The sequence below is a fragment of the Meleagris gallopavo genome, chromosome 5 (genome assembly GCF_905368555.1).
Source record: "Meleagris gallopavo chromosome 5, MGAL_WU_HG_1.1, whole genome shotgun sequence".
Classification (NCBI taxonomy): domain Eukaryota; kingdom Metazoa; phylum Chordata; class Aves; order Galliformes; family Phasianidae; genus Meleagris; species Meleagris gallopavo.
In genome coordinates this window covers 28,371,816-29,525,248 of record NC_139408.1, presented here as the reverse complement: position 1 = coordinate 29,525,248, position 1,153,433 = coordinate 28,371,816, and the positions used below count along the sequence as shown (strand labels likewise).

At 38.4% G+C, this 1,153,433-nt stretch overlaps 20 protein-coding genes, 6 long non-coding RNA genes and 1 other non-coding gene across 78 annotated transcripts; 15 read left to right on the top strand and 12 right to left on the bottom strand.

The window, feature by feature from the left end:
• Positions 1-10,744: 10,744 nt before the first annotated feature.
• On the bottom strand, positions 10,745-20,837 carry LOC146544303 (uncharacterized). The gene is made up of 2 exons (XR_014883584.1): positions 18,923-20,837; positions 10,745-18,818 (listed from the first exon to the last, which is right to left on the bottom strand). It is a non-coding gene; the product is annotated as an uncharacterized LOC146544303 (long non-coding RNA).
• A 51,240-nt stretch (positions 20,838-72,077) lies between these two features.
• LOC104911169 (uncharacterized) lies at positions 72,078-79,698 on the top strand. The gene is made up of 5 exons (XR_793686.4): positions 72,078-72,214; positions 73,118-73,274; positions 74,613-74,765; positions 77,374-77,473; positions 79,513-79,698. It is a non-coding gene; the product is annotated as an uncharacterized LOC104911169 (long non-coding RNA).
• Positions 79,699-200,709: 121,011 nt separating this feature from the next.
• Positions 200,710-208,484, top strand: LOC146544302 (syncytin-A-like). Its single transcript, XM_085225040.1, has one exon. It carries the CDS (start codon positions 204,593-204,595, stop codon positions 205,556-205,558), a length of 966 nt encoding a protein of 321 aa, XP_085081166.1. The 5' UTR covers positions 200,710-204,592; the 3' UTR covers positions 205,559-208,484.
• Positions 208,485-308,344: 99,860 nt separating this feature from the next.
• Positions 308,345-309,492, top strand: LOC104911170 (uncharacterized). The gene is made up of 3 exons (XR_793688.4): positions 308,345-308,506; positions 308,607-308,838; positions 309,175-309,492. It is a non-coding gene; the product is annotated as an uncharacterized LOC104911170 (long non-coding RNA).
• A 1,574-nt stretch (positions 309,493-311,066) lies between these two features.
• On the top strand, positions 311,067-326,609 carry THBS1 (thrombospondin 1). The gene is made up of 22 exons (XM_010711620.3): positions 311,067-311,198; positions 311,297-311,390; positions 311,891-312,468; positions 313,004-313,079; positions 313,327-313,523; positions 313,706-313,831; positions 315,337-315,430; positions 316,317-316,490; positions 316,862-317,038; positions 317,375-317,548; positions 317,721-317,848; positions 317,960-318,112; positions 318,604-318,822; positions 319,358-319,465; positions 319,782-319,941; positions 320,329-320,447; positions 321,654-321,888; positions 322,233-322,460; positions 322,600-322,871; positions 323,248-323,345; positions 323,451-323,590; positions 324,275-326,609. The coding sequence occupies exons 2-22, from the start codon at positions 311,312-311,314 to the stop codon at positions 324,280-324,282; spliced, it is 3,543 nt and encodes a 1,180-aa protein (XP_010709922.1). The 5' UTR covers positions 311,067-311,198; positions 311,297-311,311; the 3' UTR covers positions 324,283-326,609.
• A 5,366-nt stretch (positions 326,610-331,975) lies between these two features.
• Positions 331,976-405,849, bottom strand: FSIP1 (fibrous sheath interacting protein 1). The gene is given in 14 exon segments (XM_085225041.1): positions 331,976-333,624; positions 334,784-335,093; positions 335,095-335,331; positions 381,979-382,116; positions 387,872-388,036; positions 393,633-393,740; positions 394,486-394,595; positions 396,567-396,665; positions 400,630-400,714; positions 401,295-401,467; positions 402,721-402,819; positions 403,792-403,864; positions 405,217-405,355; positions 405,613-405,849. Coding segments are annotated over 13 exon segments (1,737 nt in total). The 5' UTR covers positions 405,343-405,355; positions 405,613-405,849; the 3' UTR covers positions 331,976-333,610.
• A 4,418-nt stretch (positions 405,850-410,267) lies between these two features.
• GPR176 (G protein-coupled receptor 176) lies at positions 410,268-442,040 on the bottom strand. Of its 4 annotated transcripts, none has more exons than XM_085225033.1 (3): positions 441,782-442,040; positions 414,172-414,424; positions 410,268-413,190 (listed from the first exon to the last, which is right to left on the bottom strand). In XM_085225033.1, exons 1-3 carry the CDS (start codon positions 442,002-442,004, stop codon positions 412,083-412,085), a joined length of 1,584 nt encoding a protein of 527 aa, XP_085081159.1. In that variant the 5' UTR covers positions 442,005-442,040; the 3' UTR covers positions 410,268-412,082. The 4 variants fall into 4 exon arrangements, with proteins under 4 accessions (XP_085081159.1, XP_085081161.1, XP_085081163.1 ...); XM_085225035.1 differs by lacking the exon at positions 441,782-442,040 and adding an exon at positions 438,183-441,568; XM_085225037.1 differs by lacking the exon at positions 441,782-442,040 and adding an exon at positions 437,724-437,887.
• A 1,276-nt stretch (positions 442,041-443,316) lies between these two features.
• Positions 443,317-476,042, top strand: EIF2AK4 (eukaryotic translation initiation factor 2 alpha kinase 4). Of its 6 annotated transcripts, none has more exons than XM_085225031.1 (39): positions 443,317-443,594; positions 445,144-445,259; positions 446,418-446,520; positions 447,446-447,619; positions 448,472-448,552; positions 449,066-449,214; positions 450,571-450,686; positions 451,378-451,535; positions 451,950-452,485; positions 452,832-452,941; positions 453,442-453,599; positions 453,947-454,359; positions 455,076-455,145; positions 456,194-456,277; positions 457,229-457,351; positions 457,832-457,936; positions 458,070-458,127; positions 458,878-458,957; positions 459,612-459,713; positions 460,254-460,304; positions 461,340-461,576; positions 462,105-462,180; positions 463,406-463,527; positions 464,623-464,672; positions 464,763-464,931; positions 465,414-465,530; positions 466,219-466,284; positions 466,827-466,997; positions 467,540-467,674; positions 467,825-467,932; positions 468,600-468,728; positions 469,701-469,787; positions 470,275-470,387; positions 471,911-471,969; positions 472,525-472,622; positions 473,261-473,329; positions 473,893-473,937; positions 475,025-475,149; positions 475,256-476,042. In XM_085225031.1, exons 1-39 carry the CDS (start codon positions 443,442-443,444, stop codon positions 475,311-475,313), a joined length of 4,974 nt encoding a protein of 1,657 aa, XP_085081157.1. In that variant the 5' UTR covers positions 443,317-443,441; the 3' UTR covers positions 475,314-476,042. The 6 variants fall into 6 exon arrangements, 5 of the variants coding, with proteins under 5 accessions (XP_085081157.1, XP_085081154.1, XP_085081155.1 ...); XM_085225028.1 differs by having other exon boundaries at positions 443,325-443,594; positions 475,597-476,042; XM_085225030.1 differs by lacking the exon at positions 443,317-443,594 and having other exon boundaries at positions 446,386-446,520.
• A 314-nt stretch (positions 476,043-476,356) lies between these two features.
• On the bottom strand, positions 476,357-503,702 carry SRP14 (signal recognition particle 14). Of its 2 annotated transcripts, XM_085225038.1 has the most exons (6): positions 503,297-503,686; positions 480,438-482,032; positions 480,128-480,200; positions 479,263-479,375; positions 478,102-478,134; positions 476,357-477,784 (listed from the first exon to the last, which is right to left on the bottom strand). In XM_085225038.1, exons 2-6 carry the CDS (start codon positions 480,459-480,461, stop codon positions 477,695-477,697), a joined length of 333 nt encoding a protein of 110 aa, XP_085081164.1. In that variant the 5' UTR covers positions 480,462-482,032; positions 503,297-503,686; the 3' UTR covers positions 476,357-477,694. The 2 variants fall into 2 exon arrangements, with proteins under 2 accessions (XP_085081164.1, XP_085081165.1); XM_085225039.1 differs by lacking the exons at positions 476,357-477,784; positions 478,102-478,134 and adding an exon at positions 477,804-478,064 and having other exon boundaries at positions 503,297-503,702.
• LOC116216723 (U6atac minor spliceosomal RNA) lies at positions 498,830-498,940 on the top strand. The gene has a single exon (XR_004160040.2). It is a non-coding gene; the product is annotated as a U6atac minor spliceosomal RNA (small nuclear RNA).
• A 28,510-nt stretch (positions 503,703-532,212) lies between the features above and the next one.
• On the bottom strand, positions 532,213-555,538 carry BMF (Bcl2 modifying factor). 7 transcript variants are annotated; one of them, XM_085225024.1, is made up of 5 exons: positions 555,382-555,538; positions 553,936-554,100; positions 552,891-552,986; positions 551,545-551,708; positions 532,213-538,453 (listed from the first exon to the last, which is right to left on the bottom strand). In XM_085225024.1, exons 3-5 carry the CDS (start codon positions 552,979-552,981, stop codon positions 538,352-538,354), a joined length of 357 nt encoding a protein of 118 aa, XP_085081150.1. In that variant the 5' UTR covers positions 552,982-552,986; positions 553,936-554,100; positions 555,382-555,538; the 3' UTR covers positions 532,213-538,351. The 7 variants fall into 7 exon arrangements, with proteins under 7 accessions (XP_085081150.1, XP_085081147.1, XP_085081149.1 ...); XM_085225021.1 differs by having other exon boundaries at positions 552,666-552,986; positions 555,382-555,537; XM_085225023.1 differs by lacking the exon at positions 555,382-555,538 and adding an exon at positions 554,718-555,357 and having other exon boundaries at positions 552,666-552,986.
• A 31,870-nt stretch (positions 555,539-587,408) lies between these two features.
• LOC104911140 (uncharacterized) lies at positions 587,409-629,673 on the top strand. 6 transcript variants are annotated; one of them, XR_014883578.1, is made up of 6 exons: positions 587,412-587,750; positions 589,047-589,168; positions 611,833-611,996; positions 613,761-613,877; positions 615,961-621,495; positions 626,073-629,673. It is a non-coding gene; the product is annotated as an uncharacterized LOC104911140 (long non-coding RNA). The 6 variants fall into 6 exon arrangements; XR_014883574.1 differs by having other exon boundaries at positions 587,409-587,750; positions 613,686-613,877; positions 615,961-629,673; XR_014883573.1 differs by having other exon boundaries at positions 587,411-587,750; positions 615,961-629,673.
• A 2,277-nt stretch (positions 629,674-631,950) lies between these two features.
• Positions 631,951-894,461, top strand: GPHN (gephyrin). Of its 14 annotated transcripts, none has more exons than XM_085225007.1 (26): positions 631,951-632,073; positions 711,013-711,091; positions 739,421-739,478; positions 763,502-763,594; positions 772,314-772,352; positions 786,255-786,349; positions 790,167-790,233; positions 796,828-797,100; positions 798,176-798,283; positions 805,280-805,414; positions 818,464-818,520; positions 843,686-843,728; positions 848,673-848,810; positions 854,150-854,242; positions 856,268-856,323; positions 861,614-861,733; positions 866,286-866,344; positions 866,571-866,724; positions 867,837-867,958; positions 876,172-876,243; positions 886,635-886,722; positions 889,102-889,175; positions 889,615-889,679; positions 890,847-890,950; positions 892,192-892,288; positions 893,455-894,461. In XM_085225007.1, the coding sequence occupies exons 1-26, from the start codon at positions 632,010-632,012 to the stop codon at positions 893,586-893,588; spliced, it is 2,487 nt and encodes an 828-aa protein (XP_085081133.1). In that variant the 5' UTR covers positions 631,951-632,009; the 3' UTR covers positions 893,589-894,461. The 14 variants fall into 14 exon arrangements, 13 of the variants coding, with proteins under 13 accessions (XP_085081133.1, XP_085081134.1, XP_085081137.1 ...); XM_085225017.1 differs by lacking the exon at positions 772,314-772,352 and adding an exon at positions 681,857-681,905 and having other exon boundaries at positions 631,978-632,073; XM_085225008.1 differs by lacking the exon at positions 772,314-772,352.
• Positions 633,105-661,350, bottom strand: LOC146544300 (uncharacterized). The gene is made up of 3 exons (XR_014883572.1): positions 661,276-661,350; positions 635,031-635,325; positions 633,105-634,461 (listed from the first exon to the last, which is right to left on the bottom strand). It is a non-coding gene; the product is annotated as an uncharacterized LOC146544300 (long non-coding RNA).
• A 7,223-nt stretch (positions 894,462-901,684) lies between the features above and the next one.
• Positions 901,685-910,474, top strand: GARIN2 (golgi associated RAB2 interactor family member 2). The gene is made up of 8 exons (XM_085223812.1): positions 901,685-901,794; positions 903,745-903,789; positions 904,524-904,663; positions 906,096-906,292; positions 906,821-907,085; positions 907,730-907,965; positions 908,447-908,493; positions 910,306-910,474. The coding sequence occupies exons 3-8, from the start codon at positions 904,559-904,561 to the stop codon at positions 910,362-910,364; spliced, it is 909 nt and encodes a 302-aa protein (XP_085079938.1). The 5' UTR covers positions 901,685-901,794; positions 903,745-903,789; positions 904,524-904,558; the 3' UTR covers positions 910,365-910,474.
• Positions 910,475-919,978: 9,504 nt separating this feature from the next.
• Positions 919,979-972,438, top strand: PALS1 (protein associated with LIN7 1, MAGUK p55 family member). The gene is given in 15 exon segments (XM_085225005.1): positions 919,979-920,179; positions 945,686-946,199; positions 950,855-951,063; positions 956,428-956,505; positions 957,021-957,086; positions 957,088-957,168; positions 957,790-957,951; positions 960,797-960,874; positions 961,754-961,937; positions 963,554-963,625; positions 964,082-964,153; positions 964,401-964,568; positions 965,238-965,440; positions 966,529-966,639; positions 969,345-972,438. Coding segments are annotated over 14 exon segments (2,028 nt in total). The 5' UTR covers positions 919,979-920,179; positions 945,686-945,832; the 3' UTR covers positions 969,522-972,438.
• A 920-nt stretch (positions 972,439-973,358) lies between these two features.
• On the bottom strand, positions 973,359-981,283 carry ATP6V1D (ATPase H+ transporting V1 subunit D). Its single transcript, XM_010711552.4, has 9 exons — positions 981,125-981,283; positions 979,191-979,308; positions 978,663-978,742; positions 977,332-977,399; positions 976,474-976,518; positions 975,891-975,994; positions 975,396-975,462; positions 974,735-974,813; positions 973,359-974,149 (listed from the first exon to the last, which is right to left on the bottom strand). Exons 1-9 carry the CDS (start codon positions 981,163-981,165, stop codon positions 974,008-974,010), a joined length of 744 nt encoding a protein of 247 aa, XP_010709854.1. The 5' UTR covers positions 981,166-981,283; the 3' UTR covers positions 973,359-974,007.
• On the top strand, positions 981,271-990,775 carry EIF2S1 (eukaryotic translation initiation factor 2 subunit alpha). Its single transcript, XM_085224990.1, has 8 exons — positions 981,271-981,410; positions 983,285-983,526; positions 984,434-984,513; positions 985,313-985,464; positions 986,857-986,963; positions 988,836-988,933; positions 989,783-989,926; positions 990,263-990,775. Exons 2-8 carry the CDS (start codon positions 983,286-983,288, stop codon positions 990,386-990,388), a joined length of 948 nt encoding a protein of 315 aa, XP_085081116.1. The 5' UTR covers positions 981,271-981,410; position 983,285; the 3' UTR covers positions 990,389-990,775.
• On the bottom strand, positions 985,458-995,592 carry LOC146544299 (uncharacterized). 2 transcript variants are annotated; one of them, XR_014883570.1, is made up of 3 exons: positions 994,275-995,592; positions 993,891-994,166; positions 985,458-986,052 (listed from the first exon to the last, which is right to left on the bottom strand). It is a non-coding gene; the product is annotated as an uncharacterized LOC146544299 (long non-coding RNA). The 2 variants fall into 2 exon arrangements; XR_014883569.1 differs by lacking the exon at positions 985,458-986,052 and having other exon boundaries at positions 992,633-994,166; positions 994,275-995,534.
• Positions 995,593-995,595: 3 nt separating this feature from the next.
• On the top strand, positions 995,596-1,004,604 carry PLEK2 (pleckstrin 2). Of its 2 annotated transcripts, XM_010711550.4 has the most exons (9): positions 995,602-995,791; positions 997,885-998,049; positions 999,008-999,189; positions 999,909-1,000,000; positions 1,000,314-1,000,501; positions 1,000,869-1,000,970; positions 1,001,881-1,001,964; positions 1,003,255-1,003,333; positions 1,003,941-1,004,604. In XM_010711550.4, the coding sequence occupies exons 1-9, from the start codon at positions 995,741-995,743 to the stop codon at positions 1,004,066-1,004,068; spliced, it is 1,071 nt and encodes a 356-aa protein (XP_010709852.1). In that variant the 5' UTR covers positions 995,602-995,740; the 3' UTR covers positions 1,004,069-1,004,604. The 2 variants fall into 2 exon arrangements, with proteins under 2 accessions (XP_085081114.1, XP_010709852.1); XM_085224988.1 differs by lacking the exons at positions 1,003,255-1,003,333; positions 1,003,941-1,004,604 and adding an exon at positions 1,002,067-1,003,248 and having other exon boundaries at positions 995,596-995,791.
• Positions 1,004,135-1,010,396, bottom strand: LOC100550133 (galectin-related protein A-like). 10 transcript variants are annotated; one of them, XM_085225004.1, is made up of 6 exons: positions 1,010,106-1,010,245; positions 1,009,781-1,009,802; positions 1,008,729-1,008,805; positions 1,007,140-1,007,228; positions 1,006,239-1,006,413; positions 1,004,135-1,005,881 (listed from the first exon to the last, which is right to left on the bottom strand). In XM_085225004.1, exons 3-6 carry the CDS (start codon positions 1,008,753-1,008,755, stop codon positions 1,005,738-1,005,740), a joined length of 435 nt encoding a protein of 144 aa, XP_085081130.1. In that variant the 5' UTR covers positions 1,008,756-1,008,805; positions 1,009,781-1,009,802; positions 1,010,106-1,010,245; the 3' UTR covers positions 1,004,135-1,005,737. The 10 variants fall into 10 exon arrangements, with proteins under 10 accessions (XP_085081130.1, XP_085081123.1, XP_085081124.1 ...); XM_085224997.1 differs by lacking the exon at positions 1,010,106-1,010,245 and adding an exon at positions 1,009,896-1,010,097; XM_085224998.1 differs by lacking the exon at positions 1,010,106-1,010,245 and adding an exon at positions 1,009,922-1,010,097.
• On the top strand, positions 1,010,346-1,054,642 carry ZFYVE26 (zinc finger FYVE-type containing 26). Of its 6 annotated transcripts, XM_010711549.4 has the most exons (42): positions 1,010,346-1,010,461; positions 1,010,651-1,010,852; positions 1,011,721-1,011,799; positions 1,012,625-1,012,714; positions 1,013,314-1,013,863; positions 1,014,845-1,014,975; positions 1,015,777-1,015,941; positions 1,017,120-1,017,208; positions 1,017,502-1,017,662; positions 1,021,093-1,021,275; positions 1,021,840-1,022,493; positions 1,023,598-1,023,687; positions 1,024,405-1,024,473; positions 1,024,910-1,025,061; positions 1,025,273-1,025,471; positions 1,025,826-1,026,089; positions 1,026,238-1,026,357; positions 1,026,648-1,026,812; positions 1,028,226-1,028,453; positions 1,029,846-1,029,951; positions 1,030,587-1,031,326; positions 1,031,925-1,032,121; positions 1,033,017-1,033,121; positions 1,033,698-1,033,820; positions 1,034,554-1,034,730; positions 1,035,855-1,036,101; positions 1,036,982-1,037,080; positions 1,038,082-1,038,236; positions 1,038,851-1,039,020; positions 1,040,206-1,040,234; positions 1,041,512-1,041,633; positions 1,041,725-1,041,945; positions 1,042,543-1,042,690; positions 1,043,761-1,043,970; positions 1,044,780-1,044,998; positions 1,046,825-1,047,022; positions 1,047,328-1,047,530; positions 1,048,517-1,048,658; positions 1,049,193-1,049,252; positions 1,050,028-1,050,210; positions 1,051,181-1,051,225; positions 1,052,236-1,054,642. In XM_010711549.4, the coding sequence occupies exons 2-42, from the start codon at positions 1,010,662-1,010,664 to the stop codon at positions 1,052,443-1,052,445; spliced, it is 7,689 nt and encodes a 2,562-aa protein (XP_010709851.2). In that variant the 5' UTR covers positions 1,010,346-1,010,461; positions 1,010,651-1,010,661; the 3' UTR covers positions 1,052,446-1,054,642. The 6 variants fall into 6 exon arrangements, with proteins under 6 accessions (XP_010709851.2, XP_085081110.1, XP_085081107.1 ...); XM_085224984.1 differs by lacking the exon at positions 1,011,721-1,011,799; XM_085224981.1 differs by lacking the exon at positions 1,010,346-1,010,461 and having other exon boundaries at positions 1,010,624-1,010,852; positions 1,021,096-1,021,275.
• A 736-nt stretch (positions 1,054,643-1,055,378) lies between these two features.
• On the bottom strand, positions 1,055,379-1,062,600 carry LOC100540846 (retinol dehydrogenase 12-like). The gene is made up of 7 exons (XM_085224987.1): positions 1,062,421-1,062,600; positions 1,061,886-1,062,004; positions 1,060,863-1,061,018; positions 1,060,141-1,060,245; positions 1,059,728-1,059,937; positions 1,058,714-1,058,903; positions 1,055,379-1,056,795 (listed from the first exon to the last, which is right to left on the bottom strand). The coding sequence occupies exons 1-7, from the start codon at positions 1,062,516-1,062,518 to the stop codon at positions 1,056,693-1,056,695; spliced, it is 981 nt and encodes a 326-aa protein (XP_085081113.1). The 5' UTR covers positions 1,062,519-1,062,600; the 3' UTR covers positions 1,055,379-1,056,692.
• A 111-nt stretch (positions 1,062,601-1,062,711) lies between these two features.
• VTI1B (vesicle transport through interaction with t-SNAREs 1B) lies at positions 1,062,712-1,069,852 on the top strand. Of its 2 annotated transcripts, none has more exons than XM_085224992.1 (6): positions 1,062,712-1,062,955; positions 1,065,094-1,065,152; positions 1,066,604-1,066,795; positions 1,067,264-1,067,437; positions 1,068,374-1,068,435; positions 1,069,501-1,069,852. In XM_085224992.1, exons 1-6 carry the CDS (start codon positions 1,062,841-1,062,843, stop codon positions 1,069,595-1,069,597), a joined length of 699 nt encoding a protein of 232 aa, XP_085081118.1. In that variant the 5' UTR covers positions 1,062,712-1,062,840; the 3' UTR covers positions 1,069,598-1,069,852. The 2 variants fall into 2 exon arrangements, with proteins under 2 accessions (XP_085081118.1, XP_085081119.1); XM_085224993.1 differs by lacking the exon at positions 1,062,712-1,062,955 and adding an exon at positions 1,063,005-1,063,297.
• Positions 1,069,853-1,069,860: 8 nt separating this feature from the next.
• Positions 1,069,861-1,087,874, bottom strand: ARG2 (arginase 2). Its single transcript, XM_085224989.1, has 8 exons — positions 1,087,707-1,087,874; positions 1,087,557-1,087,629; positions 1,075,237-1,075,414; positions 1,074,212-1,074,371; positions 1,072,455-1,072,549; positions 1,072,218-1,072,322; positions 1,071,428-1,071,564; positions 1,069,861-1,070,194 (listed from the first exon to the last, which is right to left on the bottom strand). Exons 1-8 carry the CDS (start codon positions 1,087,821-1,087,823, stop codon positions 1,069,989-1,069,991), a joined length of 1,071 nt encoding a protein of 356 aa, XP_085081115.1. The 5' UTR covers positions 1,087,824-1,087,874; the 3' UTR covers positions 1,069,861-1,069,988.
• Positions 1,087,875-1,088,674: 800 nt separating this feature from the next.
• PIGH (phosphatidylinositol glycan anchor biosynthesis class H) lies at positions 1,088,675-1,100,932 on the top strand. 2 transcript variants are annotated; one of them, XM_085224995.1, is made up of 4 exons: positions 1,088,675-1,088,913; positions 1,090,290-1,090,499; positions 1,091,624-1,091,707; positions 1,100,508-1,100,932. In XM_085224995.1, the coding sequence occupies exons 1-4, from the start codon at positions 1,088,737-1,088,739 to the stop codon at positions 1,100,529-1,100,531; spliced, it is 495 nt and encodes a 164-aa protein (XP_085081121.1). In that variant the 5' UTR covers positions 1,088,675-1,088,736; the 3' UTR covers positions 1,100,532-1,100,932. The 2 variants fall into 2 exon arrangements, with proteins under 2 accessions (XP_085081121.1, XP_085081120.1); XM_085224994.1 differs by lacking the exon at positions 1,100,508-1,100,932 and adding an exon at positions 1,093,769-1,094,270 and having other exon boundaries at positions 1,088,676-1,088,913.
• On the bottom strand, positions 1,097,050-1,150,859 carry PLEKHH1 (pleckstrin homology, MyTH4 and FERM domain containing H1). Its single transcript, XM_085224986.1, is given in 30 exon segments — positions 1,097,050-1,100,129; positions 1,100,458-1,100,604; positions 1,101,129-1,101,215; positions 1,102,686-1,102,815; positions 1,103,522-1,103,621; positions 1,103,624-1,103,663; positions 1,104,817-1,104,958; positions 1,106,770-1,106,870; positions 1,108,687-1,108,842; positions 1,109,216-1,109,393; positions 1,111,207-1,111,304; positions 1,111,537-1,111,713; positions 1,112,467-1,112,579; positions 1,113,616-1,113,724; positions 1,113,849-1,114,028; positions 1,115,010-1,115,090; positions 1,115,772-1,115,933; positions 1,117,144-1,117,230; positions 1,118,831-1,118,941; positions 1,119,884-1,120,023; positions 1,121,198-1,121,349; positions 1,121,730-1,121,796; positions 1,122,476-1,122,554; positions 1,124,941-1,125,947; positions 1,129,226-1,129,307; positions 1,131,161-1,131,244; positions 1,134,371-1,134,520; positions 1,137,346-1,137,408; positions 1,142,901-1,143,076; positions 1,150,226-1,150,859. Coding segments are annotated over 29 exon segments (4,326 nt in total). The 5' UTR covers positions 1,143,027-1,143,076; positions 1,150,226-1,150,859; the 3' UTR covers positions 1,097,050-1,099,952.
• Positions 1,150,860-1,153,433: the final 2,574 nt, after the last annotated feature.

The following is a 1,153,433-nucleotide window of genomic DNA, read 5'->3' as shown; positions in this document are numbered from 1 at the left end:
GTAAATGTCACTGCATATATTGCCCATTAATAGATGGATTGCTAAATGCTTCCCTGTGGCTGAGTAATGCTCAAATTCAGAGGATTTCTGAATGCTATTTGTGAAAGTCAGTTTCTAAACCAACTGAACTGCATTATTTGCCATTGCTTTGCCATTTGTAATTAGTTATACTGTGTTATCACATAGCAAAGAAATCACTACAGATTCTTATAGTGTAATGTAGTCAATAATAATGCCAGAAATAAAATGAAACTTCTGTTATAAATTGACTTAAACTTGGAGTGGCTGTTTTTGTTAATCCACAGTTTCAATCTCTGGTGTATGGCACAAGATTGCTTTAACTTCACATGAGCAACATGAAATGACTGCTATTAGTTATTGTATGAGAAACCATATCACTGTCATAAAGATCTCTTAAACTCTTTGATTTACATGTCATTTCTGTAGGACAGTATGCTTGCTGCTGCCGGAAATGTGCTTTATATGATGCTTGTATATCCATTTATGAATGATTATTTTGCTTAAATGTACATCAAAGGGATCTGTGTCACTGATGATATGTAGGGCACTTCTTTACTGCATGGAAGGAAGAAGCTGGCCAACTGTCTCCCATTAGAAAGCTATTTTCTGACCATAAATTGCACCAAATAAGCACACTTTTACCAATGGGGCTTGGAAAATTTCTAATGTCTACCAAAGCAACTTGTACAAAAACCTGTTAGTCTTTCTAGCAGAGATATTTCTATCTTGCTATCTGTCCCCTTTCAGTTAGATTATTGAAAGCATTTTATTAAACATGCAGATATTCATAAAATCAAAACACAAACATGCAAAGAATACATGATTTTCCTTATTTCTTTTTGCATGGACAAACCTTAGAGTATTCCAGTCCAAGCAGGCCTCTGTAATTTATAGTGATCTGTGAGAATACTCCACTTTTCTTTATTTTCTAGACCATTGAAAGTCATAGTATTAGTTATAAAAACAAGTATTTTCTGTTTACAATGTCTTTATTCCTGTGTTGCTGTTGAAAACGTGCAGCTATATTTTCATCTGATTGTTCATGACTAGAAGACTAATAAATCTTGAAATTATCTTGCAGTAATTCAGAAAGATGGCTTTTCAGGCTAAAGAAACAAGTTTCTTCTTTGTGAAGTCTCTACAGAACATGCAACTGACCTGTGCTTGCCTGAATGCATTCCATAAATCTCTTTAATTTGCTTACTTAGTTTGATGAAAAACTATCTCAGTTTTTGCACGAATGAGATTGCAGGGGGTGAAAATTTGCCTTGCACTGAATGTGAATTCAGAAGAGTCTAATATTGTGATTCTTCTATGCTCACAACATTTTGTTGCCATATGAAAAAATAGTGACTTATGCTTGGGTGCGAAACTTGTCTGTGTCAGTCTAAGTCAGAACAGCCTCAGCTGTGTGTCTGTATTTTGGTCTTACTTGCAAAAGAAGCCTCTGCACACCACACAAAGCTCCTCTGTCTACAGACTGAGTAACAGCTATATGATACTCCCAGACATACCTTTCCTAGCCACATGACTTATTGCCATTCCAAGTACTGAAAGACTGTATATTTCTCTTTCCTGTTATTATAAATTCCATGCAAAAACTAAACGTCAAAAATACAGCCAGGTATTTGCCAAAGGCTTGCATCCAGAAGAGTGAGATTTTTCTGGGATCTCTTCTGGCAGATTAGACATCTTCAAGCACTCAGATGGCCCTTGGGAGACTTGCACTCAAAATGGGGGTGCAAGAAAATGTTTTTATGGGCTTAAGAGGCAATGGCCTGAAGTGGCCCCTGAAAATCAACATAAGTATGAAAAACGTTTTGGTTGCATGAGCAGAGTGCAAGGATGAGTTGTGTGGAAAGGCAAGGTGAAGAGGAATGTGGCAGATGGAGAACAGCAGGAGCAGTGTGAGGGAAGCAGAGAGGAAAGCCCAGGATGGGAGCCGGGTGCAGTGAGCTACAGGAGTGAGAGAGATGGAGAGAGCTGTGTAGAATTCATGGCAGAATCTCAGGTAGGGTTTTGGTTTAAGGAAAGCAAGCTGGCAAACTACCGGACAGGGGTGACAGTAAAGAACAAATAATATTTCAAAAGACTCCCTCACACAGATTTGCTGTAAGAAAAACAATGAGATTCTGGAGACGAGTAATCAAATCTTATGAAGAGAAGACAAAATCCCTAGAAGCTTGTAGGACAAAGCTAGCATGGAAGGACTGAAAACAATATCCAAAGTACAGGGGAATAATGGTAATTTTTGCTTTTCTCAAAGGTAGAGAATTCTCCAAGACTGTTTTCATTCCTGGCATTAGGCCAAAGAATGGGATTTAGCTGTCCCAGAGCAGCGACAAGCTGTATACAAAATTGTTATAGCTGCACTAATTAGGGACATCCTCCCCTGGTGCTCATTGCCTCCTTCTTACGCCCCACCTGGGACTCAGCCTAACCCTCCTGAGAGCAGACAAGTTAGCTGCAGTTTTTAAGCTGAGGTAATTCCTGCTTCTACTTGATGCTCCTCTATCTCTTCCTCTTGCTATGGTGGTACTTTAATTCTGTTTGGAATTCTACCTAGTGCTAGGCATTGCAAGCAATATTCTTGGTAAATGGTAGAATTAAAACAAACAAACTAAAACAATCATGTAACAAGTAAGGAGCTAGCAGCCATTTGAAACTGTTGTTTCAGACGCATCTGTGTTGAGGAAGGCTCAAAAGGTGCTTCAGAGGCAGTCTATATTTTACTTGCCTGCAATGTCTTATGAGAACTGATAGTATTTTTAAGACAGACTTTGTCTTTTAGAGCTAAAATGCCTTCGTTTCATTGTTTTAGTTAAACACAGCACTTTGTGATTCGGCTTCATTGCTACTATGGCAGGTTGTGGTAGCCTTACTGCCCAATATATTTTCATTGTTTTTTGTTAAGTTCTGTGTTCAGACATTATCCCTTGAACTTTGAAGAAAATTAAGTGTGCTTTTTCTAAAAATAAATGAATGAAACAATATCACTTTAGGTCTGTACAAAATATGGAAAAGTTACTGCTATGAGATAATCTGTCCTCAGTATTTAAAAATGTATGTCCAAAAGATGATTTCTGTTGTTATTTATCTTACAGATCAGTGTTTGAAATTTTGAGCATACAACATTTGCGGTGAATGATTCCCCTTGATCTCATTCTCATAGGATGAAATCCTCCCTTTTATTGACTTGAAGGAGAAGGAAAATTAACTACAATGGAGCAATGGTCACTATTCAAATTTGCTTAGTCATTTATTGGACAGGATGCAATTCTCTGAAATGCTCTTTGCTCTTATTTATTTGCCTAGTATACCTTTGTTCTGTGGTGGCCTAGAATTATGCATAACCAAATCCATTGCATTTTTCATCTCACTCAAAAAGCAGCTAATGCTTTTATGCACTGTGTGGTTTTGTAAATAATGACAAGCCTTTCCCTATTGAAAAAAACAACCTGCTATAATTAACGTATTCAAAGAATATACTTGAGAAATTTAATTCCTCAGTGACAAGCCATTAGCATGTGTGGTCATCTGTATCTGAGTGAAAACAAACTAGGAGATATTGCACAGGAGAGAACAGAAAAGGTGAGGCAATAGTAAAAGTCCTTCATGATGCTTATGGTTGCCTTCAGTAGACCTGTTCTGTAATTTATAACTAAATACACAAAAGGAGAATTAAAACTAGGGACACTAATTGGACTGTGGAAGAACAAGGCCTTATTAGCTGTCCCCATGGAAGTAGAAAATATAGTAGTCATGGCTTATAGTTTGGTTTTCATCTGTAGATGAATAGAGGTTGTATGTTATCCTAAATTCCCAGCCAGCATTTTGATTTAAACTATGTCTATAGCCAGTGACTGGCTTGAAACACTAACTGAACTCCAAGCTGCCAGCATCCACTAACACAGCCCCCCTTCTCTAGGACTAAAATGTGTTCTGAGAGATTGGATCAGAAGGAAGGCAGCTTGACTGTCTGAGATCTTCCTTTTTTAGCACAGATGGAAAGGCTGTTCAACATACTTAAGAGAGGACAAAGAGGGAGAAAGTAATGGTAAGGAAAATAAAGATGTTTGTTATACCAGAACATCTGAACAGCATCTGGTGGCGTGAAGATGCTTCTCGTGAGTTGCAAAGGCAAGCAATGTCGTTTTAATCCCTATGCATTTCAACAATCCTGCCCTTTGGCATCCTTCCATATCCATGTAATTGGACAAAAGAAAATGCATATTCTTTCTTTGTCCACGAGAACATTACTGCTTGGAAAGCATTTCTGTATTTACAGGGGTTAAACTAGAACTTAGAGGCCAAGAGACAATGGCTGTACCTTAAAGTGTCTTTTTTATTTTAGTAATGGCCGAAAAATACATTTATTTTACTGCAGTTGCTAAGCTAGTGATTCAGACCAGATGTCTTTTAGCAAGAATGTTACCAGTTTCCCAACAACACAATATTTTGAGTAGATTGCCTATGAAAGCTTAGTGTGACATATGCTATGGCAACTCCATATTTGTTTACAGGAAATTATACTCCAAACAGCATTTTGTGTCACTGATTTTGATGGACAGTGAAACTGCAAAGACTTCACTATTCAAAACACCAAAAGCAACCTCACTGACTGTGGGGCAGAACACTTTTGTACAGGTGCAAGCATTCCTGTGGGAGACATGCATTTCTTGTCTGGTTTGTCTCTTTTGTTAGCACTTTGAGATCAGAGATACTGCAAATAATTTCTACGTAAGTTAGGCTCTCTAGATTAGCATGTTCGTGCGGGCTATGCAGGCACATACTGAGTGCACACAACTACACTGATGAATGTGCAAAATTAGCAAAATATTAAGAGTACAGAACCTCTTTCTTCAGGGTTTTTGAGAACTGTGGAATCATAGAAATGCTGGAGTTAGAGAAAACCTTAAAGATCATCCAGTTCCAACCTTCCTGTCATGGGCAGGGCTGCTACCCACCAGATCAGGCTGTCCAGGGGCCCCATCCAACCTGGCCTTGAATGCCTCCAGGGATGGGGCATTGACAGCTTTTCTGGGCAACCTTTTCCAATGCCTCACCACCCTCTGACCACGGACAGACTGTTTCTCTCTTCTTTGAAAGGGATGTAGGGAACTAATATAGGTGTCTATATACAATAGGCTTCAAGTGTATTTCAGTAGGATGTGGGCATTTAAATTTTCTTCCTCAGAGACCATGATTCATATGAGCCAGGATTTATTTATACAGACAATAGGCAGATGCGCAGTCATTATATACCCTTAAAGCCTCAAATTTCTTCTCTGAGTTACAATTACTGGTTTAAGAAAGGGTGAGATATTAGTAACCGTCATAAGCACTCTGTTTAGAAATATTTTGTTTATTTCAATCACAAATTGGCGGAGATGTCTTTGCTATGTAGCAAGCCAGAAATAATTGTGGGCAAGGAAAACAACATGTAAATGAAGTTATTTCCCGCTTCATTATGTTTCAGCATCAAATTCAGCAATGCTCTTGGCAGGTTACTGAGTCTTCTAGCAGAGAACATGTAGGTGCAGTTAATCACGAAATCATGAGCCCTCTTTCAATCACCTGTTTACATTCACACTATGGAGACACCATATGCATATTGTATTCAGCTCTTGCTCCTCCACAACGCAGTTGCTGAGTTTAAGGCATTAGAACAGAGTTCTAATTTCAGCCATCTGTTTTTATCAAACTCATTTTCTTAAGGACTTTCTTGTGTTGACAAATTTTTTTTGAGAATGGATCCTCTTCCATCATCCCTTTTCTGCCTTTTTTCCATTTCTTTAGATTCAGAAGAGGGCATTTGTCACTTACCCAAGCAGGTCTCTGTGAATATTTTGACTTAATATGAGAAGAATGGTATGTGCTATCACCAGTCACAGTTTCATCTAGCTCTAGGAAGTAAATAGCAGTCTGAAGGCCTGATTTGATATGACTTGGGGTAGTTGCATAATTTTAAGTGGCACTGCTTTGATTTATAGTAATGGTTGTCATTGTATTGCATTGGAAGATTAACATATCTCCTGCATATACTATATTTTCCCGCATATAACATTTATGATTGCCCTGTGTTCATTATTACTGAAAGGGAGTGGTAATATGAAATCAGACCTTCTAAGGAGGCTGAGGCTATTTTGCCAAGATCAACACCATATACCAGCTTTTACTTCAGGATGTAGTCTGTTAAATATCTAGCAGATTTGTTTTTCATCAAAATAGAGTTAATATATTATATGTGGCCCTTTAAAGGCTACATGGTTTCTGAAAAGGGCTCTTTGGGGATCAAATTGCATTCATTGCAGAACTTGATATGGAGATGGTGAAGCTTATTAAAGAGCTTTATGGCATATAGTCAATGCCACTACTACCACAAGTCTACAATTTTTTTCCAAATTGCAATTCCAGGCATATTTTGGTTTCTTCTGAGCAAAAACAAGTGACACTGTAGGAAACTATAGGCTAAGAAAAGAAGGAAATGGAATGTGTTTCTCCATTTGACTAAGTCCTGCTAACTTGCAATAATATATTGAGTCTCACTGCAAAAAACCATGCAAATGCCATACCAAAACACAGTATTAGGCATAGGCCACCCAGTTTCAAAAAAAGATTCAAATTCCAGTGATTTTGGTCTGTAGCCCTTTGACTTCTTTTGATTAATCTCTGCATTCAGAATGGTCTTTTTGTTTGAACTTTTTTTTTCTTACAATTATTATGTTTAATATGATGTTCTAAATGATGTACTTAATCACAGTACATTGTAATAAATACTGAAGTTTAAGCACTGGAATTGGAATCTAAGGAGAATTCAAGAATGAAAGATGTGGTTTCCAAATGTGTCACTATTTATAAAAACATAAAGAATTAAATACAATTTCCAAAATTCTCAGGAAACTACAGTTTTGCTTTTGGGTGTGCACAGAACCATTTCAATTTTGGATTTTCTGTGCATTTCAACATCTATTACAAATGTATTGACAGGCAAGTATTTCATAGCTGCTATTATATAAGTTGCTATATTCAGATGATTTTTGTTTTAGCTGCAAATTACAGTGCTTATTCACCATGGAAATAACTGAGTGAAGGTAAATGACAATGATAAATGCTAAATGACAATGATGAATTTGAGAAAATGACAGAAAAATAGAATTTTTGGAAAAAACTGTTTGTTTCCTTGTTTCGTGTTTCTTTACCTGTATAGTAAAATGGTGAAGAAGAGTTGTGGAGGACTGCTGTAGAGGGTATGTATAAGAGCTGCCATTAGTTATCAGAGGATCTCTAGAACAGGCATGTGATACTGAGAAATGCAATGTAATATTCAGAATTGTCTTTTCCTATGCATGCAAATTTGCTTTATATTTCTGAAATTCTGATTGGTGAAGTTATGTTATTTTTACCTTGGGTGTGCTGTTACAGAAAGCAAGAAAGAAATTATGAAGTCTCATTTGAGAATTTGCTGCAAGCTGTGAAAGCTGAATGCCCAGACCTTGAGTGAGAATAGTGGTTCCCACTGTTGGAAAGCATAGTTTAGGATTCAAGTCATTTTGTTTGCTTAAGACTATCTGTCAGGTTACAGTAATAATGTTGCTGAGAATCAAGAAGATAGATAGTATAGTTTATTTTTTATATTTTATTGGCTATGGGAAACTGGACAGGTTTAAATATGAATTTTGAAACTAGAGGGTATTTTTGTCTTTTACTAGGATCTTGTATTTGCTTACATCATGCAAAGAAAGAAAATGAAATTAAAAAAAAAAAAAAGAGTGGTAAGAAAGACCATAAGTTCAGGATTTTGGCTGTTCTGCTGGATGTTCTAGGACATGAAGCTAAACTTCTATGTAACGAGCAAGTAAATGAACATATAAAAATACTCTTTATGCTAGCAAAAGAATTTATGCCTCCTCCAATATTTTTGCTAGGATTCATATTTATTGATATTACTAACAATGTAAACAGCAAGAAGAAAGTTAGAAATTTAGAAAACCTGACTTTGACTCTGATTCTCTTAGGTGCCATACAAACACATGGTACAAGACAGCCCTTCCATCAAGGAATTTAGAATCTTCAGTCAGGAGTTTTATTAAGACCCACCATTTCTGAGACAGAGAGGCAGCCAGCACTGTGACTACGAATCTAAACACAGAATGCTTTATGAATAACTTCATTGAGAGCAGTGCTCCTGAATGTGCAACATGATGTTGAAAATTTAAACAAGGAAAAAAAAGGAGAGGAAATTATAAACTACTTGCATGTTTTAGCCATGGTCCCAGTCCAAATTCAGGGAGGAATAAAAGGTGAAGGTGAAAGGTTAAAGACATTAAAAGCTTTTGAGTAAAGTGATAAGAAATGAATGAGAAAAGACATGAGAAGGGTGAGGGTGGAAGGGAATTCTAAGGGGAAAGGACAAGAGCGACTGCGTGTTCTAAGTTCTACACTAATTTTCTGTGGCATTAAGCAGACAGGGCACTTGCATAGCGTCATCCAAATTAGAAAAAAGGTCTTTGTTGTTTTAAACATGAAAATTTATAATCTCATCAATATGCTTAAGTCAGAGTTGTTAGAAAAATATCCATCTTTCCATTATGAAGGTTTCTAATGCAAGGATGCTTCTTGTTTCACACTATAATGAATACTAGCCTAGCCCTGTAACTGTGTAAGACAAATAGAACTTTACTGGGAAACAGAACAGAGGTTTTGGTTTTCAATTTTAGCACAGTAGTTTTTTTGAATCCATTGCTATTTGACAGTTATTTTCTAGAGGAAATACTTATTTTCTTTCCCATGAAAAATATTTTCCACCATAGAACTTTTGAAAAGAATTTTTCTCCAACAGTATCTTGAGTATTTGAACATACTATCATAGCGGTACACATTCGTTTCATATTTTTAGTGTTTTTCCTTCACAACTAGATGAGGAATGATGGTAAAGAAATAAAAAGACTGTGAACATGCATGTGGGACATATGTAAGAACTTACTTTTTGGAGCAGGATTCTGTGGCAAAAACATAGGTTTTTTTGACATACTGTCTAATTACAGCCTTCCCGCACATTTGAGCTTTTCTGTGCCTAAAAATATATCTAAGAGCAAGACAACCAGAGCAGTCATGTATTCATAAGGCAATTGGATGGGCAGGCAGTATGGGAGAGAGCTAGAGAAGTCCAGGTAGATGGCTAAGGGGTAGGCAGAAGTATAGTCTATCATTCCTTATGCTTGTTGTTGATCGTGTTTAAATGTCATTTTTCCTTACGTTAGACCCTCAGATTTTCCTTTTCTTCTTATTAACTTTGATAGTCATCTCACCTTTGCTTCATTCTCTTGCCTTAATATTCCTGCAAGACACTGCAGTGCAAGGCAAAAGAGATCAGTGGTGCTCTGGTCTCAGTGCACAGTGGATAAGAAAGAAAAGAGAACCAGCATCATCCAGATTTTACAAGATCAGCCATGTTAACACATAGCTCCTTCAAATGTCTTCAACTTACCCAGGTCATATTCTTTTGAGGACAAAAATGCACTAAGCTTAATTTGTAGGGGAGTCTTGAATTATCGTTTTATTTCTGGCATCAAAATATTTTCTGACTGTCTCTTTTTCTTAACTATTAAATGAATAGAACAATGAGAACAACATGTTTTTAGAAAATCATTAACAAAATGCTTCACTCGGCTGTGGGACTGGCCAACAAACACTTATGAAACCTAAATTCATGCAAAGTTCTTAATTTAGAATGCTTTTGTGGAAATCTGTCTAAAGTTTGGGAAAATGAGAAGATGAACACTGATTTTTATGACAGGAAAGTGAAGAAAATAGATGAGATCTGGGTTTCTATTTTTTCTCTTAATTTGAATGAATATCTAGATAGGATATGGGGCAGCAACACAGAAGAGGCTCAGCTAACTTGGCATGTAAAAAAAATTTAGCATAATTGGCCTACTATTCTTCACATTTAGATAAAATCATGTCATACTCTACCTCAATCCCAGATTCAATGATACCAGAGAAAGTCATTGCAACTCTCCTTCAAGAAATACTCCATCTCCTCTACAGTAGAGAAAAACCAAATTTCTTTGTAGGTCTCTTATGGCAGGCAATGGGAAACAGAAGACTGATTTGGCCTGTGCCCATCTAAAAGATGAGATATTGGCCTTAAGAAGCAATGTAAGGCATTAACTGATGACATCTGTAGTGTCACTGGGGACAGTTCAGAGTGACTCTGCATCAAATATGCATGCAATGTAGAGATCCCCTTTACACCTGTAAAACATGCCTGTCATGCACATCTGGTAGTTTTAACTGATCTGATAGTAGGCCTGTAGCCCCAAAAGGTGCATCTTTCCAAGTTCGTAATTTCTAAATTCAATCCACGTTTTCATCTCAGGCAATTTGTAATAGAAACAACCTTACCAGTAAATCCATTGTAGCTGGTAAAACAGGGAAATGAATTTTTTGGAGGAACCGGCACTACTGCAAATAACTGGCACTGACTTCTGTGCGTTGTTTGTTTCTTGTGTGGGAAAACAAGGCCTTGGGGTATATAGTGCTTACCCAAGTCATTGCTACGCTCTGTTGTTTTCTCAAGTTTGCCATCTCCCTCTTTAACTATCCAACCACTATGATTTTTGTTTTATTAATGCTGGCTGGATATTCTTAGATTCAAGTCATTCTGCAAATGAAAGAAGCCCATAAGTATCTCCAGACAGAAACAGAAGCCGTTGAATTTGAAATAAATATGTTTAAGCACACATATATACATAAACACACCATTCAACTTACATTGTTTGCTATATTATTCTAAATCAATAAAAGTACAATGGTTCATTATACATTTACAAGTTCATTTACAAATCTAATATAAACATGATCCTAATCTAGAGGACTGTATGATGCAAAATATAGCAGTAGATGACAAAGAGGAGAGGAAAGAAGATGGGTGTTGGAAATAAGACTGTCAGATTCTCCACAGATTATATGAATAAAATAACTAAATTAATGAACAAAGGAAAAGCAGGTTGATTAATCTTTACTCCTGTGATGAGGATTTGAGACTAAGCCAAGAAAAGCAGCCATAATACAAAGCTCTGATTAGGTTTTCTAGATGAGAAAGGATGTTTAGGTGCAGTTTTAATTATGATTGTGAATGAGAGGCATCAAAAAGTAGCTTTAAAATGCAAGATGTGATGAGTAGGAAACATTTTCCATATTATTTATGAACAGAGTCTAATATTACATTCATTAAAGTTTATCCATTTTCATTTTGTTACTGAATGATGTGTTTTTTTCTGCATACTATGAATACCTTTTCAAATATTCATTGAGTTGTTATTTTAAACTCTCTTATTCAAGGAAAGAACAGCATATTAAAAGCAATTGGTCAGGATGAACTTGTTTTCTGGTGATGAAGAAATATAGCTTACCTGAATTTAATGTTTGAAAACTTACTTCTGGAAGAGAAAGCTTACATATATATAGATAACTAATACAGATCTACATACAGCTTAGGCATTAAAGAACTTTAAAAAAAAATAAAAATAAAAATGTAGATTTCTTCAGGATCAGTGGATGCCAAGTTCTCCATTTACCCCTTGGTCATTTTAAATTATTATTTCTGTAAAATATGTGAATACTTCAGTCCTATATGTGCAATCATATACAGTGCAAGCCTATCTATTTGCCACTAAGATTTGGTTACTTTAATTTGACTTCTTTGACCTCAGTAGCCCTGATGTAAATCTTTTCAACAGCTTGCTCTCCTTCAGCTGCTGGAGATTCTGCAAGGCCTTATCACTGCTCTCTTTGTATTTACTCTGAGGAAAGCTGCAGCAGCATTGACACCACGTAGCTAGGAAAACATCTGCATGTGCATTACATTTGCTTTCTTGCGTTCAGCTCAGCTAATGAGCTGGCTGCTTCCATGTAAATCAAGTCAACCCTAAACAGTTAATGCTTTCATCAAGTAAGCAGCGCTCTGGAGTCTCTTTGAAGGTGGGGCCACATTCATTTCAGTGGCTGAAAGTTGCCCATATAAACACCCCATCTCAAAGATGTTGTTCTGTTTTTCAGACAGGCTTACAGTTGTTGAGAGGAAATATGCCACTGTGCCAGATACCAGAAGCCAGACCAATTTACTTTGAATTTGGGAAAGGAGGGGGGGAAGAAAGAAAACACCCAACAAAAATCCCATGAGTGGTTTTGGAGACATTAACAAAACAGAAAGCATTAAAAGCTGAGATCACATCTGGGATTTATCACTGTGTTTTGATAAACCTTTGGGTTTAGCCAGCACTCTGTCCTGCACTAAGGGATTCAGGGAAATTACAGCACACATGTTCTCAACGGAGTTTGTCAGATCAACTTTATACTTGAGTGTTTTAATTACCCACGTAGACAAGCGAGGAGTTCAGAGAAAGGTGACATTTTTTTGTTCGGAAAGTTAGGCATGAGAAGTATTGCTAGCGAGTGTAATTAGGAGAATGGCAACTGTTAATTGGTTGAATCTTTATTTAAAAACAACTTCCGGATCTTCTCATAGAGCAATAAATCCAAACTAATTAATATCAAGTTAATATGTTGGCTTATTGCATGTAAAGAATAGGTGCAAAAAGAGAATATTTTAATAATTTCTTTGTCTTGAGTTAGGTGTTCAGGGCCTACTAGAAATATTTTTTTTCTTTGGTTCAGATAATTTATTGAAGATATTGAGCAGTACTTAGCAAAGATCTAAGACTGCTCAAAACCTTGTTAGAAATATCTTAATTGGAGGAAGAGTGCTTAAAGTGTAATGTGAGGTCTATCAATTAACTAGTTCTACACTGATCTGATATGTGCTTTGTTGATTTTGAATTCTTCTCAGAAAAATTAAATATTACATCAGACTAGTGATCTCTGATGCCACATTTGTCATCTCAGATCAAACTGTAGGTCCTGTTTTATGCAGATTTATAGTAATTAGCATCAACTGTGCTACTGACTTTTCCATTTTTTACCTATGCAGTACCTATCTCATAGTATGACACACTATTAGGAATATCTAAGAATATCGATGATGTCAAACATAGGTTTTCCCCTAGGGCTTCCATTCAAAAGAAGCTTTTTTTCTTAAAACTTTTTGTTTGGTTGGTTTGGTGGTTTTGTTGTTTTGGGTTTTTTTGTTTGTTTGGTTGGTTGGTTGGTTTTGTTTTGTTTTTGTTTGTTTTAATTTTTTTATTGTTTGTTTTCTTGGTTTGATGTTTTCTGTTGTTAGTTTTTAAGAATAGCTGGGTGGAGGGGGAAGTAGCTAATGTGGTAATGTATCCAGTTAAATTGCAGTTTTGTTGGCATGTAATATTCTCTATGTTTACTTATGGTCCTGTTACCTATGCATGTTCCATTATGGCCTACTTTGCTTTTCTAAGTAAAAGAGCATTCATGACTAAATCAGAAAGGTGTTAAACTACCACATATTCTCAAAGAACTGAAAAACAACAAGCGTAAACACAGGCTCTTTGTAAACTCAGATACCGTGGAGTCAGCTGCCTCTTGTGGGCCTGGCAACAGCAAGGGTAGGTGACAGGCTACAATGAAATGCTAAAACAGCCTGTAAGGGGTTCTTAAGGACAGAGGATACATTTTATTTAAAGAAAGTATCATTGTATCTCCTGCCAAATTGAGGTAATTTCCTTCCCCTTTCTATACTTCCCAGGTTTCCAGATTTATAATTTTTATGGCATTTGCCAAAGCTTACCTGAAGAAAGCATTACTCAAAGTCTAAAGGAAATATTTTTGTTCAGAATCCAGACCTATAAAGAATAACTACTGTATGTTTTTTAAAAAACGTTATTTTACTACTAATTATGCACATAAGCCGAATAAATAGACCACTGTTGCTGTGTTGAATAGAAAATTCACACATTGCTGCTTGCAGCAATGCACCAGCATTGCCTTCTCTATTGCTAACCAATTAAGGGATTTCTTACTGTGTAAAGTTGTTTCTCTTTTCTTGGAAGCCAGTGCGGATTGTATGAAACAGAACATACATACAATCCCATTGACTGGGAGAAATACTATTTTCAGTATGTTTCAGTTAGTTACTCAAGAGCTCAGCTATTTCTTGCTAGGAATAAAGGGGCTTTAGTTTAATTGAATTTACTTAAAATTTATAATTCAGTGCCCCCAGAAAGATTGTTGGCAACACTGATACTCATAAATGATTTCAAAGAAAAAAAGGCCCAAAATTTGTCTAGCGTGGGCTAGATTCACAAGGGCAGGTATGTGTGTAATTTAGAAGTAAAGTGCCTCTTTCAGACATAAAACTCTCATGCAACTGCTTCTTAGATCTATAGGAGCATAGATTCTCCCAGCACCTACCTTGCCATTGATAAAGCCTATTTTCAGTTGCTGTATCTGCTGCAGAGCTCTGTGACACCCAGCAGCACCAACTGGGAACTTTAGCACACCCATCCTTCTGAGCACCCCAGCTTCCCACAGATCACCTGTGGGCACCCGTTTCTCCTACTGAGTATGCAAACAGCTTTGGCATTTGAATTCTTCTGGGTGGTTAGACAAATACTGGTGAGTGAATCAAGCCCTTTTAAAAATGTCTTGATATTCCCAAAGGAGTGGACACCTTTTATGGTGCTGTACCGTTCAGATAATCTTTTCTAGCCAGCATAAATGCATGCAGTGCAGACTGAGGGACACAAGAAGATAGGCTAAGACCTCACAAAGTCCCTGTCCCTCACTGTGAAAAATGTAGACTGCATTAGGGTCTGATATTCCTGGAGGTTTATGAGGACTTTTGGGTGGTCCTATGTGGAGCCAGGAGTTGGACTCACTTATCCTTATGGGTCTCTTTCAATTCAGATTAGTCTATGATTTTTTAAAGTAACATCTGCATTGCAACAGTCACCAAATTCCTTTTTTTAATCCTATTAAAATAGGTTGTTGTCATGGTGGTGTGGGTCTTTTTTGTTTTGTTTTGTTTTGTTCTGCTGTTGTATGCTCTTTTCTCCTTTTTTTTTTTTTTTTTTTTAAGAAAAGAAGTATGACCTCTGCTTTTCTTTCTGTTTCAATTCAGGGTTAGTAGCCAGCAGATTCTTCAACTATGTCCTGATTTCCAGATTTGTATTTACAGAAAAGCACACATGCTCCCATCTATCATCTCTTTTCTGAGTATGCAATTTTATCCAAGAATATTTCATGGCAAATTACAAATCCAGATGAGTCACTGATTTCAACAGTGACCCGAATCTGCCCATTTTATGTGTAAGAATTTTTTGTACAAATATTTTTCTTGGTTTCATTAATTCCCAAAGCAAGGATTCCTCCTGCTCAATGTGTTGAGGGCCTTGAACAGGTGGACTGCCTGTTGCCTTTGGCTGGGTTTTGAGGTGAGTGTCAACAATGCTATGGGCATGGACAAATTATGTCACTGAATCAGATACTGCCGCCTGTCCTCCTGAGTATTTTGAGTGATCTTTATAGTGTAGAAAGTCCAAAAGTGCACCTATACCCAACAGAGAATTCTGGACTTGGTGTTTTCCTGATGCTGTTGTGTATGTTTTGAGTCCTGCATCTGCATTTTGGGAAAGGTTTTTGGTTCCAGTGTTTAAGTGTCCAAGGTATCTTAGGCTGGCATCTCTCGGTTCTGTACTGTTAATGGTATGTAGTCTGAGACAAAGGTGTTTCCTTCTGAATTTGTTGGTAGTTTTTTTTGTTTGTTTGTTTTTGTTGTTGGTTTGTTGTTGTTGTTGTTGTTGTTTTTGTCTGGATAGGCTGGATTTATGGGCTGAAGCCAATGGGATTAGCTTCAGCAAGAACAAGTGCTGGGTCTTGCACTTTGGTAACAACAACCCCATGCAGTGCTACAGGCTTGGGGACAGAATGGCTGGAAAGCTGCATGGAGGAAAAGGATCTGGGGGTACTAGTCAACAGCCAGCTGAACACAAGCCAGCAATGCATTGTGTGCACAAGTAGCCAAAAAAGACAACAGCATGCTGGCTTGTATCAGAAACAGTGTAGTCAGAAGCATGAAGGAGATGATCATCCCTTTGTACTTGGCACTGGTGAGGCAGCACCTTGAGTTCTGTGTCTAGTTTTGTGCCTCTCACTACAGGAAAGACATTGAGTCCAAGGAAGGGCAACAAAACTGTGGAAGGTTTGGAGCACAAGTCTTATGGGGAACATTTGATGGAACTGGAGAAGAGGAGGATCAGGGGAGACCTTATTGCTCTCTTCAACAACATGAAAGGAGGTTGGAGGTGGAGTTTGGCCTGGGAAAAGTCCCGGGTAAAGGCGATAGGATGAGAGTTAACGGTCTCAAATTGCTCTAAGAAAGGCTCAGGTTGTATTTTAGGTAAAAATGCTGCTCAGAAAGAGTGGTAAAGCATTGGAACAAGGGAGATCGTTTAGTCTCCATCCATGGAGGATTTCAAGAACAGGGTAGATGTGGCACTTTTAAATTTAGTGGGCATGGTGATGGATGGACTTAGATGATCTTAAGGGTCTTTCCCAACCTTTATGTGATTCTATAAAATTTCTTCTGTATGCCAAAATGTTGATGCTTTCAAAAAAGATAGTGTAAGAATCATTGGACAAACCTTATAAAGTGTGTTCCATAATGGTTTAGAGAAATGTCGTTTGTTTAATTAGATGATCATTTCTTTGTTGAAATCCTGTGCCTTTGTTCCAGAACAAATGATTATTTCTTGCTATAACATGATGGTCTATCAATGGAAATGATTTCAGTCCTGTAGCAAGAAGTTATATGTTCTTTTTGACCAGCTAATACAGTAAGATCTTTTATTTTCATTTGTTTTTCCAGACTGAATATTTTTCTGAAAAAAAAAAAAAAAGAAAATCTTGTCTTACAAATCCTATTAAGAAAATACAGAAAAATACCAAAAAGGTAGATTAAAAATGCAAAATAATTTAAAATATAAATAAATAAATAAATTTTAAATATAAATATATTTAAAAATATAAACCTTGGATTCTATTGAATTATTTTTAAACAGGGAATTTTCTGTACATCATTTTGAGGTGCCCTCCCCCCCGCTTTTATGTAAAGAATTAATAACAAATATCGAGGATACTGTTTCCTATTCATCCGTAGGAGAGAATGAGTCTGAACTGCAGAGTTAACTGCTGTTATCCTTAAGCACATCCAGTACTTTACTTTATAAAATTTAATGCATGTTTGTTGCTACTTCTTAAGTGAAACACCTGCTACAGCTAATGAAATCAATGTGTTTAGGACATTAAAAGTGTTAGAAATTATACAATTGATGTATAAGTCATAAATTGTGTAATTGCATACATCACTAGTAAGAGCTGAAATTGGAGGGAGTGTATAATACGTCCTGCAAACAGTTCCTTGTGAGCATTGTGATAAACTTGAAACCATTTGCCTTTACTGAACAATGGGTCCTAGGTTTGTGAGTTTTGTAGCTGGAGATTGTGCTTTTCATGGTGCAAGTACGTGGCACATCGCCATTCTCACAAAGTACTATTTCAAAGAAAAACTTGCACCTTTTTGAATGGCTTACTAGTTGAGTTACAAAGATTAACTTATTTCTCATTGCTAAAAGTAAAATTTCAGGCTACGGCTGGGGCCTCCTGTTGAGACTCTTGAGAGGGATCTACCACAGTTGCTATTTACTAGTATTCTTAACAGGAGAGTACTTAAAGAAGGCATGTTATTATTTAAGAGTATAGATATATGGTTATTAATGTATGGATAATTTCACCCATTCATGGAACTTAAAGAATCCAGTGAGCAATATTATTAATTTGCTTTGAATTATACACAATTTGCTTTGAATTATACACAAAAGATAGCACTCTGCCTCACATAAAAATACAGTAACATAAAGCAGTTTGCCAGAATTTAAAGTAGAGGTCATAAAATATAGAGATCACGTAATTTGTTTCTTTCCTTTGCTTCTTCTATTCTATTCTTTTCTTTAAAAAAGCAAGATGGTCACGTCTAGTAACTTTGAGCCAAACTTTCTGTCTTTGCTTCCCTGTGAAAAAAGTCATTAAATGATCTGTGAACTGTAGCAATTGTTTTTTGAATACAGATTGTTAGATCTGTCAAAGGAAGACACTTCATGTGTCCTGTTTATTTCAGCAAAGTTGACATGGAGACTTAGCTGGCAATTAAATTCATTTTATACTGAAAATCAAATGCTTCTCTAATTTCAAACTGCTTGTACCATCTTTGTGATGATTTCTACTAGTATGGGACCCAAGTCTACCCTGTACTGAAGATTAATACAATTCACACTCCTGACAGAATCCATTAGATTGTAAAAGCTTTTGCTTAATGACAGTGAGGTATATTGAATGATTCCATGCCTTCGTCCACTATTTTCTTCTTTTCGAGTCAAATTTGATTCTGTCATTACAGTGCCGGCTTTTGTCAGTGACAACGATGTTGACTGCTCCTTGGAAACTTCTGAATTTTCACTTGATTTTTTCCTTGAGTGAAGATGACTTTGTGAATTCTGAGGATTTTAGACTGCAAAGGGTTGATGCTTGTTTTTTTCTTAGTAGAACATGGACTTTTCAAATTTAGCACAGCATGAGAATGACCAAAAGTTTTAATGGTAGATTAGCTCAGTCAAGGTTCTATGTGATGTGACTGATGACTGTGTTGCAGAAAGGATAATCACTGCTAGAACTTGTTGACATCCTTCTTTCTCATCTCAGAAGAGGACAAAGACTAGTGGTCAAAGACAGGCCAAAGTCTGAAGACTGTGCTAATATCTTGCATAGTTCACAGGTATTGACCTTTGTAGCTGGTAAGCTGAGATCTAAAGACACAAAAGATCTATCATTATGATCTGAGTCATTGTCAATGTTGATCATACAGAGAGGGAAGAAAGGGAAAAGGATCAGAGGCTTCAGAGTTACTTACCTTAAACTTGCTTCATAATATGCTTACTGAATTTGTTTCAGCGTTTGTCTCTCCTTGAATCACACTGAGTAAGTTCCAGAGAATCCTGATAAGAAAGTATTTTACAATATGTATGTGGAAGATGTTTAGCTTTCATTTAAAATATACTTATTTTCAAAAGAAGTTACCTTGTACCATTAAAACGTTCTTATTTTGCCATCACTGAAAGTGCTACATCCTAGAGAGTGTGAACTGCTTCAGTTCCAATGGCAACATTCCTGTTGATTTTGGAGGTTTGGAATAAGACTTCTTATCTTACCATGTTTGCTCAAATTTATATTTTATTTTGATATTAGTCATCCTTTAATATAAAAATGAAATAAATACTGTATAATTTTAAACACTTTGAAATCAATGCAGGGAAAAAAAGATGAGTGATTCTCCTTGTATGAATCCAGAACAGGTTTCTAGATGTATCACAAGCTTGATTTATTAGGATATGGAGGAGAAGCATATTTCCTTATTATGCACATTCAACTACATTCAATATATTCAAGTTACAGGTAATGGAATACTCTGAAGGGTAAGATGCACTTCATAATGACCAGACATTCTAAAGCTTATGTTTATCACAAATCAGAAAAATCATGGCATGGATATTAAGTGGGAATAGGTATGATATCCTTTTTACATATTGCTCACATTTTTCTGAGACTGGACTTAGTCATTTCAACCACTGTAACTAAATGTTCTGAGGTTGCATTGATTAAAAAGGACAGTCAATTTTGTTAAAGAGTAAAAATATCTATGTTCAGTTTCAAAGTGCCTCCTTTGACAAGCAACTTAATCCTACCCCTAAAAGGGTCTCACATTCTCAATAGCTTTCAAATGTTAAATACATAGGTGTATGGGAACTGTTGATCACGGCCTGAACCTCTGATTGATCACCTGAGGCGAGCAATGAGTCAGCCACAGGAAGGGGTGGAGCCTGGCTCCACCTCTCCTAGATCCCATTTATGTGCTGACTGCCACTGAGGAAAGATCTCTTTCTGGAGATTGCTCTTTGTGGAGTTTATTGTGAGCCTACAACATTGGTGAGCGTTTTTCATTTATTGTCTTTCCACCACGATGGCCTATTTAGCCTAACCTCTGTACACTTATTGATTGTACACCTATTGATTGTACAGTAGGTAATAAAACTATTGCAATTACTGCAGAATGTAGGCTTCAATGAGTGTAATGCTTCTGACTGCAAGTGTACTTTCCTATCAGCACTCAGTATGGCTTTCTGCATGCTAGGTTTACTGGACTGACATTTCAAGTGACAATTTTTATCCTCTATTACACTTTGATTTAGCTGAAGAAAAATACTAACTGACTGTGTGAGGACTTTACATTAAAAACACAAAAGAAAAAAAAAAATAATAATGTGCTTCTGACCATTGTTTGTGCAGCTCAGCAATACCATGCTAATACCATTAACTCTTTTCTTGAAAAATTTCATGAAAGAAACAGGTCTGCCTATCTATATATTAATACGAAAGTACTGTATATATGCCCAAGAATAACAGAAAGTTCTTAAAATATTGAAGGAACTGCACAGAAGTTTGGGCAAATGATGAACAATGGAGGAAGTGGTTTATTCTGGTGACTTCAGGTAAAAGAAAATTTCAGTAAACTAGCATAGTGAGAGTTTGAAAAATACACAGGTTGTATACACAAATACATCCACAGATGCATGTCAGTGAAGAGATACTGAAAACTGATGTGTTTTTAACCTTCTTCCATTCCATCCCAGTGGTTTTGCTTTCTATAAGACATGTTTGTGCATCTCTCTGGAGGAGAGATATTATGCTGAAAGGACACCTCTCTAGCTATGTCTGAGGGAAAAGAAACCAGAACACACTTCAAAAACATACTGAATAGATTAGCCATATGGTTTCACTACATTTCATTTGTTTTCACAGATGGAAAACAAAAATGTTCTTTTACAGGCCAGTGTTCAGCTCCAAGGTTTAGAGACCTTAAGTATAGAAATATCAAGACATGGATATGTCTGGGGAGCTGGGCAGAATCATCATAACGTGCTAGTTCACTGTAATGCACTTGGCATTTATACCTATTATTAATTTCCGTTCTCTGGTCTACCTTGTGTGTAATAGTTTTTTTCCAAGATAAGGTGCTCTGTCTCTGATTCATAGCATTCAACATAGTTTTCAATGAATATCAGAAATCCTTGATTTCTAAAATTCACTGAGTACTAAATGCAACTTCTTGAAAGATAAATCTTACCAGGACTATAAGGTTCTTCCATGAGTTCAGGGTTTCTGAAAGAACCACATACAAGTCAGGGTGGTACTAGAAGTGTAGCCTGAATTTAGGCTGCGGTTTTCATTTGTGTCCCTGGGCTGTAAAGACTTTTTTTTTTTTTTCTTTAAACACTAAAAAGGAAAAAAAGGGGCCTTGCTGCAGTTCTGCTGTTAGCTTGAGGTGATGTTGCATCCAGGCACTGTAAGGCCCTATACTACAGCATGCATCTGAAGCTTTCTAGGGACCACAAACAAAGTGCTGAAAATTGCAGGCAGAAATCATAGGGCAAAATATTTCGCGTTATTTTCATTTCAATTGTTTAGCAGCCCATTAAACAGGGCAGTTTTCACCTATTTCCTAACGGACGCAGGCTTCCTTATGGTTATTAATTATGAAAGCATCTATTAAAGCTAATATCTAGCAGTCTCAATACAGACCAATGAAAAAAAAAATGACAATAAAAATATAACTGTAATTCCATCCCTAGATCATACCTATTTGAAATCTTAGATTTTTTTTTCAAATTATTTAATATAATTATGTAAATAGTAGATTTGCCTTAATAGTTGTCATTTTATACTGTCTGTAAACAGCTCAAATTTTATGAAGAATATTATCAAATATGTTTTTGGAATGATACCTGATTTCAGCTTTCTAATTAAACACTGTGTTTGTTATTCAAAAATCAGACTGTTGTGATTGTAAATGTATGAAATTACATATATTTATATTCTCACAGGTGTAAGTAAAACAGTGCCCATACCCTCCTACTAAGCTTCTGAACAGGGCTTGATCACCAGGAGAAGCAGTTACTTTGGACAATTTCAATCCTGCAAAATTAAGACTTATAAAGTCTCTCATTTTTTTTCCCTCAGAAATTGGGCGCTTTGTATGTTTTGCTTTGTAAATTGACTGGTATCAGAATTAGTTCAGATAGCTTTAATTTCTGTTTAAATAATGCATAAAGGTGTTATTTAAAAGTTGTGAGTGGTTTATTTGTAAACTACTTCTTCTAAACAAATCTCTGAAATGATCAATCAACCACTGTATATTGCCAGAAGTCTCACAATTCAGTACTCCAACAACACTTCATTTATACAGAGCTCTTCTGTGCTCTATAGGTAACAGTGCCTGAGGAGATACATTAAGGGAAACAGAAGGCTCCTCTTCCTCATCTCTAACGTGTTTGGCTGCAGACACCACTAGGTAAGATGCTTTAAAATGGTATTACACAGTGTGGCAGTTGTGTATTTTTATGTAAGATTGTTTATTTTTGTAGCCTAAAGGAAAGGAGGTAAAGGTTTCCTGTATTCCTTAAATACAGCTAGGTCACTGGATTGTATAACCTTGTGGTTGTCAGAGGAAATTCCATGTAACTTTATGTGATTATTAGACTCTGTCTCTCAGCTTGTTTTCATCATCTCATGAAAGGCTCTTAGGAGAGAAGTGAAAGGTTAAATGGAAGTTAGAGCTCAGTCCTAGCGATGTGCAGAGTGCTTCGCATTTTCCCCCTTCCATCCAAAGTAGTTAATGGAAGGTAAAGTTCAGCTTTTCACAGCAGGTGTTTGCACTCCAAGGATCAGTAGTGTCTGCACAAGGAACATTTCACTCCACTGCTGGTGATCTTCTTGAAATGGTGAAAAGACATTATTAAATACAGTCTAGTGATCTTTGGAGGTACACTAAAAATTAGATGAAAGACCTCCATTGAACATGTGCTGAGAGAGATGGTTTTGGCAATAACAAGTGTTCCCTCCTCTAAATAACTATAAATCAAAATGCCATCAGAACACATCAGAATATGTCTTGTATATCAAGATATACAAGGAGAGCTACATCTAGGTAGAAGCACCCATGAATAATAAAAATCAGTGCAAACAAGGATCTGGTGTTAGTCTTTGAAAATGAGTATTATCTCCTACACACCACCTGAAATCTAATTTAGGTAAAGGCTATTCTGTATTCATAAGTACATAAGGCAAAATTGGAATAGACACAATGTTCTTCATGCCTCTTTCTACCCGTGGTTGGTGCTGCAGTTTTTAACTTGTTAGTTTTATAGTGGAGCAAATGTTAGGATGCTCTCTATAGATGTTACATTGATACTTTAGAGGAAATTTCCATTCTACTGAACTCAGAGTAAGTTCTGCCATAAAAATGTAGTCTACATTTCATTTGGAATGTTCTAAACTTTTTAATATTGCCTTACAGTCTATAAATAAGAGCAAATAGAAAAATCAAAAGTCTTTGTTGTGCACTTAATCTATTTCCAGTACTGCCATAAAATGACTTAGATGAGCATTAAATGAAATATTTTATAGGTGCTCTACATTCTGATGATTCAAAGTCAATCTGTTTCATTATTTCAAAGTATCTATAATTTACTTATTTTTGGTGTTTAGAATCTTTTTTTTTTAAATCAAAATAGTAAATTTACCACACATGACAGGAATTATAAGCAGTGTTTTCCCTTTGAAAAAAATACACAGCTGATAGAATTGTGTACATATGATGAACTTTATCCAACTGTCCACTGCTGAGATCGTACACTTGTTGCTAACATTCCTGCTGGTGTGATCATTAGACATTCAATTAGTCCATAAATTTTATATTATTATTCTGTTCCAAGTGATGAAAAAACAGAAATTGTTCAAATTCTTCAAAGACCAGAAAACACAGAGCAGGTGAACTGAACTCACTGTAAGTAAGGAATATTTAAAATGAAAGTCCATCACAAAACAACAACAAAAAAAACCTGTAGAAAATTATATGATCAATATTTTATACTGGATTTTATAAAATTTAGGAGCCTTAATTCAGGGTTTCTGAGAAATTTAAATCTTATATGTTGTTCAAACATGGAAGGTGTCTCCTGCTTATCTGTAAAGTTTTGTAACATTAGCCAAAAACTCTCTAATAATTGACATTACATAACCAAAATGTACGACTGTGAAAGAAGATCAACACTGTCTCTCCTTACAAGGCAAAAATAGTCTTTACTGAAAATACACTGAAATTATACACTAAAGGATCTTGTAGCTGAGATTTCACTTCAAAACATATCTGTACAGAGTACATTATACTTAGTGAAGTGACTTGAAAAAAGTATGCTATGGTTACCATTAAATGTTGCCTTTTGCCAGCAATGACCACATGAAGCATCTGAGATCACAACTGTTTTCCCTGCAATTACAACAGGACATGTATTTGTGGTAATTTTGAAGTTACCAATGAGACTGTTTCTTGTGTGTGATTTCTGTGGTACTTGGACACATAAACTGTAAATAACAAAACAAAACAGGAATTGTGCTTAAGATTTGAGTGAAATATATATATATATATTTTTTTTTTCAACATATATGTTTTGGTTATATATATACAACCAAAAATCTAATTTGTACACTTAAGAAATCACTAACGAAAAAAATATGGAGAAGAAATATTTACTTTCAGCTATTATTTAACTTCGCCTAAATTGAAATGGATATATCCTAACAATGGAAATCCAAGAGTAAAATTATGGAAAACGCTAGCAGATAAGCTGCATGTTTTACAATCCCCTTAGATATTTCCAGGATTCTTGTGCATTGTGTTAAAAGAAAAAATCCCTCCTTTGGTAAAAGTGTGTCAAGACCAGTAGAAGTATACCCAGTATCTGTAGAGTGTGCCCACTCTTTCTCCAAGAGGGAAGTGACTCTGTTCCCTCATATTTAACTGATTTTTGTGTGTGTCAGCAAAGACTTGTGCTTTTAGTAGCTGCATTTGAATGAGGAACAGCTCTTCTCTCTGCATGAATTTCTTTGACTGAAAATATTGCTTTAGGCAAAAAGCCACTCTTTCCAGGTTACACTCTCATAAGGAAATGAAAAACAGCTCATGTTGTAATAAGAACAGGTTTCTGATGTTTTCGTCTTTTCGTGTCCCAGAAATACCAAGAAATCAGTCTCTTCAAGGGTAGGTACAGATTCAAAAAACAGGGAAAAATATTTAGTCCAAGGGGGAGTAAAGCTTCATTCAATCTCCGCCAATTTTACAGTTCCTCAGTCTTTCTTCTTATCTCCCTTGATTTACCAGTGGTTTCAGATGATTGTCTAAGATTTATTTCCCACCAGCACAAAGTTAACAGATGCACCATGGCAAATTGTCTGTCCCAGTCACGCCAACAGATGCAATGCAATTTTGTTCTGACTTGACCTTAAGTATTGCATTAAAAAAAAAAAAAAAAAAAGGCTGTATAAAAACATGAGAAGCAATTACCACATCATGTAAAAATGGCACAGAGCAACCTGGGGGCTAAATGTATTGAACTTGCACAGAACAAAAAACTATGTGACTACCAAATTGCACATCCAGTCTAAACATTTTGACTGCTATAGAAATTACTGTTCCAAATCTTTCCTTTTTTTATATAGAAAATTCCTACCACAAAAATAGTTGTTTGGGTAAATAACTACATAGATTTTCTGAGCTTAGTTGAATGCTGTACTGACTTTGCTTCTGATGAGACACAAACATACACAGTGGTATAATTAAATATACACAGTAGTGCTTGTTGCACTAGATGTTACTGTTCTAACCATGTATGCTCAAAGAGCCAGCACACCGCTGCTGAGACACGACAAAGCTGGGAGCTGAAGCTGTGCAGAGAACTATCACTTCCAGCTCCGTGCTGTGGTTAGGAATGCTGTGTTTCACTAAGCCTCCTCATCAGACATTTTTAAGATCTCACGTAAGGATTTTAAAAATACATGTCACTCCAGGAAGATTTTATGACTGAAATGACTTTGAAAGAAGTCTGACAATTTTACTAGCTTGCATTCTGAAATGTTGGCTCTTTCTAAAGTTTGGCCATTTCTAGTAGGAGTGTTAGAACAGATGAACAAATTGTATAGAGAAAGAGTACTGCTCAGCTATGACTCACTTATGAAGATTTCTTCATTTCATATCCTGGGGGTGTGCACTAGTGTCTCTTACTCTAGCTGGCCACAGAATTTTATACAAATATAAATGAAAATAGCCTGGAAGCTGTATGGGTTAATGATTCATATTAGCTGGCAGATCTCCACTGAATGTAAGACCTCCAGACAACTCTTGTTCAAACTAATAACAGAACTGTAACTGCTGTAAAATATCAGATTTATTGCCACCAATAGATTTATTATTCTTGTATGCTGAAGCTTTCTATTTATCTCCCAGCAGGATAAAATACATAAGAATGAAATAACCACTCCCTTAGCTCTAGTGCCAAGAACTATAATGTGTAGGTCCAGCCACATGGCACCCTGCCTTTCTACAGGTCTGTTGAATTATTTTACACCATACATTACCTTTACTGAAGATTAGCTGCATGGGTGTCATTAATTTCACATAGCTTTAGACTTAGGAGTCCAACCCATGTACAATACTAATCAAGATTTGTACTGCTCTTAGGAAATTAAACACAGAGGGAAAATCATTGGTTTTAAAGTCAAACTTCTATATTGAAAATGAACTTTGAAAAAAAACATTGTGTGTTGTAAATGTACATTTCAATGGTTTACATACAATATTTTCTTAGTATGTTTGTCAGAATCATTATCCCAAACTGGACTGATCCATTGCTTTCTTTCAAGTGAAAGTATGTTTCTTATAATAAAAAATGAGTGCGCTGTATGTGCTTCTTAGTAAAACAGATTAGAGATGTGAGGAGAATATAAAAGCACGTTGAATTAAAATAAAGTTTGGACAAGCGTGTTAAGTACAAACCAAGCCATGGCATCAGTACAATGATGGATAAATGCTAATGATTAAAGAAATACTGTGTGCTCTGGAAAAGTATACTTATTCTCTCTGTTATTTAAAAAACATATTTCAAAATTTTTTTAAAAAAATTTCTTGGATGTGAAAGGTCAAACTTTGGTACTTAGCCCAGCAAAGTAGGCAGTAAAGCTCAAAGTACTTCTGGCCCTTAGGACTGTCTGCAAACAGGATGAACTCCCTCTCTGAGTAGCCAGTGCTATGAAGGGAACCTCTCATTTTTGCCAAGAGCTTCTGTGTGGTTCTTGCTGTAAACAGAAACAATTTTGTTTGCAACACGGTTCTTCTAAAACAGAACATTGGGCATCATTTTTGATGTCTGCTGTCCAGCAAAGTTGCCTCTAGAATTGCACTGGAGCACAACAGTCATCTAAGATTGTGTTTTGTATTCTTTGTGTTTTGTGGACATCTAATACAGTTGCTTTGCCATCCAATCATCTTCTGTAAATTTCAGTGATGTTTTTTATGGCCTTTAGCAAAAGTGGTAGTTTGAAAAGAATGTAAATGTACCTTCCAAACATAAAATGTCATAATCAAAAACTTGAGTACATTGGTTTATTGTATGTTTTTTTCTTTAAGACTTATTTAAACCACTACTACTGATGTTTGGTCAGAAAAAAATAGCTAACTGCAATGCTACTTTTTTATTTTCAAGGAAGTCTGGTTTTATATAAAGATGATAAACACACATCTGGGCCTTCACTTATGAGTAATTTAATGTAACCAGAGTGACTGCTGCCCTGAAAAGCAGTCTGAGAAATATTGTGTCAAAACCTGTGGTTTGTCTTATGAAGAATACATTACCTTACCATCTAAATCCAAAGCCACATTTTGAGTCTTTTTCTATTCATGTGTTCTGTCTGACATTATATATACATTGCTTTACACATCTTAAATCAGAATTGTATGGTTGATGTGAAGCTAAAATTACAGTCTACTGTTTGTAGACTCCACAATATATTCCATACTACCTTACAAATGGAGTTACGTTCTACCAGTTCAAAGAAAATTTCTAGCATAAGTCATGTCCTCCTTCTCTTGCTGTACGCTATTATCAGTCACTGAAAGATGCTTCTTCTCACTATTACCTATTAAGTGCTGAATCTGTCTCACATAGTTCCTATGGGCATGCAGCGTTTCCTTTTGGATCCTCTGAGATCTTCATGGTGAGCTAGTGGTAATGTTGTTATCTGGTGTTGACCTTTATGGTCAAAGAATGTCGGTCCAACCAGGTTTGTTCTGGCACTTTTCTTGTTCTCAATAGTGCCTGTCTGTGCAGCCCAGGGCAGATTAGGGGAGAGATGCCCAGTAAAGTACCGGAGCAACATGGTCAATGATTTCACAGCTGGCAATTTGCTGAATGTAATGCTGAAAGGGGATTTGATTCATTCAGCCTATCAGATTAAGAAATTTTTATACATAGTGCATATGAAATGGGAATATTTTCAGTGTGCTACAGTGTGAGTAGCCTTTATCTTTACTAAGCCCTATATAGCACGTATCAATAGAAGGTAAATAGAGTAAATTGCTTAAATAGAGTAAATTGCTTCCAGTTTTCTAATTGCTACTGCTACTCAATCTCGATCTGAATATAAAGTCATAACCAGTTCTTGGCATGAAATTCTCCCAAACTTGGTAGTTTTAATACCTGAATTTTTGTGAGACTTGTTCTTATATACCTAAACTTTAAACATTAATTAGCTAAACTAGCCAGACCTATGTCTGCTAGCAGGCAGTGCCAGAAAATGCAAACTACACTGCTCATTTGTTAATGTTCAGAAGTGTAAGCCTTCAATTAGAGAGTAATAAGCTGTTACCTTATGTAAGACATCTTTAAATACTTGGTGTTTACAACATAGTACTTGTACATATTTATGTAACTAAGGGTTTATTAGATATATGCATCTTATAGCAGGCACTCTTGTAGGTTAATATGGTAGAAGTAAAAAGGAACTGAACAGTGTGTTCTTATTTCAAATGACAATAACAGATTCAGATTTCAGGATTATGGACTACATTCTTAAAAATACTGATAGTCATTCTGAACAACCATCTTGCTAAAAGATGTGGCTAATGAGCACCAATAAGCAAGAAAAGAATTGTAAGAAGCCAAAATTAGTCGTTTTACTTTTGCTCCAGTGAAAAAATGTAACTGTAGCAGAAAGGCTTTTGGGGGCTGATTTTAGCTTATGATTTTCATTTCTCACTTCCCATTGGCATCCCTGTGAGTACAGAGAGCCCTGAAAGACCTAAAAGTGGGTTGTAGGGGCCTCTGTAGTATTTCTGGGTTTCCACAAATACTAGATCTTTGCCTCGCAGCTTGATTTAAATGGAGAAAAACATGATCTCTTTGCAGTTGGGTAGAGGTGCTTTTGATACAACAAACAACTCCTTTGTTTAATTCAGCCACAAAAAGACTCAAATTATGCTCATCAGAAGTCAAAATTCTTTAATAATGTGTGTTGGAAAGTGATAGAAAATGTTTATATTGTGTATTTTGCTTTATAGTTCTTACTAATTGCATTTTTGCAGACTTAATTGTGGACTTCACTAATGCAACTCCTGCCACCACATGTATCTGTGGGTATTTTGAGAGCGTGAATTTTTTTTGACAATAACAATTCAAAAATCATTTGAAAGGTTAGGTTCCTGCAAAAGACTTCATCTTAAAAACAGCCTTGAAAGAAGAAAAAATAACATCACCTCTCAGCAATAATTCCTGTTTTAAAATACAAGCCATTTCTAGTCAATGAGTGCAGAAGAAAATTATAACTTTTAACTATTTTAACTAGTCATTCCTTCCTGCCTTCTTTCCTTCCTTTCTCATATTTTGGAAACCAACTAGCATTCTTCCTTAGAAAAATTACCTAAAATCTGTTCTTGGCTAGCCATTGTGTGTGCCGAGGTTTTGATACTGAGAGCAAGTTAATGGCCAAATTACAAACCCTTCAGAATTAGAATTCAGAAGACAAACATTAACAGACCCTTAACTGCAGTAGCACAAACCAAGATGCTATAAATTATGGGGTGGTGGTGTTAAAAGCATTGGCTTTCTGGTATCTGGCACCCAAAACCTGTTCATTGGGGTATATATCAGGCTGCAGAGAGGTTGCCACTTGGCCAGTGTTCAGCTGGCAAAGCTGGTTTTGTTAAGTTTAGGCCAATCGATGGCTCAGGCCTGCAACCAAGTATTTTGTTGTTGTGCCATAAGAAATATTTACCCTTCTCTGTTTTCTTTCTCTTTCCTACAGTCAATCATTCTCCTACCTAGGATTTCTATGTGAAACAATACTTGCCAAGTTTTGAAGCTGTATGTACGAATAATTCTGGCACATTATTTTAATGAGCTAATTTCTGTCTTTATAAACATACATGCAGTCAGGATAGTTTCATCTATTTTCTCATAGATCATAGGCACATACTTGAGGTATGCCTTCCTTTGCAAGAGCACATGCGTTTCTAGCCGGGCTTGAAAGCAAGCTTTGGTTTTGCAGCCTTCATTAAGCTGAAATAGTCAGTAAAAAGTATTTTGTATCTCCTCTCTATACTAAGAGCTACAGTGTAACAAACTCTGTGCCTTGTACAACTGACCTAGCTCAGAAATTTATCATCACTGTTCCCACACTGTTTCTGGCTATGAGAGTAGCAAAGCTTTTGAATGCAGTCAGTTAAGACATGCACTCTGCTTTTAGAATTTGCCTTCTAAAAGAGCAAGCTAGCGGCCTCCCTTCTAAGTTTAGCTCTGCTCAACTGAACTCGTGCAAACTCTCAGATACCCTACTTGTATGCTGGATGAAAAATGACTTGCTTCTTTGCGTGAGACTGTGAAGACTGAGCTGTCCTTAAAGGATGTGAATTGCACAAAAAGATGATATGTTGCATTGAATGAGAGCAGAAGATCTTCCTGCTTATCTAGAATGCCTTCTCCAAGTATAAAGTGTTTTGACAACATCCGTTTTTAATTAATCTTTAGGCAATGGGCAGTTGAAACAGGATTGCTAAATATATAAAATGATTGTCTGCATATTGAATTGAAATGCATGGTCTTGTTTGCAAGTATGTTGGGCAAAATAGATTGGAGTATGGAATAACATTTGTTTTTTTTTTAAAGAGGTTTATATTGATTGTCTCACTGTATAACTAAGATACTTGTTAGCTTCCTTAAAACTGGACTAGCTCTTAGGTAAGACTGAAGACTACATTTCACAAGATTAGGCTTCATTATGCATGCATCGTGGGCTTCAAGCAGATGCACGTTTGCTCTGTGGAAGGATGGAAATGTCTACTATAAAAGCAGCACAATAAATATTTAGACCAAGCCAATTAATATTCTGTACGATTATACTGAAAAGAAAAAATTAAAGAATAACCACTCCATTAATTTGAAGGCAAACTGCATGTTATAGTAGAGCTAACAAATCTGAATGCTCAAAAACATTAATCCCCTTTCATCATGCCACATTTAATCCTAGGATGCAGTTTTGATAAGACAAGTTACTTGTTCACAAATGTTGAGAGAGAATTTGAGTCCACTGTGTGCAAAAAATCTGATTTGTTTACTTATAAAACCACGTTGATTTGATATTCAGTGAAATCAGATGTATTGTCAGTTAGCAGAGTTATACATAAAGGATGCATCAAAACTGGTGAAAAGTCCAGTTACTGAAAGGGCAACAAGTTTCACTGGAGAGCAGCACTGAAGAGTTGAGGACAGTAATTCCTTGAACTGCCTGAAAGTTATCTTCTAGAGCACTCGGAGACTGCATCCATACAAACAGTAGACTGGTGGAAAGCCCTGTTCCCAGAATAGCCTGGGTCCTCAATTTGAGGGCTAGTAAAGGCCAGCCACAAAGAACTAAGTGTGATAAGCAGTTGCTCTCCTTATATTCCCATGGGAAACTGTAGAAGTAGTTGGTCAGATCTAATTCCTCATTCTGCCACATAACAGATTGTTTCCTATTGTTTTTTACAAAGTTAGTGGGGTGCAGAATTAAATCCTTTGTCTTTCATTAGGGGAAACTTAAAGCTAAATATTTGTATAAGAATAATGTGGGAACATACAGGATAGCCTCAGTGAAACACTATAAACAGGGAAAGTGGAAAAATTTAATAATGACCATTGTACACAATATTTTCATATCTATATTCACGGGTAAGTAACCAGTGCTACTTGATGAAGTACAGCAAAACAAATTCAGACTGCTTATAAGGAAAACATTACTTAATTGCAACTATTTATTAGATTATGGAATAGCTTCCCAAGGGGAAAACAGGAAGCTTATTGTCTGAGTCATTCTAAAAGAGCTTCCATAAAACACTGGAAAATGTAGTTAAGAAACAACAACATTTTGACAGAAGATGGAGCATACTGCTTAACACATCTCTCTTTGCTCATATCTGTGATTCTGTAATTGTGAGCCAGATCCTAGTCTGAAAGTTAACATCCTCAGTGATAAAGACCTCAGTCTGCTTATGGTTTAGAACTCAGGATACACGCACACAGGTTGCATCTTTCACAATAAAGCCAAAAGCCAAGTTTGTGTCTTAAGAGTCTGACCAATTTTTCAGATTCTCTGCTACAGATATATTTTGCAAAATTTTAAGAACCTGAATTGAGCCAAACGTGAGTTGAGCATGAAGAGTGAGTTTGTATGAATTCAGGTGAATACTAAATTTTTAAAAAGGGATATAGCCTGATTTGACAGTACCAACTGAGTTCTACTTTTAACCTTTGGTTTTGTTCAAAGTCAGCAGAAGGGGATAAAAATATAGATGCACCAGAACTAGAACACAGATAAAAATTCTTGAGAAGAAAATATCAGATGTACCCATTAAGTGTATATAAACAGTGCCTTAGTTCCTTCTTACCAGTAATTACCAACGTGGTGATTAAAAAAAAACAAAAATGCAGAGAACTAAAACATAAAACAAAACTCAAAAAGAAAACTCACAAAGAGTTCATAAAGTCATGTTAGCTTTGTTATTTTTGCTGTCTACATCACTTCTCTCTATCTGCTCTTTTTCTGGTTATGTTAGCAGCAGAAAGAACCAAACTTGAACAAAATAACTGTCATTTATTAAAACACAGAATTTCAGAAATCTCTGAAGGGATTGTGTCCAAAAAATATCCAGACCAGATTTCAGAAAACTAAATTGCCTAATACTTCATAATCATAACAGGACTACAAATCATTCCAGAAACTTCAACAGTGAGATAAAATTACACCTTCTTCCAAACGGTAACAGTTGAACTTAATATATTAATTGAAGGAAAGACAACAGAAAAATGACAATCGAGAGGAGACAAAAGAAATTCGTGAGGAAAACGTTTCTCTCTTTCCTTGTGATAGGTTGAGTACTTAACATGATTTCTTTTTAACTCTTCAGGCATTACATACGCATCATTATAGAGGATTTTGGAGGTGGGTTTTTCTTTTGTTTTGTTTTGTTTTTCATTAGTGCTTGGCTAAAACTGTAGAAAAACCCAGATAAAAATCTGGAGATGTTTTTGTTTTGTTTTAAAGACGCAGAATATATTTTTCTCCCTATGTTTGTAAGCAAATCTTATGTTGGTAGTAAAAGTCCACAGGCTCTTTTAGAATCAAAACATTTTGAAAACAACTATTTTTCAGTTTCTTTGATCTTTTCTGTTTAATACTTGAAGCTCAGAACTGCCTAGAAGTTAATACTGGTGATGATATCTGCAATAGATTACAGGTGTATTTGAAGTTAAAAAAGTTTACTTTGTTTTTCCATCTTTGTTTACTTTGTTTGTTCATTTTGTCAAGGTAACTAAAATTAAAGTAAACTAACTTGATTATTACACTTTGCTATAAGGAAGGCACATCTTGCTGTGAACCAGAAAAGCATTTCAGAGTAATAAAATCGATATATATGTAATATATAAAGGAGTTTCTGTTCAGGGAAAAGGAGAAAAATGTAGTAAGAATTCTGTTGCAGTGCGCAACTTAAATTTACGCTTGGAAGCAGTGAGCACCATCTCAAAACGGGAGTGTTAACATGTACTTCACATTGTTGATAATTTGTCAGGAACACAGACTAAAATTTCAGGAAATCTCAAGCTTCCTTTCTGATCTGTAATATTTCTGCCAATTTCTTCACAGACAAGAAAAAGCTATTCAAAATAAAAATGAGTGAGAACACTATGCAAAAAGTAATTTTATCTTTGAACAGAAGGCAGAAACATACACAGCTATGGTGATTACACTTAAAAAGCTAAACATAACAGAATTGGAATAAGATTGAAAACAAATGCTTTCAGCAACTTTTCCTAGGCAGGGCTGTCTTTTCTCCAGATTTCTTTAATTTCCCTTTTGCAGAGCTTCTTTTTACTGTCCAACAACTTATCTAATAATGAGAAAACAAATACTGTTCCTTAAAAAATATGACCACGTGCTTCCCTCATGGCTTTATATATAAATTAAAAAAAAAAAAAACAAAAAAAAACAACCCTCTTTCTCATGCATGGAAGTAAAGCATTGCTTTCCTGTACCCTATTAATCTAGGAAATTGTGGCTATCAGCTCTCTTTTTCTGGATCCACCTAGTCTTGCAGTAGCAGCTGATGAGCTAGTAATTAGCTTGACTTTAAATCTGTGATGCTAGAGTTAAAATTAAAGACGACTTCTATAATCAAAAACTGAGAGCAGTATATAACTGGCTCCTACTAAAATATTACATTTTACTGTTGAAGTGTGTGGCTGGTAACAGTACTGCACAAGGTTTATTTTAAGGGTGAGATGTTCCTGCTATGGGATTATAGGAGCCCAAGAAAACATACATGAAAAATTTATATTCTATGTGAAGCATGGAAGTTCACTAGGCAATAAAACTGGACTTTCAATAGCATGAGAACACTTTTTGTTTTATGTTCTTTGTCATCTCTTCTTCAATTTCAAAAGAAACATTTCAAGAAAAGCCCTGTTAATGCTTATATTGTTTCAATTTTAATAGGAACCTAAATAGAGGAAAGATAAAATATTATGTAAGATTTCTGAATCCTGGAGGGAAAGAAAAAAAAAAGTGTTTGGATTAGATGAAGGTAGGAGCTTGGCAGGATAGATTGCAGAGCCTATTCACCAATACTTAAAACACATGCATGGTTGATTGTGGTCTCTATTGAATGTATATGCTGATAGTTTATTATGAAAATAGACAGTGTGGTTGTTTATAATTATGATAATCTCTATTTTAAGAGCTCTAACAATGTTTTAAGAACTAAACAGATTTATAAAAGAAGTTGTTCCTCTCTTCTGAACAGTTTACAATTCCAGCATGAATTAAAGTCAATAAGTTTATTTCATACCAGCTGGATTGACTGTTCTGTTACATTAGATGTTACTCAGAAAGTAAAGATTTATTTATGTATCTATTTATTTATTTTTTTTAATGTTGAGGTGTAAGCACTCTAAGCCTCACTTAAAGATAGCCTGTTAAGTACTCTGCTGAATAGTAGTGCCTACATGCTAAAATAGGCCTTCATATTCAACCTTTATTTGGTTTATTGCAGAAGAAATCTGAATTAGGAAAACATGATGGCTTCAGGACTGGATTTTGAACTGGTAATTAAAATACTTGAATGGCTTTATGTAGTTTCCTAAAACTTAGATTTTAAAACAACCTATTTAAATTTTCGAATATACTTTATTTAGATATTTAAGATAAATTCTCCCAAGAGCTTAGTCTTTTATTAGATAGATAACATACATATTATTAGAAATAATATTTAAATTACATGCATTTTTATATGCCTGATTTGAATTTGAAAAGAGAACAGGCATTAGGAATAGTATACACCTACAGCCAACAGCTAAGGCTCTTAGAGCAATCATTTGGTCCACCAGAAATGCTTTACTACAAACAGGGCTACTTTGTATCTGTGGGAAGGAAGCGGACATACTGAAAAATACACAAACGCTGAACAGCATCTTCTTTGTATACTTTTGCTTAAACAAGCTAAAAACTCAACAATATGCACAACAAAGAGGCTTTGAGGACAAGTAATAAAGTGTAGTCCAACCTTGGAATAAGTAATTTGGAATAAGTAATTTGCAATTTTTAGTATCTTAAACCTTAGTCAGCTGAATGTTGGATGAGAGTATGTAGCATATAAGGTATCGTAACGATGTGTGGAGAATGAAAATTATTTAAGCACAGCAGCCAGAAGCTCCCCCAGACAAGTCTACTGCCTTTTATGTACTACATGGTGGAAAGAAGACTTTGCACTCAAAAATAAGATCAGAGATGTCAAGTACATACAGATAAATGGGGCAGAAAAGTAAGTATTGCATGACTATGGGAGTCAGGATGATATAGTCATCTCCTTTAGGCTATAAAGAGTCAGTATAGTTAGTCTATGAAACACAGGAGGCAAACATATCTTTAACACATCCTAAGAGTAGTCTATCCAGAGGAACTTATGCCTGAAGACACAACATTGCTACTTGGACAAATTCTGGTCATGGGCTATGCCTCAAGATAGACCTGAGAGCACTTCATTTACCTGTTTTTGAATGTGTTGGTGGCTGAAAGTACATAAAATAGTTTCTGAACTATGACTAACTGGAAGAACATCCATTTACTAAGTGAATCTAGAATGAGAAGTCTGAGTACCCTTCAAATAGTTAACACAATTGGGAAGTGCTTTCCTTTCGGACATATTTATCATGCAAATGCTATAAACAGCATAGGATTTAGAAAGACATGAAAAAAGGCCCATGATATAGTTGTGCTACAATAACATTGATTTATCTAAAACAGAACGGTGTGTTTTTTGGTGCAGGCAGCCAGGCAACTTGCTGCCAGGTTTCCATAATCTCCTAGGATAAAATGACAATCATTTAAGAGCTGGAATCCTCAATATCATAACTAATAAGGAGCGACAGAATGTGGAGGGGGAGTAGATCCACAAAATTCACCTGTGTAAATGGGGAAGCTTCTGTGCACTCCAGCTCATACAGTTGAACTAAACTGGCTCTTTGTTTGGTTTTGACATGGTGCCTACTAGCATGACCTTAGGGAATGTTTTTGCTATCACGAGCATAAAAGCACCCAACCAAAAATATAATGAATGTCTGCAATTTATACATAATCCACACATTTGTATATGTATGTGGATATATCTTATTTTTGTGACTAAGTCACAGGCATGAATGCACACGTGTGTGCAGGCATATATGCAGTTTTGATTTTCTGTTTATGGAAAAAGTCACTGTAAGAGAGTTTTATTAACAGATACTGAAATGTGGACCTCTCAGATATTCATACAAGTGTTTCAGTTCATTTGTACTCAGTGAGACATTCAGAATATAGGAATCTATCACAATGACATACTGAGCCTTAAGGATAATATTCTTTCTTATTTAAAAATCTTATTCTGCCTACTGATTTGGTAACATTTAGCGTAACAAAACGGTGATAACTGTCATAAGCTCTGAGCTTAGGATCTACTTTTTAACACCCATATAACACTTGCTTTTCTCCTCTGATTTTCTATAACCAGAAATTTGTTCTATTGTGAAAGCAGAAAGAGAAATGGTGAAACTCTCAGTAAGAATTTCTGAATAATTTACGCTGTGATTTGTAGGAATGGTATGAGGAAAAATCAAGAGCCAGTTCCAGCAGAGACAATGGGGCCCTCTATTGCATGCTAGAATCATAAGCAATAAGTAATCTTGCTTTTCTGATCATAGAATTGTTAAGGTTGGAAAAGACCTCTAAGATCAACTAGTCCAGTTACTCATCACCGCTGTAATAAGTAGACTACATACCTCAGTGCCCCATCTAAATCTATTCACAAGAACTTTAGAGCTGAAAAATGAGAAATCCTTCTATGCCAAATGGAATGAGTAAGTAGCAGAAAACTATGATAAAGCTGAAGTCGTGAAGCACATTACCAGAGTGGGTCACTGACAGTGATGCAGAGGAGGCATCCACAAAAACATGCATGCCAAAGGAAAAAATGCTAGCAAATAAAGTGAGAACCAAACCATTGTCTTTTATAGCCGAAAAAAGTGGATGCGCCGTGAGATCCTAGGTTCTAGGTCGATGTGGAAGCAACAAGTTACATTGCTGACTTTGCCCATTCAGAGGAGATAGAAAACTGACAATCTGTCTCTTGTGGCTTTCAAGGTATCCAAGGAATGTTTTGTAACAGCAGAGTATTTAATCCTTGTTTGCCTTATGAATTCCAGTTCTGCTCATTGCATTTAGCATACTTAAATGGCTTACATATTTTCAATTGGAGAAAATTATTACTCACTTCCTTCTCTTAATTAAATTAAAGAATTTTCCTATTGTGGAAAGCCTACTTGGTAAGATTTTTTTTGCACCAAAAGTGACAGTGTTTCACACAAATGTGAGTTACTTCAAAATGCTTTAGAATCTTTTTGGATTATAGCTCCACATAGACAAAAAAAATTAAAAGAAAAGATCCAGTTTAAAGCATTAATGCTGACTGCATTTTCAGAGCTTCAAGCAGTCACAAATTGACCTGCGTTTATTATCTAGCAATTTCTGAGGAACCCATTGCATATTTTATTCTAATGCTTGGCTGTTTTTTTCATTAAGTTATTTGCTCCTACTGCCTTTGGATCATATACAGTAACCTCAGAATTTTGTTGTGGTCTTGTTCCCTTCCTCTGGTCATTCAGTTTCAGAGCCACATTTCCAGATATTTCCATTATTGCCTCACCTCAGGTATTAATAATAAACTTATCAGTACAACTTTGATAGAATGGCATTTTAAAATTGATGTAATCTGGAAAATGCGTGCACTGATAACGTATATTGGTAGTATATACAAAGGACTTATTTGAATCCCAAACTGGGCTTATTCGACTAGTGATGAGCAGATGGCTTGGAAAGAATCCAGGACCACCCAAACTGACTGTCTCAGTCTGCTACATTAACATCAGGTATTTTTAAGTCAATTTTGCCACAAGTGATATTAGACCACAAATATTAGATATTAGAATACAAACTGACTATCTCAGTCTGCTACACTAACATTAGGTATTTTTAAGTCATTTTTGCCACAAGTGATATTAGAACACAACAGCTTGCTTGATTTTTGCAATGTTATATATATTTTAAAAAATACATCATAAGAGTTTTATCAGAAGTGGGCATTGAAACAATCAGAAACCTCTTTATGTGGTATTATGTTCAGATCACCATTGGTTACTGTCAAGAGAGTTTTCACATTCAGTAGGTAGACTTCTACTGCTCACACTAATTCAGAAAACCTGATTAAAGCAGTAGGCTATCATTACATTTGTGCAGTGGTATTTCAGGCATGAATTTTACATCTACTTATTGAATGCTGAAATGCATTTATATTCAACAGATTTGGATTTCCATCCAGTTTTTTTTGCAGAGAAATATAAACTAGCTGAGCCAAACTCTTCCTACAACATAGCCTGCCCAAAAGGTCCTTTGCCAGTCTTACATTGTCTCTGTCTCATTGTCCCATTTCCCAATTTCTTCTACTCTGACACCACTCTTGTTTCTCATAGTTATCCTTCCCAGTTTCATCCTTCTGATCATTATACATCTTTTTCATTTTGGTTCTTCTCTTCCTTGTCAGATCTTTCCCATTTTGAACATAACAAAGAACTTTACTTTGAGGATGACAAAGCACTGAAACAAAATGTTCATAGAGGTTGTGGACTATGCTCTGGAGATATTAAAAATCTGCCCGGACAGTTTCCTGTGCAACCTACTCTAAGGAATCTGCTTTAGTAGGGGGATTGGACATGATCTCCAGAGGACCCTTCCAACCCTTTTGATTTGGTGATTTTGAGATTCCCTGGTAGACTGGGAGAGGAGAAGAGGCCATCTTCTTTTTCTCTTCGTTTGTCAAGACTCTGAAGGCACTGATGGACTTATTTGTCCCTGGGGTTCCCTGACACTTGACCATGTCAGCCCCAAGGCCATCAGGCCTGCCTAGTGAGGCTGCAGCAAGGCTGGGCTCCAACTCATCAGGCCATACCATACCTGACCATGAGCCCTACAGAGCTGAGCCCACCTGTGGGCCCACAACCTAGCCTCAGCCTTCCCTGTCCCCAGGGAGATGCTTGGTGACCCTGGCTTCTCTGTTCCTGGTAAGAGTGATGGGACAGGCCCCTGACCCTACTGGTCCCCTGCTCCAGGGAGCTGCTAGTGAATTTTATGCAGATATTTAGGAAATATTTATCACTTAGTGAATATCTATTACAGTTTTCATGTATAAATTGTGTATTCTGTTTCCCATTTGAAGTTCTGGTGGGTCTTGCAGTTAGGAGAGGGACATCCTACACCAAAGCCTGGGGGCACTTCATCATCTTAAAGAATAAAGGCATTTATCATTGTGCACAGAAAAAGCTGCTTCTTTCCTGCCCCTCCCTACTCATTTGCTCTTAGAAATTGCTGAGTTGTTTTGACTGAAAATTCCCCAAATAGCTCAAATAGCAGGTAACTGTGTGGAAGGTTTCTAACTAAAAGTAGAAAAAAATCTGAACTGAAAGTTAAAATTTGGCAAAGTTATAGCAAATTACATACAACTGGAAAGAGTCAAAGCAGCTTTAAGAATATAGGTGGTGCTCCCTGCCACACCTATAATTCATGCAGCTTATTTTTCTTAAGCTAAATTCATCCATTGACAAATTTATGAGCTGCTGAGTGTTGTGTTGTGTCTGGGATTCAGAGTACTTTGAATTAACACAGGAGAGCCTCTTTTACACTGAGCATGAAACATATTTGAAATGCTGGCTAGAACTCATTTTCAAAAAATTGTTTAAAACAATATAGCCCCCTAAACACTGGCTAAGTGTACTCAGGCTCACCTCACTCCCTTTGTAGAAAGCATCTCAAACATTTTGCTCATATCATAGCATGTTTATGATGTTCAGAAGTAAAGAAAATTAGGTATTTTTTTCTCTGCTTGGAAAAAAAACACAGGGTGTTGTGTTGAGGTTTGAAACTTTAGATTTTCTGAGAATTATTTGTGTTCCAGTGATTTGCCACAGCCACAGAACCAGCAGAATGGAAATTAATGCTATGCAGCTTCCTTTGTTTCACTCTCTAATCCCTGGGTAGCATGAAACTTTACTTCCCTTTCTTTCTCAGCCCATGGATCCTTTCCCTCTAAATTGTCTATTGTATCATTTACTTTTCTGAGAACTAGCATAACTTGAATTTTGGTGGATTGATCTTCCATGTCTCCTGTGAAAGTATCTGCAGTGTCTTTGTGGAACACGTTAGTGAAAAACCTCTTTGTCTTAGGCTGATTAGCCCAAATAAGTTGTGTCCATGCTTGCTGAAGGGAAGCACGTGTAGACAGACTGACTGCTGTTATGTTGCATAACTCTTTCGACAGAATGACACATAGCTGTTTAAAATTGACACAGACTCCCCAAGTTCTATTCAACCTGCCTCCAGCTCCTTCAAAACCTGGATATGGCCTCAACAGCTGTTTTCCTGCAGGATCAGGTGTGCATGGGTGGGTGGTTTTTGAAGTCTGGTACTTGCCCACGAAGGGAAAAGAATATTCTAACATGAAGCCCTAGCATGTCCATGCTGTTTCTAGGCATTGATGGTGGTCCAGCACTCTAATTTCTTTGAGAAATCTTGTCTGCAAAGTAACTCACACAAATTCTGCAGATTCTCAGTTGACTAAATTCACTGTTGTCAAAACCACTTTTACTCAGTTAATGGTGCCCAGAATCTGGCCCATTATGTCTAAATGACTAAAACCTGTAAACAGTGAAAGGGAAAGGTAATAAACCGTTGAAGTCTAATGAAAGCAGCACGAGGGAGCATTAGGATCTTCCATAAACACTGAGCAACTGAAGAGGCAGTGGAAGGGATTAGTTTGTGTAGCAAAGCAGTTTTGCCTGAGGTATGCCAGATGTCTGAACTGCAGCAGAGGACAAAGAACAACATTCAGGACTTACTGGGTTACTGAGAATATCCTTCAGATTTGGCTGCCTGCCATGCTGGTTTGTACACTGAAGAGTAGATATGATGCCCTAGGTGTGTTCAGAGCCATCTTCCAGACAATGTCAAATCAAAGTGAATTGTTATTGTTATCTGAGACTAAAATCCTTCCTCTAGGAAATACTGCAGTTTCTTTTTCCTTATGAGGAAAGCTGTTTCCTCTGGTAGAAATGTACTAATTTGGTACAGTGATTCGGATACAAAAACATTTAATATCTGCCACAATCTTGACTTTGGCGGTTTCAGTCTTCTCTCCGTGCTCATCATATGTAACAAATTATATTTTAACAGCCTTGGTTAGCAGTATGCTACACAGGAACAATACTGTACAAGAGATTCAAGAAAGATCTTTAGAAAACATGGTTGAATTATGTAACTGATATAAAATAGTAAACTGAGAACACTAGCTGGTGAAAACAGCAGCACTTTTTCAATTGAATGAAATTTAGCTGACAATCGCTGATGTGGACTAGTTCCACCCACCTCCCTCCCCCCTTCCCCTTTTTTTTTAAATTCATTAAGAGATGTAAGCTTGCCACTGTTTCTTCACAGTAATAGGCTACTTCACAAAACAAATACCAAAAAAGGAAACACAGAAATGAAAGACATCCTTGGCTTTTTAGTTGTTGATAAAACTGTGCTTTAAAAATGGGCTGTTAAACACTATTGTGAAAAAAGGTAGATAATATGGTTTTGTTTGTTACATAAAACAGAGTGAAGCAGTTGCAGCTCTTAACTGTCTATAAAAGGCCAAAGCTAATTCTGACTTCACCTGGAAGAATTCATAATGAACAGAGTAGTATGCAGAGAATTTCTGTTTGTATCTGAGGAATGCATAACTGGAAATAATGTGAGCAGTTCCTTGACAGTTCATATTATACTTAGAAAATATGATAATAATTTCTAGTCTCTTCAACCTGGCTTTTATAAAAACTTCTTGAATGCTTCAAACAGAAACATGTTTAGGAACCAAATATTTTTTCAGTTGTACTGTTTGTGCAAATTGATTTACTATCATAATCTTATTCATGAATTTCACATTGCCAATTTTTATTTATTTTTATAGTCCACCAATTTTTGAAGCATTTCCTTGGACAAAGGAAAAAAAAAAAATCAAACATTTGCAAGTGGGTATCAATTTTCATTCCCAGCCTGAAAGTTGCTTTCATTTGAGTATTTATTCTCTGTTACTTGTAGCCTTGATGATTTCATGGCGAATAAAAACAAAAGCAACTTCAGTTATCTTGCTGCATTTTGATGAACATGAAACATGCAAATATTCACATATGTGAATTTTGCAGGAATCCAACTTTCCTGTCAGGAGAGCTTACCTGTAAGCTTGTATGATTATGCCTTTGGAAGAATGGAGAGAGAGCAAATATTCTGACTTCATTGGGACTAAGTCTATCAACACTGAGACAAATTAGAAGCCTGTACTGCAATGGCTGGTATAAATTTTTTGCTGAATTAACCTGAAAATCACTTCCCAGCAGTGATACAGCTTATCTAGCTTTAGTTCAATGTCAATATCCAACAACAACAAAAAGATGTAAATCTGTTTATTCAAATAAATCATACTCGGAGAAAGGATACTGCTTTAGCAAACAGCATACACAGTCTTTACATCTGTCCTTAAAATGATTAACTTTTGCTGCACCGTGGGATGACTTTTCTTAGTCATATTTTAAAATAGTTTTAAATTTGGTCTTAAAAGTCCTAGTTTGGTTTCATTTCTCAGCTTTTGGTTGGCAAATGTGCATGAAGCATCTACAGTCTTTTCCCCTTCTGAGAAATGAGTTCCTACTCTTTCTTCTTACTGCCCTTTCATTGGGACCCTGCTATTATCATTCCTATCATATTGACAATATTTCCTCCAGTTGATTAGTGAGGATATTCCAGATAGCTCACCAAGGACTTGCTGATTAGAGATGTGTTTTAAAAAATTCTTCTGCTTGCTGTTAAATCAAAGGCTATTTCTAGAAACACCAGAGCAATAGGTGACATTTTAAGACATTGAGGCAGACTGTGGCTACGGACGCTATTTCCCACTAAGCAGAGATATTTCTGGGAAATGACATGTATCTGGCAAGTTCTTCTGAGAAGAACTTGCAAACTGGATCTGCATTCCAAGCTTACATTGAGAGGTACCTGTCAGGGTCCTGAATCTGGATGCTGTTCGAATTCTGCAAGCTTTCATGGTGCTCTGACTCAGTAAAGTAGGTTCCAAATAGAGGAGGCTGAGTAATTTCTCTTTATATCATGAGCTTTCTACTGTTAACATCTGTGTAAATCTGTAATTGATCCAATTATAATATGATTTACATTTGCTCTTGGACAGAATCACCTTTTGCTGTTGCTGATACTACCATATGCCCAAGATGCCCATTTTCTTATATCTTGGCTTCTTTTTTTTTTTTTTTTCTGCAGGCATCTAATGCTCTAATTTTATGCCTAATCATTTCAAGCTTGGTATACTTGGTTTTGTTTTGGCTTTTAGCAGGGAAAGCTAGCTTGCTTTTCTAGCATCATCAGAAGTTTGTCTCTAACACAGCACAATGAAGAGAAGAAAAAGTGTTACTACTTAGAAACAAGCTTGTTGGAAAAATTTAGGATAGTTCAAGCTTGTGTTGAACTGCACCATTCTTATATTTCATGGGAACTGTCCTAGGGTTACTTTCAACTACTCCATTATTAAACATTGCCAAAACCCCATTTTAACTGAAGTATGAAATAAGAAACTCTGTAAAACAAGGACTGTGTGTAGTCCCATATCAGTAATAATATTTATCTGATTTACTCCAAATTTATTTACATGCTTTATTCCGGGATTCAGTCACCAGCATCTCAAGTATGCTTGATTTATCACTGTGTATCATCCAGGTCTAAAGTATATTTTTCATTAAACCATTGCAGTTGGGCTGGTAGAAATTTGTACAGTGGATAGTATTTCCTTCCTCGGTTGCATATTAGCTCACTCTCTAGTAAAGCCAGAATAGAATTATGAAAAATTGTAAATATAATGCTGGGAAAGACACTTAGGAGAGTATCTCTAGCAACTTACTACAAATTACTCATTATAGTAACTTTTTCATTAATAACATATTAATAATGTATTAAACTCTCCTCTCATGTTTTAAGATAGTTTATTTTTGGTGTAACTCCTTCTGATTTACAATAAGCTGAATCAAAATCAGATCCAGAATCACATAAATTCCTACCCCATGGCCTGTAATAAAGAAGGTAAGAGCAAGACTTTATTGTTTGCAATTCAGAAACACGAGAGGGATTCATATGACAGACAGTTTAGAAGTTCATGAGAGAAGGCTGTTTTCAACTCTTTTTCAACTCTTTTGCCAAAGTGCAATTAAAACGAGCCATTTCCTGAATTATAGTTCATTCAGCTGTGCTCTTTGGACAGAGTGGTTTGAGAGGCCTATTGAAATAATTTACACAACTCCTTGTGTTGTTTTTACTTCCAGCTAGAAGGTAATACTTTTGTGGTACCCCTGAACTGAGCTTACAGTACAGGTCAGTCAGGTTTAAAATAATTGTCAATTGCCTGTGTGAATTAAAAGAATTTGGCCAAACTTGCTGCTAAACTAAGGCAACCTGAAGCTGCTTGCTGATAAAGCATACACAAACTTAACTGAAAGGAAAATTTGGCTTATGATTAATAAAAGCTCTGAATGAACTAATATGTATTTTGAAGTAAGTGAAAATGAAAGATAGCTTTTCCCAAAAGTATGTTTCTTCCAGACAAACTCAGGTACAACCTTGCTCCTCAAATAAATCAAGAGAAAGCTAGAAGTTCATACTTTTTGGTTTTCTAGAGTTAGCCCAGATCAGACTCAGAGGGCTGAGTCAGGTAGTGGTTGGGATGCGTGTACCTCATGGGAGGTCAGCATTAGACCTCTGAGAAGATCTGTCATGCATAAGTCTACATCCACTGTTTAATGCACTAAGATATAAAATGGTCCCCAGATAGAATCAGGCAGAAAACCAGCAGTCATTATCACTTTCCATGCAGTAAGGAACAGTGGAGGGCTTTGTATATTGCCGTGAATGATCTGGCAGGAGTTGCAGATATGACTGCATTGGTAATGCATCTAGGTCTGTTGAGCTCAGCCAAGCTGAACTTCATCTCTCCCAATCTCCAGTAGCATTTCAGTAAATAGTATTTTTCAATACGTACTGAAACTTTGCCAACTATTCTGAAGCAGATTGACTCATATCCCATGTAAAAGACACACTGGTTAGACCCACTCTGGATTTCTATGGCATGGAACAGTGCCACTCATTGCTGGGACTTGACTGTAACTGTCTGACTCTACAGGAGAATGTGAAACACTCTCATATAAATAACCAAAAGATACATTTTAGGGCTTGTATCTCTAAAGTAGAAGGCTTGCTAGGAAACAGAATTAAAGGATGGAGAGAGTTAGGTCTGGACTGGAAGGAAGGAAAAAATAAAGAGATTTTTTTTTGGAAAACTGTAACTTTCTGAAACTTCTGAGGTTTTCCATTACAAGGATGTCTATTTGCACATAATAAATCTAATTTTTTTTTTTTTTGAATGGATCCCTGTGGATTGATTTTGGTAAAGTAATAATAAATGATAAGCATTCAACATTCTAATGTTTGATTAATCATATCTGTCACATCCAAAGTGTAGGATGGAAGTTTGAGCAGTTTGTTTTTTTGAAGAAACCGTATCAGTCTATATGTTAGCCAGCATATATAAATAACATGGTATTTGGGTGGTACTTCAGTACAACCAATAAATAAAACAAAAGGTCTATCTGTGTTCATAATCAAGTGATGCATTTCATTTATTCTGTTTGACCTGTAATAAGTTAAAACACAGTTCAAATCTCTGAAAAAGTGAATTTTCTTCCAGATGTTGCACTATATTTTTATTACCTAGTTGGATATAGGTGTTTGTTTGTTTTTTTTTCCTTCTATTTCAGTAATATCTGATTACTTATCTGTCTTAGGATCAGCTGAACAAAACTTACTGTTCTTGAGTTCCCAGACACGAGGTAATCCCAGCCATTCCTTACACTTGCTTGGAAGTGAACAACAACAACAAAAAAAGATGGTATTGCCAGGAAATAAATATTTGATGTATTAAATTGGATCTCTTATATAAAGAAGGCTTAACTAATCTTTTTCTGGGTGTGTAATATGGCAGTGTCTCTTTCCTCTTAGGGTGGCATTTGTAAACCACTTAACATTAAGAAGAAATTTTTTCTGAATCAGTCTTGAAAAGCTATACCATATTAGCACTCTATGAGATATATGTGAAATCTAATAATTCCAAGGTATTTTTGTAACAAGGATAAGCAGAATTTGAGAAAAGGTGTCCCTGAATGAATAAATTCATTTTTTTCATTTTAAACATAATATTTGTACAATCCTATTTTGAAATGTTTTGGATGGTGCAAAAGATACAGATTACTCTTCATCTTATATCCTGATCTTAAAAGTCACCTCCTACCTGCCATTTTTGTTCATACGTTACTCCAAAAGTAATCCCTCTTGTTTATTTCCATGGAAACTTCCACAGCTTCAAGGAGCATGATAACACTACTGGTTAGAGTAAATTCTCAGCTACAAAACTATTTCTCAACACAGTCACCACTATTAGCTATGCATTTTTGCCAGTGATGAACAAGATCCTGCATTCCATGCTCATAAAAATGTGCATCAGTAGAGGTGACCCAATGTTCTCACTGCTGGAACACACCACCCACAGCCTCACTGTGGGTGTTCACATCCACTGTTCGGTCTCCATAACATTCAGCAAGTGTCCATGAATGTCAATGGGTGCCATTTTTTTCTGCATGGAGGAATTCAGTTCCACACTTCATCCACACTTCCAAATTTTAGACGCCATTTTGTCAGACTGCCCCTCTGCTGCCATCTGTCGCACAGCAGCAAAGTGCAATGGAATATTGGTAGGAAGGTTCAGCCTCTTCTGCCATACACCAACATCCAAGTCTGACGTCATGAACCAACGTAATAAAACAAGAGGTATTACTTTGCATACGCAAACCCTGTGGAAGATTACATCTCAAGTTTCTGACAGTTTTTCTACTGAATAGCATAGCAAGTCATAATTAGGAAGTTGTGCTTCCGTCCTGTCAAGGATTTTGCTTTTCTTTGTTGCTTTCCACAGCTGAATGTTATAAAGTCTCTGAAGTCTTAAAGGTTATGGTTAAGACTTTGTTATTTGCACTCACATATTTATAGAACAAGTATTGCAACATACCACAACAGAAGAGCAAATGCTATGCCTTTCATGCTGATGACACAAATGCCTCAATATGGTGTAGCACCTAGTTTTGAAAAAGTCTCTTGATGACAATAAGAAAAACTTGATGTAAGATCTAGCACAGAAGTTGCATGATCTTTGGCCTTTTTGTGGTATGTGACAATTATAGAATATGTTGCCAAGGAAACTCCATGGTGGAATAAGGTTCCAAGTTATCTGTTGTGTTTCTGACCTTCAAGCATAGTTCTGCACATGCTTCAGATAAAGACACTCCCATTTAGGATGATGAAAATACTTGGAGTTAGCTATCATTTGAAAGCTGCATTGTGTCATGCAAGCCTATTAAGCTTTATTCTATAACATAAGTAAGTGATGTGAGCTGACAGATTGCACTGTAGTCTTATCTGAATTATCCATGTAGCTGAGGAAAAAGAAAACAAGGCCTATTAAGTAATTCCAATATGAATACTGTTGGATACAGCTTTGCCTGACACAGCTGGGAAATGTTCAAGACTATTATTAAGGCTGCCAAAGGCTGAGTATTCCATTAGTGATAAATCAAGTATGAGTTCTTGTTTTTCAGTTCATTGTTACATTTCTTAGACTATACTCTGCTTCCAAATGATTGATCATACAAGGAAAATATTGTGAAGGCATTTAAGTAAGAATAGAAATAAGACACTTGCTTTCTATTTCTCAACAGGGACAAGGAACTTTACTATCTGTAAGCACCTCACACAGACATTTACTTGTTGTCACATTATCTATCGTATCATAATACCTAAGTAGACAATAATAAACAAAAGCCACATGTATAAATCTAATCCTAAATCGGCAGCATAATTCTGGAAGCTCCTGTTGTGACAGCCAAACAGTATCTTCTATTGCATGTCTTCCTAGTATATTTAAACTTGCTGAAAAAAAGGGAAGAGAATGTACAAGTCTCATCATCTCTCTGTCTTGTTTTTTAATTGAAAGAGGCAAAGAAATGCAGAACTGAACTGCCCTTATTCTGTTAGCTAATTCTTTCTCTTCACATGTCCATACTTGGGAGAAAGGCTTGAAGTAGTTTTGAGCTTCTTTAGGCAAAAGGTTAGAATTTGACACTCCTTGTTGTCCAAAAATAAAAAAGGAAAAATAAAAGAAAGATTTATTATGTTTTGAATCTGCTACTGGGTGTATTATTGCTGGATTTTTTTTTCTTTCCAATCAAAGTCCAAAGGATTTTTATTTTTGTGTGGCTCACCACAAAATGTAATATTTTTTATTTTCTTTACAGAACAGGAACACAAAAGTGGTTCAATTTTAGAAACTTTTTGGTCAAAAATAGGTATGTCCCAACCCCTTCTCTCTTCACGGTATGTGAAGTCTGGTCAAAGTATAATATTTTTGCCTACTGTTAGTTAGATTAAATTTCCCAGGGCAGACAGAGTGTTGGAAGCCAGAAAATGAGTATCCTCCTGCTGCTTCATAAACAATATCACACCTAGCTGGGGAAGACAGAGCTTTATAGGAATCTTGTTTTTAATGGTGTGTCCTTATTTCCCCTGCTTTATTTCTTTCATTGCTATTATTACTAAAACAATTATATGGGCTTTTAGAGTGACCATGTTATAATGCAGCTATGGTCAGACTGTGCATGCATAAAAAACTGGTGCAGAAAACATCAGGTGGAGTGAGATCAGTTTAAAACAAGTAAAAGAAAAAAAAACCTGGAATGTTAACCTTGGTAACAAATCATCAGCTATCCCTAAAAAGCCTTTGTCTGGATTTAGAAAGAAAAAAAATGTAGGTTTTCTGTCTTTTCCAAAATTAGCAAGTTGCAGTTTCTGATTTTCAGACCAGTTCCATGAAGGCTGTGTATAGGACAGCATTCAGCTTGGAAGGGGGAATAGGAACTGACACAAAGTACTCAGGTATCCAAAAGCTGTGGCTAATTCAAAAGATGGGAAAACAACCTGTCACCTGGAGCAGGCATTTCTTTGTGCACAGTGACGTGATAGATGTGGTAAGAAATGGTATCTCACATCTCTCTGATGTTGACTTGAGCCTGAAAGAAAACAGCTAGCCTGGTACTGTACAACTGCTAATGCCACTATATTAATAACTGACATTTAAAGTCCTTGGTTTTCAAAGTATCTGTGGGGATGGTGGGGGGGGCTTTGTACACAATTGTTACTATACTGAGTGTCTAATGTAGTTATATGATGAAATACATGAAGATATGATGAAATGAAGGATGTAGTTCATTTCTGAAACAATCGTTTTATGAATTTACTGAATATGTGTTGAAGAACCTATAGGGACTGCTGTGAAAGTAAGTTTCCACTAAGAAAAGAAACGAAAGTACTACCCTGACTAAATCCTCATTTGAACAGCACCATTTATTTCAGAAACAAGCACACAAACATTTGCAGATCCTAAACTTGCTAGAACATTAGGTAATCTTCTAGATACTTATCCTCATTGCTTTAAGATATAAATCTTAATTTTCTAGCTCTGTTTCAAGTCAATACATCTTTATTATCTACCCTGGAGGACCTCAAAATACAGAAAATCACACTCTATGACTGTGCACTTCTTTGATTGGATATCACATCATTGGTCCTGAGTTTCTACCTCTGTTCTTCTGTAATTTCTTTATTCTTTCTTTATCCTTTAATTTTTTGTAACTCTATTTTGGAGAGGGCTTGATTTTGATGGCAAAAGTGTTAGCTATTTATCTAGATTCATTCATGTATATATTCCAGAAATCCATATAGCATTGTTTAAGGTATCCTTGAATGGAAAATTTTAAATAGGTAAAAGTATAATAAAGCATTCTCCACTACCTCCTCAGGCAGCCAACTTATCAAACTACACTGAATCCAGCAGCAGAAGACTTTAATGATCATTAAGTCAAATTGTGCCATTGCATTAGAACTAAGGAAAGAATTTAGGATCTGCAAGGCAGTAAGTCTCCATAGTTATTCTCAGTTCTTTTCTATGCTTCAGAGATTACAATGTAAAGGCTATAACCAGGGAGCTTGCCTCCTTACTCTGAATAAAACAATGACATGGAGGGAGGAGATCCAGGCTTAAGGGGCTGATTCATTCCACATAAACAGAGGAGCAAGTATGGATTTCTATATTCCAGATGAGCAGAGTAATCTCAGAGATATTTGCCTGGTTCATGATGGTAAACAAAACTCCACATAAATAATAGCTAAGCAAGTTTCCAGTATCTCAGATCTGGCACATGCTTTTTCAGGAGGTTGATAATTTGGCATTCACTGATTATGCTAGTTATATATTGTTCTCACTTTGCTATCTATTGTTGAACACCAGCAGGAATACAGTTTCATAAAAACTTTACTTGTTTATTGTTTTGGATGCAAATAGGGAGTGGCAGAAAAGCAGAATCAATGGTGCTGGTCATGGCACCTATTTCAACAGATTGCCAAAAGCAAAGGGGTTGATTCAGAGCATGACTTCACTAGTGCTGCTGTAATGAAAATATATCCCTTGCAAGTGTGACTACTTTACAACATGAGAGCAGATCTGTAAAATTCAAGTGATGCTAGTACCCTATTAAGGACAGAACTTATGCTATTTTCTGGAAAGGAAAACATTAGGTAGCCTCATTTTGCATAACTCAAGAATATAGCTAGGGCACATTCTCCTAAGCCTGATGTCACGTTGTTGGGACTCAGCACATATCTTCTACTTGTGTTTCTCTTAACTATGCCTGTTCTTTTCTTCTATGCTTTGCACAAGCACATTTTTCTTTTCAAAAAAAACCCCTCAGCCTAGCTTTTCTTAGCTGCTGCAGCTGTGCAGCATCACCTTAACTTCAACAGAGTCTTCTGAATCCATGGGAGAAACGGTAATTTGCTTCTTGACCAACTGAGAATATGCTGAACTGGCATCAATTTAAGATGTACTCTGCAGCTTCCTCTTGTCCCTCAAATTGCTATCAACTGGACAGGCCCTTTTCGCTAGAAAGCTGTGACAAATACCATTGCTTAGTGCAACTCAGGGAGAGCACAGCTGTTCCGCATTTGTCTGAAAACCTTTTCCAGCAAGTCACAGAAAGTTTTGTGCTGAACTGAATTCCAGTCTTAATAAACAAGTTAAATAAAATCTCCTAGAAGTGCCTTCCTATCTTCATGCATACTCACTTGTATCCAAATATTTTCCCTAATCATGCTCCGCTCAATGCAAAACAGTAACGTAAATATGTTCTTCTATAGCAGGCAGCCTGTACTTGAAATTATTCATATGTCTTTGAAAGTTATATTAGTTATGATCTTTGAGTTAGTGGCACCTGGAAAAAAGAAAAGAAAAGAATGACAAGGCTATTTGGGTAGTTACTGTTTACCGAGTGCTTTGCACATGATAAATTTGTTACTGGGAAACATTAATGTGGGTCATCTGTTCTGCTTGTTTGCTTATTCCACAGTAAACATGAAAAACTTTACCCGTCTGTGAAAGAGAAAAGAAGAACTGCATGTTTATCCTTTAATGTCACATGGAGAAATCATGTGGAGAGCATTAACACATTTTATGTGTTCTTATTTGTATTTAAAAGCACCAAGATAGGAAGTGTTCCAAAATTCTGGCCAATAAACTTTTATTTTTGAACATTACATAAATATAATTGCACAACAAAATTTCTGGTTTCAAAATTCATTTATTTAAGCTCACATAGAATTTTTCACAAACCAAGTTGCCATTAAATATCTCTCTGTCAGAGATGATAGCCTCAATAATCCTTGCTTCCTTGAATTAGATACTTGCTTGAAAAGGAATCATTTATTTTCTAGACTTGGTGCACATTCTGATGTCTACACAGTAGGAAATTCCAGCATTTGATTCCTTGATTTCAGTCCCTATCAGACTGCGTAAGTAACTGAATTACAGTTCATTTTTCTGCTTGTGATGGGACACTCCAAAATGGGTACGCAGAAATAACCACATCTTGTCATTTGTTTTAAAAAAAAAAAAAGAAATGACATACTTCAACACTGAAGAATGAAACTATTTTTATTTAGTTTGTTGAATTGATGAGAAAAAAATCTTTCTTATTTTCACATTGAGACGTGTTTTCCTAGAATTGTAAAGCATCTCCTGCGTACACAGATTACCTCCCAAGAATGGATTTTCTTCCCATGGACCTTCACATACATTAATCCATTCAGCCAAATGATTGCACCATATTATGCAAGGACTTGGCTAGAGCAATGTTTCACACTGTGAAGTAGGTATAGGAGCCTGAACTCTCTTTAAACAGTGTATCACATGCTGAAGTAAGGCCTTAAGATTTTTAATCTTCTCTATGTTTTTGCTGCTGTTGTTTTTAGTATTTTCTTGTTTTTAAATTCAAAAATAGTCACAAGGGGGTTCGCTTCTTTCTTTCTGCCTACACTTCTGCCTGCTCCTTTTGTTATTTCTATATATAACTGAAACTGAAGTATTGTTGGTGAATATAACTGTTTGGCTTCCTCTGTTACCCACCAGATGTTTCAGCTGTTAAAATTCTCACTGAGTCTTGCATTTTGTCATAATACATCATGACAATTGTTTTAACATTCACTGCAAAAATGGCATTGTCTGCCATGACCTACCAAGATATCCGGTTCCTCCTGTACCACAGTATGCTTCAGTCTCAGTACTCTTCAGTGTACTACTGCTTTCAGTGCTGTATCCTGTTAACCTGGGATATGGTGGAAAAAACAGGATGGAGTCTTCCCACAGTGTTGTGTCTCCTTTTTGCCTCTGGAGCCCTATGTCTAGATTGTCTATAGATTTGCCCCTAGATATCACAACATCCAGTAGTTAATTCACGGATGCAGTCATGATGACCAAGCATAACATGATGTTCACATTTAGCCAAATATTTCCTGTTGCCAAGACCTACAGGCACAATATTAATGTGCAATGCTGCAGTAATCATTAGACTTATTAGATTCTGCCATACACATTTGTAATACGGTAACACACTTAGCATACTTGGAATTCAGAAACCACACAGATGCAGAAAATTTTACAGAGCATATATGAGGCAGTTTAGAATTACTGCAAAAAAGTTCCAGCATGTGGAGAAAGGCAGATTGTCTAATTCTGAACAGCACTTATGAATAAAGTCATACAGAACTTGGGTACATGTATTGAAGAAAATTTTAGCAGTGGTCTTTCAAGGACTAGTTACAACTGAAATGTGATTAAATCTGACAAACACAGGCTTCTATGTGTACTCGAGATCTAGGCAACTGATGTCCATGAAATCAAGAATCTGTTCTATGATAAAATTAAGGTTTTTTTAAACTGTGTGCTCTGTTCCATGTTGAAGAAACATTATTATTTTTCTACAAACAATCTAAAAGGAAGACTCTTATGCAGAGCATGCTGCTAGGGATGTAGTGGTCCAAAGTTCAGACAATTTTTGACAATACTTCCTCAGCAACTAGTATTATATTAAGTTACTCATTTACCTTTCTTTCTTTGATTAAAAAGATCCACTGAATATTTTTATTACCAGTGTCATTTATTCTGATTAATCAGTAAATCTGACATCTCAACTATATCTGCTGAAAGAGTATGAAAGAATATAGCAATGAGCAATTGCAGAAACCGCCTGGTAAACAAGCTCTAAAACACAAACAAAACATTATCCAAATATTGAAGCCAAAGAAAAAGTTAAAGAAAAGACAGAGCACAATTCAGCTGTCACTAGAGGAGGAAAAGTTCTTCTGGATTGCTGTTATAGCAATCAGGTGGCAAGTTTAGCTGGGCTGTGTTTTTCTTATTATTAAATCACAAGCCTAAAAATATCAGGTCAGTGTCACAAATAGAGCTGGGCAGGCTATTTTTAAGGAAAATTTATTTAACAAAACCTTTGTACAGTGTGACTGACCCTCTAAGTCCAATGACTGCTCTATTGTCTTTGGCAGGATCCCAGAAAGGGAAGGACTAAGGAGGTGATAGAAAATGTCTGGAGCTCTCAGAAGTACTCTTTCAGATCTAGTGATCAGTAGCAGAGGAAGAGCTGAAAAAGGCTATTTTTGAGCTTAGTCAGGCAACATGAGATTGAGAACAAAGAAAAACTGTGATGGAAGCAGCGGTGCAAAGGACTTCTGAGGTGGAGAAATGTGTAACAGGAGGCATTAGAAAAAGCTTGCTACAAAGCGGGGTAAATAGCAGAGTAGGTGAAATCTGAGGAACTGAAAAGAGGATAGTCAAGCTGTTCAATGGGTGACAGGTGAAATAGGCAATGGGCATAGAAGCCTCCTGGGGAGGACTCTACAGGTCTTCAATGTGGCGTTGTGCTCCTGTGCCTGGTGTATGTGCAGCAAGGATTGCATTTGTCCAGGCCTTTCATCTCATTCCTTGCCAGAGGTCTTGTGCATTCTACCAAACCTCCATTCAAAGAGGTCTCTCAATTTGTAGCAGATAAATTGGATAAGGATCCCGTCTACAGGCTGCCTTTGAGATTTTCTGCCTAGCCACAGCTGTTCTGCACATGCAGGCCATGACCAAAGTCAGAGCATAGTATGGCCTAGCCTCTAGGCATGCCAGTGGGTCTGAGCTTTGCATCCTCATCCCAGCACATCTGCTGCTGCACCCAATGGCTGTGCACAGACAGATGATCTGGAGGCTATCCCAGCTGGAGGGCTCAGAAGCCCCCCTTGTTATCCTTAGCCTTGCAAAGAGGTTTGCATAAGCTGAGCTCAGGCTGATCTTAGTTTTATCCATTGTGTAATGCTTAAAATGTTTTTGAATGATCGGGAATCATTTGTTGATGCTTCACTGTCCACTGAAAGACTGCTCTTTGTAACTGTGCTGTAATTGTACTTATCCAGGCATAGTGTCTGCGCCTTCGCTGTGAGAATAGTAGACCAATAGTGCTTGGTGGATATTGAATGATTCTTGTGGAAAACACATGCTTCCCATGAACAGACTTCTGGATACAACTTCTGGTGCAAGCATATTTGTGACAGGTAAATGAAATCTGGCACCACTTTTATTAGACCCACTGCAGAAATGTGCAGCCTTACATTCAAGTACTTTCATGTTCTATACTGTTTGTTAACTATAATAGTGGAGGTACCGTAAAGTCCCATGAATATTGCTTATTCAAGACCTACAATATTTGCTAGGCAGACAAATGATAAGCAGACACTACTTGTAATTAATGCAGAAGAGAAACCCTTGCTTCTCATCTGCTCTTTTACATTTTTTTAATGCTCACTGGGACCATTCAATTATTTTATCTGCTCTTGTTCATGATACAGACCAAAGCATTTCATACAGGTATTTTCATAGAGGAGAAGTCTTAACTGCTTTAAGAAAATATACACAGAAAATTAGTAATTTTTCTAAGCTTTTAGGTAACTGTGGGTAGGTGGCCACTTTATCTTCCTGAAGCGCACACTGACAGTTTATGTCATGTTTTTATACTGTATCTTGAGAAGAGATAGATGGGTTTCAAATAAAAATAAAAAAGCAAATCAAAGGAAAACAAAAGAAGCTCAACTTAGGGAGACTGTCAGTGGAAAGTACATGTGTTTAAGTTCTGTAGTGTTTATTTCTCTAGAAAATTTTATTTCTCTTACCCAAAGGAGATAAGGAGGGAACAAAAAGATCATGGAATTTGAAAGGAAAGGCTGCCCCAAAATAGATGTTAATTCTCAAGAATAGTAGAGTTGTCATAATACTGCAACATTCCTCTATAATTTGAATGTGATGATATTTTAGAACATAGACATATTAGTCTGCAAGTTGGGGCCTGTGACTGAACCTCATCTGGAGCAATTTGATCGCAGAGCAGAAGTGGTATCCAGAGTTGTGGAGTGAATACACATTATTTAACTACATCAGTGCAAGATGCAGAATCTGCGCTAACCCTGGCAGAGAAGAACACCCAATAAGAGCTATGCAAGTTCACAGAAAAGCAGATAAGGAGTATTTACTAGTCCTGCCCTTCTGAAAGGATAATAGCTTCTGTTAGCGGAGCAGAAGAGGCATCCACGAGAGTAGCTAGATTTCTCAGACATAGTACAATATCCAACTTCACTCTAGAGTTGTAGAATCTTGAAAACTTCTGTGCATGCATAAATTCTCAGCAGCCCTTTGAATTTGTTTCTTTTTGTAAAGGAATGCAGACTATGGTTTCCGAGATTTCCGTACAAATCCCTCAAAATCTGAAATAGAGTGAATTCCAAATCCTATTCTCTTTCAGAACTTCTGTATAAAAGATGAACTATGTTGCATTCTATAATCTGAATTGTAAGGCTGGATCCTTGATAAGCACATCATGGATACCCCTGAAAAATAGTGGTGAAAACATTTATAAATTAGAATTTGAAGATTTCTATTGCAGCATCAGAATTGCTCTCCTGTTTACAACCCGTCAGAATTTTCATCTTGGGCACATATGCCAGTTACATAGCCAGGGTACTGCCGAGCCAAAGCCGAACATCACAAGTCTGCTATTCGTCTCTTCCCCTCCTCGCAAGGGCTAACCTTTTTCATAGAATCATAGAATCGTAAGGTTGGAAATGACCTGCAAGATCATCTAGTCCAACCATCCTCCCATTACCATTTCTACAGGTTGATCTTATACCACTCTTTTGAATCATTGTCTCATGACTCTGCAGTTGTGGGACTGACGTGGTCCAGATAGCCTTAGAAATCCCAGTGATTTGTTACCACTTCTGCCATCTTCCCGTCTTCATTTTCAATCTGAAAGGGAAGTATCTCCCCTTGTCATAAACCAATGCCAGCCTTCAGTACCTCAGAACTTCTTCCTTATTGGCTTCTACGCAGTATATGAATACAAAGCATACTGAACATGTATTTTCTATGCAAGAACATTATTTCAGATGACTCTTTGGCAAAGAAAATGTTTCAGAATTGGAAAAAACAGACTAGCTTGTAATTGCTGCCAAAAGCACCAAATCTTTTTTGAGGGCAGACACTTTGGATGCTTCAGCTGACAGAAAACCACTGAGGGATATTTTTCAAAATATAAAGTACTGTCCTTTTGAAAATGCCCAGTTATTTGGAAGAATGTAAAGTATATTCACAGGATACTGGAATACAGCCACCTGACACTGCTTCAGTAGGAAAAGTTCTTGCAAATCAAAATTGGACTTTGGATTTTAATAGTACTAATAAAAAGGACTGAAGGAAACTCTTGCATTTGAGTAGGAGTTTATTTCTGGTGTACTTGGTAGCTGAAAATAGAATTTTCTATACATAGGAACCACATTTTGCCTCTGGTGTGGGTGTTTCTGTCTGGCTGGACTTGGAAGAGGCTACTGGTAACAGATGTACTATCAGTTCTGCACTCCAGGCAATCCATACTTGCATCCTTTTGGAAGTTTAATGATGAGCTGAATGTTGAGCTCATAGTCTGAAAAATAAGTTCAGACAAAATAAAACACCTATTTGTCCTATGTAGACATTCCCTGAATTCCCTGAATTGCATTTGGAATGTGCCATCCTTGCTGACTGTCAGCTCCTGGGGCTTACAGAAATGTTAGTGAATGAATTACATAAAAGTCTATCCTTTCTCACTTTTTGTTGTGTGTTTTTATTCATGCTTTTTTTTTCATTGCACTCTCTGTGACAAAAGTTTAAACACACTTGGGGAGAGGGATAGCAATGTAGGCCGCTGGACTACTGGACCAAAACAGTAAGGATCATGTTCAGTGTTGTCTGCCTGGTTCTGTCGAGCTGCCTTATAAATTACCATTACACAACTCTGCAACATGAGCTATAAAAATAAGTATTGAGAAATGAATAGGTTAGAGAATGAGAGTGATTTCATTCTCTAGTGACTTCAAAACCACAATTGTTCCCCTCTTTCTTCCTCTCCCCCCAGAAGCAGAAATGAAATTACGTCATTTTACCTAGCTTTATGTCGGATTTTCCATAATTCACTCATAGACTAAAGAGTTCAAGCAGTTCAAGAGTAACTTATTCTACATTTCTTTATTCTTTTTTCTACTGTATTGAAATGCAGCCATTCATGGTATATTGGATTCTTGATGTTTTTTCATCATAATGAAAGAACTTAGGGTTTTTAGACATATGTCTTTGAAAGAGGATTATATCAAGAGCTTTTTGGACTGTAGTCTGACCTCGCAGGAGATAGAATATATATATTAACATCAGTACTGCCTTATTGGTATAAACAGCTTGTCACAGTCAAGGACTCGCTCACTAGTCAGAAAATGGTTTTGGAACTCAAGCTGTTGACAGCTAGAGGTGATAAATAATTTTAAAAAAAAAGTCTGTAAAGCTATGGTGCATAATATGAAACTAAGAAACTATTACTGGTTTCATAAATGGAAGAAAAGAATGCTCTTAAATTTTGAGATCCATAAGGCTGTGAATAGTTTCTTCAAGAAATGACCATGTGAATTAAGCCTCTCCAAACATTCAAAGCACTGAAAATCTGTTGAATGCTTTGTATGTTGTAAGCTTTGAAAATGAACACTATAATAACACGAAACATACTTCTTTCTGTTCAGATGTAGCTACCGTTTACGTAGGGAGGCTGACAGTGTGATCGTAGAGGCCCTTGCGCTAAGTTACACAGCTAGCCTTCACCCTATGCCGTGTAGCTCCAGCATAGATCAGTACAGCTTGTGCAACGGGTTAATGGTAGCTTAATCTTAGTAGAAAACACTGCCTAGCTATTCTTTTATTGAATTATTCTTTTATGTCTTGTCCTAGTGTGTATTCAGTGATTTTTTTTCAAATACTGTTTACCCACTGGAAGTATGAATATCATTACCAAAGAGAGGCCTGTTGTACTCCATCCCTGGGCAGCAACTAGGACAGCCTAGTTACAACAAGTAACAATCTAGTAACAATCTAGTCTTGAAATGCTTGCTTCTGTTCTTGGATGGAGTTTTGTAAAACAACAGCATATCAGAAACCTGCTTCAGAACATTGTTAATTACTCCTATACAAAGCGTTACGCTAGCTGAGCTATGTTTCCCTTAGCTTACTCTTTATGGTACCGTGATTCCTGTCTGTTCAGTTCTGGCTATTTTGGTTTGGCTTGGATGGCTCTGTCAGGGTCAGATGTTTCAGACCAGGCCCAATCCAATCACTCATGGAGATGCAGGTCAGATCCAGAGCAGAGTCACATTTCTTTCCCCAATGGCCCTGAGTAGTGAGTTGGTGCTTCCCAAGCTTGTGTCAGCCTTAGACTCAGAGAGGTCACCAGAGCAGTCAGGGCAGTCAGGCTGGGCTCAAGGGGAGTTCAGACCTGCAGAGGACATGACAGTGTCCTGTGCTGGCCACAGGAGAACAGGAGGGTTCAGCTCACTGAGCACTGCACTGAAGCCAGATAACTCAGTGATGCTTCTTTGGGCTTTTTCTCTAATGGAAAGTGAAAGATGAGCTCTTTCAGAGTTCGATTACAGGAATAACTGTCTAATCCTTTTATTCTGGCTCATACTTATGAGTGACCTATCAGTCTCCACTATTTTGGGAGCCTGACAATATATGTATCCCCAAAAAATCTCTTTGCTGAATGACTAATGGAGACAGGTTCCTAACTGGCATTCTGGATCATCTTGCTATGGCCAAGCATCTAATTATTCAGCTGTTGAAATATCTGAGCTGGATGTGTCTTTAGCCAGTTACTGATAAAATCAGGAATCAAACCCAGGAATCCTAGTTCACAGATATTTTTCCTGTAACAATCAGAAAACACACTGTGCTTTTCTACCTCTAGGTATTTTCCATGATTTCAGTTTCCTTCCAAAACTCAGACCTACAGCTGCCCGTAAAATTTGACTTTCAGATAGACATGGGAAATTCTGATATAAATAAAGAAACACAGGTTTTATCAAATGACTTTTTTTTTAATTTCATAAGGTATAAATTGTAATGAGCCAAGAGGAGATAATAATACCCCTTGTTTGATTTGCTCTTTTTGTGCCCTTAATCTGTTCACTTGCTGCAGTTCTCCGAGAATTTTATTACCAAATTAGATGCATATCATTATAAGGCATCTTAGACATGCATACTCCTGAGCAGCCACATAGTCAATATGTTTTTTTGTTTGTTTTCTTGCTTTTTAAGATTCAAACACACACACACACACACAAAAAAAAAAAAAAAAAAAAATTGCCATGACTGAAGGTATGGATCCAGTGAAAGATTGTCCTCCATAAAACATTTTCAGATACCTGGAGTCATATCTATATTGGGATTTGTGCTAGGAACTGTTTATAAGTTTTGTGTGATATAGTTAGTGCCCTCTGATTTCTCTTGTCGTTTTTCACCATTTCTCTCTTCGCGTTCAGGCCTTCTCAGCGTGACTAGTGTTGACTACTGCACCCAGATCCTCCCCAACCTTCTCTGCACTGAAGAATGGTAGTTTGTTCTAGACATGTTAATCTTTCAAAGACGAAAAACGGGAGTAATACTTCAGGATTTTTATATTTTTAATTTAGTTCCTTTTCCCAAGCTTTGTCTTCATTTGTCAAGGCACCTGATGGCAGCCCAGAGAGCTTTTGGATTACTGCCTATCATTTTCTCTTGGCAGTAGTTGTTGTAAACCTATCAGCTTTATCTTTCACTGCCTGGGTTGGGCCCTCAGCTTTTTCCAGGGGAGTGTAGTGATTCCTAACCTCAGTGATGAGCCAGATAAATTGGTTCAGGTGCCATGTATAGCAGCTAGCAGCCCATTTGCTCCTTGTGGAATGTGGCTCTCATCACATCTGGCCAGCAATTATGCGGTTTTCTCTAGCTATCCAGGCTTTCTGTCTTTAGGAGTGTTTTTGCAAGACCTTTTTTAATCTGGATGTTCATCCATTTAACTACCACCTTCTGTTATGAATAACATTACTCAACATGGGATTGATTTTGTATGTGTGTGTGTGTACGTAATGTCTTATGAATATTACTAGTAGTTAGTTACAATAAGGTCAAGATAAGAGAGGATCCTTGTAAACCTCTTGTCTTGGTTTTCCAGTTTGAGAAATGGACTAAAAAAAGCACTTGTTGCACAGATGCTTTTATGTGTTGGTACATTGAACAATGAAGCAGCTTTTTCCTTCTTCATTCCTTACGTATCTATATTGCAAGCTTGTATCTGATTTAATCTCCCTATTTAACTTGTGGTTTACTGATTAGTTTTTAGAATTGTCTTCTATTTTCTCATGAATTACAAAGAGTAACTTCTGTGTGAATTCATGTGGTGGCACACCAGAGAAATAGATGGTAGATCTGGAAAGTCTCACTGCACATACTTGTTATCCTTCAGTGCCTGGGACTCTTTCTTCAGGACAAAATGGAAATGGAAAGCATAGATCTAAAAGGAGGAAAACAGCATAGTACATATTCTGGCAGAGTGATAGATACTACATGTAACTTTAAAAAGCATAACATTCTAGCCTTGTTTTTTGGAAGTCGGGATTAATTTCTCAGTATATTTTCCAATGACATTATTTAATTCCTGCTTTGGTAAACAGGATTCTTGACAAGGCATTCTTTGAATAATTAGAAAGAAAATGGTCAACTATCCAAAAGAAATCCAAGATAGGATGCAATATTTACCAGCCTCGGAGTTTTTTCTGGAAGACATTAACTTATTTAGTAAATACATCTGAAAGCATAAAACAACTTTTTAGGACACGTTTTCACTTAGAATGCTGCTTGCATCCATCATCTAGCTTGAATTTGAATGCTGCAAAACATGTATGAGAATTTTAGTCACCATCCATCCTGTATAATGACAGATCTTGCATGTGAAAAGATTATTGTCACAACTGTGCCCCAACTACATTTAAAAAAGCTTCCAGGGAACTGATTTTTTTCTATGTTCCATAAATAAGATATATTAGATACATATCTGTACAAAAACCTCACAAATTTTCTGAGAAAAGCTCTATAAGATATGGATTAAGACACTAGTAAAAAGAATAGTAGCTGGACCTATGGAGAACAGAATGTGCAGCTTTACAGGAGTTTTGGACTGTTTGTATCTCAGGACTTGAGTATGCAAGGTGTCTACTTGAGTACATGTTCAACAATATGAGTACATTCTCTTTTATGAAGTTAAACACTTCCATCTTCTAGATTCAACTGCTAGTGAAGCTGATGTTAAATAAATAAGATCCATAGTTGCATGCAGTGAACAAATCTGATAATCCACTGTTAATAATTGAAGAGGAGAAACTCTGAGAGATAAAAAAGCGAAGCCTCTTAGACATGAGATCTGACTTGGAAATGACGACTTAAAGTCATCTTTGTAAAGGTAGCTGGTTGTTTTTGAGATGGTGAAGGAACACAATCGCTCCTGGAACAGGGCAGTGTTCTTGTAGGAGTCAGGCAAAGCTCTTCTTCCCTCAAGAGCTGGCTAACATACCTTTTTCATCAGTAAAGTTGCATGCTGTTCTAAGTATTCCTACATGTTTCAGAAGAATTTAATTTGAAGAAATATTAAATGACGCATAATACATTTTCTTGGGCAATTCAGTTAGTGTCTAGAAAGAAGAAAAGCTAATCCAAAACCTCAGAAAAAAACCAACAAAGGCATTACTGAAGCCCACTCTTACTAGTTGGCTCCATTTCCCATAGTCATGGATGTGTTTGCACTGACAGTACAAGTTTGTCACTAGGCTGTCAGAATCTTCTTATATTTCATCCCAAGTGTGAGGCCAGCTGCTTCTGTCTACCTTCATTGGAGGATCTTTTGATAATACATTCCTGCATACCAAGACAGAGAGTGTGCATTTCCTACTCATACCACATGTTTCATTATTGTGAAGCAAAGAGAAACCAGCCAGTTACATAGCTTCCTTTAATTATTCTAGTGATGTTTGCGAACTGTTTCCTGCAGTCTATGAATACTTTATATATTTATATTATATATATTTATAAATATATACATTTATATATTTAAAAAATAAAGTAATATCTCTACTGAACTGGAGACTTTGTCCATTCTTAATAAGTCTGGGAGCTTTCCCATTCTCCTAAAGTGTCAGAGCTCTCTGCAGAATTGGTGCATACATGCCAGGAGGCTGGAACATCACAACAGTTCTTGAAGGAACAACGAACAGGAACTGCAAAGTGCACGGTCTCTGCAGAGAGAGGGCGAGAATCTGAACTGCTCTGGCACTCTGAATGCTCTGTTTCAGCAAAGTACTGAAACTAATACGTGACTTCAATTGCATAAATGCTTTGCCGAAATCAGCAAGATCATGAATGTGCCAGAAATTAAGGGCATACTTAAGTGCTTCAGCAGACTGGTGTTTTGTTGAATTAGGCTATTCTAGTGGAGATACTGAACGTGTAATTTCACAGTTCTCCCACTTCCAGCATCTTAAGCTTTTTACCATGAACTCTGAGGTTTAGATGATGAAAATCATCTAAATACCTGAACCATCTAAATGTCATATCTGTGAACAAAAATTTTATCTCATAAATCTTTATCTAAGAACTAATACAAATGGGCGACTATTTTCATGGTAGAAAATGCTTTATTTAACACAGGCTTCAGATGCATGTTGGATTCTGAGCCTGTAAAGAACAGGCCCTTTTATTTTGTATTTGTAATAATGTTTTTCACACTTGACTTCTCACATTGAAGTCTGAAAAAAATGGTTAGTTGAAAAAAGCCCTATAATCTTGAATGGTTATCTGATTAGTTGATGGAAATTCATCAACATTTAATAATTTAATATCATCCTGTTCTTCCAGGATGAGCATTTCTATAATAAAGAGCACGTTTACTAGGATTTAAATGCACCAATTTGGTACAACCTTCTTTTGGAGTGAATAGATATTATAGGCAATGTGCTCATAAGTAAGTTTGTATACTCTTCAGTTTACTGTGGTGATCCTTTTCATATATTTTCTTTTTTTTTTTCTTTTTTTTTTCTGTATTCACCACACTTTACAAAATTCATTTTGAGATCCTGCACATCACTTTGCACCATAAAATCTGATCTTGTTTTGAAGCATGCACTTTAAGCTTCTAACATGGGTATTTTTTGACACAAATTGCAAACAGATACGTGATCTTTTCACTGTGTATTGACCTTTTTCTTCATCACTTCCTTTCTTTTTATCAAGTCTAAATGAGAAAAAAGAAGAGGTTCACAAGGCAGCTTCCATCTCTCTAACCCCTGGATTCATCAGCTAAAATGTGAGGAAGACCTGGGCAAAACATGAAGTATTTCTTCAGTTAATTACTGATTTATTTTCTGCAATTAATACAGATTATTACTTAAACAACTTTGAGAAAAGGAAGTGAGGACAACTTCTTGGCCATAAATATCAGAGCTCTGCCAATTTATTTAAGGAGGTCAAATGACCTGACAACTTGCCTGCACTCTCATCTGGTAAAATAATAAGGAGGCTTAAGAATTCCCGTATAGCCTTCCAATTTAACCATGCTAAGGAATTTCTTAAAAAGAAATGTGGTATGGGGGGGAAACAAAATACAAACCTAAAAAGACAACAATGAATTTTTTTTTTTTTTTTTTGTCTCTTCTAAAAGAACAGCTGTAATATATTACTGCATATTGTCCTCAACTCTGTTTCTTCTTGGCATAGATAAGTTTCCAACCAGCTAATTAGAAAGATTTTCCATCTTAAGCTTTTCCTTGATACAGTTTTTATATGATCATGTCGTTTAATCAGTTTCTTACAGGCGTGGGAATGCTGGAAAGCAATGCTTTATTATATAAGTAATTGTGTTGTTGTTTTGGTTGTTTTTGTTCCCATTTAGTTTTGAAAATACCCCACATAAATATCTTGGTAGCTTTTTGCAAACCTTCACAATAGGCCTGATCTGTTGCAGTCAGTGCGAGTCTTTCCACTGACATCAATGGGCAGTGGATCAAGGCTCATTTATGTACTACTTCAAGTTGTGTTTTCCTGTTGAGATTTAGTAAAGTTGACAGAGATAACTCTTGCATTTTTATAATTCTACACAGGTGGTAACTTTTGTGTTCACAAAGTATCTTCTGGTCCAGCAAGTTTTACCAGCTGTTTCCAGGCCCAGTAGAAGGATGTGTATTTGTACTGTGTGGACATGGATTGGGCATCTGTGCTGGCGCAGTGTTGGGCAAGGACCACCAAAGCTCAGAGACTTCTGATGTAAAAGCTACCATGCAACTTCTGTGTGCTCCTCTGAGTCCTCACACTTTTCCCACCTCACCTCCATAGAGCTAACAGTAACACTCATAGGCACTGCTTGATCTGACCATTTTTTAATATTTTTTTTTCCCAAATTAGTCCCCTGTAACAGAAAGAGTGGAAAAGTGTTTTTTTTTTGTTTTTTTTTTGTTATAGATTTTTAGTTCATTAGATCTTCTAATGTCTCCTGGTAAAGGGTGTTCTGCCCTTTGTAAAGCCTGCAACTTGCCAAAGCTACTCATCCTAATTGTCTGTTCTGGAGTAATCGTGGATTTAATAAGGAAAAGCCAAGTGGCTGACAACAGCTTGAACAGGAGAACAATGAAGTTCCTGCCGTGGAGGCTGGTTCATATGTAGAACTAGAAAAGGGATGGTAGGGAAAAGAAAGCAGCATGGGGAGCTCCAGAAAAGTATAGAACAGTCCTTTGCCTAGAGTCACTGGACTGGCACTGGAGTGGGTTTGCCTGCTTACCTCTCTTCAACTTTAAATCACTTCAGTAATTCAGTGATCAGAAGAAAAAAAAAGAGCATCAGGGATGTCAGAAGTAGGAGCTGGGCCAGCCTTGCTGCTTCTCTTTGAATAGCAGGGATAGGACAGCAGTGAGCAAAGATCTGTATGGGTCATTTGGTCTTCCTGTAAACAACAGCAACCTTTTTCACAGACAAACGTTGCTGTACATCACATTTGGTTGTCTCTATATAAAGAACAAAATACCACTTTCATCAGTTCCCCATCAGAATACAGTAATGAAATGCCCAGCTGCAGATATAGCAAAATCCATTCCAGTTCTGCTAAGTTATTGTCTGTCTCATCTTTAGCAGATGGCTGGACGATGATGTCTGTAGTAATAAAAATATTATAAAAAAAAAACACAAAACTGCCAGCTGAATTGGAAAACTGAGTAATTTCTATTTTTATAATGTGGTACCGAAGCCATTATTTCTGAAGCCAGTAATGGCCATACTCAGTAACAGCCATGTGAGAGCATTTAGCAGTAAGAAGCTCTATTGCAGTGCTCCATTCCCAGTCTTCTGTAAAAAGAGGGGACTCAAAACATAAGCAGAACGGGCAGAAAAAATCTGGCCAAAGCCTGTACTGCCTTCATATGTCACTTGGAAGAGCAATGATAGCTGTAACACTCTGGGAGCAGCAAGAGCCATTTCTCCTCCCTGATGTAGAATATCTAAGGCTTGATGCAGTGCTGTTTGCACAAGGCAAGCACATTTTATAGCCAAGCATTGCCTGGCACCACCATGTTTACAGCCAGTGAGATGGCTCTGGGGGCAATTCCTACCACGGCCATGCCTTGGAGTCTTCAGCCGCACTCGGGGTTTTCCCCTGACTCCCCGATACATGCTGTTTTTCTCACTGTGGTACATGGAGACATAATGTCAAAAATAAGCACGGCTGTTTTACAGTTAAATTGTTAAGTAAAATTGCTCATAAATCTTCTATAAGTCCTATGTTCTGGATTTATATAATAAAAGTTGAACAGATTTTGAAAGTTTTGAACAGATGATGCTGTATGAGTGCCCACTGGATAATTATCTTAATATTCTTTACCCTGCATAGATTTTTAAATGACAGAAGATCCTTTGGAACTAATTCATTCACTCACATGAGTGATACTGGGATCAAATCATTCCCTCATGGAAAGTGACATTATGACACTTTGTTGTTGAGGTGCATTGTTTGGATCATATCGGCAACTTCTGTGAAATTTTAAACTATTTAAAACACAGATTAAGACTTCTGAAAATGACAGGTGATTTTCATAGCTGTGGGCTAATAACCCAGTTTTTTAAATTCCTGATTTTCAGGAAATACTAAGAGTTCTTCTCAAACTCAGACTCTGCCAGAGGGTTCTGGGTCAGTTTGGCCCAGTTCCGTGGCTAATGGGGTGGGGGGACACATGGGCCTAAAAAGAAAAAAAGTGGCAATAAGCTAAGGGAGAAAAACTAATTTACTAAATATGATATCAGAATGCAAGATAACACAATATAATACAACAACAATAATTTGAATTGAAGCTAATAAATCAAATAAAATGAGAGAGAGAGCATCCAAAACAGAAGGCCTTAATCTAATGATGAAGGCAAGATGGCTAGGGAGCACACACTGCAGTGATGAGCAGTAAAAGAAGGGGCAGTCTCGTGACTTGCAGTGAAAATCTTCTGGATTATGTGGCTCTTCTCTTCTGAGAATCAGGTCCCTGGAAAAATCGACAATCCACAAAACAGGAGCATTAACTCTTTAACTCTGAGCACTCTACATGATAAGGAATACCAATAACAAAAATCATAAAACCATGGCAGACTGCATGAAGGCATCTTGGCTGTCCCATGCAATCCCACTGTCAATACAGTGATCTTTAGAGCATACAAACAGCTTATCAGCTCTGTTACATGTATTCCAGTCATAATGTTATAAATAAATGTGCCAAAGATTATCCTGAGATTTGGATATTGCTTTTCTTTTAGAAAGGAGTTTGTTTTGCTATGAAATAGTATCAGTTCTGTTGTCCAGGGAAGGGAAATGAAGCTGGTGGAGGGCCTGGAGCATAAGTCTTATGAGGAGTGGCTGATGGAACTGGAATTGTTCAATTTCGGGGAGAGGAGGCTCAGGGGGGGAGACCTTCTAGTTCTACAGTGACCTGAAAGGAGGTTGTGGCAAGGTGGAGGTCAACCTCTTTTCCCAGCTAACTACCAGTAAGATGAGAGGGAACAGCCTCAAGCTGCACCAGGAGACCTTCAGATTGGATATTAAGAGAAATTTGTCCTCTGAAAGAGTGGTCAGGCACTGCAACATGACCAGGGAGGCTGTAGAGTCACTGGCCCTGGAGGTGCTCAAGAAACATATTGATGTAGTACATAGGGACATGGTTTAATGGGCAGTATTGGTGGTAGGTGAATGATTGGGCTAGGTGATCTTACAAGTCTTTTCTGTTAAAACAACAGTTTTGCTTGCTCCATGGAAAATGTTTCATTTGCATAGTATCTCAAATGTTAAGTTTATCTTAATTATCATTCCCTACTGTTATCAAAGAGAACAACCTCTGGTCTTGTCCCATCTTTTTATTCCAAGTTCCATTCAGCGAGGGGACAGGAATAAATGCAATATATCATCCTGTGGTAGTGTGTTAGGCTATTAAAATTTGTCATGCACTAATTAATGCTTGTTTATTCCAGCCTGCAAATTAATTAGTGCATTTATTTTTTGAAAGAAGGAAAATGCAAAACAATTTATGTTATCTCTTATACTTAATTTGAAAAAGGTATGCTTTTCTGGGAGGTTGGTAGAAAATTTGTTTGTTTGTTTTTCTGTTTATTATCCATATCATCCATATTTGTTCTGATTCATGTACTGAGTAACCTTGTCCCCTTGCCATCTGTTACACAAATAGGAAATTCTATTTGCCCACTTTATAAAGTGTTTTAGAACTGCCAAAGAAAAGCTTGATGGAAGTGAAAGTACTTGCTTTACCATTATCTCCAAGATAAAATAAAAATTACCTGTGCGTGGTTTTGTTCATTATGCATTATTTTTAAATTTGAAATTTCTTTAGATATTTCACATGTGTTTGGGCCTTTGTTTTATCTACAAAATAATTAACTCTTGAAATGAAATACTCTCTCTCTGACTCCAGCAGCTTATCAATAAAGGACTTCCTGAGCTATCTGTGGTATCTACACATTTAATAACAATTTATTCCATTAAATTCTCCATTTTCCTCTCCATCTCAGTGAAGTTTCAAACAGGATGCATGCAGGCCCACAGCTGATAGACTAGTATACTGAAGAAGTACCTGATGCTGCTTGCTTTTGACCTGCCACCCACTAGGTTGATTCATGGTCTGTATTTCTTATATTTGAATAGATGATGAATAGACCACATTTCATTATTCATTATTCAGTAAAGCTCTGTCATATTTCACTTCAGCTGGGTCCTTCCCAGGCAGGAGAGATCTAGCTTTTGTAACTCAGCTGTTCCATGTATGTGCTAGCATTACTACTGCCCTGCTCTCCCATCTCCACTGTACCTTTCCTTAAGACTGAGGACTCAGTTCCGCATAGGATTCAGGATGCAGTATGTATTTACACTGTGGAAAACTCTGTGCATTGTTTACTCTGTATTTCCTACCTAATCATTCCTAGAATTTTATTTGCTTCTGCAATTACTAATGAGTAGTTAGTTCTTCTATCTTCCAGACTTTTCTGGAGCATCTCAGAGACTCTATATTTTCCCCCTTCATGTGTGAATAACCACATACTCTTACCTAATTTGATTCTGACTATTTTCTATTTCTGACTATTTCTATTTATTTACTATTTTCTTCTGATATCTTCTATTTTTTGCATTGGCGAAATCTGCAGAAATAGTAGTAGACATCAAAAAATACATTCCATTCATTCTTTTTCTTTTTCTTTTTAATTGCTTTTCTTCAGAACAAAGCGAAACTAATAGATTCCACAAAGAACTTATGGTCAAAGTGTGAGTAATTTTTAGAAATCTTTTTAGTATATTTTTGACGAGTCATTTTAGGAACATTTTTATGCGTCTTATAAAAGTAGCACGAAGCAATATTGGAAGCAAGTCATCTCCATGCTCCTTATTAGAATCCCTCAGACAGGTATAGAATAGAGCGCATGCTGATGTATTAAATTAACAGCTCTAAGGCAAGAAGATTTGTTTGTGAGCTTTAAAGGGTTAAAAGGGACATCACTGAGAGAGAATCCACCCGAACATGGCTGGGCCTGGCACAGAACCACTCCACATTGGTTGGACTAATGTTAAAATTTCTAGCTTGCAAGTAATTGACTTTTACTAGAAATCTCTTGGTCATTATTTTGCCTTAATTCTAGTTTTTTTTGAAGTAGCAACATTAGAGTGCAGTCAGGTAATCTCCCCATGCTATGCAAACTCAAAGCAGGTTATATTTTCTGAAACGAAGCCTAATCCTTGGTACTAATTTTTCACTTCTAAATTCCTACGTATTTTTCCATTATTTGTTAGAACAGATCATTAACTAAAGTCATTTCCCATAAAGGGAAAGGACTAAACTGACAATCTCTTGCAACACTGTAGGATGTAGTTTTCATTTTGAACAGTCAAACATAGCGCACAGTCTCTTTCCTCCCGACACCTTGTAGGAAGGAGATATCCTGGGCTGGTGCATACTTGCTATTCTACCTCTGAGGGGAGCCATTATCCAACAGTTCTGATTAATGCCATGGAGACCATATCTTTCTAATCTTTGAGGCATTGCATGAGCCTCATTCTACTTTTTCTTATGTGACATGAGTCAGAAGTATGTCTACAGAAGACCACGCCCCATTTCGATAGAACATGAAAGAGTATCTTTGTAGTACTTCTGTTTTCAGTATGGCACAAGGAAGAAAAATAGTGAAATGAATTTGCACATGAGAAATAACATATAATTATTTTTTATTTTAAATACCTGTTTGTCTGTAATTTGGTTAATTCCAGAGACAAGATATTCTCAACTATGCCAAAGGTTGATAATATATAACGGAATAAATATAGATTATTAATGTTGATTTCAACATCTGTTTTAATGGTAAATTCTCCACTCATCTGAACTTAAGAACACGTTCTGAAATTTGAAATTTCATTTTCAGCTGAAATTCTGAATGACAAGCATCATTTCTAAGACCACAGTTTCACTTAGAGAAGTGGAGCGGAGTTGGAGGAGGAGATGGAGGAAGAGAGATTAAACAAATGGAGCAAACAGATGGAGAAATGGAATAGAATCATTGCTGGTAAGTTGTGCCTGGGTTTGACAAAGAAAGCATACAATGACTTCATGTACTTTGCATTACTCTTTAGCCCTCCTAAATTTGGTTTACAACTGTTCGTAAGTGCAGAATTGTCCTAATATACTCTTAGGAATATAGTTTATTTTTTGATGAAGCCAGATGGAATAGAATCACAGAATTACAAAGGTTGGAAAAGACCATCCAGTCCAACCATCCACCTACCACCAATATTTCCCCACTAAACCATGTCCTTTAGCACAACATCTAAATGTTTCTTGAGCACCTCCAGGAACAGTGACTCAGTTACATCCTTGGGCAGATATAGGACTGAGAAAATGTTATTCTTAATTACATTATTCTGAGAAGCCCCTAAAAACCTCAACAAAGAGTGGCAAATTATGCAGCTCAAGGTCTTACACAAGTCCCAGGGTCAGAAATTAGTGAAAGCTTTTCCTGTACTTTGAACATGTGCTTATGGCATAGATATTTACTTCAAACACACACTAAGTATGTTTCATTGCTTGTAGTAAAGTCTAGGTTGTACAAGAAAAAAAAATACTTAAAACACTTTATATACTTGAAATACACTAGGTTTTTCTTGATGATTTCTACTTAATCCCTGTATTTGTTTGTATTTTTATTTTACAACTCCTAGAGGAAAACTGACTGAAAAGTTAACTTTCAACAAAATCTTCAAAGTCTCTAAACAAAGTCAAAGCAAGCAGTCTCATCTTCCTTGGGTTTAGATCCAGCCTGACCAAGTTCAATAAGTATGACAATACCAAAAAGTGCTTGGAGAAAACCCAGCGTCAACTTTAACTAAAATTAAGAAAAAATTCAGGGCAAGGCCAAAAACATGAATGAAGTAGCTGCTGTAGTTGGTACTTTTTTTTTTTTTTTTTTCAGCAGTGTTCTCAGAGCAGACCACGGGTTTCAAGCTCTTGTCTTCTATTCTGAGACTTAACAATGATACAAACTGTAGAGTTTTGCAAGGAACAGAGGTACATGTAGATTGGAATTTGGACTGAGACCTACTAGATCATTTCATGCAGACAAGGGAAGGGTAAGGGAAGGGTAAGGGAAGGGTAAGGGAAGGGTAAGGGAAGGGTAAGGGAAGGGTAAGGGAAGGGTAAGGGAAGGGTAAGGGAAGGGAAGGGAAGGGAAGGGAAGGGAAGGGAAGGGAAGGGAAGGGAAGGGAAGGAAGGGAAGGGAAGGGAAGGGAAGGGAAGGGAAGGGAAGGGAAGGGAAGGGAAGGGAAGGGAAGGGAAGGGAAGGGAAGGGAAGGGAAGGGAAGGGAAGGGAAGGGAAGGAAAGGAAAGGAAGGAAAGGAAAGGAAAGGAAAGGAAAGGAAAGGAAAGGAAAGGAAAGGAAAGGAAAGGAAAGGAAAGGAAAGGAAAGGAAAGGAAAGGAAAGGAAAGGAAAGGAAAGGAAAGGAAAGGAAAGGAAAGGAAAGGAAAGGAAAGGAAAGGAGAAAAAGAAAAAAAAAGAAATAGAATCCCCAAAACCCAATCATATGATAACTTCTGGCTGAACTCCTGCCCAATTTGAACTGGAGTCAAAACTTACTTTAGTTAAGCTAAATCTCCCTCAGCCCCAGCTTTCAAATAAAATAGTTGTTTTTGTTTTGCTTTTTTTCCAATTAAATGAACAAAGCTCCTTGGGATGTCTTTAAACATCATTCTACTGATTCACTCCAAAATAATAGTAAGTGACTTAGACAAATGATCTGAGCAACTGACTCCTTGGATGGAGAGAGTGAGTAAGAAATATACTCTGTCCCTTGGCTGTTGTTCACTGCTTTATCATTTCTTCACTTACATCCCACCAAATGTGTTGATTATTGCTTTGGACTCTATATTTAATAAACTGGATTAATCTTGCCCTGGAAAACAAATGAGCAGTCTGGCTTATCTGCTTTTATCCTGGCATAACAAGACATTTTTTCTAATCAGCTGATTTGGAGAGAAGTTTGCCATGTTGAAAGTGGAGAGAAGTTTCATTCAAATTGAGTTGAACTGCCTGCTGCTTACAGCTATACAGCTCTTTGCTGACAGCTCATGCACTTAGAATTTGGGCAAGATTTGCACAGCCCTGAACCAAAATAACATATTACAGTAGTTTTTTGAGTTCTTGAAAGGCATGATGATGACCTAAGATGAGCATTTAGTCCAAACCTAAAGATCTGTTCCAATATATTCCAGTCAATGCTTACCTTGGGATTTCAGATTAAAGGCATGAGTTCAAAATGTGCTTTTATTTATGAACACTGGGTGGGAGATACAAAGAGAGCAGAATAACCTTCTAGTCTATAGGGATAAATATCTTTGAGGTTCTGGGAGAACCCTGATGGCTTTCTCAAATAACTGTTTCTGTACCCGCAAATCTATATTTTTCCTCACAGGTGCCGTGCCATGACACGTCGAAGGGATATGCTAAATATCAAGAGATCCTGAAATTTAACTTGTAATAAACTAGATACATGACAGCTTTAAATTCCAGCCAAAACATACTGGCATTTACCAAATTTGAAGATGAAGACAGTGCACTTCAGACTGTAAGTTAATTTTTTGTTTTGGAATGATGAAGATTTTACTGTAAGTACCAGTCACATGCTTGCAAATTGCATAACAAAGCTTTTATTATTCACTTTTTTTTTTCTTTTTTTTTTTTTTTTAAGCATGGAAATTGAAGCTGAGATGCTCTTTCAATTCTTAAATGTTGAGTTAGTTAATGGTTTGGACCATTTTGGAGAGGAACAGATGGTATGGATTTATTTGGTTCCTACTGAAGGGTGCTCCTGGCAGCTGCTGAGGTGGGAAGAAAACAAATGAAGCTTGAAATGGAGGAATAGCTTAAGCCTAAATTTGTTACAATTACCTTGTTGTTTCTTCTCCTGGCTAACTAAAAGACTTACAAAAGTTGCACATCTGCATGAAGCATATATTTATACCAGTTTGGGTTGTAAATTGCTACCATCCCAATCCATGAAGCAGAAAGACAGAAACATTTAAAAATGTCACTTAACAATTTAACAAATTATTCCATTTTTAAGAGTCCAAAAGGATGGGAGCAAAATCTAAAGCTACCTGCAGGGACCAAGCCAACAGTTCTTGACCAAGCCAAACAGTTTTCTATCAAATTGGAAATATGTAAGCTATCTTGTGTATCACTGTGCTCAACCTACTGGCACACTATTTATTACTTTAGTACAGGCATACAAAAGCCTCTCCAGTAAACAACCCAGGTATTGTTTCCTCCAGTCTCTTATTCTTTTTGTTACTTTTTCTTCATTCCTTTCTATTTGATCATTAAAAGCAAAAGAGAAGAAATAAAAATACAAAATAAAATGGAAGCAGGAAGGTGAGAAAGGGAAAACACAAAAATTACTAACTAACCTAAAACATGAAAAATATGTGGTTTCAGTACCTTTAAGATTTTTCCAATTTCTCATTGAGATGTCAAAAAAAAAAAAGCAGAGTAAATATGAAGTTTTTTGAATTTTTCTTGAAACATACTTACCATTTTTCACCCAGCACTGCTGCCAACTTTCTGACTGTGTAGTACAAATAGCTTTTCAGCTACTCCTACAATGGCGCATTCAGAAAAAGATGCATGTGCTAATGGCACCTGCACAGCCACTCATTTATGGCAGTAAAGGAGCAAGTGGACATGCCAATCAGATAATATATGCAGTCTGGATAGCTACACACCTAACTCCCTGCCTGTGTGTGGTAGTGTAGCTAACTGAAGGTCCTGGGGTGACATGGAGGCAGATATATTCTCCATTTCATACGTAGCAGGAAAATGCTTTTGCAATAGCAATATTCAATTTACATTATCAGTATAGTATAAAAGAAGCTCTTACCTTTTTGAAGTGCAGCATTAAAAAATAAAAAACAATTAGGACCAGTATGTTTCTTAGCATCAAGTGCAGCTCATTCTTTTTCTAAAACAAATTTCTAAAAATCTCTTTATATACATAGTCATCTACTTCCATTAAAAAATATTTTGTGTATGTATGCATACATAAATATGATTTATCCATATGTGTGTAAATATGCACATGTGAATGTCTGATATTTCCTTAATACAAGCAGATGACCACAAAGAAAGCGTTCATCTCTGATACTGAAAATATTAAGGCATAGGGGATATTGGCTAGACACATAGATGTGAAGTAATTCTTGCCACCAGTTTTTCTAATGAAGTCCATCTGCAAAAAACTTTATTTTAGTTCCAGAAAAGATTTCAAACTGCTTTTAATCCAGCTGAACTTTTGAGGGATTAGCTATTATGTTCTCATTACTCCTTTCTCTGACAAATGATTGTCAGGAGCAATTGAGTAAGTTCACCAAACAGAGTATTTCATTTCTGAAATGAAAATTAAAAAAAAAAAAAAAAAAAAAAAAAAAAAATCCACTAATACCACACACACACACACAAAAATGCAAATTAAAACAACCCCACCAGTCTTCTACTTCACTATAAATTCAGTTTTAAATAATCTTATTGATTGTAAAAATTTTACCTAGTATTAATCATTTAACATGGTGTAGGGCTTTCAGCTATTTGAGTTTGCCACTTCTTTTTCCCACTCGTCTGAAAAAATATCTGGAGGAATCCAAAATATATTTGAGGTGCTTCTGATTCATTTAGTATTATCCTTAAGGAATTTACTTCATTATTTTTGTTTTGCGGGGGAAAAAATGTGTGTGCATTTTCATTCAGACTTTAGGGAAATCTAACTTTTCAAATTGAAAGTAAGTTTCTAAATTCTCTAGAATTGTGTTGATAAAAGGTAATACCCTTGTACTGATTCACTGTACACAAAGTGTCATTGCAGTTCATTGTGTAGGTAATGCGAGAGTACCAACTGACAGCGCATGCGGCTTTTGCTGGGTGACAAAACTGCTGTTTCTCAATTTTGTGTAATTGAAAGAGGTGATACAGGAATATCTAGCCAGAGATACAGTGCCCCTTCATTCAGTTTGTGCTCACTTTCAGGCAGGTGGTCTAGGTAAATGTTTATTATAGTCCCTTTTGGATTAACATCCAGGAATTCTAGCTACCAGCACTAGAATATTAGTTATAGTCTTACAGTGCATTTCTAACTCATTCAGCATTAAAGAAAATAAAACAGCCTTGATGTTTTTTCTATGTAGGGTAATTTTGTCATCTAATGGAAAATGGAACATCCAACTGAAGTTAAAATGAAGATACTCGAACTGAAGATTCTTCTACAAGACTGAACACTCAAAATCGGTACGTTGATTTTATCATTACTGCAATCCCCTGGTAGGTTGTCCCTGATCATGCTTGTGGAATGAGCAAGAGGGAACAGAAGAACACCTGGCTTGATCCACTCTGCAGACCCAAAAATAATCTCTGCAATTTTCTCAGGGGTGTCTGTGCTGCGTTCTGCCCAGTGTGCCTTTGAATAGTGTCTAATCCACAGTGCTCTGTGGTCTCTCTTCTCTCCTTCTGCTCTTATCCACTTAGAAAGAGATTTCTAATAACAAATCAAGAATAGACACATTTCTTGTAGGAATCAGAAAAATAAAAGAGGATGTGACAGATGAGGCAAGTAAGTACTGCCACAGCCCAGATCAACATCCGTATTTCTGCGGGCTGTGCAGAGGCTGGGAGTGGCTGTATAGAACAACTGCTGACAAAAGAGCACTGGGTGCATGTTCATACTAGATGCAGCCAGCAAGGCATCGGGTGGCAGGTCCTGCTGTATTAGGTTTCATATATGTGACTGTTTGCTTGGCAGATGCAGCCTGTCTGGAAGCCTTGAATTTGGCATTTTGGTGGCAGTGGAGGAGCAGAATCCTTATATAAGAGTGAGAATTCAGACATTAGAGGGAAGCAAAGAAGGATTATAGTGTGTTTCTACTATCAAAGAGAGGCCTGCAGCAACTCTGGTACTTTCCACTCTCACTGTGGGTTAAAGGAGGCTCTGTTTCCTTCAGACCTGTCCCCAGGCACAGGACTGTATGGAAGCTCATGTCCTGGCAGGAAGGACACGTGCTATGCTCGCCGAGGTTTGCATGTGTTATGGCATTTTTGAACAGTATGTGAGAATATGGGAACTGTTGGGCACAGCGGTGCAAAGCCTGTCTCTTGTCTTATGGGATATGCACTGGCAGACCTGGGAAATTCCTGGGGATCATCCACACTGGTGAGCATGCAGAAAAAGAGGTTTCCTGCCTGGGATTTCAGCTAGAGCATGGTGCTGTGTGCAGAAAGAACCGGACACTGTGTGCATTGTCAGAGAATTTGGCCTCGGGGGAGCTAACAGGGATGCTGTGACAGGACACTGTGCACACAATGACTTATATTTCCAATCAGGATTAATAATTGTTCAGGCCATCAAACATAAATAGCTGGTGTTTAGACAAATGAATTTTATATCAAGCTTTCGGTCATAGGTATTCACGCACTGCCACATCAACTGAAAGCAGGATGAGGGCCATCAAAGAAGCACTGGTTTATGGGCAGTCTGACCTGATGGGTCCTGGGAAAAGTGTAGGTTTCAGTGCTGAGTACACAGATCAGCCAGGCTAAGCCTGCATGGGAAAGGAATGGTCAGAATATGTTGCTCATCATTATGGCATGAGAGGAGTCAGTTTAAAGTTTGTGTATGAACACACTCAGAGATATGTATACTCTTCTGTGTTTTGTGTTGGCCTGTTTACTGCCATGTTTACTAGTTGTATGAGCAACACCATACCTCAAAGTGGTTGGTCCCACTGCTGTTACCAAAGCAGTAACAACCAAATGCAGAATTTTGTTTCTGTGGGGGAGATGGATGCCATGGCGACAGAAATCACAGACCTAAAAGCCAATGAATAAGGCAATGGAGAGTTTACTGGCTCCAACAACCCTCCTCTCTGGTAAGCTGAGCTCTCGGTCCAGAGGTCTGACATTTATTTTCCTTTGCCTGCTCTGAGTCACACAGATTCTTTCTCTCTGTGATTAGGTGGGAAGCACACTGCCTGGCCTGGCATGACACTTGTACAGGTGGCACCTCTTACTTCATGTTGTTGATATTCACATTGGCTTCAGAAGAACATCTGGCAAAAGCCACCAAATACTTACCTCAATATAGAGAATTGGAGGCAAAATGTATGAGATATGCTAAAACACATATAGTAAATTACAGATGTACAGATGCCTGTTTGGAAAACTAAATATAAGTTCATTCATGCAATTGACCTTAGAGAAAAGTTCAATGAAATTTGAATTAATCTCTCAGCCTGGTACTTGAGGACAATGTTTTGCTCCTGTTCTAATTTCAGACACTGACCGGATGGAATTTCAAAGGTGTACTTGCAAAAAAAGAATCTCTTTTCAGAAAGATGTTACAACAGTGTAACGCACTTGTACAACATTACAAAGTGGACATGTCTTCGTGCCCACTGGAGTTGCAGGTAAGGAACAAAACGCTGTGAGAAAATTTGGCCCTAAAATGTATATTATACCTCTGGCTTTTAGAATCCCATGGGATTAAATCTTAAATATTTCAGTACTTCTCTTTTAAGGATGAAGTTTAGCATTTTTGTTACAGTTCTAAGCAAATTACAAATGGTTGTGATGAGATTTTCAAACTCCTGATTTTTAGAGTAACAAAGCCACGAGCAGTATGAGAAATAAATTGCCTCCACCAGACTCTCCCATTTGGTAAAAAGTGTGCCAGAGCTCAGAGAGGCTCCCAATACTGCAAAAGCTAAACAAGTCACAACTGTAGGCAAAACACTTGTGCATCTGCAGCACAGGAGAGGCACTGTCATCTGACTTGGAAGAAAAGCAAGAGGAAAGCACTGCTGACTCACGGGGACAGGTGGAGGAACAAAAGCAGTGGCTTTGGCTTAATCACAGAATTGACTGGAAAGGAAAATTTTTATTGCCAAGGGATTAGTTCCATCATCAAATATCTTGCTCTTGACTAAGAAAATGAATATTTCTCTTTGATGTTCCACTGACTTATCAGCATGCAAGTATTTTTCTACTACTGGCACAGTTAGGAGAACCATCTTAGTAGGCCTGACCCAAATGTCACTGCAGTCAACCGGATAGGAAAAAAGTCACTGGAGTGCTCTCCTACTGAAATACACAGCATTTGTTACTGATCTGTGTTATGACTCAGACTAATGGCTAAGAAAAGGCTCAATTTCTTATTGCTCCTTTATTTATTTTTCGAAAACATTAAAACATAGTCTTTCTTCAACATTTTGAGTTAGAAAGCTTTTGTTTCCTTCAAGCTGGAACTTTTTAAAATTTTGAAATCTTAGCAAATTTAGGCATAAAGTGATTAAAGACAGATCAGCATTGTCAAAAGATATTACAAAATTATAGAAACGAAATGTTCCAGCTGACCTCAGCTCACATTTTTCAGATTTTCAATTTGTGGAAATTATTAACATTTTTGTCTTTCATCCTAAGCAGAGAGGGGAAAAAAAACGCCAGCAGCTCAGATCTGCTTTAGCAGTAGCAGAATGGAGTTTCCCATTCTCCTTCAGTCCTACTTAGTTGCTCTGTTTTGAAGTTATTTGCTGTGGGCCATTTATTCCTGTAATTTATGAAGGCTTTCTAATAGAAGAGATGTAATGAAGCAATGGAAGTGGCGAAGTACTTCCTGACTATGAAGACCAAAGCCGCTCATAATTTGTGCCGCCCTTGCTGCTTCGCTTCTACTCTGTTTACTCCCCAAACTGGCATTACTTCTTGTATTTTTATTGGGCAGACAAGCAAAGCACCTTGCTGATACGCAAGCTTCTGTCACACTCAGAGTCCTTAATAAGGTCTGGTTAAACTTCCTGCAGACTAAGTTTCAAAACATAATATTTTTAAATGCAATTAAAAATCTTAATAGATTTTGCAAAAAGCTAATCCAGAAGAAAGAAGATTCTTCTTTGAGAACTTGCAAATAATGGAGAAAATTCTGACCACAATGTCTCTGAAGCTCTCCCCAGAGTCAAAACGGAATTTATATTGCTGTGCTGCCTTTTTAGTCTTGCCACTTTTTAGCACTTTTAGTTCTAGAAGCAAAGTCTAAATATATGAGCAAAAGTTTCTGATGCACTTAGAAGCAGATTGTTCAGCCTATGATGTTTATGAACTGCAGGCCAGTACTGTTCTTTCAAACCTCTGCATTGCTAAGGTTTCCAGGAAGTTGCTCATTGCTATGCCCTATCTTATCAAAAAGCTTTATATGTCCCAGTGAGGCCAGTTACCATTCCTTGCTAGTAGAATTTATCCATCTTCCTTTTTAAGGGCCTCTGTCACAGTAACAAGTATAATGCTTGCTCCAAATGGAAGCTGTGACCAGCTGAAGACAATTCTCAGCTCAGAAGTCACAAATTTACCTTGTCAACCAAAGAATCATATTAAGACAAGATTAAGTGAGTAAAAATTTACATTCAATAGAGTATAAATGCAGCAGCCAGGAACTACAGCTTTTGACATTCAAACTGATGTTCAGTTAGCATGTCACTAAAATACAGTAGTTATTCCCCACTTCCAGAGAAGCAAAGTTTTCTGTGTAGATTACCTCAGTAATCACTATCACTGTTATAGCACAATCACTAGTGCTATAATTCTCAGCGTGAACATGGGTACTAGTATGGGAAGTCATAGCTGAGGTGGAAACAGATGCCTAGTCCTCCTGTAACCAGACCCATACTTATACATATACTTAATGTATATACTTATACATATTTCGACACCACAGAACCTCAGTAGCTACCTAACCCAGGCACATTTCAACTGTTAATCATTAATTGTACATTATTGAATATATCAAACTGTGATTAGGGATTTGCAAGGGTCAGAAAATTGTCATGTGGTTAAGTAAGTATCCTTAAATGTTTATGCACTGAAAAAGATGTAAAACATAGCTATACATTTTTTACCACAAACATAGAGCTGTTTGTGGGGAAAAAATCAGGTTTTGGTTGGTTATCACAATTGAATCTGCAAACACTGGCTAGAAATAGAAAATAACAACTTACTGCCACTCTCTCCTTTTTCCTCATAAATCTGAATACTATATCCTGTAAGTGAGTAATTACAGACTGCAGAACTAAAGGGGACATGAATTTCACAAGTTCTCTACATAGAATATTTTGGCTCCAAATTAAAGTCAAGAACAGCTATTCTGTTCTTATTCTTCAAATAATCACCCAAACTTATCCTTATGCTAAAAAATGCTCTTTCAGGTTACCAGAATCTAAACACAGTCCAATTTCTATCAGGCCATACTTAGTTCTCATTTATTTTTGGTTTGAAACTATTCCCATAAACATACAAAATTTTCATAAATTTTTTTTCATTACGTTTGACTTCTAGCTGTTAAATTAATTCTCTTGAATTTTTATTGTATGCTTGAGAGTTATTTATTCACAAACAATCCTCAGGCTAATTTCATGTACCTTTCTCATCAAGTATTAATATCTCCTTCTGTCATTGTGACCATATGAAACAAACTCATCCCCACTTTGCTGTAGCAGTCACCATCTTGCCTAGTGCATCATTGCTACTAAAGGGATAAATCTGGTGTCTTGGCAGTAAGTTTAAACATGGTTTGGCAAGTACGTCCAGGCTTTGATGCTGTGAGTTGTCCTTTCCAAGCAAGAGTTTCTGGGTGGTATTTTAAAGTCATGCTGTCTGTTGCTGTTTTCCTGGATATGATAACACTGCAACGTGTCTGTTTTTGAAGAGGCCTTGCTTTATGAATGCTGCACATTTACTGATCTCTTCTTATGACCTTTTTTCCCACCCCAAAGTGGAAATGACAACAAATGAGCTCATACCGCAAAGGCGCAAGTGCCTCAAGGTGCCTCAGAGCGCAGCCAGGCCAGGGAGCATGAGTTGAATCTGCAGTAGGGAACAGTTGAACCTAATAGCTGACCCCTGGCCTTTGGCTCCTTTACTGTTGAGGCCCAGAAAAAGACATTTCCACCCACTCAGCTGAAGAGTCAGGTGTGAAACTGCATAATTTGCTGGTTTTTAAGGAAAACTACCAATAGAAGCAAGAGGGTAGTGCTCTCTCAGTATACAGCATCCACAGCCACACAGCTCACTGCTCCCCAAAGGCACACGGTACGGTTTCAGTTCAGCTCAGCACATTCAGGGCATCTGTCTTTGGGAGGAGGGTGGAGGAGGAAGGTGAGACACCCTGGGGTGTTCTCTTCCTCCAGGCACCTCAGGGCCTCTGTGGGCATTTGGACTCCCTCTCTCCAATGCCACTTGGTACTCAATGGTGCAACACAGTCCCTGCTGTGGTCAGTGAGTAGGAGGCTGAAGTAAAATAGAAAAGATGCACTGATTCCATCTATTGATGTATGCTAAAGTGGAGGGATGGCTGAAATAGAACCTGCTCCAGTACTCAGACTTGCTGCACTTCAAGAAATCCCACTCCTTCTGATACAACTTTCACTTTCAGCATGACAAATTTGGTTAGCTAGTCCTCAGTGGAAACTTTACTTTGCACAGCAGTTACAGTCATGAATCTCAAACCAAAGAAAGAGAAGGAGAGATAAAGTATTCATGTGGGGCCTTCAAGGAGTCAAAATAATAGCACTTCAAAAAAACCCAAACTCATTCTTCAGTCATTTCCAATTTAAATCTTCAGGTTTAACTTTAAAAGCATTTCACTGGATATTTTCAATATTCAACAGCAAGGCATAAATTTTCATAAAAATCTACAAAGAAAAAAGTAATATGGAAGCAAAGAAACATCAATCTTCTGGTCAGTTAAAATATGCTATTTTTATGCTGTGAAACTGTGGAAGGTAAGATGCAGCCTCACTTTAGTAACATGCTGATAATGTATGTTTATGTTTTAAAAAAGCACAAAGCACAAATATTAGTTTCAAAGACTAGATGCTTTCTCCCTTTCTGTACTGAGTTTGTGCTTATATCTTGTATAATGATGTCTTATGAGTAATTTTCACATACCATTTTTAAATGTACATTCAACTACAGTTATTGAAGGGGGGGAGAAATAAAGGTTTCCATGCAAAATTTAGAAGCATTTCATCAAGATTTATATAAGAGACCAAATCATGCCAGGATCCATCAACTGGAATCTTCAAGAAATTCTTGGATAACTCTTTTCCCCATTTTTGCTACCACCACTGATGAGCAACTTGGTTTTCCTTTAAAAAATTCATTCCTTACTCTGCCAAAAGAGTCTTGGCAAGCATTTTTTACATGAAACAGACAGTCTGTAATTAAATGCTTGTAGATGGCTGAACACAATGAATTATGAATGCTCTGGGACATATAAACATCCTACAACAAGAATTTCATCTATAATCTGAGTGAACAAAATGAATGAATTCTAAGCAGAACTTAATAAAGTCTGTAAGACAACACAGCAACACTTCTCTCCCATTAAAATTGTACTGTGAGAGTACTATACTTCTGCCATACTTTTAAAAAACTGTGGAGATCACAAAAAAAAAGGTAGATTTTTCATATTTTACTCCAGAGAAAAGAGCCAATGCACCCCAAAGCACAGCTCAGGCAAAAGAACAAACATGAAACCTGTAGAAATTAAAAATAATTCTTCTGGTGGCAGGATCTGAATTTTTTGCTTTCTTCCCTGAAATAATCCAATCCTTCCTTTCTGCAGATCTTGTATCAGCAGGCTTATAGTAAGGTTGATCAGCTGTTAACTTTTAAATTGTGATTTTGACTTGTGCACCACTTTGCAGCAACAGATGAAAGATACAGAGTATTCTTCCACTGCTTGCCTAAGAAGTGGAGTGAAGCACTCATGGAGTCCATGGTGTGTTAATAGGGACTGGTAGCCTCAGTGAATTACTTCCCATTGTGAAGGTGTATCTGCCCAAGTGCAACTTTCCCAGTTTCCAAATGGCTTTCCATTATCTCGAGCTCTAATGGAATACTTTGTGTAATCTATATGTGTAAGCCTACATGGTCTAGTGCTAGGTATGGAGGTTGGTGGCCTTGAATGCAGCAGGAGAGCTGGAGCTTGATGATCCTTGAGGTTTCTTCCAACACAAACTATTCTATGATTCTATGATTCTATGATAAAAGTAAACATAATGCACCTGAATTGCCACTCCCAAGAAAAGCAATATGACTCCAGCTTACGGGCATACACCCGCTCATGTGAGAGCATGTTTAAAACAGGTTGGAAAATGTTGAATATTTGGTTTTGATTGAAAAAAAATATTTTGACATTTTGAAACTGATTTTTTTCTAAACGTGTTGGTCTTTGGATGAAAATAGTTTTAAAAATATCAGCTTCTTTCCCTATGAAGGAAATTTCATCTGTCAACTGGCTGTACTATCCAAAACTAGTCAAAGGCAGGAATAAGTAGAAAACACATGTCCTAAATAGGTACGTCTCTGTCTATTGCTGAGCCCAAGTTTAGCTCAAATGGAATCGTTTGGATTGGGTTGCTTGTCTTTTTTTAATGGCCTAATTTTGTAGCGGTAGCCATGACTATCATAACAACTAAAACAAGAAAAACATGGAATTGGACTTAGAATTAATACATTTTGTCTGCCTGTGAAGAAGTCCAACTCAAACCTCTTGCTCCTAAACACAAGGGCATGGGCACGGAACAGAGCTGGCAGCTCTTTAAAGACACCATTCTGAGAGCGCAACAGATCTCCATCCCCAGCAGAAGAAGTTGAACAGGGAAGGCAGGCGACCACTGTGGCTGTGCAAGGACCTGCAGTTTAAACTGAGGGAAAAGAGGGAAATGTACAGGAAGTGGAAGCAGGGTGTAGCGTGGGAGGGATACAGGGCTGTTGTCCGTGTGTGTAGAGATAGGATTAGGAAAGCCAAGGCACAGATGGAGCTGAACTTGAAGAGGGATGTGAAAGATAACAAGAAGAGGTTCTACAGGTACAAAGGCAGGAGGAGACAGGCCAAGGAGAGTGTTCCCCCTCTGATGAAAGGTAATGGGGAGCTGGCTTCCTCAGACATAGAAAAAGCTGAGGTACTCAATGAATGCTCTGCCTCAGTCTTCATGGGTGGTCAGGCTTCCCATGTCTTCCAGGACCATGAGCCTCTAGGTGAGGGTGTGGGGAGTAGTTTCTGTCCCACTGTAACAATGGAACAAGTCCAAGTCTTCCTTATGAAATTGAACATATATAAGTCCATGGGGCCAGATGATATCCATCCTAGGATTCTGAAAGAGATGGCTGATGTGGTTGCCAAGCCCCTCTCCATCATATTTGAAAAATCATGGCTGTCTGGTGAAGTCCCCCATGACTGGAAAGAAGGAAACGTTACTCCCGTTTTTAAGAAAGGGGGAAAGGAAGACCTGGGGAACTAAAGGCCAGTGAGCCTCACCTCTGTGCCTGGGAAGATCATGGAGCAGATCCTATTAGAAACTATTTTAAGGCACATACAAGATAAAGAGGTGATATGGGACAGCCAGCACGGCTTCACCAAGGGCGGATCTTGCCTGACCAATCTAATGGCCTTTTATGATGGAGTGACAGCTTCGGTGGATGGGGGAAGGACAATGAATGTCATCTACCTGGACTCCTGCAAAGCCTTTGACTTGGTCCCTCACCATATCCTTCTCTCTAAATTGGAGAGGTGTGGATTTGAAGGATGGACTGTTTGATGGACGAGGAATTGGCTGGCTGGACGCAGCCAAAGCGTTGTGATCAATGGTTCTGTGTCAGGGTGGAAGCCGCTCACAAGCGGTGTCCCGTAGGGGTCGGTCTTGGAATCGGTGCTCTTCCACATATTCATCAATGGCATAGATGATGGCATCGAGTGGAGCCTCAGCAAGTTTGCAAATGACATCAAGCTGAGTGGTGCAGTCAATACACTGGAAGGAAGGGAAGGCATCCAGAGGGACCTGGACAGGCTGGAGAAGTGGGCCTATGAAAGCCTAATGAGGTCCAATAAGGCCAAGTGCAGGGTGCTGCATTTGGGTTGGGGCAATCCCAGGTATTTATACAAACTGAGGGAAGATCTCCTTGGGAGCAGCCCTGCAGAGAAGGACTTGGGGTTCTGGTGGACATGACCCAGCAGTGTGTGCTTACAGCCTGGAAGGCCAACTGTGTTCTGGGCTGTATTAAAAAAGGGGCGGCCAGCAAGGAGAAGAAGATGATTGTCCCCTCTACATGGCTCTTGTGAGGCCCCATCTGAAGTACTGCGTCCAGGCCTGGGGCCCCCAGTACAGGAAGGATGTGAAGGTCTTGGGTCCAGAGGAGTGCCACTAAGATGATCAGAGGGCTGGAGCACCTCTCCTATGAGGAAAGGTTGAGGGAACTGGGACTATTTAGCTTGGAGAAGAGAAGGCTCCAGGGAGACGTCACTGTGGCCTTCCAATACTTGAAGGGAGCATACAAACAGGAGGGGGAATGGTTGTTTACAAGGGTAGATAGTGATAGGACAAGAGGGAATAGTTTTAAACTGAGACAGGGAAGGTTTAGGTTAGATATTAGGAGGAAGTTTTTCGCACAAAGGGTGGTGATACACTAGAACAGGTTGCCCAAGGAGGCTGTGGATGCCGCATCCCTGGAGGCATTCAAGGTTGGGCTGGATGTGGCTCTGGGCAGCCTAGTCTAGTGATTGGCGACCCTGCACATAGCAGAGGGGTTAAACTAGATGATCACCATAGTCCTTTTCAACCCAGGCCATTCTATGATTCTATGACATGCTAATTTTTTAGATTTGACTGAGGATTCACAGCTTCTAATGTAAATTTATCTCTGCTACCATTAATTATATCAGATACAGTTATGACAAATGATCTGTAGGCTTACATATTTCCCTAACAGGTTCTATACCACCTTGGAATTATTCAGTTACAAAGAGAGAGAAAGAAAGTGTTTTTATGCCAAAGTTGTCCTCCATAATTTTGGGAGCACATGGGATTTTGGCCTGGCAGGTCAGGCTGCTCTGATTTCTGAGGTTCCTACATTAGGAGGTGTAGTAAAAATGCTAAGTCACAGCCTGAAACAGTGATTGACCACCTGGTAGGAAGGCAGGGGAGCTCAGCTACATGCAATGCACCTGAGTGACTGGGAGGGTTGCAGCTACGATCCACACCTTCCCGGACCTCATTTGAGGGTTGGCAGTAGAGGCAAAGGCTGGAGATCCCTGCCTACTGGAGGCTTTCTAAAGGTGAGCAGTTTTTCTTCTTTTGTTTTTGTGTCCCTAACTGCTGCAACTGAACTTGCTCTCATTTGCTGCAGCCTAGGATAGTGTTACTCTGCTATTATTGTTATACTTTCCATCACATTATAGCATTACAGGAGTGATAAGTGGTAGTTGCTCAGTCAGAAAGAGGCCTGCTCATCGTTTCAATCTAGTGGCAATAGGTTCCCTGGAGTGTCTCCCTTCTTCCACACATGCCTTTCTCTATTATATTCCTAATGCTAGAACCTGTAAAATGTCCTGCATGAATTCTGCTATCAGCATCTCTGTTCAGTAGCTACAACAGAGGACTTCTCTTCCAGCCATATACAGATATTCATATTCCCTGTTTCTTAATATATTGAAAAGTAAAGGTATTTGACTCAGCATCCTGACTGATTTTTCATTACCTTAACAAAACACTTTTTCTGCCTAATAAGTAAAGACTGAGATAATGTGAAGGACAACCTGCAGAAGAGAGAAGGCATGGCATGACCACAAGTGCCTGTGAAAGGAAACTTGCTAATATTTATTGCCCCCTTTCTAAAGGGTTAGTCTTTGAAGCTGGGTACGCACCTAGCTTCAAAATTCCCCACCACTGCAAAAGACCATCTATTTAGAAAGGGGCTAATCTCACATCTCATTCCTCTCCCTCAGGGTCTTTTCCTAGGTAGTCTGTGGTTACCTCTATTGGTGTTAAATTAATCCCTTCACCTCTCTTTGTTAGGCCTTTCTGTGTTCTTTCACTTAAAATTGAAGTACCTTTGAATAAAGCTTTCTTGTTTTACAGTAATGTTGGTGTTAGGACTGGGGAAATACTTTAGGCACAAGATTATTGCCAACAGTCCTTATTTTCTGAAAGAAAAGTAGGATGTTTCTTGGCGACATCATCTGTGAGAAATAGGATCCTCCCAAACATTTGGGAAAAATCCCTACTGCCAGCTCCCACACATCACATTATTTTTCCCTTGATATTATGTTGTCTCTTAAAACAATAACTTATGTGAAGATGTAGAAACCAACTGAATCAATTGCAAACTTTACTTATATGCTCATCATCTGGAGTGAGAGCCACATCACTATCATGGCGTCAGGAAGCTAGAGGCACATGTGTAGGTCCCTCTTACAGGGTCCTACAGTAATCCAGGTATCAAACATGTATGTAATAGCCTGGTATTGCTAGTTTATTGCTATCTGTGAAAAGCTGTAGGAAGACGATTTGTTACTTTTGGGATGTTGTGCTTCAGGTAACAAATCTCAGTCAGACTGAGAGTGTTCATGATTCAGATAAAAATGTGGGATGAAAATAGCTGTCTTTACCATTAGCATGTTCTGCCTGTAGTACAATACAGAGCTGAATGTGGAGTTACAAGACCTTGTTTAAAGAAAAAAACTGTTATGCAATGTTTCTGGACATACTGTTTGATCCTGTTTGTTTGTTTTGTTTTTTTTTTTAACTCTGTGCATGAGTCATTTCTTTGTCTCCAGTGAACAGCAAATTGGATCATGACTTTGAATCTTGAAACAGGTTAACTAAGTGTGAGGGAGTGAGATGATGGGCTCAGACACAGCACAGCCTATTCCCCCCAGCTCTCTCCCCTCCAGCTCAAAAACAGCTTAACACCAAAAAAAAAAAAAAAAAAAAAAAAAAGTGCCTGAGATGGCAGGGAGCAGAAAGACCTGATTTTCATTGAAATCACTTTCAAAGCAGAATTTGAAGGAAAAAATGGAAACTAAGTATTTGGAAGAGGGGCAAGTTGTTTTTTTTTTTTTTTTCTGCTATCCAAATTGGAAATTGGGAGAAATGGAGCTTGAACTTCTTGTTGAAAATGCATCTTTTGTGAGGGTGTATGGGGTTGCTGAATCACGGCCTGAACCTCTGATTGATCACCTGAGGCGAGCAATGAGTCAGCCACAGGAGCACAGGTAAAGGCAAATCACCTGTGCTGCAGGAAGGGGTGGAGCCTGGCTCCACCTCTCCTAGAGCCATTTAAGAGCTGACTGCCAGTGGGGAAAGATCTCTCTGGAGATCCACTCCACTCGAGTTTTCTACGTGAGCCCAGGATATGGGTGAGTGTACCTATCGTTTCTGTCTTCTGCTTTGGTGTAATAACATCATAGCCAAGCTCTCTGTTATACCTCAACATCTGTATATTTGTTAATTGTACACTGCTATACCATAACATCAGTATATTCATTAATTGTACAGAGGGATAAGAAAGAATTGTAAGGGACAAATTGGAGATGTGATAGATTGCTTGTGGTTGTGACTCTTCAGCAGAGAAAAGGAAAGGATGTTTTTAATTTCAGCTTTATGGAAAAATCTCATAAAAGAAAGAAAAGAGTGGTAAACATGAGCATGACTCAGGGGATTTAAAATGTAATGCAAACCTAAAAATGTGACCAGTGACAACCAGGCAAACTAAATATAAGTAGTCATGAGAAGCTGGCCTGATGTAAATGGCCTTAGGAATTTGAAGGAGAAAAGTACAGTACATTTGAGGTGTTGAACCTAAGTCTTAAATAAATGTTTGAAACACTCTCAGGATTGGATATTTCTATTACTATTTTTACAAATTTCCTTTCCAGAAGAGTCTGTTCTGGACAACACATCTGACCTCCTGCATTACTCAGGTCATCTGGTTTCTCCCAGCCATTTCTTTATCAAGCCCAAAACCCCGCAGCTGAATGAGAGAGCCTTTCAAAGGGCAGAATGTCTTGCATAGTAGATTCCAGCTGATGGTTCACAGAGCTCTAGCCAGTTGCATTTTTCCATTAAAACATTCATCCTGTTTCTACATTGAACCTCGTAGCTTTCAACTTCTAGCTACTGGGCCTTCATGTGTCTTTGATTACCAGATTTAAGTGCTCTAAGTATCAGTTATTAACTTTTTTTTGTGTGTTATTCCCAGCTCTCTACATTCCATCCATAGGGTATAAATGTCAATGCAGACAGGATTATGAGAGGAGAAACCTCCTCTGTTAACACAGATGTTGCTCACTGCTTGCAACTTTTCAAAATCTGGTCCAACAGACAAAGTAAGCTGAAGAAGATGATGGTTTAAAGTATAAAACTGTAGCAAATGCAAATATTTTCCCTACTTAAGTAGGACACTAGTAAAAATCATCAATGTTTCTGAGGCTAAAAAGATCTTTCCTAAATACTTATCAACGCAGAGCTGAGTGAAATTATTTAAAACCATTAGTCAACCAGGCAGGAAACTTTATTTCACTGACCGATGTACCGTGCTCCTATCCACTTTCATATTGTGGAAAAAAAAAAAAAACCTCAACTTTTAAAAATAAGTGAGAGAAGGCAAGATTATCCAAGTCAAAACACTTTGTTTTCAGACTTACTTAAAAACTTAATGGTAAGTGTATTTGGTGTGAGTTTGTATTCTAACTTATTTTACACAGTATCAGAATATTCTCATGAAACCACAAGTTAGCCTATCAAATTGTAGCACAAAATAACTTAAGATTCCTGTCGAGCTCATTTAAAAGTATTTCTTTTCTGTTCTTTGTGTAAGATTCCCATTTTTACCTGTCTGAAACTGAATATGAAAAATTTCATATTACCTGTGGTTTACATTATTATTAAAGTAGCACCAGATTTGAGAATAAGCCCACTTTTAAGATGTACATTAAAGAATGTACCGCACATTAAAGAATTGCTATTGCACATTCTCCCTCTGTGCAGCATTATAGTTCTCCTGCCTGTATTATAAACCTCCTTTTCCAGATTCCTGTTAGGAAGACAGCTCACAACTGACAGGCTATTTTCATCTTGCTATGTAGAAAAGTCTAGTTTTAGTATAAAATAATTACCACAAGCTTATTAGTGTGCCTGGCTCAGCCACTGCAGCCTGGACAGATGTCTAATAACATGTGCCCACATTCTTTGGCAAGTTTTTATACAGCCACAGATGAGTCTGGAAAAAAAACCATAGCAATGAATTCCTGCAGCTGGATAAAAATTAAAAACAATACTTTCAGAAGAAGACACAACATGAGGTGTGTGTAAATTCTTTTTTTCTTATCTTCACTACTGATAGTGTTATCTAGATCTAAGAATAAGAGTCTCTGAAGTGTTTCGCACTCCTGAAGGGGGGGTTAGCTTTGAAGTTTCTTCTCATTCCTAAATAGGATTTCTGCTCCGTGGAGTTCTTTATTGGAAGTTGCATCCTGCAGCAGCTTTTCATTATTCACCCCTCAGTACCCCCTGCAAGACCTTCCCATCTCAGCATGCTCCCTATTGTCCATTTTCCCATAGAATGCAAAGTAGGACAGGAAGAAAGCCATCCACAACTGAAGGTAATCTGTCCAAGTTCTGCGCCAGTAACATCACACTGATCAGTGGGCGCATTGCTCTCTAGAGGATACAGGATGACAGGAAAAGCGTAGTAATGCTTTTTGCATCCCTGGCTTATGGGTCCTTTATTGATTATGGCTACAAATATAGCTGATGTATTATGTAGTTTGTTTACAGTGTTATCTGCTTGCCTGCCAGTCACCAATTTTCTCTGCTAACATCTTCTGCTGTTCTTGGACTTAGAAGAGTCTATAGGCATTCCATGTTTAGATAGCTGCACCTTTATTGCTGTTAAAAACCAAGTAGGACCTATTTCAAGAAGCCATTCTGGTGACAAAGTTACAGCTTTTGGAATGGTTGTTTTTCTGAACCTAGCATCAAGAGCCATCACAGTTTTGATGAACTTGCCCAGGTTCCTCCTCTGGTATGAGCAAGCTCAGAATGAGAGAATTAATGTCTACTTTCTTTCTTTGGGTCTTTCTGCAAAGAAATCCTGGAAAGCAGTAGATTGTTTGCTTTCTACCTTCTATAGTGCACGTTGTAAGCAAAAAAAAAAAAAAAAGTATTAAAACACAAGATCTCCCTTACCAAGTTTTCCTTTCTTTGTCATGCAAATAGCTGAAAGGCTTTCAGTCCTGTTTCTCCTTTTAAAGCCTTTCTGGTCCAGTGAATCTGAATTTGGTTTATTCCACTACTGCATTTTGGATATTTACTAAACCTTTGTATACGCTCAGCCAGACCAGGGATCTTTCTGTTGGTTGTTTGAGGAATAACTGCTACCTCTTTATTTCATTTGCCGCCTTTAGGAGGGGAAATTAAATTTGTGTTTGTCCCGGCTGGATTAACTGATTGGTCTAAACAGCCTGGTTGGAAGCTGTCAGCTGAAATCCAGTTCAGAAGCTACAGTTCACTGCTCATAGAGATAGCACTCTCTTCTGGCAGTGTTTTGTCATCATCTTATTGTTGGGGTGGGGGTGGAACCCTCATATTCTTGTTGCCTATTTTTTTTCCTTCTTATAGACAGAATTTGTGGGAAAGGTGACATAATTCTTTTAATTATTATTCTAAATCATGCTAACAGCTTCTTTTCCAGTCAGACAGTAAACAAACCTATTTTCTAGTGTCTCCTTTTGGGGTATTTTCTCATTCTGATTCTGTTTTCCAAACCAGGAGGAGGATGATGTGAATCCTTCAGCTCTTAGTGATGCCTGGTAAATGCCCACTAGAGGTCTTTTTTCCCTTTTTCAGTTCTCTATGCCTTACGTATGATTCTCTCATTCAGGTCAGAAGTGAGCTTGAATGTATTCACCTTAGAAGCACTGCTGATGAAAGCTTTGTTGAAACTTATGCTCTTTAAAACAGCTTGATTTTGATGAAACAAGATGTTTTAATGAAATTTTAATTCATTGACAGCACTTTCAAATGTTTAAATAGCAAACCAAATTATCTGGCTTCAGAAAACGTTTGGCAGAGAGACCAAATATTTTTAGTGCCACCTGAAATACTTTAATAAAAAGTAGAGCAACAAGGATAGTAGTTGATAAGCTCAGATTTGGAATTATTCCCAACGCTTTCCAATAAGGAAGCCTCAAGTTTTTGGAACACTATGTAGCTTATAAGCAATCACTGGATGTTCTGTTGGGTTTCATTTAATCCCTGGCTGTATGAGTTCCTCTCCATTTAGTATAAATACAGAGCAAAAACAAGCAAGGGATGTGCTATGAATACCAAGTTAATCCAAGGGTTTTATTTTTATCTTGTTTTCACTCTCTTTTTCTTAGATATATGCATTGTCTCAGCTTAGACAAGTGAGTACTTCAGTGAGAGGGCCTTCCTTTTGTTAATGGTTGGTATATGTCCTGTATATCCATTTGTGAAAAATACTATAGCATCTCATACATAAATACAAAGAGAAAAAAATATAGCAAACAAAATTATGTCATTTGCTCTCTTTTTCCCTAGTTAAAACATGAATAGTACTTCAGGAGTACCTAGGAATTCCAGATCTTAGCCTCTGGGCCTGTTGTGTTATACCTTAAAAAAAATATACAATAAAAATCTGTTTCAGAACTTAGGGGTGGATGCAAGGGAAGCCAATTTATCTGGGAATTTATTGAGTTACAAGAACAGTAAGACAAATTAATCTGTTCTTACACCACTGTGTGTTTTATCTGTCTTTTAGATTACAGTTCCTAAATACTTCATGCTATAGCAAGAAGCTCAATGCTACAAAGCTAAATTTCTTCAAATGTATTTGAATTGTTTCCCAGTGCTGTCACTGTAAAACTTACATTTAATTCTCATAGCATTTTTTAAGTATAGGTTATCACTATGTCTCTTCTAAGGTCCTTATCAAGACAAATAACCTCACTTTATCAGCTATGCGTAGGAATGTGAAGGAAATGCATCACATTAATGATACATTTTATAGGTAACTTACAAAATCTTTGCATACTGTATAAAACTCCTGGCTTTCTGTTAGTTAACATGTAAAGAAGGCTGGATGCTCTGAATGTAAACCATTGTTTGGGGAAAATAGCGGTAGAACATTTCTTGGAGGAAAAAAAATAGTATTTGCGCCATATCATCCAATATGAGATAGCCAGTGCTGGAAGAGTTTGTTTTCTACCACTCATTTTGATTTTGATGTTTCTCGTACCTGTCAATATTGTCCATGCTTAGGCACAATGTAGGTATGACTGTATGTAGGACAAAGTATCCTGACTGTTCCACATAATGCAACATAATTCATAGTCTCAGGGATCTCGCAACAGGCAATTTGAAGGGTGTGTGTGTGTACATATACGTATTCTAGATTGGATGTAAATTCTAGTTGTTACTGAAGACAGTCCTAAGAAACAAATACCTGGAAGCGGACAGAGGAAATGGTATGACCTCTGACTGGCTGTCAATAACTGGCTGTCAAATGTACTGTTGATAATAACTTTGTGTACATTTGATATGCAGAGAACTACAGAGTGGCTTGGATTGGAAGGGATCATCTAGTTCCAGCCCCGTGCTATAAGTGGGGATGCCTCCCTTTAGACCAGGTTGCTCAAAGCCCCATCCAGCCTGGGCTTGAATGCTTCCAGGGAGGAGACATCATAACCTCACTGGACAACCTGTTCCAGTGTCTCCGTACCTTTACAGTAAAGAATTTCTTCCTAATATCTAGTCCAAACCTACCTTTTTCCAGTTTAAAAAATTCCAGAGCATCCCCTTGCCCTGATGTTACCTGCCCTTTGTATTTTCCTGTTTTTTTTTTTTCCTGAGATATTTCTCCCTCTTGAAGAAATATTCATGAGTGACTGAAAAGTCTTGTTTTCTAAGCTGAAAGAATACATCTTTATGACTTCTCAGAAATTTAGTGCAAGCTGTATTTCTACAGAGATGTATAGATAATGCTATAAGATCAGGGCTTATTTTACTTTTCCAATTCCATTTGTTTAGTCAGTTTTGTAAATATACAGCAGTCAGAAAAGGATTCAAATTACTACATGACAAGAATCATAACGTTAGTCACAGAGAATTTTGTTAGCTGAGAAAAATAAAGTGTATTGCCAATCTATAAGATTCTTGACAAAAGCTTAGAAAAAGTAATGCTGAAATTTTAAAAATAAATTTCATGTTAATTGGATATTTTTTTCCTTAATTATAAATAAATAAATAGGGAAAAGGCTCCACTCTGCCTGCAGGAGGTAGCTACCAAATTTGGTCACTGGATGCATATAATTACATCATTAGGAATCCATAACGTGAGACCTCAGAGTGTTCCAGGGGCAGAAGAGCACCGGGTTCAATCCGGGTGTTGTCCATATATGGCTGCAAAGGACAGCTGGCATCTGTGCAGATGTAGCACAGCCGTCAGCACAGAACTGGGACAAAACAGAGCCACGACAGCATGCTCCTGCCAGCAGCCTTCTTCTGGGAATTTCAGGAATGCCCTCAGCACTTATTCAGCAGGAAGCTATCAGTTAAAGGCATACAGCCACAATACTGTGCATTTCTTTACTTGGGTCCCTTTGAAACAGATGTTACTTAGTTATGTGGGTAGATGATGATGTGTTTTCAGTAGTATTAAATCTTTTAAATAAGATCTGCTCTTTACTGTCTATTTTTAGCGCCACTGTTTACATACAAACTAGTGTTGCCTTTTACTCCCCTCTTAGTGGATATCTATTTCTGAAATAAACATAATACATTTGAATCTACTGATAGTCATGATGAATAACCATTTCTTAAAGTCATGAGGAATGCCAAATTAGAATGATAAGAAGTGCTTCTGAGAGCAATTCACAGTGTATTCAGAATGTAAATATGATTTGACAGATAATGGAAAAAAATGAATCTTTACCTTTGACTTGAACAAATGTTTATATTTGTGAATGGATAGATTACTTTACCAAGAGATGATGTAAGACTTCAAGGCCATTTGTGCCTGAAGAATCATAAATTATGAGTGTCCTACAAAAGCACATTCCTTAGGGCTTGCAGGTGATGAGTGCTTTAGCCTAAAAGATTGGATACTCATCTTATTAAATGGTACTGATTACATGCTAAAATTAAACAAGTCCCAAAAATGCTCTGAAAAGTTGCTATCTTGCAAGCTCAAACATTTGCAACATCTTGAAGTGGACCACATAAGTACATCAAAGACTCAGTGAGAACTGGATAAGCTACTGATCCAACCCAGGTTTTCTGAAGGGTTTAGTTGTTTCCTGAATAAAAAAAATAAAATAAAAAAAAATGAGGGTATTATTAAGAGCATATTCAGAGTTTAAGTGGTCCCACAGAAATCCCATGCACCTTTACACAGGATTACTTGCTACATATGTAAATGTGTGCAGGTGTATATGTGAGCATTTTCTGTGTGCACACAACTTGCTAAAAGTAGATAAATCACATTTTAGAGGCTTTTTTAAACTACGGAAGCAGTATATAGCATTCTTTGCTTGTACAATCTAACATCTCACCTAGGGTTAAAACTTCTATGCATATCCAGATACCTAAATAATAGCTTTATTTTAACTGGTCTGGTACTCTGCCAGCTCCTCATACTTCAACTGGGAGACAGATATTTTACAGATTAGTCAAAAGGTGTTTGTGGAAATATAAATAAAAAAAATCCATTTGAGGACCAAAGTTTGCAAAAGGCTTTTGGTCTGTAGCATCACAGTAAAACACAATATATGTAAACATATGTATTGACTGTAAGGATCATTTGCTTTAAAGATTTCTTTCTTTCAAAAGAGATCTGTTATAGCACTGATTTCTGTACAGCCATTGGTTTGACGAAATTGTCTATTAAATTGTCTATTACTTGGGGGATGAAAGTATGTATTTCACCATTTTACTTCCTCCAGAAGTTTCTTACCAGCGTTTCTAATTACACTGGGTTTCCTCTGGTACAGTAGGACAGCAGGCCATGAATGACAGAAACCCCTCGAATTGAAGCACAGAAATAATCAAATGCTCCTTTGTTTTTGCCTAGTTCAACAGACCATCAAGATGCACTGGGGAACTGGCATTTCTGTCAACTTCACTATGAGAATAAAATCCAGGATACATCACCTTTGCCTTCTCTGTTTCCATTGGTAGAGATTTATGCAGCTCATCATTTGATAACGGAATGGTGAAGAGTTAATACACCATTCTTTCATAGAATAGCCTCAAGTGTTTTTCATTTTCTGGTTTGGAAACTCACAGAAAGATTACCACTGGCATGTTATTAAAAAGACTGATATATCTTTGAAGTAGACTGCTGCCTCTGTCATCATCTTTTACCAAACAATGGTGCAAACCCTGATTAAATGCATTTCATGATTTATTTTTTTTTAAATAACTTCACTTTTAGCATAGGAAAAAAAAGACTGAAAGGTAATGATTTGAAAACAAAATATCAAATACTATTTTGTAGGAACTGTATGGCAACTAATGGAACATGCTAGCTCTACAGGAAACAAAAGAATGCACTAAACTGTCATCACTACCTGTGTTCATTCTTGATAAACAGGGAGACATTATTGTAAAGTTCAGTAAGTTCAATGTATAGTCTTATTGAATGAAGTGAAACAGGCACAAGGACTGCTGCTTCACTTTACATTTTCTTATGATGGCAAGTCATGAGGATTTGCTATTGCAAATCCAGCCATCTGCTTACAATCTGTAAATAGAGTTCTCTGCATGTGTCTGCACTGACATGAACATGTATAAAGTAACTTAAACTTCTCTTTCTCTTCAGTCAGTTGCTCCCGGCTACTGATCAATGCAAGATATTAGTTCTAAGTATTGGTAGGGAGTGTTATTGGCTATGTTACAGACAAAGAGCCATTAAGGAGCAGGCCAAAGGAAATGCAGAATGCTGATGCATCCACCCATGTACTAACTGTGTGATTGCACAAGATCCCAGAATTTCTTTTGGGTTGCTTTGTCTACATGCCCATTCAACTTGCACTCTTCCAACGTGGCCCAGGTGTATTGACAATAAACAAAGAGGAATCCAGGAGCTCCGGAAGTTTTTATACCAGCTAACAGAAATAAAATAATTTGGGTAGGACAGTAAGTTTTTCATTGTTTAGGAATGTTTGGGATGCAGCAGTAATCCTGATGATCTTAGACAGTGGCATGGAATAGTCATTTGTTATAGGCCTTTTATAAATTTGGCTGTTTCTTTTCACATAGTTAAAGGCAAAAACAAAAAGGTCTGGAACACAGATTTGTAAAATGGGTATAGCCTTTAACCATTGGTTAGGTACAACACTGCAAGAGGATAATAAACTATAAAACATACGCTTTTATATGAGACATTACTCTAGAAATTGTCAGGGTTGTCTAGATCTGAAATTTAATCAAGCTTTTTCCTTCTATCTGCTCAAAAACTGCAAAATATGAGAAGGATTCAAGGATAAAGGGAAGCCAAGGAAGTTTATCTTGAATTTTTCATACATTTCTCCTTTATTCTAGGAAATTAAGGTATAAATCAAGATAAATGAACAGTAAACAACATCTAATAAGAACACCTACCTACCTCCATCTGCTTTCAATATTAAAATGACTTTTATATAAACATCCACTGACTTCTTTACTGAATGGAGGATAGTTGTTAAAATAAGAAATATTAAAACACTATTTTAGAGGATTAATAGACACATCTTTAGAACACCAGGTCAAATATTCTGAGTAGATTTGGAGTAGGTGATGATCCCATTCATGTGTCATACTTGGAAGAGATGAAATATACACAGTACTTTTTATAGGTGAGCTCAGAAGCAACATTTCTCAAATTTGACATTACATGGATTTCCAAAAGAGCTGAATGATACTTTAGTCTGTCTTACTTTGTTTTACTTTACAAAACAGTATGCACATCAGAAGAGATCTGCTGTTCTTCGTGACTGTACTGCAAATTGCATGAAGGGGGCACATTCTCTGCCTCTTTTCCTATCTTTTATCAAAGAATTATATATTGTTTTAGTGGTGCCTATTTAATGAACTCTTGCAGTACCTTCCTTCGTCCCCCTGTAAGGTTAAATACGGAGTGGGACATACTTGTTCTCATAAAGCAGAAACTCAGCTCTTCCAAAAATTTGTAATGTAAGAAAAAAAAAATTCTTCCTTTTACTGTGGTTTGTTGAAGCTTGTTTTCTTTCATGTTTTATAATAAGCCATGGCATTTAACGATGCCTTCAATAAACATCACTAACATTTTTTTCCTCTCTAGATGCCAATGATTAATCTTTTCTATGTTTTCAAAGAATTTGTTTAATGCCACAACCACAACTACAGCTTCCCACAAAAACAATTTCTAGCTAAACCCTCCATTTACTCCAGTATTTATTCAATCAACAGAAGTCATCTATTGTCTTACAAGCAACAAAGGGAGCACATTCATCAATTAATGGATATATTTAGATATCTTTCTTTATATCTTCACCTCCTTTTCTTTGGTTAGGAAGGATAAAAATGATTCTTAAGTTCCAGCAATAGAAGCTGAAAACAGTTTCTTCAGATGACACACACTGCTCCTTTTTAAAAATAGGTTGGTAACATGGGCCAGACATGCCACGCAGAGTGGTGCAGTTAGACCACAGTCAAGGCCATGCTGTGCTCTTGTTTTCACAGTTAGAAAGCAGGGTTTGTCAAGGCAGGAATAACTATTATGGATGCTTTCAGGTCAAATGTACCACCTGTTTGTGGGTGAAGGCCTATACTTAAGTGACAGGGTATTGCCATTTGCACACTTCTTATATTTAAGTGTAATTTACCATGGTAAGCAGGTGGTGCGCTTTGGAAAAACAAAATATCGTGCTTCTTCAGAGCATCCCTGACCTTTTCAGCCAGCCTTCCTATTGAAGCTATGACAAACACTAAAGATGTCTTCCCCACCTGACATCGCTGCTACAGTGCCTCTTCCATAAGGAATTTCTTCACAGTGGAAGCATTCCTGTTTGTTCCAGTAGATCTGGTTAATGACAGAAATGAATCTTTTCCAACCTCGTTTCCTAAATGCATGAGTGCAGAGGGAGGAATTTAAACACAAACCAGAGCCATTGACTATTCATCAGGGAAACATTTCATATACACAGTGGGGATTCCTTTACCAAGCTTGTACTTGAATTGTATATTCAATTTACGTTGTGCAGAGCTCACTTCCCAAGTATTGTACAGCTTAATGTCCTTTCTCTGACCTTATTTTTCCTTTGGGATATAGCAGAAGAGTAAATAAAAGCTTCTCATCTCTCATATTGACTGGATCTGACTGCTTCCTTTATGGCAGGGCTAAGAAATCTAAAGCTCATCAGTTCTGACTTTATGCTAATTACCACATAATTTTTTTGGATATTAAAGTTAGACATCATGAAGTAGTTGGAAAAACATATGGCCTGCTAATGGTGTTTGCAAGGTTTCTCTCATCCTCAAGAAAGAAAAAGGTATTCATACATGCTCTATGGCAACTTATAAAAAGAATTCACAAAATGTGCATACGAGCAAAGCCAGGATGAGGCCCTGACATGCTGGGCACTAAGTCCTCAGCCAGATAAAATTTCCACTGGCTTTCATGAATTGAAAGAACATCTGCAGTGCCAATTTATAATCTCAGCTGCATCAGTTCACGCTCCTAAAATTACTTTCAGCTACCGCTAGAATTATTACTAATTTCAAGTAATAAGGACACATTTCAGGCATTTGATTTCAAACTGTTTCAGTAACAGTACTTTAAAATAATGAGACTCTGATCCAAAAGAAGTGGAGAGCAAGAGACTTAATAGAATTTTCACTTATTTTCACCAGGCTTAGCAGCAAGTAAATTCTGAGCTCAACTCTCAAGCAGAGAATAGTTCTGCTTTGTATTGATGGACAGTGGAACCTGTTCATTTCCTTGTATGCCTCCTTATGGCCAGAAATTCATTGTCTAAAAACATGACCATGGAAAAAATTTATAAATGTTCCAGTGAATGCAGGCCTCCTTTTTAAATCAGGAATTTACTCCACTGACAAAGTCTCTGCATTATGTAATTAAATCAGATTACAACTGGTACATTACCTTTATGTTAACCTGAATAGTAATATTACTTTAATCTTTTAATTCAGCAGTGTTCAGATTTTGCCTTGCTTTGCAGGACTTTTCATCTAAGAAACTACAGCAAGGAATTTGTCAGGGTCTGGGAGAGGAAGGCAAAAGAAGTTAATGTTGAAATGCAAATTATTATAACTGAAAGGATGTGCTTCATCTTCACTTAATCTCTGTGATTTATATCCTTAAAGTAGAAAAGGAGTAGCTGAAAATAATATGTTACAATAAAACCCAGTAACTCTGTCTCTTTCATATTCTCAAGTCTTTGTTGTTTTGTTTGGAGACTGGTACATGGAATTTTATCTATAAATCAAGCTCTTGGAAATAAACTTGCTGAAATCACAATCAGAATCAAATATTTATGTGATGATTTTTGTGAGAAGTTCAGTAAATATGTTGTCATCAGATAAATTCTCAAGAAAACATCTCAGATTCTTTTTTCCTCAACTTGGAAAAACATGATTCAGTCATGTACAAGAAAATTATGCTTAACAAAACAGCTGCCTGAGCAGGCCTGCACAGCAGCACCTCCACCTCACTGCCCAGTTTTTTTTTCCAATTGTCATGGTTTTCCTGTATTCTTTTGACATTTCCAACAGCTGACACTTGGACACTCACAGACCTCCTCTGCTGTCCATCCCCAAACTGATCCCATTTGCTCCATTTCCCTTTTGTTGTTGGTCTCTCTTCCCTGTGCTTTGAGCCATTTAAGACTGATGGTTTCTCATTCTTCATCTTAATCACCTTGCCTCCTAGCAGAGAAAATACAGATCCTATACCCATACTCTTCTTTATCTCACCTTGTTCACACTCATGCTTTTTACGTTAACTTTAATGTTAAGTTCAGCAAATCCATATAAGAGAGGTGCAGGCAACTGCATCATGTTTATTGTCCTTGTGCTCCCATTGGTTATTTCACAAACTCACTCCTTTGAGAGTCAGAAGCTTTTTAATTTCCCGTCTAAGTTCCCATTTTATTCTTCATATTGTATGTCTGTTTTTTTCTTACTGAGACTTATTCTGAATAAAATTCAAGAAAAAAAATTTCAGGTCTTCACCTTTGTTTCACTAAATTCAAGAAAATGTGTAATTTTCTTCCAGTCCTCTTATTTTCCCCAAACAAGGGGGATGAGAACTGTATACTTTTTTTTTCATTATTTCATTTTTTTCACATTTTTTTCTACCAGTACTGATTACGAAGGCATTAATACATTCTGCTGAAAATACCTCTCCTACTACATCCTCAGATTGCCTAGACATTTGATTTTTATTTTTTTTTTTCCCCCGTCTTCTGGAGATTTAGTCATCCACTGATCTATTAATACAAATAATTTTTTTCAACATCTTGAGTTTGCTTGAACTTTATCCCAGACTAATTGTTTAGGTATTTCAATGTAGGCTACAGCAGTTCAGCTTACGTTTATTTATTTTTAACTAGTAGGCCTTGTATGGGAAAGCTGAGGGCCTGTTGCTTTCTGTTAGTCATAAGATCCATGTGGATTTTATTAATAAACTGCTGTTGAAGCCATAAGAAGAAAAAAAACACAGACAATATTAAATCATTAATTCCTCTCACCAAACAGAACTACTAGTTCTCCTTGTTAGCAGTTGAGTAGTTGTTTTGTAACTTCAGCTATCAGTTACTGATAACAATGTAGTAACAAACAGTTCTGCCAATCATTGAGGTTTCCTTCAGAAGTCCCTACGGACTCAGCCTAGCTAAACCACGGTAAAAAGTTTTCCATTTTTTTTCTCTGACATTTGTAAATTCTTATGTATGGAATTTTATGGATTTTTAACATATAAAAGAAACCAACTGCACATTCGTGAAAGAGTATAAAGGAGTCTTAAGATTTTGTTCATTTGAAATATATAGAAAGTTATAGTATTAGTCCTGTGTTAGTTTCCATGAGAAACACATTACAACACTTCACATAACTCTCCAGTCTGCTGAGATTTAGAGTGTCATTCCATTCAGTGTCTTTGTTGACATAAATAATAATAAAAAATCATCACAAGATAAACCCTTGTAAACACGTGCTGTACTTTGGATTCCAATTAAGAACAACAAAGACATCAACACAGCTGTAATATGTCACTTCACAAGTAGGCCCATGGAGTCCCTTTTAGATGAGTCAATGAATAGGTAATGCTTGAATGTTTCATCACAGGTTGAGAAGCTGTGACAAACAAAATCAATTGCATAAGGAAAGAAAAATTCTACATTACAGGAGTTAGTATAAAAATACATTCCGTGTTCCCTTATTCCCCAGTGCAGGGATAGCTAACTTTCTAGCAGGAAAGGTTGACTCATCCTGTTTTAAGTGAACTAAACTTTGTTTTGGAGAAATTTGTCTTGTAATTGTTTGTCTTCTTATTTTTTTCATGTCATATATTTTTCCAGTTTGATTGGCTCTTGAGCTGACATTTTGGTGATATTTAGGGAGCAACTTATAGCGCTTGCAACTTTAGCAAAGGATATAAGATTAATAACTTTCTTTATGCCACATTTTTGATCTTAGTGCTATGGCAAGTTGAAACACTGTCTCAGGAAAATGAAAGTGATGTGTGCAGAGTATTATTGGAGTATATGTTTTGAGATCCAAACCTAAGAAAAACTTTAAGAAATATAAAATAGTATATTTACATTTCAGGAACTCATCAGATTTAGAAACGCATCTCACAATTTACAGTCAGTATTGATAGAATCATTCTCACAGTTGGATAAATTGAATTTAATATTTCCAAACAAAAGGATAACATATAGAGAAGGAAAAAAAAAAAAAAAAAAAAAAAAAAATCAGTTTTTTAGGTTAAAGCAACAAATGCAAAATGCCTGCTTACTTCTTGAGAAGCCTATTTTCCCCAGGTATTAGCACTTTTTTTTTTTTTTTTTTTTTTCATCTACTTCCCTACAGTAATAAAAAACCTACCATAACATGACGGAGAACACAGTAATAACATCAGAATAGCAAAGTCTGAAGCAGTAGCAAGCAAGAACTTGCTCAAATAGCTACAGACAAAGAAACAAAAGAATCTACTTACCTTCAGAAAAACTCAGGTACACAGGAATCTCCACTAAGATACCTCCACTTCCAACCCTTAAATGAGGTCTTAAATGAGAAGAATCCTGGCTCCAGCCCTTCTAGTCAGTCAGGTGCATTGCATGCAGCTGAGCTGCCCTGGGTTAGCCCTACCTTCCCACCAGGTGCTCAATCACTCTTTAAAGCTGCAACTTAGAATTTCTGCTATGCCTACAACTATAAGTTCTTTTACTTGGGTTCAAGCTTAGAACTGAAGAAAAGCACTACTGAAAAAGTGACTGAAAAAACATACCACAATTGCTTGTAGTTTGAGTGTTCAGAATTCCCACTTAGATTTTTTAAAATAAGCAATCACAATATAAAACAATAAAGAGAACAATAAAAATTGCTCTATTTCTGAAAAAATTAATTTGAGTTTTGCCTTAAAGAAACTTATTTCTATTCCACAATATGTAATAAGGAGAAAATCCATACAGGAGAGAGAAACAGCCAAAATGAGGTGCAAATGGGCACAGACTGATTTACTCTCAGCAATGTTTTATGTGGGATTTAAGCAAATCCTCATAGAAAGTATATGGAGAGACTTTGCTCAGTTGGACTTAGATATGCCCCCTCAACACAATACTGGTAGGAGGCAAGTTTACACTGCTATTGCCATGTGCTCTTCCTGCTATGTGCAGAAAGGATTTCTGAGGTTTTTTGGACATGTTTAACCAGCACTGCATTTAGTTTAAAACAAAATGATTATTTTAAAATAGAAAGTTAATTTGTATTAAAAAAAGGCAGAATCTGACATATATTTTGAAATCTCACTGTTGAAATGTCCTTAAGTATTTTCATAATATTTCATCGCCACTACCTCTAACTTGCATTTTTCCTTTGTGGAGGGAGAATTCCTAGCACTATGGTTCAAAATACTACCAGCCTAGAGGATGAGAAAAATTATGAAGAGGAGATGTGTCTAATATAGCTTAGTCAAACATAATTTCTTATTTACTTACGTATTTATTTATTCATTATGATTTCATAGAAACTGCATCAAATTCTTCCTAGTATCCACATAAAATTGGGAATTTTAAAGTTTAGAATAGGCCTAAAGAAATGCACAGCTTTCTGCTTTCCTCTATCTGGAATCAAATGCTTGAGTACCAGGCACACGAAATGACCAATGTTAATTTCAGTATGTAAGGAAAAGGAAAGAAATATCTTTCAAGTACGTTATTTTTTATCCTTCTGTTTCTGTTCATGGCTGATCTTTAAGACAAGCATTTAAAAAACTTAGAAAGTAAAGAGTTTCAAGGAGATAATTCCCTGACCAAAGAGCAGGCATACAACAAAAAGAATGTAGTGGATCTTATTTATCAGCAGCTCAGTGTTTTAAGCTTATGCTACCCGTCAGCCTGTGAAATATAAGACAACGTGTTAGTTTCCAGTACATTTTGAGCGTAAACTCAGTGACGTCAAAGATAGAACACATTTTATAAGTGAAGTAAACAAACTCATTCTAAGGCAAAAAGATATTTAGCAGTTATACAAATGTCATATTATTGGCCATTGTTTCAGGAGAGTGTCTGGGGGGTCTGAGCGCCACTTTGGCAAAGGCCTTGCCTGGAGGGCTTGCTGCCAAGTGCAGCTGTGCAGTGACAAGACTGGAATGTCCTCTGAGTAAGGCTGGCTGCAAAGCTCTGAGGACTGGAGGAGTGGGAGGTTCTCAAATAGCTTGAGAAATATGAAAGCCTCATTCAAAGAATAAAAAAAAAGTCATTAAAACTTAGTCATGTAACAAAGAAACATGAAAATAACTTTGTAACAATGCTGCTGTTCATCACCCTAGAAAAACAAATTTTGCATGTGTTCAATATACTTCCGCAAAGATTGAGTTTTTCCAATGGGGTTTGCGAGAGTGGGTTTCAAATAGCATATCACAATCCAGTATATGAAGGATTCTAATCTATCAGGATTCTGATCTTTCCATAATAAACTCTAACTTCATATTCCTACAGAGTGTAACTAAGTATTCCAGCTTCCTTCCCATCTGGAATGCATGCTTTCCATATGTTACAGAAGCGTTACTGTTTCGCATGCTCTTTAGGCTCAATAAGAAGAGTCACTGATTGACCAGGGAGTACTTATCTTTACTTCTGAGGTATCTAAAAGCAACTTCTGTACTTACATCCTGGTTTGTTGCTTTGAAACCTGGTAAAATAACATGTATTCCAGCCAAAAGTTACGTTCAGAAAGAGAATTGTATCTGTACTGCAAAGTCTTCTTGAAGAGAGGCAACACAATAAAGGAGAGTATATTTGCCTGCAGTCTTCCAACAATGCCTATTTTTAGCTGTATCCTACATATTTTATTTAAGATAGGAAGGAAGCAACTGCAGGCTCTGAACAGACGTTATTGATGCCACCATGGTAGGAAATGATTCTGGGAACAAGAATGTTTCTGAATACCCCCAGCTGAGGTGCAGCAGAGTGGAGTAAAGCTGTTGCTATTGTTTAGATACATACAGAAAATCAGTAACATATAGCAAAGTACATCTCCAACTAGCAGATGGTATGAAAAGTGGTATATATGATAGCTTTGTTGAATAAGCAAAATAAATTTGCATGATTTCTCATATTCCCTTGGTAGGAATCTCGTAAGTCCTTTTACATGTGAAGATAGGCTAATATTTGGTGCTGCATGTTAGGCTTCAGAGAAATACAAAGATAATATACTAAGTAACAAAGGTCCTGATAACAGAAAAATCTAAGGTGTGTCACTCTTCAATCAGACCAGGTAAAGTCAGGAACAAAAGCACTTACATACAAACCGAAGCTCAAATGACAACATTTGAAACTATTAATTACAACTGTTTAGTTCTTGTTGAGTTTCCTCCTATAGCATCATTGATCTGTTCTACCAATCTGAATTGAATTGTAAGGCTTTTCTTTAACATTTGATTGAATGATTAAAAAAAACCCAAACCACCATTATTCTATAAAGGTATGTTCCTTGATGTCCTCCAAGACTTTGTGTTTCATTTTAAAGACTTTGCAGTTGCACGAGTTAGAGTGCAATCAATCCCTCGGGGATTGTAACCAGCCTCAGCACAGTCACCTCCACAGTGGCCACCAACCAAAGCTGTCACTGCTCTATCTACACCATTTTCTGTCCCAGCTCCCCACAAACAGTAAATAAACAGATAAGAGATGTGGCTTCTTTCTTAGAACTGCAATACTGCTTAATTGCAGACTGCTTCTGCTTAGAGCTACTTGCACATATCATCTTACGGAAGTGTAGACTTCATTATTATATTGAAGAGAATCACAGTATTTCTGCTTACTTCCTCTGCCTACGATTCAACAGCAGATTGGAGGAAGATTATTGGCATCTTTTTGTGTAATAGCAGCCATCTGCAGGATCAAGCTAAAGGGTGTATAAAAGGTGTAGCTTTGTTCAGTACCATGGGAATAGCAGTACAAATGGCATAAGTTGACCTGAGCATTGAGAAATATGAATTGAATTCATGTCAATTAAATTACGCAGTAGCAATTCATTTCACATTGCCCACTGGAGGATGATAAATGAAAGTCTGACATGAAAATATATTAAAAGAATGTAGTAGTAATAGCTTATTACCTTGCTGACAGGATACTTACAACAAGTCACTTCTTATAAGGAGAGATAAGAATCTCTTGTTAGAAGTTCATATATTGAAGATGTCAAAAATCCCCTTCTGTCTATGTATTTCACACATGATCATTATTTTCTGAAGGCATTGAGAAATCAATGCATATAAATCTTTGTAACAAAGAACATCTTAAACCTTAAATGCAAGAAAATTCCAAGTTATAACACTGAATGCCACTAAATATTTAATACCTTCCTTTTTTATTTCTACAGCATCAGGGAATTCGTCATCTATTGAGTTCCAGCAGGTGTGTACTTCTAATAGTATCACTGTATTCAAACCATTGATCTCCCAGAGTGCTGAATACAACCTCATCAGGATTGCCACATTTTCAGCACCAACATCTCATGCAGGTGCTGCATATGGGAAGGATGTGGTCATAGTTTCAGCTCTGCAGAGAGCTGACTGACTTTCACATAGGATTTTGATATTTCGAAATCTGGGTTTGCTCCAGATTGGAACAAAAGCCAAGCATTTCATAATTATCTATGAAAGGCAGTAAAGTCTCAGTGTGGGAGCAGGTCATCTCCTAGGTTTCCCCAGAGCATCACTCCTGTGAGTGCTGAGATCTCTGGAGCCAGGATGGGAAGGGTACTGCCCTAGGAGGCTCTTCCTGCCTGACCTGCTCCAGAGCTGCACCACTGAACTGCTGGAGCTCCTGCCAGCAAGCAACTCCCAGGCTGCCTGGCATCCAGGAGAACCAGGAAAATCCCAGTGCTGCAGCAAAATGTTCCCATTTGTCTGAACTCGAAAATTCTTACCAGAAGAATTTTTGTCAGAACTTTTCTCGTTTGTTTCATTTGTAATGAAAGCTTTGTGGCTTTGATGTAGAGGAGATTATTTTGCTGTGTCTACTATGCTCCTGCATAACAGTAATAGTGCTGTGATTTGAGTATTGAAATCATAGAGGAGAGGATGGAAGGAAGGAGGTTGCTTGATCCCTCTCCATCTCAACTTCAAAGAATACAAAATACCCCAAAAATTTCCTTTTATTTTGGAATCCTTTTGCATACCTTAAATGAAGATAAAATTGTTTATAATACCTTCAACCCTGACACAAGATTCCAACAAGAAGCAGCACCAGAAACCATAGCGCTCTGCAGGAGGAACAGTTGAATCCCAGTGTTACCGAGTGCTTTCTGCAACACAGGGCACAAGTTCCTCTCTACTTGTAGCAATGGAGAGCTGTTTCAGTGTGCCACTCTGAAAGCAATGTCTCCTATTTATTTCCGTGGAAACTACAACAGATACAAAGAGCACAAAAACACCAACTAATAGAGCAAATTCTCAGCTACATAATGTTATTTTTCAGCATAGCCAGCACCATTAGATATGCATTTTCATCAGCAATGAACAAGAACCCGCATAGGGCAACAAAATGCAATGGAATATGGGCAGGAAAGGTTCATCTTTTGCCTTATCACCAAGACCTGCCTCTGTCACTGCGAGCCAACTTAATAAAGTAGGAGGCATTACTTTCGGAGCAGCCCTTTTAAGTAAAAACATCTGTGAAACTGGTTTTCATATCTTTACGAATTTCTAATGTTATTTTATCTTCATTGATTTTTAAGAGTGATGGTTACAAAGGCATATGTTTGTCCTCCTTCCAAATACAAGTTTGGGCTTTAGCACTATGCAGCTCTATTTAACCTTTTGTTTCATTGCTGCTGATACGTTGTCAAGAGAGAACAACGAAGCACATGGATCTTTAGGACACCCAGCAAAATTCTTCACAAACTGCTTAATGGGATTCTTTCTTTTTTGTTTTTGGTTAAAACATGAAAAATAGTGAGATGAAACTTTTAAAAATAGGAGATCAGATTTTTGATCAAATAAATGTGGGAGTAAAAAGTGTTTATTTCTCTTGAAATCTTTTGCCTTTTTACAGGAATACCATTTTTATTTTTAGTTTGAGACCTTTTGTTTATTTATTTTCCTCATCGAAAAGTCACATATTTTAATGGGCAAAAAAAAAAAAAAAAACAACACGAAACAAGCTTCTTTTGCTTTCTGTGCATAGCACTTATTCAAACTAATGTAAAGTCTTTGTAGTGTATAGTGCAGGTAAGATTTATGTTGGGAGCAAAACAGCCAGTCACAAACCAGGAAGTTCTAGGAGACACTGCATCAAAGGCACAATCATCCTCAATGCAGAGTGGAGAGAGACGTGCTCACCTGAACTGTTTCGCTGCTTACCTTGGTAAGTTATTGAATCAACGCTTGATGAGTTGGCCAATACATACAAGGTCATGATGATATCTCTGTATGGGATATGGTTGGGCAGTTGCAAAATACTGAGACAGATTAGTAAAAATAGTGTTGTAAATGCTTATATATGCTTGATCAGAACTTGCTTGGCCACGACCAGAATTCAGGATTCCTCACACCCATATACATATTTGGTGGCCTAGGACACATTTGTCTTTTGTCAGCAATCAGGGCTAACAAAAGAAAAAACTCGAACCCCACTTGAAAATCCAGGCTGAGAACAGAATAACCAGAACTGTTTGCCATAGTCATGTCAGAATATGGCAAAAGAAAACAGTGGCTTTCAAGTAAGGACCTAAATTTGATAGAGTTGCACTCCTGAAGCTGCACCAAAACCCAAGTTTTGCTTGTTTAGACACTCAGGTTGTAAGCAAACATTTATTACATGGTAGGGTGAGAACATGGCTAACAATAATTCAGCTCCTCTTCCATGTCATGTCAAACCACCTCATAGAGCATTGGAGTCTGTCTGGAGGTGGAGGAGATGATGATGGTGTGAGCTTGAGTTCTGGTGGAAAGAAAGGAAATCCCACTCTCTGCAATTCACCCAAACTTTAAGTTTTACTTTAAGTTTTACTTTAAGTTTTACTTAAAAAGAAGAGCCTTTTGCTCTTCTACACCATTCATAGACAGACATCTTTTAGTTTCACTATGAGTTTCTAGCACTTTATGTGTTTACCTTGCTGTTTTTCATTAACTTTTCCTGTTAGCTGCTTGAAGTGATCTGTAACCTCAAGAGTTGCTGCAGGATTAGTAACACAGCACACTACAGAAATTTACTGTAAAATCCTGTTAGGACCACTGGGAAAGGCCTTTTGTGAAAGGCATTTTGTACCCCCCTCTTCCCTCTCCCCCCCCCGCACCTCCCCTAGTGAAGTCAAAAGATAAGCAAAGCTTCTTGTCCCACTGGAATAACTGCTGGTTCCTGCTCATGGAGACTTCATAGGACTCCAAACCGCAGGGACGAGGGAGCTCAGGGACAACAGAAGTAAAGCAGTCCTGCTTACTAGACCAGTGATGTTTCCCTGTGAACCACATTACTTATACATTTTCTTCCACTCAAGATAATAGAATTGTATCGGAACTCTGAGATCATCTGAGCTAAAATGTGATAGATACAAATCCTAACAGAAGCCAGCACCTACAGAGCTGGCTTACGGTACTGTCTTCCCAGCAGGGGAATGGTGTCAAAGGAGAAACATGGTAGAAAGTAGGCTAAATATAATGCCTGAGTGTTGCTAAAATGATGAGACGCAGTTAGTCTCCTTTGGCTCATCATGTTTAATGTCAGTGAGAATAAGAGCGTAATAAAGATGATGTCAGGCTAACGTTAGAGCAAGTTTGTTCCCAGAGTTGTGATGACATGCACGGGGAATCCAGAACAGCAGTGAGTCATTCTGCTGAAAGAAAGTAATGATGAGAGAACTGGATAAAAGGAAAAATTCTATATAATTTCTTAGCAATGTTGAGTGGGAGGAAAAAGCTACCCCAGAGGATGAATCAAAGCAAACTCTAAAATGGAAAAATAAGAAATGTTTATTTACTGAAACTTGTCAAGATGAATTCCAGCTTGGCAAATATCCCCCTCCAAGTCCCCTAATACACAGGAGAAGAACACTTATCCTGTGATATATGGGTGGTGGGGAGAAAAAAATATATTAAAAAAACACGGAATAGAGATTTGAAGTACCACATACTGAAACCATTTTGGATTTGTACCAAAAATGGCTTTTTGGCTTCATGCTCTGAGGCCTGTATTAAGTAATGCAATCCTCCCCAACCTCCAGAAACCAAAAATCATTTGAAGACATTTAGGGGAACTTATGCAGATTTAAAATAACTGCACATTCACTGAATCATGCATACACTTATTTGTACATAGGCACTGTCAGGCTTCTTTGCCAGGATGGCTGCCAACTGTGCAGATCCAATTGTTTATCACTCTATCCAAATTATCTTTCTTCTATGGCCTTCTCTGTCCATTTTAACTCCTGTTTCTTATCGTCTTCTAAAATAAAGGGGTGACTGGGACCACTTTGCATTATCTTCAAGGCTACAAGCTCTGCAAAAGAGTATGCCTTGTAAATGTAATATAAAAATCTGTGAGCAGACCATGGAAAGCAGGTGTGTGTGTATATATATTTTTATATATGTATGTAACTGTAAACCATAGTCCTTCATCAAGGAAGTGAATGCACAATGGCTTTGCTATGTTTATCAGATGTTCAGATTCTTGGAAGTTTGCTTCCCTCTATAAACATTGCTGTTTATAAATAAAAATTTTCCTTGTGTAAAGTTGGCAATGAGGTACACATGATCAAATGAGGTTTCTTCTGCTTTCAATAACTATTGAAAACCAAACCAAACACAACAAAATAGCAGTCTTTCAATACTATAAATGACCAGAAACACGATAAACCTGTTGCATACTTGATGCTTCACTAGAATGGCCGCAGTTCATAGTTGTAAAATATGCAGATGGAATACGAATACAATAAAAAATGTCGCTGCCATGAATGCATTTTTGACTGTATATTAGACCGTCCCTTTATACATTTATTTTCTCAATCTTAATTGCTTATAGCTTAATTATAACTTCTGGATTTTAAACTCAGTTTCAAGATTTCAAAGATGAGCAAATCCAGGATGTTCAGCAAAATGCTGGAAATAAGGGCTTCACTGTGTATGCAGCACTTTGTTAGGGTATTTCATATAACTTTTGTATTCAGATTTCTTTTTCCTAGTGGTTGCAAGCACTACTACAACTGAAAGCATTGTAATAGAAAGTCACCTGACAGGTAATTGTACCAGAGATGAAAATTCTTATAATGAGCTAGAAATTACAATAACGTGATCATTTATGTGAACAGATAAATACTGCAAGAGAAATTTCAGCTTGCCTTAGAATTTGTTACATGAGATTATAACTACTGGTAAACAAACAAACAAATTGAGTAGCAATCAAAATCACTAAAGGCTTACTAGGTAAGAAAGTGCTGTTTTTCTCTATCTGGAAAAGAAAATGCCATCTGCTGAGAGCTTCAGAGATTGAGACAATCTAGGTACATCAGCAAAGCAAAGAGAAGTGTTTCTCTGAGTTGTTTGGAAATTAAGCACCTGCAATTTAATGCTGTCTGACATACTCAGATGCTCTGATAGGATCTTGTATTTTATTTGGCTTTTTAGCCGTGGACAATCTAGAATGCCTGAATAGCAGCTCTGTTCCTGCTCTAGCAATCCTTGTATGCTTTTTGAAAGGTTAGCATTTTAGAGGTCATGGATGAATAGGTTAATGAAATCTTTATTAAAAAAGGTTTTGTTTAAACTCCTATGCAGCTTTGGAAATTCTAGTCATGACAATACTCTTGCTCCTCTCTTCTGCAGGCCTTCTTGTTTAGCTTTGTTTTTTCTTATCTTGTGTGGATTAAATTACTTTTGTCTCCCTCACCAAGCCATGAATGTTACAGTTGAAAATATAAATTGAGAGTTTCTTATTTCTTTTTCATCTTGAGGCCCACATGAAAGAAGCATACTGTGACATGAAGCTGAGCAAATCAGAATCAAGTATCTGTACAGGTTGCTGGGGAAGGCATTCTCATCCAAATTAATTCTCGTTCCTCATCTTGCAGCTTACATCTGTTGAAATACGGTTTCTGTTATGGTTTTGGAATATTTCCATTTACTGTAAGTTTCAGACAGTATTGATGAGGTCATTGTTTACTTTGAATGGCTCTTTGATAGAAAAAAATAGAGCACAATGGTATGTTCAAGAAGCATGGTATGTAATAGATTATTAAATTAATCATAGGAGAGCTGCACTGAGAAGCAATCTTGGGCATAGCCAGAAGGGACAGCTGTCCTTCCATATGACAGTGGGTTCTCATGTAATTGCAACAGGTATGGCTTACTGATAGATAACAGCCATGGGAATTCTGCCTACCAAAGCTGCTGCACGCAGCTGTATAAACCAGATGAACAGACTCACAAACAATATAGCGTGAGTAAGGTGCACTATTCCTCACACACCTTTTTGTAGGATATTTCTCCAGCTATATTTGGGCAGCAAAAGACACACTCCTCCTACCAACTGAAATGGTTAAATCGCACAAGACCCATGCTTCCTTTATAGTACCCTGAGAAGACACTTGGACGACAGCCAAAAGCCTTATCTAGATGAGGTCATTATTAAATATTCAAGGTGAGACTTCAGAGTCAGTTTGCAGGTATGTGCTGTCACTGCAGGAGCCATTATGCTGTTTCCACAGCCCAGGCTTCTAAGGGCATGGAAACAGTGTAGTAACTGTTTCTACATGCAATACCCTCCAGCAGTCACACTGCTGTGGTGGGTCAGATAAACTAATAACTGACCTTTTTTTCTTTTTTTGCAGTTGTAGTTTAGCATATAGGTTTTGTTTCTTTAAAAAGTGTCAGAAATACTTGGGAACTTCATTCTCATGAAAGCAGAACCCACATATCATGATCAGATAACTATATCTGATATAGCCAATGGAAACAACTGAAGTACAAAGTCCTGCTGTACCATACTACTCTTACAAAGTGCAGATAGAAAAGGATATTCACGCACCAAGTATACATTATACAGCTTCTAATTAATTCAAATATTGTGAAATGCACAGTGAAAATCCCTTATCTTATACTCCAAAGCTTAATAACTTTTTATTTAAAGAGGGGCCTCAATTTTTGACGTAGCCTGGCTGCTGGTGATGAAATGGCCACACTTGACAAGCAAACCATCACACACAAAAAAAGAGAACAAGTTTTTCTTCACGAGGTTGGCAACTTGGGTCAAGTAAATGAACAAGAATCCTACAAGACACTCGCTTTTGAATTATATCTAAGTTATTATGTTATGGAAAAAAACAATTAAATATGTTTTCTCTATGTAGTATATTCTTCATGAACTGGTTTTGGTTTGTTAAAATATGTTCTATGAAAAATAATTTTTTAATTTGTCATTTTTGCTTACTGGAAGGTTTCATGCTTAACAGTGACATGTTAAGCATGTTAAATACATAAAAATTGAACTTTGTCTCCAATGCTTCTTTCAAAATGCTTTGTAAAAAATATCTGTTACTTACATGCCAGACTATTTCTGTCACTATATAAAGCATGCACATATAGTAACACCTCAGGCATTCTTTCAGTGGTAAGTTTCATGCTCTCCCCAGGATAGCCTGTGAAGTGCTGTACTTGGCAATCCTTCATAAAAATAATTTTCTTTATTTTTGTTTGAAAGATTAAAAACCCCACTGTAGCTCCAAATAATTAGCATTAGATCTCTGCATATTTGCTTCAAATAAGAAACTTAACTTTGGTTTTTAATGTAAATCATAAGTTATGGAAACACAGAAACACACTGTTAAAGCGTAGCTAAGAAAAGCATGTATTGAGGCAACCATTCTGGAAGAAGCATAAACAAGACAAGAATATTTACTATGAAACAAGGCCATCTATGAAACTGCACCTATTCTGGGGAACTGCAGACCATTAAGCATGCGTGGATTCCTGAAGTGGTTTAAAAGGAAGACTGATGGACCAGTTGGCACATACACAAGCACACCTGCACTGCAGTGTTTTAGAGGAAGTAGGATTATTTTTATAACTTGAAATTTTCAAGATATACATTTAAAGAACAGGGAACGTCCAAAGAAAAAAAATATCTTTGATTTCCTCCAAATAATATTATTAAATCCTCCCCATGAGCTTGTGTATGTGTGCATACACTGTCAGAGGCATATACAGTTATGCATACCAAAACATAAAAGGAAATATGATTTAAGCCAGAAAAAGCAAAGATTTTAAAATAGTGAATTAGATGAGAAAAATTATAAAAGGTAATGTATTTCAGGTGAGACAAATTCATTTTTAAGCCTTATGGAAGCAATCCACCTTTAATAATGATAGAGGAGCACATAGCTTTCTTCAAAAACTCATTCTGATTAATTTTTAAAAATGCATGAAATCTAAATGATTCTTGCTACTGAGCTCTCCCCTAGTCATAAGACAGGAAGAAAATTGGCATGCTTAAGCATAAATTTGGCTGGATTAGTAGGAAATCTACTGTAGTCATAAATGGAAAGTATTCAAACTAAAATGTCAGTAGTAGAGGATGACAGGAGTTAGTGTTAGAGGTCCAGATTTGAAGTATTTACACAAATACAATGTAGACAGCAATGTGGAACGCAAAGATTTCCAAGTTTGCAGATAGCACTTAATTAGCAGGTACTCCAAATAACGAAGGAATGTGCTGTGAGAAATCGAAGACTGGAATGGAAGAAAACTTTGAACTGTCAGGTGAGAGAAACTCTAATTACAGTGGAGATTTCAAAAGGCAACATACAGAACATCTTTAATGATAGACTTCTATGTAAGACCATTACAAGTTTCAGTAAGTCGTGCATACATAGTTGTTGCTGCTAGTTTTACTGTGACACTGTTTTGTTGTTTTATTTCTCAGAGGCTTTAGACTTCTTAGTCTAATGAGTGAGTCACAGAACTGCAGTCATTCCACGTCCATTGCAGGAGCTTTGGCTCAGATACACCAAAACACTTAGGCATTTACAAGGATTTTGACAAAAAACAAAGCCAAAATCACTATGCAACTAGTCCACAAAAAAGAATCTACCAATAAACTTCCCCATGGTGCCTGATGGTCTGCTTCTTTGTATGATCAGCACAGCCTTCACTTTGGCAGTAAGTTGATAGGTGGCTGTTATCTAAGTCTTGCACATAATGCTTAGACTCATGCTGACCCAAGGGGGCAGAAGGATGTTCCCATTTCCTCTTCATGCCACAGCTCAATCTTCCAGGTCAGCTAGATGGAATGCTCAGTTGACATAGGTGAGGAAATAGGTTCTTAATTCATCCAACGATATTCCTAACATGATACAAATGATGACTGTGCCAGCCCCATTATCGGGGCAGATCTCATTCAGGGTGGCCATTCCCTTGTCTAGCCAAATCTTAAAAATCTCCAGGGTTGGAGATGCCCACTTCTCCTTTGGGTGTCTGTTTCCGTACTGTACTACCTGCTTTATTAAAGCCTTTCTCCTTCTGGTCAGCCCGAACCTCTCAAGTTGCAGTTCGTGCCAACTTCCTCTTCTTACACTGACTACTCCTATTGAGAAGAGCTGGACATTTTCCCAACTCCCCTTCCAGTAGCATTAGGCTATGTTTATATGCCCCCTTGTTTAGCCAAGCAGGCCTTCTGCTGAAATTCCCCATCTCAATGCGCAACAGGATAGTTTGTTCATGAGCTCTTAAACAGTTTTCTCTAAAAATCAGCCAGCTCTGTTGGGCACCTTTTCCCCTTTATGGCCCTTGACCAGGTGATTCTGCCTAGCAGTTCTCCAAATAGTCCAGATCTGCTCTCCTACTCCACTGCCTCTTTTTCCAGCCTCCTCCAGATCCCAAGCTGTCATGTCACAGCCAACGATACCCCCTCTGCCTGCACTTATCTTCAGTTCTTTCACAGTGGCAGAACAGGTGCAGCATTACACCAGTTGATCCCTCTACAATTTGCACTGAAAAATTCTGGTTTGTAGTGAGAATAGTCTCCTTAGATTTGATCCCACATTCCTTAATCATGAGATGTGCCAGCAAGTTGGCTTCTACTTGATCTGCTGCTGAGAGAGCCAACTGGCTTTTCAGATAGGGGAATTCAGGCACTATTTTACATCTCCTCTGTATGGAGGGGTAAAACGATTCCAGCGGACTTTCTTACTAGATTTATGTTCAAATCTGAGCAGGTTTACAGAAGGTGGTATCAGTAGACCTGTGGTTACCACATTTTAAAATTACTGTAATATCCAAGACTTAAGGCATGAATGAGTATGTGACCAAAATTACTATTGGCACCTTTTATTTATTACTCTGTAATTGCAAAGAAAATTGTCTTCTCATGTCCTATCAGGTCCTTAAACATGGGCTCTAATGTCCTCAGACATTATTACTCAACACAGCATATTTTTGCTCTGAAAAGCATTACAACCCATAGAATCATAGAATGGCTTGGGTTGGAAGGTACCTTTAAAATCACCTAGTTCCAACTCCCCTGCTATGGGCAGGGACACCTCCCACTGGACCATCCCAAATATCATCCTCCAGTTGATAATGGCTGCCCTCATAGTAATTGTAAACAAAACCTCGTAAATTTCTGGGCAGTACACTTCAAAAAAATAATTGCAAATTCACAAGCTAAGCAAATTATCATCCTTTTAAGCTAACTCTCAGTTCTCACGCCCATATCTAAATCTCTTTACGTGTGCCAAATCTGAGATAATCTTTACTCTCCATCTTCACAACTGCAACTTTCACCCAGGCTCATTCTACCTGGTGAGTATGTCATCTTGCTGTTTTTGAAAATGCCCATAAGGTTATTGCAAAGTTATCCTTGTATCAATCTATGTTACTTCTATCATCCCCTTCAGCTCCATCCACTCTCTTCTATACCACACTAAACTGCTGTACTCTTCTGGGCCACCCTACTCAGATGGCAGTTTGGTAATACTGGGCTACTTACATGTTTAGCCCATTGTTTGCTCTATTAATCTGCAGTTTTCATCCCAGTCTCTTTTCTACAGGTTTATAGCTTTATGGCTCACAATTAGATGCAAAACTATCAGAGCTATAGGCTTTCTTCTTTTGTTTCACGTTTATGTAGTATCCAGTACAATACTTTCATGAGTAGGCATTTGTAAATTAGGAAAAATGTGTATCATGTAGTTTGTTTGTGCAAACATACCATTTGTGGCTATTTTGTTCTGGACGAATGGATCACTATAGAATTTGAAAAGTGATATTTGAATTGCCCTAGAATGTAGGAAACAGTAATACAACTCTGAAGTTGCAGCCTCCTTCAAGATCAGGCTCACTGCTCACATAAGCATAAATGGAGGTAACTGAGAAAAAACATTTCCTTTTTGGCATGAAATTGTCAGACTGTAGTGGTGCTAAGGGTGCTAAGTAGGTCTGGGCTAGCAAGTCAAATGGTAGATGCAAATATATCCACCTGTGGGACCTGCTTCCTCAGGAAGAGAGCAGTGTCCTTCATCTCCCATGTGCTTCATTCTCTTCCAAGCAAGCTAATCTGTAGATGTGCTGATGTCAAGCAGACAGATGAACCAAGTCCAGCAAATGAATACACAAAACAAACTTTCATCCAGCACTTTTGGCAGCAAGTCATTTGAGATTTGCAAGAGTTGCTGTTAACTCCTACCCTGAAAATTCTCACTGTTTCTGCAGGCTCGAACAGCTGATTTTGCCGGGTGAGGGCCAGGTCAAGTCCCGCTTCCAAGAGTGCTTAATTAGTCCTGCGAGGGTGAACCGTTACATCTGGTCACACCAAGGATGATCTCTGCCCTGCTGGGGCAAAGCCAGCTGAAGGAGCAGAGCTTGGGCTGCCTTTGACACTGCTTCAGGCAAGTGCCCATGGGTATGCCGGGGCATGACCTGGGCATTCCGTCCCCAAAGTTGCTATGGTGCCCTCTGGTCTGCTCTCCAGGCAGGATGTGCATTTCTTAGGGCCTGTCCAGGGCACTGTCCCAGTCTCTAGGACTCAGAATTTGAAAATCAATGGCTTTTGTGCTATTGGAGAACACTACATTGACTTGGATATCGCTATATTGTTGCTTTAAGGATGACTGAATAATTCCTTTTTTTTTTTTTTCCCCCTTTGTTTTATTGCCTCTTTCATTTTCATCTGGGTATGAAACCAACCACATTTCTGAAAACTTCAGAATGCTTCAGGGCAATGAATGAAAATGATTCCCAACTACAGACTGTTGCTCTGGTTAAAAGCATCTATTTGCATAAATAAATAAATACATAAATAAATAAGGTCTAGTTTGGAAATAAAGTCTATTTCTAAATCTTCACCACTCATATTGAAAAATATGAAACCTTTCTAATTTTCTGATTTATATTAATACATGGAAGCATATATATGCTCTCCCTCAATTCATAATGTTTCTATTAATACTTCTGATCTAAAATGTGTTCGTGGCTTTTACTTACAGATCAATAAAATTAACAAACAAGAATCAATGCTGGCTTACTGCGTTCTGAATGACAGTTAAAAACAATCTGAAATACACAAAATATCGTTGACCTTTCAGCAGTAAATCCAATAAAAGAGAAAGTGGGTCAATCTGAAGCCATTTAAGGCTCATCTTGAAGTTAATCAGGATGAGTAATATTTTCCTTAGTAATAGTAACTATTTTCCTGTTGATGGAACAATATTATTTTCATTTGTGTGTTCGATTACTGGTTGAAATGACTTAGGCTGATAGAAGCTCCAAAAATGACAGCTTTGCAAGTAAGTTCAAATTGGTAAACAGGAAAGGAAAACAAGGAAAAGGAGGAGAGACTAATAATACAGCCCTCTGTCTACTTGATCTATATAAATTTTCTTGATAAGAAATAGTTGCTTTGAGGGTCCTTACCCTAAGGCACAGATAAACTGGAGCTGTTTTTGCAGAGATCTCTGGCAGTCACAAATGGAACAAAAGGTCTTCAGCTGTCAGCAACATGATGTTTACAACAAGATAGAAAAGCACATTATTGGACAAGAATTTGTTGAACCAATTGCTTACATCTTTTCACCTGGCTGTCACTTTACTGTACAGACTATATTAAATAACACGCAGTCTTTCTTTCACAAATAAACAGATGTTTGCAGGTCTGATTAGGTCAGCTGATTATTGGATTATAATTAAACATTTGCTTTTTTTTTTTTTTCCCCCCCAATAATGGTTATCTAAGATCTGTCCAACTCATGAAAACTACTGCTGTGGTATGGACCAATACGTAATCAAAATAAATGAAAATGTAAAATATGGCTTAAATCCAGAAGAACCAAGGATCAGAAAATTTGTCATTCTCCCTTAATTACACTTCTCAAGTGCCTATGTTAGATAGACATAGAAAGATACAATTGGAAAACAGTATTCTGTGATGTAGCTCCAAGATTTAGCACACTAACAAAACATTTATCTTCTCAGTTTTATATTATTGTGCTCACCCGTGCAATAGAACTATAAATAACAAACATGAAAGTCTATTTCCTTCCTAGAAGGAACCTGTGAAAGGCTGAAGTACTATTAAAAATCTGTAAAATGGGAGCTTATAACAAAGCTTATGAGAACAAACAAAAAAATTGTTTTCCAGAATACTGCATCTGTGTTTTTTTAAAAACACAGCTATTTGAAGGTAGCATGGCTTTTCACTATCCCATCTTTTTTGCTAAATGGACCATTGCTCAGTCGTATAAAAATATGTTCATGTAGCATTATCAACAGTTAAATATATCTGACACCTCACATGCTACTTACATGCCACTATTTGATGCTTTACATACTGTTGCAAATGTTCACAATGAATAGAAACTAGAACCAAATATTAGTGAGGAAGGGTTTTTAAGTTGCACAAGGGCATTTTCATGTGTAAAGCTGATAGGTGCTACAATCAGCTTCCTGGAGACCAGGCCTGTGTCTGCTAAACAAGTTTCCAACAGATGTTGTTTTATGTTAGCTTAGTAGATACAGCTCTGCACTTGTTTATATTTGTGTAACTGTGGAAGACAGAACGATAGAGCCAATGCTGCTTAACCCATCCATTTTTCCTGTCTCTGTTGCCCTCTGCCTTCCCGACCATCTGATCAGGTCAAACATTTAACCTCGCAGTTCAGAGATCAGCTTTTTTAATCTTGCCCTCATTTGACCCATGTGAACAGTAAGACTCCCTTTCCAACAGTCTTTGCCCTAACCAACTCAGCTACAATGGCAACTAACTTGGCGAGGTTTAAAGCCACTCTGAACCTCCTCAGTGTCTGAGGAGTGCTAATAGCAGAACAGCTGTTTTCAAGAATCTCACACTTTGCGTTTCCTGTATTAAGAATTTTACTAATTTCTCCCTCATTGTTTGTTCTCATGTGATATAAGACGTAAACAGATCTACCAACCTCAAAAATGTGTTTTTCTTTCAAAGGAAGTAATTTCTTTGGGAAAAACAGTGTTTAGTTAAGATGTCTAAAAAAGTTTTGTTTTGATTTCTGCACAAAGGTCTAATTTGCTTTCTTCAGTTTCTAACATATGGTTTCAGCAGGATTTTGGACCAGATGGCCTCCAGGGTCTCTTCCAACCTAAACTATTCCATAAGTGTCTTCAGTTCTTGAGGTAAAAGTTGGGTTAGACTCTTGTGTTTTGGACTACTCAGTACAGCACAGACTGAAGCAACCAAATTCAGCAGCTCAATTGCATCAGCCCTTCCAGTTTCTCAGTGCAGTTCTAACCTACTGTATACAGAAGTGGTTTATAAATTATATATCTCGGTGCTTCTTGCTCTGTACAACCAGTGTGAATCCTTCCCACACTAACAAAGTGCTTCCTTCACCAGAGCAAGGCACTAGTTTGGGATAGGCAAATGCCCACCACTCTAAGGATAAAAAAACTGATTCACATCTGTAGCTTTTGCAATATGCTTCTGTCACGAGTAAGAAGATAAATTCTGGTATATTATCATCCAAGTGGGTTATGAAGGGAACATTATATAACTCAAAAGGAAAAACTCACAGTTTTCCAGTGAATTACAAAGTTTTGTTTTCCAGCTCTAGAAAGTCATGAGAGCATACTACTGGAAACAGCAGCATTCATCTACACTGCACTCTAAAATGCAGCATTAAAAATAATAAAACAGGTCCAAAGTAAAGAGACTGGGAATTGAAAGTGCTGAGGTCTCATTATATGCACTCTGAGTACCAGATCCTGGCTTGATCTACCACTAAAAGCCCAGCTAAGTGCAGGCTGATATCTTGATCAATACTGATGAGAGCCTTTCAGAACAGTGACTACAGAAGCTTAACAATCCTCTACTCAGCACATACAGACTGGGATTTTTCAAAATTTTGTTTTCTCTTGTAAGATTTTGTATTTATTCAAAATGCAGTCCCATATGAACAAGAGCACAGGCTGGATATCTTAGTCACCCCTGTCAAAATTTGTTTCTATTTCCAATCATTTAAAATTTCACCAAAAAAAAAGTAACCACCATATTTTGATATGGACAGAATGATGTATTCTCCCTTAATTTTGTTCTTGGAAGTAATCATTCTGACTGAAATTTTCCAAAAAGATTCAGTCTGAGGGTGATAATCAGTATGCAAAATTTCAAGCCAAATAGTTAAAGTTTGGAAAAGTTGCAAGCAACAGAAAAAAATGATTTTGTAATGGAACTTCTGCACAGTCCACTCTACCACACATACAAAAGGTACTTAAAATTTTATGGCTTTTCTGGAAATCACTAACATATTTTTTTCATTCTCTGAAAATAGCTTGGTACAAAAATTCTGGATTTCTTGTACTCACAAATATTTTGATGAGCACCATTAAATGCAGCACTGCAGCACTGAAAGCTTCAGTTTCCCCAAGGAAGAAGGAAACATGTTTTACAGAAATATGAAGATCTGGGATTGGGCATGTGCAAATGCACATATTCACATGACTGTTCACAACCCTTGCAATGAGGCAAATGTTTCCACTAAAGATGAAAATAATTTTAATGTAATTCCAGAAGCATTAAAGTTTTTAAAATTATTGCCAGAGACCACAGACACCACTGAGCTTTATTAACCTTTGTATACATCTAGAAGATGTTAGTGTGAAGCTTCATATTGCATCAACACTTATTTTCATAAATAGTGTTTAAAGATTACCAGTATTAGTTCTGAAATTATAATTTTTATGCATATATGTATGTAATTGCATATGTACATACACACACTGAACACGGCACAAAGTACACCGTGTCCATACTCATGTACTATTTTGCTGGGCAAATTCAACACATTTTTGTAAGACCATCCTTTCAGTGCTCTGAAAAGCACTTTGTTCCGGTCTAATGTCCCTCCTTTTCCTTATAAGTTGTTGAAATGTGATTTACTAGATTAACTTGTTACACTAGTGCTTAATCTAGTACTACTAGTTGTCTTTGCAAGTACTTTCAGTGCTTGTCAGCACAGTGACACACAGTTCAACTTCCAAAGACTTTCTGAAATCCATGCATTGTGCAATGTAACATAAATGAAGAAGAAGCTAATGGGAAGCATTTTCAAATTCTGTGAAAGAAAATCCATTTATGACCAAAAGCAATGGTCCCATATGAATTATTCAACTTGTGAACTATTCAGCAGATCACTCTGGAAGCAATGCCTCCTATTTATTTCTATGGGAATAACAACAGATATAAGGAGTACAATAGCACTATTTGATAAAGCTAATTATCAGCTACAAAACACTCTTTCAACACAGTCCCCAGCATTAGCTATGAATTTTCACCAGCGGTGAACAAGAGCCTGCATGCTGTGCTCATAAACTTCTACATCAGCGGAGGTGACCCGCTGTCTCTGCCACCACTGGTGAAATGCTCCACACACTGCTGCACTGTGCTCATGTCCACTGTTTGATCTCCACAAATGTTCATCAAGCACTGGTGAATGTCAATGGGTGCAATTTTTTCCACATGAAAGAATTCAGTACCACAGCTTTACTTCATACACACTTCCATATTTTAGACTGACATTTTGTCAGACTGCCCCTCTGCTGCCATCTGTCACACAGCAACAAAATATAATGGAATTGTGGTGGGAAGGTTCAGCCTCTGCTGCCATACTGCCAACATCGACCTCTTATGTCATGGGCTGACACCATAAAATAGGAGGCGTTATTTTCAGAGCAAGTCTCATACTTTGATCAAGAAGAACAATTAATACTGACAAAAAAAATTGTTTTCTCATTCTGTCCATAAGCTTCTTGTTCTCTTTGCCACAGAATCAGCTTCGCTGATGCCATGATCCCCGGTCCCAAAGCAACTGAACTGAGAAAGTCTGTTTGGTGTGCACAGGTCAGGTGGTCCAGAGACAAAGAGAGCTTTCACTTACTGGGCACAGGTAGTGTCAGGTTAAGTGAATTTATTCAGTGTTTCCACTAACAGATCATGGAGCTAGGCAATAAGAAATAAAAGGATATCTTATACACTATTTCTTATACTTAAAAATAGTTTAATTTATAAAGTGACTGAAGGTTATCAGAATCTATGGAGTAGTTCAAAGTGTTCCAAAATATTACTAGTTAAATAACGCAATGAAACAGGTAGCAGAAGCTAAACCCTCGAATGCTTTTCTACTGTTCTCACATCTCCTCTCCTGTTGTGGAGTATCTTTGACCCATTCTCTGCTCAAGCATGCCAGCTGGAAACCTTTCTCATGGCCTCATGACACAAAGCAACTGCTGAGCAGCAGTGTCTCTACCCACACTGGCAGCACCCCACCCAGACTGCCACTCTCAAGACTCGTAACGTTTAGAAAAGAAACAGAAAAGAAAGTCCTTTAACCTGGCTGCACTGCCAGGAATCAGCTAAAAAAATATTAGCAAAAATATTAGCATTTCTGTGTTAAAAATATTAGCAGTTCAGTCACTCACTTCACAGAAACATTCTGCCATAAATTTCATAATCTGAAAGAAAATGCTGGGGTATCCATACTATGTCAAAGAGGATCAGGCAAAAAACAATAGACTCTGAGGTTTAAGTTGTTTGTGGGGGAAATAAAAAGAATAGTGTCATCCAGGGGGCATTTTGCTACTTGCCTGTATGTCATCTCCTGCTTCAGCAGATGAGAAATGGAGCCTATTTAGACAAAAAGAAACAGAAACCGAAGTAGATGAAAGATTAACAATGCATGGTCTTAATTGCCTCCCACTCATAAGACTCTATTTATTGGCAGAAATATGTAAGAAAGAATGAATGCTATAGCATGTTGGTTGACTGAGGGGTACTGGTGGCTCTCACATCACACACGCACACAACCTTCCAGCAGAGAGCAGTGCGTACTGGAAGAATGATAGTTTGGGAGACAGTTGCAGCTGGGTCAAGGTCCCCCTGTACTTTACTTTGTAACTCACCAGGTTTACTCCTGCAGAGGGGGCAAATACAGGCCTTCCAAACAAATAAAGGACAAAACATCTCCTGTTCCTTCTAAGAAGGTGAACGTCCACAATCACTATTTTTTAATCCTGTCAGTGATTCAATGCACTAATATTCACTGCCATCAAAACTTGAATCAACTTTCAGGAAGTGTGAAAAACCTTACCAACAGATTACTGAAAATGGAAATTAAAATATGTCTTCAAAACACAGAGCAGTGCTGTGTTTGAGGTATCCGGTTTAGTTCCAATCACCCTGAACAGCATACTGCTAGCTAGAGCATGGCAGCTGTATAGTCAGGCAGGTTCCCACTCTTGGTCTAGCTTATTCTATCTAGGCAAGGTAATCTCAGAGCAGTATATCGTATTGTGGTGAAATGTGCTTTTCAGTGCCCTTGTAAAACTGCTTTTCTATTAAAATATATACATGTTTATCTATTCTCTCTCTACTAATTCAATGATGCATGAATTTGCAAAAGTCAAACTTAGATAAAAGTAGTAAAAAGTGATTATGGCAAGGCATTTTAGAATTTATAAAAAACAAGAAAGACAATGCAAGGCAAGGGAATTCCAGTTCAGAAGAGGATTGGAAGTTAATTGAGGGAATTATAAAGATTCCTCCTCCATTCAAGGAGAACATAGCTGTATTGAAAGAGGCTTGGAGCAGAATAGCACTTCCAAAAAAGTAGTATCTGCTTCTGCAACCTGGAAGCAAAGTTAGTCTGTAAGCAGAAATTTTTCTGTTAAGTATTCAGATCCAGTAGCAGTCCATTTCTGAGGCTTATTAGAGTTGGTGGTTATGATCTTCTCTTCTACAAAGACCTCAAATTTAATCTACTTCCAGGGCTATACACCCCAATATCAGATGTAGGATAAGGTAATTACTGAGGGCACAGAAATAGAAATAGAAAAATGGGGCAGTTTCCAAGGACTAAAGAGAGATCATCTTCTTTGGAAACAGCTTGCCATGTAGCAGTATGTCCTCTGAATCACCGCTAGGAAAAAAAATACTGTCTAATAAAATGATTATTCCTCTATGACTTCTCTTCTTAAGTATCTAAATATCCATCTTGTTTTACATAGCTCTCTTGGGAACAGGACAAGTTTACATATTAATGGTGTGCTTTCTGAAAAATTGATTTCATCATCACAATCACCGAAAACCTAATGAAAGAGCTGATTGTATTAGAGCTAACTTAGCATTTTTGCAGAAGTCTGTAAAAGCAAAGTCCCTGAACCCCCAGAAACTCTTGGCAGTTGTATGTTCTTTTGAAAGATCTGAACACGATAAACTTAGGGTTCAATTTGCAAATAGTTGCAAGAGAAATGAAAAATGAATCTATGTCTGAATATAGTGAGTGCCATTCTGTGAAACTGAGAAGGATAACACATGGTGAAGAAAAAGAAATTTGTGGTTGAGTTTTCTGCTCTGGATTGGTGTAATGGAAAATGCTATTCCCCAATCATCTTCCTGACTCCTATTTATTTCACAATGTCCTACTGCTTTCCAGTTCAGCTCATGCAGGCTTTCATGTTTCTGTTGAACAATTTCATAGACACTTCAGGCCAAAAAATTAGATCTACTTTTTTTTTTTTTTTTTAAATCATGTAGCCAAGCCTAGGCCAGACACTAAGCTGGATAAAACCACAAACTCTCAGTAGAGACAGTATCCCAGAAATTGCACTTCCTCTGTCTACTTAATAATCAGCAAAATGCCACATCTTTAGTCATGTTCCTTTCCTTTGATTTATTTTTCTAACAGTAAAATTCCAAAAACCCATATCCACCGGTTTTGTTCCTGAACAATGGAATTCTCATAATTCTCAGAAACATTGAGTTTGCTGGTGCTTGCTTGAAGCAATACTTTCTCAAACATCATAATTTCTGGACAAAATGGAATCAATATTTTCAGGGCAGCTGAAGGCGTTAAATGCCTCGAGGGCTGTATTTACTAAGAATCACAGAGAACAGCTTCAGTATTTGGCTGAACATTACACTATGCTCTGTATCATTAAAACTTTTTAGATTATGATCGTATATACAAATTTCTTCCTTGAGTTTTCAAAAAAGCTCCATAAGTTATCATTATAAGATATAGCCCAATTAAAGTTTTCTTTTTTAATCCAGTTGTCATCATAATAAATTTTCTACACACTAAGGAGGAAAAATAATTTCAGAAATATTCACCTCATATCAGGTCACATTTTCAGAAGATTGGAGTTAGCAACATTGTGATTTATACCACTTAGTGCCAATCTCCCTTTTCAAAATGTGTTCACTGTGTCTGTGGTCCTCTTTTTCCCAGAAAAAGCTCGTTTTGTGAGCTGAAGTGATTCAGTATGGAATAAACTGTCAGGGCTCCACAGCAGAAGAGTAAGGGGGGGCATGTAGAGTTTCTTGGGGCAAGAGAGATTAAAGGGAGATTAGAATAAGATGATATCCTCCTTCGAGGACTTTTCATACTTATTTTACAGCCTAGAATACCAGCACTGGCATTAATCAGAGATTATACATGACACTAACTTAGTAGAATGTCTTTTCCTAAGCAGGCTCAGAGGAGATTTAGCCTGAATCAGTGACTTCTGTAGGAGTGAGTGCACGTGTATGTGTGTATGTGAATAAGTCTATGTTTAGAGGTAATCTCAACTTTGATGAGATGAGGTTTCCCCAGTGTTGCTTGAACCTCATTTTGTTGCTTCATGAAGAATATCTATCACTAGTGCTGCTCACTTGATGGAATTTTTCAAGCAATAGAAGGACACAAAACATGCAGTAAGGTTGCTATCTAGCACCCTCTCCCTTCCCATCTCTCTTTCTCTCCCCACTTCTCATTCTTCTCTGTCATTTTGAAGGGAACATTTTCTTGCAGTGGCTCCAAGGAAAGCTGTCATCTGGAAAAACTTAACCATCAGATCTATCCTTACTACTACTGACAGAGTATTTTGACAAGTATTGAGCATGCAATTTGATCTGACAAGTTCAATATAGCTTGGTGCTGTAACTTGAGAACCAGAATTCTGCTCTATTTTCCCTTTACCTTTTCCGATATCATAATAGCAACAGTAACAGAATAAAAAGGAGTAAAAGGGAGCAAGTTACCAAAAACTATCCAGCACACAGGCATGTCTACTTTGCCAGTCAGCATTAAAAAATTACCCGCAAATGCTGTCACCATTGCTTCTGACTAGAACAAAACTAAAAGCTCTTGCATATGGTTTTTTTTAATCATATGCTTCTATTCTAAACAGCAATAATTGCACAGATATTCTCCATTCACTCCAGGGTGAGAGAGAGCAGTGCAGGACAAGTCCTGAAAGTCAGTAGTAAAATACCAACTTATTAGAAGATCATAGCGAAATTATAGCAGGAGCAGAATTTCTGCCTGAAGTTATGAAGGCTTGTATAGGGCAATGGTCTCATTATTATATTTCTTCGGAGACTAATCTGCATTCATTTTTGTAGTATGCTGGAGAGCTCAAAAACAGTTTTCTTGCCCAGACTGCTGGATGTTGAGCTTGTCTGATATAAAAACACTTCTAGTTCAGGCTAAAATAATTTTTCATTGAAGTTGAGATTGCCATCAAAGTAATATATGAATATTGCTTCTTATGCAAATGTTTCTTACAGGTTTGACACTCTCTCTTCATGAAATATTAAGCAGGATCAGCTACAAAGGGGCTACATTCCTTTTTTTTTTTGTGTGTGTGTGTGTGTGTGTGTGCATCAGATGGCAGGGTAAGGCTGGGAAGTATTGAAATCAAGTCATAAAAGCCAATTAGAAGATACAGGTACAGTTGACACAGTGTTTGCTCTTTATGTAGGCAGAGAAATGTAATAGCATCCATACAAGTTGAAATACCAGTTCCTCAGCTTAATGAAACACCTTCTGTACAGATGGACATTTTGCCTTTAATGGAAAAACAGTTTCTAATGACTTTTCTTACCAGACACAATTAAAATAGATAAAAGAAATAGCACCAAGAATATGGCATTGTTTCTTGTGATTACAGCTGGCTCCACCGATACTAAGGATGCAGGCAAAAATTTCCTCTGCTGTAGGAATCTTGAGAGCCAAGATTTAATTAAAAAGAACATGCCTGGGGATGCCTTTGCTTGTTTCTTTGCTTTCTGAAGAAGATCAGTATCTTCCCTCAACTAATTGCCTACAGGGATATTTATAATGAAGATAGCCTCCAGTTTCAAGATATATGTGCCTTTTCAGCCACAATGCACCAGAGCAGAAGGACTATTACTTCATCTGTTTTCCTACTCTTTTGAAAACACTTTTGGTTTTCATGTTGATAAGGACCTATGAGAGAAAAAATCAGTTTTAAGTGAGGGAAACTAAAGTGCTTTTGAAATGCATTTCCTATTTTAGACAGAAATGCATTCTGAATTGCCCATTAATGAAATCTGCTACATCATCATTATCTAAGATTTAACTGTTCTTTTAAACTTAAAAAAAAAAAAAAAAAGAAAGAAAAAGAGATCTTTTCTGTTTGGAGCTGAGTGTGATTAGCATGGGTTCTGCAGGCCATACTGCACATTTTCAGACACACATTTTTTGTGTGTAGTTTTGCCATACTTGAAAAGACCTAGGAGTAAGTTTTTACTACACATATATTTCAGACTTAGCATTAAACGGAATGTTTTAGAGTCTCCTTGCAAAATGCATTAATGCATTCAGCTGTGTCTGAAAGCTTTACGTATGTCTGCACAAGCAGATCATGATTTTGGAAGCTCCTAGATAAAACAGCCCTTATATGATCTCAGTGTACCTGAAGGAAGGAGGAAGCACACTACATAGAATCATTGAATCATTTATGTTGGAAGGAAATAACACTGTTTTGATCAAATAAATTAAACAACAGTAACAATGTTAACATTACAGAACTTGTCAGCATATAGTTTTCAGCAGAACAAAAGACCTGTTTTTTTCACTGTTACTGCAATGGAGAAGTTTGAGGGTGGGACATGGGATCTCAGTGCCTTACACACTCTTTCTGATATGTGAAATTCATAGAATTGATAGAAATTTACAATGGAAAGCCAATAGAAACCCAACTGTTTTCTATCACCAGTTAATCCCTATTAAACATGAAGAGAAGAAATTGTATAGGTTGTATCTGTGAAATGCCTCTAGAGAAGAACTCTGATCTTACTGATATCACTGCTGCAGTACACCCATTGTCTTTTGTAGTCATTTCTTTTCTTGTTTATGTTTAATCCCTTCCACAAACTGGAAAAAGAAATGGACTGAGCAGCCAGTAAGAGATGAGATGCACTGCTCTGCCTCTGTGTTCCTAATATAAACACAAAGTTATTACACAGGAAAATCAGGAAGGGATAGCTCTCTTTATCTTGTATGAATGAAACTTTTATTTAGGCTGATAAAAACACTGAATCAAACATGAAAGAAACTAGAGTCCCTAACCTGAGAAACAAACACTTCTGTCTTTACTGCTAGCAGACCTATGAGGATATTGGGCTTATGAGCTCAAAAAAGAACTCTTAAAACATGTCAAGAAAATCCCAGTATTTCCTGTTTCCTACCTCAAAGCTCTTCTACTGGGGATAACCATTGTCCCTAGTCGATTTCCTGATTTGACATAATCCAATTCCCCTGATCAACCCTAGCTGTCCTGTGAACTTACGGAGAAGGTCTCCTTCTGGAGTTCTCCTTTATTTGGTTCTTCATTTCTTTATTAAACTAAATTTTTTTACAGGTTTTCCCAACTTTTTGTACTACTCTCAGCGTTTAGTGAAGCAATGAAGCAGCCACTATCTTGACTCAAATCTTCTGAATATGTTGACTTGACAAATTAATGACAAGTGCACAATTCATCATCTCTTTGCCTCTTTTTCTCTTACAAAAGACTGTCAAATGGCTGACATTAGTTAAGGGCAGAGATGTGGATTTCTTCATCAACAATTCACATGTCCTAACTTTTCTCTTTAGTTAAGCAAAATATTAAAGTTCCTAAGCTGTTAAGAGTTGTCTTCAAAATCCTCCTACTCGAAGATAATTTCAACTGTCCAATTGAGATTTGGTATCCACTGTTTAAAGATTGCCTCACATAGTCTCATTTCAAGTTAAAAAAAAAAAAAAAAATTAAAAAAAGCCCTGCACAATTGATCCCAGAGTTGCTATATGCAACAGGGAAGTCAGTAGTGCATATAGTCTGTTCTCCAGGTGTGCTTAGTTTATCAAGTAAATATAAAAATGTTGTGCTTTAAGTCTGTTCTATATTTTCTGTGCTGTGAAAGATATTTTTTTTATTTCTGTGCTATTCTTAGAATATCTTTCATTTGTGCTATATGCACTGTGTTCACGATGAGTCTTTTAATTCCTCCATAGATCTCTGATATGAAACATTTAGGGAACTTTCACATAGTCAAGCTTTAATACGAAAAATGTAAATTATCCTTTTGCCGGAATCTTATTCTGGAACATGAAGGGATAGTTATGCAGAGGAGAAAAAGAGGTAGGCAATTACATATTGGAAAACAAAAAATATCTGTCCCTCCACAGTTTTATTGCTTAGCATGAAGTCATATACTTGGGATATCCCTTCAGTCAGTTCGGTTCAGCTGCCATGGCTGTGCCCCATCCCAGCTTCTGGTGCATCTCCAGCCTCCTTGCTGGCAAGGGAAGAAAGAAAAGACCTTGATGCTCTCTAAACACCATATAAATGCTTCTACAAGCAAGCCTCGTGACAGCAGGCTCTGGTTCACCTGGGGAAATATATCCAGCATGACATTTGTTGGAAAGGCAATGTTAAGAGGCACAAGCAATGTGGGAGACACTTGCAGTGTGCCAATTAAAGTTTTGTGGTGTTGATGTTGGACTAAACAGCTAGGGGGACCCATTGCTCAAAAAAGGAAAAATTAATACGAACACCTATGACTGCATCAGCTGCAGTGGCCATGACAGGCTGGAAGTTGAGATTCTGATGCAAAAAAGAACAGAAGTAGTTTCATGATAACTGACTTTATCTTCAGATAAGATAAAGATTTCCAGAAAAGCAAAGGGGTCTAGAAAAGCTGACTAGCTCTCAAAAAAAACCTTCTGAAATCACAAGAGTAATACATGCCATTTTGCAAGAAAGCCAGCAGGCATGGCGAGGAGGAACAAATACTCAACTGAATGAGGAAATGCCTGACTGAGCTCTGTTTTGGATACATGCAAGGCAAATAGCTCTAGCAAGGTTTTATAGATAGTCAGTCTTCCATATTTTCCGTGAAGACAGTTCTTAGAGATATAGATTGAATTGATCGACTACAGTGTTGATGGAAACTAGCCAGACGACCAGGCACCATGGATAGCCAGCTGAAGACGAGTCAGAATTGTTCCAAGCAGACCAACGACATCTTGGACTATACTTGCAAGAGGGTGTAACATCCAGGGAAAGTGATTATTCTCTTCTATGTTGCACTTGTAAAATTGTTTGAACTACTATGTCCAGCTTTGATCTCTGTTGAATATACTGAAGTCCAGTGGAAAACTACCAAGATTACAAGGGAATCTGTATAGTACAAGAGAAACAGAAATAAGTGTTCCTTAGAGAGGCTAATTGTTGTCTTCAACTAGCAGGAGAGGAGAAAATGTTATAGAGAAGATGTAACCAATTTTTTCCTCAGATATATATATATAGCAGAAAAATGACATGCAATGAAAACAAATGACAGCATGGGAAATTCTGTATATATACGAGAAAAAAAAAATCTTCCCAATCAAAGCAATACATCATTGAAAGAGGCTATTCAGAGAGCTTGTAGAATCTCCACCCTTGAACACATTAAAAGTTTAAATGTATGTGGCCCTGAACAACCTGCCTCAATAAGGCAAATGAGTTAAGATGTATTCTTTTCCTCTGCATCTCCTATGGACTGTAATAAGCTGCTCCCACTTTAATTGCTGGCTCCTGTGACTCTTATTTGGAGGGTGTGATATAGCTCTTATGCAGCAATGTAGATCTCTGTTTTTTTAACTCAAGCCTCCTCTAAGTTTCATAATACTGGAAATTTCTTAGAAACATTACAATACGTACCACAATCCAGGTATCCCTGGTGAAAATAATTAAGTCAATCCTACCGTATTATAGCCCAGGTACACGGATTGATGACACAAGGGCTGCAGAATCATACTCTTCGCTGTGATTTAATTATTAGCACCAGTGCTGAGATTTATCTGTGTGTTTGTGGCCATACACTCTATAGTAACCCACGTGTGGAGATTTAAAGCAGCCACAGTAGTGAAAATGGGAGGAAAAATAATTCCTTTCAGTTTAAAAACATAACTTGAGGGTAGTTGCTGTTAATTAAGAAATTGTTGTGGTTGTATCTGTGGTTTATCTTCTGTCTTTTGGTTAACAGAATCTACTTGCTACAAAGTCTTGGCAACCATAATCATGTTTTCAGTTATCTTTAGAGCATGAAGTACAACACATAAAATCAAGATTCTGGAAGTTTTATTCATTCTGAATAGAGTCTAAATAGAGAAAACAGAGTCAAAGTTATGCCTTGAGGAGTAAGCTACAGCTCAGTTTGAGAGAGTGGCAAAATAAGACTCAAGAAGACTTACTAAGTGAAAAAAGTAAACTCCTGGCAAATAAGCTTTACACTCTGAAAGTAACTTAACTACTGGCTATAGCCCATCACTTTTTGTGAAATGTAAACAGTTTGTTTGTGTTTTGATCCAGAACTTCTACTCTTTGCCAAAATGCTTTAAAATCAGTTTCACTCACTTCTGCATCATTAGATTACAAGACAGCAGAGGGAAGTACCTAAAGAAAAACACTACCTATCAAGAACTTATAGAACCAAAAATGAAACACTTATTTTCTTCTTCTTCTTCAAATATTTACTGCTTCTTACTCAGTGAATCATCTCCAAATATGAGCAAATTTACCTTCTGTAAGAATGCTTCACAAACAAAGCAAAATACTCTAGCAAGCATCTTTACAAAATAACTTTACTAACTAATTTGTTTTCTTGCTTGTGTGCACTGAATAATGCTCTGACTAGACTGATGGCTGTGTGCCATTCAGACATGTCAAGGCACTAAGACTGAAATAAATGATCTTAATAATTTCACCAAGTATCTTATGTTGCAGCATGATTGAAAACACTGGAAGTAGATTAATGAAAATTTTATCTAGATGTTTTAAAAATAATGGCAACAGAAACTAAGTAAAACAAAGGTTCCCTCTTAGAAAACTGCATTAACTCAACCTACATTACTACTGCTTATCTATTGCTGTTCTTAAGAAGATAACCAATAGTCCATAGCTATTTTTCCTGTAAGAATTAGTTGCATCCATATGCAAATCTTGTTCACAATCAGAGATATAAAGGTAAAATGTAATTCTTGATCTAATAGCTTTGTGTTGCTCCTTAGTCTGGCTAGTAGGAATAATGAAGCGTACCATACTGTTTTTGGCAATTGAATGTGAATGCAACTGTGAATCCCATGTGTATCTTCATATACAACTGGCCCATTACATATTAATAACACAAGATAGAAAGCCTGGCATTACCTAAATTTTACACAATTTGTGCTGAATTGAAATGTAGACTGTTGTCCCAAAAGACTTATACAGTTGCCAAGAATTCGAAATTTATACTGCAGCTATACTGTAGGCACAACTTTTGAATTCAGAATGTGACCAAAGGAATACAGGAGAGCAATACTAATTTAACATGTCCAAAATATACTGAAACATCAAAAAAGATGAAAATCAAAGGCTCAAATAGTACTTACTCTCTTCAATCTCTTCTTTCTTGTTCATTTGTTTGTGAGTTTTTAATGCTTTTGCTTCAGTTAACAGTGTAACTTTGTATAAGCTCATCCATCCTTTTTTACTTTGCTTAGTATCACAAGCAATTTTTTACTTGCTGAATCACAAGCAATGTAATAGCCTAACTCTCATTTAGTTTGGCTTGAATTAGTGACTTCAAAACAAATGCAGGAGGTACCAAGCAGAGAAAGCTAAGTCAAGCGATGTCCAGTCATTTGTTATTGTTTTAAAATGCATATTGTATTAGTATTTACATCTAGGCAAAATTAATTACTATTTTGTTTTGGTAGTTTGCTGTATTCACATTTACTGATGCAAATACTGGTAGCTTTGGAAGATCACAAAATCACGGAAATATTCCAGTTGAGAGGGACCTTAAAGAGGTCTGTGGAGGCAACTTCTGCACAAAGCAAGGTCTAGACTGAATTCAGGCCAGGTTGCTCAATTCCACAGCCTCTCTAGTTTACCAGGTCCAATCATGAACTATCCTCAAAGAGACAACTTTTCCTTATACGTAGTTTGAATTTGCCATTTCAATTTATTATCATTGTTTCTCATTCTTCTACTCTTCAGCTTACCTTTGTTCTGTCTTCACAATAACCTCCCTGTAAGCACTGGAAGGCTGCTGTTAAAAGCCATCTCTTTTCCAGACTGAACCAGCTTATTTCCCTCAGCCTCTCCACAAAGGGCAAATGCTCCATTCTCCAAAAATCTTGGTGGCTCTTTACTAAACTTGCTGCTGCTTACCATTGTCTTTCTTTTGTGAAGGCCCGTAAGTGAATGATCTGTTCCAGGTATGATCTAATGAGAGTTGACTAAAGGAGCATAATTAATTGCTGTGACTGTACGCTTATTGATACAACCCATTATGTGATTAGCCTTTAGACGACAAGCAGTACAAACCTCTTTCTCAAGGCTAAGTTCAGGTGAGTTGCCTAAATGCAGTTACATCATGTGAAATCTTTCTTGTGCATCTACCTGTTCTTTGGATAACCAGAAGGCATAAAAACTTTCTTCATGACACTACATTCCCTTTTTTCTTTTTCTTTAGTAAGAGTAAATGAAAACCTTTTCAAAGCTTGTATTCTAAGAAGTAACACTAATGTACCAAAATTAGTTATGCTATTGAGCATTCTCTTTTATTATTTTTTTTCTAATTAAAGCCTTAGTTTTCCAGATATGCTATGATACAAGTCATTAATAGATATAGACCTTACTCTGCTTGGCAAGGCTCAGAGTGTAAAGCTTATTAACTGTATTTTACACCTACAGTCTTGAAGTTTTGGCAGACAGTTTACAATGGGGAGATCCAAAAGTACAATTTCTGGCATTAGACAAGAGCATAGTGCAAAAGCTCAGATCCGCCAGCAAGCTGAAACACGGTCTATGAAGGATAACTTTGTAGTTTTTTTCTCACAATGTCCCATAAAGCACATGCCAACATATATGGAGCCAAATTCTGCTGTCAACCATATCAAAGTAAATCAGAAGTATTTCAGTGAAGTTCATTGAATTACGGTACATTCATGTTTATGTTCAGAAGAAAAACGCTCCTTCTAAAACAAACTGGTCACAGGTTGTTATGAACACAGCACATTCAAAGCCTGGAGATTTATCAAAAAGTTGTATCGTCCAGAGAGCTTTAAGAGGTCCTGGAGCCTAGACTGTAGATTATCAAGTTGCCATCTGTGAGGTAAAGCAGAACAATTATCTTCATTCAGAAATGTAGCCAGTCTTGGCTGTTAGATGATATATCTGAGCTTACACCTCTTATATAGGATCTGACATGTTAGGGGTTGGCTGTGAGCATCTGCAGACAGATACCAACAGCTACAGACCCAATTTTATTATGCACTATCTTCTCATATCATAACAACCTAGCATGTCCCTGAGCCCTAAATTCTCTCTTTTATCTGGAAATATATTGTCTCAACCAAGAATGTTCTAGTTTCATAGAATAAAATCATAGAATAATATGAGTTTGAAAGGACTCATAAGGCTCATCAAGTCTAGTTCCTGGTTCCACAAAGAACCACTCAAAAATCAGACTCGATGTCTGACAGCACTGTCCAGATGTTTCTTGAATTCTGGCAATCTAGGTGTTGTGACTGTTTCAGTGCCTGACCACCCTCTTGGTGGATAACTTTCTCCTGATTTTTTGAACCCTAGCTGTAAAATGTGAAGTAGAAGAAATGCTGTTAAGTTTATCACTCAGAGAAAGAAATAACCCTATGTTTCAAAAATGGATGAGGAACATCTGACTCAGCTGAGTGTTGCTGGCTTCCCTCTCCAGATTTGTTCTTTTTCCAGCCAAATCTGGCCCACCAGTATTCAGTCACCTCCATGACTGCTATCTCACCACTCAAGACTCCAAGTGAGCCTCTGTGCTGATCTACTGCACTCCTAGAAGTTCTTGTGTCTACTTGTGGTATTGGCTTCCTATTTTCTTTTCCTCTTGACACAAGGAAGTTGAGAGGCCTACCACACTGATCCCCTCACCCCAAAACATCCCCTATCCACCATCGTATATACAACATACATAGAAATCTGTCCACTTGTAACACCATGTCTCTTCTGATGGTGAGGTTTAGCAGTATACTGTCATTATGATTGTCATGAAGGTTTCACACCTGCAGAGGAGGACAGCAGGGGAATCATAGGCAGATGAGAAGACAAGTGTGTCATAAAGAAGCAGACTACTGCACCCTCCTGTTCCAGACACTTTGCACTTACTTCACTTTGTCCCAGATACCATTCACTGACTTGCAACTACCCAGGTGGCAAACACTGGAATCTTTTGCCCAAGGGCATCCAAGCCTACACTGCCTACATAGCACACTCATCACCAAACTGCAGGCTGGGTTGGGCTGAGGAATGGGAGGACTCTCCAAAACACTAATGAACTGCTTCTAAGCAGCCAAGAATGAAAAACTCACAATCCACTTCAGCTGCTGATGAGGATTGGAGTTTGGTTCCCCATCTTCAGCCCCTTAAAATTCATATGCATCTCTGATATTGAATATTCAAGCCTATCATCTAACCAGTGAGAAGGAAACAGAGCCCAGGGCTTTCTCTTAGACAAGTGGCCTATCCACCAGCCTACAGAAATAGGGATAACACTTTCTCTCTGTTTACATTGCTCTCTATCCAGTGGAAAGACCTCAACAGAAAGGGCAGAAAAAATGTATACAAAGCTGAGAATCTAGGTCTAAACAGAGCCGTAAAGACAGTTGCAAAAGTTTTCAAAGCCTAGACTTAAAAAGTCTAGGAGATTTTCCTCAAAAAATGGAGTCAGTGAGTCACTGAAGTAACATTTGTACTGAATAACCCAGGCAGACAAGCTGAGAAGAGATAAACAGGATTTTTTGCAGAAAAGGTGCTTAGTTCAAAACAGATAGCTAACCAAACACTGTAAGCCTTAGTCTTCTTACTCTGAAGTATGAAACAAATCATAAGTAAGAACCAAGCAATAGGAAAGTATGCAGGATGAGCAAATTAATTTGTATCTGATTTAATTAGAATTTGATGTCTCAGATATTTTAACTAAAAGCCAGACTTCAAAGTTTTTCTGAATAAAGCTCTGCTCTGTTTCTCTACTCACTGTGAGACAGTGTGGGACAGAGGTGAACAAGACAGAAAGAAACATAACCAAAGCTGCCTCTCTGCTCAGACACTGTGAATCAGGCACCCCAAAGTACCAGCATCTTAGGCTTAGCAAACTCAAGCCTTGTGGAGCATGTCCTACCAGACTGACAAGAGCCACAGGGTGGGAGAGGAGAGTGTATCACTGTACCCTGAACTCTCTGGCTCCCTTCAGCAGTTACCTTCCTGCAAGGAATAATTGGAAGAGATACACCACAGCATCTTAATACTGAGGCCTTGTATTTTCTGCAGTGCACTAACCACTGGGTTTTCACACAAAAGTAGTCACCACAGTTTCATATATGTTTGGGATCCATCTGTGACTGCTTTTGGCCCATCAGGCCTGTACTTCATCTCATCACCAAAAGAATCTGAACACAGGTCAGATGCTCAAGCACAAATAACTGAGTGAGAATCTAAGCTTTAAAAGTGTAACTCATCTTCATGAGAAGGACAACCAGAAACAACAGTTAGAAATTAGTAAAATAAGAGAAATAAATTTCATAAAGAAAAAAAATGGAATAGATTCCATTACCTAAAATAACTCAGTATGGATGCATTCCTTTGTAGTATATCCCATCTTGGAGATATTGTTAAGTTAATCTTACTGAATGACTCACTACTCTCATCCAAGCTGACATTTTTGTGGATCTTTCAGTTCTGATAGTCACAAGCAATAGAGTGTTTATGCTGTATCATATTAAGCTGGTTTCTCAGCGCTTCTCACTGATAGATCTATCAGCAACAAGGAATACTTTAAAAGAAAAAGCTGCTGCAGGAGGGGATGTTGTTGATAACTTCTCATTTGAGCAAAGGTGTTGAATTGGCCTGGAGACTACAACAAGAAGCAGTATTAAGAAAACTGCTTGACTTCTTAGGACAGCAGAAGCTGCACACTTGGCTGTTTGCACTAAAGGACCCGTGCACTATTCAAACTCTGATCCAAGACAAGTTCAGCTGAGGCAATTGCCATTAATTAACCACTGGCTGCTGTTAGACAGCTGAGCGCTTCTAAAACACTCAATCAAAACACTTCCCAGAGATGTGGGTCACCTTCTTCATCTCCCTGCTCTGACTCCAATCCTAACCACCCTGTGGGTGAAGTTTCTGCCCTCTTCATTGTGCTAACTCTGACTTGCTGGTGGACAAGCTCAGCTCACAAGGCTAGATGTAAAATATTCATTCACTTACTGAGTGTCTTTTGTCACTTCAGACATTGAACTAGCTTCTCACTGGGCAGCCAATGGATGCCACAACTGGCAGAAGTGAGAAGGTGTCCTGTGTGGCTGGAAGGAAGTACCAGTGGAGCAAAAGGAATAGGACAACAATCAGTGTTAGATAGACACAGTCAATTCAGATAAACAGCCCCCTTAGACACCTCTCATGGAAATAGCTAAATAAAGTGCATAGGAACAAACACCATGCCCCCAGACTTCATTCTACCTTTATGGGAGACAAAATTCCAAAAAAAAAAAAAAAAAAAAAGAAATCTCAATATGTTCAAGATGAAATAAAACCACTTAACAATGGCACAGTTAAGCGCAGTTGTTTTGGCTGGCTAGAAGTCTAGAAGTAACCCAATGAATTAGATAAGGCGACATTTACACTGTAAAAGCCTCTATTCAGTACAAAAGAATGCGACAGCAAGCTTCTGTCTGAGGCCAAAAAACTATGTGTAAAGCTCGTTTGAATACGAAGAGCCCTGTGTTATAAATGAGATCTGCAGAATGCAGCTCACAAGTGTCTTAAATCCTTGAGGTATCCAAAAGATCACTCTACACAGCAGCGGTGCTACAACATCAATAAGAGTCTGTACTGAACAGGAAAACCATCAGGATGACTCATGTCATTCTACACTAGATTTGCTATCTCCTGGAGAAGATAAAACCTTTTCAGGTAAATCGGTAAATCCACCAGGGTTTGTCTCAAATAACCTTTTTATTTTTATTTTTATTTTTTTTGCTTATTTCTTCTAGAAACCTGACCTCCATCCCTCCATCTGTTTCTGAAGGAACAAAAGTCTTGCAGAATTGAGTAGAAAATTTAGATTACATTTTAGGCAATGTTACCACATAAAACCCTGCTGAAGATTGTTCCACACTTGTAACAGTTTAAATAAATGGTTGCAAAATGAAAGAATGAAAGGGGTAGCAATGTAAATGCTTCTTATCCACAGGAATTTGTCACTGAGCAGACAGTTTAGGGATTTGCTAAGCAGAGACTTCATGTATGCAAAGTGTATTTCACTCTCCTCTCATTCTGGAAGGGAAGGTTGCCAGCCTATCTATTCATGCTCAGAGTCCTGGGGAGCATCTTTGACTCAGTTTGCTGCCAAGACACCATGCCCAATCTGTGTCTACATATAATTGTTTTTGCACAGCATCCATAAGGCTTTGACATTTTCATCATCCAGGTTCTTCTCATTTTCTGTTTAAAGGACAAAAATATTCTCTTTGTCATTCAAATTCCTCAATTTTCAACTGTGTGAAGCCTATTAAAACTTGAAAGGTTTTAAGATGCCAGTACAAAGGCACATTGATAGGACTGACAGTATGAGATTCAGTTACCTGAGCAGTGCCATTTCAGACATTGTACACTTTCCACTGCTATTCCAAGGGGTCCTAGAGTTCTCCCCTAAGTTTCCCAGCTCCGCCAGATCTGTACAATTATCCTGGATGGTGGAAGTCATCGTAAATGACACTCTACACTGTCGTTTAGGCAACTCTGTTTCTCTTATGTTGTATTGTTTCCTTTTATCACATTTCCTGCCTTTACCCACTATTGCAATAAATCAAATTAAGGAATAAAATGCAGCAGAAAATATCCCAGTGATCCATGAGAATTAAAAGTCCTGCACATTGATGCACACAAAAGAATGAGATGAAGGATGCTACTCAAAGTTTGATGCTCAAGCAAGATGGTTAAGTTGCTGTACCTGCAGGCAAGGGGTGGGACACACAACTCCTCATGGACAAGCAAGGTGTTACAAGAGAGCCTGAAAGTTTTGTGGCTGTAATCAGCTGCCTTTGTGTTGATAGGATGTTGGGGTACAATCTTCATATCATCTGTCACATTACTCCTCTAGTATCTAATATCACTAGGAATGCACCACAGATCACATTAGCACAACACTATGAATATTTGTCAGGAATTCCAGACTATATTGATTTTATGTGCATCCTGGTCGTGATCATTTCACACAAAACTTTTAAGTATTCAACTGACAGGAAAAAAATGCTATGTAAGTCTGTTTGAAGAAGAGTTTACAAAAAATAAAGCCTCTGAATGTGTAAATGTGGATTCAGAATTAATAACTGATATTAAGTTAATTCACCCATAATTCAGCCACAAATCATACAAACTTCACCTTTCTAAGCAAAGAAACTGAAAATGCATACTAACAAGACCAATAAAAGTGCACAGAAATTCACAGGTTTTTCACATAGCTTGTAATCAAATATCCTTTGAAGCCTAATTGCTGCATGTTTGATGTAGGCATTGATTTTGCTGAGATTGTATGTACAGCCAGTGCAAACAGTCCAACAATCCTGAGCCTTTATTTGGCTCCATAACCATTTTCCTTGATTCTTCTGCATTTATTGCTGGCAACATCATTCACAGAAGCCAAGGTATATTTCTTTGTTAGTTTTGTTCTTGATTTATGGGCCAGCTCTTTGATAGTAAAAAAAAAAAAAAAAAAAAAAAAAGTGTTTAAATTCATATGATGAAAGCAAACAGAATATTTGCAATTCTCTAAGTTATAATAATTCTAGCATTAAGACATCTTATGGTCTCAAAATGAACAAGTCTTTACTTACTTTCATTTCCTTTCTCTCTAAATATTCACAGTTTTGCTTCACTGCTGCTTCATTCATTTCATAGATATTTTTCATCTTTACTCACCAGAAAACATCAGTGGAGCCTTCCCAAAGGTCAGCCAAAGCGACAGATTTTGAAATAGATTTCCAACACTCTGCAGGAAAATGAGTACAAGACACACGTGAGAACATTGCAATATCCTTCCTGCATATTCCAAATTGCACTGCAAATGAGACAAACAGAATGTTTTAGTGTTTTTAAATGGAAAAAGATAATCCATTATAGTGCAAACAATTCTGGTAAGTACTAAAAATATTTTTCACAGAAATATAAGTAACATTAAAGGTATGCCACTGAAAAACAAAGATGACAAAAACTGCAGTGCTCACGAGACAGTTTTCTATGAGCAGCTACGTTTGCATATAGATCTGAAAAATACATTTATAGGTGCAATCCATTATCTTTTTATACTTCAAATTTTCTAATTTTCATGATTGATTAACATCAGCTAAGACTTTCCAAAGCTAAGACTGGATTTACAGATTAGGTTTATAGTAGTTGACAGTAAGGGGCAGAAGCAAAATCACGACTGATAATTTTTACATAATCAAGGTCACTTTTCATGTTTCTGAGATATTTTCATTTATAAATGGACACAACTATGCTTAGATATAGCATGAACTCTATAGTGCATAGAACACAATCTAAAAGAAAAACAGCTAGTGTTTTTTTATTGTCTTTTGCTCACAACCTTCCTTGAAAAAGTGCAATGACAGAACAAGTCTGACGATGAATTAGAAAGTGATCAACCTATCTGTCCATGCAAAGATACAAAAAATGCAAAATCTTGTTGCTTTACGCACAATGTTGTTACAATAAGTTGGCAAAACACCCCAAAGACCTCAGTCACAACAGCTGATGCTACTTTACAACATCAATAACCTGCCATAAATATACTAACAAATAACAATATTAGAAATAAGAATATGCATAAATAAGTCAGGATTTTCACTGCCTTGTTGCAGGTGCAAATACAGAAGTCTAGAGCTGTGAGACCAGCTGCCAGATCTGGTGGCTGAGCTGCAAACAGACTCCAGGTGGGTGCTCTGCCACCGGACTTGCAGGAATCCAGCTGCGACAGCTTTGCCCTCACAGCAGAGGAATTGGTTAGATTTAGAATGGCCCATAGGTCTCTCTTTCTTCTCATTAATACCATTTAAATACCAATGACAGAGGCTGTCTGTCTTTTGAATGGTAACCACGAGATACAACCAGAGAGGAGTCTATGTCAAAACTGTTTTGAAATATTCTTGACCTCTGAAAGTGAGACGCAAATTTAAACTGTGGTTGAAGCCACATCTGCTTAGCAAAAATTCTTGAAAGGAATAAGCGTTCTGTCTGAAGAAGCTATTTTTGGTTTCTGGTGAAAGCTATGACAGACTTTCTCAAATAAGTTTGTATCAGTTTAAAGCACACTTGGTCTCATTCCAAGGAAACTGTGGCAAATGTGGTGGGCTTCCTAGGAAAAGTATGATTCAGAAAAGGTTGCAAATGGTATGTGAATTTAACAACTGCTAGCAGCGTTGTCCCTCCTTAGTATGTCTCTACAGAATAAAGGCCTTTTGAAAAGTACGCAAGATCAGCTTCGATCCCATTAGTACAAGCAAGGATGTATTGTTATTAGGTAAGTTTTTTTAGGCATATGGTTAGCAAAGCTGATTATCCACTTCTACACAGGCAAAACACATTCCAACAATATAAAATTGTGACCAAGCAGCGTACAATCTGGCCAAACTACAACTACTCTTAAACTACTTCTGCTAAGATCCCACCGACATTAAAATTTACAATAAAATCAGGAAAAATATGCCTAAAAATCCTATCACCTTCTGTCTGTCACAGCATTTTCAGTGCTTTTTAAATGAAATAATATAATGATCCTACATCTGTGGATTTTGAGGACCTGAGAAAAAAAGTCAGAGCTATGGTTTGAATTACTTGATTTTCTTTGGTTATTTTATTATAGAATTCATTTCTTATATCCAAATAAAATTTAGTTTGGAAGAAATTCTCATAGTGCATGTGTATTAAACACTTGTTTGCCATAGATTTCCCAGGTGAACAGGTTGGAAAGATTGCAAGTGTATAAAAATAAAGTAAGTACTAACAAGATTTATAAATCACACATGTAAAATAGTTAAAATAGTTAAAAACATGTTAAAATAATTCATATGACAAAATTCTTTTTAAAACTCGTCCTATACATTAACATTTAATTTACAAGTTAACACAATTTTTTCTTCCCACATCTTTTAGCTGTAGAATAGTCCTGTTTCCTTTTCTTGGGTGGAAGAGATTCAAAGGCAAAGGAGTCTCATGAAAAGCCCTAAGTGTCTTTATTTGCCAAGAAAGAAGATGCACAGGGGAAGAGCCAGAAAGGTTGAGGACAGCAAAGACAGCCCAATGGCTGAGTTACATGCTCTCCAGGAAAACTGGATTCTGTCTCTAATTCTGCCAAAGAATTGCCAGGTAAAGTTTGCTAAGTACTAAGGCCCATGTGAGATGTTCCTGCTGACAATGAAATACCTGTGTCAGGCTCAGAGTTTTAGGTGAGAAAATCCATCCTAGGTCCCCCATTTTCCCACCATTCCCTGTAAAAATGGAAGCCAAAGCTTGGAGCAGGTGTTATACCACCAAACATGCAGAATGGAAATAATTTGTTAGGAAAAGCTGAAGAAAGGAATCTGTCTGAAATTCTTTCCTTTCTGGATAAGCTCCCTGAGATGAGAATTCAAAGCCCAGAACCATATATTCCATTGCTTAGTTTATCCAGCTCATTGTAGATGCCAGTTCTACATGGTAGTGCTCCTGTTCCCTGAAGTGACGACTAGAATAGTCACTCAAAACTCACATGTTTTATAGTCTTTTCTCAGCATGGTATGCTTCAAACATATATTAATTACTTAGGAGAGAACAGTCTACGCCTGGACTGAAAAATAAGTAGAAATTTTATAACCGATATATGCTTGGCTTGTCAGTCCCATCAATAAGATTTCTTCACTGTAACTCAGTTCCAACCTTCATTCGCTTTGCTCTTTACCTGCCACTTTCTTGGCATTATCTCAGTATCTTGCCTTGTCAACCTTAGGTTCCAGGTGCCATCTCAGTTCATTCCCAAATTCCATTCAATAATTCATAGGTTCAGATTTCTTGGCCAGCTAGCACACAGGCATCACTACCTGCTAAAACATCACCAGCCTCTGCTTCCAATGCATCTCTTAAGCTCCTTCAGGTTAGCTGTCCCTTCTCCTTCTAAAACAAACTTCTTCCTTCTCTACCACATCTGGGCAAAGTGAGAGGGATTTAAAAAAAGAGACCCTCTTAGTTCTCCTGAACAAATATTTCCTAAGTATTTTGATACATTGTGGGCATTTTTTGGTAATATTTTTAAAATTTTAGCAACCTGAAATTCCCCTTTTTTGTGGCTTTGAAGTATTTTTTTAGCTTATTTGTGTATATTTTGGAATGGGGGATATGGAAGGAGGAGAACATGTTAACATCTTCCCAGAAGTTTCTTTATCATTCTGAGCACAGAAGTGAGTCAAAGCCAGAAATAAATAGGAAATGAATACAATTCATGCTGCAACTTTTCTAAAATAAACATATCAAAACAATGAAATTCAATCCCTTCTGACAAGCTAAGTGTGTATTTCTTTGCTTATGGCTTTGAACAGTAGTTATTGTCAAGCAATCATAAAGTCAGCCTCCAAATGAGGCATACGGTGACAGAATTCAGGGAAATGAGTACCTGGGAAAATCCACATTTCTCAGTAATTACAGAGCATCACTAAACCTGTGGTGGCTGTCTAGTTTTCCATCATGAATGCAAAGAAATTATATTATATGGAGAAGGAAATTGTAATTATTTATGCTACACGTATTCAAAATTAACACGTAATGTGTTGCCTTGCTATGTATTTTTCACAACTCAAAGTTCATGGTGGAGAGCTCTTCCCAACATAAAATTTAAGTGTTCTACAGAAAGGAAGAAGTCAGTAAGGGCAGAGTAGCACTACACACAGCAGTAATTTTAAGAAACAAACATATGCCTCCTCTGCTATTTCACTTGCCTCAACTGCTTCCAAGTCAGGTTGAGGGAAACAGCCTGCAAGATAGGGCCTGCCCTCTATTGAACAGTATTTCTAGAGGCATGTCTTCCTTTCTCTTTCATCCTTCAATGACCTGAAACACACTGCAATAAAGTTTTGCTTCTGGGTGTTCATCTCAAATTGAGATTCTAGCATTAGTTTACACATCGCAAATGACATTACAGGAAATGTAAAACATTTCTGCAGTTTAATCTTTTAAGTGTTCTCAAAAGGAAAACAGTTCAATGGATATTTGATTAACATCTGGCATGTTTGATCTTTCTGAGAAATTGTCATGTGAAGCAATCTATTACAGAACCTTTTTACTTTTAATCTTACACTGATTACCTGCTATTGGGCACTCCTTGAAACAGAACATTAGAGTAGAGATCAAACAATGTTTTACATGTACAGAATTTGATAAATGAATTAATGCAGTTCTGTTATTCAACAGCAAAAAGTTGACTATTCACAAATGGAAGCAGAGTAGCAAAGAAATCTCAGTCAAATGAGATAAATTTTCAGTACAAATCTTGGGTGAAAACCATTTTCACCTGCTTCAGTGGCATTTACATTTCTATTTTATGACCTATTTACATAACACCGTCATTTCATAAGCTGTATGCTTTTTACTGCACTACTGAGTAATAAGCTAAACAGTTGTGACAGCACTGAATTATGCTTATAAACACTGAAGTGCAGCTACACATCAAAAGGAAGAAAATAAATGGTTAAACAATCTGAATAATTCAGGAAACAAATTTCTTTTGGATTGATTAGGTTAATGTGCTCATTTGAGAGAGATATATGCATAAGCACTGTGCAAATTATTGTTAGACTATATAACATGAAAGTAATTATCATACATGCACACACCAAGTAGTTTCATGTTTTCTTGAAAGTGATGCATCTTCTTATACAGCTAGACAAAGAGACAGATTTCAGGCTACTTGTGAGCGTCCAAATGACTAAATTTATGGTTATGATTATTCTAAGAAAAAATTTTCTATTTTTACCACAAGGAAGCATATTGACAAGCTTTTGCATTCTGTGGCTGATTACATAAGGGCTGCTCTAAAAGTAATGTCTCCTGTTTTATTATGTTGGCCCTCAACATCAGAGGTGGATGTTGGTGGTATGGCAGCAGAGGTTGAATCTTCCCACCAATATTCCATTGCATTTTGTTCCTGTGTGACCGACGGCAGCAGAGGAGCAGTCTGACAGAATGGCATCTGACATGGAAGTGCATGTGAAGCAAAGATGTGGCACTGAATTCCTCTGTGTGGAGAAAACAGCATCCACTGATATTCATCAATGTTTGGTGAACCTTTATGGAGACCAAAGAGCAAATGTGAACACAGTGAGGTGGTGGGTGGTGTGTTTCAGCAGTGGCAACAGAGATGTGAAAGACAAGCCACATTCTGGACAGCCATGCACAGCAGTCAGACCACAAAATCAAAGTCTTGATCAGCTCATCCATGAGAACTGTCAGATTACAACCAGAGAACTATGTATGGAGTTGAGTATCAGTTTCAGTGCATTGGAAATGATAGTGGCAACACTGGAGTATCACAAAGTTTGTACTAGGTGGGTTCCACAAATGCTCACACAGGAACAGAAAGAACATCATATGCAAGTTTGCCAGAATCTGTTGAATAAATATGAGGCTGAAAGTGACAAGTTCATTTGAAAGTGAAATCATTAACTCTGACCACTCATCACAACTTAGTCAGCTGATGGCTCAAACTTTCAGAGTCAGTCCAGAAAAGAAGAAAGCCTTTCTCTTGCAATATAACACCAGGCTCCATATCAGTTTGAAGACCATGGAACACATTACCCATCTTGGCTGGACTGTCCCACTAAACCCATTATACAGTCTGGATTTGGTGCCTTCTGATTTCTACCTGGTAATTATGCTGTCATAGCACCTGTGAAACAGTGGGTCACCTCAACTGATGCAGATTTTCATGAGCCTGGCATGCCAGCTCTTGATCTTTGGCTAATTGTGGTGACTATATTGAAAAATGGTATTTTGTAGCTGAGAATTTGCTTTATCAAACAGCGTTATTTGCTCTTTGTTGTAGTTTCCAAGGAAAAAATAGGAAGCATTAATTTCAGAGTGATATAGGCACATTAAATCAATGCAAAATCCATTAAATTTCCAGATCATCTTGTAATTGCAATAGCAAGAATGTCATCAATAAATATTCCAAGGAAATAAAATATGTTTTTAAAATGTATTCACACTCTCTTGAGGAATTATACTGCATCCCCGCATTGGAACTGGCACTATATGCATTCCTTAGTTATACTGGTAATTTCACTAGAGTGTATTTGGAATTGGCAAGCAATTACACTTGTAGGCACATCTCTGCATGTCATATGGTATTTCTGACAACAGAGCATTAAAAACAAAAAAAAAAAAAAAAAAAAAAACAAAAACAAAAACCAACCAAACAAAAAAAAACCCACATTGTTTTGTGGTCCCAATAAGGAATCTGTTATAATGCTTGAACTTTGTTACATCAAGTGGGCCAACAGTGTCTGTCGAGCGATGGCCAGACAATACAACAGACTTATTGATTTAGTGGACTCTCCTCATCCGGTATTTAATCTCCCAGTATACACTCCCTACACAGTAGTTGCTGCTGCTATTTAAACTGAGACTCTTTTGGTCGGAAAGTGGCACTTCTACCTGACATAAAAAGCAATCCTCCCTTCTGAATGAATTGGTAAGATCTGTGTTAAGTGAAAGCTTGTCTCATCTGACAGTTTCTTACTGAATATCTTGTCAGTACCTCCCAAAAAAACATAGAAAGACTTTGGCAAAGAAGTGAGACTGAGAAGGGAGTTCTTTGTTCCTTGAACTGCCATACAGTTGGACAGTGAAGATATAAAGACATCTGTGGTCACTGAAGGCTAGCATTTCCTCTGGCATTACTGGTTTGACAAATGAAGGGAAAACAAATACCCTGACCATAGGAACAGAATGGCAGAATCATTGCAAATCCAGAAGCAGATAACATTAATAAACAAGTGAAAGTAAGCTTTCAGTATTATCCAAAGCAGCATCCAACTGAGGATCTGGACCAAAACCTTCTCTGGAGATTTATGTAGGACAAAGAGCTTTTCTGTTCTTTCTTTGGGCACCTGATGCTAAATCCAGATGGCTGACTCCTGGTATTGGACAGAGTGACTGCCCACTCATTTGTTAAGAAAATATTTTCCCTCAGCCAAACGTAAGCCAATTTTGGTATTATTGAACACAGATCTAGGGAGCAAGCAGCCACAGTACTTTTTCAACTTATTCATCGAAGTGAATAAGTTAAGAAAATAAAGCCAGGAAATTTTCCTCTGTCTAATCAACAGACAGGCAAGATAGCCAAATGGTTTTAAATAAGATTAAATCTATTCCCATATTAAATAGTTAATTTCTTTTAAAGCTTTCCCTTTTTTTTTTCCTCTTCCCTCTGTTCTTTCTCCTTTCCTCTCTATTTTTTTCTGCATTAAGGAAACTGCATTGTCTGCACTTTTTATATAATGATGATGTGGAATTATTTTCGTTATCTGTATCACTCAAAACCAATCCTCCTCTAATTAAGAAAACACAGAATCACAGAATCACAGAATCACAGAATTGTAGGGGTTGGAAGGGACCTCTAGAGATCATCGAGTCCAACCCCCCTGCCAAAGCAGGTTCCCTACACCAGGTCGCACAGGTAGGCGTCCAGGCAAGACTTGAATATCTCCAGAGAAGGAGACTCCACAACCTCCCTGGGCAGCCTGTTCCAGTGCTCCGTCACCCTCACCGTGAAGAAGTTCTTACGCACATTCGTGCGAAACTTCCTGTGCTGCAGCTTATGTCCGTTTCCCCTCGTCCTGTCTCCACATACCACTGAAAAGAGACTGGCCTCACCACTATGGCCGCCACACCTCAGATATTTATAAACCTGGATCAGGTCCCCTCTCAGTCTTCTTTTCTCAAGGCTGAACAGACTCAGTTCACTTAGCCTTTCTTCATAGGGGAAAAAACAAGCAGTAGTGTTACATCATCCATTCTACTTTAAGTGGAATCCTGTAAAGTAACTGTAAGAAGATGTACTTTTTAATTTTGCACAAGACATAATGAAAAAAACAAAGACTGGATATAGCCTCCTCCCCTGAGTAATGCTTAGTTTATACATGACCAACACTGCCTAATCCTACATCCCACAGACTATCGGTTAAAAGGCTGAAAAGATGAAAGACCCCAGTTATGCAAAGCCAGAAAACTTAGGCAAGTAATGTGTATTAGGAAGAAAAATTCTGCCTTCGCTTCAAGTAAAGGTGGTGGGAATATACCCTGCTTCACCATCCTCCTCATTCAGCTTGTGAGACAAAGCTGCTTCCGCAGCACAGTGGGCTGGGTTTGACGTGTTGCAGCAGGCCCCACGCAGCTGCGAGGGTGAGGCGTGTCACTGGGACACAGCCGGCTCAGAGAGCTGTATGTCTAAGGCTCCCTACATCAGAGCACAGTGCTTTTGTGTACAGTTACCCACATCCTTCTACAGCCACTGCAAGGGTAGGAGACAGTAGGTAGCAGAATGAGAGGTTACTGCAAGAAGAATAAAGCAGAGTTGCAATTTACTACGTATAACCCAGCAGGCCCACTCGTTACATGTAATGTAATTTCTACAGCTTGAGAACCAGTACTTCCTGATTTAAACTTATGTCCTGCCAAAAACACCAATGATTTAACTATTTCAGAAAAATGAAAGACACTGTGCTATACCCTGAACTCAAAGCAGCTGGACATGGTTTCTTTAAAATAAAAAATAAAAAATAAAAAAACATTTCTTGTATTGTGCCTATTATGCTAGAATAAAATGGAGTAATGCAAGAGAACATATTTGGTTCTAAGCAAATATATTAAAAAAATACATCACATAATGTCAGTGGGAAGCTGCCATCCCTTGGTATTGGTTTGGTTTTGGGCTTGCTTCATCACCACATACACCTGATGACCAAGGCTCAGGGACAAGCCCGGCTACTACTTTTGGGCCTCGGCTGCTCCCTGGCTGGCAGCTGTGTGTCAGACCCTGCTTGGCCGACAGTTGTACTGCCTCCAGCCGCCCTTGGTATGCCAAAATGAATGGTGGAGATGTCCCTGGTTAGATCCCCACAGCATGAAAAAGCATGTGAAGCTTTGCAATTAACTTTAATCTCCCTTTGCATTGCTGCAAACAACAATTGCTGTGGAGATAAATGGATACAAAGAAGACGGATAGTATGTGCCAGCGAGAGGGACAGGCAAGAAATTCCCTACCGACTGCCTCTTTGCCTGCTGGTCTTCAGAAATACTTTAAATTGTATGTTTCAAATGGAGGTAAATACTGACATTTCAGTATGATATTTCATGATGACCAGAAGTGGCTTTTTTAAGCAGATAGTGGATGTGAAAACTGGCAATCCAGCTAAAACCTCAGAATCCTATGCCCTCATCAGCTGAACAGCTAAGCCAGGATATCCAGAATATTCAGAAAATATTTTTTTGCCAAAAAATCCTAAGTACTTATGCAATATTGTTACTAATGCTATGACTGCACTATGCTGTTAAGTTTGTACATCTGTAACTAAAGCCACTGTTACAGGTTGTTACTGGGCCACTGTCATCAAAGGAAATATGAAGACTTGAAAATTAATTCGAAATGAATTGATTCTTTTATTTGAAAACAAAATCCAAATCAAACATCCAAATGTTTGAGTCCCAGATATTTCCTAAGATACATTGCTTCCAAGTGTTGGAAGTTTCAATTAAAACTTAGTTTACAGGACGAACCCTGATTCTCAGAACTGCTGGCTATCACTGTACTCATTGATGGAGTAAAGAAAGTCTGAGAAATTATATGGATACAGAGTTTTTAAAAGTGCTATGATGAAAATGAATTTGTCAATTGACCATATTTGGGAATATTAAAAATGCCTAAGAATGTTAATAAAACTATTGGAATATTAAGTCAAAGCTAAAAAAATAAAAGAACATCCATTGGAATTAGTACTAAGAACCACACCAGGTGACTAACTTGGCACTTCAGCACCAGTTACAGCTATGCCACATTCTCCAAATTTTTTCTTTAAAATAAAAGGGCTTAGAACTATATGCTTCTGGGGATGTTTTTTCTTGTTGTTGTTGATTCTTTTTCACAGAAGGAATAATTTCTAAAATATACACCTAAGATCAGATAATGTTAACACAAATCATCTATGAAAAAATTATAAACAACCTGACCAGAACAACTCAATGGTAATTTCTTAAAGTGGCTGTCAGTATTCATTGGTTCCTTCCATTCTCTTCCTCACCAGCTCTGCTGTAGGCTGTCTCTGCAAGCACTGCAGGACTCTTTTGAGGACTATCAGTGTGTTGGGCTTGTCGCAGTCTCAGCAGACTGCTACCAAAACCCATACTGCCATTGGTGTGGCTCCCAAAGGATTTAAACACTTCAAATAATAAAGACCTTTACATGCTGTTTACATTAGCAGGTATCTGAGCATTTGGTTAAAAATTAAGACATTCTTGAGTCTCTAAAGTCAGTCCTATTAGCGCCATCAAATAGTTTCAGCCCTTTGCACTGCTACTGGGAGCTGCTTCTCTATCTGGACCCCACAGCCTCTGGCCTCCCTATTCTTTGCTCATTATTGAGTATTTTCTTGTCAGACAGCTCAACTGGAGGAGTCTCCATGACTTCCCTACTTTGGCTACCACCAGAATACAGCGTATCGGTTTTTGGTAGGTATTGAACCAGTGGTAAGACTAAACAGTTATGCTGCCAGCATATAAAATTACACTGTGGACTGGATCAATTTTGCTCACATTTTAAAGGACGAAAGTAAAACATTTGTTTCTACAGAACAAGAGATCATTGTTATTTCTTCCCTTCAAAAGATTAGAAATGTACAAACAAAAAATGGCAAAGTGAAAAAAAAATCAGAAGAATTGAAATAAAATATATTGGAACTATTTGTTTAACACACACACACAAAAGCTGAAATTTGTTCTTTTCTCCTTCTTTGTAAGGCAGCAAGATATTAAAAATGGGATTCCCTACACTACTGAACTTCAGTGTTTCCTACAGACCTAAGAGGCTACAGCACTATGAAGCAACAAGTCTATCAGAAGGGCTGTTTGCTCTTTGTTATGCCACCATTTGCACAGACCAAGGGGAATTAGGTGTAACTGTGGCTAGGTCTGCTTTGCTTGCCGTTAATTGTAAGTACCAGCAATATCAAACCCATGTAATCTATGGTAAGATACTGATCTTTCCCCTTTTCATCATCCTCAAAACACCTGTTTTGTGGCTATGCATTATCAAATACTCTCTAAGCATCACAAAATATAGATGCGAGTCATCACAATGGGGAAGAAAAAGGCAAACAATATACTATCCATTGTGGAAACTACATCACTCTTCTGGGCCTTTAAGACTAAAAGCTGCAGCTGTCATCCCCAGTTGTTGGCCCACTAATTTCATACCAATGCTTGGAAAGTGAGTCACAATTCACTTCCTCTTGTCCTGAGTGGAGACATGTTGCTCCCTGCCTACTGACTCTGTAAACATGGAATTATACAGAGGAATTCTCAGCCAAGAATCCTAAGATAACACTTGAAAAATAGTATGTATTTCAGTGCTATGGTTCTCCGGCACAGTGACTTCTTTCTTGTCCTACATTTGAAGGAATAGTTAATTAGGCTACTCTATCTTACTGGAAAATTTCAATCTTCTCCCTTACCCAACTCTATATTTCAGAAGAAAAAGAGAAACCACATCAAGAGATTTCATTTTTCCTTTCATAAACAAAATCAGATTACCAATAGCTCAGAAGTCTTGAAGAGAGGCATAGTGGCCCAGTGCGGCTTTCTGGTAGTTTTTTTTGCTGTTGGTTTTTTGTTTTTGTTTTGTTTTGTGATGCTGAGCTCCAGAGTAACACAATCTGCTTCAAGTTTATGCATAAAGACCAGTTTTTCTTTTGACCAATACTTCAGGGTACCAGGCTCACTGAAATAATATTTAAACAGTTGTCTAAGTCAAATGCTGATTCAGTGTTCCAGCGAAGTTTGCCATTGACAAAGCAGATAAATTTATTCTGGATAACCACCAGAAAGCACATAAGTATGGCCATTTTGCCCATACTAGAGAACTTCCCCGTGCTCCCAAATTCTTGGTTGGGGTACGCACTTTGACTGTATCCCAACCACATACAGGAGAAGAAGATATCCGTACCTTAGTGCCCATGAATGCACAATCTAAATATGCACCATGATACACTTGAGAGACTTCAAAGATACACAGGTACAAATCTATAGCTAGGCACGAATGTATTCCTTTTATCAGATCTACTTCAAGTTATAACCCTAAACAAATTTATATCAGAGATATCTTTAATCATTAATGACATTTTAACAATATTTATACAAAATTTTTAAAACGTTGTTTGGAACCTTCATTCTTTTTTCCTGTTCCACATTATACAGATTAAAAGCTGATTAAAATCTTTAGTTGAAAAAAAAGGTCATATAGAATTTTTTTGTTTGCTACTTGGCTTTCAGAGGGGAAAAAAGATAATATTAACTATTTTTTCTTTCTAAAAGAAATATATGTTCTAATTTTAAAGGTGATAAAATAGATTGAAAAGCATAATTGTATAAAGAGTTTTCTATAAGATTTTCTTTATTAATTTAACAATTTCAGTAATTATTTTTTAGGGATTTGGGCAACAAATCAGTAGAGTAGGACAAAAATATTATTTTTAGAGCTCACTTTTGTTACTCCACTATTTTGTTTTGAGTTCTTGAAATTGGAAAATATTCTTCTTCTCTTCCTGAGTTTTTAGACCAACCATAACACTTCTAAGTGGGTTTGACTTGTTAGAAGACAGCAAAAAAGAAGGGGAGTAGGGTTCTATTAACTTAGGAAGCTCCCTATCTGTAAGATCTTCAGCAAAGCATCAAAAGAAAGTCAGTAAACAGCAAGTAAACACTGTTCAAGATGAAAACATCTTGTCAGGAAAAAAAAAAAAAAAAAAAAGGAAGAAAGAAAGAAAAAGTCCAAAAAAGTGATATGAAAAAAAATCAGGCAGGTTAAAAAAAAAATAATATATTTCTTTCTGAAAAAGTTCTGCAATGGTCAGTCTGAAATATTTTCATATTCTACTAAAGGAAAGTCAAACTCTTTAAGTTTGAAGTGTTTTATATGGCATGAGAAGCAGTTTTCAAGCCAGTGCCAGATTTCTGTGTTTCCATTTTTCAAATTCAATCATTTGTGGAAAAAGGAAAATTGAATAAAAACATAATTCTCCAGTTGTTTATATGGAAATGGTGAGCTCTGTTATTAGTAACATAAATTGACTAATCAGTGTTCTGTGGCTGCATAAAATTACAATTTTTTTGGCTGAGCCTCTTTTTAGTTATAGGCACTGAAGAAAGCTTGATAATAGATGAATTAGTGTTTTACAAAACACTTCAGTAACGCAAAATCATTGAAGTGCACTGTTTTAATGTAATGATTGGGATTTCAATAAAGATCCCTGATATTTGAAACATTCTAGTGTGTGAAAATTGGATGAATATATATACAGCACACCCAGGTGCTAGAATGGGTGGCTGTTAAAGATCATTTTATTGACATAATCTGCAGAAAACCTTCAGCTCTAAGGTAAACATATTCCATGTTTATAGCTAGCATTCCTGAAATACATCACAGTTCAGAAGTGAGAACCTCTCTCATATCCTCTGTGTTTGCAGAAATGGCAAATATTGCTCTTATTTTCTTAACTAAGGAACAAATATCTCAAGAAAACAGAAAAGGCAATGTTGTCAACCTGTTTAACAGTGCAAAGCAATACATATTTTGAGCAAAATCACAACACAGCCTTGGAAGATAATTCTGCAAAACCTATAGGCTCTTCTTTTCATAATTAAGTAGTGATGTTGAAGAAAATTTGCTGCTGTCTTCCAGTAAACAGTCAAACTGGAAGAAGTTAAATACCAGTAGAGTTTTTCATTTTAGTTGTTACCATAAGCCAGACAATATATCTCCTCAAAATGAAATAGAAAAAAAGAGGGAAGGGAGCGTAGAAAGCTTTGCTTTTGTCATGACATAGGAAGAACCTAATTGATACCCAGCTAGCAAGCAGCGGTCACGGTGCTCTCAGATGGCAATACCATATTCTACACAATACACAGCTTTTGAGATGACCCTAAAAGAGTTGAAATAAGCTCTGATTATATTTAGAAAGCAGCTAATAATGCACACTTTAGATAGCCAGCTAATGATAAATCCAGGCATAAATGCATAAAGGCGTTTTTGGAGATCAGACATCCTGTCAGTTTGAAAATGTTCCACTCCATTCTAGAAAAAGGTTTACATATGTAATATTTAATGTTGATAATCATGATGTCTAAATTTATGGTATTATTATAAACCACATTTAGAATGCATTCTTTCACATGCAGTACTGAGGTTAGGTTGGACAATTATGGTATTCACACAATTGTGGTTTTGCCTGTGTTTATCGGCCTAAATTCAACACCACAAACATTTACTTCTTCAGATGAGGTGCTTGTCTGTAAAAAAGGCTGAGCTTTACTCTCGTTGAAGTTATACTAGCATTATTCCTTTCACACAATGTAACATATTTCTAATTTCTACTAGTGCAAGTGAAAGAAAACTCAAACCTTCTGTTTCAGTACAGACATTTAACAAAACTACTACTGCCTCTATCTATCTGGAAATTAATGATCTCATTGCAATTTGTACAGGAATGCTAGAGTAATATTGATGTTTTGATCTGGTTTTAACTACTTTTTTCAAAACATCGTTGAAATTAATATATCACAGGCAGTTTTGCTTAATTGAGGTTGAAGATGGTTTCAATTTCTTACAACCACAACTGTATCAAAAATCAGACTCCAGTTGCTGTTGTTTGTATTGCTCTAAAAATTACATTCAAATTAAATACACATTCTGAAAAGCCCAACAGGTTTATCTTTCACACAGCGCCTTCACAGAAAGCCATCAGAAGAACTGATTTTCAGGAACACTTTGTAAATGCTAGCAGTCAGCATGCATTGTGCCATCCAATATGCTTCATTTTGCAAGTATAAAGCAAACTCCAAAGTCTCGTCTCTCCAACAACAAAGTGTTAGTTTGATAGTGAGCTCCTAACATATGTATCCAACCTATAAAGGCCCAACTGAATATCTGTTTTGGTGGGTGCATAATTTTCATGAGGTCTTTCCCAGCTTACACTGTGACCACAGTGAAAATAAACTTCTAGAATAAAATGGTTCATCCTTTGAAAATACTTTCTGAAAAGCAAAAGGTAATTTTATTTTTAGGGACCCCTTGCATAAGAATTAAGGGGGGACCAGGAATAGGAAAACAATGAATGTAAAACAAACAAACAAAAAAAAACCACTTTCACAGCTCTTAGAGCTCTTCTGTGGCATTTGCTCAGCCTTTCAGGAATTAGTTTATACACACCTCCAGCACTACAAGCTTACACAGAGGACAATTACTTGGACAGATAATTTTGAAGCAAAGATTACTGTTTATTGACCCCATAACCAGGTGTAATCATTTTGTTGTACTATCCACCTTCTTTCCTGCTCAAACTGTGAGCTGCAGACTTGGAAGTTCTCGAAACAAAGAGAACTGGGAAACAACTGAGAGCTGGGATGTGGAAAGAAGGCAATTTTATTGAGATAATTTTCTCTTTCAAGTAGAAGAAAGCCCAAATTCAAGTCACTGTTAGCAGCAGCTTAGAGGTATATACAGAGGTATACTATCACTGAAAATAGAAAGACATTCTACACAACAAAATACTGTTTTACATTCTACACAACTAAATACTGTTTTTTCCATTTGTGCATATATTGTTTCACAGACTTATCTTTTATATACCTGACTTTTCCTAGAAGGATTCCAGTACAATCTAGAAAACATTCTCCCCACTTATACTACCATGACAGATGTTTTATCTAAAATCATAGAATCACAAGACCTTTTATCATAGAATCATAGAATCGCAAGGTTGGAAACGACCTATAAGATCATCTCGTCCAACCATCTTTTCATTACCACTGCTACCACAAGCTACTAAACCATATCTCGCAGTGTTCACGCCTTTTGAACACTTCCAGGGATGGCGACTCCACCACCTCCCTGGGCAGGCCATTCCACTGCCTGACCACTGTCTGAGAGAAAAAGTTTTTCCTCATGTCCAAACTAAACCTCCTCTGGCACAACTTGTGGCCATTTCCCCGGGTCCTGTTCATTGCCTGGGAGAAGAGGCCAAACCCCTCTTCACCACAACCTCAGGAAGTTGTAGAGTGCAATGAGGTCTCCCCTGAGCCTCCTCTTCTCCAGACTAAACAATCCCAGCTCCCTCAGCTGCTCCTCATAAGACTTGTGCTCCAGACCCCTCACCAGTTTTGTTGCCCTTCTCTGGACACGCTCCAGACATGTTATAGATGAGCCAAATGAGAGATGAGATCTCTGAAGGCATATAAGCAGCTCATCGCTATGGAATGGAATAGAAGCCAACTAATTTGACACTTCACCTCTAACAATAACAGCAGCCAATGAGCAGGCACATTCATGTACATGAATGTATATAAATTTGTTCTTCCTTGTTTTGACAAGATTTTAAAAATATACGCATTAAAAATAATCACAAAATTATGTCAGACTTTCTGTACTCCACTTTCAATATAGTGTGTTATTCACAGGTATTATACAGCAAATTTCATATTGACTAGGAATTTTTACTCCTAGGAATGTCTGAGCACAGCTGTATTGTAGTAAGTGTCTGAGAAGAATTGTATAAAACCTTTGCAAGGATGTGAATTCTGGAAATCTCTATAAATTCATTCATTTGCTCTATGTTTTAAAGAAAATATTCTTCTCTCCTTCCTACTCTCATGTATAGCAGATAAAAAACTTCCCACTTCCATGAGAAAAAATCTTCTTGTAGTTCCCTCTGTTCTCATCAAAAAGCTTAGCAAAAACATAAAAAATTAATAAAAGGGAAGAATGAGTACCTCAGTTATCCTGAAAGCAAGTCCAAAACTCCTACTCAGCATTTTTGTGTTGCCAAATTACAGCACTAAATGGGGTCATGGTGGAAATCTTTAAAAGCAAAAGGGTCAAGTTTTAGCTTGCGAGAAGAAGACGACAGGGAGGGAAAAGAGAGTGGTCAAAGAGCGGAAAGAACTCTAGTAATCCAGCAAAATAATCGAACTTACTGAAGAATGTGCACGAATCAGACTAAAGTATTCTTGTTCTCTAGCTCCCTTTTTTATGGTCTGATTTAATGCTTTGTTTAAATCAACCCTAATTAATAACTCTGACCTGAATTCTGATTAAGATTCTGTGTTTCAGAACATATAAAAAAAATTACCAGGAAATAATGAGAATGTGTATATTTTATATCATAATGGAAAAAAAAATAGTGAATGTCCACAGCCATCATTAACCTAGCTCTAAGCAACATGTATTGTCTCATAAGATTTTAGGTAGATTGTTACAGATATCCATAAAGTACCTCATTTAACTTTTCTCAGAGAATGAAATGTGATTTTCTACTCCACTGTCCAGAGAAGAAAGTATTAGACTTAATCTACAGAAATTTTGTCAAGGAAACTGAATACATGAAGACTAATTATGAGTTGAACTGTAATATTCCACTTTTCTTCCCGTTTATCCCATGACTAGTAACTTCAGCAATATCCTGTAATTAATATCTCTTTCTTTCCACAAATAGCATCCATCAGCAATATCCTGTAATTAATATCTCTTTCTTTCCACAAATAGCATCCAGACTTTTCTAACTGATTAGCACCATAATTCAGAGTATTTATTCTCAACTTGTAGATGATTTCAAATTTCTTCCTTCTACTGTGGACTGGGTTTCTATGCATTTAGTGTTTCAGTTTCTCTAGTGATTCTTTTTTTACTGTACCAGTGGATCTTCTCTAAAAACCTTGTTGCACTAATCCATTTACGATGGATACAGTGTTCATGTGATAAACTAGTCCTTTTTTACAGTCTTGCTACATGTAGCTCTATTGTTATCAGCTAGTGATTGTGGTCCATTCCTGAGAGTCTGTGAAGAAGGAAAAAGGAAATTTTGTTTTCAGGAAGTTTAAATTCTCTAATCATTTCCATGGAAAATCATCTCAAGGAGTGAGCATAAAAGATTCAAGAGGGAAATCATAAAAAGGCTGAAAACTAATGCCTAGGTAATGCTAGGTACCACGTGCAACATTTGGTATGTTTGTGGCAACTGACACAAGTGAAACCTCCATATCACAATGCTTGCCAGGCATTCCCCATACTCCTGAAGGATTTTGCACAAGCACATGCATATATACACACAAAAAAACAGAAATGGGAAAAGGTCACAGCAAGTAGGACAGCACAAACACGAGAGACCAGTGGTTAGCTGGAAACATTACTCCCTTGGGCCAGCTTCAGAAATTCCACAATGTTGGTGCAGAGCAGTGAGGGAGTCACCAGAGAGAGCATCAGGCAGAACATGGATCCTTCAAGCAAAATACAGTATGATAGCACACTTACCTTAAAAAACAGTTTAGAATGTCTCAGAGACTTTGCGTGGGTTTTGGATATATACTTGCTATGAACTTCACTTATTCTCAGTACGGTCAGCAGTTCAAAGAACTCCAGTTTTATTTTGGAGCATAACAAGTTCCATTCTTTCATTTACTGAAGTTGGCAAAAGCAGCCCATTAATACCTAAAGCATTATTATGTTATTTTAGTGAAAGGATTATTCAGAGGCCATAGAGGAGCAGTCTTCTGGCGTGCACCCAGTGTGCCCAGGCCAGGGAGTAGACGGCCCTGCCCCTGAAGACAGGCTTCTTTGAATTCCACAGTTTTTATACATTGTAGTATTTTTGCCACTGATGAACTAAAGCCAGAATTTATATTCTCTTTTCTGAAATGGTCATTAAAAAAAAAAAAAAAAAAAAAAAAGTCATTATCATATCCTTCAGAACACTTTTAAAGGATACTATTATTGTTTTTTGATATATTTGGGGTTGGAATTAGAGTCTTTAAAGTTACATCCAACCGAAGCCATTCTGTGATTCTATATCTTCATGCCAACTCTTTTTTTCCTGCTTCTTTTCTGCAAAAGTGCAACACAAAAGACTATTGAAGCTCTGTCTCTCCTTGCTTTTGGCTAGATGGGCAATAAGTATTCTGGATTTGGTCTAAATTAAATTTTTCCTGCATAGTAAGATGTAGGCTCTGATGCTAATTCTTTAACTGTTAAAGCACAAAACAGTTTATGCATGGAAGTCTTAGCATGTCTCACAAGAAGCTGGGTGCTTAAACTCAACCTGAATTGAAGTGCCTAGCAGATCTGAGGTGCTTGAAACGAGTGACACAGGAATCATTTCAGGAAGGCCTTCAAGTACTCTGCTGCCTCATCCTGCATAGCTGGAGGCTGCAGAGAGCGCCGAGCTCCACTTGTACTGTGAGGGGCAGCTCTGGGGTGTGTGCACTTCCCTGGGAAAAATCATCAGGTTCAAAATCAAGTTAGCCCCAACACCACTCTAGAAAGATGGTACTGTATATGAACAATAATTTTGGCTTTTATGCCACTCTGAGAGCTGACGTAAATCACAGTGTTGATGTTTGCAACGTGATCACAAGTCAGAGATTCTGTCTTTTATCTCACCCAGAAGAAGGCTGGAAATATAAGTCTGATGATTCTCATTTTTATTCATTCTCCATTTGTTGACTTCATCTTTCCCTGACATGTTAAAACACACAGATGAACACTGAGCAGATACAGAATATTACTTTCCTGTGGTCTAGAACTGAAACAGATTTTGATAAATTTGCAGCCACATTAGGCTCTTTTCTTGGTAAACTTGATTAAAGGGGCTTAACACCAATGGGAATCAAGTTAGCTGGTCCTCAAGTATGACAGATGTGAAAATGTGTAAAATTACAGTGACAGATAAAATAGATAAAAGCGGCATCCAAGAATGATAATGCAAATGCTTCATGTCTTGGTGGTATAAAATTGAAACACACAGCAGGCATGGTATAACAATCCAAAGCAAAAGGCTTCTGTTACGAATTCTCCATTACTGTAATGAAGTTACAGACATCTTAACTACCACTTTAAACCACAGAGCTGATTTGCAGTACTTGAGAAGGAGAACAAAAAAGTCGTGTTCTAATAACTAAACTAAGTACTTAAAAATAAATAAAAACAGAAACACAAAGCCACTTTCTGTGAGGTATTTGGCCCCTGAAGAAGAAAACTGGCTGGTTTTGTCTTTATTTTCTGGTTCTGCAGACTGTTCTCTGAAAAAAAAAATTGGTCTTGGAGCCCAAGAGCAAGTCATCTGCAAAGTTCATTTCAATGATGGAATGCAGTTGTTGTTCATTCACTTTTGTATATATTCTGCTTATCTTCACAAAGGTAAACATCTCTGGAATGTCAGAATTAAAATATCTACAATGTTATTTCTAGCCATTACTATCTACATATCTGAACATTTTGTTTTAGGTATGCTTCCATTTTCTAATGAAATCAGGAGTTTCTAAAATGAACATCATGTACATCAAAAGTGCTTAAGAGTAGTAATTTGAGGATTTTCATATTTGTGGAAGTACTGTGAAAAATTTATAGATTTCAACTACAAGACTTCTCCTTTAGTCTTCCTTTGTTCTAACTCTTAATATTTTTATATTTTTTTTTAATCTGAAATGCTCTTATATTACAACAATTTTTTTTTTTCTTGGACACTGTTACTACTGGAAAAGGCACAGGTTTAATTATCTCACTCTTAACAGTATTTTAGAGCTCAGGGTGCATAACAATCATTATTAAGCATACCTTTCAGTAAGTGAAAAATAGCTATGCAGTAACAGATTGCCTCCTCTCTGTCTCACCCCCCCCAAAACTCGGAAACTGATGAGTTTTGCAGATGACCTCCCTCCTTTAACCAGACATAATAGCTCACTTTTGTCAACTACATCTATGCACATTACTGAATGGATAACGACTGGATGAAACCAGTTGTGTCTGTCAGTCTCTTCCCTACCAGCTCTCCCACTTACTTTGACCATAAATGTATTAGTGTTATTGAAATAGGCAATCTGGCACACAGATTGCTCTTCTTTCTCTACTGAGAATAGTCACTGTTATAAGCTAGCAGCCATCAGAATCACAACAAAGAAAGGAAATGTCCTATCCCGTCCCCTCCTGGTTATCCACTGAAAGCAGATCTGATATAAGCTGATACTTTATCCTAAATTTCTAACACAGCTTTTTTACATTTTCCACTTAGAATATTAACAGGTTTTCTGTTTTAATGTAGGCGTCTCTCCAAGGATGCAGGAATGTGTACAACTATGTAGTTCACTGGTATTCTTCCAAGAAAACAGTAAATACCTTACACTATAAAATCTGCACAAATATGTTCACAAAATGTATGCTTATCTCTCCAATCAATGCAGTTTTGCTCAGTTGAAGGTGCCCTAAAGGTCTTTTACAAATTATTTCAAAGTGAAACAACCACAAAGAAAATTAGTTCCAAGCTTTGATCAGGTAACAGCCTCCACAGGTGTCAGCAGGACCAATATGCAATTGGTTTTGAACTAAGCTGTAGAGAGATCTAGACAAACTAAAGAGCTGGATGATCACTAACTGCATGAAGTTTAGTAAGAGCAAGAGCTGAATTCTGCACCTGGGAAGAAGTGACACTGGCTCTACATAGAGACTGGGGGATTAGATGCTGGATAGCAGCCTAGCTGAAAGGGAGCTGGGGATCATGGCCAACAGCATGAGTCAGCAGTGTGCCCAGACCGCCAGGAAGGCCAACCATATCTTGGTGTGCATCAAGCATGGGGTGCCAGTCAGTTGAGGGAGATTATTATCCTGCTCTACATCTCTAGTACTGTGTGCAGTTTTGGGCACCACAGTACAAAAAGGACATAAAACTATCAGTGCTCAAAAGAGGGCTACATAGATGGTGAAAGATCTAGCGGGGAAGATGTATGAGGAGCAGCTGAGGTTCTTTTGTTTGTTCAGCTTGGAGAAGAGAGACGTCACTGCAGCCCATGGCTTTCACATGAGGGAGAGTGGAGGGACAGGTGGTGAGGGTGACTGGGTGCTAGAACAGGGTCCTCAGCAAAGTGGAGATGGCACTGACCTGGCCAGAGTTTAAGAAGTCAGGACAATGCTCTCAGACATATGATCTGATGTTTGATATGGCACCAGGAGTTGGACTCAATGATCCTTATATGTCCCTTTCAACTTGGGATATTCTACAATTCTATGCCCTGTGCCTCACTGAGGATGTAAGGAAGCCTCAGATGACAAATACACAAGATTTTCTTTACCTGTAGGCATACACAAAACCTACAATATGTCATAGGAGAGAGAGCATATGAGAAGATGGCAATGCAACAGCTTTGCTGAGCCTGAGCAGAAGCACACACAATTCACCACAATGATTTTATACCATCAGGAAGCTATGAAACATGTGGGATCTCATATATCACTTTATCAAAGACTGAGGTACAATTTAAATAACACAAGCCTTTGAACCATTAAAGATATTTAGATGGAAAACTGACTATTTCAGATTTTTTTTTTTTTTCTGTTGGATTCTTTTTTGGAGTTTCTAAATGACAAGGAAGATTTTCTTTTAAATCTTCCTCATTTTGATAATAAATTTTGTTATCTGTTTTGGTTATTCAAGGCATATTTATTATTATAGTACCTCATTAGTCCCAATAACATCAGATTTTACTAATAACTCACTCAACAGAGTTGGCAGCAGGCAGAGAGGAATTCTGCTCAGATTTTAAAAACCATACCAAACTTCAGTTATGTGTAAATTAATTTGAGGATCTGAGATAAGCATTGTCCAAGACCACTGGGAGCAGGTTATGGAGTGTTGGAATTAGGATTTCTGAAGTCTAAGCTGATGACTGATAAATAGATCTTTTTTATCATCACCACAGTACTATCTGAAGGCAGCCCACTAGTTTTTGTGAAAATAGCTTGGTGTTGAGTTTGGTCAAACTCCAAGTGAACAGATGACAATTTCTCTTCTGAGTATATGAAATTGTTACCGTACAGCAGCAGCTCTCCAGCAACCAGCCAGTTGTGTTTCTTAGCCTCAGGTGAACATCAGGGAATTTCAGGTAGCTCACCTTCACATCATAGGAAGCATAAGCTACTTTAATTTTAGCTTAAAGTCTTCACACAGAAAGCCTTCTTTCTCAAGTAGATAACTACCTATAAATTCACAGCCCAGCTTACAGCTTAGTAACATACTCACATGGCCATAAACTTTGACTTTTGGGTTGCAGCATGCACATTTCAGGAACCCCCAGAGCACATGCCAGCCCTCTTTTGTGATTTCAGTGAGATGGAGAGATAACAGCTTGCTCTGTGGAGAATCACTTCACCCTCTCAGGTCAGAAGGAAAGATTCAAGTCCACAGAGAGGTGCCTGACTCCCAGTAGGGATTTATCCCTAGAGAGGAACCAAGCAGCTAAATACTTCTTTGTCAATTTAGACCTCAGCTACCAAATGGAGTCATTGTGGTCTACCTCCTAGCTTAAACAAACACCAACTGAAACTTGTCACACGTGGCACCTAATTTTGTCAAAGTCTGACTCAGAAGTACTCAGCCTTCACTTTATCAAAAAGGCTTTTGCCAGAAACAGCAGGTAAGAAATTGGAAGAAAATGAATCAGAATACCAGGATGGAAGTGGTGCTTTTTTTTTTTTTTTCTTTTTTCTTTTTTCTTTTTTTCCCCACAGTGAATTAATAATTGCTATTTTCAGAGCAGCTGGAATATTACCAAGGATAAAAGACCAACACAAAGACGGCTACAGAGAGACCTTCTTTCATAATGCTAGTAGGAGCAACCATCTAAAGGAAAGGCTAGATGCATTTACTGAATGTACTTTAGTAAGTTTAAATACAGAAACAGTGAAAGAACTTTTATAACAATTTATATGAGTTCAACAGTAATTGCATTTTAACAGCTGCTCCTGCTCCTCTGGGCCACTGCACTCTAATGGAGTCAGTTTTTCTGCTGAAAGAAATGTTTAAATTGTTCACGGAGTCCTTGAAAAGGTGTCAGTATGAGAAGCTGGAAATTTAGGATCTAACAACTTAAGCACTGGGAAAAATCATCACTGGTTTATGCTCCTCTGTGGAGATAAAAAATGAAAACTTAAATTCTGGCAGAATGAAGCTTTCTGTACAATCAGACACCTATTCAACATTAACAAATTAACATTTTGTTAATTAAACATTCACGAAATATCTAGTCTAATTGTTTTTGATGTAAACTCAACCTGATGGTACATGATGTTTTCACCATCTTTAGAGCCATAGGTCACAAATGATTAACAGTGACCTACATTTAGTGACCATACATAACAGTGACCTAGCATTACATTGTTTTCTAGAGTTTCTACATTGCTCACCAGTTAAATCCAGCCACTACCCTGGGGAGACGGACAGGATACGCTGTATTTTGGAGTGTTATGTGGTGAAGGAAAGGGACACGAATGCTTGTTTTATCTGAACCCTCTACAGAAATTTAAGTAAATAGTGTCCACGTTGGAATATGGCTCAGTTTTGGGAGCTCATATATGTGTTGTGAAAACAGCACCGTTTGCCTGTCACTTGCGTCTATTTGTCACACCTTACGCAAAGGCCTACCATAGTACATAGTATGCCAACAATGCACCCAAGTGATGGGTTTGCCCACAAAATGTGCCATGCAGAAAATTACTTCAGCATTACCTAGAGTCCTTGGACTTTCCTTTGCAAAGTTTCAGACAGTAAGTATTCATGAGTGTGTAAAGTTTCGAATGTTGACTGCTTAAAAGCAGTTAAAGAACACCTTGCCCACCACTTGACTGTGCCTGACACCCAGGAAGCTGTAAACATTGCTGCCCGTGTATGGTATTCCAATCAAAATAGAATGGAAAAGTGTAACCAGATTTTCAACCAGCATCGATCACCACTCACTCTAGAAACTGCTGGATGCTGGGTAGTCTGGGAAATCTGTTCACTGCATAGGTATCTGAAAGGGAACTTCTGGTACTCTTTGGAAAATCAGGTATTTATTATTATAATTATTATTTCCATTTCTGAAGCATGAGAAAATGGTCCATAAGTAATACGCCATACTGCTACACTTCTGGATGGTAATTAGTGCTGCATTAGTGCTCCATTGGAGTCTTTGTAAACTGAGTAGTCTTTGTAGGAAGATATCTGGTGATCCTTTCAGAAGGTTGAGGATTATTGTGAAAGAAAATTTAGCATGACAGTTTCACCACCAGAGAACACGAGGGGAGACAGATCATAAGCTAAAGAGAACTAAATTGCAAATCACTTTTTTGTTTGCTGGTGTGCTTTTGTTTTGCATGTACAGGGTATTTCCACAGAATGAATACCGTATGAGTTAGCCAGTCAGACCTGAGTAATCATTCCATTCATCTTATGAATTACCCAAAATGTTTTACTAGCGCATGCCATAACATCTTTTATCAGGAATAGTTTATAATTAATCACAAGAAATTGCAGATGTTTACTTTAAAATGCTGCTGGTGATTATTCTAGAAATGCAAACCTTAGTCATTCGGGCATCAGATGATTTATGATCATAAAGGAAAGAAAGGTTTTCTTCAACTAGGATGTGGAACAAACAGCTTCATATTTGATTCAATATACAATTTGAACCTTAAATACAAAAGGTAATGAAAGATTTTATACTTGAATTTAGACTAGAAATTTTCTTTCCAGAACCTATTTAATAAGTTATAACCCCCTAGTGATGTTGCAAGTTGATCTGATTCACTAAAGTATTGATGAGCAAGTATAGTCTGTATACTTGCTCACCTTCCTTCATTGCATAATTCTTCATTATGAGTAACTTTTAAAATTTTAAATTAACCACTGATAAAGTTCACAGCGCTTTCAGAATTTGAAGAAAAAAACTACCTATAAGCACGAGTTATTTAAAGCGTAGAATTAAACCAAGTGATTCTAAAAGAATATGTCAGTAATCACTTATAGGACTAGACAATATAGTGTCTCTGATTTGTAAGTAAAAAAAAATATTTAATCTCAACCATAACCAAAGCTACAAATTCTGAAAGAAAGAGTATCCAAACATATGTGAGGAGAACAAAACAGAATAAACTGAAATACTTACTCACAGAGGTAGACTAGCCAGACTTAATACAGACTCATTTAACATCACTTTCTAGACAAATAAGATGGACCATATATCTGTAGATTTCAATATAGCATCTCTTTAATATAGCATTGAAAATACCATTTTCTATTTGTTCAGGTGGAAAACTGGGTAATTAATTTTCTGGGCCAATGGAAAAGACAATCTCTCTTTAGGTTTAGATTTAATATTTAAAAAAAGCATTTGATGCAATTACATATTTAACCATCACTTTTCCAAATGAGTTGAAAAAATAACAATGCTAGTATTAAAAAAAATGGTGGTGGGAGGTAGAGGAGAACAGTGCAGGGCAGGTTCCTAAGGCAGCTCCTTGAGAACTATTTAAATACAGTATTTCATCTGTGATGATGGTGGAAAAAGTCTGGCATTGGGTTATGAGCCACTATAAATGTAGGAGGAGGATGGGTAGAGCCTCCAGAATGTACAACATCTGGGGACTGGAATAATAAAAATGAGATAAACTCAGTATCAAAAAATGTAAGGTCCCGGATTAAAGGAATTTATAAGCTAAAAAAAAAAAAAAAAAAAAAAAAAAGGTTGCTAATAACACAAGAGAACTATTCAACACAATAAATAAGACTATTAGTATGATATGAAGTGGAAAAGGTAAATCAGTCCTTATGTTTATTGGGGAACATGTTTCTAGAACATGTATCCTAAGGAGAGATTATAAGAGTGTGTATTGAATGAGGAATAGTTGTGTGGGACTCGGTGGGGCAAGATGAACACAAACACATGCAATGAGGCCAGTCTGAGAATACTGTCTTTTCTGAAAATACTGTCTTTTGATTCTATAACTACAAGAACTACACCGAAAGGCAAAGAGCTGCAAACTGTGATGAAATTGCCACAGAGGCAATAAAATACGTGGATACTCACAAAACTTTGATTTTCATATGTGTCTTGTATGAAAAACTGTGAAGATATACATTTGTTTTGAAACTTACAAATGTTGTAACCACACAAGCTTATGAAAAACATTTAATAGATCGATTTTGACCTAATAAAAGATAGAAAGATAATGTATCCTACAAAAAGCTCTAAGGCATCACACCAAATTAATTGTTTTTAATTCTTAAGAAAGGTCTTTCTCAATTCAAGCAGCACTAAAATTTGGATGTCTATTGATAGCTAACTAATGAGCTACTGTCATGACACTGGAAACACATTTTTGCTGTGACTAGCTTATTTTGCCCCATAACTAGGCACTGAGCATCTAAATGCCAATTCAGTGTCTCTTCAAAGAGTGGAAGAAGGTACTAATAAGTGACCAAGAGAAAAAGACAAAAAGGAAGTAGAAAGTTTGTGAATATGTCAGAAAGTGAGTTATTACTGATTTACAACTATTCATAAACTATGTCATACTGATTGATACCATGATTTTTCAATAGACTTTTGAATAGGCAAACTATTAATAAAGCCTTTGAAATAACAATTGGGCCAAAAAGCTGACTCAGGGACTTCATGAGAAAAGGTGGATTACTGATTTTATTTATCTTTCTGACGTCTTATTCTATGTATTTTAATGTCCTTTTTTTTTTTTTTTTTCCCACTATTCTTTGGAAGACTATCAGAAGTATGCTTAAAAGCTCCTAATACACAAATTAAATAAAGAAATCACAAAGTAAACACACAAGCATTTCAGAATCTGCACTCATATGAAATTAAAATGCTTACTATTGAGATTACCACTCAGTACTAATTTAATTGGAAGATGCAGCCCGATGAGATGTACAAAAACAAGAGACCTAAGAGAAGGCTTGAAATACCCACAGCAATTGTTTCTGGATTCTAGATATACAACACCTGTTTTTATACAAATATCACATTTTTTATTTTTCTTTCTCTAAATTTGTGGTTGCACAAAGGTTATAAAAACTGAACAGAAAGCAAACAAAACTTGTGAAGAAAGATTCTGAAATTTTTTGCTGTTTCCAATCTCTGACCATGTTTCTGGTCCTCCTTTCCCAATGCAGATCACCAAGCAGAGACTTGAAAATTGTCTGTTTCTCATCAAGCATGAAATATTTGAAGATATTTTTAGTAATTGCTATTTATTTATTTGCTCAGTTGAATTACTGAAAATAATTTTATAATCTGGTTTGAATTTTATGTTTTCAAGGAAAAGCGACTGATTCCTTCAGTTCTTGTATATTGCTTGTACTCTCTAAATATCAAGTAACCAAAAAACATGAATTCAGCTTTGCATTCAGTAGTAAAGTTACAAGGATTATGCTTGAATTCTTGATATGCAGCATAACACACAAAAAGAATATTATATTTTCAAGAAGATAGAAAGATGAGTTTCTTGAATAAACATATATCAGCATGTAAATAAAACTAAGAAAGCAGTACAGAGAACTTAGATAGGAAAGGCAAAATTTTGGAAGACAATAACATAAGAGAAATGTAACTTGTAGCAACTTAAGTCAGATTTTGTCACTACTTGGACAATTACTCTGTAATTAAGAAAAAAAAAAAAAGAATTATTTTCCCTGGAGAATTCACAGATTAACATTAGCATGCTGTAAAAGCTATACAGTGTCCTCCAAAATGGTGCAATACAATTCTAAGGATTTATAAAATTCAGTTTGAATAGGAACATTAATACATAAATACACTCAATATTTGGTATATCTATAAATAATATTTAATATATTAACATACAACAAATATTTATTAATATTCATTAACTTGATATAAATTCTAAAAGTATTTTTGCATTCTAAATTCCCAAGGAACTTGAAGAAATCATCAAGTATTTTTGATATATAAGCTTCTAAATCAGTGCACAGATGTGTGTAATCAATGTCAAGAGAAAACAACATCTCTTTTCCTACTGTTTTCTACCTTTGATGAAGGTGGTGTAGCTTCCTTTGCAAATGGAGTAGGACTTATGGATTGAACAGAAACACGGGGTAATTGTGGCACAAATCCTAGACATATGTGGATTACTGGAACCAAAGTATATCACTAAGGATCAGGTGTCAGTCCTGGATTAGTCTCTAGTCTGAAGCCTATCCCTTTTCAGGGACAATTCTAGCTAACAGTTAAAAGCAGACTTCACAAACAGTCTCTGCTATCTGCTCCTTCTCACTCCATACAAGATACGCTATTATCTACTGCAAGAAAGATTTTGAAAGGATTTTTTTTTTTTTCTGAAAATATGGTACATGTCTAACATAGCAGTGAATCATTTAAAAGAAAAAAATATTGTCTAGAAATTTCTTTTAAAACTTCATAGATATAAGCTAAGGCTAGTATTAAAGTACTTCAGAGCAAAACCCTTCAGATACCATTACTATAAAACCTTGTAAAAATTGTATCTCTTTTTTTCAGGTAAAGACAGTGTAGTGAAATAAAAAGCCAAACAGGTGAAGTCAAAAGGCCTACAAGCCATTCTTTCTAATACTTTAATGATCTAGCAGATGAGATGAGACATCAGGAATGAACAGATTGGAAAAAGGCCGCCTAAGACTGTAGACAGCATGAATTTGTCTCTTCAGCTAATGGTAGTGTCGTTCCAGGAGACTGTTTGTGCAGAGAAGCAGTGTAATTCTACCTCAGATAATTGCCATTCTACCATTTTTCTATTCACATTCCAGGACTGGTCACCAGGGCACAAGCTGTTCTTGGCTATGTGTTCCCATATCGTTGCATACTGACAAACATCAGTTCAGATTCATACAAGGAAATCTTTGTGGTTAGAACCTGAACCTCTGTGGATTAACCTACCACTGCATTTAAATCACTGAAAAATCAAAACCCTAGTCCTCATGCCTGTGGGAAGAGAATAACATACATCTTGATTTGGTTGCCTTTGTAATAATTATAATTCCTTGCGGGTTTACAAAGAAAAACAGTCACCTAATAAGACTGCAGATTAAAAGCAGAAGTCTATGCTAATTAGCTGGAAGAGCCAAATTCTAATTTCATTTTCAAATGCGCCTCATTTAATGACTTTAGAATACAGCTAAAAGTCTGACTCATCTCAACTAATTTAACCATCTCAATGTTAGGCATCTATTTTAACTAGACTCTAAAGTAAACAAAAAGAGAAAATGTAAAGGATCTTTTAAGATAGAATCTAAAATAGGTACAGTAAATTCTCTCTAGATGTGCATCTCTCTGGTAGCAAGTGTGTTTAGAAGGCTCAAAGGAATTGGTTGTCCTTTATTATATATTTACTCACTTACTCTGAAGCCAGGGTTTTACAGTCAGTAGAACAAGATAAGCATCTTCAGTGTATGATTCATCATACTTCTCTTCAGAATTTATTTTGGAATAGGATAAATCATTTCTGAAGTTGCCTCTGCATCTCTGCTGACTAAAAGAACCAAAGTGGAATAAACTCCCATTAAGAGTAGCTCAAACTATTTAGGATAAATCCCAGCTGCAAACATGTCCGTTGCAATTAGTTAAACACTTTTGAATTGTTTTTAGTCAAGCTGCAGTGTTCAGTTTGATCATTATTAATTAGCTGTGTTGGGAGATAATCCTAGAGGCATTACTGATTTAGAAGCTGAAAGTAACTTCTAAAAATTTTAAATGTGGAGTGTTTCATCTGTTTAAGTAAGACCATCATAAGCAACTGATTAAAACATCTGCTAGCATGCAATTATTAGTCTAAATAGAAGGCTGTGCTGCCATTCAGCAAGACTGGGCCAGGCTGGAGAGTTGGGTGGAGAGGAACTCTGTGACATTCAATGAGAGAAATTATAGTCTACACCTGGAGAGAAATAACTACAAGCATTAATACAGGTTAGGGGCTGACCTGCAGGCATGGAGCTCCAAGGAGAATGACCTGGGTGTCCTGGTGGACAAAGTTTGATCATGAGCCATCAGAGTGCCTTTGTGGCCAAAAAGGCCAATGGTATCCTGAGATGCATTAAAAACTGTGGCCAGCAGGTTAAGGAAGATTGTTTTCCCCCCACTTCTCTACCCTGATGAGACTACACCTGGAGTACTGCATTCAGTTCTGGGCTCCCCAGTTTAAGAAAGACAGGGACAGGGAACTAGAGAGAGTCCAGTGAAGGGCCACAAGGATGATAAAGAGTATTTCCCATATGAGACATCTGAGACTGTTCAGCTTGGGGGAGAGAAGACTGAGAGGAGATCTTCTCTGGAGTTTCCCTCTCTGGAGATATTCAAAACCCGTCTGGAAGCTTTGAAGCTTTCCTTTGTATCTACTCAAGGAAACCTACATTGGCAAGGGTGTGGGACTAGGTGATCTCCCTTCCAACTCCTACAATTCTTTGATTCTATGATTCTTTAAATTGAAATCCTGGAAAACATTCAGAATTTGTATTGTGATTACTTCACTGGCAGGTATAAGTTTCCACCAGTTCTATCAGAACAATCAAACTCCTGCTGTTTTTTCTGATGAATCATGACAATTCTGTGTCACAGCAGTAAATGGACGATACACAGGTTGAACTGCACCAACACACTGTTTTACTTTACCTTATAATTCAGTCACTTACTAGAACACCTTCTGTATATGTGAACAACTGATCTCCTTCAAAGACACTCAGTCTTTAATCTTAGCATGAATACTGAAGTTTACACAGATGACCAAGCTGAACATACAGTGTAAAACAGCTGCAAAGCTCATTTTGCTAAGAACAGAGGTAAAGGGGCACACACTGCTGCTACACTACACGCTTGCTTCTAAGAGAAATGACAATTTGTTCATGAACATAATAAAATGGAGTCAATATAACAAATGCAAATTTTATAGAGGATAATTTAACAGATACTTTTTTTTTTCACAGTTATTTTGTTCATCTGATCATTCTTATTTGGCTTTTTGTTGGTATGTTTCAAAGGAGTTTTTATTGTTGCATAATGACAGCTATGTGAAGAATGGTCACACATACCTAGGCAATGAAAAACTGAAAGGAAAGATGCAGATCATTTACCAAATACCTAGACTGTGAGTCAATATATTTTTGGATGCCTCAAGTTTTACCAGTGTGTGATGGAAATTACTAAAATTGAGGACAGCAAAGCTACTGCTGGTAAATTACGGTTTAGAATTAAACCGAATGATTCAAACCTTAAATTTAGCAAATCAGTAAAATGGAAAGAAAGCCTAAATAAATAAATACTTACATACATGCACACATTATAAAGAATTAAAGAGAGAAAGAATGAGTTTGAAAAGGTACTTTTCACAACAGTGAGATTTAAAAAAATAACAGGATCAGTAACCTTATGTTGTCAGAAATTGTCTAAAAGTCTATTTAGTGACTGAAGTGACTTGTCTAATTCATTCACCATTTTTATCACTTGACGTCTTATGCTGTGTTTCACAGCTGGAGAGTAAACATGCCAAAATTTGACACTCTAAGTAGTTCTGAATATATCTATGTCCCAAACATATTTTCTGAGCAAATTGCAAATTTGGCTTCTCTATTTAAGAAGATACCAAAGGGCATGTGGCTCGGCCAGTCTCCAAACTGGCTGTGATACCTAGGAGGAATTTACATCAAACTAATTCTTTCGTACGGTCAGCCGGCAATCTGAGAATGGTAGTAATATTTTTGGAGATCCTGGTTTTGATCCACTATAGAAAAAAAGTTAATGAGTTTAGCAGTGTTCTATCAAAAGCTGCTGGAAAGATATCAACAAACCAGTTCAGCATGGAAAAATTTTCTTGTTGGCTTAAACCTTTTAGCTACTCTTGAAAAAGAAAAGGTATATGACCGTTTATTTAAAATACAATGAATGTTGGTCTCAAGATTACTTCTTATAATTTAACATGCTTAATCATGTCTCTGATTAAAGAATGGATACTACTCTAAAGTAGTAACTATCACAGCTGAGGCCACATTTTATAGTAGGAAAGGGATTAATTTCCACAGAATATGTGTGAGGGCTCAGCTGCACGATTCTGCCTGAGCGTCTTCTCTTTCAAAATACCGACAGTTAAAAAAATAGGTTTAAAAAATGTGAAAAAAAAAAAGTAAAAAAAAAAAAAAAAAAAGCAAAACCAAAACTTTTTCAACATTCTCAAATAAAATTTGTTTGGTAAAATTTAATTACCTGTCCATTTAACATATTGTTCGAAAAAAAATCTATGGAAATTTGAAAAATAATAAGAAATCATAATGCATCTGAAAGATGCAGAATCATAGACCCTCAAGAATGAAATCTTTTGAATTGTCTGAAAATCATTTCATGGAAGTGGTCAAGAGGAAATAAGAAATCTGAAAAAAAGATTACACCAGAGATTTCTAGCAAGCAATGGAAGAGGGGAGTGTTAACAGTCTGTTGTCTATCAGTTTTTCCTTTAATATGAATGATCACTTAATATCATCTGTGAATATCTATTACCAAGTCTACATGAAGGTGTTTTACATATTTTGAGTTATTTGGTGTATTTTTTATTTTGAATCAGAAGAGGCCACATTAGTAGGGAACAACTGCCTGTATGTTCCAGTGACCCTCACTTTATTCAGTCCAACTGTACCTAAGCTAACTTAGGAATAGTGTCTGCCAGGCAACCTGATTTCCAAAATAATTTTTCTCTGCAATATGGGCTAGGCCAGAATGTGATGACACCAGCAGGTTCATGAAATGTCAGAAAGAATTAGTGAAAATAATACCAATATCGAAATATAATGCCTTGCATTCTTCACAAGCTAGTGGTGATTTTAAACCCAAAGCTATCACCCAGACCGCAGTCTGGGTATTGGGCTTTTCACCATTTAAGGCAGCATTCTAACTTGGGATTTCATATGCGATTCCCACAGAGGAAGTTTCAGAGCAGAAGCAATTTAACTCAATTTAGCAGACTTTTTCACTTCCATGAGGCTAACACTCATAGTATTTGTATGCATTGACTTAAGTCTTCCTTCTGACTTCCTAAAATAATTCACCAGAAGGTAAAAATGATGTAAACAACTAGGATTTTATTATTCCTCCTTTTAATTACTATCTTCGTGTGGCTTCTTCGTGTTTCAAATTTTCTGTTCTGAGCAGTAAAAAAAGTAATACCAGGAGATGACAGACTCGTGTACTGCAAGTGATTAGTTAGAATGCGTCGTTAACTGTTGTCAAATAATTTATTTTCTTTGTAAAATTCTGTCCAGTCTCATATATCTACTGGGAAAGAAGAAGAAAGTGAGAGAATGAGTGAATGAGTGAATAAACAAAAGAATGAATGATAGTTGCAAGTAGAAGACATCTGAGATGAAATTTTTTAGGGTAATTAGAGAATTTGATACCTGTGAGAAACAGGTCACATCAGGATTACCTACAGGTGGTTGACTTACTGTAGTGTATTTACACTATCAGCACTTCTCTAATATTACGGCGGATTTTCTGGGAGGAAAGCAATAAATTAAAAATTCCTACGTGAGACAAAAGAAACAGGACAATACACTTGTCAAATCAACACTCTGTTCATCTCATATGCTGAAGGCAATTATCTCTCTCTTTTCTGAATCTGCATGCCATCTGGAGTAGTGAACAGAGCAAAAAATGTATTTTCTATTCTATTATAGAGACACTATTCACATTGCTATAATGTATTCTCAACATTTTTCTTTTAAAGTTGCATACGGCAGTTAACTGTGAATATACTGACAGCAGATAAAAATGATAGTACACAAGTTTTTGTGGAGTACGATTAACTCTTCTTCATGTGGTTATGTAGTTATCATATGATTACATATAGAGTATGTAATAAAATAATTTAGGTTTAGTTAATAATGGCAGAGACATTTTGGCAAGATTTTGTTGTATTAGAAGTATAATAGATTTTTAGTTGGATATTTCTGATCATTCCTCCAATATATTTTATTCACTTAGAGCAGACTGGGCTTTTTTTTTTTTTTCTTAGCAGGGTTTTTTTAAGTACTCCATTCAATAATGTATTCCAGCTGCAGCACTAGCCTACAATTTTACACCTAGTTTATCATGAGAGCATATATTTTCTCACAGGGACTGCTCCAAACAGCAAACAAAGGCAGTATTTGTTAGTTATAATGTGAATACAATCTAATTAATCTACTGTATCATTGTCACATGCATTGATAATAATCTTTGTTTTTCTTATTTTATTTTGTTCGTACTATAAATTCACTAAATATAATGCAAAAAGATCTTAAGGGCACCATCAAAACAAAAACAAAACAAAAAAAGTATAAACAACAGTTTTTTAATACGCAAGACTAACATCCACTCCATGTATTGCCTACAGGGATGCTAGAGACACAGAGTGCAAAGGGAAATTTCAGGAATGGAATTTTGCCCTTTTAAGTCAGACACAGAAACAACCTTCTGGTCATGTACACATCTCTCAGAAAGACACTGGTGAACCAGCCGCTAGCCCAGAATTCCTAATACTCCATCCACGTGGCAGTAAAGCCTGAGGAAGCGTGTAGAGAATGTTCCTACATTTTACTGCAGGTACAGTCTGGTCACAGTTCACAAATCATCTGTGGACTGGGTGATCTTAGTAATCTTTTCCAGCCTTTATGATTCTATGATCCTCAGCACGGCTTCCACGACCACCCAGGAGCACTCCCAGTCTGGTGCCTGGTGCAGAAGCAGGATCCTGATATTCCAGGCAGCCTGTGCATGCAGCAAGGAATTGGCTCCTAGTCAGTAAGAGACAGGAAAAACACAGCCCAAGCTACAGGGAGATGGGTTTGCCTACTTGGTGATCCACATCTGTACCGCTATCCTGACAGTATCTCCCTACAAGTTTTTTTTAGCAATACTCATTCATTTCACAAAAAAATAATGCACATCCTTGCAAACCTGGCATTCCAAAAAATATTCACTAATATTCACCTGAAAAACAAATTAAGCTTGCTGCTGCCAGGGAAGATCTTCAATTGCATTGTGGAGTCTTATTCCCCTGTTACTTGTGCTCTACTTCTGTTCTGTTCCACACCTCTCTCTGGTCCTGCCCTTCAAACTTTCCTTCAGGCCTTTATCTCCAGGATAAAACTGTTTTCAAGGATAGTGATAGAAAATGAGGAGTCATTATCAAAGACTCACAACACTGCATGAGTAGAACAACAGTTCTGTCAGTTCTGTGCTGCATATAAAATAATTTGCATGTTCAAATGACATTGGAAAGTTTTGTATCAATCAAGTGGAATAGATACTAGTTCACTCACTAGTCAGCTTAGCATCTATATCCTAACTGGATAGAAAAATCTGCCTTCATCTCTCATACTTTCATTTCAGTATCTCAGGTTTACAGAGTCAAGTGAATAAACCAGGCATTTGCCATGTATCTTTCCATATTTGCAAAGACAGAAAGAAAGAAAGACCAAAAAAAAAGAAAAAAAAAAGAAAAAAAAAAGGATCAGAAAAGGATTTGACTATGATGATTTATGTGTGGTATTCCTCTGCTGAAGTTCAGAGATGAGAAAACTCTGCACCTCATTACAAAAGTAATGCCTACTAATAGATCTAAGAATTTTGATGACATTTCAGAGAAATATTAGAATCAGGAGCATCTTAAATCCATGCTTGAATGGCATTTTTTAAACTCGCATAGTTTAGATGTTTCTCCTGGCAACGCTTCCCCAGTGTCATTATCACTTACTAAAATTTGATACCATCTACAACCTGAGCCTGAATTCCTGACACACAGCACCAGAGATGCAAACACTATGCCAGACCAAAGAGTAGCGTGTTTTGACAATCATGTAGACAGACGTATTTCTTTTGCAATGAGGAACTCTCAGAAAATATGCAAATGCTGAGGCAGTTAAATTATGTGCAACTTATTCAGAGGGGAAATAGCTTAAACACACAGCCCTAAGCTACCGCAGTGTGTTTGGTTATGTATAGCCCTGTCAAAACAAAAAGCAAAACAAAAAAAATTCAGCTGCTTCTAAGAAATTCCACACTCATTTCTAACCTAAAGTCATATAACATCAGAATTGGATCCTCTCTGATCTCTAGCTAAGACCATGCAGGGAGGTAGCTGCATGAAAGACCTCACATGTTTCTTTAAGTAACAAAGAGACAATATTCTTTGAATCAGCATTCAACCCACTGCTGTTGAAATCTAAGCCTTTGGAGTGGCATAACTCCTGCTAGAACTCAAGTGTTGTCATAAAATACTATCCACAAATTTCCAGGGAACAGACTAGACTAGGGTTGCTAACTCCAGTATAAAGGTACCTGAATTTACTTTCTGTTCATTAAAATCTGTTAAGCTAAAGTTTCACCACAATTTTAACTAGTTATGATACATTCTTTCTTTCTTTCTTAGCCCAAACATTTTCCCTAAATTCTCAACTGAATTTTATCGTATATATGTGGTGACTGTTGTGAAAGTTAATTTTACACACATGGATAAAGAATGTGAAAGAGTTTATTTTAAAAAACTTTTAAAAGCTTTTAAAAAACAAAAGCCAGGTTGTTAGTACAGTAACTTCTTAGATCATATATATAATTGTGTTTTGTTTCATGTTCATAGCTACATAATGCTATACCATCCCTTCATATTAAGAAAAAATAACTGAACTGTAAACAACTTCACGTCACCTTCCCGTATTTTCTGCATTATGATTTGCTGTAGAAAGTCAAGAAAAATGAGAAAATACTAACTCTCACTTCACTGTGGCTAGGGATCATGTTTAGCCATAATTCGCTCCACTTTGCGTTTTATTCCTTGGACTACTTCTTGGGTTTTTTTCTTTCATTGTTCAACAGAACTATTAAATTTATGATGATTTTTATTCCTCCAGGTGGATTGAGAGTATAAAAGCAGTAAAGCTAAAAAGTTATACAAGATGAATGTCTAAAGGTAAGGCTGGTTCACACAGAGACTACAGATGACTTCATATAAGGAAGATAAAATAGAGAATCAGATAAGGAAAATATGAGGTAAAGGGAATTTAACAGGAATTTATGACATTATTTTTAATTACTTTTTTCACTGGGCATGGCTGTTAAAATTTTAAAATGCATCTTTCATAGTTTGTACTTAGCTGCTGTACTGAGTCAGAAGAAAAGCTATCCTATTCAATGTATTCTGGTAGCAACTAGAGATAGTAAATGTTAGGTAATAGACAAACCTGATAGTTTAGTAGAGGCAATGCTGCCACAGTTCCATGTCTTCTAGCCCTGATATCTCTTCCCCACTCAGCGTTTCCTTCTACAAAAGTTCTTCCATGATAATCTCTATTTTTTAAAAAAATTCTACCATTCTAGGTCTTTTTTTTAGCCTGCAAATAGTATTAAAAGTCTAGGTGAATGAAAAATCTGCACAGGATTAGAACGATGTTTCTATTAGATTTATTTTCCCTTCCAAAATTTCCAGTTATTTCTCTTAACACTGAGGAAAATTGAACAGTGAATACAGAAAACGAACCATAATATGCCAAATAAATTCCTCTCAAATGCTTTGTATCTCCAGAATGTAGTCACCAATTATTAGAACTGATGTGACCAAAAATGGAATGAGGGGGGAGTAAATAATTTTTCAGCAATTTATATTCAACAGAATTCCATAACCTGGAGAAAAAAAAAAAAATAAAAGCAAAAGCCCTAAATGTTTGCAATGTCATAATTACTAATTGAATTATTGAGTCTGTAAGTTCTGTTTTGCTCACAGGTGTAATTTAATGAGCGCTCTGAATGTCCAGCCATTTTAGAGTCATTCCAGCTTTAGGTTTTAGCATCTATATATCCATATCAAATTATTCAGTGTTATTTATTAATGTGACTTCTTTCTGTCTGGTATTGATTGTTCACAAATGCTTTGTGACTCACAGGACATACAGATCCAAACTACTACCAGCTCCCATTCCAGAATCCGATATACATTCCCTAAAACTATCAGATCACTTACAAAGAAATGTATAGTGCTCCAGCTGATGCCTAGTTCTCACCACAAAAAGTTTAACATATCAATGTGTCAAATGTTGTTTTGAGAAGCACTTAATATTTTCCATGCCTGTCAGTACCAGTTTTGTCTTTTCCTGCCATCATCTTTCTGTATGTATAAGACCCAGAATGCAGTGGGCTGGGGTTGGTTTTAGTTATAGGGAAAGGCCAAGGTAAGAAAAAGGAGCAATGGTTTGGTTGCCAAAACTTCCACATTAGATGGGGCCTCTTCAGTTCAGGTTTCTTAGCCATTTCTCAGCGATTCAGACTGGACACTCACTAATGGTTTAATGGCACAATCTGATGGAGCATCTCTTCTGTACGATTGCTAACACCTTGTTCTGAATCTCTTTCTATTCCTTGTCCAAGCTAACAAGCTTATTGAGGGAGACAAGGATAGCACAAAAGAAATGTTCTAGGGAAAAATGTGAGTGGTATGTCTTGTATTCACCTTGTGTTTGTAAGACACATTCACAATCCAAATCCTCCATCAAGTATTTTCATATTCCCTCTGAGTACCATGTACAACCTAGGGACAGAGGAATGCTTGTTGCCTCTCAAACTGCTCTAAAGACTTTTTGACATCTTCTCTATCTGTGGGACCAGTTATCAGAAAAATAATTTACTTAATTACCAAACTATTTAAAATAATTCCTCTAGGGATGAAAGTCCTGCATGAAACTCATGCTTTCTCATCCCTGCTTAGAAGATATCATTTACTATAGTTATTATCATATATTGAATCTAAACATCATAATGTCCATTCTTGTGGCTATCACATGAGCATATCACATTTTTTAAAGGAAATAGGATTAAGAAATTCTTGTAACAAGGTAACTACATTTTACCTTATGGAACATTTAATCTTCTATATAAGCCTCACAAAGAGTCACATGAATATTTAACTGCCTGAGCAGCAGAACAGCAAAAATCACAGCCTTAATTCTCACTGACCTATGTCTCAATGAGAATCTGAACATTACAAATGCAGCACAGAGCTTTAGCATATGCTTTTAGCATAACCTTTACATTCCTCCATATTCAGCACGGCAAGAAAGCAGAGATCGAACATGAACCATATGCTTGGGTACTACTGAAGTCAATCTATTCACACACAATCTTAGAGCTAATGTTCAAATGTTCCTGAAGATCCCCTAAGAACACCTCCAGTCTGTCTTCAATGTTCTTCCAGCTTTCAGAATTAAGGGAAATTATGCCCTTCTATTCATATTGTTATGTTGTGGATCAGGTAACAGAAGAAGGAATAATAAAGGCTCACTAATCATGTTGAGCCAGATGAGAAAGCATCTGACATAAATAAAAAGATGAAATGTTTTATTAATTCTGTGACACAAAATAGCATAGACTAGGAACTAAGCACTCCTCAACCACAGCCTGGCCTAACCAACTGAAAGTAGCAGTTCAATGCTTTAGATAACAAGTCACTGAGCACAGAAGAAACATTTTGAAAACGCTTTCAAATACATTTTTTCACTCTGAGGCAATAAATTTGTCTAAGTAAATTAGGCTAGAGGATAAGCAATCTGATCTCCTCAATGCATTCATTCTCTTGTGAAAATTAGTAAGCATCCCCTTACATTAAAGCATTGCAATTGTCCAATAGAACAGCATTTATCATAGCTTCAGTAAAAACCTCAACAGTCTGCACTGAAAAGTAAAACTCCAAAATGACTGGACAACTTTTGGCTCAAAATCCGTCAGATACAAGTGCAAGACAATTTTGTGATAATTAAAGGTTGGCCTTTATAATGACTATGACATGGTTACAAGATGTGGTTTATTTTGAATGAGGGTTCTGAAAGAACATGCATTATTTTTAGCTTAGTGAAAACTTAATTATCTCTAAAGAATAAGAATTCACTATCTCAGAGACTCTTAGAGTTATAAGTCATTAGCAGAAGAGGAAGTATGGAAAATACACAAAACAATTGTGTATAGAAGGCATAGTATATTCAAATAAGCATTTAAAGTACAGAATATTCAAATAAGCAGCATTACCAAAAAAAAAAAAAGCAAAACCAATGACATCCCACTACATCTGAGCAGATGTGGCAAACACAGTGAGTCAATCTTTGCAACCTTTGAAGTTTACATTAAGTTCTGTCACTCCAAACAACACAAAGGTATCCTACAATCAAGTGCCTAAATGCTGCATATGAAATAGAGATAGGATTTACAATTCTCAAACAATGCTGTCATAGATAATGCTCACTAACATTCCAAGATTTTACAAAACATTGCCACATCTAGGGTGGATCTCAGTTTCCAAAACATTCCAGAAGTGACAGATGCAGTTAATCAGAACCTGGCTGTTAAATATGTCCTGCTGATTTCTTTGGGTTTAAAATATTCACTGATAAAAGCAGGCATGTTATCTTTTCCAGAAGGTACAGGAAGTAAGGGTGAAGATACAAAATTCCTATGATGTTCAGTCAGAAGAAAATACTAGAGGTTTCAATTATGCATTTGTTGAAGGAGACAATTCTGCTTTTGGTTCATAATTATTTTATATAAGCCATATTTTTCTTGGACTGGTTTGAAAGCCTACTCTTAGAGCTGTGACTTTATTATGTTTATTACTTGCTTCACTTTCCTAGGAAGCCAAAGGGGAAAACAACAACTATCAAAGAGAACCAGGTTACAGATCTTTTCCAACTTTAATGATTCTATGATTCTAACTAATTTTATTTCCCAAAACTGGTAAGACTGAGAAATTACGTTGAGACTTAAAGACCACAGTGAGAAATACCTCTCTCTAGCTGATAAAGAAAAAGCCTTTGATACCCAGGCCTACCCAAATAGAGAGAGAGTGAGTTGTAGAAAAGTGGCTAAAGATCAGTCCAAACAAAGTGAAAGAGAGACTAATAGCTGGAAAATATCTACATTTAAATGACAGTTAGAAGTTACTGAAATTTGTGAAATGTACCTAACAGCTATGCTGGAATGATGTCTCACCAATCTTGTATCTACTAGCAAATTTCTTCTTTTCTTCTTGCACAGATTGGTTGAAGGATCTTTTAATTTCTGTAACTGGCAACCATTTAGTCTACAGTTCTCCTTATTTCTTGTTTCTTTCATATGGAGCATTAGCCTTGCACTGTTTGTTTCTTTAACAACATATGACTGTCTTTAGAGACCTGGTGGTTCTGCCTCTGCAAGTGAAGGGCTTTCAATTGCAGATCTATCTACTCTAGGCAGTTCTGCATAATCTTTAAATGCAACCCAGAAAACAGATTTTTTTTAAAGATACATTTTCGGATTGAATTGTTGATGCTTAGTAAATAGAATGTCTTTTTCTTGTTTTTAGATATGAGGTAACGTGTTAATTATTGAAAATTAAATAATATATCCTCATTTTTCCCTGACATACTTGTAATAGAAAATATAATAATTTGTAAACTGCAGTTTTAGGGCAAATACCTTGTAAAATGTATATGAAACTAATTGTCACTAATAAAAGATTGGAATTTTCCTAACAAATACATACCAGTCTCCAGGCCAAGTTCTGAAATTCTTACTCTTGTATTCACCAGAGATACAATGCATTCCTTCTGCTTTTGCATTTCCAAATGAAAAAAAAAAAAAAAAAAAAAAAAGGAATCAATTTCAACACATTATAACCATGGATGCATTGAAAAAGATTTTCAGAAAGAAAGAAAATAAAGAGATTTGCTTAGCTGGGAGCAACTGCCAAGAGAGGCATGGGAAACCTTAGAACATATCACATTCAAATGCACCTTCAAAGCAGCTAATTGAAATTTCATTAACTGGCCAAGATTTTGACGTTCTTTGCCTCAATCCAAAGTACTGATTGTAGTGTGCAACTTCTGTCAGAGATTTTAACAGGGAATGTCAATAATCTCTGTTTCAGACAGCGAAGTTCTTCACATTGAAAAAGCTTTCATTCATAAGATTTTTTTCAGACCATGATCTATGGAAAGCCATTTTCAACAATAAGTTTGAACTTATTATCTATCAGAGGGACACAAACAGGGTATCGTTTCAGCTCCACTTAAGAGCATAAAGATGTAACGTCTTGCATCATTTTTTTCTCATGGAGGAAAGCTCTTCTTAATGATAAAGAGACCTTGACACTAGAGACTTTTAAGCATCTATATCCACATGGGATTTGTGAAACCTATATAACATCCATTAAATTCAAAGCTTTTTGTCCATCACTATTGTAAAAAAATGTCTGTCAAAATCTAGTCATGTTTAATATTAAATAAATAATCTTCTAAACTAGATATTGCCTTTGTTTTACCTTTGAAATTAAAAAACAATTCCAGCAACTAAATGTTAATTTTATAACTTTGATTTTGTTTCTGAGTAGTACATGATATTACTTGCCTGGAAGTTGTTGACAGGTTTAAAGGATGTACTGTGCAATTATACCTCAGAATGAACCACAAGATTTGTGTGAAGTGTGCACATTCTTTGATAAAGATATCACAATGTGCCATGGCCAAATGTATTTCAAGACTCATTCACTTGACTTTGTATTACGTGACATTTTTCAAACAGTGTCATCAACAGATCAAAAAGAGAAGCTGCTGATTCTTGTCATCTGTACGGAAGTTGTAAAACTTGAGCTTTCCAGTTGACAGAAGTATCACAGATTGTACTTGTCTACTCTGCTGCACTGGATCTTATGAAAAATCTGAAAATCTAGCTTAAAATACTACCCTTTGAGAAGCCCTATGTGGTTTTAGACATTTTGTGTCACAAATACACTAAACTGAGATCACAACATAAACATATCTCTAGTACACTAACGTTTCTAGTGCTAACGTTCTTCTGACAGATAAAGTAGGAACACTAAATTCTGAAAAAAATTAATGCGTTATTTCTCTGCCAGTTTTTTTCTCCCTGCTTCTGGGGATAGTTACAGAACCATGCAGACTGTCGTTAGAATCAAATCCTAATGAACAACGTCACAACATCCAACACAGTGTTCCTATGCTCACATTATTCTTTTAATCATCCTAACTATACTCAGAACGTGTCTTCTTTAACATCTGCTAGGTATGCATTTGAAAAGAACCATTATTTTTAAATCAGTTTTCATTTCACAAGATGACAGTAGCGTTGCATAAAAGACTGACTACAAAACAATATTTTTTTCCAAATAATGTTCAGGTTAATGTTCTGGCTTCAATTTTGTAATCAGGAACATTTATTGGAAACTAATTTATTGGGAAACTAAAATATCCATTCTTATCAGAAAGCAAAAGCACATGATTTGCTAATGTACCTAATAAAAGTAGGATGTATTTTCTCATCTTACTGTAGTATACCTGAAATTAATGGTTTCACAATGGACTTAAAAGCTTATCCAAATAAATTAATTGACGGATAGTTTTCCCCAGGGAACCAATTCAAAAAAATAAAAAATTAAAACCAACTATAAATTGTAAATACAAAAAGAGAAGAAAGAAAAGTTTCTCAGATTTCTAAATGATTATGTAACAGTGGTTGCTTTGAGGAATGAGCAAAAAGAAATAGAAAAAGATGCCACCAGTATTTCTGCTTAGCTACCAGTCTTCACCTGTGCAATTTATCAATTTTGCAACATAGGATTTGATAGTATAATTCACTTCATTTCCAGTTTAAATTGTATCCCAGTTTATTATGACCCTTGCTCTGACCACTGTAAGAAAAGAAGAAAGAAATCAATCTCAAAATGTCAGCCACATAATTTCCCTATGAAAATACAGCAATACATACAAGAGAAAAAAAAGAAGAAAAAGAAAAAGAAGAAAGAAAAGGAAAAGAGAAAAAGGAAAAGGAAAAGGAAAAGAGAAAAAGGAAAAGGAAAAGAGCCTGCCTATGTTTTTTCCTAAGAATCTTGTTTTCACATCTACCAGGTAAATTTTTCAGAAAGAAAAGGGGACAAGAATTTTTTCATCTGAGCTTTTTCTTCTTTTCTTCTTCGAAATTTGCATTAAGATTGATAGTGTAACAGATTAAAGTATTCTTAAAATACATCCAAGTTTGAGAAAATTCCTTACGCAAGAAAAGCAGATCATTCTGAAACAACAGAAGGGCAATGAAACTATGGAAGAATGGAAGAGCACGAGAGCAGAGGCTTCATAACTTGGCAGTTACTACCTCTTCAGAACAGGCACTTTTTTTCAGAAAATAATTTTATTTTCAAAAGCCTCAGAAGGAGAAGTAGGAATAAAGGCAAATACATATATATGTATGCCTATAAGGCAAGGTGAGAAGTTGTTATCTGGATGACCAACCCCAATACTTATAACGTCACAAAATCAGTGCTTCCTAAATGCTTGTAGTATAACCTGGCAAAACACACAGAAGCCTGTTGAACAGCATCAAATAAAATACTAGAAATTAATATATAGCAATAATTAGGAACACTCACAGGAAATACTGGGTCTAAAACTTTCACCGTCTATTTCTAATTAATAGGCTGGAATGCCCTTTGCCACTGTTGATGGAGACACTATCACTATTAACTCATGAGGGTAAGATACGATATTAAAGGCAAACAGAATGCAATATTTCTGAAACAAGACACATCTATAGTAAATGAAACATTTGGTGGCTTATTTGTACAACTCCAGAATCAGGATCTAGGCACTGGTAGAAGTCCTTCAGTCAGATATGACAGATTAATTCCATGACAGTACTCACAACTGAAATGGGAATCATATAGAATATGATTGAGAAGTCTGTCTCCATAGTCTAACAGGAAATTAGTTGCACTAAACACCTATTTTAAGAAGCATAATATAAAATCATAATCATTTAAATTATTGACTGGAACTGGTTTGACTCCTTATAGAACGTACTGTTCTTTCTTCTTGAATTTGTTTTGACATAAAAACATGATCATCTTCAAAAATAAGGGAAACATTTGGTGCCAAGGAATGCTAAAGCAATTTTGGGGTGAATTCACAAGGAGTGAATTGTGATAAATATTCATAAAAGAATTTGCACTTCAAAATGATAGATTTAACATCCTAACATCTAAGATGAATAAATGAAGTTGCTTTTCCCTAGTTTCTTACAATTAAGATTTTAGTAAAAGGTTCCAATGGGTTGAATTTACATGCACATGCAATACAAAGTCTCTGAATCCTGAAGTTTTAAAAATTCTGTCTGCCAAGGCTCCTGCAATTTGAGATGAAATTGCAAACAGCTAAATGTGGCAGCTTTTCCTGTATTAAGCACTGAATTGAAAATCCATGGAATGTATCTTCTGCCAGCAAAGGTTCTCATGCTGTAACAATTGTTCATCATTATGGTGTTTTTCTGCCACTGATTTTGGCATATTTTTAAAAATTAATCTTTGGACAGATAGTTTCAACATATAACTCATTTAAAAAATGACTCTCCATTAATAAAACAATATTTAGATTCAAACTGTTTTAAATGTCTGCAAATTAAGCACAAAAACCTCTGGATAACGAATAAATACAGTGGAGGCGATAATAGAAGTTGTCTTGAATTCTACAATTTCAGAGTTAGAATCTCAAATAAAGGAAAACAGAATGGGATTATAAAACCTTAGTAGTGACTCAGATTTAATTAGGCTCAATTTTGTCTAAAGTTGAGCTGAATGGATAACAGGTTTAGACAAAATAATGCCCAAACTAACATTTTTTTTCCCTTTAAATAATTTTGATGAACTTCAAGCATCTCCAACCCTTGCTGAAAATACCAGGAGGAAAGGACATAATTATGAAATTTTCTAACAGGCTTAAATCATTATGAATCGGTATTGTAGGCAGTTCTAAGAAAGCTATTCTCTCAGGTACAATGCTTTTTTGTTTGGATTTATAGATACTTCCTAAAGAAAATTCCTACTTGTGTTATATTCAAACATACTTTAAATTACAGATCTGTGAAAAACTCACAATTTAATGTTTATATTGCATAAAGACTGTTCTACAGAATTCATATTTTACTAATACTGTTCACTGAAATATCTTCAGAACATATTTCTGTATCTTTCTTTCTACATAATGTGAGCTCTGAGATGCCAGTATTATCCCATAAAAACTGATGCATTTATGAAAAATGTCAGGATGTGCCAGGTGCTTGTCAGTTATTATCCTTTGTCAGCCTTGCTTGCCTTAATGAAAGAATGCATGTTCTACCTTTCATGTAATCTGCCCTGCTGCAGTTTGTTCAACGAAACCCTAAAACTCTGGAAGCCTAGAAGAAGCTGCAAGTAAAAACTGTAGTCAACCTATTATCTTTTTCTTAAAATTTTGAAAGTCAGACTATCCTGATTTCAGCATCTCAATTCACAGAGAAAATCAATAAAAAATGTTGCTGTTCAGATAGTTTTAATTAGTGGCAAACTGGCATTTGGACAGCGAAGACAAGAGGTAACATGAACTTTTAATGCACTTCAGCAAAAACAATCACTTCTAGAATGGAAAACCACTTCAATAATCTGATTCTATGTGACTTAGCCTTCTATTTTTAATACTATAATATACCAACCTTGATATTAGCTAAAGAAGAACTAAACACACCGCTTATGCCACCTTAATGGTCCAATAAATTTAACTTTGTTCCCAAATTTTCTGAAGAGGCAAAACCAAATGGTTTTAACAACTTCTCTATGCTGATTTCAATCAAAACTGACAGAAGGTAAAGATGCTGCATTTCTACAAGTTTCACAGAGGTAGGCTAATGGATAAAGAAAACAAATCTTATTAATGTATTATTACTTTGCACTGAAATCAAGGAATTCACATATGTCACAAATTAATAGTCTGCCACTCATGTAACATATTTCATCATCAGAGTTTTCAAAGTTGACAAGGGAACATTAAATATCTCATTGCTTAAATACATACAGTAAATATTGAATCTGAATTTACAAGAATATGAGATTATATTGAAAGTATCTGAAACACACAAGACAAAGGCCACTGAAACATTTTCCTCTTGTCTCAACAGGATTTTCCAAATTGTCCTCAATGTGGAATACAAAATATAATTCCATAAGCGGACTGGATCCAAAGCAGCTTCAAAAGCTGACCTTTTGATTCAATAAAAAGGGCAACAGACCAACCAAAGAATCATGAAAAAGAAGACCATAATGTCAATAGACAATACTATTTCCTTCCCCTGCAAAATTTTGAGGAAATATCTCCCAGACTTGAAAAACTAACTGTGGATTGATAGCATTGTGTGGGAAGAAAAGTTCATGGATCTACCCATAGAAAAACTTCACATATTTCTAGAGAAAACTTGATTGATTCTAGAACAGCACCTTAATTCACAAATCAAGCTCAAAATGCTGCTGAATACTATGGTTCTGTGTGAATGAGAATAACATGCACTATCCCTAACTAATATAGCATTTAAAATCCAAAGCTTAATTAGATCTTAGAAGTCAGGAAAAAACAGGCAGCTCTGATTTTAAAAATTAAATAGAATACCAGTTATGTTTATCTCCCTACTGATGATCTAACCCATACATAAGGAATAGATTCAGTATGAAAGTCTTCAGGGCCACAGCACAGGGGTGGAGAAGTGCTTCTGCTGTTCTCTAGCTGCTCAGATATCCTGACTGATATCACAAGACACAATCAAATTCCGCTGCTCTGCTCTGGCAGGTATGTCTGAGCTGATGGAGAATATTTCTGTTTTAGAACTATTCACACTAGAATTTAACAATGAAATTGCCTTTAATGATAATCATGTAAGTGCTATTAAAACAGCCAAAAGATGGATGGAATTCACAAACCACTGGGAGGTCTCCTTGTTTACAATCTCCTGGAAAACTGCATGTTCTCTGTATCCACCTCTAACTATTCTGTGTGACATGAATTCCTGTGGAACAGTGTATATTGCTACCAACTTGTACTGCTTGATATATTTATACCATGGCACTACATATGTAGGTTTAACACTACTGTGCATCCTGTAACATCTCGAGGTTGTGCATGTGCTTTTAAGGGTGAATTAATGCTCTCCTGACTTTGGCAATGATCAGAACTTGAGGCAGATTTCATAGCTACCATACCCCTAGTGATGGAACTGAAGAACAAAAACAAAAATAAAATTAAAAATTACTCACCTGTATCATTTTCCCATTCTATTTACTACAAGTAGGTCAGAGAAATTGAGATGTATTCTGTGTGCAAAAACAAACCAAAAGGTTCTACTTCCGTCTGAAGAGAAAAATAGATGATGCTCTGCAGCTGTTTCTGGATTTAGTATAAGACACTACAGCAAAATTTGAAAAAAAAAAATAAATGCCCACTTCAGATCAGACTTCCTTTCCTTTTAACCTATGTACAACACTAATCTGATTGAGCTGATTGAGAGCATGCAACAGTAATACTATCTTGGAACAATGCAAATAATTTTCAAATTATATTTCCCATCTTAAGGAAGAAATAAGTGAGAATAAGGAGAAAAGAAGCTTTTGGAAATTCCTCAATGTAACAATCTTTGTGCTCACATAACTTATAAAAATTCATACACGTAGTAATCATGAGTTTCTAAATGTCTGTCAACACAATAATGGTCTTAGAACATATTTTGCAGTCTGCTAATAAAATTGTTTAATAGCCCAGAAGGACTGTGCACTGTTCTGTGACATGGTGGAAAATAGGTAATGTTTAATATTCCTAATTTTTATAAGCCCTGTTACACTGAGGGTAGTAAAAGCATAACACAATATACTTTATAGGAACTGAATGGGCTACTGACTTGAAGGGGGAGGGGGAAGGAAATTAAATAAAAGAGACTAGTCATGTTCAGTTTCAAAATAATAAATTGAATCTGACAAAACAGCATAGAAGAGAATGGCTTAGGAGGACATTTTCCTGTCAAATGTACCGCTCCCTTTGTCTTGCATTATTCCTCCATTGGAAAGCAGTCCCAAGAGCATTTAACCTGGATTTGAGCCAGCTTCTCTAATGTATTTGCAGGGGAGTCAGGAATTATACCTAAATAGCCTAAATTTTATTCAGTTTCATACATTTTCGTTTGTTCAGTGATGTTTGAGGGACCTCTTTCACTATATCAGGTGAACATCACTGACCACAGCAGTGAAGCTGGACTTCCAGTGACCAATAACCTTTCAACATCTCTTTGAACCCAAACCAATGGAGAGGAGAGGATTAAGATTTTTAACTGCAACTGTAAAACAATGTAGACTAGCTTTAACTTTGTTTGCATTTCTACAGTGTTCTGTCTTTTTCATCTCTGTATATCTAATACATCATTTTTCCCGTGATCTGATCTAGAATCTTTTTGTTTTCCCCAAAAGAAGACTTAAGTTTTAGGAATAAAACCTGGTGTGCGCATTGCTTTTCAAAGATTTAATCATCCTACATGGTGATATCATGACTTTTGGACAGTAGACAGCATAAGTTTATAGTAATACACTTAACAGAAAAAGCATCTTTTACTCTACCCGTTCTTTGATGATAGTTTAAGATGGGGGCTCTGGAAATAAGATAAAAGTAGGTAAGAGTAAACATGAAAATAATTCCTCTATAGTGACACACTAAACAAGCAATTATATGATCACAGTGATTTTGTCACTACATTTTCTCTGTGCAAGTTTTCTGCTACTGAAAATTTAAAGTGATATGATATTCTCTGATTATAGTTAGAACAAGCAGGACTATTCATTTTAAGAGGAGACCAAGTCTGCATACTTTTAAAACTATGAAACATAAAATCCCTTTTTTTTTTTTAATACTCTGCAGTTTCACATTACAAATAAATAGTAGGCTGTTCTGGAACCTCATACGGTTGCAACAGGTTTAAACAGTTACATTGCACTTTGATTCTTAGTAAATACCCAGTGATCTAATTGTTGGCTGATACTAGTGTTTGATGAAAAGCAAGTGATTTTGTATTTTGATAGAATTTTCTTATATTTATATTACTTATGAGGTAACACTGCTAACATAGCTAACATTTGTTCACATTTATGACAAAATTTCCAACAGTCATTTCCAGTTTACTTAAATTTGGGGAGGGGGCAACAGCAAAGTGACCTATCACTGGTTGTCATTTACAAACGCCTCTATTTTAAGTTGGCTGCATAATCTGTGCACAAAAAAGCTGTTCCATTTGAGTGAGTGGAGTTGAACATTTAGAAAAACAGCCTTGGGAAGCAGGGCTTACATGTTTTGTTTCTTCTATTCCTTTTTCCCCTTATCTGCTAATTGGCTTGTTAAACAAATTTGCAATAGCTACTTATGGTGTGTTTTTTGGATCTGTTTTCTACCAGAATTGTCAGGGATTGTGCTCGAAATCTAGGAAATTTTTTATTCTTGAACACTCAAACTCTGATCCACTCTTCATCTCAGGTCTCCAAAAATGCAGAGATATGCATCTACCCACATTCGTGTGACAGTATATATGTAATGCCAATGAGACCTGTCTCACAACTATGGCGGAATATTTCTATGAACAAACATTTGAAGAATCAGAAATTATTTTGTAGCAATATGACCGGGATAAATATAAGTAATAATTATAAATATGTAGAAGATCTTTTCGCTTCTGTTTATCTAGTTATTGTTTACATGAAATCCTGTTACGGAATGCAATGAAGGTTGTCTAGAATTTTACATCCAGTTTAACTGAAATTGACATCCTTAAATACCAAATGACTGAACTTTAAAGAAATAATTTGTGGCAGGAAGAAAAATTGTTTCTTTATTTTGCCTTCTTATTATGTGATAGTATTCTATTCTGCATCTATTAATAATTAAACTCCTAGGGAGAAAAGATGAAAAAGCAGCATCAATTCACATTTGTCATATTCCTCTTTCTCCATGTTCAACACATCCATGGGTAGACTGAATACTAAAATGTAGAAAGTTTAGATCCGTATCCAAAACAACCTAATAACAACACAACCCTGAGGCTACATGAGAAAAAATGAAAAACTGGATGTTTGGGTTTTTTTAATCTAAAATTCTTTTTCATTCACATATTCTTTGCTAATTTATATTTCATAATAACCCTTGCCTTAGGAAATTGTGAAGTTCTGGCTTTTTGAACAAGCCCAGTCATTTTCATTTCCTCTTGTATTTCTCTGCAAATTCCCTTTATTCTCTTTTCTTTGCTAGAAATTTCTTTAGGATGAATTTTACACTGACAACTTGTTAAACTCTTGACCAAGGAGAAATTATATAATGTGATTTAATCTTAATACTGAACAAAGAAAATTCCACCATATCTACAAATTCTAAATATTTTCAAAAGATTCCTATAAAGCTAATTAGTTGTCTGGTAAGGGAAGTCCTCACAAGTTTCTTATGGATTTCTGAATACAAACCATACAGAATTTTGATGGATTTGATTTGACAAAAAAAACACCTTTATGAATTATACAAAAATGTTTCAGAATTTGAGTAAGTTTATATATTCAAAATACATTTTTATAAAGACTATTAAAAAGTTTGTGCCCTCGTTTCCCCTTACTGTTATCATCTCTGGAAAAAAAAATACACTGATCAACCTGGAATCTACACAATTTATTTTGCATCATTAAAAGTTCAAATGATATAATACACTTCAATCCTGTTCAGAAAGCTCTATTTTCCACTTTGGCAAGCACATCTATAATTAAACCCTGTGCAGTCTAATTCAACCTCTTGGATTCAGAGGCAGATGCATCAGAGAATGAAATATACATCACAGCTGACAAAAGTGCACACGAAGGATAATAGGATTGTTTTAATTGTTCGTGATGATTCCTCATAAATCTCCAAATATTACCACCAAATTATGTTTTGTAATAAAGCAACAATCTATTTCCATCTGAAAGAAAAACTGCTGCATTCACTTCAAAACTAGGAATACATACTTAATTTTTGGCCTTTTCACAAGAATACCTAAGCCTTTCATACCTAAGCCTTTCATTCAAATTTGTTTGAATGAGTTTTGGTGTATTTAAAGCTTTTGCTCGTTAAAAATTATTATTTCCAAAAGTCTTCATAATTCTTTGATTAACAGATAATTATGCGTTTTTCCACAGAATATGTATTAGAATAAATGTCTCTTTAATCTTCTTTAATTTGGGGCCTGAACATGCAACCTTGAATTTAGTTCAATTCATCTGAGGATTTTTTTTTACAGTTACTTAAATCATTGTTCTCACTACTCTCTGCATTTAATTTAAATTTCTCTCCTGACAGCACCATTAAAATTTGAATCTCCACTGAAATATGTGGTTTGTTTATACCATTATTGTTCCTTTATTGTTATTTATTTTTTAATTTTTACATTTCTGCAAATTTTCCAGGGTTCACCAGAGTTCTGTGGAGCAAACACAGCCTAGAAACAAAATGCTTTTCTTTGATAGCTTTCAGAGCTCGTTCTTAGTTACCAATTTGCCTAACGAGTCACATTCGGATACAGCCCAAATTTGTCAAAGGAGTCTCATACACCCAAGTTCCTGCTTGCATCATTCCTGCTAGTCAGGCAAATATTTATAGGCATATCAAAGGATATGGTAGATTACCAGAAAATACGGTGAACTCAGCTCATTTGAAGCTGAGCTGATCTCAAGCAAACAGCCATCAATATGAACGCATGAAAAGTGTAATTATGGGAACTGGAAAATTATGAACCCACCTGCTGGCCCCTCTAGCAACATCACATTACATCGCCATCTGTACATGTGTACTCTGAATTTGCTGTTGGTGAGGGATGGTTTAGAAGACTGCAGAATCCGTTTTAAACCATTATCCACAGGAACAGATACACATTTAAAAGGTTTCCTCCCACAGCATATTTGTGTTAAAAGTTGTCTCACGTGTGTTCCAGATTTTTTCTTTCAAAGGATTAGTTTTTATCAAACTCATTCCTTTTTATCTCAGTATTCTTATGTTTGAGGAAAATACCAATTTCTGCTAGTACTTAAAAAAAGAACAATGGACAACTACAGTAAGAAATAACAAGCAAACTGGGGAATATCATGCTGTCACAGCATAACTCTTATTCACTGTGCTCTGTTGTTGGATAGACAGCTCTTAAATGAAGTTAAAACAAACTGTCAGCAGTCCTTCCATCACTGAAATAGGAATAACACTGTTAAGCAATTGTAGCCTTATTTTCTGTAACATTCTCTCTCTACTCAACACAAATAGATCTTTTTCAGTTCATACTACCACTTGCAGTATTCCTCTGAAGCTTTAGTTAGAACCTGATTCATTCAAATTGCTAACAAATATTTACCTCTGAAATACACCTTTCTTTACATATATCAAACATTTCTGTAGTAGACATACATTTCCTTCTGTGCTTTAGCATTTATGAAATTAGATCCCAGAATTATAGATGTTTCTAAATTTAACTTAAACAGAAGACTTGCCAAGAACACAGTTCAGTTTCAGGGATGGAATTAACACGTCTTCACTTTTAATTATCCTTTATTATAGTTAAAAATATTGCAAACACACAAATGAAGCACTACATAATTTTCTGTTTGTTTCTTTATTTGCTTAATCCATTTTCTACCAAAATATAAGTGTGCATGTAGGGATAAGTTCTTTACAGAGAGAGTAGTGAGGAGCTGGAACAGGCTGCCAGAGACGTTGTGGATGCCCCGTCCTTGGAGGTGTTCAAGCCCAGATTGGATGGGGCCCTGGGCAGCCTGGTCTAGTATTAAATGGGGAGGTTGGTGGCCCTGCATGTGGTAGGGGGGGTTGGAGATTCATGATCCTTGATGTCCCTTCCAACCCTGGCCATTCTGTGATTCTGTTATACCACTATAGAAATAGCTGGAGATGTTCAAGTGATTGACATTCTCACTATCTTCACCTGCCCCTTGCTACTAAATTAATTTGACAAAAGATTTTCTATCAGTGTTTGCTATAGATTCACTAATGGAGCCTCCCCCCAGCAGTTTCTCGCATTGTGGCACTTGTAGCTTACCCAAAAACACCAGAGCTTCAGCAACTCTGAAGACACCGACAACATACAAAGATTAGATTTGTTGCCCAGACACAAACCGAGTAACAGTTAGTGCAACACTAACTCCCTCCTGCTTCTCTTTCAGTAATTCAATTTATGTATGAAGTTACACAGATCTTCCAAAAGGAATTTGAAAAAGAAATTCAAACTTCAGAATTTCATCTTTAAATTGTCACCTCAGGAAATGCCAACAAGAACTGTGGCCACTAACACGGGACGTTTCATCACATGAAGACAGGGTCAAGGGATAAGAAACAAACCATCCCTTGTCTTTGCTCTTGCCACACACATCACATCCAGGTGCTAATCTTGAGAGATACAATTGGACCTATTGGTCTATCCTCATGTGACTGCATGATACATTCTCAAGCTGAGATCTGGGGCTTTTTAATAGCCGGAGCTCACAGAGAGATCAGTCTTCCTCTGTTCACCCACATGCTGTGTGTGCAAGACATAACTTTTGAGAACTGTAAATATTTTCAGCTGGATCAACCATTTGAGCAGATATTTTTACCAATAAAAGAAAAAACAAATTTTGTCCTTTTGTTGCCTGTCAGGGGCTAATTAAGCAATTAAAAAACAGTAGGATGTGGTTTACTGACAAATTCTGTCATTGCTCTGCAGCACTGGCAACACATCTTATCACGGGCAGATGTCTCCTATGGAATTTGCTCTCTTATTTTTTGCCAAATCCCAGTTTTATTGACCTTCAGAACACAACATAAATCAGCACACACTGTTTTGTTTTCATCTGCAGCTATTTGGGAAGTTTTGTATTTCATCCCAAATCATCTGCAGCAGAGCTCTGTGATGCGTATTGATGTTCTTGCTCTATCACTTCTAACCTATTTCAAGCGTTTCTCAGAAGCAGCTGTCAAAGTAGTATCTGGTATAAAAGCAATGAAGCTTTTATAAATCTGATTTCTGCTACCAAGGTGTTGGGAAATGGCTGCGAGAGCAGGGCAGACATGAGGCTGTGTACGAGCATAACTAGTGCGGCAGCACAGGGTGCATTCTCATGAGAAAGCATTAGGAGTTAAGATAGGAGGCACAACATCCTTGGGCAGCCTGTAAACAGCAGGCCTTAAACAGCAGGCCTACATCCGCAGCTATGCTCTGTGGATATGTGGGGGGCTGATAAGCGGATGAGCTCAGTGGCAGGGGTGAATGCTGGCTGAGCATTGGTTAAAGCTAGGCAGCCCACCTAGACGCCCACCTTGTGCTCCAATAGTAGGTGAACACATGTGTAGTAGAATCATATATAAACTCTGTGTGTGCAGCAATAAGATGAAGCTTGATCACTCATATTGAGTACTGTCGTGCTTCCCCGCTTGAGAACAATCTGATTAGGACGCTATCCGCGGCAATTGGCGCCCGAACAGCGAAGGACCTGATGGAAGATTGATTTGGGAGCGGACGGACAAGCGCACCGGCATCGCAGCGGCCGAGCCGGGGGGCAGCATCGCCTAGACCGACCAAAAGGGGTCTGCACGGGATCCGGAGGGCACGGAACGGAGCTCCGATGACAGTGGACGCTGCGTGCGGTGAGACGCGGATTGCAGTGCACCATGGAAAGTGAGGTAGCCCTAGATTTTTTAAGATGCTTCTTAGAGAAGCGAGGGGTAGAGTCTGTGACTCTAAAGCAATTGCCTGGGTTGCTAGCCTATGGTAAAGGGGAAGAGTTCTTTGCTCGTTCTCAGGATATTCTAGGAGAGAAGGAATGGCACAAGTTAGGGGATGTCCTTTGGTATAAGGTAATTGATGACAACAAAGGGGCTAAAAAACTAATGAAGCCCTGGAGAGATGTGATAACTTGTATCAGGAGGTATAGGTTAGAACGGCAGGAAGCTGCCTCAGCTTTGCGCCAGTTAGAAAGTCTGCCCGAAGACGCTAGGCGCTTAAAGGTCGGGGGGGATTACGTTCCGATACCCTCCTCGGGAGGACCAGCTCCGCTCCGCACTTACGGCCTCTCGCAGGCAGGGGCTTCAGCGATCCCGTCTGCCTCCCCCAGGGACGATATAGAGGAAGAAAGTGAGGATGAGGGGCTGGAAAAACTGGATTGTGAGGTTAAAATATTAACAGAGCGGTTACGTAATCTGGAAATCTGTATGCGGGTCCTGTCCTACCGATAGCGCCTGTTGCTCCACCGACTCATCCGGCAGCGCCGCCCGACTGAACTGCGGAGAAATCGTTTCGCGCGCCCGCACCGCTCTGCCGGATGGGGGGTGAGCAGTCGGAACTATGGGGAATTCACTAACAAAGGAGCAGCAAGTAAATCTTGAAGCCTTACAGTTAGTTTTAACGTTTCAGAATCAGCCTGTATCTACCTCAGCATTAGTTACTTTTCTCAAATGGTTAAGCAAAAATGTCCCTGAATTTCTGAAAACTGCATTCTCTTTTTATGGTGAACTTTGGGACGAAATTGGTGCAAAACTCCGGGAGGCTTCTATTACTAAAGACAGAACGACTGCTAAACTTTTATCTGTTTGGCACCAGACAATGGAAGGGCTTAAACAAATTCGACAAGGAACACTTTCTTCCGACTATTCGCCATCGCCCTCCCTCCCACCCCCGCCGCTGCCCCTCCGTGCAGCGGACAGCCCTGGTCCGGATTCGATCAGCGGCTCCGACCCCGCCCCTGACCGTGGGGAAGAGAAACTCCGACCCCCCCCATCGCCGCTGCCCTCGGTTCCGCCTCCGGCGCTCATCCCGCTCCCGCCCTCCGCTCCGCCCCTGACGCTCGCCGCGGCGCTCCTACCCTCCGCCTCGCCGTGACGCTGATGTCCTCCGCTCCGCCCCTGACGCTCGCCGCGGCGCTCCTACCCTCCGCCCCGCCGTGACGCTAATGTCCTGCGCTCCGCCCCTGTCGCTCGCTGCGCCGCTCCCGCCTCTGACCCGCCGAGGAGCTTCATCAGTACCTGCTATAACCTTGCATCATTCAGATGATGACCCTATTTGAATTCCTGCTCGCAGTGTTCACCCTTGGCGCAGAAGCACTACCTGAACCACACCAAATCAACCCGCGGCAACACATGTGGGTCACCTGCGCTAAATCAGCAGGCCGGACCAACCTCTGCTTAGCGCTTGTTTCTGCCACTGATCCCTTCCAAACTTGTTTTGAAGGGATGCTGTTTCTCAATGATTCTAACTTTTCTGCTTACTCCACAGGACATGCATGACATCCACTCTAAACACACGGGTAGCTTTAGTTGTCCTTATACCAAGGGCTGTTGCTGGGAGTAGGTATTATAACTATTAGTATAGTATAGTTATTGGTACTGTAAAACGCTTACTTGAGGAAAAAAAAAGAAGGAAAAAAAAAAAAAAAAAAAAAAAAAAAAAAAGGGAAGAAAAAGATGTGAAACAATGAGAAAGTCTGAAACCAAGTTTGAAACGACCATGAACTCATAATGATTGGGATTGTGTGCTTCTTATTGCTTTGTAACTTGTTGTATTGCAAATAGCAACAGTAGTAATGGTGGTTGTGTGTTTTTTTAATTTTTATTTTAATAACAGATTGAATGTTATAGTAACAGGATTTAATGTTACCAATGCTGGAATCTATGGAAATAGCTATTTTAATGTATTAGTAGCACTAAGACAAAACCTGGAAAGGAATCCCAGGCAAAGGGATGGCCCTATATTATAGAATGATTAACTCTCTTTCATCCCACTAATCAGGAATTTAAAATATGATTATGCAGCACCTGAGACAAAGGCGCACGCTAAGAATGTTAACCTTGATAGTTTATTCTGCAAGCAGCTGTTCCATTTGGCCTCTGTATCACGCACTGGCCATGCAGATGCAGTGTACAAATGGAAAATACCCTTCGGACCCTGAGAAGAATAAAAGCAAGAGAGAATCTGGGGTGGGTGAGAGAGGAAAAGTGCACCTTGAAGCAGGGGACGCCCTGCTCGCACTGCCTATCGCATTCGCCACCACCATGTTTTTTATCTCTCTCTTTCGGCAGATTGTTGGTTCTCGAGGGTCTGTAAATAATAATGCCCATAGTTCTATCTGGCATGCAAAAGTTGCCCAACTATGAATTCTCTATTAGCTAGAGGTATAACCATGAGCATTCTAAAAGCATCTGTTGTACAAATCTTAGTGGTCTTTCAAAACCAATATATCAGAATACATTAAAGTTGAAGATCTCTTTCAAGGCAGTGAGAGATTAACACAGAACGTATCCCTCCAGGATTTATTTCCAGGTTGCAGAAAGTTGGGCTGCAGACCAAACACGTGTTTGTTCTTTTTAGCAGTTAAAGATTTCTTTTCTTGTCATGATATTATGTTTGCCTTGTTTCCTTTCTCACACTAACAGTATTGTCAATTGAGGCCTTGATTGAGTTATAATGATTGTATTATTAATATAATCAGTGTTCTATAGCATGGTAGAAGTTGTCGGTATCTTCAGTGACAATCTCAATGTACTGCGTCCCCTTCTAAAGGGCACCGATCCTGCCGCCTGCGTTTCGGTGACAACAGAGCAGCAGCATCTTACTGAAACTCTTGGGCATCTTATTGCGACACAGGCCATTGATCGCTGTGAGCCATCTCTCCCCATAGATATCACTATCCTAAGTGGCCACGGGCAACTGCTGGGTGCACTGACACAGTGCAAAAAGAAAAAGGGGGAGAGACCAGACATAAAGGTGCTGGAACGGCTGTTTATGAGCTTTTCAAGGATACGTAAGACATAATCTGTGTTTCCGTTAACAGCACTTCAGAACAAAGTGCATGCTTGATAGAATGACTAAGTGTCTCCTTGCCATGGGACCCCCAAGAGCTGGATCTCCTGGGTTCCCAGGCAATAGGAAATGCTTCAGCGGGATGGAATCAAACATGCTTTTGGTTCGGACGATCGCACCAGGCCCTTAGTGCTCAAGCAAGTATCCTTAAGCGACTGTGGGATTATGCGGATAACCCTTTTTTTCGACACAACAGGATGGACGGTGGTCTCCCCCCATAATGAACAGGAATTCTCGGTATGGGGGGCATATTGCGGTTACAGCAACCAAACCGGGGAAGGAGGTAACCTACGACCGTGGTATGGATATGGAGCAAGCTTTTCCGAAGACGATTCCCAACATGCGCTGTGGAATAATGACTCGGCTAAGGCCTTACCCCCGGGTGTATTTTTAATATGCGGTGACCGAACTTGGGCAGGCATTCCTGCCAATGTCCAAGGAGGACCTTGCTATCTTGGACAATTAGCACTGTTCGCTCCCCAACATCGTCAGTGGCTTAATGTCGCCTCTGGTCTGCATAAGGCCAGGCAACGGCGGAGTATACGCCGCCTGACACCAGATTGCAACGATAACGTTGATTTATGGTCAGCTACTGCCCGGGTGTTCGCTTCGGCTCTCACACCAGGCGTAGCTGCGGCCCGAGCGTTAAAACAGTTAGAAAACCTAGCATGTTGGTCAGCGAAACAGGCTAACGAGACCACCTTAGTTCTGACATCTATGTTATCTGATATGAATAGTCTTAGGCACGCTTTGCTACAAAATCGCGCGGCAATTGACTTTCTGCTTTTAGCACAAGGGCATGGCTGTGAGGACTTTGAGGGAATGTGTTGCTTTAACCTTTCGGACCATAGTCAGTCCATACATGAACAACTTCAATGGTTAAAGAGACATACGCAAAAGATTCAAATTGACAAAAACCCATTTGATGATTGGCTAAAATCCCTATTTGGAGGACTGTCCCCGTGGCTCACAGCATTAATCAAAGAAGGCTTGTGTTGGCTATTGCTTATTCTAGTTGTGCTTTTACACTTTTAGTATATAGTTGTATAATGAGGAGTATTGACAAAGTCACACAGAAAGTTATGCTCGTGCAAAAAGAAAAAGGGGGAATTGTTGGGAAATGGCTGCGAGAGCAGGGCAGACATGAGGCTGTGTACGAGCATAACTAGTGCGGCAGCACAGGGTGCATTCTCATGAGAAAGCATTAGGAGTTAAGATAGGAGGCACAACATCCTTGGGCAGCCTGTAAACAGCAGGCCTTAAACAGCAGGCCTACATCCGCAGCTATGCTCTGTGGATATGTGGGGGGCTGATAAGCGGATGAGCTCAGTGGCAGGGGTGAATGCTGGCTGAGCATTGGTTAAAGCTAGGCAGCCCACCTAGACGCCCACCTTGTGCTCCAATAGTAGGTGAACACATGTGTAGTAGAATCATATATAAACTCTGTGTGTGCAGCAATAAGATGAAGCTTGATCACTCATATTGAGTACTGTCGTGCTTCCCCGCTTGAGAACAATCTGATTAGGACGCTATCCGCGGCACCAAGGTAGCACCAAGTCCTTGAAACAAGATAAGAAGATATCCTTTGAATGTGAAATCATATATTGCACTTCTTGCTCTATGTAAAATTGTTTAATTACAAAACAGGAAAAATTTAACAACCAGAGGACACACACTATTGGACTATTAAAGCAAAAAGTATAATGTCTCTTACAAGGCATTTCCAACATGAAATATCTTATCTTAAAGGCAGCATTGTGTTTCCTTTATTTAGCTTTTATGGTGAGCAGTCCTGGACCACATTTCAGAAGAGATTGAATCTTTCAAAAAAAATCTGGTCACAAAGCTCAAATTAATCTTACTTTGTCTCTGTAAGACTGCCCTGAATAGCGTGCTACAAGAAAGACAAAAGATATCAAGGGCCTGGAGCACATCCAAACAAGGGCAACAAATCTGTGAAGGGTCTGGAGCACAGTTCTTATGAGGAGCAGCTGGGGAACAGCGATTGTTTAGTCTGAAGGAGAGGAGGCTCAGGGGAGACCTTATCGCTCTCTACAGATCCCTGCAAGGAGGTTGTGGTTGCTTCTCTCAGGTAACAGCAATAAGATCAGAGAGAATGACCTTAAGTTGTGCAGATTGGATATTTGGAAAAATTTCTTCTCAGAACGAGTGGTGAGGTATTGGAACAGGCTGCCAGGGAGGCGGTGGAATCATCATCCCTGGAGGTTTTCAAGAACAGGGTAGATGTGGCACTTAGGGACATGGTTTAGTGGGCATGGTGGTGATGGGTTGATGGACTAGATAATCTTACTGGTCTTTTCCACCTTAATGATTCCATGACTCATGATTCTCTGGGTGTTCCTGCTCGAGCAGGGGTGGAACCAGATGGACCCAGAAACCCCATGGCAGCCTCAGCCATCCTGTGGCTTCTTCAATCATGTGAGGAGGAATACCGTAGCAGTCTGTCTCCCTCACAGAATGCTGAGTTTGCTTTGCTCTGTCTCAGATAAAGCAGGGCAACATAATGTTGTCACACATACTGCAGAAACTTACACCATTCTGATGCTTCCAAATTTAAGCTTAAACCTGAAGCAATTTTCAATTGTGCAGTATTTGCCTACTGACTTCTTAAAAGATCCAATCAAAAAATTCAGTAACAAAATTGGCAAATATCATGAAAAGAACATTAAAAAAAAAAAAACATAAAGCTATATGTATATATGTATATGTAAAACAGATACTGATTGTATTATATTATTTTATGGTAGAAGAAATATAAACTTGTGCAACAGCATTTCCTAATGAGATCCTTATTTCCAGACAAAAAAGGTGGCCAACCTATTTCCAGAGGGAACAAATTAGGAACAAGGGGCAGCATCTGAGAGTAATAGAACAGAAAAAGGATCTGGAATTTCATGGGAGGTCTATGTAGAGAATTACAGAGTATCCCTGGAATGGGACATTGCAGTTGTAGAACAGTTTCCTTTTTTTTTTCCTAAACAAAAGACCTACAACTAGAAAATTATAGTGAGGGATGAACAAGATTACTCAAGCTAGAACTGAGGAAAACTGCGAAAAAGAATGAGAGAAAGGAAGCAGCTAAGTGCTGTTAATCAAGAAAGAAGGCCATGTAGAGACTGGTGCTGCAAAGAGCCTGCTGTTCTACCCTGACATCTCACCTAAATATGAAGAATGTTTGTTTTATACCAACCATTTGTAGTCACAAGAAAAAATTATATTAACAAAAAACAAAAACAAAAAACAAACAAACAAAAAAAAAAACCTGTTATTTGAACTTGAGGAGTTTTAGCAAGAGATATCAACATCAGTCTCCCACATGAGTCCTGAGCAATTTGTTTTCTGGGCATGCTGTTAGTTTTGCCATGAAATATTTTCAAGGATTTTAGTTTTGTATGTATGAAGCAACAAAAACATCCTGAAACTTATTTTCTTTTCCAGGAAATAGAACTCCTGTTTGGAAAGACAGCAGTACATATGCCTTATGAGCTGAAAATGACAATACAGATCCAAAGACAGAGCTCACAACAGCAAGTTTTTGCATATAATGCAGAATGAGATGCCTGAGATAGGCAGGAATGTCTGTCTAAAAAGAGTCTCTAATTATTAAAGTTTCAAAATAAAAGTGTAAGCCATACTGATCATACCTGTACATTTTTGTATGATTTTTTTTTTTTATTTCTAACTGCTAAAAAGCAAACTTGTGTATAAAATTTCAGTTATTTATGGAAATTTATTTAGTGTAAATTAAAAGCAAATTATGATGCTTTTAAACTGAAAACCTGATCAGATGTTTTACATCCAAAGCTGATATGTACTCTTTACTGTATTCTGACTTTACAGACTGAAAACTTCATACTCTTTATAGCCTAAAGGGAGGGATGTTTTCAAAGATGTGTAAGCCATTTGAAGGTTTGCAGTCAATAAAATTCCTATGACAAAAGTGGTACGTGCATGGGTGTAAAGAAGCATATCTCCTTCTCTACAACTTAGCCCCTGATAAAGACAAGCCAGACTCAGCACGTGTACACTAGCACTATGCTGCATTTGACCTAATATATCCTGCCAGCACAGACAAGCAGCCATGGTCCACAACACCCCAGGATGGTGGATGTTTGCTCAGCAGCAAGCACAGGCAGAGAAAACAAACTAGCTGCGTACATCTGTGTCAGCACATACAGTCAGCACTTCTGAAGATCCTAGCTGTCTTATACCACTCCCACTTTCAAAATGCACTCCTATGAGGTAGTTAAATGGCTCTCCAGGCTCCTATATGCCTGTTGTCAGCCTGAAGCTATTCCATAGGGATGAACTTACTGGACCTACCATCAGCAGGGAGGAGGCCAGTGGCAACTGCAGGTGGCCTATACTCAGCATTAGATCCACCCATCATATTCCAAGGTCTGGACAATACAAGACTTACAAGTGTTCAAAAGAATTCACAAAGGTTGTTTTAATAGCAATAAAAACTTGTAAAAAGAAGGAAAAAAAAAGCTGGCAAGTAACTTAGTTATTTACTATTTTATAAAATAGAAAACAGATAAAGCATACAGATAATTCAGGAAATATTTTTTTTTCACAAAAGGAATTTGTGAAAAATTGATACAAGATCTTCTCACAACTGCAGATCATGAAACACTGACTGAATTAGACAGATATTCACCCTCTGTTTGGATGGCTACTAAAAAGATGTAAATGAATGAAACCTTAAATAGAAGGTTTCTAATGCTTCAGTGCTTCTTTTTTTTTCCTACTCTGCACAAGAAAAAAAGCCCAGCTCTCTAATTAGAAAAAAAAAAAAAAAAAAAAAACAAGCAAACATAAAGCATTCATTTCTGTTAAATCTGTCTTCATTCAAAATCTAAGATGAAAGCACAAAGTGCCACAGTGTACACTGTCCTCAGATAAGGCTCAAAGTAGAAAGTACGCATGTTCTTGGTTGTGATTTTTTGGACCTATGCGTATACCACTCTATTACACAGACCAGCTCTCCCAGCTTATGGTTATTGTTCTGTGATAATATGATATGACAAGTCCAGATGCTTAAACTGTTGCAGCAATCAGAAGACTGAGAGAAATAAATTACTTTAAAGGACACACTTAATTCAATTTATAGTGCATTTGGCACTGTACGAGGTATGGAATTTCTAGCTGAGCATGACACAGAAACCATTGAATGCTCTAGGGAACTTTGCAAGTCAACTAGTGTAAGGCAGAGGACACTATAATAAATCTGGAATTCTTTATATCTGTTAATCAACAATCTCAGCATCGCATTGTTATCACACGTTGTATTACTCTAGATTTGCCTAGTCTTGAAATAATTCGCAAAAACTCTGTGAGAAATTCACCAGTGCTACGTAGACACAGTCTTTTTATTCCATTCTGAATTTCAAAGATGCATGTAACACGAACCTCGGAGAGTAATAATGTTGCTGCATAACCAAAGTCTTTCCTAATTATATATCATACATCTACTTCATGTTCAGCCATCTTTGATAATAAATCAGTGCGTGAAGACCATCCATTCATGTAACCACTGACTTACATTTATTTTATACTCCTGCGCATACTGAGACAAGAAGAAAGTAATTTAAGTTATTATTAAGGCTGTACAGCCATATATGTGAGCTGCTTATGTCTTCTCCTGATTAAGAGGAACTTTCAGTTCTGCGGCTAGGACATATAACTACGTCTACATGTATCTACATATACGTGTGTGTGTGTGTGTATTTCTATTCCAAAATCTATCAGAATTAAGTGTTTATTGAAATGCCTGATTCACATGCCTGCAAGAAAATGTGAAAGGAGTTTTATTTTTATGGCAATGTTTCTGCCAATGGTCATTTTCAGGATCTGCACTATTTTAGCTTCTTCATTCCCAATAGATAAAAGGTTTAGTTCCACTGTACAGTTGGAACAGTTAGCAGCACTATTCTACAGACATGTTTATATTATTGTTACATCTGGAGGGATAGATACTATCACAGAGTGAGACTAGACTTTTCCCTTACCTTCAGAACTGAAGAAACAGTTCCAGACTGTCTCCCTGCCCGTGTCTTTCCTCTGTGTGTGAAACAGCATTTCCTCCTGTAATTTAGCCTTCTCATTCACTAACTATAAAATACAAAAAAAGTTGCCCAGAGAGGTTGTGGAGTCTCTCCTATGAGGAGGAGGGCTACCAGATGAGCAAAATCCAGGAGCCTAATGGAATAAGGCACACAACAAGGACAAGATCATGGATAGGCAATGATTGTTTAAGAAGGTCTAACGGGGAGAAGGCTAAGAAGAACCCATAGTTACTTGAAGGGAGCTACAAAGATTACACGCTCTTTTTGCTAATGGCATCTGGTAAAACTCAAGAAAATAGGTACAAGGTGTGATTTAGGTGGCTCAGACTGGATAGTAGAAAAAACATCATTTTTACCAGTAAGGTAGTCACTGGAACAGTTAGCCAACAAGGTTAAGAAATCTTATATCTGAGAGGTTTTTCAAACTTCAGCAGATAAAACTATGACTGATCTGACTGCTTTGGCAATAGTACTGCTTCGTGGGGAAACCTTCTGTGGTCCTTTATAATAAGCATTTCTGTGATTCTGGCATAAATTTGCATGTTTCTTCTAGAAACGATATTTAAAATGTTTTTTCTTTGTCTTCCAGTAGAAAACTTTTCTATCCAAAACAGGTCAGTAAAGCACATCTAATCACTCAATTTCTCAGCCAAAGGAACGAGAACTGACTAATTTCTGCTAAATTAAAACGTCACCATTGTTTCCTTAGATAAAAATAGAAAAGAATTTTAACACTATTACTTTTTCTAGGTTTTTCAGAAAGCACTTACCATCACAACAAAATTAATTACAATTCAACATAGTTTTCCATGAACAGAAACAAACATTTTCCTACTGCACTCAAGTTTGCTTCCACTAATGTTCGCTGTGAAGAGTGTGTTTCTTTTTGCTGTTCTATTTTAGTAGTGATTGCTTCTGTACAGATGTGCTGGAAAATGCTTTTCCCTAGGGAAGCCAGCGTGATTTTTATACTAGGCAAAAATCAGACATCTTTAGGAAATAAGATCGGATAAATATGTGGGGATTACATTCTGTAAAAGGACAAGTCTGGAGCCCTTTTCCTGACCTTACATCAGCGACCTAATACTGCAAAGCAATCTACTAGCCATTTTAAGACAGCAAAGTAAGAGACTTATTCAAAGTAAGCCAGTAGTCCTGCCCTGAAAACAGTGTTTTCTCACAGATACATTTCCAAAACATTATTACATATGTACATAATGCTACTGCTACAGATCATGGACATATCTTTCAAAGTGGAGAAGCTCATGAGGTTGAAGTGACAGTCTTTCAGGTAGTTTGGTTTAGGAAGAGTATGCTACAGTCCACATAGGACAGACTGTATGAAGGAATCATAAGTGGCATATACTTAATGGAAGCAGCAGCTTTGAGAAAGTTACTAGTTTATCTGGTGGCCTAACTAGCTGATGCTTCTGGCATGGTATGTCCACTACACAGGAAATTCCAGTTCACTGAGGCCAATACCAATGTCACTTCTGTATCACGTGTAAGAAGAGCAACAGTTTTTATAAGGTTTTTTTTGCATAAAAGGAAAACAAGTCTACATATCAAATACCAGTATGGACAAATTGTACAAAAATTAAGGAAATAGGAGGGGAAAAAAAAGGCAAAACAATTTATTTTTTTTTAAACAAAAGCTGTACAGAACTCAGAAAAGCTCCAGAAAATGGACTTTAAGAACGTCCAAACTTATTAATCAAACAATTGAGCTGAAAGATAGGATAACAAACAAGGAACCCTACAAATTAAACAAATGTGAAAGCAGCTTTTAGGTAAAGTTTATTATTCTCTTGCATTTCAAAAATCTTCTGTACCTGGGATCAATATCAAAACAGTAAAATCTTCTTTTCAATCACTTTCTTGCTTAGCCTCCACTTTACAAGGAAAGGGACAGGACTGAGTGATGCACAGGGTGCTACTGTAAGACAGTGATGTTCCAGAAGTTATTCATAAGAACAAACTTACTCTAGCAGACTACGACTTATTTTTTTGCATATTCTAATTAGGCTCTAGTTTCCTGACACTGAACATGAGTTTCCATCCAGTAGTATCTGAAGATGTGCAGGCTCGTTAAATTCAGGTTGCCTTATCTTAGATGTTTGTTTACCTATACTGTACTAAAGGGCTAGATCCTCTAAGATGTTCAAGCACCAACGTGAAATTGATGGAATGTCAGTGTCCAAATATTTTTGTAGATTTTATTCTCGAGGCATTTCAAAAACATCTGTGTTTTCAGCAGTTATTTTACTCCCCATTTTTAGCCTATCAGTACTATTAGGCCATCCAAACATTTCTGTGAAGGAAAAAAAGCATCACAGCATTTTTATTTTTATTTTCAGCGCAACCTAGAGTTTTAATACTGCATTACCAGCAGTAAATTTCAGAACTTGTACTTTAGCTTTCATATTGAATTGACTTTTGTCATTCACTAATACTTCTTGTTATATTTATTTGAATGTATTTGAAAGAGCTTGGCCCCACCAACACCATTTACTGTCTGTGAAATGAGCGGGTGTGAGTATCCCAACTCCAAGATGGTACATGACAGGCGTTCAATTTGTGGCCTGTGGGCTGCATGCAGCCTGCCCCTCGCCCCATGCTGTAAAGGTGGCAGCTATTCCCAGCAGAGCAGCCCAGGCACACATCTACTGCCCACCAACAACCAAACCATCAGCGTGCTGTTAGAACTGAGTCGACTGAAACCAGGGCACAGGGAGGGCAGTGCTGTGCAGTGCTGCTTCATGTGATGGCAAATAATTGTATGCATTTTGATACAATGGCCAAACACAGTACTCTGAACAGCAAAGAATATGCAAGCCCTTGATTTCTGTTTTGATAAAGGAATTTGAAAACAGGTGTCAAAATTGAAAAAAAAAAAAAAAAAAAAAGAAAATCATCAATTTATGTTTCTGAGACCATTTCCAATTGATGTAAATTTTCAGTGCAAACTTGCAAATAGAAAGTATTAAGTATCTGATCGCAACTCTACTCCAAAATCTGATCGTGTCTCTTTCATAGAGACTAGACTTTTTCATAATCCCACTCTCAAAGAAAGAAATATCCTTCACATCACAATCACACCTTATTCATGCCATCACTTCTTGGCAGCATGCACATTTTGAAAAATAACTGTCAAGGAAAAAGTACAGGAAGAGTAAAATTTCATAAAAAAATCTCTGATAAACACCTGTAGAGCTCACTAAGAATTGCAACCACTGCCACTGAACCCAACTAATGCATTGGTTTAACAAAAACAGGGTCAAATATCCCAATAGGTTTATATTCTTGTTCCTTTTGTGTTTTGTTTTAGCATTTTAAGAAAAATATTAAAAATTAAGATGTTGTGTTACTTATATATTAACAATATCCTATATTTTACAATAGCTGCTCTGAAAGTAAGGTGAAAGTAATGCCTCCTGTTTAATTGTGCCGGCTTGTAATGTCAGAGGCAGATGGTGGTGGTATGGCAGTAGAGGTTGAACCTCCCCACCAATATTCCATGACGTGTTGTTGCCATGCAACAGATGGCAGCAGAGGGGCAGTCTGACAAAATGGTGTCTAAAATTTGGAAGTGTGGATGAAGTGTAGAACTGAATTCCTCCATGCAGAAAAAAATGGCACCCATTGACATTCATGGACACTTGCTGAATGTTATGGAGACCAAACAGTGGAAGTGAACACAGTGAGGCTGTGGGTGGTGTGTTCCAGCAGTGGGAACATTGGGTCACCTCTACTGATGCACGTTTTTATGAGCATAGAATGCAGGATCTTGTTCATCACTGGCAAAATGCATAGCTAATAGTGTTGAGAAATAGTTTTGTAGCTGAGAATTTGCACTATCAAGTAGTGTTATTGTACTCTTTGTATCTGTTATAGTTTCCATGGAAATAAATAGGATGCATTACATTCAGAGCAACTTGTGTTTGCAGCCCAAGGCAATTCCTATTCACTTAGTGCAGCCCAGTCAAACCAACAGGTTGGACACCCATGTTACATGAATTTCACCTGATTGCTACACAATGGCCTCTACATTTATTTGTAGAATGCAGTGTTCAATTGCATGAACATGTGCTGCACTGACTTACGCAAATAAGGAGGCAAAAGTTTCCTTTGCCTTTCCCAACAAGTCTGTATTTGCATGACAGTCTCACATCTGCATTTACACATAGCTCCCATTTGATAGGCTGGAATATCATGATTGGAAGGTGGGACTTTCTTATCCTTTCACTGGTTCCACCACAGTAGAACACTCTTAAAAACAGATCTGTAGGCACAACATCAGGTCTGTCCAGGACAGCTGAAGCAGGAATTACAAATTTAACAGTGAGATATACCTTGGGCTATTGGGTTCAGGGTCTTACTCAAGCGGATGTTGATAGGAAATGTGCCTATGTGGACTATGGAATTTTACTCACCATAAATTCAGGATTTCTTTAGTTGACAGGTAAAGATGTCTGACATTTTTTGGGTAATGACATTTCACTTGGCCTATGGAGTGCATGTCTAGAGCCATAAGTTCAATATGTTTGCCAGTCAGGCAGCTGAAAGAATCTCAGAATCCCATTCAGACAAGTACCTTTGAAGAAGACCTAACTGATTACAGCTTTCTTAAAGATTTCTCACACTTCATCTGCACCCTTTATCATCCCTTCAGCCAGAATAGAAAATGCTACACAAGAGGGAACAGTTTAAGACAAAAGTGCAGTAGCCCATTTCCTGTTCCTCTCCCATTATCTGTTACAGATTGGTCTTTACATCAAGTCCAAGACATCGATTTAGCCTCTTTTCACATCTGCTTAAGCCCACTGTGTAATTTTTTGGGGGAAAAACTTCAATAGCTACAACTGCTTCTTTTATTTGTGCGTGTGTGCTTGCTTTAAAAATCCAGCCGGATTTTTATTTCCTGGAATCTCTTGTGAGCACCAGAACTTCTTAAATACTTGCTTATTAAAAAGTGCTATCAATCACTACTACTAAAGGCTTTGTTATTTGCCAAAAAAATTCAAAACTGTGTGCTGGGTGGAAGAAATTTATGGGAAGATGGGAAATGATTAATAAAATACACAACATAAGGACATATGAACATAAGGAAAATATATTGCCAATATTCATCATGAAAACATTTGATCATTCTTCTGTGTTGTTTTTTTTTGTTGTTTGCTTTGTTGTTTTGTTGTTGTTGTTTTTTTTCCATGAGTCATAAACTTCCCTATCTTGAGGATTACCTTTATGGATTTTTTTTTTTAATTATTATTATTATTTTGGTTGGATACAATCACAGAGGATAATTTCGTAACAGATAAGGATATTATACCGAGTTTCCACTGACCATTGTTCAGTGAAGTCAATGGAAATACTTGGATAATGTAATCTAATTTTCCTTAATTGAGCAACCCCCACGTTTTGTATTACTTTTATAATATGAAAGTGTTTAGTCAATAGTTGGATAATGTTAGTTACAGATGTCTGGACAATAAATCTTATCTCAATATTTGGTGCTATCATGTGCAGTGTTGGAAAGTATCAGCTACGGAAAATATTGCAGTAGCAAATATTACTCCTAACTCCAAGTAGTAAACTTGACACTGGGATTGAAAACCTGGGGAAAAATATGTTAATTTAATAGCTTTTGATAATCTTCTAATATTGTTGCTCTCCTAAGACAACCAGGACTAGAATATTACTGAATGAAAGCTGAGATTCTCCAATACACAGAAGGTCTTGATGTGGTACTGCAGCTAACATCTGTTAGTAGGATGAGAAATGACGCAGAGTATATTCTAGGACAGAATCTTGAAATTAAACTGAAAAACAACTCCAGAACAAAATATACAGTCCACTAACAGTGGGACTGCAATCAAAGTCATCCGCAGAATTCAACAATCTGTCATCAGCTAGTTATGCCAGACTGCCTCCCAGCTTGCATTTGAATGTCACGAGTGGAAAAGAATCCATCCATTTGATTATATTTTTCATCTATTTCATTTGTATCTAGAAATGGAAAGTAAAAGATATGCAGGTCCATGCCAAGAGAAAAGTTCACTGTTTGAGATTCCAGGTAAGTGCTCTTACTTCCTCTCTTAGTTTGTCATCACTAGCTCAGACACAGACAAAAAAAGTAAAATATGGAAAGTACAGAAAATGAACAGTTTTTACTATCTTCTGGCAATGAACACTTTGCAAATAATCTTGGTTTACATCAATTGTCACATTGCTTACAGAATTTATGATAGAAAAGAACTCAAAACAACCCATAATGCGTAATTTGATGCCCATTTCCAGTAAAACTGAGAGATAATCATAACATTACTATGTGTGTCTCAGCATAACTAATTTTGGCTTGGACTACGACATAACTTCACTTAGACACATGGAAATAAATTGTGTGAGCAGCTGATAGACACTTCTGCCAACCTACCTCACGTGTACTCTGCAACAGATGTGTGATAACAGCTACTACAGTAAACACAAAGAGACATATCTATGACCTGCTATAAAAAGGCATTCAAGCCTGAAAGTGTAAGGCATGAATGTATTTCTTAGAATTTCTCTCCTAAGGAAAATTTGGCATGAAGAGTAAAAAGGAATTTCTATACAGGGATAGGTTTTAACAACAGACCTTAAAACACATATGACACTATTTACACCAGGACAACGTTGGTTCCTTGGCTCAAACTTTAACACACACCAGCAGAAAAAAATGTTACCTCCCTGACTACAGCGAGGTAATCAGGTATATATTTCCCCAATGTCAAGCAGGAAGTTTTCAGAAGTTGCCTTTTTTTTTTTTATTTTTTCTTAAACCTTTTTATCTTTTATGGTTAAGTCTAGAAAAAAAGTTTATGGGATAAACTCCAGGGATAATACCAAAATTTTGTTTGTTGCATCTAGGTTTCATAGAAAGAAGAACCCACACCCAAACTCTGAATTGAAATGAAGCATTTTAGAGTTAATTTTATTTTGTAACTGAAGAAAAACTGACAACCAAAGACAAATGTAATCCGTCTTCAATACTAACACTCCTGACTCCTTACCATGAAAAATCTACACTTCATAGCTTTTGAAATTCTAGCAAGCATGTGTGCGTGTAAACATACACAGACAGAACTCTGTGAATAAGCTGGAGGACAACAACATATTAAATCTGTCATCACAAACCATGCTAATTCATTCTTAATGCATCCATGACTAACAGAAGAAAAACAAGTCAAATCCCAGCTTGATTACACAATCAGCATTTCAGCCAGTGTTCTATAAAAAGGTGTCTTCAAAGATTGGACATATACACTAAATTTTTAGAGGAGGATCCTACATAAAAATATTGGTTTTGAAAAGACTTGTGGATCTTTTGAAATACACAAGTAAATTTTGAAATCCTCCAGATTGCTAGTTATCCAGGAAATATGAAACTGATGTGTTTGAAATAACAATGAGATCATCTTCTTTTTTATGATTCCATATAAATGCTTTTGAAGAAGAAAAAGTTTTATTATTTCTTTAAATAAGTATAAATAAGTATTGATAGAATAAGAACATGTTCATGTTAAAACACCTAAACATTCTGGGGTTTTTTGGGTTGCAGACACACATAAATTGCTTGCTAAACTTCAATAACAGCTTTTGCCATAACTAACTCAGATATCAATAGCTACAATGCAGACAAAAACTTAAGTCCACTGAATTCCATCTCTTGTTTCAGACAAAACTTATCAAATCAGAATTCATTTTTAAAATTAGAATAGACTATTTTAGAACCATTTAACAACTATGTGTTTGTTTTTTTTTTTTAATCAGATGTCTGCATAAACTAAAACCTGTGTTGCTAATGTCAAGGTCCTGTTAGCAAACTACCTTCCAAATTTCATAGTGCCCAAGAGTTGCAACACAACAAACATATTCAAACTTTGTCATGTGTGAAGTTGTGTCAATTAAAAGAAAGCTATTACAACAAACTGCCACCTATGATTCTTCTGTCATCCTGGGAGCTTTAAAGAAAATATTTCCCTGGAGAATCAGAGAAAGTGAAATAAATAGAAAAAAAGAGAAAAAGTCATGGAAATTGCCTTACACTTTGGTATTTTAAAGCCTGACAAGTCATATAGTTGATATGGCAGAATCTCTGCTGAACAACACTCAAAATGAATGAACAATCCCACCCAAAACTTTCCCCTGCTCTTTTGTTTTGAGAAAGTGCTGCTGATGAACAGTTGAACCAGCACACAGAATCAGAAGTCAAGGTAACAAATTCTGCCTTTGGTTTTATCATGTAATAGTGGTATAGCACCTGCTACTAACTAAAATTCTTCTAGTTACATTTTCATGTCTGTAAAGAGGAGGAATATATCTTACTCGCAGAGTGGTATCAGTTGCCACAACTAGATTCAAATTAGAGTCAGTGGAGCAGGATAGGAATAGTGCCCCTACTATTCATTTTAATGAGTAGAAAAAGAATTAAACTGGAATCTCATTACCACAGGACAATCTGGTGGTTTATTACACATAACTGGTAACAATGCAACATCTGAGGGATGCATGTGGATATCAGCGCATCTGTAAAAGTTCAGCAGGTTGGATCCTTTTTTCTTGGCAACACCTTTGAACAACTTTTATTGAATGCAATCTGCTTGGTTTGAGAAGGCTCTTTGTCAAGGCTGGGCTTCTGCATAATCCATTTTGGATCATATAGAATCCTCTCAAGATCAGCCTCTTCCCACTGTTATTTTGTTACTTAAGCATTGGATGTAACTGTGCAAAGGAAAATCCTTATTAACCAATACTGTTCATTGATTTGTTCTCACAGTTTCTCAATGACTTGATCCGGGGGAAGGAAAAAAAAAAACAAAAAGAAAAAAAGAAAGATCTTTCTTAGAACTGCTGAAGAGAAATGTAGGAATAAATTCTCACCAGTGCTTGTCAGTTTATGAAAAAAATTGTCAAGCTTGGTAAACTGCAACATCAGTAGTTACTCAACGCTAGGTTCATCAGAATATTTTACCCATAAAAACATGGCAATCAAAAACCATTTCCAGCACTTTGCCTCTCTCTCTCTAGCACTTTCTTTTCTTAGCTTAAAATGTTACTGTTCCTTTTGATTGCAACTCTTAAATTGTTCATTTCCAGGTCTGTAAAACACACATAAAAACACTTCCATGGTAAAATGTCCTGAGACCAGTGGTTACAACAATTTTAATATGGCCACTATTACTTTACTGCCTGTCTCACTACATCCTCCTATGTTCAGCCCATAAACAAACCTTGAAGAAATTTTAACTAGCATTTAAAATACACTCAATTGCTTTGCTAACAGACATATCCATCTGACGGGCATTAGAATGATTGGGTTTACCTACTGGCTCTTAAAATTCCTGTTTCAAACACAGCCTGTGAGCCTACAAAGCTCCATTGTTTGCTTCCTTATAGGTGATAATGAAGTTGGCACCTAGTTCCCACTGCTGAATGATTTCCGTGAGGCTTTGAAAAAGTTGTTTGCTACTACTAGTATTATATAACCATCTTAGTTTCAGCATTCATAAAAGCTTGTTCTTGCCAAATACTTTATCTCCAAGATTATATTAACTAAACATGAGTCGTGCTAGGTATCAGACGTGTGCACTTATACATTATACACCATAAGGGTTTTTCTAAAAATCAGTTAAATTTGTTAGTTAAGTGCATTGTTAATGCATCATCCTAAGACTTGGGTGACCCTTCTCTTACTGCTATGCAAGTGGCCTTGATGCACTTCTGCCTATACACAAGCAAACATTACAGTGGAATCTGAACTGAAGATCACAAGAAGACTGCATTACCAGATAGGAATCTTGCCTTGTCCAGACAACCATTAAATTAAGATTTAAAACTTGTATTATCCATGCTTAATAAGTCAAGATGCAAAGCACAGAGCATTTTGACCTGAGTCTAGCAAACTGGATCACATGCTCAATCTTAATTACATAAATAGTCCTACAGATATCAGCAGAGTTAAGTAGATGTGTTAAAGCTAAGTTTCATCAGTAACAGTCTTCAGCATTTTGCAAAATTCATTCACCAAAGAAAGATCTGAACATGGGGTTACAATTACCTTGACAAAATATGTATCTACTGTAAGAACAACAAAGCGTACAGAAGATAGAGTACTATTTTTATTTTAGTGGTTGAAAATTAGCATATTCTTTAAATGTAACTCAATCAGAACGGGTATATTCTGTCCAAGGAAAAAAGAGATGTGTCTCTCTGTGGTCACCAGAGTAAGAGTAAAAAGTATTCTAACAAACAACTTGAAACTACAGATGCATATGCACTACAAAATATCAGAAAGAGATCACAAACTTGCATTGTCTCTGTCACCTCAACAGACAGGAGCTGTGTTTGTGCCCCCAGCACACTGAACTGCAGCTATCACAATGTTCTGAACAATCACACTGATATTTTATCATTTTTTAAAATTATAAGATGGAAAAACTAATAAATGCAAAGCAGTTCCTCAGAAAACACTCACCCCCACACAAATCTTTGCCAGACATTTTTAGAGGAAATGACACAAACTATACCTTCAGCAACTTTTCATCTTTTAGGTCTGATGCAATATCTTACCAAAAAATAGGGATATCAAGAGGTTCTTTTAATCAAAAACTATCTGAGACCACAAGTAGCTTGCAATCCAGCATTCTCAAAAGGACTCTATTCTTCCATAGTCCTTTGTAGTTTATTTTAAAACAAAAATATTAAATGAGTCCCATATGTCAACTCCTACCTACCAGTCCTTAGAACAGGATTTAAAGCCTTTACAGCCAATAGTGCATCTCAGAACATCTGAAGTAGCCATTCACCTCATTTTTGCCTGAAAACACTGGCAAATCCCTTCTTGGCATGAAATTTACCCTCACAATTCCAGTCTTGTGATGTTGGCATTCCACAAATATTTTGGGTTGGGGAGTGGATACTTCCACTAGACATCTCCTCAAAATCAGCAATTAAACCAGTCACAGTGGTTGCCAATAGCATTCTGTTAACTAGCTTGGATTAGAAAGCATTTGCATGGGAACTGGAGGATTTGAGCTGAAATCACTCATGTCTGAATTCACTGCAAAGATTTGGATGATAGTCTCCTACCTCTAAGGTATCCTTTCAGTAGTCACTCAGCCAAGCCTCTTTCAGCCTCCACTGCTAAAGATCTTCTGATCTGCAAAGTAAAGTAATTAAATATTAGCCAGGGTAAGGAACAGAAGTCAGGCCACTTTTATTTGCAGACAAGTCTCTAATTAGGTTGAGAAGCCATTCCCTATGTTCGCTGAACACTGTTAATTGTTATATAAAATGCATGGCCTTCAATAACATGCATGAGATGCAAGCCACACTGTGTCAAAACGATGGGACTCCCTCAGCCAGGTCCTGGAGCACTGGCCAGGGAGGAGTTCTCCAGCTGACATCCAAGACAGGGGACAGTTCTGAGGAGCTGCACAAGAGCATGGATACAAAATAAAACAAAAGAGCAGAAACAGCAGATCAACAAGGAGAAGAGAGCAGCAGGCCAAAATCTACATGCACAAACCCAGGCTCCTGCATCATTCCTCACCTCAATGGAGGATTAAGTGTAATCCACAAGGAAAAGAAGTTGAAATTAGGAAAGGGAGAGGAAAGGTGTTAGGCTAAATTTGAGCCTGGAGAAGGAGCAAGAAAGGTAAATTTTTCAACCGGTATCTAATCTCTGCCAAGACTTGTATTTTTTTCTGTAAAGGAGAGTCATGTGTGTTTACTAGGTTGGTGCTGACAATTATAGCATGTTTTGTGCTCTATTGCAATCAGCATCTTTAAAACAAAAACAATGACAACAGAAAATGTAGCATATCAAAATAAAAAACAAATTCAGACAAACAGCTTTTTTATATTGCTAGGACAGTTTAAAGTCACTGAGGCCAAACAGCGTCCACCCCTGAGGTTTTGGCTCCAGAAAGTGAATAACTCCCCTTATGCAAATAAACAAACATCTATCTGTTCTTGCATCCATACCTCAAAAAAAAAAAAAAAAAAAAATCTGTAAATAGAGCAACTTAAAAGCTCCTGCTTTTAAGAAATACAGCATGAAGCTGTGAAAAGAAGCATACCATTCCACTGCTTGCAGTAATTTCAACGGCCTTGAGAAGCCCAGCTGTGTTATAATAAACAAACCAGATGAAATTTGTAATACCGAAACCTTACAAGTCCAATCTGACTGTGCAAACAGAAAGGCAGGCATACAGCTGTCCCTAACGCACGCTAAAAATTCTTGGTACCACAATGCAAATGATCTGCAATGATCTGCAATGAAAAAAATATCAGTACAAGCAATCCTCCAAGTCTTGCTTGAGATTTCCTTCTTTGCCTGACAAGCAGTCTTTCCTGCTTCTTGTGCTGTAATGAACACATTTTTGTAAGTCTGAAACAAGGATGAAAACAACTCTCTCTTACTAAGGATATTTTCGAGCAGTATTTCAGAAGTTGTATGCAAACATGGTACCAGCTGCTTCTGACAGAACTCAAATGCATTTGCAGCTAGATAGAAAAGCAGTCCTTTGATAGCTTCTAAGGAAAAATCACTTCAAACTTCGATGGAAGCAACAAGTTCAGTATTAGAATTTGAGCTGACGTTTTAATGAATGAAACACTTAGTCTTCAAAAAATTCCACACTTCTAATTTGCTAAGAAAACATTACTACACGTGAGGGGAGGGAATAACTGTCCTCAGAAAAAAATTCCTCACAGAATTTCTGCTTCACCCAGGGGATGATTTTAGCAATATATCATTTCCTCAAAAATCCACAGCACTTAATGACATTGTTTCCATATCTTTCTATATCTGCTTCAACAGACAGAGTTCTATACATCTACAGTCACCACTGCAAAGAAACACAGCTAATTAAAAATATACAGCCAAGGAGATTTTAAATAAAAATTAAAACATTTATATCACCATTGGAACTGTAAAGAAAATTAGATTTAGTCTTGTAAGACATAATTCCTATAGATGTCAGGAGGGTTCAAAAAACAGCATTAACATCTCCATTCTGAAAAATTATAGTTTTTGTCTTTATAGCAACAATTAGTTGACAATTCCACTTCACTCAGAATACGGAATTTTCTGGTCATGTAGAAGATCTGTACTGAAGATTCCTACTTCAGAATTCAATATTTCACATTTTTCTACTGCACCCATTTAACTGATGATAAGCTGTTACCCTATCCAGACAATTTTTTTTTTTCATTTCCTTATCTTCGAGTTCTCTCAAAGCATTTTAATAAGTTAGAAACAAAATTATACTGCTTTTGTAAGTTTTTAATTCTCTGATTAAGTGATTAATCCAGCTAGCCCTACTTCCAGTAGCGAGATGGTTCAGATTACCTGGTGAAACCCCATCAAGACTAAACTATTCTATGATTCAAAAATGTTGTCTACCCTGGATGAAACTGTGGATCTGAGACAAATTTCATTAAAATATTCTGTATCCACTCACAGTACATTTGAGTACAATTTATTATTATATCATAAAACACAGCAGATATTCACTTTGAAAACTAAACAGTACTTGCTACAGTAAATGCAAACAGCAGGTATGTTGCAGACAGTTGTGAAGAAAAGTTTTCTGGTGATTTAACTTGTATGTAACACTTTTTAACATTAATTAAATCACGTTCTTTACCAAATATTTATTTTCCCCATGATAATTCCTGAGAACACAACGTGCATGATACATATATATAAATATATATATGTATATATATTTATATATATATACACATTATATGCATATAATATATATACATATATAAAAATATATATACACACACATATATATAGGACTATTAAAAGAGTTTGTATCTCTGAAACTGATTCTTTCCTAGTGGAATTATTATTATTTTTTTTTTTTATTTATCTTGTAACTTCCTTTTCCTCCTATATAAAAACATGAGCATTTAAAATGTATAACGCATTTATACACAGTTACAGTGAAAAACTGGGCAACTTTCAACCATGATAAGTTTCTTCTGCAACTTCTTCAAAACTCCATCCAGTAAAATATAAGCTATTTGTTCTGTAACAGACAAGTATGATCATCACAAAGAATATTTAAAGAGGAGAAAGTGACCTAATATTGCAAGAGTAGTTTCACAAGGAGAAGAGTGTAGATTTGGCTCAAAAACAGAACTGACTTGACTACTTTAAGATGCTTCATAAATAAAATATTTTCATAACAAACATGTAAGGTTGCAACACCCAGAAAGTCCCAGAACTCCCAGGAAATTACTGCCCACGTCACAGCATGACTAAACTTTCTAAAAATGGTCTCAAAAGAATGAGGTTCAAAAGGACCAGGAAAAAAAAAAAAAAAAGTTTGGTCTTCCCTTTACAGTCTGTACAGATCTTCAGCAGATGCAAGCACTGTCTCTTATGTTCCACTCTCTCAAGACTACAGCTACATTATTCTTATGGCCTTCCAATATCCTGCCCTGCTCATAATCCTTGCACTGCACAACCTCAGGAAATCTCCGATCAATTCACCCAAACACACCCACTCTCACTCCCCCCTTCAACATTTTTCCTGATTCTTCTACCATGAAAGAACTCTTTTCCATGACCCAGCAGTCGGATTTAGAGGCAGACTGGTTTAAATCTAGAAGTGTTTATAAGAACAAGTAATGATCTTCATGTGCTCAAAAACAATCTTTTATAGTCTCTTAACCTTTTCCCAAAATTCTATAACGGGCTTCTACTCTGCAAGACGAATATAACACAGCCAAGACATGCTATTGATATTGCAAGCCAAAAACACAAGATTTTTAAAAATACAATTGCAATGACATTTTTTAAACGTTGATTTTAATCTGGTTAATAACGGAAGTTTAATCCTGAAGTGACGTGACTTACACAAAATCATGGGAAGCTTTCTTTCTTTCTGATGACATCGCAGCTTGTCTGAAAACCCCTGTCATTTGAAGAGCTTTATTTTGAGGATTTCTCACAAAGGACTAAAAGCAACTGTGGGAGGAAGAAGAGTCCTGATGTGAAAGCTATGCACTAGATCTTGGGAGAACTGAGACCACTTTCACAATTAAGCAGGTATGTGAACCTGCCATTTTTATGGATTGTCCCTCTCTACAATCTGTAGACTGAGGAAGATGACAGATCATGCACATCTCTCACCAGGTCTTTGAACTAGTGATCATCTTTTTATCATAGTACATAAAATACAAAAAGTACAATCTCAGTTGAGGACTCCAGGACCTAGAGAAAAATACAAACACTTCCATGACCCCATCACCCACATCCCTACGCCCTAAAGAAAAAAAAAAAAAAAAAAGAGACTATTAAGAGTTTTAGCCAAAGTGAACTCATGCATGATACCGTGATAGTCATCTAATGCATTAGATCAGAAAAACAAACTCTTTATGTACTCTTAGGACTGTCAGCATTGAAATTCCTGCAAATCGCATTCCCCAGCATTTCAAATTTCTTTAATTCTTTCTAGAATTTGACAAATGTTCAATAGTTTGTCTGAAAATTAACCATCCTGAAGCAAGCATCTGAATTAGATTCTCAGTCTGCACACAAAATTTCACTTAAATAAGACCTCTAAAAAAGTACTAATACTCCGAAGGCTGTAATTATTAAACATACTTTCTTGAAGACTCAGCCTGCACTGGGCATGCACAATTCCCACATGGAGCACTTATCTTCTAGCTGAATTATACCACAGGCCAGTATACTCTGTCTCAAGATTTAAGGTTTACTGCATTTCCCATGCTTGCAGTCAGTTACCACCGGGGTGTGGGGATAAAACTAAAAAGGCAACTAAATTTTTATAATACAGTGCTCAAATACTGCCAATCCTAAATTACTGAAACTTCATATCCCTTCTTCCTCTCAGATTTAAATTTGTTTCCCTGTTTTTTAAATCTTTTTTAGGATAAGAAGCGTGCCAAATTTCAGGAATGCAATGATTTCTCTTTCTGCTGAATACTGGGGGGGCAGGAGTAGAGATGTTAATGTAGTGTCAAAATTCACATTTATAGCAGAGTTGTGGTCCATCTTCAGTTACTGAGTGATTGTTGCCATTCCTTTAGTAACCCACTTTCTTCTTAATGCTATGCCATTAACATTCTGAAATATTAATTAGTGGCTTTGAGGTCATCTCCAATACCTCAACTATGTCAGGATTCTTCAAAATAAGGAGAGAAGAAACATGAATTTTGTAAGATCCTAGGATTAATTGCAGAAATAGATCTGTTTTGATGCAATCACATTAAAAAAAAAAATACCCAACCAGGTATTATATTATTCACACTCAAAAGGTCTAAATTGTTACCAAAAACGTCAGCAAAATGTACATGTATCCCTTGGGAAAGGAAGTTAGAGAGGTATCCTCTCTTGTAAAGAGACCATAATTACCTCCAGTTCAGTGTGTGATCTTCAGGACCGGTCTCATAAGCACAAACTACAATAGTCCGCTCTGAGGATGAGCGCCTAAGAGTCTCCTTCCAACAGACAGACCTCAGCAGCACCCCAAGGGAGGGAAAGGATCTCTCTGCAAATGATCCTTTGCTGCTGCTGCCAGCTCTGTACTCAACCATGCTAGAATAGCAACTCCTATGACTGCTTATATGCTCTGGATCTCAGGGGCTCATGTCTTTTCAAGGGTAGTGTACAGGACTTGCAATTTTCTTCCCAAATGAAAATATTTTAGAGAGAGATTCACAAAGATGACTCTCAAAGCAGTTCTGTACTTTGCTAATGTTACCTTTGATCTTGCATTCAGCCTGGGGATGTACAACGAAACCAAAGTTGAAATATCTATATACTGTAAGTTTATGGTATATACGTTACATAGATACTATACGCCTATTTTTGAGTCATTTAAGTAAAAATAAGACTTTTAATTTTTCTCCCCAATCTTTAATTAAAACACTTTAACAGATCATTCTCTATTATCTGAAACAGTAAATTGAACTATGACACTAAAAATATGTGAACCTACTTTAAACTTGAAGTAACATTTTCAGATGAATAACAAAATGAACTTATGATTTTTAAAATACATATTAAAAATATTTATTTATTTAAATGTATGCATATGCATGATGAAGATGCCATTATCACTTTCTGGTGATTATCCTGTCTGCAATTAGTTAAACTGTTTCCCGGAATTAGTTTCCCAGCAGACAACCAAAAATATACATGGATATTGAAGAAATATATATTCCTTCACGAAGAAAATTTTTACTCATATCCATTCTATTCACTTAGCCGCAGTTTATCTGATTTAATTTGGTGAGATCTAAAAATGATTTCACTCTCTAGTGTAATCTCAGCTGCTGAGTTACAGCCTAGATAGTCTTATGACATATTGAACCGCTGTAACACTACAGCAACTAAGTAGAGCTGTCTCTTTTGCTGTATTGCCATAAAGTTCTCTTTGGCAGAAATTCACGAGGATATTGGCAAAATTAAGCATTCATTCCATCATGAACATTGTAAGCGAATAGTATAGGATTAAAATTCTGCATAACTAAAAATGCATTAACTTGGTTTAAAAAACAATCACAACCCGGAAAAATTACTAATTGTAGTAACTTCTGACACCTGAAAACAAGTGGTTAGAACCGCAGATGGTGCTTTTAACAATAAAAAGGAAGAACCATTTCTGATCAGGAAGCTACAGAAGAAAGATTTTTGGCTTACTCAACCTATTAAAAAAAAAAAAGCACAACTGAACTCAACTCCAGGTGAGAAGGTAAGCCTGCATCTGGCTGATCATGAAAAGAATAAATGTTGAGCTCTTCCACCTACTTCCCAACACTTGCATAGCAGTGATAAAACTGTCCTGAGGTTCCCTAACAGCAAACTCCTCTCTATTCAGAAAAAACATGTACAGACGTGCTGTATTTTTAGCACAGACTTAATCCATTCTGTTTCACTTATGAATATTCTTATCAGAATGAAACTGTTTACAGTGCTTTGTTGACTCTGGATCCTGTTGAGATTGTATTTTAAACTATGTGAAGGACTTATGCTGTTGCTACAAACTAAGAGTTTACCCCCACCTCCACACACCTTACATTTAGATTTTTTTATTTTTTTATTTTTTATTTTTTTAAAACAAATGAAAGGATTCATTTGTAAAGGATTCATCAGCAGTTTGGGAGGAACTTCTTTCTTAACCACCGACTTAGCTCAAATTCTGGCAGGAGGATATAGCATCATATTTTTCAACCACTTTTTGTGGGACTACATGAAATACAAATTCTCCGGAGTGCACAGAAAACTGAAACACAGGTTATAAAGAGACAGGATGACCCAGTTCAGAATCCGTTGGGTATTTTGGATTATACCCAGGTGTTAAGCATAAAAGCAAGGCATACAGCTTTTTAGACAAATAACTGCAGGGAAGCTGCCAGGGGACAAGAATAAACATTTGTCTTCTTATAGAACTGGATCATGCATCAGGAGGACGAAAAGAGGTGGAGGAAGACTAGGATTCTCTTTACAATATTTTACATCATCAACAGAGTTATTTACTAAGGAACAGATCCACAACGGGGATTTATCATCACTGTCATAATATCTACCTTTCCATCACCTCAGGAATTTATAGCTATGAACAAGGCAATTCAGCTCATGTTTCAAGGCACTGCAGTCAAGCAACCAAAAAGGAGTTCCACAAAAGCAGCACATAGTTTAGAAAGCATTTCAACTAACAAGGAAATGCTTTGTTAAGCCACAACCCTTTTCCAGGATAGAGGCGTTTTTCTTTAAAAGAGGAGTGTGGTTACAATTTCCCAAAATTTTTCCTGGAATTCCAAGATTTTTTTCTTGGAATTAGCATGTAGTAACGGATCTTCACAACCCACAGCTAGAAGTGGCCAGGGGGTAGCATGGGAGATCTTTATTCAACTCCACAAAACTACGTCCAATTAAATGCTTGCAGTTAAGGTGTAAAAATTTGGCTTTCTTACAGAATGTGTTGTATAAATTGCAAAGTCACGATTATTCTCACAGTCCTGAATGAATTGGTCTGTTTTAGAAAGATCAACTGTTATTTGAACTGATGATACCATTTTTACAGTCCTTTATTTTATTTATTTATTTTTTCAAAGCAACCATATCTAAAGCCCATGAGATTTGACAAAACCAGTATAGCTGGTAACTTGACTGAATGTTGACAAAGTCACCATAGATTAACAGTCTTTAGTAAGTGCACTTCTTGGAAAAAGCATTTTTGACATTCTTTTCATCAGTGAATTTATGAATTGATACTCACAACAGGGTGATTCTGTACCAGGAGCAAGGATGTCACTCTCGGTTACAGCCAGAATCAGACATTCTCTCTCATGAGTAAATCAGATCAATTTAAGAATACATAGCCATCAAATACCTCATTACACAGCTCTTACTAATCACCCTCTCAAATTAAGACCTTAAATATCATGGCTAGACAGGTCATAGAATTACATTATGAAATAGCCAAAGACTTTTGCTCCTACTTCTGCATAGTCTGTGGAACTTCTACTGTGTACAATGAATCACTCCACTGGGAATTTGCAAGAAAATAAGATAAATCACTAAACAAGCTGTGCATAACTAGCTTGAGTGGCTAGAGTAATTATGTCCCGCCACTCAGCTACAGATTTCCTGAAGCACTTCCTTTTATCACAGTCAATGGAATTTGGCAGGGATCAAAATCAGGTCACCTCCAGCTATGCTAAGTCTGTCCAGCTCAAGCAGGCTGACGAATGAAGGCATTCAGGGAAACCACTTATGTCTCTCCCTAATCAGAAGAACAAACATCATATTGACCACCATTATTATTTCACAGACTGAGAGCATGATGATTCAGTAAATGACATATCATATACGCTGAACCTTTGGAGTATGTGTCAGCACAATGATAAAAAAGGATACCGTGGGGACACCTGAACACATATGCTTCAATAGCAGCTTTTCTTCAGCACTTCACCCTTATCCTCTCCACTAATATCAGCATCTACAAATGGTATCTATACAGGGAGATGTATTTGAAAAATATACCAAGATCACAACATGGCCATCACGAAGGAAAAGGAATGGAATTCATTCTCAGGGTTATTTAATGTTTCACACACTTCCCAAACTCAGAACTGCAGCTTGATTTAAGATAGTTCTGAGCTACGCCAAGTGTTACTAAGTCAGAGTTGGTGAGCTGGTAGGCAGTAAGTAAAATAATCCAAATCTAATCCCACAGAAAACACTGTGATCATATGTTCTAATTGTACACTTCAATCCATATGTCTATGTTCTGCTCCCCACCCTCTGCAATTTATCGTGTCTTCTTTGAAGCCTGAAAGAAAAACAAATAACTTTTAGAAATAAATTTTTTTCAGACTACTAATATGAGTAAGTCTTGCTGGAAATTCTTTTGGGTGTTTTACTATCACAATTGCGTTAAGGTCACATAACTAGGTATAATCTTAGAGCAGGTACATTCTGTTTCTGGAGACTTGTATATTGCAAAACAAAAGGGATAAAATCCAAGAAAGTACAATGCAACATTGCTGTTGAAGGTATCATATGTGAAGCAGAAAAGAAAACCATGCTTCAATCCTTTGGTATGGCAATCAGTTGTCCAGAATTCCTCTCCTGTCCCATCTTTTTAAGCAACTATTTCTTACATCCTCTCCTATGATCATGTTCCATGAATAAAGAAAGAAGAATTTAGAATAAATAAGCCTTTTTTACCAGTGTTCTGGCACTGTTATCTTCCCCATTCTTACCTTTATGCTGAAGTGGAAAAGAAGTCATATAATATCTTACCCCACTATATAGATTGTTCTAGATATTAAACTGCTTTTAAACTAGTAGAAACAAAACAATTTGTGCTCAGCAGTGCAATTGATGCTGCATTCACTAAGCCAGATCAATATTTCCTTGAAGTTTTCAAACAATGGTAAATGCTTCGTGCTTTGATGCATGAATATAAAAGCCAAGGTTTTTTCTCATTCTTGCAGTACTGTTTTATGTCTGTTTTCAGACAACCGGATCCCTCCCTTCATCAAGTATACATGATAAGAATTAATAGGGATTGAAATAAACTGTGGGGATTGGACAAATTCGTGCTGTGACTTTGTTTCATGAGCCAAGAATTAACAAAGAAGTATATTAGAAAAGAGTCATTAGAAGTGAGCAGTTTAGCTTCTATGTTTGACTCATTCCCAACAAAGCTGGATGCACATACATGCCAAGACTTCCTTAGAAAAAAAATAATGTATTTTGTGATTTATATTCTTCTGCGTGGAGACGCAAGCATTGGGAAACAGTTTAATCTCAAACAGATAGGTTTCCAGTACTTAGCTTATTAATTTAGGTTAGGTGAAAATACGCAGTTCAGAAAGCTGCTCTCACACAGCAATTAATGGGAAACAGGAACATAAGTACTCAAAGATTTAAGCAATTCCTCTTCTGCTAAAGCATGTGTGAGTTACGGTGTTGGAAGTATCTGTTTATTCAAATACAGCGTTTGGTAACCTTAGCAATACTCTTATTTATTTGATGCCCCACAAGTCAGCTCCTCAAGCTTGTGAACGTGAGTGTAGTTTCTTAAACAATAAAAGAATACAATCAAGAGAAACTGATCTATATTGCTAGGTCTTGATTGGTCCTACATGTGTTCAGTAAAGATCTTCAGTTTCTAAAATGCTGTTAATTTGAGATATTTCAGCAGTACTTAAAAACACAAAACAAAAACAAAACAAAAAGTGCTTAGAAACAGAGTTCATTAGTCTGGTTGCCTAACTGACTGATCTAGGAAATTCTAGCCAGATATTTATGGCTTACTGCCTCTTCCAAATTTTAAGAATTTTTAATCCTTTTTTAAATTACTCTATTAAGGGACAAAGCACTGCATTATGCTAGATACCTCATCAGCAGAAGACTGTTTTGGGAACTGCTAAATCTAAAACTGTTGCGTGGCACTTTGCCCTCGATCTGTATCAGAGAGCGAAGCATACACATCTGACCAAGTGGCCTGGCCATAAAACACTGAGCAAAATCTCAAAGACAGCTTTCATTAACTACAGTTGTTAAAGGCAGGGCGCCTGAAATTTCAAGCTCTTTTGAGACACCTCCTAAAGCACGTGAACACTGGTAATTCCAGAATTTTTGTTATCTTTCATCCATGTGTTTCAGGAAATAAAAATAACAAGCTGCTTTTTTTATGCCTGTTTTCCTAGTCAGGGAATTGTTCTGTCCCACCCTCACCTCACCAGAACTTCTGTGTTCTTCTAGGGTTTTGAAGCTTTCTCCCCTTTGTAAAAACAGATTCAGAACCTCCTTCAGTTTGAAAAACAGCAGTGCAAGAGAAGCACTTCCATTTCACTTGAAACAACTTCTGACATCAGTTAGCGACAGCTTGCAGAAAACTACTGTTCACATTTCTCTATGGAAATGCACATCTTAGTAGGCACATTCCCAGCGCTCTCTTCCTAACGATGGGAACATCTTCGTCCAGCGTGGGATTTTACATCACAATGAGTACAAGTCACTGTGTAACCCGTATCCAATTGGCAAAAAGGGTCAGCACTAAAATGGGCTGAAAAAGCCACAGAAATAATCTGGAAATGAGACTCAACTGATCTGCATGGTTCAAGAAGGAGATGGTATCTGACCTGAACAAGCTAAATAGAAGTGAACGAGCAAGGACCAGGACAAGAATAGAGGCTGGGGTTTAGCCATACATTCAAGTATGAAGAATGAGTAAAAAATAATCCTCTCATTAAATGAATGCTACTGTTTGCTGTTTTTTGTTTTGAATTTATACAGCAAATGAGGCCATTTCTAGAGAAAACAGTATTTGCAATTAAAAATAATATTCTTACGTCCACGCATAATGAGACAAATTGAATTCCAGCATTCCCTAGCTTTTGTAAATGTCATCACACTCCTTGAACATCAGATAATCTGCATACCTATATACATTTAATCTTAGATGAACAAGTACTTGCTAATGAGAATAAAGCAAAACACAAAGCTGAAATGTTAATCTTTTGAGGCCTTGAGACATTACAACAATATATTACCTTTACATTTTCCAGACACAAGATATAAAAAATTAAAAGAACAAATTATCCAAAGCAGCAAGATAATACACAATACCGAAACGGTTATGCTTCTTAGCAGATACTAAGATACATTCACAATATTTGGAGGAATAAATTGACCTCTATTTTCCAGAAAATACATAGCCTTGAACGATAGGTATTTGAGCTGCACACTCAAGCAATGTGATTTTAGTACATCAAGGACCTGCAGTGAGCTAGGAAAAAAAAATCTGGAATACTAGCACTTATTTTCCAAATAAAATTGTAATTTATTACTGAATAATATTTATTAGCTGGAGCCATTTTTAGTAGCAAACAGTTTATTTTAAGGAAGCACAACTGGATGTGCATCAAGAACAGTGAATGGTATGGCGTGTTACGTGAAGCATAGATGTGAAGCAAGGACTGGAGTCTGGTGTGGTAACAAGGCTATTGTTAACAAATGGCTATTCATACAGGTACCAGTAAAGACAACATAGCTTCCTCTATAGTAAACTTCAAGTCAGCTATACTAATGTCATCAACTTTGAGAAGAAAAGCCTTTTTTTGTTTAAAAAATAAATAAAAAAAATAAGCTATACTATAGCATATATAAAGCACAGTAGAAAATTTTGTAATGGAACTCCACATCCTCAACTCTGTTGTACCTGAGTATCCTTTTACCTCCAAAGCATGACCAAAAAAATTACACTTTCAAGATTTCTTTCACATTCTATGTCTTATAACACTCTCCACAGCTGTTTGGTCAGTGTCAGAAGATTTCACCTATAAAACATGAGTCTGAAGAGAGGCTGCTGAAATCCAATACAGTCTAGGGTTTTTACTTCTATGTTTACTTCTTGGGTTGTGACAGGCATCATCAATCACTGGTGCAAAAATGCATTTATTTGCGGCAAGAGAAGAGAAAAATCTTTCATTTCTACAAATAGATTCTCATACTCACTTTGGAAAGAAGTAGCTTAAATAACTGCTACCCTAGAAGTGAAAGAACCTTCTTTGCTACAGTTCCAAAGCTTTCCAATGATAATAATTTGATCCAAACTGATCTTCAGCCTAACTGAAGGAAATGTTTCTAGAAATATAAATATAAGAGGTCAAGAGAGGTCAAGAAAAATTAGTGACACTTTCTTTTTTTTTTTTGGGGGGGGGGGGGGGACACAGCCTAAACCTGGCTCCAGTTCCTACTCCAGTCTGCATTTTGCACAGTGAGCAGCATCACTGGTCTGTTAATGTGCTTACAGGTGCAAAATACTGATCGTGATTTCCCAAAGGAGCACAGCCATAAAAGCTGTGTAAACCAAATTAAAGAGAAGGCCTGAGGTGTTAGCAAGTCTGCACAAAGGCCTATAACCTTGTTCTGCAGAGCAGGGAAGGGACTTCCCATGAGCCATGCTGATACTTCCTCAGCTCTAAATGGACTCAAGGGTCCCCGCCCCTGAAGCAACAAGCAGCAAGAGCCCCATACTGCTTCACAACAGGGCTCACACTGAATAGTTTGTTTCTTCTTTACCACATGCCTCATAAATGCCCATTTCTCTTTATTACCTAATGAGAAAGACTAGATACTCAGGCAATGACGTCATCTGCTTTTCCATAGCAGTGTAATTTCTTCGAGCACACCAGCTGTATAAAGAAGGAATTGGTAACAAAGTTGACATGGATAGGACCTTTCCACATCAGCAGATACAAGTTAAGTATCCTCAGAGACCAAGATGTGTAGATTCATATTCTGCAACACTCAGTCATCCACTCGGATGTGGTTGATGTTGATTAGCTTAGCAAAGCAAGCTGAGAAAAGTTTTCTCCCCCATCTTCCAAGACTCAATGCAAGATACCTTTGTGCTCCTCCCAAGATAACATCACAGTTCCTGGATACTATTTTGAGCCTTAAATTCAGTCACATTTAGAAGTATTGGAAAGAAAAGGCTATCTCTTTTTTTCTTTTTTTCTTTTTTCCAACTTCTACACATCTTCCATGTAAAAAGCAGGCATTATTTTATTAAAAAAAGAACCCACATATCTTTATGAAGCAGTTTGGAGCTTTTAACTAAATCCAAAAAAGGTTGAAACACAGGTACTTGCAAATTTTGCACAATCGCTTTTCTCATGTGTGGTATCAAACAACAAAGCAACCTTACACTTTATGCAAAATATCATTCCAGCTGTGTAACTGAAGAAGCCATCTGAGTACTTTACCATAGAGAAAAGTGCCCCTATCTTCTCCTCTTATCGGCAGCTTTCAGGTTTCAAATCCCGAGAATTTTTCTGAAACAGTTGACAGGTTTTTTTGGACTCTGAAGCAAAAAAACAAATGCCACTTGTCCAGTGCTTTCCTGATGTAATTGTATTTGGATTTTTACTTTCACAATCTGGTTGCACTTAGTATTATTCTTCCTATTTCCAAATTTAGGTTTATGAAACTGATCTATCTCCAATAAGCCCTAGTGAAGATCTATCTTCACTGAAGCTCTACCAAGAATCCTGCAGGCTGGAACTTCCAGTGCTGCTAGAACTAAAGCCATCTTGCATATTATTCATTTCAGAAACCACAGCTTTTCATCATGTGCAAGTTGGAAAAACATGTTGAAAAACCATTCTGCAAATCAAGTTTACTGACAATTCATGATTTTGCCAGAAAGGGTTTTTTTAATCTTCTCTAGATGCACTGAGATTGAAACAAGATTTTACTGCATGGCTATCGGACATGAGAAGTCTACAGCCTATAGAGACATAGATATTGTTGCACATCAGCCAAATCCACATGTGGTAGTAACAGATACATGATAAATCAGAAGACTGTGTCACAAACTGATCTAGTTCATGGCTTTTACCACTTTATCCGCCTTCTGCCAACAAATCCATTTTCTCCCGGACTACTTGTGACATTCCAGTCCTCTGAGCACTTCTAAACAACCATTGTTTTCCAAACATCAGCATACCACAAAAATGCTTTCTACTTCTCCCCTAAATACAAAATTTCTTTCAGAAAATAATCCTGGCCTGATGTGCGCACTGAACATTATCCAGTCTTGCTGGATATCTGTGCAGAGATTTATGATGTCATTTTGTGATTTAAATTAAATTCTAGAAGTTTCATACTAGACAATAAAAACCTCAGAAAGCAATCAAGTCAGTTGAAAAAATTATGATTTTTTTTTAATAGAAAAGCTAGAAAAGCCTTATTTATTTTTTAAATTTAAATTATTTAGTGATAACATTTTAGTTCTTCTTTTGCTTCTAGTGGTCCTTAGGCTTAGACATTCAACTCCAGAACTTAGATATTGTAAGGTGCTTTTTTTTGGTTTAAGAATATATATAAACTTATACAAAGAATGAATGCCTCACTGAAGATGAAACAGAAGAATTTTGTCCAAGAGTTTTCAATTTTGCTTATATTTCCCTATCTTGTTCCCAACAAGGTATGCATTTTCATTTTTATTCAGATTCAAGTTCCTTTGAAATGAGTTGTGAGTTATTGTTTTCAGTAAAGAACAGTGTTTCCTCATTTTACACAAAAATACACTTGACAATTTTTTTCTTAAGTATGCTTTGTACATTATCAATATTTTTTATAGCCTCCATAAGCCTTTAGTAATATCTGTACTCAGATTCCTTTGGAACACTAGAGTGATACAAAGGCATTCATTTATCTTTGGCTCCAGTTTTTCAATCTGAGAGGAAAACTGCATTTTCTACTAGAGTTCAGTTCCATTAGAAAATTATGACAATGACTTCAAATAAAAACAAATTCTCCTAGGTTTCAGTGGGACCATTTTTCATCCAGGAGTTCCAGCCCATTAGAAAACAAACAGAATTAACAACAGTTTCAGTGACAAGCATTTTCCACAATTCTAATTAGCAGAGGATGTGGCAACTACTCAAGTTTTGCCTGATATATTATTACTTAATGCCTTGTAGTTCTGAACCCAATTCTAACCTAACTCAGTCTTGTTGAAAACATAGCTGTCATCAAATCACTTATAGAGAAGCTGCAAAGTAGATGTATTTATCTAACTGAAGAATAAAATAGATGTTTATTTCATTACATTTTTTTTTTTCTTCAAAGCAGGTATCCAACTAGGAATTCAGTCTAAGAAAAAGATGTAATAATTAGGAAAGTCGCATCTGCCAGTTTTATTGCATTTGTAATTGTAAAATAGCAGACAGTGGCACAAAGAAAGAACTGGGATTCATGAATGCTGTAAAGTGTTTTTAAAAAACCTAGATGCTAGAAGACCTCGTTGGCAACATTGTGAAGAAAAAAAAGAATGACTGAAGAACACTAGAAACGAACAATCACACTTTGCTGAGCAATTACTGTACACACTCAAATAAAACTATTGTGACCACTGTGTCCAGTTCTGGGCTCCACAGTTCAAAAAAAAAAACTGGGATCTCCTAGAAGGAGTCCAGAGGAGGGCCACAAAGAGGACAAGGAGCAATAGTCTAAAAACTTGAAACATAGAAAGTTCTATACTGATATGTGGAAGAAATTCTTTATGATAAGGGTGATGGAGCACTGGAGCAAGTTGCCCAGAGATCTCGTGGAGTCTCCTTTTACCTGGATGGATGTCCACCTGTGCAATCTACTGCAGGGTACCTGCTTTAGCAGACAGGGTGGACTCTATCTCTTGAAGTCCCTTCCAACCCCTGCAATTCTGTGATTCTGTGAAAACAATTTGTGTATGGCAAATACCTTTAGGTGTACCCCCTTAGGGAATCAATTGCTCTTTTTGTGCAAAATTGACAAAAGCATTCTTGGGTTTGTGGTCCTAAACATTATGACAACTCAACATCATGAATTTGACAACAATCAAACTCCTAGGCAAAACAGCTTGGGCACTTACTGGGCAACAAGACAAAATATTCTTTATTTCTTCCTAAGTATCACAAATAAAAACAATTTCAATAATTTCAAAATATACCATCAATAGAAGTACTAAAAAAGGACCATGATCTATACAAAATGTGCACAGCTAGAAGAGCACCCTTCAAAAACGGTCATTTTAGCACAGCAGAGTCCAGCAGTAGCACAGAAGGATATTAATCAGTTAATAAAGATGAAAATTAAAGGTAAAATACTCTAAAAATGTTGCAAGATGCCCTGAATAGGATTTCAGGTAATGAGAAGGGAAGGAGGAATATGAACCAGAAAGCATATGCATAAATAAAAATGCACAAATAAAAATGAATGAGAAACTTTTGCTCACTTTTTTTTTTTTTTAAACAAATGTCACTCTGAAAAGCAACCTATATAATCAAATTCCAATACATAAAGTCAAAATTAAAAAGAAAAACAGAGAATGCAACCCATTAAACAGGCTCATTTCTCTTCAACAGTTACAGGATAAGCAGCTAGACTTCCTGTTTCAGAGATCAATAATGGACTTCAGTTAACTTTAGAGCAGGTCCACTGAGCCTGATTCTGCAAGAAGCTGAAGAGCTATCCTTATTACTAAAATTATCAGGGGCTGCGCAGGCCTAAATCCTTCCTAATGGAACCCTAAGCCTTTTCCACATAGTTTGATCAGTTACTATGGGTGAAGGGGTTACATCATATTGTAAATGAATTAAATGCTTTAAATATTAAAAATGATAAGCCAGATACTCTAAAAAAATATTATTAAAGACAAGCCCTTATGTGGTATTAGTATATGAAAACAAACATGCATTTAAGAGCAGAGTACCCTCACAAGATTTAAAGATATCAATACAAAATAATGGATTAGGCCCTGAAGATCCTCCTCAGTTTGTCCTGAGGGAAAACTTTGAATGCATTTAATTACAAAATATTTAAAACCCACTGGAGAGTTTAAGGAATCAGATTAAAGCCTGGCACTAGAGTAAAGTAATATTTCAGTAAGTTTTAGTTTCATAAAAATTTGGAGTATGAGAACGAATGGAAAAGGTTCTCCATTTTGTTAAAAGCTTCTTTTCACAGTTGCTGACTTGCTTCTCCCTAACAGCTAGCTATCCATCCTTCTCTGCTGGTCCCCCACAAAATCACCTGGAGATAAGACTCACAGGTGAGGACAAACAAGTCACATACTCATCAGAGGAAAATAATTCTATTTTTATTAAGCCTATAGTTGTCATCATATCTGTACATTTCACTCATTAGGATGTTTGTCATCTATAGTAGTAATATACACTTACCTACATCTTATAGATGAAAAAGTGAAGCACAGAGACAAAACAGTAGTTGTTCAACTATTTGAATACTTTAAACAGCAAACTGGCATGCAGCTAGTATTGAAATCTGTCTCAAGGTGACACTCAAATGCTTCTGAACACTGCAAGGATAGAACTAGGCTTGCTTTGATAGTCTCATCTTTGAGAAAAATAAGAGACAAGCAAGGGATAGTGACAGATGGTGATGAAAGCTGATTTAATTTTCCACAAACAGGCACAATGTAGAATATGTTGTGTTCCTTCACTTATTTTCTAGTAGTAGCCAAATCAAGGCATGAATGTTGTCCTTTAAAAAAATAAAGGAAGAACTAAATCGTACGTAAATGCACTTTTAAAATTCACCTAATACCAGCAAAAAAATCTAGGAACATTCCTAGTGTTTTTCAGCAGAATAAACTACTCAAAAATATCCAGTAAACTAGTTCAGTAGACTTTCAAAACTTTCACACTCAACTTTTTGAGCAGAACTCAGAAGTGGGCCCTTGCAGCAAAGGCTATCAATGTATTTGGCTGCAATAGGAAAAGTAATTGCAGCAGGTCAAAGGAGCTCACCTCTCTCTTCTATTCAGCATTCCATTGCAGAATGCAAAGTCCAGTATAAGACGAACAAGGACACACTGGAGTGAGTCCAGCAAAGGGCCATGAAGATTACTGAGGGTCAGAATAATCTCTCATACAACGACAGGCTGAAAGAGCTGGGACAGCTCAGCCCGGAAAACAGCATGCTTAAATACCTGATGGGGGTGTCATGAGAACAGAACCATAGTGACAGGTCACAAATTGAAATACAGTAAGTTCCACTTAAGCATACGAGCAAGCTTTTTACTCTGATAGATTCCAAACACTTGAACAAGTTGTCTGGGAATAGATGGACTTTTCATCTTTGAAGATACAATCAAACCAGACACAACTCTGAGCATGCTGCTTGAATTCACCTCGCCTCAAGCAGCAGGGGCTGGACAACACAAATCTTCTAAGGTCCCTTCCAAACTCAGCCATGCTATGAATTTTCAGGAAAACAGTACTAGGGAAGCACCTGGGCCACTATGAATACTTAAATCATAGAATCATTAGGGTTGGAAAAGACCTATAAAATAGCCAGTCTACTATCCACTGCCAGCAACACTGCCCACTAAACCCTGTCCCTAAGTATTACATTTACCCTTTCGCTAAACCTCCAGAGACAGTGACTACACCACTTCCCTGGGCAACCTGTTCCAACATCTAACCACTCTGAGAAGAAGCTTCCTAATATCCAACCTGAAACTCTCTTGGCACAACTTGAGGCCTTTCTCTCTTATACTATCAATCTGTCAGTTCTTTGCTAAAAATTATTATCCTACATTAAATTAAATACTTAATCTCTAATTTACAACCCAAACCATATTAGCAAGCCCAAGTTTCTTCACTGCGGGGGCAGCTGGGCACTGGAACAGGCTCCCCAGGATAGTGGTAATAGCCACCACAATAGCCACCCTACAGGAGTTTAAGCAATATTTGGACAGTGAACTCAAAAATATAGTTTGAATTTTGGGTGGTCATGGATAGAGCTAGGTGTTGGATAAACTGACACTTGTGGGTTCCTCCAAACTCGAGATATTCTATGACTAAATTTAAAGTGTTTGGAGAAGATGGCTATTACTACAAATGGGAGTTGGTAAAGGGAAAACCTAGATAAAAGCCACTTATAAGAGAGGCATATACCTCTTTACTTCTAGTATGACTTATCTCATTTAGTGATCCAAGCTGGTTAAGGAAATCATACTGAAAAATTTCACTTGAAGTAGTGCTGACAAACTATTCTAATACAATACTATTGCCTAAGCAGCTGGTACTCTTTGTTCCCAAATGACCAGCCTATTAGATGCATCATTATACTCATGAGAGGTTACTTAAGGACAAAGCTAATACTAGAGGAAAGCTTAGGGTCATAACCTCAGTCAACTCCACAGTGAGAGCTTGCTAAGCATAAAAAACAATTGAAAAAAAAAAAATCAACAGGACTGAACAGACAGCAATGCAATTTTTGTAAATGTTTATAGGCATGTAGAATTTGAGAATTATAGTATCAATATATAGTACTGTAGGAAATAACTACTAAAGACATTAAAAATATTTAATTATGGATACACACAAATAAAGATTTCATTAGCCTTAAAAAGCACTGACACAAACTCTTGCTGCAGCAGCTTTACGTGAGCTACTTCTCATTATCCATAACATTTTTTTCCAAATACATCAAAGCTTAGGAGCTCTACACAGCAAGGGTACAGAAATGGCAAAGAAATTTAAAAAAAAAAAAAAAAAAAAAGACGTTAAGCGAAAAGTAAAGTTTAGTGTTTCAAGTTGAAATTCCTTTTGTCTGCTTAGCAATATACCTATTGTATAACTGATCACCATAAATTGACTCGAGTCAGTATTATCCTTCTCTTAGAATTACATTTCCTGATTTCAATCAGAATCCCTAATGTTTTTTAAATCTTTAGAGTTTTGGTTTAAAGAAAGGCAAACTGACTTTTTTTTTCTAGACAATACTTTCTTTAACTGAAAGCTTCTGCTATAATAATATCAGCTGTTGGGGATATATTCTAAAACTCACCTTGTGTCAACTTCACACATTTGTCTTTGTGGTAGAGGTGAGATAAATAAAACAGATAAAACGGATCTATATATCAATTACTCCCAAGATACTTTAGCAGGGCATTCCCTTACCTGCTGCACAAAACTGAAACAAATGAGCTCAGCTCACCAGAAAGAGCTGCCAAGTGGAAATAGATCCACCCAATTTTCTAAGTTAAAAAAATCAAAGCCATGTAGCTTATTTCCGCAGTTTGCAGAACTGCTAGAATGCCACATACCAGCATGTTTGAAAGCATTTCTGTGTGGAGATTGCATTGATTTAATCTTAGATTTGATATGATTTGGGAGTTAATCAGATTGTTGGTTCTGAGAAATAAATACACTTAATACCACCTGCTGAGCATAGTTCCATTTCATAGGACTAACCGTTTTTGCAGTATTAAGACTGATATTTTTGATGCTGCTGTTTCAGTGGTAACTGAAAAATGTATACCTACATCTTCGCACATTTCAACAGATCTGCACTCAACCTAAACTGGCCCAGGAACAAACTAATGAAGATCACACTATCGAGGAGATCTCCAAAGCAGCACTCTGCAAGAACTGTAGTAACACTGCTGTAGAAATGTCCAGAGAGGGTCACATTTGTCTCAAGAGGGCAAGACACTTATAGAAACACAGAATGCCGGGGATTGGAAGAGACCTTGAAAGATCATCTAGTCCTGTCCCTCTGCCAAAGGAGGAACACCTAGATTAGGTCACACAGGAATGCATCCAGGTGGGTTTTGAATGTCTCCAGAGCAGGAGACCCACCACCTCTCTGGGCAGCCTATTCCAGTGTTTTGTTACCCTAACCATGAAGAAGTTTTTTCTCATATTTACGTGGAACCTCCCATGTTCCAGCTTGCACCCATTGTTCCTTGTCCTATCACTGGATGTCACTGAAAAGAGCCCGGCTCCTTCATCCTGACACTCATGCTTTACATATTTATAAACATTAATTAGGTTACCTCTTTTCCAAGCTAAAGAGATCCAGCTCCCTCAGCCTTTCCTTGTAAAGACTCCCTTAATCATCATTGTGGCTCTGCACTGGACTCTCAAGCAGTTCCCTATCTTTTTTGAACTGAGGGCCCCAGATCTGGACACAATATTCCAGGTGCAGTCCCCCCAGGGCAGAGTAGAGGCGGGGGGAAGAGTACCTCTCTTCACCTACCAACCACACCCCTGCTAATACACCTCCATTTATTTATTTATTTATTTATTCAATTAAAGCCTCACAGTTTTTAGGGAAAATAAGCTTCGAATACTCAGGAGAGACTATCAGACTTATAGTAAGACTGGGTGCTTGTATTCACAAAAATAATCTTCAGCATAATAATTACAGACACCAAGACCCTTGCACTCTAACTTTAAAAAATAGCTCATTCATATTTGCTATTTAAAGTCATCAACATTTGATGGTAGAGGCTCTGAACACTGGAGTTCCCAAGCCCTAATGAACACGGGCACAAGGAAGGAAGCACAAAATAAAGATGGAGACTTGACTGTATAGACACCATTAACTCAGAGCTAAAGAACTCCAATGATATCACTAAAATCAATTTAAAGATCCTTTAAGAACAGATTACTTTCAACTGGATTAAATCTTTACTCATCTCCATAATTCTATTTGTATTCTGTAGTGCTAACACTACAGGAGGAAAAAAAAAAAAAAAAAAAAAACAGGACATCCCTGACATATAAGTAATTTATACACGGATAAAGGTACCAAACCTTAGATTCCTACTTTAGGATTTTCATAATCGCCTCGTGTTTTAAAATCCTAATTAAGAATGAAAGCAGTAAGGAAATAAGATCCAATAACAAAAGGATTTTTAAAATATTAAGACAAAAGAACTGCCACAAAACAAAAAACAGAATGGATATACATAAAACAAGAGCTCTTTTAAAAATATATCCCATTCAAGAGTTTTGCATTTCCTGAGCTGTATTTCTGTTTACAGCACTGAAAGTTCCCCCTTACTTTAAGTAAGGGTTCGATTAAGCTCTTAATCAGCAGCTCAGAGCCACATGAAAAATACCAGTGTGAGTTGGTTTTAAAAAGTATTTTTTATTGTGAAATGTTCCTTTGGATTTATAAAAGGAAAATGCTCTGAATTTTTTTCTTCTAAAAGAATAGGCTCCAGACATTTGGAAAGTATCTGCTCTGAGTCACAGGAACAGGAGTCTGCGAAGTACCCCTTTATGCAATCAAGCCACTCACCCTTCCAGCCCTGTATGCATGTCAGTACATCAGATGCACTATTTTGGGTGTTCCACAGGCACTCTGAGATCAGACTTAGTCTTGGCAAACTTTTCAAGTCATGTCTTGACCTGATCCAACACTTGAATCTCACAAAGCCAGAGCTTCTAAATGTTCCAGTGTCACTGAACAGGGATCCTAGCACAGAGTCAGACATATCAAAGAACTCTTTGACTGCTGAGTTATGAGGAGACTCCCTTCTTCTGAGCAAAGGGGCCAGGGAGAGAGACAACATATTTGCTGTGTGAGCTTTAGAAGTCGCATACTATTTGCAGAAGGGGTTATCTTGTGTCCACACTCTCTGATCTAAGCTAATGTTTGTTTACAGAGAATGCAAAGCAGGAGGGCTGGAGAGCAGGAATGTTTCACAGTATTACATGTGGTCTCCTCTATAAAGGGGTCTTTGATACAATCTTTTGGGGTGTGGAGGGAGCAGTCACCTGTAACAGCCACATCAGGAGATGCCTATTTACAGGAAAAAGTCTAACTCCTTTCACAGGATCTGAGTGATCATTTGGATGTATATTTTGCTTTCAATGCTTTCACAGAAAGAGGAAAATAAACCACAAGGTGTATTACAGCTCAGCTCAGCCATTTTTACAGCTGTTGAGCCCAATATCCAAATTCAAACACTCCAAATCATCAACTGGCTTAGTGACTCCTAAATAATTTTTTTGCTCACTACTATCTCACCTTAGGCAGTATCTAGAATTTTGGAGGTCATGTTTTTCAATGAAAAATTACCTTCTGTAATCACGAATAAGAAGATGTTAATGCTTAAATCAAATGCTTACTAGTGTATGACAACTAAAAAATAGAACTCCTTTCATTGTAATTTTAAGTTTCTTTAAGTTTCTATTTCCCAAATGTTTTACATTACTCCTTCCAGAAAGAAAAACTACGTACTGTTACTCTGACTCTTGTTAAAGTCTAACTGACAAAACAAATTCTCAAAATACTGACTACTGAGGCAACTGGAAAAAACTTTTGCATTGCTGAATTGCATCTAAAAAGACACACTGAGTTCCTCATATATTTATTACTTTTAGTTCCTCTACCTGATCTAGGAATTAGAAAAATCTGCATACTAAACAATTCAATCTCACATTAGCTAACAAACAATAGCAGAACAGATCCATACCCAATGAAATTTTTGGAGCAGGAGGAAAAGCCCTAGCCTACCTTCAGCTTTTGAGGTTCTGAGGTGTCTCCCAACCAGCCAGCAAATCTGTGACATGCATGGCTCATTCAATTTTTCACCTGCCACCGATAAAACTGAAACTATCCTTTGTCCCAGTTTGTCAGTGATCCTTTCCACCATAAACCGCAGCCAGAAGCACAGGCCCAGTCATGTAGTGGATGGATTAAGGCACCCCTATATATGGCCACTCATCCTACAACCTTGTAGATGGTTTGTGACACACCTCAAAACTGAGTACCATTTCACAGGCACTTGTGCTGTGTGAATCAGAACGTAAAGCTGTTCTGTTCATCTAATGCAAACCCAGGTTTGGTTTAGTGCAACACAAGTGATGCTTCTCACAGTATAATCTGCTATTCAAGTAAGAATAACCTTGTTAAAATAAGGCTGAGACTTGGTGCTTTCTGCAATAGACAAAAAAGCAAGTAGAGTGAAAGCATTTTTCTATGTTAATTTTCACAAGTTTGTCCCCAAAATATTCTGTGAGCATTTTTACCTACATTTAGATTACATTTTTCTATGTAGTAACGAAGGGTCAGCTTCCTGGGCTTTATTTTCAATAACGAAACAAAAGGCGCCTTACTTTCTAACTCTCTCTGCCTGAAAAATTCGCAAAAGCATCCTTGCTTATAAGAACACTGCTCCAAAACTAACCTACCTGAACTGCACTGATGTTTTTGTTTTATTTTTCTGGATGTGGTACAAAAAACTCACTCTCCTCATTTAAGTAGAGTAAGAGGGCTCTAAGTGTGATTTTGTAAAATTATGGTAAGTTGTGAAGAAGTTATCAAAACATTCCAAGTAACGTGAGGTATTCTGATAAAAACCCTCTAAAAGCCCATCTGCGAGGATTTACTCCATCTACAAAGTACTCTTCCAAGAACCAAGCAGGCACTGTGGCTGATCAGGGTCTAACCCAGCTGCAAGTCATAAAAAGGCTGAACATTCAGCCATACGCAGGAACACTTAATAGGAGGGCTGCTCCAAAAGTAACATCTATTTTATGATGTCAGAGGTGAATGTTGGTGGTACGGCAGTAGAGACTGAACCTTCCCAACAGTACGCTGTTATATTTTGTTGCTGTGTGACAGATGGCAGCAGAGGGGCAGTCTGACAAAATGGCGTCTGAAGCAAAGGTGTGGAACTCAATTCCCCGATATGGAAAAAATGGCACCCGTTCACCATTCATGGATGGTTGCTGAACATTTACAGAGACCCAACAGTGGATGTGAGCACAGTGAGGTGGCAGGTGGTGTGTTTTAGCAGTGGTGACAGCAACAGGGAAAACAAGCCACTTTCTGGACAGCCACACAGATTTTTATGAGCACATGTTTTTAATAGGTTCTTGTTCAGTGCTGGCAAAAATGCATAGCTAATGGTGCTATGTTGAAAAATAGTGTTTCGCAGCTGAGAATTTGCTCTATCAAGTAGTGTTTATTGAACTCTGTATCTGTTGTAGTTTCCATGGAAATAAATAGGAGACATTACTTTCAGAGCAACCTAGGTACACTACATGATCTCCAGGTATTCAAAGCAATGCCTCTGTGTCAGTCCCAGCTGGGGACTGCAGATCACACAGCAGCAAGGTGTACACTACAAATCAGCGCTGAGATGTACAGAAACTGCCTTCTCTCAAGACAGAGAGCTGAAGACCACCTCGTCTCTCAACCTACAGTCCCTGTAGCTTGAGGGCTGCTCAGAGCTATGCACATTCAGTCCAGCTTTTTAATCAAACCTCATCTGCAGATAATGCTAAAATTCAGACATGCTACTCAGCTTTTCCATCGGAAGAGGATGACTTCAGACTTTAGTATACTGGAGGAATTAAGAGGATAGCAAAAGAGCCATTCAGCTTTTCCCCTCTGTTTGGTACTAGTTGTTAGATAAATGAACAGACAGCTGATAATCTAGCAAAAATTCAACTGCAGTAACACAAAAAGGCAAGAAGAAAAAAAAGCGTTAGACACCATTCCTCATTAGCTCTCACAATTCTATTATGTACAACAAACCAGCATTTCTGATCTGCATGGCATGAGCACTCCCATAACATTCCGCACTTTGGAATTCTGTAGTATTTCTTAAGCAATAAATAGCATTAGCTGGCTGGAAGCCAACTCTGTTGCTTCTTTTCATCAGCTTTGCCAAGGACACCGCTAGCTTGTAATTGCTCATCAATTTCACACTGCAGTCTTGCTGACAAAGACTAACTCATGAGAGGCACTCTTACAGATTTATAGTTTCTCCAGCAGACACCTTGACTAGGGTAAGGTAAAAAATAAGCCCACTGCATTCTTTACGAAAGTAATTCCTGAGAATTCCTCTAACAGTACCAAAAGGCAGTTAAATCCTTCCTTAAACGCATCCAAATGAGTGACAGATATATTTGATTTTTAGAGGAAAAAACCAATGATATATTAATGTGTCCAGGAAAAATGTGTCTGTTATTGAAGTTTAAGGTCAATGATCTATATTTAGTTTATAGTTCCTTTCCATTTTCCAGTATCCTACTCATGAAAGATGCAGTGACATTCTAAGCAAAGAAAGACTTCCACTGGTAAGAAAGTATCATTTTACAGTAACATTTCAAAAAGAGTACATCTCAGTTCTGCAACACTAACTCTACCCAAACTGCCCCTATTCTTCTATGCAGCAATATTCCATTTCTGCACAAATAAGCAAAAAGTACACGTCATACAATTTCTATGACACAAAACACTTCTGAGCGAGGAGTTTAAGCCTTGAATGATACCATAAATGAAGTTTTTGCTTGATCCACACAGCTTCTGAGCACAGGCTACTTCTCCCATTACATTTGCATTCCTGCAAATCTTCTAAACATGAGACCTAGAGACATATTAACTCCAAAGAGCCTCCTATATGATCAATTCTTGGTTGTTGTTGTTGTTGTTTTCCCCCCTCTAGGTCACAAAAAAAAGTCTATGCAACTTCTGATGAAATAACTTTTTTTTTTTTTAAACTTACATTCACATTAGCTCTCACATTGGTTTTCACTTTTCTCTTTGGAAAAATTCCACAAGAGACCCTAGACTACAGCTCAGCAGTTTGAAAGGTAAGACACAAGTCAAATGAGCATAAACAAATAACTAGGAAAATACTCCAAATTCATTCTAAGTAATTGTTCTTCTATTGAAAACATCAGGGCTCAGCATAAGCAAATAAATTTTAGATATGCTAGGAGACCAAGCTGTACTTATGTAATTGATCCTGAGTCCATTCTGATAAGACATAAGTGAAAGCATCAGCAATGAGCTCAGGTGAATTTCATACCATTTCCAGGAACACATGGCGTTTCAAATCACTTGAAAAAAAATTATACCAAATTTGTGTTTTTTTTTTTTTTCCAAAACCATAGTACAATTTCCTTTCTGATATCAAGTTTTTGAAAACATTGTCATTGTAAATTCCCTGCTGCCCCCAGAATGCTACTTTTAAACATTACCTACTCAAAACCAATGAAGTGCTAACTCCTGAATTACTTATTGCAGGTGAATATAAACTTCGATCAAAATCTGGTATTAAAACTGATTCAAGATGTGTCACCTGCAAGAGCCGAAGTTCTCCTCAAGACACTGAAATGACTGAAACACCAACTGGACCCAATTTTGCTTATCCAAAGCTACTACATGAGATGAAAAACTCTTGAATTACGTAGCACCAGTAGCCCTGCAGACTTGTATTTGCAAAAGTGTAGCTTAGAAAACAAATACGTAAGGAAGGCATTTCATGCCATGTTCCTTCTCAAAAAGTTTTCATAAAGCCTTTCATACAGGCTGTAGATGAACATCTCCCTCAGAAGTTGCAAGAATCAAAGTTTTTAAGCTTACACATTAGTGCTTGTTCATTCAAGATGGCAGATATGGGGGTACCTTTAGCCCCACATAGATCAGCGTTGAAACATCACAGAATTGTAGGGGTTGGAAGGGACCTCTAGAGATCATGGAGACCAACCCCCCTGCTAAAGCAGGTTCCCTACACCAGGTCGCACAGGTAGGCACCCAGGCGAGACTTGAATATCTCCAGAGAAGGAGACTCTACAGCCTCCCTGGGCAGCCTGTTCCAGCGATGAAACATGAAAATGCTTTGTTCTTAAATCCATCATTTTACTTAGCAGTGTTGTTTTTTTTCTCCCCCCTTGTTTTGTTTTTGCTTTTGAAAACACTACACAAGACCTAGCTTTGTTTGGAAAGGAGAATAAAAGAGTGCCTTAAGTACCCTAAGCAAACTCTACAGGAAAAACTAATGAACAACTAAATAAAAGTGTAACTGTATCTGCTGTAAAGTGAATAACAATGTTTTCAGAATCAGATGTTGTAAGTAATTGAAGAATAACTGAATGAATACAGCCACACGAACCATTAATTACATTCAAAAGCAATGGAGAAAAAAAATCATTCACCAAATAAAAAAGTGACAAAAATACTGCTGATGTCTAAGAATATTAAGCCTGTTTTAAAGTAAAGGAATAGAGCACAGTTTAAAGATGCAACATTAATATGTAAAACACTGCATGAAGGAGAAGGAGAAGAGTAACAATTCTACTGATCATCTGTAAGAAGTATATTTTCAGAAGTTTATACAATTATCAGAAATGCACTAATGTATTATAAAGCCATTTTACACAGATTTGAAGATATTTTTAAACTTTCATTATACACTCTTTGTTCAGCTGAACAATTAGCTTGGATCGTACAAAAATCCCCATAACTAAAGTTTTTCAGAAATTTCCACCAATAGCAAACAGGCAGTAATCGCATATATATAGTGTAATCTTTTAAAGAAAAAATAGGACTTTATTTTTTCAAACCAAGTTTAAATATTTCTTCAGAAGGCTTAAGTGAGACTGAAAGATTCTGAGATTTATTTATCTAGTTAGTTCTTGATATCTAATGTCCATTCTATTTTTTAGATTTTCAAAATAGTTTCCATACAAAGTTGCCCAGATTCTCTGCAAAAGTTGACCTCTTTCCTGTTAAATACTTCAGTACAGAGCATTCCTGGAAAGGAGGAAACTGGAGTAAAAAAAAAAAAAAAAAAAAAAAAAAAAAAAAAAAAAAAAGAAAAACACTTAGTTTTCCTTAGATTCAAAGACTCTAGATCATACAGAAAGGAAAATCTGAGCTGCTCTTGAACTTTCTCAAGCCAATTTGTTCATACTGTCTTTGCACTTAAGTAGCAGCTTATACAGTTTTTGTAGAATATCTTTTTCCTTACTTCAATTCACAACTGATACAGGCAGATAGCCATAAAGTTATAACACAAGCTTAATATTAGCTCTCAGTATCTCACAAGAGTCAGATATCTTTAATGAATTCTTTTCAGTCTCCTGTTTAATTCTATTCGAGATCTGTAAATACATTTTCACAGCACGTAGCTGCGTGTTCTGAAGTTGTGATGTACTTCATGAAACTCAGATCAAACATGGTTTGATAGCACTAGAAATCAAAAATGGAAACGTAAATTCCTAATTAAAATTTTGAATTCATAGTGTGTATGTACTTTACAAGAAATCACAAAGACTGTGTGAATTAAAGCTTTTATTTCCTTTTCCCTCTCATTATCTTTCTCAGTGGTTTGTTAGCACAGTCTTAGCCTTTTCACTGAAATGCTCAATAATAGCTTCTCAGAAGGAAGAGCTGAAGACTCACAGACATTTTCCCAAGTCACAAGAATTAACTGCTACTGTAGCACCATAGGTCGAGGCTCAACAAGCAGATTGCAAGCCTGCCTTTTCAGACTGCGTAGATGAGACTCAAATTTAGCTTTTCTTTTTGGATGCTCCTTTTCCTGCTGCAGTATCTGGACCAAATTTCTTGTATTTCTATGTAGGAGCACAGCTCCTCTTGGCACCCCAAATGTTGGTACTGGACTGGATGTTCAAAGAAAGGGTTCCCCACACACATCACGCTATTGATGCTATGTGGAGTAAGTGGACTGCACTCATGACACGATGGCCTCTAATAAGAAACCCCAGCTATCCAGCAATCTTAGAAATGATGATTCTTTGCCTTTGGGTCAGCCAATGATAGAATATTACCAGAAAAGGAGGTGATGCATGCTGAAAATGCTTCACTATATAATCAACTACCAGAGAATTAGAAGAAATATGCCTTGTTCATTGATGGATCCTATCACATTTAGAAACCATTGACAGTGGAAGGTTGCTGTCTGGAGTTCTACACAAAAAGTTGCAGAAGTTACTGAAAGAGAAGGTGAATCAAGTCTATTTGCTGAAGTGAAGGCCATCCAACTGGTTTTAGATAACACTGAACAAGAGAAGTGGTCAGTGTCCAACCTCTATACTGACTCTCAAATGGTGACAAATGTCCTGCAGGGGTGGTTACAGCAATGAAAGCAAATCTGGCAGCACAGAGGTAAATACATGTGGGTTGCTTCACTATGGAAAGATATTGCTGCCCAAGTAGAGAGTATGGTTGCAAAAGCGTACCACATAGATGCCCAAATACTTAAGATTCTTGTCACTGAAGAAGATCAAAACAACCAGCAGGTGGATTGGGTTGCTAAGATTTAAGTGGCTTAGGTAGATCTGGACTGACAACATCATGCTGAATTACTTCTAGCTCAGTAGGCCCATGACACCTCAGGCCATCAAGGAAGGGATGCAGCACATAGATGTGCTCAGGATCAAGGGTGAAAACATGTAATCTTGATCATGGATACTATTGCACAGGTTAAACATGAAATAGAATATGCTACAATAAAACAAGCTAAGCAGATAAAGACTCTTTGATATGAAGAACGTTGGCTGAAACAAATACAGTGAGGTCTGGCTCTACCATAAGCCTGTCATTGCAAGCACCATGTGCTTACTATGGAGCAAGCAACCACCAGGTGGCTTGAAACATATCTTGTGCCACACACTACCACCTGAAACACCATCCTGGGCAAAAAGCAAGTCTTGTGGTGACATAGCACCCCAGAGAAAAAAAGATAGAAAGATCCGAGTTATTTCAAATTTAATTCAGAAGGTAATTCTCAGTCATATCTCCGACATCAGAAGAAATGAAGCAGTGTAAGGAACATTTTCAAAAGCTTAAAGCCAGCTCTCACAATCAAAGGTAAGTTGTATGTTTAGGAACTTCAAATCAAAAGCTTTTCCATCGTACTTTATTGCGCAATATTTGTTTAAAATACATTAGTTCCATCTGTAACATGCGCAGATGGTTCAGAAAGGACTATTCACGTTACTATTTAATCATGTTGATAGTTGCTTGGAGTAGCTTAAGCTGAGTTCAGAGAAAGTTTTTGCAGTTTTTGTTCAAAGTACAGAATGTACAGGGTAGATCAAGTTCTGATGTGTCATCCACCCTCCACACAACCCTTGGCCAAAAATAGGGAATGGCTTGTAAAGACACAGTTTCTGAATGACAACTTCAGTGAAAAATGCATGCACTTTCTTTAAGTCACAGAAAAACTATGAAGGAAATATAGCATGAAAGATCAAGTCAGTAAGTTCAAGGATCAGCAAAATGCTAAGTTACTTGTTTCTATGTAGTAATCATAAGACAGCTTATATACCAGGCCAAGTTTCTCATGAAGCCTGAGCCCAAAAGATTTTATATGAACACAGTACACCTCTTCTACTCCTATTATTTCTCGTTTCTAGACACACAAAGGCAGTAAGTTTACTGTCATACTACATTTAAGCCTCCTAACTTTTCTGAAGTAACTTTTCTTAGAAGAGATTCCCACTAGAATCTTGCTTGCTCACTCACTAGATAAAGTTATTGCAGCATGAAGGATAATTCAAAGGAACAATGCTTCAGACATTACTCAAAGCAGTCACAGGAGTAGCAACAAAACCCCTTACTGCAAACCTCTGGAGTTCAACTACTGCACTCACCAGTGCTCTGGTAAGCTGACATTATGAATAACATTACATAGCACTGCCTGAATTATGAAAACTGTAAACAGAGCAAGAGATGCTACTGCTCTGGCTATTAATTCATTCTGGGAATGAGACATGCTGAGAGACTGAGTACAATACCACAGATTACACTTTTTCCCCTTCCTGAACCAGATATACAGTGAATTTCAGTCATTAGAGCATCACAGTTCTTTCCAGTGTAGAAGTTTTGACTTTGGCAAAATGAAGTATGGCAGAGCACAGGCAGCAAAACAAAGGAGTTGGACCTTGATGTAGACACAACATCAAGAAAGGTGTGGGGAAATCTGATGTAAAGACATCATTAATGCTGAAAATTTCAGTTTCCACAAAAGAGAACTGCAAGCTTTAGAGGAATCACTATAGAGTGCAGATCAACTGTATAAGCCAAGGTGGACTCACTGCCTTCTACTTCTAACAGGATCAGAAAGCCAGATCAAACTTCACAATTAGTTCACTATAGGTCATTACATCTATGATTCACATGAAGAAACTCAGGAAAAGTTCAAGTATTTCCTCTACCTACTTATATTCTGAAAGAGTGAAACTTGTTTTCCATGATAAAAGGCAAAACAGTTCCCATGCCCTTTCTCCTGAACTATTCCTCAAGGTTTCTTACTCCTCCCTATTTTGCCTGTCAACATACTACTGAGCACATGGTTGGAACTCAGACTGTAAAAACATACTGCAGCAAGGGAAATTTCCCATCACCAATGACAGAAGTCGCTTTGACATACTACAGTAGGAAAAGTGAAAGAAATCAAGTAGAACAGGAGACTCCCGCATTAGCTTCCCTTCACAGGGGAACCTCTCTTCTCATATATTAATATTAAAAATATTTACTTATAGCAAAAAATAATCAAAAAGTGGTAGCACAAAGTGAGAATGGGCAAAGTTTCAACTTTAGATGAGGAATTCAAACCTCTCTTATCAAGACAGAAGAGGAAAAAGGACAAATGATCATCCAGCCCACTCATTCAACTCTCACGCTAGGCAGAAACTTCAGTGACAGCACATTTCTTAATATCCTTCCTCATGCACAGCTGGTTGGTTTGGCCCTCTGTAGAGAGTCTGATACAGAAGACAAGAAGCTTGTGATCAAGGTCCAGTCTTACCACCAAAGAAAAAAAAAAAAAAAAAAGAAGGTTGCTGGTTAAGATCCATGCCTCTAAACATAAGGGACATAGGCATATTACCTTCCTTTTGCAGAGTGGTATGCAAATAAGAAACCTTAAGTTTAAAAATAATAATCTGATAGGAAGATTAATTGTCCAGCTCCTTGAAAGAAAGCTAAAAAAAAGCTTTTTTTTTTTTTTTTTTTAAATTTCAGATGTATTGTCTGGGCTTTTTTCTCCCCTGAAATTCCTCTAAATACAGTCAGCAGCCAGATGATAAGATGATACAAAACAGATTAAGTAGTGCAGATTGATGCAGTATAGCTGTCAGCTGTAAAACTGTAGAACAGACATGGGAGCAGGCCTATCAACTCCATTACCCTAATCACTTTGGTTCAGTGCTGACTGTAAGGGGCTGGAATATAAAGGAAAACTTAACAGTCTAAATGAAGGAGAAACATCACCTAATGCCTCAGGCTGTACTCATTTACATTTCCAGAAACTTCAGCCAATGATCTTCAGAGTTCTGAAGCTGCTGTAGGGTCTGCCAAAATTACATCTACCCTACAAAAGCTGAAGGGCATTTGATCCTGCTAACATTGTCATAATTGGTTTGTTCAGACTTGTAGGTGAGTACAGCAGGGCTTTTAATGCATGACCTGCAATGAATTGTTAACATCTGTGCCATGTACAACTTGTAAAACATGAGCAGTAGCATCAATCCACCTAATATATTAGGATCTCAGATATATATGGATCTCAGATCTGAAACACTGCATCAGAAAGCTAGTAAGGTGCACCAGAGCAGGCTGCTGCTGTTACTCAGAAATACCAAATTTCCTCACACTGGTCATGCTGAGGAGCATTCTTTGCAGCACTCAGCCACTCCAGAAACTCCACATGAAGTACAATGCAAGCACGGGGTCAGAAGAGATGGATCATTACATTGAAGACTGCTTTGAAAACTGATTAGATAGAATATAAGCCTAAAAGGAAATAATTTCACATGTCTTTCTTATATTAAGACTTCTAATTTATGTCTTTGCTTTGCCTGTTCGTGAGTTATGGTAGAGACAGAAATAGCTTGGAGGAGGTCGTTTCATGGTGTAAACTGAGGTAGCATCACGAAAGACAATGCATTTATGACAATGTGTATTCTGGCCATCTTCAGTCAAGAGCACAATTCCTCAACTATTTAACTTGGATAATGTTTTAAGACTGCAGTTTTAATTTGATAGCACTGATATCCTGTTCATCTACAAGAGCCCATGTACTTTCTGCATAGATCTACTCAAAGTTTATTTTCACTTATATTAACAATTTTTGCAAAACACTTTCCTTTCATTGTTGTTGCAGAGTACAACGACTAAATTTGATTTTGTATTCACCCAGAAAGGGGAACAACCTGGGGACAGTATAAGAACAGAGACTTAAAAGATGATATACTCACCGCTTGCTACCTGAAAAACTAAAAACTTATAAAGCAGTGAAAGAGATTACACTTATATTTAATTCCCTTATACTAAAGATGACAAAGCAAAGGAACATTAGCATAAGACAGTGAATATTTACACTATCATTAAGTCATTAAAGTACAATTTTGCATCTATGTATGTATGCATGTATGTAGTGTTTGGTTTTTTTTACTCAACAGTAGTGAATAGAAACAAGCTAGTCTATTGCTAGCAAGTTATTGGAGTTTGAGTGAAATTAAAGAGATTTGTGATTTCCTCTAAATTGAAAGCAGCCAACATAAGATACCCAAAGAAAGTCGGAAGGTTCTTCTCTCCTCCTGCTTTATGCTTTTCAAACACCTATTCCATAAAAATCAGAAACTTATACAAAACTAGACAATAACAGCTTCCTACCCAGAGTGATATTTTTATCCATTGAAAAAGGCCACTTAGATAGTAGGCAACACATAACCTGCAAATAAAAATGGTTTAAATATCAATTCTGGCAAAATGAAGACTTGCATAATTAGCAGTACTTCAAATAAACATAACTCAGGCCTCTTACCACCAAAGCGTTCTTGCCACCATTACTCTTTTGAGAAGGCAGGACCATTTCACAACAACAGCATCCACCTTTACCCAAATCTCTGAAGACATAAAAACTAAATTCACAGAAAAAGAAAGGATAAACTAAGACCTAATTTCCAGAATTCTTTTGAACACTATAATTAGTGAACTCTTAGGGGAAATTTATCTGATTCATTAGGTTATTTGTAAAAGGACATGAAATATCTGAAATATGTCTTGCACATGCTAGGAGCTGTTTGATTCACTTACGCTGCTTTGTCATTCTTCACAGGCTCTTCTGGCCTCCTCACTGCCTCTATTGGTCAGAGGAGGCCCAGTACCACGCCATCTGCATGCCAGATTCCTCCAGCAACGCCAAACCACGCCGGGAAGGACAGACATTCCCCAGAGAGCGTGCTAAGGCACTGCTCCTCTAATGACTTCTAATGAGTTGCTTCTGGAATTTTAAACAAGTGAGTGAAATCAACATTGCTCACACAACTGAATTGTGAATAAAGAACATTTCGGTTCTGGGAAATGGCTATTTTACTTCTTAGTTAGGAAAGAAAAAAGGATGAGCTGGATATTTTGGAGAGAGTCTAGATAGTCAATCATAGCCTCAGATTACTACAGATCACAGAAGATTTACTGCTTTTATTAGTTCATCTCCCCTTTTTATTAGTTCATCTCCAACTCCAGCCACTGCTTAAAAAGGTTAATTCCCTAACTAATCATAAAATCATAGAATCCTGAGAGTTGAAAGGGACTTCTAAAGGTCATCTATAGTTCAACTCCACTGCAATGAACAGGGACATTCAACAGCTAGATCAGATAGCTCAGAGCCTGGTCCAGGCTGGCCTTGAAAGCCTCCAGGGACAGAGCACCCACAGCATCTCTGAGCAACCTGTACCAGTGCCTCACTACCCTCACCATAAAAGATTTTTTTCTTATATCCAACCTAAATCTACCCTCTTTAAGTTTGAAGCCATCTCCTCCCATCCTATCACAACAGAACCTGTTAAAGAGTGTGTCCCCTTCTCTTCTGTAGCTCCCTCTTAGATACTGAAAGGCCACTATCAGGTCATCTCAGAGCCTTCTCCAGGCTGAACAGCCAACTCTTTTAGCCTGAACCTACAGGAAAAGTGTTCCATCCCTTGAATGACTTTTGTGACCCTCACCAACAGGTCCATGTCACTTCTTCACTGAGCACTCCTCATCTGGACACAGTACTCCATGTAAGGCCTTACCAGAGTAGAGGGGCAGGATCACTTCCTTCAACCTGCTGGCCACACTTCTTTTGGTGCAGCCCAATAATATGGTTGACTTTATGGGCTGCGAGGGCACATTGCTGATCCATGCCCTGCTTCCCATCCACCAGTACCCCCACATCTTTTAAAGCAGAGCTGTGATCAATCCTTTCATCCCCCAGCATATATTGGTAGTAGAGGCTGCCTCAACCCAGGTGCAAAACCTTGCGCTTGGATTTGTTGAACCTCAAATTTCTTCTGGGCTCACTGCTCAAATCTGTCTAGGTTCCCCTGGATGGCATCCCATCTCTCAGGCACGTTGACTGTACCCCACAACTTGGTGTCACCTGCAGACTTGCTGAGAGTGCGCTCAACCCCACTGTCAATGTTTCTGATGAAGACTAAAGACTATCGGTCACAACACTGACTGCTGGGGGACACCATTTGTCACTATTTCCATGCAGACATTGAGCAATTGACCACCACTCTCTGGATTCGATCCTTCATCCATCGAACAGTCCATCCATGAAATCCATATCTTTCCAACTTGGACAGAACAATGATGTGGGATACCTTATCAAAGGCCCCACTGAAGTTGGGATAGAGGACACCATGGGCTCTTCCCCATGTCCTTTGATGTTGTTACAGAAGGCCATTAGGTTGATCAAGATAGAAGGCTGCTAGGCAGACCAAGATTTAAAAAAAAAAAAAAAAAAAAGATATTTCCAGTACACTAAGTTTCCTGTAGGTTATTACACGAATCTCAAGAATCTGTACCTTTGGAAATTTTCAGTAAATCTTACTGGCAGAAAATTAATCATTAAAATAAATATCTAAACACGTTACAACCAAATACAGCCAAAGGCAAGAGTCACCTCAAATATCATTTCAGACAGTCATAAAAACATTGATTGAATATGTTAGAATTGTTAGCAGCGAGAGAAATTACCAACAACCAAGCTTTGTGCTGTAAACCAGCAATTGAAGTAGTTCATAGAATTGGACTGAACACAGCAACTGTTGCAGCAAGAGCCCCTTTATTTGAATAAATATTACCACACAAGCAACTAACCATGCCTTCAAGAAGTCTTACAAAGGATTTTCTCATTTGGGAATATGACAGTCCTGAAGTATTGTGTATGCTGCCAGCATGATAGGTCCCTCTGCATCCTCCACTAGTTATGACTTAGAACTAAGCAAGGAGGCAAGAGAAGGAAAGGAACAGCTTCAAAAACATTAGTATGAAATGAACTCTTTTGATGAAGAAAGCAAAGCCCTCAAGAATGTGTTATTTACACCCAGATTTTTGTGCTCATTCACAGGTGAGGTCCAGGTCCTAAAGGCAATGATTAAGAACTTTCCACAGCTAAATCACACTGTCACAAGGAGTTGATCAATGATGACTTATGCATAAGGAATCTCAAGTACACATCTATATATAACATGGTATGATGCAATCAACATAGATGAGTCAACATACCAGCCTAAACCATGTACTGGGAAAGTTTTTCTTGTTCATTAATGACTAATAGTAGTCAAAAGCGTTGTGACAATCCACTGCCTTTTTTTTTTTTTTTTTTTTTTTTAAACAAAAAGGTATCCTGAGTTCATGCTCTCTGCACATTATTTTAGCCTCAGGTTTCTCAAGGTTCCTTCATTCACTACTCCCATTTAAAACCATACTTGTAATAATCCACACCCAGGAATTCTCTACATCATGTTATTGCATCTATCACTTAAAGAATATCCTACTAAAGAAACCTGATTCATCATAGCACAATCAAGCAACAGTTTAATAAACTGCCATGATCCTACTCATGGAATAGCTCCACATGAACAAAATTGCATGCAAGTCTAGTCAACAGATTACTTGATTTTGCTCATCACGGTAATTTCCTGAAATTCAGAATTTTATTCTGGAGAACAACAGGTATGCATACTCTAAGGTTCTAATTTTCAGTAGAAATGTAGCCCTCCATCTTCCCCATTTGAGAAACACGTTTTGCTGAAAATTAAGGCCGATACGGGAAACAACTTCAAATTGTAGAGTAAAAAATTTTACTTATACATCAGCTCAAGATGCTGCATGATTTTAACATGTGTACACTTAAGTTGTTCGAAGCATTGTTCAACAACATCAACTGAATTATAGTATAGGATGGTTGACTTCTTTTTCAAGAGAGCAGTTTCCTATCCAAGTTGTATTGTGAAATGTCCTTCAAACCATTAAATGATGTAGCTGCACTACCCAGAGAAGAACTAAACTATTTTGGCTCATTATCAGAATGGCAAGTAAGTCTGTATCTGACTTCCATTTAAATTACATTGAAAAGATAAAAATGAATTTGGGAATACCACCCAAACTGATTCAAACATAACTGAGCATAAGGAGAAGAATCATTTGAATCAGAGGTGCTTTGCTGAATCAGACCTTAATACAGAACAGTATACTATTCTACTACTACTGTAACAGTTCCTTAGTCTTCACACATGAACAGATGAGCACTTGCAGACCAAGCTTCAGCATTATGGCAGTACATACAAGATGGTGGGACAGAAAACAAGCACATAGTGCAGCCTCAGCACTGCAAAGTTTAGATATTTCCTTCAAACTGCAGAAATAGATCATTCTCTTCCACCAACTCCATTATGGAAACAGTAACCTCCAGCAGGAAATGGAAGCACTAGGGCAAACGATTTCCCCAACCACCGAAGAAAATTTTCTGCAGCTCATCTGTAACACACTTATCCCTGCGACACTTGGGGACATAAATATGACAGCAAAGTATTTCTACTGGTAGTCCATTCACTTGGCTTCATTAAAACAACACTTATATCCAGATGTGTTCACAATGAATAATTTCTTCTGTATAAAATTAAGTAATTCTTAATTTAATGTTAATGAAAGGTTCTAGACTACCAACGCTGCAGACAGAAAACCTTTCTAGTAATAAGAGAGAGCAATCACACAGGTTTGCTCCATGACATTTCATTGCATTTACATACAATACCTACTTCCAGCTGAGAATAGAGTTAGAGCTGAACACAGATCAGCTTATTAGCTCTGCCCTGGATGGATGGCGACAGGGAGGGGAAGAAAAAAATCTTTAAATCAAATCAGACTGCATTAAGACAAAATTTAACTAGTAACTTGGAAAACAACTCTTTACTGAAGAGAAAGTAAACACAGCTGCTACTTCTGAATGATAAGCAATTAAGTCATGACCAGTCCAGTTTCCCTTTGTTCCTTTAAGTTCCTCAGGCCCTAACCACTTCTGATCCAGAACAACAGCTGTAACACTGTATAGAAAAGCACTAATGCTCTAGGGAGATGTCCTGTTTGGAAGAAAACATATTTCTACAAAGCTAGCTTAAATAATCCTTTATATTTTTCTTCTGTTATCTCAGTACTGATGATTTACAGATTTCACAGGAAGCTTCCTATCAGCCAAGGCATGACTGCACTAGTAAAGAATCTCCATATTTCAGGGAAACATGTAGGCCAATTCTTTGCTGGACAACATACAGATGTAATCTGGGAATGCTCAAAGATTCAACATTAAGTTACGTTTCCTTTTTGTGGTATTTTTGTACAGATACTCCACTTTCACCGGAACCAAGGCCTTATATGTAGAAACTTCCTATGACGTGCAACACACTACCATACATGCTTTCCCTTTAACTCATCAATTTTTCCAGACTGCTCCCACTCTGATCAAAGGAACGTCACTATGCAAATTGCATTAATCCGTTCCAGCCCTTGAGATTGCACCAAAAGTCACACCTACAAAGGCTAATGCTTCAGAGTATAAAGTAGTGCAAATATTGCCATGGATTTAGGCCAGGAGAAAGGATTTAGAACAAAAGCTGACATCTTAATGATACTTTAAGTATACTGTCACAGAGTATACGTGTCCCTGGAGACTCTCTCTTGACTACACTACAGTGGAAATAACGAAGCAAGGAAGCTTGGGATAAATGACAAGTTACTCTAGAAGGGAACAAATGAAAAAATAACAATTACAGTCTGTAACAAGGAAAGCCTATAACATGGCTTATAACTTTCACTCTTCGCTCATTATTGCATTAAATCTTCAGGAAGGTTTTAAGGTGGATCCAGGGAATTACAAGCCTTTCAGCCTGACCTCAGTGCCTAGGAAGATTATGGAACAAATCATCTTGATTGCATGTGCAAGACAACCAGGGGAATTGTCAGTTCACAAAGCGCAGGTCCTGTCCAACCAAACTTGCCTCCTATGACTGGGTGGGATGAAGAAAGGCTGTTGACGTAGTCTACCTAGACTTAGGAAAAGCCTTTGACACTGTCTCTTAGCATATTCTCTGGAGAAGTTGGTAATACATGTACAGACACTCCTTGCCAGATAAAGAACTGTAAGGAGGCCCAGGCCTAGAGAGTGGTAGCGAATGGAATTAAATCCAGCTGGTAACCAGACAAGCGGTAATCCCCAGGGGTTTGTACTGAGGCCTGCCCTATTTAATATCTTTATTGATGACCTGGACAAGGAGATCGAGTGCACCCTCAGTAAATCCACAGATGACACCAAGTTGGGAGGAAGTGTCAGTCTGCCCAAACATAGGAAGGCCCTACAGAGGGATCTGGGCAGGCTGGATTGCTGGGCTGAAGCCAATGGAACAAAGTTCAGCAAGATTAAGTGCTGGGTCCTGCACTTTGGTCACAACAACCCCATGCAACGCTACAGGCTTGAGGAATAGTGGCTGGAAGACTGTACAGAGGAAAAGGACCTGAGGGCATTGGTCAATATCCAGCTGAACATGAGCCAGTGGGGTGCCCAGGTGGCCAATGACATCCCAGCTTGTATCAGAAACAGTGTAGCCAGAAGGAGCAGGGAGGTGATCATTGCTGTATTCAGCTCTGGCGAGGCGGCACTTTGCATATTGTTTCAGTTTTGGATCCCTCAGTACAAGAAAAGCACTGAGGATCACATCCAGAGAAGTGCAGCAAGGCCAATGAAGAGTTTGAAGCACAAGTCTTAAGAGGAGCAGCTAAGGGAACTGACATTGTTTAGTCTGGAGAAGAGGAGGTTCAAGGGAGACCTTACTGCCCTCTACAACTGCCTGAAAGAAAGTTGTTGCAAGATGGGGGGGGGGGGGGGGGGGGGTCAGCCTCTACTTCCAGGTAACTAGGATAAGAGGGAATGGCCTCAAATTGCACCAGTAGAGGTTTAGGTTAGACATCAGGAAAAAAATTCTCCAGAAGAGCAGTCAGGCACTGGAATAGGCTGCCCAGGGAGGTGGTTGTGTTGCCATCCGTGAAGATGTTTCAAGAAATGTGTGGAAGTTGTCCTAAGGAACATTGTTTAGTGGTAGTGGATATTGGTAGTAGGTGGATGGTTGGACTGGATGACTTCAGAGGCTTTTCCAACCTTAATGATTCTGTGACTCTATGATAAATATATCATAATATTCTGCTCTGATATATATTTATAAGGACATTCTAAATAACACCCTCGAATGTGATGCTATTTTAAGGCGGTTCAGAGACAGTCATCTCACAGACTAGTCATCTACTATGCTACTGTTACCTATTTCAAAAAACAAAGTAACCCCCATTACACTTCATCACAGTATACCACCACCATTTTTCAACGCAGCAGGGCAGAAAGGAACCAAGTAGTTACAGACTTCAAACCTATACTAACTCCGTGGAATTTTTAGAAAAATTAAAATATTGGGACTCTGAACACGTGAAAGATGCATACAGGCCAAAAAACATGACATGACAAATTCCAGTAGTGAACTAGACAACTGCAAGGACAGGTGGCAGCAGATGCAGCTACTTTAAACCAGTTTTGGATCACCCAAGAAAGGCAGAGGTCACAATCCAATAATAAAGAAGGAATTACTTACCCCTTTCTGAGTATCAGGGTTCACCAAACACTCTAAAGGAGGCGATTTCCTAGCAGAGATCGTTCTCTTGTGGCTGCTAGCCCTTAAATGAGGTTTGGGACCCAGGGTCCTCCCCTTCTGATCACACAAGTGAATTGCTTGCACCTGTGCTCTCAGGACCGGCTACACCCCTTCACCAGGTGCTTAATCACTGGTTCAAGCTGTGACCTAACAGTTCCCATACAACGAGCACAAAAGAAAGTCATCACTGGTTCCTCATAACATAAGCCTCTCAAATCAGTACCCAGATATTTAAAAATCCTCCTCCTTTCTTCTTTATAATCCAGGCAGAATTCTCACTTATTCTCCTGTCTCCTAGCTAGCTGTTTTCCTTTCCAGACTACCATATTTAACTGTCACAGGCTTTATTTAAATCACAGCATAGGGTACTGACAATTCTCAAATTAACAGATCAAGTAATTAGCCTTTCACAATTCAGCTTTGTCTAATGTATTAAAATCTGTCTTTGGTAATCCCATTTTTTCTCTCTTACGCCTTCCACTGGTTATTTAATCCCACATTAGCATACAAAACCAAAAGGTAGGTGGAATTTTCTAGCATTTTTGTCATTCTAAGGATGAACTGCTGCAGTTTCTCAAGCACAAGTAAATTGTGCTTGTGCAAACAAGAAGTAAATTGTGAAAACAATGCCCAAGGATTACTTCTGCAAAGCCACTGCAGCTTCATTTAGCAGGTCAGAGGACACTCCCTTCAGTTACAGACAGATACAGGAAGGGAGAAAGCTCAGCTTTGCCTTTTTTTCCTAAAAGTGGTGAAGGAGCAATCAATGCAACAAACCAACAACCCTCTATGTATGATCCTTAGACTTTAGGTGCAATGAAGGAAAAGTAAAGAAACTCCAATATAAAAACATGTTATTTTACTGCAAATGTAACTATTACTTAAGTAAGAATTATCAAATAATAAATAGTTATTCCTTATCACTGCTACAGTTCTCAGTGACTGTGCTGCTGGTTAAATTTCCTAAGTGGAAGAATCTCAGGGTGAAGTCTAGTTCAGTTTATCCTGTAACTTCAAAGAGAGGCAAAACAGCTGTTGCAGATTTAAGTTAATACTTCCACCATCGCTACAGTAGTCTGGTCTTATTACATATAATGATAGTATTAGGTTTATTTATTTTTAAACACAAGGGCAGAAGACCAAGGCAAAGCAATCAATAAGGTACAAATTTTGTTTATTGAAGCTTCCATAACTAAATCATATAAAATTCGATTCAAAGTTAAATAAATCTTATACCTGAACACCAGAACAAAACAAAATGCTGACCACAAATGAACTCAAAACAAGAGATCACAAATAAGCCATGGAGTAAAAGAGTAGGTAAAAAGGTAAAACTAATACTTGATTACTTTTTTCCCTGCTAATTTCTAAGCCAGTGTTAACAACAGTATGATTTCTCATTTTCATCACCTCCTTCATCTTCAAGATAAAGTATATTCTCACTCAGTCCTCTGACTAATGAGCAAAGCATTCCACTAGCGATGTGTCCAATACCTGAATTCTCAGCTGCACCTCCAAATTTGAGTAATAAGAAACTGAAGCCAGGGTTTACTTTCTCTTCACCTCTAGAATTTATCTCTGGACAATCTGCTACATGCAGTTTGACAATTTTTAAGCAGGTCACAGGAAATCAGGTTCACAGGAAACTCCATGATAAGTCAATTATTCAGAATGTTTTTTACTTTCATTTTTGCTAGTTTGTTTTGGAAAAATCTAAAAATTGAAGTTTCTTCATTTTTTGTTAACCATCAAGATTTTTTTTTAAAATAATGAAAGAATAGCAAATTCTGATAAGACTTCATATTTTAAACAAAAAGGAGAACAAACTCATTCTGGATTAAAACCATTTTATTCTAAAGGCTTTATAATAAAATTGTATCTCACCCACTGCCTATCAGCAGGTTCTATTCGAGATCTACCTAATCCTATATTTCAAAATTAAGATGACCTAACAATGTACGGCCAATTTGTACTACAGATAACTTGCTTCCTGCCTCTGCAAGTACTGGATTTTTGCAGTCTTTCCTGCACACTTGGAACTCACTAGATATATCACATTTGTTTTTACAACTCACAAAGCACTTACAAGAAAAAAACTAAGTCCCTGCTGCTTTGTCTTGCTCCTTTCTGCATCTACAATAAGAGATGCAACACAACTCTAGTAAGAGAAACTTTTGTTAAAAAGACATGAGAGAAGTTTCTCACATTTTTAATCAAGAAAGAAAAAACTAAGTTTGAGAAAAAGATCAGTATAGGACTGCTTCAGGGTCTATGGAATATGACAGGATATCTAGCATATATATAACAAGCTTGGATATGTAATCTATTGGTCCTTCAATTGCTCTTTTTAGCTATATAACATTCCTAACATATTTAAATACCAGTAAAACATGCAATGACTTTTCTTTTGCATCACAGAAATGTGTGCAGAGCTACTTTTCACGGTGCTATTTAGTACATTTTACTCTATTTAGTGAATCACATTTTCAAGGGTTTACATGAAATGACAACCTTCCATAAACCTTCAAGTGTCTATTTCCTGCACTGAGCATGCAGATACCTGAATTGTGAGAGTTCTGGAGGATGTAAACTGACAGAGTTCAAACCTTCAGAAATCAATTTGGAGAGAACATGAATACTTTTAGAGCAGCATTTAAGATTCCAGCCTATTAGAGAACATAAACACAGTATCCAACTACAAACCTTGTCAGGATTATGCAAAAGTGTGAAGAAACCTCTCTCACATGCATTTAAATTCCTTTTCCCTGGTTACCTAAATACACCAGATCTTCCTTTCATATATTAAAGAGGAGTAATATGCAGTCTACAGAAATTAAGAGCTGTGAAACCAGTGTCTTCACAAGTACTCTGGCAATACATTATCCAACACTTAACACTGCTTGCATTGCAAATCCAAACTTTTTTTCATTTACAACTGCTGCTATAAATTCAAGTAATCAACTCAATTTCTGCATGAATCCACAGGAAGTTCCAATTACGCTCTCCATCCTTATGGAATAGTTATAACTTTGTGTACAAGACAAACATATCAGTAAGTGACTGAGCAATACAGAATATATAAGTAGCTTCCCACTTCTCGTAAAACCAGCATGATCTACTTTTAGAGACTTGAAGTGGGTGTTGCAGGCAAGTAATGACTTCTGTTATTGAGCAGGAACAGAAGACCTGGATTTACTAATGGTGAATAATACCCGACCAATCTGATTAACTTTATGACTGGATTTGTGAATCATAGAATTACAGAGTTGTAGGGGCTGGAAGGGACCTCTAGAGATCACCGAGTCCAACCCCAAAAAAGGGTAAGGGATATCAGTAACCTCAAATCTTTTGGCACTCTCTCCCAGCATAGTTATACTCAAGAACAGATATTCCTGTCTGAATAGATAGACAGCTACATACAGGTGAACTGCAGGGGTCTATCGTGGGATCATTCTGTTAACACCTTCATCAACAACCTGCAGGATACAGTGCAAGTTTGCAAATAGCACCTAACCACCAATACTTGAGGGAACTGCTGTCATCCAGCAGCCTGAAGGAAACACCTAGCAGAAACACTATAAAATGTAAAGGCAAATGCAAGAACCTGCACTTGGGAAGGAAGTGACCTTGGTACTGATGCAGACTGGACTGACTGGCTGGGGTTCAGCACTGCTGAAAAGGACTCGAGTGGACACGGAGATCAGGCAGCATGTAAGCCAGCAGTGTGCCCTGCCAGCAGAGAAAACTCAACAACACCCTGGGCTGCATTCACAGAAGCATAGCCAGGAGGGTGAGGTAGATGACCAAATCCTCTACTCAGAGAACTTGTTAGACCACATATAGATCCTGCATCTGGGTCTGGGCCCCCCAGCATACAAAAGGGATGTCTAAACTGCAGTGAGTTCACCAGTCACCGAAATTGCTGGGGGAAGAAGCACCTGCCCTGTGAGGAAAGAATGTTTCAGGAGCTGCCCACCTGCTGGTACCTAACACAGGTACCATGAAGACAGAACCTGTCTCTTCACAGCACTGCATAGAGGGAGGAAAATACACAAGAAGTCTAATTTAAAATGAGAGTGAGAATATAAGGTAAGACATCTTCACTATGACGACAGGCAGGCAGGCAGCAGAGCAGGTTGTCCATAGACTGCCATGCTGTCTCAAGCCATGCAGTATTTCAAGATGAGATAAAAGCCTGAATTACCTGACCTCAAACAGACCTTGCTTTATGCAGCAGATTAGCTAAAGATTTTCCAGCATCTCTTCCAACTTGAGCTATTCTGTCAGTCTTACTTCATAGAATCATAGAATGGCCTGGGTTGAAAAGGATCTCAAGGACTATCTAGTTTCAACCACCCTGCCACGACTAGGGTCGCCAACTTCTTTCAGACCTCTTTCTCCCCCCCAGTTAGTTGACAAACAAAGAGGCTCAATTCTAAACAGGCATCACCGCCTTAAATAAAATGTAACCAAGGTCCAGAGATTTGCAGGTCAGGAAAACTGTTATTTCAGCTTCTTCACCAGTTACCGTTAGTAGTATTTTGTTGCTCCTTCTGACTAGTGGACTCAACCATCTCCATACAAGCTCTGGCTACTAGATCTCACTTTCTTACTAGGATTCGCCATTCACACATGGTTTTTGTTTATGAAAACATTAAAATTGTTGGGGTTTTTTTTGCTCTTCTTTTGCCGTAAGTCAACAATTGGTGTTTTCTTTCTCCAAGTCTAATTTCCTCTCTTATTTGGTGTTATTTACAAACTATGTCAATTTGGAGAAACTAGTACTAGACAGCTGCACCACTTAAAATTCCTTACAAACTGAAGCAGTTAGGGGAATGGGCTCGAAGATCTGCTAAAACAACAGTTAAATTGCATCTGTGCAATGGGATGGAAAAGAAAGAAGTCAGAAATACTACTAGCTACCTATACATAAATGCTAAAAAGAAAAATGAGAACCAGGTCCTCTCTCCAGGACCAGCAATACACCTCTGCTGTACAGAAGCCATTCTGCTCTTGACTACACAACTGAGGCAGACAAAATAGCTACAACAGCAAATTATATAGGAGAGTTATGGAAACACAGCTCAACTTAGTAACACTTGCCAAGCACATGAGAGTGCTAAGCTTTCACAAAATCAAACTGAGAAAAGACTTGCAATAAATACTCCAAAACAAAACGACATCAACAATTAACAGTGAGATTCACATTGGTCCTACAAAGAGTCACAAATATTCTTCATACTCTAAGAACCAGCTCCCATCACCCTGCTACACCATTGGGAATTCAGACTAAACAGGCATAGGCCCCAGTGCTTATTAGCACTATCTCACCCTTCTCTTCCAAAGCAACTTTCTTTCCCCAGCTCCCCCTGAGATCAAATTCAGACCAGGACTTCTCATCCCATACTCTCACCTGAAGAAACAAATACCAGCTGCTATTAGCCCTGTTGAAGCCCCCATGCAGAGTACATGACAACACCTGAACTGACTGTACCCACAGGGGTAACAGGTCAGGAGCTACTTCCCTCCTTGCTGCAGCAGCAAAACATGCGGCCTGCCATTACATCAGCTCAGAACATGAGGGGAAAATCTCATGGTTTTTCCTCAAAAGATAGGCTCTGTTCAGTCACTTGTGCTGACTGCAACTGCACGGATTCACTTTTATACACAAGGCCACCACAAGGGATGAGCAACAGTGATCCAACCACCTCACGGCTTTGTGCAAGCACTGCAACAGCTCTCCCACTCACCTCACAGCCTCAAAAGATAGTCTCCTGGAGACATCTGGCTGGGGCCTATTCTCCCTAACAAATGCCCTGACAACAAAGCAGAGCTATTCATCTAGTGCATTACATGGCCTGAATAGCTGCTGTGGAAACTTCTGGATTCAGCCCAGCCCTATTGAGTCTCTGCAAAATACTGCAACCAGGGACGCCGCCATGTGCATTTAGCTCATGCTGGTATCAACCCTCCTCTCCACTCAGCAGTCAGCAACACTGAAGCAAGTTCCATCTGGGAACCATGGCTGCTTTACAGGCAGTGCAAGATTTGCGCCACTTATTTTCACACCACGCAGATGAGCTAAAGAAGTCACCCCGTGACATGGACAACCAAGCTCCAGGGAAGCCTCAAGTCTGCTGTCCACATCCAGATCTAGAAAACAAGAGCCCCTAAAATTAGAAAGAAATTAAAACAATGTAGGCCCAAACTCAACCAAACATAGATACGTGAATGAGTAATCACATCAGAGATCAATACTATGAAAGCAAGGCACTCCATCCCAGCTAACCCTCCTCCCTTCCTCAGAAACGTCTCCCTTGAGCTCACCCTGAGAAAAGTCTCCTTGACACAGCCCATCCTGACAGGCAAGCAGGCAAAAAGGCACCCATCCTCCTCTTCAAGCATAATCACCTCTACCCCCAGGCCTCCCTCCTGCACTCCAGTAATGAGGACTAGCAGCTGCAGCTTGATGCTCAACCCTGCCCTTTGCCAGACTCTGCATGCACAACACCTGTGCAGTAGCCAGGCAGAGCTCATATGAAATTAACAGCAGTTAAATTCTATAATTTTAAGTGTCTTTTGTATAAAAAAGTAGCCTTGAATCCCTCCAAATATTCTCCTTGCTGTGATTTATCCTTATCATTTTGTATAATAAAATGAACACCGAGGCAACGTTTGTGCCAGCCACTCATGAATATACATAAAACAGAAATAAGAAATAGGAATAAACTGTTCTCAAAATCAAGGCTAGCAATTGCCATCTGTTCTGCATTCAATATCTTATTAAACAAATGGGAAGAATCCATTTTCACCAGTCCAGAATTGTAAAGAGGCCCTGGCAGAGATCTTGCTCTTGGAATACTAGGTATTTTTAACACTCATCAAGGTGGGGCTTTGCCACCTGGATTTATACTGTTTGCTGGCCGACTGTTACTATGTGTGCTACAGTGAAATATGCTTTTCTTACCAGATTACATGCAATTTTGCAACAGCACAGCGCAAGCTTAAGTAAAGGCACATAGAAGTAAACACCTCCTATAGATATGACCTCTCTTCTGAGTTCTTCCCATGCATATATTTTAGTATGGTTCCCCATAAACAGTGATAACATTTTAGTTTACTCCTAGAGAATTCTGAAAGACACTTTTACATTATAACAAGCGCTCAGAATCAAATCCCAGAGATCATTTGTTTCAGAAGTCACAGAAGGGACTACAGATACTAGTGTAAATCCCCGTGGTTTTACTGAATTATATAGAAAGCCTCTAGTCCCCAAGACATTATTCATAAAGCAGTCAGGACCACACAAAACAAGATGCAAGCTCACCATGCTGACAAAAATAACTTGAGAAAATGTGGGCACTCTGGCAGACCAGCATTGCCAAGGCTCTACCTGTTAGTCTTTTCTCCTTTGAACCATTTTTTCCCCTCTGCCACCTTTCTTTTAGTTCCCTTCTCTCTTTCTCATATGCTTTCTCATCTCTTTTCTACCAGCTGCTCTCTAATGAAAAATGACTCAAGGTGGGAATCCTGGATAATAGAGACACTTTTGATCTTTCCCTTACTATTTAATTGAACTACACAGACAGAAAAACCTTCTACTGCTACTCTTGGTAAAAGCTTGTGTAACTTTGCTTTGAAAAGAATGCTAGTATTCATTCGCTCCTTGTGCTTACTTTTATGTTCTGATTTGTACAATTCAGATTAACAGCTTGATCCTACTTTGTATGAACAGAAATAAGTTCAAAGTTTTCCTTCTATTTGTATTTCTTCTAGAAACATATTCTCATCACCTTTTTTCATATAAGCCCAGATATTTTACATTATTTTTATAAAGTAAAAATAAACAAACAAACAAAAAAAGCAAAAAAAAAAAAAAAAAAAAAAAAAACCCTTTTTGTTCAAGCCCACTAATTTAACGTAACATAAAATGGTTTCCTGGAATTCAAAACTCATCTTTCCTAGACATACAATGAAGCAATACTATGGATAACATGTGCTTCAATCTCTCATTCCGTTAATATTTTCAAAACAGTCTGGCAGCTGTGACTTACATGAGTAAACTTAAATGAAAACCATCATTTCTCTTTCATATTTCCCTTTACCCTTCTTTGGTCAATAGGGTACAGGCAAGACACATGCTGTAAATAGTAAAGCTCCATTCTACCTTACAGCTCTGCCAGTAAAACCTGTAACTCATAGGGAGAATGAGTAACAGCTGTAAACAACTTCTAAACAATCCATCAACTATGGGTGTCGCATAACTGAGTGATCACACAGCTGAAGCCTCTCTTCAGTACTGGACATGGCTTCATTCAACAGCTGCAAACAGTTAACAAATTAAAAAAAATCTGTCCGTAGTGAGCAGGCTAGTAGGAAAAAGAACTAAGATAAACTGTGTTAGATAATTCAGCTTGATGTTCTCATGACAATATCACAATAAGCAGAGCAGGATTCCCTGTCTGCTTACTCCCCTGTGATCCTACTTGTTCTTAACTAGTGGGAATTTAAGTTCTAAGTAATACCCAGTCACCAGTGATGCTTTTGCCACTATAGGTTCTCAGCTGGCAGAGGCTGGGATCAGAGGTAGGCCCAACTTGGAATGTTTGGCAAGAAGATTCAGCTCTTTTGTCTTCAACACATTCCTTTCTGCTAACACAGGTGGTTCAATGCAGCAACAGGCACACGTGTAAGGAGGAGATGTGTTGCAGGCTTGTGCAATCAAGCTGCTTCACACTCCAGGAAAATGTTGTCCATACTAGAGTAATAGCTTGGGTCAGGGAGCTCTTAAAACAGGGACAGTGTTTGTTACAGGTTTAATGAAACAACACAAGTAACGCCAGATTTCAGCATTTCTGAGAAGCCCATGTTATAGTAATATGTTGTATTGTTTGTAGCACTCAGTGTCATGCAACTCTGTTAAAGGAATACATCCATCAAGTACTGTAAGCAAGCTGAACAAATTTCCAATATCTGGTGCTAAATATTCAGTCCTAAGATATTATAGTGTTCAACATACATTTTGCGAATACATTTTGCATTATTCATGATTATGCCACAGGAAGCTTTGCTGTGATTTCATCAGGCTCCTTTATCAGACCACTCTTTATCCTTACTTTTTTAAATCAGTTCCGGTTCCAAATCCTTATCAAATTTGGAGATTATTTCCAGACAGAATCTCAAAACCTACAAAATAACTCATAATCAAATAAAAAACTATCCAGTAATTAGAGTTCTTCATACTAAATATCATCTCTTATAACAGTAATTTCCTAAAAACAGACTGCTGAACCTCCATCCATCCCTAAAGACTCAAAACAGGTTTTCTCTTGAGATGACAGTTTAAACTGTATATCACAGTAGTCAAAAGAAATACACAAAACCATTGGAGTCTTTTATACTCGATCCATGCTAAAAAATAAATAGTCAATCAAATACAGAAACTTTATAATTCTCAGCTGCATTATCATATACGTTTCATCACAATAACCCTTTCATTATTTATCATTTATTACAGCAAAAAGACAACAATATTTTCCAGTGAAAGTTTACAAATTTTGGAATGTTTTGGTTACATTTAGTTTTGTTAATTTTAGTAGTATCCTGGCCTATTACTTCTCAAAAATTGATTATTTTTCTTTTTCTTTTTTTTTCCACATGTAGCCAATGATAGCCCTCCTCTGCATAGAACAGAAGTCTCTGCACATGAAGGTTGGATTGATTCTGGACCAAGAATGATTGCCAGAACATTCAAGTTCATTTGCTATATCTGCTGAAATTCCCTTTAGCACATGGTTAAGATCACCTGCAAACTATCAACAAGGTACAGGAAGGTTCAATGTGAAAATAAGGCCCCTCTATGAGTGACACAAGCACACAAAATTTAGCAGTTAGAAGGAAAACAGACCAACAGTAATCTCAGGAGACAGAGCTGAAAATTGAATCCAGATCTCTTGGATTCTTTCCAGCATCTCATTCACTAGAACGTGTCACTTCCAACAGGCATGGATCAAGACGTGGTTAATGATCTACTAGCACAGGACTTGCTGGGCATCTGTGGAAGCAAGCATAAGGTTCAATGCTACACACCAAGAATTATGTTTATAATTTTGAGATTTAAACCAATTTATTGGTTTAACCTTGTCTCATGTTCATTATAGGTTGCTGGATGTTCACTGACTGTTTGCTATCAGTAGCCACACCTAACCAATAAACTTCAGAATGTACTGTAACCTGGCATTATCTTGGCCTATTTTTCTAGAGGAGGGACAGCTGAGTGATCCTGGTGTTATACTGTCTGTCTGCACTCACAACAGAAACTATGGATCCTCCTGATCTTTTTCAGCAAAGTTTGAAAGTGGAGTGGACATTTTAAAGACACTTCAACTTTTAAATAATTTATTTAAAAGGGTAGATGAGAAAGATTCAACTCTAAGAACTGGGTGAGACCAGCAAGCAGAACTCAGCTGTTGTGTATTCTGTTTGACAGCAGATAACAAGGCAGTCAGCAGAGGTCTAAGACCAAAATATTTAGCACATGTGCTGTCACTAGTGTATGGATGCTGTAAGGAATGCGGGAGAATCAAAGACTATTTTGGTATTCAGCATTAGGGCATAAGCATAAACTAAAAAACAAATCTACCTGAAGCCGTGCTTCCTTGATTTCACTGCTTGTACAGAGCTTTTGTATTCCTTTCATAGTGACAAGACTGCTTAGCAAATTTAGAGAGAAAAAAAGTGGAAGTTTCAACCTCAAAGACTTCCTAAGCTACAGCATCACAGATATTGCTGTCTAGTTTAGAATGAGATAAAAAATTAAATGTAAAAACTTGCTAGTGACAGCCACTAACTGTCTGTTATATCACTTCATTATGCTTCCTTTCTTCTCACCCTTCATTCTATTTTATATAAACAGCTCCAAAGCTTTCTCAAATTAAAGAAAATAAGTCAGCAAACATTTCACTTCTCCTTTTTATTCTGTATAAATAAACTTGTACATTAGCCACAGCAACTTTCAACTCTTTTGGCCTTCAGATAACTCCACCACTTTCCCCAGCACGTTCCAAAATGACTTTCACAATCAGACAGGAAAATGCCTTGAGATTACAAATGGGCAATTGAAGTAAAGCTTTGGTGCCCCTTAAAGCCACTGTCAGTGGTGAAGAACACTAGATTTTATTTTATTTTTCATCAGTTTCCAGGAAAAGAGAGAGTAGTATCTTAAAGGAGATTACGTGTCCAGTCTCACCTTTTTTACAAGCAGGACTTCCAGAAACTACAACAGGATAAGGTGCATAAGCATAGAACTGGGTCATTATGTATAACTCACACTATGTGCGATATTTTCTAATGAATCTCCTAAGAGATGGATACAGACCCATCTAGAAATGATGCTGCTTAAGTCTGCCCTTAGCTATCATTCCTCTCTTACCAGAGCAATGGCACTTTCAAAGCCTGTCATTTTTTCCACACCCCACAGACCCATATTAACTTCCTTAAATTGCAATAGTTGGGGATCTGCAGAGTTTGGGCAAAGCTAGTTTTTCTCCAGAGAATAATCTTTAAAGTTTTCACGGTTGCCTTTGTGTCCTGTATATGGGAGTATATATATATAAAGATACGGTTGTACAGTTGGTGCTCATGCAGAGCTCAAAGTGACATTGCAGGGACCATCACATAGAGTTCATGCAGAGGACCAGCTTGCTAAGCCAACAGAAAATGAGTAGTATCTTTCTTCTTTTATTTTTGGACAACAGCCAAAATAAAAATGTTGCTGCCGCTACTGTTTCATTTGATCTATTCAATACTATTTCAACATATAAAAATCTGGAATATTTTAACAGCTCTTCCAAAAGCAGCCTTATTTCTCACAGATGTGGCCAGTTAGTTTACCTAGTGCACACCTTCAAATATAGAAATGGCACAAATTCTGAAAACAATTTGTGGAGAAATCTCATGAATAAGCAGAAATACTTTAAATTTACAATCAGTATTCAGGTTTTGGTCTTGAATGAAACCAGCAGAGTTGTTAATGAAAACATTGGTTTTGATGGGAGAATGAATAGCTGTTGATATAAATAATGCATACGGCATACATTTAGCTTTCTCAGGGAGAAAATCAAGGGGACCACTAATGTTACCAAAAGCCTGACCTTTCTCAGCTTCCACTTATTGTCTTGACTGTATGGGTTTGCTAAATCTCCTGCCTGCATTTGAAATATTTGGCATCAGAGGTTTTTTCTCTGTTTTTTTCTCTTTTTTGTCTGTTGATTGATTTGAGGGATTTTTTTGTTCTAACTTCTCACTGCTATCCACCCCTTCTTACCTAGGCCACTCTGTTACTTTGTTTCAAATAATAAATACCTCATGTGAGTCTGGAAACTGCCTACTTGTAAGGAAGCTCTTAGTCTTTATCTCTTACACTCGCATGCCCCTCTGCTGACACTCAGCACTGTGCTCCGTCTTCCTAGGTAAGGCAGCAATGAAAGTGATGGTAAGAGAGTTAGGTGATGAAAAGATCCCAGCCAGCAGTTTGCAAGCATAGCTCCACGAAGGCTGGGCCCCTGCAGAGGGACATATCCTACCAAGATAGCGCTATCTCCAAGTGAAGGCAATTAGTCTAGGTTTGTCATCTGAGATACTTCCGTGTCAATGGGAAAAGGAAAGTCATCTTGGAGAGGTGCATCTGGCTGCCTATTTTAGATGCCTGCTGTAGGAGGATATCTCATCTGATTCTCCTCATGCACAGTGGATTTCTGGTGGAATGACGGCTAAAATTAGGCATTACTTGATTATAAACAGAACAAGTGGAAATTTCCACTCTCAAAAGAAGGAGAAGAATAAGCATTCCATGAAAAAAGCAGGTTGTGTTAGTATCATTCTCAAACTTAATGTCAGTAACAGCCTTCATATATCTAAACCTTCAGAGCTGGACTGAAGAGAAATTCAACAGCAGATTGACTGTTGTAGTCAACAGCTTTATGTCCAGGTGGAGGCTGGTGATAATTGGTGTCCCCTTGAGGTCTGTCTTGGGATCAGAGCTCTTGAACATATTTATCAATGAACTGGATAGCGGGATTGAGTGCACTCTCAGCAAGCTTGCTGATGACACTAAGCTAAGTGGTGCAGTTGACAAAATAAAAGGAAGGGGTGCCACCCAGAGGGACCTGGACAAGCTTGAAGAATGGGCCCAAAATAACTTAATATAATTCAAGATGTTGCACTTGCATCAAAGCAATCCGAGACAGGTGTACAGACTGGGAGAACTGAGAGCAGTCCTGTGGAAAAGGACAGAGCCAGCAGGTATGTGTTTGCAGCCCACAAGGCCAACTGCATCTTTGGCTGCACAAAAAGAGCGATGGTCAACAGAGAGAGGAAGGTGATTGTCTCTCTTTACTCTGCCCTCAGGAGCCCCACATGGAGTATTGTACCCACACCTGGGGACTTCAGCATAAGAACTGCTGAAGTATGTCCAGATGAGGCCATGAAGATCATCAGGGGGCATCTCTTGAGCATCTCTCCTATGATGAAAAGTTAAAGGAGCTGGATTTGTTCAGATTAGACAAGGCTCCGGGGAGATATCATTGCACCTTCCAGTACTTAAAGAGAGCTTAAAAAACATGAAGATGATACTAACATTTCACATAGTCTAATAGCAGTAAGACAAAGGTGAACAGTTTTAAGCTAGAAGAGGGGAGATAGGGATTAGATGTTACAGGGAAATTTTTCACTCACAGGGTGGTGAGGCACTGGCAGAGGCTGCCCAGAGAAGCTGTGGGTGCCCCATCCCTGGAGGTATCCAAGTCCAAGTTGGATGGGGCCCTGGGCAGCCTGATCTAATGAGTGGCAGCCTTACCCGTAGCAGGGAGGTTGGAACTGAATGACCTTTAAGGTCCATTCCAGCCCACGCCATTTTACGACTCTATGAACAATACATCCTTCATTGGAACTGCATGGGATGGATGTGCACACATTAAAACAAATTGAAAAAAACACATTGTCCATGGGAGCCATTAAAGCCATCTGCATAGGAAGCACACAAGGGAGCACATGGCACAGCAATCAAAGGAGGCTCCCAAAGAGCTGTATACATCTCACACAGCAGCACATGTGGCACAAACCACATGAAAGAGGCACAGCGTTCCTTGCTGCCAAAACTACCAAGACAAGCAGACGTGGAGCAAATGGGAGCAACAGTTTGGTCATAAGCACACACTGCAGATACACTGGTAAAAGGGGAATGTCTGAAGTGCAACAAGCAGACAGCAAATCATCACTGAGCTTTGAACACTGACAGAAATATCTATTACTCATTTTTGAGGCCTTCTGCTTGCTGATGTCTAAACTACGTGTGAGACCTTTGTGTTTGACTCCTTACTGGGTGCTCCAAGCGGTGCTTAACAAACCCAATGTGCTAAGGATGAGGCTTGGAAAACCAAACTGTCCATCAGTATTCCCTGAACTTTCAGTTTCAGATGGGCTGTAACGTTAGAAGCAATGCTTTCTTGCTAGCTTATTGCATCTAATGTTTCCATGTGAAACAAAAAGCCAAAGTAAGTCATGCTCGTGAAGGCCTAGGAAAAATGGAGTACTTTTGTCTTTTTCCGTTCTTTTTCTTGGCAGGGAACTGAATGTCAGTTCTTAATTTGAACATTATTTCATCTGATCCCACTCATCCGTCACAAAGTGCTTGCTGCTGTTACGGCTCTGGTGTTATCATGGAAGCAGAACTTGATACAAAGTCACCTTGACACAGAATTTGATAGGAACACCAGGCAGCCAGTGTTACAGTCACTGAAGTTCTAACAAGAACTTCTGAAATAAACTCAATAGTTTAACTAGTTGTTATTTTGAAGCTAGAGTAACTTTTTTCCAAAATCTTTAAGTACTTTAAGATTTGACATTAAAATCTGCATATAAATTGACACTAAGATGATCTGCCAAAATATCCAATTAAGTTCCATCAGAAATAAACCTGGAACATATGCTGACTGTAGTTAGAACATATCTTAACTATCTTATTTTGCAACAGCTTCTAATGCTGTCTTTTCACTCACTTGAATCTTATCAGAGTCACAGAATCATAGAATGGCCTGAGTTGAAAAGGATCTCAAAGATCATCTAGTTTCAACCCCCCTGTCATGGGCAGGATCGTCAACCACTAGACCAGGCTGCCCAGAGCCACATCCAGCCCTCCAGAGATGGGGCATCCACAACCTCCTTGGGCAACCTGTTCCAGTGTGTTACCAACCTCTGAGTGAAAAACTGCCTCCTAACATATAACCCAAATCTCCCCTATCTTAATTTAAAACCATTGTCCCTTGTCCTGTCACTATCCACCCCTGTAAACAGTCATTCCCCCTCCTATTCATACATTCCCTTAAAGTACTGGAAGGTCACAATGAGGTCTCCTTGGAGCCTTCCCTTCTCCAAGCTCATTTTAATTCTACATTCCTCTCCTAATTCTACATACTCACTGCAGAACAGAGCTCATTCTCAGAACTACTTCTGGAATGTCTCTGCCAAGATCTCACCAATGAGTTGAGAGCATGTCCTTAGTACATCCTTGTAGAAAGTCCCTCATAATTCACTTTGTTCAACAGTCAGTAAGAGAAAAATTCAATGTTCACTAACTTCTCATCTGAACCAGTTTTGTTTTGTGATATAACAGGGGACAGGAAATTATACCTTTACAAGTCATAAGAGAAATTTTAGGAACAACTGAACTTACGCTGTTGTTCTTAAGACACATCTCAGCAAAATAAGAGTTTAATTCTTGCTTTTCTGCAGAAGTTAATTTATGAGACAAGTTTTCCTCTTAAATAAGGCTTCAAAGAAACATTATTCTGCTCTGCTCAGTGGCATTTCTCCCTGTCTGTGCTATCTGCTCTTCCAGTCTTTGCATAGGTACCGGTGCACTTGATACCCAAAGGGAAGGATGTCTTCAAGCATAGCTAAAAGGTTGTACTGAAACTCTGAAGGCAGGTAGCATTCCAAACTGAATGTGGTGCTTAAATGTAGTAGAATGTAGGCCAGAATTTCTCTCCTTTTTTTTTAGATCAGAGAAGCAAGACATAATGTTTACTTTGGTTGCCCACCAAAGTGAACAAACACTGAAGTGTCTGTTTCTATTCCTTATGCAGACAGACAATCCTAAGTACATTCAGATATACCCCTTAACTACAGATCTCCACAGCTCCTGTGTAAAATTTTTACTCCTTGCTCCCTTGCTGTTTTTTTTCTAATACTAAGCCTGATGTGCCACAGTGACAGCAAGGTACCTCCCTCAGCATCCCAATGCTGCCTCTGTTTTGGATTCTAGGCACAGCCCTGGCTTCCCACTGGGATGGCTACTGTAAGGATTCCTCAGGTGAAAAAGAAAAGTCCTTTCTTTCTTTATTCATCACATAGAAGAGTTCCCTAAACAGAATCAAAAGTACCAGAATCAGTAAAAGCACATTAAAAAAAACTTTGGCTCTAAATATTTTCAATGCAAATAAGAACGAGTCATCGCATGAAAAACTAAGATGGCTTGTGGGGGAGGGATATCAAAGCAATACAGGTAGTGTATTTCATTGAATAAAATATCAAGTTTTCACCAGTTAGTTGTATAAACTGGTTTACAGTGTTTACAGTGTACATCTGTCCTTAGAAGTGAATGCGAATACCTGTCATGCCTTTACTGAGTAGTCTTGTTGTGGGAATTTATTGCCCTTTCTGCTTACCTTGCTAATTCTCAGAAATAGTAAAAAGTAATCAATAAACAATCTTCCTCACATCTTCGTAATCACAGTGTTAAACATATATTTAAGTACCTTATAGAACAAACCATATAGATAAAGCCTGTATGGGTCTGCCCAGCTCATTTCATTTTTTATATGTGTACTCCTTTTGGAGAAAGAGGATTTTTTCGGTAAGAACCTGGGCAGTTCCATGTCTGAATGACTTCCAGTAAATGTTTTTTCAAGTCTCAAAAATTAATAGATTTTTGTTAGGGGAAATATCTGCTTCTTCAATTAGCAGAAAATAACAACAAAACAACCAAAAAAAATCAAAAACCGTAAAATGAGCATGGTTCTCAGGTTCTCAAATGCGTGCATGACTAAGGTCAATGGGATAAGTATCATTAACATCTGAGTGGAACAGTAAAACAAAAAAGATCTTGTATACTCTGGATTGTGTACAAAGGAGAAGATTGTATACTGTACATAGTAGCTCAGTTTACACCATTTAACAACCTAACTTCAGTCCAGATACATCTTTCTAAAGAAGCTTTTTTACGAATTTTATTTAGATTTTTTAGTTCCAGATTCCCCTCATGCAACATCACCTGTCAGAAAGCCAAGCAAAATGAAAAGGCCAAACGAAAATATAATTCTAGAAGTAGCTACTCCATCTTCTTGCAAATTATGAGTGGATTAAGTACTGAATTAAATAAAAAGCAATTAATAAGAGCACGATGAAGGGGAATTATATACTGCTGAGAAATCTGACAGTAGTGGAAATTCCTGCTCAATGAGATGTTCCCTATCTTCATCACCCAAGAGAAGAGTTAAATTCTGGCCACTATAAACAGAATACTGAACTAAGATGTACCACACAGAACCACCACTTGTGTGCCTTTACAGCTCTCCCTTCACTCCTCCACTCATGGCAGCCAAATGCTGGAACCATATTTTTAAGGGGCTTTGAAAGTTCTCTGGACAAAATATTACATGGAGAAAATATTTCCTGGAGCAGTGCAATTTTTAAATTTTAGGTTGTTTTTGAAAACACTGCATAATGCTCGTGCTAGATTAAGAAAAATTTCAGTCATGCATCTACTTCCACAAGTCCTCTAATTTTTCACTCACCCCTTATATCAATGTAACTGATGTCAGTTTGTTCTTACTGGCCCACTTCTCCCACAGACTTAAGGAGTCATTTCTTTATGATTTATCTACCCCCAGTCTCGTCTCCCCAGTCAGTTCTTCTAGGTCTTCCCTCAATAAACTTAGGCAGGTCAGGCTGGTTTTGGCCAGAATGAGCCCACATCCTCTACGCCTTAGCTTTGACCTCTGTGAACAGCTCCAGAGCTGCTCCTGCATTCTCCTCCTCCTCCCTATTTACACATCTAATATGATGCCTTGACTGTGCTGTGGTAACACCCAGGCCCCATCAGAGCCCATAAAAAACCTGCAGAGTTATTGACCTTTGTAAGTGTGGAGGAGAGGCAAACATGGGCCAAGGATTCCTGACCCAAAAATTCAAGCCCAACCTCCCGTCTTGCATCATCCGACCTATAGAAATACCTCTTGCTCAATCTTGTCTTTAAAAATGAGTCCTGAATTGTCAGAAGAATATCTATTATGTCTGCAGCAGTATGTTGCATGTTGCTTTGAAGGACCAAAAATTTGAGCAAAATCTTTGGAAGACAAATATCCGCAAAACGCTAAAAATCTGCAATGAAACAATAATCATTTTCATTGTCAGAAGTTCCCTTTCATGAGACAAACAAGGAATCTCCTTTTAGTTTTTGCCATTGGCAATGAAAAAATAGCATTTTTGAAATAAATGTGCACAAAATGACCATGCTGTGGTCTGACCCAAAATCCAAGGCAAATTTGAATCTACATTTTTGAAAGACTTCCAGCTACATCTGAATTGGTATTCCTAAAATATCCAGTTTGTGAAGGAAAAAAAAAAAAACTGCCACAGTTTCAAAGGAAGTGCTGTGTGCATGATCTAGTTCTATAACACAAACATTTTTACAACAGCAATCACTGATGTTGGCCTAGCAGAGAAGAAATACTGTCAAGTTAGCAATCTTTATGACATCTCAGATTTGGCTAATATATTTTGGCAAATAAATTTTAGCTCATGGGCATGAGAACCCTATACAGAACTACTGGACATTCAATCACAGCTGGAAGAGAGAGAATACATTACTCATCTAATATCCATAAAATGTTCCCTTTCTTGTACATTTACTTAGCTGTACTACGCCAGGAAATTAGCCCTGTCTCACTGTCATCTGGTCAAGAATTCTCAATTAAGTGGAAATTTCAGTTGGGAAGCTTAAATTAAGTTTAACCAACTTTTTACATTATGAATATGTTATTATTGTTTGAGCAATATTAAATTTATATTTAGGTTCTGTTGATAAGGCAGAAACATGGTCTGTAAAACTTAGCATTTGTGGAGCTAAGAGGAGAGAAGGAGAGAAAAAGGGAAGGAGTTAGAAAATTAAAAGACAAAGGAGCAATAAAAAGAAGAAAAAGTGTAATGGGGAGAGCATTAATTTCACAGAAGAGTAAAGTATTTCAGACAGGGAAAGACTGAGAGGTTATTTACAACAATAAATTTTCATAGATAAGAAAAAAAGCCATGAGTCACAGTGACACAACATGATGGAATTTAATCCAGCTGTTTATGTCCTATGGCAACTCCAGATAAGTAATATCAAAAAAATAAATTTGGAAATCCAGATGGCAATAAATATTTTCCTCATCAATAAGGAACAGATGCCAAAAGCACTTTTAACATACAAAAATTATTATACTGAGATCCTATCCTCTGGCTAATACATGTTAAAGTGAAAAGCTGAAAAGTGAAATACATTCTTGGTTTCTTTTTTTAATTTACTTCACAATCTTCTCTTACTTTTTCCTATTTTTGTGTTATTGTGTTAATCCCCTCCTACAGACTGAGTAATGGGTGTAGGTATATCCTTCATTTTATAACAAATTTTAAAATCTAGTATAGGCCATAAAATGCTCTCTAAGAGCAATTACGGTTTTCTAGTTAACTGTCAGGAAACAAACACTACCTTTCTGTACCATTATAATTTTCTAGTATCATTCTGAATGCAAACACTTCACTGGACATTCTTTTAAATCACTTTGGAGCTCTCAAAACATCTGTCCAGAAAAGATAATTATCTTCAAACTTATGTGAGAAACCAAGGAAATACTTTCTGTTGCAAAAGCTGAAAAGTGCAAATTAATAGAAAAAGAAATGGCTGCCACTTAATCAAAATCAGAACTTACAGTTTTATAAAATTATATTTAATCAGCACTTTAAAAAAAAATTAAAAAAAACAGCCCGAACTAACAATGATGTTTTCCATTACAGGAAGGAGGAAAATTGCTTTCTTTATCAGATCCTACAAAAGTATCCACTCACATTTGCTTCTGAAATAGCCTTGGATATATGATTTCCTGCAATTATATTCAAGTATTTTTATTCTTGATTTTGCTTGGAGTGAAACTAAAGGACCATTAGCAATAATAAAAAGCTTTGGATATGCATATGCAAAAAAAGAGCACAAGATTACATAGCCAAGTCTAGATGTGTTGTTTCCTAATAGGTATTCAAATTCATAACCCTAACAGTGTTGACATTTTGGCAAGAGGTAGTTATGCATAAAAAATCAGTAGACTAGTAACTATTCTGTGGATGTGTCATGTTCATCCAGGCATGAAAATAAACTACTTCTAAAAAACCCTCACTTATTCATCGTGTTAATTCCTATCATAAGCCCTATTTTAAGGGACAAGCATACACCAACTGGCTACAAGGGGAAAAGTACTGGTATTCCTAAATCCAGGAGACATGGGAGATTTAGAAGCACCTGGTAGCTATAGCAAAGTATTACTGTGAAGAGCCACAAGACTTTCAGTGGAGGCTACCAAAGTTAGCTTGCCACACAAGTTGCAATGAAACCAGACACTTTATCACTCCCTGTGATAACAGGTTGGCATTTTCATCTGAAGACAGGTGAAATAATAAATCTCAAACAGAAAAACTTCATTTTCATATGGAACACTTGCTGAAACAATAAACCAAGCACAGAAATTTAATTGCAGGCTTGTCTCTTCCCACTGAAAAATTCTAAGGACAATACCTACCTTTGAATACATACATAATACTGAGAACTCACTAGTGGCAACAAGAAGCAGAGCATTACCACATTTCCTCTGACTCAAGCAGGTAAATCCTTCTGCCTTTGCTGCCATATAGCTAAGACATAAAAGTCAAGGAACGTGTCCTAGAGATGGACCACAGGGATGGCATTTCAGATCCCACTAAAGAACATGCCACTTACTAGTACTTATCAAGTCCTGGTCTTACTAGAAAAGAACATTAATAAATTAGTTTCTTGGGAAGTGCTCAAAGCTATCACAACTATTGTCTTTCTCTGTTATTCTGTGGTGGAAGTGTTGAGTGACAAAAAGAACTCCATATGATAGCTGAACTTGTGACAGCTCTTTAGATGACTTCCAGCAAACAGATTCAGCATTTAGGGTTTCAGATAAAAGCAAGATATCTTCTGCTGGTATAAATCCATACTGTTCTGCTGAGGTCATCTAAAACATGAGGATCTATGTACAAGACAATATTATTAAATATAGTATGATGAGGCTGTCACATTGATACTTTCTCTGTAGGGAAAAAAAAAAAAGCAATTTTAGTGAATGCTGAGCTATATAATCAACTTCATAAGAGGAAATATAAAGTATTTTCTAGGGAAAAAAATTCATAATATGACATTGCATTACTATAATTTCCTACTTTTCCCATCTGACTATTTTGTATCCAAAAGCTTTCCTTTGACACTGGAAAGCTATTTAATTGAATTAAGATGCATCTATTCCTTTTAAATTGGGATATATCTTTACTCTCAAATATAATGCTTTAAGATCAACAATTTGGATGTAACAAACTCTGTATGATGTCTCAGTGGTACTTCCTACAGTGCTTGCAAAGGGATTTTAAAGCATTCACCAAAATTACCCTGCTTTTTTTCTTTAGTAATTTTCCTTCCTACTGCAAATTTCTGCTTTTTTTAGATGGAAACTTTACTTGCCTAAGCATAGCAGATAGCAACTAACTCATATGTGCCAATGACAGCATGGTGTGCAAATCCTGCACACACACAGAAATCTAAGACAAAAATGATTGATGTGCATTTACTCACTGTCTTTCAAAACTTTTCTAAGAATACAAGCAACCAAAATGGTTTCTTAAGCCTCAACTTAATGCAAAATATACAACACAATGTAATTCCATTCTCAAAATGGTTGGATCAAGGAGATAAATACATAACTGAGAATAATATCTTTGTATTTTGTATAACATTATTATAAGATAGGTTCTGAGGGCTACAGTGTTAACCAGCCTTTCAACTGCAGCAGTTCAATGCTGCTGTGGTTTTCAGGCAGGTATAATAGAGCAGATGTTCTAGAAGCGTATGGGAGGCCTATGCATACACTGCAGCATTTCTTTGCTGGACTTAGATGGCTATCTGGAATATTTGGCAGCAAAGAAAGTATCATTTAGAGCCAGGTCACTGTAGTATGAGTGCAATTGGCTCCAGCCAGAAGGGAACTGTTCCAGTCCCTCTTCTTTTTAATTGTTTCCGACATCTCACAAAGGAAATAAAGCAACAGAGAAAAGCATTCTGCAACAACAACAAAAAAATCTGTTTATATTTCAAAATACCCTGAGGAGAAAGGGAGAGAAGATTTCTCACCTGTTGCTTATTACCAAGAAATGCAAATAAGTCAATAAAACCAGCCTCTGCAGTATTAATCTTTCCTTCTTTATGCCCCAAATGTGCACAAAGGCCCAGCACAAAGGACTGAACACATCACAAATGACTTGTTCATTGGGACAGATTGTGGACAGGCCCTATAGCATGAATTATGACAATTAATGTCCAATAAGGGGATATGGGTTACAATATTGCAAGAACATCAAACAAAAAGCCCATCAAATGCATACAATATATCAAAAGTATTGTAAGCAGTTTTAGAAACCAAAATATCTAAAATTATTAGCTAATATTAAATAACAAGGGACTACTTTTAACCTCTAGCTTTGAAACAGGGTCACTACTCTGAGGAATTTTAAGAGGTCAGTAAATGGTCCTTTTGTCAGTCTGGAGAGCATTACATTCTTTAGTACAGTCCTGTTTGTTTGTTTACCATTTTTAAGTGAAATAACTTTCTGATGCACAAATGCTTAAACTCATACTCCTGACCAGCTTGCTTCAATATTAGCCTTCCACAGCATCTGTATCAACCAAGGCACTGCCCCTATACACTGAAATGGGAACATATAGGGAAGAATTCAATTCAGCTAAAATGTAGGTGTCTGGACCATACTAGATTTCCATGTTAACCCTATAATCAATGGAAAAAAAACAAAACTCCTCAGCAAGCTAGTCCTTACAGACATCTTAGACACTTTTCTGTCAGAGATGAAACACTCAGCAGAAGTATCCATCTCTTTCTATTTTATCGAAGAGAAGCCCAGAAAATTTAGATTGTATGTCTAGCTTTTAGTTGTCTAAAATTAGACATGATGAGTCCCACTTACAGTGCAATACTGTCAATCTCGTAAAACACCAATAGAGTAATGCATTTTTCTGTTGGAAGACTTTTTCCAGAATCCAAACAACTTCCTCTCTGCAGCTATGAGCAGATGAGTACATTACCTAGAAAAAGTATTTTTAAAGAAACTGTTCTGTCCCAGATGGAGAGATGGTATCAGGGGTATTTAGTCTCTAAGTAATAAATTTTCTGCATCAAAGTCAGATCTCCATCTGACTAAAAACATCGGGACTGTGTGTCCAATAAAGAATCATTTTTATGATTTAAGCTTCATTTTTAGAGGATGTTTTCATGCTTCCACATGACTACCAAAATGAACTTGTCTGAACTCAATTTGATCTTTCATATTACTGCACTGAGACTCTTTAGTCTAAAGACTGCTCCTTTGTGCTAGTAGTGCTGTCCCTTTAGAAACTCCTGAAATATAGAAGGGTCATCATAACTTTGTAACATCCACTGGAGAAAACTGTATTTGTGCTTGTGCTCTTCCCCGAAAGGCATTGCTCCATCAGCAACCACAAATGTCTGTGCATTAACATCCATGAAATCCTTAACCTTTATGAGGCTGCAGATAATTATTGTTCTCCAGACACGGAGCTTTCTGCAGAAAATGCCCATTATTATTCAGATTTTTCTTCAGTTGTTTTCAGCCTTATGCTACTACAGTGGAAACTCTCATCTTTCTAAAAAATTCAAGGGAAGAAAAAAGGAGAGCAAATGTCACATATTTGCTATATCAACTCATAAAACCACAACACAGACAAGAAATGGGTTTAAGCCAAAAAGGCTGGAGCCACATCCCGATCTGAGCCCTCCTACAGAATAAGCAGACTGAGATCCTCTGTTCTGGTCTGGATTCAATTCTGCTGTAGATGGAAATCATTTATTCTGATTAAGAAAAGACTTCCCAGAAAAACACAACAATACTGAGTTCAAATTCACTATCTTTATGTGTCTCCAGCTCCATAGTACATCTAAGAACTTGCAAATCTGTGTTCCTCACAAGTAAGTCTCTGGGGCAGAAGGTGGGAACAGGTAGACTTCTCTGTGCAACTCATAAGCTATCCATTGAATTGACAGACCAGCTCATTTACACCACCTTTTGCACTGCCTCTGCTCTAACCTTTGTCTTCTTAGCCCTCTTCTGTGTCTGGTTTACAACTAGAGAGCTGGCTGATCATATGATAGTGCTGCTATGCTGACGTGACAGACTGAGTGTTCCTCCTTAAGCCAACCAGACTTTCGCTACAGTTGTATTTTGCCCCTCTAATATTTTGAATCTTGGGAAAACAGAAGGATTTGTATTAGTTGGTCAGTCTTCTATTTCATACACATGCTACAACTCCATGCAGTTCAGAATTACATCAACTCCTAGCAGATGGAGTCCATTCAGACGAGATATTTTTCACTAGTTTGACTTCTACCATTTGGTGATAAGAGATCTAACCCCTGGTAGGGGGGAAAGGAAATTTTTTCTTGAGCAAGTATTTACTGATATGCTACAATCAGCGTTGGTTCTACCACCACCTAACTTGTCAGTTATTTTATAATTTATTTGCAGAGCTTCATGCCTGTGAGTGGGAGTATTTCATTAATGTAGATCCAGACCTCTGGATCTCACTGGACCCCTTAAAACATCTTGCATCTCTGCAAAGAACACTCACTGAAAATCAAGATAAAACCAAGACTCTCCAGCATTATCTACAATCAAAAATTGAGTTATTTTAATATTCTATAAATTGGTGAATCACAATGTACTGGTTGGTTCCACAACTATTACATTAGGTAACACACAAAGCATCTCCTGCTTTCAATAAGTTACCAAGTCAGAGAAGACCAAATAGTCATATCATTCACCCTTTTGCCTCCACATTAAGCCTCCAAATTAAATCCATATGCAAAACTATAATATTGGTGGTGTATGTTTTACTCTCAACTGACTTGTCTGTAAGGAAAAATAAATCACTGGAAATTGCAAGAACCTAGCTTCACTACAACTGAAAAAGTACCTTGACACATTCATTTATTTGAACATCATCTCTTCAGAATAAATTCTAAGAAAATAGTACCGAAAACAATGAGTCATCTGATGCTATAGCCTGATTTAATGAAGCACATAGTGACAAATACAGACAACTACATCTGCACATGATTTTTCTATACAGCTGTGAAAATAATTATTACCTCTGAAATGATTATACCAGTCATACAAGTTGTTTGAGATTTCCTACATCTCTCCTGCTGGATTTATGTACCTTCTCCATTACTAACACACTGTGTGACAGACACTGGGATATCGCCAGTCATCCTCCTGCTTTAGACTAAGGATATAAACATAGGGAAGCCATAAAATAACCAGAAGTACTTTGCAGCAAATGGGCACTGCAGCAAGCAGATTTGTTCACTGATAACTTTTCCAGAGCTATGAGGCCTTACAAAAGATTTGGTAGCCTTAAGCACACCTAGGAATTTACTGGGTCAGAAAAGGGTTGGGATTTCTCCAAATTCCTCTGGGAAGTTTTCATGAGTCTCTTAATGTTGATTGTCCCTGAGCAAATCTGTAACATCATCTGCTTTCTTATGGTACTGCAGATATTCATGTCTTGGAAATGCAAACTGACACAAGGGATGAGGTTGAACTGCAAATTACAAAGCAGTTCATGGAAATATTTACATGCACTATTAATAATGATTAAAAAAAAAAAAAAGAATAAAAACAAGACACTACCAAGCCAAACTTTTCAACATAAAAACAAGCAACTAATATGGCAATTGGAATAATCCCAAATTACCCAAAACTTAGAATTAGTATTTTTATTTTCATCTTCTGCCATCCCCTAAAGCCCCTTAGCGCTTTAAAGTGCTGGAAGTCAAATACAGGTCTGATGGGAAGACCAACAAGCAGACTCTGGCTTTTGCTACACTGGCTCCTACCACATTCAAACCCAGTTTGCCCAGCCAGGGCTTTAGCAGTCTGCTGCTACATTTTTACTTCTCTAAGGACTCTGAATCACCCCTTGCTTTTGTGCACTCCTCCCACACACAAGGTCTCATATGAGGCAACATATCCTTCCTTGCAAAAAAGCCACACAAAGATTCCCTCGTGAGCATGTGTAATACTGCTGCTGAATTGGAGAAGGTTAGAATCCAGAGAACTAAGAGACCAAGCACAAAGCCAGCGTGGGAGCAAAGAGCAGAGCCTGGAATTGCAGTTCCACCAACCACTATACGGTAGCATGGGACCAGGTCAGCTGCCAGATTACCACAGCACTCTACAGATAATGGAATGCTAAGTAGGCAGACAGCCTCATTTTTTATTTTATGTTTGCTTTATGTTTTTCAGGGGAAAAAACAGTCAAGTTTAGCTCAGAATATGCTAGCTTTCCAATACCATTTACCACACTAATTTCAGTGATTCTTTGCTTGTTCAAAACAATTCTGGATCCCTTTGGAAAACAATTCTGAAATTATCTTTGGGTAGTCAGGAAGGTTTATGGATAGGTCTTTTCAATTTCTAAAAGTAATTTTGAGCATATCCACCAATTATGATAAAATAACTGTCAGTATTATCAACTTACACTTCTAATGTAGCACAAGTTCTTCTATCCCACCTGTATTTTTAAGAAATCCAGGGACTGATTCATTAAGCAGACAAGAATCTGTGGAAGATGGTAGCGCTACCTAACAATGCACAGTAACAGAATTTTCCATGACACAGTAGTACTGAAAAATAATTCATTCGACTGTGAATTAACATTTTGTAGGACTGTGCTCAGAAGTTAGTCACGGTAAACTACAGAAATAAACCACCAGAATTATTACCCACTTTTTATTAAATGCAGAGTATCATTTTTAAGAACTTGACAAATAATTGAGATCCCTTTTTTTGTACTAAGAGAAAAATGTGTTAGTTCTACAATAGGTATTATTATAAGACAGTGCCAGCTGATAGGGAGGCACTCTCTGGATTCTTGTTATTGTTATCTGAATCACTAATTGAATAGAAATTCATTAACTATTTTCAAGAAGAGCAAATTTGAAATTTTTTAGAATGCTTCCATTAAAACATACTGCATTCAAAAGCAAGGTGATGCCCAAGTATTTGGAGTTGCAGGCATGTCATAAAAATGGGCCTGAATTTTCATGTTATATAAACTTCATGTAAGTTTAAAAGTGACAGCAGAAGCAGAAAGGTCTGCATCTTGTTGGTACAGCAATTCATTTATGTGGACCTTTAAACAAAGTTCCCACATCTCTTCAAATGATACTTCAATTGGAGGAATATTTGATACTGCAACATTTAAGTAATCAGAGAAATTGTCTGTGAAAAGTAATTCTAAACAATTTGCTACTTTAATTTTGTGGGAAGCTTAGCTGGGAAGATTTTTGGCAAGCAGAAGAATTTTGAGGAGATCAGGGAAGGTTATTTTAGTCATCAGATTTGCAAAAATCTCCTGCATCAGGAAAGCTTAGTTTTGTTGTATTCATTTGCCTTGTCTCTACTCGAGAGAGCACAAAATTTCAAGGGCACCTGTTGAGCTTTGGGTAAGTTCCTGTCTGATTATTTATATGTATAAGTGCAGTATCCTAAAGGGGAGAAAACAAATAATTTCACCATTACAATGATATGTTGAAGGATTTTCTTGTGCCATGGTAACGGAAGAACGTCATGATCAAATAATTTCCATCTGTCATTTCTATGATTCTTGTATTTTCAGTGTGATGTAGTTCAAATGTTCCATTTTGCTGTCATGCAAACAACGTAACGCACAAGTTTTGTGGCTCTTCGCAGAGCAGATTCATGAAATTGTATTGAAGGTTTGCATTAATCCGTTCTGTTTGGAAAGGTCTTTTACATTACACAAAAATATGCCAGTTAAATATTTTATATAGATAGATAATTTATTTTTAATATTTAACTATATATATAGCAAGAGACTGCAGGAATATGACAATCTTTTTTCATAGATGTCAACAAAGACATCTCCTAAAATACACATTCAACTTCAACAAGCTAAACAGCTTGATATGGGGAGGAAATTAAATAACTTCAGCATCTCAAATACTGCCAAGATTATGCTTCTTCTAAGACTCACTCAGGAGTTCAAGTGCATTCAAGTTTTCAAACCTCACTGACAACCAGCAGTAACATCCTGTAAGCTTCTCAGTCCACTTTAAGTGTTGATAGAGAGAACGGAACATTTCAGGGTTTGAGCTTTTGCACCAGCATCTGACCGATCAGTGATAGTTTTGGTGTTTATTTAAAAGTAAGCAAATAAATACCATAGACTGGGAAGCAGAACAAACATTCTGAGTGAGTAATCTAACACAAAGACTACCACAGAAGGTGTGAAAATAAAATATGATAAACAACATTTTGGAGCAACGTGCTGATTATTTAAACTCAGCCACGGTTCAGCATAGACACCAGCTTACTGACAAATTGCAAGGTACTTCTCCTTGCTACATCTGGCTACATTTCACCAAGTAAAATATTTTTTAAAAATACTGTTTCACATACTTTAGCATATCTTCTTGTCCCTACACAACCTCAGCAAATAGATCACCAGTTTCTCCCAGCCCCTCTCTTCCTATGCATTTAAGTTTGTGTTTGTGAAAACTGACCTACTGAAGAGTAAGGAAAGGGAAGCTGTGAAAATGGGAGAAACACCTGAAGCTAGAAGGAGTCAGTTCCTGGCTCCTACACTGGGGTGTGGTGGGCATAGCTCACTCTGGCATCCTCTTGCCTGCATGTCAGGGGGCCATCAGGCATGCACACAGGATGCCATGTGCAGAAAGGTTTTTTTGTTTTTGTTTGGAAATCAAACTTTAACTTTGCTTTGACTTTGGTACTGACATAAAAAATTGGGACAAAGATGTGTTTGTGCAGACTACCCAGGCCGTATTTCATTTACTGAATGCACGCTGATCCCATTTTTCTCTTTTCCAGCTCCCCACAAGTTGATGTCAATTTTTATGAAGCAAGCAAAATTAGAACATTTCAGCAAAATAAAATATGTGCACTATTTGCTGATAATAAATGATGTTGATCTCACAGAGGGAAAGAGCAAATGAACAAGAATCAAGGCATTTACCAGTACGGAAAGAAGTGCAGGAGGAGACAGCTCTCTTGAAACTTTTGTGAAAATTTAACATCAAACTAAAGTTTGTTCTCAGATGTCATATTCTCTGACTTTTTAGTCATAGATACATGGGCAAAAGATATATCATCATTTTTCAGCTGCCAATTGCACTAAATCTCCGAGCTTTAGCTTGTTCTCAAAAAAGAGGCAAATGCTCTAAGATTTAGTAAACAACTAGCCTGCAAACTGAAAACGCCTCAAAGCTCTGCCTGCTAAATCCACTGACACAGGAGTAAAATTAATTTAAGACATCATCTCACAATTAGGTATTTTGGCCATGGGAGGATGGAGTTTTCAGTTTTGAGGTTTTCATCGTTTTCAGTTTCCCTTTCTTGGGCAATATGGAGTTCCTTAGCTGAGTTCCTTAGCTTTCATTGATGACATGAGCAATTGCAGTTCTACGGAATCTCCTTGACATAAAAAGGGAGACAGACGCTGCTTATGGCAAAAGGGATTTGGAGAAGTGGACAGACAGAAACAGTCCTGAACTTCAGAAAACGCTGAATCTGGATCTGACACTTCTGGACAAACAGTCCTGCTGTGCGTGTTGTAACAAATGGATAAGTGATTCAGCACAACATAGTAGCCTAAAACAAAGACTGCTGTTTCTCTGGCCAAGAAGTGGAGGGTCACACACGACCATGCAGAAGGGCAGAGTCCTGGCTAAAAGCTCATGGAAGTCAGTGGGAGGTTTCCTATGGCTCTGAGTAGCTCTGAAACAAATTCCTCTCCTTTCTTAAAATATCCTAACTAACCCTCCCTCCAAACTGGCATGTCAGCAAGGAGACATGTCAGAGTGGCCCAGGATATAAAAAGCTCCAGGAGTGCCCAGTCCCCTTACCCATCTCACTAAGCTTTTTTTTTTCAGTGTTGATTTTCTCCTGTTCTCCAGAGTCTTCCCCAGTAGTGTTATTACAACTTAAAACATTCTGGAATTCCAATCATTCCACATTTCTCCCTTGAGGACAACTAAAAACAAAAATATATTAATAAGATTCATAATCACATGAACTATGCAGAGGAAATTATGGGGAAAACTGTGACAGTGATGTAAAACCCACTATGTGAAAATCCGCTGGGTATGACTTTTAGAGTTTTCTATGAATACCCTGAAACCATTCTTTAAACTAATGCTTTTATCCAACAGCCACTCACATCTGGGCATTTTATAGGTCCATTATATGCCTTGCCAAGAATACTGTGGTCACCCTCGAGTCCGAACAGCCTCACAGAAAAAAATCCTCACTGGGACAAAATGAAGTAAGTTTGGTTTCTATGACATTTGGAAGGACAAGACTGTAACAAAATTCAATGTGTAGCTGACAACTGCCATCTACCATGCCAGGGTAGTGGCACAGTATCTGCATTTTCTCTTCCCAAGATGAAGAATATTAGCGATATGAGACTGCAAGTGGCAATTTTGAGGGTGAGGCTGTTTGTGAATTTAAACAATAAAATCTAACCATAAATCGGCTCAAAATCATAACTCTCAAAGGAAGCATTGAAGGACAATAGTAATGGGAGAGAGGAGATCCTGACAGTAGGCCTTTCACACATTCCTAGGTGCAGAACAATAAAGATGAAAAGCCACACTGAGTACAGGCAATGATTTGTCCAAAGGGTAAGTTTATACTGCAGCCAAGAAGAGAAATAGGATAAATGTGCCAAATACACTTTTGTATTTCCATAGCTGCTACCAGAACTTAAAACATAAGGCTCTCTCTCCATATTAAAACTGTGATGCAAGTTTTCTGCAGTGTCCTACAGGTTCATGGGCCCAGAAAGGCTGAAGAGAAGGGAGTTCAACAAAGCACGGAACTTTGCATTGACCTTTGTTGCTCTGAAAACCGTTTTTCTCCTTACCCAGGTCCATCACTGGAGAGTGAAACTTGAAGAGGTGTTTTCTTCTGCTCTTCAAAACCACTCTGACTGGACTTCGAGATGACTCCCAGTATCTGTCACCAATGGGGCACAGTCATTACCTCAGGCTGATCTTTTACAGAACTTGGTCTCTGCTGTTTTCTTGGCAGCCCTGCTCAATCTCTTTCCAGCTCAAATAATCTGCCAAGCAACATTTCACCACTGCCATTTCTTACTGCACACAAATAGTGTTTAGTTTTTGTGCCTACTGTGCATGTCAGGTCCTTGTGCTTGGGGAGACTTCTGTGGGAGTCAGTTCAGGCTCAGTGATTCTTGCAAGGTAAACAGGGCCACAGACTATATCCTAAAGAGTTCAGCTGGTCCAGAACCCCACTACTTCCACTATATCTTCAGAATGAAAATTAAAGGAGATGGTCAGGAGAAAAAATTAACACCTCATGAACATGCAGTGTGACATGGTGACACGCTGTGTGTGCATGTGATTGAGAGAATGCACATGTCCTGCAGAATTCTGGAAAAAAAGATTTATGGCAGCAGAAGGCTCACCATAAAATCTGTGAATACTGAAAACAAAATGAAAAGCCGTGGGACTGAATTTCACTTTTCTCTGGAAATCATCAGCCACGATATCTATGGCACCTCACCAAGAAAAGCTTTAGTTAATGCCTGGCATTTTGTGATCTTAATTCTTTAAACCTAATTTTGACCTGTATAAGATGCTGAATCAAAATTCCTTCTCTATATAAACAGCAAACACCTAGCTGAGGTTTCTTTGCTGGCCAGTTACAAAAGCTGCATATAATTTTCAGACACTTAGTGCATAAATACTCAGTTGGTTCAGAGTATGTCACATGGGCCCCTTCTGTAAATTCCAGTCTAGTAAGGAGATTAAGTCATCTCATCCTTTGAGTTATAGAAGACTAGAGCAACGCTTGCTGCTGTTAACTCATTAAGAAATTTCTGAGTTATTGAGAACATTGTTGCATGCAGACTTTTCAGGGCCCATATGATGACTAAATTGAAAGACGGCATTTTAACCACTGACTATCCCATAGTAAGGTCAAAAAGTACATGGCTAGAGGAAATAGTAAAATATATTTCTCTTTGTCACAACGAATGCTAAATTATACCATTTGAAATAATTACAAATGTCAGTGTGTATTTGTCAGTTTATGCATAGCTAAGCTAAGAAAGATTGATGATGCTATACAAAGCATTGCAAAGGCCTGTCTGCCTGGGGGACAGTATACCAATCTGATCATTTATATCCAGGACAAATGCCTAGATGAAAGTTTCTGTGATGATACAGAGAAGAGTAAACCTGGAATATACACAACACAGACTACAAAACAGAACCACACTTGGTTCTGAGGTAAAACCCTGGAGATTAAAAAGAACTATTTAAGCTGAATATTGTCAAAATGACAAACTGTCCAACAGTTGAAAATTAGAAGAAGGTTTCTAACCAAATTGAGATTTTGTAACTGGCTTTCCATTAGAGTAGTGGAGGCTTTCTAACTTTTCTTACTATAGAGCTTGAGAAATGACTTTATACAATCAAAGAATCGATCATACACTGGTTTAGGTTGGAAGGGACCTTTATGATCGTCTAGTTCCAACCCCCCTGCTTCAGGCAGGGACACTGCCTTCTAGACCAGGTTGCTCAAAGCTTATCTTGGTGCAACCCAGCATATGGTTGGCCTCTGGGCTGCAAGTGCACATTGCCAGATAGCTCATGTTGAGTCATCAACCAACACCCCCAAATCTTTCTCCTGAGAGCTGCTCTCAAGCCATTCTCCACCAACCTGTATCTGTGCATGGAATTGCCCTGACCCAGATGCAGGATCTTGCAATTGGCCTTGTTGAACTTCATGACATGGGCATGGGCCCACCTCTCAAGCCTGTCCAGGTCCCCCAGATAGCATCCCTTCCCTCTAGCACCACTCAGCTTTGTGTCATCTATAAACTTGCTGAGGGTGCACTCGATGCTACTGTCCATGCCACTTACAAAGATGTACGCTCCCAGCAATAGCCAGCAACTGGACTCCATCAGAATTTAATTCCAGACACACTTCTATTTAAGATACTGTAATGGAAATGCTAAGTAATGGCCTGAAGCAGTAATTGAGCACCTGGTGAGAAGTCAGAGCCAACCCAGGGGAGTTCAGATGCATACAATGTGTACAATGCATCTGAATGACTGGAAGGGGTGGAGCTAGGACCTTCCCAGACTTCATTTAAGGGTTGGTAGTGGAGGTAAGGGTATCTCACTGGAGATCCCTGCATACCTGAGTTTGCTACCCTGCTATTGTTGCTGTACTTTCCATCACATTATAATGTTAGAGGTACTCAAAACCACAGTAATCACACAAATTTGGAGCACAGGCCAACGCTATAACTTTCCTCTCCTGCATGGAAGTGCTTTCCCTTGTGTGTGTTCCCATTGAAAATAGTGTGACAGCTCTCCAAGCATAGCAGTCTTAAACACAAATAAATGAGGCAACATAGAACATGCAAACATTTGCCAAAACTATCTACTAGGGCTTCAGATCAAAAGTTTCCATCTCCAAACATACTTTTACTTTCTAAATGCTTTTGCAAGTCGATAGATAAAAGCTGTAAGTCACATTAGATCATCAATGCTGCAGCAAAATTCCACTTAAAACAAGGAAGGGCAGTGTTTGAAGGTAGTTTTCCAAAAGGATCAGGTTAAAAAATAGGAGGTTTCAGTTACACAAACTCTTTCTAAGGACTTCAAGTATTTTGAAGAATTTTATTCTTATAACCTTCCTTCATCTTACATGTTCCCATATGTCCCTTGAACGGATACCAACTTCTGACTGAAATTTGACTTCAAAACAGACTTTTATTCGCAAGAATACATTTGACTTAAAAACATGATATTATCCTGCTCAATTTACTAACAGCAACAAAACCCAATTAATGATTGAAACTGTGCCAAAATAAAAAGTAGTGTTTGTTTTGCAGAAAAACCTGTGAAAGGCTTCATAAAACTGCAGTCTTGCTTAAAACTAAAATTAAAAAATAGCAATTACATTTACCCCTCAAACAAATCAACAGCAATAGCATCATATGCTAAACCTGATCCCCAGAAAAAGGAGGAAAAAAAGACCACTGGAGGAAAAATAACTCATCGTTCTTTAGCAACACTCAACACTTCAGCAACAGTTTGTTCTGGTCACTGCAACACACAACTACTCTACTATTCACATGATATGACATATTCATATTGTCAGTGATACTCCTCCCATCTCAGAGGGATTCCTTGGTATTTCTTTCTCCATTCTTTTCAAAAACAAATATTTGCTCCCATTTGGCACCTCCTGAGTGCTGATCCCAAACACTTTTCTAGGAAAGTATGTTCTAGTGTATGTTCTTTTGTATGAACAACTTCTACGTTAATCTACTTTCTTTCCCCACATGACTGGATTAAAGTTTTATGGGGCCTAGGATAAAACCAAACAATAAGAATAATCTTACTGTCATTGTCACTAAGTTTCATAGTAATTCTGTTGTGTTTTTCATCGTTTATTTCATCCTTTTTCCTCCTCCCTTCTTTAGATGATTAATTTCTCTACTTGCTGTCCCTCAGTTTAAAGTCTTCCCTGCTGTTCACATGAAAGAGTGTAAGTTACTGACTGTTGAAAACTTGAGCTGAAGCACAGCCAGGTCAAGATGAGGTTATATAAAAGTCTAAAGGCAACTTTTTTAGGTCACATTCTCAGCAGCACGGATTCTGAAAGTTTCAGTAAGCACACTGCACTTAACGCTCTATTTGACAGTATTCATTCCACTAATAGTGTCCATAGACATTTTTTAACATGTATTTCTACCATGCACCTACAAGCACACCCTAAAGCACATACAGTACTTTTATCATTTCCAAGCTACTTACACAGCAAGGCACTTATTTCTTCTCATGCACAGAGAAGAAGAAACTTCAAAGTAGCTTTTTTTTCCCAAAATAATTTTAAAGCAAAACTGCAGGGTTATTTTTTATTTTGGATGTTTTTTGTTTTATTTTTTTGCTATATGGAGATGATCCAGTCTTTGAAATGATAGACAAAATGCCTTGTCATTCTAAATACTTTACACTGTGCATGTTTGTTTCCTTTTCTAGAACCATTTCATAGTCCAACTCTGACTGTGAGGAATCTCCAGTACACAAAAGGTGTTTACTTTGCTTCTTTTCCTATAAAATGACCTTCACAGTATTTTGGTTAAGTATTCTTATGACTAGAGATTCATCTGAATGTTTTAGACTTAAAACCCCTTGGGATCTCTTGGGAATGCGTTCTGTTTGGTTGCAAATTGTGAGAAAACGTGCATTTACGCATAGCTGTGAAAATTAAATAGAGCCTATGACTGTAGGCATAAATGGATCAGAGGAAATCAACAACGTAGCTCTGATAGTAGTTACAAAACAAATCTTTCAGAACAAGTTATATTTTCCATGTGCATTTCTTTACGTAATAAATATGCATACATACCACATGGCTACAGATATACCCATCATGAGACAAAAATGTGTGTTCATAAGAATATTACAGCATTTTAATGGGTTTACAAGGTCTCAACAGAGACTCCACTGAACACCATTCACTGTTCTGCATTAGCCTTTTCAGATCATTTGGTCTCACCATTGACTATATTTTTGCATTATATATCATATATCCAGCCATAGTCTAAAGTTTCAGTAATGAGTTCCATCTCCAGTCAAAAGTAAGCACCAGAGAACAAACTCTTAGTTTACCAAAAACTTGGAAAGAGAACGTAATCCAAAGCAGTGGGCTTTGGATTTCTTTGGTTTTTTTCCCTCTGGCTTCCATGGGCTACCTGACCTCAAATAATATCTCCCAACAAAGAAAAAATGAAAGCACAAAGGCAAATGCCTACTTTTTCATGGCAATCACACATTCTTATGCCTTCTTACTTTCTGTCTTCCAAAAGTTCTGACTAACCGTGACTTCATACTTGTTCATAGGTTGGTCATTCTGTAAAGAGTACTGCTGGCTAGAAATAAACATCTTGTAGATAGGCTGCTTCTAATATGTGGTGAACTGAAAAGCTACGTGCTGATTTATTAATCCCAGAAACTAAATATCTTCCTGATTTTAATCTTGTTATCTATTTTTAACTAAAAGCAGGAATACAGGAATACTCTCTTTATATCTCCTTGGGGATATATACTTTATTAAACACAATATGTACATGTTTCATCTGCATATGTTTCTGTAATTGAACAGAAAGCTGTACTTTAGTCCTGGTTTCTGGCTGTCGTTCGCATTCTGAAATATGTTCTAGCAGCTCTGGTTTTGTTGGAGCTGTATGTTAAATAACATTCTTCAGCACAGCAAGAAGCTGTTCAGAACCACAAAGCTAGTATTCTGTTTGCTGGCATTCTTAGCTCATGGACTATGTTCAGAGAAAGGGCCATAAGGGGCAAATATGTATGATGGAATTCACACAGTGCATACAGCTTTTTCTTGATAAGTAAATTCAGTGATGAGAGAGAAAAGCAAAAATTTAGAAATAAAAATGTTCAAGACATTTCAGATCAAGAGTGATTTTTTTTTTTTTAAATCTGTACATGCCTAAGAACGTGAGCAAGAATACTACATGCACATATATGCAAGCAACATTATGCTATCTCTAAGAGTATCTCTATATTGATGAATCAGCCCTCAAATATGCTTGGCACCATTCTGTGAAGGGAAGTTTCAGGCAAGTAAAAGCCCCTAAGAGAAAATTCCAGTTAGCATCTCCATATTGCAGCATTTATTGGTGCAAAAAATAAACTGCCAGTGTGAAGCACTACAATGCTTCATCTAGCCACCAGGGACAGAAGTGAAAAGCAAGATTTAGTATCTGTCTAAAGGGACAATGCAAATGGTCTTCTGCTAGCTCCACACACACACACTGAGCGAGCAAGACATGCACCAGCTGTGGTACAAAGACTGCAGTTAATAGGCATAGCTATAGGACGTATATTTTACTTCAGACACTTTGCCAAGACATAGGATAATGTACACTTGTAGATATAGATACTCAAAATACATTCCAGTATCTGCCTTGGCTTGATGCCTTCAGAAAGGTTCCTTCGGTCAGTATTTTCTGAACAGCCTTCAAGTTTGGATACCTTCACCTCTGCAGAAAATTAGACTTGCCAGCTTTGTCTGCTTTAGTTAAGGCTGGTTTGTGGAGATGCAAAGCTTGCACTGGCTCATTTTGAAACTGTTAATAGTACTAATAGCTCTAATTTTCATCCCCACAATTGAATAATACAACTCTTTACAAGTATTTAGAGAACATTCTTAGATACTTTTGTTGTAAATAAAGTAATACTGATAATAATTTCCAAAAGGATAAGCTCTTTTGACTTACTCTAGATAGGTTTATCAGATTCCTATTTGTCATATACATTGGTAAAATTGGCTAAAATTGAGCTCAGATCCAAAGAGCTCTGCCCTACCAGCAGTCTTGTAAGCAAAGTAACTAGGGGAAACTCATCACAATGAAGGCCCACTCATGTATCAAGAAGCAAGAAATCAAATACAAAGTGAAAACAACTGGCAAGGCAACAAAAAACATTGACAGGACTTGAGGCCTATATTAAATTGCAGATGGAATAGAGATCCATGATATGACACTGCTGCAAAACTGAGGTTAAATGAAAGAAAAAATAGGCCGCTTTTATGCCAGTGTATGCCATCGGGACTATTCTATACTAAAAAGTCATTATTTTTCTTCACTAAGTCTTATAAGGCTTCAACTGGAACATTGCATATAGTTCTGGTTACTGTGCTTTTTAAAACACTAGAGAAAAGCTGGACAAGGTCCAAAGAGAAGGATAAGGTTCAGAAAATATGACCGATGAAGAAATTGGGTTGTTTAGTCTAGCAGACCACAGAGAGACATGATAGCAGGCTTTCATGTGTAAAAGATTGCTTGTAAGGAAACAGCAACCAGCCTCAATGCCTGCTGAAGGACAGACAAGGAGAAATGAGTCCAACTTGCAAAAAAAATTAAATTGCATTATGGAAGCACCTTTACAAGTAGAGAGGTATAAGCAAACTGCATGTGAAGATTTACAACAACAGGTTGGGTGATTACCACTTAGGACAGGCTATTAGACTCAAACCTGGTTAATTGCAGAATACTGGATTAGAATGACATTCATCTGAGATCTCTGCCATTTTCTACTCCTTTTTCTTACATTACTGGTTCCATTCTAAAATACTTTCTACAGCACTTTTACACAACCAAGTAGTAATTTGTGTTTCTTTACTGCATATCTTTCCATCTCAGTTCTCTGCTCTGAGAACATAGCAATCCCAGTTCCTTTTCATAATGGCAACCTCATATATCCATCTATTCCCAATTCCCTGCTTACTTCACTTATATATTTGTCTAAGTAGAAGGAAGCAAACACTAGGGCTGATAGAGACTACTTGTAAGTAAAAACCACGGCTAGAGCAGCTGACTGGCCCTCTAGTAGCTGACTGCTTTACAGAATAACCTGTCTGTCACATCTGGAAATTTGAGTTGTCTCTCCTTATATAGCTGACAATTTTCATGAGACTCACAAAAACTTTCTTAACATTTCTATTCTTTGACAGATTTTTGTTTGACTCTTTGGAAACAGATTCAAAGTTATTAGGTGAGGAAAATGGTCTTCTATGCAGATATAGACCTATAGACATTCAGCATGATCACATATGCCTAATTTCCTTAGGAAATACTGCAAAAGAATTCTACCCCTACAAACTCAACTTTATTCAAATCAAGGATAAAATAATTTGGATGTCTACTTTCCTAGTACCTACTGCCTCTCCTTAACAAAGGGAAGCTATGAAATAATATGCTAGGCTACAAATTTAAGTCCCCAGTGTGTCCCACAGATGCTACCTGGAGGACTTTTCAATATTGAGTGGAAACGCACCTGCTTAGAGCATCACTTGTTCTTTAGTTCATCTTTTAAGACCAAGTCTTTAGCCTTCAAAAGGGCCGTTCAAATTTTTTCTCACCACAGCATAAACAGCTCAGTTTCTCTATTGTTACTGGGTGTCCTTTTTCAGATATTCTAAGTAGTTTTGTTTAAGTGAATATGGACATGGCTGAACTGTGGGAAAGATGACTTTTATTTCTGCAGTGGAGAGAGGAAGGTATGTGTTACACATCACAGTTATCTCCTGGATGACTCTCTCCAGAACGGCTTAAGCTACTCCACATGCTGTGCGATCATGCAACAACGCAGCATCAAACAAGGCAAATGCAACTTCCTCAAAACTTCCTCCCATTCCCAAAAGTAATTATGTGAAACAATTTGGCAGACAACTTTAAATTGCTATATGTATTATGCTACATGTGATCTGAATTTAGGAGATGTGAGTCACAGCAGGTTCACATAAATAGAGCAGTATAAGAACCTGAGCCTGAAGAAATTTATTCATGTGAGTCAGTCAACAGGGTTAATGACATATGAGTAAGTCTTTGCAAGATTCAACACTGCTGTTACAAGCTCTGGGATAAAGAAAAGGCCAAGCATAATCAGAAACTGGAAGAAACGTGCCTGTAACCACTATGCATGCACTATCTCATGTACGTAAACCACACAGCTACGGTTCCATTAAGTAGTTGTGTGCATGGGAGTTTAAACTGGGGTGTGTCAAGGCTTCTTAGTTGTAAACTTCATAGATTATTTTATATGCTCAAAATAATCTGTTGGCTAGACTTCTTACTTCCCAGCCCCCAAGGCACTGTTTGTAACAAAAGCCTGCAAATAACTACAGTGAGCAGTTTTGTTATTCAGTCTCTTTCCTCAACATGAGACAGAACTTCTTCCAGTCTTCCTAAAATGTCTGCTGTTACCCACACGTGTGCATCGTGTAACGGCTGTTTGTCAGACCCCTGCAGACACTTACGAGGAATAAGGGAATGACTAAAAGCTGGCACTGCTTATTTGCAACTCAGCAGTAAAGAGCAGCATTTGTCTTCATTATTTCATCTAGAGTAAGTCCATAGCACAGGTAAACTGTGACAAAGGATGCTCTATCAATCAGTTCTCATGAAAGGTGAAAAAGTAGACAGCTTCACCTATTGTGACAATGCAGAGGGGACTTAGGAAATTACAGCACAAGCTTTTTATTTCTCTATTTTAGTCCTTTCTAGGCACTTCATTTTAAGTAACTGGCTTTTAAGAAACTCTCAGGCACATCACTTCCTGATAGAAAACTACTGTTCCTTCCCAGGAGCAAATTACTGTTGATTCATCATTTCTGTTAGTTACTTTAAATGTTTTTTTCAAGTTGTGTAATGACAGCACAGTCTTTTTAATATGTTATAATATACATAATTCACTTTATCACATCACCGTCAGCAAGACCCAGCTGTGTGTTGCACAGATCCTTCAATGCCGTTTTCTCTGATGCTTAAATTATGCAATATTAAGTAAAGGCATTATGAGGAGCAGTGCTTTGAACCCATGATTAATTGATTGATTTTGCCTAATTAAAAGAAAAGCAGAGATAGACAGAGCATTGTCATTGGACAACATGGGAACATGTTATCGTAAACTGTATATGCTCTGTCTTGTGTATAATCAAGTTCAGACTGATTGTGTAACACAAGGTTAATGCTGGAGACGAGAGATGCTCCGATTGATAGGTGAACAATAACTGAAGTTTCTTCTTTCCTCTGTGACTACCTGGAAAGGAATATAAGCTCTGCAGCTGCTGTTTACCACACATAGAAACTCACTGGGTCACAGACTGCTGCCATGCAAATGAGCAGCTTTCAGTCACTTTATGGAATCAAAGATCCTATATGCAAATGTATAAACACATGTACTTATGCTCACCTCAACATCTGAAAACACACATCCACAAGTACGCTCTGAATTTTAACAAGAACTGAGGAAATTCTACCACGTGCTTGAATTTCAATACATGTTCTAATGATTCACTGGCTAAAAGTACTTTGCAAAGGCAGAGAATAGGTGCCTATATCTAAGGTTACCTTTGATCCATTGCTGACAAGGGCAGTGTATGAAGATGTCTTTTCACTGGGAATGCTGCTTTTTGTCCTCTTTATTTCTGCAGAGACAAAGGAAACCGAGCTGAAGTACAGTAACTGTTCTTGGTTTCAGGAATGGGGTAGTGGAGCAGTTTACACTTTGTACTATAAATTACAATTCCTAAAAAGCAATGCAAATTTCATCTAAGGAAAAAGGCTTAAAGACGATTGACTGGCTTTACTTCTTCTCAGGTAATGCAGCAGTACAATACTGTATGCCACTGCTGTACAAAAATCCTATCATTACAGTGTTCAATGCAAGTACTTCAAAGATAAAAATATCCAACCTGATTTTTGTACGCAGGCAGATGTGATGTGCATAGGAAATACGCCTACACACTAAGAGAACTTCTAAGCATGGTTTGCTTGTTGAGGTATTTTGGAAAATAAGCAATTTTTTTCACACTAGTTTTCATAGAGTGCCTCTTTCAGAGACATGAGATGAATTTGCCACAGAACAATGAGCTGGAGTCCACGTCACTGGGGAACGGTTATGTCCTGCCTTCAATACACACTCCTCCAACAAGTACCTACATCCTCCGGCCTCTAGCCATCGCTATCTTCCGACAGCACCAGGAATAGCAACAGAGTATAGCCACAGAGGGTCATAATTGGTGACATCTTCTTCAATCAACTTCAGGCACTGAATCCAAACTGCGAGTTGTTTCCGCAGTTTTGTTTAAGCTTAGGTTTGACCCTAAAACAAACAAGGTCTTCTGAAGACTCTTTAACAGAGGAAGGACATAACCAGCAACCCGAGTCTGTTTTCAGATGGGAAGTGCAATGAATCCCCCTGAAAGCAAGCCAAAGGAATTTTGCGCAGCATGAAAACTTTTTAGACCTTTGCTAAACTGTAGAATGATGATAGTAACAACCAAATTCATAATCTCTTTTGTGCTATTCCATTAAGTTCATTATTTCTATATTTAAATTTCTCTTCACATACTTTACATAATTATTAGAAATTATATTGTATATTTTTTAAAGCTTTTCTTCTGTGTGCCTGAAACAGAACAGATAAATTGCTGTGAATTATTTTAAAACCATGCATTTCAGTGGCATCATTCCACTGAACTTCCTCTGCCCTATTACCCCTAAATTACAGTTTCGGGACAGGTTATTAAGATTCTATTTTCTATATTAAGAACTTTAAATGAAAAAGTATATACTTCCTATATGCTAGGTGATAGCATTATAAAGAGATTCCAGACAAATCTTATCTAGAGAAAGGTTCATTTATAATACCAACTATACTTCTACATGGCTTACCTTGGATTGAGACCATACTTGAAACCACACTGGCTGATTATTTTCAACAAATTTGCACACTAAAATCAGAGCAGATATACTATTCACTTTCTTGCACTTTACTGTTATCCATATGGATGTGAAACACTGCAGTATAACATGGCAGCACACTCGGTTCTGACTTCAGCTGTTCTGCTGAGAAAGATGATGCTACAAGAAAGGAGCAAAGCAGTCCCAGCAAGAACAGAACATGAGCCACTGCAGGGCCCAGAAAAGCTGAAGATCCATCTCTACATTTCCCACTGCACTCCCACTGAAGTCTGTATTTTAGAAGAATCCATACCTCTATCAACACTCAGGTTCCAATTCTCTTCCTGAAAATCAATCTGTTCTTTCAAGTTGATAAAGAATTAATAAAACACTCCAGCATTTTTCACTTGAACAGCTATTACAGACTAAAACAAATTACTCTGTGTACAGCAATTGAAAAAGTCAAAGTAGTCCTGCAAGTATCACCAGTGAAATTAATGGTACTGCAAAAGAAATTAATTTTTCAAATTGTTAGAGTAACATGAATGCACCAACTCTGGCTGATTCAATGAATACTATGGAGTGAGACCACATTTAAAGAAGTGAAATCATTACCAATGTTCTCCTAAATACTTACTGTGGGGCTTTTACTTATTGCCAGCTACAGTTTTTGCAGTCTCAAACAAAGCAATACTAACAAGCTTTGGAGTTGTAAAATATTCCACAGTGAATATTAAATGGAAGAAAAAAGAGGACCTTGTACCCCAGAGAGATATGGTGAAAGGATGTGATTCCAAGACTCATGACAAGAAAGGGAACAGATTCATGACGTGAAAAATCCATGGAGCTGGTTCTGGTTTTAGCACACATTCTTAAGCACATTCAAATGACAGCAGGTAAATTCCCCTAGAACTGTTTCAACAAGTCAATCCTCCCTTCCCTAATGGAAATTCCAATATCAGTGGTAAGAATGTAAACTTGTATTATCAGCACAGAGGTCAACAGAACTAGGTTTAAACACTGTGACAAAAACTTGAACCTGGAAGTGTTGGACATGACAAAATTATGGGCCAGATTTCGACCTCAGTCATTGGGATGCGTTTCTGATTTATTCATATACTTCAAGTTTGATTTTCTAAAAACATTCTTTAAAATTAGAAAACAGGTTCAAATTAAAAAATTTGGATCTCAATTTGATTATTTTTCAAAGTCATGAGGAATTTTATGAGTTTTTCTGTTTGGGCTCTTGTATGGGGCTGCTGAATCACGGCCTGAACCTTTGATTGATCACCTGAGGCAAGCAATGAGTCAGCCATGGGAGCATAGGTGAAGGCAATTCACCTGTGCTGCAGGAAGGGGTGGAGCCTGGCTCCACCTCTCCTAGAGCCATTTAAGAGCTGACTGCCAGTGGGGAAGGATCTCTCTGGAGATCTGCTTCATCAGGAGTTAATCTCATGAGCCCAGGACAGGGTGAGTGACTTTCTCTCATTTCTCCAATATAAATTATATTAACTAAGCTCTTGGAGATATACACACTCACACACTATCTGTATATGCATTGATTATACAGCTCTGAATGGGAATTGCTCAGTCAGGGCCTGAACCAATGAATGAGCACCAAGTGAGAAGGCATGGCCAACCCAAGGAGCTCAGGTGCAAGCAATACACAAGCAAGAGTGACCAAAAGGGATGGAGCCTGGGCCCACCCCATCTCACCCTCATTGAAGTGTTAGCAGCCAAAAGAGCAACATCTCTCTTCAGAGACTGAGCTTTTTTCAAGTTGTTACCAGTCTTCAGAAAGGGTAAGTAACCTTCTATATTGCTTTCTAAACTAGATCTTAATGAATACCTTCATAGGCATGTTCCTGTTCTTGAAGAAGGCATTATCATTGCCTTCCATTGCACCATAGGCTCCAACGCTTTTTTAGGTATCAATCAGCATCTCATGCTTAGAATGCCCATTCACTGAGGGTACAAGATCTCATAGAGAATATTCTGACAAAAGATAGGAGGTTCATCCACGCACCTTTGGATGAAGTAAGAGATAGACATGGGATGTTCTTTTTCACTTTGAAGTGGGTGATTCTTGCCCCAACTTCCACACTTAATGTAAAAACAGTTTTGACATTCTCTTTCAGCTTTCAGCATGACCTCAGCTTGACTTACGGATGCACGAGGAAAAGCTTGATTAGAACCATCTGGATTCAGGGATGTGCTAATCATAGAATTATTATGATTGGAAAAGACTACTAAGATCTAGCTCAATTGCTAATTAATCACCACTATACCACTAAATCATGTCTTTCAGTGCAACATCTACCCTTTTCTTGAAAACCTCCAGGAACAGCTCCACCACCTCCCTAGGCAGCCTGTTCCAATGCCTCCACACTCCTTCCGAGAATAAGTTTTTCCTAATATCCAACCTGAACCTCCCCTGGAGCAACCTGAGGCTATTATTTTCCTTCCTACTGCTGTTATCTGAGAGAAGAGGCTGACCTCATTCTACTACAGCTTCCTTCCAGGCAGCTGCAGAGAGCAGTAAGGTCTTGATACAGTCCCTTTTACTTCTGTGCAACAGCGTACCTCAGGAAGCCACTGGCACATAGAGGGCTTAGTGAACTAAACACCAAGTGACGCTTAAACTTGTCCAAGCTGGGTCAGTGTCTCCCTCTTGCTCCCTTTCCTACTGATTTTTATACCTAGCAGGTTCTTCCTCATAGCCAGTATCTTTCCCTGTTTCTCGCTCTCTGCTTATTTTGTGGCACTTGAGGTTTTTCTTCAATGAATCACTTCATAACGAAAGGCCTGCTCCGGATGGTATGCTCTGTTTCCTAAGATAGCAGGGATGACACTCATTCTGGCTTCCCCCTAACGTACACAGTCCTGTAGCTAGCTTGTTCCTTAAGTCAAGAATTTCCCAAGGCATTTCCTGGGATGATCTGCAGAGCACTGGTGCCTCGTGCATCAGCCGGGCCAGCAGCCTGATGTGTTTCACACAGTGCGGCTCAGTTCAGAGCCCAGTCCAGCCAGGGTTTGGGGTTGCCAAGAGTGCTCCTATTTCCCCTCACTGCACATGCCATCAGCTGATGGACTCTTCTCATTCTCTGATGGCTTTCTGAAGGAGAAAATGCCAAACGCAAAAGAGCCAGGGAAGGCAGAGGAATTGCCTGTTATTCTGAATTTGATTACTTCAGAGCCATTTCATACACCCAAGTAACTTTTAGTCACATAGAGTGTGACATTATGTACAGAATCTGCCTCGCTCATTTTCAGGAGCTCTCTCCTTACCTGAAATCTGGTTACACGGGACATTCCTGGCCGGAGCAGTTATTCATTCTGTTCACTAATAACAGCCCGCTCCGGCAGCCGCAGCTCGGTGTTGCTCATTCCACACAAAGCTCCCCGCGATACGGGCACGGAGGGTCCCGACCCCCCGCCTTTCTCTCCGCGGTGTAGGGGCTGTGAGGGGAGAGCTGTCGGGGTTTACGCGCGGTCTCCGGACGCCGCGTGCTGGGGGAGGGGAGGAGCTGCTGCCACGAGGGTTGCGAGGCTCAGCCGACCCGCTGCGGCTCGTGCCCCGGGGGCTGCCGCGTGTCGGCATCGCGAGGCCAGGGCACCGCTATCCCCGCGGCACTGCTATCCCCGCGCTGGGACTCGCTCCTAAGCCGCTTCCAGTGCGGCCGACGCCTGGCCGCGTGCCCGGCCGCGCCGCGCTCCCGGGCGCCGGGGCCGAGGAACGGCGGCCGCCCCTTCGGGCGCCGGGACTCGCCATAAAAGGACAAGTGCCTCCGACGCCGCTCGCGGGGCGCCCCCAAGCGGCGCTTCCGGGAGGCCCGCGGCCACCGCTCGCTGCCCGGCGCGCGGCTCTGCACGCGGCTCCGCCCCCGACCCGCGGCGGTCACTCTGCGGAACGCCGACTCCGACCGTTGCGCGTATCGCGCACGCCTCCCGCTTCCTGCCCCGCCGCCGCCGATTGGCCCGCTGCGCGCCCAGGAATGCGAGCGACCCTTTAAAGGCGCGCGCGGAGCCCGGCGTCCGCAGAGCACTCGGCAGCGCCGAACACAGCCGCACAGCGCAGCGCTCCCTGCGCCGAGGTGCCGCCGCAGTCCTCGGAGGATATCGCTCGCCCGTAGCGGGAGCTGCCCGCCCGCTCTCCCTGCAGGTAAGTGCTGATGCAGTTCCCGCCGTTCCAGGGCACCCGTCCCGTCGCGCCGAGCCGCGGGGCAGCTCTGTGACCTTTTCCTTTGTGGCCGTTCCCAGGTCGGTCAGAGGCAGATGCTCGCCATGGGGCCAGCCGCTGGTCTCGTTCTCCTTCTCCTGGCGCTCGGCAGCCCGGAAGCCAAACGCACGGCAGGTAAGGGCCGGCGCGGGCGGGGTCGGCTGGAGCGCGCCTTGGGTGGGTATGGGGAGACGGCTCCGAGGGGCGGAACGCCGCGGCTCGGCGAACGAAAGACTTTAAGCAGAGCGGTAGTTAGTTACGGAACTTCGGCGTGGAATTCCCGCAGCATTCAAAAGCAGAAGCTCTCGAGAGCATCTCGCCAACCTGATGTCCCCGCAGGGGTTTGCTGTCCCGTTCCTTCTTCGGGCGGCTGCTGTGAGAGCCTTGCGCTACCTCGGTGTCAGTCAGCGGGTACCCGGCGCTCCTGTGCCTCCTGGCTCTTTCACAAGAATGTGCGCGGAGTGCCGCACGCAGCTCCCGCTGGGACTGCCGTGCCTTGAGAGCTGCTGCCTGTGCTCTGCGTATCTTGTAATGCCAGCATCGCTGGTCAGTGTGTTAAGCAGCCCTGAGAGATGTGTGGTTTTGCAGCCTTTTCTTCTCCATGGCTTACGATGGATACTCTGATCTCTCTGCAGAGTCCAGGGGTGATGATGACAACGTCTTTGATGTCTTTGAACACCTTAACTTGAATCGCAACGGAGCTGGGCGCCGGGCACCTGGGGTGCATCTGGTGAAGGGGCCGGAGTCCTCCAGCCCTGCTTACCGCATTGAAGATGCCAGTCGTATCCCTGCTGTCCCTGACTCCAAGTTCCAAGACTTGTTAGATATCATCCATGCTGAGAAGGGCTTCATCCTTCTGGCCACTCTCCGGCAAGCCAAGAAGAGCAGAGGCACACTGCTGTCTGTGGAACGGAAAGACGGCTCTGGTCATGTCTTCAGTCTAGTTTCAAATGGCAAGGCAGGCACCTTGGACCTGAGCCTCTCTGGTGATGGCAAGCAGCAGTTAGTGTCTGTAGAGGATGCTTTGTTAGCTACAGGACACTGGAAGAACATCACCTTGTTTGTGCAAGAAGACCGGGCTCAGCTTTATGTGGGGTGTGAGAAAATGGAGAATGCTGAACTGGACATTCCCATTCAAAAGATTTTCAGCAGGGGCCTGGCCAGCAGTGCCAGGCTTCGTATTGCCAAAGGGGGAGTCAATGACAACTTCCAGGTAAGATTTTTCCTTGCATTTTTGCGTATTATTTTCAGTCATATGCCTTGAAAGTACATTATTCAACCAATCTAAACAGTTAGAAAATTGTAGGAAACAGGGAGAAAAGATTCTGCTTCTGTATGCCTCATGTGGACCACCTCTAAATCTACTAAGCTCTATCAATGCAGCTTGAAGTGTGAAGCATTAGGTTTGTGGAGAGAACTTTATGCAACAGTAGGTCCCAGAGCTTCTGGACAGGTGGTTGTAGTTTGATTGCTCAACTTATTATACAAGACTGAGAAACTGATGCTTTTTTCCCTTCCTGCCTGGCGATTTGCCAGGTCTTTGTGGTCAAGACTGAGAATGTTAGGAAGCAGGGCTTGCTGTCACTCAGGAGAATAAATTAACATGTTTCACCTTGCCATCTGTCCGTTGTGAAATTACTTGTGATGAACTTAGGTGAACTTTATTGTCTACAGGCTCTCTCCCTGCAAGTTATCCTTCTTTCCCTTGCAGTTGTTGCAGGTAGCTGCAATTCTTTCTTTTTCCACAGGGACTGTTGCAGAACGTACGGTTCGTGTTTGGAACAACTCCGGAAACTATTCTGAGGAACAAAGGCTGCTCCAGCTGTAAGTCTGCAATCTTCTGAATCCAATGATCTATTAAGTAGAGGGTTCCTCAGTACGTTAGAAAGATAAACTGAAACAGAATTTAGAAGTATGCTGACATTCAAATCTACATTGCATAAGAAATAGTATTTTTTTGGAGATACTCTAGTGAATCTGGTGATAGCTGTATAACAGGTGCTACCCTGGAATTATAAATGTACACGGCAAAAAAAATGCATTTACTCATGTAAACTTTCTTGTTTCTTAGCTACTAGTGCAATCATTACTTTGGACAACCCCATAAATGGTTCCAGCCCAGCTATCCGCACCAACTACATTGGCCATAAAACAAAGGACATTCAAGCAGTCTGTGGCTTTTCCTGTGATGAACTAACTAACATGTTTGTAGAACTGCAAGGGCTACGGTCCATGGTTACAACACTTCAAGACAGAGTTCGCAAAGTGGTAAGTATTTGTTATATTCACAGTATGTCTTATCTGGCACTTAAAGAATTGTACGTTGTCCTTTGAGCTTGGATAAACAGTAATAACTTCACTTTTGCTATGAATTTGTGGAAGTGTTTTTTCTGTGTTAACTTCTAAGTATCTTCTCTCTGCTGCCCTCCCCCCCACACCTGCCATTTAAGACTGAAGAAAATGAACTGATTGCCAAAGTGGTCCAGATCACTCCTGGAGTATGCATTCATAATGGGATCTTGCACAAAAATAAGGAAGAGTGGACTATTGACAGCTGCACTGAATGTACTTGCCAGGTAAGATTCCTTGCATTCATAAGTTCTCTGTATATAAATTCATGACTTCAGATTCACAGATAATTCTAAATGATGGTCTTTGTTTGAACAAATCCTACACAGAATGGGGCCTATCATACCCAGAGAAGTATTCAGCTTGTCCTTTTTTTACCCTACTAAATCTCTTACATGAATACAACTTTTGTATAGTATTACTACAGCAGTAATTTAGAATTACACTGAGTGTCACTCTCATTCAGATGTTAAAAATGCATTTACTTTCAGAATTTTGGGAATGCTTCTGCTTTCTACGTTATTTATGTGTATGTCTACAAGTCAGTATTAAAAGAACAAACAGTATTAACCGTCGTCTTTCCTCCCCAAAATACTTTAAATGCACATTCTACCCTCAGTGAACCTCCTGCTTGCTTACTGGAAAAGAGATTCTAGTACTCAGTAAAGGCTCTTAAATACCTTTTTTCATTATATAATGAATGCTTCTAGCTATGTCCTGTAGGCTTTTAATAGATCACATGCAACAGAAACTTTTTTCCAGATTACAGTTGAGTTCTGTAAATCCCAGGGTATCCTGACAAGATATTTATTATTTGTTCTGCCTTAATACTTAAAGTATATATAAGCAAAGCGTTTCAGAGTATCAGTCTACCAAAGAGTGTCTGATCTTACTTGCCTCTGTTTAGAAACAGAGTCTGAGTATCTGTAGATGTGCAATACAGGGCAACTCACAAAAATCTGCATTTGCTTCTGTAGCTTTCTATCTCCAGTCTTGTGTGCAGCACATGATACTGTGACTTCTGCCTTTGCTCATCTTCCCACCAACCCTCTTATTTAGTGTTAGCTGTAACTGCCTTAATATAGTCATTTGCTTGGGGAAAAGGGGGAGCTTGTAACGATTATGACAAGGGCATTCTTCTGACAAAGCTGCTACCTTTAAGAAGCAAAACTACGGACTGCACTTTAGCTCTCATTGAGATTGGAGATGGGTGTTCTTGCCCTGCCTGCTTGGCTTAAAGATCAAAGACCTTTAAGTATAAGTTATAGATTGTATGGCTCCTCAGCCAAGTCTGCTAAACACATTTTATGTTCACCATGTAATTAGCTTAAATCCATATTAACAGAAAAGCTGCCTTCTTGGTTCTTTCCCTTGAAGTCTGAACTTATACTTTGGGAATTGTATAGGAATAGTTCTTTATTCAGTCCTTTAGTCTAGCTAGTTTCTAGTAGTCATTCTTGACCAATTTATTCAAAACAAAACTGCTTAACTGAGAAGGAAATAGTATGGATGGTAGGAATGAGGTGAAGATGGAGTAAGAATTGCTGGAAGGAACTACTCTTGAATTGTATCAGCTCTAAATACAAGGTTTTCTACTTTAGATGTGCTATGTGAACCTTTAAGTACTGCACAAAGGGCATCGTTATCATCTGACTTTATCAGCTGTGAGTTTAGACTCCAGAGTTATGCTTCATATCCTGCTTGCTTATTGAATTCTTTCAATTCTTTACAGAACTCTGCCACTATATGCCGGAAAGTGTCTTGCCCTCTCATGCCTTGTTCCAATGCCACTGTGCCTGATGGGGAGTGCTGCCCCCGATGCTGGCGTAAGTACTTAAAAATATCTTCGCACCTCTCTACAGCCAGTAGACATGCACTGCTCTATATATCTGTATAGAGGACAACCGGGTAGTCTGCATCTTTAAATTAAAATGCAAATATCTATCCTCTGCTAAATGGCTTATAGTAATAGAAACCTGTTCTATTAATTTCCACTTGCCTCTTACATAAGGAATTACTACTGTCCTATTGAAAATTACAATGCTTCAGAGCAGTTTTGGATGTCGCTGCATTTCTGTAGGGAAAGAAGGAGGTTAGGGATACATTGGATCAATATAATTAAGAGAAGTAAAATGGAGCTCTGAAATCCAAAGAATACAAATACAACACGTAAATACATGCAGGCAGAACAAGTTTTTGAGGTGTATTAAGTGCTCTAGTGTATTGTATTCACCAGTGAATATGTTTTAGTAGTGCATGCATTCCACATCTCAGCAAATTAAAATATATCAGCCAACAACATTGCTTCTCTTTATCTGCAGAGCAGCTATGAACCAAGCATATTTATAAAAATGTTTAAATGGGTTTCTGGACAATAATACTTCTAGTTATCAGTGCTAATTAAACTTGAGTTTTCTTAGAACCCTTGCTGACTGTGAACTAGTATAGTGTCTAACCTAAGTACTTCTGAATTCATTCTTATTATGTAAAGCCACCTGAAGTAACTTAGGTAATGCGTGTAAGAACTGAAACATTTGAGTTCTCGATCTCTACCTTGTACAAGAAAGGGAAATGCATGTAGATTTTGAGGGCAGTTGTGGAGTTTTTTTCTTATGGTAAAGAAAAAGCAGGGGAAGGGGTGGGGAAAGGAATACGGAGAATACATACTTGGCATCTTATTCAGGGCTATAACAGAGCTGTGCACCTTTACAGCTAGCGACTATGCAGATGATGGATGGTCTCCTTGGTCTGAATGGACTTCATGTTCAGTGACCTGTGGGAATGGAATTCAGCAGAGAGGGCGTTCCTGTGACAGCCTCAACAACCGCTGTGAAGGGTCTTCTGTGCAGACTCGGACTTGCCACCTTCAAGAGTGTGATAAGAGATGTAAGTATTTAATCCATTCATCCTGGTAATAAAACATGGGCCACTTTTATTGACTTACTATTAACAGCAAAGTTTATCCTGTTATTCTGTCACTGAACTGGAGTGCTGGCTTCTAGCTTTAAGGACTTATATTTAACAAGTAAAATAGAGAAGATAGTTGATCCAGTAAATAAACATGTTTGGATTGTGTTCCAGGTTAAAAATTGAAACCAGTTTAGGTGTACAGTTTCTCTAGCAATAGAACAACTTGATCTGTGATTGTATTAAGGCTCTCTAGTATAGAGAGTTTCTAGTACAATTCTATGTTCTAAGTGCTTTGAAGCTGAAGTCTGGTTTTCAAAAACTCTACTAATAGATATATCTTTCGGTAGTTAAACAAGATGGTGGTTGGAGCCACTGGTCACCGTGGTCATCATGTTCAGTCACCTGTGGTACAGGCATGATCACTAGAATTCGTCTCTGCAACTCTCCAGTACCACAGCTGAATGGCAAGCCTTGTGAGGGTGAAGCAAGAGAAACCAAGCCCTGCCAGAAAGATCCTTGCCCAAGTAAGTGTGTCCAGGTGCTAGCTACTATTCACTAGTTTAAACAATGAACTTCCCAAATAGGAAGCTGCCATATAATGGACTTCTAGTAGTCTTTCGTCTTTAAACTTTAGTACAGGCTTGGTAAAATCTCATAGTCTAGTTTTATAGAAAATGGTTTAATTTTGTTAGCAGTTGTGATCTGAGTTTTCTATGGAGCCTATTAATTATGGCCACCATTCTGTGAATTAGGTCAGAACAATGTCTCAAGTACTCTTGTTAGAGGAGGAACATTTTGAAAATGGTAATTCTTACTGAACTAGAATCCATACAAGTGCCTTAATTTCTACTTTTCTTTAGTTAACGGCAACTGGGGACCATGGTCTCCATGGGATGCTTGCACAGTGACATGTGGAGGAGGACTTCAGAAACGCAGCCGTCTCTGCAATAATCCCGAGCCTCAATATGGTGGGAAGACTTGTGTAGGTGAAGCTAAAGGAACTCAGGTCTGCAACAAACAGGACTGTCCAGTTGGTGAGTATTCCTTTTCCATAATCATCTAATGGCTGTGGTCAATCTTGACTATGCTGCTTAAAAAATATGGCCAAAGTCTTTGAAACCAAAGTGCTTAAACTTTGGACTAGCATATTGGCAAAACACAATATTGCAACAGCATCCCTCATTTAAACTCTCATTTGTTTCTCAGATGGGTGTCTGTCTAATCCCTGCTTTGCGGGAACTACGTGTACAAGCTCCCCTGATGGTTCTTGGAAGTGCGGTGCCTGTCCTGCTGGCTACCATGGCGATGGTATCCACTGCCAAGATATTGATGAGGTAGGAAGACTAGAAAAGTTTGTGACTTAAAAGGGAGAAGAAAATGGGAAGGGAAGCAAGACCAGTGCTTTAATACACTGTTTTCTTTTATCTTAAACTCTTGCATTTCAGTGCAAAGAAGTTCCTGATGCCTGCTTTGTCTTCAATGGAGAACACAGGTGTGAGAATACTGAACCTGGATACAACTGTCTGCCTTGTCCACCACGTTTCACTGGGTCACAGCCATTTGGTCGCAGTGTTGAGGATGCCATGGCAAACAAACAGGTATTGTCAACCTGAGAGCTGTGCTGGATTACCGAACCATACAAAGTTGCTTTCTGCAAACAGTGGAAAGCAACTATGCATTTCAGGGAAGATGGATTTGGTACATCATCTGTAATTCAAAACAGTAATTAATTAATGCTTCTCCTGTTGGATTGCTGTATGAATTATAAATATCCTTTCCAGCCATGGAGAATTCTGACACTGCACATAATTTTAGGAGAGTAATTTAAGTATTAATTTACAGTAGAGCAGTACCCACCTTGAAGGTGCATTGTTCCACTTGAACATAAGAGCTTTGAACAAGAGAAACAGTGCTAGGACAGGTACTGGAGTTACAAAGTGAAGAGAAAATAATATATTAGGCTTTTTCTTTCCCTATTGAAACATCCTTGATGAAAATAGGCATGTATTCTTTGCCTTGTTAGAATCTCTGGATAAAAATGTGTGATAAAAAGATTTTTCCAGTGGAGTTAATTTGCCTGGTCTTCTAGGTCTGCAAGCCACGTAATCCATGCACAGATGGAACACACGATTGCAACAAGAATGCCAAATGCAATTACCTTGGCCACTTCAGTGACCCGATGTATCGTTGTGAATGTAAACCAGGCTATGCTGGCAATGGCATAATCTGTGGAGAAGATACTGACTTGGATGGATGGCCAAATGAGAACCTTGTCTGTGTTGCCAATGCCACTTACCACTGTAAAAAAGTATGTTTATCTAATATTCCTATAGAAGCATTCATTTAGATGTGTTCTATAAAAATAATTTGGGTTTAAGGTATAAAGCTAGTATCTATTTAGTTAGAGCAATTAAACTACCCTCGATTTAAAACTAATAAAATATCTGTCTATTGTTAGGAGGTTCTTAATGTTGCTTTAATCATTCCTACAACATGGGGGGTGGGGTGGGGAAAGAAGTCTCGTACAATTATAGGTGTTATAAATATTCTAGGAGTAATCCAGTTCTATCACATATACCAGCTTTGATCTGATAAATATCTATATTGCGGGAAGAGCAGGAGAGTAAGACTAGCTAAATCTTGTATTTAAGTGATTTTGGTCTACGGCATTCAAATACATATCCTCACTACAATATGGTTAACTAAAATCAAGAGACTTCAATAAAATAACATGTAACTGATTTTGCTATTTTGATTTGTGCATAATGATTATATCTGCTAAACTCTCTCTATTGTGCTCAAGCCAGGAGTAAGTAAAAATATGTACTTTATCCATGCTATAGGATAACTGCCCCAATCTCCCCAACTCTGGGCAGGAAGACTATGATAAAGATGGGATTGGTGATGCCTGTGATAATGATGATGACGATGATGGTATTTCTGATGACCGGGTAAGACAACAGAAAAGAACAGCCTTTTAGAATGTAGCTCTCCTGTTCCTTCACATGAAATTGCTGGCACTAACAGCTACCCTAGAAACCTTCAGATGTTGTATGCAGACTAACCTTCTGCAGCTAGTGAGCTTGGAAAATGAATCTTCATTATTAGTCAACCATTCCCACACTCAAATAAGCAGTTGTGTGTTTTGAGATAAAAGCATTCCAGTTCTGTCTGCTTTCCCTTCTGCCTTTTGCTGTTCCATTCAGATCCTGCTCATGCTGCTGTATGTTTAATTAGACTGTTTTTAAATCAACTTTTCTCTTGCAGGACAACTGCCCATTCATCTACAACCCACAGCAGTATGACTATGACAGGGATGATGTTGGTGACCGTTGTGATAACTGCCCCTACAATCACAACCCTGATCAGATTGACACTGACAACAATGGAGAAGGAGATGCATGTGCAGTGGATATTGATGGAGATGGTAGGTGTCCTCTGATTACACATTTACACTGCTGATCAGATAGGCCAAATGTATACAATGATACCACGGGTTTCATACCAGAAATTTATATTTGAACACACAAGATCCCATCTCTGTTTTCAGGATATAAAGACTATTAAAGTAGCACTTGAAGCTAATAGAAATTCATTTCGAAAAATACTCATTTTGGTATAGTTAAATTTTAGCTTCAGTTCTTACAGGAAGTAAGAATAGAGGCTAGTAACTTAGTCAGGTTTCAATCAGGTGCCTTTCAAAAGGCTTACAAAATGTTATCAAGCATTATCAAAATGTGTGGTGACTTTGCATGATCTTTTGAAGCATTTGGATATTCTGACTTGCATTTACAAAATCATCTTAATGTTGCAGGGGTCCTCAATGAAAGGGACAACTGCCAATATGTCTACAATGTAGACCAGAGGGACACAGACTTGGACGGTGTTGGAGATCAGTGTGATAACTGTCCACTGGAACATAATCCTGACCAGGTAGAGTATTTCTGTTATACAAATAGAATATTGTTGTTCATGTATGCTACAATATGCAAGATATTATACCCAAGTATAACTTAAACTTGAGTTGACATGCTATGCTCATTAATTTGCCAAACAGTGTCAGTATTAGTCTATTAGTCCTTCACAGTTCAAACATTGGCAAGGTAATGTTCAGAAAATTAATTCTAGAGAGGATCCATGAGACTATCGCACATACAACTCTACTTTTGTCAGTTGTACCTGACCCTCACTGTAACAGTATAAAATACCTGGGAGCATTTTATGAAATCAAGATAGGAAGGGAATATATTTTCAGTAGTTTAATGTATATGTAGCCTATAACACATGCAGGATGTTAATAGTACAGAAATTCTTAATTATTCAAGGCTCTATAAATCACTATGAACTGCAGTGCTTGGCTGCTTCAAAGCTTCATTCTCCTCTTCCTAGAATAGAAGCAACAGCCCAGAGTCTTAAACATGCTTTCAGGACTTGCAGGATATACTACACACTAAATGTGCTAGAAACAATTAACTGATCAGATATTAAATACTACTTGCACTTCAATTTAAACATTCTCTTTATAATCTATATCCTTCAATCCAAACCAGTTACATTTTTTTATAAAAAAAGTTATATTTTTCTACCAGTAAAGGCATCACAACTTGTCTTTGCCCTAGGGAAAAGGAGTATGACACTCTTTAACCTTCCTCCGAAAATTTAGGAGGAATCCAGCCTCTCGTACAACTTACTAGTTCAAAATTCAAAGACAAAAGTAGATAAAGCTTGTGCTGGCCCACCAAGTACAAGGCTGTAAGATGAATTGATTCAGGAAGGTAACTGGAATGACTGAAGGATTAGAAAAGGGATTACAAGTCAGGAGAATTTAGTTTAGAACCATCATGTAGCCTAAAAGCAGTGTTACTTGAAGGATTTAAACTGAGACTATAAACCTTCTTACTCTTATTTGTCATTTTCTTAACTGCTTTCTCATCTCAGGGTGAAAGGTGACCTCTTGCTTTCTGCCCCACGATTTACAGACAATGTCAAGATCTTAACATTCTAAAATCTTAATACTTCTTTAATACTTATATTTTTAGCTCTCACTAAAGTAAAGAAATCCCAATTCTAGCTACTAAGGCTCATAATCCACATGCTTTACGTGGCTTTTAAAATGTTCTTTATTTTCCTTTTTTTTAGGAAGATACTGACTCTGACCGTATAGGTGATGAGTGTGACAACAACCAGGACATAGATGAAGATGGTCATCAAAATAATCTTGATAACTGCCCTTATGTGCCCAATGCCAATCAAGCTGATCATGACAAGGATGGAAAAGGTGATGCCTGTGACCATGATGATGACAATGATGGTATTCCTGATGACAAAGATAACTGCAGATTAGTTGCCAACCCGGATCAAGCGGATTCTGATGGTAAGATGACCCCAGTATCACAGTAACATTTCAAGAATATCTTGCAACTGTTTGACTTTTTTTTTTTTAATGCTATTTAGGGTTGGAAAAATTCAAAATAAAAAGATAATCTGCACTAATGTTAGTGTTCCTTGGGAGTAAAGAATAAAAAGACCACTTATTAAACTGTCTTCATACACTTAGCAATATCAGGCTGGAGCAAAAGGGACAGTTCTGTCTTCTGTAGTGTCTGCCAGCAGTACTTGGGCAGTCAGAGCTCTGCAGTAAGGTTTTCACCTTGACTTGAAACTGGTGGTTGTTTGCCAGCATAATGTCTGATTGCTCAGAATACTTCTGTCCTCCAGGTGATGGACGTGGAGATGCTTGCAAAGATGACTTTGACCAAGACAGTGTGCCAGACATTGATGACATCTGTCCCGAAAATGTGGAAATCAGTGAGACTGACTTCCGAAGGTTTCAAATGATTCCCTTGGATCCAAAAGGAACATCCCAAAATGATCCAAACTGGGTTGTACGTCACCAGGGTAAAGAACTGGTTCAGACAGTCAACTGTGACCCTGGCCTTGCAGTTGGTAAGGAGAACACTAACTTTTAGAGGCATTACAGTGTCTGAGGGCAGAGGTGGGATGGAAACTGAGAAATTGTTAAGAAATTGTTTAAAAGTCACATCAAAAGCAACATCTTAATATTCCCCTTCTAATGCCCACATAGGTTTTGATGAATTCAATGCTGTGGACTTCAGTGGCACCTTCTTTATCAATACAGAAAGGGATGATGATTATGCTGGCTTTGTATTTGCCTACCAATCTAGCAGTCGTTTTTACGTTGTCATGTGGAAGCAGATTACTCAGTCTTACTGGGACTCCACACCAACCAAAGCTCAAGGCTACTCAGGTCTCTCCATCAAGGTTGTGAATTCCACCACAGGTCCAGGAGAACACCTTCGTAATGCTCTGTGGCACACAGGAAACACACCTGGCCAGGTAAAGGTCACACTGATAACCGTTGCTTCTATACTGCTTAGTGCACTGTAAGGCATATTGTTTTTCCAAAAAATTAGTTATGCTCAGGAGTCTACATACTGCTCAAAATAGGATAGCTACCTTGGCAAAGACAAATAAGTGTAATTATTAATAGGCAGATAGGCTTCTCAGCAGCAGTAAATCAATTGTTTCTGGACTACAGGAGTAAATTTGTTTATATACTTAAAAGTTAATTTAGATACAGGTGATATCAAAAAACCCATTAGAGAGCCTAATGATGAACTTCAAGCATTTGCTACTCATAAAGAGACCTGCATATCAAAATAATGGTTATCTTATTTCAGACCCTCTGATTAACTGAACTATTCTTTTGTAGGTGAGAACTTTGTGGCATGACCCTCGTCACATAGGCTGGAAAGACTTCACTGCATACAGATGGCGCCTTAGCCATAGACCAAAGACTGGCTACATCAGGTGAGCATTATCCTTTTAAGTAATCGTCCCAAAGAAACCACATGTTTATAAAAATAAACCTAACAGTAGGTTCATTTCTGACAAGATTATATTATCTCTTTGTAGAGTTGTAATGTATGAAGGGAAGAAAATCATGGCAGACTCAGGACCAATCTATGATAAAACTTATGCTGGTGGTCGTCTAGGATTATTTGTTTTCTCTCAAGAAATGGTGTTCTTCTCAGATCTTAAATATGAATGCAGAGGTAAGGAAAACTTTTTATTGAAGAGGCCCTATGTAAAAGAATTGGTTCAAGAAAGCTGCTCTCAAGAAAAGTAGGACAGGTTTTTAAAAAGTAGCTAAGAGGGAAAGATCATCCATTACTTCACATGGCTTCATCTCAAGCATGTTTTACAGACAGAAATGGGACACCTTTTCAATTAAGCTATTCACAATCTAAAAATCTGAAAATACAAAATCTTAATACCTCTGTCTTGCTGGTTCAAAGTATCAAGAGTTCTTGTGTCTATGTTAAGATATAGTTCTTTTCTGGAACTGAAATCTGTAAAGAAGTTTTGTAGAATGAATCAATACAGATGACAAACTGCAAGGTGAAAATGGAAAATACCAGCAAGAATAGTGTCCAATATGCAAAAGACTGACTTAATAAAAATAAGCAAAGTACAGTCTACACAACCTTCTGATCTTGCAGTTCAGTGGTGATATGTGCATGTGACTAAATTCCAAGTTGACCTAGTTTGCTTCAAATTATGATGTTGTTAGGTAATGATTACATGCACTAGATTCTTCAATTTAAACTCCAGAAAGTGCTGAAGTACTTCATTCTTTAATTTCTAGACATGCTTGTAGGAAACATATGGATAACGTCTTAGACACAATCAATCATGCATAACAGAAATGCCTTACCTTAATTCTCTCTTTTTCACAGATCCATAATGCCAAGATTACTGGATTCAGAGACTATTTTAAAATGCTGGTATTGCACCTTCTGAAACATTTAGCCTTACAAATCCTGGGACCATTATATTATTCCTTCCTTTCTTCCTCCTGCATAAATGTGGACTCGAAACATTACCTGCCTCAAGAGAATGGTTTTGAGAGAATAGAAATGAAACTTGCATCTGACCTCTGAAATGGAAGGAAACAAATGTCTTGCAAATAAGAATTGTCTTCACTGAAAATGCACACTTCTTTCAGTCAGAAAGACATTTGTTTATTTATCACAGTGCATTGTCACTGCATCTAACTGGAGGTCCCATGGAGTAGCATTTTGTAAAAAGAACATCTCTGGATGTGCTGTGGACTACTTAAACTGAAGACCTTTCATTGTGTGGGGAAAGGGATTTTGGGTGGGAGGGTGAACTCTCAAATCTTTTCTTCATGGGGGGGTGGAGTTTTTTTAGTGGGGTTTCTGCTACCTTGGTTTACATCCACTTAACTTGCAGAAATTATCCTCTTGTATGTTGCATCTTTTAGATGAAAATAACCCTTGACTTTGTTGCGGTGAGCTAGATCAGCTATTCTATAACACAGGACAAAACAGATATCCTAAAACCCCTCTCTGTAAAGGGAGGGGGGGAAAGGAGGATGCAATTGGCACAGTGGATCACACCAGCGTTGGGAGGACTGGGATTTACAACAAGATTCTGTTTCCTGGTTAGATGCAGATCTTTCTTACCTTTTAAATGTTTTCTTTCAGCTGTGGTGCGAGAACACCACCATCTCAACTAGCACTGTGCTGTCCTTCAGGAAGAAACCAGCATGTGCTTCATATTTTTATGGTTAGCTTCATATTTTATGGTTAAAAAGGCACAAAATACAACAGTAATAAAAACATTCCTTTTCTACATGCCATGGATGCTTTAAGCCCCTCGCTTCAGAGGGGAGGGGAAGGGGCCTGTAGATAAAATACTGAAATTGTAAAATATTTATTTTTAACTATCCTTGATATTGTAATGACTGAGGAATTATTGATTTAAAAAAAAAAGAAAGAAATGCATCAAGACTATCCACCATTATTACAAGTCTTCATGACTGTAGGATTGTAAATACAGATTATTTATTAACTCTGTTCTATAGTGAAACTAGAGGATTTTTTGTTAAGTGAAATCTTGTCTGGAGCAGATATTGGTGATGTATTAGTTACAAAGAGCAATTTTCCCATAATGGCTTTGAGGCACAGGGAAAAGCAGCAGGGTGGGGAATGGAATGTTTGTTTTTCTCAGTCTGAGCTCAGCATTAGCTTTTCCTTTCTTTGTGCAAGGCAGTTGGTTGCCTGGCAGGCAACTGTTCTGCAGTATTAAAACTCAAGTCCTTTTAGATGGGAGCAGTTCCTGTCTTAGCCATAGAGCTAGGGCTGAGACAATGTCATTTAGCATTATAGCAGTTTAGTGCTGTGAAATGTCAGCAGTGCTTTACCACTGGTCAGCAGGACTGACTTTCAAGCAGAACAACCAACCTAGAGGAGGTGGCAGAAAGAGACACAGTGACTACAGTCAGTAATCATCCAGTCTTGCTATTTGTGTCACTGCGCACAAATTACTGGAACTAGCAGTGTGCAGCTACAAAAGAAGGAATCCTTCACAGCCTAGACAGAATTTCAGGAGCTCTTTGCAGAAAAGGGGGAGGGCTTGATGTACATGAACAGGGGCAGCATTCTTATACCTATATCATTTCTTTGTCTTTTCAAAAAAGGAAAAGAAACACGGTGAAAGTTTTACGTACAAATATTACCTCATTATTGTGTGACTGAGAGAAACCTTTGGATTAAGCAGAGTTCAAACGTCTACCAAACTTTAAAGCTACTGTAGTTCTGAAGAGTTAATGCTGTACATAGTCGAAAAATTCATTGCGGAAAAATATATTCCCAGTAAGGAAATAGCATTGGAAGAAAAATGTCAAATACGATTTATAATATTGTGTTATATTTTTTCTTGACATCTTGTATACCATTGCTTGTGTTTTTATAAATTATTTTTCTCATTGCCATTGTAATAGTTAATCACATAATTGTGTAGATATGCTATTTAAATAATTTATCATGAAATGCTACCTGTAGAGCTAGTATTTCTATTTTTATAAAATATTTGCACACTGAACTGAAGTTTTTTGCTTCCTTCTTCCCAATGTTTTTCCTAGTTTTATTTTCTAAGAACCTGCTTTTTTTGTAAACATTTTTAACCATTTTCCATTTTAAAGTTGTGTAAGATGTACAATAGAACTTCTTACAGAGAACAATAAATCACCATGGACATTTATATTTACACCTGTGTCACCTAGTTTTGTTCATGCTTTGTACTATTTCTGCAGCTCCCAGTTACGCTAATATATTGCTCTGTTACCCTTGTTAAATTGGGTTCAACTTAACACCTCAATAATCTTCCCCTAAAACTGCAACAAGATAGAGCATGCAGGATGTTTCAGCCCAGGCATAACAACTTGTCCACCTGAAAGTATTTTTGCATTTAAGGGGCAGTAGCTCAATTCAATTTTAAAGACATTATTGTGGACTCCTAAATATAGTCATAGCCACGGGGCCCTTGATAAAGCCACAAGGGAAAACAACCTCTGAGGGATTTTAATCATATACTCCTCCCTAGCCAGGCCTGCCTCATGCTTTTCTTACACATAAAAAGAGGCATCAGGATAAACAGCTGCAGATGCCTATCTGTTCAAGTCTCTTCCACCCAGACTACTGCTGTAGTAAAAAATCTGGTGATGTGGCATCATCTCAACTAGAAGCAGTACAACCAGCTTCCCAGTCCTTTCTTGCAGCAATGGTTTGTCTCATGAGCTCTCAAATAAAGCCATGAATTTTCCTGGGCTCAATTCTAATTGTATCCTTATCAGCAGCTTTTCAGTAAATATCTTGTCACTACATTTTATCTCTGTTATTCTTGGCAGCCAATTCCAATGACCTTCTCTCAACCTAAGCCAGCCTTTCATACTACTTATACTGTGTAAATGCTTGTAATAAATTAGTGTAGTGTCTGAACTGGAGATGATACATGCCTTAAGAAAGACATGCCCAATGTTTTGTGTTAACACATAGGTTAAGTGTGCCCACTTGTTGCTTGGGGAATGTGAATATAAGAGGCCACAAAAAGCTACAGCTGAGGCTAGGTAGAGCACTTGCCCAAGAAACAACTGACTAAGAACGTTTTGATGTTACAGTGAAGACTGTAATACAGTAATTAGCTGATTTTAAACCCAAATGCATTTCAGAAAGGAATTATGAGACTATAAAAAGAGAGCATCTTAATACATCCTTCATAAGGTGATACCTAGTTCTTTTCTCCACCTTTTCTAGAAGTGAAGGCATAGGGGCACAAAGATGTATGAAGAAGCAAAGGAAGAGAGCTGATTAAAGAGAAGTGTTCAGCAGGCAAAGGTCTTAAAGATCGATAAAATTTTCCACAGGAAACCCACAAAAATATACAAGTATCCCAGAGAAACTCCGATTTTCAAATCGATACAAATTCTAGGAAGTCACCATTTTTCTTTAATTTTTCCACATTCAAGTTCAAGAACTGCTTGATTAGGCAACACATATTAGAGCTGAACTGAGAACTGCTTACAGTGTCAGTCTGCCTGGATGACTCCACTCCCAGAGTGAAATGGAGAGGCAATTTCAGTGCTATTGTAAAATTAGGGTAGAATGCCTCAGGCAGTACCCTTCCCACCAAAGCTATGCATACCAAATACACAAAGCAAACAATAGGAAAATAATGGCATAGGATGGCATTTCCACAAGAAGACAGCAAAGACAGCACATTTTTAAGTAGGGGTGGGGAGGAATTTTAAATCCAGAATATTTAGTATTACTTGAAAAATGTTACAATTATTCATGTACTTTAGAACTCAAATTAATATAGACTCACAGTATCCCAGTTTGTTATTGGGGTTTTTTTTAAGCATAATAAATAAGGTACTGCAGATTCAATTGCAAGCAGCAAAGTATTTCACATAGACTTAAATGGCAGGAAGCCTTTTATTCTTAATACTGCACCTGGATTGCAGCCAATCCCTCAATTATAATTGGATAACTGTTGGTTATGGCTTTAGTAGTATTCAAGTGTTTCTGTTTTATTTATAAAGGAAACAGTTTTCCTGACCTCTATATCTAGCTACAAATAAAGAAAGCAATAATTTTGAAAATTTGAAAAAAAAAATAAAAAAAAAAAAAAACCACGTTATTTTTCCTAGGTCTCAAGAACTTTCATAATTTAACAAGTTCCCAGGCAGAAGCACCTTGTCTGCTGCACCCATCAAACAGCACGATGCCCAGAGGCAGGCAAGGCTCCTTCGTGGTAACCACGCAAGGAAGCACTGTTGGAAAGGTAAACTGGCTAACAGATTTTGCACCAAAAAAGCATAAGAGGGGGAACCTTGTTTAAAGCTGTGGTAAAGACAACTTTCTAAGAAGAGACACAAAGAGAAGGGAGAAAGAGTATCACTCTATAAAATAGAAAAACCATCCTTGAAATTCAACCTCGAAGATGGGAGGGAGAGCACACTCTGAAGACATGCAGCAGCCATCTTCTGCCTTGGAAAGAAACATCTGGCAGAATTCCTGCGGGGGCTTCTTCATCTCTTTTTTTTTTTCCCTTTAAGATGGAGTTGCGAGTTTTTTCACCCCTTGATAGAATTTCTTTAAATTAAACTGGAATTCTGGACATACAAGAATATTAATCATAATTTCACTCTTTTTAATCTTTTCCACCTATAGTCATCAATGATTTACTTTTCATCTAGAATTTTAGCGTGTCACTTCTCTTTGAAAACAGAAAAGATCCTCAACTGCTATGCATCTGCCTAACTAGACTGAACTTTTGATACTGAAATCAACACTATTGCTCTTTAAAGTCATCCTACTCAGATAGAGATATTTCTAATACATATATTGTATGTGTATGAGTCATGAAAACGAATTACCCTTATTTTTCTTCTTCAGAGGAAAACACTTTGGAGTTTGTTATTTAAAAGCACAAACCATGCAGAACTGAAACACATCACAGTACACAGCGTGCTGGCCACCAAAGCCACCAGCACTATGCATATGCATAATCCTGAGGAGATTCAGAAACAATGGGAGAATAGTTTGGCCCTATACCACTGAGTGAATCAAGACAAGCAACCAAAACTATCCTTTCACAGGTTTTTTCCCCACAAGTATTACATTTTTGGAATGAAATTTACCTTGTGCTGTAAAATCTCAGTAGGAAATAACAGAGTATAAAACAATACAAATCTGTGCACACAAAACTTATTCCTCAGAATAAAACAGGCCAAAAAGTCTGAAGGATAAGGTCAAAAATCATGAATTGTCCTGGGCTCAATTTTGCTTTGACCCTGGTATTGGTGCTGTTTCATCAATAATCTCACTGCTATATTTTATCTCTATTATATTATACTTCTTATCAGTTAACTTGCTTTGCCCAATAATTTTACTTTCTATAGTTTAACATAAAAATAGAAGGAAAAAAAAAAAAAAGAGTTGATATTTCATCTGTAACATCAAGCATGAAACCATCTTTCCAAAGAACTTATGTGCAATACAATGACAGGGCAACCAAGCACAGGTAAATAGGGAAATCTTACACCATCAATAAGTGTAATTGCAGAGTTCCTATCAGAATATAAACATCAGACATCATTCAGAATAATGTGCTCACCCTTGAAATGTCAGATGTGAACAGAATCTGTATTCATGGCTTCAAGGATACTGAAGTGACAATGCTCTTCCTTGAGGATGCTTGGAGAAGCTTTTTCGTAACAGTTACAGAGAGATTTAAGACAACAAAATATACACTAGAAAAGTAAGAACAAATTATTTCTCTTAACATATATTGTAGGTATTCTACATATAAAATTAAAACTGAACTTAGTTTTCCTCAAAAATTATCCTAGCCTTTTAATATTATTTTAAGGAGGATTCTATAAAACACTAACTCCATGTGAAAATATAACTGGATTGTGGTAAGTTTACACCCAAAGGACAACCCTGCTATCCACTACTGAAAAAAGTTTGCTGGTATTGTTTTGATTATATTTATGGTACAGAAAATAAGATTTGGCATAGGTAGGTTTAAAATTTTTAGCTATAAGAAATACATTTAGTTAAGTAAAATTGCAAAGCTCTATGAAATCTGCTTAAAGCAATCCTTCCATAAAGACCAACAGGACAATGCAGAATGCTCATTATCTATGTGCTTGTTGTTATTGCTGCAAAACAAGTGAAATCATTAGAAAGTAGAACAGTATATAGTACTTGGTAATCACAAAGTAAATTACATTTCTAGTTAAAAGAAAGTAGGTTAGATTCTGAATGAGCACTGATACAGGAGCACATATCCACTTAGACTGGCAAGTTTGCAAATGAGATTAAAATCTTGGCCAATATGTGCATTGATTTAAACATTTAGATTAACTCCAATAGGCCATAATGCAGCCATTGTATAGTTTATGTTGTATTCATAAATCTGTCCTTGCTGAATATAAAATGGCTAATATTGCAGCTTAGGAAGAATTTTTCCTTTCTGTCAGATGAGACCTCATCAACAGTACTTTTGCTAAAATATCTCCCCTCTCTCCTCCTCCAAAAAATACCTCTAAAATAGAACATTTAATATCTTATTATTCTAACGTAATAGAGCATAACATGAGAAACTAACCACCAGCGCACAATATGTATGTAGAACAAGAGAAATAGTAGTTAAGGAGTAGTCAAGCAAAATGTTGTAATGAGTTGTTGTTATTATCTCATACACAAATGAGCTGTACCACTCTCACCCCAGTTAGCCATTGCTGCAAGGCTTCATGTTCCAGTCACTGTTAGGCAAACTTCTGAATCCCTTCACTTTTAGTCACACCAAGCTTCCCAAAGTGGCTGTCGTCTTTCCCCACTTCCTTACTTTTCTGAATAAGGGGATATGCCTGTTTGCCACAGTTTCAACTCTACAGGACCACAGGACAAACATAGCTGAACAGACTGGTTCCAACCCTGACCCAGCAGAGGAGCTGTTCAAGTCCTTACCTATAGCCAAGGCAACATCCAGCAGATAGGCATTGGGCGCTTGTGTCGTTCACTCAGGCAGGGCTCACAGGCAGTAAACTGTACTGAGATCACTGAGACCAGGTTCAAGCTGACTTCATGCAAACAGTACATCGTGTGTAAGGAAAACATCAACAAGAACAAACGATTCTATACATTTTACACCTACCTACATATCTAGATAGACAGACACACAAAATCATATGTGCAACTATTATGCACATGTATAATTATTATACTCATGAATTTTAATGAAGTGCAAGATTAAATACTTTGAAATCAAACTGCAACAATATATAATAATAATTTTCTCTTAAGAATTGATTATGTCATGGAAAAGTTTTCAATGATGAGAATTCATTCCCTCTAGAGTGTCTGAAATGATAGTAAAATACTACTGGTGGAAGTATAATGGCACATTTGGAAAAGCTGTGTAATGAAGCACACGGTCACTTTCTCCTCAATTTTCTATCATCAGTCACATGTTGAATTGCTGAAAGCACAATATTATTCATAAGAGGAAGAAGCAATGAGCAAGATCTACTTAAAATTTCTTACCAAAAAAAAAAAGCATACTTAATGTTAATAATTATATTTTCCTTAAGATGTATATATGATGTATTACAGTAAACCTGTATCACAGACTATACTATTATAGAGACTGTGAAACCAAATTGTGATAGATCAGTTTTACACAAACACAATTATTTGCTTACACAGCATGAACCAGGTGCAGAAACCCAGACAACCCAACTATCTATAGAAGATTATTCATATATGGGTATAAATCTTTTAGAACTACTATTATAACAGAGCTCAACTATTATCTTTCTTAAAAACAAACCTGACGCATTTCATAATTTCATCTGAAAATGAATTTGCCTCAAATTGGACTCCATTGGGATCTCCATTTCTCAATACAATTAGCACATATAATCCTGTCTAAAATAATAATAAAAAGTTTACCTGCAGAATACACTAGGCAACTGTACTAACATGATAAGCATCACAACTTCTCTCTTATGGCCACGAATAACTGTATAAGATGGAACTGTGTTGCCCTTATCAAAAACAAATAACACAATTCTGTGGAAAGGCAGAACTCATGGTTTTTGTGGGGTTTTTTTTTTTGTTTGTTTGTTTTAATATACATTTCTTTTTAATTTACATTTCTTTAAGCAGTAAACTGAGAAAAATAGTAAGAATGGGCTGCTATTTAAATGTTAGTTTTGGATACATATTTTAGGGTTAGACTAAATATTAACTGAATATAATAAATCTGAACAAAATTTAAACTTACAGATAAGTGCAAAATATTTGGCAGTAACATAATAACAATTACAAAGCTATGGAGTGTGTTTTATTTTGCACTTACTTTCATTCTGCCAAAGACTACTCCTCTTCACACCATTTTAAAAATCAGACTCAGACACAATCACTCAATGTCTGATGAGTTAACAACATCTATAAGGAATTTTCCTTGGTTTCATTTTTAAGTTTTCATTGAAAATGAAAAGATTCAGAGAATTCTGAAATTATGAACAGGTAAGAAAAATGACTATATACCAAGGATGTTTATTAACCACACAGACTGAGATCTGTATGGTTGAAGATTATGCAGCCACTACAAAAATTGATAATTAAAACACCTTATTGCATTGCTCTGACATAGTGTATGATTATGATTCAAATATTTTTAAAGTCACTTTAAAGACTCTTAAACTTTCACAATGAGATACTCATGCAGAAAACTACTAATAGCACATGCTTTGCTGAAACCTCCTTTCCCTTTTGTGCAATAAAAGTACCTCATATTGACTATGTCTATAACAACAGCATAATCAGTTACCTACTCATTTCACTATACACTGGCTACAGTGCAGGACATTTTACTTGAATTAATATACTCCATCTAAAAAAAACCAGTGTAAGAAAGAAAGATGGCGGACAGCTCTGATTTGTTTCTGACTATACTACTTTTATTCAGTAGTGTAAGTGAAGAAGAACCTTAATTCATGTTAGAGCAGCAGGTTAAGCATGAGTTTTTCCTCACTACTGACTGCTTGAGAAACAAGATTGTATCTAGCCACTTCACTCCTGCATCAGATGAAGCTGCCCCTGGCACAGGTGCTTCTCTTTGATTCTCCAACCATCATAACCACCACCTGCCTGTCCTCTGGAGTAGGCCACCTTCTTCCCTGTCTCCACTCTTCAGATGCTTGCATCTGCATTAAGAGTGAGGTTAATATGCAATGTTAGCTGAAAACAACCATCCCAAAGAATTGCTTTTCTTTAAGTACTGTATTTTCTTTCTGTTGAAGCTATAGCCTAAATATCATTACAGACAAATATTGGGTAAATATAGCAGATGGGTCTGGAAACTAAGTAAGTCTGGCAGCACAAAATCAGCAATAACAAGTTTTCTTATTTCCTGATAGGTGGAATCACTTTTTGTAAAGATACTATCATTCCCCTCACTGTAGAAACTGTTGTGATAATAATTAGTAATAACACAGTTAAGAAGTATCAAGATGCTCTTCTAAACTTCCACTGAAAGGAAAAAAAAAAAAAAACTTTCCACAAATTCTGAAGATACCAGTACAACAAAGATCTATTCTGACAATTTATTAATTTAAAATACAATTAAACTGTAGATCAAAAACAACTTCATACTGTCACAATTTTATGAAAGAAATGGAAGATATGGTAGATGTACTCGCCTGAAATCTGGCTTATTTAAACAGTTTGTTTTCCAGAAAGAAAAGTGATCTTATGCTAAAATATAAACACAGATTTAGACTGCAGTATCAGGATACAACAAAGGATATAAAAATAGAGATGTATCCAAAATCTTCTTCACTGGATAGGGTGAACTTAATTTTTGCTAGAAAAACTCTATTCTTCCTTTGCCGAATTAAAAGTATTTTAAAAAATTATGTATTATTTACTCTTTTTGATATTTTCTATACATAAATTTTAAATAAATTTGTTATTTTTAATATAACTAAGTCATACTTGTTTCTATACTCCAGAGTTTACCTTATTAAAAACTGGGAGAATAATTTCTCTCCACAGAACAGTGAACATGATTTCCTACTACCAGGAAGACAAAAAGTGTAAGCATACCATTTTCCAGTTGAGAGAACTGATCACCATCATTACTGTATTTCATAGGAGTTCTAATCTCACAGCCAGTTACTGTGAGGGGAAGAATCTTGATAAACATTCTGTTATTTTGCATTTGTTATTTCTGGCGTTTTATAAAAGTACCTTCTTGCCCTACCATAATAGCCAATGCATATTGGTGCATACCTTTGGTGAGAACCTGCTTGTTTCTTTCATCACAATCAAAAGCCTATTCTAAAGGATTGTTAAGGGTCTCACCTCCTTTGGTTTTCAGTGGTATGCTGAGAATGTCAGGCCCTGTGGATGGCTCATTGTTCATGCTGATGCAGTATAATGGTTCACCCAAGAAAGAAGGTTTCTTCAGCCTTTCAGTGTTGAGTGCTCTTGACATAAAGTAACCTTCAGTAATAATCTTATCTCTCATCTTCTGTAAACCTTCTAGGTCATCAGGTTCCTCTGTTTGGGCCAGTGAATCCTTTGATAAGTGACTATCAGCCAATGCTTTGCCTATATAGTAGCTAGGGATTTCACTCTCAGCATTAACACATAAGCTTTTGTCTTCAAGTCCCAGCCTTTTCCAGAGCTGTTAACATCCCTACAATATGGTCTTCAACTAACATTTTGGAAAGAGTAGATGTGGAGTGAAGAATGGAGTCTTGACTTGTGTAACAAGGGGGACTTAATCCACAAGAAAGAGATTCCTGAGACTTTGGCATGGTAACGTTGCTTATTGTTCTCTGAGGCTGCATACATTCTTCCAGAAGGGTTTTAAGCTGCTCTTCAGAGAGGCCCGTTTTCTCTTCAGTCTGAAAAAAATAGAAAGAAAAAAAAAAACAAAAAACTTTCTTCTGTCAAAATGTTATTAATGAAAAGCAGCACCATAAACCAGTTTTAGATACAAAAGCACTGGCAGAAGTCTTAAGTTTATACCAATGTATTTTTAATTCAAACTGAATTTAAATATACATTTTCATAACTGCATAGCTTACATAGTATCTCCACTAGGTTCTAGATAGATTAGGTGTTGAAATTTAGGAAAGAGGCTTGATATCCAAAAGGCAGCAAGAGGCCCTTAATTTTGCCAAGAGTCTTCTGCAAGATATCACTGGTTTATTTTTTCATATATTTTTGTTTGTTATGTATACATGCAGACACACACTTGCATCTGTGAAAGCAAAACAACACATTGCTAATAGTCTAAAAAAAAAGTCATTGCTAAAAGACTATCAGTGCAGTACTGGACATTTCTGAAAGCTCAATATTGAAGGTTATGACTGATATTAGCTGGTATGGTGAAGAACAGGGAAGGACATTTTGTTTACCAAGTTTTGCAATGAAAGGTTCTAGCCTTTGAAATTCTTAATGCACCTTGGTAATAGAGAAGAAAAATACTACCTGACAATTTCAAGCTGATAATGAAAAGTCAAAATGTATTCTAGGTACACATATAATACATCTGCCCACAAAATATGTGATATACAAAATATAATTATACATTTATACGAAAATATTATAAACACATAGATTACTCCAAAAGCAATGCCTCCTATTTCCATGGAAAATACAACTGATCCAAAGAGCACAGCAACACTATTTATTTGAACAAATACTGAGCTACAAAATAATGTGTTTCAACATAGTCGCCACTGTTAGCTGATCTGTGAATTTGTGCAAATGTCAGTGGGTGCAATTTTTTCTGCATGGAGGAATTCAATTCCACGTATTTGCTTTATAAGCTTTATAAGCACTTCCTGACACCATTTTGTCAGATTGCCCCTTTGCTGCCATCTGTCACACACTAACAAAATGTAATGGAATACTGGGAGGAAGGTTCAGCCTCTTCTGCCGTACCACCACCATCTGCCTCTGACATCGTGGGCCAATATAATGAAATAGAAGGCATTATTTTCAGAGCAGCCCCTGTAATTTGCAATATCAAATGGAAAAGATGCTCTCTACAACCAAAAGCTTGGTTTTACCCAAAGTCCAAGAGATAGGCTCAGCTGACAATTTGATAATCTCCCTACAGCTGTCCTGGTCCATATCAAATAACAACTTTATTCATTTATGAGCACTACGCATAACTGGAACTGCTGTCATTTCAGAGGAAAGATCAGTATCAGATCTCTAGCTGAGTTTTCATCCTGAAGCTCTCTTATTCATATACATACATGGTATGACTCTGATCACAACCAGATGAGATCACAGCCTGAGTGGCACAATGGTGTGTGGATTATGTGTGAAAACTACTTGTTCATGAATGAGGGAAGATTTCTGCCTGGAAGAAAATACTATTTTTTCATTAAAGAAAGCGTTATGACAAAATGCATCAGAAAGACATTTCATTTTACTTTCAATCATCATAATGCATTAAAATGTACACACATTAGTGATATCTAAGAATGAGTACTATATATTAATTACTATACAGTTTAGGCACTGGTTTTTGTACTAACGTACTTCATGTGTTTTATAGATTTGTTCAACCTTTCTTTTTTTCCATTAGTCTTTTCCTATATAAAGCAATTCCATTCATAAAGTCAATTTGAGTTCACTTAAAAAACACAAGAGCACCGTATTAAAGAAACAGAGACATTAAGGACCTTTAAACAATAACAAAAAGCCTCAAAAGACCACTGTATGTAGCTAGCTCTATATAAAGCTCTATATAAATGAACATAAAATCAGGTAATCATACTGAGATTCAGTTAAACTTGATGTCAGTCAACATACTTTTGATAACTAAAATCAAACCACAACCTTTAGCAGTGAACGCTTTATCAGAAAAACAAAAGACCTTCAAACTCTTCTATTAAGCTTTAAATTTTAATCCTAGTGTAAAAAATACTAATGAAAAATAAATCAGAGAAGGAAAATCAAAACATGTGAAAAATCAGAAATTAAACGTGGAATTTTTAGAATATTTCACTGTCTATTAGCATGTTGAATGTCTTAGATTTCTTGAGGGAGTATTTTAACTTGCAGACAATGTATGTTTACAAACAGTTATTATTGGAATAGAATTTCTGTAAAAACAGATGCATTCACTCAGGTATAGAACCGCAGTATAAAGCACTACTGGAAGCACAGCTACATATAGGGTATTATCACACAACAGAATATTATGCTATGTAAACATAAATATAGTTATGTTATAGAATATTCTCACATCTGAAAACCCACATGAATTCCCACGTTTTTGAGTGAGTGGTTCTATACTAACATATTTCAAAGTTCTTGGCCAAGACCATTTGGAGTTAATTTTATGTTAATGGCCAGGCAATTCACTCACTGCAGAAATAAATTCTGCATCTAGTGAGAAAGAATAAGAATAGAATGAACATAGTTAGGGAGCTTGTCTTGTTCTACCTTTCTTTTATTATTTTTTTTCCCCTACTACCCCCAGCTCAGTTATCTATAATCATCTTTTCCTTGGACAAATTTCTTTCTCCTTTTTCCTTTCAGGAAAATGATTTGGCTTCTACCACCAATTAGTTCAGAGTTTACTTTGATTATTACCTAAAGGTTAGGTGGGGAGATTTAGTACCTAAGGCCAATGGAAAGGAAAATGAATTTAACAGCTATAGAGTGAAAAATATTCATAATCGTGTGGGAGTCTTCCTCCTGAGCAGCAGGCTTGCAGGCAAAGCAATATAAAAAACTATTTGTTTTTTGTTCTTTCTTTGTCTCTTCCTCTCTTCAGTTCATTATAAAAGACATATTTGCAAGAATGCTTGTTTAAGGAACGTATTTATTTTTTGTGAGGTATTAAAAAATAAATGAAGGTTTACTGTTTGCAATTTTCTCCTGCCAAAATCATTTTAGGGTTAAAGAAAAGCATGCAGCTGGAGAAAAAAATAGTTCTTAAATAGCCATGAGTAATTTACACACAAACCAACAGCAAGAAACTTATATTGAAATGATAACAGAAAGGCTGCTGTTGAAATCAGAAGAGTTCAGAGAAGCAAGTATGTCCCTAAGGAGAGACATCTCACTCTAAAAAGGTCTGTGTCCCTGCAACTAAATGAGCATCTTAATATATGTGATCTCATAATACTGTAACTGTATTAGGAGGCTGCAAAGTCCACATTTGTATACATTGTAAGTAATCCCTTCATTGTTCACTTTATTAGTTTAGATTCACAAGACTTGGGATCAGTAAAGCAGCCTTTGGGAGACAGTAGATTCCATTTCTCCCAAGCCTTCACTGCCCTTACTGTAAATAATCTACAACACCTATATAGAAAAAATACTTAAAGATATTCCTTTAAAAATAGAAGGACATAAAATTAATGTAATTCAAAATGCAGAAACAAGGGAAAATGAGCTATTAGGCCTGTTTCCCATTAGAAATTGGAAAACCTCTTAATTGTTCTGGCTAATTTTTAATAGGACACTGAGTCCTATTCATTTCCTAGGCTTTTTATTGTTAATGATCCAAAAAACTAGTTCCTAGGCAGGAGTTGAAGAGCCTGCTAATGACCTTTGCTGTTTATGTGAGGCTATTTTTTTCACACACTTGTGGCACCTCTCTGACTGAAGATTTCTTGTTCCTCACCGAATTCCTTGGTGACATGGGTCTGTGGAGAAAGCCTTACTGCATGTGGTAGGAATGCAAACTTGTAGGCAGCTGTGGACAGACCTGCTGTGACTATGGATTGCAAGTTCAAAGATTTAGGATTGTTTTCCACATTTGCACAGTAAGAGACAGACTAACACTAAAAAGCCTCATCAGATTTTACCATGAGGAGAAAAACAAATTTCAGGATATATAACCATAAAATGACACACAGTACAGAAAGCAACTAGAAAGGCAGGACTATTTAAGGACTTAGATAGCTGGCAGGTGTTTATTTTTTGTTGCTTTATCTGAAAGTATCTTAAACAACAGTTCTCCTGATACTTGCTTGAAACAATTCACTTTGATGCTCTAATTTGTTGATATGTTTATGGAAACATGAGACTGCAGCAATCACTTTTGAAGCAACCGCTCTTTTTCTGAGCGAAAGACTCCATGCTCTTTTCCTCCATCTGCTATCTTCTTCTGTTTTGTTACATGTTCCTTTCTCTTATTTTTTCCTATGTTCTACTTGTTTAATGGCAGAAGAAAAAGGTCTGGTAGTTCATTTTATATAACTGCAGCTAATGGAAGTCAGAAAGCAGATGGGACTGAAGTACTGAGGAAAGAAAACAGGGAAAGGAACACTAGAAGAAAAAAAAGGAAAAAAGTATAGAAGAGATTAGTGGGCATCTGTTAACATCCTTGACTAAAAAGTGAATTCAACTTGTAACATGAGACACCATAACCAAAACATAATATCCATTATCAGGTGCATGGATACAAAAAAATACCCCATGAAAAAACAAACAAACAAACAAAGCCTTAAAACACCATCAAAGATTTAGAAGAGAATATGAATTTCATTAATAAATGGGAAATGGGCAAAAAAATAAAGGACTTTTTCCCCCTTTCTCTAATAGAGAAATCATAATATTAAAAGCGGACATGAATTTACGCAACTTTCTTTAGACTGTCAGCAGACAACAAGGAAAGTGAGTGAAACTGTGGAGAGACACAGTAATTGCAGCTAATTTCTTTTTTTTTCTTTTTTCTTTTTTTAACATATAGCCCACAGGGCATAAATGTACGGATAATTATGACAAGTCCTTGCAGGCAAAAACAATTTAAACATGCATATTTTAGTCATTACAAAGAGGTATAATAGGTTTTTCTATTTTACCTTTCTTAATAATATCCAATTAATTGCTTGTGGCTAAAATGTGCAAATAGTGAGAAACTGCTTCAGCATCTATGCCACACTCTGCAGACTATAGAAATAGAAAGCAACTGGCTGCCAGAGGTAAATTTAAAGTAACTTTCACAATAATTTTCTTTTCATATGATAATATGGACACTAACTGATATAACTCACAGCTATGGAGTTTTCATGGTGTTAGCCTAGGATACAAAGGGGCCAAAATCTCTTCACTGACTGAATTTCTGCTTGGAAACATCTGAAAACGATTTCACAATTTTGAAAATTCCAGAATGCTTTATTTTGAATTGTTAGAGCAGCTAAGATGCACTTCCTACCCTTCATTCTCTGTAGCTTTCAAGTTTAGTTTCATTTCACTGTAGCTTTTGATTTACAGACTGTATAACACTTTCCAACTGCCTGCATACTAGCAGTGAAGTTCTCACACATGGGCACCAAAATCTGAATTGTACATCCTCAAAGTTTTAAGGAGGTTACTTCAGAAAATTCAATCTGAAATGTCACACAGGTCTAAAGTTCCTAAAATTCCTATTAAGTATCTATTTATTAATTAAAAATAAATATTTTAAGTTTTAAGAGACTACACATCTATTTTTCACAATTGCATGCATTTGAAGAAGACTTTTATTCTGAAGCTCACTTTCATAAACTTGTTAGACTCTAAACATTGAGGAGAATGGATTCAAACCTACACCAATAAAACATCAAATATGACTCCATTAGTTTGCTGGCTTTTTCTTTTGTTTTAGGAGTTGTTATAAGAACAATTTGAGTTATAAAAGAAAGCTCACTGAGTTTTGAACAATTGTTGCAGCAAAATAAAATATTTTACTATCCAATTAACTTAGAAACTGTATTACACAACAAAGCCAGTCATTCATAAATAACAAAGGAAATTCTGAATATATTCTATACGATAGCTAAAGACAAAAGTAATTAGAGAGTAACAAACATTTTAAGCTGTATTTTAATGAAATTAGATATATTTTTCCTATTTAACTAATCTTTTCCTAAAATACCTGAGAGTGAAACTATGACTAAATCCAGTGAAGTGTCACCCTCCTAAAACATGAACTGGAATACACTAAAAATAATTTTTAAAAAGATATTAAAACAAAAACATTTTTGCTGTCCAAGTTATAAAAGAGTCCAATCAGTGGTTGGGAAGAGTTACTATCTAAGCAACTAAGTCTGCTGAGTGAAATGAAAGAGGCAAAGATGTACTGACTTCAAGTAAAAGGCATACATTATTGAAAGATCAACAAACCCTAGTAGTCACTAAACAATAATAATCAGCCATTCTTTACCTAACATAATTAAACATAACTGAAGTGACTGAAAAGTTAAAGATTGAAGACTTAAGTAATATTGTAAAAAATATTGGTTTAAAACTATGATAAAAGTCTGTGATGTAACTTCAAAATTAATCTACTTCAAGGCTGTGCGCAGGTGTTTCACAAGAAGTCAGTTCTAACTTCAGATTAGTTCAACACTTAGCTCATATAGTTTACTGCATTTAAAAATAATAACAACAATAAAAAAAACATTGTGCTGCATCAGTCATTGCACTGTATTTTCTCTTATTCCTAAAATCTTCCTCAACCAATGGATAATTCCTTGTTTTTACAGTACTTGATTCCACATTCTTTCAAGTATTCTTAGATTAGAAATCAAATTTAATTTGAGCATATTGACTACATTTGTAAAAACATAGGATAAATTCCTGAACTGGCATTTACTATCAACTGGACTGAATAAGATTTTCATTTTATAGCCTCAACTAAAGAACCACAGAAACAGTTTCCTAAACATCTTGTTTTGTGTTTTTAATTGTTTGTTATTAAGCATTTAACACATTTCATTCCATAGAACTATCTTCCCTGCACGTTATTAAATTGTGGCTTTAATTTGCAGCAAATCCAGTAGAGCAGACAAAAATGCCTTGATGTGGTTGCAGCTGTTTTCTGTTAAAATATATAAGTTTTTTCTTTTTTTCCTCATGATGGCTTTTATTTTTCCCCAGTAAATAGATACAATGCAGCATAATGGTACCATGGCGTCTTACAATATCTATTTTAAAATTCTGCAACTTGGGATTTTAAGAATACTTACTGATCTATACCTTATTGGAGAAAAATATAAATAGGAAAAAAAAACAATAATATGGAGATCCGTTTCTTCATAACATAGATATTTCATTGCAAGTGTAATAAAAGTAATAAAAGTACCAGTAAAAGTAAAAAATCCCTCGAACCAATGAGGAAAACAAGGAAGCCACAAACATCTAAATAACTTATGTAGTTAAATGTAATTTAGTCTCACTGTAAACAGAAGGGCTGCGACCCAAAGAGCAGTAAGCCATGAAGACTCACCCAAAACAATCATAGACTAAAGCTTAAAAACAAATATAAAAATGCATTCTGTATTCTAGGAGTTCATATGTCATTATATTATCTAGAGAAACTCTAAAGCGAATCTTACTGTAATTGGCCCTGTGTATCACAGCACCTCAAAATTCTGACCTTTTCTATATGTCATACAAAGATATACTGTGAACCTGAACTGTGATATGTATTTTGGAGATGGAATTATTCTCTTATTTTCACCCACTAGTGGAAGTATACATGAAGAAAGCTCTGCTGTATATGGAATAACAAGATGCAGCAGTGTTTGTTAATAAATTAAGACAGGAACCTACCTAGCTAAGTTAAAGAAAAACAACAGTTTCTTTCACAAATGCGATTTTCTTACCATTTTTTTACTCTGGCTTAGTTTTCCTTGCCTTGTTGTAGTTCATCCCACAAAGTAAATAGAAAAGTGCATACAGTATTGCAAATATGGGATCGTAATTTACTATTTAGTCCCCTTTCATTTGGCAATAGAGTTCCCACTGACTGCTCACAGAACATTTCTGACCCCTTCACTTCACAACATGAATATCTGTGGGACATTATTTCTGAGGAACATCCTACCAAAAACCTGCCAAATTGTCACTGCTTTTTAGAGAAAAGTCATTGCATGAGTATAGATGAATGTGTAAGACTAGGGATAATTTTTCCACATCTCAGTCTCTGAGAGGTCAAAAGAAGAATCAATACAATTGGTTTACTTTTTATGTCTGGTGGGGTCTGTCACCACAGAGCACGTGAAAAGTTTCTATAGGAAATGTTAGGTTGCAGCTATGCTTGTCAATGTGAGCATATATCTTACACAGTGCTGAAAAAACATTCTTAAAGAGCATAATGAACAATCTTTTCCTTTCCTAAAGAATGGAAGAGGATTTTGAAGTGAGATACCTGCACCTGGCTCTTCTATTTCCATTCAGAACGGAAAGCCAAAAGACTTCAGGAAGAATGTGACGAACAATACTGCCCCAGTGAACAGATTACATTTGGTGCTTCAAGCCTGTCTGCACCTGTTCTTGACTGGGTGTAATCCTTCCAGTAAGTACAAGACTATGAGTTTAACCTTGAAGTATTTCAACACACTACGTCAGAAAATTTATGTTTACAACATAATAAAAAAGCTAAAACCAAGTTAAAGCAAGTATTGACCTATTAATATTCTTGATGTTTGACAGCTATTGAAAAAAAAAATCTGAAATGCAAAACAATTGCATTATTCATTTTTTGTCTAACTACAAAGATCACTCTTCTGTAGGTCTAGTTAAAGTAAACCTTAGTTTTAACTGTTACTAAAACTACAGCAAGTTTTCCTCCAGCTTCTACAACAGATGTAGTAAATGTGTGACTGTATCCATGACCATATTCCTACTGGAGTGATGAATTTCCTGTGCTACGGTAACTGATCTGCCTGAATTTTATGATCTTGCCTAACTAGAAATAGCACAAACATTGTATGACTGGGTAGAAGAGCCAGCCTCTTCCTTTTTTTTCCAAGGGAGAGAGGGAAAACTTCGCCGTCATTTCTGCCACTAAATTCATAACAGTTTTAAATTCTACAGGCCTTTGAAATAAAAACCACTTTAAGTATCTCCTCTTGTTCTTTTTCTCAGTCACAGGTCCTGTCTCACATCTCAGAACAAAGACATCTAGATAAGTACACGCTTATTATTATTACTTGCATTATCCTGGTTCCTATAATGAGAAGCATAGATCCATGTATCTACAGAGACAGAAGACCAGGCCTTTACAGAGCTATTAGGTCTGATTTGACTACAGAAGCTATGTGCCCAAAGATACACGATGCAACAACGCAGTATGCATGTTTCCTTCTCTCCTCCCTTTTCCTTTCCTCCACCATTCCTGGTAAACTCCTGAGTGGTTAAAAAAAAAAAAAAAAAACAGATGGCTGCACTATTGTAAAGGGCAGCAAGGACGGCATTCAACCACTACAGCAGGCAGGTCCCTGTAGTTCTCATTTCCAAGTGACAGGTGCTCAGGAAACCAAACAGCACTCGTGAGCATGTTCTAAGCACAGACATACCAACTCTCCTGCACCAGCAAAAAAAAAATTTTTGTTCATGTAGTAATCTAAAGACTTTTATGGTAAAAAGAAAGGTATTTTGAAAACTATCTAGATGATGCAAGACTATTTTAGTATTTGAATTTTTCAACCATTTTCTGACAGACATGCTCATGCAGAAAACAGATGTAATTCAGAAGAGTTGTGTAAACACTGTTTCTAAGAAATTATACTTCCAAGGAAATTAATACAACTCCAGAAACAATAAACAAGTTACCAAAAATTAAAATAGTACAGCTGTTTGTAGCTTCCAGGAAAGTCAATGTTTGTACAATTTGAAATATGTAATTGCCCTAGGAATACCTTCAGTGTCTTTTAAATTATTCCACTGATAATCATTTTAAGTCAGAATAATCTTGCTGACTTCATTAATGTATGTCACTGCACAAAAAGGTCTAATATTTCTCTTGGTAAAAGACACGAAAACACCAGAAGATTCATGTTTTTCAGAAAGAAAGTTGTGTCAATTTATCATGCATTTGGGATACAGGTGACTCCATTAGAGCTGCAATCTGTCTTTTGCCCGTGAAGTCAAAGTTCACATGTTACTCAAAAGATCTATAAGATTAATTTACAAAAAGTTTGTGTGATCACATTACAAGGTCAGTGGCTTAAACACAAAGCCCTGTTCTTGGAACTTTCTTCACTGCACACTGGAATTTTCTTTGTCCAGTTGGGTTGGCAAAAAAAAACCACATAAGATAAAGTTCACAGCTGTGTTTCTGATGAATTAATGATGACATTGTTGGTTTTAGAGGACACTACGCTACTCTCAGTTATGTGGAATCACAGCTACTGAAAAAGCAGGCAATGACACAATCAACTGTTTCGTGTGCATCTTCCAGGCACTTAAGCAGAAAGCTTATGAATAAGACAATTTATTCATAAGACTAATTTGGATATAGAGTTCATGTTGAAACACACAGCAAAAAGAGCAGATCACGTTTTGAAACAGAAGAGCAGGATCTAAGGCTAATTGATAAATACACAAGAGATCCTAACATCCTTAACCAGTAACATCCACTGCCTACTTTAGCATGTTTTTCTTTTAAACATACTACTATTTTTATCTTTTTCAGGAGTTTCAGTCTAGATGCGCAAATAATTCCAGTTAAACGTACCAAGATTCTGATTCAAACACAATTCATACGACAAGCTTCAACAAGAATAACAGATGCTCCTAGGAAAATACTCTAATAGCAGCAGTTTCTAGCCTTCTTATACTGCCAGACTAGCATCCTAGAAGTTCTGTACATCTGTTTTTTTATACTAAGGAAAATATTAAAAATATTAAAATATTAAAAATAAACACATGCTTAACATCTTGTTGCTAGAGACATGAAAATCTATAAAAATACTAAGACTGGATATAGCTGCAATCTGGAATGACAGTGCTCTGTATTAGTACAGTCACTGCAATCTGATAAGGTCTGTACTACCCAGAAGGTACAATTTATGAGCTGCATATTATTAGTGGTAAAATAACTGAATTTTAATTAGGAAAACCCATCATGATTATGAGTCACACAATGATACTCTATTCTTTTTGGAGACATCAAAAATCCACTCCTTCCAGAATTTTAAGAATGCATTGTTGTTGTTCTCACTAGTTTCCATGGCAGAAGTCACAACCAACTTGTTCTTGTCTTGTTGAGTCTCTTTACCTGTGCAATCCCATACAGCACTAAAAACCCCTTGAGACTGGAGTACTTTTAATGCACCAAATGCACTGTATGTTTTCCTTTACCACTGAAAGTACACTACTTAAGTAATTTACTACTGGTTTTGTGTGAGGCAAGGCCACCTTGCCTAGTGGGAGCAATACGCTTTAAGTCCTCATCCTAAAAAAATATAATAAAGATGGAGTTGGGAAGGAATAACAAGCGAAGGAACATAACATAGGAATTTTTGTATTTTATATTTAATTCACTCTTGAGAAAGCTAGTTGAGACACTTCAGACTCCCTGCTTAGAGCTGGATGTTCTAAGCACTCAATTATAACATCTTGCATCTTCTCAGGCTTTATCTCTTTAGCTCCCCCCCAAAAATTGACATTCATCATATAACATAGCCCAACTTCAATGATAGCCATGAACAGTACAGTACTGCACCGAATCTGTTCTACAACCTGTTGAGGATGGATGGCTTTTCTTAGAAGATGACAAATGTATTTTCAAGCAGTAAACTTAAAAGAACTACATTTACTTATCTTGCGACTAGGCAGGAGTTTGAACCATAAGAGATATGGAGCAATTAGAAGTCATCCTTCTTGCTTGAAACAAAAAACATTTTACTTGTGTCCAGCTTTACAAAATTTCTCTAGTTTTTTTTCTGAAAAAGGCAAAAGCATCTGCCTGGAGCCCACAAAAAAAAAAAAAAAAACCAACAACAACAAAAAACCCTTACATTCCAGAAAACCTGAGAGTCCAGACAGTTTTGTTTCTTGTTTGAGGTTTGCTTGAGTTTTTTTTTTTTTTTGGGGAGGGGGTATGGGGGGGTTGGATATTTTTCTTGTTGGGGATGTTAGATTTTTTATTTTTTTTCCTATCAGTTAGCTGTAGGCTGTTCCCAGCTTAGTAAAGTGGCTGCTCTGAATATTATTCTAAGCCACATAATCCTTCCCCTGAACTGCTGACAGAGAAAGCCCAGGAAGTAACATGCATTCATTCAAACTAGCTTTAATTGACTTGCCCAAGATGGGAGAGAACCACCCTGATGTTCTTAGGCTTACTTGGTAGAATTTCAAATATCAGAATCTTGTCAAAAAAGAAAAAAAGTGCTTCTCACTGCACAGATGTGGGTGGACTGAGGCTGCATGTGAGCAAGTATGTACGCATATACCCACTATGCACCCCACTGAAATAATTCTAATCATTTACTAGTTTATTTACAGAGACAGGAATAAGATGCACACAAAAACAGGACAAAATAATACAATATTACAAATAAATTAGTAGGTGGATGTGCATGATGCAAATTCCTATTCTGCAGAATTACGTAGTTAATTAAATAATAATTTTTAAAAATCCCAAAATTTGGCTCCAGGATACGCAGAGAAAATCTGGATCACTGTATCTCCCAAAACCACAAAATAGACTCATATGTTAATGGAAAAGAACCATATGGAAAAAAGAAATCCATCTTTTAACTACATCCAGGAATAATAATCAGGCTCAAAGAATCTTAATCATTTATATAACATGGAAGATTTATTTTTCTCATGACACAGGAAAAAAAAACTCATGCAGAAAACTTTAAAAGATTACTCTGGGAAATTTAAAAAAAAAAAAAAAAAGAGTGGTGGATATCAACTATGGCACTGATTAAACAAACATAATGAGAAGAACTGAAACAGCAGCTTCTCAAATGAAGTCTCTCAACTTCGGATGAGCCCTTATTGGCTTAGAGTTCTACCAGGAGGGAATCTCCTGGCTTGTGAACTGTCCCATGGACCAAGTACTTTACTGCCTGAGGAAACACATGCATATGGTTTCTGGGAGTTTACATCTGGTTATAGAGATATTATATAAAACCAAGCCTGCCTGAAGTTAGAACATTTGTAAAATGTGCCAACAGCTTCTACAATACAAACAGTTTAATAATCAGTAAATTAATGATCCATTTCACTCCATCTCTATTCCTAGCTCAAAAGTAAATTTTAAAAAACAAGTGGCTTCTCTGAAGCTCTTTACAATAGTAAGTTCTATCTACAGTTTCCATCATGCATGAAATAAAGACCAAAGATAGCAACTGATAAGAGGATAAACTATGTCTACCATTCCGTTTTCATTCCTGGCTTTTCTATTGAAATTCTTCTGCTCAGTTATTTACATAACTTCGCTTTACCTATCTGAAAAATGTAGCTACACAAAGGAGTAAATGGCTGAGTTAAGAAGTTTTGACAGGACAGCTCTGAATTCTTTGAAACTAAATATTATATGATAAGAAGAAAGAATACTTTAACAACCTATGTGATATTGTATACGGAGAACTAAGACTAACAAACTACTTTGCACAATGCTCTTTTTTTAATTCATAAAAGTGCTTGCAAAACTGAGGTTACTACAAAAAAATACAGTTTGAGAAAGGCAGGTACAAATAAAAGTCAAACAATGAAGAGAAAACCGCATTCTGTATTTCTCCCAGAAGCAGAAACTAGAAATAGTTGATTAAATATTACACTATTTGTGCGTTAAAACAAAAGGCTTTATTGAGAACCATATAATGGTAAGTTTGCTACAAAATAATGGAAAAGAAATTTCGATGAACTAAAAAAAGTGACAGCAAAAAAAGGAAGGAATATTAGGAATATTTAACTCAACTTCCTCAATTATTACTGCCTTCATAAATTATTTCATATAACTTAGGAGCATATACTATCATCTTCTCTTCACTTACCTCACACAAAGAAAGATAACATAAGCAAATGGAGTACAGCCTATTCACCCAGCACGCCTCTTCAAATCTCTGTGTATGCATTGTCATACTGTAATCACATCTAATTTATTAGTGCAGTTCAGTGAATCCTTTATTGTTATTTAATCCTGGCTGTTATGTCCTACAACTGCCCAACTATCTCCGCAGTCCCTATTGCACAGCAAGTCTGACACCATAGAAGTACAAAACTGTACTAAAAAAATGACAGATTATTAAGCATCCTAAAACCATTTCTAAATATGAATACCAAAGGTAGCTTTCTAAATGCCATTAGCTTGCACATTCTACAATATCAGCTAAACAGAACATAGTGTTTTGAATATATGAACAATTCAAGTTATAGCAAATACCATTAGATAACGCCACTGCATATCAATGTACCCTTTTTTCCTGCTTGCTTCATTATTCTGGTCATATAATGACACAAATTGAGCAGAGCCACACGCAACATCCAGATATGAGATTATATGCTAAGATTTTTTAAAAGTATTGAGAAAAATCAGAGTCTACTGAAGATAAACTGCAAAAGTTCTAAGAAAATTTCTTTGTCTTTCTAATTTTGGCTTGTTCAAAGGATTGTTTGAGTTCGAAGTACTTCAGAAACATCACAGAATGACACACTGTAGTTTGATCCTTCTGTTCATCCCCTCTTTTGACACAAGAAATTCCTGCAAAATAGTATTAAATACCCTTTTATATTTTCTTGCTCGCGAGAAATTTTCTTCTACAAAACACAAACATTTTAGAGTTTCTATATATCCTTTCATAATTTTGAGAAGGATATTTTCCTCAACATTCAATGCAGCTCTAAAATACGGATATTTTTAACTTCCACTGTAGTCCTTCCCTTCTTCCACTCAACCCTTAATTAAAAGCAGACCCTGTAAACCAAATCAAAGTCACATGAATTTTGGCAAGACAAACTTTTAAGCCACTGGATTGAACAATTTCACATACTTTGTCTCTAAGAAGCTATGTGGCCACTTTAGTCATTCCAAACTTTCTGTATCTGTTATTAAAATATGAGCGTGAGAAGATGAAACTAAGCTTACATGGACAAGCTTAATTCCATTGTTTTTTATTTTCACAGAATGTTAGTAATGTCTAGTTCAAATAAATCTCGTTTGGTCTATAAAACTTGTTTGGACTTTTACTGAAACCAAGACCTTAGATTAGGTTACCAAAGGCCACTTCTACTAAGTCTATTCCCAAATATCTCCAGCAGGGGAGATTTTTACCACTTATCTGGCCAATCTGTGTAGCTGATCTCCCAGCGTAGAGTTATTTTCATACCAATATAGGATTTCCAATGAAGGAATTCGTGCCTATTCCCTCTTGTCCTGTCACCATACATCCATGTGAAGGAAGTACATCCATCTTCCCCGTACCTATCTCTTGGGTATTGAAAGACTGTGATTAGATCCTCCCCAATCCTTCTCTTTTGTATGTTTAAGTAAATCAATTCCTTCAGCCTTTCTTCATTTACTATGTTCTTCAACCTGGCAGCCTTCTGCTAGACCCTCTCTACTTTTTCAATGCCTCTCTTGAACTGGAGGGAAGAAAATTGGAAACAGTATCCCACTTCTAGTCCAGCAAGTACCAGATGGAGCAAAATGTTTACACCTCTTTGTCTGTTGGCTGCTCTCTTGATGCTGCAGTCCCAGATGGTTTGACTTTGTTGCTGCAAGCACATATTGCTGATTCATGAAAAATCTACTAGTCTTTCAGTAGAACCAGCATCTCCAGTCTCTCAGAGCCCAGCCTCTGATTTAACTCCCTAAGCTAAATCTCTCAGAAATCCAATCTTCCAGCCTGCTGAGACCTCTTCATGGTAACTCTTCCTTTTGGCATATCTGCCTGCCATCAGAATTCAGCATCATCCACAAACTCACAAAACGAGGGTACATTCACTCACTTCCTCACGGTCACTTACAAAGTTATTAAATAGTAGCAGATCCTGCAACAGCTTCTTAGAAATACCATTCTTGAATGGCTGCCAATTTGATTTTGAGCCAGCAGTTACTGAATTTTAAGTACTACTTATTAGGTAGTTTAAGTAGTTTTACACTGCCTTGTGGTCAGTCTTTCCAGTCCATATCTTATCTGAGTGCTTAGTTTTGTCCACTACATACATTCTTAAATATCTGCAATCTTCTGAAGATGATAAAATATAAATGGTGCCCATAATTCAGAAGCACACTAAAGCCCAGCAACAAAGCTAAAACTAAGGAAACTTCATTGTTTTAGGTAGCCACTGAAATGTACACACAGAATAATTTTATCTTGAAGAATGCAGCATATTAGGTCAAAAACAATACACACCTAAACGACTTTTGTACCAGTTTCTTTTCTAATTTCTTGCCGGAAAAAGACAAAATATGAAAATAATCCTTGTGAAGTATGACTTGTGAGCTATTCCCACTAACTGCAATATGATTTGGGTAAATCTGCAATAAATTTGAAATACTTACAAAGAAGTATCTGAAATAAATTCATGCAACGTGAGGAATTTAACACTCCTAACCAACAAAAGATTTTAAAGCCCTTTCTTAAAGAAAACTAGAAAAATATGTGCCACCATCAATAAGCACAAGGAAGACTATCTCACGTTTTTTCTCCAAATATCAAGTTAGATAATTTTCCCTTTAACACACTCAGTATTTTATATCAGTTTAACATCACACTGTTCACAAACATTTACATCATTTTCTAGGGTTACTAAAGTAACTATATGCTTCAGAAAAAACACCACCACCACCAGGCAGACATCTTAAAGTGAACTGCAAGTACAAGAAAGAATGAACTTCTAGTACAACACTGCTTTGTATAAAAAAAACCCCTACTACATATATGCAAGTCCAGCACTGTGCTGGTCAACCTACACACAAACTACCTAAAAAACAGCTGTTAGAAGGAAAACCATAGCAACAGAGAATTCAGTCTGGGCTAGCTATCTCAGAATCTATTCTGGATCTCCAGAGCAGCATTTGCACTTCATGCTGAATCCATTCTAATTACAGCTCTGTGATCAGTACCAGTACCATCAGTGCAGTCTGAGTACTGCCCCAAGTTGCAGTCCTAATTCTGAACTGCAGAGTCAGAAATCGATTGATACAAATCAATATTCTGTGTCCCATTAATCCATACGGAAAGTTTGTAATCTTCACCTCCCCCTCACCCCCAGATGGTTTTAAGGGCAGCTGATTTACCAAGCACTTAGTGGATTTGTGCTAACTATCATGGCTATTCCAACAATGCACAGGCAAGTGACTAATGAGCTGCAACCTCTCCCAGTTTCTTTCGTCAACCACAAAGAAAAAGCCCCAGAATGAAAGCAAGGAAAAACTCCAGAGATTCTAGTGAAAAAGTCTAGACATAAGACATCTGCACAATAAAACTAAACTGATGCTTTCTATATCCCCTCATGAAAACCAAGTGAATGGTATAGCTCAAAGGTTATTTTAATCCTCTCAGCCTTGGCTGAAAGCTCTGATTTTATTCATGAAACTGTAAACTAATACTGCTACACAACAGACTTCTTCAAAGCATTGTCTCTGCTGCTTTTCTCCCTGTCTCCTTTATTAAATATTAGTATAAAAATGAAAAGTTTGTCTCACAGATTGCTAATTCTGTGAGTTTAATCTGACCATGAGAAATTTCCCCGAGGTTTGCCTGACTAAAAACAGTTCAGAAGTGAGTCTCCTAATCACTCCCACGACAGAAGCATCAGCTACCACTACTTGTTAGTACCCCTGTAACACGGATTCAAGGTCCTCATAGTGATTCTACTTTTTCAAATGCTAGGTTTTCATTTTCATTTCCTGCCCAGACAGCACACCTATTCTTAATCTCAATAGGTGGTTAATTAGAGGTGGAACACAATCTGCTTCCTGATGAGAAATTGCTGCAAGCTCTATTAATGCTGATATTGCAAACTTTTCTAAACAGTTAGGATCTTTGTTCTTTGAATGTACTCTGTCAGTAAGCATACTCATGAATATATGGTAATCTAATTCCCCTTATCACTTTCTCATTAATCAAAATGAAGACTGTATGAATATAGAAAGATAAATCAAAATTAATATTTAAATAAATGTACTTTATCATGTTCAAGATGGCTTAAAATTCAGTAGCTTTTTTTTTTTAAACATCAGCCTTTGCTTGACTTTGTGTGCCCTAAAACTCACATCACCTATAACTAACAAGACAAATGCCAAAACATTTAGAAAGACTAAATGATTGGAGTGATAGAAAAAACATACTAAAGTACATTGAATATGGATACTAAGAACCTGAGGATATCATCAGAGGGAATATTCAAATTTCAACATTTAATATTACATGAATGCAGCAGAAAAGAAACCTACCGAGAGATTTTTTTTATGGCAGAACCAGAAGCATCTTTGTTTCAGACACTGTACAGGAAATCTGATTATCTCCTATTTCATTATTTAGCTGGCTTTTTGAAGCAAAAACTGATCTTTGTCATACAGAGACATGGAAGCTCTATCATACCATATCTATTATATCTTATTTAGAATGAGACAAAGTTGGAGTTAAAATCATGATAGAGAGATCCCTCGGTATTTTGGGCATATAGGCTTTAGTTTTACCACTGTAACCAAATTCTAGTGTGGATAATATTCTATTTAAATTCTTCCCATAGTTTCCACTGGAGAAGATATTTGCTCTCATTTCCTGAAACAATGCTGCTGCTCTGCTCTATTAAAACAACTGCTATAACTCTGCTAACATCTGTGAAGGTTTATGTTTAGTGGTGGCTTTGTTTCAACTTTTAATGTGATAAAAGACAGTAAAAGTCATTTAAAAGTGCCATGCTCTAGTAGAACAGAAGTCAGTAGGGCTTAGAAGTCTTATTTTATGTAGGAGAGAAGATGCAAATCTTTATAGGTCAAATACCAATCAGCATATTAATTCACTATTGTGAGAAAAGCCATTCCTATCTAACTTACCTTCCATTTGCTAGAAGTATTTTCACTCCTTTAATGCCCAGCGTGACAGTCACTGTCTTTTGGGGCAACTAGCAAGTTTGATTCAAAATTAAATACAGGAAGAACTGATTACAGCAAGAGCATGTCCCACACTTTCAAACACCTGTACAATCTTCCACCTTTTTAAAAAACACCAGCATAAGCTAGCAGCTTTCCTCAGCTGCTACTTACTGAGAAATAAATTCATTAACATGTGAAGCTTGTTCTTCACAGATCACAAAATGAAGTACCATATTGAACTGACACCTCTAAATACAATTTCCCCTAAACGAAGGGGAAGAAATTTAGAATAATAGTAATTGTTTTTCGTTGAAAGGCAACAATCGCTTGTGAATTCAACGCTTCAACGTCTAGTGCAAAAGCTATATTGCAGCAATGAATTTCATACATAAGCTTGCCTTCCAAAAAGAAGGTAATTTGTCAAAACTGAAGTATTAAAAAAAATCTTCTAGAGTGGACAGTACCATAAATTGCTGCAATGCTCACTACTTACTTTAGACATACACGAACAACATAGAAAATTAAGAAATAATTTTAAACAGGATATTATGAAGTAATTATAGGCAGATAATTTAACATTTACCATAAGCAAAACTGATGTTAAAATTATTTTTATAACTTGTTAAACATCAATGAGAAGATACCTAACTTTCAGAAATAAGCTGAAGAAAACTGAATATTTAACAAACAGATTTTAAGATGACTTGTTTATTCACATTTCCAGATGATGTGAGCACATGGAGAATTCTAAAAGGCAAATCCTGGACACTTATGCAAGAGGTTGTTCAGTTCCTCACCTGTCATTTAACATGTAGTCACAGACCTAACCTCTTGCTTTGGACTTCAGCTTGGTCATGAGAGTAACTCTCAACTTCATCTAGTCTCTTCATCTAGTTAGAGCAGCTGGTCTGCCCCTCAAGGCATCCAGAAACATCACCTTTGTGCTTGCTGAAATGAGAATTATGACCAGGTTACTTAGTGTTATCCAGTCAGGTCCTGAAAGTTTCCATAGATGAAGACAGCAAAATCCTTCTGGCCAGGCTGTTTCGCTGCATTATTCCTCTCATGATGAAAAAGCTTTTTCTTTCATTTAGTCTGAATTTCATTTCATATAATGCCTGGGGTCATACCATGCACTGGTATGAAAAGCCTGGCTCCTCATAGGTGTTGGAATGTTGCTATTAGCTGTCTTTTCTCCAGGTTAAATTAAGTCCAATTCCCTCAGTCTCTCCTCACAGGGCACAATCTATCTCCCAACCAGTCTGATGCCTCTCCATTGTAGTTTATTGACATCTTTCCTAAAAAAGGGAATTCAAAACTGGACACAAACTCTAGATGTGTTTTGAGAAGTGTTCAGCAGAGCAATCTATCACTTCTCTCATCCTCCTGATTGTATTTCTGTGAATACAGACCAGGATGCTGTTGACCTGCTTTGCCCTCAATGTACCCTGCTGGGTTCTATGCATCTCAACTCAACTGCCCACCAGGATCTCCAGGTCTTTTTCAGTGGGGGCAGATTCACAGTCAGTACGTTTCCAGCCCTCAGTGTGTACTGTTGCCAGCAATTCTTTCCCAGACAATGGCCTGCTTTTGCCTTTTCTAAATTTCAGAATGTTCCTGTTGTTTCTTCAACCTTCAGAAGTCTTTTGGATGGCATCCCTACCTTCAAAACATATTGACTGCTACTCCCTTCTCTCCATTTCATATCTGCAAACTTGACAAAAGCACTTTGTAGTACTTTATAATTACCATGAACAAAAGTAGGTAACCTTTGTAAATAATTCTTATCAGTTTTATCCCACTCTGAAAGTTGTTATCAGAGCTAAGAAGCCTGTAACTTAGTAAAATCTACATAAAATTTTCCTAGACTATCAAGCATATGTCCATATCTCCTTCCATCTCCAATTAGTAGCCATATATTTCTTAATTTTCTGAAGTGATGGAATTTTATGCATTAACTAAGCTTTACAACCAGCTTAAACCAAGTATGTTATTATAACCAAAGAACCTGAAACATGCCTCCTCTGACTGGCTGGATTTCTGCCATTCATGCTTACTATATAACACAATAGCATTAATTGATGTCACACCAGAGGAATTTTCCTCCCCTGGTATCACATATTTTAGGCTAGCATTCAGGACAAACAAAAATTCAGTACCCAACCTCAGATTTGTGCTGAAATACACCGAAGAGAAGCAAAACAGTACTCTAAATTAAAGTAAGTTCTCTAAAATAAGTGCTTCTGTAATTCATACAATATTTCCCCACAATACAACATCAGAAGCAACAATGGCCCAAGTCTTTCTCACTGAAACAGAAATATCCACTGGACAGAAAAAATAATGTTTAGTGTATCGAGAGCAATAACGCAAGAAACAACAGGAGTTGAAGGATTAAAATCAGTCTGAATTTAGAGTGAAACAGAGAAGGATACTAAAAGAAAAACTTCAGACTTTTTTAAAAGAACATATCTTAAAGCATTATACTACAGTGGTCCACTGTGCTCCTCTTACTTCTTATTTCAGTATGAGGAAAAGAATCTCAACTGGTAAGTATTGTGATATTGCAATTCAACAGGGCATTGTTCACATTGTTTATTCATCTCTGCCACCTGGTTTTGAATCTAGTCTCTCTAATGGCAACTAAAAACTTACTGAATTTAAAAGCTTCTTACACTACAAATGTAATAAGTGTGCAAGGCCTCATTGGAACTTTAAATAACTAGGCATTTTTGCTATGTTTTAAAGGATCATGGAAACTGGCATCCTTGGATTTACCAAAGTGAAGTTTTTAAATTTCAAGAACTGGAGAAGTATTCCACTGTTCTCAGAAGTCTAGTAACAAACCAACCATATAGATAGGGGCCAGTATCCATTATAACCATCTATTTATTTTTATCTTAACACTTGTTACAAGATTCAGCAACTTCTATTTTTAAAACACTGATTTTTAATTTCAGGTCTTCATTTAATTTTCCCTTTTTTTCTTTAATCACACCCACAAATGTATTGTCATATATAATTTTAAATAAAAATCAAGTTTCCAGTGTCAATTATTATTACAAAAATCATCCAGCTGGATGGCAGTAAGAAATGTTGAGAGCGCAATACTTAAAGAAATCATTGCACAAAGCACCTTGTTTTCATAAAATAGACTTTGACCTTTTAGTTCTGTCTTGAGAGTAATCGAGTCTGTTCATTTGGTCTGGGTACAGACTGGCAAGTTGTTTCCCTACTACAGGTAGGGATAATAGGAAAAAAATTTCCCATTCTATTTCCTTCTTTGCAACAACAAGAAGAAAAAGAGCACTAAGGAGATTCTATACTTTGCTCACAAACGCTTACAATTAATATCTTCTCTATGAAGTTTCTACAGTAACTAGAAATCAGAATTTTCTTGAAGAAGACACAGAGGAGAAAGACGCTCTAAAACAGAATATGTAGGGGTGAAAGAGGTAAGCTAAATAAACTTAAGATGACAATAGAAAGTGCAAGACAGTGCTAATAAATGAAAAAAAAACTGTAAGAAATGAAGGGATGAGCGGGTTGCAAACATAATGGTTTTAGAACAGCTCAAGAGATCATTACTACAGTGAGTGTATAATCAATGAATATACAGATGGTATATATATATATCCAGGAGCTTGGCTAATATAATTTATATTGGAGTAATGAGAGAAAGACTCACCCTGTCCTGGGCTCACAAGATTAACTCCAATGGAACAGATCTCCCGAGAGATCCTTCCCCACTGGCAGTCAGCTCTTAAATGGCTCTAGGAGAGGTGGAGCCAGGCTCCACCCCTTCCTGCAGCACAGGTGATTTGCCTTCACCTGTGCTCCTGTGGCTGACTCATTGCTCGCCCCAGGTGATCAATCAGAGGTTCAGGCCATGATTCAGCAGCCCCCCCATACAAGTGAGCAAAGAAGGAAAAAAAAAACAGGAAATCACAATAGGCAATTAGAAGGTGAATATGGGAGATAGTGATATAGGCAATAGATTAGTTTGTTTAGCAATAAGGATCAGTATATTCGTTTAAGAACTATGTATTAGTTTAGTAAAAGGAATGAGTGCTAATTCTAAAACTTCTTATTTCAACTTTGCTTGGTGTGTGAACAGCCTTGTTTTCTCTTATTTCTGCTTCACAAGAAGTACTGGAGTCATAATAGACTATTTTCTCTTTTGCGCCCAACAGGTGCAAGGACATCTTCCTCAGATTTCACTTATATTGTTCTAGAAGTGCTCATTACGGCCTAACAAGCAATGGAAATTTGCCAAACTGGGGAAAAACAGCTAAAGGTCAGCCAAAAGTCTCTGTGATGAAACTGACGGTGGAAAAATGGGAATACAGTTGATGAGCATACAACCATCCTAAATGCAACTGCACATGCCCAGAGGGACGTCAGCATATATTAATGAGTTCTTGAAAAAGAATGAATATGTATACCAATGCACTGCATATGTCGTAACTGTTTAAATGTAGAACCTGAACTCAGAAGGAGCACATTTCTTTGTCAAGTAGGTAAACATCTTGAGGAATAAATGAATGCTGTTTTCTAACACCACACTGAGTAAGTTTTCTTCCTGTATTTCTTACTACTGTCATCCAAAATTAAACAGTATTCTAATTTGAGAAACAAAGAGGGGAAAACAAAATTCTATTTTCCACTTAAAGAAAACATACGTTTTGCCTCAACATTTCACTAAGAATCATGAATTGGAAGCCATCACTCTGCTAATCTTAACTGCCCTGCTACTTTACCACCTGAAATTACCCATGGGATAACACAAGAGGGAACTCTACAGTAAAAGCAGGGCATGACATGCCAAAAGCAAATAACAGACTTGTAGAAAGCTGAACTCTGGAAGCTCTGCATCCCTTTTCAATCTAGCTAGTAATTCAGTGCTTTTAACATGATAATGTTATATTCAATAATCAGAGTTAGTAGTATATTTATTATGGATTCCTATACAGCATAGCACTTACTAAGTGACTTCCAGCCACAAATGTCTCACAGTTGTGCCTAAAATGAGATCTAAAATGTTCAAGAAGTGTCTGCCTTCAGCCATGGCGAACTAGTCAATAAAAACCAGCCAAAAAAAAAAAAAAAATAGTGTTTATATTTTCTTTTGTACAAATAAGACACCATTCTCTCCAAAAGCTTCATTCTTTCTTGAAGGGCACCTGCACAGTATTATTTCTTCTGGACTTGACAACATGAATTTATTTTTTTAACAATTTGCCAGTAAGGTAATTTACTCATGGTATAAAGACAGTAATAAAATAGTAAAATAAACTTATTTCTCTAAAGGGATCAAAAAACCCCAAAACAAAATCCTTGGAAGCAATCAAAGGAGGATAAAGCAACTACAATGAAGAGACAAACTGCTAACTCTGTCTTGACTATAGGAGACCAGATGATTCAGTAAGTCAGTCCTAATACAATCATCATCATTAACAATTATATACAGAAACAACTCTAGAATCCAAATACTATATCCCTACACAAAGATATTTATTAAAACTAATCAGACATCCAAATTCCAATGACTTCAGCATGAGCTGCATGTTTCAATTCCTCTACTATCCTGTTATAAACAGTGCATGTATCTCACTATTCCTTCTTCAGTAATGACAAGTTTGACTTAATACTTATAAATGATGCAACATTAGGTATCGTCTTCCCATGTTTTTAATGCTGTTTGCAAAAATACCAACTTTCATTAAAAATAAGAACTTTCTTAGAAATATAAACAATAATGAAAGACAGAATTTTTACATGTTCAAATGTTATTAGAAACTTTATGCAATACCATGATCCTGTATTAGCACTTAACTCAGTTTACAAATAACAATATTGTACATATTGTACATTTTAAAACATTTGTTAGCTATATTTCCCAGAGATGTTTTTGAACCCTTTCATGTACTTAGCAGATCATTACTCCAACTTCTCCAACCCAGAGAGTTTTACAGTAAACATGACAAAATGACAGTATTCCTCCACCCATCCAAAACCTAAGCTACTTGTGAAGATATTCTTCTAAATTAAAAAAAAAAAAAAAAAATCCTTATGGACTGCATACTTATATGGTGTGCTTCCTAAGAATAGTCAACACCTCAACTTGTCTCTCTGATTTTTTGTCTCTATTTGTCACTAGAATTAAAAAAAAAAAAAAAAAGGGGGGGGTCAAAAGTTATGTATATAACATAAAAATTGTGTAGTGTTTGTAATGTTAATAAGATAAAAACTTATCATCTGCCATCATGTATTATGATTGAAAATTAAGAATTAAATTCATTATAAGTATTAATTGTAAAATTTTCAAATCCAGGGAACATAGTTATAGTTTTCATTTAAATCTTATTCAAAAGTTAGATAACTTTGAAAACATGAGAAAATATAAACTACAGGGTTATTGCTGTTTCACCACAGCATATTTGCTTCATGCTGAATAATGGCTTGAAGATATTTTAATGAATTACTTCCCTCAGCTTCATCTTACTGCTATATGTTCCTCTTAAAAGCTGGAAACTTGAAAATAATACCTACAAAACACTACTTGTGAAAAGCGTGTCAGGGGTTTTGTTGGGTAAAATGAATATAAACTGCCATCTCCTTAAAATAATTATACATCTTCTTCATAAGATATTACACTCATTTCTTATTTATATTACATATACTTATTTTATAATATATTACATATACTTATTTATATTTACATATTACCATATTTGCAGCTCACTGCTGTTTTTAGAAATGCCTCATATCTAAGTCACAAGAATAATGTACTTAAATCTCCTAAGAAAGTGATGACTCTACATCTTGCAATAATTTTCTGAGCATCAGCAGTTTTCCACTGTTATCAACATAAGCAAAATGGATTCAGTATAGCACTTCAGTTTTAACTTTCAACACATAACCGAACTTGTGCAAAATTTATGGCAAACTAAAGGGAAGCACATACACATTTAATGAATGCTAATAAACAGCAAGAAACATACAACACTGAAAATGCTAATAAACCTGCACTAAAAGATTTTAATTTATTACCTATATTTCTGCTTTTTAAAAGTATATTTTCCCAACAAAAGATTATGCTATATCTATTGTAGTTAAACCTGCAGCCATATATATTCCTCGTAGCTATGTAATTTAAGAAATAATATTAAATCTTTGCAGTAAATCACCTTCAATATTTTGCATGCCTTTGGTATTGAATTTTACATCTGCAGTTGGGGGGGGGAAAAGGCGATTGTCTTGCTATTACTCAGCAGGATACAGATTCCTTTTTGTAAGTGGAATTCCAGACATTCCATCTGTTTCCCATAAAAGTAGAAAATAGCTTGTCTCAAAGTACATCAGTAATGTTATATCTAAATAGCAAAGGTACAAACCACATGCAGCCAAAGAACACACCTACAGTCAAAAATAGTTTTTTTTATTTCTTATACAAGCTCAGAGTTGTTGCTTGTGCTTTTCTTGTTGCTTGTTGATAAAATAATTTATCAATTGCATGTCAGAAGACTGATATTTCTTGACTAGTAAAGAAATAAATTAAGCTTTTAGAAGTTGTATTTAAAAAGTGACTAGATTCAACAAACAACTTCAAAACAGAAACAAAGGAGAAGCTATCACGTTTCCACTGTTTCAAGTCAGCCATCTTAAGGGACTACAGCTTACAATATTTCATCTGGTCATGCAAAAATTCTTTCTATGTGACTAGAGTTGTGCACCTAATTGTTTATGTATACAGAATGGATATTTTCCTACTGTGAAAGCAAAAGTCCTCACTACAATGTTTTAATGTGGTAACTGTATATGCAAACATTAATTTGTATGTGAACATGACTGCACACAGCATGTCTGCTACGCACAATTGACTGAGCTGGTAGTGTTATGAAAATGTAGCCTTGGTTTCTGTTGACTGACTAGACAAGATAGCATTCTAAGCGTGCATACATATCTAAATGTACTCATACACGCATAAAGCTAATATAATGATAATTCAGAAATCCCCAAAAACTCAAAATTTAAACATAGGACTTTCATAATATTTCTGTCCAGTTTTTTAGTGTAAAAATAGCGGGCTCAGAATGAGGTTAGTGTCACAAAAAGGAATAAGAAATCAAAGTATTCTATTTACTATATGCACTCAGTATTACATTTTTCTCACAGAAGATGTTACCTATTCCAGTTTTCTTAACAAATCCCTGTAATGGCCTAAAACTTTCGCAGAATCGTTTAAAATTTTTGTTACTTAAAAATTTTCTCCTAAGCGTAAGCCACAGTAATTCATTGTTACTTCTCTATCATTTTCATAATTTTTAGCAATGCAAATTACAGGCTTAATCCTAAATACACAAAGAAAACCTTCAATTATAAATTCTTCATTAAATTCATATTTCTAGCATGGATCTGCAGGATTGGGTTTTAAAATATCAATATAAGAAGCAAAAAGAGAATGACAATCCTTAGAATACAAGCCCTGCTTTCTTTCTGCACTTTAACACTGTTAAGTATGTGCACATAATTAGGATACAAATAAAACAAAGATCATTTTACTGAGGGCTGCACTTCCATTTAGGTGGTAAATGCAATTACATCACAAAAACATCTGTGAAACAATCTACATTGCAGAAGCACCCAAACATACAAATACCAACTATGTGTTTTAAATTACTATTGTTTGTTATCAAGAAGGAAAATAAAACAGAGGAAAAAGTTCTCTATAAATATTATTATATGTCTCCCATATAAGGACAAAAGAGAACAGAGTAACATTTATCTGATGTATTACTCTTTGAAATCAAATAGGAATCCCTAACAATCACCTGACTGTTTAGTTTACTTGTTAGTGCAACAAAACCCCATTTTTTCCTGCAACATTTCCCTTTCTACCCAAGGCTTGCTATGAAGATATATGTCAATAAAACATAGGATGCCAAAAGCCAGAGATTAACTGTTGACAACTGAGAAACTCTTAGCCACACTATCATCCTACTTCTGCTGTTATAAACAGTAATATAAGAGACACACTTTCATGACTTTCATGCATCATTACCTTTTCCTCAGAAAGTGTGCCTAGGAGATTTCCTATTTTTTTCTATATATGAATGGCCCTAATAAATATTAGAAAGAAAGAAAATTTAAGATAACTAGAATGAAAAAAAAGTACTTATATCTTCAGCATAGTAACAGATTCAATTGTTTTGTGATGCATACCTAGTTTAAAAAAAAAATAAAATCAAATGCCTTGGTGCAATCTATCTCAAAACCATGTATATGCTATTTTCTATATTGAACAAAAATATTTGTAATGATTACATAAATGATTTAAACAGCATGTAAGTTAGCAGATTAGAGAAGTACAAGACCCAAGGCCACTGTTTCCATTGTTGCTAGTTTTCTATTCCAGAGTTCATTGAGAAGGCTACTCTGCTCAAATACAAAATATATATCAAGAAGATTTATAAACACTTTCAATAAATTTAATTTGATCTGGAATCTTTTCAGTCAAACAGATATTCAACTCTTTATTAATAACAACAATAACAAAATAACAAATAATAAAGGCCTAGATTTCCTAGTTTGAACACTTACTATAAACTGCTCCAAAACCCATGAATATTAGAGCTCATTAAACAATTAACTAGTTTAACTGATTTAAAGATTAGTATGCATAGTTGTGTAGTGACAGGACAAGGGGTAATGCTTTAAACTGAAAGAGGGTAGATTAAGATTACAAAGAAATTCTTCATTATGAAGGCAGTGAGGCACAGGTAGAGGCTGCCTAAAGAAGCTGTGGATGCCTTATCCCTGGAGGCATTTGAGGCTGGGTTGGATGGGGTCCTGAGGAGCCTGATGCAATAGGTAGCAACACTGCCCATGGCAGGATGGCTGGAACTATATGATCTTCAAGGAACCTTCCAAACCAAGTCATTCTATGATTGTCTAAATAAAACTCTTTTCAAAAGAAGCAGTAATTCTGAGTGAGTAATTTAGAAAGTTCTTAAAAAGTAGAAGCAGCAGGAGAATATCAGTCTTCCCCTTGTGCCTTCCCCCAAAGAGATATTCAGGATGATATTATTTTGAATTCTATGCCACAGGTAATATTTGATTCATTCAAGATTTAGACGGCAATAAATGGTAAAGGAAATTACCACATAAATGACATTCCTCAAAACTAGATGGGCCTGAGAATGAAGAGTTGTTATTTTATCCAAGCAATAATGCTCATCCTGTATTTAAAATGCAGAATGGTATGCTGTTCAAAATGAAAGGACAGCACTCTACTTCCTAGTTCTTCACAAAGTTGGTAATCTCAGTCTAACAGAATATTTTACATTATTAACTGTAGTAATGAGCATAGATTGTGATTGGCTTTAGCTTAAAACTGACTGAAACTTTTGCAGCTCCCTCGAATAGAGAAAGAATGAAACTGCATGAATTTTCATATACCTTTCAGGAAAACTGATGCCCCAGCACAAACACGTACTCATGGACAGCACCTGAGGATACATGCAGCCTATAGCGACAATAGGCTACATGAATTCTGTTCACTTACACTGTGTACTTGTTTAAGTAACATCAAGGTTTTCTACAATCATTGTTCTAGTTAGCAATAGAAAAAAAAAATATGAATACAGATGCTTACAAATGATCTTATTTAAGGATTCTCCCTCTCCAAACTTACCTAGCACCTCACTAATGCTCAGAGTAGACTAATATGCATAAGCAACTTTGCTCTCTATACACAGGTGTCATGTGAAGGAACTGGAAGTTCAAATAAGTCTGGGCTTCTGATAGAAACTTAAAATGTTGAGAGAGCATCAGCTTTCAAAAGTATGATTTCAGCAGTGAAAGAAATCTAGTTTCTTTTTATTTTAATTATTGTTTAATTATTTGCAGACTGCATTTTTTGTGCCAATGTAATGCTAGCTCACCAAGGTGAAATAAGCATATTAACTACTTTAACTCATTCTACACTAGATGGCTATGCTAGAATAATTCCAAGAACTTACCTTCTATTTCACTCCATATTCATGTTAAGTGTGATTTTAAAATGTTTTCTTTTGTCTCATAGGAACAAGTTAACAAGATTTTTTTTTTTTTTTCTGAAGAAGAAACTTCTGATAGTTTTCAGCTGTTGCTGACAACAGGCTGTTGTGCAGATGAAGCAAACTCATTTGCAGGGGGCATTCATTTCACAGGCTTGCCTAATGATTTATTAGACTGCACATTAAACACTGCCCTACAGACAATGTTTAGCCAGTTCAGCTGGACCTACCTTGTTCAAATTGCTATATTCAAAATTCAGCTTCCTTTACCATAAAAGCCACAGGAATAGATAGAAGTCTTGAAATTTGCATATTACTGTTCCTATAGTATATTGTTTCTTACCTGCTTCTTCCCACTTTTAAAACTCTTCTTAAAGCCATTGGCAGTTTTATTGTATTACAGAGCTCCAAGTCATTCCATCTTTACTTTGTATAGTTAGTGTCCTTTTGTCACATTTGATTACACTCAGAAAAGGAATGTAGGCTTTTTTTATGGCAGCAGGTTTTTTTTGTTTGTTTTTAGTAAAAAATGACATAGCAAATCTTACGGATGTATAAACATGAATAACGCAACTTTATTTTCATGAAAACATGAATAAACTGCTTTTCTGCATGAGATTCTGGTATATCATATCCAAATAGTTTAACACTACTTAATCTAAACTTAAAGTTTACATTGTTAGTCAGTTTGCACGTAATTTAGGAGATGTTTCAAAGAAGTTACTACTAGGCGCATCAGTTTGGAAGAAAAATTGAAATGGTAGTATTAAGAATAAGTTGAATTGGAAATCATTTACTTCATGCTGTGTTCTAGAAATAAAATGAGAGGAAAACATAAATAAAGATTAAAATTGCACGTGAAGATTTGTTGTCCTTATTTGGAAATTTGTTTTCAGCTATTTGCACACCCAACAGAATTTTAAAAAGTGACCAATATTGTTCCATGTTCAAAACTGACTAAGCATCAGAGGAACAGCATTGAAACACATGCATTAGACTTCCACATCTACTAGGAGGCACGGAGAGATGCACTGCCCTGCTCAGTTTCATTACACCACTCACACACGCTAAGGCACAAAGAGAAACACAACTGATGATAATATATAGAAAGCAAAAGCTTAGATACATCAGAGAAAGAAAAACAAGGTGTCAAGATAACTTTCCATATAATCCAGTCTCTGGAGTTAATGTAATTGGTTTTCGCAGCATCTTGGGTACTCAACAAATACTTGGTGCCACAGCATCAAGGACAGTAAGTATTGTATTTACAAGTATTTTTTGTAAAAGAATGATGAGTAGAAAGTAATGCATTAATAATATTTAACAGAAAAGGATAGAGGTGGAATGCAGTTTTTTGTTGTTTTTTTTTTTTTTTTTAAAGTTTGCCAATACTCAGGCAAATTTTTCCCCACAAAATGTTGCTTCTCATGGTTTTTTGGTTTTTGTTTTTGTTTTTGTTTTGGTTTGGTTTGTTTTTTTTAATTACTCTATGGGATTACAGAGAGGTCAAATGTGAAAGAGCAAGTAAGATTTAGCCTAATCATTTTATATCTGGCTAAAATCCAAGTAATAAGTAGTATAATAAAATTGATGGTTTGGATTTGTTTTATTGTATGTATTTACTTGTGAAGCAGGTTCCACAATGTATCAGATTTTAACAGTGACATATTTCTAATCACTAATGGAGGTCTTTCCATACTCTCAACACTGAGTAACTGTTTTCATTCATTATTAACAACACACAGACATTCCAAAAACAGCTGTTTAAGCATTTACTGAAAGGTCTAGGTATCAAAACTAAGCAGTAATTTCAGCATTAAATTTTGAAATGACTCTGATCAGGCAGAGCTATATGACCACTCATATCCTCTATAAATTCCTTAAAGATTAAGTGAGATTATGATATGTTCTAAGTGATTTAATCTCTTAAGAAAATGGAAATCCAAAACAGCCCCAAACAATTACATAGTAAGACTTACTGTATAAAGCAGACAGACATACAGAAAAGAACTATTTAAACAGTTTATCTAATTTTCTCCTCAGAAAGTTAAAAAAGACAGGATTCTCCAAAACAGAACAAGTCATCTATCATCTACTATCTGTCTGGTAGACTGGAGATGTTTGTTCTCATTGTTTAACTATATCAATATGCTCACAAAGATTGCCCTAATATTTAACAATTCAAATTCAAGCTATTAAAATAGTAGTTTATTGTTATGTAGCACCTTTGTTTCTAAAAGACATTGAAGATCTGCATGACACTATCTAAACTTACTGATTAAAAAAAAAAAAAAACAACAGTTCAGCAACTGGTAGCATAAGAAAGAGGGAGTAAGAAGGAGAACAAACAACTGGCTGAGAAAGGAATACCTGACATCAAAGAGGAGTTACAGTAAGAATGGTAAAATTAGCTGAGCTGAAATTGGTTCTGATGTTGGCGTTTACTCCTACTGTACTTAAATATAATTCCGATATTTAAACGTTATAAATGCTACGATTTCAATTCTGTTTCACTGTTTAACTTCCTAGTTCCATGTGAACAACATTAAAGGAAGTCCCACTCCACTAGTTAAAGAAAACCACCAAAACAAAGTTTCATTTGAAAAGCACCTTGAAAATAGAGAAGATAAGAAATTTAATTTGCAAATTTGCATATGCTGAAGGTATATAAATGTAGTAGCTTCAAATAATTTCTCTTTGGAGGTGAAAAGATAAGCATAAAATTAAAATCTCTTATTTTACTGTCTTCCTTATTAAAAAAAATCAGAACAGTTTTCCATGAAGCAGCAAACAGTTTTGTAGGTTCACCCTTTATCTAGACACAAAATACCATACTGAAGCATTAGATAATTAGCTGCATCTTAACACTGATGGCATGAACTGGTCTAGTTCTTTCCATGACATCAGATTTAAAGAATAATGTATTGAAAGATCATTATTGTCACCAGCTTTGTCAGCATTTCACTGGGAGACTCCAGTCATGTTTCTTCATGTCCACTGTATCACAAATGTCATACACAGTTCTCTAAAATACTCTGACTCTGCAATTCAATATGAGGAAAACCAACCAACCAAACAAAAACACAACACAATTATGTAATGCACTATTTCCCTTCAGGAGCTTCTACTTTGCAACATTATTTTTCTGATTTTGAAAAGTATCAGGTGTTCATCTTTATTTTTTTTGCTAACTTTCTGCTATGCAGTTACTTAACACATGGAAGAAAATGTCTACTTGGTCAACATTATCTGAGTAATTTGCATTTGGACTCTTGATGTAAAAATTTAAGGCTTCACAGTGATCAGAATCAAACTGAATTAAGAACAAGAAGAAACAAAAATAATTCCATCACACATTTCAGCTCACTATCATAGCTAGATTTTCCAAAGTAGTTTAATCCCATTAAATCTCAAAGTAAAGCCTGTTGTGACACAAAAGAAAAGTGCAAAGCTTCCAATTTAAGGACTACTTACAAATCATTAATTAAGAACACATATAATTTGAAGCATTAGAATGTATGCTGAAATATAATTAGTGTCTATGAATCAAACCTGGATGGATTAAACTAATTCCTGGAATGTTATTATGGAGAGTACCTTGTGGAGAAAGAATGATCCTTCTGTTTGCACAGCAACTAACCAGCTTCAATTTACTTTTAAATATGACTTGAATAAAGGCCCACCATTTCAAAATGTGGCCTCCTAAATATAATCAGCCCGAATTATGCCTGTTTCACACTGCACTACTTGCAACCTGGTTACAGGCAGCAGGGATAAGGCTGCACTCCGCTTATTTCACCGCTTAATTTTTATGGTAATTACCACACCACAGCCAGAATGGAGAGCATCTGCCAAAACTGAAGGCCCCACAATAATAAAACTGACATGTGCTGTGATATTGTTGAAGTGCTGACTAAGAAAGTTCTTTTATCTCCTCTTGAAGCTGTAAAATGGTATTCCTGTTATTACTAGCAGGGAATTTTAACAGCCTTGCATTTACAGCAATTATGTAATACATGCACGAAACAATAGAGTTTCACATCACTTAATAAATCCTTGAGCTCTCTTTGCTCCAGATTTCTCGCTGGCTGGATTTTATGGTCTGGTGGTTCTATCTGACCTTCAGAATACTGAAGTATACAAACTACAAAAGCACCAGAAAATTATTAGAAACAACTGGCTCTTCTCCATGTTAGATCTATTTAATGAAGAGAGCATGATGCGTAATCATGAAGGTTAATTAAAGATTTGCTCACTCACATCTCTGTAGCTAAATGTTGTTGTGAACGTCTGGCAATAAAACGAGAGATACAGACATGATTCTTCTTACCAATAACATTCTTTTATCAAGGAATCCTTGCTTAAAAATAATTGAAATTCTTATAATGTGTAATAAAAATAAAAATAAATGCAATTTATAATTTAGCCTTTTGTTAATTTTTATGAGCATAAAATACATAATTAACATTGGGAATTTAAATTTTATACATACATATATTTATATAAACTTTTCTTTGTATTACTTTTGTGTATACATAGCATATGCAGTGTATAGAAGTATGTACGTAAATATATACAAATATTTTGTATATAATATATATAGGCTAGTCGTGCAACAGAACTTACACCAAAAGATATATTTACATGGCATAAATCCCTCCCCCTCCTCTTCTTAAAATTTATTTGACAGATATATCCCTACAAAAACAACCAACACTGTTAAATTTCAGAAACTTGACAGTAAGTCATACGGTAAAGAATTCACTCATTTCAAGTTTATTATTATTATATAAGTTCATTTTTTAAAGGTTTCTTCTCTCAATGATATCTGAAAAGTCACAGCAATTAGGTGAAATCCCTGATGGCTGGAAAAAAGGCAACATCAGTCCATTTTTAAGAAGAGTACAAAGGATGAATCGGGGAACTACTGACCTGTCAACCTCACTTCTGTGCCAGGGAAGATCATGGAGCAGATCATCCTAAAAACTAGTGCTAAGGCACAAGGAAGAGAGGGAGATGATATGGGATAACCAGCATGGCTTTCACCTAAGGGGCAGGTTATGCCTGACAAACCTTGTAGCTTTTTATGATGGTGTAACTGCATCAGTGGACAAGGGAAGAACCACTGATGTAATCTATCTGGGATTCAGTAAGGCCTTTGACACATTTTCCCATAACATCCTCCTCTCTAAATTAGAAAGATACGGATTTGATGGGTGGTCTGTTCAATGGATGAGGAACTGGTTATGAGATAAAACCCAGACAGTGGTGGTCAATGGCTCGATGTCCTGATGGAGATCATTGATGACTGGTATCCCTCAGGGATCACCACTGTGACCAATGCTCTTGAATATCTTCATTAATGACGGCAATGGTGGGATCAGTGGACCCTCAGTAAGTTTGCAGATGACACCAAACTGGGGGATGCAGTCAACACACCTGAAAAATGGGATGTCATCCAGACAGATCTAGACAGACTCGCGACCAGGTGAACCTCATGAGATTCAACAAATCTAAGTGCAAGGTTTTGCATCTGGGTCATGGCAACCTCTACTAGGAGCACAATCTAGGAGATGAAAGGATTGAGCACAGCCCTGCTGAAAAGGACGTGGGGATACTGGTAGGTGGCAAGCTGAACATAAGCCATCAATGTGCCCTCACAGCCCAGAAAACCAACTATGTCCTGGGCTGCATCAAAAGTGTGGCCAGCAAGTGGAAGGAGTTGATTCTGTCCCTCTGCTCTGTGCTTGTGAGGCCAAACCTGGAGTATTACGTACAGATGTGGACTCCTCAGTACAGAAGAGACATGGACCTGTTAGAGTGCATCCAGAGGGCCATAAAAATGATCCAGTGGGATGGAACATCTCACCTGCGAGGTCAGGCTGAGTGAGCTGCAGCTGTTCAGTCTGGAGAAGAGAAGGCTCCAGGGAGATCTGAGAGCAGCCTTTCAATATCTAGAGGGGGCTATAAGAGAGAAAGTAACAGATTCTTCAGCAGGGTCTGTAGTGACAGGACAAAGGGAAATAGTTTCAAAGCAAAAGAGGGGAGCCTTAGATTGGATAGAAGGATGAAGTTTAGTTGTTTTACAGTAAGGGTGTTGAGACGCTGGAACAGGTTGCCTAGAGACATAGTGGATGCCCTGTCTTTCAAGATCAGGCAGGATGGGGCTTTGAGCAACCTGATCTAGCTGTAGATGTTTCTGTTCGCTGCAGAGGAGCTGGATTAGATGATCTTTCAGGATCCCTTCCAATTCAAACAATTCTATGATTCATATTAATAAAAGATATATCATTCTGAGAAAGTAACCAGAAATCATCATGGCCCTGTACTTCAAATAACTCTTACGCAAAAGCCTTCCTTTGCATATAATACCAAGAAAATCACTTTTTTTTGTTGTTTCTTTACTATTTTAAAACTTTTCAGTTGCTTATTGCTATCGCTCTGTGATAATTTCCCCAGTACTGCTTTTTAACTTTGTCCTTAAATAGTATTAAATAGTATTAACATCCCCAAATTCTAGTAATAATGACACTAGTCAGAACTGAAATTAGATTTGATTTTCCCAATCAATTATTTTCAGTGACAAATTAGTATAAGATACTGTATGAGAATGACAGTTCTAACAACAAACAACTTTACCTTCTCAATTGCACAGGTAGACCTGTTAAACATATGACAATATCAAAAACATGCAATATTTACATACAAATGATCTTACACTAGTGTAAGAATCTTTGGAATTTTTATTTGTGTTTGTTTGATAGAAAGTACACTATTAAAAAGAACTGCACTGGAAAATTCTTCTTCAATAAGATGATTGTATGAAATTTAGACAGTAATATATATATATGGCTTCAACAAAAAGAGTGAAATCCTGTAGACTGGTCCTCACAAAGCAGGTGATTCCTGCCCTTTCTTACTGAACTTCTGTAATGTTCAAACCAAGGGCATCATACAGGTACAAATGACTGATCATGTTTGTACATGTTAACCAGCTTTCATCTTTTTTCCAGGAACTAAGTAATACCTTTCTGTGATGTTTTTGGAAACACTACGAATTAAATACTCATTTTAGGGGAAAAAGCAAACACAAAAAAACAATCTCTTTAATATTCAATGCACATGCATATTTCTACTACAGAGTATTACATAACTTTGTAACAGGGCCTTATAGAAAATGAATTCACTCAGACAAACGTCTACAGCCTTTCAGCTCTAATCAAAGACTATCACAGCACACTCAGGAAAGACTACATGCCATTGATATCAACAACCAGATCCCACCAGAAAGGGATGAGGAGCTCCCTGAAATGTCAGAAAAAGAAGAAAACTGCACAAAGAATTTGGAGGTGCTCTAACAAATGAGTGGTCACAAAGGGTATACAAAAACAAACAAAAACAGTCTGTAAAGCCTGTGAAGATATAGTGCAAGCATTCCTGAAAGAATAATTTAAAAGTGTGTAACTTCCAACTTCATATGTGGAAGAAATTAATATAAACCTCTTCACTCCCAAATGTAGTTGACAGATTAGAAAAATAATAGTGTATCATATAAGGAAGTAGAGGAAAACATTTCTTATAAAGTTCAGGTTACTATCTTCAGTCTTCCAATACAACTTAGTGCAATTGGCTGTTTCTAGTTACTATATGAATAGGTGAAACTAAGGTAAGACACCATTAAGCAAGCATACATCCATAAATATGCAGTCCAGGAGAAGAAAAATAGTTATCACTATCACACAATACTATGTACCAATGTACATTTTATAATAATTGTAAGCAGAATAGTCCTGAAATTGACAAATACTGGGAGGAGGAGAAATAAAAGCAAAAACTAAATTAGACAGTGGAAATGAGTCAGATAAGAACTTACAACCCCACTGTTAAAAATTAAGGAGAATTGTGTGAAAGACCAGCATTTGTCACAAAGTAGGCATGCTGTACCTTTTAGGTAAATGCAACCAGTTTGCCTAATGACAATTACACTTGCCTTTCATAATTACTGAACTACATGCCAAAAAAGTGAGTTCTAAACTCAATCTACTTCCCCTCTTTATGAGCAGAGACTTCAATGGCAAGGGTATAAGCAAGACTGAACAAAAACTTCTCTTCACAACAGCCTCAAAGCTAAGTAAAATAAAACTCATGTTTTTTGGTATCTTGATCAAAGATAAGACTGCTATCTCCAAAACAGTTACTAGACCCTACACTGGTTATACACTTTGGATGAAAGTATTTCAAAATATATATAAAGAAAGTATACATAAGGCAGTGTTCATAATGCTACCTTTTCTTCCAGAGAACCATTTCGCCCACCACTGGACTACAGTGGGATAACCAGCATAGCTTTCTCTAAGGGCAGGTTCCTACTATCATCCTTCTAACTCACACTGGACCCTGAATTTTGTGTTCCCGGATGAGTATCTTAATTTCACTAAAGGAGATTATGTCCTTCCTCCCTTTGAACTTGTATGATATAAGAGTTGGGTCATCCTCTTGAGTGCAGGAGAAATCTACAGATAAAGGTGAAACAAAATTGTTGAAGAAAGACTATTCTTTCTTATTGCAGAGGGTGAAGCAGGCCAATAGAAACAAGGTTTCTTTCCTATCGAATTTAACGATACTAACTGGCAGCAAGTAATGAACAATCTCTGGATTTCCCAATAAACATGTGTAATAACAGGGAAACACCTTCTTTCCTCAAAAGGACACACTTAAAAGATTGAAAAACCTTATGCTGCAAATACCCATACATACCAGAGAAATTATTAAGCATTGCTTTAATACCACCACAGCCAGAAGCCACAGTCGTTACACTGAACTACTGTGCAAAGTGATATATGAACACAGGAAGAGAAAGGAGTAAAAATCCCAAACAAATCTGTATCCATACAAAAACGGGTACAGAATCATAGAATCACCAAGGTTGGAAAAGACCTCCAAGATCATCCAGTCCAACCATCCACCTACCATCAATATTTCCAGACTAAACCATGCCCCTCAGTACAATACCTAACATTTCTTGAACATTCCCAGGGACAGTGACACCACCACTTCCCTGGCCAGTCCATTCCAGCATCTAACTACTATTTTGGAGAAGTTTCGCCTACCATCCAAGCTGAATCTTCCCTGGCACAACTTGAGGCTATTCCCTGTAGTCCTATCACTAGTTATGTCAGAAGTAGACCAAAAAAGAAAAAGACAAGAAAGAAAAAATAGTAGAAAAAGACAAGAAAAAAACTCTACAGTCAACTCTACAGAATAAAATCAAATTATATGGAAGATATCGGAAAAGAGAATGGTCACAAATATAGAGGCTTGAGAGCAAAACAAAAGACTTCCTTTGTTCAAAAGCTGCTGAGAGAAGCATGGGAAAGGAGTTGCTTCTCATTTTTCTCCTACGCCTTCTGATGCAAACCATTAGTAGAATCTTCCTCAGTACAATTGGAAAATACATTCTGAGATGAAGAAGATCAGCACATCAAATTAATAGAGAATCTGACCATTATTTTAAAACTTATTATATTTACACAGGTCTCCCTGAGAGTATCAAATGCCACCAGTGATTTCTCATATACAATATCAAAGCATAACAAAAATTTCTGAGTGCCTTTGATGCAAGTTCACAACATCACTTACTTTTGCTTGGATGTAATTTAACTGGCACTAGCATTTAGTAATTATCCACATAAAATAGGAGCATGAGTAAAATTTTAACTGATTAATATTTTACTATAATTTGGTATTAAATAGCTATTTTATAGACAACATCTGTTGAATTTTATTAAGTTAATGTAATTTGTTTTCAAATCATCTGTAATTAACACTTCCAGCAGCTGCTTCATTCTTGCCAATAGTATTGTGGAAAAACACTCAATAAAGAGGAAATTTTAATAATGAGTGGAATATTTACATTTTATTACTGCACTATTTAACTTACTACTCTCTTCATGTGTGCAGTAATTGTTACATAAGGAACATTTAGTTTTCATGCTAATATTTTCTCCCAGATGAAAACAATGCTATTTATCATACTGAAAAAATCTCTTAGAATCACTTACTGAGAATGAAATCCTGTAAAATTTGAATGAATGAGTTCAGTTTGAAACTTGATGACAACTTGGGAAGCAACTTAAGCACTTGTTAGATATTTTCCAAAGGAATAATAAAAAAAAAATGATACATCTCAAACTTCAGAAAAGTGGTCCTTCTTCCTTTTATTTGGTGAAACAAAACATGCATTACTAGAATGACTTTGGAAAAAGTTCTACTTTTAGGGACAAACGTAAATTTATTAAGAAACTAGCCTATTACATGATACTGTGGGGTTTGCTCTTCATATGTGACTGCACAGCACCACAGGAAGAGCCTAGAAAGGCTCACAATATACAGAGTAGTCCTCCTCAGAAAAAGTAATATGTATAGCTATGGTCTTGTGTTCAAAAGTTTTGGCAATGAACTACTGGAAAAATACTGTGACAGAACACCATATTACAGGATTGCAGAATTGACAAATAGCTCTGCAAATAGATGGAAGGATTTTATCATGCCCACTTCTTCCCATTGAGTGGGAAAGAGGAAGAACAGTAGAAGCCAGAAACAAATAATTGATTTCATCTGGTATTTGTCTACTACGAAGATAGGATTAGGTACACTGAATTTAGCCAGCTGCAGAAGAAAAGCTTGCATAAAATTATATAAATAACCAAGATCTGTCACTATCCTGATGCACATTACACCACAAAATGTTTTTTAAGATATTTTCCAGCAACAAATATTAATGAATTTTATCCTGTGATTTCCTTCCTCGCAAATACGCATTATTCTGCATCACAAGTTAAGAATCATTCCTTCTGGATTAAGATCCTGCAGGCAATATTTCTTGAAGCCACTGACAATTAATTATATTTACTGTCTTTGCATTTTCATTCCACATCACCTATTACAATCCCTCACCTTCCTGCAAAGTTCAGTTACTCAGGAAACTTCCGATTATGTATAATTTTATTATTACATGTTATGAGAAAAGGTAGGAATAATTAACAATCACATACAGAATTTGGCCACCAATTTGTCTAAACTCGTGGAAAAAAAATTCTAGGCATACACAGGCATCTGATGATACTACATTTAAGACTGATCTAACCAAATTTAATTTGTGGCTTAAAAGGATTCACTGGAAATAAGCAAATTTTTTCTTTTTAAAATACCAGTTTCTCAGTTAACTAATGTTAATATGTACACAGGTGTGTATGTGTATATATTTATATAATAAAATATATAATATAATATTATATATATATTTATAATGCATTTATAAGATGTGTACATGTAATGTATTTGAAGGGTATTTAAATTTATATATTTAACAAAGACATCAGAACAATGTGTGCTGTTTGTTTTTGGCATCAAGGAATGAGCCAAAAACAAGACATTAAAATTAACATCCTATACTCAGCAAAGGTGAAATTATCTTAACAGCTTGCTTGGACACACATTTAAATCTATCTGCTACGAAGAAATTCAGCACCTCACCAAACATGCTACTAGATTATCACACATGGCCAACTAGCAGAAGCCCCAGTTGAAAAATAACTACATTTATTATTCTTTCTATATAAAATTCTTTTCATTAATGCTCAGCAACACGCATTTGGCAGCTGAACATTTTTTGAAGCAGCAGTTAACAATGCAATTCACCAAACAAAGATAAGCTCAATGGTTTCCAGGAAACTGAAAGATGAAAGAATGTGGAGAGAGTCAGCCATGGTTTCAAATGAAGAACAAGTGAACTAAGGTCAAACTAAAGCCTAAAAAGAAACTCAACAAGGGCCCAGAAACCACAGTACAGACACATTTCAGTTAGACCGAAATTTCACAATGCATTTCAAAAGTGCAGACAATACATTCTTTGGTATATTAATCCACTGGGGACAATTTTTACAAAGTAAAGGAGAAACTCTGATTGCAAAGCCCAAAGTTTCTTTACTTCAAGCATATACTTCAGTAGATTTTCTATAGCGTTGCTGTTTTTTGTAATGACTGTAGTCTTATCTTTGTAATTATTTCAGTCTTATCTTCCAGTCTTGCTTTGTGGACTCTGTCTTTACTGAAACCATTGAACAGTACATACAAGATAAAGGTGTAGTAGAGGGATCCATAAACATTATTTCAGAAGTCAGCATCTACTAAATAGCCTGCTCGAGAAATATTATGAATATATTCTTCCTCTATGAAGGAAAGGGCAGAGTAAATCTGCAGTTGTACAGACCCACTTGAATAATTCCTTCATACTACAGCAGTGGAAGTAATGCAGCATTCTACCCCCAAGACTCTCAACATTTTGCAAAGTTACCTACTGCAAGTTACTCCCTAATACATTCAATTAAATTCTGCTGTTCAATCTATCCATCCAAACAGAACACAAACAAAAATGAATTACCAGAGAGACTTTTTTTTAAAAATAAATCATTAAAACTCATCCCTCAGCAAATCTGTAAAAACCTGTATTTTAAAATCCAATAAAAATAAAGCCCAGTACAACCCTACATCCAGAATTAACATTTTGAACTTCTGACAAATTGCCTCCTCCGGTCTCAAGCATTTATTTCCAGTTTTACACAGCAAATTACAGTGGTTTAGAAAATAGCACAGAATTTTAAATGCATGAATTTTAAACAGACAATTTAATTAGCTAAGATATAAAATTAACTTGTCAAAAATGAGATATTTCCCACAATCTGTATTTCAGAACATAGAAATGACATTTTCGCCAGTACAGCATTCCCTAGAACCATGCCTAGACATTCCTCCACTGACATATAGTGAAGAGTGCCACCTATTGAATTGCAAATGTTATCTCCTGAAATAACTATTTTGGAAATATGCCAGCATCTTGCATCAGGAGATACCATTCTATTTCATCCAATTATCCTTAGCAATATCTGTATATAAGGCTACATAGTATTAAGTGCACAAACCAAAAAAAGTAGCACCTTCTGATATTACAGTCAATTGATTTAGATTTCTAAATACACAGCCTAGCCAAGGAAGAATGTTCACTATGTTGAAAATTTTGAAAGTAGACTGATAACAAAATATACTATTATAACCTGATCAAGTCTTGGAACAGACCCATTTATATTCAAAACATCTGAATGAGTCAGCAGTTCACTGCATTTCCCAGGCCTGCTGCAGACCAGCACAGTTCCCAGACGCACTTCCTCAGATTGTGTTTGCCTCATAGACAAGGTCAGTGGTGATAAAAAGTGATATAAAGGTCAATGACCAGGAAAAGATGACAACACACAGACTTATTTTATCTGCCTACCCATTAACCTACTCAGTATACTGAATTTCTACATAATTCTTCTAGTTATTTGCTTCACATTTTTTAGCTAACTGTAACACAGTAGAGCAGATAAAAAGAACATTAAAAGAAGTTCTACTATTGTTTCAGTATTTTGAGCAGAAAAGAGCTATATATATTGACTGTTGTGGCATACATGCAAATGAATGATCTCTAAACTGATCACTGACTGCCCCTTTGTTCGATATCTTATTCCCATACGCTGCAAGTATGTAAAAGAAACTGATGCCAGTAAGGATGTGTGTTAATTGGCTGCTTTATTTTTCTTCAATGCAAAGATCAGGATGGTTGTATCCATGTCAGCGTTACACCTGCTAGATGTCTAATCATATCAGGTGTGCAGTTCCAGTACAGCCAGCACTAACACTGTGCATATAAACAACAGCAAAAGTTCTTGCAACTGTAGCCATAGCACTATCAGTAAATGAGATTATACCACTGCAGTCATGCCGTTATCTGAACCCTAAAGCTTTTGATCTGCACTGGAGATTCCTTTAAGGGGGTAATAAAAGACAACAGAAATAATATTTATCCTAACTCTGACTACTGTAGAAGGTAAGCCCACTACTGAAGCCAAAGGTGGACTATATGGATTTTGGTCTGCAAAGAAGAAATTTATTTACACAATATACAGCCATTAAAAAACTACCTTTTTTCCTTTCAATGCAGTGATCATAAAAAATTACCACCTGTGAAATGTGTACAAAATCTTGATCCTTTCTCTTGTAGAATCAAAAAATCATCAGGTTAAGGAGAACATAAGGACATCTCTAGTCCAACCTCTTGCTCAAAGCAAGGTCAGCTCTGAGATCACTGAAATACTCAACAGTTTACTATTTTGCCCAGTCAAGTCTGCAATATTTTTTAAGGATGGTATGTCACAGCATCCCCAGACAACCTGCTTCCCATTCTCAATTCCCTCAGAGGTAGTTTTATTTTTCTTTAAATTCAATTGGAAACTCCTCATTTCAATTTATGAACAATGTTCTCTTGTTCTCCCATCAAGTAAATCAGTAAAGATACTACAGCCCTGTCCTGGATGCAATACTCCAAACAAAGTCTAAAGAGTAATGAGTAAACGAGTGTAATTGTCCCCTTAATCTTTTGACTATGCTCATGATGACACGGTCAAACAGTCTGTTACTCTTCATACCCACAAGGCATGCTGTTTGCTCACAGGTAGTCAATGCCAGGTCCCTTTCATCAGACTGCTCCCTGGCCAGTCAGGCTCCAGCTTATACTGTTGTCGAGTTATTCCTCTCTACCTTTGCCCTTGATGAATTTCTTAAGGATCCTGTCAGTCCTCTCTCCAGCCTGCAGTCCAGGCTATTGGCACTTCTACCCTCCAGTTTATCAAGTAAATCTAGTCACTGCATCACAGAAAGCAGTCAGTTTGATCAAGCATTACTTTTGGTAAATCCATGTTCACTGACCCCAGCCACCAACTTTTCCATGTGCATAGCTGTTTCATCTTAATTATAGGTACTGATACCTCTTGCTAATGTAGCAAAATATTCAGGGTATCTAGTAAAAATCCAGCTTTTTCAGGTTATTATGAAGATAGGCTAGGGGAGCTGAGTTTGCTCAGACAGGAGAAGAGAAGGCTGAGAGGAGACTTCATTGCGGACTTCCAGTATTTAAAAGGGGATTATAAACAGGAGGTGAATCAAGTTTTTATGAGGGTAGACAGCGATAGGAAAAGGGGGAATGATTTTAAGCACAAGGAAGGAAGGTTTAGATTGAATGTTAGGGGGAAGTTCTTTACAGAGAGACTGGTGAGGTGCTGGCACAGACCAGAGATGCTCCATCCCTGGAGGTGTTCAAGGTCAGGTTGGATGGGGCCCTGGGCAATCTGGTCTACTACCAGATCTAAAAGTTGGTGGCCCTACCTACAGCAGAGGGGTTGCAACTTGATGATCTTTGGGATCCCTTCCAACCCAAGCCATTCTATGATTCTATCCATGCTAGCTTTCATATCGCTTTGGTTTCTCACACACTGCTGAACTAGTTTGTCTTCCCCACATAGCGCCTGCTATGGAGAGGGGAAAGAAAAGCCCTCCTATCTCAAAGCAGAAACATAACACTAAGTAAAGATGTTCACAACTGAAAAACAATGCATGTGTGCCCAATTTTTGGTCATTAGTGGCAGTTCAATAATAAAGTTTTTTTGAGCTTTCCATTAAAGATCTCATGTAAGACAAGCCTTCAAAGTTTTGCACAAAGGTATATATATTAAAATAATGAAAAAAACCATGATCTGAAGACTTTCATTCTCTGCTCATAAAAAGATCTATAAAGGATCCAGCACATAAACAAATGCTAACACTGGTTTTCAGACCAAATGAAAGACGTTCCACCTTAGGATTTCATCTAGCTTTGAATAATTTATATATTTCCTCCCTAGTTATCTTCTCTACCAATTGCTTCATAGCTCTTTAAGATTAAACAGCACAGATCAAACAGCACACTTATAAAGTATATGTCAAAGAGGACTTAAAAAAAATAAATAAATAAAAAATCAAGTCCTTGAGGTTTCCCCGTGACTAGATTTTTTAGTTATACTTCCTTATTGTAACTTGAGTAATGTTATAAATTATACTCATTGAAAAGAATTGTAATATACTATTTGAATGAGGCACGTAGTTCTGCAAGTTTGGACTTGCCAATTTTGACTCTATGACTTAGGAATAAACAGAATTTCAGACTAAGAGGTTAATAATAGGACCTTCATATATTTTAAGTTGTATGTTCCACATTCACTTTTACTCAAAGTAGTAACAAAGATGAGATGTGATGTATTTGTTCTAAAACAGTAATGATTATATTTTAACCACCATTCTCCTTGCATGCTCATATTTTAATGACTCCTGCTTCTAAGAAATTCATGTATCAAATGAAAATTGAATACAAAAGTATACTAAATGAATTTAGTAGAACTAAATCACACAATATTTTCACCAGACCGGGTCCTCTAACAAATACTGAATTATACAACCCCTAAAAAAAAAAAATGCTTTAAAGATGTATTTGTACATGTTTGTTTATAAATGGTATCTCCTCCTCCAGACAAGAGGGCAGAATAATTTTTTTTTCACTTTGAAAGGCACTATTAAACAGAAATAGGCATTACAAGTGAAAAACAACTCCCATATTAGCCAAGTTTGACTTTTTGCATGTGTATTTCCCCAGGAACTCTTTCAGGAATTTACAAAAGGTTTCAAAATTGGATTTTGTTGTTAAGGTGTAAGGTATGATCAATTCCAAAGTTTTCAAGCTGGGAAAAAAAAAAAAAAAAAAAAAAAAAGAGACTTACAAAATTTCTCTCTAAAGATTTCAGCTGATGATCTATTTCTTTCAGACGGTTTTGTTGATCACGATATTCTTTATTGTCTCGTAGAACCTTTTCACCTGGAACTACTTCTAGGTTTCTGTTTGCATAAACCAGAGACTCCTGATAAAAAGAATAGGCAGAAATTAATTTTTTTTTTTTTTTTTGCTTCAAAGCCTGAAAAATGTTCATTTGATTTACATCAGCAAGACATGGAAATCTATAGAATAATGTATAAGTTTCAAGTTTGGCAAATGCATAATTTTTATTGCGCATATTTTCAAATCCAATAGCTAAATGTTAGGCTGGGCTTAATCCAGTAAAAAGCCTTCATCACATTCAAAGAGGAATTTCCTTGATGCTTAAATTCTATGAGAAATATAAAAATGCATTGAGAAGTAGAGGTTCAAAAGCTCACCCCCTGATAATGATACAGGGATCAGAATTAGGCCGTTGCTGACAACTCTCAGAAGAGAATGAAAGAATCAAAATTGAAATAGGCCTTGTTTCCTGCACATCATGCTAAATTAAAAAAATACTCTCAGTTCGAGTGCAAGTTAGATGTACTACTGTCATTATACTCTTGGGTTACACATTCTCATATCCCACAGTAGTTTTGGATCAGATTTTGCAATTAATAACAAAGCTGAATACATCAAAAGTTCAGTGTAGTACTATTACATGCAAGAACAGAACGAAATTCAGATTATTAAGAATGACAACTATTTGCCAAAAACAAATGGCAAAGTTACATTGCAGTTGGAAAAAAAGCTGGGCTTTCTGTTGCAAATCAAGGATCCTATATAAGAATCCAAGTAAGTTGAATAATAATAATAATAAAAAAAGCTGTTAGTCAATTCAATCCAAAGGAACATGAGCAATCATTTACAAAAAACATACTTTTCATTCTTTTTTTTTCCTTTTTCCAGAAGCAGTTTAATAAACACATACAAGGAAAACAATTCCGATAGCATGTCTAATTGGAAAGGAAAATGAACTTTGTAATTTCTCAACTGCAACATACAAAAAAATTTTAAGTATCTGAAAGCATTTCTTCTGAACATTAAAAAAAAACATGAGCTCTCAGACTTAAACTACTGTGCCTGAAAATAAAATTAACACAATGCAATCTTTATTTAATATTCAAATCAGTGACAGCTGGCTGTACCACAATCCCAGATTTTTCCTGTAAGAGACATAGATACAAGCAGCAGTACCTGATAGTGACTAGAATTCCTCTAAACTGAGCTCAAGTTTAATGTGGACCACCTAAAGCCAAAATCTGTTAATAATGAGTGAGTGTTTATAAAGTTTGGCTTCTTTAAAGAAAGAGATTATTAATTAAACTTGATGCCCAATTGCAAGAAAACTACATGACAGAACATAAAACAGAGGACTTATTTAAAGTTGTGTTAATTAACACATGAAACAAGAATAGGGTCTTTATAACCGCAATATAAACACAAAGTCAGCAAAGGGGCCCGAAACAAACACTCAGTTTCCCTCTAGTAAGATAGATTGCTTTTGTATGACTTTATTCTTCCAGGGATTTTAATACGAGTGAAATAATTCTTCAAACCATTGGGGACAAAGAGGAGGATGGAAGCTAATAACTAGAGGAAAACATAAAGCTGGAAAGCCTTGCACTATTTTTCTGAAATTTCTTTAAAGGTCAGAGTAAAAAAATATTTATAGAATGCATTTGAAGAAAATACAACACTAATAAAATATACTTTTCCCTGCAGTTTCAGGGAAGGAAATGGGAAGGAAAGATGGGGATGACACAAATTGAGAGTGTAAAATTAAGTAAAAATTATTCCAAATTTTTGAGAAGAGAGATTTGAGAACATTTTCACTGAATTCCGTTCTGAAAATGCAGTTGTTACAGCATATTCATCATTGAAAAGTAATCCTTTGTTAATAACAAACTATTTTTACAGTGATCTTGATGAAGTCTTCAGAAACTCATAACGAACAAAAAGTATAAGAAAGGCTGTTTCCAACACTAGCCTATCTCCAGCAAGACCCTACAAGGGATACATACACACTGGAAAAGAAATTATCACTATAGATTTGCTGTTTCTAAATGTTCTAGCCCAGACTGAAACAACTGTAGTTCATAGACCTACTTCCATGACAAAGACTGTACTTCAACACAGAGCAGTCTTTGAAAGATCTCTGTTCTAAAAACGTGTTCACTTGTGTTTTGAACAATGTATGCTTTTGCATCTACAATGGCTTCTGGCAGAGTCATAGTTGTCAGAAAAACATTTCAGTTGTTTGAATCTGCCACTTTCTGGTTTCATTTGATTCTTCCAGTTCTTGCATTAGATAAGATGGTAAACAACTGTCAGTATTTACTCTCTCTGACACCTAATGAAATCTACTGGTACCATGGAATCTTTTTGAGTCATAAAACAGATTGACATGTTTACCTGCTTCTAAATATGCCTTGAAGAAGAGAGAGCTGTAAAAGTCATCTGTTTTGATGAGGATGAGGCATGGAATGCATGCTATGAAGCAGGTCATTAATGAAAATATCAGTGTGAATTCAGAATCTTTCATTCTTTTGACTAATTATTTGAACTGTTGACTATAGTTTGGTGTGGTAATTGAAAAACAGAATATTTTTCTGACAAAAGGAAGCCAATCAGGTATGAAAGAACTCATCAAGACTGCAAAAACATGGAAGTAATTAACTTCATGAGGTAAAAATGAGCAGATCTTTAATCATAGCCTCCATTTCGTTCTATTTTCAGGTAGTTTTCCAGTTGTTCAAGTTGGTAACTGTATTTCTCATACTCAATTTTACACGTCATATTCTTTCATCCTACCATTTTCCTGTCTCTTCTAGAATTATGTTTAATTTAATTTGTTCTTCCAAAAAACACTGAGTAAGACAAAAGCATTTTTTTAATTTTTAATTAAGTTGGCACCAAAACAAAGAAATGTTTCAGAGAGAAATTAAGTTCTGATGAGAAACATCTCCATGTAAAAGAAAACGTTAGTCATGAAAAAGCATTCTGAATCCAGCTGTTTTGATTGCACAAAAAGATGAATCTGTATGCGTCTCTCTAACAGCTCAGCTATGGTACTGTACAATAATTAAATCCAGTTGTTAAAGATTTCAGAGTTGGAGAATATTTCCTATATCCTACCAATGCATCTATAAGCAGCAGGAAGTTTCTCTCCCACTGAGCCAATGGTGATTAAGTGCTTGCTCTTTGAAAGTTATATCTAATGAAATTCTTGGAAGAAAAGAATGTGCTTCTTTATGATATGCAATGCTTAAGTTAATTTCATTTCAATTACTTCTAAAATTCTAAACAAAAACATAAGCAGATGGTTACACATTAATATTTTTTTTCCCAATATTCCCCATCACTAGTACATTATATTCTACTTCACCACAGCAGATGAAAATTCCACCTCATGGAAATCAGAAGGAATTTCAGCACAGACTTATGGAAGAGTGATGCCACTGATACCAGTTTCTTCTTTTCCAAATGAGACTTATTTCCTGTAACAACTCTAGACGCATTCAGAAAAAGTTGCCAGCAGTACTGAAGTACAAAAAGATATCAAATCAGAGATGAAAAAGGCACTCTTGTATAGGCCCTGCTGAAGGTTAAAAAAAAAAAAAAAAAAGATAGAGAACTAAACAAAAATGCACTTTATCTTTAAGATAACATATACAAAAGACAATTTAACTATCTAGATGACATCTAGACAGCTGCAAAATAAGCCAAAAACGCCATGTTCAAGAGAAGAGTTAGCATGATAATGGGTATCATGAATATCATACTTGCATCAGCCTCCAAAAGACATTCACTACAAAGAACTCTCATTTTTCTCTATGGCCCACCTTCTTTCAGATATCAGAACTGATGCTTTAAGATTTGAAGTTGTTAAAAAAAAAAAAAAAAAAAAGCATGAAAACTTCTAGTTTATAACAATATTAGAGGATATCAATCATGATAATCACAGCTGTTTCACGAAGACCATGAGCACTAATGAGTTTAGAACACGTAAAAAAGTATGCCTTTTGAAAGGAAGCTCTCCAGATTCAAGTTAGTTGCTAATTTGTCAGCTACTGAGACATGTTACTCCCTGCTTTTTGAAAAAGCAACTGTTAAAGGGACTTGAAAACAAAAGAGGTTTAGAATGAATTCACATAAGCAAACCCAGAACTGAACTGGCCGTTACTGTTCCACATATGTACTGAAGTGATGGTATCAAGGTACAAATAACCACAATCAAGAATGTAGAACTAAAAGATCCAGTACAAAGCTTTCACACTAAGCAGCCAAGTTTCTGAAAGCTGACATAGCTATTTTCTCCTCCACTTACCTTCAAAAATGTTAGCAGCTGAAATTATATGTAGATATATACAAGCACAGTCATGTCACAGCGCAAGATACAATCAGGCTGCACCTATTAAATTAGGCATCATGAAGAACTCAGCATTGACTTTTCTAACGTGACATTGGCAATGAAACTATGGCACCCACCAGGCACCCAATTCTCTCCAGCAATAGCTATGAAGATGCAGAGAAGCAGCAATGCAAGTGTCTAGGGAATTTTGGTGTCAGCTGGAAAGGCATAATGTCATGACACTTATGGAATTAGACAACTGCAGACTGCTGTTTTGGATTTATGCAATTTGCATCCTTCTAAATCCAGTTTTAAATAGCTATAGTACCTATCAACTTCAACTTATGTTTCTTTTGTTTAACTTCTCAAACTTATAAATCCATCTATAAATAGTTCTGTTCTTTGGTAACTTTCATTAAAATGACTCACACATTGTAGTCTGAACAACAACAGCAAAAAGACAAACAATTTTGTTTCCCAGTTCTACAGTATATAAAAAAACTTCTGCAAAACAAAGTTGAAAGATAAGTGCTTTTTACCAAGTATGGGTAATTTAAGAAACTAACTGCCTTGTTTTGGTTGTTAATTCTGATACTATTCAAAAAGGTAGTGTACTCCTTTTAAGAAGTATATACATAAATGCAAGTTTCTCTATTCAAATACTTCAGAGTATGAAGAAAACAGTGCAATAACGATCACTCCGATCAAACGTTCCCAAACAAAGTACTCATTATCACAAGCAGTATCACCAATTTCAAGGTGCTGCCTCTTATCAGTAAGCACAAGATCCAGCAGTCTTTGTCGAGTTCAGGTCCGTGAACCTGAAGCAACCACGTGGGTAACAACTAAATTTGCGTGAGTGATTAACCACTAGAGGGAGTTGCTGTTTCATACATTAAATGCGAGGAGAAAAATGATCAGCTTCAAATGATGGCTCCTCTGGAACTCAGAACAACATAAAATACTGCTTCAGGTCAAATAAAACCTAAAGAAGGTCCACAAGTCAGTCAATACAAAACTGGCATTAAAATGTTAAAATTTTGTTTGTTCTGGCTATGAACTGTACATTTTAATAAAGTGAACAGGTTTTGTGCAAATAAGTACAAAACAGGAGTTACGGTTTTTTATGTAGTTATTTCCCCCATCATACACCATGGACAACACTCATAGAACAAGGGAAAATTGGGTCTTCTATGTACAAAATTTAAACAAACATTTCCCAAGGCTGAGACTTCTAAGTTTATTACTCTTGGAAAGGGAAAAAGACAAAATCCTTTAAAAAAAAGACCGTTTCAATCCATTTTCTACAGTCTTCAACACTGCTTATCAATAATTGTTTAATCTTTCAGTTCACTTTCGAAATCCTGAGATAAGAAGAAACCAAATTCTAATTCCCAGAGATGGACCTACTGGTCCTACAGTGGTCATTTTGCAGTTCAGAATATCCGAAATACCAATTTTTGCACATCAGATTTCTTAGTTAACGCTCTTTTCTGTAATATACCTGGTAAATCTGGCTTGGAGGATTTGAGCAAGAGCTGGAAATTGCAGAATAATCACCATTAGACAGTAGTATTTGAAGCTTCCTGTCTATCTCATTTAGGTGATGAAATTCCATCGGTTCAGGTGTGTACCCTTCTCCTGGTGCTAGCCAGCCACATACATCCTCCTGTTGAAAGATACAGAAAATATTTAATCCCCGTTCCCAAAGGAAACAGGCTTTAAAAGCAGTTACACATCAAGTGTATTTATTTTTCGAAAAAAAACCTGTATTAAAGGACAATGTGCAAGTTCTCATCTCATTATATAGCTGAATTCTGACAGCATTCTTCTACCAAGCATATCCTAAAGCAGATATTCACCAATTAGAAGTACACATTTCTTTATTTGTAAATATAGCTAAGCAGCAACTTAGGTGGACTTAAAGATATATATTTGATACATTTTATTTTTAGAAAGTACACTTATCTACATGCATTGTTCAAACTGCAAAAAAAAAAAAAAAAAAAAAGTCTTGTGTTAACCTAAACAGATTTCTACACTTAATATACTTTATAGGAATAAATCCAAAACCCACATCTTCACTGGCTAGCCACTTAGAATCCCTGAAATAAAAGTGCTTACAGGCAGGTGCCTTGCCTCTATACCAGCCAGTGACAATAAACAGACAGCTCCACAAGTTCCCACCCATTCTTTGAAGGTTATACAATTCTTTCGATCAAGGTCTCTCTACATACAAGAAAAGCACTTTGGATAACTAACCCCTTTACCTTAATGATGCATTTCACTGTATAGCATCTTATCTAGGTTACATGCCAGCAAGTTATCATAGCTTCCATCCATGGATACAGACTCCCCTCTTTTTGTGAACTCTGCATCTGTTGAGCCTAGGAGTCCCAGCTCCCTCTTTAAGGAATAAGAGTTTACCACAGCCTAACATACACATAGATCTTGCTCTCTGGTGCTGTACACAAGCAGCACTTTTTGACACCAACGACATGAATATCCATCTTGGAGATGGTGTACCCCTTTGCAAGATAGTGCAAAGGACAGAAATTCAGAGGAAATTGTTTGACAGAGGTAGATCCATCAATCCTAAGACTGAAAACACATAGAAAGTATGCAATTATCTCATGTTTTCAGAGCTAATACTGAAGCAGAAAAGCTCTCATAAACTGCACTAAAACTATCAGTAAACATCATCCTAAGACAATTCAGTTACGCCTTGTTTGCACAAAAAGTATTATTTTGGGAATACTTATTACAACTGAAGTTGGACAAGGAATGGAGAATTGACTACACAGCAAACAGTAAAATATATTTATGTATTAAAAAGACAAATGCAAGTCACAGGTATAAAATGAGAAGCTCTCAACTTCACTGAAAAACAGCATATTGGCAAGCTGCCCAATCAGTTTTCACCTCAAAAAGAAATTCTGGCATCAACCACAGACAGACATCCTTTCTATAAACAATCATATATCCATTTTACATGCCCAATCACACCTGCACAGCAACACATGCTAAAAATCATTCAGAAGTCCAAATAAAGTGGAACATAATACACTGCTCTCTATTATCCTCTGAAGGAGCTGGTAGCAACATACTACTGTGCAAGTAAAAGAAACACAATAAGCAGCTACAACTAAAAGCACAGCAACTTTCTATCTGACAAAAGATCAAGAAGAAACACACAGTCATGGAGTAACTGAAGTGAGAAAGGGCCTCTGGTTCCATTTGGCCCAACCCCTGCTCAAGCATTATCACCCAGAGCAGGGTGCCCAGAGCCATGTCCCAGAAGCTTTTGGAGATCTCCAAGGACAGACTTGTGCCAGTGGAAGAGAGAAAGCCTGAGAAATCTTAAAATTAAATTTGAAAAGGTTGATGCTATGGTAGAAACTACCTGGAGTCAAATCTCAAACCAAAGAAATGAAATGCAATGAGAGAGTTGCATCCCCAAAGAACAAAATAAGAAACCCACAGTAAAATCTGAGTTCCTACAGGAACTGCTCTGAGATCAGTAGCCATCACCCTTGTAGCGTATCCAGTACATTATCACAGAAACACTGGGAGAGGTAGAAAGCAGAATTCACTTCCTGAAAGTGAGTTACATAATTTCTCACACTTGATAGCAGTAACACCTGACTAATCAACACAAGTATGTGTTCCCAGTATAGACAGCTGTATACCATGAGTGAATTTGTCCCACTTAACCCAAACAAATGAGCACATATTCGTAGATACTGGTTATCCACTGCAACTTGGTACTCTTATCTCACACCCTGGGAAGTGGCTCTGCACAACAACTATTCATTGAGAATGACCCTAGCAAATTACATCTCTGTCCTGATTCCAAAGAATCATCAGTTACAACCTCACAAGAACAGAGCAGGGAAATGGGGGAAGTAGAGAGCATACTGTTGATTTCCTTTCTTTATCCTAACAGAAGAGGACCATCACCTTACTTCAAGACTTCAACATCTGTCTTGCAAAGGATTCATGTCCATTCTTCCTTTACAGCTTCCAGATTAGCCCTCTGACTATTTGAGCAGCTGCATCCACACACAAGAAGGAAATACCAGCTCCAAACTACAATACCACTACTGTGAGGTCATCCCTGGCCATCCTCATTACTCTAAATCATGCTGGCTACAAAAAAGAAAAAAAAAAAAGCACACCCCGAACACCTGTCATAAATTACCTCCATTTTGTCTTTGTGAAACAAAATCAAACAAAAGTAGAATGAGGTGCTAAACTAGTGTCATGTTAACCATCCTCTAATCAGTGCACACACATACGACTCGGCAGGAGACAGACACATGAACCCAGGTGCAATTTTGCTCAATGTCTATTTAGCATGTTCTCACACCCCCTCCTCGCAGTATCTAGTAGCCACTTCACTCCAGAGTAAAACAGACTTAAACATTCTCTCATGTTTTCAAGATGGTCAGCGATTTAACATTTGTCTTGGAAAATAAGCGTCCGTCCTGCCACTGTTTCCAACATCTTAACTCAGAATGTTTCTGTAACAGCAGTAGGCACTTAGTACTATGCAACATCTGAAACAAATTATACCCCTGCTGATTTAACAATTGTATTAGCATGAAAATGCACTTCTAAAATACTTCAAATATCCATAAAACACTTTTATTTAAGTAAGAAGTACTATTTGGATATTTGGCTTATTCATTTATACATGTCAGACTATGTTACCTAATCTGCATTATACTACACAGAAGAATTAATACAGCATGCCCAGCTCCGCACTGATTGACACCCTCCAAAATATTACTTTGGCTAATGCAGTTGGACCACCTTTTTAAAAGTCAGAATAAAGCAAGATAAAAGCGGCCATCAGTTGGACAGTTGCATTGCTGGGCCAGCCTGGAACAGTCTAAATTACTCATTAACTGATAAGTTTCTTGTGATCTTTGCTATAAAGCAACCACAAGAAATGACTCAGACATAACATAATTCAAATGTAGCAGAAAAAGAATCTCTCTCTAAACTAGCCAGGTTTCAAGAAGCTACGTATTATCCTTTCTTTTATTCTATTTTGGCAGTAAATTTAGAAGCTATTTTCTTCAAAGAGGTGATCTAGCGGTGACTAGACTAACCCACAAATTACCATTCCTGTTCTCGTCTGTTATATCAAGAACATACAGCAATAAGCGCCTTCTGCAGTGATCTACTTAATAACTGATGTAAGTAGTACAAGCTCTTTAGATCCATGTCCAAAGAACAGCGACATGTCCCAGATATGAACTCTGGATAAATGTCATATTTTGTCTTGGTGCCTTAAGATTTGGTGCACAAAAAAGGGCACACATTGCTAGCCAGAATTTGCACTATTTGGAACAAATACCTGTCTAATTTGTGACCAGCTTTAAGAAAAAGAAAACTCAATAACCACCTACTGTGAGAGAAGACTTCTGCAATCAGTAAAATAACAAATTCTTAATTAAAAAAAAGTAATCACGAAAAGCAATCACTGTTCTTTAAGTCAGAAAGCTCTAATGTTTACTAGCAGAAGCCTATAAGGATTATCACTTATTTAAATGACAACATTTATGAAATGAAAGATCAACTCTTTCAAAAAAAGAACAGAAGGGACAGTATTGTTAAACACCAACCTTTCCAACATGAGAACAAAAACAACCAAAACAAGGACAAATCAAAAACCCACTCTCTACCAATATTTTCTTCTTACTCAAAGGCTGGATGAAGTAGATTCAGTCAAAGATTTTGATCATGAGCTCACTCCCTTACCTCGTGTTCTGAAACAATAATTTCTAAAAATGGATTTTAGCCACGTTTTGGAAAAGAGTAATGAAGAACAGCACCTCTTCGATGTCTCGTGGCCTTATCAGAAAATAACATAAGAGTAAATTATGGAAAAATGGAATAACAACAAAATAAAATAAAATAATGACCTGCAAAAGAATTCACCCCAAATCATTTCAGTAATATAAACAGAAGCTTAACCTAAATTTTTTGTTGCTCTTTCTACACAAAGTTCTTATCTTTCTTCATAGGCGCAGTGATTCAGTGTACGCTTACATACTGTGACAAAATTCATAATGTATTAAGTACTCAAAGTACATAGGCTTTGAGCAACGTACTTTTAAAGGTAAAACAAATTTTAAAGCTCATATAATTTCTTTGAACAAATCGATTATTTTTCCAGCATTATTCCTTACTTATAAAAGTGCAGTTTTCTTTAAATATAATATCAAATTTGCATTGAGGATGATCATACTTGAAAATACTTCTCTTTCACATGTTTAATACCACATATATTTGAAAAATAGCACAGGTTTACAGCATGATTCGTTTTTCAAACAAAATTTTATGTTCCTACACTAGATGCATCATGAGAACTTCCGTAACACATGAAGGTCCCCAACAACTCTACCACTGTGATATTTACATCAGAGGAGTAAACAATAAAGACTGTCTACCAGTAATGAGGAGATCAAAAGACTATTTGATGTGCTCACATTACTGGGAGGCATTCTGTGGCACAGTCTCCTTGACACAGTGATGGCTAATCACAATCACACATTTTGTTATGCTTTATAAGGAAAAGCGTTTCTATTTCTGCACTTCAGCTTTTCCTATCTAGTGCAATATGCAGACATCCACTGCTTGCTCTGTAACATTGTTATAATATAAATGTCTTATATTAAGTAGGCTTCTGGCTTCTTTGTATACTTTTTAGACAGACTGATTTGGAAGTCACAGCCATCTTTCTAAAAGCAAACATAAGCATCCTGGAATTCATATCCCAAGAAAAATCTCTGATTTTTGCGGTTGTTTTATTTTTTTTAGTTTTTTTTTTGGAAGCAGTTGCTGAACCCCCTACCAGAGACTATACTGCTAAGCACTCGGGCTGAGATGCAGCAACTTGACACCTTACACATAAATTACTGTACATAAAAAATAGACCATGTTCTGTTCTGAGTGGGTTTCTATGGCTCCTTTCACCCACTTCTAACTTTTCCTGAAAGATCTGCTTGCTTATTTCAGGCCTGAGAAATTTCAAATAGTAGAAAGAAAACAAAAGAATAAACAAACAAACAAACAAACAAGCAAATAAAGACAATGAAAATTCCAATTTGCAAACAACCCAGGTGGGTTTTTTCAGTTCAGCTCTCATATATTTGTTAGTTACTTCAGAATAAGACTAAAGCAAAAATCAAATTTAGATTTACAGTAAAAATAAGCCAAATACAACCGGAAAGTATAAATTGCAGTTGTCATACCTCAAGATCTTGCAGTGGACTTTCATCTTCTGTATCTTTCAACAGTTCAATTAACCTTTTCCTTTCTCCTTCAAGCATAGGTACCTGTTTTCCTGAATCCTTTGCTAGCTGAAATGTTTACATATAGAAAGGGAAAAAAAAAAAAACACAAATAGTAAAACCTTTAAAACTCCAATAACTCACACAATGTTTTAAAACTCTATGGAATTAAAATCTGATTTTTTTTTTATCATAATACAAATTATCTCTCTGACAGACAATATATATATATTATATATATATATTATATAATCTTTGACATAAGATTATAGACATGGGCAGGAGGTAACGCTAGATTAAAAAAAACAAAAATCTATAGATACTTATCTTCAGGGCAAAGAAAGTTTTAAAGTCAAGGCCTCTATTTCTGACAGAAGTCAGCCTTCTTTAAGTTAAAAGTTCCATGTGTGCTGTACATAAATAACCTGCGTATCTATTCTTCATCTTCACATAAAGACAGCTTCCTGTAACTTAATTGTAGATGTATTTCAAGAAAGGAATTCTTAGGAAACTCCACAAAAGAAGCTATGCTGGGCACAAACAGAATAATTCAGTTTCCATTACTCTACAGTAAATACACAAAAGCAGTATTAGGCCTATTGTGAAAATATGAGCATGCAATATGAAAACTACCTTATAGGGTTTTCTGCCATAAGCAACAATTTTTAATAGTAATGTTATCTTCATGTACTTCTTTCTAAATAGCTACTAATATTCCCGATAAAGTAATCCAGTTGTCACCAGAAGTGCTTATATACTACTTATATACATTAACATTTAATGAAATATTATTGATTTTTCTTTTAAGGCTTACCTCTACATTCTTTTTAATGAAATGCTGACTGTTTTTACTTTTATTCTGTGTTGTTTTTTCTGCTTGATTCAGGAATTTGTTTGTTTCAATCTCACTTGGATAATCTGAAGCTGGAAGGAAAAAACTGCTAAGTTATAATTGTTCCTTTTCTCTTTCAATCAGAGTTAAAATAACATTAATTTAATTTACATTTTTAACCAGTTTGTAAAGTCAACAGACCTAAAATTTTAATAAGCTGTTTTCATAATCTACATAAACTATATAGCTATATTTAAAAGAGATAACAATCATCAAAGACGAGTCTAGTCTCGTCTTTTTAGGCTATTATTATCTGAGATCGTACAACACTGGGAAGGCTCAAAATACTTTAGGATTTCTAACCTCAAAAATGTTAAACATGGTGGTTATAAACGCCCTGGCATTCCTTCGAACTCTATCACTGTTCCAGTTTTATCATCAGTACAAAACCAGACAGTAACTTCTGGGAGACCACAGAACTATCCGGAGCCATAACAATTACATTTTTTTCAAATAGAACAGCTGAGGAGCAGATGATATATTTGATATTATTACAACACAACTTATAAAAAATTGTTTAAAAATAAAACTCATCATGGAATTGTACAGCTGTTAAACAAACAGCCACATACATTATTTGTAACAATTAAAATTAATGATGTTCTGACAACTTCTCATGTAGGTTTTTCTTTTCAACAATGGATTTCTATCATATAATCATGAGCACATACTATGTTATTCAGAGACTTGTACTAGTTCTAAGGCAGCAATTCTTTCACAACCACCAAATATTTATCACATTAAGTAACAAGACTAAGCAAACACAATCAAATTCTTAATCTCAAAAACTACTTGAAAAGTATGCACGGTACTTCTTGGGAAAGCAGAGGTATAAAAAATGGAGTGGACTATTTCATCAACAAAAATAACCTCAATTTAACATGCTGGATTATAAAAGATCATCAGATTCTAGCAGCTTATTCTTTTACACTTGACATAAGAAATAATTCTGCAGGCTGAGTAGACTGCAAACTCAAAGATATAAAAATGAATTCAGTGTGTTCTTTTACCGACTATGAACAAATCATAATAATAAATTATCAAGTAAACTCTAATGGATGATTAGTATGTGATATGATCAAGAAAATCCCGATGCAGTTCAAATGCACAATTGTTTACTTAAAGCAACCCAAAATATCTTTAATGTTACCACATAAGACCTATCAAGGAATTGGATCATATTAGAGCAGGAAAATTTAAAACGTAGTCAAATTCTACAAAGCATCCACACTTGTTAGATTCTGCTGCCAACAACAGTTCAACCTTGAGGAACATCTGTTTATTACATGTTTGTCATCTTTGTCACCAGTAAGATATGTCCCTTCTGTTTACATGCAATGGTAGATGACAAAGAAATAAGCAAAGCTGATAGCAATGGCAGCTGAAGCCATTCTTCTTATGCCAACACGAGAGAGAAGTTACTCAACCACACATATTTCAATTTCAAGTAGGGAAAGAACAGAGACACAAAAGCACAATTCTATTCATTTTTAAATATTGATCACCATAACCACTAGTGCCTGATACCTCTAAGCAGCGCATGAAAACAAGTAATAGCTAAATAATGAGCATAGATGTTTGATCTTTACCAGAAAGCACTTACTACAAAAAAGTTACAGAACAGCTGCAAATGTATACAAAAACAATTTTAGATGATTTCTTGAATGTAAGTTAATGAATGAACAATTACAGCAATTTAGATTAACAAAGACAAGTTTTTACAAATTTTCATTAAAAAATGTTACATTTTACAATGAATGTTGTACATCTATCAATTTACAATAAAAAAACATTATAACTGGGAAGTATTTTTTGTTTGTTTTTAGCATATTGAATAAAATGCTTGGACAACACCCAAAGAAGTTCTTCCATTTTGTCATTTGCCAAAAAAAAAAAAAAAAAAAAAAAAAGGATTATTGCCATTCTGCCTTCTGTTTAAGCCCAATTTCTGATTTTCTGCTCAGCTACAAAAGCATGTTGTATTCCCAGATAATAAAGCTTACCCTTATTATGCTGGGTTTTATGGAAGGCATAATCTTCTGGACTAATTTGTGAGTGAAATAGCAACACTTGTGTTTCATCCTGTTTAACATGAGAGGGATCTGCAAAGAAATGTTTCAGTAAAATTCAATTAAAGAAGACCTAGTTTCATACATATTGTGCTATAAAACCTCCTACATGATAGTGATATAATTTATCCAAGTGCATTTTTAACCACTACATTTTTCAAGAAATAAAAAAGGAAAAAAGGTGCAGTGTCTCATGAATAACAACATAATAGAATATATATGTTGTTTCATAAGTGTTGAGCTTTTAGCAGCTGATGAATATACATACAGAAGCACATACATGACAATTACATAATAGAAAATGCAGCCCAAGGCCATGATATTTCAAAGCCTCCACAGACACCATGTGGTTAGTCACAAAGAGGTTTAAATGAGAATAAAGTATCCAGATTTTCACAGCTGGTGTCTGCTTCTACATGAATTATTTGTCTTCCAAGTGGCTTAGGTCAGGGGTATAGTCTAGGAGTGTTCAAATACATCTTAGGCATGCAAGAGTTGTTTCAGTTACTCAAGGAAAAAAAAAATAAGTCATGGCACAAACATATATCAACTGGAAGCCTAAGTTAACAGTACTAAACTACAGTCTAAAAGTTTAGCACTTAAAGAAAAAGACTCATATTGAAAATAACCATAAATATCACATACGACAAATATGTTTCTCACAATGAAAAAAAAAACAAAAAACTGTAATAATGAAGTTTAATGAAATCTACAGACAGTAAGATTTTGTTACGCAGAGCACAAGGAATGAATGTAAGGCCAATTAATTCCCAATTTACATTTCTGTCATGAGTGTCTGTCAAGCTTATGCATCATAAGCAAGCTGGGACACAGTAGTTATTATTGATTTGGTACCCTAAAACTTGTGTTTGATTTTAGAGCCACATTAAAAGCAGAAATTAAATAGCTCCTCTATATAATATACATAATGTAGCTCTTTGACAAGTTTGCAAATCTAAAAGCAAAATATATGAATTGTATTCCATTTCAGTATCAACCAGGGCAACTGTCAGGGCTGGCAGTAATTGTTAAGCATTTAAGTAAATAAAGCCTGAAAAGTAAAGCATGCGCATGTTACAGAAAACCAAAGATAAAGATCAGACTGGAGGAAAAATATAAATTCAAACTAAGGAGAGCTTTGCAATTATGGTACACCAGATGCACAGGACACATATGATCTCACATTAGGAGTTACCTTTGATATAAGAGAGGAATTGAAGCATTTAACAGTTGGAGATCATTAAAAATAGTCTAGCTTTTCTGCTGTTTTTTGCTATATGCTGACATCTACTGGAGAGTTTTAAAATATCATCCTTAAATTCCATGTTTTTCCCTTAATGACCGAAATTTAGTAAAGAAATGTCCTGTAGTAGTTTGTTTTGACATGCTTTGACCACATATTACTACTGTTATGATACACACCCTTGCACATATATTAACAAGCTCAGATTATTGCTCAGCAATATCCACGCAGTCCTCTAATTCTTGTGTTCTGCCCAACATGAAAAAAAGAAAAAACAGTTCTGTTTCCTTTCAACCATTTCAGACCAGAAACCCTTATCTACCATGGTTCAGAGATGAAGATAGAGACAAAAAAAGTGTGGACAACTGACTTAACCCTGGCACCAAGAGAAGTACTCAAATAGCAAACTTTTGAAAACTGCTCTTAGGTAGTTTTGGCAAACACAAACGATCCGGTTTTGTTTCTCCCACCCCCCACTAAAGACATGGTGTGTAGGATGCCTACGGTTCATTCCAGCGCCTTCTCCAGTAAAAGTCCAGGCACAGAAATAAAATGGAAGACATCTTAACAGCCAATGGTTTTTGTTTGTTTATTTTATGTCCATTGGGCATTCTTGAAGAAAACTAGCGATAATTCAAAACATGCTTAGACCATTTGCTGTAGAATTTCAACAGAATCATGCTGTTTTGACTCAGTAAAATTTCTAAGTAGCATTTAACTTTTTCTTGCCTATTCCATCTATAGTTCCACATAGTATTCTCTAATTTTAATGTATTTTTTGTTATGCATCATATCATTTGTTTACCTTTTCCTGAGAGGAAGAACTCAATCCTTAGTCATTTGCCTACCTTTGATGCTGTCATGGAATTTTGTTAATGTTTAATTCTTACTTAAGATGGAAATGATTATATTAAGTCTATCTGCTGTAAGATAACAGACTAAAATGCAAACACTGATTCTTATCAGAGTGCTCATTTCCACTTTGAGTATTTTTGTCTTCATATCACTTTGAAACACAAAAATTATCTGACTTCCTGTTCTTTCCTTCCTGAAAATAGTTTGATAGCATGTCTAACATAGTTTCAATTTTCAAAACACCCATCTGTCCTGAACTTTCTTTCCTAGAATTTTCAAGGGAGAAGAAAAATAAAAGCAGATTAAGGTAGCTAATTTTATGGTTCATATTCCATCTTTAGAATCGTGCCTTATATTATTTGATGATCTTTTCTAGACAAATTCTCTGTCATGCTAAGAAAGTTAAGCTCTTGGAAGTGAATTTAACATAATCAGTACCAAAGCTAATTTAAATGAGTCATATTCCTTTTTCTACTCTTTAAACTACATTCCAAGAACCATGGCTATGCATGCCCATTCCTACAGTGTTTTAAAATACATACAAGGGATGTTCCAAAAATGGTCAGAGGCAGATATTAGTGGTATGGCAGTAGAAGTTGAACCTTCCCACCAATATTCTGCTTGGCAGCAGAGGGGCAATGGCATCTGACATGGAAGTGCATATGAAGAAAAGGGGTGGAGTTGATTCCCTCCGTGTAGAAAAAACTGCACCCACTGATATTCATTAACACTTGCTGCACACTTAAAGAGACCAAACAGGGAATGCCATCACAATAAGGCAGTGGGTGGTACCTTTCAGCAGTGGCAACAGCAACATGAAACACAAGCAATGTTCCATACAAGCATGAAGATCTTTACAAGCACAGCATGCAGGCTCTTGTTTATTGCTTATGAAAATGCAAAGCAAATGGTACTGACTATGTTAAAAAATACTGTTTTGTAGTTGAGAGTTTGATCTATCAGTGTTATTCCACTCCTTGTATCTACTGAAGTTTCCACGGAAATAAATAGGAGGCATTAGTCTTGGAGTGACTTACATAGTATCATCATTGGGTCCCATACTTTTGTTTCTTTTCTTAACAGTTTCTGAAAAGGTACAGGCTTTCCATACCTCCAGTACTGGCAAATCATCAGAACCTTACTATGGCATTTCTACTGCTTCCTTCTCATCATCTCTCTCACTCCTATATTTAAGTTTTCTCCAAAACACACTTGCCACTTATGTGGCAAGTCCACATCCTTAGAACTTCTAAGCAACTCTTTTAGGCTTAATATACATTAGGCCTGTATATATATAGACCTAATGTATATATATATTTTTACTGCCAGCCTGTCAAACTCCAAGCTAAGACCGCCTGTGGCCATCATCAGCAACGTCAAAACTGATCTTGTAAACAAATCAAATGATTTCACAGAATCATTGAATCACCAAGGTTGGAAAAGACCTACAAGATCATCCAGTCTAATCATCTACCTACTACCAATAGCTCTCACTAAACCACGTCCCTCAACACAACACTTAAATGTTCCTTCAACACAGCGAGGGTCAGTGACTCCACCACCTCCCTGGGCAGGGACTTACTTACTGCCCAGACATTCCAAAACAATTAAGACATCCAAGTTTTTCAACAGGTTTCCACTCTGTGTTTTTCTTATAAGTACTTTCATTATTTTAATGTACCAGTGTTCTCAGTCATACATCCTTGGCCACCAACTTGAAAAGCGTAAGCTTTACTTATTCTGGACTTCTATCTTTTCAGTCCCTTGATATACTTATAAAATATTTTATTCTAAAAGTTTTAAATCTTTTTTTTTTTTTTAATTGTACCCGACAAAAAAATGAACATTAATCAAAGTAAAGAATAATTAGCTCAGCGTATTTAAATCTTTCCTACTTACCAGTTGTATCCTGCCACAATGAGATCAAAGTTAAGAAGAGTTTTGTGTTTTCTATCTCCTCATGGATTCCCATGGTACAGACAGACTATTTAAAAGAAATAAAGCATAAATATAAAAGATACTAGCATATATATACTTCAAAGTTACAGCAAAATCTTCTGCTTACCAGGTCTAACAAATGTTAGGATCTATAAAAAATTTTTTTCTTAGGTTTTAACATCTACTTTTTGGTTTGTTTTAATATTGAGGCTATATGAACACCTCCTGAAGTTATGACAAAGGCATCATGAAATTTCAAGGCCTCTATTCTGCATTGTCTATTTCATGAAGACACATTCTACATAGTAAAGAACTTCCATAATGGATATACAGCTCTTCATCCAAATGCACTGGCACTATGAGATGCACTGAAACCAACCACAACCCTGTCTTTTTAGCAAATTACATTTACATCATGAAAAATATACAATATTTTAACTTCTGAGGAAATACTAAATGTCATGTTTTAAGGCTTAAACCGAGATTTAACTGCTGGAGGCTATGACAGCAAGGAATTTGTGCTGTGGTGTTCTCATGTCTTCGTCAAGGAAACATCTCTAGCTGCTCTAATAAGAGAAAGTACCAAAGCAGATTACCTAAGAACTAGAACATAGTATTATTCTAACCTTAACTTCTTCCCAGAGCTTTGCTCTCATTTCCTTGCCTTGTTTTTTAACTGCTCTCTCTTTAACATGTCTTTTTGCCAGTATTGTGTCAAGCTTATTCATTTTCCTTATAGCTGCTTGAATCTCAGGATCTCCTTCTGCCTCTTCAGAATCCAAAAACTTGGAAGAGTTTGCTGCAGGTTAGATTTTAAATTGTTAGCTTGATGTACTTCAACTTACAACAAACAAACAAAAACCCACAGTACAAATAGCTTGATAACAACTGTAGATGAAAGCTCAATTATTCTTAAGAAGAGAAAAACAAAGTCTTTGTAACAGATTACTAAATCAAACTCTTAGCTGTAGCAGCCGGATATGGGGTGGGGGAAGAATACCCCATTTTGGGCAACTAGTTTAAACTTCACTGAAGAGTGATTGTATATCCAAAGTATCAGCAATAGTGGCAGACAAAATAAGAGAACAACTCAAGTTTTTCTTTCATGACAGCTACTAAAATACACGCTGAAATGTCCTTCATTAAAGTAAATAATTATGGGGTTAAGAGAGACTCAGTAAAACCTCTTCTTCTAAATGTTATAGGAGATTTAATCTTGACTTATATCTCAAATAAAGCAGAATCTGTTACTGGTTCTAGACAATATTTCTTTGACAAGAAATGGTGAAACATTATAGAAATTATCATTATTTAATCAAAATGCATTTTTGTTTTGTCACTTTTTTTCTTAAACATGCAGATTTCTATTTCCGTTCATTTTTAGCCTTTCCTCTTCCTACAGCATCCTTGTACTCATCTCTCTTTTCTGGTAGAAAAGCTTCTGTAGAAGAGAACACATTTGTAGCACTGCTCCAATCCCACAGGCTTTCAAATCTGAGTCCTTGCATTCTTTTTTCTAATGTTTATAGGTCAAAAGCTTTAAATGGTGCATTTGACCCCAAACATTCACACTAACACATTAGTCTACTTCGTGGTACAAAAAAAAAAAAAAAAAAAAAAGATGAATGACATAATAAGGACTGAACTATACAGAACTAGCCAAGCTCCAGGGAGGTGCCTATGAGAACAGGTAATTAATCAACCACTTATTTCAACCAGACAGAATGCTGCAGATGGATTTGGAGCTAAATTACTAAGTGAAGGTTTGAAGCTGAATTCTACATGATTTCTGTTCTGAAGCAAAGACTATTATGTGAGATGACCAACACTGCTGGACTAGATAGAGCCACCACTGGATTCTAATTCCTTATTAGACTGATCAAATCTACATAGAACACAGACACTACCACATAGCCAAGTTAAATAACCTTTAAACAAATAATCTATAATCTCTTGAATGCGACAATGCATAAATATTTTCAAAGAATGTTCACATGAAAATTAACATAAAAGAAATTTATTGCACCACACACTTCATAAAGCAGAAAATACCTTCTTTTGCATTACTTATTTTTCCTTGGGAAGGTTCACAAAATACTGAAGTCTGTTTTTCAGCGCTATCATCTCCAGAATCTGAATTAGAGACATATCCTGAAAAACACAGGAGAAAGCCTTTCACAATTACATAGATGTGAAAGAAGCTTTTAAAGAGTGTTTGAAACACTAACAACTAAGGAAAAAAAAATTTTGTCAGTGTGGGATTACCACTGAGACTCTATGGTGAACCACTCTCTTAGGGGAAGAAAAAAAAAAAGAAAAAAAGTTACCTACTACTACACTTGAGCTCACGTTTAACCCAGGAGCAGAAAGCACAGAATATCTTTTGACGCCAATTATGTAATGAATCTAAGAATGAGAAGAATACTGAAATTCTTTTCTTCACATTGTGGCTTTCACTTCTCTATTTTTAAATAGTCTGAAGCTTTGAGTAGCATTTACATAATGCCAAAATAATTTTGCCCAAAGCACTTCTATAAGTGCTTTCATTAAAATATTGTATATTTATATTTTAATTATATTATTAGTACTTACATTTTTCAGTTGTTAACGCTGAAACTCTCAAAAATATTTTTTTTTTTTTATCGATGGACCATTATTAGAATATAAATTTTGTCACAAATTAACATTATCTTTGAAAAGTTGGATAAAAACACTTTATTGAAAATACTTTCTATCATGGCTTCATGGAACAAATGCATATGATTTCTCCCGATTTTTTAGGTCACCAACCAGGCGCAGGTCACAGTTTTAGATGCCACAAGGCATACGCGGTGTTATCACAGCTATTACCACTGTATTTCAAAGATGAGACTCAAAATAACGAAGTCAATGAATTTTGACACCATGACCCCGTTTCTCTTTTGGAATTTCACTTGTTTGCACACAATGCTCTCCAGCAATAGAATTTTACGCAAACCATAAATACATGGTACTTAGTCCAGTCACATCACAAAGAAATGATAGGCTTTCCCACACCAGACAACTCATTGGGATTCAGCACAAACTCCTGAAAAATGGTCATGCTCTCTACTTCCTTGATATCACAGTTCCCCCCACCATCACCTTTGTTTTCTTCTGGACAGCAGTCTTCCAAGTTTCTTTGATGACTAACACCCAAATTGACAGGTGAATCAACCTATGAAATACAAATCAATCGCTACCATAAACAGAAATCTTGGGGGGGAAGAGGGAGATAATCCCACTAATCACATATTATTACAAAGGCTAATAATGCTTCTACACAAGACTCAAAGTAGCGCTTAAACAAAAAATTCAGATCAGAGTTCTGCTTCTTAGATATCACACTAGTGAATTTGTTTTCTCAGGCTCAACATTTTACAGACTCTTGGACTAGGAAGGAACTCTGAGATGCATGCTAGTTCTGCTATGGCAGAGTACAGCCAACCAGTCTGTATATACAACAGCCTCACACATTTCCCAGCATTGTGGGCACTCTGCACCAGGCAGCATCTCCACCTCTTGCTCATACTATTGAGTTTTTTCTGCTCTTTGAAAGGCTGATATGCTTGTATCTAATTCATCAGTCTCAAGAGATGGCAATTTTCATGCAATTGGTTAGGATGCTTAGGTTAAGAACTTGGACTCAAAGTTACCTGATGAAAGTTACCTCAAAATCTGACTGTGAATCTACAAAAAATTATTTTAATGCATTTATGAAGCATCTAGGCATGATGCCTAGAGCAGATGAATGAAAGGAAGTACAACATTGTGGGATATAAACTTAAGTAAATCAACCTAAATCTCAAATTCTCAAGTCTCAGTCCCTACATCTTAAAAACTGCATCACATAAACCTATTCCCAAAATTAAATTAATCCCAGTTACCAGTTTCCTCAGAGGATGGACAAACATCTTACTTCTTATGGAATTTATTACAGTCCTGGCGTTGATCTACAGTTCTTGGAATATTATGATTTTTATTAAAAAACAAATAAAAAAACGCTTTAAATCGAATATATTTTGTAATCTGATTAAGTATATAGAATCATAGAATCACCAAGTTTGGAAAGGACCTTTAAGATCATCCAGTCCAACCATCCACCTATCACCAATATTTCCCACTAAGCCATGTCCATCAGTACAACACCTGAATGTTTCTTGGACACCTCCAGGACCAGTGACTCCACCACTTCCCTGGCAGCCCTTTCCAGTGGCGGACCACTCTTTCAGAGAATAAGTTTTCCTAATATTCAACCCAAATCTCCACTGGTGCAACTTGAGGGCATACAGTAGAATACAATCCAGTTCTCCAGACTGCAATGTTGAACAGACCTTTCTGCAGCCATCTTAATGACTTAGAAAAACCGAATGAAAGATCACCCCACGCACGCAGAAGGAGCAGCCCACACTCACAGCCCTTTGCACAGCCACAAACCCCAGAACTCTCTGCAAAGCTAGGAGAGCAGAATTTTGTTTCTTCAATGTTCTAACAAGAAAAAAGGAAGCAGCTAAAAGTAACAAGAATTACCTTTGGCAAAAAAGGTTCTGGTGCCAGTAACTCCACAGAGACACTTAAATGCCTGCAGCTGGGATAAGCTCTTGAGCTACATGCAGGCTGTGAAATTTTATCCGAGCTCCCCCTTGTCATATTCATTGGGACCTAAAACCTGAAGGGAAAAAACAGCAAACAAACAAAAACCAACCAACTGACGACACAAACAAAACAAAACCCACCACCTTCCAAGCTCACAGTCTATTAATAAAACAAGAACTCAAGCCCACTTCAGGTGTAGCTTGAACAGCTTTCAAAACAATTCAATGCTGAGAGATCTTTCTGTGCTCACGTTCGCTGCTCAAACACACAGCTTTTATGCAAGTACAAACGCAAAGCAGCAGGTCAATCAAAGAATCCAAAAGTGCTTACTGACTAAAACAGTCCCCGTCAAATTGCACACATCTCAAATGGAACCGCACAGCCCTGCTCACCAGAGCAGCGCCAGGCGCCGCCTGCAGCACCGCGCGCTGGGCGGCCGTTGGTGCGCGTGCTCCCCGCAGGGCGCGGGGCCGCCGGCGTTACCGGTGCCGCGGCTGCCGTTGCCATGGCGACGGCCTGCAGACACCGCGGTCGCGAGAGCTGCAGGCAGACGGCTTAGAGCAGGAGAGTTGCTTTTCCTTCTGGCAGCGTGTCCAGCCTGCACGATAGGTGGTGTGGTTGACCTGCACAGAACTGAATGGCTGCTTTAAATAAACTCATTAGAACTTAAAACTGACGCTGAGATCACTGTTATTTACGTGACTATTCACTGTTAGCAAGGAATTATAACTGGAGAGTGGCATTACCTAACGTTCTAATCCCATCCGACCTTTTTGTTTTCTACATTCAAATAGAACGTGAGGATTAATTGCAGTGCTGTGACCAACCTGTAATTCCCAAACTTCTCTTCTTACCTACAATGCCCAGGGAAAAAATAAATATTTCTAACGACTGTTGAAATTCCAGCAATAGTGCACCCCAGGGACAAGGACCCGAGAGCAGTCCAACGTATCAGAGCCCTCCAAGCACCAACACCGCTGCTTGCTGCAGCGCGTGCCATGCATTGCAACGAGCTCAGCAGGGCAGCAGTAGCAGATCAGGCCACAAGCTTTCAGTCCTCTTCTTACAGATGAGTTTCTGTAAAGATCATCAAATATTAAAGAACCTCAAATATTATTACAGGTGGCAGGTATATTCATAATGAAGCTTGAACTAGTGAAACAGAGAAAGTATGTAATTTTCTTTTTCACCATTTTGGGAGTATGTCAGTTTTGTTCCATGATAGAGACTTATCTGAAGAATGATGGAATTGAAGAGGGAGGGATAGGGGACAGACTCAACCAGAGAAAACTGTTTAAACAGAGCACAACAAGAAAAGCACTCCAAAATGTGCTTTTTAATCCTAAAGATAGATTACGGCATCATGAAAACACGTTTCAACAAGTTGTCTCGATTCTGAGAACACAGTCACCATAGTAACAGAATTCGTTTATCCTTTTCTCCCTAATCCAGTCAAGGAGAAACACAAATGAGGGCAAAATGCAGGAAACTTGTTCTCCATACCACTGCCTCCCTGCTATTCATACGTCTCTGCTGAACAGCATTTTGCTACACAAACAGGCAGCCAAAGCACAACCTTCATTCGCTTACAGGGAGAATGATAAATCACAACTTTATTTAACACTAACTAGTTACTGGTCTCTGATATTTTACATTTTCTTTACGCACTCACCTGAAGTAGCTTCTCTTTGCAACAGGCAAAATGTTTAAGATAGATTCTAACAGTTCCACTACTCAGATCAGGACAAACAAACATATTAACTCCCCATGTTAGGGGAACAGACAGGCTCCTTTCTTGTGAAAGACATACTACATTCTCCTGATTGGCTTGCGCCAAGTCAAGGGCAAAACATCAGGAATTCTAGGTTGTATTTTGACTCTTCCAGAAATCCCTTTGAGGACGATCAGCATACAGCATTACACCCCATCAATAGGAGCACTACAGTAGTATCCTGCCAGATGAGAAAGAAAGGCTGAACAGGAATGCTGAATCCAGAACTGATGGTAAAACTCCCGTGGTGCCTAATAAATCCAGATTTTCATTCTTTGATTTGCATTAGGAAAGATCCCGTCTTCCATTCTGCCATACCTTTTCTGGAAACCAGCAGAATACGGAAGCAAGAGTCCAGAGCAGTTTGCACTGCACCGTATTGGTGCAAGGGGCCTGAAGCAAGGACATCCTCCAAGTCCCTGAGGAGGGGATGTGATCGAGGCAAAACTTACAGGTCTTGGTTGCACAGAAAATGGAGGTACGGGAAAAAAAATCCTGCTTATAAGCACAATGGAATTTTTCAAGTAAGCCACCATCTTGGTGCATTAACTTTAGCCATAGTGATAGCACATTACAGCTATGTTGAGAAACCCTCGCCTTAGCAAACATATACTTAGGAATTGGATCTAACTTGATGTTTCTCCTGCTTTCTTCAAAGGAAGTCCACTTAAGGAACAAGAGAGCTGCTCTTATGTACACACAGACAAGCTTTCATTGGAGCTGGAAAATGCTTCTGCATCCCACTCTTTGTTGTCCCTAAAGAAAGCAAACAAGAATATGTCTCTGAGCACTCTTTGCTCCCTTTGGCTCAGCTGCTTAAAACCAGACACAGCACACAGGAAACCTCTGGCTGCTTCCTGCTGCTCCTGCTCTGTGGCCCTCCGGGGCTGGGGAGAAGTCAGCACTGCACCTGGAGTCCTGCAGCTTCCCACAGGATGTGCTTTGTCTTGTGTTCCTGAACTGTCCTTGAATAATGAATTACTGAAGACTGCACTCATTTTATGGTTGCCATTTGATAATTAAGGACCTTGTTATAACTCATTTAGAAATCCTGCTAATATCCCTACTTCTGCACAAAGAATGTCACTGCAAATAAAATAAGAAGAGGTTTTAGAAGAGATAAAAGTGTTCTAAAGTGTTTAAATGCAATGACTTCACCCACACTCTTTTCTATGAGGGGGGGCGGGGGGTGAGGGTAATCTTCTGTGTCCAGAAGAGAAAAACAAAAACAAACAAAACCACCTCATTAATTATCTCATATCAAATCCTCCACAGCTTAAAGTATGCCTACACAATAACTCAAGCAAGATAAGATGGCAGGGATTTTGCTTTTCTAAAGTTGACACCTGTTACCCAATCCTGCAACGCAAGGTCAGAAGGCAGGAATTCCGGCTGGGTTCTGCGGGACATGCAGTCGTCTCCAGAGCAGATTGGTTGGTTGGTTACCTTCACAACAGCCATGGGACCTGCTTGATTCTCAGCACTACTGAGCTGCGAGTTCTCTTAATTTTCCGTCCACTCTTTGCCATACAGCTCATTCATATGGGAATCTTTTCCCAGGAAACAGAAAGCAGAATTAGACTAGAGAAATCCAGACAGATTTTTCTGCAAAACGTTATCGATAGATATATTTTGAAGTACCTTTAAAAACAGAACAAATGCATTCATTAAATTACCAGAGTTTCATAACAATTAGATCTGTTGGTTGCTACAGTCCAGAATGCTTGGGGAGCTTCTAGAAAACTGCTTTTCTCTGCACATTTATCCCACTGTGCAAAATACAGTGTTGCAAAGTAGCCAACCAATACAGCATTATTTGGTGCTGAAAGACTGTTTTTTTCAATTTTTACATCAAGTTTATTTGAATTTAACAATATTTTTGAAACAGTACACTGACATTGTTCCCTTAAGTCTTCTCCTTCTAAAAGATTCCTTCATTTAATATGAGCTCTGTTTTCCATTTTTCATCTCCAAGTGACGGAAAAGTGATTTCTGTCTTTCCTTCAAGTTTATTCTCCAGAATTAAGATTTATCGTTTGAATCTATTTTCACACAAATTACCCTAGGCTTTCCTTTCTTCTATTCCAACAGCTTTGTTTGGTACTTCACTTTCTTTCACCAGTAATCAGGAGAGAAAAATGTATCTTAAAAACAACCATTACAACAGCTGCTTTTCTTTAATACAATAATAAAGAAGAAAACAAGTCTTGATGTTTTTTTTCTACTGAATACCAAAGAACATTTTGCCTGGTAGAAATTGTTGGAACAACAAGCCAACAGGCAGCAGCACAATCTCAAAGGTATCGCTGCCTTCAAGGAAATCAGACTGCACAAATGTTCTGTCTTGCATAAGGCATCTCCTGAATTACTTTTCTGATTACAGATCTCTACAGAAGTTGCATTATGAATTTCACAGATATTTTTTGTTCTATGCAAAGATGGGCTTTTATGTATTTTTTCCACTTCTCCTAAAAACTCATATGGATAAACTGACCAAAATAAAATCACATTACCTGTTATATTCCAAAATAATTTCTCAGGTATAAAAAAAAAAACACCTTAGTTAATTTCTGCTTAAAAAAGAAACAAACAAACAAAAAAAAACAGAAACAAAAAAACTTGCACACAGTTCTTCATACGTGTCCTGTTTGAAAGAAATTTTGTCTCAGAAATCCAAAATCAACACAAATATCTCACTTTCCAGATATAGAAGTAAATTCTATCCAATTTGGCTTTTCATATTTATCATCAGCATTTTGTTCAACACAAGAGTTGGAAGGACAATACTGAGTTTGTTTTCCTCAGGGGAAGTTTTGATCCAAGTAACCATTTACCCACATTCATCAATCACAGAGACTTTGATCAGTGTCTATGTATAAGTAGGTCGTAAATACTGAATTTATTCTAAATTCATAAGGACACTATCTCCTACCTTGCTTTTGATGTTTGAGGGATGTCTTTAATGGACTCTTTATTCTATATTCAGAAATATAATTTTTTTTTTTTAAACAGTTCTTAAAAAAAACTGTATGCTATGATCCTTTACTACCCCTGTCACAGAAGGAACAGCTTTTCCTGCATTATTTCTTCTGCCTGATCTATGTCAAGTCATCATCTGCTTAGCAGGGCAGCTTGGGTCCCACCACCCATCTGCACCATTGAAGACTGCTCTTCCGCACTGGGAAGTTCTTGAACAAACAAAAAGTCAAAACCATTTACACAGTAATTGAGATTTTTTATTTTTATTTTTTTAATTAAAACATTTGCTTTGTGTGTCTTATAGAAATCCATCACCTCAAAGCTAGCAGAAGCAGCTGACTTGCTCCTACTCTTCAAAGGAAGAATATGCACCTCTACAAATTCTGCCTTAGCACAATTTTTCCCACACTTCTAACAGTAATCAATTGGATTTGGCAAATTACTGTGAATTCAGCAAGACGATTCACCTTGTCCTTTCAAAAAGCATTCTTTAAAGAAAAATACTTTCCCAACAGGCAATAATGACAGGTAAAGATCCAGCATACACCAAAGGGCTACACTACAGAAGAATCATGAGGAGTGCTGGGTGTCACTTGTGTTTTTCAGTTTTTCTCACCCAGAGTCAACAGTGAATACAAATAAGAAAAGAAGGAACAACTACTTCCAACTGACCAAAGGATTACAGCTGGGGTGACAATAGTTTCCTAGTCATCTAACAGACAGGTACATTTGAAATTCGCACAGTACCGAGGAAATTATAAGCTTGGGAGGATGAGCTGCAGAAGGATGCAAACAGAGATTTCTCAAAGGACGGCTGGTGTGCTGAGACCAGGGACTGTTGACTCTGATTTGATAAAAAATTAGGCACCAGATTCAGAGGTCTCATGTTCAGACACAGATTGATTGAGTCTTTGAAACAAGTGGAATATGATACTGGTATTTATGTTGATGGAGGTAAAAGGAAAACCTCACTAACAATACTGAGCCACAGCATTAGCAAACCTTGCCTTTTGGGGTCCATAATCAGCTTCCTCACTCAACAATTCAGTACAAGTCTGTAAGCAATTCCAACTCTTTTCTTCCATTTGCTACCTTTCCCACAAAAAAAAAAAAAAGCTGAGTGAACCAATAGATAGGAGTGAATTTTAAGGGCAATCCTTTGCTTATATACACAATACTTACATAATACTGTTGGGACATTTGTATGTACCCTTTATCATAAGATCAAAACGTTACATTTATGCCCTTGGCATATACATTCTTGTTTACTGAGGTCAGGGTTTGTCTAGCATTGTCTCCAGTACAGTTTCTACTTAGAACTACAAGAACGTTTTTTAAAAAAGAAATCGATTTCTGAATCCGTCATCCTTGGGTTTGTGACACACAAGACAATTTTGGTATCCTTGGCTCTGCTAAAATTTTAAACACAGAAAATATTGGTTTAAGTTTTAAAAAGGTGTAGTTTAGCAGATACTTGCTAAATAACAAGAGTCCAGCAAGTTTTACTTTTAATACTGATTTCAGAAACTGGCTTAAAAGATATACTTTATAGTTCTCCTTACTTCATTAATGAAACGTGCAGAAGCTTGCTGTGTCTGCTAACGTGAGGTTAGATCTTACATCTTGCATCCTCTCATGCTCTCTATAGCCTTTCCTATTAAGCTTCTTCAATATCCAGTCCATCTTAATATAAGAAGGTTCCCAGCAAACTGACTGCCATATTTCCATACATCAGCCAGAAGTAAACTGTTCCCAAAGCTACATGTACTTTCTGAAAGCTCATCAGAAATGTATTATCATAGGTATTTCACAAATAAAAATAAGAATCATGATCTTTCAATATATTACTTTCACAAAACCATATAAATAAAGAACACCTGTATGCATGTTTCTCTGTTGTTTAATTATACTTGGCACACAAGCACACACACACACACACACACACACAAAAAAAAAATCAGCCTGTAACAGATTTCAGCACAGCAAAGATCCATGGGATCACACATAAATTTAGGTGACCTTTGTCGGTCACTTAAAGCTCTTATTCCTCCTAAGAATCCACCTTGGGAAAGATACTGACTTTATTATTTCTGCTAATTTTTCTTTCTGCTTTACACTTTGGCTGCTTTGTCTGGATTAGCTCTTCAGGGGTGTTCCCCAAAGGAGGCAGGAGTCGCTTCTTACTGTTCCGACTTTCTGACAGCCACTGTGGAGGCAGCTCAAAGGGTCCAAAGCCAAACTTCATGGAATACTTGTCATTTCCCATATCAGTTTCTGCAGGCACAGCTGGTGCCACCTGAGCTGCAGAGTCTGCAACTGTCTGTGGTATAAATTTGTGAATCGAAGTCTCTCCTATCTCTGAACTGGTGACAGGAATTTGTTTCTGCTGAAAGTCACTAGAGCCAACAGATTTGGTTTCATTCTCCTCATCTTCTGTTGGCTTGAAGATTTGTTGCTGCCCAATATGAAACATCTCCAGAAGCTGGCTCCCTGAACGGGCACTGGGCTCCAGATTAGCATCTGCAACACCACCTGAGCTGACAATGTTTCTCCTGCTGTACCTCTGGTGCAGCTGTACTATCATCCCAACTAAGCACTTTCGTACAGATTTGTTAACAGTTAAAAATAACAAAGGATTGGCTAACAAAGAGACCTTGGGCAACCAAACAGCAGTGAGAAGCAAAAAGACCGAAATATCTGAAACATTGAGTATGGTACGGTAAATCACCAGAGTCACATAGGGGATGCTGCAGAAAATAAATATCACAACCATAGAAAGCAGCATGGCATGAAGCTCAGCTTCTCGCTGGGAGGCATAAGGGATTGAAATTGTATTCTGAGGGGTCCTTAAGGCAGCTATGATGACTTTTTTCTTCTGGCTGGCACTCAGTGCCCTGCGAATAAGAATCATGAAGAGAAATACCACAGCCACCGGTACAATCACAGTGGTGATGTTATAGATGACAACGTAGATCAAGTGGCCAAGGGAGTAACTCCAGGATTCAGAGCAGGTGGACATGGCATAAATATCAGACACATTGGTCACAGCAAATACCGGAATGCTGGCCACTATTGCATGGGTCCAGATGTAGATAACCAGGTCTCGGGATTTTGCATCAGTTATTTTTCTTTCCAGAGGATATAAAACAGAGTAGTATCTGTTGGGGGGAAAAAAAAGTCAATTTTAGAGTGTGTGCTTTTGAGAAGTCTCTCACAAGCTGTCTGAGCAAAATGCCCCACATCCCTCATTAAGCTTCCAACTGATGGTCTCCTCATAAAAGAAAAACACAAGGGTCTTAGCTTTATGGACAGGTCTGTAGAAAAAACCTGAATATCTATATTTCAAGATTACAGAAATGGTAAAAAAAAAAATATTTTACGTTGATGTACGAACATTATTAAGAAAAATTAATGACATTATATTGCACATAATACAATTATACATTATAGAGAATGTACATTATAGAGAATGATACTATACTTATCAAGTCATTAACATTAGAGTTACTAGCTACAAAGTTTGTTTTATATAGCTAACATTTTGCAGTGACACGTTAACAGACTAACGATAATTTTATCTAACTGTATGTAAATCCCACTGCTTTAGTAGTATAAGCTTCATCACAACAGCATCCATCCTTCCTTAATAATACCTTACAGCCACTCTCAGGATGACAGAGCTGTGCATTTAGGTAGAATCAATGACAGCTAGCAACAATAAGCAAAATAAATACAACCCTAAGACTTAGGCAGTCCAAAGGCCCACTTCTGTTTTAGACTGATCTACATACAAAATTTCCCTGAATTAATTCTGGTTGTATTAATAGTGGCTTTTTAAAAAAATAATTTAAAAAAAAAAAAAAAAGGGTTTTAAATTTGAAACTGGACAACCTACCATAGGCATTGCTAAATTCTTTTAAGATGCAATGGCTTTCAACTCTCACAGTTAAACATGTGCACTTTTTCTATAGTCTGAAGTTGTCTGGCTTCAATTTCCATTACTGACCAAGAATTATTAACAGGAAAAAAAGAAGGGTTAGAAACTCTTTTGAAGATACATTTTTAGTCTCAAAGTACTTTATAGGGATGAAAAGCAAAGCTTATCAAGGATTATCATCCTGGAGAATTTAACCTCTTACCTGTCGAGAGCAATGGCTGGAAAACTAAGGATGGTCACTGAGCAGAAGACTTTGTGCAGAAACTTGGCAATTTTGCAGAAGAGCATCGTGTAGATCCACCAGCAGCAGTGTGGACTGGCACTAAGAACAATGTCAAAAGGCACGCAGACTAGGCTGGCACAAATACCCGAGCAGGCCAAATTCTTAATGAATCGGTTTGTTACGGATTTAAGTACTGATGTTCTGCAAGTTGACCACAGCACCATGATGTTACCTGCGGGCAGAGAGAGGAACGATAACAAAGCAAACAAACTCAGCCAAATGAAAAAGAAATCCATCCCTCCTCTCTCCCCCCCCAAAAAAATACCCAGTAATTTCAACAGACTTGAATGTTCCCACATAATGCAAATAAAATGCACTTGTTTGGAGTTTACTAGGAGTTAGGCCAACACACTGCTCAGACTAAAAAGTCTGGACAAGTGTTAGCAGCTCTGTATGCCAGGTAAGTGGAAGCAATAGCACCTCAGCTGCCTTCTCCTGGCTCCTACTAATTAACTCCAAAATTCTCTAATTCATTAACTGTGTAGGAAGGATATCCAAAACATGTTTTCAAATGCTTATGTTGACTCATGCATGAAATAAGCCATTCTGAGTATCCAAATACAGATAGCTGCTGAGTGTTCATTTTAATAAGTACTGCCATTATTTTTTTTTGAAGACAATAGACTCTAAGTAAACAGATATAAATACATGGTATTAATCTGTGTCTGTGTGGAATTTCCTTTTCATTCCACTGGCCAATGTAATGGCACACACAGACCTCTGGGAAGTCACATCCAGAAGAAATTCAATTTTTTTTCAAGAGATTCTGTATATACATTACAATGTGCCACTAAACAAATAGGACAAGGAAAAAAAAAAGCCTACACACAACTTCACTAAAGAACCCAGAGAATGCAATCTTTTGGATACTCCAGCCCTTCACATTTCTCTCATCTATGGAATGAAGGATAGAAAGAAACCAGCATTAGCTAAAATACTTATTCTCATATCATTGTATCTTAGTCTATCTGGCTCTCAGGGAGACATATCACAACTTAGAAACAAGTTTTCCACACTCCAAATGCACGCTATATGATCCTGTGGACTCCATATAAAAGGAGTCCCAGAGCCAGGGGTAGCTGAAATCAGGAACTTGTCTTCAGTGAGCTCAGCTCCCCAAGACAACACGCACAGTGCTGCACTGCACACTGCACCATAGCAGCAGGGTACCTTTTCTGCTTCTGCTCATGGGAGACATCCCTCGCCCTCATCTGTGCTAGCACTGGTAGGGAAGTTAAGAAGAGAGAAGGCAGCAAGCAGCACACAGCAGCTTGTGCCCTCATCCTCCTGGCACTTACCCTCCCCCCTCTTCCCAGGCACGGGGAGCACAGCAGCTGTGGTACTCAAGCAGGACAGACTCTGCCAGTGCAGCTGAGCAGGCACACAGATAACCTGGCTGCAGCTGTCCACCCACACTGCATAAACGTGGCTTAGTCTCACGCTTCAGCACTTACAAAGTAAATTTTTTAGTGCTCTCTTCAGACAGTCTCTACAGACTCAGCAGCAGGAAACACAGACTTTCAGCGCATGCTAAAACTGGAACGCAGCAGAAGAACGTGCAAGGCAACCACAATAAGTTAGAAGCACATATTTTTGAAGTTATATGCAGGTTATGTGTTTCTAAGCAAGTTGTTCCGTTGAAACTGAAAGCTGCCTAATGTTACAGCTAAACATTTCTCACATAAACATCAAAAAAGCAACAAAAAAATACACCAGCACAAAAATACTGCTCGATAGGACAGCCCCTTTTACACTACTGCAGCTGGACAACATCTAGAGTTGAGCTTCCTACTGGCAAGAAAAGTCATTCTCACTGCAGGCTGTATCAACAACTGCTTGTTGTTAACAATATATATTACTGACAATTGAAGCTCCTCTGAGTTGAAACATAATTGATTAATGAGACGACAGATTTGCTAGTGTTTCAATTGGGTAAACAATAAACAACATGAGAGAAAACATCTTATGCTACTAACTGAGATATGAAAAAGTAGCTGCAGCCTCCCACAAAGAACAGCAATACCATTCTTTGGCTTGATTTTTCTCTTTAATCAACTAAAAATAAATAATAATGAAGATTTTATTTGCAGAGTACAGCTTTCCTGTGGTTGCCCACAGAACAAAAATGCCAAGAAGAACATAATGTTCACATGGTCAACATATATATCAAAAAGAAACAAACAAAAACAAGTACGAAGAAATAACAGACAAATTTAGCTTCTTGGTAAAGTGGTACCATTTCAGTAAAAGCACGCAGAATTAGCACTGAACTCTACCTCGCAGACATGCTATTTAAATCTGCAGTATTTAAATGCCATTTGCAATTTTATTTTCCACATACTGTGTCATTCATCTTCTGCAAATTCCTTTTTGGTATCTGACAAAATATTGAGTTATGTATTTACCAGCAGATGTATTTTAAAGAATGAAATTCTCATCTGGTTTTGGCAGATGCTACAATAGATTCAAGAGGCAGTATTCAATCCATTGTACTTAATGCCTCCAAAGTTGCTATGAGATATTCAGTCAGTCGTATCCCTGGCTTTCAACAAGTATCTCTAACTCTCCAGTTATTCTAGAAGTATTTCTCACAGAGTAATAATATATTATTACAATGCAGTAGGGAAGGTGCTGTTTTTTTCTCCCCTCTTTTTTTTTTTTTTTTTAGATTAGCATCTTTCATCAATTGAACTGATTTTATAACCTTTTGTAACCTTACTTCCAAAGCAAGTTTCACCTTCATTAGGAATAAATGAAAAGTGGAAGGGGAAAAAAAAATAAATAAAAATCAGAGGGCTTTTAAATAATTCTTTGGAAGCTGCTAAAGAACACCCAAGCCACACTTCAGGATCGTAGAGAGAAGCCTGATTAAAGATTCTAGTTTTTCAACTGTTGTACTACTTTGACAAATTATGTCACAGTCACTTATACATCACAGAGCCACAAATCAATGAAATTGGCTCTGGTGCTCACTAATCCTAGATGGAAATGAAAAAATAAAGCATAAGACACAGTGTATCCAAGATGAGGAAGAGCTCTTCAGACAGAAAGAAATAGAGCTTGAAAAGGGAAAAAAAGGATAAGCAGTGCTCGCTGGGGACAATGGAAATTAATGAGTGAACATCCTCAGGGAAACAACTTCCTCCCCCCTTGCAGCTAGGAGTAATTTGCAAATTTATAAGCCACTCTGACCTGATGAACCACATCAGTTTTCTGTGTACTGACAGCCTTTCCTGCTACGGCTTTCAAATCAAGTGTTTCCCATCATGGATTTTCAAAGCCACCCACTCAAGAGAAAAAATTACACCAGAAACTTCATATAGAATCAAATATTAAGAAGCTTAAGAACAAAGCACATTCCATTTTGTTCTTCCTCACCTTTCAGAAGCCACTCCTTCCCGTGGAAAAGGATAACAGCCTTCCAGGCAACAAGGTAATTCAACAAGTATTACAGCAATTGTGCTTGGAATCTTCTCCCATTATGTAGACCCTGTTCTCTGTTATTTCTGGACAAGTCATTCACTGCTGAACCCATGAACGTCACCAATCTAATGATACCCTCCATGGGCTACAACCACATTAAGCAGTCCTCACAGTGGACAAAACTGCCATTTCTTATCAGGGGCTCTTCTCTGAGGTGTTTCTGCTGAAAAACTGGCCCAGGGCTACGTAATCTTGGATTCTAAACTCAAGAATACGTGGGATTATATTGGTCAGCTGGGAAGTCAGGGTGACTGAGCAATTGGAAAATGTAGCATGTTGCTATTTACTTGCAAGTCAATGCCAACTGGGACACGAGAAGCATTTATAAACCATCATGTGTGACAAAGCATACCCCATATTGGTTAAAAGAAAGAAGATCAAAAGTGTTTTTTTCATTCCCAAAGAAGTATCTTAGGTCTTTATAGCTTTATGGGCTACATTTACACTGAACTCCTAGTACATCTAGATGGCTAACAACCTTAGCAGTACACAGGCTGAAGGAGGAGGAGGGAAGCATACAGCTTCTCCGTGCCTCTGACAGTATCTCCAGATAAAGAAGAATAGGAAATAACTAACAGCAACCACTGCATGAGAAGCAGCTCTTTTCATGTTAGAAACTAACGTCCGTATAGAACCTGACAAACAAGATCATTTTATTCTCTTATAAATATTAATAATTTCATGAAAACCTCCATGCATTAATTATACCATATTCAGATTGAAAGGATGATTGTTTCTAGTCATCCCCTTCATTTTTTAATTGAGAAATATCACAACTAGACAGCCATGTAATATACACAACTTCACATAAGTATGGTGAGAAAATAAACTGAGGAATAGCCTGACACATTGTGCTGCCCAGACAACACCCAACCTTCATGGTGTTTTAAGTTCACCGTACTTACAAGGAGTAATGTTCTCGGAGTATTAACTGTTATCAGGGTGTGTGTTATTTGATTCAAAAGAGCAAAAAATTATTTTTTATTCCAGACTGCACCCTTTTCAGATTTCACTGCCAGATACAAAGTGTTGATTTAGGCATCAACAGCTGAAATAGTTTTGCAGTAATAGCTCTTAGGCGTAATTCATAAAAGGTAAGAGACTCTTAATAATACCTTTAAAAAGCAGAAGGATGATCCCCATGGAAACCAGAGTTTGTAATCCAAAACAAATCAATTTGACATGCAGCCATCCCAAAAAAAAAAAAAAAAAAAAGAAATATTGCTCTTTGCCAAATCAGAGAGCCCAGTCCATTAGCTGGGTATGAAAATCATCTCACATAATTAACATTCATCAGCACATAACTGAACCAAAACAAAGTCCACAACCCAACAAAACCCTCCTTCTCACAGCTTGTTCTCCTCTGTATGCCAATTTTCCCCTCCATCTACAGTGGGGTTCACAGGATCCACACATCCTTCCCATCACAGAGCCTCCTGAAGACCCTACTCACATTCAATGCAACATCACAGGAAAGGAGCTGGCAGCACTCTGTTAAAAGAAAAAAAAAAAAAAGAAAAAAGAAGCCAGCAAGCAACAAAAAAAGCTAGACACAGGGCTTCTGTCATTATAACCTTACCTTAAAAACAAAAGCAATCTATTCAAAGACTCAGTTTCTACCCACACATTTGAAGGGAAAAAGATTTTCTTGTTAAAAGACTAGGATAATTACAATATTAAATTTCAAAAATTTAATTTTTTGAGGTGTTTTGAGATAGGTGTTTTATGCAGAACTTTCTGCTAAAAGATAAGCATCACTCAAAAGGTAATTCCTTGGAAACATTCCTGGCAATCCAAGGTAAGCAGATATCAAATACCTTTCTTATGTCACATGTATGTTGCCTGCATACTTGTCCCATTGCAAACAGGGATGTTCCAGAATACATGTTGGCATTCACAGCATGAAGAAGTGCATTATTTTATTGCAAAGAGGTCATGGCTGGCACAGATGTTTGGAGATCATCTGGTCCAAATCCCCTAATCAAGCAAATCCAGATTCTCGTAATTCTTTACAGTTACTGCATACTTGTTTTCAAAAAGATATATACACAGACTGATACAATTACCTTTATACATGGAGGGAAAAAACACACACAAAGAATACTTCCTGAAAAAACATCAAAACTTTTCTCATGTTAGCTTCCTACACTTGAACACATGATACCAAGCTGTTTGTCCTACTTTACATCTGAAGTATTGACTTAAATGTATAACACAAAGAACAAGAAAACTGGATTGAAGATAAACCCAAACAAGTCAAGTTAGGAATCACAGTCAAACCCAGTTCTAGAGGAAAAAGACGCTCACAGAAATAGATTTTATACCATCAATTAACTGGGGCAATTATATAGAAACAACAGAAATTTTGCTTTAAGATTTGGGCTTTATTCTAATTGAAGCCTTTCACTAAACTTGATTAGCGAGCTGCACTGGGGGAGATGTGTCCAAAAGCGCATATACTTCCTGCAAAATAGAACTGCCTAACAGAATAAAAACATTTTTCTGAATACCTGAAGTCCAGCAGTCTCAAAAATCTTAAAATAAATTTATGTTTCAACACCCACTAAAGTCTCTGAAAAAAATAACATAAAACCTTATTTGGCTGTTTGGCTCTGCTTTTTTTTTTTTCCCACTGGCAGCAAATTACTTTTTAGATATCATACACTAAAGACCAAACAAAACCACATTTACTACAATTGCCTTTGTTTGTTGGCTCAACAGTTCATAACTCAAACATTCAGGTCTTAACACGGTACCACAAAAGTAGTCTGCAAAAACGAACTCAGGACTGATGGGAAGATGTAGTAAAGTTAGAAATCGTATCTCAAGAAATTTTAAACTGCTCTTACAGCAAACATTTGAAACATCAAAATGACTGAGGGAACTCATCATTACTACAAATGAATGTGTAACTTCCTAAAATCTTGTCTTGAGTATTTCATAGATTTATTATGTAATAGACACATTCTAAACGAACTACGTTATGCTTAAGATCTTGGACACCCACTATTTCTTTCAGATAAATACACCTAAGGGGAGACAATAAAGCACTACATTGGCAATTGCTCAATTCCTCAAACCCACTGCCACTTATTCCATCTCACATTTTGTACTTCTGTCTCATTAAGCGGACACAATTTCTAGGCAGGGAACAATCATTTTCTGCTTTTCAATAAACTACAATCCTTCAACAACTGCCATGATCATTTAAGCCAATCAAGGAAGTAACCAAACCCACTCATTCTGCTGAAGTACACTTGACCTGACTGAACTCCTCACCTCTGTTTTAAAACAGGTGGCCTCAAAGAACCTGAAACTCCTTGAGCTCCACAGAACAATGAAAGTTCAAAAAATATTGCTTCTGCAACCTCAGGACTTAGACTGTTCCCACATCAGGGAAATATGACAAATGTGTAGCACTGCCTTTGAAACCTAAGCAAGGAAATAAAAAAACTGAAAGAGAACACCCATATTTACTACTCTCATCATAACAAGAATATAAATCTTTTCAAGGTTATTAACTTCTTAAGTCATAGAGCCTAAGGGACTAACTTCTTTTTCATACTGCAAAAGTACAACCAACATTTTTTTAAAGCCAAGGACTTTGTGTGATGCCTACAGCAGACCCCATGATGCAGAGATTAATTATTTTACCTATTCTGAATTCATTTCCTTCTAGTTAGATAGAGGTAAAAATATTTTCTACCTAAAAGGAAATGATTCAGAAGAAGTAAAAACATTGGCCCCTGCACCACCACCAGAGTAAATTATTTGCAGAAGTAGTACTTGATCCACATGTCCTCTGGCAGCCTGGTATGACACCAAGCCTCTCTGCACCTGGCTTTGTCCTAGCTGCCCTCAGAGAGCCAATCCAATGATCTCACTGGAACAGTTTGCGTGCAGGGATGCAAGCGAAGCACGTAATTTTTCTAACTATCTGCCTGGTTTTCATCATCCTTAGTAGAAGAGGAAAAGCTTTTGTCCTTCTATTTTATGAAAAAACTCTGAAAGGGGCCATTCTGAACCTGCATGTCATGAAATAACTTCCCAGGTGAAGTGATGCCAAGTAACACAGCTGTGTATTTAGGCTTTGCCTGACTGCTGTGCTGAAACTAATTGTAAGCAGCAGCATTAACACAGGAACAAGTGCATTTAGGATTTGTTTTTAAACCATCACCTTACCCCCAGACAGCACTTGGTTTGCAGATAGCCTGTAGCCACTTCTGTTGGCAGTCATGCTATGAATGCTTTGCCACATCTCTTCAGATGCTCCTTTATCTGACTTTGCTCTCACACATCTGCAATGCATGTACAGAGATGCTGGCACTGTTGAGATGTGGTCACTAACAGGTGATTTTTCACACCACAGATGCTCTCAGTTCTGCCTCAGCTACAGAGCGAGCTCCAGTCCAGTATCTTCCAGAAGAAGGACATAGCAGACCCTGTCCTATCCAAGAAGCCTGCTAACATTAGATCCAAGAGGATCTTGCTTGTGAAGCTCTGGGAAACTTAAGTCTTACAGAGCAACTCCAGCACTTGACCTGTGCTGTAAGCTGCTGTAACATCCATAGCAGCAGGAACCACATCTTTATATCTTCCTCCCCAGACCCCGCAACCTGACATGCTGCATGTGACTTATTTCCTCCTCCCCTCACCCTCACATCTGTACAAAACATGACCAGACCAGAATACAACAGATGATGTCCAGCAGCATCCTACTTATGCTAAATAATTTTTTCTGTACTCAATACTTCTTCAGCTTTTCACCCAAGATATTTAAGACAAAACTGTAAAACAAATTAGTTTTTGTGTCATAATGTAGTACAGTGGCTATCTGAAATTCATATTTTCTAATAGCATACACATAACTGGGTAATTTGGCTAAATTGCTGGTTGGTTGGTCTTTCTTGGCTTACTTATCACAAAAAAAAAAAAGCATAGATATACACAATTTAAAATGAATGATACTTAACAGCAGAGCAAAATTTTAAAAGCCTGCAGTAATTACTGGTAGTTGGAAGTCGGACTTTATATTATCATTGGTAATTGAGGCTATCTTGCACTCTAAAAAGGAAGAAATATTCCCATATAATAGAACCAATTTCAGCTCCTAGGTAGCTGAAATTATAGTTTGTAGCTGAAAGACACCTTAGTAACGGCTATTTAATGGAGTAGAAATTATTTTGTCCTACCACACAGTCTTGGGAGTTTTTTTTTTTTTTTTCTTCTACAACCCGAAAATATCTGAGGTCATTTCTGCACCAGTTTGACTATACTTGCCACTCTCTGAAGCACTGAGTTAACAGAAGCAGAATTGTATTCTTTATACATCTCAGCCATGCAGCCATTCATCAAGTCAGCAGCTGGGCATATTTGCTCCTGATTCTTTATATACAAATGTTGTCAGACAAATTAACATACAAGGCCTGTGGCATTAATGTTATATTCAGAAACATGCACTTCTTCCTTTCCCCTCCATGGGTGATTGCAATTAGTAGCAGTCTCTGCTCTCCCCAGTCGTGTGAGGGGATTCAGAAGAAAGAAGATGGAAGATGATGGAAGAGCTGAGGACTCCAACACACATTTCTGAAAGACTAAGTTACAAACAGGAGAAAATCAGTCTGACCCTAAATCAAACACTACCAAAAAATTCACATGGACTTCCTCTATCTGGCTACCACAGCAAAGTATTGCACTGAAAAAATACCAATCTAGAGAGACCTTGGCCTTCCAAAGGGAAGAGATGTGTTCCCACAGAATAGCTTGGGAAAGGTAAGGTGCTTCACTGTGAAGATCACTGATGTTTCTGGCGTTACCAAAAGCAAGACGTTGGCTTTTAGGTTTTGTTTTCCTAAAAACTTATAAAGTCCTGAAATAAAATTTGTGATTCTGTTGATCAAAGGTTTCACTTACAAAAACAATTCTCATGTGGGACTCTCTCCACAATGACTCTTCATTTTTCTATATTCCCCCAATCGCAACAGAACTTTGCTATAAGATACACGTAGCAACTGCTCTCCAGACGTCTTCTTTCAAAGAATTCTCTTTTCCTTGCTCAAAATCATCCCAGTAGAGACATTAGGAACATTCAATGTCACGTATTGTTTGGAAAATCACTGGACTTAATGACAAAGCTCATTAAAAAAACAACATGCTAGTCACTGTATCATTGTCCTCTGCTTTCTAAATACTCAACTCACTTATCATTACAAAACAAAGTATATATTACTTATGTTCCAGTAAATGCCTTTCATATATATATATATTTTTAAGAAGATTATAATTTCACTTCTTCTCTTTTGCTTTGCAAAAAAAAAAATAAATAAATAAATCTTCAAAATGATTGGGAATGCTTACAGGATGCGTTTGTGTAATTACTCCTCTTTTGTACTGAATCATCCACTGTCAGCTAACAAAAATGTTTCAGATTTCTGTTTCTACCACATGGAAACAAACAAACAGAACATAAAAACAACTCAGCAATTTCTCTCGACTTCTACAGACAGGTAGCAACAGAAATAGATGCCAAAAATCAACATTCAAATTTCAGATCTTCTGCAAAGGAACAAAAAAGTGTCCACTTACAGACAAAAATCTTTCAGTAACAGTAACATGATTAGTTCTAGTAACTTAAAAAAGGAACATACACAGATTTTATACTGTTCCAAGTAAATTGGAAGACAAAATGAAGTTGGCCCATTTCAGTTGTCCCTGGAAAACTCCTATTGCAAATCTGAAAGGTCTTCTAAGAGCACAGGGAAAGAAAAAGTCCTTTTTAATTTATCCGCAGATGTTTGACATACTTCAAGTAGTGACTTATATACAAGAAAAATGTGTGGAATCCTTTCCTGAGCCATACAGGAGAGATTTGAGACATTTGCAGCAAAAATACTGATCAGTCTGAATGGAAAATGGGTGAAATAACTGCGAATGTGAAAGCAGCTGCAAGAATTCCCAAAATGATGAAATGAAGGAGGGGAAGTCACCTAGTCCAGGAATTACAGGGGCTGAAGCAACCAGGCTGAGGCAGAGGACACTCCTGTAAAAACTGCTGACTTCCAAATAGTTTAAAAGACTTACGCAAACAAAGGTCCAGAGGAGAGCCAAAGAGATGATCAGGGGGACTGGAGCACCTCCCCTACAAAGACAGGATGAGGGAGCTGGGCTCGTTCAGCCTGGAGAAAAGAAGGCTGCAGGGTGACCTCATTGCAGCCTTTCAATACCTAAAGGGAGTCTACAAACAGGAGGGGAATCAGCTCTTTGAAAGGGTTGATGACTGCAGGACAAGGGGAAATGGTTTTAAGTTGGGGGAGGAAAGATTTAGGTTGGATGTCAGGGGGAAATTCTTTACAGAGGGAGTGGTGAGGAGCTGGAACAGGCTGCCCAGAGTGGTTGTGGATGCCCCATCCCTGGAGGTGTTCAAGGCCAGATTGGATGGGGCCCTGGGCAGCCTGGTCTAGTATTAAATGGGGAGGTCGGTGGCCCTGCCTGTGGCAGGGGGGTTGGATAGTCATGATCCTTGAGGTCCCTTCCAACCCTGGCCATTCTGTGATTATACAACACCAATCCCAAAACACAGGAATGCACTGAAGTTTGTTCATGATTCACTGATAGGGATTGAATGAAGAAAGACAAGTGTAAGTGACACTGAACTTCTCACACACTGCTCTAGGATACAGATACACTTGTCCCACATCCAGCTCAGCCAAGAGGAGTTCACCCATAAGAGGAATCCAGGCTACGCTTACAAAGCATTCTAAAACAAAAATTGATTTTGTTTTAGAGAACCCCACTATTACGTGACAAGGGTGAGGGTTTTGTTTGTTTATGACCTCAACGCCATATTTTATAAAAGTCATTTTGTTTGCTTTTCACCTCAGGAGCCTTCATAAGGAGCCTTACCTTGCTTATATCCATAGGCCACAATGCTAACAACAAATCCAGGCAAACCAAACCAGTACTGCATCTTCTCTAAGTCTTTAGTCCATCTGACTTGTTGCAAATGAAAAACTAAGCTCTTTCTTATTCAATTGTTTTAGCTACCTTCCCAAAGAAACATCCAAAAGCTATCAAGAGATAAATCTTATTTTTTTTTTTCTTTTAACCACAGTATTATCTTGATGCAGACAAAATTGTAATTCCTTCTAAGCACAACTACGTGGGTTAGTTTACAAAGATTATTTGAATTTTTATATGGGTTTTATTCCTCTGATTACATTCAGCAATGACTATAGAAACAAGTTAATAATGTTTCTGTTAATAATAATAATTAGTAATGCATTTACAGTGCAAAATCATTCCACGGCTAATAAAACATTTGTATTGTTTGGATTTGAAACGCATCTGAGTTGTTTTTATTTAAATAAGAAGCTGGACATAAAACTATTGTTGGGGACAAGCAAATCTCATCAAATATATTAAATGAATGGGGGAAAAAAAATAGGCAAACAGTGCAGCATGTGGTGCACGCTTACTTAACAAAAAAAGCACCGACAAGTATGTCATCCAAGTGCCATTCAAGTCCCCAAAGCAAACCACTGCTGTAAGTGCACTAAGAATAAGCAAGGAAAGCACTTCAAATGCAAACTAATGAATATGTACACAAGTTATTTTCTTACATCAATTCAATCTGGATAGGGCATTGTATTAAAAAGGCAAATTAATGAAAAGGAGTTAGCAATTTTCCTTTTCCAAGAGACAATGTAAGAAGCCATTCAGGTGTTAAGGTGCCTATGCAAGCTTAAGTAATGCTTAATGGAGAGGCAATCAAACAGCAGCATAGAGGTTACCTCTGATTTTCCAGTGAGAGATCACAGATTGGTACTGCATTAAATAGTTTTGCTCCCAGATTCATACTGAGGAAATCCACATTAGAATCACTCTATAAGTTTTGCAGAGAAGTTAAGCATAAGCAAGCACAGGGCTTTACCAGAGTGCTGGTTGATTTAGACTACTAGTACAAACACAGGTGGACAAAAATAGAACTCATCTGCCCTGTGCAGAACTAAACCTGATGGGGGGTAAGAGCTGCAGAAAGTCCCTATTTGCCAGATTAACCTGCCAGAAACATCTAAAAACAATTTTCAAGAGAGAAAAGAAATTCAAAGACACTTTCATTCAATCTCAAAATTCTGAACTAGTGTCAGAACAGAGAAAAGTACAGGAGAACTCATAACTACGTCAATTTCATTGTTTATGTACACAGCAGAAAAAATAGTGCCCTGTGTTCCAAGATATCTTAAATAAGGATGTCTCTGTTTTCACAAATTAGCATAAAGATTTCTTCCTTCAAATTGTTAAAATGATGTTATTTTCTTAAAAAATAAAAATTTATAAAAAGAAAACCTAAGAAAAAATTATTATTGACAAATTGCAAAACTCCACTGCTCTCCTAGAAAAATATTCAAAACAGAGAACTGTACAAAACCCCTCTATCCTGTCCTGCCAATCCCCTAGCACCTATGGAGAAATCCAGGAAAGCTCCATATCCATGATACATTTGGATCTAAAACTGTAAGATTACCACAGATCATGATGCTGCTTTAAAAACTTTAGTTTTCCCTACATATGAGAGGTTCCTTCAGGAGATGTCTCTTCTCTAAAAACATACTACAAGATGAATTCAAAAGCAAAAGCAGCTTGAAATTAAAACAGCAGATGTTCTAGATTGAAAGGAAGAAAAAACAAAACCACAGCATTTTACTGTGAGTTTCCACTTGCCTCTAGAACCCATTCAATGTAATTTGAAAAATCAGCACTATAGTGACAAGAACAAAATAGTTCCATAAGAACTCACTAAGACATTAAATTCTCACTCATTCTACCCCCACTTGAGGAAGTAGCTCAGTTCCAGAGGCACCAGCACAGCCTGCACACTGAGGAGTTACAGGAGAGTGCCTGTAACTTAAGTGAAGCACAATGTACACTTCCCTGACTCCTACAGATTTATTTTAGTGATGATTACTCCTTTTGAGGTTCATGCTTCAAAGTGTCTCAGCAACAAATAAAACAAAAACTTCTAGTATTTGAAAGATGGAGAGGTTAATTTACCATTTCAAGCTTTACTGGTAAAATGTGCTAATGGAAAGATGTACTCATATCTACCATAGTTAGAGAGATACTTCATAAAGCATCTGGAGCATACACAACTGCAAAAAACATCTGCCATGTCTCACTAAAATATTAATGGCAGCCACGTAGCTGTAGCTTACGTGCTTTCAAAGCACTGCAGACAACGCATACTCCATCATTTTTATGGTCCATTACAAGCATCAGTGGAGGGTATTACTCTCTCGAGGCTCTATAGAACTTGAAAATGATAATCTGCAAAGAAAATGGAAATTAAAAACATATTTTAGACTGTCCAGCACTAAAAGAATTGTGGAATGACCCAAAGGACTATTCCCACTTCTTGGAAATGAGCAGACTTAATTGGGGAGCATTTGTGTCACTGTCGATGCCAGGCTGCCTAACTTAGGAATTAGCTGTAACATATTTGATTGATCTGTGTGGGGTTTTATCACTTTCAACCCTTTGGGTAATTCTGTCTGTGAGCCAGGGCCTCAACCCCACTGCCACAGACTCCCCTCTTGCCGCCACTTCACTCCTCCCATCCCCTCAGCACCATCAGCACCCCAGTGCTGCTCTTCGCGGCCTACCAGGAACCAGAAGGCATCACCCGTTTCAAAATGCTATTTCCTTCAAACACCCCACTTAGCACACACTGATAATACAATTACTAGACTCACACAACTTTGAGAAATACATTAAAAATACAACTCAGCGCAACTGACACTAAAATTATTCCCTTTAATGTTTGTTAATATATTAATGATAGGTAACTTTCTATCAACGTTATGTGTTGCTGGAAAACAGAACAAATGTTGAAGAAGAAAAACAAGCATCCTCCTCTTTACCCATGTAAATATTCTCAGGGTTATTTTTTGCTTGCAAGAATTCCTTGTCACATTTAAATATGATGTATTATGAAGAGTTTTCATGCTTCCTCAGTTATAACAGATATTAATGGGTAGCTCTCTTTCCCCCCTCCCCCAATGTAAGCTCTTTCCGTCAAGTGTTATGTCTGCAAACATTATTAATTTACCAATTATTTTTTGTTCTTACTTTTACACCATCTAGGCCATTTGTTTATTTTATTTATAATTTTTCACACATTTTTAATACATGTAAGTGTTTTAATATATTTTACAGAATTGTCTTGGAATTAGTCTACAGGTGCTTCATAGCTTTTCAGAGGATGACGCAGAAAAAAGGAAATCTCAATTTACTGTTTCAGGATAACAAAAAAACACATCTACATAAAGTAGCAATGAGGCAAAAATAGTACTGGAAAGAAGTAGCTTTCATTAAACCAACTGCAAAGTTGGGGAGGGAAAGAAAGAGCAGCTTTCCGGCAAAAGACAGCCCTGCCTGGTGCTGATAGCTGTTTGGTCCTCTTTTCTCTATTATTATATACAAGAGCTTTTTTTTAAAAACAAAACAAAACAGGTTTGCAGAACCCCAGCATATTTCTCACTGGAACGCAAGTAAACAAAATGAAAAATACAGTGGAATTTACGGCAGATGTGAAAAACAAATAATCTTTCAAGTTTGTGATACTACTGATTCTGTTACTGAGTCAGATGCTGCATTAATATTGTATTGTGTGCACAGTTCACTTCTTGTTTTGATGGAATAATGGTACTTAGCTATTTCCACAGGCAGTTTCTAAAACATTTACATAAAAACGTCTACTAAAAATTTAAAATTCAATTCTCTACTAGCCTCCATAAAACATCACACAGGCAGAGGGAAAGCTCCAAGGTAACAGCAATTTGCTTGGTACCAGCAGCAAGATTGTCTGGAGTCCTCTATTTTGCTTTTTGTGCTCAAAATTGATCTACATTTTTTAGATTTGTAGCAAAAAAAATTACATTAAATAAAAATAGGGGAGCATATGACTTATCTATCAAGGAAATCTCTCATTTATTTATTTAATAAAGAACCCTAGAAGGGCAGGCCAACATTTCTTACTGAGGAACCTTCTGGACACCCCAAAATTGATTAATTAACAAAAGGAAACTACCAAAGTTTGCTCTTTGGTTTTAAACTCATGGTTACAACTTCTATGTGCCATTTCTATTCTATTTTGAAACCACTTTGCTCTGGTCTTATAAATCCCTCACAAAAATCTCCCCAGGAAGAAACTAGGGCAACAAATATTCATTGGTAGGAAGGGTCAACCTCTACTGCCCTACCATCGACATCTATCTCTGACATCGTGAGCCAGCTTAACAAAATAGGAAGCATTACTTTCAAAGCAGCCCTTGTATATGGCACTTTCTAGTGTGTTTCTTGGGTGAGTATTGCTGCAGTGCAGGTCCCTAATTTAATACTCCCTGTTGACTGCTAACTCACTGCTAGCATATGTGACTGTTATTACATGCTCCTCCTGCAGTAGTTACAAGACTGAAAAGATAACTCTCACAAAATATCTGATCACACCCAGAAGGCTCAGCAATAGAACACAGTCAAAAGGTTAAAGGAAAAAGATGATGAGGGAAAATTCTCCAGTCTGATGACTTCCTTCTCCACAGATCAAACGCATTTTCTGCTACCCACTTCCATAACTATAACCAGATTTCAGTCTTTATTCCATTTCTTCACAGACCTTGCAAATGCCAGAAGAAAAAAAAAAAAAAAAAAGAGTGGTATTTTTTTTAATGCACACTCCTGAGATGGTCTCAGTTCGCAATCAGTCTTTTGGGAACCCCTGAGTAGCAGCGAATTGTATAAGAGAATCCCCAAGTTATGGCAGAATTATTCCACACAGCGAGTATCTGATTGATCAGAATAACTCAAGGCACTCAACAGCCACCAGGGATTTTCTAATTAAGACTCTTCCAACATAGCGAATCATTTTGCAAATCAAGAGTTATTTTAAAAATAGCTTAATTGAAGCATAGCATTGTGATGTTTTTTGTTTATTTTAAATAAGCTTATGAAAATTTGATTCTCAGAGCTTCCGAAGGTACAGCTTGGCCACTAAGGTGAGAGATGAGAAACAGGAGTACAAAGATTAGATCACAGGGCTTACCAGGTAGCCATATTACTTTGGAAAGACCCTAATTTTGCAAGAGCAGATAGTGGTTCTGCGGACATCAAACAAATCTATTAGAGCCCTCAAATAACAAGTACTAACTGAATTTTCCCTTCCAGAAGAAATAAGACCTAGATTTGCCAAGAAAATAAGACATCTCTGAATCTATGTGGTATCTGATCATTTTTATTGACACTGGCTTAAATGCATAAAAAGAAATTATTCATGGGATCCATAGCTGACTGCAGACATAGCTTTCAATGTTAGAGAAAAACAACTGAGAGAAAACGGGAATAGGAAAAACTCTCCCCTACGGGCAGTGGAAGAGGAAGCAATGGTGTCTCAGAACAAATGTCCTCACCTTAAAGTCCCTGGTACGTCAAGGTGGTGCTGCTGAAGAAGATGAGGCTGATGACAATTCCCATCATATTTTTCCTTAGCAAAAACAGTACTTTTCATTAAAATCCTCTCAAACCTCCTGTCCACCACTTACAACATGTTAAGGCTGCATGGAGCACACAGGATCAGTTGTGAGAGCTGAACACTCACTGTTTGCTAAGCTTTATGCACAAATATGATTAAGAGATGCCTACTAGATATTTAAACAGCCATTATGTACTTTTGTATTCACTAAGTCTTTGTTTTTCTCCCCAGTGCTAAAGTTCACAAAACAAGAAAGTAGGGGCCATCTTCCCACCGATGGCAATCGCTTCACAGGTCAACCTGCACTATCAGCCTTGGGGTTTGCAAGTGGGAGGCCGGAAAAACAGTGCAGAAATAAGCAACTTGAGAACACGAGAAAAGTACTAAGGGCAGCATAGGTGAAAGGAACAGAACTGGAAAGGCCAAAATTGCAAACAGAAGGCCACAATTACAAAGGCAATATGCCTTCCTAAGCTTGGGAAAATGGGCAATCAGATGGGCACAAAAAAATCGCAGCACACAATGGCAATATGCTTGTCTCCAGGGTGTGCCAGCTGAGATCAAGTGGCACACTGACACAGAACAGCTATACTCCATCACCAGGTGCAAGACCGTTTGCACACTACCTTCACCTCATTCTGAAAAGAGGTGCTGACACTGAATAAGTTAAGAGTGATCACTTAAAACAGATTTACATAAACAAGTGCAAGTTGCTTGCAATGGTAACCTGTTTTCAAATGGTAATATATAAATTAACTAGTATATTGTCTGAATAAGGGGAGAAACCAAGAGCTTGCTCTTAGAACGCATATTAGATACACGATCTCAACTATTACTCGGCTAAGCATGGCTTCATGTTCAGCCTGTTTTACCAGCCACGCAAATTGGCTAATGGCAGTGACTACACTGAAAAATAGGATTTTGTAGCTGAGAATTTGCCCTAACAATGTTATTGTGTTCCTAGTATCTGTTGCAGTTTCCATGGAAATAAATAGGAAGCACTACTTTTGAAGCAACCTACGTATCACTTCATCAGTGATACTAGGACACTTACAAAACTGTACGATGCAAAATGCTACCATCTTGGGTAGCTCTTTATACGGCATTACATGAATAAAAGACTACTTACAAGTGACACATATAAATACTAGGGACTCTAAAGCTCTATTTGCCATTTCTGTACATTTCCACATGTAACTTCTTTTTAGGCACTACCACAAAGAAATGTCTTTGACCTCATAATTTGCATTATTAGCTACAAAGCAATCAACTTATGACAGCTAGATTAGGGACAGTAAATATAAAGCATTCTGAGATAGCTGCTTACTCAAATGTGTCCACATTATGCTCTCACACATTACTGGAGAAACAGAATCTAAACTGTAGCTCAGCATTTTTTTCAGCTCCTTTAGAACCTGAAATGCAATTTACTTTCATAAATTACTGAAATAATCACAGCAGGTCTCCAGGGGCTGGTTCCACATGCAGCACTGGTCTTTGCTAATTGCATGGGTGCTTTAGTATCTCTTTTACACAGATTCCTCTTTTTTGCTGACCACAGAGGAGGTGGGAGGAGGAAAGGATACCTTTGCTATGTTTACATAACTCCTTTGCAGTCAGAAGATTCGTAGTATTACAACAAATTATTTCTTTTTTTTCAAATTAATTTGCAGGCAAGATCTTAGCCAAGTCTTGAATACTACAAGCATGAATACTACTGAACAGTTTGGGATAAAAATATGGGATAACACTTATAAATGAAGTAAAAGAACATTCTGTAATACACTCTTGAGATCTGCAGCTTTTTCTGTACATAATACAGTAATTCCAGCCTGTACAGGACGTTCCTTACAATGTTCCTTTTTCCTATTAACATATCAGCGTTTGGGTGAAGTGGGCAGAATAACGGCAGTGTCTTTTAAAATATGTGCTCCTAAAAGGAACGTGGGCATGCAAAAGAAGCGTAAGTGGCAACAACCCATTATAATTTTCTGATTACTGTCAATTATACAGACAAAGTACTGGCCACATGTGTCGCATCCCAGACTTAACCTTCACGAGAGGCAGTAATGCATCTGCAAAAACCAGGCTGCACCTAAACGAAACCCATCAAGCTGAAAATTGTAGGAGAGTATTCATATTAAAAACTGGGGAAAGCCAGAAGGCAAAAGAAACTCCTGATTCACAGTGATACAGTTTCAAAGGGGTTGTACCTCTGAAAAGGCAAACCAGGCTACCTTCTCCTGCTCTAGATACTTCTTAAAAATACAGATATTAAATGCAAAACAAAACAACAACAACAACAAAATCCTAGCTCCCTATTTTTCTACTTTTTCCAGTTAATTCAGGCAGTAGCACTAGAAAATTTTCAGTCCTCTTAGGACTTTCTTGTTTGTTCTACAGGATCAGAGAAATTATCTCGTTATGCCTTCAGCAATACAGATACACAACAAAAATAGAGCCTGCTGGAATCCAAATGTGAGCCAAGTGACAAAAGATGCATAGAGACAAATACAAGCAATGACAGGAGAAGCAAGATTGCTTCATATTCTTCCTTTTGAAGAAATTGTTGAGTTCGTGAATGGAATTGCTTTGGAATAAGTCAGGGGTCATAGAGTAGAAAAAAATAGACAAAATCCAGAGCTTCTATTCCCTCAAAATTAGTTTTTTCCCCCCCAACACATTTGGCAAAATACAAAGGCTGCATTTGTTAGGAAGTACAGACTATTCACAATAGAGAATGTAAATTGCAGTGATGAATACTACAAGTGACAAAACACTTAAAACAGCAGCAAGGCTCAGCAGTCTCCCTCAATGACAGCAAAGGACTATGAGCAGATAGTAAAACAACAAAAAGCATTCCCTGCCACCGCCATTTCAGCTTAACTTCTGCTTCTGTTAATACTGTAACTGCCATCTGCACTGCCTGGCTGATCTAATACCTTGTTATGAGAGGTTATATGTTCCTTTCCAGACTCTTTTCCAATTCTGAATATTCTCTTCATTGCAATATTTTTATGAAATCTGGCTGGTTCCAGGGCACAATTTCTTGATTCTGCTTCCAGCTACTAAATCCAAATCAAAGATGTTAAAAACGTAACAGCACTAATAGGAAAGAAAGAAACTGTACTGCTAAAGAGATAGCATTTGATCAGCAATGAGGTGGAAAGGGGTACAACACAATAATTGTTTCTCTGGTATTTCTGCTATTTACAAACATACCAGCTGGTTCTTGTCCACTCTCTCAACATTTTAAGAACTCCTTCCTTGTCTCATACTGAGATAGTTAAGTGAAGGAAAGTTAACACAGAATTCCCAAGTCTCTGCACATGCAGATCAACTGCTAACTCAGTCAAGGTCTAAATCACATACCTCAAAATGCAGCCATTTACAAATTCTGTGATGGGGGATGGGGGGAAAGTACAGCAGGAAAGCAAAACATTATTTTGATCATTAAATTAAATCCTTAAATACATAAGGGATGCATATAGAAACAGTTTTGTCTTACCCACAAAACACTTCACATTGATAGGCCCACTAGTACACATACAATTTACTGTGTAATCTCAGAACCTCTTCTATAAGGAAACAGAATGTAAAGAAAAAGTTTTTTATAATAAGCACATTGAAGCAGTAAGCAGGTTGCCCAGAGAGATGGTGGATGCCCCTGCCCTGGAGACATCCAAAGTCAGGCTGGACCAAGCTCTAAGCAAACCGGTCTAGCTGTAGCTGTCGCTGTTCACAACAGGGGAGGTGGGTGAGATGATGTTTAAAAGATTCCTTCCAACTCAAATAAATTATTATCTTCAGATAATCAAAGAAGTGCAGTCTGTAGCTTACATTAGATAAGATACAAGCTCATCTCCAAGAACACAGAAGAGGACAGAAGCACAACCACAGCAGAGGAGACCCTGCCCGACCCTTCCCAGGCTGTGCTGGGGAGACTCTCGGGATCTCCTTTCAGACTGAGGCTGAAGGCCCTGGGGTGAGAGGGTCACTCTGGGATACTGTGAATGGGCACTGTGGGAGCATGCAACACCTGTGGGGGGTTGGTAAGCACCAAAAGCGGAGAGACAGTTCAGGTTACTTTGAGGAAGAATAAGTGAGCGCAGATCAATTCCCACATATGGGGCTGCTAAGAGAAGGCAATAAGAGCCACTTATAAATTGTAATCTGGTCGGCACGCTTGCTTCTCTGGCCGTGCTCTGCACCTGATCAGTACAATCCGTCCATTTGAGGAAACGTAACTCACAGTGAAAACAAAGACATGAAAAAGATCAATAGCAATAATTTCCACCCTGAACAGTTGGTTTAACATCCTGAACATGTGTCATGCATAAAGACTGCCTAACCTGCAGCACACACAAGGAACACTCCAGCAGACAGCATCACCAGGGCACTGGGCACTTGCAGTTACAAACCACCACATCTGGCAGATTTCCAGACAATGCAAACAGATGCTCTTCCCGCCCTGCTTCCAAAACTTGGTGCTGCTCCTAGGAGGCCTTGGCCAAAGCCAGAGGCAGTACGGCCATCTCCATGGCAACAGACCCACAGCCATGCACACAAACCCCTCTTTGTTGACCCCAAAATTCAATTTTTCTCCAATAAAGAACTGCTCTGCAGTACACCTGACAACACACAAAAAGCACAAGTACAATATTCCATGCAGACTCTACCAAGGATGCAAGCTGAATCAGACTTACTGCTGCAGGGCCCATAATACCTGAGGCTTGGAACCACTCAGGAAAACACGGAGGAAAATTACTGCTGCAATATTACAATACTGAAAGATGTTATTATTATGTAATTATTATTACATGCAAATATTGCAACTAGTGTGATGCTTCTTATTAGATTTGCTTTTTGAACTCTTTTTACTGCACCTAACTTAAGCTATTCCATCTGTCCTACAACAAAGTAGATGTGCGCTATGTGGTTTAGAAGGTTTCAGCCAAAAACAATTCCAGCTTTTCTCGGTCACTGTGGCAGAATCAAAACATTACATTCCTTATTCCTGAGCTTTCAGTGTACTTTATGCCCACCCCTTCTCCCCCCACCCCCACAGACAATTACATCCATTTTGGAAACAGGAATATAATTTTCTGTTCTGGAGCTACTGCAGACACCTCCCTCACTTTAAAAATTTACTCCATCTCAGCCTTAACCTTGTAGCTGCAGTATTCTTTACTGCAAGATTCCCTTCTTTGCTCTTTACAGAAGAGGCTTGTGGAAACCTCACAGATACAACTGTTTATTTGTTATGCTAGCATGCATTTACCAAAACAAACACATCACCTGGACTGCCAGTTAATTTAGGGTTGTACACAAAAAAGGATTAATGTCTTTACAAACTAGGTGCCATAAAAATCCCATTTTAATTTGCTTTGCACAAATGTCAAGGCAAACAGATAAAAATCAGCTTTGAGGGTAGAGAGACCCTGAAGTCAAACAGCTGCTGGGAAATCCTCAGTAAGAAGGACAAGCCCAAAGCCTCTGAGAGCTCCTTCTGAACACAGTAGCCAGCAGGGGTTCACTTCTCACTTGGAAGTCTGATACTTGTTTCAAAACACATCATCTTCTCTCCAAGGCTACCTCTCTGAGCATGTAGAGGAGACAAGGAGGTAAGTAATCCACAGCCTTCCAAAAAGTGCCCTGACCACCAAAGCTCACGTTGTATTGGTGCATCCTCAAGATTTCTTTCTATACTATACTGATTTCTTTTGGTACAATACACATTCAGGAAGACAAAAGAGCAAGTAACAAAGAATCTTCCCAAACTTCCATTGGCACTATAGAAATCTCTTCCTCATTTTGGTAGCCATCTAGCAGCATCTCGTTTTTGTTGTTTTTTTTTTTCCCCATCTGAATTTTTTTTTTTTTAAGAAAATATGTAAACAGGCAAACTGTGGAAAAAAATCTGCATTAAGAGACATAGAGCCCAAATCCTCACAGTTACCATTCCCAATCATCCTTTCCCTTTTCGCAGAAATATCAGAAGATGCTGCTGTCCACTGCATTTTACCCAACAGTTTCCAGCCCTCTCAACCTAAACTCACTACTCATGCTGCCTGCAAGTACCCTCTGGGGATCCTCTTCATTTCCAAGATCCTCTCCCAACACCTGCACTCAGCCATGGCCACATCCATCAACCTTTCCCCACCAGAGCTTAGAAGCAATACTCCCTCTTCCTTCTGTTGAAGGTCTGGTTTCTTGGCTAAATAATTAGTGCCTGCAGACTGATTATCTCTAATAGAAAGAGATACATTTGCTTTATTGTGTAATATTGCTCTACTCCTATGATCACAATAAATTTCATCTCAAGAATCCTCTTTGATAAAATGGAAGCTATTACAAACTGTATTGGCTTTGGAAAGGAGTCCTACATCACCTCAAGCCTTTAAAAGAGAGGGGGAAAGAGAGAGAAAAGAAAAGGATATTTGATTTGTCATTCAACATTTGTTACCTATTTAAAAGTCATTGTCCACATGTATTCTTCTTTCAAACTAAAGACAGCCACAGGGGTAAAAGCAGTAACTCCATATTCTCCTAAAAAATACTAATTTTTCAGTTATCATCTTCAAATACTCTCTTTTCGTAAGCTGTTTACTCACTTTTGAATAGCAGCCAAGAATAAATTAGAGCTTCTTGTTGCTTTCTTTTCATACTGAAAGAGGATGACACAGGCTAAGCAATTATTTGAATTTTAGAAATATAAATTTCTGATTAAAAATATTGTTAAACATAGAAATTAAATAAGAAATCTATAAGTTTTTTGCTCCACCCCTCTGATTTCAGACAAAGATCTGAAGCCTCTATTTCTTCTGAAGGCAAGCGGCCTTGAGTGACACCACCTCCATTTGTGATTCCCTTTGCAGGCTGTTTGGGTTACTGAAACATATCTCAGTACTATTTGTAGTCTTACCATGCTGTAGTCAATCCTCACAACACAGTACGTATACTTAAACTGCCTGAGATATGCACACTCCAGCTTCCGCCCCCTAAAAAAAAAATGAAATTATAGCACAAGCTTTATCTCACTACATGGTCCTCAAGATGAGAGAACAATTGAGGAACTCTAGAATGCAGCCAGCTTACACACACCTCAGACAGGGAACAACAGAAAACAAAAACCAAACAATACTTTCCCAGGGCAAAATAACAGAACTGCAGGCCAGAACGCCTCTCAAATGGCGGAAATTTCCTTACCTTAGGGTCCTCTTATTTGCAGCATCAGCACAGGCACCTCAGGAGAACTCCCTGTCCCTGGACCCACGTGCACAGCAGATGCACCTACCAACCTACCAGGCACTACAGGCAAAGTGACAGGTCTCACCTTCCTGAGCTGTTGGCCTCTGCCAGACAACTCATAGTCTTACCTGCGATAGGATACAACAGAACATGGTCCCTTTCTGTAAGCTCCTGAACTTACCTGGCTTCTCAGTGCGATCTGTGAAGACAAGCCCCATTCATCCACAGCACAGCTATGTGGAAGTCAGCACAGTGAGAGCTCTGTCTGTAACAGTCAGTGCCCTGCATGTCAGTAACGGTGATCACAAGTCATATCAGAGCTGGAGACAGACTGTTCTCCAGCAAGATGAACTAACTTCCCATGGACATAGGAACACTACAAATTCTCCCTCTCTGCCACTGAAACTGTCTTGTCAGTCCTCTTTGAAATAAATCCCTACAAGATCACTAACCTCCTTTTTAGCTTAGAAATATAAGAGCCCAATCAGAACTTCACTCCTAGTCAAAGAGTAGTAAGTGTAGAAATTCCAGAGAAAAAAAATTGTGCTTTTATTATCAATTTGTATCACTGACATTAATCTGATATTGCAGCAGTAGGCGGCAGTAGAACATCATGAAGTGGACAATGAGCAAAAAAGTTCAAAAAACCCAGAGACAGAGTAACTTAGAGGATTTGCTCCAGTTCTGTTCAGAGCTGGTAGCTTAAAGGCCAGGAAGTACCATTAGTATGAGTGCTGCCATTACCAACCTTGAAGCTGCAAAGGAAAATAGCATCAACAAAGCTTTCTAGTCCCTCACAGGCTTTATTTACCAAATGCACGAGTTGAGATATAAGTCCATCAGCACGTGCAAAGTATTTTAAGTATTTTCACTTCCTCCCAGAAATTCACCAATTCATATGCCCAGCCAGGGCAGAAGGGGCTTGCAAGTATTGAAGCTATTGTAAATCTTTCCTTTATACAAGTAAGCTGAGATGCCAGTCAGGAACTACAAACTGACTAAATTCCTCTATCCACTCTATCAAAATCTCCCACTTGAAATCTCATAACACATAGTACCAGTGACAACTATGAAATTCCCCTCAAAGATGCGCAGAACTATAGAAACCAGTAGTATTATTATTGCTACCGGAGAAGAACATTTTGATTACCCTGTCCTTTACAGACACCATGAAATACCCACCATAGCACCATCTTCTCACAAACACAAGCAAAACTAACAGGAATTCCTCCTACTGTTAGAAGTCTCCCTACAAGTCTCACAGAAATGCCTCCAACAAAAAAAAAAATAACAAAACCGTGTATCTCGCTCGTGACAGTCAATAGACAGTCACATATTTCTGCAGGGCAACATCCCAAATTAAAATTCACAATCTCAACTTCAGTTCTCTCTTCTTGTAGGACCTGAACCCCTCTGAGCTTCAGACTGATGCTCATTTCAGTATTCATCACCAATGCTGAAGCATATACATTTGCTCCCTTTCATGCTGGAAGCAAAAATAATCTTTTCCTTTCGAAGGGGCCATGCAATTTTATCCATTACCAACGCAGCATAGGCTCACACTGAGAATGTGTAATGCACAAGCCCAAATCACACATCCTCCCTATAATAATGAGAGTGCCCCTCACCTCATACTTAGCAGAAGGAGAAAACATGGCTCCTCTTGAAGGATTTCCTCTGCCAGGAGGAGTTTGAGACTCACTGGAAAAAAAATGTTGCTATTCTGTACGTAGCTCAACAGACTTTTCAGAGGCAGAAAAGAGTCAGAGACACCATGATTTCCTCTCTGGCTTTGCTCTAAGACAAGCTTTGGGAAGCTACTGATCAGCATCATCAGCCTCGCTGCAGCTGATCTGCAGATAAGCCGCTTATAACAGGCTCAAATCAGAGTCTGTCTCTCAAAAGCAAACTGCAGGAGTGCCGAACCCTTGACTTACAGTCAGTCTGGTGAAATTTAGGTATTTGGCTGGTTTGGTTTACTTTTCTTCGTTTTATTATGAAGCCTCCAAGCCACTGATGGCTTAATTACATCAGTGTCTATGAGGATCCACTGTCATGGAAGTAGGTCCGGACATACGATCTAAATAGACATCCTTAAGGCTCAAAGCCCAAAAGACAGAGAATAAGAACTGAAAAATAGGCTTTTCTTGTCCAGTTCTGTAGTGTTTAGGACACTGCTGACACCACTGGGGACAGGCTTGCTACCCTTACCTACTGTTTGCTGGCTGTCATTTTGTGCCGGGCACTAACCAACATGCTGCAACAAAATCATTTTTACACACGACCTACACACAAACTGGAGAGGAAAAAACAAAACCAAACCAACCAAGAACCACAATTACCCCCTCTGGATAAGAGGAATAAGTGAGGTCAAACCACTCTGCAATTGGCAGCAATAACCAGTACATCTTTCACTGAGCAAACCCAGAGCTCAGCAGTGTTCCAAGACAATGCTCATTGTAGTTTTAGAAAGAAAGCAGTTAGGTGATACGAAATACTATCAAGAGGAAATAAGTAGTAGAATGTATTACTGCAACCACATAAATTGATTTTAGCGCTACTCAAAACCAGACAAAACCAAAACACTGACAACAAGAGGCCACGGCCATCAGCAAAGACCTACTGACATTGCCCAGGAGAAAACCGAGGGCACTGGTACCTACTCCCAATGCCCTCAACAGCTGCAGCCTTCCTCACTGCTTTCCCAAGCAGTGCTAACCTGACTAACCAAATGGCACACCACAACTTCGTTCGGCAGGAAAATCACACCTGTTCCTAACAGCAAACTAATCACCTTGTAGAAACGTGAAGTAGCATGTGCACCCATCTGCACGCCTTCATGAAGTTACACAGAACAAAGCAGTAGTTTACTACCACATATCAGAAGCGCACGATTCCATACTGGAAGAGAACAGGCAGGTAAAACAGCACGTAGCTACACTTGCTTACAGCGCGAAGTGCTTCCGAAGGATTCGTGTGAGATCCGCAGCACACAAGTGCTGAATCACCATAGTATAAAGCAGATGCTCAGTAAAACTTTGGTAAAGCACTCCACATGCATTCCTATAAGAACCGGTCCCATTACAGTTGGGAATAAAGGTATAACCGACGCATTTTCTCCCGCATTTATTCTGATAGGAAAGTAACACACAAAACGCTCAGGTTTCCACTCGTGACAAGCACCTCGTCTTTCAGAGCGATCACTGGCACACACGGGAAACCCACCAGCCATCTCAAGCCGCAGACCTGCGGACGGCAGCTGCCCGCACTCACCCAGCAGGGAGCCCACGAAGATGACGAGCTGCGCGGCGGTGGCGAAGTGTCGGTATCCTGGCTCCCCACCGCGCTCCGCGCCGCCCCAGGGCCCGGCCGCGCTGCCGTTGCCGCCGCCCCAGGCCATCTGCGCGGTGGTCCCGTTCCTCGCCCCAAGGGCGACGGCGCGAAACGGGGCGGGCTCGCTGCCGTTCAGCGGAGCTCGACTCGCGCCGTGCCCCATGGCGAGGCGTCCGCCCCCCGCACCCGCCGAGCCGTTCAGCGAGCGAGCGGAGCGAGGGGGCGAAAACGCGGCGCTGCGGAGGGAGCCCCGGCTCTACCCCTCGGAGCCACCGTCACCGCGTTTCTGCGGCCCGGGAAGCAGGCTCGGCTTTTCGCGCTCCTGCCCTGCGAGTCGCTACGGCCAAAAAAGAGAAGGGGGTCCCGCCGCGCCATCCGCCGTCCCATGCTTCTCGCCTCGCGCTGTCCGGTGCCTCTCAGCGGGGAGCGCGGACGGGGACGGTCTCTACGGCGGCTCCCCCCCAGCCCCGCCCGCTCACCACGCGCGGCGGCCGTCCGCGAAAGTTACGGGAGCCAGCGCCCGGCTCCAGAGCGCTCCGCTCAGCCCCCGCGGCGGCGCCGTTCCGCAGCCCCGAGCGACGCGGCGCGGCTCTCCGCCCGCCTTCATTCTGCCCGCGCTTTCGACGGCGGGCGCGGCCCCGCGCGGCACGCGGTCGCCCCCACCCCGCGCCTGAAGCGCTGCTCCCGCCGTTCGCAGGGAAAGCGATTTGTTTGAGAGCTCCGAGGCGAGGACCGCGCGAGCCGCTAAAGAACGAACGCAGCCCCGCACCAAACGCAGCCCGCATCAACACCTCGCCAGCGGCGGGCGGCAGCCGGCGGCCGAGATCCCGCCTTCGCCGTGACGTGGCGCTGCGGAGCAGCCGGAGCTGCCATGTTGGGGGCAGCGCGGCGGACGGCGGCGGCTGCCGCCGGCGCCTCACGTGACGCGTTGGGCGCCGTGCGCTGCGTTCGACACGGGGTTCCCACAGAAAAATAAACCGGAGTGCTGCCGCTGAACGGCTGTGCGGGCATTGCCGGCCGGGAACAAGATGTAGCGGAATAGACCTGAATCAGGTCTTGTTTGGTACTGAGGTCGCGATGCAGCTGCAGACGCAGCGGTTGAGTCGCAATCCCAACCGGTACCCCGAGACCTGGGCTTGAATTAAAAAAACAAACAAACAAAAAAGAAAAACAGGGGATGCATGTAAACGAGTTTTTCAGGACAGGTGGAAACCCACAAAGGCTACCCTGTAGGGCAGGTCCCTCCTGAGGCGGCCCGCTGATAACTGACTACAAAGCGAGAAGCAAGCAGGTACTCCTGGACTCCTGCTTGCTGCATGCCGCTGCTTACGGATACGGCGGGGAGCGCAGCCGCTTCGGGCCCGCAGCGCCGTGAGGACGGGATTCCCGGCGCTGTGTGAGGTGCAAAGGCTACGGGTCGGGCTCGCATCCCGCGGCCGCCGACCCGCCCCACGCGCTCGCCCCGCTGCCGGGGCCGCCGTTCCGGCCCCTCCTCCCGGGGGGCGCGGCCGGCACCGGGCCGGCGCCGCTGGGAGCGTGGCAGCGTCGCGGGGGGGCCCGCCCGCATCGGCCGTCTCCCGCCCCCGCCCGGGGAGCTGACATGGCCTGGGCGAGCGGCGCGCTGCAGCCGCCCGCGGAGGTGGCCGTGGAGGCACCGGAGAGCTACCAGCTGCGGCAGGAGAACGAGCTGCAGGCGCTGGAGTCCATCTACGGGCGGGACTTCAAGGATCTGCGGCGGAGCCGGGCCTGGAAGGTAGCGAGCGGCGCACCGCGGCCGGGCGCTGAGGGCCGCCCTCCTGCGCTTTGCTTCCGGGCGCTGGGCGCTCCTCGGCGTGCTCCGTCCGCGCGGGGTGCCGGGCGCCGGTGCCGCCGGGCGGGGCAAGGCCGTACGGAGCGGGGCCTGCTGTCTGCCCGCCGCCGCGCTTGTCCTCTGGGCTGACGCAGGCGTAATTAATGCTCTGTGTGTAACGTGCGTTTTAATTAATTGCCAGCTTAAGAAAAGCTGCCTTTGAATTCTTTTGTTGGCTGACTAATTACAGGCTGCCTAACTCATCTCGGCGGCGCACGTGTTGCTGAACTCTGTACGTGCGTTCTCTGTTGTGGCTCACTGGAAAGGGGCTGTTTCCATCACAACCTCTACTTTCACTCTGTAGTATTGGCTTTTTTCCAGTTATTGCTAATTGCCCTAGTCTGACATGCAGTACTTTCTTTCCATCTCCCTTCCATGCCCACAATGTCGTCTTGAGATTTTTTTTTTCAAGCTGCATCTGGTGGCACAGTTTTCCTTAGCTGGAAGTACCACTCACTTATATCACCTCCCCATAACTTCACTGCTGCTGTCATCAGTTAGCTGCCTTTGGCTTTGGTTCCTGCAGAACATCATGGCTGATACTGTTTTTTTCTGCTGCCCACGTGAAGCTAGAATTCTTGCAGAAACTTCTGACTTATTGGGGTGGTGGTGGCATTTGATGGTAGCAGTGCTGGTAACTTGCTCCATTTTCACACGTGTGCTTGCTCTCTCTCCTTACAAAATTTGTGTGTAACCTTGCTTTTCCCTCTTGGAATTGCAAATTAGAGGGGATACCAACAGTCTATTAACCTGTTCTCATATTTGTGATATTATTTCCTTCCCTGTTCATCACGCTGCTAAGATCTCTTCCCTTAAAAAAAAAATTCTAATTGAGATGAAGAAGGTTGGAATGTTTACATAGACATGTTTGGTTGTTCTTTTTAAGGCAGACAGTTTCAAGGAAATGGTGGGCAGACTTGTTAAAATTTTGTTTAATGCCAAAAATAAAAAATATAAATACAAAAATTAACTGTTCCTTTGGCTGCACAAGATGCAATTTCACGGTCTGTTGTTATGTTGGAAAAGGAAATGCTGACTGATATTTGTTAGTGATCTGAAACAAAAAAGAAGCAATTTCAACCATACATTAAATGTGTTAACTTGTGATATTTCATAAGTAACCTGTCCAGGTGTCTTTACTTTTTCTTGCAGAGGAGGATTCTCATATGAAACTTCCTTTCTGCTCAGTCTGACTCATCTTGTTGATAAGTGCTCTTATCTAAAGAAGTTCCCAAGTGTGTTGGATAAGCTGTTGTAACGAACCAGTTCACTCTCATTGAGCATTATCAACATTAATGTATTATTCTCACAGTTTGGGTGGTCTGACCTGAATTCTGCTATAATAATGGGTGGGAGACTTGTGTGTACTAATTCCAGCTTTCATTATAGCAATAGAAACAAAAACGACGATGAAACAACCCTTTTAAATCTAAAGCTTCATTTTCTGTTATAGGTACGACAGCCTCCGGAAATTAATTTAGTTCTGCATCCTCAGGGATTGACTGGTGATGATGAGGTGTACGCCAAAGTTGATCTCTGGGTCAAGTGCCCACATACTTACCCTGATACGTGAGTGAACATTAAGATATAACCTTTTTTTTTTTTTTTTTTTCTCTGAGCATTTATTTGTTTTCATGTAGGTGGAAAAGACGCGTAGTTACATTCATTGTTCTTATTGTTGCTTTCTTCATGTCAGTATTTGTTCAGGCTGTGCTATTTTTAAATAGGCAACTGTAATTCTTTCACCTGAATTGGATGTGGTTTCTTGTGCAATAAGGACAAGCATGCCTGTCAGAATCTTAGTGCCCGCTGGAAACTTCTCCAGGCCATGATCTATTGTGCTTGAAAAAAGACTTACTTATTTTTGAAACCTCTTTTGTCCCATTTGTATCTGATATTCGTGTTTTGAGCTTTTGGAAGAGTTCTCCACAGAGAATGTAAAAAGAATTGCTAGAAATGAGCACTTCCTGTGTTTTGGGTTAGCAGATGTGTTTTGAGTGGAGTACTGCCCTTCCAGCACTGAGGAAAACGTTCCCCTCAGTCCCTGTGTCACTGGCCAAGTCCACAGTATTACAGCCTTTAGCCCATCTGTTTGCTGTGGGCCCTGAGCAGCATACAAGGGAAAGCACTGTTCGTAGCCAGGCAGTGGATCAGTTGTGCTGGGTAGCACAGGGCGCAGCAGCCCCTCTTGTTTGTTTTTGTTTCTTTTTAGTTTAAGTTAGCATAGCTATGGATGTCGTACTTGCTACTGTTATTGCACCTTTCTTTTTAGTTTTTGTCACCTGTATAGTGGGGATAAATTAATTTTAGCCACCTCAGTATTATGCTAGTAGTATTTGTAAAGCACTTTTATATAAATTACTAACAAAGATTGGAGTTGTGAGAGACTGCAGGGGTTTCCTTGCAAGTTCTTCTGTTATGTGTAACTGACAAGTAATGTGCAGCTAGAAATTGATGAGTATAAAATAGTATCTCTGGCTTTATTCTGTGTTATATATTTAATGTTTACCTACTGCTTGTTGACCACTAACTAATTGCCAAGTGATGATAAACTCCATTCCTTTTCCATCATCGATCATTTTTTTTTTACCAGCCCTCTGTATCTCTCATAGTTTTTTACATTGTCCACCTCTCTTTCTGTTCCTTCCCCTTCCCTCTTCCTCCTTTTACTTTCTTTTTTTTTTTTCTTTATGAGGACCTTCTTTATGTTCTGTTGCTGTCTCCCAGTGTTCCTGAAATACAACTGAAAAATCCCAAAGGCTTGTCTAATGAGAAAATAAATGAGTTAAAATCCAGACTAGCTGAACTGGCAAAAGAGTGCTGTGGAGAGGTAAGAACTTTTCACATCCTTGAGAAATGCACCCCTGTCCTAAATAGTTCTAAAAGAATGTATCTGTAATATAAGGAAATGCTTCCAGATTAGAAGTATGACTTACGCCTTTGTGAAGAATATTTCTATTAAATGAAAGTTCCAAGTATGAGCTCTTCAGTCTCCTATTGCAGTGGGTGGCAGCCCTTCCCATGGCAGGGGAGTGGAAAAGGATGTTCCTTTCTAACCCAAGCCATTCTATGATAGTGCATATTTAAATAAGGTGAATAATGTAAGACGTTATGTATTGGAGATGCAGTGGTCTGCTTGCACTGTGCACTCCGTGCTGTAACAGAGGAATGCTCCTACATCAATGAAAGCCTAAGTCCTGACAGGTCAATTGGTTGTCAGTGCATACCTCGCAAATCACGTGGCCCTTTCAGTGCAGCTCTTATTTTAGTTGTTGTCGCTTTATGAATGTGGAATGCCTTAAGTGGCTTTAGAGTTCTAGTTGTGGGGCTAAATTGTAGAAGAAGGATTGGATTTCACGTTAGCAATGAAGTAAGTGACAGTAGTAGTAGTAGTAGGTACAGTGATAGTGCAAAGGATTTATTCTGTTGTAGTTGATATGTCTTAAACATGTACCTGCGTGTAGAAAGATATCCATAAGAGAAGACAAGAAAAGGATTTTGTAGAGAGGGAAGGGGGAAGGTGCTTGAAAGCTCTCTGACAGTAATTTTCACCATCTGCTACTGTGGTCAGAGACTTTTGTGCCACAATTCATTAATGAGTAGATCTGACAAAAATAATAGAAGTACCTCTGGTAAGTAACAAAACAAACAGTCACACCTCACTGCTGTATTGTTTTTCCAAGCTGGGTATCATTTTGCTATGTTCTTTGAACTAGGTAGAGCTCTGCTTGCCATTCATATTTATTTTCTTTCAGGTGATGATATTTGAACTTGCAGGCTGCGTACAGTCATTTCTCAGCGAGTATAATAAACCACCTTCCAAGTCCTTTCATGAAGAAATGCTAAAAAATCATAAAAAAGAGCAAGAAAGGCTGGCGCAGGAGGAATTGCGTAGGGCACAAGAAGTTAAGAGAAGAGAGGAGCAGGAGGTAAGAGAAATTGAAATGTGAATAACTCCGTATTGTTTATTTTAACAATAAGGGTTTTGTAAATTATGCTGCATTGCCATGAGTTTTAGGGAATTATAAATTTGTCAGAGCTGTCAGCATCATTAGGTACTTGGTGAACTGTCTGCTGCTTCTACTGTAACAGCTTACTGATGAGTTTTTAACCCTGAGAAGTACTAGTGCCTGAAAAAAAACTTGTTGATTAGTGATCCTAAGGAAACCATTTATGAGGAAGTTCCTAACAAAAGTCTGAGTAAATGTGTATATTGAGTGTGTTCCACCTTAAACAAGGAAGTAGCAGCCATGCAGATAGGTAATCCTACCTATTCTTCCACCATAGGATGACTGCTGTATTCACTGTAACAGGCTTCTCTAGAAACCAACGTGTTTAAGCCAGCATGTCTTAAGCTAGAAAGACAAATTTATTCTGCCCTAGAGTTGAGGGGATTCATGTAGGTCACACAGAAACTTCTGATGTGAAATCACACTGTGGAAATACAAGCAGAATAGCTATTATTTTATTTCTCAATAAATGTGCTGTGTTTGAAACTTTACTGTTGGGTGTGCTACTAGAAGTCATTTTCTTTTGTTTACAGCTCCATTCACAATTCATACTTTTTTCTCTTAACTTCCTCAGAAGAGTTAATTTGACTTCTGTTTTGGTTTTTGTTTGTTCTTTGTTTTTTATTTGTTTTGTTATGTTGTTCTTCTTAGGTCTGTGAATACTCTCTAATACCCTTGAAAAGTCAATGCCCTGGATTTTTTAACAGGCTAAGATTAGCAGTTGCACTGTATTTACTGTTGCATATCTAACAGCACTGAAATTCATTTCAGCAACGTGAAATCCTTAATGAGATTCAGAGACGGGAGGAAGAGAAAAGAGAAGAAAGAAAAAAGAAAGAGATTGCCAAACAGGTATTCTTTCTGAGCATTGCAACAACTTTTTTTTTTCCTATCCCTGTAGCACATATTCATAGAATTCTGAGAGAATTTCCTGACTGAATTTTCTGAACATCTTTTCTTTTTACTTATCCAGTTCTTCTAAGAGACCTAAGTTAAGATAGCATCTTCTGTTCTTGGTTACATGGAATTTACTTCTGAAATAAAATCAACTGCAATGGAAAACAGCTCTTTTTTTTTTTTTCTATCTTTTTAGTGCACTGGGATGGATATTTTCAAACAAATAGAGAATAAAGCTAGCTTGTTAATGTGTTCCAGTTTCACTGCAAAGCACCTTTACATTCTCACCCACAGACAGTGCTAAAATGTACTACCTGAATCTTAGCATTTCTTCCTCAGCCTTATCTCTAGTGGAACTGTATTTTCCCTGGGATCTGATGACTTCATAGCATGATAGTCAGGTGTACCCACAAATTTTGAGGACAGGAGCTGTTTATGTACTCACTTGGTATTTTTTCTGATCTTCAGGAACGTCTGGAAATTGCTGCTCTGGCAAGTCAAGAAAATTCTCACAGGAGAGATACATCAGGGTACAGAGTTGCTTCCAGTTTTAATGGGAACTCTTTGGAACATGGAGTGAATAATAAACAACGCCCAAATTCAGTTGGGCGTTCAAAGTATGTATGTCAGTTTGCATGTGAGTTTGTTAGCACGATTTGTACTTGGCAGTTGTTTCTGTACAGTATAGAGAGTCCAGAAATCTTTTTTCCTGTGTCCTTGCTAATCTTAGTATACTAAAGTGAGGTGCTGTCTGCGCTTGAGGAAAAGAACAAATGTCTTAAAAGTTTGTTACTGTACTTAAATCCAGAACACATGCAATGTGCTTATATTAACTTTCCAGAAAACTATTCTTACACGGTCTTATTTTTTCTTGCAAAGAAGGACATAACAGCTGAGTTGCTTCTACTGACAATGATGATAATAAGCAAAAATGCTATAGAAGCATCCTGGTACCATATTTGTAGAGTTAAGCAAAAGCTGGCCCATTTAGTTTTCTGAGGTCTTTATTTACAAGAAGAGTGATGCCCTTTCTTTGTATGCTTATGAGGCCTGAAATTTTGCCTGCTAGGAGTCAAACTTTCAGAAGATTATTTTGGCCTATATTAATTTTATAAATGAATTATATTTTAATTCAGAAAGCCAAATGCTTTCTTTGTATGTCTTTTTTGTATATACAGCACTGGTGAGAATTGACAATTCCTATGTATGTGGGGCTTTTTCTTTGTTTTTTGAATCGGTACTTTGACTGAGCTTCTACTTCACTCTTTATATATCCTGTGATTTCTATACTGATTGCATTTATTTGGAGGAAATGGTAATATTTCTATTAATTTCAAAATAGATTGTATTAAGAAGTAATGGAGGTTGGTTTGGGATAGTGGTCTGGTGTTCTTTGTGATCATATGTGCATGTATGAGGGTTTGGAATGTACCACTTTTTTTTTTTCCCAAAATCTTCCCCTTCTTGAAGGATGGATTTGAGGAGTAAAAGCAAACGGGAAGCTCATTTTAAGTAGGGAAAAATAATTGAACTAAAGCTGGAATGAACTTTTCAAAAGTGCAAAGTGTTTGGTTTTTGTTACATTTTGAAAGATAATACAAGTCAAGTCAAACTTGCAAACTTTGCAGAGCAATATTATGGTAGTAGTAGTGGTTACCACTATTACTATGTTTTGCAAACTGAAAAGGTCATCCTGAGCTGTAGAAGTTTTAAAGTTTGGATTGAACTCCTTGCCAATCATTTTCCTGAATTGGAATGTAGAGACTGAGTGTAATTTGGTGTTGCTTATCAAATACTCAATTGCTATTCAGATGTTTATGTTTATGCCATCTTAGTGTCTTTGCTGGATGTTATTGTTGGATGCAGAAGGGCCGGAAAGCGTATCCTGTTGCAGAAGTGATATCTTTAGGAACTAGAGACTGCAACAGAGGTATCTTTTTGAGACAGTGAAAAATGTTATGTCTAAATTGCAGGCGAGAACGCCAGTTTTCTGTTGGTAATAATGAAGAGTCCCCTGGAAATTATGAAGTTCTGAACTTCAGCACAAGTGGTGCTGGGCAACTTACTGTGCATAAAGGAAAATGTCTAGGTAAGCAAAAACAATTGCAGTTTGGCATACCGTTTTGGTGGAGGTAGAACTTGAACAGTGCTGGCAGGTACAAAGTAGCAAGGGCAGAGAGAAGCTTGTTGTGGAAAGTGAAATGGCACAGCCAGAAGTGGTAGGAAATAATAGCAAGTTACTTTTTGGTGAATTTTTAAAATTTTCCTAAGATTAACGTTAGTAAAAGTTTACTTTTCCAGAATCTTACTTAGCTGAACAGCTGTACCACAAAACTTGCCTTCTCAAAATTTTATATTATCTTCATAGCTAAAATAATCCTAGAAACAGTCTGATTTTAAATTGAAATAGTGAGCTTGTCAGATATGCATGGCCACCAAGCAAGAAGTCATCTTAACTTTCAGTAATGTGAAACCAATGATAAGAACAGGGAGGAGTATTCAGTTATTGAAATTTGAAATTGTTTAGACGTGCAGCAGTTTTTGCCAATATGCTTTAGTTTTCTCTATTGCTAGTTTACTTTGTCTGCATAGCATTCGCACTCATCAGAGATCTTTTGCAGGACGCACATAGGTACAGATTTTGTTCAGTTGCAGGTAGATTTGCAATTCTCAGATTATAAAAACCAGTCTGTCTCTCTGTCTCTAGCTTTTGCAGAAGCTCCTCCTAGGCCTTTAGGGCAAAATAAGCCGTGCTCCTCTTTTTTTCCCTTTGTGTTTAGGCAAGGATGAACAGCTTGGTAAATCAGTCTACAATGCCTTGGAAACTCACAGTGGAGACTTTGTTTTAATATACGAGTGGGTTCTGCACTGGCAAAAAAAGATGGGAAAATTTCTTACAGCACAGGAAATAGAAAAAATAGAGAAGTGTAAGAAACAGGTAATACCTATTTCTTGTATTTGGCTTCATAAAGTTTAGATAAGTTTCAGTGATTTTGTTGAATTTGATAATTTATATTGAGAGGGTGGTGATGAGCCTCAAAATGTTACTGTTCAGAGGATTTACACCGCAGAGGAAGTTGAATATGTTGGGGTGTTTAGGAGTGTATGTAAAATACAAATGAAAGAAAGTGTATTTGTACGTATGCATTTATAAAATACTAGCATAATATTAAAATTCTGAAGGAAGAGGAAATCAAACATACCTGGCAGAAACCAAAGTTATTCTTGCTCCTTGTCTGCAATGCTTCATTCAATACGTTGTAGAGGCATTTCTGTCTATATGATCTCTTTTAGTAATTGTGCACTCGTGAAATATGACACAATGCACGTTATGTCGTTTTTCTCTTAACAGCTTCAGGGTGCAGAGACCGAGTTCAGCTCACTGACAAAGCTAAGTCACCCAAACATAGTACATTTCATATGTATGAACTTGAAAGAACGGGAGGATTCAGTTGTGGTGGACATTTTAGTGGAGCACGTAAACGGTTTCAGCCTTTCCACATACTTGCACAAAGAGACTCCAGTTCCGATTGAGAAGTTGCGCCATTATGTGAGCCAGATTTTGTCAGCTCTTGACTACTTGCACAGTAATTCAGTAGTGCACAAAGTTCTCTGTGCTTCCACTATCCTGGTAGATGCTGAAGGAAACGTTAAGGTGACGGACTACAGCATTTCCAAACGCCTAGCGGATATCTGCAAAGCAGATGTTTTTGAGCAAACCAAAGTTCGTTTTAGCGAGGATTCTCTTCCCAGCAAACCTGGAAAAAAAGGAGATGTCTGGAGTCTGGGCTTGCTTCTGCTTTCACTCAGCCAGGGCCAAGTAACCAAGGAATATCCAGTGGCTGTTCCTAATAATTTACCTGCTGACTTCCAAGACTTTCTGGAAAAGTACGTGTTTGCTGCATTCCTTTATCTTTCTCTTTGATTTGTTTTTTTAAAGACTTGATCCATGTTTTCTGGTGTCACTAGTCAAAGGTTTTAGAGAAGAGGCATTGTCTCTCTAGGATCATGCTGCTTATCTGGGATTCAGGAGAACGGGTGTGGTGGTCTCTTCTGCTCTGTTCTGCCACCAGCTTTGTGTGTCTCTATGGATAAGCCATTTAGTCTCTCTTGGCCTCTGATTCCGTCAGAATGATAAAGGTGATCATTTCTTAAATATAAGGAGATCTGTTTGAACATTTTGGCCCAATACAGGAGAGCTCTTTCAATAGTTCTCTTTTTGCTTTGCTAACAGATGTGTTTGCTTGGAAGATAAGGAAAGATGGACTCCTCAGCAACTGTTACAACACAGTTTTATAAACATTCCACGAATGAAAGTACCTGTAGCAGAAGAAAATCTAGATGGTGAGAAACTCATTTCTTTATGTGTTCTATTAAATAACTGGACCAATGAACTGTGCTAGATCATCACAAGACCATGTTTCTGCAAATGCCTTACAGTAACTAATTTGGAAGTTAAAGACCGTGCTAGCTTTTTGGTTCATGGAGAGGTGGGGTGGTCAGACTGCTGTATTCTCATCAGCAGAGGAAACTACGTGGTGTAAATGTCAGTCTTAATTTCTTCCTGGAAGATTATGTTCCAGTGAAACATCTTTTCTCACTGTATTCTGTTAGAAACAGTTCCTTTGTCCACTATAATTAATGTTAGTAATTAAACACCACATAAACCTTAATGTTTTTACCAGAGCTTTGCTCTCCACACAGAGCACTTCTATATTTCAGGTTCAGTTGCACTTGGTTATTTAGGGCTTATCTTCCTCCTATTGCCTCTTTGACAGTGCCTTGTGCCTTACCACCTTCTCCCTGTACTATCAGTGCTGGTAACTGTGATGTCCTCATTTCAGATTCGGTAGGTATAGATTGCATTGAGACTGTTGTGCCCAGCAGCCAGATATCCAGTGCTTCATTCTGCACGGAAACACAGAGACAATTTTCACGCTACTACAATGAGTTTGAAGAGCTAAAATTACTTGGCAAAGGGGCTTTTGGAGCAGTCATCAAGGTATGGTGTAAAAATTATTTCCACTATGAAATCCTTTCTGGGAATGAGTTTGTTTTCTCTGAAGCAAAACAGCATACTCAGTGTTTGTTTGGTTTTGTGTACGGCTTTCCAGTGTGCTGTACCTGTATTGTGCTTTTCATCTGGAGCTGAGTAGGCTGATAAATTTTGAGAGAGATTACTGGGAGCCTGCTAAGAGCCCCATACAGTATGGAGAAGCTTGTATTTCAGTTGTTGTTGTTTCCCAGGTGCAGGGAAAACTTCCCACTTCCATGAAATTATTTAGGGTCTGGCTGTGCTTGGTGGGGTGTTTATAAGCATTTGACTTCAGATTTATTCAAATTTTTCAGGTGCGAAATAAGCTTGATGGTTGCTATTATGCTGTAAAACGTATCCGCATAAACACTGCCAGTAAGCAGTTTCGGAGGATTAAGGGAGAAGTAACGTTACTTTCCCGTTTAAACCATGAAAATATTGTGAGGTATTATAATGCTTGGATAGAAAAACACGAAAGTCCTGTTCCCATTGTGTCATCATCTGAGACATCTGAAGACAAAAGAACACCCACCAAAGCAGGTCTCATCCTTACGGCAGAGGAGACAAACGATGTGGAAGCTAATGCTCCTCCCCCGGTTCTGACAAGTTCAGTTGAGTGGAGTACTTCGTGTGAGAGATCCTCCAGCAACAAATTCAGTGGAGCTGATCAGGAGTCCAGTGATGATGACGATGATGATGGTGATGGGGTGTTCTCACATTCGTTTCTGTAAGTAGTCTTCACCATTAGCACTGTAAGAAACGTTAGCATAGTCGAGTGTTCCAAGCTTGTGTCTTTTACCATTCTCACTTTGAAGCTGATTCCCTGCATTTTTCTTCAGTCCTCCGGTTAAAAGAAAGTCCTGTGTTTGCCAGCAGCTGGATAGCCAGGGAGAAGATTTGTAGTTACTGTAGGTATAAGAGGAAAGTGGGTTTGTGCTTCTTGAAGTTTCTTACCATTTGTTTCAGAATGCATGGCTGCTTATTTTCTTTATGTTGGATTTTCTTCCAACCTTAAGACATAATGTTAGTAATAAATTATAAAAACTAAACGTCCCCCCCAGATACCCTACTCATCCTTTCTTCTTTTGATTTCAGTAACGTATTCAATACCTGCCACTGGATATGGGATGGTTCCTTTGCTTGTGTTGTTCTTGTTTAAGCATTGTATTGCAAGTGAACTTACCGTTGTTTTGCTTACTGTGTACAGAAATTAAATCCTACTGATAGGAATATGTGCCTTTTTTTAAAAGACTGAGTTGTCGAAGTTTGCTTTGCAAGCAGGATGCATTTGCTTTTTTAAAGGCATATAGGAAGTTATTCAACAAAAGCTTTGATTTCTCTTCTTTTTTTCCCCAGCAAATATAGGCTCAAGGTTTCTGACTAAATGTTTCTTGGTAATGTCTGTTTAAAACTAAAACTTTTTTTTTTTTTTCTTTTTAATAGGCCAACTACAGACTCTGAAAGTGAAATAGTTTTTGATAACGAGGATGAGAACAGTAAAGGTCATCCTCCAGTAAGTACAAGGATAAAGCTAGTAAAAACGGAAATGTCACAGAATAGTCTTTGACAAGCAAACAGATCATTTGAGAGGTTTTGTTTCACATCTGGTGTAAATACAGAATCATGCAAGGTTATGTTAATGCCAGCAAATATTGTGCCATCATGAGCTACGTCAGAATGATTATCTGATGCAGCTAATCTGGAATTTGTTTCTCACAGTGTCATTGAGCTAAACGTGATCTATATTTTATAATCATGAGCCTGGTTATTGTAGGTTTAGGATTTTAGTATGTACTAAATTCCATCCAACTTTTAGGGGACTTAAACCAGTCTGTTCATTCACACTAGCTACTTTTTCAAACTGGTGACATGTTCGTAGCAGTCAAAAAGAGACAGAAGGTCAGAATGATGTGTGTGATGTTATAGTGGCTCTGATGTTGAATCTCACCACGTGCTGTAAAAAGTCAGAGGATTCTATCATAGAAACCTAATGGGCAGAATTTTCTACAGCATGTAGAATCTGTTATGGCCAGTCCTGAGGGTTTGTAAAGTGCTCTTATTGATCCTTGATTTTCTCCTTTCTCTTAAAATGTACGTTGGCCTGATACATGTTTAGTTAGGTGGCAGTGTACTTTCTATCAGGAAGGGATAGGGAAGACTGATATATTATACCAATGTCATTGATTTTTCTCCTTTTTTATTTTTCCTTTTACTAAGCATGCTTTATTTTTTATTAATTTCTATTTTAACCTAACATACTTAGAGATTTAGATTCTGTCCAGGTATTTTGGAAGTTTTATTCCTCCAGTGTCTAGTTATGGCAAAAATGTTATTTGTTTTCACTTCAAAAGTGAGAATTGGGTCATACCTTTTCTTCTAGCAGATGTAGAAGCAGTGGGTGTTATGAAAGCGTCAGTGTATTAGTTTGCTAATATTAAAACCCAGACATAGAAGATGAGTTTTCATTAATGTGTTCATCTCAATAAAAATGATAGGATGCGTAAAAAAGCTCTGGACTGCTTCCTGTAATTAACTGTTCTGTTACTTTTACTGCAATAAAGGATGAAGAAGGCAATGAAAAGAATAGCCACGAAGAAGAAGACAGAACACCAGTCATTCAAACAGTGCATTATCTGTACATCCAGGTTAGGCTGCTTGTGTGTTTAGATGAAAGGATGCTGTTTATTCCAATTAGCAAAAATAAATTGATGTTGGGTTGTTTTTTTTTTGCTTTGTTTTGTTTTTCCATGAGAAAAGTAATGAAAAGTAATTACATTTTAAAAACAAAATGAGACTAATCTCAGTGTTGTTTATGCAGTAGACTGGTTTTCTAGAAGGTTTGGCTGGGGGGAGGGCACTGTGCAATGCCTCCCGTTGTTTTGTACTGTACTTGTTGTATTTGAAGATGTAGTTCGCAGATGTGAAAACTTCCTCTTTCTTTTCAGATGAACCACAATGTATACACTATTTTTAACAGGAAATACAGTAATTTGCAAAGCCATTTTGTGACCCTAACAAAAGAAAATTCATTCAAGTTTGAACCTTCAGACTTTACTTCTGAAAACATGTCTTTTCTGTTAAGACTTAGACTAACAGAGAAGTTAGCAGTTGACTGTTTTGCATGCAGTCTTTTATAAAGCAGTTATTGGTAGCCCTTGTCTGGAAGGGAGTTGCAGCTAGAAGGAATTAGATATTTTTTTTTATGTTTGTTTTCATGTGCTGTATATAGCATAAAACAAGCAGTCAAGGAGTCAAGAAAAGTAAAGCCACGGGTATTTCAAAGTCTGGTTTGAACATGCATTATGGTTTCATCTTTTTTAATGTTGTGATTGAGAACAGACTATTAAGGAAGCTAGTACTGTTGCTCCTGAAAATGAGATAGGACTCAGGAGAGCGTATTTTCTAGCTAAAACACATCTGAGGAGAATTCCAAGCACCTGAATGTTTAGGTGATATTATCTGCTTCTGAACTGTGTTTTTGGAATCGGGCATTAAGGTTCTCACAGTTTCTCTTCTCTCACAGAAATTTCAGATCATTTTTTTCCTTGACAAAACTCACTTTCTTCCCTCTCTCTCCTACGTATGCACAACTGAAGATGGAATACTGTGAAAAGAGCACACTGAGGGATACCATTGACCGAGGGTTGTATGAAGACACCAGTCGGCTTTGGAGGCTTTTCCGAGAAATTCTGGATGGGTTAGCTTACATCCATGAGAAGGTGAGCAAGTGTGACAGTTACAACCTGTCTCTCACATATATGCTATGACCTGTTCTATTCTATTCCATCCTATTCTATTCATTTTGAACTTTTGATTCTACATAATTGCGTTTATTAGTGGTCCTTTCTCTTGCCATTTCTATTCAGTTCTAGGGTTTTGGAATTAATTTTCATCAATTTTAATTTTGCAATGAATCACTTCAGATTTTTTCCTTTTTGTCATAAAAAAAATTGCCTCCTTTTAAAAATGTTGCTTTAGATATGTGTTAACACCAAGGGTTGTTTTTAGCTTCTGGACTAGCAACTACAGTCTTCAAAATTAGTCATTGGTGACTTAATGCAATAGATTTTCCACTTCTTATAGAATAATTAATATAACACTGTTTTTCAGTCTATTATAAAGATTTACATTTTGCATTGTGTTTATTGTTTCTTATGTTATCAGTCTTTTTTTTTTTTGTTGCTCTCCTGCTTTAACAGGGAATGATCCACAGAGACCTGAAACCTGTGAACATTTTTTTAGATTCCAATGATCACGTGAAAATTGGTGATTTTGGTTTAGCTACAGATCATCCAGCAAATGCAGTGAGTACAGCCAAAAGTGAATTAAACAATTTGCATTTGGTGTTGTAAAAACCTGAAAGATGAACATAGAAGATAACGATTATATTGTGAATGCCATAATCTTCACTGCGTGTATCTCTTTTCCTCATTTCAGGCAGTCTCTAAGCAAGAAGAAAATCACTCGGATAGCTTTGCTAACTATGACCCATCAGGTTAGTGTACACAGTAGCTTGTTCTAAATGATTTTAAGCAAACTCTTATATATGGAAATCTTACGTACTCTGTTATAACTTCCATTCTTTCTTTGAAAATAAAACGTGTTTTACAAATAAAAAAAATGTTTTTTATAAACAAATATGTGTTTTTGTAGGAAAAAAAATGCAACTTCTAGATGGATGTGTTCCATATAATTTGGCAGTTTGGGCAGTTATCTGACCAAATTTGCTTCCACTACTAGCTTTCTGCCATTGATTGACACTTTTATTATGGTGAGATATATGGAGATCCTGTATATCTGTTCCATCTGCATTTCTATTCTCTGTATAGGATAATTTCAAGATTTGAGGATTTTTGTTTGATTGCCTTTGCTTTTTTTTGTTGTTTGTTTGTTTTGTTTTTTGTTTGGCTTTAACACTTTCCATATTGGGATGAATTTTGTGCTTTGAGAAAACTTTAGTATATTTTCTGTCATAAGATGAGTGCTTTAGAAGTGAAATGGAGTTGTGCTGACCTACTAAAATTCTACAGAGCAATAGATAGGATGTAGGCAGTATAGACAGACATGTACATTTCATGTGTGAAGTTGAGAACTGTTTTGCAATCTGTTCATGTCTGGGTATCTCTTAGAACAATCTGCATTTCATCCTGGAAAGAATGAGGACAAAAGACGATCAAGTTTTCTTGACTTTGATGCCACGTTTCCTACTTTCTTGAAACAAATGCTTTCATCTTTTGCTTTGTAGGTAATTTGACGGGGATGGTTGGCACTGCACTGTATGTCAGCCCAGAGGTCCAAGGAAACACAAAATCTACATACAATCAGGTATGATTAGACTTACTAAAAGGCAGCTTGGAATCTAAGGTAGTGGGTACAATGCTGGTCACTCATGCTCAACAGAGATGAAATCGAGATGGAAAAGGATATGGTGGGTCTGCTGAGATGAAGGGATATTTCTCATTCCCTTGCTTAAGAGTAGACTAAGGTAAAAGGATGCCTGTGCTGTGGCCATGGCTATATGCAAGCAACTTGATGTTGAAAGGAGCATCTTTATAAATGAATAGGTTAGAAATCTGAGAGTCTTTGCTTAAGAAAAACGTCATCATTAGAATTGCTCTCCTGGATTCTTAGATTGTCATTTTAGGGGATGGCAGTACTTTTTTTTTTTTTTTTTTTTTTAATTACAGAACATCCTGGTTATATGCACAAAGAAGCTGAATCTCAAAGCAGGAGTGTTTTAAAAGTGAAATGGAGTCCTTTATGTCAAGGCAGTGCTGTGAGGATAAAAGTAATTGAAGTCTAACAAGTCTTAATGGATTATGTCCCTTAAAAAGTTAAACAGAAAAGCAAATAAAGGCAACCCACACCTTTTACATCTTGTACTATAACGCAAAGTTTAACCAAAGCATTTTTTCTGCTGTCATCTTCCATGGAAATCTAAAAGAAACAGTTGTGGATTTTATATTTTTTCTTCCCTAGAAAGTGGACCTGTTCAGTCTGGGTATAATATTCTTTGAAATGTCCTACCACCCCATGAGTACTGCATCGGAAAGGATCTTTGTTCTTGGTCAGCTAAGATTAGTAAGTATTCAGGTATAAAGGATCAATTCTGAGCATCAGATAGCTTAAGAGAAGCAAAGATGTTTCCATGGAGTGTGCTTTACAAACAAAAAGAAGAAAAAGTAGAAGGGAAGAATAATTGGAAGAATTGGGGCTCCTAGTGGCATTTTCTTAATGTACTTTGGATTTCTTAATGTTATTGCCATTAGTCAGTGTTCTGTCTCAATGAAATTAATTTTTCTATTGCAAGACACTAGAGGTGTAATCTTCAACAATAAACAGATCATGGCTTTAGTACAGCTGGGTTTATACCCAGTGAGTTCTCAAGAACCAGTTTACTTGTTGTTGATAAGTGACTGAGAGTATGGATTGTCCGTCACAAACATACGTGCATTTCAGTAACATTCTTCTTTCTGTTAGCTCCTCAAACTAAATTTATCATGGTTTTTTGTTTGTTTGTTTTTGTTTTTACTTCCCCTGTGGTCAGAAACAGTGCTCGGTCTCTGTAAGACAGCTTGCACAAACAGTGCTGTTCTAATTCAAATGTGGTTTGTTTTGTAGCCCAGTATTTTATTTCCTCAAGACTTCGATGAAGTCAAGCATGCAAAGCAGGTAATTTTGAAGACATCTTAACTACTAGATAACCCTATCAAGAAACACTTGTTACTATTTTTCCCCACTTAATTCTAAATTAATGATTCCTGCCAAACTGTTACTACCTGACATTAGGACAAAGAAAGAAAGAGATCTCAAAAGAATAATAAAGTTGTCATGGAAACATGCTTATTTACAGAATTCCCGAAGCGCAGTCATGAAGAAATGCAGAATTTGCCTACATACCTTTAAGACTCTGAGGGACAATTTTTACCTTTTAGACACAAAGTAATTGCAGTTTTGTTTTTTTAACCCTTAAATGTTTGAAAGAGATCTGCGTCACAGAACGGGAAGAGATACAACATAAATTAATGCTCTAAGTTTGAATACTTCTGCCAAGAGTTATTTTGGAAACTTGATTCAACAGGTACTCAATGGATTCGAACAGTTTCTTTTTTTCTTTTTGTTTCATCTTATTTAGTTATTATGCCTCCATGGCAGAGGAAAGAAGTGATAAGGTGCAGTGTAATTTTTTCTGAATCATCTGAGAAAATTTTTTTCCTTGTGCAAATGGACTCTTTCTTTAACAGCATTAACTTTTTGTCTGTTTTGGTAGTGAAACAGCAGTCTGTCTCACTAATGCTATAAAAAGGTTTCTATCTTACACAGTATACTGAAATACACTCCTTAGTGTCTGTAACTCACAAACCTTTGTTATGCATGCGATTCTCTTTTCTCTTGATTTTGTTCATAGAGATGCCAGAGCTTGCATAGCATAGGACAATAAATGTCACAGTGTGGTTTTTTTTCTCCCCAGAGATGTAAATGGACTAACAAATTTCTAACAGTTTGTTCTAGTAGTTCTTTATTCAGGTAATACCACAACAAAAGATACTTGGAGTAAGTAAAGAATTACCCAACCTAAAGATTCAAACCCCGATTTCCTTTTTCTCCTATATAGTCTCAGTATCTTATTCCCGTGATGTAACTAAGAATGCTTATTTTAAGACTGATAGCATAAGAAAAACAATAAAATTTTGATTTAACTTGTAGAGATTGGTTATTACGTGGCTCTTGAACCATGACCCTGCAGCAAGACCAACAGCCGTGGAGCTCTTAAAAAGTGAACATCTTCCACCACCACAAATGGAAGAGTCTGAGCTTCATGAAGTGCTCCACCATACCTTAGCCAATGTGGATGGCAAGGCCTACCGCACTATGATGAGTCAGATATTTTCACAGCGTATATCTCCAGCTATAGACTACACCTATGACAGTGATACACTGAAGGTTTGTAGCTGTTAAGGGCTGTTGGGTTTTTGGTTTTTTTCCTCTGTTGGATTTTTAAAAATCAACCACAAAAAAAAGTTGTTATGGTTGACTGCAAAGCACGCATGAGATAATTGCTTTCTCTCTTAAAATCAACCTTCACATGAGTTACTATTTAGAGCTGCACATTTGCACTATGGGACCCACATAACCTGCTTTGTATTTAACCTTACATTGATTCTTCAATGAAGAAATAAGCTTTATTCTTAACCTCTCTTAAACTGATAGTACTTAGCATCTGATTGCCAACATAAATTGTTGGCTTTGAGTGTTTTCTCCCATTCTCATGATGGTAACATAATCCTCTAAGTTCTTAAATCTTTGTAAAGTGCAAGGTGACAGTAAAATGATGCTTTGTATAGCTATTGTTCTTTTTTGTTGTGGAAGCAATATAGTGAAAGAAGATAGTACAATGTTTTTTACTTATATTAAGTGGAATGTTCCTTGCATAAAAATTATATATGTATTTTTTATTTGTGATGCTTTCAGGGCAGTTTTTCTGTTTGGGCAGCCAAGATCCAGCAGCACGTGTGCGAGATTATCAGTCGGATATTTAAAAGACACGGTGAGCATGTTTACAAAACTTGTTCATTTCCCTTTTTCATGACTGAGTGGATTTAAGGGAAAGGAACGATTTTGCTGCTATCATGAGTCACCAAGTTTGTTCAAAAGTAGTTGTGTATTACTCGAAATTCTAAATTTCTAGCTGTTAACTTGAAGTCTGAATGATTTAAATTTTCCATAGAAAGAACGGTTAAAATCTTAATTACATCTTTGAATGTATCTGGTTCTGATGAACCTGTAGGAGCTTTCAGATGCAGAATGCTATGTTAAATTTAGGTATAAATATATGGATAGGCCTATAGTGAAAGACCAAACATCCATGTGACATCGCACCCTCCCTCTGAATGTAGCCAGAAGGCAAATGGCCAAGGAAAGGAAGTAAGAACAGAGCAGCCGTACAATGGTGCTTTCATTGATACTCTCTTAGAAATGATGTGCCATTGGGAAACTTCCTGAGCCAGAGCTATGATCTTCAACAGTCTTCAATGGTTTTTCTCTCTATGACTTCATCTAGTCATTAGTATTTGCTTCAAATTAGCTTTTAAAAAAGGAAGAAAACTTATATACATACTGTCCCATTTGAAATGTTTTACATGGTGCTATTGTATGGTTTGTTATATTTTCTATAAAAATGAGTAATCTTTAAAACAGAAACCGGAAGATTTCCTAGTATATCACAAACTGATTGAACACAATCAGGGTTTCGCAGTATAAAAGCAGAGAGACTGGGAAATATGAAGCCAAATAAAGATGAGTTACTTCTTTTCCCTCCATTAAAACTTATCAAACTTCTTAGGATTTATCAGCAGCTTGGAGATTAAAAGGGTGAAAAATTGTCAGATTCTAAGTCAGGGGAGCCGGATATATTTTCCTTTAGATTTTATCTGCCATCTGTAACAGTTAAAAACATTTCCTTATATTTGGAGCTTTTTAAGTTTTTTTTCCCCCAAGTATTTTTTTCTGTGATTAGTGATATTATCATTTATAGTAGTTTCAGTGAAAATTAGATTCAAATAGAACAATGGCTGCACTCTGAGCGTGGAAGACAGAACATCAAAGTCTGTTTGATAGGTTTCTTTAATAGATTTTCCATTTCCACTATTTAAGGACATTTAAAAGAATGTAATTTTAAAAGATATTGATCGCTGCAAAGTTGTTTATGAGTTTGCAAAAACAGATGTTACTTCTGAAATGGAAAATAATAGCATTTTGTTGGTTTTGTGCAGGAGCCATCAAGCTGCATACTCCATTGCTAATGCCTAGAAATAAAAAACTGTATGAACATAATGAAGCTTCCTATTTGATGGATCACAGTGGGATGCTGGTTATGCTTCCTTATGACCTCAGAGTAAGTAATATCTTTCTTGCTGGAAGTGCTGGGGTTGAAGAGTACTGTTTGTCCATACATTTAGCTCACTGAGTTTGGTTTAGGTGTACACTTTCCCTAACTGCTGAAGCAGTACATCTTTCAGCATCTGTTGTGGTTTTTTTAATACTGCCCTCCTGGTTTTGACAGCTGCAGCCCTGACAATTTAGGGAAGAGGTGCACTATTTCCTTTTCTCTTTTTTTTAACCAAAGGTAAAGGTAATGCTACATTATAGATGTGGTAGATGTCACTGCTGCTTTTTTTTTTCCTTGTGCGTACTTGAGACAAATAATTTTACCCATGATAAATGAAAATATTCTCATCCCTTTCTTATTTGTATGTCTTTCTAAAGAACATGCAACATTCTGTCCACTTTTATGTCCCTCTCGAACACACACAGTTGAGCATCATTCTCCTCTGAGAGGAACTGCTGCATGTGTAGCCGAAGTCTTACTATTCATGATTCAGCACTACTCAATTATAGGCAATATTAGTGTTGTTAATTGCTTTGCACTTAATTAAAACTTAATTGCTTTAAGTTTTATTTTTGTGTTTATTACTGACAGGTAAATAACCTGACCTTTTATCTCTTACATTAATTTAATATCAGTGTGACTCACCCTTCCTTTGCATTTAGAACATTCAGTTAAACAGTGTGATTTACAGTTAAGAACATGTGCAGCATCTACAGTATTTATCTCTCTTATGGATTTTTTTGTTTTGGAAAATGCGTTGATCAATGATTAATTAAACAATTTTTTGGGATCTTTCTCTAAACAACAAAATAGCCGATAGTACATTTTAATAGGCTTCAAGACAAGTTTATGATGTATTTCATCCTTCTCCAAGCAGTCATAGGAACATTTTTTGTTTTCCGTTGTTTTTTTTTTTTCGTGTGTGTGTGTGGTTGTTTAAGACCTGCCACAAAGATGATTTATGTTATTTGGCCACGGCAAATATTTATGGCACATTACTTGTGAGAGCAGAAATGCTGATGCATACCAGTAATTCACCTGCCGCTTAAGGACATCACTAGACTAGTTTTGTTAACAATTTTTATGTATTTTGTTTTCCAGATTCCTTTTGCAAGATTTGTAGCTAGAAACAATATATCAAACTTGAAAAGGTAAGGGACATGTGGATGTTGTGCAGAGATGCTGTGCTTGATGACAATGAATGCTGAAGATGCTGATTCGATCTTCAATGTTTCCCTCAGATACTGCATAGAGCGAGTTTTCAGACCTCGGAAGTTAGACCGCTGTCATCCCAAAGAACTTCTGGAATGTGCATTTGACATTATTACATCCACTGGAAATAGCTTTTTGCCTTTAGCAGAAACAATTTATGCAATTTCAGAAATCATTCAGGAGTTTTCAGTGCTACAGGTAGATTCTCTAATCATACCTTTTGATTTATGTATTTTTTTTCCTCTTTTTCCATCTTAAAATGTTAATCTAATGTACAGAACTTTCTGCTTACAGGTTTTATCAATAGTCATGTGTAGAACACTGTTGTGTGTTTTTGTAGGTGAACATTAAATGATGCGAAAGTTTGTGTGTGCATCAGAAATACTAGTTGCATGCCTACAGTGCCACTGAAATAGATCTGCCTTCTGTTGGGCAAGTAATTACTGTAGAATGGAGCAATCACTGCCATTCTTTATTTATAAATGAAAGGTAAGGTGATGGAAGGAGAGGTCTGAACAGTTGGAGATGTTACTGAAGGTTTAAAAACTGTCTGTGAGTTTTCTTCTTGCATGTGTGTTTTGTTTAGTGTTTAAGTAAATAGGAATGCTAATAAAACGTTCCTCTTGTTTTCTTCCTTTTTTTAATTTTTTTATTTTTTAATTATTATTTTTTAAACTCAGGAAAGAAATTACAGTATCTACTTGAACCATACTTCCTTACTGAAAGCTATACTTTTGCACTGTGGGATACCAGAGGATAAACTCAATCAAGTTTACATCATTCTCTGTGATGCTGTGGTAAGATATGAATTATTAAACTAATCTTCGTAGACATAATTTAGGGTATCTTACTTAGAGGAGCTATCTCTAAAAATGAGTAACAGTTCCTTGTTACACTGCCAGCGTAACAAGGAACATCCTGTTAGATATAAGGGCTGCCTACCTTTGAGCAGTGAACTCAGATTAATATGTTCTCTGTTACTTCTCAATTTGGATGTTTTGAGATAATTTTTTAAATAAGTATTCATGTGTAGTTGAGAACTGGTAAAAATAAATGTATCTTAATATCATAGGGTTTTTTTCCACTTAATAAGCAAAGAAAATAGATGAAATTAAATTATTAAGGTAGTATTTAAATAAAAAAAATGTATATTTCATAATGCTTTATGATTCAGTTTCTAATTATTTTGTTATCATTTTAATTAACACACGGGAATTCTTGTATTATTTACGCAGAAGTGCTTTTCAACAGAAGTTTACTTTTTTATACTTCTTCCTCTTCCATAGATTAAGCCAAATATGGCCTCACTAAAACATAAGTAGAAAATGTGTTACTTATCAGCTTTGCTTTTTTGCGGTACGATTGAAGTTTGTAAATAGAGCCTGTAATTAAAAGCATTGGAACCTTGTGTTTTAATTCTTCTCAGCAGTAATGTTTGCTGTAATGTACTTGCTCTGAATATGTTTGCACTTGTTTCTCTTGCAGACTGAAAAGCTAACTAAAAGAGAAGTGGAAGCCAAATTCTGTAATCTCTCTCTCACGTCAAATAGCGTGAGTAATTTTAATTTGTTGTTAAATTCCCCATAACTTGCCATAAGCTACTTAAGTTTTATTTACTTTGAAATTTACTCAACCAGGATAAAAAGAATCAACTGTTAAATCCACTGTCCAAAACAGATTAATCTCTTTGAAAGTGGTTTGAGTTTGTTCTGCTCTCCATTGAAGTATGGCTACTTTCCATGTTTCTCTCTTCTCTTAAACATATTTTTGAGACTATGGAAATGAAAGGACAGATGGAATTCTGTACAATGACACGTAGTAAAACAAACTGAGAGAAATTTAAAAAAAAAAAAAAAGTAAGCAACCGTTGATGAGCGTCAATACAGAAAGTTGTGTTGACTTCTGGATGCCCCAATGAGAATTGTACGTGTCCATTCTTTTCCTCAACTCAGTAGGTAGACAAAGGCTGCTAGGTCAAACAAGCAAAAAAAGGCTGATATTTTAATCGTACAGACGAATATTTTCCATTTTTCTCAAAGTGGTCTGTTATGAGCACCTTCACTGGTGCTATCTTTATTTGGTTTTGTTTTTAGCTTTCTCGACTCTACAGGTTCATTGAGCAGAAGGGAGAAGCAAGTAATGTATTTCCATTTTTAAACACAATGATAAAACAAAAGCCAGGTGTGACTCAGCTGCTGAAGCATGGTATGAAGGATCTAGAGGAAATAATCGGTCTGCTAAAGCAACTTGGAATAAAACTTCAGGTTTGTAGAAACACTCTGCTAATAAATCAGTTGTTTGTAGGCTTCTTGGCCCTGCAATTTATCACAAAACAAACTAATGATATTTGAGAGTAGAAAAAGCACACTGAAAGATCTTTGATGGCAGGTAATAATATCGATAGTCATTTTGGGAGAGCTGTTTGAAGAACAAGATCTTTTTTGTTTGGAAGTCTCTGCCTCCATTTCTATCTAATTACAAAGGGATTTTCTTTCCAACCAAGATTGAAGCATAAAGAAATGTTGAGTTTTGAAATGAGCTATAAATATTTTTTAAATGTAGAAAGCTGATGGTTACTGATCATGTTCCACTTTCCTTAAGGCTTGCTGTTTAGTTTTCTTGTGATGCGTTAAGCTTAAAGTATTCTTTCCTTGTTTTTTAATTGTATCTTAATCTTTGGAGATAATCTTTCTATATGTCTTCTTATGTGAGAACAGTTTTGTCAGCACATACACCTAATAGGAAATGAATTACATTAACCAGTAATGGTAGAGGAATTGTTCACGTATGTATTTTTATTTTACAGATTTCCATAAATCTGGGACTAGTTTACAAAATACAGCAACACAACGGTATTATCTTCCAGTTCGTAGCATACATCAAAAGAAGGCAAAGAACTGTGCCTGAAATTCTTGCTGCAGGGGGCAGATACGATCACCTGGTGTGTGTACATCTCTTCTAATGAATTTATAGGAAAAGAGAACACAAAGAAGTGAAAAGTGAAAAATCTTTTTGACATTTTCCAAAGATATCTATTTGGTTCTTTAGTTTTGTCTTTTTTTTTTTTTTTTTTTTTCCTTTTGTCTTTCAGATCCCACAATTTAGAGGACCGCAGGCAGTAGGACCGGTGCCTTCAGCTGTTGGAGTCAGCATAGCTATAGATAAAATAACTGCTGCTGTTTCCAGTATGGAGGATACTGTAAGTTTGGTGCCGGGGAGATGGGAATGTTCGTTTGCTTACTTCTGACAGTAACTTACCTGTAACCACAGATGGACAAAAAATAACAGATTAAGATGTGATCCAAAAAAACATTCTGAAACAGCACACATCAAGTTGACTTGTTTTGTTCTGTGTCTACACATAGCATTATTTAATAAAGCAAGGGAACAGGGAATCTTCAGTTTTATAACTTTTTAATGTAATGGGACTTTCCTCTGCTTAAGTGCTGTTTCAGATGAAAGAATACAACTGTGGATATTCAGCTTATTCTTATTTTGCTCTTCCAGGAAGGAACTGTAAGAAAATGGACTTTGTATGTCACACTATTTCATTTGGTTGTGGAACATGTTATTTCATTAACTTATTTGTAAGAATAAATTAACATTGCTAAGTTCATTGGGAAAGGAAGAACTGAATAGGGTAGGAGGCTTTGCAGGCTGAGGCTTTGCAGTTGCTTTTTGTCAAAGAGTAAACTTCAGCATCCTCCAAATGTGCTTTGGTGGCTCTAGAAAGAGGTGATCTAACACCTTTTGCAGGTTGTTAGGCTTTGAAAAATGTATCCTCCTTAGTTACTTTTAACTGCATTAATAAAGTGGAAAAGGTCTGGTGGCTAATATTGTCCCCCTTGTTCTTACTTTTCCTCCAGATTTCTGTCAGCTCATGTGACCTGCTGGTTGTAAGTGTTGGTCAGATGTCAATGGGGAGAGCTATCAATATTGTTCAGAAACTCTGGACTGCAGGAATTCCAGCTGAAATAATGTACGACTGGTCCCAGGTAGAATTTCTATCTACATGTATTAATTACGTTGCTGTTCTCTAAGATTAGAACAGGCCGAGATCATACTTTTTCAATTTTTTTTGAATTAGTTGTAATTGAATCACAAATTCAGAAAACTGAGAATGCAGGTTGCTGTTTGGGTAGATTCTCACTGTCCCTGCAGTGCTCTTCAGCTTCCAGACCTTTCAAAAATCTGTAGGAGAGCTCCTCACAGCACGGTGGAATTAAGTGACCTTCCCTGATTATAAACTGAGTGCAGAGTCCAAGGTGTATTGGAATAAGGAGAAAAGTCACAGAATAAATTAAATGAGAGCTAACTGGCCTCATTTAAGCACATTTTGTACCAGTGAAGGAGGTCACCTGAAGGTGCCATCCTAACAGAATGGATCTCCAAATAGACCTTGGTTGGTTCCAGGTATCTTCTAGATCTGTTGAAATGCATGAAAGGCATTTATAGATTACCGTGAAGGCAGCTGTACGTTGCAGACTGTCCTTGCATCTTCACTTACGCTGAAAGGAGACTGGACCGCATTTCACTTATCTTCTATTACTAATGATTCCTTTTGGAAGACAGATGGCAAAGAGGAAACAGTCATTTACCCCAAAGCTGCCTTGCTAAAAGGGCTGGAGAGCTGGGAGGTGGTGTGCTGGTGAGCATGCCTTGCCCGTAAAGTGGATCCAGCCAACCGTTCTGTGAAGGAACTGGGACTGCAGGGCTTAGGCAGACTGCCTAGAGTATAGACTTAAATTTTGATTCTTGAAGAATGTTAGGTGAATGTATCCACGCAAAATTAAGTTTCATCTCCTGGACTTGTTCTGAGCGAGGAAAGCCTTACTAACTCTTCATATTGAATGTAACTGCTGCATATAAAGTTATTATAACTCAAGATGGGAAACTGATTATTTAAGTGATCATTTTATAATTTGTTAAATTTCCATCCCATTCCTCTTTCCCTTTTTCTATTTCAGTCCCAGGAAGAACTGCAGGAGTATTGCAGATGTTCTGGGATTACATATGTAGCTCTTGTATCAGACAAAGAAGGAAGTCATGTAAAGGTAAGCTTGGTATCAGAGAACATTCAGCAGTGTTTCAGGTTGATAAATCTGTTCTATATTTTTTATTTCTTAGGATCATGAACATTACATTTTTCTATAAAGTATTTCAGTAGATGGAATTCAAGTAAACGTAGGTTTGGCTGCTAAGTACTAGAATGTTAAAAAAAAAAAAAAAAAAAAGCCCCAAATCTAATAAGCTCTTATTAATGTGGTATCTGCACCTCTGAACCATTTTGTTCAATGTTATCTATCACATGAGATAAAAGTAGATGAGATAGTTTAAGCTTTGGGAATGTGGAATAAATTAGTTGGTTGAAAATATATGGAAATCAAAGACTTAATGAACAGTCATTGATAGCTAATGATGACAGCTTCTTCCATATGACTGCTTCACCTTTAAAAGGTGAATAACCCAGTTTGGTCTAGAGACATTTATTCACATGCTGTTTTAAGAAACAATGTTAAGAATCACTGAAATACATCATAGGTGAAATCCTTTGAGAAAGACAGACAGACGGAGAAAAGGATTTTTGAATCTGACTTAGTAGATCACCTGGTCCAGAAACTGAAAACTAAAATCTGTGATGAAAGAGGTAGTAGGTAAGTAAAAAAAAATCTTTGCAAAGTAAAGACATAAATATGGTTTTCTTAATGAAATAATTATATACTCAGTTAAACCTTGATAGTACTCAATAAAGAATATGAACTTTACTGATTTCTTTTTGAGGGAAAAGAAAGCAAAAGGCTTAGCTACAGAATTTTATTAAGAGACTGATTTCCCTATAAGCTGTTATACTGAAACATGGTTAGTGCTTCACAAATTAGAAGACTATGTATGTATCCATCCAACTCAAATGCAACTAAAACGCCAGTATCATTTGTATGGCAGGACTGCCGCCAAATTCCCATTACTGACTAGAAGTGATTTACATTCATGCACTGCAATCAAAGAATTTAAGCAGCAGGTCCCTCTCATCTTGAGGCAGCGCTAATAGGGTAAAAATGAATGTGTGACTCCAGCACAACTGTACACCTTGACTGGCACAAGTGAAAATAACACCTGGCAAAAGACTCAGGGTATGCAGCAGGACTGTGTGTCTTTGCTGAAATTACTGTTTGTTGTGGCAAACAGAAATCATAGGAAAGGCAACAGTTACACTGCTGTGCATAAGCAGTAGAGCTGTTACACACAGACCTTATAAAATATATGCTTAAACACTCATTTATTCATCTGTATTACATATGTGTACATATGTATGTAAATATGTTAGTGATAGCAGGAACAGAGTGTCTGAATTCTAGTTTATATGAATAAGCCAACAGATTGGGTATCCATAATATTTCTGAATTAACAGTAAAGAAAATCTTTAAGCTATGAAACGCGTAACTCAGAAATATTGTGCACAGGTGGATGACATCTGCTACCCACCTCCTCATTCTTCCTTTATCTGGCCTCTGCCAGTTGTGGCATTTTGCAGCTAACCTAATTCTCATGTGTTCTGTGGCAGATCTGTAGGATCTATATATTCTTTCATGCTGTGAAAGAAAAGCATACTTTCTAAAGACTACCTTTAAATCCTGGGAGCAGAATACAGAGAAAAAATCATATTTGGTAATAATAAAAATGCAACAATTACGATCATAATAATACTGTCAAAACAAATGGATCCAAATAATCAAAAGCTTATTTTGATTTGTAAGATCTCAAGTATAAATACTGCTTTGGTATTCTGGTATCACCAGCATCAGCTCTCAAAAATCTGTGAGTTGATTAAGTTAATGATTTAGAAACAAAATTTTCTTAATATATTCTAGCATTAGGATCTAAATCACTCTTGAATCATGGGCAGCATAGCTGTTTGTAGCTAAAGTTAACACAAAGGTTGCTGTGCTGTTGACAAGCAGCAGTCCGATACAATAGCGGTACAGTTGCTTGTCATTTTCTGGGCTTGATGCATCAAATTTGCTAATGTAATCTTGTATGAGTTCCTGTCTGTTCCAGAACAGAACATAAATGTGTGTTGGAATGAAATAAGTGTGTATGTACCATAGCCTGAAACCATGTGTTATCAGAGCATGCCTTCATTATTGTTGTTTCCTTAACTGTCCTTGTTAACTTTCAGAGAAACTTCAGACAACCTCTCAGTACCAAACCAAAAGGGATCATTTGCTAATAGTTCAGGTATTTATTCTCCAGTTAATAAGTCACTGAAAATAATTTCTCTTTCTGTTGAGTTTTGTTAGAAAATCTTGCTGGATCATACATTCTAAAAGTATTGCCAAGGTCAGCACAGGGACATGTTTTCTAGCAGTGCATCTGCTAGAAACTCTTCCCCCTACACATTTCAAAGTGAATTAAAACAAACTGTCTCCTGGGTCTGTGCATTAAATGGTTTCTTCAATCTTACTGTAGCTTTCCTTTTTTGATACTACGTATACTAAGTTCTTTTATAAATTCTGTAAGCCATTTGGAACTTTTTAGTACTTTCAGGGATCTCTGACATAAAATATCAAATTTTTATTCATGCCAGCCAGCCTTTCACAGTCATAGGCATGCATTTTGAGAACTTATATGCATATTTCACCTCCAATGGACCTGACTAACTGTACTTTCCAGCAGCTTTTTGAGTCCCACACTACATGTTAAGCTTATTAATATTTGTGAATTTTCTGTTTCTTGCTGCTTTTTTTTCTATTAGGAGAGAATATAATGTAAAACTCTACATTTGCATTTTAGGTGCGTTTGAGTCGCATGGAACTCTTGTAGTGCCTAATGTCAGCGTTATAGCTCCTGAGAAGTTATCTGCCAGTGCCAGACGTCGCCAAGAAATTCAGGTACACCCACACCCAATAAGTATTAAGAATTAAGCCCCTGAAATACAGTATTATTGTAATGTAAAAAGATTGCACGATGTGATGATGCAGAGACAATTTCCGTTTGCTTATTTAGGGTTAGTGGCTTCAAGATATTGAAGTACAGAAGACAATATTAATGTAAGGCTGCAACTACTTCTATAAAATGCTACCTTTGCAAAATTATCGTAGCTTGCTTGCTATATAGCTATATACATATATATACTTGATGTATGTAAGTATTAAGAAGAATGAGCCCTACTTTGCTGTGCCCTCCAGTCAAAGGTTCTCACCTAATGGCCAGGAAGGCAGCTTGTAACTGCATATACCAGGCTTCACAACCTAATGTGCAGCCCAGTCTGCTTTGCAATACTGCTACTACCAAACCTTTATCATTACAGCAAGATTGTTCAGACCCAGTCTCTTCCTGTCTACTTACCAAGGTTTGTTGTGGATGTTACTGAAAATTATATTGATGGTGAATTTTAGTTTAAATGTGTAGTTCTGCGTCTTGTGCTAGAAGCAGCCTCTTCTGTTCTCATAATCTATGAAACAGAACAATTGTTCCCAACGTGGGTCACAAAAGCAGTGTGTTACTTTTGACCATCTTTTGTTGGCAGGTTCAAACAAGACTGCAGACATTCATTTCTAACTTGCAACAGAAAACAAGTGAAATTGAGATTTTGGCAGTAAGTATTTTGGCAAAAGCTTGAATTAATTTCAGATCTGTAATTGAATTGGATGATGCAGTCTGGAAGAAATTGCTACTACCAGCCTCACATTAGAGACAGCAAATTAAACCAAAGAAACTCTTGGCCATATTGTGCATCTTTAATGCTTGAGAAGTGTCTCAGACTGTATGTACTGTCCAATTGTACACACCAAAATGGAACAAGTACTTAGTTGTAAAGTCTTAAGCTGTACTTATCCTGTTGTGGTAATTTAATAACTTGTTCCTGCCAGATTTGTTCTTACAGTTAAACCGATCCAGCTGTTGTATATGGCTTTCAGGCTTTGGTGTATGCTTTTCAAGAAATGTACTTCCTATTTGCCTGCGCCTATTTGGAACATTCCATAATGGAATCTCTCGTTAACAGTTTAGTTTAAATGCTTAAAGCCTTTGTATATTCCTAGCACTGTCAGCATGAGTGCTCCTTTGGAACTGAAGGTGACTCCCCTTACTGCAGTTAATCTCCAGTTGGCAAACTGATGATAGAAATGTTAAATATTTGATTTCTTGATATTTCTGCAGGTAGATCTGCCAAAAGAAACTCTGATACACTTCTTATTATTAGAGGTAAGCAATTAAGTATTGTAGTTGAAACTCTAATGGAAGTACAGGTTATAAATTTTGTTCTTAACAAAACTGAACGTACGGTTTGCCTGTTGTAATTTTTCTCCTTTGAGGAGTTTGAATTAGGCTTTAAAACCTGAAAGCAATTTTCTGCCCAGAGAGCTTAACTGAGGCTAGAAAACCCTTTTTGGGAAATGCCCAAGTAACACAAGACACCATTAGGAGATCCTAATCCAAAGCTATGGATTTTTCCCAGTAGTTATCTGAAATTCAAACTTACTGTGCATTTTCCAAAACAAGTAAGTTTTAACTTGCAGTCTCAGCAAATGTTTCTTTCTTGAAGCTGTTAATGAAGGAGGACCCTAAACACAGAGGCATTTGATATGAGTACACAGCTGAAGCTTCTTTTCTTAGTGAAGCCAAGAAAGACAGAAGATGTATAAGTATTATAGGCCCCTTTAACAATTCAGAAGCTACTTGATTAGGAAAAAAAAATGCTGTAGACAAAGCAGTGGCTTTGAAGTCAGAAGTTCTTAATACAGTTGGAGACTCCTCCATTCTCCCCAAAAATACAGATGACATCCTTCCTGTAAATGGATGTAGATCTCATACTCCTTTTAACACCTTCCGTAATGCTGCTCTGAAGCAGTGCTCACGTGGTCATCAGACTTCAGTGAAACATAAGAACATTTCAAAATACCTATTACACCCAGTGTTCCAAAACATGGAGACAGTTTATCATCTCTCGCTTCAAAAAAGGGAACAGGCACATGATCAGCTTGTATCATTCAATTCTTACTGCCCTTATGCTAAAATTCTCATATTCCATCCAGCACTGCTAAAAGGACAGAGCCTCTTTGTTTGCTGAACTGTTTTAAGAAAGCGATCTCTGAAAAGCCTCGTTCTTAACACCTTTTCTTAAATAATGAAGGCAAGTTGCGTGTGTTTGCATGAATTACATTTATATCCTTTTAATATCCTGTTTGATTAAGGGGAATTGACATTACACTGTTCAGAATACTGAATCCTTCCAAGAGAAGTACTTCCTTCACTAGAGAATACTACAGTTTCTTGTCATTTTCTTCCTTAGTTTGATGGAGCCAGACATGCCTTTGATGCTACTGTGAGACAACTGATGTCACGATGGCCAAAACAGAGATGTTCATACTTGCAAGCAATTTGTGATGAAATTTACAGTATCAAAATGGAGAAGAGGTAAATCTAGGTTCTTAAAGGTACATGAAATATCCCATCGATTTCTGCATTTCAGCTTCATCTAATAAACTGCTCTTCATTTGTTCTCCTCTTCCCTCTCCCCAAGTACAAAAAAGAAATATTCAGGAAGTATGTCTGTTTCTTTAAGTGCTATTTTTGGCTAACATGAAACAAAATCGGGGGTTAACATCATCTAATCCTCACTTCAGGTAATCTAAATTCTACACTTCATAAACCTTTTCTAAGAAATTCTAAACTGCTCTCATTTATTTTGTTGCTTTCTTCAAACAACTGAATAGTAAATACAAATATGTTCAAGTATGTTTCCACTACTGTATTGTGACCCTCTTTCCTTGTGGGTGGGACTTTTGAGTTCCTCCTGTTTTGAAAGAATACAATTGGAATCTGACACAAATTTTAAAAAAATTATTTTTGTTTCCTTTGCAGGGTTCCTGTGCTCATCCTGTACAGTTACCGAGATGAATGCAAGGTTTTGTTTTAGTGCTTAAAGCATCTTTTATGGGATGCTCTTACTAACAGGCAATAGTGTTTTCCACAAAGGAATTTCATTTGTAATATAAACTGTAAATTTATTCCAAGAAATGGAAATAAATGTTTTATAGGTATTTAAGAAGCAGTCTGACTACAGCCAGAGATACGTATTACTGTGTAATTCTTGCTCCCTTACAATGGAAATTAGCAGCTGTGTAAGTGTAAAATGACTTACTTAAATTCAGCTTAGAATGCCATTTATGTCCTTATGCATCAGTACTGAAATGAGAATCTCAGTTCAAGGATTAGAGAATATGTATTATCTTCCACTGTAAATGACTTTTGAAGAAGAACTTTTCGGTAATAAAAGGTTTGGCTACTGAGCCTTTTTGAAATATGTATTCGAAAGTTTTGTCTTTTTTTAATTCATCTTAAATCTTTCTATAAAACATAGTAGCTGAATCTGTAAAACATATCAAGCTGAACTGTGCAAGCCTGGCTGCCTACATCCATCCTGCCCCCACACTTTCCCATTCAAAACCAACAGCTGCTCCCTGGGAGACAAAAATTGAATCCTATGCAGAAAAAGTTATTTTAAGCCTGAAGGGCCTGAAAGTAAGACTTCAGAGAAACCTGACATGCTCAGAAGTATAACAGAAGTTTTGAACTAGCAAACTTAAGTTTAGAATCCACATGAAGAAAGCCTTTGAAGACATAATGATTAAAGGAATTTTAATTTCCATTTTGAAGCTACAGCTTCTCAGTCAATGCTTTTTAGAATTACTAGTGTATGTATTTAAAACTAAACTGCAATACCAACACATCAAAAAAATAAGCTAAATAAATGTAAAGATGAATAACAGCCTTAGTTGCTGAATATAATGCATTATGTGTCACATCAATCCAATATACCAGAATATGCAAAAAAAGCAATCTATGCCTGGACATACACTGGTGTTTAAGTAACTTGTTCCTGCTTCTTTCTCTTAAAACAAACGCTTGTCCTCAGCGCTGCAGGATCAGTGCATTAAGGAATACCTATCTACTTCTGCCTTTTTCTTCTAGTGACAAGGAGGGTGAAATCGGGACATGTGAAGAGGTAACGTCAATGACAAACCAGCCCAAAAACCTCTGAGAATTATGAGGTTGCAATAGCAACGTACAGAAAGTAACTCTAGCGGTACTTGTCCTAAAGTCACAGATAACGGGACCATTCCTAGCCATTCACCAGACAAGTCACATCAGCCGTTACAACTAAATCCATTTCTCATTGTGTTTAATAGGAACAAGTAAGTATTCATCTTTTACATCTGCTCATATGAAGGAGTTACTTTACGATGTGAAAATGGGGAAATCCAGATCCCTGAATATGTTGAAGGATGAAGCCTTAAAAAACAAACACTCAGGTGACACAAGCATTCTTAAGCGATGTCTGAAGGAACCATGATGCAGCATCCTGCCCTCCCCGCCCCAAGCCAGGCTCAGCACAGCTGGGTCAGCATGGAGAAAAGGCACAGCTGCTAAGCTCTGTGCGAGCTCAAACACGTTCTGGCTGCCTTACAGACATCTGTACTGCATCATGTAAACAAGTCCCTCAAAATAAGACAAACAGGAAAGCTGCTGTTCCTGGTAATAGGTTGGCACCCGCTTTCCCTGGTATTACTGCGGCTTATCTATAAAACTGGGCATCTGTCACCAAGACTCCTGTTCCAGTCTCACTTTGCTCATGGTGCTGTGCATTACTCTTCACCCCTGTTATTCCCCAGATGGGTTTTGCACTGCCCACTTGTATAATACAAAACATACAGCAGTATAAGTACAAAACTAGTTGGCAGACGAGTGTAAAGCTATTTTGGTAAAATCTTGTAAATACTCCTGCCATACAACAATCCACAGAAAGCACCTTCTGCCTTTCAATTTAAACAAAAGTACTGATCACATCCCAGTATCCTGCTGGAAAAGAAAAGCCAAAGACAAGTGGTAACTCAAAAAGAAATGGACTTTGCTTTGAGCAAGGATCAAGTCTATTACAGTGATGGTAGGACACTGGCCATCACTGCGTTGCTTTACTCTTCTTGTTTTTGCTTTTCTTGTCCTTTTTCTTCAAGCCATCCATGTTAGCTCTCAGCAAATTAGAATACGCCTGAAACAACAATTAGAACCATTAAAAGAACAGACACTTCAAGTATATACTAGTTTACATACTGTTCATGGATGTGTTTCTTCATTTTCTCAGTTACAGACAGCCTTCCTCTACTACTCTGGGAAACTTGTTTCTAAACCAATGTAGAAAATTAGATAAAACAACTAGATTGTTTTACATGGATGGATGTGTGCAGTCTGAGATTAATCTGTATGTCAGTTCAGTGGTGAACCAACCTGGCCCCAGCTCTCCATTGCTCCTTCTGGCTACTCCCCAATACCTACAGAAAAGGAAAATAGAAGGCTTACAAAACTTACCATCTGGAATTTATTTACTTCCTTTGAGCTCACCTACAAAAGTAATACCAGAGGTTAACCAAGAGAACACTGGCTTCTATTACAAACTATCAGTACATATTCCCCATCAGTAGCTATCTCTCACAACATCACATATAAACAGTAGGCTGTACTGACATGCCATAATACTTCACTGACTTAGAAAACTGACAACACTCCGAATTAGATTAAAGCAATCCTCTGAAGGCTGTCCTTCCCAAATCCACGCGTTTTCACATAGGAAAGAGGTGAAGAAACATTCTAGTAAAGAATATTTGCTTTCCCAATGAGGCCACACCTTAATTGTAGGTGGAAACACGAATCCTCGAATGAAATGCTATAGCCCAGATTCCCTCAACTACTTCTAAAAGTAATGCTTTCCCTTAAATTACATCACAGAGGACATTTAAAGTCAGGTAAAGCCTTTCCCAATCTCTTATTCAAAATAAACACATCAGGTCCCCAACTTCAAAAGTTAACACTTCCTGAAATACAAGAAGTTCTGTAAATGGGGGAGGGGGTAATTTAAACAAACAAAGAAACCTAGGCAACCTAAGTGAGATTGAGGCTTCAAAGCGTCTGCCTCTTACCACATATTCTTGACAAGAAACAAGAATCCTTTTTCTACTATTTCAGTCAGAGAACATTCCCCTGTTTCCTGGCTGCTCCAGTAGTGCCAGGCCTTTGTTAATTCCATCAAGCTCTATAAGAAGCTGCCTCCATCACCTGAGGCTGACTGTAGAACCTTTCTCCCTGGAGCCATGACGTTTTCCTCACCCTGCAGGTTCCATCAGGCTTTCTGCCCACACCATCCTTATCTCTCTAGAAGCAGTTTTCCCTCCCCCTCCCTCAGCACCCAAGGTTGTGGAAAACACGCACAGTCCTTTCCTGCTTGCTCAGCAATACCATTTTGAAGCAAAATCTGGTAAAGAAAGTACAACTAAACAATTGTCTTATCTGTAAGACTAAACGTAAGTGTAACATTTTGGCATCCCAATGTCAGCTGTGCCTTCAACTAATTCCATGTAGGCAAAGGGGGCAGTTCTCGTGCAATCCACATAAGGCAGCTTCACTTAAATACGGGAGTGTTGCATAAAAGCCAAGTAGGGCAGCTCATCGTTCTAACACAGAGCTGTCACTCACCACTGTGCTGATTTTCTTCTTTCCATCAGTAGCTCTTAGAAGACACTTATTGTCTGCTGGCTCAAAACTTTCTACGTGGCCTTTGCGTGGAACTGGTTTTGTTCGACCATCATCTGTATTGGAAAATAGAGAATGTTTATTCATATTTCACTAAAATCATGCGATGCCTCCCGACCTGAGATGCTAAAAATTGCTCACGAGATCAGTAAAACACCTTGGAATTTAGAGCAGCCTCAAATGAATGAAAATTTTTCAGACCCCTCCCTCTGCAATTGCAGAAGGCTCCATCACATAAACTAGTTCTGCCTGAAAAGACAGCCAAGAAAAATACACAAACTCTCCCTCAGACACGCTGTATGGACTGCTTATTTCAGCAGCGCCACGCTTCAAATGCGATTCAGACTACGGCCCTGAGTACGTATTGCAGAAGCACAGCACGGCCCAGACGGGGGGGAATCTCAGATCACAGCCTGCCCACCACTTCTCGTGGGAGCAGGGCCCCGTCGAGCTGCCACCACCTCGTCCTGCCAAACCTGCAGGTCTCTAGTGCTGGAGGACCCGCCGCAGCCCTGAGGAGGTCACTCCAACCACCCACTCTCCTCTCACATTCAATTGGAACCCACCAATAACTATAGAGAAACCTAAGAAAGGTTAAGAATGTTTTAATTCTTCGTTTTCAGAAGCCTAAGAGCTTCCAACTAGCGTCTTACAACCAGAAAGCCCCCACGTGGCCCACAGCTCGAAACACAGCCGCAGGGTATCGCCGTGCCGCTCTCGCCAAACGGACAGCCCCATCTCCTAACGCACACACCAGCACCGATTTAAACCGGCACCTCTTCACGCCGCCGCCACACCGAACACTTACATTTCTTCAGCGTTATGAAAACGCTCCCCGAAGTCCTGCACTTCTGGAAGAGTCTCGTCAGCTCCGTGAGGAACTGCAACACAAGCACACACCACACCGCCTGGCTGCGGATCCCGCCGCCGGCCCGCTCGCCTGGCGCCGCACGCGCAGCCCCGACGAGGCGGGGGCCGGGCCTGGCGCATCCCGGAGTCCCGCCCGGCCTCCTCCCGCCGCGGCCGGCACGGGGACGCCTCGCACGGCCGGTGACCGGCCGGAGTCCCGAGCGCTGGGCCCCGCAGCCCCGACCGTGCGGCACGCGGCGCGGCCCCACCTGTTCGCTCTCCAGCAGCACCATCGCCCCGCTCAGCTCCACGCCGCGCAGCCGGGCCGGAAGCGCCGCGCTCGCTCGCTCACGCAGGCGCGCAGAAGCGCATGCGCGGCGCGAGGCGGAGCCGCGCGCGCGCCCCACCCTTCCCTCCCGCCGCGGGAGAGACCGAGCGGGACCGAGCGGGACCGGTGTCTCGCGCACGGGGGGCGGGACCGGCGCCGACCGCCCCGCGAGGCCCCGCCCCGCCGAGGGGAGCGCCACGTCAGCCCCGCGCTACCGCCGCCACGCCCCGGCACGGCCCCTGAGGCGCTGCGACGGGCGGGGTTTCGGCTGCCCGCGCCTCGGCCTCCTCGCGTGGCGCTGCCGGAGCGGGCCGTGTGAACGGCCGGCCCTGGGGTGGGGGGAGAGCCGCGGTCCGGGGCGACGGTGAGCGGCGGTCCCCGGCAGCGCGCGGTCTCGGGCCTCGCCGCGCTCCTCCCGCGGAAAGGCGATTTGTTGTCGCTCCCCACAGACACAGATGGGGAAGGAATTCCCTGCAGACAGATAAAAAGGAGATGTGCGGGTGGCTGCTCGACCCCGGCAGCGGACGCTGATCTCTGGACCCGGCAGTGCTGCGGGGAGGGCCGGCGTGCCTCCTCGCGTGGTCATCCTCGGGGGCGGTCGTTACCCAATACATTAAATATATAACGAACAAGCAATTTAGAACCGGAGTCCCGTCACCAAAACGTCCGCTCTGGTATCGGCAGTCGCTCGCTGTCTTCTTGCAGACAAACCGCGAGGCAGCAGAGGGCGCTGTGATCGCGCACAGCGGCGTTGCGCAGCAGCCGTCACGGCACCGCCGCAGCCGCCCGTCAGGGAGCTCCGTTCTCACGGCGGCCCAGCAAGTGCGCGCATCTAGCGCCGCCGTTCCCTCACCGTGGATGTCCTCATCCTCGTCGTGTTTTTCCACTTGTGACAGCTGAGAAGGGAAGGTTTCAGATATACAAATTTACTTGGCTCTTTTTCATAGCATAGAAGTCTTCTAAGCACTAAAGTGAGGAGCTTAGTTTGCTTAAGTCTTCCTGAAGTTGACATTCCCAGGAAACACAACCAGAGCTGTGCTCAAAGGTATGGACGGGCCAAAGCTCTGTCCGGGCTCAGATGGGGATGGTCTCTGCCCCTGCAGCCTGCATCCACAGCGAGCCGAGGCAGCCGCTGCAAGGAGTCACTGCTGGGATGTGCTGCCTCCAGCGCTGCCCGTTTGAGGAGCGGGCACAATGAGCTCTCACTGGAGAGGTCGTTGTCAGGGTTTGATTTTCAGGAGAGACCTGAATGGGAATGATGCGGTTGTGTTGCAGATTTTTATAGGCAGCTTGTGAAAGCAAAACAGAAATGGAAAAACTAAAACAATTGCAACATACTCCTCCTTGGAAACTACCATGGGCCACAGAAACCGGAAGGCAAAAGAAATGCACTTCACTCAGCTTGCCAAAAGAGAAGAAGGGTGGTCTTGTAGCTGAAGCACGGGGATTACAGCCCTCATCTGAATGCTGGCCCCTCTGTGCACCAGTGAGTTCTTGTGCGGTGTCCTCACTTTCCTGTACCACAGCTCTTCTCTCCTGAAGACAAGGGAAGATGCATGTTTACTCTCTCTACTTCTTAAGCAACAAAAACATTTAATGTTGTGGGATGAGCGCAGTTTTCCCCTATTTTGCATGAAAATCTCAACCTGACATCAGGAGCTGCCATAATTGTTTTCACTTTAACCTAGATATTCAGGCAGCAGTAGCAGTGCAGCTACCGTATCAGGAGCTGTACAGTTCTTTGCAGGAATTTGTAGTGCCAAAGGTTCTGATAGCAGTGTATGCTGGGAGAAGGGAGGAAGGGAAAACCTCTGTGAAGAAGCACTTTTCTGCAGACAGTCAGACACTACTAATTCAGGAAGGAGAGTAAGTATTTCAGAGCAGAGGAGCAAGAAAAAGAAACCACAAGTAGAGAGAACACACATTACAGACAATGGGAATACAGAGAAGGCGGGGACAACTGTTCAGAATTTATTGAAGACTACTGTGTGTTTCCAGCATGCAACTTACTGTATGCATTTAGAAATGAGAAAGGTTTAGGAATGCATGTTTTTGGAAGGCCCTTGTCTCATGATAGTTAATGTACCAAGCTACAGGGAAAAAAAAGAAAACAACCTGAGAAATTTGCACCCAACATTCTGATTGTTCAGTTCCTCTTAGCATTGCTTGGTGCCTGTAAAATACAGATTACGGGCAGAGGAACTCTACCATCTCCTGTTCTCCACGCAGGCACTCATGGATGTTCACATACTGTAGCTATCACTGCTATGCAAGTGTGGCAGACTCCTTTCTGTTCACGAGATACTGGGATTGCTTTTGTACAAATTGAAAGGCCTTCCCTCTTAATAGGGGATTTTACTGTTACGGTATAGAACTCAAGAGACTTGTATAAAGCTTACATTTTTCAAATGTATTGTTTTATCAGCAATTTTTATCTGAAAACCTTTGAGACTCACTGATAATAAAAACAGCAATTCCACTGAATTGCTGAATTTGTTTCCAAAAGAAGTGCAGCAGAGGGTTTGTTTTTTGTTTTGTTTTTTGTTTTGTTTTGTTTTTTGTTTTTGTGAGCTTGTCTTCCTGATCGCGAAGCTATTTTTCAAGCCAGAATGTCACAATTTAATTAGGAGAGAAGCCTTCATCACAACTTGCAAACAAGGTGAAAATGGAATATTTGTAACGGTTCTTTTCCAAAAAAAGAGATGGAACGGGGGAATGCTGACATTGCTTTAATTTTGCCAAAGGCTGCCAACATTTGGAGGGAATAAGCTATTCGGCTGGTGAAAAAGTGCTGAACAAACACTGAAGGAGCTAAAGGGATACTCCCAATCACGATACACTTGCTTTTCACTTTATCTCCTGCCCCAGTTTAACACCTTCTCCTTCACCCTCTGCCCCCAGAAAAAAATAAATAAAAAAAAAAGAGAAGATGGGTTGGATTAAAACAGTAGCAAGAGGAATGGCTGGATCTTGAGAGTTGGCAGGGGCATTAGTATTTTGTAACCCAATCTGTCATGTGACTAGAGCCAGGCAATAAAAATAAGCTTCTACCAGCCCTCCTGTTTGCTCAACTTTATTATATGGTGTCAGTAGAGACTGACTTTTTTTTTCTCTCTTTTTGGCAAAAAATTAGCAAATGAAGCCACCTGAATCATTAAATCCTGAAGGAAATCTGGCAGGGAACTGGAGGAGGTTGCTGCTGTGCTTCCAAGTTTTCCTGGAAGCAATCTTGTACTGAAAAGAAGCAGAGGTGAGACCTTCTCCTCTGCTAAGTGTGCTGGGAGGAGCAGGAAGAGGAAAAACAGGATTATCAAAAGTAAATTGCATTCTTGATCAACTTTATTAGAAGTTGGCAAAGACCTATTTGAATAGACTAGAAGAGGTTACTTCTCGCACTCAAATTCAGCTGCCACACACCACAGTGAGGAGATATGTAATAACATACCATAAATTACCGTTTGCTCATCACACTGCTCAAGATGAGTTAATAACAGATAATGACCCATAATTCACAAGTGGATCATTTTGGTAATTCACTTTGATGTGTAAGTTTAAGCACGCCACATCCAAGTATAACCATGCACAGGAAAAAGAATCAGCATTACAGCAAAACCCCAGTAATAGACACACACTCTCCTTGCAAGTCTGTCATTAGCACTGTAAAAACAGAGGTGCAGACCTCAGTGTTCTCCTAGCTTCACCAGATCTGAGATTAATGGATAAAGGAAAAGCTCTCCACAGCCAAAATTTAACAGCAGCTGCTTGGGCAGAAAGACAGTTAACGCTGAGATAGCTACCAAAATGTCCTCCAGTTGTGTGCTGGGGAAATAATGTAATTCTAATGAGCACAGTGAGCAGTTACTCTTTTCTTTAGTGCTAGGTTGATTTCTGACACAGCAATTAGCAGGTTACATAGGTACAGGTGAATGTCTGCCCCCAAATCTGCTCTTAACCTTTGTAAGTGGGAAAAGGAAAAGGACACGCAGAAGGGCAATGACCAGAGAGCTACTCAACACAATATATGTACACTAAGTGATATTATTAGCGTGATCAGCTAATAATAGTGATAATGAAAATGAGGTTCTAAATGTGTTATAGATTCAGGAAGAGAACTAAAGAAGACATTTTGACAGCTCTTTCAGAGAGCAGGATATGCCACCAGGAAGCTTCTGAGGCAGAGAGGTCAGCTTCCAGGGAGAAGCTCTCCATAAGAACTGGGAGGTCTTCCGTCATGTCTTACGAACAAGTTCTTGTGCCATGAGTGCTGCCCTAAACACTGCTATTTGTCTTCGTGAATACCTCCTGTTTTATTTAATATTATTTCATAGCATTGTTTTCAAAGAATTCAGCTTACTTTAATTGTGTAGCAGCAATGTCAACTTTGAATTATTTTTTGTGAGAGAGTCCAAGAAACAGAAGTATTTCTCAGAAGTCTAATGCATCACATTATTACGGTAGAGAAAACTGATAGTTTTCAGGGAGCAGGGTTGGGGAGGTGTGAGTGGACCTGTGCTGGAGACCGTGCCTGTGAGGTGTGCAGCCAGGCCACAGCTCTCCCCTGTAGGCTGCAAAGAACCGCTGTGCTGCGCCGTGCCTCACACTGAGGGGTTACACAGCCTCAGGTGGAGGCTGCATGGCCGAGAGCGCTGTGCCACATGGCACAGCCATCCCAAAGTAGTGACCCGACAGTGGCATCCCTTTGGAGTCTAGGCAGATGGGACACTTGTGCAGAGCAAGCCAAAATGACCAGGACATGGTCCTATACTTGCCACACATTTTCCACGGCCAACATTATAATAACTTGGCAGATATACCTCATTTATTTAATACTCTTAAAGCAAGCATATTATCAATACTTAGGGATGTGAGTTTCAGTGTGCACCTCACTTACATTTTTTTTAATATTACTGGAATTCTATAGCAGGTACTGAAATGGCAGACTCAGGCCTGCGTTTGAATCAGGAGGAAGTTTTGCATGAAGTTCAAGCACATCTCATGCACACACTTTGAGGTGTGGACTTTCACAGAAGAAAGTCAAAGACTTTCTGAAAATAAGCCATCAAATTCATCTCTCTTGCAGTCTCACTGACGTCAGTACAGTCATAGCGAGATACAGGAGGTCAGAATTTGGTAGCTGTTAGCATAACTTCTCTCTTTGGAGCTGTAAACAATAAACCACAATTTTATTAGGGTTAAAACTTTGCTATTATCTTTAAATGAGTTTCATGATATGACCTTGAAATCTGGTTTCTGCGGATCTTTGTAAGTCATCTGTGAACTCCAGCAGGTTGTCTGTAGTGCAGGAGAAGGCCTATACAATACGATGCACCTTCTGGGTGCTCTCGAAATGATATTTACCAAACCTCACAGCTCATCTCCCTAGAAGAGAGAAGATATATAATCATCACTTCATTTTGTATGGCAGATTTTTAAGCAGACATCGAATGTCTGGTTAAGAGCTGTGCAAAGCATCAGGGAGGTAATTAAGCTGGAGCTCAAGAGTAATGAGGTGACAGAGATTGTGTTGAGCATCATTTCTTTCACGTTGATGTGTCCTACTTTAAGAAACACAGAAATGCAGTTGTGAAAAATTTCCACCAGACGATCCCAGTGAGGTTATGGGATATTTTTTTTTATGTACACATTTTAAAGACAGGTTGAAGAATATCACACTATGTTGAAAGGCAAGGCAAGGCAAGGCAAGGCGAGGAGGAAAAAAAGAAAAATCAGTCAATGGGAATATGGGAATTCTAGGTCAACAGAATGTCACTAAGGAGGACGACATTGTCCTTGATATCAGAGAGCACAAGGGAACAAATAATTATAAAAGGAGACACAAGGTTCTTGCTGTCCTCCACCTTCACTCTTCTCAAAAGGACAGGCCTCCGAGCAGCATATTTCTCTTGACACTGTGGGGTATTGCTTTCTTGGGAAGAAGAGGGTCACCTATGAACTCACCAGCACCATTTCCTATCTCTGCTGAGACTGCCTAAAGAAACGAGAGCTGGCTGGACTTCTGAGGTTTAGGGATCGTAACACGAACTGCTGTGCCTGTAAAACAGTGTTTTCTTCACAGCCTGTGTGAGAATGCCTGACGTGAGGCTGCACAGCACAACAAAGAGATAATCAAGTTAGCTACCAGATGAGTGAGGTGACAGATTGGCTGAGACACCATTGCTCCCATTTCCACAATCCCTCATGTTGGATAAACAGTTTTGACTGTCATAACCAGATACTTCCAGTATGACTCCCTTCTTTTAAGACCTGCCAAGTTTACCTGTTTGTTCAAGTTTTACTTGTATTTTTCGTCTTCCCTAATGCTCCTCCAAATATCCAGATACTTTCTAGGAACATTGTGGTGGGGAGGCCACTCTAGCAGCTAGTAGCTGGGCTGCACTCCCTGGGTCAAAGGCTGAAGGCAGCAGTTTCCTGTTTTGCTGGTATTCAATGCCATTTAACAATAGGGGGAAAGAAAAAAACTGAGGACCTAAGCATAGCAAAGCTGTTTTCTTCATGAGCTGTCTGCCTGTTCCCCGCTCTGCCCCAGGCTCACCACGCCTGGTGGCCCTGCCTGGCCGGAGGAAAGGAGGCAGCAGGGAAAAGAGGCAGAGGCACTAGATCCTAAGGGAATGAGCGCTGGAAGGCATTTCTGCCATACAAGCAGCCTGGACAGCTTGCCAGCTGGTCTGAAATAGCAGACTGAATGTTGCTAGTTTTTGTCCTTCCTCCTGCCTCCCATGAGAGAGAAAATGAGATCCATGTGCAGCACTTCTGGAACATCACAGTCAGCAAGAGTCACTCATGCCTTTTTACAACACTCGAAGTTTATTGTCCTTCCTAGTAGATGGTTTTAACTCTGTCTTGAGATAACGATTTTCAGTAGTGGTCCATTCATTTGAGTAGGAACTGCTCTAACAGAGATCCTTCACTCTGCCTTTTTCAATGCCACCTTTCTCTAATAGTCTGCTTAGTGCCAAATTCTTAATCCATTTTTATCAGTTCACAACGTTCCTTTGGTCTCCTGCTCTCCTCCTCCTATCTCCATTCTCAGACAGTATCCCTTGCTACCATGCTGGAGCTTGGCTCTTGTGATCCCTGTCAAAACCCAAATCTTACCTCACTTACTGGCCTTATTTTTCACAAGGATCTCCTGAGATTAAGGGTTGCAGGGTGTAGCTCTGTAAAGTAGATTAAAGTAGGCATTGTAACTACAACTGGAGTTACTCAAAAACAGGAAACACAGGTATGAAAACAGGTATGAAATTTGAATTTGTTGCTATCCCTTTCCCTGTATTTCAGCATCCCCCTATTTTTCTGAATACATGTTGTCTTCAGACACACACTGAGCGACAGACAGGAGCCCCAGGGAGATTAGAAGTAGCAGGCTCTTTGTTAGCACTCAGGCTATAGAAATACCAAGTGAGTCATCCCTGCTTGCAGTAGCAGGTAGCCCAGCCATCACCAATCACAGATTCTTAAATACAACCCTGCCAAGGAAATTCTCAAAAGGAATGCAGGTACTATAAATGCAATCCCTTTGTTATTGCCCACAGCCTTAAAAACCTGTGACAAGCCTACAACTTTCAAAGCTCAGGAATGGCACTGTTTGATGATACGGCATTCAGGTAGTGCAGTAGGTTTACAGAACTGTATGCCAGAAACCTCCACATCAGTGGATGTTTTTTTCTTTTTCTTTTCCTTTTTCTCTTTTCCTTTTTTTTTTCTTTTTTCCCCAGGGGAAAAAAAAAAAAAAAAAAGATTAGGTTATAATACCAGCAAAGAGCAGGAACATTGTGATTTTTTGCATAGAGCTCAGTCATTGAGACATACTAGTATAGGAAGTCTATCATGCTTAAACCTTACAATGACCAAACAGTATTTTATCATCACCTGAACATGGCAGAAGAGATAAAATTCCACTGGAGGAAGAATGCTCTCAGTCCTTATGGGGAACGTTACAAAGATAAAGTCTCTTCCAAAATCCTCTCTTCATCTATGCTAAAGTTTTACCTATCATTGTTTTGTATTCAAATTATGCTTTCGTCTTAGTTTTTCTAGGCAATATGGAAGAATATGGTTAGAACAGTTCTCTCAGAAGGCTACCATCACCTGTCATTTGTGTTTGTGTGTCCTTACCTACGGTGTGCTTCCTGGGAGCATCCATAGTGCATGGAGGATCAAGAGTAATGGGCAAAGCAATGGCATGACAACAGCTACACATGGAGCTGTCCTTGCTGTCCTGAATGTTGCGTTGCGCTCAGTGCTGTTAGGACAAGTTAGTTACCAAGATAAAGGAAAATAATCAAGATAGAGAACAGCATCATTATTCGTCAAGATATCAGTTGCTATTTCAGGTGCCTGTTGCTCTTGCCTAGCCAGTTTGGTTGTTACTGGTGTATTAGTCAGCTGACCACATTTAACATCAATCTTTCACTCCTCATTATGCACTCAGCTACAAGCTATAGTATAGATTGCTCCTTCCTGTAATTACAATATATAACTCATTGCTATCTATTGTGTCTAGAGCTCAGGTTTCAGAAACAAATTAATTAATTGCACTTTCTGCACTTCTAGGCCGAGATAAGACTTTTTTGCTACTTTTCAATAAAAAGCTCAGCTTTTTCCCTAGCACAAACTGTTTGCCATAATAAGGATCCTGTCATCCTCTTCATTTAGAGGCAAGTAACAGGCATTTTATCTTCACAGGGCGCCTGATTATCAGTATTATACAGTTATCTTTTGGCAGAGAAGTCCTGGCAGCAAATAGCTGCTTCAGTCTGAAAGTGATTAGCAGTTCTGCACCAGGCATGCAGCCCTGGCGAGGCAGCCTCCCAGTGCACAGTGCAGCTGGGGCCGCGGGACATGCACCTCTCCAGAAGTCAAGTGCTTCTCCATTCGCCGTGGTGACAGGTGTAGTATTTCATGCCTGTCAGTGGCGTGTGAGTTGAAGCACTGGATATGAATCCAGTGACAACTGGTTTGCTGGATGGTAAATGTCAGGGTGGCCTTTGGACTGTCCAAACACAAGAGTCTAAAGAAAACTAGCATTTTTGCATATCTGTAAATAAGGACTTCCTCGCTCTGCAGATGACCAGACTCCAAACATGGTTTCCCCAAAATCTTGCTTCTTGAGGATGGATAGTGTGATCCTCCTAGAGATGCGGCTGCAGCACAGGACAGGTGTTGGTTGTCACATGCTCAGGCTACAGGAGGTAGCTTCAGACAGGCACCAGAGAAAAGGTGCTATTACTACCCAGCTGAACGAGGTGTTCCTCCTATGAATGATCTGATCACGTTCATCCTTTTATTTTCCTGTTATCCCACATACTATTTTTTTTTTTTGAGGATTTATTTAAATTTCTTTTTGCCTTCCATTTTTTTCCCTTCCTTTTTCCCTCTCCCTTTCTCTCCTCCTCATTATTCACTTCTCTGTTCCTAATTGCTGTTCTTCACTATCCCTTTTGTCACGTGTGCCTGGCTGTCACCCAGGAGGATTTCACCACGTGAAGCTGTAATTTCTCTGACACCAGGGGCCGAGTTGCAGTGTGACTGCCAGCTTTTGGAAAGTCCTTCTGCTATTCAAGACGGAATTGTTCTTGCACTGGAGGAACCTGAGAAGAAACAGCCATTGCCAGTGGGAGAGCTGTTGTGCTATTTCTGTTAGTGTGCAGTCAGTCAGGGATATTGTGGGAGTGAGGCACACCTCTATAAAACAATGGTTGCCTTCCCAAAACACTCACAGTTTTAAGTGATGACAGTGTTCTTTCATAAACCAAGCACGCTTAAAATCTCTAGTGAAATCTGACAGAGAGTGAGTTGGGGAAGTCCCACTGCATGCAGAATGAAAGTCCCATCTCTCTGGGTGAGAAAGAAGACGTGTATCACTTTCTCTCCTTTACTCCACTGTTTGGCTGCTGATTGGAAGCTGCTGGATGAAACCAAGATTTCAGGGAAGGTACAGACTGCAGCTTGTTCTCAGCTGATCCTGTTGCAGGGAGCAAGTTCCTGGCTATTCACAAGCAGTAAAAATAAACAGTCTGGGGAAGGCAGGGAGGAGGGAGAGAGACTGGAGGGTACTGAGAAAAGAGTAGGAGCTACAGCAGCTGGTGTTTTCTTTGCTGGTTCTTTTCAGAGGATTTAGGCAGGTTGGAGATGTAAGTGATTAATGTTGAATGATAGCACCTTGCCCCCTCCTCTTTTTGGAAGGAACACAAGTCTTTATGCGTATCGCTGTTCCCTCAGCTTTAACCTTTCCAAGATTTACACACTCCATCCACTCTGGTGCAGTGCTGTGGGGCTGACAGCACATCTGGGTGTATTAACTGTACACTCTGTGGTTTTTACAAATGTCTAGGGTTTGTTCTAAATGTTTTGAAAGGCTGCTCTCAAAGCCCTGAGACTTCCCCCTTGGAGCTGACCAGACTGAAGACAATGTACTGCTACACAAATTGCAAATGGGTAGTTTTTTTAGCTGCTTCTTCTGTGCCAACCCTTCTGCAGTAAATGGCATATCTAGAAACTGCTGAACTCCAGGAAAACTTCCCTCCATGATGGCTCCTGGATTGCCCCAGGACAAAGCACATTTGGGATGGAGGGACAAGAACCAGAAATCTTTTCCTGTCCTTCTTCATATGTATGTCAGCTGTTTGGCCAGGTACATCCAGTTATCCTGCCCCTGGCTCTGCTCAAGGGCAATGGCATCACAGCATGCTCCTGTGCTGTCTGAATCAGAAGCCTGCTTTGATCTTGCCTTTCTGGCACTGGAGAAAAGCACACAGCAGTTATTGACAGGCAAGGCACATCCATAGCTTCTATCATTGATAAAAAAAAGAACTTCAACATAAAATTTTTGTTGTACCTTAAATAACGAGGTTCCCACCAGGAACAAAAGTTAAGGAGACTTTTTTAATTCTTTATCTTAAGCAGGGCTGGTGGAGGTTTAAAAAATTAAGAGTGTGCTAATGAAATTTAATGAAGACACAAAGTTGAGATGTCTCATCAACAGAGAAGATGAGCATAATATCAGGAAAAAATCTAATGACTTCAGAAATTCACAGTGCAGAAGGTCATACACCTAGGTAACAGGAGGTCTTGCTGCAAAGACAGGAACACATGTGGAAGACAGTGGTGAAGAATGATCAAGATGTAGTTATCCACTGCAGGTAACCAAGCCAGCCATGGGAAAGGTAAATGCAATGACAGGATGTTTTAGACAAGATACTCTGAGCAATTAGAAAAGCATTACTGCCATTATGTAAAGCAGTACCAAAATCTAATTCAGAACAGCATGTACTATTGTCACCCATATTTACAATAATTCAGACTAAAGCAAATGACCAGGGAAATGAAGAGTCTGTGTTAGAATATCATTGAAAAACTCTGACTTATGTAGCAAACCAATGAAAACAGGTGAGCAGTGACAGGAGTCTTTAAGTATGTCTGAGGAAAAAACACCAAGAACAGAAAAACAACTACTTAAATTGAAGCATGACCTTAAGACAAGAACAAGGTGGTATGAAATAATGACTCAGGAGAATCAGCTTGTATTAAAACTTTCTACTAGATTTATTAGTGGCTAAGCAGAAAACAAGCTCAGAATGGCACTTCACAGTTAATTAGCACTGCCTTCTGATGTGGAAAACCCAGTAGGTCCCTTTCTATCCCAAGTTCTTAATGTGGACTTTCTAGATGCTTATGAACTAAGAACAGCATATGTGTTTACTCTGCGTGATTTAGCTGTGATGATCAGGACATTGATTATCACCCTTTTAGGTCCTGGGAGGAGAGCTGAAGTTTTTCATCAGCTTGGTTGATATCCAGACCAGGCTGAGGGGAACTGAAGGAGAACTCATGCTTTACCATGTGGCTGTTGGTTGGTAGCTGCTTTGGAAAATGAACTACTGTATCATGGCATCGCCACTACCAAATGAGAGTTTTGCTAGCAGTCTTTCTAGAAAGACCAAAAATTGACTAGATGTGAAGAACGAACAAGTCAGTAGCTCAGTGCATTTAGCAGTGGGTGTTGGGTGGAAATTACACCATGGTCAGCTGATTTTACCTGTCCTGATTTCAGAAAAAGCACCCTAGTCTCCAAGACTGCCAGCAAAGCACTCCTTAATTGAACTTCCCCAATTGAAAACATGACCAGAACCATTCTGGATGGCAATGCCTTGTTATTTTTAGGTGATGTCTGGCACATGTGATGATCTGCCTGTGAGGTACATGCATGTACATGCATTTCACATTTTACTTCTGACATGGTCCCGATTTATGAGGGCATGAATTACGTTTGCCATGCAGATGCCCCTCTGTTGTGCCTCCCTGGCGCATACCGAGACATGCTCATCTCTCAGTGTGTGCTGGGGCGGGACCAGAGGAGCCCTTCTGAAGGCTGAGTTAGTCACAGACACACTGGAGGTTTCTTCACTTTGAGATCCAAGACTGGCTTTTGCCAAGACAAGTGCTGGCACATCCCACGGCAGAAAAGGAGGGGAGCACGGAGGAGGTGAAGGGGGAGAGAAGACCAGAAGACACAACTGATTATCCTTTTTTCTACTGCACTGGTCCTGTGAGAAAGGAAGAATTTATAATGCATGTACACACTCCAGGATTTACAAAGACTGTCTTCAGCTATATATCATATTTCCAGGGGTCAAATGTTTATGCATTTTGTCTACAATAGTAAAAACATGCATTTTTAATACAGAGTGACTGATCACGCAAGTGAGCCAAAGAGAAATACATTAAAACAAAGGCCAGTCACTTTTCTTCTCCAGCAAGATTAGCTGGATGGCATAAGCTTCACACCCCACCTTGATGCAATGCCTTGACTGCATTGCATCTTTACTTCGAAACAAAACAAAACCACCTTGAACAACAGCTCATGAGACTTGTTTATTAGGTTTATATAGTTTTTGAGAATTCTTACATCTTTTGATATGTAGACGCTTTCCCTATTTCAATCTGCCCACATCACTTGCATAACCCACAAAGCACCTCAGCTGCAAGCAGCACAGCATGCAACTACACAACATGTGTGTGAATCATGTTGCAGCCATACCAGCAAGCTCTGTCTTGAAACATGACTGAAGTTATCAACTATAAAAAGAAATGCAGTTTTTCCAAACGATTTTTGGAGGAATAATGTAGTCAGATCTTCAATGCTGAGAGAAAGGGAACAAATTTACAGGTGACCACTGCACACAGAGCTCTTTTTTTACTTAGGAAATCCCAAGCACTGTTCAGATGCTCACCACAGGCCACCAAACACAGCGTATTATCCAAAAAACTTCTTTCTCAGTGGTGACCCTGCCATTCCTACTTGGGGCGAGGGAAGGATCTCTGCTTCAAAACACAAAAATTGCTTATGAATCATCTTTATTTTTCCAAATTTTAGGGAATATGGTGGAATTTCTTCTGCTAAAGCCAGAAGTTTCATTACAGCCTTGGGGAAAATAAGTAAACGTTTCAGAGAAAGAAAAATAAATGTTTCTCTCTGCTCTTCCTCAGAGGCACCCAAAGACAATTTCGTTAGTGCTGGGTGCTGGGCTCTCTCAGAGTTGAAGGGGAGGTGCTGCCATGAGACAAATTGCCCTGCAGCCCTTCAGACAGCTCAGTAGCCCTGCACGGACCACACAACACCCCACAAGCCTTGTAGTACCCACACAGTTCTATCTCTTCTTCACTCCAGGCTGGCTGGCACAAGGCGGCCTGTGCTAGGCTCTCCATTTCAATGCTCAGTCAGCCCAAGTTCTTCTCACCCAAAACTGCAATGTGTGGGGACTTCTTGAAGCTGCCCATAAAGTAAACCCACAAAGTCCATCCCAGCTTGGCCTCAAGCATCTTTCTGGGTCACTTACTGCATGCTAAACAAACATATGAACTTGCCCAATGGCCAATTCAGCAAAGAACATGCTGAGGTGTGGGCTGTTAAATAAGGGTGATTCGTAAGAGCTGAAAACATGCTTGGCACAGCACAAGGCACTGAGGAGGACAAAGCCCAACCTCAGTGTGAAACTGTACCCAACTCCCGCGTGTGTTTGTACAAGGCAAGTGGCTCAGGAGGACAGTGTCACACTTTCATGTGTGTTTACACAGGGCCTAGCACAACAGAGTCCTAATCCAAACCGGAGCTCCTAAGTATCACAGCAATGCAAATGAAATAACACTATGTATACGCTTTCCCCCTGTGCTCACCGGGTCAGGCTCAAGCACAGCTGTCCTTGTTCGGAAGGGCCAGGGCTTTGCACCACACTGAGGTGGCTCTGGGCGGGCTCCCTCAGCATGGCCTGGCTGCCATCCCGCCTCCTGCTGTGAGGTGAAACGCCTTAGCATGGGCCCTAGAGGAAAGCTAATTTCATTTATCTTGTGTTTGCCTCAGCTGAAAGCACGTGTGTGTGCAATTACCAGGGTTCAGCTAACGCTGGTATTTTAGTAAGCCACAGCAACTTGGCTGGGTCAATCTATGGGTCCTTTTTTTAGAAAACAGATAAAATGGAGTTGGTAGAGAAAAGCCTTTTGCTGACGTTTGCTGAAAGCAAACCCCTAGTACTTTATAAAGTGGACAGTGAAACTTTCTGTCATAAGATTTAATGAAAATTTTAGAACTTTTAGCAACCTGTTTCTGACTAGATTTAAAAAAGAACGCATTTCAGTCATTTCCATCTATTCTTTAATCCAACATTATTAAGTGGCTCATGTCCCACAGGCAGCATACCACATAGCAGGTAATCCTACAGACATAAAACTTGTATAAAGTTCACCTTCTGCCATGAAACTATGCTGTAGTGAACAAAAGCTGAGGATCCATACATGAGTATGGGCCTTACCCTTTCTAGATACAAGAGGCCAGAAAGAATTATTAAAATAATTAAATATGCACACCTACTTCATTAATCAAAAAGGACATTCCACTAGAAATCTGACCACTCGCTGAACTCAGCTGACAATGGAGAGCCATCTTTGCAAATAACAACATTGACAGCAAAACATAATTAGGAATGTTATCTGTCTGTAACATAGAAAACAGTGTGCAGCATTCAGATAGTTGCATCCAACAGATGCCTTCAGTTAACTGCTCATATAAGGGGGATATCATTTGAGAAGAGGTGGCTCCAGACACCATACGAAATTAACATTGTACCTTTAAAGTCTGTAAAATTTTAAATATAGAAGCTTTAGAAGGGAAGCAGGATGGTCATTTTAAAAACACCTTTTCTTCTTCTTTTTTTAAGGTGAATGTTGAGAAAAATAAGCAATATTAGAATAAAAGCATGTCCTTCAGTAGGACATTTGGTAATAAATTCTGTACGTAAATGAGGCTCACAGTCTCTTTCATATTGTAATAGTATCCCCAGTGGGATTTGCTTCCCGGACTGTTCCCAGTGCCCTCCCCCAGCACCAGGAGAGGAGAAATGCAGTGTTTTTAATGACTGATGCAGAAGCAATCTTGTTTTTGTGACTGCATCACCTCTCTAGGACACAGTTCAGTAGGAGTTTGTCATGTGGCTGAGCAGAAACGATGAATGCAGGTTTTATGAAGTTCATTCCCCAAATACAAAGGAACAGAGGGGTGGGGAAAAAAAAAACAAAAAAACAACTCACCATATTCTATTGCTACAGGATGCAACAGTATACAGTTCACAGCCTGAGCTCTACATTGATCACTGTCAAGCTTCTGGGCTGCAATACACCTGAGATCACTCTCCGGCCCCAAGCAGCAAGCCTTTACCTGCAATCTTAACCACAGCACCTCTCCCTCTCTAAGCACCTCCTGCTATCTCACCCCTCTTCTTCTTCCTCGAAGAGGTGGGGGCATTCAGTGCTTTAATGATTCCTGGTCCGGGGCTGGGGAAAACTAAGCTGGTCCTGCCTGAGGACAAGGAGATGTCTGCCAGTTGGTAACCCCCCCCTCCCCCCCCTCCCCAGAAACACACACGTTTCCTCCCTGCTGCTGTACGCTGCCTGCCTTACCTCGGGCATTGCTTCATTTCCTGTTTGCTCCCACCAGTTACTCTGTGCCATTATGCAGGCTAATATCAAACGGGTGGAAGAGGTAAACACTAAAAAAAAACAACCCAGTGTGTCCTTCCTCTCCTCAATGGGCACGATGATATTGTCAGGAAATCGGTAACAGCTGCAGGTGCTGGAAATGAACTGTATGTATAAGAAAGTCTGTGTGTTCAAAACATACATACAGACAATATTTACTGCAAACAGGTTATTTTGAACAGGTGAGCACTACCACAGAGTCTCCTTCAGAAAGCACCCTGTGCACGTGCTGTCTCCCCAGGGAGGGAAGCAGACAGGACAGCCCCCAGCATGGAGAACAGAGCCAGACCCTACACTGCCAAGTATGGCACTGCCACTTTCCAGGCTGCCTTATTCGCATCTCATTTCTCCTCACAGGATTTTGGGTCTTGGCTGAAGGAAGGGTGATAGGACTGAGGAAAAGCAAATGCCATCCTGCTGTAGCAGATCCATACTTAAGTCCGTGTGTACCTGGGTCTGCTATGCCAGTCTGATCTGACCACACGAGGCTTAGATGCTGGGCTAGGTTAGGTGCTCAGGGAAGCAGTTTTGCTATTAACTAGATCATTTAGGTTGCAGACATCCATGCAAACATCACTGCAGGCATTATTTTCGCTAGGAAAAAGGCAAGCAAAGCACAGCAATCGTAGGAGCTGTTGGCTTTACTTACTCTCAAGTCTGGGAAACAGTATCCCTGAGCCCATTTCATCGGCTTTCTTTTGGAAATCAGTACTATTGTCAGCTGTCAGTAACTCATTCCATTTACCTGCTCACAGCTTCTCAGGAGGACACAGCAAAGCCTAAGCCGGCTAAGGTTACTGAATGATAACAGCAATTCTTAAGTCAAAGGGTATAATGAGGCTCTCCCCAGACAGTGACAAGCTTTGGATTTCTTGCAGGGGCCGCTGATTGTGTCTGTGTCTGTTTGTGCCTGCTGGTTGCGAACTCTCCCCCTTCTCCTCCCCAGGTTTGGCTCCCCCCCCAGCCGGTTGCGGTGAAGCTGGGAGGCTATGGGCACTCGGTGCTGATTAAATTCTGCTGACTGAGGAAGATGTCAAATTCTACCCAAAGCAGAGAGCCGCCAAGGAAAAGCTGCTTTTCTTTGCTTTTGACAGCTGGAGCCATGAATTTAAGTAGAGGTCTCACCTTCAGGCAAATCAACAGCTGGGCTGAGAGCAGGCTTTCTTAAAGAGAGAGTGCACCGTATTTTCTGGAGTTCAGTGCTACCAAGAGGTGAACGAGTGCACGAGAACATTTTGTAAAAAAAACAGGTGCAGCTGGGGTTTTGTTGTTGTATTTTTTTTTCTTTTACTAGAGAAGGACCAAGTAACAAACAAGAAAGAGGAAATGAAAACACAGTCTTATTTCCCACCCTCAGTGTTTCTCTTCTTCCATTTCCCCTGTGAGTGCTTACAAAGGGGAGGCACAGCCTGTGTCTGTGCAGGAAGTTCCTGAGCCCTTTCCCTAAGAAGCCTCTGCACTGAGTCACATCTACTTTCATGTGTGTGTACCAGCCGTGCTGGAGGAAGTGGTGGCTCTGCTGAGTGCAGAGGAGGAACTCATGCACTATGGGGCCAGGCTCCGTGACACCTTATTTTCAGTCCCACGGGGAAGAAGCCAGAACCCTGAGGAGGTTCAGACCTCTTAGGAGGCAGGGCCAGGCACAGGTCTGAACTAAACGTAGAGGGAAATATGCAGTGCACAGCTACACAGCCACCATCACATGATTCATGTGTGCATTATGTATTAGCAGGTGCAGTTAGCCAGAAGTGTGATGTGCACCTGCTATTGGCCTTTACTACACTCCCACCTCATCAGTAACTCCACAGATACTTAGAGAGTGCTCTGGCCACTAGACAAGAGATTTCAGGGTACTTAAGTACTCCCAGCCCCTCTTGTTGAGATGATAACTTCAGGAAAGCATTAGAAATGAGTTGGACCAAAAGAAAAGTAGGTAACTGTTTAGTCTGCACTCACATGGTTAGGGACCTGCTGGGCTCCATATGCTGATTTCAGGGCTGCTCTTCATGCAGTAGCTGTTTAAACCATTAACAGCCCTCAGGCAGGGTGAAGAAGCCCAGTCTTCAGCTAAGCTAAGTGCCCTCATCAGTAGGGATCATAGCCATGGCAACTCTTCCAACACAGCATACCCTGTTGTCTTCCCATTGCCTGCTGAAGACTTACACAGGGAGATATGTCCTACCACAGCCTCTTCTCTAATCATTAGAAGACATCCCGGAGAGCTGGAAAATGTGAATTTCAAGCTCTTCAGAAGGGAATTAAGTCTGTCTCCCCAGTAATTTGGGGATATGAAACAAGAGCAGAACAGCACTTCTCTTGATAAGGATGGAAGAAATCTTAATGGACTTAATCATATTAAGATTGTCACTTACTTTGAGATTTCTAATGTATATACTGGGAAGACTGCTGCAACCACCAAGCTGTAGTGTAAAAACATATGACCAGAACTACTGTCATCACTGTTACTCCGGGAGAAGAAGAAAAAAGCAGGGACATCAATATCATGTGGAATCCAAGAAGGAAAATGAGGGAAGGGCAGAGAGGACATCATTTTAGTTTCCAGATCTCTATTTACTTTTGATGTGGGATAGAAGTCACACTTGTCTGACCTGCAAACACTGAAATGCTGGTAAGCACATGTAGTAATAGAATTTTAAGAGTGCTTAAATAGGATTTTTTGATGTTAAGAGTTGAAGTACCTATTGAACACAGGTATTTGCAGAGTTAAGCAGCAGTTAAGTTCTCAAAATTGCAATTTAGGGTGCAGGCACCAGAGCTCTATCAGCTCCTAACCTAAGCATAGACAGACAGGCATTATTTGGATTTAGCTCAATTCATGCAATATTTCCTAAATTTTTTTCATCTTTGCTTTAGTTCCATCAGTGGTAAGAGAAGCAGAAACTCCTGAAGGTAAGTTGGTAAGTTATTGCAACTGAGCTGTCTTGTAACTATTCTGCTATCACGACATAAGGGGAAGACGAAGTTCAGCTTTTGCCGTCATTCCAACTAGCTACTACTGTAAACCTCTGCTGAAACTTTTGCCAAATCTAAGTTTTTAAACATGGAAGTTCAAAGACATTTGAAAAAGTAACTGAAGTTGATTTCCCTCAGAATTGAAAAACAGAGGCTAGTTTCTTCTCTGCCTGAAAGCAAGAAGGATAAAAATCAGGTGCCATAATTCTTTCTTATTAGATTTTCTGCCCAGTTTTACAGCCTCCTACTGTTAAGGAGGGGTGCTGTTAGAACAGAAACTTGGAAAGGTAAATATTTTTCTGAATTTCATTTTTAAAATGCTTAAGGAGCACCACCTCAAATAGGAAAGATGCTGGGTACAGCTGAAACCAGTCAAAGACGTGAAACAAAACAGCCCCGTTTGTTGTGAGCGGTGGAGCAGAGACTGAAAGCTTTGTGATTTCAGAAGAGAAACTTAACCATCAGCACATCGTGACATTTCTGGTGTGATGCATTATGATGTGTGGGTGGATTGCCATGCCACATGTTGTTATTTCAATGCATTATCATCATCAGGGCTCTCTGAAGCATTGCTGTGTTTCAGCAGAACATCATTATCTTCTGCAGCAGCTTCAGCTCAGCAAATCCTACCAGGTTCACAGATAATCAGCACATTAAAAAAAAAAATCCAACTTTGCCTAAATTTGCATCTTAGCGTTTCAGAAAACTAGATAACTGGAAGTAATTTCAAAGCAAATGATTTCAAAATATAGTTTACATACACATGCATACGGGAACCTTGATTCTCATTTCAGTCATTTCAGGGAAGGGAAACATGCCTCGTTACTTTTGCAAACAATCATGCAGTTTCAATTTCAGACAATAATTGTAATTAAAGAATATACTAGAGAGGATTGTAATGCACAATTTGATTCCAAAAAGACAGAACTTTTAAATAATGAATTATGAATTCTAACTCCTGCCTACCTTTTGGGCACAAAGAATGATCCCACTGCAATTTTTTTTCAAGAACAGATGAAAATAATAGGATTAGCTTATGAAAAAATACATCTGATCTTGAAAATACCCTGGTAAATACCAGCTATTCCTTCCAAACACAAAGCTTTGAACTAGCACTGATGGAAATCATAACACAGAAGCTTTCCCAACTACACTGAAACTACAGGGCATATAATCCACAAGTTAGTTGAATTCAAAAGTCCATGTCCTGGAACTGTGCTGAGATTATTTCGCAAGTGTGAAGGACCTCTGTGTTCCTATTACCAGGAAATAGTTAATATTCTTTCCCACTGGGGCCCATACACACCTGCACAACTGTGGTGTGTGGTTTCTTCTTGCAGCTGCATCTGTGACTCTGCTGCTGCCTGTGTAGAGGTTTTAAAGCGTAAGTGGAGAGTTCACGAGACTGCCCTTCGGTGGTACTGCAGCCTGAAGGGCTGCTGCAGAAGCAGTGTAACTGCTGAAGTAGCTTCAGCAAAGTTTTGTTCCTAATTGCATATACTACATCCCATCTTTCTTCGGAAACATTAAAGCATATTGGACAACACTAAATAATAATTTATCCTCACAGTATCATTTCAGAGTCTCTGCCTGCTATTATCTGCTTTTGGGGGGATTTTTTGTTTGGTTGGTTGGTTGTTTTTTTTTTCTTCCAGAGGAAGAATGAAGCTGTGAAGCCTTTAATAACTGTTTCCCTAAGGGTCACTAAGAGCAGGCCTGTGGTGGAGCCAGATATGCAGTGCAATGCAAAACTTTCCCTGTATGTTGGCTGCTCAATCACTGCTGCTCCTGTAGTTTGCCATCTGAACCCTTTATGCAAGAAGACAACTATTTTTGTCCCAACTGTTAAGAAACCATGGTTCACAATATCTGCTCCTTCTCAGGAATGAGAAGATTACCAGGGTCAGCAGTCAGAATAGAGAGTTATCAGTTAGCCTGGGGCTGTGGGAGCTGCGATTAGGATCATCTGCTATTAACCTCAGGTGCATGCTCTGGATGCAGTGAGAGAAGCTCAACTCAGCTCTGCATTCAGGATCTGTCTGGTGTAAGGATGATGTATGGGAGGCAAGAGATTGAGTTCACTGATTCTACAAGGCTATATGATTTAGGAGAGCTGTAGGGTTGTTTTACTATAATCCAGTCGTGTGATCCCCTGAAGGCTCATATACCACCAAAGGATGATCAGAGCCAAAGAAAGGCTTGTCCTATTCACTCCTTATTTGCACCTTTCCTTCCCCCAGCATAATATCCCTGGTCTGGTCACGGAATGACAACCAGTTCATGAGCCAAATCACCAGCCTTTGGGCTGACAGATTTTTCTCCTCCAGGCAACATTTTTAAGCCAAAGATTTCAGAGTAAATCATACTTTTCAGAAAATGTGCACTGTTATGTTTAGTTTACAGCTTTCTGGAAAAAAACAGTAGGAGGAAAATGAGTGTGTACATGCCACACCTTATCACGTGAGGCAAGCAGACACATACAGCTACGACAAAAATTACTGCATGCAATTGTTGGTGCACTGTGTCACAGGAGCTTTGGTGTTTACACATTAAGCTGCTCATTTCACACAAAAAGATAGTGGGGCAAGAGACCTGTCAGTGGAAAGAGATGCTGGCTGTGTTTTCCTTGTGTTCCTTTCAGTGTAAGAATTCTCTAACAATAACTGTATTTTGGTTTAAAAAAAAAAACAAAACAACAACAACAAAAAAAACCCACTAGTAATAAAAGAACCCAAACAAACAAAATAACAACCTCAGCATAAATCGCCAAGGTTTTTCTTTCTTTTGAAGACTTGATTTCACACACACACACACACACACACCTTTTCTTGGCTTTATTTAACCTAAAATAAAAGTCCCTTGAGTTCTTTTGTGAATGAGAAAAATCCTATCCCTCTGCTGCACAGCAAGTGGCCCTGTTTATTTGTTATGGATGAACAAAAGTTTGAGGAAAGATTCATGGGAAATGTCTTATTATTGCCACAGACCTATGCCTTGGTAAGAAACCCATCAAGACGATACACCTACAAACACATAGATAACAGGTGTCCTCTGCTCCCAAACAACCTGCTCCCAAAGAAAACAAGGCATTTTCTCACAATAATGAGATGCAATGGAGATTTTGAAAGTCCTGCTCAGACTCTTAATACTCACAGTCAACCCCCCTGCTCAGCAGCATTCCCCCACCCTGCCTACACCATTTGAATGGCCAGACCACACTGCAGCAAGCTTAATTTGGACAAAAGAAAAACAGGGAACAAGGCTTCATAGTCACCTGCCCTTTATCACAGCCAGTACTCAAACATTACAGCTTCCTTTACAGAAATGAAAAGCCCACCTCCAAATTTTTGTTCTGGTATCTGGCACCTTTGAGGAGAGCAGGTTTATCATTCAGCCAACAGCTATTCCAGACAAGTCACTATGCTGTTAAAAATATTTTACTTTTTATAGCTTAACGCACAGAAACTCAATGTTCCCACAACTCTCCTGCAAACAAATACACCCAGCAGGACACAAGAGAATTAGATGGTTTTTTATGTGTTTTTTTTTTTTTTTTTCCCCCATTCTCTACGTTTATTCCATCCCTGCTCCATTTTAGGCTGAAGACAACAACTTCAGCAGGAAAAACCTTTTTACCTCTAATGTGGCCCACCTAGATTCAACATCTGTTAGTAGCTAGCCTGAATGGTGATTAAAATAAATAAATAAATACATAAATAAAAATTGCCCAGCTATTGTCTCAAATCATGGTTGGAGATATCCAGGTTGGACACCTACCTCTGTGAGAGGTCTCATAGCTGTGAGCAATGGGAGAAAAGCGGTGCCTTCCTCTGCGCTTCTGCAAGACTTGAGGCTAATGCTGCCAGTTGGCTAATGAGGCTGCTCCCTGCCTCTGCCCAGTTCTGTGGTTCCCTGCCCCAGGGAGAAGAAGCGGCTGTCCCTGCACAGTCCCTGCAGGCTCACTGCTCACGGGCTTGAGACTCCGGGCCCAGCTGAGCTCTGCAGGGCAGCTCTGCCTTCCTCTCATGTGCTGGTAGCCTGGTCATCCCATACTTGCTCCCTGTACCTCACAGGTGCCGCTTTTCATCTGTGCCCGATGCATTTCAAATCTGATATTAAATGCAATGAAGCCATTTGCCTCTGGCTGTACTGAAGAAATTCATCCTATTACCAGTAACACCAAATAAGGAAATAAAAGACATTGCTTAGTTTGCACAACCTTTTATTTTCCTCCCTAGAACTATTTTTAGTTAAACAATTTTTGTGCCAAAAGAGCTCTGTCTGTGTCCAGAGCTGCCCTGGTCATCGGCACTGTTACCAGGGACTTGAGCTTTATGGCCCTCATAACTGCAGAGGGCGAAAGGTCGAGCCGTGGAGCCTTTGTGTCAGCTCTACATTTCTCTTTAAACACATGTGAGAGACAAAGCTCCCCTGAGACCCCATGGAAACTGCCTCCGGGGGCGGGGAGAGGGTGAGAGAGCACTGGCCTGGCAGATAAAAGCAACATCAAAAGGAACGGGGAGCAGCTGTCCATCTGGAGATGCAAACTTTTTTCTTCTGTTTCGGAGAAAGAGACTGTCTTAAAGGATAGTCTCAAAAAATTTTGCATGGATGGAAAAAAAAAAAAAAAAAAAAACAACTCACAAGGGGAGGGCAGAAAAGCCCCCACAGCAAACAGAAGGAGGTGCTGCTTGGCAAAAATCCCAGGCTGAATCATTTAAATCACTTTTAGTGCCTCCAAATGCAACTCGCTGCCTCTGTTTATAGAGTCAGAGTGAGAGACCTGAAGAGAATACATTTCCCAAAGCAACATCTGAGCTCGGGAATGAATCAAAACCAACTTCATATGCTGCAAACCCCCTTCCTTCTGACAAAGCTTTTGTTCTGTTGCTGGGTTTGTCCTAAGCCTACATCTCCACAAGAAAAAACCCACAGCCTGATCACCAGATAGCTGATGGTGTTTACGATAGGGCATGTTTCACTGCAGACTCTCCAGTATACCTGATAATCAATAATAAACACTCCACATAAAGATATCTGTTGACCAGCAGATCAATGTAAGCAAGTCCTTCCATTTTCAAACTGATGAATTCCACTACTTTACCGTTGGTTTTACAGACACAAAAAAACTCTTGTCCCTGCCTGTAACTATAAAAATAGTTACTCAAACACAAAACAAAACTGCACTGCAAGTAAAATTCAGCAGCAAATTCTAGTCTGCATTATAAAGAGGAGCAACAGGACGTCCCGCTCCTGCCTCCTCTGAGATCTCTCATCACACCTACTTGCACTTGAAGGTACTTTAAAAGATGCTGCCAGTATATTCCACCTTTCACTATAGATTGAAAGTATTTTTTCAAAAAGGTGTATAGAAACTAAGAGAGTCTAATTCTAATTTTTTATAAATCCAGTTATGTTCGAATTATGAATCTGAAAATTTTTAATTATTTTAATACCAGAGGTTAGGCCAGGCTGCAGCTACAGACTGCAGCTTTAAAATTTTCTTCATTACACAAAGATATTGCAAATGGCTTGTAACACATTTATCCATCCTATAAGATTCCTAACGTGAAAATACATGTTAGGCGGTGCTAGATTACTGCACATAAGGAACTAGCACTGTATCTGTGGGGAGGCCCAGAGAGGTGAGGCCCTCCGTCATTATGGGCATGAAGCCCTTTGCAGAGGCTCTGCTCCTTCCTTCTACCACCCGGGGCCCAGTGCGTGGGCACCCCCATGCCATCCCCACTTACAGAGGTGAAGTGTGTGGCTGGAGCTGGTTTTGGCTTCAGTCTCCGTCATGTTCTGTAGTTCAGTTTGGGTCAATGCCCATTAAACTCAAGACATGAGAAGGGATGGATACCACAATGCTGCATATCTTCCAGATGCAGAAAGGCAACCACAGCACTGCATCTCTGGCCAGATATGCTTCCTTTCTTTCCAAAACATAGGTACAAGCTGTTGACAGGGGCAAGTATCTGACTGATCAGGCCGGCAGCCCGCTCTGCAACGGCAGACCCTCACACCACGGTTGCCTGACTGCTTGACAGAGTGCTGCTCTGCAGCATCTGCTCCGATCCCTACATTTTGTACACCAAGCACAAGGCCGGTGCATGCATTCCCAGCTACTCTGATTCCCATCTCATGCCTCCCTGCTGCGAGGATAATAAATTCCTCACACACGCGTGCAGTGCGCAGTGAGGCTGCGCATCCGGGGCGGCAGATCGGCAAGTCCCCGATGAAGCGAGCTGTGCTGGCTGGCAGGTGGCCAGGCCACCATGGCCTCCTGCCACAACCCCTACCTCTCATAGTACCGGTCTGCCAGACAAATCCCCGCCTTCCGTGACAGGCCACTGTGTTGTCTCACGTACTCAAAAAGAGTTGAGAGGTCTGCCTCATCAGTGAGAACCCCTGTATGGTCCCCTTTGCTGTCTCTACTCTGCATCAGGATTTAGAGAGCCCGGTATGTGAGTTTCCTTGTGGTTTTAGGCCAGGTCTTAGGCCAGAATGTCACAGATTACATCTGAGCATTCTTAACCTCCTCCTCATTTTGGTAGGTGGTTCTCTCTGTGGTTCTCTCCCTGCTCCCCACGTGTAGCAAAGCACACCACCCAGAACAAGCCAGCATCCATACCTACTGGGATTCTGCTGCCTCGTCAAACATTGGCATCAAAAATCAGTGAAACAGTCATCACTGGCTGGCCCCAAAGCCTTTTATCTGAAAGCTGAATTGTGTGCTAGTCCCCAGGTGTCAAACTGCTACTTCCAGCCCAACTTTGTTGATATGTCCCTTGTCCCACAGTGGGAACAGGCATAGAGCCACTGCTACCAAGCATTCAGACTCCCAGTCCCACAAGTTCTCAAGTTGGCTCTGATGGCTTTGGTAAGGAACAAAGAGATATTTTTTCCCCAGCACTGAGTTATCCTCCATAAACCACAGATTCAGATTGTGGTGAAGACTGGAACTACCCATACATCTAACGGTTTCAGCCATGTGCTCTTTTTCCACACATAAATATCTCCAGTTGGATTTTTGGGGATTTTTTTCTTTTTGACTTTATAGATTTTTCATGTTTTTCCAAGGCCCATCACGATAAAAGCCCCCTGCTGCAGATCTGAATCTCAGACAGGTGCCCAGGAATCACTCTGGAGTGCACGGGAAAGGCAATATCCCAACTTGTACTATCGTTCACGTGCACTGTGTTAAAAAAGCCACATTAAAAAAGCCCAATGCACAGGTCTTCTGTGTATGTACTGCCTTCTTTATCTATATACTGCTGTATCTAAAATACAAACAACAACTGTGCAGGGCGCTTGCAGTATATCTGGTACTTCCTGGAAACACCAGACTAATCCTGTGCATGTTATACTATGCACTTACACTACATCTGTTCGAAAAATCTTGGACAGAAATTGTGGAGCCTTAGAGTAGAATTTGCTGCAAATGTCTTATAGCTTCCTTGGTATACTGGTAGTGTCATCCTATGTGTGGTAACAGGTCACAGCTAGAAGCTAGTACTGGAGTGATCCCTGATCCTTTGTGATCATCTTCCATCTGTATCTAGGCTAGAAGCTTTTAACATTGCTCACTGCTGTTTTGGCCACTTCTGCTTGCATGGTGCATGCAATACTGTGGCTATTCATCATGACCCCATATACAAGAATTGCACCCCACAACTCCTGTGGCTTAGATGGAATTATTCCACAGGTAGTCAAATAAATTTTTGATCAGAATCTGACCATTATTTTAACTGCATGTATCCCTTGACCAATATCAAGTATGCTTCATCTTCTACAAAACTTTAAAATGCTCTGTGCACTGCTATAATGAATGCAGCCCAAGAACTGTTCTGATCAGCCGAACCTCAGGCTGAATTTGTGGATACAAGGTTTTTTTCTGATGGCTGGGCCGCCACTGAGCCACATGCCTCTGCTGGATATCCATGTGAGTCTGAATCTTACCCTTTTTAGCAACTTTATTTAAATATGTTAAAATAAAAAAAAAAAAACACCACTTGCAAAAACAACTGAAAAAAAAATCCTTGCAAACTTAAGGGTAACTTTAAAACATCAGAATACTAATTTGTTTTTAAAAGTCCCACCAGACCATGCAGAGACTCTGAAGAAAAGTCCCAGAGGAGCATAATGGACTGAAAAGAAAGCCTTATAGTTTGTTTCTTTCTTACTCTTTCCTCACTAGCCACTGCATATGCTCTGCAGAATTTGAAAGACCTTGAGGAAGATTTTTTGGTGTTGCTTCTACGTAATGAAAGTGCTAATGTTAATTTGGCACCCTCATCAAGCATGTAAGGCCTACTACACAGCCTCTAGAAACCCTTTTCCTGATTCTTTGTTTTGTTTTGTTCGAGCTCTGCCTGTAATGAAGGGGTTACTGTCTCGTACAATATAACAGTGGGGCTGACTTGGCTGGAACAGACATTAACTTCCACAGTAAATCTGGCAGGAGCTGGTAATTACAGAAAAAGCAGCCAGGGGTCATGGCCAGCCAATGCTCTGGAGTAACAGAGCAGAAAATCAAAACAGAGGGGGAAGGGAAATCATATTCATCATAGTCTTAGGGCTGAGGTCGGTCTCCTCCAAACTATCAGGAGCCTGTCGTCAATTGTTATGTTTAGAAGGAGCCTCTGGAAGATGAGGTAATAATAATGTTAAACATTAACTTGTTAGTGCTCCTGCTGCACTGGAAATTCACCTCCACCCCAGCACAGCTGGGAAGGGAGTGCACTCAGCCAGAGAACACAGTTCTCTGATTGTACTCCTACAATTGTCCCTTTTCTGTCAGATTTCTAATGCTAACACAGGACCCAAAGGTTCCTGCTTCACCTGTCCTGCGCTCTCTCCCCTAGTCCTGCACTATTTCAAAATCCCCCACTTGCAGCATTTCGGCATCCGCTTTTGCCCCTGCAGCCACTGCAGAGCACAGCAATGGTGAGGGCCTCTGCCTGCCCCTCAGCGCACATGCAGCTCCCCAGCACCCTGGCAGAGGCTTGCACATGAAGAAGGAGCAAGCATCAAGTACATGCATGGCTTACTGGTAAAGCCAGGGAAAAGAGAAGGCTGTGGTTGCGTTACAGGGTCCCATAGCAATTCTGAGGTTTGGACTCTAGTGTTTCTCCTTATAGTCCGGTTGAAATGAGCACCTGCAATATGGCTGTGCCTGAGAGCAACTTAATGATACCTGAGAGTCCATCCATGAACAAGTGAGGAAGTATGGGAAGGGTTATAAAAAACAGGGCAACTTACATATGAAATAGTTATTTTTCTTTGCCCCTGGAATGGAGCACTTCAGCATTCATTTGGTTCTCAGCTTGGGCTCTCACATGCACACAGACCCTCACTCTGCCCTGCTGAGAAACTCTGTCTCTTGACACAGTTGCCTGGATTAAACTGACAACATCTTACTGCAGAAACAAAGGGGGGGAAATGGACTTTTATTCCTGTCTGTGACCTAACTTGGCACATAACTGCTTAGAGCTATCTGTCCTCACCTAGTCCTTCTGTAAAATGGGCAGATAAAACTATTTTGAAGATATGCTGAGGCTTACATAGTCCACAGTAACAGAACACTGCTGACATCTTCAGAAGAAGAGAGCTGCGAAAATGGGAAACTGAACCACCAGGAGCAATATAAAAGAAGCCTAGGTCTATACATAGAGAAAGGGAATTAACCGATTCAGGTTCAGCTGGCCTCTGGAAGGTGTCATCAGCATAGGCAGCCTGCCTGGCATCTCCTCACACAAGTTATTCTGCAAGTAGTGCTGGCTTTGCAGCCATCCCATAGGCAGTAGGCAGGGTAGTGAATCACGCACCTGTTAGCTGGCAGAACAAAACAAAATGTAAATTACAGCCTTTACAGTTGCACACTGTTTTACACATGCTTGCTGTACCTCATATTTGTATTTATAAAAACTTATAAAAATAAATATATAAATATAAATATATATTAAAATATATTATATATATATTATAATATATGTTTTATATATTTAAAAAATATATCAATTTCAGACATGTTTTATCCACAGAGTTACAGCAGATGTGATCTAGTTACCAGGACATAACTTATGATGAGGAGATGGGGGAGAGGTTGCCTTTGTGCTGATAGTCACAGTGGGTGATAACCACATTGTGGCCTTGCCCACGATTCACTTGCGCATCCAGGCTGCTCAGTGGGCTCTGGTTCAGCCCACAGAAGGGCACCCGAGGGACAGGGCTAGGCCAGGCCATGGCACTCATGCAACAGTTCTCTGAGCTGCAGCCTGTACTGCTCACCTATAGCATGAATCTCCAGGCTGGTACTGGGCCTTGGTGGGCTTGGCAGAGGCCAGTCAGCAGCAGAGCTGGTGGGCACATGCTGGAGGTACTCACCTGGGCAGGGCTCATCCCATGTGGCATTAGTAGGCGTTCTCTGCTGGGATTCAGCATCTGCAGGATAAAAGTCACCTCCCTGCAGAGGGCCAAACCAAATGCCACTTGAACTTTATCAAAACATAAAACGTAAGGACACGCAAAAATAATAGTCTGGGAATCTTCAGATGATGTGGGAACAATTCTTACTTTAAATATAAATACAATTTTCTCTAACCTCAGTGTCATGATTCAGCATTTCTAAAGTAAATAATTTATAATAACAAAAGCAAGAAACTAACGGGTTTGTGTGGGATCAAGGTAAAAACAAGTTTTGCAATGTGAGGGAGATGAAAGGTAGATTATCATGGAAACAGGACATCTTGATCCCACCACTAGGGAAAAGCTGAATCCTCCACCACAAAACCCCGTCTGAGTCATTGTTTAATGAACTGAGCATTGCACAGAAACTCAGCTCTGAGCTCTTTTCTTTTCAGATAATAAAAACAATGCTGATATTTTTATATTGAGTTAATGGTCTTGAAGAAGAACCACAAAATAGTACTTCACTGTACAAACTCCTCCTAAAGAGTAGAAGTAAATCTGAAGAGTAAAAAAAGATTCTGGATGTACTGTTTTTGTAACATCCCAAACCTCTCCGTTCCTTCCCACACTAGCACCTAAACCCACTTGTGTGCTTGTTGGGAATTATTACAAGGTCTCTTCTCAAGGTTTGGAGTTTTGCTGTACAATTCAAATAAAAGCAGAAGCCGTTCTGCTCTCTCCTTGTGTTTGCCAGCTCCACTGACACTGAAGAAGAGAATGCCAACATAGCTTAAATCTCAGCAGACCTTTACAGAGCTGGCTCAGTGCTTCCATCCACATTTTACAGCTGGAGAAACACGTTCAAAGCAGGACCTTGACAATACCAGTGTGCTTTTACAAAACTAATTCAGCTGCCTTGGATTTAGAAAGATGAGCCCTGGCATAGGCACATCTCCATTTCTGGCAACAGAGTCCCAAAGACAGCTTAAAGACTCCCTGCCTATAGCCATCTCCCAGCAGCACTAACACTGCTGCTCCAGTATTACTAAGATGGGATTTTTACAAAAGTTTTGTATGGGTGGGGAGAGCTTAAAGCAATTTGCCCAGTATCAGAACCAGGAAAGGTAGCTAAATCTCTGGCTCTCTGCACTTAAGGATGTGTGTAGACAATTGGGCTGGGAGCTTGTCATCACCTCTTATGAGGAAAGTGAAAGGGGGAGGCCTCTTGGAGAGCATTAGTGCTTTTATTGCAGAGAGATATTACCAAAGATTGCACAGTGGAACATGTTCCAGAATCAGGAGGGAACTCAACCCTAAATCTTTTGATTCTTTTTGCAGCTGGAAACATGTCACAGCAGGATCCACTGCAGGTTCTAGTGGTGGAAAACAATGGAGATAAATGGTACAAGATTTTTCTCATATAAAAAAGTACTTTTTGTCTCTAACATGAAATTGTTTTTAAACCAAGTCTCTCCCTAACGCTAGGAAAATGACCACAACAGGTTGAGAGATTAGAAGCGGTATGTGAAATAAAAGGGAATTCAATAGTCAGTTAAAGAGATGTTGATAAAAATTACACTTCACTACCACTTTACTGCTTTAAAACCCATTTTCTTATATTTCCCTGAGCTTTTCTCTGACACAGATTTCCTTACTCGGACAGCAATATTTTGGATACCTGCAACTCTAAAATTCAGTGAGGAGCAGTCTGAGAGCTCGACTCCCTCACCTTGAACCTCCTTGGATGTGGTCAGGGCGTAGCCAACCACTGATGTGTGAAAGCCAGCATTTGCTTGCTCACTCATTTGCTTTCAACCTCCACCCCCCATAGCCATTGAAATGTTGCTTTTGGCAAGAACTGGGGCACTGGGGAGGGACAATTACCACGAGCACTCATTGTTTGCAGAATGTTTTTCTTAATGCCTAAGGAAAAAAAAAAAAAGGGTCAGGTTGAAAGGTCATCGGACCTCTTTGTTTTCTTTGGAATGAGAGATTCAAACCCTTCAGAAAATGTTTTATTAGCTCTTCTGAATTTCACTTTCTGCAGAGGTTTTCTCTCCAGGCAATAGTAAGAGGCACCAGCAAGGAATGCCCATGCTCATCAAACTGAAGGTGATTTAAGGAGAAGAACAAAATCTGCTCCTTGACTAGTGGAAAGCAATTATTTGATTCAAATCTTGTTATGAAAGAAAAACCCTACTTATTTGCTGTGGAGGAAGTATTCTGAGAGTGAGCAAAAGGCTGCAAAGTCAATTTTACCTTACCTCTGTTCAGCATGATCTGAAATACTCGTCTGTTTGACCCAATGATCAGATTACCTACACAGGAGCGTTTATAGTCTCATTTGTAGATAACAAATGTTTACATGGCAAGTCTACACGAGGCTGCACTTGGCATTTCAGCCCCCAAGGAACACCGCTGGGTGACAAGAGCACAGCAGTGCCCAGAGGTAGCCGGGTGGTGGAAGTGGTGTGACAGCAGGCTGGTACTGAGCAGAGCAGAGCTCAGGCTATGCTTCTGTGACTCCATTTCTCTGTATGGAAAGACACAGAAAATGAGATTCCTCTCCATTGTAAAGGGCTTTCAAACTTACTGACAAAAGGCAGTATTCAGAGTTGAAAACTATTCTTGTTTTTCTCTGGGGGCATTCAGTTCAGGACAGGTTGGGGATTCAGCAGTAAATGAGGATGATAAATGCTTGTATTGCCACTTACTGTGACATACATGTAAAATGAAATATTTTATGCCCTTCTTATGGGTAACTTTACTGACCACTATATAACTGGTAAAGTGTATTTTTTTAACAATCCAGGTAGTTCTAGTCAGGATAATGGCACTAAGAAAACCTGCTTTCTTCCTGCTTTTCATTTCCAGTGCTGCAGTCATTGCAATGTAAAAGTCCCAGGCTCCAAACAAATGGCAGTTAGGGCCATCACAATGGTCCAGGGGCCCTCTGAGACTGAGTTCAGGCTGTCTATGAGTGAGAAGAGAGAGGTTTAGTGTATAGCCCCCTTCTTCAGAAGACACTGAAAAAAAGTAGTTATTCATTCATACTTCTCAAAATGCTTCACAGTGGGAGTAGTTATCATGTCCTCTTCCACTGAAACTCTAGTATTCAAGTGCTAGGCCAGTCTGATGCTGCTAACATGTTTACAGCTTATCATGAGGATGTTGGTTGCAAGCATAGGGAAGCCTGTGTATGGCAGTAAGCAGACCCGTGTCAGAGATCCAAAAAGCTGGTCTGACTGAACCAGTACATCTACAAAGCTTGGTGCCACACTACGTGAAGAAATTAGCTCAACTCTTAGAATCAGGACGGCTGTGTCAGCTGGGCATCCATGCTGGAGTTAGCCCAGCTGATAAACCTTCTAACTGAAACTGTTGAAATGCTCTTCCAGTGTGGTTACCACATTTCCAAGCTGCAGAGTGGTGGCTCTTCTGTTCTGGGGGAGAGCTCAGGTGTTGCTGCATCATAGTCCATAGAAGCAATGTAGCCACAATTTTTTTTGTATGTGAGAACTGGGGGATGACTTTACCAGCTGTCCACAGTCCCCTCCTGTTTACACCTCCTTCACTAATGCGTCTGGGTGACAGCCTATGCCCAGTTTAGGAAGAGAGTAGCTTAGCGATGGCTCTCTACAGGCATCAGCTCCCTCCCAGTGCAAGACATGAGAAGGGCTTTTCTTTCTCTGCAGACATCCTGCCTTTGGACACAACCCTCAGCTCAGAACCAAGTCCAAATAAAGCTTTTCTTTACAGAAGCAAATCTGTCTCCTTTGCCCAAAATATCACTGCCCAGCTGCCTGCCCAGGCTGTCCTCTTGGCAGTACTACCAAGTCCTGTCTGACCCAACGATACCAGAGTCTCTGTAGGTTGGTAGGACAGGGATGGAGCACAGTGATCCACCCAGACAAATGTTCTGGTTGACTGCTTGGTTTGAGATGACAGTTCTGATTCCACACAGCAAATCTATGGGTTGCAAACCAGAGTGGTGTGAGTTTGGGGGACAGGCACCCCATGTGAATACGAGTTGCAAAAACACAGCCCTGACCCTCTCTGCAGGCAGGGTGACCAACGCCCTGGCAGCACGGTGAGCACATTTACTCTGTTACCTAATCTCCAGCTGTGGGCCCTGCGTCGTGCCAAGTCTCCTTTGGCTCTGTCTAGTAATAATCGTTTCTGGAGGGCCGCCAGGGGCCCGCTGCCAGTTCCAGTCACACTCTGCTAATGCGAGAGGCAGAGTTTATTAATTCATCGCCAAGACCCATTGTCTGGGACGCTGCCTGGCTGTTTATTTACTCCAATATGGTCTGTATTTACTCAGACAGAGCAAGCGAGGGGACTTTGTTTAACTTTGTAAGACCTTCTGCTGGAGGAGACATGTGACCTTATGCAGAACTTCAGATAAATGCTCAGAGCTTGGGAAGGACTTTTTTTTTTTAAAGTGTGGCCTCAAATAACACCGGTAGCCAGTATTGACAAACTGTAGCAAAGTGTAATAAAGGAAAGGAAAACATAATAGAATTCTCATCTGAAATACTTCTGCAAGTGTTCTGAAGATAAAAGCAGAAAAACAAGCGCGTGCCCTAGAACCGAGGACACCAGACACAGACCTGCGGCAAGGGGAAGGGCTTTGCCCGGAGAGAGGGACAAGTCGAGACATGTCGGCCTCGGGCCAGTCCCCGCCTCCCCGGGCCGCAGTGCCTGCAACGGGCGGTGCGTGGCCCAGAGGGCCGCCCCAGAGGGCACGCGGCCCGGCCTGCCCGTAGGGCTGTGCGTGCGGTGGGGGAGGGCACGTGAGGGGACGGGCTGGAGCACCCAGCAGGCAGCATTCTGTGGGGAGATGTCTGTGGGCGTAATCCCCGGTGTGAGTTTCTGCTGGAGTAAAGGTGTCTTCTGCTAATGCAATTGCAGCTGAAGAGTAAATACTGTGTTTTCTTCCAACAGTAAAACCTGCTTAAGGACTTCCTGCCTTCTTGCCCTTGCTCTCACCTTTACACCGCACCTTCGTTTGTTGTGACGTTGTGCAGTGGATGGAAGTTTTGCAGGATCTCGCTATAAGGAAGAAAATAAAACGAATAAGCTTTTGTTCCGAAGCATGTGGTATTTGCTGTCCTGACTAAAGCTCCTTTATGAGCACGTACAGTTCGTAAGCTCTGTCCGAAGAAAGGCCTCTCTACTATCTAAATTCTACTATTTATTCTACTGTTTTCTTTAATGTGGTAGAAACTGTGCATGCATGTACATGTGTATGTGCACACATGTATATACAAACATACCATGCAGTGTGTATTTGTAGGGAATACCTTTGAGATCAGGAGCAGGGAAAATATGGCAGTCTGCACCGTGCATGCTCTTGTCTGGCTTGTTTTAAGTCAGATCCTCCGTGCTATTGTAACACAGTTTTGTATTTAATTTCCTGTGTTTGTAACTCAAGCCAACTTCCAGTGTTGCTTGTGTGAGTGTTTGTTTGGGTTTCTCTGAGGGCCTTTCTTTTGTTGGAAAGTGTGAGGATTTTAACATAGCTGTTAACACCGCACTAAAACGCCTGATCTTGTTTTCATTGGGGCAACTGCTACAACACCCTTCTGTTGGCAGCGGCTGGCGCCGATTCCTGCTTCCAGCCTCGGTGTGCTCCTGTCAGGAACACTACAGGGCCCTGGGGAGGCTTTGGGCCCACGCCGCACCAGCACCTGACCCACACATCTTCAGGGCAGCAGCAAGCTGGGATGTTGCAGGTGCATCTTCCTTCTGCAGCTCTAGAGGTTTTCTGGCCACATCCTGACACCATTTGCTTACTGTGAAGCTTCATGAGGGACTATGAAGAGAAAGACGCGACACCCACACGTGGGCTAGTGCCAAAATGGCAGAGGAGGACACATTGCCTCCTGCTGGTCTGGCTTTTCCAGGCTGTGAAAGGGGCAAGGCGCAGTGAAGGCTTGCTGACCTTGGGTCTGTGGCCTACTCTGTGTGTGGCACATCATCAGTCCTTCATCTGCAACTTCCCCAAACACCTGGACAAGAGCAGGTCAGTTCCTCGGAGGTGAGCACCTGGGCGAGGCAAAGCTCAGCCTTCTCTGTCACACCACACTGTCACCTGTGCTCATCCAGAGGGCTCATACCAGCACCTGCTGGTGCTGTCAGCAAAGGTCCTCATGTGTGTTTTTAGGACCTGCAGTCAAGATGAGTGAATCTTCTATGCTTTCAGGGCCCAGGGCTGGTATTCCCCAGTGGTTTATTTGGAGTAGCATGCGAATCCTAGTGGATGTGTAATCTCATGTTGACCATTGGGCCTCATTTGTGTATTTTATTAGTTAATTTTTAAACATTGACCTACAGCTCTGGATCCATTTTAAAATAATCCAAATTATAAATAAACAGACTGCCTAGCATGGTCTTGGAACAATAAATCAGGAGAAAAACAATTAAACACAACAGAAAAAAAATAGGCCTTGAGAGAAAACAGACACTGAAAGAAGAAAAGGCACACCAACATATATTCTAGAGGGAGAGGCAGAAATAGTACAAGACTGAAAGAAAAAGCAAGCAAGTTGATGAAACTTCATATGATTAAAAAAAAAAGAAAAGAAAAGAAAAAGAAGGATTGCATTCAGGCCATAAATAACGCAGCATTAGCACATACATCTCTGATAGGCTTAATTACAACCAATTCATCTCAATGAAAAATCAGTGCTGTGGGCAGCCTTCACTGCTCATGCCTGCTAACTGAGCATGTGTTGTTTGCTGCAGATAGTGGAAGGAAATGCAAGGATGGCTTTCCATGTGGCCATCTGATTTTTATGACCCCTGAGTTTGGTGACACAGGTGAAGGCATTTTGTTTTTCCCTCAGAAAACATGTTTAGTCGTGTAGTGAGCAATAGCAATTTGTTGCCATCGTGGCCCACTCACTCATGGACCTGAAAAGTCATTCTTTACGTACTGTTTGTTTACCCTGATATCATGTCCCAATGCTTCTTTTTCCAGAAGATGCAAGAAATCTTCTGCAATAATCTGTGACAAGGAAAGCTGTTTCTCAATTGCCAATAGCATGAGTTTGTTTTATGCTCTTCATATCACTTCCTTAATCTAACATTAAAAGTCAGTTCTCTTGCACAGAAGCATTGAGCTTCGTTTATTCACCCTTGGACTCGGTGGCAGTGAGTTCCACAGACTTCATATTAGTTACATGATGCATCTAACAAGGCATTGCTTGGATGCCAGCACACCACTGGGCCAGCAATGGAGTGCTGAAACTGGATTGCCACCAACAGCACTGAAGGGAGCAAAGCTGCCACTGTCCCTCCTGAGATACATGCACTCACTGCTGATGTGCAGATGCAACACCAAACTCCAGATCTTTTGCTAGACCAGTTGAGTCACCAAGCACACTCTTCATTTTCTATCTGATTTACCTAGCAGTACTGGCATTTTCAAAGCATCACTCTCTTTGTAAAAAAGCATGCAGGACTCACTTCTCTTGAACAAGACCAGGAGTTTGCTGCCACTGCAGTTCTGCAGTAAAACTTGCACTGCCTAGACCAGAAAGAGGCCTGGTGGTTGTTTTGGTCCTCAATCCACTAAACACTGTATCCTTCAATTTAAATGGGCTACAGCATCATGTCTTCCCTGTTTTCCATCACTTCCCCTCTCACAGGAGGAAAGGCTGATGCATCCAACTCTTCAGATACCCACAGTAGCTTCAGCACACCCTGTCCCAAAGCTCCACATTTGCACAAGGAGGTGGTTTGTATCTTCCTGGAGCACGTTCTGGGTACACCACGTAGCACATTGTCTTTGGTGAGGCCCTTCAAACAAATTATCCTTCCACTTCCTAGCACAACACATAGAGTTTGGCAAAAGCAGTGAGTATCACCCACATCTGCCCCATCTCCTGCATGCTCCAGAAAAATCCTTGAGGTGGTCTCAGGTGGTAGTTAGGAGGATGTATGTTCAGGACCAGTTTCCAGCTGTGCACAAGTTGTCCTTTGAATCACAGAGGCTTTCAGTAATGCTGGTCCCACAGCTGCACATGCTTAGCAGCATGTTCTTCTCTTCCTGACTAAATTTCCTAACCTTCCTCCATGGGCCTGTGGGTTTACCCAGACCACACTCATTCCTGTGCCTTCCAGCAGTGGAACCTCAGTGCCTTCACTCTGCAGTCAGAAGTTTCCACTCCACTTCCTACAAAGGAGGAACTTCTTCCCCTAAGCTTTGGCCAAACAAATCTTATCCCAGACTGTCCACATGTACAAACAATTTTTTCAGGAGGGCACTATGCTATTGTGTCAGACCACACCTGACAGGGATGTGAAGCAGTCAAGGGCAGCAAACAAAGTTATTTTCACATATCCTGGGCGCTTCATGAGACAACACTTCCAACCCCCTCCTGTTAGCAAGGGGATTCCCAGCGGAACAAAGACAGACAGCTTCAGGTTGCAGAATTTTAATTCAGGGCGGATGTGGTGCTTCAGGCTGGAGAAGATGCATCTCAGTGATAGAGACAGGACCACTAGGAACTAACTAGTCTGATTGCTCTGAATGCCAGGAACTGAATGGAAGCACCCAAACTTCTAAACTTGTAAGTATTCCAGCTGACCACCTTAAATCAGATGTGTTGAATTGTGTTAAATACCACTTGAAAAACACTTTGCCAGTTCCTCCTGTGTTGCTGTGAGCTGCGTGGTTTAGCTGGCTTTCCTAGAAGTTTAACAAACAGGATTGATAGGTGAAAACACTCAAGTATTTGCTTATGTGAAATCTGCAATTATGAGGCTACCAGAGCACTTGGCAAGCTGAGGGCCAAAACAAAGGATTAATCAGTGTGTACAGGGCATTTGTGATTGCTTCTTTCTGAGAAGTGGTGTCCTGCTTGTCTCAGCATAGTGCAGCATCGTGAAGCATAATACCCCAAAGCACAAATAATGACTATTTCCATCAAGGAAAAATCTCCAGTGCTGGTATTTGTGACAGATGGTGGAATTTGCTGCCCCTGAGCTCCACTATACAATGCATTTAGCACATGAAATAACTACAAAGGGAAGTTTGAAAGCCGAAGTAAATGTTCTTAGACACCCAAGTTATGCCTACACTGTGAGCTAGCAAGAGCTAGCTTTAATTACCTCACTCAGGTACTGATAATGTAGCACAGATTAGCTGCTCAAATATTTACAGTTTTCTTAGGCCAGCTTTCCATCCTATGCTGAGTCCTTCATTGCTACTGGTTAGACTGCCAGTTCTGGCAGACTCTGCGTAAACAAGCTACACTACACCACCTTCCTGAAGCAGAAATGTGTACACAGCCTTTCACCCCTAGATCGATGATTAGAATCTAATACACCATGGCATCAATTACAAAACTATCTGAAAGTCCCAAACTGCATGCCATGAAGCTCTTCCCATTATCAGTTTTCTCCCAGGTATACTCCAAAAGAACATGGGGTAAAATTTCTTGAGACAAACACCAGCCTTGTGGATAATGTGGTGCATCAGCCTTTGGCACGATGCTCCTGATGCCTTCCATGAGTGCAGTGCTTATGGCCAGCATGTTGTTTGCAGATGTATGTGCAGTCTAAGGGGTTGTGGATCCAACACCATCTGGCTGAATAAATAGCAAAAGTGCCTCTTTGGCTGGGGTCAGACAAGTGTCTCCCTAAGTCACACAAGAGTGGCATGGGAGAACACTGCTTGGGAAGCCATTTCAAAATCAGTATGTGCACCTGGGCTGTATGCCCAGGTGGATGCTGGATGTGCTCCCTATCCCAACACCCAACCTGGACAAGGGTACTGTGAGTAACAGACAGACAACACAGCTCTGCAGTGCGACAGCTGAAGAGGAAAAAACTCCTGCTTGAGCATTCAAAGACCAAACCAGAATAATAAATACTACCATAAAGGGCTGAACTAGGGACTCCAAGTACCTGTAACATGATAATGCTTGGAAATGAATCGCCTCTGGAAGCACTGAGTAAACAGGTCAGAAGGTTCAGTGACTTCACGCAGTAGAGAGAATAAAAATTTCACATTAAAGAATGAGGAGGAGCCAGATAGCTCTCCTTGCTGACAAATGAAGGCCAAAATGGCAGCACAAGCTTCAGGCTATTAAGGATTCAACACTGGCTTTTCACAGCAGCCTCTGAGCACCTGCTATTGCTTTGTTATCTCCTAGAGGAAAGGATCAGGGCTTATTTTCTGTTTCCAGCTACCTTTGCTGACTGCTGCCTCAGTCTTCTTGCACAGACAGCGAGAAGCAGTTATTTGCTGGGTCAGCTTTAGATCCCTGGCTTCTCTATGAATCTCTCACTGGGCTACTTCTATTCTCAAAGAGCCTTCTAAATAACATATACAGTTTCAAGCCAAAAGGGAATTATGCTGTCCAGGCAGCTGTGGTTTATTTGTGTCAAGGTGGGGGCACTAATGTGTATTTGGCCATTCGGAATCACAATTCTTTCAACGTCTTCTAAATCTCAGCTTCATCATTCCTACAGAAATAGTGTCTGGTAACTATTCCAGCAGCTTAACTATTAAACTGCTGGAATCGGTTTCTTCTTTCTCTGCCTTTGTGTATACATTTTTTCTCCTAACAGGTTAAAAAAAAGTTTGCACATAACTTCCCCACCTAGGATCAGTGTGGTAAAACTTACCATTTTCATGTGGTGAGGGGTTTTGATGTTAAAAAGTTGGGTGCAAAATCACTTCTTTGAAAACTGATGTTTCTAAGCTGCTATCATTTCTCCAACTAATATTTCCTTCTGCTCTCTAAATTTTCTTTCCTTAAAGCCTTCATTCTGTGGCCCTGCCAAGCTGTCTATATTTTCTTAAATTCTCATTTCCTTTGGCACTCGTTTCTTTCTTACAGTTACAGTAACTTAAAAAAAAAAAAAAAAAAAGAAAGAAAGAAAGAAAGGCCATTTTGCACTGAGCCCAATTTCCAGGCTGTAATCTCCTTCTTTAATATTGCTTTACCACTTTCTGTATTCTCATGTTTCTGCTTGCTGCAGATTTACCTGCTAGGCTTGGAAACTATTAATTCACTTCATTTTCAGAGTTGTTCAAAAAGAACTAAAGAAGAAACATTCTGGTCTGACTCCCTTTATTAATTTCTCCTTTGTTCGTTACTGAGGGTATTCCCTCACTATCTATTCCCTCTTGCGCCTCACTCTGTTTTTCATAGCACCAGCATTTCTGTTTCTCTGTCTCTACTTCCTTACTGCCTCTCCCCAACATGAGCAGGGTACACGTGTATGTGTGTCATCAATGGTTAAGTCCAGTTCCTGAAATTGATGTTGAGCTTTCTGGAAGAACTGATTGCCTCTGAACACAGTGATGAATTAGATATTCAATGTACCATGCTAGATATGCTAGATACAAGAATGTTTTGTGGCTTAAGATTTTTCTGGGCTACATGAGTACTCTGTGCTTATCCTGGAAAGAAAAGAGCAGAAAAATAGTATTAGAAAAAAGCTGTGAAAGTACTACTCTTTTCTTATGGGGCATTAACACCATAAATCAGGTCAATGACCAAAGATTTAATTTATAACAGTATAAGGAGCATCATTTCCCTCCTTTTAGTCCTAGAAAGCTACATATAGAAAATACATTCTGTATCTTCACAATACAGTGAATAAATAAGTGCATTCTGGTCATTATTTACAGAGATAAGTGAGTCATCAAGATGTTATTGCCCAGACTTTCAAAACAAGTTCATGTTTTGCGCATTGAGTTCTCCATGTGCTTACCATAATTGCAGACTTATCACAGCAAGGAAACACGTAAGTGGGAGGCATAGTTTGGGGCACTCCCATTTCTCTGAAATTGCTGAGCCTGTGTTGATGGTGGGGCTGGGAAGGACCTGGGTGTCCTGCTCCCTCGTACCTCACAAAAGACCTACACTGCTGTCATTAATGTAATTCTATGGTTAGGACTTACAGAAGATTTTTGCTTTTATCTGTCTCTTGCAGAAAAGTATAGTGACATTATTTTCCCATGAAGAGTAAGAGAACATTAAAAAAAAAACTTGTGGTTTGGTTGCACCAAACCAAAATTACCTGTGACAGATCTGAGAGCAGAGAAGGATGTCCTTGCAGTTGGGACAGAGAGATAATCAACAGGAGGAGAAATGGGTAATCCTCATCTTTATGCTTTGTCTAGAATTGTCTCTCTCCCTCTCCTCCTCCTTTAACATTAAAAATGCCTGATATCCATAACTTGCTTCCTTCAAACAAGGTAGCTTATCATCTCTGATGCCAAAGAAGTCCCACCATGAAACTTAACAAAACACTGAAGCAACTCAGGGAAACTCAGATGTAGGCCACAGAAAGTTTGAAGTGGAACTGTATGAGCAAGCAACAAAGATATGTTCTACTGTAGGAGTAGGAGGGGGAGGAGAGGCAGAGGAGAAAAAATCCTAATTGCAGAATTGAAAGACTGTCTTCCTCGGGCTGTTCAGAGAACAAACTTGGAAAGATAAGAAGCAGGAAATGGCAAATATGTAAACTTATAGAGTTTGGTACAAGCATGAGTAGGTGGCAAGAAACCATAGAGTGCCACCATCAAAATGAGACCTTGCTGCCCCTTTGAAAGCTTGCAAGGAATATCCCTTTTCTCCTGAAAGCCTTTTAATTTGCATTACAGCAACTGAAACTTCAGAGCTGCTTGCCTTCAGCTGTTGTATTTTCAAATACAGTGGGAGGAGTGGTACTCATAAAGCATACTGCAGTTTTGTTTACTTTTGTCAGCTTCTGTTTGGAAAGTCTATTGGAAGCAGCCATCTAGTGTATTTTCAATAAGGTTTTCTGATCAAGAAGTATTAGAAATATGTCCAAAAGACAGAGGTAAATCAAACTGTTCTACGTAAAAAGTGAAGGACAGTAGATTTTGTCTCTATTTTAGTATTTTTCACTCTGATGATGAAAGAACTGATTCTGTTTTCAATTTTGTATATACTTACTATGTTGCTGACTTGAACTGTTGCAGATAGGACAGTCTCAGATCCAAGGAGGGAATTACTTAGCAACAGCATCTCCTTTCGGAGACACATCAGGAAATCTCTTTAGGGGTTGGGTTAGGAAAAGATGGTCAAGCATAAAGAGAAGGCAGACATATCCAAGAAAGACCCCCAAGGTGAATCCTCCCTGGCTATGAGTCTAAATGCTGTGCTCTGATGAAGATCTTTTACATTATGAGCATAGTACATTTAAAGCTTTCTGAGTCAAGCCACCTTCCTGTAACTTAATGATTTTTTTTCTGTGTGCATGCTACATACTGCAAAGAAAAACAAAAATCACAGTACGTTAGAAATTTGTGAGGGCACATACAAGCAGGTCACAGGAGACCACCGGGAGCTTAGGTGCACTCTCCTGGGCAGAACTGTTTTGGTGACTTTTGCTACAGGGATTATGCAGGGCCGCTTCTGAGAAGACCAGATTTCTGGGGTATTCACAGATCTTGATGGGGAGTGAAAGCTTTTGATAATGCTATAGGAACTTGGCCTCTGCGCATTTTTCTTTCTCTCTCTGGATAAAGTCTTGGCAGCAGCTCAGAGTCTATTTTAAACAAAGCCAGTGATTTCTGGAGAGATGGAAAACACATGAAGGGCACAATGGAAAACAAGCAGAAAACCTGACTGCGGGACAGGGGGAAACAAGAGTGATAAAGAGCACTGCTTCCTCCTCCGGCACGGAGACAGGACAAAGTCCCCAGCGCTGTACACCACCACTCTGCAGTTTCTCACTAAGCTGCCTTCTCAAGTCCTGCTCAAAACTCAAACCTCTCCTGGCTGATCTCCTCTGCCCATGCTGCTGACCTGTGCTTCATGGCACTTCTCCTGTGTGCCCAGGTGCTGCGGGCTGCAGAGGGTTGCAGATTGCAGAAGAAGGGAGCAGAAGCCACAAACAGCAACACAAAGATCAGGTCCATCACAAAAAAAATGGTATGCAAAAAGCAAAAATAAGTTATCGGTAGAAAATGCAATTATGGTCAAAGCCATACATCTGACTATGGCCGGGAAGATGCTGTTTACAACTGTCAGCACATACAGAGATGAACCTCTAATTTATGTATGCTGCAACATTATAATTTCTGATCGAGAAACCTCCTTTCCCATTGAAAGGCTTGATAACAAAGCCTTAGTCAGTTGGATCATGTGGGATACCCGCACAAAACATTTTACTGAGCTCAGTTTAAAACATAACTTATGTGTATAGCGCAACCAGAGGGACATGCCTTGGCTTGACGGCCTGTTCTGGGCCATTTCCCTCCTGTCCGTGAGGTTAAGTGCTCCCACAGTGGCCAAGGTAGCCTGAATTCAGCCCGAGACTGGGCTGTCTAGAAATCCCCCGTGCTGGGACAAGCAGGATGTGTGCAGGACCTCTCCTTCTCCCGTTCCCCACAGGAGGACAGGCAAAGGGCCATGGGCAGCACAGCCTCCAGGCTGGACCCAGGGCCAAGTTCCTACCCACACAGGGAACACCAGAACTATGCACCAGGGACTCCAGCAGGCAAACAGCAACCTGTATAGCCTCACACCTGCCTCTAGGTCTGATCTGTACAATCCATATAATCAACTGCCTCTGTTACTTCCCTTACATACAAAACATTGCTATTATGTGCCAGGTAATCACTGCTTGCACTGTAACCTCTCTGGGACAGGGAGGCTATCTTTGCTTTGTTTTGGAAGGCACCCAACTTACTTTTAAGCATTCAACAGGCAGTCAAGAAATGATTCAGATGGAGAAGCAGAAACTTAACTTGCCTGGGCTTGACAGTGCTTTTTATCAGCTCCTTGCTCAAATCCATTTGGGTTGGCAATGACTGAAAGTAGCAACAGTCTGGATAGTGTTTGGTAGCCCGCAAAAGCTGTTGTTATTTTGTTATTTTGGTGCAATTCTTTCAGGAAGTGTCCACAATAAATAAATAAATAATTGTATCACATCTGCTACTGGTTAGTATCCTCTGACACCACTGCAAAAGGCAGATCAAGGACTGAATAAGCACAAAAACTCTGGAGAAAGAAGAACTTCGGAGATGAAGGATTGGTTATATTAGGTTTGGCAGCATTATAACCTACCACAAATTTAAAAATTATGAGTCAGCCTCAAAACAAACAAAAACACAAACAAAAAATCTCCATTTAAAAACAGAACTAGAAAATTCTTTTAAAAATCTTTTTTTTTTTCCTTCCCTCCTGCATTCCCATTCCCAATGCTTCCTGCACATTCTTAGGGTCCCTGTCAGTTTACTAATATTGCCAACACTCCAGTATTTCTTGCAAGTGAGACAGCTTTGTTGAAAGTCAAACATCAGAAACCTTCCTGCTATTCTTGGCTCTGGGAGCAGATTGTGGTCTAGTGGTTACTAGCATCATGGCCAGCTGAAACACACCCATGTTTGGGTCATCTGCAAGACACAAACCATGGATGTCTCGTTGCAAGAGCACAATTTTCCATCCTTAGGGCTAACAGATCAATTGCTATTACAGAAGTAGGAACAAGGTCAAATTGCTCCACAAAGCTCTCTTGCAGAAGTGTGACAACATGGATTGTAAGAGGCCTTAATTTGGGATTTCCTTTTGAAAGATTATGTAGCAAGTAGCTGAGATGCAGTTGTGTGAAATAGAGTTGAGTCCTTTTCCAAGCCTTGCTCAAAGTATTCTCAAGTCTCCTAGTTGTAAAGTGGACTGTTACCCCCCTGAAGCATTAATATATGGATCAGCATGCTGAAGGGTGTCTCAGGCAGCATTTGTGCTGTAAAAATGAAATGATGGCTGACAAGGCTCTCCCTAGGCTTACTTCTTTTTAATAATTTTCTTCCTCTGAATTGTGGAAGAGCTTTTGAATTATCATCATGAAAATTCCTGGAGCAAAGGACAAACCACATTTTTTACGGCAGCTGGCAACACTGAGGTAGCACAAGGATGCCTGTGCTTTTAATGTCTGTGATGCATTTACCTGAAGATAAACAGAAGTCTCCATCCTTTCCACTGAGATTGCCACCCATCATTAAGTTAAAAAAATTATGGTACTGGAAAGGTAGGGCACTTTTCCTTATGTGTTTTAAGGGCACTGATTCTTAAATGAGTAACTGATGACCCATTTTTAAACCCACTTAAGACATGTTTTACTTTATATAGAGCACACATTCCTTTATGTCCTCTGGTAAGCGTACAGAAAAGTGTTGAACCTTTCAGTACAGCCAATTAATCACTAGCTGGCAAGATGAAGAAGTGCTCTGGACAAGTACCAAGTTAAAAAAAAATAAATGAAACGTTAGAAACCGTATCTTATAGCAGACAAAGAAGTGCAATGCACAGAAATAATGTCCCATTATAAAGCACTGTCTATTCTGAGATTAACAAAATGCACTACCCTATTTTACACAGTGATGAAAATGTAGAAGCACAAAGACAAAAGGGAAGATAACACACCAGCTCTGATCTTTCCAATGCTTGACTTTCAGGTGCCCAGCCTGTCCACCAGCTCCATTGCCCGGACTTGGGCACCTGAGCTGATCCCCAGGCAATGTCAGAAGCAGTAGATCCCTGAAAGCAGGAGGGCCTCTGAGACACGAAGAGGACAGTAGTGCCCAGTAAAACACTTTTTCTAGACTCTGGATACCTGAGAAAAAGTGCTTCCTCAGTCAGGGTTCAAAGGCTTGAAGCCTCAAATTCAACTGACAGTAAATAGTAACTGGAGCATGGATTTTTACATTCGTGCCATGATTTCCTGTCTTTATGATGGTCATGTTCACTCTTTCCCTTGTCACTGGCTACCATAATATCAAAGTGTTATGGCTTCATCAAAAGAAGTTCAGAGCAATATAGCCTGACCAGTTGCTCTTCTGGGAGCAGAGAGCACCAGGCTCAGAGCTCATCTAGCAACAGAGAACAACTCTGGATGGATGACACTGGAGAAAAAAGGATCGTCTTCTGCATCTTTTGTGAACACTAGTTTGGAGATGTGCTCTGAAAAAGTCCGCCCTGGCAGATACCTCAACTGAGAGAGGCAAAGAATGGGATTGGTCCTGAGATGCTCAGTGCTTCCAGCAGAAATTTAGGCATTTGGGAAAATTTGATGGAAATCTACTCTGCCCTGGTAAGGCCTCATCTGGAGTACTGTGTCCAGTTCTGGGCTCCCCAGTACAAAAAAAACAGGGATCTCTTGGAAAGAGTCCAGCGGAGGGCCACAAAGATAGTGAAGGGCCTGGAGCATCTCCCCTATGAAGAAAGGCTAAGTGAACTGGGTCTGTTTAGCCTTGAGAAAAGAAGACTGAGAGGGGACCTGATCCAGGTCTATAAATATCTAAGGTGTGGAGGGCAGAGTGGTGAGGCCAGACTCTTTTCTGCAGTGTGTGGAGACAGGACAAGGGGGAACGGCCAGAAACTGCAGCATAGGATGTTCCACACAAATGTGCGTAAGAACTTCTTTACGATGAGGTGACAGAGCACTGGAACAGGCTGTCCAGTGAGGTTGTGGAGTCTCCTTCTCTGGAGATATTCAAAACCCACCTGGACACCTACTTGTGCGACCTGGTGTAGGGAACCTGCTTTGGCAGGGGGGTTGGACTCGATGATCTCTGGAGGTCCTTTCCAACCCCTATGATTCTGTGATTCTGTGATTCTGTGATTCTGTGACGTAAAAAGCCTTTCCAGGGTTATGCAGCAGCTGGATGAGATTGTGGATATGGACTTCAATACCAAAAGGGACAGCTAGTTACCTATGCCCCTTGTTGGATATAATTCTGTGTCTTATGTTTGTCTGTCATAACAACTCTAATAAAGTGCGAAGCAGGTTGACTGACTCCAGACACCTTTAATCACAACCCAGTGGGACCCTAGCACTTGTAATCTACATCTAAGAAGTCAGGGAGACCCACTATAGATATGACCGTACTCCAGCAAAGGATATTCACCCAAACCAGCTCCATTGATGGGTGGTGAAAAGACAAGTGCTCTGCTTTGGTTCTTCTTCTTTCAAAGAGCAAAGTGAGTTCCTGCGGTGGTGATGAAGATGGCTCAGTTCTGGAACCAGCAGCTAAAAGGAACAGTGAGGTTTCCTCAGGGCACAATAACCAGGGTTGTCCCTTGGTGATGGCTGCCCTCCCTGCTGGTCCTGCTGTGGAGGTGTGGTGCTGGACAACCTAACATTCTCCACTTACCAAAAAAGCTGACTGCAGGCACACTGAAGACAAGTCAAGGAATTCAGTGAGCTGGGAGGTGCACAAGCTATAGGAATGACTTTGGTAAAATCTTGCAAAGTAACACAAGGACATGTAAGTAGGGTATTGGAATATAATTAAGCAGAAGACGTTAAGATGGATATTGGTGAAAAACCTTCTGTCAGTGAGATTTATTAGGAGGTACATTGATCTCCTGTGGGAAATAGTGGAAAGATGCTCACTTGGGATGTTTAAAATCAAACTAATGAAAGTGCTAGCATACACACCACAGGGAAGATGCAGTGACAGTCAGGGTGAGCTCTGTGACCCACTTCTGCTGTGAGAGCTGCATGGGGAGCTGAGCGAGTCACTGGTGGTGAGAAGCCATGGGACTTCCTGCAGCGCAGTTGCAGGCTGAACCACTGGGAAGGCATTGAAATGCTTTCTACAAGGACAGCATCACAACAGCTTCTTTTCCTTTCCTTTGCAAAATGGTGAAAGGAAAGCGGGAACAGCAAGTGATATGGCAGCAGGAGTCAGAACAGCCCACGTTTCCCCATTGTGTCTATGTCTCTGGCAGTATCTGCTGAGACCCAGCCAGGAGAGCAGCAGCCCCTCGTAGAGAACCATACCTTGTTCCAGATGCACTCTTTGTCTGGTAGTGCTTGCAGAGAAGTAAGCCTGACTTCAGCTGGACAACTGGTTTCAACTGTTTGTAAAGAAATTAACAAGTTGTCCCATGCTGCAAATTGTTATCAGTGTTCCTGCCCCTTTCTGTCATGTTCCCACTGGCATTCTGCTCGTCCTGCTTCCTGCAGGCTTGTGGTCTCCTCAGGAGGGGCCCTTCTTGCCACCAGGCCTCTGCCTGGAATCCATGGCAAGGAGACTGACAGAATCGAGAATCACAGAATGGCCAGAGTTGGAAGGGACCTCAAGGATCATGAATCTTCAACCCCCCTGCCACAGGCAGGGCCACCAACCTCCCCATTTAATACTAGATCAGGCTGCCCACAACCCCATCCAATCTGGCCTTGAAAACCTCTAGGGACGGGGCATCCACAATCTCTCTGGGCAGCCTGTTCCAGCACCGCAATGAAGACAGTGAAGTGCTCTGAAGATGGAAAGGTCTTATGAATGGGACGACCTGCTGCTATACTCCTGGACATAGCTGCTGGGCTTGGAGTGGTGGTGTCCTTCTGAGCAGCCCTCAGTTGCATGGAGGGATGCTGACCTGATACCCACTCCCCTGCCCTCACCCTGGTTGGGTTCACGGCCCCATAGCATGGTGGGCTGTTCCAGTGAATCATCTACAGTAATTGAAAAAGGTGGTGAAGTAACAGAATTGAAACAAGCGATTACTTTACAGATTCCATTAACTATTTCTGGCTCTTTATTTCTGCTGAAATTTTTGCAAAACTCATGTTATAAAAAGCTAAGACTCATTGTCCAGTTATCAAGAGCTAACTGTCTCCATGGAACATACTTTCATGACTGTTGCTGTCGTGATTTGAGCAGCAGACATAAACAGGGTCATCTCCAGCCATGGTGGGTGGATGTTTAGTTTATAGCGCTGAGGTTAAGAGTGAAAGCGTGTGACTAAGAGCAGAAAACAGAGGAGCCTTTGTATACATCAAGAGCCCTGAGGCAAAACACAGAGAAGGAGAATGCTGACACAGACTCTAATGGAGAAAGAAAAGAGTCCATTATAAATGTTACAGAGAACATAATTCTTTTAAGAGAAATCAAGATTTAAGGGGCTTATGTGGAAGAATATGAATATTGACGTCAATGCACTACGCCTGTCAATTTGTCGTCTGACTCCATACAACTATTAGACTGCTGTGCATCATGTCAGGTGGAAGACTCAGTGCCAGAAATTACCATCCGCTATTTGTTCAGTTTCTGGTGGAAGCAAGTTTCTTTCCATTCAGACTCAGGACTTTCACCAGCAATCACCAATATGCACAATGAAGAAATTGCATCTGATGTATTTTAACACCGGTCCATCCCCACAGGTGGCCAAAAATCATTTTCAGGACAATTTTTCTTTCCCAAACATTATCTCTCCATAAATAGCGATGAGGGAGGAGGGCAAAGGAAAGAAGTAGGCTGGATTGTTTTGGAATTACTCAGGTAAGAAAGTACCATCGGAAAGCTGGTCAGTAGAGCAGCTTCCAAGTTTGCACATACATTACGAAAAGTAAGGAGTGGCACATTTATTGCACCATAAAACAACAGTATGAGTACTTGAAAAATAGTCCCCAAACCAAGTGCTATAGTGGCTTCTAAACTTCAGCTGACAGAGTCATGAAAATGAAGTGCTTTCTGCAGTAGCTTGCGCAACCAAAGAACTTTCTTGTCCTCAGAGTGCTTTATTATTTTTAACGAGGCAGGCTGAGCACTTCTTGATAAACATTTTTTCCTTGATGCAGTAATCCTACTTAAACTTTTTACCTTGTCCCTACAGCATACCACTAGGAAGTTCACAACAGAACTCCTTTTCTCTTAAAGTGCTAGTCATGCTAATGTGTAAAGCAATGGACTCTGAGGTTTCCATAGCTGGAAATAAATTGAAAATGCTGTCTTAGTTTGAGGGCTTAAGGTTTTGAGAAGAAAACTTTTCTGAAGTCATCTTCTGTGATATCTTCTTTCTTTCAGACTAAAATATTGTATGTACTAACATTCATTGTGACAGGAATGTGCCAGCCTGTAGTTTTTGGTCCTGATGCCTACCCCTAAAAAGTTTCCACACAGTGATTCTGCTATACCATGGCTGGATGATGGACAGCAGGTTTTGATTGATCTAAACCAAGCAGCCAAGACTGATCCAGATCCCTGAAGAAGGAAAGCAGTCTATACAACTGTGCACTTGCTTTTGTTTTGAGCAAGGTGCATTGCATCCCACTGCTTTGGCAAATCCCTCCAGGGTAGCGTTACAGTAGTTTATTTGTAAAAGCTATTATTTTCTTGGATACAAGACTTAATAAAGATTTTAAGAGTGAGACTTTAATTAACGGCAAGAATTTAATGAGAAGCAGGAAAGTCAGAGCCAACACTCTCATCTAAGTCAATCTCATTTCTGTCCCCACGTATCAGTGTGTTACAACAGGCTCTTTCATAGTCACATGATACTGGCCAGGGGACACACTTTCAGCAGATCTAATATAGTGAAAAGAAAAACTGTCTTTTTCCCCCTGTGGTCTTAGATGCACATGTGGCTTTTCATACCACACACATCATGTGTTCTCAGAATGAAAGACCCTTTTGTGACAGGCACATACCAACAGAGGCAACTTAACATCGAGTAGGATTGTTAATACAGTTTCCTAAAGCCTCCCAATGAACACTATACAAACAACATCACATTGGTGGAGGCATGTGGTTGAAGGAATATGATCAGCGATATTATAAATAATTTGCAATATATGCCTCTCCATTTCTGCTGTACCAAGATTAACCGCCATTACATAATGGACATAAGTTTCTCTTTCCACATAGGGATGAAGTAAAACTTAAGGAGAGGCCTGATGATTAATAAAACGTATCTTGCTGTCACTTGTAATGGTCAAGTCATCCTCATTTTTGTGTTTGAAGAGGGTCATTACAAGTCCCCTGAAAGTTGCAGCAACCTTTGTCCACTGCCTTTATGCCAGAAGACCAGCAAGAATGGTACCTCTCTCAATTAGTGCCCTTGGCCTGACTCTGAATGTACTTGCCTAGGCACAAAGGAAACAGCCATCAGTCAAAGGTTACATTTTACAGATTTGGCATGCTATGTATGTCTTAAGAGAAACAAATTCTCAGGTTTCTGATTTGAAGCAGCAAGTTAATAGTGCAGCTCCAAGTTAACTGCACAGCTCCACCAGCAGCAGCTCTCTGCCCATTCATGGGAATGTTTGTCCTCAAAAGAATATTTCATAACTTGAATTGTGCTTGAGGATAGAAGTCCAGCCTGGAAATAAAATCTTGCCTTTGCTGTAGGGCTTGGTTCTTGGGTATACATAAAAGGATCAACCAGGTATTGTCAAAGTTGATCAACCAAAGATGTACCACCAATTTAAGTAACTCCAGAACTGGCCAGCTGTAGAAACACCCTTCATCTCTTAAAAAATAAAACAAAGAACACATAAACAATTTAACAATTTTATTAAAAATTGTACCAGTTATTAGAAAAAAACAATCCAAGTATTAAAGTATTAAAAAGCACCAAAGAAAGAAAGCACAAAGCAAATATACTGCACAGATTTAAAAAAAAAAAAAAAAAAAAAAAAAAAAGGAGCACTGCCCAGTCACCTTTGGTACAGGCAGGAGTCCTGGAGGCACACAACCAGGATAAACAAAATGCTACATTCTCACTGGGTCTCAGTCCATGGCAAAGAAGGTGTGTGCACTTCAGGACTAATCCAGACAGAAATCTCACAGGAGAGCATCAGAATTACTTCTGCAGCAGGACAGTATAATATTTTGGTGAACATCAGAAACTGTGGGGAAACCCTCCACTGTGGTCATGGGAAGTTTATTAAGTACACTGCAAATTCTAGCTCACTTTACCCTTTTGGTTTTCCAGATGAAGGACTCTGAAGTTTTAAATGTATCCTACAAAAATAGAAAAGTCATGCAAGAGGGGAAGGGAGAAAACGTGAAGCCACATTTCACAATATTCTCATCAGTAAATTTTATCTAGAAATGTGAGTGTACTCCATGCCACCAAAAAGAACAGAAGAAAAGATATGTGATTAGTTTCACAATAAAAGAATCCCAACAGTCTAGTCACCCAAACTCAAATTTAGTGTCAGGATTTTCAAATGCATCCAGTGGAAACAGACATTCAAATCCCTTGAGTGTTTTGAAATTTCCTTATTTGAAGCCTAGCTTCTGACTTTTATTTAAAAAGATACTGACAATGTTATCTTTACATCACACCAAGTCTCTCCCCTTTTGTCATCAATTTTTCCTTTCATAATAGTCTGATAAAAACTAGAGCTGAGGAAACCGTGATGATGCTCTCCTGGAGCTATGTCCACAAATCAGGGAGACTCCTTTAGATTTAAGAATAACTTTATACATGCAACATTTTCATAATAGATTTTAAAAACAGTTTAAGAATCTACTCTTCCCATCCCTCCATTTCCCAAAGGCAGCTAAGAGTCTGAAGACAGAACTGAAAACATGGCTTTAAAAAACAGCCCACAGAACATTAGGTTTCGCTTCCCAGAAACCAACTTCCAGCATAGGATTCACAGGAAGAGACCCTCCTTTCTGTGGCTAAGGAGGAAGGTGAGGCACATGGAAGAAAGAAGGGGTAGGGGATGTCAGACTGCATTCAGTTTAAGAACACACACACGCACCCACACACACCCACACACACAATTACATTCCAGTGCATTTGATGTGTTTGGTCTTTTCTGCTTTTCCTGGTGGAGAAGAACTGAGCTGTGTAACACCTGTGTGAACACATGCAAACCAAAGAAAAAGAGACCACTGAAGTCTTTAGGAACTGTAAAAGATTGTTCTGCGATCTTTTATCAATTCCTTGAGGTATTTCTTCTTGCTAAAACAATCAAAGGCAATAGGTAGGCATTTTTGCAAATGAGCACAAATGCCAGTTTGAAAAACAGACTCTTGAATGATATAAACCTTTGTTGTCAAATTATGCTAATACTCCATAGTGCTTGGTCCATGTTCAGAGCTCCCATTAACATGAATGAGCAATCCATGGCCCTTTTACTTTTAATCCTGCAGTAAATATAGCTGGTAAAATAAGGCAAGGCCTCCACATTTCGGCATTCTTGTTTGGCTTCTAGCACATATGTTATGTGCTGCCTGTATTTTTCCCTTTAAAAATACCCAATAACACACCATCCAGCATGTCACAGTCTCACCATTCCTACAACTTCGGCAAAGATATTGGTCAGGACCAGTAGCAGAAGGATGAAACTAATTTCGCGGAGTTGAGGGGGTCACACTGCAACAACTGCCTCAAGTAATATTCCTTTTTCTTAAAAAAGGAAAATCTTCTCCCAAGTCTACTAATGGGCAGAATATGTAGTTTCCCAGATGAGTGCCAAGACCCATACAGAATGAATTTCAACCTTGGCTATAGCTCCAGTGACTGCTACGGGACAAGTTGGGCTGTATTAACTTCACATGCACACATCTCATATAACTTTAATTCAGGTTTGAAGGGACAAAGCAAACAGCCAGTAGAAAGAAAGAGAGAAGTCTTCACAATCACCCTTTCTATATTAAGAAGGACTGGATTCCTCTACTCTAGTCCCTTGCTGATACACATCTCCAAAGCAAAGGCTGATAGGGAAGCTTCTTTCAGGATTCTTCTGCAGAGAAGAAGAAACAAACAAGCCAACAAACATCTAACCCACTAGGCTATTTAAACTGAGATATGTGATCAGTTATGCAGGAATTCAGCGCTACCAGAGATTATCAGCACCTCGGGAGAAGTCTGCAGCCTTGCGCACAAATCCAAAGGCAATCCTTTCTATGCAAATTCATTTATCTTCTGCCTTTTTTGTATCCTATTAATGGCAGCTTGCAGCTATCCCTGGGCAGTCACTTTGCAATTACTGGCTCAGCTTTCAAGAACTGCAGGAAACAAAAGTAAAATTAACTATTCCCTACTAGCACCAGGTTTACTGGATCCAGGGATGGCCAAGGTTACAAGATGCCCAAAAGGCTGAGAAGTTGAGAGTCTCTCAAGAATAGAGATCTGAGATCTGAACCCATTTTGAATATATGGGAAAAGCAAGTAAGATATTTCAATACTGCTGTTGTCAGCAGCTCAAGTTGTTGGGGTTTTTTTTGTTGTTGTTGTTTTGTTTGTTTGTTTTTGTTTTTTAAGAACTGTTAAAATTAGATATTTGTAGGTATTTGTAGGTAGAAGGAAGATCCCATTGTTTTCTCTAATTGCTAGACTGTAAATTTACGACACAGAAAAACAGTATCCCAGTTCTTTCATGAAGACAACTTAGTATGAAAAAAAAATTGATCATATTGCTTCACCAATAGAACTTAATCCATGCTCCTTGGACGTGTTTCCCCGAACAATTGGCCTGTGTCTGTGGTCACATTGTAAGAGGTTCTCTGAGAAGATCTCAATGCATGCTGAACAGTCCTTACAAACACAGGATGGGTGTCAAACAAAAGGATGATCACATGAGAGATGCACATCTGTGTATTTGTTAGCAAACATGTGAAATCTTTTCACCCTCCAGAGAAGACAGAATCATCTGACCAGGCCAGAAGGAAAAAATAAATAACAAGTACCCATTATTTCTTCAAGTAGGTGAGACTGTAAGCATGAAACAGCTCCTTTTCCTCAAGTGAAAAACCAGACTGCCCCATAATGTCTACAAGGAGCAAAATAAGAATTTTGGGTTGACAGAGTATATTTCCTTTCTCCAAGATATGCAGATATGGAATATAATTCAAATATATTATCAGTGGTTGCAAATCTCTGGCAACATTAACCACCGTGCGTATTGCAGGAAGTCAGCCTTTGTCTAGGAGTAGCTCTATGTCTCCAATGAAGTATTGTTGTTTGAGGAGATTTTAACTAAAGACCTTGGCATGACCAATTTTGATAAGTTTGTTGTTACAATGGGAAATACGGACTGGCAAAGTTGTGTCTTTCCCTGAGCCAAGTGATTCTATTCAGGCAGTCAGCCTGACTGCTGAACAATTTCAGGTATTTGTTTCTCCACATTAAGAAGAGTTATATGTCCTAGAATAACTGGTAGGGTTGCAATACCAGAAAGTGTCAATACCAGACCTATCTTTCCAGCTTATGTATTCAGAGCAGATACTGGCATTATTGGCCTGTTTCACAGTCAAGACAAAGCAGAGGGGAAGCGGGAAGCTCATGACGTTTTTTAGGTGTCAGATGCACTTGTTGAGTCCTTCATAGTTTGTGGGGCTGTTATAACGAAGCTTTGATCTACTGGTCTGTGACTGTGCCCGATAAAGGGGCCATGGCACCTAGGGGGAAAATGCAAGCATCAAGTCCTGGAGCATGCTGGCAGGCAACAGAGCTGCATTGCTCCCTGAGCCTCAGCACACCCACTACAGACTCTTTAAGATTTTCCATTTTAAGAGTCTTGCCCTTAGCATCCAGTTTCTTAGGGGCCCCCAGTTCAGTCTGTTCTCACACTACCCCTCAGGCTTTCCCCCCCATTAAAGTCCTTGTTCTCCAATAAACAGCACTTACTCCAAGCAGACTGCGCAAAGCAAGGTATGGAAAACCTCTTCTCTGTAAAACACGGGTAGAGAGTGGCTCCTCATACTGCTGCAACATAGTCAGCAACAGATAGCACTTGTATCCCTCTGGGTAACTCTGTAGTGCACATGCTTAAAGAAACAATTAAAAAACCAAAACAACTCCCTCCCCCCAGAAACCTCCCCCCATCCTAAAGCCCACCCCCTAAAATATTACTTGAGATTCATTTGCGTGAATTATTAATCATCCTGGACAAACATATTACTCTAGCCCTAGCTAGAAAAAAATAACGTAAAAGGAGGAAAAAAGCTCTCCTCACAAACTCTCATTATGTTGCGGGAGAGCGACTGTGAATATATGAAAGTGAAAAAGGCTTTGAGACCTCTTTCAGGGAGCTAAAGCACATTTTACCACAGTAAAGCAGGATGCAGATAAAGAAAATGGGGCTGGAAAAGAGGGAGAAAGTCCACATTTAAATGTGTTCAGCAAATTGTTACCATACACTATAGTGCATTGATGACATCATACAAAATACCAGAGAAAGCATGAATTACAGAAGGATATGCAGAGAAGAATGGAGGAGCAAGTGTATGTGCAAGTAAACTACTCTTCTCTTACAGTAATGCCTGTTTTTCAGGGTCAACCAAAAGCAGAAAAATTTCTCAACAGCTGAAGTTAACATTTGTAATGGGGTTAAAGAGCAAATCTCTGGACAGATCCTCCTTAAGCTAGTTTTGTAATTTGAGATCTACAACAAGGTGCAGTGGAGATATGGAAGTGGTCTGAAAAATGAAGTCTGTATTGTTTTTTCTGTTAATATTTTACCCTAGTTACCACTGAGTTTGTGAATGATATTTAAAGCTACACAGAAGAAGCCTTAGATCTTTGAGGCTGCATCATTTTGGTAAGGTTATTTTCCTCTGCTGGTCCAACAGTGTCAATCACATGGACAAATTTCTGAGTGCATATAAACTAGGAACCACTAGAAGGTCTCTCATGAAGTAATATTATTGCTGCTGGTCAGTGTATGCCTCCAAACACTACTTAGTGGTGTAATGGACAGATTGCTTGTACAGTGTGTGTGTCAAACCAGCTGCTAGTTAACGTTCACGTCAAATCCTAAAGCAATTCTAATCAGACGTCTGGGACCTAAGCCTTCCCAACCAACCACATTATGGTGACAAGAGAGAGAAACAAACGAACAAAACCACTCATCATAAAACTAATAAAAGCATTTACAATAGCATTGTAGAAAAAATGACGTGTGTCATATTCCATGGTTTTAAGTTTCATGGTGGCTTATGGGTATTGTGAGTACTCAATTGGAAGCAAAGAGGGACAGAAATTAATAGCCACCAGTAACTCCAGGAATGTTTTCAAGAACATTCTACTGAAACAGTTTGGTCTATTGGCAGCAATGACAAAGAATAACTTCATATGAGAGAGCTGCAACTGGTGCCCAATGGAAAGATTGAGGAGATTGTATTTCTTTGTGGTTCTCTCTCACATAAGATGCAAAGAAATAAATCCAGTCAGAAAACAAGTAACCTGCTGCATATAAGCTACTGAAATGTTTTCATTGTTAAAAAGAACTTTCATGATGGAGGCATCATCTCTGCTTGTGAAGACACCCAAAGTACGTTTGATGTTCAAAGTCATCAGTCCTCAGACATCCTTTTTAACTAGCAGTCAAAATGACTCTCCTGCACTCTATCATTGAGTGACGCACAGGGCAGAGGAAACTGTTAGCCTAATACCTGCCTCTCCTGCACAGAGGTTATTGGTGCGGGGAACCAGCAGCAAGCTTTACCAAACACATCCACATTCTGGCTTTCCTTCGACAGTGTTGGACAAGAGCTCCCCACCTCACAAGGCAGAGAGCAGCAAAGAAGAGTCCATAAAACCCCAAACTTGAAGACGAGTATAAGAATTTCAGAGTCCTCACATCCGGCCGGCGGTGTGCATGTCTCTCCCCCGAACCAGTGTTTGTTCAGTGCTCCCTGCAGACTGGATGTGGCCTGAAACAGGTGGGTGAAGCTCACCTCTGCCCAGTGCGGTTCCTGTTCGCCTCCACATTTAAGGCCAAGTTGTGTAGAAAGAGAAAAAGCTGCCACCACACTTGATTTCTGTTCTGCTGATGCTGTAGAGAACAGTTGAAACAAAGTTATTTATATCTCTAGAATTGCAACATACCACTTCTCTTTTCCAATAACAACTCAGTTACACTTTTCAAGAGCAGACACTTTAATCCCATCAGCATAACAAGGGGGTGCAGCAAGGGATGAGAGGAGAGAGGGAAATGATAAGTTCTCCAGAAATAATTGTAGCTCTAACATTACAAAAAGAAAAGAGCAGATCCTTTATGCATTGTGCACAAGAGGATTAAACTTTTTTTTGCTTGTAGGATTTTGCAGAGTTTAGCCAAGTGCTGTTTTTAATCAGATTGGCTTCTGAGCCTTTCAAAAGCCCCAGCTGCACGAACAAACAACCTTTTTTTTTTTTTTTTTTTTTTAAAAAAAAGCCCCCCTTCACCCCAAAAGTAAAAAAAAGTAAAAATATAACTGGTGATCCATCTGTAAGTGATTTGACACCGTGAAGGTCAAAGGGTTAATCTTCAATTTAAACCACACTGCTGAGACAGCAAAACTCTGATTTCATCTAGTACAAGAAAACACATTCGTGCACACACACACTCCCCCACCCTCCCCCCACCACATTTTCCTTCCCAGCATCTCCAAGATAATACTGCCCTTTTTATAGCCACTTTTGACAGTAAGCCATAAATAATCAGCCTTGGAGCCCTTTCCTACTGACTGGAGCCAATTAAACCTTAAGCAAGAACATACTTGAAAACACACAAAAAACCAAAACCAAGAGGTTATTTCAGGTCCCATTGTCAGGGAAGAAACATGGGAGTTGAGTTTCAGGGGGACACCAGCCTCTATAATGCAGCTCTGGGGCAGGGACACTGTCCCTTCTTTTGTTATGTATAATCACCTTGCAGAAGTGGCTCATATTATACCCCCACCTTCCCGCACTTTAATGACATCTCACAAAAACAGGTGGGTTTCTTTTTACATTGCTCAGCCTGGGATACTATTTCACCTCAATAACCAGCTCTCTATTAGAAGTCAGACTTTGTTTTCTCATCCAGAATTCCATATTTGTTAAGCAGGACTGATCATTTCTGGAAAACAAAACAAACCAGTCCCGATTCAACCCCTCCCCCAATCCCCAGCAGACAAGGAATCAGAAGACTGACTTCCAACAACTTTGCTTCAGTACACAGGAGTTCATAAAAGAGCACTGAAGCACATTATATGAACAAGATGTTTCAACTTAGATTAGCTCAACAGGGCAGAACAACGAGGTTGTAAGGCATTCTTTATGTAATCACAATTAGGGGAGAGCTGCAACTGGAGTTAGTGTATTAGAGATGAGCCCTCCAAAGCCATCCCAAATATTAAGTTATATTCATATTTAGGCACAAATAGGTCTGTGCCATTTGTATCACAACTACATACTGAACCGGCTTCAGAAAACCTGTGCTCATCTTGCATTTTAGCAGTGGTTTGTTCTCCTTCGCCTCAAGACTTAGCAGTTGTCTCCTGGTTTTAGAAGAGTTCGCACAGCTCTAATCACACATTTAAACACTAGCATGCTTGGTGCATGCACCACAGATGGCAAATCTAGAGCTTGGTATCATCTAATTCAAAGGAACCAGTCCAAAGGGTTCAGTCCATACAGACTGCCCAAACATGGCTAAGTTGACATAAAAAAGGTCTTTCATACACTATCCTCTAGGGCTGGGTTACAAACACCTAAATTGTTCTAAGAAAGCAAGATGTTTTGCTGCTTGCTTCTCGGTTTGACCAGGCTTGTCCTTCCTTGTCAAACTCCAGAGACCTTTTTCACCCTCTTCCACACTTCCAAACCTGCTCAAGCATACATGTGGGACCAAAATGTTCTGATGGCATCTAGATACCATGCATTTATCAAGTTATTATGGCTTATGTTGAATGCTCCTTTAGATCTTTATGGTAACATGCCAGTGAAGCAGCACACAAGCACAAGACCTTCGTCTGCAGTTACTGCAAACACTGAACTATACTTGGAGAGCAGAGTGGACAAACATACTACGGATGCTCCGAAGGGAATCCAGTTACTTTGGCAAATTATCTCATTTCATTGGCAAACAAAAGAGAAGATAAGTGTATTACAGGGAACTGGTAATGGAGATTCAAAATCATGATTAAAGATGCTAAACTTGAAATATATCTCAGCTGATTTGGTATCTGCAATTTCAACTACACCACCCTGTCAGGAGTATAACTATGTGTATAAATCCTGGTATTTAATGTCCCAGTTCATGTAGGAGACTGCTTTGGGCTTTTCACAAACCACAGCAGATTTCTGAATATTCTGTCTCCTTCTGAAGTTTTAAATGGCATCTCAGAAAAAAACAACTGTTACTTGCTATGGTAGGTAAGGAAGGTCACATTCAGGGAAAACCAGTGGAAGGACAGAGCTTCTCCTCCTGTTTTTTGTTAGATCTCTATTTTCAGAAGACTTACAGATGTGCAGGAGAGTAAATGGGATGTGGTATCACAAGCACTAATTCTAACATTAAAAAGCAATTCTGAAGTTAAAAAGCACTAATGCTAAAATGCTAAACTTTTTGAAAATTCACACTCTGTGTTAATTTCACTGCCTACTTGAGCTACTTTTTTGGTAAAGCATTTTCTTCTTTCTCCAGTTTAAAGTGTTTCTCAGTATTTGCAGGAGACACTCATTGAGATTTTCATACAAAGAAGAACTCAGTAAGAATCATTTCAAGCTGTTTCCCCCTTCTTACAAAAACTAAGATCTCAAACAACTTTATGAAGGATATTTACATCATTCATTTTGTTTTGAAGTGAAAAAAACTGAGCATGAGACAACTCACTGCCTACAACCTTCCAGCAGGCCAAGGACAACTTTCTAGGTTTTATGCTTTGACCACAGGCCTTCTATTTTCCTGGGTCCATATTTAGCCAGCATTTCCTTCCATGGGGTCGTAGCTCACACACACTTTCACTGGCTTGCAGACTGAAGTGGTCTGCTTGCATTGTCCTCACTTGCATTGCTACTGGAAAGGGAAACAGAGCAAGAAAATGATCAAGGCCAGAACTCATCTGTCAAAAAAAGCTACCTTTACTATTGATCAGGCCATCGTAACTCACCTGATCCATGCCATCACGTAGTCAAATTGATGCTTGTGCCAGCACAACAGCGAGGCAGCCTCAGGAGAAGGGCAAGATGGACTGCTTCCATCAGGGCAAGCCTAGCTAACAGGGCTTTCATAATTATGGTTTCACTTCAGGGCTGATCTGCTCTCTGCGGCACCAATTCAGCGTGGGATAAGAGCCACAGAATGGAAATGGTAGATATAATTTGCAACAGAGATAGATAAACCAATTTATGGAAAGAATTTCTATGCCTAAAAAAAGTACTTTTCACAAGTTTCAAGAGCTTTTCCCTAGAAACGCATTTGCCAAAACCAAAATACTCAAATATCTCAGAACTGGTGGTTTTCCCTTTGGTGGGGTTTTTGGGGGGACAAGTTTATAGATTTGTTTTTGGTGTTTGTGGTATAACTCAGCTGCTAGGAAGGGCAGAAAAACCAGGAGAATGACTCCATGAATTCTGCATCTAATTTTTTTCAGATGTGGTATGTTTCAAGTAAATAAGTAAATCCTTACAGTCTCCTAGGACTCAGGACTATTGCAGTACAAGACAATATTTTTCCTAAACCTTGCTATGCTGATTTGACCCTCACCAGATTATTTCAACACTCAGACTCACTGCTACAACACAGTATCAGAGATGAACACTTTGCTACTTCCATACAGTAGAAACACAACAAACATTTTGAACCTTCTTCCCTCAGACCAAAAGAAGCTCTTTCTGCCCTGTACACTAACCAAGACTAGAGTTTTGAAAACAGTAAGTCAACACAAAGCTGGAAACACATTAAAAACATTTCCTATTGCAGCTGCTTTTAAAAGGGATATCCTTAAGAGACTGTCTGTCTGAGATGTTAGCATGACTGCTTCAATGAGTCATGAGGAAAGGGCATTTTACAGGAAAAGTGTCCCATGCAGCACCAACAGCACACTAGCAAAGCCTACACCATGAGCTGTGCTGACAAAAGCCAGAAAACTGGTAAACAAAAAAGTGACAACAATTTTCCTGGAAGCAAATTGAAGGGAGACGCAACTGACCTGACATTTATTCTCTCCTCAAAGTTAATACTCCTACTATGTTTTACGCCATCAGTATACAGACGTGCATCTGTCAAAGAGCACCTCAGATATCAAAAGTTTTTTACTCCTTCCAAGCCCTTGAACATGGTGCTCAAAGGAAAATCAGTACAGGTAATACAACTTAAAGAAAACTTTGTCCCTCTGCCAGCTCCTTGAGTCCTTGGGCATAAATGTTTAAAAGATTAACTTTTTTTTTTTTTTTAAACCATCTGACAGAGGAGCCATTACTATCCTTGAAAAATAAAGAATGCCTATATGTTCATCATATATGCTCATACTGTACGTGGATATAGCACACTCCTATCACGTATAAAGAACTGTGCACCTGCCTGCCCTCCTCAGCTTATGGGCAATTTTCGACTTTACTTCACAGTTTAAAGATGATTAAGGGTCAAATTTTGATCCTATCTTAACTGGAAGGATTAAAATACTAACATAAATAGCAATATTATAGCAAAAGAATACTGGCATATATGCACATAAAAACATCATTCTTTCTTTAATGACTAATACAAATACCAGCAGTAAGTTGTTGGGATTTTATTTATTCACTGAAAACAAGAATACTTGCACACCAGGAACAGCTGCTGACTCATCTCTGAGGGCTGTTTTGGCTACCAGGTGGCTGGAGGCACATTGTGCTACCACAAAATGTGCTTCAGCTCACAAAGACTAGAAAGTCACAGTCCCCACAGCAACAGAGGTTACAGAAGGTGTCCCCACAGCTGGAGAGAGAAATGGAAATCAAATTCAGGTCTTTCCAGCTGTGATTGCTAATGACCAAAGAATAATGCATGTACTTTAAAAAAAAAAAAAAAAAAAAAAAAAAAAGGAGACCATAACAGAGAATAACAGAAAGAAAAGCATGGCAGCACAGAGGGAGAACAGGGAGCATAGCCTGTGGCTCTGCTGAACAGGGCAATATTTGAAGCTGAGGGAGACATTCTCCTGAGCAAGGCTCCCTCAGTCAGAGCCCCAGCAGGCTTTGCAATGCAAGACAAGCAATGTGTGTGCTTCTGTAGAGAAAGGGTTCTCCTCCTTGCACAAGAGCAGGAAAACATGGCAGGGAGGGACATGATTTGGGCAGACGAGGGACAGGCGGATCACCGAAGATGAGCGCTGGCCTGGTCAACAGGCCTCAGGCCCAGACCTGTTTTGGATGCAGGTGAGCCCTTCCGGGGCTGTCTTGTAGCTCACAAACAAGCAGGCAGCTGCTGGCCTGTGCCTTCCTCTTGGGCTGAGCCTGCAGGAAGTGGAAGCAGACAGGCGCCATGGCAACAGCCAGCTGACTGTGAGCTGGGAAGGGCAGCCACCGGCCAGTGCGTTCCCAGGCCCACAGCATCGGCCCAGGGCACAGAGTTATTTTCCACCACAGAGGCGGGAAGGAGAAGGTAAATAAGGGTCCTGTATTTCCACAAGCTGCACCTGGTGCTGCCTTGCCCTCAGAGCTGTGCCTGGGCAGGGCTCGCTCCCCACCATTCTGGGATCCAGGGTGCAGCAGAGATATCCAGGCCACCCCTCCACTGGTGTGCAGGCTGAGCACAGGAGCAGAGCACCTGGCAGCCAGGCAGTGGAGACAGATATGTTTTCTTAGCATTTAAACTCGCTTTAAGACACTGTGCAGTGCACGGGAAACACCCCCTAGTGATTACAGCGCACCTCAGGCTTCCAGCAAAGTAAAGCTCTGGAAGTTTTGCAGGACAACAGTCCAGCAGGATGAGCGCAGCAGCAGTGCTGCCCCGCGCCAGGGGGAGCAGGGGGCAGGCAGGTGCAGAGCCGCAGCCTGCGGGCACAGCCGGCTCTCGTCAGCAGCTCGGATGACTCACAGGCTAAATTTAGAGAGCGATATAAACACGGCAGCCGCAGCACAAATACTGCCCGGCAGATCCATTCTCACGCACTGCACCCTTGCCTCCTTGCTCGCTGGGGTCAGCACAGCCGTCAGGGGCTCGCTGCTGCTCCGGGGTCTCTTGGAGATAGCTGCAGCTCTCCATTGCCAGCCTCGGGTAACAGGTTACATCAGAAAGACTAATTTGGGGTAACAGAAGTTGCCTCACTGCTTTATTTTTAGATTGCTATTCTTTTGGCTGTGTCGTGGTCCTCAGAAAGATTACTTTGCCACTGGCAATGGTAGCTACCAAGAAAAAAAAGACAACAAAACAAAACAGACTATAAAAGGCTAGTGGGACATTCCCCTTCAGTGGCTTGAAACAAAAGACAACTCTGCAGTTGGACCCTCTCTTCCCCATCTTTCTACCATAAAATTTAATTGGGTAAATGCAAACATGCACACTCCTACCATAAATAATCACTCCAAGCATCTCATCATCCCCCTAAGAAACAACAGTCTCTCAATAAGATCAACCAATCTAAGCAGAGGGACTGTAGGCCGAATCGCTGGGTTCCCCTCTGCGATCACTGCGTGATCTCAGACAAGTTTTAATCTGTGTTTCCTACTCTCCCACGCTAACAAATAAGTGTAATATTAAGTGCAACTGTTCCTAAATTGAAAAATGATTTCTCAGCTGTTGCACTGTTATGAGTAGAAAGAACATTATCACTGCCACAGCTCACATAGCACTGTGAGAGTTGAAGAAATGCAACACATCCTGCAAAAAAACACTGCAATTTCACAGAACAAGAAGCACCATACGCTATTTAAACCACACAAAAATGCATCAGGTGATGCTAGAAATATTGAGAATAGCTCACTGTATATCACTTGTACTGTCCCCAAAAATACTTCGTATTTTTAATGGAGGGCAATTGCGATATTCTGAGACTGTACCTCTACTGCCTCAAAGAACCTCAGGTGAAGGAGGGATTCCCAGCAGCCTGTTATGCAGTCCTCATTTCTCTCCTGTCACTAGGCTCCCTTATCCTCTGCCCAGTTCCTCTACCAGAATCAGGCAAGAAGTTTTGCGTTTTTAACATTATCCACTTTTTCAAGCAGGAGAAAAACAAAAACAAATGTAATATACGTAAATCTTTTGTCAGATGAAAGTGTAGAGAAAAAAAGAATAGATTATGCTGACACCAAAGTTTTGTTTCTTTATAAAATTAATGTGTAACAGTTGCATGCAACTGCTGCATCGAGTTCATACAGCTTAGTCTCCAGGAGCAGCCTTGTGTGGCTGCCTGAGGAAAAGCAGAGGGCAAGTACATGCAACAGCTCCCCCTAATACTCTTTCAGCATCTAACTATTTTGAGCTTACGACTTCCTGAGTCAGATCTGGTTTCTGTTTACCTAGTGACCCTTTCAGTAGCCATAAACTTGTTCCAGTTACCCCTGAACCCAGGTAAAGCACTGGGATGCACAGTTTTTCTTGACAAGGAGTCCAAGAGCTATCTATTGCACAAAAAAAAAAACCCTACCTAATTTACTCTGAGCTGTCTCCTTGGCTTGATTTTGCCTTGTTCTTGTACTGGGAGAATCAAGTTTATCCACAACTTCATGTCACTTCTGATTTCAGATTAATATTGCTGCTTTGCCTTGTATATTTCTTAGGCTTATCAGTCCTAGCCCATTTTCTTTTCTCATAGAGAGATTTCAATATCTTTCTTTGCCTTTGAATCCTTTGCAGTTCTGCTGTTTCATTTTAAGAAAGTAAATCTGAACTATATGCAAAATTCAAAATATAGGAGAAACAAGGATTTATACAGTGGCATAATTGTGTTCCTGCTCTTCATTTCCATTCTCAGTGCAACAAAATATTTTATTTCAAGACAGAACTAAAAGGGTCAAGCAAGATTCTGTTAACCTAATGTCAAATAATCAGCTTCACAGGCAGCAGAATTTAGGAAGCATCAAAATGGATGCTAGGCAATGGGCAACAGGTTGCCATGTCATTTGCATGTATAAGGGAAGGTGCATTTCCAAGCTCACCTCTTTTTTTTTCTGTTTTGGCAAATGATATTGAAGAAATCTAATAAAACCAGGCCAAAAAAAAAACAACCTGCCTCCACTTCCCCATATCAAGATCCTGATTCCATCAATTGCATGAAGACCTCTCCGAGCATACTCCTTTCCTCAGACTTACTATTCCAGTTGAATAGCTTTGCCTCTCAATTTTACCCATTTCATATTCTGCCTCTCCCCTGTCCTCTACACTGGGATCACCCACTTACAGAATTCTTAGCCTGGTACTCTCCCATGCTGTGCTCCTGCACACTTAGCCAGACACTCAAGCCCTGCACCAACGTGAATCCCACAGTCAGCAAAGAACTGAACTGAAGATCACTGCTTTGTACAGCAGCAGCAGAGACCAGCCCACAATAGCCAGAAGCAGAGATCTTGAGATGTACAAACCTATTCAGGAAACAAATTAAAGCACTTACCCCAAGTCTCAGAGAGACTGCAGGTACAAGTAAGGAGTTGTTGGTGCTACAGACTCAGTTGCAGGCCAGTTTGGGAATTTCTACATTATTTAAAGTCTTTTCTGACTTTTTAAAAATGTGAAGTCATGTAAAGGAGAACTTCCAGAAAAGTTCAGTTAAAAAAATTAAGTTAAAAATTCCCTGAATATCCCCAAAAAACTATGAGAGAAAAATGGAGAAAGCCTGCTGAAGTTCTGGATAACAATTGCACAGGTAGTGCTGTGTACCCATTATGCTGAACTAAGAAGCTTCTGACAAGACACCCAGGCTCCCTACTGCGTAAGCAAAGGCATCTCAGGAGGCCTCAATAATTCTCATGAGACACAGAGGGGAAAAAATATGCAAAAATGTAACAAGTTTCACTTTCAAAGGAAAACAACATTTCCTCCCATACATTTTCAGTATCATTAAATCGAGACAACTGGTACAAGTCTGGTAGCATGTCCACAATTGAGGGATACAGGCATCCAGACTCCACATATTGCTTGGGTCCTCTGCACAGTGACAGCAAGAGTTATCTGCTGAATCAAGTTGGGAACTGTCAGAAACAAAATTTTCTATAGCTATATTCATGGGAGGTTTTTTGAGCCTGGTCAGCATATCTTAATCAACTGCAGGACTCCTAATGTGTTGGAAAGGGGCTTTGTTGTTGTTTGTAATGCACTTATTTACTCAAGAAAGCTCAGCTCTGATTCAGCATCTGGTTCTCATTGAGGGTCAGCTTTTTTTAAACCAAGCTTTCCAGATGGGTTGACTGAAGCACAAGGAGGTCAAGAGACTTGTCTGAGGTCATACAGCAAGTCAGTGGCTCTACCTGGACTGGAGCCCAGAACTGTTCAAGGCTACTACTCCTTGACTCTTAAAGACACAACTTCATTCCCCCATGAACTGATCACTACAAAGAAGACATGAAAAAAAATGGTCCTCTCAAAGCTGCAGCTTGATGTGATAGTTATTTGTTAAAACCTGTAGTGTTCAATGTCTGAATGGATCCATGTCAAACTAGAGGGATGCAATACTGATATACAGTATCATCCACTTGAGTCTTACATGATACACATTTTCCTATAGGGCAGCTCTGCATTGCTGCTGCATTCCACCCAGCAGTGCAGCAGATCATGAAATTCACTGTCAGGCAAATCTGAAACCTCTCCTCAAGGCAAGAGAGGTCAAGTGAACTCAAGACCTGTGGAAGAGCCTGAGCACTTGTTGCCATGGACAAGGAGGCCGGGCACAGGCAACACATCCCTGCTGACTGACCAATAGGGACTCTAAGCCCAGCTCTTTTCCTCATAACCACCAAGTACAACCTTCAATCTATGCCACATGCTGGACAACAGTCAGCAACTCAGACAGAAGGCACACAGATACCATGGCAAATGCATGCTTGCTCCAAATGAAGAGCAATGCAATTGCTGTTCAGTTCTCCCATACAAAGCATGACTCAGCTCTGCACTATTTTCAAAGGGGCAGAGAAAGAAATGTGGAATGGAGGAAACATTGCCAGAGGCTACACAGCCTCAGACAGGTAAGGGCTGCCTCTAAAGAGCTTTAGAAAACATAGATGGTCTTGCATCTTGCATGTCATTCTAAAGAGCCCTTCTGAAACTGGATTAACTCTAGCAGGGCTCTGATGCTCACAAACACTGAGCTTTGCTCAAGTCTTTCCTATAATAAATTCAGCACCTTAAAAAGATTAAAGCCACAGAGTGCTAGGGAATCTTGTGTTACTGCTCTAGCACTGTTTAAGGATTAAAAAGTCAGGTTTTAAACCACTGTATTCTGTTTAATACATTATTAGCAAATAAAACCCTGAAAACGGTGTACATGCCAAAAGCAAGCATAGGTGCAGCCAACTTTCTTATTCTTACAAGATGCATACCCAAAAATCTTTTGCATAGCCAAGAACCACAAAACAAACACCACATAGCCAGAGAGCACAGGGAAGAGATAACAGTGATTCTCTAGGGCTCCCAGTGTGGGATGGGGTTAGACTGTGCATGCAGCTGAGTCCAATGACAACTCAGTGACATCAACCTCAGCAGCAACTGCCTGTTCAGTTCCCTCTCACAGCCAGAGAACAACCAGCAGCATTTGTGTCAACACAGCCCTGCTGCTGCAGGAGCAAAATGAGAACCATACCTGAACTGCTGGATTGTCTCACAGAACTCAAGAGCCAAGTGAGGGCAACTCTTGAGCTGGCCACGTGACTTACTCCAACACTGGAAGTCTTTCCTAACTCCTGCTGAATGAGAGCATACCTTTTCTTTTCACAAGTTCACAGATAAGATGTTTTGTAGTCTCCAAGAAGAGGCACAGCTTGTTGAAAACCAGTCTTGCTCTCTCTCAGGATTTCACAAGACCACATTGGTGTGACTAACCTTGTGGTTTTCTAAATCTGATTCTTTAGATCTGATCAGATTCCTTGGGGTCTGATCACTTTGGTTTGGTTGGGTTGGAATGGGGCATCCAAATCTTTGTTCAGTTTTACAGCAAGCTAGATGACAGCCTGGTTTTCCATGTCTCAGACTGCCCCACAACACACTGTAAGCCAGTCTGTGCCTCTCCAGAGGCAGACTGCTCGCTTCTTCAGTGACAGGCTGGAAAAAGTCACTGCACACAGGACATAGTGGCTGCATGCAGCGACGCCAAAAGCCATAGGAAACCCTCCATGCAGGACTTGTAGGGGACTGGATATTTCAACAAAACACTCCATGGGGAATGGCGCCTCGGACACTAGTATACGGCTCAGTACTCAGTTTCCCTGACAAACAAGAAAGAGTCCCCCAGCAGATGTAAATGCCAAGGCCTACCCCAGGGTCGGGCTGTGGAGAACCACTGGCTGAACTATTCCATCCTCGGTTACGTTCCTGGATTTCTTCGGTTTTGTTTTCAAATGTAAATGGCTGAACAGCTCCCCCCCTTTACAACTTGTTGCTCTCCCAGTCCTAACAAAGACAGCAGAGCTCCTCCTCCGCTGGCTGCAGGATTGGGTAGTGCAGGCGGACGCCTTTGTTTACTAACTCTCCCACATGCTTGGCCGGCACGCATTGGGCTGGCCGGGCAGCCCTAGCCGCAGCCCTGCGTACAGCGCAGGAGGCTGGCAGCTACCCGCGGCCAAAGAGCAGCAAAAGCCAGACCAGGGGCAGCTTCTGAGGCCGCTTTGGATGGGCATTCTTGGATGCGTTTCCAAGGCACAGATATGAGGTAGGTTCGCTCCCCGAGATGCAAGGGGTCAAGTTACAACCAGTTCCACCACTTCACTCCTGGGCTCCTCCACTCTGAAGACATTAGCCTTCCCTTCACTGAGACAATCTGGCTGTAGATAGCTATTGTGATGAAAAGGTGGCGCTGGGGAAAACCCCGTTTCAACCAACAACACATGCTAAAAAGTTTGTGGTTGCTCATCGTTTTATGTAATTTGCAAACTGACATTCATAGCCCAATCCACCTTTCTACAGGTTAATCTTCCTGTTACATCTTTAACCTTCCGTTAAGAAGAGTCCTGTTTCCCCTTTCTCTTTCTTATCACAGAGACAACTAAAACTTTTCCCTGCTACAAGCCACATCCTCTGATCAGGGCAGAGCTCCTCACTTACCTTTGAGAAGAATTACAACGGACTCCAAGTTAACATCACCAACACATTTGGAATGAGATAAGCTTCTTGTCACTCTCTGAAGTCAGCAAGTGTCAACTTCTTCATATGCACATTTGGATACACACTGCAACACCTTGCTGGACTTGTATACAAGTAGGGAAGTGCTGCCAAACTCTGGTCACCAAACTCTGCATGGCTGGAATTTCTATTTCTTTACCATTCAGTAGGGAATGGAGGGAGAATAGAGAAAAAATCTAGCTTTTAAGGGACGTTGCTTTTATTTTCTTTCTTCAAAAAACAGCAGAGCTCTTCTTTTTCTTTTTTTTTTCTTCTTTCTTTTTTAAAGCAAAGTAAAACAAGATTCTGTTTTTCAGACCTGATGGCATTTTACAGCTGTCTTTTGTTGTGAGGAAGTTGGTCACAAGTCTGAAACACTAGCTAGGACTGTCTCACAGAGGAGTTGCTATCAAGTCTAGCATGATCATAATACACTCTAATATTTGAGACAGCTATCCTTAGACAACAAGAAGTGCCAAAACAGACTCTAGACTTGCTGTCATCTCCAAGATGAGGAACTTAAACAAGTCACAGCCAACCAACTGTATCACAGAAGACACGATGCTGGTGGTAAGGAGAGCAGAGAAGAAAAGTAAAATGCTAGGGAAAGCATCAGTGACCCTGTTGCTGATGAACCAGGAAAGCTGGAATAGCAGACAACAGCAGCCACCTTCCCAGACAATAAGTGCAGTTCTATACATGCTCTTCCTTCTACCTGTCTATCTTTTAAAGAGAGCCATCAATCTAGTATAAGCAAAATACATAAGTATACCATGCCGTTTTGTCACTGCTGGCAGCCTATGGCTGCCTTAGGCCACAGCTCTCTTAGCCGAAGCCTGGAGCACCACTCTTGGATAAGAAATACCCCACCTTCCCCTGAGGAAACACCCTACCCGCTGTATGTGGAGCCGGTGGAACTGGTCTGCAATGCACTGCAACTTCCGTGCAATCTGCACCTCAGTACGCGCCTCCCGCTGACCTTCCTGAGGCTCTTCTTGGAGATTTGGATCCAATGCAAAGCCAACTGGGGGGACATGTAAGCGGTAACCAGCATTCCCTACAAAATAGAGACCAGAAGAGTCATTCTTCTAGCACAAAGAATAGTTCTTTTATTCAGTATTACACTTCAGGCATACAGAAAGAGTTGCACATAATCCAAATTTTTTTTAAACTCATTTTAAAGTCCAGTTTCTGAAGCCCAAACCATGACTGCATGTACCATAAGCATGCAGTACAAATTTAATTTGCTCAGCTTTTAATTAGATTTATAACAATTAAACATAACATTGTGTTGCTTCCCCTAATCAAATGACTGGTAGGATCTTCCACTTGGTTCTTTCTGCTTGTTTATAGTTCAGACAAGTGCAGAGGTGTTCTTTTTTCTTTAATGACAATTTTACATTTCTTCCAACATCTTTGCCTTAAGTTGTCCCCCTTTAGGGATTACTGTATGTTTTCCTTCAGACTTTTCTCAGTCATTTTCTCTGGTGTTCAGCAGGACTGATTTGAATTAAAGCTGGATTGGATACACAATACTGAGTGGTGTCCCATCAGTTATCAATAAAATGCTACTTATTCAACAAGTTTAATTCCAGTAAAGAGCCTAAAGTCTGTACCATTAAATGGGAATTTTTGCATTTTCTTCTCTTCATTGCAAACTTTCAGGAGTTTTTCTTATGTGGATGAGTAGCACAAGAGGTTTTTAAAAAAAAAAAAAAAGTAGGTAAATGGTAGGATATGACAGATGGTGAACATTTTTATGCCTGGCAGCAAAATAAACTGACAGAATAAAGTGAAAAAGAAAAAAAGTAGAAGTATCAAGTACAGCAAAAGCAATCAGCAAGTGCCTAGTTCCTGCAGTGACAAGCAAGGGTAAGAAAATACAAGTTGCCACTCTTTAGGGAATAGGACAAAAGCAAAATAATTTAAGTCTTTTAATTTAAAGCTCTGGCTGGGGAAGTGCTGAAGGGACAGTTTCCTTGCTGAAAAGCTGGTGACGTTGGAGTGCTCTTACCATAGAAGAGTCTCCGGGGCTCTTCAGTGACTCCACAAGGCAACATAACATCCTGACTGGAAGAGGACGGGCTGAGTGTTTGAGTTGCCTTGTCCTGCTGCTCAGGATGCCTGACACCGGGACCACAGCAGTGTGTGAGGGGAAATAGTTGAAACCTCCCCAGAAGGCAGCTGTAGGACTGGTTCTGTGTGAAAATGCCAGTTGCAGTCATCTCACCAGGCTGACCTGCAAGTCCAAAGTCATCAGAGTGAAACACGTCATCGTCCAGCCCATCCAGGCTAGAATAGTCCTCTTCCAGGTAGCTGGGGCGATCCATTGCTCCTGCAATAAAGAGACATTTGAGGAAACAGCTAAGACACAAGAATCACATCCAGGAGACAATGCCTTCTGCTCCAACAGTAAAACACAGCTCTTGCTTCCACATCTGCTGCCCCCTCCCTCCCAGTGCAGTCCATCTGGGTAGGCATGAGAGGTGAGAGACTCAGTGGTAAAGACTGGGGCTTTGCAGAAAGTCTCTGTGCGCTTGGCCAGAGAGAGCCAAATTTCACATGTCTGAGACTCCACCCAGGGCTCCAATCCCACAGCTGGTCACAGGGCAGGAGCCAACCCCCAACTTCAGCACATAGAAACTGAAGACACTTGCTTGTAAAAACAACCCCAATCCCTCAAACAGCCCTGTGTCAGTCAGCTTCTTTGGGGTTTGCTATGCTTTGGCCTGCTCTACTTGAACTGTATGGTTGGCCCCATTCACTTTTTCCCCCACCTGCTGAAGTAGAGTTCATAATCACAAGGATGCCAAGTTTTTAAAAAACCCCAGTGGCTGCAAAGCTCACAGGATCTGGCAAAGCTGTTCATGTGAAGTTCTCCACAGCTTCTCCCAATATAAATCAACCTTCCATTCAGCTTCCCACTTCTTCCCTTGGCTCAACTCAAGACGTTCCAAACTTGGCAAGACAGCCACTTAATTCCCCCTCTTACCCTTAAGCCTACATGCACTGTCAGTGTGTCAGTTTGCCCTACTACTAAAGAAAAGAAGGAAAACAAACAAACAACAACAACAAAAAAACACATTTGCCAGTGTCAGGCTTTAAAGCAGGACTTCTGTAACACCATAGCAAATGCTCCTGAGCTCTGATGCAGCACAAAATGGGACAAAGATGGTGGAAGAAAGAACTCAAATAAACCCTAAATCACTGTTTCAGAGCTCTTTGCAAACATACAGTAATTAGAAGCAGATTTTCCAGAAAGCCACAAGTCCCTTTACTGTTACCTGTGCATCTAACCCCATTAGAAGACAGTCTCCTAAGAGATCCATCTCCAGGATTTCCACCCAGTTCCAAACAAGGCAGTGAAATTCAACTCTTCACGTCTCTTCCTTTGCTCTGGTTTGCGAAGCATTTAACAGAATGGAAGACAAGCAAGAGGAATTTCAAGCCTGAAGGAGACATTAATAATAATTTTATAAGAATGCATTCAGTGCTCCCCTTGGATCTCCCATCTCCCCCCAGGTGAGCTGCACTGACACACCGGTGAGAAGAGACAAAGGGCACAAGCTGTGTGCACAGGGCCTCAGCTGATGGGCATACATTTGGGTTACTGCACCCCAGCAGCTCACTCGGCCCTCCAGCAGTGCCAAAGGAAGCTTGCAGAATGGACAGCAGCACCACGGATGGATGACAGCCACGCTGCCTTCGTGTAACATTCACAACAACCTCATCAACGGTTTAAAGGCAGAGCACCAAAGGGAGTCACAGGTCCTCAGACGGCGGCACAGATCTTCTGCCAGCTCTGCCGTGGGAGCACATCTCCTGACGGAGAGGCAAAAATGACCGCGCATTTTATCTTCACAGCAAGGTTTGCCAAGTCTAATCCATCGGGGCCCCACTGGGACACACCGATCATCACAATAAAGTGCAACAAAGGCACCAAACGTTTCACAAAAGGAGGTTACAAAGAGCAAGATTTACTGGTCCTCCCACAGCTGAGGCAGACTTCAGATCCCTTAGGAAATGCTGCAGACAGAACGCCAAAGCAGCGTAGAGGACAACTTACCCTAGAGCTCACTTCAGTTCTTCCCAAGAGCCCAGAGCACAGCTCAGTGAGCGGCGGCCGCCGAAGCCGAGAGCCGCCCGCGGCAGCGGCGGACGCACCGCCCGGCCGCGCTCCCCCAGCGGCGCGTCAATGGGATTCCTCCGTGCGGCGGTCACATGCCGGCGCTGACACCGCGCGGCAGAGCCGGGGGAGGGCTCAGCACACGTGCGTGCCAGCGTCCAAAACAAAGCCGGCCGCTCTCGCTCCGGCACCGACAGCGTCTTAACTCCTCCCTCCCCGCGACACCGGAGCTCTCCCCCCCGAGAGACGATCGCGGCTCCGGCAGCAGGGGCTCCCCACGGCACCCCGCAGCCCGAGGGGCTCCGAGCCGCCCCAAGCTCCCTCGGTCCCGCGCTCCTCCCCAACCCCGCTCACGCCGCTATCCTACAAGGAAGCGAGCCCCGGGCGGCCGAGAATCGCGCGCGGTGCCCACTCAGGGGCAGCGGGGCGCGATCGGCAACCCCGGGCGCACACGCACGTAACCAGCCGCGCCCCGCCACACCAGCTTTGCCTTGCACCGCCCGGGCTGCCCAGAGGCGCACCCACACCCCGGCGGCACTGTCATGCCAGCCCCAGCGCGTTGCCGCCCCGGACCCGGCGGCGAGGAGACATCCCAGGCACTCACCGCCGAGCGGGCCGGGCCGGGCCGGGCGGGATCGGGTGTCCCGCGGGGACGGGGGCGCCCCGGGAGCCGAACCGTCACCGCGCTTCCCCGCCGCCAAACTGCCACCGCCGCCGCCGGGCGAACCGCGAACAGCTGACGGCGGCTCCGCCCCCGCCGCGCGCGCCCCGCCCCCGCCCGGCGGCCAATGGGCAGCGGAGGGGCCGAGCGACAACGGCCGCTGCGCGCGAGAGGGCGGCCCGGGAACGGCTGAGGAGAGGGGCGGCAGAGCCGGGGCCGATGGAGGGGTCGACCTCTGGGGGCGCGGCCGTGCCCGGCGCTGCTGGAAGTGCTGCCGTTCCTCCTCTGCTCTTCGGCCTCTCTAAGCGTGGGGTTGGCGCGTTCTTAAGTGAATGGTGTCACTGGTCGCGCGCCGCCCGTCGTCGGGGGAGAAAACGATCATTTCAGTGGCTCCCGGAGCACGGGGATAGCCTTCACGGGAGTGGGAGCGCCAGCCTCAGGGAGCAGCTAGGGCCTGTGCGGGAATGATGTCGGTGCTGGGGCTGGGCTAGAAGCGCCTCGCAGGGCCTGGCTGTTTTGGAGCGGTGCTATGGGGCCGCTCGGCTTGCGGGCTGCGGGAGCACCGCAGCGCTTGGGCGGGGGCCGCAGGTCCTAGCAGTACCGCAGAGCCCGGCCGGGGGAGCGCTGCGGGGAAACTCGGCGCGTTCGTCTGCCTTTCTTGTCATCGGTTTCTCATCGATTCGTTCAAAGTATGGGAAGGAGGCACGAGGCTGCAGAGGCAGAGCAGGGGGCTCGGCCAGCCCAGCTGCACTTGCAGTGAGGCTATGGCGTGCAGTCCAGAGACAGGACTGGTTAAAAAGGGGAGAGCACTCCACACGTAAAACTACTTTTTTTCGTGCTCTGAGGTGGGAATGAGGAGGGAATAAAAGCTTACATCTGTTAACATTCAGTGGGACTCGCTGTGCAAGCACTGTTGTGTTTAGAGCCCTGTGAAGCTGCTCTCAGCCTGAGCCTACTGCCACAAAAGCGATCCCAAGCCATCTGAGAGCAGAGCCATTGGCACGGATGGGCTGGGAAGCCGTTGGCTAGGCTTGAAATTGATGGGAGTTTGACTCCAGCAACAGCTAGTTATTTTCAAACAAAACTTGTGTTTCTTGGCTCTATATGACTTAGAAAATTCTCCTTCACTTTTAAACAATGAATGTTGAGGGTTTTAGGCTCAGGGAATACTCTAGCACATTTGGTGGTTATTCCTGCATATGTGCAGTACACAGAACTAAACACCTAAGCTAATAAGGATAAATTATCAACAGTGCCTCCTTTGAAGCCCCCTCACTAAGATGAAAGCAGAGACTCAATGTGCCAAACAACAGCTTGCTGTTGTTTTGCTTACTCCACCATTGTCTGTAGCCATAGTTTCCCCTGAGCGCAATAGCAAAATCTCCCCAAAATCAGAGGTGCATCATCAAGCTCCTCAACTCAAAGCAGCACCTTGTCAGGTTGCTTTTAAAACCTACATAAGGAGATCACTTGGAAGGGAGATTCTAAAGCCCAGCTGGTGGCTGAGAAATGTTAATTGCTGTCAAGTCTGCCACACAGTTATTGAGGTTTGTAACTTAAATTCAGGGGAGGGGTTTGATTGGAAACTGATTGGTAGCAAGGTGAGGTGAATTACCCTGTGTTCCTCATATGACATCCTCCTGAAAGGGTTCTGTGAGCCTCTCTGGTTAAACACTTCAGTCACTGTGATTTTGGGTGAGGTAGTTAAAATTGCCATTAATAGGTCAGCAAGCTAATAACGTGATCCCTCTCTAAGAAACCTGCTTATTTATGGTTCTTGTTCATTAGTTCATTTTTACTCTACGTTTGCCAGAAGGACTGAGCTGCTTCTTCATTACCAGAGGATCACTGCACATCTGACTTGTACATCACCATCAAGAGAGCAAGAAAAATGGCTAATTTCTTTCATTTTCATAAGTCTAAATCCTAAGTTAACAAAGCTTAGCTGCCCACTTTTGGCAATCTAGGGAATTGGGAGTGGGAGAGGAAGGGAATGCTATCAATAAAAGCAACAAAAGGCACTCTATATCTTCAAGATGTTCAAATTTTGTGACAGTGATGGTCAGGCACTGGCAAAATGCCAGACGCTGGAGGGCTACTTCTACTCGTAATTTGAATGTGCATTGCTATAAATAAAAAATGAATGCACTGCAATTCCAACAGCTTATGTCTTCCAGACTGAGTTATAACTGCCTGCTGGTTAGGCTCATTAACAGTAAAAACAGTACCTGATCGGCTTTGTTTTCATCTTGGTAAGCTGTAGTTGGGGCCACAATTTCAATCCCCAGAGGCTGCATTTTGGGAACTCCTACTGTGTTGAAAATGTATGGAGACTGAAATCTATGTATATAATCAGGCTGGATGGTAAGAAAGCTCAGGAAGGATATTTGTGCCTTTCAATGATTAAAAAAAAGATATGGCAGCATTTCTAAGAGAGGGGACTCAGAGGGATTCCTTGAGGAAATTAGACATTGTTAAGAAATGGCTCCGAGTAAGTAGACCGAAACCAAGACAGAGACAGTGAGTCTGAAATGGAAAATTGTGAACTGAGGGCAAGTTATACCACCGAGCTGGCTGCATTCTGCAAAGAGAATTTCTACAATAGCACGGAGACGAGTGTCTTACCTTGGAACTGGAGCCGCGGGGGCAGATACTCTGCCAGATTTTTGTGCTCATTAATGTACGTGGCAGTAAGTTCATTCAAGAAATTAATCTAAAATCATGTGGACTAGTGCTCCATTAACATCTGTGGAGGGAAATACCATGCCAGCCTATAACCCTTCGATTAGCCCACTGTTGTGCTCAGAAGACTACTGAACAGTACTGCTTCTTTTATTTAGTTACTCCATTACATATCCCCTATGTGTCTTCAGAACTGTTTCTCCTTTTAGTGACAAAACGCTATTGTCAGCATTGTTCTGTAATTGCAGAATGCACTGTAATTTTAGGCACGGGTCTTGCAAGCTGCTCTGCCTGGGTGGGCTCCTGAAATCCACACAGGGCCAACTTGACATTGGTGGGGGTAGTCTTTGCTAAAGCCCCACCTTTGGAAACCAAAAGCCTGTATCATCATCTCAGTTTTCATTTCTATTTTTCTAGCTCCCGTGGTTGCAATAGGGAAATTAAGAGTAGCCTAATGGATCATAAAGCTAAGCATGAACAGAAAAAATGCTTGGGGTTGATTATTTTGTTATCTTAAGGACATGGGGTCAATCTGATGATTTTTCAGGGAGCTTTGTGTGCTTAGAATTGGAAAACACTTCATTCTGCCCTGACACATACCAACAGGCCTACTAGCTGTGTTCTACTACTGCAGAAACATTTTACTGCTGTTGTATGACGCAGAAAAGCCCAGCTTGAATTTCAGGTTATGACTGTCCTTGCACATTCCTCACACAAGCTAGCCCTTGTGGAGAAAGCTGGCCTTTCTGTGACTGAAGGCTCACTGGGTTCCATGCAGTGCTGATAGGCACAAGTGCAGCAAATTGAAAAGGTGTATTAGAGAGCAGAATCACTTTCTGACTAAATAATACAGAGAAGATATTGCTACTGGGGCTTTCTTCTGCAGAGCATTTTAAGAAGGCTCACTGGGGCCTTTTAATTTCTCTCAGAGCAAACCCAAAACACTCTTTTCTACCCAGATATTGGCAGTATCTTGGGAAAATGCTTTACTTTTTCTCAGGCTTGTGCCTAGTTCTTACTGCAAAGAAAGGAGTTTGCATTTTGCAGTCAGTAGTGCCTCTTGTTAGCTCTGCCTCACAGGCAACAAGTCAAGGGAAACACCAACAACTGGGGCTGAGATGCACCTCTGTTCATCACTGAACATCCTCTTGTATGCTGGAGTCATACAGAGCTTTTCCTCCCTGTCCTTTCTCTCTTTCTCTTTCTTTCCTCTCTCTTCACAAAGACTTTGTACAGAACAGGATTTCTACAGCATGCTAATGACATAGGGGAAAGTTCCCATGTAGATTTATCTTCCTTTCCATTAAAAGAAACAAACAAACAAAGCATTTATTGATTTGACTTTGACTGTTAAATTCACTTGCCACTTAAATTCTCATATTTGAGTTTCTTCTACTGCCTGCCTTTTCCCTCTGATTCTGCACCCCTATCCACTTTCTTCTGCCTTTTCTTGCTACATTCTTATGTGTTTGCTTCTGCTTCCTCTGTCATGTTTCCCTCTTGCATTCTGTACCAACTCCTGCAGCATAAGCTCTCTCAGATGCTTGACTCTGCTACTGGGACTGTTCTAGATATTAACATAAAATAAGTGTATGGGGCTGCTGAATCACGGCCTGAACCTCTGATTGATCACCTGAGGCGAGCAATGAGTCAGCCACAGAAGCACAGGTGAAGGTAAATCACCTGTGCTGCAGGAAGGGGTGGAGCCTGGCTCTACCTCTCCTAGAGCCATTTAAGAGCTGACTGGCAGTGGGGAAGGATTTCTCTGGAGATCTGCTCCCTTGGAGTTCATCTCGTGAGCCCAGGACAGGGTGAGTGACTTTCTCTCATTACTCCGATATAAATTATATTAGCCAAGCTCCCGGACGGACGGACACACACACGCACACACACACCCCCACCCCCATCTGTATATCCATTGATTATACAATATTATACAATAAGCATACAGTGTTTACAGAGTTGCAGCTTCATTCCATAAATGCCTGTTTCACTCCTCGCCAAGGGTAAAGGAAAACTGTCTTCAGAGGGATATGATCTGGCTGAAATACTGACCACACTCTTGAGCATTGCTAGTAACAGACACTGGGAATGCTCAGGAATCACCAGATACACCTGCTGCCTGGCAGAATTAGGTCTTTTTTCTCTATTGCTGCATGAAAAATGATGGTACTGCTAACTGTCCCAGCTGCCTTGCGTAACCTCTGGGGCTGGCTACACACTCTTCACTTTGCCTTCAGGACTCTGTACCTGTATAAGGGTGTTTGATTCTGTGGCTAGAACCCTGCTGTAATCTATTCAGGTGGAAAAATCTGATTTTGAGATAAGTTAAAAACATCGAAGTGATACATGTAATAACATTTTTTAAAAGATTTCCCAGTCTACTTTCCCATTGGTTTTTGAATGAGTGGCAGTAATAAGCTCTATCCTGGGACACGTATTTTGAATTCCTCAATTTTTTATTATTCTCAGTGCTACTCACAGGATATAGATTAGAGAAGTCTTTGCAGAATCAGGTCCTAACAAAGGACACTGAGTGTGGTTCCAGAAGAATTAGAACATAGACTTGTTGTCATTCCATCTTATGGAAGAGGAATATCGCCTCAATGTTGTGTGTTCTGTCACAGCTGTCAGTGTGTGCACTGGGCTAAGTGGACTTTTGGCTGCAACCAGAACACTATACTCCATTTATTTTGGGAAATGCTCAGTATTACTTCTTGAGGTTTGACCTCAAAAGCATTTGGATGGAAAAGGGTGGAAAAATAGTTTGACTCTCCTGAATGTGAAGATAAAGCAGAGAAACTTGACCCCTAGCATGGAGGGTTTATGTTTTCTATTACATTATAGGACCATTGTGGGTGTTCAGCACAGTGGAGCATTTAAGTCCTGAATGCAATAAAGTTTAAACTGAAGCAAAAAAAAAAAAAAAAATTGGAAATAAAACCAGAATTGCCTAATTCAGCCAGTAATTCAAGTGAAATATCTAGTGTTAGAACCTGCCAACTGCTTGATGTTTTTATCTATTTATTAAAAAAAAAGAAAAAAAATATGAAGAAAGTAGAACAGAAAATTATAAAGAACTTTCATTTTGCTGCTACAGTAGAGATTTTCCTATCAGTTTCATAAAGAGTTTACAGGATGTTGAATATTCAAGTCAGCTCAGAGTACCTTTCAGCAGAGTCTCTGGAACTGGAGACACAGTTGTTTGTGACTTCAGTTCCCTTGTTTTCATATGCAAATCTATATTCTTTGTTTCACCCCCCATAGAATATTCTTTCTGATGTTTTTTATTGTCTTCAGCTAATGATGTTAATAAACTCTCCATGTGTTAGAAGTTCTTTTGTGTGTAAAACACAGAAGTTAATGATAGCTACGAAGGCAGAAAAAAAAATCCACTCTTCATTGGCAGAGTTAGATCAATCTCCTTTTGCTTCTTTGATTCTTTATTTTCACTGTGTTCATTGTTCATTGTAAATGTTGCTTTTTTTTTTAAATGTATACTCATTAGGACTAACAGCAAAAACTGACAACCTGATTCTTCACCTAGCAAATCCAGTGGTAAATCACCTCCAAATTCCAATAGGAGCAGATGGGTTAGACTTAACAGTTTTGGTAGGAAACAAGCAAACAAACTACTTTCTGAAAAATATCCAAACTTGGAAAACAAATTTAAAGGCAATTTGGTAGAACAGGATGTCTTACATTTTTTCCTGAAGGACTCTTTGCAACTGATGGTCCCTGAGTCCCTCACAAAACTTCTGCTCCTGAAAATCCATTTCCCACAGCAGCCTAGTGAGATACATCAGTTTTGGGAAAAGGTTTTGTTTGGACTTGAGATCTAAATGTAAATCTTGGCACTCAAGATAGAGAGCAACTCAGAGGAAACTCAGCATTTTCTGTGATATGTATAAAGCATCATAGCTCACCTGTTCTCCTTTGAGTAGCTGGGTACAGCTGTCCTGGTCCCAAGATCACAGAAAAACTTCTTCTGAAAGGCCCCTTTGGTTTGGCTCCTTTTTTCTTCTCCCCTTTTTAACAGCTGGTGTTTCCAAGAACAGACTTGAAAGGCTGAGATAGATTTTCATTTTTAATAACTGAGCTTCAAGTTCCCCGGGGAAAAACGTCCTCCACTGGAGACAAGAAGGTCCTGTGTCACCCAAATTCTTTATTTATTAAAGAGAGAGATGAGATCCTCTTACAAAACTACAGTAATGTCTCTCCTTAAATCTGGAGAGGTGCTCACTGTTCCTTATGATATTTGTTTCATTTCTGTGCCTCCCCCCCACCCCCTCTAGGAAAATCTGGCAGGTTGCCCGCTACTACTGGGACCAAGATGCAGCAGGCAGGGACATGGGGGGAGACCTGTGGGGACCAGGCCTGTGACCTGGTCTAATGACGACACAGCACACCAGTGAGAGGCCATTTGGCTACTACATGCTTCAGGTGCTACAGATGAGTGATTATTTAATGGAAATCCTTTTAAGTGTGCTGGCAGTTGGCACTGGCTGATCAGCAAGAGGGAGCTTACCCTCCCTTGAGCTTGCTCCAGCTCGCTGCCAGGTGCTGAGGGTGGACAGAGGCAGAGCAGATTAACGCATGTGGAAAACTCGTAACAGAACATGAAACTCTCTGGACTGACTTTCATTATTTCCTTCCAATTTTTTAAATGATCTATTTTTGTAAAAATAAAAACTGGGGGTTTGCTTGCTGAAAATAGATCAGTCTGGAACAACAGAAACAAAAGCAAAATACTAGGGTTGTCTCCTCTTTAAAAGGAGACATGAACATAACAGTTTCAGAAAATTCCATGGGAAAAGCAAGTTTTCAATTGGATAAATAGCATGCTTCATTTTGAAGAGCTGCTTTATTGGGAAGTACCATACCCCAATGGCTGTATTTTCAAGTGTCTGTGTGTATATTGGGTACTGAAGTCACACCGGGGCACAGACACATATTTCAAAATTCTGCCCAGAATTTTTGGTGTGAGGGAAAGTCGGTGGGAAAACAAAACTCTCTCTTTATTGATGTGAAGACTTTGCAGCAATAAAATGGGAAGGCTGAAAGCTGATCAGGCACTAATGAACCTCAGGGCAATGTAAGCTTTTGCCAGGGTTTCAAGTAGGCAGCAGGCCAGTTTCAAGGGAATCACTGGAGAAGGCGGAGGAGAGGGGATAATGGTGCTAAGAGAGCTTGTGGCTGGTCAGGAGGGTCAGGTCCCACCTCTTGGTGGTTAGCAGGGGTGAGGGAGAGATGTAGGGTGATGGAAATACAGCAACCTCTCTCCCTGTGCATGATGCAAGCTTGTTTGTTCCCCTGGGAAAGTGCTGTGCTGACTCACTGCTGTCTGTCCCGGGACTAACACTAAGGACTACTGCTGGCTAAGCTAGCTTTCATGTTCTTTTTCCTTTCTTTTTCCTTACAGTTATCTGCTATTTCTTGTAATTCTGCTGCTTCCCAACTCCCTTCTGCTTTGTGTTTTCTCCCCTTGGTGCTCCAGTCCTCTTTACTTCCATCACCTGGCCTCATTTTTCTGCTGGCTTTCCCTTGTTCCCTCCTGCCACAGAAGGGGACTGGGCACACCAGCCCGGCTTGCACCATGAGCAGTACTGACTGCAATTGGTGCTTTCTGTCGTCCGAGACTTTCACAAATAGCATAGTAACTGAGAGCCCTAGAGCTGTGATTGAGTTCTCTTTATTGTCAAGCAGGCCCAGAGAGCTGCCTCATCTCTGTGCTGACTGATTTTTGCCAGCCAGCCTTAGATGCTCCTAAAGTAACTGGGCAGGTTGGACAACTATGGCATTTCCATGTATTTTTTCCTGAAACATTTGCTTTTTCAGTATCTAGCACTAGCTGATGTGTCTGCCTAGGACACTTGGAATGCAAGTGATTGTCTGAATCCATTTGCCCAGCCTCAGTGCCACAGTGCCACTGGTTATGGCAATGACACTTTCACGTGAGCTGGCCTGTAGTTCCAAACTGCTGAGTCATACTATTGTGTTTTGAGCTTTTTGTAAAGCACTGTACTATTTTGGAAGGAAAATCACAATGGAGGGATATGTAAGGGCCCCCTGGGAATGCTTGGTCCCTGCAGTATGGGGCTTTGCTTTGTCTTGGTGGGTCTTGAGGAAGCCCCCGCAGCCACGGCCTAGAAGAATGAGCAGCTTGCTTCAATATTTCCTTTCAATTCACTGCGGCTGGGGCGCAACGACTTAGGAAAGAGCTGGATTACAATACTGAAGAAAGGTTACATCTCATGCCTTTTTGTTATTGGCTCAGAGCTGTGCTGTGACAGCAAGTTTTTGAGAGGATATTTGCCTACACATGCACACAGACTTTCTGTATATTAGATAATTCCCCCAAAGCTCCCGATCCCCAAACTTCTACTGTGACCTGTTGATTTCTGCATGCACAGATTATGTGAGCTCCAGTCCTTATTCCTTTATAGTGTTACATTCATTGCAGATAGAATTTTGGAAGTTTTTCTGAAGAATCATCAGTAAATTCAGTGGTCAAGTGAAAGTACAATTACATTTGTCATGAGCAGAAGGGAGAACATGAGAACGAATAATAGCTCCTAACAAATCCTTAGGGATTGTAGGCAGATCATACTGCCTGTCTCGGGACTTGGTGTCTCTATTGCAAAAATCAAGATGTAATTTTACACATCACTGTTATAACGCGTTGAGATCTGAAGAGAAGACATATTAAAGAAGTGAAAAATGTTATTACTGTTTTATAGCAGAGGTAAATTTTCTTAAATTGCAATTGAGCTTTAGATTGTATGCTTCTTTATATCAGTTTTATGCCCAGGTAGTTCCACTGACTTAACTGAATTTAAGTTACGCTTACTCAAGAACTGTAGCTATGAAGTCATGTTTTATCAGTAAAGCTCATGCCGTAATAATGTCCATGGTCTCAGTTTATTCATTGCACAAAACACTCTCCTCAACCTGTAAAGTCTTCAAGCAAGTAGGAATGTTACCTAAATTCCAGCAGAATGTGAGCTTCTGTGCTTAAGTAGTCTGTCAGTGGTTACTGCAGCCTACTTGTATGTTCCTTTAGACATTTCCTCTTGCTAGTATTTTCTCCAGAGTGTCCCAGATCTAGGAGAATCCTATAAATGATTCTTCATATATTTAATGTCTTAAGATGCTAAAAGAAAGATAATCTAGTGTTGCTGATCCACTGGTATAATGAATGTCTATTAGTAAGAAAGCTTGAAAACGATAAATTTGAGGCCTTTGTGTTTGACTACCATGAAAAAGAAGTAACTGCTCTTTTCCTGAGTATTTACACAAGAAATGAGGCTAAATAACCTGCAGAACTAGAAATAATTCAGCCTTCAGAACCAAGCATGTCTACCTACATGTTAAACAAAAAGAAAAGGAGAAAATTGAGAAAAAGATGCCACTGGAAAAATTCAACTAAAAATCAGTTGTGACCATTGTCAGATTACATTCTGTACAAAGGACCAAGGCTAATTATCCTTGCATTAATTTGTGATGAACTCCTCTGCCATTTTGCACTCTCAGGGTGCAGGCAGGGTGGTCACCAGCATGCCTGCCAAGAGGGATTTGTGATATCTGAAGAGCAAGCACCTTCTAGCAGGGTCTGGGGGCTTGGAGGACCCCGAGGGACACTGAAGAAACAGACATCCCAGCTAATGGCTTGGAGGTGGATTGGCATGTGCCTGGTAGAAGTCCTAACTATGAGGAATATGCTTACACGAAGGATAAGCAGGATTTGTAAAAACAAACATAGCTACAGACAGACACATTAAGCCAAATTCATTCCTAGTAAAACTTGCCTGGCTTTCACTGCAGGAGCGGATTTGGCTCAGAGTGTGCCCTTATCTAAGACTAGAGCTGTGACATCTAATATGTACAGATATTAACACTGTATATACTTGGAGTCTTTCATTTATAAATGGATTTGCAGATAAATTCTGTCTGGTATATCAAAATTGGGATCCTCTGAATCCATGTGCATGTGTACGTGCCACATGGCACAACCTATACTCTCTGTGCCTATATATAGAACGTAAATATAGGCGATTGAGGGGGGGCAGGGGAGGGCAGGGGAGGCCTTGGCCCTGATCCATTACACCTGGCCTTTCGAGCACACCATTAAAATTTCATGTTGTTTTCCTCTGGTGTCTCCTGCAGTCTTTGTTCCTCTCAGGCCACTGCTGACCAGCATGCCTCCTGGCCCAGCCGACAGAAAGCCATGGGCTCCAGTTTGTGTTTTGCTGCTCTTGCAACTTCTAATGAGCTGTCAGTCACTGGCCTTGTTTCTTCGAAGCTTATCTTGTGACTGCTGAGAGGGGCCAGGAGTGGGGGTACGTGCAAGTGAGAGGCAGAGACAGCAACAGCGTATTTAAAGTGCTCTCTAGTTTTACAACCAGCATTTCTGTCCAGATTATTGTCACGTTCAGGCTTTCACCATGAAAAAAAAAAGTCACTCTGGATTACACCACATAAACAAACTGTTGCTTTATTATGAAGGAAGATCACTAATCTGTGTGCCTTATCAAAGTCATCATATAAACAGAACAAATTACCTTGTATCAGACTGGCTTGCAGGTCACCTTTTTCAGCAGAAAGAAAGGAAGTTAATTTCTAGAGATGAGTCAAAAGTGGAACTGTATTGCTAACCCACAACAGTGTTGGGGAGCTGGTTAGAAAACACAGGCTAGTTCTGCTTTAGGCCATTTTTGTTGTGCTGGTTGCTGAGCTTCAGCACAAGACCAGTGGGGAAAAGTGGAAGGGGCTGAAAGGAGCTGTAGGGAGTATGCAGGCATCCCTCTGCCATCACTGTAATGGATGAGCAGCCTTCTCTGCCACTGCTTGGGTGTACCCTCTCCAGTTTCCATTTGCAGAGTAGAACCCTGACAACATCTGGGTGCTCTTTTCCACGAGGACACTGAACAGCCTGTCTGAAGGCATCACTGCAATGTCGCGCCTGAACTTAGGTTGCACCAAAGATATTTCATTTGATGGTGTCCTCCTACCAATTCATTCAATTTGATAAATTCTGAAACTGCATCTCTCCTACTTGGCAATACCTGATTATGTTTTCACTGATGTCCCGGAGGGAGTGGGAAGTGAAAGCTAAACTGAAGGTCCAAAAATTCATATTAACCAAGCAGCTTTGTTTCATACCTGGTTGAAGATGCACGTGAAATGATAACTTTGGTATAAAATAAGACAACAACACTCACATTTCAGTATAGCTGAAGAAGAAAGATGAGTGAGGCTTTTGTACACAGTGTTGTATCATAATTGAGTTGTAGGGTTCTTCTTAGAGAATGAGACATTTTAGTGCCTTGGTTTCCTTGAACAGATTTAACATAAGTAATCGTTTATTTCTGATTCCAGGACAACCCTAACTCTATATTACTTCAATTATGTAGAACAAATCTCAGAAGCCTTGCTGCTCCCACCCACCTCCCTAACACCACCTCTGTCTTCACTACACTTCTGCACAGTGAGAAGATGCCTCCATCTTTCACAGTGACCAGAAACTCGTGTCCAGGGAAGCCAAGAGATTTGCACAGGACCACATGGATAGCTGGTGGCAGGGGAGTACCATCCTTTTCTGCTTTGTTCAACTTTAAAATGTCAGCTACCATTCTACTCTGATTCCAGATTGTTTTGTGTGCTAGGTTTATATACCAGACAATCTTATAAACAGCTGAGCAACACTGTCAACTCATACAATGAATCCTACACTTCCACTATTTTTAAAAAACATGGATCTTTAAACAAACTTTTGTCTTTTTGTGGTTTGATTCACGATTGCTAGATATTTGGTGTTGCTAATACTGATATTCCCTCATACCTCTGTGGTGAAAATATCCAGTTAGCAGGATAACAGGTGCTGTAGTTAAACTAGAACACCTGGAGATAGCCCAGCAGTGCTACAGCTGCTGCCTTTTTATCTTGTAAAGCTCTGTTTGATTTGAACATGGCTAAAGGCTGAGTGATGTACCGTGCTGTTGACCCCACCTGCTCTAGCAGTCTGGCACAGAACAAGCTGCAAGCCTCCTGGATACTGACCATGGATACCATGGGCATGGGGGATGAGGCCCTTCCAGGTGATCATGGCACTACAGCCCTCTGCTCACATCCTGCCTTGCAGCTCACAGGGATGTGGCAGTGGCAGATCCTGACTCCTTATAATTGATTGTGTACAGGCACCATAGGGGTCATTCAGCTGTTGGGCCGTGTGTGCACTCCTGACAGCTGTTCTCCATTTCCAGCAGAGCAGAGGAATTTTCTGTGGGCAAAGCTTGGCCCTTGGGCTGCCAGTTTCACCCTTTATAGGTGAAATCTGAGACTTTCTGGGACTACAATGAAAAATCCTTTTCTAAATGTCATCTTTAATTATTCTATCACATAATACTTAGTAGTCCAGAAAGGCTCTGTCTGACTGCTCGCATGGTTGGAAACTCGGGGTGCTGCCTGCCGACTGTGCTACACAGAGCTGACTGCTGCTCTTTGGGCTGCAGGAAGGGATCTGCTCTGAGGTGTGCAAAGCAATGTGCTTTTGGTGGCTCACAAGCAACCTTAAGAACAGGATTTGAACAGTGTGTTTTGTATCCAATGGGTGAAGGAGAGTGAATCTTTCAGCGCAAAAAGTAACTTTACAGATATCGAGGTTTGTTTTTTTTATTATTGAAACACCTACACAGCATTGGTGCCTTGCAGCTCGTGTGTGGACTCCCCAAAGCTTAAGGAACAGACACCTGGAGATTTTCTCTTATTTAGTGGACAAAGTAGTTCAAATGATGCAAGTCTTTCTTAATGAGCTTAACCAGAACTGTCACTGGGCTTGCCTCTGATACTGACAGATTTTCTGTTCAAAAGAGTAGGATTGAGAAGTCCATTTAGAGTAAATACATGTCAGCTCTGAGACCTTTCTCTGTGGTTAGAGGAAAGCATACCTTATTTAAAGGAAAAGTGAGAGAGTGCGGCTGTCTGCATGGCAGGTAGCAGGCTGTGGCCCCTGTGAATTATTGAAGTGGAATCTGGAATACACACCGCCACGCCGGGCCTTCTGCAGACCATGTCTCGTCGGAAGAACTGACTCTCGCCAGAGAGGTAATGGAGAAGGTGCTGGCCCAAATCTCCATAGTCACGGCCTAGATGCTAGGTCAGGAGGCGCACTCCTCATTGCATGAAGTATGTGGGATCTGAAAACTGGGCACTGCTCCAAGGCCTAAACACCAGCTGACAGAGATTGTTCATTGATGCCAAGAGCATCCAGAAGCTTTCCCCTGGAGGAAAGGATTTATGAAACCATTCTGTGACAGATGAGAGACTCTAGAAATCTCCTCTTACCCACTTCAGCATGGACAGTCCCAGAGCAGAGCTGGCTGACATGGGTATTAGAAATACTTGTTGGCACTGCAGCTCTAAGTAGTACAGGCAGCAACACAGCCCCACCAGCCTCATGGTGGAGCGACAAATGGCTACGGTGGATGACAGCTTCTTCAAGTAATTAATGGCATTGCAGCTGGGCTGGCTCAGTGTGGGCAACACTTCCATGATAACTTCTGACAAAGTCTGTCTGGAAGCTGGAAAGGCTTTTCTAACTACTGAAAAAAACTAGATGGCAAATACTACCACTGAGATAGGAGCTTAAATCCCAGCAGAGTGGCACTCTTCTGAGCTAATTAATGCTAACATCTTTCTGAGTACTTGTGTTCCATAGAATCCATTCACTGAGACAAAATATGTGTCAAATCCTTTCCAAGGAAGCAGGTTCAACCTGTTAGCAAGAACATACTTTGTAAGCTTCCTAGCTCTCTAATCCAACATTATGCAAAACAAGATAATCATTCCTGTGAATTTTAAAAAGGAGTGGGACTTTTGCATATTAATTTTCAAAGTTTCACATGTGAAAGCTTGCGTATTGCAAGACCTAGTCTTCTTGAAATTAAACTCAGCAGCCATGCTGGACATTTAGAAAGGACCTGAAATCATATACCTACAGAGCCCCAGACTGCTGCCTCCTGGGGATAGAGAAGAGTTTAATGGGATGGGGGAACATGTCTGTATAGCTGCAAGTGTACGGGGAGAAAATGGTTTATTTAGTTGCTTCTCAATGTCATATCTTTCTTAAGTGTTTCTAGGATGCCCATCTCATTAGTATCTGAGCTCCATCTCAACTGTCTGGAAGGTAGTAACAGAAAACTGCTATTTGATCTCACTCCTTCTTATCTAATCTCATCTATCAAGAGTGTGCTCAGTAGCTTGGTATCTGAGCACCTCAGAGAAATTACATGAAGTCAACAACCTTCATTGGCATCTCCATTTTGTATTGGAAAAAAAATAACTGCTTTAGAGGAAGGAAATCCAGATCAGTGCTACGTGATTCAGCTGTGTGAATGCGCAGGGAGCATGCAGAGGATGAATGGGACAGCACAGCTCCTGTGGGTAGAAGAAGCTCCACTTTTGTGGAAGTCTTCCAACAGCCACATCATAAACACTCATTAATTATACAGATACAGAACTCGGCAAGTTTGATGTTCAGTGTAAATGTCTAAAGATGTCTAACAGATGGTGAAAAGTGAACTGCAGGTAAAATGTTGGTCCCAGGCTGCTCAGATAGCAGCAAGCCAGAGCTGCAGTCCTTGGGCCTGGATCCAGGACAATAAATTCTTTGTGCCAGACTTGATGTAGCCTGGCAAGGTGGCTTTATAGCTCAGGGGGTTGGTGGCCCAAGCTGCTCGGTGGCCCTGGTTCATCTCAAGGCACGGTGCAAGGAGCAGCTCTACTGGCACAGTTCAAAGAGAAGCCCGGGGATAAGAACAAGAACATCCACCAGAAGGAACATTTGTGAAATTTTGCCATAGTTCAGTGCTTGAATTTAAGCCCATTGATGAGACTGCTCGTCTCAGCTTCTGTTGCTGTAACTTCTGCTACATACATGACTTGTTAACAAGAAGTCATTTGCTTCATAAATTCTCATAATTTCTATCCTTCAAATTCATTTTAAGATCTGCTGTGGTAGATGTTGGCCTTCTGAGAAATAATAGAAACCTTGATTTATATCCTTACAATTACCTCTGTTAAGTACTCACAGCATTTAAAAAAAGATTTTAAAGTGGCCAAAGGCTATTCTGTGCACCTTTGGGTCCACAGTTCAAATGCCACATGAAGTTTAATTGCTTTCCTGATTGCGGCCAATCAGCCCCACTCTCTGCAGCAGGGACCTCACTTCCCCATGTGCTGTCAAGTGCCAGCTGAGACGGCCTGGAGCCTGTGCCATGTTATCTCAAGTCAGGCTGAGCTAGCAGTGCCTGGAATTAATAAGGGATCATGTGCTTGAGCTCTATAAATAAATGAAAGGGACAGAGTCACCCTAGGAGCCTCGTCACCTTTTAGGCACTCATGCATACTGTAAGTGTACTGGGCCAGCACAACAGTGCAGGAACAAAATGAGCAATTAATTAAACAAATGTACAGTAACAGAGGTAACAGAGTCACTATCTGTGGAGTGGGAAAGCTTCCCAGAGCTGTGTCACCTGACCAGAGCCTGGGTTAGGAGAGCAGGGTGGAAAGGAAATGAGTAAAGATGAACGAGTGGTATTTAAGCAGATGAAAGGCCATGACTGAAGCCCGGGAATGCCTCAGTGTGTCCTCGGGGTGCAGACACATTAAGTCATCAAGAGCTGCTCCTCAGAGATGTCTGTACACACTGTTCTACATGAACATGAAGTGACCTGAGATTGCCTGGCCCTCGGGGCAAGGACAGTCATGCCCTGCTCTCGCTGGGCAGGCTAGCGGCCTACCGTGTTGGCACCACTCGGCTGGCACTGCCACCCTTCGATCCATAGCCAGGTGCACCGTGTTGTGAACTGGTGCATCCTCATCCTTACTTACACCAATAAACTTTCTGGGGCTTAAGGGAGTCACAGTTGATTTTCTGCTAAAAGAGCACAGTCACATTGACAATCTGTGTTTTGTACCTGAGATGCAGTATCTCCTGACAAACAAGGCCTGCAGCAAAGCATGGTTCCTCTGAGCAGAAATCAGACTGGGTGGTGGCAATGTCCTAGTGAAATAGCAGGAGGTCCCACTGTATGACTGAGAGAGATCCTTCCATCTTTAAAGCAAAGACATCCGGGTGTCATTCACTGAGAGTCAGCCCTACTGGCTCCAGACAAGCACTGCAAGTTTCAGAGTCCAACATGAGGTGAGAGAAACACCCACTCAGTCTTTCAGCCCAAGATGAACAACAGCATTGATCTGGGAAAAAATGTTCCAGCACTGATGTCAGCAGAGATTAAACCATCCGACACTTAGTTTGGCAGAAGAAAAGATCAGTCTCTGATAGTGGCTATGGGAAATACGACTGAGCGGTCCAGAAGTGATGAATGCACACTGGGTAAGTGTTCCTTAAAATGATAATTATGTTGAAACATTCATTCTGGAAAATAGTGATTTTAAGCAACCGCGTTACACACAGGCAGCAACTCCAGTATAAAGGTATTGCCCAAAATGATATATGGAATTCACTGATTTCCTAGCGTAGATATGAGTGCAACACACATAGATGTTTCTTTGCATATGTCACCTCAAAGAGATATGCAAAACTTCAGAAATGTGTGATGAAACAATAGTTACTAACATTATTTGGTAGGAGTGAGAATTCAATATCTGTTCTAATAGTCAGCTTTCTAATAGTCTCGCACTGCTCACCTAACAGTAGGTGGATTAATGGTCAGTCTGAATGGAAATGCCAAGCACCTCACAGGGAGCAGAAATGAGAGCCAGAATAAGGCCAAAAGTTTTGTTCTACTCTCCTGACACTGTAATTCCACAGTGATACTCTTGACATTTTTGGAATAGATCATGATTCACAGTGCTGTGACTCAGTGGAATGGCAGTCCCTAGGCATGACATTAATAAAGGCGCTTTTTCTTTGATCTAGTAACAAAGCTAATCTCTGTACAGGAGCTGTAGAAACTGATTGGTCTGTATCTCCCATGATGCAATGTCCCTTGCAATGCAACTGATGCACATTTCCCTCTCCAGTACAGGAGATAACACAGCTTAAAACACAAAGACACGGAGACTACAATGATGAAGTTTCAAAATAAAAATACCGTGTTTCAGATTTTCAAGAAAATAGAGTTGCCTGGAAAAAACTCTCTCTACATTGTCTGCCTCACACATTTTCTCACTGATGAACAACAACAACAAAAACAAAAAAACAAACAAAAAAAAAAAACAAAAAAAAAACAAGGCTCTTTTCATTATGGTAGTAGTAAGAATTTTTAATGTTTCTGTGCCATTCATATCTTCAGTAAGAGCTTATGGTTCATCAGATATTGCATATCATGGATGACACATTTGAGTATGGAGGCTGTCATTGGGGTTCTGCCTGGGGTTGCTGGGGTGTGCTGTGCTGTTCACTCATCTTCCTCCTGCACTGGTAGAAGAAACTAAGAAACATGCAGAACAGAGGAAGCTTGCTGATGCTGGGATCTTCTCCACAGTTAATGACATACTGAATAATCCTGGTGAATTCACAGCATACTGAATTGCTGCTGCCCTTTATCTATAGCTTATAAAGGGAACATGTGGCTCTGATTTACCTTTCCCCACACAAATTACTGCATGGGGGAGTAGCAAGGGAAATAGAAGGCTAGACATAAAAATTACCAAGCAGCCTTTGCTATGTCTAAAGAAGCCCTCTAAGGGAAAAATTATAAGAAAGGCAAAAAAATTGAGCAAGAAGGTTGCAGTGTTATGTTCTGTATATGCAAAAGCAAGAAAACTTTAGGGCAGGCCCTTGGCTGCTGTAAGCAGCAATAGCTTCATTGCATAAATGGAACTGCGTTGATTTATACCATAGGTGAACTGTTATGGTGTTCAGCACCATTATAATTTCTAATGAGTGGTTTTCACTATTATTAATTCAGCTGGTATTACTAATATTGCTTTTGCACTGGCCAGAATAAGCCATTTTAGTCATTAAGAACAAGATTCCATATTATTATCTGAAGTTGTCTTTTGAGCCTCTGAAAGGTGCTTTTGAGGACTGCCCTTGTACAATGCCTCCAGGCAGATCTGAATGTCTGCTTGAAATCCCTGTCTAGACTGGGAAAATGAGCAGCCCTTACAATGTGCTAATGGGTACACATAGGTTGGTACATTTTAAAACACAAGAGAAAAGGAAGATGGTTGCTCAGGGTGTAGTTCCTTGTACAGCTGAACCATGTTAATGCCTTACCACTGACAAGGGGGAGAAAGCCTATCCTTCTCCCTTTACCCCTGCTCCGCAGTGCATAGCTGCCTGACTTGCTCACTGCTTTAAAGCCAGTGCTTTCTGGCTACTTTCTATGAAGCCAGTAGAAAACTGATGATAAAGAAGAAGTGGATACAGCTGAGGTGATGGAGTGAGCTGGATCTGCTGATGACACTGTGGACGTGCTTGGGCCAAGTACATGGCAGGGAGGTGCAGTAGGTGGGCAGGGAAGGAAGGAGCTGAAAGTCCCCATCACTCAGCTATGGCTATCAGGTGGGTTGCTCTGTTCTGCCCCTGGCATCTGTACTGAGTTTGGCATGCAGGAGCAGGGATGAGTAGGTAGGTATAAGGTCTTCTGGGCTTCACATGAGCCATTGAGGCATATGTGCAGACACCAGTTGCCTGCTTCAGAAATTATAAACTGGAAATGAAGCTGTGGCATCCATTTTAATTCCCCATTCTGCTGAACAGTTTTCAGATACTTAGGCAGAAAACAGTCTTTGCTCTTGAATGTGGCTCTTCACAGTTGGCTTCAGCCACTGCTGTGGTCTGTTCCTGTGGCTCTGTGTGGGGTATGGTTGCTCTTGACCCCACACAGCCCATTTCTTCCATGTAGGCTTCTGTAATTGGCTTAGCCATGTCCTTGCTTCTTCAACTCCCTCCTGCTCTGCTCCCTTCCACGCTTCCAGCCGTATTTCTTCCCTTTTGACCTACTCCAACTCAGCACCTCCTGCATCTGGGCACCTTGAGAGCTTAAAGCCTTTCTCCTCTATCTGCTGGGCTCAATGTTCACCCTCTGTACCAAAGCTTGTTCAGTTTGGGCCGTGTTCACTACTCCAATCCCTGTCCCCGCACTCCAAGAGCTCAGGTTAACTCAGCCCCTGGCTTGCAGGCTGTTGACACAGCTGTCTGCCTTAATATCTTTCTTTCAGATGGATAAAAACCGATCAAGGTTTGGCTCTTGGTGAATTTTTGTAAGGCATGTGGCCTATTTTTTGTTACAGTGTGTTTGTTCTGTTCCTTTTGGGTACGATAGGATCTTGCTTACTGGGATGCACAGTGCCCGTCTTCGCCTTGGCCTGGCTATCTGCATTCAAACCTTTTTTGCAATAGTCATAAAAGGAGGGGTATAAACACCTCGCCTGGGGCACAAGCTGTTAGTTCAATATAAAGAGATTTAAGTAGGAGCAATGGGAGAAGGAAACGGGCTGAATATCAGGAAAAGCTCCTGCCAGTGAGACGTGTTTGGCTGTGAAATCTTCTCCCAGGGGAAAGAGGTCAAAGCCTCATTGTTTGGAAGCAGAGCTGGTCAGCCCTGCGAAGCAGCAGTGGGAGCGGTGGGGTGCAGGGAAGGGCAGCAGCTGTGCGTGGTGGGGCAGATAGTGTGGGGGAAGCACTGGGTGCAGTGGGGAGAAACCAGGGGCAGGGGGCAACAGGAGGAGCACAAGGGGACAACAAAGGGAGCAATGGGGCGCGGGAAGGAGGGGGGACAAAGGCTGGAGAGAGCAGGGAAAAAGAGGCAGGAGCTGCAGGCACACAGGACAGAAGAGGCTAGTGAAAAAGGCAGAGTAATACTGGGCAGCGATGAGCACTAACAACAAGGTCTCCTGGCTTTGTTGTGAACCTGGTGGCCTTGGTTGAGCACAGCTAGGAGATGAAAGGGACAGAGACAAAGAGATCACATTTTCTCGTGACATTTTTTTGAGCATATCCCTTGTCCTAGGATATTTTTTGCAGTTTTCTTCTCCTGCATCTAGATTAAACTAAGACATTCAAATGCATTTCCTGGCAAACCAGGGACAGACAAACTAGGAAAGCCATGAGAACACAGTTTTACAGCATTAGCTTAGAACGTGAAGGATAGGCACAGGATCTCACCTTTGTTTATTGGCTACCAACTATTTTTGTTCTGAAATTCCACATGTTCGGTGACATTTCATTTCTCCACTAGAGTGAACTTCCCACCATGCAAATCCTATTATGATATAAATTGTCCGAGACTCTTTAGCCATCCCCACCACATATTCCATTAAAACTCATCGATAGTGACATGGCATTCAATGACCTTTTTGAAGCTCTTCAGTATCACCAAAAAAAAAAAAAAAAAAAAGAAACTCCCAGCTCAGTTTCTTTCACCATTCTGTTGTTAGTTTCCTTCTCTCTAAACCAGGCTACTCTGTTAATTTTGCTGAGGTCTGCTGCATAGTTTCTATATAGATCTACAACTCAAAACAACTCATAAGCTCCAGTTCGGTTGGTCTGCCAAAAACTCACGTGCTTAACTTTTCCCTGAGAGATCAGGAGAAGGGTGAGGAGATGCAGGACCTGCCAGGACCCAGAGATACAGTACAGGGCTTGAGCTGCCGTCGAGTCCTGATGGAATGTATCCAAGGTCCAAATCCAGGCCGCACTCCTACAGCCCTGCTCTAAACACTTATTTTTAATTCTTACAAATCTTTTCAAATGTCAATGCACAATGAATATTGTACACTGAATGCAAGACTTGCCAACTTAATTTGAAGAAATTGCTGATAATGACAACATTAATTGCCTTCTCATTTTGCTTCTTATCTTCTTTGTTAATCCTTTCTCAGAAGAAAAATCCTACTTGGATTACCAATGACAGTTTCTTTGTTCTCCTTATTTTTTTGTTTTTCTTAATTGCCCTGAGAGGACTATTTAAAAAGAATATTCATGGCAGAAGTACAAGCTGGCAGAAATGTCACATAAAGGAAAAGCCTTCTGTAATCTTATCTCTGGCGCAGTCACCGGGACCTTCAGAGCAATGCAGCTAAGCTGCCAGTTTCAAGGCTGAAATGGTTTTGTGATGGTTCAGCACAAATGGAACCAATCTGACATAAATCCATTGAAGTTACTGCTGCTTTTTTTTTTACCCCACGTTTACAGCAACGGGGATCAGAATCTGATGTTTGTTGGCCTCTTTCACGGGTGGAACTTGGAACAAGAGATAAATCAGTTTTGTTAAAGGTAAAGTTTGGGGTCATTTTGAGAAATGAGTCAGTGGAGGCCTGGAAGTGGGATGTTGCCTCTGCTTTAACTCAGATCAGGTGAAACGCATCAAGCAGTCGCCGCCTGAATGTGAAAGGTACCCCTCTCATCCCAGCGGGTGAATCTCTCACCAACTCGCAGTTGACGGTAAGAGGCTATCTCAGCAAAAGCACCAAGCACTGGCAGCAGGGGCCGTGCTGCTCTCCCACCGGCGCCGGTGGGGCCGGGCCGGGCTTCGGGCGGCCGCTGGATTCAGGCAGCCTGTGTTCGTGCGGCCGCGGGGCAGCAGCGCCGCTCGGTGGCACGTGCCCGAGTTAGCAGCTGTTGGAGAAATACCGACATTGTTCGGGACGGGCCGATAGAGAGCATTTGCGTTCAGGAAGAATTGAAAGGAAATGTTAAAGCAGGGTTGTATCTGTGCATGTTCTCGCTTTCACCCCGTCCATCCTTCCACCAGTACTCCACCCCTTTGGTTTTCTGCACAAGACAGAAAAGCGTGCAAGTTGGTAATGGAATACTGCTTTATTGATATGTCTAGTGTAAAAACCCTTTGTCTTTGATGAAGACGGAAATGATAGACTTGTATTTCTTCTTTCTTTAGCGTTCATTAATTAGGAAGTTAGTAGGTTCATTAGCACTTTCTCACAAGGCTGCAGTGGACAGCAGAAAACTGAAAGAACAGTCACAGTGTGTTGTTACCATACTACAGTGTTTTCTTAAAGAGGACTCAAGTAGAAACTGTGAGGTATTCTGTTTATAAACATCACTTCTGGTCCAAACCCATAAGAACCTGGCTCTGAAACTGGAGCTGCATTTCTAGAGAAGAGGGTAATGCAGGAGCAGCGATACAATGAAAATACAAACCCTCCCTCAATCTCAGAAGGCAAACCTGACTTCCAGAAACACTTGGCACAACCTTCCTCTGCTCCTTGAAGGTCAAAGCTCTCATTCAGATGATCAGAACCCTTGTTCCCATCACTGACTGCTGTTGGTAATATTAAAGGTGATTCTATACTATCTGTTGGTCATAATGAAGGTAAAGAAGCTCATATCTTCTGATTCAGGATTTTGCATTCAGTAATGCCACAGATTGCAACTGAATTTCTCCTTATTTGTATTACAAGGGCCCATGGGTACAAGGAGATTTGTCAGTTCACCTGGCAACAGGAATTACATTAACATCACTTTAAGCTCAAAGTTAAAGAAACTAAATTCAGTGCTCCCATCAGAAGTGGCCTTAGTTCTTCTCTTTACATCCCAAAAGTTATCTCTGTTTTCTTTTTCCTCCTGAGTCAGAAGATCCAGATGGGTTTAATGTTTACCTGCTTTGCTGTATTAGTTCTTTCACCCTAACACTGCTGATCATAGCCAGGCCTTCTGTGAGGAAGGGTCAGGGCTGCAGGTTTATGTGAGATCCCATAAGCCCCAGGGATGGGAAACTTCTGTCTGTTGCTGAGACTCCAGTGGCAGCATGTTCCTATGTATGTTCCTAAAATAAATGCCAGAGGAGGAACGAACATTGTTTTAAGTATCCTTGTGCGTGCCACATCCTAAGCCACACAGCCTGGTGGACTCACATGTATTTACTGGAGAAAGAAACAACAGAGAGTTAGGACCATAGCAGGCCGTGTCAGGCACTGCTCATGTAGAATGTGAGAAATGCAACTATACTGACCTTCCAACAGAGTCTTCTCCATGCATTTCATTTTCTCTAACAATATTCTGTTAAACAGCTGATAACTGTTGTTGCCAAAAGACACTTGTGTATAAGTCTTGAATAAATATAGTTGTGGAATATGCCTGTAGGTGTATGTATATGTATGCATACTGACACATTTAACAGGACATGAGATTTTTAAGCTGTGTGGGGTACATTTTTGTCTTTTTAAAAGATGATAAAAACTAGCTTTGTTTACACAGACAGTAATGATTCATAATGCTGTAATAGAGGGAACTAAAACAAAGAGAACATTTACTAAGGTCAATTGCCATTTCCATAGACGATTTCTATCAGCTACATGAATATTTAGTTTGTCTAATCTGTGATATGAGACAATCACAAAAGTTTTGTCTCAGCCACAGTCCGATATTGGCATAATAAACATACAAACACAGGACGTGTAACAAAGCCATCATGTAAGATGAAGTTCAACTTAAATCTACATTCATATTAAACCGCTTGCTTTAGAGGATCTCAATTTCTACCTCAGCATTGTTCTTTTAAAAGTCAATAGGTATAGGTATTATTTCCAACCTTTGATTCAATATAGAGGGAACCTACCCTTAAAAGAGCTCTGAGCCTCAGTCCCAGGGCTGGGAATCCAGCTAAAATCAGGAGTAAAACTACTGACTGCTACTGAACTAAAAAAACAGCCCTGCTCCTGGCAGTGAAGATAGTCATTATAATGGGAACATACTCTTGGTATGTGGTGCTGTTCAGGAGAAAAAGGATGACTGCTTGATTAAACTCTAGAGAAATGGATGTTCTAAATATATAGCGAATGGTCACCCCCAATTAATTTTGAGGGATGAGAACGCTAAATCTTATTTCCCATTAGGCTGGCTGGACAGCTTTCTGTGTTTGCTCATTTCTTTAGCGAATTCTTCTTTAATTGTATCATAGCCTGGGTGTTCAATACAAGGTGAAGTGTTGCTAATCAACAACAAAATCCTGACAAAATTGCGCTTGCAACAATAAAGGGCTTGTGGCTGCAAGGTAAGGAGGTGCTTGGGGTACCCCACAGACACGATCCCTGTGCTCTGGTCCAGTAGCAATTTCATGCTGAGAGAAGACCAAACAGTACATCTTTGTTCTAGGTGTCTGGGGCTACTCTGAAAGGAAAAATGGAATTGTAGACAAGAAGGACACTGGTTTTCACCTCCAGTGGTGACAACAGGGAAACCACAGCTGCATGCACTTGAACCACAATCCAACCTCTTCTTATTTCTTCTTACATTGCCTAACACTGAGATCAGACCACAGATTTTGGGAAGAAATTCCATAGACATGATCAATCATTCCCTTTCTCTTGAAACAGCACCAAAACTCCTCATGGACAAGACGTCCAAACTGTTGGAGCGCATGATAAAGCACGGCAGTATCTAAGACAGGACCCGTTTCAATGAAGGTCACACACAGAAAGTTTGAATAAACATCAGATGTTAATCTCTAGTAACAAACTTATAAAATGAAACAAAACAGATGTACTGTGATGTAAGAGTGCATAAAAATTTTAGTCGCTCCTTTGTCAACGGGGTAACTGTTTCCCAGAAATCTATAGATATAATTTATAAGTATGACAGAATTTTATGTAATGTTATCTACAACTTCTTGTTTAAATTGTATGTGTAATTATGTTTTTGTTTGTTTGGCTGGCTTGTTTTGGAAAAGCTTTAGGCACATTGTAAAATGTTTATGTCAGCTACTTCTATCAAACTCACTCTGACTTGATAAACATCCTCACAAGACCTCCTCATCAAACGGCAGAGCGGCAGAAGATGTGGCTGAACACACACCAGCTGTGTTTATATCTAGGCTCTGATCCACAAGTTGATAAAGAACCAAAATATTCATTAACTTCAGTGAGCACTTCCCGTCTTTAGAAGTGCATAATCAAAGCTGTATGAAGTACAGCCCAGATTTTTCTGAGCAGTTTTATATAAAAAAAATATTACTGGAAGATAGGTATATAAGTCCATGTATGCAAATAGTTTCGGATGATTTGAAACACTAAACTGTTGTATTTTACCTGAGAAAGGATCAATAGTAATAAAACTATAGTACAAACACTCAGTAAGTATGGTTAGCCAACCACTGAGATCAGGCTGTTCTACAGTTCTGCTGATAAACTAATGGAAAATGTTGTATTTGATTCAACAGACAGTTGGAATTTTGACGATTTTTCTATTTTCACATCTAACTTCTCCTGAAATTATTGCTGTTCTCTCTTGTCCTGTAAAGGCAAACAAAAAAAGACAACAAGCCTCCACAGTTGGTGTAAGGAGCTATGGAATTGCTTTGAGGACATTTTTGGGAGCACTGAAATGGAACAACAGGTGAATTGGACAGTTCTCTCCTGCCCTTCATGCTTCTGGCACAGAAGGTGACAGGGGGTCAGCAAATGGAGACAGGATTCCCTGAGCCCCAGTGTCAGCAGCTATTGCCAGAGCAGACTGGTACCAATGGCAGTGGGTGCACATATGGTGAACATATGGACTAACTGAGCTAGCAGGAACAAACCTGCCTGATGGAAACACATTTGTGAGAAAACAGAAAAGGCCGCAGTGAGGCTCTTACTGAAGCAACCCTAGTGCATCCAGACAGCTAGGCCACTGCCCTTTGCTATGGCTAGGAAATTTCCAATCTGCAGTAATTTTGAATGATTAGATATAAACTCATATGGAGACTGGATGTGGGGTAACACAATGAACTGAAACATGTACCTGGAAGTTTAAACCCAGCTAGGAAAAAGCACACTAAAAAAAAAAAATAATGGCATTGTGCTGTGGTGGCTTTTACACTGAATCTTCCTTCCTTTAAGCATTCTGTACACTTCACATGCATGCAGTGTTTTTCTTGATGTCTGTAAATATAGAAATTGAAAATGGTGTTATGACATATTTATGGGATTAAAATATATTCTAACCTGTAACAGGAGATGTAATGCTGCTTTTTGCATCAGCCAGCATGCTTGCAGCAAGAGCAGTCAGGGGCTTCGGTGCTGACAGAAATTGCAGTGACTCAGGGATGCAGTGCCTAGATCAAATTGAATGTAAATGTAGGAGGCTGGTTCATTTTATACAGATTCAGTGCTTCATTTTATACAGATAAATTTAGATTCAGTCTCTAAAATCGATGTACTTTACACTCAACTCCCCCAAAACCAGAATTGCATATGCCTGATAAAATCAGAGCACTGTAACTAGAAAACAAGTGTACCTTTCTATTTTCAGTACGAATCCCATTTTTTAAATTATTATTATTATTACAGAAGAAGTAAAATGATTTGAAAACATTTGTGCAATCAAAACCAAAAATCAAACAACTTTTTTTTTTTTTCTTCTAATGAAATAAGTTAACTGCTAACATTCCTTAACTCACATTTCTCCTCTCGTAACATAGTGTTGGACAGTAAACTCCTTTAGGTCTCTGATGCATCCTTTCAAATCAGACTTACATCACTGAAACGCTTTAGTCAACAGCACGCAAATAACAGCGGTTAACTAGTTAAGAGCTGCCCGCCGTTAACGAGAGGTGATTGCACTGATGGCAGTATGACCACCAGAGGGCATTTCCCCACCTGGGTCATGCCTGGTAATAACGTCCCACTCTGCTAAGCGCCTTCATAGAATAATTATTTTTATATTTACTGTCTTTTCCTGTCAGTGGGAATATCGCATCCTCGTTTGCCAATTACATTTTGAAATTCTATACCCAGGTTCTTATATCTCCAATAATTGCTATCTCAAAGCAGATGAAATGAAGGGTGGAAAGTAGAAATGATCACCGGGCTATCAAGTCACTTTCAACATAATAAAGGGAGCAGGGAATGAGAGGCAAACAGATAAGGAGGATAGAAGACACTTGTGGAATAAATAGGAGTAAGAAAATTAACTGAATAACAACAACAAAGGCTTGGAAAAGAAGGAAAAAAAGTATATCTAAAATTCTGATCTGAAAAAATGTCAAATATCACAAAAATGGGAATTCGTGAGCTTCTGAAATGTTATTAAAATTGTAAAAAACACTACTTAGAGGATGAAACACATGAAAAAAGGTGAATGCACGAAGGTGGCTTTGCCTTTCCTTACCTACTGTGCATGTTTTTGGACTGTCTGGGATCATAACAGTGGAACCAAAAAGATGCAGCTGGGTGTCAGCTTCAGGACACTGTAAAACCTCTTGCCAGCGCCTCCCAATTTCCACAGATGGTGGCTTAGAAGCTGTGCTAGCCGTGCAGATGTGCTGTCCTGGCCAATGGAACTGTGGAACATTTTATCTACCCTGATGAGTTTATTCCCTCTTCTCCTTACCTTCCTCTCTTTTTGGCAAGAGCATGTTACTTAAATTGCTGGATGATCTATTATTATTTTAACTGTGCATATACTATCCTGATGAGATCCCTTGTGAGAGTGTTAGAGAAGATGGCTTTTGTTGCTTCAGAAATAAAGTAACTGCTACTATTGCTGACATCAATAGGAGCTACAATTTTGCAAGCAAGGAACAGTATATAGCATTACATGCAGAAGCAAAATCAGGCCAGCTAGTCAGCATGCTTATAATCTCATTTAATATGAAATTTACACTCAGTCAAATAATTCTTCTCTGTCTCCTTATGTACAGGATGGCAGGCCTTATAATTCTTAGGCTGGTTATTGAAGCTTAGTTAATTGGTTCTTGTTAAGGATTTCATCTGAATTTCTCTCTCAGAGCAGGGCTAGAATCTAGAGGGTAATGGTTCTTTTACCTCATATCAGGGTTGTCACAGTTTGCAGTAGCAAATTGCTGTGTGCTCCCATCTCACTCAGAATCTGAGAGAAGCAAAAATAGATTCCCCTTTCCTACAATAATAAGACCTTTCATCAGTATTTTTTACATAAACATGTTTCTCAGCATCATTCAGGAGAAAAACAAGAGGCAAGGGTTCTGAGAAATGCTCACCAGGTCAGGTAACTGTGCATTATCACACCAGTGTAATAGCACATGCAAAAATGCTAAATCAGACTTGCACGTGCAGCTTGAACTTGAAAACTTCCTAAGACTTGAGATCCTGGCTTTCAAACCATAAGGTTATTTTGATGTGATCTTTTTAATCAATATTGAAGAGTCTTACATGTAGGTAAATGGATATATATACAGCTATGCTCTAATTAAGAAAAGGAGATTCCCAGTTTCAGTCTCCATTTGGTTCAGTTTACAGCTCTGGGAAGAGAACACTGCTATTTCACTGCCACAGTGAATTTCTATCTAAGAGATTCTTTTTTCAGTAACTGGGGCTAAAAATGCAGACTATTTAAGCAATCCAAATGTGTAGTATCCAGCCTGTGAGCTTTCAATCACTTGATATTCTCTAACTCAGATCATTAATTCTAGGCGCAAGCCTGCATATCTAAAAAGAGGATATCTGCTCTTGATTCAGGTTTTTTTTTTGAGTTATCACTATAAAAAGAGAAACTTATTTGTCCGTGCAAGCCTGTTCTGCATCCTTCCTTGTGTTGTACTTCTTTTATTTGGAGAAATCCTCACCTGCCTACTAAATCTGAAATGCAGTATTTCAAGCTTCCTTCCCAGTGCACAGCTCACTCAGTTTACTTTAGAGATAGAGCCAAGGAAGTGCTGTTCTGGATGGATCCCTCCCTGCTGAGACAGCAGCAGGGCAGGTCTGCCAGGCAGCATTGTGAAGGGGCAATCAGTGAGCAGCCTTTGCTTCCTTGCAGCCCAGGTTCCCACGCTTCAGATGAAGGCAAGTCATCAAAAACCAATTCACTTCCTAGCAATCATTGCCTGAAATCAAGCTGGTGACTTAGCAGCATCTGACATTCCTTGCTACAGCCAAGAAACTGAAGTTTGTCTTGCTTGCCAGTTCCTCTCAACTGTCTTAGTAAGTCTTAGTTGGTGCAGCAGTTTCTTGCAATCTTTTTATCTTCTTTGCAAGCAAAATGCTGGAGGAGACAGTTCCAGATGTTGCACTTTCTCTGAAGATGAAGATGTAGATGTAGCCATGAGCATTTATACACTCAATTTCTCAAGATCCTTTCATGACTGTCTCAGATTTGTCCAGTTAATATTAGCCCCCCAGCTATCTTACTAGACATAATGCCTTGCAAGCACAGAGTAGGTTCAACTCCTGCTTGAATAATCTTTCTCAGTAAAATAAACAAACCAGTAGGAGTGTAAATTTCCTACAAACTTTTACAGCACTTTCCACATTGTTTTTAACTGCACAAGACACACAATTGTAATTGGTCGAGGTGCAAATGCCATAGCACTGCACTACGTCATTCATCTTCAGACACTTGGTAACACAGCACCTGTAGTTTCAAGGACTGAAGGTTCACCAGCTGCTGGTATCTGTAAATCCCATCACCCTGCAAATTGCTGACTTTCTTACTCAGCATGCAGATCTTACAGAAGGACTACTGAGTACATTGTCTGAATAATACAGGATGTGCTCAGTGGTGTAAATGGTTTCAGTGAAGATAAAAAATGAGAAATTACTAATACCTTTCCTGCTTACAGCCAATAGAGCATTCATGCAGATAAAATGGGTAGAAATTCTTGTATAAAGGTATATCAGATATTTTCTATAGCATTCTTACTTCAAGCTGCCAACCATTTTTTTTTTCTGCAGAAGCTTCCAAACAGTTTATTAGAATTTCTGTATATGCATAAATCTATCTCTCTCCTGCTACAGTGATCTCTCTCTAAATTTAAATATGAAATTGATCCTTCTAAGGATTATCAGTATTGTATACTGATATTATATGGAATAATAGTATTATTGGTCTACATTATAACTATGCATATATATATGTTTATAAACAATCAGATATATCTAGGTAAATATACATGCCACAGCAAACTCCCTTAGGAGTACCAGGGCGCACAGGGTACATTTCAAGTCAAGTTTCAAAGAGCAGCAGCATTTCAGCATTTTGTTTATTTTTCTGGTAAAGACTTTATTAACCCACTACATCACACAGAACTACAATTCCTTTTCCAAATGTCAGTTATCATTAAATTCCAAGTAACTTAAGACTAAATAGGTAAAACAGGTTACAGATAAGTCTCTGAACTCTTTTCAAGCTCCTTCAAATGTTTTGTCATTGAACAGTTGTATACAGAGTGCTGCACAGGCACCAATATATGCCCTTTTGAGTTGGATGACTTCTGAAAGATCTGAATAATCTGATAGTGCAAAAGCAACTAGCAGCCTGTCTGTCACATCTCAGGGCTAAGGCGCTTATCTTCAGATGCCATTTTTCCTCCCACTGCACTCAGTATTTTCTGCAGCTGTGACAGATTGCAATCTAGAACAAGGAGACAGGTATGTGAAGACCACAGCCATTAGAAGAAAAGGAAGTATAAACATATTTAGCTTTCAAATATTGCATGCATTTCTTATTATTCTTGTTTTTCCTCACTTGTGAAGTTCAGCTCACCCATAATGCTCAAAAGGGTTTTTATGTAGGGATCCCTCAAAAACATTAATTGTGTTTAAGCTGTGATCAGTGCACACACACAGCATCAACTCCCTTCAGACCCAGATACACTCTTTCCTCCCTATGGAAACCAGAGGGCTGACATTTGGCTTTATCGGAGCTATGAGCAGGTCAGCAAGCTTTGATTGCCTTCATCAGCCTCACATGGGCCTTCACTCATTCACCTCTACCTGTTGGCCTGGAGGCTGCATTTAAGCAGATGGGGAGAAAGCTCTTGCTAGAAGGCTCTTATTTATGAGCAGTGTGTGAGCTGGTGAGTTCCTGTCTTCATGTTGCCTTTAGATCCTGCCTTGATAATATAGCTGTTCCAGTTGCTGGCTGGGCTGTGGCTGGTCCTGGTTACTATGTCTCTCCTTGTTTGGTGCTACGGGGTAGTACTTTTCATGGTAAGGGGGGTAGTTGCCTTGTTGTTTCCTTAGTTCTGGTTTGCCCTGCTATTAGTAAAGGACTAGTGTGATGAGCCCTGTATCAAAATAAGTTAATGGGGCTACTGTGTGGAAGAAATGTTGGCTTTTATATTATTGTGGGTCTTCTTTCCTTTGCTTACAGACTGTTTTGTGCTGGTACCTATATAGGTTGTAAGTAGAAAATACTGTATGAAGTCTGGAAATGAGTGCTGAACTTTCAATGCTAAGACAAAAAAATCACAGAATTGTTTGGGTTGGAAAGGACTTCTAAAAGTCCTTTAGTCCAATTCCCCTGTAATGTGATCAGGGACACCCACAATGAGAGCTGGCTGCTTTAGAGCCCTGTCAGCCTGACCTTAAGTGTCTCCAGGGGTGGGGCACCTACCACTTCTTTAGGCAACGTGTTTCAGTGCCTCACTATCTTTACTATAAAAAATCTTTTTAAGTCACCCCCCTCATAGTTTGAAATCATTTCACCTTGTTCTATTACAGCTGCAAAAGAGTCTTTTCCCTTCTTTCTTTGGTTCTCTCTTTAGGTACTAGAAGGCCAATATCGGGTCTCTGCGAAGCCTTCTCTTCTCTAGGCTGAACAGCCCCAACTCTGTCAGCCTGTCCTTGCAGGAGAAGTGTTCCATCTCTTGGATTGCTTTTGTGGTCCTCCTCTGGATGTGCTCCAGCTGTTCTGTGTCTCTCCTGTACTGAGGACTCTGCACTTGGACACAGTGCTCCAGGTGAGAGGAAGCTGTCTTTGAGTGGATGCAGTGGCTCACTTAGTGTTGATTTCTAGTTGTTTGTTGGAATACATAAGGCTGCTTTCTTACAGAAATTGAGAATGTATACTGACATCCAAATACTTATTTCATGTTTTATTTGTGTGCTTTGCCTCAGTGGCTAGTCTTGGTCACACCATTGCGATGAAGGCGGTTGTAGTCTAATGTAGTGAATAATGTATTAGTTTATTCAGTGTACTTTGTTCTGTTTTGGAAACATGTCTCCTGTCTGCTTATTGTATATGTACGCATTGCATAAATCATGTCCCCATTGCTGTGGCACTTAAAGATGTTTAGATGAATAGAGGTGGCCTGTGGCTCTGCATTTAAGGCAAAAAAAGAACAAACCAACAAACAAACCCAAAACAACAGCAATGCTATCAAGCCACAAAAGCTGATGCATCTTTTTAGACAGACTTGCGATTTTATAGAATTGCATTAATAGGAATCATACCATAATTTCCCTAGTGTGGTTTCCTGAATCTTATTGGTTCTTCTGAACAACATATAGCTTCTAACAGAACTTAGCATTTCTTCCTTGAAGACACCAGATGGAGTCTAACTTCTTTGTAACAGCTTTGTTTTTCAAGTTTAGAGACCTCTTATCCTAACAACTATCTTTCATGCTGTCATTTTCTTATGTTTGTGGTAGCAACAGCACAATCATGATGTTGGGTAAATTAGAGATTAAGTGTGCCGTGTTTACTTTCAGCCTCTTTTGGGCTGTGCCATACAGCACTGAGCATGTTTGCAGTTGGGTGCTCCTCATTTTAGTAGTGTGTCCTGCATTTTTTGAGTTTACAATGTACTGTCTTCTGTTTAACTGCACTGAATTTTGAATATAAAAAGATGTAATTTACTGGCAGTTTCAGAAAATGAAGTTCTTTGGTCATTTGTAACACTTCATAATAATGATTTTTATATTCTGTGAACTGCATAGCTAAAAGGGGAGTAGCTTCCTCGTGACAGTACAAGGTGTAAGGGTCATATTACTGGCATCAAACCCAGTATGGGTTTTACTGAAGATTTTGTGGCTGCAATCTCTCTAGCTGATATTCTTGTTACAGTGACATTTTGCTAGGCAGGAATTGTTTGTGACAACACTACAAATCTCCAGCTGCAGCCTGGTAGCTCAGCACTTACGCAAGTAAGTGTCATCTAGTGGGTATGAAGTAAGGTGACTGGTTCGTTCTGTCCTATAGGAATCCTACTGTCTCTCCCCTATGTTCTTAATCAATGTGGTATTACTTCTCATAGGACACTTTTGCTGAATCCTCCAAACTGACCTCAAAGTCCTGTGTTTCCTATTGTCAGCTTTCAGATATCACCCTACAGTTCTTCTCCCTGGTAGAAGTAGAGTTTGTATTTCCTATTATAAGGTAAGTTTCTTTATTCAAAGCTTAGCTGATAAGAAATGACTTCAAAATTAAATACATGTAGACATTTTGTTTTCAAATTGATTTATGATGCTGGCTTTTAACAAATATATATTCATGGCAACATTTGATGTCAGGGTGGAGAAGTACTACCCATGGTAATTATTGAGGGAACTCAGAGCTGCAGTTCAATGTGAGGATCAAAAAAAATAATTTAGGCATCAGAAGGTGAAAAGGAGTTCAACTGCAGGACAAAGTCCACCTGTACATTGAGAAAGTCATAAGACTCAATGCCGTTCTCTGGTGAGAAATTCTAAAATATCACTTGCATGCTAAGCTGATCCACTGGCAGGTGGGCAGCAACACGCAGCTGTGCTATGAATGTGAGAGTCTTGTACAAGGTACTACCACCCAGGCCCAGAGAGGGTAATAAGGGGGAAAGGAAAGTGTATAGTGACAAGTCTTAAGGCACATCAATTTCACTTTCAGACTGGCTTTCCCATGCTGCTTAGAAAATATTGACCTTAGCAGAAAGGCAGCAAAATAGACTGGCAAGAAGTTATTAGAGGTGCTATTTGAGAATGCCTGTAGATAAACTATGCTTGGAAGGTCCTTAAAACAATAGCTGAGATTACATAACTGTATTTAATTTCTTACTAATCTGTAGCAACATCGCTGCCTAGTGATAGCATTTCTATAGAATGGAAGTGCTACTGTAATTTCCTTAAACAGCTTTCCTTTAGCTGTGTCTAATGATACTTAATTTTTCCAACTGAAATTTTTTGTTATTGCTTACAGCAGTTCACCTCAGAGGGGAGTGAGCATTACTGTAAACAGTGCTCCAGGCAGCAACTAACATTTAAAGCAATCCAGCTCAAACTAGGGCTCTGTGACCTCCTATGTAAAACACCAGCAGCTGTCAGCACCCTGTTTACTCCAGCACTTCTGCTGCTTCTGACTGAGCTACTGCTTTGGTTTGTACTTAAAATAATCAGAACAGGCATTAGGGAATAACTGTTACTGCATAAGCCCAGAGCTATTACAAGCCTAGATTCACACCAAGAGTCATTTTAGAATGTACAAGTGTAGTAAATTTCCACTTGTATGCAATCTCTTAGTATGGCTAGGGAGCTCAAGCAAAAGCTTTTCCTGATGTAGACAGGCTCTGCAGCATTCTTGTTGCTTGGAGTCAACTCACTTGGGAAAATTTCCTTAAAGAATGATGAATACTGACAACCTACTACTGAGAGGAACAGAAGCTGAAATAACAAGGAACTTCTACATATTTATTGACTGTATATTTGTGTGTCCTAATTGCAGTCTGCATATAAGTCTGTCTGGTTTTGAAGCGGGCCACTGGTACGAGGCTCAGATTGTGGAAGAATAAGTGAAATAATGTGATACTGAACCAGTAGACCATACTGAACAGACGAGGGTGTTAGAAGTGACAGGCAGTGTTTGTAATTGAGGTGTCCCAGAACTTGGTTATTACAGGGGAAGAAAGGTCTCTGTTCTGAACCCCATGCTTGGCGATAGACTTGAGGAACAGCTTTATTGGCAGTTTCTGTGGCTGTATTAACCTTGTCTGTTAAAACTGTGAAGGATAATACACAAAATAGAATAAAAACTGAGAAAAAGCTGTTTTAAATGGGCTTTTTAGGATAATACAAATGACTGTCATACCTACCACTTTATTCAGGTTCTTTCTTGGGCACTGACAACTTACTGTCTGATGGGTGTGGTAAAATACATCAGGGTATGTGTGTGAGATAATGATAAGTCCTGGGCAATGGAGACCTGCGCCTGAATGCTGTCTTCCAGGTGTTTCTTCAGTGGAAGAACTTGAAGCTTTTGGATAAAAATATGTGGACAAAATAGAACAAACATTAGTGTGTCTAGTACACATGGGCAATGCAAGGATGCTGGAGTTTTTCCTTCCTTGTAGGTGTAAAAAGGCTGGAAAAAACAAGTAGCTTAGTTTGAATTAAGTTGAGTGATGTGGTGGTGAGGGAACAAATACCTGCTGGAAAGCTGCGCAGCCAAAGGTAGGACCTGCAGATATATGGAAGAGTACTGGGGGCTAATTTGTTTGAGGGTCTTAGTTGTAAGGCAAGTAAGAAAAATTAGGCAAGTTTGTCTGAAATGGAGTGCACGGGAGATGTGTCTGTAGGTGATCTGAGCCTAGGAGAGTCAGTGAGGGAAGAAATGCAGAAATAAGGAAAGAGGGTGCTTTTGTTAGAGGGTTCACCATGGCATGGCCTCCCTTACAGTGGGGCTGTAACACTTAGAATTTCTTCTTCTTGACAAAACTGAGTATCCTCTGCTCCACTCTGTGGTTCTTCAGCCCTGCACTTGTGCCTGTGTTGCCATATCCTCTTTCTCCTGCTTAGAAAAACAGCTTCTGTCAGACTTACTGCAGCCACTCCATGGCCACCAGTTTTCTCAGTAACTCTTGGACTAATGTAGTATTAATGTCACTCTAGCAAGCTGAATGCTTTTCCTTAGAAATAATTCTCACACTTTTTCTTGAATTGTTCACTTATTTACATGCATTCACCTCCTCTTGAGAGAAGATGGAACACCGTGTATGTTCTTCAGTTTTTCTATGAAGCGTTTAGAAATTCTAGCAGCACTGATGCAAGGAATGTACTTAGATCTGGAAGAATTGTTGTTCCAATGTGGCTCAGACAAACCTCAGTCCCTGAGACTTGACAAGTAATTCCAAAACACAAGTAGGAACTCAATCAGATTTCCAAATGGAAAGTGCTTGACTTCAGAATTTAAGCCATTTGTTTCAATAAACATGGGCTCATTCGCAACTGAAGCCTTAAGATTTCAAGTGCAGATCAGGCTGAGAGTCCAACAGTGGGACTTTGCTCTATACTTGGTGAGGAGCCATTTGCTCCTTCAGAAGGTTTTACTGTCCCCCAGACACAGTTTTCTTTAATGTTACTTGCAATTCTTGTAGCAAAACAGATGGTCTGTATTGCTTTTCTGTGTTTCTTGGCTTGGAAATGTTCACTGTAAACAACTTAAGGGATTTTTCTTCCTTATTGCTAAAGCAGGTTGTACTTCAGCAGTAAGTTCAGTTTCTGGACTCACTCAACTAAAATATAAATCTATGTATGTTCTCTGCACCAAGCAAAACAAATTTGTAATAGTCACTAAAGAAACCCTGTGATTAGCCTTCAAAATCTTTTGCAAAACATGCTGCCTGATTTAGTCATCCAGAGAAGCAACAGTAATTTGAGAATGGAGAAGCTTATTTAAATACTCTGAAAATATCAGGTAAAAAGCTGTGCCCTGTGGCATAGACCTGTTCTGCTTTATTTCTTGACTTCATCTATGTGCAGTGCCTTTCAGGGCATTTTGGCTACCCTGCTGTGAGTCCCAGTCAGAATAATATACATACATAATCACAAATAACCATATATACATTGGTCTGTGAAATTTGACTGCAGAGTTTTTTTGAAAAGCATCTCTTGAATCTTGCTGTGCTTAATCACTCTTGCCCACACTGGTAGGTGGTTTCACAGGCATACCTTCAGATATTTCAATGCTACCAGGCATACTTGCTGAATTCTGTGGTTTTTTTTTTTTTTTTTTTGTCCTCAAAATTAGGAGAAACCACTCACTCAGACTATGGATGCTATTTTGGTTTGCTCTTATGACTGTTTGCATCAAGATTTTTTCTATTACTCTTGCTACTGAACTCACTTCCACAGTGTAATAACCAGTATGGATCTGCCTGATCTAAGTAAGCTCCCTGCTTGTCCTTTCCATCCTTGCAGCTGGAACAGGTTTTACTTTTACTGGGACCCTTTTCCAGTTTTGGCAGCTGTCTGCCTTCTTGCTCACAGCAGTACTGCTTAGCAGGGAGTCCTGGATTTCATGGTTCCTCAGCTCTAAATTTAGACTGGTGGTGCAGATAGTACTTAGATTCATCTGGAGGCCCGTGTAAGTTTTCAAGACTTGTTCTATTATCTGATTTTTTTTTTCTTCCCACCCATAAGTAGTAACAGTGCCATTCTCTAACTTTGAGAATGGAAGTAAAAACTGGAAATTTTCTAAATTTGATTCCCATAACATTTAGGCACCTGGACATCAGTTTTCTTTATTAATATTCAACTTGCTTGTCAGCTGGTTTACACAGTTGAAAAAAGGAAGGGAAAGTAGCAGTGCTGCAGAGCCAGAGTAACAGCCTACCGCTATGGGAGGTAAACTGGGGATTTGCTGCAGGGAAACAGACCTGTAGCTGGAATGAGCACATGTGCTTTGGTGATGGCTGCGGTTATTTTCAGTTAAGTTTTTTCTCACATTATTTCTCCTTCACTGTTTAGCCATCAGGGGGTAGCAGCCTGTCAGTCAGCGTTCTCCTGGGTTGTTATGAAAACAGCAAATGCCATCGTTGGTTTTTCACTGGGGGGTGAATGAAGTGTTCAGTAAACAGAATGTTCCCACCTAAGGCAAATTTTGTTATGTTGAGAGGTAACCACCACTCCTTTGCTGCCTGTCATCAGTTCAATATATTAAACAGCAAATTTGGTAACAACTTGCATAGCACCTCTTATCTTGAAGAATCTCAAAGCTTTACGGGTGTTTTTTTCCCCTGTACTGTTTAAACACAAGCTTTAAGAGCATCCAGCAGCATGAATAGTGTAAGGCAAGAAGTGGAATACAAAAGTAAGCTGATAAATATTTTTTTTGTTTAAACAGATCTTAGCAGTGAAAAAAGTGTACAGTCTCTGAATAGCCCAACAAATTTATCTTATTGTACGCTTCCAAATTGCCGAAAATTCAGTCAAAAGTTCAGCCTTCACAGTCCATGTTTTATTTAGACTATGAATAAACTATTTTATGTTGGGTTTGTATCAACTTTTTGATTTCCATTAGGAAACAGCATAAACCCCAGAAACTGAAGTAATCATTATCTATGTCATGGTTGCTGTGTAAAGACTAAAACAAAAGGCTCCAGTCTCAGCCCTAAATATGCTGTGATCTAAGTAAACACATAAAGGAAACACTAGAGAAAACAGTGGCTCTCTATTACTGGTAGCAAAGGTAAAGAAGAAAAGCAAAGCTTACAACCAGAATCTTGAGATACAAAATAACTGTAATAAGGTCCTAATCCTTGTCTCAAACAGAGAGACTACATTAAAAGAAACTATAAGGTTTCTTGCATAGGTTTATTTGTATAACATTTTATTTGCTTGTATGTCCAGATAATTTATATCTGAGTAAGACTGAGGAGATAGTGAGATAAAGATGCAGATGGATTCTTATTAACTTTATTTCATAGCGAGTTAAAAGGGTAAAGAGACGAAAGTACAAGGAAGAGCCCTAAAATGTCAGATTAGGCCAACATAGAAAATGTAAAGGCAATATTACTTTATAGTTAACTAGATAAGCAATATCTTGTCAAGGATTTAAACCCTAATTTGAGTTGAAACCCGATTTTCTTCTGTTTCCTGTTGCTCTGCTGGCTCTCCTTCATTTGTAGCTGAATGGGAGTTAATAGTAACAGACAACAGTGAAAGCTGCCTGCGGCAGTTCAGGCGAGTGAAATGGTTGTTCCAAGGATGTGTTCTGAGCAGGCTAGTGGAGCTTGGAAGCCTGTGTGTATATATAACTGTCACTCACCCTTGGGTCACTTTTAACTGTTCTTCACATTGAGCCCTACAGGTAATAACTCTCGGTTGTCCTCTAGAACCAGTGCAGTAATCAGATATGTTTCTTCTTACTGGCATATTCCTATCTACAGATGATAGCATACATACATGAACAAGAACATCTGGGTGTCTTTGACAGGCTCTCATAGTTGAGGACTGTGCTGCTCAGGGAAATCTACAACTCATTGAGAGGTAGCAAGGCTGGGAGTCAGGCTGGGATGTTCAGCAGACCTTTCAAATTCACACTGAGAAGCTGTCAGGATGAAGCTGAGGAGAATCCAGTAGCATTTTAGATACAGTGCTCTTGAGTAACTGCTTTTTTCTAGGGTAGTTCTTCACCTCAAATTCTTTGAGCAGCTTTAAATGGATATGAGACTGGGTACCTAGCGCAGACCTTGCCAAAAAGGATGTCCTTATGTGCTCAGCTGCTCCTCCTTTTGCTTCTGCTAACGTGAGGGGAAAGAGTATTGCTCTACTCAGGCCTCCTCCACAGCACTAATCCATTATTAGTTGGATGCCTAGGCTGGGAACTGTTAACATTAATGTTAATCTTATTTCTTTTTTGTGTCAAAATTCAGATCCTCTAGGATCTGTGTAGCACAGAAAATTCTAGGTAGCGTTATTAGCATTTCAGACCTTTTTGTATGCTGTGAATAGAGGTATTTGATCTTTCTTGCATGTTCTGTTTCATGCACTGTCTCTAGACTAGCTGTCTTCCACTAAAAGGATTGTAAGTAATCATTAACTTTCTGCTATAACTGAACTAGCTGTTGAAGTATTACTATGCTGTGCTCTTCCAAGCTAACGAAGTCAAGCCCTGCTGTGAGCCTGAAGAACTTACATTTTTGAAAATAATACCCGCAGCACTGGAGATACAGTAGGGTAAGAGCTGATTATGCTGGGAACTAGGAGGGATCCCACAAGGCTCAGAAACATCTTTCTGCTATTTGGCAGATACGGAACTGCTTCTCTTCGAACAGAAAGAGGCATTAGTAACCAGCCGACTACTAGCATAACATGCCACTTCAGGGGACCCTGGCAATCAGCCGCACCTTCACTATGAGAATCTGGCTTGGCTTCTACTGTGTCCACTTCTGTGACACTGAAACTTAAAGTACTACTGCCATCTACAGGGGCTCCATTGTTGTTTTCGTGTTTTATTGCTGAGCTTGTCAGAAACAAAATATTCCCCCAGTATCTTTTCCATTGTTATGTCAAATGCAGTGGTTGCTTTTTTTGGTGTGTACCTCCTTTTCTCAGGCCTTGATGGATGAAAGACCAAAACTTCAAGCATATTGCAGATGGAATCCTCTAGTCTGTGCTTAGAACAACACATGGCAATTCAATTACTTTCCCTTTCTTAAAAATTTAATCTTCCTTATTTCTGTTACAATAAAATAGAATTCTCCTCGCCTGAGGTGAAAGCTTTCCAAATCTGATCGAACATCAAAATCTCACAGTGGGAGGTGTGACTGTCTGCTAACATGGAACTGTACTGCTGGGCAGCCTGATGGTAGTCTTCTAAGTGCTCTTGTACTTGTAAATTTTAAAGAAAGGGTGTCTGATAAAGAATCTAGGTTCAGGGAAGGGGAAAAAAGGGAGACAACACTAAAATTACATTTAGTGGATATTTCTAGGCTAACTGAGCTAATCTAGGTCCAGCTTGACAGAACATTTGGTGCTGGAGGTGCATAGAACTAGGTGCAATCTGTACTACTTAAATCAAAGGCAATGGGAAAACGTTGGCATGAGTTGCTGGTTGTATTAAGGCAGCTGGTGACAGATCAATGTTCTTTACAGAGAGAGTGGTGAGGAGCTGGAACAGGCTGCCCAGAGAGTCTGTGGATGCCCCGTCCCTAGAGGTGCTCAAGGCCAGATTGGGTGGGAACCTGGGCAGCCTGGTTGAGTATTAAATGTGGAGGTTGATGGCCCTGCATGTGGCAGAGGGGTTGGAGATTCATGATTCTTGAGGTCCCTTCCAACCCTGGCTATTCTGTGAATGGGGAAGAAAGGACAGAACTGAGTATTTGATGCTGTGATTGCATGTAAATTAGTCATGGTGTTGAGTGTAAACCTGTAGGGTACTACTGAAAGGCTGATGGACTTGATATGGACTTAGCATAAGATGTAGTACAGGATCGAATGTTAGATGAGGAGTCATGACCTCCTTTGAACGCTAAGATTACAGAGCTCAGCACAACTTGTTCTTATAGGTATTCATAATAGAAGCAAAAAAAAAAGTCGTATTTGGATAAGTATGAGTTTCAGAAATAACCCCATTATGTCTAAGGTCCAAAGACTGGAATAAATAATTGAGAGTTTACACTCAGTGGCAGTTAAGACTTGTAGCCGCTCTTATGCTGGGGAAAATACTGGTTGCTGATTTTTTTCCAATTGTGAAAGTCAAGCACAGAAGATAAATGAACTGCTGACTCCATCTAGTCTTCTCTCTGGCATCTAACCAGATTGTTTTTCTTTTCACTTGAAGAGCTCAGGTTCAGGCTATTTTCTATCTATTTCCTTTATTTTTGACAGGATTCTGTCTATTTTACATTCAGTACAAGTTCACTTTTGTATTAGAGATAAAGTAATTAGGATAGACAGGTAGGATATTTCTTCCCATGAACTGAAGGCAGGATTAGAAAGCAATATGAGTTCATTATAAAACAGTGTGTGAGTCCAAAGGAAGGCCAGAGTGCTTTTCTCCATGAGTTCTATTTTTCAGTAACCCTGTTTATTTGTACTTGCTTACCTGCCTATTGCAATTGCACTCAGAAGTCTAAAAAGATTGGATGTATGGGATACTTGTCTTGACTCTGCATTTCTATTGTGCACTGAGCCCTCGCTGAGTGCTGCATGAAGACAGATGGGATTAATTCCCAAATGGGAATAAAAACCATAACTGAAGTACAGCTGAGATATGGCTTCCATTTGTCAGCTGAAATACTGTTGTAACTACATAAACTCAGTAATAGGTCAGGACAAATGACAGAGAACTGTTCTCAATCAAATGAAACTTGAGGGGAAGGGAGTAACAAGTCACAAACTGCTGTAACTGTTATGTGAAATGAAGGGGAGTTAACAGTGATTCTTAGTCTGGAAGTCATATTAGTTTTGACTTTGTCCTTAAGATGCATTGTTTCCTAATTCCAGAAGGCAGTGCTTTATTGACCAGCACTGGACACTAATTTTTGTTATTACTTGAGATTATAAATGGTTCTTATCTGAACAGTACAAGTTATACTCTGTGGTTTCTTTAATACCCAAGTATTTATCAATACTGGTATTGTTTCAGAAGGAGAGAGAATATTTTTTTTTTTCAGGAGAAATATGCTTTTTTTTTTTTTTTTTTTTTTTTTTTTTTTTTTTTTTTTAAGCTGAGGAGAGAAAAAACAACCTTCAGAGATCTCAGAGTAGTGGATGTTGGGAACTAGCTTCCCCTGCAAGCCCCCAGGATGCCCTCCCTTACACTGTCCCATGACATCAATGTGTACATTTTTGCCTTGAAAATGAAAGGCAAAGATGTAAGAAGAGGGAGGAATTGAAAGGAAAAATAGGTCCCAAGAAAAAGATAGAGGGCAACAGTGGAAATTCTGTGTACCCTTGTTTTGAGCAGCTGCCTTCTTGCTAGGTGATAGCGTCATGCCCAAAAATCTTGTTACTTTTTCCAGAGCAGCTCTGCAGTCCAGTGTTGTTTCTACAGACACTGAATGCTTTCTGACCCATGGTAAATGGAAAATGCAGAGCTGCTCAGTGCATCTATTGGGTCACACAGCCATTGGGAGCTCATGAAGTGGGAGAGGGCCTGCATTCCCTTTTGGGGCACTTGGCAGCACAGTCATTACCTGCTTGCTGGGGCTGGTGTGCAAGCTCACAATCCCCCACATGTGCAAGTTGGAACCATCTGCATGTGTATACATCTATAAGCATGTACACATCTATAAGTATGTACAAAGATAACTCGCATTTTGCAATGGTATCCTGATAGGGCTTGAAGTCAGGCTGGCTGCTAGTCCAGCCATAGCAGGCGTATATTCAGGTCAGGCCCCCTTTATCAACTTGCTGGGCACGTACTGCTGCTGAGCTGCCCCTGGCCTGATGAGTGTTGCTGATCAGAGACAGGGAGCACACATTCCTGCACCTTGTCACAGGGTCCCTTCAGCTTTGGCATCTCTGCATGTGGCTGTTCACTCCTAAATGAGCATGCAGCTAAGTGGAGCTGTGAGGAGCTGAAAGCCCTCTCTGCTTCAGCTGTTACTTGGGCAGAATTCTGTCAGCAGTTTGCCACCTCTGACAGTGTCTTTAACATGCTGCTCTCTAGGCTCTATTGAGGTCTGTCTTAAAATGTAAATATTGTAAATATAGGCTGTAACTCTAGGCTTTTCCTCTGGACTGTAGAAAACTCAATTAAATCGTAAGTTTGCTTCTGCTTTTGATAAAGCATTTACACGCAAAAAAGTTTTATGAAATAAACTTATGCTTAGCCTTCTCTGTGCAGCTGTTCTGCTTTGGAGAGGATACAGTTACAGAGCAGGAGAAAAATCTTTTTAACACAGTGTACCTGTCTTGTTGGAGAAACAAAGCAAATGGTGATGGACTTAGGAAACTGAGGACATACTTAGCTCCATAGTTAAGACAGTTAAACAAACTTTTCATCTCTGCCATAGAGTTACACTAGTTAGTACAGGATGCCATAAGGAGTGCGGTATGAAGCTCTCTGAGCGGATTTAATTGGAATTAGTTCTTGTGAATGGCTAGCTGAGGTCTGTCTGGTCTGTAGCTTCTGCTGCAGAGCTGGTGGCAGAGCTGCACATCGGCAGCGTGTTGCCTGAATGCTTGCCCTGGGTCTGGGCTGGTTCTTCTGGGGGCAGCTGTGGTACTCCCAAAGCCACAGTGTGGCTCATGGGTGGCTCAGGCAACTTGGCCCATAGATAATGGGATGGGAACTTCAGGCCCAGGGATGCTGACCACTTTGTATGTCTGTATGTATTCTTATAGGCATTTCTGTATCAGTGTCCATGTTTTCAGATTAATTCCTCTCAGCTGATGTTCCCCTCTACCTTTATTGTTTTCTGCTTCTTCATATAAATTAACAATGGAGAACTTATTCATTCAGCTGTCATCCATGCTTTGCACCATCTTCCACTTCAGGCATTTCCCTATGATCCAGAGAACTTGAACAAGGTTATCATTGCATTCTTAAAATAAGACACCATTCGTTGTAGAAGACAGCAGGCACAACATCAGAACAGAAGGCTTTTGTTTAAATAATGCCATTAAAGCTTTGTATCAGAATTAACAGAAGCAGCATAGCTCAGGTCAGGGATTTAAAATGTTTAGGGACATCAGTAATAATTTTCAAACTTCCAGCCTACTTGCTAATCTTTTTTCTAAAAATGTCATTTTTACTATCCCTGTACCTAGTACAAGCTGTCTAAGAAAACATCCCTTCAGTCTTTTGAACTCTATAGAAGAATATTTTGGGCAGAAATAGTTCACGTTGGGTAAATTTCTCAACATTTCTGTTGAAACAGTGTATCTCACTCGCTCATGAGAACACTAGAACAATATTATTTGCCATGTAACTTTCAGATGCAAATGATGTCTGCAGCTGAAAAGCTGAAATTCTAGCTGTGAATTAATTCACTGTTTCCCAATCAACTATAACATGCTTGCATTCCAGTGAACCCAAATGTTTATGCAAGCCCTGGGCCTAGTTTAATGAGCTTGGAAAGATTCACAGTCCATGGGTGCTAATACAGTTGTTAATGGCAAAACTGTAAGAGATTATTCTTTTACATAATTGTCTCAAAGCTTGCTGGGACACAGATGGACAAGTCCAAGCAAGTCCTGGGCAAGGGTTGTGAAATCCGTTGTCTGAGGGACACAGATGGACAAGGCCAGGGCAATGAGAGAGAGATAAGCTGCAGCTTAATGGACATGAAGTGATCTTTTGTGTGGACTTACCTCAAGGAATATGGCCATCTTGTGAGGGGGGATACTCACATAACTCTTGCTCAAGCACCCAGGGATGTCACATAGGCAGGAAAAAAATGAGGATTTTGAAAAGAGGGATCAACAACCATGAGGGGAGATTTTCTGGCAACAGATTCCTCAAAAGAAGAAGAGGTTTCTGCCATGAGAAGCCTCTCTCCCTCCTGGACTTGCCCTGTGCTCTACCTGCATGCTGAAGAAGAACAAAGGTGTCTGCCATCAGATTCCTCACTATGGAATTCCTGCATGCTGACAGACTCTCCTGGGCCTGCTACCTGAGTCCTGCTGCTTTCTCCTGGATTAGCTTTGTGACTTCTTCCTGCTACCTGCTTGCTGCCCGAGGCTGGCCATGCCACTGCTGCTTCCCCCCCGCTGCTTTTGCCTCGGACCTTCAAAATGGTGTGCAACAGAACTGCTGCTGGATCCTGGTGGTGTCTGTCCCCGCTTTATGCGATTCTTGCTTCTTTCCTATCTTTTCTATCATCCTCCTTCCCTTCCCCATCTCCCTGATTAGGATTTATAATAAACTGGTTGGACTAGCATTTGAACCGTTGTTTCTTAATCTCACACACGTTCTATTAAAAGAACCTCCTCTCCCTCCTATAAATTGGAGCGAGAGAACAATCCATGTGCAAGCCAATTCTATCTTCCTGCAGGCACGCGCGCAGGAAAAACAACGCAAACAAGGAGAGCAACATAACCAGTTTTGTATTAACTGATGTTACTTCTATTTAAGCAGATGAGCTTTGGTTTTCCCACTGACTGCCCTGTGCCTGAACTTGCTCCATGGGCATGGCATGCCCATCCCTGTGCACGTGCTCAGCAAATCCCTGCCCATCCAGAAGCAGGGAGAGGCTTGACATCTGTGCCTTGTGTAGGTGGGTACTGTCATCCTGGTTGGGGAGTAGAGGCTGAGTTGTGCAGCCAGTCCCGTGTGCTGGGAAGGGTCTGGAATCCTGGCAAAGCAATGGCTGGGGGCAAGCTCCTACCACTGGACAGGATCACCCCCTCTAGCTGCTTCCCTGGTAACAGTAGAGCAGAGAGGAGAGACTTGGAGCTGGGTAAATGGCTCTGTTGACTGTGTATGAAAAGAGGCCTGGCACTTTTGGCTTTTCAGCTCTGTGTAGTCAAATGGTTGAGTACAGCATCCTTCACTCTACCTGTTAACTTCCATGGTGACTTACAAAGACAATTCTGTGCTCATGTCCTGACTTCTGTTAAAATCAAAGCTGCTAGAGCTGTACTAGGACAGCAGATGTTGGCAAAGGGAAAGGCTTTACATCCTTGCAGGCTGTTCTCTAGGGTGGTGAATAGAGGCTGTCAAGTATCATTTCTACCTCTTGGCTGCTGAGATGGAGCAAGCCTCCAGTAAACACAAGTGCAGCTGAGGAATTATTTCAGTCTTGTTACACTCAGAAGAAGAAAGGTCCTTAGTCTTAGTGCATATCAATCAAGTCAGAAGATCAGTGCTTTTTCTGTTTTGACTTCTGATAAGTTTTCATTCTGTGCAGAGAAGTTAATGGAGCCCTGTGGGCCCCTGCTCCTTTCACAAGAGCGGGCTTTCTCAGATTTGCTGTGAGCATCCTCCCTCTGTCCTGGCCCTATCTACTCCTTCGCTCTTCAACGGATCTCTCATACCTCTGTATCAGCAGCTTCCAAATTTCAGAAGCCTGACCCTTCCAACCTTGTGATCCTGACATCACACAAGTGGCTTTGAAGGAGCAGCAGCACTTCAGACAGTCTTGGTAGTGACACAGTGTTGTTCAGTTAACTTTGCTGCAAATTTGTGGCAGATGTGCCAGGTAAAATGTGAAATAACTATAACAAAGTGTACATTTCCTCTGACTCAAGTGGATAACAGAGAAGTACTACTGCATTAGAAGCCCATTTGTGTTCCTTTGGCTGTGGTGTAGCTGCAGTAATACCAAGGCTTTGCTGGCACTTGCCTGTGCCCCCTGGGCTGCATTAGTCCAACTTCAGCTGTGCAAAGGTGCATGAGGGGCATCCTTGCTGTGTGTGCAGTGCTGAAGGTGCGGCACACCCGAGTACAAGCAGAAAGTTAACAGCCGGAGCCAGCCTTTGAGCCTTGCTTCATTGCTGTTTGCTGCCAGTCTGTTCTCCCCTTTGGTGAACTTGCGCAGTTCCTGTGAACCATGTGCAGATCAGGCCAAGCTTCAGTAGCTGCCCTAAATAGAGTAACTTCTGCCTAAATAGAGTAACAGGCAGTAACATTCTAAAATAGCTTATGCGTATTTTGTTAAAAGGGACAGGAGTTCATATAGTAAGCTGCAGGGATATATGCCTTCTTACTTAAACTCAATAAAATATCACTTACAGGGTTTTCTCAGCCTATGCCTCTCTGTCTGTGGGGCTAGCAGTATGTAAACAAGAATGAAACAAAAATAAAAGCCTTCTGCTTCTATGTATGTAGAAGCCGAAAATGGGTGGTATGTATGTCTTATCTCCATTTTGGATCTATTTTCCTTTTTCAGCTGTTTTTTCCTTTGCTTTTCATTGTTCACGCTTTTTGTTACTTGTAGCTCTTAAACTGCTTAATTTCATGTTCAGCTCAATTACTTTTCATAATTTAATAAACCTTACATCTGTTCAGTTAACGGAAATATGATTGAGGAACAGTGCCAAGCTTGATCCAGGATGGACAGAACCAAAGCAGAGCAGCAGTCGGGTTAGGAGGTTAGTGCCTCGTCACTTCTTGCTCATTTTGTTTATGTAAAATGCAACTTGTCAAGTGCTGCAGTGTCTCTGCAGCAGCTGACGCTTAGTGGTTCCAACAGTGTAAGATGACAAGGAGCGTTCCTTCAGCTGCCAGTTCCTTCACTGCCAGCCATGCTTTGTCCTCACACTGAGGCTGCAGGGAGCACCTGGTGTTTCTTTTTTGGCTCCTGCAGGAATGTGAGGGTTCTTCTCTCAAACTGTGTCCCTAAATTGCCCTGTGAAGGCAAGCGTTTGAGTGGGGGTGCCTGGGATAAAGTGACCCAGGCAGCCCCTCGCATTCTGCTCTCACTCCCGTAGTTTTGCTATATGGAGAGCTAAAAGACAGGAAAATGCTGGTATTTGTAATAATGGAATCACAACAAAACTATTCTGTTCAAGAACAAAAGGGAAACACAAATGTGAATCAAACACTAAAAGCTACTACATGTTTGCATTTCTCCTTAAAAGCCAGAACTGTGGCACTCAGAACTTGAGGCAGCACTGGGAACACTGCTGAAGTGATGTTACATGAAGTGCCCATAAAGAAAGGAATATAAACCCTATAAAAATGAATTATAGATGTATGGAAGGCTACAGATTGATGTTTAGTGTCAGGGAAATGTCACTTCCTCATGGATACTCTAAAATCCTTGCAGCAAATTTGGGCAGAGCCTTCAGATTCAAGTGTGAGAGTGTGGAGGGCTGTCTGAGGAGGAGAGGCTGTATGCAGGACAGCAGGTCACAGCCTGACTCACAACAAAGAGCAAATGCTCAGAAGTGTCAGTGAAAGTTTCTACCGTGATATTCTGTAGCTACTGCATAACATGCCGTAAGTTTCCCCTCACGCAGAAAGCTTCAGTTACAACAACACAACTCTGATGTCTTTTGCAGTCTCTCTTATGCTGAGTGCTGCTGGTGTGCAAGGCAGGCTTGAGGTCCACTTTTAGTCCTGTTGTGTGCATGTCCTGACTCAGGAGGTGTGTGATCCTACAAACAATGAAGGGCTGTGGTTCTCTGTGTGCCTCTTTTCTCCCTTGCTTTCTCCCAAGGGCTGGCTGAGGAGGCTGTGGCTGGGAGCACCCCTGAGTGGTATGCAGGGGAAAAAATGCCTCGTTGGGTGATGCCGCTGCAGTTGTGAAATAAATAGCAGGACAACCAAAAGGAGGGAAATCACACATTTGTGTGAGCAAAAATAAATAACTAAAAGCTTGGCAAGATGCCCTGGTCTTCTGTAGATGTGTGAGATGCAGGCTGATTCATACATGGATTTTTGATCAAAACGGCATAGTTTTCTTATGGCAAGAAATGGTAGTGAACGTCAGCTGAGAATGCCAGTAGTTGAAGAAGAGGTTCTGTAGAGGAATTCAAAATATTTAGTGATTCTACAACAGTGCAGATAATATTTATTCTGATGATTTGCTGACAACATTTCAGGTGTGAAATAGTAAATAACTCCAGATTGTGTTCTGCAGGGAGGAAACGTTCTCAGTTTCAAAGCACTCTTCTATATCCTGAGATACTTCCAGACCTCACAACCCAGGCTCTCTCCTGGCTGTGCTTTCATGGCAGACATATTTAAAACACAAAAATGAGATTCCTCCTGTTTTTCAGTACTCTGTGCTCCCAAATGCCTTACTCTGCTCACTCTTTTTGTTTCTCCAACATTTGGAGAGTGGCTCCAAGATACTGCTAATTGCTGAGCAGTGATATCTTTGGTGGAAAACCTTCCCAAATACCTCCTCCATTGTCTATCTGTGATTCTCAGGAATGGGCCTGTTTTGTTAACCAATGATCCGTAGATTCAATTCAAGTTTATTCAAGAAATAGAGCATCACTATTATAGATATCACTATTATAGATAACACAGTCTCTGTGATCAGTATTTAGCGAAACCACATTATGATGCTTTGTGCTCCTGTAATTCTTTTCCCTTAATTATTTCAAAGCACCTGAACAACTGTATAACCCTTACAGCACCTGGTAATGAAAGAAATGTAGTCTTTCTTTACAAACACACAGCTAGAGCCAAAATTATCAAGCAGGAATGCTTAAATACGACAATTTGAAGTGCTGTTTATTTTAGTAAGTGTTAAGTGTGACTGTCACTGATTTTAAAGAAACCAGAAGGTGATTTCTGAGTTTGTAAAATAAAACTATTTTATTTAACCATGTGGGAACATAATTGTGCTTGAATTGAAGCAACATGTTCTTAAGTTCACTGTAGTTTATTGTATTCTTTAATTATGAAGTGTGTGAAATAAATATTTCTCAGGGCCTTACATTAAAGGATCTGAACTAAATGCATTCCAGTGCAACAAAGCCATTTGAAGTGTAGTTTGGCGACTACCTCACAGCACATAGGAACTTTACACAACACTGTACAGGACAAAGTGAAGAAGGCTTTATTGAGCTTCAACTGCAGGGAGAATCTAGGTCAGAAGGATGCAATTACTTGAGCTGACTGAGCAATGGAAAAAGTCCACTGGTGCTCACTTGAGCTCAAATGAAATCTAGGTTTACTTTCACTTAAAAAGTGAATTTAAGCAAAAGCTTAAGTACTAGCAAAAAAATATATGCTGAATTGAATCGTTCACATTATGCTTTAAATGTGAAATGTATTTGCAAGATTTGAAAGATGCTTGGTACAGAAACTGCATCCTTCGAACTACTAGCCAACACTGAATTAATGTATGTTATGTAATAAATATTCACAACAAACTGTTCACAAGATATTTGTATAGTGAAAACGTTTTCTAAATAGATACACAAACGTATAAATTACTGTGTGAATTTTCTGAGCACTTTGTGAGCTGAAGAAAAAGAAGTGTGCTGACTCAAGTATCTATCAGAAATGAATTTCTATTTTGTGATCCTGTTCTTACAGAAGGTATCCTGGGATTAAAGGACCAGCATCAGTGTAAATGATTTAAACTGGAACATCAGATGACCTGAAATACTGTAAAACAAACATTTCATTTTCTATAGTTGACTAGTATCCATTAATATGCAAGGTTGCCACTGTTCTTAATGCTACTCAAGTGAGGAAGAAACAGGCTAGTTCCCTGTTTTGAAAAGTGATTGAGCACTATTACCACAATAAAAGTAGGTTTAAAAAATAGCCGAGATCATTTACTGTGTGAAATCTGCTTGTTGCCTAGTCTGCAGCAGGCTGGAGCAACAGAACCAGGCACAGACTTCACACGTAACTGAACTACGGAATTTTTTTGGTCTTGCAAAGTGTCTTCTTTGGTAAACATAATATTCAGTACATGAAAAGAGTGTGCAGCAATACAGGAGAATTTAAATTTTGCTTGTTCTACATAATTTATAAATGTTTATATATACACTTATATATACAGATATATGCTTTATAAATACATTCTCAAGCAAAAAAATACTAACAAAGGCAGTGATAAATTTTCCAATGATATTTAGCTTGACTTCTATTTGCAGAGATCTAAATCTCACAGATATCTGCTGATGGGAAAATGTTAGAAATGCTATCTTCCTGTATCTCTGTTTTTTTTGTTTTTATTTTATCAAATGTAGTCAGTGCCATATCTGTCAAAATAACTAGCCACTTGCTTTACTGGTAAAAACAGTAAACTGGTAAAAAAAGGTTAAATTTAATGGCTACTTACATATTTTTAATAAAGCACATGGATGGCTTTACTGCTGGTGGATACTAGGACAGTGACACCAGTTACCAACTATTTCTTCTATAAATATAAATGAAGATTCTAGGCATTCTGACAGCTGTTCTAGTGATGGATTCATACATAGTGATGAAAAATAAGTTTTATGAGGTCTAGAAGGTGGGGTGGACTAAAACAGCAAAGACTTGAAATAATTTAGCACAGAATTCTACACTAGAAAATTATTTCTGAAGTTCCTTAAGAGTAATTCAATCCAATTTCCTAAAATGCATAAGATTCATAAGGGCTTTTGACTAAAACCAGTGTACAGGCTTCTACAAGCTTGTTGTATATGAAAACCATAATTAACTATGTTACAAACAGAAGCTTCAACATCAACAAAAATAAATGAAAACTGCCTTGTGTGCATTTCTTCTCACAGATTTCAATCAACATAGACCATGCATAGGACAATGTATCTAGATGCAGTCACTGGAGCCCCATAACGCAATGATATAAAATAATCCTAGTTGCAGGGGAATGTGGGTCATACAAAATAGCTACACGTTAAGCAGAGAAGAAACTCAGCTCTAGAAGACAGGTATATAATAGAAGTAGACAGGTTATATGCAAGCAGATATGGAGGCAAGAACTGGAAAGAAAGGGAAAAGCTTTTGTCACCAACTGGCTTGTTGTAGAAAAGCTGAAAGAAGAAAGACTCTTAGGAGTACAAAAGTTCAATGAGCTGAAGGCAGTAAAAGCATGGCAACAAATCCTCTGCTAACAGAAATAACACGAATGGGAGATTAGCTTGAATATTGCTGCTCCCAAAGGAGCCATTCAAGGGTGAAGTTTGTATTAGGAACTTCTGAATCCATTACAAAAGATTTTAGGGAAGGACATAACTGAGACAGGCCAACACCACAGTTTGTAGAAACGAGCAGTGAGAAGTATATTTTGCCAGAAGAACAGTTTTGGAAAAAGGGCCACAGAGCCAGCTTCACCTGCACCATGCTTGAAAATAATTTTTAATGTAAATTACCAGCTTAACTTCATGAAGAGTGAATTTTGCAGGAGTGAATTGTTGTATTTACAGTGGCTCTTCAGGCCTATGAGGTTTTGGTGCAACTTGAAGGTGTTAGCTGACATCCATAGGCATCTGCTGGAGCAAGGCAGCATTCCGATGGTGCATCCCCGTGAGGGAAGATAACTGCATGGGAATAGCAGAGAAAGAAGCAGAAAAGGTGGCATAAGGAAATATGTAAAAAAAAAAACATCTTTTTAGTTAATGACTGTAAAGCTGAGAAAAGAAAAGGGGCTCAAAGGTATATGGGGGTTGCTAGGACACAGCCTGAAGCAATGATTGGGCACCAGGTGAGAAGGCATGGCTAACCCAGGGAGCTCAGGTACAAGCAGTGTACCTGAGGCTCTCAATTAAGTGTTAGCAGCTGAGGGAGCAACATCTCTCTTCAGAGATCACGCTCTTCTCAAGACATCACTGGTCTTCCGAAAGCGTGAGTCACCTTCTTCTGTGTCTCTTCCTAAACTAAACATTAACTAATTCCTTTATAAGTGTGCTTCTATCCTAGAAGAGGGCATTATTATTACCTTACATCTCTCCATAGAAGGAAAAAAGAAATACAAGAAAACATTCACAAAGCATGAACAACTGCCTGCAGTATAATGATTTTCTGCTCTTTCCTGTCAGGTGTTCCTGTGTTTTGTCAGTACTTACATGGCGATTCCCTTGAGATCACATAGATCATTAACCTGGTGTTGGATATAGAAGAGCAATAACTGACTTTTTAGCTTTAGGTCTTTTAGTTCTATCTTTTTCTTTTTTAAAAAACTCTGTGTTCAGTCTGTCTCTTGTCACATTGGGAATAATAAAGCAGATACATGCATGGGTTAAGGGCTACAGGCTTTGTTAGTAGTCATCTCTGCTTCAGTACTGGTGACTTTAAGGCAAATGACCTACTAGGTTCTTCACATCCACCTTATCAGCTGATGGTAACCTACTGGAGAAAGCACTGTGGATGGCTGGAGCCCAGAGCCCGTGCGACAGTGGACAGAATGTGCCTCTGCTACTCAGCACCTGCAGGCTCTGTCCCTTGGACTTGGCTGATTCAGCAGCCCACACAAACATGGCTGCTGTTGTTCTCCACGTCACAGCCAGCGTCTGTTGCCAGCAGGATTCTTCAGAAGGTACCCAGGACACCTGGAGGTGACACTCCCTGGCTCCTGGCAGCTTGGAGACTGCTCCCACAGCTTTGCTCCAAACCTTTCACCTCTTCCCACCTCTACTGTCTTTCTAATTTTTGAGTCTCAGCATTTTCCCTGACATGGATGGGTACAATGTTCTCATCTTCTGGCCCAGCTTCTCACAAAGAGGGAAAGACATTGAAGGTCTCTCTGTGCTGTCTGCCTCTGAAAGGAATGCTCTGAGAGGATAGAAAACTATGTATTAATGGCATTTCTTGAATTGTAGAACTACTGAATGATGTTCTTCAAGTCTGTCAGGTTAGTGGAGAAAGGAGAGAATGAAACTGGGGAAATCAGTGAGGAAGAAGTAAAGAAAATAATATCCATGCTGAATATAGACTGCAAGAGAGAGCAGTGCTTTTAAGGAAATGGGAGAGTGAGAGTGAGCAACAAGGAAAAATATGCAAACAATAGCCTCAAAAAAAAAAAAAACCCAAAAAAACCCATTTCTAGAAACCTTAAGTGTTAGAAGAAAAGTGTATCATGCCAGATCTGACAAATCACACTGCCATTCATTACAAAATGACAAAAATAGAGAAAAACAAAATGCAGCACATTTAAAAATGTTGTTTCAAGAAATGCACAAGCAGTGTGTGACGCCATGCTAGGAAAGCGCATTGAAATATTAAAAAGAAATAGCTCTCCTCCATGTCCCAAAAATGTCATGCAGGAATACTGTTTTTTCAGCTACACACCTTTATGATTTTATTTGTAAATTATTGTCATTAAATAGATACTTATTTATTTATTTTTAATGCATAAACCTGTGATTCTGAATAGTGCTGTACAATTCATCCAAATGTATCTTTTTCCTTCAGATAGCATTATATGATGGTTAAGAGATAGCAGCTTAGAACACAGGCACAAAGACCAGTTAACAAGGATATCAGGAATAATGGAAAAATAGGACATGGAAATAACAAAGGTTCTCAAGTCTGATTCGAAAATGTTGGCTGCATACCACCTTCTTCCAAACATATGAGCAGATTTAAAGCCCCAGTTGCTTTCACCCCACCCATGCCTATTACATGCAGCCTGTGCTGCTTTCTCATGGAACTCTTTCCCAGCTCCTCCTGGGTGAAGGACTCTGCCCGTGAGCAGGTGAAAGCAAGGTGGTCTGCCCATTCTGCAGGGAGATGCACAGGGAAAGCAAACGCTCTGGTTCTTGATCACTTTGTGAAATACAAAGAAGTACAAACCAGATGATTTCCCTGTTCTTATTCGGTATTCAGTGCACATTCCTATCTCCTTCTTCAGCAGTCCTTGGCATTTTAGCTACCCAGATGCTGCAGCATTTAATCAATGATTCAATACACAACCCATGAGATGTGCTACGACACTTCAACAAGCAACTTCTATCTCTCTGTGGGGATAGAGAATCTGAGTTGCTGTCAGTCTCTTCTTGTCAGATATAATTAACCGTACAACCATTTACATACATAAATATTTATACACAAAGAGGAAACTTCCTAGTGTTTCATCAGATCTCTATTTATCGCAGTGGATTCTGATGGCAGCAAAACACAGTCTAGTTTTGTTAAAAACTCAGAGAGAATTTTGAATCTCATAAATGCAGATATTGTAGCCCAGATTTTGAGAGGCTGAGAACCTGCAGCTTCTGGGGACACCTGAAAATGGAAGATGCAGTCTCTCTTTTATTTTAAAGCAGCTGTCCATGATCATAATGCAGACACGGGGAAACAAACAACAGATCGTACAAAACTTTTACAATATTTTGCTTTTTTTTCAGGCTTAAAAAAAAAAAAAAGAACATTGCAGGTAAGGAGAGTGGCAAGGCAGAAGATTCATAACTAGTCTTTGGCAGCTGAACTGCATGGTCCACGGTTACGGCTCATACTGGGGTGGGAGCAGCTCAAGACGAGTTGTGTACATAGCTTAACTTCCACCAAATTGCTGGATAAACCAGATAATCTCTAGCATAAATAATACTTACATGTTTTAGAAATCTTCCTTTTCCTGCTAATCATTTAGATGGCATGTGAATTCAGTTAAAAAAAAAAAAAATAGAGAAGAATTTGCACTGGCCTTAGTTTAGCTGAGAAAAGATATTTTCTCAGGAAGTGCAAAAGAAACTTGTAGAAGAACTGAAGGACACCAGCAGTTCTTGGAGAGAGGTCAAGCAGGTAGAGTGGAATGTGGCTGTTAAACTGAAGCTCTTGTTCAATTTTCTTGTTTGTTATACACTGGAAAGTTTGGCTGCCAAAGCTAGGCTTCTAACTGCTAAATTAGTTTGTGCAGTCTAAAGTGCATCTGTTTTTTCCAGCTGTCTCATTTGCTGTAGTGAAATAGATTCTCTCTTGTAAAAGTTAGGCTGTCATGACCGCCACAGCACTCAAACTAAAAAAAACACTTTTTGTTTTCTTTCCTCCAGAGAGTGTGACACTGATGAACTGGCATTGCTTGTCCCACCTTGTCTCCTTCCAGGCTCTGTGTCCCAGTCAAATGCTGTGCTCAGCGAGCTTCCAGAGAGCCACAGCTGTTATGTTTAAGTGACACACTCCAGGGGGATCCTCACAGGGGATACAGGTGACTCAGGTAAGGAAATAATTACTTTAAGGGAAACTGAGGTCCCTTCTACAGGCAGTAGGCAGAAAGAAAGCAATTAAGCAAAGCAACCACTACATCATCTGCATTGTTAACGCACTATGTGTGATCTCTACAAAAAAAGTAGGCAGTAGGCCACCAATTTAATAGAATTTATGTTTAGTAACATCTTCTAGAATATCAAATAGTCAGAATGAGGTTTCTAAGAAGGGATTCGATATATAAAGTAGAGATTGGAGAGAAGCAGAAAGAAAAGTTTGATTGGAAGAAAGTTAGAGATAGGAGCACGAGAAATGAGTTAAGGAAATGAAAGACAAAGATAACTGTATGGGGCTGCTGAATCACGGCCTGAACCTCTGATTGATCACCTGAGGCGAGCAATGAGTCAGCCACAGGAGCACAGGTGAAGGCAATTCACCTGTGCTGCAGGAAGGGGTGGAGCCTGGCTCCACCTCTCCTAGAGCCATTTAAGAGCTGACTGCCAGTGGGGAAGGATCTCTCTGGAAATCCGCTCCATTGGAGTTCATCTCGTGAGCCCAGGACAGGGGGAGTGGCTTTCTCTCATTACTCCAATATAAATTGTATTAGCTATAAATTATATTAGCCAAGCTCCTGGATATATATACATACCATCTGTATATCCATTGATTATACAGATAACATTTATTTAATTTGCTTTAAAACATAAAAATATTTCAAAGTTCAAAGTGAGTTCAAAGGAAATATCACTTGCTGGCATGAAGAAGGGAAATTATTTTGCTGACTTTATCTTACATGTGCCACATCTTACAGTTCCTGCCACCTCTTTCTGCCCTTCTTTAGGAACAGAAGGTATTGGTTGCAGTAGTAATAGAGATAAATCAAAGCCTTCAAAGGCGGGGGACTCAGAGCCACTGCAAGTTTCTTTTAGAAACTCTTCCAAATTACCATTGTGACCATCTCCCACATTAACTTGGACACAAGGTGTTTTCTTAACTTCAGGAAGGGTTGACTAATATGAGACCTCAGCCACTGCATCCTTAGATTGTTGTAGAAGAAACCTCATTCTGCACTTCTTTGTATGTAGGCAGTTACGCATGGGACGCACGACCCATGCCAGTTGCTGAAGCTTAACTGTAGTCAGGTTTCTGGTGAAAAAAACAGTGTGGACAACTCATTTAAATCTTGCTCTGCTGTTTGCAAGCAAAATAGATTGTTTTTTTTCTGAAATTGCCAAACAACAACCAACAGCCAAAACCACACAGCTCTACATAAAACAGTTAGTTAATGATAATTGTTATTTTTACTGTATGCTCTCTCAAAATTCGCTTTCTGGAGTTTTCAAGCAATTCTGCACAGTGACATATAATTGGTTCCAGTTCAGTAAATTGATTGCATTGGATTCAATTGTTAATTGCAGTTACTGTTGCAGAAACAAAACACAGTTCATCTCTTTATGAAGTGCAACAGCCACCTCTCACGTGAAATAAACAATGCAGTTTTTTTAATTTGGAAAGTCGAAGTTATCTTTAGGAGATAAAAAGTATTAAAGAAGAATTCAAAGACATCCAAAGATAAATCAGGAGATTTAAGATAGATGGACTTAATTGCCTAAGCTGAAAATTTCAATATGTAACTGCTCAGTGCTGTAGTGGCCCAGGCATAGCAGCTGCCTCCTTTTTAATTCAGTCATTCCTCCAGTGTCCACAGTTCTGCTTTTCGGTCTGCCAAGAGCTGCTCCAGCTCCAACAACTATTCATCTGTTTCTTATCTAAGCCTGATGCTGTCCAGAAACCAGGCAAAACATCACTTCTGTTCCCAAGGAGTCTAATGCATGCCCACCATATGCTTCACATGGATTCAGAGGATTGGCCCGTTGTATCTTCATTCAAGGTAGTAATGAAGTTCCCACACATTGTATATTTAGTTTAATGACTAAAATTGTCACTCAGGTAGGAAGTTTATTTCCTCCTCAGCCTGCAAGTGCTCAAACCACCTGTTCCCACCTTGCAGGACGATCCCTGACAATCCTTGCTATCCCTCCATTTCTCCTGCTTGGAGGAAGATATGATGCAATGAGATGGGAATGAACATGAAAACCAGTGGTGCAGCAGAGAAAAACACTTGTCTCTATTTACCTCCTATTGAATTTCAGAAGCAAATGGTGATCTCTGCTATGTCCCTACTTTCTGACCGTAGTACTGCTAAACTCAGCAGCACTGGAGGCTTTGTACAGCAAACTGTGCTCTGTGCCAGAAACTTGTTACAGATTCCTTTCTGAAAGTAGAAAAAAAGCACTAGATTGATAGTCTAATCTGTTTCTGTCAGTAAACTACAGGCACAATGGCCTGCATCACTTAAAGAGGCTTTTCTTAGCTGACAAGCATGGTTTAATCACTGCTAAAAAGCATCCATATGGTTTTGTCTAAAATGTTTAACAAGGATTTTTCTTAACAAAGAAAAATCCATCAAAATCCTTGAAGAAATCCATGAGTGATGAATTCTTGTGTATGCCTTCTTACTTCACTGTGTCAAATGAGTGCTTGTATCTGTAACACTCTGTGTGTTAAAGAGAAACAGAGCACAAGAAGTAGAAGGAATAACTTATGAAACGATGTCCTGTGTTACTGCTTCGGTTGTAGAAGTAGGTTCCCTATGCCATGATTCCATGTCTCCACCCATTGTAGCCTTATTAACAATTTGAAGTCTTTCAAATCAACCATGAATCTGTGTTAAATAACTTGGAGGAACAAGGCATCCACCATCCCTGGGGGAGATTCAATCCTTTCGTTGGCCTGCATTACCCAAATCCATTCAATTCAGACTCTGATTTGGGAGCATTTTCTCTTTTTGTGGCTATTGAGCATATTTAATAAACATGTTAATATAAACATGTGATATTTCTATTGTCTATAGGCAAGAAAATTGAATGGGAGAGTTTTGAGAGCTTTGAACCAATTTCAAAATTCTTTATTTCTATGGCTTTGAATTAGTCATTTCCCTTCCTAGTTTCCTCAGCTGTAAAATGAAATGAATGTAACTAGCCTAGTTTTGGAATTAACTGACATTTCAAAAGCTCAGTGAAAAAGTCTGTCTCATTTTCACTTAATTCTTTTATCAGCAGTATCTGCCACTTAGAGATAGAGGACATCTTTGTACCTGAAGTTCACATAACCCTATGAGACCTTGTGTAAAAAAGAATTAACAATGATGTGGAACTTCTACTGATCTGAGAGGATGGATTTAGCATCTCAACTGGAACATGATAGGTCCCCTTTGTTTGAGATTTATCAGAATTGTGGTTCGTGTGGGTTTCGTGTCTATCACTAAAGTAATGAACTGCTGTGTACAGATATGTAAAGCAGAGCAAGAAAGAAAAGGCAGTAATGAAAGATCTGCCAAGTAACAATCTTGTGAAAATGTTAAGTGCAGCATTAAGAAACAGAGTTTCTTTCGCTTTCAGCATTACTTTAAACTATGCTGGAAACCTCTTTGAGCACCAGTCTTACTGCAGCTCTTAGATTTCTCCTCCTCATAACTAGCATCTTAATCCCAACCATTAATGTACACTCGACCCAAGACCAGTCTATCTGCAACATACGCATCCCGGTCAGCTGCCGCTGTTGGGATCAGTTGGGTTATTCATGGAAGTGTTCCTGATCCTATGCAGCATATGCACATCAGACACATTTTCCCTCTGAGACTGAGCATATTTATATCTATTTTCAAAGTTCTATTGAATTGTTTTTTATTAAGGCTGAAAATATTGCTGCCTTAAAAGCCTCTAGAACTTATGTATAATATATTAAAAAATGCACTTAGTGAATAATTTTGTGAGAAATGGCTAAGGTCTGAGACAAAGAACAACTAGTTGCTACTGTTTGCTTTTCATATACAGATGTAACTTGTGGGTATTTATAGAAGTACACCTGCCTCCAGACTATCGACATACTGCTTGTAAATATTTTACTTTTAGGGTGACTGGCACAGGCTGCCCTGAAAAGCTGCAGTGTCTTTATCCTTCAAAACTGACCAGATACATCCCTGATCAACCTGTCCCAGCTGGCCTTGCTCAAAGCCGAGAATCTGTACCAGAAGTTCTCCAAAGATCCCATCCGTCCTCAATCTTTGGGTGCTTCTAAGAGTGAGGAGAGCTAAGTACAGGTTTCTTTTTCATTGAGGTGAGCCTTACTGGTGTAGCGAGGCAGATGGTGACTACTCTTTTTCAAAGGTGTAAAGAACATCATTCCAGAGTTTGAATTAAGGGAGAGGCCAAGCACTTGCAAGGGTGCTCCATTTATAGGGTCTTTGCAGTCAAAAGAGAGAGAGAGTTTGAAAGTCATAATGAAAGTAAATTAAAGGGCCCACAAGAGGGCACTTAGGAGACAAAGGTTTTTTTTTTTCCAAAAAAGGGTCACAGAATGGAGTGCCTGGGAGGATACAGTAATGATGCGGTTTCACATTACAGCAATAATTCACTCACAGGACCAAGTTTAGAATAACCTCACTGTCACATATTTTAATTAGCAGCAAAGGTTCTTGTTATGCTGGCAGTAAAGGGGAGAAGCCTATTCCTCTTCCCCTGTCTTGTCCAGTTCTTTCCTATTGGCTGCAGCCATGAGCTAGATAATCTAATTGAAACAGAATATTGAACTGCCACAACAAAACTATTGTTACTCTGTTAGTGCAGTTCAGTGACTTGGACACATCCTGAGGATATTCAGTTGCTAGAGCCAGTGCAAGTGAGGGGAAGGGGAAACACAGCTGTGCGAGGTGAAAGAGGCAAGATCATCCACTTTGGCCACACGCTCAATTGGAACCAAGTGAAATATATTAGACATGAAAAAGAAAATGTTATCTGAAGTACTCTTGATTACAAGTGAGTGCCTGGTATGATTTGGCAGCGTGGCTGCAGTGCTGCTGCACACCCTACAGCAGTGTGCTCTGCTCCACACTGCAACAGTACCCTACTCACATTGGAGCTTCTTTGAAAACCCCAGGCAGGAAAAGTTTTAGAAACTACATTCAACCTGTTGCGAATTTCAACCTCGCCTTACAAAAATCCATCCCATAACTAAAAACACTCGTGTATGAGTCTAATACAAGTCAATGACAGAAGGCTATCAATATCTCCAAAATGTGTCTCAAAATCGTGGCACCATACAGCACTTACTCACCAGAACCTGCACTGACAGGCAAAGCAACAGCTCTTAAAACTGTACTTGAATTCTAGTATTAATTATGCTTTTTAACAGTATGCAGAGCATATTTTAAGGGATCTCTTACGTGAGCCTCTCTAGAGGCATATTATTGTGAAACTGATGATACAGTGAAGAAATACCACGATTTTCTTCTTTGGCAGACTAACCTTATTACCCTTATTTCTAGCACTATAATAGTAACAGAAACAAATAAAAATAATAAGCAAAAAAACAACCATCGCAATTCAGTGACCTCCTACTAAACTAAGCTGAAAATCCTTCAGAGGTCTCACCTACTAAACAGATATTTTTACATACTTAGAAGCTTTCTGAGTTACACTGCAGCCTGACCATGTGAGACAGGAAAGCCATTCCAGACATTTGAAGGTATTCTCCTGAAATGCATACATTGAAAATGAGTGGTAAATAATATCTTCCAAAACTAAGTACAATCACACTCAGGACACATTTAAGAAAAGTGTATTTGCAGACAGTGTGGTGGGACCCTAAGTAAAACAAATATGTACTACTTGCTAAGTAAATCAAATATGTACTACTTGGCTGCATGTAACCATTGTACTCAAAGCTGTAAGACAACCGTATTTACTGAGTGGTGAAAAGAACAATCTACAGAAGGATTTCCAATTAGCTCCCTGAGAACTCTCTAGTTGACCAACCTACAAAGAGAAATTAAAAAATATCTGATAAAAAATTGTGGAAAATGCTGTGCTACATGTAGTTAGATAATATCTATTTAACTAAATCAGACAGTGTTCTGTAAAAAGCTTAAACAGTCATGGACATCAGAAGATCAGAATGTTTCCTGCTCTAAAATATTATAGGATTTTCAGCAACTCACAGTTTCAAAATATGTCAACTGATACTGTGGGCTGCAAAGCCAAAAACACATTTATATGTAAGTTGCTCTGAAAGTAATGCCTCCTACTTATTTCCATTTAAACTACAACAGAGCACAACACTGTTTGATAGAGCAAATTCTCAGCTACAGAACACTACAGTCACCACCACTAGCTATGCATTTTCATCAGTGATAAACAAGCCTGCATGTTGTGCTTGTAAACATTTGTACCAGCAGAGTTGATCCGCTGCACCACGCACCACTTAATTAATGCACTGTTTGGTCTCCATAAATGTTCAGCAAGTGTCCATGGATGTCAGTGGATGTCATTTTTTCTGCATGACAAAGTTCAGTGACACCCCTTCACTTCATACACACTTCCATGTTAGACACCACTTTGTCAGACTGCCCCTTTGTTGCCACCTGTCACACAGCAACAACATGTCATGGAATAGTGGTGGGAAGGTTCAACCTCTACTGCCATAGCACCAACATCCACTTCTGATATTGTGGACGAACACCATAAAATAAGAGGCATTACTTTGAGAAGAGCCCCCATACATTTCAAAGGTAGTGTATCTTTCATTTATGTCTTAAGGGTCAGCCTGCTTAGAAATTTGTAACAGTTAGTGGAAGTATCGATTGTGATTCCCTATTCCATGAGATCATTGTTTGTCAAATAAGAAGAATGTAAATAAATTTTAAAAATCCCTAATATTGGAATACACACACATGCACACGCACACGTCTTCAAAAAAGTTTACATATTCACAGAGACACAGCTTCAAATGAAAATGAGACCTGAGCCTTCAACATAATATTCTGTATTTCGTGAAACTGCTGTCATATCAAAAAGTAAGACTATTTTTGTTGGGAGAAAAACATCTGCATTACTACTCAAGTTAATGTCACCTTAAAGTTAGTGATACCTGAAATCTGAGTGCAGTCTAAGAACAGCACTGAAAGTAAAAGGATACCATGCTCCCAGAACAAGTCTATTTGCCAGCTATGACAAACTTAGAAAGGTCAGCTGGCTGGAAAAATGCTTTCTTAGTAGTTGTCAAACTTGACAAGCTTGTTTGTGGTATGCAATTCTAGGGCCTAAAGATCTTGTCTCAGAAGCTGTAAACATAAAGAACACAGAGTTATGTCAATGGGAATCGAAGGAAATTTGTTGTGATGACAATTCAAAATCTGCAATGGTTTGGAAATAAGGCTGAAAGTGCCAAATAGAGCCCCTGTAGAGCTCCTTTATGAAAGAATAAGGATCATATCCAAGGTGGAAATAAAGTGAGGCAGCTGTTTTCTTTAGCACTCCCATCCACCAGATTGTCAAGTATCAGGATGTTGTTATCAGGAGCTATCTGGAAGAGGCAGATTATAGAGCCACAGGTTTTGAAAATGAAGGACCAAAGCTGCAATACATGGCTGAGCTTTCTGCTGTTAAAGAATAAAAAAATGTTTGCTTTCATAAAATGTAAGTATTCTAATACATTATTGTTAGCCCAAGCATAAATTGATAATCCTACTGCTTTGATTTCAGAGAGAAATCAGAACTAATAAATAAACTAATCAGAAAGGTGCTCTTAGTACCAATGTATTGCCTACATATGAGCTACACATTAAAAAATTTGTGTTTGAATAAGAAAAAATCAAGTTAACTATAGTTAACGTTAATTAACAGAAGATACAAGAGAAATAGTATTACCGATATCAATTTGTTGTTACTTGTGTGAAACTGATTAGCATGTTTTACTGAGGCAAAGCAGTGTACCCAATGTCCTAGAAAAAGCAAATGAATAACAGAAATACATTTGTACAAGTTATGAGTTTGATAAAAGCATATTTGTGCTGCAATATTACACATTTTAAACATGGAACTAAAGTCTGCTTAATAATATCTTAATGTCATCTGTTCTAAATAGAGAATGACACACCCTAAGAAAATGATAGAGTACAGCTGGTTACAAGTATTGTAAGGGAAGGCATGACAAATAATTCTACATAGGCAAGGTGTTTGTTTCAGATCATTTGACTTTGGGAATGCATAACTGTATTCAGGGATACCACGTGCAGTTCTGATCTTCAATACTTGTTAGAAAAGAGTCTATGCCATGCTACATTTAAATAAAAATTGTTAAACAGATCCACTTTCTATCCTTTGGTAAGAAGGGGCTCTCATCAATGTGCTTAATACGGTAATGCAAATAAGCTAAATTGCAATTAACACTTACCTGCTAGTGCACACTCACACATTCTAGGAGAGTGCACTCCTTTATATTGGTAGAAAGGAATATTTCTGAGCACAGAGAAAGACAAACTTATTTTCTATGTGCTTCCATGGGCTTTGACCCAAAGATCCCTTGGCTCAAGGCAGCTGACAGCTCAATATTTTCCTCTGGAATGTAAGCATCTCAGAAGATGCCCATCTTGCCTGGGATGTCAGTGTGAAAGCCGCATTGAAAGCAAAGGTTATCTGTTCCTGTAGTGAACCTGGGTTTATATATTCAGTCACAAGAAGAAAAGATTGAAAAGATTTACAATCAAGTGTAACAATAAGTGGAGTTCAATCTTTGTCGTTATGAAAGGCCAGCAGAGATTGATTGGGAACAGCCAGCTCTTTCACAAAGAGTATGCACTGTGATTGTGTTTCAGCAAATAAAGAATTGCATGACATTCCCTTTCCAGGGTGCAAGAGGTTTGATCAGCTGCCTGGAAGGATGCCAGGGTACTGAAAGAAATAGCTTAAAAACAAAGTCAGTAATTAAAAAGTCTAACAATAAGATTGTAGGTGGAAAAAAACAAGAGTGTGGCATTCCTTGAAGCACAAGCTGAGGTGGAACACTTAAAGGTCTATTTCAGGGACATGTAAAACAGTGACAGAAGTTAAAGTATTTAGCTGTGTCACTGGATTTGGAGTCCTTGAGTTAATTATCAAGAAGAGTTTCAATTTAATTCATACACTCTAGTTATCTGGACAATGCTATTCTTCAGAAAAGCTACTTTAAAAAATATTCAAGTAGTGTTTTTTGTAAGCCCCTGGGAAAGCATTCACCCAACTTCACCTCAAGTAAGAACTCATTCTATAGTATAATGGCTCTTGTACAAATTTGGATGCACTCTCATTACTTCAAAAGCCAAACTGGACAATTACTTCAGTTCTCCATAGCTGACTTCCTCAGTAAAAAAACTACTGAGACAGTTTTTCCACAAATTTTATCAACTTTGACTTTTTAAGTCTTAAGTCCCCAATACACTTCCTCTACAAATTTCTTCCCTTTTAGCAAGGCAGCGATCTACCTGGTTAGCTAGTAGATATAAAAAATAAATATGGAAGATTCTTAAATAACTTAATTATCACATCTGGTCTTTCAGAAATCACCTCCTTTTCACTGATGGCATATGCTAACAGAGAACAGTCTGTTGTGGAGTAAATTCTGTAGAAGTCTGGGTGAGTGACATCTATTAGATAATATATTTTGCACACTACCCAGATTACGGTCCGGGTCACTCATTTGCTTCTGGGCTATTTTTGTTCTGTCTTTTAAGTATCTTTTTTTTTCTGATGTGCTGGGTATCACTGGGCCGGAACACTGAATCTCTGGAAAACTGGATTCCCAAGTTCATGTCTGAAAGCCATCAGACACTATGGTTGCACATACATGCAATGTCCTCGGGCTGCCAATGCACGATTCACACAGCTGAGACCTCTCCCACACTTTCCAGCTGCTAGGCCTATATCTCTTGTACATGCAGCACAACAGTCTTTTTTAGGCTGTGAACATGTGAGGTGCTGCTGGATGACTTGTTTTACAGCCTGGGCATGTTCCATGAGGGCTCACAGGAACAGCACTTGCAGGATCAATCCCAGCTGCAGCTTTTAGGCTGAACCTTTGCTTTATCATGTGAGCCAAGATGACCTTTTCCCATCATATGACTTAGCAAATTGATTTGTCACCGGGGGAAGGGAGACAGTGGAAGAAATACATACCTATTTAAGAGAGCTATTGGAGATGATGATAAGAGGTGCATGCAGCAACAGTCTTTCTTTCCTGGAATATACTCTTGATGAGTATATTCAGAAGGAAATTTAATTTGGAAAGTCATTCTGAATACAGATTACCTTAATAATAAGGGCACAATTTACAGTAATTGAAAAGACTGTGTTTGTCATCAGCTTTAGCAGCTATGGCTCTCTCTTAAAGTGTTAGCAGTGCCCACACACAGTGGCAAAGTGCTTTGTGGATGAATGGTTGGTCTCAGGCTGTATTTCTTGAGCAAGCAATTCGAAAACACAGTGTAGGAGAGGATTCTTTGAAAGCAGACAAATTTCTAATCTATATCAAAAGCTCTGTAATTAAAGTGAAACACCAAGTAGTTTTGATGGTTTAGTGTACAAGACTATTGTATACTACTACTGTCTTGTTTTGTTTATCTGGGCAGCATGGATTTATCCTTGGAGGCTGGTAAATAAAATAAAAACCAAATGCTGCATTTCGCACCTAGACAAAGCTCCCTGTTAAGGTCATGGGTGACATCTGACTAAATTCAGAAAGCAAGATCAGGACTTCCTTCTCTGTGCTTACTTTAACATCTTGTGAGGAGTTTGTTGCAGCTGTTTTCAGCTCTATGCCTTGCTCTTTAGCAATTTTAATGGTTTCAACATTTTTTACACGTCTTTTTTACATGTTTTTCACATGATTAGTGTTTAAAGTTCTGAGGCTCTTGTTCTAACAGATTCAGCTGCTGTACTAATTACCATAGTTCTTGAGCACGCTAGAGATATCAGTACAATTAATATCTGTCACGTACACTTAATCCTGGGGGAAAGTGAAAGGAAGAAAGGTTATACTGAAAACAGCTGGCATTTCTGCAACATAAAATAATGCCTCTGCTTTCATAAGCAGCATGCCAGAGTGAGCTAGCCTAGCCAGTGGCTGGGCTGGGCAGGAAGAGTTCTGGGCACTTGTATTTTTGACACAATTTCCTAATCCTTAAGAGATGGGAAACAGAGCTTAAGTAGTTTCCAAGCGTTTCAAAATATACATGTAAATAGTGATACATCAGATACAGAGCCAACATCTCGTCTCTTCTCTTTCTAGATGAAACAACTTCTAGAGTAACTTACTTGCTGGAAAGCAAGTATGATTTCAAGTGATTCCTACCTTTCAAGTTTGATAAGTACTTAAAGTAACAGAAATGTAGATGAGAATTTAGAAATATTACAGTTAAATAAGGGAGCAGGATTGGAAGAAACAGTAAGATACCAATTTTTCTAATACAACTATCTCAAAGGAACAAGAATTTGATCATACAAGCCTCTGGTGTAGTCAGAAATACCATCTTTTTTCCAAACAGGTCTCCTTTGGGATGGCAGTCCCTGGAGTTGGCAAGCCAACAAAACAGACAAAAGAGTCAGATCTTGTTGCACCTGTCCAAATTTCCCCTGACCCCTGCATCCCATTCACGCTGATTACTGTGCTGTCTCTGGCACTCCTTAGACCCATCTGTGAGTTATTTTCCTGCCAGACTGTATTAAAATCTTTCACAGATTCCTGCTGTAGCAGTGAAATACATTAACTGATGTAGGAGTCTGATGAGCATTGCATCAGAAAGGAATAAGGATCAGGAGTGGAAAGAGAGAAGTACAGAAGAGAGGAGAGTGGAGCAGGAATGATGAGGAGCAAAACTTCTTACTTTTGGCTGCAGTGATGCATCTCAGCAGGAGCAGCACTTGCAATTTGATAGTCTTTCTCTCAAGTACAGCAGCACTAGAATCTGAAACACTCATATTTTCAAAAGACATTTTCACTTCTCTTTTCAGCATATGTTTTTTTCTCTTTGGAATTTGCCAGTATGACTTAATAAAAGTCGATCAATTAAGACCTACATGAAAATCAAGGAGAAATGTTTCATTTTGGATTTAACCAAATGCTTTGTTCAATACAAAATATCTTCTAGTATTTCTTATTTTACCCAGAAACTTCTGCATTTGCCAATTAAAATTTTAAAACCATCTCTTTTGGCAAAAGCAAACAAAAAAGAATTCTTTTTTTTTTTTTCTTCTATTTTTATTTTTTTCCAAATGGGATTGATTCTGTGAGAATACGTGGCTTCATTTAAGTAACTGTCTTCATTAATGCCGATAAGATTTAATGTGAATAGATTTATTTACATGGTTTTGATTGTAAAGTTCAGTACTGATAAATGGAGTAAAAAAGGAAAAGAAGGATTTATTTAGGGGACAGGGGGAGGGGAAATCATAGAGTCATAGAATCATAAAGGTTGGAAAAGACCACCAAGGTCACCTACTCCAACTAATAGAGGAGAGAGGGAGAAAAAAAACACAAATTTAAGTCATGAGTATGACTATCTAACTTAGAAGCACTTTCTGTCTCTGTTCCAGTTTTAGGTTAAATATTGATTAGAATCAGCATTAGAACTTGGGTCTTACATTTCTTTAGCAATGTTTGCTTAAGAAAAATTATTAACTCAAAGTAAAATGTAAACAAGAATGACTAAAAGGCTTTAACCCATCCTGACTGGCTGACAGCCTGCTGCCTAACATTCTGAGAGATGTAGATTTAAAGTTAGATTTCAGGCCAATATTTGACAGGAGATCTGCAGCAATTTCAAATTTCCAGGTCCCAGCTGAATGCTCTGTCCAGTTTCAAGTTTCTATTGAGATGAGACCCAAGAATATGCCCATGTGCTGCTTCGTGAGGAATCCCAGGAGACTGCAATAGGTCCTTAATCAAGAAACCATGATCCCACAGCATCCATCAGCAAGTCGGCTGTAATGCAACCTGAATAGCTCTGTTAGCCTTCTCTATAAACAAGAGTAATAGTGGCTTACCTTGCAGATGAATATGTTGGTTGTGGTATGCTTGGATATTATGGCAATTAGACTAGTATTTTAAATAATCAGTGCAGAGGGACAGATGGAAGTAAAGCCAGTGCAGGATTGACAAATGTCACGAAAATGAAAAAGATGTAAAGAAAGGTTTGAACTTAAAAGTGTTTTTTTCTTTTTCTTTTTTTTTCCAACTGCTACTTGAAGTTTGATTAACTGTGGAAGAGGTAGATATTTTATATCAGTCTGACTACATCAAAAGTTAAAGAAATGTCTGAGTTGGAATTCAGATAACAAAGTATTCTGGAGCAAGACAAAAGCTACTAAACAAAATATGCAGCCTTGTCCAAAAATAAATAAATAAATAAATAAATTACAAACCCCTAATAACACTGAGGTGATGTGTATTAAAATCTTTCTCTATTTAATACAACTACAATAATGGTGCATAAATGTACCATGTCATTTGAGCCGTCTGGTAGCCTTCTGTGTGCATATCGAAAATGTGCACAATGGCAAGCCTCATTTACTGAACTATAATGCAAAGATATGTAAGAAGAATTAGTAAATAAGGTAATAATTTTATTTTTGAGATACGGAAAACCAAGCAAACTTACAGAAAAGGAACAGATGCTATCCTTGACTAAGCATGAGCCATAGTACACATTCTTAGTTTTATAGTCTATGGATCACAACACAATATTAGTTGAGAAGGTACTGCTACTCACTTTTTACCTGAATTTAATTTGTTGGTATAGTTGCATATGTCTGAAGGCTAAGGAATACTTTATCACGTAATTCAGAGTTTAAATACAGTATTCTTCAAACAGTGTTGAATAATTTGATTACAGTTTTGCTGGCAGGAGGCTGTATCTGCCCTTTCCTACACAGTGTCCTCTTCTTCCCTAGAGGACTTGTTTTAGTATATTTAATGCTTCCGTAATATCTGAGCAATCAACAGGATAAGAGCAAGCTGTCATTTGTTCAATTTTGGCCTTGGTGTGTAATGATCGTTTGTTTGATGGCTACTTCATTCTGAAATATTATAATTTAAATGTGGGTTCAAATTCTTACCTTCCCTTCCCTCTTGCTGCCTTATTTCTTACAGTCTGAAGTTGTCTTGCTTATTAATGGAGACCAAAATTTCATACTTTTTTATTTCATCTCTCACATAGAAATGAGGAAATACAGAAAAAGGAAAATAATGTGTGGAAAAGAACTGATTCAGCTCATCAGAATTCTGAATTTAGTTTACATGAGGTTGAAAACATTCTCCAGCTTTACATACCGAGGTCCTTAATGAGGCAGTTTTGTCAAAGTGAAATTTCAAAAATAGAATGTTCCAATATGGTGTCTTTAAAATCTGTCTACTCTTTGTGTATGCTAAACTCATCAACGGCTTTTCTAAAATAGCTACCATTTTGTAGCAAATGAAGCACAGACAATTGAACGTGTCAACGCCACTCATGTGGAGTCATACTAAGATTCATTTATTTTTGTTAGACACCCAGACTAGTAGCTAATCCACTGAAGTGCATTTGTAGTCATGCTGCATGTAGTGCATACCTCTCTCAAAGACCTCAGTTCTGCTCTTAGACAGGTTGTTTGCTGGATGGTTGTCAGTAAGGACTGCAGTGACCCAGAAGAATTGGTAATCAGAAGTGTCAAGCTTCTCACTATCCCTGCAAAAGTCATGAAAAATTACCTTTGGCTGGTACCATTTCCAAATTTGCCCTTGTTTAATGTACCGTTCTTCAAGAAAGTCCTACTTTGGCAGAGGAAAAGAACGATGTGAAATACCATGTGTCTTCTTTAGGGTGATACAGAGAACCAGCTCAGTAAATGATGGACAAAAACAAAAGCTAAAGGATCTTTTTACAGGATCTTCAGGACCTTCACTGCTTCTAAATGACAGATTCTAACCCTTGGTGCCGAGCTGAGGGTGTGTTTTAGTTTGGGACCTCCTTGTTCCACACTTCTTAAATTCTGGCTGTGAAAGTGTGTATAGAAACAAATGTTTCTGCCTAATGTAACGCAAACACCTATGCCCTGGACGGAGATCTATGCAACATTAATATCCACGGACTGGTGGAGAAACAAATGTTTTTTCAACTGAGTAGCAAAATGGCAACATCTGAAATCTTAAACAATACAGTCTGGATCAGCTTTGTGCACTGAATAACTAAAAGATATGGTTTTATTATACCCTTACTTCTAAGCAGGATGCTGGGGAAGGAGTTGCTTTTATAGTTTCACCAGAGTATGAGAGGAAAAAAAATGACTGCAAAGGAACTGGGTTGGAGAGTGTTGTGTTAAAGACTTAATACCCACTTCGGTGCTACAGGTTCTATCATGTTTCAAAGGACTTGTAAGACCATTGGCCGCAACAACAAGAACTTTCACAACTTGTTTATAGAATAACATTCTGTATTGGAGCAACAGATTAGAGATTCTTCTGAATTGCCAATGATAAATACACTGCCTACAGAGAAAGTGTAAATGCCAATAATGTGAATAAAAGAGCTGTCAAAAAACATGTTAAACTATGGAATAACTCTATAGAGATTTCTAAGTTTGCTGGGGGAGGCACTTGGTATAACTTGGTTTAAGGATCTGAATCTTACCCAAGAGGCATCCCTGCAGAGAGAGGGAGAGGCTCAGCCCATTGACTAGTCCCAGAAGTCAGCTTTGTCCTCCTCATTTGTCTGCAAAGGTATCTTCCCCAAAATTCCTTCCCTCTTAGGCGATTTTTATCTTACTTTCAGGTGAAGTTTGAGTGTTTCTAATCATACCTATCTTTGTTATGATTGGTGCAACAGAAAATTGAAAAGTTGCTAACTCAGGATGATTACTATGCAGTTTATCAGTTCCATAATAACAAGTTCCCATGCCCATGATCTTATCGTATCTTATCTCTTTCTCTGGCTGGAGAGTTTTACACCTTGGTCCACCCTCTGTGCTGTATCTCAGAGTCAGCATACCCCATTGCTGTCAACAATTGAAGAGTTGCAGGTCTTAGGTTGCATAGGGAACTACATGGAACAGACTTCTAGTATATTCACTGCATTCCATCCTGGAAGTTTTTCTTCTTCTAAGCGGGGGGTATTCCAATAAGTTATTTGCAATAATTACTCCAAATAATCCACCCTGTGACTACAGTCACTCAAGTTTCTCAATATTTAGAAGGAACTGGGAAAGTCACACATGGTGTTATTATGAGAATTAGAGCTCAGGGGACTCTTTTTATGGGATAAGATGATTAGCTCATAGCCAGAGTAGTTAGCAGGACAGTGTTGGGCATAATGATGAGGCCAGAGGAGTAGGTTGGAGAGTTCACCATAACATGGATTTATATGGTTGTCACTACCACAGAGCCATCAAAATCATACCATATAAGCTCAATAAGCTTCACTCTGCTAGATGATGTTGTTTCTCAGAATATACATGAGGTTGTCTCCTTAACATATGGTGCCATTTCAAAAGTTACACCACGGCAGGTATCTGAGTAGGAGGAAACAGCGAAGAAAAGAGGCTATATGCAAGGATATCTGTACAGGCCATGCTTCTTTAGGAGTTTTCCACATGCCTGTCAGTGCATATATTGAAATTGGGAATGAGATATGTTGTGATGTAGTTCGTTACCAAGTGGAGAAGTTAAGAGCTTCTCTCATTCTGTAATCTTTCAGGTAGATGTGGGAAGTCTTTTCTTAAAAGACAAATCCGACTTTGCAAATTGTGTACAGTGCAAGGAATAATGAGGTTTTACCCTAAGCAAACCACACACTTTCCCTCTCACTAATGGTTAGGACAGTTTCTGAAGCAGGGTTCTTGCTCCTGACTGGAGGTGTAAACCCATAAATTCCTAGGAGGCATCTGGCAAGGATTGTGTGGCAAGGATGGCACATGGACAAGGCGGCATGGTCCATGAGGACATTTGCATAATTTGCTGGTCTTATATGACTAAAATGTGATGTGTGTTCCGTTCTTTCTCCCAGATGTTTTCCTAAAGGAAGAGATTGTTTGGAGAGATTGTCTCCTGTGCCTTCTTTTTTTTAAAGTGATGAATATTGTGCTGTATCAGTGGCTATGCAGAATACATGCTTATACTATCCTTTAAAATAATTTATAGATCAATACAGACTGTTAAAAACAGATCGGAAAGCAATCATGTATAACAGACTGACTTTAAACCAATGGCCACAATGAAAAAGCTTTGTTATTTAAGGTCTTGGAACTTATTTTCCTGACCCTTTATAGAATGGCATCAGTAAATTGGAGGTGGAAGTCTGTTTCCTATTACTGAACCACTGAGCCAGCTAGTCTCTTGACCTTATTTGGATTTGCACCAATGGCATAGAAATAAATTGTTCTGAATTCCAATAATGATTCATTAAGCCAATATTTCATGACTTCAGCTGGATCTATACCAATGCCATACAATCAAATAGCTGTGTCCCACTGCTGATCCAGCTAGTAAAATCTAAATAAAAATAATAAGAGTTAAGAAAATAAATTTACAGAGCCACCATGAAAACAACAACAACCGCAAACCAAACACAACAAAACCTAAAACTATGGAACCAGTTGGTCTGACAATAAAATTGTAGAAATATTGAACACGTACTCTAACTATTGACTGTCCTGTTCTGATAACTATCAGTGAGTTGGTAAAACATCCTTTCTCACACTGTGATCAAAAGAACAAAATGGCATCTTCCTTTAATCACACGAATCTGTTTTTTCTTCATCAAGATTCTAAACATAACTAAAGTTTGTGTTGTACATCAAAATTGTTTCACCCAAATGAGTCACTGAAATATGCCACAGCTAGTATTTATGATAAATAAGAAAGCCTACTGTGTCAGCTAGTAGACATGGAACAAACATGGCTGAAATAGCTTAATGAAAGGGCAATCCTTTATTAATGGACAGATATTGATAATTAACAACAGGCAGACAGAGCAATGTAAAACATTTCCTGAGAGGTTAGGAAATTGAGCTGTAATTTATGCTGGCATGACCAGGGCAAAATGTGACTCCCAGCTGCATATTGACTTTGATGACAAAAACTTGTTTTTCTCTAGACAGTCAACATGAACTTTGGTACGGACTGCCAGCACATTTCCCAGAATGTCTGCCTGTAGCAAAAAGACTTTCTCTCACAAACTTGTTTGCCATTCTGATGAAAACTTGATGGCAGAAAGCCATCCTCTTACAACCTTCTCTTGAGCTACTATGGATCTGCCTTTATATTAAGTCTAATTTATGAGAACTTTCATATCCCAACATTAAAACCCCCCTTGTATTGATTTCAGCCTCTTCTAGGCTTAGTCTTTTAAAATGTTGTAATCTTACACTATTTCATCACACTAACACAAACCTCTCTATGTTTCCATACAAAGAAATCCCACACAAATCCCACAGGAAGTGCTAATACTAACGTTGCCAATGAAATCTTAATTCTGCCCCTCCCTACTGTCCACAAGAGCAACACATCAATCACTTACACAGGGAAACTGAGTTGTCTGAATAAGCACTACTGCCTTTAGTGTGGGGTGTGAAATCCTCTGCGGGAAGCTATGAAGTGTCACGCTTCCTGCTTGTACTTCAGATAATTTCAGATGTATTAGAGAAAAAAAATCTTTTTGCTTTGTCTACAGTGAAATATTCAACACAGCTACCAAACCCACGAGGGAACAGAAGTACGAGCACCAGCGATGCAAAATCTTCAGAAGTCATGCTGTTTTGGGTTCAGGCTTACACCCACCCACATATGTTGTATTATACCATTGCATAACCAGAGATCTCAGCAGCCTGAATTCTCAGTCTCTGTGGCTGCACACTGCAATTGCTGTGCCAATATGAAAATAGTGGTATCATATGCTGATGCACCATCCCGTCAAAGTGCTACTAGCATGGCTTTCCCTGAGACACAGGGTATTTCTTCAGGCCTTCATTTCTCCACTAGAAATCCACCCAAAAAAATGATATGCTAAAGAGGAAATTTCCGAAAACGTTTGTTAATGGCTGCGTAAATTACAAATGCTGTCAGTAATTGCTTGTTAGTACAGAACCAAAAGGAGGATAATCCCCAGTCTGCTATTACAAAGGTAGTACTGAAATCACACCAACAACATATGAAAATATAAAACTCAGCTGAAGTCAGAGGGTTTGAACTTTGATTGTGGGTAATCGGCTGCATAGCATTATTGTTAACTGTGGAAGACATCTGACTGCATATCTGTGCTTGCAGAAACCAAACATGCTGAAAGTAAAGCATGACTTTATCCACAGGGGGTGTGATGGAAGTTCTCGGAGCAGAGGGGAAGAACTGAGGGGAGAGATGAGAGGGGCCATCGCAGTGCTCTGAGTCGCCTCGCAGTGACCGGGGGCCTACAAAGCTGCATAGGAACTTTTCTCCTCTGCTCTATTTCACGTCACCTAGAGCAAAGGCAAACCCTGTTTTCCTTTCTCACTATCGGAGAGCTCAAGAATCAAACTGTTAAACCTGCGTAATGAGAAGACAAAAGTGACTTCGGGTTCTGCGGCCCAAGAGCGACCCGGCTGAGTTCAAATGCGGAGAAAACACAGCACCTCGACTGTGCCGAGTGACACGGCGTTATAGCAAACCGGGGTCCGGCCCGGAGAGGGGCAGAGAGCAGAAGAGCCGCTCTCGGAGCGCGCAAGTTTGCAGCCCTACCCGCGCACGGCCGGCTCCGGCCCCAGCGTTCCGAGCGCCGAGTGGCACCGCCTGTCGAGGGGACCCCGGACCTCGGCCGGGGCCGAGGGGTCAGCCGCGCGCCCAGCCCCGGCGTCTTCCCTCCGACCGCGGCGGCCAACGGCGCGGCGCCGGGCCGGACGCTTTCAGCACTCGATTAGCGCCGCCCGTGCGGCGTGCGGCGCGCGGCACGCCATTCTCGCGCTCTGCGGCCGCCGCCTCTCTCGTGCTCGTAACGGCTCCGCGCGGCCGGCGCTCGTCCCGCCCCTTCTCGCCTTGGCCCCGCCCCACTCGCCCCCGCCCCTCCCCCTTTGCGCTCGCGCCGCTCTCGAGCTCGCGCCCCTCCCCCTCCCCCCCGCCCGCTGCTGTCAGTGCGGTGGCTGCGCCGGGCAACATGGCGTCGGAGGGGATGATTCTAACGAACCACGATCACCAGATCCGCGTCGGGGTGCTCACAGGTAACGGCCGTCGACGGGGCCCGCGTCGGGGGTCGGGGGGCTGCCGCGGGTCTGGCCGCACCGTCGGGCTCCCGGGGGCTCCATCCCCGGCCGCCTCCTGCGGCGCCGCCACCGCGCAGGGAGCCGAGGCCTCGGGCCGGGCCCGGAGCCGGGAACGGGGAGCGGGGAGCGGGGGCGGCTCCGGGTGCGCGAGAGCGGGCGGCGTTGGCGCCGCAGCTGCGGGCGGGCGGGCGCTGCGGCCCGGGGTCGGCCCGGGGCACCCCGCCTGGAGGGGAGGCGGCGCGGGGGTGGGCTCCCGTCGCGGGGCCCGGGGCTCTCTCCCTCCGGCGGCTGCGGCGGGGCCGGGAGGGCGAAGGCGTGGGGGAGGGCGGCCTGCGGACGGCGAAGGGAACGGGCGGGCGGGAGCCGGGCCTGGCGGCGGCGGGGGGGAGGCCCGGCAGCCTGCCCCGGGGGGCCTGGGAGCGCGGCTCGCCCCGCGCCTTCGGATGGCCCTTCCCGGCGGCGTGGGGCGGCCGCGGGCGGGGGAGGAGGGCCGGCGGGGCGCCGCTGTCGGCTCGTGGGTAGTCCCCTCGCGACCCAGGCGCTGCGAAGAGCGGTTTCGAGGCGGTGCGCGTGTCGCAGGCTGCGGGGCTCCCCGGCCTCCGCGGGGTTGCGGTTATCCCGGCGCGCCGCGGTGAGCGGCAGACGGTGGTGGCGCGGCGGGGCCGGGAGCAGCCCCTGGCCGTGCGAGTGTGCGATCGGCGGTCGTGGGGAAGGGAGAAGAGAGATGCGAGCGAGCCTTTCGCGCGTCGGGCTCGGAGCTTGGATGGAGAGCCTGGGCCGACAGCGGCGGTTCGAGCACCCGTAACAGTCTGTAGCTGTTGGGAGGAAGGGGCCGCAGTCCCTGGAGAAGGAGCGGGGAGTTGCTCTGGAAGTTGTGCGTCCGCCGCGTGCCGGAACGGGCCCGCCTGGAGCCCGGCCGCGAGATGGCGAGCAGCGGGCGCTGTCCGCAGCACGGTGCTGAAGGCGGCCCGACCGGCGGTGCGCGTGGAGGGGGGTGCTGGGGGAGTCCGCAGCTCTTGTGCTGAAAGCGAGGGCGGGCGTGCTGCTACCCGATATTATCGAAGTTAAAGCGAGCAGGAGGTGTCTGCCAGCAAAACGCTCTTTGCGTACTTGTACAGCTTCATACTACTTACCTTGGGTTATTATTCTGTGTTGATTGGTGACTTTTAACAATTTTTACCTGTAAACGTTCCCAGAATGCCCTACCATTTGTACTACAAATCCAGTTTGAATGCTGTTAAACACTCATACCTGTGTGCCATCATGTAAAATTCTGCTGAGAAGAGTGTGTGATCTGATTTTGTTTTGTCTTGTTTTCAAAGGGAAATCAGAAGACAAAAGAACAGAACATTTTTAGCCCTTTTCCCCCTAATGCCGTTGCTTTGAATTGCATGTTAAACATTTTTGCAAATTATTTTCCTATTATAATGGGGATACTTTATATTTCTAGCATTTTTTTTATAGACTCTTTTTGCTAATCAGTGTATGTTTATAGACATGAAGCCAAACTTTATATAAATGTGTTAATGAATGTCATATCTTTGGTCAGACTTGTTTTCCTCTCTGGAATTTCCTTTCACGGATGAAAGAAAACATTTGTACTTTGGGGGCATGGTCCACCTAGTTTCTGTTGTTTCCATTTGTGGAAAGACAGCAAACTGCGGAGTCCATTTTTGATTTTTTTCTCATAAAAATGGACTGATAATTGCTTCTTGTCTGATGAACAAAAGAGTAAGTGTAAGTATAGGTAGACTCAGTACAAACACTAATTCTTGTATTTAATCACTTAGAAGAGTACAGTGATTAGAAATTAGATAATTAACATGACTTAGCTTTTCTGGTTAGGATCATAGCCATACGTTTGGTTAGTTATCAATATATGTGATGTGGATTTATCATCATAAGCATTGATGTTCCTATCAGACATGGAACACTTACTTTAGCAAGTACCATTATTGCACCTCATGGTTGTATTTGGATGGAATTTGAACTCCTTTGAATTGATTTGGAGTCTCTGTTTGTTTTTTAAATGAGGATATAAAACAAATATTTGGGTGTGTGGCCAGCCTATCTTGATGTCAAGATTGAGGCACATGACTCTAGAGTATACTGATAACACAAAGTGGATGTTTGTTTTGTAGCTTGGATTTTGTTGTGTTCAAGAGAATGTATTGTAGTAGGTGTTGCTTAACAGAGTTTTGTGTTTGTGTGTTTATTGCTAGTTTCTTACTTACCTGTATTTCTTCGCTTGGGTCTCAAGTGCTAATCATCAGATTGGTAGAGTTTTCATATGGAGAATGAGCTAATGGTTGGTCAGCTCTGCCGTTTAGTGTTCTAGGTATCTTCCTTTAAAAAGAAACAAACAAAAAACAGCAAAACCAAAAACAAACCCCAAAGAAACAGGAAGGGTGAGGTAAGAGGTGAAAACAAGGAAAAAATGTGGTCAAAATTATGATAAAGGCTGCAGTATATATAGGCGGTCTGTGCAGTCTCCTAGACCAGTGCATCCTTTGTAAAATACAAATGCAGTTATGGCTTTATTCTGGTTGTCCCTTGCAAGCCTTTCATGTCTGGCAGATCTCTCATAGAGTGTTTGTTAATGGGTTACCATTGCTGTCAAGATATTTAACCTGGATCAGTAAGTAGTTCTGTAATGCTGAAATTGGCTGGGAAAGGAGAGGAAACAATCTTTGCAGTGCCTGGACTTGAACACCCTTCAATGATGGTGACATTGGTAAAAGTTACATGTCATCTGACCTTTCTTCTTTGGTGTGGCACCGAGCAGACCCTTGCCTAAAACTGAGCAGAGAGATCTAAGTGGTTGACAAGGTGATGATGTACAGCTTTCTACCTTAATGAGACTTTTTTTCTAAGTAGTTAATGTGTAAGGGGGTTTAGTGAAGTGCAGCACTTACGATTTTTTCTTCAGGTGCTTATTCTTCCACCAAGTAATGATTTGACTGACAGCAGTATGCCCTTGTGTCCAAGAAGGCTGATGTATCCAGGGGCACATTAAGAAGAGTGTGGCCTGCGGGTCAAGAAGGGCGATCATTTCCCTCTACTGTGTCCTTGTGATGCCACATCTGAAGTGCTGTATACAGTTCTGGGCTCCCCAGTAGAAGAAAAACAGGGAACTTCTAAAGAGTATTCAGCAGTGGGCCACAAAGATGATGAGGGAGGACGAGGCAGAGAGCTCTGGGACTGTTCAGCCTGGAAAAGAGTGAGAGGGGATTGTATCGTTGCTTATATATATCTAAAAGGGGGGAATCAAGTGGATGGGGCCAGGCTTTTTTTGGTGGTGCCCAGTAACAGAACAAAGGGCGGTGGGCACAAACTGTATCATAGGATGTTCCATCTGTACGTGGGAAAGAACATTTTTACTTTGAGAGTGACAGTGCACTGGAACAGGCTGTCCAGAAAGCTGTAGAGTCTCCTTCTCTGGAGATACTCAGAACCTGCTTGCATGCTTTGCTGTCCAGCCTGCTGTAGGGAACCTTCTTTAGCAGGGGATTGCACTACCTGCCCTCCAGAAGTTCCTTCCAAACCTTACGATTCTGTGTCAGCTGTGGCCATGGGCCTATACAACAAAGCAGGCAAAGGCTGCTGAATGCAGAAATTTAGGCTTTGGTTTACCTCTTTATATTGTAATGTGAAAGGTTACCTTAGCATCTTCAAGTGTATGAGGACATGTAGTTTATAGAAATAGAAGATACACATGATGTCTGAATTTATTACTTTGGAGTAAATGTGCTTCTGAGAATGTCAGAGCTTTGCTTACCTGGGAACCCTTTCCAAACAAAGAAATTGAGTGTATGTGAAGTTCAGTAGTGTACAGAAAAAAAACAAACCCAAACAAATAAAACAAAACAACAGCAAGAACAAAAACTCAACAACATCCAAACAAAAAAACATTTAAAAATTGTAAAAATTGTCTTTGAGAAAAATGGGTAGCAATATCTTTTAGATTGTCAGTGTCTGTTGAACATTGTTTTAGAACTATACACTGTTGATTTTTCCAACTGAAAAGTAATTTGCCGGTCTTCAGCATTATGAGGTAAATTGTCATGACTTTAATACTCTACATCACTAGCATGCAAGTTGTGAGATCTCTTAGTGGTGATGCTGTTCACATTTTGGATGTGCCTTACAGCTTATGGCAAACTTTCTCCCAGAGGTCTAGGTGGGAGGGTAAGGATTGGTTTGTTAGGACTTACTGTCAGATCTCTTTGTCTAAATGCAAGGGTCTTTTTTTTTTTTTTTTTTTTTTTTTTTTTTGTCTGTAATCTGCCTTTCTGTCAAAACTACATCTTGGTGGGCACTCATCTTCAAAAACACAGATTCAAATTGGTACATTTATGAGGAGCCTCAGTTCTCTTCCCAAAGCTTAGCTCTCCAAACGAGCTATAGAAATACAGAAAAGCCGTACTTCCTCCATTAATAGCAGTAGAACGTTTCGAGACTGACCAACATCAGTTTCCCTCTTTCCTGAGCGCAAGGCTGTCATAATGTTAACTTTGTCTGTAGTAACTACTTTATCCGTAGTAACTCTTCTGTTTGTAGCTGAAAGTCTTCATAAAAGCATTTCCTTCTGATTTTTTTTTGTACGGCTGTGGGAAAACCATCTATGTTTGTTGATTGTGATCCATACAAATGTCTAGTTTCCTTTTCATAATTTCACAATGTTGAATATGACTTTTAAAGTGGAAGTAAGTTCTGGATTTTTTCTTTCTTTTAAAATATTTTTTAAATATATAAGTATAAATATATAAGTTAAAAAAATGGTGAATGGAATCTCAGTGATAAGAGGTTTTTACTTGCTGTTTAATTTGCTTGCTGTGATAATTTCCTTTCGAACTGAAGGAAGCAGAGACTGAAGTTGAAGATATGTGAGGCAAGAGATTATTTCCCTGTTATATGCTGATGTTTTAATTAATACCTTCATATGTAAGTAATGACCATTAGTTTGGACGTTTGTGTGTTCTTGCAGAGCAGGAGTGAGAAGTCATGTCATCAGTGTTTCTTGATTTGAGTTTATATCCAGATACGTAGTTGAAAGGCTCCCATCTTATTCCATATTCCATGCCTGTAGTTTGTATATGGCTGTACAGAGTTTATTCATAACATCTACTTTACTTGCATTGCATTTGTTCTGTTTTCCAGTAAAGATGGGAAACTTCCTGTGTGTATCTTGACACTTATTGATTGCTTTCAAGTGTGGACCTAATAAGAGCTAACTTTGTTATGGCATAACCTTTAGTTGGTTTCCTATTCTCATTAATAGGGTGATAATGGAACACATGATTGTCAGTGTGTGCTTTAGAATGTGCGGCATACAGAATCCTGATACGTAGATACTAACTTTCTCCCCTTAATTTTGATTTAGTTGCATCTTTTTGTTTGCTTTTTTGAAGTTAGAGTAGGGTGTATTTGTTTAAAGGTTCTTTTATAGCAGAGTAGAATTTCACCATTAACCTTCCTAACATTGCCTCAGATGACCTTAGAACAGTGCTTAAATCTGAAAATGTCTGTCTTGAAATGTATAATACTTTAAAGGCAAAGATGTTTGTTGTGAAGTGTAATTGTGAAGTGAAAGTTAAAATTTTCACTTTGCTTTCATTCAAACTACGAAAGTTTATTTTAAATAAATGGGAGAATTGTTTTTTCTTGTTCAGATACTTAAAGTGCCTTTCTTGACAGGGTTGTAATTTTTTGGTTTTCATTTGGGAAGGGATGTTATTTCTTATCTTCCATCTGAGATGGGTACTGTGCATCTGGAGGACATGGTAAACAAAAATTAGAACAAATGGTAGCTCAGAATTTAGAAGGTCTTGAAGAGTGGGTTAAATAAAACAAAAAAAAATTGCATTCTGTTTCTACATGTAGACTTAGTATGCAACTCCTTACTGTTGTATTCAAATACTCTTATGCTGGTACGGTCTTGCTTATGACAGAATTCTTACTTAAAAGCGAGCAAAATGCCTGAGAAAACTGGTTTTTGTTTGTTTGTTTGTTTGTTTTTGACAACAGGAGGGTAATAATTACATGGGAAATGATAAGGAAGGACTTCTGTACGTGGTATGTTTTTATGTAATAAAAAAGTTTTTATAGTCTTTGTTTAAATCACAAAAACAATTGGGAATAGTAAGTTGGAGTTTACAAGGAGCAAGTAATTGCATAAAAAGTGCTTGGGAAAAATATTTATTAGGCAGTTATCTTAGAAAATCTCAATCTGCAACCAAGAGATATATATGTAATGTGTTTTCTTTACTTGTTTTGCTTATATACTAATTTAATTAAGCTTATTTTATGCCTGACTTGCAAGTCAATTGGAAAAAAAAATTAGCATAAACCCTAATGAATGTTCTGTGTACCATTTGTAAAATCTTGCAAATCAGGACTCTGTACCATTGCGAAGTGGATGATTGATAGTAGTGGCCTTTTGAAAGGAATGCAATGCTTTTTCTGTTTCTGGTACTATAAGATAAATAGCAAAACTTCCACTGGCGGCTGGCTTCAGTGATTTAGTGAATAGGCAGTGTATTACAAAATCTATTTTTGAGCAGTAAAGTGTTTTTGATGTATGCCAAGATCTGAAACAACTGACCCAGTACTAATTTAGTTCCATATGCGAGTCTGTTACTTAGAACAGTAATTGTTAAAAATGTTGTATTTAATATGACGCTTCATTATATACTTCACATACAAATTACATTAGTAGATGGATATAATAATACAGCAAATACTGCGCATGTGTTTAAGGCTGCTATTATAGAGGTATGTTTCTCAAACATACTGTTTAATTTTCTTATTAAATTATATTATTTGTTATGTAGTTGTGCAAAGAAGCAGTGTGTACAGGTGCTGAGTGATAATATATTTTGGGCTTTTGAGTGCCCAAAATTTATTTTTGAATACTTTGTTTTCTTGTACTGTATACTGGGGGAATTTAAATTTAATGTGGAATATTTTGACTTGATACTTTTTTTCTTATATTGATTTTGTTGGATTTCTTCTGTTTTACATGTGACTTTTGGAACATAAAATTGGGAAGCAGAAATCAAAGCATGTGGTGTAGCTTCTGGTGATGGTGGGTTTTTTTTGTGTGTAATTATTAATTTTTATTTTTAGTTTAATTTGAATTTGAAACATAGGGGATACAAATTTGTGTTGAAACCTTGAAGTTGTGCAACTCATCCCACTCTTCAGGTTCTGGATTCTAAAAAATGCCCATTTACAAAGCTAAGACTTTGAGTTCTGCAATCTTTACTGACAGAATCTTTAGTAAAATCATTGTAGTTACTACCTGTAGGTATGGTTGACTAAGGAAGTAGAATGGCTAAATTGCAATTAGCTCTTTGCATATGCTGTTGATAAGGAGAGGGATTTTCTTGGTGACTATTATTGTACCTTAGTGGTTGCTGAGGACTGTATCTGTGTGGTGCTGTTTTTGAGGACTTGGAAATGCACTGTATCCTACCTGAATGATGCAAGGTATTTACTAGGATTCTAAGCTGTTGCTTAGAATCATTTTCTGAGAAGCTGTATGGATGAAGAGCAATATGTGTTCTTTAGGGTTTAAAATGAATTGCTGTCAAGTATCCTGCAGGTCTGACTCAGAAGGGAAAGGTTCCTAGGATCATTGCAAATGATGCTGTAGGCAGAGATTGCAGTTAAAAAAAACAACACTCCCTTTTTCCCTCAGCAATATGCTGTTCATGCCTTGGGATAGGGTGTTTAGAAAAGGGTTGACAGCAAGATCTGAAATGAAATGTCACAAGTTAGTAAAGCCTTCATCCAGCAGTTCTCAGGAAGACCTTGAGATACCTGTGTGTGGCAATAGTTATGACTTTGGAAGACCAATCCAGTTTTTTTTGGCTACCTCTTATCCCTTCCTGATGCAATTTTCCTGGGGTTTTGATGACGGAGAAGGCTGTAGAAGAGAAGATGCTGGTGTCAGGCGGGTATGTATCCTTTTATTCATGAGTCTGGTCTTGCAAAAGTGTGGGTGGCGTTATATGCTGCTGGAAGAAGAAAAATTCCAGGAATTCAAATTAGATAGGTTCCCACTAACATGGTTCTTTTGTGTGCTGTAGCGTAGTGACATAGCAGGCTAGGTGGGTGAGAAGCCAAAGGTAACTATACGCTTCCTGTCAGAATCTGTATGTCAGAGAATAATCAAGAGAAAGTGGCAGGATTACGTATCTGGCAACAAAAATGCCTGTTGCTTCCAGGAAAAGCAGAAAAAATGAACATTACATATATATATATGTAGGTATATATATGTATGTATATCTATATATACATACATTTATATTTACATACACATATATTTATAAGTTTCATTTTCCTTTTTTTCTTTCTTTCAATTGTAAAAATAATCCAGGGAACACTTTAAATAAACCTAAAACAAATCAAAGATCCTCAAAACCAGCTTCCTTGGAAAAATGAGCTTTAAATTAAAATTACTGAGGAGGAATGTTTTGAAACATCTTTAGAAGGGAGTCACAGACAAAGTGGTTCTGCAGATAATACTTGAGAGAACTACAGAGATGCTGGAAAATTGTGTCCACAGATGCTGGTCTGCAGCTCCCTCTGGGTAAAGCTTCTGTATTGCTATTACTATTGCAAATGATACGTAAACTTGGGTGAGAATATTTCTGTAACCTCTAGATTCTTTTTTGTACCATCATCATGATGTCCTTAAAGGATTCAGTCTAATGCAGTCTTTCAGATGATGTTCCTTTGCTTTGGTGGATGGATGTAATAGATGAATGAGGTGTAACTCCCTAGTTACTAGCTCTTGCTAAATTTAAGTGAGAATAGTTCCAGTTAATTGTAAAATATACTTGATGGTAGGCTTTTGGCGATCCATTTGATTGAGTAGGCTGAGAAGTCTAGGGTAGGGGGATTTTCTTTCCTTCCATTGTGAGGGATTTCAAACCATTCTGGCATTTGTTTAGCAGAATAAAGAAAAGAAGAATAAACTGAAAGGTTTAGGAGGTTGAGATTTATGAAGAGATCTTAAAACTTTTTCAAGTAAACGTGACTACCTGATAGTGCTATGTGGCGTAATTGCTTGGAGGAAAACAAGGCTTGGAACTTCAAGAAGTTGGGAACAGTCATGTTAGTAAGATATATAATATTCAATTATTTAATATCAGAACAGCATTGGATTCTGTGATATGTCTGTTTTTAGGAACACACTCTGTTCCACAGTAGGGAGGTAAGCTATAAAACCTTGTGATTTGTACATGCCACTAAAATTCCAGTGTGGTAAGAGTTCAAAGGATTACTGACATCTCCAGTGTGTAGGACGTTGTAATCAGAGTAAGACACAGGCTTTTTCTTCTTTTTTTAAGCATTAAAAATCAAAATGGAAACTAAATTTCATGCTATAAGCAACTGCCTAAAAAAGCAACTACTGAAGAATCTCTTCGTTCGTTAAGCTTCAAGGATGCTCACCTGCCTCTTCATATTTCTTTATTCCAAAGGAGATGGCTCTAGTTTATGCACAATGGTTTCAGTACTAGACTTTTCTCTTTGGCTTAGTAGTTGATGAAAGGGAATTAGTGAGAATACTTGTTGTCATTTCACCATTGTTTTGTCAGAAAAGGGTTCCAGTAGACTTTTTTTGAGTGCTTTGATGAGCAGCACATCTTTCTGGAAAAGGCATCTGAGGCAAATTTCTGTATAGCGTTAAACTGGGACACATGGATTGTCGTTAATATTAGGAAAATCCCTTAATTCCTTGAGAGCCTGTCTTATATTTCGTTATTGTTATGTGTAAGATGCTGTGATGGCCCATTAAATCAAAGGAAGATTTTGGATATGAAATAATAATAATTTTCAGCATTTCTTACCAGAAATATTCCTCAATAATTTTAGCAAGTCCTAATAGTCAGATTATTCCTGGTGTCCTCTTCTGCACCAGAAAAACACCTGCTAAAAACATTCTACCTATATTTTAGACTACAGAAAGTTATTTCAACTGCACATTAGAACAATATGTAAACAAAAACAACAACAAAAAAAAAACAACAAAACACTTTAAATGGTTAAGTAGCATCTAGAAAGTATCTAGCAATTAGAATACATTGAATACTCCTGAATACATCTTATATTGAGGATAATGAAAACATCAGCCTAGAGCCACTTGGTGCAATAGCAAAATGTATAATACAGTTCATTTGAAGCATAAATTTAAACTTAAATCCCTAAATGTCAATGTTACAACTAGAAGCCATTTCAGCTAAAAAAAAAAAACCCAACAAACAATAACAACAACAAAAAACAACACAGCACAGAAGATACAGAAATTCTTTACGTTTGGATAACTAGATGCTCTTTCAATTCTGCAATCGTAAATACAGAGTTTTCTTTAGTTCTTTGGTTTGATGCTCTTTGTATGTAAGTGTATGGGGCTGCTGAATCGTGGCCTGAACCTCTGATTGATCACCTGAGGCGAGCAATGAGTCAGCCACAGGAGCACAGGTGAAGGCAATTCACCTGTGCTGCAGGAAGGGGTGGAGCCTGGCTCCACCTCTCCTAGAGCCATTTAAGAGCTGACTGCCAGTGGGGAAGGATCTCTCTGGAGGTCCACTCCACTGGAGTTTCCCATGTGAGCCTGGGTTACGGGTGAGTGTACCTGTTGTTTCTGTTTCCTGCTTTGGTGTAATAATATCATAGCCAAGCTCTCTGTTATACCTTAACATCTGTATATTTGTTAATTGTACACTGCTATACCATAACATTGGTATATTCATTAACTGTACAGTAAGACATTTTGTTGTAATTCAGTAAGGGAGCTTTTGTGATTTGTTTCAGTCAATTTTAGCAAAGTCTATGTTTGAAACTAGAGCAGCCTAAGAAAACCAGATTTGTAGAGCAGCATACTTAATACTGGGGCTCCACATCTGCATGATGGTTTGTGGTGGCTTGCTTCATATGAGCTCAAATAAGCAATAGTTGCAGTCCACAGGCGCACTCTTGGAGCGAACATCTTGTTTTGCTTTGTCCAAAAGGAGTTCTGAGATCTATGCTTTCATTCTTTCCTGCAGTGTGAACCAACACGTGGCAACTGTCAGTATTAAGTAACAGTATTTCAGAAGTCCAAAATGAATGACATGATAGCAGTTTTTTTATAAAAGCTATAAATGAAGTAATGACAGAAGAAGCTTGTTTACACTAATACTTAGTTTGAACAGGCCCTGCCTGTGCGTAGTCAATTTATCTGTCAGAAAAATATGTGCAACACTTTGTCAGGGATTTTATCTTTCTGCATTCCCTACATCTCAAGCTGTGCTATTTAGGGAGACTTTTCTCCTGCTGGAGCTGGCAGGCATCGGTAGCTGCTCACCTCCTTTGACCCTGACAGAGCTCTGCCCGGGTTTGCCTCTACTGCCAAGTGTTTCAGACTGTGTTTTTTCTTTAGTACTCTCCCACCTGTGTATTTACTTCTGTAGAGATACATGCTGTAATCTGACTGATGCCTGTTGTGCAAAAGTGTGCTGCTGCTTTTTGCTGCCCTGCTTTGCAGTTATGTGGCCCTGTCACTGCTGCACACTGGTTCTGTCCTGCTGTTTCTCACTTTGTGCAGAGCCAGGCAGACTGGCTAAGCCTGTGAAAAGCTGTGGGTTGTGGGTTTTTTTTTTTTTTTTTTTTTTTTGTGCAGAGGAGGGATTAGACACTCATTTTTCTAAGTGTTTTCTCCTCTCATGCGAGTGATGCTTTGTCAGGCCAGGTACCTTCAGTAATATTTGTCAGCTTACTCTGGCAGACAAAGAGGCTGCCTTCACTGAATAGCATGCTTCCTGTCCATTACAGGAAATTTTTTTCAGCAGAGGATAACTGCAGATATTTTCCCACTTTATATATAAACTTCTGTTTTGTCCGTGTGGTAGCCAAGGTGAAGATGAAAATGAAGAGCTAAGCATTTAGTAACCTTAGGACGTTTGGGTAACTCGGAAATCTGAGCAGTAGGCTTCTTCAGTGCTAAACTTGGGAAAAGGCAAATCCTGTAGTATGTATCTAAAGAGGAGTTGAAAGACTGGGCTTTTATTAACATGCTAAATTTTAATAGTAAAAACTTAAAACGTTTTTTTTTGCAAATTATTGTATTGGCTATGGTATCCTGATAAAGAGAACTCATTTAAAACTATGTTCACATTATTTATGTATGCATACCCATATTAAAAATAATATACGTAATATGAAATATGTCAAATTATCCCTTTCTACCAGTTTTTGCCTTCTGCTCAACAGACTTCTTTGACACTATTCAATCTGTCAGCTTATTTACGCTCAAAATAGTTTTTCTGAGAATATCTTTATCAGACAAATCAACTAGTATGCTAATTCTGAGGATGTTAACATGATGTGTGCAGGATACGCCACTTTGCTTTTCTTGGATGCCTGTATGTACATCAACTATTGGAAACATCTGCATGCAGGATCATTTTGTAACTTCACATCTGTCCTGCATACCTTGCTGATCTGAACAGAGTCATTGTCTTTCTCTTCAATGAACTAATGATGAAGGTAACTGGAATGACCAGTCACTGCTAGTTGGGTAAGTCAGGCTTGGGGATTCTTGACGTTACCTTCAGAAGGGGAGGGTTTGGGGGTCAAGTGACATAATTATGATCAGGAGACTCTGCATTTACTTTGGGCGTTATTTCTTTTCAAGTGAGATGCCTACTGGTCTGTGCATGTCCAATATTGTGTATATGTCTATGGTTTCCATGGCTACTGATTATGTATAGACTGTTTTTGGCATCCAAATGTAGTGCTTGGAGATAAAGCTAGCTAGCTAAACTGTATTTTAGAAGTTGCAACATAAGGAGCATCTTCCACATTCAAATGTGTTCATAGTGGAGATCAAGAGGAACTGTGATTTAAAATCACAGCAGAAAATGCCAAAATTCTGTTGTCAATGAAAAAGCAGTTCTAACATTGAAAACAACTCCTTCTAGAAGAGCAATTTAAAGGTGAATTATAAAATGGAATTTTATGGACAATGGGAGAAAAAGCAAATGTGAAGGAGGCTGTTTTGGCAATGCTGTATAAACGCTAGAATGCAGAGACTGGAGTTTTGTAGATGGGGTGTAAAGACTGTTATCATTGTGCAGATGTTTTAAACAGGAAGAAGATTTGTATGCTTAATGATTGTGCCTCCAAAAGTGTCTTGAAGTATCCCATTCACTTCAAAAGTTTAATACAACACATTAAGGAAGGCAAAACTAGAAAATTGTTTTCATTTTTTTTTAAAAAAAGAGAAACTGATTATACCAAAGCGTGTCATCCCAATTTTAAAAAGACTCTTTAAAAATCCTTCACCAGGCCTAATGCAAAGTTGACAAGAATTGAATCTTTTAGGAGTTCTTAATAAGAAATTTGTCTTATACTCTGTTTTTGTAGTCATGAAATTAATCCCACTTGGAGGAGTAATTTTGTATGTGATCTCTTTCTTATACCAGCAAAATTGTTGTTATATATGGTGCACAGAGCTGTCAAGTGATCCACATGCAAATGATTTTCCAAGCCAGATTTAATCAGTTTCTCTTAGCTTACTGTGGATAAATGCTTGTGCACATGGTGGTGATGGGAACAAGTTCCTGGCAGTAGAAATACAGTTGGATTGTTTCTTTTGGTAATAATACATGAGAAAAATAGATCTTTGACCAAGGCACTAGCACCCCATGTGCTTAGGGAATGAACTGTTGCTGCACCTTCAAAACTTATTTTCATGCTGTGCCGTGCTTTTGTCAAGCTGAAGTTGGAAAGATCAGGAGTTTCACTTTTAAGAAGACTGAATGGATAAAGTTACATCTCAAAGCCTCGTGCACTCGTTGTCTATTGATTGCAATTTCAGAATCAGTGGCCTGAGGCTATGTACAGTGGCCCAAAAATTAAGTTGCCTTCCATTTATATAGTCACACTCACAGAAGTGTTTACTATTTGTTTTTGACAGACTTCTTTTCCTTGTATATTAAATGATTAGCATCCTGTTTTTCAAGTGATTGTGCTGCTTCCGGTGATGCTTAATTGATCTGTGGATCAATTCCTACTGTATTAATGTGTTCTTTTAGGAGAACAAGTCATAGAATTGTAGAATGGCTTGAATTGAAAGGGACCTTTAGACCACCCAGTTCCAACTCCTCAGCTGTGGACAGGGTTGATATCCACCAGATCAGGCTGTCCAGGGTCCCATCCAACCTGTGCTTGGACATTCGCAGGGATGGGGTGTCCACAGTTTCTCTGGGCAGCCTGTGCCAGTGCCTCACCACTCTCTAAGTAAAGAATTTCTTCCTAATACCTAATCTAAATCTTCCCTCTTAGTTTTAAACCTCTCTCCCTTATCCTATCACTATCAGATTATGTAAAATGTCAGTATCCCTCCTGTTTATAAGTTCCCTTAAAGTACTGAAAGGCTATAGTGAAGTCTCCCCAGAGCTTTCTTTTTTCCAAGTTAAACAAGCCCAGCTTCCTCACTTTACTTTGCATTCCTGAATGACTTAGCTTGGATGAAATATTTTTTTCTCCCATCTTTCCTTTCTTAGTATAGCTGTGAGAATAATGTGTTTTCCAAACATAGCTGTTATCATTTTGACCATGGTGTTAACATTTTTTTTTTTAGAGACTTTATTTTCATTTCTCCTGTGTTTCTTTCATTTGGCAGCCAGAGAATTTACGAGTTGTCCGTTGTCCAGAAGGATGTATCTGATGTGTGTAATACTGTAATGCATTTCAAAGAATGTAACAGTTACATAGTAACTGAAACAAATCACTGAAAGGTGATGGTTGTGGGTTGACACCTTCTGGCAGCTAAGCCCACACCCTCTCACTCATTCTCTCCAGGTGGGGTGGGGCATGGAATCAGAAGGACGAAAGTGAGAAAAGTTACGGTTTCTGATAAAAGGCAGTTTAATAAATGAAGCAAAACTGTGCATATAAGCGAAGTTAAACAAAGAAATCTTTCACTACTTTCCTTTGGTAGGCTATGTTCAGCTTATTCCTGGAAAGCCTGGGGGCTTTGTCATGCATAGTGAGACAAACACCATAACCACAAGTGTCCTTCCCTTCCTTCTCTTTTCCATGAGCTTTAGTTGCTGAGCACCACATCGTATAGTATGGGATATCACTTAGGTCAGCTGTCCTGTCAGTGCCCCCCAGCCAACCTCTTGCCTACTCCCAATATTGCTAGAGTGACACTGGGGGAGAAAAGGAAAAAAAGCCTTGTTGTGCAAACACTCAGCAGTAGCTAAAACACAGGTGCATTACCAGTGCTGTTTTGGTCACAAATCCAAAACATGGTGCCCTGCTAGCTGTATGAGCAAAGTTAACACCATCCCAGCAGACCCAGCATAGTGGTGGTATTGACATAATGTAAAGGCTTTGACTTTTTTTTTATTATGGCTTCTTTATTTTGTATTTAAGCAATGGTCTTAATAAGCCTCTTTAAGTGGCAATATCCAGGATGTTTTAGTTAATTGTTGGAACATATACTGTTAAGCAGCATATACAGGTTCTGTCTCTGTTCTGTGTGTAGTTGTAACCATGACATAACATTGACATACATTTCTTCTGATTCTAACTTTTTTTTCAAATAAGTACGTACTTGTGCTAGCAAATGCTTCACACTATTCAACCAAATGTATCTGAAAAGGATCTAGGGTTCTCAGACTACTCTTTCAGAAGTCCTTTCTGAAAAAAAGACAGTTTTCTGCTTTTTTCCTTTCCTATAGCTTTAAAAGTATACTGAGAGAAGGGAAATCATTACAGTAAATAAATACTATTGCATAAAAGATTATTTTTGCAGCAAGAATAATAGTGATTTGTATTTTGTTTTTCTTTTCTCTGTCATCCCACTCTCAAAACAACACCTGTGATGTTTTGTGTAGTGATTAAGTTGACCTTGCTCACAGCTGATAGGCCCTGAGCCCTGTCCCATAACTTGCTGCCTCAACACCAGACTGAAGCAGCAATTAAATGTTGTTGCAGAGATCTCCATTTTATTTCTTAAAATGGAAATTGGAGAGCTTCATCTGTGCTTCCTTTTGCACACACACTTTTAACTGACTTACTCTATCTAAATTAAACTAATTTCCAGTAAACTAAATTAATAATGTAGAGAAGCTATTTGCAAAACAAAACAAGTCTCTGTGTGTGCAGCCTTTACTGGGCTATTCTACTTCAGTAGACATAGTCAATTCAAGTTGTACAGCTTCTCACACAGGAAAGTCGTTCTCAAAATATGTCAAATCTATTTTCTTTGTCCCAGAGTGCCCCTGGATGGGAGAGGAGCGTTTCTGGTTGTTTTATTAGAACCCAAGGGCCCGCACTTCCTTTGTGTGTTTTGATGCATGTCAACACATCCATGTGTGCAGGCAGAAGTATATTTTTCACTCTGATTTAGGATTTGGAAGAGAGGCTCTGCCCATAAATAATTTGAACCCTCATTTAAGAACAAGGGTTGACCTAAGTACTTGTCTTTTGGTAAGTCAGAGGCATGATATTGGATGCAGCTTCCTAATCTGTGTTGAGACTGAAGAAAATAAAATTATCTGTACAGTGAGCTACATAAAGTTTGAAGTCTGAAGGTGCAGAGCTCCTGTGCTTATATCTGTGCTTGTAATACATTGTCTTCATATTGGATTTTGCACAGCTTTACAAAAGTGTCTTGGCAGTATTTCACTTGAGTTGTCTGAAAATTCTTTGTGCTCTTTTGTGTCTTTTCAGCTACCTGAGAATACGTATACCTGTGTAGCTTTGCCTTAACCTGTCATTTTAATGACATCTTCTGTTAGTCTCTTTCATGACTGCAGCAAAGCCTTAGCATCAGCCTGCAGTTGTCAGCAAGAAACTCTTTTTTTGTCCTCTTTGATTTCTTAGATAACAGAACTGAAATTTCCAACCTTTTAATATCTCTCTTACTACTGTGCTGACTTCTTGTCAGATACTTTCTAGTACTTCTTAGTGTACATATTCTGTTCCTTTCCAGGCCTCTGCTGTGTGCAAATGGCACTACTGATACACAGCCCAGTCACAGAATCACTGAATGGCTGTGGTTGGCAGACACCTCCAGAGGCCACCTGGACCAGTCTGTGCTCAAGCATGGAAACCCAGAGCTGAGTGACTAGGCCCATGTCCAGGAAGCTTTTAAGTACTTCCTAGGAAGGAGACTCTACAGCTTCTCTGGGCAACCTGTGCCAGTGGTCGGTTACTCTCACAGTAAGAAAGTGATAATTGATATTCAGAGGGATCCTTCTGTGTTTCTGTTTGTGTGCTGACACTGGCCATCACTTGCGAAGAGACTAGCTCCATTTTCTTGCATCATCTCTTTGGATATTTGTGCACATTGGTAACATCTCCCTGAGCCTACCTTTCTCCAGGGTGAATAGTCCCAGCTCACCCTTCTTGTTGCTCGCCTCCAGGTAGACTTGGGGCCATTGATCACTAGTTGATTTTGTGCCCAGCCATTCACCAAGTTTTTAATCCACCTTCCTGCATGCTCTTCCTTTCTTCATCTGCTACTCTGTGATGATTTTATGGGATATGGTGTCCAAAGCCTTGCTGAAATATATCTAAACAGCATCTATTGCTCTTGTTTCATGTACCAAGCTAGCTATTCCCTTCTAATGTCTTTTTTTTTTCTGCTACATTTGTTACTTACCTGTTAGTCAGGTGGACAGAATAGTCTAATTCATCTCTGTATGGAGCCTTCGGACAAAAAGCATCTATAAGAAAGTTTATAGCTTGTTTCACTAATTTATCTGCTTGATCCCTTTCATTAGAAATTGAGGCCTTTTATGCAGTGAAGCAATGTCCTACTCTGTGACTTTACCATGGATTCTGGTATGCAAAATGTAGGTTGAGAAAAGACTACATCTGCTGTTGGTTTACATTGTTCATTAATGGTTTTCCAACAATTCGTCAATAATGTTAATTTTCCTTCTTACACCTCTTAGTTTTTATAGATGTTTAGGAGTCTTTTGAGATTTATCTTCTTTTCTTTTGCTTCAATGGCATCAGAAATGGAAATTCAGCTTCTGTAATTTCATGGAGTTTTCTTCATAGGAAGAAACTAAAGTGAGCATTTTAACTGTATTAGTTCAATTTAAAGCTAATGTAATACACTGGTAATGTTTCTCTGGGCTGTTACACAGCTATCTAATGTCTATTACAGTGCATTGACAATGCATCTTAAAATACAGACAAGGTTTTTTAATGATATTAAGTGAGTGTGATTGAAGAAAACACTTCTACTGTGTTCCCATTTCAGTAAGTCTTTCATTTAAACATAGTTAAAGCTCACAGTACTGCATGGATTATCACTGTTGTGTGATTTATTCTATACTAAATGTAATTTCAGATATTGAATTGTGACTGGTAGAATTGCTTGCTGTATAAATCTGTGTGAAGCTCTTTCTCCCAGTGCAGATCACCTTTGATTTATATGTTTTGCACATTTCTTTTCTCTCTTCTCCACTTTGTAAGTTCTTAGGTAAAAAATAAGTCTTGAAACTTATATGCAAGATAGGTTTTATGCTAAAACATACCTTTTAAAGTCTGCGAGGACAAAAACTGATAATTATTCAAAAATCTTGTATATTGATTTGTTGGATTCTTGTTCTACGTGGATCACTCATAATTAGATCTGCCTACTGTCATTTTTAAAACGTGACTTACTAGTAAAATACACTTGTTGGTTGTTTAAGAATTGCTGTAGAGAACTATTGTAATGTAGATCACAAGATTTCACAATCAGTTTGAGCTCTGTTACATGTTATGTAAGCATTTAAATCTATGGTAGTCTCTGTGTCCAAGGCCTACAATTATTTAAACAAACAAAACAAAAAACACTAACAATATGTAGTGGTTGAGAGTACTCATACAATAGCTACAAAAATTTCATTTCATTTGTAATTTCCTGTTTGTTAGAAGTTGAATGCTACTTTAAGATTTTTTTTCCATGCTTGGGTATTGTTTCTTACTAAGCCTTCTTGCTTTCAGTTCCTGGGTTTGAGTGTCTTAGAATTGTCACATGTGCACAGCTTTGCCCTAGGTCTCAGTCCCTTTGGCTCCTTAGTTTTTAGCAATTTGTTAGCTGAGTAGCTAAGATTCTGTAGATTTAGTTTATTTTGTAGTAAACAAAGGACTGTATCAATTCATCAGTCATTTCAAATCAGCTAATTCAGAGCACTACAATTTTGTACATTAGGAGTATGTAATGTGTATTTTTATCATATGCTTCCCTATCAGTGTCAACAAACTTCTGGTTTTCCTCATAACCTGTCATGAAGAACATTACCATAGTACCTTTCTGGATAGGAGCTATAGTGCAGACACTACACTAAAGGACAGACTTGCAGTAAAAATATTCTAACATCAATAATTGTATTTTTCTTTAATAATTAAGGTTTTCAAACCTTTTTACTTACTGAGGCACTGTTATTCCACTGGAAATGATATTCACAGTGTGATAGACTTCCTCTCTATTCAGAATTGATGAGGCTGTAGCTGGAGCACAGTGTCCAGTTTGGGCTCTCTAGTACAAGACAAATATGAACAGACTAGAGAAGTCCATCACAGCACCATGAAAAGTGGAGCCATGGTCTCCCCGATGCTCAGCAGCAGGATGTGAGGCGATGGGTACAAACTGGAACAAAGGAGTTTCCCTCTGAACATCAGGTAATGTTTTGTTAGGATATGGTCCTGGATATCCTACTAGAGGTGTCCCTGCTTGTAGTGGAATTGCTGAGTCATGGCCTGAAACAGTGACTGAGCACCTGGAGGGAAGGCAGGGCCAACCCAGAGGAGCTCAGGTGCATGCAATGACCAGAAGGTGTGGAGCAAGGATCCATCCCTTCCCAGACCTCATTTAGGAATTGGCAGTTGGAGATTTCTGCCTACCTGAGGCCTTCCAAAGGTAAGCAGCTCTCTTCCTTCATTTCTGTATCTGTGACTGCTGCATTTGGTCTCATTCTCATTTGCTGTAGCCAAAGACTTTGCCACCCTGCTGTTATTATCCCATTGTACCATTGCACTGCTTGAGCAGGGTAGGGTGTTGAACTAGATCATTTCCAAAGGTCCCTTGCCACCCAAACCATTCTGTAATTCTTGATAGATTTTTGTTTTCCTCTTAAATTAAGTTTTTCTTTTGTCTGCATCCCTCCTTATTCCAGGGAATAAGAGTTTGAGATGAGAAGTTGAAGATACGAATTACCGTTAGTAGGCTTATCTTAATGTGGCATTCAAAAGTATATAGTGATTTCCAAATGAATAATCAAACAACTCACAGTTAATTAACCATAACAGGTTAATCAATAGGTTAACCAATGAATTTCATGTGTTCTAAGGTTGGAGTGAAGACTTTTGGATGTATTTTGGGCGTAGGGAAAAATAGTACGTGATCGGTAAAGCTTAAGATGGTGAAAGAAAAGGTCTTCTGAAATTGAGGAGCAACTTTATAATGTGGTGATGTTGGAGGCAGGGGGAGCTGAGTCTTCATTTTAGACGTGTTGAGATGACTTTACCTTTTGGGATGCTGTTGAGAGCAGAAAATATTTTATTGATCCAGTTCTGCAAATACTCACCTGGGGATATCATAGTTGTTCCAATAAATGCAACAGTAGAAGTGGAAGATACCCTAGCATTTTGATTCCCAGCTGTGTAGTTACCTAACTTTGATGTAAGAAGCTTGTCTGTATTCAGCCTTTTAGTTTGCTAAAGTGTGTTTGAAGCTACCAGGGGGTGAAACCTACTTTCCTTGCATCTATGGTACTTTTTCAATCTTTAGTATGAATCTATAGGAGCAGCTCTAGGTTCTTTGTCCCAAGCCCTGGGTGGATGCTGGTGCTGCAGGTTGTGACAAACTGTTCTACAGTGCTGTCACACATCTCCCAGCAACCTTTCAGCAAATGTATGCTGTGCACACCTGGGTGTGCCTCTTGCCTGTTGTCTTGTGGAGCCTTAGCCTTCTAAGTAATTCAAATGCAGCTGGATGCTTTGTGAAGGACTAAAGGGTTTGAATTTCAAGTATATGTGAAAATGCATTATTTAGATGCTACCATACCTTCAGAAGCCATAAAGATAGACTATCACAAATGTTTATTAAGTATTTCAATGCTGATAGAGCAGGAGCTCTTGTTTTTGCCAATGTTTAAAGGAAAATATTTTAACATTTGGAAAACTGTGATATCGAACAGCCTGGAAGCTTTGGTAGTACACCTGAAAGGTGAAGTTTTCAGTTTAAGTTAAATGCAAACAAATGCTTTTTTTTTTTTTTTTCAAAGAGAAGAAAAACAGCTGCCTGTCTTGCTTAGAAGTGTTTTTATTCCCTGATTTCTCTGATGTAGTTGTGTTCCTTATCTTTTCTTAACCAAGAGAAATCCTGTAGGCTTTAAGTTTGTAAAAAGCAGGGGAAAAAACCATGGGGGTGAACTCTCCCTCAAGCTTCTATTTAAAAACTATATGATTAACAAAAAATAGTTTTCCTCATCTCAATTTTTGGCTTTATTTGATAAAGAAATCCGCTGTGCAGTTCACTGTGTTTTTAATTATACTTAAATACTTCGTTATTTTTTATCTTCATTATAGTTGCAGCTTCGTGTAAAATTGAAGATGAAATTGCTCAAAGTGATTGCTGTCAAGTTTCGTTTCTTTTCTTGAAAAAAAATATACACTGTCTTTGGCTTTCTGGATTGTCATTATTTTTTCAAAATTTGGTCAGGAAATCAATCCTGAAAAACATGAAGTGCTGAAACAACCTTGACTGGGTCTTAGCTAGCAGGTGGCTTCAGGATAAGACAGTACTACATCAGAATTTCCTGATGAGTTTACAGCATCATGATGGCATGTGCTCCCACTTGGAATCTATTTTGAGAAAGGACAGAAGCACTTTCTCGTATTTAATCTTGTGCTAAAAAATATTGGAACTGAAGAAAATATATATAAAGAACAAATATTAACGATTCTCTCAAAGAAATATGGCCCACTTGCTAGGCAGAACTTTAAAAAACTGTTTTAAGTTCATCGCTGCTGTGGCTGTTACAAATTGCAGAGCATCTGATCTCTTTGCTAAAGGTTGTTCTTTTGACACAGTTTTCAGTTTATCAAGAAAACAGTTTATTTCAGGCTCAGTGACTGTAAAGGGCAAGTCTTAAGATGAAAGCTCATCAGTATGCTGCAGATCCTGTCGTAGTCGACAACTGTATTTTCCTAGAGTGTAAGGCTTGTGTAAGTGTTTGAGGATAATCTGTGCAATTAATGCTTGTTGACTTGACCTTAATTAGGAGAGTACAGCTTTTATAAATCTGTTCGTTCAGATTAGCTGATAGTATTTTAAATCAAGACATAAAATATAGCTGCATAAAGTGCAAAACATTTGAGTGTGGAAAGCCTTTTGTTATAGCTTTGTACTGCACTTAAAAAGCAGGATAGCTGTGTGTACTATGACATGGAGTAATACAGGAGGAAGAGCCAGATGAATACTGGGCTAAATATTTTAAATTGACTATTATTATTATTCTTTTTTCTCATGGACTGGATTATTTTAACTACTTTCTGTGCTGTTTTCTTGCAGGTTTCTCCTTCTCTAGCTGTAGGTAATCCAGTATGCCATTAACATACCTCTTATCCTAAAAGGGCCTGTGGGAGTTATCAGAATTTGGGAAATGGAGCATGGGGAAGAATTTACTTTACCTAGTTTATTTATTTTTACAAAGTGGAGTTAAGGAATTTTAGGTCTCTATTACAAAGTTAGGACACTATTAAATGAAGGAGTGCACTTAAAACTATTTAACCATTCTATTCTTCTTCTTTTTTTCCTTTGATGGGTTTAAAAGGCTGTTACCTCAAAGTATCAGTCTGCCAGCAGACTGGCATATGAAAGTAGATGGTTTTGGGGAAAAAAAAGAAGCTTCCTAAAGAAATCTGATATATGAAGATTTAAGAAATCTATCAATATTACTTTTTCTAAGATTCAATTCATGGGGATCTGCTGTATTTAAAACTGAGGTCTTTGTTTACCTGGAAGCTGATATTCCAGTTTTTCAAAGCATTCAGTTCTGTACATAAAGATTGAACAAATAATACATTCATCCCTCTGAAGATGGAATTCTACATTTTACAGATAAGAGATTTGTTTGCAAGGTCCTTCCTGGCAGCAGGTTTGGCAAGTTAAGAATAATTCTGGTGGAGATAGATGACTGACTGAAATCAGGGTATTCAGAGTTACTTCAAAGGTGTGGTTTGTCACTGGTGTCCAAACAGAATGGTTTTGGTTGTTCTGTGTAAGCAGTTAGCCTGCAGTGTCATTCTGAGGTTTTTTTGTGTTTTTTGATGTTTGTGAATATGTGCATGTGTGTTTACATGTGTGTGCCTTCTGTAGAAAGGTGCAATGTATGCAGAATATTCTGAATTCATGGGGGGGGGGGGGGAAGCATAAAGAGAGATTTCATTCATGACTGATAGAATTTCGTGTGAACTGAATGCGATTGAAAATTTATCTAATAAATATTTTTGAAGAAATATTCTAAGAACTTGCTTTCCTTTATAAGCTTGATTCTGTTGTCTGTTCTGCTAGGCGGTTAATCTGTGAAGGCTTTCTAGGGGGGTGTAAATGAAGTTTCATGAAGGTGGGTGCTGACTGCCAAGAATCTGCAGACTGAGTGCTGTATTGTAGTGTGATTACTTTGGCCCCAAAAGCACTGTAACCCTAATGAAACAGAGCCTCGTCCAAGGGAATTCCTATATTGCAAGAACACATCAAATTAGCTTACTATCAAGTAGAAAACATTTTCAGTACTAGCATGGCTCAGGGTTTCTTTTTCAATTAAAGAGATTTTTTTATTTCTTTATAAAAACGTTCCAACTTTTTTGAAATGCCTGGACTAATTCAGAAGTGCTAAATCTGCTGTGTTTTAGTTGCTATGTATGTTCCTTTGCTGACATGTCAAAAATAAACAATTGGTTTGTACAAGTTAATATATCACTGTGACTACAACAAGATGTCTTTGTGTGTGTGTGTGAAATGCTTTGCTTCTACTTAAGGCACAGAATACTGGGAATTAACTCTTGATCAAGTAATTTGTCAGCATTTTCTATAGTCTTGTAATTTTTGAAGTTTTTTGTTTAGCAAAACCAGTTGAGGTCTGTAAAGTAGTAGGTGAAATATCTGTTTGCTTTGAAGAGAGAGAATTGATAAAAAGCAAGTAAATGTTACCTGGCTGGCGTATCTGTACATGCAGAGCCCTTGTGCACATACAAGCTGTTCCAGTCCAAAGTGTGTGTGTGTGTGTGTGTAGCTGTGGGTAGCCTCCTTCAGTAGCAGAGGAGAACAAAAATCAACTTTTGTCTATGGCAGCTCCTGGTTCTTCATGCTTTATTTATGCTTTTTGGAAGAGATTTTTCCGTGCCCTTTTTTGTCCTACTTGACTTAATGCCCAAGTTTCCTGAATTTCAGATTGTCTTTAAACTTATTTATAAAAAAAGAAAAGAAAAAAGTCCTTAGTATATGTTTGAGCCATTAAGGAGAAAAGGCTCACAACATAAAGAGATTTTGGTATTGTATTTCCAATTCTATGACTTTCCTGCTTTATATTCTTCTGGCACCTAGTCCACAGCATGACAAAGTCTTGTGTATGTGTTTTACAAGCTTAAAAAGAAGCTCTTAAAGTGCAAAACTTTGTGAGATTAAGAATTTATAAATTTACATTGAGTCAATTTAAAATGATAATGGCCTTATGTGTGAGATCAAGGTTTCTTATATTTCAGTAGTACAATACCCTAACTTTGCTTTATTCGTGTTTTATAATATACAGACTAATTGACTGGCCTTATGGTACGAATATCTTCTAGCATCTTTTGTCAGTAGTAATATCAAATGGTGATTAGTCAGTGCTGCATTTCTTGATGTGGAGGAGAACACTGACTTCTCACAAGTCTCACTATTTCTCTATTCAGAAATGATTAGTCGTGTATGACATCACAGATCTTCAAGCATATCTCTTCTGTTTGAGTGTTGCTGCTTTGAAAGTTTTTATTCTCATAAATTTGCACAGCTATTTATAGTTTTATGTTAAAATTTGGATGTTGGATTTATAATCCCATATGACAATTTTAAAATGCTTCAAAGGTGATGTTTCAGTTTAGTGAGAGGCTGCGAGCGTGTGCTAACAAAGAACACTGATTTGTTTTTGCTAGTAAAAAGTGTTTAAAAGTGAAATACTTCAATGTAGGTATTGAGCAGCATTCCTTCCTCTTTTCACTTAGCGTATCTTCTGGCTAAGAGTCTTACTGCAGTTGTCCTCCATGAGTTATTTTTCAGCTTTTGATTTTTTTTCAATCACTTTTGATAGAGGTATTATAGTATGGAAAATTCTAGGCATCTGTAAAGCACCTGTAAATATACTGAGATTTAACTTGAGAAAAAATGTCCTTATTAAACATTTCATTTGGTACTGAATGTACCTATGGCTGGCAGTGAGCAGTGAAACTTTTTTCTCCAAAACTAAGTGTTGGGTTTGGTCTATGGTGAGGTTATAAACCACTCTTGGATTGGATACTGTTGTTATTTTAATGAAACCTGTTGAGCAAACCTGGATTTATGCTCTCTGTTCAAGCTTTTGTCTCTCCTTGCAGTTATTCATGAGTTTTTCTTGATGTTATCTATATATGGAACTGATACTTTTCCTCCCCAGTGTGTTATTATGTAAAGACAAAATAGTGACTTAGGATTTGTCAGACTTAATTTGCTCTTCTTGTTACTATGCAAACCATTTTTCCCAATTGTGGGAAAAGAAATCAAAGAAAGGATATATGAAACTTAAGCAACTAGCCTAAACGGAAGTTAGGAAGAGCAACTAAAGGTTTGTGATGCTGTGGATCTGCATAAAGTTCTTGTATTACAAGCAGAACTAGAACACATACTGCAAATCAGAGCGCTTCAGTTAGCTGGCTATTAGCTGCTTCATGTAATGCAGCTTATTGGTCTCAGCTTTATCTAGATCTGAAGTCTCTTGCAGTGCATTGCACTGTTCTTTGAACCGGCAAACCTTTATTTCCATTCTGTGTAAGCCATGCTGTGAAGATGTGAAGTGGTCCTGAGTTTTTCCCAAAATGGAGTTGGCAGGTAGCCGTTGTAAGGGACGTTTCTAACCACTGAGAACACTCTTGCTTTCCCAGTTAGTAATGTAGTATCAGAAGGCCAGAAATAAAATTTGCCATGTTGAAACTCTGGGAGAAAGGAAGTTACTAGTAATAAAAAGACAAAATACAGAAGGCAAAAATAGATCAGAGGTCCAGTTGGGTCAAAAGTAAAACTAGTAAGGCAGACTCATAATAGACCATTGAGAATCAGCTTGCTAACAGCATAATGCCTAATAATAACTGTAGTTCGTGTGTAAGGAGCTGAAAGCCTTCCAGAATATTGGTGGGGCCCATAGGTGACCAAAAAATAAAAGGAGTTGTTGAGGAAAATCAAGTCATCAGACATTGAATGCATTCTTTACACTAATGCTCTGTACAGAGGCTGAGGGAGCAACTACTAATGAGGAGGTCTAAATTCTGCATTGAGCACAGCTCAGAAATGTGGCAGAGGCTGTCATATTTTCAGCATAGCTACTGTTGGGAAAGAATCAAAACAACTTTCCCTTGGGTTAATTCTGTTCAGTCTGCTGGAGGCTTTTTAATTTCTCAAGATGCCCTCAGTATGAGTGTTATGACATAATAAACTTGTACTTTCAAAATGTTTCAAAAGCCTCAAAGAAATCAAACTGCCACAATAGAAAGGAAGGCCGTTCTTAATATCTGGTTAATAATTAGGAAAGTGTTGGAATAAATTATCAGATTTCTCTGTAGAGGTGTTTGCCAGCAAAATTGTGCAAGGATCTGCACTGCAAGCTATCATACTTAATGTAAGTAAGAGAATACAAAACAGGTTCTGTACTACTCACCCTTTCTCATACTAAGAGTAGTAGGAGGCATAAATGAAATTTTGTTATTAGTTTCAATTATACATATCATTACAAAGTCTCTAAAGTTATCCTGTACTGACATAAAATTTGTGCTTTTAGTCTCTGTAGTAATGTTAAGTAGTGGTGATTAAACAACTTTTTAAATAAGTAAATGGGAAAAGACTTGCTTCCCATTTTAAGAACCAAGGTAGGATAACATACCTCTTCTATTTTTGTATAGTTTTATAGAGGTTAGTGCCAGCATTTATTAGGCTATGAAAGGTAATCATATAGCAGATCTTAAAATAAATAAACAAAATCAATTGCCTTTCTGGTAGTTCTGGTTTTATGCTCAGTTCCTGATTGGGGCTTAGGAAAGAATTTTCTCATGCTCTAGGTTAAAAACAGTTGACTTTTTTTTTATAGTAGTGGATATAATTATGGTTCTAAGATGATTTGAATTGCTAGCCATGCTTCCATGCAGTAATAAGTTCTTTACTTGGTGCCAAAGATGAGCACCAAGGGCTTGTAAGGAATTAAGCTGTGTTTAAGGGTCTTTGTATAAGAAACTCCCAATAAATGCTGATTCTTCCTGTCCTGGAATTGGAATTAATACACATAAGACATACTGTTTTTTTGGTCTTATTAATATAAACAGTATTTTTCCTTAATTATCCATCTATGTGTTGTGTGTGTTTTTTTTTTTTTAAGATAACAAATCCTAATCTAATTTGGGACCACCAACTGTTATTGTGATGCAGGGAATATTTAGAATCGAGAAGCTCTGTTGCTGTCCAATTTGATTCAAAGATGCTTCAATGCTGCTGTAATTGTGCTAGAAAAAATCTTGCTTAAATGTTTCTACACTTACGAGTAGCAGAGCTTTGTAAAGATTTAATTCTTGTACTTATTTAACACTGTGTTGTGAATTTTTCCATTAACTTAAATTAAGCAGATTGGTACTTTAAGTGGGAGCAAATGTGTAAGCCTTCACAGGATTGTATTTTAAGGAAGTGGTGAGGCAATATGTGAATACAGCTGGCAGAGCAAGAAGTATCAGCTTGTTTCGGTCTGCATAATTGTCAGTAGTCAGAGCACGTGAGTGACCAGTCTGCTGTTGCAGGTCCTTCTTTCATCTTAAACTGTAAATCCAAACCTTGAGTTTCAAATTATTACATAGATTTTCTAACTTCAGCAGAAATACATATATGTAACATTATCTGATCTCATTTTAATGTTTTGTAGATGTTTTAGAAGATATAGTGATTTATTAAAAAATATAGATATATATTTGAACAGTGAGCTGTTTAAAAATGAGGACCTTGTATGCTCTTTAGTCTTATTTACCTAGTACATTAATTTCTCACAGTGACACCACGGTCTTACACTGTTCCAGTTTTTAGGTACTGGTAACATTTATATTCAGTAACCTTTACAAATTAAGAGTGCATGTTTTTTTAATAAATAGTCAGGTGTATGAATATCTGGGTAAAAAGTTGTGAATTGTGAAAAAGTTGTGAAAAAGAAAAAAAAAAGTTGTGAAAGAGAAAGCATGCGTGATTGCAGAATAACTGGTGAAATTGAACTTGGAAAATGTATGAATACAGGGAGGGATTTGAATACAAAATTCCCTTCAGTAAAGAGGGAAAAACACGACAAAGCATGAGGATGAAGTGTGAGACGACAAAGGCAGAAAGTATCACTGCATCTCTTACACTTTCTTGTGCTAGTAGTAATGAAGGAAGAATCTGTGCAAAAATTACCTTAGGCATGAAATTAGACATTTGACTTAATTGGACCTGGTGAAAGACCTGTCTTGTAGGTTTATGTTTGCATAGTATGCGTTGATCAATCAACCTCTGACAAATTGTAAGTTTCATTTAATCTGAAATACCTGTAAATAAATCAGAATTAACTAAAATTGAAACAGTTCAGTTGGAAGGGATCTATGAAGGTTGAGTCCAACTGCCGGACTGCTTCAGGGCCAACCAACACTTAAAGAACTTTACTGAGGGCATTATATTAACTCCAATCACGCTGAAAGACATGAGGCATCAACTGCTTTGCTGGGAAGCCTATTTCATTGTCTAACCACCATCAAAGTTTTAGCTGTGCATTTCAGAACTCTAGGGCAGACCGTGGCACATTCACTCCATCTGTAGCATCATTCTTTCTGGAGATTTTGTAGGAAAATACAAGTCTTAACCAGAACAGGGCAGCACAGCATGTTGGCCATCTGTAAACACTGGCTTTCTGCCTTCTGCTACAGACTTTACCCTATATTTGGCAAGGAAGTAGAAGAATTCAGTTCTATTTTCATCAAGTAGTAGAAATTCTTGCCAGTTTAGCAATAGATGGATAGAAGGCTTGGCACTACTTTTGATGCCCATTCTTCTGCTTCCAATCTTGGCCTGGAGTTTTTTGGCAATATAGGCTTCCCATGCTGTGTATAACCATCTTTTTACTACAGTTTGGTGTGTAGATGTGGGGGAAAAATCTGTGGGGTAGGTATCACTTATTCAATGGGCAACAGTTTTGAGTCTGCTCAAAATACATGCTTTATTAAAAACAAACAAAACCAATGAAAAAAAACAACAAAAAGAAACCCTGCAAAAAAAAACAACAAACACAACAACAAAAAAAGCAACAAACCCCAAGCATTTTTGACTCAAACATAATTCTCCAGAATATCATGAGTTTGGATTTATTTTTTGAGGTATAGTTTTCAGTTGAGAGATAACAGTTAGTCCAGTTCTTAGGCTATAATAAATTTTGCTGTTGTAAATTTGCTAGAGTATGGGAAGTTTTGTGAAAGGAAACTGGTGTGTTTCAAGGAGATTTGAAGCTTCCAGTTCTGTGCAAGAAACCAACTGAATAAAGAGTGTTTATTTTTCTTTATAGTCTGTTGTAAAGGTTGGTGTTTTATCTAGCAATTTATTTTCTTACTGATATAGGGCACTGCCATGGAGATCATGGAGAGCAGAGTCTAGAGGATATATTGTTAGAGAATCTCCTTTCCTTATTGGACCTCAAAAGACTATTTGGGCACTGTAACTTGCTTGTGGTGCTTTTTGTGAGACTTCTTTAGCGTCTGTATTCTACAGATGATGAAGGGCTTCAATTTAAAAAACAGCTCAGTGTTCTACTCATTCTGATTAGAATTTTGTGGTTAACCTAAGAAATGATGTCTAAAAATTATTTGGAGAGATGGGCATGTATGGAACTTCTTACAATGCTAAACACACCTGTGGCATGTTTTAAGTTTTCAAAGTGGCTGGAGTTTAGAAAAACTTTGTAAACCTGCAGATGTTTTGCAATGTCTACATATAAAATATTGTTGAAATAGCTTAGGTGTGACAAGACAAAGATGTAAGGAATGTCTGTAAGGAAGAATGGGTAGCTGCTGTGCATCTATTTTATTCCTTTATTTTTCTTAGAGTTACTGAAGGTAAAACTGTGAGAGGTTATTGGCAGCTTTCCAGGGCTGGATGTGTATTCAGTAAGGCATGAACACAGCAGTCCTGGATTTCTGCACAGCCCTGAATTGTTATCATGCTGACCAGTCTGCACAGTGCTCAGCTGTGCCTTTCCTGTAAGCAAATTTGTGATGCTTCTGGAAACCATTGCTATAAGTTATGGAAAGGAGTTTCTAAAGGTTGATGAAGTTATTTTCTGCCATAATGTGGCTTTACATGTTTGAAAGTAGTTAAGTTCACCAGTTAAAGAAAGGTCTCGGTGGCATTTACTCATGCTGTAACACAAAATACTAATACTTCTTACTGATCACAGACTTGGGTATCTGGTAAAGTGCTGTATGATGACTCTTAGCTAGAGGAGAGTACCAAAAAATGCTTCCTGGCTTTTTAAAAATCTCTGCAATCACCTAGGCTTGAGCCTTGTTAACCTATTTTCCAAGGATGACTGAGTTTCTTAGCAATGGATGCATCTTTAAAGTAATTTATACAGCTGTGTACAGTTACAGAGGGGAAAATATTCCCTTCCTAGGAAAATGAGCAATTGTTGCCTCTTTAGATTTCGTAGAACAATGAACTCCGTCCTATTTAGATTCACAGAAATTGCTTGAATGGCACATCTGAAGGTCTCGTGTCCAGCCTCTTATCACTGTGTAGGGCTTGAAAAGCATGTTTCAGACAGATTTAAAAAAATTGGTGTTTCTAGTCACACGCAGGCAACACTGTGCTTCTGCTAACTAGAAAAAATCTGAATTTCCTGCTTGCTTGAGCTGAATAGTATCAGTAATCATTAGATTTTAAAACCTCATATTTGAGAAAAACTGAATAAGGAAAAAAATTCAGCTGTAATTGTCTGGGGGAAAAAAAAAAGGAATGAACTCATCTAGCTCCTGTATTGGTATAAGGAAGCCTGTATGATTCTGAATGGCAGGAAAATAAGTGGTAATTTCATCATGCTGGAGGCTAACCAAAAACTTAACACCTGAGAATGGGTACAAGCAATGTATTAATAGTCGTTTTAAAGAAAGAATATTTAGATTTTATTGTCTCTTGGATCCTATTCCAGAGAAGCTTTACTATTGAATCTCTTTGACAATAGAGACTTGTGATTCTAGAAGCATCAACTATCCCACAGATGTGACTGTTACCTTTGCACTTAAAACAAAACCACCAAAATGCACACAACTGGGTGTCACGGAGTTAACAAGATCAATTTATGCCTGTGACAGGGGGCGATAGGCCCCTGCCCTCCCCTCCCCAGCCCACAAAATGGGAAGGAAGGGAGGAAAACAAAAACAGCGGCAACAATCTATGGAGGAAAACGTATTTTACTAACTATGATATCAGAATGCAAGTTAACACAATATAATACAATCTGATTGAAATTGAGACTAATAAATAAAATAGGAGAGAGAGAGTTCCCGAGACCGATTCAAACCTGAAAAGCTTGGAATGGCCAGGAAAGCACCCTCCAGCACCCACTGCCAGGCAGTAAGAGACCGCCCCACCCGGAAGGGCCAGATCCCATGACTTCTGTAATGTATAGGGATAGGTGCCTGGAATTGGAGCATTAACACTTGAACTCCCAGTACACTACATGATGTTATGATGCGGAATACTGAGAACCAAAAACAAAAAACATAAAACCATGACATTGGGATACTTGCTACTGAATTATATTTCTGCTGCATAGCAGGCAACCAGATATATTTTATGAAACAGACCTTGTGTTCCTGTTACTAGTATTACCTGTCCTTGCCTGAAGCACCCACAGAACAAACATACTTGTGATCTGAGAACACTAGAAAATTGCAGTGGACTGAACTGAAGATCTTTTATTTGTGTTGTGCCATCTGCCAGCAGTGAGCAAGAAAGTCTTAGAGGCTTTCCCCCCCCACTGGATGGATAAAAAGGAGGTCTACCCAGCAAGATGTATCCCTGAAAGTCATGGTATTTACATGGCCATAACGTATATTACATTTAAAAAAAAAAAAAAAATTACAAATGCTAAAGCTGCAGTGTCATTCAAAAAAAACAGTTCTAACTGTGAAGTGTTTTGATGTCCTTTCCAGCAGATAGGTTATTTAAATACTTCTTTTTGGTCACCAGCAGTGGTAGTAGTTTTTTCTTTATTAACTCAGAACTCATGTTGGATTTTACCTTTCCTGGTGTACTTTAGTGCTTAAATCCCTCTAGTGAAAACCTGTATATTTTATATGTGAGTAAAATAAAACATCTAGCTGTCAAACTGAAGAATTCTTTCAAGTATATATTAAAGAGAGCCATAAATGTCAACCTTAACAGACAGCCTTTGAGAGTGGTCTAGTTTTGCTATGTGACCAGATGACCTTCAGAGGTCCTTTTCAAACTTAACCTTCTGTGATTGTGTGTTAGTTGGTTAGTAATGAAGTTCCTAAATCAGCTGTAAAATGAGCTTGTACTGACTAGCTAGTTAATAATACTGGTGGAAAGTGTTCTTTGAGTAAACATTCAGTGGTCAGACAATTTGAACTGATAGGTTTGATAACGATTACTGATAGGATGTAATCTGATGATCTGCAGTTACAGATGCACTTTTTCATATAAATATTTTTAAATAAGATTTTTTCAGTCAGAACTTTATTTTATTTGTTTTTGATATGTTTCTACCATCTTTTTTTCCCCTTGTTCTTCTGTCCCTGTTCTGATGTACTTAGAAAATTGCACTTGCCAAACCTGTCGTCTTCTGCAGATTCTTTTTAGGTCTACTTTGCCATTTCTTAAGAATGTTGCTGTTCTTGTTTTTCTTCTTTAAAAAAAAAAATCACTTCAGATTTTTTATTTTTAATTCACTGAAATGGTTGACATGGACAAAAATGGTCTTCTGATTCATGTAGTGTTACTTTTGATTATTTTTAAAAGCAGGAACAGAGACAGGAGAGGCTGTTGGATGCCAGACTCTCACGGGAGCTGTTGAGAGTCCAGAGCAGCCTTTGCTATATTCAGTCTTGTTCAGACTCTTTTTCCTGAAGTAACTACAGCTTTTACAGATACAGCTTTCTCTTACATAATATTCAAAGCAATTGGTAGTAGATCTTATTCACTCTGGAGACCTTGACAAGTAAAGCTTTCTATTCCAGTATCATTTTCTAATGCCTGGTGTTAGTTACATCTTGCAAACATGGGCAAAGCTCTAATTATGGATAGTAAATTAGGCTTTACAACCTCCAAGCTGTTCCAGGGACATGACTAATATTTTAATGGAAACGCTACTAGAAATCACACAACAGGAATGTGAACCAAAGTCAGTGAATGTTGGTACGGGGATTAGTATTTCTGCTCTGATTTTTCCAAGTGTATGTGGCATGTCTTATACAGAATATCTCCTGGGTAGGTGAGTCACTTTTTAATAATAAACCCTGTTTTCCCCCATCCCACAGTGGTCTAACATGAGCTTTAGAACTCTTTTTTTTTTCTTATTGTTTTATTTCATTTTTTCTAATTGCAAGGGTTAGAGACTATTGGTTGTATCCTGTATGATTTATTGCAAGCAGAAAGAATGTACTTTAATGAAATTTGATTAAGAGTTATTTCTGAAAATTAACCTGGAGTGTCTGGAAAGGCTGAATGTGAAAGTATGGCATAATTGTTTCTTTTTGTAGCAATTGCTGTTCTCTATCCTGATTATTGGATGTATGTTACATACCAAGGCCACCCCCAGCTTGTATCAGCACATCAGTTTGTGTGGAAGCAGAGTAAGTTGGATTTGTTTATACTGTTTCTGACTCTTTTTTTTTTTTTGATATCTCAGTGACTGTGTTTGGCTTATTGGTTGCTTATGATGTTACTGCAGAACTCTGGTGCAGATTAAGGGGCAGCAGGGAGAGGCAGGAGTTGGAAGTGAAGTTGCAGAGTGCACTTAGGCCTTTGTTCCTTGATGAGGAATGCCATCACTGCAAATCAACTGAACAAAAGACTGTGCCTGTGAAGTAAGCATTACAGTGTTAAGTTTTATCTGATCAAATATGTCCACTAATTTGCAGGTGATAGTGAATCCTGGGAACTCCTGTTAGAATCTCAGGGTGTGCCAAATTCTGTTTGTTCTTACTAAAGCTGCATGTGTAGTTATCTGCTCCTCTTCTTCAGTGTCTTAAGTGGCAGAACTCCTGTCTGTCAAAGGTATAGCTACTCTGAACTTTAAATGAGGAGGGAAAAAAAAAGCTATTTGTTTTTGTATTGTCTGTAGTTGGTGAAAATGCCTATCTCTAAGCTCCTTGTGGCAAATGACTTTCAAGGACATGTGTTCCATATAAGCAGTTTGGATCTAAGGGCTTTCTGTCAGAAGCAAACAAAACCAACTTCAAAGCAGAACAAACTATGGTAAAGAAATAGCAATTTGTTTTTGACATATGGTTGCTCCTTGGAAATGGTCTTCAATAGGTTTTGCACAGAATACTTGAAATACTGTATTTGTTTTTGATGTTTGAGAACATATGTCAGAGAGGAGTTGCCCTTGTTTATTTCTCTTAGTAGAACTTATTCATATTAGTAAGTCGCTTTGTTTTTATTCTACCCTAATTCCACTTTTGAGACATGCTTTTTTTTTTTGTAAGAAGCATGCATGTCCCTATCTTTCTTTAGCTAGTGTGGCCTCGTGTGAGATTATATTCTTTATGACTTTTTTAAAAATTGCTTGCCTTGCTAAGATGGTCCTCTGACACTGAATTATTATATTATTTATTTCCAAAATATGGTTAGTTTTCATCATTGCTTTGTTTTCTTAAGCATTTCATTAAAAATGCATTCTGTAGCACTTTCTTTATATGCTGGAGGGACAAGGAGCCTTTCTTTCTGAGTACTAGAGAAAACACCAAACCTCTATTTAGGCATCATTTTTCTCCACTTTGAAGCCAAAGCGGGTTTAGCTATTGATAATTCTTTGAAGGAGATGGTCTTGAGAGGAATTTGTTGTTTCCTTCTCTTCAAGAAGTGTAGAACTGAGATTGAGAGGAGGTTATAGGTCAGTTTTATTTCATATCGAGCTTATTTACTGTCATAGTTTGTTTTTGTTTTGGTTTGGTTTTTTGTTTGTTTGTTTTTTCCAAAATCAGTGTTTTGAAAATATCTACAGAAATACAGACAACCTAAAGTAGGGAGGCATGCATAGCTGTTGAGACCCAAGGAGTTATTAAGAAGAATAGCTCTTCAGAGATGTTCCTTTAGACCCCATGGTATTTAAACCAAAAAACATGTTAAGTCATACATCCTAGCAGGCAGAAGAGCTCTTATGTTATCAGTGTTCTTACATGTTTTCTTAAAAATAAGATTCATTTGCATAAGCATCCCAAAACAGATGACTTTGTGTGGGACAGAAAAGTTTTATAAATAGCTTTCTGCATGATATTGCTTTTCTTAAAATTGTATTTATTTTGTCATCAGATAGTCTTCAAGAACTTTGTTTATAGCAGTTCAGATCAAACTTTTGAATCATGCATTCATGTTAAATTGTAGTAATAAATATGGGTAATACTTCATGTTAGAAAAGGCAAAAATATACGCAGAACAAAAACTGTATAGATTGCAGAAAACTATTCTGGGAATAAACTTTCCTTCTGTGTGCTTCATAACAATGCTATATATAAAATCAATCTTAAAACAATCTTGAAATATTTATTAGAGAATTCAGTGTATCAGCATCAGAACTGTCAAGTATTAAAGGGTAATGGAGCTAAATTTGTTAGTGATACAAAACTACTGCCAGTTAGAAATAATTTGGTATTAAATAGGAGCATAGATTGTCACATTTTACCAGTTCTCATACGCTTCTACTTCACTGTCCTGATCTGTGAGAAATCAGGAGTGTCTGAGAACAGGAAAATCAATTACTTACTCAATTCTTTGCACATTTGGTATTTTTTATTTCTGTAGGTCATGGCCATTAAACATGAAATGCCCAGTACCAAATATCTTCCAAAATAACTTTGGTTCATTTAGAGAGCTATATATTGGCTGTTGCAAACTATTGAATTGCTTTTCCTTTTGGTTTATTGGTGCCTTGATGTGAGAGTTTCTGTGCTTATATTGCACACAAATGTTTTCTTTCTGTGCTTTTGAGTTTCCTGTCTTACTGAGCATCTCCTTTGTCTTGTACTGCAGTAGTTTGGAGCTACATGAGATTGTGGTTGTACTGTAACTTTTTGTATCTAAGCTTATTTGTTTTCAGTAATTATGACATATACCTCAGTATTTCAGATACATTTTTTACATTAACTATCTCTGCATCATTTTAAAGAATATCTGAAAGAGCTATGTTTATGCTGGTGTTGCAGGAATGCAGTTGCACCTACCATTGGGAATTTGTTTGAATTTTAAGTTGAGAGATCAGTTTTGTTTTGTGTAACTGTATGTAAATCTCATCATTTGTATAGAGTGCATACTTTTGTTCCAATTCTGAATGGAGAAGACAGTAAATCATGCAGAAAAGTCTTGAATTTCTTCTTACACAATAGCAGGGGAAAAACTGTCCTTATTCCCAGTAGTCTTTTCTTCAAACTTGAAGCATGTTTATTACTTAAACAACTTGCTTACATTGCTCAAGGTAAAAGAGGTAAGAGGACCTCTTATCTGAGGTAAGATGACCTTTGCAAAAGAGGTAACAGCTTGTATTTGAAAGAACTCTAAGTACTGTTGCACCCAAAAAGCAGGTTGTGTTAATTGGTGTTCATTTTGTATGACACTACCTCTCTCATAGTGTTATGCATTTATTTTTTGGACCGAAGTGTCATAAAACTTCAATGTCATGTTCAGTTTGAGTAATTGTTTTATTTTAAATTTATCCTAATTTATAGAGGGAAGGAAGACAGGAACTCAATATACTTGTGGAGCTACAATATCTTTCACATTTATGTAAACCCTACATACGTAGAGTGACTACTTAAAATGAAGAATCAGGTACTATAATAGGAGAATTCTACAACAAATTTCTGTTTTTTTTTTTTAGTTCGTGCTCTTTGATATTGAGGGAATTTGATGAATTGCAAGAATTGGTGAGCGAATGGCTTAAAGAATGGATACTGGCACAGTTATGTGACCAACAGAAGGGCTAAGACAGCTGTATGGAAGGCATAAAATATCAGGCAATCACTGTGCAGCTTGCAAGAAATGTATTGTTTTTAGGGGATTTGGGGATCTGTGTGATTTACAATGGGACTGATTTTCCCATCTTTAGCATTACAACTTCAGAAGAGAGTTAAGTGAATATCAAAATTGCTGTACAACATAGTTTTCATTGTGCTAGGGTAAACTTTTAATATAGATGATGTATAAATGCTTTTTGTACACAGCAGAATGATACATTGTTTTCTGTGCAGGTGCACTTTTTTCTTTTATGACAGGTGTGTGCGTCAGTTTATCTTGCAGTCTCTACCTATAGCAGTGCTCTTTTTTTACACTGAGGTATTACAAAAAAAAAAGACCCTGCAGAGGGCCTATTTACTATTCATAAAAGTGTTTCTACTATATATTTGTAAATTTAATTAGTACATTTCACTGGATGCCTATATCTGTACATGAGAACGTTGGTGTTTCTAATGACCATTCAACTATACTTTAAGACAATTTCAGGAATATTTTATTGATACTACTGATTTGCAGGCTATGTGTATATTTAGAGCGAATCAGAAAAGAGCACTCTTTCTGATAGAATATACCTGTGAATTTTTACCATCACAGCTGTTTTTATGGAAATTAATTATGACAATACTCAACGAATGGAATGTGAAATTCATGATGACTTTACAGGTAGAATACTTGCTTTCAATCTTATTGATTGGCATGATTAATGGGAAACTGAAATTGTGAGTCTTAACAGCATTGTATTAAAGTGTTTGAATGATTGCTTGAGTTCTCTCATTCTTTCAGTAGATTTGCCTACTTTATCCTTGTTTGTGTAACTAAAACTTGACCTGCAGCACCCTGTGTAGGTCTTCTGGAACTGCAGATGTCTTGGCAATGTCATTAACTGTTGGAAGAGGAGGTGTGGGAGACTTGGTAGGAAAACCAGCAAAGGAATTTCAAGATATCTTTGGCTTAATGAGGATATGCTCATCCCAGGTTTAACGCTTATAAAAACAAAGGCAATCCACCTCTTCATGTTTGTTCCAAGTACCCAGACTATACAAAATTCCAGGCCTTAGCTGGATGTCTAGCATATGGCAATTTCTAAAACCTGAGCTAGTCCCTATTGTTCAGAACACTAGGATATAATTTTTCTAAATATCATGCTTGTCATTTCACTTGCAAGATCACTTCAGCCACATAAGGAATTAATTTTACAATCTGGACTGTACAGCTGGGCCATTTCACCAATCTGTAGTTAAATATTTCCCTAACTATTTTTAGGGGGAATCATTTTTAAATGGTTGTATTTATATCCATTTTCATGTTGAGGATGAGTTTAGCAGAGGTGGAATATAAAGCAGATAAGGAGAATTTATGTTTCACAGCTACAGGAATGGCATTCTCAGGAGACTGGTTGTCAGTTTCCACTGATGATTGTCAACAGCAGAGCCGTGTGATCCATTAATGCCTTTCTGAGTGAGTCTTGGCATTTTATACAAGTTAGAAGGATAAACTGTTTTCTCTCAGACTGTCCACTAAATGGAGTGCATTGCACTCACCAGACTGGTTTCACCTTGCTTAGAAGTTAAGCATGCTTTCATAGATCTGGTCTTTTGTAGATCTGGTGATTCAGTACCTTCTTTTAGCCATGGGACGTTGCAACTGTTAATATTTCATGTGACTTGAGAAATTATTGAATAAACTCGCAGAAGAAAAATCCGTGAGTACTATTAAATGATGCTTCTTGCTCAGGAATTTCTTAAAACCAGAAGATTGTGAAGCTAGGGGAGTATCTTCGGAGGCTTTAGGAAGAGGTGGGTAATACATCAGGCATGGCATGGGGACTGGCACAGTGATACCACGGTGCTTGCTCCACCCTGACAGAGAGGGAAAACTCCCTCTGGGGGACTGCAGAAGCATGTTTGACAGTGTGAGGTATGGTCCAGGCAACAGGTCTGGTTTGCTCTAATTAGGGCTGCAGTGATTAAGTAGAAAGTCACTCAGTATAAATTACATGATCACTGCCGTCTAGGAAGATCTGCACCTTGATGCTCCTTTTCCACTTTTCTGATCCTCAGTTTCAGTTTCTTGTACTTCATTTTCTCTACAGCAATTGTCTTGCAAGTAAAGAACCTAATCTTAACTACTTTTTCCTCACTGTTTTTGCCAAATTAGTACCCAAATTTGTATTTCTGATCCTGTTCACTAGGAAGTTCAGTCTGATGTGACATTACTGGTAGCTAGCTCCTGCTGGCCTGGCAAGGTCCTGCTCCTCGAAAGGTGCCTGGTTCTCCTCTTCAGGTAGCTGTGAATTTTTGTCTGTTTCTCATATAACTCTGCATTCTGGCTGTGAAATCCAGCTGTTCCTTATGGCACTATTGGTAATTTCTGACACTTCACCTTCACACTAGTGCCCATCCCACTGGCAATGTCTCATGTCCTATGCAGCTTGCTGTGCTCCGGCCTGGGCCTTGCTGGCAGCCTTGCTGTCAGCCTTGCTGTCTGCCTGTAGCCCTGCTGGGAGGAGGTCCATGCCCCTGGGGGAGGTCTGCATGCCCTCTCTGCTCACACGTCAGAGCTGTGCGGCTGGTGCAAGTCTCTGAGGAGCTGTGTGTTCATAGAGCCACAGAAGAGCCTTTGCTCTCACTGCTGTAACTCTTCTAAGTAAAGAAACTGTGCTGTGAGGGAAGCATCAACCAAAGAAAGTAGTTTTAAGATCAGTGGAGTTGCAAGTGTTCATGATTGGATAGGATGAAGTAATAGAAATAATTTTAATTTTGCTACTGAGATTCCATAATTTAACACTTTGTTCAGAACACAGAGTGTCCCTTTCAGATACATGTTTCCCTAAGGAATGAGACTGGGTGGGCAGGTTTCTCTGTTGTATGCTGCAACAGGAAGGGGAAAAAGGAGGAGATTCCAGTAAGAATGTAATCCTGATAACAAGTATCGCTTATGTGGAATTTAATAAAAATTTTTGTCTTGGAAAATATGTAATATAATTTATTTCAGGAAGATTGAAGAGTTGCTATTAAAATATTAGGTAAGAGATGATAACAGAAATATGAACCCACTTAAACTTTTATTCATAATATGAGCTAATATTTACAAAAAAAAAAGTAATAAATTCATGGGTGTTACCAATTGTCTCTTGTGACTATAACCACAAGTTATGCGTGAGCTTAGTAATTAAAAATTATGTCAGGATTTAGAAATCAGTCTTACCAATTTGCAAACTTTCAATTAAACAGATGTGTTCTTGTTTGAAATCCATGTTGTGGATCATACAGTTTTAATCTGTAGAATGTGACTGTGAGAAGTACAGATCTGAGACATAATTTTTCAATAGAGCTGTTGGTCAGTCACATCAACAGATAAAGATTTTATCACAAGAAAATGGTAGCAGGGAATAGTAGTTTCCAAACAATGCAGTTCTTCTACTGCATTATTAACTAGCGACTTTATGGTAGGGTACAAGTTAATATACCACTTTACAGCAAATGAACCCTGGCATAGTGTTTTTATGTTTGCTGTAATGTCCTCAAAGTAGTTTTTCTGAGTTTAGGGATATATACTATGGAAACAGAAAGGAAATCCCTTTATAGTCTTTTCTCATGTGCTTATGTATGTTGAATTAGTCAAAAGGTTGTTGGAAGACAAGTTGGAAGTTGGAAGACAATTCAGTGTTTCAATAAGAGATGTAACGGTATTTGTTAACTGGTGTGCCCTTTTATTTATGATGAAATTTGAGAGGGATAAAAAGGATTTGTTTGTATACACATTTTTAAGAGCACTTGCAGAAAGCTTCTGTTATAGAGCTAATAAATTATTTTTCAGAGAGGATAAATTTGAGTGCAGTGAACTATGACTTCTGAACAAGTTTATGGACACTAGTGGTGGGTTACTGACAGTTTAAGAAAATAATAATAAAATAAATCCCACAGTTCCGCATATTACGTGTTAGAAAGCATTAAGGAATAATTGTATACTTGTTGGCTTTGATTTCCTTTATGCCTAAGGGGAATTTGCTGGTTACAGGAGAAAAACGCTGCACTTTTCAAATGTATTACCCAAATTGTTTTCAAATCTTTAAGTATTCCACCTGCCTTATGATGCAACTGTTCATTCTGTGCTGGGGTGAAATAAAAGGATAAACATCTAACTCAAAATCTAGCACCTTTATGGGTTGTTTGCATTCTTGCTTGCTGCAGGAGATCTGAGAATGCTAATAGTGTTTTATTGATTGCAGTGAACAGTTGAATGTTAATAACTGACTGCTGGTGTGGCTCAGAAAAATAGCATGAATCACCACTTGGCTACTAAGATCAGCGGTCTTTTTCTAACAGTGTAACTGTGTAATACTTGTTTTGATCCAGGAAGTGAATTAAAGTTGACAAACTGAGAGACAGGAAGATCCCAGCTCCTTCAAAGGCACAGGCTATGGTTTTGTCTTCAAATCTTTTGCTCTTAAGGCTGCATCCAGCAGATCTGACTTTGTGTATTTCAAAGTTTCCTTATTATAATTTATATTCTTAAAAAAAAAAAAGCTTTAGGGATGCAAAGCTCCTGCTGTGATTTCATTGTTCATATTTAAAAGAAAAAAATCACTTATTTCCCCAAGTATTGACTGACTTATGGATATGCCACAAGAGTTCAGAGGCCTTTAATCAGATTTTTCAGGAAAAAAAGACAGGAATATAAAATCTGAGATTTTCACTTATTTTTAAAGATGACTTAATCTAAGCCATATTCAAACTCCATTCATCTTCTAATTTTTTTGCCTGTGTTTGTAGAAGATATGATGGATTTTCTTGAAAGTTCTGGTAGTTTTGTAGCAAATACTTGCCTTTTTCAAGCATATTAATCCAGTCATACTTAGTATTCTGTTCAGGACCTGGAACAAAGCGCAGGTATGCATTTGTTGTGTAACTTAGCTGCTAAAATTCACAGCTGTGTCATTAGCAGAGAAGATCAATCTCACATCTGTAGAATCACTACTTTACATTTTTGTTTTATGCCTTATCTAGAGACAAATCTTAACCATTGTAATACTGTAAACATTTCTGTTCAGTATTTGTACTGAGAATTTCATTAATTAGTCATCTTGCTATTTTTGAAGAAATCTTTAAAATTTCACTTCAGGGAAAGGAATCTCTTGTAGCAGCAGATGCTCTGCCTTGTTAGTAATGGCAGAAATCTTTCAAATGTGTTTTATGGCCCTTGACTGAAAAAGCAGGATTTTAGAGGATGACGTGAAGGAAAGAATAGTGCTGTCTGTCATTGATTCTTATTTCAGACTTTAGTTCAGACTGCAACCTGCTACCTCCTTACATCCTTTTATCTTCCTACTTTTCAGCATAGTTTACTAATTTGGCCAGTAGCATTTGAGATTATAGCTGTTACTGTGCCTCTTTCCATTTAGTAATAGAAGTTACAATTAACATAATATTTATTACACACACTGCTCTTCATTGTATGCATGTCAAGAAATGGCACGACTGATTTGTGCCCGGAACTGCCATCATCCATCAGTCAGGTGGATAAAGCACTTGAAACAGCTTGGGTGTGGGTGAGCAGTCTCTGTCTACAGTTGAAGTAAGTTTCAGTCCTTATTTTATGAAAGAAGGTGCATAGAAGAATAATCACTTCCATGTCAAAAGGGCAAGCGGCATGTAATGGGTATGTTAGGTGCAGAAGTGCTTTCAGACTTTTGGGATGGCAAGAAGATAGGAACCCCTCATTTTCTATGGCTGGTGGGAGTTGGTTTAACAATGAGCAGACTTGGGTATAGAATAAAGAATTTAAATTTTCCAACTTGACTGACTCATGGGTTTTCTACCTGGGGGCAGATGTTCTCTGATGTTTCACTCAAAAGTAAGGTGAAGAATTAAATTTTCACTTAACAGCTGCCTGTCCATAACGATGTTTCTGTCATTAAAATTTAATACCAGCAAAGATGTGATTATCTGTGGACATTAAGGAAACTCTGCAACATACATCATTGCAGAAGTATCCTGTTAATTTGCTTGCCTGTCACTGAGTGAGTTATTTTGTATTTTTCTCTACTTCATTTTTTTCTTAGCTTAGGAAATGTGTACCAAGTATGCTGAGATTTGATCTAGAGAATTCCCTTGTGGTATTGCAGCTGTAGAGGAAGCAATAAGACCGAGACAGATTGCACAAGGAGGATTCCCCCAATACAAACGCATTTTATACTACCTAACCCATTTTGGTCATTTATTTTATAAAATTCCTTTGTTGGCAGAAGCACAGTTTTGCTGCTGTAATTACATATATGCTTGGTCCATTTTGTAGAACAGCAAGTCAGTTGTGAACTATGGTATTGCCTATTCACAACAGGAAAAGTGTGTGCTATCAAACTGCTTAGTATGAGGTGTGTCATAATATAACTGTTCCACTTTAGAGGAAAAACTATCTTAATGTTTAGTTTTTTTGTTAGGGAAACTCAGTTGTTCAGTCTCCCATTCTTTCATACTTCTTTCCTTCCCCTGGAGAATGGGTAAGAACTGTCATATAGGCTTTGTTATTCATGATCTTTGTAAAATGCTTAAAGCGTGCATGCACAAAAACAACTAAGAAATGTGCTGTTCTGTTCGTTTATATTAAAGAGGAAAAAGAGACATTTTTCATTCCTTTAGCATCTTTAATAGTTGAAAAATAATAAAAAAAATTCTGTTAACTTGCCTGCAAAATTTTGGTAGCAGTTATTTAGGTTGCTTAGGTATTGCAGATTCTGAAAGAAATTCTGTAAAAAAAAAAAAAAACGTGCTCAAAAATGTAGACCTCTTTTCTGATGAACTTCAAGTATTTTCTTGTCCTTAACCTCTCTGTAGCTTTTATCATTTTGATAGTGTTTTGCTTTCTGAAATGTGATTTTTTTCATTTGCTTTTGTGATCATCTGCTTTTCTGAGAATTCTTCCAGGTGATCTGTTGATTTATTTTATCTCTTAGTTTGTATTTCTTTGTTTCTTCTCCAAAAGGTCTTTTCTTACACAGTGGTGGGAAGAATATTCAAATAATATTTGTAACTATTACCTGTATGCTGACAATTCATTACTGGTGAACTGACTCCTTCATTTGAACTAATAGCCAAGGTGCATTCATACCACTTTGTGACTGTTCAGTTGTCATTTTAAACAGATCTGACATGTTAACTAAATATTATCTAATCTTCCTCTTACATGTTACTGGTTCTGTGCTTGACTGTTGACCAGCTTTGTTAAAATTATCAAAACATACAGGTTACTGAAGCAGAAAGGAAAAGTAGAACTCACATTCTGCATTTCTAAAATGAAAACAGATGTTTCCTAGCTAATTGTTAGGCTTCTCATAAAATCTAGCCAAAAATGATAACTAAACTTCCAAAAATACCACGCTGAAGAAAATGCTTCTGAATAGCATATCACTGTATAAGCTAAATTAACTCGTGCATATTATTTCAAAGTAAATGTGGGATTCCTACCCCCTTCAGTTGTAATTTATTCCGGAACTGACTTCCATGTTGTCTGTGCCACCCTACCAATTTTCTTATTATTCAACTGTCAGGTTTTCTCTCAATCACTTCTATATGTTTTAGGAGGCATTTCTTTCAGAGTAGTCCTCATATTTTATGATGTCGGCCCACAACATCAGAGATGGATGTTGGTTGTATGGCAGTAGAGGTTGATCCTTCCTGCCAATATTCCATTATGTTCTGTAACTGTGTGACAGCTGGCAGCAGAGGAGCAGCCTGACAACAGTGTCTGATATGGAAGTGTGCAAGAGTAAACATGTTTCAATAAATTTCTCCAAGTGAAAAAGATGGTACCCACTGACACTCATGGACGCTTGCTGAACATTATGGAGACTGAATAGTGGATGTGAGCACAGTGAGGTGATAGGCAGTGCATTTCAACAGGATGTCAGTGGGTCATCTCTGCTGGTATGGATTTTTATGAGCGCAGCATGCAGGTTCTTATTCATTGCTGGTGAAAATGCATAGCTAATGGTGGTGACTATATTGAGAAATAGTGTTTTGTAGCCGAGAATTTGCTTGATCAAGTAATGTTAGTTGTGATCTTTGTATCTGTTGCAGTTTCCATGGAAATAATTAGGAGGCATTACTTTCAGGGTTACCTACATATCTGCTGCCAATTATGGGAGTGTGGGAGGAAAATCTAGCCACTGCCTTTACTTTTTAAAATTTGTCTAAAAAAATTGCTTGGCTATCTGAAGCACAAAAATACTGCATTGGTTTAAAAAAAAAAAAAGACAACTTTGATTTTTGAGTGATGTCAAATGCTTCTTCCAGTTTGCTCCCAGATTCTACAATTCAAAGAGGCTATTTTTAGCTTCATTTTCCCATACCTATAACTCAGCCTTGTCAGCCTTGCTTACTATATAGAGATGTGTATTGGAAGGATTAAGAAAAATGTTAGTTTTTGACATGCTCTTAAGCAAAGAAGTAGATTTCTTTTGGGGAACAAGAAGATTTCTTGTCAGGGATTTGTTGCTTTAAATTTGCTTTTGTGTTGCTTGAAAATGATGTGGAGGTGACCATAAAAACGTGGCATGAATGCAGTCTGGTGTTGCAGCTTATTCATATAGTTGTTTCTTTGCAGTGCTATTAACAGAAGTCAAGTCATTGTTTGAGTCAAAGGAGGTGTTCAGGCATGGTGTTCCATCTGCACCATACGGTGCTTTTTCTTGGATGTGTCAGCAGAAGCCCTAAGCGTGGTGTCTAGCTCTCTTCATATCTGGTATTGATGTGAGTTTTAGCTTTTTAATATCATGGGCCTGGAGGATGAACTGTCTTCCAGTTTTTCTGAAAAACAGCTTTCCACCTGACTTCCTAGGTATTTTTCCTGTGTTTGGAAAGTATATTTGGGGCAACGATGTGAGAATTTCTATCCTTGATTCTCACAGAAGATTCAAGTTTAATTTTAAATTGCGAGTATTTAAGTAACCACTTACTTAAGTAACCATTCTTTCACTTCATCATAAACATTTTGTATACTAATGATGATGTTCTGACTCCTTTGGACTGCAATCATTTGATTGTAGGATGTGGGACCTAGGTTGACAGCACTGTGAAAGCACAGGATACAGTATCAGTGGGAGCCCTGAATACCCTCTGTGGCCTAGGCCTATGTGGTTGGCCTCTAAGCAGAGTAGGGTTGGAGCTGCTTCTAAGCACAGGCTCTGGCTCTTGTTCCTTACCTGTGCATACTGTGCTGATGGTGACCCTGCTTTGGTTGCTTGATTTCCTGGCTTGACCTCAGATCTGCTTTATTACTGTTGTGCTTCTGTACTTTTTGGAGGGTGCCTGGGTCATGGCTGATCCATTAGGAGACCTGATCTGCCCTGGCATGGGTACTATAGCACTGTGCTCCGTGTTGGGAGGTCACAGCCCTGCCCTACTTGTGAGATCTGTATTGCTACAAAAGGTAGCTGCCATCAAATGTAGTTAGCATGCTCAAACAGAAAGAGGTAATTATTCACATAGGTTGTGGTTAAACTGTGGAACTTCTTGCTGTACTGTGCTATGGTCGCTAAAGGTTCGTGAAGTTAATGAAGATGTTCAGTTGGGGAAAAAGAACTTCAGGTATTTGGTGTCTGAAAAGTTCAGGTCTGACAGAGTGCTCTGTAGAAATACAGAAACATACAATGTAGAAAATAGAATGTAGAAACAGGCTGGGCTTAATGCTTTTTAGGTGTTGTCTGTTTGCAACTATAAGAGATCCTGAGCGGAACAGACATTTGTCTGGTCCAGCACAATCACTCTTGTGTTCTTAATGTGAGGTTATTTAAATGTTTTGGGGACAGCAGTGGCAGTGATGTTATGGTATGCTCTTGAGCTGACGTTAAAGAAGTGTTACAAAACATTACTGCTATTCTTATCATGCTATTCTCAGTACAGTTCATTTAGCAGCAGTGATTTTTATTTTTTTTCCTCCTGCGACTAGAAGGTAATTGATCCTTTGTTCTGTTCAGTTATAACACTGCAGCAGCAAACAAAGAGATGACATACAGGATTAGCTAGAGAGCTACTTCAAATTCTTCCTGATCATTCATGGGAATTTTTTTTTCACTTCAGTATTTTTTATTGGGTTTTCTATCCATGTAGTGTTTAAAAATTTTAGCTTTTTATAATTTTATTTGGAAGTAAGTCATTAGTTAGCCATTCAGCGTCTGGAATAATATGTGCAAGAACAAGTCACAAATGATGCATTACTTGTTTGAAGACAACTGAGCTCCGCAAGAAGGAAACTTTATTATGTTTTTCATACAAGTGTGCCTCGCTTATATGGTCAAATGTTCAAGCAAGATCAGGCCATAATAAAGAATATGACTCAGTAAAGGAGAAAGAAAAGTTTAATATATACCAGTGAACGCATTGGTATACAGTTCCATTTAGTGCAGCCAAACACACACCTTCTTGAAATATTCTCCTATATCAGTTGAGGATTTAATTTGAAAACCAGGTTTTCCCTTCTCTCACTTGGTCCTTTAAAGCTTGTCCTCCCCAGGAGAAACAGTTGCATAGAGTTGACGAGCTGTTTACTTAAAGTTTCAAAGAAATCTGCTATCTGATTTTGCTTGGTTGATTCAAGAGAGGGTCTATACTCTTGACCTAGTATTTTAAGGTAGGTAGAACTAGATTTGGTGAAAAGCTATGGTTAGGTCACTAAAAAGCTGATCTATGTTTTACATAATTTTACATATTTTTTTGTAAAGCTGATTAACTTGTTACAATTTAGGTACTAACAAGATAGTTTTCTATTTTACATCTTCATTCCAAAAGTCAACGTATGTGTCTCTCGGAAATCTTTCCCTGAATTCAAGAAATTCAAGAGAAGGGGAAAAGCTGCTCTTCCTTTGTTCTTTCCCATCCAGAATATTGTGTTGTGGGTGAGGATCTACCTGATAGCAGCAAGCTAATTTGAGAAATAAAATGTATTTTGTGCTTTTGCAAATAATTTTGCTATTTCTGAAGCAAATGCTTGCTACTTTGTCAAAACCCACGTTCTGACTTGTTTTTCCCATTTCTTAATTTGGCTGAGTTTCAAATTGATTTAATAAATTAGGAACGTTTAAGATGTGCTCTACAAAGGGAGGCTATGAAAAATTGAATGTGTGGTTTTGTTTTTTTGGTGCATCCCTCTCCCAACATTCCACAAACTATTAAAAACAAACACAAATTGTCACTAATAAATACCTGCTAGCGATTCTGTAGTCACATTATTATTAATAATAATATTTACTGTAATGATTTGCTAGAGATTTCATTACTGGGTTTGAGTTCTATGCTGGAAAGAGGAGATGCTGGAATAATGTGATGCTGTTGATGCAACAGAGCCTTTATGCTGAAACAAATAGGAAGGTCTCTTGTAGTGTTCAATAAAGGTCTTAGAAACTAGTATTTACATACATGTTTTAATTCAACTGTGCTTCTTGGTGCTGAGTTTTGAGTTCATAAAATACAGTTCAAAACTTAATTAAATATGTAAAAACTTTTTTTCTGAAGAGAAGTACTTGGAATGGAGACTGAACTAGAAGTTCAGTTAATTAGCATAGGAAAGATTGCAATTAGGTAGTCTCTCTTTTGTAAACGACTAGCCAACAAATAGTGAACGACTAGCACAAAATATCTGCAGTGGGAAAGATAGAAGGGCAGTAAATAACTTGCATCTAGCTGTCCTAGCTTAGGAAGAAAGCCTAATTTGTGTTTTCTGGTTCATTGTGATTGTGCAGTCTTCAACTAAATCTGCTCTCTGGTATCAGTCTACCTCAGGAAGTGCGAGTATTTGTAAATAGGAAATACTTCCCATGATTGCAGAGTTGTTCCCTACTTGTGGAACTGGTCTTGGTAGCCTGTGGTGTTTGGGAGGCAATCACTTCCAAGATGTCATCCCCTTCCTCATCAGTTAGTCAAGCCAAGGAGATGATTTTGGCTGTAGAACATATACATGTGTTCATTAGATATTTTAAAGATAGCCACGCAGTTATATAACTAAAAAGGAGGGTGTCCACATACATAATAAATCCTTGCAGATATTCATGTTGTTGGGTTGGTGTCAGTCTAGTACTCCTTAAAAAGGCAGATTTGATTCTGACCCTTGAGCGTAAGGTGAGCAGAAGATAAATTTCACGGAAATTCTGAACCCTGATTCATCACATGCAGTGTGAAAGAGCATGCCTCTGTTTTCCAACAGGTGGCTCCCTGTAGGACTGTAAACAACATGTCCAGAGTACAGGTATGAGGTAAGGTGAACCTCCTATAATTGTTTTCTAATTGTGTGAGAGCTGGGAAGAGAATGTAAAGAATAGTTCATCTTGATGAATGTTCAAGGGCTGGGAGCTCTTTGAGCCAAAGCATTTGATTTAAAATGAATTTTGAATTTTTGTTAATTTTTCCCCATTTAGAAGGAGCGATAGTCAGACTATGGAAGAATGGGTAAACAGTTAATCTTCCTGTCCTGTTTTAACAGCTATAATTTCCTTTTCTTTTGTGCGTGGCAAAGAAATAAGAGGTACTGTGTGAACACATCTGAGCCTTTTGGAGAAGTTCTGTTTTGATGTTCTAATGTTATCTCGATGTAAAAGAGGCATCAGAATGTCATAGCCTTCTGTTTATCCCAGTTGGAAAACATAGCATGTGCATAGTATGGCTGACTCTACTTGTACTTTCTCATTCAGGGAAAGGGCATCAGGGAGGAGGAGCACAGTGTAGGGAGACATTTGCTGTTTTATAAACTCTGAGAATCTGGAGAAGTAATTTAGGCTCATCTTACAGTATGCTGGCCGCTTTATCTCTAGGTGAAAACAAAAAACTACTTGCCATCTTGAAGATAGCTTTTCAATATCTGCTGTGTTTTGGAATAACAGTTTGCAGGTGGGGAATCTCTGAAATTACTGTGAAATTACTGTTTTCAATAATAGTTTTAGGTTTTCCGTAGCAATACAACAACAGTAATTAATAGTTGCATAGCATTTTGGTAATGTAGCGCACCTGCCCCACTAGAAGATCAGTTACTCTTTAAACCACTTTTGGAAGGCTAACTGGCAAAAGCAAGTTTTGTATCTCAGATTATTCAGAACTGTTGATTACAATTTCAAATTCTAAGTATGAGCAAGTTTTTATGTGGGTCTGTGTATCATTTATTTGTTTAGTTAAGAGTTTATGAATACCCAAATGACTATTCCTCATTTTCTTTCAAAGATGGATGTTAATACCTATCATGGTATCCATCAAATTCTGTCAATATGAGCCTATTCTCCTTTTACCAACAAAAGTTACTGATTTTAATTGTAATTGGTACAAATTAGAAGCCACAGTAAATTGCACATGTTAATCACATGTTAATCCTATCTGTAGATTTATATAACGTGTGGTGATGAGTTTATATGATATGAGGTTTTATGCAAAGTACAAACACAAAACATACCAGACTTTAGGAAAGATAACATGGAAAAACCTTTGCATGCATATATACATATATAAATACATATAAATACAACTACTGCTGCAGTAGGCAAGAAAATCGTTTTCTTCCAGCAGCTTTTTTGCTTATTTATGTCTAGTTGGCATCAAGATTTTTGTTAAAAAGTTCTGATAGCTGTCAGGACAGGAAATGATTGCAGTTAGAATTCCAAAAGGTAATTATTTGCAAAACAGTTGAGTCACTCAATAATGCAGGAGAGGAGTTCTGAAACTGCTTTTTAAAAAAAGCTGGTGATCAGTAATCTCAAGGGAACAAAGAAAATGAGGGTTTGAATCCAAATGAAAACAGTATAAGTTGTGTGTATGTGTATTTATTACCATACACAGATCCTCTTCTAAGCTAACCTAAGGATGTAAGCCTTGCTTCAGAATGGCTTCTTGGTTCCACGGATGGGAAGTGTCTTTGTCTGACTTGTTGCACAGAGAATGAAACTTGCCTCAGGATGAAGAACCATTTCAAGATCAGATCTTATGTCACTGAGAACATTTCTGATAATTTCCAAGAATCCATCTTTGTAACCATTGGGTTTGGTGATATTTATATTTGGAATATTGTGAATAAATTGTTTAATTTGTGTTGATAATGTTTTCTGACTGGGCAGAATCCTTTGTTTGTGGAATATCCTGATGTGACAATCCTCCAAACAGGAATACTGGACAGCTCTTGCAGTTCTTGCCCTTGTAATACTATTTTTTCGAAGCATGCACAAGAGAAAAGCAGAACTGCACAGAGGTGTGTGCTGCAGCGATGCACCTGATGGATAGGATTCTCTGTGGAAAAAAATACTGTAGTGGCTGCTGCTGGGAAAACTCTTAGGTATTTAGCAATATAACAGGGGACTGTGTTTTTTCCCTTCCCCCCCAAATGTGTAACAATAGCTTTTAATTGTTCTTCTTTTGATAATAATATCTCTTTTAAGGATAAGTTCTTAATTTTTTTGTTGAAAGAATTTATAGGGGAAGTAATATTATGATGGATATTAGATGTTATGCAAACACTTCAGTTCTGCTATCTTATGTAAACTCTGAATGGGAATTCACGTTAGCCTTGTTCTTCTTTTGCAAAATTATATTAGTTTATTTATAAAGCAGAATCCAATTCTAGCAGATAGTTTGAAAATATATTTTTGTCAGGACTAAATTAGAATGAGTGGTGCTGTAAAACATTCCATAAGGAGTATCAAAAGTAGAATTACTGTAGGTGACAAAACTGTTTTTACTTTAAAAAAAAAAAAAAATCAGTTGAAAACAGTAAGACTTCTTTGGATTCATTTCTGCTTATAAACTCAAAAGAGAATGCACAGTGTTTCCTTGAACAGAAAAAAAATAAATTGTTCTGTAAAACTTAATGTACATGCATTTCCAGCAGTTGTTATTGAACCTAGGGATCCTGTTCAGCCTTCAACTTTGCATTTAAAAACTATGTTAAATTAACATTATAGAGGTTATAAACTTCAGCACATCAAAGTTGGTGATAGACTGAAATTTACAATGTTTGTCACCTTATGCCTGAACGTAGTCTTAATCTGTAATGATCAGTATTTGCCTTCCCTATGAAACTTCATTCATCAGCGCTGTAAATATTATAGCTATGCATTTCTTCATAATATCAGCACTTACTGTGATAGATAAGCCTCCTTTACAGTCACATGTATCATTATCTCTATATCCCACTGATATATCAGAATATTATATAAAAGAAATTTCATCCTCACATAAATGGTTAGCATATTATGATGTACCATGGAAATTTGTATATTTGATATCTGAGAAAATGTTCCGGTAAATTTCTTCTGTCAACTGAAAATGGAAAAGGAGAGTATGACATCTGTGTTGACTTTGAGATAACTGTACACTGTCAATGTGATATAGCAAAGGAATGGAGATTTGCAGAATTAGGTTGTGGTAAGCCTTTTTCTTAATTTTTTTTTTTCCAAGCCTTGAGAATTAGTCCTTTCATCTGCTTCAGGTCTGGAGTTCCTATCTCAGAAAAGATGTAGAGTAGTTGGAGTGGGTCTAGAGAAAGGTCATGAAGATGATCATGAAGGCCATGAAGGTGAAGGTTGGAGCACCTCTCTTACGAAGAAAGGCTGAGGGATCTGGGCTTGTTCAGCTTGGAGAAGAGAAGGCTTTGGGGGAACCTAATAGTGACCTTCCAATACTTAAAGGAAGCTTGTAAGCAGGAGTGAAATCAACTTTTTAAATGGTCTGATAGTGACAGGACAAGTAGGAATGCTTTAAAACAGGAAGAGGGGCAATTTAGATTAGATGTTGAGGAAATATTTTACTGAGAGAGTGGTAAGGTGTTGGTGGAGGCTGCACCATACCTGAAGAACTTCAAGGCAAGGCTGGATATGGCTCTGGGCAGCCTGATTTAGTGGGTGGCAGCCCTGTCCTCAGCAGTGGATTAGAACAAGATGATCTTTGAGGTCGCTTCCAAACAAAGCCATTCTTGATTCTGTTCTGGGAAGGAGACTGGGGACCAGACTCTGCAGAGTAATCAGCTGATTCCTTCTGAATTATGAGTTCAGTCACTGGATTGGATCGGACTGTGTTGTAAACCAGTTAAATTAGATGATACAAATCAATATGGAGCCAGGAAAGATAATAATTCTACTCTTTTGCACTCTTTCTGTGCAGAATTACTTCTTTTAGAAGGAAAGATGAGAGAGAGTTGTTTTGGCTATCACCAAAACACAAAGACCTGTGCAGCACACTGTAGCTGTCTGTCACTGGTGATTTTCCTGCCTCCTGTTCCTCACAGGGAGCCTGGGTATGGTCTCTGGCATGTGGCTACATGGCTGTGTACTTTTTCATTGAGTTGTAAGATAAGGTTTTAAAGAATAGCCCACTGTTTTCACCTTCCTCCAAGAATAACTTGGACTTTCTTGGTAGCAACAGTGAAAAGACTGATCTGTTTTGAAGGAAAAAAAGAAAAAAAATTCTCATGAGGAGGAAACTAAGTGTGCTTGTACATCCATTTAAGTTAGGAAATGGCTCCATCCCAGACCTTCAAATTGACTGATAAAAGGAATTTAACACTGGTGGCCATCAGCTAGATTATGTCAGGATTTTTCTTTACGCTATTTTATATGCTTCCAGACAACTATTTAAACAATTGGAAATCTTTATTAATGTAAGAGCAGTGGCTTCTACAGTTTTTTTTTAATATTCCTCTTCCTAAAAAAATAGGATATTGTGACTCATTATACAGAATGAAAATCGGTATGTACCTCTTCTTGGATTTTTCTTTGGACAAGAACACCCTTCTGGAATGTATTCAGATATGTGAATTATGGAAATGAAAGAGTCAAAATCTGTAACTTGTCCCAACAGAAAACATCAATTTATTCTAAATTGAATTTGAAATACAACTCCTTTGGCAAAGATGAGCAGATACTAATAACTAACAGCCTGGATGGTCTGTGTGTGCAGACTCTTAGGATTTACAGCAATGTTTGTTCTTTACAAATCTTATTTCCAAACCTGTTTGACTAGTTTCATAAACTTTTATCAAATCATGTATGTTCCTTGGAGAGACCAGTCTGATAGCAGCAGCCCAGAAAGTCCTTGTAAACAGGCTCTTAAACTTGCTAGCAGATATGTACCTGATTTAGCCAGAGGGAACGCAGACAGAAGAACTCTACAACCTCGGACAACTCACCTTGGGTGTTGCGAAAAGCCAGTAATACTCACAGATGTTCTGCTAAGGAAGATGTGAGATAGATAATGTTTCTTAAAGGTTTGAAATTCAAAGGAAGGCAACCAATGTTTTACTTTGACAAGTGAGTGTGCAACATGGTACTTACTAATTGCTGTGCTGGAAACTTCAGTTGTGAGAGTGGACTTTGATGCATTTCAGGCCATTACATAGCTTAGGAGGTCAGCACAGTGGCAGACAGACTGGTTTGCGCTCTACTTTCATGACTGGCTTTTGAATCATGAATCTGTGAATAACACTTATAGTCCAAGAAAAGCTAAAGATCGTTTCTCAGGCTGGAGACAGCTCATTTGCTGTTGCTGTATGACAAAAGCATGATGTTAGTAAGAGTCCTTGTCTACTCTTTCAAGTTAGTCTTCTTATGGGACAGTTTATGTTGTAATTACTTATTATCTGTGTTGCAGCAGCACCTAGTGGTTCAAATTAACGTCAGGAACAAACTTACATGGCCTATGAGGGCTGCTGGAAGGGCTTGCATTGAAAATAGAATGGAAAGAGTAGGATAGGAAGCCAAGGCAAAGAGCAGTGAAGTGGCTTATTAATCACAACAGCAGGGCAGAGGTGGAACCAGGAAAAGGAAGAGAGCTAAATATCTCTGCAGTGTTTAACTTCCCTTTTATATAGACAGATGTTCTTTCTGTGTAGCCCTTAGTAACTCAGTGCCTTTGGAAAAGAGTTTTGTTGAATATAAATGTATGTTTACTTCTATTCTTGGTTAGTCTATGGTCATAATGCTTTGGCTATGGACAAATACTGCAGCTCAGCTCCTGCTGTCATATGTTACTTTCTGAAATTCAGAGCATGGTATTAGGATTGCTCACTGCATCCCAATGCATAATGCATCTGTACTTGGCTCCTGTAAGATAGAGCTTCAGAAATGTATATTGTACATCTTGTTAGTATTCAACTAGCTTCCTGGAAAAGGATTGGTAAAGAAGGATTAGATAAAATTTCCAGGTATATGAAAGACAAAGTCATCAGGAGTAGTCAGCATGAATTCACCAAGGGGAAGTCATCAGTAACCAACCTTGATAAACTTCTGTGATGAAATGAATGGCCTGGCAAATGAGAGGAGAGTAGTGAATATTGTTGAAAATCTTACTTATGTCACAGTAAACACTATCTCTGATAAAATCTTCATGGAGAAGCAAAGCATGGGCTGCATAAGCTGATGAGGTGGATTGAAAACAGTCATTCATCACTGAGTGGCATAAAGTCGAGGTGTAAAACTGGGAACTAGTGGGGTACCCCGTGGGTTCAGTTCTCCTTAATATTTCTGTTATTGGCCTGAATAATGGAGCAGAGCACACGATCAGAAATTTGCTGATGATAGTAGAAATGGCTTATATACCAGAGATCTGGGCTGCCATCCAGAGGGACGTGGATGGCCTGTAGAAATGGGCTGACAGGAGATGGTCCTTTCCCTGTGTATCTCCTACGATAAAAAGGCTGAAGGAGCCGAGCCTAGTAAGCTTGGAGAAAGTTTGGGAGGTTAGCAATTTCTACACATACCTGAAAGAAGGGTGTGAAGAGGATAGAACCTGTGTCCCTCTGGTGTCCAGTGCTGAGACAAGAGGCTGAGAGTGCAAACTGGAATATAGGAGGGTCCCTCTGAATACCAGGAATGCTTCTGTGCTCTGTAGGTGATGACTGCTGGCACAGGCTGCCTGGAGGATGTAGAGTCTCCTCCTTGGAGACCTCCAAAAGCTGCCTGGATGTGGGTTTGGGTATCCTGTTCTGGGAACCCTGCTTGAACAGGGGTTGGACCAGATGGACCCAGAGGACCCTCCCAGCATCAACCATTCTGTGATTTTTATGAAATAATATGAACTTTTCTAGTTGATTTTTATTTTTGAGCTGTTCCTCTTATTCATGTAGAAAGTTCTTAAGACAACATTTTCAGTTCTGTGGAATCCTGAACAGCTTTAAGAGGTTTTTGGATCAGAGCCTTGCATCTTACTGATGTCTCCTTTTTTTCTTCTTTCTTTTAAAACAAAACTATGACAACAAAAGTCTTAACAGAGTTTAATTGTAATTCATTGGTCCTGGTGTTCAGGTGCTTAGAAGATAGAAAGTCTTCTAAGAAAATGACTTGGGAGAAGTGGAATTGCAGATGATGAACTAGCCCTCTATTACAGAAAGTATAGGAGAATATTTGAATTAGTGTTGGAGGAGGAAAGAGGAAGGAAGGTAAGAGGAAGATTATTAAAAAATGATTTTTTTATTAGATCTTTTGGGTGAGATAGTTACTTAGACTTACAGATTTCTACTAAGCCATATTGGGAGAAGTAAGGAAGGAAAAGTAATCGAGGACAGAAATAGAGGTTCTATACTTGCGACATAAATGTGGTATGCATGCAGCTCTTCTCTGCCATTTGTCTGAGGGTTGTTTTGTTTTATGAGAACCTTATATGTAAAACATCATTCTCTATGAAAAATTGCTTGTGTAGCACAACCTATTAAATTTGCCTAAAACAGTGGAGAAAACTAGGATAAAAATTTCACAGTAAGGATTATATTTTAAGTCCAGCACATTGTTCTAAGGATATCCTCAATGAAGAAAGCAGGATGGTGCTCTCTGTTGAAATAACTATTTTTTTTGTGGATGAGATAAAAGAAATTAATCCTTCAAGAACATTCATAGAGTCCAAGCGATTTGATTAATAAAGCACTACTAACATAATAAAGGAAATTACTTTGCAGCTAAGAAATAGCAGAATTTAAACTACTCCATGAAAGAATAATATACAGATCTCACTTTCTGCTTATATTTCTCTTGTTAGGCTTTCTACTCACTTGTTTGTCAGCTCTTTTCATATTCCTTTTCTTTCACTTTCTGCTCTGCAATGTTAGTGCATGGTGTAACCAATAAGAATTCATCTGCTGCTTCTTCCTATCTATCCATCACCTTTTTGGCTTCTCATATCCATGTCAATTTTTGCCTTGTTGCCTATTGTGAATTAGTTAACTTTTTTTTAATTTTCTTTTCTGTAACTACTGATTACTGGCCTGTGTCCAGAACTTAAGCTCCTTGCAGCATGGATCATCCCTCCTTGAGTGTCTGGAAAGTACTAGCAGATTGTGGCCACTAACATAGAACTCCAGGCTTAAAATCATAGCCTGCTGAAGTTGGACAGCTGTCTTGGAAATACAGTCTGAATTTTGGGTGATCCTGTGGAGCCAGAAGTTGAACTTGGTGATCCTTGTGGGTCTCTACTTGTGTGAGAGATTCTGAAATAATCTCTGGCAAGCAAGGATTAAGAGGAGGACTGGGAAGAGTTGCTGTCTGCAAGATGTGAACTTCATTGGTCAAACCTGTTAAACTCTAGGAGCATCTTGTACTTTAATATCAGGAAGAAGCTCTAATTTTACTTTCCTACTTTAGCTCCAGTAACTTTGTGATAACTTCTGGGATGATTACTAGAAATGGAATACATCTGAAATAATATTTTTTTGCAGAATCACTGCAATATATAGTGAAATAGAGAGATCTCTTTGTGATAAGAGAAAAGAAATGAATGTAATAATAGATTACTTCCTTTTGGCCTTTTTTCCAAGTTCAAAATAAATAAGATTTCAACCAAGATTGGAAAAATGTGCTAATTGCACCAAAATCAAGTTTGTTTACTACAAACACTTGCACCAACTACTGAGAAAACTGAATAAATTGAATTCATAGTGATGTATATGAGCTTGTGATTAAAGGATTTGAAATGGCAAATATCTGTGGCAAATTTCTCCACCTGCTATTGAAACAAAGACTGTTCTGAGCTTCTGTTGCTTTTGCACTTTTTTTTTACCCATAACACATTTGTACTGCTTGAGGTGCATGATATATCTGAAGTTAGGCAGCCTTCCAGAACAAAAACTGGAAAGGCTGTATATGTTGGAGTTATTTTTCTTCCTATAGTCTATTTCTACATTCAGTCCTCATTCTTATATAATCTTTTAACATCTATTAAAGCTTTTAAAGGCTTGTGTAGGGAAGTGTCATTTTTATACAATTTCATCTTTTTTTGCTTTAAGTCTGAATTTCATCATGTGAATTCATCAGATGCCTAGTAACGGACTAAGTAAAGAAGGTCAGGCAGATTCCTTACTGCTGCTAAACACTGCATATAAACTCATCTGTTTCAAAAGTAATTTTTATCTAATTTCTAGACAAATTCTATAAATCAAACTCTATTTCTTGATTTTTTTTCTCATCAGGAATTTTCAACAGAATTAATCTGTGCCAGTCTTTAAGATCTGTTAAAGCATTCATTTTTAATAAGAAACTACAAATACTGAAATTGAAAACAATTTGGTACCGTAAATATTATTTCCAAACTGGTGTGTTAGAAACATGTGCTTACTTTGTTTTATTTGCAATTAAGCCAAAAAAAAAAAATTCAGAACTTTCAGTGAGCAGTTGCCATGTCTTTAGTTTGATTCATAGATTCCTTTTTGACCTTTGCTCTTTGAATAACCATATCAGATAGGCTGTTGTGTATGTTGGCCTGTGATAGGACCATTAATAACTTTTAGAGAGTTAGTATCACCATTTAAAAGACTTTAGTTTAAATTAAAGAGGGCTTTTGTGCTGCACTTCTCAAGGACACCATTGAAGTAGACTTTACTGCAAACATATGAGCATAGAGACCAGAGGCTAGGAATGGAAAGGTTTCAGTTACGAAATATGGAAGACTAGAGTGCAGTTGAAAGAATTGTAAGTGTATTGTCTTGGCGTTGTGTTTGTTTCAGAGATGATGCAGTGGGAGACCAATATATGTCTGATAATTACTTTCACATTGGCTAAATGTTGAAGCTTATCTGAGAAGACTGGAAACAGTAAGACAGATATTGAATAATTTTAAATTAAATGAGCATAATGCATTTAATAAATCTTTGATCTTATTGTTTCTCTGGTTGGGTTACTACACTAAATGCTAGGCACGAGTACTGTACTTGGTGTTAATAAGCCACTGAAATGTGGGGATTTCCTTCCTTAACTGCATATGCCCTACAGTTTCAGTGCAGTCAGGACACATTTTTTCCTAACAATTTATACAGTATTTTATTTAACATTACCACTTCACCTTAAATAGAGTTAATTTCCATTTCTGAATCAATCGTGTTATTTCAGTCATGCATTAAGAAAGGTTGCATGCTGCTATCATTATTTCAGAATTTACCTGAATGCACCAGAGTTTTTCTGTCACTAATTTTTAATTGATGATAATACCCACTGTCTTCATGAGAACACACTGACTGGACACACAGTGGTATTATTGTGGCTAAAAAATACACTGGTTTTAAGTGGGTGACAAATTGAAAACACCAACCCCTTCTTTCCTGCCAAGTTTTAAGGAATATGTTATAAAACTAGAAGGAGAATATACCACTGAGGTACCACTTGTTTCTTTTCTAGAGCATTTGTGAACATGTGTCAGTGTGAATCTTTAGTCCAAACTTAAGTATCATCTTAAGTATCAGGAAACTGTGTTTTGTGAGTCTTCTTAACAGAGGGAAATAGAGCAGTTGAATTTGGTGGGGTAGTTCATGTAAGTGAAGACCAGAACTGTTATCATTCATACATGGTATGAATTACAAAAACATCTATGATGTAATTTTAAGGTGAGCCGGTTTAGAGGAGAGTTTCCTCTGTGCTGATTTACCCCCTTCTTCCTTTTTCCTTCCCCTTCTCTTCCTTCTCTTCTTACTGGAATGTATTTGTAGGAATTAGCTTGCTGCTGCTTTTTTTTTTTTTTACTAATATATAAACGTATGTATGTATGTATGGACAGCTCTTCATCAATTCAAACCACTTATTAGACAAAAACACATCTTCCAGAGAGTAACGTAAGAGCCAAGTCACTGAAGTCCGTATCTACTCCAGAGAGTTCAGTTAAAGTTCACTTGAATATACACTGTAGATGTGTCTAATTTTTAGTTTATCAAGATAAAAAATAATCTTCAAAGTATGCATTTATAGGCAGCAATCTGTTTGCCGGTATTGGTCATGAAAGATTTTGGCAAGCCAGTTAGTTTTAAAAACAAAAATGCAAATCCTTTTGTGGAACTGCGATTTTCAGTTGTTCAAAGAGGTTCTCCCTCAAATCCAGCAGTCGGGATGAGCTGAGATGTAGAATCAGGAGTGGAAGGGAAGGAGCTAAATGAAAGTTTTATGTGAAACTGATACTGTTTGTTTAGATGTTTGTTACTACTTTAGTTCTTTGCTGTAATATAGTACCTTCCTAAGATTTCATTCTTTGCAGAAGGTACTGAGTGGTATCCACTGACAGTTTTCCAAGAGCAAATCTTGGTGCAGCAAGCCAACATTTGTGTTTTGAAATGTTAGTTTTGCAGTAGATTCAGCTTTCCCTTGTAAGAGAATGAAAAAGCCTCCATTGGCTTGTTAGTGCTAGCTTTTCCTTGGTGTTGCTCAGATGTACTGTGAACTGATGCCATGACTTAAAGCTTGTCTGCCAGGTATAAATATTATTTTAGCAGGCTTACATAAAACCTCTCTGCGACTTTGACAACTTGATCCAAAGCAAGAAGTACCAGGTCACTGGCTGTGTGATGCAGTTCACGCTGTTTGCTTTATTTCAAAGTCTGGTTCTTGGATCCATCTGCAGGCATCTCACATAAAGAGAGTTGGACTACATTCATGCAGTCAAGCAGTAACTGAAAACCATATTTCCCGACTTGTATTTTACACACTACTTTTGAGAAATTAATTTTGGGCCAATACTTAAATCCTTGAAAAACTATTTTATTAAATTATTTCTGAAGATATGTATTCATTCCAGACCAATGCTATGGCACGTTTGTTTTCTTCATTATAGAACTATTTTACTGTTGGTGCTGAACCATGTAGCTTTATCTTGGAGTTTTTGGAAAATTGCCAGTTCACTGGCAGAGATCAGATTACAGAAAACAGCAGGTTGTTGAAAAAGCATAAAAGATGGTGATGTGAAAATTGATGGATGCGGGGATTTTGGGGGAGCCTTCATCTGGAACAGAGGTGCTATTGAGTGAATTACACACACCCAATTACAGAATTGTAAGGGTTGGAAGGGACCTCTGTTGATCACCTAGTGCAACATCCCACTGAAGCAGGTTTCCTTCGAGTAGAGAACAGGAAAGCAACCAGACAGGTTTTGAATATCTCTGGAGAAGGAGGCTCTACAGTCTGTTTGGGCAGCCTATTTCAGTGCTCTGTCACCCTCAGAGTGAAGTTTTTTGTTATGTTCATGTGGAACTTCTTATGTTCCAATTTGTACTGCCCCTTGTTCTGTTACTGGGCCCTGCTGAAAATAGCCTGTCCTCACCCACCTGACTCATCCTGTTTGGATGTTTACAAGTGCTGATAAGATCTCTGTCTTCTCTTTTCATGACTGAACAGTCTCTTTCCTTGTATGGAAGACATTCCAGAGTCTCCCTCGTCTTTCTGGCTTGGACTCTCTAGAAGTTCCCGGTTTTTCTTGAACTGGGAGCCCAGAACTGGACACAGCACTTCAGATGTGGTCTTGTCAGGGTAGAATAGAGGCAGGGGATCATGTCTCTCAATCTGCTGAACTCACTAAGCACTGTTAGAAGCCTTAAAGTTACTTGTTGGTGAGTCATGTTCTGTTACCTACTGTTAATGCTTTCTAGTGTATTCATTTGGTAATAAGGGTGTCCAATCCTGGCAACCAGTAAAAAAAGATTTTTGTGGAATTCACTACCGTTTAGCTTAGTAGTAGGTTTGCATTAATACTTGGACTGTTAAACGTAATTCCTTAAGAAAGTTTGCTTGAAAGCAATAATGCAGTACAAGCTCTGAGTGACATGCGGTTTTCTCCATTTATGCTGTGTAAAAGTCACCAAATAAAAAATCAAATGTAGGATCTGAGTAACCTGAAAGCGTTAGATGGGCTGAGCTTAGCATATCTGAGTGCAGTGATGCAGGGATGATGTATATGATCAATAGCTGATCCTTTGGTACAGTGGAACATGTGTGCACGGTCTTCTCTGGTGCTTGTTCAGTGCTGTGAAGAAGAATCTCAAGTAAGAGTGCAACAACGAGTATCTCAAATCTCTATTTTAACTGGAAACACTTTTTGTTCTATAATGACAAGCATGCCGAGTATGGAAGTCTTAAGAAAAAAAACACATGTAATATCTTAGGAGAAAAAAGAAAATGTAGATTAAAAGATGAGTCTACTGGAAGTCTTATTATTTTTGGGAGGTGACTAGGTGGTGGAGCAGTTGACATATTACTTAAAAAAAAAAAAAAAAAGCTTTTTGTTTCAGCTTAGAACTTACATTCACTCATCTTTCTCCTTCTATCTAAATTATTTTTTTTAACGATCTCAGGCTTCTCAGGGCATCTGGCTTCACAGCATGCTGCAATCACCTTGCCTTTGGCCCTAGAGGCTGAGGAGTCCTCCAAAAATAAATGGGAAAAGCCAGAAGCTGTCTCCTCAGCTTAGCATTTTTATTTTATTTTTTTTTAGCTTTGCTGAATGACTGGATTTGGTTGGTTCTGCGGTTCTGCTCTCCTAATGGTGTCTCTCCAGTGAGAGCTTCCCCTGGCAGCTGCTGCCTGCTGCTGTCTGCTGAGATGCATCCGCTGTGATGTTAAGCACAGCCACATCCCTGCTGCCAGCTCCCCTTCTCTTCTTGCTTATAAGGGCTTTTTAATTAGTAGTCCTACATAGTGTTGGCTTCTCGGCTAACTGTAGCAACAAGAACTGCTGAGAGCACAGTAATTCTGAGAACTGTTCTGAAGAAATGAACGTATTTATTTTTCTTGTAGCTCTGTTCTTAAAATGAAATTGAAGGAAATAAGCTGGTAGTAGAGAAAGCTGTAAAAACTCTTCAAATGCATAGGCAGGTCATCAGTAGACATGTTTTTCTTTCCAAGTATGTACGTGTTAGTTGCAAGGTTTGAGATAAGCACTGCTTGTTTCTATGCAACAGAGAAATGCACTGTTGCAGAAGAAAATTACTTGCATGTTATTTTAGGACTATGAGAAGGTATCTGATCACCATTCTGTACTTCTGAATATTTATATAGTTATATGTCAGCTCTTATCTATGGGTGGACCCAAATGTCCTGCCTGTGTGCAAGGTAGTGAGCTGTGTCTGTGCTGAAGGAGAAGCTGTGTCCCCAGTGCCTGCGCTGCCCCTGTGGTGCTGTCGGCTCGGTTCAGGCTGCGCACCATTGGTCCCTGTATGAGCAGAGAGTGTTTGTGCAGGTGGTCACATGTCTGTCAGTTTTTTCTGGTTTGTTTTTGAATTATTAACAGGGAGCTAATTTAATTCTCTATACGTCCATTTGGAACTGCAGAGTATCAGTGCGAAAAGATACTCTTTCAGTTTATTTAATGTCATTACATACTCATTTTTTTAAATGACTGAACTTCATCAAAGTCATAAGGGAAAATCCTCCTTCCTCTCAGCTGGAGTATGTAACGCTCTGGGGATTCGCAGCAGTTTCAGAAGACATCTTTCAAAGCTTTCAGAAAGTAAATAAGGTTCAGAACTCCTGCCTCACACAGTGTTTTGATTGCAATTTGTCTCTTTTCCAGATCATAGGATAGTTCTATTATTTACTGATCATAAACCACCGATTAGAATGGATGGTTTTAGACCTGTGTGCCAAAAGCAATTCTTCATGTAGACACCTAAAAATATTTGTTTGAATATGTTTCTTACATCTATTCTGTTCTGAAGTTACGCTGAGGTTTTGACAATAGGTCTTTTCTCTTTTTTCTGTTATTAAAAAAAATTAAAGATTTTTATACAAAATCTTTATTTTTTAATTGTATTAAAAAAATAAGATTTTTTTAGTGGATGTCTGAAGATTTCTGTAACCTCTCCTCTCCAAACCTACAACAGAAACACAGAAGGTAATGTGGAAATTAATAGCGTCATAGAGTGGCTTAGGTTGGAAGGGACCTTAAAGGCCGTCTAGTTCCAACCCATTGCTAGGGCCAGGATTGCTACCGTGCCTGGCTGGATAGCTGGGCTCAGAGCATGGTGAGCAGTGGCGCACACAATCGAGTTGGAGGCCAGGCACTAGCAGTGTATGCCAGGGAGAGTGCTGGTCAGTGTCCGCATTGATGAACTGGGTGATGGGGCACAGTGTGCCTTCAGCAGGTCTCCCAATAACACAAAACTGGAAAGAAAAGCTGATAATCAGAGCATTGTGCTGCTATCCAGGGGACTGGGCAAGCAGGGGAAACAGGCTGATGGGAAGCTGAGGATGTTTGATGTTGTACCCCCTAGCAAGGAACAGCCCCAGGTACCAGGACATGCTGGGGCACCCCATAGTAGAGCAGCCTGGCAGGAAGGGAGCTGAGGTGCTGGGGGACACTAATGTGCCAGTGAGCCAGCAGCCTGCCCTTGCTGCATGGAATGCCAGGGGTGTCCTGGGATGCATTAGGAGGAGAGCAGGTCAGGGGAAGTGGTTATTCCCCTTAGTTCAGCATGAATGAGGCCACACCTGATGGTGTGATTTTTTTCTTTAATTTTTTTCTTTTGTTTTTTTCACTTTGTTGTGAAAAACAGATACATCTCTTAGATTGGTTCTTGTGTGGTGAAATTGTTTTCACAGGTTAATGGATTTGGTTGTTGTAAATCTTTTATGTTCTGTATGATCTGATGTCTAACTTTAAATGAAAAAAGAGAAAGTGAGACAATCCTGCTGTTGCTTCTTGGGATCCCTGAAGGATGGCCAGCCCAAAAGAGAACTAAACAAAGCCAAAGGAACTTAGCAAGAATGTGAATTTCAAGAATATTTTTTGTTAGATTTGAAGTGATAAAATGTGATTTGTGGATTATACTAAGCAATGAAGTATTTACAAAAATGGGTGTGTTAATAGGAAGTGATGTTACTTATTTCAGCATCAGAAATACATCATTTGTGCATATAATTGTCACTCCTGTGAATTACTGTTCCTTTAGAACAGCAACAACAAAACAGGAAAAAAAAAACAAGATCTGTAGAGAAATTTTACCAGTATTCTTGTAGTGAAAATGGTCTATTAAAAGGACCTGTTCTTTGAACTTAAAGCCGGCCACTTGTCCCTGATGACAAGACCTACTTTGTACATGCTGCTTTTGGATAAGAACTTTCTTAATCCTAACACAAATCTTTAAAATATTTCTTGTTTCAATTTTACTGGTACAAGCAAAGAAATTAAGTTTACAGCAATAACCAACAGAGAACAATAAAGTTCCTAGTATGCTGAATTTATGTGGAAGCATACGTGGTAAAATAAGACAGCAGAGTTCTCCCATTATATTGTGTTTTAGCACGCTTGCCCTGACTCCCTATGTTGTTCATGATTTCTGGGTTTGCTCTTTGGTAGCCATCTGTTCACTTCCCAAAATAGAACTGCTTGTCTCACAGTTCAGCATTTTTCTCATTATCCATAATACATTTTAACTAACATTTGAATTAAACCAATTTTGATACTGTTCTGTTTTTTAAAATAGATTACTGAATCTTCATGCACTAAATAATTTAACACCAACTTTGGAATTCTTATTTATGCCAATGCATTTTGTGATATTGGACAGTGAATTCTTGTTTTTCTGTGTTTTCCGATGGCTTAATTTTTAAAATATTTTTCTAAATATTGTTTAATTTGGAACTAGTCAAATACTAAATCATAACTTCAGTTTGCTAGTGTAAGGTTATCACTCGATCACCCAGGAGGTAATTTCAGTTACATCCCATTTGCAGTGATTCAGGACTATGTATGTGTGTGTTTCTTGGCTGACTGCTGCTGAAGGGAAAAAGAGTTTGGGCACAGGGAGATGGATAGAAAAGCAGGCATCCTTGCTGAAGAAATTAAAAGTTCTTGTGTTTATTACCTGTGTGTATCAGTCAGAGCTCTTCTGTTAAAGTAATGCCAAAAACTTTATGCACTGTTTTAATTTATAGATGTTGATGCTTTTAAATTTTAGATGCCTACATAGTTCTTACTACTGGTAAAATTCTTTGGAGGAGCAAATGGCTCTTCTCAGTGAACTGCTGAAGTTGCAAGTGTGGGCTTCTGTTGCTTAATAGTGATTATATAGGGAGCTTTAACTAAGGGGTTAAGATTTTGATTAAGATATTTAGCATTTTCTGCTTAAGTCTAAAGGTTATTGCTTCTATAGACTGTCTGGAAGTATTAAAAGAATTAGGTTTCTCTGGACATGTGACACAATGCCATTTAAATGCTGTTGCTTTTCTTTCATTTGCAAGTTGCAATGAGTTCCAGTGCCAGTTTTGTCTTACCTTAGTTAGATGTGCTTTAATAGACCTTCTTTACTATAATATGTAAGAACTGAGTTGAGGGAGATATAGGAAGACTAAAAGATTCCAGAATGTTCAAGACAAATTGAGAAAGAAGGAAGAATTTAGTTACTCAAAGCTGTATTACGGAGATTCTGTACAGCACCCCATGAATCCATTCTAAATCATAGAATCGTTAAGGTTAAAAAAGACCACTAAGATCATCTAGTCCAGCCACTGCCACCACCATGCTGCTAAACCATGTTCCTGAGTGTTACTTATACCCTTTTCTTGAATACCTCCAGGGACAGTGACTCAACCACCTTCCTGGGCAGCCTGTTCCAATACATTACCGGTCTTTCTGATAAGAAATGTTTCCTAATACCTAACTTGAAACTCCTCTAGTGCTACCTGAGGCCATTATCTCTTGTAATTTGCTAGATGCTAGATGAACTGGAAGAAGAAGCCAACCCCCACCTCACCATAATCTCCTTTCAGGTCGTCGTAGAGGGCAATAAGGTCTCTCCTGAGCCTCCTCTTCTCCAGACTGAAAAAATCTCAGTTCCCTTAGCTGTTCCCCGTATGACCTTTTCTCCAGTCCCCTCACAGCTTCATTGCCCTTCTCTGGACATGCTTCAGGGCCTTGCTGTCTTTCTTGTTGTGAGAGGCACAAAACTGAACACAGCACTTGCAAGGTGTGGCGTTACCAATGCTGGATGCACAGGAATGACACCTTTGTGCTCCTGCTGACTGCACTATTTCTCATACAATCAGGATCCTGTTGGCCTTCTTGGCCACCTGGGCACCCTGTTGGCTCATGTTTAGTTGGCTGTTCAAAAATACCCCCAGATCCTTTTCCTTCTCATAGCTTTCCAGCTACTCTGCCCCAATCCTTTAGCATAGGATGAGAAGGTTGGTGTTAAATGAGCAGTTGCTGCTATATATGTATGTTTACTGGAAAGTGTGTTGGCCAGAGTAACTGGTAGCAGTGGATCTTCTCCACAGACCCACAGGAGGCATATGGTTGGTAGGGACATTGAGAGTTGTCTTGTCCAGCTCCTCTGGCTACTGGGCTGGCTTCCTCAGATGGCAGCTTTACTCCACGGAGTAATGGACAGTGCTGAGGCACACTGGGGAGTCCCTGAGGCAGTCAGATGTGGGCCTTGAGTCTCTGTTAGTACTGGCATACAAGTTGTCTTTGAAACAATTCTAATGCTACACTTGTGAATCTCTTTTATGAAAAAAATGTAGGCATTTTGCTGTTTTCCTTTGTTTATATAAAAGAGCAAAAATCAGCCCAAAGTGCATTTTATTCACTTTTCTTATGCTTTTTGATCTTTATTTTTCTTCTTTGTATTTGCATTTCTAAGGAGGCAGTGAATAGTCAGTATTGTAGTCTCCTTTATTCTTAGGATGGATCGTTCCTAGGCCAAACAAAGGATATTAGTGATTGATGCTTTCTGCGCAAACTTGATATCTGCAGGTTTTTTTTGCATATAAAATCTTTCTTGCATTTTCTTCACTGTTGACTAGCAGGAAGATTTTAGGTTTGATGCTAGTGGAATTTTTCTTTTTTCTGAATTTTATTTCAGAGGAACAAAACATGCAAGTCTGACAAAGAATTAATTGTCTTGAATGACATCAATGGTACAGAAAAATGTGTGTCATCCTTGCACTGCAGAGCATCTTTGAGTACAGTGTGTGAGTTGAGATGCGCTTAGTTCATTAAGTTGTTCAGGGAGAATATAGCTGGGTTTCAGTATGTTTAAAATCAGAAGCAGCATGCTGAATTCTGCTGTCTTTTCCCAGAAATGCCTTTGTTTTCCAGTGTGTAATTGCTGTTCTTGGTTGCAGTATCCTTCCACAGCCCATAAAAGTTTTAACCAGATGTGTTCATTGCATTTGAGGCCTTTTGGCTCTGGTGCAGTAATACTGGAGAATTTTTTTTTTTAGTTCTACTGTTTGCTGTATTTGTGTCTTTAGTATCTCTCCTGAGATAGGAGAACATAGCAGCAGTGCATTTCTTACAGGTTTGATGATTATTATTTTTTTGACAGTGGCTTTAACTATCAGTTCAACTCATGAAATCTTATGTATCTTAACACTATGTAAAAAGTGCTAAGACAGAATTATTCTTGCAAATCTACATACCGACTAATTTGGAGAGAATTCCTATTTTTCCTTGGAATATTGGTAGCCATTCTAAAACACAGGAAATCACAAATTCTCCTCTCAGTTTAGACTGTTGCAAATAGGCTCAGCAGAAAGCACAAAACAGATCAAAATACAGATCATAAGGAGATACAATGCAAATCTTGGTTGTTGGCATCATTGTTTTCATGAAAAAAATCCTCCCTGTGGCATGGTAACAGCTGACCGTGTTGTGTGAGAATTCTCTTTAAGGTGGCATTTAGAACTCTTCTGAGCTGATGAGCAGAAGTGCCATCTTTCAGCTTGGTGAAATGTTCACATATTAAATAGGAATGCCACAAACTGCCATTTCTTCAAAACAAAGATAAAACCTTTCAATATTTTAACAATTTTGGAAGCTACTAGGCTGAAATAAGAGTTTACACTCTGCTGAACAGGAGGAGTTTAGATACTCTCCCCAAACCTTTCCCAGTCTGACTCTCTGTTCAGAAGAGGAGATCCCTTAGCAGCCACGATGCACCTATGTTGGTGGCTGCTTACTCTGATCCCTCAAGAGGTGCACACAGAAGAGAACAGGGAGACCAAAGGTAAAGATGACTTCTGTACTTGACAGAGGAATACAGGGAATGAGAAGCCTGAAATTAAATTCTTGTCTACTAGCTTCATTTATCTCCACAGTTGTCTTCTAGATATTTAAAATGCAAGGGAGAATATGCAGTAGACAAAATGGGGGAACAGAATGCACTTTTGCATAATGAAGAAGAAATTCAAGAAAAGAGTCACTCATTTTATTATCAAAATCCTCAGTTATTTTCCAGTAAAAAAGTAGTAATAATAAGAAGAACAAGAAAGAACTGGAAATATCCTGGTACTTGAATGCCTTCATAAGTGGAGGTAATCCTGGAACTCAGTAATAGTTCTCAATAATGCTGAGGTTTCTGTACTGTACTTTGTGCTTGGTTGCCTTTTTAAATAGATATACTGGCTTTTAAATGTTTTAGAAAATATTATGGCACCCCATTTGTGGCAAAGTACGTTTTTTAGGATGTTTAGAAAATCTTTTAAAATGCTATTTATAGAATCTTAATTTATGTAGTAGCTTACCATCCACCTGTTTTTAACATCTGACAAAAAATTTCCGTACTTGCATTCAGTAGGCCTTCCAGCTCAGTTTGTTTTTATGCAGCACTATAAAATGTGATGGTTGCCTGAAAACAGCAATTCTGAAAGGCAGGCAATGCTTCTGCTGGCTGTTCTAAAAGCAAGGCAGGTCTTACAAATTATTTTAATAGGAAATTCATATGAGTTCTCAGCTTGTTGATTATCTTGCACAATGTAGCTAGAGGCTATAAATGTTAATGGTATCCAATGTTAATGGCTTTCCTTTCTCTGTTTTAGAAGCCAAATTTTTACATTAAATCTTACATTAAATATGAAACAGAAGCCTGCATATATAGAATCATAGAATAATTGAGGTTGAAAGGTCAGCTAGTCCATTCCCCTGCATAAAGCAAGTCTGCTAAGATGAGGTTACTGGGGGGTCCTCCAGAGTCTTGACCTCTACTAAGGATCATTTAATAGACATTAGATACAATTTTATAAATGCATACATGTATTTATTTCTATAAAGTCAGAATTAAGGGAGGAAAAATGTTAGAGTACAAAGGTCTTTCTTTGGAAAAGGTATTACTTTGTTGGAAAGCTTAAATTAGGATTTGTTCATAAATCTGAGGTGTAATCCTTGTTTTATCATTTCTACAGTCAGCAGTACAAAGAAAATCTCTTTTCCCCAATGATGAGAACTATTAATTTTTATTTATTAATACTTTTGAAACACTAAATGCCATTTTTTTCTGAGATAAAATCTGTTCCATTTCTCATTCTTGCTCAAGTCCTCTTGCTTAAGGTTTTATATGAGTGCTTCTCTCTGAGGAGAGTAATTAGCAAGAATTTAGCACAGTTGATTTACAATATCTGCTACGATTTTGCAATTTACTTCTGCAGATACACAAAAGCGAGTAGTGAAAAATGGGAATTCATGGAAACTGCACACCAAACATGCTTTTCATGTGTATCTGTAAATTATAAGACTGCCTTTTTTTTTTTTAAATGAATTTCTGGAGCGTCATAAGAGCATGTTAGTCTACTTGCCACTGCTATAGGTCTATCAGGTAAGCCCAGAAGACAACCAATGCAGTCTTCATGATGGAAGAGCTGCACGTACACTGCCTGTGAGCATGTCAGAGTCTGCAGTCCCAAATACAGCACCATGCCAGCAGGCAAGAGCACCAAGCCACCTGGTGGATCAGGGGCCTGCATTTGCAGGGAATGCTGTCTCCGTGGGCTTAGATGATGAGCGTGTCCTCAAACCTCTGCTGCTCTGTCTGCTTTTTGGAGCTGTTGCCTCACATAGGGCTGCTTCTGATTGCTCCTTGCTACAAATATAGAGACTGCTGGGTTACTTTTGAGCTACTAGAAATTGAAACAGAGGTTAGAGGAGCAAGTGTTCACAAGGGGTATTATTTTCCTACAGATGCCAAAATGTGTTGCAGACCTGACAGCAGGTTGACTTGATTGCCAGTATAAGCCAGCATATTATTGCTGACAGGCTGTATAGGTTTTAAAGACTTCTCCATTTTGTTGCTTGCTGCAAGCTGGGAGTGAAATATTGTTAAAGATTTGGAATCAGCCAAGAAAGGAAACTAAAAGCTAAGTGTAAGCAGTCAAATATCAGACAAGATTATCTCCAGAGAAAAGTATTTTCTGTTGAGGGGTTAAAAAAAAAAAAAGGAAAAAAGATATTGTGGGACAGCAGAAAGATGACAACATTTGTACATTGCAAACATGTAGTTGGGAATAGAAAAAGGCTGTGAGTCGCTATAATGAGACTAACGTAAATGAGCAGCATGGTTATGAGAAAAAATCATGTTTAGGTAGCTAAAATAAATGGGAGGAATAAGCTGCTTGCTGCTTTAGTGATTCTAATTTCATTGTAATTAATAAGGAATGCAATTTTGAGCATGACTGATATCCTATAGCTTGGAATACAGAACAAATAGCTAAGAGTTCGAAAACATGGAAGAATGTTCACAGAAAGGAACTTGGAGATAGAGCTCCCTGGCCTCCAGCCTTCCATGGTGAGAGCTGTTCAGAGCAGGAAGGCATTCCCATTTGCTGTTTCACAAAAAAAACCTGAAGACCCGCAATTAAGAAAAGGAAATTTTAAAGTAATACATTACTTTTAATGCAGTGCATGATTTGTCTCTTAAAAGCATTGTATTAAGATGCATGAAGTTAGTTGAGGTGTATTTATCTGACTAGTATTTCACGATCTAGGCTTAGATAGTGGCATTTGAGCGTACTGAGTGAGGGCTGCTCAGGATGTGCTTCTATGCTAGTCCTGCTGTGTCCTGGTTGGCCCTGGTATGGTATTGCTGCCTTCAGATCTGTGCTTGGGGAGGAAGGAGAGATCCTCAGTGTGTTTCTAACTCCTCCTTTCCCCCTTCTTACTGACCTTCTATCTTTTCTTCCCCTTAGAATTTTTTTTTTTTTGCAGTTTATGGCCAAAGAGAGGGCAACAAAGTCTTCCTATTGGAAGTGCTTGTTGAGAATAGCTTATTTCCAATACAAAGTAATGGGTCCAAAAAGAAGCATTCCATCAAGAATTCAATATTCATCATTTCAAGGAATTTAATTTTTTTGAGTGCGAACAATTACAGATATTGATAATGTGACATCTCCAAAGATTTGAATGTCCCTAATGGCTTGAGGTTTTCCTTCTGAAATTCACCTCTTCTTTTACAAAAGAGTGTGTTTAAGTTCAGGCTTATTAGACATGAAATGAACATTAGATTAAAACCCAATACAAAATTTAAAGTCTTAAGGCCACACAAATATTGTGAAATGTAAGCAATAAAAGATTTGAAAGAGCCATAGTCCATTAGATTAATGGAAAAAATAGCTTATTTAATTGCTGCTAGAAAATGTGAGAAATCTTGGTAGGGAGGAGAGGGGATTTAGATGTTTATTGCCTTTAGAGAAGCTCTAACATAAATTTTACCGCATTAGCAACTGTGGCGTAGCTGGTCTCCTGTGTTCAAGAATTCCTTTGCTATTTAATCTGTTACTGAATCTGTTTATTGCCAGTTTGAGGAACTTCTTTTCTGCACAGAAAAATTAATTCGTGAAATCTCAGCCTCCCCTTACTTTTTTTTTCCTGTACAACAGCATCCTTTATCTCTTCTCATGTTTATTCTGTTGATGTATTTATATGAATGCATCAACTACAACCATATAATGTGTTAATTTTGCTAAACTAATCAAGAAGGCTTTTTTCATCTTCTTTAAGATGTCTTCATCATTTTAGTAGCCCTTCTTTGCATTTGGCTTACAGGTGATGTTATTTCTTCTTTGTGTTTTCTGGGAAAAAAAAAAAATTCGCATTGTCTTTTTTTAATGTTTCAAATTATTTCCGGTTTATTATCACCCCATTTTTCACTAGGTCACCTGAACATTTCTCATCTGCTGTTCTTCCAGAAGATGAGCTCCTTTTTTGTTTTATATATATAGTAGTAGTACTTCATCAATCTTGTCAGTCTTTGGCATGTTATAGTATTTCATCTGAAGGGAAGGGAAAGAAGACTTGTTCTGCTCTGCAATCCAATAATATGTAGCTTGAAAAGCCTGCTATGGGATGTCCTTAAGGATGTCTTCTTGAAAAAAATATTTTTGCTAAACATTATACTAAATGTTTTTTGTAAGTCAGCGTATGACAAAAACTGTGAAAACCAAAGCACATGCCAGGAACAGTTATCAGGTGTGAATGCCAGATGTGTGCAGGGAGTCCAACTAATCATTACAGTACTTTTGTGTTTAAAATCTGTGAAATGACAGATAGCTGATAGTTGATCTGCTCTGCCAACCTCTATCTGGTCAGAGGGTATGAATAAATATCTTGTAGTGGTGTTCGCTGATATGGCAGAGAACATTTGCATTGGGTAGATTTTGGTGAATTCAATTAACCAAGCTAAAATGACTTTATTCTTGCTCTTGTCGACTGAGAATTTATATTTGGGAGTGGATTATAATATATGAGTTGAAATTTTATCTAATCTTGATAATACAACTAGTTCTGAATGCCCAGGGAAAATTAACATCACTGAGCTGGGGCTTTTGTATTTCAGTGGCTAATTTCAGCAGTATAATATCTTTCATCTGCAAAGTTCATCTCATAGCTTGTGAAAGTGGCATTTATCTTCCTTTGTTTTCCTATCACACATTACAAATTGCTTGTGAGACTGTACTCAGAGTGGTCTTTAATGTCTGAGTGCACATCAGTGATGAGAGTCATTTATGACATCAACAGTGGGATTGAGTGCATCCTTAGCAATTTTGTGGATGACATCAAACTGTGTGGTGTAATCTACATCTCTAGAAGACAGAGTGCTGTCCACAGAAACCCTGGACAGACTTGAGCAGGGGCCAAGGAGAACTTCAGCCTAGAGAAGTTGTGGGGGGACTTCATAGTGGCCTTGCAGTACCTGAAGGGAGCATATAGGAAAACTGGGGAAGGACTTTCTGTAAGAGCATGTAATAACAGGACAAGGGTTTAAAATGGAAGAAGGTAGATTTAGGCTAGATATTAGGAAGAAATTCTTTACTGTGAGGGTGCTGAGACACTGGAACAGGTTATCTAGAGAGGTTGTGGATGCCTCCTGCTCTGGAGGCAGTCGAGGCCAGGCTGGATGGGGCTTTGAGCAACCTGGTCTAATGGGTGATACCCCTGCCTATAGCAGGGGGTTGGAACTACATAGTGTTAAAGATCCCTTCCAACCTAAACCATTCTATGATACAGTGAAGAGTGGTGAGGCACTGGCATAGGTTTCCCAGAGAGGTGGTGGATGGTGGATGTCCCATCCTTAGAGACACTCAGGGTCTGGCTGAACCAGACTCTGAGCACCCTGATCTAGTTGTGGGTATCCCTGTTTATTGCATGGGACTTAGGCTAGCTGATCTTTAAGGGTCTCTTCCACCTCAAATGATTCTATGATTCATGTTGTTTCTTACAGTAATGATTCCCACTGGCCAATAGTGAGTTCTCAGGAAACCAGTCTGCATTATTTTTTGCCACTCACAAACAACATATTTTTGTAGCAGTTACAAGCATTTGCAATTTGCAGGCAGACAAGCAGTTTCTTTCATTCTATAAAAATGTCACAAAGATTTGTGTGCAGAGATGGAAGTAGTATGCTCTTATAATTAATTTTCTATCTTCTGCAATAGATCTGGTGAAGGTGCTACAAAATTTCTCTAATGTGCCATTTGTTTTTATGTATGTTTTCAGTTTGACATGCAGTCACTTGAAAAAAATGACAGTAGCAGAGAAAAAGGGCTCAGGCAGGGATATTCATCTCTGGTGAACTGTTCATTGGGCAGTTGAGATGCCTTAAGTGTATTTTAATGGTAATAGCATCCATCTTTACATTCATAAGGTATGCCAATAGGACAGGAATTCTGTGGCTGCAGGGGAATAGGCTTTTAAGGAAAGATTCTGACATCTGAGGAAAAAAAAAGTTGCCTTTCACATTCTAAAACCAAAACAAAGTCTTTTGTTTTGAAGTCAACCATATGTACAACTTTAATAGTGAAAACTGATTTCTTCAAATGGTGCTTATAAATTTAAATCTTTTTCATACAAAAAAAAAGTTTGGACAGAACCACTTAAAGCTGAAATGAAAACTGCATAAAATAAACACTTTTGCAAACTTGGGGACTTAAAAAGTAAAAATGATAACTTAAATTTTGAAACAAGGCAATTAAATCTTGGGCTGTGTTTTCATTCAAATGTTGCATTCAAAATAGTCTCCGATTGCTCTTTAAACACAAGGAATTAGATAAGCCCTTTGTGTATGTGGTACAATTAGTAGCAGTGATGTGGTTTCCTGTGAGAGCTGTTAGTCCAGCACCATTCTGCTGAATTATTTCATACAGGGCAAACTCTCCTGTTGCTGTCAATGCTAGAGATTTAACTAGAGATTATAGTCAAATGTTTTTCAGGAATTTTATTTTGGCGAATGTTAACCAAAATGCTCCAATTTCTTGATTCTTGAAATTGGGTCTGATATCTCTGAAATTTAGCGGAAGCATCAATGTTTTTTGATTTTTGCCTGGTAGGCTAACCAGCTTGCTTGCAAATTAGCAGCTTCTTGGTGTTCTGACTCTACAACAATAAAAAAAGAAAAAGAGGAGATGCAAGTGAGACCTGTATATGAAGTGTGCCTATACTTGATTCATGTTGAGTTTTCAACTATGCCAACAGAAGGGAAGCTTAAAGGTTTTCATCTTCATTCATAAAAATGGCATTATATGTAATATAATAATTAAGTTAGATCAGTAAGAAAAGGACAGCTGTACAATTAATGAATGTACAGATGTTATGGTATAGCAGAGAGCTTGGCTACATAGTCGTTACACCAAAGCAGGAAACAGAAATGATAGGTACACTCACCTGTATCCTGGGCTCCAGTGGAGTGGATCTCCAGAGAGATCCTTCCCCACTGGTGGTCAGCTCTTAAATGGGATCTAGGGGAGGTGGAATCAGGCTCCACCCCTTCCTGAAGCACAGGTGAAGGCAATTCACCTTCACCTGTGCTCCTGTGGCTGACTCATTGCTTGTCTCAGGTGATCAATTAGAGGTTCAGGCTGTGATTCAACAGTTCCCCTACAACAGCCATTGTCAAATCTAGACTTTCATTTTAAATGTTTATTTCAAACACATCTTTTTTTAATGAAGTGCTTGAATTATATAATAACGGGTACTTTTACTGATGAAATTTTGTTGTTACTTTTTTCACTTTTAAGGAAACTTTTAGATCAATTGTCATGTGCCTTCAGTTGATTTTTTTCAATGAAAGGATATGGAGGAAACAGGAAAAAGGGCATCACATTTAGATTAAATCTTTAATGCTTTAGAAATGCTTGAATTGTCAGTAGTGGGGAAAAAAAAAACCATTGTTGACCACCATTGTTGTTTGTGCTGTATAGCAACACATCAATACATCAGTCATGTAGGATTTAACCAGTAGTCAGAATATTGTGCTTCCTTTCATTGCTGAACATGACAAGAGACAAATACAAGTTAGACCTCTTAGCTTATGGACTGTTTTTGTCACATAAAATTTACAGTATAGGCTGTTTGATTCTGCTGATCTCTGACTTGCTTCTTTAGCTCAGCAGTTTGAGATTTTTTTTTAATGCAGTAGTGGACAAGGACATTAAAGGTTTCTGAAGGCCCAAGGTATTCAAGGGGAGCTTCATTCCCCTACGTCGCTCTTGCTGGCTTACTGCAGTTCAATTTCATTTTAGTGTAGAGATTGGCTCATTCCTCCAGAGGTGGGGGTCCCGGATGTGCTGCTGGATCAGCAGCTACTGTTTGACTGAAGATATGTAGCAGTTGCCTCAAAGACAAGAGCCTCTTTGTGGCTTTGGTATGGAGTGTCCTGAGGGGCTTTCTGGAACCACTGGTTGTTACAGCATTGAAGTGCGGAGAGGGTAAACCTTGAAGTTACTGCCATATACTGTTAGCTGGGAGAGAGTTGTAGTTGGCACTTGCTCCTAGATACCCCAGCCCCTTCTGGAGGCTTTTTCTCCAGCTTCTGTCTTTACCATCATCCTGACAGACTGTGGGCTGCTGAGGTATGTAGGCAGTGGAGGTAGGGCTATCACAGTGTGTATTTTACTCTGCAAATAAAGAACGTATTTCAGGAACGATGTGCATTTTTTACAATGTTGATGGTGCACATGAATACTCATAGATGTAAATCAGAGAGAGTCTCTCGCATTTAGAGAGCAGTAGGAGCACATGCTTTTGCAGATGGTTTTAATGCATTCCCTTTCATCAGCTATAAGCGAGGCTGTGTTCTAAATCAGAAAGTGAGCAGTATTGCATTTCTTATGAGCTTTACTCAGTCTGGCAGGTTATCTTGATAACTAGGGGAAACTATTCTTTACATTGATTTTTGTCACGTCATCACCTCTGTTTTTCAGAAAGTCTTGGTATAGTCATAAAAACCTATAATTTCTTTGAACTGATGCTGATTTATTACAGTGCTTGTGTTACAACTTTATTTCCACCTCACAAATTTGACTGTCCCACTGAGAGAAGTGGGTGCATGTTTGAAAAGAATACCTGTGCTGAGATAGTTAGCAAACATAAAGGAGTTTCAGAGCATAATAACCACATTAATGTAGTGGTATATATTAATATATTAATATATTTTAATTTTTTTTGCTATTTCTTTAAATTTTCCAATAAATACAGCTATTGAACTTTGTATGCTGATTGAAAACAGCAACTCACTCCTGATTAGCTAAGGAATACAGAGCTGTGCATGATTAAGGATTTTCCTCTTAGATATATCAATATCTGCACATACAATGTCGTGTTTGAGATATACTTTACCCAGAGATGTAGAAGTGTTAAGGACACCAGCTTGTAACCATTTAGTTCTTTATGTATTGTGATAGATTGTTTATCACTTTCCATTGAGATGACTTATCTTAAAATTTGTTGAAATGTCACTGAAAATCAGACCTTATATATGAATGTCAAATTACACTTAACACCAATAAACTTTATTAACTAATCAATAGAGCCACATTTCATTTTTAAATTTCCACCTCTTTTGTTTCTCTGTTTTGTTTTGTTTTGTTTTAATTTTATTTCTATTTTTTTTAGTGAGTGACAGTTGCTTCAGGAACCTTGCCGAGGATCGTAGTGGGATAAACCTTAAAGATCTGGTCCAGGACCCTTCTTTGTGAGTATCTGGCTCTTATTGCTAAGCAAAGAAAAACTTCATGTTATCATTATGAGTAGTTTTGTAATTATATCAGTATTATTATGATGAAGTTCACTTACTGCTTTAATGATAATATGCTTGCCAAGTTGTTAGACTTCAATACAGGCACATATTATTAAAACCATGTTTTCTACTTACTTCTGATCATAGACTAACATCAAGTGAGCATTTACAGTAAAAGGCACAAAGAGCATTCATCAGAGAAAACAGATTGTGCATGCTGGTATTTCTGTGGAGAAAGAGTATATATAGGTCATTCATCTTTGTTGAAGACTGAACCACATATAAATTAGTAGATTACTCACTTATCTTTACGTACAGCTGATATTCATTTATTTTTCCGCTACTTATTTTGAGTGTACAAGCATATGATCTTTTTTTTCCTTGTGGAAGACTGGAAGACTAGTGGTCATCATCCTAGTATGATATCTTCCTCTTAAATAAACCTAAATCTCATGAGCTCTGAGCAAGACTTGACATTTTGTCAAACTTGTTTTTTTCTCCAGTTAACTTTAGTACTGGCTGAAAATTTGCTTGCTAATGTGCACAAGTATATACTAACTGTTGTGGAAGAAAGGGAAGAAGGGGAAGAATTTACATCTCCTTAACAAGAGTGATAGCATACTCTACAGTTGGTCCTAACATGATGGGCATTTATGCTAGCAGTGCACATTCTTGTTTCAGTTACAGGGGATTTTTAGTAATTGAGGTAAATGCAGAATTTGTTTTGCCATCTTGATAAATGATGTACACGCGTACATACATGCATTCTTGGAAAATTTCTACATACTGTTTAATTTTTTATTATTAATGGAAGTACAATGGACAAATAGAATTAATTGTTGCTTGAGACTGACTGAATGCAGTAAGTACATTTTTAGTAATTACTATCTAAATGTCAAAATCAAGATTAATTCAAAAGACCTCATTTTCAACCAAACTTTGTCTTTGAGGTGTTTTATTTTCCTCTTGATAATTATACATGTTGTTTTGCACCACATGCAGGCTTCTATGCTACTGTTTTGGTTTTACACCTGTGCACCCTTCAGAAAGGATGGATTGTGTTTTGTGTTGAATGATGATTTTCCTTCCTTGCCATTTACAAAGATGATGAAAATCTTCTAGCTTCCTTCCCTGACCATAACATACAAGAACGTTGTAATAGATTATTGTAATCTACAAAAAAAAATTCAGTGTATTTCTGTTGCGTGTGTCATAGAAGCTTAAATGACTGCAAAGTGCCCTTTTTTATCACTCACTTTGAAAGATGGAATAAAGTCAGAAAGCATCTGCTGGTTCTCAAGGACTGTTGAATGCAAGAAATGCTTCTTTCTGGAATCGCAGAGTCATAGACTGGCTTAGATTAGAAGGGACCTTAAAGCACATCCAGTTCCAATCCTCTGCTGTGGACTGGCTTGTCACTCAGTAGATCGAGCTGCCCGAGGCCCCATCCAAGAGGGCCTTGAACATCACCAAGGATGGGGTATCCATAGCTTCTTTGGGCAACCCCCATTAGGAGTATATATATATATTTTTTTGTTTGTTTTTGTCCTTCCAAGTGGACACCCTTACCATTTACTGCTGAGTACTTGAGATCTTGCACAATGTGTAATTGCATGAATGAATCTGCAAAGGTAAAGAAACTTTCCAAGTAAGGCTGTATGTTCAGCCCAGTCTTTTGTAGCTGACTCTTAAGGTGCCATGGTTTCTGAATCCTTTGTAATGCAGGAATGCAAAAGGACAATATAGGGCTGAAGAATTACAGTGTCAGTTGGAAATATGGCTTAACCTTTTCTGAAATAAAATGAAGTTTAATTACAAGATTTAGAGAACTTGGCTAAAATTTTCACCTATGGTGATAGCTGAAATAACCATGTTCTTCCTATTGACAATTTAAATTCTACAGTTTAGGATTTCTTTGGTGTTTGTTCACTCTGCAGATGAACTGTCTCTTCTTTGTAATCAGGTTTTCATAAAGAAATTCTGGTGCTCTCTCTGAGTGAGTCTGTCACTCTAAAGGTTTGCATTGCATTTCTAATGTATGACATTAATAAAGCACTTTAACAAAAAGTGCAAAAGGTTTTGGGCTCAATAGCATGCAAATACATAATTAGTGTATACTTTTAACAGGAAATCACATTAATAGCAGGCAAGCATTTGAGGTAGAAATATAGTATAATACATACACAGAGCATAGTATAGCAAAAAAAAAAATTGTTTTTATATTAGGGTGGCTTAATACATCATGTAAAATGCATTTTGAATGGTGTCCATCTCTTGTGAGAGTTAGCTGTTTGGTAGTGTTCTAGACTGCATTGGCATCTTCCTTGTTTGTCACTTCTAGCTCCATCGCAGACAGAATGTCTCTTGTGTTATCACAGAAAGCTATCACATGGATGATTTCTCTGCAGAGCTGCAAGTGTGGCTTTACACTGAAATGAGACTTTGCACTGAAAGCATTGTGGGGTTTTGGGATTAATATCTGAATTTTATCTAATGTGCTTAACTATCAGAGTAAGTTTGGGTTTTTTGTTTTTTTTTTTTCTTTGCAATTGAGGTGTCAGCTCGTGCTGTATGGACTCTGTAAACTTCATCTGCATTCAGTTCTCATCATTGGTAATACTCTGCTTCACAAACTAGGATATTGACATTTCTTTCTATTTGCGTGTATCCTACTCTGTCAGTGAAAAATAAACAGAAATACTGCTTGAGAAAAAAAGTGTATCAAATAAACATAAAACATGGAGTTTACTGAGTCACTGTGGGAGAAGGAAGCATTCAGCATTGTACATTTCAGTCGCATTTTCTAGTTAATTACAGAAAAGTTGAATTTCATTCAAACATTGGAAGTTCAATTAGAAAGCTGATTAGAGATTTCAGTGCTCTTTATTCACTACATAAGCTGATGTTCATACTGTGTACAATGTCCAGTTTTGGAAAGGAACCTTTGAGAAAGATACAGAGGTATGTAAAAGAAGGGCAAGAGGAGAAGACAAAGTGCAGTATGTTGTGTAATTTAGTTTGGAGTAAAGTAGTGGAAAGGAGGAAGTATGAATTGCTTACAGTATATTAATAATACTAGAGCCTTTTCTTGTTGGTTGATGAGAGAGAATTTGTAGCAGATGAGATTGTTTGGATAGTTGGAAAAAATTCTAAGTATCAGTATGATAAATGATCTATTTCTGAGAATGTCAGGAAGGGCTGTGCAGGTTGCAGTCTACATATATATGATCCTATAGATATGCATTTTTTTCCTTTCTTCTAGGAAAAAAGAAAGCATGCTTTCGTGCAGTTTTGCATCAGCACAGTTAGTATGACCAAAAAACAGTAGAAATTACTACGATTGCTTTATAGGCAACTTATTGTAGGTAGTAACATTCAAGACTGTGATTTGGTTTAGATGACGCAGACACTCCAGGTCTGCCTACCAGTCAAATAAGACACAAAGATATTTAGAATTTTGCATTCCACAGGTGAGCTTGATCTGCATTAGAAGACTATAGATGTCTTTCCATGAATGGTCCTAAACAGCAGAGCTACAGACAACCAGGTAGTCTGGTTGTTGATGGTGCAGATATTCTTCAAATTACATTCAGCAGAAGTAAAATGCAGTTGAACAGCCTAAAATGCTAGCAAAGTCATGTTTCTTTGGGAAGATCTTTGAGGCACTGTAGCAAGACAGGAGTTGGTGTTCAAGTACAGATAGGATGTTGAGCAGTTGATTTCATTCCTCACTTGGAAGCAGAGTTGCCCTCTTTCTTCCACTCCTCAGCACAGTAGATCATTCAGTGTAGCGTTCTAAATTAATTCTGAATTTCTTTTAATTGTAAGCTACTTTAGGTAACTTTACTTTAGATACACCTCTGAAGCATGAATCCCATCAGGTCAGTAGAGGATTAAGTACATACATCCACCTAATTCAAGCAGAAAATCTTGGTGTAGATGTTCCCGAGTTTTAGCTCTTCTGTCACTTTTAAATGTTCCTTTGAGCTCTAGCCTACATATAGACGTACAGTTTGTAAAATAAATGTTTATATAGAAAGGAGGATGCTTTTAAATTCTCTGTGAAAATCACTAACTACAGCTGCACATATTCACTGATTCCCTTTTGTTTGGAAACATCTTAAGAGCTTCTTTGTGCTGAACAAAATCTGATAGGCCTTCAGTAGCTTCCTTCTTTTTTAGCAAAATGTTTTCGTATCTTAACCATGTTTCATATCTCCTTCGTATTAGCTGATGTTAATGAAAAGAAATACTGTATAAATCAAAACAGAAAAAATAGCTAATTTCTTACAGGAGAACTGAAGATGTTTTAATACCTATGCAGAAACTTAAAAATAATAATTAAAAAAAAATACTTGCTTCATAAAAGCCATGAGAAGAAATTTTTCTCTCCATGCAATAGTATCAAACAGTCAAAACATTAATAATATAGGAGTTTATCAGGTCTGTGGTAGATATTCCTGATTGATCATTGAATCCCACTTGCTGTCAGTAGAAGCTAGAAGTCATGACAAAAGTCATCTTTATCACTGCTTTGTTGTATTTCATGTAAGGAGAAGATACATACTTATTTTGGAAACTAGCTAAGAGACTTAGAAGTTGTTTCATAATCTTAATGACTGACAGTCAGTCCTCTGAAGATGATGAGGTAGTTTTTGAAGAATGCTGATTATTTATCTAATGAAAGACACAAGCTGATCTGTAGGATTGAAGACTTGATGAATACAATTTTAAGTCTGCAAATGTAGAATCTAACCATATCAATCTTCACTTGAAGGAAGCTAATAGCTGTTGATGATTGTTACCTACAGTTTTTTGAACAAGTCCCTGTCCCCCTGTTTCCTACAAACCTTTTGAAAGGGGCTTGCCGTTTAAGCATACTGATTATCTGAGAGAAATCCCTTTCTCTGATCTTCTCTATTACATTTCAAGAAAATAATTTCTCAACATACAAGACCCATTGGCAGATTGTAGTAAAAACTGCTAATATTGTGTGCATTTTTCTATGTCTCTTTTGGCTTAATGACTCATAAACCTATAGCACCCTCTTCATCCATCTTAAGCAAAACCTTTGCAGCAAAAACTTTAGCAAAGCAAAATGTCACAAAAGTATCTATTTTTTTTAAACATTTAATAATTTTCAACTAATTATTTTTTATACTCTGTCCCAAAAGTCTCGCCTTCAACCTCTGCAGAGATCTGTGTCAACTTCACCTACAAATAGTAGATTTATTCAGAACCAATTTTGTCTTCTCTCAAAATACGGCTTCCAAATTTTGCAGAGGAGTTTTGTTTCATTTCTTTTGCTGCAGCAGTGCTGTGAGGTGGCCCGTAACTTGAGGGACTTCTGAGCCACCCAAGGAAACAAGGAAGGTGCTGTGGAAGCAGAGGTTGCATGGCCCCAGCATTGCTGAGGTATGGGTGGTTAGCCTTGGTGCCTGATGGTGCACAAGATGGCTGCTATGTGGCCTGGCACTCCAAGCTAGTGCTGCTTCAGGGCTGCTAGCATAGGGCCTTTCTCCAGATGTGTTCAGGGAATTCTGTGGTTGTGGGATCCGCAGTCTTCTGTGTGAGGGGCTGTTTCCTTCTGCTCATTTGTTCTGAAACTAAGTTTTAAATGGCTGAATGTTGTTTATTGGAACAAATAGATCAGCAGTGGTTACGGAACTTTACTAGACTTTTCTCCTTAGCTAAGAAACAAATTGTGGTGGAAGTATGCAGAATGAATAGTGTAAAGATAAAAAGATTTAAAAAGAGAATTATTCACCATATTTCAGAATTCAAAATTTTTGACAGAAAAAAATTGAGACAGTAGATTTTGAAAAAATATAAGTACATACTCAAGTTTAGCTGAACTGAATATTTCATAACTCGCGTAACATGTGGAAACCTGAAGTATAAATGATTTTTTTATTATTTAAAAAAAAAAAAGGTGGATGAGATTATTGTACCTACACTATTAATAACATTCATGTAGCTTCAAGCTCAGCAAATCAGGAAATGAAGGCAGCAAGAGGCAAGAAGCATGCACCAGAGGACAGGTAATGCTTGATGCTATATGTTTATTCCCTAAGCACTTGTTTCTCAATTCCTGAAACAGTATATTGAGTTGTGTGGACTTTTAGGCAGGGCTGGTGTGGCAGTTATATACTTATTGCAGACATAATCATTTCATAAGAAATGGAGCACATGTGAACTTAGAACATTTTTGCATGGAGTCAGTGACAAATTGCCCTTGAGAGCAGAGCAGGCTTCCCCGACATGGCTGAAGTTAAATTTGGAACTCCCAGTAACAGAGGCACTCTCAGCACAGGAGTTGTAATAATTTATTATACAAGAGAAATTTTCTCTCCTTTAGTCTCACTACTGAAAATGACTAAATGCTCTTCTGAAATGCTTTTTCTCCCTGGACACGAGTCTTTTCATAGAACAGGATACATTTTGTCAAAGCTATAAATACTTGAAGGGAGAGCTTAATTAGACAAGGCTTCTATTGAATTTCTGTACGTATTTGCATATAGATTAAGTTAGCAGGGGAAACGAATAAGCTGTTTCTCACAGGCTGTAATAGAACTCCAGATTTCAGATGTAAAGGAAGTCTTAGCTGCAAATCTTAGGAATGACTCTGTCATTGAGATACGAAATTTGCTGCTTGGAAATGTTTTTGTTTTCATACATAGGCTGCTCCAAAAGTAATGCCTCCTATTTATTTCCATGGAAACTACAAGTGATACAAAGAGCACAATAAGACTATTTGATAGAGCAAATTCTCAGCTTCAAAACACTTATTCAATATAGTCACCCCATTAGCCGTGCATTAGCTGTGATGAACAAGAGCTGGTATGCTGTGCTCATACAAAATTTGCAGTAGAGGTGACAAACTATCACTGTTGCTGCTGCTGAAACACATCACTCTGCCTCACTCTGCTCACGTCAGCTGGTCTTCATAAACATTCAGCAACTGTCCATGAGTATCAGTAAGTGCTATTTTTTTCTGCATAGAGGAATTCAGTGCCATACCTTTGCTCCATACACACTTCGTGTCAGATACCATTTTGTCAGGCTGCCCCTCTGCTGCCATCTGTCATAGGGCAACAACATGTAATGGAATATTGGTAGGAAGGTTCAGCTTCTGCTGCCATATCACTGACATCCACCTCTGTTGTGGGCCAGCATCATAAAAACAGGAGGCATTACTTTTGACACAGCCCCGATACAATGCTATTTGCAGTATTAAATTATAGATCACTTTCTTAATTAGAAAGAAGTGTCCTAACATCATTTATTCAGAGAGACCCTTTAAAATTGTTTTAAGACTGTACAACAGAAATCTGTGCAGATGGTGATTTAAGAAGGAAGAAGTATATTTATTCCACAATAATCTTTGTGTTGTTTTTTGTATTCTTTTCTCACTTTTCTTTACTATAACTTGAATTTTATTGTGGAATCTTCACTTCTGCTTTTCCTCTTTTTCCTCTTTATCTGTGCTAACATATAAACAACACAGAGGAGGGACCAGGACACAAAGTATATTTCCTATGGATGATGGTTCTTTTCAACCCAAGCCGTTCTATGATTCGATTCTATGATGACAGCCTAGAAGTTCAAACAAACACATCAAGGATTCAAAAACTACCTCAACTCTCATGCTGCAGATAGTTATGCCAAAGAACCACAGTGATACAACAACATTGAATGCTTCCTTTACATCTTGATAATTCTTTTTAAAGCTTTTTGCTTTTTCTTTAGCTATGCCATCTCTTTTTACCTATAGTTTCATCGTCTTCATTGTATTCTAATAAAAAGTGGATTCTAACAGATTATTCTATTTTCTGTTAGTTGATGAGTTTTGGACTTGAAAGTCTCATTTATAATGTGATACTTTTGCTTAATTTTCTGTAAATTTCCATGAAGTTTATTCTTAATTTCATTTTCAAATAATTATTTTAGAGAAATTAGGTTGTTCCAGAGTTTTGTTGATGATCTGTCACTGAATTAGCTTTTTAAAAAGTACACAGTGAGAGATCTTTCTCCCATGTTTATTTAGTATGTTTCTCTCACTGTCACACACATGTACAGTTAACATGTTCTGTAGCTTGGTACCATATGTGGAAGCATTCTACAGAAAGTGTTCAACAACAAAATAGCTGGTAGAGAGAGAAATTCAGGAGTGCAAAACTGGAATGTCTTACTTTCTCCATTTTAACAAACCATTTGTTCTTGCAATATTTATTTATTTAACTTTCATGGGCTTTTTTGACTGTGGTATTTCATTTTTCCAAGTGAAACCTAAAAGATTCAAGTGTGCTTCAAAAGTGGGGAAAAAAAAACGCTTTTCTTAACACAGCATGGAAAGACATTCAGTATATGGATTACTATTAACACAGCAAAGGCATTCACTGTAATTTTGTTTTCATATACAGAAAGAGGCAATACAGGGTAGTGTAACAAAGATTTTTACTTCTGTTGTTCTGAGATCTTTGCATTGTTAACAATTGTGAAGCCAAGTGGTAGCACAAGCAGCTGTTGTGCCTGTACCATACCAGTATTTTCTCTGCCAGTATTGTGCACGGGTCTGTTTTGTGCCTACTCTACTGTATATGCTATATACAGTACATTTTACATTTGCTGTACATTTTAATTCCACCTATAATAAAAATTTTGTAGAAATCAGAACTTCATTTTTATCCAAGTCTGCATGATTTTTCAGGGGAAAACTTCTGAAGTGTTTTCAGGTTTTTGTTCCAGAGGACAAATCATTAAGAAAAATTCATGTATGTCTGTATTCTCACTAATCTCAAAACTGTCTTTTAAGTTAATTAAAACTTAAAACAGCATTCTTTGGATATAGTTTGCTTTAAAATGTATTATTTCAGTATCTTTGAACATTGAATTCGTTCTGAAAATAAAAATTTTCCAGAAAAAATGCAAAGAAATTCAGTTTGTACATTTAAGTGTACCTCTTCCTGACTGAGGAGTGAATGCTGCATGCTAAGCCTTATGGCTTTCAACGGCCCTTCTCAGTGTGGGTGGATGAAGAAATGCTCTTGATGGACTGATTCCTTTTACCAGTAGGCTCTGTATTGTTTTTCAAAAGTTTACAACATCAAAAAAACCCATCCTCAATGAATTAATTTGTTGTCTGAAAGGTAGGTAGGATAATAAAAGCTCAAATTTGTGTTCAAATAGTTGGGAGTATCCCTGTGTACTTCATTATTTGCTTGTAGATAAGCATTAGTAATATATGAACTATTAAAGATTTGGAAGTTTCAAATCACTTTACATTTTAAGTATTTTGCATTTCTAGAGAACATTCAGTTCTGCAGTGTGAAAGAACTTTGTGGAGTGTGTTTTTATGAAAGCAAAACTAAGATAAATTCTCCCGTTTTTGTTAGTTTCTCAGTCACAGCAAGATGTGCCTACTTCTGCCAGTGTGGTCAAGCAGAACATTTTGAAGACATACATGAAACAGAAATACCTCCAGTTTTTTCTAAACCACATAAGAAAAAAATAATGAGCTCAAGTTGTTACTTAGAGATCCCAGGAATAGATAGCTAAGTGATTCCTGTGTTTAGAAGGTTTTTTTTTTTTTTCCCCCCTTTGTTTCTTTCAGGGTCCCACTTGCAGTTCTTCTTGTACTGCCCAGTCCTATGCACACTTCAAGTTCCAGCCAGTGCTGTAGCTCTTGCACTCTTAACCCTTTTCATGTATATACCCAATCTATTTTTGTGCTAAACAAAAGGGTTTTGTTATTCTTTCTGTGCAGCATGCAATACTGATCATGGTTAAGAGCTAGAGCTCTTCTTTCTGGTCACAAGTTTTATCTTTGATATTTTCATGGTGGAAATGAGAGAACAAACATTATGTGCACAGTGCTATATGTATAGACACGTACAACCTATTTTTAAAATATTGGTAGTGGTCATTATAGCTGCAACACAGAGCTTATTGTAGACTCAGTAAGATTTTGTCGTAAGTTTTTATTTGGCTGCATGGTTATCAGTATCTATGCTTTTTATTAATTCACCAGATTGGATTTTTCTGTATAGCTTAATATACTGACATATTGCGAAGGGATAGAACTAATCTGTGGTAATGCTAGCAATATGTAGAAATGCCTTTCTATTTCTGTAATGCACTAATGTCATCCCTTAAAATTTGTTTCAGTGACATCTCAACTCAAGATTTGAAATACTTCAATTTCCCAACAACAAACCAATTTCATCAGTTCTTAATACTCTAACTTCAAATGAATTACAAATGTTTCTGTCCAAGATCTCATTTTCTGCAGCAGTGTAAAGACATTAATGAGATATGTCCTTTCTTATTAATTGAAAGTTCCTTAGTTTATCAGAGGCGTATTTATTCTTTTTTTTTTTTTTTTCTGTCTTTGTCTTAATATTCCTCTTCACTTCAAGGCTGTGGCATTGTATACAGAGCCTTCTCAAGGCTACGAATTTTTTTGTTACTTTGACATGCGAAGTCATAGTTTCTTTGTACTGTTGTTCTGTACAAGGCAGCTGAGAAAGTTTTTGCTTTCTGAGAATATTGGCTACCTTAATAGACAAGCAATTCTGTCACCTTATGCTCTGTAATCATAGAATCATCTAGGTCAGAAAAGACCTTCAAGATCATGAATTGTATCCCTAATACAGTGGGCTTCAGAATCCCTGAGTCAGAATTGTGAAGAAGGAAGAAAAAAAATCACTGAAACTTCATTAATCAGTGATCAAAAATTATTTTAAAATACCAGTTTTGAAACTGGTAATATATCTGGACAAGAACAGTTAAGTATAAAAACAAAGAGGTTAGGCATCATTTGCTTCTATAATTACAGTGTTACAAAGGAATATGTGCTTCCTGAGACACAGACAAATTGAGTAACGGCAAAGAACAGTCCCTGAAAAATACATGACAAGAAGGCTGATTGATTTATGTTTTCCAGAAATGATGTTCTTCAGCAGACAGACTTCTCTGATGGCACTTGTCCCTTCTATGTCAGCAAAAACTGCTCTTGAAAAAAGACGGTTGCAGAACGTCTTTTTGCGTTCTGTTATTGTGGAGGAGGAGTGAATGATCAAATACTGCATTCATATATATATATGATAATCTATCTGTACTATTCAGGTTTTACATCTGCTTCTGTTGCTATGTTTTAAAACACACTGAAGAAAATTTAACTGAAGTTACTAGGTATAATGTTACCTGGTATGGTTGCATTTTTCAGCTCAGCAGCAGGTCTACCTGTTTTCTATTTTTTTTTTTAACAATTTTTTTGTAAAACTCTTATAACAACCTAGTGAGAGAGAAAAAGCCATCTCTTGAAGTATGAGGCTTACAGGAGAAAAATCTAACAATCACTGCAGAAAGCTATCATACTGTACGTTCTACATCTTTGAGATAAGAAAGATAAAGGCTGAAGAGTTTTGTGCTGGACAGGGGAAGACAGATTGTTTGTGGAGGAATTGCTAAAAGTGAGTCATGCTGACCAAAGTGAGTCATGCTGACCAGAGTCTAATAAGCAAGGGTATTTCTTAAAGCTTAATTTCATAGACAGAGGTTGTGTTTGAAGCAGTAGAAAATAACATTCTGTGATCACTATTGCTGATTAGTTTGCTAAAGGAAAGATACATCGTGAAATAAGACTAATTTTGTTTTACAATGTAAATATTAATATTAAGTACTAATAGTGATTTTTATGTCTGTATATTCAGTACTGCTTGTGATTAATGGAAATATTGAGTGAATAACTTAAGTGTTAAGGGATCAAGTGGGGCTAAAAGTATCTGTCAAACACGAGGAAACCCTAATGAACGAAAAAGCAGATTGCAGAATCACAGAATGGTTTGGACAGGAAGAGACCATTAAGATCATCTAGTTCCAACTCTCCCTGTTACAGTCAGGGACACCACTCACTACATCAGGTTGCTCAAAGCCCTGTCTTGCCTGGCTTTGAATGCTTCCAGAGTGAGGGCATCCACAACCTCACTGGGCAACCTGTCCCAGTGTCTCAGCACCCTCACGGTACAGAATTTCTTCCTAATATCTAGCCTAAATCTACCTTCTTGCAGTTTAAAGCCATTTCCCCTTGTCCTGTCTCTACATGTCCTTATAAAAAGTCCCTCCCCAGCTTTCCTGTAGGCTCCTTTTAGGTGCTGGAAGGCCGCTATGAGCTCCCGTCCCAGAGCCTTCTCTTATCCAGGCTGAAGAGTCCCAGCTCTCTCAGTGTGTCCCTGTAGGGGAGGTGTTCCAGTCCTCTAATCATCTTTGTAAGCTTTCACTGGTACATTACCAGGTAGCCCTTAACCCAGTTTTGTAAGATCTCCAACTGGTATAAATGAGTCAAAGTTTCTTAGTCTTTATTAATTTAAATTATTCTCATGGAGAAGTTAACATACTATTTCTAACTACGCTGTTATAACATGCAGCATATTATTTACATATTATATTTAAATTGCATAATTCATATAAATTACATTGTGCCATACTATTTCCTTTTTGCCAGATAGTGATGAGCAAGTATAAAGGTGCTCTATCTGCACTCTGAGCTGGCTGGTTGTAATGTAGCTGTCTTCATGCTGAATACCTGCCAACATGCTTTCCCTCTCAGCATGGTTTATTGGTTGTGGCGGAGTGCCATTCTCATTGTGGTACAGAGTTGGCTGTCATCTGATGCAGGATGCTGGCATAGCTTTCTGAAAATAATAGATAAGCAGATCCAAGATTTTTTTATTCTTCTATCTCCTACATTTAATTGTTCAGTTGTTAACAGAAACCCTGAGAATCCTACCAAAAGAAGTGATAAGCGTGGTAATAAAAAAAAAAAAAAAAGCAAGCTTTTTTTACGTATTAGAATACGTAATTTAGATTACTGTCACTTGTAGTTGTTCAGAATTAGGATTACTTAAATTTATTCTGATGAGAAGACCATTAGTACTTCTTGCTTACCTTCAAAGTAATGTACAAAGTTGTATCACATGCTGTATTGCTGTATAAAGCAGATATCTCCAATACTGTGCAAGTGTTTCTATATTAAAGCTACTAGCTGGTTATAGTAGGAGGACAGATTGAAAAAAAAAAAAAATTGAGTTACAAATCTTCTATTCTTTGTTTGTGTTCATGTATGTATTAGTACAGTTCTGAGGATGAAACTGAGCTGGGGCAGGAGTAGAAAAGGCAATGAAACTACTGTGTTGTATGAAGTATCTAGTTTCAGGAGATGAAGATGGTGAGCTGCAGTTAACTTTTCCTGGGATGGAAATTTTGTAGGTACTTCTTGACTGCAGGAGATACTTTGGGGAAAATATTGAAGTTTGTTTAGAAATGATTTCAGGTCAACTATGTAGACAAGACCACGGAAATAAAAATCATCTGATGATTTGCTTGTGTCTGTCTCTTCATCTCTTCTGCAGCAAAGAGCATGAGTGTGTTGCATAGTGTTTGTCTGTTAATGGACTATTAGCAGTTCCCTGTAGGCCAGGTGTGGGCCACAAAAAACTGAAGATCTTGTTGATGACCTTCAGCTTTGACATATATGGTATCTCTGTCCTGCTTTGGTTTTTGTGACTATTCAGCCTTTGGTCTTTCTGTAAAGAACGTCAGCAAAAATCACCAGTTAGTGCTTATCTTAAATTGCTATGTGCATGGGCAAAATTTTTAAAACCAGGAATTGTTTAAAGGAAAAACTAGTATCTTCCAAACAAGTGTGTAATGCTGCCTTACTTTCCACAGAATAGTTAGTAGATGAAAGATCATAATGTTATGATTAAGGTGTGGAGATACTGCAGCTATGAAATGCATCTTGATGCTTATCTACATGAATCCTGTACATCAATGGGCACTGAAAGACAAGTGATAGGGCTGGAGGAAATACGAGCTAAAGCAATGACTACTGTTTGTCCTGCTATCTTTTAGATGACAATACAGTTTATTTTAAAATAACCTAATAGAATTTACCCATAGGCATTCTACAGGGACTGAAAAGGAAATCTAAGATGAGGAACCTAAGATGAGTTCTCTGTTTGTAAATGGTATTTAGTCCACATGCTCTCTAGATGTGTCTTTTAGGTCCAAGTGGAAGAGATGATCTGATAAACTAAGTTTTGTTTGATTTGATGGAGATATGGTGAGCCTTCTTCTCAGAATAGGCATTTTTCATTCTTTGATTTCTTGACCAGATAGTACTCACGCATATATAAGCTATTTGATCACAAATGTGAATCTTTAATGAAAACAATCTTTAACAAAAAGAAAAAAATTGCCTCCTTTTATCTTGGAATCAGATTTCTTTCTCTCCAGAGGATGCTGCAGCTACTAAGATTGTGCTTTTGCTGCAGTTTTCTTTTGGTCGACATTCAGATTCTTTAGTTCATGCTCCCTACCACTATGATGTTTTCTGTTTTTCAGCTTCTTGCTTTGGAAGTCTTTTTTTCATTTTCTCTAAAATACTCATTTTTTTTCTCCCAAAATTCTTTATTATTCTGTTCTCTCCTGCATCCCACTTCATTTTCCCTGCCATCGCTCTTCAATACTTCTCTCTTGTCTTTCACTGTCTCTGTGTTGGAGAATTATCAACGTTTTTTCCAGATGGTAGTCATGGTATCATTTTTATATATCTCAAGTTTTAAATTTTCTTTGAAATCTTACTATTATGAAGAGCAAAATCAATATTCTAATAGTATTAGAGTAATGATAGAGGAATCCTTATAGTGTTGCAGTGTCTCTCTCAATGTGATTTCTACCTTTTTTTAATTAAAAAGGAAATTGATCTTTTCATCATGTTTATCTTAATTCTTTAATTGTTGTGGTGTGCTATTTTTATATAAAACAAAACTAAATCTATTAGACTTAAATTTATTATTGATACACTTCTAATATACAATTATTACCATTGTTTTGCTTTTTTTTAATATCCTGTCCATGTAAGACTTGACATTCTCCTGAACTTCTATTTCTGCCTGCTCCTGTGATGTATTTAAAGTTGAATCATTTAAGAACATTTTAATTTCCTAAAAGGGGTCATTTGGAGTACAGCATCAATAAAAGATCCCGTTTAAGTCAGGAGCCTATCAAGTGAATGTTCCATTTTCTGTCCTGAATATATGCTTGTTTCCTTTGGAGCCCTGACAGAGTGAGAGTTCTGTTGTTCAGTTAATATATGTAATCTCAGTCTTGGCATTTTGAATGTTGCAGTCTGTGTACTTTGTATATTTATAAGAAATATTTATAAGAAGTAAAAAAATATAGTTGTAAGAAATTTGCTTAACTGTAGCAATCATTTATCCTTCTAAAGGATTAGTATTCCTTGACAGATTGTAAATAGAGGCCTATCCTAAAAGTTGAGGATCAAAGGAATAATGTATATTTTTTAATCTAATTCTTTTTTACAGCCACTTTGAACATTTGGTTTTTGTTCCAATTGCCATCTGGGAGTCCTAGATGCCGAGTCATACATGCTGTTATTTCATATGTTTTTTATTGTTATAGCACCTTAGTGCCCTAATTGTAAATTAGAATATGGCTGTAATAAACTCTGTGTAATTATAGAGCACAAGAACAGTGGCTGAAACAAAAAAAATTTGCAATGTCAGATAAAAGGAAACAGAGATAGATTAACTAAGAGAGAGATCACAAAAAAAAACCACAACCAACAAAAAACAATCAGCCAACAGTAGTAGAATGTTAGTGTAGAAAGCAATGATCTTAGATTGCCAAAACTTAATTATTGTCAGATATTTTCAGTAGACATTATAGCTGAAAAGAATGGTAAATGGAGTAAATTTAAGTAAATTAACCGGTTTTAAGTATGTTTAGGGACCTACGTTCCTCCTACATCTGTCAGAGGATAAGGGAAGTGGAAATCTCAGTGGGGTGCTAGGCTTAGTGTTGTGACTGGTTTTGCTTGCTGGCAGACAGCAATTAGTGACATCTCTCAGGGGTCAGTACTGGCATTCAATATTCTTTAATGTATTCCTTAATGATCAGGATGATGGAACAGATTCGACCCTTGCCAGCTTTGTGAGAGGCACCAAATTGGTGGAGTGGTCAGCATGCTAGAGAGGAAGGTTGCAATTCAGAGGCAGGAGAAAATGAGCTGACATGAACCTCCTGGAGATCAACAGCACATACTAGTCTTGCCTCTGGGATTGAGTAACTCTGTGCAAAAAATAGAGTACAGGCTGTACTGAGTAGGAAGCAGTCCTACCAAAAATGAGCTGCGGTTGCTCAAGAAGAAGCTGAACATGAGTTAGTGGTGTTACACCTAGTAGTAGGGCAGTCAACTCATCCTGGGTGTGCTAGAGAGAGTGTAGCTAGCAGATCCAGATGACTGGATTTGCTCAACTTGGAGAAGAGAAGGCTCTACAGAGTCAACTGAAATGAGTTAGAATGTAATACTCGGACTAAATACAAGAAATTTTGCGTTTTTTTTAAACCATAAAGCTGGTCAAACATTGCAGCTGTTAACCCATAGAGGTTGTGAAACCTCCAGCCTTGATGTTCAAAGGGCAAGTCTCTGATACATCAGTCTCACCGGAGCTGCTTTGAGACAGTCTCTGGAATTTCCTTCCAACGTACATTACTCTGTGATTTGAAAGTGGACAGTGATTGTTGGTGTCAGTATTATGCTCATGAATGAGAGAAGAGCATGGTCCTATGTTTCATAGGTTGGAATTACTTTTTAAGTTAAAACAATACTGCTTCTTCAGAACTTGAAGCTAAACAGAAATCTCTAAACCAATGTTGTCTTCTGACATGTATTCTGGCTTCAAAAAGTAATTTTTTCCTTATTATTTTTGCTTGAGCTACTCATTTTTTCCTCTGGAAAAAAAACGTTTAGGCTTCATGCAGACAAGAACTGAATATTTCTTAAACAGATAGAAATTACAGTAGTAACTCAACGGTAGGAGTTTTTGGAGGTCCATGTGTTTTCAGATTTTTTCTGAAGGCTTTAAGGGCTACTTTGAATTTAAAAAAAATATTTGCTATTATTGCTTCTTTTTTAAGTACAGAAACTACATGCAGTAAAGGTTTTCTTTTTAATAATACCTATTTCCTGGAACTAATTAATAGCCTTAATTAAGGATAGGTATAAAGTATGGTTGGATTTATGGGTAGAGGTGTCTTTAAAATGTTACGTGCAAAGAACATTGTCTTACACTATCTATTCTTAATGATTTCATGATTTATTTTATCTTACCTGTTGCTATATTGTATCAAGGAAAGAATTAATACTATTCAGGTCACAAATTAAGCAGTAGATGTGTGCAAAATGTAGAGTGTTAAATAAAAACTGCAGGAGCAGCATTAGATTGTTCATTTACTACTTAACTGTGAGCATTGTGTAGCAAAAGGAATTTATACATTTATTCATAAATAAATACATTTATTATTTGGTTTTGCTAATCTGTTGGTGCCTGGTCATCTTTAAATATCAGTATTCCAATATTGGTCTAAATTATCAAACTTGTGGAAATAATTATGAAATGCCGTCTGACCTCACCTGTAATGACAGTGATGTTTCCTTTTTTTTTAAGTTCTTTGTGAATTTTTTAGATAAATTGCACTTTGGTCTGAGAGTTTCTATGAAACTCTGAGGTTTTGTATACACTTTGGTCTGAGGTTTCTATAAAACATAAATGTTTCACTTATAAAGATGATAGAAAGCATAAAGTATCTAAAAATCCAGAGGAGAGGAAAGAGGAGGAATATGCATGTACTCCTCTGGGGCCTGTGATTAAAGAATCATTTTGCCTTTTACTCCAATTGCTAATTGTCCCTTGAGCTACTTTTCAGTGATGCTCTGTTCTGCAGCTCAGTTTCTGTTCTTCTTGCTAGCCATGTTGCCTTTGTGATGTGTTTTTTTTGTTGTTGTTTTTTTTTTTTTGGTTTGTTTGGTTTGGTTGTGTTGTTGTTGTTTTTTAATTTTCACAAATCATTGGAAAAACTGGTGTGGGAAGAAAATTACCACATCTTACAGTGGTCTGAATGGGTTCTAGTCATAAAGTCCAGGTATCACTATATACAAAACAATGTTAGGATATGAATATCTGTGAAGGCCAAACATACATACTGTCCTCAGTGTCTTTTTGCTAGTAGAATTGTCCTAACCATCTTTAATTTCCTTCCTGCACTGTGGTTCCAGAAGTACTGTGCTAAGTATTAACTATGTTAGTGTTGGTGTTAGTCATTTGCCTAGTAATAGGTACTTAGTCTTGTAATATATGGTTATTCAAGGAAGTAAAATCTTACTGTTTTTCAATGTGAATCTGTGATACCAGTTAACAGCCATATTTCAAGTGCCTCCAAGCTGTCTGTGGTATTTGCACAGGATTGCAGGATAAGTTTCTTTTAAGACTATTCTGCAGATTTATGAAAGGAATCATTGGCTGGAAAAGTAAGATCGATACGAGCATGCTGAATGTTCGAACGTCATTGCTGCTTTTAAAGATCCTATTATATGACGGAGAATTCTAGACAACATTTCTGCTTTGGAAGATATATCCTTCTGTCACTTTTGCTATCTTTATCCAGGCAAACTGACCACAGCAAAATGATATGGAATATAAATGGCGACACTTGAAGGAATTTATTTAGTTTACAGAAATATAAATGCCACAGTTCTGTTTCCACTCCTCTTCACCTGTACTGGTGCTGGAACTGAGGAAGAAATCAAACCTCTTCCTCCTCTGTGTTCTTCAGCTTGGGGATGGCCAGAGGCATGCTGAGGTTATCAGGGTTGTTACAGGCATTGTCACCCAAAGAAATATGCACAGTGTATACTGTGCATATGAGTACAGTATCATTGTGCAGTCATTGTCTTAAAATAAAGAAATAAATCTCAATTTCTGTGTAATAGCTTACTCTTCTGTCTAAATATTATACTTGCAGAAGCATAGTAATAAGAGAGGGGCAGCAGCAAAATGGAGCTGGGGGGATCGCTTTATCTAGCTGTCATTTTTACTTCTAGACGTTCATCACACAAAATAGAAAGCAGAAGAATGTAGCTGATAATGACTTACAGGGTGAGTTAAAGGCACAAGTAAAGAGAAGTTAACTATCACTTTCCCCAAATGGATTTTGCTTTTGCAGGCTATTTGAAAATAGTTATGGGTTGCTTTTTTTTTTTTAGTACATGAATCAAACTGAATTTGTAAATCCACACACCTCTGACACTGTCTGACATCCACATTTCCTTTCTTGCCATGTGTCTGAATGCTGTAATTACTTGTGACATGAGTTGAGGCAATACATCAGTAGCTTTTATATTCGTCTGGAAACATTTTATTGGCATTTAAATGATCAGCTGCAGAAAAATAAGGGAATGATAACTTCAGAAAACAAAAATAAGAATGCTGAAGACTCCTGTATTGAAAAAATTATTTTTCAGTGACTTGAGTTTGAGCTGTTGTACGATATGGATGATGATTTCACAAATGACTAGGTAATCTGGAATGGCGATAATTATACTAGGCTTGCAGTGAGGTCTCATTTTCAGTGTTGTCAATAATTCTATTTGTCTGCAGGAAGTTCTACTAGGTATAACGGAGGGATGGATCGAAAATGGATTTTTTTTTTTTTTTTTTTTTCCCCTCCCACATTCCCCAGCTCATAGCATACACTAAAATTCTATTACTGGTCACTGCTTTAAACACAGTTTAGTTCTGCTGTTTAGACCATGTGAGGTAATATCTGAGCAAGTATACCAGCATGTTTAGGAAAAAAAAAAAAAAAAAAGGAAAAAGAAAACCAACAGCAAATACTGCCTCCAAATCTAACTGTCTAAAGAAATTCAGACATTAAAAAAAAAGTTGCTATTAATTGTATACTGGATTATATTCATGCTTTATATCCTCTGGAATGTGGTGGAGAAAAATGTGACATTACAGCTTTGGGAAGGTGGAATATTTTGAAGAATGTATTTTGTCTTCAAGAATAAGAGCAGTGTTTGTTATCGATGCATCATAAAGTTTTTGAGGCCTTCTATTTGTCCCTTTTTTAGTTACAGATTTTGTAGGAAAAAGGGGATTGGGAATGTTCATTTTCATTGAATTTATTACAATCCAAGATACAAAAGGGAGAAAGCACACGACAAGTGATGTGATTTAACCTTCTTTCGAGCATTTCTTAATTTTAATTAAAATTGCTGTCTCTGAGACTTCTGTATCATTTGTGTGATTTCAAAATTGTTGGATTGTATTTGTAGAACAAATTATTTAAAATTTCTGAAGTCTTCTATCAACTCTGTGATTTACTTAAGTACCAATTTGATGTAGAATTTGGAATGATCAAACCATTTCAATGTATTCTCCGCTTTTTTTTTTCTTCCTGAGTTTGGGTCTTCCTGCTCTCACCTTTAGTCATTATTGGCAGTTTGTGGAATAAAAAGATTTTCAGGATGCTTTTCTGCCTTATCACAGAATGGACTGTGATCGCTCTTGTCAGTCTATCATGTACAATTCATTCCAGGTTATTCTCTAACATCAGGGGTCCCTGCATTTCCAGTATTCCACCTTTTGAGATTTCTCAGCTGAACTTCATCTGTTTTTAGAACAAACATTTAGTATTTATTAACCTTGGCATAACCATGTGCATGGACTTAGTGCTGGTAGTTTTTTAGCTTGATTTTTCTAAGGGAAAACAAAAGGAAGGGAAGATAAATGCTGAAGTTAGTGGAAGGAAAATACTGGGGTGTGAGAAATGCATTTACGTGAAGATATTTTGGCATAGGGTGAAGGGGGTCATATTATTTCACTCCATTTTTTAATGGATTATAAGTCTGCTGTAGAGGTGGCCAATGTTAAATTGTTTAAAAAAAAAAAAAAAAAAAAGGAACAAGCTTTACTACTTTTCTACTAGTTATGAGTCATCTTATCTTCCCAGGGAGAATCTTAGTATTTGTTTAAAATGATCTTTCTTTTACAGTTGGGAAGAAGCAATAGAACTCTACTAAAATGATTATCTGCAAAAATAGCTTTATCCTTCTGCTTAGTTTTCTGCAAGCTGTTATGGTAATTTACTAGTGGAATCTTTCATTTCCTTATCATATTGCCTAAATCCTTTAATATGCAGTGGCTTCCATGAGAAGCAAAAGATCGCTCTCAGGTACCCAAAAAAACCCTGCTTTCAGTTGAGGTACATGAGGATTTCATGACAGGCAATTGCTAGCAATCTATATGCAAATGCTGTGTATCTCTCCTAGGTATGTACTTACTAGAAAAATACCTGCTTTGCTGTACCACATTATTTCCTATAGGACAAAGTAAGATCAAATGTAATTGTTTTCTTCGCCCATACTATAAATACTTCATACAGTGTTTTCAAAGTTCTCAGCCTACCAAATAAATCCCAGCATGAGTATTAAATACATATTTCTTTATCTAAGTGGTGAGAATGTGATTGTTTTTGTGATAATGATTTTTGTCTGCTTTTGCATATTTTTCTCTGAGGAAATTTTAGACTTCTCTCATGTTGTTTAATGAGCTGGCTGGTCAAGCATCTGATGCCCCGGTGGGAACTTTCAAAGTCACTGAACACATTTTTACTTAAATCTAGCTGACATTTCTGTCTGTTTGATTTAATGTATGATTTCCATAGTCGGATTACCAATCAGATGGAGCACAGTACAGTCATTCCTGTGTGCTATAAACAAGCACTCATCCAGCAGAAAAGTGGCCTTTTTGCTGTTGCTCTATGTGAAAAGACCATTTTCAGATTCTACTTGCATTTGGGCAGACTTCAGAGTCAGATTTACTTGAAAATAAAATGCATCTATAGTGAAATAGTGAATTAGTCTGTGGTATTTCATTTTTAGCCCATTCCAGAAGCAGTCCCTTTCTCATTTGTAATCTAGTGTTAACTACACTATTACACAGCATAATATAGTATCTACAAGAGATTAATTGTTAACAGTTTTTTTTCTAGAGTATACATTTTCAGATGTTGCCTTATGCATATTTTCTATGCAGTGTTCTGAATGCTGCATTGTCTGATAAAGTTAAATGCCTTTGAGGCCTTAAAATAATTATTATTTTAGAGATATCCTTATTATTTGTATTTAATTTCATTCTCTTCAAAGATCTCAAAATGTTGGCCATATATGTACCTCGTTTCTTGCTGTGAGGTCTACCAATATAAATGGTGAGAGTTTTGAACAATTGTTATTAAATTTGTTCAGTGAAAATCAAAAGTTAAATAATTTTTGTGTCTCATGGAAGGTTCAGCATTTCTCTTACTTACTCTTCTCTTCATCCTGACAGTAAAAAAAAAACCCAAAAAAACAAACAAACAAAAAAAAACCAACCTGCAAGCAAATGCTGAAATGGTTGTACATCAGTTCTCCTCATCCATTTTGTTTCTTTTGGGCTTGCAAGCCCAATTCTGGCTTGCAATCCTAAATTTCTTGCAGATTCCTCTTCTGTGCCTTTGTCTGACTTTGTTAGTAAATAATCTGATAAGTGAGTTGAAGAGGGAGCAGTTTACAGATCAGTGTTTAGGCTGGCCACAGTAACACCCAAAACAATGGTAGGTGTGCCCCACTAAACCAGTTACTGAGACAGTGCATGTGTGCAGTCGTGTTATTTCTGTGAGTTTTTTGAGTTCAGCATGTTGAAGTTAGCCTAATAGGAATTTTAAAAAAAGTTAAAATTAGGTTTACACTGATCTAATTATTGGATCCAGTTTTCAAAAAGATTAAATGTGCTGTCTTCAACATGTATTTCCCTATATGCACCTTGAAATAAGCAAAAATGTTTTCCCAAAGCGTTTTGCAGGCTCTTTTCTGCAGTTTATTGCTGGCACACAGCCAGCGATGTGAGCTCTAGCTTGGCTTTCTCTAGCTGCCAATGTTCTTTTGTGTAGGAAGTTAGCCCAAAATAGTATGTCTTCTTACTGCCTCCTCTCAGGGCACTTTAACAATTTCTGAAAGGTCAGTAGAAACCAGTATCAATTAATGTTGCGCTGTGTGCTCTAATGTGTACTCATACTGGCAGCAGGAAGCAAAGCTCCTTTGACTTCAAATTCTGCTGCCTTTCCCGGGGACGCTCCATGGAGCTGGATCTGTAGGTGCACAATGATTTGCTGACGTCTCATGGATCGCCACTGTGCTGGCCCAATTGGGTTGGCTTCAAGTGCTGTCCTGGTCAGTTTGCTCTAGTAGTAGTAGTAGTGTGTATGCACATGTTCGTTCAGTAGCCTGGGATAACTTGACTATGCCTTCAGAATTAGCAATAGGCAGTCAAGCTCATAGTCATTTGGTCTGCTAAGAAGCATATTCTCCTGCTGCTGTTCTGCTTGGTTTATAAATCAATCAAAAGATCCTAATGGTAGATAATAACTATATTTATGAGATAAATTTAGGGAAAAAAATGAGCAAAAGTTTCTGAGTTTTGCTTTCCTTTTTAGAGTTTCACTGAGAGATTTAGTGACAGCTGAGTATCATTTAGACAGAGTAATCTATCTGAAGAAAGATTAATGGTAATTAAAATGGCATTGGAGAACTTCGGCAAATGACAGCAGCCAAGCTGGCTGTACTGATATTTTTGGAAAACTGACTTCATTGCATTCAACATGACTCATTTATTAAGTTAGAGTCAATAACTCAGCTTCTTATGGCAGTCACTGAAAGTGGAACAGTACATTAAGAGCGTGTTCTTATCTTTGATGAACACTGGGATTATAAAAGTTGAACAGAATTGGTTCTATGCAGGTTCATAAGTGTCTGCACAAGCATGTTGTAGTTATGCAGTGACAATGTATTGCATCCACCTTGAAGGTACATGGACAAAGGAGCAGGGGGGCAAGCCAGTGGAACTATAATGGAAAATAAATTTGTGGCTATTATAACATTATATCCAGAATAAATTATCCTTACTAAAAGAGTTAATTTTTCATTAAACTTCATTATTTTGAATTCTCTTCTGATTTACTAATGGGATATTTGGGCTGTGGTTCATTGTTTCTAGCCTCCATTTGAGCACACTTTCTCCTGGTTTTTAACTTTTCTTAACTTGGATAAAATTCAGACCTTCCCTCTTCCGTGATATTATGATTTGATTTGTGAAATAGTAAAGCTTCCATCTGTTCCAATGCAATTGTATTGACCTTACTTCAGTATAATTCCTGTATTTTCCTAATTTCTGAGGTTGCTCTCACAACTCTTCTTTGAACGTTTTTTTTAATCCTTGATGTGAGCTTTCTCCTAAAGTCTATGCATTACATTTCATCCTGAGATGCACTTTTAGAATAAAAAGTTTCCCCCCAAAAAAGACAAAAACTTTGTATGCTTTCACAAACAGTTATGTGAGTTTTTTCATTTCCTAATTATTTTTATGGAATTTCTGTCTAATCTTTTTGGATTCTCTTCTCAGAGACCTCTGCTAGTTTTGCCCAGTATAAGGTGTAATTCTTTGCTTTTCTTGTGTCAGTTCTAATGACTATATCTGGGAATAATTTTACTTCTTTTCTGCAAAGGGATTAGAGGAATTGGAGTGCCTGTTACTTGCACAGGGTGGGATACAAACCTGATGAGATAGATATGAATATAAATTGTGGGAATTTTCAGATATTATCTGTTGTATACACATACAAATAAACTGGAGCTAACTAGTGTTTGAAATAATTTCATTATTAAATAAAGTTTGGAAGAGGAAGACTTAGAGCATTTAGTCTCTTCAGACGGCTACTTCATCAACTTCATGAAGTAACTGGCTGTATATTTAGCATTGCTCTTGGTTTGTTGTATATTCATTCTGAGAGAAAATGCTACTTGTGCTCTAGCATGCTGGCTGTTGTATTGATCAGCTCAAGAAAAAAGCAATAATAAAAGCAGACTGTGTGAAAGATGAAGATTGAATCTGCATGAAAAATGGATCCCTGTTAAACTGAATTCTGGGCCTTCTAATATGTGCTGTGCTGTGTTATAGCCTGGTATACAAAATGTACTGTAGTGAATGTGTTCTCTTGCTAGCAGATCCTTTGCTTTTCTGATTGCGGTGTAATTACTTCTTGAAATACTACAATCAAAAGAAATTAATGTAAAATGTTTTAATAGTCTGTGAACAAAATCAATCTGCAAGAAAAATTGCTTTCAAGAAAATGAAAAAAATGACTGCCAAGTGCTCATATTTAGCCAGTCACTGTTGTGTATCGCTCATTCTGTAGGTACCTTGCATAACTGAAATCTGCCTGACCTCTGTTCTTTAAAGTGTCAGCGCTCAAGTTGAGGATTTGCAAAATAACATGTGAACTTTAAGATAGGGTACAATTAATAGTGACATGTAAATGTAATTCAGATAAATCTTTGAAATCTTATATTGCTGTTGTTTTTTATGATTCATCTCAATGTTTTTTGTTTCTCTCTGTAACTTTTTAATGTATATGTTTGTCACAATGGGCTTATGCTTCTTGGAGATATTTGAGACCTATCGGTAGGCCTACATGTGTGACCTACTATAGGGAACCTATTTTAGCAGAAGGATTGGACTCTATGATCTCGAGGCCCCTTCCAACATTTGCAGTTCTGTGATCTGATTGTGGGACATTTATAATAATGATATGGTAACACAAAACTGAGCAATTTAAAATTTGTTTTCAGACTACTTAACACGAGGCTGGAATAAACTGGGATTTATGACATTTGAGTGAAGAGTATGCAATGTGTTTCGCAACTACTTCTGCTTCCAACAAACTAGTTTGATGATTGAACTGTATGGTGTAATATTTTGTTTCTGAAATTGAAACAGACCTTAAAGATTTATCTGTTACTGTTAAAATACTTACAGGCTGCCAAATACACAGCTTAAATCATTTTTTTCCTCATAGATAGCTAGTTACGTAGTAAAATCAATTCTTTGCCTCACACATACAGTAATTACAACCAGCAGAAGAGTTCAGACTGTGTTAACTGGATCCTGCTGATTTGTGGGCTACCTTTAAAATTTTGTGAAACTCACTGCCAAATTTTGTACACAAAGTCAAATGTCTTCATTATGTTCCTCTGTATTACCAAATTTCCATGGCAATACTGGATCTCTCTTGCAGTAAATATAAATGAAGGAAAATCTTATGTTCTGAAATGAAGAAAGGATTATGGACTCTGAAGCATTTACAGAATTGTATATTTGTTCTTTTTTCAGTTTCAAATTTGGTATTATTTATTTATGTAGCCTGGATTTCCAAGCTATAGATTTCCTTGTAAAATTGAAAATGTATTTTAGATGTGGAGAGTTGGAGCTAAAGGTGCAAGGCTATTTAAACAGCATATCTTTTAATGTATTTTTCATTTTCAAAACTATGAAATTGTGATAAACCAACATTTTGAATGTCATCGCATTTTGCTATTTTGTGTATAAGGAAAATATCCAATTCATTAATGTACAACAACTACTTTAAAATGTACCACCATTTTGATTGTAACTTGGTGAGTTTTAGAGTATGGTAAATTCTTGACACAAACTTTGCAGAAATGTTTGCAGAAAATGATGCTCATTAATGCTTTAAGCAAGCTAGATGAGTTTACTGAGTCAGTTATTGCTTTCATTTAGTTTTTTTCCTGATGTTATGCAACTAGTAAAGGATTTCCTACTAGTGGATTTCTGGTAGGAGATGCTCTGTCTTTTCCTTCTGCTAGGGGATGCAAAGATGTAGAAGTTAACATTTGGGTACTTCTGACATGAATGGATCAGAAACAGTTAAAAAAAAAACCCACATTCTTACAGGCCGCATGCCAGTAGCAATCAGGTGTAACTCATGTTCATGACATTGAGCCATCCTTTGGCATGGTGCTAAAGGAAGCCTTTATCATGGTGTTAAAAGCAATTTTATTTCTTATTTTTTTACAGCTATCCCTGGCAATGACCTTAGAACAAAGATCAGCTACAGTTAAAAGTAAAACCTCACGTTTTTACTTGCAGTAGCAAAAAAAAAATCTCTTGGTTCTCTGCAATGTTCAGTAGTTCTTGTTCTCTTCAGTGTCTGCAGAGGAAGTTGCAGAGGACATAGGAAAGGCTATATTTTCTGACTGTCCACGATAAATTTGAATGCTGTAGCATCTGGAGATCTTGGTAATCATAGCTGATGCTATTTGGAGCACTGGTGAACTTTGGTACTGACTTTTCCTATGCAGACTTCTTTTTCTGTCTGAAGCTTTCAAACTGTTCATTTCTGAGAGTGACTGTAGAAATATTGACATGCTGGATTTACAGGGAAAATCTTAATGTATTTTCTCTGTTACTCTCTGTTTCCCTTTTTAGGTTGAGTAAGCAATGTGTATAACAATTTCAAGATGGAATATAAGGAAACACATCTGTGTAGAAATGTTGACAATTGTAAGGAAAAATCACATAACATGAGGATATGCATACAAATACACATTTGATAACTGTCTACTGCTTTACAGTAAATATTTTCTTATCTGATTTCCATTTCTGTAGAACCCAGAAAATGTCTAGTGTTGTTGCGCAGAGCCAGCAGGAAGGTCATTAATGCTGTTATATTTTTAGGTCTGAATTGTCACTATCAATGATGCTGCTTCATGAAATAAAAGAAGCCATGTTTGCATGTCTCTGGGGAAAATACAGTAGTAACCACCAAATATTAACCACCATGTATGCTACATGGTCTTTATTCTTCCTTAGTGCGTGGATGATTATTTACCATAAGCTTTTGCAGGATGCAGACGGAAAAATTGCCTTTTATCGTAGCTTTTCAGCAAATTGAATGTGAAACAAAAAAAAACCCAGTTTTTCTGTATCAGTGCTAATGATTTCACTTTGTGATTAGTGCTTGTGAACATGAAGCTGTAGAAACTGTGAGGTCTTTGAGGTTTGTACAGTTAGAAAATTTCAGTTTCTGGAATTGCATTTGTATGCACGTAAGGTACACTAACAACTTGGTAAAATACTGACACAAAGCACGTCAGGTCTAAAATATTTAAACTCTTCCATACAGCTTAGAAAAGAAGTAAAATGGCTAATGTCAGTTAATGTACTTTATAACATCCTGGCAATGGTAGTTCTGCTTGGTTGACCTATTTCTTACTGTGGAGCTTAGTGAAGGACATTGTGTATCTGAATGCTTATTTTAATGACATGAAGGAAAAAGGTGTTGAGGTTGCTTTGGCCCTTTTTTAATTTAATTTAATTTTTTTGCTGTTGTTTTGGGCTTGGGTGGATTTTAGCTTTGAATTGACAAGTGGGATTTTTTGTGTTTTGAAGTGGGTCACAGCACTGTTAACATGCTGTCCTTTGTGCTTTTGATTCTGAGAATATTTTCTTCTCTCAATTCCAGATTGGGTGGGACTATATCTGCATACAAGATAGTGCCAGATGAAATAGAAGAAATCAAGGTACAGTATTACTGCCTTTCAAAACTGATTTTTTTTTTTGCTTGGAGAATTACAGAAATGTTGCATAGAAAGCCACATTATTTCTTGCTTTGAGATGCCCCAAATGTACATAGCCTGTCTTTACTACCTGTTTGACAAAATCTGAAGACCGAAAACAAGAATGATCATAAATATTGCTTATCTGAATTGATTGCTTATCTGAAAAAAATCCCATAACTTAAAAAAATTAAATAAAATTAAAAACTTGTTCTTTCCAGACATTTATAGTCCTTGTTTTAATTGAAAAATATGTATTCGGTAATTATTAATCTTGGTATTCGTTTATACATCCAAAACATTAAGAACTGTACATTAAAATCTTAAAATTGTTTAATAGGAAATAACGGTTAATACTAGTTTCCTTCAACTGTACGAATTGATGAATATATTTACACTGCTGAAACATTTTATCATCCACTCGATTTTAATCTAGTATCACAGAATAATAAAAAATAAAAACCTAGATGTGATGTCTGTAGTAAAGTTCTTAGATTTTTTAAAGTTCTTAGGCATTTTAAGTGGACTTTGGCAGGATTGATGCCAAAAATTTCTGTAATTCAGTGCATCTGTGTTTAGATATCTGAAGACAGGTGCAGGACTATTGTGAACATTAGCATAATAATAATAAATAAATAAATATTTAGAGTTCTTTTGCTTCTGAAATCAAAACCATGACCAATTCTTTCAGTATTATTTGCGCCTTAAAGAGGATAAAATTAAATCTTTGGTACTCAGAATCATCAAAAGCTTTTTGATTTGGAAGGATGACAACAATGGATTTACATTCAATGCAATGTTCATTATTATGGACTTCATTTTAACTGAATCCACTTCAGCAATTTATATCAGTTCTTAAATGGGAGTGCTATGTGGGAATTTAGCTTAAATCTGCTAACGTGGTTTCTGTAATTGATGCTTTATTCCTTTCAGTTGGCACTCAGTTATTCTGACCTATTGCTTGTTCATTATTATTTTATTGTGCTTTTTGTATATTTGTTTTCATCTGTGCAAAGAGATTCAGTAGTATAAAATACAGTAAATGGAAGTGGTTGCAGAATTGTTTGATCTGGACGTGACTTCATGATATGTAAAGTTGTGAGGATTTATTCTTATTCAGTTAACATCAAACCCAATATAAGCAAATACAGTGCATCTGCTTCGAAATCAAAGCCATCACTTCATGATCAAAGTTTTTCCCACCTCCAATATACATGGGCTCCCTTATTTTAAATTCCTAAGAGGAACATGACTGATGAGTTTAGATCCAACATTTAGAATTGGGCAGTAGAAGAGAAGAAAGAAGGTTTACAAAACTTACTGAAGTTGACTGATATTTTCCTAGCATTCAGAAAACTGTACCAAAACTGTAAAAACAAAAATAATCTTAAACCACAGACTTTGTCCTTTTATATATAAAAAAAAAAAGGACAATAGATTTGGATTTCTTGAAGTTGAAGGTAGTATTTCTGGCTTTATTGTGCAAGCTGTGTTCAGTTAATGAAGAAAAATGGAGTGCTAGGAAATAAGAAATATATTTTTTAGGAACTTATAGAATTAGGTATGCTTGTTAGTCAGAGATTTGGTTTTTTTCCAATTGCCTGCTGAAGAAGGAGGTTTGTTCTGATTTTTCATCTCTGTCTCACTTAGCTGATGTTTAAATGCCTGAAACTGTAGAGAACAGCAAAAGGGTTATGAACCTTCATCATTGATTTCTGTTAAACCAGCATGTAAGTGTGAAGGGAAGATTGTATTGTTCTAAATCAGATCTGATAGGAAAAAAAACACTTGCATTTCTTGTTTGTGGCAGCTGTCTTGTCTTGTTCAGGTAATGCTTTTTTAGTTGTGACAGAATTCAGCCACCCCATCATACCTTATGTGATTGAACTTCTGAAACTGTTATGCAGTGTCTGTTTCATTTGAAAAAGGCACGGCTGGAAGATGCTGTGACACAGCAGCAGTGAGTATAATAGACAAATCTATATTGAAATGGAAGGCTGTTTGTGTGCATATTTTGAATAACAGCTACCAAACAGGGAGACTGACCATCCTTGCAGTAAAGACAGAGGAGTCTTAACTTCAGAAACATTTTCCAAGCAGATTAGAGTGGAAAAAGAATTAATACAAGACAAAGCAAGTGAGGTTATTGGAATGTTACAAGATGATGTAATCTTCTTCCAAGCACAACAGTTCAGAGATATTTCATCTGAGAACTATCCCTCCCTTATTTAAACATGAAATATTAAGAGAGTTAACTTGGTAGAATATGCAAGAAGAATAGTTCTGCTTTTATTATATGATTTATTTTGACAGGTTGCTGAATTAAATTAAAGGAGTTTGAATAATCATGTTTTCTGATCTCAAAAAATAAACTGCTTGCTTAAATGGCAAAGGAGGATACTTTATTAGGCAGAGAACAATAATTATCATGACAAATAAATAAGTAATTTTGACAGCATTTCCATATATTCTAGAAAAGGTGGTAGATTAACCTCTTTTACAGCTCAAAATAGCTTATGAGGAAAATGAGTACAGATTTACTGATTTCACTGATGCATGTAATTACTTCTTAGGTGGGGTACTGTTGTAAAAATAGATTCTCTCTCAGTTTGGAAAAAGGATAAACTCTGTAAGCATTAGTATACTTGTCAGTTGAAATATGTCCAGCGAAGTTTAAAAAAAAAAAACAACACAAAACCTGCGTAATGTGCCTCTGCGTGTGCGCGCATGTATATATATATGTGTGTATTTATAAGAGTTTACTTGTCCACATCACAGTATTCAGTAAATTTTAGTATGTTTACAGTTTCCATCGTGGAGTGTTCAGAATGTAGTCATCCTTGCATTTGAGTCCATATAAATGATTTTACTATGTGTATATTTGTACTGTGAGAACATATATTGTTTATGACTACAGAATATTGTCTATATACGTGTGTGCATATTTCTTCGAATGAGTATTTGGTCAATGCTGGGTAAAATCAAGCTGTGCTTCCTTGTTACAAAAGTTATGTAGTGACTTGGATAGGTATAGACATACGAATTAGGAGCATTTACGACAGAAGAAATAGTGTGTGCCCTATCCACCCTCCTGCACGTTTATCAGGGTTGGGAAGAATTGAGTGGAACTAATTGCCACTGCAGTTTCTCAGCACCTACATCGGTCTGGAACTGGATATGATGCAACTTGGGTTGCCTGTTCTTGCATCACAGGTGATAGGTTCACAAAGTGAGAGCATTCAAATGGTGATTGTGTGAAGATAACCATCACAGGTTCCCCCCTCAGAACTCTTCTAGAAGATAGAAATGTCTTCTATAACAGGATCTTCAGGAACAGTGCTTCGGTCAGAGAAACTATCAGAGCAGGAAAACTGGAGTGGATGCATACCTGTCATTTTTTCATTCCTGTCATTTCTCTACATTAGTTAAAGCAATAACACTTCACTTTCAATACTTGCTGCCTTTGGAATACTGCAGGAACTGATGAAGTCACGAAGCATAAGAATCACAGCATATTTCTGAGAAAGCGTAATTGTTTGGACTTTCTTTAGACATCTGTTTTCAGCAAAATTACTGTCCTGTAAGCAATGTTCCTTACAAACTTGAAAAAATACATTGGCTGATTTGAGCCTTGTTCGTTCACTGTAGTTCTATGTTGTGCCTAGAGGAGAGCTCTTCTAGGCCAAATAATGTAATGTACGCGGGGACTGGAAAGCATCAGGCAACACTTGTCTTGGAGAGCATCTTTAGATTGGAGGCGTAAAAAGAGCAAACAAACAAAAAACACTTTGTAGCAAACTTAACGTTTCTTTATTTCTATTTAGTGACAAACAGTGCTATTTTGCTCGTGATGGTGCTTTAAGAGAAAAGAGCAATTTATGGCTATTATTGATAAGAGTGTTTTTGTTTTGTATCTGTACATAGTTTCATATGCAAACAGTAATGTCTTTTGGTTTACAGTACCATGATGTGCTTTTTTTAGTTGCAGTATTCTGTCATAAATATACGATGTTGTGAAGGGTAGTTCTTCAAGAGCAAGACTTTATGAATGAAATTTCTTAAAAATATTTGATTTGCTCGAATTTGCAAGTCAGCAGAGACAAATATAAATGCTTTCCCATATATTTTTCATGTAGGATTGCATGCCTCTTACTGTCTTCTCAACACCATAAATGAATGTGACAGCAAGTGTCAAAAAGTAAAACACGTTGGCAATGAGTTTCATTCTTGTAATACTTGAGCTCTGAAACAGATATTTTAGTGTAGAGAATGAGATTAGACTGTTACTTCTTCTGGTGGTAAATTTTGAGTAATCTTTTTTTAGAACTGTGTTCTGTTATTGGTTGTAAATTTAAATGTAAAGAACTTATGGGCAAGGATCAGTTTTGTTTTAAGTCCATTTGTCCACTCTTTCACACACAGATATGCTTTATACTCATCAGAAAACACCTGTAATTTTTCTCTAGTTGATCTTCAAATGAAAGCATATATGCATGACATCTTAAAGGCTACATTCAAAGGCTCTTTCCCAGAGTAATGATAATTCTCTTTTCTTAGAAGCATGTTCCTTTATTGGTCTAATATGAGAAAAATTCAGTTCTTAAAGGTCAGTTACTTTAGATGACCAATGAATTTGTGAGGTTTTAACTTTCCCACATGATCATATTAATGAACTTATGAAGAAAACTCATTCAGTGTTAGTGCCAACTGCCTTTCAGAGCAAGGATGGACTTCAATTAAAAAAAAAAAAAAAAAAAGTTATTTGAAATGGTTGCAAATAAAATCAGTCTATCCAGAAGCATTCTCTGAGATCATCTGCTTTGTAGACCCCGTGGCATCACATGCCTACATAATATTGTACGCTAGAATCTTCCTAATATGCTGATAGGAGTAGCTGATGAAACTTACGCAAACTGTGGGCAGAAAAGAGACATTGGCCATGATGCCTCAGAGCATTTTCTGTTTATCAATGTGTGGAAAAATAAGTAGCAATTTGTCAGCTAGTGTGTTTTTGTTGTCCTGTGTTACACTGCATACTGGCTTAGAATGTGGACTTTCAATGCCAGGCTTGGCTGGGGTACTGGAACTAACGTCCAGGCACGCTCTTACTCCAACGCAATATGAGTGTTTCTATACTACTTCTATTTTGGCAGGGTCAGGCTTTTTTCTTTGTTGTTGTTATTTTCGGTCATTGTGGATATCAGCTTTGACTCTTGGATTTTTTCTTCTGCTCTGGTAGGATTGAGACTTTTTGATCAAAGAAGAACATGACTGTTCTCCATGTCCAGCTATTTCTATTTCGAAGTTTTGTTTAGAAGGTGCTTAGGAAGCACTTAAAGGGCTTAATTTACAGGAATTAAATCTGTTTCTTTAATCCTCTGTGGAATATGGATATTCATGGCTTTCATAGATCTCTCAACTAAAAAATCATATGTACGAAAGTAATGTAAATGCAGAGATGACCGAGGTCTGTGTAACAGTTCCTTTATTGTAGGACAAAAGATTTCAGCTCTGCCCTTGTGGATGTTCCTGATATTTGATGGGATTTCTTTTAGGCTCATGGAGTTGCTGCCATTATCACTATTATTGACATATTCCATTTTTCCCCTTTACCTTACTATACTGTCTGAGAGAGATGAATGATGTAAACCCAGCAAATGGGGGAAGTTAAGCATCCATTCCTTTTGGCATCTACTGCTGAGGAGGATGATCAACTCTTTATGTTATTTGGAAGGCAGCAGATATTTAGGGATGGCCCAAATTTCTTTACATCTCTTAGTATTGAGCTCTGATCACTGTTGTGACAAAGTGTATATCAAGCACTCTTCTGCTTTTCTGGCAAGGTCTCCAGTTGCCTAGTGCTCTGAACTAAGTGGACTAAGTATACTCTCTAACTTCCCACATGATGATATAGATTACCACTTGGTTTTCTGCTGTTCTCAATTTGCATTTCACAGGCACTCCTTGGAGAACTCATGGCTCCAGACATGAAGTTGAAATGCCACATAATCTTTTTAGCAATATTATTATTTACTTTCCAAAGCAAGCAAAACAGTTCTTTAGTTCTGTAATGAGAGAAGTGTCTCTAGGATGAAAGGGAAAGAATAGCTGAAACTTAATTGACCAGACAAATCAGGATACTGATGATATTTCAAGCCTTTCTGGTTAGTCAAAACTTATGCATTCTCAGTACTGTTGCCTTTATGAGAAGAGATTAATGTTCCTCAGATTGTTCACTGCTAAGGTTCTGTTTGCCTATAAAACTTTCTTACAAATGAACATTAGAAATGAGAAACAAACAGTAAGAGGTGATACTCTTGTTCACAAATCTCTTCTTGTTTTTCAGCAAGCTTAAATTAAAAAAGAAATCTTTGCTTTGCTTTTGTCTGTGACCATAGTAACCAATTTTCAATGAATTTCCTCCTGGCTTTCTTTCATTTTCAGTTTTTGCTATATATATATATCTCTGTATTATCACCTGGAATCTAGTTATGTTTTGAGACGTTTTCTTGTTCCTCTCGTAAGATCCAGAGTAGTGGGGAATGCTTTCTGTAGCTTCTGTTCTCACTCTTCTTGGGTAGGATCTCACTTAGCCTGAATGAAATGAGAAAACATGGATTAGCTTCATTAAACACCAGATTGCTTTTAGCAAGTAAAACAATCCTAAATAAAAGCCCTTGTCATTTTCCATGTGGCCTGTTGCATTAAGTTTTGTTTCATTATATTTGCCCCATAAGTATGTATTCCAGTAACTCTGTTTTAGAGATCTATCAAAGAAATGTAATGCTATCTCTTCACATCTGGTGGCATGACCTTTTTTTTTTTTTTTTTTTTTTTTGCACTAAATAGTTTTCTCTTAAATTCTTTATTTTGGGATTGCCAAAAGAGATGAGTGTTGGTAGTGTGTATGTACATGTGTGTATTCATATATGTGTATATATATATATATATGAAGAAAAGGAGATCAGTTGTTTATTAAAAGGAACTTTCATGTTCTACAGCTGTTTAAAGATGGTCTCATAATGGTTTCATAGTGATGTTACTAGAAGTGAAGTTACTAGATGTAGAGAGATTGAGTGTAATTAAGTACACTGAATTCAATAACTGAATTATAAAACATGTAAAGCAAGTCAATGTTGTGATGTGTATAGAAGGTGTGAAAAATCCTGAATTTGCATGTAAAATAGCAGATGTTGGTTGGACTACTGGAGTCAAGGAATGAGGTCTGAGAATTGTGCTAGTGTGCTTACTATTAGCTCAGTGTTCAGGAGCAATTGGAAAAAAAAGTGAGTAATTAGGAAAGGAACAGTTATCAGGACATAAGACCTTATCTGTTATCTGTGAGCCTCGGTGTCCCACCGTATGCAGTGGTGTGTGGAGGTCTGATCCCTCAGTCGCAACAATGGCACAATAGGGCTAAAATGATTTAGCATCAAGGTGTAAGAATGATCTAATTTATAGCACCACTTGCATATGAAGAATGTATAAAGACAGTGAAACTGATATAACAAATGGAACAAGAAGTGGTTCCTTTCTAGACTTACTGCAAATTTTAAATAACCTCTCATGCTTGATTTATGCAAATTGTAAGACTGAAAGCAGATTTTCAAGCTTTGACTGTATATATTCTATTGGTTGATAATTTACTTATTTTAAGGCAGTAAAGAATGAAATTCTTAATAATAGGTTTTTCCTAAAATTGCTGAAGTTGAAACCTTACTTCATCATAACACAGCAGTCATTTCTTCCTCAGAAACTGGTTTGATTGATTGCATTTTTTCTGAAAAAAAGATATATAGCTGATAGACTACAGAAAATTCAACTAAAATAGTGGAGTTTATTTTGCTTTCATAGAATGCTTTCTGTCTGGGTTCTTTTTTATGTTATGTTTTAATAACTTGATTGGGAAAATATGTTAGGAAGACACTAAAGATGACATGTGCCTCCCTGTGGTATGCAAACCTGTAATCTATATTAAGATAGTGATGCTTAATATTTGAATATGTTTACACCTAATTAAATGTTTCTGATGATTAAAATTTTTGTGATACCTTAATCCTACTTGCCATTATTTACCCTATCACATTTCTAATCCACTGACTAAAACAGCAGAGGAAAAATCCGAACTTCTTGAAAATTTCATAATAGAGGCATTTTGTTTGCTCAGATACTTTTATTGTCAGATGCAAAAGATGGATGTAGATGAGATTTCATACAGATGAAGCTATATTTGAGAATGTACATAAAATGGAAAGGTTTAAATGAATTCTCTGTGTTATTGAGTATGCTAGATAAGTGTCTCATCTCACCTCTGATGGTACAACAGAGTTCGAATGTTGACTGTTGATCTGCTAGGCTTACACAAATTGATTTCCTTTAGCTAAACAAAATCAGTGCAAAAAATATGGAGTTATAGTTTGAAATGCTTTCCTTAACCCTAGCCATCAAATTCCCACTGCCAAGAACTGGACATTTATCTTGGGCTGTGTCTAGTTATCATTTCCTCCAAATAGATGCAACTCTATATAGTAAAGCATCTGCTGCTGGGAAGTCAACATTTATATTGGATTCAGTATGTTTCATTTGAAACAGCTTCTAGTATGATTCTGTGAACTGTGTGTCTTTTAGCAGCTGGAGTGGATTACATATGCTGTTGAAGTTCATCTTCCAAATAAATTTAACCTGAAAGGATTCCGGTTCGTATATTTAAAGCCTACTTTGTGATATGAACCAAAGTCTGGGAAGCAGGCAGCTGTCAAAAGTATATAGCTGTCTTGGACTAGCAGGCTGTAGTAGACATGTCCTCAGCCTCCAGGACATTCTCATAGTACGATATATTAAAGTTACAGATGATCAGAGATTAGTAATATAGTGCCATCATTCCCAATGCACTGCTACTGCCTAAGCTTCATATTTGAGAGTGCCCAGCCATGCTGGCAGGCTGTCTCAAACAAAATGATAGTGTAGACCAGTGATGTCCAAACTTATTTGATGTGCACTCCTAGTAGTAAAACATTTGAGAACATGCACCCCCAGTACGTGTATATTTATTTATCTTTAAATTATACACATCTGCTATTAAAGTTCTAATTTTTTTTCCTGCATGGTAGTGGATCATCTTGTATATCTCCTAGAGTGTGTGCAGTCCAGATTGGAAATCTCTAGCCTCAGTTGTTGAAATAATTTACTGGTTCAGGGAGCATCACAACAGTAAACAATGAAAATAGCCATGATTCTTTTTAGCTGGTTTCTAGGCTGCTCAGTACTAATTTCTCCATAAATTATAGGATTCTTAAGAGTCATGTTGGATTCTCCGCCACTTTTGTTTTACATACATCAGGAGTTTCAAGTCAAGTTAGTTATTATACTGCCATTCTGATCATAAGTTTCTGAATATCACCCAGCATTCAATATTTCATGTGAGGTGTTTACAAAATTGCAGAAAAAAAATAAAATAAATGCAGAGGCATTACTTGGACACATTAGTAGCTATTTTACTGAACGTTCTCTTGATGATAATGGGTTGAAAGGATCCAAATCAAATTTGCAGGCTGAAAGGAATATAATCAGCTCCTATAACAAAAGCATATAGGAGGTTAAAAAACAAACAAACAAAAAAAACCCAAACAACTTTCTCAAGAACATCACACATTTATTTTGTGAGATAAAAAGCCTTATTAGTGTTAATAAACGTTGATAACCATATTTTATCTGATTGGCCAGTTTATGTTAGCTTGTGGCATGATTCTCTTCATGGCGTATACTTAGGGGAATTAAGTCACAGGGTGAGAAGCCTGACACAAGTGTAGGAAGCAGTTATTGCCTGCACTGAATGAGCCTATCTTGAGTGCAGGCATCAGGTGAGATCAGACTGCTCAGTTATCTCGGAGAATTGTGGTTATAACAAAAGCCAGTTATTTTTGCCATCACTTGTGGAGACATCACTTATTATGTATTTGATTAGATGACAGTAAAATCATATATTTTGCAATAAGATTAAGTAGATCGCTAAGAGAATTGCTCTGATATTAGAATGCATTTGATGTAGCTTGCTGTGGCTAAAGTCTGAATATTTGCTTTTTTGAACTATCTTTGAAAGTGTTTCCTAGTATGTGTCTATCTTGGCAAGAAACATAATATGCTTCAAGTTAAACACTCACAGAAGGTTGAAACTGAACGTTTCTCTTTTTCAGTATGTTTGTTCTTGAGCTTTTCATACATTCTTTTTCTGGATACCCCTGTGATAATATAGCTAGTATTTTGATTTTATTTTCTGTGACAGCGTTTCTGTACCTCTGAATTATCAGTAGGATTTTCAGAAATGATGTGACTAAACTGTCCATAGAATAATGTATAAAGAAGAGAATGCCACTGAGTCATCAGAGCTCAGTAAAGGTGCAGTGGTTGCAGAGTTTTACTTTTTAAAATATTTTCATGTAAAAATATGCAAGGATTTCTAGGACTGTTCTGTCAGAAATGTTTGCATTCAATTTCAGATGCCTCATCATTGTGACAAACTTAGGTGGAGTGTTAAGATTGCAAAGATAACATTTGCTTGTAACATTTCTGCACAGACTGCCATTTCTGTTTCCTGTTGTTATTTATCATCTGCTTTGTTACTGTTCTGCTCTGTCAAAATAGCCTTGTATTTAAGGATAACAAATATTCTAACAGTTGCAATGTCTTGCTTTGTTAGTATGATGATATAAACCACTCTACTAAATGCAAATGGTCTGCTTGCCTGTGGAAATTGTACTGCTTAGTACTGTCATTTGAAAGGCTGCTTCTGCATTTTTACCAGTGAAGTGCTCATGATAGTTGAATCTCATTTGAAAAAAGTGAGAATTACCTAACATTTATCTGTCTTGAAAATGAAGCTGTGTGTCTGAGGATATCTTATAAGATAATAGCTTAACATCAAGATGTTTTAAAGTTCTTGTCCTTTTTGACAAAAATAGAAAACAATTTGTTATGTATTTGGGGCAATTTATTAGCTTAATAAAAATTTATAGGGAATAATGTTATATAGAAAGAGGCAATGTTTAAAAATAAAAAGCAAGTGTCATTTGGGACGCTGAAGCTAATCCTTTGGTTTTACCAAGTACCTTTAGGCTGTAAAAGACAACAGACATTTGTCCTCGGGCTGATTTGAAGGAAAGATGCTTAAGCTTGAAATGAGAACTGAAGAGAACTGCTTTACGTACAAAAGTTCAATATGTCTCAAATATTGTGCAGAACTATGAATGACAAAACCGAGGGGATGACAGTGTTTCAAAGATGAAAAAATATATACTGCATGTGTTGTTAAAGTTTTATATTCATTATGTCCTCTCTCTGTTGGTTTCTGAAATATAGAAATGAGCAAAGATGGGATGTGATGAAGTCTTCTTTGCATACATAACTGGAAAGTACTCAGGACAAGCACAGATTCTCACTGTGCAGCCAGTAATTGATGTGCAGGCATGAAGCATTAATCATAATGGCACACGTCCCTACTTTTGCCATTTTACCTTAAATAAAACCTAAGAGATATACCTCATATTTTTAAGTATCCATGCACTTTTATGATATATTTAACATTTTTTTTAAAGTAGCTTATATTTTAGTATGCTGTCAGTGTATATGTTCAGAATATTTTGTATTTTAATAATTTTTGAATAATGTTATTAAACTCACATAAAATCCTCCATTGGGAGAAGTAGTAGTTTAGCAAAGGCATAATCTTAACAACACCAAAAATTGACCTAATTATGTTGCAGTTCTTCTAAAAGGATGGCAATCTCTTATACAAACTGAAAAATAAGGTGGAAAAACAAGGCTTTTCCTCTTAGGTAGAATAAACAGTTAATGTCAGACTAGTGTTTGTTGAAAATATTTTTAAAGTCACTCTGTTTGCTAGATCTCTACCAGCGCAAACAAAGTGGGCATGTTAGGCCATGCGTACTGCCTTCGGAAGATGGTTAAATAGTAGGAAAAGAAAGCTGATGAAAATATTTCTAATTGTACTTATAATTTTATCCCTTTTTATGATCTTAGTATACTAAGAACATGTTCTGTCATCAATAGGTACAACCTAATTCATTACAGTTAACAAACCGGATTCTTGTTTTTCTCTGCATGCATAATATGTTTCACTTAGGTCATTTCACCTTCTAGGTTTCAAAATCAGGAATAAGATGCAGTGCCTCAAGCATTATTTGTCAGGAAGTTTCATGAAATCAAGGATTCAGTGATTCTATGAAATTCCCTGACAAATAGTGCCTGGGTAGCAAGTTCATTTTATAGACAGCATAAAACAAATAGAAAGTAAAACCAGTATAATTAGTTTAAAATTGAAACTGCAGTATAAGCAGTCTTTCTACTGTTCCTTCTAGGAAAGTTTAACTTAAAATGGTTCTCAAATTGGTGCTGATTCTCTTTAACAAAAGTTTCCATGAGAATCTAGTTTACCACTCTCCGTTGTCTTTGATAACCAACAGTGAACTGAAAGTAACATCCAGAGTCTGCAAAAGAATTAAATATTTTCTTATCAAAGCCAAGACAGACATTGAAATAAATCCAAAGAAAAGAGTTTACTGATGGAAAATTTTCTAGAAGTTGATCAGTGAGAAATTCAATATTCCCCCACAAAAGTATCATTCTAATAAAGGATAGTAAAGGGCTGAAGTCTGCTTAATGTTAGCCTGCACTTGTTTCTTGTGCAAAACAGTATCATTTTGCCAGTACTGTAAATGTGGATGGCCATATGGTAACTTGCAAGTTATAACCTTCAATCCAATATATTTAAAAGAAATGGCAATCTACTTGTCAGTGCACTTCACTTACATCATGATTATTACATTTTTTTTTCTATAGACGTTTAAAGCCACAATATATCAAACTCAAACTTCCCAATATCCAAAGAATGGAATAGAGAAGCAGGTGTTTTTGTTAGTAAAGTTATTTGTGTAGAGACTAATGCACTGCTAATTCCAGTGAAATATATTTGCTGTAGCCAATGCTCTTACGATAATGTAAAGGTATTTTGAAATAGGGGTGACAGACCAAAAATGTATGGAATGTTTTTGGAGTTAGAAGTGAAAGCTGTAACAGCACCTAGAGAATTAATAGACTACTAAATGATCTCTAACTTTTATGAGACAATAGCTATAGTGGCTTGGAAGTTGGCTCCGTATTTTAGATTTGATCAGTACTGGTCATTACAGCTGCAAACTTAGAAGTCCTAAATGGACAAAGTATCAAATACTGCACCTAGGTTCACAGGTGCAAGTGTAAAGGCTCTTGAAATTACATTCCTTTGGAATTCTGAGTTTTCTGCTAGAGTTGGTCCTAAGTCACACATTTGTAACTCTTAAGAAAAGAACCTCAATCTTTTTTAATGTGTTCTAATATAAGAGATATTACTAGGCCTGTAGAGATAACTTTTTAAGGACATAAAGGACTTAATAATTGCAGGAAAGAAGCACAGACTTCTCCTGCTATAGAATCAGAAGTTGCACGCACTGAAATAACAAGGGGATTCAAAGTGTCTGTTTTTTTGTTCTGTACTGTGCAGGGGAAGACAGAGAGAGAGAGAGAGAGAGAGAAATGATACAGGCTTCTTTGTGGATCTCTCTAAAAAGGCCCAGCAACAAATGGCTAATAAAATATTTGCTTTCACAAGTCAGAATAGATTGGAAATTTTACATCCCTTCAGATACTAGGAACCCTGTGTCTGTGCAGCACTGGATGAATCCCCAGATGGATTTCTTCATGGCAAAGTGCTCTGATTTCATCTGTGGGTAGAAGTTCCTCCTTTTAGGTCCTTTGAGCTACTGTATTTTTTTCTTACAGACAGATAGCTATGCGTAAAGGATGTCCTCTTTAAGTCTTGCTACATTAGTAGCGAGGCCAGGCTGATGGTGTGACCTTCTGCACCCAGTGAGAGCTGTCTGTGGGCTCCTCTGGTACTGTGAGCTGTTGAGCTTCCCTTCAGCCAGAGGATCAGAGGATTCCCTTCAGCAGTGTGACACAGGCCCGAATGCAGTGCTGGACACAGCAGAGCTCTCCGTCTGCCTGTGCATATAACTATTAGGTAAATTACTAACTCCTTGATCTACTATAGCCTCTGTGTCACAATTGCTGCAATATTAGAAAGATTATAAGTGGAAGATTGTTTGGTCCTTAATTTCCAGAGGGCATTGCCCAGTTCTTGCTCACAGATACAATTTCTTGCATGCTTTTCTTCCTATGCTAATTCCACCTACTCTCTGTTACTGAAAATACAATCTGGATGACTTTTCTGACTGTGTAGGCTCTTCCTCGGTCTCAGCAGTAAAGTGGCAATTGTCTCTGCAAGGGAAAGTAGTAGTCCAGAGATAGCATGCACTGCATGCATCATAATCCTTGAAGTAGAATGTGGGGGAGATGATACAACTCTTTCAAAGGGGCAATATGATATTTTTACTTACTACTGAGGTGATACCTTTATTCTAAACTGCACTGAACAGATGCCTGCAATGTGACTGTAACATGTCCAGAAAGGGAAATTTTGCAATTAAAAAAATCACAAAAATTACTTACATAAACATTTTCATGTTGGAGACCATATGTTAAACTGGTATGTGTATAGTGCAGGTGGTTCATGGTGGAAACAACTCAAGTTTCTTTTGCCACTTTTTTTTTTTTTTAATATATAAATAACTCAATATTTTAAAGGTTACTGTTTATGTCTTCTTGCATCTTTAAAATAACGAACAAGCACTTCCTAGTCCAGAGGGCTTTCCGTGGTTTCACAGCTCTAGAAATGACTCATGCTTTAGCAGGGAGAACTCTGTTCCTGTGAAGCAGCAGACATTTCATATGCATAAGCTCCACTTACTGTCTGATTCAAGTGCAGAGGTAACAATGGGAATGCACTTTTTCAGCTGGAACCTGCTGTACCTACAACTATACTCCCTAAACATTTCTATAATTACTGAGTCTTCCTGTTTATCCATTTGGAAAGCTACTGAAAAAAAAAGAGGAGCATTAATGTATTCTCTCTCTATTTGTTTCTGAGGGAATCAGGAGGAGGGAGGCATGACATACCATTTATGAAAGTATAATGAGTAATTGCAGCATCTGTATGTTAATTGTCGTGCTTAAAAGAGTGACATCATCTAGATAGTTATGAAGGTTTAATAAAAACATCAGATAAAGTAAGTGAAAGGAACTTAAAATAACTTTGTAATTGTTTTCTTAAATACTTCTCTCAAAACCATTACTTATAGTGGGAAATGTCTGCTAAGATTAGCACAATAGAAGTCATTTGAGGTTTAGAATTCAATGTAAGAAAAACATTTCATAAAAAGGATACTCGAGTGTTCAGTTTTTCATGTGCTAAGGAGTTAGACTTCATAAATCATTAATTCCTCTTGAAGCAGACCCTGTAAGGGTTTCACTTGTCTTTTACTATTCCCTCAGTGCTGCAGCTTTTGGTTCTGGCACAGTTCTTGCTTTTGCAACTGGAGCATATGGTACAAAATATATTCAGTGCCAGACCGTTTAATTAATTAAGCAGTAATTCATTTCAAGATTAACTGTTAAGACTATCTGTAAATATGAAATTCTTAGTGCAGGTGTTTCTTACTCTGATATTGTAGTGTTTGATTGTGAAACCAAATGTATTTTTGGTTAGAACTGGCATGTTTAAGTTTTGGGACTGTAAAGCATTTCTGAATATAACACCACTTTCTCTGCAGGAGTCAAAAGACTCAGTATGATCACTACGAGTATTTGTGAAGCTTGTTGTTCCTGTAACAGAAAGTATTCTATATTTATCTCATTCTGATAGTACTGATTAGTATTTCTTTTATCATTTCAGCAAGTGAAGTTTGGCATTTGTCCACCAAAATGAGAAATGGGATGTGATTCAGCTTAGAATCGTCCTTTCCAGTTCTTTACATGTATTGATTTGAACTGTATTCATGTCCTACTTAACTTCTCTGGTCATGATAACTTTTTGAGACAAGATTTAGCTTGAAGCAATTGCTCTGTGAAGTTTCTTTTTACTCCATTTGCAGCAACCCTGCCATGTTAGGCATACTTCTTACAAGGTTATCCCCACCTCGGCCAAATCACAAAGATGTATTTTTTTTTTTAATATATTTAATATTTTAATATATTCTATGTATTCATGTAGGTATTATCCTCATCATCTAACAAAATGTCGGCATATCTTTCTGTATAACACTAAATTATTTCCAGTAATTTAGGGCCTTAGAAACAATGGAAATTACAGTACAAATAACTGCACAAAGATTGTAGGTTGCTTGACAATCTGCATATTATTTTGCCTGAGAGATTTTCCATACTCATGAAAACATGTTTGAACAACCTTAGTTTCCTAGCAGATTTTAGCTTTATTTATACCAGCTGCAGAAACAGTTGGAAGATGATTTTGAAATCTCTGTTGGATTTTGAATGCTTTTATTACCACCTGACTCCAAGTAATTCTGTTGTTAATATGTATCAAGAGAAATGAACATCTTTTAAAAATGTTCCATAAGAGAAATGACCAGAAAATTTCAGCTCTTAGAGGAAAAAAAATGTAATTCTAATGTGAATTGCTCTGCATCGATTTTCTCCTGTGTGTAATAATCAGCTGAAATCTTTAATTGCAGTGGGATCAGCTAATGCTGAGACACTTTTGCAAGCCGCAATGGAAGTACAAGATATCACATTCCGTAGTAATAGTTTTCACCTAGTATCATGGGTAATAGCTATAATCCTTTGAGTTTAAAAGAGAGATTTTGTATACCCTCAATCCTGTAAAAGTCTTCCCTCTGAGAGAATAGCCTTTTTGTTCAGAAATAAATGCCCAAAGGTTGTCTTACTACTTTGTAAACTTTGGATACTAATACTCTGGAGTTGAGGAATAAACTATATCCTAATCAGCGAGGTAGCCTTTTAATAGTTCATTCTGTTAATCTTCTATTATTTGCTGTAAGTAAAAACTAGGGACTCACAGAAAAAGAATTTTTCTGTAATGATCACTGTCAGTTATTTTTAATTGCCTTCAGCAGCAGTCATCAAGTTGTTTGCATTAAGAACCATTGATGAATCTCAACTGATCTTTATCCTTTCCATGTTCCTTTTAAGAATCATTTTCACGATATCCAAGATTACTTCTAATGAACAGATAATGAAGAAGTGCAGACAGCCTGATGAGTTCCAGAATACTTTAGTCCTCTTTCCTCTTACATACTCTCCTTGTTGATGTAATACTACTGCAGTAATTTATCATTGCAAAGTCTTCTTACCTTCTGTATATCTGGAGAAACGAAGTGCACTGCTTAGTTTGGAAATAATTTTTTTTTTTTCCTAGATGTTTTGGTGTTCTCTGGAAGCTACATCTGACATTGATCTTTAGACCTGGAAAATAATTTACTATCTCAAAATGGTTCTCTGTAACTTTTTCCTTATTTATCCGTGGCAGTAATTGCTCTGGGGAAAAATATTTTCATATACTCACCTGTAGTGACCTGATCTATACAAGGATCCTTTCTCAATCAAATTCCACACAACAGTCAGGTTTCTATACAAATGCCTTTTTATTTTACATTACTCTGGAAAGGTGAACACAGATAATTCCCATCTGATTTAAATTGAGGAAATAGATTTTGTTGTTTCTCTAATAAGCTTCATCATGGCAAAATAACACTTCTCTGAATTGGTCTGAACAGCTTCAGGATGATGATAAATGGTAGTAAGATAGTATCTCAAATTTCTTGATATGTATGAAGTAGTAAAAATTACATGAAAGTGATTTATTTTAAACTTTGTCAGCAGATCTGGTATAACTAATGATGACACCCCAGCAATGGCTGGTAAAAAAAAGAGTGACTAATTTAAGTGCAAAAGCTTTAAAAATGGATAAAGACATACAAATTGTCATCAAGGCTGTGAATTTCATAAAGTCCAAGGGATTTAATCATTGCAAATTCTAAGATTTCGTTAAAAGTGTGGATGTTGATTATGGGGACATCATTTACTTTTTTGAAGTAAAAAGGTTAAGTTGAGGTAAAATGCCAGAAAGATTTTTTGATTTCTGAAATGAAGTCAATTCATTTACAGAATCAAAAGGAAAATTTGTGCAAGAACATGAAGATTAAAAATGACTCACAGACTTAGCAGTTTTGGTGGATTTGACCACTCATTTAAGTGAGCAAAACATGCATCTTCGAGTTGAAAATCAAGTAGTCTATGCCATGTTTCAAACCATGAAGACGTTTGGAATGAAACTCAAATTACGGCACGCTCAAGTTACGACAAATAATTCTATGTATTTTAATACACTGGCTAAACATGGTCCTGTGAGCAGCCAAAAAAATATGCAGCCCTGCTTTCCTCTTTGATAAAAGAATATGAGAGGAACTTTCAAGATTGCAAAGAAAAATCATCAATTTTTTGGTATAATTGCAACTCAAATTTAAGTCAACATGAATACTTTGCCTGCAGATTTTCAAATGTAATGTATAGATTTGCGATCAGATCTTAAACTCAAGAATTTGATACTCTCTCTTTACAAGGCTTTATAAGCCTGATCTTACTGGAAAAAAATGTCCCTCACTTCACAATCACGTCTTTTCATGTCATCACTTTTTGGCATTACATATATTTTTAACAAGTATTTGCAAGGATGAAGTACAGGAAAAGTGAAATTTCATCAAAAATATCTGACAAACACCTTGAGAACTCGCTACGAATTGCAACCACTTCCATCAAACCAGACTGATGCATTTGTTTCACAAAAGCAAGGTCAAATATTCCACTAGTTGTATGTTTTTGTTGCTCTCATTTTTAAATGCTTTAATAAAAATATATTTTTAAAAGTTTTGTTACTTATATACATTAATTATATTATATTTTTAATGTGCAACCCAAGACATTTTCTATTTTCTCAGTGTGGCCCAGGCAAGCCAAAAGGTTTAGGCATACATGGTCTAGACATACATACTCTAGAGGAAAACTGTATTGTCTGTATGATATGTCTGTTGCTGCTTTGATCTCAGATCTTTTGGATTATTTATTTTATGTAGTTCTTTTGACTTCTTTTTGTAATTTGCTGAGGCTACGTGGTTGCTCTAAGTGTTTGAACGCATTCACATTCTCACACCTCGCAACCTCGAGTTGCCTAAAACAAGTGATGAGGACATATTGGACTATTTATGATACAATAATCTTGGAAAACCATTGCATTATATGGTTCCTTCTCCCTTGTTAAGCTCTTAAATTCTTATTCATTCTGCTTCTGTCAGAATGAATGTCACAGTGCATCCTGTGACTCAGCCATCTGCTGGAGAAGACAGATCCTTGTGGCTGCCATTTTACTAACTCCCTACCTATGTAAGGTATTTTCTTCAGTCATCCAAAATTTCTTCTTGAAGTAGCAAAGTTCCAAGAGCAGCCAGGGGATGAGTCCTCCAATACTCATTCCTGGATCTTATGCTTCTTGAATTTTACATTTCACATTCTTGATTTCATTAGGACCCAATTGTTTCTCTTCACACAGGTCTAAGTCTTTTACTGTGTTTGATTGCTTGTTGTGCTGTGGGGACGTCCAAAAGTTCAACTTGCTTCACACAACGGTTGTTCAGATAGTTATCTGGCTGCGTGTGGACTTGTGACTTGCACTTCCCTCCGTGGCCAAAGCAAATTCCTTCAGAACCCTGAGAAAACTCAGTATTGCGTGGTATTAGTATGCTTGCCATGAGGCCACCTGGAGTTCCATCTTTGCTTCCCTCTAGCACTGTGTTAGTACGATAGAATCCAGGGCTGTCTCAGCCTTCAGTGATGTGATGCTGCAGTTGTTTGTGTGGGGCAGTAAATGTCAAAGGTAACTGCTGAGCATGCGTCATTGCTGGAATGTACATGCAGACTCAAAGAAGAAAGGTTACTAGTCAGTAACTGATGTTCTTTGAGAGGTATGGTCTGCATGTACATTAGTCTCCTACCTGCCTTTCCCCTCTTTCTGGATCTCTTTCAGGTTTGATTGTGCATTTAAGAGGAACTGAAGTGGTGGCGGATGCACTCTGCCCTATATTTCATGCACCAAGCAGGAAGAGGGGAGGCGCTAGAACGCACCTCCCAGGACACTTCAAGGCAGGCCACAAGCTCGCCCACTCTTAGAGTATATATATGGACTAAATATCTCAAAGTACAGCAGCTATTGGTAGGTAAATTTTCTTTACTGTATTTTCACAGGTGAACTGGTAGATTTAAAAAAAAAAAATCATTCATTAACTCTGTGGATTATATGCGTGAATAACAGAGACATGGGAGTGTTTACACCAGAAACTGCATTAGATACATGAAGGTAGTTTCCTGTCTCTACAATGGTTTCGTCTCTTGTCTTTATCCTCAAATCCAAACTTTTTAAAAGATCTTGAATATTATTGATTTGCCATTTACATTGAGAGCTGCAGGAAAAAAAAAATGCAAAGTTTGGAATTTTATTTAAAAAGTAAAAGAAAACAATATCTTGAATAATTGTGGCTATACGTATAAAATAAAAATTGAAGATTGTACCTACTATTAGAAAATGGAGCTAGGAACTGAAATGGGTTCCACAAGAATCAGTTATATTTTTACAGTTGTACTGTAGATAAAACTTCATAGTTACAGAAAAAAAAATGTTCCCATTTGAACCCTTTTTCACAACTGGGTCCCTCATGTTGATCACAGAAGCCTTCTAGAGGTTTTTCAACCCAGTCCACTTACTGCCCATTAAACAGAACAAGTAGATGCAGAGAATAACTTGGCTTAAACTAGGGATGCAGATTGTTTCTGCTTGTAAATATGCACATGCAAGATCTGAGTGCTTTTTTTCCAGTACATTTGTCTGTGAAGTGCAGTTATGTGTGCAGGACTGTTGGAGAATATGATTCTTACATGTTTGTACTTAGAGTTCTCTGAGACGTATTGTCTACAAAGACCTACATGCTTTACTGATTCCTTAGATTTGAAGCATTTAGTACTGTTTTGGCAGCTCAAAGATGTTTACAGTTGTCTTTCTGTAGCTTTGCTGTTTCTGTGTTTTTAGCAAGATTAAGAAATAGGTTATCAAGTCTTGGTTACAACCAGCAAAGGTTGGTGAGTCTTCTTGTTTTTGGTGCGTGATAAGACCATGAACTTGTACTTGTGCTCTAGACATGGGTGCACGTAGAGAAAATACTGTAACAAACTCTAGTTATAGAACATTATTTACTTGTCTTTAACATCAACTTGCCTTTTCACATTCTGGGAAGAAAATCAGAAGTAAACAGTCTTAAACAATCTTAAATAAATATAAATGTATGCAAAGGGAAAGAAAGTATGGAAAAAGCCATCTTGTTTTGCATGATGAATGAGAGATTTATGGCTCAAAAGCCAACCATTTGTATCTTATAACAACAGGTCTTAGTGCTACTAAGAGAGAAAGAAGTTTTGATTTTTTTCTCTCTTCTGTTCATGTGAGCAGTTTTGAATTTATTTCACTCTTATATGCTTTTACCCTTTTCTTTTTATTGCAATGGGTATATTAACTTGTATCGTTTAAGGACACTGGAGTTGTATTGATATATTTTTTCCATGTTCTTACTCATGCTAATTTCTTCTAATTAAGATGATGTCATATCATTGTAAAAGAAAATTAATTTGATATTCACAGTGTCGTTTTGTACAACTCTTATTTTTTGATGTGGATTGCTAAGGAGAGTAATCACAGTTTTAAGGACATACTGTAAATAACTTATGTGTTTAGGAACATTTATTTAAAAGATACATATTTTTTGCTTGGATTTTCAAACGTACTTTCCTAGTGTATTATCCTAGTAAATAGGATTTATTTGTGAAGAAAGAAGATACATAATTTTAGATTCTGTACTCACCCGATGTACAGCAGTTCAGTCTAATGACAGTTCTGCATTTTGGACATTGAGATGCTTCACAAAAGAATATATGTCTGGAAGTCATGTAGCTATTCCTTGACTGAAATGGGTCGTAACATTAGCTAACATGTGGTACAATCAGATTGTATACCATGGCCTTGGATTTTAGATCTAGAGTATCTTAATGCACAAATTGCTATATAACAATTTTCTTTGTATAGCATCAGTCAAGCCAAGTATCAGATCAGTGATCTGGAGGAATTCTCATTTGAAAACAAAGTAAATTAGTGTCTATTGAAAGCAAATGGCATATATGGCTGGACTGCTTGCAGCAGGGAAGTGAACACAAGCGTTTTTTCCTCAGTTGATCAGAGTAGCTCTTCTTTTTTTTTTTTGATATTCAAAATATAAATGAGAATATTTTGTAGAATAAAATTTTGTGGGGTAGAGAGAAATAAACTCAATATCAGTTTCAGGTATTTTTCCATGTCTTTAAAAGGTCTTAGAGGTACATATTCTAAAATACAGTGAAATACTAACATTGCTTTGTAGACGAAAGTCTTATTGAAAGCTTATGCTTTTTTTAACTCAAAGTAGAACTTGGTAAATAAGTATATCTAAGATAATGAAACAAATTATATGCTCAGTCCACGTGAAAAGTCAAGGTGTATAATGATTTCTGTAGCTTTCTATATGCTATCACAATGTTGTTGTGGGTTTTTTTTTCTGTTAACTGGTATACTATTGAGCTGTATAAGAACAGATGAAGGAATTATTTTCACTTGAAACCTTGTTGGATTTTGTCAGGTTTTATTTTATCTAAAAATAAATGTTTCATAAAACCCTCGCTATGTCTCTCTTTGTTTTATGCTCACCATTTATTCCTGATTATGGTAATTTTCATATATATATATGTATATATGTATATATATGTATGTATATGAAGTCAAGCTCTCACTTTGCTAAACGACATTTCTATGCTGAAATTCTCTCAAGTGTTCCCTGATGTTTGCTGGTGTTGAGAGTCAAAGTAAATATGTCTTTAGATGATAAAAGCTCAGAGAAGATATAATCTGTTAAAAAAAAAACAACTTTTCTGGTGCGTATCTGTATTGTTGAAGCTAACAATTTCAATTGCTGCAGTTGCCTTTGTTTAACTTGAAGAGAATAAGGATAGCTGTATAACCAATCAGTCTGATTTCTGCCAATGGTTACTCTGCTATGTAATATGTGGGTACACATTAGTTAATTTGGAGCTCCAAGCAGATGCTCAGCTGCTTTGCTTGCCTGCTGTAGCATACAAAGGATAAGTGATATAATCACATTGAGGCTAAATACATTTTCTGCTTATGTTCCTTTTCATTTTTTTTTGTCACAGTTTGAAAAGTAGGTTAAAATGTCATTTGAAAAATGAATGCAAATCAAACTTAACATTTTTCTAGTATTATGAGTTCTATGGTACTGTAAGATACTGTAAGATTAAATGTACATGACACATCTCTGAAGCTTTCTTTTTCCAGCTTTGGGATCAGCATGTGCAGTCCTATTGAGATGTTATAAGAAATAAAGAAAAGGTAGTTTTAAGAAGCAGAATGTGAGTTGCTGTATCAGGTGTATTGTTACATCTTCTTATAGTCAGACTTACAAATAAGTAGTTCTTTCTTTGTTCAGGCTGTTAAAAAGTAGAGCAAAACAGAAACTAAAGTTATTGTTATAAAAATCAAGCATATAACTGGAATTAAATGCACTATTCTACTTATGTGTGTTGAAGAATTGTGTTTATATCTCAGAATCCAAACAAACACTGATATAAATGAACAACCATGAGTTCTTGTTTTCCATTTTGGGACAAGAGATGGAGAACAGAATTCCACTTTCCAGTTCCAAAAATATTATGACTGATTGTATTACTCTGCCATATGTTTGTTATAATAGCAGTTTAGTATTTGTTGAAAATGCCACGATTGGTTTTACAATTCCCTTGATTTATTTTGTGTGTCTCTGTTTATTTTCAAGACAATTCTTTAAATGCTGTCTGAGGTAAATGTATCCCAGCTATTACTTGCTAAATCTGGCAGCTTTCATCTTCTCTTTCAGGAGACGCTGATAGATTGGTGTGATGAAAAGGAACTTAATTTGATTTTAACAACTGGAGGAACAGGGTTTGCGCCACGAGATGTCACCCCAGAGGTGAGTTACTCCTGGAATAAGAAAAACATGCCCTCTGATGTAGAAATGTATGACTTGTGGGGTGGGAATGTTAATTCTTTCTGAAGTTTCCTCTGTAACTTAACTTGGCAGTATCTTTAGACAGGTCAGGTGATACACAATTTGGAAGGAGAATATGCTTTAGGGAATACAACACAAGAGAATTAATATGACCTTGGTTTCTGACCCAAAAGAGTTTTCAGTCTAAAACGTGACATAGTAAAATGGATTTCCAGTTCCAGTAGAATCATAATAGAATTGTAATAGCACTGGTGTAATTTTCCTTAGCACTGCAGTACAGCACTGCTAAGCAAAAACATACATATCACATTTCTTGTGCCCCATGCAAGAAAAGTGAAATGAAAGATTTCCTTTAATTCTCTCTTAAAGGCTTCTGTGTTGACAACTTCATAGGTTAGAAAATAGGAGATAGATTGCAGGGGAGAAAAACTTTGTAAAGCTGCTGTTGCTTCAGTTGAAACCACATCGTCAAAAAAGCTAAATGGGCAGAAATGGAGGTAACCTGCATCAGTAAATGTTGCATAGGAAATTCAGTTATTTTTCATTTCTGTGGAGCTCAGGTAAGGGAAAAAAACAAAACAAATCTACAAGAAGAAAACTTAACCAAATAACCTCATGGCCATGAAATGATAATTGTTATTGAATTACTTGGTATTTGTAGTTCTAATTTGGGTGAATTTGAACTTATAAAATCACATACCTCTTATGATATGCTTTGTTCACTGAAGGGCAGAAATACAACTCAATGCCTGAAGTGTTTATTTCTATAATTTAGCATATTTAGTTTTCACTTAAGTTCTCATTTGAGTTTATGATCGCATACAATTTTAAGAGTAGTTTTTAGTCCATCATAACATGCCTACAATCCTCTTTATTTACAAAAGTGTTCTGTTAAACCTGAGAGTGCAGTTTAACTTGTTTTCACTAGGAATATTTAAATGCTTTTTGTTTACTGTATAATATTAGTGTAACTAAAAGAAAAATGTAAACAAAATGCTTGTGTATTTCTGATGATTTTAGATTGTATATTAGAAACCTTAACTAAAAATTATGGATCTCTGTAAAAGAAAATGGAGACAGTACAAGATAACTGATAGCATACTAGCTAGTGAAAGTGAATTTGCAGGTGATTCACATTGCTAAAGCAACACAAAGATGAAAAGTGCATTGATTCCACCGGTCTCTTACTTGCAAAGTAGCATAATGGTTTACAAGACTGTATACCAGCACTGTGTAAAAAGGTGAAATTTCTGTTCCAATTTTTCTGATTTATTAACTTTATGCAGAGTTGAGTAGTAGTGCCAGAGGAAGCATTTCAAACTACTTAAAATGAATTACAGATTCTCAAGCAGTGCTGGAGCCAAGGAATTAACAAATGAGAACTTGACATTAAAATATCTGGTGTTCTCCTTACATTGATTCATTGCTGTTACTCAAACTAATTATTTAATTCAGGTGGTGATGATTTGTTTGGCTAGATTAGATGTTACAGAGACCTGTTATGAAAATGATCTTAGTTGTTTTAATCTTACACTATATAATAACAGCACATTGATATAAGTGCTTAAAGGGAAGAAAATCAGTTTTCAAACATGTGTTGTAAGTAAAATATCTGTTTTGGGTCCAGGAGATAGATAACTTGGAATGGAAAAATTCAATGTCAACATCAAATGTGCAATAAAAAACTTCCAGAAAAACTAATTGTAGGAATGAGTTAATAAAACTCATGTACTGTGTAATGAGTGGTTCTTATTATCTTTCATGTATGGTGTTTGTACTCACATGTCATTACTGAACTGTTACTTAAATGATTTGATCATGACACAGTGCTAGTGAGATATCATCCTTAAGACATGATTTTAAACATAGTAATAATTGAATCTGATTGGGGAAGACATTTGAACATTTTTCCTGAGAGTAGTGATAGCAGTCCATCAGGTTGTATTTCAATTAAAATGATTATATCCTGTTCTCCTTAATTGTTCTATAGTTTCAGTTAGAAAGCACAGCTTTCTACTTTCTTTTCTGATCATTGATACGTAATTGCTATTGTACTGTACAAGATAAAGTTGATTTCTGAGAGCATTTGCAGCCCAAATAATTACTTAAATTATTTTCATTGCTTAAATTCAATTTAAGTGCCCAGCATATTGTTTCAGAAATTTGTGAAGTTCAAAAAACCAAAATTACTGTTTCCCCACTCACTTTGTATTTTGAACACTAAAGATTATTGCATAGTGTCAGTGATTTATTATGACGTGTTTTCTTGCAGCAAAATAGATACTTGAAGGGTATTCATGCTATCTGATTTTGATTATCTGTCTATGGTTCCTGAATTTATTACAAAGGTCTAGCGAGTCGATGAGGAGAAGCTTTCAAGTTAGATGTTAGGATTTCTGTTTACAGTAGTGGATGTAGAGCTAAGCAGATGGAGTATCCTTTGCCTCCCTGTCTGTATGACTATAAGCAATGAATCAAATGTGGATAGATTAAAATAAAAACAGTCAGTGGATACCTGAATTTGAAGGAAACCCTTGTTGATGTAATTAATGAATGCTGTAATCCCTCAACTACTGTGACAGTTCTTGGTCAAAAGTAGAGGCTTCATTTTGTAGACTTTTTTGTTGTTGTTGTTGTTGTGTGTTTTTTTTTTTTTTTTTTTTTTTTTTTTTTTTTTTTTTTACCATTTTAATGTTGCATATTGTTTATGAGTATACTATTTCAGTCCATACTGGAAATGTTCATATAAACTTTTTGTTGATATATGAATGTTGCTGGACAGACATCAAGGTATTACACATTCTCCAAGTTACGTGGGGAACTTTTTTATTTCCAGTTGCAGATATTTTCCACTTGGAACTACAATACTTACAAAATTTTTACATGATGTTAATGAAAATATACAGTATTTTTTAACAAATATTTAAATGTGATAAATTTTTGATCACTAGGTTTCTTTCTGACACATAAACATGTTTTCTGTATTGCTGTCAATCAGTACAAGGGAAAAATGCATTCAGACACTCTGTTTAGTTTCCTGTCTTCTCTATTTTTATGTTTATTCTTTTGCAATATTAATTTGCCTATCTCTTAACAGTCTTCTGGCTGTTTTCTTCTTCTATATCTCTCCTGTATCTCACAAGTCTTGTTACCTCCATATAAAGCTAGTTTTATTTACTTAGGTAACAGCAATAGGCGGCCAACCTAGGCTAGACTGGTGCTAGAAATCTTTGAGCTGTTGCTGTGTATATTCACAAATAGTTCAAATACACTGCAGATAATTGTCAGCTCTGAAATTTTAAGACAATACTTTCAGAGAAGAAGTACAGAAGAGCTCTTTCCTATTATGAAAACCCCTGCAGATATTTTCTTATAGTTTTACTTCTTTTCTTCTGCTCTGGAAAAATAATGAATATGCCTTTTACTTCTTGCTGGTTATATTTCAAGATATTTACAGACTTTTAAAAAATATATTTCAAGACATGCCTGTCTTCATTTGATCTGAAAATATATGCACACCTATTTATTCTTTCATCAAAGAAGTCCATGGAAAAAAAAAAACAGCAACAAAACAAACACTATTCTCTGGAACTCATGTTTGTCAGCATTTTTCAGAAAAAAACCTGCTCAGAATGGATAAAATATTCCAAACCTAGCTATATAAGCACTGCCTCTATTCTGCAGTTCCCTAAGGGGTCTTTCACTATTATTGCTTCCTAAGTTTCTCCTTTGAATTTAGTGTGAATTTTTCTTCAAATAGTTCGCTTTCCAAATTCCAAAATTCCAAATTCCATTTCATTTCCACAGACTATTTTAATTTCACTGTCCTGAGGAGCATTTACAGTCTTCCTATTCTGTACTGTTTGTAATTGTTATATGCTTTGTCTCTTGGTTTGTTTCCCCTTCATTTTTGTTAATGAAGCAAGGTGCTTGTTGTTAGACAGTGGGGTTTGTGATGTTATAGATGTATTCTTACAGCAACTCATGTGTTCCCTTCAGATTAACTCAAATCTATAGAGATATTTCACATAACAGTTTTTGTTTAATACTTGATTACTTTAACTGTGAAGAATTATTAGGTAGTTTTTTCATCCTCCCTGGCTTAAATAGTGCCTTTCCAAACCAGCAAGATTTCTAGGAGCGTTCCTTATGAGGAAGGGAGCACTTCCATGCTTTTTCAACAGTATTCAGCTCTTCTTCGTGTGGTTACTGAGCCTCAAAAGACTCTTTTTACAGTGTCTGTCACTTCATGCTGTCTCATGAGGAGAAATGAAGTCTTCACCTCGTATGGGACATCAGTCATTTGATGAAAAGTAGAAATACTTTGAAATATACAACCTCTAATTACCCAGGCTGTTATTTCAGTTTTTCACTATCAATATTCAATTTCCCCACCAGTTTTAAAAACTTTTTCATCATGTATTTTTGTAGTCTGTCTTAGAACTGCGGTTTTCCGTATATCTCCATGGAGATTTCACTCCCTGTTATGTGTAATTTCTTTGTGGAGGTATTATATGATGAAGTATGCTGTGCTCGTATGCTTACTGCTCCTGTAACTTGCAGTCAGATCTTTCGAGAACTATTATACCCGGAATTTCCTTGGAAATCATGTTTTCAGCCTAGCTTGCTCCTTAAGGGTTTGAATTATGAAACAAACCTTGCTAGGTGTATCTAGGCAACAAAGAAACTTCAAGGGAGTATGCTGCTCTATGATAAAATCCTGAGTTCTGTTACATTAGACTTTTATCAGCAACTCTGTACGGCATCATTCTCTTTTTCTTAGACTTCCAGACAGTTCCTAGCTTAGATGATTAAGTCTTTATCCACTCTGATTTAGTTTTTTAATAAAATTAAAATTTTGAAACACTGTATTGGATGTTACAGAAATCCAAATATATTTGTGTGCTCTATTTATTTAACCAGTACTTCTATAACTAGGTTTTACGTCTCAGATTTGAAAGACTATTTCAGCACAACAATTGCAGAGCAGTTTTCACTAAGAACAGTTTCCAGTGTCCCTGAGAAACAGCAGAACACTGTGAACTTACAGAAACATCTCAATGTTAGAAAATTCCAAGCTGATTTAGCTGTCTCGTTAAATCCTGAAAAGCAGAGTTTTTCTTCTCTTGTTGTTGGAGCTTCTTAGGAAATCGTAGGTACGAAAGGCTCTAGTAGTTTGCTGAAGAGGTGTAACAACAGCTGTTGATGGGAAGCCTAAGCCAGAAAAATCCAGAAAGAAAGCAGTCATAATGGAATTTTTTCTGTGTTTGGATTGGCTTTGTGTGGATTTTTTTTTTTTTTTCCAAACAATGAGAGACTAAACATACAAACAAGTTCCATCCCCCTCAAAAATGAAAAAAAGAAAAAGCTATATTTTCTCTGCTTCATCTCTGTCAAATGAAAATTGATTGTTTGTGGAAGGGATGTATTATAAAAAACAAGTTATGTGGGATCCCTAATGAAAGTAATGGATGAGATTGAATGAGTTATGTACAGAAAAGCCATACTAGATTCTAAACTAATGTTCTGTACATGTTAAATGAAGAGACTATTTCAATCAAGTGGGTCTTGAAATTAGTGGATAAGCAATTCTCTGTCATGTTTCCAAAAGAATACATGAATTACTTCTCCCTCTTTTTTTGAAAATTCAAAAATTGATAACATTGGCTGAGGATGTTGGGGTATTTCAAAATCTTTACTTGATTTTTTAATCTTCTTTTAAAAGCTATTTGACTATCATATTCTAAAGATAATAATAGAATTCCTGTCAAATACTTCAGGATATTTTTGACGATTTGAAGATCAAATTTCATTTGCTTCGTTTTATCTCTCCTTAGTGCTCTGAGCTACGAAGTAGAAGTTCCACTTTCTGTTTTTTAGATAGTTATGGAATATTTACAAGTAAGTACTGTCAAAAAAAAAAAAAAAAAAAAGGAAAGCAGGTAAAACACCAGTAGGGAATTTACATGTTTCATACAGTGAGAAGCAAAGACACAGTAACATATCAGGAAATATCACTTTTGTATCATAAATTTTCCAGTTAAAATTTTGTTCCAAAGTAATTTAAGAATGAAAGTGAGTTGACAAATTGTTCATATCCCATTCATCACAAATACTTTAAAAAATACACCATTTTTTAAAAAACACATAGTGTACTGCTTATCAAAGGAAAGGGTTCTCCTCCTATTGACGTTACTGATACATTGTGCTTTTATTGTAGTGACCAGAGCTCATACTGATGTGTCTTCATTAGGTTAAATTAGCTGGCTTGGCTCAGTTAGCAGTGTAGTTACCACTGAGAATTGATCTTGCAGTCCTTTTTTCCTGTAACTGGAGAAGAAATCTTTGTTTACTTTGGTTCCTCTGCATAATGAAATTTCCAATTTGGGACTTTGGGAATTTCTGCCTTTTAGGCATTTCCTTTGGAAGATCTCTTCACAACATGTAATAGGGAACTAAACAAAATTAAACATCAGGTTAAAGTAAAATAATATTGAAAACATTATTAGGCCAGTAATGCCAGTAATTATGCAATTCTCAGCCTTAATTTATCATTTTTAACTGGTTTATAACAAATAGTTTGGTAGACATTTAATATGGAGAAAGTTAACAAAAACTTTCTGGAGGCAGCTTAAAGAAATGGTAACTAGAAGACAACTGCTAATTTGAATTTAAGATATATCAAAAATTGAGTTAGTTCTTTTGGCATAAGCTCCCCAGAATACCGAAATAATTGTGTTAGAATATTTTCTAACTAGAATAGTTTATTGTTGGAACTAGCGCTTATTGAACAGTAGAAAATTTCTCATTTGCTCCTTGCCTGTTGTGCAGGAGCACTTTCAGCCACTAATCAAAACTGAACTGGATGATGACTGTGCCTGTGCCTGCTTCTGCACATTCCAACTGCATGGAACAAAGCAGCTTCTTCAGCAAAGTGTTAATTAAAAGTATTTGGAGAGAAAAACATGACTATATAGTCACTCAGAAGTCTTAGCAAATATCGATTAGAAAATAGTACATTTTTAACCTTAGTTCAGACTCTTTACAGCCATTTCAGCTTCCTTGCACTTCATGCATATGCATATATTCTTTTTTCCCAGTTGTTTTGTAGGGTGAATATCAAAATTGGTAGTGAGGGGCATAATCTGCTCTACTCTAATTATTACTGATTTTTAAACTTCCACTGGGTGTAGAAAGTACAGTTTTTCCTTCCACAGTGGTTCTCTAAGATCAGTTTGTGATGGTTCATTTTCATTGAGCCTTGAAAGTTCTCCCTTTGGAGATAAGATGATAGCAATTTTGTGCTTAATGCGGTTCAGCTAACTCTAACGGCTGCTAGCCACAAAATCAGGAGTTGGTAAAACTGCCAGTATGTGCTTATGTGTTCTAAAATACTTGCTGCTTTGTAGTATCACTACCTGCTCTTCCTCAGTCATTTATACTATTTTGCTCCTGGCTAGTTTATGCCTTTACTAGTCATATAATTTAAATCTCAGCCTTCTCTGCTTAAATTTTCTGCTACTCCATTCCAAGCCCAGATAGTAGTGTTTGATACAGGGAAGTTTTGATATGGAAGAAATTTCTATTCTATGATTTCTACATCTAAGGTTATATTAATCTCTACCATTCCTGTGTCTTACTCAGCTGGAAGGCAACTGAATGGCTGGTATCCAAAGGATCAGTATGAATAATGAAGCCTGTTACTACTGTAATGTATTTCTCAAAAGCTTTGTTGCTTGTGAATATGTAGCTATGCTGTTTCGGTGACCTTTCCAATTAATAATTCAGCAGCGCACGTTAGTACTAATGATTCCTTTATTGTGTCTGAGTTTTTTCACAGTTTGCACAAGAGGGCGGAGTTTGCATCTTCTTGTGTGTTCTTCTCTGATCAGAATGAGTGTAGGTTTTCAGTATTAGTATTAGAAGTTAATAGATAGGCAGTTAAGTACACACATAATATAGGCTTCTAAGAGAACAGAAATTGCTAGCAAAGTTTGATTCCTGTTTGCTTTCCTCTTAGTGACTAGGAAGACAACCCATGACTGAAATGACAGATGAGTTAAATTACCAAATTTCATTACTGCTGTTTTCTCAGTTCTTACATTCTAGAGTTGATTATGTGTTTCTGAAAAAGAATTTGATTACAAAAGCAGCCATGTTTAGGAAGAGTGCTCTGTGCATCATATGTTGGATTTTTGCAACTCTTGCCATTGACTATCACACAAAACTTAAAAGACTGAAGCTATTCTGTACAGTATGAATTTATCTAGGCCAAATTCAAACACGAACCTACACTAGTGATGAGTAACAGTTGATAACTTGTTCAGTTTATCTCACAAATGGCCAACATTGGCTAATGGGTACTCCTCGTCATCTTCACAAGCTATTTTCCAGTGGATATGGGAATGAGCTCACAAGACCATTCCTTTTCCCCTCTTACACAAGTTGTGCTAGAGGTAAGTGTGGTTTGGGGAAATAGGGGTGGGATGTCATGAGATGAAAGTGAATGTGGGCTTCTTAAATTTTTCACAAACCTCAGTAAAGGCATGTGTCTGGGGATGAACAAAGATTCAGGTGAACTTTTACTTTTTGCCCAAAGAGGTTACCCAGTCCTAAATTTACGTGGTTTCCTTGAACTGGGAGTTAGAAATCCCTTTTCTCTTCTGTTTTTCTGCTGCAGAAATTCCCAACATTCCCATTATGTGGGCTCCAGAGAGGGGTAAGCAACATCTTCAATCCCACCCAATCATTTCCAAACTAATTCTTTGCTAGTATTTTTTTGCTTTTTAAATCATCATCAGAAATAGCTCTTAGATGCATTTTTCCCATTTGTTTGATTTTCTTGTGGATTCTCATATTTTTGTTTTATAGGAAGGTCCCACGGCCTCCCCAAGTGCTAGGGTCAGACTCATCTGCTGTTTCCATTTGTGTGCTATTCTCCCGTGGATTTTCATGGTTCACTCTGTTGATCTAATCACGTTATCAGAGGGTGAGCATCTAGATTCTTGGGACTTTTTCACTCATGGTACCTTAAGTTATTGCAAAAGCACTGTCACCCAGCTGCCTTGTCAGTTAGTTAACAGGCTTATGTTTTACCCTTGCTGACAGCTGCATCCAGTTATTCATGGGCATTGGTCTTCTGCTACCTTGCCTGTCTGGGGACTGCCTGGCACTCACTAGTTCTCTTCTTTGTACTGCTGGCTGTGTGACATTGTCCTCCCAAAATCTTGGCCCTTTGCCTGACTGTCTGGCATTACTTCTTGACTAGCTAATTGCTAGACACTGACTACCCCCCGCCCTACCCATCTGCTGAATGGCGTGTACTGCCTCCTTATTGTCCCTTCTATCTGATTACTTGTGGGCAATGGTTTTCCACTGCCCTGTCTCCCACTTGGAGTGCCTGACATCACCTTCCTGCTGAGTGCATCTGCTGACTGCGGAGTTGTTCTTCTGCTGCTTGGCACACCTGCTGTTTGGTACTGCTTTATCAACTTGCTGAATGTCTGGCATTTTCCTCCTGCCTTTCACATGCTTCTTGATTATAGTGTCCCCTTGCTGCTCTTTGAGTCTGCTTACTTACTGATACTTGCTCTTTTGCATTCCTGTCCACTTGCTTTTATGCCTGGCATTTTTGTCACATTGTCCTGCCCACCTGCCTAGATTTTATTCCTAAATATGCATCAGTCTGAAAAATTAAGAAGAAAAGTAAGGAATGGGGAAAAAATATTATCTGACTCCTTCATGATCTGATTCAGTTCAACATACCAGCCCAAAAACTGATGTCAGTAGCTGCATCCAGCTTTTTCTTACTTTGCTTACTCAAATCCCTCTCCCTCCTTACAAAAACACAAAACAAAACAAAACAAAAAAAAACCACCAAAAAACAAAAAAAGCCAGCAAGAAAAAAGAAAGGTCCTAAATCTTACTTAATCTTTACTCCATCACCTCATTTGATAGGTATGTTGCTGTGTGGAAATGCTGTGTTAAGTATCAAATTCAGCACTAAAACAAATCACTGATGTTACAGTAATTCTTGCAGAACCCATGGAAGGTAGGTAATAACAGGGAAAAAAAAAAAAAAAGGCACGCAGTGCATTACTGAGGTTCAGAGAGATTAAGGGCTGAATGTTGAGCTATGCCCAACGGAACTGAATCAAAGGAGTTAAGTAAGAAATTTTACAAGTCTCTTATTTGAAGCACAAGTTTGTAGCTAACCTAAAAAAAGGACACTGGATCAGTATGTGATTACCAAACTGCAGTGTGTTCTAGTTGTTGTTTCCTACTCTGCTGAACTTTTGGTACTGGAAGAATATTTGGTTATTAGTTTACAGAAACCTTTTTGTCACTTTTTCACAGATTAAGAACAAAGACTTGACTACACATGTAAGATCCATGGTGAGGATTCACAAATCATGGATAGAGCTTACTGTATGAAGTACAATTTTCTGCTTTTATTTTAATGCCATTCACTTGTCCTCTGTTTTCCTAGTTCTGCAACCGTTTCTAACATTTAAATCACGCTTTTGAATCCAGTATTAAGTAGGAACTGGAGTAAATACTCTCTCATAATGAATCCTGTCATAATTTCATGATAAAGACTTCCTTCTCATAAAATAATTGTCGTATCGTATGAATTTAAGCTCTGAGTACATTATTTTATGTTATATAGTATATGTTGTCTTCTTGCTATCTTCAGAGATACCCTAAATACACTGAGTAATGTCAAACCTGACCAGCAAGCCAGCACCCTTGACTGAGTACCTCTTCACTTGTGCCAGACTATGTGTTGGCTCTGAGAGGTATCTCATGAGATCACAGCTTGCTTCTGACACTAGCCTACCACTGGAGAATGGCTCCCAGTGTGGCAGACAGCCACAGTGAGAGCCAGCAGGGACTTTCTCCCTGATGTCACACTGAACTCTCAAAATCTGCTATACTGCTTTATTCAGCTCCAAGGAACTTCAGGACAATAACAACCTTTTGGTGTCCTAGGCTTCTCACTCTTACCGACTCTTCCCTGTTTCTCCAAACATATTTTTTCACAACTTTGCAAATTCTTAAAAACAGCAGGTTTACGGTCTCTCACTTCCCACCAACTTCGCACTGTTGAGGTTTCTGGGTAACAGAACAGATCTCAGTGGCAATTCACTTTCTGAAGGTTTTTAACTCTTGGTGTTACTTTGTTTTGCTTCTTTCCTAGAATGTTGTTTGAGAACTGGCATCAAGTGAGGATGAGAAGAGAGGAGGAGCATTCACTCTTGCACTGTAGGGCTGCTGGACAGTTCTTGATCTCATTTCTTACCCCAAGAACTGCAGGTCATATCATCACAGGTGTATCATTTCAATTAATAGTTTCTCTAAATTAATGTTATCTCAGAAAAATGGCTAGTTTCCAAATAACATGGATGTATAAATTTTGAACAAAATGCAGAAAAATTCTGAAGCTGAAGATAGATAAACACTATGCTTTTCCTTGAACATATGCTTTTTTCCTAGTTGAAAATTGGTGCAGTGCTGACTCAGGCAACTTCGTGGTAAAAAATGTCCAAGGAAATCAGCTTTTCATCTGTAGTGATCAAGCTATTGTAAAAATATTTTAGTCATTTTGAAAAAATATATGTCTAGTTCAAAGAATACACTGTAGTTTCTATCTTATAAATCTGACCCAGGAGTTTTGGGGGCAACAACTTCCTTTTCAAGAGTGAAAAAAGTGAATAGCTATCTGCCACTTTTCTATGAGTTGACTTCTCTCAGATAAGTCAATATTTATGTATACAGAATTAATACATGAACAGAAAATCCTAAAACTACAGTCTCTCTCTCCAACACTTCTACACTGGATGCAAATTTAACACTAGTGATTCCAAGGATGAGAAGGACAGAGAAAGCAGATTTCTTTGTCTCCTGGGAATTTTGTTTCTTGCAGAATCTTAAAGAGAAGCTGCTATTAACTCATCAAGACTCTTTTCAGGAAGAGAGTAGTTTTCTTTTGATATTTGAAACATTAGTAAGATGGACTTAACTACCCTAGCTGGAACTTGTGCATTTTTCTCAAATACTAGCTTGTCACATTCTTAAAACAGCTTAGTATTTTCCCCAGTAATGTTTTATATCCTTGTTTCTTTTCTTTGATTTAAAAAAACAAAAAACAAACACAATACCTCCCTCCCCCCCAAACAAAACAAAACAAAACAAAACGAGGATTTTTTTTATTTAACTTGGTTCACTCAGACCCATAGCGTTGGGAAATTAAACTTGCATATGGCTTCTGTGTTATTCTGCATTACTGTCTTTCATCATCCACATACACTATGTAGAATCCTGATGTCTGATTTTTTTCTTTAGTTAATATCTCTAGAGCTATTTGTGGTTGCTGTTCTCTGAATGTGAGCACATTGCTCTGGTAGTAATTGGAGGTAAAACAGTCATGGTCCATCTTTGAGAGCTATTGCAAAACAGTTGGATTATATCTTTGGATCTTACAGCTTAAAATGGAAAAGTCAAATGATAGGTAATGAACTGAATGTATTCTTTAAATACTATCTGTCAGTTACAGGACAGTTAGACCACGATAAGGTTATCCTAACAGTGTCATATTTCATCTTCTCTACGAAACTTTTTCATTTAATTATGTCCATGAGAATCTTGGAGACCAAAAGAAATTATTCATGCCAGGAATTAAATAATACTGTACAGGAAATTGTTAGAGTCACTTTTGCTTTCAAAGTCTGCTCAGTTTTTCAGTTCCAGTGAGAACATCACTCACGTATATCTACATCAGCAATTAGTCATGCACTGGACACGTGAATTGCATTACTGGATCTCACTGAATAATTGTTTTTATGGGTTTTTATGTTATGGCATTAGTTCCTGAAAGCTATTATCACCATATTTTACCACTTATTTGGACAGTGAAGATACTATTTAAGGCAATCTTAAGAGAAAGTGCTTTTAGTAATTCTTGAGTTGTCAAGGTAAATTTTTCGAAGGAGGTGTGGCAAAAGCTCGCCAGAGTTCCATAGGCATTGAATGTACTTCATGGATGGTAGCAAATAGTAGGAAACAACAGACAATGTTCCCACTGTTCTCAAATAACTACAAAATCATTTATTTAGAGATTGATTAAAGTTGTGTTTCAGTGCATTCACTGCTAAGCAGACTGGGCAAGTTCTTAGGAGAAAGTAGTATAGATTTCTGACTGGTGACTTCATTCTTTATGTGTGCTAATTAGGATCTATAAATAATAGGTTTTTGTCCTGTGGTATCGTAACCATCTCAAAAGGGGATGGTTTTGTTTCTCTTTTTAGTTCTAGACTGTATTGATTAGTACACTTCTTGAAACTAGTTTTACATAAAATTAAGATAATGCTGTTTGTTCTTTGATATAGGTGAATAGTCTAGAATTTAGTACACATAACCACGTGTACAACACAGAGTAATTTTTTAATGAGACACAGCTCCCTAACATTATTTAATGCTCATTACATTGTCAGCTGCAGTAATTGTAGAATTCTTACTGGTATTGATTATTGTTTCTGCAAGTTTCTCTTATTTCTACTCCATGGTTTTGAGGTTATCTGTGAACAGAATTTTTACCCTTCTGAAGTTTTGTTCTATTTTAATTCTTAAGAATTTTGCAAACGTTGTGACTGATAACGTATAGTCTTGCATATAGAGTAGCTTGAAGTACTTTGAGGGAAATTCAGAGGATAATAATATATACATACATTTTTAGTGGTGTTTTTGGAATAGCAGTGGTGTGTCACTACGTTTACAAGCTTGTCTTCGTCTTTTCTACTTCTGTTGAACACCTGGGGATTTGATTCTTATATGAAGTGGAGTTGAGGTGGGAAGCACAACAGTTTGCACATTAAAAATAGGACTGAAAAAGAAAATACCACTTGGCCCTGCTTTGGAATCAGGTGCAAGGACTTGCTTCAAACTATCATTTTCACAAGTTAATCCTATAACTTTTCCCAGTTGTGAATACTTTATCTTTTGACGCTGGCTTAGGGCATATTATTATACAACTTTAACATGCTGGATCAAGTGGGCTGTATAAATGCCTCCCTCGTAGAGCATAAAAGCATTTATTAAGTATTTTCTTTGCTTGATTAACTGTTTCCAACAATGAATATTTTGTTGGTTTTATCACAATGTATAGGGATGAGCAGTATTGCAAATGTAAGATCAGTTTGGGTGGTATAAATACTATCTGAAAATTTTGTTTAGCAGTTAAAATTAAAAAAAGATTGTTATTAACATTTAATATATACTATAAGTTGTATTTAGAAATTGCATATTGTTTGGTTGCCAAGTTGCAACAATTTCATTAATACTTTTATTGTATAAATGAGTTGGGTAAATCACTGATTTATGGTGTTTATGTAAATCAAATACAGCCAAGTTTGAGTGAAAACTTACAGACCTGGTGAGGTACAGATACAAATTACAAATCTACTGTATTGATTTAACTTTATTATATATAAAAATGTGAAGCATCTTCCCAAAAACGTTTTACAAGCTGTAAGCAAAAATGAAGCTGAACACTATGAAGTAAATCTGTTGAGTGGTTTGATTTCAGCTGAAGTAGACAAGGTCTCTAAGGAAAGTTACAGTAAATATTACTGGGTTTGATCTTTATTATCTTCTGTACTCCTAGGTAAAAAATAGCAATATCATTGGAGTCCAACAATTAAACATATTAATTGCTTAGTCATGCCGAAGTTATTGAGGCATTGTCAGAGGTACCTCTGTCAAGGAGTGGCATTTCTTTTTTGTACACACAGTGTAATTGTTTTGATTGAATCATTTGCTGACATTGTTTTATATACAGGATGAATATGGAATTAGCTCCAGGCTTCAGGATCTCATGCCATAGGCACTAGGTAACAACAAATGCTATCGTGAGTCCCAATGAAGAGAGTGAGGGAATTTGAAGGCAAGTTGCAAGCACAAGGAATCATGAATACAGGGAAATACAGAGAGTTGTATTTAATCTAATTTATCAGTAGTAATTGCTGTGACACTTCTGTTCCTGACACGGGTAAATTTTGTAAGGTCATTTTGTGAAGTCTGAGATCTTGCTGGCAGTAGAGTTCTTGTGAATATGCTGAGAAAGCAAGCAAACTTCGAATCAGTATTCCTGTGCTGCAGACCTATTGTTAGTGGAAATGTTATTGATGTGTGCAGATACATCAGTTTGTAGATTTCATTTTTAGTTGACTACATTAATCAGGGTTTCATCCATCTTTGACTGTACATTGATTTGAGGTGGGAGAAGAGAAGGAAAAAGGAGCAAGTAATCATGATAGAATTCCACTGAAGTTGATAGAATAAGCCACCATAAAGCTGTTGACAGATTTTATAGACCCATCCAAGCAGCACTCATGGATGGCTTGTTGCTGAGGAAACAGTGGCTATCAGGCTGATACTTTTTAAGTGAATATGGGCAGGTTCATTTCTGTGGGTGTGCATTTGGTCAAAAGCTCTAGAATGACAGCAGCCACCTGTTTATGGAATCCACCCTCTACAGGAGCAGCTCCTAGTTGCTTTTGGAGTGTAGACATTGTTGTTGACTTAAAGGGTCTGCGAAAACTAGTTTGACATCAGGAAGAAAGCAATAACCATAATCATGTATGTGTCACAGCTCAGCCATTATTTGGCGTGTGTCTGGCTGCAGCACCCCAATGCTGTGTTAGGGCTATTCACTGTTATCCAGAACCTGCAGTTACTGTGATTACAGGTGATATCACCCCAACATACTCCTGGACCTGACCAATCATGACGTATACTTCATTCATTTTAGGAACCTTATGCAACAGATGTACATCTTCTGTGTACTTCTGAATTCCAACTTCTCTTTGGTTATGCTACCATATTCTTCCTTTCTTGTAGCATGAACACTCGTGTATTCAGTATTAATAATGATAAACTCTGCCAGTTTGGCTATTTTTGTCTGTACAATATGACTGTAAAAGAACAAAGGATAGTCCTCTGGCAAATCCTTTTAGAATTCTATATTGGTCCTTGGCACAGAAATAGCAGGGCTTTTCTGAGATTATTTAAACTATCAACCCTGGGTTTGCCATCTTCTGTGCTTTAGTATTATTCCCAGAGTTGCTCTGTCTAATTTTTAGTGTAGTGTAGATGGTTTGAATTTTAGTATGAGTTTTTTGTTGGGGATACTCTTGTAGCACATTAGAAATGCAACAATTAAAGTTTCCATGTATCTTGCACTGAAAAAAAAATAAAAATGTTAAGACCTTCAAAGTACATTCAAAAGGTACTTCTATATAGAAGAACTGATATGAGTAGCAAAGATAGTTTATATCACGAGGAAGTTGCTGACTTTGTTGACAGTTTGGGTGACTTTTATAACCGCCTCAGCTTTGGTTGCAGTGCAGCAGTAGTATATACGGTAAAATTTATCCATTTTTCAAATTAACTGAATAGTCAGCCAAAGAAAGTTGATTTTGGAGGGCATTAGAGAACATGGTTCATGTTAAGCCTTCCATCCATTCAAAGGACACAATGTCATCACAGAGGATATTGGGGGCGTAGCATAACAAAAATTCAAGGAAAAACAGTATGATGGCAGGAATGAGTGATTGAAAAGTGATGTTTATCCAGTAACTTTCCAACACATTAAGAGTAACAAACTGCTGCAAGTTTTATTTGGTATTGTACTAAGAGAAGAAATATGTAACTGAATTTTAGATAAGAAGCTGCGATCAGTTTAGCTCCGTGTAAGCTCTATTTTCTCGCCCACAAGATGAGAGTAAGGAAGTAGGTGATAAACTCCAATTGCTGACTTGTGAAAAGGAATTAAAGCCACATGAACTCTCTCCAGCAGAGGTATACCAAATAATTTTTAAGATGGTATCTCATCTGCAAGCTGAGCAAGGTGGTTTTTGTTACTAATATATACACATCTTATACATCTCATTAACACCCATGACTGAAAATTCTGTTGCGCATTCGGCTGATCTATCTCCATATAGTTTCTTCATCCATTCTTTGGAGGTTTGACTTTGTGGTCTGAAAGTATTGATGAAGAGGGCAGATAGATAGGTATTTCTTTGATTTGACGTTTTAAGGACTTTTGTATTGAGTGTAAAACCCACAGTGCAATAATATGTTACCTATGCTAATTCTATGGCCTGTTAAATACAAATTTGTTCATTAATTTGCATAAACAGCTTTATTATATGCTATGCAGAATCATAGATTTGAAGTTTTCCAACAGAAATAATACTTCCTGACAGAGGCAATCTCGGTCACCTTAATTTAATCAAATTTATTATGACTTCTCAGTCTCATATTTGCATTTTAGTTGAAAAGATAGAATTATATTACTCTCCTGAAACTGCTGAAGGGTATATAAAATTATGTCTCAGATCACTACTTACTGGTAAGAGGTCAAACTTCACCATGTTTAATACCTGAAAGAGAAAGATACGGAGTTTCTGAGTATTTTAAGAAGAGTCCTAGGTGTTATAATTAAATCAGTCTGCAGTGGGTATATCCTTCACAAGCTGCCTGGAAGGGCTTTCACCTAATGTAATTTATATGAAGGAAAAGAAAGGCAATGAAGCAGCAGAGAACTCTCAAACCAATTGGCAGCAAGCCATCTGTTAAGCAACCACAACTACGTCAAAGATATCTAAAAATATATCAGTTGGTTTGGGAACATAATGCTCTAACTCCAATAAAAAGACACTTTGAATACTATCAAAAACATGTTTCAGAATATTTGGATCTATTCATATAGCAATGAGATACAAAAGAAATGTTCTCATCGACGTTGTTACTGAATCCTGAAAAGTGGTAGTTCAAAATAATTATCTAACTGTTAATGTCACTTATGTCAGGAGCAGAAACTTCATTTCTTCAAGTCCCATTTTCTCTTTCTCTGGTTCCCCTACAGTCTGACAGCTGTATAGAATTCTGTCTTCCATTTTCCTCCTTATGAGTTTTCCCCTCGTGTATTTTCAGTCCGTGGTACCTTGTGCAGCCTTATTCCCATCCTACTCACTTCATTCCCTTGCCCTCACTGTGCTCTCTAGAGAAGGTACAAGTGCCGTGGCTCCATGCAGCAGGCAAGGGCTGACTGGTGGGGCTACCAACAACTCTGTTGCAGTATTTTCTTTTACAGATTTCTGGGTTTCGTGTCAAACAGGGTAAAGTTATGAGATTGTTACATGTCTTAAAACTGAAAACCGTCAGATATTGTGACTTAAAATGAAAAAATATCTATTGGTAAGTCTGTCACACCCTGAAAACAGCTGATTACGTTTATATTAGAATGCTTCAGTTTTGTCCATTACTGTAACGTATATACTATTTTTTCTGTTAATATGCTCAGGACATTTCTTGCTCAGTCATTCTCTAATCCTGTCAAGTGACTGAAGAAAACTGAGTTGTGCTATAAGGTCTTGGCTTCAATACGCTAGGTGCTTACCTGATGATTTTCTTTATAAGTATCATTAAAGGCATCTGAAATTCCCCATGACACAAAGTTTTACAATCTTAACTCAACCTTGCTATAGTATTGGTAAAGCACGGAAGAGCTGGGTCACTGTCAGGCTTTAACAGGTTGCCTCTGTGCAGACTCTGGTGCCAGGCTGTAACTTCCTGGTGAGATGCAGGCAGTATGGAGTTTCTGCATCTCTCTTCCTCGCTTCCTTCAGTCTTGAAAGATGTTTTAGAAAACTTCTCCAGAAGCACTTCAGTATACTTTTAGGTGAAACTAACTGATAACTTACAGATAGATACAAACTATCTGTAAATCATTGCAGCATCCTTAATTTCATTCATATGTTTGTGTGTGGCCAGAACGGGCTTCCTGGTGTGATGGTGAGTCCATGTTCTGTACGCCATGCATTTAAAGAAAGCTATTTAAATAAAGCTTATTTAAGGACATCCCTAGAGCAGATGTCACTGTGAAAGATGTTTACTTAGCAGCAGCCATTTTGGTTACATCTGTGTCCAGTTAGACTGTAGGAAGCATTTCCCTGTCTGTAGAAGTCTGCCTGCAGAAATGAATACAAGCATACATATTTTGAAACAAGTATTTTTAGAAACTTATGTTGAGGGCTGTACTGCTACTTCGACTTTCTGCCCTTTCAGATTTTGCTGCTGCTCAGTTTATACATTTTTAATAATCACATTGGCTGCTAGCAGTGACATTTTGTGAAGGTCATTTTTCTTGTGAAGTTAGAGAATGGACTTGAATTTCACTGAAGGACTCCCGGAGCTGCAGGGTCATTGTTTGTGGAGCTCTTTTGCATCTTGTACTACCTTTGAAGCCTATTTAGAATTTTAACTAATGATATCTTCAAAGTGTCACTGTGCTCAAGGGCAGAAAAGAAATCTCAAAATGCACTTTATATTTAAAACTAGTCTTGAATATCTTTGAAGCATGGCATTAGCTGAAAATAAAAGGCATAGTATATACTTACTGTGTATGCACACACAGAGAAGAGACTTCCGTGTTTCACCAAGTTTTTCATTGTCAGCAAAATGTCCATACAACACTGCAGAGCATTTTTCTTCAGAATTTTTAATGTGTAATTGCTAATTTAATACCTCAGTGGTTGGGTACCTTTTAGCATTCTTCCTCAATGCAGATATTTTAATTTTGCCCATATTATTGAGTAGATTTGCTGGAAATAAGAGACTGTGCTATTAGCTACTGAATTGAAAGTGTTTGGTTTTCTATAAACCAAAGTTCCAGCTTCCCACAGTAGCACATACCAAGTTGCTTTTTGATAAACTATCTGATAATTTACTTGGTAGTTGCGTCTGATGCCTTCTGATACTGACATATTTCTCTAAAAAACATTAAATGTTAGTGGTAATATTTGAGAAGGGCCAGTGGAATACTTGTACTGCTTTTTTTGTTTTCTTTTGTTTTTCTGGTTTATGTATTTCTTTCTGTGAAGTGTTCTTGCTGTGTGACTACTGGCATGGGTGTCCAATCTTTTGGCTTTCCTGGGCCACACTGTATGAACAGGAATTGTCTTGGGCTGCATAGACTGGTTGCTCTGAAAGTAATGCCTCCTATTTATTTTCATGGAAACTACAGCAGATATGAAGAGCACAACGACGCTGTTTAATAAAGCTCATTCTCAGCTACAAAATGCTATTTTTCAGTGGGGTCATTACCATTAGCTATGCATTTGTAAACAAGGGCCTGCATGTTCTGCTTCTCAAAATCTGCAACAGCAGAGGTGACCCACTGTTAGGGTCATCACTGCTGAAATGCACCACCCACCGCCACACTGTGCTCACATCCACTGTTAGGTCTCCATAAACATTCAGCAAGCATCAATGAATGTCAGTAGGTGCAACTTTTTTCCCCATGGAGGAATTAAGGGCCACATCTTTGCTTCATACACTCTTTCATGTCAGATGCCATCTTGTCAGATTGCCCATCTGCTACCATCTGTCACACAGCAACAAAATGTAATGGAATATTGGTGGGAATTTTCAACCTCTGCTGCTATACCACCAACATCTACCTCTGACATTGTAGGCTGATGTCATAAAATAAGAGGCATTATTTTCAGGGTAGCCTTCATAAATATAACATAGTTCCTCTGTATAAGTAACATTTTTTTTTTAATCTTTAGTATTTTTTATTCAAATCAAAAAAGAAAAACATAAATGAGTAGCATATTTGACTGTGATTTTGCAGAACAAATGCATCAGTCTTGTTCTATGGAAGTGGCTGCAATTCTTATGAGTTCGCAAGGTCTCATCAGAGATTTTTATGAAATTTTCTCCTCCTGTGCTTCATCCTTGAAAACAGTTGTTCACTAATGTACGTACAGTCAAATTGATGACATGAATAAGGTGTGACTGTGAAGGGAGGGATTTTTTTCTCTGATAATATAGGGCTCATAACAAACACGATCACATTTTTCTTTGAGTTGCATATATGATCTCAACACAGTATGTTCCGTTTGAAAATTTGCAGGTTATTTATTTACGGCAATTGAAAACAGAATCACAAATATGCCAAAAAAAAAAAAAAATTAATTATTTTTTCAGCACTCTTGAAGCCTATTCTTAAATTTCTTTATCAAAACAGAAAACACAGCTGCATTTTTTTTTTTTTTTTGGCTGTTCACAGGACTGTGGCCTGTAGCCAATGTATCAAGATGCATAAAATTATTTCCCATAACTTGAATTGGCACTTCACTGTGCCCTCCTTGTGCCTTGATTTTAGCTCAGGCGGAGTTAATAGCACACTGATGGCTTGACTGTTGTGAGCAATGGGTATGCACCCAGTACTGGGCAGTGCTGCCACCTTTATAGTGCAGGGCAGGGTGGGCTGGCCAGAACTGAACCATGGCTTGGTCATGCCTGGATTGCTGGATCCTTCTCATAGGGATGCCATTGAAAAAACTTTTAAGCTGTGTTTTTCTTCTCTATGACATTGTTTTGTAAACTGGGACCTTATAAAAGTATTAAGATCTGAGTTGTAATCTTTCCCACAAAATCATTTGTCTGGATTTCTTCCATTATATTCTTTAGTATATCAAACTGCCGAGAATATTTAGCTTATTCAGTGTGTCCTTACATTTAAGACATGTTTTTCTGTCTTGGTAGCTGTGCCATTAAAGCATAGTAGTTTGACTGGATGTTTTACAGTGGATTTCATAGTTTTATGAGCATTGCAAATGTTTTAGTTGTGACAAGCAATGTAGAATCTTGAATCATAATGGGAATCAAGGTGTTCCGATGACAAGCATCCACTGTGAGAGAAAATGAAAGGAGGGTAGGATTGTAACCTTCCTTTGAGGTATTTTGCCCAAAAACAAATTGGAGGCTGGGAAACCAGAGCAAGTTGGGCATTTAAGAAAATTTGTGTTAGAAAGGAAAGACAGAAGTTTGTGAATATTCCTGGAAAATCATTTCACAGCTGATACCCTGTATAACAAAAGGACTTAACACAGAAGAATTTTCAGACTCTGCTTCCAGGCTTCTCACTGCCCACAGCATAGAAACTGCTTGTGAATAAAAGCCACCAGCTTGTTTGGAATCGCTGTTTTGCTGACATGATCAAATGGGAAGGCGTCAGCCTCTGGCCATTATCATTACCATTTTACTATTTTCTTGCTTTCCTGCTACATGGGTTTCCCTTTGCAATTTTTTTGTTTTGTTTTCTGCACAGACCTATTTGCCCTTCTTGAAGCTGGGAAAATCTCACCTGGAAAATGTGACAGATTGGGGAGAAAGAACAAATCATTATATACAGTCTACTCTTTGCTTATTCACAAATATTCTTACCTTTTTGCTAGAGGGAGTTGTTGTTCATGTGGTCTTCGTTAGTATTTCCTCCATATATAGGGTCTTGACTTTTAACATTTTCTGTAGGTATCCTCACAATAAATACAGCTAACAGTGCTTCTTCCCACCCCCTTGTCTTTCCCTATTTTACACAATCTTCAACATATCCTTCAACATATTCCAGTGCTGAGAGTTTATCAAGGACATCTTTTGGCTCTGAAGCAAATAAAAAAAGATTTTCCTACCCAAATTTAAGTTTATTTAATATTTTTCTAGTCCTTGTTATTTTTCACTTACTTTGCTATTTAATCTTTGGTTGCAGGCCACTAAAGAAGTAATAGAGCGAGAAGCCCCGGGGATGGCCCTTGCAATGCTGATGGGATCACTTAATGTAACTCCTCTGGGCATGCTCTCTAGGTAAGAATATTTCCTTCAGAATATGAAGTGAACTTTTTCCTTAGTAATATACAAGGTAGTGGGATGACTATATAAAAATAGATTACTGATGTTATCAGGACTAGAAGTCATAATTTTAGAGAAGTGGTCAGATTCCAACAATGGTAATTGCATTCTTTTATTTAATTCCCTCTATAGTCTCTCTTAAACGCAGCATCTTTATGTATTTTCTGTGCTAAGCCATTTGTAATATTGATGAATGCTGTTAAACAGCTTTTCACCCTAGAGCTGTGACACTTCAGTGGGAGTGAAGAATTCTTCTGTATGTTGTTCATCAAGTACTAAAATGCAAAAAAGAAAACAAACAAACAAAAAAACTTGATAAATATAAATGAATTGTTTCTCCTTTTATTCTAGTATCAGCAGAAGTTCTCTGGATACGCTTTCAGATTCAATACATTAAATTCTAGATTTTAGTGTTTCTTGTTGAATAGTTAGCAACAGATATTCCCCATGTTCCTGCTTATTAGTGACACCTCTTGTTACCCCGTATTTCATTCAGGAGTTGAATTATGGATCATTTTCCTATGATAGATTTATTAATATCAATATATTTTGTAATTTAGTTTGTGCTTGCATGTCATTTCAAGGTAAGGGGCTGTTAGAGTTTTTTTTTTTCTCATTGCATAATAAGATCATAGCAATAATTACATCAGTAATATATAAAGGAGACACTTTCAAATCTGTTTAAAACTCTCTATTCAGATGCTTTGATTTTTAGAGGACATCTAGATGAGAATTTTACAAATTCAGCAAAGTATTTGAAAACTTTATGTATCACTTTATGTATCTCAAATAACAGCATTACCAAGGTAACATTTTCAGATTCCATAAAAACAAGACAATGTTTTCATTTTTTCATCTGACATAATTTTTGATGTCATAATTTATGTATTTTGAAATTAAAGTATAGCAAAGCTGTATCAAAGAGGGGAACAGTTAATTTAGCTGTTCTGTTTCTGATGACGAGAAAGATACATGATTAGATGACACTGAATAACCAAGCTTGATTTAGGATGTGATGTGATCAGGATGGCTGAAAGGATGTTTTAATGGTAGTGAAACCAAAATGCTGGACTGCAACCTGTCTTCTGTACATATAGCAAGAAAATATTCCTTAATATTTTAACCTTATTAATCTTAAGCTCAAAGTAGTCATTGAAGACAATGGTGGAACTTAATTCCTCTGTGAATCTATAGTAAAAATGTTATGTCAAGATACTACATGCAATCATGTTAAAACTGTAAAAAATTTCCAATGAAAACCTTTACTTCAGGTCTAAATGTAATGAGCATACAAAGGGTCAGTATCTTTATAGCACTATTCAGATCATAATATTAAGTTAAGCATGTGTGCTGTGAAGGAGTTTTTTAGTGAATTTTTCTATCCCACGCTTGAATGTCGTTGACTTAATTTTAAAATGGGGCTCTTACAGATATTCTTTTATTCTGCATGTAATTTGCCAAAAAAAGAAAAACACAGAACTTCATTTTGCAAAATTAAGGTAACACTTTTGTAAATCACATGCTGTTTTGAAAACGTTGGATCACTTGAACACTTGTTGGAATTTTATCACTTGAACTTTTAGAAATGAAGTTATTGGCTCTCTTCCTGACCATGGGGCCAGCATTAGAAAGTGGTGGATTATTTTGTAAACTGTGTTCACAAATACTTATGACAGATGAGAAGCCTCTGAGATGCACATAATGGGGATCCAACTCTGAGGTCCAGTAGGGAGTGTGTTGGATCACAGGCCTTTCAGTGTTTCCTGTTTCTCTGTGACCTTCCAACTGTTCTTGTCCCAGAAATATCTTATTCCTTACCCAAGCCAATTATTCATGCCATTCCAATCCTTACGGAGGCTTTTTAAAGTACCCTCTGCCTTCTTGTGCATTTATTCTGCTTTTACAGTCATAATTTATTCCCAGAAAGGTGTTCCTTTCTTCCACTTTTGCATCAGACCTATATTTTCTTCCAACATCTGTTTTTTCTGTCTCTTTCATTCTGTTTTTCCTTCAACTCTCGTGATTGTATTCCTTTTTTCTCCTCAACTTCTCTATTTTTTAAAAATTTCTATGCGATGCATCAGAAGGCTGTGGATAATGTAAGATCTATAGCATCTACCTGTTGTTCCCCATTTTGAGGCAGATCATTAACTTCTTTCTCAAATTATATTGAATGCATGCACATATGTGTGTTTTTGTTGTGAACAAGCACTATTTTTTGCAAACTATTCAGTTCTTAAATATTTAAGCTTACTTTTGGAATAATAGAATAGAACATTTTACATGTTCTCATGAGAAATTTTTGGCAACTCCATTTCTGTCTTGCCCACTACGTATCTTTGTAATTCTTCAGTGGAGATTTTGTGGAGTTTCCCTTAATTTTAATATGTCATAAACTATAGTTTGATTACCAAAACAATAATAAATGAGCATTTTTCTTTAACTCAAGCTCTTCACTTCGTATTGTCGTAGAATGTTAGTCACTTACCTTTAGGGCATGTAATGTTTAAGAAGTGAGCAGAGGAAGATGGGGGCTTGGAGTCAGGCAGCATTCAAGCTGTCAGTTGAAAAAAAGACTTTTGGTTGGTTTGACTAGAATATCAGAGGTTAATCTTGTGGTACAATACCTGTCTCTGTAGTATTTAACTGTGAGCGTTAGGACAGCTGTCACTAGAATACTTGTTACTTTGCTTGAAAATGCCATGCTACCACAAAATGAAAGTAACTACTGGGAATTATTTATCTAAGAGAAAATGCGAGGAAGTCAGCAACTCAAGAGTTTGGTAATATCCCGTCAATATATATATTTTTTTCCTGTCTTCACTTTGGCTCATGTTCTTTGAAAAAGAGACTGTTACACAGTTTCTCTCCATGTATCTTCCATATTGTGGTTTGATTTTTGCTCTCAACCTTTTTCTTAACTTTATATCTTAGCTCTGTTTTTTTATCACTGTTTTGATAAACAAAGAAAAAAATCAGGAGCCACATGGCTTTTCCTCCACACAAAATCTAGAAGTGTTGGGCTTTTTTTTGTGGTGTTTTTTTTTTTTTTTTTTTTTGAAAAAAAAAATTAGCTAAAAGGAAGAACAGTTAAACTCTAAATGACAGAAAGCTTAAGAAGAGCCCCTTCAACACACGAGTGTATAAGTTCAGCACTGCATTAAAGCTGAAGAAAATCCCTGAAGACATAAAATGTTACATCTTCAGTAGTTCTTTTCTTCTTTTTAAAGGAGCAAGAGACTCTTAGGAAGAATTAGATTTGAGCTACTTAAGTGTAATTTTCACTTGAGAATTACTTCCTACTGTGCTTTTCTTATGCTGAATCTAAAAAGAATAAAATAAAAATAAAAGAATATATGTTTGAATTAATGCAACCAGCATGACTTTTTTTTTTTTTAACCTGTCAAGAGAAATAGTGTTTGATAACCATCAATTACATTACCAGGTAACTATTTGCTTGAGCAAATAGGAACTATATCTAAGAATGTATTTGACAGAAGTAAACAACAGAATTAAGAGTGCTAAACAAAACTAGAAAAAGATGGAAATAGTGTTTAGACTATCAATTAAATGTTAGAATTTTCCATCCCTTGTCAAACACTTTTTCACCTTCTCCTAAGCTGTTTTGTGAGCAAACCAGCAGCAAATACAGGTGTTAGAGATTGATTTGACAAATTCTAGTAGATTATAGGATTTATCTTAAATGTTTTCTTCTTTCTACAGTGAAGAAATTTGCCTACAAAAATTTCACTGTGGATTTCTTTCTTTTCAGACCTGTATGTGGAATCAGAGGGAAAACTCTCATAATTAATCTGCCAGGTAGCAAGAAAGGGTCACAGGTAAGAAGTATTCTTGCTGATCTGCTACTGAAGACTGATAAGTACCTCTCATTGTCCTGAGTAGTAGAAAGTACCTACTACAAGTTTTACAAAAGTTAATTGAAATGCATATTTAGAGAATGCAGCATCCCTGTCAGTCCTGTGATTAGATCAGAACGGTATTGTTCTAACTGAAAGTACTGTGCAACACTACTTAGCCTGCAGGAGAGTGCTGTCTGAAGCAGGCAGCGTTAATGAAGATTCTAATGGTCTCTTACACTTCCTTCTTGTTTTCTAGTCAGCCTGTGACTGATCCCTGTGTTTTCTACTGCTTACAAGAAAGCACTCTTTTTCACACAGAAGTAAGAGGAAAGCCTAGTGTAGTGTAGAATTTCCTGGAGAGTTAAGAACATTTCCAGCCTTGGTCAGCAAGAGGGGAAAATGGAGCATAATTTTTAAGAGTATGAGAAATGTTAATATTTTGTATATGGATATCAGACTTGACACTCTTTACAGTTTGTTTTCTTCCTACATTTAACTCAAGTTTGGACAAGAAAGTTAGGATATATGTTTTTATCCATACTTATTTTCTGACTTTATATTAATTGATATATATATGCTACATTCTGAGATTTCTTCCTCTGCTATCCAATCATTACTATTTACTAGTGCCTCTGTTATATGTTACCATTGAAAAACTGTGACCATGAGAAATCAGAAGTTAGATAAACATGCAGGTGACAATTCAAAGCAGTCAGTATCAACTTCGTGTTATATTTCTTCGTTTCTAAAAGACGGGCTACTCAAATATGCCTGATATACGCATGTGCTTTCACTTAAAGGGGGGAAAGATTTACTTTTTCAATGCATGCAAAGGACTTATCACACCTTTTTTCCCATATTCTTGGTGTATGGGATTTTAAGGTAAAGTTAATTCCTTAAAAAACTGTAAGGTCAAGCTAGACATCTGATAAAATAGATAGCTTTGCCATATGAACACTAATTTCTTGAGTATATGGTTGCTTTTGCTTTCTGGTTACTAATCTCGGATTAAATGGAGTTAACAGTTGATGTCAGGTGTGCCGTCTTCACATGGCACTCTCTTGCAGTGGCTCTGCAACTCATTATTGTCTCGTATAGTTGCATGAAGAGTACCACCTCCTTCTCATCTAAGTGATATCTCCTTTTGGGATTTTCAGATTGATTTTCAGATCCTTGATTGCCAGCAGCAAGCATCTATGTCCATGTACCTTCCTGGCCATTTTTCTAGGATTACTGTGATGCAACTTTTCTGTATTAGGAAATAAGAATATTTGCTGCCACTAGTAACCATAAAGCTTTCCCCTATACCAGGAAGGATCAAGGAACTACTAAGTATATTTTAGCATGAAGGAGAAAAGAATGGCAAAAATAGAAAAAAAAAAAGATGGAAAAAAACATAGAATAAAAGGTGGAAAATAATTTTGCTTTTGAGGAGGAAAAGGCCTTACATCAGTAAGTTAAAATAAAAAAATGATAATTCTAGTCACTGCCATCTCAGCTGTTCAATAGAACTTATTCATATGATTTTCCTGCTGCCTGTTTATACACTGCCATGTAGTAGTCCCAAAGGAACTATGTATGCTTCATATTGAGCAAGGGCTCGTGTCTGTGCAAAAATCTGCTCTTTATTCTTTCGACAGTTCGAAGGATCTTCATCAAGGTGCTGGCAGTCATTGTGTTATCCATTTGGAGGGAGAGTAAGGTGAATGAGTTAAGAGTGTATGTCGAGATATTGAACTTTGTGATATAAGAAGTCAGGGAATGTAGGAGGATGATAGATCTGCTGTCAAGATACAGCCACAATGCACAGCAAGAGATCAGAGGCTGCGGTGGAGTACGGACCATAGCTGGCAGAGTGGGGCCTGGATAACTCATTGCAAAAAAATGCCACAATTCCTTCCGCATCTGTAGCCATTCTCCAGCTTTTTGAAAGCCTGTCATCATTATAATCAGAAAGTCTCTTTCTTCTCTGAGAGAATTCTGATTCATTGCCTAATTATCACCCATTCCCACAACAGTGAAGTCTGGCCTAATACCCTTAGAATAAATATCAGCATGCATGTTTATGATGCTTGTTGCCAAACTACCTTCTCAAGTTTAGAAACTTAGCTTCAGACTTGCTTTTGCTGAAGGATATAATTCTCAGCCATGAGATCACCTTTATTGGCTTAGTGATCAAAAGATCTTTGATTTACCTTTTCAACTTCTTCCAGATAGGTCCCCTCACATTAGGGCAGTGTATTCACTGATGTATTCTGACAAGCTTGAGTAACTGAACCCCCAGGGAACAGAAACTTCATGTCACTGTTCTGGAATACAGATTGATATGAAATGGGCTTTTCATTTGTATCTTATCTTGCAAATCACGAAGTGCAGTGCCAATTCTTTAGTCTATTCAACAAGTGAGACATGACACCTCTTGTCATGTATATAGGAACTTGTTGTATACAGAGGGACAGTAGTTTTTGTAAACTGTGTGTGAGTTGATGTGTATATGATGTATTTATAAGATGTTTTGAAAACAGTGTTTTTTCCACCAAGATTAGTCAAGAGATACTTTCTTCAGGAATAAATATTTAGGACTCTTATAGTTTTGAATAACTATTCTGCTCTTATTTAGGGAGGAATAATTGCATGCACCGGTACAGGTTGGGGGATGAGCTGCTGGAGAGGAGCTCTGCAGAGAGGGACCTGGGTGTCCTCGTAGACAACAGGTTGGCCATGAGCCAGCAGTGTGCCCTCGTGGCCGAAAAGGCCAATGGCATTCTGGGGTGCATTAAAAAGAGTGTGTCCAGCAGGTCGAGGGAGGTGATCCTGCCCCTCTACTCTGCCCTGGTAAGGCCTCATCTGGAGTACTGTGTCCAGTTCTGGGCTCCCCAGTACAAAAAAGACAGGGATCTCTTGGAAGGAGTCCAGCGGAGGGCCACAAAGATGGTGAAGGGCCTGGAGCATCTCCTCTGTGAAGAAAGGCTAAGTGAACTGGGTCTGTTTAGCCTTGAGAAAAGACGACTGAGAGGGGACCTGATCCAGGTCTATAAATATCTAAGGTGTGGAGGGCAGAGTGGTGAGGCCAGACTCTTTTCTGCAGTGTGTGAAGACAGGACAAGGAGGAACAGCCAGAAACTGCAGCATAGGAAGTTCTGCACAAATGTGCGCAAGAACTTCTTTACGATGAGGTGACAGAGCACTGGAACAGGCTGTCCAGTGAGGTTGTGGAGTCTCCTTCTCTGGAGATATTCAAAACCCACCTGGACACCTACTTGTGCGACCTGGTGTAGGGAACCTGCTTTGGCAGGGGGGTTGGACTCGATGATTTCTGGAGGTCCCTTCCAACCCTTACGATTCTGTGATTCTGTGATTAGAAGTTAACTAAAAGTCTCTGTGTTTTCCTGCCTAGAGGCACTCAGACTGTGAAATTAGGTAGGGAGGATGAGGAAAAGAAATGAAAGATGTTAATAAATAGTTTAGCAATAGTTTGAAATATAAGTGATTAATAAAAAGGTAATTGTACCAGAAAATTAAAAAAAAAAACATTGATTTTCAGATAAAAGATTGCTATAAGCTTTATTTAATCCTGTTATGTTGATTATCTGTTCCGTCATGATTTATTTAAACATAAAACATCTTCAAAACATGAGATTTTAGCAAAGACTTTTAAGATTCATAGTGCAGAAAATGCTTCCTTAACAGTTGGGTTCTCAGGAACCAAATAGGGCAGGTTGTTACCTGGCATTGCTCTCATTTTTCTCCTTTATGACTTGCAAATATTCTTTCCATCTTATTAATACAATCAGGTAAGAAGCTTATATAAAAGCTATGAAATTGCACCAGTATGCTTAATTCATTAATAAAATACTAAATTTTAATGCAGCATGACAACAGTGTAAATGTCCATCTCAAAAATGGACACAATGCAAAATTGAAGGAAATGAAGGCAAGAGCAGTCTGAACTGAGTGTGTAAAACTCCCTCTTGCTGTATTTTCTCCTTTTTTATGAGCGCAGAATTCACTTAGGAAAGGAGAGCTGTGTATTCTTAGTTCTAATCTTGCAAATAAGTAAAATAAACCATTTTTGACTAGTGTACTATCTCATAGAGAAAGCATCCAAGATAGCAATTTAACCATTCCTACCTACACTTATAGCTAACTGAAATAAATATTTTGGTAGGCTCTTTACTTTGTGTAACACTAGTATGGCACAATAGAGAGGAAAAACCTCGTAATCCAAAGCAGAAAACTTGTTGATGTTCCAAGTTCTCCGTTTGTTGCTGTAGCCATGGCATTGTCATTGCAGTCATCAGAGATGCTATCTTGGCATTTCTGTTTCACTTCAGAGCAGCTCTCTATGCTCAGTTGCCTGCTAGAATCTCAAGCATTCTTTGCCCTGCTGCCATGGCAGTGAGCAAAAGGAAAAATGCAGGTGATGCCAAACATGTTTTCCTCAGAGAACTTACAAGGAATGTATCACTGAACACAGATTTGTCGACTACTTCAATTTTTGTGCTGTTCTAGTCTGTTTCATTTCATTTCAGCCTTTAAAAAGCTATATAATACTGTCAGAGGAGGCAGAGTATGAAATTACCAGATACACACTGAAGTATTTGGGTCTATGGCAATTTACATAACTGTACTAACAATTGCCTAAACCAATGAGTGTTAGAAATAGCATAGTTGGGGACTAACTCACCAACAGTTAAGTCAACAAGGATTTATTTCAATGGTAGGAGTGAAGAGTATGCTTGCTAATGAGTTAATAATTAATGTACGCTTTCATCATTTGTAGTCAGATCTCCTTGTTTACCAGTTGCTTGAGAATGGCTTTTTCACTGAAGAAAGGATGGTTGTATACCTCAATGTTTTAAACCACTTTTATTATAATATAATGGAGGTTCAATAACTCTGAGCCTCATAAGTTACATTAGAAATTGTATTCCTTTATTATATTTACAAATAGGTTTTAAATATATATTCATTAAATGCAGCAATTCGTGCTCATCTGCTTAGTCGCGTTCTTCAGAGTAACAAATCAAATGTTTATAGAATTTATGAATCTGAGAAACAGTCTGACTTTTCATTACTCTTAAAGTTATGATTGAAAGATGGATTCTTATTTAGAGGCTTTGAGGAAATAGTTTGTGAGTCATGTTTTTGAATTACAAAATGGCTCATATAAATTCCGCTATTCTCTGATGGATGGTTTGTTTACATAGTAATTTTTATGTATTGAAAATACTTGTTACTGTATCTGTTTACAAAATATTTATCATTTTTTAGTTTCTGGACACTTTGAATTCTAGTATTACATTTTCTTCCTTATGGTCTTCCTTACGGTTGAAATGAAACAAAAGATGAAAAGAACAAAAGGAATAGTATGAGCTTCCACTGTCAACTTGTACATTCTCTAACTGTACTGCCTTGGCAATTCATTTTTGTGACCTTGCCATCATTTTCCAGTAATTGAATATATGTATGCAGTGTGCGGACGTGACATAAAGAAAACCCTTTGTTCTAAGGTGCCTTAGAGAGAGACAGTAGTCATAAATTGAAGAAGGGGAACTTCCAACTGGATAAGAAAATAAAGAAAAAAATCACTATGAGGATAATTAGTCATTAGAATAGGTTGTCCAGAAAGGTTGGGGAGTCTCTGTTCTTGGATTTTTTCAAGAATAGGCTGAACAAAGCCCAAAGTAACTGGTCTGAATTTTAGTATTTTCAGTATTTTAATGACTTCCTGAGGTTCCTTGCAACACGAATGATTCTTTTATTTGGTAAGATAGCTAAAAGTAGCTAGAAATATGTACACCCATTGCAGAACAAGAATGGTTACATGGCATCTGTGTTTTTTCTCTTCTCCGACTATACAAAATAAACTTTTTGATTGTTTTTAAATCACAGAGCAAGGAGAGGTTTGAAAAATAGATCACAGAAGGTAAATTTTTTTGAGTTACTTAAAATTATAATGACATCAGTACTGCCTGTGATTCTTCCAGCCCAAAGGATAAATCCATGAATAAAAAGATGCCATAGCGTTATATAAAAGTACAGTTATGTCAGCCATTATGAAACATTCTCAAGTTGTGAAGGAGTGCAAAAGTAATTATATGAAGCTAATAACCTTGCAGAGATAGAGTTAGTGTTTTTATTCTGCATTTCTGTAGTATACTGCCAACTGCTATAAATGTGTTTCTGTATTATGTATTCATACAAAATTTTAACTCTTGCTTTCCTAAGTTTTAATCTAGTATTAGGTTAATTGCATTAACTCTTGACTATTGTACAGCTTACTATATTTGCATGAAAAGGAGAAAAAAAAAATATTTCTGAGTCCTTAGAAATTCTGGTGGTTTTTTTGGTGGTTGTTTGTTGGGGTTTTGGCTATTTCTTTTTTTTTTCTTTCTTTCTTTTTTTTTTTTTTTTTTTTCTAAGTGCAGTGGTAATGGGCATTTTGGGTTTTATTTATGATCAGGTAAAAAGATACATCAAAATCCCTAATATCCCCTAAAAGCAAATCTGAAAAATCCTTATTTGCTTCTGCAGGTAACTATTCATAGTCATTTCTCTTCTTGTGCATAGGAATGCTTTCAGTTTATACTGCCAGCCCTACCTCATGCCATTGATCTTTTGCGGGACGCCATTGTAAAAGTAAAGGAGGTACACGATGAGCTAGAAGATCTACCTTCACCACCACCTCCTCTTTCTCCTCCTCCAACCACCAGCCCTCACAAGCAGACAGAGGACAAAGGAGTACAGTGTGAGGAAGAGGAGGAAGAGAAGAAGGATAGTGGAGTTGCATCAACAGAGGACAGTTCCTCTTCACATATAACTGCAGCAGCCATTGCAGCTAAGGTGAGTCTGGCTTGTTTCCAAGGGACTCTTTAGCTTTGCTCAGGTACTTTCCACCAATATTCATTTGCCCATTAAGACTAAATGTCTATGTTGGTGTGCTTGAACAGGTATTTTGGATTTTGGGTACATTTCATAGAAATTTAGCTTTGTAAGAATATATGAATGTTTCAGTAGATGATCACAGATTTCATTGGAAGATGCATTTTTTATTTATTATTTTGACTATAATTTGCATTTTAATGACACTGTTCTGATGTGACAGAATACATTTAGTGTTAGGTTTAAAAAAAAAAAACAATCAGAAATACTGACTCCTGAATGTGCAATGTCCAGCGAGTGACCTATTAGGGAGGCACAGCAAGATTCACTAAATTGTATTTTCCATTTTGTAAAGACAGTATTGGTTTTTAAAAACATAAAAAGTATGACAGTTTTGTAGCAGGTTAAGTCATAAGCGATCCAAATTAAATGTCATCATGTTCTTTAGAGCCTCAGTGTAACTACTAATTATAGATCAATGTTACTTCAGCGTTACTCACACCAAAATTATGAATTGGAGACTACAAAAGGAAAAAGGATAACATTCATTTATTCCAAATTAATTTGCTCTGTATTTACTCGCTGTAGTTTTAATTCCAACTATGGGAACAGAAAGTAAGTAACTCAAAATGCTAATAAAGGACTTCTAAACCAAAGTGGCAACATTCTAACTCCAGAAGTGTGAATTCAGGTCTGACTCCTAAGACAGCTACAGCTGGAGGTCATCATTTTATAGAAAATCCTGATTGTATATGTCTTTAAAGGGCTGAATTAAGGTAGTTATCAAATGCAACTCTCAGCTTTTATTCATGCAATTTTTAAATTTGTCATTTTCTTTTAATATAGACAAAGAAAAATAATTTATGCAATTTTAAAGACAGAAATTATCTGACATCTAAACTGGCTGTGTTCGTGTGAGCTTGACATTTCATTCAGCATCACAGTTGTTTTCACCTCATTGCCTTTCATTCATTTGCTTGTTTGGTCTCATATTTTCCTGTCACTGTATTCATAGCTGTTATGTGTTGTGCATTAGAAACATCCATCCTACACCAGTTCAGCAGTTATTATGGCAAAAGGTGAACAGCCCATTCCTGGTCTCATCAGTTATTGCCATCATGCAGCAGGCAGTGCAGAAGAACCGGTAAGATGCACTTCCCAGAGGCTTTTGCACTAACAGTAGTTAAAAATACACTGCCTGCCACCTATTCTAACAGTGTTACTTTTTTTTTATTCTAACCAATACATATTAGTGCTATCTATCTTTTAAAGAACATGCTACAGGGAACATTCTGCTTAAGATACAAAGCTAAACAGGATAAATATAATGTGCTTTTCTGTCAGTTGGAATCATTTGGCTGCTGAGATAAAAATTGCTGTAAAGCCTGTGTTTCTGATTAGTCATCAACTTTATCATCTAATAGACTGAATTATTAAATATAATTAAAAGAATCTCCTAAAATCACTGTCTTAGAGCTTTTTCACTATCATTTAACTTGCTTTGCTTCTTTCTCTCAAAAGCTTGTTTGTCAACAGAGTACAAGATTGGCACTGGACATTTGTCAAATGTTTTCATTGCTTAGTTTCTATTTTGTTATTGTGTTTTGTTTAGAAGTAGAATTTTTCAAAAACAGTAAAAAATTGGAGTCAGGTACAGTAGATTGATAAATTATAAATTTCTGGATTTTTGTGAATAGTAGGCAACTACTTTAGTGAGTGGTAGGAATCACTACCAAAGGTTGAGTCTAAATTTGAATCAAGATAGAGTAATGGCTCCTAGTATCATTAGGGATTAAATATAATTTACCATATTTATAATTATAAGTTAGAGGAATCTGGGCAAAGCAGTTGCCCTAGCAGTTGTCCCATCCAATCCATTCTACTATCCACCATATCTGCCAGCAAAATAAGTGTAAATTCTTAACATTAAATCATTAGTTCTGTTTACCAGAGTCTACACTTTCTCAACCCTTAGGCAAATAGTAATTTAAATCACCAATCAAACTAATTTAAATTACCAATCAAACAGTGCAACACCTCTGTATATAAAACATGATGGCTATGTCTCTTGAAAAGTCATTTAGGAAATGTGAAGGAATTTAAACCAATGTAAAACTACTTCTGGAAAAGATGGTGTTAGATGAAAATTTAAAATTAATGACTGAGAGACATAGTGAATATTTCTCTGTCCACCATTTCTCATTCATTTCTTTTTCCATCAGTATGTTACAAGTTTTTCCACTCTGTTTAGCTGTAAGCAGGAAACATTTTTACCCAACTTCAGTTTTATCGTACCCCATTTGAAGAGTACCCCCATTTAGAGTTTTGAGACATCTATCCTTTATTAAATTTGTTTGAAAGTGAATTGAAAATATTTAGGTAAAGATGACATAAACACTCAGAGCATGACTTCATGAAAAAAACAAACATTTCATTATGATTATTATTTTTGCCTTCCACTTTTGCAGAAAACACAAAAATCTCTTGGGCTGATCAATCTCTTTAACAGCATTAATAAAATGCCATCTATACTTGATATGCAGGTAATCTGTATCTAGTATGCAGATTACCTGCATATGATTTATTAAAAAAAAAAAACAACAAAAAAACCCTTGCTAAATGTCAGTAAAATTAAACATTCCCCATCTTACATAAATTGGATGCATAAAAATATCAGTTACATTTTGATATCCCATTAATGAGCAATATATGTGCATTATATTTTTTTTTGATGGAATTTACACTTATGTGTTAGTAACTGCAATCAGCAGGTAATGGTGATTAAAGAGAGTCTTTTTTAGCTTGACAACAAATTTTGCTGTCACAGTAGAGAAACAGATCTCCTGGGAGCAACATTTTTAACTACAAGCTAACCTAAATCACTCATTAAGATTTTGAAATTGTGAAAGCTAGCAAGCTGGAACTTAACTGTTCTAGATGGGTTTATATATAGTTTTATGACAAATTTTATTTTCAGCAAACATAGTGATTAGGAAATAATCCCTATTGAAAAGTAATTCCTGTAATCATCTTTACTCTGTCTTTATCTTCCTTTGCTGATTAATGTCCTACCTGATATTTCAGCTAAATTTTGATTTTTCCACAGGCAAAAAAATGGTACTGCATGTGCATTTCAGTGGAGTCTGGAAAAGTCTCATATAACTTTTATTTTATTTTTATTTTTAAAAAGGTGATGCTAGATAAAATTCTGGCAGCTGAAATTGATGGATAAAAAAGCAGATCACTTGGTTGAAGGAAATGAGACAGTGAGAGATATCCAATTATTCTAGAGCAACCAGAGTTAACTCCAGGGAGAAATGGACCGTGATATCATTTGTAATATGTAATATTGTTTCTGTATTGTGATATCCTGAAGCATGTGAAAGATATAATAGGCCCATACCCAACTCTGTCAAGATGCATGCATCCCTTTATCAGAGAAGAGTAAAAAAAACAAAAAAAAAAAAACACAAAAAAGCCCCCTACTCTTTCAAAGAGTTGATTCCCCCCCTGTTTGTAGGCTTCCTTTAGGTATTGAAAGGCTGCAATGAGGTCACCCTGCAGCCTTCTTTTCTCCAGGCTGAACAAGCCCATCTCCCTCAGCCTGTCTTTGTAGGGAAGGTGCTCCAGTCCCCTGATCATCTTTGTGACTCTCCTCTGGACACTCTCCAACAAAAATTGTCAAAATGTAGGGTTTTGCTAAAACATTAAGATTAAAATAAAGTATTAAAAGTTGTATATAGTGTTGGAGCTATGCCAATATAAAACTAAGAGTTGCCAACCTTTTTTGCATATTTAACTTATTTCAAATAAAATTGCAGGAGAAGGAGAACAGAAAGGAGATTGGGCTTCTGAATACAATCTGTCTGATCAGAATACTGTAGTGCCTTCTTTCTGCTGCTTATACTACATATCTAAGATCTTATTTGCAATTTAGACTACTGCAAGTTGAGGTCAGTTTGGTACTTGTTTTGAGCAGAAGCAATCCCAAGCATAACCTTCCATAGTGAAGAGAAACTGCTTGTTTTGTAATTTACAGTGAAATTGCAAGACAAGTGTCAACGGTTTACGGGCTGGTTCGGCCCGGTTCCGTGACTAGAAGGGCGGAGGGATCCGCGGATCCGCGCCCCCAGAAAAAAAGAAAATAGGGGACCCCGAAATAATTGAAAACAGTGGCAACAATCTGAGGTAAAACAAAGTAATTTACTAAATATGGTATCAACAGAATTTTATAAGGAGAGAGAGAATGTGAAATTGATGGTGGATCGGCCTTACCACAACGCTGAGATGAGAAGCGCAGGCGAGAAGCGCAGGCAGAGAAGCGCAAGCGAAGCAGTGCAGGCAAAGAAGAGAGCATCAGGTGACCTTGCCGGGAGTTATATCTCCTCGCTGACCGCAAAGCCCCCTGGGGAAACGTAGCTCTTCTTCTCCTCTGGACAGGCACCCGGAACTTGAGCATCAGCAGTCAAACCCCCAGTGCATTGCATGATGTTATGATGTGGAACACCGATAATGAAAAATCATGAAACCATGACATTCCACCCCTTATTCCACATCACTACATCATGCTTAATATATACAAACAAAATATAAACACACGCACAAGGAATTACTGACTGCACTCCCTCAACATCAAGTTCCCTTGTGATACACATTGAACATCCCCGTTTTCCTGCATCACCCACCAAGTGGACCCAGGTCCCTGGGCAAAAACAGTTCCACGAAGAGGTTTGTCCTTCTCAGAGGCTGGAATAACCCAAACTGCCTTTCCCAACATATTCTTTACATGTATAACAGGGACTTTATCTCCCTCTACGGTATGTAGGGAGCTGGACTGGGTTGGACCACCACGATTGATAGATCCTCTGGTATTGACTAACCAGGTGGCTTCTGCCAAATGCTTCTCCCAGTGCTTAAATGTACCGCCTCCCATTGCTTTTAGCATAGTTTTTAACAACCCATTGTATCGTTCAATCTTACCTGAGGCTGGTGCATGGTAGGGAATATGGTAAATCCACTCAATACCATGACCTTTAGCCCAGGTATCTGCAAGAGAATTTTTAAAATGAGTCCCATTATCTGACTCAATTCTTTCTGGGGTACCATGTCGCCACAGGACTTGTGTCTCAAGACCTAATATGGTATTTCGGGCGGTAGCGTGGGGTACTGCATAGGTTTCAAGCCACCCAGTTGTTGCCTCCACCATGGTGAGCACATAACGCTTACCATTACGAGATCGTGGCAAGGTGATATAATCAACCTGCCATGCCTCCCCATATTTGTACTTTTGCCATCGCCCTTCCTCCCAGAGAGGTTTCATTCTCTTGGCTTGTTTAATTGTGGCACACGTGTCACAGTCGTGAATGATTTGCACAATAGCATCCATAGTTAAATCCACCCCTCGGTCTCTAGCCCACTTATATGTCGCATCTCTCCCTTGATGGCCTGACGTCTCATGGGCCCATCGGGCTAGAAATAATTCACCCTTGTTCTGCCAGTCTAGATCTATTTGGGCCACCTCAATTCTGGCAGCTCTGTCTACCTGATGGTTATTTTGCTGCTCTTCAGTAGCCCTATTCTTGGGCACATGGGCATCTACGTGACGCACCTTTATAACCATATTCTTTATTCGGGCAGCAATATCTTTCCACAGGTCAGCAGCCCAAATAGGCTTACCCTTTCTTTGCCAGTTGTTTTGCTCCCACTGCTGTAACCACCCCCATAGAGCATTTGCCACCATCCACGAGTCAGTGTAAACATAAAGCATTGGCCACCTCTCCCGTTCAGCAACATCCAAGGCCAGTTGGACAGCCTTTACCTCTGCAAATTGGCCTAAGTACTGAAAGAATTCTGAAGAAATTTTTAAAATACTGACAGAAATTGACTGGCAAAAAATACTGTCAGTCTAGAAACACAGCAGCAGGCAGCTGGTAGTATACTGAGAAGAAAATCTGTTGCCATAAAACTTAAGTTGCAAACACAAGAAAGTCTAACAAATGGAGAAGAGTTTACGTTCAGTACAGTCCACAAGATACAAGCCTATGTCTCTAAGTTAAGGTTGCAAAATTAGATGCAGTTGTTATTCATAGATGTGAAACAAGGAGGCTAAGGAAACAAAAATAACATAGAAAGGGAATATTTAGTGACTTGAGTCTTAAGATTGGCCATTTCAACAGGCCATTCAACAGGAATATAACATGAACATCTCCTACTTAACTACAGCCTGAAAAAGTATGAGGGCATGAGTAATACATTTATAGACAAATCATGTTTAATTAAATTTTAAATTATTGTAATATCAGTCCTATGACTGAGAGAAGACGATTTGTTTGCCAGTAAGTGTTACCAAGGTCTGAGCAAGTTCCTGAGGCATATGTCAAAGATACTGTAACTTCCCAATTGGAACAGCTTTGATATGTCACTTAGTATGCAAAATCAGCGGACCATTAAGAACATCCCATGCTTTTCCTAGGAGTACATGTCTATTTCATTTTACTCCTCTTTCAGTATCAGCCCTGCTTTGTCTCCACAACTCAGTAATGTGAGATGACTTTGGGACAAAGAATCCTGGGAGGAAATATTTTCTAGAGCATTCTGTTTGCCTTAAAGCCATACTAGGCAAGAATGCTCAGAAATGCCTAGATGCAAGCTTGTTAAAGCATATCCGCTTAAATAAAGATTGCAGAGAATTCTAGCTGGATATGGTTAAAGTAAGTGGTTTGGCTTGTCACATTTCTCATTTTCTTCTGCTGCTCACTACTGCCATTTCCCCCAGTTGCATTTTAGGTGGTACTTTTGGAACTTGAATGGCAGGCTAAACTAATAAATTCTTAATGAGTACAGAGATCACAAAATATGTGTCTATATACACACTCTTTAAAAAATCTGAATTTGGAGTTATTCTTTTACATTTTCATTTATGTTGTGATGGAAAATTAAATTGCCAGAATAATCTGATGTTAGAAGTGCTACTTCTGAATAAGAAATATGTTAAAATCTTGAAAATAAAATCAGAATAAAACTGTAGAGTGTTTAATAGTAGAATATATGCTGCATTTTGTATGTAAAACAGTTCTCCTATTTGAGATAGTTATCATCTGTATGCCTTATCATTTTATACAAAATAAATAAATAGAATCATGATGTCAGACTGGCAATTCAATCTATTATAAAGTTGTGTAATATTGTAATGACTAGACCGAAATACTGCAGTAATAAAAAGCAAGAGACTTCCTAAGACTCAGTGTATGTTAAAGATCGACTCTTAAATGCAGTCCTCTAGCTCTAGTCTTTGTGACGGATGTTAGAATAGAAAAGACAGAAGATTGAAAAAATACATTGATAGATTTATTCATATTATTGAAAGTATTCTTATTCTTAGAAGTTGTTGTAATTCCATTTATTTAAGTGGGTTAATAATACCAGCTAGAGGATCTGTTACTTAAAATCTTCCTCTTAGAAATAACTAGCTCTTAAGTATATTATGTGAAAACAAAGACTGAACTGTCTTCACAATGCATTTTAAACACAAGCATGGACTCTATATGGAGTTTCCTAGTACTTTTGCCTATAGTTTCTTCAGAGAGGCCGGCAGGTTTTTCAAATACACATTTTACATCAAGAATTTGTGTACCTGAAATAAATTCTTTAGTACATGGAATGAAGTGTATGAAGTGTCATTTTTTCCTAGAAATTTATTTACTGCATGATATTTCTTCAGAGGATTTCAGTCATTGCTAATAATTGGTTTTCTGTTTGGAACAGATAAAAAATGAGATCCGTCTGCATCATGGTAGAAGTCACTGCTGGTCATTGTTGGGCTTGAAAGGATTGGGTTTCAGGCTGAGGAAAAACAATCTTGTTACTTACTGTTACATCTTGTACTATATTGTATGCAAAGGCTTTCAGGACAAATAATTTCTTCTGTGCTTTTACAGTCATGATATGATTTTGCTTATTTGTGGTGGGTTTGTTACTGAAGTTACAAGAACTTAATGTTACTACTGCTAGCAATACATATGAGTAAATATGCAAACTGAGGACTGGTGTGTTCCAAAAAAAAATTTTATGTAAAAGTACGTTATACTTTTTTTCAGTAAAGTATATTATTGACTCTTAATTCCATCTCTCTTCTTTCAAGATTCCAGATTCCATTATTTCTCGTGGTGTTCAGGTGCTCCCACGTGATACAGCTTCCCTCAGCACTACCCCTTCAGAATCTCCTCGTGCCCAGGCCACCTCTCGTCTCTCCACTGCATCCTGCCCAACACCAAAAGTAAGTACCTTGCAAGTTCCATGCTCAGACACATGACCTATCAGATTAATGTATTGCCTCTGCTAAGAGAGGTTGGTTTGCATGCAAGGGATATATCATTCTCAGTAATAGATAAATCCAAGACAGTACTTTAGTCCTTATGCACTTCTGCACGATTTAAAATGTGGGTCTACAAACGTGTTACGATTACTGAAGTTTCATGTTAGCTCCTGCGATATCAGTCATGAATATGAAATCATTAATGCCTTGAATGTGTTTCATATCCCCGGGAACATAGATAATCCTGCCACTGAGTAGCAACATTAAATAAGTAGTATTATGTTGACAAAACGTGTGTGCAAATTTTTAGCCTGAGCTGGGGCAGTTCTCTGCCCTGCTCTATTATTGATCAGTTTAAGACAGTTTCAAACCAACTAATTTTGCTCAACCTTAGATATTTGCTGCCTGACACTTGGAAAGAAAAAACAGACTAAATTTAATAGTAAGAAAGTTTTAATGCCAACCTTGTGGGATTATTGTTCACTTCTTACTGATTATATTATGACATTTAATTGTTAAAGTGAACTCTGTTATCTTTTTAAAAACCTTAAATTGCATACATCAAGGACAAAGTGAATTGACCAGTGGCAAGGCCTGTAATGTCTACCTGCAGTAGGATTATTTTCGGCAGAAGAAAGCTCTGCCAGAATTCGCTTCATGTCTTCATGTCACAGTGATCTTTTTGCGGTAACAGATGCAGACGTACTAATAAACTCATAGCAGATGGTGAACAATAACATTCTTCCTTGTCTAATTTGTGATCCTTGAAGACTATTCTGCTTGCTAAAATGATTTGCCAGCATCTGCTAATTCTTCTTCCTGCTGTCTCATTCTTTTCTGTTAGTGAACAAGATTTATAGGCAACCACCCACAGAAATGTTTTGGTTTAGTCTGTAGGAGAGTTTTATGCAATACTCACCTTCACTGTAATAGAGTCAAAATTATATTGATAGACAGCATACTAAGCTTCACTATATTCTGCTTTTCTTAAGAAGATATTCAGCCAATTATATCTGCATGCAGTTTTTTTTTTCTTTTTTTTACTAAAAAAGCTGTCACTTGTCTGATAGCTAAAAATAGAAATTCAGAGCTTATTACATTAAAACTCTTGAGCAGAAGAGGAATACAAAACAGAAGAGCTGCACTGAGTTTTACGCCTCTTGACAAAACAGAAAAGTCCAAAGAAAACCTAAGGAGACCAATAACAAGCATAAAATAGTGTCAACATTGCTAACAGCTCTGGATTAAACCCCTGTGTTTTAAAGAAGGTATGGCTGTGGAAAGGTGTGTACCTTATCAGTGGTGAAGCAGAATGCATTCTTCTAGACCTGGCATGTCCAACCTATGGCCTGCAGGCTGCATGTGGCCCAGGACAGCTAATAATTAGCCCCACCATCCTGCTCTTCCCCACGATGTGGCCTGGCCCAGCCCCAGGCATGCACCCATCACTGAGCAACAAGCAAAACATCGGCTCAAGAAAATTCCTCTTCACTATGTGTGGCCCAGGCAAATCAAAAGGTTGAACATCCATGTTCTAGGCAGTCTTCAAAGATTTAGAGGCTACAGAAAGGAAACTACATGAATTTTGAAACAAGAGTAGAAAATCTAAAACTTTTCTTTGGGAAATTAGTTGAGATGAGCTCTTGTAATTGCATAACACTTCAGTGTTTTGTGTTAAGCCCCATTTTTCATGTATTACTGCAAGATCAGGTTTTGTTCAAAGTAGGAGGGACCATATCACTTTTAAAACAGGAATTGCCATGAGACATCTACCTAGTCTAGCTTTTCTTTAATGTCTTCCAGAAGTGGATAGTACAAGCTGCTTTAAGGAAGAATTAAGGAAAACTCAACTGTTAACAGCAAGAAAATGAATGTGAAGAATAATCTCAACTGTTTCAATTACCTGAAGTTTGTATTTTGCACAGAAGCACAAACTCGTTTTGCCAGTTAGGAAGCTCTTTGTTTTATGTATTTTGAAAAATGAAAACTCCAACTATTCTTGGTATCTTTCAGTCTTTTAAGTTACCCTCAAGTTCTCAAACATCATCTGAATTTGTCTAGAAATACGGTTCATTCACATTCTTCAAGATTGTCAATATGTCTAAACATCTTCACTTGCTATGTTTTTCCTTCTGGATCCCAGCTTTCTAATAATGCCATATAATATAATTTATACTAAATCACTTGGTCCATAGATTCACACAGTCATGTGTATAAAAAGGAATTGTAACATAACATCTAGTTGATGTTCCGGCTTTATTATTTCTTTCATCTGCAAGTGTGTACCTTTTCCATATTCTCACTTTCTGGTTCAGGATCTTACTTCAGGGCTCCTAAACATGTGTATGTGAACTGAAACAAAGAGGAAGTTTCATCAGAAAACAATTTGATTTCCTTTTATTATGGTTACTGTTTTGAGTGGTGCTCTAGCCAGAGAATTAGTGGCACTAGATTTCTTTGTGAAACATTCCAGTTTATTTTGTTGCGCCATTTTCTTGTATTTTTTTTTGTCCTAAATGTATGTAAACCCTTACATCTCTCTTACTGAATTTGCTGAATAGCAGAAATTGTGTCCCTCTCAGAAAACAAACAAACAAACAAACAAGCTTCTACAATGATGGGAGCACCTATATTGAATAAATGTAAGTAGCAGGTTACTAATGCATGAGTGTGTTAGAGACAAGATATGAAAGAGTGCATTACTGATCGATCTGTTATGAAAAATCTTTACCTTTTCATAATTATGTTTTGGAAAAAAATGATGTTGTTTATGTGTATACACAGAGTATGTAGACAGGCACAAAATAGATTTAATTTTAGATGTCTTTATTGTTTATACTTCATCTTCCATGTTTTCTGAAAGTCTATGTGTAAGAAAGTAGTAAACAATGAATAGTCATTTTGAACCTGTATATTTCAATCAGTCTTCAGAAGTTAAATTTCCTGAAAAAAGAAGGAATCAGAGAGGGATTGTGGGTGCCCATTTCCTGGAGGTGAGGTATTCAGGACCAGCCTGAATGGGTCTAATGGGAAGTGTCTTTGCCCATGGTAGGGGGGTTGGAAGGTGATGATCTCGATAGTCTCTTCCAACCCAAACCATACTGTGATTCTGTATTTTTTACTATAAATTCTTTGGAGGTTTTCAAGATGAATGTCCACTGGGACAACTCTATCTGTCATTATGTAATTCCACAAAACTAGGCAGACTTTCTTGTGTGAAGATTAATAAATCCCTGTAGAATGCCTTCCTTGTTCCATGAATTGTATTCAAATTTTAAGCAAAATCCACTGTGGCTTGAAGAGCATTTAAAACTTATTTATAGTGGAAAGATTCAGATAGAAAGGCAATCTTAAATTTTACTCCAGGGAAAACTGCGCTAACAGTCCTCACCTTTCCAGTTATTCAGCCCTCAGTATCATAGTGATTGTGACATTTTTATGCTTAACAATGTAGTTTTGGTCTTCTGAAAGTTTTAATGCTTTCTCAACAAGGTCAAGTGAATTTGCGAAATATTTACTTGACAAAAGTGTAAGATGACACAATATGGCTTGCAGGTTTTTAATATAATTTCCAATAGTTGCTTAGATTGTAAGATCTTCCTGTATTTTTTTACATTTCAAGTTCAAGTCTTTGCTTCTCCCATACATAAATGGTGTTATCACTATGTATTTTATTTTGCCAACACTGTGTGTCAAAGTCAAATGAAACAGATATAGAAGACCAAGGGCAAGATTTAAATTATCACCAAGAGTACATTTCAGTGACAGGAGGTGTTCAAAGTGCTTCACTTTGCAGGATCATCAGTCTAACTGATACTCAGTTCTTCCACTTCAATGTACAGAGTTTATTTCAGTGTACCTTTGATCATGAAGAAGCCTAAGAAACTCATTATGGTACTTCTAAAAATGATGTTTTTTCTATCTCACTACCTCATACCTTACACTCATTATATTCTGCTTAAAAAAAATTGTCTTTTTTCTTTTCTTGGTGGATATCTGTCCTTCCCCTATCTATCATTTTTTATTTGAACTGAAACAGATAAAGCCCTTAGTGTTGTTAATATACATGCTTACAAATTTGTAGTCATGATAGAGTTCTAGTTCCTACATGAGTTTGTAGGAATCTGCAAGCTAAAATGAGGAAGCAGGTCTTATTTTCAAAGTTGTCTTAGATATTAGCAAAACAGTTCTCTTGCCTATCCATCGCTCCATAAACATATTCTTCTTACCACAGTAGATTTAATTTTGCTAGTTAATCATTTTCTGTATCTTCTAATAAGAGTTATTGTCATCATTCTTGTTTACCTTCACCTAAAAACCTGATATTCTTAATCTGAAAAATAGCATATCTTTAAATTTGTCTATGCAAATGTTTCAGTTGTAAAGAATTTCTGAAATAAAAGCATTCAGAAAAAAAAAAAATTTAAACATAAAAGAGAAGAAGACAGAGAAATCTTATTTCTGTGACAAAAGAAATGTATTTGGTTTTCATCTTGATCATCTCTCACATTCACGTCAACTTAAAAATGATGCTTTGAGCACCTTTTGTCATGAGTCATAACTTTAATGCCGAACCTAGTAGTTATTGGTTCCAGTTTTCAGTCAAATGAGCTAAAAATTAAAACTAAATGTAATGATTTATGTTTTGGCCTAGTATCAGAACTTTTTAATATACAAGTGCCATGTGAAGTAGGGTTGGGAAGATGGTTTTTTATCAATTACTGCTTTTTCAATAGAAGAAAGATCAGGATGCTTACCAGAAACTATTAATTGGTGAGATGCTGTTCAGGACGTGATTTGCAAGCTGTAGTTTTATCCGTAAGTTGGATATTTCGTGTAAATGAGATACAATAAATTTTACTCTTTTTTTTTATCTTAATGTATACTATTTCTTCTTAAAATGATCACCAAAGTGAAAGCAATATTGAACATATTTTAACATTCCTATGCTAATTGCCTAAGTAAAGTTTTTTTTTTTATAAATTGGAAGTTTGTATATACTATTATATTTTCTGCCTAGCAACTTGCTTTTGGGTTGTTTAAATTGTTAGAATGATCTAGGTAGATGAAATCACACTCCAAGTACACCAAGGGTTCTTGCTTTTTTTTGTAAAAAAGGTGGCTCTTTCTAGACACAGAGGCTTAGTTATATATTTTATCCTGCTAGTTTTTTGTTTTTTTTTTTACTGTTTTGTTTTTTTTTTAAGTAAGGAATGATACTGGGAGAATGTATTCCAGAGTAGAAAGTAGCCAGGTTTGTTTAAGATGAGGAATCCTGCTTGCTAGCATACAGGCTACTGTATCCTCCCAGGTTCTCCTCAAGAATGTGCAGCAGTATTTTTTCAAATCCATTACGGATTAGAATTTAACATTATTTTACATATAGCCATTGCCATTTTTTACTCATCTTGTTTCAGTTTGAATTTTGTTTAGTAACTGATCGTTGTTAGATAAAAATGCAAAATTCCACAGATTTGAAAGTGAGACATTGTAACAAAGAAAGAAGCATCTTGCTGTACTTGAGAGCTCAAAAACAAAAACAAACAAAAAAAAAACACAAAAAGAAAACCATTATAAATAATGAAAGTAAAGTCTGCTAAAATCCTTCCTAAAATTAGAGGATTCACTTTGGAGAAGAGCTGAAAAATTGAAAAATATATGGGATTTTGCATGTTTGTTTGTTTGTCTGTTAATTCCAAAATAAAACTATCAACAACTCTCCAGAGAAGCAGAATAAAGACTTGTGCCATCAAATTTAAGCTGAAAATTGAATTTCAGTAGAGATACTTATTTGACTTAGGTTTTGTGATGGTTTTAAGTTGGTTCCCTTCTTTGTCTAACTTGACTAATGAAGGGTGTTAGCATAGTTGTGAATTAGTTATCTGTACTAATTTAGTGCATCCAGAACAGTTCTTGAATTCATGGAAATCAGCTTTACACAGAGTTCTGTTAAGCTACAAGATACCACTTTTTTAGTCTAGTGAAACCTTGAAACGCATCAGAAATACACTTTTTAGTCTTTCCATGAAAATATGCACTACCAATTCAAAAGGAGCATTCGAGAAACATGGAATAGAATTTAATTTCTTCAATTCAACAATATATTTATTTGTTTGAAAGGAAATAAAGTGGTTGTTTATCTGTTTTTGATCAATTTCACGTTAGCATTTCATATTCTCTGACAAGAATTTCTGTAGGCATTTCTTGATACTGAGATTTATGAAAACCTGCATGTTTCAGCGAAAAGCTTTCTATTTGAACCTACAAGTGGTGACTGTAGAAAGGTATTTACAGGAAAGCTCTGTGACAGATTAGGGATCCTGAAGGTCAGAGATTCAAACACATTTGGAACATATTTCTCTCCAACTGCTGCATTGGAAACTGACCTTCCTATTGAATGCCTTAAAGAAGATTTATGAAGGTCACTCGATAACAGCCAGTGACAAGTTTGGCAAGATTTCAGGCCAGCTGTTGGACATCTCTTTTAAATTTGCACCATTCATTGTAGTTGTTTTGTTGCCTGCTTTTTATTCCTTTTAAAAACGCTTTTACAAAATGCGAGGAGCACTTTGAGCTAGGAGTTCTGTGCATTAGCATTGCATATCTCATTTGCTTTGTGAAGTTCATGTGGAACAAAATTCACCTGGAGTCTTCTTGGACAATAGTTTCATTCAGAAGTACCATCAGAGTGAGCAGAGATTGACATGGATCACTAGCCACTCATCATCACATTGTTCTAAGCATCTGTAAAGTGAACTGAATCCAGGATGTTTCAGCCTTTTCTTCAGCTTCTCAGGGTATCACTGGACTTCTTGAACTTTATCTTTCCTATCACTTCAATGGGTACACTCTTTCCTGATATCCTCACAAACCCATCCACTTCTGATTTGCAATTGAACTCTTCAGGTGGCATAGATATGAGGAAATATATGTGACAAGAAGCTTTTTTTCCAAATGCATCTCTGCCTGGCAAAAAGGATAAAGTACAAGACACTACAGATATTTGAAAACAAAACTTAAATGCACTTGTCCTCAAAGAAATTTACTCTTCCCTTTAAAGCCCTACTGATCCGTCCATTTTCAGAAAGATAGAATCTTTCTTTTATGACATTGAGCACTAATGCATCTTCTTTTCCTTAATTCTGTTCCTGCCAGTTGTCAAAGAGAGCAACTTTCTTAGCTGATTCACTTAATAACATAGCTGTCCCTCCATTGAGTTGCTTGTGAGTGTCTTTGTTGATGTGACAACTTTCATCATTACCACCAATGTGTATTTGATGGAAGCTAGCTTATTGTCTAAAATGTTTAAAGGACACTGTCCTTTATTGAAATATGGATGTTCCTATATACACTGCAGCTCTTAGAATTTCAGTTCGACTTACGGCACCAAGGCAAAAGAACTATGCATTCATAACTCCATTGTTAGTTTGAGAGAGGTATATATACTTGCAATTCAGAACAACGTTGCTACCTTGGATTAACCATGCTTTTATTTTTTTCTTGAGCACAAACTTGTTCATTGCGTAGTGGAAATAACAATCTAATTTTCGCATGACCAGAAGTCCAGTGTAAATAAGATTTAGGATATTAAGTTACTGGTGATAGTGGCATAATATGGAATGTTTGTATTTATTGTAATCTTTTATGGCCCTGGCTACACATTTTACCTATCAACTTATGTAGATTTCTGACCACTGAGTTCCACAGAAGTCATAGATATTTTGCGAGAAATAAGCTGGATGTAAAATAACCAGTGTATTACCAGAGCTCCTGTTTAAGCATGGTTACATTATCTTTGCTGTTTCCTGAGTTAACAGAGCATCGATCTGCTCGTGAAATTCATGTACTAACCCGCAGAGCTGCAAGATAATTGCATTACTTTGTACCACTGTTTGGTCCACGTCGACTGCATTTATTCTCTAATCTGCATATGGAATAGTGTGAGTGATAGTGGATAGTGTTAACAAAATGTGTGATGGTAGGATAATGCTATGTTGGCATCAGGTGGCATTCGTGTGCATTACACTTCTATAGGTTTATCATATGCAGGAAGGAAGTGCAGCAGCCCTAATAAAACATTTATGTTAGTGTAATGCATACAGGAGAATTGTTTTATTGTGTGAGAATGTTTATCTGCGTAATGGAAGTATTTCTTCCCTTTGTTTGGAAATACTCCACCTTTATTCAGGAAGCCTCAACTAATTGGCACTTGTCTTGCCTAAAATTGCAGAAGTAAAACTGCCTTCAACTACAAACCTTTTTTTTATGCATGAGTATAAAATTTGAATGTAATACATTTTTTAACTTAAAAGAACCTGAGTTGCCGCAATATTAAAAATACATTAAGCTCTTTGTTAGAAGTCAAAAATGCTCACTTTATATAGAGCACTGAGAAGAAAATTGTAACTGGAGTATAAATTTCTGTATCAGTATTTTCTGCTGTTGATCAGGCAAGCAAAGTTTGTAGAAAATAATGCACATATCAGTATTTTTAGTCATTTTATCTCCAGCTAGTTCTGGAGTACCATGAACTCTGACAAACACTGCTAAGGGTCAGAAAAACATCTTAGACCTTCCTAATAATCTCCCTTGTATTCACTTCCTTACGGGGATCTGGCCAATACACCCGAGTTTTTTGTTCCCAGACAGCTGATGCAAAATAATTGTCAGTTGAGTTATACTTCTGAGATGCGTTTCTGATAGTGTGAATGGCGTGAGAGATTTCAAAGAAAAATAAAAAAAAATTCTGAAACAATATTGTAATAATATACACAGGATAGCTTTTATGATTTTTCTTCACCAGTCGACTACCTTCTTTTCTAGTCGAATGTGCTATTATCAACAGGAGAAATATCCAGCATTTGATAAAAATTGCCAATTGCCCCTAGGTATCCATGTTCTTAATGTATTTGGATCTTCCAGACCCTACTTCACGTGAGGGCTTTCTCAATATATTGTGATTCGAAGTTAATTTCTTGTCTGTGCATTTTAATGTTTTTTTCAGTACATTTATTTTAAAGATCTTTTTAATGTTGTTTTTTATGCATACACCTACTTTTTCTCTGAATCATACGTCTTCTCTTTAAGCTACATTAGATTGGAGAAAGTTTTATCCCATAACTATTTTTCCATATTCTGCCTTGACAGCTTTTGGGGAAAAGAGATAGATTTGGAGTACATCATGTTCAAGTGGGAGATTAGTTTTTATATAGTGCTAACGTGTCCAACAAATAACCTGAACTTTGTTTGGATGCCACATAAAATAATCACTTGTTTTTGGTTAACGGATTCCAGCAGTGCATGCCTGGACCATTACAGAATATAGAACTTAACATCTTTTTAAACTGATGCTGTAAATAATTTCCATTGCTGGTGTTGAATGTATTCAGTCTCTGAATTAAGTAATTTGATCATATTAAAAATGTTTTGTCGAACTGTGTATTAGCCAGGATTTTAGAAAAAAACCTGACAGAAATTCAGCTTTTTGCTGAATTTGGATATGAAAACACGCTTCTGAAAGTTGCAAAATTCTGTTTTCTTTGTCAGAAGCAGTAAGCAGGGAAATTTAGGAATAGCAAGAGCAGGATTTTATCATCAGAAATTGAAGGAGTCTACAAGTGAAATGGATAGTGCTAATTATTCTGCTGTTGTGGAACTCCTTCTTTAAATACATCCAAACAAAACATGACTCTCAGATTTGCCTGTGCTTTACTTGTTTTTTATTTATGACCTTTGAGTATATCTGCTGATTTACATATATTCCATTTCGTAAGCTCTTTTTACAGAAGTAAAACTAGGGATAAACAGGTCTATTTCTTATTGATGCTATTAGAGGATTGAGGAATAATAATGAAATGTATATGAGAGCTGTGTTTGGAAAACATGACGTGCCTGGTTTTTGGTAACCACAATTTTTAATCATCTTCTAATAAATCTATTACCAGTCTTTGCTTGCTCTTTGGGTCTGGTTTCCCTACTTCCTGAATTTTCTTCCACTGGCTTCCCATCATTATTCTCTTGTTATAACTCCATCTTGTGCTTCAAAGATCAGGAAGGACACCTGTGGCTTATCCTTAACTCTTAACTCCTATCTTACTCCCTTGTGAGTGAGAAAGGGATGTAAATATAATGTATGTCTTAACTGTTAGTGCATTACGCCCTGTCAGTTTCCTACATTTCTTACTTCATTACAACTCTTTCACATTGTTCCAAAACCTTTGCTTCTTTCAGATAACGTTTTGATAGTAATTACTTAGTATTGCTTCTGCCTTATCTCTTTATCTACTCATTTAGCTGTATTGTGATATAAAAATGATAAATAGTAAACATAAAACCAGAAGCTGAACATTGTGTTTTCAGTTTTGCTGTTCAGGTTCTTCTTATTAGATCTACATTTTGCTTAGAAGGAATGATTTTTTTCACTTAACAGATGATTAATAGAAAAATCAAAGGACTCATTTTTAGATCACACAAGGTACTGGTGGGGATAGATATAGATACACTTTTGATTAAGAATGTGTAAATGCACGATCTTTCATTCTGGTTTTGTAGCTACAAAAGGTCATCTGTGATAGGGTTCTTGTGTATAGTTATGTCTGAAAAATGAGGAGTGTATAATCCATGATCATTTTCTAAAATACTTTTATTGACCAACTTCTCGAACTTTAGACAGGAGTTGACCAGAAATAAGGATACACCTGAATTCCTTTCCGTGGCATTTGCCGTGAAAATAAAGTTTTATTTGTTGATTTTTGTTTTGCTTTTTTTTTCCCCCTAGTAATACCCTACTGAATACCCAGAACATAAGTAGTATAGTGTATGCAAATTTCACAATACTCTGGTTCACCCCTTGAGAATCACCAAGTTGTGTGCTTATATCCAGGTTCCCCTAGAAAATGTTACCATACGTAATGTTTGTTCCATGAATGTAAGACAAGAGCTGACCTTAAGCTATTTCCTCTTGGTTTTTTATTTTCAAGCATTTATTATTTCATCAATGTGATATATAGATCTTGTATATTTTTCTCTATGTATTTTGAAGAGAGAAAGATACAATTTCAGTTATAGGCGTTATCTCCAGACTAATTTCTAAGTCCTAAATCTTCAGAACAACTTGAGTAGCTACAGTACCCACACTGGTAAGTAAAAGAATAAAACTGTTTTTTTTCTGTGAAGGGCTTGCATATAGCTGTCTCTTAAAACTTTTCCCCTCAATTCTGTGATATATAGCATTTTTTTTTTATAATGTCCTGACTCCACGTAATTAAGATTTTGTAAGATTATCAGTATTTATTTGGAATTATAATTTTCTTTTTTCTAGTTCTCATTTTTTCAAAGCAAAACTGAAAACATTATATTTGAAAATGGTTCTATTTGATCATGTTATACTTGCTGAGATTGATAGTATTTGTACCAGGATACTGGGCCAAGTATTTTTGCACTAACTCATGTTCTTTGTTTTCCAATAAGGATTTCTTTTTCCTCCTGAGGGTGTCTTATTCGTTTTTGTTAGTTGGTATTTTTTTTCCTCTTGTTTTTGAATTAAGAAATATATAGCAACTAGGTTGAATCTGTGTTCTAAAGGAGACTTTTTTTTTTTTAATGAATACAGTTTTTTCTTGGTCAGTATACTGGAATTGCTTGGAAATTTACTCAGTTCCATCAAAAGTGTAGTGTATGTAAATATATATTTAGACACAAAACTATAAAGACGTTTTGCTTCATAGTTCAAAACTGATACTATTCTAATGCAGTAAGACTAGCAAAGGAAAGCAACAACTTTCATGAGTGTTTCCAATGTTACTTTACTATTACGTATTCTATTAGAACTAAATATTTTGATAATTAATGTTTTGTTTAGGTGCATTATTTTCTTCCCAGCCTAGTGCAAGTACAAAAAAAAAATTCTTGACTATGTTTTGACTGTGACATTTTTAAGTTTTTGAAGTGGCAATCTAACTTTTACTGGAATGTCCTGGCCAGCATAAAGCATAGTTAAATTTCCATGGTTCATTCAGTCTTTGGCTTCCTTGGTGGGACTCCACAAAGGAAAGGAAGTGTTTGAAAGATTTCACTTTGGTTGTGTGAGACTTAGTTTTACATACACTACGAAATAACCATCGGGTAATGGAAACTCAATTCAGGCTTGACTCAGACCAGCAAGCAGAAGGATATGCCTAAGGTCATTTTTATTGCCTTCATCCTTTCTACTTCAATTGACGTGATACCAGTTTAATTTATCATTAGAAAAGGTTTATTTACTGGATTCAGCAATTCTGAAAAGAAGTCTAGATGTAAATGAATGTTTTATTTTGTGTGCTTCTAGCAATACAAGGTGTTTTGAGCAACTACCTCATTTGTTTCTTCTACCCTCTGCGTCATCTAGGAAAAAAATTATATAATAAAGGAAGAGTAATCAGGAAGGAGATATGTGGGAGAAGTCATATATGTTGTATATTTAAAAGAAAAATCTGATATTGGTCTGGCATTAAAATTTTCTGGTTGGGCAGCATAATTTTTAACTGGGAAACTTGATAGCAGTGGCTAACATCTCTAGGACAGGGACAACTGAAATCTGTATTGCATTCTGTCAGGTATCAATAATGATACTTGTCAGGCCTGATTCTCCCAGTTATACCATACTATGATCATATTATTTGTAGAATATATAGTGGCTTTTTTCTTCAGTTAGAATTTTAGGACTTCGTTGTTCTCCATATATAAATCAGATAAGTAACTGTATTCATTCAGAAATAATAGTGAATTTAGCATGCAGAATATATGCCAGGTTGGTAAAATAATGAGAAAAAAATTCAACAAGGGAAGATTAAAATGACATGATAAATCACCATTTATTTCAGAAATTAGAGTCTGTGTCTTTGTCCTCTAGAGATGTCTCAGAGAGTCAAATTGATGTCTTGCATGTACTGCTAACTGATTGTGTGGAAATTTTTTTAAGTTCACTTTTTCTTTATTCTTCTGTCTTTTTTACCCATCTTCCTCCATTGTAGCAAATTAGACGGCCGGATGAAAGCAAAGGAGTTGCTAGTAGAGTTGGATCCCTCAAAGTAAATATGTTTCTAACATTTATTTTGCAAATTTTCTTCTATAGCCTACATTTTTCCTTTTCAAGGGGGAGGTGAGGGGAGGGAGGGAAGGGGCTTTTCCATTTCTCACCATCTCATCATTTTTATTTCAAAACTTTTATTGCTGTTGGGTCACATTTTGTTTGTTTGTGTGCTACACATAGAACAACCTACGGAAGGACAGATAGTAAGCTTTGAATGTCACGAAATACAAAACATCGACTTTCTTGAAGTGCCTATAATTTGATGATCATGATTAAACCACTTCTCTAATGTGTATTGTTTGTCACTTAACTGCCTGTTACATAAAGAAGTGACTTACTCATCTTCAGACTACTGCTTCCCATCTAAAACATAACTTTTATAGTGCTTGCACTTCTTGCATTTAAATTCTGCAAAAGACCATTGTAAGAAAGTTGAATATTTCATCCATATCTAGCCTTTAAATCAGAAAGAAACAGAGCAGATAAAGAGGAAGTGAGAGAGATTCATGTGAGACTAATAAGAATGGAGCCACTGTTTTTCTGATAATTAGTCCCCTTTTCTGCCTTTTTGTTTGCATAAACATACTCAAAACTTTAGAGCACTTATCAAGCAGGTATCTAAATTATTGCCTACCGTGTATAGTGTTACACTCTAATAAATGATTTAAAACACAGGACATAATCTGTACCAGGATGCTGATCACATGCAGTCCAGGCCATTCTGTTAAGATTCCATCTCAACAGTTGCCTCTTTCAGCCACCCAATTTTCCACCTTTTTTCCACTTTATCTCCTTTTAGCACTTTCTAAAGCGCTAACTAATTTATTTTTCTTCTGCACTCTCTTTCCCTTTCCCGCCTTGTTTTTTGATCTTTTGTTTTGTTCTTGTATGTGTGTGTACTGCCTTTGTTCCAGGACAAGCCATCCTCTCTGTTTTCTAACACTGCTCTACTGCTGCTCTTTGTGAAAATGTTATTTCACTGAGCATAAAGAAGGGAAGGGGAAGGATTAATTATGCACCTCTTTCCAGTAATGACACCATTTAAATTGTTATCAAGATAGAAAAGAAGCCACTTGCTCTTTGTTATACAAGTCATACCTAGCGGCATCTGTAGCATTCCTCACTGTCTGTGAGGCTTTATCTTTTTATCCTGTGTTTTGGGAAGAAGTTTTTGTTACAGTGTAAGTGAGAAGAGCCCTCTATGTGAATGAGGCACTGCTTCAGTTGCAGACGTTCAGTACCACTGAATGCACACAGGGGAAAAGACAAGACAGTGACAGTTTCTGTGCTGAGATTCATGTATGTACTTACTGCGACCTGTTCATCTTATTGAGTCATCGCATACACTTTTACATGCATAATGTGTATACATATGCAAAAAATGTAACTTATACAGGATGAGATTCACCTCCTATTTTATGAATGTTTATTGATACCTAGTCCAGGATTCTTATTTCTGTACCTGACTGCTCAGGATTTAATTTTACTGCCCCAAATATGTAGTTAGACACAAAATCTTACATAAATATCCATATAGTTGGATATCCTAACTGGGAATCCAGAACGTGAATGTATGCTCCTTTGAGATGAAAATACATTCTAGAACACTGCCTTAACAACAAACAAGCAAATTATCAGTGTAGCAGAGATCTAGTTGCTTTAGAACAATCAGTCCCTTGATTTTTTTTCAGTGTTTTTCTTGTGCTGAAAAAAGAGCCATGCTAATGATGCAAAAATATCTTATTTCCGGTTTTGAAGTTTATCAAGCTTGCATGTCTATGTTGTTGAAATGACTTTGATGTCTTGAAATATTTTGCCAGAGGCAGTGAGAAATGTGTTATCCTATGATTTTAAAACAAGGAACAAAAGAAAAAGAAAAAGAAAAAAAACATGACCAGAGAACAGGTTGCTTTTTCAATTCATTTTCTGATGTTTACATGTAGCTCCATCGAAAGCTGGAGGAGCTCAGAGATCACCTAGAAGGCAATGTCAAAGGATGCTCTCTCCGAGCAAATGTACGATTTCATTCAGTGATCTGTTTTTTTAAAACTTCCGCTGGCTGGTAACACTAAATCTGATTGGTTTGTCCTCTCATGCCCATCTTTTTCCTTTCACTCTCTTTCTCCCTTTGTGTTTTCTTTCTTTTCTAGCTGGGATTTCATTTTTAATGTGTTTTAATGTGTTTGAGAAACCTGACTTAATGTGTTTGAGAAACCTGACTTACTGACAGGATTTGTTTAAAAGAATATACTACTGCATTTTGATGCATTTGCCTCTGTCTTTGCCTTTGATTTTTTTGGAGTCCCTACGTCATCCTGCAAAATATGTTAATATTTGGTTGAATGCAGGCTACACAAATTTGGTTGGTTATTACAAGACTTCTCTAATACAAAAAGTAATGTTTCATACATCATACATCTTATTTGTTGCATTTCTTCTTTAATAAATGAAGTAGCTTGAAAAAGAATCAGGATCTATCTTATCAGTAGTGACATCCCTGTAAGGTTAACCATTTTTCACAGAATCTTTAAAAATTTGAGACAAATCCAACATAACAGTGTAGGCAGTAAGTACCTCATAAACAGGTGTTTCACCTCACAAATGCAGATCAGCCTTTCAGCAATTAATTTTACAGAAGACATAGTTTAAGCCACATAATTTGATGCATAACGAAAATCGGAAGACAAGGAACAGTTACAAGCATAACAGATATAAAAGATGTCAAAAGCCACTTATCCCTTTGAACATCCATCCAGTGACAATTCTTAGAAATTTCTTCAGATTCATGTCCCGTTTGTGTCTTCCATACGCTATGACTGTTGTCGTTATTGTCAGCATTACCATTCTAATGCATAATCCACTATGGTTATACAGCAACAGATGATTTTGATAATGATAATAATTTGGTAATTTCTATCCCTTTTGGATGACTTTGCATACCAGCTATGTATCTGACATAAAGTTGATCTCCGCTTATTGTCAAATTGAAATCTCTGGGCTTATAATCTTTTGCAGTTCAAATACAGGAAAACCAAGCTGCTAATACATTGCAGCATTCCACAAAGTAAATTTTGTGGAAGCACTGTATCTTGTCTCTGGCAGTTCTTTAGGAATCACATTTTTGAGAGAATAAAGAGTGATATTTCAGATTTGGTTACATGCTAAATTTCTTAGTGTTAATCAAACAGAGCAATTCTCATTCTTAAATTTGTGATTTAGTACTAGTGAATAAAGCCAGGAAAAAAAAAATGCCATGAAATGATGTATTATAAAAATGTTGTTCTAATCACACTTTATCCCATAGAATGTCACATTGAAAAAGGTTTCAAATGAGAAACTGTGACCATGTTAACTATAGTTATTATGAGAACTAATTAACATGAAATTGTCTTGTTCCTTTGTGTCATTTTATCTTACGTAGCAATACCCTACGTAGCGTTATTAAGGAAGTGAGATCATGAGCTAAGATATATTCCATGCATTCTGCTTATGCCCTTTAAGTTTCTTAAAATTTAAACAGGACGCATTGCAAGTATAATAACATATAATTAAAATCTATTGCTTTTTCATTGCAACTGTGATTCATGTTGTTCAATGGGTATTTTAAATAAGTCAGCATTTTAAAAGGCAATATACAAATGACTTGTCAATAATAAGGAAGTCCTTAGTAAACAGTGGACAGTTGGAAAGAAAATGAGAAATCTGTTAATACTTCATAATAATGAATATTTTTCATGTCTTTGATACTGGTTTTGGAAAGGGGTTTAGATGGAAGTCCTAGAGAAGTTACCCTACAAGGTAGCAAATGTATTAAATTGTGTGGGAGGGGGAGCATATAGTATCTGATGGCCAGCGCATAGATGAAAATTAAATGCTATTGCACATTACTATATGCTGTTAAGGTGGAACCTTTGTTTCAGAATGAATTGCGAAGAATTTTCCCACTTTAAAGGCATAGGTCATTGGAAATATTTAGAAATATTCCAGATTCCACCAGAAGTACAAAAAGCCAGCCAGGTACTTAAAATAACATTGTACTGAATATGTGCATGAAAATTTGAGTTAATTAAGCAGTTTTGAGGGTTTGAGGGCTTACAATTTTGTAAAACTACCAATATCAGCAGTAGTACATAAATATTTGTATAAAGGTTACCTGAAATGTCTTTCCATTTCCTTTTGAGTTCTCCATTCATCTAACCTTTGGCTATTCCGGTTGAACCTTTGAACCTCCCAGAGACCCGTGTTTGAAGCTGAACTTAGGCATTGTTTAGAAAAGTTAGTGTTCTATCATTTGGAATTGTTGGCATTTTTTTACCTGTTCAAATTAATGTAGCAGTAGCAAATAAATTGCATTAGCTGCTGAGATGATCAACAACGAAAGAGCTGACTGGCTCATGTTTTAGAACTCATAACATCTGCTTAAAATTGATACATTACTGAAAGCATGGGGAAGTTCAGCAGAGATTGATCAGAATAGTAGTGCTTCAGTCTGTACTTTGAAGGTTTCTTTTGGTTTTTGGTTTCTGTTTTTTTTTTTTTTTTTTTTTTTGTAAATGTGAAGACTAAATTATGCTTAGGTCACTATGAAAGTAATGCCTCCTATTTATTTCTATGGAAACTCCAACAAATACAAAGATCACAGTATCACTATTTAATAGAACAAATTCTCAGCTATAAAACACTATTTTTCATCATAGTCACCACCATTAGCTGTGCATTTTCACCAGCAACCAACCAGGCCTACATGCTATGCTCTCTAAAAATCTGCACCAGTGGAAAAGGCACAGCTGCTATAATGGTGTTGTTGCTTGGAAAATGTTGCTCATTCAATCCGTCTTTCATTGGCCTGAGCAGTTGGAAGTCAGAAGGTGCCAAATCTGGACTATGCAGTGGGTGTAGTAGGGCCATACAGCCGAGATTGGCAATGTATTCAACAGTCTTCAAGACTGTGCAAGAGAAAGGTTGTCTTCTTCTCTGGCCTGACTCTGGAAGTTTGAGCCTTCAGCTTAGCCATTGTGACGATGTAGCTGTCAGAGTTGATGGTTTGTTCAGTTTCCAGGAAATTCAGATGGATCATTCCTTTCCTATCCCAAAAGACAGTGCTCATCACTTTACCCAGTGAGGGCTATGTCTTGAACTTTTTCTTCAATGGGTAATTCACATCACCATTCCACAGACTGTCATTTTGACTCCAACCTGTAGTGGTGATGCCATGTCTTGTGACCAGCACAAACTCTGTAATATTCTGACAATGCCCCAATTGTTTGTAAATCATTGATGTCGATATTCAGCTCTTTACACAGTTCCATGGTCATAATCTACTGACTTACATGGATGGAGCTGATCACATGACTTTTCATTTTGTGGTGTGACAGTTGTGCATGGTTGTCTGGAACATGGATTGTCTTTCACGTTGCTGTCACCACTGTTGAAATGCAGCACCCACTGCCTCACTGTGCTCACATTCAATATTTGGTCTCCATAAATGTTCACCAAGTGTCCATGAATGTCACTGGATGCCATTTCTTCTACACAGAGAAGTCAATGCCATGCCTTCGCTTCATGTGCATTTCCATATTAGATGCCATTTTATCAGCCTGCCCCTTTACTGCCATCTATCACATGGCAACAAAATGTAACAGAATATTGGTGGGAAAGATAAACTTCTACTGCATATCTCTAACATCCACCTCTGATGATGTGGGCCACCATCATAAAATAGGAGGCACTATTTTCAGGACAGCCCTCATATTTTAAATACAGGTTTTAATTCTGTAGAAATACATTTTGGAAATCCAGTCAGGAAAAAAAAATCTAAATCTAAATGTAGATTCTTGACCATCATCTTTCCAAATCAAAGATTCTGTTTTTGACCATGAAAAATGCTCTCAGAATTCACAGCAGAAGCCAAATTCTGTCCATAGATGATCTATAATGAAACCTGGGTCGTCATTTCTCAGAATTGTGTCTCACAAAATCTACAATCTCCTGCATGTTTTGCTTTTACTTCACTTACCTTACTTTTGTTCTTACTTTAAGTACCTGCCTTCTTTGATCATGATAAAGAATTGCATTTATGGGGCTTTTGTTCCAGGTCATAATATTCAATTATTAAAGATCTGAGTCAAGGCCTTCAGACAAATAACAGATTGCTCTTGCAGCCTTTGAACCAGATTCTCAGTTGGTGTACATGAGCATAGCTCTTTTAAAAGTAATTATCACAGCGGGGGAATTTTTGTGACTGGCATAAATTCTGTTCCCCTTAGCTTAGGTATTTGCAGCTCAAACTACAATTTGCCTCTATTAAACTGGAACTATGAACCAAGAAAGAAAGGAATGATTTGAAGTGATTAAATATTAAGAGGAATAAAACCTATGTTAAATGTTAAGATTTAGATAGATATTAATTAAAACATGGCTAATTAGATCACAGAGTAATAGCAGTCTCCTCATAGGAAATGTCCAAAACAAGATAATAGATGTATGAAAGTACTTTGCATGCCCCTTGTAAATTAGTGTGAGGAATAGGTAAAATAAGCCAAATTATTCCAAATTTTAAAAAAAATTCTATAGCTCATATCATTGCTGGTTTCTTTTATTTAGTTGCTGATACTTAAAAAAATGGTGCTGTGTTATTTCTTGCTGTTACTGCATTCTTTGAATCCTCATCTTCAAAACTGAGGCTAAGGGATTTTCTTTTGCCATGCTATTGCAAGACAAAACAAGGGATCCATGGGCGGACATTATTGATGAGAATCTTGCTTAGGGAATCTTCTAAAAATCTGAGGTGAATAGCAGAGCCCCTGTTCTTAGCAAAAGCACACGTTACATTTCCTAGAAAGCTGTCAGTGTCATTTGTCTAGAAACAGATTTTGTATTTGTGTGAAAGGGGTTCTCTTTTTCTTCTGTTTTTTTTTTTTTTTTCAGAAGTAATTTTCTACTTGTGACTTAATCCTGAAAGCCATCTCACTATACCATATACTGATTTAAAAAAATAAGAAAAAAAAACAAGTGAACAAAGCTCTGAGCGTGTACAGACATTTAAGATGTCATGAAGTCACTCATTTCATTGGTAATATTATCTTTTCAGAGCAAATGAAATATGTACAGAATACTGGAAAGGAACAGAAATATTTGCAGTGAGAGAACTAAAAAATTGTCACTGAAGGAGGAACAAGTGTAGATAAAGCATGTAATGAGGACTGCTATGAATGTGAAATTTTCCTGAAAGTGGTATTTTAGATTTCAGTGAAGAATTAATGGAATACACATTTGAGTTTGAAAAATGTTCATGGCTGACTTTTTATGAATGTTATTTTTCTCTTTCCAGTCTATCGTAATACTCAAGTCAGCAATTTCTGTGAAAGTTCTTGCTGAGTTGTTTATCATAAATGTACCTCAAGTGCTGTGCCAATAGCAGTTTTTTTGAAGTCTAAGAAAAGTTTTTAGGAACTTCTGATTATTCTTTTTTTTACCTTTGAAGAAAATGAAGAGGAGATTTTTAATGCATTTGTAGGGTCGTGTCTTTTTAAATTTCATTTATTAGCTGGTTTTAGTGCTCATAGCTAGTTGTGATCAGATCATTAATCTAACAAAAGTTAAGGAAAAAAAAATCAGACTACTCTGTAATTTAAACATGAAATATTTTCAACCAAAGAAAAGATGTTTGGACTTACATTAGTAAAAGAAATCCATAAATAATTGGATACTTTTTTAAAAAATTTTCTGATCTAGAAGTGACTTTTTACCAAGTCTTCCCTTCAATACCAAGTATTGAAAAATGAATATCTTGTATAAGCAAAGCATTCCCAAAGCAATCAGTAAAAACTGTAGTCTTTCCACTTACTTGTCTGTGTTGAAAGCTTTTGACACAAGTGCTCTCCCTCAAGAGTCGCAACTGTTTATACTGCTGAAGAGACATAATCTGCAGATTTCTGCTGACCTGTATCTGACATTTAATCATTTAACTTTGCAATTTATTCTGGTTTTTTGTGGGACTGAGGCTGAAGAAAAACCTCTATTGCCAAAGATCTTGTTCTGAGCAACTAAAAGCGTAGAGGAATACAAGAAAGAAAAAGGTCTCTCATATTTTCACTTTACTCCTTTGCAGAGTTGAAATAAAATCAGTAGCGTCAAATTGAAGAGGCTGGTAAAGCTTCATTTTTAGAATATCTTGCTGTCCAAAGGATAGCTTTCTCTTCACGTTATGAATTAGATACAGGAGGGAGAATTGACAATTCAGATTCTTCCTTAGACTTAATTATTTCATAAATGCAAAATCTTTTATTTTTTTTCCTTTTAAGAAGCTTCCACCTTAAAAGGCATAAATTTGGAGTTTCTGAAATAGCTGGTCACAGAAACTTAATGAACCCTCTGCTACTATCTCAGTGCTGGAACCACCTATACAGAAAACCTTCTAAGACCCTGACTGTGCCACCATTTCTTTTTTAACAATGTTTTCTTTTCCCCACTGCACAACCAGGCTCGGCTCCCTTCGTGCTCATCCACCTATAGTGTTTCTGAGGTATACTTTGCACGTGTTCTCTCACACAGTCGACCTGCTCTGCCATCACACTTCTTTGGTTTTATTTAGTTGTTTTTTTTTTTGCATTGCACTGTGCACAAATGGGGAAAAATCAGCTTGCGGGGGCAGAAATTGCATGATCAACCTGCAGCCATGTTCAGCGTGGTTTTAAAATCATTGTACCAGTCTGAGTACGCCACGATATATAGTCAAGCTGGGGAACTAATTCATAGCATAGAGACAGAAATTATATAATTAAAGCATCCTTATTTATCTCTTACATTAAAATGAGAATGCTTTCATAATAGACTTACAGATGTCCAGACTGCATGAAGCAATGGAAGTGGAGGGGCTCTGTAGAAATGACCATTATATTATAGTAAGTTATTTGTCTAAATGTAGGTTGCCTAGAAGGATCTGAAGTTTATTGTTTCCAAAAACTCCATCCAGCTGCCTTCCCAAAATGCACGTCTTCTAGAAACTTCCATATCAACTTCACTATAGCCTTCTATAATAAAAGGCATAGTACCAACTTAGCAAGATTTTTTAAAAGAAAGATGCATTTAATTGTAGTTAGGATGAAAAAATATATAGATTATTTAAGACTGGCTTTTCACTCCTTTTTCTGGGGAAAGATGCTAATCATAGGATCAAGTCAGAATTTATAAAATATTGTCAAATTAGTGCTGTGACCAACTCTGTAAGGACTAGGCTTCAACTGTGAATAGTGAATAGTGGATGAGTATCAAAAAGGTGGACTTGAAGTTTTCAGTAATATTAAAGTAATCCTGAACACATAGAGTTCATTTATTTTGTATTTTAAAAGAATCCATTAAAGTTGACAAGATCTCTTAAAAAGAGTACAGTTCACCCTATCTCATACTGTTGGACAGGTTCTAGACCTGATATTAATGTTCTGTTGATGAGTATCTTACAAAAAGGAGCTCACCCCCTCCTAAGCAGGAGCGCATCCTAATCAGGATGAGCTGTGTGTAAGCAGTACCTTGCTGATACAGATCTGATTTATTCTCTACAAATTTGGCTTCTCAAGCAATAACTCCTAGCAATAACCTTTATCCTTATTATTAAAAAGTTGCTTTCTAGTTTCAGTGAATGACCAGACAAAATATTAAAAGTTTTTAAGAAGAAAGATGCTTAACGTTTTTTCTGTTATAGACAAATAATTGCAGTCTGGCTTCAACAGCGGACAAATTGTTTTAAGATGATCAAATATCGGTTCTTAAAAGCACCTGATACGTATTCAGCAATTTGAGCCTCATTACCATTTTCTATGAAAGCCTTGCTTTTTGATCGTGATTAACATCAAAACAGCGATGTGGAATATATTAATGCTATTCACATGTAGCAAGGCAGGGAGCAAGAAATGAAATTTAGTGCTTACAAATACAAAACAACTATCAACTCCACTTGACCTGTCATTCTTCTGAATGAATCAGTATGAATTAAAAAAAAAAAAAAGCTTGATGTTGCTTTGTTTCTGTATCAGATTCCCATTCTGATAGCTCTCTACTGCAAAAAAGTAGTCAACATACACTGAAATCGTGCAGGAAGTGAGCCACTTCCAGAGAAACTGTATTCTTGCTTTGCCTGCAACTTCAAAGCCATTTGTCCTTTTCTGCTCTGAAGGCACGCCTCTGAAATCCGAGCCAACACGTTTTCTTAAGTGCTGGTCAGTATGTATAGCTGTCCTGCTTGATCAGATTCCAAAAACTATTTTGCCTTCTCCAGAGCCATTAGACTGCATTACTGATTTGTCATTTTGGAATAGTTCAATTCTGCCTCAACTGGAAAAGGGAACTGGAATATAAGGTGTACGAGAACTTAGTGAACGCTGTTCACAAAGCAAGTCTTCTGTGATTTGTAATATGGAGTCTGCTAGCTGAAGTATCAAGGTAGCACTGTGAGAATGACAAGCAATTCATTCTTTATATTCTATTCGAAGGGAAGATATGAGTATCTAAAAAACAGATAGTCTGGCTTTGCAGCAGATCTTGCGATGCACTTAAATTTCCAGCTGATCAGTTCATGCTTATAAAACTTATGAGCAAGACATCAACTGCCTTCTTTTAAGCTGAAGGTGCAAGAAAACATGAATACATTCTTCTTTGGTGGCAAAATAACACCCTCTGCATTTCAGAACAGTCTGTTTGAGCTGATCACAGATCCATAAAAACAAATTGGTTGAAACTGACGATCTCTTACAGTTACAGCTATTTGAAGATGTAAGAAGGCAAGACAATGTTTTTCTGAAAGAGACATCGTAGATTCATCTTAAGAAATTTGCTTATAGTTCTAGTTTTTGAGAAAAGCTCTGGAATTGGATGCACTGGTAATTCTAGAACTGAGGTAGCCGGAAAGGAAAGTGAGTTTTACTATCAGAGAATTTGTTATGCTGTTACTTACAAGATCTTTAATTGAAGAAATAAAAGATCTTCCATCAAAAGACGAAGTTGGGATCTGTGCATTCTGCATTGTGAAGAATTTGAGGTAGAATTTGCTCCCTGATTTTCTTCACTGAAATATCCTTGTAAAGGCCATTTTTCATCTCAAAGACCAATAATTAGAAAAGCATCTTTTTTTACTGGTTGTTTTTTATTGTCACCAGTTTACACTGGTAAAACTGTGGATGTGATCAACTGATGTTAATTTGAAAGGAATGGGCAGAAAGGTTTTTTTAAAAATTTATGCCTACCTTTAGTAACACAGTTTTCCACGCTTTGCTGAACTCTAGACATTATAGAAGAGTAGTACTAACCACCTCCTTACTTTCAGTAAGAACCTTAACAATTCCACTTAAATAGAATGAGAAGTTGTCTCTGATTTTAGTTAATTAAAGCAAAGTGAATTTCTTTAAAAAGAGATTCTGATGTTGCAAGAGAAGTAGAGCTTTAATGCTCTAAAATTGTGTAACGGTATAATCTAAATTCATATTCCCTTTGAAGTTCACAAGATGCAATAGTTTTTCCCTCCTTTCCCAAAAACCAGCTAGCTTCATACTGGTAATTTTTGAGTTACCAGTTGTACTTAAATGATCCTTCTAAAAGTGGAAGTATTAATTAGGAACAGTGCCAAATTAGCACTTGTACAGTATAATATGTGTATTATGTATCTCTAATTTACTCCTTATCCAGTTGTTAGAAAACACAATATATTTTATTTAAATACCAGTAGTTCACTTAAGAAATTATTTAGATCAGATCAGTGGTAGATGTACTTTTTAGATGTACTTCGAGTTCAGCTTCTTTCTTAAAATTACTGTTCGTAAAAATGTAAAAGTGACTGACCAATCAAAGAAGGTCTGTAGTCTCCTGATTTATAAAATTACACATAGGTACTATTATGCAGTAGCCCCATTTTTTATATTTATTTGTATCTCAGACGTTTTCTTACCAGCATCAATCTCTCTCTTTCTTTCTCTCCCTCTCCTCTGGCTTCTGCATGTGCTGTGTGTTTTGGCTAAAAGCTTGATGAAGGAAACTATTGATCTGTCGGTTAAAAGTATAGTGGCAGTGAAATGCTATTGAAGAGCTACCCCCTTTTTTCTCTTCAAAAAAAAGAAAAAAAGAAAAAGGAAAAAAGAAAAAAGAATGATTTGCAAAGGGGACATTATCTGTTTTATTTAGGCTTATTGAATGGCTTGTGTTACAAAAGATCTGCAAATTTTTCTGTTATTTGTCTCTCCAGCAAGTAAATTATTTCCAGAAAAATAGTTTAGGAATGTGTATTGACTGTATAATGATTAATGGGATTTGATTGTTTACGTATCATTGTTAATTAAACAATAGAGACTTCTGTATCTTACTTGGTAATACAAGAACAAAGGTACCAGTATAAGGAATTAAGTACTCAAAGTATTCAGAGAAGAGGAGATTCTGTTTCCTGTAATACATAGTTTATCTGTTGAGTTCACAACTTCAGAAGTCCAGACTGCAGGAAGATTCTTAAGTTTCTAGATCAAAGTATTCTATACAGTATATACTCCACAACCTTGTAAATAACCAAGTCTTGTTCTTTCCAGCTAAAGACAGATGAGAGTCTATTCCTCCTTTCTAATTAGGCTCCATTGTAAAGAAGGTAGTGCTACAAGACTGGGAACTGCACTTCTGACTTTCAGGCATTAACCAACATCATAGAATCTAGAATTCAGTTTTAGGTAGAGGATTCTAAATATCTGTTTTAATATTTGCACAAAACGTTTATATGCTGCACTGCATAATTGGTTTGATGGAGATACCATTTTTATCTTAAGAGCATTGGGGATTACTTTTGGCAGTCAGATTCAAGCGCAACCATAAGGTGTGTGTGGTAAGACCCGCACTTCAAGTTTGCTGCCCATATGCGAATTCTGCATCCAGCGCTTCTAGAAGGCTTTTCTAACTCTTGCACCAAGGTTGTATGCCAGCTTCTTTGTGCTGGTTTGGGAATGTTACGACTCCTTATACTTCTTAGTCCTTCTTTTGAATTGGTTTTCTTATTCATTTTTCAATGGTAATTCTCCCTGAATTGCTAACTAATTACTAATTAATAAAATTTTTGAGTTAATTTATTGTGGTATTATAAACTACAGATTTCCAGCAGCAATTTGACAGATAAAATGTTAGAAGAATACATTTATCTACAATAATTAACTGTGCAATTGTCAAATAACTGAAAAGATCTCCATTCAATTCTTAGGCACCATAGAATGCTTAAATAAGTTTGTTGCTTTTTTAATATAATTATGAATATACCCTAATTGAAAGGAAAATTCTAAATGAATATCCACCCAAAATGTCTGACACTCACATTTCCATCAATAAAATTCTGTTTCTCACGCTGTTTTTGAAAATTGTTAGAATAACAGGAAGAAAAGTATGAAATAATTCTAAGAAATAAAAATGCAATTGAAATGTCATGCATGGTCTTTAGAGTTTCAGTTATAATGAGTAAATTACATGGTTTTGTTATTGGTTACTTTATTAGGTTGGTTTTGTATTCAGTGTTTATGCCCTTGTCTTATACTGTATTTTAAGCGTATACTAAACAGACTTGACAGGAGCAACTCAAAGTTCATATTTTTAATATCAATTAACTTCCACTTCTGTGAAGTAAATGTATCAGACAAATAATGAATTTACAAACAAAGATAGCAATGCATAGTAATTTCTGGAACAGAAATTTATTTGTTTGCTTTTTCTTTTTAAAACTTTTCAATCTTTATCCACTAGAGATATTGCCATTATTATTATTATTATTATTATTATTATTATTATTATTATTATTATTATTATTATTTCATAGTGAATTTTTATCAGAAAATTGGTGATTTTTTCACTTCATGTAGCAACTACAGTCACAGGGTGACATCATTTAAGTGTTTCAGGATGTGGAAGATCATGACCCCAAAGAGTGGAGCTGTGCCTTTATTTTCTCTACCATAAGATCACTCTTATGACATGAACACGGATTGTTCTTCAGCAATTAAGACTAAATCTTGGGTAGGGGAGACAAAGTGAAGTAAAAATAACCAGTCCCTCTCCATTCTCTGCTTTCAAACAGAAACACAGATGAGAGACAATTGGATTCTAAAATAAAAATACGAATGCATTGAAGAAAAACTGCTTCATTAAATTGGGGTTGTCTATTCCATTGCTTTATGAACTCCATAGAGTTCTTAGTAGCGCTCTTTGACAAGATCTTCAGCTTGGAAAAGAAGAAAACTGTCATGAAGAGATGTATGCCTTTATGTCTCTGTGATATCTGCAGGTCAAAAATGAAAGTAGCAGAGCCAGTACGAATATGCTAATCCTTTGGGATTCTGTGCAATTATACTGCTACAATCCAGTCCTCTTTTTCTGTATTATATTTTTGCAGTTGCTAATGGAATGGTGAGTTTTTAAATAAGATCAGAATTTGTAAGTATTTCTCTTTTAGACATGAACAAGAGTTCAAAGCTTTCTATTTGGTATTTGATATTTTTTAAATTATGTTTTTCTTTCTGTTCCATTTTGCTTTGCTGATAGTAGTACTTTCCTCTGGGCTTAAGAAAAAACAAATGGAGTAGAATTCTGAGTTTTAGAGAAACCTGGTTTCCTCAGGAAACATTAAAATGCAAAACTTTTAGAAAAGCCAGTGATCTAATATTCTTGTCCACTGAAAACAGCTGTACTACTTTTGTCTTCATTCTTTTAAAGCACAAATATCTTATATAGCATTCTTTTTGCCAAACCAGAACAGAGAATCATTCTTGCTATGAGAACTAGATGTCATATAAAGGAGTACATTTGTGACAGCTGAGGTGTGAAGGTATAGGAAAACTTCACATTACATCAAGAAGTCCATTACAGCAATTATCAAGGTATAAATCAATAATTTCAATTACTGCCATCTTACAAAAGAATTCATTTAATTAATCAATTTAATTAAAAAGCCTGCTTCTTTATTTGTAGTTGCGCTTTAAAAGCAATATGTTTGTTCATCCACTGTACTGCATCTTAGATTAGAACCATCAGTAATTTCTACATTCAAAATAGTGGCAAAGTTTTACTTAATCTTACAGTCTCACTGTGCATAGTACTTACCTTGTGATTTCTGTGAAAAAAATACCCCTCTTGTAGAAGATTTGCACTTGCTCTGTTGTTCTGTACTTCTATATTCACTCCAAGCAATGGGTTCCTTTATGGAGAGAACTGTCTAACATTCAGAACAGTGGTAAAAACTGGTCTTTTGAAACACATATTTCCTATTAAAGATATTGCTTTAAAACTTACCTACTCAACCTATCAAATTTTTAATTTTTTTGGTTTATTTTTGTTCTGGTAAAATGCTTGTTCACTGCATTTCTCAAAGGGAGAATGCATAAAATTCAAGTGTCAATTAGGAAGTATAGGCACTAAGAAACTGAATAATAAAATCACAGATATAGTCCACATAATATTCTATACATCTCTGTATTATGAGAATCAAGTTATTCATAAATAATTTCCATCCTTCTCCTCTTGAACTTTGAATTCTTTGGTTGTTTTTTTTTTCAATAAAAGACAAATGTTTCTGTTTCACTGTTAAATTTCCATTTGTGAATTTTCCCTTCCCACCTTATGGCAGAGATGTGAAATCAAGTTAGGTCAAGTCAGAGAGCTATGAATACCGTTTTTTTAAAAACAATTCAGACGCAGGCAGCTCACCAGAATAGAATAGAATGCTTACCATTTATTTGTATGCTTACCATTTATTTGTATTTTACCACTTAAATGCTTGTTTCAGAAGCTAGTCATTCATTTGTTCTCTTAGACTAGTAGTAGCTCTCATTGCAGCTGTTCTCTTGGTTCAGCTCCCAGCAGCTCCAGCTCTGTGTTTGACAGTTCTCCGTGCAGCATTTTCTCTGTTCCCATCCCCTTTCCATGGCTTATGAACTCTCTGAAATCAAGTTATTCATCCATGAGGATTCTGATTTCATTTTAAGGATTCTTCTCAGAGGAGTATAGTGAGTGTTTCTGCTTGATCAGACATGCAGAAACATAGCTCTTCACTGAGGTTGCTGTACTGGTAATTTGCTGCTCAGAAAATAAATTCACAGACTGAAGCTTTGTTTTTCTTACGTCTTCTTAGTTTGAATCTTAATTTAAAAGAATGGTGTTTTTTTTTATATTTGAAGATGTAAAAGTCTGAGGTTTTGTCTGACGACTGTATACATCATATGTAAGATTTTCATCATCTTTTTTTTATTGATTCTTCCTCTTAGACCCAAAACACTTCAAATTTAATGCTCCTAGCTCAAATAAAAATGGTAAACTTAAGCAACATCATAAATATGAATTAATTTGTGCAAAAAGCCATCATGTTATTTTACATAACTGTGGGGAACATGCTTTCTTTGTAAGGCAAATTTTAGTTCTTTATCACATGTGATGCTAAATGGCTGCTCATTGAAATTTAAAAAGTGATTTCTTAAAAAGCATTTCCTATTTGTCGATTCTGGATATGTATATAATTGCATACAAACATTTTGTGACGCAGATTTTAAAAATCCTGTCATTAAATTCAACATCATATGTTGGTAATGTTTTAATTTTCTTTGAAAACCAGAAAGACAGCATCTTTACAGTCTTAAGCTATGTCTGTGCCAAGAACATTTTTATTAGTGTAGAGTCATGTGGGGAAATAAATACTTTGCTCCAGCTTATAGAATTAAAAGTGTTGTTCAACCATTCCTTGTAGAATGATAAGTAAAATGTCCAAAAAAATTGCTTTTGAACTATGGAGAAGCTGAAATATAACTCTAGAAATGCTTTAAGAACAGAAGAAAATGGTTGATGCCCTTCTTGTGGGCTCCGGACCCCAAAATTCACTGACTGGTGGCATTTAAAGCATATCATTCCTTTAATGTTATTGTTGCTGTTCATGTGTTCATTTTTTTTCTAACAAATGGAAAGGACGTTACTTCAGTAGTCAGCTTCAGGAAGCTGGACTATAAGCATCAAACATAGGTCTTGTACTTTTTTAGAAATTGGAAATTTGATTCAAAGTTCTTCGAAATTCAGTGAAATTATGCTTTTTTTAATCCCAAAGACCTTGGATCAAAAGGGTCAAGGCCTTGGTTCAGGTGGAAACACAGCAGAAAATCAAAGTGCCAAACAGACCTTGTCCCTTCACTACCAACACATTTTTAGATACTGACAATATCTTGATATTAAAACTGAATAGTGCATCCCAGATGTAGCAGATGGGATGAATGAGGAGTGCAATTCTCCTCCTTTCAGTTAAGGTGATACAGTTGGCTGTTGGAAGAGAAAGCATGGTGCTGCACCAGAAAGCCCTGAGTGGGTACCGAGGAAGATTTTATTGCATTCTCTGTCTCTGTATTCATGCAAACTTTGAGTTTTATGCTGGAAAACCTTCTTAAATCATTTTTAGAGTTACTCATTTTCTCTGTGTCCTTAATGAAACATGTATTGAAGGATTTTTACGTATACTGAGTACTCCCAATGCAGTTGAAATAAATAGCAGCTCAGGGGCTTTGCATTCTGAAATAAATCCAGCTGTAGGCATGTCAAGCTAAATTTAGTCTAGATGTCTCTATTTCTCAGTTTTGTGTTTGTAGAGTAAAATTATCCCTCAGCCTCACAAAGATTTTATAAAAATAAATTTCTTCATGTGTATAGGGAAATTTATTATTTTAGAACAAAGCACAGAGAGAGTCTTCAGTAATTCCCCATTCAGGACAGTTTGGATAGTGTTTAATAAGTAACACATGAAACCACTTTTTGAACAGGGAGATTACAATGGAATAGCCTTATCATGTCTTACGCAGAAGTGCTACAGAAATTAATTATAATGGAATCACAACACCTACATGTCCAAAGAAAAATAAGGGCTGCACACATAATATTGATCTAATATTTCATAACTGCCAAGTGTTTAACTTAGTGATGCTATTTGGTCATTTTTGAACAAAAAAAAATTGTTTTAGAAGTCACAAAATCACTTTGATGTTTACACCATTCAAGAAAAATAGTTGATGTGTTTGGAGTAACTTGAAAATTGGGTTGTTTTCATGGTGCATTGGTATTGGCTGTTGCTGGATCAGGGAAGAGAAGTCAGTTGAAATTTCATGTAAAAGAAAAAGCTTCTAATAGAAATGAAACTTATTTTAAAATGTCAATCTTGTTATTGTATGTCAAGGGTTAGGGAATAATTTATAGTGTGCTTGAGGACAGGAGTTTTATATATCACTTCTGTATTTTTAGCTCATGTGATTGACAGTAGCTTAAAAAGACAGTTGAACTGGAATGAGCAAGAAGTTGAAAGAGTCTTAACACCAGTTAGGCAGAATGTAACTCGGACATCTAGCACTCACTTCTGTGGCTGATTGATCAGTCAAATTGCCAGGATATGAGACTGTGCCAAAATAAGACTGAAAGGCAGCAGGACAGTTTCACAGTGTACAAGATTCTCAAAGCTCCAAGTAAGGTATTTCAAAGGAAGGAATTCAAGGAGAGTATTTGTCTTGCTTTACCAGTAAATGTTCTTTAACAAATGCAGGTTATCTAAGTACAGTGTTACACATGACAGATAATACTATAAATTATTTTTCCCATTGGCCTGCTATTAATTCATATTCAAGATAAAGCCAGTAAGAGTTTAAAAATATAAACACCTGCATATGTATGTATTCACACATATATACAGCAATTGAGTTAATTAAGATTTCTCTTTGTCTCATACTAATGCTTTTAAACAAGTAATTGTTTTTAGTAGCAGGTACATGTGTAAGCCAAGCAGTTAGTATCATTTTTAGCTGAAAGAGAAAGTAGAGCTGTCAGGTGGCCAAGTCATTCCTTTTCTAGTACTGCCCTGAAAAGATGGGGAATAAAAGATGGAGAAAAACTGGGAGCAAGTATAAAGGCTCTCTGTCACATTGGTTAAATTTTCAGAATTCTTTTCAATAAAAACATGTATTCTTTTAATGATGTTCTATATGCTACACAAATAATTCCCATTTCTGTAGCAAGGGTGAAGGGCAGCAGAAATCCCCAACTCTTATATCTCTTTGGAAATAAAATTTGTTCACTCTACCTTTATTTACACAATCTACTTCTCAAATTGCATAATATTTCCAGGACATTTGGGTATTTCTCAAGATTTTCCTTCAAAAAAATAAAGATCTTGTTCACAGTCAGTAATACAAGCAGTAAGATTTTTATTTTAACCAAGTACAGTGTTCCTGGAGTTTTTTGTGCCTTACACATCCTGCTTGGATTCTGTTAGCACAGTTTAGAAATGTACATTAGAGCTTAGGCAGAAACTATTTTGACATTAATTTTTATGTCTTGATTTAAAATGGGCCTTAGCTTATATAAGATGCATGTTCTCTTCAGATTTGTGCATACTGCTTGTTGTTGCTTCTCTGAACAGAAACAGCATGATCTTGAATGAGTCCTAAGCAATCCCTAAAATGTCAAGAAACTTGCTCTTTGTCTCCATTGTTGTTCATATAACATATCCGTTTGGTGTCTCATGCTCTTAAAAACAAAATCTAGCTCTTGTTTTTTTCTTCATATAAACAAAATAGATGATTTTAAGGGTCCCTTCCAACCCAAACCACTCGACGATTCTGTGATTCTAAATGTAAATCATAAAAACTACTGAGAAGAAATAACATACTTCTTTTTTCTTTGCCTCTTTTTATTTTCAGCTATTAATCAAGTCTATGCTGTCAGTTTGCAGTAGTTTGCTTTCCCGTTTGCTTTCTTGACCAGCAGTTTACTATTTTGCTTCCTTTTTTGCTGTACGTATCAGAGTTCTTTCTTTTCTATCATTTAGGCAGGTTTTCACATGTAGTTTTAATTGATGCGTAAGATTTTGTTTGAAACCTCCTTTAGTAAAACCTTTTTATTTTGCTTCTTCAGAACAAGGCCAGTTCCAAGTGAGGGAAAATGTATAATCGTTATTGTATTTGCATCCCAGAAGACTGTCCTTTGCATTTTGATCTTATTTTGTTTCAAATATTGGATAATGTCTCTTATTACTGCTCCAGTGAAAGGAACCAAGGCAACCCTCTTGTTTTTGTGGTGCGTTCATCAATCCACTTCCACTGTCCTGTTTGAAAAGTGGTTAGTGTGAACACTAATCTGGCCATAAAATGTCACATGTTTATAGTCTACTGCAAAACAAGGATCAAAATCAAATAAATCTTTACATAAAGAGGTGGGAGACTAGGAAAAAAACTCAGAAAAAAGAATTTGGAGGTAGGAAGGCATATTCCAGGTTTGAAGGTGACTTTTCTTTAGTGTCCAGGCCACTAAGCATAACACTTAATAAGCAGCAAAAATCTGCTTCTGAAGTGATTTTGCCTTCAAAAGTTTTTTGCTTGTATCTTTCAAGTGACTGAATGAGTAACTCCACTTGTAGACTACAACATTGTTCATTTCTAAATTTTGGTGAGGAGATTCACCACCAACAGTGCTTCTCCTTTTTGAAAATATATTAATGATTAATATTTGCTGTTATCAGGGGGATAGAGGATTTAGCCACTGCAGTGTGTATGGCAAGAAGATATTTCTTGCCACTCAAATGTTTAGCAGTATAAAATTTTAAGTAACACTGATGTGAAACAGTAGTGTTCTGTACTGAAGGGCTATTCAGTAGCCTGTCCCCTGTTCTGCCTCTTAGGTAAATCACACTTAGAAAAAGCAGCTACATCCCACAGAGTAAAGTGTCTTCGTATTACTACTGAAGTTTCACATAGAGATTACACGAGTTATAGAGCTGCTCACTTATAGTGTATGCAGCACCTCTTAAACGGGTCTGGCGTTAAGGAGACTGTTAGAGGAACGGAGCTCCTAAAGCGTTAACTGCCGCTGTGCTTTTTGTATTCTGCTTCCTTCATTACAGCTTGGCAAAATCATTATCTTTCCTGTACCTTGGTCCTCTGTGTCTGTGTATGTTTGGGTTTCTGCTGGTGGTTCCACATTCTGCATGCTTTCTTAAAAGCAGAGCACTGTGCTCTCCCATAAATGATAAAGATCATGGGTTAGTCTCCTACAATCTCTGTACATTGAGAAATGGGCTCTTTCTTTTGGTGATAAATCATGTTTTGGTGTCATTGTTCTGAACTGTTCTTCATGTTGTACAACTGAGTTGAAATGTACTCGCATAAGAGTTAGCTTTTCATATTGGGCTGGAAACTCTTCATCTTTGTGTAGCAATTTGTTTTATTATAACCAACGGCTTCTAATTGCACCTCCCATAATGAAGAGCTGACTTTAATACTCTGTGCTAATCTTGTTATGACTTATAAAAGGTAAGTAATTTATCTCACCGTTCCTTATAATCATGGTAAAGTGTTAAAGGGTTTTTCGTTTTTTTTTTTATTATTATTATTTTTCACTCAAGATTTTCACTTGTAGCATAAACTTTTCTTTGTGTCTTTTTCTGTTTTTCTTGTAACTTTTTTTTTTTTACTTTTATTTGCAGTAAAACATACCACATAGACTTATATAAATCCAATTTAGTGCAGTCATTAATTTCCTTTTTCAGACCAATTGTGATTGATAGAAATTGTCAGCAGGTTTCTTTATTTTACCATTCCCTTAATTTAGTTTTGAGTACTTTTCTTCATGTTCTATTTAATGCCTCAGCCTGTGGGAGAAGGCTTACTCTACATTCTGGCATGATAAAATTATATCTTAAAGAACATAAAATCCAATTTTCAACTTGCTTTAAAAAAAAAAAAAGTTAAAAAGTAATGTGAGTTGACTGTTTTAGGTTTTGTTACATTCTGCCTGAACTACGCAGGAGAATGGAACTGAAAGACAGCCCGCTGTATCTTCTGCCATGTTACACTGTGAGCTGAGGCGTGGTAGAATGGATAAACAATAAAACTACAGTTTCCCTGTGTAAGGAGAGACAGCCACAGCATATTATTTCTGTAACTGCCTGTCAATGAGAATAATTATAGTAGATAACAGTATTACTGATCATTTGCCCCACTCAGTCATGGTACTATGTGCAGCGTGTTATGGATTCTTCACTTTGCAATAGCTGTGAAAATAATAGTTTTCTTTTGTAAATGTCACAAATGAAGTATTAAAACAAATAATGAGTACTATAAAAGGCACTTAGAGCACTGATACAAAGCTCCATTACAGCTAAAACTCTGTGTGTTAGAAAACTTGCGCGTTTTATTCAAAACTACATTTTACTGCAGTTTTATTTTAAAATAGCGTTTAGGATATCGATGTGAAGTTCATATTAAACAAGCAAATATTACTTAATAATTTTGATGTCAGTTATGTTAAAAACATGGTTTGTATTCTGCAGCTGTGAGTATAGGTTGGGAAACAATCAAGTCTAGCTGGTCAAGCCTTTTATTTTATTGTCATGGATTCCTCTTCCACAGCTGCTTTTAAAATTTGTGGGAAGCAAATAATTTCTCATACTGCATGTGTTACCCATCAGGTGAGTGATAAAATGTAAACTTTAGGTCGGTTGTAAGAAATCAAAAAGTAAATTTAAATTTGTCACTGAAGTCCTCTGTGTGCACAGAATTTAAAAAAAAATGACCTGTAGGCAGCTGTGTGAAGCAAGCTGTCTGTTGTTACCATGTCATTTGGACACTGTAAGAGCAAAACTTTGTCAGCACGTATTTTATATTAGAAGATTTGATCTGCAAATCTCAGCTGCTCTGTTCATTATAAATCTCTTGTTTTTGTCCATACACTAGCTCCACTATAGGTTGGAAGGGCTTAAAGATGAACTCAGGAGGAATAGAGGCTACAACTCGAGAGTAACTATTACTGCTCAAAGGAGCTGTTTTCCATTCGCAAACATTGCTTTGCGCTATGGGTTTGGGCTCCTTCTGTTCCTCCACTTTGTTGAAGACTCTCTCTTGACTTCCATTTTACTTCTTTAGCACTGTCTTTGTCTGCTAACATTTTTCCTCCTTCTCTAGTAGCTTTAATCTGTGTCCTTTGGATCACATATTTTACTTAGTTTATTTTAGTAGATCGTTTCAAAGTTTGTGTTTTGTATTTTTGTTTTTATGCCTTTTTTTCTTTAGGACTACATTATCTCACTGAGTTTCGTTCTGCAGTTTGCTGAATTGCTTGGTTATTTTGCAGCAGGCACATTCCACGTTTTCTCTTTTCATATGGTTTGCAGTGAGAAATAAGAGAGCCTCTTCCATTCTATACAATAGTCTTACACATATAGACCTATGTCTTCTTTGGCATACACCGTCTTTTGGCTTGCCACGTCCCATCCTGCTTCTCTATTTCTCTCTCTCACTCTGTGCCTCTCTCTGTTGTGCTTTCTGTCCAATCATTATACCATCCTTTTGGTCCAGAATTGTCCTTTGGTAAATTACAGATAAATACTTCTTTTACTTCTTTCAATGAGAGTTCATGTCATACCTTTGAAATTTGATAAAACAAGTCTGGGCCAAATTTGGGCATCATTAATTTTTTGTTTGCAGTTTTCTTGTGTAGTATTTTTGGTGGGAAGGAGGGAGGCTTTGGTTTTGATTTGTTGTGGTTTTTTTTAGACAACAGTTTTTTTTCAGGAAAGGACACCATAATCCACTCTAAGTTGCAACATTACTTTCCATAAGTTATTCCATTACAATAAATAGACTGTGTTGCGCTGTAGAATCTGATTTTTTATGTGAATACACATTTGGGGCAAGCTGCTGTGGAACGGAAGAAAGAGGTCTAGAAATGGGGCACAGCTCTTTTCAGCCTTAAATGGCTGTTTCTTTATGAAGACAGTCTTTTAGGGGCTGAGTGTGTATCATTCCTCATTAATCGTCAGACCATACATATTCACATTCAAAACAAGTTTTCTTTACCTACAAATTCTAACTGTAGTCTAAAAATAATCTGGATCCATTCCTTCATTTTTCAGCAAATATAAAAGTTTGGAAAGGAAAATTGCACCCTCAAGTGTCACCTGTGCTATTCCGCTTCTTTTACTATTTGTACTTAGTCTTGCTTATTATTCCTCCCAGAAATTTAGCAATGCAGTTGTCACTAAAGTAAAAACGAGAAGGATTCAGTTCATACTCTTAGTGGTTTGTCTTCCTGTGAAGTTTGTGTTAGCCTGTATGCAGCCAGGGGTTTGTCCACAAAAAGATCTCCTTATTCAGGTCTCACCAGCCCGGTCAGCTGGCCTGTCATAAGGCAGATTGCTGTTCAAATTAGTCTGTCTAAAAACTTGCACCCAGTATTAGTATATAGAGTGGGATCTTTTCAAACTTGAAAATTATCAAGAGCTGACATTTCAGTAAAGTTCAAACTGTGTTGTGTTTACAGGACTGATACACTTCAAAAACATATTTTTAAAAATCATGGTAACCAGATGGAACTCTAAATATCCCATGTTAATAGAGTATAAGACCAGCGTGAATCCTCCAGTTTCACTGCAGTCAGTCATACCTATCTGGAATAGCACAGTGGCAGTAAGCATTCAGGGAGGGGATTTATTGAGAAACCAGTTGTCATTCTCACACTATTACTATTACTATTATTACTATTACTTTAAAGTAGAATTGCACTGTGAAATCCATACTGAATGTAACATTTCTTTTAACTGAACAGAAAGAACGAAGAAAATTTATCTGGCTCCAGACAGGAGTGTTTATACAACTGTGAGCTGTCTGTGCAATTTGAAGAAGGATTATTGAATATTTTCAGAACCAGTTTAATTCTATAAAGTACCTGTACATTATCAATAATGGAATTTTAACACTGGGCAATAATAGTTTTTGTCTAATCATAAAACAGAGGACATAGATTCAGAATTACTCTAATGGCAATTGTACACAAAAATGTGGATTTTTCTTTTAAAACTGGAGCTTAACAAATAATTTTAATTGCTGTGTTCTTTGAGTTTGCTCTATTAATCTGTCCTTAGGCCATCTTGGGTTTTTCTTGAAGGGAAAGTTTAAATTGCCTGCATTAGATTCTGATCATCAGCTAGTACACTTGTGCTTAAATATATTTATTTCTTGTAGGGTAGGGACAAATGCTGCTGAGAATATGTAGAGCCTCTGTCTTAGATCCCAGGAGCTTGCCCATTTTATCTCTGTATTTTGCATTCTTGTTAACTTCTGTAGCTCATAGGCTCTGTGCTCTCTCTGCAGGTCCAGTCTAGGTGCAGCAGCAAGGAGAACATCCTCCGAGCAAGTAAGTACTGAAACTTCGTATCTGTGTTGTGCAACTAGCACTACCCACAAGACAGCAAATTATAGTCAGGTGAGAAGGATAAGGCTGGAATGAAATTTAATATCTTAAGGGAATGAATTTCAGTTCAGAAAGAAAATAAAAGTGTATATAGCTTATAGTGCTCACATATTAATTGATAGTGGCCTTCTAATTTTTCTTCTCACGTTGTTTTTCTGATTACACTGAGGTCCCTGTTGTTTGTGATGATGTATTGTTGTAAATGATGCTGTGTGTGGAGGTGTGTGCAAGGACATAAAGAAACAACACTCAAAGATGATAAAAACCTCAAGCTGAAAATACACAATTTTTATTTTTATACCTGAATGTGAAATTCAGTACAGAAATTCAGTTGGAGTACATAAAACCCAATCAAATAACAAAAAGGTTAAGAATTCAGATTTGTGCTAAATGACCTGGTTTCTAATTTGTTAAATGCCTTTAATTTCTGTTTTATGGGAGTCTTTCCTAGTTTAAAATTTATTCAACCATAAATATACATATAAAACAACATACATAGGAAACTGTATTGATGATAGGAAAGACAGCTGTCAGGAATTTTCTGCATTATACAACCAATTGACTTAGCTGCTTCAATGCTAGAGGATCATTTTGTCTTATAAAATGCTGCTTAATGTAGGTAGTCATCTGATATTTGTGAAAGATACTTGGGAAGGTCTGAGGAGTTATTTAATGTCATCTACGTGATGCCTTGAAACTAAAATTTAGCACGTGTTTCTAGGACAACAAATGAATAAAGGATTGTAGTTACACATGCATCTTCGTTTTTTTGTCCATTAAGGTTATTCATTTAAGCGCTAAACGGAAGGAATGCTTATTTCTGAGTGTTTTTTTTGTTTCTCTTGTATAAATACTGGGTGTTACTGCTGAAACAATGTTTCCTTGTCAGAAAATAGGATATTTGATCTGTTTTCAAGAAGTTTTCTAACTGGATTTTACCACAACCTTTGTCTAAACAAATGACATGGATTAGACACAGAGCTCCAAATTTGATGTTGTGCGCTTAACAACATTCAAAGCATTTGAAACCTCTGAATTCGTTCAAGATGGCTTTAAAAGGTCAAATGTTATTTTCTCAAGTAGTTAGCAGTGAATTTGATATAGCAGTAGAACACAAACATGTAAACATGTTTACTGGAAAAGACTATTGTTTCTAAAGAGAAGTGTGTTTCCATAGAGACAAAATTCTTTCTAAAAATAAACTTGAGGATTTTTTATACATCATTTATAAAATAGTACTTTATCAAAAGTATTGTAGTAGCAACTAGTGTAAAATAATGCATATTTTACTGTTTATTTGTGAAACAAAAGTTTTTTAATCCTGTAGGCAGTACAGAGGAACAACAGGAAAGGAGTTTGGTTTCTCTTTTTTTGTGTGTGTTCTTAGAGTAGCTACTGACACAGTTCCTACTGTTAACCAGTTAAAAAAGTTAATCAGTGCGCTTCTTGGAGGTACATGGGTCTCTGCAAAAGTGATGCCTCCTATTTATTTCCATGGGAACTACAACAGATACAAAAGGGCGGCACGTTCTCACTACAGAGCACTATTTTTTCCGTGTAGTCACCAACTTTAGCTCTGCATTTTCACCACTTTCATAATGGGATGTTGGTGGGAAAGTTCAACCTCTGCCATACCATGAACACTGACCTCTGACAATGTGGGCCAACATAATAAAATTGGAGGCATTACTTTTGTAGCAGCACATTGTTGCTAAGCAGATTTTTTTTCAGTGACATGTATGCGGGGAAAGGTCTGGGAGCTTGGACACTTTTTTTTTCTGTGCTTCAGAAATGCTTTATTTTCAATTTCCTCATTTTTATGAGGTTTCTAACAAAATACAGGCATGAGAATGCAAAAATTGTTGTTGAATCTTGGAATGCACCTTTCCACTAGTTACACTTGCATCTTACAATATAATTTTGATAATTTCTCGCTAGTTTGCTTGATAAGAAACTTACGTTTATGAGTGTGAAAAATCTTAGTATAGTTAAATTATATTTGATCAACTATTTCTCACTTCCTCGATATGACAACTACTATGTTAAGGGAAGGAATTAAATGAGTTAGAAGTTGTTTGTGCTAGACAAATTCACCTGCTTTTATCATCACATGATCTTCTAAGTACTTACAAAGATATTGTTTGAATAATTTCTTTCAGAATCTTTCCTGGGACTGGAATTAAGTCAGCAGTTTTGTTTGTCTCCACTTCTTTCCCTGAAAGATCATTACTGTGTTAATGGCAAAAAATGAATTAACTAAATCTCTCACATAGCAGATTTGAACAGTGCTGAAAGAAGTTTTGTGTAGACAAACATTACTGATTCAGCAAAATATAAGATTGCACGGTTGTTTTATAGGAAACTACACTTAGAACAATCATCTGGTTTCTTTTCCAGAATGTGAAGGCATGGACAGGAGAAAACGGGATAAGTAGAAAGCTATTGCAAAGCAAAATCGTGTCATTATTAACTGTGCTTTCTGTAATTTCTTAATACTATCTTAAAATAATTGATTTTGTTTTAGAAATAATTACGAATTAGCAACTGCTTAGTAGGATAGTAATGGATGGAAATAAGTTAAAAGCAAGTGAGTAGAGACAGAAGAAACTGGGAAGATATTAAGGATGATCAAAATGGGAACAGAAATACATGAGATAAAAATTGTCAATTAAAGAATACAACTGGACTGAAAAATGGCAGACAGACAACTTTTAGATCCTTTGAGCATGCTGAGGAACGTCGCCAGTAAAGCCAAGTGAAATCAATCATTAACCATAATCAGTGTATAAAATGTACATTAGAATTGCAGGCGGGCCTTACTACTGTGAGAAACTCTACTGAGGATGTCTTCTGCGTACAGCCAGGCATGAAACCTCATGATGCTTTAATGTCATTTTGTTGTTCTTGTTGTCCGGGTAGGGAAGGTGGCCAAGTGCTGATGATATTTTAGATTCATTTTACATAGAATTCTTGCCACATCTTGTACTTCTCTGAAGCAGTTCTTGTTAAAGTCCCTATTATACTCTTCATAGCCAAAGCTCCATAATTCAGTTTTGTTGTCTTTAAGCTGCCAGTTTCCTGGTCTTTTCTTAATATTCCAACAGCTCTTTCAATAAGACTTGTGTAGAATCACCTTTTTTTCTGGAAATCTCCAGATTTCTTCTGCTGTTCTACAGAGCTGTGTCCTTGATCCCCTTTCTTTATACTTTTAGACCTTACTGTGACCCATCAAACACAAATTCAGCCACTCTGTATGTGGAAATCTCCCTACTCTGTAAAGGTGTCTTGTTTTGCATGTCTCTAACATTGATTCTTAGCCATCCCCCAGTAAGTTTTACCAGTCACTATGGGCCAAACACAGTCCCCCTTAGCACTCTACACTGATATTACTTGAGCTTCATCTATGTCGTACACTTTGCTCTATTTTTCTGCAGTCTGTGCATATTTCTTGCAGAGTTGTTCTATACAAATCTTGAGATAGGACTTTTCCTCTCAATCTGAAGTTATTCTCAAGGTTCTTCATTTGTATTTCTAGATCATCTCATTTGGCTCCCACAAATACCCTCTTGTTACAGGCAGATCCATTCAAGATATTTCTAAAAATATCATTTTCTTAATCTTTTGGCTTGTATCTTTTACTCTTTTGTGCATTAGTGCAATAGTTCCTTCACTTTTGTTGCTCATCTTCATTTCAGAATCTTTCAAAGCTTGTTGTCCCTTGTTTATTCTCTCTCAGCATTAAGAAAGCACATACCCTACTGGCTTCATTTTCAAACAATTTTTTCACGTTTTCTTCCTTGTATTTGGGGAAAGCAAACTTCTATTGATCAATCGTTTTATCTTCATTCACATCAGAATTTAAACATCACTTATCCTGCAGTCACTTTGACTACAAAATCTTGCCCATAGATAGGATGCCCACTGACTTGAAACACTGTCTGTTGTTATGACTCCCATCTTAAATTACATTGCAAACTCACTGGAACAAGGTCCATTGTTATGTTTCATTTGTGCACAGTGTATTAATATGTGTTTGTGGAGCATGATTATACATATACTACTAGTAGTAATGATCTATGCTAAATCAGTAAAATCCTTATTGATTTCTGAGTTGCCAGTGTTTTAAAGACAGTATTAGAAATCCTTATTTACAGATGTTGGAACAGCATCAACAACCGCTTTAAATTTCCAGCCTTTATACGCTGCCAGTGCTAATGTCTCTTTTCTTTGTTAATTTTGACATTAATGTCTGATACAGTTGCTTGTTTTGTTGGGGCTTAGTCACAGTTGGGGAAGAAATGTGGTTTGTGTTTAAGTTGTGACATACAGAATCTTCTGTAGACCATTAGAGTCAAAGGCATGGTATATTAAATTTCTCTCCAAGGACATTATTGCAGATTTTGAATGGGAAATGGAGAAAAAGAACATATAATGGAACTCAGCAGGTCTGATTCTGACTGTCAGATTGCAGCTGCCCATCAGAAGGTTGTGGAAACAATCTAGAAAGAATGGAATGAGTGAATAATTTCTCCTGAGAAGTGGAACAGAGTTGGCTTCAGATTATCATCCACCATGTTAGATATTGCATCCTTCTTGAAATACCTCTGTTTCTGATTAACTGATCCTTTTATGCGTATCAAGACTTCTGGTGTATATTTCATTACAAGAAAGGATATACACTTTTATGAATGGTTTCACTGCTAACTGCTTTTTGTATTTAATCTCCCTTTTGATGCAATACCTTCCCAGCGTCTGTCATAAATGTGATAAGTAACTCAATTAATTTACCCCAAAGTGCTTAATGTATTCCAGCAAAGTGATTTAAATGAACATCACTGTTTACATCTACGCATAAAGGCATACATAACCATAGTGCTCTCTTTTCAGGTCACAGTGCTGTTGACATTACCAAGGTAGCAAGAAGACACCGCATGTCTCCGTTCCCATTAACATCTATGGACAAGGCCTTCATCACAGTTCTGGAGATGACCCCAGTGCTTGGAACAGAAATCATTAATTACAGAGGTACTTTACATGTAGTTAGATTTTTATGTGAGAAGTATGATGGTTATTTCCCATTTTTACAATCTTCTTAAGTGTTTGTCCTTCTAATAGCTTTTATGAGAGATCTAAGACTGACCTTCTCCAGCAGAAACTACTTTAGGAAATGACAATAATTGGAGTAGAATTCTCCTTTCAAAGTCAAGATAATGTGAACTAATCTCAATCTGGCTTCCTGAAGGAATCTGTAATTGAACTGTAATCAAATCTATGAATAAATTTTCTTATAATCTGTATAAATGCAACAAAGCTAAAACCAAGAAGCCACAGCTTGCCTCAGCGGTGAATGTAACACTGGATTTCTGAAGATGCCAACTGGCTTCAAATTGAACTGCAATGATTCGCTGAGTTCTTTCACTCTAAGAGTCTTACTTTCCCCCTTTCTAGTCTGACATTGATTAAATACTGAAATACAAATAAGACTGAAGTTTGAAGGGACTGGGAAACCATCAGGGATGCTTCCTGTTTATCCAAAGGTGAGGTGATGAGCAAAAAGATAGTGGCACCACAAGCCTGAAGAGTGAAAATGTTCAGGTCCTCAGTAGACTCCAGGTAGCAGAGAAGTACAAATGGTTCCTAATTTGGATATTCCCTCTTCTGTCTAGAAAGTTCAAAGATTACACGTCCTTCACCAAATCCTTATTCTGCTATAAGCCTTTGAGATGTTTTCACACTGACTGATTTAGTGTACGTACTTGGTAACGGGAAGTATATCTCTGTATAGATACTGCATATACTGCATTCAGAATAGCACCAAAACTGGACCAACAAGTAATACGCATATTACACACTGCTCTTTCATAATGGTATGCAGTTTGGTATGCCTAGGCATACCTATTAGACCTTCTTGGATAGTTGTCTGTATTCTGGGCCTGATCTTGAGGCTGTTTTTAGATGACAAGTGTTGACATGCATTTTGTGTGGAAGATGTCTGTGAATATAGGTAAGATACAAAGTTTTAATGCCATACATACTGCCAGTTTCAGTCCTGCTATCATTTGGATACTCATTTCTTTCTGACTTTTTTGAGTTTCTTGTTAAAGACTGCTTGCATTGAGAGTGATGAAAGTAAGGAATGGAGCTGCTGTAGTGTAAAACTGTTCCTCATAGCAGTTCTTTTTTGTTGTAATGTGCAGTATGAAGTCTACTACCTTAATTAATTTTTAAGAACGTGCATCCATTACTTGCAATCCAGGAATTTTCTTAATATATGTGTATTGAACATTGTAATAAAAATACAGAGGAAATATAAAGAGCTTAGTAAACTAGGACTGTTTATTAAAAAAGTTAGTCATTTACAGGCCCAACTTCCTTTTTTTTTTTCTTCCATTAGATTTAAAGGCAGCATTTTGTGGACAACATAATGAGTCACAGTGCTAGGTATGCTTATCTAAGAAGTATACATATGAAAAGGCATTTGTTGTAGATAAATCAACATGGGATTTAGTCTGCTAGAATAGTGGTAGCATACCTTGATAATATGTAGGCAAGAAAATATAAGAGAATATTGATGGGAAGGTTCAAGCTCTACTGCCATACCATCAGCATCCACCTCTGATGTCATGGGTCAACATAACAAAATAGGAGGCATCACTTTTGGAGCATCCTCATATTTGTGGACAGGAGCTTTTCTTCCAATGGAATTAAAAATGCAGCTAAAAAAAAATCTATTAGGGAGCCAGAAAATGAACATAATTCTCACATGGTACATGTAAGTTAACCATTTATTTATGTATATACACCGTTCTTATAGGCCCGTATTTATGCAGTTACAAAAGCAGTGAGTAGAAGTCTTCTCACATATCTAATCTGCAAACCTTTTCATTGGAATTATGGTAAAATTCAACAAAATCACAGCAAGTATCATGGCCTGCTGCCATATGCTTTGGTCAAGTTTTCACAATTCAATTTATTTCAATATTAAAAAATCAAAATATGGGCCAAGTATCAGGTTTTTCTTAATGCTGATAATGCTACCATACAAATAACAGAGTGATTCTGTCTAGACTGCATGGCCTTCAAAATGTCCTTACAGAGAATGAAGGTAATTGGTCTCACTTACGTGTTCATCTTCTGTATAGAATTTGATATATTCTTCTTTGTCAATGGCAATTTGATTGTTTCTGTTCTTATTCTATGACATGGGAATATGCTGTCAAGGTAAGAGAAGGCATTCTAGTATACCTTATAATATCTTATTTGATATTATACTTTATCTCTTCGTGTTACATTATTAAAGACACCAAATCTATGCTGATTCTGAGTCTGGAGCTGCTGCAGAGGTACATACTTGGTTTAATATTCATAATATGTAAATTATACAAACAAAGAATAATATTAACAAAGACGTATTCTTTAGTATCTTGGCAGTGTAGCATAAAACCACGTCTTATAAGTTATTTTTCAATAAGTATTTTAGTGGTGTAAGAATTTCTAATATATAGTATGAAATTACAGTATTGAGTCTTTAGGAAACATCCTAGAGGATACATCTTTGTGATACTACAGGTTTAATTATCATAATCTACAGATATAAATCTCCTGATGGGATCTCAGATCAAGTCTCTCATAAGATCAGGGGAGGATGAATAGTTACCTTGTGAAAAAAAGTCTTTCACATTGGTAAATGTATTGTTCAGTGCTTGGATAAATTACTTAACCTCTTTTATATTAAAAAACAACTGGACAGCCCTAAAACATTTCACACAAGCAGCATAAACCAAAGGTGTCTCAAGCTTTTTTCCGCCCACTGTTACCCATGTAACAGTGCTCCCAGTTAGCCTTGTATTCCAGCTAGATGCAGTTATCTAAATATTATTTTGTGGATATACAAGGTCAAGTCTTCAGACAGCATGATAACAATTATCATTTTCTAGCTAACAAAAGGAAGTTTAATTGATACCAAAAGTAGAAAGTAGAGACAACCAAGTCTTAACAGGCCATTAGACTTAAGCCTTGGAACTGAGGAGTTTTGCTAATTGAGTCCAATAGCCCTCTAACTTCTGTAGAGCTTGAACATGCTTTTCTGCTGCTTATTCGTTCTGAGTTTGTCAATTATTTTTATAGCATTGCATTTTCATATCACACTGAAGATACAGTAGTATTTATGAACTGGAAGATTTAAAGCTCTAGTACAATACCTGTCATCTCGCTACTTTATCCCACTACCAATACCCTTGAAAATCAAAATTCTTCACAGAACTAACCAGTTTCAACAGTTGAGCTTTAGAAAAGAAACACTTGGATTTGAAAAGTGCATTTCATGTCATGCTCTATTTTGCATTAGAATCAGAAAACTGTGGGCATCTCATGAAGCTGCTTAATGACATCAAAACATTTCAGAATATGTTTTGTGAATTGCAATTAATTAAAATAAATAATGAATGAGGTATTTCTTAAATGATTGTTCACATAAAGGGGAATAAAGAAGTGCTTCAGATTGTCCTTTAGTTGCTGACTACCTTCATTTTAAAAGCTCTGGCATTTAAAGGCTCTGGCAAGTAGTTCTTACATTTTTCTCTGCTTAATGGCATTCATTCCCACTACTGCCTTGCCATTTATTCACTTCAGATACTGCATGGCAGAATGCCAGGAACATACTGTTCAAATTTGCTCTGATTGGTGTGATTTTGCATGCAGACAAGAAGTAAAATGAAGATACGACGTGCCTACTAAAATTAGAAGCATCACTTTTGTATGAGATTCTGTGTGTCTGTGAGCAGAGGTTGTTTTTACCAGGCATTTGAAAGCTGGCTTTTCTGTGCTATAATTTAAATGTCTGCTTGTTCTTTTCAGTGCAAATGTTCAAGCTTTCAGTGAGCTTTCTAATAACTCCCATACTGTGTATTACAGTGATAAGCAGAAGTGCTAATAGCCATCATAAAAATGTTCTTCTAGTTGCTGTAATACGTTTTACCAGAATTTTCGTAGTAAGCTGTATTTCAAAAATACAACAAATATTTACTTGAGGCTGAATAGTTGGTATGTGAGTGCAATTATGTTAGAGTTACGATAATTACAAATAATTGCTTACTAAATCACATCGTGGTCATAAGTAAAATATAATACCACTTTGCTACAGCCGAACATTTCCAAAATACATAGGTCCACTTCTTGACAAAATATGTCTGTTTACTTAGAGACCCAGTCAGGTCTCCTACCTTCCTAGCAAATCCAGAGCGATGTAGATTTTCCTGTGGGGCTGCAAAAGGAGAAACATACTTCATTCAGATCTTTTGTTTATTGGCTTATCTGATATCCTACAGCATGCTTATCCACACAAATACACGTGGTAGGAGTAATTCTGAGTGAAAGCTCCCTCTCGTTCCTTCATGCTGTCAGGTGGATTTTGCCTTCCTGTGCCACAACAAGCTTCTGAGCAGTGGCCTCTGTTATAGAGGAGCTGCTTCTACTTAGACATACTGGAATCCATCAGACCCTTCCTACTCCACGTAGTCAGAAATGTAATAAATCCTCTTTATCACTGCGTGAAGGGATAAGATACATATTTTCCGTTCCATTCCACATTGTACAAGAAAGGCTCTTGCACTGTGAAAGCAAACAGGTAAAGTACATGAGACTGAGGGGGAAGTGGTTCATGTTGGTCTCTACAGTGAGGCAGAACCAAATTACAGCTCATCAGTCATGGTTGCTAAGTGAAGGGAAAGAGTATGTTTGAAACAGCTATTAAAATATTTAGAACTACTACAGCGTAAATTTACATAAATAAAACCCTAATTCTGACACTTATGTTCACTCATCCTCCAATAATCAGAAATGTTATCAGCAATTAGGCAAAGCTAACCTATTGCAAAACTCCTTTTTCAATTTACTGAAACATGTCCATCGTTACTGTTCATGTGCTATCCTCTGTGCTTATTCTATTACCTTTCATGTTTTGCACAAAACCTAAAAAAAAAAAAAAAAAAACCTAAAAAAAAAAATAAAATACAGAACCACATGCAATTTTAAGAGATTTCAGGATAAACAATATATTTTTTTCTGTTTGATCACATATCAGAGCTATTACCTCTGTGTTTGGTTACCTGGCTTTCAGATCAACTGTCAATGTTTTTACCATAACGGATCATTTACTGCTGCTCCTACAAAAAGATTCCAGTTTGTTTGTTTGTTTCATTTATGTGGAGGTTTAGACAGAAATTAAGAACCTGGGAGATCTGATCTGTTCATGAGATCTCTCACGTACATGTTTCATCCATCAGAGCACACTGCTGTCACACTGTTTTCTTTTTCACTAGTTCTAATGACATGGAGCATGGTCTTTTCTCTTTTCTCCCTTATAGATGGAATGGGCCGAGTCCTTGCTCAAGATGTATATGCAAAAGATAATCTACCACCGTTTCCAGCATCTGTAAAAGATGGCTATGCTGTCAGAGGTAAAATCTTACTTCCTTAACATGCAGTATAGAGCCAGTAAAACTACTTTTCAACATGTCTTTCGTTTACTTTCATGTTTTGTCAGTCAAGCAGGATGTAGTCCAGTAAGCTTTCCCATGGACATTATAAGAAAATTAACTTTCAGCTCTGCAAGATAGATTTGACCGGAGCTGTCTGTTATCCATGTGTGTGAGAGACAGGCAGACCAAAATGGCCAGTAATTTTGGCAAGAGAGTGCAGATGTAGCCAGAGAAATACAGGTAATATAGTGCTGAAAAAGATGATAGGGGAAGCTCTGAGTAGTATGCTGCTGACAAGGGCCTTGGGAACAAGAGAATTCTGTCTTGCAACTTGATTGCTACAAGGTAAGGGAAAGCAAAAGTTTTGTTTCAATAAACATGCAGAATGATCAGAATGGTCATGAACTCCGTTCTTAACAATTTCTGTGACAGATAAGGCCCTAATTTTGGTGGTGTATTCAAATAGAATAACAACATTATTGTTCTTGTAGATCTGTTATCTCAGGGTATGAGAAACAAAGCTTGTAGACTGAGATTATAAAGGATTAGCTCCAAAACCTTGTCTAGTTCTTCAAGCTGTATCAGTTTTATATCATCTGTAAACCTTGTCTCCTTATCACTATTAATTAGGGAATAAAATCTAATTCAGTAATATTTTATCGATTTTAAAATAATATAGCCATTAGGGATTTTTTCTCTTCTTTTGGAGGATCATCCCAATGCATTTTTTAGGTTTTACTACTATATTCAGTAGTATTACATGCATTATTCAAAGACAAGTAGTGGTAGAATCTCTCTGATTTCCTGGAAAAAAAAAAAAAGGCCAAATGTAGACAGATCTGAGAGAGCCAGAACAATTTCCTCATTACAAAAAAATTTGCTGTTTTACAAGAAGGTTTGATTTAGGTAAGAGTACAGTTCAGTTTTAATGCTATGCTGTCGTTATGATTCTGTATATTTAGCAAAGAAACAGCTAATAAACTTGAAAAATCAAATAACAGTTAATTTGTGAAAATCTCTGAACCATTTCACAAAGAAAGCAGTATTGCTGCTATCAGATGCTTAGGTTGGAGATTCCTATGTTTTTTGTGTTCTGCATTCTTTGATTATGCTCATTCGTATTTTAAAGATTTTTACTACAACGATGAAGACTAGACGCTTCCTTCATTTATAATGGAAACAGGGACTTTTTACAGTCTTTAAATTCTAGAAAGCTGGAGCTTTCAAAGAAAACATCACTAATGCAACTTCACTGTAAGACCTTTGAGGCAGGCAGAAGCTTGAACTTTGCTAGGATTCATGCCTTTAGTGTCCCTGTAAAATTACAAATCTGACTAAACTAGAAGTCCTGAAGACTTTCAGTTTGTTAAATCAATGATCTCTGACTTTTAATTTTCAAAATGTCTTCAACAAAGGATTTAAGGTAACTAGTTCAATACTACTTCCTAAAATTACAAAACAAAAACAAAAAGGTAGAGAATGCAGATTTCCAAAGCAGCCCTATTGCCCTTCAGAAAATCCAGCCAGTGTAGTTTGTAACCACTGCGCTTGTCCACATTCTCCAAAAGCAGAAACAGAATCTAGAAATGTCAATAAAGTAGATAACAGACTGTGTGAAAATGTGTGATTCCTATGTGTTGGTCTCAGAGAAAATTTTGCTCACAGTGGGACATTCTTATACATGTAAGTTCATGAACTCCCTTAAGTCTTTGTTATTAATGTAATTTCTCCTCATCTCTTAATCCTGCTTCCATATCACCAGAAATCTTCTGTTAAAAATCCTATGGTACCTGTAATTTTCATAAAATATAATATAATATTTATATAATAAAAAAATAATAAACGACTTAAAATCTAAAATGTTTGCAAAACTTCCATAACCTCTGTTGTAATTAAACTGAAGAACTCAATCTTAGATAATTCTTTAGCTCTCCCACTCTTAATTTCTATTACCGTCATTTGTTTTGGTTCAACCTTTACCATTTGTGTTGTCCATCTTAACAGCTGCAGATGGTCCAGGGGATCGATTCATCATTGGGGAATCCCAGGCTGGAGAGCAGGTAGGTACAATTTCTTCTCTCATTTTTCTTTTTAAGTGTATTTTTCTCTTGCAAGGTATTGCTTTGTATTTTTACAAGCCTCTCCAGGGCTTCCAAACTCAGTATTCTTGGAGGTGGCAGGAAGTAGGACACAGCTGTAAAGCCTCCTGCTGTGTGCCTTGGGACATGATTTCAAACAGTGAGGTAGTACGGTTACATAAGGAACTAACAAGGATATCCTAAAATACTTCAGAGCATTGTGCTGACATGTCCTATAGGAGCACATACAATAATGTTCTGCCCTAGTACAAGGTTAGAGGACACAAGGTTTCTTATGTATTACAGTTCATAAACAGAGAGAAGCAAGATTTAACCCTTTCTTGCTGACAGACATCAGCCCAGAAACTGTTTCCACAAAATGCTTGTATATGTCGCCCTGATTCCTGCAAACAGAAGTGTATTTAGAATTTTGTAAGAAGCGTTTTAAGAAAGGTAACAATCTGAACAATCTTGTGGAAGCATCAGAAGCTTGATTTGCCTCACAGGGGAGCCCAGCAGCATAGTTAGCACTACTGTTCCTTTTCTGTTTGTTTAAAGAGTCCTTGTCCTCTTTAGCAGATAAATGGATTGAGTTTAAGGGAAAGTTGGGGTAGCATCCATTCGTGACCTGCCGTGTCATATAAGTATTCATAAGTAGAGACTGTGATTCGCTGCCAAACTCAAGAGTACATTTGATAAAATTTCTATACTAATACTAGGATGACTGATAGAAAAAATAATCAGTTATGTTCTACCTCATTCATTATTCTGTCAATTTAATTATACCTGATACCCTCCATTCAAGAGAACATGGGTTATCTAAAATTTTTCTCCAGCTGCTTCAAGTCCCAGCATATAATTCTGATCAAAATCTAATGTATGTGAAATGATGGATAAACGGAGTAAGTAGCAGGCAAACAAAGCAAACAAAGCTTTGTTGAGGATTTTACACTATTATCTGTAAAACTGCTAAACCCAAAAGTCTCAGGTAAAATAGTTGCATTTCATACAGTTGTTTCAGATTTTAGAAGCATTACCTGTTGCAGGATTGTAGCTTTTTTTTTCCTTTTTAATGGAGTTGAATTGCCTATATATGCATAACAAATGCAACATTTCATTTTCCTAATCACGGTAGATACAGGTGCATGATAGATAGGTGCAGCATCTCCCATCCATTGTCATGAATTATACTATAGTGGCATAGGCATTATCTCAATAATAATACTCATATGAACTTAGATTAATGACTGTTATACAAAATGTATAAAATTACTAAAAATAGTAGAAATATGTAGATTAGTGGTTCCAGTATTGTTATATCTGGCTTGAATTTTCAGTCTTTCTGTCTGTATTTTCTAAAATACAGAAGATTGTCAACTATACCTACAACCTTTTATGTGATCATTATAAACTATCAAAACCAACAGAGCAATCTGCTGTATTATCATTTGTATCATTATTTATCTGTCATCAGTATTCTTATTTTGCTAGTTAAAAAGCGTTATGGCACAGCAGTGCTTGCAAGCAGTACTGGTAAAAAACTGTGTGCACTTAGAACTGCCCACAGGTCTGAGGGGTTTTGATGTCCTAATCAGTTCAGCAGGTTTGTAGTAAGGATGGAAGAACAAATGGAAGACTGTTCTCCTCCTACAAAATTTAGTAGCTCACAAATGTGTATTTACAGGGACAGTCTGTCCTACCAGATTAATTGGAATGGGGGGCATGCAGAGAGAGAACAGTTCTGGAAATCCCAGCGGCAAGTAAGAAAAATGAGGCTGTTGACCTCTGAATAATTGGTCAGAGGTTTTCTCTTGGGCCAACACATCTTCATGTTCATCTCCTTCCCAAGAAATGATTTATAGCCATGGAAGTCTCCTCAGTCTTATTTCACCCTTCAGTCACTCTCAGCAGCAGCAGCATACTGCTTTTCATGTTACAGACCAATTAACTGAATGATTCACAGCAGGGAGTTCAAAATAGGTTTAGATTTGGCTCCTCCTGTAGGGAGAAAAAGGTTATGTAAATGCTACTTAAAGAGGAAGAAAATGGGACTGAAAACTACAGAGCGACCACATAGACAAGCTGGACATTTCTGTATCAATCTGTGAATTGTATATTATTTTCTCAATTCCATTTCCAGATGGCCATGCTTATATTAACAGACGTTTTTTTATTTAGCATTGAAGAAAACTTTCAGGCACAGCCCTGCTTTGGAGAGCTTAGGACACATTTGAGAGCGCTAGTCAAGGGCCATCAGCAGAGACTCTGTGAAAAACTAGACCACAGGGAGCAATGATTTTCTTCCTATAGTTGAATAGCTGAGGATTAGAATTTCCTGGAAGACCAAAGATGTTTTTAAGAGGAGCTGTGACTAACCATAATGGATGGATGGAAACAGACATTTTTCATCTTTCCATTAACTTGACCCTTTTTACAGAAAGGAGCATGGGTCATTGTAAATCTTGCAGGAGAGGTGTAATATTGTGCAAGAGAAAATGCCTGAGATGAGGTTATGCTTGACAGATTACTTCTGGTTTTAGTCAGTGATTAACATAAAAACGCATTATCAGTGATGAAGGTGAAGGGTAGAATCCTGTACTGCCCTATTGCAGGTAGGTGTGAGATCACAGCGACCTTTAAAAGAGCTTCTGTGAAATTGGTGCATTAATATGCTTTCTGAGAAGCAGTAATCTCTTCACAGTGTCTAGCACAGAAGGAGAAAACAGCCCTGTCTTTTCCCCTGTCTTCTTTATAAAGTTCATCTGACCAAATTCACAAAGGACAAAAAGGAAATGAAATATAAGAGCAGTGCAACTGATTATAAAAACAAATGTTACTGCATCGTAAATTTGTTTAAACACTTTCATCACTACACCTCAAAAAAATTAACTTTATATGGTAATAAATTCCAAAAACACGGATATTTACTGCGCATTTTATCACCATAAGCACTATTTTCTGATGGAGTCCTATGCATGCATTTTTTGTCATTGTTGAGGCTGAAAAACTGTATTTTAAATGGGTGATTTTTTTATGCAAAACATTTCTCCGTTAAAATTTGCTGCTAAAAGACTAATTATTTAGTAAGTTCAAAACAGTATTACTTATTTGTAATGCACCTACAGAAATATGCAAAAGAGCTCCCACACTCCCAAGGCATAAGGTTTGCTTTTTGCAACGTTTGTTTTCATAAAAATCAAACCACCACGCTGGACAGGATTATTTTCACTTACTTTTAATTATATTCAGTGTAAATAGCTGCATCTCAGCTATTCATCAACAGTTCCTTGAATAATCCGTAGTGAGAATTCTGGTTGAAAAAATTAAGAAAGTATTTCTTTCATCTTATTTGTGTTAGATGCCTACTTTAAGATAACATCAGTCTTACTCGGAAAGCATATAAACCATGGCATGCTGCAACTGTGAAGTCTTTTTCCAGTTTATCTTTGCATTTTATGTTCTTCTCAAAGGATGTTAGATTTCCTTTACACTTAGAAAATGGCCAGTATTCAATCAAATCCAAACTCAGTGATTTCTTGGGATACATAGAGCATTACTGTGGTAAATTAGGTACAATCCATTTACAATCTTTCCTAGTGCCTTTGTGCCAAAGAAGAAAATACAGCAGCCTTTGAAATACACACATTCCAAAGGAATATTCACATTTCAGACATTACAGCTGCACTGAAATGGAGTAGAATAATGGACAAGGCAAACACAGCTATGTACATTTGAAACATTGGCCACCTGTCTAGAATTTACAGATGTCTAACAGCTTCCTGTCAAAAGTCGTAGAGTGTATCACTGCTGTGCAGGAGCAAATAATAGTGCTTGGGCATTACTACTTTGAAGTCTACGGGTAGCTATCAAATATGTGCTAATCACACTCAGAAGGAGAAGTCCTGGACACACTCCAATGTTGCATATGGAATATAGAGTCAATGTGTACAGGAATTATAAATGTGACATGCACAGAATATGTTGGATTGATCACAACTGTGTGTATCATGTATGCTAATCGCAGTAAAACCCAAATAAGTTGGCCTTACTGAGGCATTGTGTGGAGCAAACACATTCCAGCAGTAAAATCTCAATTTTTATACAGCTTTCTTTAGCTGCACTTTATGACAAAGATTTTTCTTTTCATTTCTCATGTGGTTGTGGCCAAATTACAGTTTTACTCTGGACTTTGTACATTTGTATTAAAATAGGCTTCCTGGTGTGAAACGTTATTAAAATCACATCACTTGTTTTATTCTGGTATTTTTCTGTTCTTTGTATGCTTCTCACGAAACTTTTTGATGTACTGCATCTTTATATAATTGTAGAGCATTATATATTTTAGTCTTTGCTAAAGTGACGTTTGCGAAAATAAGTATCCTTTGTGAACTGACTCTGAACTGTCTCTCATTATGAGGAAATCTGCTTAAAAATCAAGCAGCAGGTTATATCAGAAAGTATCTCTTTCTGATATAACCTTAGAGATTTAGAAAGGGGCCTATTAGTGACCATCTAGTCCAGCTGCTTGATCTTCAGGTCTAACCAAAAGCTACAGCGTGCTATTAAGGGCATCATCCAAATGCTTCTTGAACACTGACAGGTTTGGGACATCAACTACCTCTCTAGGAATTGTATCTGACCGCTCTTACAGTAAAGTTTTTCCTGCTATCCAGCCTGAACATCCCTTGGTGCAGCTGCGTGCTTTTCACTCATATTCTATCACTGAGTAGTGGGGAGAAGGAAATGCTGCCTCCCTCTCCATTTCCTCTCACCCAGGACAATCTCCATAGTTTTTCTGGGGACTGAAGTTAGACTAACAGTTTCTTGGATCTTGTCCTGTGTCCTTCTTGTAGGTCAGTATAGCAATCCAGTCACACAATATGTAAAAAAAGTAAAAAGGAAATTCAACCTAAGGATGCAGAAATGTTTATCTCCAGACATGTAGTAGATTTTTGCTCATGTAAATTTCTAAAGGTCTCCATTTAAGTGTGACATTTCTGAGCCAATCAGAATACCACCATATTGCTCCTGATCTGAAAGTTATGCTTATGATAGGAATCTAAGGAAAAATGAAGCTACCTGATATGTGACCTAAAAGCCAGGTTCCTAATGGTTTTCAAAGATGTTGGAGTTTGTTCCTGTCAATATCACTAGCAGTCTAACAAGATACATGCCATACGGAAGAATTTTATTCTTTCAGATTATCTTCATAATGTTCATATCATACAAGATTTTTCTATTCAAAACCCAATCGTTTTATTTTGTTTTTCAGCCGACTCAAACTGTGATGCCAGGTCAGGTAATGCGAGTTACAACCGGTGCTCCAATCCCTTGTGGTGCTGATGCAGTGGTGCAAGTGGAAGATACAGAACTCATCAGGGAATCAGATGATGTGAGTCACAAGTTAAAACTCATTTTGCTTTTGGTTGCAGCAGCATGTTGCTCATGGTGGAATCCTGTAGAAGACCTTTTATGTTTATCTTAGAAGTTCAAGGAGTTTCATGTCAGTTCCTAGTAGCATTTCTGTTTTTTTAAACCACAGTAACATTACCACAGGCCTACCTGTCCTGACCTTGATTTTTCTTTGTGGTTGTTATCTGCCAGCACCAAAGTTTTTGGGAGCACAATTGAGTGAAAAGCAAACGCCTCTCAGAGATCTGTAGAACCATAGAATCACCAAGCTTGGAGAAGACCTCCAAGATCATCCAGTCCAACCATCCACCTACCAGCATTATTGCCCATTAAAACATGTCCTTCAGTACAACATCTAAATGTTTTTTAAACACTTCCAGGGTCCACCCACTCCAGTGCCTAAGAGAAGTAGTATTTCTATTTCCTAAGGTTCAACCTGAATCTCTCCTGGTGCAACTTGAGACCATTCCCTCTAGTCCTATCACTAGTTACATGGGAGAAGAGGCTGACACACACCTCACCACAACCTCCCTTCAGATCGTATAAGATCTCCCCTGAGCCTCTTCTTCTCCAGACTAAATAATCTCCCTCAGCAGCCCCTTGTAAGGCCTGTGCTCCAGACCCCTCAACAGCTTTGTTGCCTTCTCTGACTACGCTCCAAGGCCTCAGTGTCTTTCATGTAGTGAGGGGCCCATGACTACAGTCCAGTTTGAGTGTGAACTGTATTCACATTCTGAAATAAAGAGTAGTGGCAATTAGACATTATATTTGCTTCTTTTGAAATGAGCTCATGTTCAGCAGCAGATCAATCTCTCTTACATATAGGTCACTCCAAAAGTAATGTCTCCTACTTATTTCCATGAAAACTACAACAGATACAAAGAGCTCAATAACACTATTTGATAGAGAAAATTCTTAGCTACAAAACACTCTTTTACAGTGTAGTCACTACCATTAGCTGTGCATTTTGACCAGCAAGGAACAAAAGCCTGCATGCCATGCTCATAAAAATCTGCACCAGTGGAACTGACCCACTGTCACAGTTGCCACTACTGAAACACATCACCCACTGCCTCACGGTGCTCATATCCACTGTTTAGTCTCCATACGTTTTCAGCAAGTGTCAGTGAATGTCAATGGGTGCCATTTTTTCCAAATGGAGGAATTCAGTGCAACACCTTTGCCTCATCCACACTTCCATGTCAGACACCATTTGGTCAGACTGCCTCTCTGCTGTTATCTGTTGCAACAATAAAGTGTAACAGGGTATTGGTAGGAAAGTTCAACCTCTACTGCCATACTACCAACGTCCACCTCTGACATCATGGTACTATAATACTAATTGTGTACACACAGTCTTAAAGCAAAATGCCTTTTTTTGATGGTGCACAGGCAGTGTCTGTAGACAACTGTATCCCAGTTTGTCTTAACTTACCTACATATTTTTCTCTCTTTCCATGTGTTTGGAGAACTATTTCTGAAACATTACCTTGACTTAGCCAGCTGTGATTTCAGGACACTATTGTAATGTTTGCCATCATCTGACAGTTTTACCAGCAAGTAGATGTCTCTTCTTTACACAAATTCTGAGTTCAGTTATGGAATGAAATGTATGCGTGGTTCTCTGCTCATATCAGCCTTTGCTCTGCTGCTGTTCTGACAAGCTGTTCCACTTCAGCATAGCTACATGCTAGCATTGCAGATGGAGCTGGCATGTAAGCACATGAGTTCTAGCATTTGCAGCTGAGGAAGAAAGCAAAAACTGAAACATATTCTCATTACTTTTTTTCATGCCTTCTTACTGTAAATACGTAGATTTTTACATCTGATGAAGTCTGCAAGCTGTCTAGTTTGGCCTTCTTCCTAACACAGAATTTCTTGCGTCAGTCCTGCTGTGAGGTTTCAGACGTGTATGTGTAAACTGTATTTTCTTGTAAAATGTGTCATTGACTTTACCACTTGTTAATCATTCCATTTCCTTTACTGAACAAGTTTTGCTTGTGGCCATTGCCCACATTATCATGACAAGATTATCACATTGCATAGCAGTATACATGATAACATGTTATTTCCTACTTCCTTTTTGGATGACTGCTATCCTAGATTCCACTGTTCACGAGTGTGTTCTCTGCATGTGGGAATAGATTATATGGCTGTGTGCATACATAAACTCTGTATTTCACAGCAAATGGTCAGCCAGCTTCACTGTCGTTTTCCTGCTTTTGAGAGTGAGGTAGAATCCTTCAATTTTTGCTTTTCCTTGAATATGCTATTCTGCTAATCCTGTAGTTAGTACCAATTAGTTAAAATGTTATTTTCATCTCCCTTTTTTATGCCTGGCTGGCTACATATTTGAAGAAGGCTTTTCTTTTTACTGTTAAGAGCTTCTTCAAGGCTGGGATTTAACTGAAACGAAATCTCTCACATCTGAGAAATGTTCTTCTGAAAAGACAGAGTACTTTTAAAAATGGCTCTTTGACCTCTAGTTGTGATAGCAGTACTTAAACACCATAGCAGGGATTCCCCAGATGGCTGTCGAAGTCACAGGCCTGAAAGGAATAACATCTATTCAGCAGGAAGAAAAATTCTCATCAGCTTGCCAGATGCACCATCATTGAGAAATTAGTCCTTGAAAGAACATTCCTAAACCCTTTTTCTTTGAGTTTTTATGTCACCTCCTTGAAAAAAAGGACGTTAAAGTGATCAGTGAAACAAGAGATCTGGCACTGAGACTGAACATCAGTATGCTGACTGTTAACAGCTATCAGAGTGAACCATTCAGACACAGTTCAAAATATACTAATTTACAGCATGAGCCATACTGCCTGATCTACACCAAGTGGGAGATATTCTCAACATGTCATATCTTTGTGTAGTCCCTACTTCTAGCAACCGTGAATTATCTTGTGTTTATAAAGCATTCTGGGACATTCATCAGTTCCACAAATAACAACCTCTGCACATCACTCAGTTGTCTACAGTCATACTTGCCATGATTCTTTCCAAACCTGGGGTTGCTAAATTTCTCAAAAGCATTTTTTTTCCTTGTTTCAAGTAATCCAGGGACCCTAAGGAGGACTTTTTCTATTACTCAAATGCATCAGTGGCACTTGTCTTGATTCCCTAGAAACTGCCTAGCTATTTTTAAAATGTTATCAAAGCTATGGAAAATTCACATCTGACCAACCATCCCCAGAGTGTCATGAAAAATTAAATAATTATTAACTAACTTTTCTTGCAGATTTTCATCACAAGTCTAAATGATCTTTTACAGATTCAGACAGAGATAAGGGAGATATAAGAGTGTCTTAGGCTCTAGCACAGCAATTTTGGACACTAGCTGCTGAAAATAGTCTTTTCTCTTCAACAGGAGGGACAGGTATTAAAAAAAACAAAATTTGTGTTGACAGTGTATCTTAGATATAAAATAAGAAATAAAAACTTTTCAGAGTTTGCTGGTGTTCTTCATTTCCTGGTTCTCAAGGGTTTAAATATACCTATTTTCACAATATACAAACAGAAGCATAGTTTGTAACAACACGTTACCCTTAACTTTGGGCTTTTTCTTTAAAGCTCTGAGGCATTTGCTTTGAACTCAGAAAATGCAGTCCATATTACCTTTAAGAAAAGAAAGCAAATCTAAGTGTCTGATACAACACTGTCTTCCCTGCATAGTATTCCAAATGGCAATGACTCACTTTTTTCCATCATAAGACTAGTATGTGATTTATAAATTTGAGGAACTTGAACTATGAAATACTGCATCATAATGTAAAGATACAACCTGTCCCTGCTTAAGTACTTGTAGATTCAGTGCTCCTGACAAGCTGGCACAATCTTGAATTTGAGTACATTTATCATAAAACCATTTGCAGGTTTATAAATTAAATATTAATGGTATAGGTCACATACCATTTATTGACACTGAATGAAACACTAAACCGTTGAAATTCTGGAAAAGTTAACTGAAATATTTAAGTAGGCATCAGACTTTTCAGGACTCTCTCCTGTTCACTGTAAATAAACATGATGAATAGGCCTCTTTTTGGTAAGTACAGAGCTCTCAAATAGAAGTTTCCACTACAAAGATGAAGATCTTGAAACAGTTAGAGCTTGTATCATCTCCCTATCTTTTTGTGGATGTAGTGGCATTTTGTCAGTCAAGTGCTCTTTTAGAAATGCCATCTTTGATATAAGGTTGGCTGAGAGGAAAGAAACCACTTGTAGACCACATCAACAAACAAAGGACATCACAACATAAAGGTATATAAATACAGAGGTCATAAAAATGGCAGGTAAAACTATGCATTTAGTGTTGGTCCTTCCTTGCTGAGCTCATCAAAGATGAGCTTCTTATAAACTTCTTTAGCTTTAACACCTATTGTTGCACAAATCAGGAAAACAGTAATACTTAAATCACAAGATCTCAGTGCAATGAGTACTGTGAGCTGCCTGGAAATCTGAGATATCAAAACTGCTTAATCTTGTTTGAATAACTCTGCTGACCTTATATGATCTCCTTGTTTTTATAGGGCACTGAAGAGTTAGAAGTTCGAATCCTGGTACAAGCCCGACCAGGCCAAGATATCAGGTCTGTAAACAGGCTGTTTCATGAACAGTAAAAATATCTGTAAGGAAAGAAGGGCTGATGATGATTTTTACAGTCATTGTTTAGCCTTAAGTACTACTGACATTTTGACAATTTAACTAATGATCATCCTTGAACACTTCTCATCAGAAGCCAGACCAATCAAGGAAAGATGCTTTCATTCTCATTCTTTTTTACATTTTGTCTACTATTGTGCTACTATTTTCAGACCTATAGGACATGACATTAAAAGAGGTGAATGTGTGCTGGCTAAAGGAACTCACATGGGTCCATCTGAGATTGGTCTCTTAGCCACTGTTGGAGTAACCGAAGTAGAAGTTAACAAGTTTCCAGTGGTTGCAGTCATGTCCACAGGGAATGAGGTAAGGAAAATAACTTCAGAATCAAGGTCTGAATAATTCTTACCTTCAGCAGAAGAGGAATGCTGTTTTGGATAATGATTTCCACTCTATTTCAAAGTAGACTGGCTTTTTGAGCTATTGTAACTCATGCTGAGACAACTCAGCTTATGCCAACATGAAGTACGAAACCTGTTGTGCTTCCTTCTTCCTTCTTGCTCTCTCACAAATCTCCCACACTGTATTTGCCAAAATTTGGTAATGCATCCAGCCTTGTGCCGGCTGCTTTCTTCTTGCCAACCAGAGAGGAGAACCTATGGGGTACTCAAGGCTATAATTTATACTGCCAGTCATGACTGGAAGAGTAATTTCTTTTGAGCAGCACTCCTCTGTAGCTGTTGTGTAAATAGCAGGTAACTTGTCTCTGAAAACTGAATGATACTGCAAATGCCCTTCTGCAGTACTGTATCTTAGTATTTTCATTATTTGTAGCCCATGTTGAAGTTCAGACAAACTCCACTAGCCAAAGCATCAAAATACAAGCATTCTCCACTTTTGTTTATTCTCTACCTTACTATGTAACATTATTGCTGATATATTCTTATTATCTACCCTCCTATGTTCTACAAAAGAATTCCTAATGTATGTAAAATGCAAGTTTACATATGTATGTTTTGTAGTAGAACTTCCAAAATACTCATATGAGAACAAAGCTCTTGTTTCTATTTTCCAAAGCAATTTGAATTACATCTTCATTATAAAGCTTCAAATTTTCTTTTAATACTTTTAAATCTGGTTAACAACATCACTGAAGTTCCTATAAAACCATTTAAGTACAAGGAATAACATGGACACTTAAAGTTTGTTTTGATATATACTGTTTGAGATTAGAAGGTTAGTAACCATGGGGAGAAAGCAGGTTTTGCAGACATGGACCAATAGAAACTAAGCAAAATGGAGAATTACACTTTGTAAGGACATCACATATCTTATTAATTTAAATTCACTAAATCACTTTTTGCACATATTTTACATCTGTCTGACAATGTCCTGTCTAATCTGAAGAAGAAAATTCTCATTCATTTAAAGAAACAATGGTCTGAGGAGATTGACTAATTGTATTCCTGGTTTTATAGCTACTGAATCCTGAAGATGATCTCTTGCCAGGAAAGATTCGAGACAGTAACCGCTCAACTCTCCTAGCTACTATCCAAGAACATGGCTATCCAACAATCAACTTGGGAATTGTGGGAGATAAGTAAGTACAATATGTTAGTAAGGATGTCACTTTGTATTCATGTGATTCACTTTACAGCAACTGTGGAGAAAAAGTATACCAGAGAAACTGTCACTCATTTTAAGTATCACTGAGTTGTGTCAGTGCATGTCTTGGAGGAGACATTTTACTCTTTTCATTAAGAAATATTAAGAATAATAATTTGATAAACTTTTTATTGGATTTCATTTATCTTATTTTACCTTCCGTTTGTTGAAATATTTATTACAGCTGCAAATTGATTTTATTGCTGCAGTGTCATCACAAGCACTGTATTTAGTACGTGTGAAAACCCATCTCTGTGGAGACATTTCTACGAGAACTATACTTTTTTCTGATCCAGTAAAGGGAGAATGAAGATTTCTCTCAAAGTTTATTTTCCAGGAGAAAATTAATTTAATGAATAATTTTTTGTCAAATGTTGAGACTTGCTAGAAATAGGTTATTCCTTGTGGATGATTAGAAGTAAGGCCAGATCATAAAAAAAAAAATGGAATCTCAGCACTCATATCTCACCTTGACTGATGACAGAATTCCCAAGCAGGGAGACAAAGTTACTGTTGGGGAACAGCTTTTTTCAAAACCAGTCTTTCCTAATGCACATCTTTAGCTTAACAGGAAGTATATGAATGATCCAACCAGTGTATGATTTTATGATATCTGAACCAACCTGAATGATGGCTTCAGGAAAAGCAGATTTATTTGAAGTCTTTGTACACAAAATGTGACACAACAACTTGCAGTGATTCTTGCGATCTGAGGGGAAGCAAACCCTTCTGGATACTACCTCTGCATCCAGACAGCACTCTTGTTTCTCTGGCCTGACAGAACTCAGTAATACCTTTGACACAGTCCCTCACAACATCCTTCTCTCCAAATTGGAAAGATGAATTTGAAGGGTAGACCATTCCGTGAATGACGAACAGGTTGCAAGATCATACTCAGAGAGTGGTGGTCCATGGCTCAATCTCCAGATAGGAATCAGTGATGAGTGTTGTCCCTCGTGGGTCAGTACTGAGATAAATGCTCTTTAATATCTTCATTAATGACATCAACAGTGAGATCAAGTACACCCTCAGCAAGTTTGCAGATGACACTAAGCTGTGTGATGTGGTCAAACATGCCTGAGAGATGGGATGCCATCTAAAGAGACCTGGATAATCTTGAATAGTGAGGCCAGGAAAACTTCACGAGGTTCAACAAGTCCAAGTGCAAGGTTATGCACCTAGGTCATGGCAACGCCCATTATCAGTACAAGCTGGGAGATGAAAGAATTGAACATAGCCCTGCTGAAAAGGACTTGAGAGTAGTGGTGGATGGCAAGCTGGACGTGAGCCAGCAATGTGCCCTCACAGCCCAGAAAGCCAGCCATGTCCTTGGCTGCATCAAAAGAAGCATGGCCAGCAGGTCAAGGGAGGTGATCCTGCCCCTCTACTCTGTGCTCGTGAGACCTCATCTGAAGTACCGTGTCCAGATGTGGAGTACAGGAGAGACATGGACTTGTTAGAGCACGTCCAGAAGGGAACCACAAAAATGATCTAAGGGATGGAGCACCTCTCTATGAGGACAGGCTAAGAGAGCTGGGGCTGTTCAGCCATGAGAAGAGAAAGTTCCAGGGAGACCTGATAGAGGTCTTTCAGTCTAAATCAGCCTTTCTATCTAAATCAAATTTGCTGGGAAGTCAATACCATCAGGTTAAAGTCTAACATAGGGTCGTCATGCAAAACTGTAGCCTTTTACTTAATTGCTTTCAAGAAGAATCTGTGGAGATTCATGGGCACAGAATGTGTGTGAAAAATAACTAATTTTGAAAGCTCTCATTAATAAGTACAAACAGTTTTAGTGATGTAAGAGCCAACTATGTTTTGTTTTTTTTTTTTTTACTTTTCTAGCATAAATATATGTTGTAACCCCTTTTTTACTTGTTGGATGAGAGCTGAAAAACAGCAAACATACGCATGCATCAAAGGGAGACAAGTGTTGCAGTTTTGCTTTCAGTTATGAGAGAGATTGATGCTTCTGAATTCTCCCTAATAAAGTCTCTGTGTCTTGAGATAATATTATCTTGGCCCTGTGGAGAAGGACCTAGGGGTTCTGGTGGACAAGAAGCTGGATGTGAGCCAGCAGTGTGTGATTGCAGCCCGGAAGGCCAACTGTATTCTGGGCTGCATTAAAAAAGGGGTGGCCAGCAGGGAGAGGGAGGTGATTGTCCCCCTCTACTCAGCTCTTGTGAGTCCCCATCTGGAGTACTGCATCCAGTCTTGGGGCCCCCGGTACAGGAAGGAGATGGAGCTCTTGGGGCGGGTCCAGCGGAGGGCCACTAAGATTATTAGGGGTCTGGAGCACCTCTCCTATGAGGACAGGTTGAGGGACCTGGGATTGTTTAGCTTGGAGAAGAGAAGGCCCCAGGGAGACCTCATTGTAGCCTTCCAGTACTTGAAGGGAGTGTATAAGGAGGACGGGAACTTACTTTTTACGAGGATGGATGGTGATAGGACAAGGGGGAATAATTTTAAACTGAGACAAGGGAGATTTAGGTTAGATATTAGGAGGAAGTTTTTCACGCAGAGGGTGATGACACAGTGGAACAGGTTTCCCAAGGAGGTTGTGGATGCCCCATTCCTGGAGGCATTCAAGGCCAGGTTGGATGTGGCTGCAGGCAGCCTGGTCTGGTGGTTGGCAACCCTGCCCATGGCAGAGGGTTGAAACTAGATGATCTTTGAGGTCCTTTTCCACCCAGGCCATTCTGTGATTCTATGAAATGTAATAAGAGATTCTTTTTAAGCTTTCAGTTTCATGCTTGGGGGGTCATTTCTACAGAGGTAGTTACTTTTAGTTCAGAGAATAGAAGTAGTGAGCCTCCAATTCTAGAGTGATTTTGTAATTTGTAGTAAGTTTTGAAAGAAGAATTTGTTACTGTTGACTTAGTGAAGAATCCTCATCACCTGATATAAGGACCTTACAAGTCTTTCTCCTCCCTTTCTCACACCAACATACCTTGTTCATAAATTTACATCAAAACACATCTGCAATCAAATGTAAAATCTGATTACATAAATAAGTTTGATAACCAGTATAGTGTTATTTCATTAGATAGTAAAGTTACCAAGAGAGTGTTGTCTGTGTAGATATTTCAGTATATATCTTTCTGACTAACACGACTGCCTTGATGGAGTACCACAGCACTTGAAAAATGCAAGACACTTACCAAAGAGATCTTATGAAGGTTACAATTTTGATTTTTTTGGTTAGCATGTCTGTGGAAAAGATGAGTAAGCCTTTAGTGTCTGTTAAATGGTTTACAGGAGTTAAACCATAGATTATGTATGTTTGTATGTGCTCATGTATATGTGCAGTTTATTTTGTACATATTTACATATGTAAATAGAGAGTGAAAAAGAGGAAGACTCTATGCCTGCTATACGTACAGAACAGATGTGATAAAAACACTAGGAAACTATGAACTTCCTCAGAAGGAAAAATTAAAACTTGTAATACTTTCTTCAAAGTCCTCACCGTTATGTATTTCCCCCTTTCTCATATTTCGTTGTTGGGGCTTATATTTTTAGCACTTTTTTCTACTTCTTTTTCCTTATACATTTTACATTGAGTAAATTTTTACATCTTTCAGGGAGCAGCACTTCCTATATACCGTAAGCACTGAAGCTAATAGGAAGCATAGTTGAGTATTATTATTGCCATAACAGGTCAATTTTCTAACGAGGTTGGAAATTCTGTCAGTCATATATAAGAAGCTAGTACTTAAGCATGAGAATTGTTTTGCATAGATAAAATTAGAGGTAAGTATTCCTATGTGTCATTTTAGCATATGAATCACTCAAAGATATTTATTTAAGAAAACAGCACATCCAGCTGAGGTGTGAACACAGTGACAGCTGCTTCACTGTGATACATGTGAACACATTCCAGCAGGGAATGTGAAAGGATGTAGGAGCACAGTACCTCCGCAGGTGGCTGCAGAACAGTTGTGTTCAACTTTAAAATGTCTTTGCATCTTAATTGTATGTTGTTATGTTTCAAACAGGCTACTCAAGTCACACTTCCATATTTTGTATTTTCAACTGTTAACCATTTTAACAGTTTCTGAGATTGTCATTGTTTCCATTCTCATAAATTGTATGTAGGACGCAGTATTTAAAATTAAAAACACAAGTCCAAAACACACAGATAAAATCTGCAGGTAAAATCATAAATGCAACCAGTAGGAGAAAAGAACAAACCTGGAAAATAGGTTTATAAGTAACATAGCAAAAGCTATGTTATATAGCTGAAGCTGTCTAAACGCCATTTTCTCTGTCTGTGGTCTTAACACATGAAAACCAAACTGTCTGAAGAACACACATCTCTGATTGTGTGAAATGGAAGATATTCCCACAGAACTACTACAAAAACAAAAAATATATGCAAAGTCAAAGAAGGGAGAACGCTTTTGATGTTGTTTTAGCTGCCGTACCTTGTGTCTTTGTCTGAATAACTTGTTAAAAGTTACAGATCAGCTGACCAGTTAAAACTGACACTCCAATGTACTTTTGTCTATTGTCTCATGTAGCAAGACCAGGTTAAAAAAGGCTTCTAATCTCATTTCCTTTTATTTGGTTCTGTGGAAACTATTGATAAAACAAGTGTTCATCTCAGTTCTGAGCTGTATAGCTCTACTAATCCAATGATCAGGATATTTTTGTGTCTGCCTTTCATTTCTGGTCTTCGTGTCCACTGTTTATTTAAAACTGTTGTTTAGCCGTAGTAAAACCTGCTATAGAGTGGGCCTCAAGTTTAGAAAGCCATCTTCCATTTTGACAGTTTTCTATGAATGAGAGATTCATTTTACTCAATTTGCCAAAGAATTTTGATGACATTTGCAATGAATTCAGTTTCCTCGTATGTTTTTACCTTTGAGTTCATTTTTCCCTTCTCTGCATTCTTTTCTCTTTTTAAATTTGCTTATCATCTTTTCTCAGAGACATATTAATAACATTAGCTGCTTCCAGCCACATTTTCATTTATGGGCTTGTGATTGCACAATGGAGATAGGAAGAATATCTTCTTCATTCAGAAGAGAAATCTAGGAAATTCACTTTATCTGCTCAGTTGCTTTAGAAACAATTATAAAATCAGCAGTGTTTTTTATGTTGTGTGATAAATTGGCATATGAGAGCTCGTCTGCATTAGAAGTTATTGTTTTCTCATTTATATACCTCTCTTTTGTGATACAGTAGTTGACACAGAGCTCGTAAGTGGCTGGTAAACTCCTTAAAAATCACCTTTCTTGTTCTGATATTACTATATGATATTCCAAAATACAATCTTTGAAAGAGTGTCTTCATGTTTTGGAAGGTAACTAAGACCTGACTCATTCAAGAATATAGTCTGCTTGAGTCTGCTTGAGTTTTGTATCTGTCATCCATAAAGAAGTTTAAGTCTTTTCTAGTAGTGTGGGTTGCATGTAATTACCAGCATTATAATTCAGATGGAACATCTGGAGTCAGGGAGAGAAGAGAGAGAAATTGCTCTAAAATTTTGCATGCAATATTGATTTGACATATATCATTATATGAGTTAGGATATGAGTTATAGGCAGAATTAATTCAGACACAGTATCCTAGCTTCTTCTCTGCACCGGTTTAATGTCTTTCTTGGGTACAGTCAAATACGCTTTGAATTGAAGTATAGATGTGTTATAATTCTTAATTTGATTTAACAAAGGACTGCAAGGAAAGGTCTGTTGTAAAAAAGGAAGTAATTCAAGTATTGTAATTTTTTTTTTTTGCTGAATTGGCTTGAGTTCTAGATCTGCTCAAATGATGGTGTTACGAAGTGTGGTCATAGCCTAATGAATCTAGGGATGCTGACTAGTGTTTTGAAGGTAGTTCAGAAAGTAAGGTCTACTCTTTCATCTGTCAAAAGAATATTCTGTTTTTCAAGCATAAACATTTAATTCTGTCACAAATCTTAATAAGCAGTAGGGCAAACCTCAGATACTTTGTCATATGTAACAAGTAATGTCATCTAATTCACATATTAGAATCGGGAAGCACAAAGAAGCATCTGAGCCAAGCCATAAGTGAAAAAAAGAACTTCATAAAGTGGGCATTGTGAGCCCAGGGAATTTTCTTTACTGGTAGGAAACCACATTGTGTGACACAAAGTAAAATTTACCCTGTAGAAGTGACTAGTGCTAGGCTAATGCAAAACTGTGTGTCATTCTTGTAATTGTCCACAACGGAGTCCTGGGCTTCTTTCTGAATTAGCTTTTCTAGAGTGACAAGCCAATATTAGAGCATGACACTGGACAACAAATAGATAAAGAGGACAAAATACAGTGAAAGTCCTCCTATATTTGCAATTGAAAGAACTTGGAACTGTATTTATTGGAGAAAAATAAAACCAGTTGTAATTCACTGTGGCACTCAGGCACATCTATAGAGTCAGATGACCTTCTTGTAGAAGATCTTTGTGACTACTTAAGTATTATTTAGATTTCACAGCTTGCCAGAAAAATTTCTTGATGTTTGAAACTGCTTTCCATAATGATGATTAAAGCAAAAGCTGGGATTGCCTATGCAAGTCTTTTGTATATCACTTCCTGAGACACAGTGACCATATACCAAGAATGAAAGACTGACTTTGTTCTCTGACAATGAATAGATGAAGAAATGCTGAACTGAAGCCATTTCAGAAAATGGCTATCTTAGGAAATCCAACAGAAAGAGACTGACAACTAAACTTATAACCTGAATACTTTTAATATTTTTCCATGACTGCCCAACAACTTTAGTAAGCATCTGATCTGAGAGACCTTTTCTGTGATGACCTATGAGGAGAAACCAGGCATGGACTTACAAAGGTGAAAAAGAGGATTTCAGACTCCACGTTAATAATGTCAGTTTGTATCCTTAACAGTATAACATAGTACAGTCATATTGGCCCAGTCTTGTCTTCACACAAAGACAAATCACAGGATCTTTGTGTGCAAAAATGTTATTTTTGAAATGATAAATTGCAGCTTTTATGTGCAAGATCAGCTGAGCCTGAGATGGGGTCTGGGGGAAGTTTTTAAGGCTCCAATCTGCTGAAAATAAGAAAGGGCTCAGGGGTTGCACAATGGCACTTCATCACTGAGTTCATTTCAACCTTGAACATTTTATTTTCATTTTTTAATACTGATATACATAAATCGTCATGTCAATTTTATTATTTTACATTTTACATGTAATTGTCTAATATTTTGAGACAATTAGAGAAATATCAAAGTCCTTTACTGCATAGAGAATATAAAAGTGCTTGTCTTTATCAAAAGAGTATAGAGTATATATTTCAGGTACCTAAAAATGATTTCTTCCCAGTGAAACTGACTTAGAAGAGGTATATGTAAAAGGAAATGATGACTTCATAAGAATAGAAATTCATAGCAAAACATTGTTTCAAATGTAGTCCTAACTATATTTTTTAAAAGTCCTGTAACTTTTTAAATTTGGGATGTTTTTTTCTAATCTTGCCTCGTGGAGTAGAGTAGCTGGATATGGAGCTTCTCATTAATGAAGTGGCATCCCTACTGACCATGAAAATGTAAAAATAAGATAAATACAACCCCTTTTCCTTTGTAGTCAAGAAAGTGACATTTAATATGCCCTGAGACCATTTTCCAGAATAGGAAGCCAGAAAGCTCTCTGCATTGTAATTTAATATACCACAAAGTGCTATAGGTTTCTATTTGCACCAAATTTTCTTTACTCCATTTTCCATTTTAGGCAGGAACAAGTAAAATACTTTAGCAGGGCCCTTTTTCCGTTACCTATGATCCTCCTTCCTAAATGTCAGGCTCTTTAATGCTTCATTTTGTTTTGCCTCGAAGTAAAGAGTAAAGAAGTATCTCCATAGCTTCTGCAAGGAAAGATGAACTACAGTGTTGGCATACCCAGTAGACTCTAACTTTTCCATAACTTCACTCTTCATCCATGTGAGAATCCTGTCCAAACTATCACAGAACTGTGCTCCCTTATAGCCCTCTCACTGTGTTGGCTGGCCTCACAGGGATGAAGTATTTCCCATGATTATTTTGAATATTTAGAGCTACCAAGGGGGACACAGCTGGACAGAGAGCATTACTTGCACCCCAGGAGCCTCTCTCCTTCCCAGGCTCTTTATTATACCCCTTCTGCTTCCTTTACCCTCAGGAAGCCAGATGTTTTTAAAGAAGAAGGGACACAGAGCTTCCAGAACTCTGCGGAGACAGGCCTACCAGATTGGTGAGCACCATTTTTAAAACACTTGGGACGTGGAGGCACATGCATGTTCACAGGCAGACTCGACTAGGTGTCTGTCAGTGCAGAGCTTTGAGCACAGATTTTACCAATGGTTGCCATAGAGGAGCAAGTGATATTTCATTCCGTCCGTTAAATGTTTATGCACCAGTGCATCCATGGCACCACAATGCTGATGGAATTAAATTTCTGTTAATAGCAAGAATGTTTACATTACTCATCAGTAGTAGGAGACACCTTTATCCTTAAAAACAGAGCAAATTAGGAATAAAACTGCTTGCAGCTATAGTGGAGTACAACTCTAGAAAAGTCACTGTTACGACTCTTCATTGCTTATTTTTCTGCATGCTTATTTTTCCATTACCATGCTGATCATCTCTAGAGCAGGCTAACTGGAATGTCTGAGAAATTTCTAAACAGTACACTATGAAGTTATATACTAGGTCTTATTAAGGGGCTGACAATAATACCTGTTAATTTACAGAATTTTATCTCCTATCAAAGGTAAGCCAAAGGGAGAGTAAACCATCTGTAATTTTCTCCATGAACAAAAATTTAAAATAGTTTCTATTGTTTGATCCATGTAGGAATTAAAAATGGGCAGAAAAGTAATGAAAAGCCTATTGAAGGCTAATAACTGAAAATTTCAGTCGTGAGGATTCTCACTGAGGTTAATTATCCTGTTTTTTATCAGAAAAGGTTGCAGAATTAAATTGTATGTATGTGTACAGTATGTATGCATGTTGTAAAAACAAGTTTCTGTACTTATTACTGAATCAATCTGTCATAGCCTTAGCCTTCAAAAGACTCGTTCTTGTTTAGCAATTGTTTGGTTATGCTGAAAACATATTGTCATAGATCTAGATCTTCCTCATTAAATTGACTATAGAGAACAGCTCACTAGCATCTTGTGCTGTATTCTGCATATCCCAGAAACTTAACTGCAATTAGCTTACAAGCACCTGTAGCTTTAAAACATTTTAATCTGATGTGTAGAACATGTCTGCCCTTATCAGAAGTGACTTGAAAGCTGGAATCTAACAGTAGCTGGTAAACTAGAAATTCCTTATACAATTCTGATCATGTATCATTACTAACAGCCTATCTAGAGGGCAGATACTAAATGAGTCTTTGCGTTCCTCTAAGCTGTGCTAGGCCAAATAAAAAATAAATAAATAAAAGCCCATTAAAAAAAAAATACCCTGCTTCTTGTAGCAGGAGCCAATGAAAAAATGTTCTTGTTTCTGAAGCAGGAGAAAACACTGTGGGCATTCTCTTACATGAAAAACATCTTTGTGCTTGAAAGAATATAGCCAAGTATTACAGATAGAAATGAAGTTGTAGTTTCTTCTGTTAACAGCTGTCAAAAAAAAAACCAGTTCATGTGAAACAAGATAAGTCTTTCTTCTGTTCCTTTTTTCCACTTAGATCTAATAAGCTATGTTTTATTCTTCTTTTAGAATTTGTATGTTTTAGTGTACAAAAATAACTGTCGTACTTCATATGACATTTCTTTAAAAACAAGTATTTGTTTTAAGACGTAGCTGACGACGAGGAAAACTTTTAAAAGGCCCTTTCATGTTGTCCCTGACCTGTGGGTTCCGGGTCAGTTTTCTCCTAAAGACAGACATTTTTCCACATGATTTTCCCAAGTTATGATTCTGCAAAAGGCAGTACTTTTCACAGAAAACCTTCATTTTGAGGCACTGTCTTTAGGGACTGCTTCTTTACCTATAGAAATAGAGTTGTGCCTACTGTAGTTCAAGGGCAATTACTCTAATTTACAGTGAGGATTAATTTAGCCCTTACACTCTTACTTAAAATTCAAGCTAAATCAAAATGGTAATAAGATAAGGAATTCCATGATAACTATGCCACCACGACACCGTGTGTCAGATATGTCTGCATAAGCAAATTCACATACTTCATGACTGCTCTGAGAGAGAAATAACTGCTAAACTGTATTCAGAGTCACCAGTGAATATCTGCAGTCATACCTACTGATGAGCAATGTCTTTGGCATTGATTATTGTATTGTGCAGTGTAATCTCCAGTCACATTATTTCAGCCTGACTAAATTGCTGAACATTTTCCACTCCAAAAGTAAAAATTTGTCAGTGAATCCATATAGACTAAGAAAGAAGATAAAATAGAAGTTACTGTCTTTAGTATTGAAATCCCATTCAACTTCCCAGAAAATCTAGTGAATTTCTGGTAAGTGTTGGAATTGAATCTCTAAGGTTCATTATCCTCAGCTAATAAAATAGCCAGGAATAACTTATTAATTAATGGAAACCAGCAGTTTGCAGATTCTTTCTTAACACACCACTCTGGACTTAGAGTGTTCAGATTCACTCTAAGCATCAGGTTTTTGTCTTCTGACACTGGGGAAATAAGTATCCAGAACCAGTTGCCCTAAAAAAAATGGAATCCTTTAACATTTTAATTTACATCAAGACAGCATTCTACCAGCAGCAGCACCAAAGTGCTCACTGGCTAGTACAGTGGCATGGCACCTGAACACCAGCAGCTACTGTCAAAAATGTGTTCCTTTTCTTTCAGTCTTAATGAAAAATATCACTGTAGTTCACAAGCATTTGCAGATGAATATACACAAGCAGCAGACAAATGTGATACAGATCCAGCCATCAATGATGTAATGCTTTCATGTAGGAATGTGCTTCATAGTGCATAAGCATCTGGCTTGTACAATATGGGGCCTTTTCCTGTTATATCCCTACTCCTATTTCTCACATCTCTGGTCTTTTGTCACTCTGTCATACATACGACTGGGACCCTACTGAAACAGTCCATGAAAGCAGTGGAGTAAAGTACATGTCATCCAGATATATTTAACAGATCTTATGGTAACTTCAATAAAATAGTTGAGCACTTCTAACCAAAGTCTTTTTGAGTTTGCAAATGTAAACATGAAAAAGCTAATTCTGGGAAATTGTATTCTTATTTACAGCAGCATCAATTAGAGCAACAGTTAAAAGTGAAAAAGGTTCTTTTGTGGTGCTGTCAGATAAGAAAGCTTTCATAGTCAAGTTAGACAAGCCAAGCACTATGGTAGTAATTCCAGCTTTCCTAACAAGCTGGCTTATATTCTTCGGAAGAACATTTTGCATCTGCCCAAAATGTTCCAGAGAAATACCCCAGAAGGAAGAAGGAAGAAATGTTATGAGAATATGATGGAATACATAGAAAATATTGAAACAAATACAGTTCAAGAAGAGTTTCTGTATGTTCTAACATACATCATCAAAGTTGGATCAGCTTCTACTTTGGAAAGCCATACCAGTCAAAACACAGAATTCCTGTTACATTCAAAATATACTCTACAGAAGTTGGCTTTAACTGGCTACACTTAATGTGCTATCTGTTCACTGTCCTGTGTCCTGCAAATTACTGGTATATAAAATATTCTCAGCCATGAGGTGACAAGTGGGTAACAGATTTTGTCTTTATGCCCAGCTGCATCCATCTGTTCATTTTGAAATCTGTCACCTCAAGTGAATGAGCGCAAGAAGAAAAACGAGTTAATCATAAAGGATCAAATCTATATCTTGTGTTTCCTCAAACAGAAGTGACATTGATCTCCGAGTACAATAAGTACCCTTGGCTTTTTTTCACTTGTTAAATTCTTTGTTGTTTTGGAGGTGTTTCTTCCTTTTTTTTTTTTTTCTGATATAAAAGTAGAAACTTTATTGGGATCTTTGCACACAAAAACAATTTCTAGAAGTTCTTATCATTGTTAAATAATTTTGAGATATCACCCTTCTGAGAGATCTGTTTAACAGAAGAGAGACCTCAAGAGATGCAAAACTAACACAAGCCACTATGGCACATGGATTTTTGAAGTTTGTGGTCAGCTGCTGTAGAGGAGCAGTTGATCTACTTTTGTCTTCAGCATGATTGGTGTAGAGCCACTGCTAGCACTTCTGCTTTCACTCTGTATGCATAAATCTCTAGCTCCTCTGTATCTTTGAAGAGTCATATTTAAAGAGGTGATTATTTCATCACATTAATGAAATGCATAAGATGCTTTCAAATGAAGTAAAACAGTAGGAAAGAAAAAAAAAAGCTCTGCCTTAGTAATCACAATGAAACACTTCTGCATGCATCATGGTGCATTATGGTGCATGCATCTTTTTGCATGTCCACTCAACATATTTATAAAGCACCGTGTTTTAAGGTTGCATGCGTCAGTTTAGCAAGTAGACTTTCCCAAAAGATCTGGATTTATAAAAGCCTGGGCTGGTGTACAGAAGAGTATGACTATCAAAAATGTTTCTTTTAATCATCCAACCACAATAGCTGTATATAGCAAAATACAAGGACTGGAAATGACTGTCAGATAATGAGGTTGTTTTGAATGAATGAGATTACCGTGGCGAGAACTTGGTGGAAATGGTCCTGGAAATCAGCAGTGAACTACAGATTCTCCACTGTCACAGTGGCTTGCTAAGTCAGTTCTAACTAAATGCCCTGATTCAGTTTTGCAGGGTTCATACATTTGCAGCAGAGCGGTAGGTGATGCAGCTCACAATTTCTTGTTAATTTGTTTTCTGAATTAAATGATAAAACTGAACAATTTAATTGCACGTATCTCAAACTATTGGTGTTAAGGGTTGTATCAAAGAAGAGGTTGACAGATTTATAATTAATAACATAAAGTGCAACAACGGGATCAACAGAAATGAATTAACAGCATAGATTTTATTTGAAAGAGAAAATTATACTGTAATTTGGAGTACTTCAGAATGGCACTTAAAACAGAATTCTTTGGTCCTGACTGTACTGTAGTTATTTTCTGATAGAAAGGAAGAAAATCTTGTATATGGTTTATGTCTTTTTTAATGAGGTTTGTATCATTGTCTAGTTCAAGCTCTTAAGCTCTCATGTATCTTTTCAATTCAGTGACAGCTCAGTAATCAAGTGCTGCATAACAGTTTTCCACAAACTAGTTTGATTATCAGAATTTGTCTTGAATATCGAAGGTGCTCCTATTCTGGTACACCACTAGGCTTCAAAAGTTCACTTCAAATTAATGAAACCAAGTGGCATGTCAACTATAATGTCGTCTATATATTTACCAGATTCTACACATGCTGCTGCCACTATAACAGTTACCCTCCAATTAATTTCCAGATTGTACTATTCATCTGTTTTATAAAAGTGAATAAAGAGGGCAGGAAAATAGGAGTGGTAAAATAGAAGGTCTGTTTATCAATTGACACAATTAGTGGAGAGTATTAAGATATATTTAATAGTACATTAAGTTATATTTAATAGTACATGAGCTTTTATGTAAATCTTTGTCTGCAGTTTCAAAAATGTGTGTACATGGCCTGCTCTGAAAGTAAAGCCTCCTATTTTATGATGCTGACCCACTATGTCAGAGGCAGATGTTGGTGGTATGGCAGTAGAGGTTGAAATCTTCCACCAATATTCCATTACATTTTGTTGCTGTGAAACAGATGACAGCAGAGGGGCAGTCTGACCAAATGGTGTCTGACATGGAAGTGTGGATGAGGCAAAAGTGTTGCAATGAATTCCTCCATCTGGAAAAAAATGGCACACATTGACATCCATTGAAGCTTGCTGAACATTTTTGGATACCAAACAGTAGATCTGAGCACAGTTAGACAAGTTGCATTCTGGATGGCCATGCAGATTTTTATGAGAGCAGCATGCAGGTTCTTGTTTATTGCTGGCAAACATGCATAGGTAATGGTAGTCACTGTTGAAAAGTAGTATTTTGTAGCTGAGAATTTGCTGTATCGAGTAGTGTTATTGTGCTCTTTGTATTGTTGTAGTTAGGAGGCATTAATTTCAGAGCAACCTACAAACATTGCTCGTATACTTGTGCAGACACAATCTGCTCTAGATGGAGATTTCTTCCTTTTTTGAGAGACAATTTGGGTTTGTACTTACTTATCTGTATGAATAGTTTCATAAACTGCATGTCACTCTTATAGAACAATTTTCTTCATTGTATTTACAGAAGATGCTGGGATGTAATCTGAAGCACACAGAGTATAGTTTCTTTAATCAATTCCATCGTGTTAGAGAAGCGCACACTCTTCTCTAGCACAATGTCACTCCGACTTTGAAAATCACCAAATGAAACAGAAGAATTTTGCCATCTGGAAATGAGACTTCCCATCAAACCTCCTTTACACTGATTAAGGCATTCACTATTATATTTGAGCACCTGTTACAGTCCTGTCCAGGGGAAAAAAAATAAATAAATAATACAAGAATAGCACTTTCAGAAGACATTTCTAAGGATTTATTGTAGTAAATTAGACCATTAGTCTGGCTAATCCAGTATCCTGGCCCTAGCAATGGCCAGAGTTTCAAAAGAAATCTTCTGAATAGTGAGTATTACTTCTCAGCTTTGTGGTGATTTGTCACAAGCCCATTAGAACAATCTTGTCATGTTATGCTCAGATATCAAAACTATTTTTTCTGTTCTTCCAGAAGTTAATAGTCTTCAGTTTATTGCATTTCCGTCTCAATATGGAGAGCTGCTCATTTTTTATGCAACAAATGAAATAAGAAGTCAGATCTTTTTATCTAATTATCAGATATTTGTTAGTGTGCAATTTGAATGATAATTCTCTCCATTAACTCCACTAATGCAAGGAAAATGTTTGCTACTGTGTTGACTGAAGATTACTCCACTCAAGAGAGGGCCTTGTATTATTAACTGCAGAGAAAGTAAAAATACCAGCGTTGAGTAGGATATAAAGAAGGTTCAAGAGACTTAAGCGAGAAAACTGTGCCAAATACAGAAAAAGAGAGATGCCTCTTGTAAAGACAAGGGATGAAATTCTCCATATGTATTTTATGGGGGAAAAACAACAACAACAAAAAACTAGCATAATCATTCAGTTTATTATAATATTTCTTATCTTTCATTTGGAGGAATCCAGTTGAATTTGCAACAAACTAAAGAGGATATACAGTGCTGTAGGTTGGAAGTAGCAGTAGATTTTAGAAATGTTTTTACATGTGGTAAAGAAGGAGATCTATTGTACAGGACATTCTACTGGAAATGACAAAAAAAAATTAAGTCCAGTAATCTTCACTTTTATATGGCATGTAATTTAAAAAAACCCTATGATTAACTACTCCAATGGTATGCTACTTTCATAAACAAAGCCTTCACCTGATTTGAGATTGGGCTTATACTGTTTTAGTTTCCTCCTTTGGTAAGTAATTTTATATTTTACAAATTTACAATTCAGAACATATTCAGTATATATGGAGCACTTCCATTCTATTTAACAGCAGTTAAATATAGACTTGTTTGCTTTATACTGTTCCTTTCACTGTTCTCAAACCACAACCAGAAGCAAGTACGCTTCCTACTTCAGAATTAGGATATCCTCAAACAAGTGGTCTTGCTTCCTATGAATAACCTTTAAATAATTAAGCAAGATCCAATGAAACAGCCTGGAGCAAACTCCAGATAAGATTCTCATCTGCATCACAATGTAGTGAGGAAACTAAACGTAAAACAGTCTTAACCTAAGACTAATGCCATGAGTATCTGGCTGTCACTGTGTTTAACGAAGGCCTATATCCACCCATATAAAGAATGTGTGTTCCCTGGAGCATACCAGCTTGCACCATCTTTGACAAGGATTAAGGAAGACTTGGATTATTGATAGATCTTTCCTATTACAAACTCTATAGTAATCTTAAGCAATATCTTACTGCATACAGAGTACTTCCTAGACCATCAGTATGAAACAATTGGTTCTGAACAGGACAACAACAGTAGCCAACAAGAGACTTGTTTTTTCTTATTGCCTTTGATAACTAGTGAAGATTTCTGCTGGTTTTCATGAAACAATCCTGAAATTTCAGTAAGGGCAGCTGAGAAAATGTTTCTGCTTCATAAAGAACAAAGAAGAAGATAGCTTTGTTTGAGTCTGTATGCTTTATGTTTCTCCCAAAGAAAATGGAGTTCAACCATTAATTTAAAGGCTAGTTAGAGCATCCAAGATATGCAGAAACCTAAAATAGCTTGCCATTTAACACACTATCCTGGAGTCGTCCCACGATGTGTGTAGTCACTTCTTCCTTTAAAAAATGGCAGTGTTTCATTATAGCTGACTGATTACAGCAAACACTGTAGCACTAGTAATTTGCCTTTCCTTCTACTGTAGCTTGTTGCCTACCTCTTAGAAAGAGATATACCTAAGGAGTGGATACATTAGCTTGCTCTACAAGTAATGTCTGCTATTTATTTTCGTGGAAACTTCAACAGGTACAAAGAGAATAATGCTATTTGATAAAGCAGATTCTAAGCTACAAAACACTCTTGTTCAACACAGTCTCTACCATTAGCTGTGCATTTTCAGCAGTGATGAACAAAAGCCTGCATGTTCCACTCCTCAAAATCTGCACTAGCGGAGGTGACCCACTGTCACTGCCACCACTGCTGAAACACACTGCCCACCATCTCACTGTGCTCACATCTACTGTTTGGGCTCCACAAATGTTCAGCAAGCATCAGTGAATGTCAGTGGTTGCCATTTTTTTCCAAATGGAGGAATTCACTGCCAGACCTTTGATTCATACACACTTCCACATTAGATACCATTTAGTCAAACTGTCCCTCTGCTGCCGTCTGTCTCACAGCAATAAAATGTAAGAGTATTGGTGGGAAGCTTCAACCCTGCTGCCATATTACTGATATCTGACATTGTAGGCTGACATCATAAAATAGGAGGCATTATTTTCAGAGCTTCCCTATTACATGGAAAAGCTATGCAGCATAATCACATGTGATGCCAATCGGAATGCTGCATAACTTACTGGAAATGATGGAGAAGAGGTTCTGAAGTCTTTCTGCCCGTAAGATGACAGAGGTGGAAAAAGCTTATGAGTTCTCTGGTGAATAGATTGAGTGTGCAGGTTTGCATGCACTTGAGTTACTTACTCAGTGAGAGAGTTATGCTTTTACCACATAAAATGTTGTGCATGCAGCACCATGCTAAGTACTGCATAAATCATATTTTAGCAAGGCATGGGCAAAGACAAGATGCTCAGAGGAAAGGCTTCCTCTGTCTGAAACCTATTGGAACACAGATTTTATTAGTCCCTCTGAAAGGTCAACCAGATCTTACACAGTATTTTTGGTTTTCCTGTTTCCAGTTCAGTCTCCAAAAGAACTGTGGTGATTCTATTTTGTATTGACATATAGCAGAAGTTAACCAAGTATAGCATACATGCCATTTGCAGCCTGAAAAGTCTTGATAACACATAAATGTAATTTATAATTGTAATGTGATAACTGAGACCTCGTATTCCAGATTAATTCCTTTGTACAGTCATTAGTATTACTGCCAGTTCTTTGAACATCATTCACATAAGGAATAGCCTCTCATAAAAACTGTTTTCAGGATCTGTGCTATTTGATGCTTTTGAAGGAACATGATATACAGTCCTAGCAATAGGTTAGCTTCTAGTCAGTTCACAAATGTTAAATGCAAAGTACACATTTAATGTCGTGTTGGTTTCCCTCAGCCTTCTTGTATAGTTTATGCTACAGAGTTTCTCCCCACATGCCTTTAAGCTTCCTGTTAGCACAGCACTCTTGCTAGATAGGTAATGGTAACTTGAAAACTACAATTTCAGTTTAGATTTTAAAAAAAGAGTTTTAAGACACTGAAAGTGTTGCAGTTAGTTTCTATCTTTCATCTTTACAATTATACTCTTCTTATGAAGAAACATGACAGATCTCTGCTTACTGTTTCTCATGAAGAATACATACTTGAACAAGATAGATTGTGGTTTTTCAAGATGAAGTAGATGTACAGCTGCCTTTGCTGCAGAGCCCTCAAGTGGAGGAGACAAACAAAGGATTTACTCCCACTTTGCACTGATGGAGGTTTGAAGTGGAGCCTTACCCCCATTTTTACACACATAAAATAAGTTAGGTAGTACTGCAGCCTGCTTGGTGGCCAGTAATTTTCATGGGTCAGGTCCCTCTGCATATACTGTCAGTTGACCTAAATCATCATTTGTACTGCTATCAGCTGTGCAAATGGCATGCTTTTATAGATTTGTATTGGTGTTCTTCAATCCCAACCTAGGCTATCCTATTCATTATACAAAGCTCTTAGGTAGAAAGAGGGCAACCTTTGTGGTGTCTGCTTAATACAGCTGTGGTTCATGAGCTGAATAGAGCAGTGTGGAGTCTTCAGAAGTATAAGATCTCAGTATTATCCTAGTTATGTTTCCTTTTTAAAGTGGGTGTGTGTATATACACCTATATCTGTGCAAAGAGATGCTTACACTGTAACTCATAGTAGCTGCGTGCCACTAATCTGCTTACCTCTTCTTTTCTGTAGCCCAGATGATTTACTGAATGCACTGAATGAAGGTATCAGCCGTGCTGATGTGATCATTACATCAGGAGGCGTGTCTATGGGAGAAAAGGTATGCTAAATTTAAGTATGACTTACTATAATATTTCTAAGAATTTCAAACCAGAGTCTGTCATCAGAGCTTCTGCTTTTGTATTAAAGTTTTCTAAAAAGGGGTCATTTTCTTTTTTTTTTTTTCTTTTTTTCTTTTCCTTCCTCCCTTCCTTTCCTTTCCTTTCCTTTCTTTCCTTCCTTTCCTTCCTTTCCTTCCTTTCCTTCCTCCCTTCCTCCCTCCCTCCCTCCCTCCTTTCCTCCCTTCCTCCCTTCCTCCCTCCCTCCTTCCCTCCCTTCCCTTCCTTCCTTCCTTCCTTCCTTCCTTCCTTCCTTCCTTCCTTCCTTCCTTCCTTTCTCTTTCTTTCTTTCTTTCTTTCTTTCTTTCTTTCTTTCTTTCTTTCTTTCTTTCTTTCTTTCTTTCCTTTCGAACATTTAAGTGTGAATAATTAAGAAAATAGCCTTCAATACTATCTTCATTTAATTTGTTCTTATTACTGTACTATAGTAGGCATAGAACAAAAGGGAAGATTCTTGTTCTTGATGTAAGTGATTTGCATTTTTTTAATTAAGGAATTATTTATATAGTTATGATGACAAAGGTGATAGGTTAATAGCACATGAAGACAAGAGACTTCTTTCTACTCTTAAAGCAGGAAAATGTAGGTAGAATAAAGCTACTTTGCAAGTACTTTGAAAAGCAGCTAAGTATATAAATAGTTCTTTCTTATTCAGTATATCTATTTTCTATATGTGCCAGAGCTGTATCTGTTACAAAAATAGTTTTATCACATTTTACTCCTGATAGTCCTACAGAGGCAATACATATGAGACACAATGAGCTGATATATTTGCCTTTTGAATCATTAACAGAATTGTTGATTGAGTTCCTGTTGGTAATCCCTGTGCCAAAACCATCAAAGAAAATAGGGATACACAGATGCTGGTGGGGCGTAGATGAACCTGCAGGACATTTATTAATCATGACTTATGCGAAGGAAAACTCAGATTACTTTTTGATCCCAGACTGAATCTGTGAGTTTGGCAGGTAAAAGAAACATCTCTCCTTTTATAAATTACAGATACTAAAGTCAGCCATTAGGAGATGACAAACATGAGTGCTGTTTTTGTCACTTTTCTGAGTAGAAATCATATTGTTGGATACATCATGGAAATGATTAACAAATTAAACCAGTGCCAATTACTTTAAATTCCATTATCCCTCTCAGTATTCCTAGAAAAATGTCAAAGGCCAAGTGCTGATCTTTAAATTGGGAGTGTGGTGACCTAGTACGGATATGGGAACTCTAGAAAGAAACTATATTGAATGAATGGTCTCACAGGCATTTACGCATTCTGGCTAACTTCTCCCTCGCCTGAATTTTATGCAACTGCATAAAGTCAATGGGCCCTATATTCCTCTGACAGTTCTCCCTCTGATACTAAGCATTCAAGACTTTTAATGAAATAACTGTGAGCATCCAAAAACTAAATAGCAAATAAAAATGTGGTTAATGCAATCAGTAACTGAGAATTCACGCCTGGCTGAAAAAAAGTTGCTGCTTTCCAAGTATTTGAACCAAAAAAAAAAAAAGAGAGAGAGAGAGAGAGAGAGAAATGGGAATTTCAGATTTACTGCTTCCAAAGTCTGTCTTAACAAATGATTGTTATGTCCTGTGTCTTAAGCCTCACTAAACCACTAAACACAACAGATAGTATACTGAATCTTTGAGCATAGCAATTTCCGATGAAGACTAAATATAATTCCAGTTTTCTTAACTGGATCGATAGTATTTATGTAAAACTGTTTTTGGACTATTGTAAAAGCTATCCACAGTTTTTCCTTTCTAAGAAACTTAGGAAAGTTAAACCTGACCACTGTGAATTATGCCACATCCCCAAGAAATTACAGTAATTGCAGTATCCTGGAAAATTATGATTTCTACAGTGCAGTCTTGAATTCGAAAGTACTAGGAGATCTCTTACTCTGCCACTGGATAGCTTCTGTGGCAAAAAGTTAAATAACCTGATGATTTTAAGGCTTAACTTTGAATCACAACAACACTTTTTTTTTTTTTTTTCCATCTTTGACAGACAGAATGTTCTAGTAGCCTCTTTATGGGGTCCTTAAAGATTCTATTGCTGCAGCTGACTTTTAAGTAAATATATTACTGTGTCCTTGTAGAGTCAGGTTTGGCACCAGAAATGAGTCTATTCTTCACGTCTTATTTTTGAAAATACCTTCTTTCAAATACTGGAAATTCCCAATTGAACTGTAGCACTTTCAGGATATAGCAAGTCTTTCATCTTCACTAGATATCAGTTAATTGCTTTGAACACTTAGATGATGTAAGCCACTTTGATGTTACTTAATTGATTTTCTTTTTTATAATTTAAACAGGACTATCTTAAACAGGTGCTGGATATTGATCTTCATGCACAGATTCACTTTGGCAGAGTTTTTATGAAACCAGGGTAAGAAATTTTTTTATTGAGGTAGCTTGGATGGAGATCATATCAGGAGCAGTACTGCCTATGTATCTGAATGTGTTCATCTGTGGACTATTTGCTCTGAAATATTGTCCCATTGTTAATCCTGCTATAAACACTAGAGTAAAGGGAATGGGAGTCACTAGTGTTACCAAAAAAAAAAAAAAAAAAAAAAAAGAGAGATCCTTATATGAAAAACAAATACAGCTCTGTAACAGTTTAATTTTGGTATAACTTACTGGTTGATTTAGCTTCTGACAGTAAGATAGAATTTGATTTTTTTTGCGTATTAATTCATCTACCCTTGGATATTTTCTCAACAGAAGCAAAATGACCATTTGTTTTATTTTCTAAATATTTTAAATAATAATGTAATACGTTCAGTCAAATTCCAGTGTAGATCATAAATTTTCTTTTTCCATAGCCTGCCAACAACTTTTGCAACTCTGGATATTGATGGTGTAAGAAAAATAATCTTTGCACTCCCAGGTAAGATGTTTTGTGGGTTACTTTTGTTGCTGTGCACAGATGACAAGATCTGAAACAGAATAGTGATGTTTCACAATACCCATGTCTGGTATTCTTACTCTTGTCCTCGGAATGTGCTGGTTGGGATACAAGCCTTATGATTTTTTCCATCCAACAATTTCCTTGGCTTTTGTTAACGTGCTGTGCAGGGGTGGTTTTTCCCACAGCTCCCTCCACATTACAGATAGAGATTCTTTGAATGTCAGCACATCCACTCTAAAGAATTGAAAGTGGAGATGAGATCTAGAGAGTGCCTAGGAATATGTCACAGAATGGAAGTTGTTAGTCATGTTCACACTTTGGAACATGAGAGGGCAGCAGTGCTTCACCTCTTGCATACTGGAGGAAATCAGTGAGTTTAGAATAAATATTTATTTGGGAATCCATCTACAAATCTCTGTCCCCTTAATTTTATTCTTTTGCTTTGGCTTTGCATAGATTTCTGACAACAAGGAATCCTTTTCTTGATTAGCTAGTGATGTTCAGATGTCTCTACTGTTTTTTGTCTCATGTTTCTCTCTCCTGCTTCAGTGTGTGTTCACCAGGTCAGAGATAATGGAACCTCTCTCTCTCATATTATTTACATTAGAACTGTCTTTTAGGGAAGACTAGATGTGTAAGACAAGAGGTATTTGACAGAAGTTAGTCATACACCTCTCTTCTTAGTCAACAGAAACCGTATAAAGCAGTAGAATTCTCCTCCACAATCATTTTAAAGCTTCTTGCAACTCTGTTAGGGAATAGAAAGTCATTTAATAATACCTATTTTTCCATTGGAATTGGAAATAATGAATTAATATCCATATGAGCTTGGACTTATACCTCTGCACAATGAACGCTGGCCCCACCTCAGATAAATCTAGATGTAATAAGAAAGGTGGCGGGAGAACAGAAGCAAATGGTGGGGCCTAACGAACAGAAAGCAGCTATGATCAGAGCAGAACTTCAGGACACCATTAGCCAGAGAGTATAGCTTTGAGGAGTTTTACTTGCCACATGCCACTCCAGACATAAGTGGACAGTTGTACGCAGCATGGAAAGTTCTTTAGAATCTTTAAGGTATAAAAATAGGATATTGCTTTCACAGAGTAAATCAAGATGGTTTCACCACCATTCTTTGTCCTACAGGTAATCCTGTGTCAGCTGTTGTCACCTGCAATCTCTTTGTTGTTCCTGCACTGAGGAAAATGCAGGGTATCCTGGATCCTCGGCCCACCATTATCAAAGCCAGGGTAAGAAGCTTGTCCTGTGTTTGAAAGTTCTCTCAAGTTGTTGAAACGCTACTGTTCAAGCTCAGAAAGTTTGGGGGATCTGAACGCTAGGCCAATTCTGACAAGTTGAAGGAATTTCACAGAAAACAGAGGCATAGACTTGAATCTGTTGATGTTAATATGCAGTCCCATAATTTCTAAAAGTGAGTGGCCAACTAGTGGAGTAATATTTACAGATAACAGATGCAGCCATTTGCCAGTCGGGCAGGGAGGACACTTCACTATAAAAAACATACATTTGTTTCAATCTGTGGTTTAAAAAAAAAGAAAAACGAGAGAATAACCTGGAAATACTTAAAGAGTAAGGTAGTTCCGTATCAAAAAGTACGAACATGAAAGTCTTTCTGTTCTTGAGCAGATTGTTTATATAAGCAATCCACATACCCCCACCTAAGTAATGTAAATTCTTTAAACTATTAATGCTACTCTCATAAGAAATGGTGGATACAGTAGCTCTTTAATAACTGGTCTTGAATCTGTATTAAATAATGTGTTAGTCTCCTATTTTTGCTTTAAAGAAGATACCAAAGAACAGATTACCTTTTTGCAGTTTTTCTACTGTTCCTGGCATTCCAGAAACTTTTCTCTTACTGCTCATCCCTTGTGTCTCTCTTATATGCTTCCTCAGTAGTCCATCTTTTTCTTTATCTCATAGCTAAAGTGTTGTAAGACAGACAGCAATTTGTAGCATTCCAGTTTTGAGGAATGTGACGCTCCAACATGACTCCCATGCATATATTTTGCAGTGTGCTTCCATTAAATTTCATTTTGAGCAATCTCTTGTACGTCTTTTCATTTCAAAGATTGGTCATTTCCCTTTTGTCAGGACTAGCAGTGCTTCGAATGTGAATAAATTTTTTATCTGTACAAAATGTGAGCCAGAGACTAGAAATGATAGAACTTTTTTTCCAGAGAGATAGTATCTTTGAACTCCCAATAAAAGAACAGCTTTGGAATATTCCACTTAACGCATGCAGACTTCGGCATACTCTTTGATATTGTAATATCATAGTTGTATCTCCCTTAAATAGTGCAGTCTCTACCTCCTACAGCCTTTGATCTTGCTCTAGACACCATGTAGCCTAGAAATGCAAGTTTTTTAAAAGACTGTTATTAAGGAAGAAAGATTGAACAGATGATTCTATTATCTTAGTGATATCTGAATACATGACATTTTCATTCTTTCTTTGCTTCTTCTACAGTTATCATGTGATGTAAAATTGGACCCCCGCCCAGAATACCATCGGTGCATACTGACTTGGCATCACCAAGAACCACTACCTTGGGCACAGAGTACAGGTTAGTGCCCAGTTACACAAATTGACAGATGCACTTGCAGGTCCTGTCAGTCTGCCATACATGCTTTAGAAGAAACGAACAACAAAAAAAAAACAACAAATCCACATGTACATGTATTTTCATACAAGTTTTGTCATGCAGACTGATTTTCTGACTTTTGAACATCCATGTATACAGTCCTGCTACCCAGTCATGATACCGAAATTCATGCTGTGTCTTACCAACTTAATTGTTAAAACTTTATCAGAATAATCCACCTTTGTACACACACATGTACTGTGTGCTTTTTGTAAATACTCATCTGTGCTTATTTGCACTCAGAGGCACATTTACTTTTACTCTTTGTACTAAATAAACACAAGTTGGACCATAGCAACAATTCAAATAAGAAATTGTGATTCTAACTGAACTGAAGAAGAAGAAACAGCAGTATATGTTCTCTTAGCACAGACTAAGACTTTTATTAATCATGTTTTCTATCTAGGGATATTTTAGGACATTCAGCTGCAGTTGAGATAAATATTATATTTGAATATTTTATCTGTTTTGCTGCACATTACTTCTTTCCTTGCTCAAGCAGACTGGAATGATTTATCTGTCAGTCCAAAAGTTTGAAAGCCAAGAAACTAAGGGGCATGATTTTCTACTGCATTTTCGTTTATTGGCAGTACAGCCAATACTATACTGTTTATTTCCAGAGTCTCTTATATAGCTCATATCCCAAAGAAACCTATTCTTTTGAGTTGGTATATTTAAAAAAAAATCTAGATTGCACTGGTTTTAGCCTCCACACATTCTGAACTAGATATACAAATTGAAAGTATAATTGAAGTAATTTTGATAGGATTAGAAACTCCAACATTAAAGTCATTTACAACAACAAAAAATGGAGTACAGGTAAAGAGTTAACAGAAAAAAATATGGAAGGCTGGATAGGAAAGTAATCAGCAAGGGAAGGAGAGTTTTGAAAACCAGAACAATGGAAAGCTGATGAATCTCTTCATAACTGTCTGTTTCTACCCACCTTTGAACAGATATATTGGAGCTCCATGAATATGTTAGCATATCTTTATAAGAGCAGCTCTTGCTTCCTATCTCATGTGTTGCAGCATTTGAAATTAACTAACTGAAAAATTAACTGAACTTTTTCTCTCACCCTTCTGTAGGGAATCAGATGAGCAGTCGTCTGATGAGTATGCGCAGTGCCAATGGACTGTTGATGCTACCTCCAAAGACAGAGCAGTATGTGGAGCTTCACAAGGGGGAGGTGGTGGATGTCATGGTCATTGGAAGGCTATGATGTCACCAGCAAGAGCGAAGCTTTGATGCATGTCCACATATCATTGACTGTATCCTGTAATATGCAACGGCACAGCTAGTTTTTCTGATTTGGATAAAAGTTGATCAGTATAGTCAACATCTTGAATTATATTTCAAATGGAATTTAAATAAATACCTTTTAAAAAAAAAAACTTTAAAAAGAAATCTTAACAAAGAAATTTATTCTGATTATATCAAAGCAACTTTTTCCTTTCCTTGCAATTGCTTTGTGTGTTCAATGCTAGTTCTAATAGCGGTAGCTTTTAGTAGACAGCAGTAGGTGCCTGCAGAACTTGTGTTTTTCTCATCTTTAAGATACAACTACTTATGCTCTTAAAACAAGGCTGTCTGCTTATTTATACTAGCGTAGACAACACTTGGATTTCCCTTCTCAGTATGCTTCATAACCGCTTCACAGAGAGCTTCTGCTTGTTCTTTATCTTGTATCTCGTGTTGATGTGCACAGTGCCAAAAGCAGAGTGGCTGCACTGGGAACCCAATGAAGCCCCGAGGTTTCCTCACCTCGCTGTGCGTTCAGGAATCTCTTTTGTCCCAGCAGCCACCCAGCTCAGTACTCTTGGGCAGTAACTGGATACCTTTTATTTCAGCAATCAAAAAATTGCTTCCTTAAGTGCTGACAGCCTTTTTAACCAATACATTTAAAAATGTACAGAACTAAAAACAAAAAAAAATCAAAGACTGATCTTGTACAGATATTAGTGTTACCAGCATTCGTGTGGAAATTAAATGAGCAAAGAAATAAAACTGATGTTAAACAACTCTGTACCATAACATTTTCTGTAATGATACTGAAACTTAAATGAATAAAAAAATCCTCAATCATTATTTAAAATTTCAATTGTTTAGCGTTGTTGTTTGAACATCAAAAAGAAAATACTGTTTTAAGAGGGTATTTTGGGTGAGGGAAGTGGACAAGAGGAAGGGAAATAGTAAAAGGAATCTAGAGCCTCTCCTAATGTGCAGTATCACAAGCAAAGTGAAAATACAGGGTGAGCTTTCTCAAACTTATCTCCCAGGGAACAAAATGGAAGTAGTGTTTTGGGAATTTATAATTGTACAAGTATTTAGGAGAATTTACAATTGTACCAGTAAAAGCTGGAGAATGCTTTTTTTTTTTTTTTTTTTTTTCTGTTTAAACTGCATAGCAGTTGCAAACAGCTCTTGTCCTACATTGTGTGAAATTTGATAGAGCTTTGATTTTTTTTTTTTCATAGTGTTCTTTCTCCTTTTGATACTGGGAATACTCAGCCCTTTCCAGATTATGTATTCTGGTCATTTCATGCTTCATCTGTGATTAAAATCATATTGTTGCCATATAGTATCTTGCTCCTTGGAATGCATGGGTCAAACATGATTCCATCAGCTCCATTCATGAAGTCAAAATATTTGTCCACAATACTGCTGGAGGACTTGGGAACATCAACACAAAACTCTGTGTTTAAATTTTGACTGCTACAGTGGACCAGATTTGTAGTTCTTCAATAATTACCGAAGGAATCCCTGAGACTGCTTTTAAGACCAAACTCTTAGCCTTGCAACAGCCTAAATACTCCCTGCATAGGCTTTACAAAGGTAGAAGGCAGGTGGGCATACTGGTATGATGTTCAAAGGTACTCCAGAGACTGATCTTTCAGAGAAAACATGAACATAACTTGCTGATCCTATTTCTTTATTCCGGACCCTAATATCCACACCTGTAATCTTACTGTTTCACAGCAGGATAGCATTAAGTTAAATTCATGAATGCCTGTGTTTACTGTACCAATACTGTAAAACACAGAAGTAGCAGGAGCGAAGAGTTAATATGTCTCGGAGAAGTCATGTAGAACATGGCTTATTTTAATGAAAAGAGTTCTTATATATCTAGGAGTTATAGGCAAATACAAGGCAGCATATACAGTGAAAATGGGAAATTTATAAAGGAGACTAGTAACAGCAATGAGAGAGAAAATTGTTTATGCAACTGGAAATACTAGACAAATATAAAAGAGAGATTTGGAGAAACTTAGCCATGAATATCTTGGGTATTACCAATATAAAAACCACTGCTCAGTGCAGATGTGGCTGAAAACGGGATCTATGCTATGCTGTGCATCACTCCATTTAAACCATATATTGGAATCATAACACTTAACCACCATGGTAATGAATAAAGCATGTAGATTTTAAAACAGTCAAGATTTTTATTTCAACTCACAGACAGCATAAACTCTTAGCCATCCTAATGTATTTTGTAATGCTCTCTGACCAGTATTCAAACTTCTGTGTAAGAAAATGAGCTTTACAATTTCTTTTTTTTTTTTTCTTTTTCCCACAAACTGTGTTTGTAGTTTTCTTCTTTTCACATTATTTTCTTCATCACCCATACATGGGAACTATCATATGTAGAAACACAGGCAGTGGGTCCTGTGAGTCCCTGCCATCCAGCTGGGGAAATCCTACAGTGACCTACCAGCTACCAGAACTTTGATTATACTCTTAGATAGGAAACATCATACAAAAATTGGCCTTTTATAAATACTAATTTCAAGACCTTTAATTATGGAAATTACAACATTAATTCTTTCTTGATATTAAAATGTGCTAGACATGAAATGTCTTTGATCTCTAGGTAGTTATTAGAGAGCTGTGTGACTCCAGAAATTACTAATTAGCACAGAATCTTCAGCTTTTTGTGACTCTGGAGCTGAAGGATTGCACTTAAATTATACTGCAACATAAACAGCACTTAAGGACAACATACAACTGGAATCACCTTGCAGTTCTATCTTTGTCCTCCTCATCCTGCTGCTCTGAGTATTAAAGCTCATCTCTTTTGACAAGTCTCAATCCAGATGTGGTGCTACTTGCCTCATGGACACTAAGATGGCCCCTAAGCTGCAGGCAGCCTACACATACCCTGTGCTGACCACATAAGTTGACAGAAGCTGGTACAGTAGCAGTGTTAAGGGCTGGCCCACATCCTGTTTGGGAAAACTCCCTAGGCTTTCTTCTGACAGCACTTGCAGGGCAGGGACTACATCTGGGAGCTAAGATTTGACAACGTGACATCTTAATTTGGATACCAGATACAAGGCGAAGATGGCCTAGCATTTCTATGGCCCTCCATTATCTTCCAGTACTTTGCTTCTTAAGCCCAGCATTGTCAGATGAACGGCTTGTGAGGTTTTGTGTTGGTTAAGAAAAATACACTAAAAGAGAAACATACCACAGGTGTGTTTGCTTACATCACAAGAGCACTGAGGTGTTTCCAGGTAACTGTATTTGCACTTTACAAAGAGAAGACAAGTGCAGAAAGAAGAATGGTCAGATAGCAAAAAGGAGTATTGGTTCCCATTAGGAGCTATGTGGGAGAGTATTAAGTGAGGAGTCAGAAACCAATTCAGGCTATAAAGCCAGCCAGTAGATTGGTCTGGTATGTAACAATCCTTACAGTCTTCTTAACTAACAAAAAAGTAAGAACAGAAAAGTTAAGTGTTAAGTGCTCATGCACAAAGTTTTCCCAAAATGAAAATTATCATTTATATAAGTTATATTATATTATTTATATAAATTATCATTTATGCTGACACTTTCCAAAAATTTGGTAGTTTCTTTGCTAAACTAGCCAACTAGCTGAAGTCAATTGGCTTTATTCCCATTAAAAAAAAAAATTAAAGGAAGTTTTAGCATTCCAGGTTAGAAGAGAAAGGACATTTATGCATATAGTCAGAGAAAGCACCGATAAAAGTCACAACTAGAGAAGAAAAAAAAAGGGGGGGTTGTTGTGGGGAGATGTGCAGCAAATGATGGTAGTCAAAGCAGCAATCTGTGGAGTAGAGACAAGGTACAGTTTCCCACAGCAGTATTTGGTCAGAAGGTTGCAATTAAGTGCTTTAACCTCATATTGAAGAACATGATCTCCAGTAACTGTACTGAATGGTTTGGCAAACCCCTTCACCATACTAAAGCTATCCGGACAAAAACCACAGAATTTACACCCCTTCAACATGATCCAGTAGCTTAACTTCTATATTTACTCAGAGTGAAGAAGTCACATGGTTGTTTCTTCTGTTTTCTTTTGTGGATTTTTTTTTTTCTGCTGTGAATTCTTCAGAATTAATCTTTGTTTTCTATTAAGTATATCCCAGCCTCCACCCAAAAGGTGAGTCCCCATGGCAGATTTAAAATGTGTATGAAAATAGAGACACTTCCTGGCTAATTCAAAAGCCTGTGGGGTTTACAAATGTTACAGCATCATGATATGCTGCCAGCTGTATGTGTTCTGAAAAGGGCTTAGTGACTCATATTCAGCATTAGAGTAAGACTTGCCCTGTGCATTCGTGCCATATTGCACACAAGCTGACAAAACTCTTAGAATAGAAAGCCTTCTGAGAGCAGTGCACACATGCTCAGTGGCTCTAGCTGGCAAACTGGTCTGGCTGGGGTTACTTGCTCAGCACAGCACTGCACGAAGACATCCAGCATGCTCTGTTTTTATGCAAAAACATGCATTTGCATGGATCCAACTTCAATTTGAAAATGCAGACAACAAACTTAATTTTTGCAGAATTAACTACAAGCAAAACTGAGGATTGGTTGTATACCAGTAACTCCGCAATTAATCTGAATATACCAGAGAAAGTAAATGCACTAGCATGATCCTGATAACCATTGATTTGAAACTAAAATTAAAGTAACTTCAAGAAAAGTATACGAGGAGAGTTTTCTGGAAGACAATTGTATAGCCATGTGAAAACTACCTTATAAACAGGGTATGGTTTCAAAAACCCTGATTTACTCTTTGTAGTGAACAATGATGGATTGTAAGAATCGTACCCTGAAGCACTTGTGTCTATAAGAAGCAGTTATATTGTCCAAGAGCTAGCTGAATGTGAAAACGTCTTAAAAGAGAGGAATGGGCATAAGAGAAACTGGAGTGAGATGAAATAGTCTGATCATGATTAAATTGTGTTACCAGTCAGGAGAACACCAGAAAACTGTCCCACTCAACTAAGAAGAAAGCATGCAAAGTGGCCTCCATCTGTGCCTGACTTTCTCTTTGTGGATTTTACAGTATCCTAAGGTGCACTGGTGGGATGCCATTACCAAACAGATATCTAAAAGATCAGCAGGACAAATGAGATCAAGAACACCAAGGACATAAAGCTTTTCAAAAGCAGTGTAGTGTTACCAGTTTGACGAGCGTTTCCTAACCAGGATGTTTGTCTGCTGTGGCCAAGTGATCAATCGCTTCATCATTCTGAAACAAGCTATTTGGCTTCCTCACAGGGACCCCACTTTGCAGCAATGTGCAAACTGGGCACTAAGCCAGGAGAAGCCAGCCAAGATATTTGCAGACACAACTTCCAACACTGGCAACGGCTGGCTCCAGCAGGAAAAGGCAGCTTTTGTGTGACAAACTCAAGAAGCTGCCAAGAGGAAGGCAACATACAGCCAGAAACTCCTGTACTGCATCACCTGTGAGCCTTTAGGAAAATAATAATAATAATAATAATAATAATAATAATAATAATAAAACAAATATTTCCCTGAAAAAAAAAAAATTATCTAAGAGGTCATATTTTAGGAAGAGAGTATAAATTCGCTGCAGATTTATAATGATACATCCTCCAAATATTCCCCCAGTATCCAGTGTTTGTTACAAGAATTACCACAGCTTAACAATATGAAGCATCGTCTCCGTTTTGTTCTGAATCTGCCATCTCCTACTTTCCTTTGATGTCTCTTAGCTTTCATGTTGGAGTGTGGAATAAGAAGCCACTCTCACTTTGCCACCCATATTTCTGTAAATAACTTTTGACTGGATTAAGAGTCCAAATCTAAAGAGTCTGCCCTTTGTGTGTGGTCAGCACTCCATCTTAAAGGACCCACGAATTGGATGCTTCTTGTTGCACCTCTTTGGACCTTCTTCAGCTTCACTATAGTCTCTGAGACAAGAAGACCAGAACTGCATGCAGAATTAAAAGGCATAACTGTCTTTTATAAAAGCCTAACAACTTACATCCTTCTCTATTTCCTAATATTTAATTATACTGTTTTTCAGTGTTTCTGACCAACATGTTTTTACAGATCTTAAAATAAAGGTAACCCTAAAGTCTCATTCTTAATTAGATGTGGTCAACCTAGAAAAAAGTAATTGTAGATGATAGCTAAGGAAAACATCTTCCTCATATGCATCATTTTACTTTTGTCTGTGTTGATAACCTCAACTATTTCAACACACTTCCACTCAATGTTGAGCAATGCATCTGTAGTTCTTTGTAGCTTTCTTTGTCTTCAACATTGCAAACATGTTAATATCGTCAGCAGTCTCTATCAGTTCACCGTTTGTCCCTTTTCTAATATATTTTAATATATTTTTAAATATCTTTATTAGCTGAAATCTTCTAGACTACTTCTCCCAGGAAGTTCTGCACCACAAAAGTAGAAGTAGGACAGGAGATATTTCAATCCATATTTGCTACTTCCTAACCTTTTCTCTTTCATGGGAGATAAGGAGCTCAGGAAAACTTACAGCAGCATCTTGACAAAAGGACACCTATAAGCATACTTGTTACCTGGAGCATGTACAAGCAATACAAACACAAGCAGCTACCAGGCTGCCATTATCAAAGCCTTTGCCAAAATCCTGAGGACATTTTGAGGTGCCAGACAACAGAGATAACACCAATTATCACAGATGAGGATCTGTTCTATCCAGTGTGAAAAGCCCTGCTTTGGTGATTTGGCAGCTGTGCTATACTATTGATGCTTTTCCTTATTATGCCTGATCTTTTACTATGGTTTATTACCAGCTGAACTTCCCACTGGCATGACAGCCTCCATGCTCCAGTTAAGGATGCTCTCACATTACTCTGGAGAACTGCCAACTGACCTGATAAATTCCACCTGAGACAAGACTACCCTCATCCATATATGAAGAAACTGCAAAGTAAAAAATGGGGCTTAATATTTTTGCTATATCTATCCTGTCTTTGCATGAAGTTCCTGCAACATGTAGCTCCACAATAAGTACTGCTGGGGAATCTCCTGGGATGCCTGCTGGTCAGTGAGCATGCTGTGCTCAGAGGGATTCACACACAGGAACCTGCAGAAGAACAAACAGGAGCAGTTGGTTGTGGTATACTGTGCCTTTCTGAAAGCACAGCCCTTTGGGCCAACACTAGGCAGCTGATCATCACAAAAGGCATTGAATAGAGAGAATAAAAATGACCTGAATGTGACTCACCCACCAGCCTTTCAGGGGAAAGGGGAAAGAGGCTCAAACAGATGCAATGCTATTTGAAGTCAGTTTAATACAAGGTTAGTTAGCAGTGTACATCCATGAGTGGCTTTCCGTAATTTATATCCTACTGGCCAAATCCAACCAGTTTTCCCAATGTGCTATAAAAAGCCACTGAACAAAGCAGAAGACAGGATTTAGTATGTTTTTGGCAGGCTGTGTTGCTAGGGAGTCATGCTGCAGCTTTCTCCATCAGCTGGAGTTTTTCTTAGAGGTGGTGGATAGTATTAGATTAAAGCAAAATAATGAAAATATTAGTCCTTTGTTAGGGTGGATGATGGAAAGCACAAATACGAAAGAGAACAGAAATGGTACATAAGAGAATCCAAATAACGCACTGCCTCAGCAATCCCAGGCCCATCGCAGGAACCTTTGGCATTTCAACAACTCATTTCCTCAAGTCCAGAGGAGTACGGGGCATGAGGGAACCCAAATTAAGGGCTGTAACAGGAGGGCTTGTCCATATGTGAAACCCATCAACATGAGGTAATGGAAGGGCTCCTATGATCACTCGTCAGACTACCTGGAGGCTAGAACACCTTATTGAAGAAGTGGAGATCATTTTAGGATTGCACAAGATTTTTTATGTGTTTTGGGGAGGAACCAGAGGTGGTGAAAGGGATTGGTGTAGCAATTTTTGAGGAGGAACAGATGAAGGAAAATAAAGAGATGAAGGAATAAATAAACCTGCCAAGTACAAACAGATACACTTGTCTGGCCATGCCCTGCGCCTTGTCTACACACTGCCATGTCTTACTCAATGTCATTTCTTTTCCTGGGTGAATAAGGAGTGAAACCATGCCAAGAGAGAGCTACTGAGGGAGCGGGGGAGTCCCAGGTGGCTCCTAGAGAGATCATGGGATCTGCGGGCAAGTGAGAGGTATGGTGTGGGTGTGGGTGTATGGGCATGAGTGAGGAGTACGTACCAACAGAGGAGGGGCTACAGCCTCAGCATCTCATATGTCCATGTGCCAATCAACTTGAGAGACTGGGATCCAAGGGCTAGCTACAGGGCAGGCTGGGTATTTATGCTTGATCTTATTGTTGGGAGCCAGCAACACAGAGCTGCAGAAGCTTCTCACTCTACATCTCACACTCCCAAAAACTATACAGAATTTATCCTGAAAAATAGCAACACCATTTGCAATAGCCAAACGCCAAATGGCTAAGGAATTACTCTACTGCTTCCTAACATAGTCTTAGCTCTGACTCTCATAGTGCTTATACTCTGTATTCCAGAAAAGAGCTAGCTAAGTGTACACATGTATGTGGGGGGGGTGGACAGGACTTGCAGCTTCTCTGGTTCAGGTAAACACTATGAACATTTGTCTGCTGAGTCAGTCTCCTCCAGCTCTGCTGTTCACTTGTTCTCATGATTAGAATCACATTTCCATTGGCTAAAGAGAAAAAGGTAATTTAGTTTTGGAAAAACTATTTATTCTTGTTGCTGTTGATATACCAACACTATTTATCTGTCTCTGTCTATGTCCACTACACAACTAAAATCCACCTGGGAAAGAAAAGCATAATTGACTTTAACACTGGATTGGAGCTGTGCAGTGGAGAGAACAAAAACCATTTTTGCTGGACGCTGCTGGGTTAGTGCATAGTACAATCAGACAAACTGTCTTGGGGGCTTTTACTTAAGGAAAGAGTGAATATGTACCTACACAAAGAAGACTGCAATACACAATAGATCTTCAAACTGTCAGACAACATAATTCCTATTTCAGAACATCAATACTCCTTCAGCCAGCCTGATAATCACTCATGACCCAAAACCTTGTCAAAGCACCAGACTCAGTTGAAACAGGTGTTATCACATTAGGGTGGGGAAAAAAAAAAAAAAAAAAAAAAAAGGTTAACATCAAGAGCTGATTGTAATGAAAGGTTATAGAAGCTGAAATCTACAAACAAGAGCAAAACATCTGAATATCCATACCACTTTAAACTGGCTCATTAACATCCTGGGCCTGTGCCAGGTTCCAGAGTGCACCAACAGACTTTAACTGCTCTGACAAGCCTCACCTGGTACCTCCACTCCCCTCCGCCCCTCTTCTCTCACACAACACTATCTCTCATCTGGGAGCTGCAGGGAAGCTTTTGGCCTGTGTCCCTACTCTTCCTCCGAGCTGGGTTATGGGTGTGTTTGTATCTATTCCTGACTCTAGGACAGATGTCCTTGAGCATGTATTACAGTCCTGTATCTAGTTTTATCTCCTCTTGTTCTTCCTGCTGACTTGAATCCTAGGATGGAGACGTAAGATGGGCTTGGGATTTCATTCCTCGCCTTGTCTCATTTCATTTTGCCTTGTCTTGCTTGGGTCCTTTAGTGGGTTCTTTTACCACCGATCCTGTTCGGTTTATTCTTTTTGGATCCTGTAGGTTTGAAAGATTGCCTTAGCTGTTGAGAGCAATATTTCTGTTAAGGTTAGACATGGCTCCAAGCTCATCATCTGTCATAGGTTTTGTCTTGTTCTTCCCCCTGGTAGCCTGCTCTGAGGACTGTATCAATGCAAAAATCTGTGGTGATATCACAGAATCACAGCACCACAGAATGCCAGGGATTGGAATGGACCTTGAAAGATCATCTAGTTGAATCCCCTTGCTGGAGCAGGAGTACCTAGATAGTGTGTTTGTGTTACAAGGAAATACACGCTGTTATCACTATGCCCTTACTTAACCAATAAACATAATTGCTGCCAGGACTGTTGAGAACACAAACCTAGTGATGCATTGTGATGCCACTAATGATGGGTTTCTAGTGCTGGGAGAATTCCACTGGGCTCCGCAGAAGGGATTACCGTACTCTTGTCCTCTCTTTCTGTAGGTATACTCCTCCAGCTAAGCAATGGATTTCTGTGAGTGAAACAAGGTATGAAAGGGAAGTAGAAGTCAACTACATCTGTTTTTGTGGGTTCTTTTGGTTTTTGTTTTTTGAGGGTTTTTTTCCCAAAAATACAGAGTAGGGATTTTCTATTCTTATTGACATTCTGTTACATACTGCGCAGTCTTCAACAAATCATTTGAGTTTGGTATCTGCTTGGGATAATAGCTTGTTAACTCTCCAATAAAGATTTAGGAAATGTCATTAATGAAATACCTTGACTTTCCCCCACTCCCAACACCTTGTGAAGCTATTAATATTATGTTCACAGAGTTCATTCAGTTAACTGCTAGAGAATTTTAACTTCACATCATCTCTATATTCTTGACTCCCAATAAACACATACGTGATCCATGAGACACGAAGATAGAAGTCACCATACCAAACCACCACTGAGAACAGCTCAAAGATTTCTATCACTTGCAAAATATGTCACTATTCACGTTGGAAAAAAACAAAAAACAAACAAACAAAAAAAACCACCATGAGAAAAAAGGGTAAAAAAAAAAAAAAAAAAGTATAGAACTGTGAAAAAAGCCCTATTAAGTTTCCCTTTGCACTTAAAATTGTATGTTCATAAAAATGAGTGTGCATAAGGGAAATGTTCTGAGTTTTAGCAGTATAATAAAATGCTGTATTTATTTATTTTTATAATCCCAATTTAAAAACTTTCCTATTTCTTTTCCTTCTAACATGTATATTTATTTTTGTTTTGTGGACAGGCAAAATAAGTAGTGAGTTTGACTCTAAAAAGATTATGCCAAGTAAGAAATCCATCATGGGTGACCTCAAGAAACTTCTTAACCAAGGAGAATATGCTCTTTTTGCCTCTGCTCCCATGCTTGAAAGCAGGTTTGTTCAGGTAAAAATAAATAATTTAAATGATTTTTTTTTTTGCATGCTCAATGTAAAATTGATCAAATAAATTACTTTTTTTTTTTCCTTCCTCTTCTGAACAGTTTTTCCTCATTCATTTATTCCCACCACACATATTCTCATTTAAAACAAACATAAAGACACGGATATACTGTTTCTCTTCTCATACAGTATCATTTTGCTCTCACTTTATAGATGATGGTCTAGAACCTCAGCAACAGCTAAGCTGAAAATTAAAGGACGTCCAAGAATGATGTTTTCATTCTTCTTTGTCAGTCCCTGCTTTTTCCTGTAGGAACTACTAGGACAGTGTTAGCAATTTTCTGGTTCTGTGCCAGTTCATTAAGGTTGTTTAGCCATCAAATTTAGTTCAACCTAGCCTAAAGAGCAGTCAACCTTCCTCAGTAATCTTCCCACTACTCCCTCTGTCCTTTCAGAACCCTTCATGACCCTGGCAACAGTCTGCAAGTCTACAATAATACATTCACAGTGTATCTAAAACATGTGAGTTCTACTTGTAAAATGTACATCAGTAGAGCTTTTTAATAGGATTTCATCACCTCACTGTGATAACTGCAACATCTTTTGTTCTTGCCTTGATTAACTCAATCTTGCATTGTTGGTACACGTGCAGAATGCTAATTAGCTGTAAGTCTCTATTTTCAAGGTATTTGATTGAGACCTGCTTTATTTATGAGACCCAATTTATTCTCAAGGAGGCTGTTGCCATAAACAAACAGCCTGCAAAAACAGCTTCATCACTGACTTATTCCCATTAGATGTAAAAAATAATAGCCTTTGATCTATTTTTTCATATTGCATGTCTCACACTTGGAAAGATCTTCTACTAATATCCACTAATTTAATACATGTTATCCCTCAAATTCCTTCTTAGAACACAGTTTTTTTTTCTCTGATGTCTACCAAAAGCAAATTCTAACAGTGGTAGATACTATGTGATTTGAGCATGCATATTAATTTTTTTCTTTGAATTTTCTCATTTCTTTTTCCTGTCATTTCATGTCTTACACGTAAGTTATCTGTAATCTTTTTCCATCCTGTACTTTTACAGCATCTATCAATATCCTGGCTCAAAATGAGGTCTCATTAATATCACAGTAATTCTGACAAAGACATTGAGTCATCAGAATCAGAAATTAATTTGAGATAGTAGCCCACAAGTCTTTTCTTACCTCAGCAGTCAAATACCTAATGATGGAGACTACAAAATAACCAGTGATCCTTCTTTATCCTGATTCAAATTTCTTCCTGTTTTCACTCATATATATACCCATCTCATTATTCCACGTTCCCTTCTCTCCTCAGCATTTCTTTACATAAGCTCTAGAAATCCTAGGCTGAATCACTGTGAAATATCTTTGATATCTCTGAGAATGTTGATTTTTGTTGTTGTTCAGATTAACCAAAGAGGGGAATTGATTAATCTCCACAATCGACCAACCTGTGTGACCATCGGCATCTGTGCTGCCCGTTCACCAATGCCCAGTGGAATGCTGCTAGCACACAAGGTGCCTGTGTCCCCACAGGAAATAATGGCAAATCTCCAGAAATTCTCAGAGCATCCATCTCAAGTGGAACAGCTAGCACTTAGCAGGTGAGTGAGATTGAAAAGGGTTAAATAAGTCTTTGAAGAGCTTCTCCCTTCCATGTGGTGTTTTCCTCTTTTTAAGTATCAGATTATGAACAGATCTCACATTTGCACTTTCTTCCATCACTAACCCAGTAAAGTCAGGATTATCACTGAAATTTAAAGACACAAATTTAGGCCTCGCTCTGGTCATCATTTTAGGCCAGTGCTACCCATATACATATACACAGATGGAAAATGACTGGAAAATACCTAATAAGTTTTTTTTTTAAACATATCAGAAACTGAAAACTGGTGAAAAGATTGGAGGTGCAGGTTTGTGAAGGAAAAAGGCAGTGGAATAAAGACATTGTAAAGAAGCTGACATTCTTTGTCTCCATTCTGTGCACTGACGCTCAGCATTTCTTCCAAAGTCAGCGTCACCTAAAGAGGAATGTCCAAATCTACTCAGCAGCTTTTCCCTATTCCAGTTTCTCGCTTGTAGTCTTATTCTATCTTCAAGTCTGATGACATAATATCTTCTTGTTTTTTCAGGTTCTTGCCCTTGAAGTTTGTAGAACTCTCTGTTCACAGCACAGATAAGAAACAACTCATGTTAAAATTAATAAATGGCCGTTCCTATTATCTAGAGCTCTGTGCTCCACCAGACCAACAACAGCAACTATTCCACCACTGGTTGAAGCTAATCTCTCTCCTGAGACGTCCAAAAGATACTACCAATACCAACGTTGACATAATATGTAAGGATTCTGGCACGAGTCATGAGAAAGCTCCCAGCCCCAACAAGCCACCAGACAATGTAAGTCTTTGGCAAACAGATATCAAATCTTCAAGCTGAACAATTAGAAAGTATAGTTTCTATCAGTATTCTTTATTGTCTCTCTGAAGCCAAACTTTTCATACATTTTAAAGGATCTACAGTTCTGTTTTTTGAAATAGCTGGCTTCTTGTAAACTCCCTGCAAAAAATGAGGGCAAAAGGAGTGAAAACGCTGGGTACACCCTAGCCCTGATAAAACTGTAATGACCTACAAATACCAGACTAAAAAAAGTTCAATTTTATGTTTAGTTTTTCCTTGCAGCTATGGGTATGCTCTTAAATGGATCTTTGGGGCTCAATTCCACAAGTAATTGGAAAAAAAAAGCAGAAAAAGAAAGACACGACACAGCTGAGACTTATACAGAGGCTGATAACAAATAAGCAAAGAGGGCAAGGACATTTGATCTATTCAAAGGACAGAAAAAGAAAATTCTTGAAGCAAATGCTACAGTGGACAGCCAGAAGGTAGAAGGTAGAAGGCAGCTATTTGCTGAATACTCAATATATAAAGGACTGGTATATAGGAAATTATCATCAAATTCCAGTTGTGTTGATCAGTGCTGTCTGGAGCATTTTTAATGTCTGTTGCAGCTGTATCTGTTTAACTTTCATTTTTCTGTCTAGAGCAACAACTCTCAAAACATGCCTAACACCAAAACAGAGGAAGAAACTGTTACTGAACAAACCTCCAACCAAGTTCCCAACTCAGATAGTGTGGGTCCCACCGAAAAGAGTGAAAGGGAAAGGGCAACTTTCAACAGCTCCCAGGAAGCAACCAGGATAGAAACCACCATGCAATCAAAGAGTAAAGATCCTCTGGATACAATAAACAGCAGAAGCAAAGAAAGAAGGAAGAGCAGGTAAATATGGTTGAGAAATGATTCTGGTATACTTGGTTTTCGATGCTGAACTTTGAAAATTAAAATGTGTTGCAGTTTTGGTTTTGGAAAATATATTATTGCAACACCTTTTCAGACTGCAATTCTCCTGATGTTTTAAATGTGCTAGGGAAGCTCAAGAATATTGGGTGGGGTTTCCAAATAGCCATACTCTGGCTTCTCAGCTGTTCAGGTTCTTTTGAAAGATAGCTTCCATGTGCCCTTACTTCAAAGCAAGGCTTACCACATCATTTAGCAATAGATATTTCTACTGCAGACAGAAAGAATTTAAAATAGCATCTATTTAATACTGGTACATAACAAGATTGTTAAAGTAAGTTTTGTTGTTGTCGTTTTTGTTTGTTTGCTTGTTTTTGTGGGTTAGTTGGCAATAGTGTTATCCCCTTGGTTATCTACAACAGCATTGTGTTTTTTCCTGAACTTTTTATTTATTTATTTTTAGGACAGACAAAATGAAGCCAAAAAAAGAGAAAACACCGCAACCTTCAGGTATGATGGGTTTTCTGATATTTGGCCATTTCCCCAGTGTTATTCCTACTTCAATAATAGATGAGGCAAGCTTAAACTTCATGAGCTGGGAGCTGTTTAGAACAATTTTTTTCTACATTTGTATTGCCAATAGATTAGCATTTGTATAAAAGTGAAATAATATTTTTAAAAAGTACTCTTTACTAGACCCCTGTTCTGAACACACCTTACCTTGCAGGGTTCAGTGCCAGGTTTCTTTTAGAAAAGCTTTGACTTGTTTGGCTGATGTCAGCTGTGCAACATCACTGAAAAATCAGATGAGATACACTCTAATGAGAAGGATAAGAAAGCTCTATGCAATAGAAAGATAATGTTGGCCCCTATTTCCTCTTCCAATGTGTCATAAGGCTTCCCAAAAACCCATGGTAAAGCATAAATTTGCTTCCGGGCAGGGTGTTTGCAGTACCCTCAACCATGAATGTGTGTTCCTGGCAGGATGTGGACCTATTTTGGAGTAATCTTTTCAACACCATAATGAGATTAGCATTAGTGTCCTTCTTGGCATTCTGCATTTCTGCATAAATCTCTACAGAATATTCAGCTACAACAAGCAGGCATCTCAAAGACAGTCTTTTCTTACTGTTCACCACTTGCCATATTCACAATTCCCAGTTTCTTATCAGTAATTATGCACTGTTACCTATGCCTGCCAAGAAATAACAAAGACTGTTGCTCTTAGTTTGCTGATGCCCCGCACCCTGTGTCTAAGCTCATGGTCATTTTGCATACGAGTGAATTAGTCTCTTGAACAAAAGCTTTCACAAGCTTACTACACAGACTTTTCCATTTTACTAAGTTAGGAAAGATTGAGTGATATCTTTTGTCCAATCAACCTCACTTTTTGTGAACATGATGCTACTGTGTGCTTCTCTTTTTAGCTGTGGGCTGCTTGCAATTCCTTCATGTGGCTAAGAATATTTCCCATTGTTCTCTCTTTTCTTTTTGTAACAGTCTTTTTTTAATTCACCCCCCTGTGTCTAATTGTTCCTTTCCTCAGTCACTCATATCTTTTCATCTTTCCTCTGATTTCTATTCCTTTTCTCTAGTTTTGGATTATCCTTTCTCTCACCTTCCACATTTCTCGAATCCTGTCCTATGTCTTTTCCTCATTTTGAACTACACCTTCCTCCAAATATGTAATTCTTCCACTGTGCACTTGTCTCTTCTCTTTTTCTTCATTTGCTGATGATACCTCTCCTGGTATGCATTCTATTACTTGCTTCTGGGCTTGCCATATTGAGGCAAAAGCAGCATCTGCTTCCCTGAGCTCACCAACCTGCAGACTGTGTTGACTTCTCAGCTTGCTGATCAGCTTTCAGTAGTGAACAGAAATGGTCTTCACATATCCCCAGCCAGCTGAGAGGTATGCCCATATCACGTCAACTGATACTAGCTATGCACAGACTTTTTACGCCTCTCGGGTGTTCAGCAAGGACTAGAGATTATTTCTGCTTAGAGATGAGTAGGTGAGAAGTAGTTTTTAGGAGCAACTGTAGGAGAATAGCACGGGAGAGACTGAGAAAAGGCTCGTTTGGAACACAGGGCATAAACGCTAATAAACTCCCCCACTATTTGTAAACTGAACAGAGAAGTAATCAGAAAAGTCTGAAGATCAGTTGCCTCTGGTCAGTCTTCCTTCTTTTGTGGTTCTTGGTGTATGTTTATCTTCTCCATCCTTTTCTCACTTTTGACTCCTGCTTCTTTTCCATTTTCTACTTTCCTGCACTGTTCTGAGCTCGTCCTCATCATGGTTTTGGTTTGCTTTTTTTTCAGGAAATCGAAAGAGTGGCAGTAAGTCAAGCATAGGCTGCTTCAAGTTATACTCCAGATGATTTGTCAGTGAGAAGGAATAACAGAAAATAAAGCAAAGCATCCTGTCATCAGATGCTTTTAAAACAGGGACCAGACATACCTAAAGAATAAAAAAAACCCTGATACTGCAGTCTTCAGTTCTACTATTTACTGCTGAAACACAAACCCTGTATTTTTCTGTATTTAATTCACAACTAGCAGTAACAAATATATTTTGTTCCTTGACAGTAGAATACATTTTTTCAGTGACTGAGGCCATTTTTCAGGGAGAAGACTTTGTAACATCCAACAGAAGGCAAAGAAATTGACACTTGAATTAACAGTAATGCTTGAGTATGGGTTACACATTTATGTAGCATTGGGGAAAGCAATTTTCAAATGCTTTCGAATTTCAAATTGCAAGAAGACAAGTGATAGTGAGCAATACCATGCTAGGAATGCAAAATCACACTAATAATACTATGAACTTCTAGATGAATGTGGGCAAATCACTGTTAGTTCAAGAACTTTTTCTACAGCTGTGCAAGCTGATGTAGCTGTCTTCCATCTCTCTGCCCACCATACAAAAAAGCATCTGAAGCTCTACTATGTTTACCAATTGAAGCAGCAACAGATAGTTACCCAAAAACCAACTAAATTCTCTGATACCCACTCTGTATATACATTCCCCACTACTGCTTTTGTACCTGGTGCTGGACATTTCTGTGTAGTTTACAGCATATGAAGTATTTAATGAAATTTTGAAGCATAAGTTCTTTGTAATCATAGCCAAGCATGGGAGATGGAAGACTCGGTAGGCTTTTCTGCAAGTGAGCACAGAGGATATACATAATTCATAGATTCCGAGAAGACAAATGCCAATCTAATGTTCCTTGAGAAAATAACTGAATACTTTTTGAGGCAGCCTGCACGTAAATAGATTCCAATCTATGATGCCATTATAAGCAAGTGGTAGTAAATTCAAATTCTAGATATCACCAAAACGTGAACAAGATTGAAATGTCATTCAGTATACTTGGAGATCCAGAGCTATTTTCCATGGCAGAAAAACTTTCCATGTTTTATTTATCAAAAGAACATAGCTGCATTTATTGACAGGAAGAAATTTTTAGGTGGTTCCTGAGAAAATGTTTGTACAGTATATTTTCTGTTTGAGAGACAGTAAGTTACAATGATACGTGGTTTATGATGTGCTGTTGTCAACTACACGAACAAACAAAACACTGCAAGAACAACAGTCAGTAACAGTAATTTCACAACTGCCTGTAGAGAGACTGGCTACAGATGCTTACCATCAGTGACTTTACGCAAGTGAAGAAGAGAAAATGAAAACTATGGATAACTGGAAAACTACTGATAATGTATTTTGAATACTTTTAAATAAAGCGCACTTATATGGGAACTGCTGAATCATGGCCTGAACCTCTGATTGATCACCTGAGGTGAGCAATGAGTCAGCCATGGGAGCACAGGTGAAGGCAATTCACCTATGCTGTTGAAAGGGGTGGAGCCTGGCTCCACCTCTCCTAGACCCATTTCAGAGCTGACTGCCAGTGGGGAAGGGTCTCTTCTGGAGATCCACTCTGCTGGATTTTCATAAGCGAGCCCAGGATGTGGATAAGCATCCTATCTTTTCTGCTTTGGGGTAATAACTACATAGCCAAACTCTCTGGCATACCTCATAACTATAACATCTGTACATTCATTGATTGTACAGTACTGCATTCAAAAAGTCTATGAAACAATTTTTTTCCTAGCACAGAAGTAATATCTATGACTTACTTCACATCAAGATATGCTGCATTGTGTTTCTCTTCACTGACTGAAGACACAGATACAGTCCTTTATCTACAAAAACCAAGATCAGTCTCAGAACAACTTACTGTAATACCAGAAACATTCACTCTTGTACCCTAACCTGTGGTCCCTCTGACAGACCTGGAAGGGACACAGAGGACTGCTGCACCATGCGAATGGTACTGTTCAGCCTCAGTTCACTGGAACACAATCTAAAGTGCTCTCAATCAATGCTGCAAATGTGTAACTCCAGAGTATCAGCTTTTCCAGATGATTGGGAAGATGGTTGAATTGTTGCACAGTAAACACAATAAAAATATACTATTGATCACTGAACCTGAAGCAAGGAAAAATAAATCATCATGGATGCTTGCTGGGTTACATACCAAAACAGTCTTACACTGAGCTAATTCATAAGATTGGTATGCAGTATTGGCTCAAGATGCCAATGCAGGCTATCAGCTCCTCTGAAAGACAAATAACTGGTGGGTGAATGACAGTCACTGAAGATCCTGCAAGCAGTAGAGCTATCAAGCATAATATGTTTGACTACACTTTTTAGGAAATAGTGCAAAATAAGGTGGTATTAATGTAACATGTTCCAAAACATTTTTCAGTTTGAATGACTTTTATTTCCTCTGCAACTTTCTGTTCGAGATGCAGATTCTTGAGAATGGTATAGAGTTTACACTGTAGCCCACAGATTTATCCAAGAATAATGAAGGCAGTCCATGTAGCTATGTGGAAATGATTAATTTCTGTCAGTTTGAAAACAATCTCTTCCTTCCTTAGAGATGACTATGTAGCTGCTATTGCTATCTTTAGAAAGGTAATTAGGTATACTGGCTTTGTTTATGGCAACAAATGATAAGTATATTTTGGTGCTGTCCAAATTTTCACAAATCAAGCATCTGAAAAATGCCTCTGCTGCCAAAGAAGAGGGAATGAAAATCTATTGGTATCTTATATCTGTGTAGAAGACATTCATTCCAAGCTGAGATCAGCATGGATATCTACAGAGGAACTGGATGCCATACCTTTGTTTCCTCTGTGACAAAACACTCTAGATTTATGCATATGTTACTGAGGTATGTATGAAGGATTTTTTTCTGACAGTATTCACCCAGCAACAACCCAGATGTCCATATTAATCTCGGAAGTTAAGGATTCTTGGCTGAGACTGGGTTTCTTAATGTTAGTACATCATGCAGTTGAGTGGACAGAAAAACTAAAAAATCCAAACTTCATGAGTTGTTACATGTTTTGGCTTCAAAGCAGCAGTTCTCAGCAAGAGCTAGTTAATTGACAGGCAATGAAGTACATGTGAGGACTACAGGGAAATGCTATAAAATTATGTGTGCTCACAGACCCAAACAGCTTTAAACTGGACTAATTCATGTCCGGATCAATATCGTTATTTATTATCAGTATTGATGGGTTTCAAGGTATATATCCAAAGTTGTTATCTATCATTTTTAGGGTCATACATAAAGCACATTATTTCCTACTAGCATATTTCTCAAAAAAAAGTCTCTTCTAATTTTAGTTTCAGAAAAATTCCAGTATAACTTAGCAATTATATATATATGCAGATGTTTAGGGTTCAAATAAAAATGATAGTAAAGATTGCTTTGGATGCTGGGAAATAACAGACATGTTGACTGGTAGTTAGCTGCTACACGTGTTGTTTATAATCTGTTGGAAGCAAGCTCAGTAGCTGGGCTAATAATCAAATGAAAGTTTTAAAAACAGTAATTCTGGAATTGATTTTCCCTCACAAAAATTTAACATTCAGGCAGCCATGTGGATACGCTACAGAATACCCACCATTTTTTTGTTGTTAGTCATTAATTAAAGTATAGCAGATATGCACAAGCAGAACTCCTATAGCAAACAAGATTGATAATATAATATTAATAATAGAGTGTGGAAGATTATTTCGGTGAAGATTTAGAAAAAGGGAACAAGAAGTAGAATTATGGAGCTGGTTATGTATGCCTTACAGCTGTCCTGCTGTATATCTAATTTACTCTCAGGAAAAATATTTGCTGCAATTTTTGTTCATACAGTATGGAAACAATATACTACAGTGACTTACTTTTGACTAATAAATACATAAAGCTTAAGCTTATAATGTAGCATTATAATGGAGGTGGGTCCCATTATTAGCATAATTACCATTAAGTTACCTTTCAGGAAAGAGGACCTCACCTAGGCACCACAAATATCTTCATTCATTAGGATTTACTACTTAAGTATTTTTCTTAGGCAGTGCAGTGGTTTAACTCTGGAAGGCAGCTCAGCACCACACAGCCACTTGCTCACTCTATCCATACTGTAAAGGGGCAGAGAATCAGAAAATAAAAGAACCTGTGGGTTGAGGTAAAGACAGTTTGCTAGGTGAAGCAGAAGTTGTATGTGTTAGCAAAGCAAAACACAGAATTAATTTGCCACTTCCCATTTGCAAGCAGATATTCACTGATTTTTAGAGAAGCAGGGCTCGTCCCATGTAATGGTTTCTTGGAAAAAGAAATACTACCACTCCAAATATAACGCCTTTCCTTCTTTCCTCCCAGCTTTTAATACTGAGCATACACCATATGGTGTGGAATATCCCTTTGGTCATTGGGATCAGCAGTCCTGGCCATGACCCCACCAAGCTCCTTGAGCACTCCCAGCCTCTCCTGGCAGAGCTAAATGAGAAGCTGATAGCTCTTGGCCCTGCGTAAGCACAGCTCAGTAACAACTAACCCACTGATTCATTTTCATCAAATATCTGAAACGCAGCACCAGACAAGCCTCTACAAACAAAAATAACTCTGTGCCAGACCAAATCAGGACAAGTGGTTTCAACCGTTTAAACTTTTGTTGATTCCTCCCATATTTTGCAATAGATCTGAGTTATTTCCTAGTTTTTTATTTCTTTACAAAGGTTTTATGAGCATAAGTAGCTCCACAGGGTAAAAAAGTAGATGTGAAAAAATAGCTTTTGCTCTTTATTCACAGATTAAAAAAAGTAATCAAACTGCCAGACAAACTCAGCAAAAGGTATGTGCATGTTCACACCAAGGCAGGTTCACACTAAATTCTGAGTAAAATCCTGTCTTGACTTTGGACTTTAAAATACATCCAGCCTCAAAAAGGGAATATGGGGAAGAACAAAGTGGATTTTAATTCAAATTAATAACTGATATTAATGGCACAGCAGGAGATAGTTTTGCAGAGATACATCAGTCTACTTTGGGTCCTTACAGATTAATTCTAGATCAATTTGACAATGGACAGCTGCACAGAGGAAGGCACACTGATGGCTGAAATAATATCAAAAAGTTAGACATGTATAAAAGTAAATTGCAAAGAAGAGCAGAAACTACACTTGGAAGATCTAGAAGCAGCAAATAGATGTAAAGAAACAGATAGATGAGGTAATCGTTTGTTTGAATATAACTCAATAGGGAAAGGCAAAATGATGCGTAGAAAATATTATTTTTATCATCTATTATCTTTCTGGACTAAACATTGTGCCCCAAGCCGTTCCATCAACAACTCCACTTCCAGCTTTACCCATCTTCTGGGTAATGGTTCCTATATCAGTGCTTAAGACCCCTCAGTGAGAGATGAGTAATACTTGTCAGACTTGAGACCTCTCTTCTGGAGATTAACATATTTTTACTGCTGAACTTCTGTTAGGTTTGTGACCTCATTTGTAAATACTGTGACTTCGTCTGCAATTTTGGATCTGAAGGATTAAGAAGTAGCAGAGGACAAGAGAAGCCAGAAAGGAAGATATTTCAGCCACCAGATGAACATGAATGCAAAATGCAGTTACTGGATAGAAAGGAAGAAATAGTTCTAGATGTTATCAAGATCAGAGCATGACCATATTTTAATCCTTCATATTTGCTGTCCAAATTCAAGAAAGCTGAAAGAACATTAGTTTGCTGTATTAATTTTGAAATTTGGGGTTTCTGTTGATATGTCATTGAGGCCAAGATATTTTTTTTCTTGCCTAGCTCCTGGACTTCTGAATTTTGCATTCTTCTTTGAAAGACTAGGTAATGAACTATAGGTAGACTAGTACTGGTATTACATTCTTTCAGATGACTGGTTCATCTGGACTAGCTGATCTCCAGAGGTCCTTTCCAAGTCCTATGATTTTGGAATTATGGTATTTGTGTGTCCTATTTAAAACAACTGACAGATTTGTAGTCAGGAGATATCATATTGCCATAAATCAAAATAGAAAGGATATTGTTATTTCCCCTGCAACACAGGGATAAGTCTGAATAGGAAGCAGCTCACTTTCATTCAAGTTCTGTTAAAAGTGACATTTAAATGTGATTATCCAAGACACAGATAGTCAATAACTAAAAGCCAAAGGAAGAATCGCTGTGAAGTTCCTAGAGGCAGAAGAAAATCAGCCTATTTAAATAGATGCCACACATAAAATCAGAGAGAAAAAAATAAGACAATTTCTCAAAACTTTGCAAGAATAAAAGATCAAGAAGGAAAGGGCGTTAAGATAACAACAAAAGCAGGAGAAAGATTAAGAAAAATGTATTAAGAGAAGGTTAAAAAAGAAGATGGGATACAGGCTCTGATATCAGGAATTCTTTAGAGATTGCAGAAAAAAGAATTATTTTGGCAGATAAAAAAGGGATGACACCGACTTGGAAGGAATCCAAGATGAAGTTGGAAGAGAAAGTACATCTGTTGTACAATAGTTGTTCAGTGAGTTTAGTGATAAAGCGTTTAGAGATAAAGGGGAGGAGAGTAATGGGGAAGACAGATGGGGATTAGTTCTCCTCCAGCCTTCACTGGCAAAGGCACTGTGGACTCTGGGGGGTTTTTGAAAGAGCATTCCTTTTTGCATGGGTAAAACTTAAATTCAGGTACACAGTGACATAAAGGGGAATTTTTACCTAATCCTTCTGTGATTTTTCATTTTCCCTCCAGAGGGCAATGGTTTCAAAGAAAACACTTTGTCCTATGTTTGGCTGATGTCTGGACTTGTCAAAAACATTTATTTTTCCTTTGATTAGAATCAGCCAGGTTTAGACTGATCAGCAGTTATCTCATTACCTTGCTGGCCAACAGTGACGCTACAATGTAAAACTCAGTTAACTGAAGGTAAACATATTCTTTGCAAAAATGTACGTATTTGTTTCTGGAATGAAGATACCAGCCTTAGAAAAAGAATGTTCTTCAGTAATAAAGCTGCCTGAATACCTTGTTTCTGTAGCTCCAAACATGCTTTTGTGGTCCCACAGCCACTGATAATAATACTGTTAAAAATAAACCTCTAAAATCAAGGTGTTCTAAGATCCAAATTCAAAAAAGGTTTTAGATGCATATTTCTTTTGTATTAATTTCTGCTTAAATTGAAAACTTTGAAGAATAGATGGAATGAGTTATTTATAATACTTTGGTAAGTCATTTTTTAAATTCCTTTGAGAACTGTCTTACTATATCCTCATATGAAAAACTAGGCAGTTAAGATGAAACAAATGACTAAAAGCTCTGATTTTCCCAGTCAGTCATCTTCTAATTGTCCTTCCTCATCCTCTTATTCACCTTCTTTCTCTGTATCTGTTTTCTAATTTGCGTATTTTGTTAAATTCAAGATGTTGATTTTCTCTCAGCATTATTCTCAGCATGCCAACAAACAGCATCCACAAGGCAAAACGAACCAGCAGGTCCATCCATTTAAATTGCTAACATAATGATTTAAAAGAGAAAAGTTGTCTGATGCTTTACAAATAATGCTGCTGATCTGGTGCTCTGTTGTGAAATGTTTTCAGGTATGACAGCTTCTTGGCCTGATGGAATATTTTAATCTCTTGGATAGAATTAGCCAAGTCCTCCTCATTCAAGCATCTTATGAATGGATTTGCCAGATGGGCAAAGGCTAATATTAGGGTTTGTGAAAGCCAGAGGGAGGAGATTGGTTACCAAAGAAACAAATAGATCCTTAAGCAGATATGTCCAAGAGATATCCCAAGCTCAGTCTTAACCTGGTCTGGCAATCCATTCTGGCAAAAGATGAAAACTTCAGCTACACATTCAAGAGAACAAAGTGGGAGGAAGAGAATCTCTAGAACTGTTGTGAATCCTTCTTTGCTCTATGAAAAACTGCACAATATATTGAAGAAAATTCAGTTAAAGTGGTATAAAAACTGGCGTTAGGGCAACATGCAAACTAGAGACAATAACACTTTCTATGAGGGAAGAAGTGCTATCAGTTGAGGGAAGCTGTAATCGGAATTCATGATTATTTTTTTTTAATCTCTTTATCCTAGCCTTGCATGTTGAAAAGACCTTAAACTAGAGATGGGTTTGGATGAGGATGTGAACAGTCAACTGCTAAATCTACATACTTTTTGCAGCCATTATATCTTATAGATAAGTATCATATTCTGAAAAAATTCTCAGACCTTTTGCCAAAAACTTTTTTTTTTAAAAAGGTTCATGTGAACTTTCACTATTTTCAAATGAGGGTAAAAAGAATGATCCTTGGTTCTGTTCGGACAGGAATAACTACAATCACATTTTCCCTCCCTTTTCATTTTCCAAGTAAATAACTGCAATCTACTGATATTTCAACATCATGTAGGGCTGCAGTTCTTCCACTTCTCACTTACTGGTCAAAGTGGAAAGACCCAGTTAAGTGCAGTTGCAAGGCAGCAAGGCATTACTATCCTGAGAAGGGCAAACAGAAAGATATTCTGAAAACTGCAAACAAAAAGACATCCCAGAAAGTTTGAGCCACATTGTGCAAAGGCAGAATACTTTCATTGTTTCATTCATAACTGGTTGGCTTTTATGTTAACGTGAAGTCAAGCAGAGTTTATACAGTAAGAAAAGTGTGGCATCTGGTTTTGTGACATAAAAATTAGTGTGTTTAGAGGGGACCAAAGAGAACACAGAACAGACTAAAACTGTAAGGAGTTGAAAGTCTTTACCTGAATTTCATTACGGAGAATGACTCGATTCAGAGTTAAATTATAAAGTTGTAAACGGTTAAACTGAAGAAAAGAGAGATGAACAATAGAAAGGTATCTGTTCAGACCTTTTTAGTGGCTTATGAAAGCCTTTCTATATTCTGGTTTTGTTAAGTGTAGCATTTCTTTTAATGCCATAGATAAAGATGTAGGCGGGCTAGCCTGAAAATCCAGGAGAGGGAATACAGACTTTCGCTCAAACTGAACTGCAGTGCTTATGTCTCTGTGAAACACCGTGGTTGATGCAGACAGCCCGGTAAAGCTGCTCGTAATGCCCGCTTACCTCTGCTGTTCCACACACTGCGTTCTGGGCCGCCACTGCGCCTCAGCCCTCGCTCACCCACCCACAGGCGGGCTCTCAGATGCGAGCAAACGTGTTCCTTCCAAGCCTGGCTGGGGCCAGTCCAGCTTGTCTGTCAGCAGCGGTGCAGGGAGAACAGGGGGGATGAGGAGGAGAGCGGCGGTGAAAAGGGCCGGTGGCACGGGGTGCCTAAGCACAGGCCGCAGGCAAACCGGTTCCGATCAGGGCGCGTAGAGCCACAGAGGTGTCCGACCGGGGGAAGAGAGGGAGCTGTGGCAGAATAACGGGGTATGAATGTGGATGGGAACGGGATCACCGGCCCTCGACCAGAACTGAGGCGGCAGCTCCCCTCCCCGCGCAATCACGACGGCAGCCATTGGGGGCGCCCGCTGGAAGCGACCGTTGGAAGCGGCCCCGCCCCGCCCGGCCGGCAGGGGGCGCGCGCGCTTAGCCGGCCCCATCCCGCCCCCGGCCTGTCTGGTGGCCAGCGCCGGCACGGCGGGAGCGGCTCCGCGCCTGCGCGCATCGGCCGGGCGGGGCGGGGATTGGCGGTCGAGCTGGAAGCGGGCGGGGCGGACCCGGGCCGGGGCCGGCGGCTGCGCAGCTCCGCGGGGGCTGTGGCCGGGCGTCTCCGCGGACTCGGTAGGGAGACGCCGCAGGAGGCTGTGACTTCCAGCGGACGCCTTGGACGGAGCGTGTTGGCGGCGGCAGTAGCGGCAGCAAGGAGGGAAAAAAGGTGAGCGCAGCGCAGCGCCCGCCGTGCGAGCAACAGGTCCCGTCCGCGGAGCCGCCGGACCCGGGAGCCTCCCCGCGGCGCAGGCCCGCGGTCCGGCCGGGCCGGGGCCGAGCGGGCGGCGAGGCTGAGTCCAGCTCGGGGGCTCTGCGGCGATCCCCGCGCTCCGCCGGCTCGGGCTGCGCCGTGGCCCCGGAGCCCGGCCCGCGGGGGCCGCTGCGGCTACAGGTGTCTGTGCCGCGGGCGCCCGCAGCCGCTGCGCGGAGCGCGGGGGCGCCTGGGCCGGGCCGGCTTCTCCAAGCCCCCTGTCCCGGATCTGCCGGCTGGCGGGCCGAGGCCGTGAGGAAAGTGCCCTGCCTGTGTGCGAGAGGACGCGTGTGCTCGCGTTCCGAGCTCGGAAACTCTCTTGCACGTCTGATCTGCTGGAGCTCGGCGCAGCGGAGTGATGCCCTGTGGGAACGTCGCCCTGTGCTGGGTTGGAAAAGTTTGCGGGCTTAGATTGAATTAGGTGCTGTGGCTACGACTTCCAGCATGTTTTATAACCTTTAGTGGCTCAGAAAGCCCGTACGGATTGCGTTCTTGTGGCAGCAGTACTTTCCTGACTGAGGAGCCGCGTTGTGTGCGGGCAGCAACAAAGAGCGTGGAGACTGGGAGCTCCTCCAGTCGGACGGCACCGAAACCTGAGTTTGTGGGTATGGCTTTCTGGTAAACCACTGGCTTTAACAGTGCATATACATATCTGTTTAAAATAACTTTCTTACTTATCTCTTCTATGAGACAGATCCTTGGGAAAAAGCGTAATGAGAGATGTGTTTGGGGAAGCATCTATTAGTGCTTTTGAGTGATAATTCTTAAAGCCACTTCAATGGAATTGAGCATAAACTAGCTATGTGGCTGACTGGCTATGACAAAATACTTGCATTGGTGTTGACATATGGATGTCTGCAGGCAAACTTTTTTAAAAAGTTCTGGTGTTGTTGTAAATGCCCTCTGCCTCAGTGTGCAGCTTCTTGTGCTTTCTAAGGACCCTTCTTCTGGAGGATTGAGATGCTTTTCCTGAATTTCTTAAAAATGAGGTAGTTTTTGATTGCCATTTGAGCCTGGCTGTGTTTTATACACATTAACTGTCTTCCAACATGCTGTGGTCCAAAAAACCCTCTGTATTTCATGTGTTAAAAGGCTAATTAATGGTTAGTTTTGTAGGTGGATTAATGAGGCATCAAATATTTATATTGCAGTACTTTGAACCAGCGTAGTAGAATGTTAAATATAATTAACGTGTCTGTTACTACAATAATACAGAATTAAGTGCTAGTACGTGATCACCTAACTCTTCGCAAAGTAATGCTTCCAGACTTCACATCCACTGCTTCTCATGTTGCTTTGAGTTCTGTAGAATGGTTATGGGCAGTAGTGCATGGTGCAAAGAAGATGATGATGGCTTTACCTGGATCTCATTGAAACTAGTTTCAAAAGAACCGAACCTACTTAAAAATGTAAATGGAAATATTTCTTCACTGAACCGATTTACTTCCTTCGGAATTTGGAGTAGTTGCTCAGGCGTTGAGGAGTGTCGGATGTCTTTCATTACCACAACAATACCTGATGTAGGAACACTAAACAAGGTTGCAGAGGTTACCATTCATACGGAGGGTTGTGGTCACAGAACACTTCGTGTAGTCTGAAGTTTATAACGATCTGTTTTCTATATGCATAACCACGTTTTTGTAACACCCAATTTGGTGCTTTTTAATCTAAGTCTCTTGCTGGAGTTTGAAGCTGTAGTTTTTTTAAAAATCCCGCAGAATTTTCGGATGTAAGTTGTGTTGGGATGTCTTTCTGAAGACTAGCTCATAGCATCAAGAATTAACAGTTGTGGCTACCTGTTTTAGCTGTTCTTTTCTTTTTTTCCCCAGTCTGCACTTGTGATTAACTGCTTTCTTTTTCAGTGGCTTTCAGATTGCTGTAGGCTAAGATTTCCAGCGATCTGCTACTTCTTAGGTGGCAGGATCCATGTTTGTATTCATATGCTATGGTTAAAATCCTCAGGTATTCTAGGAACGGGCTTTTATTTTTTCTTTTTTTTAATCTTCTCAATGCGATAGGTAGCGTTGTGGAAGGACTCGACATTATGGTTTTTGGAACAGTAGTGTAATTACAACTTTGGTCATTCATTAGAAAGCCTCAATACTACTTGTAAATATTAATTAAATACCGTTGTATTGTTTTCCTTCTATTAATGAACAAACAGTTGCTGGTACACTTGTGAGTGAAGAAACTGTTTTCAGTAGAGTGTTCAATGATTTAACATTGGGTGTGCTGGTACCATGTTTTATTATAATCTGGCTCAGAGTTTTTTCAGCAATTGTGACAGAAGTGTTTTGTCTATGGATCCTCCTTCCTGCACTTTCAGTATAGCTATATGATAAAATGTTTTAGGTTTAGTTACTATAAAATTTTATTTTAAAATTCCAAAGAGGAAAAACTATTTAAAAAAAACCTGTAAATATCTATCTGTATAGTAGTTTATATACCAGGCTATTTGAAAATGAGCTTTGTGGGCTTTCTGGTTGGTTTTGTGTTTTTTTGGTTTTTTTGTTTGTTTGTTTGTTTTTTTGTGTTTTTTTTTTTTGTTGTTGTTTTTTTTTGTTTTTAAGTGGAAATGATAAGCTGTGTGTAAAAGAGATGCTTATGCAGCAAGGGTGTTTAATTGCAATTAATACAAAGCTGCGTAGGAAGGAAAAAAGTGCCCGACTGGATGTTTGCATCAGCTACATTAGAAAGTAAGTAGATACTGTTGGTAATGGAGAATTGTACAAGGAATGCTTCTGTTCTTTAAAGTGGGAAACGCAGTAAGTTTGAGTACCTGGGCAGTACGTTGAGATTTGGGCTCAAATCCTTCAGCTGTTGGGGAGAACTTAAAACCTACATCTGTCAGTTCCAAAAGGAATGTCTTAAGTTCCAACCTGGTGAGTGTTCTGCTGTGAGACACTTCCCAGTGCCAGCCAGTTTTGTTCTTGAGGGATAATGCTTGGGAAGGGACTGGCTGGCAGGAGGTACGGTCAGGCACAAACTGATGATGTGAACCCATGTTCCTGCTTGTAGACACAGTTCTGAATGATGAAAAGGAGTGTTTTATTGAACATGATGCTAAATTCTGGGAATTGTTTGTTTCCAAGCTTTCTCTTTAGTTGGATTCCTGGCTAAATTTGCCAGTTCCTACAGATGATAAGCCTGACATTTGAACAGCATCTATAATTTGCTCTTGTTGTAGAGGGGAGCTTGGTTGTCTGTGGGCTAGTAGATGGCATGACATTTGGATTCTGTTGTGGACCTTATTCTTTCTTGTAAGATGCCAAATAATTAGATACAAAAATAAATTGTTTCATCGTATGGGCAATTATCTGTTACATAAAGATCGCCTGGATGCCTTGTGTTTCCTGAATTTATTTGCCTAATTGCATCATCTGTTTGTTCTGGTAGGCCGTAAGTGTCTTACAAAAAGTGCTGAGTGAGAAATAGTTACCGTGGTTTTATGCTAACAATTTTAGTTGTTGATTTTGGTTTAATTTTGGCATTTAATTTTTTTTTTTAAGATTTCTTCTCTAGAATTAGAGAACAGTCTTGACAATTGGAGCACGTGATAGTGCAGCTCATGATAACTGTAAACTTCAGTATTCTTTTGCTATGCTTTATCAGCACTGAAAATGAACTGAAAATGAACTCCCATCTCCCTGAAAATTCTGAAAGAAGGAAAGGTGATAGATGGACATTCTGGAGAAGGAGGTTCTTTAGAGAAATAAGATAGAAAACAAACTGTAAATTTTATCCTTGTCTCATGATAGGGGATTTATCTTCTGGGGAAGTCTGGGAACAGACAACTCAAAGATCCTCATAGGTGTTTTTGTGGGAAGAAGTAATTTAGCACTGGAAGTGATTTCTGATAAGGTTATTTTAGAAATGGTGGGAGAAGTAAATGATCTTTTGCAAAAGGCATAGAGGATACTCGAATATTGTATAGTCAGTGTGTCAGCATCTAAAACATATAACTGTATTTGGATCAGCTGTTGCGTGAATAGTCAATATGAATTCTCATTGTCACGGTGTGAAGTTCTTCAGTGGTATCTTCATACTCTGAAGTGTTGAATTCAGCAGACCTGAATCCTTCAATAACCGGGAAGTGCCAGTGCAACCTCAGTGATTGCTCTTTGGCCTGGCAGTGCCTGCTGGGAGGTGAATGTATGCATTCCTACCTTTCTTAGGGCTGGAAAAGAAGTATTCAGCACATGTAGTGTGGAGATGATTAGTTATGGAGTTCTGTTTACAAATATGTGATCAAAGGGAGACAACATATGCTGTTGCCTAAGAGTGTTGCTTAATTCAGTAGTATGCTGCTATAAATGTTTCTGGTGATTATATAGCTAAGATTATTCTTAGCTATATAATGGCATATGAGTGGCTGGCACTTAATGAGGTATAGGAAAGAATAATCAAAGTTCATCTTGTTCAAGGCTGAAAATCAGTAACTGGTAAAATGTAACTGGTTTGATGCCTTGGTAAAAAATACTGTTAAGAGAAAGGACTTCATTTGATGTTTCCCTGAGGCCAATTCTTGGTCTCTGAGTGACAAAGAGATCAGTCAGTTGAATATTAAAATGTAAAAAACAAGTGTTTTGAACTGAAATAATCTTCACAATCAAGGACAATGAAGGTAGTATGCCTTGGTAACTAATTCTCTATTTGTCATTTATTTAGGAGCTGGTCTTTGGAGCAGCAAAGGAGAAACCTAGAGAGAGAAGCATCTTTTTCTTCATGGCAGTTAGGGTACTGGGTTGCTAAATTCTGTAACACAGTGGATATCATGAAAACTTTGTTTTTACAGTATGATGTCACTGCATGTAAAACTCATGCTTGACCTTAATATCAGATGATTCAGTGTCCCTTTAGTGTCCTGATGGAAAATTATTGGTCACCCATGTTTATCGCCTTTAATCAAATTGCTCTTGCTTTGTCTACTACTGCTAAGGAAAGTTGAGATAAGTTAATCATGGTTTAATGTGCTGCATCTTGACTAAGAAAACTTAAGCTGCTTTTGTAGGGAAAAAAAAAAAAGTTAGATGACTGCATTGTGTTTAATAGATGTTAACTGCAAATCTAATATTGGCAAAAAGTTGTTTTCAGAGTGCAAATCTCTCCCAATGCATGAAGGGACGTGATCAGCAGACAAACTTAGTCCTGTGTTAGTGGAAGAATATAGTATTAGTGGAAATCACGTGCTCTCTGCAGAATCTGTAGGATCAAGCAGTGATGGAATTGCTTAGTGTCAATATGTAATAACATTTACATTTTGTTTGAATAATATTAGAAACTTTCAACTGTGGGGAAGAGAGTAAAAATTGAACTGGATATGTATTTAAAGGTGGTGATTGATGTTGTGGGATAATTAAACATAATGCAAGCTTGTACCATTTCATTTTTTTTCCAATAATCAAAACGTGTTCTAAATCAGTAACCTAATTACTTACAGGGAGGAATTAGCATAGTCCCTTAGAGTAAATGAGATAAAAGCTGATCAGGTTGGTATTGTCTTGTTTGTTGGGCTGCCTAAATGACTTAGGAGCCCAGTAGTATTTATCTGGGTTTTGACCAGCAGAATAGCTGTCTTTTTTTTTTTTTTTAAGAGCTATAAACAGCACTAAAAGTCTGTTTGAACCTAAGTTCTTAGTAAATTAGTGGATCTCTTTTACTGAATTATCACCTTGATTCTTGCCCATTCTTAGACTGTTAAGTGTGTGCTGTTTTCTTAATTCAAGACTTGATGGTCATCAATTGCTTCTCGACATAGCATGTTCCTTCAAGCTGTTATGAGTACTAGCTGAAGTGGTTGGTTACCTGACTTCAGTGGGAAGAGGAAGAAGGAGTCACCCCAAGGCTTCTGCTTAGGCTACCTTTCTGACCTTATATTTCTTCTTCATTGACTCATCAAGCAAGATGAAAAGATTAAGAACTGAAAGTATCTTAAGAAAAGCCAAAAATCCAAAAAAAGTAAATGGCACGTGTCCTGCTTCCCAAAAGAAAAAATCATGAGGGTGTTTTTAAGACAACAGAATGGGCAGAAAGCTTTTCAAGACTGGTTATTTCAATGTATTTTGTAGGTTGCTTCTTTCTTTAAGCTTTTGCCAGTTTTCAAGTAAGGAGAGGTCAGAATGACATGCAATGAGAGCTATTTCTTCTTGGCTGAGAAAGAGAACGCTGCACCTGCTTATATGATGTTCTGAAGTGACAGCTAAGTGTTACTTCGGCTTACAGCTTATGGAGTCATTTTTAATTTATATTGTTTGTACTTTGATATCAATATGTTGTTTAGACTAGTAAGCCTATTGCTATTAGGGAGAAGTCGTATGATCAATTTTGAGTAGTCCTGGTATATTGATTTTCCTTAGATCTTTCTGTTTATTGTGGACTTGTGTTTTTGCAGTTACTGTTTTTTGCAGCTTTTCTGATTTTTTTTTTTTTTTTTTTTTTAATCTTAAATTCTTCACTTCTGCAGCCTTTCAAAGACAAGTCATTCTCTGTGCTGGATCTCTAAATAGACAATATAGACAATATTAACAAGGAAACAAAGTTTTTCTATGTTGGACCACAGCTTTCCTATACCCTGGTAAGTCTTAGGACCTTTTGCTTTCTCTTTCCCATCAAGTTTGGTGCCTTGTCTCAAGGTTGGCTTGGCCTGTAAAACAGTAGCTGTACTTAACGTTTCATTTTGTGGTGCTGTCTGTGTTATTTAGATCTTCTGATGCTTATATTATATAAAGTCTCATTATGACTTTTATTTACCTCTTCTATTTCTGTGGTAAATTTCTCTGTAAGAATGAAGTTAAACAGGAATATTGCTTTTTTTTTTTTTATGAGGCATAATGAATAATAGCTAGTACATTGAGAAGCAGAGTATTTCTTGTGCTCCTGGCACTGAGCTAATTTTTAGCAAGTGTGTGGTGAGATGACTAGATGTCTATGAAGTGTAATAAAATTGGGACCTCCAGTGTCTTCAGAACTGGTGAGAAAGTTATTTTTAACCATGGTATCTGTTTGCAATACGTTGTGTTGTGGCACGTTCTGGCGTGCCAGCCAGAAAACTAGCAAAATACTGAATGTATCTGGAAGGGCATCAAGATGCGGGAAGACATCCCAGTGCAGCTATGCAAAAGCCCTACTATCTTCACTCTGGTTCAGGTCTTTGCATTTTAGGAGTACATAGCAGAATAAAAACAAAGATGGAAAAGGACATTGAAAACACTGAAAGGATGGAGCCTTCTCAGAAGAGATCAGAAAGATGAGATCTCTGTTTGAAGAGAAGGCGGCTGGAAGGGAATGTGTTGGACATTTAAAAAAAGAAAGCAAAGGGTAATGGATGATTAAGTACAGCATGACATTGATTAAAACTACAGGTTTGAAACAGCTAAAAAGAAAAAACCTGGTACTTCACATACTGGGTAGTGAATGGCTTTTATTGCCATAGGAACATATGTAAACGCCCAGTGTCACGTTCATACTGATTCCTTGACCATATTTGATGGTTCATATTTGAGAATGTAGCATTGATGTCTTTAATAAAAAAAAAAAAAATTGTGGATGCACAGGTTATCACTAAACGGTAGTTCTAGGAAGTTCTAGGAAGTTCTAGGCTAGATGGACCATTTGTCTGACCCAGTAAGGTATGTCTGAGATTATCCTGAACAACAGGAAATCTTGTTTTATGGCTTAATGAAATTTGTTCTATACAAATATGGCAGATGATCTCAACCAGATACTATATTGCATTCGGCTGTAAGTGTGTAATGTGTGTAACAAGCTGGAGCTGAATTTATTTATTTTCTGTAATGGAAATGAAGAGCTGGGAGATCAGAGCAAGGAAGAATCAGAATCTAAATATCTCTGTCTGTCTAGTAAGACACTCGAAGTTTGCCTGTAAACTCCTGTCTTCCAAAGCCTTGTATTTTGATTTGTGGAAGGTGGGTGGGAGGAACAATCTGCAGAGTTGGAGAATAAGGCCTAATAAGTATGTGCAGGCTCTTTTTGAAACTTTGAGTCTGCTTCCTGGCTGATCAGTGGTGGTTTTTAATTTATAAACCTTACGTGAAATGTTGTTTGTATTTAACCATAATGAAAAGTACGTGGGTAACAACCGCACAGTATAGATTTCAATTGTATTTAATAGGTTGTGTGAAATCTGAAATACCACCTCTCTGGAAGTAAAGTATTGAAGATTTGTGTATGATTTTATTTAAGTGAACAACTTGAGTTGCAAACCTGCATTAATGTATAAGCCACTTTCAGATTTCTGGTGAGAACTTCATGTTGGTGAGAACTTCATAAGGTTTCTCCCTCTGTCAACATTTTTGAAGTCTTTTTTGTACAAATATTTAATGACTGCAGCTGCATACCTAAGTGGCTGAGTAGTGAGTGTAGACCAGTTTTGTTTTCCGTCTTAAGTGTGCATTCCTGTCAAGTCTTAGATATTTAACACTGTTCTTTTGGTGTTATGTGTGTTAGAGCTGTTTATAACTTCTGTAGTTGAGACTTGATGTGACAATTAAAATTCCATGCAAGATTTCAGTTCTTGGATTTTAAAGCTAATTTGAAGTTCAGTATTCAGCCTTTAAGGTATATAATAATATGACTAATCAGATCCTGTCCAACTTAACGTGTAAACTGTTAAGCAATTAGTAATTATTTTTCCTCACTTTTTTGGTATTTATTTTCTTGATTGGATTTGTGATGCATCTGATTCTAGCTACTTAGTGAGACACTTACTTAGCTTGCAGCTGTAGCCCTATCAGTTGTTAACAGGCTTGGTGGTTTCTCTTAGCTTTTCAAGTTCAGCTCCTTTGCTTCAGTTTGTCACTTTGCAGGCATGGCCAAAATGCTAGTTCCCAAGTCATTCAAGATAATAGTGTGATGTCTAAGGGAGAGAACCCGAATAAAAGATGCCCAAATAAAAGACACAGTAAAGAAGTGGCTGAGGTGTCAGCACACATTGCCTTCTGCTAACTCTGCTTTTGAAAGGATCAGTGACTTCTGATGGGAGCAGAGTCTACAGCTGAGAATAGCAACTTAATCTGCTACAACGAGATTTGTTAGAACTTGTCTATCAACATCGTTAAGCTTGCTGTCCCTCCAGTTCAGCCTATTATGCAGCATTATTTTCTTCTTTTTTTGGAAAAAAGAAAAAAAAGAAAAAAAAAAGGGAAAGTAGTAATTTTCTTTATGATTTCCTTGCAGCAAATTATCTCTAAGTTCAAACCTGTATGTTGAGAAAGTTAGAAACAATCCAGTGTATTACTGCTGACCATTATACTATTCTAGGTATTGAAGATTAATACATGATTATGTTAGCTTATTCTTACAGTTATATTTCTGAAAAGTTGTATTTGGAGGTAAAAATTTGCACTGGCTTTGTTTTCTATGTATGTAGTGTAGCAGAAGGGCGTTGCATTCACTCAGTATGTACAACCACTGTATGTTAAACTGAAAGCAAAATAGACATCAGTTCAAAAAAACAAAAGAAAAACCATCAGCTTATTACTTGCAGTAAGACTCTGAAATATTATGCATAGGTACAGTTTGAATAGATGCTTAAAATTTACAAGAAGTCTCCAGGTATAGTGCATTGGCTTATCTTGTTAAAATTCATTAAACTAGTACACGTCCAGTATTTGTATTCAAAATTCCAGAACTGGTTTTCAAGGAGCAATAAGTACATGCTTAGAATTATTTGAGTTAGAATGCAAAAGTATTCATAAATCTCATTCATTTATCTCACTGATTTACCTCACGTATTAAATTCTGATTTCAATTTGTTAGATGTTGGGTTTTTTTTCCTGAAACTCAATGTATTTTTCGACTGTGAGTGTTGACTAAATGTCTGGAAATAATTATCCCTATTTTTATACAGGTAAAATTTTATAAATGTAGAATCAAAACAAAAAAGGTTACAAGTGCTGATTCTCCAGACAAATCTCTAGAGTAAAAATTTTCATTGTCTATTGTGAAATATAGGCCAGATTCAAATTGAAAATACATCTCAAGTTGTTAATATTGACAGACTGGATAAGTACATGTGAATCTTTTGGTTCTAGATCAAAACTTCTAAAAGTAATGAATGAAATGTGGCTGTCTGCATTTCAAGCTGTGTGATGCCAGAACCTGCATAGTGTAGCTCTATTATGCCCTGACTGCAGGAATAGGAATTGCTGCTGCCTTGGTAGCAGTGGAGCTTAATTCCAGTCTGCTTGCATTGCTGAGAGGATTGGCGGTTTCTGGAAACCAGAGGAATACAGTTCTTCACTAAACACAGTCTTTAAGTTGAATGGAATAAAACCATTTTATTAAACAGTGTCTCTGTTGAGCAGGGTATGTCAGAAGGACCAATGGCTGCTTTGGTTCCAAAAGCTGTAAATGTCTGCACCTTTAAAAGCAGAGTCCAGAGATGTGAGCTGGAAAATAGAAGGCATTTATTGTAGGTATTGGGTTCCTCAGCAATTTAGCTTTTTTCACTGAGAATCGCTGATGGCTGCTGTCTTATTATTTTCAAAGGAGCTTAAGGTGTAACCTGAACTAAATTGCATTGTAGCAATATAATTTGAAGTGGTAAAGTAGAAGTAATAGAGAACAAATATCCATATTCCAACATTTGTTAACTCTTATTTATGTGGTGGTAAGAAACAGTATGGTTTAGAAGCTCTGTCAAGACTCATAAAAAATCAAAATTACCTGCTTCCATTTGGCTCACGAATACTTGATTTGGTACTAAAGATGAAACCAGTGGCCAGAGTTGCCAGCTGATTGCCAAGTAATTGGTATGCAAACTGTTGCAGCTTTTGTTCAGGAAGTCAGTATTTTTCAGATGTTATTTGAAAAAGTGACTGCACTTTTATGTGCTTGGGTTCCAAATGAAATGGTAAAGTCATTGCAGCCTTCTTGGATTGTTCAAGAGAACATATGTAGTTCTTTAGATTGTGGTGTTGGTTTTTCTCTAACAAAAAAATTTCAGTAATTAAATGCTTCTTTAGCATGTTCTCACTCTGTAAAACCGTAAAGCATAATCTTGGAACCTTGCATTTTTTCCTTCTATCATTGCACAGAATGCATGTTACAGGTGCTCGGAGTGGTAGAGAAGAAAGTGATCTTCAGTGCTGCTAATGGAGAACCTCTGTGAGTCATTAGAACAGTTATTAGAGGAGCTTCTTTCAAGTAAGGCACTAGTGCTGATCACAGTGCTGCTGAGTGAGGAGATGGTCTGAACTGTCAGGTTGACTAGAAAAGAAGGAATACTGCATCAGAGTGCAGTGCTATCACTCTTGGTTATAAACTGAAGTAGAAAGAATTGCATTTCCAAAATTTATTTTACTGACTTAGAAGGTGGCATTTCTATTCTCAGTTAAAATTCTGTATTAATAGAACTTTCAGTATATCCACCTGTGCTTGATATTGAACAGCTTCACTGTTAGTATGATAGCTGCAGGATTGACAGTTGCATCTAGTAGTGAGTAGAGATCTTAAGGCCAGTGTCCAGATGAGCTCACAACTTGGGCATGCTGCTGCAGAGCCCTCTTGCATGCACTGGAGTTGGAGAGAGCATTCTGTTGTATGGTATGAGAGCCCTGTTACTTTTCTTTATTTGTGATTAGCGTAGTTAGCAAGGAACAGGCAGAAGTTCTATTCAGTGTGGTTTATTATGGTCGAGGCACTGATAGTTGTGATGGACCCAGGCAGTTCACTGTCACCTATTAGTTTTTTTTTCTATCTCTGTCCCATCCTCCAGTGTCGTATCGGCAGTCGCTGCTGTTACACAAAGCATCCCAATCCCTTCTGGCTCACTGGAAATGTTGACTGAAACCTTTCTATTGCAAGTTTAAAATGTATTGTATTGCAATCGTTATATTGAGTGGTAGATGGACAATTGTATTAGAATACTTGTTAATTTCAGTCATGCCAGACTTCTTGATTGTATTTACTCACCCCGTCCTATGGGGATTCTTTTTTATTTATTGATTGAAAAGTATTTGGATGTGTTCTTTGTTCTTTCACAAATATTTGGATCCTTCTGTGTATTGTCCTCAGTAAAATCTTGAGGTCACATCTTTGGTAAGCAAACCATTTTCTGCTCTAACTCTTTTTGAATAGCCTGTTGTTTGTTAAATAAAAAGTGTGTGATTTAACGTCTGTAGGCTGTTTCTTATCTGTGCATACCTTTTGTGTACTTCCTTACTTTGTTTCACGTGCAAACAAAATCACGGACTGGGCCTCTGGAGGTCATCTGGTCCAACCCCTTTCCTCAGGCACCTTGGTGCGTCCTGACGAACTCACAGCACTGATTTCAGACACTTCTGGCTCTTTCAAAGAGAATGAGCAAGAACTGTTCCACGTGAACTTATGCCTTGTTTGGTTTGTGTGAGAGAAACCTGAAACTTCCCAACTTCTATGAATTACGTTGGCTGATTTATCTTAATAGAGAGTAGCATAGTCTCCTTTTTAATAGAGAGATATTTTCCCCATAATGTGACCTAATACACTTGAAAAAATACCGATAGGTAACTTAAAATAATCTGAAACAAATCAGGTAGAATGCTAAAATAGTAGTCTAATATGCTTTGGATGACATTAGAGGACTGCATTTTAAGTGATATTTATAGTTTTTGTATTTGGCAGAATGCAAAAGCTCCTGTGTGTAAGTGGAACCTTACATTTCTAATCCTAGTCCTAATTCCACAGTTTTCAAACTGAGAAAGGGGGTAGCATTCACTGCCATCTGGATTTTTAATCTGAGTACATTTGTCTCTTAATTCCTGTTTGTCACCTTTGGGTATTTCTGTCTTCCTGAACCTTCTGTTGCTAATCACATAGCACTGTTCTGGAGTGCTTTTGGATTGTTTTGTTTTGTTTTTCCAAGCGAATGCTCATGGTATTTTCTGGTACACTTTGACTAATATTCAGATGTAAACGAGCTCCTGTGTACCCAATAGGAGTTGATAACAATTTGAGTTACGGATTTATAAAAGCTAAAAATTGCAATTGTATTGATGATGAAAAGAGACCACAGCTTTATGAACAGATGTTCTTGACATTACAGCTTTTTGCAGCTGAGAATGGGAGACTTCTGTCTGGTTTGTTCTCTGTCATTTTATCCCACCAAGTTGTTTTTTTGGAGGGAACTGCTAATGCCACGAAAAGTGTAGGGTAAGTGAGGAAAGAGGTTTGGAAAAATGGAAACATCATTTCTATCTTGCAGAATGATACCCTAAAGTCAAGTGGGAAAAACTAGTAGGAAGAAGTAGTGGCTTTAACAAGATCATTTTGATGCGTGGGTATGTGAGCAAATTTAGGGATGGATGGTGTGTTTTATTGCTTCTGAAAGTTGTTCAGCTGTGCTGCACTAGTGTATGGCAAGAACTTGCTGTTAAATCTTGAAAAGGTACGTTTAGGAAAACTGCTTTCTTTGCTTTGGTGATATAATAGTTTCCCCCCGTTACTAGGCAAGAACTGGAAATGTTCATAGTATGAATAAATTTTCTTAATTGAAATCCATTCTGTAAACCTGATTGTTAGGATGACTGCAGCGATGACTTGGAATAGACCATTGTGCTGCTGTTGAGGCTGTGGTACCTCACATGATATTAGGAGTTTCATCTGCAAACTTGGCTTCTTTTTCCTCTTGCTTACAAGACTGATGCATCAGACCAGTTTACTGCTAATTTCTACTTAGTTTTTCAGTTTAGCATTTGTCACATTTCCTATACCAGAATCAGAGAAGGTGTTCTCCCAGTAGTACGGAGAAAATAGTTTCTCTACCAGTGGATGAGGGCTTTCACTGTTTACTATTTGGCTGACCTCTTTGATCTGAAAAACTCTTTGACAAGACAGTGACTGCTTTCTGAAGGGCAAATAGAAAGAGTGGTGTTGGTGCTGAGCCATGCATTCAGGTTGTGATCTTGCCCATCTCAGTTTTATCATTTTAGCCTTGCTCATTGGCAGTGGATTCCACTCTTAGTGTAAATAGGGAGTTTCAAACAGTTCAGCTTTACTATTCTTTTCATTATTGCTTGGATGAAAAATTACTGAAGTTTCTCCCATTTTGAGCTTCGCTCTGCAGCACTTAGCTCTTGACTCTTCCATTTTCCTTCCCCTGCATTTTCATATCCTTCTCTGACTTTTCTCATGAAAAGCCAAGGTCCATCCTCACAAGCATTCATTCTCGCTTTTGACAGTGGTCTGTAGAAGCAACAATCAATGTCTTGATGCCTGATTTCACAATAGTACAGCAGTCCCAGACTGGTGTTAGATTAATGATTTTTAGTTTTTTTCTTTTCCACTATTGAAAGGCACCCATCTGTTGTCTCCGCATGGGAGGACAACATTCAGGATCATTGTTTTGTGAGAGGAATTACCAAGTACTTCTGCCATTCTGAATTTTTACTGTAAGTGTGAATTTAGGAAAGAAGTACCTAATGCCCAAAGTGTTGTGGTTCTTTTTATTCAGAGGATTAACCTTGTAAAACCTGACCTGTTAAAGACTAATTGACTGAAGGCTGTATTCTTTAACCAAAAGCAAAACTGCCAAATTCTTAGGTAAGCTAAATTGTGGGAAATACAACACCTTAGCGCTGAGTTTAATAGCTCTTTCTCTTTGGTTGGATGACAACAATGTGTTCTTATGAAGCTTGAACTTCCAAAGGAATCGGTACTGTAGTTCCTTTGGAATGCAGCTGACCTGCAATTAGTGGAGTGAGTACTACCTGAAGTAGCTGTAGATGACAGCTTTAAGTTTGCTAGCAAGATTATTTTGGAACACTGAATTTTCTGATTTAAAAGTACCTGATGACTGAGTTTTTAAATATTGGAGCAATAAAGTGTTTTTTTTTTTCTTTAAGAGATTTATCAGCCATGTTGGTGTAATACTTATAAACACGTTTGCCTCACTGGTATGCGAAGCTTGTACAAACTTTAGATATTTATATACCAGGTTGGGTGTGTGATTGATGCTTCTAAGCATTGCTCACTAACAAAGAAGGCCCTTTTGTGTAATACCTGTACAGTTTTCTTCACTGAGTGGTAAAGTGCAAAGATGTCCAGCATTACTGTTCTCTTCCATTCTCCCACTATGAAATGTCTGAGTTGCTGATAACTGACATCTGTGCCAAGAAGAAAAACTTTTTGTTATGGAAAAGCTTTTTTATCTTGCATCCACTAAATTGGACTTGAACTTGCTTATTATGCATGCTCATTTCAAGTAGAGGTAATGTACAAATATGCTACTTCTCTACTCTTCTGGTGAGAAACTTGTTATAAAAGATACACATGAAAGGTAAAGTGGGACAAATATCTGAATTTTGATCTTGTTCAGAATCTTTGAAGAGCAATTGGCCCTTCCTTGCGATTTCCATATTCGTATCCTGCTATGATTTTCTTTGCAGGCTGATCATTCTTGCAGTTGATCATAGCAAGTAATACAAGTTGATGGAACTAGTTTTAGTTGTCAGATGCTTCAGAAAGTTGTAATGATTGGGCAATCTCTATGCTTTTCTTTTTTAAAGAGTAATAGTATAATAGTATACTGGTTAATGCAGGCAAGTATAATGTATAGATTAATGTACCTTTCAGTGTTTATCCATTTTACTGGCACATGTGGACATTCTAGAGAAAGGCAGCGTTACTGCACCTCTACGTATGAAATAAGTTGGTCTCTGTTCGTGTAGAATGGGATTGTTGTGCATTCCTGTGAGGTTTATCAGTGTTCTCTTTTTTATTTTTTTTTAATTAAAAGAACTTCTACTTAAAGCTTTCAGAAATTGAATTTCATTTTATTGATTTAGCAAAGAAGTTGTACAGTTGTGCAGCCACGGTGGTTATTATGCTCATGTGTTCAATTTGCAGGAGTATGTTCCCTTTGGGGTTTTATCTTAATTTTTGTAACTGACTGCTAAAATTAGGCCCAACACTCCACTTGCACTTAACAGGAGAGAGACTTTTTATAAAGTATAGAGGCCTCAACTGTTATGTTTTTTTAGCTTTTGCAAAGCTTTTTCTTGCATTTTTATTGGAAAGTCCAGTGGTATCGATTATTTACAAAGCATCCAATTTTCACATCTTGTAGTGAAATCCTGCTCATAGTTTCTGTAATTTATTTTTCTTCAAGCTTCTCTTACAACCTGACAGTGTGCAGGGATGTTCTGCTTTTCAGTACGTACTCCTTTAACAGTGCTCTCAAGACACAGCTGTTTCAATTTACTGTTTTTGCTTGGGAGTAAATATGCTTAAAGATGAAAACACATTTCACACTCACAATGTTCAGAATTTGTTTCAGATTATCTCTTCTAAGAGAGACCAACAGATTATGAACAGCCCTTTTTACTTCAGGAAGAAATACCTACACCAATGATTGTAGGCGTGGAAGGTTATTGACTTAGATGTTTTTTCTAGAATGAAAAGCTCCTCGTATTTATTTATTTATTTATATCAGTAGCTGTTGCTTGTATTTGGGAAGGGGGAGAGTAGATGAATTCACAGAATATGGCTGTGAGATGAGCTCTGTCAGGGAGTTGGGTCCCTGGTGTCAGTTTGGTCACATTCCTGTAACCAGGCAGAAACCTGGTTACCATAAACTGTTTCAGCATGACACTTCGACCAAAAAGTAACCAGAAAAATGAAAACACTTTGTAATATTCTTCAAGCTTAGTGAGTTAAGGCAACTTGCAGAGACATCTGAAAGCTATAGAGCTCAGGTATTATCGGTTGTACAACCCAAAAGAGGAGAGGGTAAGGAAGCAGCAATTGAGAGAGGGTTTTGAGACTGCGCTCTTTGGCAGCAGTGAACCAGTTTAGCTTAATGGTCCAAGAAACCATACTGACAGGCTCTTTCATAGTTCTTGTCATAAACTATGCGATCTCTGTTTGGAAGGATCCAAAATTAGGGCACATTTGAAAGCCTAGTCAGCATTGTGCTGTGCTAGCAGTTGAGAGTTAAAGCTGTGCGCAAACATTTTTGTTATTTCCCCGAAGAAATTAAAACATACTGCAAATATTAAATAACATGACTGGCAAAGTGTGACAAAACTACAAAACTTTGCAGCCTCTGAATATTTTTTCCTGTATGCATAATTCTGATTTCTGTCATTGGTGCTCATAGTTTTGGGAATAAGAAACATTCCAGCAGATTTCATGGACGCAGTCACAGAGCATAACCCTTCTATGCAAAGTGCAGTTGTGACAGTGCATTTCTTTGGGGATGCCATGGCTACCCAAGGCATTTATTCTGTTTTAGCATGGGTTTTTGTTTGCTTGTTTTTAGTAATAATGAAGGTTTCTGTCTTTTGTCTAGCAATATATTTCAGCATAATAATATTGAAATGGTATCATAGACAAAACAGACGTCTGCTGTGCGGCTGGTATGCCTTGCTTACAGTGTCCTCCAGAAGAAGCAAGTGCAGATGGTGGTAATTACAGAAAACCTTGGGGGCCGTGGAGGAGCATGGAGGATAGCAATTGTGGAGTGAAAATTCTTGAGGAGAAAAACTTGTGAAATTTATGCAGCAAATTGTTTGGGATTTGCTCAGCAGAGCTGTCACCATAATCTCACGCGAGTTTAGGAATGGAGAACTTGTGACATCAGAGACCTGAATATCTAAAATAGTTTGTAGAAGTATCCTATAAATAACTAGAGAAGAGCTCAAATATAATCTGGTTTGTTCTGAGGGTGTGGTGAGCAGTTGACTGTGAGGTCTATAAAGTGCAAAGATTCTCAGTCGTAGCTTTGCTTTATGCTTTGTATTTCAGAACTTTTAGAAGTTTTCAGAATTTTTATAAGTCTGAACTTATTTTTGTGGACAGAAAAAAATGTCAGAAGTTGTTTATTCCCACCCCTGGTAACTAAGTGACGTATTGATGGAGTTAAGCAGGTTAAGGCATTAAGGATTGTAATTCAAAGGGGAAAAAAAAGAGATCACTTTCACCCATTCAACTAATGTTGCAAATAGTAAATATTTACTCTTTTACTATTTACTATTAATAGTGTTGTACGTAGTAAAGCATTAAAAAGTGTTGACTATTAAAACTTCTGTGCTAAAAAGAAAAACTTGGGAATTAACTTGATATCAGGATGCAGGAGTCCAAACCAAAAAAGATTCAATTTAAAGGGATGAGCTTGGGGGGGAAATCTTATCAGATATTTAAGACAGCAACGATATTTTTAATTCTACAGAGAATATAAGCTCAGTTTAAATCAAGGACTGGCATGTTTACCTTTAAAACAATGAAATCTGCAGTCTTAACTGTCTGTGAATAGGTGATAAAGAAATGGCTGTCGTCTTATCGTGTTTCTGGCTGTCCTGTGAGATCTTTTAACAACCCTTGGAATTCTAGGAATTCCGTTACTCTTCATTTGTTATGCTTTAAGGTTTCTAAACATTTGGCGTTAACTCCCAATTAAAGTAAATCTTTCTTCTTCCGCTACTTACGAACCTTTCCTTGCAGCCTGTAGATATTTGTGTAGTGCACAGTCATCTTTATATTAAATGTTAATTGTAGAGCAGGGGTAGATGGTGCAAAAGACTTGATTAAAACTGGGTATTCAGATGTGTATACAGTGGGAGCATTAATCTGAGTTGCAGTGGGATGCTGGGGTAGTAAATCTGTGTAGTGTTTTGGGGGTCCTGTGGACGTCAGACCATTCAAAGAGCTGTAACCTTGGTTGTGTCTGTGGGCTACTTTTTGAAACTGAACCTGTTTTCTTTTCTCACATTTTTAATTGATGTAGAGACTGCCCTCTGCTGTACTCTTTAGCTAACGGAGAGTTTAGGCCTGTGAGCACTAGGAGTTGCTGATAGTTGAACACTTTTTGATCATCCATGTAAGAGCTTTATTATTGATATGGGATAGCAAAATATAAACAAAGGCCAAGTAGTATGTTACTGAATTTTAAAATATCCTTTAAATGACCTTGGCAGATAACTGTTTTCTCTCCAGACCTGAATTTTGGCAATAGGCTACTTAAAGCCTTCTCTGACTTGTTCTTCCTGCCCCAAATGTGTCTGCAGTCACACCAACTGAAACTGTATTTCCCTTCTTATCTCTCATTAGTTTGGTCTAAAAAGGAGAAATTAAACAATGCTTGTGTGCAAATACTGGTGTATATTTAAAACAAAGGGAATGGTGGCAAGTAAAATGTTTGTTAGTGTTATCAGTAATTGTTTTTTTTTTATTTTGGTCAATTGTGAAAGCACTTCAGTTTTTTGTAATGGAGATCAAAGGATTTATATCCGGGTGGAAAGTTCATTTTGTTAGGACTACAACATCTCGTGCAGTGGTTCCGCTTGCCCTGCTATTGCTTTTAATAGACTAAAGGGGCTCACTATTGAGATACTAATGGACGAAGATTGCTGCTAACAGATCTGTCTTGCACAGAGACATTGGCAAGAATTTTGTGTTGCCTCCCTTTATATAAGTTTTTATTTCTTTTCTAAAAATCAACCTGTTCAATTTCTTAAAATTTAAACCATGCTTTTTCTAAGGGGTTTTGATTGCTTTAGACTTAACAGATTTAAAATATATTATTGAAATTAGTCTGTGGTGGTGCATCCTACGTCTGTCTTAACTGGTGCTCTTAGACACCTGAGTCACTGAGGCTGTGAGCTTTTCCTCAAAGTGCTGTTCTTCAGAGACCTTACTGGCAGCATTATTGCTCCTTACTGAGGTACACCCTCGGCATGACTCACAAATGGTGCTTTTTCACCTCTGGGTTTGAGCAGTCACCTTGCTCGCTGACAAGATTGGAGAAGCAGCAGCTGCCTCATCTCAAAACTGCAGGGTGAGAAGCAGAATGCAGTGAGGAGCCCCGCGTGGCTCATGTATGATGTAAATCCTGCAGCTCTTCGCAGGAGCGTGGTGGGAGCGGACAAAGCTCTTGCCATGGGAACGAGCGGTCCGCTCCAGAGAATGGCAGCGGAATGCTGAGCTGGTGTAAATGAGGAGCTGCAGCTGCTGCCTGGGAAGCTCTGGCTCAGGAGGAAGCAGAGGGGAGCTTATGTTACCTCCCTGGGCCAGGTGAGTGCCCAGTTGCTCTTCGGGGCATTTGGCAGCGAAGAGGACTTCTCTGATAATGACAGATCCCATGTACGGTATCAGTGTGATACATAACGTGCTTACAATTCCCGTGCTTGTATCTCAGGCAACCTGTACGTACAGTTTGTGAAGCTGGAATCTCAGTGTCTGAAATTTCAATTTCACAATTTTTATTGAGTTTTAATGTTTTAAGTTGACAGTCTTATTCCTCCTCCTGTACAAATGTAACATAGCAGTAACAATGGAAATTGCTTTCCTTTGAGAGTTTAGAGCTTTTAGCTGTTGATCCACATACCTTGCACACTGAAGTGAGCGTGGAATGCTAAAACCTTTTGGCATGTCTGATAGCCCTTTGAAATACACATGTTGAACTGAGTTACCGTGCTTGACAGGTTTTCTAATGAACCCTGTTCTGAAATGATTAGAAGGAAGAGCCAGCTGGAAATGAAGGAAATATTTTCTTTCAATACAGGACTATACTATAGCATCTGATTAGAGAAAATGATGTAAAATGTTGTAGACTAAAACAAAAAAGTATACTAGAAATCAGTATTGATTGCATTGCAAAGTTACTGCAGGGTATTTTTTTTTCTTTTACGGAATTTTTGAACTTAAGAAAAATGATGTGAAACTGTCATAGATTTTGCAACTTATTTTTGAAAAACATTAGGCTGCTCAAGTCAGGTATTCCAGATGCTACTGATCTCCATGTGACATCTGTGAAGTATTTTCTACCATACACTTCAATTTCTCATCGATTAGTGATAAAATTTGTGCTTTGCAAACTGATTTGTGTTGTGGTTTCCTTTATGCAATTTGGTTTCAAGCTTCTTAAGCTTGGAGTACTGTTGAGGAAACAAATAATGCTTGGGAGATGATGCAGTGAAAGCTGGGAAATTTTTTTTCTACACTGAATTCCATTCATGAAATTACTGAAATTCTACTTTACTGTGATAGCTTGCAATTTTGATGACTGAAGTTGCTTATTTAGAAGCCTGAGTAAAAATTCCCACTGCTAGTTGAGCCACTAATGGCTCGTGGTGGAGATGGCTGGCATAATTCTCTGCTTATATTTTCTCAGCGATTCAGATTATCGGGAAGCATCTTGTATGTGATTTTAATCAATCTGTTTCAAATGACTTCAGCAGTCTCCGATGCTTCTTCCAGTTGTTTCTAATGAATCTGTGACTGTGCCATATCTGCTATAGTTGTTGTATGTGGCTCTCATCTGATAATAAAATCCTTTGCATTGTGCACAATGTTAATATGTATTTCTTACATTTATAATTATAGTTCCATGCAGGGCTTTTGTGCTCCTTACTGTGCCAGAAGTAACTGAGTCTGCTGGCAGTGACTGCTGAACTCCCATGCAGTCATTCAGGATTTGCAGTTTTAATGAATTTTGGAAAGGGAACTGTCAAGCCTAATCATATTTTTCTAGAACTGAAAGAATTTTTAAACATCACCAAAACATACCATCTCAGCCTCTAGAAAATGTAACTTTTGCTTTATGGAAGTTGCTTAAGCAAAGCAGATTTAATTTTACCACATGGAATTTGGTTGCTAAAGCAATTGGGTTTGCTGTGCGCACCAGCCAGTTTCCTGGGTGAAAGCTGAAGCCACCTTATAGCATTTCCCTTCTGTTTCTGTCCATGTCGGCCTTTGTTTTATTTTAGCATCCGCATTGCACGCCAAGGTGATTACTTTCCTATATGTTTATTCTTCAGCGGAGCTTTTTGGGTCTCTGCTTTGCTGAGTAGTACATTCAGCATTTGTGGTGGTTAAAGGAATGATAGCAGCCTGGCACTGCTAAGGATTCAGCATGAAGGGTGGCTTGCTTATTTTGTGAAATACAGTATTTCAAAGAATAGATGTAGCTAGCAAGACAGTGGCTAAATTTTTGCTTTAACTTCTCTATTCTGAGCTTGCACTGGAAATTGTTTGATTTTCAGAATTACCTCACAGTGAAGTTCTTCTGTAATGTTGAATGGTGTTGGGAGCAGGTAAAACGCACCCTCTCAGTAGCTGTACTTCAGTTAGCAATTTGTACAAACCTTCTCTGGAGTACAAAAACTCGATAGTAAATGTGGTCTGCGAAGAGAAAACATTCTCCAGGGCCATATTGGTCAGACCTACTGCATGAATTTGGCAGAAGACCGTCATAAATGAACTTTATTTGGAAGCATCTGTTTATCACATGGCAACACGGAGGTTCCCCTGCTAGATATGGGCAGTTCAAAGGGAGACAAAGCTATGACTTAACTCTGTCAAACTTTTAGCAACCATTCTGTGTTCCACAGATACCTGTGTACGTCTAAGGGTTGCACAGGTTGCTAACGCAAAGTCCTAAAGCAGAATTCTGTTAAGTGCAAATATTCTTCCGTGTATTTTATACATGACAGTGAAAAACCAGTATTGTTGAATGTCTGTAAATTCTCCCTCTTGTATAAGAACTAGTGGAACAAAATACGCTTTTTCTGATGTCCCAGAGATCCACAACTTCCAGAGAGCAGACTTGGTATACCAGCCTTCCTTTACTGATGTTATTGTAGGGTTTTTAAATTTATGAAGGAAATCCTTAGAAAGAAAAGCCAAGTAAACTGTTCCTGTGCTTATTTATCATAGGACTTCTGATGTCATGCTCATTGGCTAGAATAATTCTTCCTGTTCCTATTATCTGCTTCTGCTTAATTATTATTTTTAACCTCAGATACAACATATCTTGATTTGAGGGCTGAGCTAATGCTTTGCCAGTGTCACGTTTTACATTTGAGTTCCGTAGAGAGGAGCTTCAAAACTGATCTGAAAGTTGTTTTTTTTTTCCCTTTTATGGTGATGAAAACAAATGAAATGCTCATTTCATTTGTTGCATTTGGGAGTAGCATTTTTCTATGAATTGTTGCAGATAAGGCTTTGTGGTATCTGAGGTAGGCTTCAGAAGGCAGAAACAACAGCGGGCTCAGAATTAGAGGGGTTAACCCGTTATCACAAGTCCTTTGATTAAGGGAAGTTATTCTGACATTCCAGACTGGCAGCATCCCTGTGCTTTTAGAGATTACTAATTAGGTATGTTTGGAGGACTTGGTTTGGTATTTTGGCCAAGTTGAACTTAAGCTTGCCTGATAAATGAGATTTCAAATCTTTTCAGTTACCTAGGTATGATTACTTTGCCTGTACTCCTTGTTACAGAGACACGCAATTTTCTGGGATATAAAAATTATTTTCTACTTGAAGTGCTCCTGAAACTCTTACTTTTTGATACCTGCTTCCCAAATATGGCTATTACTGAGACTAGGGGGGAACCCTGACATCCTAACGTTTGTTTCTTTCTTAACTGACTTAACTCAGATCTTAGGGACTGAAAGCGAGCTGCTGTTATTACAGGCAGCTCTTATGTCTCACTCCTTCAAGAATTTGTATGCCCTTGACATCTTGCATAGAAAGTGAACATGGAAACAATATTACTGTTGTCTGCATATTACTTATATTTACCTCAGATTATATTTTTGTTTTTCTGGTCTTCAGTGCTTATTGCTAAATGAAAGGGGTTTAAAAACTTCATTCTGTATACAGATGCATAAGTTTTTGTTGTTATTTCTCGATTTAACCTCAAAATATATTCTCTCTTAGGTAGCTAATGATTTTAGATTTGATGGAATATTGTTCATTTGGCTATCTGGGTTCATTGTATGAACTTCTTGTCTGCCTTTCCCTGATGTTCAGAAATCCCATTTTGACCCAGTGCTTTATATTAATCGCTTCTGAATACTGACTTTGTGACTCCATTCTTCAAAGGTTATTCCTTTTAAATTGGGCACTAAGAGAAGGTTTTACAGGCCCCAGCTGACTGTGCGGCACTTGCAGCGCTAGCCCCAGTGCTATGCAGCTTGCAATGGGCTTTTCTTTGCTGCTTGATTTTCTTCTTTATTCTGAATGAGAAAATGTTGAACATTGAAAACACTTTTGCATGTCAGTGCAGGGTACCTAAACGTCGTTAGAAGTCTCAAAAAGATTTTTCACGGTTGAAAAATGCTTCAATATGTACTCTTCAGATTTTTTTAGAAAATCTTAGTCATAATCAGTTGTAGTAGCTGGGCGAGAAACAAGTGAAGAAAAGTGCTTTGCTGTTGCTGAATGTAGCTGCATACCATTAATGAAAATGAAGAGCTGCACATACTTAGAATTGCAAGCTGGCAGTGATTTGTGTAGGAGTGTCTGTTGCTGCACTTCCAAAGCTGTGCTAATGATATTTAATTTTCAACATAATTACAACAGAAGGAGCCTTCTCTTCCTCCTCCAAATGCAAACATAGGAAAGGATTTCTTTTTATCTTAGTCCTTCCAGTGTTATTTGTGTAATGCAACTTCTGGGACATTTGTACTGTTTCCTTTCACTTGATAACACACAAAAAAAGCTTGAAAAATCAAATGTAATTGTAACTTTTTGCAGACTTTATTACCTTTTAGTTGGACATACTGAGAATAATATTTCTGTGGTTTTGTGATACAGAGAGCAGGAAGAAAAAGTGTAAGGCACAGGTATGTGTGATATTCAAGAGCTGTGTGGCTGCATTTTTTCCAACATTGAAGTTTTTAGCTTGAATCGGCAGAAATGAGAAACTGTACCAGAGTGGAAGGCTGGACTTGGAGTGTAGTGGAATGCCACTGTGTGCCTTTGAAAATCAGTTATTGTACACTGCCAAATAAATATGTGTGCGTGCACAGATGAGGATTTCTGCTCTTGTATTTGATATGTATTTCCTGCTTTAGAGCGTATCTATAGAAAGCATTAAGAGTAGCTGCTAACATAAGTCTTAGCATGAGTTTATCACTACTTGGAATTGTGTAAGTGCAGTTCCAGTCTGCTTTAGATAGTATCTTTTGGAAGAACTCTGTGCCAGACCTGTCTTCTCTGAAACCTGAGAGGCAGTGCTTACGTGGAAATGCTTCAATTTGTGAGCAATAAATGCAAGTATTTTTACATGTTTATAAATCCTCTTGTGAGCATCTTGTTTATAACAAATGATTTATATTTAGTGCTTGTACTACCCTAGTTTGTTGGAACTTTTAAGAGCGAAGGATGCGTTAGTAAGAATTTTCCGAAGATTGCTAATTTGCAGTTGTGTATTTTAAGTGCAGAATAATCCAGTTCTGTGATGTGGAATTGTACAAAATTTTAGCGTGAGTTTGAACTACTAATTCTCTAATGCCAGCATATGAAAATTTCTAAAACAGATGAATCAGATTGTGAGGGTTCTGTTGTTCTTAATAAGGGAAGAAGTATAATGTGGAGTATAAAGTTCGTGGTCTCATGCTTGGAGCACTAAAGAACTATCTTAGGTATTTTGTTATTAATGCAGATATTTACTAACTTTTTTTGAATGTCTTTCATTAGATTTTCATCGTGGATGCTTCTTTGGCTGCCTTATGATGGAAGGGATACATTTTTGAAGTTATAATGGATTTTACACAGCAGCATAACGAAAACTGGCCTAATAGCAGCATTTCTATTTGAAGAGAATAGGCCTAATTGCACATAACCATGACAACTTCTCATATGAATGGACACATCACAGAAGATTCTGATAGTGAAGCAAAAAACGTGGATCTTGCATCTCCTGAGGAACCTCAGAAGCACCGAGAAATGGCTGTCGATTGCCCTGGAGATTTGGGCTCCAGGATGATGCCCATGCGGCGGAGCGCTCAGCTGGAGCGAATCCGGCAGCAGCAGGAGGACATAAGGCGCAGAAGAGAGGAAGAGGGAAAGAAACAGGAATTGGACCTTACTGCTTCCATGAGGCTTAAGAAATTAGCACAGATTCCTCCAAAAACTGGAATAGACAATCCAATATTTGACACAGAAGAAGGGATTGTTTTGGAGAGTCCTCATTATACTGTGAAGACATTAGGTAGGTGTTGATGGAAATTATGAACAGGTTAATGGAAAAGAAAAAGATTTATTTGAATATTAATGTTCTGAAAATGTGATTTAGTTAATTCTTCCTACTGTAAGACTTCTGGTCCTTTGGGTTTGTGATTTTCTTCATTTAGCCAAGCTTAAATATGTGCCCCAGCAGGAGCTTCCAAAACTAATCCTTCTGGGGGACATTTAAACAAATTGCAGAGTACCATTGGGTTCATTGGATGTCTCCATCTCTGTAGGGTGGAGAAAACCATGTATCTGCTGCCAGATTTTATTAAGTTTGATGAAGCACATATCAGAGTAAGTGATGTCATATAAAATAAAATCTAAAAAAGATGCTAGGGCTTTTGATATTTTCTAGTGGAGCATGTCTGTTTTTTCTTATTCTGGTTGTTCTGTGTTTTCAGTTGTCACCTAATATCATTTGCGTTTTTCCTTTAAATCTTGGCCTTGACAGTGAAGGACTGCTTGCTTTGACTGTTAATCTAAAGATTTTGATGTAAATATTTCTAAAGCAAGTAATTTTTGTAGAGATGCACTCTGAAAACCTTCACTTCGTAGCTTTTGTTGCTTTAACTGAACTTCTGTAGAAAGTACTTCTTACCTTTCTTCTGCAAATACAAGCATCTAGTCATCTAAAATGAGGTGCTGTCACTGGAGTGAAAATAAGGCATTGCAAACATCCCAACTTCTTGGATTTTTGACTTCTTAATCCATACCTGTTTTAAGATCCTTACTGCTTTAAATTATATCTTTATTTTTAAATAGAGTCTAAAGACACACACAGCAGAAAAATTCACTAGTTTTTTGAGTGTGCATGGTCTGTTCTTTGAGCTAGAAAGGCTGGGACTTTTGAAGATACAGTAATGTAATTAGACTAAATTATGATATATCTATATATGTGACAAGATGAGGGGAAATGGCTTTAAGCTGGAAGAGGGTAGATTTAGACTAGATATTAGGAAGTAATTCTTCACTGTGAGGGTGGTGAGATGCTGGAACAGGTTGCCCAGTGAGGTTGTGGATGCCCCCTCCCTGGAATTATTGAAGGCCAGACTGGATGGGGCTTTGAGCAACCTGGTCTAGAGGAGGTGTCCTTGCCTATAGCAGGGGGCTGGAACCAGATGATCTTCAAGATCCCTTCCAACCCAAACCACTCTGTGACTGTATGATTCTGTGCACCAGGGAGTTCACTTAGGGCTTTGCAGTCAGGTAGAAACTTGATGTAATATTGACAGTCATGTTTGACAGGGAAATAAATGTAGTGTAGTAACAATTTGGATCAAGCAGACTGAGATTTAGGAGGTGAGGATTTGTTATTATTTCACACTCCTGAAAGTGGGCATTAGATTGCAGTCAGCTGTCGCGTTGAATTGCTGAATGCTTTAAGGAAGAAAATGCAGCTGAAGTGCTATAATCTTGTAACCTTTGTAGTCCATAAAAAAATCTGTTTCAGCCAGGAGTGCAGTAAAACTGAGTCAGACTTTTAAATTTAATTTGTAGCACTTCTCCAAGTAGCTTGGCCTCTTCTAATTTTTTTCCTCTATTCTTAAGCATGCCCTTTTTTTCCAGTTTCTAGTTTAATTGTTATAAGATCTGACACTTCCACTAAATTTGGAATGAAGCTGCTTGTTCCTGACTCTCGCCAAGAGCTGGTGAAGTTATCTTATGAATGCGTGTACATATAAAATACAGAATATCATGAAAAGGGCTGGAGTCCATTGAGTTTAGTAACTTCTGCTTTTTTAATGTTTTGGAGAGGCTGAAATTTTTTAAGTTAATATGTTCAACTTCTTGATCTCTAAAAAACTTGCTGGCCCGTGACTTAGTCAAAAAAAAAAAAAACAACACAAAAAACAAAACTTGTAGCATGTGAAATGTTTTGTATTTAATTTGAATTTCTGAAGCATGCTGCTTCTGACTGCTGAATTTTCACCTTGATGTATTTCCAAGCGTTGTTAGCAGAACTCTTAACCAGTGCTAGTGAATTACGAAGTTGTTAAAGTACTGTTTTCATTGCATTTTAAAAAATGGATTTTTAGCTTTGCTTTATTTGTTAAGCCATAGAATTGCTGCTAAAACGTACAGCTATAAATACATATTGTCTATATTTTTAGTTTTGAAAATGGCATTCCATACATGCTAATATCTCATTTGGTATTTCGTTGCCAAGCCTTCAGTCTTTTCATCTTAACAATTAAAAAATCAAGCGGATTGGATTTTGTTTATAAAGATAATATAGCACACTTAATTAAACCAGTTTTAAAGGGCATGTTTATTATCAAAACAGGACGTGATTTAGACAGCTGACAGGGTAGAAATACCTTTCTGAGCACCTAGAATATGTTCATTACTGAAGTGTTTAACAAGCTCATTTATAACTATGTATTTCTCTTAAGTGCAGAAAATAGTTTTTACACTGTGACTTATTCTCCTAATTAAATACGTAGCTGACGTTTCATGTAAGAAACCTTTTGTGGCTACAGCAAAATCTATTTTGTTCTCTTTTTTGTGGGGAAAAGCTGCTTTTTTTGTTGTTGTTTTTTTACTAGGGCAAAATTTACTTACAAGACGTAAAACATTTTGTTTTCTAAAAGTTAATTTATACTTATAAATAGTTTTGATAAACCAGTAGTTTTCTTAGTGCTGTTACTCAAGTAGCATATGAGGCATTCGAGAGCTAGCAGTACTATAGAGTACTCTAAAGAGATCTAAAAGAACCTAAGAATTAAGATATTGGTAGTAATATCCAATAAAGTCAACTACGTGCTTTTCAATTTGCTGCTTGTAACTTTTTGTTTGAAATGATCCTACATGTTAAGCAGTGACCATGGGTCCTCCCCTGCAGTTGCGTATTTTTTTGCTGGCAGTCCTTTTGATTACTGCGTGTATCACGCAGGGCTGTGTCACATTCCAGCCATTTCTTGGTCTAATGAGAAAAGACTGCAACGCTTCTTGAAAAACAAGAGTTGAAATTAATAAAACAGTTGATGGCTAATTGATCTGCGCTATAAAATGGATTTTTTCTTCCGCAGAACCTTGACTTTTTCTGTGAGTAAATGTGCAAGATGTTAGTTGTTTACTGAACTGTTTTCTTCTATACAACCCTTTAAATAGGGAATGTCTAGAGATAGAGTCTTGCTACTTGGCATTTATGGACAACAACAAAAAAAAGCCTTCAGAAATATAATCAGTGACTTAGAACTCATAAACAGGGACCTGGAATGGCTAGCTTTGATGCCTTCGAAGCTTTTGCTGTTCCTGGGAGAAGTGTGATATGATATTGGTCTTCCACATCCAGCACAGATGAAGATTGAGTGTACAGAGAGATTAGTTGGTGAGGAGAGTACTGTGGTAGATATGTAAGGAAGGGCAAGATAGAAGGAACTAGGAAAGTACTGAAGAGATAATGTGTGGGGGCATCTAAGAAGAGTACATCTTTTTACTATAGCTGTAGAATAGATGTCTATCGGTCTGTATCTGTTTCTGTCTTATATGGAATATACATTAGAAAGTATTTGTGCATGTACTTAAAGTCTTGGGTATATAACGGTTAGAGAATTCAGAAATAATTGAATAAAACCATTAATGCTTAAGGAGTATTATAAAGAAGTTGAGTTCTCTAATGCCTTGTTTCTTTGAACCTAGTAACAGTAACAACAGAGTTTTCAGTTGATGTTTGACTGAACAGGCAATAATAGACACCTGAGCATCTGACTGTTTTCCACGTATTTTTATTTTTTTAATACTTGAAAGCAGTACTCAAGTGTCAGGAGAAAAGATTGCTGAGACTATCTGCATACTCCCCTAGGCAATTAATCTGCCAGATTACCACATCCTATTTAGCAAATATTCTCGCCTGCTAGGTGTTAACTTTCATCGCAAACAGCATTTCCCTGTGCGATGGGCAGTAGGTTTTGTACACATTTCCCCAGTAAGATGCTGGCCTTAATTACTGTTCTGAGCTGTACTGTGTTTCCCTTGTGGAATATCCTGCCCTGCCTCTGTCCGAGCTTTCAATGCATCTTCTTACTACACTTTGTTTCCTTGGTGGGTTTAGGAAGGTGGGTAAGATGTTTTTTATGTGACTATGGAATGCTTTTAGGATGTGTTCTTTTTAATTGTCCTGAGATTATTTCTTTCCTTTTAATTATAAAAGTGTAATTTACTTATCAATCGTTCATTCTGTAAGCAAGCAATATGTTATATATGCACATGGAGTATTTAAAGTGTATTTAAATAATTTATTATACAGGGAATCAAGACTAGTTTAGCGAAGCGGTTGATTTCGTATTGCAAAATAGTTCTTCTTTAATGTTTAGTTATACACGAGCTGTAGTTATTGAATCTTTTACGTACCAGTGGTTTCCTTCAGAGATGTACTGCACCTATTATTTGAAATTCAATTTTGAACCATTTATCAGCTTGTTTCTTTTTCTTATACTGGCTTGTGGTCCTTGTTTTGATTCTAATATGTTCTGCTGATAACCATGAGAGAATAATAGCTAAGTGATACATTTGCATACATTACTGCTGATTTAAAAACTGAGCGGCAAAATTTTTTTGTAAAACTCTGAACACAAACATTACGACATTGTCAGTCTTTAACTTGTGTCTTGGTTTTGTTTTATTTCCTACCAGAAGTGGAAGAACTATTAACTTCCCTAAAACATATCCAACATGTTTTGGTAGACCCTCAGAGCCAAGAGGATATCTCTCTCATCTTACAGCTTGTTCAAAATACTGATTTTCAGAATGCGTTTAAGATACACAACGCTGTTACAGTGTACATGAACAAAGCCAGCCCTCCATATCCTCTCATCTCCAATGCACAAGAACTAGCACAAGAGGTATGTACAGTATGCATCTCATTGATGTGTATATGAAGCATGTAATCGTAGCTGTTGTTGAAATGTGTACTTGGCAAACTTGTCTGAGTTACTGCATGTTAAATAGAAAATGAATTCCAACAGTCACTGATTGCTGTATCCAGTTTTTCCATATTTCCAGGAAAACAGTAACTGGAAGAATATTTTGGGGTTAAGAATGCCCTTTTTGATGTGAGTATTGTGTAATAGAATTAAAACATGTAAAAGAATTAAACAGAAAAGGGAGCAGTTAGGGAAAACTTTTCACATTCACTATTCTTTAGTCCAAGGATTAGGAATTGCATTGCAGTTATCTGTTATTGTGAGTTTCTTCCAAGTTGAGCCCTGGTTCTTAAATTTGGAGGCATCTCTGAAAATACAGCTATACTAGAAACAAGCATTTTGCTTTAAAGTGAGCAGCAGGTGCCTTAGTACTTTATTTTTTTGATTACTGCTGTGATTGTCAGATCACATTTAATTTTTTTCTGGCATGACAGCTCTCTTATAAAGCCAAGCACATCTGTTAGAAATGATTAAATTGTGCTTTTAGAAATCTACTTTAGTAAGATTTAAAACTTTTATTTTCAGTGAGATCTTGAGTGTTTGAAATACTATTACAATTTTAGCTAAGTTAACTGTTTTCTTTGAGTCTTACTCATTTGAATGTAGATGAACAGTGCCTGTTTATAGTAGCCTTGCAGGCAGTAGAAGTAATTAATGGGAAATGCAGATACAACGTTGCAGATAACAGAAGGAGTATCAGCGCAAGTGCAACAGGTTGCATTCTGCAAAGCCAGCTCCCCAGGCAGGATAAGCGCACCTGCTCAGACCTTGCTCGGGTGCACTGGCACATTGCTCACAGATGCATCACTTCCATTTCAGTATAGCAGCAGGATGATTTTCGTAGAGTCTGGTTTTGTTGATCTTGCAAGTCAAAGAAAGCAATGTTGCAGTCTTAGTTCTTTTGCAGAATAAATTACTGATTCTTGAGAGATGTCTCTAAAACATTCTCCGAAGGCACAGTTTGCTGATTAATCTGCTGCTCAGGATTTTTCTGTTTATGCTCTCGGTAAGATTGCACCAAAACAAAGTGGAAGTATCTTTCCTGTGAGCTTGCCTATAGTTTATCAGTCTGCCTCTTGGCTGCTCCAGGATGCTTGCTAGGCTTCGTCCGAGTCTGGAAGAACCTTTCAAGTTAGCTTCTGTTTGTAAGCCACTTCCTCATACACACATCCTGCCTATAGACATAATTTGCATTTTCATTCAAATGCAAGTCAGAGTTTTTAAATCTCTATTTATGTATAGAATGTTTGAGATAAATATCATAAGAAATGTGATTGGTTTCTCTCTACCCCTCCCCTTCATGGATATGATATTTTTTTTATTGAGTGCTTAATGGAAGTTTTCAGGAGGAATGTATACCTTCCAATTCTAAATTTCCCTGCAAGACAGAATCTTCTGTTGACATCTGTAGTGGAATAGCAGAGCTTTATCAATGTCTGGAAAACTACAAGTCAGTTCTCCAATGTTCATATTCCTCCCTGCTGTCTTCCCGAACTCCCACATTCTCAGCACATTCCTGTTATTTTCAGGTAGTTTCATAAATCCTAAGATCAGAAGACAGTGCAAAGCCAGTCCTGTGTCTTAGCAGTAATATGTAAAGGCTTATAAGAATTAAATATTTTGTTTATCTGATAGAATTTTGTCAACACCTGGAAGAATATTACATAAAAGATCATGTATTCCTGCTCTCATTTTGATGCTTCATCCCCTGTCCGTGTTTTGTTGCAGCCTTGAAATTCCTGAAGGGAAATATATTGCATACATCTGTGTGCATTTTCAGATGTAATCTAGATTCAACTTCTGATTTATTTAAGCAAATTATATTTTGCAATATGCTACATAACATCCTGAAGTTATTAAGCTGGAAATTCAGGACAGATATTTCTGTGACCAACAAAAGTGTTGTAAGGAAAAGCTTGAGGCTTCCATTCACGTCATTCTTGTTTGAACAGATCTTATGCTCATTTTTCAGACCTGTTATTCCTTAATGAGTTTTTGCTTCAGGAAAAGTTGTTTTCCACATGCACACCACCCCTAACAGGGGCAGCATGCCCAATTATTTTGTAGTTTTTTTTTCTTTTTGTGCCTTTTTCTTTTCCCACCTCTAAATATAGGCTTAGGAAGCTCCCTCAGAACACAGTTCTTTAATCTTTTTGGAGCATTACCTACTTCAAGGTGTTTTTAAAGAGACACTTGGAAAAGTCTGAACAGCTGATAACATCTTGATGATACAAAACATTACAAGAAAGAAAAACAGTATATACACACATAACATTAATTTTAAATGACAAGTAATGTTAATGTGCATATTTCAGTGCACAGGTCATCAGTGACAGTGTACAAATCTGAAACTGTTTTATAGTGTGTGTCCCAGTTTAAAGCTACAAACTCTGAACTCTCTGGGGCTGGAGGCTTTATGGTGTACAAGAGAGCCTATTCTAGAACTCATACATCTGTAGCTCTAACAAAAAGAGACAAAAATTCTCATCCTCTGCTTAAAAAAAGAAAAAAAGGAAAGATTAAGATTTAGTATAAAGTAAACACCTTTTCTAAAGTGTAGTCTGGGAAGATTTTCATTTGTCACATTGAACTTAATTCAAGTTTCTGTTTTCATTTACTCTTAGAAAGTTTGCCTATTTGTAAAAAGTAATGTATTTTAACAGTGTTAGGAAAAATTTTTGCCTTTTTTTTTAACTTAAAATATTGAAGTGGAATGAGACACTTATTTTCTAGTCCTCTTGACTAGAGGGGATTATTTATATTAGTATATTTGTACTTTTCTCGTTTTCTTTGGTAAGCAGATCCCAACAACTCAGGATTTTTCTTTGCTCTCATTGTTAAGAAACTTTTATTGAATTAAAAAGGTGGAATGGAGCATTTAGACTTAAGGAATTTATTTTAAAGAGGTAATCTCCATAAAATGTTGCGTCTTAAATAAAAATAGCCAGTAAGCATCAAATGTAATTAAATCGATTTTAAATCCTTTTAAATTTGACCAAGATAGAGGCGAGGATTATGGGAACATGGTCTGAATCTTGACCTTGTTGCAGCATAGGAGACAGCTGGTAGTTTTTGGCTTGTAACACCACATATCAGATGCCTTGAATTTATTCTTGCTATTAAACATACTCAACAGACTCAATTTATATAAATTGTGTTTCTAAATACCTGATACCATTTACTTCTGGAAGTGTAAGCAATTAAATTAGATCTATTCTCCTGAGAAGGCAGAAGACACGTTTGTAACTTCCAGTATAAATCCTTTAGAACGTGGATATACATTGCTCCCAGCAGTCCTGCTCATTCCATGCAGCATGGTTTTGGAGGTGTGATTATATTCTGAATGGCCAATATGATTCCAGTGTGTGCCTTCTGCTATGTGTCTCGCACTGTGCCTCCAAGTTGTGGCTTTTATAGTGAAACCATATTAATAATTTTTTTTTTTAGCTGTTTGAGCTCAAGTTTATATAACTAACAATAAAAACTGGGCTGAAGGGTTAAGAAAATAATAGTGTTGCCACATGTTTAGTGTGGAATGCTTATACTGTCTGTGGTGTGTCACTTCTGGAAAGTCAGCTTAGATTCAGATTTCCTCGCCTGATAAGACGTGGAATTCTTTACCTTAAATAACAAAGCAATCTGACGTGCAGCAGTACCGGTGTAATAGGTGTTGCACATAGCAGACTGAACCTTTCCTAACGCTTCAACCATTATATTAAGCAAGTAAATAATGTATTTATCTTTTTCTTAGGAAGGAGGTGGAGGAGCTGTTAGTTTTTGAATAATGTAATTATTCAAAGAGGAAGTTCAGCTGCAATAAAGGATGTTGTTGCATAGAGAATGACTGACTGGTTGGGCCAAGTTCTAAGACATGGAAAAATAAAGGAGGAGGGGAGATGCTGTTCTTGGCATCTAAACATATATATGCCTTATTGTGTGCTTTTGTTTCAAGCTGTGCATCACGTAGCAACTAGCAAAGTGTTACTATAAATAATATATGGTTTAGGATTGCTTTTATGATAAATATTTATTGTATAAATTCACGAAGACGTGCGGATTTGGTTCTGAGGTACAACAATACCTACAGACGTATGTAGTACATTTTTTTTTCTGTCTAATACTTAATATCTGGCCTTCTGTTCAAAGTGTCTTGCTTGCAGGACTTCTAACTGGGGACAATAGCTTCCTGGCAGCTGCAGAGATATGACTTGGGTCAAACTGATGTGAAGCTGAATTCCTTCTGTTCTCTGTGGTTTTATCTAAATTAATTCTTCAACTTAGTTCTTGATTTTTATATCACATTTTTCATCCTGAGGAGTTAAAAAAAAAAATGCATGGGGGAAAGAACATTTCCATCTCACAGGAAGCTGCTGTTATGTATAATCTACTCTTGATTCCTCTGGCTTCAGTAATGCTTTTGCACTCACGACGGTGCAGATTAGACCGAAGATAATTGCTGTGGAAAGTATCTTCTTCAGCCTCGCCTTTAGATAAAGGGGAATTCCCTGCTCCTGGCTTTCCTTTAAAACATACAGAGATTTTCTGTATTTGAGATGATAGCAAGGCCTGTTTAACTGAACAGGAATGCAAACCTTTTTTGGCAACAAAAGCTACTTGAGCAAGAACAGTTGTTGTCTTACTGTGGATTATTCTTTTCCTTGGGAAAAAAAAAAAAATTATAAAAAATAGCTGAAGAAAACTGGTTTGCTGAGATGTTGATATTTTGAAGTTTTGACTCTTAAAGTTTCTGAGACAGATCTTCCAGCAAGTGCTGCAAAACCTGTTTTGGAATCTTTGGTCTTGCTGCTGGTAGAAATACTAGGTTAAAAATAAACCATCTGCTTTTAGGAAAAGGAAGTCTGGTCACATTAGAGAGAAACTAGCCCATTTTGAAAGATGTAGTAATATTTGCCAAGTAGGCTTCATTGTAGCTAATTATGCTGTCAGGTTTCTTTCTTAATTTTAACTTCTTTGTGTACATCTCTTGGGGTAGCTGAGTTCATTGTTAATTTCTGTTGAGAAATCCGTATGATATACTGGATACCAGTTTGCATTCGATAGAAAATCACTGAAGCACAGCATGCTGGAGTAGTCCTATGATGTCACTGCACATTTTTCTAATGTGTACTAGGCCAGGTTCAGTGCGTCAGTATAACAATTATTGTGCATATTTTATTTTCGTAAAACGAATAATTGCAATTAGGGTTTTGTGCTTCAGTTGGGGCATGAAGATTGATAAATCACTGGGGAGAGCGAGAGCTTTACTACTTTATTTCTTTTCAGGTTCAGAGTGTTTTAAAACCCAGTCACCACAAGGATGGGCAGGAACTTAATGCCTTGCTGAATGCCCCTCACATGCAGGTAAAACAAATTGTTGTGTTCTACAGCTATTACGAGGTAATTTTCACATGAGCAGGGTAGCATTAGATCAGTAATGTCAGTGGCAACACGAGCTACTTTACTTTTTTGTGACAGGTAAAGTTACTGCACTCTTATCGTAGGGTGCATAAAGGGAATTTTGTCCAGTGATGAAGAAAATTCATGAGTAGTTTTGACTGCAGTTTTTTGCTTCTGTATCTTCATTCACATATATAGTAAACTAATGTCTGACTTATTTTCAAGGATGAGTTATAAGTATAGTCACAACTTTGTATTCAAAGTAGTTTTGTATTATTTTCTAAAACTGAAAGCAAACTTTTTTGCAAGTAGAAACTATATAGCTGTAATAAATCTTTTCTATTGCTTGAGTCATTTTGCAGTATTTTGTAATTGTGTATAGGGCTTTCAAATTGCAGAATTTCATTGATTGTTACTGTTTTGTATGCATATGAAATTAGAATTTTTACTGTAATCGAGCTGATTTCGTTTAACACTAGGCACTTCTACTAGCTCATGACAAGGTTGCGGAACAAGAAATGCAACCCGAGCCTGTTGCAGATGAAAAAAATTTATGAAAATGTTGGCACGTATGGAGGGGAGACAGTTAAAATAGTTCGCATTGAGAAAGCTCGAGACATTCCCTTGGTAAGTGTTGGTACTTGCTCAGTTATACTTAAAGCAGGTAAGCAGTCTTTGCAGATAGCTATGAAAGTCTTAGAATTTCAATGTGAAAGCTATATTTAACTTAAGAATCATCTTCTTCCTCACCTGCCCAAATGAGATATGGTAATAAATGATTACTTAATGTGCATTTTGATATAGCTGTAAACATGTTACCACTTAGGGCCTGTATAGCTTTCATCATGTGGATTTGGCCAGGGTTTTATTATAGAAGTCACTATCCAAGCTTAGCTGCAGGGAAGCTTAGATCCTTGTCCAATTACAGAAGTCTGTGTTGTGTTAGTGTTCTTTTTCATCTTCTACTTTGCATCTTTCAAATAAGTGTTTAGGAAAGCTTTTATTTAAAAAAAGAAAAAAAAGAAAGGACTCTTATAGTGTAGAGTAGTTCAATTCTTCAATCTTTAATACCACTTAAAGAAACAAATGTGTTTTTTTGTAAACTAGAGCATTGCATGTATACATCCAAGCTGTTACATGCATTTTCTTTCAACAGAGAAATGTCTCATCACTGGCTTGAAATACTTACAATAGATGGCTTTGAGTTTGTGATATGTAATAAATTCAGAATTTGTTGCTACTATACAGGGTGCTACTGTTCGTAACGAAATGGATTCTGTCATCATTAGTCGAATAGTCAAAGGAGGTGCTGCAGAAAAGAGTGGGCTGTTACATGAAGGGGATGAAGTTCTGGAGATTAATGGCATTGAGATTCGTGGAAAAGATGTTAATGAAGTTTTTGATTTACTGGTGAGTTGTGGATTTCATTTTCCCTGAAAAAAATACTCGTAAGAGTGAAGTCTGTTAGCTCCGCTTGTCATTTGTAGTCATATTTAGAATTATTTTAGAGCAGTTTTTTACTCTCATACTTAGTATTCACATATGGAGGGCCATTTCAAGCTTGCTTTCTCATGCAAGGTGCAATTTTATTAAGTATAGTGGCAGTTAAACGCAAAACTGAGTGTTACAAATGTGAACAAGTCAAGCTATCATCTTGAGACTTGTTTTTTGTGACTTCCAAGGAAAAGCTTTGCTTAGCTGTGAAAAGCCATTGTATTTTTTTTTCATCTGTCTCAGGCTTAGTCCTCAGTTAATATCAATAAAGGTGTACCTGCATGATTTTGGTCTTGCCTGGCTGAGGTGGAATTCACCATCTTCACAGTAGATGGTCTTTTTCTTCAAAATCCAGTCTGTTGCTTGCACAGTGTCAAGGTGGTTTCTCTTCTTCATTCTGTCCCTTTCCATGAATAGGTACCTAAGATGTTGTGGTGGGGACAGTGAGGACAGATGTCCACAGTGATATTTCATGCCAAGTAATACCATGCTCAGGAAGAAAAAATGGACAATGAGCCATTTCTTCAGTGCTGATTTTTTTTTTAGTTCTGTTTTGTTTTAAACATTCATATGTTCTTGACCCATGAGTCTTTCTTGCTTTTGATCTTATGATTCTCTCGCATGCCCCTTTTGGGGAGAGGAGTGAATAAGCAGTTGGCAGTAGTTTCTGACTGGGCTCAACCCACTGCTAATGATTTCATATGGGACATTTACCTGACCAGACTTCTTACTCTTTCCCTCCTAACAAAAAACCTTTTTGTCTAGCAACCTACGAACAAAAGGTACTTTTCTCTTTGTTACGCTTGCAACATTCATAGCAAAGCTGTGCATCAATTCAAAAGCTACTAGATAAAACCAGCAAAAAAATCCATCAGGAACTAGTAAAGGCAGAAATGTTCTCTCTAAGTTCTGGCAAGGTAGGATGCCAGAAGCTGGGATTGTACATACTTCATTTTGCCCAATATTCCTCTGTTCCTATGTTCTTCCTTGGCACGTGCTATTGATCAGTGTCTGAGATAGGTCACTTGGAACCTTACTGTGAGTCTTCAGTCTCCATCAGAGAAGATCATTCTGTAAAAGTGAAAACGGATGAAAGTACATTTTTTTCACCTTTACTACAGACCTTTGGAAATACTAGCACATATTTATTAAGAGGATCTTTGGGGAGAAGTTCCAAAGAAATATATATAGTAAATATTTGAATTACTTAGTGAATGTGAGCTCTATATACAAATGAAAATCAGGGCAAAGACTTGGATTCTTCTGTAAGTTGCATTTATTATAGGAAGTACAAGCATTATCAATAAATGAAGTCTTCTAGTGTAAGACTGTAGTTTTTAATGGACGCTGTCCATCTTTTCTGATGGTGCTGCTGAATTAATGCATGGAGGGAGGCCAAGTGGAGAGAATTAGAGGCAGAAATGGCTTTCTTGAGCCATTTATTTGAAAAACCTTCAGTCTCCATGTGTTTTGGATTAGAGGTTTGTGAGATCCTTTATGCAATTAGCTCCGTTGCCATCCGTGTTTTCAAAAGAAGCCATCCATATTCAGCTACATCTTTTTGCTTTTGAAAAAAATGTTTTGTATGTGCTTAACAGATAATTAAACAGTAGCAGTTTAACTCTCTGTGGAGATCTTGTTCTGCACTTGAACAGGTCCTACAACTTAGAGTTACAGAATAAAAGATGTAATATGTATACATACGTATTATTTGTGTTACATATGTTTGTAAGAGCAATTGGTGAAAACCTCAAAATGTCCTAGTTTAAAAAATTAGTTTTTTAGAGCTTCATAATTATTTGTATGCTGACTTTTTGTTTTGTAATGTTAAATTTTAGAAGTTATAAGAAGTTTCAGTCCCCAAAGAATACTTAAGAACAGGAGAGAAAGAAATTTCTTGCATTCTAATTCTTGCCTCACCCCTTGTGCCTAAAATGATCATGAAGTGGCATGTGACTCCAGACAAGGCTACTCATGCTATCACTGTGAAATTCTGTGCATTCCTCAAGAAACTATGCATTCTAACTGAAAATGGTGGATTTTCCTTTCCTACAGCCTAATCGTATTATCCTTGGTTATGTTTACTTCATTTAAGCCTGAAGTGTCAATTTTTGGTGATACTCGTATGTGCTTTAGTTTATGCAGTGTCAATTGTTATGGTTCATGGAAAGTTGTATAGAAAGTGGGATGAACAGGCCTCTTCAGGATTTGGCATGTGTATTAAAATAGATGTTTGTTACATGCAGAAATAAACTGTGTTCAAGAGTACGCAAACAACTAAGGCTGCTCTAAAGCCAAGACATGTTTTAAGTTCGCGCTTCTTTGTAGATGCTGGCAGTTTCAATGTTAGGTACCTATGCAGAATTTGAGTTTTCTGTTTTTTTAAAAAACAGTTTGTTGTTAAATTTTTAAAAAGCATTCTGTGTACTTTGGCAGTGTTAACAGCATAAAACATAATAGAGATGTTTAGATTTAAAAACTGTTGCATTTAAGTAATTTCAGGGTTACAGTTTCCTACATATTTTCTACTACTAGTATAGATCTTCTTGGTATTTTTGAACTGAGCAATAGAATATACTGTATTTGGTCCTCTATTTGTCTCAAGTGTCTGCTTGATACAGTTGCAAGTGTTCTATTTAAAATAGAAATAGGTTATACATAATCTACATTTTCATAATCTGAATATGGGCATTTGGTTTTCTAATCTGTTGCTGAATCACTGCAACTGTATGTTAACAGACTTTTTTTTTTTTTATCTCAGGCTGACATGCATGGCACTCTGACCTTTGTATTGATTCCAAGTCAGCAGAGCAAGCCACCTCCTGCAAAGGAGACAGTTGTAAGTAGCTTTACATAACCTTGGTGATGTATACGCTATTTTTCCAGTAGAGCTTAGAACATTGTTTTGTAGGTTATTTATACAGCAAAACAAAAACCAAATTGCAATGATTTAAATCGTTTGTTACCAGACTTGCACCTCAGTTAACTGTTAAAAATGATTGACAGTGATAAGCTGAAACATATATTTCTGTTTCTAAAATAATAAGAGTTTAATAAAAGTAGCACCACTTATGCTTCTGAAAAGCTATTTGAAACTTCTCAGTTTCTCTATTTTATATATATCAATTGAATTTATAGAAGTTAAGTGTTCTACTGTAAATTGTAAATATGCTTTGTGAAGAAAAATCTGTATACTGGATAGTTTTGGTATTTAGTTAACGTAACCTTTCCTCAGTCCGCTTCAAGAGTTTGAAAAAAGATTGCACAGATTTCTATCAAAGCAAAAAAAAAAGAAAACAAAAAAACAAAAACAAAAAAACTTAAATATTTGATGGCAAAGTAAAGTATTTTTGAAGTGAAACTTCATCTGAAAGCCAGAAAACGGGTCTCATTCTGTGTGTTTGCTATTTAAATATAAGTAAATGAGAATATCTATGATTCTTTTTGAGTGCTAAGGGCTTAGATTTGTAGCTCAGGATTTTTTTTTTTTTTTTTGTTCCTAAAGTGGCGAAAAAAATTTGTAGGTTCTAGAATTTATAAAACTAGAAATTCAGGCTTTTATCCAATCCAACATCTTGTATATGCCCTAGATATAGTCTGCATTCTATAGGAGGAGCTTTTATATGTCAAACCTCATCTTTAGTCATGGGAAGATAGAGGTGTAACTCTTCTGAAGGTCACGGATTTTTCCTTTTTTTTACATTTTTATCTTCCACAGATACATGTGAAAGCACATTTTGACTATGATCCTTCTGATGACCCTTATGTCCCCTGCCGAGAGTTAGGCCTGTCTTTTCAAAAAGGAGATATACTCCATGTCATCAGCCAAGAAGACCCAAACTGGTGGCAGGCTTATAGAGATGGAGATGAAGATAACCAGCCACTGGCAGGCCTAATTCCTGGTAAATAAAGATCTAGAAAAACCTTGAAAAGTTGTTGTTCCCATAGTTTAGGAGGCACTATTTTGATATTTTTTTTTTTAAGAACTCATACCCACAGCCTTAAAATACCTGTGACTTTGAACATTTTACAGCAGAGCCCACTGTTGGTTTCATAATACGTTTATTTAAAAGGTCGACCTTTCAGAAGCATCTCCATGTATAAATGTTAAACATCAAGTAAAACCACCACTTTCACTGCAGTTCACATTTCTTAAATTACTCTGTATTTCCTTATTCTTTTATCCTTGCAACTCTGTGGATTCAGAGTTCCCTCTGCTGGCTACAGCGGCAAAATTGGACTTCAACTTGCTTGTTGCCTCTGGAGATGAGAGCAGCTTTTAGGTTTCTCACTGTTTCAAGTAGTATCTTTGAAAAATATGTTTTCAGGTAGTAACTTTTCTATGTATTCTCACTTAACCAAGAGCTTCAGTTATTGTAATAATCAAGCTTCCTTTCTAACTGCTGGAGGCCTTTGAATAATTGAAGTTTCAGAAATTGAAGTCAGTATACAATTTTTCTCTTGAAGTATGTAATGCGTTCCAGTTCACCACGGATCTTAGCAGGTGAACAGATGTTAATTTCATAGAATAGTATGCTGTTATTTTATAGTATTTGAATAAGATCAGGGGAACGCTGATTTTAAATGTAGCATATTTTTTTCAAGCTGAAATTTTAAAAATGTAGTATAAATATAACATACGTAATATTAAAAAATAAGAAAAATATATCATCACAGTGACAAAAATTTAGTCTTACCCATATTTTCAGTCTTCAGACAAAACTATTCAGAAAAGTACAAGGCTGTGCAATTTTCATTTGATGATTTTGTTTTGGAAGTAATAAACTGGTTTCTCATCAACTTTGACCTCCGCAAATCTTACTTTTTAGGATTTTTAGGCTCACTTCTTCCATCCATCCATTCAGACAAACTTTAGGACGTGATGGGAAGGAAATCAGCTGAGTCCTTAGTTCCCATTTCCTGCTAAATACAGCGTTGTTGCCAGTGTTAAGATAGCTGAAGAAAGTGATAGTTAAACAATATGAAAATCCTAAAGAAGTATACGATTGCATTTGATGATAGTGCTTGCTTAGTGGCTTGCTTGACAGTAAACATGGAAGTAGTATGTATTAAAAAAAACACCATATGAATACTACGAAATAACTGGAAAAAAAAAATCCTGAAAAATTGGCTGTAAATGTCACCCAAATTAGACAATGCTATAAAGACAACAGATGCTTTTGTGGACGTGAGTTACATCACTTCCAAATACTGTCAGCTTTGAAGGGTATTGTTAATGTACATGTTCAGATTAATTGTGCTCCTTGCTGAAGCTTAAGCTTGATTTCTGAGTTTCATTCTATTAAGGTAATAGAATTTTACATCTTTATGACAAGCAGTTTTCCCCAACAAGTTTCTATTTTATTACATATTCTACTAGAAGCTTCAGATTTAAAATCTTAACAAAATGAGTAAGTCATTACAAGAAGATATGGAAATGTACACATACTTATGAGTATACATAGTAACAATTTTCCAAAGTTAACTGCTTTTTCATTTTTCTTAAAAATGCTTTCAGGAAAAAGTTTTCAGCAACAAAGAGAAGCAATGAAGCAAACTATAGAAGAAGACAAGGAGCCAGAGAAATCAGGTTAGATCTGTGCTTTTTGAGGAAAAAGGTGTCTAACTAATGGTGATGTTAATTACTAGAACCTTGTCAGTGTAGAGTTACAGAAAATTCTCCATTTTTTATAATACCAATGTGGTGCTTGCTTGAAGTTCTTGATGTAAATGCAGGCCTGAATTTAGTTTCAATCAGTTTAGTTTCAGTTTTAGAATTTAGTATCAATTAGATTATTTTCTCATAATTATTATGCACAATGTAGATTAATGTAAGGGAATTTGGAGTGCCTCCTTTTTCTTAAAGAATTTTACTTTTAGCAAGACCCAGTTGAAGCTCTTGCTGTGCAGAATTTGCTTCATACACTCTACTGGTGTAATAAACTAAACCACCTAGTGTTTTCAGATCTGCAAATCCATATAGTCAGTAAGATAGGAGGCGTTTTCCCTCATGGGTATGTAATTGTGATGACTTCATTTTGATTAGGAAAACTCTGGTGTGCGAAGAAGAACAAAAAGAAACGGAAGAAAGTTTTATACAATGCAAATAAAAATGATGGTAAGTAACATCTTTTACATAGTGTGCATTTATAAGTAACTATAGAAAATTTAACAAATGCTCTTGTTTAAAAAGTAGAAACACTTTATTTCCTCAGAAAGAAAAAAAAAAAAAAGCTGTCTTGGCTTACTAGACAAGTCAATCTTTGAGGTTGTAGAGGGGAGCTTCCTAAAACCTTGCTATGCAGGACAAATGACACATCCAACAAGCAATAATACGTTGACCTTTTTATTGTTTTTCTTTCAAGATTATGATAACGAAGAAATTTTAACTTATGAGGAAATGTCACTGTATCATCAACCAGCAAACAGAAAACGACCTATTGTTCTCATTGGCCCACAGAACTGTGGCCAAAATGAATTGCGGCAGAGACTTATGAATAACGAAGTGGATCGCTTTGCCTCTGCTGTTCCCCGTAAGTTTGATAGGCAGATATGATTGCTTATTCTAAACATTGCCTACACCCAAATCCTCTTGTGATTAGAACTGTAATTAGAAATTAAGGGGTTTTGAGGAGGCTATAGTCAGCTCTTTGGTGAAGAACAAATTGTCTTGTGTGGCAGGCACTAGCCTTTGTAAGTAAATGCAAATCCAGTGTCCCAACATAGTGCTATGGAGGCATTATATGACATGCATATTTTTCAATCTGGATAAAGTCAGAATGAGTTACAGAAGGTTAAAGAAGTAACCGGCACATCTAAAAAAATAATTTTTGAACTAGTTATCCTGCATAAACTTAAATTTACATGGATTTAATACCTTTTCCAAACTATTTACATTTCACTGAATTTTATGTAAAATGTCTTTTCTACCCAAAATTAGTATTGTAAACAACCAACAGCTGTTTTTCACTTCCAGAATGCAGCTGCATGGGTGAAATTTATTCTTAACTGACTGTTTTCTTAGATGAATGTAAGAAAACATCTGAATATAGATTCAGTCTTTGATCAAGTCTCTCCAGAAGTATTTATTACACAGAATAAAATACATGTATTTCTTAGCTATTTTAATCAAATGCTGATATTTTCTTTTCACTTGAACAGGTATGTTTCATTCAGTTTATTTTTTGTGGTTTTGTTTGTAGATACAACTCGGAGCAGGCGAGAAACTGAAGTAGCTGGCAGGGATTACCATTTCATTTCCCGACAAGCATTTGAGAATGACATAGCTGCAGGGAAGTTTATCGAATATGGAGAATTTGAGAAGAACCTTTATGGTACTAGTATAGACTCCGTGCGGCAAGTGATCAACTCTGGCAAGATATGCCTTTTAAATCTTCACACTCAGGTATGGCAGAAGCTGTTGCCTGTTATGCTTCAATTTTAGCAGCTACTGTGAAAATCTAAAAGATATTTTAAGTTGATGTAAAATTAGACTGTCTGTTTCCACGTTTATTCCAAATTATTTTCAGTGGTGTTCAGTTGACTATTGTATGGGGCTGCTGAATCATGGCCTGAACCTCTCATTAATCACCTGAGGTGAGCAATGAGTCAGCCACAGGAGCACAGGTGAAGGCAATTCACCTGTGCTGCTGGAAGGGGTGGAGCCTGGCTTCACCTCTCCTAGACCTGACTGCCAGTGGGGAAGGATCTCTTCTGGAGATTTGCTCCACCGGAGTCTACCACATGAGTCCAAGATAGAGTGAGTGTCCTTCTTTCCTACTCTAGTATAATAATTACATCAGCCAAACTCCTGGATATACTATATCATTTATACATTCATTGATTGTACAATTGTACAACTGTATCATGTGTATATTCATTGATTGTACAACTATTTAGAGTGTTCTGTGTATTTTCAAACAAGGAACAAAAAGATTGCATTCATAACTTTTGTATCTGTGCTAAAGTTAAAAGGAATGTTGGTTTCCAGATATTTCTCACTAGCTCTAATTTTCTGAATTGAAAAATTATAATTTTGCTCTAATTTTTGCCATTATTCTATGAGCTCTAAGGTGTTAAAAGATGGAGAAGTTTTTGGAAAATTCAGATTACAGTCAGGTTCTTTTTATTTATGTCTTGATGTATGTGTAGCCTGGCAATAAATACTCTGAGCATATAGTGCGTTTGGTATCCTGTATTTTAATCTTCAAAACAGGAAAGGTTAAACTGAAATTTATTTTTTAAAGACCTCTTCTCTCAATTAAAAGTTTCTAATTCCCTCGCGTTTTAAGGAAACTTGCTTCAATTTAGATTACTTGTTTGATTTTGAAATTCTTGAACAAAAGTAAATGTTTAGAGTCCATAAATCTGAGAAATACTGGAATATAAATTTTGTAGGAAATGGTGACTGAATTCTGAGTAGTAGTAGCAATACTGTTACGGTTAATTGGATGGAAATTTCTTAGGTGTTCAATATTTAATACTTTTCTACAGTCACTGAAGACACTACGTAATTCTGACTTGAAGCCATATATTATATTTGTCGCACCTCCTTCGCAAGAGAGATTACGTGCTTTGTTGGCCAAAGAAGGGAAAAACCCAAAGGTAATATATCTAACACTCCTTCTGAAGCCATTCTGCTTTTTTACGTACGGTTCTGGAATGCTTTTGGTGAACAAATTCATATGCTCTTTTTTTTTTTTTGGAATTGAATGATGGCATGGTACTGACAAGTGGAGGTGGTTAGTCAGAGATCTCTGCTTCAGGCTAGTAAGCAGACTACACTAGCTGAACGTGAGAGGTGTGGGCCAAGAGAATCCAGTTGCTTGGGGCACAGTTAAGCCCTGCATTTGGGTACAAAAATTACGTTTCATTTCAAAACTGCAGAAGATACGACTTTGTGTTTAAGATAACTTGGGAATGATTCTAGGGAGGAATTTTTTTCTCTTGAGAATTTATCTGGCCTTGGAAAAGCAATTACTTAAAAAATGTATTCTAAACCTCTTCAGATAAAGTTATTTCTGTGCTTTGATCCTATATGATCACTTCTCAGATTTCATGTCACGATCTCAGCTTATCCAGTTCAGATCAACTATTTAAATGCAAAGCTAGCATTGACAGAATTGACACCTGCAAATTAAGCTAGGATGTTTGAAAGCTCTGAAAAGGTCCTTATTCCTTTATGGGACACACATTGCATCAACTACAACAACCCTAGGCAACTCTACAGGTCTTAGGCAGAGTGGCTGGAATGAAGACTGTATGGAAGAAATGGACTTGAGAGTGTTGGTCAGTGTTTGGCTGAATGTGAGCCTGCAGTGTGCCCAGCAGCCAAGAAGGTCAAGGGTATCCCAGCTTGTATCAGTAGTAGTGTTGTCAGCAGGAGCAGGGAAGAGATCATCCCTCTGTTCTCAGCACTGATGAGGCTGCGCCTCGAGTACTATGTTCAGTTTTGGACCCTTCACTACAAGAAAGACAGCAAGGTCTTGGAGTGTCCAGGAAAGGGCAGTGGTGCTGTTGAGGAGTCTGCAACACAAGTCATATGGGAAGTGGCTGAGGGTACTGGAATTGTTTAATCTGGAGAAGAGGAGGCTCAGGAGAGACCTTATTTTATTGCTCTCTACAACAATCTGGAAGGAGGTTGTAGTGAGGTGGTATTCAACCTCTTTTTTCCATGTGACTAGAGATATAATGAGAAGTTGCACCAGAGGAGATTCAGGTTAAACGTTAGGAAAAATTTCTTCTCCAAAGGAGTGGCCAGGCACCGGGACGGGTTGCTCGGGGAGGTAGTGGAGTCACCATCCCTGGGGGGAGATGTTGAAAAAAACATTTAGATGTTGTGCTGAGGGACATGGTTTAGTGGGGAAATATTGGTGATAGGTGGGTGGTTGGACTGGATGGTCTTGTAGGTCTTTTCCAACCTTGGCGATTCCATGATGCCAAACAATTGTATTGCTACAGTAATGGAGTTCTGTAACTGGATTTTGTAACTAGTCTACCCTGCAGTGGTGAATAGGAAGCACTTTTTTTACCACGGAGTGCTAGTTTAGCATAATGTAGTTTGCACTGAGGAAGAAACAATTGTTCTACTGTAACTGCATCTATTCATATAGGAGATCCTAAAACAGCTGTAATCAATAATCACTTCTCTGAGCTCTGAGTTTTGCTCTCCATCTTTGATTTAAGAGTGTGATATATTGTAAAATCTAAAAGAGCATTAAAGTCCAAGCCTTAAATGGAGGGTGATGGTGGTCGTTGCTTTATCTGGGTCAAAATTAATCATATTCTCTAAGTAGACATTTCCTCCTTCGTGGTTATGCAATGAGTAAAACCTTATTGTACATAAATATTAAATATACCCTTTTTTTTTTGTTGCAATAGTCAAGGAATCCTTCAACAACAAAAATATATTGTTATTGGTACTAAATTATACTCCTTTTCTTTCAAATTAATTGTATTGGAGTTGTCTTTCAGTTGGATGAAAGCTACTGTGTTAAATGCCTTCTCATTATGTAGTAAAGACTTTCTTGCATGTGTAACTTGGATTTTCTTAAGAATATGCAAAGCATATAGGAAAGAGAAATCTTTAAGTCCTGAAATTGCTTTTGAAACTATCTTCTTTATACCTGGATGTTCCTTTATGAAATACAAAAGATATGTTGCAGAAGAGGAAATCAAACATTTTTTAGAAATCAAACTTATAGAAATTCTTAAGTAAAACCATCTGTTTCTGCTTCTCCTTAGAATCACTTTTCTACTTCTACAGTTTTTCTGCTGTACCGTTTACTTGACTCTATGGTGATTCCACTGATTTCAGTGTGTACCTTTCATGGTGGCTCATAATCTATTATTGGTGAAAATATTCCAGTGACAGCTGCTGCTTTTGGCTGTTCAGTGTTTGTAGAGATCCATCTTCACAGGTGTGCAGTTCTGCACCATTCAGCTTTCACTTTCTGCTGTCTTTTGTTTTTTTCCAGAAAGATAGTAGGCTTAGCAACGAAACTGATTTTTGAGAAGCATGTTTGAGGAGCCTCGGTAGGATGTATGTCATAAAAGGAGCAGTGCTGTATCTTCCTCATTTACTTCAGTCCAGGACTGTCTTTTACTGGATTGCCACTTGTGGCCAATGAGAAACAGTTGCCTTTGGTGTTAAAATGTGCCGTAGTTCATTGTTGTCAAAAATTTAGCTATAAATACCTTGTAGCAATACAATTAAATATCCGTGCATAAGGCCTGAGTTGTTACTTTCCCCTTTCTTTTTACGGGACGGGCTTACACACATTCAGTAACTCCCTGTTCTTTATTTGCAGCCAGAAGAGTTGAGAGAAATCATAGAGAAGACAAGGGAGATGGAACAGAACAATGGTCACTACTTTGATACAGCAATTGTGAATTCTGATCTTGATAAGGCTTATCAAGAGTTACTTCGGTTAATAAACAAACTTGACACAGAACCCCAGTGGGTGCCCTCTACCTGGCTACGGTGAAAGAGAATAATTCCAGGGAACAAATGGACTTCAGCTGAGTAATCGTTCTAAGATCGCGTGTAGGTCTGCCCAGTTATTATGTAATAAGTGTCTGAGCTCTGGACCTCGTTGACCGTTGACTGCATCTTTTACAAGTGAAATTAGGTATTATTGAAAAAAACAACATTTAAAAAACAAAAACAAACAAACAAAAAAAACTAATCAGCTTGTGAGCTGATTTAACTGTTCTAGAGGTTGTCCAAATTTTCTTTTTCTGTGGTCTAGAAATGGAGACCTTGTCCGTACTAAATTCTAAAGCTTTAGATTTTTCTAGCATCAACTTTTATACATAAATCCTCCTCTTTTTTCTACTTAGTCACCCTTAGGAAAGCAAAGATTTTAAGTGTGTGTATTTGTATGTACAGTCCACGTTGTCACATAGTTATAAATATGAATGTTATTTAACGCTTAACTTAATGACTTCATATGGGACATGGCAGTAGTTTAGGAGTGTAATTCTACAGATTGTTGGGCAGAGAAATAATCTACGTTTGAAAAATGTGATTAATGAGAAATCTGTCCTTTTCAAAAAATTGAAGAACATAGATGCCACTCTGGTCTGGAGCTGCCTGGTGAGGCTTGAGTTTATATTCTAATTCTAAAAAACATTCCACTTTCTAATAGCACTGTAATTGGAAAATGTGTATAATGTAAATATTTCAATCTTTGTTTTCTTAGGCAGGCTTTTTAATTCTGGGTTGACTGCACATTAATTTTAGGTCCAATTAAAGATGAATTATATTGATCTTTTAGATGTGATATTTTTATTGAATTTTCCTTGAAACATCGGCTGATTGGAGCCGCTGTTTTCCACAGATCTCTAGAGATATTTAGGAAGGCAGAGATTATATTTTTATGAAAAATATGTAGTTATAAAACATTGCTTGGAAGTCAGCTGAAGTTCTCATGTTTTATAACAGAATACTGGCTAAAATAGGCTGATGTGCTGAACATTGGAAGGTAAGTGGGTTTTGTAATCTCTGCGAATGGCTCGTTTTGTGGCTGTTGCTCTAACAGTTAACTAACTGGAATTAAAATAGCTGAAGGTAGCTATTGTGTTATAAACAAGTATTGTAATTCACTAGCCAACATATTGTCCTGCATTTGCTCACTACTGCAATAAAAAAATGGGTGAAACACTGGTAACTGACTGAGAAGTCGCAACAAAGTGGAATACTTATTAAAACAAATAACTTGAAATGAGTGAATAGAAGGCAAGTCTGTATCCTAGTGTGTGCTCTGCGAAACAGATCAGATCACCTTTGCATCTTCAAATCAGCTATGACATTAGTTAACTACGAAGGCTGTGTCTGCAATGAGGGAAATTCTATTACTGAAGCTAACTGAATATTAGTATCTTGGCTGTTTGAGTTTAGGGTCACACAGCCCTTGAATGTGAATATCTTAATGTTAGCCATGGTGTTTATTACTTCCTACAGGTAAAACACGAGTTACGTCAGGTTGTAGTTCACTCCTGACTAATGCTGAAGGATTTAACAAGTAGTTGATTTTTTTCCATACTGTCTTGCATATACTGAAGTTCTAATGGAACAAACTTATACCTGTAGCCGAACAGAGACCTCCAAGTGTATGGGGAATATAAAGAAATTGTAAAATAACATTTCTAGTTAGTGAACTAACATTTTGGATTGAAAAATTAGTGTGCTCCTGTCCTGCTACAAAGCAAAAATTATTTGCTGGTTTAATATTTAGGGCTGAGAAGCAATTAAAGAAGTAAGTAGTGACCCTTCAGGAAAAAAAAAAAAAGGAGGGGAGGGGAGGGGATTGAAAATTCCATTTTAGGAAAAAAAAAAATGTAGCGTTCCAGATAATGATATAAGAATTAGGTACTCAAATTGATAGGTTTTTTGCCTCACGCTGCAGGCACATTTTCAGTTTAATCCATAGTTTGAAAACTACAATGTTCAGGTATATTGAATGTTTCATAGGTGACAAAGTACCCTTACCAATTCTACCCTTTTTCTTTTTAAGAAGATTGTAGATATATTAGGCTCTTTGGTATTGACTGTGTCACTGTGGGACAAGAAGATGGAAAGCTGTAAAATTTGTTACGTAAGGGTAACTTAGCTGCACAGACACTGTCCAAATTCCTGCAGCCACAAGCCTGCAGCTTGAGATGGTTGCTGAAACCCCCTTATGTATTCAGTGTGGTAGCCAGTGTCAGCCTCAGTAATTGCTGTTAATGTCTTTGATGTTTTTCTCCCTAGTTTCTCTGAAATGTTGTACAGAGGCTGTTTGTATAGCAATAAGTTCTTGAATGTAGACTTAAAGAATGTTGAGGTTCAGCTCTACTCTCCTAATTCCCAAGGCACGCAGTACTGATATCCATATAATGAGGTGCTATGATATTTATAACCAGTGTTAGCTGTCCTGCTAAAGGGCTTTGAGCAGCACTAAGAAATGGCTGTCCCATCCTGCCATCAGTTTGAATCTGGAACTACCTGGTATAAGAAATTACTCGGCCTTTTTTACTGTTTTTAATGCAGATTGTGTTTATTCCCTTGAGAGTAAAAGAGATATGCAAAACTTCATTGGTGAAACACTTTATCATGGGCCTTGTAGTGAGCTGTATCAGACCAAAATGAAGGTAATCTGCATTTTTATCAGTCCAGATTTAATTAAAAGTAAACATTAGTTGAATTGCGTAAAATTTTTGAATGTAATCGCGTTACTTCTTAAAATGTAGAGTGGGGGTTTAATGCCTTAATTAAGGTAACTTTATTCAGACCTGTGGTTAGCCCCACATTGTACTTTTATATGTGTATCTGCACTCTGTATTTTGAGACATCATGAACTGCACACTAATGTAAAAATGTAAAATATGTCTAGATTTAAAATAAATCACTGTACAATTTTATTACTGTAGTGAATCTTGGGAATTGTCTCACTGCTGTTTTATTGAATGTGTGAAAGATGCCCTAGAAGATGATCTCTTTACTTCCTTCACTAGGATAAGTGGTGTTGGAAGGGAACAAAATACATTCTTAGGTCTACAGATTCTCTCTGCAGTCTTACTCTGTTTATTTATAGCTGCTGCCTAATTTACTTTTAATCACTACTTCATTTCTGGTAAATTCAAAGGCTTCATCAGTCATCACAATTCATCACAAGCTTTAGGTATCCATAAGTTGCCTTGATGTGATACATTTTCACAGGGGGACATGCCCATCGTCTTGTTTGTAAGCCACAGAATGTCATGTGTCAGAATGCAGCGAGTTCCAGAATAAAATTTTGTTTGCTGATTTTTGGACCAGCATCCACTTTATACCAACTTGAACCCATCTTCAGCTGAATTCTACTCCAGATAAGGTAATAAACTGCTATACGATAAATTGCCATCTGTAGAAGTAGGAGGAATGACACTGTTACAAAGCTCTTAGTCTAAAAAGGTGCAAAAAATGGCTGTTCAAACAGCATGTACAGCCTTTTCAATGTTACCAGTAGGGGGCTTGGAGGAAAGAAAGGTTACTTGGCAATAGACATGGTTACCCAGGATATTGAGAAGGCTGAGGTATTAGTGACTGACAGTGCACTGGCACAGGCTACCTGGAGAAGCTGTGGGTGCCTCATCCCTGGAGGCATGCAAAGCAAAGTTGGATGGGGCTCTGAGCAACCTAATCTCTGGTGGTGTTGGCAGCTCTGCCCACAGCAGGGGAGATGGAACTTGGATGGTCTTTAATGTCCCTTTCGACCCAAGCTGTTCTGTGTTTCTATTAAATCAGTGTGACAGTTTCCAAGCTTTTCAGACAATCATCTTTTAGAATCAGGAGCCAGGCATAACGTATTCAACAGTTAGAACTTTTATTTGTTTCTACAGACAGTACACAAGTTGGCAGAATCACTAGTTAGAACCGTAGATGTTTTAGGCCAGTGGTAACGATCGTGCAACAGAAATAAATCACAGAAGACTATGGATTTCATCAACAGGTTAGAAAACAAGAGCTGCCTACACTCGCATTTTACTTCACTTGTGCCAGTACCTGCTTTAAGCAACTTTCACGTTAATTCACATTTTAGGAATAGAGAACAGTGCGTGCATCTCCCTCCTTAAATAACATTTCCCACTGCTTGTAGTAGCAAAGGAAGCAATTAAAAAGGAATCTAACTAGGCAAATCCAAAGCCATCCTCTAAAAAAGAACGGTTGTGGACAGCCATTCCTATTACGTGAAGAAGCAGGCTGAACACACAACAGAAGGCCTTCCTGATATTAAAGCACCTTATTCATTCTCTCCTTTTCTTCCAAATGCTGTATTTGAGTTCCCAGATTTCTAATCTCCCAGGAGAAATCCACAGTCTGGTCAACGCAGGCTTATACACCAAACTGAGAAGCCACATAAATATGATTGAGGCAATGTCCCAAATTATACAGTAAATGGGCATTCTGTATTTTGGGTCCCCTGCTCCAAATACAACAACTGCATCAGGTTACTCAAAGAGAAGGTCTTCATCCTTCTCTTCTGCTAAGAGATTGGCTGGTTCACGTTCCCCACCAGCAGCCCTCCGCAGCTCCCGTTCTTTCTCAGATTTTTCTTTCAGTACCTTTTTCTTTTCCTGGATCTTCTTTAACCTGTGAAAAGAAATGTGGCTTATCTGTGAAAGCAACATGATGTTTCCATAAAACAGACCAACAACAAAGATGCCATACCTCTTGGCTGTGATAAAGCTGCCTGGAGAAGTTCACCAGGAAATTATCACTAGATGCTGCACTTAAACAACATTCACCATCTCTGCAGATTGACTTATTTACCCAAATTCTAAATTACATTCTTGACCATAAGCAAGTGCTGTATTATACTACTCTGCTCTTCTTGAATGAAGACAATTTACATTTGTTTAATTTCAACTTTGACATCTTTTTCTCAGAACACTGGCTTCTGTGGCAGAGGTGTCCTTAAAGCAGAAGAACTCAGAGTATTGTATTCCATCATTCCCACGGGAGGAAAGATAAAGACAGCTATGTACAACCCAGTGGTAGAGCTACATATGAAACTGTGACAAGTAACTGCAGCTCTTCAGTTGCCCAGGTCTGGAAACTCAGTACACAGTAAGAATAGTGTTCTTTGCCTCATTTCTTGAATAATTTTCTGCTGTCCACTCTGAGGTACAGTCTATTTGTGAAAAAGAACACTCTGGTCTTGTTTTACATAGTTACCTGTAGAATTCCTCTCGTTCTCTTTCATCCAGTTCTGTGATGATATAGGAAAGAGTACGCTCGATCCTGGGAATAATCACTAAACAAATATAAATCAGGAAGTTGATGGACCACCGCTATATTACCTGGGAAGTTACCATAATGCAGTGCACAGAAGATTATTTAAAGTTATTCTAGTAATTCTTAATACCAAGGCTGTCTGGATGCCCACTCTGCCACCCCATCCAAATATAATAAACACACTGCCACCTTTCTACTGAACACCACCACCAAAATTTTGTAAGTTATGCTAGGAAATACTACAGAAATAGTTATTAAAACACCTTAAGACATAGAGACAATCCCCTCTTGTTTCTAGTATACACACTTAAAGAAGTAGATCACAGGTCAGTGGCAGACATGTCAGAATACGTTTCTGCAATCTTTGCTCTGCAGCTTCTCAGTACAACTTTCTAAATAATTTTGCGTATACACTTATCACCCCCTGTACTCCAGCCCCTTTGCAGTATGTTTTATTCTAATTGTACTCAGGAGTTCTTAAACTGGTTTCAAATCATATTAACAGGAAATCAGTCAAAAGAAGAGTAGCTTCCAGGACTCAGCTCCCCATCTTGCACAGAGACACAAAAGCACTATGCATCCCAAAAGGAAAAATACTCACCATGTTCAATTGCATTCACACGTCTATTTGTTATTTTAATGGCTTCATCCAAAGTAACGAAGGATGTCTGATGGAATGGGAACAAATAACAAGATGAACTCAGCATTTCCATCTATTCTACACACAAAACCAAACATTGCTTGGAAGCCAAAGCTGCTCATTTTACAGACTACATTCTTGATAGAAGCAGAACTGTTTCTAGAAATGTTGGTGCTCTTACTGTTTATTACCAGATTACATCTGAACCCTGAACTCTAGCAGCTTCAGCTACAAACTATACTCCAACCACTACCTCAAAATTTCTTCTTAGTGCTCTAGAATGTGAAGAGGTATTGTAACTGTGTTTAGTGGCTGAAAAAGGGTTGAAATTTGGTAAAAGCACTGGGACTAGAAGCCTATAATACAGCTGAAAGTAATGAGCTACAGTCATTGAGACTATACTTCCAGTTCAGAACTGAGAAATCAGAGACCCCCACATTTCTTTCTCCCATCAACCTGTAAGGAGGCCAGTTCCACAAGCAGCTCCACAGCTTTGGCATAGTTCCTCTTCAGCTTAGCTAACTGTTCTCCACCTCTGGCCAAGCCAGTCAGCTCATAGCCTGAGAAAAAAACAACATAAGGTTTGTTGCTAATGCTACCATGGTGTATTCTTACTAGATAAAAAGCAGTGTCTGCACTTTACAAACCAGAGGGATGCAGGCAGCTCAGAAAGTGGCAAGATAAAGCCTTTGCCTTCTAAGAAATCTACCTTCATATTGTTTGTGCTACTACAAACCACTGTTTGTCTATATCCACTGTAAGATCTGCAAGTCTCAAAGACATGGTAAATAAGGCTTCTCCTCATCTGAAAAACTCACTGATTTAGTAAACTAAAATCCACTATAGCCCATATTTAATCCCTTAATGTTAGAGAAACAGTACAAAGCAAAAATAGCTTTGCAAGCAGCAAAATATGGAGAAAAGAAATATTCTTGTGCCCATAATGTAAGCTGACTTATCAGCAAGGCATGACAAGTATTCTTCTATTAGCACAGAATGGCTATGAGTACACATAAGGCAGAATATGTTTTCTACTTACTGTCGCCTCCTTCCTGATAATGCTCAAAAACCGGCAAGGTTACACCTGACAAGAATGAACGCAAATTTGTGTAAAGGAACATAAAGGTTAATATATTTTTTTCTTTTTAAGTACAACACATTTGTAGTCAATATGCTTTTGACAAATTCTGTAAGCTCAGAAGCTTTGTTTCCAAAATCTTCCTATATAGTTTGAAAAGATTAAATTATGCTGATATTGCTATTTTAATATGGAATTTCAGCATTATGTTGAGATAATGGACCCAGATACGTGAAAAATTCAGAGTATTCCATTTTATTTAATATTCAATTTTATATTACTATTTTGTACTTAGAGAAATCAAAGAATCATAGGGGTTAGGAAGGTATCTGTGGAGATCATTCAGTCCAACCACACTACTGAAGTTAGTTCTCTACAGTAGGTTACAGCAGTGGATTCCCCCTGCTTAAGGAATATTTTCAATATTCCTTAATCATTCAATTTTGATTAATCTTTCTTGTTTTATTCAAAAACAATTATAGATACTTAATGTTCTGAAATGTATTTAATCTTGGTACTTTATTTTCTGATCTATTTTCAGCAGTGGAAGTTTCTCTATGACAATTATGCTCTGTTTGAAGATCTAGAAATTAGGACTGCAGTTTATGTACATTCATTTCATCTTCTGAGAGACAAATGACTAAACAAAAAATTATCTCCTGTATCTGAAAAATCTTAGCAAATTATAAGTGTTCCTACTGTTAGATGAATAAGAGAAACAAAGAACAGATGGTGTTTGGAGACGTTCTTACAGATTTCAGAATGTGCTCCCACAGCTCCCCTGAAAGTTGAAATGCCTATTGTCTACAAAAGAGTCACCTGCTACATTGTCTTTCTTAGCTCTGATCTTGACTTGAGCTTTGTTCACATTCTGGATCACGGTGGTACTGTAAGGAAGAAAACATGTATCTTAACCAGAAACACCAAAGTGGTCCATTACTTCATCATTATATCCAAAGAGAAATAGTTATCAGATAACATTGTTATCTGCAGCTAATGGCTTTCCTACAGTGTTTGGCAACAAAAGCAACAGACTTCACAAAATGTAACTCTGGAAATGTCTTAGACCAAGTACACAAAGCATTTCTAAAAACTAGCAAGTTATCTGATGAATGACACTAAAATATTTTAAGAACGTTTAATCTTAATCAACTTGAGATTTTCTCCCCACTGAAAGCAATTTCAAGGATTAAAAGCAGATCAAGACCACAACACTCTTCATTTCTACAAATTCATATTTATTTGTTCCTTCCGAACAGTAATAAGTAAGTTTGTTTACCCATTAACTCTTACTATGTTAACAAACTTGAGCTGGTACAACAGTTCACCCTGAAGGATTCTAAAGTGTCTTATGATCTTCCAAGAACAGGTTACTGTACCAGCTCTTCCACTGGAGTACAATTTACTTACAGGGTGGAATCTGACTATTGTTTATAGCTAAATACTATACCTGGTTAAGACAGGAAACAGCGCCATATCCAGATGAAAGGGCAAAAATGCCTTTTGCCCTCCAGCAGCACACAGGTTACTACAGTGTCTGATCACTGAGCTCTTCCCCATTAATTGGTGGTACCATCAGCTGAATCATTAACACTTCCCCAACTTTATTCCATAAGACTGACGTATGCTTGGATGAATTACACAAACAGCCTAGTTGGAATTGTAATTTATTAAAATACAATTAAAAGATTAGTTTCTCCTGTCCACAAAAAGCCCTCGCTAGCCCTAGTGAGATAAGTGGTCATGAGACAAGAGGCTAAAACAATTAGTAGAACCCCTGAATGTTTTACTGGGAGAAAACATCACATGTTAGATCCCGACCTCAAGTCCACAACAAAAATCAAGATAATGCGTAATCCAATACTCTGCTGAATATTCTTGTTTACCTGTGTTCTAGATTCTAAACTGAAAAATCCAACTCCTTCTCAAATCAAGAATTTGCACATAAATTCTCTTAATTTTTCAGCTCACTCTTCTTACCTGTTTTCATCACACAAATGATCGCTCTCTTGCAGTTGTCTCTCACCTTAACGTCCTACCATGTCCGCTGCCTTTTTTATCCTTGTTAAAAGTTCATTTAAGAAATTTCTTATTTCCAAAAGAGAAATCAACAATCAAAAAAGGATGCCCATAAGATCAGCAATCCTTACCTGAAATCTCCTGCTGTAAACTTTGCCTCAGCAAGTGAAAAGGCAGCTTCTCTCATCACCTCACCCATGAGCAACTTAGTCTGTTGTTTTTTTTTTAAAAAGAGACACCAAATTCAAGGTATATTATTCTTTTTCAAAGAAGAATAATTAACAACATAAAGAAAATAATAGGAAATATAAGAAAGAAGGAAAGAGAAAGAGAACTCTATCTCCAGTTTACTCTCAACCTGCTAATTAGAATTTTCAGATGGTAAAAAATGAAATACAATTAAAACCTATCCAATATGGTAGTATATAACAAGATCTACTAAGTTCTACTGAAATCTTCTAAATTTATATACTGCTGCAGCTAGGAAAGCAGAGTTATGCTCCCCTGTCCTCAGTAGCATCACTTACAAATAATGGGTTATCCACAATGTTGTCCTACATTCTGGTTTATCTAATGAACTTAGAAGAATGAGAATGCACAACTGACAAACAAATTTCAAATCAAGTGAGCCTAAGAGAGAAAAATTCTAATTTGCCTACCTCAATAATTTTCTTAAGGATCTGCCTGAATCGGAGTGTCAAAGCGTCAGACTTCTTCTTCAAGAGGTTGCGACCTGTTTGAGCTCCCTTCAAACGAGCCTTCATGATGGTCTGAGCCCTGTTACAGAAAAAGAAATAAACATGCCCTGCATCATCCAAAGGCATTAAGGGAAAAAAAAAAAAACACAAAACAAAACAAAAAAACTTATGACCATGTCAGAAAATGTTGTATGACTAATTATGAAGCAATGGAGAACATTTCATGATCAGAACATGATGTACATGAAGCCATGTACATCAGCATGGTACAACAGGAAACAATTTCAATTTATTTATTTCCAGTAGCACACTTCCAAGTTTCTGGTGCAAAACTATGAACTGAAGAAGCATCTAAATCTCTCTTCCCTCTCGGCTGTGGAGGATATTTAATTTGAAGAATCTTTTTGATTTAACTAAAATCTCAGTCACTACACTTACGCTAACTTAAGCTACTGCTTTGTTTATGGAGCTATAATGCACAAAGGACAACATTCAGGTCTGTAAAGAGAAGCCTACACACTTCCTCTCCGACCTTGGAAAAAATAAGCACAATTACGATCCTGTCTACACACTGAACACAGTCACTTCTCCACTCCACTGGCTTGATATGAGAATAACTCCATTGAAGTCTACAAGAAGCACACGCACTTTCTGAATGTTCATGAGAAAAACAAAGTCCAGGAACAAAAAAGCAATCGATGTTTCCAACAAACAGATCCCTGTTACCACCTTGAACTACCTTCACACTCTGCTCACCACCTGCCAGAGACCGGCTCCCTTTCTGGTTCAAGCAAGCCCTTACAGGCTAAGAGAGCATTAAAAAAGTCATATTTACCATCAAGGAGGCTGAGCAGCTTCTGTAAGCAATCGTAGCCAGCACAGCAAAGATCATGCCAGCAGCACGAAACAAATAAACCTTGAACTATTCTGTTCTGTCACTTAACAAAAAACTTTTTTGTGGAGATAGGCCACCTGTATTTTTAACATCCTAACTTACACTCCTGTCAAGGTATTGATCGATTACCTCACCGAAACAGATTTGGTAAATGTTAAATCCTTGTGGCAGCACGCAAAACAGATATCTTTTAAAAGAGACTGAGGTGCCTCATCCTCAGACACGTAAATGGAATGAAAAGAGCCAGAGAGCAGCTGACCTGGTAGGTGCTATCATTTACTTCTGACTTGAGGTTCAAAAGAGAACCAAGCAGCACATTAATCTTTCCATATAAACTGTTACCTCACATCTCCTGAGCTGAAAAATGAAGGAAGGGTTATTATTTTATATCTGAAGCTTCCATCCTGCAAAACGCCCTCCATACAGACTATATCCAGCCACCAACTTCATTTTAGGCAAAAAAATTTGAAACTGCCTTTCTCCCCGAGGCTGGAAAGTTCTAAAGAGGAATGTGATGGGACCATTAAAACGGCATTTCTATCAGTTCGTCAGTTTTAAGCGCTTGTGTTCATTGCAATGCCAGCTGCTGTGCTGAGCCCCGTCAGGAGACTCCTGACCGCATGACACACCGTCTGCTGCTCTCTGGGAAGCTACTGGAAATCTGACTGAACACCGCACTTCCCTTTTTGTGCTTTTTTTTCTAAAGGCTTTACGGCCAGCCTGTCTTACAACGACATCGGCGTCCTCTGTGGAGCTGCAAAGGGCAGCGGCTGTTTGAGTTGTGCGTTTTCCCCGACACACGCACTCTTATTTCGTACATGGAGTCCCGTGCAGCCCACCAGCAGCAGGGCTGTCTGTGCGCGCTGACGGCTGGCTTCGAGCCGCCCGAGGACCCCCGCAGCCTCCGGCCGCTTAAAGACGCGTTTACACAAGAAGCGACTCCGGAGCTCTCCCTCCCAACCCGGCGCCTCGGTCCCGGGGCCGGCCGGCCGACACTCACATCCGCGATGGGAAGATCTCGATGCGATCCTTGCCCGACATGGTTGCGGCGGCGGCCGAACGGGCCCGGTCCGGCTGTCACCTCCACGGCCGCCGCTCACGTGACGCGGCGCTACGCCCGCCCCGCCCCGCGGCGGAGGGAGGGGTTTCCCAGTGGGCGCCGCGATGCGAGGCGGTCCGGCGCACGCGCAGTGGGAGCGGCGGCTGGGCGCACGCTGAGGCGGCAGCGGGGGCAGCGCGGGAGGCAGTGTCGCGAGCGCAGAGCGGGACCCCTCGGCCGTCGCCAGGTAACGGCCGCTCCGCCGGCGCCGCGCGGCCTCTGTTCTTGCCCTACGACCGGACCGCGCCGGTCCTGCAGCGTGCGGGCTCGGGAGGGGTGCGGCGTGGCCGAGGCCGGGCCTGGCCGCTTGGGCCCGGACGGGGCGAGAGGAACCGGCGGCGCCCCGCGTGGCCCGGCCCGGCGGCTCCGGGCTCCCTGGACGTCTCCCGTCGCCGCGCTGCCCTCCCGTCTCCCCGCGGCTTTCGCCGGCGGCCGCGTCAGCCACGCTGCGGCCGAGGGAGGTGGCCGGCCAGAAGTCGGTCTCGTTTCTCCGGCTCTTGCTCCGGCCTGTGCAGCCGGGCGGGGTTAAAGCTTAGCCTCAGCATTTCCAGCGGCGTGGGAAGATCGTAGAGTGGTTTGGGCTGGAAGGGACCTTTAAGATCACCTAGTTCCAATCCCCTGCTATAGGCAGGGACGTCTCCCTCTGGACGGCGTTGCTCACGGCCCCGTCCAGCTTGGCCTTGAACGCCTGCAGGGAGGGGAGAGCATTTCCAATGTACGGGACTAACGCCGAGCGCTGGTGTCTGAGGAGAGCAACAAATGCACAGCGATCTGTCTTTGGTCTGTTTTCGCTTACTGCGTTTGATGGACTAGAAAAGTGAACTGTAAAACGCTGGGGTTTAAGCTTAGCGGTGGTTTTTTCAGGTCTCAGATTAGATGGAGTTACATGAAAGCTCCAGCATTTCTGTTGCTTCTCTGCTAGTTTGTATCCCCTTTCTGAACGTTAAAAAAGAAAATAACAATGCAGCCTTCTGTGTATTGTGTGGCTGTGTTTTCTGTAGAGCTTGGCATTATCATCCTAAAGTTCCGGAGCAGTGCTGTGACATGCTGATGTAACAAACCTGGAGGAAGTGTGTGTTTGACTCAGCCTTGTGAGCGCCTGCTTCTGAAGTGTTCTTAAGTTTCTGGATTAAACTTTCAGGTGTAGACAAAAGGAGTGAGGCTAACTCTGGTTAGCAGAGATGAGTGCATGCATCGCTGCCCTCATCGGGGAAGTGAAGCAGGTTAAGCATTTGTTTTTATTGCTATGTGGTTAAGAAATGTTAATGTGTGCTTTTTTTTTTAAAGTACAGTGAAGGAATTCTGTTTTGTTTATCAACTTATGTTTTTTTCCTTCTGGTTATCTACATGTTAGGTTTTCTTTTGTGTTGTTTTTTTTTTTTTTTAATTATTTTTAAAGTCTGTTCTATTTAGTACTTCATTCACATCAGGCTACTTCAACCTTCTGTTCTAATTCTTTCCTTTATTTTTTCGGAAAGCTGACAGGTGGCCTCAGGAGTAGTTCCTGCAAGACTTCTCCAGCCATCTTGTGCTGAGTTTAGAAAACCATTTTCTAGTGTTTCTACCCTCTCAGTAGAGGAGAAATTTTGCTCTACCTCTTACTTTCTTTGCTTTTCGCATGCTGTCTAACAGTGTTTATAGAAATACCTGTTAGCGCTGTGGGTTTCTTCTCTCCCATGTCCTCCTGTTGCTGAAGCCTAGTTTCCAACTTTAATTTTATTTTATGAACTGGATGAATGTAAGAGTGCAGTGCCTTCTTTTCACCACTTGAAGTCTCCTCTCTATCAGACTACAACATTGATAATGAAGTCTGGGTAGCAAACTTTTACTTTCTTGCAAAAAAGAAAAAAGTTGTGCTCATTTTAAAATACCAATTAATCCATAGCTTATCTGTTAAAACCTAACTGTATGCTACTTGAGCCTTATCCTAGTTTGCTCTTTCTAGTGTTAGTGTTCCTCTCTATCCTCATTGTTCTTGGCTGCTTTTTAACACTTATGTAGGCGAAGGCATTTACGTACTCTGAAATAAGTCAACCTTGTTTCTTTCTGTTCACATTCCAGAATGCCAGCACTAAGCTGTAGGTTCTACCAGCATAAGTTTCCAGAGGTGGAAGATGTAGTGATGGTCAATGTTCGATCCATTGCTGAAATGGGTGCTTACGTCAGCCTGCTAGAATACAACAACATCGAAGGCATGATCCTTCTCAGTGAGCTGTCCAGAAGACGTATTCGTTCCATAAACAAACTCATCCGCATTGGAAGGAACGAATGTGTGGTGGTCATAAGAGTTGACAAAGAGAAAGGTATTTGGGGATGTATGGGCTATATCAAGATAGAATTCATAAAGAGAAATGCGGACAAACTGGGCTGCTTAAGTATGAGTAGTTTTGCCAGGAGTTCTTTGTGTGAGGCACTTAAGCTAAATAGACCATCATCCAGCCATCTGATGTTTATGACCATTTTTCCCTTTGCTTATTGGGTTAATGAAGGTCAGTCATATCACCAAAGATTTGCTTAAATGGGTACTCGCCAGCTCAGTGTTTGGTCAACAAACTGTAGTGGAGTTTCTTTTTGATATCTGTGCAGATTTTAAGTCCTGACTGAAGAGAGAAAGGTCATCTAACGTAGTAGTAGAATGTAATGCTTGCAGTCTGTCCTGTGCTGCAGTGTCTTGAATCTTGCCTATAAAATTAATCATATGTATGTAATTATTACGTGCATTCTATAGAAGGTCACAAATTGATTTTTCCTGTGTTCTGAACATTCGAATCTTTGACTTTAAAGTGTTTTTTTAAATATATTTTCTATTTAGGGCATGGTTTTTGAGCTTAGTTCTTTGCATGCTAGTGTGGTTTTTACCAAACCAGTGTTCAGTGACAGAAAAAGGGGATCACAAATTGATGAAATACTATGCAAATTTCTTCTGAGTTGGGAGGGAAATTATTAAGGCACAAGCCTACAAGAATACAATAGAATAGTTTCTCTGTTGTAAGCATTTGCAGCTGAAAGAATAAGTTGATACCTTAATTTGGATTATGATTTGGTCAAAATCATTAACCTTCAGTTTTGTTACTTTCTTTAGCAGCTGATAGGGATAGTGTAGGCAGTGGGCAAGTCTTGAGCCAGAGCATTTGTTACACCTTTCACATGAAGCAGTTAGACTTGGTTTGTGTGGTGTCTGACAATTCCAAAATGGTTTTTCCCCGGTAGGTTATATTGACCTGTCAAAAAGAAGAGTTTCTCCAGAGGAGGCAATCAAATGCGAAGACAAATTCACAAAATCAAAGACTGTAAGTTGCTTTTCTGTGTTCTGGTACTGTATGCTGCTGTCTTCTTTCCTGAATGACCAAAGTACATAGATGTAACGCAGCATGAGGTTGTATTCTCATTTATTAGGCATACTCTGATTGTCATTTCCCATGTAATATATAACCAGTCTGTCCGAGTGCTGTGGAAAACTGATTATTAGGTAATTAATAGATCAAGTAAGGTGACAGTTGAAAATCTGTATTAAAAGGATGACATTTAAATGCTAGAAATCCAGAAACATCCTAGTTTAACACATCAGGCAAATTTTATTGGAGAAGGATGCAGATAGTTTAAGGCATTGCATCTCACCCTTATTGCTCTGTGGTCGTAGGTTTCTGAAAGGAATGCTTACTGTTATTTATTAATTTGACTCTGATTTTTTTTTTAAATGTACGAGTATACTGAGTCTTTAACAACCTGATTATACTTCATCTGTCAGTTTCCATGGGATAATTATTTTGACTTCGTAATTGCACAGCTGAAGTTTAGATTAATGAAGTGCTTTTGATGCTTTGTGGGCACATAGAACTCTGTAATCAATTGTTAAATATAGGGAAATATTGTTTTGCAACGTCATGCAGTATTTAGAATCCAAACACTGAATCATTGATATTTTTTACAGTGTTTTTATCAACTATTTGGGGTCTGGGTTGTCATCTGCAGGACTGAGCTTTATGCTGCACAAACTGAGTAGGAGTTGGTCATTATGTGAGAGTGGATAAGTGAGGGGGAGGGTTATTCCATTTTTGTTTTTTTTTTAACATCCCTTTTGTGTTCAAGGTGTACAGCATTCTTCGCCACGTTGCTGAGGTGTTGGAGTACACGAAGGATGAGCAGCTTGAGAGTCTGTTCCAGAGGACTGCCTGGGTATTTGATGACAAGTACAAAAGACCGGGATACGGTGCTTATGATGCATTCAAGCATGCGGTCTCGTAAGAATGTTTTTTGTCTTTAGAGATTTATTTCATAATGACAAGGAATTATTTTCTGGAATAGATACATCTTAATTTTTTTCAAGGATCAATCAGTTGAGAAGAATGTGCTGCTTGAGTACACTTATTGATTCTTGATCTCAGTCTTCCAGTTGCTTAGTGTAGTTATCTCTCACTACTTTGTTCAAGTTTCCAATGCTCTTGAGAAAGAAGACTCGAGTTGTTTTCTTATCTGTCTTTGAATATCAAATTTTGCCTAAGTTAGTCTTCTAAAAGCAGTAACAGAATTTGATATGGATGAATATTGAGGCACTCACTGAAGAATGTGTTTAAGAGGAAACAGATTATTACAAACACTGAACAGTTTTATATGGCTACAGATGAGCCTGTGATGTTTCTAGTAGAAGCAGCAGCACTAATACTGGTTTCTCTGTCAGAATTTACCTGTTCTTAGACTGCATCAGGTGTTCTTATCGTATATAGTTCTGTCTGAAGAGATTTCAGCTTGCTGCTCGTTTGTCTGTCACCGGCAGAACTTTTCTTTTATAAATGCAGCAGATGGGTTTGTTGGTTCCTTGCACATCCAAACTGAAAGAATGAAAATAGGATGATGAGTTTAGAAATGGAATTACAAACAGAAGAGTTGGAAACAGTGATTCTAAGCGAGTATGCACCAAGATTGCTTGTTGTTGATATTTTTTATTTATGATACTTTAATTTACTTTTTTCATTGGCTTAAAATCATTTTTTGTTGTTTTGGATAAGAGAAAACAGCTATAGGCCTTAGAGGAGCTGCTTTTTTATTTTCTAATTTCAGAGATATTTGGGATAAAACTAATATGGCAATAAAGAGAAATGACAGCGTGTGAAAAAATTTTATCTTTTCTTCAGCTGTGAATGTAGCCAGCAGATAGATCTCTCTGTGATCCAGTTACTGTTAAAAATTATTAAAAATTATTAAAGAGTAATGTGTTACTTTGTAGAAAGATGGGAATCTTTCTTTTGTATGAAAACTCAAAAACCTCAGGCTCATTGTGAGTTTATCTTCACATTGGAGGAAACATAAATGGCAACAGTTAGATGTGTTTCTCATTCTATATATAGTGTACAAGGCAGTAGACAGTACTGTTTCTTTGGTTGTTTGATTTCTTAGAGGAAAGAGGCAGACGAGGTAAACTGTCTGCTTTAAGTGCTTCCATTATAAAATACACTGTAAACAGATTTATTTTATTTTCTTCCACTATTTCAGCAGTCTCTTAAGAAGTTTGTGTGTTCTCTTTGCTAATAGATCCACATGATTATGTGTAAGAATATTGAAATAATGTCAGAGGTTCATGTGGTGTCGTATCTCACTTCAGTACAACTTCTGTGCTGTTTCTTGTCTTGGCTCAGAGATCCTGCCATCCTGGACAGCCTAGATCTCACAGAGGAAGAGAGGCGTGTATTGATTGACAATATTAACAGACGTCTGACTCCACAAGCAGTCAAAATCCGAGCTGGTGAGTTCTTTCCAGATCATTACTGAATAGATTTTTGACACTTTAAGTAGGCTGTATCTTGTAAACTATAAATTCATTTCAGACTAGTGGCTCGTGGTGCTGAATTTTGAGAGAAGCTGATCTTTTAGAATTAAGCTGTGTTCATTGGGAAGTGATAGCAGAATGTCTGTATGGATCCTGATTCCAAGTCCAAGCTGGTTTGACTTTCCCACTGCTCCCGCACTCCACATGCAGATTCCTTGGGACACAGAAGTAGTTCTAGTGTATGAAATCATGTTGCACTGGCACACAAAATACTTAAATATCTTTATTACGGATTCAGTAATATCTATATTTTTTTTCTCGTCATTGCAAGTGTTAAATTCTTTTGTTCCCTATTAGGGTGATTGATCTTTGTGTGCATGGCTAGGTCAAATGTCCTGTCCAATTATACATAAACGGAGATGATTAGTTCTGACTTTCCTCCAGTTGTATTTCTTGCTGGTTGAGTGCAAACCACTCAGCTGGACACATTAGTTTAAGCCAGGCTTGTGTGTAATGTATTCATAAAGTTTGAGCATCTTTGTCTCAGTAGCTCAGTGTTGGTGCAGAACAAGCATGCAGCTCCAGTCTACTTAAGATGCTATAAAACTGTAGATCTGGTTATACAGTTAACCAAACAGCTTAAAAGCATACTTGCCATTAAACATGTAGTCAGTGAGCAGTGTTGTGTTTTTAACTGCATTCAGAAATTGTCTTTGCTCTGCGAGTGTACACTGAAGAGCAGTGACACTTACTGGTTGCTATGGAGGGAAAAAAAGATATTCCATATCCATGTGACAATCAAGTTAAAGAAGGGAGCACAGAAAGTAAGATCATGAAAATTTTACCTATTATTTTAGATCACCAGGAGTTAACAAACTTCAAATATGCGAGTAGGATTTGATGGCCATGAAGAATGGAACTGCTAACGTAAACAACAGTTGGCTTAGCTTTGAAAATAAAGTATTTGAAGGGCATGTTCACATACTTTCTTGCCTGTTTTGTTCTGATGGTCTGAGCTTATTTGTAATTCAAGCATACAAATTTTCCGTTGGCTTATGGTCTCATCCTGAGGCTGAGGCTGACTGGGTTGCTTTCCTGGGAATATGTTTGGGTTGTAGCTGAGAATTAGGGTGTTACTGTCAGTCACCTGGGAGGGAGATTAACTCCTCTGTAGAAGTAACCTCTCGCACCATTGCTGCATAGATTTTAAAAAAGAAAAATAAAAATCTTTTAAAACTAATTAGGAAATTATAGATGTGACCAACACAAGCCTAGGCCTTCATTTCCTTTCCAAATGTTTATAAAAAGCGATAGCTAGCTATTATTTTAACTGTATCTTAATATGACTTATCTTCAAAATAATAAGAATTCTCCATGTTTCTAAGGTGATGTTTTTATTGTAGTTGTTGACAGACTTCTTTGAATTTGTGGCGGTGCACTTTCTCAAGTTTTGATTTTCCTGATAGATCTTTTGTTCCTTCAGTACTTATTCCTTGATCTCTCCATGTTAAATATATCATTGTTCTTGAAGAACAATTAAATGCGTCACTATTATCCTGTTGAGTTTATTGGACAGAGAGTGAGTGAATATGAGTGCATAATTTCATATCTAGAATTTTCAAAGCACAATGTCAAGTGGTCTAATCTAAAGAATTTAAGACATCTACATCAGCTTACAAGCCAAGAAGTTGAAATACTACTTCTATTTTGGAAGATACTGAGGGTATCATTGTGAGTAAACACTGGTTGCTAAGAAACTATATTAAAGCTTAAGTTAAAAAAAAAGTTTTAAGTTTCTACAGCTTCTGATAACTTTAATTTCTATTAATTTCTATTAATCTGTCCTAGATATCGAGGTTGCATGTTATGGTTATGAAGGTATAGATGCAGTGAAAGAAGCTCTGAGAGCAGGATTGAACTGTTCCACAGAGAACATGCCCATTAAAGTAAGTGTCTGTCTTAATTGTGAAATTCAAAGCAAAGCTTTCAGTACTGTGCAGTTGTCACAGTCACACAGCTGAGGGAAGCTGGGTCCTTGCTTCCTAGTTTTCCTGTCTAGCACATGCACAAGACTTCTTTTCTGCTATGTGATCCCAGTTGTTCCTGTGACTGTGCTGTGGCTTTTCAAGTTCATTCCAAGATCAAGAAGCTGTTTTTATTCTCTTCAATTAATTGTCTACTATTTGCATACTAAGTATTAGTGTTCCTTTATATAGCTTTACAGCAGTTAGAGAGCAAAAAACTTTATTTTCAGAAACAAGACTTTGTAAGGAAAGGAATATAAGGAATATTTTGTCCACATATGTTTGGAAGAAGGGCTGCTCATACCTAAGTATAAATTTTCCACTCCAAACACTGTAGGTTGGTTATTCACTTTGTTACTACTGAGTGTTTTGAAAAATCTTACAAGTGCTTGAAAATATTTTCTTACAATGATTTTTTTATAACAAAATAAATAATGTACCCATCCAGTTGTCTTTAGAGGGAAAAAAAAAAACAACCCACCTATTGATTGTCACAGTCTTCTAATTGAAAAATTAGTGATAGACTGCTTTAAACGGTGTGGGAGTTGGTATTCTCAGCAGTATTTGTCTAAATGAGCATAACACGTAGGAATAATTGGTTTTTGTACCAGGAATTAGACAGTCTGTGTGGTTTTTTGTGTGCTATTTTTTTCCAAGTTATGCATGCTTTCAGAAACAGCTTTTCTAATGGGAAAATGTTTATTTTCTTCTACTGAGCATGTTTTACTGTTGTTTATTTGGTTTTCTTTTCCTCCCTATGATGTGCAATAGATCAATCTGATAGCTCCTCCTCGGTATGTGATGACTACTACAACACTGGAGAGAACTGAAGGACTCTCTGTTCTGAATCAAGCCATGGCTGTCATTAAAGAGAAAATTGAGGAGAAGAGAGGAGTCTTCAATGTGCAGATGGAGGTGAGAACACTTTGCGTTCTAGAATGTAACTGATTTACTTCATTATACTTTGCAAGTAGAGTAAGATCCGTAGCACTAGGAGAAGTTTTAGCAAAAGGCATTAGGGAACTTGGAAAAAAAATAATTAAAGCATAAAGTTCAGTATTCCTGAAATAATCGAATGACCAAAAATTCTATGTTTCTTCTGTTTTATTAAACAATCTCTGGATACACATTTTATTTCTTGATCTAGAATCAGAACCACCAACCTTAATTTTCTTTTCCTTCTCAATCTGCAGACAGTGTTTTTTAATTGTTTTTCATGTTTTTTTTTGTTGTTGTTGGTTTTTTTTTCAGCCTAAAGTTGTTACTGACACAGATGAGACTGAGCTTGCAAGGCAATTGGAAAGACTGGAGAGGGAAAATGCTGAAGTGGATGGAGATGATGATGCTGAGGAAATGGAAGCAAAAACCGAAGACTAAATACTCTGGGATATTCAGAAGAGAAAGCATATGAAAAGTTAGAGACCCCATTGCAAACACTCTGGACTAAATGTTTCCAGTATTGAAAACTTCAAATGCAAACACTTGAAGTATGTTACTGGTTTTAAAAGACCAATAAAGCATCTCCTGAGTAACATTTGATGCAGCAACTTACAAATTGAATCCTTCAAAAGAAAGGTGCCAAGTCATATTCAAGACACAGATCTCAAGACCAGAGGGAGGCTGCAGCTCCACGTTTAACACTTAAATACATAACAATTCCAGATTGGTGATTGCAGCTTCTATAGGCACGAAAACCACACAGGTTGAACAACTCTAGACAGGATGTATTTGAGCAAATATCCAATAAAGTTCTGGGCTATGTAACCTGAAGCTTCTTTTTTTTTTTTTTTTTTTAATCTCTTGTTAAATTGCCTGGAGAACTATCATCAGTTGGTGATTCCCCTTTAATGCTGAAAAGGGAATACCGAAAAGGGCCTCCTTGTTTAAAATCAAGGCAAGAATTAGTGGAATCATGTTTTAGTGTTTTTGTGTGTGTGTTTGTTTGTTTTTTACAGGTTTGTTGATGTAGATTTCTTTAGAGGAGTGTTTTTCTTCTGCATTTAGGTACTCAGATGTTACAGCTCCAATAAGTATAGTTGATAACAGAAATATAGTTACTTTGTTCCTGTATGTGAATATAGCAGGAGCTTTAATGAATTTATTCATACTTCAAAATAGTGCTGTATTCTGAGCTAACTGTTGCATGACCTTCCAAGTCCATGTGTGCTAAATCTAGTTTACGCTGGGCTGAACTGTTTATCTCCTCAAAAGAGAAGAAACGAGATGGGCTTTCCATAAAGTGGGAAAAAACCTCCAGTTTGCCCTTGCCTGTGGGAATTGAGAGGACAGTTCTTTTTAAAAATGAAACTTGTTCAAATTGCTGATTTTTTAATGGATTTTTTTCATAGTTGTATCCTATATTGCACATCTTTTTTCCTTATTTTGTGCTGCTTCAGGAGTAAATGCATGAAAAAATGCATTTTTAGATGTTAGGACAGCCTTGTCATGTTTAAAGTTGTATTCTGCATATCTGATAACTTTTTGGTTTTCTTCCTCAATTCACTAAAACAGTGAATTGACCTCTGTTACTCACAATATGTGAGTGCTCTGACAAAAGAACAGAGTATTTAAGAAGTAAATATCTTCCTGTGATCTGTACTGAGGTAATGCTGTGAAAAACTGCATTGAAAATGAGCCAGCCTTACTTGTAATAGTGTTAGCAAGGGATTACAGTTAATGTTGCCTTTAGGAGCTATTTTGCTGTATTAATAGGTGGGCATTGTTTCTGTCAGTAACTGACTGGATTGCAGTAGCTGGAAGGAGGAGCTCTGATGTGGCTGATGTAAGGCTGCTAGCAGGGTACCTGAGGCAGCACTGAGCACAGCTTCATTCTACTGCGTTGGTTTGCATGTCAGTGCCTTGGGTAGCCTGTTGAGTTGAGGAACCTTAGCACTTGTTTCCTTCTGTCTCAGCCAGCCTGTTTGGTGTGTCTGTGTTTTTGCCTACCAAGCACTTCGGTAAGTGTTACGGGCTTTGTGTGTGCTAATCTTTGTGGAGTGTGAAGTCATGTATTCCTGTTCATTAGCAGCTGTGCTGCCTGCTAGACTGTAATTGCAGGACCAAAGTCTCTGCTACAGTGCTCATGTAGTCAACTGAAGGGGAAGGTGTGGATGTAACTGTAGCATCAGATGTGAGGATCTCAGCTTGATTTTCATTTCTCAAATTAGTTTTGTAAGCTTGGCAATTTGATAACAGTTTTGCTTAGGGAATCCTTTAAGGAGTCATTAATACAAAGAAACACAAATGTTAGATGGGATCAAGCACACCATCTGGTAATGCAGTCCTATATCCTGTTTCTGATTAGAGGAAGTAGTGGCTGCTAACGGAGGAGTGTCCAGCTTTCATGGGGTGGTTGTATTTTGTTTAGCTCTCAGTAGAGTGAAAATTCCTTGCTTTATTCTTGTTGGATTCTGGCCTTCATTATTTTTCAGATGCAGTGGAACTGGCATATTGTTCTTTGTAGCCAGATCTGTGTTTAATTTCATAGATTTTTTTGGTCCAGAGAACAGACAGCTGAACAGCTGTTTTCAAACACTGCCATGTTTATACAGCTAATTTACAAATGCTCTTGCATCAGAATACTCAGGAACATTTGCCATCTTCCACTTTCATCTAGAAATGTTTCATCTTTTTTTTTTTTTTTTTTTTTTTCATTTTATTTCATCCCTAATCCACTAAGGAACTAAAGATTTAATGGCATCCTACACCAGGGGGCAAAGTCTCAGCATTTTAAGAAACTGGGAAAACCTCAAGTATGTAATCCCCCAGTGTGATGCTGTTTACATCATAATATGCAATGGGAACTATAGAGCATGAAATGGGAGAAGTCCTTCGGGTGGGTTCTCCTCATCCTTTTCTTGTTGGGAGACTAAACGGGAGGCACCAGTAATAAAATAAAGCAATCTGTGTTTCCCTTCAATCATGAGCCTGTGATCCTGAAGCTGCAGACAGCTGTTCCTGGCCATCCTAACGCAAACTCTCTAGGATATGATGTATTTTGTGGTCACTTGAAAAGGAAAAAATTGTCTGCCACTCAAAATATTATGCTGACGTATGGAAAACACTGTTTGAATGGATCTGAGGAAACAAATAGTCCTTATGGTGATTTTCAAGTTCTGCCACAGGCTTAATTTTTTATGGCTTTCTAGATTTATATAGTTCAAAGCTCATCCTTTTCTTCTGAGAGACTTAAATGCTTGAACTTGCCTTCCCGGCACATGCCTCGGTATGACAGGCACATGCTATAGTATGATCTACTGACCCATTTCACAGTGTGTGACCCTTTTCCTACAAAGCTGAGAGATCTGTTATTACTCAGCCTCAGGGAGCAATCTATGGACAGTCGGTTAGCCTTGCATAACCTCTACAGAATGGGGAGGGTTGGATACGTGCGTATTACAAATATCCCAAATATCGAAGAAGTACTTCCAAGTGTTAGAGTAAGTAAAGGCTCCTGTCTATCAAAACTACATGGTATGGAACCTGTTGCTTGCTGACCAGTGGGGGGGGGGGGATTTTTCTTCACCATTCTTCATCAGTAGAATTCATTGTTAGTGGTAATTTTGCTGAAATACATCTGTAGGGCTGTGGGTGGTCTTCATACTGGAAAAAAGAAGTGCTCACTCAGAACTTGGACCAGGGCTGATTATTGTGTAATTCTGAGATCACTGTCTGAGCCAGAGCTCTCTGCAAGCTCCTGCCTGTCCTCACCAGTATGGAATTACCTTCCCCACCTGGTTACGGGCTGCCTGCAGTAACAAGCTGAACAACATGAAGGCAAACCTCAAGTACAGTGTGCTGGAACGTGGTATTCCTGGAGCCTGTTACATAAAGCATGCTGCTCTGAGAAACAAACTCAATATCAATGTATTGTTCCTACCTTGATTCATGGCTGCTTTTCCTTGATTCAGCGGTGGTAGCATCTTCAAGTGCCCGTTTGGATGAATAGCGTGTATGCTTTCAGTTACTGCCTGAAGTTTAACAACTGTGGGACAGTGCAGATGTGTAGAGGGTTAACTTTAATTCTGATATACAGATAATTTAGTGACATGATGTTATTTACTACTTTTCTGCTGACTACATCAGTTTTGCTCCCAAGATTCTGCTGAGTGCACACTTTTATGTATGCACCTATGCATGTAAATACGGGTTGTTCCTAAAGAAAAAAAAATAGTTCAGTTCCTTTGTACTTAAAGGCCAAAAAAACAAGCAAGCATTAGTCTTTATGAAAATTTACACTGATATCTTTGAAAACACCACATACCTGCAAGTGAAACTGATCCTCTGCGTGTCCTGTTAAGCTCACTGCATTGCTTCAGGCAGTCTGAGGAGCAATCTGGCCTACAAAGTGCCAAGCAGAGTACAGAAGGAACCACTCACTTCAGGGTGGGTTCCTGCTTTTGAGATCTCAGTCAGCATTCTTTTTGCTTAAATGGGATTTGGGGTTTTTAACTTTGACTAGCAGTCAGTTGCCCACTGTAATTCTCATTATTTATGCAGGGCCGTTGTATGGGAGGTCTCCAGTACGTTGTCATGATTAACACCTTCAGTATCTCCTTTTTCCTTTCTTAGCAGAAATGTAATAAAAAAATAAGATAATGACTTGCTTGGTCCATTTCCTGCATGCATGAAAGTGTGACCAGCAGTCTGAGCAGAGTGCAAACACAAGTGAGCTGCTTGAGAGAACGTGGCTGACTGAAGAACTCTATTTTTATTCTTTTTTTTTTTTAGTGTATAGCAACGGGTGCTCTGTTATGCTCTGTTGTGCAGTGCGTCATGCTTCTTATCGCAGTCTGTACCTTTATCTGCATTCATCACCTCCATTTGGCTACAAGTCAGGAAATGCTCACAGTACAAGCAGACTGTATGCTGCAGCTGTCTGAAATACTGTTACTCATTTTGACTGACTTCATCAGGACCTATCAAATATGTTTGCCGTGCCTGGGTTTTAAAAAACGAAATAATGCTCAGGCACAAAAAGGCACTGTTTCAGAGGTTTTCCAGAGTTTCGAGAGGTCACTGCACAGTGTTTGCCAATCAAACTGCCATTCTGAAAATCCAAGCAGTTGCTTCCACAGCAGTTTAGGTTGCTAAGTTGAAGTACACCCGTATTCCCAACTACACCTACTTGTCCAGCGACTACTGAAAGCAGGGCGGACTTTGGGAGACTTCGGTGCTTCTTCAGTAAAATAAATTTGTTGAAGCAATTTATTTAGGTTTGTAAAGCTCTCCTTGTGCTCACTGTACATGATACACTTGGAGGTGCTCTGATCTATAGCAGTCTTGAAGATACACTTACTAGATGAGGCGCTTAATTCCATGGAATAGCTTTGTCTGAAATGTTGAGGTGCGGTTCTATGGTGCTGCTTCTCCCCCCATGCAGTCCCGTGTCTCACCTTATTTGCCGTTGTGAAGCTGCTGCCTGTGTTGGCTTACTCACCGCACGGTGGTTTTTTATTACTCTGAGTTCAGTGAAATTCCTTTGAGATCCTTTTCAGACCTCCCTTTGTTTCTCTCCCCAGAGGGCAGGTAATGCACCAGAGCCAGCTCAATGTTTAACTAACATCTCATAGGTGGGAAGAAAGTGAGAAATAAGGGATGGGAGCATACGTCACAGTGGAGGAGGAGGGTCACGGAGAAAAATGAGCTCTCCTCAGCTCCAGGTGTGCAGAGGAACGGGCTGCCAGGGCCTGGGTGCTTCTCAGCAGGAAGATCTGCTCTTTGTGGGCCATGATGGAGGAGACCACTGGAGTCCTGAAGGAAGGCTTCCTTGTCAAGAGGGTAGGTGCTGTGGCCTTCTTCACGCTGTTCCCTCCATAGGGAAAAGCAGCCTCTCAGGAGCCTGTTGGTGTGGGTTTGAAGGCTCCACTGGGGAGCTGCAGGACCCGCAGGCACTGACTGCCCTCCTGCGAGTTCCTTGTGCTAGGTTAGCCCGGAGGGGAGGGAGCTATCAGCATGGCTCAGTTATCAGAAAATTGGGCACACCTCTGCAAAGAGCACACAGAAATATTGCCTGGCAAAGGTTACGTGGCAGCAGGGAAGTGGCCATGGGAAGGCTGGACGGAGGTGTTGGACAGTCTCCTCACACATCTTGTGCCTTCTTTAGCGGGCCCTGAGCAGGGTTTGCTGTTCCGTATGGGAGGATGGGGAACAGATTGTCCTTTTGTAAGAGAATGAGAGCAATACAAATGTAGGAATGCGTCTTAAGCAGGTACTTTCTTCTACAACTAGAGGTTCCAGTGTAAGAGATGAGAAAACAACTGGACAGTGTGACAGGTTTCAGCCTTTCCCAGTACTTCTCTTCACAGAACCGAGTCAGCCATGGCAGGGACACCAGGGGGCACTGAGTAGCCTTCAGAACAAAGGCTCAGTGACTAATACGGTCTTTGCGCAATCCAAGTGCAATTCAAAGGTTTGTTCAAAGCTTTGCCACGCCTTAGGAAATGCTTTTCTGCACTACGTGTCAGCACTTCTGGTGCTAACACGGCGGTATACCTTGCCAGGATCTCTGCTGGTGGGACAGCTGCGGGCCACGTGCGGTCTGAGCTGCTCCTCAGTACCCCTTCCACGGAGCAGGAGGAGCAATCCCAGCTCCTGCTCTTGTCTCCAGGCTATGGTCGCGCTCTGTGGCTCTTACATGGCTATTGGATTTGGGATGGGAAAGAAAGACACTGTATCTGTGAGAGGAATATGGCACTGTCAGCATGCTGAGCTGAAACTACCAAAAGTCTGTGAAATTGGATAGGAAAGAGACCAGAGAGAGGATGAATAAGGGAAATTGAGGGATGAGGGAACAAGAATGGGAGGAGATTCAGAGAAAAAAAAAGGGGGGGGATGTGATCAGGTAACGGAAGAAGATTTCTTAAGGAGAATGGAGTAGATACAAGGAGAAAGGCTTGATGAGTTAAAAATGATTGAATTAAGTATTGTAATGTTCTGTACTTCCAAAGTAAAATACATGAGAGTCAGGCAAGGTTAAAGAAAAAGAGAAATACCACCTCCTGAAAAAGAGGAAATCTCCAAGAAGGAAAGAGTGTTAACAAAGGAAAGATAGCCAAGGGCATTTGCAACAGGCGAGAAAGACTGTGAAGAAGGTGAAGGGAAGAACAAAACCAAGCTAGATAGACTGTGTTTAGTATAGACTCAAAAACATAAGATCTAATGTGCTTTTAGATTTTAGAGACTTGTTACGCTTCCTTTATTGGAAATTACTGAGCTTCTCCTTCACTCCTAGCAAGTTAAAGGGGTTTGATTCTTGTCACGACCGGACCTTGCATATTCCTTCCTCCTGGCAGTGCCTACTTCTCCCAGCCCCAGAGCTTCCTATGCCTGGCACTTTGCCTACAGTCCATGGTGCTCCCTCACTCACAGAAAGGCAGCCAGCTCCTGGCTGGGCCTGACCCGCAGAGCGAACTGAGCCTGCTGGTACCCCACCTCACTCATCATGCTCTGCTATGCACTTGGGCAAAAGGCAGCTGGAGGCTATTTACGGTGAGGAAAAAGGAAGTATTTTATTCTGTATAACCTAGAATGCATCTGACAGCAGCCTTCAATCAGTCTTTTGCTAGTAAAGAGAAAAACTCCTTTGCAGGAAACGGCAGCACAGGGAGTGTTTCAGCCTGGGAGGCTGAGGTAGCAACATGAAGGGATGCAAGGAATAGGCAAGTCACATTTCTACAATCACTCTGTGATTTTTGTGTAGATGGAGCTGTGTTATTTCGTTACTAAGTATATGTATTTTAGGGAGAACAGGACTCACAACAGCTTCTCATGGTTCTGTTCAGTTTGTTGTTGATTTATTGTATTTCACAAAAAAGAAGGAAAAAATCATTTTTCCGATGCTTGTGTTAATATGTGTATTTCTTCCCCTCTAGGGACATATTGTGCATAACTGGAAAGTAAGATGGTTCGTTCTGCTACAGGATAAGCTGCTGTATTACAAACTTGAAGGAGGCAAGAAGGAATCTTCTCCAAAGGGCAGGATCCTTTTGGATGGCTGCACTATTACTTGTCCATGTCTGGAATACGAAAACAGACCGGTATGGGTGGAAACATGTATCCCTCCTCAATGACACCGACTTTCTAATTTCTCCCTTATCTTTCCCCTCCTCTTGATTTCTTTCACTGTTGCAACCATATCACTGAGGTATATATTTCCAGGAGTAGGTGCAGCCAAAAGCAAACAGCCATTTGCAATGTAACCAGGGTTAGAAATTAACTCTTTCCCTGTGTCTTTGTCATCCCTTCTGCTCAAATCTTGGGCACATTCATCAAAACAAAGTCTCTCCTGTACACACTGGAACAAATGCATCAGTCTGAGTGTGCAAACAGTGGACATAAGCAGTTCAACAAAACCTGAGGAGGACTGGGAAAAAATGGCAGCTCATCACCTCAGTAATTGCCCTAAACCCAGCTGTCTCCATGGAGTGCTCCTGGCCAATTCAGATTCCCTTTTCCATTCAGTGGGACTTCACTGCTGTGGAAAGCTTCCAGCAGAAAGGCTGTGGAAGGGAAAGTGCTTCCCGTGTTTCTCTGCTCATCAGTGGGTGGCTGTCACACAGACCTCTCCAGAGCGGGGCCAGAAGGAAATGACTCTGTAAACTGTTTACTATTCCAGCCTTTCTCGTGACAGAGTGAGCCTAGGGAGAGTCTGTAATTGCTCAGAAACCAGAGATCTGGATGTGAAGGCTCTGTGGTCAGCAGAATGCTGCTATGTACTCTGGAATCTGGGTGATGTATTTTCTTCCAAGCTTGTGCTCCATGCACGCAAATGATGCTTGTAACTGAAAACTCAGGGATTTAGGGGGGAAAAAAGTTCTCTCTCCCCAAAACAGAGCTGTGCCCAGCATCCTTCAGGTCAATAGTTTCTTGCTAATACCCAGCTGGGATGCCGTAACACACCAATTTCTTCTAGTTGGACCGGTGGTAAAAGAAGCAAAATGCAAGTGAAGAACAAAAGCTAAACACTGTTACTGCTTTGCACTTCTCTCTTTGCAGTTACTTATCAAACTAAAGACAAAAACCAACACAGACTATTTCCTTGAATGTTGCTCTAGAGAAGAGCGAGACTCTTGGGCTTTGGACATCACTGGAGCTATTCATGCTGGTCACCCAGTGCAGGTGCAAGAGCTTCACAGAATGAAGAACTCTTTCAAACTGCTAGAGAACATCAGCCTCCAGTAAGTGTTCATGGTTTCTTCTTCCACTGTTGCTGTACTCTGCAAAGAACCTGAGCAACTGGATGGGACGGTGAAGGGAAGCTTCTCTCAGCACAGATCTGCTCCTTCATCACCAGGAGGGTCTACATTGGCTGCTCCCTCCTGGGTTTGCACACACTATAGCCAAGGCATGGGAATGCACTTCTTCCTAATTTTTGGATGTATGGAGGTTCTGCACAGGCACGTCACTGCTGGCTTTAAGGCTACTCAGCTGCAGAGATATTCAGGCTGGGGTGATCTGTTGTCTTGCAAGTTGTAACATCACAGAAAGACTGAGAGATGACTTTGTGCATGCCATGATGGTAAGCTCTCAGAGCTGACAGCCATAGTCCAGGCTAGGATTTTTAGGGTACACCATATTAAACAAGAATTTCTATTAGGGTACAGAAAAACGGCATTAATTCAATTTGTGTTGAGAAAGTATATGTAATTTGTCTCTGGCTTAATTTGAAGTGCTTTAAAATGAAGGACACATTATAAGGCATCCTGCTTAGTGCTCTGCATTGGGAGAATAAAGTTTTGCTACACCATACTTAGCACTAAGGGTCAGAGAGGTATGTAGGTTGTTTCACAGCTTTGTGCTGGTAATCTTCAGGGCATACTAAGCACAGACAGAAGCATGTGACAATTTCTGCCCATCTTTCTATTTATGTAACTTTGTCCTGCTTACTCTTTTACAGCCACATAGTGGATAAAATGCGTGACAGCAGTACTGGAATTAAGCTGACCCTCAATGTGGAGCAAGGCAACAGATACAAAGAGACCTTCACAGGTATGCCTGCTGCCTCACCTTGACATGTTGCAGGGACAAGGGAGATACAGCACTGCATTCATAATGGGATCAGTTACGGCCCAGTTGAAGGTACTGATGCAGTTGAATTGTCCAACGTCTTTTTTCTCTTGCTCATTGGATATATGGAAGCACACAGAGGACCCCTCACTTTTGTCACCCTTACCTTTCACTGACAGCCTTTGTGATGATCCCAAAGTGTTTCAGCAAAGGAAGGCTTGTAAGGCAGAAGACCATTTATCCGCCCTTGGAAGAGCACGTTCCCTTGATCTGAGAGCTGCCTTTCTCCCCACAGGTTCCGCTCTGGTGGATTGGCTCATCTCCAACAGCTTTGCCGTGTCTCGGTTTGAGGCTGTCACCCTGGCCTCCATGCTGATGGAAGAGAACTTCACCAAGCCCGTGGGGGCACGCAGCACCGGGGCCACGCGCTACAGTGACCTCTCTGAGCAGTTCCTCGATGACTCTACTGCACTGTACATGTTTGTAAGTGATGCGGCTGCCAATGGCTGCCAAATTCCTCTGCCCTTTGTCATGTGCTTGATTTGGGGCAGTGGTAAAGGGGACAGGGGACGTGCACAACATGCACCCATAGGCAAAACATGCAGGTGTGAAAACAAAAAGAAGGAGAAACTTCGGGCTTTCAGACATTTAGTACTGGAATTTTTGCTGGAAACAAACAACTGCAGGGATACAGAGAGATCTACATATCAAGTAATTTGGTATTAAAAAGGGTGTAGAGCAGAATTTGCTTGGGAAATGGTAGCTAAAAGTAGATAAAATGCAGAATCTTGTACTTAAGAGTGTATTTAGATGAAAAACAAATGTGAAACCATCTATTCTGTACTTGCAGGCCGAGACCGGTAAAAAAATGCTCAATTCCAAGGAAGAGCTACAATTTAACATCTCCGAATTAAGTGGCACAATTGTGAAGCAAGGATACTTAGTGAAACAGGTAAATACAGTCTTTGAACTATCACTGGGAAGCAAGAAAAAGGACAGCTGGTACAGCTCAGTGGAGAATGAATGCATTACACGAGCATGGCAGTGGAGTTTTGTCCCGCAGAGTAGATCTTGCCTACCATCATGAAGTGGAGAGTATCTGGTTATAAATATATGAGTTATTGAACTTGCTGCTCTGGCAGGATTAATTGGATATTCCGTATGTGCTGAGTATATACTGAAAGGCATAAAGCAACAATCAATAGTCCCACACAAATTCCACCAGAGCTGTTATAGTCACACCAAGTGCATTCACTGTTCCTCTGGTTTAACCCATCCTATGGGGATTTTTCAAGCAGCCACAGTATTCTGGGGACCATGGCTGAATTTCAAAGCTGAGCAATTTGGTTTCTGCATGAAGTGGACATTAACTTAAGAGCAGTCACTCAGACACTCACACATGCTCTAGGAGGGGTGTTCCCTATTTTTTTTCCAGGCACAATTACAGGTGTCCATGGTAATTGCTTATGGGACATTAGCTGTGAGCAAGATGAGGACCAATCCCTCTGGTTCACAGCAGAACACAGCCAGCCACAGAGGGATCCCCACCTGCACTGCACAGTCACATCAAATTAGAAGAGCGGGAGCTGGTTATGTAGTCTCTTGGTCCTTTCACTCTTCTTTCTCAGTTCTCAGCACAAGAAAGGAACAAGAAAATATTAAAGAGGAATATGAATAAGGAATAAGAAGGAGGTTAAGCTGAAAATCCTGGGAGTTATTAAGATGTCAGAAAAGTTTTTTTCTCTGTTGGCCGCAAAACATCTGTTTTTCAGCACCTATTAAGGCTGCCCAAGCAGCCTGCAGGAAAATGGTCATTGCAGGATGTATGTCCTGGCAGTAACATTAATTCTCCCATTTTGTAGGGACACAAGAGGAAAAACTGGAAGGTGAGGAAATTTGTTCTGAGAGCCGATCCTGCTTTCCTGCACTACTATGACCCCACCAAGGTATGTGAGTGGGGAGTTGATACCTTCAGAAATCCTCTTGCAGACCTAAATATCATAATGAAAATACAACACAATTATGTTGTAAATATTTCTCTCTCCCAGATCTCCTCCTGGATTCTTCTGTTGATCTCCTGGGGAGTAAGGCCTCACTGGCCTTACCTTTGGAGTTGTCCCTGTATGATTCTCTGTCCCTACGTCCCCTGCCTACCTTTTCTCCATTGAGATTTCTTTGCCTTAGATGTAGGGCAGCAACCTTGGGGTTACTCTTTTGCTGTACACACACAGTCTGTGACAATGTTCCTGCAGGGATTCTTCCTGGGCTGTAGTCTTTTTGGACTGGCATTCCATCATTTGAGAGCAACACTGGGATTTCCCCTGTTCTTTTTACATCCTTGAATAGGGTTCCCTTCATCTCAAAGTATTTACAGGAATTTCTGCCACTCAGATTTAAATTTGCTCAAGGAACAGGGAAGTTTATCACTTTATCTTCATGGATGTAACCACTGAAGAGAGAGTGAGCCAGAAGGGCATGTGGATCCATCAGTCCCGACACACAGGGTACCACAAAGCCCATCAGAATACTAAGATGAACATGTATAGGAATGTTCTATGTGATTTATAAAGAAAACAAATGGAGTAACAGTTATAGATTTTATGGATCTGGTTCACCTTTTTTTTTTTTTTTTTTTTCCCCCTCCTTTTCTTTTGATGTATGTGGGGAGGGGGGGGTTGTTTTTTGTTTCTTTTGGTTAGTTGCTTTTTTTTCTTGTCATTCATTTGTTTACATTGCAGCTTGCCTTTGCAATGCTATAAAATCAGACTGCAGAGTCTGAAGTTCAGGCTTAAGATCCTTTCATCTTACAAAGGAAAACAATTTTTTTTCCATAGAAGCTCAGTGAAAAGCTGCAAACTAAAAACCAAAATCTTTAAAAATAAAGATATTTTTTGTTTGTTTTAATATGGGTTGTTATTGATAAAGCTGCATAAGTTTGAAATGTGATTGTTAACCTGCCTTTAGTGCTTTTAAATTAGTCTCCACTGTTCTCAGCTATAGCAGAGAAATGTCTGAGGCTGAAACAAAATAGTAATGTACCAAATTACATGTTCTGATTTTTATGACTTGAATGTTTTGTATCCAGAAAGACTGGTGTTGCATCCCTACCTCCATAAAATAATTGATGTGCTCTGGGAAATGATTCTAATTATGGTACTTTGCAGCTAAGTCTTATCTCTTGTGTTGTATTTGTTGTTTTTGTTTGTGTTTTTGTTTGTTTGATTGATTATTATCAGGAAGAGAACAGACCAGTAGGTGGATTTTCTCTTCGTGGCTGTCTTGTCTCAGCTCTGGAGGACAATGGAGTCCCAGCAGGTAAAGAGTGAGCCTCTAGACTTTGCTACATATGTTCTTATGTGATAACATTACAGTCGCTGGGAGTGGTTTGTTGTTTGGCTGGCTGTACAAACACGGGCTAGCCTTTCTCCTCCCTTTGCAAGGGAGAGAAACTGTGCCATCAGGAATCCCCATACAGCTGGGCTGGGCAGAGGAGATGTTGTTGTTTGTTCTGTTTTGTTTTGTTTTTAATTGTTTCTGCATACATTGAGAGTTCCTTTTTTAATGGACTTTTAAACTTATTTAGGTGATGCATGAGAGAGTCTCAAGGAATGCATTATTATTCCAGAGTTAACAGCTAAAGAGGAAATGCCTTTTTGGATGTTACTGAACTCAAAATCTTGAAGAAACCCCTGATGCTGTCTTTTTTTTTTTTTTTTTTAATGTGTCTTCTCATTTGGATCTGCTAGAATCCAGATTTAGCAGAGACAGAATGGCTTTAGCTGTCTTATCGGTAATGAAATGGAGAGATCTGACACCTTAATTCACTAAATTAAAATTCTTCCATATCAGAAATTTTCACCTGCTGCAAAAGCTGTTCTCTGTGCACTTTCCTGACCTGTCACTTTTTTTTTTTTCTCTGTAGGTGTGAAGGGCAATGTGCAAGGCAACCTCTTCAAAATAATCACCAAGAAAGACATTCATTATTATATCCAGGCCAGCTCCAAGGCAGAGCGAACAGAATGGATTGAGGCAATCAAACCACTGACATGAATAAGACGGACTCCATGTCAGCGTCAAACTTGTGACCAAGTTCCCTGCTCTCTTTGTCTGGGAGTGATGGTTGTTTGTTTTTTTTCCTTAGACATTATATTTTTGTTACGTGTATTGTCATAGCACCTGGCAATTCCTGTCAGATCAGAATCCCAGGTGGCTAGGATCACACAGATCTGGAAGACCTTATGGTCTAACCAAGCAACAAAGAACAACAAGTGGTTACAAATAAATGACACTTTACAAGGACTTTACATCTTTCAAGATGGAAGAAAAAGAATCTCTTTTACGAGTATTCAGTCTACATCTGACAGATCCAGACTGTGCTTTATTCTAAAGCAAAAATGTCTTGCTCCTTTCTCCTTTATAAAGGGGCTTATAAACTTAACTATTTCAGACGGACTGAATCAAGGTGAATGAACTGAGTCACAGTCATGAAAGACCCTGGTGTCTGAGTCTGCCACACTGTGACAAAACCTTGCTCAAGTTTAGCTCTGGTATCATTAAAAATACATCATTAAAAAAAGTTCAGTGCATTCGACTCTCTTGTGCTTTTTAGATACCATGTTTCTGAGAGATCAGTAGGAATAAGTGAAAATAATGGTTTCATAGACCTTAAACTTATAGTACTATGGAAAGTGAGAAACTGTCTGTATGGCAGAGTAGAACTGAATATATGAGATGATTGAAACATCCAACCAATCTGCTGATGTGCTATTTTTATAAGATTTCTGTTATCTGAGTAGCTGTATCTGACAGATTCCGCAGTCACTAAACCACTCTAAAGACAGAACGCTATAGATCGTCCCTAAAGTCACAAAGGAATTTGGTAGTCCTCTATCCACAGAACCACCTCTTTCATATTTGTACATTTATTATAACAGCCATATATTTGGGACTCTTTTCTAAATCTACAGCAATGAAATAGCAGCACAACATACGCATGCATTCAAATATTTACAAAAGCTGGTAAAGAAGTTTGCTAGCAAAGACAGTTTTAATCATATGCAAAAATGGATGATGCAGTTTCAGCTACAGATATAACTACATAGGACTGGTCCAGAGAGGACTGTGAAATCCACAGCTGTTGAAACCTTTCAGTTCCTGAGAACTCTACTTGCAACAGATAGGAATGGTGATAAGGCATCCACTACTGTGTACTATGAAACACATATAGCTTTGTGCTGATTGTTCGGAGATTCCTGGACAAGCAGTTCCCTCCTGATAACATGAGCCTTGTTGGGACCCTCCAGACTCTCTTATTCACTTCCAAAGATATTTCCCACTTCTCCTTTCTTAGTCCCACTGCCTGCACACCACTCAATTCTAGTCACAAGACTAACAGCCACCACAAAGGACTGAGCTCCATTAGCTGGCTTGCCTGAAGGGCTAGGGAACCATGAGGATATGAAACACTACCTACCATCAAAAGTCTTCTAATTTTGGAGACCAAGCAAGTATTTAAGGATAGGGCTTCTGATTTAGCTGGACCAGCCATATCTCTGCAATTTTTGAACATGGATGAGGAAAAAAAAGTGTATTTCATCAGCAAATGAAAAAAGACAGTTCCCATTCTCCAACATCAGTGAGGAGAAAAAGATAAAACATTTCTCAGACAGAAGAAAGTGCATTTGTCTCCGTCCCCTGGTAATATTATGAACTCTTTTTTTTAAGCCACTTTGGTAAGCTTGACATCGCCTGTGATCTGCAAAGCTTTCACCAGGTTCAGGGGCTGAATGCGGTGAGTGAAGTCACAGAGCTGCCGTCCATCAAGCAAGACCTTTATTTGCTGATGTTCACATAAGAGCTCCATCTGCAATGGAAAAGGACAGGGGAGGGTGTTATAGGCCAGCAGCTGAGCTGATTTCACCAGTGTGAACTTAGAACCCCTGTGTAATAGGGACGATGAAGCACAAATTCTACCAGTTCCTCTGAAATGCCTCTAATAAATAATCTACTCTATGCTAAAGTAATACAGTAAAAAACTCTTTATAAAGAGCTCTTTCTGTAGAACTAGAGGAATAAATGAATCTCTCCTGCAAGGGCTTGAACTGTTGTTCTGTGCCATATGAGAATATATCAGTGTTGTTAACCCAGCAATTTCAGTAGTTAGTCACACAGCTCTCAGCCCTTCTCCCCTCCACCCTATTTATAGTACTCCCAAAATTACCTTAAATGTGTCCCCTGCTATAAATGGGAAGTAGGGTATATTCTTCTCTTCTATCCCCCACTTCCCATCAATTCGTGCATTTCGTGTGATGGACTTCTCGCTAAAGTTAACTGTGAATATCATCCCAACATCTTTGTTTGCATCCATTGGATCACAGAGCAGAGTCACTGAAAAGCTAGAAAACAATTAAATGGCAATGTAAAAGGGAGTGTGGAGCACAGCAAACGTCTATAAAGACTACAGATAACTGTTTAAGTCTTGAAAGATGGGACTGCTAAAGAGACTGCTCACAGACTTAGAAGCTGCAGAAAAGGCTGAGAGTAGGCCATGCTTTCTCTCACTTCCAGTTTCTAGAAGGACACTAATAAGTTCTGATTTTGTCTTCTGTCTCTTGTGAGTGAAGTAAAACAAGTATTGGTGAGTGACTGAATTCTAACATTTCACCAATAGAAGTGCTGGAATTGATTGCCAAATATGAAAAAAAAGTAATGATAGCACAGTTGCTGTCATCTAGATTAAACAAAGCAATGCACATTCACTTCCTGTGCCAAAACTGCTATTTTTCAAGTGGTTTTGATTCCAGTCACCAGCAGACAGCCTAGATACAGGTCCTGAGTTGAACCTGTTCCTAGGAGAGAAATGTCATTTGTTCACCCCCTCTAGTTCATGTTAGATAAAGGCAAGGAGTAGAAAATGGCGGTAGAGCAGTCAGAAAGTTCTAACAGTGAATTGTTGCTCCACTTTCTCATCTAAACCTAGGAGCAGGAAAATTAAATAGAGATATAAACTGTGAATCTGTATTACTTTCTTCCTTCCAAAGACACTAAAAAAAAATCTTTTGAATTTAATACAGATAAGAGTATACGATATGGATGACCTCTCCATCAGCCTCTTTACCTACCTCTTGGGGTTGGAAGGTACCATTCCTATGACAGTGAGTCTCATGGCAGGTCTCAGTCCACCTTTAATCTCACCAACATACTGCTCCGCCTACAGAGAAGAGGGGAAACTGCAGTTGGTCACCTCTGATCGTTTTATTGTATTTTTGTCTGTAAAAGAGAATTTGGGTGGAACTGCATTTCTCCCATTCACTCTAGTTGCAAACTCCCTGGAAGACCAGAACTACATGTACTTGTTCCAAGTAATTCTCTGGCTGCTTCAAGGGTCATTGGAGAAACTAATAGAGGCAATGGTTGGCAAGGAAAACTAAGTGAGAACTTGCAAAAGAAAGTAATGGGGGCATTTGGAGTATTATGCTGTAGCATGTAATCACCCTGTGTACATCGCAGTTGGAGAGAAGCTGCTGTGAAACACTAAGTGTTATTAGCAGTTTGCGTAACACTGATAATTTTCCAAGCCAATGCACAACAGACACTCTTACAGATAACAACGCGCTTCGTTATTCCAGTGTTCCAAAGAAAAACTTCATTTTCTTCTAGAAGACTTGCACAATATATATATGATTTAGTAGTTTGGCTATTAGAACCACTACATTTGCATGGAAACACATGGCCTTCCATTCAAGTGTACATTGCTATGGGTATTTCACATATGTTTTCAAATTCAGATGATTGGAAAATATGTCCAATGTTAGAATTTTGAATTATTGAATGCTAGCTTACTTAATGGGAACACAAATTCAAGATAGAAAGCATTTCACCTATACTGCATTTCCTAGTTTCAGTATACTAGCTATATCTTTTGCTAAGATGACCTTAAGCTGTTCTTTTTCCCTTCTTGATATTTACATCCAGTCAACATTTACCACATCTTAGATGCATTAATAAACCCCTAGCTCCTAACAATGCCAATGTTGGAAGAAATGAATGAAAAAAATCCCTTCAAAAGTGACACCACTACCACTACTGATGATTGTTAACAATGTACATTTACCCTTGCAGAGCTGGGCAGGTGACTCAATAAGTGTGTTATGAATCCTCATAACAAATGCAAAGTATTAGCCACCTGATATTTTTAGGTTAGGAGCAGCTCCTCAAGTAAGGAGAGCGGCTGTAAGGAGATACTTAAAATCAAATTGGAGAAAGCAATTTCAGACTAGCTAGTAGAGGCTAAATGAACTTCATCATCACACAGGTCCTGTGTCACATCACAATTCCTTTATTGCCTGTGCAAGATGTTACCCCAAACTGAAAGTACAGGTTGAAAAATAGTTGGCACACTGCTGCACCATAGGAAGCACAGTCAATAAAGGCATATGGGATCAAACTAGAATAGATCAAACCATAACCATAAGGTCTTAACATTTCCAGCTCTTCCAGCATGAAATCAGCTCAGGAGCACAGCTGTCTACATGCGGTCACTCAGCCAAAGCCGAGCTGTCAGTACAGGTGAGAAATACTCAAGATGCCACTAGGCAGCAGCAGCACAAGCTCCTGCAGCACCTTGCAGTTTACAGGTGTGTGTGCAGGGATATGGCCCCCTTCCCCTATTTTCCATTCAGGAGCCCTGGGGACCCCTTTGCTCACTTACTTTGGGACACCTCTCCTTCTCTGTCATCACTGCTGTGTCGTACACACTGCTTTCTGCTGCAGGCGTTCCTGGAGGAGCTTTTCTCGTGTGATGACAAAAACAAACAAAAAGCCCAGAATAAAGGGAGGATGTCAGGAGAGGGGGTGAGTTATCTCTGCTGAGCAGTATCTGGACACCACCCAGCAAGCAGCTGAGTCACAGCCTGCACGCCTGGGCGCACCACAGCCAAGGGAGTGAGCAGCAGCATGGAGCACCCTGCCACCCACATGGAGGGCCAGGCATATCCTTTGTGTCTGTGTGTACGTATTGTAGAAGTAGATATTGGCGTGTGTATTGCAAGACACTGCATTTGTTTATACAAATATACGAAGCTGCTCTGAAATTAATCCCTCCTGTTTGTGATGTTGGCCCACGATGTCAAAGGAAGATGTTGGTGGTACTGCAGTAGAGGCTGAAACTTCCCACCAGTAGTCTGTTACATTTTATCATCATGTGACAGATGACAGCAGAGGGGCAGTCTGTCAAAACGGCGTCTGACATGGAAGAGTATATGAACCAAAAGTGTGGCACTGAATCCATCCCCATGCAGAATAAATGGCACCCATTCATTAGCACTTGCTGAACATTTATGGAGACCAAAGAGTGGATGTGAGCACAGGGAGGTGGTGGGTGGTGCATTTCAGCAGCGGTGACAGCGATGTGATAGATAAACTATGTTCCAGATGGCCATGCAGATTTTTACATGTGCAGCATGCTGGCTCTTGTTCATCACTGGTAAAAATGCACAGTGAATGGTAGTAAGTGTGTTGAAAAATAGTGTTTTGTAGCTGAGAATTTGCTCGATCAAATGGTGTTATTGTGCTTTTTACCTGCTGGAGCTTCCATGGAAATAAATTACTTTTGGAATGACCTACGTAGTACACACAAGCATTGCGTCTTCTTGTAAAATACATTTTTTCTTCCACTCCAGCCCTCTTTCAAAGGAGAACACGTGCTACAGAGGGCAGCAGAGAGCCGTGCACACAGCGGTATGCGCACACACACATACGTACCTCTCAGTGCACGCCTTTCATCCTGTAAGGACGTATCACATATTTACTCCTTTGAGTAAGGACAGAAACGGCATCAAAACGTATAGTTATTTTTACCCCGTGTGCGTTTACTCACAAATATTCCCCTCTGTAAATACACACCCAGCCGCAGCTGTACCTGTCAGCCCCCTACATCATTAGCTGTAACTTTTGCTTAGCTCTGAGGCAACGCGGTTGATACTTCAAGGGATACTTCAAGGCCCCTTCCGACCGAACAGCTCTAACCCCAAACCTCCCTACACACGCGCGCGCACAGGCACACACACAGTACGTAACACGCACGTACCGCGCGGCACCGCCCACCTGCCGGGAAGCTCGGCAGAACGGCTCGCTGAGGGGGCGGAGCTTCCCGCGGAAGCCAATCGGAGCGGCTGTCAGAGGAGGGCGCGGGGCGTACCCGTGGATGGGGATGGGCGCGCTTACGGGGGAGGGCGGGGCTAGCGCTGCCCGGGGCCCTTAGGCACCGCCCGGCTCCCCAAAGAAAGATGGCGGCTTGTTTACCTTCTGTCCCGGCCCGGCCAATGAGCGTGCGCCTCCCCGTGCCCGCCCGGCGGCGCGGTCAGCTGAGGCTCCTCCCAAGATGGCGGCGGCAGTAGCGGTGCTTTGGTAGAGCCGGTGCCGCTGCAGCCCCCGCCCCGTCAGGTAACGCTAACGGGGGGATTGCCCGGCCGCTCCGCGCTGAGAGGCGGGGGGCGGCGGGAGTGCCCCGCGGGGCTCTGTAGCGGTTTAATCCCCCATCGGCGCGGCGGGAGGCCCCGAGGGCTGGCGTCGGCTCCGTGTGAAGCGGAGACCTGGGGCCTCCCGGCATCGCTCCGCGTGTCCCCTGGCCAGGTGCCGGGAGGATGCATCCCTTCGGCGAGGAAGAAGCGGCCTCTCTGGAGCGGCTCTTCGGGTTCTTCTGTGAATGCGTGCGGAGCGGGCGCTGGGAGTTGGCGCAGGCCTGCGTGCCACAGCTGGGCCGGTGGCGGGGCGACGGCCCCGGGAAGGTGGAGACCATCCTGGAGGCGCTGGTGGCCTGTCCGCGGGCGGCCGGGTAAGGAGTGCCGTTCTGCGTCCGACGGCTGCTGGCTGCGGGAGGCCGGCGGGACGTGGGGCGTAGTGCGGGCTTCTGCTCTGAGGCGTGTCGGATGTGTCCAGGCATTTGGTTCAGAGGAACGGTGCCTTTCTAGCGCTGCAGGGTGTGCTGCTATCCTCGGGAGGGTTAAAGCTTAGTGCCGTTTTGCTCAACGAGTACGTGGTCATACTTCACGTTAAGGTTTGTGCAACGGTAAAGGTTCTGGGAAAGGCTGCTATGCTATCTTTTTTTTTTCTGTTTTCTTTTCTTAGTTCCTTTGACAGTGCCGGCTTCGAATACTAACTTGGAAATGTCTGTATAAGTACTGGAGCTTGTGAAAAGCTGATGCAAGTTAGAAGGCTTTTTGTTTGTTTAATCAGTATAGTAGATTAACTTTAATTAGGATAGACAGCTACGCTTGTGCTGCTGTGATATAAGAGTTTGCTTCATTTTGGGGGCTAGAACTAGATGGGACAGGAAATAGCAGCTTGGCAAACAGTCAGATTTCAGAGAAATCTGCTGAAGCACTGAAAGTGGGTTCTACAGACTGAACTTTAGACCAGAAATACATTTCATTGTTTTGAAGGAGAGAACTATGGCAACAGTATTGGTTTCTCACAGATCCAAAAGCAGTTATTTACACAGCAGAAATAATTGAGCGACTGTGTAAGTAATGTTAATGTTCTGTGTTCTCTGTATTCTTTTCCTGCTAGAGTCTTCAAAAATTTAGTCATTAGAAGGCATAAAGAAATAAAAAAATAAAAGTAAACTCTAACTGTTTTCCATGATCTGAGAAAAGGGAATGACGTTGTATAGTCTGATATATCCATGTTTATTGCTTCTACAGATGTGGACAGAACTGCAGCCCATGGAGAGCTGCATGGCTTTGGCTTCTTGTGCTGGAAAAATGGCTTGCAAGGAATCAGGTACAGAAGTTAGTTCTAGCTGTCTTCCAAATGTGGAGTGTTTTCCTTGTTACTTGTTTGTAACAGTAGCTTTTCCTGCTGTTCATGGAATCAAGCTTTCAGGGTAGCTGGTCTATTGGTTTTTCTTTTACCAAACTTCTCAAGAAACAACTGTTAATCTTTGAAAGTGACTTTCTCTTCTGTGTGTTGGAAATTAAAAAGTAGGGTTTTTTGTTGTTGTTGTTGTTTTTTCCTTGGGTAATAGAAATTGTTTTTTTTTATCACTGAGTATTCCTGTAACCAGAAAGGCTTGAGTCTGTCAAGTTCTGCATTTGTGTAGCACCTTTCTTACCTAAATGAAGAAATAGTTCAGGAATCAGAGAATTCTTTATTAGCTTTTGATGCTGTGGGAGTTTAACATGTGCTTTGCTCTTTTCAGAATGACAGATGTGACCTGCTTCATGAGTGAAAGAGAAACTAGTCTTTTTCCTTATTTGTCTTTATTTGCATACGCTGGGTAGTGTGGTCATGTATGTGTTTTTGGTGGCGTGTGGGGTTTTTTGTTTTTTTGTTTTTTCCATTTTAAATTCACTTGTTCTTGTCACTGCTAAATTGATGATATTGTAATTCCTGGGGAAGTTATATTTGTCTCCTATTCCAGTGGAATCCACTGGTGCAGCAGCACATTCTAGATGTGGAATAGTCTTCAATTGAGAGTTAAGTTTCTTCAGAGAGATATTTGTCTGCCTTAAAAGTTAATGAAATAGCTAAGATTCAGTTATGATAGTACAGATAAATAAAGCTTATGTTGGTTAATATTTTCCACATTCTCTTTTACTGTTTCAGAAAACTGTACCTGTTGTTCTTCAGAGAGAAACAGAATTTTTATTGTTTTTGGAAGAATTGCAGAAAGATGTCTCTGAAGAAGTCCTCAAGGTGAGCTGCCTAGCATATCTGGCTGCTTCTTGTCAGTTATGCGGAATGTACAACCTTAACAGTTTTGTGTATATTTCCGTCTAACCTCCAAGATTGTAGTAGATTGCACTTCTGTCCTTATTGTTGCACAGAAGTATGAGATTCATCAACTTCATTGCAATTTCTTTCAGGGGTGTAATAATGGATAGTTATCTTTTGATCCAGCAAAAGAAAATAAAAAATAAGGGCATTGTGGACTTACCTTGTAGCGTTCTCATTTTGCTAAGAGGTAGAAGAGGGTAGTGCATCTGCCATCCCATAGGAGCTGCTGGTGTGTACTAAGACATTGGTGTAAACTTACTTATGAGCATATGACCAGTGAGTGTAGTGTAGTTGTGTATTATAGGTTTAGTTACATTTTGTTATGTATTTAAGCATATCCACTCTTCTAGGGGGACTACTGGATAATGTAGACTCCAATTACTGAATTAGCTAGTTAATGTCATGTTTCCAAATTGATTTATCGTCTTGCTTTCAAGTGTATCCTATTTGCATTAAAAAAAATAATCATATTATCTATGGAGTCCAGAAGGTGTAATTTTCTATTCTTTCCCTGTCAGGAGCTGTTTCAAGCGTATGTGTGCACCCAGAACAGACATGCTGCAGACATGAAAAGAAGAGAGGGCTGTTCTCAGAGGTTCAGTTTGGATGTTGTTTCTGCTCTCCGAAAGCTTTTGTTACGAGCTCCACAGAGGGCACAGGTCCTGCTGGAGTTCTTCCAGGAGGAACAAGACACACACAGCCCTTCAATCCAGCAGTACTGCTCTCTGCAAAACATCTTTGTGGAATTTCTTCGTGACTCCTTGAAATCTCTGCAGAGGCTTCAGTGCGGTTCTGAGATTTCAGAGCTAGATCAACGAGAACTAGTAGATATAATTTATTCTGTTCTCAGTATGGTGACTTTTGAGGTGGAACACCAGGCTGATGAACTGCAACACCTATTCAGGGAGCTCTTGGATGTATGCTGGGCTGAGGGAAGCCCACTGAGGGAGGAGAAGCTACTAAGCTGTATGCTGAGGAAGCGGAGCCGTGGTCTGTTAAACCTATATAGCAGTATTCTCGTAGATAAAACAAGAGAAAAATTTCTGGTATCAAAATCAATAGGAAAAGGTTTGTTTTTCTTCTTTCATTATTGTGGTTTCTTGTTTAACAATCCTATTTAGGCATTAAACAGACAAGGAATCAGGCCGTGCTCTTGCTGAGGTGCCTTTACTTACAAGCTGTGAAGTCCTGTAAAAGATGATGCTAAAATGACTTGAAGCAAGGATCTGACATAGGAATACTGGGTCTCTTCCTACATTTCTGCAATCTGTATGGCTCTTCTGTCTGAGCGTTTTCTTTACCACCCCATATTGTGCTCTGTTTTAATTTCTTGAGTGTTTCTCTGTTGAAGTTTTCTTTAAAAAAAAAAAAAAAAAAAATTGCTTGTAGAAAATTGGCATTCCACGTGTATGTAAAATTCTTATTGGTTCAATTCCAGCCTGTGGTGAACAGTGTTGGAGGATGTTTTATTTCAGGCCAATTTGTTTTCTTTCAATAATACAGATTGCTGAAGAGATGTTCAGGCTGGTGTGGTGTGGCAGATTGGCATGTCTGGTAATAACTACAGATAGGGCTTCCTTGTAGGGCAGAGAAATAGATATGTGATCCCATTCCTTCTTAGTGGAAGCAATTGAATTTTCACTTTGCACTGGTCTAAGACAAGGCTTTGCTAGGCCCTGCGAGCAGCATAGTGTCTCAGGACAGAAGTGGGAATTCATGCAACGTATAGGTAAGATTTGAATAACAGGAGAAAGAAATGCGTTATGACCTGAGCTAGTGCAAGCAACCTGTGTGCTGTACAGGCTTCTGCTATGTTCACAACTGTCCAGTATCCTGTTTTCCTATCCATCCTATTTCTTTTTTTACCATACTACTTCCTTCCTTGATTTTCTCGTGATCCAGTAACAGCATCTGAGCATCTTAACAGTTAACATAAAACAGTATTCAAGGAAATGTTGAGGGTTCATCAGTTTAAATTAACAGCAACTATGCTTCTTTTAAAGATTCTGCTCTATCTATACTGGTAGGTAATCCTGTGATATTTTTTAGGATCATCTGAGCAGCTGGATACAGAGCGAACCATGATGAATTTGTTTTCAGATCACAAAGAGGCTTCTTCATGGAAGACAGCATATTTCTACTGCTTGAGCAGTAGCAAGCACTTCCTGGAACAGATTCTGGTATGGCCAAAAAAAACATTTAGTTGCCAGTGGGGTTCTCCCTAAAGTCAGTCCTTTTATCTGGTGTTGCCCAGAAGAGTTTTTTTCAAATAGTGTTTATTAGGATTCACAACTTATAAGAACACGGAGTTGACTGATGATAACTCCCCTACTTCTAGTTGTATGATGAACTCAAAGCCTTCAGTGAGATTTTTGGAAAAGCACATCTGCATGCAGATCAAATCTTAGATCTTCAGATTTTAAGAAGTCACATTTTCCATTTTTGTTTGTTATGCCTGTTGATTTACTCCGTGGCCTGGGTCTGATTGGTTAGCTTTTCTGATGCTGATAGCTGGGGCAGTGAAACTCAGGAGTTGGCAAGGTAAAATTTTGTGTTTTAAAGAGTGTTGAGTTCTTACAAAAGATGCTCTGGTAAGATTTAAGTTATTTGAGCATATTTACATTGAAGCAATAGCATCCAGGTAGGTGGTAACTGTTCAAATGTGGATTTAAGCTATTCGAGTTGAATGTAGTTGTATTTCTAGATAAGATGCTCACTCAAGTTTCTTATGTAATGCTCTTGACAGAGACATAGTCCACAGAAAGCAAGCATTTGAAATGATGTTTTTTTTCCTCCAGTTTTATGGAAAAGTAACTTGATGGCTTGTGAAATACAAGGTTTCCTTTAGGAAAGTTTCAGATGCAGAGCTTCTCTATTTTAGTGAAGATAATGTTGAAATGACTTCTTACTTACATAACCCATTAAGTATTATGAATCTTTACATCTTGGGAAGATAAATGCTTCTTCCCTTTGTTTTCTAGGTGACAGCATTAGCTTTGCTGAAAAGAGAAGACTTCTCAGGCCTGAGCAGCTTATTGAGGAGAGAATTCAACCCCCTCAGCCGCCTTCTGGTATTGCTAGGATGGACTCACTGTCAAAGCTTGGAATCAGCAAAAACATTGCTGTGGACTCTTCACAAAACTCAGGTAATCAACAGAAAGCAAGGGACAGTGTCCCAGTCTGAATCCATTGAATCCAGTTTGTGTACTTAGGTTGTTAGTTGAATTTCTGTGTTTGTTTGTTTTAAATTTTCCTGTGATTTGCAAGAAAAATTTACAACCTCAAATTGTGAGAATCTGAGTTGCAGATTTTCTTTAAATAAAGAAAAATAAAGAATTTCCAATCTTTCTCAAAAGGGAAGTTGAGGAAAAATTAAGATGCTACAGTTGTATGTAAGTAATGCAGTTGGATGCTCTTCTTGTTACTCCTCAGCTGCGATAGGTGTATGATTGTGCAGGTGATCTTGAAAGTTTATCTTGCACAAGCTGTTCAGCCCTTTGCTGTCAACATAAGACAGACGGTGACAGTTGTTGGCTAGTTTTGAGAAGAGCCAAAGGACATTTGATCAGTGTTATTTCATCTAGTGAATAGTTTCTGGATGGAGATTGATTGTAGTCGGAAGTAAAGTGAGAAGTAACCTGTAACAAGGGAGCTTGGAAATTTCCCTTACCCCTTCTCAAAATAAGGTGATCAGTCACAGGACCTGTGATTGAAATAACCTCTTCGTTTAATAGTCTTCCTCTTTGATGAAGACTGACAGTTCTAAATCTGAGGATGTAGGTGCAGTTCAGGTGATGTTTGCTTTGTAGACAAGTGACATGAGTGACAGAGGTGATGAAGGGAGCCCTGCACTGCTGGATCTTAAGGGCAGGTCTAGTATGATACTGCTTCAAGGAAGTTACAATCTAACATTTATTCAGTAGCCTCTGCAAAATGAATGCCTTGAATCTGGTTTTAACAGGTAGGCATCTGCAGTAGAAGAGCACGTGGAAAAGGAGAGTGAGTGCTATGTAATTAATTCTAGAGGTCAAGGTGTGTTTTAAGAAGCATTAGCTTTGTTTTTGAAGGCTAACCTTGAAAAGCAGTGAATTCATGTTTGCGTGGTCTGTAAGTGAATTGTGTGGAGGCTGATGGATTTTAATGTTCCTTCAGAGTAGCTTTTTTTCTTCTTCCTGCCTTTGTAATAAAACTGGCAATTTTCTGCACTTGAAAGCTACCCCTGGGTAGGAGTCTTATGAACCCCCATCTGTGACACGAGCTTGTTTCTGCTGTTGGATTAGAGGATTTGTTGTAAAGGGATTCTTTTGTTTGTCTTTCTATTTAGGATTTGTGCAATGATTCAGTACTAAAAGATTTCTGTGATGGGCTCTGGGCTCAAGTGGAAGTTCTTGAATGGTGCATAAAGCAAAACAGGTGAAGTAGAAGAACTTTTTCCAAACTGTCTTGCTAAAGCTGCCTGCCTGTTAGTCACTGTTATATACAAGTAGAAATTGTGCTCTCTTCTGTAAATACCAGCTACTCATCTCCTGGTATCTGCATAAGCCAAGCTCTTGAAAATACTTTGTGGGCGCTACTTACATTATTTGTCTAACTTCCTAACTGCTGTAATTTGGTTGAATGCAAATTAGAGGGGGAAGTATATCTTTAAACATGGTAGAAGGAAGGACCTAAATCTATGTCACCTCTTTATTTGTTCTCTCTTGCAGTATTACTATCCCAAGAAAGGTTCTTTTGCAACACTTGCACAGTCTGGATTGCCACACTGCGATATACTCTCTTCACCACCTCACTAATCTTCTGACTCTAAATGAAGAGGATGTTATTGAGCTGCTTCAAAAAGTTCCTCCTAGAGACCAACAGTTGCAGGGTAAATGAGTAGAATAAAGAGAACTCAGGAAAACCCCTGGTCCTGCTCAGTATTTCTGCCAGGAAGAGTCTGTTCTTTTGACTTATTTCTGTAAATAAGGAAGATATTGTTTATTGATTCTTTTAGAGACTAAAACTAGAGATCATGTGGAAATCAGCTTAGAATCCTTTAGGAGACTAAACTGTCTCCTGGGAAGGAGCTGTGAGATCTCTTTAATCTCACAAGGACACACCTTTGTACGAATTTTTTCAAGGTAGTAGGATTTTGCACATGCTCGGAAATTTATATGCATTTTTTACATCTTGTTTCAGAAAAATTATATAATGACCTTCCTCTTTTGTTACTTAAAGCTGAGTGAATTCTGAAACTATTTTTTTTTTATTCACTGTTGCTTACATGTTGTATAACAAACATGGCTTGAACAGTGTGTTTTGAATTTCAGCTATCTCTGTACTTCAATTTAAAACCGAAGGACAAAACCATATGAAATTGGCAGTGTCTCATGCTGTAACATCTTCACTTGTAAAAGATATGAAATGTTGTTTTCTTTTTTGCTTCCTTTTACAATTAAATTTTACTAAATCTTAAGATTTACCTATTTACCTTCAGGCTGTCTTTATGTCCCTCTTTCCTATCATTTTCCCACATCCCAGTTCGGTGCCTAGAATTACCTGATATTGCTGGTCACATCAGTTCACTTAGAAGTGACTGTCCTTACACGCTTGTGTGCAGTTTATGTCCAGTTTTGACCGTTGTAATTTTAATACTGTTTTCTGACAGGGCCTCTTAACAATGCTACAGAAGCTCAGTCTTTCCAAGTATACCAGAAACTAAGAAGTTGCAACATTTCGTGTCTTGTTCCTTCTTTTGGGGGAATTCATGAATGTGCAGTTTCATCTCCAGTTACATGGAGAGCTCTTAGTGATGAAGCTTTTGATTGCTATCCAATATCGTATTATTAAGATACCAATTTCCAGTCCTGTATTTATTGACCTTGTTAACGTTGCCCCATGAGTGTTATCCTGAATAAGTCTTAAAAAAACAAACAAGAAGACAACCTTTCATGATTGAGACCCCTATATAGACTCCATATTCAGAGTTCTTGCTTTTTGAAAATAATTGTTTTGGTCAGTGTTAATAATAGATTGTTAATCGCTGATAACATGTAATTATTTTCTCTTTGACTTCTGTTATATATCCTTCGAAGTCAGGAAGAGGCAGTCCTGTCAGATCTTCTGGGAGCTGCGTGACTGTTGCAAATGAACTCTAGCTGTAGTTTTTCTTCTTTCAGATCCCCTTAATTTGCAGAACTAGTTAATGAAGGCAAAATTTCAAAATTTATTCAAAATTTACAGTATAATTAGATAATTGCATAAACGCAGATTTATAGAAACTCCTTTAAAATAATGTCTTTTGAACTTTTAAGGGAGGATTAGAGTAATGAAGTTTTAAGTTCCTATTTTATAGTGTTAACAGGCATTTTTTCCTCTCCTCATCCTACTTTCTTCCCCTTCTTCCTTCTCTTGCTGACACATCTGTCAGCTGCAGTAGTGAAACTGAAGTAGCAATAGTGGTTGACAGTTGGAAGGTACCCTTCAGAACGGTGCATTACTAGTTTGTGTGTCATCAGTCTCAGTAACAAAGAATTCCCTATGTGTGAAATAATTCAACAGTAAGATATTAACGTTTCTAGGGTAGGAAAGTCAAATGCTTATGGTTCTAGGTTGTTTTTTTCAGTACGATGCGAGGAAAAGGGTTGGTGTAGATGCAGATACTGACACAGGTACTCTCCATCTGCGTCTTTCTATGAGCATATGTGGAAGGCAAAACTGTACTAAACTTCATTAGATTACCACTGTCTATCTTACAGTGACTCTGGCTAGCGTCTTGCTTGTCATTGCACTGTATTTATCAGACCTCTGTCTCCACATACCTGTAGTTCTCTTAACACAGTGTTGAGAGCTTTTCAGGCACTATATAGCAGTGGAGATCTGGTGCATTGTAGTGGTACTCTGGCTATGTGAATTCTGAGAAGGATTCATGCTTGAGTGTTTTCTCATTTCTGTCTGTTGCTGCTACTGTTTTCAGCAGTGCTGCTGTGTTTTATAATTGCATTGGTAGAGAATAGTGGGTTTTCAACTGTATCGGCTCTCAGGGCTTTGTTTTGGCTGTTCTCAGTTTTTGGGAGAGTTCAGACTGGTGTTGTTTTTCTTTGAAACCACATCTGAGCCTTGTAGAGGACAGTACCAGAACACTTTCTAGGTAATGCTCTTCAGTCTCAGCATTTGGATGGGCACCTTACCAGTGCATGAAACCAGTCTCTGTTTAAAATGTTTTGTGAGTGCTTTCTCTGCATGACATTGGCAGTGACAATCTACCCCTTGTATAAGAATGGAGAAGAGAGGATTCCAGCACTAACTTATTGCTGATGTTTTTTAAAATTTTGTTTTCCATTTTTTACTTTTGCATAGTAACTTAATAACTCATTTAAAACTTAAATAACAGAATATATGACTCTACACTTCCTACGTGAAGGAGGTGCTGACAGGACTTTTGTGCCATTGTAACTACAGTGGAATATCAGAGTTGTAAAGGAACCATGTCTCTGGCATGTGACAGTGATACCTCCTTTCCTTTGAAAACAGCAAAAGAGGAAGGAGTGAGTGTAGTATTTCTTTAAGCTGCTTCTAAGTTGCACTCAATCTGTGGGACTGTACTTTTTGTTGCAGTTCATATATGGTAAATATGACCAGCTATTGTGGATAGAATCAAAAGGCAGCATTTATTAGCACAAATCTGTAGAAATGGTGATACTCTAATCTCACAAGTCAGTGACTAGCCAGTCTACACTGTCTTTGATGTTATCTTTCTACTTACCTATTGTGTGATAGAATATGAAACTCTAAAATGTTGGAACAATGTGTTGTAAATGCAAAAGTGCAGCTTAACCACTTTTCTCTAGTGAGACTTTTCATGAGAAGATTTTGATCGCTCTTGCTGTAGCCGTATCCTGTAGCACAGACTTGCAGAATATATTGTTTTAAAATGCTGTGAGGTAACAGTGAGGTAGAGCAAAGCTGGAAAGGAGGTGACACTGGAGGAGAAGTTCTTTATGGAGAGAGTGGTGAGGCATTGGAACAGGCTGCCCAGAGAGGTTGTGGATGCTCCGTCCCTGGAGGTGTTCAAGGCCAGATTGGATGGGGCCCTGGGCAGCCTGGTCTAGTATTAAATGGGGAGGTTGGTGGCCCTGCATGTGGCAGGGGGTTGGAGATTCATGATTCTTGAGGTCCCTTCCAACCCAGGCCATTCTGTGAGAAAGAAAGACCAGGAAAGTGTGGGAACTGCAAAAGGCAATTTACTTTTTTTTTTTTTTTTTTTTTTTTTTTTTTGACGCTTGCTACCCTCTCACCAACCTTGTTTTCTTCCACAGCAGCACCACTCCCTAGTGCTCTCAGCCAGCAACGCAGTCTGGCGCTGTTTAGAGCATTTTGTGCCATGAAGTATGCTATCTATGCTCTCTGTGTGAATTCCCATAAGCATTCCAAGTGCAAAGATTGCATACGCAGCCTTCTTTGTGATATCCCTGAAGACACAGCTTCTGGAGAACCAGCAGGTGACTAGCTTGCTTTCTCAGTTTCAGTGACTTATACTTTTGCATTTGTTGAGCTCTGAATTATCATGTAAGTGTACGTTCTGTGTGTACTCAGTGGGCTATGTGTGTTTTGCAAACAAGTATGTTGGCATTTCTGAGAGGTCTTGTTAACTTTAGTAAAGATGGATATGGATAGAACAAGTATCTGTCTTGTTCTAAAGCATTTATTAGATTAAAATATAATGCAAAAAGGAAATTATGGAATGTTTGTAACAGGATGCTTTTCTAAGAGCTCACAATTTCCCAGAAAGTCCCAGTCTCCCAAAATCTGGGATTTTTTTTTTTTGTTATGACTAGAATGTCTGTAATCTGAATTTGCACATCGTTGCCCAGGGTGACGATTGGTGCTGCTGAGAGGAAAGAGGAAAGTCACCATTTTGCATTTAAAAAGATAAACATACATGTTTATCACCTCTGAGCTACTGGGACAGTTGTCTTGGGGATTTGCTTAGGGGGCAGATATGGGAGGAAAGAACTCTTGGAAAACATTGTAAGTGTTCTTTATTTTTGTTTTCACATGTACAGATTGTTCTCCTGTCTTTTCTCAATATCTTGTGAAGTGTCACCAGTTCTTAAGGAGTGTTCCTGTCCCGCTGCGCCTGGAGGTTCTGGAGAACATCTTCTCCTTGCTTTTTGTTTCCTACAGTGACCTCCACAGTGACAATCTTCTACCTGAGGACTATGCAGAGGATGATGATCTTGACAAAAAGAGTTCTGCTGTGAGTGTAGAAGGCAGTGCCAGTCAGCGGTCTTCTGCATCAGAAAGTCCACAGCACCTAATAAAGGCTGGAAAGAAGTTAGAGAGGTATCCGTTTGCTGCTCGGACCGATCACTTGGACATTCAGAATCTTCCTGACTTGGAGCAGTGTGGCAAAAGCTGTGAATCCTCTAGGCTGAGCTACCCAGATCTGAAACACTTCACCAGCAGCGTCACTGGATTTTTAGTGGATGATGTGGCCATGGATGCCTTCCTCACATTGCTCCTCAACCATCTGGAAGAAATTCAGAGTTCTCTCCCATGGGACTCCAGTAATGTTCTTCGTGAAGAGCTGGAGCTTGTTGAGTGCTTGAACCTTTCTGCAAGCAGAGATGGCTTTGGAAGTCGTGTATTACAGTTCTCCAAATACCTTTCTGAAGCTCACTGGCGTTATAAGGTAGTGATGAGCAACAGAAATGCAGGTAGGATTTGTATTTGGCACTTTCTGGTATATGAACTCTGTTCAGTTACAGCTCTTCAGGCAATGCTCTCAAGACTAAGTTCCCTGAGCATCTTGGTGAAGGAGAATGCATTTTGGCAGATATTAGGAGAATGACCTAGTTAGGGATCACCTGGTTTCTGCACCATTCTCTTAAGAGAATTATCTATTTTAATCAAAGTTCAGATTTCCATTTCCCTCTCCCATCCTTATCCCCCCATTGCTGTCAGATTTTTGCCTGTATCGGGGTGTTGCGTATTGTATATCTTAGACTGTGCAACATCTGGGCAGTATGAACCTCAAATGGACCAAGCACATGAGTGTGGTTGTTAGAGGGAAAGGGCAGTTATATTTTGGAAATCTGTTTGAAGTGCTTGGGCACAAGTCTGGCACTGATCTCAGCTGTGTAAGGTTGTGTTCTGTAGTCACAGCTGTTTGATTGTAATTAGACCACCTCAGCCCTGTTGATAGCAGTTGCTTCACAACAGTGCTACTGAAGCAGGGCTGCTGGTGTCTGCTAGCTTTTATTGCACTGTTAGGGAAGGATATTCTGTTAGTGTTTCCAGCATGGAGTTCAAGATGCATAATATGCAGATTTTTTTCCACAGAGATGAAGGCTGCTAAGGGCATCCCGGTGTGTGTTATGCTACCGCTTTGCTTTTCTGGGAGCAGCTTTCCCTGTGTTCAAATCTTAATAGCAAATCTAACTACCTCTTTTGCTATTTTAATTCTTATTCTTTTTGCCTTGTTTCTAGCTGCTTATGTGCTTGGACAATACCTATTTTTCTGTGTAGTTGCACTCATTTGGAGTGTATGGAAGGTACAGTTTGTTCCAAGCAACATCAAATGCATATGTTTGAAAAAAATACATGCATTGTTGAATCACATCAAAATTGCTTCGAGCTACTGATTTAAACTCTACAGCAGAAGAGCTCTTTAGCTGAAATCAACTGTTTCCTTTGTTTGGAGATCTGCTATCATAGCTCTACTCAGGTAGATGTGCTGATAGATTCCTCAAGGTAGACAATCACTGTTATGGGCTGTCTAGCTATTTGGTAATTATTTGTTTAAATGTCTCCTTTTACAGAACATCAGCCTGCAGTTTCTCGGAGATGCAGCTCTTTAGTTAGGTGCACCAGCTTTAGGAAACGAGGTAGATCTCAAAGATACAGAACAGGTGAGTTGAAAAAATGGCTTGGAGAGGGCATCTCTGAAACATGCTGTGCTGAGCTCACAGCTTAATGCAATTAGACTTAATGGACTAAAAACAGAGAACTAGATTTATTTTTTTTCAACTAGTTTTCCGGCTAGTTTGAAGTGTCTTAGTCCAGTTCCACTTGGGCTGAGGCTGTTTCCCTAAAGCTCACTTGCAGAAATAAAACATCACTTATGTTAAATTCAGCTAAGGAAGTAAATTCTTTAACATGTATTCTGATTAGGGTTGGGGGAAAAACCTTACAACTTCTTTCCTCCTTTTAAGAATTTTTTCTTTCCTCCATTATATCCAATGACTGCTATATTTTCGTTCATATCAAATTAGTATTTAGAGTATGAATTCACAGGTACCTTTGTGACTTACACTGACAGCCATAAGATAAAGTTTTCTATTTAGATCTTAGAAAGTAAGCCTGGTTTCGGTTTAAGACATAACTGATAATTTATCACTGATGGGTTGCACCAACTTACAATCTCTTGCCTTTTTGTCAGCAGGTTTTTGGTTTTTTTTTTTTTTTGTTTTTGTTTTTTTACATTAATTGTTGACAGTCAGAGACATCTCATTTGTGGAATAATTTTGAAGATCTTTTGCTGTTGCTTGTTATCTGCAATAAATTTTAATTACCTTTTCTAGAAAAAGCGTGTTTCACATGCTTGTTCTGATTTGTTTTTATTTTAGATGGGAAAGAGGAAACTTCCAGTCCATCGTGGGAAAGTACAAGTAGTGAGCTGAGTGCCAGTACCTCAGGTATTAAGCCACAAAAGTGATATTCCTTTGTCTTGCCAGTGTGCCATGATGAAATACTTGTCTGACTGATTAATGTAAATTACTTCTCTGTACAGGACAGAGTTAGAACTATTCAATGTCAGGATTTCCATTTTTGGCTGACGTATTTATTTTCTAATTAGAATAATATGCATCTCCTCTTCTAGAATAAGAAAATAGCATTTTTTTTTCTGGGTATGTTTGGTTTGCAGGGAACTATGTTCTGACCAAACAGTGAGATCTTAAGAGAATCTTTAAGAAGGGGCTTATGTTACCCTCTTTACCTTAACATTTCTGTGTGATTCTGCTCCTGTGTTTCTGTTTGAAATACATATAGTGCTGTTATCTGGTAGCTGGCTGCTAACTAGTGAAATGTTTTGTTTTTCTATAATGGCTGATTCATTCTCTTGTCTTGCAGAGGGAAGTACCAGTAATGTGTCTGGCTCGGGTGATTTGGAAAGTAGAGGCAGACCACAGCAGCAAAATCCTCTAATTCCTATGATGCTTTCCCCACCAGAATCTCTGTTGGTTTCTTGTGTTTTGAGAGGAAACTTCACAGAAGCCCATCAGGTAAATGAGCTGTGTGTACCTTGTGCAATTTAGAAACTGGTTTGGTGTTGGCATTTGTGCTTATGGCGGTTGATCAAGTTCCTGCTCCTCCTCCATTAGCAAACACAGAGCTGAAGCATCTGCATTCCTTCAGAAAAGTCAGAAGTTTTTTTGACCTTTGAAAACTTCTTTTGATATACCCTGTAATAGCACTTATTGTTATTTGTGAAAGGTGGCTTTGATGTTCAACCTGGATACTTCACCTTGCTATGGTGAGTTGGTTTTCATGGAGCGCTACCAGGAGGCGGTACGAGAAATGGCCAGAGTGGAGCACAATATTGAGAATCAAGTGTCAGATGGTACTGCAGGCATCAGGAGGTCTGGCAGTGGCCGCTCAACATTGCAAGCTATTGGGAATGCAGCAGCAGCTGGTAAGGACTGTGGGTTTTTTTATTTATTTATTTGTGTGTGTTTGTTTGTTTTGAGTACTTCAAAAAGATGAGGGAGAAATACGAAACAGAAGAAAACAATTCAAGTATTGTCATAATTAGTGGAATAATTGTTCAGAAAGGTAAGTATCTCTTCTTTGATGTAAAAGGAAATCCAGAATACTGAAACACTGCTGGTGTTCTATTAGTTTCATCAATTCCACAGTAAAAATTTTGTAAAGCAGGCCTTCTAATGAACTACTTTCATAAAAGGTTGGAAAATAATTATCCTTGCCAGGATATCTGAGATAGAAATCCTGTGTAATTAGTGATTGTGTGTTTTGCTGACTTATGCAGGCATGGTGTTTTATTCCATCTCGGATGTTACTGATAAATTGCTTGCAACTTCTGGAAGTCTTGCCCCTACTCTCCAAGAAAACTTCTGGGTCAGCAACATCCAGCTGGAGCACACTGACCCTCTCTGGGAAGTCCTTGAGGACCTCAGTCCCTCAGCAATGGCAGCGTTTGACCTAGCTTGTACTCAGTGCCGTCTTTGGAAGACATGCAAACAGCTTTTGGAGACAGCAGAAAGAAAACTGTACAGCAGCCTTGAAACTCGAGGTAGGCTTTTGACTTGTAGAAAAAGCCTTTATATGAGCTGGTGTTTGTGCTAGCACCAGTGTTAGAATAATACAAACAATATGAAATTAGATTTTGTTTTCTCCTTTTTTTCATTCTTAACTTTTATTTTGTCCAATGACTTCTCCAGCTCACCGACCTGATTTTGTTTTGCTGCGTTCTGAAAGTATGAAGGGTTTCCCAGTGTTTCTTCAGCAAATAAGTAAAATTCTCAACTATTCCTGCACATCACAAGGGCAGTCCAAATCAGGTAGTGTACTTTGCTGATACAACTTTTATGTTTTAATTCTGTTGAATATTTTAGATTCTTGCCTTCTGTTGCAATGAAAGGTTAAGAAATTTTTCATTTCTTTACTGAGTATTTGATGAAAAGGGAGGGGAAGAACAACGAAAAAAAAAACATTCAAGCTCAGTTTTGAATTTATCGAGTCACTCAATCTGGCAAACTGGTGGTATTCTAATGCAGTTTTGATTCTGTGGGAATTTTTCTGTGCAACAGTATTTCTGTATTCATTGGTGTTTCTTTCTATTTCTTTGTAGAGCTCTCAGAAGAGAAAATAAGCAGTTATTTTCGATGCAGCATTGTAGACCTTCTGCAAGCTTGCTATCCTGCCTTGACTGAGGAAAGTATTACTAATGAGATTATTTTATCACAACGTTTGGATCAAATTCTAAAAGCACTGACACATGTTGAACGTTCTGTAGGTGAGTTATTTTTGTGGTCATGAAGACTGATAAAAGGATCTAGATGTTTATTGTCCTGAAAACTGTAAATCTAGTAGTAATGCTTTTTGACGCATGCATAAATGGGTAGGTTGCTCTGAAAGTAATGCCTCCTACTTATTTCTCTGGAAACTACAACAGATTCAAAGAGCGCAGTAACACTATTTCATGGTGCAAATTCTTGGCTACAGAATGATTTTTTTTTTAACATGGTCACAGTCACTGCCATTAGCTCTGCTTGTTTGCCAGCTATGAGTAAGAACCCCTTGCCATGCTTCTAAAAATCTGCACCAGCAGAGGTACCACTGTTGCTGTTGCCACTGCTGAAACGCACAACTCACCACCTCAGTGTGCTCACATTCTCTATCTGGTCTCCATAGATGTTCAGCAAGTATTGATGTCAATAGGTGCCATTTTTTCCACTTAGGGGAATTCACTAACCCACCTTTGCTTCATACATACTTCCATGTCAGACTGCCTCTCTGCTGTCATCTGTTGCACAGCAACAAAATGAATATTAGTGGGAAAGTTCAACCTCTACTGCCACCTACATCCACTTCTGACATCATGGGCCAACATAATAAAATAAGAGGCAGTCCTGTTGGGGCAGCCTCGTATGTATCTTTAAAATTATGAATACAAAATGTGAAATTTTGTCTGTAATTCTTACTGTTCTAGCATTTGTTATCAAAACTAAAATTGTAATCTTGCCAGAGAAGAATGGAAAATGTAAATTTGAGTTGCTATTTTATTTATACTATTTTCTTCATTCATAGCAAAGAAATCTTGGAAGTATATTTTAACCTGGTTGCTTATACTTAATTGGATGTATTCTTATTGCTGCTTTTTCTGTAGCTTTTAGAAAAAGAAGGTAAACATGTAAAGTTACTGTAATGTAACATACCTTCCAATTTTCTTAGGCCTAACAAAAAATGGCTCGTCCTTTTCTGAAGGAGTCTTCCAGGATTGTGTTTTTTCTGCCTTTTCTCGGAGTTCACTTAATTTAATTGTACTAGAATCTTTTTTTTTCCATTTTCTGAACTTTCAAATGGCATGTTTATGTTTAATGTTTATAAAATACTTCAATTATTTTAGTTTGAACGAGCACTGGGAGACTTGTAAGGGCTGAATGTTTTGGAATATAGTGCATGATCAACAGTTGTGTTTTGGAATAAGCTTATCTGTTATTGATATAACCAGATATATTTTAGGCTTTTCTGAGATGCTGTTTGCAAGGATACCAATTTAGATGAATCATGTTCATCACTACTAAACCACTTCTCTCTTTTTCCATTTTTTTAAAAAATGTACTTTCTCCAATTCTGCAACCACACTTTTTTGACATTTAGTGCTGGCTTAGTCTTGGATATGTGTTTTCTTTTTTCCTTAAACCAGACTCTAAAGGGAGCCTGCTTGGCACCTTGGTGGAACAGGCCTCTCTGAAACCTGTGGAACTGGAGAAACACCTAGTTTGGAATCAAATGCAGCTCTTGCTGAGAACCCTTGATCAGCATTTCCAAACCTCACCAGAGAGCAACACGAAGACAAACTTTGTGAAGATGTTCTTTGACTACATTGCTACACTGGCTGCTGTTGTGTTACGAAGTCTGAATACAGAGCTAGGTAAGGTGTTTCTGCCTGAAGCCTAAGTATAGGTGAAATAGCTAGGCTGTGTGGTTTATCTGATTCTGAGAGCTATATAAAATGTCTCTTTCCTAAACAAGCCTACAACCTGCACGTAGATCTTTTGATTTCTACTTATTATTGTACTACTTTATTTCTTAATATCTATGCCACCTAAAGCTAAGATAAAAGTAGCCAGTGGCAGTGGATAAATCAGAACAATAATGTTAACTGCTGACGCAGGTTCTGCACTTGGTTTGAATGAAATAAATGACTCCTGCCCTTCCAAGGTTGCTGCCCTACAAAGCAAGAATGATTTTTGCATCCTGTGGGGGTCAGTGTGCTGTGCACTTCTTGGCTCTCTTAGCAGTAACCGGTGTCTTGCTGCCCTACAGGATAGGAAGGGAATGTGCAGACAGTTGCACAGAGGTAAGCAGGCAGAATTTTTTCTTGTGAAATCACTTGCTGATAGTGGTAAATGAAAAGAATTGCATCATCAGCATATAAAGCTGTCAGAAGAACAGAACTGTTCACTGACAGGGGACAAATACTGCTTTGTTTTTAACACTGACTCCAACTGAGCTGCACTAATGTGAAATTTCACAGCATTGCTTTCTGAGAATACTTTTCTAAGAGGATAAATGTGGAGGGTAAAGATCCATTTCCAAACATGCTGATTCAGCTGAGGCAGCCGGTATACCAACTGTAGCCTCTATATAGATGTAATTCAGTCCTCATGGTCTAACTGCCAAAGCCAAAAAACGTGTAATATTTAAAGGCTGAGTGAGTTTCTGGGGAACTTTCTTGTTCTACAAGGTGAATGGAAATGGTAAACTTGTTTGCTGAGTCTCTGTAAACAGACTCTCCTAACTTAGTATGAAGGTATTTCAGCAAAACTAGCTGGACTTTCACTCCTTCTATAAAAGCAGCTGTATTTCTGTAAATCCCCCTACCACCTTTGCTCACTTTGACTTGAACAAGACATGAGTTTACTAATCTGTATCCACAGACTCCTTGGAAAGCAATACTGCGTACCTTTGTGCCTCACTACAAAGGCGTATTACGGTTCGAGTATTCAGTCAAGCGGAAAAACTGGAATGTAGATCTTAAAAGCAAAAGATGCTCCACCCTGCCAGTTCTGGTAACTGATCTGATGAAGTGTGAGCCAGAGCTGCCAGGTTTGTGAGGGGTATTGTAGTTACAAATCCCTTGCAGTTCACTCTGGGTTTACCTCACTAATGTGAACATGGACATTCATAAACTTAAGAAAAGAGATTTCAGACTCAGGCTGTTAAAATTTGTGTTCCTAATACAAGACTTGGTCATTCTGTTGAGCTGATGAGTATTGTAATAAATGTTCTATATTGCTCTGATTTATTTTTATTTTTAAAGACTTAGCTGCAGAAGTGAAAGTGGGGAATCCTTTCATATTGTTACAGCAGAGTCCATCTCAGCTACTTTCTCAACTCCTGTTTGAAAGGCAGGTTCAACCTGACAGGTTGGTGCTTTTCAGATATTCTTCTCTAGGTTATTTTGATGCTTGTGATTTTGGACCTTAGCCAAGTTTGAAGTTCTCTCTGGCTTTTAGCACAGCTTCCCTTTGCTACCTCCCACTCATAGGTCACTTAATGCTGCAAGGGTTGATCTGCAAGCATGTACCTGGTCAGTAGTTTCACTGCCATCATGAAAATTTTTGCTAGGGAGCACTAAAACTCCGTATTTTGGACAACTGCCATTTGTTTGGAAGAGGCAGTGTCTTTATAGAATTTTTTAATCAAACGTATGACAGTTCAGAAACTGGACTTGCACCTTAAATGTGTAGTGCAAAGTAAAAGATACCAGTAAGACTACTTAAGAAGCATTAATAGCAAAATGTTTTAGTGTTGTCACGCTTAGGTGAAAGTCAGTGCTTGAGTATTAAGCTTGATTTCTTTCAAGGAATGGCTTCATAAGCTCTGAGTTATCAATGTTGTGTTGTATAAATTTTGTAGTACTGCGTAGATAAAAGATATGTACTCTTGCCATAGGAGAAGAATCTAGGACTGGACAATTTGAAAGATTTTTGAAAATCTGTAACTGTAAAGTACTGCTTGTGTGTGTTGGGTAAGCTGGTTCTGTTTTCTGTCCTTGCAGGCTTTCTTCGCTCTTGGCTAGAGAAGAGTTGAGCTTGAATGTGCAGCAAGTTATTGTTAACTGTTGCTGTGAAAGGCTGTCCTTGTGCAATTCAAGGCAAAAGAGCCAAGCAAAATGCCTTCTGACAAACATCAGCAACCTAGCACACCAGTGTACTGAATGCTGTCTGCCAGATGTTGAAATACCTTTCTCCAATCGTGCAATAACCTCTGAGGATGTCTACACTCTGGCCTCGTCCTCTGTGGCTGACTTGAGCCAGAACACGCTCACTGCCTCCTGCCTGGATTTCCTTAAGTCTCAGTCAAAGCTAACAGCCACAGTGGCATGTCTAAGTGCATCTAATATACAGAAAATTCCCAAATCAAGTTTGTCCTGGATGGAATTCTGGGACAAACGGGAATTGCCATTAGGTTTGGAACAGATTTCCAGGGAGTGTGAGGCATTGCTGAAGGAGTTCCCAATACTGGAAAGATTTCTGCTTGCTATGTTTGAGCCACTTCAGAATCAACAGGAAGAAGGTGGCAATTTGGCTGGTGTCTTCTCTGGCAGGACATACATACCTTTGGTTCTCCTAGGATTGCATTCCTCCACAGCTGTTAAGGTATTAATGGAAGTCTTTGAACAAGCACTTGCTGCAAAGGATTGGACTAGAGCTCTGAAGATCTTGGATCTGTACAGTCAGGATGTAGAGGAGCTAGTTGATGTGAAGGATGCTGTGCTGAGCTGTGCAGCTGCTGAAGGTAAGGATGAAGTTCAGTGTTCCTCTGCATTCCTCTGCCTTCCTCCCTCTTTTTCATTTATAGAGAGTACATCCTGAAACAAGGGATGGAAATGGAGGTAGTGGTTCTTGAGCAAATCCAAAGACAGAGGCAGATCCCTCCCTATTCTTCATTCTAAATTTGCTTTCTCTGGTGTAGTTTGTTTTGTAAATCTGCAGATCTTGATAGTAAACGTAAACTAAACCAATGTAGTACAAGAGAACAGGAAAGTGTCTTATGTAACTTGTATGTGAAGACCTGAATATGTCAGGAAATACTAATTATAGTACTACTCTTACTGCTATAAGAGATGATCCGTTATAATTGTCACACTTGGATGATGAATCCTGTGAAAGGAAAGGCCTTTTAAAAGTCTAAGGGTAGTAAATGTGCTATGTTGTCTTTGATTACTTTATGAGAATCTGGCGCTTGGCATCAGTCTTATACTGGTTATCCCACTATTTGCTTTTTCTCATAGTGGTGCCATTCAGTGCAGATAAGGGTGTTTTTGTTCTGTTTCTTTTATCTCTGCCAAATCACACAAGCTGAGCATTAAACTGATGGTTTGTTTTCTTTGCAGGTAAGGATGGTTGGCAGTACTTATTCCCAGTGAAAAATGCAACACTGAGAAGTGTGCTGGCTCTGCGCTGTTTGGACAAATGGCCACTCGATGCCTGTTTGGAAATTCTAGCTTATTGTAGTTCTGATTTGGACATAACTGATGAACTGAAAGCAAATCTGCAGAGCAGGAAGAGAGAACTTCAGGTTTATCAAAAGGTACAAAGCCATTCTTAAAGTAACCAGTTTCTTTAAGAAACAGGCAGCAGGGAAAAAATATGCTTGCCCTTTGGTGAAAAAAGTTGTAGCCCTTGGATCTATTTCAATTGTGATGTGGTTGTTTTTTTTTTTTAAGTCTTTCAATTGAAACAGGTCATGTGTTTTCAGTACTATAATATCCAGCTAAAACTCTCTGCCATCTTTTATAACTTCTCCACTCTTCTATGATAATTCAAGTCTGCAAATAGTATTTTGTATTGTTTTTGTGTGATGCCACTTAATTCATTTTAATTTTTAAAAGGTTTTTGTTTCTCCATTCTGTGCCACTGTGAGAATCTTTAGAAGCTTTCCATGGAAAGTCATGATTTTTATTTGCTTGAGAGATGTAGATATGTATGGTGTACAGGACCAAGAAACATGCTTACATTGCAGACAGCCTTTCTAATTATGGGGTAGTTTAAATACCCAAGCGAAATCAGACTAGGTGGCCTGGAGTTCAGTACAGGCTGAAGACGGAGCATAGAGGAGTCATAAATCCCTGCTGAGCTCTATATGGTGGTGATTCTGCTAGTAATTAGTTTGGCTTTCTCACTGTTAGCATCAGCAATGTCTGTGGTGTACATGTACTTTTTCATCCATAGTTATTGCCCTGTAGTCTTTTGGAAACTTTGCCTTATTGTCCCTGCAAAGCAGGTTTGTGATAGATAAATACAAAGAAAATTAGTCTTTTTCCAGTTGGAAGTGAATTAGCATAAAGGGCTAGAGATAAATGTGTTGACTTTTTGTTGGTACAAAGTAACTCTTGATATGAGGTGCCCAACTGTTTTCCTAGATTTGATGATTGTTGTAGATAAAAATTTAAAATGTGTGCTACAATAATATCAAACTTTTTCAGATTTTGAATTTGCAAAATGAACCACTGTGGAGTGACTGGCAGGATCTGAAAAAAGCCTGCACTGACGATCCCCAGGCCATCATGAATATCATTCTGAAAGCAAAGGTTAGGCATTGTCACGTGAATTTTGTTAAGCTGGAACCCATTAGACTTTGGATTAAATGCCAGTTCAACAAATTTGAAAGAATAATCAGCAAATAATACCTGAAGAAGGATTCTTTTACTCAATTCTTTGTACAGAAAGCTCAATGTCAAGCTTTATGCACAGTTTAATAATCCTTCAACTCTTATTCTGAGACATCTTTTCAGTTAAAATTTTGTCGATTTTAAAAGTAAGACTTTTGATGTAATACTATCTTGATGATTATGTAAGTGCTAATACAGTAGATCTGGTTAGCTTGAAAAGTGTCTTCCAAGAAAGACAGTTTGCTTTCTGTGAGATGGGAAAGTGTTCTCAATGCAGATTGTGACTCTTTTAAACTGAGTCACTGTTTTCCCTTGTCATTTTAATTATTTGTGTTTGCATGAGAGAGAGGAGTCTGAGCTAAAGAATTTCTCGAAGCTGATCAGGTCTTTGGAGGAACTGTTGTATTGGACAGAAGAGGAGAAGAAGGTTGGGTTGTTTTTTTGTTTCTTTTCAATTTGCTTAGTTGCATTTGTTTGTTTTGTTTTATTCTTTAGGATTATGAGTTATGTGAGGAATGGGGGCACTTGTATCCTGTCCCAAGAGAAGACTTGATCAATCTTCACCGTGAGCACCTTCTCCACTTACTGGAGATGGGAGACATGGAAAAAGCATCACAGGTAATAGCAGGACTCTCTCAACCTTACAATTCAAGGTCAAGTAAGTTGAGAATATGGTATCCAAACTGTTGACTTTGTTTCTTCTTCTAGGGAAACTATTTTCTTAGATATTCTTTCAAAGTCCTGGCTTTTGCCTGGTCTGCTTTAAATGAAAATCTAGCTTTGCAATCCCATTGTTGGACCTAGAAGTTTCTATGTCTTCACAGCTATTTTAATTAAATGGAAATACAGGGCCCTTTTTACTTGAAAGATCGTAATGAAGTATTTTTGTGCTGCTTAAACAGAAGAACCAGAAATTAAACTACAAATACAAATTGGTCAGCTGTGCTTCAATGCCCAAATCAGCCAAGTGTGAATTCTTCTGGTTTTAATAATTGTGGAGCTGTTGATACTAACAGATTAAAAGTAAAATGCACTCACTTTGCAAGTTATGTAGAATGAAAGAATTTTAGAAGCAAGGAAGACTCTTTTCAGTACTACATCTTGTATCTCATTTCTTGATTTTTTTTTTTTGTTTGTTTGTTTTGATTTTAAAACTGTTTTGCTAAATGGAGCAAATAGGCATTGAGTAGTCTGTAAGTGGATGATCTAAATCATCACTGTGTGTAAGATACTTGTGGAGTTAATTTGCTTGCTGGACCATTGTATGGCAGCGATTTGTTATTCACTGACTAGTATAAAAAAAAATCTCCAGGAACATAGTAAGGATTTATTGTATTTTCTATGTTTCTAGCTGTTACAAAGAATAGAAGATCCTGGTATTTGCCTTGCTATCAGTGAACAGTCCCTTGACCAACATCCTAGCTTGGCAGCGTCTCACTTCTTAGCTGATTACCTCACAACCCACTTCTACAGGAATCTGACAACAGCACGTCGTAATGAAATCCAGGCACTTTACATGGGATCAAAAGTAAGTAAAACTCCTGTGTTGTAGGATTAACAGCAATATAGCTGTTGAAGTATCTGCCTGTAGATTTTACCAGGGAATTCTCACCCTGTCAAGCTCAAGATTCCAAGTCTTAGAATCCCAAGAAAGGTTAGAGATGGCCTAAAACCTCCTATAGTTCTTGTATTCTGAGGTAGTTGTAGCTTCCAATTTAAACAGAGCATTCTTCTTTCTGAGCTGTGAGGAGGTAGGTACCATGCAGACTAAAAGAAGGAAAAAAAAACACCTGGGTATTTATCAGGATAGTTGCTGAGTTCGTCTTAGCAAAAAGGAAGTATCCTCAACATAGTCTCTGATGTATCAGAAATGCCATGCTTCCTTCCTGTGTGTAATCTAATACATAGATTACTCTAGAAATGTGATCATCTGTATGGTGATCTTTAATACTTTCACAGCATGTTTCTTCCAGATGTGCTTCCAAAGGGAGTCAGTATCACTCCATTACTACAGTTTCTGTAGGACTGTTGTCTTGTAAATGTTCTGTGCTCGTCCTGAAATTGCAAATGGAAACCAGTAAGTTATCATAATAAAATACAGGATATCTGAAGAAAATGCTGGTGTTTCTGCAGTATACTCTTTTTCAGGACTACACATGGCAGCTTGCTCCAGTGCTTTGCACAACAGTATCAACGTTTGTTTCTTTACTTTTGAAAACATGATTTAATTCGTAAAGAGTTTATATTAACTTCTCATCTTTACAGGGAACTGCTCGTATTTTCATCCATCATTTTTTTTCCTCAAAGGATGGAAAGATAAGGATAATGCTTCGGGGTTTTTTTTAATAGTCATACCTTAGTAGCATAATGTATTCTACCCCAGTACAACATGTCATTAAATGCTTTCCTGTTTTCAGCTTCCTCTGAAATGAGACAGTGTTTGATGGAATCTGAAAGCAGGAGCTAAGCAAGCTGCTCACTAATTCTGTCACAGAGCTACAAATAGGCCCAATAAGTCCTATCTCCATTTTTTTTGCCTCTGTGTTATTTTATTCCTCATGTAAGCTGCTTAGTTAGTTTCTTGTCTTAGGCTCACACGAAATCAAATTTGGAGGTTGAAAAACTTCAACTTTGTTTTTATCTACTTCCCAGGTATTGCTGACTCTACCTGAACTCTCTCGTGTTAACTACTTCCACCTCTCATCCAGGCCACTGCTTATGGTGGAACAGCTGCTCATGAATATGAAAGTGGACTGGGTATCTGTGGCTGTGCAGACACTGCACCAGCTCTTAGGTAGACAGGAAGTTGGCTTTGCTGTAGAAGATATTGACAATTTGCTCTCAAAATATGCAGAGAAAGCCCTTGACTTCCCATTTTCATTGAAAGAAAGGAGATCAGGTGACTATTCTTGAGAATGCTATTTTCTTTTTGGGCAAGAAGGGCAAGTTTTCACCAGGCATTGCTTTTCCGTTTCTGCTATAACACTTCTAGATACTTGCCTTCAGTCTCCTCCTAGACCAGAGTATGTTCTGAAAGTCCTTGCATTTCTTGTAGGACCCAAGGGCTTCAAAACTTTCTCAGTTCATTCTGTTGCTCCATTCCTTCCTTCTTTTATTTAATGCACTTGGCATAGCTCTCTCCTGGTGTGTTAACCAGTTCTCATCCATGTTGCCTTCAGTTCTGCATTTTGCTGTGCATTTGAGGGTTTTGTGACTGGAACACCAGAGGGTGCTGCAGATTAAATCCAGTGGTTTCACTACATAAAAAATGCACGATGAGCATAATTGTTTGTATTTGTTTACCTGTTTCTACATATATGGTACCATCTTGCTTTATGCTAGTTTCAAAGTGTTGATGTCATTTCACGATTTAAAGATAAAGTTTTTGCTATTATAAATGCAGCAGACTTTGCATGTCTTTTCATGCAAAATGACGTTTAAAGTTGCACGTGTGTTCCTTCTGCTGCCATGTGAAACACTTAATATTTGCCATGAGCATCTTGTGTCAACTGATGGTTTTCACAAGTGATACTTTTTCTGTGCTGAATTATTTCTGAGCCTGTCAGTAGTCCATTGCTTTAGGGATCCCTTTCTCTGTGTTCTATATAGTATTGCTGTGGGATAATTTTTTTTCAAGATGATAGTTTGTAATTATACAGCTAATCCAGTTTGTACTAGCACTGTTACATATTGCTCTGAGTGAATTCTTGTAATCTTTGTAAAAACAGGCAGGTTTATCACCAATACTGTTCTGTTTTTGTTATTTTTTCCTGACCCAGATTCTGTTACACGTATCCAAGAAAGTCTCTGTCAAGTACTGGAGTGTGAAACAATGTCTAAGTCAGGATCATCAGAACTATCTCTTGCCAGCCTTACAGGTAAACTCTTAATGTCACTTTTTTGTGTGCTTTCTGGAGCACAGAGAAAGACAGAACTTTTCTTTGAGTCCATCGCTGTGGTAGTACTTCCTGTTCTTTGCTTAGTATCTTTTCTTTTCCATGTTAACTTTGGTTTTACAGTTGAAATCTCATCCTTGTGTCTATTTCCTTCTTTCTTTTAGTCCTTGAATTTAGTTTAGTAGATCTTGCTTGTGGCCTTAGGAAAAACAGTATATATTATTGTCTGAGGGGGCTCTACTTCAAATACAATGAAAACTATAGTTTAAGCCAGAAGAACTGAAGAATATTTGTTCCTTTAAAAGCAAGCACAAATTCTTCTATAGTTTCCATTCTGCATCTAATGCAACAGATGTGCACTCATAGCACATTTGTTGTAAAAGATGCAAGGCCAGTGCTCTCAGGAGATGACTAGCAAGGGTTATCCTCAGACTGGTGATTCTCAGCAAGTGGTGAGCCTGAACTAGGGCTTATCAGTGATATCCTGACCTCCAGTTCAGAGTTTCTGGTCCTGTATCCTGAACTGGAAATTCTATTGCTTGCTATGCCATACTATTCTTCTGATAATAAAGAAAAGTTTAAATCTTCAGGAATGTCAACCTGAAGATTGTATTTTGTGCTCTACCGCTTACTTGGAATACATATACCTGTGTGTTTTTTTCATTCCTCCTCCAAGTCTCTGTTTGTGATATCAGAATAGATGCTGAGAAGTGATCTTATAGTTTAATTGTTATGGTAAAGATCTATTAGTAACTAAGCAATCTTGGTCATTAGTATCAAAGTATTAGAAAATGATAGTCTTATAGTTTTAGCTCAAGAACATTAATGTTCCTTGCACTACATTAATATGCCATACTTTGTTGAAGAATAGCAGTAGTCCTGTTGCAAATCTCAGTAAGTCTGTAGTGTTTTCTGGTATTCGGGATGCCATTAAACAGTTTTAAATTCCCTTCCATGTTTGTCTTGTCCTGGCTTCTTTTAAGGTGTCACCATGTCTGCAAGTCCCAGAGAAAGAAGCCTGCAGCAGAATTTTTTGGAGGAATTTGTGCCACCTGAGAAGCCGCCTCCGAAGCAACAGTGGATACCTGATGACACTGAAACAATATGTATGGTTTGCAAAACTGAGCGCTTTACTATGGTAAGGAGCAAAAATTAAGTTCTCAGAATGGTGACCACTGAGTGTGAATCGTTGCTCATAGTGTGCTTCCAAAACTTGTTTTTTGCATAGAGTACTTAAGCAACTACATTAGTGCTCTGAGGGAGAAGATTAATTTGAGTTTTGAAAATGTGCTGGCTGTCTGTTATATGGGCTAGAAACAACAGAATTTATTCAAAATGTTGGTTTTGAATTTGGAAGTGGCTAAGGTTATGTCAGAAAAACAGTCTACGGCTTCTGACTTTTTCGAGAGGTGATTTAGGTATCTTAGTGATCAAATCTGGGACAACATTAGCAGTAAAAAGTCCAAGGCTGCAGCAACTATATTTAAACCCCCAGTTGTTCTGTGTGTTTTTGTTGTGTTTTTTTCTTTTCCTCTCCCTTCTTGCCTTGCCTTAGCCAACCTGGTAGGGAATTCTGTCAGAATCACTTTATAGTTCTGAAAAGCCTTACGACGGGCTGTTTCCTCTTGTCAAGTGAGCTAAGTTTACTCATGAGTGGAGGCAGTTAGATGTAGGAGGATGTGGTGGAGGCAGATACGGCAGAAGACTTGAGTAAATCCTTTCGTTTGCCTACCTATGACCTCGTGTGCTCAGTTTAACAGACGTCATCACTGCAGGCGCTGTGGCAGGCTGGTGTGCAGTTCTTGCTCTACCAAGAAAATGACAGTAGAGGCTTGTAGAGAAAATCCAGCTCGTGTATGTGATCAATGCTATAGTTACTACAACAGAGAACATCTGCCTGGCTTGGTAGAAGACACAAGCATGTAAGTCTTTCCATTCTATCTCTTCTTAATGGAATAAGGAAAAACTCAAATCCTGGTTCTATCTGGATATTGTGATAACATCAGGTTTTATGGCAGACAGCCGTTGTGTGTTGAAGGATCTACTGTACCTCAGCTTACTTCTCATACTAGAACACTAAAGAGCCAGTCAACAAAGTTCTTTATTTATTTCTTTAAGCATCAGTTCATCTTTAGACATAAAAGTTGAATGCTTTGTTGGAAAATGTATTCAACAAAAGCTACTACAGTAGGTCACCAAGTTGCTTACAATTTATTCAGCTCCTGGATTATTACTGCTTGGTGACTGGTTCTGCTGCGCATATCATTGTTTTAATGCTACTCTGCAGTCCCTTGGTTATGACTTCTTTAACTCAGGGAGATTCAGAATCAAGTTCATGATTAGGTAAATTTTGAAACTGTGCCCTTAACAAAAGGGTTGCCAGCTGTGATGACAGATTTTTGATATAATTGCTTTCAGCTGAGAAGTATGTTGAGATTCATAGGCCAACTGATGAAAATGTGAGTTTTACTATTCATGACTTCATCAAGCCTGCTAATAGAAGTATGGCAGTATCAACTATGGCAGTATCAGTGGACTTGCTAGGAAAAGCAGGTCTGAGAATATGAGCAGTCACCTATAGGTAGATTAGCTTGAGTTGGAATGGTTGCTTATGCTACGAGATCAGGTCAACAGAGCCTAGTTGTGAGCTTGGTCACATTTTAAGTGCTTAAGTGTTTTTTTTTTTTTTAAATCACCTTATTTGTATTAAAAAAAAACAAAAAAAGCCCCCACACCTAAGTCTCTGGATGCAGGTCTCTGTCCTTAAGAATTCATTTGAGCTCTGATGTATTCTGATACTGGGCAGTTCTTGTGCCCAGTGTTGTCTTTGTTGTGATAGGTGCAGCAGAAGGTTATATTCCTACACAACTAATTACTTAATGTAGTAGTGTAGTTGAAACACATTATTTAGAGGCAGAATCATGCATTTCCAGACAGTAGAGGGTAGGGACAAGGAATAGGTTGGGAAGGGTAGGAAGAGAAATACTAGATTTTTACAATACACTGTTCTGAAAAGGCTAACCATGTTGATCCTTTCAAATTTTTTTTTAAGTATGCTTTGTTCTGTGTGCTGGACTAGGCCTGACATTTCCTTCTTTCTATTACAGCACAAAGGAAGATCAGGATGAAGTGGAAGGTAAGTAGTGGAGTAGTATTAAAATGCAATTTTTTCAGTGCCTGATTGCAAGTGGAGTTAGAGGAGGCAAACTGACGCATCTAGCTGTAGCTAACGGTTGATCAAAACTTCAGTTGCAAAAACTTCAATGGTGTTTTGTATGAGCAGGCTGAAATTAAGCATTCCAAACTTCCATTAATGGGAATTTGTGATTTAGGAAAAATGTCTGAGCCAATCTAGAACAAGCTGCTTAGGGATGAAATGAAATAATTGAAGAAATAGTTGGAGAAGGCACCTTGAGTACTAGATACAGTCATGGGGAGGTTGCATTAAGAGTAGGAATTATTAGCCGAGTACAGAGCTGTGGGACCCTCCAAACAATTTCCAGGAGAAGGGTCAGTTGGTGATGAACCATGTCTCACTTCAGATATGGTCAGTGTCTTGGAATATGAAGTCAGTGAGGTGTCCCTGCTAAGGATCCGATCTGTCCGGATCTTGTGTAGAGAAGTTCATGCAAGGTGAGTTCTCGGAGAGAAGCTGCACTTTGGGTAGAATGCAAGTCACTTAGATATCTGTCATTAGAGGCATGAGGGGATGTAGGACAGTACCACTTGGAGCACAAAGTAGATGTTGCTAATTTCTTTTTCACCTGGAATAGCCGATAGATGATGCTGTTTCTTGTGTTCTAAGATCAATTTTTTACTTTCCCAGGCTTTTTTGCTATTTCTCCAGCTACAGCAGTCATTATCTGCTGCAGATTCCTACTTTGTCAAGCTGTTTTCCATCCTGCTAGGCTGTTTTTTTAACTTTCCAGATAGGTTTGTTGTTGCTTTTTCTTTTGCTTTTATTGAGGATATCTTGGGATGTCTCTGGTTCTCAGCTATCCAGGTGCACTTAAAAGATACCAGCTGTGCTTCCCAAATATGTTCTGGGTTCCCAGGCTTGCTGACACTTTTTTCTGTATTTCGGTAGGTGTCAACTTCTGTCAGTAATTTTCCCGTTATGGTATGGTTACCTTTAAGGCTGCTCTCATCACATATTACTGGCAGTAGTTTTTGGTGAAAGGATGCTGATGGTAGTGAAAGTGGGCCTAGGTGCAGTTTGGTAGCCTGCTGAGGAATGGAAATGTTTCTGTAATGTGTGCTGGACAGATGATATTGACAGGAACTGGTACAACCGAGGGATCACTGTTGAGCCTGGAAAGGCTGTGAGAATACTCTGCATTGTGAGTCTTTAGTCGTCGTTGTTGTTGTTGTTCATATAATGATATTATCTATTTTTTTTCTTCCTGGCTGCAGAAACTCCTAGTAATGAATGTTCCACAGTGGTGCGAATACCTAAGGCAGCTGCCCTTGAATGGCTTCTTTCCCTGAACGAAGAGGAGAACGAAATTGTACGCAGTGAATTTTACTATGAACAGGTGAGGCCTGGAGAAGGAAAGTCTATTATAAGCAGTTTGCTGGAGAATTACCTTAACAATCGTGTTTGTCTTTCTTTCCTCCAACTGTCAGGCTCCCAGCTCTTCCCTGTGTATTGCTATTCTTAGCCTGCACAGCAACAGCATAGTGTGTGGCCACCAGCTGATTGAGCACTGCTGCAGATTGTCCCAAGGGCTCACTAATCCTGAGGTAGATGCTGGACTCCTTATGGACATCATGAAACAGTTACTCTTCAGTGCCAAAATGATGTTTGTGAAAGCTGGGAGGAGCCAGGACCTAGCTCTCTGTGACAGGTGATTTATCAGATGTTCACTAGGATGTATTATCTTCACTGGGGAGTAGAGGGTGGGAGAGTTCCTTCAGATGTGCCATGGGCATTTTAAACAGGAAGAGAAATACATAATGTAAGAATAAGAGCTCAAGTGACAGAACTTCAAGTAATAACTACATAATAATTACTAAGAAAATTCTCAGAGTAGGAGAAATAATTTGCAATGATTGGGATAAAAATTTTACTTCTGTATTTTCTGCTTTAAGTCTGTATTTCAATTTAGGATTCTAAAGCTGTGCTTGCTGAGAACTAGCATATTAATCTTTCCTCAGTTTTTGTCCTGGAGGGCTTAAAGTGGCAGGTGCAGTATATGAATTTCACACATACCACTTCGATTTTTATAATGCATGTTGATGTCTGCAGTCACCCTCTTCCAGTGCATCACTGTATTTAGGAAGTAAAAAATAACCTGAGTGAGAAAATATGATAGAGAAACCTCATACTGGTGATTTAGGAACTATGTTCAAAGAATTGTCTTTGACGCAGAGTTCCTTTAAAATTCTTTGTGTGTATGTCAATAGTGAAAGCATATGCATTTGTTTAACTTGTTTTCCCCTAGCTACATCAGCAAAGTGGATGTGCTGAATATTTTGGTTGCTGCTGCCTATCGTCCAGTACCATCTTTAGATCAGATTCTTCTCCCTGCAGCAGTAACAAGATTAAGAAATCGTCTCTTGGAAGCAGAGTACTATCAGCTAGCTATAGAGGTAATGATAGTAGAAAGATGTGAATGTTAATCATCTTTCTCTGGTGATTTTTGTTTTTCTCTCATATGGGTGGGATATTTGTGAAACAGACAATATTTAAACTGTTATAAACTAGGATAAGTTTTTAAACGACAAAGAAAATCTTTTCTGAGCGCTGGAAAAAAGTTTTTTCTGAGAAGGAACATGCCTTCTGCTGTGGAGCAGGCTCCTAAAGGGAAAGATAGGGGCTTTGTTTCCTGGTACAGTTAAAATTGGAATGGAGGTGTTAACTACATGGAGGAGTCTTACATCCAGTAGAAGGGCTGAGGTATCCTTTGTGGCAGGATTTTATCTGAAGCTTGTTTATTTGATCTTATTTGTCTGTAATAACACAGCAAATATTAGTAAGGCACCTTTTACAAGAGTTTACTTAGAAATTGGCCATAATGGCAAATCTGTCTATTGGAGCTCATTGGGTGTGGTTTATCTTCCCCTCCTCCCAGTATTTTCTAAGTCTCTTTATGGCACTGCAGTTTCTTAGGAAGAGAATTATGATTTTTAAGGGATGATTTAAAAAGCCAAACAGAAATAAGTAACATATTTGAATAAAAAGGGTTCATGTTTAAAGGCAGATGATTGACTGAAAAACATCAGGAATAAATGTGATCAGCAGACATATATGAAGTAAAAATTTCCTGGCGGTTCATGAGGCATCTGCTATCGTTTTGCTTTTAAACCACAAACTCACAGTTCTTTATGCAGTTTTTCTATGTAAAGAAAAACGATTGCTTTTTATGACATTTTCATATCAGAAACAGATTGTCTTCTAAGTTTTAAAACTGCTGAATTGAAGTTTTCCAGACATGTGATTACTTAACCTTGTATGATTAAAAACATTGATTTGGACATCGTGGATGTTTCAGTAGTTGACATTCCATGCAATAGCCTAGAAATAATCAGCATGTGATGTTTACGTTTGTTCTAATGGGAAGTACACTTTAGGAAGGACATTTATATCACAGTCACGGACTGTGATAAGCCAGCTTTCCTATTTTCTGTATTGCAGTATTAACGAATTGCTTTGAATTTAGGTTTCTACAAAATCTGGGTTGGATCCGAGTGGAGCATGGCATGCCTGGGGCATGGCTTGTCTTAAAGCTGGAAATTTAAGTTCAGCAAGAGAGAAGTTTAACCGATGTTTAAAGCCACCAGTGGATCTAAACCAGCTGAACCACGGGTCAAGGCTAGTCCAGGATGTGATACAATACCTAGAGTCCACGGTGAAGCCTGTACTCATTGCGGTGAGGATATTCTGTCTGCTCTGAGTGCAAATAGCAAAACTAGTTTGCTTTAATACACATTTTGCAGCAATGCATGATACAGTATCAGGTACTGGTTTCTTTACCTCTTTTGTCATGATTACCTGCTGTAAACTAAATATTGCTGAGAATTCATGAACTGGTACCTCATAGTGAATTGATGACTGAGCAGCAGATGATAGAATTTTTTTGTAGTAACTGGGGATATATTTGGTACCTGTGGAAGAAGCTGTAGTGGTTGAAATACTATTACTAGAGTCTGAGAAAACTAAACTCCATCCCACCGATATTTTGTGCTGCTGCAGTAGGTATTTCTCTACTGAAGCACTAATGTAGCAGGAATTCAAAGCCAAAGATGTGATCTCACTCGTTTCTTCATTGACAGGGAGCACTATTATATGATTTGGGAGGTGTATCAAAAAGCCTTTTAGTATTAAGTAACTACAGAATCATAATGATGAAAGACCTTGAAAGTAGTAAGTATTTTCAAAAAATAAAAAGGCCTGTTTGAGCTAGGTTATTGAAGCAGCTGCTGCGGAGTGCTGTGTTATGTTTAATAAACAAGCTTCCTGTCCATTGCTGGAAAGAGAGTTGTGCTAGCTGCCACAACCTTCTGCATGTCTGTTTGTAGCGTGGTTCCAATCTAGTGTTTATAAAAAGCATTACTGGAGACTAACCCCTCCAAAATGATGACTGTTTTAAAGACAACAACAGAAAAACTTGGTCTGGTTGACAGTTGAAAAAAAAGTTTTCTTATTAGTTGTCACCTGTCACTGATTCTGTTCTAACAGCAGGATGATGATTACTTTGCCACATTGAGGGAACTGGAAGCAACATTGAGAACAAGAAGTCTATCCCTGGAGATGATGTCTGAGGGGAAGGTTCAGTACAACAGCTACTATCAAGAGTGCTTGTTCTATTTACATAGTTATGGCACTAATCTGGCAATAATAAGCTTTTACATGAGGCATGACTGTATGAGAGAAGCACTGCTTCACTTGTTAAATAAGGTGAGTAATCCAGTGCTCCATCACTTAAAATGAAATCCAGAAAGGAGTTGAGAGGTCTTCAAGGCCAGTTGAAAACAACATTGAATATCACAGCATTCCGGGTGCTTTTATGCACAGGCATTTTTCAGTGTCTTGAATGTTATCACTCAGGCTATCCAGTGACTACTTACAATTTGGTGATAGGAGAAAATAACACAGATCTTTAGGCCTTGTGTTTAATCTCTCTTCCTCATTGTGTTGAAACAGTGACTTCTATGGAGAAGAAAAGTGCACTAGTTTTCCTTTGTAGAGTCACTATTATCAACAGTGCTTTTTTTTTTTTTTCCTGCAGAGCAGAAAATTTGTACCCATTGTTAATACAGTTTAGAATAAGGAAGACTTTGAATTCCAACATGCTGATAACTTGAGACACTTTATCACAGTGACTCTGTCTGTTGGTACTGCTTGTTTCATCAGACGCCTGTGTTTGCACTTCTGGGTGTACTGGAAATATGAGTAAAGGACAGAAATCTAGAAAAGCCAGAAAGTGGTTTCTGAAAACTGTATATAATAGGAGGGCTTGAGAACAACTGGATAATACAGTTTCATTGGTATTTAATGACATTTAAGTTAAGAAACTACTCCAGTGAAGTTCTAGCTTCATTTAGGCTGCTTCTTAGAATGTGCGTTGATATGAGTCCGTTACATTTCCCCCGTTTGAGAGCTGCTAAGTGCGTGTGTGGTTGGGGAAGGAGGAATGATTGGCTTTGTATTTGTATGTTTCTGTGATTGTTTCACTTAATATTTTTTAATCTTGTTGAGAGTGTACAACTGTAAATACTGAATTTCATTATCTTCAATTTGCTTACGAGTTTTGTAATAAGTTGTTGCATAGGCTTTGCTTTCTCATTATGTCATCAATCATTCTGAGCTTGTATTCCAATCTGCATTGCTTTTCAAATGTGTCTTTTATATCACTTTAAAGAAAAGTTGCATGTTTTGCTGGTGGCACAGTTTTGCGAGTTAAGGAGCAGACATTGAAACTACTCTAGAATGACAGTGTAGGCTTTGGGCATGGAGGCCAGTAGTGATCATGTGAACTAGAGAGCAACAGTTATTACCTTAAGACCATAAGGTACTGAGTTTCTGGCAAAACATTTTGCATTTGATTTTTTTTGAATCTTGTTATAAGAAAAAAAAAAAAAGTAATAAGTCCATATCATGTCTTTAAAATGTTTATGTGGGCCAAGAAATAATTCATGCTTCTTTCCACCGTAACATTAACACAGAGTTCTGGATGATGATCAGGGCCCTGGAGAATAAGACATGTAGGAGTAGAATGGCAGAGATAAGGTTTTCTTGTTTGTTTGTGTTCTTTTGTTGTTGTTTTAAATTTGATGAAGAGCAAGCGAGAAAATATCTTGAGTGCTGATTTCAACCATTTTGTGGGTGATTGTGGAAATGGAGTTAGGCTCGTCTCACATGCACAGCACAAGAAGCAATGAACACAGTTTGGAGCAAAGGAAACTCCAGCTGGATACATGGAAAATGGGAATTTGTTTTCTTTTTTAATTTTTATTTTTATTTTGCAATGAGAATATTTAGACATGGGAGCTGGGGCCCAGGGAGGCTGCTGAATTGCCCTATTGGTGATACTCAGAATCTGACTGAACACATCGAGAGGCCACTCTTTGAGCAGGGGTTTGAGCCACATTACCTCCAGAGATCCCTTCCAGCCTGAGTTATATGCTGATTCTGCAGTCTATCACTTGATATTTCTTTTGTATAAGGAAGATCTATGTGTTACAGCTGCTTTGCTTTAAGCTACCTTCCTGATGTTTGTGTAGGAATCCCCATCTGAAGTATTCATTGAAGGGATCTTCATTCCAAGCTATCGAAGTGGAAAGCTGCATATGTTGGAGAATTTGCTGGAAACCATTGATCCAGGGCTGGAGAGCTGGGGGATGTATTTGATTGCAGCCTGCAAATACTTGCAGAAAAAGAACTACTACCACATTCTGTATGAGTTACAACAATTTATGAAGGTAAGATGAGAGTGTTTGCACATATCTTTCAGAGAGATGCTGAATGTTTTCAATCTGTTGTTTATTTACTGTGATATAAGTTTGCATGATGCGCAAGTATGTATTTTCCAATCCTGAAAAACAGAAAGCGTGAGACTGAAGGTGACCTGCTGCATATTTCTGTCATGGATCTGGCACACTGCGGTAGTATTAAGTATTGCTTTAGAGGGAGCATTGTCTGCTTTGTTTGAGCACTTCAGTAGAGACAAGGATTAGAGAACGTGGTTTCCTCTGATGCATCTTAGCAAACAGTATATGTCTTCTAGGATCATGTTCGTGCTGCCATGACCTGCATTAGATTTTTTACTCATGGAGCAAAATCCTACACCGAACTGGGAGGCAAACAGACATGGCTCATAAAGATCAAGGACCATCTCAAAGTCTACCTGCAGGAGGTCTCAAGAAGTTCAGGAAGAAAAAAAATGGTGTACACTTTCCGGAAGAAAATGTCTGCTACAGATGTGTCAAGGTATCTATAAACAGCAAGCTACGTTTTGGTTAAGGGGAAATTCAGACTTTTTGTCGTAATGATTGTGTTTGGGTTGACTTTAGCTAATGCACCCCAGTTGAGCTTGACCCAAATTTGGCTAGCTAGTTGCAATTGTAAGATTCCCATTACTTTTATATTACCAATAATCCTGTAGTTTAAAAGAGCGAAACGTAATACACAGGCAGATATGTTTTACTGGCTATATTTGTTTAAATTTAAATTCAGCTAACAGGTGTCAGACTTGACCAAATCCCTACGTTCAAAAATCAGATTGTAAATTCAGTCATATATCTCTTGCAGTTGGTTTTCCTAGGATTTGCTTTCCTTTCATGTTTTTTAGGCTAGACATTAAGCTTAAAGTTAGCGAGGGAGTGGGTGTGAAGACATCAAAAAGCGGTAGTCATTACTGATTTGGGATCCAGATTCTGGATTCCAGATTACATGGTCTAGTGGCAACGTGACAAGGGGAAGCAGCTCTAACCTAAGAGGAGAGATTTAAGTTAGATTTTAGATCGAAATTTTTTACTCAGTGGGCATTGAGATCCTGGAAAAACAGGTTATCTGGAGGAGCTGTGGATGCCCCCGTCTCTGGAAGCATTTAAGGCCAGCTGGATGGGACCCTGCCATAGCTTGATGGCAAGCCCACCCGCAGCAGAGCTGTTGGAACAAGATGGGCTTTAAGGTCCAACCCGTTCTGTGATTCTCTGAATCACTCTTTGGAATAATACAAACAGAGCTTCCCTGCAGCTTTTATGTCTTGAGTGCACGAATCTATGAAGAATTTATTGCTGTAGGATTTGGCTACAAAAAAGTGAGATAGTCCAACAGTAACTAAAAAAATGACTGTTCAGAAATAAATATGATATTTTGAAATGTGTTAATGGAAGTAGTAAGTTCAAAAATGATAATTGACACTTTCTCTGTTACAAAATCAAGTGAGATTTGTTTTTTTTCCCCTTCTCTAGACACATCAATACAGTTGATCTGCAAATGGAAGTAACTAAGTTTCTGCATCGATGTGAGACCTCAGGAAGCTCTCAAATGGCAGGTTCTTCCTTGCCAACACTGTTTGGAAATAACAACATGAAAATGGATGTTGCTTGCAAGGTATGTACCACTATTTCAAACACAGCATTATTTTTTACCTTTGGTGCTAATGTGGTACACAAGTTGAAACATTGATGGTTGGAGCAGCTTCATGAGCAGATCCCTTGTGCATGTACGCAACCTACAGTTAATGAAGAACTGATATTTTTTTTTCTCCAAGTAGCAGGGAATACTTAAAATACTTAAGCACTGTTGCTCAAAATTCAAGCTCTCAGAAGTAGAGGATCCCAAATACTGATAGAAATGTGTCTTTTGATTGTTTTGAGGCAAGGTAAATAATGCTGCTGTTGTTACCTTTCTTAACTTCAGCTCAGCTTCATCTGTTACTTACCTAGCATTCCACAGTGAATCAATGTAAGGTCTACTGCTATATATTTCCTCCACTTCTTGTTGGGATGGTACGGTTCTCTGTTGAAGTAATTTCACGTCTTTTGTCCTCTAGACAATATCTGTAAATGCAAGCATTATTATTTAACTGTAGGTCACAAAAAAGAGATGTGCATCCTCAGAGTTGTCTGATGTCTTTCTTTTCAGGTCATGTTGGAAGGCAAAAATGTTGAGGAGGGATTTGGGATTGCATTCAGAGTCCTTCAGGTATGGTAGAACAGGTATTACTATTAAAAAATAACTTCCTGTTGTTTTAAGCAGTTGTTTAAGCAAAAGACTTTTTTTGCTAGTTGCCTTCTAATCCACAGAAGGAGAAAATCTCTTACGAGAAAAGTCAGTAGTTCAAGTCTTAAATATGCAGAACAAGGTAGAGCACCTGTCTAGACTGAAAAAAAGAGCACATCTTAGCAGCAGCCATTGCTACTTTTCAGTAAAAGATTGAGCAGTAAGTCCAACTGCTTACCATCTCTTCTATTTTCTTCTTTCCTTTTTTTTTCTTTATTCTTTGTCTTCATAGCTGGATCAGTCTTCAGCTTATCTTTCTTTCTTCATATGAGATATAATTATCAGATGCCTTCAGTTTTCCAGGGTGGCTGCTGTCAAGGCATATAATGGGAGCCTGCTAAGTGAGGTAGAGGTGGGTTGGGTAGGAAAGATCTGTCAGAAGTAGTGAAAGATCTGTCAGAAGTAGTAAAATTGACTTTGCCACCCCGGAAAAGGAGGTGACAGTGTTCTTGTTCTTGAGCAAAGCTGAATTTTAGCCAGCTGATTATAAAGAAACTTTGAGTCAGTCTTGAGCAGTGGTGACTTGAAAATCAGAGGCCACCAAAAGTTTCCTTTTTTTTTTTTTTTTTTTTGGAGCATGTTATGATATTTTATCCTCAGCAGAGATTGTCTTATTTGTATAGAGCTGCTGAGACTATACTGGGAAAACCTGCTGACAGTATTTAACATGTTGCTCTGGTGTTCAACCTACCTCTAGGATTTCCAGCTGGAGGCTACAGAAGTGTACAGCAAAGTGGCCAAGCAGCTGGTGAAGCAGCAAAAGTACAGTGAGATCCGGCAGCTACTCAAGTGTGTCAGCGAGTCTGGAGTTGCAGCCAAGAATGATGGGGATACCATTATCTTAAATTGTCTAAGTGAATTCAAGAACATACCTGCTGAGGTAATTCTGTCCTGCCTTATATCCCTTTTGAAGTGCAATGGGTTGTATACAACATAAGTTACAGGGACTACTCTGCAGTGCCTGTGTTGCCCTTCTAGTGATTCAGATATTCTGGCATGTATTGTTTGAAGGTGAGAGTTGTGCCTTGTTCTTCCTTACACTAACTTGTCTGAGAGAAAAAGATAGATTGCTTAGTGTGCTCCTATGCTGCACTTCCCAAGTGTTTGTGATGGAGAGAGAACCTTTGTCTGTCAGGACCCTGTCGAATGCTTCAAACTGGAGTGGGAGGGGTTGCCTTCAGTGAAGCTTCCCTGGCTAATACAGAGTATGTATGGAAACAGAAACCTTCTGCCTTCATAGGAAGCCTTTTTAGGATTCCTTTTACCTGCCACAGCATGTTTTCTGTCCCAGTGAAGGAAGCATAAGTCACAGAATCTCAGGTTGAAAGAGACCTTGAGAGATCATAGAGTCCAACCCCCCCACTAAACAGTTACCCTGTGATAGGTTGCACAGGTAGGTGTTCACACAGGTCTTGAATATCTCTGAAGAAGGAGGCTCCACAACCTCTCTGGGCAACCTGTTCCTGTACTCTCACCCTTACTGTAAAGTTCTCCTGCATGTTGCTATGGAACTTCCTGTGTTCAAGTTTTAGGCCATTACTCCTTGTCCTATCGCTGCACACCCCTAACTTGAATGGTAGAACTTGTCAGGGGACAAGAGGTTCTCCCAAGAGAACACAAGAGGTGTTCTCTAGGGAGACCCCAGAGACTTGGCAGGCAGAAGAAGCTGTGGTAAAGGGAATAATTAGGCTTTATATTTTCTACATGTGTGGCGGTCGTTGGGATAATGTAAACATCTAGCTGTGATCTCAGCAGCCCTTCCTCTAGGCAGAGCTTTGGTTCCTTAAGGAATAAAAGTTTGCAAACCATTGTCACTTAAATGTGAACACCTTTTCCCTTCTTGGTTACAGGACCTCGATAATCTGATTCAGGATATGGACAGTGATGAAAACAAGGTAAGTAAAATCAGAGTAAGAGGAATTCCTTTAGCAAGAGCTTAAAAGGCCTAGGATACGTGCTCTCTTCCAGCATTTTCTCTCTCATTCTCACTCAAAGGTTTTGAAGGCTACTTTCTAGACTGTAGAAATCAATGAGCTGCTTAAGGCTGCGGTGTTTTCAAGTGTAGAACTGTGAGATGAAGGTATTGATTGATTTTATCCTTATAGTTCTTTGGTAGTCCTTGGGATGAGAGCTAGGCATTACCAAGACTGGAGGAAAAGTATTTCCTTGTTAACTCTGAGGTGGCCATTTCAGCTTACCATTCTTTCAAGATTTAAACTGCTTTCATTGTGGTAAGGAGTTAAATGATAAAATGTATATCAGAATTGAATTTTTTTTCTTAGAGGAAATGAGGCCTGCACTAATTGATTTCTTTGTTAGCTTAAATACCAGCCTGCCAAGCCTCTGGAGAGTTGCATATAAATAAGGAAACTCTGAGTGTGTATTTGTAGATGAAGAGGCTGTGGATCAGAGTTACAGACTTTTGTAGATTCCACATGGCATAACTAAGGAAATAATTTCTCACTCTACTCTTCCTTTTCCAACTGACAAACTTAGTGTTTTATGTAGATTGAAAAATAGGCTTTTAATTCTGCCTTTTATGAATGATTTATTATTGAAATATTCATGTATTAGCTGCTCCAGAAGAACAATAGAAGAGCAATAGAAGACAATGACTATTTTATAATCTTTGCAATGGGGTTATGGAAACAATGCACAAAATAAAATTACTAATGTATATTGGTGATGCTGTAAAAGAGTTTCCATAAGAGACAAATTTAATGAAATACACATCTGTTTATCTTTTACATTGGGATCTACACCATGCAATACTCTGCCTCATGTTATGCTCCTACTGTGTTCTATGATAGGCTCTTGAACGAGATAGTAATCCAGCAAATCCTTGCTTATTGTATTAGCTTACCTTAACTTTCTAATGGAATTCTGCCTGCCCTTTTCCCTCCAGATTCAAGCCTACCTGATGTGCAACAAGTTGCGTTCTGCGTATCTGGTCTCAGTGAGACAGGAGAAGAGCAGAGCAGTGCAGCTTGTCCAGCATGTGCGCCAGCTGGCTGAGAGCAGTGGAGAAGATGTTGTGCACGCCATCTGTACCCAGTGGCTCACAGTGCACCAGCCCAAAATGAGAAATCGACTTGGCCAGGGCAGCAGGAAATAACTGACGTTCACCATCATGCAGAAGGGGAAGACTTCAAGACACCTTAAAGGCATGCAGTGCAGCAATCACTTGGTAAAAGGGAAGTCTTCTAACTTGTGTCAGTAGCAAATGGAAGCTGCTAGTGTGCCTCTGGTTAAAAGGAAGGGAACTAAATTACAAGTGCCAGTAATCTCACAAATAGTCACTACCTCAGGGTGTCTTTCGATCCTCTTTGATTTGGGTAGGGGAAGGGTGGCAGTTTCAAACAGAACAAGCAAGATTTTTTAGGTCTGAAAGAGAGCGCTTGGGTTTTTTAGAAAGGCACTGATCTTTTTCCCTTTTTATTTCTAATCCAGACAACCTGCATAGAGAGAACAGAAAAATCTCAACAGCTCAACGTAGCCTAGAGTATAACACTTTCTGTGATTATGGGTTTCCTTTAAGATTGTTTTCAAGACTGCAGAGATCTTTTACAAAGACTGAAGTTCAGAGATGGTTGTTTTTAAAGCCTCTATACAAACTATTGCTAACTTCTTCCCCCACTCCCACCCACTGCAGTGTGCTCAACTTCTTTTATAGTTTGTTGGACAAAGTACAAGCTTATTCTTCATGGCAGGTTTCTACTTCCCAGTTGCACTGTCTGATATACGTATTGCACTTGAGTCCTTACAAAATGGATGAAATTGTGAGTGGCATATCCTGCAAAGGGCCTACAAAGGGAAAAATCCTTTAAAATAGTTTTTAAAAAATCACCTACCTCTTTCTTTGCTATAATATCCAATAAAATGTTGTGATGCAGCTTTATCACTGAGCAGATGCCAGTGAACTTTAGGTATGGCAGAAAATATGGAAAGATAGAGCTGTGGCAAAATTCAGCAGTCTGTATTCCTGTCACACAGGAATTTTAGTTTTTTTTTTCTTATGAGAATAACCTGTCCCTGTCAGGTACAGCAGAATGCAATAACTAGACATACTGTGTATATTAGAATGCTAGGCTGGAGTGCGTTAGGACGTGTGAAAAGGCAGTATTTTATAGTGCAAGGAATGGAACAGTGGATTCTGTGCTGAACTTGTGTGTGTGGTAAGGTGTTTACTGTGATAAGAAACAGAGCAGAGTTCTTAGGCTTAATCAGCAAACATCTGTGTCATTTCTGCATTGAAGGATGCTGAAAGAAGCAGCTGCTACTCTGCAATGATGATTTGGACATGTGAAATGAGCAGAAGAAAGATAGACAGCAGTAGGACCTTCTAAAAGAAGCAAAACTTGGCCACAAGAGTATGTTTGCAGTTAATTTTTAATTTCATCACGACATGGGAAAAATAGTTCACTTTTGTTAACTGTTTTGTTTAGCATTTGACTGACTTTTGAAGAAACAGAACAGTTTCTGCAAATAGTTTTAGTACATAGAATAACTGAGACTGTCAAGTATGGGTTTTGTAATGTCCCCAAACTCAGTGTAGTGACAGAACAGACTTTGATAGCATTAGAAAGGACTTGCTCCATCCCCTCTGGGTGCTCTGCTGCTACCACCATCTCTCCCAGAGGCGCGCTATTCACTAGAGCAGGGCTAGAAATGTCTCTAAGTCAAGTCATCAGAAATGACCACATTTAGATGTTAGAATCTCCCAATCACAGATTTGCACGATCTCATTAGTGAGCAGTACCAATGAAAGCTGCTTTTGTTTTCCTGGCCAGACTGACCTAGCTTGCCATCAGCTTAGAGCTGTTAGGCTAATCCTAAAACGTGACACTATCCATCTATTTGATGACTTCTAGCTCTCTAACTATGGGGGGAGGTTCTACTGTTCATGGGTATCCAGTTATGCTTTGCTGTAACACTGTTCTGCTCCAGTTCCTTATAGCTGTATAGAGAACAGAGAGCAGAGTTCATCATGCAGACTAGTCAGTTCTGTACCTGCCTTTCCTCTTGACTTCTTTGCACTGTACTTTATGCACTTTATAGTGTTTGTTGTAATTTGATGTTCTTAACCTGGAATTGTAGGGAATGTTTCTCTTACCAGCAGAACCGGAATTCTGATTCTGACCAACTGCCTTTTGTCACGAATAGTGCAATTATCAATGGTTTGAATTTTTGAGCTTCAGAAATGGATTGAGTATTGCCAGTTTAAAAACTTTCTATAGAAATGACCGTGGGCTGTTTACAATGGGGAGGGGGGGAAGGGGGGTGAAAAGGAGAATAAAGTGATATGACTGAAAGTTTCAATATATCGTTTGCTTTTCACCTCAGCATAGCTGAGTCTTTTGTTCTAGATCTGTTTTTTTTTTTTTAATGTGGCTATGTTCACCAGATGAACTACAAGGGGAAGAATTGCTGTCATACCAAAATGTGCCTTTGCTATCATGTTCTCAATACTTAAGAGTAACTGTACTATCATCACCTCTTCAGAGGTCGCCTCGGTAGCTAGCTTGGCTTATACATGTACTCTGGCAGACCAGTAATTCTCTCCAGGCAGCTCTGCAAGTTAATGCAACTCTCCCTTACAATACTCCCTTTAAGGCAGCTAAATGAGCTTAAGCTCTCATTTTACAGATCAACCTATAAAGTATAAATGACTTAGCCAAGGTCAGAGAGGGAGGAGATGGCCCTCTACAGTAATATGTAGTTAGGTCTTATAGTGACTCTAGGATCTGATTCATTTGTTTGAGAAAGACACTGACCTAGAAGGGGAAAACATGGCCTAGATATGCTTTCTGCTTTTTTTAATGGTTTCTGTTGTTCCTGAAAGCCCCTTTGATCAGAGCCTGCATGGTAGGTAAACAATCTACTGCTACAGTGTTGTTGAGAGAGGAAAAAAGGTCAAGCACAGGGAGAAAGAGAAAGGGACTTCAGAATATTAGCTAAAATTATTATTTTTTTACATGAGTAAGGCAATGCAGATATCAGCAAAACCAAGTGAATTGCATCGTTTCTGAAGAATTTTTCTTCAGAAAATTGCTGTAAAAAGGAAATGGCTTTATTTAGTATTGATCAGAGGTAGCATGGGACTGATGTACATGGATAGCTTCTCAGACATCATTAATCATAACATGAGCATTTGCTTCCCAACACTGGCAGTTGGTCACAGGAATGTTCAGACATGGGTCTAAATACTTCTGGATTTTTTTTCCAGAAAAAGATAATCCTGCGAGCTATGGCACTTGTTGAGTTAAGCAGCTAAAAAACCTTTTCAGAAATAATCTTGGATTATGGGTCCCATTATATCAATTTTCACTAGAGCTCCAAGGGAGTAAGCTCATGAGGATATGGACTGACTGAGCTGCCTTTTGACTGTTCAGGCTGGTAGCTGTGGCTAGCCGTGGCCCATAACTGCTCGGATTTTCTTTTTCTGTCCTGTGACTAAACTGACCATAATATCAGGATAGCACTGGCCTCTGCTTCAGCTATTTAGCTCAAGGTAGTTTGCTGTCAGAGCAAATTCAATACTAAAGCCTCAGTGGAAATTGTTGTTTTTCAGTGCAGTTAATTTTCTTTTTAAATAAATCTGCTTTTTTCCAGGTTTGTAAATCACTTAAGTACAGCTTAGATTTTATTAGGACAAGCTTTATACCATCTTTGCTTAGTGTTTCACAGCAGAGATTGTTAACTGTTTTGAATAAAATAACTAGCCATTGCCCAATTTCACCATTCCTGCAAGTTTTAACCTTCCAGTGAGCTGCATTGACAGCTGTGTTCTCAAAAGATGAACCGATCTTACTTCACAGGCTAGAGGTGTTTAGAGAACATGAAAAATAATGCTTGATCCTAGTTAGGCCAGGACTTGTTTCTGAGTGTTTGTGAGCATTTATATTACACGTAATTGCCAGAAACATGAATACTTGTACTCTGCTGTGTCAAATATTAGGAACAAAAAATGACCTTGTAAAGCTAGTTAGTGTCCTAACTTTTTACTATTACCAGTATGGAAAAAGAGACTAAAGCAAAAAGCAACTTTCAATACAGGTGATCTAAAGCTAAGATGATAATCTCCATTTCTATTCTAAAGCCACAGGACAACAGCCTCTAGCTGTTGTGAGTTACCAAAGGTTGGTTGCTCACAGTATTGGTGCTCTAATTCTCCAGCTACAAAAAGGGATGCTTTGCTTTCTAATCTCAATCCTTAAGTGTAACATTCCAGAAATTTATACTGGACTGCATCCACAGAACCATCACAAAGGGCAGCTGAAGTACCAGTGCTCTTAGCAGCAGTGGTCTTCCCAAGAGTAGCATCACTGTGCTCAGCCAGGTACACACAAATGGCTGCACTGCTCAGTCCCACTGGATGCCGAGGAGTTCACAGCTCACATTCCAGAGCTTCTTTGCTGTCTCATCATCCCGACCCCATGGAGATACATATGCTGGCTGGCAATCACTGTAAGAGGAATATTATTATTATTATTATTATTATATTTTTTTAATCAAAGATCTCTACCTGTACACTGAAATGGCTATGATAAAGCGAGGGAATTGCTTTAACCCATGAAGCTTCAAGACCAAGTAAAGAAGGGTAGGGAGGGCGGGAGCTAGATTGGGAAGAATCTTTTCCAGTGGCTTTCCCAGTGGCACCAAAAACTAGCAACTGACTCTAGCTCTATCTGCCATCTTGATGTTTACAGAACTTTATATATATTCTGCTGTATACTCATCACTGTGAGTTCTCATTAGTATTACTACAAAAGGTTGTAAATGCTAACCAGGCTGTGCAGGAGTACTTCTCCAGCAAATTATAACTAAGCTACTCAAACAGACCTTTGTTCTAAACTGGTTATCCGATCCTATTCATCCCACTATATTGCCACTGCATGAAAGGTAAAGCTGCCTCTGAATATAATACTGTAATAACCATATATGGTTTCACATTAATGCCATTTCCATTATCCACTGAACTACAGCCCCTTTCTTCTCAGCTCCTGCAATCAGGCAGTACATTGTCTGCACTGAGGATTGTGCGTTCTCAGCTGTAATGCTAGATGCTGCATGTTACATAGAAATTTAAGAGAACAAATGAAATTGCATCTGATGAAATATAAGATTTCTATCCTTTCTAGTGTTCTTATATCCCAAAAAACACAGTCTCTGATGCTCCTGAAGACTGGCAGGCTGCTTGTTTAATATACATACATTGCCTGGAAAGTTGAAAGGCTTTCAGGCCAATCCAGTGTAAAACCAGGCCTGTGCGAGATTTACTGTGAAAGCTTTTCTTTTCCTATCAAGTTCAAAACTCTGCTTTTTTATTACTTTAAAATCTACCAGACCTTTCTGTACTCTAGTGCAGTACCCCACTTATATTCTCAGGAAAACAGTGAGTCTTGCACAGAAGATTAAGACATCTATTTATATATTCAAGTCCGATTAGGATAAACAAATACCCAAGCGAAGATCGAAGTCATTACAGAGTCTAATCTGGTTGCTTATCACAAGAAAGGAGAGCTCTGAAAAGAAGCAAAGGCTCCAGTATTGCGATTGCAAAGGCAACAGTATTTTGGGGGGGGGGGGAAAAAAAACTATGTTAATTTCCTAAATACAGTATTGTTATACTGCTCTACAGCCAGCAAGAAGCTGACATACACAGCTAAAGGAAACTGCTGAAATTGCAGTTTCCAAATTTAGGATGATGACGACGTAAACTGTATGGAGCTGTAGCTTTATTAAGAGAAAAGGCATGATTATACAGTGTCCTGGAGTAGCTGAAAGGAAATTAAGAAACAGTCAGGTTTGTAGAGAGAGCTACAACTAATAGTTTGCAGGCAAGAGTGATAACCATCCCAGCAGGAGTCTCTTGTAATTGATGGTCTGTCACACTGGAGAATCAAGTTATTTTTGTCATGTGCCTGTCCTGAAAATCTTACCTCCTAGCTCTGCAGCACCACTAGACCTCCCCTCTCTTTGGGTGCACAGGCCCTTTATGCTCCAACAGTGTAAAACTAAACTGATCTCTCCCTGACTGCCTTAAGTGACCTCATTAACTAAACAGCTGTGCTGAAGACTGAATTACTGCAATCTAAGGATTAGAGCACTACAACTGTGACAGCCTTTCCTGCACTTGGAGTCCAGTAATATTCTTGGCATGAAAAAAAGTGTTGCATAGGTCAGGGATCCCTTCTAATGCAGTATCATCTTCAAGAAATCTAGAAAGGATAATGCTCTAGTATTTCTCTCACCCTCATTCCAGTAAGATTGAGTTATACCAACCACTTATGTAGTGTCTTCTTAATAATGACAGTAATACTCATTTTCTCAGATAGTGAGGTTTCCTTCCATGGTACATCACTCCATCAGCTTGCACCCACCTGAAATATTGTCCTGTCACAGATTCTAGCTCCTCTGCTACTGCACAGTACACACTGGTCTGAGCTCCTTCCCAGGGAGTCTTCAAGAAGAATGAGAATATCTTCCACAGCCACGTCATTACAAATGAGTGCCGGACCAGCTCAGAATGGACAGAGCCAGGATGGAGAGAGTTTGCTGTGACTTTAGTGCCTATGGTAAAAGAAAGTAGCCCAGGACAAAATGAATGCCTCAGATTGCCTTTAAACAATGGACTAATATCTTCCTCAATTCCACCTGCAAACATTCTGCAACTTACAGGAGAACTGCTGTGGATAAAGGGAAGGGAATATTAGTGAAATTCCTAGTGCTACTGCTTTCTGGAGCACTCCCTTGTCCCTTCCAAACAGTGCTGTCACTACATGTCTTCTGCACAACAGTGTACCAAGGAGCCTGATGCTCAAACAGCAGCAATTTCTATTGGGCTTTAGACAGCAAGAGATTTCTTTGACTTACTGTACTACAATTAGAGAAGACACTGCTTAAGTTTACAAAAAGGACTGAATAACAAGGCTGATACATATGTTGTAACTTAAGAGATAGTGTCTAGCCCTGTGTTCTGTTTTACAGGCCTTCACCACTGAAGGCAGCTACAACTGCCTTAGTTTGTCCACAGCAGATTGCAATTCGAAACAAGTTCAATTCCTTTGTTGTTGTTTTTCCCTCTTCAAATTCTACTCGCATAGCACAGCTGTGTGCTCAGATGCAGCCAGTTTTTGACAAATGCCAAATTAAAATCAAATCCATTCAACTGTGTCAAGGCAACTGACCTCCCATGCCCTGTTGCTGTTAAGACAATTAGTGCTTTAAGTTTCCTAGTTCCACGGATGAGATACTTTTTTCCTTCCAACAAAGAGCTGTCAGTGACCCTTGTCTCAAACCATTTCATTTTTGCACAGGCATTTTTTTCAACCCATCCTCCTCACCCACACTGCTCAAAAGCCAAGGAAACCACTTCACTCTCTGCTGGGACTTGCCTTGCAGCCGCCTTGCCAGCTCTCGGGTGAAAAGGACATTGGCCAACTTGCTGTGACAGTAGGCGAGGCCACGATTGTAGCTCTTCTCACCATTGAGGTCGTGAAAGCGGATTCGGCCTCCGTGATGAGCCAGTGAGGACACGTTCACAATGCGGGATGGTGCAGACTGCTTCAGGCGCTCCAGTAATAAGAAGGTTAAAAGAAAATGACCTGGGGGTGAGAAGAAATTCAGTTCTTCTCTGAAGGGTTTCCCCACTGGAATCACAAAGTACTTTCAATGTGCTGATGACGAGCTATAGCTTTCCTCCTTCCATTCTACCACAAGAAGGAAAAATGAAAGCACCTGGAAGCGGGATTTCCCACTGGCATTTTTCCAGAAATATGAAATGAAAACCTGACTCCACTGGCCTTACCAAGATGATTGACTCCCAGGTGCATCTCAAAACCATCGGCTGTCTTGGAGTAAGGGCATAACATTACCCCAGCATTATTAATGAGGATATGGAGTTCCTTCTCTTCTGCAAGAAAGAAAAAAAGACATCAATCATTAAATACAGAGATGGAATACAGACAGACACAAGCCAGACAAAAACGAAAACCAATGCCCAAGTTGCAGCCACACTGCCTCTGTAAAATAAGGATAACCACCAACTCGCCCATGGCCTCCGGCAAGCCCCTGCTATGAACCACAACAGCCAACATGGCACAGGATGCATGGGTCAGGAATCTGATGTTAGCTAAAAATCCCAAGCACCAGAACAGAACCCCCTTCTTGCCTGAAGACACCAACAATAACGGAGGGTGGAGCTGCCCTCTCATTTTTCTGCCTTTGCTCAGAATAGACATTGTTGCACAGAACAATTCCAGATACCACAAATGAAATCCATACAACAAAGGAGAAGATGCTTTCATAGTCACATCAGCAGCATGCAGCATTGTACAACACCCTCAGTTTCTGCCTTTAAAACCCGTGATATGCATGTGGTCACAAAGGAAGTCAACAGCAGTGTAGGAACAGAGCAGGGCAATACTCTTCCCAAGGTATGCTCTCTTGTACCCCTTCTTTAGCTCCAGAGAGCAGACAGCAGTTGCTGGCAAAATATGCATACTGAAAAAAAGGACCCAGAGGTCTTACCTGCTAGAAAGCTGTTAGCAAACTCCCGGATGGACCTGGTATCAGCCAAGTCCAACTTTTTCACAATGACTTCCTGATTGTCTGTCTCAGCTCGGATTTCACGTGCTGCAGCTTCTGCTTTTGCTATGTCTCTGCAGGCAACAATCACCCTCGCACCTGCAAGGAGGAAAAAGCAGAACACAAGCAGATGTCACTGGGAGCACACTGCATGGCCAGGGCTGTGACAAGGGCTGGCCACTCAGCGCTTACAATGTTTTGTTTCCTATGGAACTGACTTCAGTCCAGGAGAGAAGCTGACAAGCACAAAAACTCTTCTCATAGACTGTTAGCTCCAGACCTGTTTTCAGACCATGAAAATGCACGTCTGAAGTGCCTCTGTCCAGCTTCTCGCAGGTCAGGTAAGTGCACTGGAGCCCTGGTATGGCCAGTTTGTACATGTGCTACTAGGGCCTATAGCACACAGAGATGCTTGGACTTCAGCCAGAGCAATTTCTAACATGGGTAGTTTCATTGCCTTGATAGTTACCAAAAAGCATTTAAACTAATTTTGAAATGTGAGTAACTGAAACACACAGCAGCAGATCTGAGCCATTTCCCAGCCCCAAACAAGGAGAGCCCTGTGACTCCAGGCACTTGCCTGGTCCTCTCCAAGCGGCCATAGTGCTGAGTATTTCCACATGCTGAGACACAGTGTCTGAGCTCAAGCAGTGAAGGCAGCTGAGAACTGGGGAACTGCACTTCAGGAGTTACAGCCCTGTCTGAGGGAACTTCAGAAGGCGGCTCTTAGATAGAAGCACAGCCCCAGGCTCAGTAACTCCGGGGACCATCAGGCTCCGCACCACAATACGTGGTGCCAGATCACATCAGTTCCAATTAGCACCGTCTCTTCCAACTGCGGTTAAGGCAGGAGAAGGGATTAGCCCCCGCTGCGGGGCACCGACTGCGCAGAGGGAATCACGCCGTGATCCGACCTTGGGCGCAGAGGGGAGAGCCGCACCCGCTCGCAGCGTGACGCCGACTTGCCTCTCCGGGCGAGCTCCCTGGCGGTCTCTTTCCCGATGCCGGTGTTGGCGCCCGTGATCACCGCCACCTTCCCGTCCAGCCTGGCCGCGGACCTGCACCGCCCTCCGGCCACGTACCGCCTGCAAGAGAGCGGCGGGACTCGAGGGCGGCTCCGTCTTCGCCAACATCTCGGGCACCGGGGCACGGCCGGCCCGGGCCCGCCGCGACGCCCCGCTCCGCCCGCACCGGTGGGGCCACGGCTCCCATTGGCTGCCAGCGGGGCGCCGAGCGCCGCGTCCAATGGGCTCCGCGCGGCGCCGTGGGGCGAACCCGGGCCACGGGCGCCCGACCGCCCCGTGCCGCGGCTGCCGCCGGCCCCTCGACGGGAGCGGCGCGAGTAGTCGGCTGTCGCCACTCAGACACCGCCGCCGGAGCGGCGCTAACAAAAAAGCCCTTTGTATTTCTCCTCCCCCCAAGCAAATTGCCGAGCGAAGCAGCCCAAACGCGAACCCCGGCGGCACGGAGCCCCCCGCGCCGCTCCCCCAGCGCCCCGCACCTGACGTAGGGCGCTGCCGCCAGCATTAGGAGGGGCACGGACACGGCGGCGCCCAGCACCGCGCCCCAGCAGCTCGGCATCGCCACCGCCGGCTCCATCCACGCCGCGTCCGCACCGATCGCGCCCGGAAGAGCCGAGCCCGCCCCACTAGCGAACAGTGGGCGGTGGCCGCGCGTGAGGCGGGCCGAGGGCGGGCCGGAGCATCCTGAGGCGGGGCCGCCTTGCGGCCGTGTGCAACTACAGTTCCCAGCGGGCAGCGCGCTGCGAGGCCCTCGCTCCGCCGCGGCTGCCCCGGTGCCGCCCGCCGTCAGGGAGCGCGTGGACGCCGCGTTGCGCAGGCGCGGGACCCCGCGGCGGATGGCGGAAGCGCGGCCGGGTAGCTGCGCGTAGCCCCGAGTCGGCGGGAGGCGGCCGCTCGCCATGGCGATCCGCGGCCCCGCGTCCTCGGAGCACCTGGAGCGGCTGCACGAGATCTTCCGCGGGCTGCACGGGGAACTGCGGGCCGTGCCGGAGCGGCTGCGGGGCGGTGCGGCGGGTGAGGCGGGGCGGCTTCGTCTCGTCGCTTTTGTCAGCTTCGCGGAGGCTTCGTCCGCGGCGCGCGGGAGTACCGCGGTACGGTGAGGCGGTGAGCCTCCGCGGCCCGGCCCGGCCCGGCGCCGCCCGAGCCGCGGGGCTCGTCTGAGCGCGCTCCTAGCGTCCGGGCTTCGCTTACGCTCTCGGCTGCGGGCTTAGCGTACAAGGAGAAGTAACCGCGGAGGGCCGCCCCGCTACGGGAAGCACCGCCTGGGCGTGAGAGGAGCGAGGGCAGCGGCGCTGCAGCAGCGCGGCCCTCAGGCCGCCCGGTCGCCGGGCCGGCCTCCTTCTGCGCCTCGAATGGGTCCGTGCCGCATTTGGGTATAAAGTCATAAACCTGAGAAACAGCGGTATGCTCGGAGTACGGCAGTCTGTGTGCTCAGTGACACCAGGCTATGAGTATTGCAACATTTCACTTCTTTTCCCAGTTTCAATCTAATACCGAGTTAAGTTCAGGGTCGCCATCCTTGTCATTTCCAGAAAGTACAGCAGGAGAAAGACTTTCAAAAACTGCGAGTCACAGCTTTCAAGAAGAGCATGGCAGAAGGAAGAACAGGCTGCCCAGAGAAACTGTGGAGTCTCCTTTTCCAGGGGTATCTCCTGAATGCTTTCCTTTGCGACCTACAGGGAACCTGCTTTAGTAGGGGGTTGGACAGAGTGATCCACCGAGATCATTTCCAAACCCTACAGTTATGTGATTCAAAGCTGCCTTTATTTTGCTGGCAATCACCAAGAAGGAAAAGCATAAAGGAAGGCATGCCCTTTTGTGGAGAAGTTTGATCTGGGCATCATTTCCATTAAATTAGTGGGAGGTGGTTGCAGGGAAGGGTGAGTTTTTTTGCTGCCTTGAAATGCAAACTCAGCCCTGTTGTTGGGAAAAGAATGGGGAAAGTCCACCCTCACACGCATTGAAAAAATGCCCCAGAACACTTGAGTTTCAAAGAACAGAAATTTCCTTGCAGAAAAGAGGGTGATCAGTTTTGTAGAAAAAAGTAAACCTTTGCCAGGTCTCTGGATCTGTGATATTCCCAAACAAGGAACTTTCAGCAGTGGCTTTAAACAGAATATGAAGAGGCAGCAATTTCTTCCATGCTTGAAGATCATAAACAGACTACAAATTGATTTTTGGGACATACTTTGAAATGTTAATATGATGGATTTATTCCTCAAATTTGTGGCTGAAAAAAGAACACTGCTTTGGAAATGTTATCTCATTTTCTGTGAACAAGATTATAAATTCTAAGATCTGGAACCAAGCGTTTTCTTCCTTCCTAACTTATAAGAAGGCATTTTAAACAGCATCAATCAGTTTCGACTGTAGATGCTGTCCTCTGAGCAAATAGCTGTCTTTTTCAACTGATTCTCATTCAATTGATTGAAATGAAATTTCACAGATGTTGATGAACACGTGGGTGATGTTTCTGTAGCTGAAGTGCAGTGTTGTACCGATCCAACTGGGGTCACCCAAAGAGGGTAAAATACCACTTTAGGTCTCATTTGGTTTGAGACAGCAACAGTTGTTCTAAGAGGACACTGTATTCACCAAAGGAGTTAGTTAAGTTACCTGGACGAACAGAATAGTGACTTTAGAAAGTTGTTTGTTGTTGTTGTGTGCCCATGTCCTCGCTACCGAAGTGGCAGTTCAAGCAGTTGCATCAGCACAAACATACATGGCAGAAAGGGGGAGGAGCTGAGGGCAGTCAATTTAGGAACCCCCGAAGTCAGCATTTCCTGCAGCGTGAAACTTATTCTGTCTTAAGTGCACTAAAGGTCAAGCTCAGGAGCTTAATGGGGGTTTGAACTGAAAGGGAAGGGCCCTGGTGTGGGCATGGCACATCCACAAGATGAGCTGTTTTTAAGTGTTCTGGTCAAACAACCAATGTCATTCCTGAAAAGAGAAGTATTTGGACAACCTGATCTGGTGTATTGATGGTGTCTTTAATCTCAGAGTGCTCTGTAGGGTGCTTGTCTTGTTTGAGTGGTTGTTTTTAAAGGACTGGTCTGCAAGGATGCAAAAGCCCAATTTGCTGGAAATCAAAATTTCAAGTTCTGCTCTAATTTTGCCTGGGCTTATCTCACGTGTTGCTTTCTCTTCTGCAGAGGAGAAGAAAAAGTTAATTCGGGAGTTTGATGAGAAACAGCGCGAAGCAAATGAAACGGTAAGCTTAAGTCTGGAATTGTGGCCTTTCTGGCCAGCTAAAATGTTGATTGTCTTAGAATGGACAATATCCCAAGTTTTACTTTAATGTTCTTATGTTGGCAGACAAATGTTGTATTTTTTAATTTATTTGATTCATTGGTGTGATTAATATGTCTGCATTTGTATATAGAGAGATGCAGACAAGTACTCTCACTTCTTCTGTCCAGTCCTCTGGATATTGCCTTCCCTTTGTTGAACAAAAGAGAGTGGTAGAGCTGCAGTTAAAATTGCTGGACACTGCAGACAGGACAGACAGGGAATCTGCTTTATGGTTTTTTTGTTGTTTGATGTTTCTTTGTTTTTTGCTGCCTTACCTGCACATTAGTGTTAGCCCACGTTTTTCTGCAGTTTTTCTGGTGAATGGCCAAATGTCAGGGACCTTAAATGTTTGCAGACTCTGTTGTATGGGCTTCCTGGGCAGCAGGTGACATGGGACAGAGCGAAAAAACCCAAGGACTTGTCTTTCTAGACAAAACTGCGTCATGCTCTGTTTTCTTACTGATGTGCTCCTATGCTGACTTCTAGCTCGATGAGGGTTGTTTGCTTGTTTTGTTTTACCTCAACACTTGCAACAGAAATCTCCTCTGGCTCTTCCTAGGAGAACTGTTTCTGATAGGTTGCGCATTTATTTTTATGTTACTCACTTGCACTTCCGTACAGCTGTTTGCAGTACCAGATGGTTCTTGATGTACTCTGTCAGTACTCATGTACTGAAAAGTTGTGCTTTCAAAGCTATGCTCTTTCCCTTTTAGTAGGATAAAGTTTGGTTGAATATTTGAAGTGCATCTTAATAGATCTGAAAACAAATCTCTTACAGTGAAAGTAAAGCAAGTACCAATGGAAATGGCAGACTGAGGGTGGGTTTGAGTCACAGCTGGACTGGACTTTTGAGGCGTATCTGTGTAGATTCTGCCTCATACTGGGAGACAGAATTAAGTGTTGTGAATCCGCAACAGCTACCACCAAAAGTTGATGTGATAATTAATGCACCCAAAATCTCAGAGTATGTAGATCCAGTAGACAAACTCAGTGTGTGAGCTGAGCAGCTTGCCTACCTGTGCGGTAGATGTACAGTGTGATCTGATATCTACTCTCCAGATGCTTAAAAGATATGAAAGTGTGATCTGGGAGTTTTGAAGTTACAGAGTAACAGAGTTTCAAAAAATATCAGTCTTTAACTTTGACAGTGAATTCTTTTTCTTGAGGCACTGTACAGCTGAAACCCCAGGTGGGTTGAACTATGTTGGGAGAGTGGTGTGATACTGGGTGAGGGGCATGGGGTTAATCCTTCCCCCTCACACCCCGTATCACATAAGAACATGTGAATCCCTTCATCTAGTGATGAGTTCTGGGTACAGCTGCTCATAAGAATAAATATGGTGCTGTAAAATAAATTTTCTTTCCTTTAAGCTCCGGGAAATGGAAGAAGAACTGAAGTATGCTCCTCTACCGTTCCGCAATCAAATGATGAGCAAAATCCGGGCATACAGAAGGGACCTCTCCATGTTCCAGAGGGAGATAAGAAGCACAGATTTGGGAGTGGGCCCCGGAAGTCAAGGGGATATGAAATACGGAATCTTTTCCACAGAAAATGAACTGAGTGTGAGCATCTGATAGAAACTGTATTTAAACCTTCTGTGATTGTTTACAATAATGTTTCAGTGTTTCTACTTTAATTCACTTGCTTTCTTGTATAACTGTCTGTGTATCTGTGTGTGTAACATGAGTATCTTGGGAAGGAGAAGAAAGGCCTAGAACTCGCAAGAGAGCTTTTCTGTTCTAAAACACAGATACAAGTGTAATCAAAACGGTAACGTGGTTGATCACCTATGCAAGGTATGTTTAAGAGACTTGTTAAGGGTACTGAAATACTTTATTTAATCACTGCCCTGATGAGGAGAACGGTAAGCTGATCTCAGTTTTAACTCTGAAAAGGGATGAAAGTCACATACACTGTATAGGTTCTTCTGTAGTGTCTTCTCTTAAGCAATCTCAGGGTTTTTTTAATACTTCCTGGTAACTATTTAGTCTTTCTCTGTATTGTACAGTTAAACATACGTTATTTTTCAGACTAATCTGCAGTCACAGAGGGTGCTGCTTCTCCAGGGAACAGATAGTCTGAACCGAGCCAGTCAGAGCATTGAGCGCTCACACCGGATTGCTGCTGAAACAGATCGGATTGGCACTGATATCATTGAAGAACTTGGGGAGCAGCGAGAGCAACTGGAACGCACCAAGAGCAGGGTAAGTGGAGAACCTGTGGGCAGTGTGCTCACACAACCCAGGGTTAGCTTAGGGGGAAATGTATGCCAGTCATTGTACTCGGAGACACCCAGATGTGGTGAGCCGGTTGACGCTTAAACATACCAGAGGCTGCCACATTGCTGTGTTGTGCTCATAAAAGGAACATCTTCCTCTAGACTGGCCCAAAACATCTGCTACTGTGTCTGTGCAAGGCCGGGTGATTAAACCCATCTACTGCTGCTTAAAAATTTAGCATTGCTGGAAAAACTACTGATCTAAAAAATGCTAGGGAATTGCCCACCACATAAGATTAACAGTAAAGGTTTAGATCTGGGAGACATAAGTTCCTTTAATTAAATGAAATTTAATGGCAGCAGTTAACACTAACCTTGCAATATTTGTACGTTAGCTGAGGCAACAGTTTGGTTCATTTCTGAGCGTTACCAAGCTGAAATGGATCATCCATTAACAGTACAGTGGTCAAATCCATTGGGTCACACAGGCCTGTCAGAGCAACATGTTTATTTTCTTTGCTGGAAACTTAATTGCTTTTCAAACAGTTCTAGATACACACTAGAGGAGAACATGCTGATAACAGATGGTAATTGTATTGACAACTAGATTAATTAAACCGATTTAATAAAAGGGCCTCATACCAACTTTGTAATAATTATAGGTAGAGTGTTTGCAAATTTCATGAAATCTTTGTGTTTACTTAAAGGAATATATCCCTGTCAGTCTTATTTCTGCCTTATGAAGGAGACAGCTATTCCCTTTGTACTGTGCCCAGAGAGCTGTGTTGTCTCTGAATTTTGAGAATATATAGTTAATGTTGAACACATATGTTGGTGTTTAAATGTTACAATTAAGAATTGCATTTACATCTTTAGAACCGTATGTTTTTTCAAGTGGCAAATAACTTTTCTTTCTTCTTAGTTGGTGAATACAAGTGAAAACTTAAGCAAGAGTCGTAAGATTCTGCGTTCCATGTCCAGGAGGTGAGTAGCACCTGACTTAGAATGGTGCAGTGTTCAGAAGGTCGTGTTGTTGCTTACCAGTTTATGAAAAAAAATACTATAGTGTTAACTGGAACTCTGGGGAGATTTTAGGGCATGTGCAAACAGATTGTGTGGTGTGCTGATGCTAATTTGTATTTTTTCCTCTCTGGTAATTACTTAATGGAATTGTAGCTGAGTGAATTCTACTGAATTTGTGCTGCGAATTATTTGTATCCAGTTTTATTAAGATAATACTGGGGTTACAACAAGCAGGCATGATAGACTGTAGTGATGGGAGGGATTTTGACTAAATTACTGTCTATTTCTAAAGGTAATTTTTGAATAGTGTTTATTGGTTGGCAGATACTGTGCCATAAATCACTGCAGCATTAAGTGATTTAGATGTCTGATGACAGAGACAAATCCGTTTAGCCCGCAGGAATGCCTTAGCATAGCTAGATTGTTATTTGAGAAAGGCTGAGCTTGACCCTACTCTGTGTTGATGACTAAAGCCTTGGTTGCTTAAGAGTATTTATGGTTTAATTGTGTGGTTTAATTATTCTCATAAACCAGTTCATGGAATATTTTTTCAGTAGGTACTTATGGTCTAACAAGCTTTTTCCTTTATACTTACCCATAATTTTCTTTAGCAAGAATTTTCAAAGGGAAAAGTACATTAATTTGAGATTTTTAATCTTAATTCAACTGCGTAGTTTCAATTAAAATTAGCACAATATAGGATTTAAAGCTGCAGCAATTCAACTTAAATATTCCTTTGTGCTTAACTGAATAAACAGGCACACACAGAGCAGGATGCTTTGCCTTACTGGGGAATGGGGGCAGGAAGAAAAGAACAGAACTACAGTTATTGAAATAAAAGATGGAATAGAAAATTTCAGGAAAAATTAAATGGGCAAACACTAAGCTTGCCTTCTTGCTTGTTAAGTTCTATTTAAAATAGTACTAGCTGAAAGAGGGAAGCTACTTTTTGAAGGTAAGAATCAGCTTTTTTATTATAAAAACAACCTTGGATTATTTGTGTTTTTTATTATTTTTTAACTCTAGAATAGCCACTAATAAGTTGTTGCTGTCGATCATCATCATCCTGGAACTAGCCATCCTAGGAGGTGTGGTCTACTACAAGTTCTTTCGCAGTAGATGAACCTTTGTGACTTTGTTTTCCACTGCTGAGGAGTAGGATGGGATGTCTTCCCTGTGACTGTCTAAAACTGAACTATCTCATGAGACACGTGCACTGCTGAAACTGTCCTGACACGGGAAAGACAGTGAAAGGAAGTAAAATACAGAGACAGAATAGCAAACTACCGGTGAGATTACAGAGAAGGTAATAAATATTTTATTGCCTCAATTTGTATATACTTAACTAAATGAATAAATCTTCATATGTAATACAGTAGCCACTGATCAAATGGAAAAACTACTTTTATTTAAAAATTGACAAGTTAACAGTATTTGCCAAGTGTTGACAGTCTGTTTGCTCACGTGTCTCAGCAGAGCTCTTTAACGTCTAGCGTACCCAGCGTTGCAGGTTCTTAAATCCTCACTTGCTCTTCACTGTCAGATTCATCTGGAGAACTGGGTGTTGGGAGTTCATCAAAAGCGGTGTGTGCCCCTTCTCTTGTCTGTCCAAAGCATGTTGCTATCACATCAACTGCAAGATTAGCAGTTGCATTCACTTCCTCTTGAGAAGCTCCAAGCAGCGGATTGACTTCAACCATGTCTACAGCTGAAAGCATTCCTGTAAAAATTACGTGCGGCTTTGTTACTGTGTGTAGTGGAAATGCTAAGTTATGGTTTGAACCAGTGATTGATCACCTGGTGAGAAGGCAGGGCCAACTCAGGGGAGCTCAGCTGCATGCAGTGTGCCTGAGTGACCAGAAGGGGTGGAGCCTGGATCCACCCCTTCCATTTAAGGGTTGGCAGTGGAGGGGGGGGCATCTCATCTGGAGATCCCTTCCTCCTCGAGGATGTTACAGACCTTCCAAAGGTAAGCAGTTTTTTTCCTCTTGTTTCTAGAAGTGCCTACTGCTGTCCCATCCAGGCAGATACTCACTGGCTGTAGACTAAGACATTGCTGCTTTGCCATGTTGTTACACTTTATATCACATTACGCTAAGAAAAAAGGTTAAAGCTTTGATAGGGTTTATTTTACAGCTCTTCGTTCTTTGCAACAAGTCTGATGTATGAACTTCTGACCTATTATGTCCATTGGACAAGTAAAATTGGCTCAAGTGAGGGAAAAGGTGATTGTTTTTTAGATGCAAGTTTTTTTTCTTTGGTTCCTTATGTTGTTGCTACGTCTCTCCATCCATGCTGTTAGCATTCAGGAAAAATTCAGGAGTTTGATCTTTCACTTATAGTTCTGAGGTGCACTTTGTTACATAAGGTTATTTTATATTCTCTAGCTAATTTTTGTCATCCTGTTCATGATTCTGTGGAGGTCTCTGCTTTTTTTGATTTTTTTCCATAACAGTTTTTATTGTAAATAATTCATCACTTAAACTAAATGAAGTCTCTATGTCACAAGGAGAAGACTCTTAAGTTAGCAGTTGGTGAAAGCTTGATTTTTTTTTTTTTTTTTTTTTTTTTGTTTAGTTTAGTTTTGCATCCTAGAATAGGATCTCCAAATTGTTTAAAATTGTTTGCATCCTTTTTCTCCAAGTGTATCTGGTCTCACATGAGTAGGTATATGGGACAGTATTTTGTAGGATGACAAAACCACTTTTTGCATTAGTTGTTAATGTTTATATTTACTTTTGAGAATGTTGATGGTAGAGCTGTTTTCAACACCTCAAGTACTGCTCAGTGGAAGGAAACTGTTCTTCCTTTATGAAGGTTGAACTGAATTTTCAGGCACCTTGATTTTGGCTATGTACATCTTATTTGGTTACACGTGAAAAATAGAACTGCTATAGGCTTTATGTAGTCTGTCCTTTCTGGCTTAGTGCAAAAAAAGCTTGTCAGCTCTTACCTGTGTTGTGTATTTCCTCTGCAATGTACATGCCTTCTCTGTAAGTTAATCCACCCAGAACGGGAGTCCCAGTTGCTGGAGCCAGTGAGGGATCAAAAGCATCGATGTCAAAACTCAGGTGAATTGGTCTCTGTCTCCTGTAGACAACGGGACAAAAGTGATCTCAAAGACTTAATACTTTTTCTACATGTATTTTTTCACTGTCCAGGCCAATCAGCAAAGTAGCATCCTCTTGCATGATACTAAAGGTCTCTGCACAAAGTCCTACACCACGTCATATGTATTTGGAAATGTATATATTTTTAGTCTTTCGGTTTTCTGAAACATCTCTTACCTCAAAACTTTTTTCTAATATACCTTGGGAAAACAGAAGTTTGTCTTTCTAGCTTTACTGGGCATCTGCTTCAGTCTAAGGAAGAAGCCATTAAATGCTTCTACCTCATTCACTGCAGCTGAATTCAATTTACTGTCAGTTTCTAATATATATGCATAATTTTGAAAGGATACTCAAGACTCAGAGTTGATTCAACAACAGCAAAATACAAGATTCCTCAAGAAACTCGGACAAATAATATACAGCAGGATTTATTAGTTGCTACAGCTGTAATTCCTCTCGATTTTTGCCAAACACTGTGAAATGGTTCTGTTCTAAAATGTTCAAGTTAAGGATTCAAGTCAATGCTAAGACTTCATAATTGCTGGACACTTCAACACTTCTCTTAGGCCACCTTACATAATCAGTGACCTTCACTTACATAACTCTTGGGAAAGTAAGCCCATAGTTTGTTACCTGCCCATCAGCTGTTCAAATGTCCTTTCCATAACTTTCTGGATTCCAAGGCGATCAACATCCCTCATGGAAAAATACTGGATGTCATAGTTTTTCAAAATATAGCTGTTAGAATAAGATTTTAAAAATAATCATAATTATTAGTGGCCTAAACTTAAACTGTACAATTCTTGTGAACAGCCAGGTGTGGAAGAAGCCCGTGACTTCAGTTTACAAAAATCCTTTAAATCAACTTACTATTCAGCAGGATCCACATCCCTCAACCCAACATACACAATATCAGATGCTGAAAGACAGGGCTTTAGCCAGGAAAAGCCAGGAAGTTGTGGGACCTGCAGGCAAAGTTTTGGTATTAGATTAGTTTAATGACTTATATAACAAACCTATATTTAATTCTTCCATCAAAAACTTTACTTATAGCATCTTCTCTCTGCCTATATAGAGAAGAGTTCACTACATGAGTGTCTTGTTTCCTGATGTAATCAGTTCCTACTAATGTCACATCATTTCACTTCAGCTGAATACATTAATGGATGAAGTTTTTAATTCAGTCTGAGAAGGAGGAGAAAAAAGCTCAAATCCAATGATAATTAGTATCGGTGAATATATTAGGAGATTAGAAGAAGCAGGAAACCCAGTGTACTTAATGGCAGTGTGAGGTGACTTAGCCAGTATGTCCTACTAGAGTAGGATAAAACCCAAGGTATCTCTACATTTTTAGGAAAGTCATCAAGAAGCCAAGTAAACTGTTGTAAAAACAGGGTTAAAGAGCAGGTTTCTAGGTGGGGCAAGGAAAGGGAGGGTCTATATTAGGCTTTATTGTGATGTAAAACTCCAGAGAACAGGTCTAGAACAACAAGGCGGCAAATGAAAAAATGATGAGATCCCACTAAAGGTCAGCAATTTTGATAAAAAAAAATTTAGTAACATCTGTTAATTTCAAGAGTGCTTTAAATTATCACACGCTACTCCTCCTAGATCTGAATATGTCTAGAGCCAACATAGCAAGAAGGTTTTGCTTCCCTTGTATACTTCTCAATTACTAATTATATTCCAGCAACAACATTTGAAGTCATAATGCACTTATAGCCACACGCAATACTTTATATAAGTATTGTTTTGTTAGAAGACATACAACATTGTTCACCTTGGGTGAGCTTCAAAATTTTCTTTTGCTCTATTTCTCCTGCAAAAGCAGGCACAACTGCCAAATAAAAGTCATCCCCTTTAACTTAAGGAAGAAAAAACAAATACAGTAGCCTTCTATATTCACCTTCTCATGTTGTGGAACTATTTCATGAAGCCCTATTCATTTTGCATTACTTTAGGAATACTAGCAAGTTTGAAGTGACTGTACAAGAATTATTAGCAAGAGGAAAGTATTTAAAAGAACCAAATAATTATTCACTTGTAGATGGAATTCATTCAAATGAGCTTGCAGGAGAAAGGCAGCAGTGTTTTACCAGCTGAGAGCAGTCTTCCTATGCCAGACAGGTACTAATGTTAGATCTCTTCAACAGCCATGAAGACATTAAGTTACTCTTGATCTTATTTGGAAGAAACATTTTATCAACACAGCACCCAGGAGATTTATCAGGGAACAAAATTCAAGGAATGACTAGTAGTGCAAAGTTCCAGAATAAAATCAAGAGTCAGCTTTTGTGCAGATCCAGTGTCTGTTCCCAATATGCAGTTGCCAGTCCTGCTCCTCTCTCCAGCCTAAACCTTAGCAGAAACTTGTTACTCTAAGTTCTGACCCTAAAGGCTTCTGCTCCTGACAAGTGCATGGGACACCACTGTTCTGTCTCCAGTAGATCCTACAAGTCCTTGTAGAATCAAAGAACAGTTTGAGAGGGAAGGGACCTTAAAGACAATCCAGTTCCAACCCCCCTGCGTGGCAGGGACTCATGGCAGTTAAGAAAGCACTCAATGCAGAAAAAGTAAAATATTTAAAGGATTTCAATGTAGGCTGACTGTCTAAGCAAGACACTTACTTTATCTTGAAGTTCTCTCAAGAGAAATGAGAGAGGCTGTCCATGGAGGTTTCCAGACGGAGTTGTAAGAGGAGTGTTAATATCAGCATGTGCATCCACCCAGATCACACCGAGATGTGGGCACTGTCGTGCGTGGCCACTGATGGAACCAAGTGCCAAGCTGCAAGTACAGTAGCAAAGTCTTTACTCAATTGTGCAAAACATTATCCTTGTAGTTGTTCTGAAGGGGAAATAGGAAGTCTTCAAATTCAGACAGCATCATTGTCATGTTTTAACACATTGGACATCCCTGTGATGAACAAAGGGTGTGTGTTGTACAAACTACATGGCATGCCACTCCCAAATAACTCTGCAGGACAGTACTTGTAAGGAAAGATTAAAGAGAGCTCTTCTCTCTCCATTGCCAGCCTTCCCAAGCTAAATTTTGCGTGTTGTAGCTCCAAATGCTCTCTTAGGAAATCTGGTACGCTAACTCAGTAATCTGCTGTGTGCCAATTTTGCCATCTTACCTTCACCCTCAAATTAATTCTTATGTGCCTAACCTTCTTCAGTCACTTCTTACACTGAAGGTTAGTGAAAAAGAATGGAAAGACAGTCTCACATATTAAAACATCCATTAAAAAGTAGCCTGTGTGCGGGCATTACAGATCCATTCTAAGAAATGACATCCTGAGAGCTAAGGGGTCAAAATAGACATTTCACTAAACATTCACCAATTAACTGCAACAGTTCTTAAAGGGATCTGATCACACAACTTTCCCAAAGAGGAAAATCTCATTTGTATGTTTACAGATTAAGAACAGTCCGGAATTAAGCAATACTGCCTTAGAAGGCCAGGTTTTTGTAAATGGCTTTTATGTCGCATCCCAGAAGCCTCAGAAATCAAATCAAGATGCTGCTGTGGTACTACCAGGGAACGACCCCCTTCTCGCTACCCTTCTATTTTTTATTTAAATTCTTATACTCTCCTCTAAGTGTTAGCCTGTAAGCGTGCAACACAAATAGCCTCTAGTTTGTGAGCATACCTGTGATCACCTCCTATAGTGACACAGCTGTGTCCAGCAGCTACCGCTCTGCTTACAGCATCGGCCAGTACCTGGCTGGCTAACCCCACTGACCGTGGGTAATAAATCAGGTTGTTGTACAGTTCATCATTGGGAACTTGAGTGAAATTCAAATCTCCAAAGTCAAACAGTTGGCATCCTGGAAACACAACAACAAAAAGAGAAAGGGGAGTTATTAAACAAGGATCCAAAGGAAAACACAAATTGAAAATATGGTCTCTTCAAAAAATTAGTTTGTATGCTCTTGCCAACAATCATCTCAGAAATCAGAAAGCTTAGGATAATGTCACTTTGATTTATCAATGATATAACAGGCCAAGCATAGAATGGGCTTTGTTTTGATTATTGACAATTATAGCACAAAAAGGTATAGTTTGTATTGCTGCCTTTCTAATTAGCCAAGTTGCACGCAATCTTAAATTAGTTGCTGAAAGATGCCTAGAACTGTATTTCATCAAGTTTGAGTCCTAATAATTATTTACCATTCCCAGACCCCACAAAAACCCAGGCACAAAGTGTGCCAAGTTAACTATAATGGAGGTGGTGGGGTTTTTTTTTTTGTTTGTTTGTTTTAGAAGAGTACTTCCCATGCAACTGGTGTCTTGTAAGAGAACCTGACCATTTTTTCAAAACAAATGTCATAGGAGATACTTTAATTCTGGGACTTTGACCCCCAGCCCTCTTTGAGATCCTGTTGTTGCCAGTTACAACTTAAACAGCTGTTGAAACATGACAATGTTATGAATCTAAGACTTATCCTAAAAGAGCTTTCTGTTTATTTAACAAAAAGAAGTCCCTTCATAGACTAGGAAACAAGGGAATATTTTTGGGTATCATCTGCCTTCTCTCACCCAAATGGAAAAAGTTTATTAACTGGCCGCTTCTAAATTCTCTTCCATCTCAGTGCTCAACACCTTTGAAGTTCTGCTGTCCGATACCACGTGCTTTCATAACAGTCTCTCAGATCTGGCAGTCACAGCCTTTTAGTTTCAGATAGGCCAGCTGCTGCAGGCACTGATGAGTACTGTAAGAAGTATTTACAGCTATGCGAAGAGTAGCTTAAGACTACCCCAAATTCCACTCATGCCTCTCCAATTTGTTCCTCAGAATCACTAGTTGGTTCACAGTTCAAAGCATCCAGGCTGGAGCTTGACATTTTGCCTTTAGCCATTCAGTGACTAACAGGGAACTTTGAAAAACAAAGACAAGCAAATCAACATGTAGAAACATCCCGCTTGGGACTCTGTGGTTCCTGCCTAACTCCCATGAAACCATTAGCTGTAAGAAAGACTCTGAATTTGGTTCAAATAAGGTTGAAGTTGTACTGAGGAAAATATGAGCTCGTTATCATTTCAAAGAGTTTTTGGACTGATGAATGGAATGAAGGAAAGAGTTTGAGTTACTTGTGAGAATTAGGCTGCTGGGAAATAGGTGAGCATACTTTGTATATCAAGGACATATGCAAATGTAAATCTTCTAGGAGAAGCTATGGCAGCTGAGCACAGCTACTTGCCAAAGCATTCAGTAAATACAGCATCAGCTACTCTCTGGGAATGCTCGGTAACTAAGCTGGACCTACTACTACTCCATAGATTTCAAAAGACAGCACAGGCATACAGCAGCATTTTTCTCCTCCCTCGCACAATATCTAAGTTCTCAGCAGGACAACAGCTTTGGAATTTTGAGCTTTTTTTTTTTCCAGGTTTCAATGCGTTATCTGATCTCTAGTGCAAACATTTCCTCCCGCTGTTTCATTCTGTTTCCACACAGAATCAGGAAAGCATCACAACGTTCACTGTACATACCTTAAAGAAATTTTTTTTTTCCATCTGTATCTTTCTGCAAAACTACTTCTCAGGCACAAGTGCACTATTCCACTATTATATAAAGGATCGATGAAGGCATTTGAGTATGGTTGAAGATGAGTTTTATAATAAAACTTCAAGGTACCACATCAGTCAGTTGGTATCAAGAGCTTTGGAAGACTGTACAAATTAAAAGTCTTCCACATTCCTTTGATCTGATGCCTCTGACATGCACAGGGAGTAGATCTGCAGCTGAGCAGCCATGTTTGGTGATTTGCACAGTGAGGGCACATAGTACAGTGAGGAGGAAAGGACTGCCATTTAAGACTTGTTCTCTCTGCTAGGATTTTTACCCACTGAAGGACCAAAAAGAACAGAAGGCAATTATACCATGGTGCCCTATCTTTAGATCAGTGTAAAACAAAGAACTGACTATGCCTTCTTTCATAGTAATTCAGGGATTCTTTTCAGATCTCGAGGTTATCGTCAAAGCAGGGCAAACAGCAGATTCTAGAAGTGATGTTTAAAGGAGTATCAACTTGCGCCTGAGATCTTCTTTTTTGTTTGTTGGGGTTTTGTTTTCTTCTAAACCCCTGAAGTATATTCAAGTTCTTGGAAAAAGATGTGAGCAAACAGGAAAACTGGATTCTTTGAACTCATTAGAAGGCACAGCATGCACACCATTTGCCTGTGCAGCAGGTCACATCTACTCAGGAACAGCAGGGGACATACCTTGGCATTCACTGATTTGTTCTGCCAGGTGAAGCTTTGCTTTCCAAAAGTTAAAGAGAAAAACACAAAAAAGAAGACACACCAGACAGTTGGTGGTTGACCAGCAAGTTCATTGCATCTGTGACCTAATTGGAAGGCTATGCAGAATGAAAGCAGTTCCCCCCCTCAGCTCTACAGATTTGCCTGCATGTGTTTTTATTTCAGACAATCATAATCTTATCTGTCAAAAATATTCAGAAGGATAGATAAGAGTTCTTAACTGCTCAGATTTATTTCCTTTAATGTATTCATAGATGTTACCTCCTGTCTATAAGCATTTACCCTTAGATTTTTTTCTAACTCCAGAAAATGCAGTAAAATCTCACAGTTCCTTTCCTTAGCTTACTTTTACAGTAAAAAGCATCGGGTTATGTTTGTTTAAAAAAAAAAAACAAAAAAAAAAAAACAACACTTCAACCAAGTAGAATTATTTTCAACATCAGATTCTTTCAAATCTAGGCTTTCTTTTTAAATCAGACAGTACCGTTCAGTACTTAGAAACTAAAAGCCACAGCTGTTTTGCTCGTAACTAAAGAATATGAAGTTAAATATAATAAACAAAATTTTTTTTGCTCTCCTTCAGACCTCTTCACAAAAAATTATGTTAAAATGAAGAAATATGTTCTGTTCTAGTAATTAGTGAATGATCAATGCCATATTACACACACACACACACACACCCACCTCTAAATACAACTCAGCTTTATCAACACTGACTCACTGCCTATTTTAAGAGATCACTGTTTCAAGTGGGGGGGGGGGGGGGTAGAAAGGGGAGGTGGGATTTGATTCATCTCTTGCTGTTGTAGGAGCTTGAAAGGGGTATCAGGAAGATGAAGGTGTCAGTCTAAATACAAACACACAGTATATTTACATAAACAATACATGCATTTAGTACAACAGTTCTTCTGTTAGTATGCATGATTAATGTAGAGCTACTTTGGTGCACGTTTCAGCCAAAAAGGAGTAAGTTACCTTGGAACATTTTGCACAGTTGATCTTTCCTAGGTGCGGAGGAATTGGCAGGTCACAGCCTGAGCCAAGGGTGAAGCACCAGGTGAGAAGGTGTGGTTAACCCACAGGGCTCAGGTGCATGCAGTGTACCAGAGCCCCTGGAAGGGGTGGAACCTGAGTCCACCCCATCTCAACCTCATTTAAGGGTTGGCAGCCAAGGGAGCAGTATATCTCTGGATAGAGATTGCACATATCTTGAGCCATTACCAGTCATTGGAAAGGGTGAGCTAATATTCCTTTCTCTTTTTAATCTGCTCTTGTTCTGTAGGGTTTGTATCCCACTAGAAGGTGCTGTCATAACCTTCTTTTGCCATATATTGGGTCTGCTTCTTTTGACCAGAACAGATTAGGAGGTCAAACAAGCGTCCAACCAGCAGATGAGGGGATGTAGAAGCTTCTTTAGCTTACCGAGTCCGAAACAGAAGTTTACATATATCTAGTAAAGGAAATCAGCATTTTTCATCATGAGGAGCTTAACTTGTACTTAGGAAAAAAAAATAGAAGTACAAATTAAGAATATATTTAAGAAAATAAAGCTTTCTATATGCCTTTTCAGATGAACTGTTAACATCATAATGGGGCTCAACCCAATGCAAAAGCAGGTGACACTTAACTGAAAAACTGCCTGGGCACCAGCAGCAGGGAAAGCTTTTCCATCCTTCTCTGCTAGGATGCTGCACTCCAGACAGAAGCAAGGATTTGACAGAAAGAGATTCAGCCTTCCAAGTCCAGGCTATCTGCTAGCATTGCTGAAAGGCACACTGCTGTAATACAGTTATAACAAGTCTCCTAGGCAGCAAACAGGACTTGAAACCAAAGCAGGTGAAAAATGAGATTGTTTCTATCTCTTGACAAAGGCTGCTTACACTGGTTATTTGTCAACCACAGGTAAAATAGGACATCCTAAATTAAAATGGGAAATTTCTCTTAAGGGTTTTTAAATCTGCCTGGACTAATTTAAAAAGAATCTGGAAGTGCCACAAAGTTAGCATACTTCACTTTGTGCTATGCGTTATATAAAATTGCTCTTATGAAAGCATCACTCCTGCTTACACAACAGAGTTGTTTGCTCAGATTAGCCTCCTTAGTACAGAGAGGCTTTTCAGGATGTGATGAGCATTATGAACAGTGTTCATAGATAACGTTTTACTTCCTGAGAACAAAGGACTACAAGCTGTTACCATTATAAGCTCATTGACTAGTATCAACTTAATTTTGTAATGCTTTCTCAGAGATACAGGCAGTGTGTTACATAACAAACATAGGACTCATTCAGTATGAACAGTGCATTCTGAAACCCCTTTTAAGACAGTTTTAACCCCCCATATTCATCTGGGCAGGGGGGTGTAAGCGAAGGCTTATTTTTGTTTTATAGGAATAGGAAACTAGGCTAGCAAAGTTGCAGCTGCAAGGGTCTAAAACTTCAGCAGCCTAGTTTAATCAAATCTTTTTGCTTTGAAGTTCATTACGTAGAGTTTGAGTCTCTTTAAATAAATGTCAACACCTAATAGGAGATTTCTTCCAGTAGGTATGTGACGGTTCCCCCTGAAAATAAAATTTCACTAAGGAAGTTTTCATCCCAGGAAGTTCCATCCTGCTTTTTAGTGTTCAGACAGGTCTGGCTTAAGGTAAAGTAAAAGGCTTCTGCTCAGACAGCAACAACTGCTTCCTCACATCTATAGTCTGAAGGTGCCTCCTTTGCTTACTATTAGTCAAGAATTTTTTTTTTTTTTTTTCAGCCACAAATCAAGAAGCTACCTCATTTCCCCTTTGTAACTATGATCTTACGAAACCCAGTGCACTTGACCTGAAAGAGGTCTCCAAAAACGTCAGCATCAGGTGTTGGGAAACATTTGCACTGTAGCTTGCATCAGAGACAAGACAAGGGGACAGTTATGGTCTGTCACTCCGCTGACCAGCCCAGCACAAGTTCCATTTTCCTCCCAAAAAACTTAATCCAGAAACAGTTCCTGACAGCAAGTAAGCACTTAGGACTGTAAGAAGTTAATACCAAAACAGCTTTCAACAATGAAATACTTGAGAATGTTACAGAAGTGATTATTATATTAGTTAACCATCCAGGCAGTAACAAGGAAGGAAGAGCAGAAGTAGATAGAGCTCACGATTCCCTTGGTTTCTCCTTATCTGCTGCAATGTATCAGTATCAGACCAGCTCACTTATTCATGTTAAAATGACCAGGGTTGTTTCGGTTTTTTTGTGCCTTAAGCCCAGCTTTTCACCAGCTGGGGTTACAACTTCTATCCAAAAGCAATCTTTCATACCATGTCTATTGAAGTCCTTACCTACCATAGGTACCTTATTCTTGCAAGTCTACAACAGTTAAAAGTTTCAAAAGAAATAATGAGATGACATACAGCCAACATAAAGCAGACCGAAAACCAATTCATTGTCCAGATTTATCAGTCATCTCCCTGTGCATCTCCCCAATAACTTCTCTCCTTCAACACCACTCGTAATGAAAAAATTAAGTAGTACCTGACTTGAATTTATTCCAATCCAGATAATTTTGTGGCTGAAGCAAGTCAGCTAAGCCATGTGTTAAAATGAGTTTTGTAATAAGATGTCAAGATTGAAACGCATTGTTCATAAAACTAAATGAAATACAAGACAAAGAACGCCATTCTTTGATCCTTGTATCTCATCTTCCTTTTCTGAAAGGTTAGAAATAATTCAGTTTCCTGATCTGCATCAATTTAGTGTCATCAATGAGTATTTTTAAAGGTTTATTTAAAGTAATCATTTGTCATATCAGTTCAATTTAAGCAACCAGTGTGCTTTATTCTAAGTTAAGTTTCTTTTAAAGCTTATTTTGTAGATAATTCATAGTCTGGAATCTGCACCAAAGTGGGGGGGAGGGGTAAACATATACATAAAGAGTGACACACAGAGCTTTTCAGACTGAAGAAACAAGCAGATGGTATCTTCCATCAGCATGAGAAAGGTCAGTGCTGATTTTCTTTCCTATCAGAAGGAATGCCTGAACCCCACGTACATCCACTGCTGTTATTTCTCCAGAAATTTCTAAGCCTTGTGATAATCATGCAGACATCAGTGTCCGACATTTAAAAGGATAACCTATAACTGGTGTCAGAACATATTCTCCTACTTCTAGCTTAGCTTTCTGGGCCGAGGGCCAGCTGTGAAAAAGCAACCATGAAGCAGCCTCCCTGGAGATGTTCCCAAAGCAGCTCTCCTGCAAAGCCTCCGTGGGGTTCCTTCTGCCTGCATGGTTATCAGTCAACTCCTGGCAGTCAGCTGTCGTGAAGCAGAGCCATACCTGCCCTCAATGCATTCTTACAGCTGCCCAGATGTTAGAGGCATGCTGTAGGTACCAGTTAGGACCAGGACATTTAACTTTTCCTTGCCTTTGGCCATACAGGTATCAGCAGTCTGAAATTAACTATTTGTGGCTAAACAACATTTGAAAGGTATAATTTTAAAGAATGGTCTCTTGGATCTCTGTGTAAATAAGAGGAGGCAATTTATTCCAGTTCTAGAAATAAGCTGTAGTGCTTCATAAGCATGTTATACTGATGTTAAATAGAGGTTTTTGTGCATGCTTTTGTCTGTGAGAAAGGAAAAGGAAAGAAGGCTGCCATTTGCCTGTTTTGTTGGGCATGGAGAAGTGTGCCTGGGTTAAAAAAAAAAAAAAAAAAACAAACAAAAGAAGTCTTCCCAACCATCCCTACCATCTGCTTGGTAGGGCAGATGTCTTAGCTATTACTGTTAACAACCTTATGCTGTATCCTAACCAGTTTTTAACCTGAGAAAGAATACAGCAACTTAATAGACAGCTTTGACAGTATTGACAGCAGATGTGATCAGAAAGCACCCATAAACAATAGTATTTTTCATGTTGGCAACACAGGGATTTAACAAAGCATTCTACTTCAATTGTGAGCAGTAGTTTACTATTTTGTCTGCCTCCATTTTAGCCTCATCAACAGTGAAAAATGTGAATAACAAGACTAAAATAAAAGAGACAGATCTTGAGTTTACCTATGGAGGAAATTTAGACTTCTTTGGAATTCCACAGATTAAGGAGATTTGACTGGCTCTATTAACCTAGAATGCCTTAAAGGATATGAAATACTGAGTTTTGAAGAGGAACAATAGAAACAAAACAGTCAAGATCCAAACTAGATTAGAACAACAAAATACTTAATTCCTGACAAATTCTGTTGTTTTTAAATACAAACATGTATTTAAAAAAAAAAAAAAAGCTAAACTATCACCTTGACTTAAACTTAAGGAAAGCAGAAAGGAACAGTGTAGTCAAGTCTTAAGGGACACGGGCAGTTCTTTAATATTATTGTCATAGTTACTAGATGTGCTGATGGAAATTCTTTTCCTAGCATGGCAGCTGTAGCTGTTATCAGTCACCTCTGCTGAACTCCAGCACCAGTGCTTACTCTCTGTGTATAATTGAAAAGCTATCTTAAAAATCTTCACCTGAGAAGATGATGGTGGATATGTCAAAGTAGCTGCTTCATTATTTATTTTTCATCAATCCAGAAACTAGTCTTCATCTGAAATTATAACTTCATCCATTGGTGAGACAGAAAAGCTGAATTGCTATTTTAAAGAGCTGATGTCAGCAGGAATCCAGTGGTTTTAGGCAAAGCAGGAGCATATCTCCAGTCACATGGGGATTAGCACCTCCTTTCCTCTTTTAGAGGGGGTATCTCCTTAAGTTTTCTGATTCACTGCACTGACCTCTTGCATGCTATTACTAAAGAGCTTATTTTCTGTTAAACAGAAGAGCAGTAACATGATGGTCGTTCTTTTGGACAAGTCAAGCTCTACTTGTATTGTAGGCTTCGTGACTGCAGTCTATCAACTTGTCAAGCAAGCAACTCTGTTCCAGTGTTTTTAAATGCATTCTAGAATAGTAGAAACCCAATTGTGACTAAACACAGCAATCCAGCCACATTTGGCTCACTAAATAAAACAAACATTAGCAATAGTCAACATATAAAGTTCTTTCAAAGACTTCATTCTCATATCAGCATTATTTCCATGCAAGCAATGCTAATGGTGCTCTAGATCACAGCAGCCTTTGAGGTGACTAACAACAGCTGCTTAGTGCTTATTAAAAAAAAAAAAATTAATAGTCCTTTTTCAGGTAAGGGGACTAAGCAACACAGGATTTAAGGTTAATCAGATTCTCTGTATAATCTACAGCAGAGAGGAGGCGTCAAACAAAAACCAAACCTCTGAAAAGAAAACTTTCCACTGGAAGTCCAAGAACCTCCTATTTGTGCTTATTTCTATTAACTGCTAGAACAATACACAGCCCTCCAAGTTTTTGTGTCGTCTCTTCCACACCGCGGAGTTAAGAATCCCTATTTTCATGTAATATTTTTTCCTTCTCTGGAGAGATGGTAGAATCCTTTAAGGTGTTAATATTTTAGTTTCCCTTTGGAAAAGAAACCACGCCAAAAGACAAACATCACTAAAGTGATTAAGAAGCCCCACAGGCTTAGTCAGTTATGTTTTAATTATGCCTGCTACAGACTTGCACACCCACTGTTTTTGGCTTGGGAGCTGGACTCCTGCTACCTTAGCTCTCTCTTCTCCTGAGTACACCTTAAGGTACTACCAGAAGGTAACAGTGTTCTCACTCTAAGGAGAGCATAAAGGACAAGTTAATGGCTCAGATTTATCTCTGCCAGGCTAGTGATTCTATCTGCCTCTCAGCTCCCTCTTTGTATTTCAGCCTAAGCATAAACAAGCTGCTCAGCAGCAGTGATCATTCTAGACAGCCCAAAAGATACCATACCACATGCCTCCAAGTCAGTCTTTCAAGGGAAAGATCCAAAGAGACAGAAAATAGAGCAGCAGCTCAGGAGGCTGCAATGGAACTATAAAAGTATAGCTGTTAAAATAGAGCGAGGGGAACAGAGAAATCCCTTCCAAATAGGAGTGTGTCAAAAGGAAGAACCAAAGATATGGTGTTCTCACTTTCTCTGACATACCTCAAGCATTTATCTACCAAAGTTATTCAGTTAGATATATACGCATACAGAAAGCCATGCAGTTCCTTGATATTCAAAGTAATCAAGTATAATACACGTGACTTAAACAGCACATGGATCTTACTATCCAAGTGCTACAGTTCTTAAGTGAACTTAAGAGCATCTCCATTTTATGCAAGTCAAATTGAACATGTGGATGGAAAATGAGCAAGAAAAACTTTACAATTTCAGGCAAACAGCAGGTTCTAGCAATCTCTTCTACTTGCAAGAAATGAGTGAAGTTTTCCTTATAGGAATGACATTTCCTTTTCCCATTTGTTTCTTTTGACTTCTCTGAATCAACCTCACTTTCTTGCTGTGAAGCATCTCCCCACAGCTTGCCTCACTCCCAGCTCTAAGTTTGTAATGAAAAGGGCAAACGGTGCAGTCATGTCTATAGCCATCTCCAACAACCCTGGAAGGGGAAGCAGGGAGAACAAAACAAAACAGCACCTGCAACTTATTAACATGAAAGTTTCAGAAATAGACAATATATATGGGAAAATAGAAGCCTCATATCTTAGACATTATTTTTAAGGAGAAATCTTTTCTGTTGCAATTATCTACCTGCTCTGGAAAACGAGAAACAAGGACCCATGAGAACAACTGATTCTTTTAGCAGAACAGGTAGATACAAGACTCAAGTTAATAAGAGCAGCGCTGTTTTTTTGCCTTCTTCAATCTCAAGAAGAAAATGCAGTGTGCTAGGAAGGTGAAGACAAAGGAAGAAGTTTTAATGCCAGTTCAGCATACTGCAGGAGGCCAAGCAATGGCACTATCACATTACTCCAGGCAAAGCTATCTTGCCAGCTCCCACACAAAAACTGATCGTTAGTTAAGTTTCCACAAGCAGATGTACATAATTCAAAAGGCTGCATTGTAGTTCTCCTCAGCCTACCACCCAGCCCTCCAGCAGATGGTCTCTGCACTCTTAACAGTTCCTCAGTCCATGCCAGGGACATGCCCTCACACAGAACACGTTACAACGTTTGTGCCATCTGAGCCTGTTCAGGAGAGAGGTGCAGAGATTCAAGAAGCAATAAACATCAATGCCAAATGGAAAGGAGCACTACCCCAGTGGAAGAATGCTACAGGAAACTAAAACTGTAGGAAGAAAAAATGTCAGAGCCGTTAAAAACTTGAAAAGGAAGAGCAAGAAAGCATCTCCATTTACAATACCAACAAGTTAGTAAGCAGTCCATAAGCAATTAAGTAGTGAGAGTACTCTTCATCTTCTGTTTATTTCTGAATTTAGTTTGCTTCATTTCTGTCCTTACTTTTTGTTTTTACTGAAATCCTGAAGGGGATCCTTCTTTCTCCTCACTTTCTTCAAGTTTCTACTGAAGTGAGCATGTGTCATGAAAAGGAGATATTTCAAAATAAGGATTTCTATCAAATGCAAAGTATTATATCTGAACTACTTGAAAGAGACCCCAAGCTCCAGTAGAACTCTCAATAGAGTTGAGAAATTGATGTCAAACAACTGCCTGCCTCCTCACAAAGGATAACATATCCTTTCAAAGCTGCTAACTTGTTATTCTCAATAACTTTAAGGTCAGCAGTATCTTGACCTGTGTTTATTTCAGCAGCTCTTCTATTTTTGTTGCGGCTATAGATCACGATTGCTAACAAGTCAAATATTGCTAAGGGTATGCAGGAGATGAGCAAGACATCTATCTCAACTCGGCATAGGACAGGACAGGAAAAGAGCATCTATTCATTTGCTGGCAAATTGGGACTTTCCAGCTTGTGAATCATAAAATGCACACGATGAGCCCATAGGGCTGTACAGAACAATGGCCCTAGAACAATAGGTTTAAAGTGGTTTCATAATTCAGATTAAATTTGCTAGAAGGCTATTAAGCAATTATCTTTCCTCTGCACGCATCTGAATTTCATTATCTACAGCGTATGTTATGATTAGTGCTAGTGTGGTTCTTTCTGTTGTTGGTCCGCCCCTGCGGTTCATCTCCATGATAGTTTTCAGCACTACCTACAGATTCTCTAAGACCGCTTTAAAGATTTCTGTCCCTTATATACCCTTATATTGAATGCTGTCACAGTTGTTAACGAGTTCTTGGCTTGCAGAAACAATAGATGCAAGAAACTGAAGAACAGATATGCTAAGCCTTCAGACAGATGCAGACCTGAACGTTTCTCCAGAAAATTCTGAGTTTCATCACTTGAAAGTATACGACCGTTGTGGGAACAAGCGGAGTTCCTAGCAACGAATGTGGACAAAGACAAAAAAACCGAGCAGCGCGGTCAAGGGCATCCTTTGACTGCGTACACTGAATGCTTCCTACGCGGCCTGACGCTTCTCCGGCTTTTGGGAGCAGCGCACGCTCGCAGCCGAGCGCAGAGCGGATGCGGTCCCCGGGAGCCGGGAAGGCGGGCGGGCTGCGGCAGCGAGCCCTTTGTTCCGGGCATCCCGCGAGCTTAGCGCTGCGGCTCCGGCTGTTCGGTACGGGAGATCGGCGGCCGGCAGCCCCTCACGCAGCCTCTCCCGGCCCCGGCGCAGCGGAACGCGGGGCGAACGGCCGCTCCAACCCCCCCACCCCCGCGCGGCCGAGTCACCTCCCCTGCTGGGCGCGGGGAAGGGGGAGCCCCGATGGGGTGGGACGAGTCGGATCGCGGCCCGCGATGCCTCACCGAGCCCGGCCAGCCGCTCCACCAGCCCCGCGGCGCGGAGAGTAGCGGGGCCACGGTCCACTCCGCGCCGTTTCTGTCAGACAAAGAAAAAGGGACACGTTAGCGAGCGCCGCCCGCAGCCAGGCTGCGACCCCCCGGCCCGGCGCCCACCTGTCCCCTGGACAACGGGGCGCCCACCAGCGCTACCGAATGGGCCCGCCGGGGCGGCCGCAGCCCCGCGTCCGCCCGCTTGCGTAGGAGCCACGCGAAGCCGCCGCGCAGAGCCATGGCGCAGGAGATGCCGAGCCGGCGGACGATGCCCACCGCCGCCGCGCCGCTCCTTTTAGCCGGCTCCAGCTCCGCGCGCGCCGCCGGGCCCCGCCCCGCCCGCACACCCCCGGGCCGCCCGGCCAATGGCGGCGCGCGCGCGCGGAGGTGTGTCCCGCCCACAGAGCGGAGCGCGGCGGCTCCTGCTCACGCGCCGGCGGCACTGGGGTTTTTCCACTCCCGCGGCGGGGGGCTCGCGCACCTGCCCCGGGCGCCGTGCTCCAGCCGGGTGGGGATGCGGTGACCTAAGAGCGAGAGCCGGCGCTTTGGTATTGCCGAAGCTCGTACAGACGGGCTCAGGTTTCCATGCACAAATGCACGTGTTTTGAGAAAGGCCGAACGAGCGGCGGCGGCACGGGACGGCGGCACGGGGCGGCTCCCCGCCTCTCACCGAGGGATCGCCGCCGCCCGCCGGGAGCTCGCCCCGCTCCGTCACCTCGCACGGCGCGAGCTCCTGCCCCGCGCCCACCTCCTCCGCCGTCACTTCTAGCACCTGCTCTCCTCGTAAAAACGCGCAGCCCCCATCTCTAATGTTAGCGTCCCATTTTCAGCGTACGGAGGCTTTTTTTCCCACCGGTTTTCCCCTCAGCCCTCCGGCCCCCATTTTCGCCGCTCCTTTGTTTATACGCGGCACCCACGCAGGGGATCTGCAGCTGCCACGAATGCAGGCAGTTGCCCACGGAAAGTTGGTACCGGAGGGGGGCAGGCAGGGGGAAAACGCCTGCCCCGCTCCGTCACGGTGAGAGGCGCACAAGAGAACAACGCAACCGGAGCCCCTAAAGCCAGGCCGGCAGACAGGCTCCGCAGCTCCGCGCACGCGCCGCCCGCCCCTTCCCTTCCTTTCTCTTCCCGGCGGAAGCGGGGTGCCGTGCTGATGGAGGAGCGGTGCTACCGCTCGGCGTCGGGGGCGCCGCTGGCGCTGCGGTGCCGCCAGCACAGCGCTTCCTGCCGGGAGCTGGCCGTGCGCTGCCCCCGCCTGCAGCTCCGCTCGCTCAGCGCCGTCACCTCCGCCGTTTGGCTGGCGGCCTACGGTCTCTTCGTGCTCTGCCAGGTATCCCCGCTCCGCCCCGCTCGGCTCCTCGCGGGGACCCCGGTGGAGAAGGGCGGCGGGCGCCGCCAGGCGGGCCCTGCGCGTCGCTGCGCTCGGGACCCGGAGGGCGCCTGCTGGGCCCTGCTGAGGCGACGCCGAGCAAATCCGGGCTGTCCGCGGCTCCGAGCGAGCCGCGCCGTGCCCTACTGGAGCTGCGCGGTGCGGGACTGGAGCTGCGGCCGCACTGCGGCTGTTGTGCTTCGGTTTTGGTCTCAGCGGTCTTTTCCGTGGAACGAAGGCAGGGAGGGAAGCGGGAGTCAATTGGCAGCGGTTCGCTATGCGGTCGCTACCGCCCGCTGTGGTCCAACTCGGTTTTACATATGCTCGCGCGGCCCGAGTGTGGCTGCAGTCATTCCTTTATACCAGCAAACCGGGTCTGAATGCCTGTCTTCGTGGATTTCAGTGCCTGTAACTCATGGCTGCCTTTCCGTGACAACAAACTGTGGGAAAAGCTCTTTTCTCTTTGTATGTTGCCACAGCTTCTTTACCTCACATGGTGATAGAGTGTACCGTGCACAGCTTGCATGGCAGAGCTGTGCCGTTCTGGTAAAGCCTTGCAGTTCCAGCCCTTAGAAGTGGTAGGTTTAACTCAGGCTGATGAGTGTGTGGCCTGGAACTCTCTGAAACATATCCCAGAAAGCAGCTGTAGGTTGAAGACCTTCAGGCTTCATTACCAGGTCCTTCGTTGATGCTGCTGGTTTACTGAGAAAAGATGATTTGTGGAACATATATTTGTAAGCTTATGTATTGTCTTACATAGTAACAAGCCCCAGGTTGCAGCATGCAAAAGACAGTTTGTCTTCAGGTGAAGCACAGGAGGAAGCAGACATTCTTGAGCTTGATGTTTAAGGTGAGAAGAGAGACAAAGTTTGAATGAGTTTAGACTTCTCATGGTAAGAAGAAAACTTGAATCTCCTTAATAGGCCCAGGCCAGTGGTTTTTGATGAAAGATTCTTTGAATCACCAAGCTCAGTTCAGGTTCAATTTAACAACATTTCTCTATCCCTACAGATACCTGTATAATATACTGTCACTGATGTATACAACTGCATTTGGATGGGATTTCTCCAGTAACTTTACAAGGGAATACAATGTTGTTGCTGATTTCAGATTCAGTCATTCTTTCAGACCATCCTATGAAGGGTGATGTTTGGTGACTTAAATCCATTATGCACATATCAGCCAGCCTTTTGAATGAATGGACTCCAGCTATGTAAAATCACCTTGTAAATGTAGCCATTATATTATGATTAACCATTCAGTATTTACTTATATACTGGTCTATGTTCAATTAGTTTTAAGACTAGAGCCCTGTCTTTGCTTGGTTTGTGTTACAGAATAGTATGGTGCTTTCTGCCGCTATATTCCTCACGCTGATCGGCCTGATCATCTACCTGCACTTTGTGAAAATTGACCAGGAATCTCTACTGGTCATCGGCTCACTTGGCATTCAGGTGACTTCATCCTACGCTTCAGGGAAGGAGAGCACAACCTTCATTGAGATGAGCCAAGTGAAGGATGTGGTTATCAATGAAGCCATCCATATGGTAATCATATCGTCTTGTATATCTGTAGGGTACGCTCATCACATGTATTTTCATAGGAGTGGTTTGGCAGTGCAGTTGAACACAGCAGCATAAATACAAATGTGTAGACTTGACTGTGCTCTGGAGTGACTGGGAGATGGCAGACATACTGCACCAAGCTGCTTGCATCGAGGGGGGGGTGGAAAGCCGTAACTTCCATAGAAGGCTGAAGCAGGCAGCTTGATACCTCTTTAAATTGACACCCATAAATCCAGCAGATTAGTGTACCTGAGTCTGAAGTCATCTTCTGCTAGACTTACCCAAAAGAGAGTTGTTTTGCTTAAAGAGCACTGTGGGAAGACTTGAAGATTTGCATAGATCTGTATAAAGTTTTCCAGCAAAAGAAAACAAAGGTTTCTCATTATATGCAAGGAGGCAGAAAAGCCTTTGCACTTACTTGTCAGTTTTATGTAAGACTTGATGAGCTGTGCCACCATCACTGTTGAGTTCAAACAGAGAACTGAGGTTGTACACATTGTCACTGATGTGTGTGAAATCATCACAGATGAAAACAAATTCTTAGTAAGGCCCCGCAATCTTCAACATGGTCCAGCATTGTGTAACTTCTTAGAAAGGCAAAACAGGTAATTAGTAAAATGGTCTGCATCAAAAAAAGCATAAGAGAAAGGCATTGTCAGCAGGAATGTTTAAATCCTGTGCTACTTGTTGTTGTTTTTTTTCTGTGTTTTTTGTTGTTACTATGTTTAGTAATATCTTGAACTTCAGTAACTCGAGTAGATTTGGGTGAAGAATGACTTTATAGAAAGGATGGGTTTTCTGAAAATCCACCTGCTACCTTTTCAACTCGAGATGAGAAGTTCATGGAGCAAAACCATCCTGATATTTTTAAGGCTGAACACAAAGAGGATAAAAAAGAGAAAGGGACTGATTTCAAGCTGCTTTATTCATAACCTTGTATCAAGAATATTTACCCTCTTGAAACACTGTTTCTGCTGATTTATCTTTAGAAAATGTCACACACTTTGTTCAGCCCAATGAGTTGAAGCAATTCCTCTTTCTGTGATGACTCCAGGCACTTCGATAGCATTTTCAAACTTCAATTATTTGGTCTATTTGTCTTGTAGCAAAAAGTTATCTATTACCTGTGCATCCTCCTGTGCGACCCTCAGGATCCTCAGGGAGTATCTGAGATTGTGCCACTCTTTCAGGTGAGTGTGACTGAATAATGGGGCACTACAAAGCTGTGGTTTTTGTGTGTGTCAGATGCCTCGGCGTACCTTTGTTCTGCCACACGTGGAACAAAGGATTACAGCTGCCTTTCTTTGACTGCATATTCAAGTTGGATCTTACAGCAGTGTGCTGTGAGCAATACTCAAGTCTCACAGAATTAAGTACCAGGGAAGTTTTGTTCGTTTGTCCTCCATGCTGAGAATAGGGCGCTGTGTAAACTTGAACCTGACCAGTAGATTGCATGAACTAAAAGTCTTTGGCTCACGGAGGGTAATGAGGACTTGCACAGCTTTCTGTGTAATCTCTTGCTCAGTGTTACCTTCATAATTATATTGTCGTAGTTGATTTTTCTCTCAGCAATCTGTGCCAAAAAGATTTCATAAAAATCTCTTTGGCTTACAACGATAGCTTCCCCTGCAACTGCTGACAAAGATCACAGTACAAGCTGTGAGCAATTTGCTTAATGTATAATAACTTGTTTGTTTTACTCACATCCTGTCTATCTCGTACCCTGCTTTACTCATACTCTGTCCTTTCTCTTCTCTCACTAACCTGTTCTGGCTGTTCATAGTCCTGGTTTGGGAATGGAATTTCTTTCTATGTGCACCTCACTCAACAATACCCTGATCCTTGAGTGTCAGTAAGCAATACAGATGTACCTCATTTTCTAGACTTCTGGTGTCGTGTTTATCTTCCTCTCTGTTCATCAACTGCTTGTGAGTATCAGTTGCAATTTATGACTGGATACAGTTAAGTCTTCAGCTAAATTCTTATTCCTTTAAGTGCACTAATTCATAGATATTTACAGCTGACTCAGTCCCAAAGTTGTGAAGACGTTTACTAACTATAATATAAATGAGGTATTTCATGTATGTCCAAGGAGTACACAAAGAGTGTATTCCAGACAGCTGCACTCAGGATTTGTGTTCCTTTCCAGCTTCCTGGCATTAGTGTGTTAGGTTTTTTTCCCTGTTTTTTTTTTTTCTTTTTTTTTCCTCCTTAACTCAAGTCTGAATGATGTTATTTCTATGGAAATATCTTAATATTGGCAGTGTTGATTCCACCAGCAAAGGATTAACAGAAAGAGCTGTGTCAGTTTGCAGTTTGTTACCTGTCAGTAATTCTCACTTTAAAGTTACTTAGTTTTGAAGGAGCAGTAATTAGTAACTTTCTTGCATCTCCTTCAGTGGGTCTTTGCTCCTGTAAGGCATGTCAGCCCTCAGAAACACAACTTAGCATGTCAGTGCACCCTGCGCTGAGTTGACCTATTGTTCTCTTAAGCAATGGTTGCAAGGAAAGGCATTAGATAGACTTTACACAATAATGCTGTTTTGGGATCTCAACAGTCATGGGGCCATAGGGATCCCAGAACTGGGAAACTTTTACCTTCCTGCTGGTCCAGGTTAGGAATGATGAAAAATCATTATTCTTTGACTACCATTCCTTTGTTAGTGTGAAATGAATTGATGCTTTCAGTTAACCTTCAGTTGTCCTCTTGTTGACAGTAATAGCTGAGGCTAAGGGCCAAGCATGTAAGCTCCTTGTCCTGAAGGTCAGTTTTTCAGGGTGGAGGTCGTTGAGGAAATATGGTCTCACAGATAGGCTAATGGCTTGGAAGATGTGGATTTTCTTCTGTATTTTCACTGTATGTTGTGAGTTGAAAGGAGAGGATCTCTGATTTGGTGAGAGATTCAGGCTGACTGGAGAATGGTGCTGTGTGTTTTAACCTGACAGCTCTAGGGACTGGTGCTTTTCATCCCTGAGCTGATGCGGCTGATTCTTTTGTCACCAACTTACATTAAAAACCTCCTGGAATTTGATGAATTCTCGATGAGCATGTAAAAAGGAAATCTATTCTCAGTTGAGAATAATGTGAGATAGTAACTAGAGATATCTTACCATTGCATTCCTTATACATGCATGCTTCTAGCCATCAGCATTGTGTCAGCTGTCTCCACATTCCTTTCTCTGTCCAACAAATCTCTTTTTTTTACAACCGGTTCAGAGTGTGATTCTCTGTTGTTTGACTTGACTTCTAGAGTTCCAAACCACGTCTGGACTGCTTGATAGAAGTGTACAAAAGTTGTCATGAAATCCTGGATCAGAGAAAAACAGCTTCACAACCAGATGGAGTAAAATAATAAATAATCAAGATGGATAACTTGCAGCAGGACTTGGAGAGATGTATGGAAAAGCAAGCATATCTGACCCATGGCTTTTTAAAATTAAATGTTTAGAATGTGATGCAGTTGTAAGAATAACATTATAGCTAACAGCCTGCACAGGATCACAGAGCTGTTATAGATGATGTCAGCTGAAGCGCACAAGTGAACCTAGAAATTGACTGTTAAGAAAAACAGGTGAGCAACACTTTTAAAAGAGTCAGGCAGAAGAGGTTTTTCCATGCATCTCTGGAAAAAGGTATGGGAAGGGGAGACAAGAACATGCAGCAAATGTTTATTCTTTCATGGAGCCGGGATTTCTGATAAAAACAAATTGTAACCTTGGGAAGACAGAAAAAAATACTTTTTTTTTTTTTAAGTTTCTTTGTAATCCTTTCTTGGAAGGAGTATCAAAACAGAAGGGTGGGCTGGCTCAGTAAGCTTTCCTGATCCAATGGGGAATTTCAGATAGAGCATGACAGAAAATGAAAATATGCTGTCGCTTTGATTTATATTTATGGAATTAAGCATAGCAGAGGATACTTTAGTTTCTTCAGCAATCTGCTTGAAAGAGTCCCTTGGTATGGGACCCTAGCGAGAAGAAGAGACCAAGATCGACACTCAGGAATCACTTCCTCCAAGCACATGAGTAGTCCATCCCAACAAGTAAAAAGTCGAGCAAAAATGGCAGGAGGCCTGCATGACTGAGCAATTTATTCCTGGCAAAATTAAAATGCCAAAAGGTAGAAGTGAGGACAAGTAGCCTGGGATCAATATAGAGTTTGTCTAAGCGTGCGACTTATGTGGTTAGGAAAGCCAACGCCTATCTGGAATTGAATTTTTCTAGGAATGCCAAAGGCAACAGAAAGGCCTTCTGTGAGTACTTGAGTAACTAAAAGGCAAGGAAAACGTGAGGCCACCTCTGAATGGTGTAGAGATGTGGTAACACAAGACCTGTAGAAGAATGGGGTACTGAATGCCTTCATCATTTTAGTCTTTACTAGAAAGACTAGACTTCAGGAATTCCAGGCTGCAGATAGCTAGGGAAAGTTCTGGAGCAAGGAAGACCCTTGATGGAAGGTGATCAGGCTAGAAAATACTTAAGCAAACTGCATGTTTGTGAGTCCATGGAACCTGGTGGGATGAACCTACAAGTGCTGATGGATTTTGCTAATCTCAGAGGAATGGCTGATATGCCAGAGACGTGTACTGCCAGCCAGGGGGACCCAGACAGGCTGGAGAGATGGGCGTGCAGGAACCTCTTGTAGCTCAACAAAGTGTCCTAGAGAGGAATTACTCTGTGCTGTTCCTTCCAATACGTATTGGTTCTCTTTCCAAAAAGGACCTGGGGGTCACAGTGGACACCAAGTTTAAAAGGTGCTAGCTGTGTGTCCTTAGTACAAAAAGGCTAAGAGTGTCCTGGATTGCATGGGAGATGCATTGCTAGCAGTTCAAGGGAAGGGATCCCTCCCCTCTCCTCAGCACTAGAAGGACCACACCTGAAGTGCTGTATCCATTTCTGGGCTCTCCAGTATATGTGGACATGTCAGGTGCCAGAACGGGCTGCCCAGGGAGGTGGTGGAGTCACTGACCCTGAAGGTGTTCAAGGAATGTTTGGACATTGTGCTGAGGGATATGGTTTAGTGAGAACTGTTGGTGATAGGTGGATGGTTGGACTGGATGATCATGTAGGTCTTTTCCAACCTTGGTGATTGTGTGGACAATGAGGGGCTGCTTACATTGGTGTGGAGCTGGAGCCTGAAGAAAAACTGGAAAGCTAGAGCTTTAAGCCTAGAGAAAAGAGGGTTTGGGGGCAATCATGTATGTAAGTACCTAAAGGGAGGTTGTAAAGAGGATGGAGTCAAGCTTTTTGGGGGCTGGAGCAGAGCTCACTTCCAACCTCATTCAAAAGAGCCAGATCAATTACTATGAGAATATGAGAAAAATATGTTGTTTAGAATTATTATAATGACTATGCGAATAAAGTAAGTTAATGTGGAGAAATCTTCTTAGTTGATTATTTAAGTTACTGTAACTTTTAACTGGAATTTTTCCGTTCTTTTTCTTTTTTTCCATAACTTCTTATTAAAGTAATTAAGGCAATTGAAATATTGGGAAAAGCAAGAGCTAAACTAGCAAGCTGGCAGTAGCCTTGGTCTCACTCTTAATCTCCATAACAACACTGTGCGATTGTTGTCTACATTCCCTAGAATTAAGATGTGGCAGCACATCAACATCATCAACATGTAATGTAAAGTGGGTTTTTTTGTTTGTTTTTTTTGCACTGTGCTGCAACATACAGGTTAGCTCACGTGACAGGAGTACTCTGACTGTTGAAGAGCGAAGGGCAGTGGCTTTGGGACGCACGGTGGCATTTGGGTAACCTTGTCTGGGTGTTTAGTTTCTTCTCTGGTTTCATTTCTCACAGATGCTTTATATGATGGAGTTGGCTGGATTTTTAAGTCTGGTTCAGTTGCAATGCAAGCTGGTAGATCTGCCTCTGAGGTTAAAGATGCTGTACCTGATGTTTGGTGGCAAGTCCAGGCAAAGCTGGGGAATTGGGGAAGAGGCAGAAATTGGCTGTTGACAGCAGAAGTAGGCTCCAGAAATGTGGCTGCACTGGAGGTCCTTTGACTGAAAACCTTGTGGTGTGCTTGGAGCTGGGTACAGAGCTGCCTATAGGCCTGCTTTGGGCAGGTTGTGTTTCTTCATAGGGATTAGAAATGGTTGAGAACACTGAAGAGCATTTATAGCAGTGGGAAGATTTGCTGATCTGTGGGAAGAATGTGTCAGGAGAAGTTATTTCAGCAGAGTGGGCAGACTTGGACCTAAGAGTTTGCTGGGGACTCTGGCTATGCTGTAAAAATGTCATAGTCTTGAGAATGTGAACTAAAGAAATTAAAGAGAAGCTGCATCACAGGAGGAAGTCTGGAAAATCATTTTAGCTATCTTTGGGACGTCCCATTCATGTGGCAGTGCACTTCAGTGATCTGCTAAAGCCGAGTTAGAAGACAGAATCAAGGAGTGGGAGACGGGGAGCTTTGCTCCAGGTATGTCTTTGGAAACGAACACAGTCTTTGCCCACATACATTACTTCAGGGTTATTTTGGCTTTTAAGATAAATAGTTTCTTTCACTCTGTGAAGAAATACAAGTTCATTCAGGATAATTTCATTTTATTAAGATCAGAAATCTCATGTCTCTCCAAGACAGCCTTTTACATACACACAGCAGTTAGGGAAACAAAGGCTGTTGTCTCGTTCTATACTGTTGGGATTATCATTGCCAAAAACGTTGATTAAAATAAAAACTTTATCAAGGAATCATACAAAATAGGTATCTACATAGGGTTTCTTTAAAATTTGTTTGCTTTCTTTTAAAGTCAAGTAACCTATAAATAAGAGGTATATGTGCATCCATCAGAGTGGAGTGGTCTCTGAAATACTCAAGTATTAAAGAATATTTGGAAGAAAGACAGAAAAGTCCCATTTGCCATGTTTGTGAATTTAGAATGAATTTATGGCAGAAAAAAATGAACTTCATGACAGCTCTTGCTTGTTAACATTTCTGCTTCCTGTTTCCCCAGTACAAGAATGTAGGTGGTAGCAGTGCAAGGTAAGCACAATCTCAGAACAGTGAACTGGAGACTTTCATGCCTTGAGCATCCTTAGGACAGATGACAATTTCATTCTGAGGCAGCTTTGTTACTGGTGGGGCACAAGAAGCAGGCTGCCAAACAGACCTCCAGATGCCAGAGAAATTGTTTGTCGCAGGAGACTTAAGTAGTGAGGTGGAATAATGCTGTCTTTATTCCAACTTGTTTACCCATACTAAGATCAGGGAGAGAGATAATGTATACTACTGATCACTCTATGAAAATATATGAGAAGTACACAAGGAGATTACATAAAGAGACTAAAACAATACGTTAACATTTTTGTTGACTCAGAAAAGTTTTCAATAAGTTCAAGGAGTGGTTCTTAAATTCATGACAAACGGGTATGTTACAGAATGGACAAATCAGCTCTCTGTGTATATATAATCTCCTATTTCAAGTCTATTGTATAATTTCCACAAACCATTTTTTTTAGTGTTAAAAATATGCCGATAAGGGATTGATTAGAATGATTGTTGTCCCGTGTAATTTTGATTTTTGGCTTCGTACCCACAATAAGCTTGAAACAAAAATTTCTTGCAGTATCAGCTCCACCGTGTATTGGATATTTCAGGGTTGGTGACAGATACTAGGAAGTAAAAAACAACACTGGTATGGTTGGTTGGTTCATTGGTGAATCACTTTGGTTTGCTATTGCTGAATTCTTTATGATGGTTGGATTCACACTGTTTTAATTTGAGAAAGTTGCCCATGGATGCATTATTATGAAGTTACTTGGGTACTTTTGAAAGGACAGTTCTTCTTTATTTCTTAAAAGGCTTCTCAAAATAGCTTAACTCAAGCCGGATAGATACCAAGTTCTTAAGAAGAATGTCTGGTGTTTTTTTTGTTTGTTTAATTTTGCTTCCCAATCAGAACAAAGTCCCTTTGAAACCGATCAAAAAAACACTCTTTAGGAAAATCTGAAGAACAATATTAGAGTATATATTTGCTAACAACTTCCTCATTGAGCCAGTTGCACAGAAGAAAGCAGGAAATCTAAAGGAACAGCTTCTGTGAAGGACAGAGCTGGTTTGGGAAGGTCTGTTCCAGCTGCTGAAAGATATAAAAATTGAAAGTTTTGCTTGCCTTGTCTTTCTTTGTCTGAGGTCACATGCACATCATGAAACATCTGTAACAGTGATTAATGGAAAGAGTCTGAATGTATGTGGTGGTGTGGGGCATGTGACACTTCCAGCCCTGCAGCAGAGATCCGATGTTCATCAGTTGTACAGAGCAGCATCAAGTGTCAAAAGCCATCCGTTCTGCAGGAGTCAGGGCATTGTCTGACACTGGTCCAATCCCAGCTGTTCTGAGTCCTCAACGTGGAAGGACATCAGGTTTTAACCTTCATAAAATTAAAGTTGAAAAGATTCTCGTGTACCGCTGAATTCTTATTCTATACTCCCTATTCCAGGTCTTAAAAATCACCCCTGACATGGCATCAGAAGTCTTCTTGTCAGTTCAGTTCCCATTCCCTTTCAACAGCAGTATCTCTTTTTCTTTCGTGTCTGGGGCAGAGACTTGGAAAGTTTCTGTCTTAGAATTTTGGAAACAGTTTTAGGGAGGAATCAGTGCAGCTTTAGGAAAAAAATAAATTTATCTTTTTTTGTGTTAATCAGTGGCAAAAGTACAAAAAACTATCTTAGTCTCTTCAAAAGGACTATCTTGATAGCAAGAGTAGCAGCAGTGAATTTAAACACAGGTCAAAACTTTAATACAATGGCTATTCATAACCAGAGCACAGAGCTGAAGCTATGTCTAAACTATTTGATCAAACTACATCATATTAATCTTTACACTCTGGTAATAGCCTGTCAGTGTCTATCTAGTTTATGAGGAAGTGATATGCTGCTCCTTATGCAGGCAGTGTTCAGCAGGATGCATCCTTATACTTGGCTTGTGGCACAGTATCCAGAACCACCTGTCTAATTTTATTGAGACTGTGTGCTCAGTCCACTTCTGTCAAATTCAAGCTTACGCACCACTCAAACCTGCCCTGCAGAGGCTGCAGTCTGTTTCAGGTAAAGAGTGAGCGAGTCAGTGATTGATGTAAACAGAAGATTATTGGAAATAATGGGAATAATCAAAAGGGACTGATGAGGACAAGAAATCAGTAGGAGTTGAAAAACTAGGCTGAGTTCCAGATGTAGGGTGCAGTGCAGTGATTTAAACGCAGGTGCAAAGCTGAAAATGGGAAGGATTAAAGAAAGCGTGTGCTTGTAAACAAAGCTGTAAGCTCGGAAGATGGAAGAATACTTGCAGCAAAAAGAACCAGGGCCCTCATTAAAAGAAGGTGTGTTAAGTGGCAAAATTGTAGCAGTCTGCAATTTGGTACAGAGCAGTGGGGAAAGCAACAGCGAACTGCAACCCCACAAATAAAAAATTCCCAAATAGGAATGAGCCCTCAGAGCAGGGTGGGCCCCTTAGTGCTTCGGGGCATGGAAGGGAAAAAACACCGACTTTCAGTCTCCCAGAGCCTGTTGGCAGGTGTTGTGCTGCGGGAGGGCTGTGCGGAGGGTAGGAGCGGAGTTGTCAACCGGGAGTTAATATAGGTGGCAATAAGAAGTGTTGCTTCAACAATCTGGGGGAGAAAAAGAAAATGATTAACTGTAAGTCAAGGAGAGGGGAAAAGTGCCCTTTGAATTTATTTATTTATTTTTTTGAGAACCTATTGACCACGTAACATCTGCAAAAGATTTTTTTCTCACTTAGAGTTGTTAAGTTTTGAATTGAAGGTCTGTCTGTAAGAGGTAGAATAGGTCTCTCAATTAAAAGGAACGATTTACATGGAACTTCTTGACTGTACATAGCTAGTGCAGCAGCAGAAGTACCAGACCCAGGGCTTGTTCAAAATGCCCAGCTTAGATACTGCCAGCTGGAAAGATACTCACTGTTCATTTTGTAATTACCTTTGGAATTGCCATTGTGAAAAGGAGTTTTTCTGTGCTGTTTTTTCCAGAACTCCTTTCTTTTATTTGACTGACTACAATCATGAAGTCATCTCGACAGCCTCCAAAGGTCAGCACGGAAGAGTATGAGTAAGAGAACTTCAGGTGCTGCAGACAACAGAGAGATGAAGAGTCATACTTCTGTAAAAGACAAAATGGCCACCTCAAACTAGTGTATTTGCTATTTACTGCAAGCAGTAGTAGGCACTTGGCTGTACAGATAACAGCTGGTAGAGAAATCTCAAAAGAGAATTGCATTTCTAGGATTTTTCTAGCTTGCTCTGTGCCCTGATGCTTCAGAGCTAGGATGCAAACTTTGTTAACCGGATGGTAGTCGTAAAGCACATAGCACCTAGATCTTGCAAGATGCCTGTACTTGTTTGTTGCCCATCATCAAGGCAGTTAGCTGTTACGTAAAACTTTACCTTACACAGAAGCTGTAATTTTCCTTTGTTTATGTAGCTCTAAAGCATAGCCCTCGCTGCTTCATCTCTGACTTCTACAAATTAACTTCTGGATCCATTTGAAGTTAAACACAAACTTTTACTGACTTTAAGTGGATTCAGGGGAAGGTCTCCTGTGGGAGATTTTTTTTTTTTTTTTTTTTTTTTAAAGAGCGTTCCTCACCATACCATAGTGTTATAATCCAGTACGCTGATACCATCTTCATTCACAGCTATCCAGACTGGACAGTCTTCTAATGAGGAAGGCAAAATAGGCTAGAGAAAAAGAAAATTTTATTTGAGTCATTTCTTGAATACTGAAAGAAGCAGTTTCTGATACAAAACTTGAGTTTTAAGGATAAAGTGGAGGTGAAAGAATCCTCTAGACTTACTGATCTAACCTGATTTGACTTTTAAGAGATTTTTTTCAAAATCTGGAAAAGTATTTTCAGATTGACATAGAATTTGGGACACTAGCAGTGCATGAGATGGAATTTAATCTCAAAATCTTTCACTGTATATCAGTGTAGTTAAAAGTGAGGGTGATGCTGAGACAGTGACAGAATGGCAGTTCCACTCTGTTCTGGTTCTTGCACTACTGCTTTCCATCAAGCAGTAAAGCCCATTGGCTTTAATAGTACCAACGCACAGAGCCATCGTATCAATGCAATTTTCTTTCTTACTGATTTTGGCAAATGTGTCAATTATCTGTTCTGTCTAATAACGTGAATCTTTTCTGGAAATTTGCTGCTGTGTGGCTGTTTAACTCTTGAAAAGTTACATAGTGTGGTAGTTATCAGAAATACCAACATTATTTAACCTATTCTGCATTCTTATTCTTCACTGTCAAGTAACCCTTAAATACCAGTAATATTTCTGCTTTAATGCTGAAAGTGGAAAACATGATCTTTCTTTTAAAAAGCAAATTTTTGCATATTTACTTGGCTTCTCTTTTCACCATTAGATGTAACTATCACAACTTTCTCTTCAAAGCAAGAGACATTAACCACGGACAGGACACTATCAGACTTTCAATAGAGGAAGAGTTCTGTTGGGTTGGAGAGGACTTCTCAGCATGAGTGTGTTAGGACATTAGTTATGGCAAGGGTAATAGGTACAGAGCTCTACTCTTGGCTGGGCTGAGGGATGGTATAAGCTTCTGGAAGAACTATTCCCACCTATGATTCTTTGCTGTCCTGCTGATGCCCATAGGCTGGCAGATTACCCAATATATGCTTCACTTTTTACATTTCTGCTACAGGACGTTATCACTGCTTGCCTGTCCCATGTGGCAAGAAAAGCAGCCAACTCAGATAGAGAGCAGGACTGAAATACTTTCAGCTAGCATCAGCTGCATGGTGTGATTTATGGGGAACTCTTCCTTTTTTCCATACAGGGGTATGTAAATAGTACTTTTTAAGCTATTATTGTGGCTTTATGACCAAGAAAATGCCTACGTGTAAAAGCTTTGGCAAGGGTTCAGAGGTAGTATTTTGTATTGTGTTGAGAGGATAGTCAGAAAAGCTTCAATGTCTATTTAGTGAACGCTAGCAACCCCTAGTGTCTAGAATGTATGTCTTCCTTCTTTCTGAACAAATGTGGCACTAGAACTGTTCAGAACAGAGCACTGTTTGTTTTTTCCACTTCCTATAGGAACATTTTCAATCTGTGTTAACAGAGGAAACAGATATGGCTGTGCTCACAGACTTCATTCTTAGGGGGAAAAAAAAGGTGCACTCCTGTTACCTTAGCAGCAAATAGTTTGGTTCCAAAGAGAGGCCATTTGCGGGCCACTGTCAAATAAATTCGAACACATTCCGGTGGAGAGCATCCCTGCAGCACCATCCACTTTGTTGCCAGCCTGTCAACCAGTTGCCTTTCAGAGTTCAAGACACAAGACAGCACTATTTAATAACGTCTTTCAAGGGACATGAGTAAAATTATACCAATAACTAAACCTACCTCTCATTCCAAAGTGCTGCTCTACACAAGCACTGTGGACAAGGCTGTTAGAACTGTCAGTTAGGGTGTGTTGTACAGACTGAGTTTATTTGAGCAGTTTCTCTACTTTGTCAGTTATTTTGCTACTAGTTATACTGTAATATCCAGGAATCCCAGTTGCATACTGGTTGTTCATTGGTGTATATAGTCAACAACTGCAACAACAAACATTTGGGCAGCTGTTGCAGTGAAATCCTGCCCAGCTTCACATTCAATTATACTCTCACCTTCATCTTAACCTGCCTATAGTGTGTTCTAGATGTTCTGACAACACACTTCTACTCCCTCTTGATTTGCGTCGCGTAGGTAACTTAGTTCCACCTTTGCATCCCTAAGTATGTATTCACAAATAGAATTCATCTTAGGCTTAAACTTCTTGACTTGGGGAAAGTTAGTCTATGATTTGGCTGGTTAACTACTGTGGCTTTTTTTTTTAAGGAATCTTTTTTATGACACTGGTGTTTGTTTAAGCTTCTACACTGAAATAAGCTTGACAGGACTCCTTTAAACTTCTTAACTTTGAAGAGAGCAAATGTACCAAATTGTGTTAAGCGTAAAGTTTAAGAGAACAAACAACTTACTTGAGCAATTCAGGAGCAATATTTTTCTTGTAGCGTTTGGGGTAGAATTTATCTAAAACCTGATGGAGAAGATGCTGCATTTTGGAGTGTGATGTTCCCCAGGACTTGAAGATGCTGTCCGATCCAAATCCCCATATTCCACCTGTATGGGAACAGTTAGGTCATGGCCTGAACCAGTGATTGAGCACCTGATGAAGGGGCACAGCCAGCCCTGAGAGCACAGGTGGAAGCAATTTACCTGTATAGCCAGAACCTCCCTAACCTCATATAAGGGCTGGCAGCCCTCAAGGAAGCATTTTTTCCTTTGGAGTATTCAGCAAGTCCTGATCTTTGGAAAGGGGTAAGTTCCTCTTTTATTACTAGATTGTGACCTCTACTTTTCCTGGGTGATCCAAAATTGGTTTAGAGTAACTGTATCTTACTGCTTATCCATTCACCACTTAAGATAATGTTAGGGGTTGTAGCATAACACAGTGATGAGGTTTTTTTAGTGTAATAGAATGCTCCATGGATTCCCATACTGATACCTGCTGTGTTTACTAGTCCTGCAAAACAGCACTATCAGGATGGGGAATTTTTGTCTGTAGCATTTACTACAATAAGCATACAACAAAGCAGCAAGAGGGGACGTGACTGCTCAAGGAATTCTTTGTTGCTCTGAAAAAAAGTGAAACAAGATCTGGGCCAGCTACCCGTGTGAGAATGCTTCTGCCTAACTGCTAAACTTTTGAGTTTTGTTATCAACTGGCCAATTAAAACAACAGCCTGTTTGTAAATAGAATGGATAGTGTTTCCAGCTTCTTCACCTCAGTTTACATTGCTTTAACAAATGCAACAGTTTCAGCTTAAGGAGAAACAATTATTCTGTTCATCATGCCCACAACTCGTGCTGTGTGTTTTATATGGTAAAATGCTAAATATAAACCTGGAGATTTATTGAAGAATCCTGAAAAATGCTGTTTCTGAGTGCAATGGTGAAAACTTTTATTTCAGTATCCCTAGTATGGCCATGACTAAAGCAGTTTTGAGGACAGTCCAGCCTCACTGTGTTTTGTAGTATTTTTTGCAGAATGAAAGGAAACTTTTTCCTGTAGTAAATTTCCCTACAGCAAAAGGTGACCTGTCAGTATAGGTTTGCTGATGCAATGAGTCTGGCATAGTACTCCTCAGACTGCATATTTAATAAGAAATATCACTTTTAGTGCAAAACATAGCTGCTTCCTCAAGACGTTCAGTGTACAGGTGTACTCCCCAGAGGACAAAAGCAAGGATTTCTGCCCCATGTTTATGCTCACCTGAGCCATCAGAGCAACCATTTCCAGAGCTAATTCTTTATTAACTGGAAACCTTCCACTGGCTATTTCATCGCTGACTTGGAAGGCCAGCAGCAGCCGCTCACGGTCTGTCTCACCCTTGGCTTGGCTTCGAAAATACAGCCTAAAATGTAGAAGATTGTAAAGGTAAAACAGGTCATGAACTAACTGAGAATGGAGTTGTGAATTGTAAGCAAGGTGAGTAAAAATAAGCGTTTTGTTTGTTTTTGTTCTGAAGTGACTTTTGTGTATTAGAAGGTGATTAGAGAGAGGTTCAGAAGCTAAGGTATTTCCCTTATGATGAATATTTAGGCCAGGATGCTCAAATCATGCATCTACTTTGGCAGCTATTTGAATTCTGTGAGCCAACCAAGTCAAGACAGCAAAGCATTATTATACACAGGTAGACGAGCATTGTTCCTATTAACCATTGAGGCAAAACTTAGGAGATGTCATTCTCTGCTTACCACAGATTACAGAGTTACAGAGTTTTCTCTGCTGTAAGGCAAGAACTGTGTGACCTTCTGCATGCCAGCCTTGAAGACTTGTTACATTTGCCAACTTTGTTTTGACTGCTCACACTGAAATTGTTACTGAAAATTCTTCAGTTCGCTTCAGCAGGAAATACGAAACCCAATTATCAGGCCTTACTGCAAAAATGAAAGAAGCATTCTTGCAATACTACTAGGAAGCCCTGATTTATTCTCTTTACACCTAATTTCTTTGATCTGGTACAGCAATATGACTAACGGAGGCTGAAGATGCGAGTGTGGGGAATGCTTCCTGGAACGATTCCTCATGTGAGCTGTAAATAGGCATGCATCATCTAACTCAAATACTAATTTAAAGCTACACCAATGACTGTATGTTCCATGATGCCACACAAGATATTCATTCCAGTGGATCATTGTATCAATTTTTATGATAATTTAAGACAACACCATTAGGATCATGATGGCCTTACATGTCTTATCATGGTCCTTCAGAACAGTCCAACCCTGAAAAGACCTTATCAAAATATCCTTTCTGCCCAGTCTAGGCACATTCCAGTCCAACAAAATAATACTGCAAAGAGTTACTCCTTAAAAAAAATACTTCTTGGTCAAAAGTAATAACTTCTGCTTCTATTACTCTTAAGTTAGCTAATAGAGTTCCCAGTAATAGAGTTCCCAGAAACGTATTTCCATCGTTACAGTTACCAAAATCTTTGTGTTCAATATAAGACTTTGACTTTTCTAATTTAGGTGAGGCTTTATTTTCCCTGAAAATGGAATTCATGTGCAGAAGGCCATTACTTGTTCCTGTACACAGATTTCTATTCATTTTGATTCAGAATTCCTGTCTTTGTTATAAATGATGAACTTGTTCCAGTTTTTGTTTTAGATCTGTGTTTCATAGCTTTCTTCTCTATCTTTCATCGTCTAGCTTTTAACATTTCTCTCTTTATGAAGTCTGGGCATTGCTACTACATGTCTTCCCCACAGTCCCTGCCATTTATAATGTTGTTTTTGTATGCTTTTCAACTTCATGATTCCTCACTTAATTGCAAGTTTCATTTATAGTGGTGATATTTTTCCCCAGGTTTCTCATCCTCTCACCTAATTTTATTTAATTACATTTTAGGATCTTGGCAAACAAAATTTTGCCAGGTGTGTTTTATTGTACTATACTAGTTTAACCCATTTTTAAGACTATTCCACCATTGCAAAGTGTTTTTAGGTTTACTCCTAGATCATGTAGTCTCTTGTACATGCATACTGCACACATATAGAAGAAATTGCATCACATATAGGAGTTGACATCATATTTGCTAAAATAGCTTTCGTGTTAACAATATTGTACTTCACTGGCATTCTGCAGAAATACAGGCATTCTAGAAATGTTTAATTAACAAGAGGCCAACCTCTTGTGAGGCCAACAAAGGAAACACAGTACCTGTTCTTATAGGTCAACTTCACGATTCTTGTGCCACCTTCATATTTACCAGGATGCAATTCTTTTAAGGCTTGTTCCCATTTAGAAATGACGTCACAGATCTTTTAAAGATATTAAGGAGAGAGAAAAGACAAATGTGAAGTGTATAGTCAAGGCATGATGGGAAAGTAGGGGGGAAAAAAAGGTACTATGGAACACAGATTGTACAGAAATAGACAGGATCATTGTAAAGAAAGCCAAAAGTGATAAATTGATTCCTTTGTTGCAACTAAAAACTCCGTCTCTGAATCTGCAGAGAGAGATTTGTGAGTTCTGGTCTAGTACCAGGCTGTTATGTCTATGTTAGCAAGTTATGTAGCTCAGGGGGAATGGATGTACACAACAATGTGCTATTGTTGAGACCTTGAGCCCACACTATGGTGTTTTCCTCTGCATTATCTTTAGTTTGGTCAAAAGACTTGGAAGTCCGCTAGATTGGATCGCATTTTTCACCTTGTTTCATGTGAAAAGAATCCAGTTCCTGCTAAGATAGCTTCACAGTTTGAACCAAAGTATAGTTCATAGGAAAGATTGGTAGGATTGCTTCCAAAGTGCATTCCTGAGCCCACCAAAAGTAGTAATGTGTTTTCTGAATGGCAGTCACGTGCATGGTTGGCTAAACCAAAGCCCTGTGAATGTTCAAACTCTGGGAACATTTGGATCTAGATTCCAGCTTCATACCTCACATATATTCTTAATAACAACATGGTTAACTATTTTGGTTCAATTCAGATTTCAATCCTTTCACAAGTGGTCTAATAAAGGTCCCTAAGTTCTCTTTTGATAGCGTTTCAGTAAAAGGAGTGTGAACATAAGAAACCATGTGAAATCCATAACCAGATATTCCTGTCTTCTGTTAAGAAGGTATTGAAGTTGCCTTGGTCACTAAGTAATAACTTGTTAATAAGGAGTAAGAGCAATGCCTTTGTTTGTCTCCGTCTCCTTCTTTTAGTGTAATGCTTTATCTCTCTGAACGGTGATTTGATTTCCAGCAAAGCTTCAGATTATCTGATCTGCATCAGGCCATGAAAGCAAAGTTTGTTATTTGGCACTGTGTGGTAGTTTCCTTTTTAAATTGTCTAATTTAAAGTTATTGGCATCTACTCCGTATGTTGCCCAAGTGAAATTTTACACTGTGTATAAGTGAATTTTTATATTCCTTACACGTGTCAGGGCTTCTTTGAAGTTGTCACTGCCACTATATCCTCCATCAATACTGCACAGCAAATTTCTCTCACAAGTTAATACAAAAATTTGATGTCTTTCATTCATAGCCACTAGTTACACAACTCAGGTAGCTGTCCAGCTGCAGCATGAGTAAAAATCTCTGTATGAGAGACATGTAAGTTAATACTTTCACTGTTTTCCTTTGATCTAGGCACTCCTCTCTTAAAGTGAAGGTATGCTCAGCAGAGCTTTCTTCTCCTAAGAATACTCCTCAAGTAAAGTTATCTGGAGGAAGCAAAGAGAGAAATACTTCATAATACAATATTTAAGATTTGTATAAACATGCCAAGAAAATCAAAGCCTAATCTAAATTTCTCTCCATTGGTAGTATTATACTTGATGTTATGATATCTAATCATGTCAACTAACTCTATCTTGTTTTAATTCTGTAGTTGAGACAAACTAAACTTTAGTATGAACTAAAATCTGACAGTCTTTTTTTAACCAATTTATCACCCACTAAACCAACGTGCTTTGTCTTAACTAGTATCTCAGATGAGATATTAATATTTCATCTCTGAATACTAATCAAGGGAGGCAAGATCCACATGTATTTCATCTTTTTGCATTAAGAAAAACTTATTAGCCAATTAGCAGCTCTACAAAGATGTATGCTAGACAGATGTAGCAGAGAGGGGAAAAAAGAATTACCTTCATGTTGCCCTGCAGACAGTGTTCCAAATCCCTGCCAGAAGGATCATCTGTGAACAGAGAAAATCCCATGTGGGATGGTTTCCGCATTCCTGTCTCCTGGTTCAACCGGTGGATGAACTCATCAACTGTTGAGGAACCATCAAAACCTACAACCTGTGATGCAATAGGAACTAATTTAGTATAACTTCCAAGCTGAGTATCACAACTAATGAAACCTAATTTTCTACAGATCAGTGTATCATGATTGCCTGTGAGCTGCAGTGACTGCACTTATGTTATCTCCCTTAACATTGCATTCTTTCTCAGACTGAGACACCTTCAGTGTCTCACCCTAGCTACCTTTTCTTCCTAAGTTTTAAAGAGAAGGGACTAGATTCCTTTCCTGGCTAAAATAGCAAGGAAGAGAAATAATACCTATCTCTAAATGTCTGACATGTATAAACACCATGGTGCTACCAAATCACATGAAGGAAGCAGGTTATGGCACAGTCCTCTAGTGCCCAGAAAAGCAACCATGCTGACTCACGTGGTAGGTTCCATTCATAAAGTGCACTGGGATGCTGAAGGGGAGTGAGTGATGGTAGGGATTTCTCAGCAGGATGGACACAATCTCCATTCTTGAGGGCTTGGCTTCCCGTTCACCAGTCTGCACAGTGCGGTCCACTGATCTCTGGCAGTAGATGGCATACTTGCCTATTTCACTCCTAGGCAGGGAGAGGGACGGAAATAAGTCACAAACGTATGCTTTAAATATGTCATTTCCTTTCCTACTCCTATGCTGTAGCAAAGCATTCATCAAGATTTGGCTCAAAGTTACATCTCTGTGTAGATATTCTAGCTGATCTCAACTGACTAGCTCAGATGAAAAGTTACAACACAAACCTGAGCTCCACAGCTCTGTGAAATCCAAGCATACAGTGAGCTCTCTGGAAAGCACATGAGCGTTCCCTGCTCCTGGCTGGACTGGACACAGCATAGGAATGCCCTCTTTTGTACCTTGTTGACATCACAGTATTTGTTGAACCAAGGCCAGGTAGTTCACCCTTAAACTCACTATCATGCCAGAAGAACTTAGTTACTATCACTTTAAGTCCTGATAAGAACTAATCATAAACTATAATGAATTAGCTTCAGTAAAGGAATTATATAAACTTTGTTTATTAATTTGCATGACTATACAAACTACAGGTTTTCATTTATGAAGACTATCTGTCAGTCAACAGAGATTGTTCATTCAAGGCAGGTTTGATTTGTTGCTAGTTTAATACAGTACAGGGACAGTTACTAACATGATCAGTTTATTGCATAGTGAAGAGATTGCTCCACTGACTTGGACCCAAAGGATTTAAGTGTCTCTAAAGCCAGGATAAAATGGTCAATTACACCTGTAGGAAAAATGTTTAAAATGTATACAGTGAGTAAGTTCTGAAACTGAATGCAACCCAAGGATTTATATGGGTTCATAAACTTCCACCTCTTTGTAGGTGAACAGGGAGGAGGGCAGTTCCATTCAAGATGACTTCAGGAGTTCAGTACATGATTAAAACTGAAGCTAAACCCTTGCAAGCTATGTGAAAGTCAGATTGAGGTTTTCACTGCGCTAAGATGCTACTTGCTTCCCCAGTAATGTGTTTTCCATGAGGAAGAATGTTGCTTTATGAGAAGGTGCTGTTTCTGGCTTCCAGATGATCCTGAGCCATCTTCTTACCTAGAACTGTGCGCAACTTTTCTTCTATTTGTGGAGCATTAGATACATACTTCAATGTCACCTTTTATGAAAAGCAATACTTAGAATAAAGGTCTTGCCTAAATCTAAATAAGGAATTATGCAGTGTAATTTGGGAGATGGTAATGCACGTGTCTGAAGAAGTAGTTTCTGTTTTAATTTCTGAACAAAGATTGTTAAAACAAGACAAAGTGACATCTCTTCTCATGACCATGCCAAGGATGCAGTCAGACATGCTGAAGACCAGATCACCATGAAAACACACAAAGACCACACAGCATGAACACCAGAGAAAAGTTTAGTCCTGCTACACTATATATTATCCTGTGTAAGATGCTAAAAAAGTAACAAAAAACAATAGAAGAATGTATTTCAGGTTTGGATTTTTTATAGCTTTCTATGGTTCCCCAAATTGTTCTATTTTTGTACTGTCAGTGTTAGCTAACATGACATAAGAATATCATCACCAAAAATTCATTCTGAATTTAGTCTGTAACTATGAATAAAAGGAATCAGTTGCATCAGCAAAAGCAAGAAACAAACAAAAAAGCCCTGGGTACCTCTAATTATATTTGCAGAAAGTTCTGCTAGTTTTGTGAACTAGTTTAATGTAATCGATAAAATGAGTGTGGATGGCTGAAGAGGAACAGCTTGATATCCTTAGGAACCTTCCATCCCTTTCCTCAACTTGTTTTGCAGGTAGGATTACAAAGCAATTTCCATCTATTTCTGTAGCAGATGCAAAAGGCAATTATCTTAGCAAAACAAAAAAATGCTGTTGAAGCCTTTACCTGGGGTCTGCGTGGCGCTGCAAGTGCTGCTTGACATACCAAAGGAAGTGATGCTGGGGCAGGAACAGAGGAGCACATAAAGCTAGGAGCTGCCAGCACTGCAAACACAAAGCTTGGTCGTGATTCTTGCTCTGTACTTCCTGTCTACTGCCTTTCACAGAATATTATAACCAAAACGTTGGATGGTGAGTAGTGCTTTTGGGAGTAACCATTTTTAGACATGCAGTTCAAGTATCAAAATTCTCTTTCCTCCAGCACACTTTTAGCATTTTATCAATATTATCAATAGCATTAATATTTACACATTGGGATTCACAAAGAAGAGTTCACCTGAATGACTGAGTGGTTCTGGGGTTGTCTGCAATTCGTCTGTTTAACAAGCTGACAGAAGATTTCATTCTGCAGCTCAGTATGTGTCAAGCAGACCTGCAGTGCTGTCTGGGCGAGTGACACGTGGTAATCAATAGAAGATGCTTCCACGGGGACATTGATGAACAGCTGACAGGACTGTAAAGTGGGGAAGTTAATCAGTGCTGTTAATACAGTGACTCTTTGTTACTTTCCAGCCCAGATTCCCCAAACGTGTTACAGACAATTCTTCTAAATAAACCTGAAAGGAAACGTATAATATTACCTCTCTGCAGATGTGGCAACTGGAAAATTCATGTAGCCTTCTCCAATTGAGAAGCTCACAATTCAGCAGGAGAATCAGGAAATTGTGCTTCCCGCCTTTCATGCCCACGCTTTACTTTGCTGTGATTATTTAGTCTTAGTGCTGATCTTACACTTTAGAAGTGCAAGCTAGAAGTGCAGGCTCTGAGCACTGTGATCTAGCTGTAGGTGTCCCTGTTCATTGCAGGGCTGTTGGTCTAGATAATCTTTAAAAGTCCCTTCCAACTCAAACAATTCTATAATTCTGTGAATCAGATTTCCAATGGCTTCACCACTGGTGTTATTGCCACAATTGAGTTTGCCAGTACAATTTTTTCTTCAGTCCAGCTGATGGAGAGGAAAGTGGAAGGTATGGCTGAGTTTGAAGTACAAAGCCTGTGTGGAACATTGCTTCTAGCTTCAGATTCTCTACAAGGAAAAGTTAAACTTCTAAAAAATGAATGACACCTAATGTTTGACTGTAATTGAATGACCCAGTAGGCCTGTCTAAAGTAACCAACAGAGATGGTAAATGTTAACTACCAACATAACCGATGCTGTTGTCCCAGCAACTGAGCAAAATGGCTGAAAAATATAATGTCCCTTTACCTTGAAAAGTTTCAGAGCTTCAGTCTGCAGAGCTTCAGATGGCAGAGTGGTGAGGGACATGTGCAGCCCATCTTTACTGTAGCACAACATAGGGTGTTTCCATAGTGGAGAATCTGAAGTAGCAAATAGGCAAAAACATGCATTGTCAGAACCAGAAGATAGGTAACAGTCGTCATGTTGAAAAGGAGCCTTGTTGAGGAGGCAAAACATACTGGGAATCAGCACTGCACTATGCTATATTTATCTCTGGGGCAACTTGGCTGATCTTGGCAATGCCTCCTGTGAGCAAGAGTCCACCATCAGTGTTAGGCATCAGCAGAAAGAAGCACTTCCATCCATGACACAGAGCTCCTTGTCAGCTGGTTTCTGGTGAGAAAGTGCTCAGTTGTATATTTGAACAGGAAATACAAACTGCCAGGACACTTATGTGCTATGAGAATCTTTATTAATGCAAGTTACAATTCTACAGTAAGCAAGATAGGTGTAGGAACATGAGTGTGCAAGATAGAATATAAACAAACTTAGAACAATAGATAGAACAAACTTACCTGTTAATATGCATGCAGCCTACTCTAGGGAACTTGCTTTAGCAAGGGGATTGGACTTGATTGTCCCCAGAGTCCCTTCCAACCCCTACAATTCTGTGATTTGAGAATGTGGTGCACAAACGTACGTGAATGAGCGAGTACCAGAGACAAGGAGGAAAAGATGAGCATGGAGGTAGATGTTAGGGTTTATACATGTGGACAAAAAAAACAGTTCTGAAGGCAAGCATGTGTGTGCATATTTGGAGGAGAAAAGAGAGAATGTGTTTGTACAGTCAAGATTCCCTCGAAAGGGATACCAGGACCAACAAATATAGAAGAAAAAAAAAACAACAAAGCCCCAGTTATTTGAATTTCAATAAATATTACAGAAGTTTCAGATGCTTTGATAAAAGCTGTAACACTGTTACAGACCTGCTATGTCATTACAATGCCTATACTCTCCCAAGATGTTATTGTGCAAGTAGGAGTGAAATGCGCAGTATCATATGCTATTCTACTGAGAATCCCCTTTCCTCATTTCAGACTGAATTGAAACTGAGCATTTAAATTACTTTTCCTTATGTTTTGCTACTGTAAAAAAGAGTTTCATGTTTCTACTTACTAGGGTCTCCCTCTGCATCCAACAGTTTTCCAATGAGTTGTTCATACGATGTGCCCACTGTGGCATTCCTGCTACCAGCTGCTACTGTCAGATGGTACAGCCAGGTATCCTAGGCATGAGGATGAAAACAATATGGGACAACTTCAGTCTTGTTTTCTACACATAGCTTTATTCCCTATACATTGTCTGATACCAAAAAGTCTCTTGCTCTCCAAAAAAACCATCATTCATACCTTCTCCTGTTTTGTGCGAATGAGTAAATATGTGGGACTCTGGTCTTGTGGGTGAATCACCAAAGTGCAATGGGATGAAAGAAGTCCTCCACCAGTGGTTTCATAATCTTCATCAGAGTCACAGGAACGGTCTACTTCTTCCACTTTGGACTCACGCATAGGCAGATGCCCTAAGGGACACTAGAAAGATGAAGCAAGCTAGGTAACTCCAGCTAATGATCTGCTATGGACAAGGAACATTGGGAAAGAAGCTCTATCTCAAAATGTTAGCAGTTCTGTAATATGTGAGCAATGAATTCTAACTCAGTCCTTAACTTTAATAATAAAATTATATCATCTCACACTTCTACAGAAGCTTCTCCATGACCTAAAGTATTTTCAAACTCTGGTATTACTTCTACTATATTTCTTTTGGGGGCATCTACAGGTCAGAATGAGCATATGAAAATAAAAAGATGATTTTCCCTTAAGCTGCTTTCCTCTCATTAGTTCTGTTTGTACCATTGGTTTTGCAGTGTAGGATGTGCTTTCTGATGGCCAGCTGCCCAATATCCTGAACCCCTGGGTTCTGACTGTGGTCAGACTTTCTGGATACTACTGGAAAATAAGTACTTTTAGATTACATAAATTGGTAGATTCAGACAAACAGAGAATATCTATTGTGTTAGATAGATCTAGAATCTCTAGAAGTCGATCCCAAGTATGAATCACAATGTTCTTTGATAAGCTAAAACTTGGGTTTAGACTTTGTTTAGAAAAATAATGGAGCACTGGGCCAAGTTTTCTAGAAACAGAGGAACATTACGCTGATTAAATGACTTTTCTCATTCCATCTTGTCACTACTTCTTTTCATTACAATATGCAGAATATGTCCGCTGCTGTACAAAATAGCTTGCACTAAGGTTTTCACAAGACCAAATGTAGCAATTGAGAAACAAGATCCATGGTGATCTCAGAAACAGCAGTCACTTGCCTTTCAAGACTTTTGTAATTTTACATGATGCGGGTTTTTCCTTTAGATATTTCAGGAGATCATGTAGAAGAGACTATTAGAAGGAGAGAAGTATGAGCAGGGAAGAGTTAGAAATGTGAGAGCCAGAAGCAGTAGAAGGAAAGAAAACTTTGTAAATGGGAATGGAGGGCTCAAGAACAAGAATTACCTTATCCTCATGATTTCGGTAGTAGTAAAAAGTTTTTCCAATCAGTGCACACCAGACCAGCTTAGAGTGACCGTGCTTGACCTATATGGAGGACAAAGAAATGCATAATGTTTTTAACATCAGTGACGCTGTTGCCACAGTTTTATAGAAGTTCCATTTTCAATTAAATGTTGCTTATAGTACTTCTTGTATGTTAATATAAGCTCCTCCCAAAACACACAGCACCATTTCCAAAAGCAAGTAGGTAGATCCCACCTAAGTACATGGGACATAGTTGTTCGTGGAAATGTCATAAAGGAGAATAATTTCCAGAAACTGTACTTTGTACAAATGCAATTGCAGTCTGTTCTTGTGGAAACAAATCTTCTGCTAAAACCATACAAGACATGTCCTTAAAATTCTCCTACATCACCAAGTTCAGATCAGTTAAATGAGAAACTTTACACTTTCTTGGTATTTGTTTATTAAACTATGAAATGTTGTGATTTATGTTGAAGGAAAGCCTACATAAACTATGTCTGTTACTACTTTATTATCTGACAAAGTCAGTATCTCCTCGTAGCCTTGTTTGTCCCATTCCTTATCATTTATGTAAACCTTCATCTCTGACAAACATAAGTTTACTGCTAATTTTCTTTGTTTCACATTCTTCTAGGAAATATTAAAATACTAACTTCTTGCTGACATTTACTATACAAACCAAGAGGCTGGTACTCTGTCAATACTGAACAAAGCTGAATAAAGTCAAAAGTAGTATTTTACCTTAGTGAGCCAACCTTTCACAGTGGGTTTAGCATCACTGTGAGGAACTCCAACAGGACTGGTCACTTGCACTCTAAGAATACTCTGTAGGACATGAATCCATTCCTCCAGGATGTTGGGAGAGTCTGCTGTCAGGAAGTAGGTTCTTTTCTCTGTCATGAGCTGGAAGGAAAAGGAATGAGGAAGTATAAATCTGCACAGCTTCATTCTTGTCATTATCTGATGGTGGTTTCCTGGTGGTTGAGGAGGGATATTTTTGTGTAAGAAAAAAAGTGCTAAAACTCCAAGCTTGGATAGAAGATATGAAACTCAGATAGGTAACAAATTCCTGTGAGATCTCTTGCTGTTACTCTTAGATACTGCAGCTTTATCTGTCTCTCATCCTGTTTTATTTTCAGTACTGATCATAGAATTGTTTAGTTGCAAGGGACTCTTAAAGGTCATCTAGTCCAACTCCTCTGCAATGAACAGAGACACGTACAACTAGATCACGTTGTACTTTTCCTCTCTCTGCCCTTACTACTTGGTATTTCTGAGATAGCAGTTACTTTCTTAGGTCAACGAGTACCAGGACACAACGACCCCACTGATGATGATAAGTTTTCATTTTAAAGGCTGCCGCAGAAATATTTTTTGTTGCTTTAACTTTGTATTAAATAGTTTGGCAATCTAAGAAGAAAGACGCCATGAATTTAAGAGTATTAAGCCTTAGCAACTTCAATTTTGTAAATGCAGAAGGTAGTTTCCAGGCCAGGCTGTGCGCCTTTCAGCCCAAGTATGACAGAAATTTTAATTTCTCCTTTATAGTGAACTCCTTTAACAATAAGGACTTAAAAACCCAGTGAAGAACTGACTTTTAATGTTTGGAAACTGAATTTTAATAGGAATCCAAAGTTTTAGGTATTTCTTCAGATTCTCCATACATAACTATAGCATAGTTTGGGTAGGAAAGAACCATTAAAGAACATCTGGTCCAGCTTCTGCCATGGGTAGAGACATCTGGCACTGTATTACACATGTAAAGTCAGTCTGGAGATCTTGTGAGAGGAGTCTTGCAGAGGAGATCCTATGTACTCTCTGGCTTTAGTTGTTGTAAGAATGGCTTTTCCCTGTAGTTTACAAGTTCTCAAGTTGCAAAAAGGAAAGTGCTACAGTCTAAAATCAAATAAGGGAGAATTTCTTTCAACATCAAAAAGCTGCGTTTGGGTTACAATTTCTCCATTATTATTAAAACTTGTCTTGTGCCAGGAAACAGGAGCCAAAGTTAGCTCTTATCAGTTGAGATGTACAGTACCATTCTGCCTGAAATAAGTGCTCACTCACCCAGACATCAACTGTATGGTTACCTGCAGGATGAAAAAGCAGTGCTTACCTGGAATGTTTGGGACCCTTCACCTCTGACAATTTGGCATGAGGAATTTAGCTCCATCTGCCCTTGTGGTTTGCGGATAACATCACTCTGGGGAAAGAAAAGCAAACAAATTTTTAAGTAGGAAGAAATTACATGGGTTGCAAAGTAGTTAAATACAGCAGTAAATAAATGCTTGTGCAGGTTGAAATCTGAAAAGAACAGAGGTTGAAGATTGCAACAGTGTGATCCCTTTACAGTAGTGAAATAAATCTCCTTAGCAGTGACAGACAATACAGCAAGGGTAAAAGCAACAAGTAGCGTCTAAGGAATCTCATATTGGACATTAGGAAAAAAAAATCAACAGCAATAAAACTTTCTCACTAGGAAGGCAAGACAACTCAAATTAGGTGTCCAGATTTAATGACTTTCCACCTTTGGAACTTTTAAGACTCAGCTAAAGAAAGCCATGGCTGGTTTGGTCTATAGTTGGTGATAGTTCACCTTCAGGGCGCATCTTCCAGAATTCCCTTGCAAACAACAGTGGATTCTTTTCATGTATTAAATTATGTATGTATGTTATACATGTACAGTTTACTTGTAAATCATGATAGATAAACATAGCAGAAATAAAGATGATTGTGCACTAGGGTGTATTTTTGTACTGTCAGAATATGATGGAGAAAAAAAGTTGGAAATATATTTTATCATTGTTTCTGACTGTCTGGGAACTGTTTGATCACAGCCTGAACCAGTGATTGAGCACCTGGTGAAGAGGGTGGTAAGCCCTGGGATCACAGCTGAAAGCAATTCGCCTCTGTGACCATAAGAGGTGAACCTAGGTCCACTCCTCCATAATCTCATTTAAGGGCTGGTAGTCAAGGGGAAAATATTTCTATTTGGAGATAATTTCCTTCTGAGAGCTTTTCACTGTGTTCTTGCCTTTGAGACAGGGTAAGCTATTCCTTTCTTTTTTTTTTTTTTTTTTTTTTTTAATAGCTTATTGTCTTATTCCTATTTTATGTGTAGCTTTGTTCAAGGGGAGAAAAAAATAGGGAAGGTGAATATTCCTAAATTAATTCTCTAGAACTACAATAAGGTAACTTCACTTAGGATGCTTCCAAGTTATAAAAATATTTGGAAGGGTTTGAATGCTCTCTTGATATCCTTTCATTGATCACTGTAAGGGAAAACATTCCATATAAAAACTTATTTTAAATTGTATCCTACTTTCCTAATGCCTCCTCATCAATTTGGTAGGCTGTGAAATTAGAAAACTTGGCTTTCCCTTCAGTGAAAGCTTTTTTTTCTTTCTTTCTTTCTTTTTTTTTTTTTTTTTTTCCCCCTCTCCTCAAAGCCCCACATATTGACTTAGTAAGTACTGTGCTCTCCTGGTATTTTCCTTTATTTTCATCCTAAACCTTACCAAACAGTATGCCTTCTTTAGTCATCTATACAGAGTCAACCAGAGGCATCAAACACCTGCGTCTTTGAACAGCCCTCCATCTCCCAGAAGCTACATCTCCAAGATTTCCTGCCTGAGCAAATAATCCATAGTTGAACATGTGGGTGGAACACAAAACTCTCTGACAGGATGCTTTGTGGTAAGCTTAGCCACAGCTGCACATTCTGCCAGTGCTGTCTGGAACCAATTTAGCAGCCAGCCTTCCTTCTGTGCTTCCTCACACAGGTAAGTATCTCTGTGACTCACCGGAGACTTATAGTACATGATTTGTCTGTTTCTTAGTACAAACCATCGTCTCTTCCACATCTTCACCTGGCTGCCCATTTTCAGCAAGTAACCTGATTTCTCAATGGGTTCCTGGAGGTAAAAGAGCAAAGTAGGATTACCATGAACCTCTCAAAACACAAAGAAAAGCATGAAATTGAGCTCAAACATTTGCTGTATCTTCTTCACATTCCTCTTTACTCTGCCAGATGGAATTAGCAGCCATCCAATGTCAGTGATCTTCACTTAGTTTGGAAAAAAAAGCCCTATACCAAGTGTGTCCAACTGTTTGACTTGCCTGAGCCACGTATAAAATATATAATTAATATATATATGTAATAAAACTACTTCTAATTTTTAATTAAAATATTAAAAGAAGGCAACAAAAATGCTAAACTAGTGGGGTATTTGATCTAGTTTTGTGAAACTAATGCACAGATCAGCTTTTTTTTTTTTTTCCTCACACTGAAGATACTTGTTTAACTCTTTTAAATGGCCAGTCAAGTTCACTAAAACTGCTAAAGCTGTGAGTCATTTTAATCACAGAAGAGTAGGGGCTGGGATGGTCTTCAAGACATCATTGAATTCAATCCCCTGCTAATGCAGATCCCCTAGAATAGGTTGCATAGATAGGTATCAAGATGGATCTTGAATATTTCCACAGAAGCAAGCTCCACAACTTCTCTAGGTAACCTGTTCCAGTGCTTCATCACCCGTACCATTAATAAGTTCTTCCACGTGTTTGCATGGAACTTCCTGTGTTTTAAGCCATTGCTACTTGTCTTATCGCTACACACTACTGAGAAGAGCCTGGCCACATCCATCTGCTTCCCAACTTCCTTCAGATATTTATAAGTATCACCACAGCATGATGTTTAAGTGAAGAAGTCGCTATCCTTTCTTCTTCCTTTGAATTTCCAAACTTGCTTAGTCATAAAGGTATAAGGCTGTCACTAAAGGAAAATATGACTTCAAAAATACCATACAGATCATCAGGAAGGAATACAGTCCTCAGTGCTTATACTTTTCTCTTACAGTGCAAATTCCACCATCAGTGGAATATGATGATGTCCGTTGTAGCTTGTGTTCTGGCTCTGAGTAGTCACCATCCAAGGAGTAGGCATCAGGAGGGACAGCATAGTCACTTTCAGAGCTCACTGAGGACATAGAAACACCTGTTAAAAACGAAAGGAAAAAATTATAGCTAGGTAGAAGCAGGCACAGGTGTAACAGGTATTTGATACTGCATACTTCTAAAAAATTGAGTTCACCATTAAAGTTTCATTGCTCAATAACACATTATATCAGAAGTTGAAATTCAAAGCACACTAACCAAACTTCTGAGACTATTCTTTTTGTAGGAAAATAAGCTTTCTGTGAATGTTTCATCATTGGTGGGCATTGCTTACTCATCACAACAAATGTTAAGCCCACACGTAATGAGGTTATACTTTATTGACTGCAAATTGTAAATAAATTTCTACTCTAGGATCCAGTTTAGCCTCTCCAGAAAGGGAAAACTGCCCTAGCCAGGACACAAATTACTTGATGCCTCTCGAAGGTAAGAAAACTTTGTTTACTTTTCAATTAATTATCAGTAAGTGACAGATTTAAAAAAAAAAATTAAAAAAATCTTTAATGTGTCAATATTAACTTGCTTACAAGGAGAACTCATAAAAGGGAAGGGTCTAGAGCACAAGACTTATGAGGAGCAGCTGAGGGAACTGAGATTGTTTAGGCTGGAGAAGGCTCAGAGGAGGCCTTGTCATACTCTACAACTACTTAAAGGGAGGTAGCAAGATAGTGGTCAGCCTTTTCTAGCAGGTAACAGTGACAAGATGAGAAGGGATGGCCTCAGGTTGCACCAGGGGAGGTTCAGGTTGGATATAAGCAAAAATTTCTCAGAAAGGGTGGTAGGCACTGGAATGGGCTGCCTAGGGAGATGGTTGAGTCGCTGATCCTGTAGGTGTTCAATAAGCACTTAGGTATTGTACTAAGGGACATGGTTTAGTGGGGAAATACTGATGGTAGGTGGATGGTTGGACTAGATGATCTTGGAGGTCTCTTCCAACTTTGGTGATTCTATGATTCTGTGAAAAGCTATCAATGTTCCACTGTATGATGAATTTGAGGAATAATCCTTACCATCATCTTAACTTAGCAATTGTCTGGATAGAAAGCTGCTAGCAGCAAATTCCATCTAAGAGGGCAGGTTTCTGTTGAGTAGTTGTTGATGTCTTCATGCATGCTGTGAGAACTCGCATTTGCCTGTGTGCCACTGATGACGTTGTTCAGGACAATTTGTGGGGAGAACACATGTGCTGCTCAGTAGCAAAACTCCCACTTTACCTCTTTTTGTTGCACGAGGGCTGCCTGGCACACTAGCTTTCCTGTTTTCAGATTCAGCAGCAGAATTCCTGAAGCTGGCACGGGAACCACAATCATCATCAGAGCCTGAAGACTCATCTAAGAAAGGCACGTTGCTGATCTGTGTGGCTTTCTGGAAAACAGACCTATACGGTCAGCATGTGAGGGAGGAGTTTCTCCAAGACAATCCCTGTTCACACTGCTTTGACCAATACTGTTCCAGGGCTCCTTATTTTTCACCCTTTCACATTCTAGGCTACAACCACTATCACTACTAGGTTTCTACAATCTCATGGTGCAAGTTGCAACTTCCTGTACCAAAACTTGCTGAAGCATTCTGTATTTCCTTATAAATTTATCATTTCCTGTTCCTTCTACATTCTTTTGATCTCCACTCTTTAGCATTCTTTAATTTTCTTTTCCTCTCTGCACAGCTTCAATCCATACTAATTCAAACTAGTGGTAGCCCTGGCCCACGCTTTTCATAAGAGGGAAAACTGAAATAACTGCTTACCCCTTCAATGTAGTGTAGACTGGAACCGTGATGTTTCTATAGATGAGACAGGTAAATGGCCCAGAAGCTGAATATGAGAAATTTGAAACTAGAAAAATTCAGAGAGAGAACAACAACAACAACAAAATCTAATGGTGAAATGAAACAGGTTTTAATGAAGAGGTACACATATGTTTGTACCTCGTGTAGCCACTTGGAACACAATGAAAGACTGCCATCCTGGACTGTTTGGCCTCAGAAAGCCTAGAGGATGCGTTACTTGTTACATACTACTATCAGAGGCACCTGCAATGCTCCTTTCATTTAGCCTGTAATATGTCTAACCCCCCCCATGCTCCCGATGGTGTGATGGCAGTAGAGCAAACCAATTCTGAACAGGTTAAACCCAAAATGGGCAATTTGTTCCCTGCTTCACTGGGAACTTTTTCATGGCTACCTTTCCTAGCTCACAAACAGGGAAAAGTAACAGTGAAATCACGTGGCCAAAAGCATGTCCCTGACACACAGGGCCAGAACAGTTTCAGTAAAAGAGAGAGAATGGAATCCCCTGAAGATGTTACTGAATACAGGGGCTTAAACAGCTCAGCAACAGTCATTGCCCTTTCTTTCTCTGTTACGGTTATCTGTTAAATCAAATTTACTTTGAAAAAAGGCAAGTAACTGAAGAAATGTAAATGGCCAGTTGTTCAGGTCCCTACACTGTCACTGTAATTGCTCTCTAAGAATGGATCTTGTCTAGAACTTACAACAGCTTGGAGTGTCATTCACAGTGGCCACTTCAGACATCCTCATGCCAGACTTGGCCACAGCATAGATTCGGCTCTCCTGGAACAATACAATACCATGAACAGCAATGGTCAGATAAAACACCAGTCCTGCAAAAAAGAAGTGCTCATGTCACAGGATCACATATCCCTTTTGGGCAGGAAGGAATGGCACTCCAAGAAAAATTGTTCCATTCCAGCAGATGTTGGGTAAGTAACTGTTAGGGGAAATATGCATACGTGTAATTCCCTGAATCACAACAGATTTGGTGGACAAGAGTGCTGGAGGTGACAATTGCAAAACGGAGCACATACATAAAATTGTAAATAAGTAACTACATCTCAGCTTAGAATCGTTTTTTTTTCCTCTTCTTTTATAAACAATGCATTGAAATAATCAAGAACAACTCTAAAACAGGATAATTTATTGAGCCACCACCTGCAAAGGATTTCTCTTCTCCGATAAGGGAATGCAGGAAACACCTAGAATGATCTTGATGACCTTGTGACTTAGCTACAGCAACATAAAGAACTTTCAGTTCTAAAGATCTTCACAAATTATTTTCAATGGAGGAAACTTAAACCTGTAACTAAAAGCAAAGTTCCAACTAAAACATTAACCAATGTAAAATTGATAGAATCAAGGCTGGAAATCTAAATCCTCTTGCTGCTCCTTATAATGTACAATCACTATCAAGTGTCAGGCAACACGTGCATATACGTTACAGTACCTGATGACTGTTAAGTTGAGCATGCCAAAAAACAGAAGTAACAGGCTTAGTATTATTTCTATATTTAAGCAGTGTTATTCAATCTCTAATGAAATACATGCATTTTTTCCCCCAGATACTATTCAGGATACAAAATCACAGAGAGTGGCTAAGGCTGGCAAGAACCTCTGGGTCCATCAGGCTCAACTCCTGTTCCTTCAGGAGCATCCAGAAGGCGGTTCTCAGGCCTAAGTCTAGGTGGCTTCTGAACATCTCCAAGGAGGAGACCCCACAGCCTCTGGGCAGCCTGTGCCAGTGCTCCATCACCTGCACAGAAAAGAACTGCTTCTCAGTGTTCAGTCAATCTTTAAATCTTCTGTGTTCCAGTTTGTGCCCACTGCCTCATGTCCTGTCACAAAAGAGCACCAAAGAGCTTGGATCCATCTTCTTTGCACTCTCCTTTCAGGTATTTATGCACATTGGAAAGATCTCCCAAGCCTTCTCCCTCAGCCTAAGGGACGTTCCTGTCCCTTAACCATTTTATTAGGCCTTCACTGGACTTGCTTCAGCAGCACAGTACTCCAGGTAAGGATCATCTGCCTCAGCCAGCTGTCAGTGCTGTTCCTAATGCATCCTAGGATACCACTGACTTTGGCCACAGGGACACGCTGCTGGCTCATGGCAGCCTGATGTCCTGGTCCTTATTTGCAGAGCTGCTTTCCAGCAGGTCAGCCCCAGGCTTTTTATTCCTTCCTGTGAGCAGGATTCTGCACTTTGTTGAATTTCAAGAGGTTCCTCTCAGCCTAGCTCTTCAGTCTGTCAAGATCCTTCTGAATGGCAGCACAGCACCCTGTGGCACCACCCACTCCACTCAGTTTCAGCAGCAAACTAGCTGAGGAGAAGCTTTATCACTTCAACCAAGTCACTTAATGATTAATCTATTAATCTATTTAATAATCATACTAAGATACACTTCCATGATTCTGTTCTGAAGAGAAAATACTGGATTTTCTCATAAACTTTTCTTTCACTATGCTGTCAAGTTTTGTTCCCAACATGGTTCCATATGGACTGAATACAGGGAAGTTCTTTCAGAAAAACAGCTGCCTATACTGGGATTTAAACTGATATCATAAAGGACACATCCAAAGATCAAAAATTAAGATTTCATAGTAAAAATATTATAAAACATGAGAAATAACACTGCACCTTCAATTTGCATCTTCAATAAGCCACTTGTTTGTCAACACCTTTAAAAAAGCAAATTGAAAAGAATGGAATTATCTCCTAGGATACTATATTGATTTTTACCAAGTATCAGTATCAGCTGGATTGACAGATTAGCAAAAGGAAAGCCATCTGAATGAAATATTAAGAACATGACAACAGAACTAAGGATAAAGTTTCGATGACTCATAAGGATGAAACACAATGCAACACTTCTTGACTTTCTTTTTTTTTTCTCTTTACTCATTTTTTTTTTTTACTCATTTACCTGTCCGTATCTTGAGAACTCTTTTTCTTTGACTATTTTTTTCTTATAAAGGGACAAGAATAAGAAAACTATCAATGGAAGTAACATGCCCCATGATTGAAACTGTCAGAATAAGTGGTTCAGAAATGAAATCTATGTCCCCAGGAAACAGTTGTCTGATATCAAAAGCTGCTCTATTTAGCCACTGGGCACCTCTCAAAGATGAACAGCACCTCTTGGACTGTTGTCCCTGCATTTCTTACCCAGGAAGGAAATCTGTGCAGAGGTGGTGTGGGAGGTTTACCTCCTGGTTCAAGGACGCCAGCCTTAGAACTCACAACTTCTCTCTGTTCTGTAGGTAAGTGGTTAATCTCACACATTCCAGCTTCTTCCCTCACCAGGCCAGCTTCTGTCTCCATCTTCTCCAGCACTGCATCATCATCAATGTCTGTCTCCTCCACTGGCCTGTGATAGACTGGAGAATCTTTTATGGGCTGGAAGGTGCTAGCCTCGAAGCTCATTACACGACAGGAAGAACTAGTACCTGACTGTGGTTGACTGTAATGTCTTTTGGCTAGTTGGATACTGTCTCTTGGTATACTGGGAGTTCGTATTTTTGGAAAGGTCATACTTGTGCTAAGTCCACGTTCTCTCTCTGGACAGGTGGAACATGCTGTAACGGCAGATGCTGACACAACTAGGGGTGGCTCAGCAGTTTGAAGATGGCCCTCAAAGATGCTCATTATTTCTCCTGAGAAAGAAGAATCTAAACAGTGGGAGTGGAACCTGGCACTCAAATCATCAGGGAAGCTGGCTCTGTCCAAAGTCACTTGTTTCAAGGTGCTCACAGTGCTATGGTTACTCTCTAAAGATGACTGGAAAGTCAAAGCCCCTAGGAGTTTTGTGGGCTCGGTCGGAGGGTCCAGTGACGTGAGATCGGAACACCCCAGCCTGTGTTCTGAGCTTATGGCTGAGAACGTGTCTTTCTCTGTGGAGAGATTCCAGCTTGATGGGTCAGCCAAGAGCTTCAGTGTGTTCTGGGAAAGCAGAGATTTATCCTCTCCATCCTCAGTAAAGTTATCACTGGCCAGGACTATGTTTGTTGTTGAAAGAACGTGTTTGGTCAATCCCGTCTGACACGCCTGTCTGAAAGCAGGTGCAAGGAGCCTAGATTTCTGGTCTATCTTCTCAGGATAAGAGACCTGTGATGCTCTGGGCTTCAGAGAATTACAGCTCCAAAGAGACTCCAAAGGAGGAATGCTGGTCATATCTATGACGAAGGAGAATACATGGTTAGGGCATTCAAATTTTTTACCATAAAAAATGTTTCTTGCTAATGTAATTTGTTGCAGTTGTATTTCAGTAGCAGCCATATCAGGACAGGCTAGAGGAGAAACTCTGACCTAATTAGAACTATAGCCATCTCTCTTCCACAGGGACAGTTGTAAGAGAAGCGTTAAATATTTAGAATGGTACAGAAAAGATGATTAGGAAATGATTAAATGATTAATCACAGTTTCTTACAGAAATGGAATTAAGAGATACCTAATGAAATTAGAAGGCAGTGTGTTTGAAATTCACAAAAGAAAGGTTGCAGGTTTTTTTGTTTGTTTGCTTGCTTTTTATTGTTGTTTATTTTTTCTCCCCAGTCAACCAGAAGACAAGATACTGACCTAGACAAGCTTTCAGTTTAACCCAATAGAGTAGTTGTTTATTTCTTACTCTTATCCATATTCATGTCTCTTCTGTTAGAATTGCTCCGGTTGGAAAAGACTTCAAGATCATCAAGTCCAACCACAACCTAACCATACCACCCTAACTAATGTCCCTCTGCTAAATCATGTCCCTGAGCACCACATCGAAACAGTTTTTAATCACATCTAGGAATGGTGAGTCAGCTACCTCCCTGGGGAGCCTATTCCAGTGCTTAACAACCCTTGCAGTAAAGATGTTTTTCCTGATATCCAACCTAAACTTACCCTGGCACAACTTGAAGCCATTTCCCCTTGTCCTGTCACCAGTGAGAAGAGACCAACCCCGCTCTTAAGACAGACATAAGGAAATGCACCTGTCTACACAATGTTCTGTCAAAAATCATGTAGGTGGCCCAGAATACTGGTTAACGTGGATCTTTTGTCTTCAGTCCTTCCATTCATTTCTACTGAATGAGAACTTTAGAGGATGAGAAAGTGTGGATACAACTTTGAGTAGCAGAGGGTATTATTTATCCAAGAAACCTATGCTAAAGCCCTGCACATTTTCTGTGGCTCTTGCTCACCATAGCAAGCTCCTGTGGTATCTCACTGGATACTATAAACTCAGACCTTTATTTTCTAGTACTAAGCTTAAGAAAGAACACCACAACCAACCACGTTGTAGGTTCAGTCTTTCTTCTATACCATTAGAACAGGGACAACAAACCTCAAGGAGCAGCCATGCCTGAAGAGGAAATTGAGGGGAGGCTTCATGGTGGCCTACAGCTTTCTCATGATGGGAGTGGAAAGGCAGGTGCTGATTTCTTCTCTCTGGTGACAGCAACAGGACTTAAGAGAACAGCATGGAGCTGTGTTAAGGGAGGCTCAGGTGGGGACAAGGTTCTTCACCAAAGTGTGTTCAGGCACTGGAACAGGCTCCCCAGGGCAATGATCTAAAGTCTGCCAGAGTTCAAGCAGCATTTGGACAGCATTCTCAGACATAGGGGTTGGGTGGTCCTATGTGGAACCATGAGAGGGACTCAGCGATCCTTGTGGGTCTCTTCAACTCAGGACGTATTCTGATTAAACAACAGTGCATCTGTGCCAACACTTCTGCAAGGCTGAAAGAAAACTGGGAAGAAAAACTCCCCGAATCTCCCTGGGCCAGGCACATCTGTGTTTTGGTGGTGTTTTTTTGTTTGTTTGTTTGTTTTCTGTTAATCTGAAACCTAGAAGTCTAAAGCTTTGCCATTTTAATCTTTGGTTATGATAAAGTCCTATTTCATTTTATCATGTCTAATCTTCTCAACTACTCTTTTCTAGACTACTAGAAATTTCTGGGAGTTTAGCTATTATACATAATTTCCTGTAAGATGGGATGTGCTGTTCATCACTTAGTGATTTTCACTGACCTTAGCATTTATATACTGCCTTATTGAAAAGCAGCAAGCCATAACATGCTGTATAATTTGCATAAAGCTGTGCACATATTACTAAAAGTGCTGCCTGAACAAACTCCACAGGCATTGTTTAAACTCCAGAGAGATTTAAGAGGAAGTAGAAATACACCGAAGACACAAAGTAACAAAGGGAAGCACAAGCAGCAGAATAAATCACTGTTAATTGTGGAGAGGCCAAAGCCCACTTTTGGAAATACAGCTGAGAAAAAGACAACCGTCAGAGCTGTTTTGACTTTGGCAAGCGAATCCCAAGAAACTGGATGCTAACAAAGCTATTTCTAACACGCAGACCTGACATGCGTTTTGGTTAGACTGAAAAAAGGCCATTCATTTTAAGTAATATTGATGCTTTTGCAGCTTGCTAGATGTGACAGTAAACGAAGCAGAAAAGCTCTTACTATTAGCATGGCAAGCAAAAAGATTTGTCCCTCTGCAGGGGCCTCTGAATTTAGCCTGGCACGGTGAGACCAGTGGGGAACAGGGTAGAACTATTTACTGCCCAGAGCGCTGGGCTACAGGGAACACTTAATACCAGATTATTAACGCAGCTTACCAGCCATTCACTTTTTGTAAACAGCTAGAGCCAGAGGGGATGAGAAAAACCCAGCCAATAAAGCATTTAGCTAGAAACATGGTGGGATTTAGAAGGAATCTTGCCCTATTATTTATGGAGTAATGGGAATGCCAGAAAAAGATTTCTGCAGGAAAGAAGTACCCCCTGCCTGCATGCCCCACGAAGTTCTGAAAATTAGCTCATCTTAGGTGATCAAACCAAGCACAGTGAAAAAAAGAAAGAAAAAAGTAAGAAGATGGTAAATATTTTCCTCTTTAAAATGTGTTGCAACAAAATCTGCTGATTTCAAATTCTGGAGACTGAAGATCTCCATCTATCCTTCCTTCAGGAACCACAAAAATATGAATTGCTTTTTTCACCCCAACCTGATAGCAAAGAAGAACTTAGCTTAGAAAGGCAGATAAGACAGCTGCTGCCTTGGCCCATTCACTATTCAGTTACCCAATTCAGATGTCAGCAGAGGTGGCCGGCCACTGGAGATGAGGATGCTCCACATGAGAAAGTGAAGTGAACCACCTCAGATGTTTCTATCCTGCACCGCTGATATTTTCCTATGAAGTGCTTTTAATTCAGGATCTCAGTGGTTTACTTCATTGGCAAAATGGGAAGTCTACATTCAATCCTTCATGGAAAACCAATTAAGAGTATTTTAAGGCAGATAACATTGTTATTCCCATTTTAAAAATAGATCCTTTGAAAAACAGAACAACTATACTTCTTGCTCAATGATGTAAGTGTTCGTTTCTTACAAAGGAACCCAGGAAAGCTGACTTCTACTTGAGATGGTTAGTAGGCTACAACACCAGGTGAATGCAATTACCTTGCAGTGTGTCCTGAAGGGCTTCAATTTGCTCAGTCAACCTCTGATTACAGTTTTTCAGATGGTAATTTTCTAGCTCAAGCTATGAAACAACAATAACAAAAACTGAAAATTAATGCATAATGTGTATGTGCTTGTGTTCCTCTACACAGAACAAGTCTTCAACTTTACTTACATTCAAGTATCTGAACAGGAAAATGGAAAAAATTAGGTGAATTCTACCAGTCACCTCCTCCTCAGCAGCTCTACTTACACTTACCTGCACTTTCTCAAATCGTCTCTGTCTATTTGTACTTCTCAGATAGATCTTTTAGTTTTGTTTTCTGCTGTTTATCACTTATTCCCATTTCAGAAATAACTGTTATGAAAGAGAATCAAATAACAGCACTTTTCCTCTTATCCTGTATGTGTAAAACATAAATCCCCACCTGCTCTAAAAGACCAAAGAAAAAAAAAAGGTTATACATTTGCAATTTTGCCTTATGTCTGTAAAGGAATCGTTAGATCGTGGCCTCAACTGGAGATTGAGCACCTGGTGCCGGAATAGGCTGGCCCAGGAAGCACAGGTGCAAACAATTTATGTGGGGTCCACTGTCCCTCCTTTCCCAGGCTCCTTTAAGGGCTAGCTTCTAAAGGGAGAATATCTCCTAGATGAAGTCTATTTCCTTAAAAAGAGTGTTCCATAGCTAGAGAACTTTATTGCTAGCTGGGTGAGTTATTTATTTATTTATTTATTTATTTTTAATGTGTATGTCTATTAGTATTTCTAATGATGCTTTGCCTGATATTTTAAAGAATTTGTCAGAAGAAGTTTTACTGCTTTGTAGGACAATCAATGTCTTTGTGTGAAGCATATCATTGTACAATCTTGAGCACAACAATAGTGCACCCAAAGGGGCTTAATTTTTGATGAAATTAAGGCTGAAACTGTACTTGCGGTGCTTTCTAGAGTACTTCATCTGCAATGTAGATATTAAGTCCTTCTGTCACCTATCAGTTACATGTGTATGGTGTGCTCCTAGGATCATCACACAGCATGATCTTATTGCCAATAAAGACACAAGATGAATGCATAGTCCTGGATTCACAGCAGTTCATTTCAAGTCAACCCCTGGGTTTCCCTTAGGTTACATCAGCCAGTAATGTAGGTGCCCCGTAAGTTACCTCATATAGGCGAATTTAAAAAGTAGCAAAGTTTTCAAGCACACAACTACAGAGGTAATCTAATGAGTTTCTGGAATCATATCTCAGCATAACTAATGTCCACAAAGACTACTACTTTCAACTCCAACAAGTATTTTTTTATTTCTTTCTGGCGTAAATTCTGAAATGCATGGCTTTCCATTAGAATGAAAAAGAAAGGCTGGATAGACTCAACTAAGGCATATTTAAACCTGAGTGATGACCCATTGCTAGCTTTTCATTGCTCTAAAGAGTATTGAATTGCACCCAAATGAAGATGTATGTCCACAGGATGGTTAAACATGAGAGCATAGGTATGAAAGAATGTTAGGTAGAACAACAGGGATATAGTGTGTCGTGGATGGCAAACTATGGAAGAACAAAGAGTAATGTTTGTGTTACAGCTGCTTTGTCAGGAAGAAACACAGAAACTGCAATCTCAGAAAAGAGGAGAGTTAGAGGAAAACCGTGGAAAAGCTATTTGTGTTTAGTCAATGTAACAACATTCCACAGAGCCTGTGTTTGGGCACTAGTGACTTAGCAGTCATTCATAGTTTGTCTAAATCATTAAAATAACCCTCAGGGGTGACTCCATTCCTGTAGTTGAATGTGTGCACTGGGGAGAAAAAAGGCTGAGACTCTCTGGCAGACTGACTGTCTTCAAACTATTGTTCCTATAGAAGAGCATACAGGCAATGCAGCCGCTGCATCTAGCCATAGGCCTTGAAACTTGGTAGCAGGCTGCAGACTCACCTCTTTCAGCTTAAATGTTACCCACTCTTTAATCTTGGCAGCTTTCTCTTGAATGATTTTGGCTTCCTCAGTCCTCAGTTGTTTCTGTGCCAAAAAAAAAAAAAAAAAAAGGATTCTATGCATTAGGCTGGTACAACTATCAGTATTCTCAGTGGGTTACTGCATGAGTTGCTCACTGACAATCCTATTATAAACGTAAAACTTAAAACCCCTGTTTGGACATTACTATCTAGCTGACCACTGAAAATCAAGTTCTTTAAGTCACCTTATGTAGTCCCTGGAGTCAAATTCATAGGATTATTTTAAGAGCCTGTTGTGAAATAGCAAGCCTAGCTTACGTAATGATTGCCCAGCTCCCATGGTTTTAAGTAGTCTTCCAAATTTTCCTGTTTTAGGTGGTTTTGCAGTGTTGAGCATCTGTAGTGTCCTTCCTCTCACCACCCCACCCTACGAATTACACCCTGCTGGCTGTGGTTAATAAAGAATTAAGCAGTGCCAGAACGTGATTCATAAAACAGTGTAATTCTTGCAAGCAAAAGCAATTCATTTGCTGCAAGTACTTGTGTAGAGTACGGATACTAAAGACATAAGATGGAAACTAACACAAACAAATTATTAGTAATGTGCCATGTTCTCTTTGAGAAAGTAGATAAAATGAGTAAACAGATCTAAAAAGCTTAAGAATCTGATCTTGAAACAGTGAGATCTGCCAGGATGTTTTTTGTTGGTAGAAGTAGTTGTATGTTTACATATTGATGAAAGCAGTTTCTATTCTACGAAGAAGTGTTATGGAAATACTTTTGACTTGTACAATGAACGTTTTTCTCTCGAGTATCTGATTGAGCAGCATTACTATGTTACTTTTGCAGCTGTGTTTTCTCAGCTGCATTTTTCTCCTTTTCTGAGAATTTATTCTGCAAGGCACTAGATAGGTACTATTGTCACCTGAAGCCTTCTGTTTATCTCCTCTATGTGTTCATCAGGAGCACTGTCACAGAAAGACCTCCTGTTACATTGTGATTTAAATGACTACAAGGAGAAACTAGTACTAGAGACATGGCAGGGAGGGGGAATATAATCTGTATGATATATTCAGCCTTTAATTTCTTTCCTTAAATGGACAAAAAGTAATAGTTGATGTTAGCAGTTGATGTTGACTTTTATTATTTTTTATTTAATTTTTCTTTTATTTACTGATGTGTACAAATATCAATTATGAAAACAGAAGTTAATGTCTTTTTTCTTGTGTGGTTTTTTGTTTTGTTTTGTTTTTTGTTTAAAAAAAAAAAAACAAAACACAACACCTGAAGAACGTAAGTTCAGTTACTGGAACTACTGTGATTATATGGAGTTCATTACGTTTCCAACATCTTAGCATCACTCTTGATCACTACACGTTTTTAGTCACCATAGCTGCACATTTAAAAGCTTTTATTCAAATGTGCTTCCTGATCTTTAAACAAACCCTGGTAACGCTATGGGCAGTGATAAAATTTGTAGTAGAGCACAATGAAATAAATGTAATCTAATCACATGCTTCAAGAGGAGGATTTATTTAGTTGTTTTTTTTTTTTTCCTCTCTGAACATAGCTCTGTGTGTTCCTAATTATCAGGTGTCAGTCTTTGCTAGAGTAATAACATTATACATGACTGTTGATCTGAAATGATCAAACAAATATAGTGGATTTACTATAGTCCTCTGAATAAAAATCATATAGTTATGCTTTTGAATCCCTAATAATTCAGGAAGTAAGTGACAAGTGATTCAGAATATTGCTATACTACACAGTGAAATACAAAACCAGTATTTCATTTAGGGTCCTAAACCAGACTAGCAACATTATGACAGCATTGTGATAGAGCTTAGTAAGCCCTGTCTCCAAGCAGAACCAATTTGCTCAGGCACAGCACCCACAGATGCAGTTATTGTGCCTGAATATCCAGGAGCAGTTAGGGATTCATTATGTCCCATGCTATTGTGCGGTGCAGACATGACCTCAGTGTCCTTTTATTAATACTGTGAACTCTACAGCTTTCCCCAACCTGGTGAAAGCAAATAGAATGGCAACGTTACAGCACCAAATGAACTTCCAGAACTCCCACCATCTCATTCCACTTTGAAATTAAACCAGTGACCCAGAGAGAGCATTACTTGTCTGTAATTGTCCTCTTTTTGCTGAAATAAAAAGATTTCTACTAACAGAAATGCTTTTCCAACTTGTGTTTATTTATTTTAATCAAATCACACCCTGTATTTATGGGTAAATCAAAATTTCTTTAATCTTTGATTGCAATGACTGCTTCTAGACCTTGATCATTATTGTAGCTCCTTCTGAATGTCTTGTTTTTCTTCCAGAAGAAAAACTGCATCTATGTTGTGTCTGAGTAAGATGGACCAGGGAAGTGACCTGAAGGCAGAGACTTGGTGCCTGACTCCACACACTATACTTGATCTCAGTAAGTACTAACAGTTTACCAATCTACTTCGATTTATTGATTAATTTACTTTGATTTTTTTGAATTATTTATCAATTAGTTAAATTGAAACTGCAACTCAAACACCAAAATATTTTCAAGTAAAATTCTGATAAGGTGTTTCCATTAAAAAGAAAGTAATTTGCTTAGTAATACAAGATTATTTCATTCCTCATACTATAAAGCAGACTACAGGGCCAAGACCTTTACAAGAGCTGAAATTTCTGCTGTCAGTGTAGCTCCTGTCATCCACCAAATGAGAATGGAAAAGGCTAAGAAGTTGTCTTTTATATTTAAGGCATCTGGCAAGATAAGAACTATGTCAAAGAATCCCTGAAGACTAGGAAAAGCTCCTTCCCAAGATGCAGCCCACACTGAGTCAGAGATGGGCCTCACAATGAATCTGTAGAACAATCTATGCGCTAGGAAGCCAGACAAATACCATAACTAGATATGAGCATTTAGGGTCTCACCACCGATTCAACGGTAGCATAAGTCCTTGAATGATATCTATTAATCTTTTGTAATGAAGAGACTGAGGCTGAATGAAGGTTTTTGTCTGAAAAGAGAAAGGAAGAAGAAAAATCTCATTGAGGAAGACATCATTTGAGTTACCTTCAGATCCTCTGCAAGAGGCTAATGTGTAATACAGACAAGCTGTACCTTTGAACCATGTGTTACAAAGTCCCTCCAGCTCATGAAGTCTACAAATCTGCATGCAGAAGATGCCTTTACCTGTTTTGCTAACTGTATCTCCAGTCTGCTAATCACATCTTCCTTTCTTTGCACTGTACCCATGAGCTCTTGATATTTCCTGTACAGAGTGCTGTTTGATTCACTAGTCTTCATGTTGGCTAGTTTTATCTCCTCTCCCATAACTCTGACCTGTAAGGGCAATCAAAGGGAGAACAAAAAAACAAAACAAACAAACAAACAAAAGGCAAATGAAGGAGCTGCTTGTTTAGTGGTAAGACCCTTACTCACAGAATATTTATTATTTCATGTTTTTGTAGTCATATTAGGAAGAAAAAAACCTTAAATACTGTTTACGATAAGGATATTGTCCATTTGTTTGCATTGCAGAAGGTGTAACAGATGCAAACTGAAAAATGAACACAAACACACTGTGAATTGTTACATACTTACATGTTATCGGTCAGAGAGATGCAGGCACTACAGTCCATGCAGATATTTAAGCAAGGTACACATTTTTCTCCTTTGCATTATTATGGCCAGCTTTTTAACCCCATTCAGCACCAAAGTATACACCAGAACAACTTCTCTCTATAATCTCCAGCTTAAGATACTGTTTTGGTAACTTCTGGCAATTTGGTAAGTGTATTTTTATAGATGTGCCTACTCTTGAGCTCCTGTGAGTGCCAACATTTGGTGATTCTCCTGCTAAGATAAACAATGTAGTGCTCCCTCACGACTGACAGGTTTCAATGCTTTACAATTCAGCTGCTGCTGGAGCCTTCTAAATTTTTAATTGATTTTGTAAACTTCACTTTCTTCAAAATCAATCTCTCTCAATATCCCAGTCTTTTTTTTTATCACTACTTCATCGTAATGTATGAATTATAAGTCTTTCAGTCTTAAAGTGGATTTCTGCCAGCTTAATTCAAATGTTAAATGCAGTATTTAACAACAAGATGATGTCTGACTCCAGCGCATCCCAGACAGACTGAATCTGCAAAATAACCAGTTCCAAGTACTGTTAATTTGCCCTGAGTTTGGAACCAGGAAGGCAGAAGATGGGCACTTCATAGGGCCTGTGCTAGTGAGTTACTCATGCTCTGTTGAACAGACTGCATGTCATAGTGGCAGCTGCGTTTTGTTCTTCTGTCTCTCTACGTTAAGCAGAGAAGCACAATGCCTCTTCCTCATTCTGAGTAAGAAAGGTAGGCACTCAATATCTGAACCAGAAAACTAAGCCTGCTGAGTCAGATGTGTTTTCATTAGAGTTTAGGCTGATTATAGTTTAAAAAAAAAAAAAAAAAAAGATGGCTCCTTCTTTCTGTATGATGCCCAAATGTTGACTCTGTGCTAAAGGCACAGAGTGGGGACTGCAAGTATGTGATTTCTTTAATTGAGGTTGGCAGCTTCAGGGAGCCCATTGAATTAACAAATCCAATCCCTCAGAATCCTGAAGTGAAAGAAAACAAGGGATTTTACACTTGATGAAGAGCCCGCTCATTTGTAAGCTGCTTCTCATTCATTAGAAATACATTTGTTAGCTGAAAGGAATGGCCCTACTCCTTATTCTGTTGTATCTTCTGGCTGCTAGGCAGCAGCAAGGAATGTCTCTAGCAACATTTCTCTATGTGGGGCCAAAGGTGCTAGAAAGGCAGACTATATATCTTTGAAGGTTGCTGGTCTTTGGGACCTCCCCTATACAAAGCTACAGAACCTTCATTTACATTAGGGTACCCCTTCTACTCCTTCCCAGTCAAGTACTGTTTTGCTCGTTCTCTGATCTGGATTTGACTTTCCCTACATCTGCTTCGTGGTGTCATTGCATCTTCCTATATCATGGACACTATTCCTGATGCAGTAACAGTCAACATTACCTTTGTTCATCTGTTTTTGTGTGAACTTACTGATATTACTCTCATGAACAATTATTGTTCTTGGTTGACAATTGCTGATCTAGAATAGAGGCCAACAGCATGCAGTTAGTATCCTTCCTAAACTTAAGTGGGTCAGAATAAAGAAATCTCACCATTAATACAAAACTGATGGAGGTTTGCAAAACTATGTTTTACAGATGGAAGTTCCTAATTCTGAGGTGGTGTTTCCCAGTGCTTATACCAGTCTATTCAGTCCTTCACTGCCAAAATGCTTGACAGCCATTCCCAACCATCTTGGACGGTTCTTAGTTCTATGCTTTAATCACTGTCTCTATGCTCAGTTCTGCAGTTTTTGACCACCTGGAGGGAGCTGGTTCACTTCAAAGCCTCCCTTTAGCTGTTGCATGCAGTGATGCAGGAGCCCAAGTTATCTCGCCCTTCCTGGCTTGTGTTACAATACAATTGTGTTTTACAGTGCAGACTGTATAATAGTACGCTTCCTAAAGTTATATTATCCTTTGTCCACAAGCTGAAGCCTTTCTGTCTCCTTAGCCATTATTCAAGGAACATAGAAGTACTAGCTTAGAAAACACACCTAATTTTCCAATGGCTATAGTACAGTGCATCATATCTTGCTCTTACTGCTTTTCTCTGTCTCATTCAGTGCATTTACTGATGAGAAGAAAGACTAAAACAACTGATTGGTTTTGCAGAGATGCTATATGGTTCTTCTGCAGAACTTTTCTACTTCTAGACATTTTTCTACCAGTACTGTTGATATATTTGTTATCTGAGGACTTGCCAGACAGCTTTATCTCTGCAGTTTAATCCTGAGGTACTACATCCCCTAGCTTTTCCTAAAATAAGCGTGCCTGTCATAAGTGAGGAGGTAAAGGCTGTAAAGTAGAGTGACATATATAAAGAACTGGTTTTCACTTAATCTGGACACGTTTAGGAAGCTGTTCATAGTTCAGACTCAAAGACCAGGAAATATGACCTGAATATCCATTTAGTGTGGTAAATCAGTGTTCCCTAGTATAGCACAGTGCTGATGAGGTGCTATCTGTATGCTAAACTAGAGGGAGTTTAGAGCAAATTCCTAGTTAGCTTGCACCAGAGCAACGTAAGAGAACATCTTACCTGTTTCTCTGCATCCTCAGCTCTTTGCTCTGCTTCTATCACTCTCTGTTCCAATTCTTGCATCTTCAGAGCCAGCAAAGAAGTAAGGAAAAGGGGGGAAAAAAGAAATAATCATCACCTGGAGACTCATTTGTTAGAATTTAAACCTTCCATTCCTTAGGTAGGTCACAGATTTTTGGCATCTCTTGGGTTAACTGGTCAACTCTGACCGCGGGAAAAAAGCCTTTGACCTTTCCCAATCATCTGCCCCAGTCTGAATTTACTGGAACTGTTTCCTCATTAGTGAGCTTCATCATTCATTACACGGGTCAAGAAAATAGTCCCAAATTCTTGACCTCATCTCTACAATTTACGTGCCATAGGCTGTTCCTGCAAGAAGCCTGCCTACAGTTCACAGTTTTTTCCTGTTTTCATTTCATCTCAAATTTATGATGGTGAAGAAAATAATCACACCTTGGAAGTCTCATAGCAGGTTCTCTATTATGTCCCTTTATAATCAATGAATATTTTGGTTTAGCTTCAGAAGCATCCTAGACTTGTATCTGATAAGATTATGAATGTTTTTAGTTTTCATTTTAAAGAACTTTGCAAACTAATAGTATTTAATCTGAGCATTGCTTCTACTGAAACATGATCCTACAGGTAAACAAATAGCTTCATTACTTGTGAAATACAGATGCACTCAGTGTTATTATAACAACTTAACAGTACAGCTTTCTCCCCCACGCATCTGTCTTCACGTGTTTATTTTTAAATAGCAGCAGGATTTCATCTGATGTTTGCAAGGTCATCTTCCATCCTCTCCCATATTTGATGGGTCTCAGATTTTAGTCCAGCAATATCAATGTCACTAAGTTTCAGCCACTGAGCTACACTGAATTTTCAGCATTTACTAGTGTTTTACTCATGAAAGAATGAGAAAGAAATAGCTTCAGTAAATTAAAAGAATCATGCCTCAAGCAGGGAACTTGACTACAAGGGAAACTGAACTTCTCTTTGGTACATTTTATGACCCTGGATAGAAGTCAAGTTGGACACTATTAGAATAAGATCAATGCTTTTGGAAAGGGAACTTAATTCATCTTGAGTTGATTACCCTGAAGGCAGATGTCAGTATTCCTAAGTTTTCATTTCCCATTCTTTAGATGGCAACAAGACTCTTCTTCATATGTTGATCAAAAGAGCAAAGTGATACTGAAAAACTTATCAGAATTATATGCACAGAGATACATCAGTGATCACGTAACTAAAAAAAGCCATGGCAAAGAAATGCACACCATGGAAGTTAGAAAGTGCCGCATGTAGCATGATACCTATCTGATTATTATTATTTTTTTTTTCAGTATAGCTGTCAAGGACAGCACAGTTAATGGAGCTTAATCCCCAAATCATTGATAATCTCCACATCATTGAGGACACTTCCTTGGCAGAGGAGAAGAGAGATGCTACAAAAGATTACCCAGACAGCCAAAGTCATAGAAAAAGACAGAGTATTTGAGAAACTTGGTAGAGACTGAGTTCTAGGCAATTAACATTGCAGCAGTTGTCTGGGCACAAGCCTTTGTCCATTAGGAGCAGTGGTCTCCCAAGGCATTTTTCTGTCAGTCTTGGAATAGCAGTCACCATAGACAGGTAATAGCAAATGTGCCAGTGAAAGACATATGCAAACTGGAAACATAATACACTTTAGAAAGTGAAGGCTGTTTCTAACAGTAGCTTTTAAGTCAGTTTATACTAGTTTTCTCATAAACTGATGGGAGCTACGTTCTCAGCACAATTCAGATGAATCTGTAGACTTTCTCAAAGGCTATTCTCATACATGAACAACTGGATTCTTCACAATGGGAGATTTCCATGAAAGACTAAAGTTATTTTAAAAAGGCAGCATTGTTCTGGCAGAAAGAGAAATACTTTATTGTCCCAGCCTCAAGACAGTTTGTTTTTTATTAGTAGTTGTCCTGGTTCTTGATCAGGATAAAAAGAATTAAGTATGTTGGGACCATTCCTGATCACTAAAGGGTTATGAAACTTCTTGTGCAATCAAGATGATCTGGCTAAGTTCCAGGCAAATCAATTACATCCTGTCACCCTAATCCCCTCTGTAACCTTAAATGAACTTGCACTTTTCTTAACTTCCTCTACTACGTTGTTGGGTTGCCCTACTATGAACTGTTAAGTAACCACTGCTTTTCTTTGTAGACACAAAATGATTACTTCACCCATCCCTGGTGTCAACTATCTCCCTGGAGAACATTAAATTTTAGTACATCCTTGCTTGTAAGGCTCTTTCAAATCCCTCAATGAACTAATAGTAATACTTGTTATTTACATGGGTCCTTTCATTCAAAATGCTTTATAATTTGACAAATGCTACTCAGTAACTTGACCCAGTTCACATACAAAAAAATTAGTGGCAAACCAAATCCAAGTAACTCTTTTCCTAAACATTAGCTTGTATGAAGAGAGAAACAGGCCCACTTGTACAGCCCTCATTGCATGAGACAAAAGAGGCTTTTTTAAGTGTTCATTTTTATTGAATTAGTACAGAAACTGGTAAAAGCTAGCCAGATGGCCCTTCTAAAAGCTGCAAAACATCCTTCTATTTGCCATTCAGATAGGCTTTCCCTCTCCTGGCTGCTCAGAACATGCAAAATAAAACTAAGTAGAAAAAAGTTCATGCGTGTTTCAGCCTCAATTTCCTCTTGTTCTCTTCAAGAGCTCACTTGTAACCAGGTCATTGTGCTGCCAAGACAACAGCTTGCAGTGTCACTCACCAGCAGAGGAGCCAGAATGGAAATAACTGGCTGATTCCCTAGACGTTGGGCCCCTGCTGATGGCTGCACCAAGTCGGCATCCAGGGCTATTGCATGCTAGGGGAGTGCAGGAGGACAGCAGAGAGCTGCCTGGGGCACTGTGCTGAGGCACCTTAACAGCTGACCTGCAGCCAGGCGTGAGCCAACCCAAGCGGTGCTGCTGGAAAGCTGAGCCCAGGTTACTGACGTGGCAGCTCACGCCATGTGAACTCCGGTGCTGGCAGTGAAACTGCTGGGTTTTAAATTCTTCTTGTTCTGAACAATGATCTAGATTATTTTGTCTAAGCAGATTTTAAGAATCTGAAGGATTTAAAATGTTAGCATGCATTGTACTGCGAGTGATTTTTTTTAATTTAATTTTTTGAGTTAAAATAGTAAAATATGCCTTTAAGTCCAAAAATTACTTAAAGAATGATTTAAAGTTGGGAATCAGGTTTCCAAGCCTTCAATCAGTAGCTTTCCTTACAAAGCCATGTTTGATTTCAAGAAAAAAAAATATATATATCCCATTGCTAGAAACCATATTAGGGGTTCTCAGGGGCACCTGAGACCACGAGTTGGCCTCACAGTTTCAAATGGTGTCCATTTCTTGAGATTCTCTACCTTCCCTCAAAACTCATAAGAAATGCAGTACAATTTCAAAAATGTCTATATTTCTTCATTCTCACAGATGGACCCAATTATAAACAGAATCGCAGTTGCTATAGAATATGATAAAAATCCCTGGAATTGGCATTATAAGGCATAATACATGCATCTTTTTTGGTTCTGCATAACTGCCTATCTGAGTAGAAGGATGCAGTGTGGACAGGAGCCTTGACATACTATGGGGCCTGTACGGAAGAGAAAGAAATCTCTGAGGAAGTAATTGCAGAACAGTTGGGAATTTGAGACACAGAGATTTGCCAACAACTATGTTCAGTGGGAACATCATGTGCTTGAACACCTGCGCTAGGTTCTTGAGTCTACCTGTGTCAGGAGAGGACACGAGCTAACCCATGTTCCCTGGTGCTCTCCCCTTCCTGTATGACATTCAGAGTAGGGAATTGCAAGCCTGCTAGCTTTTTGACCCTCCAAGTGAACCTACCAGGGTGCTGTACAGGTAGTTACAGAGTAACCTGATCACTGAACCAAGTAGATCCTTAATTTTAACAGAGAGAATGTCGCTTTGACCAAATGGATGGATTAATTGTCATAGGGCCCCTTCCTTGAGCAGCCCCACATCACTGATTACAATTTTGTTCTCTGCTGTGGCTCACAGACATCCCTAAACAGACAGTCTGAGAGGTGCCCGGCAACTCTGCTCTCCAAAATATTGATAGATAGGTTTCTCTGTGTTCTGGAGGATAGTCAAGAGTTAACAAAGCACACAGCTACTTCTCCTGCATTATGGAGTCTGTGGAGTGCTGCATATCACAGCACAGTTACCAGACCTGCACCACATCCATACGTGATTCTTACACTCTTTTGTCTAAATCAACTTTATAGCTACTTTTAACATTCTCAAAGGCAAACAGTATCTAAGGTCTACCTCCAAATCTACCTTCAAAAGATGACCAGGGTGCTAGAATTGCAGCATTTCTTAAAACAACACGAGAGGTGGAATCACTGTCTCACATGAAGTATAAAGCATTAGCGGAAATGTAATTAGACTGAAAGCAACAATAAAAATCACTCCCCTCTGAAGTAATTGTCATTTAAAAACATGAAAAACAAAAACAAACCAGGCAGGCTTAAATACGCAGAAGTTACGTAACTCAAAATGGAGCAAAAGTGAATTAGAACACATCTATCATCAGGTATAGCTTAAAAGCATTCAGAGTAAACTGCACTCAGTCACAAAGATTTCAACTTTATTAGCAAAGCATGACTGAAATGAATTGTACTCACTTTAACACCAGTGATTGAATGGCTGAATAATCTTTAACTGGGCTGAAATATTGTAAGTCACATTTTGAAACAAGGAACTCCACAGCAAATTACAAACTTGGATAATGTGCAAATTAGAGCTTAATGAAAAAGCTTGAATTCAAATTGAAATGTAAACTATACTGAGATAAAGAAAATATACACCATGGTGAAAACAAACAATCAGACAAAAACAAAACAAATAAAACAAAATCCCCACCAAAAATACCTATGTCAAAATTTCTAATCTTTGCTAGTCCTCTCCCCTAAGATTGCAGGCAAGTTCACATAAAGCACTTCAAAGAGTTTGGTAGGAGTTGCCTCAAAATGAGATATTTTGCAAGTTTCTAACATTGTGATCTTGAAAAGCATCTCAGTTCTAATCTTCAGCATCTCCATAATGTTTTGACTGGTTATGCAATATTATTCTAACATTCTGGCAATACATGTACCACTGTCCAGTCTTACAGTATAATTTCTCATCTTACAAGATTTCTATTGCCAAACCCACTACTATAATTAGAAGAATCCACCTTTGCTCTGTAGCTGCCTCACACATTAGAGGTCCAGAATCTTGCTACTATGGTGTTTTCCAGTAGTCAGAATATCCGGTGATTTTCCAACGAACAAGTCCAACTACTTATTTTCACTAACACTATTTTATTCCACTACAGTAACATCTCTGTACCTCAAGAGAGAAGAAAAGTAAAATGACTTAGTGTAAATTAGAAAGAAATCCCTACTGTAGGTAGGACTTTGCTTGATGGTTCAGTATTTAGAGAATTTTTGCTTTCCTGCTATAATTCAGAATGAAGAAGAAGTCACCACTCTCACCTTCTCAGCTAACAGCTCTCGGATCTTGCTTGCCTGCAAGCGGAATTTGAAGAGCTGGGACTCCAACGCAAGGCATCGCTTTTGCCAGTCCATACAGCTGCCATTCTCCTCTGTGAGTTCAGCCATTGTGAAGTTATTTGTCCACCTGGAATACCTTCTGTGGTGCTCTAAAAATCCTAGAGAAAAGAAGGGAAAAAACCCAAAGATTTAAACTGGCAAACTTTTCATTCCTTAGGCTAGTCTTCCTCAGTTTAGTCAATAGGACTGGGAACAAAGGTGATTTCTTCCACAAGCAGACTATGAAGTGGTGCTATCCCAAGTTATAGATGTGCCCCCTGCCACAAGTTTCTCTTTTTAATGCTGTCATGGATAAACTGATCATACGACAGTACACCAACTTGCACTGACTTTGCTAATGGTCAGGATGTGGGTAATTATGTGAACTCAGGAGAACTTGCCCTCATCACCTTCTCAGTGGGGAGAGAATGATGGTTTCTAGCTGATGAGCAGGGATGAATTCCAGGGAGCAGTGATATCTTCCACAGATACAGCTGCATTTGGAAGAGGGTGGAAATCTAGAAAATGAAAGAGCAGCACAGCTGCATGCAGCTACAGATATTACAGATGAACATACTGAAGCATTTAATCATACAAAAGACAGTCATTAATGGGTAACAGATAAATATTCAAATAAACTTTTACCTTTAGACTGAGTAAATAATTTACTAGTGCATCGTACTGTAAATTTCACAGCCATTTTGCCATCCTTACAGCCCTGCTCAGCCTTTTCCTATGGACTAAAAGTGTTTTTCCTCCCACCTTCTTTGTACCAGTATGGTTGCAAATTCTCAAGTCAATAAAACTTTTAAAATATAACTCACTCATTACCAATTTGAGACACCAGTGTCTTACATCATGTAGACTGTTAAGAGAATGTGACATATGAAGAAACACTGTCCACAAATTGCATCCAATTCTTAGTTAACCTCAAGAATTCCTCTTCCCTTCTGAAGAGACAGTGAGGTGTCCTATCAGTTCTAAGTCTCAGAATGACTTTTCAAGTCCTTCTCTCTGGAAAATGTAAGGCAGTGCACATACTGCTCAGCACTGACAGCAGAGCTGGACACAAGGCCTAAGGAGGAGCTAGAGATTCTCTGTGCTTTGTAAGATCTATGCTCGCCTTGCCAGCCAGCTGGCATCCAGGTTTTGTCATATCATAAAATAAACCTTTCTAGCCTTGAACAGCCCCAAGTCTGGGCAGGACTCCTCTCCACCATTTTGGCATGTTTGAGGTTGCTGCAATAGGACCTGCCTACAGAGAGGGATAAACAAAAAATCAAAAGAAACAAAGTTACACAACATGAAACCCTGAAAGCTTGTACATTTTCTCATTGAAGACTCAGGTTAAAAATACAAACCTTTACAACACAATCATGCCTCTCATGTTATTGAGCACTGCAGAGAGTAGAAGAGAAAGCCTTGAACATTGGAAGCACTAGACACAGTTACTCAAGATGCATTCAACTCGGATTATTCTTCTGTACACATCACGTTCCTGTTTTACTCTCCAGGTACACATTTAATGCTGAATTCCAGAAATAAGAGATGGAAAGAACCTACTGGGTTGAATGAGGGCAAATCTTTTGAAGTTAACCACGGTCAAAAAACAGGTCCTATGTTTACAGCCCTTTCATATTATTTTCCATTAAATACATTTCTAGTACTTTTTTTTTTTTTTTTTTTTTTTTTTTTTTGGCAGCAGAAAAATCTGAAAACTATGAATATGCAGAAAGTGAACTCTCATTAGAAACCTGGTGTATTCCATGCTTTCAGTCAGACTGTGAAATAATATCAGAAGACCTTATCCAACAAAAAGACAAAAAAAAAGCAAAAAGCTTCTACAAGTCCTTATTAACACTTGCTGACTAAAACAAAGCTTGCGGAAGAATGGAAAAGCAAACTGCTGGACAAGACTGCTCATGAAAAAGATAGAAAGAAGCACACACAAAGAATCCATGCACTGAAAGCCTGTTTGCTGCTCTGTGTACAGGTTACCAAGAAAAGAAGTTGCAGCTTTTTAAACTAAAACCTACTTCAGGTCACCTGAGCATCTGCATATAGAAGCTTGCAGGAAAAAAGCTAACACTTTCTACTTCCCCCAAAGTGGGGAGGCAAAAATCTCTGGATAGGAATAAATTCACTTTTGTGGTAGCAGCAGAGTGGACATAAGGGTAAAGAATGCAAGGGTGCTACCACAGATGCTGCAGCAGGATCATGAGGCTCATGGGAAAAGAAAGGAGAAAGAATGTGACATGGATTTCCAAGATGCAGATAGGAAAGCATCGGTGCAGCTTTGGGACACAGAGCCCTCTTTCCTTCCTCCCCCCCCCCCCCCCCCCCCCCCCCCCCCTTGCAGCACCATTCAATCCCTCATTTCCTCCATGTCAACAGCAGCAAGACGAACCACGTATTCCTGCTCACACGTGCTGCTGTGACAGATGGTCCATCTCTTCAGCACAAACAAGCAAGCAGCTTGTGGTCAATTTACCTGAAGTGCCTTGTCCAGAGACAGCCTGTCTCCATCATCACTGCTGGAAATGACATCGCACAAGGAGTCAACAGACTTGAATGCTCTACTACTGTCAATTCTATTGCTGACCTGTTTATTTCCGTGTTTCATCCTTCCCAGTCTGAGGAAGGGCAATGACAAAAAATCCATTATCTCGAACATTTTGAACAATTTAAGTTAAGGTTTAGAGCATGCCAAAAGCTCCACCTTTACTATAACTGTTCCTGTGCCACAGAGAGCAGGCTTTAGTGACTGCAAGCATCACATGGGTGTCTTCAGACTGAAACATCATATGCAGAGCATTTTGTTTCCACATTTGTTTTACATTACTGTAACAGAATACAGGCAGTGAGAGACAGAAAACACAGTCTCTGTGCTCTGAACATCATTTTTACTGCAGCTTAAACATTTCACTTTAACCAATCTCCGCAGCCATCAGACATCAGGTGAGGATGACAGACAGTGGAAGATTATCTAAACAAGCACTTCATTAAAACAAAGAGATAGATCTCAGCTAGGAACAAGCTATGTCTGAAGACAAAACTGAAGATGTTGAAGACATCAAGAGTTGTAACTCCACAAAGTGGAAAAAGCTCTGGTTGTTTAATTTTCTTACTCGGTAACTGTTTAGAGGTATTATTGTGTTTTAAAATGGGCACAGATTATGTAAGATGTGCATAATGAGAGTGCCTTTAATCAAAATGAGAAGTGGCTGAGCATTCACAGACATTATAATACCAAATGAATGTGTACAGCCCAGCAACAAGCTGTGCAACACTACAAGAACAAACATTTGCAAAGCCAAAACAGTTATTAGTTCATCAGCTTCATTAGAACAATGAATCTCAAACTTAAAGGGACATATCACCTGCTCACAGGCAAACTCAGAACTTCCCTGAACCAGGGCCAAACCAACAGGCCAAGACCTGAGAAAGAGCAATGAAGCCACTCAGCCTTACTGCTTGTACATCTGACTTTGTAGGGTGAGAATGTTCAAGATGTCCCTCTGGTTGTATCTGCTCTCCAGCACAGCTGGCTTATATTTTGCATGTAGGAAAGCTTGAAGTTACCCAATTATATGTAATAGTATAAGTACACATAACGCAGCAGGCCACTTAACTCAGAACAGCAAGCAAGTAGATAAATAAAGGAAAACACATTTTATCTCCTTTAGCTACAAACATTAGCTGTTAGTTATTTTGTACATAGGTAGCTTTCTTCAGTAATAGCATTTTTCGAGGCAATGAGTTGGGAGGTGAAAAAGAGGGCGAGGAACAAATAAACAAAAATTCTAGGAAGGAAAATCAGCATTCTTCAACAAGTACCCACACAGCTTATAGAAATATAGACTTGTCTTTTCCACAGTCCAGCCCAGCAAATCACTAGAATCTCTAGTTCCTCGCCAGGCATTTTAACTAGGCTTTCACACACTTCACAAGAGTGTAGGATTTCAATCTCAATTAGAGGTATCAGCCATTCTGAAGCCAAAAGAAATGCACTAGTCATGGAAGGATCCTACAACACTAATTCTTTTTATTGGCACCTCTGTTCTGGATGTAACACTTCAGCTATCAAATGAATTCTTTCATATAGGCACAAAGATATTTTAGTCTTTATTCATAGAGTTTAAGTCCACTGATAGTCAATGAACCTGATTTACTGCACAGTTTATGTCAGAGCAGAAGTAACTTCCTCAGCTAGACCAAAACTGCTGGCTGAACTAAAATACCCAGATCTAAGTCTGAGACTAGGAGAGGTGTCCCAAGTCTGTAAGACTCATTCCCTCTCACTGTGGACAATGGCATCACATAATCCCTTTTGTAAATAAATGTAGCCATTCCCTAGAACTGCACAGGCATTTTTGCTCCCGCTATTCCTGTTGTTCTAAAACCTCACCCCTCTAATGAGCCGCCTTGTAATTACCAGCATAAATGTAATCATAACTAGCTTGTACCTGTTCATTCTTGCAAAATATTGCCCTTCAGCCTAACTCATTCCCCACCTCTCTCCCCTCCCTCATATTTGTCCCTTGGTACATTCATAGATATCAAAAGCTTCTCCTTAGAAAATTCATTTTGCAAAGCCAGAGATAAGGAGCTTTTCCAGTCTTTTAAAAGACTTACCACCCTCTTTCTGCACCTGTTCCAACTTCAGTGCACATAATATAAGAGGTGGCTTTTGTCTTTCTCACTCCCCTTCAGGCACAGGTGACCACAACTGCAGCTGGAAGACAATGTGTCACCAAAGCTTTCTGTGAAGACAATAATTCTAGAGAATATCACACCTGACCACATTTGCCTTTTATGACCATATTGCACTGGTGGTCAACACCCACAGACAAGGTAACACTATCAGAACAGAGGAATCGGAGCTAGCCTTGCCTTCACAAGTGCCAGATGTAAAAGTGCGGCCCCCCATCTCATTACAGAGATCCTGGAATAGATTAATTAATAAAGCACAGGTCTGCACCAGATTTCTGCAAGGTCAAGGATCTCTGTACTGCAGTCTATTTCAAATTTCAGCAGGCCCATTTTTATCCTATGATCAATAGGTATATTCACACATTTTCCTCCTCTGCTGTTTCTAACCAGTGACCTCCCAGGCTTTCTGTACATTTTGTTACTACAGCTAATGCACAATTTTATTTTGTGCCATTAGCATTCACTTCATTCTTTACTAAACCCTATTCAACTCTTCCAATAAAATGCCTTTCAATATCCTCTCTTCAGCACAGTGTCACATTCTTTTCCATCATTTCTTTGCACATCTTATCATTCTTCTATTAATTCCCATTTTCTCAACTTTTGCTAATCATTTTCCCAAGTGTCATCCTATCAAATGATTTCAGAAGACCAGAGATTCAGTTTAAATCTTCTTCTCTCTAGTAAAAGCCATACCTTTTCAGAGAAATACATCATATCACTCTGGAACAACGTCTACTACCTCACACTTATCTTCATCTGCTAAATTACAACTGTCCTTCAAACTTCTGAATTCTCAGTTGCTGTTGAATACACTGCTCCTCCCCACCTTGTCTCTGGAACAGAAGCATTCAATCTGTGCTTTATGAAATACAGTATCAACTTTAATCTAGCAGTCTGACATGAAATCTTTTCTATTGAGCATGAGAGTTCATATTATTTTTATTTAGTTTTTGTTTTGCTTTTTTTTTTTTTGAGAACTCTTAACCATGTTGATACACTAAGTTTTTGGATATGATTTTTCTTCAGATATTGGTAATTTTCAAATCAGATAGGGAATTTATACAGTTTTATGAACAATATTTATGTGGTTATATAAAACATTTTTTCCTTTGGCATGTGAAGAAGTCAGGAAGCATACTTTCAGGTGCAGTATACTTTCTCTGGGAAAGTGGGAAACAGAAAGCAGCCACACTATTCAGAAAAGCTGAGATCATCAAAACTTGATTCTTAAATGCAGGCACCCCTTGAAGAGCATCTTCATTTTCAGAGTGTTGAGTGTAAGCAACTTACAGTGAAAGTAACAGGAGATTCTCAGTTCTTAGAATCTTGCAGGAAACAAAGTCAACTGAACCTGAATGCAGATGTGAGACTTCTAGTTCTGACTTCCATATGTAAAAGTTTTGGTGATCATCAGGGACAGTTTTATTCCAAAGGCTATAACCAAAAGAAATGCAATTGGATTTACTTTGAGTGCCTAGGGTTTAATCCTGATGAAGCTAAAATGTCTAGCAAAAAGTAATGTTTTCTTCTCTAGACTGGATTCAATCAATATCCCAGAAGTTCTGAATTCTACATTGGATCCAGCGGCCCTTCAGACTTTGTATATTTTCACCTGAAAAACCTTCTGAGAATCCAAGGTAACCGATTACGATGAACATTTTCAGATATACAATATATACACGTGTGAAGTGTTTGCAGCTCGTTCAGTCTATGCAAACAATGAGAGAAGCAAAGCACCATTTCCATATTGCAGACGCAGGTGCTTGGGCAGCTAAGGAAATAGCTTCCTTGGGCTGCCATGGGGAACCCAGTGCAGAAGGAACACAGTTCTTAGCACTTGCTGGAAAAAAGCACCAGAATCTGCCTGAACATCAGAGCCAAATCGTGGTCTGCTACCACCTTGGTACAAAAAGGAATCGTCAGAAACATGACAGAGGTAACACCGAACGGGAAGATTTCCTCCTATGTTGCTGCTCTAGACAGGCAGCAGGCAGCGGTATGGGCAGCCGGCAAAACCCAGCTCTTCTCCTCCTTGTTTTTCACCTCACAGCCAACTTCACTCCCACGTTTTTAACCCCGAGGCCACTGGATCTGTTCAGCCACAGACTCTTTTTCCACTCGCTACAGTGGCTTGGAATGCACAGAGAAAGCACGGTGACAAAATGCAGGTAGGGCTTGCTGTACACTGGGAAACGTTTGGCAAAGGGGAAAAAATAAAATCTCTCTCCGTGAGCGCAAGGTGGCTTGAACAGAAATGTCACAAGGCTGGAAGAGGGCTCACGGCTCTCGCATTCTGCTGCCGAGATCTCGCCCTGCACACCGGGGCTTACCATAAAGCCCGAGCAGACGGCAGGACGCAGGTATAGCTGATCTCGGGCTGCATCTCCCTCCAGAGCCGTCGTTCCTGACCGCAACCCCGCTCCGCTCAACTGCAGGCGGGCAGCTCCGCCAGCTCCGCACGGACCGACCCGCTGGACCTCCACCTCCCTCTCCCCACCCGAGGGCTGCCCTGCGGCAGCGACGGGGCCCAGGCTGCTCCTTCCCGAGCTCACCTTGCCCGGCGCGGGGCTCGCTCGAGCGCAGGGCAGCGGCAGAGCCGCCGTCGGGTGCAGGCAGGTGCCCGACGCGACTTCTGTCCCATTCAGCACTTCGCCGTTCTCCTTCGAGCGGGAGAGACCGGCTCAAATATCAGAGCCAGCCCTTCAGAGAAGCGCAGGAACTGACATCACCCGCCACGGGCTTTAACCCCTTCTCGGGTTCGGCGGTGGGGCAGGTGGGACGGGCAGCCTGCCGCGGGGGACGGGGCGGACCCGGGGAGAGGAGTCGCAGCCGCTCTGCTCCTGACGGGACCGACCGCCCTTCCCACTACCCTCGGGAGCTGCCGCTGAGATAGAATGTGCTAGAGCGTGCCGGTACCGGCGGGGCATCCCAGGCCGGGCTCCTCTCGGCCGTCCCCTCGGGGCTGCCCCGGCTGGACGGCCATCTTGTTGTGCCGTAGGACAACGGCAAAAGTTGCTGGAACACACCCGCTGCGAGCGCCCTCTTCGGCACGTGGGATTCCCCTTGTAGTCATCTCTCTGCTTTTAAAGCCAGTGCTCCCAAACCATCCACAGCCCCGAGGCGCAGCAGTGTTCTGTGGGTGAGGCGAGCCCCGTCTCCCGCTGCTGCTCTAAGCTCCTCACGCAGCGGTGGCCAAGAGGCGCGCTGGCACTGAGGCCACCGCAGCGCCTCTCTGTCCTCCTCTGCTTCGTGGCCGAGTCTCCAGCTGGAGCCCCTCATGAGCTGCAGGCATCCCCAGGGCATGGGTTCATGTTGGAGAGATGAAAACCAAATAAGTGTCCTGAAAGCTCTCCTGGCCAGTGGATGTTATCCTCCCCATGTACTTGGCCCACTTCACATATGATTACACAAACACACCGGCCTGAGATACAAGCATTTCTACTGGGAGCTGGCAGCACACAGAATATTCTCTTCAAGGTTAGGGACATCACTTAGAGCTGCTTTACCCATAGCATGCACTGATGTGGGTACGTACTGACATATGTGAATACATATACTTGTTACATCAAACTGGCAAACTGGCTGCTGGGGAATGCCAGTTGCCCATTGCTGCCCTCTGCTATACACTGCTCATTGCCTCCCCTCCCTAAACAGGCATAGCTGAACAAATTCTTAGGTGCAGCTACCTGGCTTACAGGTATCACCTGGTCCAAGATCCACTGCTTATTAAAATGTTTAGGTTAGATATTAGGAAGAAGTTTTTCACACAGAGGGTGGTGACACACTGGAACAGGTTGCCCAAGGAGGTTGTGGATGCCCCATCCCTGGAGGCATTCAAAGCCAGGCTGGATGTGGCTCTGGGCACCCTGGTCTGGTGGTTGGTGACCCTGCATGTAGCAGGGGGGTTGAAATTAGATGACTGTTATGGTCCTTTTCAACCCAGGCCATTCTGTGATTCTATGATTCTACAAGATTTGCTGTAGACAACTAGCAGTATGTTTTCTCTGGTGTCTCAGCAGAAGACTAGTGAATCTAGTGAATCTAGTGAAGGCTGGTGAATCTCTAACCATGAATGAACAAAAACACTTCTGTGACTATGTGAGCAAAGATTCAAAATATAACTAAAACCATTAGGTCTAGATTTTGACACTGAAGTGACTGAAGGCAGACTCTGAAATCTATGCCTCATTATTCAAATAGACAGTCAGATTTTTAAAGACTCTGTGGACCTTGCGGTTCTCTCAAGATTGTCTTGCTTTGATTTCTCATCCGTTTCCAGTTTCTCAGGGTTTTGGCTGAATGCAGCTGCCTGTTCCTTTCTAGCTACTAGACAAAGCATGCATTTCTGAGCTGGTTCAGGCAGAGAGCGGGATAAAACTACACAGAGATGGCCAGTGAGCCAAGAGGAGATGGGGATAAGGCTGAAAAGAAACAGGCATCTGGCAAGGAGTTCTTCCATTTGGCCAACTGAGCAGGGACAAGCAGGAATACAAGATGAGATGGCTGTTGTGACAGTAGCTTTCTCCAGCAATTTGCAGCACGAGGGACTCTAATTGCCTGCTATCTCTATGTTTCATGCACGCCTGTATTGATTGGTACTCCCAGTGAATAAAGAGTTGTAATAAATAATCAGAATCAATATGTCTTGAGGCTCCCTACAGGTGTTTCAGCAGGGTAAAAGGTAGCTTCATGCTTCACAAAGTTTTCTTCTGAACTGAGACTGGCCAAAGACAAAATGGGAAAAGGAGTTATTCCCTTCATCCTTTTTATACAGTTTCTGATTTCTTCTGTCCACAGCATGCAACCACAGTGTTCCTTACTCTGAATTTTATGAAGTATTCTTATTCTTCCTTTAAAATTATTGGTCAAATTCTGTCTTTTGCACCAGCAAAGCCAACATGACTGTACCACTAGCTAAAACATCTGGCCTTGTGTTTCTCCCAGGCATTGAAGCTTGACTGCCAGGACATTCCTCAGCCACTGAACTTTATACAAAGTACCTCCCCAAGAACTGCCTGCACACACCTTACTTTAACCCCTGGAGGCCCAGAACCCCATCAGCGCTCACAGAACCATGTGCTTCCATTTCTGTAATGCAGATATTCTATAATGCTGTACCTCTTTATACCTGCTGACCCTTCAATTAAATGATTTTACACAATAATTATTAAAAAAAATATTTAAGTGCTTTCTATGATATAAAGCAGATAGAAAAATTGTTTTAACTTCAGAGGGAGGACATCATAAGAACAGCCAGTAATATGGCACAGTTCTCAAGGGACTTCCCTTGGCAGTTATCTTTAATATGTCTGCTCCAGCATTTTATGTCAGTTCTTCATAATTTGCAGACAAATCAGTCAGCAAAAAAAAAAAAAAAAACAAAATTTGCTATGAACAGCAAGTATCTTATTGACAAAACAAACTCTCCAGCAGTTCCAAGAGAACTAGTTTGGCACTGTTAAGCTATTGTTATCACAGCACAAACACAGACTGCTTTGTTAAAAGCACCTTATCTGAGATACCTAAATAGGGTACAAGGTGTCAGTAGATGAGAGCAGAAAAACCCTAGTAAGCAAAGCTGCTGCAATCCTGCAGATGGGAAAGAGAATAATGTTCCAGACATGGCACTGCTGAAAACTTACCGAAGGGGCAGGAACTCTGATCAGACCCAGTCTGTGTGTGATAACCCCACTGAGGGCTCAGTCCTATGTGGGAAAAAACTTTTTCAGTAACAAGACACTGCCTTGAAACATCTGTTCA

What these genes read in the sequence shown, in the direction of transcription:
- LOC146544302 (XM_085225040.1), top strand. Translation starts at nt 204,593, where the DNA reads ATGCTTCAGCGGGATGGAATCAAACATGCTTTTGGTTCGGACGATCGC.
- THBS1 (XM_010711620.3), top strand. Translation starts at nt 311,312, where the DNA reads ATGCTCGCCATGGGGCCAGCCGCTGGTCTCGTTCTCCTTCTCCTGGCG. An exon ending in ATGCCATGGCAAACAAACAG is followed by an intron (nt 318,113 to 318,603) that starts GTATTGTCAACC and finishes CTGGTCTTCTAG; the next exon opens with GTCTGCAAGCCACGTAATCC. An exon ending in AGTGGATATTGATGGAGATG is followed by an intron (nt 319,942 to 320,328) that starts GTAGGTGTCCTC and finishes TTAATGTTGCAG; the next exon opens with GGGTCCTCAATGAAAGGGAC.
- GPR176 (XM_085225033.1), bottom strand. Translation starts at nt 442,004, where the DNA reads ATGGGGCACGGCGCGAGTCGAGCTCCGCTGAACGGCAGCGAGCCCGCC. An exon ending in CTTCGTGGGCTCCCTGCTGG is followed by an intron (nt 414,425 to 441,781) that starts GTGAGTGCGGGC and finishes CTCTGCCCGCAG; the next exon opens with GTAACATCATGGTGCTGTGG. An exon ending in CCAGCCATTGCTCTCGACAG is followed by an intron (nt 413,191 to 414,171) that starts GTAAGAGGTTAA and finishes TCCCCCCAACAG; the next exon opens with ATACTACTCTGTTTTATATC.
- EIF2AK4 (XM_085225031.1), top strand. Translation starts at nt 443,442, where the DNA reads ATGGCCTGGGCGAGCGGCGCGCTGCAGCCGCCCGCGGAGGTGGCCGTG. An exon ending in TAATGTACGACTGGTCCCAG is followed by an intron (nt 468,729 to 469,700) that starts GTAGAATTTCTA and finishes TTTCTATTTCAG; the next exon opens with TCCCAGGAAGAACTGCAGGA. An exon ending in TGTGATGAAAGAGGTAGTAG is followed by an intron (nt 470,388 to 471,910) that starts GTAAGTAAAAAA and finishes GTTAACTTTCAG; the next exon opens with AGAAACTTCAGACAACCTCT.
- SRP14 (XM_085225038.1), bottom strand. Translation starts at nt 480,461, where the DNA reads ATGGTGCTGCTGGAGAGCGAACAG. An exon ending in TTTCATAACGCTGAAGAAAT is followed by an intron (nt 479,376 to 480,127) that starts GTAAGTGTTCGG and finishes TTTCCAATACAG; the next exon opens with ATGATGGTCGAACAAAACCA. An exon ending in AAGTAAATAAATTCCAGATG is followed by an intron (nt 477,785 to 478,101) that starts GTAAGTTTTGTA and finishes TTGTTGTTTCAG; the next exon opens with GCGTATTCTAATTTGCTGAG.
- BMF (XM_085225021.1), bottom strand. Translation starts at nt 552,981, where the DNA reads ATGGATCGCCCCAGCTACCTGGAAGAGGACTATTCTAGCCTGGATGGG. An exon ending in GCCCCGGAGACTCTTCTATG is followed by an intron (nt 551,709 to 552,665) that starts GTAAGAGCACTC and finishes TCTATTTTGTAG; the next exon opens with GGAATGCTGGTTACCGCTTA. An exon ending in ACCGGCTCCACATACAGCGG is followed by an intron (nt 538,454 to 551,544) that starts GTAGGGTGTTTC and finishes TGTTCTCTACAG; the next exon opens with CATCAGCAGAACAGAAATCA.
- GPHN (XM_085225007.1), top strand. Translation starts at nt 632,010, where the DNA reads ATGGCGTCGGAGGGGATGATTCTAACGAACCACGATCACCAGATCCGC. An exon ending in TCATGTCCACAGGGAATGAG is followed by an intron (nt 866,725 to 867,836) that starts GTAAGGAAAATA and finishes CTGGTTTTATAG; the next exon opens with CTACTGAATCCTGAAGATGA. An exon ending in GCGTGTCTATGGGAGAAAAG is followed by an intron (nt 886,723 to 889,101) that starts GTATGCTAAATT and finishes TAATTTAAACAG; the next exon opens with GACTATCTTAAACAGGTGCT.
- GARIN2 (XM_085223812.1), top strand. Translation starts at nt 904,559, where the DNA reads ATGCCAAGTAAGAAATCCATCATGGGTGACCTCAAGAAACTTCTTAAC. An exon ending in GAACAGCTAGCACTTAGCAG is followed by an intron (nt 906,293 to 906,820) that starts GTGAGTGAGATT and finishes TTGTTTTTTCAG; the next exon opens with GTTCTTGCCCTTGAAGTTTG. An exon ending in GAAAACACCGCAACCTTCAG is followed by an intron (nt 908,494 to 910,305) that starts GTATGATGGGTT and finishes CTTTTTTTTCAG; the next exon opens with GAAATCGAAAGAGTGGCAGT.
- ATP6V1D (XM_010711552.4), bottom strand. Translation starts at nt 981,165, where the DNA reads ATGTCGGGCAAGGATCGCATCGAGATCTTCCCATCGCGGAT. An exon ending in TTATCAGGAAGGAGGCGACA is followed by an intron (nt 975,995 to 976,473) that starts GTAAGTAGAAAA and finishes TTTTTTTCTCAG; the next exon opens with GCTATGAGCTGACTGGCTTG. An exon ending in TGGAACTGGCCTCCTTACAG is followed by an intron (nt 975,463 to 975,890) that starts GTTGATGGGAGA and finishes CCATTCCATCAG; the next exon opens with ACATCCTTCGTTACTTTGGA.
- EIF2S1 (XM_085224990.1), top strand. Translation starts at nt 983,286, where the DNA reads ATGCCAGCACTAAGCTGTAGGTTCTACCAGCATAAGTTTCCAGAGGTG. An exon ending in AAGAGTTGACAAAGAGAAAG is followed by an intron (nt 983,527 to 984,433) that starts GTATTTGGGGAT and finishes TTTCCCCGGTAG; the next exon opens with GTTATATTGACCTGTCAAAA. An exon ending in CAGAGAACATGCCCATTAAA is followed by an intron (nt 988,934 to 989,782) that starts GTAAGTGTCTGT and finishes GATGTGCAATAG; the next exon opens with ATCAATCTGATAGCTCCTCC.
- PLEK2 (XM_010711550.4), top strand. Translation starts at nt 995,741, where the DNA reads ATGATGGAGGAGACCACTGGAGTCCTGAAGGAAGGCTTCCTTGTCAAG. An exon ending in ATACAAAGAGACCTTCACAG is followed by an intron (nt 1,000,001 to 1,000,313) that starts GTATGCCTGCTG and finishes TTCTCCCCACAG; the next exon opens with GTTCCGCTCTGGTGGATTGG. An exon ending in AAGGATACTTAGTGAAACAG is followed by an intron (nt 1,000,971 to 1,001,880) that starts GTAAATACAGTC and finishes CCCATTTTGTAG; the next exon opens with GGACACAAGAGGAAAAACTG.
- LOC100550133 (XM_085224996.1), bottom strand. An exon ending in AGAAGGAGAGGTGTCCCAAA is followed by an intron (nt 1,007,229 to 1,008,728) that starts GTAAGTGAGCAA and finishes TCTTCTCTGTAG; the next exon opens with GCGGAGCAGTATGTTGGTGA. An exon ending in GTACCTTCCAACCCCAAGAG is followed by an intron (nt 1,006,414 to 1,007,139) that starts GTAGGTAAAGAG and finishes ATTGTTTTCTAG; the next exon opens with CTTTTCAGTGACTCTGCTCT.
- ZFYVE26 (XM_010711549.4), top strand. Translation starts at nt 1,010,662, where the DNA reads ATGCATCCCTTCGGCGAGGAAGAAGCGGCCTCTCTGGAGCGGCTCTTC. An exon ending in AATGGCTTGCAAGGAATCAG is followed by an intron (nt 1,011,800 to 1,012,624) that starts GTACAGAAGTTA and finishes TTACTGTTTCAG; the next exon opens with AAAACTGTACCTGTTGTTCT. An exon ending in ACTATCAGCTAGCTATAGAG is followed by an intron (nt 1,042,691 to 1,043,760) that starts GTAATGATAGTA and finishes CTTTGAATTTAG; the next exon opens with GTTTCTACAAAATCTGGGTT.
- LOC100540846 (XM_085224987.1), bottom strand. Translation starts at nt 1,062,518, where the DNA reads ATGGAGCCGGCGGTGGCGATGCCGAGCTGCTGGGGCGCGGTGCTGGGC. An exon ending in TGCTAACAGCTTTCTAGCAG is followed by an intron (nt 1,060,246 to 1,060,862) that starts GTAAGACCTCTG and finishes TCTTTCTTGCAG; the next exon opens with AAGAGAAGGAACTCCATATC. An exon ending in GCTGGCAAGGCGGCTGCAAG is followed by an intron (nt 1,058,904 to 1,059,727) that starts GCAAGTCCCAGC and finishes CTTTTACCATAG; the next exon opens with GCACTAAAGTCACAGCAAAC.
- VTI1B (XM_085224992.1), top strand. Translation starts at nt 1,062,841, where the DNA reads ATGGCGATCCGCGGCCCCGCGTCCTCGGAGCACCTGGAGCGGCTGCAC. An exon ending in GCTGCGGGGCGGTGCGGCGG is followed by an intron (nt 1,062,956 to 1,065,093) that starts GTGAGGCGGGGC and finishes TCTCTTCTGCAG; the next exon opens with AGGAGAAGAAAAAGTTAATT. An exon ending in CTGCGTTCCATGTCCAGGAG is followed by an intron (nt 1,068,436 to 1,069,500) that starts GTGAGTAGCACC and finishes TTTTAACTCTAG; the next exon opens with AATAGCCACTAATAAGTTGT.
- ARG2 (XM_085224989.1), bottom strand. Translation starts at nt 1,087,823, where the DNA reads ATGGCTCTGCGCGGCGGCTTCGCGTGGCTCCTACGCAAGCGGGCGGAC. An exon ending in TTTGAACAGCTGATGGGCAG is followed by an intron (nt 1,071,565 to 1,072,217) that starts GTAACAAACTAT and finishes CGTTGTCTACAG; the next exon opens with GAGACAGAGACCAATTCACC. An exon ending in AGAGGAAATACACAACACAG is followed by an intron (nt 1,070,195 to 1,071,427) that starts GTAAGAGCTGAC and finishes TAATTTTTACAG; the next exon opens with GAATGCTTTCAGCTGTAGAC.
- PIGH (XM_085224994.1), top strand. Translation starts at nt 1,088,737, where the DNA reads ATGGAGGAGCGGTGCTACCGCTCGGCGTCGGGGGCGCCGCTGGCGCTG. An exon ending in GTCTCTTCGTGCTCTGCCAG is followed by an intron (nt 1,088,914 to 1,090,289) that starts GTATCCCCGCTC and finishes TTTGTGTTACAG; the next exon opens with AATAGTATGGTGCTTTCTGC. An exon ending in AGATTGTGCCACTCTTTCAG is followed by an intron (nt 1,091,708 to 1,093,768) that starts GTGAGTGTGACT and finishes CTTGACTTCTAG; the next exon opens with AGTTCCAAACCACGTCTGGA.